Consider the following 875,961-nt stretch of genomic DNA (forward strand, 5'->3'; position numbering starts at 1 on the left):
TTTTAATGGTCCACTAAATATTTTTTCAGATGTTATCTAAATTTTTTAATAAATAGCAAAATTATTCTTTCTGTATACAGTACAACGCATTCATTTAGAATATTATATGTGCGATCGAATAATTTCAATCAATACTTAGGCCGATATTTATAGTCGATTCTTACTACCGTCTTAAGTAATGTCTTTATCGTAGGTGATTGATTTATGACGTGTCAAAACTGTACTTGAGATAGTTATAAATATAAAAATCAACTGTGAATACTAGTCTTAATCTTAGAATCGATCTAAATTGAAATTATCGCAAGTATTAAATATTCCCAAATTTTATATAGCATTATTATTGTTTGTACATATTTTTATTAATTTGAATTTTGCAATTTATATGCATTATTATTTATCAGAAATTTTTTAGAAATCTATTATGCTCTTATTGGTAAATTGTAGAAAAGATAATAAATGTGATTACAAATTCATTATACTCATTATAGAAAATATTTTCAATGCAGCTATTTTATCTCTTCATCAGTTGCAATCGATGCAATCTTCTTGATTAATCTGCTACAATATAGAAATATTAGTAAATATGATCACTTGTTTCATATGTTTTGATCGATGATCAAATTACTTCTATTAGTTATTGTCTTCTTGTGGTAGTCTTTTTCTCATTTTTAAGGATTTAAGGACCGGGTTTACTTCTTTATTCCGTGGGAATCCTGTTTTTAAGGAATTAAATTAATTTATTTTGTCAATTTGGAGAACGTCGCGTATGAACGCTACATGTACATATGCATATATATACTATGTGTACAAATGTATACATATAAATATATAAATGCGCGTTATTTGTATTATATATCATTATATAGTACACATTATCGATCGTTTCCTTTCTATCTTCCTTTCTCTTGTAAAGAGATCCTAGGCCAGAAAATGCATTATTTGGTTCATAGAAAACAACAATACGCGACATACATTCGGAAAAATTGTACAATTGTTTATCAATACATATGTATATATATATATATATAGTTGTTAACAAGTAAATAACACGAAAAAAAGACGGAATGTTTTAATATGCGCTGATAAAGTTGCGATAGATGATGGTAGCAAGCACCCCAAGGGCAATTGGAATCAACCAGGACCACCAAGAACTGCAATTGCCAATCATCACATCACGATGCAGCATCGACTATTTACACATGATGATTCATATTTACATAATACTTGAACAAGAAACAGGCTTTCTGCCTGTATTTAAATGTAGACAGTATGAACACGTTCATATTTGATTTTATTCATGCAGGTGTTAAAAATTATTAAATTGATTTTGTCTATATTTTTGTCTTAATATATATTTAGCAAACTTAAAAAAAATGTATTTTTTTTTAACAAAAAGAAAGAATGTTAGTATGCTATTAAGGGTAAACTACTTAGAACTACAAGCTCTGAGTATGCTTAAGTATTTAATTGATCAATTGGTAGAATTTTACTAATTGAACAATCAAGGAATGCTTTGATGCATTTATAGCATCAAATGGATCATATTTTCAATCATTTATATTAAAACACTAAAGCTTTAGGAAATTACAGAAAATAAAATTAAAAAGAGTTTTTCAAACATAAAATTCAACTTTTTAACATACTGTACAATATTAGCATTGTAAATAAAGCATTAGCGTTGCTAAAACTACTTTCAAAGCATAGGATTGACTAAATAAGAAAGTTCTTAGAATTCGATAATGAATGAGTTCATTAAAAATTTACTGATAAATTCTTAATCATATGTAATCATAATACATTTGCACATTACAAGTGTAAAAATATCTGAATAAGATAACATTAGATAAAGTTGACATTACTGACTAGACACTGACTTTACAAGATATCCTTACTCGGATTTAATGATCTGTAGTTATAAAACTGGCCAATCACAGTCGTTCCATTCTTCCGAGGAAGTTATGATTGGCCAATTTCATAACTATGAATATTATTAAACCCAATTAAACGTATGTAACAGAGGTCAACTTTAAATAAAAAAGATTTCTGTATTCATACCATCTGTGTGTAATAATCAAAATTAAAGAAAGAGTTAAGAGTAAGAAAAGAGTTACTTTTGTTAATGAAAAATTTAGGAATATTTGTGAAACATAATGAAAGAAAATAGATTTCTGGAACATTAAAAAATATTCTGAAATATTAAAACGTGAAGATATACAGGGTTGGCCATATTCGACGGAAAGATGTTTTTTTTTTTCAATCATGGGAAACGTCGTTACTCGATCTAACATCTCTTTCCAATCAGGCCAACCCTGTAATAGAATTATGAGAATGTTAGAATCATCAAGTCACTTAAAATAGTGCAATACAAAAATGAGAATAAGATCATACCTAGAGCTGTCTTCATTTTTATTAGACCAGTCCCTTATTCTCTTTCCAGAATCTTCCATTCTTTCTGCCTAAAATACATACAAATAACCGATAATAAAGAAATGCAAGAATAATGTAAAATACAGGTTGTCGTGAAATCAACTCTTACTTCTACCAACTCTCCAATTTTATACGATTCCATCATTTGCCTAGCATCAGTTGAATGTCCAATATCTTCGAAAGCTTCTGTAGCATCTTGTCCGTGTTGTTCCAGGAGTACCTCCTCACCACCAGGATGCTATTAAAGAAAATTAACATAACAGAATAGTTTTAATAAAAACTGTATATTTAAAAAATATAAATATTTAAGTAAACAAAAATAAAGATTCAAATTGAATTCAACAAAGATCAGTATCGAAGCTTTTTTGTGAAAAGAAAAACTACAACCTCATTGAGAAACGAAGTGACATTGTAGACATTATTATGAATGATGATCCATGTATCTTTGGAAGTTTCAGAATGTTTTTCCACTTCTGCTCGCGTAAAGAGTTTGCCAGCTGAAGTAGCGGCGGTGTCGTCTTTAAGATCCTTAGTTGCCATCTCAATTAGTGTGTTTTTAACTTTCCGTTGACGAGACTCGAGACTCACTATCCTTTAACAAACGACTTGTGTCGATTGACTCAGCGCTTTTTATCTTTTCTTCTTCGTCACCGACGATATTCCTGTCAGAGCATCAACCAAATCTATGGTACGACGTAGTAACGTTTACAAATAATTCGAAAGTTGGACTTTGGTTACGATGTAATCAGCGTTTTTGATAGATCTTGATAATTTTGAGTTATCATCAGTCGTTCGTGTTTAACTTGATTCCTGAGAGAATAAAGAGAAACTTGTATGATTTTTCAAGCTATTCCGGATTAATTTGCGAAGACGTCGTATGAGGGCAACACGATCATAGTCCAACGCAGAGGTGCCAACTGTCAAGAACGTAAAGAATTTCACCAACGTCAGTTACTTAATCGGCCGTTAACTGACCAATCATATTTATTATTTAGTAGAATTGACCAATTACGCTTATTAGTTAATTCCGATTAAGATTAATCGACGTTGGATATACAATATAAATATTTATAATCAAAACCGATTATATATATTGTATACAATATGTCGTTGGTATAGATATATTTGTCATATTGCTTGCAATGCTTGCACTTTTTACGTCTTTGTTCTCTCTTTTCAACATCCGAATATATGAGTGCGTTCTGTAGAACGCAACAGTTTTGCTTCGTGTCTACGATGCTAGAAATTGATCCGAGATCTCGAATGAAAAAAGAATTGACCAATTGTATGGTCATGTGATAAAGGTTACGGTCCACTTAGCGCTTCAAACGCTACAGAGCATTTGTCTGTTTGTCAGCATTTGTAGCACATGACTGGTACATTTGATGCTTCGGAACGCTCTTTGCGATTCTGATTACGTCATCAATACGTTATCATTTTTGTTCCCGTTTCGCTCCAACTGCCTCGTCTCAGGATTCAGGGGATGAGTCTGGTGGGTCGGCTGGAGCGTTCACGTAGCAATTGTAGCATTTGGAACAATAATGGATCAATCGTAGCATTTGGAGTGTAACGTTCAGGGGCTCGATTGTATTTTGAAATGAGGTGAAAATTACAAAAGTGAGCAATAATTATTAGATATTGATCAATTAAATTATGAATATTCTAGTGAATTTGTTCATTTTTGTAATTTTCACCTCATTTCAAGATACACAATCAATCCCCAGAACATTTAGAAGAAGCAAGCGGACCGCAGCCTAAAAGATATCTTAACAATTTAATCGTCTTTTAAACGACTTTGTGCTCTCTGGGGAGACTCCGGGGAAGCCTCATTGAAAAACGATGACATTACCGATAATTAATAAAAATTTACTATTATATTAACACAAATATTTCGATAATTTATTATTAAATTATTTTTATTATATAAATGCTGTATAAATAAGTATGAAAAGTTATAATTTTTTCTCTGCAGTTATCATCTCATATTGATTATCAAATTCGAATGATAACATTCAAATCGCAGTTTTAAATAAAAATCGAGTATTATTAAGTTTTAAACACATATACATGTTTACGAAACTAATAAATCATGAAGTTAATATCTTATTATCAGTTTCTTACTCTAATGCTCATTCCACCAATGTAATCTTTGGAACTAGAAAAAGATGAAGAGTAAGTTGAATCGAGATTAAAGTTAATCTATATTGGTAGAAACGAGCATTACTCATTTAAATTTTAACAGACACACGAACTTCCATAAGTGCTGATCGTCTTTAATAATATCTCGTCGGTGCTTCTGTTCATTAATTAAAATTTTATTTTTATAAAATTATATTAATAAGAATTATCAACAAAAATTATATTTCATTAAATAATTAATATTATTTAACGCATAAAAGACTAAACTCTCTTCTTTCGTCCTGAATCATCTTTAAAAAAAAAATTATTATATATAATATATTTTCTTTTCTTATAATTCAGATATAGTTAGATATGGTAATCGTAAAGACCGGTTTCAGTAGCTGAACTAGTGTACACTTTTAGAACTTAAAGTGAGATAAGTATACGTGATATTATTGTCAAAAGCGAGAAAGAGTTCTAGAGCAGTCTAGAGCATGGTGGAAGAAGATATTTTCCATCATGGTCTAGAACAGTTTAGAGTGGTCTGGAACAGAAAACAACTATTTAACGCAATGGAGAAACGATGATACCACAGTTGTGATGCTACTACAGTTGAATACACATAGTGCAGTCTGTGTTGATCTGGGAAGACTGTAAGAAAATAATAGCCGAACTCGCCGTTTTTCAACAGCGAAGTAGGCGATTAAAGGAAAAAGAAGAAAAAGAAAAAATAGTTCGATAATATGAATCTCATCAAACACGTTCCGATACTTTTACTAATTTTTACAAAATTCCTCGCGTTTGCACAAGGTGAACTTATAACATTCACTGTATTAAGTGGTGCATTAAGTGGTTTAGGTTATTACGCGTACGACAAGTACAAATGCAAGTACCAGGAATGCTGCACAGATGAATACATTCCTGCTGATTTGGATAGTAAGTGAATCCATATAATTTCTTCTATAAAAAAAAATTTAGATTTATGTATTGTCATTAAATAGAATTGAAGGTATTTTCAATCCAATAAGTGATTCGTATATGTGGATTTATTTTTATTAAAAGTGATTTGATGCATTTATTTTCTTTAATATTTTCTGATGATCATTAATTATCATTAGTTCTTGTTTAACTATTAATTTGAAATCAGAAATAATTTAATTATCAATTTATATATCAGAATATTGTAATTTATTTGGTAATTATACAGTTTAGTTTCCGCAGCTTAAAAATCAATAAAATTAGACTTATTCGATGCGTTTTTGTATACGAAAGAATTTGCCAGAAAAAATGCCGCTCTGCTTCACGAACAGAGATATTAAGCGTTGAAGTTGATTACTATTGAGGTTAGGAAATCTGTCACAGAGGCGGAACGGTCTATATATAATGTGTTGTACTGTGCACATAGATTTCGACTTTCACCCCTTCCTTTTCCTCTGCTAAGGGGCGCATGATTTCTATTCCTTTTTTTTTCGTTTAAATGCAAAAACGTATCGAATAAGCCTAATTTTATTGATTTTTAAACTGTGGCTAAACTGTATAATTACCATCTATTTTTTTTTCTTTTTATACGTATACATATTTACACAGAAATATTAAAAAATTATTGAAATTATAGGATTAGAATATGCACTTACTGCTAAATTATACGGGCAACAAATTGCTCATGAAACGATCATAAATGCACTTCGGGGCCACTTGAAAAATTACAATTCGCATAAGGCATTGGTCATGAGTTTTCATGGCACACCAGGAACAGGCAAGAACTATGTCGTGCAGATGATTGCCAAAGCTTTTTATAAAAACGGTGTTCAGAGCAACTATTTCCATTTTTTCAATGGCCGTAATGATTTTCCTCTGCAACGAAAAGTAGACGACTATCAGGTATATATTCAAATATGTATAATTCATTATAATAAAAGAAAGTAAATTAATGGACAATTTGTTTTTGTAGGAAGAATTGTATAAAATTATTTTCAATGGTCTGCAACAGTGCGAGAGATCGATGTTTGTATTCGATGAGGTGGATAAAATGCCAGAGGGTCTACTAAATGTACTGGTACCATTTCTAGACTACAACAATTATCACAAATCCACTAAGAATAGCAAATCCGTGTATCAGAACAAAGCTATTTTTATATTTCTCTCAAACACTGGTAGCACCAAAATAGTGCAGCATCTCAAAAACCTGTGGGAGAAGGGCAAGAAACGGGAGGACACAAAACTACAGGATTTTGAAACACTCGTAGCTGGTGGAGCATTCACTGAAAAGGGTGGTTTCTATCATAGTGACACTATACAGACTAGTGTGATTGATCATTATGTGCCGTTTCTACCTCTTGAGGAAGTGCATGTTAGAAAATGCTTGGTAAGGTCTTTCACAGATCGAAGTGTCATTCCGACAGAGGAGATGTTACAGGAGGCACTGTCGTATTTAACTTTTGGCCCTGAGCCGCTTAATCTGTACTCGATGGCAGGCTGTAAGAGGATAGAACAGAAAGTTGCTACTATTGTGTATCGTAAACAATCAGAGTCCAAACCTATTGATTGAAATAATTTGAAATACTGAAATTTTTAATAAAAGTAATAATACTGATAAGACATTGTGTAAGTATTTATATAACATCTCGATAAGATCCTTTATTGATAGAATTTCTTATTGGCACACTCAGAAAAATATATGTCTAACAATTAAAAAAATAGTAAACTTAATTTTTCATACTTACAATAAAATACAATATATATATATATATGAAAGAGATAAATATTTTTGTCTATATATAGTTGTCTATATATAGTTGTCTATATATAGTTGTTCGATATAATTAGCAATATATCTAGTAAAAAGAGAATAATTTCTCAATTTTTTTCGAATAAATTTTTTTCCAATTTATCAATTTGGATGCTTGGAATAACAGTATTTTACAGATTTAATAAAATTTGGTGTATTTTTTTCTTAGGTTTAATACCTAAATATTACTATTCTATCCATTTGGACAGAATTTTGATTGGCACTAATTGAGCTTTACTATAAATTAATGTTGTTAGGCAGCATTTTTTTCGTAGACTTATAACTTGTTACTCCAAACAACAATCAGGAAAATTTACATATAATTACATTTTATCTAAATATATACAATATTATAAAAATTAATTAATAGACATCTGGGATATTATCAAGAATCATAACATCAATTTGCAGATTCAGAACATCAATTTGCAATTTTCAGAATCATAAAATAAATGTTGATTCTTTGATACATAATTAACAACTCGAAATGAATAATTTATGCAAATTTATGCAAATTTACGTTGCAGACTTAACGATCTTATTCTATAATGAGAAATTGCTCTCTTTGTTCTCTAATTACCGAACACCCTGTATACAATTTGTGTACGCATTTGTTCGCAATTTAAATATAACTAGAAATACTTTTTATTAATTGTACGGATAGGATTATGTACAATTAATATCTGGCAATTGACTCTGAAATTTAATCATAAAGAAAAAAGTTGTCGGCAAGAGACAGACCACCATAGAATATGCCCATAAAAAATGAAAAAAAGAGTGAATTAAAATGTATCTGCTAGCAGATACATTTTAAACGAAAAATTCACTTTTTGTTAGAGTTGAAGTGGAGAACTATGCATCTAAAATAAAGATGTTAATTCTTTGGTATGTTTTTTTTCTTTTAATTTTTGTTTAAGAAAAATTTAATTTTCGAACAAAACAAATCAATTCCTATTTAGGGCATTTTTATTTTTTTAGGGTAGGCACTTATATTTTTCTAAATCACGCGCATTTTCGAACAAACAACTTTAATCTTTATGATATCATCGCCTAACGATAATCAGGAATGCCGCATCGCAGTAAAATATATATATAAAATATATATTTACGCAATTATCCTTATAATTCTATACACATAGCTAACAATATTTTCCTAAGTTGTCTAAGTGAAGCGCCAGACATATATCGATATTATGCGTTTGGATCTTGTTAAACACAATAGAATAATAGTACCACTCAGAGAAAGATTTTTTTCAATTCAAAGAAATGTTTCTTTGCTATATGGTTAAAGAAAAAATTTCTTTGATTTAAACATTATTTTTTTAAATCAAATAAAATTTAAAGAAATTAAAGAAATTCAAATCAAAGAAAGAAGTTCAAATCAAAGAAATTTTTTTTTAACTATATAGTAAAGAAACATTTTTTTAAATTGAAGAAACCTTTCTTTAAGTGATCGAAGTTGTGCGTGCGCTATGCAAGTTGTGCATATATTTATCTATAATATATTTTTTTATACAATGCAAAAATGTCTCGTGAATAAACTCATTTTCTTAACCTTTTCTACTGAGGTACGCGTCGATATCATGATTGCAATATAAAATGATTACCGATGTTTATCAGCCAGGTCAACAAATGGTCAACAAATTAGATAGTTGCATATAAAATTTCAGGTTTTACAGTTCCAAAACAGATATAAAAAAAGATTTATAATAATATGATTTAAATCATATCCAACCTTGTATATTATAGCATTTTATTTTTTACGTTTTATCTTCAGTTTAACATCACACAATTAAAAAAAAAATCAAATAATATTATACGTATCTCCTACAGAAATATTTTAGAAATTTTAATATTAAAAATATAAAACTTGATAATTTAAATTTACATAAAAAGGATGCAATTAACTGTAAAAGAAATGTAATCCTATTCCTCTTCTACGTACTCTTTTGGAAAGAATCCTATTTGATCGCCTATTTTACCTTTCCACCATCCTTTGGCATCACCTTCCTTGCTCAACACCACGACTCGACAACCACGTCGTAAGCTTAATTGATTGCGTTCGCAGCCGCGGAAGTCGAACAATGCCTTGGCCAAGACACGCCGGTAGGGCCATAATAGACGTTGATCTAATTTCTCGAAGTTCTCTGAGAGTGATGCCCGCTCGTAATATTCAACCAATTCAACAACGCTCTTGAAAAATCGGGACTCGCTGAGATAGTATAGATCCGCTCCATCCACGTCACGTTTGAATACTCGAATATGTTTTACCGCCCCTTCCGCTCTGAAAAAATATAATATTTAATGAAAGGCTTTAAAAAATTTAAATAAAATAAATAAAATTAGAAAAAAAAAAGTTTAATTCTAAATCTTTTTTATAGTTGTGTTCAATAGAAAAATTGTACGTTTCGGCTTTATTCAAGCCATGTTCAGCGATACATTTCAATATTTCAATTCTTTTGCTACTGCGCTATTACTCTCAATTGTTCTTTAATCTGTTTTATTAAATTGTTTTAAATATCAAGGGGAAAAGTATTATTTATAAATGTTTTTTTTAAATATTTTGATACAATTTATATATTTAAAATATTCAATCAATATTAAAATTCAACGACACAATTATATATAAATGATTTAAATATTTCTAATATAGCTTATTGTCAAGTGTAATGTAGAAATGAATGTATAAAAATTAAAGTTAAATTTTCCTAAAACAAAGAAATTTTTAGTCATTCAAGCTTACTTGATACTAAGGGCATAATTGGTTTCATGTTTGAGGCGTGGTTGTCCAGTAGGACGAACACGCAGCATGTAAGTGCCATCATCGCGGGATTCCAATTTATTGGAAGCTGCATCTCTGCCCATCTCCCCGACGAACCATAATTTCGCGGAGAGCGCACGTTCGCAGGGTAGTGGCGGTGGCGGTGTTGGTGACGTCGGCGTAGGCATACAACGACCCGAATGCGCGATACACTGTTTGTGCACGGCAAGGCGACATGTCTCGCATTTGTAGCCCTATATGATATAACACTCGATTAAACTTGTGATTTGGATTTTCTAATATTTTGAGAGAGATCAAGAAGTAAAATTGCAAATTTGGAAAACGTATAAATTGTTGATCTATACATTGCGCATTGGTCATTTTTTTATAACTTTAAAGTATCTTAATTCTTTAAATAGAAATGTAAATTTTAAAAGTTATAATTCTATATCTTATTATCTATATATAATTTTTAGCATAAATTTTACACATTTGAATTGTATATTCTTCGTACAATTATAAGTAGTTGATAGTGCAAAAACTTTAAATATATCATTAACTAATTATTACCTGAAATATGCGGCCTTTAAGGAATTTTCCACATCGTTGACAGCTTTTAGGAGTATCAAATGTCGTTAACTTGAATTTATGATTGGTATTTCGACAGGCTGCGGGATTAACATTATCCATCGCATCCTGCAATGCTTTTATCCATATCTGTTTCTGCTCTTCTGTTCTCGCATATAAAGTATATGCCGTGTATGCTTGTTTATGTACAAGTAGCCATTGATAGGACCAACGTGAATCTCTGCCTAAAGTTCGGCGTCCTATGTGATCTTCCAGTCTATAGTCATCTAATCTTAGAGTTTCCCGATAACAATATTGGTCTCCTCTGCCAGCTTTGCAAATCAATACCACTTGCTCGAATACGAATGCATAACGGGCTTTTATCCGTTGGTCGCCATGAGCTTTCACCTGCAGAAAAACTGAATTAGCCACGGTTCCATATTAAGTTAACTTTAAGTCTATTGCAATGTTTTCTTGGAAATTAACAAACTAAGTGTACATATTTTTGTTTGATAATATATTAGGCAAACCTTAAGCTCGCCGTCACGAAGTAATCGGCCGAAATCCTTCAGCTGCGCGTCTTCAGGAACATCCCAGTCGATTATCGATGCTTGGATGTCCTTTATGATGTCCAGTGTGTCGGAATCGCGTTTCACTTCATTTATGTATTGAGCAACATCGACCATCACTTCCCTGGCCTTCGCCAATGCACGGAAATCCTCTATCCACTCGCGAGGAGTTTCCTCTACCAACTTATCCAATAGCAAGTGATACTTGAGCACCCTCTGCATCGGCACAGATAGTATATCGCTCAGCTTAAATTTATTACTATTAGCTTCTTGCTCACACCTCTGCAATAAATATCACTGTTAAAATAGCTCAAATATATTACCTTCTTTAGTTAATTAGTAATTCTTTTGGCAGGAATTTTTAAAGATTATATCGTAGTAAATTTGGCAAAATATTAACTTCTTTTTCCTTATAAAAGAACTGAATGTAAAGCATTAATTATCTTTGATTAATTTAATTTGATCGTTTAATTTGATGATTTTACGATTTGCATCATGAAACTTACGACAACTTCTTGATTGACTATTTCGTTACGCGAGCAGGCTTCTTGCAGAGTATATTGTGCTAGGGTGAGATTTGCGCAGTAATCGCCGTAAATGAGGAACTTCTCTCGCCAGTCGAGGAAGACTTGGGCGATTGCGGCGCTGTTTCGCGCCTTACGTAGCTGACTGTGGAAGCCCACATGAATCTCTGAGAGTTGCTTGATACCGAAGAAAATACGAGCGGAATCTTCGGGTCGGAGTAACGACGACAATGGTCGGACGAATTGTCTAAGTAGGTTACTGAGAACCTCTGTATAATTTCGCTCAGTTTCCACGAGTTCCTGGATTACGTAATCTCTTTTCTCTCCTCCAGAAATGGCACTACTCTGTTCCACGGAAATAATCTCGATGAATAGAAATGCTTTTATGCAAATTATAAAGTAATATATACAAGGTGTAAAGCGGAGCGCATGGTGAATAACAAAATTAATCATATATGAATACGGTAATAATAAATTCACTGTCCTATGGATAACACTGAGATTAAATACTGAATACATTCATATAATATTTCTGCATTTTAATACATGATCTTTCTGATTAGCTGCATCTCCTTCAAGTGATGATCGAAAGGGAGGTTTGAGAATATTTTATAATATAAAAATTATAAGAAAACAAGAGAAATAAGGACAAACAATGATGACCTGCGCAACTGACGGAGGTGGTGGTAAATGTAGACTACAGAGGTCCTGATAGATCTCTTCACTCTGCGCGTGGCTGCAAAAAGCTCCATACCCATCCTCTTCGCCGACTGGATCCTCATTATCTCCTCCGCTACCAGTTTCGTCGCCTTCGCGTCTCCTAAATCTCCTGCGACGACCCTCATCTTCGCGGCTTTAGCATAAAAACACACAAAACAAAAATATGGCCATGCACTATGGCATGCATACTGGTGAGAATTGCTAAGTTCTCGGCAAAAATCAAATCATAATACAGCACAATTATAAAGTCTGCCACTGATAACACTGCGATCGATATCTAACTTCAACCTGAAGAATAAAACAATACCATCATTGTATCACATAGACGGTATATATATATATATATATATATAATTTAATTTTAATGCATCAACATGTTATTTAATGGTATATAATATTCGTGTATGTGTATATATATTTCGGAAAAAATATCATTTTGAAGTTTGTGCTTCATAAAGCACAATAAAGATCCTGAAATAGAGCCTCTTTCATACAGAAATATCCGTTTACATCAAAAATATACCATGCACAATAAAAATCCATCTGTATAAAAAATATATCATGCATAATAAAAATTTTCAATATTTAAAAAATAGCTTTTCTTAGACTAAATGTAACTTATAATATTTCCCAAAATAGTAAATTTAGTAATTTGTATAAATGAAACAAAGCTGGGGCAAATTTGAGTTTTAAATCGTATCATATCATCTTGTTTATGTATTTAAGAATGTTTTGATTCGTGCTTTGGATCATTTACTATTTATAGATTGAAGAAGCTGCATTTACGAAAGAGAAGGATACAATGATGGCTGATATTCTTTCAGTAAAAAATGTTCTTAAGGTTGTTAAGCCATAAAATGGCGTATACCTTCTCCGCAGAAGGCCAGTTACGTTGAGAATTACTCGAGAAGTAGAGCAATTCTTCATAAACCCGAGACTCATCTACGTCCACAGTCCTAGTTTTTAACGCCACGTATCCATATGTGGCACTAAACCAATTAACATAAAAGTTAACTAAACTTTCAATTGTTATTTTTCGAAAGCCAAACAGTGTAATTACTTCTTTTATCGATCGTTATTAAGAAGAAATACACATATATCTGTATAACGTGAATGGAAAGAGAAATTTTATTTTAATAAAGAGACAAACCTTAATATTTTAGAATTAAGATATAACATTTCTTGTCATTTAATATTCAATGATTTGTATATACATTAATAAGTTATGAAAATGTAATTTAGTAATGGATTCTTACCCTGCTCCGGCACTTTGTAAATCCTTATAAATATCCTCTTGCGATCTTCCATGACCAACGAAGAATCCACTGTAAGAAATATGTATTTCCTTATTATTTCTTATTCATGTTATAATTATTAATCTATTATTTTTCAATTGTGATAAATCAATTGATGATAATCAAATTTTAATGTGAATGAATGCAGATATCGACAGATTACTTACATTATACCCTTTCGCCTTAATCGTGGACAATTGGACAAGGCGGAGAGTGTGCAGAGGACGCGATGAAAGTTAGAAAGGTCGAATAGCATCGACGGCTCGAAGAGTTCCGAATCGGAGAGACCAAAAACATTCGAGCACGCTGATAAAAATACTTTTATATTACGCAAGCAAAGAAATTGTGCCATTTGTGGCTTTTGATTCACGTCTTTCATATCTATGCATCCTGCATCTACAATGTTCAATAGATTACACAGCAATACACCATCCCGTAATGTATAAGCCAAGTCGAATGCAGTTGCCTGTGGCCAATTGGCTTTGTGATCTGCTCGTAGTGCACCACATCTGATCAACCATCTGGCAGATTCATGCCAAGCCTTATTAGCATCCACACTGTCTGTCCTATTCATTTTGATACTTCTTTGTTCAACAGTTAGGACATTGAAGGCACATTTATAATTTTGTTCAATGGTTAGGACATTGAAGGCACAGTTATAATTTTGCAGATATTTCATGCATTAAATTCCAAGGTTCCATTCATCAGGCTGCTATCCTATTAAATATAAAAATATCATAAATTAAATAGATACAATTATTATAAAAAGAATATGTAAGTTCTTTAGCATTTATTATAATGTAAAAAAAAATTATTAAAAGATAATGAGATATTGAGGAGTTTGAACAAATTGAGATTACAAATACTAGCATGAAACTTTTTATGATAAATACTTAATTATGTGACATCCTTTCATAAAATTCAAGATAATTATTAACATAAAAATTATATTATGAAACATTGAATATTATAATGTAAGAAATAAAATATTTTTTTACACACATGCTTTAATATTCATTGCAATAATTAATAAAATAATTCTAAAATAATAATTATATCCTCTGCTAATACAATAATATATATTCATATTATTATACACACTAAAGTAAAAACTAATACACTTGTGTCAATAAGGTTTTATCCTTATTATAAAAGCTACATTCATATACCACGAAAAAATGTTAACGTAAAAGAATTTTCCTACAAAATCGCCGTTAGAGAGATCAATCTGTAAGATTATCTCATCTGTCGCGCGTATCGTGCGTGATCTTTATCGTCTCTCAATCTCGGCTATTGCAAGTGGACTGACCGACAATTCCAAGCCGAGCATCTCTCGAACCATGGAAGGGCCTCTTCGGGACACTGAAACGGAAGTCATCGCGCAGCTTGTTATTCTCTCGGGGCCAACGGTACTCAGTGCACGATCCGTTGTAGCGGCGTTCGTGGATTCGCTCGGTAGTCCGTGGATGGTACCATCGGCTATCGCGGCATCCCTTCTTCTGCGAGAAGGGAGAAAGACCACACGAACGTAAAAAACGGAAGAAAGGCGATAAATGCACGGAACCCTTTGGAGAATCCTTAGAAACTGGAGTTACCGCAGTGCGCGTGTATAGTGGCGTAGCCTCGTGCTGCACGTCGCGCGTCACTCAGTCATTTTTACCGCGACACTTGTCGTGACGTTCATACCGCGTTACCTGCATACGATGAATTCGCATCCGCCATACCACCAAGAAACTACTGCACGAATTGATTGTGACTGACGATATCGCTACTCTATTCTCTCGTCCGAGCAATGCTGAGCGGTGAATCGCTCCGTGCTCCGTCCGCTGGGTCGATTGGATATCCCACAGGAGTCAGGACCGGCAACACGCGTTCGGGAGCCTTGCGCATGTCGGGACGGATGTCGCGACGCGACCGGATGTAGATTTTTTTTCAATTTCATCGCGCCGAATTTTCGCTATTTTGATTTTTGTTCGATGAAAACCAAAGAAGCAAAACAAATTGCACGAATCAAAATGTAGGGATTAAAAAAAGTAAAATATAGATTTTTAATTTAATAAAATTTAATAAAATTAATTTAATAAAATTTTGATATTTTCATATATTGTAGGTACATTATATATATATATTTTTAGTAATTATATTTTTAAAGATTTTTAGTATTTGTTCGTGTAATCTATAAGTATATTAAATTAATTTTCTTTGTATTTTAAATATATAATTCTATAGCTTTTTATACATAATTTCAAAGTTTTAAATGCAAAGAAAATTGTATTAAGACTTCGATCGAACTTTGATTAATTTAATCGACGATTAATTTAACTAGCAGAATTGCTTAAAATAAAATTTCTGGTTATATAATTTATAATCCCTAATCAAACTTTTTGTTAATTAACAAAAATTAATTATGCTACCTTACTAGGATAATACAGATATTACTTAATAAGATAAACAATTAAATTTAGTAGTAGTTTTAAAGATAAATATTTCCTTATCACTTGAAGTTACGTGAGTAGAAGTATAATCGATTACTCGAATTTCTTAGATCGATCTTGTGATTTCGCGCTATTAAGTTAAACGTAGATTTCTCTTTCTCTCTTTCTTTCCATATTTATTATTTTGTTATCATTTATTATAATATTTATTAAAATATTTTTTTTTATTATACAAGTTACTAAAATTTTTTAAAATAATTTTCAGAAAATACAATGAGCAATAAATAAAATGAATACAATAAATATACAACATCTATTTTTCAGTAAACAATAAATTAGAATATTAACAAACTAGAATAGCGTTCAAATTGCATTAAAAATAGATACACAAGATAGAAGTACAAAATTAAGTAAATTATGTGTACAATAAATGCAAAATAATGTTTCGATATTCCGTTTTATTTCCTCAAAACTTGGTTTTTTCATCTAAAGAACAATATAATCATAATAATTAATAACACGTTATTATTTATGTTATTTTTAGTAAGTATAAAATATAATATAATTATAAATTATAATATATAAATTGTAAATAAGTTAAATAATTTATAATAGTGTGACATATAATATTATACGTAAGTGATAACCTGATTTTTTTGTATATCCTGTATATATAATGTTAAAACTATTTCCATCATGCATTATATTCATTTCTTGCAGTAAAGACTTTCATATTTTATTACAGGAATGTAATGCACAGTCTGGATGCATCGGACGCATGAAAGTGACTATGTGACGTCATTAGTGGTCTTCATTCTTCATGGTCAGTTTTCTTTTTTATGCGTCTCTGGAGGTTGGAGTCTTCTGAAGTCTTCACGAAACCTTCACATTTATATTATTGGAATATCTGCTCTACAATACAAACTCTATAGTGTCGATATCATCAATCGAAGAAGCAACTTGTATAAAAGAGTAGGTGAACATATTTTCTTAGAGTGTTCTGTGTATTGATGCTCATGATGTATCATTTTATTATTAATTGTTGTTAACGGAATATATCAAAGAAAGATAATATAATATATCATATACATCAGATGTAAAATAGAATGCATTCTTAAATGCATTTCTCATTTCGATATATATATATATATATATATATATATATGTAAAAGTTTTCACATGGTGCTACTGCATTCTCAAAGGTCATTGTGTGAACATAGGCGCAGATTGCATGTGGGGGCGATGTACAGCATCGCTCTGACGTTATCTACGTGTGGAGGCGGCGCGCTATCGCTTTGTCTTCTTCAAATATCTTACTTTTATTGTGATATATTTGCCTTTAAAATGTTTAAGATAATATAACATTTTGGTTGAAAAATGATAATGCGTGAATATTTTTAATATATTGACTCTAAAAGATTTTTGACACAAATTATTGTTGAATTAAATAGCAGAAAAATTAATGTAATATTAAAAAATTCAAGGAAGAAAAACAGATTTAATTTTTTTTTTATTAACTCCAAATAAACATTTTGTTAACTGAAAATGAGATTTAATAGAATTTTTAATATTAAATTTTAATATACTGTATTAAGATATATTAACAGATCAATAAAATAAATTGTGAAAAATAAATTTTCGAAAATACTTCATTTTTATAAGGATATTTATAAACATAAAAAAATCTATTTCTATTTATAAGAAGATATTAATAAACTTTTACAATTTATACAAATTTATACAAATTTTTCATAAAAATATTTATATCTATTATATAATATAAATTTGGAAATATAAATATTTATTTTATGAGTTTCGAAAATATTATTCTATTAAAAATAGCTGAAATCAAAAGATAGATTATTATTTTTCATTATTTATATTTTTCATTATTTATGTAACGAATGCATTTAATACAAGTACAATGTTTTTCACAAAGAAATGGAAGTAATTTTTCATCCAAATTTGATTGGATGTTATTCTTTATTATTATTGGATGTTACTTCTTTGCAATTTCTTTTGAAAATTGCTTTGACGACAAGAAATAGTAGCTTTTATCGTTTTACAGTTTTAAGTGTACAAATAAGTTTCCGCCGTTTGACAAAAGACGGCGCCACTAGCAAGCTATGGTTAAAATTGTCTGATGTAAAACATTATATCATAAGGTTGGACATCTGTCAACAACATAACCTTGAAATACTAGTGATTTTGTATCAGCATCATATATTTTTTTTTGTGCGAAAATGCCGAGTTTTGAGCCGAATAAGCGGAAACTTTTGATTTACTTAATTTGAACAAATCTGCAGCTGAGGCTCATAGATTGCTTGTAGAAGCATATGGTGAGGCCTTAAGTGAGAGAAGTTGTCGTGAATGGTTTCAAAAATTTAAGAACGGTGAATTTGATGTCGAAGACAAAGAACGTAGCGGAAGGCCGAAAGTGTACGAAGACACGGAATTGGAAGCATTATTGAATGAAGATTCGTCCAAACGCAAAAAGAACTTGCACTTACATTTTGACTTATATCAATAAAACATTATGTATCGTTCTTTCACAATAAATACTTAATTTTTTGATAAAAAACTTATTTGTACACTTAATACATTTTACACAACTGTATTTTTATCACTATGCAAGCAATTGTAGAATATTAACGATAATGATTGCAAAGGAAACAATTATTTTCATGGCAAATTAATGTTGTTGCAGCTGTCTTTATGTGTAAATTTGCATGTGTTTCAGATGGAATTTCGATAGAAATACATGAAATTCATTGCAACGAATCGAAAGTAATGCAGACCGAACTATTCAGCTTTTGTTTTATAATTTGTTGTTACGATGTAATCGAAATGTAGCAGTATATGTACATATAGCAGAAGTGTGTATTTGTCGATATATTTTAATTAACACATTTTATGTCATAACTTATATATATATTTAATGTCTGCTGGTTCGGAGAGCACACATCACGAAGCAGTGTGCTCGCGATCGCTACGAATTTTTCTTGAGTTTGGATATCAATCACATAATTTGATGATGTTCTTATTATTATACATAAGTATTTTGTTATTTACATGCAATGCAGCAAATCCTCAGTGTAAAGATGAAAATAATCAAGTTGTCGATTGGTGAGTGCCTTCAATATATTACGTATTCTTATGTTTTTAAACTGCTAGTCACAAATTATAATAATTTTTAAAGATTTTAATAATTTTTAAAAAATAAAGTCGATTGTTTTAAGTTACTACAATTTATAAAAAAATATTTTACAAGGACCAAAAGTGGAGGCGCGTTTGAAATACGATTTGCTGCAAAAGATAATCCTTTGTGCTTATATTAAGAATCTCAAATTCTAGCTACAGACACCTCTTAATTTTTTCAAAAATTAATAATAAAAATAAAAATTTTGATGTTCTTAGGTTGATTAAACACAAGATAATAAATCTTCTAGGGAAAAAAGGAAAAAAGTTAAGTATTGTACAATATTTTAGAACTAATTGACTTTTATTTGAAGTATAGGCAGTATAAATGTATTTCGGATTAAAACTCGGATACAACGTTGCTATCTATTGCATTGTCGAGATGATGGTAAAAGTGCATAATTCGAATTGTATTTATATTTGTGTACAAAAAAGTTAATTGGCCTTAGAAAATATTGAACAATTGTATTTATATTTATGTATAAAAAAGTCAATTGGTAAAAAAGTCCTAGAACATACTGTAATACTTATATAAGTTTTTCCTTCTTTTTTTGAAATTTATGATTCTTTCATTGACAAATGATTAATCAATACGATGACTTCAAAGTTTTTATGTTCTAATATTAATTTTTGAAGAAAAAAATAAAGAAAGGACTAAAGTTAGAGTTTCGGTTTCTTAAGCACAAAAAATTATTTTTTGCAATCAACTATTTTAGCGCGTTTCTACTTTAAGTCCCTTTCCTTAAATTTAAGAATAAATAAAACAATATAAATAGTATGTGAAAAATAATAAATAATATTTAATATTTAATACGTATAAAATTCACATACAATTTTTTAATTGTTGTAATTATTAAATAACTAAATTCAAATCAATTCTATTTTCAAATGTCTAAATTTATGAAAAAAAACTGAGTATAGAATGAAATATATTTTAATAATAACGTGTAAAGAATTATTATTTTTTAAATTTATAATGAATACTAAACAAGAATAGTTATATTTTGAAATGCTTCTGTATTTAGAGTTGATAAAGATCATATTCTAGACATGTTTTAAACATTTTATAAGAGGCTTAATTGATGTTTTAACATGTTTTAATGTTTTAAACATGTTTTTTTTATAATAATGTTTAAAGCATGTATGAAACATTAAAACACAATTTTTGTTCTTAAAAAAGAACGTCTTAAAAGAACGTTATCTTTTGCCAACCTTGTATTAGTCTTATCTTACAACCATATTGTGTTTGCGCTTTCCGCTATCGATAACTTTTATGAACAATTACCGTAATGTACAGGTATGTAATTTCAGGTATGTGCTTTACAAGTTGCCGAAGGTATCAGAAAGCAGCAATCCTATGATTAGAAATGGAATAGCATATTTATATATGACCAATAATACTGTTGCTAAAGGTTGGCAGTTATCCACGAAAAAAATCAGCGCAAAAAATTCTATACCAGGAAATACTTTAGCACCTTTATACAATGACGTAAGAATAAACCGTCATATGAAAATGTATTTATTTATTCAGATATATTTGGCAGATAAATTATTTTGTCTGATGCCAATTATCTTATATGTACAGCTTTATTTAGATCTATTATTTGCTGCGTAATAAGTGATAAAATTACATTTTTTTTTATTAAATTAATTTTAATTATAAAATAATCTTTTATTCACAATTTAAATTAACTTTTAATTTATTATAGTTTATTTATTTCTAAAAATTTTTTTCTCTAAAATTATAAGAATACAAAATTTCTAATTAAAGAATATACATTTATTTAAATTATTTTATATTGTAAAGTATGTACATAATATTTATAAATCATAACAAAACATATATACGTATATAATATTTTATATAATCATATATGTTTAGTCAATAGCATCGAAGACTTTCTGGGTCTTGTACAATGATGATCCGCCTAACAGACCTACCAATGCCAAATATGGTCATACAAAAGGCGCTGTGATGGCAAACAAACAAGAGGGTTTCTGGTTAATACATAGCGTTCCGAATTATCCACCCGTACCCAACAGCGGCAATGATACAAGACGAGTACATACAATAGCATTAAGAATATACTGAATATCGATATTTTATGATATTTCATAAGTATTTTCCATAAATGTCCAATTATTTTATTAATAGGCAAAATAGTCAGATGAACAAATTATATACAGATATTGATTATCTTGATCAATGTCGTTTTTTCTAAGAGAGAATCTTTTTCATAGATTTTCTAAAGTTTATCAATCATTCTAACATTTTGATTATAATCATTAATTTAATAATTAAATTTAATAATTAAAAATAATAATGTTTTGAACACGTGAATAAAAAATACCATATTCGGTCGAGATGCTTCTTCATATCTAATAATATTTCTTATGAATTTATACAATTTCTAAGCTAACTGTAACAGTGATAATTTGTCTTGAAACATAGCTCTAAATTGAAACTGGAGTAATAATATCACAATTGAATCAACAAGTAATTTAATAACATTGATGCTTATAGGCATCTTAAGCTCTTAATAATGTGATGTTAATAAGCATCTGTAAATACTTTTCTTTTGAAAAATATTCTTGGCCAAGAATCGAATCTGAATATTTTATACTCCATGCGAGCATCATCATTCAATGACCGAGGCAATGTTTTATCTGAATACCTTATTCAACTTTATGGCAATGTTTTATAATATATAAGATATTTTATTAGGTGTTGGAATTAATTCGTAGCGTTTTTTAATGAAAGAATGTTATTTATTTCACATGAGCATTAAAAAATACATTAATGAAAGTACTTCCCATCACTTGTAAAACGCTACGAATTAATTCCAACACCTAATAGATGTAGATTTTCCTTAAATTAAAATGTTCTTAGATACCAGTGAATGAGACTTCGACTTTGGGAAACCGATCCGAATATGATTATCCGACATCCGGAATGCATTATGGACAGAGCTTTTTGTGCATCTCCGTGGACGACGATCAATTTGATCTTATCGGTCGACAGTTGATGTATAATCAAATAATAGCATATAGGAGAAACATCCCCGCTACATTCGCCGCAATGTATCCGGTACTTACGGACGCGGCTAATCAGAAGCGTATCAGACAAGCACCTTTCATCAGCAAAACGCTGTTAAAATCATCTGGCGGTGTTGAATTCGTATCATTTGCTAAGAGTGATAAATGGCAGAAAGGTAAACACCCTTGATATTTTTGTGTATTCATATATATTGCGGGAAATAATTTAAAGTGATGTCTTCAAAATGAGACTCAAAGTACAATATTTAAACTATCTTGAAAATTAATGCAGCATACATGATTTTTGCATAGAAATTTTTTTTTTTTTTAAATCAGTTTGTACGACTAACTAACCATTCTTTAAACCCGTTTCAAGTATAAAACTTGAAAAAAGACATCGCAAAAATGGAGTTAAGTTGACCATTCTATATTAATATTGCGCACTCTCTCTCGCTTTTATTAGTCTCGAATTCATTATTATTGTTATTTTATAAATATAATTTTATAAAATATCATAAGCCAATTACAGAGCTGTATTAATATCTTAAGACGTTTCTTAAAATGGTCTTAAAATAAAAATCGATTGTGACCTTATACATATTTTTACATACTTGTTAGTAAAGTACATATTTTACATATATAATATTTATTTTATATATATATTTTTAATATATATATTATATTACACAATAACCTAATAAATAATATCTTTAAATAAGGAGCGCTTGGATGGCTGAATTTTAAAAGTTTTTTGTTTTATAATTGGTAGAATAAATATGTCTTTTACATTATAATATGTTTTTTACAAAATCTTGTCAATAAATAATTATTCTTTGTGTTTATTTATAGATTTGTATGAAGAGTTCGTTGCACCGACGTTACAAACAGATTTATTTGCCGAAACATGGTTAAACGGACGAGGCAGACTGCCATCGGACTGCAAACAAGTAAAGTAATGTTACATTTTTCATTTTTATCGTTAAATAAATTTTAATCCATATCTTTAATTTAATTAAATTTTTATTTTTTTTTAGAGTATACAATATTATAAGCATTAATTTGGCACCAGTTAATATCGATTTCAAGAGTAGCCGCGATCATTCCAAGTGGGTGGTGGCTGTTCAAGGTAAAGCTAATCGAACCTGGACTTGCATAGGTGATATTAACCGAGCAGTAAGTACATGTTTTTTACAGAAAAAAAAAGTAGAAATCAGGGCTGATAACATTAGTTTACAAATAAGAAAAATTTATTAAACGAAGTATTAAAAACATAAATTTAATTAATTAAATCGATTATGTTTTTTCCAAGTAACAGAGGCTTATAATTTAGTTTATAATATTTCTTTCTTTTGTGTCTTCTATTTTTAAAGCTAATTTAATAGAAAAACGCATAATTTGTATTTTATTATTTTCCAGGATACTCAATACATACGAGGCGGTGGAACTGTCTGTTTCAACAATCGGAATGTCTGGAATAATTACCGAAAAGCGGTGAACGATGTGGAACCATGTTCTAAGCAATATAAGACAATTTTAATTTAACGAATTTAATTTGAACCAAAGAATAATAGGTTCTAGAAGATCTAATAATTTTATTCTCATTGCATATACATTGGATGCATTCAGAACGACAACCGCCGTTACTAAGCGCTCAGTGAACGGTTGTCATTCTGAATGCATACATTGTATATAATTGAAATATATTATAATCATGAATTATATAGACATATTGCGAGTAACAATAAAATAATAGGTTCGCGTCGTATGTTCCAGTATGTTCCAATGTGCTCTTGCTATAGCTTCTACTCATTTCAATGAGCGCGTTAGAGTGAGTAAATGCTATGGTAAGAGCGAACAAACTTAATATAAAAAATAATTAATATAATCGATATAGAAAATATTTTTCTACATAAAACGAGCTGTATGTTTGAACTGATAAAATAAATGCAATATTATAAAGATATATTTTGTATTAATTCCCAAAATCTTCCCAGATTCTTGAGATACGTTACCGACGCTTTGAAGCTTGTCAATGCAGAATTGTAACATTTCACACGAGAGGTCTCGTCGTTACTAAAAGCGAATGAAATGTAAAAGAATAAAATGAAATCGATATAAAATGAAAAGATAAAAATAAAATATATGTCGAAAATAAAAAAATATATAAGTACTGTAATTATTTAAGAGGAACATTATTTGCTTTTTGTATATAAAAATGTCTACTTTTATTTCTGAAAATAGTTACATAGAATTTAATGAGCAAAGAACAAAAAATAGTGCTATAAGTGATTTACTATTTATTATAATTAGTTTAATAATTAAATAAACACCTAAACTAAAAATTCTATTCTTTTTGTTTTTGAATAATTATGTTACTAAAAAAGACAAAAAAGGAAAATATGCTGAGTTCATAGCTCCCAATATTCTGCACATTTTTATTATGCATTAACTACAATCTTGAAGAAAAATGTCCTGTCGGATCTTCACTACTTTAGAGAAATAAGGACGAACGAGGAGGGAAGGGATCAGGGTAGTTCTTAAATTGGATTTTATGAAAAGCCGAGGCAAGTGGAAGGGGAAGCGATGTTTCTCCTCATCCTCGTACCTCTTTCTTTTCGCAGCTGTGCTTATTGTCTAGTCGAGGAAATTGTAGAGTAACTCGACGGGCCGTTAATGAGAGAGAAAAAGAAGGTGAAAGACGCGGTGAAGGGGAGAGAAATACGATTCGCTCACTAATGAAAACTGTAGGAAATCGAGCGAACTCCGGCCGCCGCTACTTATCGTCCGACAACTTCGGGGTTTCATCCTTGCGATCGGCAAAAATTTTTCCGTCTAAAGTTATCGCACGGACTTTATCCCGTAGCAAGATGAATTTTTGCCTCTAAGCGCTTTACGACTTTCTTCGACTTTAACCGAAAGCTCCGCTGACCGCACCTTCCGCGGTTTCTATTGCATGATGGTGTCTGGTGATCCAAGTGTAAGATGTATTCGAACGGCGCAGAAAATTTATGGTTTCCCTGTCAAATTCCATTATACAAAATATTCAAATAAAGTTACTGATTCGAGTTTCTTTAAGCTTCTTTTTCGAACTCTATTTCTTCCGAATAAAAGAGAATATTTTGGAGCCAATGATGATTACTTTGATCAATAGAAAATCAATTCAAAAGGTGTTTTCTCGTTCTATAAAACCATCCTTTTAAATTATTTAATTTTACGAAACCAAGAAGTTTAGAGAAATAATATCTCAAGCTATTTAAAAATTCCATTTTACACTATTAGATTATTAAAACTAATATTCTAAGAACTCATTTAAGTATGTTAATTTATCAGTTAATTTCTAATCATTTTCACAGCAACGTTCGCTCGTTATGATTCGCATTTTTTATCCTTCCAATGCACGTAGGTATACGTGATTCGTAAAATACCGACGATACATTACGACGACGACGACGACGACGACGACGGCAGATTCTTTCTTGGCTCATCGAAGCCGACGCGCAGTCTGAATACTGCGACTATAGACCAACCCAGTTCCGAGGAATTGGCTCGAGCGTTAGTTGCCAGCTGCTGGCTCAGAACCCTCTTAATCCCCTTATCCTGACGACAGCCAGCTTGTTTTTCCGAGTACTAACTAGGAGCTTCCAGATGCCCTCAAAACTTCCTTTCCGCCCGCTTTCCGCCTCGGCGACTCGTTGTTTTGTCGTTCAACTAACACTCAAACTCGAGACGTTTGCTCTCGCTTAAGTAGGCATCGATTAGGCACGAAAGGGATTCAACTATGTATCTCGATGGGATTACTAATTTTCTGTCCATGTAATCTATTTCCATGTATAGTCCATTTAACACTGCCAATGGCTTTATTGCTAAATTACTTGGTAAACACCTCTCACAGAGAATAATAGCTGTTGTATAATATTAAAGCGTTAGAACTCTTCTAGTTACTTAACAATAATAATTGTAACTTTATGTACACGTCATATAATAAAGCAGCATGGCAGCAAAGGGGTAGATTTGAATGTGCGGTTGAGGGTTTTGCACACTCGGGTCTCGAAATATCGCGCGGCAAGACGACGACGATGATGACGGAGCAACATTGCGACGTTCTAGCGATATTTCAACATTAAAGGTTGGTCTGCTCTGCATGCTAAAACCCACTGACTGTGCACCGGCCAAATGTGCGCGCTGGTGTTATATGCATGGACCTATCGTTTTATGCGTTTTATGCTTAAGTATTCGTGCAACGTGCGCGCATATCGTAGGATGTTCTTCTTAACCCGTTATTTCCGATAACTAACTTTTCTTCGCCATTCAGGAAATGATTCGTTTCGTATGGAAATATCGGAGCATTTGCAGACTTTTTTAGTACAATATTTTAGTAATTGAGAATAAGAGAGTTCATTGACGAATTAAGCATAGAGATAATGAAACGATCGTAACATTAAATTCTTAGGTTAATTTTTTAAGTGGATTTTAACTGGATTTTAATCTCACTTATAGTATTAAAGATAAAATTGCGCAGAATAATTTTTTTTACAATAAGATAAAAGATCTTCTGCAGCTAAAGCAATGCAAATATAAAGTACTTTGCATATGTATGAATATTGCCGAGTCCACATTTCAGACTGTATATAAATTCCTCTCATAATATAAAATCGAAAAAAGATTGTGAGTATATTCATCAATTGTTAATATAATATCAAAAATATAGAACATGATGTATAAAACATTCAATCGATTAAGTGTCTTTTCACAAATTTCTCAGCATGAGCGAAGAGTATATACTTAGCTTCTTAGACATTTATAAAATTTTGATACTGAAAAATTTAAAAAGGAAAAATTAATAAAAACTTTATTCGCAGAATCTTAAAACTTTACAGATTAACTTTGACAGATTCAATTTTTTGTTGCTATTGCTTGCACATTTATAAAAAGACCTTTTAGGTTTATTTTTAAAATATACTTAGTTTGAAAATATAATTTAGATGTAAGACAAAACCCTCGAAAACAAAGCATCTCTTTATCTAGTGTTAAAAATAAAGCACAAAAAAAAGACGACACGCAATCAGGGGAAAAGGATTTGTAGGATCAACTTTGCGTGTACTGGGATATGCATATATCCTATCCACTTGTACGCTTCGTTGAAGCAGAAGGGATATATGTATCGTGATGGATAGCCCTATAATGCAAAGCTTAATATTGCCTTATACGTATTCATACGGTGTGCTGAAGGGTCCGGGTCCTTTTAGGTGGAAACGAGCTTATGTCCCGCGTCCTACGAATGTAAACGGGATACAGTGAACTCTCTGAAAATTGCGAACAGCTCGACAGATTGGAAAGCTGTGTAAACGAAGGTAACGCGTACCTCGTTGCAACTCAGATTTGTTTGCCTGTCGATCGCAAAGTGCTATAACCGGTACGATGGCTGATCCGCGTTAATTCCGCAATACTAATATAAACGCATAAAATATATGGTATCCATAGTGTGCGCGCTATTAACAGTGTGTTAAATTAGAAGGGTACGCGAATTTTCCTTATCAAATATCCCATGCAAAATTAACAGCACGGTAACTTAACATTGAAATATATTTTAAATTAAATTTTTATAAAAATACCGCAATAACAAAATCATCAGTCATTAAAAAAGTATCCTGGGATAGTAATTCAACACGGGAAAAAAAAAAAGTTTTATCCAATAGGATAATTCTCAATCTGGATTAAAAAAATATATTCGGAAAGAGATATTTTACACGTTCGGCTCAGATTTTGTTAAATTCGTTGAACGATATCGCGTGCACGGCCCGGCGTATTCGTTCTGTATGCACAAACAAAACGGATCGAGCAACATTAGGTAGTACATCGGACGAAGGGCGCGTTTAACTTTCGTCTGACCCCTTTCAAGCGAACGTTTCCAGGTAGATGGATGCTCATTATGTAAATTATATGCAACGCGAATGTATGGGTGATGCGACTTGAAGTTACGGCGGCGCTGCATCTCCTCGTGTTTAGGATGGGCAAACCTGTGTATGCGTGCCGGCCCCGTTATGACGCATTACAGCGTCCCGGCGCCAACTTTAGTACAGCCTTATACGTATTCATACCGCAGCACGCCGACGAACCGTCCGGGAACGTCCAGGAAACATCTCTCTTCGTCCGTGCGCCGCGCCGACGGGTTACGTTTGCGGACGGGATAAAATGAGCTGCCAAACTTACGCTCCGCATCCCATTTTCGCGCAAACCTCGTTTTACCAATACTGAATAAACGAGCGAGTGTTGGAATTCATACTATCCCAGTTCGAGCTCTATGCGGTCAGACGAGGGATGACACGTTGATGGGACAGTGATGGTCGAGAACGATTAAAGCATCCTTTCACGAGGTGTATATAAAGCTAATTGTATGACGTGAATATATGACTAAAGCAAGTGAAGAAGTTATTTTCACACATTCTATCTCTTCTGAGATAATTCTACATCAAAGAGAAGGATGTAAAATTTAAATTATAAGAATATGTATATATATTTTAATATAATTTTAGAGTTTTTTTTATATATTTTAAAAATTAATTATTCGAAAGTTACAGATATGTCGATACAGTAAAAAAGCATTTGTTTATTAATTTAGTAATAGGAGGTAAGATGATATCGGTTTTTCACCGAAGACACTGAGGTTGAAGGTGACGTTGCGCACACCGTTCTCGGCTGAAGTTACATAAATGGAACGGAACGGCGCAGCACTTTCTCGGCCGAAGTTTGATATTCATGCCGCACTGGATAACGCCCTAATCGAGCCTTTGCGTCGTGCTAAAGGGTCACCAGCGAAGTCCGACGGATAACGACGACAAAATCGCTCCGTGTGCATGCCATCGTCCAGAGCAACTTCCGGGAACGGGACGCTGAGAGTAGAGCTTCGATTAACAGCGAAGACTATTACCACGAGTAAGTTTAAGACTGAGTTTAGTTAAGCTCAGATTACGTGAAAGGACGGAGATATATACGCATACGAGGAATCCCTTTACGAGGATTAAAGTGATTCTCAACGGTTCCGTTTCCCGTTGTTCCGCGAGAACTGTCACCAGCAAACGTTACGGACAGCTTCGTTGATAATTCATCTCTCTCTCTCTCTCTCTCTCTCTCTCTCTCTCTCTTCTTTCTCTTTCTGGATTTTTGTAATCGTGTATTGTATAAAAAATATACATATATAATAAATCCATAATATATATGTATATATATATATATATATATGGCAAAGAATTTATAAATTTTAACTTTAACTGTGACGTTAGTCCGATTAGAAATTTATTTATTACTTTTCCATTATTTTAGGAATATTTTATATACGAAAAAAACACGCGATTTGCTAAAATATCTAAAATTTTATTAAATATGAATCTGAAAGAGAGAGAAAGAGAGAGAGAGAGAGAGAGAGAGAGAATAATTTTATTCGAACTATCAAAGAAATTATTAAGGATCTTTAAATTGATTGTTGGAATGTTAGAATTTTTTGCTGCAGTATCATCAATGTTTAAGCATCTTATATATCATTATTTTAAAAATAATTTGTTGGATCATTAAAGTAATTATGTATAAGAAAACTTTAGTATGAATAATACTGCAAAAGATTGTGATATTCTAGCAATTAATTAACTTCTATATAATTATTTTGATAATTTGATAAAATAATTTTCAGAGAGATCTATCTCTAGTTAATTTTTTAGATACTTCAGCAAAATCATTTGTTCCGTGTTTATATCGCAACATTTTCTGATTTTCTATATCTACAATAATATTTTCTTATTAAAAACTTATCTTTTACTTCTTTACAGTTTTCCTTTTGTACTTCGAAATGTTATTCGGTCTTCTAATTATGTAGAGACGTCGTTCATTCTATAATGTGCCACGTATTCATTGTAAAACAGATTACACACTCTATGTAATCTTGACTGACGCACCTGACTTGACACGACACAAACGCTAAAGTTGCGGCAGCTGGAGGTTGATCCCGCTGTCCCGCTGAAAGAGAGGGAGAGAGAGGGAGAGGGAGAGGGAGAGAGAGGGAGCGAGAGAGAGAGAGAGAAAGTTCGTTTACGCTATTCTCAAGGTAAATACACAACCTGACTAACACTAACGAGGCTACACGACTGATGACGCGGTCGGGAGTGAATTGAAAGTTTCCGGTATCTGTCGACGGGCGATTCGTTCGCACGATGTAATCGGTCGGCGTAAACCGGGATAACCGCTACAGCGAATTTCGTTGTCAGTTATCGCCCCCGAGGCAATTACTCTGAGTTCCGTCACTCAGCGGCAACTCGCCCGTGCATTTATCTTCCGGTTTGCTAGCGCGTTAAATCCCTTTCTTTAAACAAGACTACAGAAGCAGTAGCGAATGTCAGAGAGAGATGAAATTTAATCCAAACATATTTTCTTAAAGGGAAAAGGAACAAATGAAGTTTCGAGAGTAATATATAGTCGTAGAAAGAGGCGGTATAAAGCTATAATAAAATGTTTTGCTTTTGTAACATATAGTATTTGTAATACAGTTAAACGAATCAAGTATTAATTAGGGATGCACCGAATATTCGGGAAAGATTGTCGGCGATCTAATTCTGGCAATATATTCGGCCAAAACTTTATATTGAAATGAATATATAATAGTACGAATACTTGAAATTTATTATCACTAATATATTTTGTAGAAATACAGTACAGGATATTTGGCAAATATCCGGTATTTCGCGCCGGAAAGATCATTTCAAACGTGAAGGGTAGCGCACCAAAATTTAAACTGGGGTATATTAAAAGCACATAATTAGCACTAAATTATAGTATAAGCATTTTATTATTATCGTTACTATGTTTAATAAGCATTTTAATTTTTTTAAAAGTTAGTATAAAACTGATTTCTTGCTAGATGGTTAAGTCAATAAAATCAAATTAGAGTAATAAATTAGCACATAAAGAGCATTAAATCCTTTATATTTTACTGATTGTGCTCATGTTGGTTTAATAAACATTTCTATTAAGCTAGCATGCTAACACCAGCACAATCAGGTGAGATGTACAGAAAAGATTTAGTGCTCTTAATGTGCTAATTTAGTGCTCTAATTTTGATTTTACTGCTTTAAGCGATTTCAGCAAGAAATCGGTTTATGGTAACTTTTAAAAAAGTTAGAATGCCTATTAAAAATAATAATAATTATTATAACCTTATACTATCATTTTGTGCTAATTATTTGCTTTTAACATATCCTAGTTTAAAATTCAAAGCGCTACCTTTCACATTTAAAACATCCCAAAATTTCTTGTATATCATAAAAAGAAAAAAGTATCAAAAATAATAAATATATAAGACAAAACATTTTACTATAATTTAGAGCTAATTATGTGCTAATTTGATAGTTTTCTATTATGTGACACACGTTTTAAAGTTATTTCAAGCGTAAAGGCGAGTAGCGCACGAAATTGGGGTATATTAAAAGCATATAATTAGCATTAAATTACAGTATAAGCGTTTCATTATTTTCATTACTATGTTTAATGGGCAATCCAACCCTTTTTAAAAGCAACAAAACTGATTTCTTTTTAAATGGTTAAATCCATAAAGTCAAAATTAGAGCAATAAATTAGCACATAAAGAGCACTAAATCTTCTGTACATTTCACCTTATTATATTCACGTTGGTATGCCAGTTTAATAGAAATGTCTAATTAAGCATGCCAACATAATGTACAGAGGATTTAGTGCTCTTGAAAAAGGGGGAAGAGGGGCCAGCTTCACAGAGGTCAGGACCTCGCGTGTTACGAGTAATCTCTATCTCTACATCATCATATCTACATCGTATTATCATCGTTTACTTTGACCCAGATTTACGTTCACGGGAAGAACGGTGGGTACTCAGAAAGTTTTCGGGCATCAGCTCGCTGCCTTGCAACTAGCGACGATGAAGAGTTACGGCGCCCTTTTAATGGCGCGCTCGTGACTCACATCCTTCAGGAGTTTCCTTCTTCGTGGGCTCCAAGCGGGAGACTTCATCTGACCGGAAGTTGCGCGAAGTCTCTCTCTTAAACGCTATCTCGGCGATGTTAAGACGTGAATTACGAGATACGAAATGCGCGCGACGCGACTACATTTAAATTGTAAGTAGCACAACCCACGATGTAGGCGGCAGCCTCCGTCATTGTCCCGACGAAAGTCGGAAGTTAACTTCGACTTCTGCGAATGATGGAGACGAGGAAGAAGCGCGGAAGATTTCTGCAACGTGACGCAAAGATGACTGTGCCTGCCTGTAAGATGTCGGAAGTATTTTGCTGGGAGTTGCAAAACTCATGAAAATTATGAACTCTGAATGTTAGTCAAGAATTTGAATGAAACGAAAGATAAGAGAAAATCAAGAATGGATAAGAAAGATAAAATACAAAACGATAGTGAGGTATAAAATCAAAATTTGATTACGTTGCATTATTAATAATTTTGCAGCAGAAATAAACTTATTATTGTTTCTCGACTTAATTAAAAAAGATATGTTAAAGTTGGATAGTTGAATTTAAGTAGAACGAAAAAAGAGAATATAAAAGAAAATGAATATAAAGTTCTAAAAAGTCTCTTAGAAAGCTCGGCACTCTTTCACACATATACACACACGTACAAAGTCTTAACCTCGTCTTAGCAAAGTCTTAATCTTAATCCCGATTTAAAAATTTTTAAATTTAAACTCACGAAAAAATAATTATTGATTAATAATGTACTTAACTGAGTGCAACTATTCTTTTTGCTCATGTATGTAGCTCTTTCAATATATTAAAGATTTAAAATAGTCCTATAATTGGTAATATCAAAAATAAATGTAATAATGAACTTAGTAACTAATAATGTATAATAAATAAAATAAAATTAACTAATAATGCATCTAAGAGAAAAGTTTGATAAATCTGATAAATCTCAGATTTTTGCATAAATCTAATTTTCTTAATCCTCTAATAGTTAGATGTAATTTAAATTCCTTTAATCCAGGTTTAATTGCATCTAATTTGGGATCTTCTCTAGTAAAATTAGCGAATTTTCCGTCTTTCTCGTAATACGATCGACGTATTTCAAATAACCACTTTAAGATTATCGAACTTGAACCGAACGTCGGTTCAGGTTCTTCATCGTGAACTTATCGACTGGCGGAAGAAGAGAGTCGTTGACTCATAACTACCCATCCCGTTACTTCCACATTTCCGGTTCTCGGAAATTCCCTAAGGCTAATGGCGGTTTAATTCGTTCTGCGACGAACGAACCGTCGCGCTTTAAAGACGGAGCATCATTCTGGATAATTGAGAGAGCAAGAAGAGGTATCCATGCCAACTAAAGAAGGAACAAAGGAGAAGTATTCATCATCTGCAAATAGCTCTTATCGTGATCTTATTAATGTTGCCTGCTGTTTCCGTAAGACTCATTTATTGCATCTAAACTTTCTGATGTGTTTGTCATTTAATTATATTGCATTAAAGCTCATAAGATATTAATTATATTTTTATGCGGTATTAGAATATTCCAAAAATCAATTAAATTTTTCACGTTATTACGAAATTATAAAATCTTTTTTACTACTTAATTACTATTATTGCATAATTATAAAATTATTACTACTAAATTATTATTAAATTATTAAATATTATTTACTACAATTATTGCGCTATTATTCTAAATATAATTATTCGCTATTTTATTGTTGAGAAATAATTCGAGCGAAAATTCTCACATGAATCATACATTTATCAAAAAGACTCTTGAATACGTAAACGGAATGAGAATTAGAGATAACGAATCGGGCGTAAAGACACAACTTCACTATCTATTTGAACACCATTGTTACAGTTTATCAAACATGACTACAGAGAAAGAGGAAGCGATGCAGGTCATCGGAGCGCCATAACAATTACCGTGCAATCGCAATGGTAGAGAGTGCGGTTACATTCAGACTCGACTGTACAATAGGTCGCATAGATGGTACCAGTGTACGTCCACTTATCGCGTTCTCTCTGTAGGCTTTGGCGTCATCATTATCGGTTCATGTGGCCATGATGAGTATTCATCTATAAACGTACGAACAATAGTTTAAACCAGTTCCATTAATCTAACTGAGATTGATCGAAAGCTTATCTAAAATGTTGTAATTTCATAGATTAAATTAATTTATTTCTGTTTACATTATGAATTTTGTACTTACTGTAGTAAGTGTAAACAATGTATTTAACTCAAGTAGCTGATTTAGAGTAAGGAAGGAAGAGGAAGGATTACAGGGGAGAGTTACAAGGTTAAAGTTGAGATGCAAACACTGGTGGTGAGATATAGGGAGGGCAAAGCTACTCATCTTAGACAAAGCTTAACGAAGTTCCTATTCACAATGACAGTAGGCCGCGGCGTTTCCGCGATTTCACTTCCATTATGCTTACTCGCAACGCGGCGTCGAGTGAATTTCATCCATCACATAACACAGAATTTCAGTCTAAGCAGCCTCTCAGTGCTGGTTCTCCTAAAATATCTTTCTAGTTTCGGCATTCAGCGTAGTTTATTTATTTATTTATTTATTCTTTCTTTCTAGTAACATCCCCTTTGTGTTTTGCCCTCGTAAAAAGCTCGCCTCTCACGCGTCGGCAACTTCCTTGCAGTGCCATGCTTGCTTTATCGCGACAACATTGGTATGTAGTTTGTGTGTGTTTGTAGCGTGCACGACACACATAAACCACATGAGGCTCTACCTCTTTCTGCAAGTAGTGCAACAACTGAAGGAGGAAGAAACGTGAGAACTAGCTAGACTCATATGAGCGAGATTTCGAAATGGCCTGTTTCTGTGTGATTTGGTAATAATAATGATTGAAAAAATATGTGTTAATTTAGTAACAATGTACGCTAAAATCTATCGAAATAGAAATGTTAATTTAAATAAAAATTTTAAAGAACATGACTCTTGTTTTTGACAAAAATGAGTAGTAGATTTTGTATCAGTATCGTTTAACTACACACACATGATTTGAAAGATACAACCGGTGATATAATTCGATGATAAATGTCTTTAAAGTTTTTATTTATTTTACCTATTTTTAACTGTAATAATAGAAACTTATGATGTGTCAATGTTATATATGTAAGAAAACGAAAAAATATTTATCTTTTATATCTAATACAAATTTTTTAATAAAAAGTTTATATATATAATCTAAATTTTTTCTGTTTTAACTTACTATTCATAAAATATAATACATTTAAATATGATATACATAAATACATTTTTATTATCTAATTGATTTCACCAATAAAATTATATTCACCATGACATACGAGTCTTCGAACCAGTTAGTTCTGGTTCACCACGTACATCAATTGTGCCTCAACACAATTTTTTGTTTTTCCAGTTGGTTCTTTTTTCCCATAAGGTTCTTCAAATTTTTCTTGCTCTTAAATCTATCGATGATCGATGGTGTTCGAAGGAGGAGAGGAAGGAGACGAGGAATAGGGGAAGCGGGACAGGGATATGTTAGCGCGGATCTGTGGTCGGGATAAGCGTGTCCCCGACGTAATAAAACTCCCAGGGGAGGAGCAGCTAGCGGCTTCGTTGTCGAAACTTTTCTACAAAGAAGAAGAATCAATCGGGCAGCGGCAACCGAGTTCTCCGTTCTCTCCCTTCTTCCTTGCATTACGGTTACGCTGGGTTACGCGGAAAACTTGCAGACGGACGAGCTCGCAACGAAGTTTGTTTTTCCACTGAGCAGAAACTTGCGCATTTATCTACTTCCCGATAGTGAGCACCTCTGTAAAATCACGCCTTTGCAAAAGGATACGAGAATTACGAGGCACGCAACGCTTCGCAACCTCCGGCATATCTTCGGTTTTCAAGAAACATCGATTGAACTAATTATGTTAACTAATTATATAATAGTCTTAGTCCATTTTTACTTCAAGATTATATTAAGTAATGTCTTAAAATATTAATACTGTGTGATTAGTTTGACTTAAGATTTTAAGACTGTACTTAAGATGATCTCAAATGTAAGAACCGAATTCCAATCTGGTTCCATTTTTTCCTCTTATTGCTTTTAAACAAACGCTTTTAAAAAAACGTGCGATTTTTAAAAATTAATATCAAACATATGAAAACAAATGATATATAAATATAAAAACAATAAAAACTTAATTGAAGTTTAGCTGTAAATTTATAAAAATATATAAAAAAAAAAAGAAAAGAAATAAATTCATAAAATTATACAATTTTATTTTTGAACTCGAATAAAAAAAGTATTTATATATGAGAGAAATTAATCTAGAATTTTTTTCTTCTTTTCCTTCCTTTAATATTCGTCTCTTTTGGGATGAAGTACTACGGTTAATAGCTTGAATCTACATCATTCTTGTTACTTATCATCTCTACTGATTTACACGTCAGTCATTCATAACGAGAAACAAGAAGAAAAAAGGAACTAGAAGAAGAGATAAAAGTCCGGAAAAATGCGGGAGTTCGCGACGCGCCCAGCCGTCGCTATCGCGCTTTTACTGCAAAATCAGGTCGTGTGATTTGACGATCTAACGAACTGTGGTACGTGGATCGGGGTTACTCGGCACCGGCGTGTTTTACAGGACGATACCGCTGCGGTTTTTGCCCGTCATAGAGCAGTGGTGAGGGCGAAGGGACGGTAAAGGTATTGAGACGCGACCGGGTCAGTCACGAAACTCTAGCTTCGGTTTCTTGCTTCGCGGGAACTTGCACGTTCTCTCGCTTCCGGCGTGCGCGTGTGCGCTTTATCTGCTTCTCTGTCCCTCTCATACTCGGTGTACTGCAGGAAGTCGGGCTGTGTGACCGGAATCGTAATATTTCGAGACGTTGCTTCGACGTTTTCCACAAGGTTGACCCCGAATTCGTACCCTGTTTTCTTCTCCTTAACACATTGTTGTTACGGACTTCTACCTTATAGAAACTTCACAGTTTTCCCTTTTTCTCCTCTCGCGATACTTTTATTCTTTCCTCCGAGTGCCTCGGGACTTTGTAGTTTGGAAAATGAGAGAGTACCAGGGGCTGAGAGGAAAGGGTGCAGCGGAAGGAAGATGTTGTCGGCAAATTCGAAAGTCGATCCGATCCAGACACATGTAAAAGTTGCGAATTTCGATTCGCCTTGTCGTTGTCATTGCATCCGCCTTCCGTCCTCACTTTACCCCTTGTTGCCGGGAAGTTCATCTTACGAAGAGATGGAGTCGCTTCATGGAATTCTTGAAGGGGTGTAATATCATTTCTTCCACGAAGTCGAATTCGAAACTGAATCAGAAGCGAGAGTTGCTACTGATATTGCACTGAATATCACATAAATAATTCCCATCATGTATTATTTCGGATAATCTATTTTAGAAATAATACGAAATTAGATTACAGAGTGTCTCGAATTAACTGCAAAACGAGAATAAATATTTCGAAGACATTGACAAATCAGATCTTACGCTTTCTCAAATTAGTGTCAGATAATGAAATTCTAATCAAGACGTAATGGATTTGCAGTGATGAGATTTCTTTTTTCAATTAAAAGTAAATGAGAAGGAAAAAAAGCAAATCATTCAACGATAAAACTCGTAAAAGTTGTAATTTTTAATTTACAAGATTTTAGTATATTCAAATTTAAAATACATTTTTTAATTTTTAATACAGAAATGAAAGTTTTTTTGCTACGTATGTTTGCATCAAAGATTGGGATTATGTACGAACTTAGCCGTTGATTAATGTTGGAATTTCATCGGATCAAGTTTGCTTGTAAAACGTGATGTAGATAATAACCGCCCAGGTACCGAGACTACTTGCAGACATCAATCAAAAATTTAGCGTCGCCCGAAGTAATCAGAAACTAATGCTTTACTTTGTCAATTAGCTTGCTTAAGCATGCGAGGAATTCCTATCTCGAGACGGTAATAAATCGCTCGGAGAACATTAAACTTTCCTAAGGTCCCGGTGAACGTCGAATTACAACACTCTTCTGCTATTCGCAAAGCAGAATCAGAAGGTAAAGGAATTTTCAATAGCTTTTATGTATAATTTTTCTTCGTAATAAAAAGAACATTGTAGTAACGTATGCAAAGAATAAAACTTTAATTTTATATAAATAATGTGGAAATTGCTAAATAAGCGCGGTGTTTGCATAAACTGGATATTGTAAAATATTTTTAAAATATTGTCAGGCTCCAAGATTCGCTTTGATCTGTCTATTTCGCTCATTTGTTATTTATATCGATCAATTTTCATTTATTATTGTTTAATGTAGAAATTCTTTTTATAATTAATTATATATTTTTTAATAAATATGAAAAAAGATATAACTTCATGGAAAGAACGATTTCACTGCAATATTCAAAAATTTAACTAGATACAGATCTGAAAATTTTATTGTATTATCAAAATAATTACGCAGAATGCTTCGAGCAATGTTGCAAAAGATTTTGACATTAGCAATTAGCTTGAGCATCCTCTATAATTATTTTGATGGTCTAACAAAATTATTTTTGGATTTCAATTTAGCTAAATTTTTAGATACTTGTGGAAAACTCTTTTTTCCATGTGAATAAATTATTTTTCTATAATTTATTGTTATCTTATAATTGTTCTTCATTAATGAGAAAATAGACAACAATTAAACTTCTATTTGAAAGTATCAAATGAAGCCTGTTCGAAAATAGATGGAAACAAAACTGTTAAACAATAACATCATAAATTGTATTAAGTATATCAAACTATATATCAAGTAAAATAGATATATTACGTTATGTGGCGCATTAAAGTTAAATGATCCGAGAAACAACGTTGCACACGAGCGTAATATGCTTGTTATAATTAGAGCGACTGTAAAACTGATCATTATTCAGCTTAACGCGATGTTAAATAAACCGCGTGCGAAGCGAAAACGCCTTGCTATTGGCAATAAATATCCAGCGATAAATAGCGGGACGAGAGAGAACGGAGCCAACAGAGCCTTTTGTGTCATCCAAGTGCGTGTAGTGAACGCGGTGCACTAATTAACATTCTCGTTAAATGGAAGGGGATTAAATTCGTCGCCTCTATTCGGATCCTCTTCTTACATGAGAACGCAAGAGGTGGTTAACGACGCTCACTGAAAGTGGAAAAATGCTGTCATTCGTCGTCCGTTCCATTTAGTTTCATTAAAAAGCAACATTATATCTTTTTCATCAAATTATATGTTCATTGATTTTAATAACTTTGTAACTGTGAAATAGGTGTACAATGAACACCGAATTTCGCGAAACTAGAATATAGCGATGATTTATGATAGAACTGGTTATATTTAAGACTTACTTATATTTAAGATCCAATTCAAATATAGATTCTTATATTAAGTATAGAGGCGTATTAATATTAAGATTAAAGATGATCTTGAAATTAGAACAAGTATGAATAGCGGCCTGTATCTTAAATTTTTTAAAACAAATTTAAGATAATTAAATTAATTTCTTTTGTTTGGAAAAGAAAATTTAAAATTTTTAATTTATTATTTACTGCACATATTAATACGGATGTTACTTAATTTGTCAACTACATAGGATTAATTTACATTCTAATACACATCGAAGTTAAAAATAACAAAATGTTATTTAATTCAAAGGATTGGGTTACTATTGTTTTTTTATCTAACAGTGTTTGATGCAGTAATTTCTTATATGTTTTTATTGGTAAATAGAAATTGATACAATTGTAATACTAATTAAAAATTTTTTTTATTAAATTATTATATTTAATAAGATCATTTTTTATTTCATGTTTTAACGAAACAAAATGCATTATTAATTTACAAAATACATCATTAATTCAAAATAATAATTATTGTAGGTACCTTAATTAAAGGATTTATTACTTTATTAAATATTATTAATATATTATATTATTCTGGTGTGTGTGTGTGTGTGTGTGAGATTATATTTTTCTCTTTTCTTTTTCTTAATATTAATAATATATTTTTATCGGTATCACACAAATTAGTCAATTTCAAATCAGATATCTCATGCACACATTAAACTAATATCTTCCTGCAACCAATTCTATATTTCTCACGGAAAACCGAGCTCAATAACACCGATCGACCACGCCGGAGAAGAGAAATCTTGCACCTCTTGGCAATTTCCTTGGCGAACGAAGGAAAATTGATAATAAGGAACGCTGCCATTAAGCAGCACGGAAACTACGTTTCGAGCTCGATGGGATTGATTCGTGAGTGTTCCCGAGAAATGGTCCGGCTGTTGCTGAGGCCGAAAGGAGAAGAGCGTCGGGAAGAAAGAGAGACAGGCGGCAGGCTGACAAATGCAAGGGAATGGCTCTGTCCCCGAGAGTGTCTGGCAAGCTCCTAGTCCCGAGTAATCGAGCGCGTGATCAATGGGCTTAAGTCCTCCTCGATGGTGCGAGTTGAAAGGCGGACGGGCGGAAAGGCGACGGCAAGTGGAAAATCAGGGTAAAACGAGACGAGCGGGACAGTAAGAGGGAAGGAGATGGCGGTGTTTCTCATCGACAAGTTTCTCGTCTATCGCCAACAAGATCGTCCGGAATTATTGCGACTACGGGAAATTGATTTACAGCCACATCGAACGTGGAATTGCGTTTACGATTCGAAAGTGAAAAATAGTCTGATGTCGGCAAAAGAGCGGCTTGTCACGATATGATTTTACATTTACGACTAAATTCGACGTTATAATATCATGGGATTTATGATTTTACATGGTAAACACACACACGCAGTCGTTTGCAATGGGTACGCGTTGTGTGCACGGGAAGAGATACGGCGACAAATATTACCTTGGAAGGGCACTTGGTGTTGATCCTTTTTGCATGACATGAAGACAAATATTACGATTGGTACTTCTCCATGTAGCCACTATTACATTTCAAAGTCATGGATTAAAATAATGTGTGGAACAGAAATCAACTTTATACATTTGAGTATAAATTAAAATATTCATATTATAAATTAAATTAAAATAGCATTAATAAAATTAAAGAGTGTAAAAAGTTAATAAATATTTTGCAACATAGATATAAATTTTTAGTTGAAGGTAGAGTTTGATTGATATCGTTATGGTAAATAAAATGCTAAACGATTTGAGAACTTGTATAAAAATTATTATTTATAATTGTGCAAGTGACAAAATAATAATTTACTCATATAGTTTTTCTGTCGCTTTTTCTTTCCTCGCTTGTAGATTCAATCGTTGGTACCAATGCACTCGTATGACACATTCACGAAAATACCAACATCGAATACAAAATGCACTCGAATTTTATCGTTATCATCAAAGAAATTATTATCTTTCACATGTACAAATATTGCAGTATTTTATAATTCTCTTTCCTTGTTGCTTCAATTCTCGAAAAAATTATGAATAAATCATGCGAAACATTTGTTTCAGTAAAAAAATAGTTGATTTTATATACAATACGTTGATTGTGGGAATTAATTAATTATTTGGGCTGGTAGACAGGTTAATTTTTTGTAGAAAAAAAATCACTTTTGGATAGTACGTGTTGTTACTTGCTGACTCGACGAGTGATAAGACGTACGACATAAAAAGCTGCAAACAACATCAAGGCTATACATCAGATAATCTCGTAATATAAAATAATTTAATATTTCTATAAAATAACTATACCGATTCATTACTTATGTTTTAAAATAATTTTGATGTGTCTATAAATTGTGTTACTATAATAAAAATAAATTTTAATTATTACGTGCGGTTTGTTTTATTAATGATAAGTTTTAATTATAATTTTAATAATTGACGCATATTATTGAATTTTTTCACTTAAAAAAATTAATTTAAACGTATTATATAAAAAATTAAACTTTAAATATTTAAATTAATTAAAAATAAAATTTAAAAATAAAATAAATATTAAATATAACACTGTATGTTCATAAATTGCAAATACTTTTATATTGAATTTGGAGGAGTAAAAGCAAAATAATTTTAAATATAAGTGTATAGTTATTTTATTAAATTAATACAAGAAAATAAAGAATATAGCATTATTTATATCTTTTAAAGTATACATTGTTAGATATCAAAGACACAATTCCTTTAGTTAAATAACATTTTGTTATTTTTAATTCCATGTGTGTCAAAATGTAAATTAATCTATTTCTGTGATTAGCAAAGTAAATAATGTTCATATTAATATATACATTTAGAAAATAATGAACTAAATTTCAATCAAATTTAATATATTTCTTAAGTTAAATTATTTAACCATTGTTTTAATTAAATTAATTATGACACATTGGTGATCTATAGAAATGATTACAAATAATTTAAATTGAATATAATTTGACATTATAAATTTAACAGTATATAGAAATGTCATAATAAGGAATTTTAAATCTTAATTTTAATATGCTTTAGACTTCGTTTGATCGATTTTTTAATAGAAATTTTTCACGAAAATGATTGTTGTGTCAAGATGATTTTGGTAAAATATTACAATAATTAATATGTAGACATAGTGTAATCTCAAGAATCGATATTAAACCGTGAAAAACAATTAAAGTTACATTTCAGGATGAATTTTTCTTGAATGCCGCAATGATATCGATATATATTACAAATATAGACAAACACAACAAATATTTAAAAAACTCTCAAAATCTATTATTTATTAAATTATATGACGTCTCAAAATTATTTTTATACTAAATGCATTTATAAATGTGCGCTTTGTTGCCACGTTTGCATATTGCCCCGCAACTTTGATAATTCGCGAAACGTCGCGCTGTTTAATTAAGTGTGCGCACAAAAAAAACCGTCGTAAAAGTTTCATGTTTGTTGCGCCGTTCTTTCGTTGACAGATTCTGTGATTAATAGGTGCGACTACGTGAATAGAGGATTAAAGAATCTCATACTTTTTTTACCATGATTGTTAACAAAAAACTTTTCTAAGTACGTCGCCATTTAAAAGTACCTAAAGGTTGTCAATTAGAAGCAACTCTAAGCTAAGAGGAACTCTTGTACTATAAAAAAAACTGAATATTACAAAAAATAATAAAAAAAAAATATGTAAAAACTTGGAAAAATTTAGAAAATTTTAGACAAAAAAGAAATAGTCACGTAAACCATCTTTTTTATATTAAATAATTTTTTCTTACAGTTAGATTATATAGTTACAATAATTATTACATGCATAATAAAAAAATTAAATGTGTCTTTTAAATTAAAATATAAGCATCACGTAAAGATTAATTTTAGATAAAAAAAAGCTAAAAGTATGTTTTTTTTTATCAAACAATTTCTTTCTTTGAAAGCAACTATTGATTTGTATGAGAAGAATCACGATAAAATATTACTATTTGGACAAGGGAAGTGAATGTGTGAATTGAAATTTGGACACAATAAAAGAGTTAAATACATAAAGGGATTGGCGAGAGGTTGGCTACTACTGTTGGAAGTTCTTCCCTGTTCAGGGTTCCAGAGAAATGGGCCAATTACACGCTGCAAATAAATCTACGAGGGGTTTTCGGGTCAGTATATGACTGTTGCGAGACAGAAGCGGAATGGAATCTACGAGAGAGAGTGAGACACAGAGATATGGTATAAAGCGAGAGAATGATGAAAAGAAAAAGAGAGAAAAAGAGAGACAAACATATATAGGTTGTGGAGTGAAAAAAGGGATAAAAGGATGATGGAGCGTACAAAGGTTGGCGGTCTCCATTGTACGCCTCAGCAAATTTTGTTGGACAATGGAAAGGGTTGATTTGGCACTCGTAAATGTATATTACATTAGCACCTACTACACTTTGGGACTTGAGCTAACAAGATTTCGCCTAGCCTCGCTACCTATCTTTTCTTTTCTCTCTCACGCACATACTTATAGATATATGTACTATATAGGCGCAGACGACCTCGTCTCTCGTGAACACGTTCCATAAATGGAACACGTTGTCCATGGTTTCGAAATAGCAGTAATATTGATCGCCATTTCGCTAAAATGCATAATTAAAGTTTTACGAAGATACATTATCTTTGTTATCGCATGCATTATACTATTCGTGCATTATTTATTGTAACTCTGTTTTCATAGTGAATATAAACGGTAAGAATTTGATAAAAATAACTGTTTAAGCAAGCAAATTAGTCATGCTAATAATATGAAACTTATAGGAGCTAAAAATATATTCGAATAAGCATCCATTAACATTCGCATTTTTATCATATTCTAGAAAAAGATTTTATTTCAATATATTTTTAGATATATTTACGAGTTACATAGAAATTATCATTCAATTATATAAATTAATTACACTTATTCCCTAATATTGGTACATTAATAGAGGTAGTTTAGTGTATCAGACATTTAAAATAGATTACAGTTATACATTTAAAAGAGTAAATATCATTCAGATAAATATTATAACAATCAATGCCGAGTCTCAAGAATAACGTTATGCTGTTAAATCACTGGAAAAACGCACGAACGATGTGTTTAGCATTCTGATGAATGAAACGAACAACGATTGTTGGGTATTCATTCGTAGGTGTTTTGGAGTCTAATTGTCTCAAGCGCTTTTAACCTTAATCAGCATCTCGAATTGAACGGTTCGAGAAGCCGTTGCTGCTGGCAAGCCGTGAAAATGGAAACAGACGACAGACACAAGTACATAGATGCGTACAATACTGTACGGGTGATGGTAGTGGAATGTATACCCACTACCGCACTCCGGTCGGTATTTACAAGAGGAATCTGGAGCAGGCAAACTCGAATCACTTCGTTCTCGCTCCCATCTTTCTCTCTTTCGACGAGCACGGATGTACATGAGGAAGGAGGAGATGAGGAGCTTTTGTACGCCCTTTCCAGGGGAGATAGAAGCGTTGAGGGATGCATTAGCGGTTGGAAAAGGTAGAGTTAGAAAGAGAAAGGGAGCGAACTATGACGAAGAAACTCTCTGAAGTAAGATGGCTGTAAAGTAATAAGGATGTGAAAAAGGAGAGAAATATTTGAAGACTCGAATAATGTGATAATGATGTTCATAATTGTATGAAAACTTCAAATTTTTTTGTAAATGTCTGTAAGACATATAAGATGATTTAAATGTTTATAAAATTATTATTTTAAAAAATCCAAAAGTGCATGTTTAATTTTACCTAAATCTTTCGAAATATTGCCTTTTTCTAAATATTTTGACAGTTTGTGTTTGATGAGTTAATAGCACAACAGTATACTATTAATTGTATGCATTTATAATATTCAAGCATTTAAGTAAGTATAGTAAAAAATAAAAAATGAAAAGCTAAATAATATGCGTCTGTCTAGTAAAAGTTATTCAGATATTTCTATTGGTAATCGAAAAATTTGTATGTATAATATTGACAATGACAATATATTCTTTTATTATCTTTACCCTCCCCCTCCCCCCCGAGTTTCATTAATTGAAAATTTTTTTGAGGTCAATAGTCAGTCCTGAATAGATTTTGTCAGTCTTCTTTATAAGATTTTTCTCCAGCTTAGAGTAAAAAATAAAAAATTGAAGAACAACATCACACGGTGTTCCCAAGCGGTCATCCATCCAGATCCAATTCAGAAGAAAGAGTTACATCTCTTGTGTGCGTGTGTGCGCGCGCGTACGCTCATCTTGGCTCATCTTTAATTCCATACATCTGAATAACAATGTTCAAATGATCATAACTCTGCGAAAAAAAAATTGTAGAGACTTCGGTCAGTTCGCGTTGTTCTCGTCTCGAAAAGCTCTTCCAAACGAGCCTTCACTCGACCCCACATGCCATTTAAGATTTTCAGGCCCCATTCTCTCCTTTCCCCCGGGAATGTTAAGGTGGATGTTTTTGAGATTCAATGATAGATTACGAGATTTACGATCTCGTATCCCTGTAAATTTCAATCTTATATCTCGAATCATTCAGAAATTATTCAGGTGGCTCGGGACTTTTGGCGGGCGCTATATACAATTTTTCTTGTAGAGAGAGAAAAAAAGAATATATTGTCGTGTGAGTTTTTTCAAAAATAAATTTATTTTTAATAATTTATGCAATTCTGTAAACTTTATATGAAAACTTTAAAAATATACTTTACTATTCTTATTCTATACTGTACGATTCTTAGACAAACTTACGCAATATAAAATTAGTATTTTAAAATTAAGTTTTAAATAATTTTGACCAGATAATTTAAAATTTTTATACAATACATAAACAATACAACTTTCAACTTTATCATGAATTTCCTAAAAAGTAAAATTTGAATTTTGCAATTCTATATCGATTTTTTAAATGATTATTAGTCATTAATTGTACTTTATCAATCGAGTAATAAGCATTTATGCAAAAGAAAAATAATATTGCAAAATGCCAGCAATACAGGAAATAGGTTTGTCTGACAGACAAACGCGAATTGAATCTCAAACCGTGAAAAAGAGAGAGAGATGGGGGGAAGGGGGCAGAGAGAGAGAGAGAGAGAGAGAGAGAGAGAGAGACCAGAGACAACTTAATGCATCGTGATGGTTTCATCTGTGCCACCGCAGGCAATCGGCACACAACCAATGGTACAAACCACTTACTGGTTTTAAGTGGTGGTTCCGCCCTACGGGTCTTCGCTGTCTACTCGGGTGAAGAACAGGGCGAGAACAGGGGAAGAAGAAGAGGGAGAGTTGGCACGCGGAAACGAGCGCGGCGCAAGAAGGAACCGAGCGATTGCTGGATGGAGCGAAACAAAAACAATCGCAACGCAGTGAATGCAGTTCGGCTGCAGTCAGACTCGCCGTGTAAATGGCGCTCGACGACTACTCGCGATAGCTAGTCCTTCCTTGAGAACGGACATTAATGGGTGGATAAGTTTCACTCCATTCCCGGGGGAATCCCGGTAATCGACACTTGTGTGATCTTGATGGAATCGTCTCTTATTTATCGTAATTATTGCGCTTGGTATAATCGAGAAATAATTTGATGCAATTGAAAGTTAGGTATTTTATTCAACTTTCCAACAAAGAGGATTGTGCCAGGCTAAGAAAAACTGACAATTTTAACTTTTAAACTTTCAGTATTAAAGACGGTTAAAAAATAGACATGTCAAAAGTCTATTTGTTCTGAAAATCATCCGAATATTGTTTTATTTTAAGATAAGATTATAATATATTTTTATAATTGTAAGTATTTTATCCAAATTGGCTCATAATATTTAATACGCGCAATGTATTGAAAGTTTTAATTAAAATAGAATTTCTTCAAAACGATAATTGAGTAGTTCAATAAAAGAATAATGTTAAGTCACATTTGCATTTCCTTCGCATTAAAAAATTGAAAAGCTGTTAAGAGTGTAATTGAGAGAAGTGAAATTTAATTATTTTATTACAGCATAATCCACATAATTATAATGATATTAATTATAAAAATGTAACACCTTTTGTTCCAAAATATTATTAGTCAATTATTATTATTCAATATAATAAATTCATTTCGAATTGTCGAATAAAACTTCTGTCTGGTTCTACTTTTACTTTTTGTCACGTGTTCAATCATAGTCCGTCATTTCTTTCGAACGAAGAGAACCAATCTCATTCTGCGGCTTGGGAGTAGAAGAAAGGAAATGTTATATGTATAGATACAAGATATATATATATATATATATATATATATATATATATATATATATATATATATATATATGAGATATTCTTCCTTTTATCTTCAAGTTCCGGGATTACATTGGCTTTTCTTGTTCCAAAGTATCGAATAAGTTATACTAGTTGGAAGTAAATATCTTAAGATTTAATTCTAAAAGTAATCTAAAATCTTATAAATATTACATATCATAAATTATAATAGAATACATATATTGATTTTAAATATAGTTATTTTTCATAATTTCTCGATTTACAAGAAACATTTAAAAACAATTAAAATATTATCTTAAAACCGCTACTTCTTAATAGGTTCGATAGTTTGGAAATAATTTCTCGAATAATTATTAATAACATTATTTAATTTTATGCTACGAGTTACTACATTACTTGAAAATGAAAGCCGCAGCTAGAACGCATAAAGAGCTTCCTATTCTTTCCGCATTTTGATTTATCATATTCTTCTGACGTTCAGTATCTGTCTGGTTAAACTCCCTTCTTGTCCAGTGGTTTGTTCGCCCCCGGCAATGTCCTGTCTACGGGGAGATGTCGGCGGAAGAGTGAGGGCCGTAGCATGACGGCTGGAGAAATGTAAGATAGATACATGTACGGCGGAGAGCCGGAAGGAAAAGAGATCCAGAGGTCTGCAAGGGTTGGAAATGTGTAGGCGGGGATAACCCAAGAGGATTTAGTAGCATGATATCATAACCAACAGTGATTTCCCGCTAAAGCCGGGGCGATGCTATTCCAAAGGACCCCGGGGAAAAGCACCGGCCGCCTTCCGCTCGAGCATCCCCATTACGACCGGTTATGTATGAAATGCAGGATTATGTGTTTCTCGCTCCTGACTTTCGCCCCTTAATTCGCTGATAACAGCTTTTACAAAGTGATAATGTTATTCACAATCGTTGTTCGTGTGACTTGACAAAATGTTCTTTCCTAATGGAGTTACATCTAGAATAGCGTTTTCATCCTATTTTGACATACGTGTCATTACCTTTGTAGATTATAATTTAACAGAGATTTAGATAATAGAGAGATTAGATTTTAATAATTTTAATATATATTATATTTTAGATATAACTGTACGCGCGTTTTTTTCGTTTTTTATCATAGTTCTTTTTCTATCATTCATCGGCCACAATTATCATATTTATATATATATTTGCATGTTATTTAATATGTTTAAAGCAAAAATGTAAATATATATAGGATAAGTTTTTAATATATTCACATGCAGAGTTTCTTTAATTTGAAGCTTTTCCGAGAGTAAAATACGCTACATGTAACTTAGTAACTTCCGGTTTTCTAAGCTCTTTTATGAAAGGATGCAGTACAACAGTGTGTTTGACCCACTTTTTAAAAGAAAATTAATTTAAAAGAAAATTACATTCCAGAAATTTAAGTTTAATAAACAAATAAATTTATATAATTTTTTTATGATTTACATTTTATGTATGTAAAAATTTTTTAAGTTAAGAAAATAAAATACTTTTATTGTTAAAAAAATAGATTATATCAAATTCTCCGATTTATCTCAAATATTTGTCTCGAAGATTTCACTTAATTTCTTGTCTTTTTCTTATTTCTGTCTCTCTCTTTCTCTCTCCCCGTTCCTCTCTCTCTTTACTTCTTTTTCTATGTGGAAAGTCGGTCGCACGTATGATCGAGTGTGTCGCGTGCTTCTCTGTTAACAACTGTCGTCGAGTCCGTCTGGTCGAGCTCCATAGGCTCCATAGACGAGGCGACGAGCAAGACCTCGACGTACGTGCCAGATAGAGGATCCTCGACTTCAAGTGGGTCTCTCTTCAGCGTCTCCAGTACAAGCAAACCAGTCTCTTGTAAAAGGGGTTGACGAACCAACCGCCTTGCATCCTCCATGAGACGTCCAGACTTTGGATTTACATAAAAGCCACAGAAACTAAATTTTAAAATCTCTCGTTATTAAAAAGATATTTACAGTTCACATCCACATCTACATTCACATTAATTTTTCTTTATTTTCTTTATTTTATTTTTAAAATATTGAATTTTTAAAATATAATTAATTGAATTCTAGTTAGTTCTTTCTTGGAGAAGTCTACAAAATTTCTGAATACGTTTAGAAATAGAAATTAGTATTTAAAACAATAGAAACTCAAGCAAAATTTTTAAAAATAAATTAGGAAAACGTTTTACACATACAAGACATAGTAATCTATAAATATTCAATCATATTTAAGCTTGAAAATTCTGCGAAATCACATTCCTCTGTTTATATGTCTATTAAATGAAGCCTGTCGATGTCACAAAGTTAATAATCACGAGAAAATCGACACGGCAGATTTTTGCGGTTACCTCTATCGAGGGTTGGGTCAACAAATAAACGACCGCGATATTGTACGCGCCACGGCCACGCGATCCACGTAACCCATTCTCGATTTACCCATCGCGTACACCCGGTATATTACAGAGCGTCCCGCAGCTTGTAAATAATGGCCGAGCTGTCAGGCGCCGAATTTCGGATATCTCGCCGATTGTATGTGCAAAATGCGTGTGAATGTGCATACGTATAATGCATAACCGTACACGCTTGTGCCAGCGGTATGTTGGCCGAAAGAGTATTTGCCTCCAAAGGCATTCGATAGAAAAAAATCAGGAAATTTTGCAACAATTCGCTCAAACTCATTTTAAAGAATAGTAACATACGAATTAACTGAAAAATAAAATTGATAAATTAGAAATTGTAATATAATATAGTATCTTTTGTCTCTTAATAAATTTTACGTTTGCAAATTTTGATTAATATTTGATTATTATATGCATTTTGTTACTTATTTATATTTTATATTTTTATTTAATTTATAATAATGTGTATATCTTTCATTTTATCGTTTAATCAACATAAAATTCCCAGTATTATTAATATTATGATACATCAAGTCGTGATTTATAACATTTTATTTATTGCAATCGGTACATTTAACGAAGCTTTTGTAAAGTATCGAGAGAGAGAGAGAGAGAGAGAGAGAGAGAGAGAGAGAGAGAGAGACTTATGCGAACATTTTATTTAGTTATAAACAATATTTTTCTGTCCACTTAAATGTCGGCGGGATAACGGCGAGGAAAAAATAATGGCGTCGGTCTCGCTCCGAAATCAGTCGTTCGATAAATCCCGTTTTCAGGATTTACTCGCGATTCGGCTGGTCGCGCCGGTACATCCAAAATGCTCCATTTGCAGCACTGTAAATTCTGTGTAGACCGATTTTTTTTATTCCACTCGTCCCTATTTCGCTGTCTCTCTTTTACGCCACCGCATCCCAGCCGCACTCTCGCTGCAGTATTTAATCCACGCAGTTTATCAGCAAACCACAGCGAGAGGAGGGTCTCGATACACCCTGGAATTAATTCGCGAGATTCTCCCCCGCTCCTCCTCTCACTCTCTCTTTCGTTTTCGTTCTCCTCCCGGCTTTTTTTTAGCCTCACGATAGCACAATGGCGTGTCGATCGGCTGGTGCTCGTCGATCATTCGGGATTAATGAACGCGTGTGGCGTGCGATTTTTTCTTGCGCTTTTCGTTGGTATCGCGCGTGTTGAATGCAAGAAAAATCGCTCGCCATGAAATCGAAAGGATCGAAGAGCTGAAAATCTCACAGATGAGCAGATTACTTATTGCTGAGAAAAAAGTTTAACGACAAATTGTATTAAAAATTCACTTTGCGATGGAAACAATAGCACAAGGCTATTTCACAAACTCACTCAGATTTTTTAAAGAATTTGAGATTAATTTTTCCTAGCAAAATCTGATTCATTGATTTTTTACGGTTTTTAAAAAATAAAATCTTTAATTACGATCTCATTAACGCTCACTTAAAAATAATTAACAACAATATTTTATTTCTTATTTTGTAACCCAAGAAAAGTAGAATTTATAACAATTTATAAATTCTCAATTATGAGTTATTCAAGAATTATCGGTTTATTGATTTTCATATATATAATAGCATTTCTAAAGATTATTATTTCTATTTTTTAATACGCAAATATGGAAAAAAGTATCCATAAATATTCTCTTAACGTAGAATAACATAATCAGACGATTTTAATGGTATTTCTTGGAAAAGTTTAGAAGTAATTTTTATTAAATGTCAATTTAGATCTTGGGACGTCTAAAAAAATTTTGTCTTTGCATCGATTTATCATAAATTCATATATAATTTATCGCATAAAGTTAGAAATGCGTAAACAAAAAAATTTAAAAAGAAAAATCAGAAAAAAAGTAATTTTTTAAAATAACACATCATATATCATTTCTGAGATTTTTATTTTTTTTCGAATGTAAACATTTGATGTTTTTTTATTTGCTGATTTCTTCGGATATTCTATTTTTATCTTGATAAATTTGCTCTTTGATACATGGAAGGGCATTGATATTTAAATGCTTTCCCCTTGTTCTTATCCCATGGATCGAAATTGGCAATATTCATGATATCAACGCATTATTTCATATAAATGAGTAATTATAATTATCATCATAACAGGATGATTATAATAGAATGCAATGGAGTAAAGCTGAAGAGATAGAATCCTAAATGTATTATCAAGTGATTACAGAATGTTAATAAATGTAAATTACGGTTGAGATTACAAAAAAAATACATGAGATATTGTAATAAGAGATTGTATTTTGGTAAAAAATCAGAAAATCAGAATATTCGTATAAGTACAATAGATAGAAAACTATTCGACCCCACTATAAATTATGTTAATTATAATTGGATTTATCCAATTATAATTGAATAAATTATCATAATATCATAAATTTTTATTAAACTTGCATTATTATTCTATATACTTTCTCTTAAAATTTTAGAATATAACATAAAATGTTGTACTATATTTTTTAAAGAAAGAAATATATGAAATTCTTTTTCTCTTTTTCTCTCTCTCAGTAAAGACTTTCAACCGTCTTTAGAGACAAACTTCAGAAGGTACTTTTTAAACTTTTTTTTTTTAGGAGAAAAACAAAAATTATTACAGAGCAATGTACATGCGCAGTTCTACTATTTTTAACTCTATATATATATATATATATATATATATATATATATATGTATGTATGTATACGAAAAGAATTATCTCTTAAGATTTACTCTGAAAATATGATAGTTGTGATACAATACAATATTTTAAAGATTTTTACCACGCACCAAAGAAAAATTAATCAAACTTATTTTATATTATATTTTATTGTAATTTTATTAATGAATGAGAGAGACATTACATAAAATTCTTCGAAATATATTGTTGTATTACAACTATCATATTTTCAGGATAAACTCTAAGAAAAAATTCTCTCCGTGTATACAATTTTCGTCAAATAAGTTTGTGATTTTAATAGATTTATTATTTATATAATTATAATATACAGTAGGAAGAGTATCGCATAATAAAAAAGTTAAATTATTTGTATAAATATAATATTTATAGATGTATATTATATCACGTAGACATACACAATAAAATTCTTCTAGTTATTACATGCTATAATAGTTATTTCTATTTTAAAAAATAAGATTAGTTTTTGGGGAGACGTATGTAATAAGAAGATTATAGTAAGAAAGAATCCTGTCCTAATTATTAAAAAAAAATCACCAATTTTCTATATAAATTAGTGTAGGATTCTCTGAACTCTAAAAATTCTATAATGAAACGTTAAATTATGTAGATAAAATAGTAAATTTAAATATGTGTAATACGCAAGTATTCTTTTGAAATTATTTTAAATGCATGCATGTATATGTAAACATTCTTGCAGTTTTATCATCAAATCATATAGATATTATCATTTCTCTAATTTTTACACTTATAATAGTGTTGTAAAGTAAAATTTTTCAATAAATTAATGATTTACAAATTTATGTCAAAAATTTAATTAAAATATTAAGATTTTGCGTGTAAATACGTTTAGTAAAAATTAAAAAAATTAAAAGCAATTGTTTCAAGAAAACAATTTGCATTTGCGGTTTTATCTAGAAATTATCGTTCGCAAAAAATGTCATCACACATTATATTTTTATGTCAGCTTGTTAAAAGATGCTTGTTAGTATCACTTAAAAAATTCAAGTCTTCGTTACACGGCGTTCATTTTGAAGTTGGAGAACAGAGCAGATTTTTTTTTACTTTATGCAAAACTCGACGATATTTTGCGTGAGTACGCGACTCTCGGAGAACTGCAAGAACAACGTAAAGTACGATTTTCATTGTGATGTGTCTTTGGCTGAATAAGGTTGTTGAGAAAAAATCTAAAGGATGAATTAGAATGAGAAAATTAAATAAAAAAGAAGTCTGAGATCATGTTTCGTTTTTTCTTGTAGTATTTTAATCAAAACTTTTTATCAAATTTTACTTTTATCTTCTTTTATTATTTTGTACTTATTCGATATTATTCTATAATTTTTTACATTTATTATATATTTTTGCATATTTGTATTATATAAATCTATTTTTTAATATCTTTTCTTTCGATGCTTTATTAAAATAGAGGGGATATATATCCTTTTTATCAATATAAGTGGTCATGTTTACGAGATCAATTTTTTGAAAATGTAGCACTAGATATCTAATTTAAAGAATTTTGAAGATTTGAGTTCTTGATGAAGAAATTTATAGAATTTTTTGTTACTGCCAAAATAATATAATTATGATAATCATAGTAATAGAATCTTCTTAAAAAACGTGCATACTTAAGTAAATACAGATATACATAAATTAAATACTATCTGTAACTAAACTAATTAATAGGTCATTAGAGAGAGAGGGGGGAGAGAGAGAGAGAGAGAGAGAGATTAATTAAATCCCCTGTAGCTATCAAGAATACTAGTAACAAGCAACTATTCCGAGGACGTTATCTTGCTTTGATTTTGCAAGTTTAAGCCGCGTGCGTCCTCGATGCCGCGGCATTGAATTGATTCATCAACGTCTCGCGAGTTCGTACTTCGTATTTCCGCGCTCTGGGTCTCTCGTGCAGGTAGTTTGGTGGCAAGACCCACCAACAAGTGATATAAGCAGTTCTGTGGTCGGACACTATGTACATGGCCACGCTACCACGACGTAAAGCGCAAGTCCTGTGATTACCGTCGACAAGAGCTTGCGGCTTACTCGCAAGACCTTCGCATATCAAACATTTGCGATAGAACTGTAGCGACGTTCTCTCGAAATTGACTCTCTTACATATTTCTTCGTGGTCAAACTAATCAAATCTTTTTACTTTAATAAATAGATGTTTCGAAAGAGCTTTGCCTACAATTTTGCATCCTGATTTAAAAAAATATAATTGACGACAAATTGATAAAAACACTATTCTATATTTTATTCACTTTTATCATATCTTCTATTATTATTTTCTTGCGGCAAAAATGTAAATTAGTCCTTCGCGGCAATGTAAATTTTAACTCTTCCGTTAGCAGTCACAGATCTTCCAAAAGCAAAGCAAATTTTTTATTATTCTGGATTATATAAAAATCTAAAAAAATTCTGGTATACTTGTCAAAGTTTTAACAACGAGTTTTTACCATCGCAGAAGTCGGATTGTATTTGACTTACTTTGTTGTTAATTTATCCAAAACTAAAATTCATAATCAAAATATTGGTGATGTCAACTAGTTACTGGAGGGTTAAAATACATCATTAATTCAAATACAAAATATTAAATTGTGTTGTATTTTACAATTTTCACAATATTCAGTAAAGATCTTTAAGAGTTCAAGTTTCTGGAGAACGTCATTGTATATCTTGTCAAGTCACACGACCATCTTTATTAATTGTATTGCAACTTCGTCGACAGGTTTGTGTTTAATTGAATTTGTATTTGGTCACGACGAAGTCTACCAAGTTCCGTCAAAGCAACGCGTATCCCTCCAGTATAGTCAACTCCTTCTAATGAGCGTATGAAGGCGGCGACGCGACTCCGCAAGAAGATTTCCTTGCTTGCGCCTGTAAACCGCTTGCAAACGGAGACGGCATAAAGTTCAAAGGATTCGTCGAAGTCCGATCCGATGGTGAGCAGAGGAAGTTCTTCACTTTGTCGCGACCTCATTATGTCTCGGAATTACTCTTGCTAACCGAGAATTCGGCTGCGCCCGTCAGAGTCTACGGTTACGCTCTTTGTCTGCAAATATTATAGTGTACTATATCAAATGTCCTCCCTGTCTTTATCTTACCTATGGAATTCTTTTAAAAAATTTCTTAAATATTCAAAGTCAATTTTTCTTTGATAAAAGTTTCATACGCGACTTTAAGTTGATCATAGTATAAAATATTTTTTAATATCGGGAGTTAAATTCGACAATTCAATTTATCTTCTAAAAGAGAGGCATCAATAAATGTAATAACAAAGCACTTTCTACGCTCCTATCATATTTTCTTGAAATTTGAACGTTGTGCTTTTCGTTATTGTTTTATATATACATTGTAAAAAATAAAATATTTAATTTTTTGCAGTGTAAAGTTTTTCATACATGTGTGTTTTTCTGTAAAATATATATATATTATATATATATATATATTGTACATATACATAATATGTATATATATATATAATAATATATAATATGTTATAAAAATAGATATACGCGTGTAAGTGCGCGCGTGCAAATGTGTTTTTGCATTTAAAGATTATGCTTTTGTGATATCTGACAATCCGCAATTCAAATAATGTAACACAAATCCACTTACAGGAAATGAACTTGAGTCAATCAAGTGCTAGCATCGAAAATTAAGCATTGTTTCGCGATTGCGCTCGTAAATACTACAGCCGTGATTATCTTGCATGCATTTAGCAAGCATTACTGGCGACAAGTTAAAATTTCGCCTAATGTTCTCCATCAGAATAATCACGATTCCCGAGCTTTTAAGCTTACATATAAATTACTCGCGAGATACGAATGTCGCGAACTTTAAAATGATCCTTCGACGTACGTTCAATCCTTTATGCTTTTCCTGAAAAGTTACCTCGAAAATTTCAAAATAAATTTTAGAATCTATACGTTCTTCTCTACGTTGTATTTTATTTATAATTCAGTATATTAAAGAAAAAGTTTCTACAATTATTAGAATAAGAATTGATTCATTTTAACTAATTTTAAATTATTAAAACTGAATTAATTAATGATAGATATTAATTAAAAAGTATCGATTCTCTTATTACGTATATTTATTTTAATTATTGAGTTTGTCAAATTAAACTTTTTAGTATTGTTGATGTTAAATATCTTTTCTTATACGTAAAATTCTGTAAAGATAAAATCCAAGTAATATTAAATGAGAAATAAAGTTTAACTTTCAATTCGATTATATCGATTTATCAGATTCATTTAAATTCTTGAATAAAGTTCTCGAAATTTCGTTTGTTACAATTACATATCGCCATATAGAAACACTTCAAACAGTGAATCAGCATTGCGCGCGAGCACGTTTACATCAAATTCGTGCAGCTTTCCTGCTAGGAGAGCTTGCAGCAGCCAGCTGGAAAAAGGGACATTCGGCCGACTTTCGGTAAAAGCCCTCGATCATTCGTGCATGAAAGCTCGTAGTCGGCGCTCTTCTTTCTTTGGATGCTTTCAGCGGATCTTTCTCTTTTTCTAAAAAGCACAGTAGGAATAAAAATATTCTTTTTAAATTTCGTGTAGATTTTGAGTAAAGCGACGGTTAGATGGATATTGATAAAACTTGAAACTTAGATAAGAATTTCAAAATCCTTTCTTTTGAGTACAGTATTTCAGGCAAACGTGCTTTTTTGTGAATTTTTATATAAAAAATAAAATAATTCTGAGAGAATTTAAGATTACTGATCACATAACATAAATTTTATAATATAATAGGGTTTATGCCTAACTTTGAAAAAAAGTAAATTCAATTTTTTTTCAACAGATAGATATAGAAGAAATTGCAGGCTACTGTCTCTCGTAAGCTCTCGAGATTAAGCTCTCGCGAGCGAGCCTGTTGGGAAGTCCGCGGGATGAAAGCTGAAAAGAGGAACGGGGAGGGAAGAGTTGGAGTTTAACAAACTACAGAGAAAGACTGAAAACGGAACGCGTCTCCAGTGAGACTTCGTGAGCCGCGGCTCTTTCTCAACAAATTGTAGTTATTGTTTCTGAATGTTGACACCCAACTGCTGAAGATACATTACAGTTCTATATGCTTGCAACTCGCAAGAATATTTAGGTTGATCGAATCTTTCACTTGCTGCTACGTGAAACATTAACATTCGTAATTTCATAGCTCGCAGGTTTGAAATTCGATCATAAGCTTAATTAATTAATGCAACATTGTATTTCAAATCGAAAAGTGTTAAAAATTGAGGAAATTGTATTGAATATCGTAGGTTTAATTTAAAACAAATTTAAACTTTTTATCATCACATCATTATTTAATTTACACAAATAATTTAACTTTATATAATAATTGTGAGGATCTTTATTTCAAAGATATAGAATGTGGAATTCTGTGTTGGCTAGACAACGGTCTATTAAAATTATATACCAAGACAAATGTATTATATTATAATCAAATATTAATTTTCAATGAACGAGACAGGAACATCGAAGCAAAGATACACGTGGAAGAAATTCATTATCAATTTAATTTGAACACCGACGCGCTATATTGTATTGATGATGATCAAATCTTGACCGAAACGTCTATAAATTTTATATTTTTAACATATTAATTCGAAATACATTATATTTGATCTCTAAAAACATCTTGAGTTGGCTATATACTCCTTAATTGTATATTTAATTTAAAAATATAATGTAAATATTAATAATAATTTCAATACTGTAATTATTAACATAATAATTAATAATATAATTTAAGTTAAATAATATTACTATCAGTCTACATTTTTTAGGATACACTAACTAATTCATTTGATTGTTAGTGAGATGAACTTTCTAATCTAATTGAAACTAATAATGTTTGAATTTTCAAAGGACCATTTGTGAAATAAGCGGCTCAATGTTAATTCCGTTTCGCATGCTCGCTCTGCTTTTCGAATGTCCTTCAGGAATGCACCTCGAAAGAGGACTTGATGCGCTTATCGCAAATCTCCGGAGGTGCACCGCGTTGTGCACCATGGAGGGAACTGACGAGGGAGACGCTTCTTTCATTCGAGGATTTTCCGAAGACAATATGTGGGGTCACGAGTGGCAAAACAATGGACTTCGAATACGAATGGAAGACAAAGTGTGCTCCCGAAGGTTTAAACGGCTTTGCGTTACTTTTTACTACTGTAAGCTGCTCTTTCCTATGCAGGCGGACGCGAAGACAGTGCATCGGATGGCTGTTATACAATTTGCACCGTTTACCTTTGCAAATCATGAACGTTAAATCTATTTATGTAGCGTGTAGAATATCGCTCATAATTTTCTAAAAAAATTCCGTAAATTAATTTCGACCATTATGTCATCTCTACGATTTTCATGAGAAAATTTTACAAAAATTTATCGTGTTGATTTATAGATTAAAGATAACATCACTTCATATGGAAATAGAAAAGTATCATCTTACTTCACGTTTGTGAAGCTTTGTTTCGCGAATTATAAATAATTTTGTGAAGCGAAACGCTAATCTTTTCGGTAGCGGAAAGCAGCGACAAAATTGCATATATCTAGAACTAATGCACATTATTATATTACTTTCACTCGTGTGGCGTTGTGATGTTTCAGAATGCAATTATGCCACAGGCGAGACACGCTCGGCATATACCACGAAATAAATTATGTTTCGCAAAATGGATTTCACCACATTCACGGATAAATTCGACGAATTAATTGTTTTCACAATAGAAACGTTTATCTTTCTAATTGCCTACACACTTTCGATTTGCACATATAATAAAAGAATTTGCACATATAATAAAAGAATTTGCACATATAATAAATAAATTTTTAAATATTATATGTATAAAAATGATATATATTTATTTTTTAAATATAATAATATTAGTAATAATAGTAAGCAATAATAATTGCATGTATATGAAATTGTTCCATATTACAAATTCATTATAATGCACTGAAAAAAATGTTCTAAATTTTATAAATCATTCGTTGAATAGTACCAATTAAATATTTACTAAATATAAAGATATATTTACAAAATAATTTTGATTTAATTATAACTTTTTTAGTAAATATTATTTATTGTAAATAAATATTTAGCTGATACTATTCAAATAATTATTTATTAACGTTTAATTCTTCTCAGTATTAATTAAATACAAAATTAAAGAAATAAGAGCCATCAATTATTAAAAATAAGAAATCATTTTTTTCCTGTTGATATAACATGTGACAAGATGCAATGCAAGTTTTATTGTTATATTCTACTACAATATAATAAATCGCAAGAGTATAAAATATCATAAAATATTTTAACCAGCAATATGTTCAAATTTACGTAATTTATGTTCCTGTGAATGTTGTTAATGCTTTTGTTTCGGTTTCGATACGGATATTATACCATAATGATGATAAATATTCTGCAGATACTATCCGCAAATATATATTTCGCACGAAAATTCTATTCAACCCTGTATATCCATGTAACCCATATTCAACCTTGATATCGCGAATAACAAGCGGTACTACCTTTGCACGAAACTTCCGTCTTTAAAACCCATCGCTTCGCGATCCCACGGACGATACCGGAAGTCGTCCGGTGCTATTATGCAGCTTTTTAATCCTATTACAGCGGTTAATTACCGTCTGGTGGCCGTTAGCAAGGCACGGACCAAAAGGAAGAACTCGACACCTTTCTGTAAGAGTATCATTTGTTTTCTCTTCCTTTTTAAGCCCACGACCTTTTATCTTTCGACGAAACAAAAAGCGTGCGTCTAATTAACGATCGCCCCTTGCTCATTTTTTGGCGCACGCTGAAAAAGTAGAAGCTAAAAGCGCAGAATCCAACAAGAATTCTTTCGAGTTGTGTACAAAATGTTTCAGAAGTTGAGCATTTAAGAGAAATGAACAACAAAAGAAAAAGGTACAACCCATTTAATCCTTCCATTAAGTTTCGTTTCGCTCGTTTTGTCTAAATCTTTTTGTAGAAAAAGTATTGTATCGTATTCGTTGCAAGAAATTGTATCGTATTCGTTGCAAGAAATTATATCTTATTCGGTGCAACTGAATTTTATATTGTGTCATGGATAAAATTATTTATAATAGAACCGTTTCTGGAAAATAGAGTAGTTTTTTTTTCTAAATAGAAAAATACGAGGGAAATACAAAACCATCATCTTGAATATTACCAATCGTAAAAAAAAAAAAATAGGAAATTCAGCTTTGTTGGTGCACGTACGTATACTTCGAAAAACATTACAGTTGCAATCGGATTGTTTATATTGTTACTAGTATTCCATAAAATAGCAAAGATAATAGATTTCGAGAAAAAAACCAATTTCGTCCACTTTTTCCATTCGCGTTACAGTATATTTCGATCTACGAGATGTCGAGGAAAAGTAGGTCGGACCGAGAATCCTCTCATGCGCGCGACAGGATTACGAATCCTTACCTTCATGGTGCAAGAAGCAAGGAGGAATGGGAACCGCCCATGTAATCCCTCGAAATTAAAATTTTAAGACGCGTCAGTTTCTCGTGCCCCCCAAGATATCCCTGTCCCCTTTTTTTCTCGATTTTAATCTCTGGTCGAGTTCGTGTCCTCGTCTGAGACGCGCACTCGTTAGATGTCTCCGACACCTTCTCTCCTTCGTTCCCTTGGTGTCATTCTCTTGTACTATTTCAACGAGCGACTCTCGACACACCTCTTCCCCCTGGCACTTCGCGTCATTCTGCTCACCTTCCTCGGCAGCTCATCGAAAGAAGCGTTTTCGGCGTCGTTTCATTGCGACAGTTTCTTCGAACTCATCTCTTCTAGCTACTTGCGGATATTAATTTAAACAATTCCTTTTTTTAAATTAATCCAAATGTTATTTGATAGCAAATTATATACTTCATATTTTCCAAATTTGTCTTTCAACAACATATTTTTTCAAAATTTATAAATGTCGGAATAATTTATTTTTGTTTTATTGTACATAATTTTATTGGAAAATTGTTTAAAATTAAAACTTTTATAATTGTTATACATTTAATTTCTGTATATATCTCTTATTATATTAAAAGAATAATTTTTGTATATATACGAAATTGTATAGATTATGAATTATTTCCTATTGCAGTATAAGTACGTATATATGAATTTAGAAGTGCAATAGAGTTTAATAAAGCTAATCTATGAATGGATGGCCTGCAGCACTAGATCGTATTACCGTGTTGGCTAATTAAGCATTAAAGTCGATAAAGTACTATAAATGTGCTTTATCTTACTAAATGTAATATAAACCACTATTTATACGTTCCTTCAATTATCACGTGCCGGTATGTTAAAATTTAATCCAACATAGATCACATTAACTTGTGATATGGATCTGATATTTCCAATGAGCGCACTAATGGATACCGTCATTAATAGGATTGTAATTATGAATGTATTGTATTCAAATATAGCATTACGTATTTCTAGCTTTAGAAATTTTCAGATTCTAATAATAAAATTAACGTACAATAAAATACATTTATCTTATTACTTCAAAAACCGAGGAGAAATTTTGTAATACGTTAAATGTCCTGTAGAAAATAGGAAATATCATCTGCATACTTATATGATAAAAAAACTGCAATTAAATTTATGCTATACTTGAAATGAAACAGCGATATTAATTCTGCAACTGTCAAACAATTGTCAAAAGAAAAGAAAATTTATATTTCATGAATTTTCCTGTTCGTATGACTGCATAATTATATATAACGGCTGATTTTTAACGTCATGAAAAAGTGACAATGAGAATTCAACGCTTACCGACAACGTCACTTAATAAATTTGACGTTGACAGTTTGTGTGTCGCTTCTTTCGTTAGCATTATCGTCATTCCTTCTCCTTTTCTTTTCAACTTATTTTACAAGTTGTCACAAGTCATAGGATTTAAAAGGGCTGTTCGAGAGCTTAACTTCGCCGCTTAACGGATCTATAGAATGAGAGTAAAGTTGCGCGCGAGAAGTGCTCGAGTATAAAATAGCGATTCCATGATTTAGAGGAAAGCTTGAAATTATGAATATGTCAAGATTCGGGAATTCGCAGTTGTGTTTTATAACGGTACGTTATTGTAACAATATAGAATCGTAAAAAATTTCATTATTATTAGCCAATCAAATTTATCATATGATGAAATTTTTTGTGACAACAAAAAACCGTTGAAGTAATTATACCAAGAAGAAAATAATTTGTTTGAGCGATTTATTAAAATTCTTTTCTAGAAACACGAAGTATTAATTATCTTGACCAATTTGACCTACAATAATTATATAAATATCTCTAATAATATTAATAATTCTAAATTTGCGATTTAATCTAATGTATATGTAATTATAAATATATATTTAAACTGTTTATGATTTCTTGATTGGATGTATGTATAATTAAAGTCAATATTGTATATTTCATAATAATTAATATAATTCAATATTCACATCTGTTAAAAATGTTTTAAAAAATTAATTAAGAAATTATAATTATTTAACAATAAAGCTTTATTTTTAATTTTTATCGAAGATAATGATTGTTATATTGTAATTATTATATCATATAATTATATTATTGTATATATTTAATTACATAATAATAGTATGTAATATAATTATATTTTATTACATTATATTATTATTATATATTGTTAATATTATACTGTAATATACAAATATTCTTTCTTCTCGCATTCTTTTAAAAATATTTAATAATTTTTAATGTTTTACATTATTTGTTATAATCTTTTTGGATATAATTTTGATAAGAAAAGAGAATTTCATCATAATATAAGAATCTCTAAAAGCAATATTATTCCTAGAAGGATTCAAGAATAAACTATACGTTCATAGAAATATCTTCTTTTCTATCTACGAAACTGATTATATTTTATAAGCGAAAAACATCCAGGATTCATGACATACGAAAATAATACGAAATAATAAGAAAATAATATAATATAATTATTATATTTATAATCTGAATAGCCGTATTACTGTAAAACGACCGAAATATTTTTTTAATTTCTATAATTAGTTCTTGTTCATCAAAGCAGAACATGAATCGCGTATCATTTTGCAGATGTTTTCTCGTTCTATGTTTTTCGATAAAACCGTTCTAAGTTTTACAATAAAAATACAATATAATGCAAAAAAAAACATATTGTTCGGTATTTTTACGTAAAAATACAATCCCATACATTCCAGTCTTTTATCAGGTTTTCTCTAAGGAAATAAAATTTTTTTTTAAATATAATGAGAGATGACTGAGTTAAGGATTTATTCGTCCGCGAGCAAGTTCCGTCGAATCAATCTGCAAGAGAACAAGAGAACAAGTAAAGTCTGCAAACGCATAATTGCAGATAAATCGGTGAACGTGTTCATGCAATTTCGCGCTGTAAGGCTTTAACGGCACGAAGAAGCGTCTGGCTTGTTTCTAGCTTGGCAGGAGCGAGTGAAAGGGACGGGCATGCCTAAAGTGCATGGGCAAACGAACAGTGATCCCGGGGGAAGTTTGAGGTGGCCAACACTCGAGGGAATGGATTATAGGTCAAGATAGGGCGGAAGGGAAGATTGCTGGTAGAGGCATACAGCGGCGGAGCCAAGTGATTGTGTAAATCAAGAAGGCACTTAAGCGCCTGAAATTCTGCTCTACGGAGCTTCTGGTTCAATCAGCCGCCAAGGATTACGCAAATATTCTCCATGGACTCTTGAGCAGTTGTTTACAAAAGTGAATTCTTACATAATCAGATTTCTGTTACGTTAAATTAGGAGAGGAAAAATGAATTACTGGGAATATAATTTATCTGCAATTTCGTCATAAAGAATAGTTTGTCAATGATAGATTAGGAACTAAATTTTTATTAAAAATAATTAAACGTTACTCTTTAAATACGATAGAAAAATTGCACACTTGACATGGAAATGTATTCAATCATGAAATATGTATTGACATGCAACCATTCAAACATAATATATAAAATGAAGAAAATAAAGATGACAATGAAATTTTGATAGAAAAAAAAAGATTTCGAGATTATTATTATTATATACGTGTGATGTGCGCTACATTTATTATCACCCTTCATCATCTACTTTTATAGGAAAATTCTTCCGCAAATCCTTTTTATCCGCCTTTTTTTTTGTCCCCAGCGGGCGAGCGAGCGAGCGGCGTTTCTATTGCCAGCCGAGTCATGTACAAACAGTTTCTTCGCAAAATTCCATCGCTTTTCGCGCAGCACACAAACACGATTGCACGCGCGAAGTTTCCCCTGGAGACCCCTTCGGCTTTTTCCATTTGTTCATATCAGATAAGTCTCTCGCTTGTGATAACTTTGTTTCCCGTAAAGTTTTTCGTCCCGCACGCGTGCGCGCGTGCGCAACTTCCGGTTCTCTTCCGCTCTTTCGCTTGCTATCGCTTCCGTTCGATTCTCCCTTGGCCACCACTTGTTCCTCATCCCTTAGCCGAGGTTGACTTTTATAGAGGAAGTAACTCGAACCATGTGATCGGATAACATTTAAACACTCGTCCACTTGCTCGCGAAACACAATGGCACGCGCGACATTTCCTGCCATACTCGATTCTGATCTATATTCCAGATTTTAAATCATCACTACATGGAAAGAATAATTTTGCTAAAGTATCTAAAAATTTAAATATAGATCTGAAAATAACTTTATTGAACTCTCACAGTAAATGTACGAAAATCTTAAGTATGATGAACACTGCTGCAGAAAGTTTGATATTCTAGCAATCAATTTGAATGTCTTACAAAATTATTATGCTCTACATCTAATAGTGTATTCGACCCGAGCAGATTTCTACCAACTTAGATTAGATTAATGACGTTGTATGCTCTAATATTAGTGGAATGTGTAACGTCAACCAATAGTAGAACATTATTATTCAATCCAAATGAGAGCAAATCCGCTCGGGTCGAAAACGCTATAACTAAATTTTTAGATACCTCAGCGAAACTATTTTCTTCTGTGTATAGAAATCTAAACGATAAATGTTCATTAACGTGAAATACTCGTCGAAGTATAAATCATTCTTTCTTTTCGCTGTGTATTTTTGCTCAGTCTTTTCAGTTTCTGATCGAATTTCTTTCGTACATTGTATATAATAATTAACTTTGTATTTATTTAAATTAACTTTGTTATTAGTCCCTGATCACAAGGAGACGCTCGGTGCCATTTAATTTACTTGATCTAGTATCAAAATCGTTTTTTATAAATCTTGATTGTAAAGAATTTAGTACATTTCTCGACGACTATACTCTTAATGTAAGAAAACGTAAGGAAACGACAAGAAAAATTCTACGTGAAATTCTGCGTAGCTTTTGCACAGATAAGACGGAAATCGAATCTGTCGTCCGCACGCACGCCCATACGCAGCACGTATAGCTGGCACGAATGATCTTTGATATATATTCGATTTGAAGAATCTATTCGCGTGCTCGATTAAACGATTGTGCTCGTTCGAGGAGCAGAGGATAAAAGCGCCATTAGGAAGGACAATAAGCGAATCATAGAACGGTATAAACGAGAAGAATGCCGATGTCTGGAAGACTAGGGAACCATTGAGAGAAAAAACGTAGAGAAAAAAAGAGAGCTTGCGAGCTTTCATTCGAGAACTCAAGACAACTCAAGACAATTAGTTTTCTAACAATTTAAACTAGAAATTAAAACTCTGTTAAAGTAATGTCATTAAAATTTTTGGCGTTCAAGACTAATGCATGCTTTTATGAAAGCTATTGAAAGCTATTTATTTATTAAATTTTTACAATGTTCCGTTTGAGGAATTCCTGTAATGTAAACTTCTCAGTTTGGAAATTCGACCTGTATCGTTTAATGAAACATCATGTATGTACATATGTATACTTGTGTAGATGTATGCGTATCGTACATTCCTGACATTGTGTTCCGTGTCAGCTACGTTTAATGCACGCGAGCATAGGCACGCACGCACGCACGCACGTATGCACGCCTTTATGCCTATGTTATAGGACGATGATTGTCTTCACGCGTCGCTTTACGAGTAACCCGCTTAATATTATGCTATGAATTATATATACAATATACACATACATATATATATATATATATATATATATATATTTACTACAAGTAAATTGTTTTTCACTCAGATCAATCATGTAACAGAGGTTAAAAAATTTACGAATCCAGTTTAGAGGCCAAAATTGTGACAATAACTAGATCGATCATGTGATTTTAAGTTGCAAATTTACACACCTCGCTAGAGAACATAATCGTTAAAGTAGAAATTAATATTTCTGGTGTTTAGTCGCGAGAATTACTCGAATAAAGTGGGAATTTCGAAAGCCATTACCGGAAAATTAATACTCATCAATCTGTATTACCGTTTCTGTAAATGAAGCCGAATGCGATACGCTTGATTAAATGGCACGCGAAATGCGATACAAAATGAGAAAACGGAGATTCATTTACGATTTTTTTTTACTAATACAATCTGCTAGTAATAAAATCGCTTCAAATCACAGGAAAAATAATACGCTGCTGCATTTCGCTCGCTTTATTTCGTTATTTTTTCCCTCTCTTCTCTATTATATAATAGCATTGATTACTAAAGACCATTACATACAATTCAATTCGCAACAAAGATCTTTGATTCCAAGCAAAAAAAACTAAATGCAAAATTTTTTTGATCTACATTCAATATAATTTTCATGTTGCAATATACCATGTAACGAGTATCGCAGAAACTTCGATAAGTGGGGAAACCTCGTAATCCCACCTACTGTTTGATCTCGTCTCAGATGCTGCCAAGTCACCGGCAAAGCCAAGTCCTGGACCAGTTCGCACGTCCTTCGTCCGTAAATACCTGTCCTGCCGCGGGCGCATCCCAGCAGCATCCTGCAGGGACGTCCCTCTCACTACAGGGATCTCGATTTCGCACACTCTCGCTCTTGTCAGACATCGTGCCGGAGAGTTGCTCGGGCCAAGCAATTTGTTAATGGCGATAATTTAGCAAAGCGGATTAAAGCAGCGCCGTCCCGGCGCGGCATTAATCAATGTTAAGTCTCATCCGCAAACCAACGACGTAAGCTTATGCCAAACGATCGACTGTAGCTTAATAGACATGACTGTACTTGGAGAAATAGCGAAAAACGTATACTCTATAAAAAAAAAATCAATTGCGTGTTTCTTATGTTTTTAATTTCTTTAAAATTTTTATGTTAAGAGAAAAGGCGAGGAAATTATTTAATGATTTTTAAATGTATAACGGAAATGATAATAAAATTAGATTTTTCGTGAAACATTTATAACACGGTGTATTTAAGTATCTATAGCTTAATTAAGAAATAATCTATTCCAAGAATTTATTAATTAATACTAATAATTATGCACATCTAAATATATATAGTATCATATGCTAATTTTTTTTAATATATAGTTTATATCGTAAGTATTGTATATATATATATATATATATATATATATATATATATATATATATATATATATATACATTATCTATATAATTTTATATTTTACCAAAGTTTATAGCGAAATATAAGATGTAATATAAGATGAAATTCTTTCTTTGTTAGTTATATTTTTTATTCTTCTTTTTTGTTTTTTATAATTACCTGTTGTAATGAACAAACCTTTCTTGAGTACAGCTATGACTTATAATTCAAATTTATAATTTCTGCATTTAGTAAAAATTTTGAAAAAATATCATTTTATTTATATTGTTATATCTTTTTGTTCTACATTATAATGGACTGTCGGCAATGAATGAAAAACGTGAAAGCCAATGTAACCGCACTGTGAATATATATCTATATCTAACCACCAATTACTGCGCCGAAATTAATATATAATTTCGCTTTGACGTGCTTTGTGTATAACTTTCAGAATATGGTAGCCAGAACAATGCTAATTATCGCTCCGCACTGCAAGAAATATTAATCAACGTATCCCAGTTAGGATATAACGAGCGCACGGTGTGCAAAAACCTTCATTTTTATTCATTATGGTATGAGGAAAATATGCGTATACATTTATTTTGATAAATATCAAACGAGATACCTGTCTGTTCTTTATTATTTTTTTATTGCAAAATTAAGTATAAACGTATTGAAATATTCGCCAGTACAATCTACGTAATTAACACTATATATTCAAGTTATAATTGTATGATATATAATATTTTTATATTTTTCTCATAATAACAAAATTAAAAATTTCCTTTTATATAAAACTGAAAACAAGATCTTATAATAAATTTTTCATTGTATTGCTTGTATTTATTCCGTTGCTGCATACAGAGTAATTCCATCTTTGAAAAAGCTTCCGTTGCTTTATTATCACTTGAAATATTTTAACTTTTAATGCAACTTTGATAGAGAGAGTTATTTCTTGTGTTAGAGTTCAAGTGATATGATTTCACAAAAAATTCGACATGAAAACCTACGATTCTGAGAAACATTATCTATCTTTATATATGCTTTTTAGTGCTACCCTAAATCGTATAAAAATGCTCGAGGTGATAAAACGTTACGTGAACTATTCAATATAGCCATTCGATTTGCAGGAATGTCTGTCTAGAAATACAGCAGCACGTAAAGCTTTTTAAAGAAAAGAATAAGAAATATATTTGATATTTTCGCTATGAGATTTTCGCCGGTGACATCAGTGAGCGGATGGCGGATTTTGGGCGTAAATTTCGACGGGATGCATCGCCCTCGCAAAAACGGAGAATGGTACGAAACGGTCGAAGGGGATGAGAGGCGTTTTAGTGGCTGTCGCCTACAAATACCGCGATCTTCTCGGCGAAATCTGCATTTCGAAGGGCTGTGACAGCCCACCCTTCTGCACGCGCTACCACTTTCGCTCCCTTATCTCGTCTCTTTCGTCGCCATTCTTTGACTCTGTCATTTTTCTCAGCGCTTCGTATTATAGTATTTTTCTTTCGTCGCTTTTTTGAACGCACTTCTTTTCCTTTTTTTTTCTCTCGCAGTGTATATTCAGAGATATCTCAGTGCACCTGCGCACCTCTTCCTGATACGGAGAATGTGGAATAAATAAAGCAGCGTCTAGTGGAAAAACGATAAATCCCGAGAGGCGCGCCAGCAATTTGTTGAATGGCGAGAGAAAGAAGGCAAGAGAAAGAGAGAAGGGCCCAGTGAAAAACGGGTTCTAGTAGAAGGGAGGGCAACGTGAGAAAAGCGAAAGGCGGGTCAAGAGTAGTCGAGACAGGCACGTTCGAAATCTTGGCGTGTAATTTACGAGAGCAGGCATTACGTAATCTGAGCGATAAATAACGTTATCATAGCACTCTGACCCACGGTTTATCATGGCAATCGAGACCCTTTGTTTGTTCACTAGAGGTTTACTTAGCCTGAGCTTTATCTGTGTTTCTATATCTGTGTTCTGAAGAGAATTTAAGATCCTATTATATTCATATTGTGTAGCTCGTAAATTTATTACGTCACGTGGAATTTTTTCCCCTATATTGTATTCCAATTTTTGGATACTTTATACACATTTAATTAAATAAAGAAAAACGTATTATATTATTATATATTAACAAAGTGATTTAACATGGATATCGCTGCGAATCATTTTATATGTATAATTCGTATTTTTGCTATTTTTAAGAGAAAAATTACAAAAGCAATAATGAATAAAATATAACATATAATCTAGTAGATAATATGTAAAAACACTCGCGCAAGAAAAGTGACACAAATCAAAAATATAAAATTATTCAGAAGAGAGGATAGAAAATTGCGTATAATTTAAAATTAATTATTTATTATAGAAGTATGTTAAACATAAATTAACTTAGAGCTAATTACTGTTTGTTTTACGCTGTCTAAAAGTAATGTATATATTAATTTTGTTATGATGTTGTATTACTCTTAGAAACTGTACATCTATTTTAATTTATGTCATTTTTGCGTTGCATCATTTTTATTTAGAAAGTACTTAAATAGTACTTAAATTCAATTTATATCACTTTTCATGATTGAAGACCGATGTACTTAAGATACAATCTGCATATGATACAAAATTCAAAAATTTTCAACTTACGTCACTTTTCTTGCGGGAGCGCGATATTATGTCTTTTAATGTTAATACAAATGTATGTATGTCGTGTGTATGTGTGTATGTCTGTGCGCATGTTTAATATTAATGCAATATGTTAAATATATTGCACTTATATAGTGTTTCGTAATTACGCAACGCAATAAAGTTCTTAGAGTAAGCATACATAGTGTGCCCAGCTTCTTCCTAAGCTGAGGATTAAAACTCGCGAAAGTTTAATCGAGTCACGTGTATATTCACTTTTATCCGAAGCAGCCGAGGTTATCTTTGAAAATTAAATGTAAACGTTTAGTTTCTATAATATCCGCTGAGTAACCCGAGATAGCTTCCTTGTGTTAAAAGTTTATTTAAACAAGCAGCGAAGAAAATAATAAGCTTAAGTCAACGGACTAGCGTATAATTGAAAAAGCTTAGATTTTGTTTATAATGTAACTTAGATGTAATGAAAAAGCAGATGTTCAATTAACAAAATAAAGTGCAACTTAGTACAAATTTTGCAAAACATTACATTCTATAATCTATATACCTTTATACCTTTTAGTTCTGTATCATAATAGATTATCAACGAATGAAAAATATGAAAGCCAATATAACCGCACTGTGAATATCTATCGCTAATTACTGGGCCGAATTAATATACATATAATTACGTTTTGACACACACGCACACGCACACGCACACGCACACGCACACGCACACGCACACGCACACGACACGCACGCGCGCGCGCGCGCACACACACACACACAAAACAAGACAATTAGGTTGACAATAATAAACGATTAAATTTTTAAACTTAGAAATTGTAAAAAGTTGTTAAAATGTTAATAAGTAATGTTTTCAGTTTTTACTGATTTATAATAACCTCATAACATTTTTCACAAAACAAAATTTTTATTTTCCATTTTCTACTTTTATTTGATTTGAAAGGAAAGTTTACATTAAAGTTTTTTTTATATATGATAAAAAAAATTTTATAGAATATTCATTTTATTTTATGAAATCCTGTTATACTGTGCGTTTCAAATTTATGATGTGAAAATTAGCATAGCGACCTAAACAGATGTGTTATTTGCTCCCTCGCGACACATTCTATTTTTACGAACGTCAAACGCGATTACCAAATCGCGGTCACGATTTACAGCTTATGTAATAAATCGCAAATAATTACGCGAGATTTTGGGTCATCGGGGAAATATCTGTCATTTATTAATATTGATGCAAATGTGACGCTGGACGCTTGTACGAAAATGAGACCGTGTGGTATTAAAAAAATGCAACGAATCTAATTGGACCATCTTTACAAAATTAATTATCCTATAATTAATATCGATCTGCTGCAACTTAATCGTCCACCAAAGCTGATCTGCAATTTTAATTTATTTAATAAGCACTTATTCCGTCTGTTATTTTCCGTTACTTTTTAATTTATTTCAACGTATCGCATTATAATGAAATTGCGCTGTTAATTTTTTTTATAAGACTACACATATTATTAATTTAGCAAACACACATTATACTGCACAGAATCAATTCTTATGATATTTAGGTTCTAGATATGATTGAGTAAAATAATATTTTTATCTCTTACTTAATCTTTTTTAGTAAATACAAAGAAAATTATATATTAATTAATTATATTTATTCCTTTTAGTAATAATAATTTCTCTCTTAGATTATATTTATCTTTTATTTTTATTTATAATTCTATTATAATATTATACTTAAATGTAACTTATTTATTTTTTAGAATATAAAATTATATATCCTTTGCAAAATGCATTCTGTATTTCCAGATAAGTTAAAACAAGATGTAGGTGTGTTCGATATTACATGGTATAATAACCCTGTGAAAATAGCTTCTTTTCACCGCTTTCCCGCGACAACGATGTTCTTAAACGGAATTTCGCGAGCATAATCGAAGCTACGAGGATAACGGCAAAATAACCGTGGACCATTTATGTGCTTTTACTTCTCCTAAGAAATAATCCGAAGTCCGCTCGTAAAGGCGCTATTACCGTCCTTGCTCGTCGCATGCTTGTCGGACATTACGTCGACTATTACTACTTCGGTCATTTATGAGCATCACTTATGGATATAAGTGGTCCCGTCGTAGGAGCTTAACTGTCGCTACTTTTCCTCACTCGCTTATGAATGTTTTACCGAGTTTTCCTCGTGGAAAATACGGCGTGTTCAGTAATAGACACGTTTGGTATACACGATATTTTAGCGAGAACTAGGACAAATGTGTCTTCATAAAAATACTAAGACATAAATGATTCAATAAATGGCAAAAAGAGAGCACTACTTTAAACAAATATAGTGCTTCACAAATTTTAAATGCAGTTAAAATCTTATTTTGGAATTATTTAAAATGAATTTTTCCCTTATCAAAATATTTGACTTTAGACATGTAAGAAATAAATTAAGTGTTAAAAGATATTTTAAAATGTGAAATATATAGGTATAATATAAATTATAATATATTATACATATATGGAATAATCAAATATTGATATTTTCAATTACTCAATAGAACTTCTCTCTTAGATTCAATAATAATTTTTTAAAATGCACAAATTTATTTTTAGATATAAGAATGTTTATTCCATCTACACGACGCTTAAATTATAGTCTTATTTATTTAAATATGTAAATGATTTCATACAAAAAATAAATAATTTTTAATAAATTTTTATATAAAGAATTAACTTTAGAGAAGCATGTTATTTTTTAAATGTATTTTAAATATATTTTAATAATATGGTTGTAGAATGGTAAAATAGTAACAATGTTCTACAAATAACGCATTGTAGTAAGGGACCGTAACAAATAGAACATTGTAAAATTTACTTACCATACAGATTGATTTGGAGTAGCTGCTATTCACTTTGCTCAATCCTTTATTCAAAGCCATCGATTCTGCAATACAAAAGCAGGACATTAGTCATTAAAATGTCCTATTGTATATAAAACAAACATATATTATAATATATAAATCTCATTATATTAAAATAAAATGTTATTAAAGGAATCTGCGGTTATTGAATATCTAAAAGTCCATTACATCAGCAACATTTACATTTTCTGCGAAAATAAGAAACAAAAGATATTTGAAAATGGAATATTGAACTAAGTGCAGAGATTATCATAACTGAGAGTTGGTAAATTTAAAATTCAATAATTGTGAAATTATAGAAGATGTGATACCATTCGTATTAACGGCTAACAAATATACGCATTTTATTTTATCGATTGAATTTCTATAATCCTTAAAATAAAATTCTGACATGTAAAACCATATTCAGAATTTAAACAGCGATTTGTTACGGAGAAAACTGATACGAGAGAAGTCACGGCGTTTACGCAGCGCGATAATACATCTTTCAACGTATGTACGAGCTGTCGGTGCTTGAATTTACGAAAAGAATGCTAATGTCTCCCACGGCGCTAGCTCTTACGGCGATCATTTCGCGGAAATACGGAAATACGTGGCGCATACATATACCAGTATTTCGACGAGCAGGTGCAAACAGAAACGTATCTAAAATATTTGTCACCAAGGGTAAATCCGATGCATTTTATAAATAATTAAAAAATTTTAGATAAATTTAAGATAGCTACGTATATGCTCGTTAATGGATATTTTCTTTGATTTAGCACATTTTTTGCTAGAAAGCTTATATCGAAGTTTTAACTCCATTAATTAAAATCGTTACAACAATAAATGATATTTTAAAATTTAAAAGAAAAATACATTATATAAATAAGCTGAGAGATTCCGTCGTTCTTAAATAAATTCTCTATTTAATTTAAAAAACTGTATTTCAATTTCTACAAACTTATACAGAAGTATAAAAAAAAAACCAAACAGAGGAGAAATATGTTACAGATATATCAAGCAGTTTCGTAATTTAATCCGATGAATTTTTCGTTTAATTTAAACTCACTGGCATTTTAACTCTCTCGATATGAAACTCGCCGTAAATAATCTCGAAAACTTAAAATAGGATACGAAGAAACATATTACGCTCGCAAGTAGAGAGTTCTGTCTTAGTTTGAGAAATTTTTTTATTTGGCTCGAAAACTTGTAATGACGTTTCGACCGGGGGTAGACCCTGTCTTCCTCGCCATCCCTACTGTACGTCACTGGTTGCAAGGCTGTTTCGTAGACAGGTATAAGTTCGTTTTAGCAGGCCGTGCACGTGTGCGCGGTCGTGTGCACTTCTCGTGACACGCCAGCCACGTACAACGGACCGTTGCGATGGTGCCGCACGGTGTTGCAGGCTAAACGAATAACTTATGCGTTCTGAATAAGAGACCGGCGCCGTCTGGCTCGTTGCCCTACGTCACTACTTTCGCGAAACGTGCGTTTGTATAGGCTATCTTCAGGAACAGTTCCTCTGTTCTGTTTAAACATAAGTAGAAAAATTTATCAAAAGACTATACGGAGCGTATCAAATTGTATCCAGAACAGAACACTGTAATTTTTCTTTGCTGAATAATTTAATTTTAAAACGCTTCCATAAAGTATCAAAGTGAGAATTGAGGTAAAAATCCTACGGATATTTTCTCGATGTACAATTTGTTGAGAGCAGTGGTTGAGATCGCGATTGTTCGAAGAAGTGCGTGAAAAATGGGCCGGAAATGCAGACGTATGGTATCACGGCGGGTTTCACAGGAATATTGGCAAGAGTAAATCAAGCCACTTTGGGAGCGATAAATTTCTAGCAACAAGCAAATACGAACTGTCTGAACAAAGTTGCGCATTACTATTTTGTCCGATATTATTCGACGCTGCATTGCAAAGTCGCCGTCGCCACGCCAATGATAACGACAGCATGGAACTGGAGAAACCGCAATTAGCGAATTAACGGGGTGCAATTATCACAGAGGATTCTATTAATTCCTCTCTGTAGAATCCATGATGGTATAATTTAACGCACATTAGCAATAATTGAACGTGACTAAAATCTAAATATTTTTGTTGAGTACAATAACGAATCCCACTGTTTTAATTGCGCAACGTATTCACAATTTTACCATGACATTTCTAAATAATTTACAATTGTAATTTTTTAACAGATATATATCAATTTTGTGAGAAAGGTTGTATTATCTTATCAATAAAAAAAAAATAATCAAATTGTTAATAATTGATAAATCGGTAGATGCGAGCGTTTTCATCTCTTGAACTCTTAAATTTGAAAAAATACTTGGTAAAAATTAATGGCATTAATTATTAGGAATTAGTAGGAAATTAATATTATTATAAATGAAATTTTTATACGGAAAATCAGATAGGAAGAGATATGAAGGAAGTTGTGTTTATCGCATGCATTGTAGTCATTATTTATGCGCTGGTTTACAGCAATAATTCAGTCGAGATGAGGTAATCAAACAGATCAGACAGGGGAGTAACATTTACGCCCCTATAGCCACTTATCCGTTCTAATGAGTGGTTAATCGAATCGGCCAATCCAATAGGTAGTAGCCCAGGTGGTGGTCGAGGCTATATGTCCGGTGGTCCATACTAGTATTAGCCGATCCGTTCATCTGACATCACATCGATCATCCGAGCCCTTCGAACGGGATGGGGTTCTTGCATGTATACATGTCCGCCAGCTAAACACGTACATTTGTAGCTACGAGTGATACGCGTCGCTCGGTATAATACATGTGACAGCTTCTTTGTTGGCTATTGTCAAACTGATTCGACTGCCACTGAATCGACAGCGGGCCCTCTGTCGCAATTTCGTAGATGAGCAATGCCGGAGCTATTGACCGATCGTAACTCCGCCGTTTCGCGGATTCCAAAATGGACTCGCTGAACGATATAAATGTCTATCAAACCGCCGAACGGATGCGACGATAAATTGGATGAATTGGTCGATTCATCATCAGTCACTTAGCTTTCTCTGTCTTTCCTTCTCCTCGCTCGACGCGAATTCCTCATCGCGATCATTTGTCGTAGCGAGAACTCTGTTCTTCCGCCATAATCGACATGTGTGATTTACTGCATATATCGTAGATAATGTTTCTAAATGAATAATCTTATCTTTTAATACACTTTTGCTTAGTTTTTTAAAGAAACTCTTTAATCCCGTTTTCCTAATTTTATATAAAAAGTACGCATACATTTTCTTCATATTAAATAGAGAAATATGGAATGCCAAATTAAATGACATTATCTTATCTGGATGAATTCTATAAGTGACATCTATTTTTGACTGAAAAGAGAGAGCAAAGATAAATAGATAGAAATAGATTTTCGTTCTGTACGTAAAAGAGCATTGACTATGCATTATTCCAGAATGGCAGATGTAATAAATCCGATTATATCCTTAAAGCAGCGAGATCCTCCTGTCTAGCTTAGCATTGATATTTGAAGAACTTGGATATTGCGGAAAATCCATCGTGATATAATTCTCAGATCGACAACGATAAGTAATCCATAACTATAATATAATTTTTTAATCCATAACAAAATTTTTGTTTTTTTAAACGGCACACTATTAAAAACAATTAATGTACTAACATTCAATGCGAGCAATAAATTGAGAGTAGCTATTATACATGTATAAGAAGCATTTTAACTTCATCGCAATAACATTTAAAAAAATTATGTACAAAAATTAAATTTTCGTATTTAAATAAATAAATAAAAACTAGACATTAAAAAAAATGTATAAAAAATTAACAAAAAATTACATGAATTCTCGAATTAATTTTCTTATTACAAGATTTACTACGAGTTGTAAAATAAGTTTTTTCTGTTACATTTGAAATTTAGCGCATCAAATGCATCAACGAGATTAAGGGATAATTTTGGTTGGCTGACAACGACGACCACGACAACGACGTGCTCGCCGTTCGAAGGTCAAGAAGCAAGTAACGAGATTCGAACTTCCGGCAAACGACTGCAACTGACAAATGAGAGGCGAAGTAATGGGCCGACGCTACCTGCATAAATAATCGGGCCAACCAATGCGGCGCCGCAACCACTTCCAGGAACAGTTCCACATCGCCGCCCGCCCAGTGGTTTATCGACCTACGATACCGTTGACCTATACCACCACCCACGTAGGTGAATTCACACTCAAGTTGTACTCTATTTTGTTGTGTTATCGAACCACCCTTTGGCAACTTGCACATTTAAAGCCCTTCAGAAAAAAATGTGACCAGAATAAAATTTAAGTGACGATATTTATTTATATTGTGAGCTCTATTTCTCTCTCTCCTTCTGTCCCCCCCCCTCTCTCTCTCTCTCTCTCCCCCCATCTCTCTCTCTAATGGTATATAGAAAGGACGATTTTGTTGAAGTATCTAAACATTTAGATAGATACAGATCTAAAATTAATTCTGCTGAATTATCAAAATAATTATGTAAGAAACTCAAGCATCATGTAAAACTGGAGAACGTTTTGACATTCTAGCAATCAGCTTGAGCGACTTACATAATTATTTCGACAGTTTCAACAAATTTATTCTCAGATCTGTATTTAATTAAATTTTTAAATATTTCAGCGAAATTTTTCTGTATAATTTATTTATATTCAAACAGTGAAAATATTGTATATACTTTGATTGATCATAAAAAAATATAACTTCAGAAATAGAAAATATAATTTTTATGAACAAAAGTATTTTTTAATAATATTAATATAATAATATAATATAATATAATATAATAAAATTTAATAATATTAATATAATATAATAAATTCTAATATATTTTGAAATATTATTCGATAACATTTTCAATAATTTTCACAAAAATTTACACGCTTCCTACAAATTTATTTCATCCTTTGACTAAAATGCTATGCCATAAATGTAGGTAAAATATATTATCTAATCAACGTGCCATTGAAGGTTTCATAACTCTTTCAAACAGGTAAAATTAAAAAAAATTTTTTATTTGAAAGTTTCTATGTGAATGAAAAATTACTTCTTTTGAGTATATATACTAAAGCCTCGTTAAGACCAATTTAAAAGGAATCACAACCAGTACTTCGCAAGCGAATTCACAGTTGATCCATTTTTGGACTCTTTTCGATTGAATTACACTGAGTTTACATTAACGAATATTTGATTTAACATTAAATATATCAGATAATCAAAAAATAAAAATTCGTTAAAATTAATTATACAATAATTATAAAGTCACTGAATATTATTATGACATAATAATGATAATTACAAGATAATGATTATTATAATAATAATTCCGTAATAAATGTTATCTGTTTTGGTTACTTATTTGTATAAAAATAAGAGCGTGAGAGAGAAACAGGGAAAGAGAGAAGCTTTATATTATTTTGATATAAAATGTAATTACTTGAAATATTTACACTCCTCCTTTATCATCCATATTATTAATGTTAATTATCATTAATTTTGAACAGATCATTTTGTTATTCTAACAAATAATTTTAATTTAAGATCTCTTTAATTGTCGTAGAGATTGCGTTTGAGATATGATAAATTTATCCGTATATTCATTATAAAATAAACAAATGTGTCTTGAAAATAAAAGTCTAAGATATGGATTTATATTCACAGCACGTACATACATGGTGCACAAATGGAGAACAAAAGAGGAAGTAAAGCAAGAAAAAATTACCGCAAAATAATCCCATAAATAATACGATAAATCACTGAAGGTGTCAGCGACATACAGAACTCAAAGTTCACTCGCGATGTTTAAGTGTTGCGGCTCGTTAGAATTTCCATCGTCTCATTAATCAGGAACGTTGCCGCCGGCCATGTCAAAGCGAATGACGCCGAGATCTACACTACGTTTCCAACGCAAAGCTTTCTTCCGAGATGTATCGTCTCTTTGCGACGACTAACTCTATTTCTGTTTGCTTCAGAAAGTTCTGTGAGTTGTATAGCGTTACTATTGATTTTTTAGGTCGTGTCAGGACTCTACGTTTCGCATTTCTCTCCAAAATCAAAATAATTGCATTCCGTCCGTGATACAAAGTATATTGAAAATATCACGAAAGTTAAATGAATTTGGAAAGAAGTTTTAGTTTAGTATACTGAATAAATGTTTATCGGAGACCGTAAACAGTATTAATGAAATCCAACTTATGTTAATCAGATTAAATAATGATCATATTTTATTTATAAAAATCTTAATATATTATTTTAAATTATTTAAATTATATTATATTTAAATTTATATTTATATTATATTTATTATATTTAAAAAATTTATTGTTAATATTGTTAACAAGTAGCGAAAAAAATAGCGAAAAATTTGTAAATGTATTTAGCGGACATTAATTAAAAATTAGTTTGAAATTATATTAGCTGTATCCATAAAGAAAACAGTTTTATATCAGATTAAGTCGATATGATTAAGCTTCTTTATGCAAAGGGTGTCGCTTGAAGAGGAGGGAGGACTTAGTCTTTTACGAAGAGCATAGGGTCAACTGGGTCGGTCAGATAAGAGATGGCAAAGCTTCTTAAAAAATGAAATATTATCCGTGTACATTATCATATAAAACACTCGGTTGAAATTTCTGTCGTACCGCGACGACGTGAAAAGTAGACGTGACCGCGCGGTTAGTAAAGGTACATTTGAGCAAAAGAATTTCGCGCGCGACATTCCGCCACAAATCTGCCCATCTAAATAGGGATACACATCCAAGTCTTGGAAAACGCTTTCGCGATGTCGCGTCGCAATAAGTCATATTTTAAAATATGAGTTATATGTAAAATTGCTAGCAATGAATACGAAACAAGCTCATGTAAAAATAATATGCGAATTCACCGTATTCGTATTTAGACAAGATATAAATGAAACTATCTTTGAGATTACAATTTATAATAGTTTAATTCTTATACACTTTTTAATTAGATGTAATTAATGTAAATTATTAGATATTAAACCTTGATTCACGATAAATATTATGAAGTTTTTAGATATTATTGATTAAAAACTTTGCCATATTTAAGCAACTTGTCAAAATAACATCTTACAGATAAAAATAGATAAAATTATTTTTTTATAAATGTTTTAAGTTAGTCTTAATAATTTTTTCAATAACGTTATATAAATAATCCCACATATAATACCAAAATATTTAACAATATTTATAATAAGAATTATTTTATATAAATCGCTTTTTCTATATGTGAAATGTCTATAATTTATTATTAGAAAAGTTCATAAATATTACATTTTAAATAAATATAAAACCTAATATATAACAATAAATTATAACAATTTTTTTTACTTGTGTAAAAAGTGAAAAACACTAATGAGACGTCAATAAAAGGTGATTTTCGAAAAAAAATTTGAGAAGTGAATTAGAATGAAACTTTTCAAGAAAGCTCGACTTTTCGGTGGCAAAGTCTAATAAGAAGACATTACGTTACGATGACATGACTGTAAGACGCGCTTGTGAGTTCTTGCTGACAGGAAAGTCATCCTGCGACGATTGAAGTGATAAGAAAGCGTAAAGTCGAAGAACGAGAACTTCGCGAGTTACTCGGGGGAGAGGAAACACGATCGATTTCTTCGCGTGATAAAAGGAAATCGAACGAGGAGAAGTGAGTACTTGTCGACGCATGTATAACGAGTGTGTACTCGGGTAAAAGATATTCTACTCGTCGGCGAAGACTTTTTAAAGGAATTGTCGTGACGCGGGGTGGAAAGAATGGTCGTATTAGAGAGGCGGAGAAGAAGCACAAGTAAGCTTCTTAGACAAAGAAAACTGATTTGCACTCGGGAATTGCGTAACGAAAAACGCATCGCGTTTTCCGAGCTTCAGGCGTGAAGAATAAAGAGACATTTTAAAATAAAAGAACAAAGAGATAAAGAGTAAGAATAAAATAGAGCAAGAAAAAGATAGAGACTGTCGGAAGAAATAAAAACAAAGAATTTAAAAGAAAAAAAATTAAATATACGTATTGTAGCAATGAGAAAATGCAAAGTAATATTATAAAAAATATTATTAAAAGAAATAGAAAGTAAAGGTGATCGATGATAAATAAAAAAAAAGAAATAATGATTACTTTAGAAAAAAGCAAAAGTACAGAAAAAAAGACAATATAATGTAGAACAAAGAAAATGAAACTTCTAAGCAACCTATATATAAAGAAAAAAAAGGAAAAAAAAAGAAAATTTAAAAAAAATGAAAGTCATGAGAAAAAAACGGAAATAAAACTGGAAAAAAACATAAATTCAGAAAAAGGAAAATACAGACTCGGATAAGCAAACATATATTAGGTGTTGGAATTAATTCGTAGCGTTTTACAAGTGATGGGAAGTACTTTCATTAATGTATTTTTTAATGCTCATGTGAAATAAATAACATTCTGTCATTAAAAAACGCTACGAATTAATTCCAACACCTAATAGAATAAAAAAGCTGGTTTGCAATGAGACGCAAGATATGGTGAACTGGATGAAAATAAAAGATAAAGTAAAGTCAATGAGAAGGAAGCAGAGGAAGTAAAGATTCACAGAAAGATAGACCTGACACAGAACGATGGGAAAAAGTGTGCTCAACAGAAAGCTCCGCGGAAAACTCGTCGGTTTCTCAGACTGCTCGAGTAAGCACACAATCATATTACGCCGAAACGCGAAGCTCATTAGGCTACGTGACGTTGCGTTGTACAAAGAAGGGGACGTCAGATAAGGGCAAGCTGGGTCAAGTTTTCACTTCCGCCTTTTCTTCATTATCGGGCGAGCGCGGAACGCGGATGCGAAACGTCGTAACGGACGTTATCTTGTAGCGAGTATTTCGCAGGACGGGGTCAAACGGTTAGATAAGAAGAAACAGCGCGGTAAGACGTGCGAAGGAACAATATATTCGGAAAAGAAAGTTCTGTGCAAAAGAAATGAATACACATGACGTAGAAAGTGAGTCAGACAAAATTGCAGGACGTAATTCAAGACATCGTTTTAATGGTAGAAAATTTGCTATCTTTTTCTGCAGAGAAAGATAGCATTGTCTCGAAATCGTTTAAGAAATTTCTTTTATAAATTATAGGGTGTTAAGATATAAAATTAGCTGCTATGCAATTTTTTTAAATTTAGTTGACCTAGATTTCATAGACACTTACATAATTAAAAATAAGAAATCGCATATAGTGATTTAATAAACTCACCCTCATAGAAAATTCATCTTTTAAAATACGTTTTCAAGCTTCCAATTTCGATTTTCCAAAATAATGAATAGATTCTCTTATGTATAACCATCATTTATTCTAAAACATGCGCATTATTGACTGCTAAGATTTTTCAATTTTATGTATTGCATTTCTTTACATGAGTAACTGATGCTTAAATGTAGAGTGAAAATGACAGATTACTTGCAAGTATGCGAATTAACAGATGATATATTAGATATATACGACGCAGTATTAAATATAATGTGGAAAACAATTCATGTTAATTATACAAATGTGCATTGTACTATACATATATAACATGCATATGCTCGAGATAAATTATGTTTTATGCTAAATCCTGAGTGATCCGTCATGTCGAGTCTACACGCGAAGTTTAAAATAGTAAATGCATATTGCATATGCAGTATAATTAAAACGTTGCTTAACAAAGGGGCAATTATAGTGCAGTGATGATGATCGCCTAGAATTAGATCCAGATTTTTATTAGATCATTGTGAACATATGAATATCTATGAATAATCCATATATAATGTATAATTGCAATATTACTCTTTAATATCAAATGCATTTGACCGAAAATGATCCAAACGGTAATTTTCTCTAAAATTTACCTTTCATTTAAAATTATTTATTTATTTATCTGCAATTTAGCGCACAATATTATAAATATCGAAATAAATCATGAAATAATTTGCATCGAACTGGAAAGCTTTTCAGATTTTGATGTTTTTAATGTTAAGCTTAAAATTTACTACCAAACTTGACAGTAAATTTTAATGTTATCCATTACATAGAAAGGACGATTTTACTAAAAAGTCTCTAAAAACAACTGGATACACAGATTTGAAAATAATTTTTTTGTTGGACCATCAAAATAATTATAGGTATAGAGCACTTAAACCTTGCTTGCTAGATGTCAAAACTTTTTACAGTATGCTTATTATGTTTAAGATTGCTACATAATTATTTTAATGGTCCAATACAATTATTTTCAGATCTGTATCTGGTTAAATTTTTAAATACTTCCACAAAATTGTTCTTTTTATGTGGTTTTAAAATAATTGTTTTAGTTTAATAGATAGATTTTATCCGAAGTTATATAATAAGCATATTTAATATTGAGAAAAAAAGTTGCGACAGAAATTATGATGTTTCATCTAATTTTCGCCAAAGTAGACTTCAAACTCTTCGTAGAAGACTTCGTTAAAAATCAACGCAGCGATCGCGAAACACCCTATATAAAGTCAAGATGAGAAGAAGCTGGCGTTTCTGCCGGACAGGAAGAAAAGGTAAAGCCGAAGGTGGAACAGCTCAGAAGTTCTTTCTTTCTGATCTTCGGTAGGTGGTGGTTGTAAAAAGGTGCTGTAAGCGAGAGTAAAGGGTGACGTTTGCGATGGTCTATGGTTGCTGGAAGCTCCGATAATCCAAGCTTTTTCCACTTCTCTCTTTCTTATTCTCTCTCTCTCTCTCGTTCTCTTTTGAACATGAACGGCCATATACACAGACAAGCTGTACTTACAGACGCGGAAAAAGCACACAGACGAATATGGCAGGTTGATTAAGATGAGGGTTCTCAATATGGGCCGCATGGGTCTGTCAGATGCTGTATTATGTTTATATTTTTAAGAGATTGCATATAAAATGTAAAATTATAATAAATGTCTAAGAACATTACACAGACATTTTTTATCTCAAATATAAGGTAAAAAAGTAAAAACAAAAAAATTTATAGCAAATTAGTTGATGTGATGATTATCAACGCAGATCCTATGGCTCTTTGGAAAGTATTATTTTGAATTCATGCAGATCCAAATTTCTTTTTTCTAATTAATAGCGATTATGTGAGAGATATAAAAATAAGTAAAGCTTAAGAGAATACAACGAGCGAAAAAAAAGTTGAGGGTCACTGGATTAAGGCCACGAACACCACTGACGCGGCTTTCTGTCTCTGTGTAATTCCCGGTGTCAAATCTAGTAACGAGCTTCGTAAGTGTAGACAGGTTTAATCCGTGCGGCTTACGCCGATAAAAATGTTACTGCTGTTGGACGTACGTCGTTTCGTTTTTACGTCTTCAAATGCCAAACCAATACACTTAAAGGAGATACAGACTTCTTCAAAATTCTGATGATAATCGAGATTACTTATTCTTAAGAGTCATATAAAACATATTAACTATGATCCTATGGAAATATTAGGTGTTGGAATTAATTCGTAGCGTTTTACAAGTGATGGGAAGTACTTTCATTAATGTATTTTTTAATGCTCATGTGAAATAAATAACATTCTTTCATTAAAAACGCTACGAATTAATTCCAACACCTAATATATAAATTTCATCCTTTATAAATAAATACAAAATATAAAAAATAGATTAATTATGAAATTAATGTTGCGTTCATTAATTATGATTTATAAACATTTAATATATTTCTTATTTTAGATTTAATCTAAACCAATAAATAATAAGTATATTAAAATAATATTGAATTTTAGAAATTTTCGATAATTTTGTTTTATATGATGTATATTCAAAGATTCTCTATGCATACTATTATATATTCGGGATGACTATCCAGAACTTAAATAAACACACACGTGGCCTCTTTATATATATTTTAAGAGATTTTTTTTCATTTCATCTCATTATATTTCAAGCGTAAGCAGCTTACCATCTTTCCTCGTTCTTAAATAAGAAAAAAAAATTTATCACACAAGGTATATGTAAGCTAAGCTGATATATTTATTGCATTTTTATAATACCATTAAATAGCAAAGCTTCAAGAATTAATAAGATTTACTGATGTTCCACGCTTTTCCAATTTATGGGGGTTTTAAGCTTGTAATCGCGGAGCAAATGAGTAGGAAATAAGAGACGCGTGTTTCCTTCAGTGTCGGCGGCGGTAGCAAATGTACGTAATGAATTCCGAACGAAAGAAACTTAAGCCCGAAATTAACCCGAAGAATTTAATTACCACCCAGTGAAATTAAACTTTGCCTTTTGATGCATATTCATGGTGAAGCCGCCGCGAGCTTTCTTCACCGCTTTTGGAAAAAGAAAGGACGAAACGTTGCAGGCTGAGAATAGTCAGGCTCGTCCCGTCTTCTAACGAGGTGCATTGTATTGCGATATAAAAGCCAAGTAATAATCTCGATTAAGGAATATGATAACTGCTTCAGGCGGATTTTTGTCTCAAGCTGTATACAGGACGCTTTAAAATAGCATAAAAGATTACAGTTAATTGTAGGAGGATAAGATCATTTAATTAAAAATAATTTTCTAGCTCTAAATAATGTCTCTGAAGATAATTGTACGTAAGTTGGCGATTACTCAAAGATGGACACATATCTTTACTTTATAATATTTACTTTATGATTCTCTCGGATTCAGAACTACTATCTGTTCACCTACTTAAATGTCCTCAATCGCATGAACGGGTGAGTCCTCCTTTTTCGCGTTCGTCTTTTTACTCATGAAATTCGCTCTAGCGAGATTTTGCAAGCCCGCATGAAGAAAAAAAACGGCAGCGCATTATCGAGGTTTAAAAGCGTCGTTCGTCAAGTCACACTAAGCGGATTTTGCCTTGCGTTTGCACAGAAAAGGAAGAGAGAAAGAGCAAGGGAGAGAGGTAGGTAGGTAGGTAGAGAGGAAGAGAGAGAGAGAAAGAGAGAGAGAGGGGAGGGAGAAAGAACAGTTACGTTCTCTGCTTTTACAATTTCGAACGTGTTCATTTAACGATCTTTGTAGAGAACAAATTATCTATACTTTTTATGTAATTAAATTGTTTTTCTCAAAAGCATCATATTTCAATGATATAAAATTTCCAGTAAAAATGTGTAAAAAAACTTGAGAAACGGTAATAAAAAAAATTTATTATCATAATGAGAGGTATAACTTATGATCTAAAATATAGCCAGTAAAATTAGCTTATTTCGTGAGACATTTAAACATTTTAAATATTTATTAAAGTATAATTATAGTTATAACAATAGATATCTTTAACATATTTGTTTAGAATATACGTTCCAAAAAGATAAAAATTATGGCAACGATTTTCGAAATAAAATGCTCTTTAACTTATTTAAACGATTCTATCAACCAAATATTACAGACGATTCACGAAAGATTTCTTTTAAAATTTTTACAAATCAGCTTCATAGAAATCATCTTTTCGTAAGATGATTTCTATGAAGCTGATTTGTAAAAGTTGAGGGGTCGCAGAACCGGAGCCAATCTTCGAACAAAAGAGTAGTTGGATAATTTAAATAAAGATTCAGCGCTTTATTCGAGAAATCGATTTACCACTCTCTGTCTTTATTTCGCAGTTACTCCAGCACGAGCTAAGTTACATTTTTATCTCATTACATCGCGCGCGCATCGATTTCATTTTCGGTTTATATTTCTTCTCATTTCGTCGAACAGATGGGCCATCGGTTTCACAAAGTTTTTGCAGTAATTTCAATATTTATGCAAATTTTTAAAAGTTGATCGATTACCGTATATAGTAATGCAATAAATGATTGTTCACGAAAATATGATTCTTAGGTATTATTTCTTCTTTAAAAAAAAAAAAAAAAAAGAACAATTCGGAAATAGGAATAGTTTTGAAGAAATAAAGTTATTTTTAAAAATGATAAATAACTTAGTCAATTTTTTTTACAAAAATTAAACAATGATCTAAGTAATAAATTTTTAATATCAAAGTGATACATGTATTGTATGTATATAGAAATATATATAAATATAAATACATGATATTAAAACACCAGATTGTAAAATAGCATACTTGAAACGCGTGCTTGAATTTGAAGATTCAAGATTGAGTAAAAACTCAGAACATGTTTTGGAACTATAAAATTTACTGAAAGGTCCAGTCTACTTCTTCATGTTGTTTTTTTTCGCTTTTTCTTGCGAATGCAGTATATTCATTTGAAATAACAAATTTATTAATAAAGGCTAAGTTTTTTCAAATTGTCTTTTAAATTGTATCTACTTTTTTAATAAATTTTAATAATTATTTATAAATAACCTATTATTATAATACAATGTTACTGCAACATTATATCGTTATAATATATGAAAATTGCATTAAAAAAAAACACGACTATTAATATCGAGAAGAGCTCTGGGAATAAATGGACGAAGTTCATAATTTATAAGCACTACTTTACATATGATTTCATTGCCTAAAGTAGGCCTTATAAATTATGCACTCGATTTATATTTTTACCTTGAATCTCTTGAAAAGGTCCCTTCAACTACACTGCCCTCTTAAGCTAAAAAGACTTACATCAACATTTCATTAATTTTCAATGTTAATGGAATCTGGGAATTACAACATCCTGTAGTTTGAGTTAAGGTTTTGCATTACTTTTAAGATACGATTAATTCGGTGGTCCATATATTTCACATGCTTTTTTAAAGATATATTTTCGAGCTATAAAGCTAGAAAATAAGCTAAGAAATGTTGAATCCATTAAATCGGATTTAAAGTTTTACATTTTAAATTGTACCTTTATGTTAAAATAATTAATCTGAAAAATACAAATGTCTTTTAAGAGAATAATACATGTTATAGAATCTAAATTGTAAAATTTGTATAATGCTCCGACTTTGCCGTTGGCTACTCGCTACTCGTTAGCGTCACCTTTTTAAAGTCTTTTCCCGACCGTTTGCCGATTGCTATTGTCGAGAGGTTGTCGTGAGGAAACTCAGAACCGCCCTTATAATGTAAACGGACCGGGCGGATCCGCTTTTACCTTTCACGAGAATCGAATAGTTTCCGCGTCGCATCAGACCATATATCGCACCCTCGTCCTTCATCCATCTTCGGATTCAGTCGTTCATGTATGAGGGTAGTATCCTCTCCCACCCTATCGCAATTTCATCTTTCCCGCAAAATCTCGCGGAGACGGCGGAAACTCGAACTTGGAACTCGTAACTCCGAAGAAGAGATCTAAAAGTGCCACTGACGATGAAGGAAAATATCCGGAATGATTTTGTACGCGCATCCATCCTTTTTCCAATCTGCAAAATTTTTATTACACGCGCTGCTACTGAGAGGGAATTTTTCTTGCCACATATTCACGATGGAATTCTTAAGAAATAAGTTTTGATTGAATTTAAACTGTGGATTATATGTATTATATGTTCAAAACTGATTTCGTTACAAATCATAAAATAGATTTATTTCAGATTCTTTTATTTTGGAGTTATTTTGAATTTATAAAACAAAAAGTAAGAATTAATTAGTAATAATGATAATATAACTATTAAAAGTTGCAATTTTACTTATATTTGATATTTATTGTATTCATAATTTTTATAATATTAAAAAAAATATACATATATATATAATAGAATATATATATAACTTTTTCTCTTTATTTATTTAAATTCACTTTACAATCTTAAAATAATAGACTAAATAATTATTAGCAATTTAAAAAAAATTAAAATAAAATATTTCATTGAATAAAATTATAAGTCCAAAACTATGTGCATTTCTTTATTTGAATGATGATAGTATGAAAATCGAGATAAACTTAACTTAACTTTCAGAAAATTGTTACTCCCATGCCAGCGAGACTCCTTCCTCGCGCAAGATAAATCGTTAGATTGATACGAGATAATCAGGTTAATTGCGAGCGGTGCAACTCGGACTCGGTCTATTCCGGCGATTAGGTAGTGTAGGAACTACGGAATTAACTACCCTCATTATATGCGCTGTCGTAAGTTCCGCTTGACCCGCGCGAGATCGATGCTCGGCTTACGTGACGCGAAAGAGATTGGAATTGGACGAATCGCTTGTGGACTCGTCTTTCCTTACAATTTTTATTTCTTATTTGAAGAATTTTCAACGAAAAGGTGCCATTTTTGAAACCAAATCATCCAATGGATAGTGAACAATGAAAAGAAAACTGGTGAAAGAATGCGCGTGAATGAACACAAACTGTGAACGCGCCGAGTCGAGAACAAAGAGTCGAGTTTATTTTCTCGCGAATTTTTCCCGGAAAAGAAAACTCGCATGAAATGTAACAGACGCTGCCCTCGATCATCGCCGTTGTACCTAACTACCTCTTCAACGATTTTCGTCTTTGGAGCGTGTAATTCCGCGTTTACGCGAATCTCCGCAAATTCTTCATTTAAGTCTTTGTTGGTTCAACAAAAAGAATGGTGAAAATTCTCATCAAAGATAACAAATTTCTTTTAATTGGTTTCTCTAAAATAAAATACTTTAAAAATGTATTTTCTGTAATTATATTTTCTCGAATATTAAATTTCATAATTCTCAAAAATATATAAAATTCTAATAAAAATGAAAATAATAGATATATACATTTAATTTTATAATAGTTCATAAAACTAGAGTATAAATATTATTTTCTATCAGAATTACAGGGTGGGCCATCTATTGGTACGTTTTTGAATTTCGTCGTATGGCAACACCGAACGAGCTACAGACCCGAAATTTTGACAGTTTATTAGTCATACCGTCCGCGGCACGAAACAACATGTTTTCTCTTGAAGAGCGTTTTGAAATTTTAAAAACTTATTTTCAAAGTCAGTGCTGTGTCGCCGAAACTGTACGAATTTTGAAAAGAAATATGGGTCGTGATAGAGCACCCACCGAAGGAGCTATACGCAAATTGGTGAGGAAAGTTCGTGAGAAAGGGATGTTAGTGGATGACATTATATTACGACTGTTTTGAGTGAAATTGGCGCCGAGGTAGTCCAAAATGTCATTAATAATTGGGGTGACCGAATGGCATACTGTAAGGCCAGTAGAGGGAGCCACATGAACGAAATCGTTTTTCATTCTTGACGCGGATACTTTTAGCTTCACAACAAAAAAAAATTAATAAAAAATATCAATGTATGCTCATTTGATCGCATTTTTAAAAACGTACCAATAGATGGCCCACCCTGTATAAAAAGAGTATCCGTAAAAATTAGTATTCTTAATATAATTTTCGAATAAGATTGGATTGTAGTTAAGATCGAAGAAACTATTAGATGTAGTCTTTCAACGATTTTTGTCTATGCTAATTCGACTGTTCCTTTAATTCGTTTCCCGATTAAATTGTCGAAAAAAGAAACGCGATCCGATCGAAAATTTTCTTTCTGTCAATGAGAATGAAGAGTAGAGAGAAAAAGAGAAATAAAAAGAAAAAGACAGATTCGCTACAGAAGAGTTAGCACGGAGCGGGCAGTCGGCCAATGAAGTAGCGAACGTCGGAAGTTCCGTTCCAGACAAAATTCCCATTCAAATCGGCCGAGTAACTCTTCCCGTCGCGACCCTGGCCTGACGCTCAACTACCCCTATTTAAATTTCACGCAGCAAGGACAGAAATCCGAGCTAAGAGTGCGGAATTCATGCTCGACAAGACGCCGAAGAAATTTGAGGATGAAGAGACGAGAAGAAAAATGGGAGGAAGAGTGAGAGAAGGAAGAAGAAGTGGGCAGCGTGCCAACGTAACATCAAACCCTTCATCGATCGTTACACACCTACCCTCTTCTTCAGAAACTCTCGTCTTCCTTTCTCTCTTCCACTTTATCATTCACCTCATTCTAACTTCAAGCGTGTTGCACGTCTCTTTCTCTCTTTGTTGCCTTCACCTCTTGTCATCTCGCTTTAGCTTTCCACTTTTCAGTGTATTAGTATTCTCTTCCCCTCTTCGTTCCGCTTTTCGCCGCTTCACTCCTTCAATTCACTGGTATGTATCTTCTCTCTTTCTTACTACCCTTCATCGTTTCATTCCAACCTTCTGTTCATCCATGTGTTCGTGTGTTACCCTCTTCTCTCTATGCATCCTTATAGGCAACGGAGCCGAGGGTGGGCAACGTGCCAGCACACACTGATGTAATTAACACCCCTGCCTGACTCTGACTACCCGCTCTTTTCGTCTCTATCCTACAGAGCCTAGTCTTTCGACTCTCGGAAAATGGGAAGGACTGCTGAGTAGGTCGGAGTGTTTCTACTCCTCCCTCTTCTTGTGCTCTTTATTCCTCGCCATTCTTCTTCCTATTTTGCTTATTCTTCGTGGTGCGATATTTCGTATGTAGTGAGTTGCACGGCGGGAATTACATCTAGTCACAGAAAGTACTAATTTCGTTCATACAGGTAATTAACGAACAAGGGGGGGGGGAGAGAGAGAGAGAGAGAGAGAGAGAGAAAGAGAAAGCCGCATGTGTATTAATCCCTCTTTCTGCATGAATCATAATGTGCAACGGTCGCTATGACGTTGCAATTATGCGGCTGCAACTCTGAGGCGTGTTTTAATTATATATATAACGCGGTATCATGAAACAGTAATGTTATATCGCGAATTTTAACGCGCTCGGCCATGAGACTAGTTCTTTTTATGCTTAATTTACGCTCCGTTATTTATGAATTTGTGAATTGACGAATTAAACATCCACAGAAAAGGAGGATTGTGAGAGAAAATATAGAAAAACATTTGCATTAAAATTCTCCAGAAATAATATAATATGTATTAATTTAATAATGAAAGTCTTCTTACTTGTCATAATATTTATAGATATAATTACTTTATTACAAGATCATCAATTATTTTATTACTGAAAATTTATCACTTCATTGTTCTGTTTGTCTGGACGTTCCAATTATACCGTTTGAAAAATAAATATATTATAATATATTTCATATTCTCTAAAATAATCACTCAGGCACTTTTTTCTAGATTTTAGATAAAATTTATAAAAATAGAATTATGTTTCTGTAATATCATATTTATTTAACTATAGCTCAGCAGGCAAAAATTGCTTATGCTTTTCCAACTGCTCGCCTTGTCTGTGTTACATGTGATATTCGCAGCATGATAAATCAAGGCAAAGATTGTATCTCGCTGGTTGCCTCAAATAGAATTTTGAAGAATGTTTGTGCAATAAAATTCCGGCTTTCATACGGAAGATACGTTGTTGCTGTTGGATGGAATAATCAACGTACTGGCATGATTCCGTTTACTGCACGCGTTTGCGGCTTCTGAGTCCGCGAATCGTTGGGAAGAAAGCTGGATATATTTACAGACTCGTCTTTTAAGACAGGAAAATATCGCAGAGAGCGAAGCGACGAAATCATATTTCCTGTTCTGTCTCTCTTCCTCTCTCTCTCTCTCTCTCTCTCTCTCTCTCTCTCTCTCTCTCTCTCTTTCTGTTTCTTTCTAATAAAAACACAATATAAATTAAATTCCAAGTACCTATAGTAGTATTTCGTAACATTTATAGTTATTCAAAATATTATGGTATATCTAACTACATATGTAATAAACATAGTTTAATAAGTTTCATTTAATTGAAAAATAAAAAATTTTCATAAATTTATTATAGTCAACACATTGCATGTAACATTCTTAAATAAATAAGGTATTCATAAATGACATCATCAGAATAAATTCATCAATTAATTATAAATTAATTTAGAGATTAAATTTTTTTATTGAACATTACAATTGTGACATATTAAAGAGAAGTTTACTATACTTTTACAAAAAAATGACTTTAAAAATATGACTTTAAAACAATATATGAATCGATCGATCGAACTGCACTATATTTCGCTATTTGGATTTTTAGCAAAAACGTGCGAGAAACCAGACGGAGAAAGGATTGATGAGTGGCTCGAATAGAGTATTCCACCTGCCTTCTCACCGTCTCTCTCTTTCTCTCTTTTGTTCAAACGAGCGGCACTCGCAATACGCTAAACCAGTCAACCCATACGTCGAGTATCTATGAATCATGAGCAAAGTCTGTCGGATAGCTTTTCGTTTCAACGAACATGGACCAGTACACGTTGGAGAGGAATTGAATGTAGCTCCAAAATTAGAAAATAGATCTTAAGGAATTCCACTTCTGATTTGACTAAAACGATGTTCTGAGAATTAAAATCTTGAATTATAATTTTATTACACAAATTTGAAAACTAGAAAATCGATCAGTGGCAATAGTGAATTATGAAAAAATTTCACAGATGTACTTGTTTTATTTTGTCTAAAGCATAATGTTACCAAAGTTGATGTATTTTAAAAGAATGTATTTTATTAGAGGGAGAGCATAAATAATCTAAACATTTAATTTATAAAATCATTTGAAATTTCAATTTTACAAAATCATGTTAAAAGGATATTTTATGAAACGAAAACACTTTATCTTCTATTTCCTCAATTGTTCATTAACCTAATTACCGCTTATCTGCGCTAAATCTGTTTAACTTGAAACTGTATCCATCTTGATGACTAACTGTAATTATCGTATCGTGCATTCAGTTTGAACTATCATGTCACACGACTAATTCTAATACCACATAATTACTGTCAAGATGATAAAGTGAATAGCTTTTATGGTAATCAAGAAAGTTATGAGTATTAGTACAATTATGATCGTAGAAGAAAGTATTGTACAAAACTTCATTAAAAATAATTTCACAAATAGCTTTTTTTAATTATCTTTTATACATTTATTTTTTACATAATACGTCTTTTTAAAACAATCAGAATTATGTATTATGGTATCAAATTAAATCACTGTAAAAAATGTACAATATTTTGTATTTCTTCCTAAGGTTATGTAATTAAAACAATCAAAAAGAACAATACAAACCAAGCGTTTTGGAACCAATAGAGAGTAAGTGTTATTCGATCCAAGGATTAATACATCGAAGTTGTCGTCTTGACACGAAAGTGCCTCAGGCCGTTTTGTTCCGCAAAGAAGCACGTATTCTCATTTGCGGAGTGGTGGCGCACGCCAGCAGAGCACTCGAGAGCGTCAAGGGTGACGGCAATATACGATTGGAAGTGCCACTCTGTGCCAGTCGCTCGTTTAATTCGACAGGTGAGATAGCTCGTAAAAGAACGATGCCACGTAAAAAGAAAGTACCGTCGCAATTGTATCCGAGATTTCACTGAACTTAAGTGCTCATTTCGCTATGATTAGAATGTCAACTCATTTCTTTTCCAAATAACGTTAATGTCTGAATAGCAAAAAAGATTAATTTACTAAACAGCAATTTTATTTTATACAGTTTCAGAAATCAGATTTTTTTTTAATTGAGATAAGAAACTGTGTTATTGTATTTATATGTATGTATATATATATATATATATATATATATATATATATATATATATATATATATATATCTGTATATATATATTCTATAGCAAATATATAATAATATAGCATATATTATATAAAACGTTTTTTTTTTAAATAAGAACATCTATATTCGTTCAAAATTCTAAAATAAATAATTCAATTTTTGTATTTTCACGAAGAACCGAAATCATCGAAGAAGGCGTCGCAATCTGGGAGATTCTGACTGAGGATTCATGTTACGACATTGACTTCAAGAGAATAGCCTGCGGTCATTTAATCCGGGGATGAGATGGAGAAAGAAACGGTCGGGTGAGTGTTTAATTCGGCAAGAAGCTATCGGCGTGAACACGGTCGAGTAATTGTTGGAAGCGAGAATTACCTCCGCAACGATCTATCTCGTTCTTCTTGTACCGAGCCTCTCGTACTCGTACCTCTCTCTCTCTCTCTCTATCTTCACTGATACTCAGTCTTAGAATTAATTATCGCAGCTAACGATCTGTGGTCGCCTAGTCCTCAATTCGTTCATTCTTGATTACTTTCGAGTAGCTATACATCTGGCCGAAAAAAATTTACTGCTCTCATTCTTTTCAAAGGTATAGTTCCTAATTACCAAATAAGTATATTGGAAAAAAATATTGATATAGGTATTTAATGTTAAATATTTTATATATAAATTAATTTTGACGATTGATATTACACTGTAAAAAGAAAGTTTTATTCTTGTCCTTTGAATATAAAATATGCGTTTTAAATCCAAACACGTAGTGTTTTGTCTATTGAAAAAGTTTAAACTAAAACATATTTTTTTAAGTGTTTAAAAAATGGAGACAAAAATAAGACATGTTAATATCTTAAAATTAAACTTCTTTTTTCAGTGTAGTACAAATGTACATGAGAATTACTTGTTATAATTGTAGCAAGTACAATTTGTACAACAATTTTTCTATTAGGAGATATAAGAATCTATTTATTTGAAAAGATAATAGTATTTTATTATTAAAATATAATAATAAATATAACTGTTTAATAATAATGGAAAATAATTAAAATTTAAATTAAACAACATTAAAATTATGAATTATCCTGCGAATATATATATATACATACATATATATATATATATATATATATATATATATAAAATATAACCTGGTAATAATTAATAAAAAATATATATGTACTTTATCACATATTTCTCTTTTCCTTTTATATATAATATATTCACATAAAATATATATTATTAAATCTTACAGAAGTAAAGATATATTGAATAGAATTCGATTAATTCTGTATAAAATCAAGTCTCCGCGAAAGGATATCAGTGAATGAAAGTAGTTATCTATTGGGTTATCGCCACGGATTAATATGTGCTTAGCGATATCTTCGATCTTAAGGTTCTAGATAGGGGTAAGCGAAGTTAATACCTTGGGGATGCGCGTGGTATATATCCTAAGATTTTATTCAAGAGGTTACTAGTCCCTGTTGTCTTCTGGTCGAGACGTCGCCGCAAACGAGCAACGACCAACCAGCCAGAACTCCTGCCGGGTTTACGAAGTCCCATAACTACCGCCACTCATTCTATATATTCTGGATGAGAGTGAATAAGCGATCATTATCTGAGAGATATTATTGTATTGTAATATTATATTGACCATGGAAATAAAATTATCCGCAATATGAAAATATTAATGATAGTAAAACAAGATTTAAAAATAAAATTTAAAGATTTAGAAAATAAAAGTAATATCAAAATTCGATATATAGATATTATTATTAATTTTATATTATCATCAAATAAGAGTTAATATTTTTAATCTTACAATTTTAAAAAAATTATGATTTTATTAATATAGTACGGTTAATAATAGAGATCTTTAATTAGATTATTCTTCAGCATTCGTAAATTCTAAGTTTTCAAAAAATGTGTTGTTTATTAAACTATCTCCAGATCCGGCAGTATTTTAGATCAACAGAGTGAATCGACAGAACTAAGAATTACCGACGTGAATAATTTTGTTGATCATGCACTGGAGAGCCGTCCTGCCTAAGGACCTTAATACCACACGAGATACGCGAGCTAAGATTTTATTCACGATCTTCCTGGCGACCTGGCGCGGCGATCAACTCGGTCATCGCCAACGAGCAAGAATACGTGCTAGTAACCGTGAGTCTTCCAATTCCCCGAGCAAACCGCCGTCGTCTCCAAGGGGCGGTTGGGGTGGCATCAGGAACGGGCGCGAGGTAGAGGTCGAGCGAGATAGTAGAAGCTCAACCGGGAGCCAGTAACCACTAAACTAGGCGTCTAATAGCTCCTCTCGTCCACCCACGAACAATAGCCCGTGGCGAACGCCATCAGCTCCCTACGAGTCCTCCAGGAATAATACCGTACTCTGAGGACAGTCAGTACACGTACCGCATCGCGCATAAATTCGCTTAGCTCCCGTTCACCAGCAAACAATTCAGTTTTCATACTAACTCTTAGATTACTGCGTTTTGATTTTCTACAGTATAAAATACTATGTGTCCTGAATCCTTTCACACAGAATTTTATTTAACAAATTAAAATTTCTAATTCAACAAGTGTATTGTTCTATCATCAATATTTAAAAACTTTCACATACAAAAAGTAAAAAATAATTAAAGCTATTGAAAAATATGAAATTAATTTTCAAAAAAAGGTAATTAAAAAAGAAAATTAAAATAACACTTTTCTAAATTACACTTAAATTTCTATACATGTATTATTCTATGTATGCATTATTATTTTTAATAAAATCTCGCTTGTTGAATGTATTATATTAAATAATTCGATGATCGGAATAAAAATAATTTCGATGAATTGTCGCGATGGAAAATCAGCGCCTTATGTGACGTATTCCATATGGGGAACAGATAACCATGCGTGATATTTCATCGTGTGTCACGTAGCGCTTTAAACGGTTTTCGAAATATCGCAGGACGTTTCCTGAATATATACGGCGTGCATGCGCAAGCACGGATGCACTATCTGCTCAATAGTTCGAATGCATTACACTTCTGTCGGAAGAATATTAAGCTTTCTTCGATTCTATAGGTACCATCAGAGACAGAATATTTCATTTCAGTCGCGTTTGTATATAAAATTTTATACTAGATATTTACGCAAATATTGAAAATTATACCAAACGTGTTAATTATATTAATTTTCGTAATAATCATAGATTAGTAATTTTCTCACATTTCTATCTAAACAAACGCTGATATTAATTAAATGAAGCTTGCAAACAGATACAAATATCGCATGGAATATCAAGATGAATACCAAGCGTCGTCTCGTTCGTGATGGGCATAACATGTAATCATGTCAATTACGAAATTCAATTTGCAACAATCACGAAACGTTTGTTCTACCGTTCAGGGAGTAAGATACTGCGATACAATAACTGCTTATGTCAAATTAGAGATATGTCATCGTATAATTAACGCATGTATCAGGAAATAATATCGGATAAAGCATGGGATCAGAGTACTACATTCACCGCTAAATACACTGCTAAATAGCGGCGCGAATATCAAGTATCGCCTCGGTGTCGGCGACAATAAGGCATAATTACGCCAATTAACCGGTGTCAATTTCCATCGTAATTCGTGCGAGAACACGTTCGTCTCAACGTACTCGGTGCTGTTACGACATGCTGTACATCGCGAAAGGGCGCAGTTCGACGTCGAGAATGAGAGACGTGAAACTCTGCGGATTCGTTGCTGCTGAACTGATGCACGCTTTGTTAAGCATGTGCCTCTATCCGCAGTAAATACTAACTAGCTAACTAACTGCGCTTCCATTTCCGCAATTTGGCTCTCCCTCTTTCGCTCTCTGCCCCTATCTCTATGTATTTTCGGCACACATATCTATTCCTCGATCCTCTATTTTCCGCACCGATCAAGCGAATTCGTCGAAGTCTTCCTTCGTGCCAAATTGCCGTACAAATAAGGTGCGTCATCAGAAACTAAGAAGTATTCTGCTGATGTAATGGGAATAAAAAAAACGTGATCTGTATTTTTATTAAATTTAATTAAAAAAAAAGTTATAAAATTTGATAATTTGTAATTTATGTTAAAAAAAGAAGTTGTATTTAAAAGCTTTTAAGATATTTAAAATATTTATTGCAGAAAATTAAAAGGTTTTAACAAACAATAATCTACTTTCATTAAATTTTTATACTAAACAAAGAAATCAACCTTAAATACCTTGTAACTGAAAGAAATATCCTGTAAGTATATCTGAATCGTGGACGCTTTTTCGTAAGTATGCATCCCGTTGTCCCCGTTAGAAATATTGAAGAATGTTATTGCTTTATTTTGCACGCAAAAAAGAAAAAAAACTAAAATTCAAAGCTGAAAGAGTTAAGATCGATAAAAATGCAACATATGTGACCTCCTTTCTCTTTCTCTCTCTTCCTCTCTATCTTATTTTAACTTTCTCTCTCTGTCTCCATGTTTCTCCTCTCTGTTGCTTGCCTTCATATATCTGCACAACTCCCTGATGTTGCTAGTTCTTATGTTGTTCAGAAGGTAAAATTCCGGAGTACGACACATTTCACGGTATGAAAAGCCTCACTTAAGTTTCGCCCGGAACTTTTTGTCGAGTCAGAGTTTAATTAAATTAAATTGCGCGTTCTGTCCTGAGAAACGGCTACGAGAAAGCCGGGGATGCATGTTTCTCTTTTTGAATTTACTGTCTGGTTTCGCGTAAACGTGCTGTCACTGTTCCATCTCTGGTGTAGACGGTAGCCAAACAATCAGAGAACTACTTCTACTTAATTCGGTTTGGATAAAGTGCTCCTTGTCGTTCGAAGAAGCTGGCAGCACCTCACTAATTCATCGCCCGTCGCGTAAAATTAGCTCGGAACGTTTAATTATCCAGTAACTGCACTTTGGTTTTTCCACCTCTTCTTGCCTATTCCTTAGTGGACATTTGCACCTCGTAGATTTAAATTCGATTTGCAACGTTTGCACGCTCGAACCCAGTAATTTTAATACTAAAATTATTCGGGCATCTTCGAAATTCCTTGCTCAAATGAATTATCCTTATACTGAGTGAGTGAGAGTGAGAGAGAGAGAGAGAGAGAGAGAATATTCTTCTATCGATTATATTGCAGCGTGTAAAATTAGGATAAGTCTTAAAAGATTTTATTTAAATATTTTATTGTTATCTTAATGATTAAAAAGTATGTTTCTGTTGAATATCTTTTATTTTCTTTATATTCTTACCTCTTATACTTAAGTAGAATATAATATAGAAATAATCTTTTAGAATACACATACATTATCTATGTGTTTTTAATAAAAACATTTCGCAAAAAAAAAAAAATAAAATTATATTCTTATTTCATTGTTATCCTATTTGCTTATAATAAATATTACATATTATTTATCACGGATTTGGATATTCCATGAAGTATTATTTGCAATAATTTTTCATGGTTTTTATAATAATGAATTGTATCAATGTAACTCTTTCAGACATTATCTGGCTCTTTTAGCTTAATGTTATTATTGTTTTTATTCTCTTATTACAATTTATATAAATGGTATGATTAAATCGACTTTTATACTTCCATCCCGTTTTTTTCGTTCTTTATTTAGATTGCTGTCTGATTGCTATGACTATATTATTAATTTACAGTTAGGCGGGTGGTGACTTTCCTCCCCATTCCACTAAAATGCTCACTGCAATCAACCAATTCGATATATCGTCATAGCTTTTTTCTGATTGTTCGGCGCCGCCAATACTTTAAGTCATTATTAGCGAATGCTCATCTCACACTTTTATTTTGATTAATTAAATAGCTTTCTACAGAAATAATCTTAGCATAGAAAAAAATTATTATATTATCGATTAATTTGATTTTTTTTTCAGTAGCAAAGTGATGTATAAAATTTTAATGTCTAATAAAATCTTGTTATCATAATTTTTGTGAATATAAAAAAAGAGCAAAAAAATATACTAATTTTGATTGTATAATTGCTCATTATTGTCTCGTACATCTAATATGCATACACACACACATTTAATAAATAGTTAATAAATTGTAAGGTTGTGGTAATACGCGAAGAGTAAATACGATGTTGAAGATTATTAAATGTGCATGCATCAATACACTATCGAATAATATTATTGACAGACGAGTAATTGAAATTATTTAAATATAGGAAAATGGAAATTATCAGAATATGCAGAAAACAGAAATTACTAATAATTAATATTATTGTAGAAATGTTTTACAGAAAATATTACATGTTACATCCCAATATTCGATATTTTTTCCAGTTGAAACATAAAAAGCGTATTGTAATATCAATGCTAAACTTTTCCAATATCAAGAAATTTTTCAATGAATACATTGTGTTATGAAACAGCAATCCTATTTTTTTAGAAATATTCATAACGAGATGTTATCGTGAAGGAGCTCTTAATATAAAATTGTTAAAAAAAAATTTTTTATATTATTTACAAAATAAGGAATTAAAGAATCTTAATAAAATTAAAATCTGAAATACAAAATTTTATAAGAGATAAAAAAATTTATATGCAAACTTTTTGAAGAAACTGATGCATATATTAAATATAATATATGTATATCGATACACAATAAACTATAATAAAACATATTTCAAATTAGTATGTCCTATTTTATTTGCTTAGTGTTTATAGAAAATTTTCAAGATGTACAAATATATGTGATATATATTTATCAATTAATATATTTTCCAACTAAATTAATAAAAGGTATGTTATTTCCATAAAAAATTAATTTTTTAAATTACTCTTTACATATTTTAACGATTAGTTAATAAAATATTTTAATTAAAATATAAGTAAATGCAGGTTTATTGTTAAAAAATTGCATCATTAATAAAATACAAATTAAATAAAATATAAAATAAAATTTGAAACTAAAATCCTTTTTTTGTCATATTTAATATCATATTTGTTCATTTTTTGTCATATTTTATGTCATTATTTCTTGAAGTTGGAGATATAGAAGAGAGAGAGAAATGAAAAATTTAAATATATTGAATTTAATGAATCTTATTCATTTTATGAATCTTATTCATTTATAAAAATAATTAAAAATCAGTGATAAAGAGAATTATTTCTTTTCAAAACTAAATTCAAAAAAAATATTGCTCGTAATCATACACGTATATATTATATTTCATTATTCTTTATATTTCCATATTTTTTATTATTTCTTTTTACATATATGGCATTGTTGCCAACATATTTTTATTTGTAATCATTGAATCTTTAAATTCAAAATTTATTCGGCCCAATTATGTGAGGTATTAATGTTAGATAAAAAAATCATCTGATAACGGAGACGATTCAAAATATAAGGACCATATTCAACTATATATATTATGCTAGAAAAAAAGCATATTTGAGCATTTTTTAGAGATCAATTTTGGACAGTGCTTCAAATTTGAGTATTCAAAATTATTCAAATCTTCAAAATAGTTCAAATTTGACACCAATTTAAGTGCGCTTTTTCTAGCACAAGCTGCATTATATCAGTCATAGTTGCATCCAAATAATAATTATATAATAAAACGTTCAATGTTGAAATATATATAAATTAAAAATCTACATTTTTACAATCCTAGATACGATAAAAAAGATATTTAAATTTTCTTTTTCATATACATGAACAATTGTGGGGAAAAGGATTAACCATCCTAGCTGACTGAGCTTTTGAGGTAAAAAGCAAGACGAGCAGGAAAAGGGTTGAAGAGGCAAGTGGCCGGAGGGTTACTCGCTTAGGAATTGAGACATGTTACAACGGCGCGCGGAGGCGTGGAAATGAAAGTATTACCAGCAGGAAGCAATTAGGAGAAGGTAGTAGGTGCCTAGGGATTAATTCTGAAAAAGCCCTGGGAACAAGCCGGTAAAATGAGGACGGGAAAAAATGGCAGACGGTAGTTTGGATGGAAAAATGGCGAAAATAGTTACACGTAGTCAGAACCGTTGTTGAGATAGTAGAAGGGCCATTCTTTTAATAGACCGCGCAAATTGCAACATTGGGAATTGAAATTAAGGCTTCTACTAGTTACAAATTGGACAATAAAACTAATGGAATAATGAAAAATGGGATAATAAAAAATAATGAAAGTTTGTGCACGTGTGTAGAATCAAAATATAATATGCATATAAAAAGAGATACGTTCAAATGAATAACAAATTTTATATATATTATATACATATATATTACATATTTTATATATATTATATATAAAAGTAATCTATTATATAATAAATTACGTAGTTAAAACACATAACATTCTTTTCGCAATATTGATTTTTAAATAAAATATTTTTATCATTATTTATAATTTAGTATTTTACAGTAATGCTATATAGATATAAACAATCAAAACAATTATAAATAAATTAAAAATAAATTTCCTAACACTTTGAATAATTAATCGATAATTCAGGAAATTTCTTAAAGAGATTCAGAGCTATAAATTATCTATATCAATAAGAGACGACCGAAGAAAGATTAACAAGTAAGAAGAATATTAGATCCGGACATGTTGTGAGGTTGATTTCTAACAGCGGAAAATCGGAACAGATCGAAGAAGACATCTCAACAACAATAAAAGAGCTTCAGTGAATTTCCGCGCATTTCGAGAGGGCTTAATTCTGACGGGGAGGGGGGGAGGGAGGTTAAGATGTTAGCGCCTGTAAGTCCGTTTCAGGATTTTATCCCGCTGGAACGTGGCCAAAACTTTCCTCTGCTTGCCTATCCCTGACGACAACGATCGTTACAACCTGGGCAAAGTCCTCGTAGAAAGCTAGCGACATTTGCCCGCTTTAAAGCCACTGACATTTGTTTTCGGGTCAAGAGAGAAAGAGAGAGAGAGAGCTCGAGGGCTTTCTTCTACTTTTAAAGTGCATTTCGTCTTGCATTCTTAATTACGGTCTCTCCTCGACGCCTGTCTGCTGTCGTCTTACTGCGTACTATATGTGAAACTGAAGTAAAGTGAGTCTTTCAAGTGTTATAAGTGACGTCTCGAAAATCTTGTTAACTTGTTGATAATTTTGAAAATTAAAAGGTTCTAAAAATTTAGTTAAAATATTGAAATTAACATATTTTTACTAACAAATTCTTCAAGTTTCCATATTCTCTCATCTAATTCTGTAGATTCTAATTAATATTATTACCTAATTAAATTTATACCTACCTACATAAAAAATTTCTTATTTTTCAAAGAATGAAAAATGACAAGTAAAAACAAATTTTTGGCTGAATTATTTGTCGACATAAAGTTTTAACAATAGAACGTGAAAATTCAGCAGATATATAATTTCCTTTTATACCATAATTCTTGTCAAATTGTTCTTCCTCTCTTTTACTTTTAAGACCTTATTAAATTATCATAATGTCATAGAGATATTTAAATGCAAAATTAAGGTGATATTTAAATTCGTCTTTTAGAGTACAGCTTTAGTATACTCATTCTATTCTTTTACCATTTTAAATGTCACTCTGTACCATTTCTACGACAAGATGTTCATTAAATTATTTTAATCTTTATTTGATTAGACCTCTCCTTCAATTTTTTTCTTATTTTTAAAATTAAAAATAGAATTTGTTTGAAAGAAGACAATTCAGTTTCGTCAGTTCTAGAACACGCACGGAAATTGTGACAAGTTGAATGTAACTCGAAAAGAAAGGTTTAAAGCATGTTTGCGAGCAGAGAGATTGAAGTCGAGGAAGAGTACCGCTTCAAGAAGAGACAAACGATAAATACTCGCTTTAAAGTTTTGTTTCAGCGCACGATTCACTCATTCGTGAAACTTTGTCGACGCACCTTACACTCACCTGTGAATTATTGTGCCTCATGAGTTTATTTAGGAACTCTGTAAATCAACGATTATTTTCTCTCTTTATTCGCAATGCTGGAATTTTCAAAAATGCCTTTTAAATTGTATGTTTTAATAATAAATAAATTTTAAGGGAACTTTTACATAAGAAAAAGAATATATAAAAAGTATAAAAACTTATGCAAAAACTATATGTTAATAATTTTTTTATTTTTGAAAATATTCATAATACAATTTTTAAATAATACAATTTTTATTCATTTTAAATAATAAATATTCTATAATATATATTTATTATATCCATTATTAATATAACTACACCGAGAGAAACATCTTACGTTTATGTTAATTTTTTGCGTTTGATTTCTTATCTACTAAATTCACTGCGTCTGTGAGAAATATCGTGTACCATCAAAGATAAATGATAACAATCAATCGGAAATTCGGTATATCCATAAATCATTGCTTCTATCTTTCTCTTTCTTTTTCTTTCGCTCTCCCTCTCTCTCCCCTATACTCTCTCTTTTTCGCTCGTTCGCGTTTGCAACCTCACTCTCTCTCTATCTCCTACCCTTCAACCTACTCAATACCAAAGAAACCCATCAGCGATTCAACTCTCGTGCCACCTAATCCACGCGAGTTTGGATGCCGAACAATTAATCTAGGGGAAATACGACAGACCCTCGTCGACGATCTTTCGAAGAAAAGAAGATGATAGTAATTAAAGGTCATAGATATTTCATAAGATTGGATAGAAGCAAAAATATTTCAAGAAGTAATTAGTAATAGCTCGGTAAAAAAAAAAAAAATGATCACATGATATTTCATCAGATATTATATGAAATACTAATTTTAATAAAAAAAATTTAATCTGTAATCGTAACAAGAAATAATAATTAAGCAGTAATTGAATAAAAAATAGTTCGAGTTTAAATAATATATCGCTAAATAATATAAAAGCCGCTTTTTTCTAATTTCTTTCGGCGTTAACTTCTTCATTATAACAGAGAGGTTTATACTTTCTGTATAATTAAAATTTTTACACGCCGTTTAAGTATTTGAAACGCTTGTTTGTATCTGGTAGATGAAATACCGATGGAAAATAAAGTTTCAAATTTCTCGCGGCATTAATTATATCGGGCGTACTTTAGAAAGAATATAACGCAGAAAAAATCGCGCAACGTAGTGCTGGGACGAAAATGAGAATGAGGCGGAACTTAATCAACCGAGCGAGTTCGTTATTCTTGAGGACGCTAGTAATATGATGGAAAAATGTGAGGGAGAGCATATTTCCGAGGTCGTTCCACTTTCGTCATGGTCTTTAAAAAAAAGAGTAGAGTGCCCGCCGGCTCTCAAGAAATGTTCCAAAGATGTTGAAGAAATTTGAACGGAGCTACCGAAGGAGTGGGAGATTCTTTGTTAATGGCCGAGAAGTAAAGAGGTCCTCTTGACACACAATCTTTTTCCTTAGGGACTAATTACGTTAATAGCATCCGTTATGGATCTTATTGCGGGAACGAAAACGAAAAGAAGTGATCTTGGAGAATTTTATCCACGAGCATCGTGCACTGGCAGCAACGGGACTCGTCGTCGCTTGTATAATAAAGGAGCTTACAGAAGATATGAGATAACGACATAACGAATGTTGGTGGAATACTGAGAATGAAAAGCGCATCCAAGAGAGGAACGAGAAAATAGAAAAGAATATTAAACAAACGAGAGAGAAGCTCATCGGATTACAAGATCTTAATGCCGAAAACATGCAATTTTCTCAGAAGCTTTTTTTTACCAGGCCGATTTTCATCTTTATTTTCAGGACAATTACTTCGAGAACAGAGAAGGATAGGTCCGGTGCTAAGAAAAACGTAACGTTACAAATGAGAAGAAGACCGGATAAAAAGAAGTGAGATGATTAATTTTGTTTATGTTATCTTTTTTAAAACAAAGACAAAAGTCAACATAAATCCTAATTCAAAGATTCACTCCTTTTTTAAAACATGTTCTTTAATTTACATATCTAATTTATAATTTTGAAAAATCGCACGTAGCAAAATATAAGAGACCAAATGTCGAACTAAAATAAATGTGAGAAATTATAATAAATTAATGTTACACAAGATATACATCTAAAAATACATGCATATCTTTTTGTATGCTTTGCAACTGCAAACTTTTTAATTTTCAAGTATAACGCGTTACACTTTACTCACTGCAAATATTCTTTTACTCTCTTATATTAGCTCTTCTACCCTAGATCTATTTTTTCAAAACGAGATTTTGTTAAAGCGAGTTTTTGATAAAATAAAACTCCGTTATGGCAAAACTCGAAAGTAGATGGGTTCTGCGGCGCGTTCCTGGAGTCAAAAATTAATTATCTGTCGAGGACAAATGGAGAAAAGGATCACGAAAGTCCTTCCCTGGCGAATTGCAGTCAGAAAAATGTGTGTGTCGCAAAAAATAAGGGAATGAAGAGCGAGAAAGAACGAAGTAGGACTATAGATGCCGCGAATATTTTCCTTCTTTGCCGCGGATAAAAATAATTTTAAGCTCGGTAGAAGCAGAACACGGCTAGGAGACGAGTAGGAGGCGATTCCCGAGGGACAACGATGGCCAGGGGCGCATCAGGCAGGCAAGACCGGCAAAAAATCCCATTCCCCCTTTTTTCAGGGATTTAAGCGCTCTTGCCACTGTTGCCGGGCGCAGCTGCACTTTTCTCAAGCCGGCGGATGCCTCGATCTTTCTTCTCGCCCGTCCGACTATTTTAACTGGAACCCGTGAGCGAATTTCCTTGCCAGCGACCGGCCTCACAACGCAGACTCATCTGTTTTTGTTTGTTCTTCCGGCGCGGATGTATATACTACAGAAAGTGGATGTTGCGTTGGGTTCGAAAAGTATAGCCATCTTGTGTGGAACGTGGATTTGTGGTTTTTCGAGACATGCTATCATTTTTTTTTAATGTAAAAGTAATATAAAGTATAATAATGTTTTTAAAATAAAATTGTTACTGTACACAATTTTAAATTAAATGCTTAATGATGAAATTTGTAGCTACATGTATACACTATGTGAATATTAATAGAAGATTTAATCCACTGAAATATACATTATTATATCGTAATATATAGGATTTTCAAACGATAAATTATAATTATGTATATCTTTTAAGTTTTTAGAATAATTTCTAGGATCCGAGAGAGAGAATTTAATATTTCTTTGATAAAATAAAATCTTCATTTAAAAAATAAAACATAAATTCATTCTTCGTAACTTAAAGACAGAATTACAAAGAATTCTGCATTGACATTTTATATTAACACATACGAATTTCCTATTATAAATATTTCTTTAGAGACTTCTTTTTATTTTTATTTCTTTACTCGATCGCACTCTTGAAAAATTTATTATTGGATTCCTTTTCGAGGACAATCGCGATCGAGAGTATGAATAAAAAGTTTGGAATCCGCTCATATGTTCACAATCGTATTTTTCCTTTTGTTCCGAAGACTCGATCGGCGCACTAAAACTTTCAATGGAAGATACGCGGCTGGCCGCAATAGACGCGTCCGAACGAATTTTCTGTCGGTTTTACTCGTTTGAGTTTATTGTATCGGGTAGATCTAAACCTTTAAGAATTTCGCGAGAAATCTTGAACGCATTTTTGCTGACTGCCGATCTCTCTTTAGCCCTCTACTTATACTCTAGAGAAGCTTGCCCATAAATTTAACCTGTATTTCTTAGTTTTAGCTTGTAAATGAGATAATATGTTTACGAATTTACGATTTTGAAAAAAAGAAAGAATAGTTTTTAGAATATATAACTTACAGTTAAATTTTATTATTAAAAAATGTTTTTATAATCTGAAAATATTTTATATTTTTCCTTTTACAACTACAACGTGCATAATTATATTATGAAAAGCGCAGGAAAAGATATACTTTAATTAAATTTTTGTTAAATGTTGAAAATTGTTATTTTGTGACCTTTGTTATTTAATGTTTTTCCTTTGTAACTCTAAATTTTATTAAATTAAATGATAAAAGTTTCATAAAATTTTCTAAAATGTAAATAGCAATAAAAGTAAATTAATATAATAAATAATGTAAATTTAATTATGTTCAAATTGATTAAAAATAAATATCAATAACAATAAATATATAATTAATAATTTTAACAATATGTAACTATGTAAATATCAACTATACTATACTCAATATAGTATAATATCAACTGTACTATAATAAATATCAACAGTGAATTAAACAATTTTAAAGATAAACGTTAAACAATTATATTTTATATATCCTAATTTTATTATTATTTTATCAATTCCTACACACACACACACACACACACATACACACACACATACACACAAAATTACTGCAATTGTACGACAATTTATCTCTCTTACGTAAGATGTCTGCCCAATACTCGATAGGAACTACTCGCTTTTGCGATGGTAGGGAAAGTACTCACGACGGTAGTTTCAAAGTTACGGAGTTGTGCGCGCATAAAGAAGGGAGATATCGTCTCGACTTTCCTTCGTCGCGATTTCGTAATCGAGTTTCTTAGCAGGCCGACAAAGAAGGTGGAAAGTTACGGTTGGGAATCGTAACTTTTGCGTATCGAAACGTTCGTAACGGTCTGATATGCGGCTTGACGAACCATTCCGCCACTTAACACGGTCGAACTTTTTCGATGAGAACGACGAAGCAGACGGAATAGAAGATGGAGATGTCAGGAAGTCGTGACAGAATCGAGAAAGAAAGAACAAGAAGACGAGGTGAAAAACTGATGAAAGGATGAACAGAGAGACAAAATGAAAAGAAGTTTTCCTTTTAGCCGCTATATCGTTCGAATGGAAGCTTGGGGCTGTTGAAAGCTCCCACAAATAGTTAACTGCGCGCGAAAGCACACGGTCAATTAAGTTAGTTTACAATTTTCCGGCCCTCGTCAACGATTTGCTCTTTCAAAAACAACGAATTTGTCTTTCTTTGTGTCAAAAGAAATCCGATTGGGAAAACTCGAGATCAAAAAATTCGCTATATGATATCATTCGTTATATGAGTATGTTATACGTATTGCAACACTCCTGTTACCTTAATTCCCTAATGCATTTTTTTCAGATTATCTTTAATAACTATATTTTAATATGTAAACCATAGCAATATTGAGAAATGAAAAAGAGAAATTATGCTAAAAATCATTAAGTTTTTAAATTTATATAGATATGTATAAAATATACACTAATTATGCAAGTTAGTCATTATTTAATGAAATATTTTTCCATCAATTTAATATTTATTTAGGTTGATTTTGGACGATCTATAATTTGCATCACATTTCAAAATAGAAATTTTGAGTCTTTATACTTTCTATTTATAGATTTTTATACCGCAAGTACGAAAAACTAGTATTTTCTCGATGCTTCAAAACTCATTTTAGATAATCTATAATTCATATCAGAATTCAGGATAGAATTTATATATATTTATAGTTCCTATCGATGTGTATGTTTTAATCTATATTTTATATATGTATACATTTCTAATTCTCTTCACAATAGTCTTACAACATAAATGTGTAATTCAAAAATATTTGAAGAGGCAATACAATACAATACAAGCAATTTGACTGATAGTTTTAATTATTGATTATATTCTGGTTTATCAATCGCAGTTGAGATGTGTGCTGGTACATTTTTATTTAATGACTCATGTTCATTGTTAAATATTTTTATAGACTTATTGCGACTGTTATAATGGAAGAATATAACCGATAATATTATCGGAACGAAAAGCACTGCATTGTTGCGAAAGATAGATATGAAGAAACTACCAACTTTTTGCGTAACTATAAATTTCGAAAAAATACTAGTTTTTTTGTAATACAAATGAATAAAAAAAAGAGTAGGTAATAAATAACGTAGGTAAGTTAAGAATCGTTTGGAAAATAATAATCATGTTTCATAATAGAAATTTTTAAAAAGAAACCTACATAATTCTTATATGATAAGTTGCTATGATTTACTGCACAATGTATTGTACTTATAGAACACATTGCATAATGATGTTTATCGACATAGGAGGAAAATGAGCGTTGAAATTTAATTTTGCTATGTAATTAGTGGCAATTTTGCAAAAGTTGCCGCTACTGCTCCTGCGTCTCTGTAGATTAAAAGATAAAACACAAAGGTAATAAACATACATAAACGACCGTCCACGCGTAATCCGTTGTCGTTCAACAGTTCGGTGAACACTATTCACAAAAGTAGATTAAACAGCAGCCCCGGAGCTATGCTATGAAGTAAAATGAAACAAAACGATTGCAGAATACGCCGGCTCAAAATAGGTGGGACAAATAATTATTACAATGTAAATATTTCCTGCCGTTTCGTTTAGACTGAAAAAGTAATATAGGATCAAGCGTAAAACATTTGTTCCTTTTATTTCTTTCAAATGTGTCTCTACCTTTTTCCATATTTACAAGTGCTTTTAATTAAGCATTTTCATTTACCTCCTTTTTTTAATCAGATTTTCGCGAATAATCCGATGTTTGTAGAAAACGATAACATAGCGAATATTACTCTTCATACCTAAGTAAATTATTCATGTAATTTATAAAATAAATGAATTTACTTACCTTTGATAATTTTTTAAAAAAGATAGAGGTACGTAAAAGGAATTCGAAATTTATTGCGTCGCACAATTAAACGAAAAAACGAGATAAATTCCGATCTTTTATTAATTTAAGCGTGCGCGAGACTATTAAAAATTGCGTTTATTATGATGCGACGACGCCAGATTGCCCTGGCGATAAATGAACATTCGAGCGTAAATATCATGGATGAAAATTTACTCACCCATCGACGATGCTGCGCCGTCCCATTGCTGCATCCTACATCCTGCATTCCACATTCCTGGTTTCCGGCCGATACTATGCTCCAGGTTCCTCCAGGAGGCCGCCTCTCACACACATATACACACACGCACACACACGAACACGAGTCGATCGGAAGCATCCTGTTAATTATGACCCTCGTGCATCAATTAATGACCATCCCATCCACTTTGTTGAGTTGCGCGCATAACGCACACCGACTAAGTAACGAGAAATACGAAAACGTGACGATTTCCTCTCCCCATTTTCGTCGATTTCATTCGAACAATTCTCCCAACTGTGACGTGTAACAATTTACAGCGCTTTATATAATAACAACGTTCACAACGTGACGTACGGTTGACTGAGTTGACTCTGTTCTTTCGCCTTCAACACGCGTGATCGCGCCGACTAATCAACGGTCCGATTTGTTTGCGGAAACTCTCTCGTCTCGTTACACACTCGGTACATTCACGGCCATTAAAAAGTTCGAAAAAAAAAATAAAGGGACGCTGTCAACTAGTGACCGACGCGATTTTCAACCGTTTTCATTCGGGAATCATAATCGAAGTGTCTTTTTTCACTTGACCTAACCTAACCTTGATTCAATTAACGTTTTCCTTCCAATGTTCCTCTCGCGTGACTTCTAATGTCCATTAGCCATCAATGCAAATTAACTTTCATCTCGAATAACTTACTTTTTATCTTTTTCCAGTTCTAAGAATTAGAGAAAGATAAAGAATAAGTTAAACCGATATTAAGGTTAATCTATGTTGGTAGAAATGGACATGAATGCTCGATCGCGCGGCTTGCGTGTAACTGTGGTATTTTAATGACGCAAAATACAAGTATTGAAGCGAACTTATGTGATATTCTAGTAAACTCGATGCATAATTCGACGAATAGATCATTAGTTGGCACTCACACAACGTACGCGGAATTCACTTTTGCCGAATACGCGACGCGAATTGCACGACGAAACAATGTGTGACGTACGCGACACGTATCTACTGATTGAATGTAGCTACGAAACGAATCATGTAGTACAGTGTCGTCCAAGGGTGTATTCCGTTTCACGTATGATATGCATGATGTATTTATTCATTTTAACCTTTTTTAGTATTTCTTGAATAAGAATAATATATTATATGCATTATGCGTAAAATAGAATTTTAAAAGTATAGTCAATGTAATGGACTTTCTACAATAAATCATTAAGTATCCGACAAACACAATGAGTGTAGTAAGCTTTAAGCTTTTAAAAATTGATCAATCACAATCGAATGTGAGAAGAATAATTGACTGATTGATGATTTCTTAAGGCTTAAGATTTAAATAACAAATTTATGTATTATACAAATATATATAAAATATATATCATATATATAATAATAAAAAAATAAATAATAAATAAGTGCCCCTTTTTAAAAATCCAATAAATTATTCGTTAAAAATTTAAGTTAGATGTAGCCCGAATGTATGGAAATTCAATACATGCCAAATTCACGTGTATGGAATGGAGTACTCTATCACTCCACACATTGATCGCCGCTCCTACATTTGACTGTGATTAGACAATTTCTTACATACATTTTACAATAAGCTATTAATATTATAAATCAGAAGTTACAAGTTAGAAATTGATCAATGATAGTTATTTATTCTTCTTATATTTAAATGTGTTCAATTTTTAGCTTCTGATTTTTAATTTATTACTAATGGCTTATTGTAGAATGGTCATTATAACTTAAAACATAAAGCTTAAGTAATCCGCCGACTTTATTGTAGAATGTCTATAAGGAGCACAAATTCTTGTATAACATAAGACATAAGAAAATCAGAGCCTTTTATTTCATGAAAAAAAAAAGGAAATAGAAATTTTTGATTGATTTATTTTCTTACGCGTTGTATGTTATGCAACTGTGATTCTACCACTCTCATGTTATAAATAGTCCTGTGAAAAATGGCGAGTGTCTTTTCGGAACGCTGTAACACTTCAATGTCTCACGAAAGTCTGAACGAACACTAATGAACACCTGCGAAAAGTGCCAGCTTATATAGAAATTTTCGTAGGTAGTCGCGGACCAATCAGCGAGTCTCGCGCAGCGACGACGCTGACGATTGGTCCGCGATCACCTACGAAAATTTCTATATAATATGGCACTTTTTCGAGCGCTCGCTCAGACTTTGGTGAGACAACGAAGCGTTACAGCGTTATGGAAGGGCAAAGCCGAGACCTCGTTCAGTTTACAAGTGTACGAAAACAAAATAACGTAAAATAATTTAATTGATTTATCTATTTAACAGAACGGTTATACTTTATCGCAATATAAAATATACATTATAAATGATAATATATTAACGTTATATTTAAAATAATCGCATTAAAGTATTAAGGATTTGTTCGTACAATTGTAATGCGATAATTAATTTATAATTACACATTATCGCGATTTCTCTCTGGTAATCAAATTATATAACAATTTTTTTATTGGACAGAATTAAATTCTGTTAACATTCAAGATTTTTTTCTAGTTAAAATTAAATCCTCTAGATTGCGATATAGTATGATACGAAGTTAATCGAAAACGGTCACAAGCTGAATCACGTAAAGCCGAACCGGATATTTTCGCTACACAAACGATTTTGCTGAAAGATGTAAAAAATTTTACTGGATACAGATCTGAAAATAATTTTTATTGAAAACTCAACATGGTTGCTAGAACATCACAATTTTTCGCAGCACTTTTTCACCATTTTTTAAATTTTCCAACATAGTTATTTTGTGTAATAATTCAACACAAAATTATTTTTAAATCTATATCAAAATTTTAGATCTTTCAGCAAAGAATATATCATTGATTATGGTGTTTCAGACAGAAAAGTAGTCCTCAACAATTGATTCCTTTAATAAATATTGAGCTTTTAATAATTCTTTTAATATAATCATATTTCTATTATAAAGACATACATAAAATACGATTGAATAATTTTCTTTATGCATACGTTATATATGTATTATATACAAGTTTGTTTGAATAGATCTTAAATCTTATAAGAAATTCACCATTCATAATCAACTATATTCTCGCATTCGACAATGACTGATCAATTTTTTACAGTTTAAAGTTCGATGTATATAAAACGCAGAACGCGAGTTGCAAACTTTTTGCGTTAACTAATCTCGAAGCGTCGTCATTTTTAAAATTGACGGATTGATTGACGCAACAAGCTTGAAACCTACGATTCGCGTTTTGTGTCTCATGTTCGGACTTAAGACTTAAAGTTTAAGTAACGCGTTATTATAAAAAGCCCATAAGAATACGTGAGATAAATATTATATGCAAATATGCGAGATCGTTATTTCTGTGCTCAACCGACTAATACGTATATACGCCGTTCGCGCGACTTGCTATGACGAGTGTTTGTTTTTAATCGCGTCACCTTCCCGAGCGCCGTTATTCCGAACCGAACAGTCGACAACGAATTCCGAGAATTGGCCACTCGCCTCGGCGCGTGTTTTTCCGGGAAGGGGAACGAAGCGTGCAAAGAATGTGTCTCGGGAAACGAAACAGATCGCTACGGGCAATCAAATAGTGCGTATGAACTAAGAAACTCTCTCGTTTCCACGGAAAGTAGTGCCATATTGAATATACGCATTCGTTTGCTCCTTCGAGCATGTAGATCGTAGAACGAATCATCGGAGCAGCTAAGATACTCGACGGTAATTAGCTTTTTGTCAGTTTTCGGAGTGATTCAGTCTGAAATTCGTTTTAGCATTGTATTTTTTGTCTTTTCAATTTGAAACGGCCTGTCTTTCTCTCTCTTTAAAGTCGAGAGAGAGAGAGAGAGAGAGAGAGAGAGAGAGAGAGAGAGAGAGAGAGAGAGAGTGTGTGTATGTGTGTGTGTGTGTGTGTGTCTTAAGTCTCGCTGAAAATCAAAGTAATGTTAGTGCAATCGAGCCTTAATATCATTTTTCGATCAGTTACGATTGATTTTAACATCGCTGTGACGTTATCGTGACCGTCTTGCTTGGGTGACGCCGCGATTCGCGCAACGGTGTGAAGTTGCCGCCGGGCGAAGCAACTTCACTTCGAGTAACTAGGCGTTCGCGAAGCCTTTGACGAACATGTCGGAAGCTCGTGCGAAGCGTAACGGCTATATCTCACGCGATCCGTTCGCCGAGAGCGTCGGGAGTGCGATAAAAATGTCGCGAGTACGATAAAAACGTCGGGAGTGTCGTAAGTATTAATTAGTGCGCATAATCGGCCGCGTTTTCCCGATAGGTTCGTATCCACGCGAGTGAGTGAGTGAAACAACGGAGCAACGGATCCGACAGCGGCGTGGGATAATAATACGGAGCAGCTCTCCTCTTCGTGAGTATATTTATTAGATGTTACTAGTTATTTATTACTCGGCATTTTCAATGTATGTGTTCGTTGCTACACGTTTATCAGCGGAGATCGAAACCGCGATATGATTTCGCCGAGTTCGATTCCCGATACGCCATAAAAGGAAGAACCTTGCGTTTCAATTTGTACGAATAAGCATAAGAATTATTATTGTTGCATGAATTGGCATCTAAATATGAACTCAGTGAAATTATACAGGTATTAATCCTCGTTAATTGGATACATATTAGATTTTATTTATTGAACGAAGGAGATGCTTTACAATTTACGTTTCACGTTTATTTTAATTATTACCATGGACGTAGACAGGATTTTGTTTAGAGGAGGGGAAGACAAATTATAGGTGCGATTTTTGAACTCGGAGTGAAGGAGGATAATCGAGTGGTTTATCGGACTTGTTTTATGTTTTATATTATTTTTAATTAATAAGCAGATAAAAAAGTTATGAAATCGCACATATTTAATTTACGAATTTTTACTTTAATTTTTTCTTAAAATTATAAATTAATTCTTCAGGCTGAAAACATTTAAATTTATAATACTAGTCGTCTTGGATTCTCAGAAAATCTTTCTAAACTTCCACCTCTAATTCTTTTTTCTTTTTTAAAATTAAAATTTTTTAAATACTTATTATGCATAGTCCGTTTAAACAATTTTAATTATTTTTGGTATTTAAGATTTAGGGGTGGAAGGGGGAGGATGACGCCCTCTGTTCCTCCCTTTCCTCTGACTACGTCCATGATTATTATTGACTTATTAACTGCGTTGAAAATTGTTATGATCGCGCAAGCGAATATTCACATATAAAACAAACGTAAAATTAGATATTCTCGATTAACATAAAAATTAGATTATACAGGTTAAGAGAAACATATAATTTTATAAAATATTTTTTATATTTTTATTATACGTGTATATTCAAATACGTCATAATATTTGCATATAATTTCTTATTCTTCTTTATTCATAAATATAAAATTTATTTTTAACTGGAATGGAATACGGAAATAGTAGAACAGGGATTATCATCGTTCGGTGAGTGAATTTATTCTCTCTGCATGAATAATTATTCGTTTATTTGCGCAACAATATTTTCGGTATCATCACGACTGAATAATCGCATTTCAATATGCGCTGCTTCATTTCGCTTGTCTTCTATCGAATTAATCAAAATCAATTTTTATTCTATTTTATATGACATGCGTTGTTTATGGATTCTTCGCATGAGAGAGCTACATAACTAAATCAAATTTGAAAAGCTTATTAAAATTATGCAAAAATTTATTTAACTGCATAAATTCAAAATTTATCCTCTTCATGCAAATGTCTTTAATAAGATTATTGAAATTTATCTCAAATATTTCTATTTAAATTTGATATGATTTCTGACATGATGTGATATGATGATTATCAATACTATTTTTTTAAATATATATATTATTTCTCTTTATAGAAAAATATATAAAATTTTTCTGCAATTTTATTATGATGACATTTTGTTAATTAAAGTATTTAAAGAATAAAATGATACACGAACATATGGAAATAAACAAAAAGATTAAAAAAAATATTCTTGTTTCGTGATAAGTGGCAGTAAGCAATAAATTAACGGTATATTTTAATTTGTCGACGTCAATTATCTTTAAATATATGAAATCGGCGCGAAAGCGGAATTAGGAATTAGCGCGTTCGCTGGTTATATTTGCGCACGATTTTAATGGAAAAAAAAAAGGAAAACAAAAAAAAATCAGAATCACTCCTCTCGAGCGAGATAAATTTTTCAAAGTCCGCTCTGTTGCATTTCCGTCGTTCGTTTTTTCTATTTTTGATCGTGGCACGCGGCGTTTGGCTGCAGGATCGAGATGATTTATCGCGCGTAGATCGCAAACGCGACACAATCCGATTCGTGCGAGCGAGAATAAAATAAATAGCTATACGCTAGCGATGAAAATTTTCGTCGGGGCAAAATTCCAGTCGAGCCGAATCGAGCCGAACGTGACGCGCCTCCCTTTTGTTCACGACTGTTGTTGAGCACAAAACGCTAGGAAGGTCCTGCGTGTGACGATTTATCGTCCCGCTGCGTATCCATTTTACTTCCGCGCCACTCGACGAAATATCTATATAGAGAGGAAAAACTATATCCTGCGGGATTTCCCGGGCAATGCCGATGTTCGGGAAACGTGAAACGATCTCGACGTTTAGTCGAACCGCTCCGACTCGCAAATGGATTTCGCGTATAATTGAATGTCTTCTTTTTTTTCCCGTTTGAATATTATAGTCGTGATCTGGTCGATTTTATTCAAGTTATTACATGGAATAGTGATAAAAATCGGATTTTTCTCTTTTTGAGAGCCAAAAAGCTTTGCAAAGACAATGAATCATAAAGTACATACTAGGGAGTTGATAAGATAAAGTTTGAACACAAAATGAAGAAGTGTTGTTTCCAACACAGAAATTTGTTTCCGTTACATGTAATGGAAGCAAATGTCAAGCAGGTACATTAAAAATATTTAATGTTGTCATTGAAAATGAAGTTACAAGTAACTTAAATTTAACGTTTACTTACATTAACTTTTACAAATCTACAAAATTTAATAAAAATGTATTAAACTTCGTAAAATTTTATGAAACGTAAAATTCATGTAGATGTACACAAATATACTTTTCAGTTATAGATAAATAAAATTTAATTTAGTGTCATAAAATTGAATTTAATTTATGTCACTTAAAAGTACATTAAATTTTATAACATTTTTAACAATGTTATCACAATTTCCATGTAACAACTTGTTAAGCATGTTTTGCGTGTTATATTTCATTATATATTTTGCATTTGAGAAAGTGACCAGAAGTAGTTTAAGAAAATATTTTTTCCAGAAAAATAAAAAATAATGCACTTTAAAATTTAATTTATTATGCAATTTGCAACATAAATATCTACTTACCTTGTGAACAAATATATCTTATTGGTAGTAGGAAATAATTTTTATAAAGTTTAAAATAAAATTCGGCTTTTGTTTGTGTTTTTCGCTTGAATAAAAATTTTTACTGGGAGTTTTAATATTTATTTTCGATCTGATCGAAATATCTGTAGTACGAAGAGATACGTAGGTATATATATATATAAATATATATATATAAATTTATATAGTATTGTTACGATTAATTCTCTGCGCATTGTTTATCAGTATTAAGATCAAAAATTATACCGATCTATATAAAAGGAAAAATAACCTGAGCACAGATTTTTTAATATCTGAATTTCTGTATGATAGATGCAGCTGGCTATATTTTTGTGGCATTGAAAATACGTATAAATGATTGCGATAAAAATAAGAAAAAATATGTGTAAAAATATTCGTAGGAATCTATGAATATAAAATTTATAAATGTTGTAATTCGATTACATATTTACAATCTAAAATACTATTTATACACAAAGGAAAAACATTTAAAGTACTATGATTAGCATTGGCTTTAATTTAACGGTATTGATATTGGAAAATTTTATTAAATGAATAATAAATTTTTTATTCTATGTTTTTATTAAATAAATAATTAAGTTAAATTCGTTATTTATATATATATATATATATATATATATGTGTGTGTGTGTGTGTTTAAAGTAAAATTTTATATTAAAGTAGGTTTATCTTTCAAATAGATTTTGGTATTAATGTGAATCTCAATGTAAAAATATACCAGACTATATTTTCATGTATTTGCAAACATGCTTGCATTACATTAGAATGTCCTACAATATGGACTTTTGTTTTATTACGGTTTATAAATTGCGCGACGTAAATTAATATTATCAGATAAAAACACTTAATTCGATTAATTAAAGTATCATGTATATTATCAAAATGACATTAATAATCACAAATAATAAAGAGAGGTAAAATATAAAAATATGTACACATACATGGAAAGAGAATATAGAATGATATTGTTGATATAAATAAAAGAATATAAATATATTGATGAAATATTTTTTAACATTTTCAAGGTGGGGTATATTAATGAACACGCAATATTTATAAAACGAAGAACTTCTTTTTATTACATTCGTTGTGTCATGAGATTTCGTGGTGTCATCGTCATGTTTTTGTCTACGGGGACTCGCTCCAAAAGTAGCCCCCTCAATTTCTCACTTTCGCTTTCGATACATTGTATAACTGTACAATCGATCCGACCCGCGGCAAGATCGAATGAGCGAGATCTTAGTCCATTTGTTTATTTTATTCTTAACCGCGGTATCATTTCGAATATCGATATTGCCGGATATTACGGCACTGTAGAAAAGATCGAAAAGTATACAATTAATACCGTAGAATTTGGCAACTTTGAGAAGATTCATAGTCAACTTTGAGAAGGTTCATCAGTTTTATTAATTAGACACTATTTAGGCAGTACAAGAAAAATACACCATCTGTAATTTTTGATAATTATTTTGGAAATAAAATTAAATCACTAATGTAATTTAAGAAAAATTCTCATATCAAATTTATTCATTCATTCTTTTTGAAGAATTTTATGTTTACACTTATGTATTTAATTTTTCATTCTTTTCTTAATTTTTTTTATTGATTTTTTATTATTGATATTAATAATATAATTTTTGAATCTGTTCTTCCTCACATTTACTCAAATAATTAAATTAAAAAAGAAAATTTTCGAAAATCTCTGCTCTAAACAAAATTAGATAACTTATTCTCAGAATTGCCAATCCACTTTACTTAAGATTCTTTAGAAGTATAAAATTGAAGCATTGATTACACAAATCTCGATGTAAATGCGATGTGAAATGTTCTTATCTGTTGATAAACCATTTCGACGATAACGGCAGTTAGCGAGAGAGAAATGCACGACGCAGCAGCCGTACGTTTGCATATCTTTTAATATCGAGAAGTCATATTACTTCGATATTGCTTCGATCTTTTCTCTGGTGCGTCTCTTTTGCTTCTTCCACTCTTGCATTTTCCTCGTTGACTTCTGAAGCGATATTCCCGATTTTTCTCTCCTCGCCCTTTTCGGTCATATATGCGATATGTACCAACGGATAGTTACAACTTATTCGTAGGTTATTCATATAATATGTATATAATATATATACGCATTTTTTATATTTATATTTTTCCGCCAGAGAGTTTATTTCCATCTTTCTAGATATATTATATATACACGCGTTATACACATATGTATTCTTATATATACCGAGTGTTCCAAGTAGGTATACACACATTATTTCATTTTTCTAAAGATTTTAATGATTTTCTTAATAAATCTGATTTAATTGTTTTAGAGATAATTTTCGATAAAGTATCCAAATCGTTTGTAATTTCTTACTTTTTTAAAATATTTATTATTTATATGTATTATTTATATAATATTTATATATATTTTTTTTTATTATCTTGATGATGATATGAAACATTTTACAAAAAATTTATTAGTACTTAATTTATAAATATTTAATTTTAACATTCATCCAAGAATCTATTTTTAAAAAGTAAAATAGCGAACTTGGTACACTCTGTATAAATATACGTGCTCCGCGCATGATCTCACCATCTGAATAATTTCGAATTTCAATCTCGCATATTCTTACACCAATATAATAGTAATAATTATCTAGATAAATCTGAGCCGAAAATTTCGACGAGAACCAGTACAATACCGCAGCTGCGGACTTTCGCTGGAATTCATCTCGGTACATCGATAACAGATGTACCTACGTGAAGTTCGGCAGTATCTTTCTGATTGCAAACTTTCAGTATACATTTTTAAGGAATCAAGAATTTCGAACTCTCTTGAATAGAAATATTTTTAAAAAAATTTTTGCTCGCGCGTGAGACGTCAAACAGGTGCGACTAATGCATCGTTGTATTCTTATTGTTTCCCGGGACGACGGAACGGGTATCTCTCCGAAGGAAATGCCCCTCTTCGCATCCTGTCAGAATGAAATTCCGAAGATGTTCCGCGTGAGCGTTTCACAGAAATGTCATCGCGCCCTGATCGAATACATCGCGTTCGCATTCACGCCTCGAGAAATGCTGACATTCACATCCGGCCGATTGGAATTTTCGGCGCGTTCCAACACTCACGCGTTTCTCACGCAGCACTTTACGATGTCTCGAATTCTGTTTCGATCTAATTCGAATATTAATTAAATTGGATAATTTATTCGGATTAAAATATTTAATTATATGAAATCATAATGTATTTTCGCTACCTTTCTAATTTCTGAATTGTTATATCTTTTACAATGTACTTATATCACGCATGTCGCGTGTTTATATATGTGAGAAATTTGCATCTTGTTTCTTGGTTATATTATAACAGTTTGGAGAAGATCGTGCACACGATCTTTCGAAAATGATAATGCGAATAAATGCATTTTCCCATGTTCCTAATTTTGGGAATGTAATTTCCTTTTCTGGTTTTCGCGTATCCGCAGATGTGGCGAATTCACAATTCAGAACTAGGTGAATTCTCGACACGCGATAGCGCTCTCGAGACGACGGCGATATGGATTTTCTCGGCGTAGTCAACGTCGCACCTGCGGGCGCATCCCGCGCGAGCAATTTAATCAGATCCTTCTGATCCTTAACCCAGCTGCGCGCGGTTGGCCCCTACGCGAATAAGAGAAAAAGGTCGGAGACAGGCTAGCCCGGTTGCAACGAGCTTGTCGAGGACTACAGGACGGGGGAAAAAAAAAAGATGACAGAGCGGTGAGGGGAGGGAGAGGCGTATTACCGGGAGCAGCTGGGCTCCATGAGCAAGACTTACTCGCTAATCGTGAGTTTAAAGTTACCTTACGTTACTTCCTTTTAACGGTAAATTATGGCTATCGATCGTGGAACTTAGTGGCTAGTGCGTAGTTTACGTAATAATAGTTCGATTAGACGTTTCAATCGCTTTGACTGTCGTTGCTCTTTTTCTTCACACGTATCAAGATGTATACAGAGTTTCTTATCATTTCTCATACTTTACGAGAAAAATATTATATTTGGTTGTATATATGCATAAAATCTTAATAAAATCTAATAAAATTTAATACTTAATGATAGAATTGGTTAACAAGTTATAATCATTTACATTTTATTTTAAATAATTTTTCAAAGTGTGTATGTATGTGTGTGTGTGTGTGTGTGTGTGTGTGTGTGTGTGTGTGTGTGTGTGTGTGTGTGTGTGTGTGTGTGTGTGTGTGTGTGTGTGTGTGTGTGTGTGTGGTGTGTGGTGTGTGTGTGTGTGTGTGTGTGTGTGTGTGTGTGTGTGTGTGTGTGTGTGTGTGTGTGGTACAAGCATTCCAATTAATGTCATTTTATACTGTGCTATGAAGTACTCTGTATACATGAGTTTATTTCATCGTATTATTGGTCTTGTAGGCCAAAAGCGATATCGGTCCCTGTATAATAATAATAATGATAACAACAACAACAATAATAATAATAATAATAATAATAATAATAATAATAATAATGAACGCATATGCAATTGTCGGAAACGAATTTTAAATTTCTCTCGAGATTCTTCTCTTTGTCGGATAATTCGCTCCGAATTCCATGGTAAGAATAAAACTTCGAACATTACAATCAATGCAATATTTGTAATATTCAATTATTTCAATAGGAATAAAAATATTTTGCACTATTATTGATTATAAATCAGTAATAAAATTAGTAATTTCCTCCGTTCTTCTTTTAATTACGATCAGGAGCTTATTAAGGATTGCGAATTTCGAAGAAATTGAAGTTAGCTTGAGCGCAAGAACAGAACAACAAGATCAGATAATTCTCTTCCCGTTTGTCCGATTTTGTGACAGACAGAAAGGACAAAGAACAGTCGCCGGTCGGGGGGTGGACAAGCCGTCTCAACGGCGGCAACCGATTATCCGTATTCGTCGAGCGGTGAAACGCGAAAGAGGGAAATTAACGTGTTTTTAATTAATTCCGTGAAACTTTCTGATCGGCGGATAAAAAGGTCGACCCAAGTTCGAAGTGTGAAGAAAAGTGTCGGAGATCGAATTTCAATTGGATATTCTTGAGAGCAATGTTCCGCGTGATGGAATATGTTACTATTTCGTATTCTGCATGCCGATATAGTGTCATGTCAGTGTCATGGAAAATCTGTATCATTTATAAAGCAACGATAAAGAAATTCTTATGTTACTTATAAATATTTTTAGATGAAACTTAATAACTGAGATATCTCCTTTATTTTATATAAATTAAATCAGTTTGAAATATTTTTTAATTTTAATTTAGCAAGCAAATATTTTTTATAATTTATTAATTGTCTATAAAATTGTAGAAATATTCTAATTATTATCGATACAACTGCAACAATATAAAATCATATTTCATGAAATAAAATTATATTTGTATTTTTAAAATAAAATTGCGACTAAAATCTAATATTTAAATATAACACGTTAAACTTTAATCACATTTAAATTATAAATATTTTTATATATATCTGAAATTAAGAGAGATTGACAAAACACTATATTTTTATAATGAAAATATTTATTATATTATACATATTATAATAAGATATGTGATAACAATAATATAGAAAGAATATGTAAGTAAAATCTTTTCGATTTTTTCGATTGCCTTAGTTTAAGCATTGACGAAAGACTAACGCGAATTCAACATAGATAAACGTTTCCCGTTATGCCTATTATTATGACGATGAGAATAATTTTATGCGTAATTCGGTTTCATGATAAATTTGTAGCCACGACCGTGCTCGACAGACCATAAATATGGAAAGCCTTAATGATATTGAGTACCGTGGCTGATCGGTTAACCGCCTTTACCGTTCGTGGTCGTCCACATGGAGCGGAAGCTGCGTTGCGCGCGAGTAATGCTCAAAATTTCTGCACAATTGTTTCCTCCCCGCATTTGTGGCTATTTCGAGATTCCAGTATCTGCGTTCGACTTTTAGCTTTGAAATTGCGAACGTATGGTATTAATAATACAAACATCATAAAAATAGAAAATGACAACTGACTAGAAAATTCACTCTATTCAAAATAAAATATTAATTTTAACTTAAAATCGTAAAGTCCATTATACGTCTTGAAGTTAATATAAACATTTTATTTTTAACAGTGTATACTGTATTACAGTGTTACATATGTTTGCGTGAACACGAATATCCTTTTAATGATCGAAAAAATATCGACAAGAACGTTCATCAAATATGTACATTTTACAGCTTTTAAATTTTAGTTTGCGATATTTACTTTATCGAATGATGCAGTGGAGGAAAGTTGACTTTTGTGAATAATGAGAATGATTGATATAAATTCTGCGCTATATAAACTATGCATAATCTAACAAGTTATTTTACGTATCCGAAAATATCAAAAGTATTTTTCTTTTTTTCTTTTTTTCTCTTTCTCTCTCTCATAATGTCTTGCGAAGAAATATTTATTGCCGATAAAATAAATGTGAACTTTTTATATCCAAAATAGAGCGATTTTAAATTTAACATTTCCAGCTTTTTTGCAGCTATAAAAAATAAAAAATTAGCAAATTACATAAAAATAATACTTGTATGTAATAATAATAATTTACATATAAATCAGAGTATATAGGGTGGGCCATCTATTGGTACGTTTTTGAATTTCGTCGTATGGCAACACCGAACGAGCTACAGACCCGAAATTTTGACAGTTTATTAGTCATACCGTCCGCGGCACGAAACAATATGTTTTCTCTTGAAGAGCGTTTTGAAATTTTAAAAACTTATTTTCAAAGTCAGTGCTGTGTCGCCGAAACTGTACGAATTTTGAAAAGAAATATGGAGCACCGAAGGAGCTATACGCAAATTGGTGAGGAAAGTTCGTGAGAAAGGGATGTTAGTGGATGACAGAAGTGGTCCCAGAGCTCGGACAGTGCGCACACCCGAGAATATTGAGGCTGTGGCCCAAAGTGTGAGACAATTCCAGCTTTGAAAAACAATAGTCCAAAATGTCATTAATAATTGGGGTGACCGAATGGCATACTGTAAGGCCAGTAGAGGGAGCCACATGAACGAAATCGTTTTTCATTCTTGACGCGGATACTTTTAGCTTCACAACAAAAAAAAAATTAATAAAAAATATCAATGTATGCTCATTTGATCGCATTTTTAAAAACGTACCAATAGATGGCCCACCCTGTATATTATATATATATATATATATATATATATATATATATACATATACATGTATAAAAGATATTCGTTATTATTTTTGTATAATTGTCGAAAGAAATGAATATTACAATTTTTTACGTTTTCTACGTCATTTGTTTGTTTCTTTGCTTCCACTCATGTGTGATCATGCTCATTTTACAGAATTATTTCAGATTCGAAATATTCCCATATTGCTTAAATCCATCATTACCTAACTTATATGTTTGTGAAAATTTGAATTTTATCTTTGAAAAGAGGAATGTAACACGTTCATGTCAATCTATAAAGACTTCTTTTGGCGTATCCCACGAGTTTCGTGTACGTTTCCAGAGTGTCTATAATCCGTGGTTGAATGTAGCATGTGGTCGATATGGAAGCATTAATAATGCCGGTTGTTGCGGCCGGCTAGATGAATACAGTTACTACTAGTCGTGGCAAAACTGCTGCACGCAACTGACTAGCCATTCAGACTTCAGTTCTCGGGTTGTTTTGCGTTTCAAAATGTATCGAGTTTACTTTGTCAGCGGAAAAACGGCAGGGCGAGCGCGCGGAGTAACGAACTAGACTCCGCGAACGTTTCTCTGCTTTCATTGCAAACATTTATTCGTATCGGCATTATTTATACGATCCGTTCTGACAAAAGTTAAAGCACAGACTGACGATACCAGTGCTGCTGAAGCTCAGATCTTTTCGTTCACAATTCATTCGAAATCACATATTCTCGTATTTTCATTTGCAGCTGCATATTTTACAATTAAATAGCGCGGACGTTAGCCGGTATTACGGTATGCCGTTTTCTTTATAGTAATTTTTGCAAACCCGTTCATATTTTTGTTATATCAAGTTTATATTGCTCAGAATCTTAATTAGAAGCAATTCTTTAACGACATGAATTAGTTATATATCTATTCGTTTGATTAGTAGTAATGTATAATGCGCCAATTTCTATTTACATTTCCATATTGTCTCATTTGTAACAATGTGCCAATACTGATTACATATATTTATGTTAATATATTTACGCGTATTGAGTGCATATTGCTGTGAAATTCTAATTTAACTAAAGCATAGTGGCGCATTGGCAGTATTGATTTTGAAATACAATTTATACCATACGGTTCACTCTATTGTCGGAAACGACGCCGCATACTGTCTACTATATCAAAATATAGCTTTGTCAGGCTACATTTAATTTCATTATAAATTGATCATTAGATCGTATGCGGTATAGAAGTTATTCATGGTATTGTAATCGCATGAATTTATAGAAAATGTATTGTATAATATTTCCGATTCCAGTTTGATTGCACAAACTGCATTAATATTAAAGGATTGAAATACATTTATTAACACTTGTGAAAAAGTTCTGATAATTGAATGCAAAAAAAGATATTTTACACTTAAAGTATTACATGGTTTATAATTTAACAAATAACAATCATAAAAAGATATTTTTAAAAATTATTATATCAAAATTATTCTTGAATATTTTTAATTATTTTGTTTTTTCTGTGATTTTTTTAATAAATAAAAAATGATCAAGTATATAAGAATTGTCATATTTTTTAGTTACCTTTAATTTAGATAAATTGTTTTTTGATATATATTTTCTATTTAATTTAGTAATTTGATTTGCTTATGAAAATTAGTTTATGAAGAAAGTGACTCATCAATCATTTTAAATATTCTTGCCTTTATCAAGTACATTTTCAATTCGACAATTTTAAAGTGTTCAAGGCAATAAACTTTCTTTATGCATCAATTTATGAAGGTTGAAATGATTAATTATGAATTCAGATGACGTGAAATATTTGATTGAAATCTATACAGGAATACGAGAATAAGTGATATAATGAATGAGACAATATAGTGTATATGCAGAAATATATTTTGTAGGTGCTATAAAATGTTAGACAGCTGAATAGCAAGCTTCATTTAACATTCTTATTTGCGTTGAAATGTCTGCATTTTCATTTATCGAGAGGAAAATCGAACTTTCAGACAGAGAGAAAAAGAGAGTCTCGTCGCCGCCAGCTTTCGCGTTGTCCTTTCATCGTCGAGAATTTAATCGAAACTCGATCAGTTCTACTTGGCGATGTACCGTTTCACAAAATATTCCCAGGAATAATGGCGCTATTCGATACTCAATGGAAAGTAGCGGCGAAGAACGAATAACAGTAGCGCTACGTTCTGTATGTCTGATCAAAATTGATTGCTATCACTTGACTTTCCGCGCGAATCAATGAAATATACGTCGACGTTGAATTGATGTTTACAAATTGAATGATTTTAAATTTAAAATTGAGTCATCATTATTATAATATTACTATTGATTGCATTTTTTTATTTTTTTCGATTTTTGCCATTTAATTCTTGGATACTTATAAAGCTTTATTAATGTCTTAAGTCTTTCAAATTGTTACGATCTATCTCAGCGTTGCTGAGATTATGATGATTATAGTGATAATAATCTGCACGTTTTTCGAAGATTTATAGTCTTATCATGGCAATCTATTTGACGTGATCACAGTTTGTGGTTTCATTTGTGAGACAAATTGAACGATCTTAATATTTTTGCACTTATACGACCCATTTCCTCAAGCACGGAAATTCCAAGTGGCTTTATGGAACAGGTGTGTAACAAAGACAATAAAGCAACATTGATTGACTGCGACATGATTAATTATGATGAATGAGTCACCCGAGCAATAGTGTGATTCCATTTCATCACGGATTGTGCAACTTTGGTGATATTGTGTGGGATGTGAAAGAAAGTATAATCTGTCATAATTGGTTGGATAATTATTTGACGATTTTTAATTTTGTGAGACCAATTCTGAAATATTCTAGAAATGTATTTTCTGATATCAAATATAATATCTATGTTGAATTAGAATTTCTTTTAAATAATATAGAATTTTTATAATGAAATATGTATAGCAAATAATAATATGATATCTTTATACATTATTTCAAATATATAATTCTGTTTTATTCTATCGAATATATAATATTCATTTATCTGTATTTATTCAATTAAACATAAATTAATCTTTGTTATAATTATATATATTTCATTAAATTTTGCGGATATGCGCGCGACTTTATGAATATTTTTCCATGGTCTTTAAACTTTGAAATTTTATAATTCTTCCGTGTAAATTGCGCCTGCGTCCCTCCGCTTTTGATACCTCAAAAGCTTTGAGATCTGTTGAAGCCACTGATGAAATAAACGTGTCATGCAAATGCGTCGCATATATACTATCGCGGTTTTTAGAACATTTCGGCACGTAGACCTAAATATTTTACGCTTCGCTCGCGGTTAGGTAATCTTGAATATCGATATTCACCGCGTTCGGGCCTCGGTATATCTTTCATAGCGTGAATATTCATGCTTCCACATATGTATACGTAACGTCTGTAACGGCGTCAATTTATAGATCTTGCTGCACAGGATTCAATATACAGAGCGTGGAATAGCTACGCATCCTTCACTCTCACTATAAATATCGCAACCATTCGTATAATCGTGACAGCGGCAAAAATTAAATGATAGTAAAAAATCACACCAGCCAATGGAACGCAAATTTCATAAGCATAAATCTTCGTCTTCTTTCCTCTATTAAATTTTTTAGAACATGTTAATATATCAGAACGAAACTTAAATGAAACTTATTTTAAAAAGAAGCTATTGTACCTAGAAAATTATAAAAATTCGGATTCTGTGGGAAATAGTGTAGAATATAATTGATCTTATTTAAAGAATAATGTAGAAAAATTTACTTTGAAAAATATAAAATTCCTCTTGCTCCAATTTTGTATACGTTTAAAATATTGAATAGAATTTTTAATATTTTTTATTCTTAATATTTACTCTTTTACTTTTATTTATTAGTTACTATTATATGAATTTTTTAAATTAATGCTAATTTATAATCATCTTTGCCTTTCGAAAAATGATAATTTCTTGAATCGTATTGATTTTTCCTGAATACGGTTCTAAATCCTAGTAATTGTGAAGCAATCCCTCTCCCATATAGGTTACTCACAATTTTGGCGTCGTTCTTTCCCTTCGTTCGCTACGTATGCCGACACCCATTTCCGTGCCATTATCGCGCCCGTTTTCACAGCGAGGCTCTCTTTTCGCTTTTTTTAGTATCCGTAAGTACCCCCTTCCTCCCCTTACCCGTTTCTCTAACCTCCAGGTTGGCATGGTTTTTCCGCGCTTATCTACGCGCACTTATTTGCCGGGACTATCTGGAAATTTAACGCCTGCGCCCTCACCAGGAAGATCACCGCCATTCCGACATCCACCCACCGTGCTCGTTCGAAACTATCTCACACGTTCCCTGACCTCTCCGCGTACACATACAGACAAACACACGTACACTATTCACGCACTCGTCGCTTTTCCGACGGTAGAAAATTCTGACCGGACATTATCCTAGCGCACCTCTCACTCGTGGCTCGTAGACCTTGTTACCCTACGTTGTAGATACGAGTGTTGGCTATATTATAGGCTACGTAGAATTTTATTACGAGGAAATTTCCGCGAAATTTGTTTGCATTTGTAATACAAAATTCCTTTTTATTTTTGAAGTGACGGAGTACGAATTGTCAATCAATTAAACTCTTACAGATTTTTAAAATAATATTCTTTTCTAATTAATATAAAGCAAATAATATTTCTAAATAAAGCATTGATTTTCAATACGTATAAAATTACGGAATTACGGTTAAATATTTAACTATATAGCGGTCTAATTGTAAGATTAGGATATATATTAGATTTTCTGTAAAAATAAAGAATTTAATTTTTGCTACACGTTAATTTGCAAGTGGCAATGTTGACGAGAATTAGAACAATTTTCTCTCGCAAATAATACAAAGTGAAGAATCTCGAGAGGGATCACTTCGTTTCACGCATGTTTTTCGTGAAAGTGATCGCGTTTGGCTCTGAGAATTTTTGTCTTTTCGATACTTCCATACGTTCCACTGTCGTCATGCCGCAGTATCATCCGCGCAAAAAAGAGTGAGCCTTAAGTCTAAAATACAGACGCTGCCTCGGAACGTGTTTTAAAGCTTACAGATTAGCTCGACAAAAATCATTTAGAATGCGCCGTGCGCGTCGGATTATATCTCTCTTCGGATGATACCTCTCCTTTGTCTTCCTTCCGTCGACATGCTGGTCCAGGGAAGAAAGGGCCGTCACGTATTATAGAGCGCACTACTAGCAGTCGTCCTGAGTCGAAGACGATTGTAGAAGTGCTGCCACTCGTTCCGAAAAATCGCCTGAAGCTGCACCTGAACACTGAAAATAAAGATATCGCTACGTTGATATAGCTTCCAATTTTTTAGCTTGGAATAGTTTTATCATAGAAGAGAATATGATGAATGATAAAAATTTTTATTAAGTTAAATTATTTCCAAAATTATTTCCTAAATGTTATTAAAACTGATCCAATTTCAGTCATTCTTTTAAATGCGCTGATATTTAAAGATGCTTTTTATGTATAAACAATAGAACTAAACTAGAAAAGAATTAAAAGATATTTTAATATTTATTTTTTTAAGAATTTAGTATAGCAATGTAAAAATTTATTAATAGTGAATATTACTTATTTATTTTTTCTTCTTCATATTAAACAACAAGAAATAACGTGAAATTTATAGAAGTAAAATTAAGTAGTAATATGATCGTGTTTCTCGCATCTATTTTTTCCTTTTTTGTTTTTTTCTTTTGTTACATCTGTTGAATAAGGTTCAGTTGGGGTTGAAATTAAGAAACGCACGTGCGAATAAGTGTCATGATTTCCTCTATTATGACACTATTACTGTGTCTCTTCTTTTCCTGTCTTTCGTTTATCACATTGTCGCAAGTAACAATTATTGACGTTGTAATTCGTATTATACATTAGAAATGAAATATTTTTTTACATATTTTTAACTCCAATTATTTTCTTTGCTTTCTTTACTATTTAAATTATTTTATTATAGCATATTTTTTAATAATATTTTTTTCATTATCTTCCAATTATTTATTCAAAATTAATATGATAAATAGAAATGGAGAAATTTAATCAGAAATTTAATCAGAATTATAGAAAATTGATATTAAAATTTTTTCATAGCACATAACTGTCTTAGGTTGATAGGTAAAAATAAAAAATGGCAATGAGATAAAAAGTTACAAAACATTCGACGCTCTGAGATAGAAATTCGAGAGGTTGCACGTGATTAAATTGCAGCTAGGGCGCGTTCGCCGCATTTCATCTCCCATGGGAAGTGACAGCTTGAAATTTTAATGTTGACTGAAGTCGGAGGTGGCGATGAGATCAAGTTGCTCCTCAGTCTTCTTTTTGGACGATATTTATTTCAATATATTATCTTTCGTAGAGAGATTAATTATTAAACATATGCATATGACTCCTATACAATATATGCAAAATAAATTAATACAAGTATAATTAATAGTAAAAATAAATGTATAATAGTTTTTGTATAATAGTATAATAGTTTTTCTATTTTTTTATACAAATATATTTTCTATTTTTTTATACAATAATATGTGTAGGATGCACACATCCTCCGTACAATGGTATAATATATACACTGAGAAAAATTTCTGGTTGAAAATGAAACAGTAGATTTCATAATATTAGTCAATCAGAATTCTGAATATCATAATTGAACATCTGATTATCTCGACTAGAATTCTGATTGATATGATCAGAATTTGGTTTGTTCGTTTTCGATCAGAAATTCTTCTCAGAGTAAATAATATTCATGACTTACTTTAATGACTTGATTTTGTATTTAAATATTTTAATTTATTATTTGATTTAATATAGATTTATCTATGAAGCAAAGAAAAAAACATATAACCATATTTACATAACATATAATTATATAATAATATAATATAAATAATATTTAATTTGTAATAATAATACGCTCATATTTATTGTTTATAGATTAAAAATATATGCTACAAAATAAATATAAACTCCATATGTTTAAAAAAGTAAATCTGATGGGATTAGAATTCTAAAGGATCTAATATTAAAAAGATTAAGGGTTCGAATGTGATGTTTGCGCGTGATCTCCCTTTTTTCTTCTTGTCTTTTCTTTCTACCTGTCTATCCATCTATCTATCTTTCTGTCCTGCTTTCAGTGTAGCGGCGTGTCGTCAATGAAAACTTGAAAAGTTTCGCTCTCCTTCGCGAGATCGCTGAAAGCGCAGACGATGTTGATTTCCCAACGGGGTGTCGCCCGTCTATAAATCTACACCCAGGGTTTGTTTAGTTGGTTGTGCGCCGCGAGCGGTGCTCGCCACCGTGTATTTTTGAGTGACGCGAGAGGATATCCCATCGAGCGGAAGTTTTGCGTCGTTGAGCTTAAACGCGGGCTATGCTTACGATCGAGAAATGGGGAAGCAGCGGTCGTTTATTTGGTTCACGGGTCGTTTCTACCATTCGTCGCGACTACCATTTTTACGGCGCGGGGAACACCTCGGCAATTATACGACGCATCGCGGCATTTATTTCAGGATCGTGTCGTGGACTTTAAAATTACGTTCGCGTGCGGTTTTTCACCTAGGCATTGTCCATTTTTTCTCATGCGGACAGTAAGCCGCACGAATAGGAAAGAAATAATAAATTATTCTTTATTTTAATATATCTTGCTGTCGCGTCTATATGCAAAAAAATATTAATGAGTCGTCTGAAGATATCTATAACGATATCTATAACAGTAGAAGAAAAGTGTAGACTTGAAGGAAAATTTCTGTATTTACATACTTTTATAAATAGTCTTAGTTGAGTTTTGAGAATATATTATATTTTAAAATGATTAAATAAGTTTTAAGAATACCGATTAAATTGCAAGTGTAGTTATATTATTACGAATATTTTTAACGTAAAATTCTGTTAAAATTATTAATATGAATTGAACTTAGGGAAAAGTGAGTTCATCAATAAGATCTAATATTAATTATTATCAATTATTATTAAGGAAACAGAGACTTATTTCGCAGTTGGTACCACAATTTTTAAGAAAATCGACAACAAACTCGATACGGAAGGTAACTCGTCGTCCTGAAAATATACGAGATCTCTCGAAGTGTAAATTCCACAGGAATTTGTGGAGAACACTGTGGTCTCGGTGCTTAAACAAATATCCTTAGGGATCCTTTCGACTAACGAGCGCGGTTTTCTCGCAACAAACGCAAGTGATAACTCGAAAGATTTGGTATAATAGCGATCCGTGATTTATGAAGCCTATTTTTGATATAAAGTTACGTGAAAAGAGAATGTGTGAATTATGGATTTATCCTATTCCTGTGCACAGAGAATTTTTCACTTTGTCCAGTAAAGCTCAAAAAACTTGAAGTCCGATTTGCTGCCAGCTTGCGGGGGGGATTCTCATCCCTTCAGGCTACTCTCTTTTTCTACGTACCCTTCCACTCCAGTCTTTTTATGCCGCTTTGCCACGTTTTCTCGCAATTTCTCGGTGTAGATTCTTTCTCTTTTTTCAGATCCCTCCTCCCCCTCCGGTCTTCTTTCCTCTCAATCTCTCGTTTCACTTCTCTTCCGGCTCTCGCTTATCTTTCTTTTTCCTTATTTAACCTCAACGAGATAAACTGAAGCTCGGAGGGATGACCGCCGTGCGAAATATCATTGGTCTCGCGTAAGTATAATATTACGAAGGCAATGGGAATAAAAAGAAAATAGCTAGAAAATTTTCCGGTACCAGGAAGCATACTATGGAAATTTACAGTTCTACTCTCGTAATGAACCTTTCTTCTACCTGACTGACAGTACAATAAATATCGTTGAAAATACACGGTATGTCAAGTAGAAAAATATTTCTTAACGATATTATTTAGGAAAAAAGATTTATTTTACGGTAAGAAACGGTAATGATATACAGAGAGGGTTAACGGTAACGGTAATATAGAGAGACGTGTTTCGTATAGCATACAATTATAGATGATAGACGATCGTGCTATACAAAACGAATATAGAAAATTTACATAATACAGAATACCACGAGCGATGAGTTAGAGCCACACGTTCATGCGATTGCAAATATTGCAGACTCGAAATATCAGCGCGAACTGTAAAGTAACTGTTAAATAGGCTTTATTGATTTTAGGCGTTCATCGGTAAATTCTAGCCGTGTGTACTGGTAACAGTAAATTCAATCCAACTCTATTTGCTGGCCGACTGTTTCATTAGATAACGATTACCGTCGGCAAACGCGCGTTTGTAGGTAAAGCAAACGATACTCGAACGTTATATCCGAAGCCTCTCGGTTTATGTACGCGCAATTATTATGCAGGCCGTGCACACGGTGTGTGCGGCCCATTACGCATCGCATGCGTATCACACAATTAATTTATGTAGATACGCGCGCGTCGTAATCGCGCACGCATACCGTTGCATTGCCGTTGTAGAATATCGCGTTGCGCGACGCTCCTTCTATTTCCCGCTCCCTTTCTCGTATGAAAGACTTCATCTATAATTGCATTAGTTAATGTATCTTCGCGCATTGTGAACGCAATGCAGTTACCAAACACAGTTTTACAAAGTAAACGCGAAATTCAGTTGCTCGTTATTTTTGCTCAATCATATACTATAAATACGATAAAATTGAAGACTTATAAAAAAAATGCAAAAAGTCTAGGTTAATAAGCAAGAGAAAACGTATAAGAGCAACGAATTATTAAAATATTTGTATTTTTATTTAATTTTAATGTTATCTTTATTTAATTAGTCAAACAACTTATTTTAATGAGAGTTGTTTATAGATGCGAGTGTATTAATTATTTTGCATTTCTTGTAAATATCTATATATATATTAAAAGTTGAGAAAATTTGAAAATAAGATTTTGCAAAAAATTGTATAAAATATGCTTCTTATAATTTTTTTTTTTTTCAAATAATAATTCACTCTTTTGTTTTTATTATAATCTTTACATTAATTACTATTACGGCAATAATGTCACAATTTTAACAAAGCATACTGGCGAACCCTGACATTAATCATATTACGATTAATGCAAACTTGACAAATGATGAACGTACGCACACACACTCACGCAATTGTTGGTCGAGCAAAGGGTAATTGATATGAGTCTCTCGTATCGACGCAACACGTGTGAGAGGTATAATTGCACCATGCTGTCGCTGCGAAAAGTGTAATTTGATGACAATGCAATGCTAATTACATTGGTATAAACCGGTTTAACGTTATTTCCGCGTAATAAGTATACACGTTATGATACACTCGGTACATATTGTCATTATATCTGTTGATGAACAATGAAAAGATACGAAGAGGAATAAAATACGAGAATTATAAGATTTGTATAGTGCATCGTACTTTAAATAGAATATTTTGGAAAAGAATAACATGTAAAAGGAAACGTGAATAAACATTTTTGTCTATTGCTTAAAGTTCTAGCATAATTATTTGTTATTTTCTACAAAACTGACGAATGCGTAAAGTATTTTAGAATTCATCTTGTATCACCTTTTCGAATTTTGCAATTTATATTTAGCTAATGTAGATCATTAAATCCAAAAATATTAAATAATATGTATAAACATATAGAAATGTATATGAATAAATATGAAACTCTGTTTTAAAAAAATACATTTTGAAAGAGAGAGCGAGCGAGAGAATGAGAGAGAGGGAGAGAGCGAGAGAGAGAGAGGGGGGGAGAGAGAGAGAGAATTTTTGTGGTTTAGTGCATATGTATTTTTTTGTGTAAATTAGTTTTACAAAAATAATAAAAAAAATTGTTTTCTATATACATACAATGTTTTTAAAATTTATAATATTCAAATACTGGCTCGAGACATCTGTTATACATTCCTTTCTCAGATAAAAATCCAATCGAAAGGATCGGCTCGGGTAACTCAAATAAAGAAGGTTGAATGCATTGGGGAGAGAAAAATAAGGGTAGTCCCGTCGCGGTCGGTCGGTCGGTTTCCACACCACCGAATTCTCCATTCCCTTCCGGTGATCCTTCCATCCTCCTGAATCTCTCCATCCCTTGTGATTGTACCATACATTCAAGTGTGCTTCCTCCATTATGCTGATTCTTATGCTGGGTATTTCACTACCGTCTTTAAGTCATTTTGTCAACGACAAGATACAAAACATCAAATATTCAACGGAATAAAATAAAGGAACTATATTGGATAAATATTCTTATTCGCGTTTTCTCTTTCTAAAATAACAGTAATGTGCTTTATATTATATAACAATACCACGGTTATGCTTTTACACTTAAACTAAGCTTTTGTAAACTTCTACATGGCTTATTAATATCACTTGTGGCATCAATTTATCGATTTTCTTTATAAATTCTCACTTCTGCTTTTTTTCCTTTGAAAACATACAATCGAGTAAGACTGCATTAAACTGCATTAAATGAAGAAACAAACGTGTAAAGAAATTGTAAAAGAATGGATTTATGATGAATGCCGAAAACTTGATGCGACTACTATAAGGAGAAACTGATCGACTGGAAAAAAAGACAATTCGAACAAAGCTTTCTTCAGTTCTGGTGCAAATATTTGTCTGATATAATCCAAGTTATATCCGACAGAAAATGATATCCTGCTGGAAAAATAATCATTCTGTTGTGTTTCATAACGTAGTTAAGAAAACAACCGATCTCTCTAGAGAGAACTTCGCTTATTTTTCCATCGCTCGTGAAAGTGCGCAGATGGACACGAAAGTATACTTTTTATACTTTCGATTAACTTTCGATTAACTTTATTACGAAGAAGTGGATGACGGGTTTTCTTGAGTATTAATTTTTTCTCGTTATCAATTTTCCAATCCTTAACTTTTAATCCTCAATCAAAAGTCATACAAAAATGGTAAATGTACTAGAAAATAAACTTGTGCTTAACTAAGATCATTACTTTTTTCGGAATAGGTGAATATATTTTTATACTAACGAAACAACAAGAAAAATTATATTTATATCTTATACTTTTATGATTATATATCTATTCTTCTTATTCAATTAATATAATTCATATACTAGTAAAGTATAACATAAGATGCTTTTTAGCAAGAGAAAAATGATAATATAACACGAATGAATCATTTCATCTTTGTTTGCTAACATTAGCAAACAAGAAGAATGTAATGATTCACTGTGCTACAGCTGTCACTTATGTCTCTTGTTGGAAAACACCTACAGTTATCTTGAAAGAATCTTTTCCCTTCTTTAGATTGATAAATACGTATTTCTCGTGCGTACGAGAAATTTATCTTTCGGTTCAAAACATGTAACATTGAGACGTAAGGATTAAAGGTAGTTCATCAACCTGTTAAGTGAATCGACCTAAAATACATCGCACATTGCCTATAATTCGCAACATGGTTAAGGCGTAACTGATACCAATTAAATCGTGAATAGTTGCGTTGGTTAACTGTACTGTATGTATATCTTACATGTTCGCGGTAGGATCGGTTACGTTGTATTTCGTGCTTGTAACGCGAGAATATACTACAACCCTCTAAGCATCTCCACACAAGTGCAACAACGGCAGGCTTCCATGAATATTTCGGAACATTGCACTATTATAATATTGGCCATTAAAATATTTCAAAACTATCCAGCCCTTTATTTGAAAATTCACTTGAATATTTTAAGTGAAAAAAATTATTTTACAATATTTAAAAAAGTATTTATAAGCTATTCTTTTATTAATGAGCTAATATAGTCAATGAAAAAATCGATAAAATGTAGTTTGTTAGCTTTTCGCTTAATGTATTATCAGTATGGGTTTTTAAAAATAATATTTTAATTTAAAAATATTTTTGAAGATAAAATTTTTCAAATGGGCATCCGAACTTATAGTCATTTGTGAACCATGTATTACGATGAAACATATCTGTTTTTGTTACGCGACATTATTCTTGTCTCTATCCAGTATCTTTGCAACCTAAATGCACGTATAGGGTCGACCTCACAGATGTTTCCCAGCAGTTTTTACTGTCGACGAAGTGGCGCTCTTGTTTTGTCCGGATAACTTCGGCTTCCACTTCTTATCGATTGAATGTTTATCCGTGGAGGGGGGAATATATATATTTTATTAAGATAAAATTATATTGAAGGAGATCGCTCGGTCCAAACAGCTTAAATCTAGTTTCAGAATGTGTCAATGTCAATTTTTTATGTAATAGAAAAATGAAACAAAAAAAAAGATAATAAGATATACATATATTCTTTCTAAATTATGGGAAGATTAAAAATTTTGAATTATCTGAGAGTTAAAATAATGTTTGTTGATATCAATTTTATGAAGTAAAATTGAAGTGAAATTATCACATTTATTATGTGATATGAATAATTGATGAATAATTGATGAATAATATGAATGATATGAATAATTTTTAATCTCACACAATTAAAAATTGTAAGATTTTTTTAAATGACTAGCAGCATTCTATTCTTGGTTTAATTTTAAAGGGATTTTATTAGAACATATTTAATATTAACGGCTAATATGAGCTAAACTACACAATCGTGAAAAATTTGCTAAGGAAAAATTTACTTTAAATCAAAAGAGTAAAATTTTTTCTTGAAAGAACTCTCTTATTTTTTTGAAGTAAATTTGAATTTTCTCTTGAAAGAGAAATATTTTTACAATACTTTATGTTATATTATTAATCGCAAACATTCACAAGTCTACGATTCTAGAATCTTGGCGTCTCCTCCTTGTTTTAAAGTATGGCACGTTATGTGCGAAGTGGTTTTCTGTATCTATTTTAAGTCTACAAGTTGCTGCAATCCATATTTACGCGAAAGTAAAGTGAAAGACTTTGATGAAAAGGAAAAGCAAGATACATGGTTGAGACGTGCAAAATCTTCTTCTTGGCAGTGCTTTTCTTTCACGCACGCGCATATTTCGCAGAAGCTTTCACAACATAAAATGTTTTGCGTTTTGCAAAAGAGTGAAATAGATCGTCACTTTTCTATTGCACTATCTAGGTAACCTGAGTTTTGAAGATTTGAAGTTCTTTATAAAGCTTGCTATATGGATGATTCCGTCAAATCAGATAGAAAAAAATATGTACTTATTTTTTATCTTTTCTTAATTTTTTAATTTTTTACGTAATATTAAGGTATACATTTTTGTAAAATTTCACTTTTAGAATGCTCTAACTTCTAAACAATTTAAGACAGAACTCGGCGACCAATCATCTTATGCAAATTTTCTAATATTTTACGCTTGAATAAACAAATATTTAATATAATTTAATAAATTAACATAATTTTTGAAAAATATATATTTAAATAGATATTTTTTTTATTTTTAGCCTCTTTTTTACAAAAAATGAGTTTTTATATGTGATTTGATATGGAATTGGAATCATTCAAGATACATGGATGTGTATCTTTCTTTAATATTTAAAATAGATAACTCTTAACTATTTATATTTTTAATGAATTATTTTGTCTCTAATTTAATATAATATTTATTCAAATAAATTAGTTTAATTTTAAAACTAACTTAATTTTTAAATATATATATGCTCTCTTTTATGATATTAATTATGTAATTTATAATTTTCTGTGTGTCTTTTCTTTTTTTATAATTTTAATTAATACGCAATAATATTCTTGTCAAGTAGTTGTAGAATTTAACATTTATATATACAAATTTTTATGAATAAGTGATATGATTATAATAATATCGCATTAAATAGATAATTTTTGAAACAGTTTTTTACGACATCTTCTTCGAAAAACTTTTATAGATAATCTAAGTTGCTTAATTAACTTATGTAATTAAGAAACAATATTCGAAGCAACGTCTTTTCGTATTCAATTCATAACGTTTGGACATTATACAACACGCGGATCTAAAGAACTCCATTAAGCTCGATTAAAACGCAATGTGGACGCTGACTACGAAGAAGAAATTACTGGCCCGTCGTTAATCAGCGTTAGGAAGCACCTCGAGGTGCTACTCTATTTCTTTGAACTTTCCTGGATGGAGAGAGAGCGGCCGTTCAATTATTCGTCAGAAGACGTGCATAGAAAATATGCAAGAACTCCCCGTCGATCCGGATGATCAAGAAATAAAACTTGTTCTGGTCCGAATCACTGGGGAATCCGCTCCATTTCTACGGGTAATTATTTATGGAAAGCAACGCGGCAAGATTTAAACATCCCTGGTGCATATCCTGTCCATTATCATTTAAAATGGTGTCTAAAAAGATCGGAAGAAATTGACCAGGTCAAACAGACTCAATTTTCAATAGATAATTTATGAAGGCGAACAAGGAGAAAGACAAGAGGTTCACGGAGAAAAATTCTGCGGATCTTAGCTTCAGTGAGGGACCGGAAAAATTAAGAGAAAATATAACTACGCGAAAGAATTCATTATAAAATTCACGAAATCATCATATTACATAGTATAATTTTTGTTTAACAAATAATTTCCTTTTCCATTTTTTGTATTTTAGATTTCTATGAATTTCTATTTTTATAACTCCATAAAAAAAATCATAATACATAAATTCAGCAATTTTTACGTGAGATCAGAAAATACGGAATTACTTTGTTATAAAGTAAGCTTTTGATTTATTAGCAACAATTTGTAATATGCATATTTAATAGGCAATAAAACGTTTTTCACAAGTGCCAAAAAAGTAAGAAATTGTCGTTCGAAAGAAATCGGGTAACAGAAAGAAGCTCAAAAGACATACACAAGAATCAGTATGCATCGTGAATAAGCACATTGCGAGCTGGTATCTTGCTCTTTTCGCTAAATCAGTAGGAGTTGCAGCAAAAGGTAGAAGATCGAGGTGGATGCGACACGGTGGTGGTTGATGGGGTTTTCGCGGAAATCGCATTGGCAACAAGGGGGGCGTAGACGACAGGCGGGATATAGAGGAGTATAAGGTCGTGTACTCAACCGGAATTCGATTTCTCGATCTAAGGGGGAGAGAAACGAGGACAGACACAGTCGGAATGCTCAAGCGAAATCTTCCGTCGCGCCAATAGCGGAGTTAAACTTGCTATTCGGCGTATGTACGATCTCGGCGTGATTGTGGACGCACACCTCGTCAATTTTCCCAAGACATGTCCCTTGACTATCCCTCACCCATCGTCGCTACCAGAAGAAAATGGTAGATGACGAGCGAAATACTTTACATTTCAAAAGAAAGTTCTTAAATATTCTTCTAATGTGATTGGAATGGAAGTTTACCTATTTGATTTCGAATTACATACATATATACACGCAGAGGTTTCAAGAGGGAATGTGATTGATTTCATCAAAAGAATCATCTTTTGTCAAGAAAACTGTCTTCCGGCGCATTTTTAAGGAGCTATTCGTTCAGTCGCGTCTGACAATATTAATTCACCTCTTTTGTTTTTATTTTTGTAAAAAGATAAAAAAGCAAAAACTTGGATTGATATTCTCCGATGACACGCACAATGCTGCCACGCGATCGATCGATTATACTTCACAGCCGATCCAAACAAGATATATAGTTTTTTAAAAATGCGTCATAAGTTTTTTCAAAAGCTATTTCTTTTGATGAAATCTACTATTGTCTGTGAAATTTGTATCTATCAAGTCCTGAAACACACTCTGTATTACATATATACATATACATATAGATATGCATTTTTATCTTACTGTAGCGTTTTATTAATTCATTTAAGTTTTTAATATTGTTTATATACATCGCGTTAGTATTATTTAATTGATTAGTATTATCTAATTATTTAATTGTTTAATTATTGTTACATTGTTATTTATTTTAAAATTTATTAAAAATGCGCAAAGCATTACAGACAGAGAAAGAACAGTATTATAAAAAAATCTACAATTCTAAATTATAAATTAAAAAACAATTAATTTTTTATTTGTATTTATATTTCATGAAATAATGAGCAAAATTTTATTAATTCCGTATTATTTTAAGTAAATTTTTCTAAATTATTACTGAACTAATCTGAAGCTAGAATCGAAGTAGAAACAGAGGAAGGGAAAGGCATGGATTTTTCAAAGCGTGCAGGACAGTTTTAATTGACGCGAGAAAAAAAGGATTTATCCAATGCATCGATCCCTGCAGACAAGTTCCAGCCGCGAAATTTAATTGGAATCCGAAGAAGAGTCGATTCGAAAATTCGTCAGTTTTGAATTTACTAGCACAAAGCCCGTAATTTAATTAGTAGTGTATTTTTTGGTGGGCTGCAGTTTCCAATAAAAAGACGAACAAAAAGTATTGAAAGACAGTTGTACGATAAACTTATTGTCTTTTATATCAATTATAACGGCTAAAAAAGAATACTGACAAACTATTCACATTAAATTAAATTTATTAGGTGTTGGAATTAATTCGTAGCGTTTTTTAATGAAAGAATGTTATTTATTTCACATGAGCATTAAAAAATACATTAATGAAAGTACTTCCCATCACTTGTAAAACGCTACGAATTAATTCCAACACCTAATATATATATAATATATCATAAAGTTTCGAAAATATATATATATATATATATATATATTATATATATATATATATTATTTTTTGAAACTTTATGATACTTTTGAAGACATTATATGTATAATCACTTTGATGAAGGAAAAGAATATTATGAATCTTTGAAGTTGTTTCGAAGATTCCAAGCATCTCATTGTAAATGCGTCACAAAGATATGAACAGGTCGATGCATCATCTGGCATATGCAGCGGTGCATCGGTCAGCAGACCGATATGGAGATAAGCCCTGTTGTTGTAATCGGCCGAAAACCCATCGCTACAACATCCGAGGGTCGCTGGAGCAATTGAATTAATTTTGGTAACAAGAAGCTGCCGAGAGCCTCTAACGATAATTGCTCTGCCTCTCACTTCCATCTCTGTTATCGCGTCAACGAGTGAGCATTCAAATTAAATTTCAACGTCTCTACTGTGCTTTATCAGGTAGAAGAATAGGAACAATTTCGAACTTTTCTAAAATTTGAATAGATCTTGAGTTGCTCGAAATATGATTCAATTATCATATATGATTTCTTTGATTTATTCAAATAAATTTTCCTCTGGTGCATTATCTTTGGTTACGTATCTATTTGCAATATTGAAAGTAAATATTTTTTTAATAATCAAGGTTTAGGTAGATTTTGTTCGAATATAGAGGGCAATATTAATTTATTAAGAATATTCGATGTTAAATGAAAAATAAAAATACATCAAATATGACAAAGAACGCTATTTTGGTCAAAGCTAGATGTTTCGAATAATATAATTAAAGAAATTTATTTCAGATATGATTGCAAAAAATAAGATTTTATTGGAATAAAATCAAAAAGTACACGAATATAGATTTGGATATTATAAAATAAAGTATATATTAAATATTGAAACAAAATGGAAGTATATATATATATATATATATAGAGTAGGATGTTGTAGATCGATTGTGGGAATAAGCTTGAATAAATGTAATTCAATAAACTATGTCTTGCTTTTTTGTACTACAATTGTTTTCAACTTAGAAGGAAATCTTCGACCTAAGAATTCCAATTAAAATAATGAATTTCGAACGAGCTCGAAAATTAGCTGTACTATTATTAAAGATCGCAAAAGCTATTATCATTCTCATTTTAGTGGCGATTAGTTAGTCGAATAGATTTCTCGATCAAAGAGCTATTGCACAAAAAATAGCTTATAATTGGAGAATAATTTTTACATTTAGCTAATTTTTAATATTCTGTGATTTTAAATTTTAATTGCACAATAAATTTATGTGTTACAGAAAGCAAAATACCATGTTTACAACTAAAGCGTACAATAAGCATTTCATTATTTATAAATAATTGTGTTATTATTTTGTATTATTACTTTGTGTATAATGTTATTATTAAAATTAAATTATTAAAGCCGTTTATTACAGAGCTGTTGAAATAATTGTGATACTATAATTATAAAAATAGATCACACGCACATTGAAATTTACCAATTATTATTATAAAGAGTACGTTATTTAAATTAATTGGATTATTACTTTTTATAATAAATGATTACGATGATAATTATTTCGGAGTAATTGGATTATTATTTGAAATCTTTGATATCAAGCTCAGCTGTTAAATGTAAATTATGAAAATGAATTTTACGATGTAGTAAAACTCTTATGCGATAGATTTTAATTATCTTTGAAAGTGTAATTTTAATCCGTAGCATACGGTTACAATATTGTTGAATATCGTTCGATTCCCCGAAGACACATTTTAGTGCCACGATAATCGCAATATTCATTTAGAAGAGAGCCAAGTTTCAAGAGTTTCAAGAGTGATTTTCATGAATTCAGACTCTTAGAGAGAAAGTGCAAGCTGACTACGGAGATATTTTTATTATTAGCTCATACTTTTGCAGGTCTAGGGTAAGGTTGCCAAAATCGCACAATATATTTTTCATAATTTCTGAAATACATGATAATTTCAAGAAGTAATTTAAGAAGTTTCTATGTGAAACAAAATAAACACTTCGTAGTCACGATTTAGGAAATTAAAAAAAATTTTATTTATTTAACCTATAAACAAAAATGTAAAGCAAATTTTGCCCTATTAATTTAATTTTAATAATATTATAATCAGACTTAGGCTATTTAATTTATATTTTCTGTAATTCTGCTACGAAATACGTTGAAAAATAGCTATCATGATTTTTTTATTTATATAAGTAACACTCCTATTATGCTTCATGCCATGTATAAAGGAATAGCGTTGCAGAATCATGTAGTTCTTAAATAACCATAAGAAAGTATATAAATACTTAAATTTTTAAGCGAGGTAGTGCGATTTAGGAGTCGGTGCGATTTAGGAATCGGTGCGATTTCGGTAACTTTACCCTATTTCTATCTCCGTTTAAACGCTGCTATGCAATCACAATTACGTTTTGCTTACACACGACTTCCGAGCGAGTACAGGACACTACACCGCTCCCAGGGGGACATTTAAGGAAATGACGCATATCCTATCATTATCGTCAAGTATCGTCGGAAATGGACGTTCCATAATACGCATTGCCAATTTCCATAAAATAAGTCTGTTTTCGGAAAATCATGCTGGGTGTTCGATTCCGGGGGGGATGATCTCTTTCTGATACTTCTGATAATGACGGGTAGAGAAAGAGTTAAAGAAATGGAAAAAGACAGGAAGCTAGACGATGGGATAGGAGAACGATCTAAAATGTCTCCGGTGAAATTCCAACGAAAATTACGAGGTCAACTTCGTCCTCTCCTCGACTATTTGGAAATCTTCCTTCTTGTTCTGGTTATCACCTTGCGACATAGCGCATAAAAATAAAGCCACGCTTCAAGGACAATGGCGAAATGTTCCCTGCGAGGTTTTTCGAAAGATCGGGGATGGCTCGGAACATGAAAGAGTAGGGGCATAACAATAAAATGCCAATAGAATATCGCGCGTCAATACATATTGCATGGGCCAAAACCGATCTCTTTGCCTCCGATTCTTTCGTGCCGAACGGGGATTCTTAACCGGGAACATATATCTGTACAAAATCGATCCTTTAGATCCCGCATCTCTGCCTTCTTCAGCCTTCTTGTAGGCCATCTTTTAAACGTATTTGCGGAAAAGTACTTAAGGTAGTACAATTTATATGTGGCTTTGTTTGCGTATGGAAGAATTTATGTGATTTATTTTTTTTGTAATAATTTTCAGAAATTTCAGCGAAATTTTCTTAACGATATTATTAATTATCGATAAATTTCCGAAAAGATACTTAAAATATTTCAAAATTTATATTGAAAAGGTTTGAAATAAGAAATTAATCTTAATGTAAATAAAGAATTTCTAAGAAAACTTAAATTAAAGTTTTCTTAGGAATTACTTAGAAAATTTTTCTTAAGCGGTTCTTTTGTTAAGCGTGTTATTTTCTAATTAAAAGTTTTTATATATATTTCGAACAATATAAAATTTTTAAAAATATTTTTTATGCATAATTAGAGTGGGGAGAAGGATTTGAAGACAACTTTACGAACTACACTATTGTATATATAGCGTTCATACGCAATATCGCACCAGGAAGGCTTATGATCACGAAGTGTCCAATTTTCATGTAAATTTATATATGCATAGTGTTTTGCATATGATGGAGGGCTGCAAGGTTTACTTTTCTCGGAAGTTTACATCCTTCAATCATACATAGTGCTTCCATCTACACACAAATTTTCATGAAAGTTGAGCATGAAAATACTTTTACTTTTTAGAAAATAATTTTGTGTAAATTATATGAAAAAATCGTATGAATATAATTCAAATTGCCATTTTTCCTATACGATATCGGACATAACGTAATACTTCGAGAGCAACGAAAGAACGTGATAGATGAGTCTTAAAACGACGTAAGAACGAGATAGTTCCATTGTCTCGAAGTGCTTTTCTTTTCATCGGAAATTCAGAGATGTTCAGAGAGTCCAAAAAATGGATAGGAAAGCACGATGAGATATTTGCGATATATACAACCGATATTTCTACCGTGCTAGAGTGAATTGCTTCTACTACCCATCCCCGGATTCCCGGCGTTCTATGCCGCCAGTACAACTCCGGAGGTCTGTTATAGCCCGCTCGCAAACTATCCCCGAAGAAATACTGAGACAAACCGGTACGACCCACGGACCCGGCGATAAATGAGACTTTCCCGCTGCTTCCTGACCCGGCTACTTCCTACCCTCCTCTCCCTTTGAATTGAGTCTCGCTCTCGACTCGGCGGAATGAACAGGATGAACTTGTCGGGAACGTATCGTATGTGATCCAAGTACTAGATCTTCGTGGTCTCTATACGTATAAAAATGACTGAAATATATTAAAAATTGAAAATAAATATAAGAGAACTAAATTACTATGAAAATATTAATTTAATTAAAAAAATTATTTTATGACGAAAAATTGAAAAAATAGAATAAGATAATTAAAATGTATATTTCTAAAGCGATATAATATGTGATAAAAAAAAATAAGTATATTAATCGTTAAATGATAATTCGAATTTTGTTATGTCCTTAGATGGTAAAAGATTGAATTGTAAAGTGTTCAAACAAAAGAAGTGAATACTTTTGAATGCTAGCGCGATATTGAATCTTTATCAAACTGACACGGAACATCCTATACAGTTCTAAAGAAGCTTTTGCTCATCTGAATGTCAGTTTTCGCTTAGAAAGTTACGTCACTGAAGCATTTGAAATCGATATCCTATCTCTGTCCTCCTTTCCGTCTCTCTTTTTATTTCTTTGTTTTTCTTTTGCAATGAGTAGATACACGATCTCACTTGACTGTTGCTTCTATTTTGCAAGAAAGCAAGGTGTCTTTCAGCTCTCTCTTTTCCTCCCACTGCTCCTCATATCACCTACTCCTGACTTTCCAACTTTTCTTCCTCGCGGCTACGAACGGTACTCCTGAATTATGTATGGTCGACGGTAAAAATTCGACTGTTTCTCGTTGCTGTTAGCCGTAAGGATAGCCAGGATTTCGGAAATGTCGAGAAGGAGTCGGTGATTCGTGAGGATTCAGAAAGGATCTAGAAACGTATCGAAGATCGAACGAATGCGCATTTGCTTTAATGCTGAAAAATCGCCGGTAATCTTCCGGTCTCCACCGAATCTTATTTCCATTTGCCAAATTTATTCCTCCACACGCGGTGATCGGAAATTCGATATCTATATTATTAATTCACTATGGCACTTGCGTTATCCTTAAATCGATGTTTTTGTTTATTATATGACAAAGTATTACATTTTTTCTCGCATTTTATTGAACTCAATTATTTATTAATATCTCTTTATAATATATTGAAAAATATTATAATTGTTACATTAATGAAATATAAGGAAAAAGAAGGACTATAGTGTAGGAAAATTTTTTATTTTATTATACAATTTCGCTTATTTGAAATTCATTATTGTTACGCAAATAATATTGATTTCCAAACTGACTTTCAAACTCCAATTATAAGCACTGTGATCTCCTTTTATGGAGGTTATTGCCCTTTTGAAATTCGATGTTTTCAGATTATATTTAAACTCAGCGTAGATCAAGAATCTTCTAAAATCGAGTTTTACGATAATCAGATTATTTTGAAATTTGAATTTTAAAAAATTCTGAGACCAAATTCTGGGCCAGAATCGAATTCAGTGAAAACTCTTAGAAGTTAGACTAATTTTTCTTTCGTACTTTATTAGAAATCTCTGGTTCTCAAAGGGTTAATGTAAATGTGTGCAATTATTCTAAATATGACTTGATTCATTTAAAAATAAATTATTTCAACTAATTTGACTATTCTATTAAAAATCGGGATCTTATAAATTTGCTGCTAGTTATCATATCTCTATCTCTCTTAAAGTCCATTTTTGGAAACAAATATTAGTTGCGTGTTTCGCTCGAGAGAATAGGTGATTCGTCCGGGGGAAAGAAAAAAATAAAAAATATTGATGAAGAAAGGATGGATGGAGCAAAGCGGTAGAAAGCGAAGCGAAAGAATTGTGCCCATGGCTACATAATGAGAGCGCGCGATAGAAGAATAAAGGTGGGGAAGGATCGTTCGACGAAGCCAAAAAGAAAGAACGAAGCTTTCGCCGCCGGGGGCCGGACAGATTCTGAAAATTATTCATCACCGCCCAGCATCTGCTGTAACTTTTAACCAAAGCGGTCGATATGGCCAGCAATGTCCGCGCGATTCTTTCTCGCGCATTATTTCAACGCGTTGAAAACGTCGTCCTATCATAGAAAATGAGACTTATTGTTACCATAAATGTCGCCAAAATTGGAAACAGTCCGTCCAAGAAGAAAATATTTGAATGAAAAATTGAAAACATTTTTTTTTATTGGAAAGGTAATTATATTTTTTAAATTTATACCTAGATATTTAAACAAATAAATATAATATTTAAATGAATAAACAGGATAATAATAGTATAAATCTGACGAAAATTATAAAAATATCAAATTTAAAAAGATAAGTTCTGAAAGAAATCTAAATAAAAATTAGAGAGAATAAGTAAAAATAATACAATTAAAAAAATTTATTTAATTATTATACAAATATATCAGCGTCTTTATCTAATTAAAGGATCTCATCAGCAATTCATAAATATTTTTGTCAATATACTATTGACATCATTATGAAAGAAACATATAAAATATTTGCAATATAACTTTGTTCTTTAATGAACAATACTCTTCTTTCTGGTAGAGGTTAATGAACTTGAAATTCTCTTCACTATTTCATGCCGCCAAACGGAAAGGACTTGCGATGCGAACGACTTCACCGTCATTCAGTGTTCACGGTAGCGATGGATCAATCGGTCGATGTAAATTGATGCCGTCCGAATATTCCTAAACGGAAATCGTGATTTGTCAAGACCGTTCGATTGAAATGACATTCGGTTGTTAGGCGCGGTATGCATCGTCACGACGCGACGCAACGCCTGATTTCCATAATTACGCGAGTCAATTTGAAGCCACTGTCGATTATAATTTACGCGACCCTTCGCTTGATTGACGAATCCGTCGCTCGATCGATTATGTTGAAAAGTCCTACAGTCGATGTCAGTCTTCTCTGTTGATGTTATTAATTAACTAATAATGTACAGGCAGTCGCATGTAGTCTTTTTAAGGAAAACAATAATTATCTTTCCTTAAATAAAATATTTGTATTAATATTTAATTTTTATTATTACATTTGATATTTAATATTTGTGAAGATATACAAAAAATTGTACAAATATACAAAACTTTTATAATGAACTAAGATTTATATGTTTGATATAATTTTCTTGTGTTTGAAATATTAAATAAAGATAATCTTTTTAACATTTTATGTTGTAATATTTATTAATAATATTTGTGATATATATAAGTAATTATTTTTATAAGAGTTTAAAATTTATAAACAATAATTTTTAACAAATCAAAAATTTTATCTTGGGAAAAATTTATTTCTAACTTGTTTTTTTATGTATAAAAATGGAGTGCTTCTTATGTAGGTATTAATTACGATGGAAAATATTTCGAGATTTTATCAAAATGTCAATAATCTCATCTTACGATTCATGCGTATTTCAGTAGTTCTGATTGAACTTTCGACCTTATTACTAGATTTGTTTTCGGTGGCGATTTGTGCTTTATGAATATTTAATGGAAAATCTATCGCTTCTCCATCCTTCGCATCCGATAATATACTAAAAAACTGATTGCTTATATCAAAGAGAAAGAGAAATAGAAACTGAGGAGATTGGGAGAGAAGGAGAGCGCGAAATGTACAACTAATGGTGCAATATTTCCTATTACTCTTTTTGGTTTTACAACATATATTGTTACGCAGAGAATTAGTGATACTTGTAACTCTATCAATATCCGACAAAAATATTTAGAGGATTATGTTGAAAAAACAAATTTGAACTAGCACTTGTGTATTATTACTCGTGTATTTCAAAATAACTATAGAATATATTGTTAAAAATATGATGATAATCATCATATCAATATCAATAAGATATAATGATGTCGTACGAAAATTATTGAAATAAATTTATATATAAAACAAATTTTTAAAAATAAGACGTCATAAATAAATGTCATAAATTTTTATCAATTGTATGTCGATATTTCGATGTAATTAAATTTAATGTATTGAAATTTAAATTGCAACTTAATTATTCTCACAATCAGACATATTAAAAATTAACATTTTTGAGAAATATAACTTAATTTAATACATTTTTATTTATGAATATTTACAGTTTATTTTATTTATGTAAAATCAAAACTATTAAAAGTATTAAAAAGCAGTTTGAGTGTGTGTGTAAATACGTGTATGTATAATATTATCTCAATAGTTTCAATAAAAATGAAGATCTCTGCTTCTATTTTTCATCGAACAGTCTTTAACAAACCGTAAGTCGTTCTAGAATATGGTTTCTCCTATCGATGGTGACATCTTAAATCAAATATCTCAAAGATTTAAAGTATCGAGGATCTCAAGAATCTTTAAGTCAGAGGGTGCTTTTTATCTTCCCAGGCCTAACTCCATATCTTCTTTTTGCCATCAAAGCCAATAATAAATTTCTCGGTCGAACTAAAGGGCGAGGGTTAAAGGTCGGGCTAAATCCTCGATATCGCGAATAGATAGATAACGTAATCCCAGGGGGTTATAATTTGGTTCCATTATCCGGGATACACGTACAGCATAAGTAATCAGTAGGCGGCGCGATCGAAATAGAAAAAGGGACAAGATGGCGTCCAAGACGTTTCAAGGATTCTGGCCGCGTTTCCCGGTGGCTACGTCTGTCCTCGCTTGTCTTCGAAGCAATCGATATCCTTTTGTCGATACTTACATCTAAATTTTTCAAATAAGGCGAGGTACATGCGAGAAAGAAAATGTTGAAAGCAGAATTTTTTGGCTACACCGATAAATTAACATTGCTGATGAGATATCATAGTTTATGGTTTTCTATACATTTTTATTTGAGAGATCCGTAATTTTTGAATATTAACATTGTATAAAAAAATCTTGAAAAGTAATGCTAAATGTTTATATTTTGTTTTATGTACAAATATAAATAGTTTTACAATTGGACCAATACATGAAAAGAACAATTTTATTAAAGTATCTATAAATTTAACTTGATACTTATCTGAAAATATTTTGTTATACTATTATTATTAAAATATGTATAAAATTACGTAGGATGCTCTAACTGGTTACTAGAATGCAAAACTTTTCACAGCATTACTCATCCTCTGCTTTAGTACCCTTATATATAATTATTGTGATAGTCCCACAACATTATTTTCAGATATATTTCTAATTAAATTTTTATATATTTTCGCAAAATTATTCTTTATATGTATTAATATAATTGTTGTTTATGCTATTAAAAAAGTTACGGATAGAATTGTTAAAATATTATTAGGTGTTGGAATTAATTCGTAGCGTTTTACAAGTGATGGGAAGTACTTTCATTAATGTATTTTTTAATGCTCATGTGAAATAAATAACATTCTTTCATTAAAAAACGCTACGAATTAATTCCAACACCTAATATTAAATAAATAATTATAAGTAAGTCGAATATTGCAATTTGCTCATGTGCAAAATTGTTAATTTATGCTTTACTTTTCAAATTATTCTCATCAATACTTGTTTTTTAAAAGTTGTTTTTATGTTGTTTATTAATTAATTAAAAAATAGTATTAAAAAGTTCCACAAAAATTACATTGGAGAGCTGCGATACCAATGCTGAACATTTGCGATCAGTATCCGTGTTCGCCGATGCTATTTGGGCGAAGGGATACCGAAGTTGTTTAATAAAAAAGTTTGGACGATACATCGCCGTTTGTTTTATCGTCGTCTCATAAATTCACGGCTTCCCAATTCGTACAAATTAAAATGGAGTATGATTCATATGAAAGAAATTGTACGGCAATCTCTCGAAAATTATAACTATAACGCTCTAATAAAATCCTAACAACAATCACATTGAAGAAATAATTGATATATTGTTATTATTGCTAATATAATAATAATAATATAGCCTTTGTAATATTATATTTTTCTATCATATTTTTCTTTATGTCGATTATGTATGATAAAATTATAGTATTTTTTTTATAATGGTAGTCAGAGAATTATATTTATTAGGTGTTGGAATTAATTCGTAGCGTTTTACAAGTGATGGGAAGTACTTTCATTAATGTATTTTTTAATGCTCATGTGAAATAAATAACATTCTTTCATTAAAAAACGCTACGAATTAATTCCAACACCTAATATAATAATATATACTTCATTTTTCATTTAAAATTAATTTTTTTATTTCGTTTTTATTATTGTCTATAACTTCAAATTTTATCGCAACTATTTTAAAGTTTTTTCTTGATAAAATATTTTTTTAATATAAATTCAAAACTTTTGCAGCGGAGAAACGATGAGATAGTTGTTAAATATTTGCTATATTTTATTAGATTCATTATATTATTATATATTTGTCATATATTAGATTCTTGTCAATCAAAATTTGCAAAAAGTTTTTTTGCATTTGTATTTTTTTGCATTTGATACTCTAGACGTTCTTAAAGAGGCATGAGATTAAGAAGTCGTAAAGTACGAGTCCAGGATGTCTAATGCTTGCGACGTATTATTCTTTTTTGATCTTCGTTTGCTCTTTTCCTTCGTATCCGGTCTTGTCACTCGGGACAATACCACGCTTCTCCTTTCAGCTGGCTGTCCTCATGCGTGTACAATCGTCGACTTACGACACAATGCGCATTCAATCTCATCACTTTATCGTTTTCTTTCTTTCCCTCTCTCTTTCCTCCTTCTTCCTCTCTTTTTCTGAAAGTTAGATAGTCAAAAGGAAGAAATGGGAGAACATGATGAGGAAGTTTGCAGAATTACGAGGACGTGGGAGGGATGCTTTCGACGAATGAAGGGATGGCGCGAAGGGTTGGATCGAAGGGAATTCGGCAATAAAACTTTATATCGGCGGTCAACCATGGTGCTTCATGGTTTAACCAGTGAAACGTCAAAGCAAAACCTCTTTTACGTCCTCCTTTACGTCTTCACCTTCCCTTCAGTTTCTTCTCTTTACTGATATCACGCACTTTCTAATTTTGAAGAAGAAACACCGTTTCAGCGCCCTTTACAGAAGCGGAAGGAGGATTTGATAGTAAGATTACGCAGATCAACGAATCAAGAAATTGCAATGAAATTTTACAACATTAAACATATTCCACTTATTATTCGTATATTACAAATTACTTTGATTACAAGTGAATATGTATAAGATACGCTTTTCAATTATCAGAAATTATTTCGAAGCGACAGAATTGAGGAAGAAGCAAAACGAAACATTTCTCGCGTTGTGGTTAAATATGAATTCCGTCTTACGAAGAAGATATTATTAGACTCTTCCTGAGCCAATCTGCTTACAGTATTCAGTTAGACTTAATTCGTAGCAACTCGTCTACTTGAAATTTACGTTATCGCCAAGCGCGCTCGCGCACGCACGTCATAGAGTCGCACATTCCGCGAGCTTCCACGGCTTAAAGCTGGTTGAATGGAATGTAATTATGCGGGTAACTCCCAACGGTACTATAACCGTATTCTATACCTGCTGTATTATTATTCCAAGGAATATCGTGTATGCGCGTAGCGCGCGCGAGAGCTCTTAACTTACTATAGTCAAAAATTAAATTCTTTTGCGAAACTACGGAAAAGTATATCGAAAAATTCTAATAATTTTAAATTAAAATATTGTTTTAATATATTGTTAGTAGTATTTGTTAATAGTATTTTTTTTAGTAACACAGCATAATTACACAACGTATAAAGTATTGTACACACACTGAAAAAAATATAGTCAGTTTTAATAAATATTTGAATATTGCCAACTAAATATTTATTAAATATAAAAATATATTTATTTGATACAAGAAATGTTAATTTGATTTAACAATCTTTGTTTTTTATTGAATAAATATTTATTTACTGTAAGTAAATATTAGTTGGCAGTATTGAACTGAATATTTATTCAAATTGATTATATTTTTTTCTCAGTGCATACACTGCGAGGTTTTTTAAGTACAGAAAAGAAGGGAGTTTTTGTCTTTGTATTGTCTTTAGGGTCTTTAAATAGTCGAATTTTTACCTCTAATCCGATCTAGTCTACAATCTCATTTACTCGACATATAAATTTGTTGAGGCTGCGAGAAACATAATGTAACGCAGTGTAGGCTCTTAAAACCAGAAGTTAAAGGCCGTGTCTCTGCCAAGCCAGTTCTGTTCGCGAATTTACGGACGGTAACATCGCATACGCATATATGTATACTCGTATATACCTATATATTGCGTGTATATATGTATATGCGAGGAGAAGTCGGAAGTGCCTAGGAAACGTACGTCCACAAAATTTCACTTGACGAAGAGCCGTTGTAAAGTGTTTTCCTTCGAGCATGACAAAGGGATGGATTTAGGGAAGGAAAGAGCTATAGGAAACAAGATGAAGGTGAATAGTATATCAGTTTCGGAAACATCGATTTGATATCTCTCTCTCTCTCTCTCTCTCTCTCTCTTCTCCCTTTTGAATTTACCAGATGCGACCACAAAATAGAAAGAATTGCAAATCGCTCATTGCGCATTCGACACGTGCGTTGTGAATTATCGAATTTTTTACTCGTGGTACGCGCAAAATTTTTGAGAGATGTGTTAATAAAGCTAACCTCTAATTAACATAAACTTATGCAGATGAACGATCGCAGTGGAAGCCAGTACGAATTTTAATATTTTAATCCCTTCTCTATTAGTTGTAACAGTATTTAATGTTGTAATTAAAAAAGTTGTGAAATTCTTACTAGGGAAGAACTTACTCTCTCATTAAATTTTAATGCAACAGAGATACGACAACTCCTGTAGTTTGTTCTTATAACATAAAAATGCATGTATTTAAGAGTTAACGAGGTATATAGCTCATAAGAATATGTCTGCACTTCGTGCAGAGCATAATACGAAAGAGTTTATTCGGCGTATGCAGAAGGGTTCAATTGTTGTAACATGTCAGCGGGGTAAAAAATTACGGGATTTAATGTGACTATTCACGCAATGCAAGATAGAGGGGCGATGTAAAAGAGCGAGTTTTTTGTCGCGTAAAATCTCGTAATGTAGTTAGTAGCGTGGGTTTACGACGACGTGAGCTTGCAAAAGCACCCTTCGCGCAAACTTACACGATGTTCCTCCTGAAATCCGTTTTTACAGAGGATTGCTCGCGTTTCATGAAAAGATAAGGACGTTCTTTTATATGCGCCCTCATATCGTTACGTTTGCTCGGAGGATTTAAAAAACGACGGCTTGATGGCGCGGAATAAACGAATTGTATTTTCGTAATTTCTTTTTACATATAACAGACTTTATAATTAGGTTTAATAACTTGAAGCGTAACTCTGCATTTCAAATTCAGATTGCTTTCTTTAGCTTGATACTCGCGAGGAGTATCTATTTACTGCAAATGATTTTAAATATTCTTTTAAAAAGGGAAGAACTTTAGAATTTAACAGAATGACGTCAAAAATCAAATTAAAGATCTCTTTTCACGTTACTTTTAAAATAAAGGTTGCCTTTTAACATCAAGGCTTTTAAGTTAGAAATTAGCTAATAAATTCAGTAGGTGACATAAATGAGAACACAACTTTTCTTCTTTAAAATTGTAAGAATTTTATGATATTTTAAATTTTATGCTATTTTAAATTTTATTTTTTCCATTTATTTATTTTTAAAGGAGAAAGCTAACTCGAGAAAGCTAAAACAAGGCAAACTAAATAAGGAAAGCTTTACTTCAGTAAGCTTTCCATACAAAATTTTGCATATAATTTGCGTTGCTGCTTTTATTGCAGGAATGTAATTAAGAATCTTAATCGATTATATACGAAATCTAACCGTTAGAATTTTCATCACAAAAAAGCTCTTCGACTTTATCTGATATTGTTCCTTTAATATTGCTCTCGCGAGATTCTGTGTACTTTACCTCTTTATGCGGCAAATAGCATCGTACTTCGCACAAGTGGAAAAGGCTTTTAGTCTCAGACACGTAGCAGAAGAGATCGGAGCGCGTAAGACAAGGAAACCGCGAAAGATTCGAGAGTCGTCAGGTTCGCAGTGATTCTCGCTCAGACATGGAGGAGGAGAGAAGATGAAATCCTTTTTATAGTCGATGCGTGATCGTTCTTACGAAATGCGAAGAAGGCGATCGTGCCCTTAACAGATCCCTTATGTCATCATGAAATTTTGATATCGACTCGGAATGGTGATTTTAAACTGTCTAGACTTACTTCGAAAAATAAACTTCCATGGCAAATTAGTAAACCAACAAAAAAATGTATGTATTTTAATAATTTTTGCATAAATCTAATGAATATTTTATAATAATTGAGCGCATCTTTAAATTCATTGATTAAATAATCGTGCTAATGAATTGTTTTTTTTAAAAAAGATCAAGTATGAAGGTATAAAGTTTTTAATAGGATTTGTGACGGTCTCGCTAAAATTAATGTGTTTATTACAAACAAAAGTATATTGAATCTATTTTGAGATAGCGCCGCAATTGATTAAAAAGGCAATTTCGTTGATCAATAAAAGAGGCGACGTTCCTCGTAAATGATGTATCACGATGATATTTAATTTTATTTCTGGAATGATTGGTGGTTGTCAGACTCGAAAACGTGCGGGTGCATTTATCGAGCTTATTTCCTGCTTACGCGTTAAATGGAGGTGCCTCTTGATACTGAAATGGCGCGCGTCTTTACACGACAATGGTGTGCGACCGGCATTCTGTGGATTCCATACGAGTTTCGGTCCTCGTCTTATTCGCGAGAGTCGTTCGCCTCAGGCCATAAAAAGGCCATATAACGTGGAAAGAATATCGCGGGAACAATACATCGCGATACATGACTCGTCGTGTATACAGGGTGTCCGCGAGGTACATACGTATCGGATTTTACTCTTGGTACAATGAAAGTACAATGGAGTGGATAAAGATACGTCGCATTCACACGAAAGTGTATATAAATCGTTCTAAAAAAATATTAATTTTTAAAAAAATATATAAATATATCAAAGAATGACATATTAATATATCAATATAAATACTTCAGTAAAAATACTAATAAAAAATATACTAAAAAATATTAATTAATTTATAAAATAATTACAATCGAATTAAATTGCACACTATGTATTTTTCTTTTTCTTTTTCTTTATTCTGTTCCAAATTATTTATGTAACGTATATAGAGATACTCTTTGAAGCACAATTAATAATTATTAATTATTCATATTTATTTTTACACAAAGAAATAATTGTCGTTTAACAAGATTAAATGTTATAAGAATTCCGCTCGGTGAAGGACACTCTGTATATCAGCGTAATAGTGATACGCGTTTTCTTGTCGTTCGACCCCATAAATGGCGCGGGCTTCGAACGATGTGGGGTTGAACCACGCGAGGAGAACATTACGGAAACACGCATCTGCCGTTCTTTATTTAACTCTCAGCAGTCGCAGTGAAAGAACGAGAGAGAAGCGGAGGAGAGCGGAGAGCAGCGGAAAAAGAACAAGAACATCTCTATAAAATTGCGAAACGATCGTGTTCGCGAAAGCCGTGTCGTTAAGATCGACCCGTTTTATCGCATGCGCGTGCATAGGATTTTCGCACATCGCTGCATGATGAGGTAAACATCGGAAATCGTCCGACTTCTCTTTCTATCTCTTTTTCTCTCTTTTTCGTTCTTATTTATTCGCCACCCTCGTTCGCACCTCTGTGCTTTTACCTCATCTCTGGCTGTAAAACCTCCGGAATATTTAGAGATAAAGCCCGTTGTTGATATGCGTTGCGCTCATTTTTTATAACGTAACGGACGATTATGGAAATTATTGTTATCACTTCTCTTGATTGTTCGCATTAACTCGGCATGAATCCATATTTCAGAGATGGAGAGAGCAGCTAATGATATCTTGTAAAATTAGGATAAAAGTATCTTGCAGAGGGAGGGAAAGAAGATCTCATAAATAATAAGGTGAGATTATGAAAGAAGAGTTTTCTTGTTCTTTTGATCTCATTATGTAAAATTGTCGCAATGATGAAAAGTGATATGATATGCTATGGTGAAACTTGAAGATTTCAGATTAATGAATATTTTCTTAATAAGACCTTCAAAATAAAAGAACGAGATACTTCTCTGAAAATACAAGATTATTTATTAATCGTTATTCTTATATTAAACGCGAGAAGTTAAACGTCTTTATTATAATTACCATTACGCGATAAATAAAAGATTATTAGCTTTTCATTTTCATGATTGGAGAATTGATATTAGCGAAACAAGCAAGTAAAGTGAGAGCAATTATGTTAGACAAAGAAGCGAGTATGAAGGGGTGGAAGGTATTAACAATGCGGGAGAGATAGGACGCGAGCAGTCAGATGGAAGGATTTCGGAGTGGTTTCCTTGGAGAAGCAAAGGGCTGTAGGTGGTCTAAATCCGCCAACCACCTCCATTAGAGTTTCGTAGACTTCCCTTCATCTGCCCTTCACCGCGGTGGTGAGTGGCCCTGCTAATATACCAAGTGCTTAAGTCCCTTTTCTACAAACGATTATAGCTCTTGTTTGAAACGGGTAAATATTATTGCGAAATATGATCTTATTATGCATGAGCGTTAAATGTAAAATTACGTTGAGATGCGTGATACTAATGGATTAATATCCGCAGTTAACGATTCCCCAAGTCGGCAGTCTTCACGATGTAGTTGCGTCTTAAAGCGGAAAGCGGTTTCCTGTCTTGCTCGTTTGCGTTAAGATTTGAATTTCGAGGTCTCGCTTAAATATTCACTGACTGCATTACGGACTGTATTACACCTAGGTCTTACGCGTTAATAATACGGGAGAGAGAGAGAGGAGGGAGGAGGGAGAGGGAGGATCACCGCGACCGCAGTGGAAGCGCTCGAAGAAAAGACCGTGGTTGAGGAAGGAAAATCGGGAGATATATTAACTTCCTCGAACAGCTCAGATATATAAGCTTTTATGATAACACGAAGCATTCCGCAGTGTATAAACTATTACTATCAATGATGCTCGACTAATTAATACTTTATGAATGCCCTTTATGAATATTTTATTCGGTTATAGTTTCGGAGTGAAAAACGCGAGTATCGAAAATTAAAACGAATTCAAATATTAAGTCTCCAAAGACGGTATTGTTGTCTTGTCGTTAACAATTTTTTAGCTTTTGTTAAAAAATGATCTGTAAGTAAAAAATCTATCGACATGTGTATATTAACGTACAATCTTTCTAATGATTAGAAATACTACATTTTAATGCTTACATATTTCTATCTTCAATTCTTAAATATAATTAATTTGCACAGTGCATTTACTCCGAAATTATCACGAATTTCATTTGAAAGCGAATATTGTAAATACGTAACATTTGTCTCTGGAGGGTTAATATAAAGCTTCAACAAAAATTATTTTAATGATTGCACAAAAAATTCTTCTAAATTTTAATTAAAGTCTATTTTCTCTGACATTTATATAGGAAAAAAAAATTTCTTTTCTTTCATCTTCGCAATAAAGTTTATAAAATTGTGTACGTTTTTTGCACATTGAATGAAAGGTATGGAATGAAAGAAGTTTAGATTTTATTTTACAAAATATACATCGTACAATTAAAAAATATATTAAAGCAACAAATTATCTTCTGCAAATGAAACTTGGAGTCCCATCATTTCTCATTGCGCGCACACGGAAAAACTTAGTAATGCACGTAGCGTAATCAGCGATGTCTCGCAAAGCACATCGGTGGCTTATAATTAAACCTTAATCAGGATGAATCGTAGAACCAGACTTATGGTATCGATGCGTTAATTCATGGTACATTAGTATCCAGTGCATTCTATTGGCGAGTTTAATGGAACTCGATACCGGTTTCTGAAGGGAAGGATCTACCTTTCTCCAGCGTTCTCCCCTTACAACATTCATCCCCTTCCCTCCCCCCTCAGCTCTTGCTTTGAGCGGACGCAACGTGGGACAATCTCAGGGTCCTACGGCAGATTTCGTGTAATCGAGCGAGCGGCTGTAATCAGGCGCTACCGCGCGCAGCGTTGCGAAGTAATAACCACACCCGAGAGAGAACCGAATACCGATGAAATGCATTAATCCAGCCAGTATACCGGCAAAGCTTTGGACTAGGACGACGTACTGATATTCGACTCAAAGCATCTATAATTAACTATACTAAGAAAAAACTTACTAAATTTTAATAAATATATTTTAATAGTATCATTAACTAAACATTTTTATAATAAATAAATATTCGCTCAAAAAATGATAGTTAAATCACGTTAATGGTTCTTCTTCTTCTTTTTCTTCTTACATTAGGCCTCTGGCCTGTGTTATAATGGTTTTTGTACCAATTAAAATATATCTTTGTATTTAGTAAATATATTTAATGATACTATTAAAACACACAAATGATTTATTAAAATTTAGTACATTTTTTTCAATGCATAGCATGAAATTGCGAGACTGCGTTGGTCACTTATTCATTAATCTCTAAATTAATGATATATGATACATGATATACGATATAAAGGCAGATCTTTATAAAAATGTCTAAAATAAGAAATTTGTTTGAAGAAAGAGCTCAATTTTAATCTTCTGCAAGTTACGAAAATATGAATTGACTTCGCGTTGCTAATTGATTTCATAAATCCGCAAGTGCACGCGTACTGTCTGCCGACGACAGATCTCGTTTCGCAATTTAATGGAATCTCAAAGTTTAAGGGATATTCTCTGGCGCGATCCTCTTTCTCGTGCGAGCGTCAACCATATCTGAGGCAGACAAGCGAATAGTCAGCAGATATACGAGCCCAGGTGTCTTCTTCTTCTTCTTCGGAAAGAAAGAAGAACGGATAGAAGAAGTAGAAGGCGGGCCGGTAGGTGGAGAAATCACGCATTTATTTTCGGGACAGGGAATCTCGCCGTGACTCTCTGAATGGAACTCGTGAAAGAGAGAGGATTGCTACGACTCGTTGGAAAATATATGTCTTTTCGCGAGGAAGTATAGGCTGGATCCTGCTAAATCTACTGGAATTAAACGCCGTTGGGCACTTAAGGAAAGGGAAACTTGAGGGCCGATTTATTCCACAGCTTTTCAGACCCGCCTGCGCAACGATTATTTACTCGCACTATCTTCCATCTGATCAGGACTGACATCTTATGCTTCCACTGCGTGAGATTACGCATGAGACTATGTAAAGAATGAAAACATTTTAGGAATTATGTAATAGGAATTATCGTTATTGATTTTCTCTTTTGGGCGTCTCTTAATTTATTTTAATAAAATTTATTATCTTACTAGTTTCTTTCAATAAAATTCTTATGATGAATGTTCATTGTATTGGAAAATCATAATTATATTAAAAGATGACATCGGGAAATAAATATTACCCGTATAATACCATTGTAAATTAAAAAATTTAGATCTAAAATCATTGCAAATGGACAATTAAATGAACATCGAAAATTTATTAACAGAAATTTTGAAAATGCCATTGCATCGATTACAAGATTATCCGATTTTAGTTAACCTGATTTTCCAGCTCGTATTTCCATACCGAAATTTCAACAAAACGAAATTATTCAATATATTGGCATATATTTTAAGGTCATATTTGAGAAGCTTTTATATAAATTAAAGCTTCGATTAAAATAATTATGATGATTTTTTTATAATTATAACACCCTGTATGTTTGCATTGATTATTATTTGTTATATTATATGTTATATTATAAAGCAAGAAGATCTTATTATCATTCTGAGAACTGTCATAGTTATTACGATACATTACTGCGATAGTTATTTCTGCACATCAATAATTTACTTATCATGGCCTACGATTCGTCGGAGTCGTCGGCAAACGAGCGCGCCAAAGAGATTCGAAAACGGAGGTACATAATTGGAAAATAGAGTTGGAGTCGTGTCTCGTCGCATTAGCATAAGACGCCATTATGAAAACCGATTAATTATGCTACACCGTCAACCCGCTGACACGACACGAGGACAAACGAGATATGCATTCGGTTCAGAATTCTGAGCTTGACGGCTGTTATGCAGGTGCCTGTCTTTGTCTCACAGCTTTTGCTCCGATTCCGTGTATTCGCGAGGAAGGAAACTTCCGTGCGTGGACGTCTTTGTCTATGTGTGTGTGAGTGAGTGTGTGTGTCTGTCTGTGTATATATGTGTACGTGCGTCGGTTTGTTGCCTGAAGGAACCTCATTGTCAAGCAGATTCAGTTTGCGGATTTGCTCTGTCCGTACGAAACGCGGCCGTTTGTATGCACCGCGCGTAGTAGATTTCTCCGATTTGACGAGCCGAACGTCGGCAACTTCATCCTGGCATTGATTTTAACTTTGTTACGGACATAGGGAGTCGTTACGGTACGTTAATGAAAGGTGTTCCTAGACGATTTCCAACATGTATTCATGCACATCAAATATCATAACAAACAAAAGTTACGATATTGATATATTTCATTATTTAAGCGTAATAGTTAAGAAAAGGGTAGATTAGAAGAGTATAAATAATTTAACATAAATTATGTTTTTAAGTTAATTAGTTAATTAAAATTTAATCAAAATGATTTTATGCTCTATTTTATACATCCAACATTCCGCAAATCAAGACAGTTCCTAAGTATTTTATTATTCTTGATTTTATTATGAAAATTATTATTTTGAAAATATAAAAGACAATAAAAGAATATAAAAGGCAATGTATTAAAAAAATATATATTTTTGATCACTTTTTAATAAATTGTACTATTAATTCTTGTTGTTTTATAACATTGCCATTGTCAGTAATTAAAAGGAAATTTAATCGGTTCGATTTGAATCGTACACCATATACATATTTGAATTGTTTATGCAATTTTTTTAAACGAAAAAAGTAAAACGAGAAGTGCCATTTTCTGTGTAACGCTTCTGGCTCTCGATTGATTATCACAGAAATGCAATAATCTCCCTGTCTATATCGTCCCTCTAGAAACGATGATGAAACAGTTTCGATATATCGGGAATCGCATGCAATAAGCGGACTTTGAAGCGTCCAAATTGTTCTATCTAGAAAACGTTTTTGGGTGGTTAAAGCTTACAATAGGAATATCATACATCGATATTGCCTTTTTTTATCTATACAGCAAATGCGTTCATTCTGAATTTATTGCTCAAAAATTGCAGTTGTGTGGTTGACTTTTTACATGCAGACTCCTAAACATTTTAATGCCTAAAGTCTTTCATCTTTCATGCATCATAAGTCAAAATTACTTTTGACGAATAAAAATTTATCTAAATTATACTTGAAAAAAATGCAATATATATGCAACATACGCACATAAATTCAATATATTCTTTGAATTATTAGATTCCTTTTTTAAAGGATGAGTGAAAGATACAAATAGATAAAAATATATATCAAAATGTATAGAATTCATGTCGAAAACATACTAATAAAATTTATATTTCACAACACTTGTATACGAGAAATGCTCATAATTGCGTATATGTATGAATTATCTAATACATCTTAGCTGAAAATTTTTTAATTTGTGGTAACAGAGCTTGAGAATTTTAACACAAAATTTACAAAGTTATCGCGTCTACTATTAAATTTATTCCTACAGCAAGTGTCTGCGCTGACAGAATTTTGTTGCTAGTATATCGAAATGCAGGTCAACGCATTGGAAGAGACGTTGAAACTCTCCTCTTGCGGTGCCGAGTTTCAAACGTCTCCGGTATGATGTTTTCAGCCTTTGAGATGTAGATACGGACGCCAAAAGCAGGAAGTTCTGTTATTTATTTATCAAGTAATTCTTTTTTTGGGAACTTGAGGCGAAACTTGAATCATGTTGAATCAGTGATACGTGACACGTATGATGAAAGTATAGTAAGCAAAAAAAAAAACATTGCAAAATCATTACTGATTATTATTACATGTTAAAAATTGCAGTAAAATTTAATATAATTCTTTTATTTTAAGAGAAATCTTTTTCTTGGTTTAATAATAAATTTTTATAGGAAGAAACATTTTTTAAATTACTGCATGTATGTAAAAGAGTTTAAAGACATTTAAGGATGAACTAATTTTATGAGAGAGAATATGATCTGGGGTTCACATCTATTGATGTAGAAGACAATTTTATATCTTGAGAAAAAAAAAATTACATAGGTAATAGGGAACATGCACTTATTAGATTCAACGGTACAACAAATGAAATTTTCGTTCATTTTTAATATAATTTTTAGTGGTGCATTCAGTGACCACTGTCGGCTGTGAGAGTTAAAGAACCATGCCACAGACTGTAAAATAAATATTTGCGGTGAAACGGAGGCGCCGGAGGGGCAAACTTTACCATAAAAATACGCGGCCGACGGTCTCTTTCGCATAGTCACATATAACCTATCTACTGGTATTTTACTATTTTCACACTGTTCGTTCGTGGTATTCAAAAATACTAGTTGTCACCATCGTCGCCTATGGCCGACATCTTCTTCTTTTATCGTTTTCCGCGTGATCTTTATTACGACTTTTTTTTCACCCTTTCCTTTCTTTAAGTTAGGTAAAAGAAGTTTTTTTTAAATAAAAGAATGTGTCTAAATTTCCTCTCTTCGTACAAAAGAACTTTGCGGAGAATTAAATTCTGATTTTAATGGAATTTTGTATACATATATGGGCGTAAATAAATGAATTTAGAAAATATTAGTCGCGGGGTATATATATAAAAACAGCAGTTTTCTGTTGTTTTTGTTGTATTTTAAAAACTATTTAGAATATCAAGAAATATTTTATACAAAAGTTTTATAAAATTTTTATTTCTATTTAATTACATCAACAATAAAAAAAATTATTTTTGAAATTTATATTTTTAAATTATATTTTAAAAATATTATTGATGTAGATAAATAGAGATTTTATTATAAAACTTCTATACAAAACACGTTGATATCTTAAATAGTTTTTGAAATATAAAGAAAAAAAATGGAAATTGCTTTTTAGAATAAATATTATTTAGATATGTATGTATAAAGAACTATACAGTGCTCAAGAAAGAGTATATAAACAGTAAAAGATGAGATCGTTAAGTTTTGAAATAAATTTTTTTTATAACAAAAATATAGATGAAAATTGTAAAATTTTCTGAATCAACTTATAATCGACTTTTGGAAAAACTTAAAAAAGTTTAAAAAAAACAAAAGAAAAAATTATGATATTTATTTCTATTGTTTTATTTATAATAAATAAGTAAATTTGAAATTTGAAATTTCCTAGTTATATAAATGGAAAGAAATATAATAATTAATTATGCTACTCAGAGAAGATTTCTTGGTAAGGGGAAACAAAAGTAAAGTGCGCTGCATCCGATTGTTATGACTGATATCAAAATGCATTCTAATTGTTCCGCGCTTCGCGTAAATAATTACGCCCAGTAATTACTTTACTCTTAATTTCACGGATCAAGTCTTCGGTCAATGAAGCTAGCAAGCTATCTTGCAACGTGAAAACGTTCGAGAAGAAATCAGTTTCATAAATTAGACATTAAACTAAGGAGACAGACTCGCAGACAGTAATTTTCTAGGGAGTATCTTGTGGGAAGTTTAATTAAATTCGCAGCCGTGCCATGCTGCTATCATTTTGTTTAAAAGAACAACATTATTCTCATCTACTGTTCGTGGAATAAATGTCAGTTACGATTACGGTAACGTGATTTCCGTTGTATAAAATTAATATTTCATCGAAGAGTTTCTTGAAGAGTTTAATAGATTTAAAATAAAGTGATCAAATTGTTTATATTTTGTTTGTTTTTATTTTTCGGACAAATTATTTTGTTGTTGAAAATATTGGGACTAAATAATTATTAATAAATATTGAAATATCAGTAATATTTTATTATTCTGATTCAAATATACTTTTGCACATTTATAGTAATTTAAAAAATATTTATTTTTATAAATATATTATTAAGTCACGAAAACTTTCTTTTTTTTTTATCAAGATATTACGGTTGGATTAGAGCACTATAATATAGATATTTGCATCCGCCATTTTTAGTCCTTTTCCCACTCTTTGTTTTTTCTTCAACCTTCTCTCTTCTCTCTTCAATCTTCTTAGTTTAGCGGCGGGTGAAAGAGCAAGAGATTGAGCAAAGGAACAAGAGAGTGAGAAAAGGACTAAAACTGGCGGATGCGAATATTCATATTTTAGTTGGATATGGCGGTTGGATACGTTGATTTTATATAAAAGCTATTTGTATAAAATATTAATTGACTTTAAATTTAATAAAGTTGAGAAAATGTGTAAAATTATATTATACAATAACAAAAAATATAAAAAAATATAACAGATATAATAAAATAGATGTTAATTTATTTTGAGAGTTATACTTTTATAAAAATGAAAAGTAACTTAAAAATAAATAGGAAGAAGGATCTTGTGTATATAATATTCATATGTTATTTCATCTCGTTGGAAAATTTAGATGTCTAACGAAGTTCTATCGGATAAGGAAAAAGTAGCGGGTAGTGGCGATGTCAATTTCCCGTGGAAAATGGATGTCGGTCCGTTCGTACGGCACGCAGCCTCAAGTTTATGTCCCATGCCATAAATCTTCCGCCACCGAGGGGAGGCGAAAAGCGCGTCGGTCATTACTTAAGGTTAGTGTGGTTTTAATGGCGAACCATCAGAATGTGTAGGTTTCGTACGTACATACGTCGCGTGTCTCACAGTGTTATGTGATTAGCGTTTACTGACTTTTGTCAAAATCATTAACACATATATTTATCGCAAATAGAAATGAAAAGCAAAAATATTTAACTGACCTTAATTACTTTTTGTCAAAGAAGTCTTCTTTTTTGAAAGAAAAATTTTATTTGAGAGAGTAACACATATTAATGGATTAATTTATCTTATAGCAATGTGTCGTCTTTAGAGTAGAACAAAATATTATATATTAAGCTTATTGTAAGATATATTATAAATAATAGTGTATTTTCCGTTTTTTAACATAATTTTATTAACATATGATGAAAATTAAAATCTATATTCAAGAATAAAATGTCTGCCATGGCCAATTGTCGTTATCGATTTTCGTTCCGAGCGAATATCGCCATTTCCTTCCGCATCTATTCAATTTGCATTTTTCAACAGCGATGCGCCATTTTCGATAAATATTTTTTGTCGCGTCAGTCATTTTCTGAACTCGTGGGACTGAAATTATTCCACTTATAATTAAATAGTATAATTGGTATAATTACGAAATGGACAAATCATGTAATTGATAATGAATCAATTATTGATCATGTTATTGGATGATCAGATAATACGACGTGAAAATTTGCAAGTCATTTAGCTACTTCGAGTTACTGTAAATTTTAGGCGCCTCTCGAGACACATTAATTCAAGAGTAACGGCCTTCTAAAGGGTTTGAGTGCTTTATAACTGGATAAAATATGTGGTTCTCCAGCGAGTGACCATATCTCGGTCGTATAATGACAGTCGAAAATGGTAGTGACCGTTTTGCCGCGCGCTCTCCTAGCAATTCGATAAGCTTCAGGAAGCGATAAGTGCTTCGTAATGCCATTAAATTTTGTGGCTACCTGCTGATTGGTCGACATTTCACGACGGTATCGAAAGGATAGAGAACTATATACATATATTGGATGACACATAAGTGTAAATGTTAAAATAATTAATAGTGATGTAAACTTAGTTTAATTTATTATTTGATAGAACATAGAAGAATAAATAGAGAAAATGGAGAATATACGACATTTTCAAATTTAATGAAATCATATAATCTTTTCTAAGTAAATATAGTACGAGACGTCAATTATCTCCGTCTGCGGAATCTATAATTTATCGCTGATAAACAACGCCACTTGTAATTACTGAGTGTCGCAAAACGAAGTTAAGCGCCATAATTGATTTATGGAAAGCGCCACAAAACTTTTCTCTCGAATATTTAACGATAACGCCAAAACGGCGTGAGCGTAAATTGATGACTATAAGCTGTTGCGGGGAAGTCCGAACTTTCCGAATTTTCCATCTCTCGTTGGCTTCAGCCTTATTTTCCAATATGCGTTCGTCAGAAAGTTACCTGTCAAGAAAATTAATTATCGTCGACTAAGTAATTTTGGACTAAACTTATTTATAATACCTTTTCTCTCTTTCGAATGTGTTCGTCTTTCCATTAAGAATGCGTCATGGCCAATTAACTAAAACTTATCGTAGATACTTCGCCCGTTCGTAATGTCAGATATCCCTTTGATGTCTTGTCTTTGCCTGAAGCTGTGGCACAAAGGACATATCAAGTTTCGAATATTTGCCCCTTTGTCCAGTCCGGGTAGTTTCCTCTTATATCAAATTCCCTTTGGCTGGTTTCATATTTCAGCAAAAAGGAAAATTTTCCTTAAGAAATAATTTTTCCTTTGTACGCAACTTTCAACTTTATAATACAGATTGTTAAAAGTAACGTAAAAGAAAACGTTATATGCCGAATGCATTCTCCAATGTATCAAATATTTTTTTCTTCGAAATTAAATTTTTATACGTAATAAATTTTTATTCTTACGATATATTTTTGTCAAAGAATATTTCTATTTTGATCAAAATATTTTAAGTCCATGTTTACATTTATTTTTGTTTCTGTTGAAGAAATTTAGCTGAAATCTTGAGCTCTAATGCAATTTAATGAAAACATTTTTCAAGTCAATTCGATATTTGTCATTTAATATCGAAAATTTCTGGTTTTATTGCAGATAGGTATTAAATATAATTATGTATTATTTATACTTATAAATTCTAATTTGAAAAGAGACTAGGTATTTACGCAAAAAATTTTGATTTGACGTCTAAAATAGATTTTTAATATAACATTAAGAATTATATTAAAAATATTATTGATTTAAATTTTTTATTCTGAATAACACCGATAATTTTCTTCTATTGCATATATTGATTAAAGAAGCATGCGTACTTGAATTTAATTTTTTTCAAATTTTGATGAATATATAAATGAACATATCAGAGATGTTAAATTTAATATTTATTTCTAAAGTGAAGATTGTTTTTGCTTTAAATGAAAAAGAATTTATGGACATTGTATTATTTTTTTCATTTTTCATATTTTTAAAGTAATAAAATTTATGATCTTTGTAAAGAAAAAAGATAAATCGTAATATTTATGGCAATTTTATTTTCTTGATTTATTATGATTATACTCTCTATCTTGCTTTTTTCTTTGGATAAAAATTTGAAATAATAATTTCATAGATAATTTATTTATTTAAATATATATTTTTGAAACAAAGTGCACTTTTATTTTTTTTTAATATTTATAATTTTTTTTTAAACAGAAATTAACTATTTATATTATAATTAAAAGAAATTTAAATAATTTGCAGGTAGATTTATGACATCGTCGGATTAGCGTAATAAATAATAATTGAATAATTTGAACAATACCATTTTAAAATTGGAATTAATTGGAGATACGAAAAACAGAATATTTGGTATATATATATATATATATTTATTATACAATTCATCATTATTTTGGAGTAAACAGTTGCAGTTGATATGAGACTTAGATCTTGATGTTTGTTTTAACTTAAGCGGGCAAATAGCGGCTCGGGTACAGCGTGTTGTTGCGATCACATAAGATCGCCGCTTTATCATCCGCAGCGGTGAGATTCGAGTGAACCACATTGCATGTGTTACGATATTATTTTTTCAAAATTTCAAAAATTGATCGCAACAAATTGCAAGAGATATTAAATAATTCCCTAACACTTGATGACAATTTTCAACTCGTGCAATTTATTAGCTTTTGCTATTTAGCAGCCTATGCCAACTGTTAAAGTCTATTTTCATTTTAGATTAGCCTGTCGGTCTAATTTGCGAGACATTGCAGAAAATGTCAAGAGAATTGCACTATATCTTATATCACGATAATATTGTTATAATCTTTATCTTTATTGTATTTTTATATTTTTCCACAATAATATAAAATAAAATCCATTAATGTCGTATGCTATTAATGTCGAAAGTATTGTGTAAAGTATTGTACGTTATATTCTCATGATTGAGACGCATAAGATTATAATTGTATTTTCGCGAATAAATATGCGCGAGTGTTGCAACGAAGGAACATGGCGACTCTGCTGCTACGCATCGTATTAGATGTGAGTGACAAATTATATTTATGTTAATTAATAGGTAATGAATTTATGAAAATTTAATCGATTATGCATAAAATTAAATAGAAATTAATATTTAAAGATTTTTTTTAATGAGCACATAATGTCACAGAAAACTAAATAGAAAAAAATAAAAAATGATTTTATAGTCATATAGGAAAAATATAATCTAAATTTATTCAAACGAGTAAAGAAAGCACGCTGATAATTATTAATTGTACTTATAATGCATTAGTATTTTTAATTTAATTTAATTTTAGTTTTTTAGCTATTATCTATCTATCCATATCCATATTTATGGATATAAATGAATTTTATATTACTTTAAAATAATGTCTGTCTAACTGGCACATATTTATTAAGAATTTATTCATTAAGATTTGATTAAGTGGGGGAGGGCTAGTTAAACAGACGTAACAAAATAAAAGGATATATAATTCAATAAGTACATTATCGTGTTTGTAATGTTTCAAGGTTTACGTAAATATTATATATCTTACGCCTTATTATACTATCCGCATTTTAATTTTAAGTATGTCAGCTAATATATTTTTGATGCAACATATTTCAGTAATGAAATGCGCGTTTCAGTGTTTTGCGATACCGCGATCTTTTAGAAGGTATTAGAATTTTGGGAACTTCTCGAGTAGGGAAACTTCTTCGTGATGGAATTTCATCAAGCAACCGTTTAATTAACACCCTTTTTTGAGGGGATGCACTTCTCGTGGCGTTACGTACGTCGATGACATCGCGGTATCTCGGGCCTCTTTATTGCGAGCACGGGAAACGAAATTCCACGAGAAATCGGATAGTAATTAGTCCTCCTCCCGTCTTCCCTTCGATCCCCCGTCGGATCGTCAATTAAGGCCAATGGCGTGGCTTCTCTCGATTATGAGGGTAGCGCATTTGAGAGGCGCTATAATACCTGACTTCCCGCTGGCAGAAAGCTGAGGGAACCCTTTAATCGAAGGGGTATTAACGCACCAGCCACAGATTATGCACGCCAAAATATATTAGGCTAATGGGAAAATAGTGAAAACTTTTAAAAGCTAATCCAAAAACAACTTATTAACTTGGAAGATGTCTAATAATAAGACTTTCGAATTATTAGGATGTTTCTTTAGGAATTTTTGTTGATATTGTAACAAATGAATAATTGTTTTTAGAACTGTTATTTCATTTAATAAATTTTTATCGCGTAGATTAAATTGTCAGAAAATAACTCGTGAATATTTGCAATATACGATAGTAAACAACTATATTTTTAAAAATTTTTTACTCTCGTTTTACATTTTTTATTGCATATTTTTGTAACGATTTGTTAATGTCTCTTTAAGAATAAATTGATTTGAAATAGCTTATACGATTTATTGGTTACCATTTTTATTAAACATTCTTGGATAAGAATGGACATAAGCTTTATGTGGAATATAAATCTCATCTCACATATATTGACTATTTATTGATCTCTATTGAAGCTATTCTTGGACATTTTATACGAAAAACCCGAATCGTAAAAAGTTCGCTCGCTATCTTTAATTCTGGAACTTCATTTCCGTTCAGACGAAGGTAATGATGTTAAATACTTTCATCGGCAGGCTTCTACTCTTACTCGTTTTTAATCAATGGTCGTTTGATCTTCCGATAGCATTAAATTATCGTATATCGGATTTTTCCAGGCAGTGTCATGCTATTATTGCCTTCTCAACTTTTCCGCGGCCACAGGCTTCAAAATGAGTAAGTGGATTGTTCTACTTGATTCATTTTGAAATATTCGAGATATAAACTCCATTAATTTTTTCATAAATAAAAATTGTCGTTGAAAACAGTCTTGTTCTAACAGAGACTTCATCTTTTAAAACATTATTAAAAAGAGGAATTAAAGCTCATTTACTTTGAAGTTTCATTAATTATTCCAAAAATCGGGTTTTTTTTTATTTAATAATTCATTATAAAATATCAAATATTTTATTTTGCAAAGTGAAATATTTGATAGAAAGATAAGTTTTTGTAATTTCGAGTAATTTGATGCAAAGTTATTGCAAAAATCCAAAGATCACCGAAGTGTAGAAGCATTTACGACCCCATTTTGCGAAATTCCAAAATTCCTCCGAAAATGTTTGCCGAGCCGACCATCCGGAATTCAAGGCGCGCTCGTACTGCTGCCTGGAAAAACAAGAATCGCGAGCAGAGCAACGCATAACGAGGAAATAACGGTGCCATGAACGCATCGTTGTATCCACGGCGAGCTGGTTTATACGTATAAACGTAAGCGTGGTAGTATGGGTTGCGCCGTGAATTACTTGTGTTGCCCTACTACTGCATATGCATATACGAGCGGTCAGTTTACGAGAAGGTGCAGTCTTGTTTTATGCAACCATATACGTGTTATTAATTCACAAATTAAGAAAGTTTCAAGATAGATTCATGTGCTAGAAGAATTTTATTAGAAGAACTTTTTTCCATAAAAATTAACACAAAAATATATTATCTATTTTTATTTAAATAATATACAATAATATAATTATTATATTGATATTTCTATGAGCATCAATACTTTAATGTTGTAATAATTTCTTTATCGTCTCTAGTTATCGTTTTTAAAGAATTGAAAGAGAGAGAGAGAGAAAGAGAGAGAGAGAGAGAGAGAGAGAGAGAGAGAGAGCTATAACTGAATTATTTTATAATTACTATCATTATGTGAATGGTAATATACTTATACATAATAAAAAATCTTTTCTTCCATTCCATTTAAATGAAATTTTTATTTCGACGAAAATGCACGAAACAGTATAATTGCACGCATTGCGTAAAGCTTATAAGACTGTAGTAAACCTTACGAGGACTATTCGTTTTGCTGTCCTGTAGACAACTAAGATATTTTCTAACCCACGTTTTTACGACGGATTTTTATTCGTGTGTAATTTTTCTACATTTTGATGATATGTCGCAATGATGTTTTCGTTGCGAATGAACATTATTTTTTATCACGCTTTCATACTCAAAAATATTAAAAAAATTGATTTTAATTATTTTCTAGTATAATAAAATTTGAATTTTCAATTGACTAATGTCGTTCTTTCTATAAATAAATTCTACGTTTTATGAAGAAATTTTTATTCATACAGCTTTTCTGCAGATTGCGATAAATATTCTATGGTATTGTATTGTTCGTACATTTATGCAATACGATTAAAAATATTGAAATTAATAATTTTTATAAAATTAATACAGGAAAACTCGCGTTTTTCTCACAGTTTTAAGCGCTTTTGTTTTGTACACGAAATGTAATTTAATGTCATAGAATTCCTATGTTTAATTAATACTGTTTTTATCAATTGTTTCCATATTTTATTGAAAATGCAATGTGTGTGAAAGTATTAAAAATATTTTTACATTTGTTAAAATTATTATCTGAATTATTAATAGAAATAATATATATATATATATACCTCTAGTTATTCTAATATTAAATCGCTATTTCTTATTAAAGATTTCTTAGGAAATACATCATCGCGTTTGTGCTTCTATCTTATCATTATCTACTTTACTTCTTAGGATACGTCTGACTAAAAACTTCTTTATCCACTTCCTTATACTATATCATTCTCTTTGAACAATTTGAAGTACCATGAAGTACCATAATTGAGAGATGTAGCGCGTCAATTCGGCTGTAGGAATTGTTATCTCTTTCTATACATATAATTTTCAAGTATGTTTGAAACATTAGAACATCATCCTTTTAATCCCTAAGTCCTTTCTATGAGTAGATATGAAAGGTGTGGTTGAGTAGGTCACTTCGTAGATGCAGTACACATAGCTTCATGGCTGAACGCGCAAGACCAGAGTTACCGAGCAAGGGTGATCGCCGTAACAACTAACCTCTGTCCCTCTCGCCCCTTACCGGCCTTTCGCCTAGTCTCCACACTCCTCACACCCCCGTATGCGGAATACGAATTTCCTGATCTGCATAATGCCCGGCGCGGTACGCTTTTACCGTGTCAATAACAAACCAACTTTGCACTCGTGCAACTGCCGGCGTATAAGCCAACCCGTTTCCGCTCCCTTCCGGGGAAGTCTACGAATTTCGCGACAGGAAACACCGGCCACTTAATTCTGAAGTAATGACCCGCGGGGATATTAAGGCGCAGGAAGTGGGTCGCTAGTGAATGAAGACGCAAACCACCGGACTTCTCGTCATTGAGTCGCATTTGCACCTACCGATCTGTCCGGATGAATCGCTTGATAGGAAATCGCTTGGAGGAAAAAGAATATTATAATGTATATTTTCCATGAGGAACTTGCTAATCAATTCCCGTTACTACCTCTTAATGTTTTTCTTGAAAGAGATAAGAAATAAAAAGTAATAATTTCTTCCTGTGAAGCATATATGAGCAATTATAACATGTGTATAATTTATATACTTATATATATTATTTTATGTGTATATAATATTATAATTATAATAGAATAATAATTATAGTATGTATAATAATATAATAATTATTATAATATAATGAAATATGGTAAAATGTAATATATTATTTATTATAATTTCAATATCTTGAATTTTATGAAAGTCGTTGATTATTTTATATTCTGCGAATTATACGTTGAGAACTATCATTGATTTAATATATAAACCTAAATAATGAAATGAAAAATATATATAAAACAATCGTCATAATGTAAGATAAAGTGCGCGCGAAGTAGGGTAGCACATCCCGCGTTTCGAAAAATACATTTTTATTATAGCACTGCCAGGCCGTTGCATAAGTAATATTTTCTCGGGGACTTGTAAGGAGAGATATATCAGCTTATGTCAAATAGCCGCGGCATTAAAGGGAATAGGGTGGAAGCGTAAAGAGGATTACACGTATTGTGCATGGTGTCAGAGATAAATGACAACGAATGCTCGGCGCGTGTCGGGAATTATACCGGCGGGTCTGCGTCTGGCATCCATATAGATGGGCTACGTGGAAATTTGAAAAAAAAGGATATAAAATAAAATATAACATCAGTGCGTTGCAACTAGTCACGCTGTATGTTTGGAAATATATGCGCGATAACGTGTTTCGGACACTAATAACGAAAAATACAACGATATTGCGCTCGCAGGTGATCCTGACATTTATGCCATTATTCGTCGCATCATTATTATTCGTTAAATGAAACGTATTGATAAGCGCAAAGACGGCAAAGGTGATAAATCTTGTATTTCAAAAGCGATAGATGCCAACCGGTAAATCCAACATACCAAATAAATATTAAAATGAGAAAAATATATATAAAAAAAAATATATATATATATATACACTATATATTATATATATATATATATGTGTGTGTGTGTGTGTGTGTGTGTGTGTGTGTGTATATATGTACCATAAGAGTTAACGATGTGTAAACGTATTTGATAATCTATGACATGTAGAAATATGAAAGACAATTCAAGCGTAAATAGTATCAATGGAAAAACTATCACACAAATACATATATAATAAACTTGTACGTAACAATTTATTTACGCGAATAGAGAGAGTAAAATTCCAATAGTAGACATTGTTATATTATATTCCAAAAATATATGTGAAATGTAAATATTTCAAAAATTGAAATAAATATTGTATATAAATGTCTTTGAGTTTAAAAGTGAAATTAAAAAGTATTTAATTCTTTTTTATGTAGTATATTTGTAGTATATACAACATAATTTATACGACAACGTAACAACGATGATGTTTTTTTAAAGGTTATGTTTCGAAAGAGTTTCACGCTATACTTTCTACAACAATTCGACGCGAAAAAATTTTTAAAAAAATGATGCAGAATTGTGATAGAAGAATTAGAATTGTTCTTTTGTGAACTACCATAATTTAGATATTTCATGCAACATAACAAATTCGCGGCAGCCAAATGTAAATTGCAAGGAAATTTCTCGCCCGATTATTATTGTGATACCCGAACGGCTTTAATCCTAAAATAACGTTCTATATAAGAAAGAGAGAAAGAAAAAGAGAAAGGGAAGAGGGAGAGAAAGGGAGGAGGAGAAAAAGAGAGAAATAAAAAGATAAAGAGATAAATAAGTAGAGAGGAAAGCGGATTCGAGATAGCGCGATGTTCACGAATTTCGAATCTCGTCGAGCAGTATTCGCCTCGTGGATGATCCTTCATTAACGGGTTAGTGCCAGAATTCGTTGGCGCGATTACGGCTGCGTAACGCTTGGAGGAAGGACATTCTTAACTTAGTTAACACGAGAGCCGATAACTCACTTATCTCGTGAGAGTCTCATCTAGCGAGGTTTTCATCGGAAGTTTCGGAATTGATCGTGAAAAGCCGCGTGTTCCATAATCATAGCCGCTTTTCTTTTTTAAGCAGTGGTCTTGTATTTTATTTTTGGAAAATTGAAATTAAATTATCGAAAGCAGAGAAATAATAAAATAATACACAGAGTTTTGCTTTGTTCACGACAAAATACAAAAAGATTCGAAACAACAGATTATATTCATAATTCATGAATTCTTTTGAATATAAAGTCGTATCTAAAGTAGATTCACAAATTATTGAATTGGTCTATTTTATAGAAATAAAATAATAAAATCATATGTTACTTATATTAATTACGAATATATTAGTTATATATTAATTTAATTATGTGTTTCAAGTTTTACATGTATTGTATACATATATGTGTATTGCGTGTGTTGTACAGTATGTATTTTTAGTTTAAACTTTTGATTAATATTATATTTTGTTCGTTGAAAAGTAAAATCTTTAAAAGAAACTTTGTTGTTTCATTTCTATAAGATATGGCCATTTCTCAAACTCTCTGTTAAAAGTGGTTCCTACTTTTGTGAATTCGAGAGGAATCTTCAGGAATAGAGGAAACTGGAACACAGAATGAGTTAATTAAAATTTCCCGCGTAATTCCGATGATAAATTCGCCTTCCTTCGGGCGCGCGTCCGAACGATGACCTAGATATAAATTTCGATTTGAGGAACACCGTGGGTTTAATAACGGACGATTCGTACGCCGGCAACTTTCTTAATTACTCTCGACTGGGTCACTTCGCTTGGATCGATCTTTCTGCTTTTCTTTCTACTCTTCTAGAAAACTAGAATTAGACAGAAAGCTCTACCTTCCTTTCTACTCTTTAATCCTTTTGCATTAGAAAGAGCACTAGACGTTTTATATCTCGATGTAATCTTTTTAGCATAAATTTCTGTGTAACTTTCCTCTTTTTCGTTAACTGAATGTGTGTGCTCTTATATATATCAAGCTATATCAAGTACAGAATTTAGCTATATAGCGTGGCGTAAATTTGGCATTCACGACAAACACTTTCCAAATATAAGCGTTAGAAATATCGATCCGGAGGAAATTAGCTTTGACAAGTTGCAAAATATTTCGTTAAAAATTTTATATCGTATTAATCTCACATGAAGAAAGACTTCCAAGAGACACAGTGATATTAAAATGTTCTTTAATTATGTTCCCGTTTTTACAATAATATATTTTTCGCGCTTGTCAGAGAGAGTTAGTAATAAATGTACATTTGATGACGACGCGATAATGTGTACAAATATTTTGCGAAAGCTTAGAAGAAATCAGAAGTAGTTTGTTTGCAAGGGAAAAGAATAGGTGCCTGTTCGTCTTTGAAAGACGAAGATGAACGGCGGCAGTATTCATTTATTTACTTGGGTCCGGAATTCCACCTGGACCGTGTGACGTAGAAACGGAAAACAGCGAGTCCTGAAACTTTTACTCGTCGTGCGACCGCGTACTTCCGTTTCCGTGTGCTGTGTATGCGTGTGTGTGTGTGTACGCTTGTCCGAGAAGCAAGTAGTTACGCTCAGTCACTCGCAGACAAAGTAGTATAAACCGATCCGCCAGACCATCCCAAACTTTCTACTCTTAAAGTACGGTGATAGATTGTTGGAATGGGGAACAAATTTTCCACGATAATTCATTATCTTGATTACACAGAGTGTATCCGAAGCGTCTACACGAAAATTAATGAGCGTGAGTATTAGAAGCTATAACAGTCGCATCGATCATGTTGAATGTTTGCTCACCAGCGAAATCTGAAATATCTTTTACTTTCGGAAGCTTCGATCAGAGTAAATTTTGAAATAACAGGCGATATAATTTAATACAAAACGAGATCGTATTCAAATAAAGATGATTTTAAAAGAATCGATAACGTATTGTCAACGAGATTTACAATTTTTGGAAAAAATTCTGCGAGTGTAATCGATACGCTCGTGAACCTTCATTAAAGTCGAAGCTTTGATCATTGTAATGAAGCATTCGTTAATACCATCATTGTCCGGTTACTATACTTGTAACGAAGGTTCTCTCGTTTTGTTACGTTTTTACTTCCTTTCTCCTGCTGACCGTAAGTAAAATGTAAATGCTCTCGTTATGCTCTGGTAATCGCAAATGGCCGTTAGCTGCGCTCCGACAAAAAGACCGTGTTTTATTTTCTCATTATTGTACCGCATTTGGTTTGTAGAACAGTTCTCAGACTCTGCGGATTGGCTGCGAATTAAATAATGATAAAATCTCGACAACGTCAAATTGATAATTAAATAAAATATGTAAATTACGAGAATGTGCAGTGTGTAATAAATAGCCATCGGCGTATTTCACACAAAAATCAAAATTTGAAAAAGTAAACTTTAAAACAAGAGTATTATGAGGAAAAAAGATATTCCCTTTTTAAAGCTTATTTTTTCAAATTTTTATTTTTATAGATTTTATTTTTACGCCAATAATTATTTATTGCTATACATTCTGGTATTTGATTTTTGTTTTACAAAATAATATTTTATTCTTTGAAAGAACATAAAAAATTATTGAAGTTCATCTTATATCTCATGAATATGCCTTTAAATGTTCGCATCCTTTACAATGTCGGCTTACAATATATATTTTTTGATATAAAATAATTTTCTAATATAAAAAATAATTATTTGATAATTTTTTACAATATTGTAACAATATTATCAAAGTATTGACGTAAGTACTATTTTTCGGAAAACAGTGGTTCGATGCTTGCATCACAAATGTATCATATGACGGATGAATTAATGCAACGTATCACCATGAATTATGCACTCGGTGTGCAACAACATGTTGCGCGCATGAGTATTCTCCTTGTGCAACATAACAACATGATGTCAGTAGCGAGAGAACACAATACGTTGTGTTGTTTTCCCAGAGCCAATTCGAGCATTTTCCTCTCTGAAACACATGCAGCACATTCCTATAAACATCTTTCTCTCTTTATTTGTGTCGGATGCTAGAACGCTTAAAATGAAGATAGCTATCTATTAAATTGTGTACGCGGCAAATCGCCGACGTTATACCTGTCTTAATTTCGTTTACGTCAGACATGTTTCGTAATTATCCTATAACTCGGCCGATTAATTTTATCTGGCCCTTCAAACAATTCCGCATCACCTTTTTACGGTTATTGAGAAAATTAATTTAAAGCACCTTTTAACCTGCCGGCAGCTACGCTTTAGATTTTAACATCAGATTTTAGCTTCAAGAGCTATCCTTTAACAACTTTGAAGTTTTTTTCTTTGCGAATATTAAAAGCAAAGTATAAAAGGAGTAAGTAGAAGTCAATTAATAATTTTTTAAATAATGCATGTTTTAAAGATAACGCATATGCTGTTCTAAAGTAACGATAAAATTAATAAGATACAATAGTGAGATAAAAAGAAATTATTATAAAACAATAATTAACCTAATAAAGTTATTAATTTATTTTAGAGAATAATCCTTTCAGGTGTCTTCTAGATCTGTCTGTTCCATTCGATATCTCTAAGCGCGATTCGTAACTCGGTGCGTGTTCAATAACATATACTTGAAGCAAGCCGTTAGTTGCTGCATACCTTCGCGAAACTTGGGCAAACCTGATAGACTCCGAGATTCATATTTGTTCAGCGGAGATGTTAACGGAGTCCGGGATTCGACGTATGTGTTCCCTTTGAAGCTCCCTGTAGATGGTGGTCCCGCCGTGCAATGGCATCGGGAAACGAGATCGCGGAGCAAATAGCGTGTTCGTGCAAATAGCTCGACGTCTATCGGGCTTGCCCATGTCCGCTCTGATGCACTACTGGTGATTCCGTACCGAAGACTGACTCGGATACATGTCCTATAGGTTCCTTTCGCGCGCGTTTCATCGACCGCGTGTGGATACGCGCCTCGAGGAGAATCTGCTGGTAGATGGCAAACAATTTGCGATTCCGTGTGCTTAGCTTTCAATCATGCCTTTTGATACGCTGAACGGATAAATAACGAGCGAAAATAAGAATTTAAGAAGAAGAAAATAAAAGTGTTGTAAAGCGAGATGCACGAATTAAAAGGAGAATCAATAAAAATTTTTTTTATAATTATAAATTTCTCGTCTTCAATCAGATATTGTTTTAGAGATCCCTGGATTATTTTGTAATAGGTTATTGTTTGTTTCTGTTCCGTTTTATTTTCATAAATTGTATATGTTTTCTAGTAATTCCCATTAATATTAAGTGATTATTGTAAAATTAACAGAGCGCACGATAATTTAAAAGAGTTAGAAGTTTAAAGATTAGATTCGCGAAGCCATGCAAAAACTTGCAGTTATGGAGTGTAACGAATCGTTAATTGCACAGCGTCATTTCGCGGATGCATCTGCGTGGCTTCGTCTCGGTCGGCTGGAGTTCAAGCTGGTGCATTTCCTGAGGGATGTGCAGCCAGTCGGTGGTGTAGAAATCCCGCTGTGAGATCCTCGCCTCCGTGCACGAAGGATCGATTGACGGCAATCGATGTACATGCATCTGACGTATGCAGCTGAGCGTGACTGCAATCTCTCTCTCTCTCTCTCTCTCTCTCTCTCTCTCTCTCTCCCTCTCCCTCTCCCTCTCCCTCTCCCTCTCTTGTTCCCTTTCTCCCTGCTTTCCTCTCTTTTGCCTGTTGCCCCATTTTCGTTTCCCTGCATCCTACGGCTTCTTTTTACTGAATGGCATCAATCAGTGCTCGATATTTGTTCGTATTTGATGTATAAAGTAGTCAATAATATCGAATTTTCATTAAATATCGTGAATAAATCTTGAATATCTAAATTATAAATACTTAAGTTAATTTCATTAAGAATTTAAAGGAGGAATATATTAACTGATTTGATTAAAAATTTAGGAAAGTAGAAAATATTACACTGAAAGAAAAGATTGGCTATTGCAGCCAATTAAAAATGCAATGCCATATTCTGCCAATTTTTTCTTTCGGTATAAGTTAATTAGAATTTAATTGATAAAAATATGATATTAATTTAATTAAGAATTTATTACTAGATAATTTATAAGTTACTAGTTATCTATTCATAATGTTATTATTATTATTATTATTATATACTTTCCTCTAATGTTTTACTTTTTTATTCAAGATTTTGATGCACTCTCTCCCTCCCTCCCTCCCTCCCTCCCTCTTTCTTTTTTATTTTATTTTGATCGATGCATACGAAAGATTATAATAAGATGGATGAGATTATAATAAGATCCGTAGATGTCGAGAATGCAAAAGTTTCCAACTTTCAAATCGCTCGACTGTAAGAGTTTCATCATGGCTATTTAATTAATTATCGATTTGAAAAGAGGAAGAAGAGGAATTCGCTATGGTTTACCGTGAATAAAATGGATGAGGTTCGTTCGATCGCGATTTTTCGTTATTCGGAAGACTGTAGGATCTTCGTATACAGAGCGATTGAAGGCGAGAACATAAGTTAAACAGTAGACGGTATAGGGAAAGGAATGACAGTGAAAAAAAGTGCGAGAGAACGAACGCCGTTGGTAATCGATATCAAGTGGAGAAGCTTTTCACGAAGGAACAGTTTTCTTCGAAAGCAAAGAGTCCGAAAAATATGCAACTATTCTAAGTTGCTTTCCAACCGATGAGAATTCGTACAAAAACGAGGAAAAGATGTCGATTATAATGGTATTTTGATTAAATTCCGTTTACATCGAATGATAAACATGATCACATATAGTACATGTTACGCGGAAGAAATTCGCAATATAATGATACATTTGCATTTTACGTCAAAGAACTCATTAATATGTTCGTTCGATCATCATAAAATTGCAAAATGATATAAAAACTTTTGTGATGTTGTTAATTATCTTCTAAATATATACATTTTACATCACGACATACGGACACACATCTGAGATATATCCCGGCGGATTTACCTATAAAAATCCAACTGTTATTATTTCACTGCTACGTAAATGTATCCGCCCTCTAATGGACTTTCCATTAATAGATATTATATAAAAGAGATCGGAAGTTTTTTCCGATCGCGAATACGTAAAAGTGATATGCTGCGAAATATTTTATCAATACGTTAGCGAGATGCCTTAGCCTATTGAATATTAATGGAATCGTTTGCGTTCGATTAGCAGAATATTGGCAGACAACAATACAACTCCTCGTGCTCCGTTTTCACTTCTTATGCGTTCTTTGCACATTTCACTGCTTTGCGCTCTGACGTTGAAATATCATCAATCTAGTCCGATCTTCGTAATTGTCTCACCACTCTTTCTCGATCAATCTTACGCCCTACAACGCCGGTATTTCAATTAAGCAGCTCGGTGACCGCGTTCTTTTATAATTACCTACATCTAAATACAATGGTAGAATACGAGTAAAAAAACATAAAATATTCATTCATGACATAGCTTTATAATTTTTTTGGTAATACATTCCTGATTATAGTACATATGTATAGGTACAACATAAATTTGCATAAAAACCTTTGTCACTCTTTCAACAAACGAGAGTTATTATTAAATCTCGTTAATGATTTACGGCGATCTTCGCGAACACATCATTTGTAAAATTTGCCACGCGTGGCTTGACGTGTTGTTGCTCAGAGCCCTTCATTTATAAGATGCGTCAGCGAATTTTCTCTGAACTCTTCGTGCTGCGACAGCAGATCGATTATAATAGCATATAGGATGTGCCAATATCGCAAGAAAACTTATATTGACGATAATAACAATGTTTTTTGGCGATGTTGAGTTATTGCTGTTCAAAGTTACGTATATATGAAATATATTACCTCAAATCTACTATATGTTAAAAATACATTAAAATGTTTCCCCTAAAATATTACGTATTATAACATTAAATATACTTATAACATTATAATATTAAATATGTATACTAATCTACATTTATAATCTATTGTGAAAACAATATAATAATGATTTTTCAATATAGAATTAAATTTTGCATGCTATGAAAAATAATGCGAGTAGAGCAAAATATATTGTGAACATTATTTTACTTACATAATGCATTTACAACGATGTGCTTTTACCATGACAGGTAAAAAATAGATGAAGCTCATTAATATTACACGAGAATTGTAAGTAACGTGACGAGAGCTTTTTGAGTCGGCTTGCGCGTGAACGAAGAGGCAACTAATTTTTTTCCAGATAATAAATTGCTCCGTCACTTATTACTCCGCGTTTTTCCTGCGTCCTTGTATCGCCTGCATCATCGTTTTCCAAAATTTCTCATCCTTACTTTTTTTTTGTAATAATCAACGTAAAAGCATTTCTCTTTCGCCAGAGAGAATCGTAAATTTCCGCCATTTCTTTCCTTGACGATGATATTGTACAATGATATCTTCTCCTCAACTGCGTCACTGACGTTTTCCATAGTTTTCTAATACGAATTTGTTTTACAGTCGGATAAACGACCCGTCTTCCTCGTCATCGTGAAAAAACTGATTTGAACAGAAAGTTCTTCGCGTAGTTGCTCTGAACGAATATTACGCGAATACATTTATTAAAGTATACACTTACACAATTTTTTATTGATATTATTGCAGTGAGACATTTTGATTTGCTAGTTTAGGCTTCAACACAACCATATACACATTACAGAAAGTATAAGCCTTCAACTCTTTGTTTTCTAGAAGTTCAATCTATTTATTTTACAGCAACCCTTTGCTTCTAGTGTTTACAGATATTGGTAATTACAAGTTACGTCCGAAATAATTTATATAAATGTTAAATAAATGTACGAATGAGATTTTTTAGATTTCAGATCAATAATAAGATGTTACGGATAATGTTTCTGATGTAGAAAACTTGACATCATGCTGTGGTTAATATTAGATCATAAAATATTACGGCAAAATAATACAACATAATTTTGCCCTCTTTCTCTTTGGAGGTTACGGATTGAATTGCGTTTCTCATTCGCGTTATTTGCACGACGTCATCGTCACTGCACTCTCGAGGCGGAACTCGCATGCTCGCGGGAGAACTCGTCCGCCGCGGCGACAGCCAATCCACGACAGCAGGATTGCCCCGATAAGATGGAAGTTTAGATTAAATCGTGAATATTTAAAGCTCGGTCCTCGAGGGACGCGTGTTTCCTCTCATGTGTGCTTTCAGTAACGAAGGGTTTACTAAAGGGCACTCGGATACGCGACACCCGATAAGAGAGAAAGATTATGCAAGTTTCCTTTTGGTGATTAACGCTTATTCGGAAAATCAGCTTTTTCATATGTGAAAGAAAAAAATGATTTTCCTTTAGATTAATTATTCGATAGAAATATTTGGCGATAAAAATGTTTTCTTTAACTGGGCTTTTATATCTGCATTATTAATGATTAATCTTAATTAAGTAATTTATAATAAAAATTATTGAAATTAATATCGCAAGTTTAACAAATTAAATTAATGATTATTTTAAAAATATTCTTTTTTGTTTTTAAAAATAAAATTACTTGATAATATCATTCATGATGAAAGTAAAAGAGAGATTCTGATTATTACAAAAAACACAAAAAGACTTCAATTATAAGTTTCTGCGATACTTTTTATAACGTTTTGTTTAATCACGAAGAAAAATTTTTTGTTATGAAATGACTTATTGAGATTCAAATATTATTAATTTAACATAACAATATTTTTACAAGATAATCTTTTTTATAATTACAAATTTAAATGTACCCATTAAAAGACGAATCTATGTTATGCAATGCTGTGATAACTAACGTCGACAAACATTTTTGGTCAAATGATAAAATTTTTATCAGAACAGATATATTAAAGTTGATAAATGAAAAAATAATAATGCATAAATAACTTTATATTTTTATTTTAAGAAAAGTATAAATATATCAAGAGGTTATATGAATAACATGTTTAAATAACAACTGTTTTACAAAAATTTTTGAATAAATATGTATTATAATCAAGGACTCGAGCCAAAAAATTTCGGTCCGACTAACAGTCTCCGAAGCTAAATCCAACTTTTGGTTTCAATTCTTTTACCGTAATGATTATCTGATTCGTTTGGATTTCGGTTTTTTTCAGTTTTTAATAATTATATGCCTGTAACGATCATCGTTATCACTAAAAGAACTGGAACTGAGACACCGAAACTGAAAGTTGAGTAGCTTCGGACCATAATCGTAACCGGGTCGAAATTTTCATTCGCACAATATAATTTTAATATAATTTTATTTTACAATATCTAATTGGCTCTGATATTATTTGTTATTTAATTATTAGGTGTTGGAATTAATTCGTAGCGTTTTACAAGTGATGGGAAGTACTTTCATTAATGTATTTTTTAATGCTCATGTGAAATAAATAACATTCTTTCATTAAAAAACGCTACGAATTAATTCCAACACCTAATATATATTTTGTTTAAGTACATTTTTTTGAAAAGTTAATTTCCAATGTAAAAAAAATGTTTCCGCCCGGGATCGAACCGGGGACCTTCCGCGTGTTAGGCGGATGTGATAACCACTACACCACGGAAACTTGTTATGAGAGCATTCGTTCAGTTTGAGTAATGTTTGGCAATATAGGTTTCTGTTCTAAATCTGTCATAAATCTGCTTTAAATTGTCATATTACAATATTTATTTAAATTATTAAATTATTTAAATATTTATTTAAATATTTATTTAAGTTTACACTGTTGAATCTATAATATCAAATTTAATTTAATTTAAGTCGTCACTGCTACTACTCAATATATCGTTATTTTATACTTTAAAAAATAATTAAATTTACAATCGTAGTGTCTATTTGACACAACATAGCGTTAAATTGACACTATATATGGTGTCAAAATAAAATATCGATTTTATACTAAAACAATGGTTAAATATTGAGTATCATTGAGGAGCAGTGATGACTTAAATTAAGTTAAATTTGAAATTATAGATTTAACAGTGTAAACTATAAATATTTAAATAAGTTAATATTGTAATGTGACAATTTAGATTGCAGTGGCGATTTAAATTTGACACTATAGGTTTAACAGTGAGAATATATAATAATAGAATATATAACAGTTTAGAACGATTAAAGTAATCGTTCTAAACTATAAATATTTAAGTAAGTAAATATTGTGATGTAAATTTATGACAATTTAGAGCAGACACCTATATTGCCGAACATCACTGAAACTGAACAAGTCTTTCCTCAACAAGTTTCCGTGGTGTAGTGGTTATCACATCCGCCTAACACGCGGAAGGTCCCCGGTTCGATCCCGGGCGGAAACATTTTTTTTACATCAGAAATTAATTTAAAAGAAATGAAATTAAGTAACGAATAATATCAGAGCCAGTTGTTAGACGATAAAATAGAATTATTTTGAAGATTTTTGTTAACTCGCATAATATTTGCAGGTAACTTAACTTACCTTCATTGACAGTTAATAAAGTAGCAGCTGCCATTATTATTTTGCAATTAAGGTGGAAGTCTCGAGTACATTTTTCTCAAAACTGGTTTTCTGCTAAAGTTCTGCACTTCCTTTTGTAGTTATTGTCTTAATTGCTGAACATTATGTAAAATGAGGGATTTGCGAAATAGCTGCATATAATAGAGGAGACATAATTTATAATGCTCTATGCAGTATGGTGCACGTGGACCGATACATAATTTACTAATTACATCTGCGGCTATAATTAGCATAATCGATAGCGTTCACATAGTATATAGGTTGTAATGTATAGAGCATTTCCGTGATGTAATGGTTATCACGTCCGCCTAACACGCGGAAGGTCGCTAATTCGATCCCGGACAGAAATATATCTTTTGCCAAAGTTTGGCTTATAGAAATGTGATATTATAATATATTTTTAATGAATTTATGAAAAAGGAGAATAATAATGATCATGTAATCAGTATATTGATAGAACCGTCTAAACATAATCAATAAAAGTGCAATGGAAAGTATTTAATGATATACTTAAGAATATACTTAAGACAGAGTATTTAATGCAATAAAGTATTTAAAATAGATAGAAATAATTTTTGTTTTAACGAAAAAAATACATATTGATTTATTTTCATGGAATTGCTTTACATATATAGTTATTTAAATTTTTATTATAAATTAAAATCTAAATTTTCTGTAAATAGAAATTCTCTTAAGGTGATTTTCACTATATTTAATAAAAAGTATTATGTTAATGAAATATGGAAATTAGTTTATGATAATTCTGAGGAGTTAAGATTATTGTTTTCATTTTGACACTCACGGTAATCAATAATCATCAAAGACAATGCGATATTCCATCTGAGTGTGCGTATTACTCTCGAGGGAGCACTCGAGGAGATGAAATTATCCAACAATAGCGTGAGGGGCAAAGCCGTGTCTCAACAGAAACAATGGCAGTCGATTAACGGTAAACTGCCGATTAGAGTGCACGAAAGTACATGCATTATGCATGACACTCGTGTAACGATCGTGTTAACCCGCGAATCGAGTATGCGGGAGAGTCAGCAGGCCGTGCTCGTGAAAGTTTAATTCGGGCGATGTAAACTATCGGCACCATTAGTAAATCTACGCAACGCAGCACAGTTCAGGCATTCCTTTCACTTCGAAAAACTGGTTCAACCGGATTTAATTCTCTCATTTCAAAGTATACCTGAGAAACTCTTTCTAAATATTATATTAAAAATATCATAATTGAAAAATTTCTTTGCTCTCTCTCTCTCTCTCTCTCCCCCTCTCTCTCCTTCCCTCTCTCTCTCTCTTTACTGAACATATTTAAAAAAAAATGGAGTGTTGTATGTAAGGCATGAATTAGTATAAATTAATGATATTTATAAAATTTATTTGTAGTGCGTAATAAAGCATTTTACATGGAAGTGTCTCGAGGTGAATACATATGCGTATTCCGCGTAGTATATATAGAGCAATCACAAAGTCCTCGACTCCAAAGGATTGACCCAGAAGAACACCAGATTCACGACGAAAGTGGAAGCCGCCGCGCCGCTCCGGCTTTCGTGGAGTTCTCAAACTTGCGAGTTATAATACTTTGTCTCAGGATAGGAAAATGCCGTCTAGACTCTCACGATATATCCTCCTTGTTGTCGTTTTTTGTTTCCTCTTCTTCAATCCGAGCTTTTTCTGTGGTTCTTTTTATTCCGCGTCGATCTTGGATACGTACAAGTTTTATGAGTACCATCGCTACCCTACTGCCCTTAAATCCCGATCTCGTTTTTCTTTCGCTTCTCACGACTTCAATAAAGTTTTGCCTCCGGCTACAGATATATTCCCACGAATATTCTCATCAGTAAAAAAATAAAGAAACTGTTATATATGTATAAAACAATTCTTATATATAAAATAATATGTATAAAGTTAAATATATAAAATAATTCTCTACTCTAAATATACATAGAATATATTAAGCCAGCAAAGTTTTTGATTATTTATTTAAAAAAAAAAGTAACAAATTATCTATTCTTTCAATTTACGTCTATAAGTAAGAAAGCGTATAGAGACATACATATGTGCAATTTCCTATTATCGTTTCAAATAATTCAATTTTTCAACGTACATACACATACACATAGATCACGTTTCTTTCTTCTGCACGACCAAGAAATTCTTGAAAAATTGCAGGCTTTTGAGATAACTTTTCTCTTTTGTCGTCCTCTCGGTCGATGCACACGATGTAACTGCACGCGATCGCGCGACGGCGATCGTGCGTGCAAGGTAATTTAATTACAAGTTGTAAAAGCCGACATTATTGTCCGTCGTCGTAGTTTCACGAACTCAATCCTATCTAACTTTCGGCTCGCCGATGTTTGCGTTCCGCTTTGTCGTACGCGCGCCTATTACTCGTGCAATTTGTGTCAATCGTGTTGGTTATGCGATGCATCCCGACATCCGGTATTACATATTTACGGAGCATTTTTAACGATCAAACAGAAAGAATTAGGATAATATTAGAAGAAATAAAAATCTTTTAATTTTATTATATGGAAAACAAATGTTAAAACTTTATTGTGAAATGCAAAATGTACATTTTGCAATATTATTTATATTTCTATCTTGTATACCTAAATAAGATTTATTCACACAGTATGAAGAGAAAAAATAAAAAATTAAATTAACGTCAAAATACATAAATATAAATATAAAATATATTGTTTATTAAAAGATTAATGTTATTGCGTTTAATATAGGATAAACGATATTTATGCCGCGTGAAGATTTACACATCCGCATAAAGTTGCCCTCCCCAACTTTTGAAAAAATTAACTTTTTATATTTCATTTGATTGCTCATCGTTTATATGTGTAGGTATATACATTTCGAATTTTTGTTTGCAAACTTCTGGTAAAAAAGTTATTAAAAAAACAATTTTGGAGACTAATTTCATGTTAACCTTTCAACCACAAGCAAATTAGATTTAACTAATTTTAATTGATAGATTTTCGTTTGCACATTCCGGAACAAATCAATTTTTTATTTACAACACCTTTAGTTAAAAAGTTATTAATAATTAAAGCTTCGAAGATGACTGACTTGAAAGTTCAAATCACAATAACTATTATATAGTATAGTAAACTAAGCGATTTTTTAACATGTCCTAAGTCGTCACCGAAACTTTAATTGTTAATAACTTTTTAATTAAAGATATGCAAACGAAACAGAGTGCGCAGATTGGATTCAGTGCATTAAATGCATTACATGAAACATGCACTTTATAAATTGTAATATATGCAATAAATAAGAATTATGATTTATTATTTCGTCCATATATTTATCATTCTTATTCCTTAATAAAACTTTGTAAACACATTTTACAATTTAATATAATTATCAAGTCATTTTATGTCTTAGTTCTACTTATAAATTTTTCATGAGTTGCATCTCTCACCCTTATGAGGTATATGGCAAAGAAACAAGAGAGAATTAAACAAATTTTTTTGTAATATAAAAAATAAATATTTTGTATTTTTCATTTTTTATAGTAATAAACGATATAAAAAGTTTTAATTGATATAATATATTTACCTTATCATATATTTATCTTAAACACAATAAACAATACTTGCTAAATTAAGTTTATGATAGATAATGTATATATGTATACTTATTATATACACAAAATTATATACACAATTATATTAGTAAAAAAATAAATATTTTTGCAGCAAAAGAATAGTATTTAGAGGAACTGTCATAAATTTAGAAAATTTTTATTAAGTCTTCTGAAAAAATTTACTAAAAAATTCAGCGATGAATGGAGAAATATTTTGTATTAGTGCTTTATTATAAAGTCTTGCTTGATCTTCTACTGATGATGATAATTGCAATAAGTTACGAGAATGACAATGCGAAGGGAGACAAGAAGGGGATGAATTTTAGACGAGTAAGGAAATAATATATAATTATGATGTGACGAAAGAATCACGGAATAGAATGCTTGTCTGACCTGGCCTGTCGGGTTTCTATTATATCATTGTGGTGGATATTTCACGTCGCGTCGATCTAGCAGCTGCAGCTGCAATTTGGCTCTTGCGTGGCGTAAACTGGTATCTCGAGAGATATTACACGATTACCATATGCGTGCGAGTGTGTGTATGTGTGTGTGTGTGTGTGTGTGGAGGCAGCGCAGCGTGGGGGTAAATTGCGCTATCAACAAAATTGCGAACACTGTCAGCTCGCACAATGTTAGTTTACCATCATTTTAGTTTAGTTGCGTCACGAATGGATAATTTATGCATATAATTTTTATAACGACATACACTTAGTGCTTAATTACCAAATGTGCTAATCTATATAGTCATTATAGTCGAAATGTGCTTTTCATTTTTTTATGTTTAATTATCTATTTCTTTTGATAAATTAATAATAATAAAGTATGTAAATTAAAAAAATAAATCGCCCTTTATTATGAATAAAGTAAATAATAATAATGAAATATTGTATAATAAGATATAATTAAAAATTAATGATTACTAATAATAATTTTGATGTATACTGTTTATCATAAAACATTAATTTCTTATTAAAGATTTCATAAAATACTTTTTACGTAATAATTATTTATAATTAAAAATGCTGCCTTAAAGGAAAGAGAATACAAGTTATCTTTCAAGATATGTATTATTGAACAAAAATATTCAAGCGGGCAACGACCTTGTAGTCTATTTTGCTGGGTAGAGGAAGAACGCAAGGAAGAAGCATAGAACTAGTAGTTAGTCAGAACTCGTAGGATGTTCGGCACGTACCGCGATATCGGGTCGACGAGGATCAAAACTTTAACTTTCCTCGGGCAAGATTTTTCCCCGTAGCTTTACCGTGGTTACGAATGACTTGAGGTTCGTACCTGACAAATCTTTCGTATCCCACGTGACTCATAATTTCTCGATATTATTCGCGATTGAATTGAATTGAGCATTGTGAATAATATAACAATGATTATAATTTAACAATGATTGCCATCAAAAGATTGCTATAAAATCGAAATCATTTATTAATTGGTAATATTTTATAATGAACGTTATATTATTCTTTTATATATAAAAAAAACGTAATATTATATGAAAATTTTTAATTACTTTTTTATATTTTATATTATATATTTTTAAATGTAGTGGTATATTATGTTATTATACGTTATATTTTGTATTCCCAAAGTATAATTTATATTTATCTTTATTTTCTAAATTATCTCAAAAAATTATCTCAAATTTTTATTTTATATTCACGAGAGATATTAAATTGTCATTTTTCTCTGATAAAAACTTTCAAAGAGTTTTATTTTTTTGCAGAAAGCTAATTTATTTCGTTGCAACCTTATCTTATGCGTATTTTTCTGAGCTTAAACATTCATTTGAAGTTACCGTTAAATGTCGCTCCATCGGTGTTTTTCCTTGTTTCGTCACTGCATTTTCCTCAACTTCCGTACTTTCTTTTATGACCGCGGCACAGCATTGCGAATAGGATTATCCTGAAATCTTGGTGAGAGAACGAAAGACCGTCCAGGATATTCCAGATGCAGTGATAATACCTCGCTGACAAGCAGAATTGAAGACGAATGATCTGCGGAATATCAAACTTTCGAAGCCCATACGAAGGGATCATTTTTTTCTCATCGACGTGAGCGCGCAGTGAGATCATATCAAACATCATCGTCACGAGTAGATGGTGGTCCTTCCAGCTATCTAATCTATTCCGATAAAAGCTTTTACGGAAACGGGTTACAACTTCACACGTAGGAGACGCACACGAGAGAAAATTCTTTGTGTACTTGATCCATTTATGGATATCTCTGAAGTGCTTTGAAATACTGGGTCAAGTATTGGTCGACCCCGTTCTCGTTGTCTAGTCAGAAAAGAGCAGGCAGAAATAGGTATTATTTAAAGATGTAGATATTATATCTATTTCAAAATAAGAAAAAAAGTTATGAAAAAATTTTCATTCTATAATAGATTGCATTTACAAAAATCATACAAAACATTTAACGATGATTCGACCATTAGGATCAAAAGTAGTATTTTTTTTATCTCTCTGAGAGAAATGTATAGAAATGTATAGAAATGTATTATAAAATAATAACGAAAATTCCAATTTTTTCATATGAATTCTTTAAATATTTGAGATGGTTTATGTAAAGTTACATAGCGAAGTTTGTTGTTCAGTAAATAAACAAAATATTAATTTATTCTAAATCTTTGTAACTAATATCGCAAACTTTACATAAGTAATTTTGAATATATAAAGTATTTATAAAAAGACATTTAAATTTTTACAAATTTTGGTTTGCAACAATAAAAATAATAACGAATAAAGCAGATAAACAATGTGTTATTCGATAAAAATAGCACGTTACAAATACAACTTCTATCTGTACATAGTTTGTTCAAAATATAAACAGTATATATGTAATGCTAGAAACATTTATCATACTCTTTAAATAGTTCGATCGACAAACAGGAAGTAACGATTATTTCTTAAATGATATCAAGCATCCTCTAATTTTCTATTTTAACTTTATTTTAAGGCATTAACATGACGATCTACAATTCTACAATCAATAATTATAAGTGGAATAATTATTGATGTTTCAATTATTTTCAATTAAAAATAATCAGATTTGTATTTCTGAATTTTTAAATTTAAGTTTAACATATTTTTGTACATTTAATTTTATAATATTTTCTAATTAGTCTTCTACTTTTTTAATCTTGAGCTTCGGTTGAAATATTGAAGTTGTAATTTATCCACATTGAGTCTTTTCGGCAGGTGACTTTTCGGATATCAGAAATCTCAACGAAAAAATTGACAGCATTTTATCACTGCTGAAAAACGTTTCTAGATTGGGAATCTTTCGAGGTGTCATTCTTCTTATCTTCATGCTAGAGGTAGAAATATTGCATAACATTTTTTTTTAGTGAATGAATAATTTCTCTGAATTTGCCAGTAGACAAAAAAGTGGAATATATCATTGACTTTCCTTCATCCGACAGTAGAACATAATTAATAATCTACATCTATTTTCCGATCATGTGTTGACATATTTTATTGAGCTATCAATTTTCGGCATTGTTCCAGCAAGTGTCGGTGACTCAATTCTAACTCAAAATTTTTGTATTATATAAAAATTTATAGTAATATGCAAATTCAATATATTATTAATTATTACAGTATAAATCATTTTTCAATATAAATCAACGCAGTTAGAGATTCTCTGATTATAATGTAAAACATATTTTTAAAAAATTTGTTGTAAATATACAGAGGATAAAAAATGGAAATAAATAAATAAATAAATATATATATATATATATATATATATGTGTGTGTATTTATGTAGATATACATTATATCATGAAAATGTATATTCTCATAAAAATTTATGTTAAAGTTGAATGGATGATCCGTTTTTGTTTCTATTATAAAAGAGTTTAAATTAACTTTTTGTTCTTTATTATATTTATACTATTTCAGTATTTCAATATTTAATATTTTGATATGAGAGGTAGAGATAAAACATAACATATATTTTTGCTAAAAAGGAACACTGACTTAATCCCTTTTCGAAATAAGTTTCTCAAATAATGAGAGAAAAAAGCTTATCGTTGTCACGTAAAATTTATCTTCGGCTACTATAAAACCATAAAAGCGGAGCAGAGAAAGAGGACTGAAAGAATCCAGAAGTAGAAAAAAATTTCATGCTATCGTAGTTTCCAGACCGGTGAAAATCAGTGCCACCGTCACCGTCTCGGTAAAGTAGGCTGGAAACAGATATGACGTCAGTTTACGATCTATCCATGAAAAGAAATCGTCTTGATACAAGCGAATGGTTTATTTCTCTTTGATTATTCACCCTTCTCTCAAGGTGCGAAGTTTTTTACTATGTGTTCCGCAGAATGATTCACCTTTGAATAATAAACGGGCAAAATTTATGGCTCGGAGTATAACGGGAAACTTGTTTTGTCAGATAGAAAAAGAGGAAAAAAAATATAGAGAGAACAAATCAATCAGATATGGTTCAGTTAAAAACTGGTAACTTCTTGACAGAATCAGGTCATATATACCACTCTTCGATCTTTGATACCTTACGTCCGATATTTTACCGCTATATCAAATCTCTTAATTTTTAATCAATTTCTGAATGTTTCTACTTTTTCTAATAAAACTAGGAATGTCGAACTTTATTTATCAATTCGCTTTATTCACTTTTGTCTTCAATCTTTGATATGAAAAAATTTACCATATCTCGAATGCTATATTCGTCAAAGATCTTTATTAAGAAGTTATTTTTACTAACATTACTTTTTTTTTATTAGAAGGAAGTACAAAAGTTTTCTGTTATGAAAAGAGGAACTATATAAATAATTCAACTATACAAATATACTAAATTTATTTTAGCACACTTTATGATTATCTAATTATTATATCACGTTAGAATTCTCTGCTAATAATGATTTTACGTAAATTCTAGAGCTTTTACTTTAATTTTCTCAACATGAAACACACACACACACACACACACACACACACTTTTTAAACATAGGTTGAGAAGATAAACTCGATATAGTTTCCCCGCGCCTCGCCTTTGATGTTTGCCCTTAGGGTTCAATGGCTTGAATTAATACTTTCCACCCTTCCGGGTGTGCTTAAGAGCCTCTTGAAGATAAGTACAAAGCCACCACGACGGATGCCAGCAGAAAGGGTACTTGAATTTGGGTCTTAATTCAAAATTCTCTTGTAACAAGGGAATTGTAGCAAGGGAATTATCGTATCGTACTATTCTTGATATTTGACAATTATAAAATTTTGTGTAACTTTAAATTGTTTAATACAAAATCGTAAAACTAATATTAATAAACAAGAAATATTATTGTTTAAAATAAAGAAAATATTGTTTGAAAATAAAGAATTTTTTGCTTTTTTCATAAATAAGTTTTATTAAACGCGTATACAGATGTACATTGATCGAATGTAAAAACGATAAAAAATTTTATGCTTTTAAAGAAATGCATAATTAAAATACTTTATAATTATAATTATTTTTTGTAACGTATACAAGGAGATATATTAACTTTTAAGATTGCCTTTTGTTCAATTATTGTTTAAAAAAAGCGCCATGAAAAATTTAAAACCGAATGAATATTCGCTTAGTCGCCGACGAAGGGATGCGTCAACACTTTAAAAGTCTTTTATCACAAACTGGAAACTATGCGTGATAGGAAGGAATGGCGGAAGATCAGGAGAAAAGCAGAGTCTCGTTTAAGCGCGCTTAACGCGCCATTATCGTATTACGTAGCAAAAGTGGCAACGTGGGCATTAAAGGTGCACACGGACAGCCAAAGGTACGCAAGAAGGGTGAGTTTTCGAAAGGGATGAGACGATATTACATTCTGAATAACGGTGCGGATGAAAAGAAGACCCCTTAACCGAAATGCTCTCTTTTCATAGCGCATGCTTCTTTCTTCTTTTTCTCCCATCGCGAATTCGTACGTGCGAACGGTTTATTCGTCGGGGAAAAAAGGACAGAGGTTTTTGACGGACGGCGAATCACCTTTCCCGCCTTATTCTGTAGAAAAGTAGCACAGTTGCGAGCAAAGTGTACGCGCGGGGACACGCCCGGAAATTCCTCGGCTTTGCGAACTTTCGCGTTCGCTTCGTTCCGCCCTTCCGTTCTTCGCCGTTGACTCGTTCTTTTTACCGTCGTTAGTGAGAAAGGATGTAATCGAAGGAAGAACGTCGTGCTGAAGAATATTCATTTCATGATTTTAGCTATTTAATGAAAGTTTAAATTACACGCGATCAATGAGATTAAAATTTAAATCAAATTCATTTAATGATCAAATTTACCTACTTCCTGAATAAATTATAGTAAAGTTATAATAAAGGAGCTTTATCATAAATTATAATTTTGTTACTAAAGTATTCTTATATTTTATATGATTTTAATTAATTTTTTTGATGTTTTTGAAATTACACGTAAAAAGAATATTCGAATGGCTGTTATATGTATAATACTGTTATAATTTCTTGTAAATATTGTAAGTAAAAGTATGAAAGTAACATAATACAAAATTTTTACATAATATATTTTAAATATTTACAATATTTTTTAAGTATTTATTTATACAATACGCATTGTATATTTGTTATATATTTGTCGCAATTCAGAGAAATCAATTTTATAATAACCTTATAAATTTTGTAATCAATTTTATGGCATTAATTTTTTGATTTGCTTTAGTAAATTATCATGTATACGAAATCTTGATGTATATATATATTTTTTATTTTTATATTTAGTATATTTTTATATCTATGTTGACTCTAATACTTTCTGATGATCTGTACGGGTACACATTTTTCCGAAACAAAATTGCTAAAGCTTGGAAGGGATAGTATATAGTAGTACATAGTAGTACATAGTAGTCAGAGACGGACTTAGGAACGGTACTTTATTTCTCAGTTCGAACCCCGAATACCAATCATCGTCTCGTCCATCAATGTCGACGAGAAAAGGTCAGATGGATGCTTTTTCTACGTCGTGGAAAAGGCACGCGAGTTTTGTAACAGTCACGACCTCGGTCTCGGCACGAATTCACAAGCTGGACCATAATTCACTTGCCGGTCAGATCAGTCAGCTGATTAATTCGAGCGAGATTAAAATATCGCTCACGTAAGGTTTGCTATTGTTACGCTGTAACGTTGTAATGCAATTTTATCACGATGTTGACATATTTCACGCACATAGCTGATACAAATCGTATAAGCTTATTGATTAATTCCAAAAAATATAGCCAGATTTAAGAGTAACTTAAATTACACGGTGACAGAATTATTGCTATAATATTTATGCAATTTTCAACCAAAAAATACCATTAAATATTAAAATATTTGATTTTTCTTTAATCGAGATACTAATAGTCTTGAGCTTGGGATTGAGATCGCGAAAAAAATTGCAATGAATTAAATCTCTGATAAGTTTACATAGAAATGAACGACATTGCACGAAATATTTTTACTGAAATTTTTTCGAGGTTCAGGATATGTGTGTACAAATTGCACGACACCGTGCAAATAGTCGCGCGATAGCTGTAGCCAATTCAACGACACAGAACGATGCTAGAGCACCTGTGTCCCGGGGCTTTGAATGGTATTGCACAGGTATCCCCCAAGTGTTTGCGGTCACGCAATGGTTGAATCGGTGGAATTGGTCTGCTGTGCCTTCTTCGTTATCAAAATGCACGTAAATAGACCACGCATACACGTATTCGGAAATGCATGTTGGTATCGTAAAACTAATTCGAATGCGCTCATCTGTGAATATAGATAAATCTTTTCAAGACGTTTATAAAAAATGATCGCTGACGTACACTAAGTAAGTTTTCTTATGATTTTGATAAAAATATTTAATATTGAAGTCGCATAGATATATCCATATTTTTACATTTAACATTGTAAAGTATATATATATATATATATATATATATATATATATATATATATATATATATGTATATATCCATGAATTTAATGCCTAAATTATAATATTAATATAAATTATAATATAAATAATATAATAAAAATTATGTAATTAAGAATAAAAGAATTTGATATTATTTGTAATTTTTAGATGTAACATTTCATACTCAGTGTCGTTAAATATTTCGTAATGAAAGGGTAACGACAGAAGCGACAGTTACAATTTCCTGTAATACAATCGCGCGGAGCTTAGATGCAAGCTGGGGGCAATTTAAGAAGCAATCAGTGTTTATCGAGGGGCGTAAACTCGTCTGAAGTTTTCAGGAGGGTGAGAGAAGGTCTGAAAGCGACCAGTCTTCTATACTGGAAAAGCCCGATAAAGCACGATACAGCGGCTATCCTTTTTTATCCACCATTTATCTTGTACGCCAGTACGTCGTACGGCATCTGTGACGGCAGAAAACGAGCCCGACAACAGAATCGGCTGTTCGTCGTGATTAAAGATACATCTCTTTACCAAAGAACGATGCCTGATTTCTTTTTTCTTTTCTTGTTCGGCCATTATTTCGTATCCTTTATCTCATGAACGATCGGGGTACTTTAAACAGAACGAGATTGTATTGGATTATCTCACGAATGTAACGCAATTAAATCCCCGCGAAAGTGTATTTGAAACTTAAATAGTCTCTTAGGTTCAATTAGTTTAAGCGATTGCGGAAATAACAATTACACATTCTATAGCTTTATAAATGCGCAAAAGATAGAGTAATCTCATTGTTATGATAGCATTTGAACCGTGATTTCAGTTGAATGATTTGCGTTCCATTTGCATCGTACGATGACATATTATTGGACATTTTATCAACCAAACTTCTGATGTCGGAAGAATAATTTCCGCTCTTTGTGAGACGAATCGTTCAAAAAGACTCTTCTATTTCGATTGAAGTTGACCAATAATGCGAATGGGTACAATTACCATGTTGAAATGCGCGAATTAACTCGGTCTGACCATAGCGTGACTATAACTACTTGCAGTCGAGTCTAATGTTCTTCCATTAAAACCCCCATTGTTGCCATCGCCATAAAAATTGCAAGCGACTTGAGAATTTATTTGCTCATCTTTTTTGCATTCAACGAGCTGTTCCGCAAAAATATCATTCTATTAAATAACATGAATAAATATACTTTAGATTCTACTATTTATAATGTTATTTTATTATGAAATAAACTCTTAGTTTTTTTTTTGTAAATCAATGTAACAAAAAAGGCAAGTTTAAAAAAATAAAATAATAATTCTTATTCTTAATTTATTGAGAAAATGAAATAATTATATATAATAATTTCTATATCTGTATAAACAAAGTTCTTTTATAAAAATATAAATTTGTTTATTTATATCAGTGATACTTAAGAAAGTTAATTTACACGAAGATTAGTTTCTATTTTTAATAATTATTATTAATAAATATTTGGTATCGCGGAAAATTCGTGTCGTTTTTTTTAAAGAGATGTTTATAAAAACGACACGAATTTTCCGCGATACCTAATATAATTTATAAATTATTAATATCTCTCTCTAAATTATTAATATACTCACATACGCACGTATGATATTGACGATTATTCTCTTTTTTCAGATTTATTTCCGGGACGCCTTTACAAATGAAGATAGTCATTGAGAAGTGAGTGACACATCAAAGTTTTATCTATTATTTTAATCCTGCAAATCGCACTCAGATTTTTAGCTCAACTCTCGATTTGACAAACGCATTGTATCGCATTTTAAAAAATTCGCTTCTCAAATTCTCGTGAATCCGCGCGATGATTTTTCTTTTTTGTCAATATGTAAGTTCGACAGAGAAAAAAGCAAAATCGAAATCGACAACGCGATTTGTGCGCGCGATGCGACGAGCGTACATGTAAATATTGAAAACGACGGTATGGGCGGATGACGTGACGGTTTTTTCTCTAGAAAAGCAATTACCTGAAAAACAGACATTGCAGCGATTTTTTTCGCGTGCGCACTACTACAAAAAGTTTTATCCATAAATATCCCGTATTGTATTGTGCGTGAGTTGTATATGCTATTTCCCTTCGATAGCAACTTTTTGCGAATTCAGATCTTTCCATCTCGTGAATCAAATCAACATTGTAAGATATATATATAGCTTTTTCCGAAAATCTTTTTGCAATCGGCTACATCGAGATGAATATACATCCATCGAAACGTTATCCATTTACAATAAAAACGTGAATAGAGAAGTAAAATGCAAATTATCACGGAACGGTGTAGATTTCTCTTGAATTGAGAATATCTAAAATGTGAAGAGATTATTTGCTCAAATTGAGATTGATATGTGTCAATTAACAGAATTGAATAGAATATTAGAATTTCCTTATGGGAGATAATTAAAATAATTATCTAATTTGAAAAATAAATGAAAAGTCAAATTCTTTAATGTACGATATTTGTAGTGACAGTGACACTAGAAACTTGAAATTTAGGGTTTTAAGAAATTCGTTAATTGCTAGGTTAATAAAATGGGAATATTTTTTGACGTTTTATTTACTTATCACATGCAAATGTATAATTTTGTTAGGAACTGCAAATTTCAAGAATTTATGACAGAGATATCCAAAGAAAGAAATACTGAGAGAAATGATTTTGTTATAGGAACAAATTAAGAGAAAACAAATGTGATATTTGTTCAAAAAGTGATCGATTTAAAAACGAACGATTGCAAATTAATTCGTCAATGTAATAAATAATCAATAGTATCACTAGCAAATGAGACTCATATATATATATATATATATATATGTGTATGATATATATATATATATATATATATATATATATATATATGTGTATGATATATATATATTGGGGTCTTAAATCGTAAGAAATTGACTAATTCTAGTCAAATATTCTCCCTATTTGTCTCTGCTTGGTCAGTTTTCTACGATTTAAGACTCCACGATCATCTATTTCTATGTAAAGCCTAAGTCTATTCAAAAAATATAGTTTGTTTCTGTTACTACTAATTGATTGGTATAGCAAACTAACAGCAATCACAGCAATCACAATAAATAAAATTTATTGTCATATATTTACCGATCACTTGTTAAAGGTACTGATGGTTTATTAAATTAATAAAATTCTATCTCTCAGTGAAGGAATACTTTCGGAGTTAAGATATCCTTTCCTTTCAATCACTCATACATCTATAGGACAAAGAATAATGTTGTTTGTTTCATTTCCAAGATAGCAATTTCCCGCGCGGCGATGGCATTTGTAATTAGCTTCTGTTGTTTTTTCGTTGACATCGAAACGGCTGCGGTGGCAGACCGTAATATAAAACGATTTTTCCATTCGGCTCGCTGAAATCGAATCAACGTCACGATACGTCCATACATTCTACTGATCACTACGGTGAAGGTTTCTCTTCTCTCTCTCTCTCTCTCTTTCTTTCTCTCTATTTGTCTCGCTGCATGGCGTGCATAAACATGCGTCGGTGCACACGACTGGTAACTCTGTGTGTTCCGTACATGGATGTTGCAATACTACACGAAGCCAGCCTGCACAGCTGGCGCCGGATGAATTTTGGATTTCCTCTGCATCACGCTCATGTCTTTTCAGTGTTTCTCAAACTCCTTTTCCTCTACGAGAGATTGTTTTTATTTTATTTGTTATTCTTATCTATTCCTCATTGAGAATACTTATAATAAATTAGAAGTTCTTTTTAATATATGTGTTTATAATTAATTTTAAATAATATTATCTCTGCTTCTCGAGAATCAATGTAATAATCAAATACAAAAAAAATTCTGCGGATACTCTTAAGTTTTAGAAAGAAAATTAGATTTTTAAATTTACAGTTGGCACAGTTGATATTTTTAAGTTTTTTCCAGTTTAAGAATCACTGAGATATACATTATATATTCAGCTAGAGTTGATCTTATTTTTTTTAGCTATCTAGATATGCATACTTTAAACAAATGCATACATGTGTGCGTTTGTATACTTCGACGCCAAACAGTTGTATAGACTTCGACGACTTGTCTCGTATTTCATCGAGATATGGATATGGTATAGACCGCAGCAACCCGTTGGTTCTCTATCTCGGTATTCTCGCATATTTTCACATCCACGAACACGTAAGATAACATCACAGAAAGAGATTTGGAGACTCAAATATTTTAAAACGGCGTAAGAAATAAGGTTAAAAAGAATAAATTATATTATTATATTTTGGAAAGATTCATTTATTAAATAATAATTCTAAAATAAAATAATTCTAATTGAATTGATTCTCAATCACAGTAAAAGGAATTTCTGAAGAGTTTTGACATCTAAATTTAATTCTCTAAGTAATATATACATACAATCGCTTTAAATATGATGTATCTTTCATATTTATAATAGATTTTAGAAAATTCTATTTTCAATCATACAGAAATGTTAATTTTGAATCAAATTCTATATTAAAAATTTTTTTGCATACTGGACAAGTCATTGCACTTAGATTCATCATTGAGACGCCATGCGTTCATCACCTTTAACTTTTGAATCTTTGCTGCCATGTTCACGATTTATGTCACTGTCCGTAAAATATGTGATCGTCCGATGCGTGTCTATCGTGTCAGAAACACGTCATCCACAAATTTACGTGAATTTACGCGATTGTCAAATCGAGCCATTCAGAAAAAATGTAAAAAATGTTTTTTTTTTAAATCTTTTGCAATACTTGGGCAATATTATGGTCGAATATTTCTGCAATATTATCGCGAATAAGCTGTCTGGACCGACATACACATTCCAGCATCAAATAATAATTTATTATTTCGTTATTCGGAATTTGTTGAAAGCTATTTTCTGATAAAAGCTTTCAAAAACTTTAATTTTTTTTATATTAATCTCTATTTAAGCGTGTTATAAAATATATTATGCATTACAATACATAAATAATTATATACATAAATAAGTATATTTTAATTCAATTATCAATTTTCGTTGTAAAAGTAATTATCTGTATTATTTCTACATTGCAACATTCTAATTAGATGACAAAAATTCTGTTCAGAATTAACAAAATGAATTGCTAATTTTGAAAGTTGTTTCTCGTAATTATTTTTTATAATAATTATTTATAGCAAAGATTTGTGCACATTTGTCGGCATTTCATAAATAAAATAAAACTTTTTAAAATCTTTCTGAACGGAATATTTCAAACAAACAGAGCTATATGTATTTATTTGTTATAATAATTATTAGAAAGATTCAGAAAGATTTAAAAAAAAATGTATTTTATTTATGAAATAAATACCGACAAATGTGCACAAATTTTTGTGTAATTCTGACACGATGCATATAACAAGTCGTATTAAATCGAGTTAAAAAACGCATTTCTCTTATTGTTTGCAAATTTCTGAGTATGTACCAGGAATGGATAAGAGAATCAAGTCACTGCAATATGTATTCGCAATATAGAACGTATTTCGATGGTTCGCATTTCGCGAAGCAGCAGCGCATTTGGGAGCGCTGTTTATTGGCTGCCGTCATCCCTGCGGCATTAACGGTATTACATGTACGATTATGGGATTATTTGTTATTGACAATGAATTGATCACTTCATGGTCGTGGATGCCCGATTTATTCGCGTCGAAACGCGCGTTCGCGATTCGCGATACCGTGAAACACGATCTTCTCGTCGAAACAGCACGGTGAATGGATGAATTGGTCGCGTTGCTAAACTTACGCCGGTGAATTAATCCACCAGTTATACGTCGGTTTTGATGCGGTTATGTTTCTGAAATTGCGTGAGGCAACAGTTATGTAGGAATATAATCGAAGGATTGGATGTACTAGCATAGTAAACCTAAAATAGAGGAATATTGTAATGAGAAAACAACAATGAAAAATTGATTAATCGTTAATGAAGTCTGATATTTCCTTCACATAATTGTTTGTGAATTTCTTTTTTAATATATTATTTTTTTAAAAAGTTGCTTATCACTAAGAAAAAAATACTTAAAAATTTATTTATGGATATAATGCTTATTTCAGAATGAAATAAATCATTTAAATATGTTTGTGACAATATTATTTTACAATTTGAAAACTTGTAATACATATTATAATTTTCCTTTTAATTACTTTGTGTGTTGTACAAATTCTTCTACTATATTTAACTTTGTGAAACTATATGTAAAGTTAGATCTGTTAAACATATATGTAAATGTATAGTATTCTTTTTTGTATGGTATTTCTCGAGGCAGTTATCACTTCGCTTATCGCTCGAATCGACTTTAATACGATCGCCGCGATTACGCAACCAAAAGGAACGATGTTTAAGAATTTTCCCCGTGCGTGATTTATCGCGCAAAATCCGCGAGAAACGCCCCGGCCGGGAAATAATGTTACGACTGTGTGCTACGGTGGACGTATCCACCTCTGGACAGTGCTATAAATCGTTCTGCACCCATAAAAGACTAACTCCTCGTTTATCATGCGCTTTTCTGTCTGGTATCTCCGGCCGCCTGCGGAGAAATATCTCTCGCTACGAGAATACGAGAGCGTACGAAGGGAATCTGAAATGGTAAGATCCGCGTCATTCTTACGGCACACTGACAAATCCCGGTATACGTGAGGGCTACTTCCTCCGCTAGGATGCTATACTCTTCTCTTATATACAAACTACTCGACCATTAGTATCGAGGATTGATGGTTTCATTATGGAGCTGCGGAATTCAAAACGTTTGCGCTCTGGTCGCAAGTCACTTTCATTTACACACACACACACACATATATATATAATACATACATATTATATCGGGAAAAATAAAATACCTGAAATATAAAGCTTTGTTAGCTATTTTGCTGCGAAAAATAATTATCTATATTTATTGTTATTAACGTTTACTACATTCATTAATCTCATTTATCATCTCATTTATCATTAATCTCAAATCCCATGATGATTACGATGTCAGGAGAGGGTAGAAATCAGATCGCTACATTTAGTCATTAAATTGTGTAAATCTCATGTTGCAGTCAATCCATAATTTGTACTGAATTTGTAAACGAAAATTACAAAGACTTTCTCCCTCACAGAACTATAACTATAGTGATGCAAAGCCATAGGAATTACGATGCTGCCGGAAATTACACTGTCACGTAGAAAGAATTACGATCTCTCTAAAATTATTGTTGTTCACTGAGACTCGTAAACATCTGAAGTAATTCGACGACAACAGATAAAAATGAGAGCTTCGATGATGCATAAAATAGTCGAGAATTGAAACAAGATTAAAGTAGCGTTTTTCGCCTAGAGATTAATTCATAAAACAGCACAACAACTATTACGTTTCTGTATCTATTTTCAAGAGTTTACATTTTTCCTCCACATGTCCGAAACATTCAAATAAACTGAATTATTCTCAGGAAAAATCGTAAAAGAGCACAAAGCAGAACTTTATTAATGTGAAATGAAATTATATTCCTAGCGGAGATTCTACATATGTACATGTTCTGTACATACAGAGGACGAGAATATCCCATATTATATTACCGTCGCACATTCCTGAATTTATTTAGATTTCAGTTAATGCGTCATAAAGCAAACATGTAAAACATGCATAAAATGAAACAAAATGCATAACCGCAACTTCCAGGCACTATTCATGCTAAGGCTTGAATAACGCGTCTGCTGAAATAAAATTCATTTGAAATTGTCCGAAAAATAGGATCTCGTTATCTATTTATGTTATTGAAGCTCCTTTGTAGTGAGAGCGTAGGGTTCCTCCTTATATCTTCTGCGCTACATTCTGCAGAAAAATGGTTGTGCGAAAATGCGCGCTGGTACATGTACGTACGCACCAACCATAAATCGCATGACACACGTAAATGCTGTTCACTTCATTTTTCATATACTACAGTCTCTGCTGGAGCGAAGCGAATAAACATAGACGCACCATTATGAGGCTAGCTCTCATAGGTAGGACTGCATAAAATGTTGCGAAAAAAATGTATTTTGCATGCGGAATATTAAATATAAGCTGCGGAATAGTTTAAGAAATGTGTTTTCATAAAATGCAAGACGTTGTGAAATTCTAAACACAAAACTAGAGATAATTATCTTGATTATTTTTTCCGATTAATTTATCATACAAATTGCGAAATTTATTATATTTATGACTATATTTTATTTTATGACTACTGAATTAGTGATTAATTAAAAATTTTAAATATACCATATTTTTTAAAAATTTGCAAAATGTATGTGCTTTGTAAATACATATGTTATAATTATATCTATTTTTAATTTAATAATAAATTTAATAATAAATTTAATAATTTTTTCACTCTTGGAAGAGAATAGATATTTTATATTATTTCATATATCAGTTATAGATATCATCGGGTAATCGTTAAATATCTTTACATTTCTATAGTACCGTCGTTTTAAATGTAACTTGATATTTTGATATAATCTTTTAATATTTTTTCAATTATGAATTTTTTTTTATACGTACTTGCTGGATGTATAAGCGGATTCTTTAATCGTGCTTATCCAGTCTCTTGTAAAGCCTGCTGAGTGCGAGCTCTTTGATAGACGCGCCTACCAAGTTCGTTAAGTTTGTGCGTAATTTACATACATGATTAAAATCCGTCTGATTACGAGATGCTGTCAGCTCGTTTCCGCGGACTAACTAGTCCCTTTGTGACACTCCATAACTGTAATTCAGCAGAGCTGAATCATCACTCTATCGAGCGATTCGAATATAAATTTTTTGCTATGCCAATGTAATTTCTCTCATTAGTTATTACTACGCTGATTAGTTTATGGCGTGCAATTTGAATTCAGCTTTCGAATGAGCAAACTAATATAACGCGTAAAGCGAGATGTATGAATTATGCAAATCACGAAAATATACTAAACATTGCGTATTTTGCTCTGATTATAATTTCTCTGATAAACGCGCGGAAACTTTTACGTTTCCTAATTTTTGTATGCAAATAAGTTAGATTTTTAAGAGAAAGAAAGTTTTTTTTTATTTCTAGTAAATTTCTCTCTCCAACTGTCTCAAGTTTTTTTATTTAATAATATATATGTACTTTTTAAATTAAATAATAATTAATATAAATTTGTAGTTTTTCTACTAATTATTAGTAGAACGACTACTAATTATGATCACTGAGATTCATATAGTGAGCTCAATTTTTTAAGTATTTACTAATAATTGCCTTTGTAGCTTTATTACGAACTTGTTAATTTTTTGGCGTCTAAAATATCTTGTATTAACGCAAGACATGATAAATTTAAAGGAACGCGCGTTCGAATTAAATGAGTATGTGGTATACCGATACGGTAACGTTTCTAGTGGATGCACGAACCCATCCCTCAAGCTAGCGTGTGTAATTTACATGCATAATTGAGGCGGGAGGGGGCTTCGTTACGAAACCGCCGCCGTTGCCCCTCTTGCGCAGCCTGTTGATTACTCCGCGATTCTCTCGCACTCGTCGCCCCTAATTAGTAGTCGAAATAACGCCCCGGCTGGTGCTCGTGACTGACTCGTGTTTGTAGCCTCGGGGTGTTACCCATATCCGTTAATTATCCCCGTTGCTGCTCGTCCAGTGCGTTCGTTGTTGTATCCATGGCGAGTGGATGCATTAACCATTCGTACAGACGTATCTTTTTTTCTTGTAAACGGAAATTCACAATAATTAATTGTTATTATAGATTAATTATTAATTACATAGTAAATTGATTTATACTTCCGTAATCGATAACAATTAGATTAATAACCTTTTATTTATAGGGAGAGATTAATAACTCAATAAATTTAATTTAAATTCATCTTACATCTATATTTATATAGCGAGAAGAAGATAAGATCGTAAAAGTGTCGGTTTATAAAAAATTTACAAAAGTGATGGTTATCTGACTGCAAGTCGCAGATCACGTTACGGAGAAGTTAAATGGCCTTTGGCGAGCGTTATATATTTACTGACTCTAATGTAATTTTTACTTGGCAACGAATTGGATATTTCTACGTTTATTTAAAAAGCGAAACAAAATTTAAATATAAAGCGAGACAAATATGAAAATAAAGCGAGAAATAAAAAATACTTTTATAAGATATTAAATTAACTTGTATCGCAAAAGAATCGATATACATTTTTTATTTGTTGGAGTCGATATTGTAGTTGCAATTTGAAAATCGGCCTATATAGAACAACACACACACACACACGCACGCACGCACGCACGCACGCACGCACGCACGCACGCACGCACGCACGCACGCACGCACGCACGCACGCACGCACGCACGCACGCACGCACGCACGCACGCACGCACGCACGCACGCACGCACGCACGCACGCACGCACGCACGCACGCACGCACGCACGCACGCACGCACGCACGCACGCACGCACGCACGCACGCACGCACGCACGCACGCACGCACGCACGCACGCACACACACACACACACACACACACATACACACACTGGTGTATTATTTTTCAATTCTAGTATAGTGACAATGAACGTTGAGCTTTGTTGAAACCGCCGAAAATTTTCTTGGTTTCTCTTGGAAACTATGATAGATTACATAATCTGTGATGTTATTATTTAATTACGAAATTCTACTTTTGTACAGTAAAGAAGTAGATACAAAAGAAGAAGTACGGAATGGACAATAGAAAAAATAGAAGGTAAATTTTCTCTGTATTTTCTTGCTTTTGTTCTTTGAGTGACAAAAAATATTATGTAGATGATTTTGTAATATCTATTTGAAAATGTAAAAAATATTAGCAGAAACGGAAAAAGAGATAGATAGATTTTTGAAAAATGAAATAAACGAATATTTAATTCACAATTACAATATTAAGGATACAAATCGAACAAATTTTTAAAATTAAATCTTATTAATAAAATATGGAATACAAATTTCGTTAAAGCAAAGTTGATGTAAAATTACGTAAAAAATACAGTATAATTAATGCAATAATTATTTTTTTGCTGGCGTAATATACAATATATATATATATATATATATCTCATGTTAAACAAGATAAATGAGATATTAAGGCCAGTTAGTAACAAAAATATACCGGATATAAATGATAAACTCTCTTTCCACTTTTGCACTGTGCATCTACCGAGTTTGTGGTAACCTCATCATTCATGGCAAGGTATCCGTATGAGACAATATCGCGTAACTTCAGTCGTTAACGATATAAACAGTTATGCGACATTAAAGGAAATGACTTCGTGCATGCAAATAGGCGAATGCGTTGTATACGCGTGCGATAGTTGTATGGTAGAATGACTGATAACGCCGCGTAACATATACATACGTTCATGGGATCATGCATGCTGAAACGAGGCAATCTCACGCGTAATTAAGCCGTGAGTATTTGCGCTACGAGTACGATGTTTACGCAAAAAATTATTTTCTCTCCGCGCGACAATTGTACGATTCTATATTTTCTCTTGTTCCGTTGATCTGAAAGAAGTCGAGTTGAAAGGTTTACTCTGTGATAATGATGCAAGCGCTTTTTCAAGAAGTAAAGCAAATTAATCCATTTAATTTTGATTAAGTTTTTCTAATTTAATCTTGAGATAATTAACGGGTTGAACGAATTTCGAGAAAATTAAATCCGATAAACTTCCAAAAATATCCGAATCATCGATGCGTTAAACTCTTCTGAATCTCTTCTGAGCGATCTAAATTGTTCCTTAAACGAAAGACTGTATTTCTTGTAGAATTTTCAACTTCTCTCGAAAAAAGTCGCTTACATCATTTCTCCAGCGTTCAGTTGTAAAAACAGAAGAACGTAGATCGCAAGTAAACACATCGCGTGGAACGATAATCCGGAAATGCTTTTGGAGTACCAGTGTATTTTGGGGTCCAGTGCGACCAAGGTTATTTCCATCAGTTTAGCCGCGAAACCAAACAGAGGATAGGTGGTTGGAACAAGTCGGTGAACGGTAAACATCACCCCGATCGTCGAAAGGAGGGTTGGAGTCGTGTGTGACCGAGCTACCGCATCTCCGAAAAGGCTATTTGCGTTGCTCTCTACCCTTTTCGCTTACGGTGCCCATCTCACTGCACCCCTTCTCCAGCTCTTATCTTTTAGCTTCCGTCGGCGAAAGAAGGTTTTTCGAGATGTTTGTTTAAAGGGTTTCTCTTGAGCACCGTGGCGAGGCTCATGCTAATGTAATATTCGGGAGTATATAGCCGCGAGTTATCCTAATTAAAATCTCCAGCTATCGCTCCTTTGTCGCTGCCTGCTCTGACGCCAATCTACTTTCGGATCTTGTTCACATATAATGTTTTCTTGATAAGTTTTTATGATAACGCAATTAGATGAAAACATGTGGACAGCTTTAGGAAAATGTCTACTGAAGAACTGATTAATATAATTGACATTTTTCAATGTGATACTTGTTTGTTGCAGTAACGACATAATTCAGAAATTGTCATTTTTTAGATGTTTGCGAAAAAGAACGAAAATATAAAGAAAGAAAGAAAAACGTGCTTTTAACAAATGTAATTTTATCCCTTTATGAATATTACAACAAAATTGCATTTTCAGGATTGTCACAGATCTGGAAAACTGGGAAAACCGGGAAAAGTCAAGGAAAAATGTAAAAAAATCTGGAATTTTGAAATTGTTCACAATTCCCAGAAACTGTTCCTATTCTAAATAATTGTTATAATTTTTTAAATATTATATCTGACGTTTACAGTCAAATACGTTCAAAACTTGTGCATTTTAAACGATTTTAATAAAATAATTAAAATTTATATCCAAAATTTATATTCAGTATTTTTAGTTGATCCCTCTTTTTTGTCGTAACTGCATCCTTTTTTTTCCAAAACTAATTTATTTTATGCTGTGGCTTGAATTTGTACTCCCAAAATTGTACTATGTCACTAAGCTTTTTTTACGTTATTTTTAATAATATAGACGAGCTTTTCTACAATCCTTGAGTCTAAATGTTAAAATTTACATATTTTATATTACTTATATTATTCATGGAAAATTTTCTATTTTCATCTGGAAAACCTGAAAAAATCAGGGAATTTCAAAATTTATTTTCTGTGGCAACCCTGATTTTAGAATTAATAATATTATAATATTTTAATGATTTAAAATATTCAAACTATTTTCTGAAAAATATTTTTTGGATTGTAATAAATGAGCGACGTATGCATTCCGTGGCATTTTCCTATTATTTTTGTTTTTATTTACAATAGCAGATTTTGCCAATAATGTAAGATATGTATTATTATGCATGTCGTGTAAAGTATAAAGTATCGGTTCGCTTAAAGTCGGAAATGTGCTTTATGCACTCTCTCGGCATCGTAATATTTATGGCACAATAGCGCTATACGTCCGTAATTTGTCGCAAAAGGTAAGACCACTAAGGCTTTCAATAAAGTCTAGTTATTCATTGTCAACGATGTTGCCTTATTTTTGTCGGCGTTTCTCACTTGTTGCTGTAGAATATTTTACTTGGAACCTGCATTGAACCAATATAAAGTACCACGCATGTGTACATGTATAACGATTTACTTCAAAGGTTTTCAATTCGTGTAGTCTACGGGAAATGATAAAAAAGTGATTTTTTTTAGTTTTTGTTAAGAAAAAAGAAGTTTATTTTGGGAAGACATTTTACTTTCTTACAACTTTTTTCCACATTAGTTCCAGAGTATTTTATATAAAAAATACGAGATAAATAGGTGTAAATTGAAAATTTCAGCCATTTATCATGTTTTTATTATCATAATGAAATAGCGATTATCTTAATATTTCCATAGCATCGAAGATTCGCTATGGAATTGTGCCGGTTTCAGTTCTTGGTAAATACGTCTTTAACTGTGCAGTGGAAACGCGATCTGTATGGTCAAGCATCAATAGATATAATACAACTCGATGTAAACTGCTGCACGATAGCGGCCGTCTATTGTGTACAACATGCACACAGTTACGAATAATTGCGTGTTTTATTATGAGGAAAAATGTTGATTGCTCCAATTTCTCTTGAGAATCGAAATTATTAACATTTGAGGACAAATTTTCTTTTCTTATTAATATATTTATTATTATTTAAAAGAATTTCTTCTAGTTGTTGGTAAATAAGTTCCTAACGAAAAAAAAAATAATTAAGATAGATAAAAAAATGTATCAAGAATTACACTGTTCGACAAGAAACTTTTTTTGTCTTCAAAATACCATAATCTCCGTAAATTTTTTGCGCAAATTTTAATGACGCGATCATTAAAATTTGTGTAACAGGATTTTAGTAAATTGGATGTAATAGTAATTGAAGTGATTTTTGGACCATTTTACCTTAATTTATTAAAAATCTTGTGCTACGCAAATTCTGACGATCAACACAAAGAAATCTTTGAATATGTACTATGGCGTTTTAGAGAGAATTTGGGTATTGAACAGTATTATTTAATGATAGCTTAATTTCGCAAACTATCAATTTTTTAATCTATAAGTGCGTAAAAACATTATGTCAATTTTTTCTGTTATATTCACTCGCGATTTGTGTAGGAATCGTTATCACTATCTTACAGTACGAATGGAATAAAATTACATTTAATAAAATGAATTATTAGAGAATATAGGATTAAAAAGTCTGTAACATGGTATGAAATTTTTATAACTATATTTTTTTACGCACATGCAAAAATAGAATGTTATATTTGTGAAATTATTTACTAGATTAATTAATGTCCCATTAATAATTTTGACGACCAGGGCTCTCGGAGCTACATGGTCGATACTGAGCTGCAAATGCATGAGACGACTGCAATCACACGCACACGATACGTCACACGATGTAAATAATCGCGCAGAACGTACCGCCGTCACGCGCGTCAGGGCAAATAATTGCGATTGTTACAAAACGGACGCGCTGCTGAGTGAAAATGTAATTTTGCAATTCGCGATGAAGGGAATCGCCGTTGTTATTCACAAATCGTCACTTTTCATTGATTGTTTTGATCAATTTATTGCCGATCTATCCTTAATTATTGATTAGATGTCCAGTTTTAAGAACAAAATTCCGAAGAATATAAGAAAAAATGAGATTGAAAGTGACATAAAAATATCATAGAAAAAAGAAATGAAAATGAATAATTATTTTTTATTATTAATATATTTCTACTACTTTTAATTTTTATTTTTCTTTTTTTCATATTTTTCTTATTTTTTGATAATTATAAAATTATCTGTCATTATTTTTAATAAGAGAAAATTGAACATTTTTTTTCTTAAAATAAAATGGCTTATTGTTAATTCCCAAATGTATTACATATCTTTTCAATATTGCATGATATTTATTACTAATTATTAATCATATAATTGACGTCTTCGAAGAAAAATAATTTCTTTGTTTATGCATTTGAAAGAGTAAATTAAATCTGTTTTTCCACTCCGTCTTTCACTAATTGCAGACAAACATCAGTTATTATTTCAATTTCAATTAGAACTTTTTATTAAAAAAATATTTGTAGAGGGTTAATAACCCTATCTATCCTTCCCCCCTCTGTCTCTCTTTCTCTTCATATTCATCTTATCGCTCTCTTTTTGCATCGATTAATATCATTTTTTAACAACTCTATCTACCCCCCCTTCTCTCTCTTTTCATTCATCTTATCGCTCTCTTTTCGCACTGATTAATATCATTTTTTGATTATATGAAAGTATGAGAATATAAAGTTTCATTTTTCGATCCTTTTTCTTTCAATAGAAGCGACCAGGGAGTAAACAACTCCGTTTAATCCCGAGACGGGATTCTTATCGCTTCTTTTATGCATACTTTGTAGACCTCGTTAGCGCTCTCTACGCCCTACGTACTTTTTCAACTACTTACTATTTAACAGGGCATTTTTTAATTTAGCAAGCGCATACGGAGCGTCCGCGGATGAAACACTCTACGTGGATATTAAAATTCCTTCGAGATTCTTTCCAACTTTACCGCTCTTTCTTATAGAAAAGAGCTCCGCGGAAAAGTAGTTTAACATTCTTCGACAGTAAGCAGCGACTATCTATACATGTTTATTGATTCTATATACGCATCCTTTTGCTCCCTTTTTCATAAATGAATCTTATAGCAGTTATTTATGAGCAAAGATCATCACTTATCTATCGGCTGTCCTCAAAACGTTACATTGAATAGAAATCGCATCACATGCCATAGAAAAGTTTTCAATTTTTAAATTCTGTGTTGTATATGTAATATTAGATAATAGTGTTCTAAACAAAACAAAATTATAAATTAAAAGAGCGGTACATTTCTAATAGAAAAATAGTTGCTTAACTGCTATATTAACAATCAATATAACAAAAACATAAATTAAAAATATAAATTAGGTTTACGTTTTTCGATCAGTTATATAATATAAATGTGAAAAATAGATATACACATTTATTTTTTTGGAATATCATGATTTAGATATGTATAAGATTTAGAAATATAAGCTCATTAGACAATTAATGAAGAAGTAAAAAAGAGCTTAATGTATGTAATGAATATATTAAATATGAAATCCGATACATATATTAAGAAAATTAACTTTTAAAGATTTAGAGTGATCTTAGAAAATCTTACTCTCTCAAGAAGTTTAAAATAATTCGTAACAATGTTAAGCTTTTAGCTAGCATAATGTCATATTTTCAGTATTGATTTTGGAAAATTCGATTTTGAAGATACATTTAAACGAGATTTCATCAACCACGGGTGACATTCGTTTTTGTCAGTTGAGATTTGCAGTGGAATATGTGTGTCGTTTTTCAACACGAATATGATATGCACAAGTGCGAAACACATAGACTTCTTCATTCCGCATTTGGAGTCCCAATTTTTTCTCCATTTTCTTTTTCTAACGAAAAACAGGTGAAGTAATCTTAGTAATCGACTGAATCAAAAGCTTCTCTGAATGAGAAGGAAACGGATCTGCGTAAATTCGTGTACGTACGCGTGAAAGTGAGAAGAACGTGACGGGAACAGTGGTAGCGGGAAAGTGCGGGAAAGTACAGGAAATCGTGCTGTTTCGATGCTATTTCCATGGAAATTGAACACCTCGAGTGGACCCGCTGGGCTCTCCAGTCGCTTTTCGATGTCTCGATTCACGGCGCGCTATGGAGCACGGAAAAAAGCTGGAAGAGAGCGAATTATCAGACTTCAATAGCGAATGAAAGAACTGAGAGATCGGTTCATTATTTTGAGGCAAACCAGGAAATTAAAAAGTACAAACAATGTACAATATAAAATGCTCTTTCTTTTATTGGAGTGATGATTCGCTTTCTTTCTTAATACACATATATATTTCTAATTTATATCTATAATTAGATGTAGAATTTTGTCTAGATATTAAATTATTTGAAATAAGTTTTAAATATTAAACAAATTAAATATAATGAGAATAAAAAATGAAAAAAACCTACTGTGAAAATTATAAATTAATTTTGAATACGTTCCATTATGAATTCTTTAATTAGTTCAAACTTTTCTTTAATAATAGAAAATATTACGATTTTTTTTAGATATCCTACATCGTTGTTATCTCACATTATTTCGTTCTGTTAATATACTCGACTTTTAACTACCCGACTTCGGCCTTCTCATTTAATTAACAAACATGCGGAGAAAACTATTGTTGGCAGAGCATATTTGGCATTGCCCGGGAAAAGAGAAGAAATAATAAACACAGCGACAATCAGAAAAAAACACACGACAAAAAACGAAGATACTGAAGCGTAAATTGAAACATATGCAGCTGCAGCCGTTTTGAAATAATTACGAACAATGCCGACGGCGTTTGTTTCAAACAAAAAGGTGTACGCAGCACGTGTATCTTTTTGTTTTTTAAATCAAAACCGAAATATTTAGTTTTTGCGACCAATAATTTTTGTTGAATTTGCGATAGCGATACACGTAAAATATCACGATCACCATTCCATGATATATTGGTTTCAGTACTATTGAACTCTTTTAAAGCGTTAAAAAAGACCTTTTAATTCTTTTACTTACTTCGTATCCATCTATATTTCCATATTTTTTAGCTGTATATTATATATATTTTTATGCATCCATTAATTTTTATCAATGTACACGGTTTTCCAAAAGGCATATTGATTTGCTAGTTCTAGCAAAAATCATGTTATATGTAATAGCACATAATTTTGAGAGAGGCCATTTCAAAAATATCGTAACGTATCCTGCAATGAAATGCAATTCGAATTTGACGAGACCAATGAAATGATTTTACTGATCAATCGCCACACACGTCCGCGCGCGCGTGAGTATGTATGTGTATGCATTTTCAATGGATCACATGTGATAGCTCTCTTTGAACTTGCAATCTCTTTCATTTAGGCTGTTTCGCTGGTCTTTTTTTTAGTCCTTTTAACGCTGATACTCCTTTGGTACGATTTTGCACGATCGAGCATCAGTAATATTGAAATTTGTCGGGAATACGATCGAAGCGAGCAATGAAGCCACTTTTTGATCGAGAATCATTGAATAAACATAAAAGGAATGTGATATTAAAAATCGAACATTTATTTGTCGATTTCGCACGAAACATTCGAATTGATTACGTAAACCAATTAAACACTTCTTGAAATTCGGTTCGAGGCGATTCTTATCACTTGGCATATTATCGATTACATTTATATTTACAAACATGTGAATAATTTTTGAGCATCGTAATCTTTAAATATTTACTCTCTTATGTGGTATACTTCATAATAACGTACAGAATTCTGTCTCACAGATCCCTTCCGAATAATCGATGCGATGGCGATGACGATGGTCCGAGAGAAAATCATGAATCGGCAGGCATGTATTGTAGAATGCCGCGACCGATTAGCTTTTATCCCGCGAAAACGCTTATCCGATAACTATTGTTTGCACGCTTCCATTTACGAGGTGAATTTTCCATGCCGCGGTCTGTGCCGTTTATCGGCCGTAACCGTCGCCGATGCCGTCTAATAAATATCACTGGTCGAGCGATTTTATTTTAGTACCTCTAACGTTCTCTCTCCTTCATCGTGATCGGCGTTATCGACCATACCAGCATGTGACCGTTGCGAGCTTAATTGGTCAACTTTCCAAAATCAGCGAAATTCAAATAGTGTAATTAACGATACTATATATTAGTTATTTGTTGAAATGTTTAGAATTAAATGAAAAATAGGTACATTGGTTGACATACAGAGATGTCATCGACTAATATTAGATACATCGTATTTTATTATCTTAACATTTTTTGATTATTTAGAAATCAAAGAACTAATTTAGTTATTAATATTAATATTATTAAAATTTATATTCCAGAATCAGAAAAATATAAAATTGCTATAATTGCTATAATTAATATAAATTGCTGTCAATCAAATGTGAATTATTTTAAACAAGAATTTAAATAGAAATAAACATTGAGCGACGAAATGTGAGTTACGCATTTAGTGAAAATTTCTTGAATACTTTACATGTCAATATGATAAAATATTTTTTACAGAAAAAAATATGGTGCGTGTATATGACCAGTGAATATTTGTCAGAAAATCAAAGCCATTGACATGTTTTCTGCAGTATAGAAAAGATATGCAACAAGATCGTCATAAGACAACAGAAGGTACAAGGTACGGGTGCAGAAGCAAGAAGAAAATTTTCAACTCCGAGAAGGAAGCTTTATTTTTCCTTCGTATGTAAACGAAAGCGGAAATTCGCGTTTGAGAAAATTTTATGCGAATTGAAAAATTCAACTCTTTTCCTCGCGAAGAATATCACGAGTTTGGAAATCGATGGCGATTAGAAGAGGGGATATTATTCATATTGTTGCCATTATGTTCATGAATTGTGTTCTCGAAAAAGACCTATCTATAGACCTTTTAAAGTTAATTTTTTATTTGTGAAAGATGGACGTAAGGATGTTTGTTACGATGTGATATTATTTAATAATATATTGATACTAACTGTTCGCCTCAGCACGGTCCTGACGGTCTCCACGTCCTGTCGTGTAGGCCAACGAGCGTAGACAACGCCAGTGAGCAGGACGACGAACACTCCGATCCAGATAGTCCATGCCAGGACATTGCGCGTTCTGGCGAGCAATTTACGCGCAGTTCTCGTCGAGATCACCTCTTGTGTCGGTATCTCAAGCTTCTGCGCTCGCCTCAGTATATCCTGGAGTCGCTTCTTGGCCTGCTCCACGTCCGGCACTCCCATCGTCTTTAGCCTTATCTTTATCCACCCGTTCTCTCGTTCACACTACGTTGATTCCGAGTCCCGTAGGACCGCGTCTTCGCGCGTAGAGCAGCTGTCGACGGCTCACGATGGAGACATTAAGGGTTGACGGGATCGTAAGATTGTCTCATATAAAGCTCTCCTCGTTGTAATGGTACGTTCTCGATTTTCTGCAAAATTTATTTCATATTCTGATTTTTCATATTCCGAGGATTGCTATTACTTTTGAAATATTACAATAAATATGTGCAGTGAAGTGTATCACATAGCCTTGCTCGTCCGCGAAGTCTTTCTTAGTGTGTAACTTTTCTGATTTCCCTGACAATTTCGCGCATAACAAAATTATTTCTACCCTATAATATAAATATCATTCGATATCTTTCTTTAATGTTTACTCAATTTAAAATTCATTAAAATTGAAAGAGAACAGTTCTAATAGTTCCTGCTTCCTATTTCCAATCTTCATACTCTTACTCAGTTCTCACTCAGTAAACATACGTGAGCAATCTAATATTAAACGAATTGGCATTTAATCTCTACAAAGGAAGAGTGAAAATAAAAGTGAAAAGTTTGAAAATACTGACCTGTTTGGCAGATCTCTTTGCTTCTAACTCATCCCCCGATTACGTAATCGATTCTGGAATTATTCCCGCCGCACCATGGTAATTACCTAATAATTCTGGGATCGATTCCCCTTCCCTTCTCTATCTCGACAGAAATGATGCACGCGGAAACTCGTCCCTAATTTCCTCCTATGTGAAAGTTCGACCTAGTTTTGCTGCGAGCTTCAGGATTATAAGGCTCGTATACGTGTCAGGCACGCTAACGATTTGACGCGCGATGCATCACATTCAATAAGTTGTCTTCGAGAAGTCCAATTTTTAATTATTTATATAACAAAAAGTGAGAGCGATTTAATTAACAGCACGAATGGCAATGTGAAATTAAATGCAAAGGATTTCGTAAAATATAATTTGTTACACACAGTTTTATACAGTTTATTTTATTTTCGAATATTTTTGAATTAATTAACTTGAGTCTATTTTTTAGTTGTAATTCAATCAGACAAATTATTTTTTCAAAACTTTTTAATATATAATATTAACTTATTTCCATTATTTGTTTGAGTTAAAGCATCTTTCAAATTAAAACCAGTAATAAGAATTCAATAAGTTTTATATTTATTTGAATAAGATTAATTCTATAATATTTAACTTTATTTTATATATTATTATTTAATATATTAAGCTCTCTATTAGCTCCAAGGAATTTAAAGCATCGAGAATTTTATTTCTATCAAGTCCCATTATTTCTCCTTTTTTGAATTATATTCTTTGAATTACATTCAGATTCTATTCTACGAATGAATGAGATCGCATTTTCGGATATCTCGAGAGTTTCCGTGAGAACTTCTTCGTTAGTTTCTTATAAATTTTCTAAACGGGGTACTCTGTTGACCTTGTCCGAATTATGTCGCGGCGCAGCCAAAAAATCTTTTGCGAATCTTCCGGGGAAACTTTCGTACCCCTTTGGTCGCGCCCTGAGGGCGGCACGAAGGCTGAAAGAGAGCGGTTTATCTTCTGAAAGAAGCTTCCGCGTGTATGAGGGGAAAGAAAATACCCCTTCGATCAAACCATAGCGACGAGCCGCTAGAGAGCACTAGGCCAGTGATTCTCCATCATCTTCCTCTTCGCCAAGACGTCGATCATTTATCACACGCGCGTTCAACATTAATCAAACGCTTTTGTACCGGTAGAGGAATCTCTAGAATTCATGATACTAATATAGGAATTCGACTAGATTCGAAATTATTCGAATTTAACGCGAAACGTTTGAAATTACAAATCTTTTACAATTATTAATTCTGCCTTGTAAAATGAAGGCTTATTACTCTTGATAAATTCAATGTCGAAATACTTCCTTCAAAATAAAAAAATTGACAAAGAGTTACAATATAAATATAATAGAGAGATTCAATTTTTCGAATAGACTTTAATAAAAATTTAACTTGAAATTTAATTACAAAATGTTTAATGTTTTAAATACTAATAATTAGAAATACAAAACTTTTTGTCAGTTTGTTTATTTAGAAAATATTAATTTTATTTTAAATTATCTGTTATTAATTAGTCTGGATTAATAATTAAAGATCTTATATTGTACATATTCTGCAACTATTATTTCTACAATGCCTTAGGGAATGTTGTTTCAAGAGAAGCTTCGACAGTATTCTATTCCATTCTAAATACAATTACAATATAGATACTTGCAATACTAGCGATAGCATCGGGTTTCAAGCTATCGAATTGATGTTTTCGATACCCGATTCTCTTTACAGCACAATGAGTTTTTGCGTTTGTGGATAACAAACTACTTGTTAAAATTGTTTTGTCTTTCTTAAGTTTCTGTTTCTTTAATTCTTTTCTTTCGACTTCTTCGAGTCCATTTTAGTTTTACTAGAACTTTTAAACCCCATTAGAAATAAACGTCTTTTGTAATGAATTAAAAACAAATTAAAAAATTGTAAAAACTGCGTGACAAATGATTTTTTAAAAATATTTTTCAAATTAATTTTATTTTTAAAAACTTTTAATTTTTAATAGAAAAATCTAAAAACAGGATAGCAGCCAATATAACATTCATTGTAAAAAGTTCTCTGAGTTAGTTGGCCAAATTAACTATTACACGAGGAAAATTTTACTTAATGTTCACATGAGATTCTCGATGAGAGGATTAATGTGAAATATAAAGAATTTATATCTATATACTTGGCAAGTAGTAATACCGCACAGTAAGCAGCGAATCCATTTTGTGCTCTCATGCGGAATAACTCATTTGACGTTAGCTAAACACGATGAACTAAATGCGTGTGGGATATCGCCAACTAACGTCTACGAGTCCGAGATTGTCTCAGCAAACACGCTCGCTAATTCATAATCTCTCCGGAGACCGTTCTGGAGACGGAGATGCGCCACACTCGATTACACTTGAGAATCCCTTCGCAGGGAATCCTATTCCGGCAAAATTACAGAAATCTTCTGCGACGAATACGGAAAACGTGTTAATTAAACTCAGTCGCTTGGTATCAACAATTTTGCGAGCAGATGTTTAAATAGAGTGTTCCAGCATAGCAGACGCTGTATTATTTATGTGTTAGAAAAGTTGAGAATTTAAGGCGGAGTTTTTAAATGAGTTTGATTCCTCTCTTTGATGGGAATAATTACTGATACAAATATCGTAAAACAGCAAAAAATATCATTATATATAGCAATATAATCAAACGTTTGGATTAAATATAAACATTAATCGCTTTATATAAAACCGATCGCAATTACAGATATTAATTAATTTTGTAGATATATTTTTATCGTTTGCGTTTACAAGCGTTTGTCACGTTTTCTCTTTTTCACTGTTTTAATTACGATTCGAATAATGAGGTCATAAAGTATAGAAATAAGTTCCGCGTATTCTCGTCAGGATTTGTCGGAAATTATATTGTAATGATATCGCATTTCTGAAGTTCAGAGAGGAATCATATATGATTGCATCTGAAGCATGTCGCCTGATATCAAACTTTCCATCTAATTGCAGTGCTCTTAACTCAAAGACAAGTCATTCAGGTTAAAGATATTCCTTCTTACTGCATGATAAGCAAAGCTTATTTCGAACGTTTTGAGTTTCATTTATTTTAGCAAAAATATACTATTCAAGTTATTTTATTTAAAAAATTATATTTAAAAGTAGAAATTATTAAAATAAATTTTTTATTAAAAATAAAATAAAGTTTTAGAATTAAAATAAATTTTACTCGCGTAATCTATTTATGATGATTATATATATATATCCGCATTAATAATCATGATCTGTTAATTAAATATGCTTGTAATTTTAATTAAAATTCTCACGATTACACTGTTAAATACACTAATATGATTAATGTTATAATATCGTTGCTGTCAAACATTGTAGGAATGCATTTTGAATAAATGAGAGGGTGTTATTAATTATTTTACTTTAATCATCATACTACAAAAATGTCTTACCGTTCTTATTAAAAAATTGTTTTTTTAATTTTCAAAAGATTTTTTTTAAATGATCAAATTGCTCAAAGTTAACATTTTTTCGATAATTATTCTTCAGATTTACATTATTTCATATCGCTACGAATTCGACAACTGATCATTGCAGTATGTTTTTTCAAACGTTAATTGTAATTAAGATATTTCATTAAAATAAATCGTTTTATTTTTCATTGATTCTTAGAACCAATCAGACTAATAAACTTACGAAAATAGTTTGTAGTTAATGTATCGGTTGATCATTATTTTTAGTCTACTATTAGAAAATCATATTGGAAAATAGCGTAGAACGTATCGTTTCTTAGTTATATGACTTACTGTTAAATCCATTTAAGTACTATGTGTATTATCAACAAATCGTCGAAACTTGCAATGATTTGTTGTAACAAATTCGATTAGTCATTATTTCCGATATACAAGAATTATATCTGCACACATCCTGTCGATTTTAACCAAATTTATCTATACGGCACTCACTCGTATCGCTATAGGATTTCGGTTGGTCAACACTGGCAGTATAAAACAATTAAATTTGTGCACATTCCGCCCACTGTCGAGTAACTTCGCTCGTCCGTCGAACTCGTACCTCTCATTCTATATTGCCCCATATTGCTGACAAACGAATTGGCAAGTGATTGCCGTAGAATTTTGGTAGTGCCTCGGTCAACGTATTGCCGTATAACATGTGACTATTAAATCGCTACACATTCCATTTGTGTTAGCCAACGTCATCGCCATCAATACGTCCGTGCCGTTCACTGATATTGTCACATATTGCTGCAGTTATTTGGTCAACGTTGATGGACACAATACAATTACGTTATTAATGCGCGATATTGTTGGTGTTAACTATTCTCACAAAGTTATTATTCTGTATTGCTAAAAAAATAATTGATGACGATAACTAATAAAATTGATCATATCGATTTAATTAAAATCAACATTGCCAAACGATACGCCATGGAATTGTCGTTCAAGTTGTCCAGCATCGTCGATGCAAAACAATTGGATTGACACATATTTCGTTCGCATTAATCAACTCCCTCGTCATCTGATCGAACACATATGTATAGCTGTATACGCGATATCTGATATCACATCTTTACTGAAATTTTATCGCCTGAAGCGACTTCTTGGATGAGCAAGGTTTGACTTGACCGCGTTTTCTCTTAGTACGAGATCCTTACTGTGTATCGGCACTCTTCCCTCGGCGAGGACACTTTTACCCATCAGTAACGCCAGCGAGACCGGTACACAATCCTCGACTGGCACACGACACCCTACAACGTCTCGTATTGCGTGAGCTGCACTCCCGAGGGATGAATTTTTAGATCGAGGCCAGCATCGTGGCGTTCATTTTCTGTCGGTGAAACAATTCGCGTTTGTGCCTTACCGAGTGGACGACCGAGTGAAGACCGAAACGAAGGTGGGAACACAATCTCGCGGACGGCGGCCCGATTCCCCGGACGGGCGAGAACTGACCGGCCTCGCCGAGGGTAGCTACCCTTATAGATATACGATGATGGGGGACGCGCGCATGTGCCGCACCGGCGGTGATGCCGCGCCACGCTGCGGATCCGGCCGGCGCGGCGCGCTAAAGGGGTACGTCGATGGGTCTACCAAGGGGGTGAGCGAGCAGCTACCAGCAGGGGAGAAAGTCGGTCGCTCGGCCGGAAAGTGACAATGATAAGAACCCGTGCATGCTGGACGCGAGAGCGAAACGCAAAGATCTTTCAACGCGTGCGAAAATGTTGTGATCGATATATCGTGCGAATTTATTCCGCGCGAATACTATTTTTAACTGTGCAAAATTGACAATTGATGGAAAATCGATTGAATTAATTAGACACTGAATGAAATTGAAAACTGACTTGTGCACGTTGAATATAAAATTGTTACCTTATGTGCATGCAAAATCTTCAGAAAATCTCGTAGAACTTTAGAATTATTTACTTGTTGCTATTTCTTTAGAATATTATCTTTGTAAAAAATATGAATTACGTGTATGCAACAAATATATATACATAATTTATTATTTTAAAAGAGCAGTGTATAATGCTGGCTTTTAAATATGCATATATACATGACTCAACTGCAAAGTTATTGCAGTATATATCTAATATCTATGGCGAAACAATGTCGTGCTAGTTTCGACTTGCAGATAAGCCACATAACTTTGAAGCGATATATTTTGTATTTTAACATCTTTTGCATAAATTAAAAAAAATAAATTATTAAAACATAACCATATAAGGTTTACAAGATTGGAAACGTTAGCTTAAGGTATTAGACATAAAGAAACCGACCTCATTTTGAAATTAATAACAGGATACTGTTTACTTTACAATTTTTATTACAGCTAGTAAATTATACAAAATTAGTATCTATACAAAATATGAAAAATAAGGATAATGTATGAAATGGCGCTTTTATAAGCGTAAAGCTACATATTTCGTTGCACAATACCATTTCCAGAAGAGTTTTGCAACAGGAGTTGTAAAACTCTTCTGGAATTACCGATTATCCTTTTTCGCCGAAATATCACATTGCGTTCTCTCTCTCGTTGTAGGCAGTAGTTAATAAAAAAAAAACCGCGAAAACCGCAAAAAAAAACCCGCACGCTCAGCAGATCAAAGAAAAGCGAGTAACCGAAGTGGCGTGCGGAAACGAAGTTTTTAATTTACGTCGCCGAAGTAATACGTCGACGACGACATAAACGCGTGAAACGTGGAATTCGGTGAGAAATATTCTCCCGAGCAGTTCTCATTTCACCCCGTGTTCAAATATGTGCCCGACTACTATGCGTCCCGCGAGCGCATACTTCGAGTCGCACTACTCGTGCCGCTAAAACTCCCGTAATTGCAAGAATCCTTCAGCGACTTCCCGTCGCGTTTTTCTCCTCCTTTCCCTTTGCTCTCACCGGTTTTTATTGCCTGAGCGGTTAGCAAACTCGTGCGAAAATGTTCATGCGCTGCGAACTATCCTAAATCGCAACTTGGCGACACTTTCCCAGAAAATTGGAAGAATTCTCGACAAAATACAATAACAGCATAATATTGATTTATCTATTAATTCACTGTATTGTACAAATCTTTATTTTACAAAAGCAGCATTACGTTTATTTATTTGACAATTTTATTTGACAACTTTATTTCTGTTTTTGACAAATATTGTGTTTGACTTGTGTCGAGTATTTTTCTGTACACATACTCTTGACTGTCTAACTTTTAACAATGCTTATATTTGATATCATCTAGTTCTTTTTCCAAATTCATAATTTACCTGTGTAGAGCATAGATAGAGAAAGAGGCAGAGATAGAGGGAGGAAGACAGAGACAGAGAGGGGGGAGAGAGAGAGAGAGAAAGAGATGTAAATATCTGTGCGAATGCAATTCCGAAGTTGCTCATGAATATGGTCGTTTTCTACTTTTTTCGCGACTTGCTGACGAAACCGTCACATGCTTGCGTGCGTTCGAAATTTGCTCGCATGTTCAGCGTCGATAAGCGTTATCGGGAGTGTTCCAGCTCATTCGACGCGCGACCAATTACTTTTACCCTGGGCACTTAACGGAGACAATGGGGGGCACGTCGAAGACGGAAAATCAAGTGGCGGGAAAACGGCGGAGCATGTCACGTTTACCGTACAAATGTCGCGCGCAATCACCCGTGAAGATAACGAGATCGTTAATTAGCGGTCGCGAAAAACGGTGTGAAAGGATTCACGAACGGAGCGAAATAAAAAGATTTTGTCCGCAAAAAGAACGTATAGTGTGTGAAACGATTTTTTTTAGAATTCTGCTCAAATCTTTTTCTTTTCCCCTTTCCTTTCTAAAATAAAAAACAGAAACACTGTTAATCTGACAGCTATACGACAAAATTATGAAACTATATTAGATTCTCGAGAAGTGTAAATTTTATTTCTTGATTCCTAAATAAATCAGACTTAACTTGTTATGTTCATTACGAAAGTTACATTTGAGATTAATAATAAATAGTTTCGTTGTTATGTTTGGAGGAATTTAATTTAATTTATAATTAAATAATATATTTTAAATGCCCTCGAGATACTTTGAATGCAAAATATAATTTCGAACAATTAGCATGTGGAATTTAACGAATAAATAATGAATTTATGAATAAATTTATAACTAGATTTATTGTTTATTTACTATGAAAGTTATTGAATTACACTATGATTGAATTATATTATAAACTACCGATTACATCGATATTTTTATGTTCTGGTAATATTATTTACTCACATTACTTTATTGAATTGTTTATTGTGCTATCTATTATTTAAGAAGAATATCAGAGAAAAATCATAAATATATTTTTGTTCTTCTGATATTTTCTGTCAATTCGCGCCTAAATCATACATAAAGGGAAAAACGAATTGAAGAAAGTAAAGATAATTAATTATAAGATTTAAGAGATCAGAAAAATGACGGTAAATTTGACTCACAGTTGTTTATAGCGATAATGAAATCTTTATTCAACATGTGAAATATAGCAAGAAAATGTTATGAATATAAAAAAAAGAATGAAAAATGTCATTTCATCTTTTGTTACGAGTTTATTAAACTAGGCGATTTCAAATTCAGCATTAATTTATGATTTGAATATCAATGTTCAGTTTATTTATTCTTGTATTGTTGAGCTTTTTTGACGAAGATTTTACCGATATGTTTTGTGGCATTTAATTTTTTGAAAAGTTTTGATTATCCGCTTATGCAATTTACATGAATGTAATTATATAACAAAATATCCTTTTAACGAGTATTACATACGTAAACTGGTAAATTGTTAAATTACTAAAATGATATTAAAATTACTTAATTATGTTATAAAAATTACTAAAATGTACATTAAAATTGTTAAAACTAGAAAATTTTAAAATTCTTTAAAAAATTATTTAAAAACCATTACACGATATACTAATAAGGAATAACTTGTATAGTACAGTTTTTGCACACTTATTATTAGAACCATGTACAATATATAAAATGATATACGTATTACGATTCGATAATAGGATTGAAACTTATGTGATCACAATCGCCATGATATCGAAAACGCATCGACGTACTTCGTAAAAGCTCGTGAACTCAATGGTAATGAATAGAGGAGCTTGTAGCGTCGTTACGCGAAGTTTTAACAGGACGAAAGCGCCGTAATAACATAGTCGCGAGCGCATGTACTTGTCGATAAAACCGCGTACAAATAGGAGATAAAAGAATATTTAATCAGCGCGCATGAAGTGGTGCGGAGATAGGTAACAAAAAGTAGAATCGTCCCCCAAATGGGAAGAGGTCTCTCGAGTACGAGATAGAGAGAACAGATAAACGCGCGGTTAATTAGTATGCAAAGTTTGGGAATACCGTAGCCGAGTTAACAGGGAAAGCGTCGCCGCCGACGGTGTTACGTGAAGACTTGTGCAAATAAATTGCGGAGAGATTATTATGTCGCGATTTGCGCGATGCGATGAATGAAGCGTGAAGCGTAAGTGATATATAGTCAACGTAATTTAAAAAATCTGTCATGCGACGCCTGTAGACGGAGACTTATATGTATGAGAATTTGAATAATGGAATGTGATAGCTGAGTATATACAGAAATAACAAAACAGGAGACACAGGTAATATCTTGGGTTTCAAGTTAGATTAATTTCCGAGACCAAGTCATGTATTTGTGCGCGTATATCTGAGTACTTAAAATAACAGTATGATAATATATTATGATAATATATATGCTGATAACATGAAGTTTTATGCACAAAATGCACATTCCAGTACGTTCTCTTTTATATATATTAGTTAATTTCTTTTTATCAAAATTTGTGAGTTTTTTATTCAGAAAAAAGTTAGAAACGTGATTGAAATATTTATATAATTCTCCCATGTTTTTTTTTATATGAATTTACTTAATATTTCACATAGTGATGTAACTTCATCAAAGTATTTATCAGTTTCGAATTGATGCTTGAGAAGCCTATTATTACTTAATCATTTGCTAAAGCATTGATGATGCTTCCTCTTTGAAAGAGATAAGGACCGATTGAAGGAAAGCGAAACGATGGACACTAAGTGGATGAGGGAGTATTTGGACAGGCAATATCTCGACTGATGAAATCTCGATGAAACAAGGATACTGATGAAACAAGGATACTGATCTCGCATCGAAGTTTCGGCAAATCTGGGAGAGAGAGAGGAAGAGGGAAAGACAGAGGGGAGGGGAATAGTAATAACCGAGGTTATTAGTACTATAAACTACTAGTCGATACTATTGAGAAGAGCCTTGGAGAATAAACGCTCAAGAAATGGATATCGAAAATCGAACGATACGCATCTGTCTGTGTGATTCAAAATGGGCAGTATTGGTCTACAAATCGTGAGAACGACTATGGGAAAATGCCGAAATACAGTAATAAATTGCAAACGCGGCGCTCGTCGTGTTTGCAACTTCGATCTTGACAAAAATTAGAGAAAATCGAGTAGAGAGAATTTAATTTATTTTTTGTGCCTTAACATAGTCGTTGCGTGAATGTCGAGCAAGTTCTGCAATCAGAACGAGGATTTGTAGTTGGTGTACTCACAGAAAGATTGGGAAACTCAAATTTGTCCTTAAATGAAGATTAGACGTAGCGTTTTATGCGATGAGAATTTTATTATATCGACGTTCGAAAAGTTTTAATCTCTTTTTATTCTCTTTTTATGTGAATTAATTTTTTATAAAATTTAAATATTATACCACATGCAATTAACATATATATGAAATTTTTTATTTTTTATTTTTAAACTTACTGTTTTAAATATCAAAGCTTCATCGAATTGACTTGCGTGTGTATGTGTGAAAGTAAATTTTTTATTAAAAAAGTTAAAATATCTGATTTCCATTTCAATAACTAAATATAAATGTTTAATAAATTTTATCAAATTTTAACTTAATTATGTACATATTCATATCATTATAGCTTAATTGTAAATATATATTATTTTTCAGATAAGATCTTACTAAATTTAATTATTTTTATATTTTAATAATGATCACACATTACACATTTTTGCAATGAAATATATTTTGATGATGTTATATTATGATGAAAATAATTTTATTTTTTTTTAGGGATCGTAATAAATTTTGTAGAAAATTGCGAAAAATGAAGGAGAAGGATTATAATATGGATTAAGACAGATGTGTAATTAGGGATGAGCCGCGTTGAAAGCTCATGCGACGCTAAAGTATCGCGGGAATTCTTTTTTAGAGAGCGAAATTTCATGCCAGGAATTACTTCGTCTCGGGCGAACGCGAACGCGATACGGTACGCGAATAAAACAAAGTATCCACGAACGTCATCATGATGAAGAGAAATCGGGAATCGTCGCCGGGGATCATTTGTCAAGTAGTTGCACGCGAGTGCTTCCGCGCTGATCCGTTTATTATTTGAAATCGCTGAAAAGACTGAAGGAAAGTGATCGAGGAGTCGGATGAGTGCAATTCGAAGAGCACAAAAACCGGATTACGGTGCAAAATTGACGAGTCAGAATCGCAGTTATGAAGAAGTTTTTTGTACGCGAAAGCAGTGAAAATGACTATAACTTTTAAGAAAAAATGGCAAATAAAAGAATTGATAAAAATACACGTTTATACTCAATAATGCTTCTTTTTTTTTTTTTAAAGGAAAGAAAAGCTGTAAACTATTAAAAAGACATCATACATCTAATAAAAAAAATATATTTTTAATTTTATATTTAAAATTTGTCTAAAAAAGTTACATCTAGAAAGTTTTCGCCTATATTATATGTACAGTAGTATAGACATTATAATGGAAATTATTTATTTTCAAGATTCAAGAATCTAAAAAGTAAATAGACAATTTATTGAAGAATCTGTAATTGAACGTTGGTGCAACACTACGCCAGAGGACATTGCGTATATAAGGCCAAAAGTGCCGAGGGACATACAAAGTGAAATCGTAGACGAGCGATCCAGCTGCAATCTTGACGAAGATCGGCACTCAAGCACCAAACCGTTTGTCAGAGGGACACCATAAAGATCCTTGCGAGTCGAATTCGCTCTTTATGCGCTCTAGACAGTCGTTTATTACCCTCGAAGGGTCGAGGGGTTGAATACGGTTAAGGGTAGTTCATCGCAGACCGTCTGGAGATGCCTATCGTTCCAGAAAAGCACCGCTTCCTCCTTCCCACTTTGTCACCAACTTATTTCGCTCTCTATCGATATCCCCTTTTCTTCTGAACGGTTCTGATAACGACATCATCGTTGATGGGAATATTATTCTACGGTGAATGAATGAGTAAAAGTGAAGGCATTGTATTGAAAGTACTTTGTACGTTTGGGTGAGAAAGCTCGTAAGAATCCCCTGCTTTCGCATATTTATTTCTAGATTTTATGAAAATGTATATTTCTGCTTTTGCAGAAAACATTTTGCAGAAAATAACTGAAACATTAATCTGAAAGATTAAATCCCAGAAAATTAGATTTTAAATTAAATTAAATTATACCTCTGTACGTACGTGTTTACAAAATTAAATTTTCTGAATTTTGGGCTAAAATTAATTGAATCATTATTATGATCTGTTTTTATTAAGGTGTTGGTTAGAAGAAGAACACAAACTTATTTCAGAAACTGTAAGTTGTTTTGTGTTTTACAGAATATATCTACATTATTGCAACTTTATTAATAATTTAATGAAGTTGCTTGCTACAAAAATATTCTGTAAACTAAAACAAAAACTAAAAATACTCAAAACAGAAGAGCGCAGGAGCGCTACAACTTCATTGATAATTAACGAAGTTGCAGTTGTTTCTGACTATTTTGCAAAAACAGAGTAAAAGAACTTGGAAATTATGAAGCTATGTAAATATTTCTCAAAACAGGATATTTTTCCTTATTATGTCTTTTTCTTCAACCATCGTCGCAATTATTTTCCCATGGGACATGCTGCTCGCTGCAGACTTGACGATACTCGCGATACCGCTCCTTTCAAGATATCCGACGATCTTTAATGCAAACGTGCAAAGTGCGTAATTCACATGCAGGAGCGAATTCACGGAGCCGTTTTGCGGCAAAAGGGCCGTACGTTCCATCACGTTAGTACGGGCTTAAGGCGGAGATCGCGGTCGCGATACGTCAGGGATTTAATTGCCGGCTCGACGAACTCGACCAGCTGCTCTTGAACAGCGCGCGAGCGTATTAGCCCTTCCGCTGCCGCCTCCTAATTTCAATTATTATCCCATCCGTTATTGCCACTCGGAAACGCCTCTTTTCAGCTCTCTGCTCCACGATGAGCGAATAAATCGCGCACGCCGGCCGTTTACCGCCGATTTATTCGCTAGTAAGCCGTTATGACGAGTTCGCGCTCATAAACCCTCTATTGCTAATGCCGCTCTTATTGATCGATAGAGTCTATCTTATTCTATAAACGCTATTTAGGTCATTTTCGCGGTTTAAGGTTAAGGGACAAATGACTTGTACGATATAACTCATCGTATATTTATGTGATCGAGAAGAAAACGAATTTAAGATTCCTATATAATAGAAAAAGTATTAGGTGTTGGAATTAATTCGTAGCGTTTTACAAGTGATGGGAAGTACTTTCATTAATGTATTTTTTAATGCTCATGTGAAATAAATAACATTCTTTCATTAAAAAACGCTACGAATTAATTCCAACACCTAATATTCTAAGAGATTTTTTATCATATATATAAAATATGTTTTCTAAAAAGAGAATTAAAAATCTTATAAAATTAGAAGAATTTTTGAAAGATTTTTTAATATTTATTTTTCTTCCAAATAATATTAAAAAAGAGTATTAACAGAATTAATTAATTTTTTAAAAATAATTTATTTACATGTTTATTAAACGAAATAATGGAATAATTTAAATTCTTTTGTTAGTTTAAAAACAAATATCTAATTATATCAGTAAATATCTGTTTTATGTATACATCTATAGCACATCTGTAGTTATAAAAATGAATAAATTTCAGTAATTTCTCATCGTTAATTTTAATAATTATCGCATTCATTATGGCTCCTGATTCAATTTTACCGGACAAACAAATAAATTACATGCCATTTTATCCGCTTGAAAATTTGGTATATTACAGCTCGTAATTAGTTCGTTAACAAATTTATTGTCTTAATTAATAACATCATAACGCGCGTATTACTTCCGGTTTACTAGCATTTTCAATTGGCGCATCGATGTAATGTGCACAATAGGAAAGATAAGCAATATAAATACTCATTGAAATAAAATTAAACGCAATCGAACATTATCGGAATATATTATCGCAATAATTACATTAAAATAATAACTATAAAGTTGCAATACTTACTCTGCGAATATTAATAAAGAAATATTATTTCTACATATTTAGTCATATACATATTTTGTTATGAATTCAATCGTTTATTCATATATTGAAAATTATGTCTCAATATTGAAACAATCGACGTTTTTCTTCGTTTATTCGTGCATCTGCTATCTTTACTTGAAAAGAGTGATGTAAATTCTGGGATAGTCTATATATCGAAGGGCAGAAGAAGAACAAATTGCGCAACTTTCTTTAAGTTGTGGGGGAAGAAATGGAGGAGCAAAACGAAAGAGTAATGAATGGCGAACGAGGAGGGTGAATGCGGATGGTAGAGGGAAGTGTGAAAAAAATTTTTCGCGGGATGAAGAGATGCGTGACGCGATTTTTTGCTCGAAGCAACTTATTCGTCCACACTGGATCTCCCCGTGCCATTTTTTGCCCCATACTGCTGGAAGCTTGTCCTATTCGCTAAGGTGCAATGAGAATTTTATACTTATAACTTCACTAAGATCGTTTTTATAGCTTTTCGCAACCCCACGCGAAGTATTATATCAAAGATTTAAGGTAAAGCGAGATATAAGCATGAACAGATTTAAGAATAAGTCCTCAAGAGAGGGTGCTAATCGACTTAAGAATATATACATATACATATATATATATATATGTGTGTGTGTGTATGTATATATATCCCAAAGAATATAAGAAAATAAGAAGATATACTAAAGACATTAAAATAAATCTATAGGTTCTTTTTTATGAGCCTAGATTTTTTTTCTGATACAGAAGAAAAATAGAGGTTTAAAATTATTAACAGTGACAGTAATTGCTAAAAATAAAAGTCTCAGGAAAAACCGTTGCATAAATGATAGTACCTTATATTCAGATAAAAAATACAGAAGTGTAGAAGAATAAAAGAAAAAAACATTAATATATAATTGATTATACAAAGTGTCATGATTCTCCGTTTTTATTTTTAATAGTATTCAATTTTAATTTAATTGCTTTTTTTTAGTCCAATTAATTCAAATACTTATTTTCCATTTGTATAAAAAGTAAATATTAGGATTATAAAATTAAAAAATCCAATTATGGAAGTAACATTAAAACTCTTAAGTTTCGCGATAATTTAATACTGTAAAAAAAATTATGTTCAATTAATTTGTCCAAGTTTAATAGAAACATAGGTAGTAAAAAATATTAAAAAAAAAAGCAAGAGCAACTTATATTCTTCCATACCTTAAGAGCTCATCTCGCTTAACGCCTTTTAGTCTTGTTTACACTTGCAGGGCCACGTTTTTCAGCCTAAGGGATGGAAAACTCGCTTTATCCCCGTAGACTTACTGGTTGGCGGCGTTGCCCGCGGGGGCGAAAAATATTAAAAACGATAAAGAACTCGGGTCACGCTGTTTCTTCGTGCCTCCCCGGAGATAGATCGTCGTCGTGCGAGCATCGTTTTATCGGCCTTGCACGGGAATCAGTGCCCTTCGTGTGCGCGTGTGTAACCTTAGGCGTGTAAAGCAATAACAACCTTCGAGAAAGTAGCGAAAGCGGAAACTGTGAGCGGTTATAAATTTTTTGTAATGAAACTGCACCTTCGTACGTGTGATTTACGCGCTAATAGAGGACGCACATGTACACCGCCGCCGTACAGGATATATCCCGCTGCTGCTGTTCTTTTATCTTTCGGGAAGTTCTTGGATACCTTGGAGTCAATTTTTATCGAACAGAAATATTGAGGCAGGAATAGTTCCTGAATTATTAACTATTGAAAATGGAGAAGATTCAAGAAACTCTCTCTAATGGAGTGTAAATCTGTATATCATTTTTTAGAAGATAGTTTTAGAAGATAGTCTTAGATTAATTTTAAATATATTTTTAATACATACGATTTGTTTTCTAAGATATTAATATGATAAACAATCAAAGAAGTTGTGATGAGAAGGATATTAGCATATATTAAAAAAATTTTAACTCGTATTGACGGCACACCATATTCTGGATTATATCTACTGTGTTAAGATTTTCATCAAACTTCAAAGCGGCTTCTTTCTTGATGAATACAGAAATCATTTTTCTTAGGCAAAAGTTTAATTGGACGTCGTGTTTTTCTGGAAATAAAAAATTTACCTCGTAATTTTTAATATCAGACATCTTGTAGTAATGTCTTCTTTATTATTCACGAGATAAGAATCGTTTTGTCATATTATCTATATAAATTTTGCGGATCCTACCGCAATATGTAAGATCCCCTTTCTTTCTTTCTTTCTCCGTTATCAAACATTATACAACAAGGACTTTTAGTATCATCGTTTGTCGAAAAGACCCTCGAGGCTATTAAAGGTCTCCTTTGAATACCAGGTGTCTTTCTGTGACCCTTGATGGTTTCGCTTTCTTGTCACGTCAAGCCACAAGTTTTTCCCGAGGGATGGCTACTTTTATTCGATCACAGTCAAGGATTTTTCAGCTCTCGTCTTGCCTACCTTCGTCCGGTCACTCACCTGTCTTCGTTCTTTCATCGTACTCCCCATAAATAAACGAATTTTGTCCCGAACGGTACTCAAAGAGAGAACACCCATGTCGAAGGGAAAGCGCAAGGACGAAATTTAATTCGCCAGCAACGTGCGAGAGAAGCAGGGTGGAATCTTAAGGATCGTCTGAAGCTTTACGAAGGCGTCTGGATTAAGCCAGCTCAAAAGATGAGAGAATAGTATTAGCACTAAAAAATTGAAACAAAGCTTGAAAATAAAAGATGCAATAGGAAAAAGAGATTATTAGAATAATATTGGATGTGTAACTATAAAAGCATTTATTATATTATATAAAAGATTTTATTATTTTAATTAGGACTACACAATAAAATTTGAGTACGACAATAGATTTTCGAAAAATGACAATGTAAAATATAATAATCTTACATAATAGAAAAATTTTTATTTAATATTATTTATTTATTAAATTTTCAAAAGCTAAATTTTATGGCGTTACTATATCAATTAATTATTGAATTTCCTAATTGTCATGTAGTATATTTCTTATGTTGATTTGAAATATCATATGAATAGATAAAAATTTAACAGCTAGATATAAAGATCTATAGGAATAAGATAGATCATTTGAATTGGCTGCATTTCCGAAGGTATAAGAGTAAGAGCTGTAGGAAACATGGAGAGTGCTAATGAACGATGGAGAGAGCTGGAGTAAAGTGACCTCAAAGGGAGGGAACGGAATGAGTAAGTGACGTTCTCAAGCTGGAGATGCGCCCTCCGTGAGGATTCGAGAAAGGACGAAATCTTCGGTGAATCCGGTCTGAGTCGTTCAGATTTAGCGGCGTGTCGGTGGCGAATTAAGTTTCCCCGGTTCGCTCATCGCCCTTGATTTCCACACCCTCCTTACGACAGCTGGCGTAATTTAGCACCCCGTTGAGAGAGGCTGTAATGCTTACCACTAATATTAACCACTGAAATTAAGTGTTCACGAAAAGGCGCGATAATATGTGATGAAATTATCCAATTTAGAAATCTGAAAAAGACTATTTTTACAGTTGAAAACCTTTTTATATATAAAGTATAATATGTTTTAATAAAAATTTATTAAAATTTAAAAAATAATATTTCAAAAAAAAATACAATATATATATAGACACTAAACACAAATAAGTAATACAGACTTGATAATGTACTTAAGGGAGAAAAAAAGAGAGAGAAAGAAATAATAAATCTAATAAGATTTTTTTTAAATTAATATAATTTTATATACATAATTTTATATTAATATAATTTTATATAAATTGTTATATATTTATACGGGAATATATAAATAATTTGGTAAATAAACGTTATATTAAGTATTATTAAAAAAATTTCAATGATTAAAACTATTCTTTACATTTACGAATTAAAAATAAAATAAAATTTTCATAATATTGAAATATTTTTCATGCTTCTTGATCCAATAATAACATACATATCATAATTTTTATGCAAATTATCATGAAAGAGTATCGTGTGCATATAATATCTTAATATTAAAATACGTGTATATATATGTAATATTGAAATATGTGTACGATTTTCGTATTATAAAATTATATTTATATGATTTTATTGTTTTCTGAATTATATTATTTTAAGTTTAGTCTTCTGATAGATTTTTTTATTTATATTTATTTTTTATACTTTATATGGTTATATTATGGTTATATTATGGTTATATTATTTAAAATTTATTAAAATTATGTATGCTTCGACGCGCGTTCGAAGTTTCAATAAAAAATAATTTTATCCTGATTGCTAGTAATTCGCCGAACTATTCAAAAACGCTTCGAGAACGATTCCTCGCAGCTGCGAGAAAACATTCCGGCGAAAGTTTGCAGCTAAAGTTGGAGGAGATTCGTCTATAGCGAATAAACTTTCTTAAGGAGATCTTCCTTTTAACTTTTGACTCCTCGAACGCTTTCTTCAACGTAATAAATATTTGTGTGCATATTTAATGTAAAAACGAACTCTATAATTCTTCGAATATTTTTATTGAAAGGAGTAAAAAAATATTTCCAAAGATCTAGATAGTATTTAAAGTTAAGAGAAGTGTAATTTAAAAAAAATGAATTCTTTATAGATCTATTTAAACTATCTAGGCTTTATAGATTTTTTTTATCGCTATTACCACTTATATCCTTCGACCTTTTTCTTCAAGAGCTTTTATATTTCATCGATTTCATACTTTCTCCTGTATTCATTTCAACTCGTCTGATTATTCGTTGCGTTTTATTCTGCCTCGCTCTTCGCTTTTTTCCTTCGAAAAGTTCCACTTTTCGGTAACAAGCACCAAACCGCGCAGGATAGAGGCGATTAAAGCTGTTTTTCGAAGGGCCGAAAGAAGTCGTTTCTTGTCGTTTGTCGTTGTGTTACCGCAGAAAAGGAGTCGACAATAAGAGAAAGCTGAAAAGAAAGAATGAAAGAGAAGATACTGAAGCGATCCAGAACTGGTCTAGGCAGGAGAAAGGAGTTGGGAAAACACGAAACACGATTCGTCGTTTTTACAGACAATCCGCTCGTAAAACTTCCACCGGAATTCGATTTGAAACTTTCTGCTATCTCATTTGTATTTTTTTATTCAATGAATCGTCCATTCGCCACCATAGCTGGACGTTCAACGAGCTGGATAATCTGGCGATATATCGTGAACATCAGCGATAACCGCAGCGATAACGTGATGAACGATTTATTTGAGCTTGCTCTTTTCAGATTCCATTTGCAAATTTGCATCTAATTATAAGATGTGTATTGGAACGGTTATTTGAAACGTGAACCTTTTTCTTCTCTCTATAGTTTAAAAATAATTTTTAAACTGTGTGACATATTTATTTTCGTTGTTTTTTAGAAATTTAATAAAATTTATTCTTTTCATCAAAATTTTCAAAAAATATTTTAAAAATGTCAAAGAAAAGATCTCGACGTAATGTTTTCTTGTATTACATGTTATTGTAAATATATTAATTGTTACTAATTAACATGTTATTGTAAACAAAATAAGCATTTTAAAATACTGAAATTTAAAAATTAATAAATTAAATTATTTAAAAATAAAGATATTATTAGTATACGAATGGCATAATTAAAGTTTTGTTAAATAATTGCCTCCAAAAACCATCGTCTTACTGCATGATATTTGCTGGTAAACAGTCAATTTTAATAGAATCGATATGCTTTTTGAGGAAAAGAGGATATAACGATCGAGGATTGCTCTCGCGAATATCGTTTGTTAGAATAATCGAGGTACGGTCGCTGTTACTGCAATTCGAGATTGACGCAGCTTACGAACGGGTAATTAATACGAACGGTAGTGCAATTATATACGCTGGTACATTAATTCGGCGTAACGCTCGCGCTGACAAACCGGCGGTGCAGCGGGCGAATCAATATTTTATTCGTAATTTGTCACTCGCTCAGTCGTTCTCGTATTCGCTGCCTGTGTGTGTTAAATACGCGCACATGTGCGCGTGAATTTAACGACCAACCACGGAGTGGGCGCAATACGCGATTACCATTCAGGCAGGAATTAGTTGCAATAAATCAATCCGAAAGGCGTGAGATTTTTTTCCGATGGATAGAACACAATAGCGCCCGTATTGCAAAATAAAAAGAATCAAATTGTGGGAATCCACCGAGAAAGACTCAAATCCCAAGTTTTCTCCTTTTATTATTTTCATCTTAAAATTTGTAAAATCTAATTGAATTGTTATATGTAGAATAAAACTGAAAAATTCCATGAAGATCGGAAAAGAGAACAAGCATCAAACAAAAGATTCAGAAAAAAATGCAATGGAAATTTCTATCTAATTTTATGAAACACTTACATTATTACAAAAAAAAATCTTTAGCTTTATCATTGATTAATAAAAAATCGTTAATCATTTTTGTTATAAAATATTCTACATATCATAATTTCATTATTTTTGTAACAAGATATATAAATTTTTATTATCTTTTATTATCTTTTCTGGAACGATATTTTTCCTTTTCTAAACATTAATAATAAACCGTACATTGAAAAGTATGTAATTTACAAACTCGATTGAATTTTTATGACGTGCTTTTCATTTTCTTCTAACCAAACGGTTTCCCTTTCCACGATTAAGTACGTTACATTCAAATTGTTTGAAAATGCAGAAATTGGCTGGAGAGAGGAGAGAGTGACACTGACACTAGTCTCAAATGAAATACGAAACTCTCGAGAACACGACTCGAATAGTCCGTGATTCGTATCGCGATTTCTATATTGAGGTCGCTCAATTAAGCTTTCTCTCTCTCTCTCTCTCTCGCGAGCGGCGGCTTTGTATAAAGGGCGAATCCGGCAGGGTCTAATGCTAGCGTTTCCAGGGGTAATTTATAGCCAGCCATTGTACTTCGAATGGCTCTCTCCTGGTATCACCGAGGATACCAGTGAACGGAAAGGAGAGAAAGAGACAGGAAGACGCAAACGGAGCGGAGAAGTGTTGTAGCAACAGGAGAGAAAAGGAAGCAGGATCGACTATTGCGGATACGTCTGACGGGTTGAAGGGTTGCGAGGGGTGCGAGAAGATCGGGGAAGAGGGAATAGTAGCTGTGGCTGGTTTCTACTACTGACAACTCGGTGGCATCGCGTATTGTTTTCCATTCTACTTACTTTATGGTCTCTCGCTTCTTTCCGCTTTACTTCGTTTTACTTGCGCGAACGCACCCGAATGTACGTATTCGCATATCCGTGTACTTCTTCCAATCGCCAGTGTCTTCATCGAGTCAACGATGTCTAGATGTGATAATACGCAGAGATATCTCAAAGCTATCAAATAGTCGTAGATAGATTTGTAATCCACGTTTCCCTTATAGTTCAATGTTTTAGCTTTTGCTTCGCGCAATTGAAATTTACGATCTAATTAATAATAATTGATCTAATTATTATAATAATAAGAAAGACTTAACAAACTACACAACCATTTAGGGCATACATAAAGTTGACGTCAAGATCTATAAATATAATTATTAACGTTGGGTCGATGCGGTTTATTTAATTTATGTTGACTAAAAGACACTGACTAATTTCAAGGAATTGAAATGATATAACTCTAAAATAAATGAATACTAAATTTATTTTAGTAACAATAATTTAAATTTACAGATGCAAAAAAGAATAGAATATAATTTTTAATGTTCAATAAATCATCGTCAATCGCGGAGAATTTATATGTATTGTATGATATTCGAGTTCCCAGGAAGAACACAAAATCATAATAAGATCAAGATAATATCAAATAGAAGTCATTTTTAGGAACAATTAGAATGATGTCATTCGCTTACACTTTTCGATAATGATTTTGTGATGAATTTTGGCATTTTTGATAAGATCAAAATTTTTTAATGATTTTCAACTAAAAAATCATTAAAAATTTTTAATTTCGCATAAAATCATCGTCAAAAGTATACAAATGACATTATAATTTTTCTTAAAATGATTTCTACTTAATTAATGTCAACTTGATCTTATGATTTTATGTTCTTTCTGAGTTATAAAAAAAATTAATAGTATAGGACGATATATAATTCAATCTATAAATGATTCTATGAATGACAATAAATGATTCGATCTATAACATAAATTATCAGTGACACTCGAGAATTAGTGGAAGAGCTGAAGACCTATTTTTTTAATAAGTGGACTGAATAAAATGAATTAATAAATAAGCTGTATTACAAAAAAAACTATCATTTTTATTAGTATAGAGTACTAAAAAAATATTTATATAATATATATTAGCTCGTATAAATGTGAATATATTATAAAAAAAGATTTGTGTGAAAATTAGTAGTAGAAGTCATCGCTGCAGTCAGACAATCGGGCATCTCCGCTCCAATTATGAATGAGCGCGACGCGCGAAGCCATGAAACCGGTGAAACAGTGAGATACACGTGGTGATGTTTGTGTTCCCATGTCTGACGTACGAACGGTAATTGTCGATACCACATAGCTTGTTTAATTCGTAGATGAGCCAGAGGATGTTGATATGCAGTCAACAAATTATCTCCAGTTAACACTGGCGATACTCAAGCCGCACGTCATTAAATCCCCGTTCGTTCTTCAGGTATGAATCTAACCTCACTTTCACTAAGCGAGAATGCAGGTTAGGCTCCGAAGGATAACTGAAGGAACGATACAATCCCGCGAGTAACGTCGAGGGAATGAGATTTGGAAAATCTAATGACTAAAGTTCGCACTGATTTTTCAGAAAATTCGCGATTTAATAATTGACAATAATTTCAAAATTGTCAGATCGCGCAGGATGACGATATCTCGTGAGGAGGCCGAATTATTTTACAAGGAGCACAGGGACAAATTCTTCTACAATCGTCTTTTGACTTTCATGTGCAGCGGTCCGTCCGACATTTACATTCTGGCGCGTCACGATGCTATCGCGAAGTGGCGTCAGCTGATGGGTCCTACAAAAGTCTATCAAGCGCAATATAATGCACAAGATACTATCAGAGGAATGTTTGGCCTCTCGGATACTAGAAATGCTACGCATGGATCTGGTAATCAGTCATAATATCGCACATTCCAACGGAATGCAAAACCTTGTATTGATAAAAAAAGAGACACTAATGTTATTCACTCTAGATTCGACTGAATCCGCAAAAAGAGAAATAATGATATTCTTTAAGAACTTTAACATAAACAAGTGGTATAACAATGAGGAGATATTTTACAACTTGGGAAGATTACATTTCGATCCAATATCCTTTGTGCACACCATTGACAAGACTTGAACAAGACACAAAATAATGATGTTTATAACATTAACATATTAAATAAAATATTTATTATATTTTTAATAATAAGTGATATATTCCTATCTACACAATTGCTAGCAAAATTCAGACTGTGCTTGTATGAAAATAGTTCAATGTATTTTTCTCTGGGTTTGTAGAATTTTTTTAATGCTAGACGTCAATTGATCGACTAATCAATTTTTCATGATATATTATGTGTGTGTGTGTTGTGTGTGTGTGTGTATGTGTGTGTATGTGTGTGTGTATGTATGTATGTATGTAAAATTGACTAGTTAGACGAGAAATATATACAACTAATTATCCATTTTGCCACAAAATACAATGACGTTTGTCATTGAATTCTCCAATAATATACGATATTTTGGATTAAAATATGAATGAATACTCAATATTTCTATACATACATATTGCGTTTTAGTCAAAACAACGCGATTATGCATTTATTTTCACGTAAACTTTTGGACGCGAAAATACTTTGATCCCCTCTTCCAGTTTATTCAATTGCTTCTCTATTTCGATTTTGCGTCTTTGTGCTCTAAGAGTATCCGTTTTTATAGGCATCATATTTAATTCATTGACGTACTCCTGATAATCTGCAAAAACATAATCCAGTGAATTTGAATGGTTAAATATTAATTTAAAGCAAATAATTTATGATTATTGTATAAATTTCATTATACCACAGATACACACTTTTTTTTAATAATCGTAACGTCTCCTTGCGTTCGTGATCAGGTAAAGGCACGTGACCCTCCGGACAATCAGAATGCAGTGCTTCTGCTTTAGCCTTTTGTTCCTTTTCTTGTGCTTCCTTTCTATCTCGAAGATATCTATTTAAAATTATTAGAAACAAGAAAAATAAGTTAATTTCATTTTCTGATTTAATATTTACATCATAATCAATTATATCATTTTCCATTATTATAGTACATTGCACTGTATATTTTCTACATTTAATTTTTCTTATAATCGCATTTATGTATATAAGAAAATCTGAAGAGAGATCTTTTAGTTTCATAGTATATCTAAGTAAAATATTTTGACAAAATGTATGCTACAATTTAAAAAAATTAATTGAAGAATAGAAAAGATAATACAAAGAGAGAAATTAGGCTGGCATTTAGGAGCATTTTATTTAGACGCTGTCATTACATCTTTATTGCTCTTTATATGCGAAAGAAAGATAAAATGAAATTTACAGTGTGTGGGCATCTAAACCGAACACAAGCTTAACGTAACGTCAAGGAAAATTAGAGAAGAAAAATAGTTTATTATCGTACTTAGGCAAAACTCCCTTGCGATAATTCGGAGATGGTACACCATTGTTAAGTTGTGTCATCAGTTTATTGGCAACAGAGGTACGTTCTTTATTTAATTTGATAAAATCGACTTCCTCTTTAGATGCCGGCGACATGGAATTTCGTAAGTCAGCTTTCTGTAAGTCTTCCGAATCATGCATATCACCTCTGTCTGCAGGCGAATCAGATTGTTTCCTCGAATTTTTCTCTTCTTGTTTATTTAAATCACCATTGTTCGCTATTTTGTGCTTTGTAATCTTCTTTGATGGATATCTGTTGAAAAAAAATTAGAAAAACGATCCCTAGATAAAATCTTGCTTGCTAATATTACTAATGCTTTTATTAACATTAATAAATTAATAATTAAATTAGAAAATTAATCAATTAAAAATTATTTAAAGTAAAAAGTAAATGTCAATTACAGATAAAATGAATTAAATGTATTGAAAATTGTAATATATATATATTTCCAAGATCTTTCTTTAATTAATTCTATTAATTTAATATTATATATTGTGAATTTGTTTAGAATTGAACTTTATATAATAGGTTTTTAAATACACTTACCGAATAATACCTTCAGAATATATACTTTCCAATTGATCTGTATCTAAAGTCTGAATTCCCTGATTTCTGTACTTAACAGTGCTTTGTGTATCCAAACATTCTAAACCATTTGCAGCACTGTCAGATTTATGCAATACATTTGGTTCAGACGAAACTTTTGGCTGCAATCTCTGCTGATTTTTACCAGTTCTCTTTTGTTTGTTCAACATGTTATTATTCATTCCTGGTCCAATAACCTTTTTGGTAGTAGAAACAACATGCTTTTTATCATACTCAAATACATTAGTCCTATTCTGAGCTTGTTCCCTATCCTCATCAATTCCCTCTTTGTCATTTGACACTTGCTCAACATTAAAATAGCTCTCATGTTTCTTCTTGTCTCGGAAGGTAGTGACCACCTTCGCGGATACATTCTGGTACTTGTCTGTATTCCTGTGATGCTTATGTAATTGTAACTTTTCTAGTTCTTCCAGCTCTTTATTCGCTTGAAAGCATTGTTCCATTCGCCGCAGGTTTTTCACATTTTCTTGAATAAAATTCTTCCTTCTGACTGGTTCTAATAGCAACAAACAAAATATTCAACATTATTAATTATTTCTCGTGTGCACCAAAATTTATTCAACTATTTTTTTCTATCTCAAGCATTTTATTCATATGTTATGAGATAAAATCTATTTGAACTTCTAAACAATTGTTGGATTAAAGATATGTAATATTACTTACTAGGGTCTGGAAAAATGCCTTTCAACGTTGTCACTTTCATTTTCACGAAGAGACAAGAACGGTATATTGTCACTTTGCATTTATAATTTACATTTCGGAAAAAGGCTTCCGTTTCAGAACATACAATTGATGTTTCTTTACCGCATAATTTTCGTTTTACACATACGTCGTTTTCCGGCCGTTACCACATAAACAATTTTGTTTACGTACCGGATGATAGCTACGTATAACCCCTAATCTGTCAAAGTACAGTATCGCCAACATCAAGCGTAAAATAATTCATTGTAGGTCGGTCAGGAAATATTTTTATCGACGGACGGATATTATATGGAGGGATGTCTACTTTTCAGCTAATTTTTTACTTAGTAAATTTTCTTTTTTTCTTTTTACTTAAACCTAAACCATTAATACTGCATACATACTACTTTTCTATGAGATTTTGTATAATAAAAAATGCAATTATTGTAATTATTATAACAATATGATGATAACAATAGTACAATATACATAGTATATAATAATAACAGTAATACCAATAACTGATACAATTTGATATGAATTTTTTTAAATTAAATTAAAGTATAATAAAACTGATTAAAAATAATTTAATAATGAGAATATCTATAGGAAAGTTATTCTAATATAAATATAATAATAATATAATATAATAATAATAATCTAATATAATAATAATAAATGATATATAAAATTTTAAATAAATTATGAAGATAACTTTTTAAGAAAATAAAACTATTTAAAAATATTATAATTTTAATATCTATTTAGATATACTTTTGCCACATATTAAATAAAATTTAATAAGAACTTTAATTTGCGATTTTCTCAAAGAATAGTTTATTTCTAGAAATAATTAAAAAATGAACAAGTTTTTCGTATTTTTCGCACTTTTATTATTTATAAATGTAAGTATTAAAAAGAGGATTGCAATAAGGTATTTATTGATCTTTTTACGGATGGTAAATGTTACACTATTTATTATAGGTATTTTTAATTTAAATTTTACGGACGAGATTGACATCATAATGATACTATAGACTGAGTAGATAGATAGAATGCTATTAATGCTATTATTATATGTATTATTCATCTTGTATAAAACTACAAAATATATTCTATATATGTATGAATAGAATAATATTTTATAGTTTTATACAAAATGAATAATATCTATAAATAATATGTATTTTATAAAGTTACTTTTGATGAAATATAATTGATTCTAATACCCAAAAGTCAACTGTCTTTTTCTGTGTTTACAATATTACAGACAGCGATTTGAAAAGAAATGAAAGCGTTACATAATTTTATTAAACAATTAAAATGCGATAAAATCGGGCATTTATTTTTACACTTATCTACTTAATTTTAATATAATATTATATTGTATATTTTTACGTTATTGTCGTGTGGAATATAGAACAGTAAAGTAAGATATCGATGCACTTACTAGCTGTAATGTGAATTACATTTTGTTTTATTATATGTTACATATCTCACACGACATATTTTATAATAAGTAATACATTTCTTACTGATGCAAAGCAATTTATAGATGCTACAAACAATCCGCCGATCTGCATACCGAAAGCTTTATTGCCTATTTGTAATAGAAATAATATCATCTTCTGTATGTGTATTGGTGCTATATACCAACGAACATTATATCTATGAACAAATGATCAGGTAATTAATGGATAACTCGAGAAATGTAAAAAGATATATTTCTTTTCACTAGTAATAATTATTACAGTACATATTAAACTATTTCTTACGCGGTGAAAAATATGTGATCATTGTGATCCGTAATTTCTTGTCCAGCATAATTCGCTAGAAACATGTATAAAAGAGTGATAATTACAATTATGAAGTGCAATATGATTTCTTCTTTGTCGTTTACAACTGATATAGTCTGAAAAATCTAAAATAGCAACGAAATATCAAATATACAATATTTGTTTTAATACCATTCATATTTTTAATAACATTCATATAAGTTACATTCTAAACTTCTGAAATCTCATTTCTAGAAAGTGAAAATACAATCACCCTTCATTTCTTGAAAAAGAGTGACAATTTTTTCCTTTTTTTAGAGTAAATTTTCACTTCAAGTGAGTAAAATTTTACTTTTTGTGGAATAAGATTTTTACTTCTTTAAAGTGAAAATTCACTTTAAAAGGAATGAAAATTGTAACTTTTTTTTCAAGAAGTGAAATATTCTCATTTTTTTTTTCAAGTGTGGTTGTATTTTCACTCTCTCGAAATGAGATTTCACTGCAAGAAATTTAAAGTGTAGTTGACAAGATGCTAATAAGAAAATGTCAGTTACAATAATTTTTTAGTTACATGCAATCAAAGTCAGCCGAATAATTAGATTTATATAAAAATATCATGTAAATTCGATTTTTACAAATTAATTGATATTGAATCCAAATATTATAACATATTATTATTTATGTAGATCCAAGAATGAGCAAAAACTCACTCGACAGAGATTGAGACTTAAGTTAAGCACGCCAATCACTATTAACGAGAAGAAGGATCCCTCAAAACAAGATATTAAAGATTTGCACAACCTTCAAATATAAGAAAATATTGTTACATATTATTGTGCATGTATGTGGGCGTAAGCATTATCAAATAAACAATAAATGAAAATTAATATGTTCAGAATAATATAAATAAACGAATTGGTGTCTAATAATATTTTTGCATGAATTTATACATTTTCAAATTCATGCAAATTGCGCACCAATTATTTGTTTTGAAATCTTATCATTCTCAAATAAATACCAACTCCATTGCTTTATGATGTACGTTCACAGCGTAAATTATATCTCTATAAATCGTAATCTCTTTCTCGAATTTTTTTTGTAAATTATTAATTGTCATTGCTCGCTCAATCCGATAGCTATATATGATATATATTTGTTAGAATTATAATTTTCCTAAATTTATTTGATATATTAATATAATTTTATTTCCAAACATTAGTTTTTGTACTCTTGTATTTATTTTCTTACCTAGCAATTTTAAATATTCCGCAAGTATATTTAACATATCCTATGAACATTGTTCCTGTTGCTATGATTGCAATTGCCCCTACACAAAGAGCTACATTCAAGTGTATTAAAGTTAAATAGAAATATTTTTCTTGACCGATAAAATATTTTGCCATCATCAATTTCAAGTGATATGATCGAGACTCATTCTTGGGGTTAATAATGTCGAGAATGCATGGCCACATTAACATAAAAATAATAATAGATAAAGCAACGATTGTGATCACTAAAGATATGAAAAAAATAATCATATAAATAATTGATTTTTTTAAGTATCGATTTGCTATACATTTCAAATTTACTGAGTTTGTGCTGCAAGATATTTTTGCAGAAAAATAGTTGTATAGTTATCTTAAGTTTTCATTAATTTTTTCCTAATTTTGATAAATAAAATACGTTTTTAAGGAAATATAACTATATATTTATGTATCAACTTTCAATTATTTTTTTAAATGTTTTATTTTAATAAAATGAGATAAGAATATATCTTTATGTATAAATTAGTATAATAATTATCTATTAATCTTTGCTATTAATTTAATTAATTTTTTTTATGATATTTGATGAAAATCAATAGCCATTCTCTTACATATAATTTTAGCTGTATAACGTTCTGCGTTGCTCTCATATCTTTTCATAATATTGATTTCATTTTTGTCTTTTAGCTCATTACAAACATGCTCAAGTTGATCCAATAAATTTCTTACCTATTATGTCAACAATATTTTATTTACAACACTTCTCGTTGTAAAATGGAAAAATAGTTATTTGAAAAAAATTGTATATAAGAAAGATTGTATATAGAAAATTGTATATAGTATAGAAAAACATTCATTTACAGCGGATGTTTATTTAAACGCATGCAATAAAGATCTAACTTACGGTTTGATTATTAATCCAAAATGAATTGTATTTAATTATAGATACAACATAAAATGATATGAAAGAGAATATTGTAATAACAAAATCGAATGTGCATTCTACAATCAAAAATTTTATAAGCTATAATAAACAATAAATAAGTTGCATTAGAAAAAATTTTATGATTTAAAAATAAGATATTTTTAAATTTATTATAATATATTATATGTTTCAATAAAAATAATTATAATTATATCAAATTTTTTAATATAATTATTTGTACTATATCTTTTACAATCAAATATAATATAATATATAATATAATCATATTTAATAAAAAAATGTTAAACATATGCAGTTTGTTTAATATAATACAATTAAAAGTATTAACGTACCAGAAATACAATAAAGCTCGTTAGAATACTAAAAAGTAAGAGCTGCTGAAATAAAACGAATTTTGATTGTTGATAGGGCCATAAGCCAACCATAAGCAGAAGAATTCGGTTTAGACTAAAGTGCTGAATTCTTGAATGTCTCATCTCTCGTTAAACATTAACATGCGTCTAACTGTGAAATGCCGGAAAGTTCTGTACATTTTTTTTCGATCGATTAAATTTCTTTCTGTTCGTCTAAATTTTAATGTCAAATGTATAACTTATTATAAATGCATAAACAGTGTGTAGCAAATGAAATTACAAATAGACCGCATGCAATTTAGTATATTTGCTCGGGAAGAGGTTAGTGATCGATTTGACATTGAAGAAAATTTAACGGATGTTTATTTCTCACAGAAAAGTTTTTATGATGATTTTGAAATCGAAATTCGCGCAAGCGTAGTCACTTTTTCTTTTACCTGTACTTTTATCTATGCTTCATTCTATTTCGTGCTCCCATTGAATATGTTTGTTCGAGAGAAAATAGCTGACCATTGGTTTGAGATGTTAACATGTCAACTACTGAAAATATCACCAGTAAGGTATACAATACTACAGATTCTAATTATATATAATAATATAATACTAACTTTGCTTAAAAAACAAAGGATAAAATTTATTACATATCTGAACCATAATATACCATTAGAAACATTATCTATCTATTAGGTATCTCGTGATTTCATTCATTTCTTAGAGAAAATTAAAATTCTAATAATATTTTTCTTTATTTAATAATATCATTGCAAATATTATATCCAGATATAATGTTATTTATTCAATCAGCAATATTTGATATTTTATTGCTTTTTATACATATATGAAAAAAGTAAATAGATTTTTATTAACAAAATATAAATAATCAATTTACTTTTTCAAGAAGTTAAAGAGTGCAATGGAAAATAAGACTAGTACATTATAGATATTCTTATTTATTTTCTGTGAGCTCTATTTGTGTGCCTATGTTTATATGTGAAAAATATCTCATTATTAGTTCTATTGATATCATGTCGAATACAATATATTCTACATGTATGTAAATATATGTATTAACTAATTATTTCCTCTCTGTTATGTAAGCAGCATTAAAGATAAAATGTTATATATTTTCTTTATTTTATTGAATAGTTAAAAGAGACAGTAAAATCAGACATTTGTCTTTACTTACCTACTTAATTTTTATATACTTTAACTACATAGATGATGTATTTTTACATCATTGCTGGGTAGAGTATATGACAGTGAAGTAAGATATTGATGCACTTGTTAACTGCAGCAATATAGTTTCTTTTATTTTGTTTATACAATGTGTGTTACATTGTATATGTTCTAATATGTAATATGTTTTTACCGAAGCGAAGCATTTTAAGGATGCTTGAAATAATCCGCCAACGTTTAAACTGAAAGTTTTGCTACCCCTTTGTAATAAAAATAATATTAATTTCTGTATGGATAACGGCGCTGTATACCAACGGATATTATACCTATGGAAAATATAAATATAATATATAACTACAGATAATTAATAATTTAAATATATAATATGTAAAAAAAATAGTAAATGTATATATGCGCGTATGCATACATACACTTCGTATAGGGTAATACGCCAATATATATGCCGCACCTAACAAAAACTTAATTTATTAATTTATTATTTATTACTTTTAAAATGAACTGTACTAGTAACAAATTTTGTACTGTCTACTACTATAAAAAAATATTAGAAATCCGAAATACTTATTTTTCGTATTAAAAAAAAATTTTTTTGAAACCCTTGCATTTTTGCAAGAGGTGGGATATATAGCTACTCATAGAGGGAGAGAGAAGAGAGGTATGTATGGCTCATGAAAAATTACAAATAATCGAGCAAATACCCGGTAAAAAATTTTTCATGCATGAATATGTATAAATATGTATAAATATATTAGGTGTTGGAATTAATTCGTAGCGTTTTTAATGAAAGAATGTTATTTATTTCACATGAGCATTAAAAAATACATTAATGAAAGTACTTCCCATCACTTGTAAAACGCTACGAATTAATTCCAACACCTAATACATAAATATTCATAAACATGTATAATCATAGGATAACTTCAGCAAATACGCCGTGCTGGGATTTACACCGCAGAAGTCAGAAAAAATAAAAGGAGTGGGCGTAATTTTTCCGCAACTACTCTGTTACATGCCTTTATGTTATATTAGTATTGTGTTATGATTTCAGTTTCAGTATTGTTAATATTAATGAAATTATTGTGAGTTAAATCGATTTGTCTATATTAAGCGCCATTATAAATTATCAACATAAAATGATTACTGTAGGTCGTACAAAAGACTTAGTGGTTATTTTGTGATACATGAGTGTAGAGGAATAGTAAAGCTTGTTGTATAACAAAATACAAATACTTTGCTCTTGTATTCTTTGTTTAGTTTGTTATCTTGTATATGACCTGTTTGCGATATGACATTTTTAGCTGGCGGGATTTATGCCCAAAGTATACAAAGTGCGCAGATTGAATTCAATGCACTAAATGCAATAAACATATTACATGAAGTATGTACACTTCATGTCATAATACTTGTAATATACAGGGTGGGCCATCTATTGGTACGTTTTTAAAAATGCGATCAAATGAGCATACATTGATATTTTTTATTAATTTTTTTTTTGTTGTGAAGCTAAAAGTATCCGCGTCAAGAATGAAAAACGATTTCGTTCATGTGGCTCCCTCTACTGGCCTTACAGTATGCCATTCGGTCACCCCAATTATTAATGACATTTTGGACTACCTCGGCGCCAATTTCACTCAAAACAGTCGTAATATAATGTCATCCACTAACATCCCTTTCTCACGAACTTTCCTCACCAATTTGCGTATAGCTCCTTCGGTGGGTGCTCTATCACGACCCATATTTCTTTTCAAAATTCGTACAGTTTCGGCGACACAGCACTGACTTTGAAAATAAGTTTTTAAAATTTCAAAACGCTCTTCAAGAGAAAACATGTTGTTTCGTGCCGCGGACGGTATGACTAATAAACTGTCAAAATTTCGGGTCTGTAGCTCGTTCGGTGTTGCCATACGACGAAATTCAAAAACGTACCAATAGATGGCCCACCCTGTATGTGGAAGATTGTTGAATTATTATTTATTATTTCGTATACATGCTTATTATTCTTATTCCTTAATAAAACTTTATAAATGTATTTTATATTATTTATTGTGTCATTTTACGTCTTATTTATATGCATTATTTATAAATTTTTTATGAGCCGTACATATCCCTCTTCTTCCTATGAGTAGCTGTATATCCCACTTCTATGGGATATACAATCTACTATGACAAAAATGCAAGGGTTTAAAAAAGTTTATTTTTTAATACGAAATATAAATGTTTCGGATTTCTAATTTTTTTTTCATAATAGCAGACAATACAAAGTTTTTACTGATATAGTTTATTTACTTTAAACATAGTAAATAATAAATTAAGTTAATAAATTAAGTTTTTGATAAGTGCGGTGTATATACCGGAGTTACCTTATACAGTATGTTTGAAAAGTTCCCGGACTGAGGTAGAAAATCAGAGATTTAAGATTTCATCTTTTCTTTTATTTAGGCTTCTACATAATCCTCTCCTCTTTCAACACAATCGAAGATATAACGATTGGAAACTATTATAATAATCCTTTTTCGGAATCGCCTTCAATTCACGTGTTACGTTCGCTTGAATGATTGGTACTTCCTCAAAAAATTGTCCTTTTAAAAGCATTTTTATTTTGGGGAACAAAAATTCTGCTGGTGCGAGATCGGGAGATCTTGACTTTGGTCAAAACCGTGACACAATTAAAGCAGAATGAGTTGGCTTTTTCATTTCGAGCCATTTACGGTCGACCACTTCTCGCGTTGTCCAATGATTGCCTTCCTTAAAACGTTTAAACCAGTCGAATGTTACTGTGCGTGACGGTGCATTCTCTTCGAACGCTGTTTTCATCATTTCATGAGTTTCCGTTGCAGTTTTGCCAAATTTCAAATAAAACTTAATACACACTCGTTGCTCCATCGTAAAACTTTAACGGCACACATAAATCAAAACACATCCTCACTTGCCAAATATTCAATCGATATTAATATAACTCGCACATGTTCTGCATGAAGCTTTTTAGAAACTATTTCTAACGTCGGCCATTAAATGCGATTTGTTTCATAAAAAAAATCAGTCTGGGAATTTTCAGATATACTGTGTATATGAAATATGTCCATACATGTTCATATATTCTCCTTTCTTTTGTAAAATTACTTTTTAATGTAATAGAAATAATAATAGTAATGTGAGAACATTTAAAATAATTAAAAGAATAATCACACTATTTATTTATTAGGTGTTGGAATTAATTCGTAGCGTTTTTTAATGAAAGAATGTTATTTATTTCACATGAGCATTAAAAAATACATTAATGAAAGTACTTCCCATTACTTGTAAAACGCTACGAATTAATTCCAACACCTAATAAAATAAAAATTAAGTTTGAAGAAATGTAAAAAAATTACTTACGTATAATTATATTATATATAAAATTATGCATAATTGTGTATGAACAATTTTTTTACATTTTTCCAAACATGCTTTTTTCTAAAACGAACAATAAGAAAATTATTCCTTTAATTATTTTTTATATTATCACATTACTATTAGGTGTTGGAATTAATTCGTAGCGTTTTACAAGTGATGGGAAGTACTTTCATTAATGTATTTTTTAATGCTCATGTGAAATAAATAACATTCTTTCATTAAAAACGCTACGAATTAATTCCAACACCTAATATTATTATTTCCATTATATAGAAAAACATTTTACAAAAGAAAGAGGGATGTATGAACATGTATGGACATATTTTATTTATTTATATGTAATTTTACATATTTATGAATATTTATGTAGTTCATACATATTCATGCATGAAAAATCTTTTGTAATGCTTATTAATGAAACGTAAAATGACAATAACTTATATTATGTTTACAAAGTTTTATTAAGGAATAAGAATGATAAATATGTATATGAAATAATAGATAATAATTATAATCTTCCTACATGTGTTACAAGTATTACATTATTACATGAGGTACATATTCCATGTAATGTGTTGATGACGCTACTTATTACAGTGGTAAATTGATTCCACTCACAATAATTTCATTAATATTAACAGTAAGAAACTGAAATCAGAACACAATACTAATATAGCATAAAAATATGTAACAGCAGTTTTGCGGAAAAATTATCTCCACTCCTTCTATTTTTTCTGACTCGCGGCGTAAATCCAAGCGCGGCTTATTTGTCGGATTTATCCTATAGTAGAAAGAATACATATATAAAAAGTTTCTTACGCAGTGGAAAAGACATGATTATTATGATCCGTGATTTCTTGTCCAGCATAGTTAGCTAAGAACATGTATAAAAGAATAACACTTACAATCGCAAAATGTAATAAAAATTCTTCTTTGCTATTGCCGAATGTTACACTTTGAAAAATCTGAAACATCATGCTTCTTAAATATTTTAGATAATTTGTAAGAAATTAGAAAATAAAATACATATGTATTTTTCTTGTTTTTTTATAAGTTTAGAATTAAGTTTTAATTCTTTCTTAAACGTTAAACTTTTTAATTACTTTTTATTCTTTCTTTATTATATATGTATTTTTTATTAAATTATCCTTTTCATGGAAATATTATGAAGTATTACATTATTTATCTAAAATATATATTATACAAATATGCGATAAGACTTACTCGAAATAAGTTTAAACTCAAGCAACATACACTAACTACGATTAAAAACAAGAACGATCCCTCAAAGTTGGATATCAAAAATTCAGCATATCTTTAAAAAAAAAGTATTACTATTATATATTGAAAACTTTAGGTAAAAGTATATTGTAATTTAACATTTTGTAATATTATTGAATATTATTATTTAGTTTTTTAATGCTATTTTATTAATATATTGCAAAACACATATATTTAATCCATGCAATTTATTATTTATTGTAATTATGATATAAAGAAAGTGAAATTTATATCTCAATTTTTACTGTATATTGAAATATGATATATATAATATAAAGATAATTGTAAAAGTTTATTGTTTTGCTATTAAAACATTTTAATAATATTGATAAATTTATATATAAAACACACACACACACACATTTTTGTGTAAGTACTAACTTCATAGCTTTACGATGGATATCGATAGCATAAATCATTGCCTTATAAATTGTAATTTCATTCTTCACGTTATTTTTAAAAATTTTGTTTATCATTGCTCGTTCAATACGGTAGCTATAAATAACAATTTTGCTATAACTGTAGAGTCTTTCTAGATTTATTAGACGAGAAATGATATTCTACTTATAAAATAGACGTCTATTTTGATATTTTATATGTTCTTTTTCTTACCTGGCAATTTTAAACATTCCACAGGCATGTTTGAGGTATCCTATGAGCATCGTTCCTGTTGCTATATATGCAATTGCCCCTATACAAGTAGCTACATCTATGTGCAGCAAAATTAGATAAAAATACTTTTCTTGATCGATAAAGTATTCAGTCATGATAGGAATTAAAGGACGTGGTCGAGATTCATTCATGGGCACAACGATATCGAGAATGCATGACCGCATTGGCACAAAAACAAAAACTAGTGCACAGCACAATGTAATCTCTGAGCATATTTAAAAAAAATAGTCATATTTTGTTGTATGCAAATGAATAATAATGTAAAATATCGATGCATTTTGACATAATGATGTTGGAAATATGTTAAAATAATAAAAAAATATAAAGAAATAGATGAGAAAGTAATAATATTTCAGAAAAATATTTTTTATGTAAACCACTAACATTTTTAAATTGTTTGGAAGATCAATTTTTTGTATATTTTATATGTTTAATTATCTTTTAAATGTTGAAAATATTCTAGCACAAAATTGCATGCTTATGCTTCTTTAATATTTTTTACTTCGTCTGTTTAATATTAATAAAACAAAGTAATTATATATTTTTTTATTATATTTTATATTTTGATAAAAATACGATGTTTAATATACAAAAGCAGCAAAGATGTATTATTTAATTTTTATATAAGATTGTAATCTATTTTTTATTACATGACATATAAAGAAAATCATTAAATCTTATCTTACGTATAATTCTAATTGTATAATGTTTGGCATTCAGTCCATACTTTTCTATGATGGCAATTTCATTTTCATCTTTTATTTCGTTATAGATATGTTGTAATTGCTCCAGTAAACACCTGATCTATTATATTAATAATATTTTATGTTGTTCCCCGTAAAGTGTGAAAAATATTCTATACATTTATAATGGATGAATAAAAATCTAACTTACAGTTCGAGTGTTAATCCAAAACGAGTTATATTTAATTATAAATGAAATTAAAAGCGATATGTAAGAAAAAATCTTAATGACAAGATTAAGTGTACATTCTGCAGTCAAAAATGTCATAAGCTACAATCAACAAATTTATTCAAATATCCTTATTAATAAAATTGGTTCTTTATTTAAATATCGATTTAGTTATTTGAATATTTATATATTTGTATAACAATTTGATTAATGTATATAAGTCTAAAATAATCAGTTCTTTTTATGCATAATAATCTTGTAATTAAAAATGCAATTAAAATTATATTGTAAAATAATATTATAATACAATATTATATATAAAATATTAAATAGTAAATTGATATTAAATAATTAATTTTTAATGTATAGTAATTTATTACGTAATAAGAGACAATTAAAAATATTGATATACTTGAACTATAATGCAGCTCGTCAAAACACCAAAGAATAAAATTAATTGTAATTGAATGAGTTTTGATTGTTTGTAAGGCCATAAGCCAATGGCGAGCAAAAGAATTCGATTGAGGCCAAAATACTGGGTCTCAACAAAAATCATCTCTCGTTAAGCATTGAGATACATCTGAATGCAAAACAGACATTAAAGTCTCGCGTATCCCTTCCTCCCAAACAATTGCATATTTTGAAACTTTTTTTTATGTTAAATTCTAAATAGCGTAATATAATATGTAACGCTATAGTCTAATTTAGTACGTAATATAAAATACTGTTGTGGGATCACACACACGATACTTTGACAATTTTGTTGGGAGAAAAAGACGATCGATTTGATGTCGAATAGAATTCAGCAGCTGTTTATTTTACACTATATACATATATAAAGTGATGTCTTTGTCGCGCAAGCGCAACTCACTCGATTCCAGCAACGTTGTTTTATGTATTTCATTCCCGTGCGTGCACTCATAGGATGCGTTCTTTTGAGGGAACATCGGTCGAACTGTCTCAGTGAGTGGCATGAGTTATATGTGAAATTATTACCGGTGAAATAAAAGAAACTGCGGAAAGTGTTACGGATGTAGAAAATATTACAAAGCTTATTAAATATATTACATCTATTGTAAGTAAAAAGTTCTGCATTCTTTGTTAGTGTTAGTATTAAAGTTTTCACTTCATCATGCACATTAATCTGTCTTTCATAAACTTTCCCTAATGAATTGGCATTTGTTTTTAATTATCCAACAGAAAGTGACGCAAATATATTTGTCCGTTTTCAGTAAATGAATGACTATGTTTCATATGTTTCGCAGAGCATACGATCATAAATTAATTTGGTCTATTCAGAGAAGTATTGTAGTAATCCTAGCATATATTAATTAATGTTAATTTATTAATTTATTAATTTACTATCAATATACCGTTGTTTTCAATACTTACACACTTTTTAAAAATTAACATTCTTTACAATTCCACTAAAATTAATCAATCAATTCAATGTTAAAAATGTATAGCCAAAATAAATATAAAGTTAAAGCCAATGCGCTGACCATTACTGAAGATCGCACGGAAAAAAAATGTTTCTACAACTAATTTTGATTAGTTGAAATTGTATTAGTTGCTACAGCTATAAAATTTGCTAATACATACACAGGATTTGTTGCTGTAGCTAATATAAGGACGTGATAGCAAAGTATGCATGTCTGTTACAGATCAATTTATTTAGCAATATGAAGTTAATTGTCATAATTATCTGTGTAAAAGAAAATTGTCTCTACTACAGCTAAATATGGTTTGCTGAAACTGTACTTGCTACCAAATTGTCTGCTATACAGAAAACGTTTGTTACAATGATCAATACATCGACATAATAGCAAAATGCTTGTCTGTTATAATTAATATTTAGGCCTCACAGCTAATAGAAATTAGACTTCGCAGACATGACGGTGTCCATATAATGCTATTGAATTAGCTGCCAAACCTAATTTTTAGCTGTGGCAGCTAATCATTTTTTTCCGTTTAAAATTATTTTACTTAATAAGTGAATAGTTTATTATAGACTCACTAATTAGCTTACAAATATAATGTAACAAAAACAATATTTCACATAATAATATAAATGTATAAATTTCGTATAACTACTGTACTTTTCCTGCGGATTTCAGTCAGCTCGTTAAATAAGCTGGTCCAACACATATTTTATCTGTCGTTTTATAACATTTGATGTTGTTTTTCTTTTCTAAACTCAGGAGAAATTATATTGTATATTGAAATCTATATTTTTTTGAAAACGTTTGTATGTAAGTACAATAGATAATACATAATATTGTTTAACTTTTGCGTCTCCTTTTTTTTCGATTTGTTGATTAAATATTCTATAGCTTTTGTATTTTTTTAATTTGAATATATTAAACCGAATTGCTTAATTTAATTTAAACAAAAATGCAAAAATAAATGAAATATTACCATGGAATCGATATGACAATTTACACTTTTATTCCAGAAGGGATGTACGGTTAAGCGATCAATTTGATTATGGCAATAATGTAACAGATGTTTGTTTTTCATAAAGAAATATTTCACAAAGGGACTTGTGCGACAGAGGATCGCGCAGGTGCGGTTTGATTCTTTTTGACACAATGTATTTGAACGTACTTCATATATATATATATATATATATATATATATATATATATATATACACATACAGGGTGTCCCAAACTTTTTGACATATCGCTTTTGAGTAGATAGAGCAGACTGAACTGAGTCGAAAAGTCCTTTACTATTTTGCAATTTTCGCAATTTCTTTTCTAGTTACCTAATGAAACAGAATAGCTAAAATAGCGACGCACAAAATAACTTTAAGATATCTTTAAAAGTTCTTTAATAATAAACATCTTTATGATATTTTATAAAAAACCTATATATGTATATATATATATATATATATATATATATATATATATATTAGGGAAAATCATGATGTTAAAGACTTGTCAGACAACAAAATAGGTGATAAGAAAAATGTACTCACCAACTTGATTTTCTTAAAAATCGCTATAAATAATATATGTGCGTAGTGCGAATCATTTTACATAACAAATTAATATTATATCAGCAATCTACAATCAAAAAAGAGATTTTTCTACTATGTCCTGTTTGAGTTGCAAACATTTTGATCAACCCTATATTAAAGTCACTATAAAATACCGCAAACTTGCACCCATTTTGATGCAACCATTTCAAATTAATGAATTTGTATATACGTACTTTATTTAGGAAAATAAATCCATCAAATATGTAAATCAATGTTTTTTAATTGTAATTAGTTTATTTATGACCAAAAGAATATATACAAATGTTTAATTTATATGTTTTTTAGTATAATACGGACTTATTTGCTGTAGAAGTTTAATGAATAAAAGTGCACGAAGAATAACATGCAAGTACAGTTTAGGAACACGAAAGTACACATCACATGTATGATCACCGCAAGAGCTTGAGTATTTTTAAAAGCTCATTCGGTCAGGGTAAACGTGTTTTTATTTCGGTCCGGGTTATTTCAGTATTTTTTTAAAGTGGCTGACTACAATCATGGATTTAGTCACACATAGATTATACTGTATACAATGTATACTTGAAATAGTATATTATGTGCACTTCAGCCATTTTGACGCATCAGTTCTCAAATCAATTGCGATACTTTAGAGATATAGTGACTTTATCCCATACGACAATTAATTTCCATCTCCTCTATTAGTAAATATCACATACAATAATTTCTTATTGGGAATATCTCTGTTTTGTGTACTACATTGCGTCTGCGTTTTTTAAATTCTATTTTCTAAGTTCCTACATATTTATTTATAAACATAAACATAAACATAAAGCTTATATCAGCACGATTTTTTCTTATAGCGATGAGAGAACATGTAGATGAAATAATAGCCGAGCAAACACAATGTGTTTGAAATAATATTTTTTTTACGGAACAATTAATGATAATTGTATGCTACAAATCAAATTTGGTTAATAAGAAATTCATATGTATGTGGAATGTATTAATTAAACTATGTTGTAATTACTGAGAATTGAGGTAACGACCAATTCGATCTTGGAGAAAGGTATACTCTGTTGTACCTTCGATTGGCAGCAGTTGGGAATAAAAATCAACTACATTAACACTCATTATGATTTATACAAGTATTTCTTAAATCACATTTTATTCTTTTAATTGTGATTAATTGTGATCCAATTTTTAAGTAATGAACTTTGGTGTCAATGCTGTGTAGAATACATGAACGTGAAATAAGACATCGATGCTTTTAATAACTGTAACAAAATATGTCTTCCATTGCATTATCATTGGGAGAGTGATAAGTCATGTTAAAATATAATATGATATAGAATAATTATTACCATAGCAAAACACTCTAAAGATACCACAATTATATTGCCAAAATTCACAGCAACTGCTTTGCCACTTCTTTGTAATATAAAAAGTATCAACTTCTGAGTGTACACGGGGGCTACATACCATCGAACATTGTATCTATAAAACAAAGACAACAATAATGAAAAGATTCTCATCTGCCGACAAAATGTTTTACTAATTATTTAATAAACTCTAAACATTTGCTGACATTTGATGACATTTTAATTATTATCTTTTATTATTAATCCAAATTACACGGAAAGAGAGAAACAAAGGGAGGGGAGAGAGAGAGAGAGAGAGAGAGAGAGAGAGAGAGAGAGAGAGAGAGAGAGAGAGAGAGAGAGAGAGATCAGAAGCACTAGTCATATTTTATATGCTTCGTATTTTTTTTAATTATTACTCTTATTAGTGGAAATATGTTTAAGCACTTGTTCTATAAAAAATTTAAAACTATGTTGGATTAAATTTTGACAAATAGTACAAATAAAAGTCTTCTATCTCTCTCTTCCCCAAATAATTGGGGCGCATAACTATTATATTAAACTCAACATTTATATAATTACAATTTAATAATCTTTACTTTAATTAAAGAATACGTACGACATAATTAGAATTAAATAAAAATGGAGACGTGATAATTATATATGAAATAATTTCTTACGCTGTAATATATATATAATTATTGTGATCCATAATTTCTTGCCCGGTATAGTTAGCTATAAACATGTACACAAAAATGCCCGACACAATCAAAAGATGAAATAAGAATTCCTCTTTGTTTCCAATGGACACACTGTGAAAAATCTAATATATTATGGCTATGGTAAAAATTTTAGGTATACTTAGTAATAACTTATTTAGTATACAAAAATATTATAATAGTATAGATTACAAGTAAATGGCTTTTTTTCAGAGACATATGTATGATCTGACCTATATTATGACTTAAGATAGGTCTAGCTATCAATCGTTTAAGACAGACCTTTGCTTAATGCATAATCCATAAAGCATAAGAAAATCAATCAATTAGAGTATTTTATTTCATGGAAAAGAAGAAAATGAAGAATTTTGATTGGTTTATTTTCTTATGCATTATGCGTTATGTATAATTATGCAAACTTTATGCTTTCACTTTTACAGCGTAAGCAATTTAAAATATATTCGCGGTTTCAGCGCCCTCTATGCCGGTTACGCCTTTATTTTTTAAACCGCGAAATTGATTACTGAGTCTATATTGACAGTTTGATATTTATATCCATAGGACAGCATGCGTTTACATTGAATTTACAAGCGATTTCACATTTTAGGTCAGATCACGTAAGAATGAGGTCTGACTTAGAATTAAAGGCAGGTCATCTATTAAGTGCTTACAGAAGGGGTCCAAATAATTTAGGTCGATTTTTGATAGGCCACGACTTAAATTCAGAAAGAAAAATGACTAAACTTAGTCATATGATATATACAATAAAATAATCTGCATTTACTCTTTTTTTTAACAATTTTGAATAATTAAAAACGAATTAAAATTTGTTTTTAATTGGTTTCGTAATTATTTAATTATGTTTTTTATTTCATATTTTTTTTAAGTTCAAACATTATGACATAATTTACATCATTTATTCATGTTAAATAATAACATGTTTAAAAACGGAAGAAAACTCACTGCAAAAAGATTGAGACTCAAACAAATTACACTAATCACTGTTAATGCTAAAAAGGATCCTTCAAAGCTGGATAATAGAAATTCGGAATACCTTAAAAAAGTAAAATATTATTTCGAATATTGAAATATATGAATGCTGTTATGTATATGGATACCTACTTTATAGCTTTACAATGAATATCGACAGCGCAAATTATTTCTTTGTATATCATAATCTCGTTCTCGATGCTGTCGAATATTTTGATCGAGTATTTGAACGCTTGCTCAATACGATAACTACAAATTAATTTTAAGCTATAAATACAGTTCTCCATAAGTCATCATAATTTCTATTAAGACAATATTAAGATTTTGTTTGGAACTATATAACGTTCAAAATCTGACAAGTGATTTATTTGTAGATTTATTTTTACCTGGCAATTTTAAACATTCCACAAACGTGTATAAGATATCCTCTGAGCATTGTCCCTATCGCAGTTAACGTAATCGCTCCTATACATATGACTACATTTGTATATAATAAAATTATGTAATAATATTTTTCTTCATCGATAAAGGATTCAGATACCATGATATGTAGCATTTGGCGTGAGTGAGATCCGTTTGTTTGTAAAACAATATCAAATATTATCCACAAAATTTGCGTTAAAATACCGATAAATATACAGGACATGGCAAACACTAAGAACATTTAAAAAAAAGTAATTATGTAAATATTTAATTATTTTTTAAATATCCATTTAAAGTAGGCGAAATATTATACCTTTTAAACTTTTGTATTATATAATTATTTCTTTTCTATATTCTATGCAAAAATGTTAATTACAAAAAATTTTTTACGTTTTCAACGTAATGACTAAAATGATGTATATATATGTATACATATATATCTATATTTATTAAGTATTACAAAATTCTCTTTTTTTTATTATTTTTTTAATATATCTTTACATTCTAGAAAAATATGATGATTATTTTTAATATAAATATAAAAAATAATATTTAATTTATTTTATATTTAGTTATTTTTTAAAAACTTGTTATGATTATGAATTTTCATTTAAGAGTGTAATATACATATATTTACATTAATATATATATTCACATTATTATGTTGTCTTACATATGAATATAGTTGTACAACGTTTTACATTGTTTCCATATTCTTTCATGATATTGAGTTCATTTTCGTCCTTTAACTCATTACATATTTGCTGCAATCGTTCCATTAAACATTTTACCTATTATAATAATAACGTATTTGTTATTAGAAAACTTGAATACATTGTCATACGTGGGATTCATTTATAAAGTGTATTTTTTAAATATATAACATTGATACAGCTTACATTATCGGTATTTACCCAAAATGCGTTATAATTTATGATGTACATAATACAAAATATTACAGTAGAAAGAACTTTTATTATAAGTTCAGGAGTGCATTCTGCAGTCAAAAATGTTGAAAGCTATAATAGATAAATTTAAAGAGATCTCGACATTATTTTCTTAATTAATTAGCAAATTGTAAGTTTAAAATGGCCAGCTCCTTTGCAGTGACAAATAATATAATGAAAATTTTATAATTGAAATTATAAAATAGTAAGTACATATCACGATGTCAATATTAAAAATTTTAAGAAACTGAATAGTTATCACTCATTAACAACAATTATTCATTTATATGAAGACTTATAATGTGTGGCATAATTAAATATAATTAAATATATATATATAATACAATGAAAAATTTAGAATATTATATAGAATAGAATATATTTACCTGGAAAATAATATAACTTATTAGAATTCCAAAGTATAAGATTGTCTGAATTCGAACGAGATTTGATTGATAATAAGGCCATAAACCAAGAGCGAGTAAGAGAATCCGATTAAGGTGAAAATATTTAGACTCGATAGAGATCATCACTTTATGACGATAGAAACTTGACTGCGAAAGTCAGCGATAGTTTGCGCATCCCCTCCTTCGACTTTATAACTTCCATTTTCTCGTAAATTGTATTGTAAATTATCTAATTTAATTTAAAGTTGCGAAAAATAGTCAGGAAAATGTTGGAAATTTAATAACTTTTTTCTAAGAAAAGTTTTCAGCAATTAAGCGATCAATAATATAGGAAATTGCATGGATGTTTATTTCTCATAGAAGTGCACCTGTGCATTTATTTTCTAACAGAGAATCGCGTAAGCTTTTCACATGAAGTAAAGTCTATACTTCACACTATTTTCTGCATCATGTGGAAAATAAGGTTAATTTTACACCGTCAATAATTTTAATCCTTTTATAGGTTATTTACACAACATTTTATTCAAAGTATAAGTTTCCTTGGATAGCTACATATGTCAGTATTCCTGAAAATCATTTTTCGATAGGTCTTTCAGTACTTTCGTCGCATTTTCAGTGACTTCACATTCGCGCGTAAATGAATCTTTCAAAACTTCTTTTAGCGGAAACAGGAAAAATTAAGTCGCGAGAACATACATGACAAATGCTCTAAAGTCGTGTTACATCAGGTAAGACTGCTTGACATTTAATGATCGATGTGCAGATGCTTAGATGCTTTCGTGCAAAAGAAACCAGCTGTTCCGTGTATTTATATTTCCAAACATTTCTTTCTGACACGACGAAAGATTTTGACGGTCCTTATTAAGTACCGAGGAAGTTAATTGCAAACGCGATAAGGGCACTGAAAAGTATCAAAAAATAATTTTTAGGAATGCTTTCAAACATTAATAAATTTGTGTGGCGCTGCCCAGGGAACTATTTAAAAAAAAATGTTATGTAAGTAAAGGCAAAATTAGTTATTTCTGTGTTATAAAATTAATTATTATTTTGTGTTACAAATTAATTCCGGGAACTTTTTGTGTGATCTTTTATTATAGTATAATATATAATATATATAAATAATTATTTTATTTATACAATTTTAATTTTAACACTAAACGAAATGTATTTAATTGTAAATAAAATGGACAATAATAATATAAAAAGAAAATGTTAAGTGAATTTGGATTTTAGAGTCATAAATATTCTAAGCTGTAAAAAATATTTGAATATATCATATTATACTAAAATTAGTGTAATTAATGTACAAAATTAACAAAAAAATTAAATTTGATATGATTTCAAATTAAATTTTTTAATATTTTTATTGTAATGTATATATGTTATTATAATGTTATGTTGTCGATAACATTAATAAATAACATTAGTAAATAAAAAGATTACAATAATATTAGAAATCTATTGTTCTTTCTGATACATGTCGTTGCATTATTTAAATCGGATACATACAAATTGAAACTTAATATTTTGTTTATTATGTGAAAATCATTGAATTATTTAATCATATAGTTAAAACTAAATAAGGTACTTGAAATGTAATGAAATATTTTTTATATAGATAAATTTGAAGTTGAATTGCTTAATTTAGATGGTGAACTTAATTTCTGCCGTTTTTTGGTCTCTAAAATTGATTTGTTCCGAAGGGAAGATGAATGAATACCTTAATCAAAGTAATTTCCTCCATGTTTTACTACTTTTTCTCATTTCTCTGGTAACAGGGCCATCCCACAACGATAGAACGCGGTGTCTTTCGAGGCAATCCATTCATCTACTCATTTTTGAACTTCTTCGTAACTGGAAAAGTGTGTGCCCGTAAGTGTGTGTTGCATCGATCGGAGAAGAGATAGTAATCCGACGGTGCCAAGTCTGGAGAGTATGCTGGATGCGAGAGAATTTCCCATTCAAATTGTAAAAGTGTCTGATTCACGCTTTTCGCAATATGTAAAAATCGAGCATTATTATGTAACAAAATGACTTTCGATTGTTAGCCACGGATGATCTTTTTTGCATTAACTCGTCATTCAATCGGCATAATTGCTGTTTGTAGCAATCAGCTGTAAGGGCCATTCCACACAAACTTACATAGCCGCATAACCATATGCATAAAGAAAATTATCCAATCACATTTCCACAAAGACAAACGTAAAATACGATTGGATGATTTTCTTTATGCATATGTTTATGCGATTATGCAAGTTGTGTGGAATGGCTTTAACAGTTTCATTTGGACGCAAGAGCTCGTAATACAGCACATATCCTCTTGGTCTTATCAAATGCAGAGCAAAGTTTTATGCCCGTGAATATTCCTTTTCCGCGTTGTTTTCGGCTGAACGTTCTTTGTTTCTCACGTCAAAATCACCGTTTTGGAAGCGTTCAAATCAAATTCTATATATGTTCTTTCCGATGGAATTTTATAATTATGCACTTCGGATAATAAGCGATGCGCTTCAGCTGCGGTTTTCTTGAGGTCGAAGTAGTGAAGAAGCACATGTCTGAAAAACAGCTTATCGCGGTTCATTTTCAGTCGAAAATCTCTTTGGCGTCGAGAAATTTAACCTGTTAAGATTGAATCATTTTTAGTGATGTCTAAACACATATGATTTTACCGTCGAAATTCGTCAGCGTTGGAGTCAGAACCTTCAGCAGCGAGCAGCAAAAATTAATTTCACCACTTAATTTAAATGCAACGCACAACGAAATATCATTGACAGATAGAAAAAATACATGATTGTAATTCACATTTTTATTCTGGAAGAGGTATGATTAAGTGGTCGATTTGATTATAGTAATAATGCAACAGGTGTTTATTTTCCATAAAAAAATACTTCGTTCGTGTGAGAGAATCATGTGATAATAGATTACGCAGACGCGGTTCGATCTCTTTTAACATAATATATTCCATTCATGTGAATTATTGATAACGTATAATGTCAACTTATATTCTACATTTTTTGATAAATTGTAATATGTCAATTTTTGTATAATTTAATAATTTTTACCTCTTGACGAAACGATACTTACAGGAAGCGACACCTAAAACCAAGGGCTAAACAATTTTCATATTAGTTTACATTTCTCTTCCCTTTCTCCTCCTCCCTCTTACTTTCTCATATCTCTTTCACTTTTATACATACCTATCTTAATTATTTTGCAATTATTATTTCGTACTTGCAGAATAGAGAACAGTGAAGTAAGATATTGAAGTACCCATCAACTGTAATGAAAATTTTTCTTTTGTTTCATTCTGCAAGAAGCTATATCGAGGCTGTGTAGAGAATGTCTGTTATAATAATGGAAGGACAATATAGAAGTTCGATGGTTGTGTCGATGGTAAAATCGTATATCCATTGTATTTCTTAAACGAAACATTTTTTTTAAGGGTGATGACACTTAAAGGTGACTTGGCTAACATGGCTTAAGAACTGTCATTTTTTGTTTTGTCTTTGAGCCGTCTGTTTACGAGTGACATTCAAAATTGATTTTGTTTGGTGTCTGATTTAAGTCTTTGTACAATTTACTTAAAGTGCTATCAATACAAGGTGGTAAATGAATCTTAGTGTACTACAGGGCGATAATTGATACATAAATTCTTTAGGTTCTAAATAGGTTTCTAAGTTTGCACGCAAAGCGAGATTTAATTTAAAATTACGAAAATTATTTAGTATTCCGAGGGGGAAGGAAAACAGGAACTTTCGCACATATATGTATTAACGATTGCGAAGGGTTTCGCCCATTCTCTTATTCCGTCCCTGGGCGCGATATGATTTAGGAATCTAGTGGTACATTTTAATGATCCTGTCTCCAAATCGTATCGAAAGCTACTTTTTTTTAAAATTTATGATTTAAACAAAAATTTAATGCTTATTTTCGTAAAAGTATCGTTTTATTTCTAATGAAAGTTTAATTTAGAACACAAATGTTCTACTCCCTTCGGTACTTTTGTTACAATTTTGTTTAAACGTTAAGGGATGTGATATAGGCGACTTCTCCCTACTTATTTAAATTATCCATTTCTTCGGATTAATCCATAAATATATTTTCATATAAGGAACGTTGATTTATTGTATAATATTCTTGAGTGCAATACACCAAATGAATATATAATAACAATTTAACAGTTTTCGCTGTTCTTTATTCTATTTTTTTTAAGCTAATTTACATTTCATTCTCAACTTATTTTAATAGAGCTACGTTAGTTGATTATCTAAATAATTCTAAAGTAGTCAAAATATTGAATGACTGTGAATGTTATTATTTTCGATTAAACAATAATATTCGTGGGTTGTGGCAACAAAGGTTGTATATGTTTCTTACCGTAGCAGCACTTTCTATAGACGCAATGAATATTCCACCGAGGATCAAATGAAAAGCCTGTGTACCCTTTTGCAGTAAAAATAACATCATTTTCTGTATGTGTAACGGAGCTATATACCATTCAACATTGTATCTACAAAAAAATGATAATAATAAATTATTGTAAAGCCTAACATGAAAAAATAAAAATATATGTTATAGTATAAATTGTTATAGTATATATTGTCGTATATTCGTCAAGAATAATATTATTTTTGAATACTTTTGTTAACTCATCTTTTTGTTACAAGAATTTATAAAATTACTTAAGTATGAACGTACGATGCAACTGTCTCTTACACTGTAGCGAATACGTATTCATTGTGATCTGTAATATCTTGTGCAAAATAATTGGAAAAAAATATGTACAAGTAGACGACACTTATGTACATAAATTGTAATACAAGTTGTTCTGTGTTATTATATGACATGATCTAAAAAATATAAAAACATATGTTTTATGTGTATTTTAACTTTTTACAAGCAAGAAACTTCGTAACTTTTCTGTAATTCTTTAGGACAAATTATATAGCTGGCATTACATAATAAATTATTTTCTTTATTGATTGCACATATTAGGAAACTATATTTTTATGACATACTTATGCAAATAATGCATAGCTTATGATTACAAAAAAAAGGTGAACGAAGAATAATCATGAATTTTTAGATGATTTTATTCTTAAAGAAAATTATTTTTTCATATTGTTTTAATTAAAGATTCTTTATTTAATCTTAATATTATGAAAACTATATCTTTCATGAAAAGATACGCGCGTTTAATAACAAAAAATAAAACTTACTTGAACAAGAGTGCTGGTTAAGCAAACCATACCAGCCGCTATTAAGCAGAAGAAAGATCCTTCGAAACTCTTTATAAAGACTTGAGAAAACCTTCAAAAACAAAACAAAAATTAGTACAGCACGTTATACAGATATCGTAGAATGTGTACTGACTCTGTAGCTTTACGGTGAATGTCTATCGCACAGATTATTCCTTTATAAATTATAATCATTTTTTCTTCAGTAACATCTTGTTGCATATTAATTGCCATTGCCTTCTTAATACGGAAACTATATGAATACATATATTTTTCTGTAAGTCCTTAATTTTTTTTTAGATCTGATTGAGATAGATCTGATTAAATAAAGAATAGATTTCATTTATAAAACAAGTGATTGTATTGAATTCTACCTTGCAATGCTAAACATTCCACAAATATGTTTAAGGTACACTATCAGCATGGTGCTTGTTGCTACCATTGCAATTGCCCCTATACACGAAGCTGCGTTTGTATGCAAAAGAATTAAGTAGGAAAAGTTTTCTTGATTAACAAAATATTCTGTTGGAATGTAAATCGCTGCAGAGCGTGATCGGGAATTGTTTATAGCCAGAATTACATCAAATATATGAGACCAAATTGGCAGGAAGAGATAAATAGATGTGCCACATGCGGCAAATACTAACATTAAATTAGAAAACAAATGATATACATATGTATAAGAAACAAGAATTTATTTAAGTAAAATTTATTTAAGTTTTATAAATTTTTGTACATTTATTAATAATTCATTAAAATGAAAACATATATTTACTATCTTACTCGTAATTATTCTCGTTTGATGTTTTCCTATACGGCCATACTTTTCAATAATAGCAATTTCGTTTTTATTTTTTATTTCGTTACAAACATGCTGAAGTTGTTCTAATGAAGCTCTCATCTATTACAATAATATTTTATGCAGTTTTCGTATAAAATATTTAAAAAATGTCATATTTCAAGATTTATTTATCACGAATATTTGTCTGGAAAAATTGTATAATAAATATTTGACTTACAGTATTGGCGTTAATCCAAAACGAATGATATTTAATTGCACAGGAAATGAAGAAAAATGCGGAAGACAGAACATTGATAATGAGATTTGCAGTGCATTTTGAAGTTAAAAATGTTGTAAACTGTAAATAAGTAAGTCTTTGGAAATTTCATATTAAAAGAATAATTCCGTAGAGTAATTAATAAGTTTCGAATTCTAATCTCTCCTGTTAATTATTGTTTCATATGAAAAATGACTTATTATCACCTGAAATACAATAAAAGTTGTTAAAATAGTAAAAAGTACAATAAATTGAATTTGAGCAAGTTTCGATCTCTGATGAGGCCATAAACCAATCGCCAGCAAAAGAAATCTATTGAGCCTGAAGTGTTTCGTTTCAAGACAAATCATCTTTGTAACACTAAAGTATATTTAACCGTAAAAAATAAGAAATTGCCTATTCTCTTTTTCCGATTCTATTAAACTAACAGTTGGTTGAAAATATTTCAGTTTTTATCTTTTAGTAAATTTTAACTTCGATTGCTTAATATACAAAGCGAAATTCAATAATGTCATAAGATTAAAGTACTTAGAATTCATCACTGTTTTATAAGAAAAACATAATTAAATGATCGATTTAACATTGAAAGAAATTTAACAGATGTTTATATCCCATGGGAAAACATTCGCATAGAGAAACTCGATAGATGGTCGCGCAAGCGCACTGATCGCTTTTTATTATACGTATTATGCGTTTTATTCTAGTGCGTACACTCACAAGGGACGCTTGATCTTTTAAAATAGTGTTGGTCATTAATTTAATCTTAAGTATCAATGAAATGTGTTTATTCTTAAAGCAAAACTGGGATTTAGTTGCACATTTTGGCCGACTTTCAGATTGATTCCTGCCCCTTACTTCACCGACCCGCGCGCAGCCTAAATATCGAATCAACATTTAGACTGCGCGGGTTGGAATAAGGAACAGAAACCAAGCTGAAATTCGGCCGAAAAGTGTAACTAAATCCCAGCCCTGTTCTTGAAGTATTGTAATCTCTATCTTATTAATATTTTATGTGTATAACGCTTTATATTGAAACTATTTATGTTTTATATATTAGGTGTTGGAATTAATTCGTAGCGTTTTACAAGTGATGGGAAGTACTTTCATTAATGTATTTTTTAATGCTCATGTGAAATAAATAACATTCTTTCATTAAAAAACGCTACGAATTAATTCCAACACCTAATACTTTTGTGTAACGTTATCCATAGTGGTGTTATAAACGACGTTTTCGCTTGACGTTGTCATAAATGACTCACTTTTCATCACCAGTCACCATCCGCTTCAGAAATGGGTTGATTTTGTTGCGATTCAGCAGCGATTCGCAGATGGAAATTCGGTCCATGAGGTTTTTTTGCGTTAACTCGTTTGGCACCCATACATCGAGCTTCTTTTTGTATCCAGCCTTATTCAAGTGGTTCCAAACCGTTTTTTGTGCAATGTTTAGCTCCTGGGCAATCGAAACAGTGCTTACATGACGGTCGGATTCGATGATTTCCATTATTTTATCGATATTTTCGACAATTGGCCTTCCAGAGCGTGGTGCATCTTTGACATTAAAATTACCGGAACGGAATCGACGAAACCAAAATTGCGCGTGATTAGCTATTATAGTATCAGAACCATAAACACTATTTACATTTTCAGCCGCCTGGCTTGCGTTTTCGCCTTTATCGAAGAAAAACTGTAAAATATGGCGTATTTTCTCTTTGCTGGTGTCCATCTTTGACGCGCGCTCAAACAATACTCAAGCAATCATAAAATTGTCTGAGAATTGTCTGTTTTTTTAATACGAAATCTTATCTTTCCAACACCATCTAGCGTAACCCGATCATATACTTATACAACGCGAGATACAGATTACTAAAGCCATCCATTGGAAAAATGATGGATTTCTTTTTACTATACCTTATATATATAAATAAAATTTATACATACATGATATAATATGTATATAATATATACTATATAATATATATCATATATATATATTATTTATATATACATGTATATATATATATAATATATTATTTATAACATCACTTCTATATGTGCATGCGTGAGTGCGTGCGTGTGTATATAGAATGCAATATTCCTTTTTTGTAAATCTGTTTTGAATCTATTATGGAATGCAAAACATTAATGTATGACAGATTATTATATCTATGGTTCGAAGATCATCTTTCGATAGGAAATCAAAGATTTCAGGAACTGTTGACAGTTTAAAGCTGTATATTTTATCATTTGAAAATGAAATAAATTTACTAGATACTTTCAGTATCACCATATCATTTAGTATCAATTATCACATATTAACGGTATAACATTTTCCAAATTGCATACACTGTTGAGTAAACATAATTAAACTAAAATGTTGATTTTAATGACGTATAGTGGAATTTTTTTCAGACATGCAGAAAGTTAAATTAATATTAATATTTTTGCATGCCTTAGAAATTCCACCATACATTTTTAAGTTAAAATTAACATTTTGCTTTTAGTAGTGTACATTTATTGAAATGATTCTTTTTATTTTTATTTTTTATATATGTGAACCGAAGTATAAATTAGCGAAGTTTTTACACGACGCTTTGGATAGTCTAAAGAGGAAAAAGAAACAAATTTATTTACATTTTTCACATATAAAGAAATAAATGCGTATACTTTGTAGAAAATATAGTATTTGAATGAACCGACATTATAAATTGATGGAATGATATTGGTATAACGATATACGATTTCCGATGTTAGCAGCAGTAATTAGACAGTATCTCGCTATTCCTGCAAATCAAGTCTCTAGCGAACGATTATTTCCTGATTCTTATAATATTGTTGCGGCCATACGAAGTAAATACCGAAGTAAATACCGAAGTAGGGCATAGTCAGTTGAATATAGGGATAAATAGAATAATCGAGGCATTAAAAACAAAACACGCGAGACATGCGTAAAGTGTTTGAGCAGCGACTGCCGCTAAGTCTGCTGTAACATCTTGTTGCGAACACATCTATGATAGAAGTTATGCCACAATTTTAAAAAATCGTACACCTACATAAATATTTTTATTGTTGAAGTTTTGTTTTATTATCGTACATGGTTGTCTGAGATATTTGTAAGTGTAGTTCTTACTTAATAAAGAAATAAAAAGTCTAACAAATTTTTTTTGCACGAAATGAATAAATTTTGCAAAAAGAAATATTGTTTGCCCTGCGAAGCGAATGTTTGTGTTTAAAATATATTTTTATAAAAGTTTCATTAATATGTAGCTAAAGATGTAGCTTAAAATATATTAATCTTTATTTTAATAATCTTAGTCGAATTACTCCGGTCCCGGGATTGAATCAGATGGAATGTATTAGAAAAATGCATTTTTTTTTCATATTAGTTATCAGTTTTCCCTTATTATTAAAATATTATTAGGTAGTCAAATGTATGTAGTAATTGATGTAGAATTCATTTTTTCGATAAATCTCTTAATTCTGTAAAAATTCGAAATTGAAAAATGAGACTATTAGCCCCAGTCTCCCCTAATAACGAAGTAAAAAATTAATATTAGAAATCGTCGAAAAGTTATACTTTCTACACTTTAATTTAAAATAAAAAAATTTTTCACAAATTGATTTTTTTTTCTATGAATTCTTGCATTTAATTACATGATATATATAGAAACGTTTTTAAACTAAAAAATTTAAAGGAGCGGTCAGAAAAATACTATCCCGAATTGAATATCGGGTTTCGAATAGAGTTTCGGGTCCCGAATCAAAAATTTTATTCTGAAATTCAGGTACCCACACATTCCTAATAAATATATGTATACATAATACAGTTGCAGATACATTAAATTTAATTTAGTATCATAAAATTGAATTTAATTTATGTAATTCAAAGTCTATTAAATTAGATGACATTAATAATAGTGTAAGGTTAATTTTACAACATGAATCATCGTTTTATTTACACATTTCATTCAAAATAGATAGCTGTATATATTTGTTAACATTTGTTAGTATTTGGAAGTATTCCTGAAAATCATTTTCCGACAGGTCTTTCATCACTTTCGACGCATTTTCAGTCATATTTGTACCCAAGCGAACCTTCAAAACTTTTTTAGCGGAAACAGGAAAAAGTAAAGCGATACTAAGTCGTGAAAACATATATAGCGGATGGTCTGTGACACTCGTGACATTATGCCTAGCAAGATACTGCTTGACATCTAATGATCGATGTGCAGGTTTCATGCAAAAGAAATCAAATTGTTTTGTACATCCATTTTTCCAAACATTTCTCTCACTACATTTCTAACATGACGAAAGATTTCGACTTACATGAAAAAATAACGCTTCTTGCTGAGTATTGAGGAAGTAATAGCATATCAATTGCATATCAATTGCAGCAAAGCATATCAATTGCAAATGCGATAAGAATACTGAATAGTATCAGAATGATTTCTAGGAATGCTTTCAAACATTAGTAAATTTGTAAGGGTCGTACTCAAAGGAACTATTTTAAAAGAAATCTTATACAAATATAAATAAAATTAGTTATATCTGTATTGTAAAATTAATTATTATTTTGTGTTACAAATTAATTCCAGGAACTTTTTGTGTGACCTTTTATTATAGTACAATATATATAAATAATTATTTTACTCGTACAATTTTTATTTTAATACTAAACAAATTGTATTTGATTGTAAATTGAACAATAATAATACAAAAAGAAAACATTGTTAAGTAAATCTGCTTTTTAGAGTCATAAATATTCTAAACTGTAAAAAATGATTTTATACATTGTATAATATTAGGTTGGGAAAAAAGTTTCTTCGTATTTTTTAATTCAAAATTGTATATACAATATCTTCGTCAAAAATAAATGAAATTTCAATTTTAAAAGAGAGTTTTAAAGCTTGAAATCTCTACTTTCGAAAGATTACTATATTTTTTCAGTTTCTGTGAGTTTGATAATTTTTACATCAAAAAAACTGCGAGCTGAAAAAGATGAAAATTTTTCTTTTCACTTTGAGGGTCTCTCACGTGTCCAAAAAAAATTTACAAAAATTTTCGATTACCTATCGTGAAAGCTCGAAGCTTTTCCTACAAAATCATTTTTTAAAAATGTTCCTATTTTTTGTTACTGAGTTATTCGCGAATTAAGTAAAGGAGCATTCTAACTTTGATTGCTCGTAACTCCGATAAAAATCATCACACCGCAATTTTAAAAACAGATTCTTAAAGCTAAAACTTTGCTCTAACGAATAATATAATTGTAACGAAAATTTTGCAACAAATGAAAAACTTTTGCAAAAAATTTTTTTTAAATACGAAGAAACTTTTTCCCCGACCTAATATTATGTCAGAAATAGTGTTTCTTTTATTTAGTGAGAAAATTCTTGAAGATTATCTATTTCTTCTAAATATATACAATAAATTAATGTAGGTACAAAAAAAAATTGATATAATTTCAAATTAAACTTTTTTTAAATTTTTATTATAATATGTTATTGTAATTTATATATCTTCGATGATACTAACATTGAATTGTTATAATTAAAAAGATTGCAGTATGAAAAATCTATTGTCCTTTCTGATAGATCTCATTTCTTTATTCAAATCGCTTTACAAATTAGAACTTAATATTTTGTTTATTATGCGATTATTGAATGATATAATTACAATTAAAACTATTAACGTGCTTGAAATATAATAAAATACTTTTTTGTGTTAATTTTAAGTTGAATTGCCTATTGTTTAAATGCAATGCGGCAGGAAGTGTTATTGTCGGATAAAAAACACATGATGGTAATTCACTTTTTTGGAAAATGTGTATGGTTAAGCGGTCGATTTGATTATAGCAATAATGCAACATATATTTATTTTGCATGAAGAAATACATACTTTATTCGAGAGAATCGTGCGATAATAGACTTCGCAGGTGCGCGGCACGAGCCTTTCTAACACATACATTTCAATGTTGTGACTTATTAATATAATGACAATTTTAAATTCTATATTTTTTTATATAAATATTTTATAATATGTACGGTTTTTTTGTTTAATAATTTTTATCTTTTTTCAAATTGAAACGATACTTACAGAAAGCGACACTTAAAACCGAGTGCTAAACGATTTTAGTTTAAAAAAATTAATTTACATTTTTCTTCTTTTTTGTTTCTCTCTCTCTCTTACTTTTTCACTTTTATACATACCTGTCTTAATTATTTTGCAATTATTATTTTGTATTTGTAGAATAGAGAACAGTGAAGTAAGATACTGAAGTACCCATCAACTGTAACAAAAATAACTTCTTTTATTTCAATCTGTAAGAAACTATATTGAAGCTGCGTGGAGAATGTCTGTTAAAATAATGGATTGACAATATAGTAGTTGGATAAGCCGTATTGGTTAAGTTGTATCTCCATTGTATTTTCTAAACAAAACATTTTTTTTTAAGAGTAATGACGCTGATGTAACTCTAGTAACATGGCTTAAGAACTGCCATTTTTGTTATGTCTTTGAGCCGTCTGTTTACGAGTGACATTCAAAAGTGATTTTGTTTGGTGTCTGATTTAAGTCTTTGTACAATTTACTTAAAGTACTATCAGTACAAGGTGATAAATGAATCTTAGTGTATTACAGGGTGACAATCGATATTTAAATTCTTTTCGAATATCTCATAAAATTAGCAAAATATTTGTTAATTATGTTGTTAATGCAAATTTATAAAAATAGATGGAGTTAGATAAATCGTTCTAGTTATTGGTCTTTATATTGTACCCATACGATTTTCACCAGCGACGCGAGTTCTTATTATCGCGGCTCGTATGCATTGTTACGTTACGTTTGATTAGCATCGGTCGCAAAGAATTATTAAAAGACCTATAACGCATAAAGACTCTGAAGAATATAAGGACTGAGAAGAATAAGGTTTTAATATATAAACTGATATTGGTAATTATCCAGAAGAATTACCACTTCTGATTTGGATGAAATTAGCTCATTTGACGCGTTTTTGCATAAAATAAAAAAATCTGATAGAAAAAAGTGGGGGCTGTTCTGCGAAACGAGATATTAAGTGTTAAAGTTAACACTTGATTATATTGAAGTTAAGAAATCTGTCACAGCTGTGGAATACATCATCATGATATACATCAACATATTCTATACATGTGCATACGTTTTTCTGACTCTTACAGCGATATATTACGTTTGTTTATTAATATTAAAATTTCCCTTTCATTGTTCCGAGGTGAAGCGCGGTTCATAGATTTGCACCCAAAGCGAGATTTAATTAAAAAAAATTCACTTTGACTTTACGAGAGAGGACGAGAGCAGGAATCTTTCGAACATATATTAACGATTGCGGAGGGTTCCGTCCATTCTCTTCCTCCGTCCCCAGGCACGCGGTATAATTTAGAAAGTGGTACAATGTCATTCGGTCTTCAAATTCAACAGATAAACTTTTTTTAAAAATTTTAAATAAAAATTTAATGCTTATTTTCGTAAAAGTATCGTTTTATTTCTAATGAACCAAAGTTTAATTTAATTACACAAATGTTCTGCTTCCTTCGGTGCTTTTGTTACAATTTTGTTTAAACGTTAAGGAATGTCATATAGGCGACCTCTCCCTACTTATTTAAATTATCCATTTTTTTTAGATTAATCCATCAATATATTTTAAAATGAGGAAGGTTGATTTATTGTATAATATTATTTATTGTATAATATTCTTGAGTGCAATACACCAAATAAATATATAGTATCAATTTAACAGTTTTCGCTGTTCATTATTCTATTTCTTTCAGCTCTGCTAATTTACATTTCATTTTCAACTTATTTTAATAGAGTTACTTTAGTTCATTATCTAAATAATTCTAAAGTAGTCAAATGACTGTGAATGTTATTATTTCCGATTAAACAATAATATTCGCGGGGAACAAAAGGTTTATATATTATCTCTTACCGTAGCAGCACTTTCCATAGACGCAATGAATATTCCACCGAGAATCAAATGAAAAGCTTTTGTACCCTTTTGCAGTAGAAATAACATCATTTTCTGTATGTGTAATGGAGCCACATACCATTCAACATCATATCTACAAATCAATCATAAATTAATAAACATAATATGAAAACATAACATGAAAAAATAAAAATATAGTATATTCGTTCAAGAATAGTATTATTTTTGAATGCTTATGTTAACTCAGCATTTTGTTACAAGAATATTGTAAAACAATCACTTAAGTATTAATGTGATACAAATGTCTCTTACACTGTAGCAAATACGTATTCATTGTGATCTGTAATATCTTGTGCGGTATAATTAGACAAAAATATGTACAAGTAGAGAACACTTATGTATATAAATTGTAATATAAGTTGCCCTGTGCTATTATATGATATAATCTAAAAAAATATAAAACATATGTTATATATATTACTTTTATTTTTTACGAGCAAGAAATTTTGAAATTTTTCTGTAATTCCTTAGGACAAATTATAGAACTTGCATTACATAATAAATTATTTTCTTTATTGGTCGCGGATATTACAAAATTGTATTATTTTTATGACATAGGTATGCAAATAATGCACATATCTTACGATTATAAAAAAAAGGTGAACGAAGAATAATCATGAATTTTTGAATGATTTTTATTTTTGAACATAGTTATTTTTAGATACTATCCTAATTAAAGATTCTTTATTTAATCTTAATATTATGAAAACTGTATCTTTCATGAAAAGATACGCACGTTTAATAACAAAAAATAAATCTTACTTGCACAAGAGTGCTGGATAAGCAAATCATACCAGCCGCTATTAAACAGAAGAAAGATCCTTCAAAACTTTTTATAAATACTTGAGAAAACCTTCAGAAATAAAATAAAAATTAGTAGAGCACGTTATACAGATATTGCAGAATGTGTACTGACTCTGTAGCTTTGCGATGAATGTCTATCGCATAGATCATTCTTTTATAAATTATAACCATTTTTTCTTCATTAACATCTTGTTGCATATTAATTGCCATTGCCTTCTTAATACGGAAACTATATGAATACATATTTTTTACTGTAAGTTCTTAATTTTTTTTAGATCTGATTGAAAATAAACAAAGAATAGATTTCACTTATAAAACAAATGATTGTATTGAATTCTACCTTGCAATGCTAAACATTCCACAAATATGTTTGAGATATGCTATCAGCATCGTGCCTGTTGCTGTCATTGCAGTTCCCCCTATGCACAAGGCTGCGCTCGTATGCAATAGAATTAAATAGGAAAAGTTTTCTTGATCAACAAAATATTCTGTTGCAATATGAATCGCTGCAGAGCGTGATCGGGAATTGTTTATAGCCAGAATTACATCAGATATAAGAAGCCCCATTGGCAGGAAGAGATAAATAGATATGCAACATGCGGCAAAAACTAACATTAAATTAGAAAGTAAATGATATACATATGTATAAGAAATAAGAATTTATTTAAATAAAATTTATTTAAGCTTTATAAATTTTTTACTCTTATTAATATTGTAATTCATTAAAAATGTAAACATATATACACTATCTTACTCGTAATTATTCTTGTTTGACGTTTTCCTATACGGCCATATTTTTCTATGATAGCAATTTCGTTTTTATTTTTTATTTCGTTACAAATATGCTGAAGTTGGTCTAGTGAAACTCTGATCTATTACATCAATAATATTGTTTTGTATAAAATATTTAAAAAATGTCATATTTGAAGATTTTTTTATCACGAATATTTGTCTGGAAACTATATAATAAATATTTGACTTACAGTATTGGCGTTAATCCAAAAGGAATGATATTTAATCGCATAGCAAATAGAGAAAAATGCGGAAGACAGAACATTCGTAATGAGATGTATAGTGCATTTTGAAGTTATAAACGTTGTAAACTGTAAATAAGTGATTCTGTTGAAAATTTCATATTAAATGAATAATTCCTTAGTGCGATTTATAAATTTCAAATTCTAGTCTGTTAATTATTGTTTCGTATGAAAAATCACTTATTATCACCTGGAATACAATAAAAGTTATTAAAATAGTAAAAAGTATGATAAATTGAATTTGAGCAAGTTTTGATCTCTGGTGAGGCCATAAACCAATCGCGAGCAAAAGAAATCTATTGAGCCTGAAGTGTTTCGCCTCAAGACAAATCATCTTTGTAAACTCTGAAGTACATTTAACTGTGAAAAATAAGAAATTGCCTATTCTCTTTTTCTATTAAACTAACAGTTGGTTGAAAATATATCAATTTTTCTCTTTTAGTAAATTGTAACTTCAATTGCTTAATATGCCAGCATGCAAATCGAAATGCAATAATGTCACGAGATTAAAGTACTTAGAATTCATCACCGTTTTATAAGAAAAACATGATTAAACGATCGATTTAATTACATTGAAAGAAATTTAACAGATGTTTATATCCCATGAAAAAACATTCGCATAGAGAAACTCGATAGATGGCTGAGCAAGCGCACTCGTCACTTTTTATTGTAATATGCGTTTCATTCTAATGCGTACACTCACAAGGTACGTTTGATCTTTTAAGGTAGTGTTGGTCATTAAATTTAACCTTAAGTTTCAACAAAATTTGTTTATTCATTAAGTATTGAAATCTACGATTTATTAATATTTTATGTTACCTTTTATATTGAAGCTATTTATATTTTATATACAACATTTTTATATAACATCATTCATAGTGGTGTTATAAATAAAAAAGTTCCTGATAATACTCTATTCGAAAAAATTAATTATATTCACATTTCTAACAGTTTGTGTAACACATTGAAAGTGAGTTTATCTTCAAACTAGACAATGTATGGTATATGTATGTATATATATATATATATATATATATGTGAGTATATATAATATATATACATATATATTATTTATATATACATATTAATATATATATGCATTATATATATTTATTATTATAAATTATTTATTACACCACTTTTATATTCGTGCTTTCTTGTGTATAGAATGCAATATTCCTTTTATAGATCTGTTTTCAACCTATTATGGAATGCAAAACATTGTTGAATGTTATTGTACCCAAAGATCGTCTTTCGATAGGGAATCAAAGATCGGGACTGTTGACTGTTTAAAGCGGAATATTTTATCATTTGAAAATTAATTAAATTTATTAGATACTGTCAGTATCACCATACATCACTTATTACATATCAACGGTGTATCAGTACATTTTCAAAATTGCGCACATTGTTGAATAAAATAATTAAAACTACAATGATGATTTTAATGACGTATTGGACTTTTCAGACATGCAGAAAGAATGTTCTATTAATTTTAGTACTTTTGCTTAGAAATTCCACCATACATTTTTTTGTTAATTTTAACTTAAATGTTAATTTTAAACATTTAACTTAAACATTTTCCTTTTAATTGTGTACATTTATTGAAATGATTTTTTTTATTTATATTTTTTATGTAAGTGGACCGAAATATAAGTTAGCGATGTTTTTTTAAGAGGCTTTGGATGATCCAAAGAGGAAAAAGAAACAAATTTATTTGCATTCTTTACGTATAAAACATAAAATATCTAGACTTTACAGAACATATAGTATCTAAGCAAACCAAAATAATTGATTGGTGGAAGTAAAACGTTATACGATTCCCGATATATATTAGCAGCAGTAACTAGAAAATATCTCGCTATTCCTCAAGTCTCGAACGAACGATTGTTTTCTGATGCTCGTAACATTTTCGGCCATACGGAGTAAATATCGAAGTAAATACCGCAGTAATAACGAAGCAAAAAATGTCAGATATCGTTGAAAATTTATACTTTCTACACTTCATTTTAAAATAGAACAATTTTTCGTAAATTGATTTTTTTCTTTATAAATTCTTGCATTTAATTACATAAAACATTAATTACATATGGAAACGTTTCTAAACTTAAAAATGTAGGAGTGATCAGAAAAATATTGTCCCGAGTTGAACATCGGATTCCGAATAGAAATTCGGGAATCCCCGAATCAAAAATTTTATCGTGTATCCACACATTCTTAATAAATATATGTATATATAATACAATTAAATATCCTGCATATAATATAGAATATATTAACATAGGAAATTATATAACTTATTTGAATTCGAAAATACAAGGTTATCGCAATTCGAACGGGATATGACCGATAATATGATCATAAGCCAAGAGCGAGTAAGAGAATCCGATTGAGATGAAAATATTTAGACTCGATACAAACCTTCATTCTATGAGGAACGAAACTTGATTGCGAAAATCAGTGATAATTTGATAATTTATCCTGCCCTTCGACTGAAAACTTCATAACGTTAAACTACTTTAAAAGAAATCTTATATAAATGTAAGTAAAATTAATTATTTCTGTATTGTAAAATTAATTATTATTTTGTGTTACAAATTAATTCCAGGAACTTTTTGTGTGACCTTTTATAGTACAACATATAACATATATAAATAATTATTTTACTCATACAATTTTTATTTTAATACTAAACGAATTATATTTGATTGTAAATAGTACAATAATAATATATCAAAAGAAAACATTTTTAAGTAAACCTGGTTTTTAGAGTCATAAATATTCTAAACAGTAAAAAATCATTTTTTATCTCGTATTATATTAAAATTAGCGTTTCTTTCATTCAGTGAGAAAATTCTCGAAGATCTGCTTTTTCTAAATATGTACAATAAATTAATGTAAGTATAAAATCAACGGAAGAATTGATATGATTTCAAATTAAACTTTTTTTAATTTTTATTATGATATATGTTATTATAATATTATATCTTCGATGATACTAACATTGAATTGTTATAAATAAAAAGATTACAGTAATATGAAAAATCTATTGTTTTTTCTGATACATCTAGTTGCATTATTCAAATCACTATAAATTGGAACTTAATATTTTGTGTATTGTGCGAATCATTGAATTATTTAATTATAGTCAAAAATATTACCGTGCTTGGAATACAATGACATACTTTTTTATGTAAATTTTAAGCTGATTTATCTATTTTAATTTAAATATAATGTAGAGGAAATATTATTGTCGGATAAAAAAAACACATAATGGTAATTCACTTTTCTGGAAAAGGTATATGGTTAAAGGTGTATGATCGATTTGATTATAGCAATAATGCAACATATATTTATTTATAATAAGCATAAAGAAATACATACTTTATTCGAGGGAATCGTGCGATAATAGACTTCGCAGGTGCGCGGCACGACCCTTTTTGACACATACATTGCAATGTTGTGACTCATTAATGTAATGTCAATTCTAAATTCTATATTTTTTATATAAATATTTTATAATATGTACGATTGTTTAATAATTTTCACCTTTTTTCGAATTGAAACGATACTTATAGGAAGCGACACTTAAACTCGAGTGCTAAACGATTTTGGTCAAATTATAATAGTTTATATTTTTCTTCTTTTTTGTTTCTCTCTCTCTTACTTTCTCATATCTCTTTCACTTTTATAAATACTTGTCTTAATTATTTTGCAATTATTATTTCGTACTTGTAGAATAGAGGACAGTGAAGTAAGATATTGAAGTACCCATCAACTGTAATGAAAATAACTTGTTTTGTTTCAATCTGTAAGAAGCTATATTGAAGCTGTGTGGAGAATGTCTGTTAAAATAATGGATTAACAATATAAGGTGGAGTTGGATAAGTCGTATCATTGGTTAAATGGTATCTCCATTGTATTTTCTAAATGAAACATTTTTTTTAAGAGTAATGACGCTGATGTAACGCTAGCAACATGGCTTGCCAAGGACTGCCATTTTTGTTTTGTCTTTTAGCCGTTTTTACGAGTGACATTCAAAATTGATTTTGTTTGGTGTCTGATTTAAGTCTTTACAATTTATTTTTTATTTAAGTCTTTACATTTTGAATGACTGTGAATGTTATTATTTTCGATTAAACAATAATATTCGCGGGGAACAAAAGGTTTATATATGTCTCTTACCGTAGCAGCACTTTCCATAGACGCAATGAATATTCCACCGAGAATCAAATGAAAAGCCTTTGTACCTTTTTGCAGTAAAAATAACATCATTTTCTGTACATGTAACGGAGCCACATACCATTCAACATCATATCTACAAATCAATAATAAATTAATATAAAATCTAACATAAAAAAATAAAAATATTTGTTATAATATAATATGTTATAGTATATTCGTTCAAGAATATTTGCATTATTTGAGTATTATTTTTGAATATTTTTGTTAATTCAGATTTTGTTACAAGAATTTATAAAGCGATCACTTAATTATTAATGTATGATACAAATGTCTCTTACACTGTAGCAAATACGTATTCATTATGATCTGTAATATCTTGTGCGGTATAATTGGACAAAAACATGTACATATAGTGACCAGTTATGTATATAAGTTGTAATACAAGTTGCCCTGTGCTATTATATGAAATAATCTAAAAAAATATAAAACATATGTTAAATATATTATTTTAATTTTTTATAAGCAAGAAATTTTCAAATTTTTCTGTAATTCCTTAGGACAAATTATAGAACTTGCGTTACGTTATAAATTATTTTTTTTATTGTTCGCGTATATTAGAAAACTATTATTTTTGTGGCATAAGTATGCGAAGAATGCACATATCTTACGATTAAAAAAAAGGTGAACGAAGAATAGTCATGAGTTTTTGAATGATTTTTATTTTTGAAGAAAGTTATTTTTCCATATTGTTCTAATTAAAGACTCTTTATTCAATCTTAATATTACGAAAACTGTCATGGAAAGATACGCACGTTTAATAACAAAAAATAAAACTTACTTGCACAAGAGTGCTGGTTAAGCAAACCATACTAGCCGCTATTAAACAGAAGAAAGATCCTTCAAAACTTTTTATAAACACTTGAGAAAACCTTCAGAAATAAAACAAATTATTATAGTAGAGCACGTTATACAGATATTGCAGAATGTGTACTGACTCTGTAGCTTTGCGATGAATGTCTATCGCACAGATCATTCTTTTATAAATTATAACCATTTTTTCTTCATTAACATCTTGTTGCATATTAATCGCCATTGCCTTCTTAATACGGAAACTATATGAATACATATTTTTTACTGTAAGTTCTTAATTTTTTTTTAGATCTGATTGAAAATGAACAAAGAATAGATTTCATTTTATAAAACAAATGATCATATTGAATTCTACCTTGCAATGCTAAACATTCCACAAATATGTTTGAGGTATGCAATCAGCATCGTGCCTGTTGCTGTCATTGCAGTTGCCCCTATGCACAAGGCTGCGTTCGTATGCAATAGAATTAAGTAGGAAAAGTTTTCTTGATCAACAAAATATTCTGTTGCAATATGAATCGCTGCAGAGCGTGATCGAGAATTGTTTATAGCCAAAATTATATCAAATATACGAGGCCAGATTGGCAGGAAGAGATAAATAGATATGCTACATGCGGCAAATACTAACATTAAATTAGAAAGTGATTGATATACATATGTATAAACAAGAATTTATTTAAGTAAAATTTATTTAAACTTTATAAATTTTTTACTCTTATTAAAAATTCATTAAAATGTAAGCATATATGCACTATACTTACTCGTAATTATTCTCGTTTGATGTTTTCCTATACGGCCATACTTTTCTATGATAGCAATTTCATTTTTATTTTTTATTTCATTACAAACAAGCTGAAGTTGTTCTAGTGAATCTTTGATCTATTACATCAATAATATTTTACGCAGTTTTCCCACAAAATATTAAAAAAATGTCAAATTTGAAGATTTATTTATAACAAATATTTGTCTGGAAACTGTATAGCAAATATTTTACTTACAGTATTGGCGTTAATCCAAAACGAATGATATTTAATCGCATAGCAAATGAAGAAAGATGCTGAGGACAGAACATTGATAATGAGATCTGCAGTGCATTTTGAAGTCAAAAACGTTGTAAACTGCAAATAAGTAATTTTGTTAAAAATTTCATATTAAAAGAATAATTACTTAGTGTGATTAATAAGTTTCGAATTCTATTCTGTTAATTATTGTTTCGTATGAAAAATGACTTATTGCCACCTGAAATATAATAAAAGTTGTTAAAATAGTAAAAAGTACGATAAATTGAATTTGAGCAAGTTTCGATCTCTGGTGAGGCCATAAACCAATCGCGAGCAAAAGAAATTTATTGAGCCTGAAGTGTTTCGTCTCAAGACAAATCATCTTTGTAAACTCTGAAGTACATTTAACCGTGAAAAATAAGAAATTGCCTATTCTCTTTTTTTCCGATTCTATTAAACTAACATTTGGTTGAAAATATTTCAATTTTTCTCTTTTAGTAAATTGTATCTTTAATTGCTTAATATGCAAAGCGAAATGCAATAATGTCACGAGATTAAAGTACTTAGAATTCATCACGGTTTTCTAAGAAAAACATGATTAAACGATCGATTTAATTACATTGAAAAACATAACATTGAAAGAAATTTAATAGATGTTTATATCCTATGGAAAAACGTTCGCATAGAGAAACTCGATAGATATTCGCGCAAACGCAGTCATTGCATTTTATTGTAATATGCGTTTCATTTTAGTTTGTACACTCACAAGGTACGTTTGATCTTTTAAAATAGTGTTGGTTATTAAATTTAATCTTAAGTTTGAAAAAAAATGTGTTTATTCTTAAAGTATTGAAATCTATACTTTATTATAATCTATACTTTATTATTTTATGTTACGCTTTACATTGAAGCTCTTTATATTTTATATATACTTTTGTATATATAACATTATCCACAGTATTGTAAATAAAGGTTTCTAATAATATTTTATTGGAAAAAATTAATTAAATTCACATTTCTGATAGTTTGTGTAACACATTGAATGTAAGTTTATTTTTGTATCAAACCAGAAAAAAGTATATATATATATATATATATATATATATATACACTATATACTATATATATATTTTTTTAAAGTACAAAGTACAAGATTATCCGAATTCGAACGAGATTTGGTCGATAATACGATCAAATCGTTACAAATTGGAACTTAATATTTTGTTTATTATGCGAGTCATTGAATTATTTAATTATAGTTAAAAATATTATCGCTCGAAATACAATGAAATACTTTATTATGTAAATTTTATACTAAATTGCCTATTTTAATTTAAATGTAATGTAGAAGGAAATATTATTGTCGGATAAAAAAACACATGATGGTCATTCACTTTTCTGGAAATGTGTATGGTTAAGTGATCGATTTGATTATAGCAATAATGCAACATATATTTATTTTGCATAAAGAAATACATACTTTATTCGTGGGAATCATGCGATAATAGACTTCGCAGGTGCGCGGCACGAGCCTTTCTAACACATACATTTCAATGTTGTGACTTATTAAAATAATGTCAATTTATATTCTATATTTCTTTATATAAATATTTTATAATATGTACGGTTTTTTTGTTTAATAATTTTTACCTTTTTTCAAATTGAAACGATACTTGTAGAAAGCGACACTTAAAACCGAATGCTAAACGATTTTAGTTTAAAAAAATTAGTTTACATTTTTCTTCTTTTTTGTTTCTCTCTCTCTCTCTTACTTTTTCATATCTTTTTCACTTTTATACATACCTGTCTTAATTATTTTGCAATTATTATTTTGTACTTGTAGAATAGAGAACAGTGAAGTAAGATACTGAAGTACCCATCAACTGTAATGAAAATAACTTCTTTTATTTCAATCTGTAAGAAACTATATTGAAGCTGCGTTGAGAATGTCTGTTAAAATAATGGATTGACAATATAGGGTTGGATAAGCCGTATTGGTTAAGTTGTATCTCCAGTTGTATTTTCTAAACGAAACATTTTTTTTTAAGAGTAATGACGCTGATGTAATGCTAGTAACATGGCTTAAGAACTGCCATTTTTGTTATGTCTTTGAAGCCGTCTGAATACGAGTGACATTCAAAACTGATTTTGATTGGTGTCTGATTTAAGCCTTTTCAATTTTTGCTTAAAGTGCTATCAGTGCAAGGTGATAAATGAATCTTAGTGTACTAAGGGTGATAATTGATATTTAAATTCTTTTCAAATATCTTATAAAATTAGCAAAATATTTGTTAGTTATGTTGTTAATGCAAATTTGTAAAAATAGATGGAGTTAGATAAATCGTTCTTGTTACTGGTCTTTATATTGCACTCATACGATTTTCACCAGCGACGCGAATTCTTATTATCGCGGCTCGTATGCATTGTTAGGTTACGTTTGATTAGCATTGGTCGCAAAGAATTATTAAAAGACCTATAACGCATAAAGACTATGAAGAATATATGGACTGAGAAGAATAAGGTTTTAATATATAAACTGATATTGGTAATTATCCAGAAGAATTACCACTTCCGATTTGGATGAAATTAGCTCATTTGACGCGTTTTTGCATAAAATAAAAAATCTGACAGAAAAAAGTGGCAGCTGTCCTGCGAAACGAGATATCAAGTGTTAAAGTTAACACTTCATTATATTGAAGTTAAGAAATCTGTCATCAGCTGTAGAATACATCATCATGATATACATCACATGTTCTACACTATATATGTACATACGTTTTTCTGACTCTTACAGCGATATATTACGTTTGTTTATTAATATTAAAATTTCCCTTTCATTGTTCAGAGGTGAAGCGCGGTTCATAGATTTGCACACAAAGCGAGATTTAATTAAAAAAAATTCACTTTGATATTACGAGGGAGGACGAAAGCAGGAATCTTTCGAACATATATTAACGATTGCGGAAGGTTCCGTCCATTCTCTTCCTCCGTCACCGGACACGCGGTATGATTTAGAAAGTGGTACAATGTCATGATCCGGTCTCCAAATCGTATCGAAAGATAAATTTTTTTTAAAAATTTATGATTTAAATAAAAATTTAATGCTTATTTTCATAAAAGTATCGTTTTATTTCTAATGAACCAAAGTTTAATTTAATTACACAAATGTTCTGCTTCCTTCGGTGCTTTTGTTACAATTTTCAAACGTTAAGGAATATCATATAGGCGACTTCTCCCTACTTATTTAAATTATCCATTTTTTTAGATTAATTCATCAATATATTTTAAAATGAGGAACATTGATTTATTGTATAATATTATTTATCGTTTAATATTCTTGGGTGCAATGAATGAATATTTAGTATCAATTTAACAGTTTTCGCTGTTCATTATTCTATTTCTTTCAGCTCTGCTAATTTACATTTCATTCTCAACTTATTTTAATAGAGTTACTTTAGTTCATTATCTAAATAATTCTAAAGTAGTCAAAATGCTGAATGACTGTGAATGTTATTTTGATTAAACTATAATATTCGCGGGGAACAAAAGGTTTATATATTATCTCTTACCGTAGCAGCACTTTCCATAGACGCAATGAATATACCACCGAGAATCAAATGAAAAGCTTTTGTACCCTTTTGCAGTAGAAATAACATCATTTTCTGTATGTGTAACGGAGCCACATACCATTCAACATCATATCTACAAATCAATTATAAATTAATAAACATATTATGAAAACATAACATGAAAAAATAAAAATATTTATTATAGTATATTCGTTCAAGGGTAGTATTATTTTTGAATGCTTATGTTAACTCAGCATTGTGTTACAAGAATATTGTAAAACAATCACTTAAGTATTAATGTGATACAAATGTCTCTTACACTGTAGCAAATACGTATTCATTGTGATCTGTAATATCTTGTGCGGTATAATTAGACAAAAATATGTACAAGTAGAGAACACTTATGTATATAAATTGTAATACAAGTTGCCCTGTGCTATTATGTGATATAATCTAAAAAAATATAAAATATGTTATATATATTACTTTTATTTTTTACAAGCAAGAAATTTTGAAATTTTTCTGTAATTCCTTAGGACAAATTATAGAACTTGCATTACATAATAAATTATTTTCTTTATTGGTCGCGGATATTAGAAAATTGTATTATTTTTATGACATAGGTATGCGAATAATGCACATATCTTACGATTATAAAAAAAAAGGTGAACGAAGAATAATCATGAATTTTTGAATGATTTTTATTTTTGAAGAAAGTTAATTTTCGATACTATCCTAATTAAAGCTTCTTTATTTAATCTTAATATTATGAAAACTGTATCTTTCATGGAAAGATACGCACGTTTAATAACAAAAAATAAACCTTACTTGCACAAGAGTGCTGGATAAGCAAATCATACCAGCCGCTATTAAACAGAAGAAAGATCCTTCAAAACTTTTTATAAAGACTTGAGAAAACCTTCAGAAATAAAATAAAAATTAGTAGAGCATGTTATACAAATATTGCAGAATGTGTACTGACTCGGTAGCTTTGCGATGTATATCTATCGCATAAATCATTCTTTTATAAATTATAACCATTTTTTCTTCATTAACATCTTGTTGCATATTAATCGCCATTGCCTTCTTAATACGGAAACTATATGAATACATATTTTTTACTGTAAGTTCTTAATTTTTATTAGATCTGATTGAAAATAAATAAAGAATAGATTTCACTTATAAAACAAATGATTGTATTGCATTCTACCTTGCTATGCTAAACATTCCACAAATATGTTTGAGGTATGCTATCAGCATAGTGCCTGTTGCTGCCATTGCAGTTGCCCCTATGCACAAGGCTGCGCTCGTATGCAATAGAATTAAGTAGGAAAAGTTTTCTTGATCAACAAAATATTCTGTTGCAATATGAATCGCTGCAGAGCGTGATCGGGAATTGTTTATCATCAGAATTACGTCAGATATAAGAAGTCCCATTGGCAGGAAGAGATAAATAGATATGCAACTTGCGGCAAAAACTAACATAAAATTATTGAAAGTAAATGATATACATATGTATAAGAAATAAGAATTTATTTAAGTAAAATTTATTTAAGCTTTATAAATTTTTTACTCTTATTAATAATATAATTCATTAAAAATGTAAACGTATATACACTATCTTACTCGTAATTATTCTCGTTTGACGTTTTCCTATACGGCCATACTTTTCTATGATAGCAATTTCGTTTTTATTTTTTATTTCGTTACAAATATGCTGAAGTTGGTCTAGTGAAACTCTGATCTATTACATCAATAATATTGTATGCAGTTTTCGTATAAAATATTTAAAAAATGTCATATTTGAAGATTTATTTATCACGAATATTTGTCTGGAAACTAATATAATAAATATTTGACTTACAGTATTGGCATTAATCCAAAACGAATGATATTTAATCGCATAGCAAATAGAGAAAAATGCGGAAGACAGAACATTCGTAATGAGATGTATAGTGCATTTTGAAGTTATAAACGTTGTAAACTGTAAATAAGTGATTCTGTTGAAAATTTCATATTAAATGAATAATTCCTTAGTGCGATTTATAAATTTCAAATTCTAGTCTGTTAATTATTGTTTCGTATGAAAAATTACTTATTATCACCTGGAATACAATAAAAGTTATTAAAATAGTAAAAAGTATGATAAATTGAATTTGAGCAAGTTTCGATCTCTGGTGAGGCCATAAACCAATCGCGAGCAAAAGAAATCTATTGAGCCTGAAGTGTTTCGTCTCAAGACAAATCATCTTTGTAAACTCTGAAGTAGATTTAATTGTGAAAAATAAGAAATTGCCTATTCTCTTTTTCCGATTCTATTAAAGTAACAGTTGGTTGAAAATATTTCAATTTTTCTCTTTTAGTAAATTGTAACTTCAATTGCTTAATATGCCAGCATGCAAATCGAAATGCAATAATGTCACAAGATTAAAGTACTTAGAATTCATCACTGTTTTATAAGAAAAACATGATTAAACGATCGATATAATTACATTGAAAGAAATTTAACAGATGTTTATATCCCATGAAAAAACATTCGCATAGAGAAACTCTATAAATGGCTGAACAAGCGCACTCATCGCTTTTTGTTGTAATATGCATTTCATTCTGATGCGTACACTCACAAGGTACGTTTGATCTTTTAAGGTAGTGTTGGTCATTAAATTTAACCTTAAGTTTCAACAAAATTTGTTTATTCATAAAGTATTGAAATGTACGGCTTATTAATATTTTATGTTACCTTTTATATTGAAGCTAATTATATTTTATATACAACTGTGGATATTTTTATATCCACAGTGGTGTTATAAATAAAAGTTTCTGATACTCTATCCGAAAAATAAATTCACATTTCTAATAGTTTCTGTAACACATTGAAAGTGAGTTTATCTTCGTAATAAACTAGAAAAGAGAAAATGTATGTGTGTGTGTGTGCGTGTGTTTATGTGTGTATGAGTGTGTGTAAAACTATATATATATATGCATATAGTATTACATATATATATATATATATATATATATATAAAATTTATACGTACATGGTATAATATGTATATATATATATATATATATAATTTATATACATATTAATATATATATATATATGCATTATATATATATATGTATATATATATATATATATATATTATTAGTTATTTATTACACCACTTTTATTCGTTCGTGCGTTCATGTATGTAGAATGCAATATTCCTTTTGTAGATCTGTTTTGAACCTATTAATATGTACAAAACACTGACGAATGCCAAGTTATTGTACCCATAGTTCAAAGATCATCTTTCGATAGAAAATCGAAGATCGGAACTGTTAACAGTTTTAAGTGGAATGTTTTATCATTTGAAAATGAATTAAATTTATTAGATAATGTCAGTATCACCATATATCACTTATTAGATATCAACGGTGTAACAGTACATTTTCCAAATTGCGCACATTGTTGAATAAACATAATTAAACTATTAAATTTAAAATGTTGACTTTAATGACGTAATGGACTTTTCAAACATGCAGAAAGTTAAATTAATTTTAATACTTTTGCACGCTTAGAAATTCGACCATACATTTTTGTTAATTTTAACTTAAATGATAATTTTAACTTAAACATTTTGTTTTTAATAGTGTACATTTATTGAAATGATTCTTTTTATTTATATTTTTTATATAAGTGGACCGAAATATGAGTTAGCGATGTTTATTCACTCTGCATGATCCAAAGAGGAAAAAGAAACAAATTTATTTGCTTTCTTTATATAAAGAATTAAAGACATTGAAGAAGATATAGTATCTAAACGAAAAATATTTTATTTGGTGTAAGTATAATGTTATATTATATGATTTCCGATATTATAGCAATAGTAACTGATTGACTGATTGCTATTCCTGCAACTCAAGTCTCAAGCGAACGATTGTTTTCCGATGCTGATATAATTACCGAAAGTAATAACGAAGTAAAAGATTAATATCAGAAATTGTCGAAAAATTATATTATCTATACTTCAACTTAAAATAAAACAATTTTTTATAAATTAATTTTTTTCTTTATGAATACTTGCATTTATTTACATGATATATATGGAAACGTTTCTAAACTTAAAAATTTAGGATCGGTCAAAAAAATATTGTCCCTATTTGAATATCGGGTTCCGAATAGAGTTTCGGGAATTCCCGAATAAAAAATTTTATCTTGAAATTCGGATATCCACACATTCTCAATTTAATAAATATATGTAAAACAAATATCCTGTTTATAATACAGAATATATTAACATGGAAAATAATATAACTTATTTGAATTATAAAGTACAAGATCCGAATTCGAACGAGAGTTGATCGATAATATGATCAAATCGCTTCAAATTGGAACTTAATATTTTGTTTATGAGGCGAGTCATTGAATTATTTAATTATAATTAAAAATATTATCGTCTTCGAAATACAATGAAATATTTTTTTATTTAAATTTTAAACTGAATTGCCTATTTTAATTTAAATACAATGTAGAAGGAAATATTATTGTCGGATAAAAAAACACATGATCGTAATTCGCTTATCTGGAAAAGATATATGGTTAATGGTGTATGATCGATTTGATTATAGCAATAATGCAATGTATATTTATTTTGCATAAAGAAATACATACTTTATTCGAAGGAATCGTGCGTTAATAGACTTCGCAGGTGCGTGGCACGACCTTCCTAACACATACATTTCAATGTTGTGATTTATTAATGTAATGTCAATTTTAAATTCTACATTTTTTTATATAAATATTTTATAATATATACGGTTTTTCTGTTTAATAATTTTTACGTTTTTTTAAATTGAAACAATACTTACAGGAAGCGACGCTTAAAACCGAGTGCTAAATGATTTTGATTTAAGAAAATTAGTTTACATTTTTCTTCTTTTTTGTTTCTCTCTCTCTCTTACTTTTTTATAACTTTTTCACTTTTATACATACCTGTCTTAATTATTTTGCAATTATTATTTTGTACTTGTAGAATAGAGAACAGTGAAGTAAGATATTGAAGTACCCATCAACTGTAATGAAAATAGCTTGTTTTGTTTGAATCTTTAAGAGACTATATTGCGTGGAGAATGTCTGTTAAAATAATAGATTGACAATATAGGATGGAGTTGGATAAATCGTATCATTGGTTAAATCGTATCTCCATTGTATTTTCTAAACGAAACATTTTTTTTTAAGAGTAATGACACTAATATGACGCTAGTAACATGGCTAGTAACAAGAACTGCCATTTTTGTTTTGTCTTTGAGCCGTCTGTTTACGAGTGACATTCAAAAGTGATTTTGTTTGGTGTCTGATTTAAGTCTTTGTACAATTTATTAAAGTGCTATCAATACAAGGTGATAAATGAATCTTAGTGTACTACAGGGTGACAATTGATATTTAAATTCTTTTCGAATATCTCATAAAATTAGCATAATATTTGTTAGTTACGTTGTTAATGCAAATTTGTCAAAATAGATGGAATTAGATAAATCGTTCTTGTCGCTGGTCTTTATATTGTACCAATACGATTTTCACAAGCGACGCAAATTCTTATTATCGCGGCTCGTACGCATTATTAGGTTACGTTTGATTAGCATCGGTCGCGAAGAATTATTATTAAATTATCTATAGCATACAGACTCTGAAGAATATAAGGACTGAGAAAAATGAAGTTTTAATATATAAATTGATATTGGTAATTATCCAGAAGAATTACCGCACTTCCGATTTGGATGAAATTAGCTCATTTGACGCGCTTTTACATAAAATAAAAAAATCTGACAGAAAAAAGTGGGGACTGTCCTGCGAAACGAGATATTAAGCTTTAAAGTTAACACTTGGCTATATTGAAATTAAGAAATCTGTTACAGCTGCGGAATACATCTTCATGATATACATCAACATGTGCATACGTTTTTCTGACTCTTACAGCGATATATTACATTTGTTTATTAATATTAAAATTTCCCTTTCATTATTCAGAGGTGAAGCGCGGTTCATAGATTTGCACGCAAAGCGAGATTTAATTTAAAAAAAATTCACTTTGACTTTACGAGGGAGGACGAAAGCAGGAATCTTTCGAACATATATTAACGATTGCGGAGGGTTCCGTCTATTCTCTTCCTCCGTCACCGGGCACGCGGTATGATTTAGAAAGTGATACAATGTCATGATCCGGTTTCCAAATTGTATCGAAAGATAAACTTTTTTTAAAAATTTATGATTTAAATAAAAATTTAATTATTTCATAAAAGTATCATTTTATTTCTAATGAACCAAAGTTTAATTACACAAATGTTCTGCTCCCTTCGGCTTTTGTTATAATTTTAAACGTTAAGAAATGTCATATAGGCGACTTCCCCCTGCTTATTTAAATTATCCGTTTTTTCAGATTATCCATCAATATATTTAAAAATGGGGAATATTTATTATATAATATTCTTGCGTGCAGCACACCAAATGAATATATAATATCAATTTAACAGTTTTCGCTGTTCATTATTCTATTTCTTTCAGCTCTGCTAATTTACATTTCATTCTCAACTTATTTTAATAGAGTTACTTTAGTTGATTATCTAAATAATTCTAAAGTAGTCACAATATTAAATGACTGTGAATGTTATTATTTTCGATTAAACAATAATATTCGCGGGGAACAAAAGGTTTATATACCGTCTCTTACCATAGCAGCACTTTCCATAGACGCAATGAATATTCCACCGAGAATCAAATGAAAAGCTTTTGTACCCTTTTGCAGTAGAAATAACATCATTTTCTGTATGCGTAACGGAACCACATACCATACAACATCATATCTATAAATCAATAATAAATTAATAAACATAACATGAAAACATAACCTGAAGAAATAAAAATATTTGTTATAGGATATTTGTTCAAGAATAGTATTATTTTTGATTACTGATGTTAACTCAGCATTTTGTTACAAGAATATTGTAAAACAATTTCTTAAATATGAACGTACAAATGTCTCTTACACTGTAATAAATACGTATTCATTGTGATCTGTAATATCTTGTGCGGTATAATTAGACAAAAACATGTATACATAGAGGACACTTATCTGTACAAGTCCTAATACAAGTTGCTCTGTGTTATTATATGATATGACCTAAAAAATATGATACGTATGTTATATGTGTATTTTAGCTTTTTACAAGCAAGAAATTTTGAAATTTTTCTATAATTCCTTAGGAAAAATTATACAACTTGCATTACAAATCATAAATTATTTTCTTTATGGATTTCGCATATTAGGTAACTGTATCATTTTTATAACATACGTATGCGAATAATGGATATATATATAGTTTATGATTATAAAAAAAAGTTAAATGAAGAATAATGATGATTTCTTGAATGATTATATTTTTAAAGAAAATTATTTTTCCATACTGCTCTAATTTAAGATTCTTTATTTAAATTTAATATTATAAAAACTGTATCTTTCATGGAATGATACGTTTAATAACAAAAAATAAAACTTACTTGAACAAGAGTGCTGGTTAAGCAAACCATACCAGCCGCTATTAAACAAAAGAAAGATCCTTCAAAACTCTTTATAAAGACTTGAGAAAACCTTCAGAAATAAAACAAATATTAGTAGAGCACGTTACAGACAGATATTACAGAATGTGTACTGACTCTGTAGCTTTGCGATGAATGTCTATCGCACAGATTATTCCTTTATAAATTATAACCATTTTTTCTTCAGTAACATCTTGTTGCATATTAATCGCCATTGCCTTCTTAATACGGAAACTATGTGAATACATATTTTTTACTGTAAGTTCTTAATTTTTTTTAGATCTGATTGAAAATGAACAAAGAATAGATTTCATTTTATAAAACAAATGATCATATTGAATTCTACCTTGCAATGCTAAACATTCCACAAATATGTTTGAAGTATGCAATCAGCATCGTGCCTGTTGCTGTCAATGCAGTTGCCCCTATGCACAAGGCTGCGTTTGTATGCAATAGAATTAAGTAGGAAAAGTTTTCTTGATCAACAAAATATTCTGTTGCAATATGAATCGCAGCAGAGCGTGATCGAGAATTGTTTATAGCCAAAATTACATCAAATATACGAGGCCAGATTGGCAGGAACAGATAAATAGATATGTAACATGCAGCAAGAACTAACATTAAATTAGAAAGTAAATGATATATATATATGTATAAGAAACAAGAATTTATTTAAGTAAAATTTATTTAATGTATTTATTTAATTTAACTTTATAAATTTTTTACTCTTATTAATAATTCATTAAAATGATAAGCATATATGCACTATCTTACTCGTAATTATTCTCGTTTGACGTTTTCCTATACGGCCATACTTTTCTATAATAGCAATTTCGTTTTTATTTTTTATTTCGTTACAAACATGTTGAAGTTGATCTAGTGAAACTCTGATCTATTACATCAATAATATTGTTTTCGTGTAAAATATTTAAAAAATGTCAAATTTGAAGATTTATTTATCACGAATATTTGTCTGGAAACTGTGTAATAAATATTTGACTTACAGTACTGGCGTTAATCCAAAACGAATGATATTTAATCGCATAGCAAATATAGAAAAATGCGGAAGACATAACATTTATAATGAGATCTGCAGTGCATTTTGAAGTTATAAACGTTGTAAACTGTAAATAAGTGATTCTGTTTAAAATTTCATATTAAATGAATAATTCCTTTGTGTGATTTGTAACTTTCATATTCTAGTCTGTTAATTATTGTTTCGTGAAAAATCACTTATTATCACCTGAAATACAATAAAAGTTGTTAAAATAATAAAAAGTACGATAAATTGAATTTGAGCAAGTTTCGATCTCTGGTGAGGCCATAAACCAATCGCGAGCAAAAGAAATCTATTGAGTCTGAAGTGTTTCGTCTTAAGACAAATCATCTTTGTAAACTCTGAAGTACATTTAACTGTGAAAAATAGGAAATTGCCTATTCTCTTTTTCCGATTGTATTAAACTAACAGTTGGTTGAAAATATTTCAATTTTTCTCTTTTAGTAAATTGTTACTTTAATTGCTTAATATGCCAGAATGCAGAGCGAAATGCAATAATGTCACGAGATTAAAGTACTTAGAATTCCTCACCGTTTTATAAGAAAAACATGATTGAATGATCGATATAATTACATTGAAAGAAATTTAACAAATGTTTATATCCCATGGAAAAACATTCGCATAGGTAAACTTGATAGATTGCCGCGCAGGCGCATTCATCGCTTTTTATTGTAATATGCGTTTCATTCTAGTGCGTACACTCACAAGGTACGTTTGATCTTTTAAGATAGTGTTGGTCATTAAATTTCACCTTATGTCTCAACAAAAATTGTTTATTCTTAAAGTATTGATATCTACGCCTTATTAATATTATGTTACCCTTTATATTGAAGCTATTTATATTTTATATATAACATTTTTATATAACATCATTCATAGTGGTGTTATAAATAAAAAAGTTCCTGATAATACTCTATCCGAAAAAATTAATTATATTCACATTTCTAACAGTTTGTGTAACACATTGAAAGTGAGTTTATTTCCAAACTAGAAAACAGACAATGTATGGTATATGTATTATATGTATATATATATATATATATATATATATATGTGTGTGTGTATATACATATATATTATTTATATATACATATTAATATATATATGATCATTATATATATTTATTATTATAAATTATTTATTACACCCCTTTTATATTCGTGCTTTCTTGTGTATAGAATGCAATATTCCTTTTATAGATCTGTTTTGAACCTATTATGGAATGCAAAACATTGTTGAGTGCCGGGTTATTGTACCCAAAGATCGTCTTTCGATGGGGAATCAAAGATCGGGACTGTTGACTGTTAAAGCGGAATATTTTTTCATTTGAAAATTAATTAAATTTATTAGATAATGTCAGTATCACCATACATCACTTATTACATATCAACGGTGTATCAGTACATTTTCCAAATTGCGCACATTGTTGAATAAAATAATTAAACCATTAAAACTACAATGATGATTTTAATGACGTAATGGACTTTTCAGACATGCAGAAAGAATGTTATATTAATTTTAGTACTTTTGCTTAGAAATTCCACCATACATTTTTTGTTAATTTTAACTTAAATGTTAATTTTAACTTAAACATTTTCCTTTTAATAGTTTACACTTATTGAAATGATTTTTTTTATTTATATTTTTTATGTAAGTGGACCGAAATATAAGTTAGCGATGTTTTTTTAAGAGGCTTTGGATGATCCAAAGAGAAAAAAGAAACAAATTTATTTGCATTCTTTACGTATAAAAAATTAAATATCTAGACTTTACAGAACATATAGCATCTAAGCGAACCGAAATAATTGATTGGTGGAAGTAAAACGTTATACGATTCCCGATATATATTAGCAGCAGTAACTAGAAAATATCTCGCTATTCCTCAAGTCTCGAACGAACGATTGTTTTCTGATGCTCGTAACATTTTCGGCCATACGGAGTAAATATCGAAGTAAATACCGCAGTAATAACGAAGCAAAAAATGTCAGATATCGTTGAAAATTTATACTTTCTACACTTCATTTTAAAATAGAACAATTTTTCATAAATTGATTTTTTTCTTTATAAATTCTTGCATTTAATTACATAAAACATTAATTACATATGGAAACGTTTCTAAACTTAAAAATGTAGGAGTGATCAGAAAAATATTGTCCCGAGTTCATCGAGAACATCGGATTCCGAATAGAAATTCAGGAATCCCCGAATCAAAAATTTTATGGTGTATCCACACATTCTTAAGAAATATATGTATATATAATACAATTAAATATCCTGCATATAATATAGAATATATTAACATAGGAAATTATATAACTTATTCGAAAATAAAAGGTTATCCCAATTCGAACGGGATATGATCGATAATATGATCATAAGCCAAGAGCGAGTAAGAGAATCCGATTGAGATGAAAATATTTTGACTCGATACAAACCTTCATTCTATGAGGAACGAAACTTGATTGCGAAAATCAGTGATAATTTGATAATTTATCCTGCCCTTCGACTGAAAACTTCATAACGTTAAACTACTTTAAAAGAAATCTTATATAAATGTAAGTAAAATTAATTATTTCTGTATTGTAAAATTAATTATTATTTTGTGTTACAAATTAATTCCAGGAACTTTTTGTAGTACAACATACAACATATATAAATAATTATTTTACTCATACAATTTTTATTTTAATACTAAACGAATTATATTTGATTGTAAATAGTACAATAATAAGACACCAAAAGAAAACATTTTTAAGTAAACCTGGTTCTTAGAGTCATATATATTCTAAACAATAAAAAATCATTTTTTATTTCGTATTATATTAAAATTAGCGTTTCTTTCATTCAGTGAGAAAATTCTCGAAGATCTGCTTTTTCTAAATATGTACAATAAATTAATGTAAGTATAAAATCAACGGAAGAATTGATATGATTTCAAATTAAACTTTTTTTAATTTTTATTATGATATATGTTATTATAATATTATATCTTCGATGATACTAACATTGAATTGTTATAAATAAAAAGATTACAGTAATATGAAAAATCTATTGTCTTTTCTGATACATCTCGTTGCATTATTCAAATCGCTACAAATTGGAACTTAATATTTTGTTTATTATGCGAATCATTGAATTATTTAATTATAGTTAAAGATATTACCGTGCTTGATATACAATGATATATATTTTTATGTAAATTTTAAGCTGAATTGCCTATTATAATTTAAATATAATGTAGAGGAAATATTATTGTCGGATAAAAAAACACATGATGGATTTACTTTTCTGGAAAAGGTGTATGGTTAAGCTACTGATTTGATTATTACAGCAATCATGCAACAGATATTTATTTTCCATAACGAAATACATACTTTATTCAAGGGAATCGTGCGATAATAGACTTCGCAGGTGCGCGGCACGACCTTTCCTGACACATACATTTCAATGTTGTGACTTGGTAATATAATGTCAATTTTAAATTCTGTATTTTTTTATATAAATACTTTATAATATGTACGATTTTTTGTTTAAATAATAATTTTTACTTTTTTTTCGAATTGAAACTTTACTTACAGCAAGCAACACCTAAAATTGAGGTCTAAATGATTTTAGTCAAATTAGTTTACATTTTTCTTCTTTTTTGTTTCTCTCTCTCTCTCTCTCTTACTTTTTCATATCTTTTTCACTTTTATACATACCTGTCTTAATTATTTTGCAATTATTATTTTGTACTTGTAGAATAGAGAACAGTGAAGTAAGATACTGAAGTACCCATCAACTGTAATGAAAATAACTTCTTTTGTTTTAATCTGTAAGAAGCTATATTGAAGCTGTGTGGAGAATGTCTGTTAAAATAATGGATTGACAATATAGGGTGGAGTTGGATAAGCCGTATCATTGGTTAAGTTGTATCTCCATTGTATTTTCTAAACTAAACATTTTTTGTTTGGTTTAAGTTTTTACAATTTTTTTAAAGTGCTATCAGTGCAAGATGGTGAATGAATCTTAGTGTACTATAGGTGGTAATTGATATTTAAATTCTATTCGAGTATCTCATAAAATTAGCAAAATTTGTTAGTTTTGTTGCTATTGCAAATTTGTAAAAATAGAGTGAGTTGAATATATTCTTGTCACTGGTCTTTATATTGTACCGGTACGATTTTCACAAGCGACGCGAGCTCTCATTATCTCCTCACGGCTCGTACGCATTGTGAGATTACGTTTGATTAGCATCGGTCGTGAAGAATTAAAAGACCTATAACGCAAAAAGACTCTGAAGAATATAAGGACTGAGAAGAATAAGGTTTTAATATATAAATTGATATTGGTAATTATCCAGGAGAATTACCGCATTTCCGATTTCGATGAAATTAGCACATTTGACTCGTTTTTACATAAAATAAAAGAATCTGACAGAAAAAAGTACGGGACTGCCTTGCGAAATGAGATATTAAGTGTTAATGTTTACGACTATATCGAAGTTAGGAAATTTGTCACAGCTGCAGAGTACATCTTCATGTTCAACATGCTCTACACTACATGTGCATACAGTTTTCTGACTCTTACAGCGATATATTAACGTTTATTTATTAAGATTAAAATTTCTCTCTCATTGTTCAGGAGTTTAAAACTTTCCACATGAAGCGCAGTTCTATATAGGTTTCTAAGTTTGCACGCAAAGCGAAATTTAATTTAAAAAAAATTCACTTTGCCTTTACGAGGAGGAGGAAAGCAGAAATCTTTCGTGCATATATGTATTAACGATTGCGGAGGGTTCCGTCCATTCTCTTCTTCCGTCCTCTGGCACGCGGTATAATTTAGAAACCCAGTGGTACAATTTAACGATCCGGTCTCCAAATCATATCGAAATTATATTTTCTTAAATTTATGATTGGAACAAGAATGTAATACTTATTTTCGTAAAAGTATCATTTTATTTTCAATGAATCAAAGTTTAATGTAGTTACACAAATGTTGTGATCCCTTCGGTGCTTTTGTTACAATTTTGTTTAAACCTTAATGGATGTGATATAGGCGATTTCTTCCTACATATTTAAATTATTCATTTTTTCGGATTAATCCATCAATATATTTTCAAATAACGAAAATTGATTTATTGTATAATATTCTAGAGTGCAACACACCAAATCAATATATAGTATCAATTTAATAGTTTTCGTTTTCTTTATTCTATTTTTTTAACTCAGCTAATTTAAATTTTATTTTCTACTTATTTTAATAGAGGTACCTTGGTTGATTATCTAAATAATTTTCTAAAATAGTCAAAATATTGAATGACTGTGAATGTTATAATACTATTTTTGATTAAATATTAATATTCGCGGGGAAGAAAAGGTTTGTATATATCTCTTACCGTAGCAGCACTTTCCATAGACGCAATGAATATTCCGCCGAGAACCAAACGAAAAGCTTTTGTACCTTTTTGCAGTAGAAATAACATCATTTTTTGTATGTGTAATGGAGCGACATACCATTCAACATCATATCTACAAATCAATGGTAAATTAATAACATGAAACATAACATGAAAACATAACATGAAAAAATAAAAATGTTTGTTATAGTATATTCGTTGAAGAATAGTATTATTTTCGAATACTTATGTTAACTCAGCATTTTGTTACAAGAACATTGTAAAACAATTTCTTAAGTATGAACGTACGATGCAAATGTCTCTTACACTGTAGCAAATACGTATTCATTGTGATCTGTAATATCTTGTGCGATATAATTAGACAAAAACATGTATACATAGAGGACACTTATGTTTATAAGTCCTAATACAAGTTGCTCTGTGCTATTATATGATATGATCTATAAAATATGATACATATGTTATATATTTTATTATTATTATATATATATATGTTATGTATTTTAGCTTCTTACAAGCAAGAAATTTTGTAATTTTTCTGTAATCTATTCCTTAGGAACAATTATACAGCTTGCATTATAAAATAATTAATTAATTTCTTTTGGGTTTCGCATATTGTAAACCTGTATTATTTTTATAACATACGTATGCGAATAATGTATATATATATATATATATATATAATAATGTATATATAGTTTATGATTATAAAAAAAAGTTAAACGAAGAATAATGATGATTTCTTGAATGATTTTATTTTTAAAGAAAATTTTTTTTCCATACTGCTCTAATTTAAAATTCTTTATTTAAATTTAATATTATAAAAACTATATCTTTCATGGAATGATACGTTTAATAACATAAAATAAAACTTACTTGAACAAGACTGCTAGTTACGCAAACCATACCAGCCGCTATTAAACAGAAGAAAGATCTTTCAAAACTCCTTATAAAAACTTGAGAAAACCTTGAGAAATAAAACAAAAATTAGTACAGCACGTTATACAGATATTCCAGGATGTGTACTGACTCTGTAGCTTTGCGATGAATGTCTATCGCACAAATTATTCGGTTATAAATTATAACCATTTTTTCTTCATTAACATCTTGTTGCATATTAATTGCCATCGTCTTCTTAATACGGAAACTATATGAATATATTTGATAATATATGAACATATTTTTTACTGTAAGTTCTTAATTTTTTTTAAATCTGATTGAAAATAAACAAAGAATAGATTTCACTTATAAAACAAATGATTGTATTGAATTCTACCTTGCAATGCTAAACATTCCACAAATATGTTTGAGGTATGCTATCAGCATCGTGCCTGTTGCTGTCATTGCAATTGCCCCTATGCACAAGGCTGCGTTTGTATGCAAAAGAATTAAGTAGGAAAATTTTTCTTGATCAACAAAATATTCTGTTGCAATATGAATCGATGCAGAGCGTGATCGGGAATTGTTTATTACCAGAATTACATCAGATATATGAAGCCCCATTGGCACGAAGAAGTAAGTAGATATGCAACATGCGGCAAAAACTAACATTAAATTAGAAAGTGAATGATATACATATGTATAAGAAACAAGAATTTATGTAAGTAAAATTTATTTAAGTTATATAAATGTTTTTATTTTTATTAATACTTAATTAAAACGAAAGGATATATATATATATTATCTTACTCGTAATTATTCTCGTTTGATGTTTTCCTATACGGCCATACTTTTCTATGATAGCAATTTCGTTTTTATTTTTTATTTCGTTACAAACTTGCTGAAGTTGATCTAATGAAACTCTGATCTATTTTATCAGTAATATTGTATGCAGTTTTCGTATAAAATATTTAAAAAATGTCAAATTTGAAGATTTATTTATCACGAATATTTGTCTGGAAACTGTATAATAAATATTTGACTTACAGTATTGGCATTAATCCAAAACGAATGATATTTAATCGCATAGCAAATAAAGGAAAATGCGGAAGACAGAACATTGATAATGAGATCTGCAGTGTTTTTTGAAGTTAAAAACGTTGTAAACTGCAAATAAATAATTCTGTTAAAAATTTCATAATAAAAGAGAAATTCCATGATGTGATTAATAAGTTTTGAATTCTGTTAATTATTGTTTGGCATGAAAAATGACTTATTACTACCTGAAATACAATAAAAGTTGTTAAAATTGTAAAAAGTACGATAAATTGAATTTGAGCACGTTTCGATCTCTGGTGAGGCCATATACCTATCGTGAGCAACAGAAGTCTATTCAACCTGAAATGTTTCTCAATGAATATCATCTTTGTAAACACTGAAGTACATTTAACCGTGAAAAATTTGGAATTACCTATTCTTTTTTTCCGATTCTATTAATCTAACAGTTGGTTGCAATTGTTTCTATTTTTCTCTTTTTGTAAATTGTAACTTCAATTGCTTAATACGTAAAGCGAAATGCAATAATGTCACGAGCTTAAAGTACTTAGAATTCATCACTTTTTTATAAGAAAAACGTGATTAAACGATCGATTTAATTGAGGGAAATTTAATAGATGTTTATATCCTAAGGAAAAACATTCGCATAGGGAAAGTCGATAGATAGCCGCGCAAGCGCAATCATCGCTTTTTATTGTAATATGCGTTTCATTCTAGTGCATGCACTCACAATGTACATTTAATCTTTTAATGTAGTGTTGATTATTAAATTTAGTCTTAAGTATCAACAAAATGTGTTTATTCTTAAAGTATTGAAATTTCTACTTTATTAATATTTAATGTTTATGTAACACTTTATATTGAAAGTATTTATATTTTACATATATTTTTATATAACATTTTCCACAGTGATTATAAGTAAAGGTTTCTAATAACTCTTTATCGGAAAAAAATAATTAAATTCATATTTCTGATAGTTTATGTAACAAACACATTGAAAGTGAGTTTATCTTCGTATTAAACCAAAAAGAGTAAATGTATGTGTATATATATATATATATAAAGTATGTATATATGTACAAAATTTATATATACATATTACAATATATTATATATATACGTAAAATATGTATATTATTTTTATATACATATAAATTTATGTATATATATATATATGTGTTATATATATGTGTATATATATGTTTGTATATGTTTGTATATATATATATATATATATATTATTTCTAACATCTCTTTGATATGCGCGCTCGCGTGTGCATGTGTGTATGTGTGTGTATAGCGTGCAATATTTTTTTTGTAGTTCTGTTTTGAACCTATTATGGAATGCAAAACATTGATGTCCGCCAGGTTATTATACCCATGGTTCAAAAATCGTCTTTCAACGGTAAATTAAATATCGGAACTGTTGACAGTTTAAAGCAGAATATTTTATCATTTGAAAATGAAATAAATTTATTAAATACTATCAGTATCACCATATAACACTTATTATATGACAACGGTATAACGGTACATTTTCCAAATTGCGTATACTATTGACTAAACATAATTAAACTACTGCGTATGCTTGACTAAACACAATTAAACTAAAAATAAAATGTTGATTTTAATGACGTATAGTGGACTTTTTTCAGACATGCAGAAAGTTAAATTATATTATAATAATTTTAATACTTTTGCATGCCTTAGAAATTTCACCATACATCTTTGTTAATTTTAACTTAAACATTTTGCTTTTAATAGTGTACATTTATTGAAATGATTATTTTTATTTTTATTTTTTATACATTGAGCCGAAATTAATAAATAATAAATTAGGGATCTTTATTCACGAGGCTTTGCATGATCTAAATAGGAAAAAAAAACAAATTTATTTTCTTTATATATAAAAATTAAATGTTTTGCAGAACACTTGCAGAAGATATAGTATCTAGAACCGAAATAATTGATTGGTGAAAGTATAACGTTATATTATATGATTTCTGATATTAAAAGCATTAACTAGATTGTATCTTGCTATTCCTGTAACTCAAATTTTAAGCGAACGATTGTTTTCCAATGATAACGCTGATAACATAACCGAAAGTAAATACCGAAGTAATAACAAAGTAAAAGATTAATATCAGAAATTGTCGAAAAGTTATACTATCAATACTCCAATTTAAGATAAAACAATTTTTTACAAATTGTTTTTTTCTTTATGAATACTTGCATTTTATTACATGATATTTATGGGAACGTTTCTAAACTTAAAAATTTAGGATCGTTCAGAAAAATATTGTCCCGATTTGAGTATCGGGTATATATAATAGTATTCCGAATAGAGTTTCGGCAATTCCAGAATCAAAAATTTTATTCTGAAATTCGGATACCCACACATTCTTACTAAATATATGTATATATAAAACAATTAAATATCCTGCTTATAATGCAATATTTATTAACATGGAAAATAATATAATTTATTTGAATTACAAAGTACAAGATTATTCGAATTCGAACGAGAATTGATCTACTTGTATAGTATGATCGAATCGCTACAAATTGGAATTTAATATTTTTTTTTATTAGGCGAATCATTGAATTATTTAATTATAGTTAAAAATATTATCGTCCTCGAAATATAATGAAATACTTTTTTATTTAAATTTTAAGCTGAATTGCCTAATAATTTAAATTAAATGCAATGTAGAAGGAAATATTATTGTCGGATAAAAAAAAACACATGATGGTAATTCACTTTTTTGGAAAATGTGTTAAGCAATCGATTTGATTATAGCAGTAATGCAACATATATTTATTTTACATAAAAAAATACATACTTTATTCGAGGGAATCGCGCGATAATAGACTTCGCAGGTGCGCGGCACGACCCTTTTTGACACATACATTGCAATGTTGTGACTTATTAATATAATCAATTCTAAATTCTATATTTTTTATAATTCTAAATATTTTATAATATGTACGATTGTTTTGTTTAATAATTTTCACCTTTTTTCGAATTGAAACGATACTTACAGGAAGCGACACTTAAACCCGAATCGCTAAACGATTTTGGTCAAATTATAATAGTTTATATTTTTCTTCTTTTTTGTTTCTCTCTCTCTTACTTTCTCATATCTCTTTCACTTTTATAAATACTTGTCTTAATTATTTTGCAATTATTATTTTGTACTTGTAGAATAGAGAACAGTGAAGTAAGATATTGAAGTACCCATCAACTGTAATGAAAATAACTTGTTTTGTTTCAATCTGTAAGAAGCTATATTGAAGCTGTGTGAAGAATGTCCGTTAAAATAATGGATTAACAATATAAGATGGAGTTGGATAAGTCGTATCATTGGTTAAATCGTATCTCCATTGTATTTTTTAGATGAAACATTTTTTTTAAAAGTAATGACGCTGATGTAACGCTAGCAACATGGCTTGCCAAGGACTGCCATTTTTGTTTTGTCTTTTAGCCGTATTTACGAGTGACATTCAAAATTGATTTTGTTTGTGTCTGATTTAAGTCTTTACATTTTATTATAGTGCTACCAGTACAAGATGATAAATGAATCTTAGGTACTATAGGTGATAGTTGACATTTAAATTCTTTTCGAGTATCTCATATAATTAGCAAAATATTTGTTATGTTGCTATTGCAAATTTATAAAAATAGAGAGAGTTGGATAAATCGTTTTTGTCACTGATCTTTATATTGTACCGGTACGATTTTCATAAACGACGCTAGCTCTCATTATCTCCTCGCGGCTCGTACGCATTTTTATGTTACGTTTGATTATAGCATCGGTCGCGAAGAATTATGAAAAGGCCTATAATGCAAAAACTCGGAAGAATATAAGGACTACGTAGAATAAAGTTTTAATACATTTACTGATTTTTGTAATTATTCAGAAGAATTATCGCACTTCCGATTTCGATGAAATTAATTCATTTTACGCGTTTTTTGCATAAAATAAGAAAGTGTGGAACTTCTCTGCGAAACGAGATATTAAGCGTTAAGTTAACGACTATATCGAAGTCTGTCACATTTGCGGAAAAAACTGCTATGAAAACATGTGCTGCCCCATCTTCTTGATGTACATGCTCTACATTTCAATCTACATTTGCTTATATTTTACTAACTTCTGCAACGATATATTAATGTTTATTAATAATCAAATAGTCTCCCTTTCATCGTTCAGAGATTTACAACTTTCCACATGAAGCACGGTTTCCCATAGATTTCTATATTTGCATCAAAGCGAGATTTACTTTAAAAAAATTCATTTTTCCGATTAATCCCTTAATATATTTGTAAATAAAGAAAGTTGATTTATTGTATAATATTCTTGAGTGCAATACATCAATTGAATATATAATACTAATTGAACAGTTTTCTTTGTTTTTTATTCTATTTTTTTAATTCAATTAATTTACATTTTGTTCCTAACTTCTTTTAATAGAGCTATTTTATTTGATCTAAATAATTCTAAAATGTTGAATGACTGTGAATGTTATTATTTTCGATTAAACAATAATATTCACGGGGAACAAAAGATTTGTATTCGTCTCTTACCGTAGCAGCACTTTCCATAGACGCAATGAATATTCCACCGAGAATCAAATGAAAAGCCTTTGTACCCTTTTGCAGTAGAAATAACATCATTTTTTGTATGTGTAACGGAGCCATGTACCATTCTACGTTATATCTATAAAACAATCATAAATTAATGTAAAACTTAACATGAAAAAAATAAAAATATTTGTTGGTATAAATTGTTATAGTATGTCCGTTCACAAGAACACAGCGTTACCAAAATTCGAACAATTTCTTTAAACAAAATGTTTTTTAATGAATAATTAAATGTTACAAAAAATTTTTACATGGCACTAGGCGGATCCTTGTATAGCACAATTATTCTATTTATCTCCCATTAGCTGGAATGACGACCTCTGTTCTCGCTCTGAAGCGTTCGCACACACACTCTGTAATGTAGCGCTGTCCATGCCGAATGTTGCATCAATCAGAACTCGCAAATACACTTCTTTTGTGATAGTTTTCTCTCTTTTAAAAAAATGTGGTGGCATGATATCACTGGATACAACATCTAGCACATGAACATTGGCCGGAAATTTCGTTTTGGTAACAACTGGGACATCCTCGGGATTGTAGGCGAGTCATCATTCATTCCTCTAGTTGATTTTTGCATCAACAATAAAAATTTTTTCGTCAGAAAAGAACCTGCATCATCCCGACGCTTCGTTTTTCAAAGAACACAATAGCAGATTACAACAAACAACTCGGCTTGTCTTAGTAGCCTGAGAGAGAGCATATGTCGTATCTTTAATGTGTACGATTTGTATTGAAAATTCTTCTCGGCAATATCATTCAACATCTACAAAATATCTGCAAAACAATGATTGACGTATTGTTGGCTCGCCACCAACAATCGATGCTAATTTTCGTAACGATTGCCCTGGATCATTCGAAATCAGCGCTTAAGCCTTTTCAACGTCTGCGATCCTCGCAGTGCGTACTTTCGAGTGACTCTTTCTCGCTGGCAAACGTCCGTTGAACTATTCTAAAGCCATATATTTTGCCACAACGATAGATCTCGGGTATTCAAAGAACCGAATTATTTCTGTTGCTGACCGTCCAGTGTGAAAGTCTGATGATCGCGGCTTTTCGATTATACTCCGCACTTGACTTTACTAACATCGCAGCCATTTTCAGAATATGGCTGTTTACTAGAAGCATCAGGCTTTCTCGGACGCCAACAATAATCTCTGGCGGAAGCACAATATAGCGGAAAATTTAAATTGAAATTTGTTCGGATTTTGGTGACGTGCCCTGTAGTATTATTTTTGTATACTTTTGTATACTTTTGTATACTTTTGTAATACCTAAGTCAGCTTTTTGTTACAAGTATTTATAAAACAATTACTTAAATATGAAGGTACGGCAAATGTCTCTTACACTGTAGCAAATACGTATTCATTGTGATCTGTAATATCTTGTGCGATATAATTGGACAGAAACATGTACATGTAGAGGACACTTAAGTATATAAAATGTAATACAAGTTGCTCTGTGCTATTATATGATATGATCTAAAAAATATAAAACATATGTTATATATGTATTTTAACTTTTTACAAGCAAGAAACTTTTCTGTAATTCTTTAGGACAAATTATACAGCTGGCATTACATAATAAATTATTTTCTTTATTGATTGCACATATTAGAAAACTGTATTTTTGTGACATACGTATGCAAGTAATGCATAGCTTGTGATTATTAAAAAAAAGGTAAACGAAGAATAATCATGAGTTTTTCAATGATTTTATTTTTAAAGAAAATTATTTTCTCATACTGTACTAATTAAAGATTCTTTATTTAATCTTAATATTATGAAAACTGTATCTTTCTGTATCTTATGGAAAGATACGCGCGTTTAATAACAAAAAATAAAACTTACTTGAACAAGAGTGCTGGTTAAGCAAACCATACCAGCCGCTATTAAACAAAAGAAAGATCCTTCAAAACTCTTTATAAAGACTTGAGAAAACCTTCAGAAATAAAACAAAAATTAGTAGAGCACGTTACAGACAGATATTACAGAATGTGTACTGACTCTGTAGCTTTGCGATGAATGTCTATCGCACAGATTATTCCTTTATAAATTATAACCATTTTTTCTTCAGTAACATCTTGTTGCATATTAATTGTCATTGCCTTCTTAATACGGAAACTATATGAATACATATATTTTTCTGTAAGTCCTTAATTTTTTAAGATTTAATTGACAATAAACAAAGAATAGATTTTACTTATAAAACAAATTTATATTGAATTCTACCTTGATTATATTGAATTCTACCTTGCAATACTAAACATTCCACAAATATGTTTGAGGTACGCTATCAGCATCGTGCCTGTTGCTACCATTGCAGTTGCTCCTATACACGAGGCTGCGTTTGTATGCAAAAGAATTAAGTAGGAAAAGTTTTCTTGATCAACAAAATATTCTGTTAGAGTATAAATCGCTGCAGAGCGTGATCGGGAATTGTTTATAGCCAGAATTACATCAAATATACAAGGCCAGAATGGAAGGAAGAAATAAATAGATGTGCCACATGCGGCAAATACTAACATTAAATTAGAAAACAAACGATATACATATGTATAAGAATTTATTTAATTAACATTTATTTAAACTTTATAAATTTTTTACACTTATTAATAATTCATTAAAATGTAATCATATGCACTATCTTACTCGTAATTATTCTCGTTTGACGTTTTCCTATACGGCCATACTTTTCTATAATAGCAATTTCGTCTTTATTTTTTATTTCGTTACAAATATGCTGAAGTTGTTCTAGTGAAACTCTCATCTATTACATCAATAATATTGCACTTTTCGTATAAAATATTTAAAAAATGTCATATTTGAAGATTTATTTATCACGAATATTTGGAAACTATATAATAAATATTTGACTTACAGTATTGGCATTAATCCAAAACGAATGATATTTAATCGCATAGCAAATAAAGAAAAATGCGGAAGACAGAACATTCATAATGAGATCTGCAGTGCATTTTGAAGTTATAAACGTTGTAAACTGTAAATAAGTGATTCTGTTTAAAATTTCATATTAAATGAATAATTTCTTAGTGTGATTTATAAGTTTCAAATTCTAGTCTGTTAATTATTGTTTCGTATGAAAAACTTATTATCACCTGAAATACAACAAAAGTTGTTAAAATAGTAAAAAGTACGATAAATTGAATTTGAGCAAGTTTCGATCTCTGGTGAGGCCATAAACCAATCGCGAGCAAAAGAAATCTATTGAGCCTGAAGTGTTTCGTCTCAAGACAAATCATCTTTGTAAACTCTGAAGTACATTTAATTGTGAAAATAAGAAATTGCCTATTCTCTGTTTTCAATTCTATTAATCTAACAGTTGGTTGAAAATATTTCAATTTTACTCTTTTAGTAAATTGTAACTTCAATTGCTTAATATGTCAGCATGCAAAGCGAAATGTAATAATGTCACCAGATTAAAGTATTTAGAATTCCTCACCGTTTTATAAGAAAAACATGATTAAACGATCGATTTAATTACATTGAAAGAAATTTAACAGATGTTTATATCCCATGGAAAAACATTCGCATAGAGAAACTCGATAGATGGCCGCGCAAGCGCACTCATCGCTTTTTATTGTAATGTGCGTTTCATTCTAATGTGTACACTCACATGGTACGTTTGATCTTTTGAGGTAATGTTGGTCATTAAATTTAACCTTAAGTCTCAACAAAATTTGTTTATTCATAAAGTATTGAAATGTACGGCTTATTAATATTTTATGTTACCTTTTATATTGAAGCTATTTATATTTTATATATAACATTTTTATATAAAATTATCCACAGTGATGTTATAAATAAAAATTTCTGATAATACTCTATCCGAAAAAATTAATTAAATCCACATTTCTAACCATTTGTGTAACACATTGAAAGTGAGTTTATCTTCGTAACAAACTACTAGAAAAGAGAAAATGAATGTGTATAAATAAAATTTATATATACATGATATATAATATGTATATAATATATATAAATATTATTTATCTATAGATATTAATATATATATGCTTTATATATCTACTTATATATATATATATATATATACATATATTATTATAAATTATTTATTACACCACTTTTATATTCGTGCGTTCGTATGTATATAGAATGCAATATTCCTTATGTAGACCTGTTTTGAACCTATTATGGAATGCAAAACATTTACGAATGCCAGGTTATTGTACCCACGGTTCAAAGATCGTCTTTCGATAGGAAATCAAAGATCGGAACTGTTGACAGTTTAAAGCGGAATATTTTATCATTTGCAAATGAATTAAATTTATTAGATACTGTCAGTATCACCATATATCACTTATTACACATCAACGGTGTAACAGTACATTTTCCAAATTGCGCACATTATTGGATAAACATAATTAAACTACTAAAATGTTGATTTTAATGACGTATAATGGACTTTTCAGACATGCAGAAAGTTAAATTAATTTTAATACTTTTGCATGCTTAGAATTTCCACCATACATTTTTTGTTAATTTTAACTTAAATGTTAATTTTAACTTAAACATTTTGCTTTTAATAGTGTACATTTATTGAAATGATTCTTTTTATTTATATTTTTTATATAATTGGACCGAAATATAAGTTAGCGATGTTTTTTTAAGATGCTCTGGATGATCCAAAGAGGAAAAAAAAACAAATTTATTTGCATTCTTTACATATAAAGAATTAAATGCCTAGACTTTGCAGAAGATATAGTATTTAAGCGAACTGAAATAATTGATTGGTGGAAGTATAACGTTATACGATTCCCGATATATTAGCAGCAGTAACTAGAAAGTATCTCGCTATTCCTCAAGTCTCAAGCGAACGATTGTTTTCTGATGCTGATAACATTTGCGGCCATACGGAGTAAATACCTAAATAAATACCGAAGTAATAACGAAGCAAAAAATGTCAGATGTCGTTGAAAAGTTACACTTCATTAAAATAAAACAATTTTTCATAAATTTGATTTTTTTCTTTATAAATTCTTGCACTTAATTACATGATACGTATGAAAACGTTTCTAAACTTAAAAATGTAGGAGCGGTCAGAAAAATATTGTCCCTAGTTGAATAACGGATTCCGAATAGAATTTCAGGAATTCCCGAATCAAAAATTGTATCCTCAAATTCGTGTACCCACACATTCTTAAGAAATATATGTATATATAATAAAATTAAATATCCTGCATATAATATAGAATATATTAACATAGGAAATAATATAACTTATTTGAATTCGAAAATACAAGATTATCCGAATTCAAACGCGATTTGATAAATAATATGATCATAAGCCAAGAGCGAGTAAGAGAATCCGATTGAGATGAAAATATTTAGACTCAATACAGATCTTCATTCTACGAGAAAAGAAACTTGATTCCGAAAATCAGTGATAATTTGATAATTTATCCTCCCCTTCGACTGAATACTTCATAACTTTAAACGGGAACTTTAAAAGAAATCTTATATAAATGTAAGTAAAATTAATTATTTCTGTATTGTAAAATTAATTATTATTTTGTGTTACAAATCAATTCCAGGAACTTTTTGTGTGACCTTTTATAGTACAACATATAACATATATAAATAATTATTTTACTTATACAATTTTTATTTTAATATTAAACGAGTTATATTTGATTGTAAATAGTACAATAATAATTCTCAAAAAGAAAACATTTTTAAGTAAACCTGGTTTTTAGAGTCATAAATATTCTAAACAGTAAAAAATCATTTTTTACCTCATATTATATTAAATTAGTGTTTCTTTCATTCAGTGAGAAAATTCTCGAAGATCTGTTTTTTCTAAATATGTACAATAAATTAATGTAAGTATAAAATCAACGGAAGAATTGATATGATTTCAAATTAAACTTTTTTTAATTTTTATTATGATATATGTTATTATAATATTATATTTTCGGTGATACTAACATTGAATTGTTATAAATAAAAAGATTACAGTAATATGAAAAATCTATTGTTTTTTCTGATACATCTTGTTGCATTATTCAAATCACTATCAATTGGAACTTAATATTTTGTGTATTGTGCGAATCATTGAATTATTTAATTATAGTCAAAAATATTACCGTGCTTGGAATACAATGACATACTTTTTTATGTAAATTTTAAGCTGATTTGTCTATTTTAATTTAAATATAATGTAGAGGAAATATTATTGTCGGATAAAAAAACACATGATAGTGATTCACTTTTCTGGAAAAGGTGTATGGTTAAACGATCGATTTGATTATTACAGCAATATTGCAAGAGATATTTATTTTCCATAAAGAAATACATATTTTATTCAAGGGAATCGTGCGATAATAGACTTCGCAGGTGCGCGGCACGATCCTTCCTAACATATACATTTCAATGTTGTAACTTGTTAATATAATGTCAATTTTAAATTCCGTATTTTATTATATAAGTACTTTATAATATGTATGTAATTTTCTGTTTAAATATAAATTTTTACCTTTTTTTCGAATTGAATCTTTACGTACAGCAAGCGACACCTAAAATTGAGGGCTAAACAATTTTAGTCAAATTATTATAGTTTACATTTTTCTTCTTTTCCGTTTCTCTCTCTCTTACTTTCTCATATGTTTTTTACTTTTATACATACCTGTCTCAGTTATTTTACAATTATTATTTCGTACTTGTAGAATAGAGAACAGTGAAGTAAGATATTGAAGTACCCATCAACTGTAATGAAAATAACTTCTTTTGTTTTAATTTGTAAGAAGCTATATTAAAGCTGTGTGGAGAATGTCTGTTAAAATAATGGATTAACAATATAGGATGGAGTTGGATAAGCCGTATCATTGATTAAGTTATATCTCCATAGTATTTTCTATACATTTTTTTTTAAGAGTAATAACGATGATGTAACGCTAGTCACATGGTTTAAGAACTGCCATTTTTATTATGGCTTTGTGCCGTCTATTTACGAGTAATATTCAAAACTATTTTGTTTGGTGTCTGATTTAAGTTTTTACAATTTTTGCTTAAAGTGCTATCAGTACAAGGTGGTGAATGAATCTTAGTGTACTATAGATGATAATTGATATTTAAATTCTATTCGAGTATCTCATAAAATTAGCAAAATATTTGTTAGTTTTGTTGCTATTGCAAATTTGTAAAAATAGAGTAAGTTGGAATAGAGTAAATTGTCACTGGTCTTTATATTGTACCGATACGATTTTCACAAGCGACGCGAGCTCTCATTATCTCCTCGCAGCTACGCATTGTGAGGTTACGTTTGATTAGCATCGGTCGTGAAGAATTAAAAGACCTATTACGCAAAAAGACTGAACAATATAAGGACTGAGAAGAATAAGGTTTTAATATATAAACTGATATTGGTAATTATCCAGGAGAATTACCGCATTTCCGATTTCGATGAAATTAGCACATTTGATTAGCACGTTTTTACATAAAATAAAAGAATCTGACAGAAAAAAGTGCGGGACTGCCTTGCGAAATGAGATATTAAGTGTTAATGTTAACGACTATATCGAAATTAGGAAATCTGTCACAGCTGCGGAGTACATCTTCATGTTCAACATCCTCTACACTACATGTGCATACGGTTTTCTGACTCTTACAGTGATATATTACCGTTTGTTTATTAATATTAAAATTTCTTTTTCATTGTTCAGGGGTTTACAAGTTTCCACATGAAGCGCAATTCTACATAGGTTTCTAAGTTTGCACGCAAAGCGAGATTTAATTTAAAAAAAATTAACTTTGCCTTTATGAGGGGGAGGAAAGCAGAAATCTTTCGTACATTTATGTATTAACGATTGCGGAGGGTTCCGTCCATTCTCTTCTTTCGTCCTCGAGCGCGCGGTATAATTTAGAAACCCAGTGGTACAATTTAACGATCCGGTCTCCAAATCATATCGAAATTATATTTTCGTAAATTTATGATTGGAACAAGAATTTAATACTTATTTTCGTAAAAGTTATCATTTTATTTTCAATGAATCAGAGTTTAATGTAGTTACACAAATGTTGTGTTCCCTTCGGTGCTTTTGTTACAATTTTGTTTAACCTTAAAGGATGTGATATAGGCGACTTCTCCCTACATATTTAAATTATTCATTTTTTCGGAATAATCCATCAATATATTTTCAAATAACGAAAGTTGATTTATTGTATAATATTCTAGAGTGCAACACATCAAATCAATATATAGTATCAATTTAACATTTTTCGCTTTTCTTTATTCTATTTTTGTAACTCAGCTAATTTAAATTTTATTTTCAACTTATTTTAATAGAGCTACCTTAGTTGATTATCTAAATAATTCTAAAGTATTGTCAAAATATTGAATGACTGTGAATGTTACTATTTTTGATTAAATATTAATATTCGCGAGCAAGAAAATGTTTGTATATATCTCTTACCGTAGCAGCACTTTCCATAGACGCAATGAATATTCCACCGAGAATCAAACGAAAAGCCTTTGTACCTTTTTGTAGTAGAAATAACATCATTTTTTGTATGTGTAATGGAGCGACATACCATTCAACATCATATCTACAAATCAATGATAAATTAATAAACATAACATGAAAATATAACATGAAAAAATAAAAATATTTGTTATAGTATATTCGTTCAAGAATAGTATTATATTCGAATACTTATGTTAACTCAGCATTTTGTTACAAGAATATTGTAAAACAATTTCTTAAGTATGAACGTATGATGCAAATGTCTCTTACACTGTAGCAAATACGTATTCATTGTGATCTGTAATATCTTGTGCGATATAATTAGACAAAAACATGTATATATAGAGAACACTTATCTTTAAAAGTTCAAATACAAGTTGCTCTGTGTTATTATATGATATGATCTAAAAAATATGATACATATGTTATATATGTGTATTTTAACTTTTTACAAGCAAGAAATTTTGTATTTTTTCTGTAATTTTTTAGGAAAAATTATACAGCTTGCATTATAAAATAATAAATTATTTTCTTTATTGGTTTCGCATATTAGAAAACTGTATCATTTTTATAACATACGTATGCGAATAATGTATATATAGTTTATGATTATAAAAAAAAAGTTAAACGAAGAATAATGATGATTTCTTGAATGATTTTATTTTTTAAGAAAATTATTTTCTATACTACTCTAATTTAAGATTCTTTATTTAATCTTAATATTATAAAAACTGTATATTTCATGAAATAATACGTTTAATAACATAAAATCAAACTTACTTGAACAAGACTGCTGGTTATGCAAACCATACTAGCCGCTATTAAACAGAAGAACGATCTTTCAAAACTCCTTATAAAGACTTGAGAAAACCTTCAGAAATAAAACAAAAATTAGTAGAGCACGTTATACAGACATTGCTGAATGTGTACTGACTCTGTAGCTTTGCGATGAATGTCTATCGCACAGATTATTCTTTTATAAATTATAACTGTTTTTTCTTCATTAACATCTTGTTGCATATTAACTGCCATTGCCTTCTTAATACGAAAACTATATGAATATATATTTTTTACTGTAAGTTCTTAATTTTTTTTTAAATATGATTCAAAATAAACAAAGAATAGATTTCACTTATGAAACGAATAATTGCATTGAAGTCTACCTTGCAATGCTAAACATTCCACAAATATGTTTGAGGTATGCTATCAGCATCGTTCCTGTTGCTGTCATTGCAGTTGCCCCTATGCACAAGGCTGTGTTTGTATGCAAAAGAATTAAGTAGGAAAATCTTTCTTGATCAACAAAATATTCTGTTGCAATGTGAATCGCTGCAGAGCGTGATCGGGAATTGTTTATAGCCAGAATTACATCAAATATACGATGCCAGATTGGCAGGAAGAAATAAATAGATATGGCACATGCGGCAAGAACTAACAGAAAGTAAATGATATATATAAGTATAATGATATGTATAAGTATCAAGAATTCATTTAAGTAAAATTTATTTAAGTTTTATAAATTTTTGTACTTTTATTAATAATTCATTAAAATGTAAGCATATATGCACATCTTACTCGTAATTATTATCGTTTGATGTTTTCCTATACGACCATACTTTTCTATGATAGCAATTTCGTTTTTATTTTTTATTTCATTACAAACATGCTGAAGTTGGTCTAGTGAAACTCTGATCTATTACATCAATAATATTATATGCAGTTTTCGTATAAAATATTTAAAAAATTTCAAATTTGAAGATTTATTTATCACGAATGTTTGTTTGGAAACTGTATAATAAATATTTGACTTACAGTATTGGCATTAATCCAAAACGAATGATATTTAATCGCATAGCAAATAAAGAAAAATGCCAAAGACAAAACATTGATAATGAGATCTGCAGTGCATTGTGAAGTTAAAAATGTTGTAAACTGCAAATAAATAATTCTATTGAAAATTTCATATTAAAAGAATAATTCCTTAGTGTGATTAATAAGTTTCGAATTCTGTTAATTATTGTTTCGCATGAAAAATGATTGATTATCACCTGAAATACAATAGAAGTTGTTAAAATAGTAAAAAATACGATAAATTGAATTTGAGCACTTTTCGATCTCTGGTGAGGCCATATACCTATCGTGAGCAACAGAAATCTATTCAGCCTGAAGTGTTTCTCAAGACAAATCATTTTTGTAAACACTAAAGTACATTTAACCGTGAAAAATAAGAAATTACTTATTCCCGTTTTTCCGATTTTTCTATTAAATTAACAGTTGGTTGCATTTATTTCTATTTTTTTCTTTTTGTAAATTGCAACTTCAATTGCTTAATATGCAAAGCGAAATACAATAATGTCTCGAGCTTAAAGTACTTAGAATTCATCACTTTTTTATAAGAAAAACGTGATTAAATGATCGATTTAATTGAGAGAAATTTAATAGATGTTTATATCCTATGGAAAAATATTCTCATAGGAAAGTCGATAGATAGCCGCGCAAGCGCAATCTTCGCTTTTTATTGTAATGTGCGTTTCATTCTGGTGCGTACACTTACAAGGTTCGCACGTTTGAACTTTTAAGATAGTGTTGGTCATTAAATTTAACCTTAAGTCTCAATATAATATGTTTATTCTTAAAGTATTGAAATGTACGGCTTATTAATATTTTATGTTACCTTTTATATTGAAGTTTATATTTTATATATAACATTTTTATATAACATCATTCACAGTGGTGTTATAAATAAAAAATTCCTGATAATATTCTATCCGAAAAAATTAATTTAATTCACATTTCTAACACATTGAAAGTGAGTTTATCTTCAAACTAGAAAAGGGGAAATGTATGATATATGTGTGTATATATATATATATATATAATATATATACATATATATTATTTATATATACATATTAATATATATATGCATTATATATATTTATTATTATAAATTATTTATTACACCACTTTTATATTTTTGCTTTCTTGTGTATATAGAATGCAATATTCCTTTTATAGATCTGTTTTGAACCTATTATGGAATGCAAAATATTGTTGAATACAAGGTTAATGTACCCAAAGATCGTCTTTCAATGGAAAATCAAAGATCGGGACTATTGACTGTTTAAAGAGAAATATTTTATCATTTGAAAATTAATTAAATTTATTAGATAATGTCAGTATCACCATACATCATTTATTACATATCAACGGTGTATCAGTACATTTTTCCAAATTGCGTATATTGTTGAATAAACATAATTAAACTATTAAAACTAAAATGATGATTTTAATGTCGTAATGGATTTTTCAGACATGCAGAAGGATGTTATATTTAAATACTTTTATTAATTTTAATATTTTTGCTTAGGAATTCCTTCATACATTTTTTGTTAATTTTAACTTAAATGTTAATTTTAACTGAAACATTTTCCTTTTAATAGTGTACATTTATTGAAATGATTTTTTTTATTTATATTTTTTAAGTAAGTGGACCGAAATATAAGTTAGCGATGTTTTTTTAAGTGGCTCTGAATGATCCAAAGATGAAAAAGAAACAAATTTATTTGCATTATTTACATATAAAAAATAAATACCTAGACTTTACAGAACCTATAGTATCTAAACGAACCGAAATAATTGATTGGTGGAAGTAAAACGTTATACGATTCCCGATATATATTAGCAGCAGTAACTAGAAAATATCTCGCTATTCCTCAAGTCTCGAGCGAATGATTGTTTTCTGATGCTGGTAACATTTTCGGCCATACGGAGTAAATATCAAAGTAAATACCGAAGTAATAACGAAGCAAAAAATGTCAGATATCGTTGAAAATTTATACTTTCTACACTTCAATTTAAAATAGAACATCAATTTCATAAATTGATTTTTTTCTTTATAAATTCTTGCATTTAATTACATAAAGCATTAATTACATATGGAAATATTTCTGAACTTAAAAATGTAGGAGTGATCAGAAAAATATTGTCCCGAGTTGAATATCGGGTTCCGAATAGAAATTCGGGAATCCCCGAATCAAAAATTTTATCCTCAAATTCGTGTACCCACACATCTTAATAAATATATGTATATATAATACAATTAAATATCCTGCATATAATATAGAATATATTAACATAGGAAATTATATAATTTATTTGAATTCGAAAATATAAGGTTATCCCAATTTGAACGGGATATGATCGATAATATGATCATAAGCCAAGAGCGACTAAGAGAATCCGATTGAGATGAAAATATTTAGACTCGACACCAATCTTCATTCTATAAGGAACGAAACTTGCTTGCGAAAATCAGTGATAATTTATCCTCCCCTTCGACTGAAAACTTTATAACTTTAAAAGGGAACTACTTTAAAAGAAATCTTATATAAATGTAAATAAAATTAATTATTTCTGTATTGTAAAATTAATTATTATTTTGTGTTACAAATTAATTCCAGGAACTTTTTGTGTGACCTTTTATAGTACAACATATAACATATATAAATAATTATTTTACTCATACAATTTTTATTTTAATATTAAACGAGTTATATTTGATTGTAAATAGTACAATAATAATTCTAAAAAAAAAAACATTTTTAAGTAAACCTGGTTTTTAGAGTCATAAATATTCTAAGGAGTAAAAAATCATTTTTTACCTCGTATTATATTAAATTAGCGTTTCTTTCATTCAGTGAGAAAATTCTCGAAGATCTGCTTTTTCTAAATATGTACAATAAATTAATGTATAAAATCAACGGAAGAATTGATATGATTTCAAATTAAACTTTTTTTAATTTTTATTATGATATATGTTATTATAATATTATATTTTCGATGATACTAACATTGAATTGTTATAAATAAAAAGATTACAGTAATATGAAAAATCTATTGTTTTTTCTGATACATCTTGTTGCATTATTCAAATCACTACAAATTGGAACTTAATATTTTGTGTATTATGCGAATCATTGAATTATTTAATTATAGTCAAAAATATTACCGTGCTTGGAATACAATGACATACTTTTTTATGTAAATTTTAAGCTGATTTGTCTATTTTACGAGGGTAGGTTGAAAAGTAATGCCTCCACCTCAACAAAATCCTCTAGAATGGATAAAAAAATTACCAAAAAATTACAGTAGGTAGAAAAATCTTTATTTAAAAATCCCATGATTTTTTCTCGACATAGTCGCCATTGACATTAATACATTTATGTAACCGATGTATCCATTTGTCCATCCCGTCAACGAAAAATTGTGGCTCTTTATTCCGACACCAAGCATTCACAAATTCTTGAACTTCGTTGTCCGAGTCGAAATGATGTCCCTTAAGGTCATCTTTTAGTAGTGGAAAGTAGTCAAAATTTCCTTGCACATATCAAGTCTTCTTCTTCATTTCGTCTGTGAGCATCCTTGGGACCCATCTTGCGAAAATCTTTCGATACTTGAGCTCATTACTGATAATATGATTCACTCTTTCTTTAGAAATACCCACGATACGAGCAATTTTATGCTGCGTAATCCTTCGGTTTTCATGAACCAAGTCGTCAATCTTTTGGACATTGCCATCTGTCACCGCAGTTTTCGGACGACCAGACCTCGATAAATCAGAAATTTTAAGCGAACCACTATTAACTTTTTTCGTATTCACAACCCATCTTCGAACATTGCTAATATCAATCGTTTCGTCACCGTAAACATTTTTTAAACGAGCATGAATCTCTTTAGGTTCGCATCCTTCTGCGACGAGGAACTCGATAACTGCGCGTTGCTTTAACCTAACCTCCATACTGCTTTTCGTTTCCATGATAATAAAATATGAACGCGTGCTCGTACCAACATGGAACTTGACATACTGATTCTAGACAGATGTCACAACGAGACGCAACGAACTATACCGGTTTCTCCTACCTCCTTTTTTTTTAAAGCATCGGAGGCATTACTTTTCAACCTACCCTCGTAATTTAAATATAATGTAGAGGAAATATTATTGTCGGATAAAAAAACACATGATAGTGATTCACTTTTCTGGAAAAGGTGTATGGTTAAGCGATCGATTTGATTATTACAGCAATATTGCAAGAGATATTTATTTTCCATAAAGAAATACATATTTTATTCAAGGGAATCGTGCGATAATAGACTTCGCAGGTGCGCGGCACAATCCTTCCTAACACATACATTTCAATGTTGTAACTTGTTAATATGATGTCAATTTTAAATTCCGTATTTTTTTATATAAATACTTTATAATATGTATGTAATTTTTTGTTTAAATATAAATTTTTACCTTTTTTTCGAATTGAAACTTTACTTACAGCAAGTGACACCTAAAATTGAAAGCTAAACAATTTTAGTCAAATTACATTTTTCTTGTTTTCCATTTCTCTCTCTCTTACTTTCTCATATCTTTTCTACTTTTATACATACCTGTCTCAGTTATTTTACAATTATTATTTCGTACTTGTAGAATAGAGAACAGTGAAGTAAGATATTGAAGTACCCATCAACTGTAATGAAAATAACTTTTTTTGTTTTAATATGTAAGAAGCTATATTGAAGCTATGTAGAGAATGTCTGTTAAAATAATAGATTGACAATATAGGGTGGAGTTGGATAAGCCGTATCATTGATTAGTTGTATCTCCATTGTATTTTCTAAACATTTTTTGTTAAGAGTAATAACGATGATGTAACGTTAGTCACATGGTTTAATAACTGCCATTTTTATTTTGTCTTTGTGCCGTCTGTTTGCGAGTAATATTCAAAACTATTTTGTTTGATGTCTGATTTAAGTTTTTACAATTTTTGCTTAAAATGCTATCAGTACAAGGTGATGAATGAATCTTAGTGTACTATAGGTGATAATAGATATTTAAATTCTATTCGAGTATCTCATAAAATTAACCAAATATTTGTTAGTTTTGTTGCTATTGCAAATTTGTAAAAATAGAGTGAGTCGGATAAATTGTCACTGGTCTTTATATTGTACCGGTACGATTTTCACAAGCGACGCGAGCTCTCATTATCTCCTCGCAGCTACGCATTATGAGGTTACGTTTGATTAGCATCGGTCGTGAAGAATTAAAAGACCTATAACGCAAAAAGACTCTGAAGAATATAAGGACTGAGATGAATAAGGTTTTAATATATAAACTGATATTGGTAATTATCCAGGAGAATTATCGCATTTCCGATTTCGATGAAATTAGCACATTTGACTCGTTTTTACATAAAATAAAAGAATCTGACAGAAAAAAGTGCGGGACTGCCTTGCGAAATGAGATCTTAAGTGTTTATGTTAACGACTATATCGAAATTAAGAAATCTGTCACAGCTGCGGAGTACATCTTCATGTTCAACATCCTCTACACTACATGTGCATACGGTTTTCTGACTCTTACAGCGATATATTACCGTTTGTTTATTAATATTAAAATTTCTTTTTCATTGTTCAGGGGTTTACAACTTTTCACACGAAGCGCAGTTCTACATAGGTTTTTAAGTTTGCACGCAAAGCAAGATTTAATTTAAAAAAAATTCACTTTGCCTTTACGAGGGGGAAGAAAGCAGAAATCTTTCGTATATATATATATGTATTAACGATTGCGGAGGGTTCCGTCCATTCTCTTCTTCCTCGGGCGCGCGATATCATTTAGAAACCTATTGGTACAATTTAATGATCCGGTCTCCAAATCATATCGAAATTATATTTTCTTAAATTTATGATTGGAACAAGAATTTAATACTTATTTTCGTAAAAGTATCATTTTATTTTCAATGAATCAAAGTTTAACGTAGTTACACAAATGTTGTGATCCCTTCGATGCTTTTGTTACAATTTTGTTTAAACCTTAAAGGATGTGATAAAGGCGACTTCCCCCTACATTTTTAAATTATTCATTTTTTTGGATTAATCCATCAATATATTTTCAAATAACGAAAGTTGATTTATTGTATAATATTCTAGAGTGCAACACATCAAATCAATATATAGTATCAATTTAACAGTTTTCGCTTTTCTTTATTCTATTCTTGTAACTCAGCTAATTTAAATTTTATTTTCAACTTATTTTAATAGAGCTACCTTAGTTGATTATCTAAATAATTCTAAAGTATTGTCAAAATATTGAATAACTGTGAATGTTACTATTTTTGATTAAATATTAATATTCGCGGGAAAGAAAAGGTTTGTATATATATCTCTTACCGTAGCAGCACTTTCCATAGACGCAATGAATATTCCACCGAGAATCAAACGAAAAGCCTTTGTACCTTTTTGCAGTAGAAATAACATCATTTTTTGTATGTGTAATGGAGCGACATACCATTCAACATCATATCTACAAATCAATAATAATTTAATAAACATAACATGAAAACATAATATGAAAAACTAAAAATATTTATTATAGTATATTCGTTCAAGGATAGTATTATTTTCGAATACTTATGTTAACTCAGCATTTTGTTACAAAAATATTGTAAAACAATTTCTTAAGTATGAACGTACGATGTAAATGTCTCTTACACTGTAGCAAATACATATTCATTGTGATCTGTAATATCTTGTGCGGTATAATTAGACAAAAACATGTATACATAGAGGACACTTATGTTTATAAGTCCTAATACAAGTTGCTCTGTGTTATTATATGATATGATCTATAAAATATCATACATATGTTATATGTGTATTTTAGCTTTTTACAAGCAAGAAATTTTATAATTTTTCTGTAATCTATTCCTTAAGAAAAATTATACAGCTTGCATTATAAAATAATTAATTAATTTCTTTTGGATTTCGCATATTGTAAAACTGTATCATTTTTATAACATACATATGCGAATAATGTATATATATATAATAATGTATATATAATTTATAATTATAAAAAAAGTTAAACGAAAAATAATGATGATTTCTTGAATGATTTTATTTTTAAAGAAAATTATTTTTCCATACTGTTCTAATTTAAGATTCTTTATTTAAATTTTATATTATAAAAACTGTATCTTTCATGGAATGATACGTTTAATAAATGATACATAAAATAAAACTTACTTGAACAAGACTGCTAGTAATACAAACCATACCTGCCGCTATTAAACAGAAGAAAGATCTTTCAAAACTCCTTATAAAAACTTGAGAAAACCTTCAGAAATAAAACAAAAATTAGTACAGCACGTTATACAGATATTCCAGGATGTGTACTGACTCTGTAGCTTTGCGATGAATGTCTATCGCACAAATTATTCTTTTATAAATTATAACCATTTTTTCTTCATTAACATCTTGTTGCATATTAATTGCCATTGCCTTCTTAATACGGAAACTATATGAATACATATTTTTTACTGTAAGTCCTTAATTTTTTTTAGATCTGATTGAAAATAAACAAAGAATAGATTTCACTTATAAAACAAATGATTATATTGAATTCTACCTTGCAATGCTAAACATTCCACAAATATGTTTGAGGTATGCTATCAGCATCGTGCCTGTTGCTGTCATTGCAATTGCCCCTATGCACAAGGCTGCGTTTGTATGCAAAAGAATTAAGTAGGAAAATTTTTTTTGATCAACAAAATATTCTGTTGCAATATGAATCGCTGCAGAGCGTGATCGGGAATTGTTTATTACCAGAATTACATCAGATATATGAAGCCCCATTGGCAGGAAGAGATAAATAGATATGCAACATGCGGCAAAAACTAACATTAAATTAGAAAGTGAATGATATACATATGTATAAGAAACAAGAATTTATTTAAGTAAAATTTATTTAAGTTATATAAATGTTTTTATTTTTATTAATACTTCATTAAAATGAAAGCACATATATATATTATCTTACTCGTAATTATTCTCGTTTGATGTTTTCCTATACGGCCATATTTTTCTATGATAGCAATTTCGTTTTTATTTTTTATTTCGTTACAAACATGCTGAAGTTGATCTAGTGAAACTCTAATCTATTACATCAATAATATTGCAGTTTTCGTATAAAATATTTAAAAAATCTCAAATTTGAAGATTTATTTATCACGAATATTTATCTGGAAACTATAATAAATATTTGACTTACAGTATTGGCATTAATCCAAAACGAATGATATTTAATCGCATAGCAAATAAAGAAAAATGCGGAAGACAGAACATTGATAATGAGATCTGCAGTGCATTTTGAAGTTAAAAACGTTGTAAACTGCAAATAAATAATTCTGTTGAAAATTTCATAATAAAAGAGTAATTCCATAATGTGATTAATAAGTTTTGAATTCTGTTAAATATTGTTTCGCATGTAAAATGACTTATTACCACCTGAAATACAATAAAAGTTGTTAAAATAGTAAAAAGTACAATAAATTGAATTTGAGCACGTTTCGATCTCTGGTGAGGCCATATACCTATCGTGAGCAACAGAAATCTATTCAACCTGAAGTGTTTCTCAATGAAAATCATCTTTGTAAACACTGAAGTACATTTAACCGTGTAAAATTTGGAATTACCTTCTCTTTTTCTGATTCTATTAATCTAACAGTTGGTTGCAATTGTTTCTATTTTTCTGTTTTTGTAAATTGTAACTTCAATTGCTTAATATGCAAAGCGAAATGCAATAATGTCACGAGATTAAAGTACTTAGAATTCATCACTTTTTTATAAGAAAAACATGATTAAAGGATCGATTTAATTGAGAGAAATTTAATAGATGTTTTTATTCTATGGAAAAACATTCATAGGGAAAGTCGATAGATAGCCGCGCAAGCGCAATCATCTTTTTATTGTAATATGCGTTTCATTCTAGTGCATGCACTCACAAAGTATGTTTGATCTTTTTATGTAGTGTTGATTATTAAATTTAGTCTTAAGTATCAACAAAATGTGTTTATTCTTAAATTATTGAAATATATACTTAATTTATATTTAATTTGTGTGTAACGCTTTACATTGAAAGTATTTATATTTTACATATACTTTTGTATAACATTATCCACAGTGATGTTATAAGTAAAGGTATCTAATAATTCTTTATCGGAAAAAATTAATTAAATTCACATTTCTGATAGTTTGTATAACAAACACATTGAAAGTGAGTTTATCTTCGTATTAAACCAGAAAAGAAGAAATGTATGTGTATATATAATCCCTATATATAACCCCTTATGTATATATGTATAAAATTTATATATACATATTACAATATATGTATACGTAAAATATGTATATTATTTTTATATACATATAATTTCATGTATATATGTATTATATATATATATATATATATATATAATTTCTAACATCTCTTTGATATGCGTTCGCGCGCTCGCGCGTGTGTGTGTGTGTGTATGTGTGTGTGTAGCGTGCAATATTTTTTTTGTAGTTCTGTTTTGAACTTATTATGGAATGCAAAACATTAACATCTGCCAGGTTATTATACCCATGGTTCAAAAATCGTCTTTCGACGGTAAATATCGGAACTATTGTCAGTTTAAAGCGGAATATTTTATCTTTTGAAAATGAAATAAATTTAATAGATACCATCAGTATCACCGTATCACTTATTACATGACAACGGTATAACGGTACATTTTCCAAATTGCGTATACTATTGACTAACCATAATTAAACTAAAATTAAAATGTTGATTTTAATGTATAGTGGACTTTTTTTCAGACATGCAGAAAGTTAAATTAATTTTAACACTTTTGCATATCTTAGAAATTCCACCATACATCTTTGTTAATTTTAATTTAAATATTTCGCTTTTAATAGTGTACATTTATTGAAATGATTCTTTTTATTTTTATTTTTTATACATTGAACCGAAATTAATAAATAATAAATTAGAGATGTTTATTCACGAGGCTCTGCATGATCCAAAAAGGAAAAAGATACAAATTTATTTGCATTCTTTATATATAAAAATTAAAGGCGTTGACTTTGCAGAAGATAGTATCTAGAACCGAAATAATTGATTGGTGGAAGTATAACGTTATTTCATATGATTTCTGATATTAACAGCAGTAACTAGATTGTATCTTGCTATTCCCGCAACTCAAGTCTCAAGCGAACGATTGTTTTCCAATGCTGATGACATAACCGAAAGTAAAGATGAAAGTAATAACGAAGTAAAAGATTAATATCAGAAATTGTCGAAAAGTTATACGATCGATACTTCAATTTAAGGTAAAACAATTTTTCACAAATTGATTTTTTTTTTATGTATACTTGCATTTAATTATGAATACTTAAATGATATTTATGGGAACGTTTCTAAACGTAAAAATTTAGGATCGGTCAGAAAAATATTGTCCCGATTCGAATATCGGGTTCCGAATAATTTCGGGAATTCCAGAATCAAAAATTTTATCCTGAAATTCGGGTACCTACACATTCTTAATAAATATATATATATATATAAAACAATTAAATATCTTGCTTATAATACAGAATTTATTAACATGGAAAATGATATAACTTATTTGAATTACAAAGTACAAGATTATTCGAATTCGAACGAGATTTGATCGATTATATGATCAAATCGCTACAAATTGGAACTTAATATTTTGTTTATTAGGCGAGTCATTGAATTATTTAATTATAGTTAAAAATATTATCGTCCTCGAAATATAATGAAATACTTTTTTATTTAAATTTTAAGCTGAATTGCCTATTTTAAATTAAATGCAATGTAGAAGGAAATGTTATTGTCGGACAAAAAAAACACATGATGGTAATTCATTTTTTTGGGAAATGTGTATGGTTAAGCGATCGATTTGATTATAGCAATAATGCAACATATATTTATTTTACATAAAGAAATACATACTTTATTCGAGGCAATCGTGCGATAATAGACTTCGCAGGTGCGCGGCACGACTCTTTCTGACATAAATAGTGCAATGTTGTGACTTATTAACATAATGTCAATTCTAAATTCTATATTTTTTTATATAAATATTTTATAATATGTACGATTGTTTTGTTTAATAATTTTCATCTTTTTTCGATTTGAAACGATACTTACAGGAAGCGACACTTAAACCCAAGGGCTAAACGATTTTGATTTTTGATTTTCAAATTAGTTTACATTTTTCTTCTTTTTTGTTTTTCTCTCTCTTACTTTCTCATATCTCACTTTTATACATACCTGTCTTAATTATTTTGCAATTATTATTTCGTACTTGTAGAATAGAGAACAGTGAAGTAAGATATTGAAGTACCCATCAACTGTAATGAAAATAACTTCTTTTGTTTCAATTTGCAAGAAACTGTATTGAAGCTATGTGGAGAATGTCTGTTAAAATAATGGATTAACAATATTGGGTGGAGTTAGATAGATCGTATCTTTGATTAAATCGTATCTCTATTGTATTTTCTAAACGAAACATTTTTTTTTAAGAGTAATGACACTGATGTGACGCTAGTAACATGGGTTAAGAACAGCCATTTTTGTTTTGTCTTTGAGCCATCTGTTTACGAGTGACATTCAAAATTGATTTTGTTTGGTTTTGTCTGATTTAAGTCTTTGCACAATTTACTTAAAGTGCTATCAATAGAAGGTGATAAGTGAATCTTAGTGTACTACAGAGTGAAAATTTGATGTTTAAATTCTTTTCGAATATCTCATAAAATTAGCAAAATATTTATTAGTTATGTTTTTATTGCAAATTTGTAAAAATAGAATGAATTAGATAAATCGTTCTTGTCACTGGTCTTTATTGTACCGGTACGATTTTCACAAGCGACGCGAATTCTTCTTATCATGGCACGTTAGGTTACATGTGATCAGCATCGATCGCGAAGAATTATTAAAAAACCTATAACGCATAAAGACTCTGCAGAATTCAAGGACAAGAAGAATAAGTTTTTAAGATATAAACTGATATTGGTAATTATCCGAAGAGGAGAAGAATTACCGCACTTCCGATTTCGATGAAATTATCTCATTTGACGCATAAAATAAAACAATTTGACAGAAAAAAGTGCAGGATTGTCCTGCGAAACGAGATATTATTATAAGTGTTAAAGTTAACACTCGACTATATTAAAGTAGGAAATCTGTCACAGCTGCGGAATACATCTTCATAATCAACATGCTCTACACTACATGTGCATATGTTTTTCTGACTCTTACAGCGATATATTAACGTTTGTTTATTAATATTAAAATTTCTCTTTCATTGTTCAGGGGTTTACAATTTTCCACGTGAAACGCGGTTATACATAGGTTTGTACGCAAAGCGAGATTTAATTTAAAAAAAATTCACTTTGCCTTTGCGAGGGGGAGGAAGGCAGGAATTTTTCGTAAATATATGTATTAATGATTGCAGAGGATTCCGTCCATTCTCTTCTTTCGACCTTGGGCGCGCGATATCATTTAGAAATCTATTGATACAATTTAATGATCCGCTCTCCAAATCATATCGAAATTATTTTTTTTTATATTTATGATTCAAACAAATATTTAATGCTTATTTTCGTAAAAGTATCGTTTTATTTTCATTGAATCAAAGTTTAATGTAGTTACACAAATGTTCTGCTCCCTTCGGTGCTTTTGTTACAATTTTGTTTAAACCTTAAGGGATGTGATATAGGCGACTTCCCGCTACTTATTTAAATTATTCATTTTTTCAGATTAATCCATCAATATATTTTCAAATAACGAAAGTTGATTTATTGTATAACATTTTAGAGTGCAACACACCAAATGAATATATAGTATCATTTTAACAGTTTTCGTTGTTCTTTATTCTATTTTTTTAGCTCAGCTAATTTAAATTTCATTTTCAATTTATTTTGATAGAGCTACCTTTTGATTATCTAAATAATTCTAAAGTAGTCAGAATATTGCATGACTGTGAATGTTATTATTTTTGATTAAATATTAATATTCGCGAAGAAGAAAAAGTTTGTATATATCTCTTACCGTAGCAGCACTTTCCATAGACGCAACGAATATTCCACCGAGAATCAAACGAAAAGCCTTTGTACCTTTTTGCAGTAGAAATAACATCATTTTTTGTATGTGTAATGGAGCAACATACCATTCAACATCATATCTACAAATCAATAATAATTTAATAAATGAAAACATAATATGAAAAAAATAAAAATATTTGTTATAGTATATTCGTTCAAGAATAGTATTATTTTCGAATACTTATGTTAACTCAGCATTTTGTTACAAGAATATTGTAAAACAATTTCTTAAGTATAAACGTACGATGTAAATGTCTCTTACACTGTAGCAAATACGTATTCATTGTGATCTGTAATATCTTGTGCGATATAATTAGACAAAAACATGTATACATAGAGGATACTTATGTTTCTAAGTCCTAATACAAGTTGCTCTGTACTATTATATGATATGATCTAAAAAATATGATACATATGTTATACATGTATTTTAGTTTTTTACAAGAAATTTTATAATTTTTCTGTAATTCCTTAGGAAAAATTATACTGCTTGCATTACAAAATAATAAATTATTTTCTGTATGGATTTCGCATATTAGGAAACTGTATCATTTTTATAACATACGTATGCGAATAATGGATAGATATATAGTTTATGATTATAAAAAAAAGTTAAACGAAGAATAATGATGATTTCTTGAATGATTTTATTTTTAAAGAAAATTATTTTTCCGTACTGCTCTAATTTAAGATTCTTTATTTAAATTTAATATTATAAAAACTGTAACTTTCATGGATACGTTTAATAACATAAAATAAAACTTACTTGAACAAGACTGCTAGTTACACAAACCATACCAGCCGCTATTAAACAGAAGAAAGATCTTTCAAAACTCCTTATAAAAACTTGAGAAAACCTTTAGAAATAAAACAAAAATTAGTAGAGCACGTTACAGACAGAGATTACAGAATGTGTACTGACTCTGTAGCTTTGCGATGAATGTCTATCGCACAGATTATTCCTTTATAAATTATAACCATTTTTTCTTCAGAAACATCTTGTTGCATATTAATTGTCATTGCCTTCTTAATACGGAAACTATATGAATACATATATTTTTCTGTAATTCCTTAATTTTTTTAGATTTAATTGACGATAAACAAAGAATAGATTTCACTTATAAAACAAATGATTATATTGAATTCTACCTTGCAATACTAAACATTCCACAAATATGTTTGAGGTACGCTATCAGCATCGTGCCTGTTGCTACCATTGCAGTTGCTCCTATACACGAGGCTGCGTTTGTATGCAAAAGAATTAAGTAGGAAAAGTTTTCTTGATCAACAAAATATTCTGTTAGAGTATAAATCGCTGCAGAGCGTGATCGGGAATTGTTTATAGCCAGAATTACATCAAATAAACGAGGCCAGATTGGCAGGAAGAGATAAGTAGATATGCTACATGCGGCAAATACTAACATTAAATTAGAAAGTGCATTATATACATATGTATAAACAACAATTTATTTAAGTAAAATTTATTTAAACTTTATAAATTTTTTACTCTTATTAAAGATTTATTAAAATGTAAGCATATATGCACTATCTTACTCGTAATTATTCTCGTTTGATGTTTTCCTATACGGCCATACTTTTCTATGATAGCAATTTCATTTTTATTTTTTATTTCATTACAAACATGCTGAAGTTGTTCTAGGGAAACTCTCATCTATTTCATCAATAATGTTGTATACAGTTTTCATATAAAATATTTAAAAAATGTTATATTTCAAGATTTATTTATCACGAATATTTGTCTGGAAACTGTATAATAAATATTTGACTTACAGTATTAGAGTTAATCCAAAACGAATGATATTTAATCGCATAGCAAATAGAGAAAAATGCGGAAGACAGAACATTCGTAATAAGATGTGTGGTACATTTTGAAGTTATAAACGTTGTAAACTGTAAATAAGATTTTACTGATTCTTTTGAAAATTTCATATTAAATGAATAATTCCTTAGTGTGATTTATAAATTTCAAATTCTATTCTGTTAATTATTGTTTTGTGTGAAAAATCGCTTATTATCACCTGAAATACGATAAAAGTTGTTAAAATACTAAAAAGTACGATAAATTGAGTTTGAGCAAGTTTCGATCTCTGGTGAGGCCATAAACCAATCGCGAGCAAAAGAAATCTATTGAGCCTGAAGTGTTTCGTCTCAAGACAAATCATCTTTGTAAACCCTGAAGTACATTTAACTGTGAAAAATAAGAAATTGTCTATTCCCTTTTTCCGATTCTATTAAACTAACAGTTGGTTGAAAATATTTCAGTTTTTCTCATTTAGTAAATTGTATCTTCAATTGCTTAATATGCCAGCAAGCAAAGCGAATTGCAATAATGTCACGAGATTAATGTACTTAGAATTCATCACCGTTTTATAAGAAAAACATGATTAAACGATCGATTTAATTATATTGAAAGAAATTTAACAAATGTTTATATCCCATGGAAAAACATTCGCATAGATAAACTCAATAGATTGCCGCGCAGGCGCACTCGCTTTTTATTGTAATATGCGTTTCATTCTAGTGCGTACACTCACAAGGTACGTTTGATCTTTTAAGGTAGTGTTGGTCATTAAATTTAACCTTAAGTCTCAATAAAATTTGTTTATTCTTAATGTATTGAAATCTACGCCTTATTAATATTTTATGTTATCTTTTATATTGAAGCTATTTATGTTTTATATATAACATTTTATAACATCATTCACAGTGATGTTATAAATAAAAGTTCCAGATAATACTCTATCCGAAATAATTAATTAAATTCACATTGAAAGTGAGTTTATCTTCGTAACAAACTGGAAAAGAGAAAATGTATTCGTATGTATATATATTAGGTGTTGGAATTAATTCGTAGCGTTTTTAATGAAAGAATGTTATTTATTTCACATGAGCATTAAAAAATACATTAATGAAAGTACTTCCCATCACTTGTAAAACGCTACGAATTAATTCCAACACCTAATATATGTATATATATATATATACATATATATAATGTATGTACATATATATTATTTATATATACATATCAATATATATATGCATTATATATATATATATAAATAAACTGTATATATATGTATATATAAATTATTTATTACACCACTTTTATATTCGTTCGCGCGTTCGTGTGTATATAAAATGCATTATTGCTTTTGTAGATCTGTTTTGAACCTATTATGGAATGCAAAACATTGAGGAATGCCAGGTTATTGTACCCATGGTCCAAAGATCGACTTTCGATAGGAAATCAAAGATCGGAACTGTTAACAGTTTAAAGTGGAATATTTTATCATTTGAAAATGAGTTAAATTGATTAGATAGTGCCGGTATATACCACATATTAGTTATTACATATCAACGGTGTAACAGTACATTTTCCAAATTGGGCACATTATTTAATAAACATGATTAAACTATTAAATCTAAAATGTTAATTTTAATGACGTATAATGGACTTTTCAGACATGCAGAAAGTTAAATTAATTTTAATACTTTTGCATGCTTAGAATTTCCACCATACATTTTTTGTTAATTTTAACTTAAATGTTAATTTTAACTTAAACATTTTGCTTTTAATTGTGTACATTTATTGAAATGATTCTTTTTATTTTTATTTTTTATATAAGTGGACCGGAATATAAGTTAGCGATGTTTATTCACGAGGCTCTGGATGATCCAAAGAGGAAAAAGAAACAAATTTATTTGCATTCTTTACATATAAAACATTAATTTCCTAGACTTTGCAGAAGATATCTAAGAAAATATTTAGACTCGATACAAATCTTCATTCTACGAGGAAAGAAACTTGATTGCGAAAATCAGTGATGATTTAATAATTTATCCTCCCCTTCGACTGAATACTTTATAACTTTAAAAGGGAACTACTATAAAAGAAATCTTATATAAATGTATGCAAAATTAATTATTTCTGTATTATAAAATTAATTATTATTTTGCGTTACAAATTAATTCCAGGAACTTTTTGTGCAACCTTTTGTAGTGCAATATGTAACATATATAAATTATTATTTTATACATACAATTTTTATTTTAATATTAAACGAGTTATATTTGATTGTAAATAGTACAATAATAATTCTCAAAAAGAAAACATTTTAAGTAAACCTGGTTTTTAGAGTCATAAATATTCTAAAGAGTAAAAAATAATTTTTTACCTCGTATTTTATTAAAATTAGTGTTGCTTTCATTTAGTGAGAAAATTCTTGAAGATTATCTGCTTTTTCTAAATATGTACAATAAATTAATGTAAGTATAAAATCAACGGAAGAATTGATATGATTTCAAATTAAACTTTTTTTAAATTTTTATTTTAATATATTTATTATAATATATCTTCTATAGTACTATTATTGAATTGTTATAAATAAAACGACTACAGTATTATGAAAAATCTATGGTTTTTTCTGATACATTTGCATTATTCAAATCGCTATAAATTGGAACTAAATATTTTGTTTATTATGCGAATCATTGTATTATTTAATTATAGTTAAAAATGTTACCGTGCTTGGTATACAGTGACATATTTTTTTATGTAAATTTTAAGCTTTTGTCTATTTTAATTTAAATGAAATGCAGAAGGAAATATTATTGTCGCATAAAAAAGACATATGATGGTAATTCACTTTTCTGGAAAATGTGTATGGTTAAGCGATCGATTTGATTATAGTATTAATGCAACGGATATTTATTTTCCATACAGAAATACATATTTTATTCAAGGGAATCGTGCGATAATAGACTTCGCAGGTGCGCGACCCTTCCTAACACATACATTTCAGTGTTGTGACTTATTAAAATGATATCAATTTTAAATTCTGTATTTTTTAATATAACAACTTTATAATATTTATTTTTTGTTTAAATAACAATTTTTACCTTTTTTTCGAATTGAAACTTTACTTACAGGAAACGACACCTAAAATCGCGGGCTGGTCGACAATTTTGGTCAAATTAGTTTACATTTTTCTTCTTTTTCGTTTCTCCATCTCTTATTTTCTCATATCTTTTTTACTTTTATACATACCTGTCTTAATTATTTTGCAATTATTACTTCGTACTTGTAGAATAGAGTACAGTGAAGTAAGATATTGAAGTACCCATCAACTGTAATTAAAACTGTAATTAACTTCTTTTGTTTCAATCTGTAAGAAACTATATTGAAGCTGTGTGGAGAATATTAAAATAATGGATTGACAATATAGGGTGGAGTTGGATAAACCGTATCATTGGTTAAATTGTATAATATCTCTATCGTATTTTCTAAACGAAACATTTTTTTTTAAGAGTAATTATGTAACGCTGTTAACGTGGCTTGAGAACTCTCATTTTTGTTATGTCTTTGAGCTGTCTGTTTACAAGTGACATTCAAAACTGATTTTTTTGTTTGGTGTCTGATTTAAGTCTTTAATTTTTGTTTAAAGTGCTATCAGTATAAGGTGGTAAATGAATGTTAGTGTACTATAGGTGATAATTGATATTTAAATCCTTTTCTAGTATTTCATAAAATTAGCAATATATTTGTTAGCTTTGTTGCTATTGCAAATTTGTAAAAATAAAGTGAGTTGGATAAATCGTTCTTGTCACTGGTCTTTATATTGTACCGGTACGATTTTCACAAGCGACGCGAGCTCTCATTATCTCCTCGCAACTCGTACGCATTGTGAGGTTACGTTTGATTAGCATCGGTCGTGAAGAATTAAAAGACCTGTAACGCAAAAAGACTCTGAAGAATATAAGGACTGAGAAGAATAAGATTTTAATATATAAACTGATATTGGTAATCATCCAGGAGAATTATCATTACCGCATTTCCGATTTCGATGAAATTAGCACATTTGACGTGTTTTTGCATAAAATAAAAGAATCTCACAGAAAAAAGTGCTGCCTTGCGAGATATTAAGTGTTAATGTTTACGACTATATCGAAGTCATGAAATCTGTCACAGCTGCAGAGTACATCTTCATGTTCAACATGCTCTACACTACATGTACATATGGTTTTCTGACTCTTACAGCGATATATTAACGTTTGTTTATTAATATTAAAATTTCTTTTTCATTGTTCAGGGGTTTACAACTTTTTACATGAAGCGCAGTTCTACATAGGTTTCTAAGTTTGCACGCAAAGCGAGATTTAATTTAAAAAAAATTCGCTTTGCCTTTACGAGGAGGAAGAAAGCAGAAATCTTTCGTATATATATATATGTATTAACGATTGCGGAGGGTTCCGTCCATTCTCTTCTTCCTCGGGCGCGCGATATCATTTAGAAACCTATTGGTACAATTTAATGATCCGATCTCCAAATCATATCGAAATTATTTTTTTTTAATTTATGATTCAAACAAATATTTAATGCTTATTTTCGTAAAAGTATCGTTTTATTTTCATTGAAACAAAGTTTAATGTAGTTACACAAATGTTCTGCTCCCTTTGGTGCTTTTGTTACAATTTTGTTTAAACCTTAAGGGATGTGATATAAGCGACTTCCCGCTACTTATATAAATTATTCATTTTTTCAGATTAATCCATCAATATATTTTCAAATAACGAAAGTTGATTTATTGTATAATATTTTAGAGCGCAACACACCAAATGAATATATAGTATCATTTTAACAGTTTTCGCTGTTCTTTATTCTATTTTTTTAGCTCAACTAATTTAAATTTCATTTTCAACTTATTTTAATAGAGCTACCTTAGTCGATTATCTAAATAATTTTAAAATAGTCAGAATATTAAATGACTGTGAATGTTATTATTTTTGATTAAATATTAATATTCGCGAAGAAGAAAAAGTTTGTATATATATCTCTTACCGTAGCAGCACTTTCCATCGACGCAACGAATATTCCACCGAGAATCAAACGAAAAGCCTTTGTACCTTTTTGCAGTAGAAATAACATCATTTTCTGTATGTGTAACGGAGCCACATACCATTCAACATCATATCTACAAATCAATGATAAATTAATTAAAACATAAAAAAATAAATATATTTTTTATAATATAAATTGTTATATTATATTTGTTCAAGAATAGTATTATTTTTGTTAACTCAGCTTTTTATTACAAGAAATTATAAAACAATCACATAAGTATTAATGTACGATACAAATGTCTCTTACACTGTAGCAAATACGTATTCATTGTGATCTGTAATATCTTGTGCGATATAATTAGACAAAAACATGTATACATAGAGGATACTTATGTTTCTAAGTCCTAATACAAGTTGCTCTGTACTATTATATGATATGATCTAAAAAATATGATACATATGTTATATATGTATTTTAGTTTTTTACAAGAAATTTTATAATTTTTCTGTAATTCCTTAGGAAAAATTATACTGCTTGCATTACAAAATAATAAATTATTTTCTGTATGGATTTCGCATATTAGGAAACTGTATCATTTTTATAACATACGTATGCGAATAATGGGTAGATATATAGTTTATGATTATAAAAAAAAGTTAAACGAAGAATAATGATGATTTCTTGAATGATTTTATTTTTAAAGAAAATTATTTTTCCATACTGCTCTAATTTAAGATTCTTTATTTAAATTTAATATTATAAAAACTGTAACTTTCATGGAATGATACGTTTAACATAAAATATAACATAAAATAAAACTTACTTGAACAAGACTGCTAGTTACGCAAACCATACCAGCCGCTATTAAACAGAAGAAAGATCTTTCAAAACTCCTTATAAAAACTTGAGAATACCTTCAGAAATAAAACAAAAATTAGTTGAGCACGTTACAGACAGATATTACAGAATGTGTACTGACTCTGTAGCTTTGCGATGAATGTCTATCGCACAGATAATTCCTTTATAAATTATAACCATTTTTTCTTCAGTAACTTCTTGTTGCATATTAATTGTCATTGCCTTCTTAATACGGAAACTATATGAATACATATATTTTTCTGTAAGTCCTTAATTTTTTTAGATTTAATTGACGATAAACAAAAAATAGATTTCACTTATAAAACAAATGATTATATTGAATTCTACCTTGCAATACTAAACATTCCACAAATATGTTTGAGGTACGCTATCAGCATCGTGCCTGTTGCTACCATTGCAGTTGCTCCTATACACGAGGCTGCGTTTGTATGCAAAAGAATTAAGTAGGAAAAGTTTTCTTGATCAACAAAATATTCTGTTAGAGTATAAATCGCTGCAGAGCGTGATCGGGAATTGTTTATAGCCAGAATTACATCAAATATACGAGGCCAGAATGGCAGGAAGAGAAAAATAGGTAAACCACATGCGGCGAATACTATCAATAAATTAGAAAGTGAATGATATACATATGTATAAACAAGAATTTATTTAAGTAAAATTTATTTAAGCTTTATAAATTTTTTACTGTTATTACTAATTCATTAAAATGTAAGCATATATATATTATCTTACTGGTAATTATTCTCGTTTGATGTTTTCCTATACGGCCATACTTTTCTATGATAGCAATTTCATTTTTATTTTTTATTTCATTACAAACATGCTGAAGTTGTTCTAGGGAAACTCTCATCTATTTCGTCAATAATATTGTATGCAGTTTTCATATAAAATATTTAAAAATGTCATATTTCAAGATTTATTTATCACGAATATTTGTCTGGAAACTATGTAATGAATATTTGACTTGCAGTATTGGCGTTAATCCAAAACGAATGATATTTAATCGCATAGCAAATAGAGAAAAATGCGGAAGACAGAACATTCGTAACAAGATGTGTAGTGCATTTTGAAGTTATGAACGTTGTAAACTGTAAATAAGATTTTACTGATTCTGTTGAAAATTTCATATTAAATGAATAATTCCTTAGTGTGATTTATAAATTTCAAATTCTATTCTGTTAATTATTGTTTTGTGTGAAAAATCGCTTATTATCACCTGAAATACGATAAAAGTTGTTAAAATGCTAAAAAGTACGATAAATTGAGTTTGAGCAAGTTTCGATCTCTGGTGAGGCCATAAACCAATCGCGAGCAAAAGAAATCTATTGAGCCTGAAGTGTTTCGTCTCAAGACAAATCATCTTTGTAAACTCTGAAGTACATTTAACTGTGAAAAATAAGAAATTGTCTATTCCCTTTTTCCGATTCTATTAAACTAACAGTTGGTTGAAAATATTTCAGTTTTTCTCATTTAGTAAATTGTATCTTCAATTGCTTAATATGCCAGCAAGCAAAGCGAATTGCAATAATGTCACGAGATTAATGTACTTAGAATTCATCACCGTTTTATAAGAAAAACATGATTAAACGATCGATTTAATTACATTGAAAGAAATTTAACAAATGTTTATATCCCATGGAAAAACATTCGCATAGATAAACTCAATAGATTGCCACGCAGGCGCACTCATCGCTTTGTACTGTAATATGCGTTTCATTCTAGTGCGTACACTCACAAGGTACGTTTGATCTTTTAAGGTAGTGTTGGTCATTAAATTTAATCTTAAGTCTCAATAAAATTTGTTTATTCTTAATGTATTGAAATCTACGCCTTATTAATATTTTATGTTATCTTTTATATTGAAGCTATTTATGTTTTATATATAACATTTTATAACATCATTCACAGTGATGTTATAAATAAAAGTTCCAGATAATACTCTATCCGAAATAATTAATTAAATTCACATTGAAAGTGAGTTTATCTTCGTAACAAACTGGAAAAGAGAAAATGTTTTCGTATGTATATATATATGTATATATATATATATATATACATATATATAATGTATGTACATATATATTATTTATATATACATATTAATATATATGTGCATTATATATATATATATGTATATATTATTATAAATTATTTATTACACCACTTTTATATTCGTACATTCGTTCGTGTGTATATAGAATGCAATATTCCTTTTCTAGATCTGTTTTGAATCTATTATGGAATACAAAACATTGAGGAATGCCAGGTTACTGTACCCATGGTCCAAAGATCGACTTTCGATAGAAATCAAAGATCGGAACTGTTAACAGTTTAAAGTGGAATATTTTATCATTTGAAAATGAGTTAAATTGATTAGATAGTGTCGGTATATACCACATATTAGTTATTACATATCAACACGGTGTAACAGTATATTTTCCAAATTGGGCACATTATTTAATAAACATGATTAAACTATTAAATCTAAAATGTTGATTTTAATGACGTATCATGGACTTTTCAGACATGCAGAAAGTTAAATTAATTTTAATACTTTTGCATGCTTAGAATTTCCACCATACATTTTTTGTTAATTTTAACTTAAATGTTAATTTTAACTTAAACATTTTGCTTTTAATAATGTACATTTATTGAAATGATTCTTTTTATTTTTATTTTTTATATAAGTGGACCGGAATATAAGTTAGCGATGTTATTTTTTATATAAGTGGACCGGAATATAAGTTAGCGATGTTTATTCACGAGGCTCTGGATGATCCAAAGAGGAAAAAGAAACAAATTTATTTGCATTCTTTACATATAAAACATTAATTTCCTAGTCTTTGCAGAAGATATCTAAGAAAATATTTAGACTCGATACGAATCTTCATTCTACGAGGAAAGAAACTTGATTGCGAAAATCAGTGATAATTTAATAATTTATCCTCCCCTTCGACTGAATACTTTATAACTTTAAAAGGGAACTACTATAAAAGAAATCTTATATAAATGTATGCAAAATTAATTATTTCTGTATTATAAAATTAATTATTATTTTGCGTTACAAATTAATTCCAGGAACTTTTTGTGTGACCTTTTGTAGTGCAATATGTAACATATATAAATAATTATTTTACTCATACAATTTTTATTTTAATACTAAACGAGTTATATTTGATTGTAAATAGTACAATAATAATTCTCAAAAAGAAAACATTTTAAATAAACCTGGTTTTTAGAGTCATAAATATTCTAAAGAGTAAAAAATAATTTTTTACCTCGTATTTTATTAAAATTAGTGTTGCTTTCATTTAGTGAGAAAATTCTTGAAGATTATCTGCTTTTTCTAAATATGTACAATAAATTAATGTAAGTATGAAATCAACGGAAGAATTGATATGATTTCAAATTAAACTTTTTTTAAATTTTTATTTTAATATATATATTATAATATATCTTCTATGGTACTAATATTGAATTGTTATAAATAAAAGGATTACAGTAGTATGAAAAATCTATGGTTTTTTTCTGATACATTTGCATTATTCAGTTCGCTATAAATTGGAACTAAATATTTTGTTTATTATGCGAATCATTGTATTATTTAATTATAGTTAAAAATATTACCGTGCTTGGTATACAGTGACATATTTTTTTATGTAAATTTTAAGCTTTTTGTCTATTTTAATTTAAATGAAATGTAGAAGGAAATATTATTGTTGCATAAAAAAGACATATGATGGTAATTCACTTTTCTGGAAAAGGTGTATGGTTAAGCGATCGATTTGATTAGTAATAATGCAACAGATATTTATTTTCCATACAGAAATACATATTTTATTCAAGAGAATCGTGCGATAATAGACTTCGCAGGTGCGCGACCCTTCCTAACACATACATTTTAGTGTTGTGACTTATTAAAATAATATCAATTTTAAATTCTGTATTTTTTAATATAACAACTTTATAATATATACGATTTTTTGTTTAAATAACAATTTTTACCTTTTTTTCGAATTGAAACTTTACTTACAGGAAACGACACCTAAAATTGCGGGCTAAACGATTTTGGTCAAATTAGTTTACATTTTTCTTCTTTTTCGTTTCTCCCTCTCTTACTTTCTCATATCTTTTTTACTTTTATACATGCCTGTCTTATTTTGCAATTATTACTTCGTACTTGTAGAATAAAGTACAGTGAAGTATGATATTGAAGTACCCATCAACTGTAATGAAAATAACTTCTTTTGTTTCAATCTGTAAGAAACTATATTGAAGCTGTGTGGAGAATATTTCAATAATGGATTGACAATATAGGGTGAAGTTGGATAAGCCGTATCATTGGTTAAATTGTATCTCTATCGTATTTTCTAAACGTTTAAATATTTTTTTTTTAGAAGAGTAATGATGTAACGCTAGTAACATGGCTTAAGAACTGCCATTTTTATTATGTCTTTGAGCTGTCTGTTTACAAATGACATTCAAAACTGATTTTGTTTGGTGTCTGATTTAAGTCTTTACAATTTTTGCTTAAAGTGCTATCAGTACAAGGTAGTAAATGAATCTTAGTGTACATACTATAGGTGATAATTGATATTTAAATTCTTTTCAAGTATCTCATAAAATTAGCAAAATATTTGTTAGTTTTGCTATTGCAGATTTGTAAAAATAGAGTGAGTTGTGTAAACCTTTCTTGTCACTGGTCTTTAGATTCTACCGGTACGGTTTTCACAAGCGACGCGAGCTCTCATTATCTCCTCGCGGCTCGTACGCATTGTGAGATTACGTTTGATTAGCATCGGTCGTGACGAATTAAAAGACCTATAACGCAAAAAGACTCTGAAGAATATAAGGACTGAGAAGAATAATGTTTTAATATATAAACTGATATTGGTAATCATCCAGGAGAATTATCATTACCGTATTTCCGATTTCGATGGAATTAGCACATTTGACGCGTTTTTGCATAAAATAAAAGAATCTGACAGAAAAAAGTGCGGGACTGCCTTGCGAAATGAGATAGTGTTAAAGTTAACGACTATATCGAAGTTAAGAAATCTGTCACAGCTGCGGAGTACATCTTCATGTTCAACATGCTCTACACTACATGTGCATGTACGGTTTTCTGACTCTTACAGCGATATATTAACGTTTGTTTATTAATATTAAAATTTCTCTCTCATTGTTCTGGGATTTACAACTTTCCACATGAAGTGCAGTTCTACATAGGTTTCTAAGTTTGCACGCAAAACGAGATTTAATTTTAAAAATTTTCACTTTGCCTTTACGAGGGGGAGGAAAGCAGAAATCTTTCACACATATATGTATTAACGATTGCGGAGGGTTCCGTCCATTCTCTTCTTCCGTCCTCGGGCGCGCGATATGATTTAGAAACCCTATGGTACAATTTTATGATCCGGTCTCCAAATCATATCGAAATTATATTTGTTTTAATTTATGATTGAAATTTATGAACTAAAATTTAATGCTTATTTTCGTAAAAGTATCGTTTTATGTTCAATGAATCGAAGTTTAATGTAATTACATAAATGTTGTGATCCCTTCGGTGCTTTTGTCACAATTTTGTTTAAACCTTAAGGGAAGTGATATAGGCGATTCTCCCCTACTTATTTAAATTATTCATTTTTTCGGATTAATCCATCAATATATTTTCAAGTAACGAAAATTTATTTATTGTATAATATTCTAGAGTGCAACACACCAAATGAATATATAGTATCAATTTAGTAGTTTTCACTGTTCTTTATTCTATTTTTTTAACTTAATTTAAATATCATTTTCAATTTATTTTAATAGAGCTATCTTAGTTGATTACCTAAATAATTCTAAAGTAGTCAAAATATTGAATGACTGTGAATGTTATTATTTTTGATTAAATGTTATTATTCGCGTATAAGAAAAGGTTTGTATATATATCTCTTACCGTAGCAGCACTTTCCATAGATGCAATAAATATTCCACCGAGAATTAAACGAAAAGCTTTTGTACCCTTTTGCAATAAAAATAACATCATTTTCTGTATTTGTAATGGTGCCATATACCATTCAACATTGTATCTACAAAATAATGATAAATTAATGTAAAACTAATATGAAAAAATAAAAATATTTGTTATTGTATAAATTGTTTAGTTCATTATATGTTCGTTCAAGGAATAGTATTATTTTTTAATACTTTTGTTAACTCATCTTTTTGTTACAAGAATTTATAAAACAATTACTCGACTATAAACGTAGGATGCAAATGTTACTTACACTGTAGCAAATACATATTCATTGTGATCTGTAATATCTTGTGCTGTATAATTAGATAAAAACATGTAAATGTAGAGATCAACTAAGTATATAAGTTGTAGTACAAGTTGCCCTGTGGTATTATATGATATGATCTAAATAATATAAAACATATGTTATATATGTATTTTATTTTTTTGCAAGCAAAAAATTTTGTAATTTTTCTGAAATTCCTTAGGACAAATCATACAGCTTACATTACGTAAGAAATTATTTTGTTCGTTGGTTGTGCATATCAGAAAACTGTATTATTTTTGTGACATACATATGCGAATAATGCATATAGCTTATTATTATGAAAAAAAAGAGGTTCAATTATCATGAGTTTTTTAATGATTTTATTTTTAAAGGAAATTATTTTGCATACTGTTTTAATTACAGATTCTTTATTTAATCTGATAGTATCATGAAATCTGTATTTTTCATGTAAAGATACGTTTAATAACAAAATAAAACTTACTTGAACAAGAGTGCTGCTTACGCAAATCATACCAGCCGCTATTAAACAGAAGAAAGATCTTTCAAAACTCTTTATAAAGACTTGAGAAAACCTTCAAAAATAAAATAAAAATTATTATAACACGTTATACAAGTATTGCAGAATGTACAAGTATGAAGTGCGGATTTGAGACAACAGATTTGCACCAATGCAGTGTGTAGTATAACGATTTGACGTATATGCCATTTTGTTGTGCCATCAACAAGTTTCAAACGCGCATAAGTGATAAATTGAAAAAATGTTTGCATGGTATTGTTTTGCTGTGTTCAATATGTCGAAATTTGTGCCAAATAAAGAGCATTCGCGGACAGTATTAATTTTTTCATTTGAATAAAAATGTTGCTGAATCATACCGATTACTTCGAGAAGCTTATGGTTAACATGCTCTATCGCAAGATGTGAACAATGGTTTCGGCGTTTGAAAAGTGGTGATCTCGATGTTGCAGACAAGGAACACGGAAAACCGTCAAAAAGGTACGAAGATGTAGAATTGCAAGCATTGTTTGACGAAGACGATTCACAAATCGTCGATTCACATGATTTTTACTGGCGTGGTATCCACTTACCAAATTACCCGAAAGATGGGAAAAATGTGTAACTAGCATTGGAGCATACTTTGAATAAACTACTTTTTATCATTCTTCCGAATTTAATGTTTTTTTTTTAAAAAAATCCGCATTTCATACTTGTACACCTAGTATACTGACTCTGTTGCTTTGCGATGAATGTCTATCGCACAGATTATTCCTTTATAAATTATAACCATTTTTTCTTCATTAACATCTTGTTGCTTATTAATTGCCATTGCCTTCTTAATACGGAAACTATATGAATACATATTTTTTTCTGTAAGTGATTAATTTTTCTAGATCTGATTGAGAATAGATTTCTCTTATTAAAACAAATAATTGTATTGAATTCTACCTTGCAATGCTAAACATTCCACAAATATGTTTGAGGTACGCTATTAGCATCGTGCCTGTTGCTACCATTGTAATTGCCCCTATGCACAAAGCTGCGTTTGTATGTAAAAGAATTAAATAGGAAAATTTTTCTTGATCAACAAAGTATTCTGTTGCAATATGAATCGCTGCAGAGCGTGATCGGGAATTGTTTATAGCCAGAATTACATCAGATATACGAGGCCACATTGGCAGAAAGAGATAAATAGATATGCAACATGCGGCAAGAACTAACATTAAATTAGAAAGTAAATGATATACATATATGTATAAGAAACAAGAATTTATTTAAGTAAAATTTATTTAAACTTTACAAATTTTTTACTCTTATTAATAATTCATTAAAATGATAAGCTTATATGCACTATCTTACTCGTAAGTATTATCGTTTGATGTTTTCCTATACGGCCATACTTTTCTATGATAGCAATTTCATTTTTATTTTTTATTTCATTACAAACATGCTGAAGTTGTTCTAGGGAAATTCTCATCTATTACATCAGTAATATTTTATGCAGTTTTCGTATGAAATATTTTAAAAATGTCATATTTGAAGATTTATCACGCATATTTATCTAGAAATTGTATAATAAATATTTGACTTACAGTATTGGCGTTAATCCAAAACGAATGATATTTAATCGCGTACCAAATGAAGAAAAATGCGGAGGACAGAACATTGATAATGAGATCTACAGTGCATTTTGATGTTAAAAACGTTGTAAACTGCAAATAAGTAATTTTGTTGAAAATTTCATATGAAAAGAATAATTCCTTAGTGTGATTAATAAGTTTTGAATTTTAGTCTGTTAATTATTGTTTCTTATGAAAAATGATATATTATCACCTGAAATACAATAAAAGTTGTTAAAATAGTAAAAAGTACGATAAATTGAATTTGAGCAAGTTTCGATCTCTGGTGAGGCCATAAACCAATCGCGAGCAAAAGAAATCTATTGAGTTTGAAGTGTTTCGTCTCAAGACAAATCATCTTTGTAAACTCTGAAGTACATTTATGCGTGAAAAATAAGAAATTGCATATTCTCTTTTTCCGATTCTATTATTCTAACAGTTGGTTGAAAATGTTACAATTTTTCTCTTTTAGTAAATTGTAACTTCAATTGTTTAATATGCAAAGCGAAATACAATAATATCACGAGATTAAAGTACTTAGAATTCATCACTGTTTTCTAAGAAAAAAGTGATTAAACGATCGATTTAATTACATTGATAGAAGTTTAATAGATGTTTTTATCCTATGGAAAAACATTCGCATAGATAAACTCAATAGATTGCCGCGCAGGCGCACTCGCTTTTTATTGTAATATGCGTTTCATTCTAGTGCGTACACTCACAAGGTACGTTTGATTTTTTAAAATAATATTGATCATTAAATTTAATCTTAAGTTTGAACAAAATTTGTTTATTCTAAAAGTATTGAAATCTATACCTTATTAATATTTTATTTGTGTGTGACGTTTAATATTCGAACTATTTATATTTTACATATCTTTTGTATATCATTATCCACAATGATGTTTTAAATAAAAGTTTCTTATAATACTTTATCGGAAAAATTAATTAAATTCACATTTCTAATAGTTTGTGGAACACATTGAAAGTGAGTTTATCTTCATATCAGAAGAGAGTAAATGTATGTTTATATGTATATATACATAATGTATATATATATGTATATATATATATATATATTTGTGTGTGTATATATATATATATATATATTATATAATAATATATATTATTATAACGCGCGCGCACACACACACACACACACACACACGCACGCACGCACGCACGCACGCACGCACGCACGCACGCACGCACGCACGCACGCACGCACGCACGCACGCACGCACGCACGCACGCACGCACGCACGCACGCACGCACGCACGCACGCACGCACGCACGCACACATTATTTATAACACCACTTCTATATGAGCCGTGCTTGCATGCTGTGTACGCCCGCGCGCGCGCGTGTGTGTGTGTGTGTGTGTGTGTGTGTGTGTGTAGAATGCAATTTTTTTTTGTAGATCTGTTTTGAACCTATTATGGAATGTAAAACATTAACATTATATATTGCCATTTTATTGTATCCATCGTTCAAAGATCGTCTTTCGAAATCAAAAATCGGAACTGTTGACAGTTTAATGTGGAATATTTTATCATCTCGAATTGAAATGAATTTATTAGATACTGTCACCATGTATCACTTATTACATGTCAACGGTGTAACGGTACATTTTCCAAATTGCGTACACTATTGACTAATCATAATTGACTTTGAAAATTAAAATATTGATTTTAATGACGTATAGTGGACTCTTTTCAGACATGCAGATAGTTAAATTGATTTTAACATTTTATTCATGACTTAGAAATTATACCATACGTCTGTAAGTTAAAATTAACATTTTTTTAGTTTTAGTAGTGTACATTTATTGTAATGATTCTTTTTATTTTTATTTTTTATGTATGTGAACTGTAATATAAATTAACGAAGTTTTTTCACGAAGCTCTGTATGATCCAAAAAGGTAAAAGAATCAAATTTATTTGCATTTTTCACATATAAATAAATAAAGGCATAGAGTTTTGCAGAGATTATAGTATATAAACGAACCGACACAATTGATTTGTGGAAATATATCATTCCTGATATTAGCAGCAGTAACTAGACATTATCTCGTTATTCCTGCAACTGAAGTCTCAAGCGGACGATTGTTTGCTGATGCTGTTAACATTGCGGCTATACGAAGTAAATACGGGATTAAAAAATTGATATCAGAAATCGTCAAAAAGTTATACTTTCTACAGTTCAATTTAGTATAAAACAATTTTTCACAAATTGATTTTTTTCTTTATAAATTCTTGCATTTAATTACATGATACATATGGAAACGTTTCTAAACTTAAAAATTTAGGAGTGATCAGAAAAATATTGTACCGAATTGATATCGGGTCTCGAATAAAAAATTTTATCGTGAAATTCGGGTACCCATACATTCTTAATAAATATATGTATATATAATATAATTAAATATCCTGCATATAATATAGAATATATTAACATAGGAAATGATATAACTTATTTGAATTCGAAAATACACGATTATCCCAATTCGAACGGGATATGATCGATAATATGATCATAAGCCAAGAGCGAGTAAGAGAATCCGATTGAGATGAAAATATTTATACTCGATACAAATCTTCATTCTACGAGGAACAAAACTTGATTGCGAAAATCAGTGATAATTTGATAATTTATCCTCCCCGTCGACTGAAAACTTTATAACTTTAAAAGGGAACTATTTTTAAAGAAATCTTATATAAATGTAAGTAAAATTAATTATTTCTGTATTGTAAAATTAATTATTATTTTGTGTTACAAATTAATTCCAGGAATTTTTTGTGTGACCTTTTATAGTACAACATATAACATATATAAATAATTATTTTACTCATACACTTTTTATTTTAATACTAAACGAATTATATTTGATTGTAAATAGTACAATAATAATATACCAAAAGACAACATTTTTAAGTAAACCTGCTTTTTAGAGTCATAAATATTCTAAACAGTAAAAAATCATTTTTTACCTCGTATTATATTAAAATTAGAATTTCTTTCATTCAGTAAGAAAATTCTCCAAGATCTGCTCTTTCTAAATATGTATAATAAATTAATGTACGTATAAAATCAACGGAAGAATTGATATGATTTCAAATTAAACTTTTTTTAATTTTTATTATGATATATGATATTATAATAATATATCTTCGATGATACTAACATTGAATTCTTATAAATAAAAAGATTACAGTAATATGAAAAATCTATTGTGTTTTCTGATACATCTCGTTGCATTATTCAAATCGCTACAAATTGGAACTTAATATTTTGTTTATTATGCGAATCATTGAATTATTTAATTATAATTAAAGATATTACCGTGTTTGAAATACAATGATATATATTTTTATGTAAATTTTAAGCTGAATTGCCTATTTTAATTTAAATATAATGTAGAGGAAATATTATTGTCGGATAAAAAAACACATGATGGTGATTCACTTTTCTGGAAAAGGTGTATGGTTAAGCGATCGATATGATTATAGTAATAATGCAACAGATATTTATTTTCCATAAAGAAATACATATTTTATTCAAGGGAATCGTGCGATAATAGACTTCGCAGGTGCGCGGCACGACCCTACCTAACACATATATTTCAATGTTGTGACTTTTGTTAATATAATGTCAATTTTAAATTCTGTATTTTTTTACATAAATATTATACTTTATAATATGTACGATTTTTTGTTTAAATATTAATTTTTACCTTTTTTTCGAATTGAAACTTTACTTACAGCAAGCGACACCTAAAATTGAGGGCTAAACGATTTTAGTCAAATTAGTTTACATTTTTCTTCTTTTTCGTTTCTCTCTCCCTTACTTTCTCATATCTTTTTTACTTTTATACATACCTGTCTCAATTATTTTACAATTATTATTTCGTACTTGTAGAATACAGAACAGTGAAGTAAGATATTGAAGTACCCATCAACTGTAATGAAAATATCTTCTTTTGTTTTAATCTGTAAGAAGCTATATTGAAGCTGTGTGGAGAATGTCTGTTAAAATAATGGATTGACAATATAGGGTGAGTTGGATAAGCCGTATCATTGGTTAAGTTGACTCTCCATTGTATTTTCTAAACGAAACATTTTTTGTTAAGAGTAATGACGATGATGTAATGCTAGTCACATGGCTTAAGAACTGCCATTTTTATTATGTCTTTGTGCCGTCTGTGTACGAGTAACATTCAAAACTGATTTTGTTTGGTTTAAGTTTTTACAATTTTTTTTAAAGTGCTATCAGTACAAGGTGGTGAATGAATCTTAGTGTACTATAGGTAATAATTGATATTTAAATTCTATTCGAGTATCTCATAAAATTAGCAAAATATTTGTTAGTTTTGTTGCTATTGCAAATTTGTAAAAATAGAGTGAGTTGGATAAATCCTTGTCACTGGTCTTTATATTGTACCGGTACGATTTTTACAAGCGACGCGAGCTCTCATTATCTCCTCACGGCTCGTACGCATTGTGAGATTACGTTTGATTAGCATCAGTCGTGAAGAATTAAAATACCTATAACGCAAAAAGACTCTGCAGAATATAAGAACTGAGAAAAATAAGGTTTTAATATATAAATTGATATTGGTAATTATCCAGAAGAATTACCACACTTCCGATTTCGATGAAATTAGCTCATTTGATGCGTTTTTCCATAAAATAAAAAAATCTGACAGAAAAAAATGCGGGATTGTTCTGCGAAACGAGATATTAAGTGTTAAAGTTAACACTCGACTATATTGAAGTTAGAAAATCTATCACAGCTGCGGAATACATCTTCATGATCAACGTGCTCTACACTACATGTGCATACGTTTTTCTGACTCTTGCAGCGATATATTAACGTTTGATTATTAATATTAAAATTTTCCCTTCAATGTTCAGGGATTTACATTTTTCCATGTGAAGCGCGGTTCTACATAGGTTTGCAGGCAAAGCGAGATTTAATTTTAAAAAAATTCACTTTGCCTTTACGTGGGGGGAGGAGAGCAGTAATCTTTCGAACATATATGTATTAACGATTGCGGAGAGTTCCGTCCATTCTCTTCCTCCGTCCCCGGACACGCGGTATGATTTAGAAAGTGGTACAATGTCAGGATCCGATCACCAAATCGTATCGAAAGATAAACTTTTTTTAAAAATTCATGATTTAAATAAAAATTTAATGCTTATTTTCGTAAAAGTATCGTCTTATTTCTAATGAACCAAAGTTTAATTTAATTACACAAATGTTCTGCTCCCTTCGATGCTTTTGTTACAATTTTATTTAAACGATAAGGAATGTGTATAGGTCACTTCCCCCTATTTATTTAAATTATCCATTTTTTCGGATTAATCCATCAATATATTTTCAAATGGGGAACGTTGACTTATTGTATAATATTCTTAAGCGACCAAATGAATTTATAGTATCAATTTAACAGTTTTCGCTCTTTTTTATTTTATTTCTTTCAGCTCAGCTAATTTACGTTTCATTTTCAACTTATTTTAATAGAGTTACTTTAGTTGATTACCTAAATAATTCTAAAGTAGTCAAAATGTTGAATGATTGTGAATGTTATTATTTTCGATTAAACAATAATATTCGCTAGGAACAAAAGATTTGTATATGTCTCTTACCGTAGCAGCACTTTCCATAGACGCAATGAATATTCCACCGAGAATCAAATGAAAAGCTTTTGTACCCTTTTGCAGTAGAAATAACATCATTTTCTGTATGTGTAACGGAGCCACATACCATTCAACATCATATCTACAAATCAATGATAAATTAATTAAAACATAAAAAAATAAATATATTTTTTATAATATAAATTGTTATATTATATTTGTTCAAGAATAGTATTATTTTTGTTAACTCAGCTTTTTATTACAAGAAATTATAAAACAATCACTTAAGTATTAATTTACGATACAAATGTCTCTTACACTGTAGCAAATACGTATTCATTGTGATCTGTAATATCTTGTGCGATATAATTAGACAAAAACATGTATACATAGAGGATACTTATATTTCTAAGTCCTAATACAAGTTGCTCTGTACTATTATATGATATGATCTAAAAAATATGATACGTATGTTATATATGTATTTTAGTTTTTTGCAAGAAATTTTGTAATTTTTCTGTAATTCCTTAGGACAAATTATGGAACTTGCATTACATAATAAATTATTTTCTTTCTTGGATATTGGAAAATTGTATTATTTTTGTGATATAGGTATGCGAATAATGCACATATCTTGCGATTATAAAAAAGAGGTGAACGAAGAATGATCATGAGTTTTTGAATGATTTTTATTTTTGAAGAAAGTTATTTTTCTATACGATACTAATTAAAGACTCTTTTTTTAATCCTAATATTATGAAAACTGTATCTTTCATGGAAAGATACGCACGTTTAATAACAAAAAATAAAACTTACTTGCACAAGAGTGCTGGTTAAGCAAACCATACTAGCCGCTATTAAGCAGAAGAAAGATCCTTCAAAACTTTTTATAAAGACTTGAGAAAACCTTCAGAAATAGAACAAAAATTATTAGATCACGTTATACAGATATTGCAGAATGTGTACTGACTCTGTAGCTTTGCGATGAATGTCTATCGCACAGATTATTCTTTTATAAATTATAACCATTTTTTCTTCATTAACATCTTGTTGCATATTAATTGCCATTGCCTTCTTAATACGGAAACTATGAATACATATTTTTTACTGTAAGTTCTTAATTTTTTTTAGATCTGATTGAAAATAGATAAAGAATAGATTTCACTTATAAAACAAATGATTGTATTGAATTCTACCTTGCAATGCTAAACATTCCACAAATATGTTTGAGGTATGCTATCAGCATCGTGCCTGTTGCTACCATTGCAGTTGCTCCTATACACGAGGCTGCGTTTGTGTGCAATAGAATTAAGTAGGAAAAGTTTTCTTGATCAACAAAATATTCTGTTGCAATATGAATCGCTGCAGAGCGTGATCTTGAATTGTTTATAGCCAGAATTACATCAAATATACGAGGCCAGATTGGCAGGAAGAGATAAATAGATACGCTACATGCGGCAAATACTAACATTAAATTAGAAAGTAAATGATATACATATGTATAAGAAACAAGAATTTATTTAAGTAAAATTTATTTAAGGTTTATACATATTTTATTGTTATTACTAATTCATTTAAAATGTAAGCATATATATATTATCTTACTTGTAATTATTCTCGTTTGATATTTCCCTATACGACCATATTTTTCTATGATAGCAATTTCGTTTTTATTTTTTATTTCGTTACAAACATGCTGAAGTTGTTCTAGTGAATCTCTGATCTATCAATCAATAATATTTTATACAGTTTTCGCACAAAATATTAAAAAATTGTCATACTTGAAGATTTATTTATGACGAATATATATAATATTTGTCTGGAAACTGTATAGCATATATTTTACTTACAATATGGGCGTTAATCCAAAACGAATGATATTTAATCGCATAGCAAATGAAGAAAGATGCTGAAGACAGAACATTAATAATGAGATCTGCAGTGCATTTTGAAGTCAAAAACGTTGTAAACTGCAAATAAGTAATTATGTCGAAAATTTTATATTAAAAGAATAATTACTTAGAGTTATTAATAAGTTTCGAATTCTTTTCTCTTAATTATTGTTTCGAGTATTAACAATCACTTATTACCACCTGAAATACAATAAAAGTTGTTAAAACAGTAAAAAGTACGATAAATTGAATTTGAGCAAGTTTCGATCTCTGGTGAGGCCATAAACCAATCGCGAGCAAAAGAAATCTATTGAGCCTGAAGTGTTTCGTCTCAAGGCAGATCATCTTTGTAAACACTAAAGTACATTTAACCGTGAAAAGTAAGAAATTATCTCTTCCCTTTTTCCGATTCTATTAATCTAACAGTTGGCAATTCTTTCTATTTTTCTCTTTTTGTAAATTGTAACTTCAATTGCTTAATATGTAAAGCGAAATGCAATAACGTCACGAGCTTAAAGTACTTAGAATTCATCACTTTTTTATAAGAAAAACGTTATTAAACGATCGATTTAATTGAGAGAAATTTAATAGATGTTTATATCCTATGGAAAAACATTCGCATAGGGAAAGTCGATAGATAGCCGCGCAAGCGCAATCATCTTTTTATTGTAATATGCTTTTCATTCTAATGCATGCACTCACAAAGTTTGATCTTTTAATATAGTGTTTATTATTAAATTTAGTCTTAAGTATCAACAAAATGTGTTTATTCTTAAATTATTGAAATATATACTTTATTAATATTTGATTTGTGTGTAACGCTTTATATTGAAAGTATTTATATTTTACATATACTTTTGTATAACATTATCCACAGTGATGTTATAAGTAAAGGTTTCTAATAATTCTTTATCGGAAAAAATTAATTAACTTCACATTTCTGATAATTTGTGTAACAAACACATTGAAAGTGAGTTTATCTTCATATTAAACCAAAAAAGAAGGAAGGTATGTGTATATATATATATATAAAGTATATATGTATGTATAAAATTTATATATACATATTACATTATATGTATACGTAAAATATATATATTATTTGTATATACATATTAATATATTTATGCATTATATATATATGTATATATTATTATAAATTATTTATTACACCACTTTTATATTCGTGCATTCGTTCATGTGTATATAGATTGCAATATTCCTTTTGTAGATCTGTTTTGGATCTATTATGGAATGCAAAACATTGAGGAATGCCAGGTTATTGTACTCTTGGTTCAAAGATCGTCTTTCGATAGGAAATCAAAGATCGGAACTGTTAACAGTTTAAAGTGGAATATTTTATCATTTGAAAATGAGTTAAATTTATTAGATACTGTTGGTATATACCATATATTAGTTATTACATATCAACGGTGTAACAGTACATTTTCCAAATTGCGCACATTATTGAATAAACATAATTAAACTATTAAATTTAAAATGTTGATTTTAATGACGTATATTAGACTTTTCAGACATGCAGAAAATTAAATTAATTTTAATACTTTTCCATGCTTAGAATTTCCACCATACATTTTTTGTTAATTTTAACTTAAATGTTAATTTTAACTTAAACATTTTGCTTTTAATAGTGTACATTTATTGAAATGATTCTTTTTATTTTTATTTTTTATATAAGTGGACCGGAATATAAGTTAGCGATGTTTATTCACGAGGCTCTGGATGATCCAAAGAAGAAAAAGAAACAAATTTATTTGCATTCTTTACATATAAAACATTAATTGCCTAGACTTTGCAGAAGATATCTAAGAAAATATTGGGTCATTTAAAAAATATCCGCGGTTTTTTGTCACTAGATGGTATTGACCATCAACACCATCTAGTGATGAAAAAATATTATAACACGCGGATACTTTTTAGATGACCCAATATTTAGACTCGTTACAAATCTTCTTTCTACGAGGAAACAAACTTGATTGCGAAAATCAGTAATAATTTAATAATTTATCCTCCCCTTCGACTGAATACTTTATAATTTTAAAAAGGAAATACTACTATAAAAGAAATCTTATATAAATGTAAGTAAAATTAATTATTTCTGTATTGTAAAATTAATTATTATTTTGTGTTACAAATTAATTCCAGGAACTTTTTGTGTGACCTTTTATAGTAAAATATGTAACATATATAAATAATTGTTTTACTGATATAATTTTTATTTTAATACTAAACGAGTTATATTTGATTGTAAATAGTACAATAATAATTCTCAAAAAGAAAACATTTTTAAGTAAATCTGGTTTTTAGAGTCATAAATATTCTAAAGAGTAAAAAATAATTTTTTTCCTCCTATTATATTAAAATTAATGTTTCTTTCATTTAGTGAGAAAATTCTTGAAGATTATCTGCTTTTTCTAAGTATGTACAATAAATTAATGTAAGTATAAAATCAACGGAAGAATTGATATGATTTCAAATTAAACTTTTTTTTAATTTTTATTATAATATATGTCATTATAATATTATATCTTCGATGGTACTAATATTGAAGTGTTATAAATAAAAAGATTACAGTATTATGAAAAATGTATAATGGTTTTTTTCTGATACATCTATTTATTATTCATTATTCAATTCGCTATAAATTGGAACTAAATATTTTGTTTATTATGCGAATCATTGTATTATTTAATTATAGTCAAAAATATTACCGTGCTTGGAATACAATGACATACTTTTTTATGTAAATTTTAAGCTGATTTATCTATTTATTTTAATTTAAATGAAATGTAGAAGGAAATATTATTGTCGTATAAAAAAGACATATGATGGTAATTCACTTTTCTGGAAAAGGTGTATGGTTAATCGATCGATTTGATTATAGTAATAATGCAACAGATATTTATTTTCCATAAAGAAATACATATTTTATTCAAGGGAATCGTGCAATAATAGACTTCGCAGGTGCGCGGCACGATCCTTCCTAACACATACATTTCTATGTTGTGACTTATTAACATAATATCAATTTTAAATTCTGTATTTTTTAATATAATTACTTTATAATATGTACGATTTTTTGTTTAAATAATAATTTTTACCTTTTTTTCGAATTGAAACTTTACTTACAGGAAGCGACACCTAAAATCGCACACCTAAACGATTTTGGTCAAATTAGTTTACATTTTTCTTCTTTTTCGTTTCTTTCTCTCTAACTTTCTCATATCTTTTTTACTTTTATACATACCTATCTTAATTATTTTGCAATTATTACTTCGTACTTGTAGAATAGAGTACAGTGAAGTAAGATATTGAAGTACCCATCAACTGTAATTAAAAATATCTTCTTTCGTTTCAATCTGTAAGAAACTATATTGAAGCTGTGTGGAGAATACTTCAATAATGGATTGACAATATAGGGTGGAGTTGGATAAACCGTATCACTGGTTAAATTGTATCTCTATTGTATTTTTTAAACGAAACATTTTTTTTTTAAGAGTAATAATGTAACGCTGTTAACGTGGCTTAAGAACTCCCATTTTTGTTATGTCTTTGAGCTGTCTGTTTACAAGTGACATTCAAAACTGATTTTGTTTGGTGTCTGATTTAAGTCTTTACAATTTTTGCTTAAAGTGCTATCAGTACAAGGTGGTGATGAATCTTAGTGTACTATAGGTGATAATTGATATTTAATTCTATTCGAGTATCTCATAAAATTAGCAAAATATTTGTTAGCTTTGTTGCTATAGCAAATTTGTAAAATAGAGTGAGTTGGATAAATCATTCTTGTCACTTTATATTGTACCGGATTTTCACAAGCGACGCGAGCTCTCATTATCTCCTCGCTGCTCGTATGCATTGTGCGGTTACGTTTGATTAGCATCGGTCGTGAAGAATTAAAAGCCCTATAACGCAAAAAGACTCTGAAGAATATAAGGACTGAGAAGAATAAGGTTTTAATATATAAACTGATTTTGGTAATCATCGAGGAGAATTATCATTACCGCATTTCCGACTTCGATGAAATTAGCACATTTGACGCGTTTTTGCATAAAATAAAAGAATCTGACAGAAAAAAGTGCGGGACTGCCTTGCGAAATGAGATATTAAGTGTTAACGACTATATCGAAGTCAGGACATCTGTCACAGCTGCGGAGTACATCTTCATGTTCAACATGCTCTACACTACATGTGCATACGGTTTTCTGATTCTTACAGCGATGTATTAACGTTTGTTTATTAATATTAAAATTTCTCTCTCATTGTTCTGGGATTTACAACTTTCCACATGAAGTGCAGTTCTACATTGGTTTCTAAGTTTGCACGCAAAGCGAGATTTAATTTAAAAAAAATTCACTTTGCCTTTACGAGGGGGAGGAAAGCAGGAATCTTTCACACATATATGTATTGCGGAGGATTCCGTCCATTCTCTTCTTCCGTCCTCGGCGCGCGGTATGATTTAGAAACCCTATGGTACAATTTAATGATCCGGTCTCCAAAGCATGTCGAAATTATATTTGTTTTAATTTATGATTGAAACAAAAATTTAATGCTTATTTTCGTAAAAGTATATTTCGTAAAAGTAATTTTATTTTCAATGAATCAAAGTTTAATGTAATTACACAAATATTGTGATCCTTTCGGTGCTTTTGTCACAATTTTGTTTAAACCTTAAGGGAAGTGATATAGACGATTCTCCCCTACTTATTTAAATTATTCATTTTTTCGGATTAATCCATCAATATATTTTCAAGTAACGAAAATTTATTTATTGTATAATATTCTAGAGTGCAACACACCAAATGAATATATACTATCAATTTAGTAGTTTTCGCTATTCTTTATTCTATTTTTTTAACTCAACTAATTTAAATTTCATTTTCAATTTATTTTAATAGAGCTATCTTAGTTGATTACCTAAATAATTCTAAAGTAGTCAATATATTCAATGATTGTGGATGTTATTATTTTTGATTAAATATTATTATTCGCGTGTAAGAAAAGGTTTGTATATATCTCTTACCATAGCAGCACTTTCCATAGACGCAATAAATATTCCACCGAGAATCAAATGAAAAGCTTTTGTACCCTTTTGCAATAAAAATAACATCATTTTCTGTATTTGTAACGGTGCCATATACCATTCAACATTGTATCTACAAAACAATGATAAATTAATGTAAAACTAATATGAAAAAATAAAAATATTTGTTATTGTATAAATTGTTTAGTTCATTATATGTTCGTTCAAGGAATAGTATTATTTTTTAATACTTTTGTTAACTCATCTTTTTGTTACAAGAATTTATAAAACAATTACTCGACTATAAACGTAGGATGCAAATGTTACTTACACTGTAGCAAATACATATTCATTGTGATCTGTAATATCTTGTGCTGTATAATTAGATAAAAACATGTAAATGTAGAGATCAACTAAGTATATAAGTTGTAGTACAAGTTGCCCTGTGGTATTATACGATATGATCTAAATAATATAAGACAAATGTTATATATGTATTTTATCTTTTTGCAAGCAAAAAATTTTGTAATTTTTCTGAAATTCCTTAGGTCAAATCATACAGCTTACATTACATTAGAAATTATTTTCTTTATTGGTTGTGCATATTAGAAAACTGTATTATTTTTGTGACATACATATGCGAATAATGCATATAGTTTATTATTATAAAAAAAAAAGGGGAACAATAATCATGAGTTTTTCAATGATTTTATTTTTAAAGGAAATTATTTTCGCATACTGTTCTAATTAAAGATTCTTTATTTAATCTTATAATATCATGTAATCTGTATTTTTCATGGAAAGATACGTTTAATAGCAAAATAATAAAACTTACTTGAACAAGAGTGCTGCTTATGCAAATTATACCAGCCACTATTAAACAGAAGAAAGATCTTTCAAAACTCTTTATAAAGACTTGAGAAAACCTTCAAAAATAAAACAAAAATTATTATAGTACGTTATACAAGTATTGCAGAATGTACAAGTATGAAGTGCGGATTTGAGACAACAGATTTGCACCAATGCAGTGTGTAGTATAAAGATTTGTATATGCCATTTTGTTGTGCCATCAACAAGTGTCAAACGCGCATGAGTGATAAATTGAAAAAATGTTTGCATAGTATTGTTTTGCTGTGTTCAATATGTCGAAATTTGTGCCAAATAAAGAGCATTCGCGGATTATTAATTTTTTGTTTTCATTTGAATAAAACTGCTGCTGAATCATATCGATTACTTCGAGAAGCTTATGGTGAACATGCTCCATCGCAAGATGTGAACAATAGTTACGGCGTTTCAAAAGTGATGATCTCGATGTTGCAGACAAGAAAAACCGTCAAAAGGTACGATGATGTAGAATTGCAAGCATTGTTTGACGAAGACGATTCACAAATCGACGATTCACATGATTTTTACTGGCGTGGTATCCACTTACCAAATTACCCGAAAGATGGGAAAAATGTGTAACTAGCATTGGAGCATACTTTGAATAAACTACTTTTTATCATTCGTCCGAATTTAATGTTTTTTTTTTGAAAAAAAATCCGCATTTCATACTTGTACACCTAGTATACTGACTCTGTTGCTTTGCGATGAATGTCTATCGCACAGATTATTCCTTTATAAATTATAACCATTTTTTCTTCATTAACATCTTGTTGCTTATTAATTGCCATTGCCTTCTTAATACGGAAACTATATGAATACATATTTTTTTCTGTAAGTTCTTAATTTTTCTAGATCTGATTGAGAATAGATTTCTTTTATTAAAACAAATAATTGTATTGAATTCTACCTTGCAATGCTAAACATTCCACAAATATGTTTGAGGTACGCTATTAGCATCGTACCTGTTGCTACCATTGTAATTGCCCCTATGCACAAAGCTGCATTTGTATGCAAAAGAATGAAATAGGAACAGTTTTCTTGATCAACAAAATATTCTGTTGCAATATGAATCGCTGCAGAGCGTGATCGGGAATTGTTTATAGCCAGAATTACATCAAATAAACGAGGCCAAATTGGCAGGAAAAGATAAGTAGATATGCTACATGCGCTAAATACTAACATTAAATTAGAAAGTAAATGGTATATATATATGTATAAGAATCAAAAATTTATTTAAATAAAATTTATTTAAGCTTTATAAATTTTTTACTGTTATTACTAATTCATTAAAATGTAAGCATATATATATTATCTTACTCGTAATTATTTTCGTTTGATATTTCCCTATACGGCCATACTTTTCTATGATAGCAATTTCATTTTTATTTTTTATTTCGTTACAAACATGCTGAAGTTGTTCTAGTGAAACTCTAATCTATTACATCAATAATATTTTATGCATTTTCCATATAAAATATTTAAAAGATATCATATTTGAAGATTTATTTATCACGAGTATTTGTCTGGAAATTGTATAGTAAATATTTGACTTACAGTATTGGCGTTAATCCAAAACGAATGATATTTAATTGCATAGCAAATGAAAAAAAATGCGGAAGACAGAACATTGATAATGAGATCTGTAGTGCATTTTGAAGTCAAAAACGTTGTAAACTGTAAATAAGTAATTCTTGTTGAAAATGTTATATTAAAAGAATAATTCCTTAGTGTGATTAATAAGTTTCGTATTTTAGTCTGTTAATTATTGCTTCGTATTAAAAATAATTTATTACGACCTGAAATACAATAAAAGTTGTCAAAATAGTAAAAAGTACGATAAATTGAATTTGAGCAAGTTTCGATCTCTGGTGAGGCCATAAACCAATCGCGAGCAAGAGAAATCTATTGAGTTTGAAGTGTTTCGTCTCAAGACAAATCATCTTTATAAACTCTGAAGTACATTTATGCGTGAAAAATAAGAAATTGCATATTCTCTTTTTCCGATTCTATTATTCTAACAGTTGGTTGAAAATGTTTCAATTTTTCTCTTTTAGTAAATTGTAACTTCAATTGTTTAATATTCAGAGCGAAATGCAATAATATCACAAGATTAAAGAATTTAGAATTCATCACTGTTTTCTGAGAAAAAAGTGATTAAACGATCGATTTAATTACATTGATAGAAGTTTAATAGATGTTTTTATCCTATGGAAAATCATTCACATAGAGAAAGTCGATAGATAGCCGCGCAAGCGCAGTCATTTTTTGTTGTAATATGCCTTTCATTCTAGTGCGTACACTCTCAAGGTACGTTTGATCTTTTAAAATAGTATTGATCATTAAATTTAATCTTAAGTTTGAACAAAATTTGTTTATTCTAAAAGTATTGAAATCTATATCTTATTAATATTTTATTTGTGTGTGACGCTTGATATTGGAACTATTTATATTTTACATATACTTTTGTATATCATTATCCACAATGATGTTATAAATAAAAGTTTCTGATAATACTTTATCGGAAAAAATTAATTAAATTCACATTTCTTACAGTTTGTGGAACACTGAAAGTGAATTTATCTTCATATCAGAAGAGAGTAAATGTATGTTTATATGTATATATACATATATGTATATATATATAAATATATTTGTGTATATATATATATATATATATAATTTATATATACATGTTATAATATATATTTATTATATATATTATTAGGTGTTGGAATTAATTCGTAGCGTTTTTTAATGAAAGAATGTTATTTATTTCACATGAGCATTAAAAAATACATTAATGAAAGTACTTCCCATCACTTGTAAAACGCTACGAATTAATTCCAACACCTAATATATATATTATATAATAATATATAATAATATATATTATAATATATATATATATATATATATATATATATATATATATATATATATTAATCTCGTTATTCCTGCAACTGAAGTCTCAAGCGGACGATTGTTTGCTGATGCTGTTAACATTGTTGCGACTATACGAAGTAAATACGGGAGTAATAACGAATTTAAAAAATTGATATCAGAAATCGTAAAAAAGTTATACTTTCTACACTTCAATTTAATATAAAACAATTTTTCACAAATTGATTTTTTTCTTTATAAATTCTTGCATTTAATTACATATGGATACGTTTCTAAACTTAAAAATTTAGGAGTGGTCAGAAAAATATTGTACCGAATTGAATATCGGGTCTCGAATCAAAAATTTTATCGTGAAATTCAGGTACCCACACATTCTTAATAAATATATGTATATATAATACAATTAAAAATTCTGCTTATAATATAGAATATATTAGTCTGGAAAATAATATAACTTATCTTAATTCCAAAGTACAAGATAACATTCTGCAACTTTTAAGCGGAATTGCCTATTTTAATTTAAATGCAGTGTAGAAGGAAATATTATTGTCGGATAAAAAAAATACATGATGGTAATTCATTTTTCTGGAAAAGATGTATGGTTAAGCGGTCGATTTGATTATAGCAATAATGCGCAACAGATATTTATTTTCCATATAGAAATACATACGTCATTCGAGGTAATTGTGCGATAATAGACTTCGAAGATGCGCGGTACAATCCCTTCTAACACATATATTTCAATGTTGTGACTTATTAATATAATGTTAATTTTAAATTCTATATTTTTTTTTATATAAATATTTTATAATATTTCGATTTTTTTATTTAAATAATAATTTTTATCTTTTGTCGAATCGAAACAATACTTACTGTAAGCGACACCTAAAACCGGGGATTGAACTTTGGTCAAATTGGTTTACATTTTTCTTCCTTTTCCCTTCTCCCTTTCTTACTTCCTCATATCTTTTTCACTTTTATACATACCTATCTTAATTATTTTGCAATTATTATTTCGTACTTGTAGAATAGAGAACAGTGAAGTATGATATTGAAGTACCCATCAACTGTAATGAAAATATCTTCTTTTGTTTTATTCTGTAAAAATTATATAGAAGCTTTGTGGAGAATACTAAAATAATGGAAAGACAATATGAGATGGATTCGGATAAGTCGTGTCGATGATTAAATCGTATCTTCATTGTATTTTCTAAAGGATACATTTTTTTAAGGGCGATGACACTGATGTGACGCTAGTAACATGGTTTAAGAACTGTCATTTTTGTATTGCTTTCGAGCCGTCTGTTTACGAATTACATTCAAAACTGATTTTGTTTGATATCTGATCTAAGCCTTTGTACAATTTACTTAAAATGTTCTCAGTACAAGGTGGTAATTTAATCTTAGTGTACTACAGGGTGATAATTGATATTTAAATTCTTTTCGAGTATAAAATTAGTAAAACATTTGTAAGTTTGTTATGTTGCTATTGGCAAATTTGTAAAAATAGAGTTGAATAAATTGTACTTGTCACTGGTCTTTATATATACCGGTACGATTTTCACAAGCGATGCGAGCTCTCATAATCTCCTCGCGGCTGGTACGCATTGTTAGATTACGTTTGATTAGCATCAGACGCGAAGAATTATTAAAAAAACTATCACAAAAATTCTGAAGAATATAAGGCCTGTGAAGAATAAGGTTTTAATATATCTACTAACTGGTAAATATCCAAAAGAACTACCTCTTTTCCAATTTCGTTAAAATTAATTCATTTGGCCGCGTTTTTGCACAAAATAAGAGAATGTGACAGAAAAAAATTCAAGACTGCCTTGTAAAACGAGATGTTAAGCGTTAAAATTGACGACTATATTGAAGTTAAGAAACATGTCATAGCTACGAATATTGCGATGAAAACATGTGCTGCGGTCATCTTCATGATCTACATGCTCTATACCTCAAGCTACATGTGCATACATTTTACTAACTTCTATAGCGATATATTAATGTTTATTTATTAATATTCAAATCGTCTCCCTTTCATCGTTCATGAGTTTACAACTTTTCACATAAAGCGCGATTCCACACAGGTTTACACGCAAAGTGAGTTTTAATTTAAAAAAAATGGTCTTTGGTTTTACGAGGGGTGAGGAAGACAGAAATCTTTCGCACATATATGTATTTAATGATTGCGGATTGTTCCGCCCATTCTCTTCCTCCGTTTCCGGGCGCGCGGTATGATTTAGGAACCCAGTGGTACAATTTAACGATCCGATCTCCAAATGGTATCGAAAGCTACTTTTTTAAAAAATTTATGATTTAAACAAAAATTTAATGCTTGTTATCGTAAAAGTATCGTTTTATTTCTAATGAACCAAACTCTCTTACCGTAGCAGCACTTTCCATAGACGCAATGAATATTCCACCGAGGATCAAATGAAAAGCCTTTGTACCTTTTTGCAGTAGAAATAACATCATTTTCTGTATGTGTAACGGAGACACGTACCATTTAACGTTATATCTACAAAACAATGATAAATTAATGTAAAACCTAACATAAAAAAATAAAAATATTTGTTATAGTATAAATTGTTATAGTATATATTGTTGTAGTATATTCGTTCAAGAATTATTTTTGAATACTTTTGTTAACTCATCTTTTTGTTACAAGAATTTATAAAACAATTACTTATAAGTATGAACGTACGATACAAATGTTTCTTACACTGTAGCAAATACGTATTCATTGTGATCTGTAATATCTTGTGCGGTATAATTGGACAAAAACATGTACATGTAGAGAACACTTATGTATATAAGTTGTAATACAAGTTGCCCTGTGCTATTATATGATATAATCTAAAAAAATATAAAACATGTTTTATATATGTTTTAATTTTTTACAAGCAAGAAATTTTGTTCCTTAAGACAAATTATATATCTTGCATTACATAATAAATTATTTTCTTTATTGTTTGCGCATTAGAAAACTGTATTATTTTTGTTTTATACGTATGCGAATAATGCACATATCTTATGATTATAAAGAAAAAGTAAACGAAGAATAATCATAATGAGTTTTCAAATGATTTTATTTTTAAAGAAAATTATTTTTCCATAGTGTTCTAATTAAAGATTCTTTGTTTAATCTTATATCATGAAAACTGTATCTTTCATGGAAAGATACGTTTAATAGCAAAATAATAAAACTTACTTGAACAAGAGTGCTGCTTACGCAAATCATACCTGCCGCTATTAAACAGAAGAAGGATCCTTCAAAACTCTTTAGAAAAACTTGAGAAAACCTTCAAAAATAAAACAAAAATTATTAGAACACATTATACAGGTATTGCAGAATGTATACTGACTCTGTAGCTTTGCGATGAATGTCTATCGCACAGATTATTCCTTTATAAATTATAACCATTTTTTCTTCATTAACATCTTGTTGCTTATTAATTGCCATTGCCTTCTTAATACGGAAACTATATGAATACATATTTTTTTCTGTAAGTCCTTAATTTTTCTAGATCTGATTAAGAATAGATTTCTCTTATTAAAACAAATGATTGTATTGTTCTACCTTGCAATACTAAACATTCCACAGATATGTTTGAAGTACACTATCAGCATCGTGCCTGTTGCTACCATTGCAGTTGCCCCTATGCACAAGGCTGCATTTGTATGCAAAAGAATGAAATAGGAACAGTTTTCTTGATCAACAAAATATTCTGTTGCAATATGAATCGCTGCAGAGCGTGATCGGGAATTGTTTATAGCCAGAATTACATCAAATAAACGAGGCCAGATTGGCAGGAAAAGATAAGTAGATACGCTACATGCGGCAAATACTAACATTAAATTAGATAGTAAATGATATATGTATAAGAAACAAAAATTTATTTAAGTAAAATTTATTTAAACTTTATAAATTTTTTACTGTTATTACTAATTCATTAAAATGTAAGCATATATATATATTATCTTACTCGTAATTATTTTCGTTTGATATTTCCCTATACGGCCATACTTTTTTATGATAGCAATTTCATTTTTATTTTTTATTTCGTTACAAACATGCTGAAGTTGTTCTAGTGAAATTCTAATCTATTACATCAATAATATTTTATGCAGTTTCCATATAAAATATTTAAAAGATATCATATTTGAAGATTTATTTATCACGAGTATTTGTCTAGAAATTGTATAGTAAATATTTGACTTACAGTATTGGCGTTAATCCAAAACGAATGATATTTAATTGCATAGCAAATGAAAAAAAATGCGGAAGACAGAACATTGATAATGAGATCTGTAGTGCATTTTGAAGTCAAAAACGTTGTAAACTGCAAATAAGTAATTCTGTTGAAAATTTTATATCAAAAGAATAATTCCTTAGTGTGATTAATAAGTTTCGAATTTTAGTCTGTTAATTATTGCTTCGTATAAAAAATAATTTATTACGACCTGAAATACAATAAAAGTTGTCAAAATAGTAAAAAGTACAGTAAATTGAATTTGAGCAAATTTTGATCTCTGGAGAGGCCATAAACCAATCGCGAGCAAAAGAAATTTATTGAGTCTGAAATGTTGTGTCTCAAGGCAAATCATTTTTGTAAACACGAAAAGTACTAAAGTACACTGAACTCTGAAAAAGAAGGTATTGTCTATTCTTTTTTTTTTTCAATTATATCAAACTAATAGTTGATTGAATTTCAATTTTTCTCTTTTAGTAAATTGTAACTTCAATTGCTTAATATGCCAGCATGCAAAGCGAAATACATTGTCGCGAGTTTAAAGGTATACTTACAATTCAACACTGTTTTATAAGAAAAACATGTGATTAAACGATCGATATAACATGAAAGAAATTTCACAGGTGTTTATTTCCATGGAAAAATAGTCGCATAGAGAACCTCGATAGAGGACCGCGCAAGCGCACTCACTTTCCATTGTAATATACATTTCATTCTAGTGCGTACACTCATAAGGTACGTTTGTTCTTTTAGAGTAATGTCATTAAATTCATTCTTAAATATCAACAAAATTTATTAAATTACTGAAGTCTACATCTTAATAATATTTTTATCTAACGCTATATTGGAACTATTTATATTTTATATATATATATTTCTATGACATTATCCATGATGGTATTATAAATAAAAATTTTTGCTATTTATGTATAATAATAAATAATAATCAATAATTTTATTTAAGTCGATTATACATATATTTTCAAGTTATTTATATAAATGTATGGTAATTTGTGGAACTCTTTATTTGAAATATCTATATATTGGAAATATACAACACATTAAAAATTAAATAACATATTAGTTGCGCATTATATAAGAAGGAAAGTAATCACAAAAATATTTCTTTTGCATTTTATTTAATAGCGGAATTATAAAAAAATGTTGTTACATGTTACGTAATGAACATTTTCTCAAATAAATTAATTAAAATCTGAATAACAAAGAAGATTTACATTGGATGCAATATCGGTAACTTTACATTCTGTAATTCTTATTTATTATTTATCTCCGATGTGTGTGTGTTTTCATTAAAATAATTTTCCTCTTTCGCGGATTTGATACTTCAGCACGTATTATCTAAAATGCGAAATCATAGTGATTCCAATATTTTTTCTTTTATCTGCGTTGTTCTCTTTCCATCCCAATTTTTTAATATTAAACTCGATTTTTTAAAATTATTTTATTAGTATTAATTTATATTCTCAATTTTTTGTAGAATAGAGAACAGTGAAATATGATATTGAAGTACTCATCAGCTGCTAAAATATATACCGTTTGTTTTATTTTGTAATAAATTATAAACATATATTAGAATTTTTTTAGCTAAATGGTTGAGAATTAATAGTTTTGAATAATCTATTTTTTTAATAATTAATAACAGCATTTTAAAGTAGAAAGAATTTATTTTTTATATAATATTTTTAAATGCAATAAAATAGAAAATACTACAATAATTTAATAAGTTTCTTTTTTCTCCATTTTAAATACTTTTGTTGAGCTATTAGTTAGCATATTTTATTTAACACAATTATTTTAAGAAAAATTGTGTTTTTCTGTAGTATACACAATGTAGAATATGATTCTAAATAACGAATTTTAGATTGATTGTTGATACTATTTTCTATTAATTCCTTTGCACTTCTATGTCGAGTGTATGACTCAACATCAATTTTATTTATACGAGCTCGTCGTATGTATCGAGTTACACTATTGTAGTACACTATTGTAATAGATTAATTTTATTGTATTACGTAATGATTAATTTCTTTTTATAATTATAAGACATTGTGTATGTAATATTATAACAATAGATATTTATTGATATGCATTATATTTTCGAAAAAAATTTAGAATATAAACAGTTAAATAATTTGTGAGGATAAGAAAGAATAGAAGATTTTATAATACTATGAACTGTAATATATGTATTTCTTACCGCAGCGGCACTTTCCAAAGACGCCACAAATATTCCACCAAGAATCATATGAAAAGCCTTAGTACCCCTTTGTAATAGAAATAACATCATTTTCTGTATATGTAACGGAGCTATGTACCACTGAACGTTGTATCTACCAAATAATAACAAATTGATAAAGATAAAAATAATTGTAAAAAGATGAAATATATTTGGTATAATAATAATGATTATAATAGGCATATTTGTTCCATGAGTCGTATTAGTTACTGCTGTGATATATTCAATAATTATTATTACAAGAATCAAAACAAGTGCTCTTATATAACAATATAATAAAAATATCTCTCTTACACTGTAGCAAATACGTATTCATTATGATCCGTAATTTCTTGCGCAGTCCAGTTGGATACGAATAAGTATACGTAAAGGATGATTATAATTAAAAGAGGTAGTATAAGTTGCTCAATATTATCACGATACGACGCAGCCTAAAAATTACGATGTTTGTTACACATTTACTATCAACTTCTTCGAATAATATTGTTCTGTATTGTTCATTTTATTCTGTTTATGTATATTTGCATAATGAAATATGTTATAGATTAGTGTTATGTTACGTAATGATTAATTTTTTTTATAATTATAAGACATTGTGTATGTAGTATCATAACAAATACGTATATTGTAGTCATGACTTATGAGAAAAGATATTGGATACAATTATTTTCATAATGCTTTTAATTTATATATTCTACAATAAAAAGGTATTTGCTTTGTTTTTCCTTGACTCTTCGATAAAAATCTAATATTACATAATCATGATTAAATATTAAGAAATTTACCTGAAAAAGATTAAGACTAAGACAAGTTACGCCAATTGCTATTAAGAAGAAAAATGATCCTTCAAAATTTGATATTAAAAAATCGGTGAACCTTCAAGTATGAGAAAGTACGTGTTATTATATATATTAAATATTTCTTATTAGATGTACATATATTAACATATACTCTTATCAAGTACACATATACTAACTCCATAGCTCTGCGATGAATATTCACGGCATAAATTATTTCTTTATAAATTTTGCTCTCATTCTTTAGGTCATCTTTTTGTAAAATATTGATTGCCTGTTCGATACGGTAACTGTAAATAATTTCCATATAATTACTTCATCTAAATTCGTTTTAGATGATGAACAAAATATCGTTTATTATTGTATCTAATATTTTATTTATTTACCTCGCGATACTAAACATTCCGCAGGTATGTTGAAGATATGCAAGAAGCGTCGTTCCTGTCGCTATCATTGCGATAGATCCTATGTAATTAGCTGCTAATGCGTGCAGCATGATAAAGTAGAAATATTTTTCTTGATCAATAAAGTATTCTGTCACAATGTATACTGAAGGATTTAGTCGAGAACTATTATTAAGCAGAATAAAGTGTTGAATATACGGCCAAATTTGTAGAAAAGTTAAAGTACATTCACCACACATGCCAAACACTGAAAGAAATTTTATAAAGTTATTTATATATATAAATCAAACTTTATTAGCTTTTAATTAAAAAATTTTTTTTCTATTGAGAAAAGATAGAATCTTGTTTCGATTTGAAAAAATATACTATTTGTGATTACATTTTATCTAATTTTGAAACATATAAAAGACTTAACTACCATTGTCTTACGTATTATTGCAGTTGTATAACATTTTGCTTTGCTTCCATATTTTTCTATAATAGCGATTTCATTTTCATCTTTTAATTCGTTACATACATCTTGAAGTTGTTCCAGCAAACTCCTTACCTGTCGTATCAATGATATTATATTTCTCTTTAAAATTTGAAAATGATTATATAATCAAATGTTTTCTTCATTAATTTTTCGCTATTCTTCATCGATTAGGACCAAATTACCTGTTACTTTCTGTGTTTAGAGATTGTTTTTATATTATAATTAAAAAGTATAAAAGATCAAGCCATGAAGAACTGAAAGAAAATAAAAAACACTCACGTTAATTTGATCCTAACTGATAAGAATACGAAAAAGAATATAAAAATTGAACAATTTCATATTTAAAAATTCCATTTATCTGATATTTGATTGATAACGTTCTTACGGTATCGGCGTTAATCCAAAATGAATTATATTTGATCGCGAAGCACACAAAAAAAAATGAAGTCGAAAAAACTTTAAGAATATGTTCTGAAGTACATTTTGACGTTAATAATGTTGTAAACTGCAAGAAATATTTTATTAAATTATTATAGTTGCATAAGCAAGTAATAGCAGATTATTTAATTAGTAAATTGCTCGCTCTTTGCTCCTGTATTATGCACTGTACTATATGGAGTCAGATAGTAAAAAGTGCAAGTAATTAATATTTCTATATAATTGTATACGATAGTTTTATTTCAAATATTATATAATATAATTATATTAAAAATCTGACAGATATAAGATAACGTTTTGTTTTACATAAGTCATGATATTCAATAATGTATCATTTTTACTTTAATAATAAAATTAAAATCTTAACATACTTGAAATATAATAAAAGTCGTCAGAGTACCAAAAAATAAAATTAATTGAAATTGAATGATGAGCGATCGTTGATAAGGCCACAAACCAACGACAAGCAACAGAATTCGATTGAGACTAAAATGTCGAGTTTCGAGACAGATCATTTCTTCGTGAGCACCAAGATGCGTTTAACAGAAAAGTAGCGATAGACATGCATTTATCCCCTCTTTTCTATTCAATGAGTGTGACTTTTCTCCTAACACAATTTTTTAAATAAATTTCCTTTTTCTATCCTAATGGAAATTATGAAGTACAACTATAAAATTAGACCATCATAATTTAAGAAATTTTCTTGGGAGAACGTTTATAAATAAATTATAGGAATACTGGAATAAATGATTGATTTCACACTAAAAGCAATTTAACGGATGTTCTTTTCTCATAGAGAAATATTCATACGAAAACTTCTTTTGTGCAAAATTCGCGCAGCCGCAATCGCTACTTTTCATTACTTTTCCATCTATTTCAATTTAGTATGTACACTCGTATGACATGTTTGCCTAAGCAACGCTAAACATTGGCATATTATATTCAAGTTAGTAAATTACGCAATGTTAATATTTAAATCAAACTTTAATGTTTTTTTTTTCTTAAAATCTTCTAATTTTGCACTTGTGCTGTCAAAAGGATGTATTTAAATTTAATGCAGTAATAACACATTATAAATTTTTGAATATTTTTGAGATTTAATGTATCAACATGCATATTACAATAAGTAAAATAATAAGAACTATAGAAAATAATTTTGAACAATTTTATTTATTAGGGTAACTCTGGTATATACGCCGCACCTATTAAAAACTTAATTTATTAAGTATTTACTATGTTCGTTTAGTAAATGAACTATATCAGTAAAAACTTTGTACGTCTACTACTATGAAACAAAGAAATTCGAAATATTTATTTTTCATATTAAAAAATAAACTTTTTGAAACTCTTGCATTTTGCCATATATCCGGATGGGGATGTCGTATATCGGGATGAGATATATGGATAATTATAGAGGGAAGAGGGATATGTACGGTTCAAAAATTTACAAATAATGCATATAAATAAGATGTATAATGACATAATAATTTATAAAATGTGTGTTTCTAAAGTTTTATTAAGAAATAAGAATGGTAAATATGTATATGAAGTAATAAATAATAATTATAATCTTCCTACATATATTACAAGTGTTATGACATAAGGTACATATTTCATATAATGCATTTATTGCATTTAGTGAACTGAATTCAATCTGCGCATTTTGTAAGTTTTGGGCTTAAATCCCGTTCGCTAAAAGTGCCGTATGTCTCTAACAGATGGGATATACAAGACAACAAACTAAACATTGTATTTTGTTACAACATGCTTTACTATTCCACTACATAAATAAAATAACCACTAAGTCTTTTTTACACGCCCTACATTAATCATTTTATATAGATTATAATTTATGATGGCGTTATTTTTTACAGTGACAAATCGATTCAATTCATAAATAAATTTATTAATATTAACAGTAAGAAGCTGAAATCATAACACAATACTAATGTAACATAAAGGCATGTAATAGAGTAGTTGTGGAAAAATTACGCTCTTCTATTTTTTCTGCGACATAAATCCCAGCGCGGCGTATTTGCCAGAGTTATTAGCCTATCTGTATTTTTTCCATTAATTTGATAATATCAAAGTTCTATCCATTTAATATCCATATAATACATTGCAACATTATTATTAAAATTCTGTACATATTTATAATCTAAAGATTATACAAGGTTATAGATGGCACGTTATTGATTTGTATAATAAATTAATGTGAAGTAAGAGAATGACGCGCTGACAAGCTGCAATGAAAAATATTTTCTTCAAATGTTTGAAAAATATTATTGAATAAATTTTCATTTAATTTTTACCGTGGCGAAGCCTTCTAAGGAACCAATAAATAATCCACCAATCATTATCTTCAAAGTTTTAGTGCCTCTTTGCAATAGGAACAATATTAGCTTTTGCACATGTAAGGGAACTACATACCAGTAGCCATTGTATCTATGAAATGATTAAATATAATCAATAATATTATTTGATAATATTATATGATAATGTTATGATGATAAAATAATAATGCATAGATATTTTTAATTATCTCGTAAATATATATGTATATAACGTATAATTATTTTATGAAATATTTCAGCTTTTGCTACAAATTTTGTATTATATTTTGTATCTATTAACTCTAACTTGTATTGCAAAAATTTTAACTTTCATGTATCACATAAGAATATTTCTTACACTGTAACGAATATCCTATTGTTATGATCTATAATTTGTTGCGCAATATTGGTGGAAAGGAATGTGTATATATAATGAATATTCAATATTATGAAGCACTGTATCACTTTTTCGCCAATATATCCAGATGATATTTCTCGAAAAATCTGGAAAATGCGAGTTATTTATTTAAAAGTATACTTAAAAAAAATAAAAGTTCGAACTTACTCGATAAAGATTAAGGCTCGCAAAAACTGTTCCATTCAATACCATAATAAAAAATGTCGTATTAAATGATGATACAGTAATTTGGACAATCCTTCAAGGAAAAAATATTAGTAGTTGTATAATATATACAATATATGTAGACATATAGAAATATATTCAAAGATAAATTCCTTGATCATTTCCGAATAGGTTTCAATTTGATACTGATATTAGATTTTAATATTTGTTGTTAATTATCTCTTTTGTGATGTTAAATATTAATGTTCAAATTATAATTAGATATAATTATAAATTTTTAAACTAAAGTTAAACTAAAGTTTTTGAAGAAACATTTACATATAAAATTGAGTATAATTTATTTGAAATTAATTTACAGATTTGATAATACTTTACTTCAAAGCTTTGCGATGTATGTCTATGGCATAAATTATGCCCTTGCAAATCAAATGTGCATTTTTTATGTCACTCATTCGTCTAATACTAATTGTCATGGCTTGCTCCATACGATAGCTGTAATAAATAACTTATATATTAGGTGTTGGAATTAATTCGTAGCGTTTTACAAGTGATGGGAAGTACTTTCATTAATGTATTTTTTAATGCTCATGTGAAATAAATAACATTCTTTCATTAAAAACGCTACGAATTAATTCCAACACCTAATATATGTATATATATACATATATATACACATACATATATATATAAGGGTGTCTCAAAAATAGGATAGGAATCGCGTAGAATGGGTCAAGGGAACAAAAAAGTCTTATATCATTTTGACATTAAACATATTCGCTGAAATTATCGAATTAAGAAAGGAACATGCAGTTCGTCTAAGCCAACATACAGTGAACATATAATTAATATGTATAATAATTTTGAAATAAATCCAATATATTTTCATATTGCTTGAATGCGACAAATATTTTATTATTTACAATATAAAAATCTTCCTATTATGGAAAATTTGAAAAATTCCCAATAAAATGAGTTAATTTTTATATGTAATATAGCTTATAACGTGATAAATAAAAGATGTTATAAACTTGAAACTCAATATTAGATAGTTTTTGAGCTATGATGTGTCAAAGATGCTCTGTAAGTATAAATTTTGTACATTCGTGTATCTTAACCCAAAAATTATCCATTTTCTAACTTTATTTATATTTTGTCCACCACATTATAAGCTTCATCATGAAAATTAACTGATTTCATCAGGACTTAATTTATCATATAATTGCAGGATTCTTTTGATAATCATTATTACATTAATTTTTTTACCTTGCAATTTTTAACATTCCACAGACATGTTGCATATACGTTAATAGCATTGCTCCCGTCGCTAACATTGCAAGTGATCCTATAAAGAATGCTACATCTGCATGCAGTATAATTAAATAAAAATATGTTTCTTCATCGATAAAATATTCTGTGACGATTTTTAACGATGGCTGCAACTGAGATTCATTTCCAAAGAACATAGTATCGATTATATGTGGCAAAAATGGAGAAAAGATGAACAAAATATTGGTGAAGATAAAGAGCACTAAAAACGAATTGAAAACAATCGTAAAAAATTATTAATTAATATTTTTAAATGCTATTATATATTTTAAATTTATTTTATTTTAATCTCTCTCAATATATTTATGTTTACGATATCACCTGATGTATAATTATATATGGCTATTTCAAGTTTTGTGCGTATAAACGCACTTCTTAGAGTATACTAAATATAGATAAAAGATAGTAAAGAGAAAAGTATTTTAATTATGAGAATATTATTTTGATCGATGTGACATTTTCTATAAAAGTGTTATTCATTTACGTTCTTTATATACAATATATGAGCTTAAGGATGATTAGACATGAGGAGATTGCATAGATTTCAGATGATAACAAAGTAATGTGTACATGTGATATGATTTAATGTAAATCACCATACGTACGTATAATTGATTAGTTAATTACTTTAAAAAATCAGTTCTTATTATTTATAATTACGAAATTCGAAACACAATACTGTGTACAACCGCAAATAGATTATTCAATAAAAATGTTATTTAAATTTTTAAATGAAACCTGCATATTTCCTGAGTAGTGAAAACTAAGAGATCTTCTTACGCGTAAGTATTTCAGTGTAACGTTTTGCGATGTTCCAATACTTTTCTATAATGGCAATTTCATTTTCGTCTCTTAATTCATCGTAGGTATCTTGAAGAAGTTCTAATAAGTGTTTTACCTGTCAATAATTTTCTATGCTACTTGTTATGTGGAAGTTGATATAGATGAATGTAGTATATTCTCTAAATATCTTGGAATAAAATCTCAAAGAGAATTAAATTACTGCCACTAAGAGAAAAAGAGAGAAAAATTTGCACTCTAAGAGTGGCAGATTTTCAATTTTTTTTTAGTAAAATTTATTCTAAAGGAAAGAAATCTTATTCCATAAAAAGGTGAAAATCAGCCACTCTCATTCAAAAAAAGTGCAAATTTTTCATTCTTTCTTAATAGTGGCAATATTTTAACTATTTTAGAGTGAGATTTTATTTCAAGAAATTTAAAGAGTTTAACATGCATTTATTTAAATAAGAAATATTTCTTATCGCTTACAACATCCATGTTAAAGTTGAATGAGAGATATGGTATCAAGAAGAGATTAAAAAAGAATGTGACAGATAGAATTTCAATGGTTAATTGCAAATCATATTTTGAGGTCACAAATGTTGTAAACTATGGAAAATGATTTTGTTGCATTATTTGTACAAAAAAATTAATGTTTTGTCAGTAAATAGAAAGATTTTAATTATTAATTATTTTTCTTACGTACAATAATATATTGAACATAAAATACAAAATCTAACTATACGTACGAATAATTATGACGTATAATTATACGTCATAACAAAAAATTATATAACAAAAATATATTACTTTATATATTGTATAATTATAAATAAATTTAAATATGCCAAATTGCTATTAATAAATGTGACAACTTATTAATTATTAATGAAATATTATTATTAATAAATAAGAACGTTTCTTATAAAAGATCTACTAAATATGCATTCATTTACCTGAAATACAATAAAACTTCCCAGAATTCCGTAATGCAAAGTCAATTGTAGTCGAATGAGTTTGGATTGTTCATAAGGCCACAAACCAATAGCGAGCATGAGAATTCGATTGAGACTAAAGTATCGATCCTTCGTGCAAGTCATCCCTTCGAGGGTAGGAACACATATGACTGCGAAAAAGTCAGGAACATTCCGTCCATCCCCTCTTTCGACCGATTGATTGAATGTTCCTTCTTTTAGTAAATTTTACTATTAAACTTAACATTACTTTTACATTAAACGTAAAAGAACATTCAAACACTTGTAATTTTGCAATATTTTTCTTAAAGAAGTCTACGATTAAGCGATCGATGCGATACATAAGGAAAAATTCAGGTGTCTTTTTCTCACAAAAATGCAGAAAAAAGGATATTCGTGAAAAAATATCCACATAAATGCCACGCTGGCGCATTCTGTTGTTTTTATTGCCGTAGCTTACTTACATACATGTATATAAATAAACATATATATATATATAAATCAAACATATATAAATAAACATATATATATATATATATATGTTTGATTTTTGAAAGAAATAGCCATCAATTTTAAATATATTGACATATTTTCTATTAAGTTCATATGGCTGTAAATCATCAGCAGATATGTCACAATAGAAATGATTTTACTTTCGTAAATCTTCATATATATCATTTATTGTATGTCACTTGATCTATGATCAGAAAGTTTAAAAAATAATAGATGCTAATATATTAGGTGTTGGAATTAATTCGTAGCGTTTTTTAATGAAAGAATGTTATTTATTTCACATGAGCATTAAAAAATACATTAATGAAAGTACTTCCCATCACTTGTAAAACGCTACGAATTAATTCCAACACCTAATACATAAATTAAATTATTTGAATATTATGACTGGAAGATTTTACATTAAAGTTATAATGTAATAATATTTAAATTTATATTTTACATATTTAAATAATGCAATACATATTATTTTCTTTGGAAATTTTTTGCAAAAACATAATAAACTAATATTTTGAATTAAGTTGTTTTTATTTATTATGTTTTACTTGACAACGAAACTTCTATTTAAACTATATGCACAAAAATAAAGAATTTTTTAGTTTTTAAGTAATAAATAATATAATAAGTAATGTACGCTACCGTCAGAAAGTTTAGAACACATTGTGATATAATCTTAAGACACATAATTTATGCTAAAATTATAAAGTTAAATAGTAATTGTTTTTTTATTTAATTATTACGTGTTGGAATTAATTCGTAGCGTTTTTTAATGACAGAATGTTATTTATTTCACATGAGCATTAAAAAATACATTAATGAAAGTACTTCCCATCACTTGTAAAACGCTACGAATTAATTCCAACACCTAATATTATATCTTCAGGGTCATATAATGCTGTAAAAAATAAAATTGAACCTGCATTTTAAATAAAAAGAATTCACAATTAAGTCTTTAAAACGCTTAGTCTTAAATTTTCTGACGGTAATGTATATTATTACACTTTTTAATTTTATATATATATATATATATAATGTTATTTGATTCAGTCTTTTTTACTGCGTCGAATATATAATAACAAAATAAGGTATCGAAACTTTCATCAGCTGCAATAGATATTGTTCAACACGTTCATTGTACTTCGAGTAAAATTCTGACACATAAAAGCTTATATTATTTTCTTACCATAGCGAAACATTCAAACGGTCTGACAATCAGTCCTTTGAGACTTAAAGTGAAATCTTTGGTACCTCTTTGTAATAGAAAAAGTATTTTTTGAATGTATATGGGAGTCATATATCATTGAATATTGTACCTATAAAATAAAATAATGAGAAAAATCAAACATATGGAAATGCAAGAAATTTGTGTGATAATATTAATTAACGTAAAAAACATACTCTTTAATTATTCTACAGTTAAGGCTGTTATTTTCAATATATTTTATACATTTATACATTTACAATTGTTATTAAAATACAATTATTATTATTAAGAGTTAAAGAAAATATGTACAGAGAAAGTTGTCAATTTTCTTTGCATATTTTTCCATTCTATCCATTATTCTTTATATGATAAGTTATTCTTTTAAAAATTATGACTGATTTATATGAAAAATTTTGCACATAAAATTAATTATAAATATTAATTGATCAAAAATATTAATATAAAAGTACATTTTTTCTTACTATAGAACTAGATTGAAATATTAAACACACCTTAATAATACAGATTTTAGTGAGATTTACTCGGAAGAAACTTTGGTACTCAAAGAGGTCAACTGCTATTAGACAGAGCAGCATTATCTCAAATTTAGAAATCAATAGCTCGAACAATCTTTAAACAAATAAATATTATTATATATGATTTATATGTATAATTTTTGCATACTTTAATAGCTTTCTGATGAATTATCTACAGCACAAATTATTCCTTCAAATATGAATTTCTTTTTCTTCGTAATAATATTTTTGTATGTTGAAATGTTGTTCCGATAATTGCGGAATATCATAATTATGATATAATTATTATATATATATACATATATATATATGATATATATATATTATATATATATACATATATATATATATATAATTATTTTTTAATGTAAGTTACAATATTAAATTATAATAACAAAAATATACTATAAATTATAATATAGTGTATTTCAATTTATAGATTATTTTAAAATAATAATATTTAAGACGAAAGATAATGTTTTATTTGAAATAAAATAGCAGTTGTAAGAATATATTCAGGAAGAAAATAAACTGAAATCGAACAAATTTTGTTTGTTGATAAGGCACAAACCTACAGCAAGTAAAAGATTTATTAAGATCAAAGTGTTGTGTCTCGAAACAAATCATTTTTCTACAATTTCCAAAGTATGACTAACAATAAGATATCGAAGAAATACTTATTTCTTTCTTCTGCATTCATCGATCAGATATTATATGACGTTCTCTCTTCTGATATAAATTTTCACGCAATTTTTCTAATATCGTTTATATGCAAGATTACTGTTGTGGGATCAAACACTCGCATTTTATTAATATTTCTCATGAAATCTATTATTACACGATCGATTTAATAAAATTCAGCAGATGTTCTATTTCGCATAAAAAAGAGTTATTTGTAAGAGAATTATTTCCACGAAAAAAGTTGCGCAAGCGTATTCTATTGCACTTAAAATTTTTACATTATAATAGTAATAAGGCTCAATAAATTTAAAAAACATAAAAACAAAGGGCTACGAGCTTAAGGTTAATCGTTATAAAATAAAAATTTAAAAAACCGTTAATAAATAAACATGTCATCTAATTAAATTATAAACTTTAATTTACCGGTAACAAACAAAACAAAACAAACGTTTTGATTCTTGTTGGATCATTATCAATATAAACAAAAACGATGGAAATATTACATAGCTAAGACATATAAAAATTAAAATTCGCTCTCGATCGCATTATTAATAATTATAAGCTCAATGTAAATGTTATAGGAATGTTGTAATCGATCATGTATTCTTCTGGATTGTGTATGTAGATTATAGACAAACATAACTTATTTTTGTTAAAAAGTACAAATATAATATAAAATTGTAATCGGAATAAGTAATAAAATCCAATAAGAGAAATACAAACTAAGATGCAAGGAATACAAAAAAGTAAAAAAGTAATCTAATATTATGAGAAATGTACATTAAAGTCATTAAAACGAATTGCAATTGTGTGATGAACAGTCATAAATTATATATCTTTAATTTAATAATAACTAAATCAAATGAGAATAAATGCTTTCTAATTATGTGTCAATATAATATTAGGTGTAGTAAAAAGAAATCCATTATTTTTCCAATAGATGGCTTTAGTAATCTGTATCTCATCTACGCGTGATACAGATTACTAAAGCCATCTATTGGAAAAATAATGGATTTCTTTTTACTACCACTTAATATAAAGGCGTCTATTTCTTAGGCAATGCGATGAGATTGAAAATATAGTCATTATTCTAAGATGCTCAGAGAGAGATAATATAAAATCCACATATCAAGACAAGAAGGTTGAAGTGGTAAACTAGAATGGAAGGAGAACATAAAAGGAACAAAATAAAGTAGTGGGAAAAGAAAGTGGGGAGCAGGGATATAAAAAGAGGAAGAATGCTGTTAAGACGGAGAAAGAGTTTTTTAAAACTTTTAAAACTCGTTATCTCTGTTCGTACTTTCAAACTTTATAAGAAGAATATCTCTCTTTAGCATTTTAAGTATTTTAGAGATTGTACGATAATGTAATTTTTTCTTCTTTTTTTATCGAAGAACACGGAAATACCATTATGTTTTTTGTTTTTCATAATTCTATAAATAATATATTAAAAAATTCGAAAGTTTTTAAATAATAAGAGTTTACTGGACATTTGGAATTTTATTTGAACTATTTCGTGTTTTTTTGGTTATATTTAAAATGCTTTATGTTCCCTAATTTATAGCTTTAATATATATACAAATCGTAGACACTTTAATTTCTAAAAAGTAATCGTATCAAAAATGTTATTAATTTTTTATTTACATTCATCAAACTCTCGATTACTATCTGATTACACATTTGGCTTGTTATCGTGTAGAATACATAACAGTAAAGTATGACACTGAAGCCTTCACCATCTACGACAAATGATATTATTAGAGTATATGTATGTATGTATATGTATGTATACAGGGTGTCCCGCGAGACTTCTCCAACCGCCCACAGGAAGGTAGACGGGATCGAAATAAACGTAAAAGTTCTTTACCGTTTAGCGATATTCTTTCGTAATAATAATCGAGATATTGATGTTTACAGTTGTACTAATGAGAGCACGCCGATAGAAACGCTCCGGCCGCTCGAAATACAGTCCGGCCCACTTCTTCAAACATAGGCTGCGCCGATAGCACGTTGGAGAGGTAAGAGAAAAAGTGCGCTTAGATAGAAGAAAACAAATGATTTTCGCAGTTTTTCTATGAAGTTGATGTGAGTAAAAAATTATTCAAGACCAATATTTGGCAATATTTAGTAATTAATATCTCGTTAACTATTGCGTAAACTGCAAAATGGTAAATGACTTTTCGACTCAGTTCGATTCACTCTACCTGCTCATGATGGGTGACGAAATATATTAAAATCACCTTGTATATACATATACACATATATATATATATTATATATGTGTGTATATGTATATGTATATATATATATATATATATATTTATTTATTTATAAAGTAATTGCTATTTCAAATATATTCTAACACGTAATGTACTATTTTCTTACCATTGCAAAACATTCTAATGATCCATTGAACAATCCACCGACATTCAAAGTAAAATTTTTGGTTCCCCTTTGTAACAAAAAGAGTATAATACTTTGTATGTGTAAGGGAGCTGTATACCATTGAACGTTGTATCTGTGATACAAAACGATAATTTGAAAATGAAAGAAATATACATAAACAATATTCAGGATATTGTTACTTTATTTTCCAAATGACATGGTTACCTTCACTTTTAAGATGTATTTTTATACATATGTAATGTATATATGTATACACACACACGCGTGCGTGCGTGCGTGCGTGCGTGCGTGCGCGTGTGTGTGTGTGTGTGTGTGTATACGCGTGTATTTGCGCGCGCACATATATACATACACACATATATATAGAGTGTTCTATCTTTTACTTCGAAATATTTCGAAAAGTATTAGAGATACGGAAAAATGTTTCAGACTAAAGTTGTATAATGTAAAAAGAGTCAAATAATAATAAAACCAATTTTCGAAAAAACTTATTTTTCAAAGTTAGATGAATGTCATGATCATTATTTAAAATGAAATTGTTCGAATTTTTTATATAATATAAATTTATATATTCTATCAATTCTGTATCTATATAAGATTGCATATAAATACTAAAATAAAATCGAAAAGTCAATAGTTTACGAGATATTATATACATCATTCTGACTTATTTTGACGTAAAATGTAAGAAATGTCTTATAAACTATTAATTTTTTGATAATCGTATCTCAATATTTTTATGCAAAGAATAATTAGAGTAATTATATTTTTAAAGAACTATACAATTCTATTATAAAAATGATCATAACCTTCATGCGACCCTGAAAAATCGATTTTTTTTTCAAAAATTGATTAAATCCATTATTTCGCATAGTTTGGATCATAAAACTTTTGTATGAAATATTTTTCTGTATTTTTTATATTATTATATTTTTGAAATATCGTTGCAATTGACAGAGATTGTCTTATAATGCGGTTAAAGTTATTGACTGTGTACATTAAGCAAGCGCCTTTGCATTAATTAAGAGAAATACGCAGGAAAGAAAGCGTCACTGTCTTGTCCGCGTTCTTTCGTTCTCATTTTTGTAATGATATTAAATATTCAACAAAGTTTCTTGTATGGAATTAAGTCTCTAGTTCTATTCGAAACAAATACTTTGATGTGAAAATTAAAATAGAACACTTTGTACATAATAATATTATATAAAAAAATATTCTTACGCAGTAACGAATATATGATTAGTGTGATCCATAATATCTTGCGCAATATAATTGGATATAAACATGTACATAATACTGGCTACTACGAATGTAAGAGAAAATAGAAATTCATTGACATTATCCTCAAATATATCAATCTGAAAAATCTAATATACGAATTTTATTTAAATATTATTTGCATGTGATAACATAATGCACTATTCTACTAAATGTTAATCCTAAGTTGTATAATTAATGGAATATGCTAAGTTGTTTAAATATAAAAAAAAATTATTAATATAAATATTATTAATAATTATAAAATAAAATTTATATGTAAAACTTTTTAATTCGGAGAAAAATTCCTGAAACAGCATATCTTCTATAGCAGTAAATGATAAATTTGTAAATATTATATTATGTAAATGTACAAATCCTTTTTAGAAATCTGAAACTTACTCGGAAAAGATTGAGGCTCAAACAGATTACGCCAACTATTATGATGCAGAATAACATTATCTCAAATTTAGATACTATCAATTTAGATAATCTTCATGCACAAATAAATATTGTATTATTTATACATATATGAATATTACATTATATAAATACTAACTTCATAGCTTGTCGATGAATATCAATGGCATATATCATTCCTTTAAATATCAAATTTTCGTTCTTTAAGGTACTATTTTGAAGCATATTTATTCTCATTACGTGTTCAATACGATAACTATAAAGAATACATTTATTACATAACTTATTTTCTTTGTTTTTTAAAAGTAAAATCTGTAGATTCATCCAAGATAATTATACACATTTGTTTATAATTAGAATTTTTATAAGTTTGTCTGTATTTGTTTTACACCTTGAGATGCTAAGCATTCCGCAAATATGTTGAAAATATGCTATGAGCATCGTTCCTGTTGCTACCATCGCGATACATCCTATGCTTATAGCTGCATATATATGCAACACGATTAAATAAAAATGATTTTCTTGATCGATAAAATATTCCGTTGTAATAAGTAGATAACGAGATTGAGATACGTTTTCCGATAAAGTGTTGTCAATAATGCTCGTCCAAAATTGGGCAACAAATAAAGTACTTACGCTACAAGCACCAAGTACTAGAAAAAATTAAAAAAGATCGTACAAATTTCATATAAAAATATTGAATTGCTCTTTGCGTCTGAAATGGAAAATGTACTGATGTACAATAAAAAATTTATATTACTTGTAAATACAACCGTGTACCATTTGGCATTGTAGTTATACTTTTCTATAATAACGTTTTCATATTCATCTTTTAGATCGTTGTATATATACTGAAGTTCCGACAATAAAAACTTTACCTGTCAGTTCAATTTAATTTATACATCTGACAAAATTTTCTAATTATAAAAATATATTTTTTAGTAACATCTACTCACTAACGAAATGTTTGTCATAACCGACTTACATTTTTGATATTAACAGCAAACGAGATATAAACTACTACAACGATAATACAGAAAAATGCAATGGAAAGAATCTTAATGACAACGTCAAAAGTATGCTTGGTAGTTAAAAATGCGGTTAACTAAAAACAATAATTGCATTATCAAATTTATATTAAAATATAATTTCTTTGATATATTATAATTGCTATTGATTCAAAATTATTAACTTTTAAATATATAATATAGAGGTCTTATATCTAAATAATTACAATATTGTTACATAATCATCATTTTTAAACATATAAACTACGTATGCGTTAATAAGTGTGTTAACAAATAATAGTTATCAATTTATTATTACTTCTTTTATAATGATAATATTAAGATATTACCTTACTTGAAATAAAATACAGCTTATTAAAATACTGAGCAGAAAGATGAACTGAAGACATATAAGTTTTGATTGTTTGTATGGCCACAATCCTACAACGAGCAAAAGAAACTTGTTAAGACTAAAATATTCGGTCTCAATGCGGATCATCTCTCTGTGAGCTCCAAAGTATGACTGCGAAGGAAGAGAATATGTTTATCCCCTCTTTTTTGCATATATCGATCAAATATCCCTTCCCTCTTCTGACGTCGATTTTATTGTAATTTACTTAATTTCGTTTGTATATGCCAAACAACACATGATACTACCGTGAAATTGAAACACTCGCACTTTAATAGCGTTTCTCGGAATATGATGTACGACTAACTAAATAATTGATGAAATTAAAATGATACCGAAATTTTATTGATGTTCTCTTTATTATAATAAAAAAGAAAAAAAATTCTTAAGAAAGCTACTTGCGCGATAACTGTAGGAGAGTTGCGCAAACCTATTTAACACTTTGGACATCTCAATTTTATACGCTTTTACATTTGTACACTTATAAAATACATTTCATTTTTAGGAAAAGTGCTCACTTCTTCAGTATCACTGACCATTCCAAATTGTCGTTGATAATCTGATTCGAAGATAACGTAATTCTACTTTCTAAGCGTAGAGTTTTATTTTTCGATACATTTTCTGTAATATGTTTTTCGCATAATTTTATAATGTATTACTTAAAAAACTGAAATCTACAAAATTTATAGATTTTATTAATACGATATTTATGTAATCAACCTAGTCAACTTTCTCAGAATTGATAATACAAAAAAGTGGAAATCGAACAGTTTCAAAAAGTATTTTAATTACATTGCTTTCTCCTAGGTGGAGATATTTGACCATCATATTTTTAAAAAGATATGAAGGTATTCATTTTTTAAAATGAATCATGTAATTTTTTCACACAACATAATTTCTCTTATTATTCTGTATGTAGAAATACTAAAATAGAGATGTTGAAAAATCACTAATTTACAGAAACTTTATATTTTATTCTGGCAATTTCTATATAGAATGAAATATTCTCCTTTTAGCGTAAATTTTAATATAAATTTTGTAATTTACTGTGAGTTATGCGAATGCATCGAAATATAATTGAACAAATTTGTCAGAGCTATGAATATTTACTCGATTGATTTGTCGATAGCAATTTGAAGGTTATCATTTGTCGGTCTTGCTCATGAGAGATTCGTGTATTTACAAAAAGTCCATTTCTTTGTTTTTAGTGTCGAAATTTTATTTTGATGAGCGCCCTCGGCTACACTTGCTGGCAGAAATATTCTTCAATTTTAACTTTTTCGACACTGGAACCATTTGATAAAATTTTAATTTAAAAATAATTAAAATTAGGTAAATACACAATAATTAATAATTGTATAATTAAAATTAGATAAACGCAATTTTATATTAAATACAGATAAAAGATTGTAAAGAGAAAGGTATTTTGATTTCGTGAATATTATTTGATCGATATTTGATCGACATTTTCTATAAAACTGTTTTTTATTTACTTTCTCCTTATATATGTTAAGGATGATTACACATGAGAAGACATTGCATAGATTTCAGATGGTAACAATGTGTACATGTGATATGATTTAATATATTATCAGAAATATATCACCATACGTATGTATATCGGTTATAGTTAATTACTTAAAAAATCAGCTCTTATCATTCATAATTTCAAAATTTAAAATACAATAGTATAACGAAAATTTTTCCTATAAAAACGAAGAAATAAAAACAGTCGTGAAAAAATATTCTCATAAATGCCACGCGAATTTTGTTGTTTTCGCTGCCGTATTTTCATTTATATATATATATATATATATATATATATATATATATATATGTTTGATTTTTGATAGAGTTAGCCATCAATTTCAAATATATTGACATATTTTCTACTAAATTCGTATTGCTTTAAATCATCAACAGATAATGTTACAATAGAAATGATTTTACTTTGTATCGTTTCGTAAGGTTTCATATACATCATTTATGTCACTTATGATCAGAAAAAATGTTTAAAAATAATAGATGATAATATAAATAAATTAAATTATTTTAATGTTATGGTTTGGAAGATTTTACATTAAAGTCTAATATAATAATATTTAAATTTATATTTTACATATTTAAATAATGCAGTACATATATTTCTTTTGAACATTTTTTGCAAAAACTTAACATACCAATATTTTAGATTAAATTGTTTTTATTTATTATGATTTGCTTGACAACGAAACTTCTATCTAAACTACATGCACAAAAGTAAAGAAATTTTTAGTTTTTTAATAATAAATAATATAATAAGTAATTTATATAATTATTCCTTTTATATAATTATACTTTTTAATTATGTATATACCGTATTATTTGATTCAGTCTTTTTTATTGCGTCGAATGTATCACAACAAAATAAGATATCGAAGCTTTCACCAGCTGCAATAGATATTGTTCAACACATTCATTGTACTATTCGAGTAAAGTTCCGACACATAAAAGCTTATATTATTTTCTTACCATAGCGAAACATTCAAACGATCCTACAATCAGTCCTTTGAGATTTAAAGTGAAATCTTTGGTACCTCTTTGTAATAGAAAAAGTATCATTTTTTGAATGTATATGGGAGTCATATACCATTGAACACTGTACCTGTAAAATAATATAACGAATAAAAAGATCGAAAATTTGGAAAATAAGAAATTTGTGTGATTATTTAATTAACGTTTAAAAACATACACTTTAATTATTTTACAGTTAAGATATTCACAGTTATATATTTTTTCAATGTATGTACATTATACATTTTTACAAGCTACTTATGTGTGCATTATAATACATATAATATTTTATAATAAAATTCTCTTACGCAGTAATGAATACATAATTAGTATGATCTATAATATTCTGTCCGGTATAATTGGCTAGAAACATGTATAAAATACAAATTGATACGAATATAAAGGGAAATAATAATTCTTTGGCATTAGCTTGAGATGAACTAATCTGAAAAATCTAAAATACAATTATTATTGTTAAGAATTAAAGAAAATATGTAGAGAGTTAATAATATATGTAGAAGTCAATTTTCTATATCTACATATTTTTCCGTTCTATCCATTATTCTTTATATAATAAGTTATTTTTTTAGAAATTATGATTGATTTATATGAAAAATTTTGCACATAAAATTTATTATATATATTAATTGATCAAAAATATTAATATAAAAGTATATGCTTTCTTACTATAGCATTAGATTGTGAAATATTAAACACTCCTACAAAAATAAAGATTTTAGAGACACTTACTCGGAAGAGGTTGGTGCTCAAAGAGGTTACTGCAACTGCTGTTTGACAGAGCAGCATTATCTCAAATTTAGACATCAACATTTTGGACAATCTTTGAACATAAATAAGTATTATTATATAAGATTTATATTTATAATTTTTACATACTAACTTCATAGCTTGCCGATGAATATCTATAGCACAAATTATTCCTTCGAATATAAATTTCTCGTTCTTCGCAGAAATATTTTTCAGTATATTGATTTTCATTGCGCGTTCAATACGATAACTATAAATAATATCGAAAAATATTCTTTTTGTTTTAAAAAATAAACTATTTTTAGACTTTCAAAATTTAATAATTCTTTGAAATGATTAATAGAATTCTATAATAATAATATAATTGTTCTATTTATGATTTAAATTTTTATGACTATGTCTATATTTGTTTCATACCTGGAAATTTTAAACATTCCACATGTAAATTGAAAATATACAAATAACATTGTTCCTATCCCTATTATTGCAAACAATCCTATGCAAAATGCTGCGTTTATATGTAACAGAATTAAAGAGAAATATTTTTCCTGATCGATAAAATATTCCGTTGTGAATTGCATTCGATGTGCGTGAGATGCATTTATCGGTAAAACGACATTAGATGTAGTCAATAAAAATTCAGCGGTAATAGGAGTAAATACACTGCAAATGCCAAATACTAAAGAATGTTAGAAAGTAACTCATATAACTTTATATTTTATAATATCTCAAAATATTATTGTACTTCATATTTATTATAAAAATTAAAAATTTTATATTTTTTTAAACTCAATGATAATTGATTTTTATCGTTTCTTGTTAGTTATTAATTCACAATTTTACTCTTCATATTCGATTTAAGTGTCTTTAATCACAAATCATTATTTTCCTTTCAATATGTGTAACAATACATATCTTAATAGAGCATCCAATGTATTGTACATATGTAATTAATTATTATTATTTATCAAGATTTATTGTCTTTTATTGAAATCTTGACTTTATTAACAAGAAGGGATATAATCAAATATAAACAATCAAAAATATCCTCTTACTTATAAGTGCAGCCGTATAACATTTTCCAGTATAACCATACTTTTCCATAATAGCGTTTTCATATTCATCTTGTAGTTTAATGTATACATTTTGAAGTTGCGCCAGTAAATCCTTTACCTGTCAGTCCAGTAACTTTTTATATTTTTGTTTTATGTTTTTTTTTTCAAAAAGATCGTTGAATATACAAATTTGTCAGAAGTGTTAATTTAATCAAATATGGTAAATACGGTTAACTTACAACTTTCATCTTAAAACCAAACGAGATGTAATTTATTACAAACATAAGTAAAGAAAGCGTAACAGACAGAATCTTGAGGACGAGATCCGAAGAACATTTTGAAGTAAAGAACACAGTGAACTGCAAGTAATAATTTTATTTAGAAATGTTTGTATTAAAAACTATTTTTCATATATTTAATAACTTTTAAATTATAAATATTCCTTTACATATAATAATTTTATGATAAAAATAATTATAGTTTTATATCTGGTGATTTGCAAATATTGTATAATTTCCATAAAAAAGATAATTCAGATTGTAAAAGTCAGAGTTAACATTTTTCAAATTAATTAAAATCAGCAAGCATTATTTTTTAGCAGAGTTTTTTAACTCATTTCTATTATGGATAAGCGTGTATCTGTTATTAAGTATTGATTTTTACAGCTCTGCAGGTGTTATTGATTTTCTCTGTTCCGCTGACATACAATCTCGATTTTTTATATATTACATATACGTACATATATATTGTATACATTTTAATAATTGCACGTTAACAAGGTCATGGCAAAATTTAATCGTTAACGTGCAAATTATTTAACCTTTTATTTTAATTAAAATTGTAATCTATTTATATATATATATATATAATATAAAGTGCATTACTAGATCTAATATTTGTTTTTATCGGAAGAATGAAATGCGTGAATATGTTTTTTTATCAAAAAACATAATTCGATGTATTTGTTATTGTTATTCCTAGATTTTCACTTATATACATATATGTATAAATAAATTAAAATAAATTTTGTAATTTATAAATTATAATATTGAATTAAATGTTCACATTTTCTTTATTTTTTAAATCTTTTTTCTGTTTATTAAAATTCCAAAGTTCTGTAGATGAATTTTTAATAATTATTTTGCTCACTTTTAATAATATGTATCAGACATTAATATATAATGATATTTTTATATAAAGTTTTTTTATTGTAATTATTTTTACTGTTGAAATGTTGTTTCGATAATTGCGGAACATCATAATTATGATATAATTATTATACATATATATAATTATTTTTTAATATAAGTTATAATATTAAATTATATAATAACAGAAGATATATTATAAATTATAATATAATGTACAGGTTTTTTCAAAATAATAATATTTAAGACGGGAGATATTGTCTTACTTGAAATAAAATAGCAGTTGTAAGAATACTCAGGAAAAAAATAAACCGAAATCGAACAAATTTTGTTTGTTGATAAGGCCACAAACCTACAGCTAGTAGAAGACTTTTATTAAGACCAAAGTATCGTGTCTCGACACAGATCATTTCTCTACGATTTCCAAAATATGACTAAGAATAAGATATCGAAGAAATACTTATTTCTTTCTTCTGTATTCATCGATCAGATATTATATGACGTTCTCTCTTCTGATGTAAATTTTCACACAATTTTTGTAATGTCGTTTATATGCAAGATTACTGTTATGGTGTCAAACACACTCGTATTTTAATAATATTTCTCATGAAATCTATTACACGATCAATTTAATACTAATAAAATTCAGCAGATGTTCTATTTCACATAAAAAAGACTTACTTGTGACAGAATTATTTCCACGAAAAAAGTTGCGCAAGCGTATTCACTTAAAACTTTTACACTCGTTATTTCTGTTCGTACTTTCAAACTTTATCTATAAGAAGAATGTTATTGTTCCGCTCTTTAACCTTAAGTATTTTAGAAATTGTAAGGTAATGTAATTTTTTCTTCTTTTTTTCGAAGAGCACGGAAATACCATTATATTTTTTGTTTTTTATAATTTTATAAATAATATATTAAAATTTCGAAAGTTTAAAAGTGTTAACGCTGATAATTACTTACTTAAAAGAAATATCTCAACAAATATATCTTTAACAAAAAGAACCAAATAAAGAAATAATATCGAGAGAGAGAGAGAAAAAGAGAGAGAGAGAGAGAGAAAGAGAGAGAGAGAGAGAGAAAGTTTGTAACACAATTTTATTTTAAAGTTTAGATCTGAATATGACTTATTCTAATACTTTGCGAACATAATGTGCATTAACGTCTCTAATTAAGTTATTTTAAGCAATAAGTTTTACTGGACCGTACATTTGAAATTTTATTTGAAGTATTTCGTGTTTTTTTGGTTGTATTTAAAATGCTTTAAGTTCTCTAAATTATACAATAGGTTTATAATGAACATATATACCTAAATCGTAGACACTTCACTTTCTAAAAACGTGAAGTAGTGATATCAAAAAGTTATAATTTTTTATTATTTACATTCATCAAATTCTCAATTAATCTGGTTTTACATTTGGGTTGTTATAGTGTAGAATATATAACAGTAAAGTATGACACTGAAGCCTTCACCAGCTATGATAAATGATATTATTAGAGTATAAATATGTATACATACATATATATATATATATATATATATATATATATATATATATAGGGTGTCACGTATATACGCCCCCACTCGTCCCGAGCAGGTAGAGTGGATTAAATTGAGTAGAAAAGTCTACCATTTTGTAATACTCGTAATAATTAACGTGATATTAACGTTTAAAGATAGTCGAATACGCGCATCCGCTCGGATTACTATTGTCAAAGGTACGGCCCACCGAGCGCACGGCGCGCGGGCCGCGAGGAGAAGGAATGGCTTAGCAGGCGCGCCCTTTGAGCTTAGATGCTCGCGGGTAAGCTCCGCTCCTCGCGGCCCGCGCGCTCGGTGGGCCGTACTTTCGGCAATAATAGGTCGGAAGGATGTGCACATTCGGCTATCTTTAAACGTTAATATCTCGTTAATTATTGCGAACATCACAAAATGGTAGAGGACTTTTCTACTTAATTTAGTCCACTCTACCTGCTCGGAACGAGTGGGACAATATATTCATGACACCCTGTATATATATATATATATATATATATATATATAATATATTTACTTATAAAGTGCTATTTCAAATATATTCTAACACTTAATGTATTATTTTCTTACCGTTGCAAAACATTCTAATGATGCAATGAATAATCCACCGACAGTCAAACTAAAATTTTTGGCTCTTCTTTGTAACAAAAAGAGTATAATATTTTGTATGTGTAAGGGAGCTGTATACCATTGAATGTTGTATCTGTGACATAAAACGATAATTTGAAAATGAAACAAATATACGTAAACAATATTCAGAATGTTATTATTTTATTTACCAAACATGTTTACATTCACTTTTAAGATATATCTTTATACATATATTATGTATATATATGTATAACATTTATATGTATGTGTACGCGTGTATCTATGCGCGCGCATATAACACATATACAGAGTGTTCCATTTTGAATATCAAAATATTTCGAAAAATATTAAAGATATGGAAAAATATTTCAGTCTAAAGTTGTATAATAAAGAGAGTCAAATAATAGTAAAACCAAATTTCGAAAAAACTTATTTTTCATGGATGAATGTTTTTAGATGAATGATTTTTAGATAAATGTTATGATCATAAATTATGAATGAAATTGTTCGAATTTGTTATATAATATAATTCTATCAATTCTGTATATCTATATAAGATTGCATATAAATGCTAAAATAAAGATATCGAAAAATCAATAGTTTACGAGATATTTTATACATTATTTTGACATATTTTGATGTAAAGTATAAAAAATGTCTTATAAACTATTAAATTTTTGATAATCGTATCTCAATATTTTTATGTAAAGAATAATTAAAGTAATTACATTTTTAAAGAAAAAAACAATTCTATTATAAAAATTATCATAACCTTTATACGGCTATGAAAAATCGAATTTTTTTTCGAAAATTGATTATTAATAATAAATATATAAATCCATTATACCGCATACTTTAGATCATAAAACTTTTATATGAAATATTTTTCTATATTTTTTATATTATTATATTTTTGAAATATTATTACAATCGACAGAGATCGTCTGATAAACGCGGCTAAAGATAAGTTATTGACTGCGTAGATTAAACGAGCGAGATTCCCTTGTGTTAAGGGAAATACATGGGAAAGAAAGCATCACTTCGCCCATGCATTTTGTCTTGTCCGTGTTTCTTCGTTCTCATTTTTGTAACGACATTATATATTCAATAAAGTTTTTTGTGTGGAATCGAGTTTCTAGTTCTATTCGAAACAAATATTTTGATGTGAAAATTAAAATGGAATACCCTGTACATTATAATATTGTATAAAAAATTCTCTTACGCATTAATGAATATATGAGTAGTGTGATCCATAATATCTTGTCCAATATAATTGGCAATAAACATGTATAAAATACAGGATATTACGAATAAAAGAGATAATAGAAATTCATTGACATTATCCTCAGATATATCAATCTGAAAAATCTAATATACGAATTTTATTTAAATATTATTTATACATGTGATAACAGAATGCACTATTCTATAATACTAAATGTTAATCCTAAGTTGTATAATTAATGGAATATGCTAAGTTCTTTAAATATTTAAAAAATGTTATTAATATAAATATTATTAATGATTATAAAATAAAACTTATATGTAAAACTTTTTAATTTGAAGAAAAATTCCTGAACAGCATATCTTCTATTATATAATAGTAAATAAATTTGTAAATATTATATTATGTAAATGTACAAATCTTTTTAGAAGTCTGAAACTTACTCGGAAAAGGTTGAGGCTCAAACAGATTACTCCAACTGTGATTAAGCAAAATAACATTATCTCAAATTTAGATATCATCAGTTTAGATAATCTTCAAGCACGAATAAATATTATTGCATTATTTAAACATACATGAATATTACACTATATAAATATTAACCTCATAGCTTCTCGATGAATATCAATGGCATATATCATTCCTTTAAATATCAAATTTTCGTTCTTTAAGGTATTATTTTGAAGCATATTTATTTTCATTACGCGTTTAATACGGTAACTATAATAAAAAATACATTTATCATATAACTTATTTCTTTTACTTTTTAAAAGTAAAATCTGTAGATTTATTCAAGATAATTATACACATTTGTTTATAATTAGAATTTTTGTTGATTTGTCTTGTGTTTGTTTTATACCTTGAGATGCTAAGTATTCCACAAATATGTTGAAAATATGCTAAGAGCATCGTTCCTATTGCTATCAACGCAATACATCCTATGCTAATAGCTACATATGTATGCAACACGATTAAATAAAAATGTTTTTCTTGATCGATAAAATATTCCGTTGTAATAAGTAGAATACGAGATTGAGTTACATTTTTCAATAAAGTGTTGCCAATGATACTCGTCCAAAATTGGGCAACAATTAATATAGTTACGTTGCAAGCACCAAGTACTAGAAAAAATTAAAAAAGATTATCGTACAAATTTCATATAAAAATATTGAATTGGTCTTTGCGTCTGGAATGGAAAATGTACTGATGTACAATAAAAAATTTATATTACTTGTAAGTACAACCGTGTACCATTTGGCATTGTAGCTATACTTTTCTATAATAACGTTTTCATATTCATCTTTTAGATCGTTGTATATATACTGAAGTTCCGTCAGTAAATACTTTACCTGTCAGTTCAACAATTCAGTTTATATATTTGAAAAAATTTTCTAACTATAAAAATATATTTTTTAATAATATCTATTCATAAACGGAACGTAACCGTCTGTCATAATCAACTTACATTTTTGATGTTAACAGCAAACGAGATATATTTTATTATATATATAATAAAGAAAAATACGTTAGAAAAAATCTTAATAACGAGATCAGAAGTATGCTTGATAGTTAAAAATGCTGTTAACTAAAAGCAATAATTGTATTATCAAGATTGTATTAAAATATAATTTTTTTGGATATAAATTATAATTTTATGCCATTGATAATTTTATACCATCAAAGTTATTAACTTTTAAATATATATTGTAATATAGGCAGAGACCTTATATCTAAATAATTACAATATATATATATATATATATATATATATATATATATAAAATAATCATTTTTAAACAAATAAATTATGATATATGTGTTAATAAATGTGTTTACAAATAATGGCTATCAGTTTATTGTTACTTGTTTTATAATGATAATATTAAATAAAATATTATCTTACTTGAAATAAAATACAGCTCATTAAAACACTGAGCAGAAAGATGAATTGAAGAAATATAAGTTTTGATTGTTTGTATGGCCACAATCCTACAACGAGCAAAAGAATCTTGTTAAGACTAAAATATTCGGTCCCAATGCAGGTCATTTCTCTATGAGCTTCAAAGTATGACTGCGAAAGAGAATGTGTTTATCCCCTCTTTTTTGCATATATCGATCAAATATCCCATTCTCTCATCTAACGTCGATTTAATTGCTTAATTTTGTTTGTATATGCCAAATAACACATGATACTACTTGAAATTGAAGCACTTGCACTTTAATAGCGTTTCTCGGAATACGATGTACGACTACCTAAGTAATTGATGGAGTAAAATGGTACTGAAATTTTACTGATGTTCTCTTTATTATGATAAAAAAGAAAAAAAATTCTTAAGGAATCTACTTGCGCGATAACTGTAACAGAGTTGCGCAAATCTATTTATACCTTCGACATCTCAATTTTATACGCCTCACATTTGTGCACTTATAAAATACATTTCATTTTTAGGAAAAGTGCTCACTTCTTCATTACTTCAGTATCACTACCACTTCAAATTGTCGTTGATACTGATTCGATCGAAGATAATGTAATTTTTCTTTCTAAGCGTAGAAACAGTTTTATTTTTCAATACATTTTCTGTAATACGTTTTCTGGATAATTCTATATGTAATGTATGACTTAAAAAACTGAAACTTAAAAAATTTATTGATATTATTAATATTTATGTAATTAACCTTGTCAATTTTCTCAGAAATGATACAAAAATGTGAAAATAGGATGATAGGACAGTTTGAAAAAGTATTTTAATTATGATATGTTACTTTTTCCTAGGGGTGGGATGGAGATATTTGACTATCATATCTTTAAAAAGATATGAAGGTCATCTTCACTTTTTTAAATAGATCATGTAATTTTTCACACAGCGTGATTCCTCTTATTTTTCTGTATATAGAAATACTAAAATACAGACGTTGAATTAGTAATTTACAAGATACTTTATATTTTATTCTGACAATTTCTGTATGAAATGAAATATTCTCCTTCTGACGTAAATTTTAATATAAATTTTCTAATTTACTATGAGTTGTGCGAATGCACCGAAACACGATTGATTGATTTATTTAATTGATTTAGCATATAGTCGATAGCAATTTGAAAGTTATCATTTCTCGGTCTTTCTCATGAGATTCGTGTATTTACAAAAAGTTCACGCAAAAGTTCATGCATTTCTTTGTTTTTAGTGCTAAAATTTTATTCTTAAGCGCCCTCATCGGCTACACTTACTGACAGAAACATTCTTCAACTTTAACTTTTTCGATACTAGAACTTCTTGATAAAATTATAATTTAAAAATAATTAAAATTAATTGAATACGCAATAATCAATAATTATATAATTAAAATTAGATAAATACGCAACTTTAATTTCACGTTAGCACGATAAACAATTTCAATAAATATTATTTTACCTTTCTTATAAGTAAATTTCTAATATGTCTCACTCATGTACCAATTAATTGCACAGCGTAATATTCTTATTCTTTTTATGTTTATGTTTTACTATATGTTTATTAGAAACTCTAATTTAAAATATTTATATATAAAAGTTGATATGAAATAAAATATACAATATATAATAACTATTTATTGTTTAACAGCAACGTGCTGTTAAAAAATCGTACTTGAAGCAAAAGTAAAATAAATATGCATTTTTTATTTTATTTAAAGTATTGTAAAAAATACACAATTTTAATGCACCACAAGAATTTTATATACTAGTATCTTAATTTTAATAATTTTATTCTTCTATGTCTTCTTTAATAATAATTTTTCATAAATGCGACGCTGTACAAGATTTTCCAAAAATTATTTTTTTATTTTTTAAGCTGAGTATTATTGCATTACTTATATTTATACCGTACTGTTATTGAATCACTTCGTTATCGCGTAGAATATGATAGGTACATGACAGTAAGTACATAAAGTAAGGTACTTAATCTGTTGCAATTAAAGTCTTTCGCTTTCTAATAAGATACTTTTGAAATATTTTATCGTTTAGCTAAATATATGATACATTTATTTTTTAAATTATAATGTGCATGATTAATATTTTCAATAAGAATTAATCCTTACAATACAAGGTACAATTTGATGACTTATCCGTCCAAACTTGAATCACCAGAATCCGTCTGTCTTTTTAACTTATTCAGAAAGTCCGGAAAATCTCGAAAAGTTTATCAACAATTTTAAAAACAGAGTTACTTTTGCCTACATGTATTACTGCCTACAGTTCGATTGCCTACATATATTATTGCCTACAGCTCTATTGCCTACATGTTTTATTACTTATAGCTCGATTGCCTAGAAGCACTTTTGCGCACAATTATAAAATTAAAGTTAAGAAAATAATTTGTGTTGGTAAATATTAACAACAACGGGAGCAGTTCTGTTAAGAATGAATGTTCATAATGATACTCTCAAATACTAAAACATGTGCAATAGTATAAAGGAAGAGAATAGAGCGAGAATCGCTTCGCGTGGAAAGTCGAAAATGTGCAACAATTATGAAAATTGTGCTCCTCTTTGCAGAGGGAAGGTGAGGTGAGAGTTGTTTCGAGTAGAAACAGGGAAAATAGTAGTAATCTGTATCACGCGTAGACGAGATACAGATTACTAAAGCCATCTATTGGAAAAATAATGGATTTCTTTTTACTACACCTAATATATAAATAAGTATTTTATTGTATATTATACAATTTTAATTTTCATATTAAACAAAAGTATTTTATTGTAAATAGAATGTACAATAATAATATAAAAAGGAAAGGTTGTTAAATAAATCTGATTTTTAGAGTCATAAATATTCTAAACTGTAAAAAATATGTCACATCGTATTATAATATATAATATTAGTGTTTATCTTATAGTGTATTTTTTATTCAATAATAAAATTTTTAAGGATTACCGCTTTTTCTAAATATATACAATAAATTTATGTATAAAATCAAAAGAAAAATTAACATGATTTCAAATTAAATTTTTTTATATTTTTATTATAATATATGTTATTATAACGTTATATCTTCGATTATTATTAACTAACATTTTAAATCGCCATAAATGAAAAGATTACAGTAATATGAAAAATTTATTGTCCTTTCTGATACATTTTGCATTATTTAAATCGCTATAAATTGGAATTTAATATTTTGTTTATTATGCGAATTATTGAAGTATTGAAGTTGATTATTGAAAAAATATTAACATGCTTGAAGTACAATGAAATACTTTTTTATATAAATTTTTTTATATAAATTTTTTATATTAATTTTAAGCTAAATTGCTTAATTTAATTTAAATGCATTGCAGAACGAAATATCATTGTCGGATACAAAAAAACACGTAATTTATACTTTTCTGGAAGAGAGGTGGTTAAGCGGTCGATTTATTGATTATAGCAGTAATGCAACAGATGTTTATTTTCCATAAAAAAATACATATTTCATTAGAGGGAATCGTGCGATAATAGACTTCGCAGATGCGGTACGACCTCTTCTAACATATATGTATATATTTCAATGTTGTGACTTAATATAATGTCAATCTTTAATTTTATATTTCTTTATAAATATTTTATGTGTCAATTTTTTTATTTAAATAATAATTTTTACTTCTTGTCAAAACGATACTTACAGGTAACTACAGCTAAAACTGTGAGCTAAACGATTTCGATTGAATTAGTTTACGTTTTTCTTTCTTTCCCTCTCTTACTTTCTTATATCTCTTTCACTTTTATACAAACTTATCTTAATTTACAATTATTATTTCGTACTTCTAGAATAGAAAACATTGAAGTAAGATATTGAAGTACTCATTAACTATAATGAAACATATCTTCTTTCGTGTCATTCTGTAAAGAATTATATTGAATCTGTGTGGAGAATGTCTGTTAAAATAATGGAAGGACAATATATTTATTTAAATTATTGATTTATTCGGATTAATCATTATTATATTTTCAAATAAAGAAAGTTAATCTATTGTATAATTTTTTTTTATCAAAAAGCATAACAATGTATTTGTTATTGTTATTATTAAATTTTCACTTATTTACATATATATATATAAATATATGAAAATAAATTTTGTAATTTATAAATTATAATATTGAATTAAATGTCACATTTTCTTTACTTTCTAAATCTTTTTTCTGTTTATTAAAATTCCAAAGTTCTGTAGATGAATTTATAATAATTATTTTGCTCATTTTTAATAATATGTATCAGACATTAACATATAATGATATTTTTATATTAAAGTTTTTTTATTGTAATTATTTCTACTGTTAAAATGTTGTTCCGATAATTGCGGAACACCATAATTATGATATAATTATTATACATATACATATATAATTATTTTTGTAATATAAGTTACAATATTAAATTATATAATAACAGAAGATATTCTATAAATTATAATATAATGTATTATATTAGGTGTTGGAATTAATTCGTAGCGTTTTTAATGAAAGAATGTTATTTATTTCACATGAGCATTAAAAAATACATTAATGAAAGTACTTCCCATCACTTGTAAAACGCTACGAATTAATTCCAACACCTAATAATATAATGTATTGTACAGGTATTTTCAAACTAGTAATATTTAAGACGGAAGATATTGTCTTACTTGAAATAAAATTGCAGTTGTAAGAATACTCAGGAAAAAAATAAAGCGAAATCGAACAAATTTTGAAGATAAGGCCACAAACCTACAGTAAGTAGAAGACTTTTATTAAGACCAAAGTATCAACATAAATCATTTCTCTACGATTTTCAAAATATGACTAACATTAAGATATCGAAGAAATACTTATTTCTTTCTTCTGCATTCATCGATCAGATATTATATGACGTTCTCACTTCTGATATAAATTTTCACGCAATTTTTGTAATGTCGTTTATATGCAAGATTGCTGTTATGGGATCAAACACACTCGCATTTTAATATTATTTCTCATGAAATCTATTATTACACGATCAATTTAATATACTAATAAAATTCAGCAGATGTTCTATTTCGCATAAAAAAGAATTACTTGTGAGAGAATTATTTCCACGAAAAAAGTTGCGCAAGCATATTCAGCACTTAAAATTTTTACACTCGTAATTTCTTATTTACTTAAAAGAAAATGTCTTAACAAATACATCTTTAACAGAAAGAATCGAATAAAGAAATAATACCGAGAGAGAGAGAGAGAGGGAGGGAGAGGGAGAGGGAGAGGGTGAGGGAGAGTTAGAGGGAGAGTGAGTTTGTAACACAATTTTATTTTAATGTTTAGATCTCAATATGATTCTAATACCTTGCGAACATAATGTGCGTTAACGTCTCTAATTAAATTATTTTAGACAATAAGTTTTACTGGACTGTACATTTGAAATTTTATTTGAAATATTTCGTATTTTTTTGGTTATATTTAAAATGCTTTATGTTTTCTAAATTACAGGTTTATAATAAACATATATACCTAAATCGGAGAGACTTCAATTTCTAAAAACGTGAAGTAATGATATCAAAAATTTTTATATTAATTTTTTATTATTTACATTCATCAAGTTCTCAATTAATCTGGTTTTACATTTGCTTGCTATTGTGTAGAATATATAACAGTAAAGTATGACACTGAAGCCTTCATCAGCTATAACAAATGATATTATTAGAGTTTATATATGTATACATATATATATATATAATATATATATATATATATATAATATATATATATAAAATATATATATAATATATATAAATAATATATTTACTTATAAAGTGAATGCTATTTCAAATATATTCTAACACGTAATGTTTTTTCTTACCGTTGCAAAACATTCTAATGATCCAATGAACAATCCACCGATAGTCAAAGTAAAATTTTTGGCTCTTCTTTGTAACAAAAAGAGTATAATATTTTGTATGTGTAAGGGTGCTGTATACCATTGAATGCTGTATCTGTGATACAAAATGATAATTTGAAAATGAAAAGAAAATGTACGTAAACAATATTTAGAATGTTGTTATTATTTTATTTACCAAATAACATGTTTACATTCACTTTTAAGATATATCTTTATACATATATTATATATATATGTATACATTTATATGTATGTGCACGCGTGTATCTCTGCGCGCGCGTATAACTCACATATACAGAGTGTTCCATTTTGAATATCAAAATATTTCGAAAAATATTAAAGATATGGAAAAATGTTTCAGTCTAAAGTTGTATAATGTAAAGAGAGTCAAATAATAGTAAAACCAAATTTCGAAAAAACTTATTTTTTATAGATTAATGTTTTCAGATGAATGTTATAATCTTAAATTATAAATGAAATTGTCCGAATTTGTTATATAATTCTATCAATTCTGTATGTCTATATAAGGTTGCATATAAATGCTAAAATAAAAATATCGAAAAGTTTACGAGATATTTTATACATCATTCTGACATATTTTAACGTAAAGTATAAAAAATGTTTTATAAACTATTAAATCTTTGATAATCGCATCTCAATATTTTTGTGTAAAGAATAATTAAAGCAATTAAATATTTAAGTATTTAAATATTTTTAAAGAACCATACAATTCTGTTATAAAAATGATCATAACTTTTATACGACTATGAAAAATCGAATTTTTTTTCGAAAATTGATTATTAATAATAAATATATAAATTCATTATACCGCATATTTTAGATCATAAAGCTTTTGTATGAAATATTTTTTCATATTTTTTATATTATTATATTTTTGAAATATTGTTACAATCGACAGAGATCGTCTGATAAACGCGGCTAAAGGTATGTTAATGACTGCGTAGATTAAACGGGCGCCCTTGTGATTAAAGGAAATACGCCGGAAAGAAAGCATCACTTCATCCATCCATCTTGTCTTTTCCGCGTTCTTTCGTTCGTTTTTTGTAACGACATTATATATTCAATAAAGTTTCTTGTGTGGAATCGAGTCTCTAGTTCTATTCGAAACAAATATTTTGATGTGAAAATTAAAATGGAATACCCTGTATACATTATAATATTATATAAAAAATACTCTTACGCAGTAACGAATATATGATTAGTGTGATCCATAATATCTTGCCCAATATAATTGGCAATAAACATGTATAAAATACTGGATATTACGAATATAAGAGGAAATAGAAAGTCATTGACATTATCCTCAGATATATCAATCTGAAAAATCTAATATACGAATTCTATTTAAATATTATTTGCATATGTGATAACAGAATGCACTATTCTACTAAATGTTAATACTAAGTTATATAATTAATGGAATATGCTACGTTGTTTAAATATTTAAAAAATTTTATTAATATAAATATTATTAATGATTATATATAAAACTTTTTAATTCGAAGAAAAATTCCTGAACAGCATATCTTCTATAATAGTAAATAATAAATTTGTAAATGTTATATTATGGAAATGTACAAATCTTTTTAGAAGTCTAAAACTTACTCGGAAAAGATTGAGGCTCAAACAGATTACTCCAACTGTGATTAAGCAGAATAACATTATCTCAAATTTAGATATCATCAGTTTAGATAATCTTCAAGAACAAATAAAAATTATTGCATTATTTATACATATATGAATATTACACTATATAAATACTAACCTCATAGCTTGTCGATGAATATCAATGGCATATATCATTCCTTTAAATATCAAATTTTCGTTCTTTAAGGTATTATTTTGAAGCATATTTATTTTCATTACGCGTTTAATACGGTAACTATAATAAAAAATACATTTATCATATAACTTATTTCTTTTACTTTTTAAAAGTAAAATCTGTAGATTTATTCAAGATAATTATACACATTTGTTTATAATTAGAATTTTTGTTGATTTGTCTTGTGTATACCTTGAGATGCTAAGCATTCCACAAATATGTTGTAAATATGCTACACCCATCGCTCCTATTGCTATTATCGCGATATGTCCTATGCTAAAAGCTACATATGTATGCAACACGATTAAATAAAAATGTTTTTCTTGATCGATAAAATATTCCGTTGTAATAAGTAGATTACGAGACTGAGTTATGTTTTTCAATAAAGTGTTGCCAATGATACTCGTCCAAAATTGGGCAACAATTAATATAGTTACGCAACAAGCACAAAGTACTAGAAAAAATTAAAAAAGATTATCGTACAAATTTCATATAAAAATATTGAATTGCTCTTTGCGTCTGGAATAGAAAGTGTACTAATATACAATAAGAAATTTATATTACTTGTAAAAACAACCGTGTACCATTTGGCATTGTAGCTATACTTTTCTATAATAACGTTTTCATATTCATCTTTTAGATCGTTGTATATATACTGAAGTTCCGTCAGTAAATACTTTATCTGTTAGTTCAACAATTCAGTTTATACATTTGGTAAAAATTTTCTAACTATAAAAATATATTTTTTAATAATATCTATTCACAAACGGAACGTAACCATCTGTCATAATCAACTTACATTTTTGATGTTAATAGCAAATGAGATATATTTTATTATACATATAATAAAGAAAAATACGTTCGAAAAAATCTTAATGACGAGGTCAGAAGTACGCTTGATAGTTAAAAATACTGTTAACTAAAAGCAATAGTTGTATTATCAAGTTTGTATTAAAATATAATTTTTTTGGATATATATTATAATTTTATGCCATTGATAATTTTATACCATCAAAGTTATTAACTTTTAAATATATAACATAGATAGAGGCCTTATGTAAATAATTACAATATATGTATAATAATAATCATTTTTAAAGAAATAAATTATGATATATGTGTTAATAAATGTGTTAACAAATAATGGCTATCAATTAATTGTTACTTGTTTTATAATGATAATATTAAAGTATTACCTTACTTGAAATAAAATACAGCTTATTAAAACACTGAGCAGAAAGATGAATTGAAGACATACAAGTTTTGATTGTTTGTATGGCCACAATCCTATAGCGAGCAGAAGAGTCTTATTAAGACTAAAATATTCGGTCTCACTGCAAATCATTTCTCTATGAGCTCCAAAGTATGACTGCGAAGAAAGAGAATGTGTTTATCCCCTCTTTTTTGCATATATCGATTAAATATCCCATTCTCTCTTCTAACGTCGATTTTATTGTAATTTGCTTAATTTGTTTGTATATTGCAAACAACACATGATACTACTTGAAATTGAAGCACTTGCACTTTAATAGCGTTTCTCGGAATACGATGTACGACTACCTAAGTAATTGATGGAATAAAATGATACTGAAATTTTATTGATGTTCTCTTTATTATAATAAAAAAGAAAAACATTCTTAAGAAACCTACTTGCGCGATAATCTGTGTAAGAAAGTTGCGCAAACCTATTTATACCTTCGACATCTCAATTTTATACGCTTCACATTTGTGCACTTATAAAATACATTTCATTTTTAGGAAAATTACTCTCTTCTTCACTACTTCAGTATCACTACCATTTCAAATTGTTGTTGATACTGATTCGATCGAAGATAATGTAATTGTTTTTTCTAAGTGTAGAAACAGTTTTATTTTTCTGTAATACGTTTTCTGCATAATTCTATATGTAATGTATGGATTAAAAAAACTTAAAAAATTTATAGATATTATTAATATGACATTATGTAATCAATTTGTCAATTTTCTCAGAAATGATACAAAAAAATGGAAATTTTGAAAAAAAAGGACAGTTTCAAAAAGTATTTTAATTATATTATTTTTTCCTAGGGGTCCGGTGGAGATATTTGACTATCATATCTTAAAAAAAATATGAAGGTCATCTTCACTTTTTTAAATGGATCATGTAATTTTTTCACACAACGTGATTCCTCTTATTATTCTGTATAGAAATACTAAAATACAGACGTGGAAAAATTAATAATTTACAAGATACTTTATAATTTATTCTGGAAATTTCTGTATAAAATGAAATATTCTCCTTCTAGCGTAAATTTTAATATAAATTTTGTAATTTACTATGAGTTATGCGAATGCATCGAAACACGATTGAACAAATTTCTCAGAGCTATGAATATTTACTTGATTCATTTGTCGATAGCAATTTAAAGGTTATCATTTGTCAGTCTTTCTCATAAGATTCGTGTATTTACAAATAGTTCACGCAAGTGCATTTCTTTGTTTTTAGTGTCGAAATTTTATTCTTAAGCGGCTACACTTACTGACAGAAACATTCTTTAACTTTACCTTTTTGGATACTGGAACTTCTAAAATTATAATTTAAAAATAATTAAAATTAGTTAAATACGCAATAATCAATAATTATATAATTAAAATTGGATAAATACTCAACTTTAATTTCACATTAGCACGATAAACAATTTTAATAAATATTATTTTACCTTTCTTATAGATAAATTTCTAATATGTTTCACTCATGTACCAATTAATTGCACAGCACAGCGTAATATTCTTATTCTTTTTATGTTTTTGTTTTATTATATGTTTATCAGAATCTCTAATTTAACATATTTGTTTATAAAAGTTGATATGAAATAAAATATATAATATATAATAACTATTTAATGTTTAACAGCAACGTGCATAAAAAATAGTACTTGAAGTAAAAGTAAAATAAATACATATGCATTTTTTATTTTATTTAAAGTATTGCAAAAAATGCACAAATTTAATGCACTACAAGAATTGGATATACTAGTATCTTAATTTTAATAATTTTATTCTGCTATGTCTTCTTTAATAATTTATTATAAATGTGACGCTGTACAAGATTTTCCAAAAATTATTTTTTTATTTTTTAAGCTGATTACTATTGCATTACTTATATTTTTACAGGTTATTGAATCTATAATCTATAATAATCTATAATAACTTCGTTATCGCGTAGAATATAATAGGTACATGACAGTAAGTACATAAAGTAAGATACTTAATCTTCTGCAATTAAAGTTTTTCTCTTTCTAATAAGATACTTTTGAAATATTTTATCGTTTAGCTCAATATATGATACATTTATTTTTTAAATTATAATCTGCATGATTAATATTTTCAATAAGAATTAATCTTTACAATACAAGGTACAATTTGGTGCCTTATCCGTCCAAACATGAATCACCGGAATCCGTCTGTCTTTTTCACTTATTCAGAAAGTTCGGAAAATCTCGAAAAGTTTATCAACAATTTTAAAAACGGAGTTACTTTTGCTTACATGTATTATTGCCTACAGTTCGATTGCCTACATGTATTAATGCTTATAGCTACAAGCACTTTTGCGCACAAATTATAAAATAAAATTAAAGTTAAGTAAGTAAATAATTTGTGTTGGTAAATATTAACAACTACGGAAGCAACTCTGTTAAGAATGAATGTTCATAATGATACTCTCAAAAACATGTGCAACAGTATAATTATGGAAGTTGTGCGCCCCTTTGCAGGGGAAGAGATGGGGCGAGAGTCGTTTCGCATGGATAGTCGTAACCCATGTGCAACAGTATAATTATAGAAATTGTGCTCCCCTTTGCAGGGGGAAGATGAGAGTCTTCTCGAGAGAGTCGTTTCGAGTAGAAACATGGAAAATAGTATTTAAAGACAAATAAAATGGCAATAGAGTTATAGGCAATAATACATGTAGGCAAAAATTTATAAGTAACTATGTATCCCACCATGTATCCCACTCTGGGATATACGGCAAAAATGCAAGGGTTTCAGAAAGTTCATTTTTTAATATTTCGGATTTCTATTTTTTTCATAGTAGTAGACAATACAAAGTTTTTACTGATATAGTTCGTTTACTTTAAACATAATAAATAATATTTAATAAATTAAGTTTTTGATGCGACGTATATACCGGAGTTGATCCTACATGACGGATGCTCTAACGTGACATTAGGCCTGGCAAGATGTCATTCTCGCACGGAATGCAAGAGATCCGGGTTCGACTCCCGGCCAAGGCAATATATTTTTTCGCAATAAGTTTATTACAGTTCTTTAAGATTAATTTGGGGAATTTTGGGGGGATTATTAACATTTCAGATCAATTGCGTTAATGTCGACAACCATATCGACACGTAATTATAATTTCTGAAATTAATTCATTCGTTTGAAAAATATATTAGGTGTTGGAATTAATTCGTAGCGTTTTACAAGTGATGGGAAGTACTTTCATTAATGTATTTTTTAATGCTCATGTGAAATAAATAACATTCTTTCATTAAAAAACGCTACGAATTAATTCCAACACCTAATATATATTAGTTCAACATCTTAATATTTAGACCGTAGTGGCGCTTCGGATTTAAAGTAATGTTATTTAACATAAACGGTCTTGTTTCCTATCTTATTGTTAATTCTTTTTGTTTACGGTTACTTTTCCAGAATTTTCTTATGACTTTGTTAATTCTTGATAAAAATGACTCACAGCGTATTACACAGAAAGAAGAAATTTTTTGTTAAGGAATTATAAGAATATTGTAAGATTATGTACAAATTTTTAATTTAGAACGATATTTATATTATTGTAAGATTGCATTGAAAATGACTCGATTGGAGTTGAAACGTTTTTTTTATTTTATTTTATTTTAATTGTTTTGTATTAGTTTTGCTTATTTAAATTATAATTCTTTTATACGTTATTGGCTCTTTGCCCTTCTTTTATACTATCTTTTGTTTATTAGTACAGAGCCTTTTTTATTACTTTTAATATAACATATTAGGTGTAGTAAAAAGAAATCCATTATTTTTTCAATAAATGGTTTTAGTAATCTGTATCACGTGTAGACGAGATACAGATGACTAAAGCCATTTATTGGAAAAACAATGGATTTCTTTTTACTACACCTAATATATAAATAAGTATTTTACTTTATATTATACAATTTTAATTTTAATATTAAACAAAAGTATTTTATTGTAAATAGAATGTACAATAATATTATAAAAAGGAAAGATTGTTAAATAAATCTGATTTGTAGAGTCATAAATATTCTAAACTGTAAAAAATAATATGTCACGTCGTATTATATTATAATAAAATTCGTGTTTTCCTTATAATGTTTTTTATATTCAATTATAATATTCTTAAGGATTACCGCTTTTTCTAAATATATACAATAAATTAATGTATAAAATCAAAAGAAAAATTAACATGATTTCAAATTAAATTTTTTTATATTTTTATTATAATATATTATATTATAATGTTATATCTTCGATTATACTAACATTTTAAATCGCCATAAATGAAAAGATTACAGTAATATGAAAAATCTATTGTCCTTTCTGATACATTTTGCATTATTTAAATCGCTACAAATTGGAATTTAATATTTTGTTTATTATGCGAATTATTGAATTATTGAAGTTCAAAATATTAACATGCTTGAAGTACAATGAAATACTTTTTTAAATAAATTTTTTTATATAAATTTTTTATATTAATTTTAAGCTAAATTGTTTAATTTAATTTAAATGCAATGCAGAATGAAATATCATTGTCGGATACAAAAAAACACGTGATGGTAATTTATACTTTTCTGGAAGAGAGGTATATGGTTAAACGATCGATTTGATAGCAGTAATGCAACAGATGTTTATTTTCCATAAAAAAATACATATTTCATTAGAGGGAATCGTGCGATAATAGACTTCGCAGATGCGGTATGACCTCTTCTAACATATATGTATATACTTCAATGTTGTGACTTAATATAATGTCAGTCTTTAATTTTATATTTCTTTATAAATATTTTATATGTCAATTTTTTTATTTAAATAATAATTTTTACTTCTTGTCAAAACGATACTTACAGGCAGCTAAAACCGTGGGCTAGACGATTTCGATTGAATTAGTTTACGTTTCTCTTTCTTTCCCTCACTTACTTTCTTATATCTCTTTCACTTTTATACATACTTATCTTAATTTACAATTATTATTTCATACTTGTAGAATAGAGAACAGTAAGATATTGAAATACTCATTAACTGTAATGAAACATATCTTCTTTTGTTTCATTCTGTAAAAAATTATATTGAAGCTGTGTGGAGAATGTCTGTTAAAATAATGGAAGGACAATATATTTATTTAAATTATTGATTTATTCGGATTAATCATTATTATATTTTCAAATAAAGAAAGTTAATCTATTGTATAATTTTTTTTATCAAAAAGCTTAACAATGTATTTGTTATTGTTATTTCCGAATTTTTACTTATATACATATATATATAAATATATGAAAATAAATTTTGTAATTTATGAATTATAATATTGAATTAAATGTCACATTTTCTTTACTTTCTAAATCTTTTTTCTGTTTATTAAAATTCCAAAGTTCTGTAGATGAATTTTTAATAATTATTTTGCTCACTTTTAATAATATGTATCAGACATTAATATATAATGATATTTTTCTATTAAAGTTTTTTTATTGTAATTATTTTTACTGTTGAAATGTTGTTCCGATAATTGCGGAACACAATAATTATGATATAATTATTATACATATATATAATTATTTTTTAATATAAGTTATAATATTAAATTATATTATAACAGAGGATATTCTATAAATTATAATATAATGTACAGGTTTTTTCAAAATAGTAATATTTAAGACGGGAGATATTGTCTTACTTGAAATAGCAGTTGTAAGAATACTCAGGAAAAAAATAAAGCGAAATCGAACAAATTTTGTTTGGATATAAGGCCACCAACCTACAATAAGTAGAAGACTTTTATTAAGACCAAAGTATCGTTTATCAACATAAATCATTTCTCTACGATTTCCAAAATATGACTAACAATAAGATATCGAAGGAATACTTATTTCTTTCTTCTGCATTCATCGATCAGATATTATATGACGTTCTCATTTCTGATATAAATTTTCACGCAATTTTTGTAATGTCGTTTATATGCAAGATTGCTGTTATGGGATCAAACACACTCGCATTTTAATAATATTTCTCATGAAATTTTTTATTACACGATCAATTTAATACTAATAAAATTCAGCAGATGTTCTATTTCGCATAAAAAAGAGTTACTTGTGAGACAATTATTTCCACGAAAAAAGTTGCGCAAGCGTATTCAGCACTTAAAACTTTTACACTCGTAATTTCTGTTCGAACTCTCAAATTTTATCTGTAAGAAGAATGTTATTATTACGCTCTTTAACCTTAAGTATTTTAGAGATTGTAAGATAATGCAATTTTTTTTTCTTTTTTTATTGAAGAGCACGGAAATACCATTATGTTTTTTGTTTTTGTTTAATTTTATAAATAATATTAGGTGTTGGAATTAATTCGTAGCGTTTTTTAATGAAAGAATGTTATTTATTTCACATGAGCATTAAAAAATACATTAATGAAAGTACTTCCCATCACTTGTAAAACGCTACGAATTAATTCCAACACCTAATATATTAAATTTTCGAATGTTTCGAAGTGTTAACGCTGATAATTATTTACTTAAAAGAAAATATCTTTAACAGAAAGAATCGAATAAAGAAATAACCGAGAGAGAGAGAGAGACAGAGAGAGAGAGAGAGAGAGAGAGAGAGAGAGAGAGAGAGAGAGAGAGAGAGAGAGAGAGTTTGTAACACAATTTTATTTTAAAGTTTAGATCTCAATATGACTTATTCTAATACCTTGCGAACATAATGTGCATTAACGTCTCTAATTAAGTTATTTTAAACAATAAGTTTTACTGGACTGTACATTTGAAATTTTATTTGAAATATTTCGTGTTTTTTTGGTTATATTTAAAATGCTTTATGTTCCCTAAATTATAGGTTTATAATATACATATATACCTAAATCGGAGACACTTTAATTTCTAAAAACGTGAAGTAATGATATCAAAAAATTTTATATTAATTTTTTATTATTTACATTCATCAGGTTCTCAATTAATCTGATTTTACATTTGCTTGTTATTGTATAGAATATATAACAGTAAAGTATGACACTGAAGCCTTCACCAGCTATAACAAATGATATTATTAGAGTATATATATATATATGTACGCATACATATATATATATATATAATATATATATATATATATAAATAATATATTTACTTATAAAGTGCTATTTCAAATATATTCTAACACTTAATGTATTATTTTCTTACCGTTGCAAAACATTCTAATGATGCAATGAATAATCCACCGACAGTCAAAGTAAAATTTTTGGCTCTTCTTTGTAACAAAAAGAGTATAATATTTTGTATGTGCAAGGGAGCTGTATACCATTGAATGTTGTATCTGTGATAAAAAACGATAATTTGAAAATGAAAAGAAAATATACGTAAACAATATTCAGAATGTTATTATTTTATTTACCAAATAACATGCTTACATTCACTTTTAAGATATATCTTTATACATAGATTATATATATATGTATAACTATAATACATTTATATGTATATGTACGCGTGTATCTCTGCGCGCGCATATAACACACATATACAGAGTGTTCCATTTTGAATATCAAAATATTTCGAAAAATATTAAAGATATGGAAAAATGTTTCAGTCTAAAGTTGTATAATGTACAGAGAGTCAAATAATAATAAAAATTGGTAAAACCAAATTTCGAAAAAACTTATTTTTTATATATGAATGTTTTTAGATGAATGTTATAATCTTAAATTATGAATGAAATTGTTCGAATTTGTATAATTCTATCAATTCTGTATGTCTATATAAGATTGCATATAAATGCTAAAATAAAGATATCGAAAAATCAATAGTTTACAAGATATTTTATATATCATTCTGACAAATTTTAAGGTAAAGTATAAAAAATGTCTTATAAACTACTAAATTTTTGATAATCGCATCTCAATATTTTTAAGTAAAGAATAATTAAAGTAATTATATTTTTAAAGAACCATACAATTCTATTATAAAAATGATCATAATCTTTATACGGCTATGAAAAATCGAATTTTTTTTCGAAAATTGATTATTTATAATAAATATATAAATCCATTATACCGCATACTTTAGATCATAAAACTTTTGTATGAAATATTTTTCCATATTTTGTATATTATTATATTTTTGAAATATTGTTACAATCGACAGAGATCGTCTCATAAACGCGGCTAAAGGTAAGTTATTGACTGCGTAGATTAAACGGATGCCCTTATGATTAAAGGAAATACGCCGGAAAGAAAGCATCACTTTGTCCATCCATCTTGTCTTGTCCGCGTTCTTTCGTTCTAATTTTTGTAACGACATTATATATTCAATAAAATTTCTTGTGTGGAATCGAGTCTCTAGTTCTATTCGAAACAAATATTTTGACGTGAAAATTAAAATGGAATACCCTGTATATTATAATATTATATAAAAAATACTCTTACGCAGTAACGAATATATGATTAGTGTGATCCATAATATCTTGCCCAATATAATTGGCAATAAACATGTATAAAATACTGGATATAACGAATATAAAAGGAAATAGAAATTCATTGACATTATCCTCAGATATATCAATCTGAAAAATCTAATATACGAATTTTATTTAAATATTGTTTGTACATGTGATAACAGAATGCACTATTCTACTAAATGTTAATCCTAAGTTGTATAATGAAATATGCTAAGTTTAAATATTTAAAAAATTTTATTAATATAAATATTATTAATGATTATAAAATAAAACTTATATGTAAAATAAAATAAAACTTTAATTTGAAGGAAAATTCCTGAACAGCATATCTTCTATAATAGTAAATAATAAATTTGTAAATATTATATTATGTAAATGTACAAATCTTTTTTTAGAAGTCTGAAACTTACTCGGAAAAGGTTGAGGCTCAAACAGATTACTCCAACTATGATTAAGCAAAATAACATTATCTCAAGTTTAGATACCATCAGTTTAGATAATCTTCAAGCACAAATAAATATTATTGCATTATTTATACATATATGAATATTATATAAATACTAACCTCATAGCTTGTCGATGAATATCAATGGCATATATCATTCCTTTAAATATCAAATTTTCGTTCTTTAAGGTATTATTTTGAAGCATATTTATTCTCATTACGCGTTCAATACGATAACTGTAAAAAATACGTTTATTATATAACTTATTTCTTTTGCTATTTAAAAGTAAAATCTGTAGATTTGTTCAAGATAATTATACACATTTGTTTATAATTAGAATTTTTGTTGATTTGTCTTGTGTATACCTTGAGATGCTAAGCATTCCACAAATATGTTGTAAATATGCTACACCCATCGCTCCTATTGCTATCAACGCGATACATTCTATACTAATAGCTACATATGTATGCAACACGATTAAATAAAAATGTTTTTCTTGATCGATAAAATATTCCGTTGTGATAAGAAGATTACGAGATTGAGTTATGTTTTTCAATAAAGTGTTGCCAATGATACTCGTCCAAAATTGAGCAACAATTAATGTAGTTACGCTACAAGCACAAAGTACTAGAAAAAATTAAAAAAGATTATAGTACAAATTTCATATAAAAATATTGAATTGCTCTTTGCGTCTGGAATGGAATATGTACTGATATACAATAAAAAATTTATATTACTTGTAAATATAACCGTGTACCATTTGGCATTGTAGCTATACTTTTCTATAATAACATTTTCATATTCATCTTTTAAATCGTTGTATATATACTGAAGTTCCTTCAGTAAATACTTTACCTGTCAGTTCAACAATTCACTTTATATATCTGATAAAATTTTCTAACTATAAAAATATACTTATTAGTATTATCTAATCACAAACGGAACATAACCGAACCAACTTACATTTTCGATGTTAACAGCAAACGAGATGTATTTTATTACAAATATAATAAAGAAAAATACATTAGAAAAAATGTTAATGACGAGGTCAGAAGTATACTTGATAGTTAAAAATGCTGTTAACTAAAAGCAATAATTGTATTATCAAGCTTGTATTAAAATATAATTTTTTTTGAATATATATTATAATTTTATGCCATCAAAGTTATTAACTTTTAAATATATAACATAGGTAGAGGCCTTATATCTAAATAATTACAATATATATATAATAATAATCATTTTTAAACAAATAAATTATGATATATGTGTTAATAAATGTGTTAACAAATAATGGCTATCAATTTATTGTTACTTGTTTTATAATGATATTATTAAAGTATTACCTTACTTGAAATAAAATACAGCTTATTAAAATACTGAGCAGAAAGACGAATTGAAGACATATAAGTTTTGATTGTTTGTATGGCCACAATCCTATAACGAGCAGAAGAGTCTTATTAAGACTAAAATATTCTGTCTCAATGCAGATCATTTCTCTATAAGCTCCAAACTATGACTGCGAAGAAAGAGAATGAGTTTATCCCCTCTTTTTTGCATATATCGATCAAATATCCCATTCTCTCTTCTAACGTCGATTTTATTATAATTTGCTTAATTTGTTTGTATGTATATGGCAAACAACACATGATACTACTTGAAATTGAAGCACTTTAATAGCGTTTCTCGGAATACGATGTACGACTACCTAAATAATTGATGGAATAAAATGATATTGAAATTTTACTGATGTTCTCTTCATTATAATAAAAAAGAAAAAAATTCTTAAGAAACCTACTTGCGCGATAACTGTAAGAGAGTTGCGCAAACCTATTTATACCTTCGACATCTCAATTTTATACGCTTCACATTTGTGTACTTATAAAATACATTTCATTTTTAGGAAAAGTGCTCACTTCTTCAATATCACTACCATTTCAAATTGTCGTTGATAATCTATTCGATCGAAGATAATGTAATTGTTCTTTCTAATCGTAGAAACAGTTTTATTTTTCAATATATTTTCTGTAATATGTTTTCTGCATAATTCTATATGTAATGTATGACTTAAAAAATTAAAATTTACAAAATTTATAGATACTATTAATATGATGTATTCCACCTTATCAATTTTCTCAGAAATGATACAAAAAAATGGAAATAGGACAGTTTGAAAAAATATAATATTTTAATTATGTTACTTTTTCCTAGGAGTGGGGTGGAGATATTTGACTATCATATCTTTAAAAAGATATGAAGGTCATCTTCACTTTTTTAAATAGATCATATAATTTTTTCACACAGCGTGATTCCTCTTATTATTCTGTATATAGAAATACTAAAATACAGACGTTGAATTAATAATTTACAAGATACTTTTTATTTTATTCTGACAATTTCTGTATGAAATGAAATATTCTCCTTCTAACGTAAATTTTAATATAAATTTTCCAATTTACTATGAGTTGTGCGAATGCACCGAAACACGATTGATTGATTTATTTAATTGATTTTTATAGTTGATAGCAATTTGAAAGTTATCATTTGTCAGTCTTTCTCATGAGAATCGTCTATTTATAAAAAGTTCACGCAAAAGTTCATGCATTTCTTTGTTTTTAGTGCTTAAATTTTATTCATCGGCTACACTTACTGACAGAAACATTCTTCAACTTCAACTTTTTCGATACTGGAACTTCTTGATAAAATTATAATTTAAAAATAATTAAAATTAATTAAATACGCAATAATCAATAATTATGTAATTAAAATTAGATAAATACGCAACTTTAATTTCACATTAGCACGATAAACGATTTTAATAAATATTATTTTACCTTTCTTATAGATAAATTTCTAATATGTATCACTCATGTACCAATTAATTGCACAGCGTAATATTCTTATTCTTTTTATGTTTTACTATATGTTTATTAGAAACTCTAATTTAAAATATTTATATATAAAAGTTGATATGAAATAAAATATACAATATATAATAACTATTTATTGTTTAACAGCAACGTGCATAAAAAATCGTACTCGAAGCAAAAGTAAAATAAATACATTTTTTAAATGCATTTTTTATTTTATTTAAAGTATTGTAAAAAATGCACAATTTTAATGCACCACAAGAATTTTATATACTAGTACCTTAATTTTAATAATTTTATTCTTCTATGTCTTCTTTAATAATTTTTCATAAATGTGGCGCTGTACAAGATTTTCCAAAAATTATTTTTTTATTTTTTAAGCTGAATACTATTGCATTACTTATATTTACACCGTACTGTTATTGAATCACTTCATTATCGCGTAGAATATGATAGGTACATGACAGTAAGTACATAAAGTAAGGTACTTAATCTATTGCAATTAAAGTCTTTCGCTTTCTAATAAGATACTTTTGAAATATTTTATCGTTTAGCTTAATATATGATACATTTATTTTTTAAATTATAATCTGCATGATTAATATTTTCAATAAGAATTAATCCTTACAATACAAGGTACAATTTGATGCCTTATCCGTCCAAACATGAATCACCAGAATCCGTCTGTCTTTTTAACTTATTCAGAAAGTCCGGAAAATCTCGAAAAGTTTATCAACAATTTTAAAAACGGAGTTACTTTTGGCTACATGTATTATTGCCTACAGTTCGATTGCCTTCATATATTATTATAGCTCGATTGCTTACAAGCACTTTTGCTCACAATTATAAAATTAAAGTTAAGTAAGAAAATAATTTGTGTTGATAAATATTAACAACAACGGAAGCAGCTCTGTTAAGAATGAATGTTCATAATGATACTCTCAAATACTAAAACATGTGCAACAGTATAATTATGAAAGTTGTGCACCCCTTTTCAGGGGAAGAGATAGGGCGAGAATCGCTTCGCGTGGAAAGTCGAAAACCCAACAGTACAATTATGGAAATTGTGGTCCCCTTTGCAGGGGGAAGGTGAGGTGAGAGTCGTTTCGAGTAGAAAAAAGTTGCGCAAGCGTATTCAGCACTTAAAACTTTTAACTTTTTTCACTCAATTATATAATAATTTCTGTTCGTACTCTCAAATTTTATCTATAAGAAGAATGTTATTGTTACGCTCTTTAGCCTTAAGTATTTTAGAGATAGTAAGATAATGTAATTTTTTCTCCTTTTTTTATCGATGAGCACGGAAATACCATTATATTTTTTGTTTTTGATAATTTTATAAATAATATACTAAATTTTCGAATGTTTAAAAGTGTTAACGCTGATAATTATTTACTTAAAAAAAATATCTTAACAAATATATCTTTAACAGAAAGAATCAAATAAAGAAATAATACCGAGAGAGAGAGAGAGAGAGAGAGAGAGAGAGAGAGAGAGAAAGAGAGAGTTTGTAACACAATTTTATTTTAAAGTTTAGATCTCAATATGACTTATTCTAATACCTTGCGAACATAATGTGCATTAACGTCTCTAATTAAGTTATTTTAAACAATAAGTTTTACTGGACTGTACATTTGAAATTTTATTTGAAATATTTCGTGTTTTTTTGGTTATATTTAAAATGGTTTATGTTCCCTAAATTATAGGTTTATAATAAACATATATACTTAAATCGGAGACACTTCAATTTTTAAAAACGTGAAGTAGTAGTATCAAAAATTTTTATATTAATTTTTTATTATTTACATTGATCAAGTTCTCAATTAATCTGGTTTTACATTTGCTTATTATTGTGTAGAATATATAACAGTAAAGTATGACACTGAAGCCTTCACCAGCTATAACAAATGATATTATTAGAGTATATATATGTATACATACATATATATATATATATATATATATATATAATATATATATATATATAAATAATATATTTACTTATAAAGTTAATGCTATTTCAAATATATTCTAACACGTAATGTATTTTCTTACCGTTGCAAAACATTCTAATGATCCAATGAACAATCCACCGACAGTCAAAGTAAAATTTTTGGCTCTTCTTTGTAACAAAAAGAGTATAATATTTTGTATGTGCAAGGGAGCTGTATACCATTGAATGTTGTATCTGTGATACAAAACGATAATTTGAAAATGAAAAGAAAATATACTTAAACAATATTCAGAATGTTATTTTATTTACCAAATAACATGTTTATATTCACTTTTAAGATATATCTTTATACATATATAATGTATGTATGTATACATTTATAGGCATGTGCACGCGTGTTTCTGTGCGCGCGCGTATAACACACATATACCGAGTGTTCCATTTTGAATATCAAAATATTTCGAAAAATATTGAAGATATGGAAAAATGTTTCAGTCTAAAGTTGTATAATGTAAAGAGAGTCAAATAATAGTAAAACCAAATTTCGAAAAAACTTATTTTTGAGATGAATATTTTTAGATGAATGTTATGATCATAAATTATGAATGAAATTGTTCGAATTTGTTATATAATATAATTCTACCAATTCTGTATATATATATATATATATATATATATATATATATATAAGATTGCATATAAATGCTAAAATAAAGATATCGAAAAATCAATAGTTTACGAGATATTTTATACATCATTCTTACATATTTTAACGTAAAATATAAAAAATGTCTTATAAACTATTAAATTTTTAATAATCGCATCTCAATATTTTTATGTAAAGAATAATTAGAGTAATTATATTTTTAAAGAACCATACAGTTCTATTATAAAAATGATCATAACCTTTATACGGCTATGAAAAATCGAATTTTTTTTCGAAAATTGATTATTAATAATAAATATATAAATTCATTATATCGCATATTTTAGATCATAAAGCTTTTGTATGAAATATTTTTCCATATTTTTTATATTATTATATTTTTGAAATATTATTACAATCGACAGAAATCGTATCTGATAAACGCGGCTAAAGGTAAGTTATTGACTGCGTAGATTAAACGGGCGCCCTTGTGATTAAAGGAAATACGCCGGAAAGAAAACATCACTTCGTCCATCCATCTTGTCTTGTCAGCGTTCTTTCGTTCTCATTTTTGTAACGATATTATATATTCAATAAAATTTCTTGTGTGGAATCGAGTCTCTAATTCTATTCGAAACAAATATTTTGATGTGAAAATTAAAATGGAATTCCCTGTACATTATAATATTATATAAAAAATACTCTTACGCAGTAACGAATATATGATTAGTGTGATCCATAATATCTTGCCCAATATAATTGGCAATAAACATGATTAAAATACTGAATATTACGAATGTAAGAGGAAATAGAAATTCATTGACATTATCCTCAGACATATCAATCTGAAAAATCTAATATACGAATTTTATTTAAATATTATTTGCACATGTGATAACAGAATGCACTATTCTACTAAATTTTAATCCTAAATTGTATAATTAATGGAATATGCTAAGTTGTTTAAATATTAAAAAAAAATTATTGATATAAATATTATTAATAATTATAAAATAAAATTTATATGTAAAACTTTTTAATTCGGAGAAAAATTCCTGAAACAGCATATCTTCTAGTAGTAAATAATAAATAATAATATTGTAGTAGTAATAATATTGTAGTAATAATAATATTGTAGTAAATAATAATATTGTAGTAGTAAATAATAAATTTGTAAATATTATATTATGTAAATGTACATATCTTTTTAGAAGTCTGAAACTTACTCGGGAAAGGTTGAGGCTCAAACAGATTACTCCAACTGTGATTAAGCAGAATAACATTATCTCAAATTTAGATATCATCAGTTTAGATAATCTTCAAGCAGGAATAAATATTATTGCATTATTTATACATATATGAATATTACACTATATAAATATTAACCTCATAGCTTGTCGATGAATATCAATGGCATATATCATTCCTTTAAATATCAAATTTTCGTTCTTTAAGTTATTATTTTGGAGCATATTTATTCTCATTACGCGTTCAATACGGTAACTATAAAAAAAACTACAATAAATTTATCATATAACTTTCTTTTGCTTTTTAAATGTAAAATCTGTAGAATTATTCAAGATAATTATACACATTTATTTATAGTTAGAATTTTTATTGATTTGTCTGTGTTTGTTTTATACCTTGAGATGCTAAGCATTCCACAAATATGTTGAAAATATGCTACGAACATCGTTCCTATTGCTAGCAACGCGATACATCCTATGCTAATAGCTACATATGTATGCAACACGATTAAATAAAAATGTTTTTCTTGATCGATAAAATATTCCGTCGTAATAAGTAGAATACGAGATTGAGTTACATTTTTCAATAAAGTGTTGCCAATGATACTCGTCCAAAATTGGGCAATAATTAATATAGTTACGCTGCAAGCACCAAGTACTAGAAAAAATTAAAAAAGATTATCGTACAAATTTCATATAAAAATATTGAATTGGTCTTTGCGTCTGGAATGGAAAATGTACTGATGTACAATAAAAAATTTATATTACTTGTAAGTACAACCGTGTACCAGTTGGCATTGTAGCTATACTTTTCTATAATAACGTTTTCATATTCATCTCTTAGATCGTTGTATATATATTGAAGTTCCGTCAGTAAATACTTTACCTGTCAGTTTAACAATTCAGTTTATATTTTTGACAAAATTTTCTAACTATAAAAATATATTTTTTAATAATATCTATTCACAAACGGAACGTAACCGTTTGTCATAATCAACTTACATTTTTGATGTTAACAGCAAACGAGATATATTTTATTATATATATAATAAAGTAAAATACGTTAGAAAAAATCTTAATAACGAGATCAGAAGTATGCTTGATAGTTAATAATGCTGTTAACTAAAAGCAATAATTGTATTTTCAAGCTTGTATTAAAATATAATTTTTTTGGATATATATTATAATTTTATGCCATTGATAATTTTATACCATCAAAGTTATTAACATTTAAATATATATTGTAATATAGGCAGAGGCCTTATATCTAAATAATTATTAATAACTTATTAAACTAAATTATTAATACAATATATATATATATATATATATATATATATATATATATATATATATATATATAAAATAATCATTTTTAAATAAATAAATTATGATATATGTTTTAATAAATGTGTTAACAAATAATGGCTATCAATTTATTGTTACTTGTTTTATAATGATAATATTAAAGTATTACTTGAAATAAAATACAGCTTATTAAAACACTGAGCAGAAAGATAAATTGAAGAAATATAAGTTTTGATTGTTTGTATGGCCACAATCCTACAACGAGCAAAAGAAACTTGTTAAGACTAAAATATTCGGTCCCAATGCAGGTCATTTCTCTATGAGCTTCAAAGTATGACTGCGAAAGAGAATGTGTTTATCCCCTCTTTTTTGCATATATCGATCAAATATCCCATTCTCTCTTCTAACGTCGATTTTATTGTAATTTGCTTAATTTTGTTTGTATATGCCAAATAACACATGATACTACTTGAAATTGAAGCACTTGCACTTTAATAGCGTTTCTCAGAATACGATGTACGACTACCTAAGTATTTGATGGAGTAAAATGGTACTGAAATTTTATTGATGTTTTCTTTATTAATGATAAAAAAGAAAAAAAGTTCTTAGGAAACCTACTTGCGCGATAACTGTAACAGAGTTGCGCAAACCTATTTATACCTTCGACATCTCAATTTTATACGCCTCACATTTGTGCACTTATAAAATTCATTTCATTTTTAGGAAAAGTGCTCACTTCTTCACTACTTCAGTATTACTACCATTTCAAATTGTCAGTTGATACTGATTCGATCGAAGATAATGTAATTGTTCTTTCTAAGCGTAGAAACACTTTTATTTTTCTGTAATACGTTTTCTGCATAATTCTATATGTAATGTGTGACTTAAAAAACTGAAACTTAAAAAATTTATGGATATTATTAATATGACATTATGTAATCAACTTTGTCAATTTTCTCAGAAATGATATAAAAAAGTGGAAATAGGACAGTTTGAAAAAGTATTTTAATTATATTACTTTTTCCTAGGGGTCCGGTGTAGATATTTGACTATCATATCTTTAAAAAGATATGAAGGTCATCTTCACTTTTTTAAATGGATCATGTAATTTTTTCAAACAATGTGATTCCTCTTATTATTTTGCATATAGAAATACTAAAATACAAACGTCGAAAAATTAATAATTTACAAGATACTTTATATTTTATTCTGGCAATTTCTGTATGAAATATTCTCCTTCTAGCGTAAATTTTAATATAAATTTTCTTATTTATTATGAGTTGTTCGAATGCACCGAAACACGATTGAACAAATTTCTCAGAGCTATGAATATTTACTTGATTGATTTGTCGATAGCAATTTGAAGGTTATCATTTGTCGGTCTTTCTCATGAGTTTCGTGTATTTACAAAAAGTTCACGCAAGTGCATTTCTTTGTTTTTAGTGTCGAAATTTTATTCTTAAGCGGCTACACTTACTGACAGAAACATTCTTCAACTTTAACTTCTTGGATGCTGGAACTTCTTGGTAAAATTATAATTTAAAAATAATTAAAATTAGTTAAATACGTAATAATCAATAGTTATATAATTAAAAATACATAAATACTCAACTTGAATTTCACATTAGCACGATAAACAATTTTAATAAACATTATTTTATCTTTCTTATAGATTAATTTCTAATATGTGTCACTCATGTACCAATTAATTGCACAGCGTAATATTCATATTCTTTTTATGTTTTTGTTTTACTATATTTTTATCAGAAACTCTAATTTAAAATATTTGTATATAAAAGTTAATATGAAATAAAATATATATAATATTTAATGTTTAACGTGCATAAAAAATCGTATTTGAAACAAAAGTAAAATAAATACATATGCATTTTTTATTTTATTTAAATATTATTGCAAAAAATGCAATTTTAATGCACTACAAGAATTTGATATACTAGTACCTTAATTTTTATAATTTTATTTTTCTATGTCTTCTTTAATAATTTTTCATAAATGTGACTGTACAGGATTTCCCAAAAATTATTTTATTATTTTTTAAGTTGAGTACTATTGCATTATTTATATTTTCACCGTACTGTTATTGAATCACTTCGTTATCGTGTAGAATATGATAGGTACATGACAGTAAGTACATAAAATAAGATACTTAATCTGCTGCAATTAAAGTTTTTCTCTTTCTAATAAGATACTTTTTGAAATATTTTATCGTTTAGATCAATATAGGATACATTTGTTTTTTAAATTATAATCTGCACGATTAATATTTTTAATAAGAATTAATCCTTACAATACATGCTACAATTTGGTGCCTTATCCATCCAAACCTGAATCACCAGAATCCGTCTGTCTTTTTCACTTATTCAGAAAGTTCGGAAAATCAAAAAATTTATCAACAATTTTAAAAACGGAGTTACTTTTGGCTACATGTATTATTGCCTACAGTTCGATTGCCTTCATATATTATTGCTTATAGCTCGATTGCTTACAAGCACTTTTGCTCACAATTATAAAATTAAAGTTAAGTAAGAAAATAATTTGTGTTGATAAATATTAAACAACAACGGAAGCAACTCTGTTAAGAATGTATGTTCATAATGATACTCTCGAATACTAAAACATGTACAACAGTATAATTATGGAAGTTGCGCGCCCCTGTGTAGGGGAAGAGATGGGGCGAGAGTCGTTTTGAGTAGAAACAGTATTTACAATTTTAATTTTATTAGGTGTTGGAATTAATTCGTAGCGTTTTACAAGTGATGGGAAGTACTTTCATTAATGTATTTTTTAATGCTCATGTGAAATAAATAACATTCTTTCATTAAAAACGCTACGAATTAATTCCAACACCTAATAAACAAAAGTATTTTATTGTAAATAGAATGTACAATAATAATATAAAAAGGAAATGTTGTTAAATAAATCTGATTTTTAGAGATATAAATATTTAAAAAAACTGTAAAAAATACTGTAAAAAATGTAAATACTATATAAGCTGTAAAAAATAATATGTCACATCGTATTATATTAAAATTAGTGTTTTTTTTATAGTGTTTTTCTTATTCAATGATAAAATTTTCTTAAGAATTACCACTTTTTCTAAATATACAATAAATTAATGTAGGTACGAAATCAAAAGAAAAATTGACATGATTTCAAATTAAATTTTTTTATATTTTTATTGATATATGTTATTATAATGTTATATCTTCGATTATACTAACATTTTAAGTCGCCATAAATGAAAAGATTACAGTAATATGAAAAATCTATTATTTTTTCTGATACATTTTGCATTATTTAAATCTCTACAAATTGGAATTTAATATTTTGTTTATTATGCGAATTATTGAATTATTGAAGTTAAAAATATTAACATGCTTGAAATACAATGAAATACTTTTTTATATAAATTTTTTTATATAAATTTTTTATATTAATTTTAAGCTAAATTGCTTAATTTAATTTAAATGCATTGCAGAACGAAATACTTATCATTGTCGGATACAAAAAAACACGTAATTTATACTTTCTGGAAGAGAGGTGTATGGTTAAGCGGTCGATTTGATTATAGCAGTAATGCAACAGATGTTTATTTTTCATAAAAAAATATATATTTCATTAGAGGGAATCGTGCGATAATTGACTTCGCAGATGCGACCCCTTTTAACATATATGTATATATTTCAATGTTGTGACTTATTAATATAATGTCAATCTTTAATTTTATATTTCTTTATAAATATTTTATATGTCAACTTTTTTATTTAAATAATAATTTTTACTTCTTGTCAAAACGATACAGGCAGCTACATCGAGGGCTAGACGATTTCGATCGAATTAGTTTACGTTTCTCTTTCTTTTCCTCTCTTACTTTCTTATATCTTTTTCACTTTTATACATACTTATCTTAATTTACAGTTATTATTTTACAATTATTATTTCGTACTTGTAGAATAGAGATTAGTAAAGTGAGATATTGAAGTACTCATTAATTGTAATGAACATCTTTTATTTCATTCTGTAAGGAATTATGTTGGAGCTGTGTGAAGAATGTCTATTAAAATAATGGAAAGACAATATATTTATTTAAATTATTGATTTATTCGGATTAATCATTATTATATTTTCAAATAAAGAAAGTTAATTTGTTATATAATATTCTTGCAATACACAAAATGAATATATAGTTCCAATTTAACAGTTTTTGTTTTTTGTTTTTTTATTCTATTTTTTTTCAGTGTATTTACATTTCATTGTTAACTTATTTTAATAGAGCTACTTTAGTTGATTATTTAAATAATTCTAAAGTAGTGAAAATGTTGAATGACTGTGAATGTTATTATGTAATGCATTATTTTTTATTAATCCTATATAACTAGCTGCTAATGCATGTGGCACGATAAACTAAAAATATTTTTCTTGATCAATATTATATCATAATGTATATTGATTGATTTAGTCGAGAATTGTTATTAAGCAGATGTTAAAGCATTGAATATACGGTCAATTTTGTAGAAAAATAAAAGTACTTTCACCGCACATGCCAAACATTCTCTCTCAAGAGAAATTTCATAAAGTTATTCGTATACATAAATCAAACTTTATTAGATTTTAATTAAAAAATTTTTTTTCTATTGAGATAGAATATTGTTTCGTTTTGAAAAAAATATATAATAAAAAAATACTATTTGCACATTTGATTACATTTTATCTAATTTTGAAACATATAAAAGACTCAACTACCATTGTCTTACGTATTATTGTAGTAATATAACATTCTTCCTTGCTTCCAAATTTTTCTATAATAGCAATTTCATTTAATTCGTTACATACATCTTGAAGTTGTTCCAGAAAACTCTTTACCTGTCGTATCAGACATTATACTTTTTATTAAAATTTGAAAATGATTATAACGAAAACGATGTAACGTAATTTAAGAAATTTTCTTGGAAGAACGTTCTTAAATAAACTATAAGAACACTAGAATAAATTAATTTCACACTAAAAGTAATTTAATGGATGATCTTTTCTCATAGGGAAGTGTTCATACGAGGACTCCTTTCGTGCAAAAGTCGCAATCGCTTTTCATAACACTACATTTCCACTTATTTCAGTCTGGTATATACATTCTGGTATGTATGATTTGCCTAAGCAACGCTAAACATTGACAAATCAGATTCATGTTAGTAAATTACGCAATGTTAATATTTAAGTCAAATTTTAATGTTTGTTTTTTTTAAATCTTCTAACTTTACAGCACTTGTGCTGTAAAGAGAATGTATTTAAATTTAATTTAAATGCAATAACAATACGTTATAAATTTTTGAATATTTTTGAGATTTAATGTATCAACATGCACAATTACAATAAGTGAAATAATAAGAACTATAGAAAATAATTTTAAACAATTTTATTTATTATCTGCATTTTTTTTCATTAATTTAATAGTATTTAATTTAATAGTCCACGTTCTATTCCATTTAATATCCATATAATACATTGCAACATTATCATTAAAATGTATATTTATAATCTGTTTAAAGATTATACAGTTATAAATGGCACGTTATTGATTTGTATAATAAATAAATGTGAAGTAAGAGAATGACGCGCTGACTAGCTGCAATGAAAAATATTTTCTTCAAATGTTTGAAATATTATCGAATAAATTTTGATTTAATTTTTACCGTGGCGAAGCCTTCTAAGGAACCCACAAATAATCCACCAATCATTATCTTAAAAGTTTTAGTGCCTCTTTGTAATAAGAACAATATTAGCTTTTGCACATGTAAGGGAACTACATACCAGTAACCATTGTATCTATGAAATGACGATTAAATACAATCAATATCAATAATATTATACAATAATAATAAAATAATTCATAGATATTTTTAATTATTTCGTAACATATGTATGGTATATAAAGTATCGTTGTTTTATGAAATATTTCATCTTTTTCTACAAATTTTGTATTATATTTCGTATCTATTAACTCTAACTTGTATTGCAAAAATTTTAACTTTTACGTATCACATAAGAATATTTCTTACACTGTAACGAATATGCTATTATTATGATCTATAATTTGTTGCGCAATATTGGTGGAAAGAAATGTGTATACATAATGAATATTCAAAATTATGAAGCACTGTATCACTTTTTCGCCAATATATCCAGATGATATTTCTCGAAAAATCTGGAATGCGAGCTATTTGTTTAAAAGTATACTTAAAAAAAATAAAAATTCAAACTTACTCGATAAAGATTAAGGCTCGCAAAAATTATTCCGTTCAATATCATAACAAAAAATGTTGTATTAAATGATGATTCAAAAATTTGGACAATCCTTCAAGGAAAAAATATTAGTAGTTGTGTATATATATATATATATATATATATATATATATATATATATATATATTATATATAACATATGTCGTAATATAGAAATAAATTCAAAGATGAATTTCTTGATTATTTCCGAATAAGTTCCAATTTGAAACTGATATTAGCATTTTATTTGTTTCTTAATTCTTTTTTCCGACATTAAATATTAATGTTTAAATTATAATAATTATAAATTTTTAAAGTTTTTGAAGAAAAGTTTACATATCAAATTGAGTATAATTTATTTGAAATTAATTTACAGATTTAATAATACTATACTTCAAAGCTTTGCGATGTATGTCTATGGCATAAATTATGCCCTTACAAATTAAATTTGCATTTTTTATGCCATTCATTCGTCTAATACCAATTGTCATGGCTTGTTCTATACGATAGCTGTAATAAATTTATATAATTGTATAATATTGTATAATTGTATAATAATTTGTGTTTGCACAATATGTGAACATATAATATTCACTGTAGTTTTCGAATTAAAAAAGGAAGTCTAAGTCAATGTTGTGCAGTGTATTCACGTATTGTGCATGTTTGCACAATATATAATTAACACGTATAATAATTTTGAAATAAATCCAATGTAGTTTCATACTGACTGAATGCGACAAAGCAAATATTTTACAATATTATTTACAATATAAAAAATTTCATATTATGAAAAATTAGGAAAATTCCCGATAAAATGAATTAGTTTTTACATGTAATATATCTAGGGGAGACCGGGGCTAATAGACTCATTTTTCAGTTTCAAATTTTTACGGACAAAATTAATAGACTTTCTAAAAAAATAAATTCTACATCAGTTACTACATAAATTTGACTATCTAATAATATTTTAATAATAAGGGGAAACTGATAACTAATATGAAAAAAATGCGTTTTTCTAATGCATTCCATCTGATTCAACTAGCCCCGGGACCGGGGTGATTCGATTAAGATTATTAAAGTAAAGAATAATGTATTTTAAGCTACATCTTTGGCTATATATTAATAAATCTTTTATAAAAATATATTTTAAACACAAACATTCTCTTCGCAGGGCAAACAATACATCTTTTTGCAAAATTCATTCATTTCGTGCAAAAACATGTCGAATAAGCCTAGTTTTCGAGATTGGACATAAGGGAACTAAACTTATAACATTTACCACTGAGGAAAATCTCTTTAAAGGAATAAAATTTTGAGTAAGTATTATAAGAGTCGTCACTAAATGAATCATACAGTACCATGCTGTGGTCTACTTTCTCCACCCGTTTTTTAAAAACATTAATAATATACGATAACAGAGACACATAAACAAAAAAAAATTTGTTGGACTTTATTACTAAGAATTATTAGGTGTTGGAATTAATTCGTAGCGTTTTTAATGAAAGAATGTTATTTATTTCACATGAGCATTAAAAAATACATTAATGAAAGTACTTCCCATCACTTGTAAAACGCTACGAATTAATTCCAACACCTAATACATTTACTATCTAAGTAGAAATCAAATATCTCAGACAATCATATACGATAGTAAAACAAAAACTTTAAGAATAAAAATATTTACTTAGGTGTACGATTTTTTAAAAGTGTGACATAATTTCTATCATAGATGTGTACGAAACAAGATGTTACAGTAGACTTAGCAGCAGTCGCTGCTGCGTGCTCAGACATTTACGCATGTCTCGCGTATTTTGTTTTTAATGTAGCCTCGATTCTACTTACTCTTATATTCAACTGACCCCGGTCTCCCTTATAACGTGATACGTAAAAGATGTTATAAACTTAAAATTCAATATTAGATATTTTTTGATGTGTCAAGAGTACTCGGTATAAATTTTGCATGTTTTGTGTATCGAGCTCAAAAATTATGTATTTTCTATTCGTATTTATGATATATCTTATCCATCACATTATAATCTATATCATATGTGATAATTACCTCATTTCATCAAGACCTCATGTACAATAATTAGTGCGAGATCCTTTTGATAGAATCATTATCACATTAATTTTCTTACCTGGCAATTTTTAACATTCCGCAGACATGTTGCATATACGTTAAAAACATTGTTCCCGTCGCTAGCATTGCAAGTGATCCTATAAAGAATGCTACATCTGCATGCAGTATAATTAAATAAAAATATCTTTCTTGATCGATGAAGTATTCTGTGATGATTTTTAATGATGGCTGCAGCTGGGATTCGTTTACAGAGAACATAGTACCGATTATATGTGGCAAAAATGGAGAAAAGATGAACAAAATATCGATGAAGATATAGAGCACTAAAGAATGATTTGAAAATAATCGTAAAAAATTATTAATTAATATTTTTAAACACTATTATTAATTTATTTTAATTAATTAATTTTATTTTAATCTCTTCCAATATATACGTTTACGGTATCACTTCATGTATATATGGCTATTTCAAGTTTTGTGCATATAAACGCACTTCTTAAAATATACTAAAATATACTAATATAGATAAAAGTTTATAAAGAGAAAGGTATTTTGATTTCGAGAATATTATTTGATCGATATGACATTTTTTATAAAACTGTTTTTTATTTACGTTCTCCTTATATATGTTAAAGATGGTTAAGACACGAGAAGACATTGCATAGATTTCAGATGGTAACGAAGTAATATGTACATGTAATATGATTTAATGTAATATCACCATATGTACATTGCATTATTATCGATTAGTTAATTATTTTTTAAAAATCAGCTTTTAATCAGCCGTATAATTACGAAATTTGAAACACAATACTGTGTACAATCGCAAATAGATTAGTCAAGTTAGAAATATTACTTGAATTTTTAAATAAAACCTGCATATTTCCTGATTAATGAAAAACTGAGAAATTGTCTTACGCGTAAGTATTTCAGTGTAACGTTTTGCGATGTTCCAATACTTTTCCATAATGGCAATTTCATCTTCGTCTCTTAGCTCATCGTAGGTATCTTGGAGAAGTTCTAATAAATGTTTTACCTGTCAATGATTTTCTATGCTACTTGTTATGCGGAAGTTGATATAGACGAATGTAGTATATTCTCTAAATATCTTGAAATAAAATCTCAAAGAGAATTAAATTACTGCCACTAAAAGAAAAAGAGAGAAAAATTTGCACTCTAAGAGTGGCAGATTTTCAATTTTTTTTAGTAAAATTTCTAAAGGAAAGAAATCTTATTTCATAAAAAGGTGAAAATCAGCAGCCACTCTCATTAAAAAAAAGTGCAAATTTTTCATTCTTTCTTAATAGTGGCAATATTTTAACTATTTTAGAGTGAGATTTTATTTCAAGAAATTTAAAGAGTTCAACATGCATTTATTTAAATAAGAAATATTTCTTATCGCTTACAACATCCATGTTAAAGTTGAATGAGAGATATGGTATCAAGAAGAGATTAAAAAAGAATGTGACAGATAGAATTTCAATGGTTAATTGCAAATCATATTTTGAGGTCACAAATGTTGTAAACTACGGAAAATGATTTTGTTGCATTATTTGTACAAAAAAATAAATGTTTTGTCAGTAAATAGAAAGATTTTAATTATTAATTGTTTTTCTTACGTACAATAATACATTGAACATAAAGTACAAAATCTAACTATACGTACGTATAATAATTATACGTCATAACAAAAAATATAACAAAAATATATTACTTTATATTGTATAATTATAAATAAATTTAAATATGCCAGATTGCTATTAATAACAATGTGACAACTTATTAATTATTAATGAAATATTATTATTAATAAATAAGAACGTTTCTTATAAAAGATCTACTAAATATGCATTCATTTACCTGAAATACAATAAAACTTCCCAGAATTCCGTAATGCAAAGTCAATTGTAGTCGAACGAGTTTGGATTGTTCATAAGGCCACAAACCAATAGCGAGCATGAGAATTCGATTGAGACTAAAGTATCGATCCTTCGCGCACGTCATCTCTTCGAGCGTAGGAACACATATGATTGTGAAAAAGTCGGGAACATTCCGTCCATCCCCTCTTTCGACCGATTGATTGAATGTTCCTTCTTTTAACATAAATTTTACTGTTAAACTTAACATTATTTTTACATTAAAGATCATTATAAAGAAATTCAAACATTTTTAATTTTACAATATTTATCTTAAAGAAGTCTACGATTAAGCGATCGATGCGATACATAAGGAAAAATTCAGATGTCTTTTTCTCACAAAAATGCAAAAAAAAGGATATTCGTGAAAAAATATCCACATAAATGCCACGCTGGCGCATTTTGTTGTTTTTATTGCCGTAGCTTACTTACATACATGTATATAAATAAACATACATATATATATATATATATATATATATATATATATATATATGTATGATTTTTGAAAGAAATAGCCATCAATTTTAAATATATTGACATATTTTCTATTAAGTTCGTATGGTTGTAAATCATCAGCAGATATGTCACAATAGAAATGATTTTACTTTCGTAAATCTTCATATATATCATTTATTGTATGTCACTTGATCTATGATCAGAAAGTTTAAAAAATAATAGATGCTAATATACATAAATTAAATTATTTGAATATTATGACTGAAAGATTTTACATTAAAGTTATAATGTAATAATATTTAAATTTATATTTTACATATTTAAATAATGCATATATTATTTAATACATATATTGTTTCCTTTGGAAACCTTTTGCAAAATTTTAACAAACCAATATTCTAAATTAAGTTATTTTTATTTATTATGTTTTACTTGACAACGAAACTTCTATTTAAACTACATGCAACAAAGTAAAGAAGATTTAATTTTTTAGTTTTTAAATAATAAATAATGTAATAAGTAATGTACATTATGGTCAGAAAATTTAGGATCAATGTGATATAATCTTAAAACACATAATTTATGCTAAAATTATAAAATACACATTAAATAGTAATTGTTTTTTTATGTAATTATTATATCTTTAGGGTCATATAATGTGAAAATAAAATTGAACTTGCGTACATTTTAAATAAAAAGAACAAAATTAAGTCTTTAAAACGCTTGGTCTTAAATTTTTTGACGGTAGTGTATATTACTACACTTTTTAATTGTATATATATATATATATATGTATATACAGGGTGTCATGAATATACGGCCCCACTCGTCCCGAGCAGGCAGAATGGACTAAATTGAATAGAAAAATCCTCTACCATTTCGTAATGCTCGCAATAATTAACGAGATATTAACGTTTAAAGATAGCCGAATACGCGCGTCCGCTCGACTTACTATTGTCAAAAGTACGGCCCACCGAGCGCACGGCGCGCGGGCCGCAAGGAGCGGAAATGGCCTAGCAGGCGCGCCGCGCCCTTTGAGCTTAGATGCTCGCGACGAGCCCCGCTCCTTGCGGCCCGCGCGCTCGGTGACCGTACTTTCGGCAATAATAGATCGGGAGGACGTGCACATTCGGCTATTTATAAACGTTAATATTTCGTTAATTATTGCGAGCATTACAAAATGGTACAGGACTTTTCTACTCAGTTTAGTCCACTCTACTTGGGACAAGTGGGGCCGTATATTCATGACACCCTGTATATATAATATATATATGTATGTATGTATATATATATATATATATATGTATATATATATAATGTTATTTGATTCAGTCTTTTTTATTGCGTCGAATATATATAATAAGACAAAATAAGACATCGAAGTTCTTCACCAGCAATAGATATATTCAACACATTCATTGTACTACCTTGAGTAAAATTCCAACATAAAAGTCTATATTATTTTCTTATCATAGCGAAACATTCAAACGATCCGACAATCAGTCCTTTGAGATTTAAAGTGAAATCTTTGGTACCTCTTTGTAATAGAAAAAGTATTATTTTTTGAATGTATATGGGAGTCATATATCATTGAATACTGTACCTATAAAATAAAATAATGAGAAAAATCAAACATATGGAAATGCAAGAAATTTGTGTGATAATATTAATTAACGTTTAAAAACATACTCTTTAATTATTCTACAGTTAAGACTGTTATTTTCAATATTTTATACATTTATACATTTACAATTGTTATTAAAATACAATTATTATTATTAAGAGTTAAAGAAAATATGTACAGAGAAAGTTATCAATTTTCTTGGCATATTTTTCCGTTCTATCCATTATTCTTTATATAATAAATTATTCTTTTAGAAATTACTGACTGAATTATATGAAAAATTTTGCACACAGAATTAATTATAAATATTATTTGATTAATTAAAAATATTAATATAAAAGTACATTTTTCCTTACTATAGAACTAGAGTGTGAAATATTAAATATTTCTTAATAATAAAGATTTTAACGAGACTTACTTGGAAGAGGTTGGTACTCAAAGAGATCTCCATCTGCTATTAGACAGAGCAGCATTATCTCAAATTTAGAAACCAATAGCTCGGATAGTCTTTAAACTCAAATAAATATTATTATACGTATATGATTTATATGTATAATTTTTATTTATTAACTTTAATAGCTTTTTGATGAATTATCTATAGCACAAATTATTCCTTCAAATATGAATTTCTTGTTCTTCGTACTAATATTTTTCAGCATATTGATTTTCATTACGCGTTCAATATGATAACTAAAAATAATATACGATAATATTTTTTTGTTTTTAAAGAATAAACATTTTTTTAGACTGTCAAAATATACCAATTCTTTGAAATGATAAACAGATTTCTATAATAATAATATAATTGTTCTGGAAATTTTAAACATTCCTCACATGTAAATTGAAGATATATGAATAACTTGGTCCTATGCCTAATATTGCAAACAATCCTATGCAAAATGCTGCGTTTATATGTAACATTAATTAAAGAGAATTATCTTTCCTGATCGATAAAGTATTCCGTTTCGAATTGCATTCGATGTCCTCGAGATGCATTTATCGGCAAAACAACCGAGATGAGGTCAATAAAAATTCAGAGGTAATAGAGAGAGGAGTAAATACATTGTAAATGCCAAATACTAAAGAATGTTAGAAAGTAACTCATATAACTTTATTATATACTCTCATATACTTATATTTTATAATATCTCAAAATATTACTTCAAACATATTTATTATATTTATAATTTTATATTTCTTTAACTCAATTATAATTGGTTTTTACCGCTTCTTGTTAGTTAATAATTCGCAATTTTACTCTTTATATTTGATTTAAATGTCTTTTGTCACAAATCATTATTTTCCTTTCAGTATGTATAACAATACATACCTTAGAAGACCTTGCGATGTATCGTACATATGTAATAAATTATTATTACTTATCAAGATTAATTTGTCTTCTCTTGAAGCCTTGGCTTTATTAACAAGAAGAGATATAATCAAATGCAAACTTTTAAAAATATCCTTACTTGTAAGTGCAGCCGTATAACATTTTCCAGTATACCATACTTTTTCATAATAGCGTTTTCATATTCATCTTGTAATTTATTGTATACATTTTGAAGTTGCGCCAGTAAATGCTTTACCTGTCAGTCCAGTAACTTTTTGTATTTTTGTTTTATGTATTTTTTTTTTCAAAAAGATCATTGAATATATAAATTTATCATAAATGTTAATTTAATCAAATATGGTAAATCATTAACTTACAACTTTCATCTTAAAATCAAACATAATTTATTACAAACATAAGTAAAGAAAACGTAACAGAATCTTAAGAACGAGATCCGAAAAACATTTTAAAATAAAGAACGCAGTGAACTGCAAGTAATAATTTTATTTAGAAATGTTTAAAAAAACTATTTTTCATATATTTAATAACTTTTAAATTATAGATTTGTTCCTTTACATAATAATTTTATGATAAAAATAATTATAGTTTTATATCTGGTGATTTGCAAATATTGTATAATATTCCATATTGTATAATTTCCATAAAAAAGATAATTCAAATTGTAAAAGTCAGAGTCAACATTTTTCAAATTAATTAAAATCAGCAAGCATTATTTTTTAGCAGAGTTTTTTAACTTCTATTATGCATAAGCGCATATCTGTTATTAAGTATTGATTTTTAACTCTGCAAGTGTTATTGATTTTCTTTGCTCCGCTGACATACAATCTCAATTTCTTATATACTACATTGTACACATTTTAATAATTGCACGTTAACAAGTTCATGGCAAAATTTAATCGTTACGTGCAAATTATTTAACTTTTTATTTTAATTAAAAATGTAATCTACTTTTTTATACATATACTGGTAACATCCATTTCTAATAAGATACTTTTGAAATATTTTATGGCTTAGATCAATACGGGTATGTGATACATTAATTTTTTAAATTGTAATCTGCATGATTAATTTTTAATAAGAATCGAACAATAGCTGATGTAGCTGCCATCTTGTTGTCTATAATGATATTACTATAATGATATTGTTACTAATAATTTCTTATGTTTTAATTTTTTAATGTATATGCCGTTTATTAATGAAAATTCTGAACTTTAATATTTATGTTTAAATATTAATATGAAATTAACTAAAAATGATATTTAATGTAATAATAATATATTGCTTTAATGTAATAATAATATTTTACTTTAAGTAATGTAAAATATTTAAACATACGTTGGGGGTGTATGTGTATGCGTGTGCGTGTGCGTGTGCGTGTGTGCGTGTGTTCGTGTGCGTGTGTGTGCGTGTGTGTGTGTGTTTATTATTTGGTCTAAAATTAGACAGACAATGATCGACACGATGTTGATTGCAAGAGCTTGAAATAACTTCATTTAAACAATTTTAATTTTCTTTTTTTAACAAAATAATATCTATATTACACGTTAAAAAATAAGTCTATACATTTTCTAAGCATGGATGCCGTCATTTTTTTATTAATTAAATCCCTGCTAACCATAAATTAATATTGGTTTCATTGCCGCGTAGAATATATTACAGTAAAATAAGATACTGAAGCCTTCATTAGCTGTAAATATAAACATTCCCTCTTATTTCACATATTATTATACACATATTATTAAAATATGTAATTTTTTTACATATTTTAAAAAGTATTTTATTAAAAAATATTTCTACCGTATATTATATTAGATGTTGGAATTAATTCGTAGCGTTTTTTTAATGAAAGAATGTTATTTATTTCACATGAGCATTAAAAAATACATTAATGAAAGTACTTCCCATCACTTTCTACTACTTTTGACCATCTTTCGGGCAGTGAATGAATACCACGTCGGAAGAACTGTTCATCTTTAGATGAAATCCAGGAATCGAACCATTTTGTACAATCTTCGTAAGATGTGAACTTCTGCTCGCACAAGCTATGAGCTAATGATCGAAACAAGTGGTAGTCGCTAGGTGCAATATCAGGAGAATACGGCGGGTGCGGTAGCACTTCCCATTTAAGTGTTTCCAGGTATGTTTTTACCGGTTTTGCAACGTGTGGGCGAGCATTGTCGTGCAGCAAGATGACTTTATCGTGTCTTTCGAAGTATTCCGACCGTTTTTGCTTCAATGCACGGCTCAAGCGCATCAGTTGCCGTCGGTAGAGATCTCCAGTAACGGTTTCATGCGGTTTTAGCAGTTCGTAGTATATGACACCCTTCTGATCCCACCAAATACAGAGCAGGAGCTTTGAGCCATGGATATTGGGCTTTGCCACTGATGTTGATGATTCGCCGGGCTTAACCCATGACTTTCTGCGCTTTGGATTGTCATAATGGATCCACTTTTCGTCACCGGTAACAATCCGATGCAAAAAACCTTTTCTTTTCTGCCGTTGAAGCAGCAGTTCGCACGTGAGAAAACGTCTCTCAATATCCCTTGGTTTCAATTCATATGGGACCCAATGTCCTTCCTTCTGGATCATGCCCAAACTTTTAAGACGTTTTCCTATTGTTGAGAAGTCAACTTCCAATGACGTAGATAATTCTTTAAGTGTTTGACATGAGTTTTCATTGAGCAGTGCCTGCAAATCGTTATCTTCAAATTTTTTCGGCTGACCAGGTCGCTCCTTGTCATCCAAGTCGAAATCACCAGCTTTAAAACGTGCAAACCACTTCCTACACGTTTGCTCAGCCAGAGCATGTTCACTATACACATCCACTAAAATACGATGAGCTTCAGCTGCACTTTTGTTCATATTAAAGTAATGAAGCAAAACTCCCCGCAAAAACACTTTATCTGGCACAAATTTTGACATATTCAATGAATTATACAGTATTGTTATTTATGATTTCAAGAAAGGTTATGTACGGCAAATGACGTCCTATGATAGATGTTTACAATGTATACAGAACTATAGGTAACAACGAAATAGTGTACTGCTTGTGCCATCTCTTGTAAAACGCTACGAATTAATTCCACCACCTAATATTACCGTAGCAAAGTGTTCTACGGATCCTTCAAATATTCCACCGACGTTTAAAACGAATTTTTTGGTATTCCTTTGCAATAAGAATAACATTACTTTTTGTATATGTAATGGCGTTCTATACCATTTAACGTTGTACCTACGGATTTGAATATATGTAAATAACATAGATCGCTAACTCAAGATAGGAATTTTTGATTAAATACGTTGGAACATCCCTAACTTCAGTACTCTGTAACTTCTTCATTTCCCTTTCCATGTATGTACATATATGATGTCGTGTATAAAAATTTTCATTGTAAAATAGGTTATGTTACTTTGACGTCTGCGTAAACGTTCTCATTCTATATATATAATATATGCTATTTTTTCTTAATGCTCTGCCTCTAATGTAAGAATAGGAAGATCTTTAGCTACAGCTCCGCGTAATAGAAGTTGTGGAAGTTCCACTGTATAAATTTCAGCATACAGTGTAGATATCAAGTACTGTAAGAAATTTTGAAAGATGATTCTTCACACAAATTCAAGACGAAAACCTCATATAATCATATGTTCGAAACGGCTTAGTTTCAAAGATACAGGGTATCAAAATTGAATAAAAAATTTTGTTTTTTTTTTTAATTTTGATAACTACTTGGGATATTTTAATAAAATTTCTTGTATATGTTTAAAGATTTAGAAAGATTCATATTTTAATAAAACTTCTTGTATATGTTTAAAAATTCATGGAAATAATCCAAATGGTTTTAGAAATTTTTGGAAAAGTAAAATTTTTCTTTCAACTTGGATATATGCCTTGTATTTCTTAAAATCATACAAAATTTTCGTCTTGAATTTGTGTAAGGAATTATCCCTTAAAATCTTTTAGAATATTTAGTATCTTTCCTGTAAACTATTAGGTGTTGGAATTAATTCGTAGCGTTTTACAAGAGATGGGAAGTACTTTCATTAATGTATTTTTTAATGCTCATGTGAAATAAATAACATTCTTTCATTAAAAAACGCTACGAATTAATTCCAACACCTAATATTATAATTTAAACTATTATAATTTAAAATGAAGAGATTCTATGTTTACTATGACGTCTACTGAAAAGAGAATTATACGTAATTTCTTATAAAAATATTTTTCTTACACAGTAGAAAACACATGATTATTGTGGTCTATTATATTCTGTCCCATATAATTGGCTAGAAACATATACAGACTACTTATAATCATATATGTAATCAATAGAAAAAATTCGTTGAAATTATTTTTAGATGATGCTATCTGAAAAATCTAATAAACGAATTTCAGTGAAATTTCCGATCTCATATTTACACACACACACACGCACACACGCGCGCGCGCGCATATGTAGTGTGTGTACATATATATATATATATATATGTATATAACACACACATACATTATAAGTACTAATTTATAAATGCGGAAGTTTTGTTCACTATTACAGTTAATCGCAGGATTAATTGATATGGAAATGAATATACATATATAAAATTGCTATAAAAAGTTAACTAAACGCAAACATCAATACGTATATTTTGTTTTTGTACAAATAGGAAAAAGACGGATAAGAGTATGCACTTTTGATTGTAACAAAAATTTATTTAACGAAAATCTTACTTTTTTATCAAACAAGTCAGATATCTTGTAAGTATAATGATAATATTGATAATAGATAATTATATATGTATATATATATATATATATGTATAATTATCTATAATACAGAAAAATGTATATTAGGAACAAATATCTGATAGAATGTCTAGCAATAAAAGTAGGTACGCATGATGTCTGGTAAGAAATACTCAATTCAGAATTTAATGTCATATTTGAATATTCTTTCTTCATAATTGGAAGGCCTCATGCCATCACAGATTACAAATTTCATATACATTGTAATCATTCTCAAAATTTTCATCCATAACAAAGGATACTGAAGAAGAAGAAATTTTTATTTGATAAACTCTTTTGGAAAAATAGTTTATCAAAATTATGTTTTGGTCACATCATGTTTTGCTGTACACATATGTACATATGTATATAACAAAAAACAATTAAAAAAGAAGGAGAATAAGTATTTTCAAATTTTAGTATGATTTATTATCTTTTATCTAATAGTAAAACACGTGAGAAATTTTTTATTGACAATAAAACGTTTAAATTCTGAAAATAAAAAGAATTATAATAATAATTAATGAAGTTAACTTATTTTTGAAAAACGTAAAATATTTTTAATTGTCAAATTTAATTACATATATAACAATAAATTTTTTACAATACATATTGATTGAATTTCCATAACATAATGATGTCAGCTGAATTATTTATATCTGTACTGAGATATTATATAACCATGCGTTCACAATGCATACTCTGAATCCGATCACTCTTATTCCATATAAAGATTATTGTTCCGAAATTACATAGATTTGTAATAATTTATATTAAGTTTAATAATAAAACTTCAGCACATTAGCATATAAATAATGTACATGCAATGTTACTGTATTCTATAATACAATACATTTGTGTATTATTTTCATTACATCTACAGATATGTACATACAGTGTTTGTCATTTCTATATCATTTATTGACTTTTATTGAAGATTTATAAGTATGATATTTTGATTTAAAGATTCTTTTTATATGTATATTTTATATGTATTTAGAGATGTATTAATAATAATAATAATAATAATAATATATACTTTTCATGAAATTCTTATATATTGTTACACGAAAGTGGAAACTTACTTGATATAAATTGAGGCTAAAGCACACAACTACTCCTACAGTGAAAGAAAGTATCATTATTTCGAATGTGGATACTAAATGCTTGGATAACCTTCATAAACAATAAATACATTACTTAAAAAATAATAAAAATATTATTAAAACTCCTGCTTACTCACTGCAATCATCTTGAATTGTGATGTCAGAAGCGAAAAAATATGTAAAGGAAATTTTTGCAAAGTATATTAAAATGTGAGCACTTTTTAAAACAATACTTGCAATCATTAGAATAGATCATAAAATATACCAAAAACTTCCTTTGTATTTAAATAAGTAACTATATATATTTAAAATTAAATTACATCTAATCAAACAATAAGCTATATGACAGATATCGAATTGAGATAAATATGATTTGATTATATTTTGAAATAAAAGGAGAATTTTCAGTATATTTTACAAGTACTCTACCAAATGCAAATATGTTAATAATATGTTTTATTGAATAAAATTTCTCGCTTTTGCGACAATCTAAATATCCGTAGTGAGTGATCAGAAGCCTAAAACTGATTCTATTATATATTAATCACATCGTAGCATTGCAAGAATTGCTCTTCAATCAATGTCATAATATTGGTCATTCTTTGGATGATAACGCTTACAACACGCTTGCGACGTTACGATACGACTAATGTAAAATCAGCATTAAGTGATTATACATATATCGTATAAATACTGTTGGTGTAAATGTAAATACAAACTTCATAGCTTGACGATGAATATCTATAGCACAAATTATATTCTCGATCATGAAAACCTTATTTTCTAACGTAATATTTTTGGTATTGATATTTACTGCATGTTTAATACGATAACTGTAAATATTGAATTGTAATTATATAGCAACTCATTAAAGATACAATTTTTCAAAAACAAACTTTCATAAAAATTTTTTAAAATATACTGTATGTATAAAAATAACTAATATAATGGTTGAACTGTTACAAAAAATGTTCATTCCTCTCATTCATCTATATTCCTACCTAGCAATTTTAAACATTCCACAAGTATGTTGAAGATATGAGATGAGCATTGTACCTGTTGCTACCATTATAATCATTCCAACGCATAATACTCCGTACATATGCAACAATATCCAATAGAAATACTTTTCTTGATCAACAAGGTACTCTGACATAATGAGTAAATGATGTGATTCAGACATGTTCACTGATATATTAACATCAGCTATAAACGACCAAATTTGAGTTATAATAATAATAAACAATCCACAAATTCCAAGTACTAAAAAAGCAAAAAGAATTTGTTATTTAAATTCTTAGCATCTAAAATCATTGTGCGTGCGTGCGTGCGCGTGTGTGTGTGTGCGTGTGTATATTTATATATACCATACGCGCGAATTATGATAAATAATTTTTAATTTTTTTATGAAATCTAATTTTACTACAAAATTAATAGCTATTTTATTTTACATACCCTTTGTATTATAAAACATTTTTTAATGAAATAAGACTGAATTGTAAAATTGAGAGATAACTATTTTTTATATTTTATTTGATTATTAAATACATATGAATTCACTATAGATGCACAAACATTATGACAAATATTTTAATTTAATACATTTATATAATAAATCATATGTAAATGTTTTTATATGAAAATGTACAATAAAATTAACTGATGAAACCTAATATCATTTTCTATGTATGCTTTATAGTTCAAATATTAAACTGAAAATATAATTACAAAATTAATAAATATTGTCTTACCCGAAAGCATAACTGTGTAACGTTTGGCAATGCAACTATATTTATATATAATAGCAATTTCATTTTTATCCTTTAAATCATCGAGTATATATCGAAGCTCCATCAATAAATTCTTCACCTGTCATTTTATCAATTTTCTATTGTATATATCATAAATATTATAAAAATTTATTTGATACACAAGTTAATTCTATTTAATATACAGGATGATCCAGATCAACCGCACGGGACGGCATGTATATATTCTTCATGAAAAAGTAAGTCGAAAATGTCAATAGCAAAATATTGTGGTATCAATAGTTTTTAAACGGTGAGCCTTAGAAGATGTCCAACCACAGGGCATCAAATTCGCGTCGTCAGGAGCGGCGACATTTTGTTATTGACATTTTCGATTCACTTTTTCATGAGGAATATGTATGTACATCTCGTGCGGTTGATCTGAATCACCCTGTATATACTTGGTAAGCTATCAACTTACAATTTCAATGTTAAGATGGAATGCGTTATATTTTATCATGCATAATAAAAAGAAAGATACGGAAGACAGCACTTTTATTACAAGATCTAAAGTACAATTTAGTATTATTAATGGTGTCAACTGCAAAAAGTTAGTTTTAATAAGTTAGTTTTCACAATTTCATATATAAAGATGATTTTAAAAAATGCGATAAGTTAGTTCTCAAAAAGGCATTAACATGCATTACAATAATATAAATAAATGTTTATACAATTGTTAACCAATAATTTGCATCTTTATAGCGAGTACTTTGTACTTTCTTATTTGACATAAAAATTAATTGGATAATATAGATTGATATAAATAATTGAAATGAAATATTATCACGCAGCAATTTATATTACATAATAATTTTATATTATTTTGTACCTGAAATATAATACCTGCTGACAAAATAGTACAGAAGAAAATAAATTGAAATTGAATAAATTTGGATTGTTGATAAGGCCATAAACCAACAGCAAGCAATAGAATTTTATTGAGATTATTATACTGAATTTCGGGACGTATCATTTTCTCTACGAGTATTTACTGAAAGAAACTGAAGACATCAATAAGAATATGCTTATTCCATTTTTTTATTTCCATTTTCTATTGATTAAATATATATTTCACATCTCATTTCTTCTGATCCAATTTCACCGTAAAGTCCATAATTTATAATGATTGTGTAAAAGTTTGCTGTGTGAGATCTAACAGCGTCGAATTTAACTTCCTCTCTCAGGAAACTCTCAAGAATATTTATGTTATTGATTTAACACACTACCGGTAATTCGACAAATGTTTTTTTCTCATGAAAATACATTATTTTGCACGCAGGCGCATTTTTTTTTCCCAGCGCCGGAACTTCATTTTAATTTATACACTCACAGAATACACTTCGAGAGTGTTTCTTTACTTTAATTTTTTTCAATACCGTGAGTTATCTGATAAAGTTCATAATTTGAAAATGATATATGATGATTATATTGATAAATAACGTTATTAAATTTTAAAATTGCGTTTGATTGTTGCAATTAATATTTTCAGCAAATAACTGTTGAATGTTGATTTGTAAGTTTGTGGTCTATAATTAAACTATACATTATATATTGTTAATATTTTTTTCTTTGTATTTCTTAAATTTTTTTAATTTTTTTAAATTTTTCTATTAAATTTTTAATGTTCTAATAACGCGCAAAAAAATTATTTACAAATGATGTAAAATATATAAACACATGAGCCATTTATATAAATTATATAAAACATTTTAAATTGCAATTATGCAAGTATTGATTTCAGTTAGGGTTAGGTAAGTTAACTTTTTTTTTAACTAAATTAAAGTTAATAACTTTGAAAATTTAACTTAGTTAAGATATAAGTTAATTTATAAATTAATTTAATTAAAAGTTAAATTAATAAAAAAAAGTAATTGAAAAGTTAAATTTGTTTTTCTATATTTTTTAAATTTATGATTCCTCAGTTTTCGTTATTTATAAGACTGAAACTTTTATGATCTATTAGATACATCGAAAACACGGTTTCTGACAGATTGAAATCTGGGGATCGATTGTGTAATTTGGAATGAGGTGAAAATTAAAAAGTGAGCAAATTCACTAAAATATTTATAATTTCATTGGTCAATATCTAGTAAATTTGCTCACTTTTGCAATTTTCACCTCATTTTAAGTTATCGCTATTGCCGCATGTTATGTCTGAAACTTAACTTTAAAGAATTAAATAAAAAATTAATAGTTACGAATAAAATGTAATTAAAGTTAAAAAGTTAAGAGTCTAAAATATAATTAAGTTAAATTAAAATTAACTTTTTGACTTAACTTTTATTTTTTTAACTTAGCACTACCCAATCCTGATTTCAGTAAATTTTAGAAACTTGAAGTATTATACACGTATCTTGATTTGAACTAAAAATGTTCAAATCAAGACTAACAAAATAAAATTTTAAACAAAATAGTATTCTTCTTTGTAAGGAAATATCTATTATTTTAAAAAATTGCTAAGAGAAAGAATTGAAAAGAATTAAATTTGAATCAAAAAAACGATTATTTTAATATCATCATTTTTTCATTTATTATATTTCCATTAATGATCATAAATTAATATTGATTTGGTTACCGCGTAGAATATATTACAGTAAAATAAGATACTGATGCCTTTACTAGCTGCAAATGAAAACATTTTCTTTTATCTTATCTATATACAAGTATATATATGTTATTTAAATATATAATTCTGTTATGTATATGTTATTTAAATAATTTTTCTTATATTACCGAGGCAAAGTGCTCTACGGATCCTTCAATTATTCCACCGATATTTAAAGTAAACTTCTTAGTGTCCCTTTGCAATAAGAATAGTATTATTTTTTGTATATGTAATGGTGTTCTATACCATTGAACATTGTACCTACGAAATTGAATATATATATATTAGGTGTTGGAATTAATTCGTAGCGTTTTACAAGTGATGGGAAGTACTTTCATTAATGTATTTTTTAATGCTCATGTGAAATAAATAACATTCTTTCATTAAAAAACGCTACGAATTAATTCCAACACCTAATATATATATATATATGTAGATAACAGATTGCTAAGACAGAAATTTTTTATTATGTATCGGCATACAGGATGGATGGATATCAATTATTTTAAGAAATGTTGAGAGATGATTCTTCATACAAATTCAAGATGAAAACTTCATGTGATTATATGTCCGAAATAGCTTAATTTCGAAGGTACTGGATATTAAAATTGAAGGAAAAATTTTGTTTTTTTCAAAAATTTTGATAATTATTTAAGTTATTTTGATAAAACTTTATATATATATATTTAAAGTTTTATCAAAATAGTCCAAATGATATTCGAAATTTTTGAAAAGCAAAATTTTTCCTTCAACTTAGACATATCCCATATTTTTGAAACTAAGTCGTTTCGGACATGTGTCATGTAAAATTTTCGTCTTGAATTTGTATGAGGAATTACCCTTAAAATCTTTCAGAATACTTCGTGGCCTCATTTGAAATGCAGAAGATTCTACGTTTATTGTTGTATATGCAATTATGAAAAAATACATTCTTGGCGGTCTAAAATAACACCTAATTAAGTGTTAACTCCCAAATAAACATCCAACATGAAAATTAACCCTCAATTTGAGTATTACTTCAGATCGCCAATGTATTTTTTCGTAAGGAATCCACTAAAAAAAGGATGTTTATATGTAATTTCTTATAAAAATATTTTTCTTACGCAGTAAGAAATACGTGATTATTGTGGTCTATTATAATCTGTCCCATGTAATTGGCTAGAAACATATATATAATGCTTATAAACATATTTATAATCAGTAGAAAAAATTCGTTGAGATTACTTGTAGATGATGCTATCTGAAAAAACTAACAAACAAAATTTTTCATGGAAATTACTAATGTTATATGTGCATATGTATATTGTAATTACTAACTTATGAATAATATTAACTTATGAATAATACACGAGCTTTGTTTATTATTACAGCTAAGATTATGAGATTAATTGATATAGAAATGGATATGTATATATATAAATGATATATGTGTGTGTGTGTATATATATATATATATATATATATATATATATATATATATATATATATATATATATAATTGCTAAAACGTTGATTAAACACAAATACTAATACGTTCTGTTTTTATAAATAGGGAAAAACAGCTAAAAATATATATTTAATAAATTTTTATGTATAACAAAGATTTATTCAAAGAAAATGATATTTTTTTAATAAACAAGTCAGATATGTAAATATAATGATAATAATATAATATAATAATATATAATGATAATATATAATAAATGATAATAAACAATTATACATGGTGTTTCAGAATGACCGCCAAAATTTACATTATTGAAAGAATCAATATTTGACGATTTTTAGTAATTGATATTTTGTTAACTATTGCGAAAACTGCAAAACGAGTAGAGCAGCATAACTGAATCGAACTTCTAGACTCAGTTATGCTGTTCTACTCGTGCACAAAATATTTGGCGGTCATTTTGAGATATTCTGTATATACAGGACTAAAATAAGGTAACAAACTTGTCTGCAAACTCACTGAGATACAGTGCAGTGTTATTACATTTTATAACATTTAGAATACATTTTTGAATTATTATTCTTTTCATTGCATCTATATATGTATACATATATGGTGAGTCATTTATATATCATTTACTGGCTTTCGTTCTCTCGAAATTTCTTAGAGTGAAATTTCACTCCAAAAGAATGAAAATACCATCACTATTGAAAAAAAGCGAAAATATTTGCACTCTTGAATAAGAGTAGCAGATTTTAATTCTTTTTTAAAATAATATTTTACTCTTTTGAAATGAGATTTAATCGAAAGGAAAGAAATCTCATTCTTTTTTGGATCTTACTCCAAAAGATTGAAGTCTTATTCTAAAAAAGAATGAAAATCTGCCATTTTTATTCAAGAGTGCAAATATTTTCACTCTTTCAATAATGATAGTTCGTTTATTTGAAATGAGATTTCACTTCAAGAAATTTAAAGAGTTGAAGATTTATAACTGTTGTATTGATTTATTGATTCTTATATATGATCTTATATGTGTTCAGAATTATTAATATATTATTTTTATGCAAATCTCATATATTATTACATGAAACTTACTCGATACAAATTGAGAGTAAAGAAAACAACTATTCCTCCAGTGAAACAAAGCAGCGTTATCTCGAATGAGGACACTAAATGCTTGGACAACCTTCATAAACAATAAATATTATTTAAAAATTATAAAAATATTATTATTCCTTTTGCGTACTCACTGCAGCCATCTTGTATTGTGATATTAGAAACGAAAAAAATACATAAAAAATTTTTTGCAAATTATATTAAAATGTCAATACATTCTTTTTAATATAATTTGCAATCAGAATGAATTTGTAAAATATACCAACAACTCTTCCTTTGTGTAATAATAAATAACTATATACAAGGTGTCTCTAAAAATATACTGCTTAAAATAACTCATTAATTGTTGATTTATTAAAAAAAATATTTATATGAAAGTGAAGCAATTTCGAGAAGAATATATTGCGTTGTTATCCTTTTAGGTACCAAAAAGATGTGAGGACTATTTTCGCTTTCTTAAAATGAAATTTTAGAGAGAAATAATTTTTTATATAATATACAGAATAATTAGAGGAATTATGTGTATTATATAAAAAAATCATATAATTCCAAAAAGGATAATTTTAAAAAAGGAGGTGTTTTAAATGTTTTTGGCACCTCCATTGCACCTAGAAGAAATGTAATGTTATCAGAATACATATCCCTTGAAATCATTCTACTTTTATAAAAAATATTTTTTTATTAAAGCAACAAATAATGAATTATTTTAAACGACATTATTTTAATAAAACTGATATTTGAAATTAAATTATGCTTATACAAACAATGAAATAAGCTATATGATAGCTTTTGAACTGAGATATGATTCTATTTTAAAATAAAAGGAGAATTTTCAGTATATTTTATAAGTTTACCTTACCAAATATTATTTTGTTGAAAAATATTTCTACTAAGTATTATGTATTTTTTACGACATTTTTTATTATGCATATTTAACGTTAATCTAAAGATTCATGATGGTCAGGAGCCTTAATTGTATATATACTGCATGAATACTGTATGTTGGTATTAATACAAACTTCATAGCTTGACGATGAATGTCTATAGCACAAATTATGCTGTTGGTCATGAAAATCTTATTTTTTAATGTAATATTTTGTATAGTATTAATATTTACAGCATGATTGATACGATAACTGTATAAATATTGAATAGTAATTAAAGATACAATTTTTTAGTTAAAAACAAACTTTCATAAACATTTGTTAAATAAACTGTATGTATAAAAATAATTAATCTGATGATTGAAAAGTTATAACAAATACTCATTTCTTTTCTCTATGTCTACAATCTTACCTAGCAATTCTAAACATTCCACAAGTATGTAGAAGATATGAGATGAACATTGAACCTGTTGCTAACATTATAGCTGTTGCAACGCATAATTCTCCGTACATATGCAACAATATCCAATAGAAATACTTTTCTTGATCAACAAGGTACTCTGACATAATGAGTAAATGATGTGATTGAGATGTGTTCATTGTATTAACATCAGCTATAAATGACCAAATTTGAGTTATAATAATAATAAACATTCCACAAACTCCAAATACTAAAAAGAAATTTAAAAAATTATTTAAATTTTTAATATCTAAAATTGTTCTATATATACTGTACGCAAGTATTACGAAATAATTCTTATCTTGGATTTTACAGCAAAAATGATAGCTGTGTTATTTTACGCTGTATCATAAAACCTTTTTTAATAGAATTAAGATTTTATTGTAAAATTGCTAACTATTTTAAATTTTATTTAATGTATTAAATACATTGGCTATTCTTCGCAAATGCACATACGTGTTCTCTAAATTTTCCGGAGTGAAATCTCACTCCAATGGATTTAGAGAGTGTGACAAATGCTTCAATAGATTTATATAATAAATCATATGTAAATGTTTGTATGAAAGGATAAATGTCATGATATTCCACCAAAAATCATGATTTTTTCTCAGTAATGAAAATAAAATTAGTTATAAAAAGACAATGTTTATGTGTACAATGTTTCAAGAGGGTTCTTGTGTTTTTGTAAAAAAAAAATTCTATTTCAAATAGAATGAACAAATATTCTTTAGCGTCTATACACTTTAAATGTTTATAAATATGTATAACGGTCATTCTAGTGATCCTACGTAAACGAAGTTCATCCAATCGACTCTCCCCCCCCCCTTCCCTCTCCGTCTAGGAACGCACCACTTTTCACGTGAAATAAATTTCACTCCTGCTAAGGGACACACAACTGTTCATTCGGTAGATTTTGTTTTGCGTAAAAAGTCTCATGCGCCCCTTAGCAAGAAAGGAGGTGAGGGGGGGACTCGGTTTGCATGGAAAGTCGAACTCTTAAGAGGGGGGGGGGGGTGAGGAGCGAGTGAAATGTCCATACATTTTTTTCAGCTTGATTGATAATCTTGATGATCGTTTTATTTCGATCCCGTGGCAAGTACAGATAATAATGTAGAAAACAAAGAAATATAAAGAAACTTTATATTAATATTTAAATAAAAATAAAACTTTTATTCATCTTTTAACAAAAACCACAAACCCCCTCTTAAAACATGACACGCATGTATTTTCACAACTAGTTTTGTCCATTACTGAAAAAGAAATCGCGATTTTTAGAAGACCACTTCTAAATATTTACCAATTGAAAATACAAAATTAATAAACATCATCTTACCTGTAAGCGTAACCGTGTAACGTTTAGCAATACAATTATATTTGTATATAATTGCAATTTCGTTTTTATCCTTTAACTCATTGAGTATATGTCGAAGTTTCGTCAATAAATTCTTCACCTATTATTTTATTAATTTTCTATACTCTCTTCGTATATATCAAAAACACTTTATGCAATAAAAATTTTTTTATTGACAAATTAATTCTATTTAATGGATACTCAATAAATTATGAACTTACAATTTCAATGTTAAGATAAAACGCATTATATTGTATCATGCACAATATGAAGAGAGATACGGAAGACAACACCTTTATTACAAGGTCTAAAGTACATTTTAATATTATTAATGGTGTTAACTGCAAAAAGTTAGTTTTACATAATTTCATATATAAATATGATTTTAAAAAATGCGATATATTATTTCTGAAAACGGCATGTATTAACGATTACATAGAAATAAATGCTTGTACATACAATTGTGAACCAACAATTTGCACCTCTATAGCGAGTACTTTTGTAATTTCTCATTTTTGATAAAAATAAAATTGCATAATATGAATTGATATGAACAATTGAAGTGAAAGATTGTCACGGATTAATTTATATTGTACATATAATAATATTATATTATTTTATACCTGAAATATAATACCTGCTGATAAAACAGTACAGAAGAAAATAAACTGAAATTGAGTAAATTTGGATTGTTGATAAGGCCATAAACCAATAGCAAGCAATAGAATTTTATTGAGGTTATTATACTCAGTTTCTGGATGTATCATTTTCTCTTCGAGCGTCGAAGTATTTCTGTGAAGACTGAAGATGTTGTAAAGAATATGCTTATTCCATTTTTTCATTATTTGACTAAATATTTCACATCCTTATGTTTTCTAATATAAATTTTGTCGTAAATTTCAATTTATAATGATTGGTTCTGTAAAAGTTTGCTGTGAGATCTAACGGTTTTAAATTTAACATACTCTTTCATCAAATTACTGATATTTATGTTATTGATTTACCACTACAGGTAATTTAACAGATGTTATTTTCTCATGAAAATAACATATTTGTCACGCAAACGTATTTTCTCTCTCTCTCAGCGTCAGAACTTCATTCTGGTTTACGCACTCACGCGATATACTTCAAGAGAATATTCCTTTACTTTAATTCTTTCGCTATCATGATCTATCTGATAAAATTCATAATTTGAAAATGTCAGCATTAATACATAATGTTATTACATTTTAAGACTGCGTTGGACAAAATTAATATTTTTAGCAAGCAGGTGGCAAATGCTGATTTGTAAGTTTGTTGTCTATAATTATTGTCTGCAATTAAACTATTCATACTATAATACTTTTTTTTATTTCTTAATTTTTTAGTTTTCTATTATTAATGAAATTTTTATTTTATGTACTTATATATGTTGATATAAAAATAATTAATTAAGAATAATAATTTTTATACGTCGATAATAAATTTAGCACACAAAAGACTTTATTTACCGAATAATATAAAATATATGAACATTCGCTATAATATATTTTAACAATTATGCTTATATTGATTTCAGTACTTTGTAGAAACTTAAACTATCAATATCTTGATTTTTCTTAGCAAAATTTCTGTATAGGTTAAAAGAAATTACTAGGTTATAAAGAATTAGATTTGAATCAAAAGAGTAATTATTTTGCATATTTGCAGGAAAAAATATTTTCTTTAAAATATTCCATTTTTAATGCTTATAACGGTTGAAATTGTATCTTAGATACTTAAACTTTTAAATAATTTCTATGTAAATTTATTTACATAGTACTTAACATGTAGTCATTCAAACTGCGCACCGAATTGATTTTTTGGACTTATAACTGCAATTAAACTACTATAATAATATCACAAATTAAAAATTGACAATTTAATAATTGAATGCTTAATTCAGCATCCTATTAGAAAAATGTTAATGTACTAAAAAACTGTAAATAAATTTATTGCAAAAAATATTATTTTAACCAGAAGTCAAACCCGGATCTCTTGTATTCCGTGAGAGAGCCTTTAGACTACCGAGGCCTCTGTCTACACTATTTATGCTGATATATAACGATAATACAATACATAGATGTACATTAACATGTTTATAATCAGTATATTTGTTTATTACACATTTCTTAATTGCAATTAAGAAAAAGTGTATAATTTATAATATGCAATATTTTCTTTTGAAAACGAAAAAAATATGTTTTGTCTGCATCAATCACTTTATATTATTACAATCTATAATATTATTACAGCTAGACAGTGTAAGATTGTCACAATTTATATTAAGATAACCAGATTCTATATTGGAACCCTAAGTAATTTTTTTCTAATTTTTCACCGAGTCTAAAATTTGAAAAATGATTGTGAACATTAAAAAAACATGAAACATTTTAATATATTTAAATAAATAGTGAAGGTTTCAAAAGATGGTTGTGTACGTATAGGGTACATATGTATTGAGTACATATGTATCCAATATTAACAATATCTTTTCCTTTTTATTTTTTTTATTTTATAACTTTTTAGCATGTATTATTTATTAATAGAGTCATAAATATATGTATAAATGTTGAAATTAAATATATTAATTTTAAAAAATATTTCATGCATTATATTATAAATTCTACATGCAAAAAGTCTTATTTAAATATAAAATATGTGTTGTTTATATTTGGACTATAGTTAATTCAGAAAAAAGGGGGATCTCGATTATGTAGTGCACATGCACGTTGCAAACAAAGAAGATATATAATTGCGCATATAGGATTTCAAGTTTGACTGTGAAACAAAATTTCACAATGTGCATGTAAGCAGTATGAAAACAGTGTCACTATGTTAATTTAATTAATCTTTATCTTTTTCTAAACAGAAAAATATCTATTTGTCAGGGTTGCCACAAACCTGAAAAACTGGGAAAAGTCAGGCAAATTGAAATGGGTCATGGAAACCGGGAAAAGTCAGGGGAAAATGTAAAAAAGTCTGGAATTTCGAAATCTACTCACAATTCCCAGAAACTACTCCTATTCCAAATAATTGTTATAATATTTTAAATTATATATGATGTTTACAGTCAAATACGTTCAATATTTGTGCACTTTAAACAATAAAATAACTAAAATTATATTTAATTCGGTATTTTTATTTGTTCCTTCTTTTTCATCATAACTGCATTCTTTTTTTCCAAAACTAATTTTTTTTTTTTGCTGTGATTTGAATTTACATCCAAAATTGTACTATGCTAAGCTTTTTTTGCGTTGTTTTTAATAATATAAACTAACTTTCCTACAATCCGTGAGTCTAAATGTTAATATTTTATATTACTCATAGAAAATTTTCTATTTTTATTCGGAAAAGTTGAGGAATTTTAAAATTAATTTTTTGTGGCAACCCTGATCTGTACTCTATGATAAAAAAATTAATCTATTATTTTCTAACCATAATTATCATCATTTTTTATTAACTATATTTTTATTGAGACAATAAATATTTATTTTGTCATCGTGTAGAATGCATGACTGTAAAATAAGATACGGAGGCCTTTATTAGCTGCAATTATAAACAAATTTTTTTATTGTAACTATATGTAAATGGAAACTGAAATATCCCACAAACTATTACCGTGGCAAAACCCTCTATGGATGCATCAAATATCCCATCGAGATTTAATGAAAATTTCTTAGCTCTTCTTTGCAGTAGAAATAGTATCATTCTTTGTATATGTAATGGGGTTTTATACCACTGAACGTTGTACCTACAGAATTGAATATAGAGATAGCAGATTGCTTACTTAAGATTGGAATTCTTAATTAATTAATTTTGGTATATATTCTAATTTAAATGTCGCAGATCAATTTCTATTTGTATTGTTATAACAAATGCAAAAAGCAATAATTGTACGTATTGCCAAACAAGAATATTTCTCTTACGCAGTAACAAATATGTGATTATTGTGGTCGATTATATTCTGTCCAACATAATGGGCTATAAACATGTATAAGATGCTTGTAGACGCAAATAAAAATGGTAATAAAAATTCGCTGATATTGTTTTTATTGTTTTCAGATGATGCTATCTGGAAAAGCTAAGAAACATATTTTACATAATAAATATCAATCTTCTACATATGTATCTATGTTTTAACTATCAATCTATAACGTGCAAATTATACATTGATAGTTACATAACAAGTTTTATTTATTCCTACAACTAAAATTTTTTTGTTCTTAACTACTACTCATATGCGCACAAATAAAAATTTAAGAGACGAAATTAAATTTACTTACACGTATTATTGCCTACAGATCAACAGCACAATTGCTCAAAAATATATATAAAATTAAGTTTAAATTACATAAAAAGTAATTTTTATATTTTTAGAGCAGAGAGTTTATATTTTAAAGCAAAAAATTTAATTTAAAACAGAATTTGTATTTTTAAAACAGAGAGTAGTATATGTGGGCAATCGAGCTATAAACAGTAATACATGTAGTCAAATGTGACTTTGTCTCTGAAATTTTTACTTGTGCACAAAAGTGCATGTCGAATATAGGTAATCGAGTTGTAGACAACAATTTTTGTTCGCAAACAAACTGTCGGCAAACGATGCTGTATGCAATTGATTTGCGATATTCTTTATTATATTTGACAATAAACATTCTACATATTTGCATTAATGATGTGTACCTAATGTTACTATGTTTCATAATCGAATAAATTTGATTATATATATTACGTCATTTTTTTTCTTATGCCATTTACAAACATATGTATATAGTTATGAATTCTTCATTTATAATATTAATACATATTATTAGCGGCTTTGTTTAAGATTTATACGTGATATTGATTTGTTGTTTTTACATATACATATATTTATAAAATCACAGTATTAATAATAAATAACAATTTCATTTCAGTCTATATATATTATTACATTAAATCGTAAACTTACTTGAAACAAATTAAAACTAAAACAAACTACTAAACATCCTGTGATACAAGACATCATTATTTCGAATGTGGTCATAAAATGCTTCGTCATTCTTAAAAACAAAATATTAGTAAATGTATCGCATGATATAAAAAAAACACAGGCACTTACTTCATAGCTTGACGATGAATGTCTACGGCACAAATTATATCTTCGATCATTAAAATTTTATTTTTTGTCATAATATTTTGTAGAACATTAGTGTTCACTGCATGCTTAATGCGATAGCTGCATATGTGTTTTTTTATATTAATTAATTATTAATTTTATATAACAGTTAAAATTATTATGCTCTTAGATCTATTTATACCTAGCAATTTTAAATATTCCACAAATATGCTCAATATATGTAATGAGCATTGTACCTATTCCCAACATTATAAAGGATGCAATACATAGTACTGTGTACATATATAACAGAATCCAATATAAATACTTTTCTTGATCAACAAAGTACTCTGTCATAATGAGTAAATGATGTGATTGAGACGTGTTCATTGTATTAACATCAGCTATAAACGACCAAATTTGAATTATTATAAGACTGAACATTCCACAAATTCCAAAACCTAAATGAAGTAAAAAGAATTTGCTTAAATTTTTAGTATCTAAAATATCTAAAGCATCTGTTTTATGTTTAGGTTTTATGTTACTATACGCATGTATAATATTGTGAAATAATTTTTATCTTGAATTTTATTGTCAAATTGATACCTATATCATTTTACATATACACTATTATAAAACATTTTTTAATAGAATAAGATTATAAAATTGATAATTTTAAATTTTATTTGATTTGTATACTATATGTATATAATATATTTGTATACTATATATGTATACTATATATATATATATTAAACACATTGACAATGTTATGAACAAAACTAATTATAAAAAAACGTGTATACAATATTTTAAAAGGAAACTTGTAGAAAAAAATTATATTTCAAATGGAAAATCATATTTCAAGTTACATATATTTTAAATGGAATGAACAAAAATTTGTTAGATTCTATTCTTTAACGTTTATAAATATAAAGATTCTTCTTGGAAACATCATTTGGATGCTTCATGTATCATCTTATCCCTGCTTAACATTGGGTGAACAACAAAGTTAAATGACATTCGGTTGATGTTTCCGAACGTAGCCTAGTGCGATGTTACGCAAACGAAAGCCATCTCTCGCCCCTCCCCCTGTCTAGGGGCGCATGACTTTCCACGCGAAACGACTCCCACCCCACTTCCAACCTACATTGGTTGCACGAGTTTTCACGCTTCCTTGACAGAAAGGAAAGTGGGGTCAAAGTCGCTTCGCGTTGTACAATATATTTTAAAGTAAAAAATTTCTTACACAGATAGAAAGATTCATTACATACAAAAATTAGACCTTTAAATCCAAATATGTCAGAAATTATTAGAGACCGCCACCTAGTTGTTAAGGTAAAATTACTCAAAATCATGATAACATATGTCAAGGTCAAGAACATTGGCGCGGTGTCTCTTAAATTGCATAATTACCGAATTTTTTCCACAATGCCACAATCCCCCTCTTATACATGTCTTTTTATAACTAGTTTTGTTCATTAAATACTAAAAAAGAATCCGCGATTTTTAGGAGAGCATCACTTTTGAATATTTACTAACTAAAAATATTATTACAAAATTAATAAATATTATCTTACTTGTAAGTGTAATCGTGTAACGTTTAGCAGTGCAACTATATTGGTATATAATTGCAATTTCGTTTTTATCCTTTAATTCATTGAGTATATATCGAAGCTCCATGAATAAATTCTTCACCTATTATGTTATTAATTTTCTATACTGTGTTTGTATCAAAAACACTTTGTGCAATAACAATTTTTTGATAGACAAGTTAATTCTAATTACCGAATACTCGGTAAATTATGAACTTACAATTTCAATGTTAAGATGGAATGCGTTATATTTTATCATGCATAATATAAAGAAAGATACGGAAGACAGCACTTTTATTACAAGGTCTAAAGTACATTTTAATATTATTATTGGTGTGAACTGCAAAAAGTTAATTTTACACAATTTCATATATATTAGGTGTAATAAAAAGAAATCCATTATTTTTCCAATAGATGGCTTTAGTAATCTGCATCTCGTCTACGCGTGATACAGATTACTAAAGCCATCTTAGAAAAATAATGGATTTCTTTTTACTACACCTAATATATGATTTTAAAAAATATATATTATTTTTTAAAAACAGCATGTATTAGCGGTTACATATACAAATAAATATTTATGCATATAATTATTAACTAACAACTTGCACCTCTATTGAGAGTCCTTTGTAGTTTTTCATTTGATATAAAAATTAAATTGCATAATATGGATTGATATAAATAATTGTAGTGAAATATTGTTATACAGTAATTTAAATTATGAAATGTTAGGTTTTTTTTACCTGAAATACAATACCTGCGGACAAAATGGCACAGAAAAAAATAAACTGAAATTGAGTAAATTTGGACTGTTGATAAGGTCATAAACCGACAGCAAGCAATAGAATTTTATTGAGATTATTATACTCAATTTCTGGAGGTACCATTTTCTCTTCGAGCGTCAAAATATTACTCTGAAGTCTGATTCATCGTTGAGAGTGTTTATCCCATTTTTTCACTATTTGACAAAATATTTTATATTCCCATGTTTTCTGGTATAATTTTACCGTAAATTTCATAATTTATAATAATTGGTTGTGTAAATGTTTGCTGTGTAAGGTATAACGACACTAAATTTAACTACTCTTTCAGTAAATTACGAATATTACGAAATTACGAATATGTTATTGATTTGATACTACTGGTAATTTTCGACGGATGTTATTTTCTCATGAAAATAAATTATCTGCCACGCAGGCGCATTTTCTCTCTCTCTCAACGCCAGAACTTCATTCCAGTCTACGCACTTGCCCGATACACTCCGAAAGAATATCACTTTTCTTTAATTTTTTTTGATATTCTATCAATGTTCATAAATAGAAAATGATAGCATTAATACACAATATTATTACATTTTAAAATTATGAAATTTGATGAAATATTCCTAGCAATCAAGTGTCGAATGCTGATTTGTAAGTTTTTTGTCTATAATTGAACTATTGACTGTATAATGCTCTTTCCTTTCTATTATTAATTTTTAGTTTTCTACCATTAATGAAATTTTTGAACTTATGCACGATATTTACATATGTTGATATAAAAATAATTAATTAAGTGTAATAATTTTTATATGTGTAATAATTTTGATAATAAATTTCGCGCGCAAAAGATTTTATTTGCCGATAATATAAAAAAAAATATATATATATATATAATTCGCTGTAATATGTTTTAACAGTTATGTATATATATATATATTGGTTTTAATACTATAATGTAGAAACTCAAAATACTAATATCTTGATTTTTCTTCTCTAGCAGAAAAATATCTGTGTACTTTAAAAGAAATTACTGAGTTATAAAGAATTAAATTTGTATAAAAAAATCAATTATTTTGCATATGTGGAGGAAAAATATTTTCGTATTTTTAAATATTCTACTTTTGTAAAAAAAAACTATACTGCTCATTGGTTTGTACAGAAAAATTATTTTTTTCAATTAAAATATTTCAATTATGTTAAAATTATGTTAAAATATTGTTATACAGCATTGGCTGTCTATATACATACTGTCTACATTAATATAACGGTAATACAATACATAGGTTTACGTTTATAATCTGTACATTTATTTATGACAAATTTTCAATTGCAATTAAGGAAGAATATATAATGTATAATTTTATATTTTCTTTTGAAATAATATAATACATTTTGTCTACATCATTTATTTTATTACTGTTTATACAGCTTAATATAGGTAATGTAAGATTGTCACAATTTATATTAAGGTAACCCTACTACTGATCTACTTAAGCAAGTTTTTTCTAATTTTTTACTGAGTCCAAAATTTGAGAATTATTTATGAACATTAAAAAAAACATGAAACATTTTTAAATATTTAAGTGTATAGTACAAATTTTAGAAGATAATTGTGTAGGAGTACATATGTATCAAATATTAACAATATTTGTTTCTTTTTGTGTCTTTTATTTAATTTTTAACATATGTTATTCATTAATGGAATTTTTATAATAATATAAATATTTATATTTATATATGTTGAATTGAAATATATTAATTTAAAAAAAATTTATTGCATTACATAAATTCTTCATATCATAAATTCTGTGTGCAAAATATCTTATTTAAATATAAAATATTTAAACATGCGTTGTTTATATTCGAACTGGTTAGTACAGAAGAAGGGGATCTACAAAATAATTGCCCACAGCTTTGTTTGCACACGTTTATTTTATATAAACAACTATATTGCACATAACGCATTATTTATACATTTGTTAATTAGTAATGCACATAGCGCATTGCTTATATGATTATGTTACTGCATATTGCAAACACGATCGTGTGGTTTACACACATGACTGTGTCGCGCCCATGACTATTCGGCACGCATGCACATTGCAAACAAAAAAGGTGCGATATCATATGGGCTTTGAAGTTTGACCGTGTGAACCAAAGTTCTATAATGTACACTCATGTACAGAAAGATAGCGACATTTTTTTTCGATGACTTTTGGAATACGCAAAAATTTTCAGAGTGCGATTCATCATCTATCGATGTGCGTGTGACGAACGATTATGACAGCTATCAAAGTCATACAAAATCGAAGTATACATGGTGAAGTCAAAAGAAACATATCTTGTGCGTTGCGAAAAATAATGGTATAATAAATGCGAAAAATAAATAACAATGGTATCACAAAATTAGCTAGTAAGTAAGTTTAAAAGAATAAACCAATTAGATAAATTTGTTTACGTGTTTTATGTGATTTAACATTAAAGATTAATACAAGGTAACATGTAATGAAATAATATAATGCCTAATAAAATTATATATCATATAAATTATATATCATATAATAATTATATATGTATATATATATATATATATATATATATATATATATAAAATATATATAATATTCATATATGTTGTTATTTGTATAATTTCTATTTCAGTATACAAGAAAAATAATAAGAAAAGATGATAATAATAATAGATAATATTATATAATATAACAGAAATAATATCTTAGATAGTACTTAGGCTGTGATCAAAGTCTCACTACAAATGCTTTGAAGCGTTTGATTGATCATAAGAAAGAGTTTTACAAATTGACCGATCAAAAAACGAGCATTTAAAGCATTTGTAGCATCGCGGTGACCATTTCTACAGTAAACTTAATATCTTGTTACGCTTTCATTTGTAGTGAGACTGATCGCAGTCTATTTAAGTACTATTTAAGATATTATTCCTGTTATATTATATTATCTATTATTATTATCTCTTTTTATTATTTACCTTGTATATTCGTACAGAAATTATACAAATAAAAACATATATGGACATATTTTATATATACATATTTTATACATATTTTATATATTTTATATATGGACATATTCATCTTATATTAATTTTTAATGTTAAACTCACATAAAAGATGTAAATAAATTTACAAAACAAATTTATCTAATTGGTTTACTCTTTTAAACTTACGCTAATCTTGCGATATCCAATTGGTATTTTCTTCGCAGCGCATAAGATACTTCTTTATTTCTTTTGATTTCACCATGTATACTTCGATTCTGTATGACTTTGACAGCTGTCATAATCGCTTGTCACACGGATCGATACATGATGAATCGTAGTCTGAAAATTTTTGCGTATTCCAAAAGTCATTGGAAAAAAAGTGTCGCTACCTTTCTGTCCATGAGTGTACATGAAAACAGTATCACCATTTTAATTCAAATAACTTTTAAGTTTCTTCTGTAACAGGTAAATATCTATTTGTATTCTATGTTAAGAGATAAATCTATTTTTTTCTAAACATAACTATCATCTTTTTTTCATTAAATATTTTTATTATGATAATAATATATTAATAAACATTTTGTCATCGTATAGAATTTATGACTGTAAAATAAGATACGGAGGCCTTTATTAACTGAAATTATAAACATATTTTTTTATTGTAACAGTATGTAAATGGATACTAAAATATTTCACAAACTATTACCATGGCAAAACCTTCTATGGATGCATCAAATACCCCACCGAGATTTAATGAAAATTTCTTAGCTCTTCTTTGCAGTAGAAATAGTATCATTCTTTGTATATGTAACGGAGTTTTATACCACTGAATATTGTACCTACAGAATTGAATATAGAAATATATAAATTATTTATACTTCAGATTTATACTTCAGATAATTAATTAATTTTGACATATTCTGATTTAAATGCCGCAGATTAATTTCTATATCTGTTGTTGTAACAAATGCACAAAAGCAACAATCGCATATACTTCTGTGTAAATATTTTCCTTACGCTGTAATAAATACGTAATTATTGTGGTCAATTATCTTTTGTCCGAAATAGTGGCCTATAAACATGTATATAACACTTGTGGACGCAAAGAAAAATGATAATAAAAATTCGATGACATTGTTTTTATTGTTTTCAGATGATACTATCTGGAAAAGCTAAGAAACAAATTTTACATAGTAAATATCGATCTTTTATATATCTATATGATAATATCTATATTATAACTGTAGCTATATTATAACTATCAATCTGTAACGGATAAATTTTACTAATTCCTACAATTAAGATTTGTTTATATCTCGAATGCTTATATGTACTTTTGCGCACAAGTCAAAATTTCAGGAACAACAAGTTACATTTGCCTACACGTTATTATATTATTGCCTACATGGATTATTACCTACATGGATTATTATCTTTACAGCTCGATTGCATGCAAGCACTTTTACGCACAAATAAAGAAGAGACGAAATTGCTTATATGTATGTATGACTGTCTACAGATCGATTGCCTATACAAGCACTTTTACGCACAAATATATATTTACAAAATTAAGATTAAATTACGTAAAAAAATAATTTGTATTTTTAAAGCAGAGAATTTGTGTTTTAAAGCAAAGAATTTGTTTTAAAACAGAGAATTTGTATCTAAGTAGGAAATTTATGTTTTAAAATAAAATTTGTGTTTTTAAAACAGAGAATATGTAAGCAAACGAACCATAAACAATAATATATGTAAGCAAATGTGATTTCGTTTTTGAAATTTTTACTTGTACACAAAAGTGCATGTAGAATGTAGGCAATCGTAGACAATTTTTGTGCGTAAACGAACTGTTGGCAAATATAATATAGGCAAACGATGCTATAAACAATTGATTTGTAATATTCTTTATTATGTTTGAAAAATAACATTCTACAAATTTGCATTAATAATGTGTCCCTACAATGTTACTATGTTTTATAATCGAATATATTTTGTTATGTTTTACATTATTTTTTTTTTATGGCTAATATATATATGTATTAGGTGTTGGAATTAATTCGTAGCGTTTTACAAGAGATGGCACAAGCAGTACACTATTTCGTTGTTACCTATAGTTCTGTATACATTGTAAACATCTATCATAGGACGTCATTTGCCGTACATAACCTTTCTTGAAATCATAAATAACAATACTGTATAATTCATTGAATATGTCAAAATTTGTGCCAGATAAAGTGTTTTTGCGGGGAGTTTTGCTTCATTACTTTAATATGAACAAAAGTGCAGCTGAAGCTCATCGTATTTTAGTGGATGTGTATAGTGAACATGCTCTGGCTGAGCAAACGTGTAGGAAGTGGTTTGCACGTTTTAAAGCTGGTGATTTCGACTTGGATGACAAGGAGCGACCTGGTCAGCCGAAAAAATTTGAAGATAACGATTTGCAGGCACTGCTCAATGAAAACTCATGTCAAACACTTAAAGAATTATCTACGTCATTGGAAGTTGACTTCTCAACAATAGGAAAACGTCTTAAAAGTTTGGGCATGATCCAGAAGGAAGGACATTGGGTCCCATATGAATTGAAACCAAGGGATATTGAGAGACGTTTTCTCACGTGCGAACTGCTGCTTCAACGGCAGAAAAGAAAAGGTTTTTTGCATCGGATTGTTACCGGTGACGAAAAGTGGATCCATTATGACAATCCAAAGCGCAGAAAGTCATGGGTTAAGCCCGGCGAATCATCAACATCAGTGGCAAAGCCCAATATCCATGGCTCAAAGCTCCTGCTCTGTATTTGGTGGGATCAGAAGGGTGTCATATACTACGAACTGCTAAAACCGCATGAAACCGTTACTGGAGATCTCTACCGACGGCAACTGATGCGCTTGAGCCGTGCATTGAAGCAAAAACGGTCGGAATACTTCGAAAGACACGATAAAGTCATCTTGCTGCACGACAATGCTCGCCCACACGTTGCAAAACCGGTAAAAACATACCTGGAAACACTTAAATGGGAAGTGCTACCGCACCCGCCGTATTCTCCTGATATTGCACCTAGCGACTACCACTTGTTTCGATCATTAGCTCATAGCTTGTGCGAGCAGAAGTTCACATCTTACGAAGATTGTACAAAATGGTTCGATTCCTGGATTTCATCTAAAGATGAACAGTTCTTCCGACGCGGTATTCATTCACTGCCCGAAAGATGGTCAAAAGTAGTAGAAAGTGATGGGAAGTACTTTCATTAATGTATTTTTTAATGCTCATGTGAAATAAATAACATTCTTTCATTTAAAAAACGCTACGAATTAATTCCAACACCTAATATATAATTTTATATTCATCATTTATATATTATTAGGTGTACAAATAAGTTTCCGCCGTTTTTTATCAAAAATTAAGCATTTATTGTGAAAGAACGATACATAATGTTTTATTGATGTAAGTCAAAATGTAAGTGCAAGTTCTTTTTGCGTTTGGCACGAATCTTCATTCAATAATGCTTCCAATTCCGCGTCTTCGTATACTTTCGGCCTTTCACTACGTTCTTTGTCTTCGACGTCAAATTCACCGTTCTTAAATTTTTGAAACCATTCACGACAACTTCTCTCACTTAAGGCAGCCTCACCGTATGCTTCTACAAGCAATCGATGAGTCTCAGCTGCAGATTTCTTCAAATTAAAGAAGTAAATCAAAAGTTCCCGCAAATGACTCAAAACTCGGCATTTTCGCACAAAAAAAAATATATGATGCTGATACAAATCGCTAGTATTTCAAGGTTATGTTGTTGACAGATATCCAACCTTACGATATAATGTTTTACATCAGACAATTTTAACCATAGCTTGCTAGTGGCATCGTCTTTTGGCGGAAATACTTATTTGTACACCTAATATTTAGTAGCTTTTATTTAGATTTTATATGTAGTATTGATTTGTTGCTTTTATTATTAATACATAATAACATAACAATACAACTTTCATATATTATTACAAAATGAAATCGTAAACTTACTTGAAGCATATTAAAACTAAAACAAACTACTACACATCCCGTGATAAAAGACATCATTATTTCGAATGTGGTCATGAAATGCTTCGACAATCTTAAAAACAAAGATATTATTACATATTAGTAAATATACTGTATGATGAACAATACATACGTCATAGCATGATGATGAATGTCTACAGCACAAATTATACCTTCCATCAACATTTTATTTTTTATCATAATATTTTGTGAAATATCAATATTTAATGCGTGCTTAATACGATAGCTGCAAATGTTTTTTTAATAACAATTTATTGAGTAATATAATTTTTCTGCTAAAATACTTCCACACTAACTTCTTTTAATTTAATGCACTGTATAAAGATACATTTTAATAAAATTCTTGTTTAGTGGAACTCCGCAACGGTTACCTTAACCTTAACATATGTTGTCAAAGATATTCTGCTAATTAACAATCAAAACAGTCAAAAGGTTTTAGTTACTCATTCTTTATCAAAATGTTATTAACAAAAAAATTTTATAACCAGAACATAGTTTTTTGACACGATCTGTATTTAAGAAATAAGTTTGTGACTGAATGTGTCTAACAGTGGAATCGTATAATTGTAGACATCGTTTCGCTCTGTAAGCAGAGGTTGGATTTCAAAAAATATAACCACACTAAATTTTAGTTTTTAGTGAAAAATACGTGAAATTATGTTATATTTATTTATTGATGGAGGTACAGCAGAGAAGGAGGAAGAGCAAAGTTCCTTCAAAAGTCCTTTTCTCTGTACATAGGTCAAAAAAAATGGGACTTAGCCGCGAGAAGATTTGCGTTCCGATTCTGGCCGAGACAAGCCGATCGTATTTCGTTCCGTCGCGTGTCGCGTATATTGCTGCTTGCTCTCCATTTCTCATGTTTAAGTTCTCCAAAAATTTAAATATAAAACAAACTTGTAACATATATTGTAATCATTTCATAAGTATATTTGATTTGAAAATCTTATGACTATTTTCGGAAATCCTGCCGCCTTTCACAGCAATAAAGCTATTCTCTCTCTCTCTCTCTCTCTCTCTCTCTCTCTCTCTCTCTCTCTCTCTCTCTCTCTCTCTCTCTCTCTCTCTCTCTCTCTCTTCCCTCTCTCCCCCTTCTCTCTCATAAAGAGAATAATCATTTTCACAAAGAAATATCCTACATTATTGTATAATACAACATACACATAAGCGAATTGATCAATCAGAATCTTTTATTTTTAATTCTGGAAACGCAAAAGTCTATGCTGCGACCTTCATTGATGCCATTTAGTAAATCCAGAATTCTGAAGTGTAATGACAAACAATGTGCATTGAAAATCATATTATAAAAAATGCTGACTGCGCTCAAGTTATTTGTAGGATATTGTCGCCACTTTCATTTACGCTTTTGTCCTCAGTTTTGCAACCATTTCATGATTGTCTGCTGATATAGGATCTAAAAGTATAATCCAATCAGTTCGAAGTAAACGTCTAACAATTACAAAATAAACGTTTTGTTGATAAACGCTGCTATTATTTTTTTTTATATTCAGTTTCTTTCTTCAAAATTCTCAATCTCAGGATTTTATTCGCAGAATCGTAACGATGAAAATAAAAATGATGACAAAACTCTACAGCAACTTGAGCGCAGTCATCATTTTTATGTTGTAATTTTGCAGCAAATTTACATTGTTTACCACTTCATTGTATCATGTTTATTAAATAAGCAAGGATGTGAATAATGTGATATTTACATTAATTGTAAGTAAAATTAAAATAATGGAGTTAGACATCTTTATATTACCAACTTTTTTATTAATAACTTTTTGATAAACAACTTCACAATGAAAACCTTTTGAATAATGATATTCGAGATTAGAATTTTGACAACATATGTTAAGGTAATTGATTCGAAATATCCTAAACAAGAGTTTTACCTAAATTTTATTTAAAATTATTATGCTCTTAAGTCCATTCATACCTAGCAATTTTAAATATTCCACAAATATTCTCAATATATGTAATGAGCATTGTACCTATTCCCAACGTTATAATCGATCCAATACATAACATTGTGTACATATATAACAGAATCCAATAGAAATACTTTTCTTGATCAACAAGATACTCTGTCATAATGAATAAATGATGTGATTGAGATGTGTTCATTATATTAACATCAGCTATAAACGACCAAATTTGAGCTATTATAAGACTGAACGTTCCACAAATCTCTAATACTAAAAAGAAGTAAAAATAATTTGTTATTTAAATATTTAGTATTTAAAGTTGTTTTATGTATATTGTATGCATGTATTACTCAATAAATAATTCTTATCTTGGATTTTACAACAAAAATGATAGCTGTGTTATTTTACATATACGCTGTATTATAAAACATTTTTTAATAGAATAAGATTTTATTATAAAATTGTTATTTTAAATTTTATTTAATTTATTAAACATGCTGGCCATTCCTCGCAGATGCACATACATGTTCTCTAAATTTCCCGGAGTGAAATCTCACTCCAATGGATTTAGAGAGTGACAAATGCTTCAACAGATTTATATAATAAATCATATGTAAATGGTTGGATGAAAGGATAAAAGTTCAAAAATGGTGCTTCACTAAAAATCATGATTTTTTTCTTAGTTAAATGAATAAAACTAGTTATAAAAAAATACAATTAAAGTGTATATACAATTTTTTAAGAGGGGATTTTTGTGAGAAAAAATTGTATTTCAAATTTAATGAACAAAAATCTTTTAGCGATTATACACTTCAATATTTATAAATATAAAGATCTTAGTGATCCTACGCAAACGAGATCCACCTTATTCCCTCCTTCCCCTCTGTCTAGGCGCACGACTTTCATTGAACTTAAACATTGAAAGAAAAGCAGTAACTTTTCTTCTTCATGTGTCAAAAGAAAATAGGAAAGGATTGAAAGATATTTTTATCCTTTAGATCTTGCTCACAACTCGACGTTCGTATTTCTCTTCCATTATTATAAGTTTGATGATGATTTTCCACGTGAAACTAGTATCACCCCTTACTCTATCAATGGCATGACTTTTCACTCAGGTAGATCTCGCTTTGCGTGGAAAATCGAATGCTCCTTAACAGAAGGAGAAGTCAAGTGTACATTTTTCATTTTTGCAAACGTTTTACTTATAGCTAATATAGATAATATAAAAGACAAAGAAACTTTACATCAACATTTCAATAAAAAACAAAACTGTCTTATTTATTTGTGAAATAGAATTTTTCCCACAGAAACTATAAACTTCCTCTTAAAACATGTTATACATATCTTTTTATAACTAGTTTTGTTAATTATTGAAAAAAACACGATATTTGGAAAAGCACCACTTCTGAATATTACCTAACTGAAAATATTATTACAAAATTAATAAATATTATCTTACCCGCAAGCATAACCGTGTAATGTTTAGCAATGCAACCATATTTGTATATAATTGCAATTTCATTTTTATCCTTTAACTCACTGAGTGTATATCGAAGTTCCATAAATAAATTCTTCACCTATTATTTTATTAATTTTCTATACTGTCTTCATATATATCAAAAACACTTGATGCAATAAAAATTTTTTGATAGACAATTTACTTCTATTTAACGGATATTCGATAAATTATGAACTTACAATTTCAATGTTAAGATGGAATATGTTATATTTTATCATGCACAATATGAAGAAAGATACGGAAGACAGTATCTTTATTACAAGGTTTAAAGTACATTTTAATATTATTAATGGTGTCAACTGTAAAAAGTTTTCACAATTTCATATATATGATTTTAAAAAATGCGATATATTATTTCTTAAAAAACGGCATGTATTAATGGTTACAAATCAATGCTTATACATACAATTGTTAACCAACAATTTGTATCTCTACAGCGAGTACTTTGTGGTTTCTCATTTGATACAAAAATTAAGTTGCGCGCATAATATGGATTGATATAAATTGAGATGAAAGATTGTCAATAATTTATATTATATAATAATTTTATATTGTTTCTTACCTGAAATATAATACCTGCTGACAAAATAGTACAAAAGAAGATAAACTGAAGTTGAGTAAATTTGGATTGTTGATAAGGCCATAAACCAACAGTAAGCAATAGAATTTTATTGAGATTATTATGAATTTCTAGATGTATCATTTTCTCTTCGAGCGGTAAAGTATTACTGTGAAGACTGAAAACATCATTGATAGTATACTAATCCCATTTTTTCACTATTTGACTGAATATTTCACATTTTCATGTCTTTTTTTTGTATAATTTTCAAATTACATAATTTATTACGAGTGTAAAAGTTTGCTGTGTAAGATCTAACGATGAATTCATCGGTGCTGAATTTAACTTTCTAAGCAAATTACGAATATTTTTCTTATTGATTTGATACTACCAGTAATTCAACGGATGTTAGTTTCTCATGAAAATAAGTTATTGGTCACGCAGGCGCATTTTCTCTCTCTCAGCGTCAGGACTTCATTCTAGTTTACACACTCGTCCAATACACTTCGAAAGAATATCCTTTTTTAGTTTTTCTTTAGTTTTTCGATATCTTAATTTATCTGATGAAGTTCATAATTTGAAAATGTTAGTATTAATACATAACGTTATTACATTTTAAAACTTACATTGAACAAAATTAATATTTTTAGCAAACAAGTGTCGAATACTGATTTGTAAGTTTATTGTCTATAAATAAATTATTCACTGTATAATATTCTTTTTATTGCTTTTCTTTTTATTGCTTAATTTTTTAGTTTTCTATTAGTAATGAAATTTTTGAATTTATGTACAAAATTATTTATATTGATATAAATATAATTAATTAAGTGTAATTTTTATTCGATAATAAATTTTATGTCGATAATAAATTCAACACGCAAAAAATTTTATTTACCGATAATATAAAGTATATGAACTTCGCTATAATATATTTTAACAATTATGCTTATATTAATTTCAGTACTTTGTAGAAACTTGAACTATTAATATCTTGATTTTTCTTTTCTTAGCAGAAAAATATCTGTATACATTAAAAAAAATTACTGAGTTATAAAGAATTAAATTCAAATCAATTAAGGAGCATCTTGCATATTTGCAGGAAAAATATTTTCTTACTTTAGAATATTCTATTTTTGTATATATATATTTAAAAAAAAACTACGCTGCATTGATCTGTACAGAAAAATTATTTCTTTAAATTGAATTAGCGCGTGCGTGTGTGTGTATGTTTACATATTGTAAAATATGTGAAATACATAACAATATGCTTAAGATAACATGTGTATTTACTTAAAATTAAATGGTTTTATTTAAATAGAACAAAAACTTATTTAAATAAAACAAATACTTGCATTAAAAATGTGATTTTAAGAAAATGTGTTTTTTTTTATTTAAAAAATTTTTTATCTTAATATACATTTATTATGTGTTTACAAAATAAATTTATCCCTTTTTTAAATGTGAAAACATCATTCCTTTATTATCTACATCTTTACTATAATAGTATTAAATTAATATTTGTTTTGTTACTGCACAGAATACATGACAGTAAAATAAGATACTGAAGCTTTTACTAGCTGCAATTATATAAACATTCTTTGTATTGCATCCATGTGTAAACTGATAGACATTGATAAAATATTGTACATATTCTGAGATATTGTATAAAATATTACCATGGCAAAACCTTCCAAAGATGCATCAAATACTCCATCGATATTTAAAGTTAATTTGATCTTCTTTGCAGTAGGAATAGTATCATTCTTTGCATATGTAATGAAGTTCTGTACCATTGAACATTGTACCTATGAAATGAAATATATATTATAAATCGCTATTTTTAAATAGGAATGTTTTATTAATTATTTTTAAGTTATATGTTATCGATTTATTATAAAATACATTAAATACATTATTTACTACACACATATATATATATATATATATATATATATATATACACACATCTATTGTTGCTTCAGCAAAAGTTAAAAAAAATGTTCATTTTTCTGTAAAAATGTTTTTCTTACGCAGTGTCGAATATATGAGTATTATGTTCAATTATATTCTGCCCTATAGTATTGGCAATAAATATATAGAAAATGATTATAGACACACACATCAATGGACTTGTAAATTCGAAGAAATTATTTTTATTAGGTGTTGGAATTAATTCGTAGCGTTTTACAAGTGATGGGAAGTACTTTCATTAATGTATTTTTTAATGCTCATGTGAAATAAATAACATTCTTTCATTAAAAAACGCTACGAATTAATTCCAACACCTAATAGATAATACTATCTGAAAAAGCTGAAAAAAAAATTTTATGAAAATGATCAGTTTTTATTTAACGTAATACTGTTTATCATTTTAATGTTTTACTATCCATAAATACACAAATTTTCTTCATTTGTAAAATTTAGATGATAAATACTTTATACGAAAACAATGCAAATTTCGTATAAAGCTTATGTTTTAAACTCAACTATAAATACATCCAACTTTTATATAAAGTTATGGTTGTTGTTTTATAAAAATTACGTAGATTTTTATTAATAATGCTTATTAAAATTTCGGCATAGTTTCGACTCATTAAAAGTTGCATAAATTGTATTGTTATGTTTGGATCGTGTCGATGTCCGTGTCGTGTCGTTTCCGAGCGAATCAAGTTAAGTAATTGTTATTACTAAACGCGAATTAAGTGTTACAATTAAGATCTGTTCGCGTTGCTTGAAATCCTCAAAAATTTATGCATTTAAAATTACATAAATATACATTCAGATGTTGAGAAAACGAAAGTGTTGAGTCCAAATGACTAAGCGATATGCGAACAGACATTCTGATTAGATTTTAAGCGTGCCACATACGCTCCGATTTACTTGTGCAAATCATTTGTGTAATCATTTGTGTATTCATATCGAATGAATTTTCATATTTGCTCAAGTCATTTGTGCAAGCCAAAATAAATGTGCAGGTTTCTGGCACACACGTTCAAATAAATTCGCACAAGTGCCTTATACAAGCAGCCTTGACAAGTTTACTTGGACGTGTGTAGCTGATTTAAGGGAAGCGGTCAGAGCACATTCGAAACACATAGCGATGGCTCAACCACAAAATCTATGGACAACCTATTTGAAAAGTGCTGTTCGTCTCAGCGACGCACTTCAACCTTTGTGTCACTGATGACTTAAGGATGTACTGGCGCTAACGTTTTAACATTGATAATAACTCGAAAATTTAATAAATTGGTTCTATTTATTATTTGAAGACTTATATAAATCCTGAAGTCGATTCTCTATCTACTTCACGAGTTATCCAATTTAATTTTGCATAAGTTCTTATAAAGTATTCCTGATGGAAATAAATCGCTGAAATCGCTGAAATCATTGAAAATCGTTGAAATTTATATCAATTGATCCATTTTAGTATAATTTATACTGAAATGGGTTAATTGATATAGATTTTAATGATTTTCAACGATTTCAGTGATTTATTTCCATCGAGCAGCATATTTCCACTTATATCAATAAAATTATAAAAAAGTAACATTACCAATATTCTAAAACTTTGTGAATAAATAAAATATTGAGCAATGTTTCTAAAAAGAAAATTCATCGATTTACTAACCCGTCATCATAATATTAACGATAAAGCAAAATTCGAAATGGCCTGCACAACCACACTTCGCTTAAAATGTGGCAACTCAAAAGTGTCAATAATACGAAAATTAATTTACATATCTTTTTGATTTTTAAGTACCATGTGATGTCTGATATATATTAAATGTTAGTAATATGCAGCAGTCTTTCGTTTCTTTCAGTTGATTTCAAGGAAAATTCATGTCCAAAAGTTTTTACCGACAGAAATACAAATATATTCATTTATAATGTCAAATATCACATTAATTGACATTATTCAGGTTCTATATACGATATGGCGCATATTTTAATTCATAAAAGTATAGAATTTCATCAATTTCAAATTTAAATAATTTTTGTCTGGGATTGTATAGCAGAACATTCTTAATTTCAACTCGATTTGTTCGGAAACGGCACGATACGGGCATCGGCACAGCGCGAACATAACAGTTTGTACCTGTAACATATTAAGTTTTGTGAGAGATTATCTGTTTGTTTATTCCTTATGTTATTACTCTTGTTAAAGCATCTATAGACACGTCTAGTTCTACATTCGCCATTTGTGATTTATTGTCTTTCATTGTGAAGATTTATAACTTTAATTCTTGTCATTTATGTAATATGTATGGAATTATTACAAAAACACGTAATTTTGATGCAATTCTCATTATTATACATACACGAAATTGGAAACTTGAAACAAATTCAGGCTTATGCAAACAACACAACAGGTGGTTAATAAAAATGACACTTTTCCGAATATGAACAGAAAGTTGTTTGATAATCTTAAAAAAAAGATATATCATTAATTAAATGTATTGTACGAATATTATTAATATAAATACAAACTTCATAGCTTGGCGATGAATGTCTATGGCACAAATTAAGCCCTCGGTCATCAAAGTATTATTTTTTAACGCAATATTTTGCCGATGAATTTTGATGATTACTGCATGCTCAATACTATAACTGCATAAATGTTTGCATTGTAATGTTAATAAACAACTTTTTAAATGAGAATTTTTCAGTAAACCGAACTTTTATAAGAACTTTTTTTAATTTGTATAGATATAATAAGTTTTATATAATAGTATGAATTATTAAATTGTTTTGTAGAAAATGTTCATTTGTCTGTTCCTATCTAGCAATTCTAAATATTCCACAGGTATATTGAAAATACGTAATGAGCATTGTACCTGTTCCTACAATTATAATTGACATGATACAAAATATTGCGTACACATGCAACATAATCAAATAGAAATATTTTTTCTTATTAATAAAGTATACCACCATAATAAAGCGTTGTGGTTCAAACGCTTTTATCGGTACATTACTGTTAGATATGTACAAAAAATGAATTACAATACAAGCTGGCACTACACAAACAATAATTGCTAAAATGCATAAAAGTGTCATTTAAATTTCTAATGTATAATGTTGTACAATAATTTTATGTATATTATACATGGTTCTATGATGTATTTTTTTAACACAGAATAGTATTAAAATTTAAAAATTGATGGCCATTTTTCTATTTTATTCGATTTATAAACTCGATTATAAATTTCCTATTTATCGCAAATGAATATTTATATTATAATATATATATATTATAATAATTGGTGTTTTAATAGATTTATACATATAATAAATTATATAAATATACATATATGAAGCATTATAACATACTAAAATCGATTTCTCTTTCTCCACTTGACTGCTTATATATTAAATTAAATATATATTGAATTAGAGAAAAAGTCCTTTTGTAAAAAGACCTTTCATCAATATCTTCGTTAAAAATCGATCAAAATTTAAATTTAGAAAAAGGGTTCTAAAGCTTGAAATCTTTACTTTCGAGTTATTGCTATATTTTTTTAATTTGTGTGAATTTTGTAATTTTTAACATATTGAAAACTATGAGCTGAAAAAATTAAGAACTTCCTTTTTACTTTTAAGTCTGTAGCGTGCCTAAAAAAATTTGCGCAAATTTTTGACTATTATGAAAGCTTTCTCTACAAAATCGTTTTTTAAAAATGTTCCTACGATTTTTTGTTTATCAATTATTCGCGGATTAAATAAAAAGGAACGATAAAAAGGTCTGACTTTATTGCTCGTAACACCGTTAAAAATCATCTTATCGCAAAAATATAGATTCTTAAAGCTGAAACGTTGCTCTATTAAGTAGTATAATTGCCAGTTTAAAAAAAAAAAAATATATGGGTTGCTAAAAAAATCTTTTTGCCAACTTGTAAAAGGATTTTTTCCCTAATCTAATATTTACTGGCGGAATCAATAAATATTGTCTTACCCGTAAACACAACTGCATAACGTTTCACAATACAATGATATTTTTTTATAATATTAATTTCGTTTTCATCTTTTAAATTATTAAATATATAATATAAATATATAATATATCCATCATATAATTTTTAATCTGTTATTGATTTCAGTATAGTCTTTATTCACATGAAAAATACTTTTTGCTATATGACATATTATCTCATTTTATGGATATTTTATAAATCAACTTACACCTTTAATTTTAAGATGAAATACGTAGTATTTTATTGTAAATATTGTACAGAAAAATAGACTAGCCAGCATCTTGATAAGAAAGTCCGAAGTACATTTTAACATCATTAATGGTGTCAACTGCAAGTAAATAATGTTTACACAATTTCACATGTGTGATTAAAAATAATAATATAGTATATTAATTCTTAAAAAACGTATGTAATGATAGTTACATACTTGTATATTCGCATATGATCGCTTCGTGTCAGTTCCGTGATATGCGTCTTTTCTTATCATTGTATTAAAATTTTGATATACAGCACTTATTAACTGTATTGTCTACACTGATACGTAACGATAATACAATACATAAATGTACATTAACACGTTTATAATTTGTACTTATAGACTGTTTTTTAAGTTTATAGATTTATTGTCTATAGATCGTTATAAACAAAGTTGGGAAGTAACGCGTTACTTGTAATGCCATTACTTTTTTCGTTACTTTTTTCCGGAAACGATTATTACTTTTTTCTGTCTGCAACAATAACGGTTACATTTTTACGGTAACGATTTAATCCTTTTATCGTTACTTTAATTTGTATTGGATGAGTCGTATTGAATTATATCTCGATATTACTGGCGCTGAAAGATATTTCGCTTTTGTATCCTTGGAAGTATACTTCTAGTTATCAAGTTGTGTTATCACATTAACAAATAATCAAAATACTTAAAATTTTTTTTAATGTTTGTGTAAATATATAAACATATATTGTATTTATAATTTTACATTTTATTATATAATATATAAGGAGTTATGTATATATAAATAAAGAGTTATTATTTATAATAAACAATATAATATATTATAAGACCGTATATGTGTGATAACACAAACTATAGAAATAAAAGCCTTAAACGGTCTAGCTGAATCTTAAATGCTTGTATGATTCGTGTGAATTTATATACTACATATATAATCTCCAGACACGCGCGCCGAAATGATTTTTCGGTCTTAAAAACGCTAACTCTACTAAATTATCACAGTAATATCACGACTTAAATTGGCTAGCAATTTAATAAATTTTTGATGCTTATTCGCATCTTCGAAACGATCTTAATAATGTTGAATAACATATTAAAATCTTTAAATAATTAATTCTTATTGCGAAAAATATTATCTCGGCCGGGAGTCGAATTTATAATAAATACAATTATAAAATGTTTATTTTCTCATTTTTATTTCTTAAAAAATATTTTATATTTTATATACATAATATACATAATATACATAAAACAATTTTAGATTCTAAGAATTTAAATGACAAATACTTTTTACTCCTTTTTAGTATTTAGAATTTATGGAATTTCATTGTTACAATAGCTCAAATTTGATCATTTATAGTTGATGTCAATACAACAAACACGTCGATCACATCACGTCTTAATCACATCATTTACTCATTATGACAGAGTACCTTGTTGATCAAGAAAAGTATTTCTCTATGGATGCTGTTACATATATACACAGTATTATGTATTGGGTTGATTATAATGTTGGAAATAGATACATTGCTCATTATATACATTGAGCATATTTGTGGAATATTAAAAATAGGTATGAATATAGACATAGAAGGGTAATAATATTTTAATTGTTATATAAAATTAATAATTAATAAATAAAAAATACATTTGCTATCATATTGAACATGCAGTAAACATTGATATTCCATGAAATATTACAATAAAAAATAAAATTTTGATGACCAAATGTATAATTTGTGCTGTAGACATTCATCGTCAAGATTTGAAGTATGTATCTGTGTTTTTTACATGCGTGCGATACATTTACTAATATTTACTAATTTTTTCATTTTTAAGAATGACGAAGCACTTCATGACTGCATTCAAAATAATGATATTTTGTTTCATGGAATATGCAGTAGTTTGTTTTAGTTTTAATTTGTATCAAGTAAGTTTACGATTTTATGTAATAATATATAAAAATTGCATTGAAATTGTTATTTATTATTAATACTGTAATTTTTATAAATATACATTTATCTGAAAGCAACAAATTAATACTACGTATAAATCTTAAACACTAAATAATATATAAATGATAAATACAAAACTATATTCGGTAAAAATACCGATTAGAGAACCCAGTTCCAGTGACCTTGACCTTGACTTATGTTATCATGACTCTGATTGACCTCCAACAGATTTAGTTCATTATTATTCGTAAAAAATTATTAACAGTCAAAGTATTTATTTCTTTGTTTTTATTTCCCTGTTTTACACGAAGAGTCAGATAATTTTAGATAGAGAAAAAAATATGAGGTGGAATTCAAGGAATATAACTTTCCACGCGAAGCAATTTTCACCTCACCTCCTCTCCTGATAAGGGGTAAAAAGTCGAACGCACCTTAGTAAGGGAGCAAGTGAACTGAAAGCGGTTTCGCATGGAAAGTCGAATGTCCCTTGGTAGAGGGGAAATGGGATGAAACTTCCTTCGCATGGAAAGTTATTACGTAAGCAAGAAAGGGTATAAAATAGTTTTAATATTGTATGTAGCAGGAATAAGATAAAACGATTGAACAGAATAATATTGTTTCATTTTCAAAAGAATATATAAAATTGCATATTATAAATTATATACTTTTTCTTAATTGCAATTAAGATTTGTAACAAACAAATGTTTTTATAAAACACATCGGAAGAAATTTAGTATCATGTATATATATAAATTGTATTGTACATTATTAAAAAAATTGAAAAATTTTTTCATAAAATCTCATTTATTATCTTCTAATGGATTTTATTTTGATATTTGTGTATTGATGGAATAATCTGTTTAATAGTTATCAAGATTTCCGCAATGATAGTGACTCTCACTGTACAAAGCAGTTAACTTTTACGTCAATGCATAAGGACACGAGTATTCATATATTAAGTTTTAAATAATAAAAAATTTTTTATATTGTATGGATTTCCATTTGCGCTTCAAAAATTTTATCCCTTGAACAAGAAACAGTTTTGCACAGATTTTATTTCATTTTCACTTTTAGGTTTTTAGCGAAAATCTTGTAAAACACGGTAATAAAAAGGTAAAAAATTATGCATTGGCAGAAAAGTTAAAACAAAAGTTCATTAAGAAAGAGTAATAAATCTCTTAATGATATAGGCCGATATTTATAATTCGTTCTTATTTCCAAATCATTTTAAGTAATATATTAAGACGCTGACACGATTCTGATTGATTTATGATATTATAACCAGAGTTGGAAACGTTACCTTAAAAAAATAATGCCTTAACATTACAGTTACTTTTTGTTAAAAATAATTCGTTATCGTTGTTTATTAATTGTTTATTTTAAAAAGTAACACGTTATCATTACTTGAAAAAATGATGAATCGTTACTTTTTTATTATTTTTCAGGAAATTGTTGAGTTTAGATTTCGTACGATATTAATAAAGTTAGGTTCATTCGATGCGTTTTTGCACAAAAACACGACCGAATCTGGAAATAATCGTCGGGAGCTAAAATCAACAATTACCGAATTAAATTAAATATTGGGTAATTATCTACATTAGGGGACCTCTCCCCCATCAATACATATATTGTCAAAGTCATGCTCCTGAGTAACCTCCAACAAGTTTTAGCCATCGCTCGTTGTTCATTAAAAAGTTATTATTAAAAAAAGTATTTAAATAATGTTTTATTTCTAGATAAACAGAAATTTTCTATTTCAAAATATATTTTACAACTTTCCACGTCGACTTTCAAAGCGAGTTCTACCCCACCTATCACTTGCCATAAAGGGCGTACAACTTTTCACACGAAACGACTTTCACCTCACCTTCTTCCTTGTCAAGAGCGTACTCTTCATTTAGATAGATCTTGCTTCGCGTGAAAAGTGTCGAACGCTCCTTAGGGAGAAAGTAGAATGGAACTCGCTTCGTGTGGAAAATCGTATTCTTTATTCGGTTCATTCCGTGCCTCTCTCCCTGCCTAGAGTTATCTGACTTTTCATGTAAAAAAAGGAAATAAACTTTGACAGTTAATAACTTCATAATGAATAACGAATAACGGTTAAAATTTGCTGGAGGTTACTCAGGGTCATGACTTTGACAACATATATCAAGATCAAAGTCATTGGGGGGAGGGAGAATCTCATAGAGGAGACCGTGGTTAGTAGACTATAGGTGTAAGTATTAGAATAATCGAGGTTACATTAAAAACAAAACATGCGAGTTATGCATAAACGTATCTAAGCACGCAGCAGCGATTATCGTTCAGTTTGCTGTATATCTCGTTGCGAACACTATATAATAGAAATTGCGCTACAATTTTTAAAAATCGTACACCTAACCATAAGTTAATATTTTTATTCTTAAAGTTTTTGTTTTACAATTATATATGATTGTCTGAGAGATTTGATTTCTATTTAGACAGTAAGTATAGTTCTTACTCAATAAAGTCCAAATTTTTTTTTCTGTCTTTGTTATTGTATATTGTTAATGTTTTTAAAAAATGAACGGATGGGGAATAGTAGGTTAATCGCAGCATGAGGGTGTATGATTCATTTAGGTTGCGTTTGAAAATATCACTCAGGTGTCTCCATGTATCATCTTATCCTTGTTTAACATTGGGTGAACAATAAAAATAAAATGATATGCGAGAGCACTCGAGGGATGTTTCCACAAGCCCATGTGACTCTTATATATAATACTTATTCAATATTTCATTCCTTTAAAGAGATTCCTTTAAAGAGATTTAGTGGTAAATGTTATAAGTTTAGTTCCCTCACATCCAATCTCAATAAAACCAGACTCATTCGACGTGTTTTTGCACAAAACGAACGAATTTAGTAAAAGGAAGTATATTGTTCTGCTCTGCGAAGCGAATGGTTATGTTTAAAATATATTTTTATAAAAGTTTTATTAATATATAGCGAAAGCTGTAGCTTAAAACACGTTAATCTTCATTTTAATAATCTTTGTTAGTCAAATCACTCTATTAGTCACCTTACCCCGGTCTCGGGACTAGTTGAATCAAACGGAATGCATTAGAAATATTTTTTCATATTATCAGTTTCCTCTTATTATTAAAATATTATTAGATAATCAAATGTATGTAGTAATTGGTGTAAAATTTATTTTTTTGATAAGTCTCTTAATTACTAAATATTGTTTTTAGACATTAATGTCATTGTTAAAAATATATTTCAAGATTCATTTACAGTACTGAAAATCTGTAGTATATATATATATATATATATATATATATATATATATATATATTATATATATATTATATGTATATTATACATGTATGAAATAATTTTTATCTCGGATTTTTCTGTAAAATTAATAGCTATATTACTTTATATGTATCATAAAACATTGATAATTATTGCGAAATGAATCTCGCTTTGTGTTGTAAAGTGCGTACGAATAACAAACGGTATAAAAAAACTGAATGTAGGAAAGAAAATAGTTTATGGGTATACATCTGTGAAGCGACTCAAAAATTTCACGATGTGCATACGATGTGCAGTACGAAAACCGTATCACTATTTTAATTTAAATAACTTCAATCTTATTTTATAATACAGGGAAATATCTATCTATATTCTTGAAAAAATAAATCTTATTTTCGAAGTGCAATTCATCCTTTTTTTTAACTATATTTTTATTATGATAGTAATAAATTAATAAATATTTATTTTGTCATTGTGTAGAATGCATGACTGTAAAATAAGATACGGAAGTGTTTATTAGCTGCAATTATAAATATACTTTTTTATTATATCAGTACGAAAAATGTATATTAAAATATCCCGCAAAATATTACCGTTGCAAAACCCTCTATGGATGCATCAAATATTCCACCAATATTTAATGAAAATTCCTTGGATTTTCTTTGCAGTAAAAATAGTATCATTCTCTGTATATATAATGGGGTTTTATACCACTGAACGTTGTACCTACAGAATTGAATATATAAATAGAACAAATCGCTTATTTTTATGATTGTAATTCTTAATTAATTAATATTGGCATATGTTCTAATTAAAATGCAGCAGATCAATTTCTGTTTATATTGCTGTAACAAATGCAAAAAGCGACAATCGCATATACTACCATACAAAAATGTTTCTCTTACGCAGTAATAAATACGTGATTATTGTGGTCGATTATACTCTGTCCGACATAGTTGGCTATAAACATATATATGATGCATACAGACGCAAATAAAAACGATAGTAAAGATTCGTTGACAGTTGTTTTATTGTTTTTAGATGATACTATCTGGAAAAACTAAAAAATAAATTTTACATAATAAAATCAATCTTCTACGTACATATCCATGTTTTAACTATCAATCTGTAACGTGCAAATTTTATTCAATCCTGCAACTAAGATTTTTTTACTGTTCGATTATTTATATGAACTTTTGCGCACAAGTAAAAATTTCGAAAACGAAGTAACACTTGCTTACATATATTAATGCCTATATGAATTATTACCTACAGCTCGATTGCCTACAAGGCACTTTTGCGCACAAATATGTATAAAATTAATGTTAAATTACGTAAGAAAATAATTTGTATCTTTAAAGCAGAAAATAATACATGTAGGCAATTAAGTTGTAGACAATAATACGTATAAACATTCGAGCTATAGACAAAAATATATGTAAAAATAAATGTGACTTTATTTCTAAAATTTTTATTAGTCCGCAAAAATGCATGTCATTGGCAATCGAGCTGTAGATAATAATTTTTGTGCGCAAACAAACTGTCGGCAAATGTGATGTGAGCAATCGATTTGTGATGTTCTTTATAATGACAATAAACGTTCTACAAATTTGCATTAATGATATATACCTACAATGTTACTATGTTTTGTAATTGAATATGAGTTTGATTATGTTTTACGTTATTTTTCTTGTTATGGTATTTATAAGTATATGTATATAGTTTTGAATTCATCATTTATAATACATATTATTTAGCGGCTTTTAAAATTTATATACGGTATTATTATATATTGATTTGTTGCTTTTAGATATACATATATTTATAAAAATTACGGTATTAGTAAGAAATAACAATTTCAATGCAACCTTCATATATTATTACATAAAACCGTAAACTTACTTGATACAAATTGAAACTAAAACAAACTACTACACATCCCGTGATCAAAGATATCATTATTTCGAATGTGGTCATGACATGTTTCATCATTCTTAAAAATAAAAATATTAGTGAATATTAGTAAATGTATCGCACGATATAAAAACGCAGATACATACTTCATAGCTTGACGATGAATGTCTACGGCAGAAATTATACCTTTGATCATCAAACAATTTTTTTTTATTATAATGTTTTGTGGAATATCAATGTTTACTGCATGTTCAATACGATAGCTGCAAATGTATTTTTTTTTATATAGTCATTTATTGAGTAATACAATTTTTTTGCTAAAACACTTCCACACTAACTTTTTTTAATGTAATGCACTATATAAAGCTAAATTTTAGTAAAGCTCTTGTTTAGTGAACTCCGCATCGATTACCTTATCTTTGATACATGTTGTCAAAGATGTTCTGCTAATAATCAGAACAGTCAAAAGGTTTTAGCCTTCGCTTGTTCTTCATTAAAAAATTATTAACAAAAAAGTTTCATAAATAGAACATAGTTTTTTTGATACTGTATTTAAGAAATAAGTTATGACTAAATGTGTATTAACGGTATATGTGTGGCATTGTACAATTGTAGACATCTCGCTTTGTAAGCAAAAGTTGGATTTCGGAAATATAATCACATCAAGTTTTTAATGAAAAATAGAGTTTGAATTATGTTATATTTATTTGTTGGTGGAGGTGCAGGAAGAGCGAAGTCTCCTCTTCTCCATACGTAAGCCAGAGAAATTGGAAGTTTTCTCTACAGTATTAACGTATCGCGAATTGCAGCACAAACTATTGTATAACGCAATTATTCGCAGGATTGTAACGATGAAAATAAAAGTGGTGATGAAACTCTACAGCACAGTTTCTTGAGCACAGTCATCATTTTTATATTGTAAATTTTACAGTAAATGCACGTTGTTCACCACTCCAATATATCATGTAACATGTTCATTAAATGATATCAATAAGGATAATGTGAATAATATGATATTTTTAGGCTAAATGTAAAATTCAAATTATGAAATTAGATTTTCATATTATCAACTTTTTTAATGTTTTTGATAAACAATGTGACAGCTAGAACCTTTTGTATGGTGTTCGGATTTTGGCAACATATGTTAAAGAGATTGATTCGAAGTAGAAGAAACTGGGTCTCGTTGGCACAGTTTTCACAATTTCGGCATTAAATTTTTTAAACTATTAATTATTATGATTAAAATATGTTAATATGGTAGAGACAAGCTTTCTTTACATTTTCACCAATGGTTCTATACACTCTATAGTTTCTTTGCAATAAATGAAATACGGATATGCTGCATTGTAGTTAACTTGCCTCGATATGTGGGGTAAATTATTGGAACAAATATACATATATAATTATTTTAGAAAAAATATATAATTATTTTATCTAAATTTTAAGTAACTCTCCTTTTATCTAAATTATGTAAAAGGAGAATTACTTAAAAATTACTTCTGCAGCAAATAAATTAAAATCCAAATTAAAACTGAGTAAAAAAATAACTTATAATAATTAATTTAAAAAATAATTGCTATATGAACGCATGCAGTGTGCATGCGTTCATGCAAAATAATCATACAATTCATGAAAAATAATTCATGAAAAATAATCATACAATTACGAAAATATAATTTTTGTAAGCATTGAATTTTGAACCCATTATTTAATTAGATATAGAACAATCACGTATTATCTAAAATAAAAATTTTAAAGTATTATTTAAATTTTATACAAATCTATTTTTGCTAAGATCTTTAAAGAATATATATAATTATTTTAGAAAAAATATATAATTATTTTATCTCTCTCTCTAAATTTTAAATAACTCTCCTTTTATCTAAATTATGTATTAATGTAAAAGAATTATTTAAAAATTACATCTGTAACAAATAAATTAAAATTCAAATTAAAACTGAGTAAAAACATAACTAATAATCATTACTTTAAAAAATAATTGCTATATGAACGCATGCAGTTTGCTGAAAAACAATCATACAATTTTGAAAATATAATTTTTGTAAGCATTGAATTTTGAACCCATTATTTAATTAGATATAAAACAATTATGTATTATCTAAAATAATTATACATTTTTTTATAAAAAATATATAATTCTAAAATAATTCTAAAATAATTATATATATTCTTTAAAGATCTTAGTAAAAATAAATTTGTTTAAAATTTAAAAATATTTAAATTTTATACAAATTTATTTTTGCTAAAATTTTTTTAGAGAATATATATAATTATTTTAGAAAAAATATAGTACTTTATCTAAATTTTTAATAACTCTCCTTTTATCTAAAATCTAAATGATATAAAAAGAGAGTTACTTAAAAATTACTTAAAAATGTTATACAAATTTATTTTCGCTAAGATCTTCTTTAAAAAATATATATACAATAATTATTTTAGAAAATATATAATTACCTTAGAGAATGTATAATTATTTTATATATAGAATTATTTTATATAATTATTTTATAGAATATAGAATTATTTAAATCATTTTATTTAACAATGATTTAAAAATAATCATTTTTAAATTATTGTCAAATAAAATGATTTAAAAACTAGCGAAAAAAGGTTAATATTACACAAATAAAAAATAATATTTACCGCCAGGTTGCTCCATCAGTGCCCGATGTCTCTCCCAGATCTCCACCTCCTCTTAGAATATGCACAGGACACTCGCGTAAAACATTCGCGAATACACTGTAATCGCACGCGGACTATAACTTGAGTCCAATAACTAGAAACGGCACTCGCGAAACGCGCGACGCGACGAACCGGCTGCGGTTCGTTCATTTTCAAGTAAATCGGCGACGTTAGCTTCCCCATTGGATTTTTACACGACGAGAATGATTTCAATATCTAAAAATTTATCTAGATATATACATTCAGACATATCCGAAAATTTTTAGATATTTGAGAAAAATCATTCTTTTCGTGTAAAATATCCTCTGGGTACTGAGCCCCCTCACCACGTCAAGGTGTACCCGCGAGAGGGAAGATAATCTGAAAAATGTAATAAATAGCTATATTATGCTATTATTGCAATCGATTAACTTTTAGAAACGAATATCACGTCTGCAATCCTCATCATTATCATTGCGAAAAAGTCAAAGTAGATAAAAGGGCTGAATCTTTTATTTATTCATAGGTAATGTCTGTAAGATATGATTATAATCTATAAAATAAGAGATTAATAAAAGGAAGAAATGTTTCTTTTATTAATTGTTCCAAAGTTACGGTTAATTTTTTAACGGATCGTAACGAAATATGCACAAAAACAAAAATTAATTAAATTATTAAACTGTATTAATTGTATTGAAAGCAGGAATTGCGACTTTTTTGCATGAGAGTATTCATATCAACGTTGCTTTTCTATGACTCGTGTGATACCGTTCGTACAAACAAATAGCCGTGTCGCATACTGCTCCTTTTCACATTTCTTTTTGAAACATATAATAATCGCAAAAAGTGCTAGGTATAATACGAAATGTTGTATTTTATGAATATTCACATAATACGATTATTAGTATGAATAATTATTCATAAAGTATAATACAACGTTTCGTATTGTATTAGACATTCTTCGCGAAAAATATTTCAAAAAGTAATGTGAAAAAAAGCCGCGACACGGCTACGTTGTTTGTACGAGCTTCGGTAAGGGAATAATAACTGCGCGATAACTAGGCGTAAACATGACGCTCCGTTCCGTGCCACCTCGTACCATCCCCAACCGAAGGTCACGCGGCAACCGTCTAACTGTCGAAATACTAACGTTAACGCCTATTACAAAATCAGTAAAATATTCACAATAATCTATTACGTTTTAATATTCTTCGATGAATATTACACGATGCTTTATTGTACGATTTACGTTTTATTTCGTTACGCACACAACTCATCTATATTTTAGGCCGGTATTCATAGTCAGGGCTTATATTCAAGACCGTCTTAAGTATAATTTTAAGAAGTCACGAATCAGAGATCTGTATTAACATCGTAAGACATTAACTTAAGACAGTCTTGAAATAAGAACGGACTATGAATACCGCCCTTAAATATCTGATTAATATATCTGTAAATGTGTAATATATGATATTTCTATTTATATCCATTATTATATTTAGTCCAAATTGTTTCATAATTTAAAAAATGTTTGCGTTTATCTTTACTTAAAGAATGTACATTATTAATCTTATTATTAATCTTTATTTGAACGTAAATCGTCAAAGAGAGTAATAAAGATTGAGATATAACTCTGGTACACACCTTAGTTTTGAGCAATATTACTATTTGATCATCCTTATGTAATTAATTATCAGTTCGCGTTCGTGAATCTCTAATTTTCGTAGATTAATGCGCGAGCGCCTCACGCCACACGTCCGTCTTACTGCGAAGTCGTCGAGCGAATGCCAAAGTGATGACGATCACCGCACCGTGCCCCCCTACGCTTTCGCCTCGCGACCCACCGCTTTTCGTCGCGCGTGACCCCCTTCCCCCCCGAGCTTTTCGCCAGATGTTGTTTAGATTACACCAAACTATCGCGTTTGAAAAATATTGAACGGTTAGTACAATTATTCAAGTATTTTATATGATTTTGACAAACGGATATCGCCGTACATTTCGCGTTTTGCTTTGTGGCATCTCAGGCACAATCCTTACTTGCATAGTCCTTTTAAACGAATTACTAATTATTAGATATTTTTGATATTCCAACATTATGTCTCAATTTTCATAATTCTTTTTAATGATTCATACTTCAATAAAGATTGATAAAATATTCTATATATGTTTTTTATATAAAGATACATGCAAATTTTCTTAATATCGTGAAACAATTTGTTGCTGAATACAGCTTTGGCTAAAAATACTAAACGTCTTGTTAATCATTATTTAATTTTTCAGTTATTCATACTAGTAATAAATTAATTTAAGACATTACTACTACTGCAAATTATCCGTGTTTCGGAAATTCTTTCTTAAACTTACGTATAACGCCGATCATGGCTCGATAAAATAACATATGAATTATTTAAAATAAAAAATATAAAATAAGTTCCAGAAACTTATTTAAAATCGTAGGAATATGTAAAAAGAACAGGTACGAAAAATTTGTTTAAAATAAAAGATATAAAAATAGTTTCCGAAAACTTATATAAAATATTAAATAAGAAATAAGTCAGAAGTGTATAGTTATTTAAAATAATGAATTAATACTAAATAACGCTTTTAATTTTTTTATTTAAATTACATACTTTAATTTTCGTCGCTTTTGCAAGTAAATGAAAATTATTAAACGATTCTTACGTACATTTTGACATCTTTAGAAAGTATTTGTAAAGTTGGATATTTATAAAATTGTATATAAATTATTATAATGAAATATAATTAACAAAATAAGAAAACTGTATTTTTTTATACAAAAATATAAAACTCCGAAGTAAAAATATTTAAAGGATAAATATGTTTCATATATAATATATATAATATATGTTTTTAAACATGTACATTATTCCAATTATAAAATGTTTTGAATGTCAATTTTAAGATATTGAAGCATATTTATCCTTTAAATATTTTTACTTCGGAGTTTTATATTTTTGTATAAAAAAATACAGTTTTCTTATTTTGTTAATTATATTTCATTATAATAATTTATATACAATTTTATAAATATCCAACTTTACAAATACTTTCTAAAGATGTCAAAATGTACGTAAGAACCGTTTAATAATTTTCATTTACTTGCAAAAGCGACAAAAATTAATGTATGTAATTTAAATAAAAAAATTAAAAGCGTTATTTAGTATTAATTCATTATTTTAAATAACTATACACTTCTGACTTATTTCTTATTTAATATTTTATATAAGTTTCCGGAAACTATTTTATATCTTTTATTTTAAACAAGCTTTTTGCACACATTCCTACGGTTTTATATTTTAAATAAGTTTCTGAACCTTATTTTCTATTTTTTATTTTAAATAATTCGTATGTTATTTTCGAGCTATGATCGGCGTTACAGTAGTGTCTTAAATTAATTTATTAACTGAAAAATTAAATAATGATTAACAAGATGTTTAGTACTCTTAGCTAAAGCTGTATTCGGCACAAATTGTTTCACGATATTAGGAAAATTTGCATTTATCTTTATATAAAGAACATATATATAATATTTTATCAATCTTTATTGAAGAATGGATCATTAAAAAGAATTATGAAAATTGAGAATTATTGAAAATATCAAAAATATCTCACGCGAATAATTACTAATTCGTTTAAGAGAACCATGCAAGTAATATAGGATTGTGCCCGAGATGCCACAAAGCAAAACGCGAAATGTACGGCGTTATCCGTTTGTCAAAATCATATAAAATACTTGAATAATTGTACTAACCGTTCAATATTTTTCAAACGCCTAAATAAGCTATAAATGCACCCGGCGAAAAGCTCGGGGGGGGGGGGGAAGGGGGTCGCGCGCGACGAAAAGCGGTGGGTCGCGAGGCGAAGGCGAAGGGGGGGGCGCGGCGCGGTGGTCGATCGTCATCCTTTTCGTTCGACGACTTCGCAGCAAGACGGACGTGTGGCGTGAGGCTCTCGCGCATTAATCTACGAAAATTAGAGATTCACGAACGCGAACTGTTAATTAATTACATAAGGATGCTCAAATAGTAATATTGCTCAAAACTAAGGTGTGTACCAGAGTTATATCTCAATCTTTATTACTCTCTTTGACGATTTACGTTCAAATAAAGATTAATAATAAGATTAATAATGTACATTCTTTAAGTAAAGATAAACGCAAACATTTTTTAAATTATGAAACAATTTGGACTAAATATAATAATGGATATAAATAGAAATATCATATATTACACATTTACAGATATATTAATCAGATATTTAAGGGCGGTATTCATAGTCCGTTCTTATTTCAAGACTGTCTTAAGTTAATGTCTTACGATGTTAATACAGATCTCTGATTCGTGACTTCTTAAAATTATACTTAAGACGGTCTTGAATATAAGCCCTGACTATGAATACCGGCCTAAAATATAGATGAGTTGTGTGCGTAACGAAATAAAACGTAAATCGTACAATAAAGCATCGTGTAATATTCATCGAAGAATATTAAAACGTAATAGATTATTGTGAATATTTTACTGATTTTGTAATAGGCATTAACGTTAGTATTTCGACAGTTAGACGGTTGGCGCGTGACCTTCGGTTGGGGATGGTACGAGGTGGCACGGAACGGAGCGTCATGTTTACGCCTAGTTATCGCGCAGTTATTATTCCCTTACCGAAGCTCGTACAAACAACGTAGCCGTGTCGCGGCTTTTTTTCACATTACTTTTTGAAATATTTTTCGCGAAGAATGTCTAATACAATACGAAACGTTGTATTATACTTTATGAATAATTATTCATACTAATAATCGTATTATGTGAATATTCATAAAATACAACATTTCGTATTATACCTAGCACTTTTTGCGATTATTATATGTTTCAAAAAGAAATGTGAAAAGGAGCAGTATGCGACACGGCTATTTGTTTGTACGAACGGTATCACACGAGTCATAGAAAAGCAACGTTGATATGAATACTCTCATGCAAAAAAGTCGCAATTCCTGCTTTCAATACAATTAATACAGTTTAATAATTTAATTAATTTTTGTTTTTGTGCATATTTCGTTACGATCCGTTAAAAAATTAACCGTAACTTTGGAACAATTAATAAAAGAAACATTTCTTCCTTTTATTAATCTCTTATTTTATAGATTATAATCATATCTTACAGACATTACCTATGAATAAATAAAAGATTCAGCCCTTTTATCTACTTTGACTTTTTCGCAATGATAATGATGAGGATTGCAGACGTGATATTCGTTTCTAAAAGTTAATCGATTGCAATAATAGCATAATATAGCTATTTATTACATTTTTCAGATTATCTTCCCTCTCGCGGGTACACCTTGACGTGGTGAGGGGGCTCAGTACCCAGAGGATATTTACACGAAAAGAATGATTTTTCTCAAATATCTAAAAATTTTCGGATATGTCTGAATGTATATATCTAGATAAATTTTTAGATATTGAAATCATTCTCGTCGTGTAAAAATCCAATGGGGAAGCTAACGTCGCCGATTTACTTGAAAATGAACGAACCGCAGCCGGTTCGTCGCGTCGCGCGTTTCGCGAGTGCCGTTTCTAGTTATTGGACTCAAGTTATAGTCCGCGTGCGATTACAGTGTATTCGCGAATGTTTTACGCGAGTGTCCTGTGCATATTCTAAGAGGAGGTGGAGATCTGGGAGAGACATCGGGCACTGATGGAGCAACCTGGCGGTAAATATTATTTTTTATTTGTGTAATATTAACCTTTTTTCGCTAGTTTTTAAATCATTTTATTTGACAATAATTTAAAAATGATTATTTTTAAATCATTGTTAAATAAAATGATTTAAATAATTCTATATTCTATAAAATAATTATATAAAGTAATTCTATATATAAAATAATTATACATTCTCTATGGTAATTATATATTTTCTAAAATAATTATTGTATATATATTTTTTAAAGAAGATCTTAGCAAAAATAAATTTGTATAACATTTTTAAGTAATTTTTAAGTAATTCTCCTTTTACATAATTTAGATAAAAGGAGAGTTATTTAAAATTTAGAGATAAAATAATTATATATTTTTTCTAAAATAATTATATATATTCTCTAAAGATCTTAGCAAAAATAAATGTGTATAAAATTTAAATAATACTTTAAAATTTTATACAAATTTATTTTTATTAAGAAAATAATTACTATATGAACGCATGCAGTTTGCTGAAAAATAATCATACAATTATGAAAATATAATTTTTGTAAGCATTGAATTTTGAACCCATTATTTAATTATAGATATAAGATAATTATGTATTATCTAAAATAATTATACATTTTTTTATAAAATATATAATTCTAAAATAATTATATATATTCTCTAAAGATCTTAGCAAAAATAGATTTGTGTAAAATTTAAATAATACTTTAAAATTTTTATTTTAGATAATACATGATTGTTTTATATCTAATTAAATAATGAGTTCAAAATTCAATGCTTACAAAAATTATATTTTCGTAATTGTATGATTATTTTTCATGAATTATTTTTCGTGAATTGTATGATTATTTTGCATGAACGCATGCACACTGCATGCGTTTATATAGCAATTATTTTTTAAATTAATTATTATAAGTTATTTTTTTACTCAGTTTTAATTTGGATTTTAATTTATTTGTTGCAGAAGTAATTTTTAAATAATTCTCCTTTTACATATTAGGTGTTGGAATTAATTCGTAGCGTTTTTTAATGAAAGAATGTTATTTATTTCACATGAGCATTAAAAAATACATTAATGAAAGTACTTCCCATCACTTGTAAAACGCTACGAATTAATTCCAACACCTAATAATTTAGATAAAAGGAGAGTTACTTAAAATTTAGATAAAATAATTATATATTTTTTCTAAAATAATTATATACACAGTGTCATGAATATACGGCCCCACTCGTCCCAAGCAGGTAGAGTCGACTAAATTGAGTAGAAAAATCCTACCATTTTGTAATGTTCTCAATAATTAACAAGATATTAACGTTTAAAGATAGCCGAATACGCGCGTTCGCTCGACTTACTATTGTCAAAGCTACGGCCCGCGCGCTCGGTGGGCCGTACTTTCGGCAATAATAGGTCGGGAGGATGTGCACATTCGGCTATTTTTAAAAGTTAATATTTCGTTAATTATTGCGAGCATTACAAAATGGTAGAGGACTTTTCTATTCAGTATAGTCCATTCTACCTGCTCGGAACGAGTGGGACCGTATATTCATGACATCCTGTATATATCACAGTATAAATTGCTTCTATAATAAACTCTATATTAAACAGAATCATAATAGAAAAGTAATAGAAATAAACATTACATAGTAGATATGTACTTTTCAGTAAAAATTGTATCTTTCAAAGTTATTTTGTGTGTTTGTAATGATCAAATAGCAAAATGTTGTTACAGAAAAATAACTGTAAATTATTTTAATTGTATCTTATTTTAATATAAAAATATTGAATCTAAAGCGTTTTGTCACAGTTAAATTGTAATTAAATTGTAATTAAAGCCAACGCACCCCATCCACACACACACACACACACACACACACACACACACACACACACACACACACACACACACACACACACACACACACAGACACACACACGTCCGATTTTAATTATTTTTATTATAACAAATTATAATTATTACTCAAAATAACGTATTGTACACTAACAAACACTTCTCTTTTCAATTTGTTTTCGCAAGTCGAAATTATGAAATGCTCAAAAATTAACTTATCTGCTCTTGAATCAGACTCTTCTTTTTCTATTGTAGCACTTGCTCGATTTAAATGAAACTTAAGGAGAAGTATCTATATTATAAAAGAAATATTTTGCGGTAACTTTTCCATTGTTTTCTTTATCATAAATATATAAATAGAACGCAATGCCTCTTATGCCAACGAGCCCCAGTCTCCCCTACTCTAAACAAGAATTTTATATGACATTACCTAAATTTTATATAACAGTTAAAATTATTATGCTATTAGGTCTATTTGTACCTAGCAATTTTAAATATTCCACAAATATGCTCAATATATGTAATGAGCATTGTACCTATTCCCAACATTATAATCGATCCAGTACATAATACTATGTACATATGTAACAGAATCCAATATAAATACTTTTCTTGATCAACAAAGTACTCTGTCGCAATGACTGTACGATATGATCGGGACATATTCATCGATACATCAACTTTAGCTATATACCAAATTTGAAATGTAGCACTAATAAATAATGCACAAATTCCAAATGCTAAAATGCAAAAGAATTTGTCATTTAAATTCGTAATATCTAAAATCACTTCATGTATATCGTACGCATTATAAAATAATTTTTAATTTTATTAAAATAGAATTTTACTGCAAAATTGATAGATAATTGTTATCTTATTTTGTTATCATACGCTTTGTTATGAAATTTTTAATAAAATATTTCATTATAAAATTAGTAGCTATTTTTCTATTTTAATCGATTATTATTAAACATATTTGCTATTCACCGCAAATGCACATCTCATATGCTTAATTTACGCAAGTTATAAGTCGTATACATACAAGCGTATATACGAAAATATGATGAAATTATATTTTCTAAAATCAATTTTTCTTTGTTTCGACAGTTTACAATGTTTATAATTAGATATTAAACTGAAAATATGTGATTACACGCAAAATGAATCAGATATCGTCTTACCTATAAGAATATCTGTATAACGTTTGGCAATGTAACTATATTTGTATACAATAATAATTTCATTGTTATCCTTTAATTTATTATGTATGTATTCAAGCTGCATCAATAAATTCTTTACCTATCATTTTATTAATTTTCTATATTATCTTTGTATAAAAATATATAAACAAATAGATTTGCTATAAAAATTTATTTGACAGACAGATTAATTCTATTTGATGGCTATTGTGTAATATATTAACTTACAACTTTAATCTTGAGATAAAATGCGCTATACTGTATTATATACATTATATAGAAAGATACAGAAGACAACACTTTGATGACAGCATTCAAAGTATGTTTAAATGTTATTAATGGTGTCAGCTACAAAAATATAGTTTTACTTATAATAAAAGTTTTACTTATAAAAAGTATGATTATTATGGAGAGTTGTCGAATGTATATTACTTAAGTTATTTCTTATTATATTTTCCATTTCTTTATTTGATAACTAATTTATGTGTAAATGAACATTGGAAACTGTAGTTTGATATTTCAAATACATATTATTACATGTTTACATCAATAACAAATCAATTTTGTTATAAATCTTTTAGCGTATTATGATTTAAGCAATCGATCTTCTAAATCGTATCTGAAAAATATCGATTTAATCATTATAATAATTTTAATCATTATAATAATTTTATTGCAAATATGTACGAACATTAAATATAAATATTCTTTAATAATCTTTTCTTTATAAAAATATTAAATTTAGAATAAAATACATTATTATTAGATAAATTGATAAAAAATTAACATCAGTTTGTACCTGATTTTTAAAATGCTATTAACAAGCATAAAACAAAATATAACTTGTTAAATTTTGATCTGTATTACTCATTTCTTATTTATTTTATAATTTTGTTATAATATTACACTTTTTACTGCCAGATTCGTCCGTTTTATGCAAAGACGCGAATAAACCTGGTCTCATCAAAATTGGATGTGAGGACGACTGAACTTAACATTTATCGATAATATATAATTTAGTCAACCGGTGCGCATTTGGCAACTCTCCTGTCAAATGTTTCTATACTCTAGCTTTACTTGAAATATAATACCCGTCCACAGAAGAATATACAAGAAAATACACTGAAATCGGCTAAATTTAGATTGTTGGTACGGCCATAAACCGACAGCAAGCAATAGGATTCTATTGAGATTGCTATATTGCACTTCTGAACGTATCATCTCTCTGTTAGCTTCAAAATATTGCCATGAAAGTAGAAGAAATCGACGAATGCCTTCTTTTTTCTGTCATTCAATTGAATATTCTGTATCTTTATTTTTCTAAATTTTAACGCAATTTCCGTAAATTGTGATGCCTATTAATATATAATAGATAATTATATAATAAAAATTTACCATAAGATCCAAATGCGCGTAATTCAGTTTCTTTCTAAATATTTATGCGATCGATTTAACGCTAAAAGTAATTCGCCAGATGTAACTTTCTCATGAAAATGTGTTATTTGAAGAAAAGCCACGCAAGCGCATTTCTTTCTTTTCAACGCTGGAACTTCATTCTAGTCTACGCACTCACAAAGTACATATACAATTAGTCTTTGAGAGAGATGTCTTCAATTTTAATCTATTTGATGCTGAACGTATCTGGTAGAGCTTCTAATATAAAAATGATTGCATTCTATATGTCAATATGTAACACTATTAATTTTTTAAATTGTGATTTACGCGATTAATATTTTTAGCAAATGTGTTAAATATTGTCAGCTATCTTGTCATCTATTATTAAACCGTATACTCTATTGGCAATACCTTTTTCTTTTTATTTCCTAATTTTTTATGTATATTTGATTTATTAATGAAATTTTTTAATTTAAATTTTTATATAAATGTTGATACAAAATAAATTAGTTAAGAGTAATATTTAATATTTGTATTGATAACAAATCTTCTGCATACAAGAAAATATCTTATTAAAAGCTTGATAAAAATAAATTAAGTTTATGGAGCGAGTGACAAAAGTGTAAAGAAGCTTCTGGGATATGAAAATTGAGACAACGAAATATAAAAGAGACGTTTACACCTCTATACAATTTTATACAATGATATTGAATTAATGGATTGCATAAATTTGAAGTAATAATTTTTTTTATTTGAATAGCTTTAATTTTCTCTTTTTAGCAGAGATAATTATTCATATATATACGTATTATTATGTTTAAAAAATAAATTTATCTATTTTCTAAGTGTGAATAATATCAATATAATAACTACATCTCCATGATTACTATAATAATATTAAATTAATATTTGTTTCGTTACCACAAAGAATATATGACGGTGAAATAAGATATCGAAATTTCCATTATAAATGGCTGCAATTATAAATATTCTTTTTTCATCCATGTGTAAGGTGGTGCTGCTAAAATATACATATTTTAATATATTGTATAAAATATTATTACCATAGCGAAACCAAAGATGCATTAAACGTACCACCGATATTTAAAATTAATTCTTTTTTGTAATAAGAATAATATCATTTTTTGTATATGTAACGGAGTTCTGTACCACTGAACGTTGTACCTACGGAATGTTAAATGTAAATATTAGATTAGAACAAAAGTTCATAGTGCTGCTTCATTTACATTATGTATTTTTAAATTTTTTAAATAAAATCGATTATACTATTTGATAGAACAAAATTTTAGCTTCAGGAATCTGTTTCTTGAATTGCAGTCACTGATTTTTAATGGAATTATGAGCAATCAAAGTCAAGATGTTTCTTTTCTTTACTCTAATTTCAGATTTGCAATAATGATAAATAATTTTTTAAAAAACAAATACGAAGTTTTGATTGATCCATTATATGGCAAAATTTTAATGTCATCCTTGTTTAACGTTTCAGTAAATAACAAGGTTGAACTAGTTTATATGATCAGACGAATCACAAATAATAGTAAAATATGGTTTATCTAATAATTCTGTATATAAAAGTATTAAATAGAAATATCGAAAAATTAAATTAATGGTTTATGAAATATTTTATTCTTGCATATTGACATGAAATATTTCGTAAGTTATTAATTTTTTTGTAAATAAACTTAATACTTTTCTGCATAACAAGATAAATCAATATTAGAGTAACGAAAATACATAGTTGTTCAAAAAAATTATACAATTTGCAATTACATTCTTTTTTGAAAAGGAGTAATTATGTATTTTCATTACATTAAATGATTTATCTTATTATTCTGTGTATAAAAGAATTTAACATTGAAATGGCGATAGTGCACATTGGTTTAAGTAATTTATATTTCAAATACAGTTATCCTAATTGAATAAAAGTTAAGATACACTCAGTTTTAAATGATTACACTTCAAAACAAAAAGGACGATATAAATTATCTTACTTTGTCAATCGAGAATTTAAGTCTCTAATTTATATTATTATAGTAGACCCATTCCACATTACTTACTTTTATTCTGCATATTATTTATCAATGAAAAGTCAACTTAAACATTTGTAAATGTCTGTACGAAATAAATTAATTAAAAATAATATTTAACATAATAAATGTACATGGGAAATTACGCGCAAGATTTTGCTCGATTTCTGTCGCTAGTTTGTTAGCAGCAGATTTTGTCAACAAATTCCTAGCTTAAGGCAGACATAAATGACTATGGAGCTGCAATGGGAATTTAATTGAATTTGCTGAGATTTGTTGAAAAGTTTGTGAGAAAAGTTTTTGCTAGCATTTTGCTGTGTATGTATGGCTGGTTATTTTTAAGTTTGAAAAATAGAAAACTTGGAATTCTACATTTCAGAAATCAAAAGAACCCGCAATGTGATTTGAAGTAAAATTTACATTGTGTATTGATAACACAATTCTATTGTCTTCTTATTAAATAAGAAAAAACATGGAAAAGTCTTGATGTCCATTTTTTGTACCATTTAAGTAATTTTTTAATAAGTTACAGAAAATAGTGGATTATTTTTCTTTTCTGACATTACATTTAGTTATGACAATTTTTATCATTATATTATCAAATATGAAATGAATTTTTTTTACAGAAATAAACAATGTGTTGCTATTTTCTTGAAAAATACTTACTTTATTTTACAATAGCGAACGTGCTATACCAATACTTTTGTCCAGCACTGTATATTTTTATCATGATAATAATAAATTAATGTTTATTTTGTACAGAATGCATGACAGTAAAATAAGATACCGCAATCTTTACTAACTGCAATTGTAAACATGTTTTATTATATCCATGTGTACGTGACTACTTTAAAATATTTTAGAAAATATTACCGTAGCAAAACCTTCTATGGATACATCAAATATTCCACCGATATTTAAAATTCTTGGGCTTCTCTTTGTAATAGAAATAGTATTAGTCTTTGTGTATGCAATGGGGTTCTATACCACTGAACATTATATCTATGGAATTGATTATAGATAACAAATCGCTAACTTAAGATATAAATTTTTTATTAGTTAATTATATTAATATATATATATATATATATATATATATATATACATATATATATATATATATGTATATCTAATATACTAATTATATACATATATGTATATATATATGTATATTAATTGATTTAAAATGTGACAGACTAATTTTTATGTCTCAATCGCTGAAAGAAGAACGTTCAAATATATTCTCATATAAGAATGTTTCTCTTACGCAGTGACGAATATATGTTTATTGTGATCGATTATATTCTGTCCCACATAGTTAGCTATAAACATGTATAAGATACTTATGAACGCATATATACATGACAGTAAAAATTCATTAATATTATTTTCAGATGATGTTATCTGGAAAAGCTAAGAAACAAATTTCGAGAAATTTATTGATCTTTTTTGTATTTTAACTTACGAATAATGCACAAGTTTTGCTCATTCTTACAGCTGACAATAAGATTACAATTTATATAGAGATGGATAATTCTTTCAAAGCATTGATAAAAATACTAATATATTTTATACAATTTAGTAATGAAAATTCTGCAAATTTGTATAAATTGTATTTGCAACTTTATTATATTTTATGGTAGAATATGTATTTAGCTATTTTTCATATTAATTTTCTTTTTGTGACATCTATAAATATATTATACAGTAGTGCATTTTTATTGTTTGTATATTATTTATTTAAGATTACATATTCTTTTATTTAAGATTACATATGTGTAGTATTGATTTGTTGATTTAAAATATATATCAATAAAATTATTATTAATACATAATTTTGATGCAATATTTATACATTATAATAATATACGAAACCAAAAACTTACTTGAAACACATTAAGGCTAAAGCAAGCTACTGCACATCCTGTGAAACAAAGTATCGTTACCTCGAATGTAGACACTACATGTTTGGACAATCTTTAAAAGCAAAAATATTTAATAATAAAATTATATTATAAAATATTATTGCATGAATATTGTTGATGTAGATACAAACTTCATAGCTTGACGATGAATATCTATGGCTAAATTATATCCTCGGTCATCAAAATCATATTTTTTATCGTACTATTATGTAGAATATTGATGTTTACTGCATGATCGAAACGATAGCTATAAATGTATTTTAATTACAGAATTTGTTTACCAAAATACTCAAAATTTCCACATGAACTTTTTTTAATATAATCGTTTTAAAAAAATAACGAATACATAATAACAATTAAAATTATTAAATTTATACATTTTCCATATTTGTACCTAGCAATTTTAAACGTTCCATAAGTATGCTCAATGTATGTAATAATCATTGTATCTATTCCCAACATTATAGTTATTCCAATACATAATACTGCATACATGTGCAACAGAATCAAATAAACATACTTTTCTTGATTGACAAAATATTTTGTCATAATGAGTAAATGATATCGAGATGTGTTTGTTGATCCATTAACATCAGTTATATTTGACCAAAATTAAGCTAAAATAATAGTAAATATTGTACAAAGTACAATTGTTAAAAAGCATAAAGCCATTTAAATTTGTAGTATGAGACGTTGTATGATGATCTTATGTCATACGTTATATTAGTAAATATTTTTTAATGAAATAAAATTTCATTGTAAAATTTAGGACATCTTATTTTATTCGATTCAAACATGTGTGCCATCTATCGCAAGTGCGCATAACAAGTGCTTTAATAGATTAATATGTAATAAAGTATATATAAATATGTATAAATTTATTATCTTGAAACCAATTTTACTTAAATGTTAAATTAAAAATATAATTACAGGCAGGGATCAATAAATATTATCTTACCCGTAAGCACAACTGTATAATGTTTTGCGACACAATTATATTTTTCTACAATACCTATTTCATTTTCATCCCTTAAGTCGTTAAAAATATATTGAAACTCCACCAGTAAATTCTTTATCTATCATTTTATTAATTTTCTATACTATCTTTGTTCATATGAAAAAATTCATGCCACATAAATTTATTTAACAGACAGATTAATTCCATTTAAACGAACATGTATTTTGTAGCCATCAACTTACAACATCAATGTTAAGATGGACTGCAATATACTGTATTGTGAATAGTGTAAAAAAAGATACGGAAGACAGCACTTTAGCAACAAGCTCCGAAGTACATTTTAATATTATTAATGATGTCAACTGTAAATAGATAGTTTTACACAATTTCATGTTTAAATATGATTAAAAATGATGATATGTATAATACCTATATAAGCTCTTAAAAGAGACATATAATAATGGTTACAGACTTGTATAATGTTGCGTATTGTATAATCGTTGCGTTAGTAGATACAGTACACTGCACCTATCATTAGTATCGCGATTATCAATAGACTTCTAGAGACTGATTCTCTAGCTTCATCAAAAAAATTTAAATAAGTCTGTGGTACGATTTTGTAAATGAAACAATCATATTGACTCGCATGAGCAATATGAATATATTTGATATTAGAAAGAGGGGAACTAGATCGAAGCGCTTTAAGATCACAAGCTCTTGAAACGATTATCTACGTATCGTAAATTTTACACAAATGCGGATTTTACATAAACGCGAAATCTATCGTAGATTTTATATAAACGCAGCTTTGCCTATCATTGTAATATTATATCAAAATTTATACAATTATACAATTATTATATATACAAATATATAATTATACACTATTATTTACTATATACCTACACTGATACGCAACGATAATACAATACGCACAACGATATTCATAATCTATTTTTTCTTATTTAAGATTATTTTAAATAATCTTATCAATACGTTTTGTAATCTTTTGATTTGATACAAAAAAAATAAATTACATAATATAAATTGAAGTAAATAATTTAACAGTAAAGGATTGTCATATGTGATATATATATCATATAATATTATATTCTTTCTTTACCTGAAATATAATACCTATTGATATAGAATAGCAAAGAAGAAAATAAATTGAACTTGAGCAAATTTGGATTGTTGATACGGCCATAAGCCGACAATAAGTAATAGAATCCTGTTAAGATTATAATGCTGAATTTCTATAGGTACCATTTCTCTATGAACGTTTGAATATTATTGCGACAACTGCAGATATCGATAAGAATATTATACTTATCCACTTTTTTTCACTCAAATTATTTCACATTTTATTTCTTCTATATAAATTCACTATAATTTTCTTCAATTTATTTAATGATCACTTATGTAAAAAAGTTTGTGTGAGATGCTGACGCGTTAAATTCAACTAGTCTCTCAGTAAACTACGAATATTTATTTTGTTATTAAGCTACCCCACTATAGGTAAATTTTACAGATACCTTTTTCTCATGCCATTAAGCTACTGCCACGCAAACATTTTCTTCTTTATCTCAACGTCGGAACTTTATTCTAGTCTACGCAATCAAAAGATACACTTCGTCTTCTAAAGATACACTGCCAATCACAGAAGTTTGGACATCCACAGAAATTTTATCGAATAGTGATGTAAAAAATTAGATTATTATAAACTAGTAATTTTGTTATTATTTTGTATATTTTAGAGTATTTATACACATATTAATACTAATTGCAAAAGCTTAATATTTATTTTTAATTTTATATGCAAAGCGAATTTTTGAAATTTATCGGTATGGTTTAAATAATTTCAATCCCCTTCTTTAACAATAAATAATTTAGCTATCTTATAAACTTAAAAAATAAGTTCTTCCATTTTCTAAACATAAATATTGCGTCTTATCATTAATCATCTTCTGACTAGCTACATCCTCATCTTCAATTTCATCCTTATGTATAATAAATTCATATTTATTTCATTACCGTGTAGAATATATGACAATGAAGTAAGATAATGAGGTCTTTATTAACTGCAATTACAAACGTTCTCTTTTATTGTATCCATATGTAATGTAGTATGTTAAAATATTGTACATTATATTACCGTGGCAAAACACTCCAAGGATGCATCAAATATTCCACTGATATTTACAACAAATTCCTTCGTTCCTACTTGCAATAGGAATAATATCATTCTTTGAATGCATAAAGGAGTTTTATACCATTGAACGTTGTACCTACGGAATTAAACATAAATTAGTAACGTAAAGTAGAAATTTTTTTTATTAATTATACTATACAAATTTCTTCCGCAAAATTTCTACATTTATAATAATAATCTTTGGAAGAGCCATTATACATTCTCTATTAGAAGAATGTTTCTTACGCAGTAATGAACACGAGATTATTGTGGTCCGTAATAGTTTGTCCTAGAAGATTAGCTATATACATATATACGATACATACTAAAACATATGTAAATGGCTCTAAAACCTTCTCAACATTATTTTCAAATAATGTTAGCTAAAAAAGTTAAAAAATAAATTTTATGTGAATTATTAGTATATTGATATATTAACATTTAGTTACAACATAATAAGTTTCCTTCATTTTTAAAACAAGTGTTTTGTGTAGTTTATACAAGTTATTATGAAACGCTAATTAATCCTTTCGGTCTTAACTAGCGTCCACGTAATAGATTATTTCGCGTAAAGAAACCACGGTAGTCGGTTACGCTTAGCGCTGAGACATTATCGTATTTTCTGAATTTTTTTTTATTAATGTACATAAATGTATCACAAAAATAATAAAATGTAGTTAAAAGAGCAATTGTTTTTTATTAACAATGAGAAGTTTATTTTATAAGACTATATGTAATTGTCCAAAAAATAGACATTTGCGGCAGACTTTCCCATACAGGGAAAGCACATTCACGCAAACTTACGCTGAAACGAAAGGGTTAAATATATACACCAATGTAAATACATTTTATTTTAACATAGAGGTGTGAGGATTGTTCCAAGATTACGTTTATTCATAATACTGCTCATTAAATTAGTTAATAAAAAATACGGCAAATTTGCATAAATATTTCATAACATTTTTGTGTTTTATGATAGAGTATGTTCTACTCATTATTTTTCTTCTCATGTTATTTAGAAATACTTAATTTGCATTTGTTATTTATGTCATTTATATTAATAGTTGCTTTTATTAGAGATTCTTAATTCTGGCATATCTGCTGTAACTCTTGATATTCTTACTGAACAATATTGCTAATAATTTTAGAACAGTTCGCATATATAATTACATGTTGTAAATAACTTACTTGAAATAAATTAAGGCTTAAGCAAGCCACACCGAAGACGACTAAAATGAAAACTATTTTCTCGAATGTAGATGTAAAATGATTCACCAATCTTTAAAAAAAAATTGTTATTGGAAATATTGCATGCGTATTATCATTATGGATACAAACTTAATAGATTTCCGATGAATATCTACAGCATAAATTATGTTCTTGATCATCCAGATCTTATTTTTCAACATAACACTTTGTTGAATGTTAATATTTATTGCATACTCGATACGATAGCTATAAATATTTATGTAATTATATGACTCATTTAATAACAATTTTTTTAATTAATAGTATTATATTGGCACACGAACTTTTTTAATATGTTTAAAAATATAAACTTTAACTTACATTTTATATTATTATGGTTATTCCTATATCTATTTTCATACCTAGCAATTTTAAACATTCCACAGATATGTTGAAAAAACGTAATGCACAATGTACCAATTGCTATTACTACAACTGATGCAATACAAATGGCTACATTGATGTGCAATAAAATCAAATAAAAATATTTTTCTTGATCGATAAAGTACTCCATCTTAAGGAAAATATAATGAGATACATTCATCGATAAATCAAGATGAATCACATTTACCCAAAATTGAAGTATAATACAAGCAAATACTATACAAATTCCAAGTGCTAAAAAATGTTTAAAAAATTATTATTTAAATTACTTACGTATAATGTTATAAAATTATTTTATACTACGCATATTATGAAACATTTTTAAAATAATAATTAAAATCGAATTTTGTCATAATATTGATAACTCTTTTCTTCTGTTTGAATTATAAATTTAAACATTACTCCAACAGCGATCTATAATATTTAGTAGAATATACCGTTACTTTATAATTATTTCATTAATGCGTACTGAAGATTTAAAAAAGGTAAAAACATTTGTCATGATCGTTTATGTAATATAACATTAAATTCTAGCCTAACTCATAGCCCTTTTTTATATATATTATTTGAATCCCCTGAACCTTATTTAATATGTTATTTTTAAACAATATATCAAAGTCTGTCCCTAAGTATTTATTCAAAATGTGCGCAAAATACAAGATTTTATAACTTTGTGAAACTTCGGATCGTGTAAAAATTATAAACTCATGTGAAACCTCATTTTACGTTGTAAAGTTTATGCATTGACGCAATTTCGGGTTTCGTCACCATTGTCATCCACGCATACATTTTACAGCGCAAAGCGAAGTTTTACATGGGATAGTGTTTTATGTGGGATAGTTTAGAATAAGAGTTTGACCTCCATAAATAAAAAAATATTTTAGTGCACAGTAAGAATGACACAGTAAGAAGTTGATTGTAAAAAACAGGCTGTCATATATTTTTATACTGATATTTTCAATTTTTTAAATGTATATTAATCATATTTTTCATTGACCATGATTCCATTTTCCATTCCGATCATTATGTATAATGAATGTGACCAGTAATTTTGATTAATTTGAACATTTTCATTTTCATTACTCAAATTTCTCAAAACAAGCATTATATATATTGGCCGGCCATTATACAATGCCCATTATAATGCCCCAATTAAATTTCCCAACATATATACACACATATATACACACAACATATATACACATGCGTATATCAAATTTTATAATCCACCAAAATTATTTTTTTCCCTTAATAATTTACATATTATATTGATAATATATACAAAATTAATAAAAATTGATCATATACAAAATTAATAAAAGTTGTCTTACTTGTTACTAAAGTTATATAACGTTTTGCAATATAATCATATTTTTTTACAATAGCAATTTCATTTACATCTTTTAATTTGTAATGTATTTCCTGAAGCTGCATCAGTAAATCCTTTATCTATCATTTCAACAACTTTTGTATATATCAAAGCATATATTTTTTTATATAAAAATTTTTTTTTAGATGGAGAAGATTACTCCATAATAGATACTCTGTAAGTGATTAACTTACACTTTTGATGTTAAAACGGAATGAATTATATTTTATTACAAGAGTAACGAAGAAAGATGCGGAAGACAAAACCTTCATAAAGAGGTCCGAAGTATAATTTAATGTTAGAAATGTTGTCAGCTGTTAATAGACAATTTTACTTAATTTTACTCACAATTTAATTAATAATAATTGCAGTATACTTAATTCAAATATTATTGCTTAATACAGAGTGAGATAAATAAAACAATAATCGAAACTATTGCTTGTATCATGTAACTGCATAATTATTACTATTGTCATAATATTTTCGTACCTGAAATATAATAACAGTTGTCAATATAGCAGACATAAAAATATGCTGAAATCTAGTGAATCTGGATTGTTGATATGGCCATAAACCGATAGCGAGTAACAGAATTCTATTAATGCCAAAATACTGATTCTCTTGTCGGATCATAGCTTTACAAGATACGGGATACTAGTGATTGTAAAGAAGCAGATGAGAGTACGTGACCCTCTCCTTTCTCCTTCAATCGATTAGGAGTTCTTTCTTCAAGCACAAATTTTAGTATAAACGTCGTAATTTACATAATAACTCATTTTATATCACATTATTTACTTACTTACAACTGAAAACATTTTTTTAACTTATGTATATAGTCTCTATCAATAAAGTCATCAACCTAACGTTTGAGAAAATTCATTGTATGACTTTTTTCTTTTAATTTAGAAGAAAAAATTTTTATAAGAGGTCGAAAGTCACGCAAGCGCATTCTCTCTTTTTCGATATCGCTATTTCAATTTCATGCATTCGTAAGGTAAGGTTTGATCTTTTAAGTGAATATTTTTCCGTTTTGACTTCCCATGTGTCAACTTTTATATTACCGAAAAACTCTACTTTAGCAATAATATCAGAAGTATATCTTAAAATTATACATAATATCAGCTGTAATAATTTTATTTGATTTCGTTTAAATATGACTACAATTTCTTTTTTTTTATCGCCTAAACTTTATTTTAGCACGCATATGAAATACTTGGAAATACGCAAGTAAAATATTTGTTAATAACTTTCATATTAATTCTTCTAATTTTAAATCCATACTTAATAAAGTTAATAAAAATTATCAATTTAGAGTAATACGCGACACTTGTAAATTTTCAATTAGTCGATCTAGCATAATCTTGTATTTTGTAAATGTTAAATATTGAAGCATACTAAACTACGCTACTATAATATATTTCTATTAACAATACTATTATTCTTTTTATTTTTTATTATATATTTATTTGTTATTGGATATTCTAATCGATTCGTTTTCAACACATATGTATATAAAATTTTTTTACTACGTACAAGTAATACAAGTAATTTATAGAAAATATAATTATAGTAAGATTACGATAAAAATGAAGAGGAAATCCACTTTTAATGGCCTTGATCTTAATATGTGTTGCCTAGATTAAGCCATAAACAACATCCAAAAGATTTTAGCAATTGATTATTGTTTATTAAAAAGTCGTTAACAAAAATATTGGAGAAATATACCAGAAATATATTAGTTTGTATCACAGCGCTAAAGGACTAATGTAATTTGTTGATAGTGAAATGAAAAGTTGAAACCCATGTGGAACCTCACTTCGAGTAGTAAACTGTATACATGTATCTACACAGTAGATTCCGCTTTTCTATGAGGCGGAGGAAAGAATTTCCACCATAAAAAAACTAGACAAATAGATTAGAATTAAAATATTGTTTCGCAAGAAGGATTGCAAATCCACATGAACCTCTTTTCATATTGGTTTACAACTTTCCATGCAAAGCGAAGTTTTAATCTAAATCTATTTCTTTAGTTTTTCGGTGATGAAACTTCCCTCTATGAGGAGAATGGAATCCATTGCGTCTATACATATACTTTATAAAGCAAAGCGATTCAAAATTTATAAATTATCTTTTAACTGACATAAGCCGATATACGTATTTTCAACCTTTTTTTGTTAATGATTTTTTAATAAACTATGACTGATAGCTGAAACCTTTTAAATGTTGTTTAGGATCATGATCTTGACCACATATATCAAAGCCATGAGGTGAATCCCTTCATCTTTATTTTTACTTTTACTTTAGAAGTAAGCAACTTACTTGGAACAGATTAAGGCTCAAGGTAATTACACATATTATTAAACCAATCAACATTGTTTTGAATGTAGATTGCAATGAGTAGACAGTCTTCAAAAATAAAAAAAATGTTACTAAGAATCAGTTATTCCATCTTCGAATAAAATATGTGATAATTTATCTAATGGATAAATCGAAAGATGGAATAACTCAGCTAAATATTATAGATGTTACCTATTATATATTTATGCTATACAGGTTTATTTGTATACAGATTTTATAATATTTAGGCATAACTTTAAAAATTTTAAATATTAATATTTTAATTGATAAAATTTAATGATATGATGATGTTAAACCAGTACTCTATTTTCAATTTTTCTCCTAAACTGTTAAAGCATAAGAATTAGGAGTACGTATATATAATCAGTGCATTAAAAGTATTTTAACAAAAGTATTTTACCATTTTGATTTTGGAGGGGAGGGGGGAATGTTAAATATAACGGAGATTTATAAATTTTCACAAAATACAATAGTATTCACAAAATACAATAGTATTCACAGTGATTGATAACCTTAATATGTAAAAACATATTTAAAGACAATAAAAATTTTTGATAAAATTTGTATTTAAATTCAAATTTCTAAAGATAAGTGTACAGGGTGTCCCAGTAATTATTGACACAACGCTTGTGGATTGATAGAGTGAACTAATCTGAGTCGAAAAGTTCTCTATCATTTTGCAATTTTCACAATAATTAACGGTCAGTGCAGACGAATACGAACATTCGGTAATCTTTAAAAATTAATATCTCAACAATATCTACATATTGTGAAAATTGCAAAATAGTACAGGACTTTTCGACTTAGTTTAGTTCACTCTGCCTGCGCACAAGCGTTGCGTCAGTACGAGACATCCTAGACATATTAAAGAATAAAAATATTATATTGATATAAAATATAGAAAATTTCTTAGACAAATATAAATAAGTGAACAGGGTCATATTCGGTCAAGGCATCTTACTGCCTATAAATAATATATTGTGTGAATTTTATTATACAATTTTCAGTTCAATTTATTTATTAGGCACTATTGCAAGATTCGTCTTGATCGAATATGGCCCTCTTCACTCATTATATTTATCTAAGGAATCTTCTAATATTTTATATCAATATAATATTTTTATTTTTAATTTTCCTCCATTTTAATATTATTTCTTAAAAATTTAATATAAAGAAAAGCTTACTAATGCATTAACGTATATAGAAGTTATCTTAGACTTTTAAAATTTGATATTGATTATTATTTAATAATTAATATTTGATATTAATTATTAAATAATGTAATTTTAATATCTTATTTTAACTTTACAAAAAAATAACAGTAATAATACGTGTTTTTTTTTATAATAAAGTAACATGCTTAATTTTATTTATGTGAACTGAATTCTGAGATTATGTGCATACATTATGAAACATCTTACATATTGAATGAATATTATCATTAGAGATACAAACTTCATAGCTTGTCGATGTATATTTATGGCACTAATTATGCCTTTGGTCATCAAAATTTTTTTTTTTATTGTAATATTTTGTAAAATGTTGATTGCATACTCAATGCGATAACTGTAAATATTTGTGTTTTAATTAGCAATCATTAAACAACAACTTTTTAGATAAAAACAAACCATCTTTACGCAAACCATTTTAATATAAAATTTAAATATGGTTAATATAAATATTATTTATATTCGTACCTAGCAATTTTAAATATTCCATAGGTATACTGATAATATATAAAGAACGATGTACCAATCGTTGTTATTATAATTATCCCGATATAAATTGCTACATTGATATGCAATACGATTAAATAAAAATACTTTTCTTGATCGATAAAATATTCCGTCGTAATGAAATGATATGATCGAGATATGTTCATTGATAAATCAACGACAGCCATATTCCACCAAAATTGAGAGACAATACTAATAGATGTTGCGCAAAATGCAAATACTAAAAAGCAATAAAAAGGAATTATTTAAATTCTTTAGGACGTAATTTTTTAAAATTGTTTTATGTATGTACACAATATTCTTGTGCAATTAATAGGTATTTTTTTATTTTATTCGATTTATAAACTTGCTATTTATCACAAATGCATATAATTGCATATGAAAATGTATGGATATGAAATATCATGGATAACTGAAGGGCGATCTCTACCTCTGCTGTGCATGCTCAGACACATTTACATCTCCAATGTTTTTAGATTCGATTAATTCATCTACTTTTATTTATCTACTGTTTTCTCTTCAGAGCTTCGATCCGTGCGCTATTATGAGGTTCCCTTATTTTTATCGTTATTACTTCATTCTCATGCACACATTCGTAAGGTACGTTTAGTCATTGAGAAGATTATCAGTTTGATAAATATTATCTAGTACATATCTACTTGATTTTATTAAATAAAACGTGTGTCATTTTGAAATATGATAATTATAGATCTGTATTTTTTACATTATATTTCTCCATTGCTACAAGATAATAATTTATAATTAATTTTTACATTCGATTAAGGTGGATCTTAATTTCTAATACGATATTTTTGTGTAATTTTTTTTGCAATTTTTAGTTCAAACAAATTGTATTGTCGATTATTTGTCGATCTTGAAACATAGTTTTAGAATGAAGCTGAAATGTATAATATCACAAATTAAATTGATAAGCAATTTAATATTTCTGATACTAATATGTAATAAGTTTTTAAATAACTTATTGCAATTGCGGAAAATACTACTTGAATCAAGATTTGAATAATTTTTGTATTATTACAAGTCATAATGGTGCAATTAATAGATGTACGTATTATTTACGAATATGTCAGCTGCCAAATAGTTATGTTAATAGTTATGTTAATTAACAAGTAATTATGTTAATTTTATTCCTTATTAAATATATATTTTTTTATACTTTTTAATTTTTTAGTATGTATATTACTTAATACTAAAAATTTAAATCATCCTTTATACAAAGTTATGAAGAAAGCAGTAACAATGAATTATTTATCTTGAAGTAATAATAAATCACGCACAAAAAATAAAGATGAAATTTCGAAGAAAAATAATTGTATAAAATAAAATAATTTGTTTTATTAAATACACTTAGTAAGTATACATGTGCTTTGTTGATGGAATAAAGAGGTTTAACACATCGCTATCTTGGATTAAATAATTTTATTTTTTGTGTCTCTTTCAATATTAAATCTTTTAGAAAAATTAATGTAGTTAAGAAATAGACTAAATCTACATTCTACGTGATGAATATTGTTCATTCTTCTTGAAGTTATATTCTTCCACATTTTGTATCTAATTCATATTCGTCATTGCATAGATAACACGACAGTAAAGTAAGATATTGAAGCTTTTATCAACTGGAATTAAAATCATTCCAGTTTTTATTCTATCTATTTATAATATACATTATACATAGATATAAACAAAGGCTATATACTCGTATTATTACCGTAGCAAAGCATTCGATGGATGAAACAAGTATTCCACCAACAATTATAGTAAAATCTTTGGCGCCTTTTAGTAATAAGAAGAGTATCATTCTTTGGATGTGCAAAGGAGCTACGTACCATTGAACGCTATATCTGCGAAATTGTAGGAACAGTAGCATTGATTTCGTGGCGAAGACTGATTCATAACTATTTTTTATGATAATTATTCATTTTATGATAATTATTAAATTTGATTAAATTTACTTTTAATACATACTTATATAGACATCTATACAATAAATTATCAGTATCTTATAAAAAAAGTTTCTTACGCAGTAATGAAAACTTGACTATTGTAATCTATGATATTTTGTCCAAAAAAGTTGCATATAAATAAGTACATGATATTAGTAAATATAAATATAACAGGAAGGAAAACTTCCCTAACAGCTTCTCCGGACGATGCAATCTGAAAGATCTACGAGAAATAAAGACTGCAATAAGTTTTCTATATCCTAACAATCCTCATTTTATACTGTCAAGTCTTGTTTCTTTAATAAGAATTAAAATTATATATTTATGCAAAATTATTGTTGAATACTGATTAATAAAAAGTTGCGATAGAATGCAGTATAAGTTCTCTGTTAGCATACAAATCAAAATGATCATTGTTCGCGCGCGCGCATTCAAAAATAGATTTGAAAATGAAATATCAAACTTACCCGAAGAAAACTGAAACATAAGGAAATGATAAAGACTCCTGTTAAACTGAGGAACATTATCTCAAAACTAGTTACCAAATACTTAGATAATCTTTAAAAACATAACAGTATTATTGTATATCACATATGCATATCATTTTTTATGATGCTAACCTCATTGCTTCCCGATGAATATCTACAGCGCATATTAAATTTTCGGATTTTGAAATTTTGTTTTTTAAAGTAATATTTTGTGGAATAAGGATCTTTATTGCGCGTTCAATACGATAACTGTAAATAATCATATAATTTTTCGATAGAACATTGAAAATCAAACTATCTATAAATTAATTTAAAATAATAACAGTTTTTCCACAATTTGAATTTGTGGCTATTTTATATTAATTCATTTTGTACCAAGAAATTTTGAACATTCCGAAAATAAACTGAAGATATCCAATGAGCATTGTTCCTGCTGCTATTGTTGCAATTGTTCCTATACAAAATGCTGCGTTTACGTGTAATAAAATTAAGAAAAAATATTTTTCTTGATCGACAAAATATTCCGTTACTAATTGTATTCGACGTGGCTGAGATACATTTATTGATGAAGTAACATCAAACATATTCGTCCAACATTGAAAAATAATAGATACAATTATTCCACAAATCCCAGATGCTAAAAAGCATAAATGAATAATAATTATTTAAATTTTTGCTATTTTAAAAAAATTTTGTTTTATATATTAGGTGTTGGAATTAATTCGTAGCGTTTTACAAGTGATGGGAAGTACTTTCATTAATGTATTTTTTAATGCTCATGTGAAATAAATAACATTCTTTCATTAAAAAACGCTACGAATTAATTCCAACACCTAATATATCATGTACCAAATAGCAATGTGACTCTTAATAACATTAAAGATGTCATTTTATTACTTGGGGTACATATTGTCCTTATATACTTAATAACTATTCCACAATTGTTTTAGTTTTATAAAGATATTTACTGATTTCTTTAAATGTATACAATAAATACTTTACAAACTTTTTGAACTATACATATATAGTCACGAAACTAATTGTTTAAATAGTATGCCATTATATCAATGATTTCCTGAAGCTGTTATTCGAGTGTTAAAAATTGTGGCTCTATGCATTCATTATGATATTAATAAATTCATAATTAGTTGTAAATATAAATAAAATATATAATAATAAGGCTCACAAAATTAATAAGTAATGCATGCAACAAGAACAATACAAATCATGCGCAGTAATTCAAACTTAATAATAAATAAATATCAAATTGATTTAAAAATAATATAATTAGACGTTTTGGTTTTCGCTTTAAGAAATTTTCAGCTTGTGTTCACAAATAGGTATATCTTTGTGGACATACGCTGAAGATGACTCAAACAGAAAGACAAAACGTTCAATTATATAATTTTATATTAGTTTAATTATATTTGAACTTCCTGACTTATATGTGCCATTGTTGCATATTATTAGGTGTTGGAATTAATTCGTAGCGTTTTACAAGTGATGGGAAGTACTTTCATTAATGTATTTTTTAATGCTCATGTGAAATAAATAACATTCTTTCATTAAAAAACGCTACGAATTAATTCCAACACCTAATATTTTTTTATAAATATAATCTGTCAATATATAGCAATGCATGCGTAAAACCATTATTTTTTTAAATCTGGAAAATACTTTTAAAAAATTATTGATATACGCACTATCTCCGAGTAATCAATTTTATGTTTCATGATATACAGAGTGGTATTAAATTTCGGCCTCACCCTGAGCAAGTAGGGCGGACTAAACTGAATCGAAAAGTCTTCTACTATTTTGCAGTTTGCACAATAGTTAACGAAATATTAACGTTTAAAGATAGTCGAATACGCGCGTTCGCTCGACTTACTATTGTCAAAGGTACGGCCCACCGATCGCACGGCGCGCAGGGAGTAAGGCAAGCACCCTACACACCATCACTAGTCTCTAAGTTCGAATGACGCGGCGCGCCTGCTAGGCACTGAATAACTAGTATATATTATATATATATATATATATATATATATATATATATATATACACTGGAATGGGCTACAGTGTATATATACACTGGAATCTCCGCTGTGAAGCAAAGAAAATCATGGCACCAATTGATTAGCCCTATTTTAATTTGATCAATAAGAGCGAATCAAAAGCTTTCAGATACTCATGCGCACTTACGTTTTGTGTTCTTTAGTGAGACGCATATGTCAGCAAGATCATCGTGTATAGGGTTGTATTTGAAAGATTATTTTGAAAGATTATAAAATCGCGTGACTGTAAAATGTGCAAAGCATGAAGTGCTGTGTGCCTGGGTGTGGGTACAGAAGTAAAAAGGGCATTTTATTTCATAGATAAGAATTTTTGTATTAAATGTATCAATTCCTGCACACATATTAACGATGTAGGATATAAAAAGTATTATTAATGTTATTTTATTGAATGTATTAATAAAATTGAAGTGACATTATTTTTGTTTACATACCATTCATGTCCATGTAGATTTCCATATATCGATAATACATCGATCGCAGCGCGCGCGCGAACGCTTCTGATTCGCTCAAATATCATCCCAACTAAAATAGCGGCTAATCAATTACGGCCATGAATTTTCCTCAATACCCATTTTAGTGTATATATATATAGTTAGTAGTGCTGCTAGGCCCTGAACTATCTCTGCTCCTCGCGACTTACGCGCCGGGCGATCGGTGGACCATACCTTCGTCAATAGTAGGTCGGGCGGACGCGCGTATTCGATTATATTTAAATGTTAATATTTCGTTAACTATTGTGCAAACTGCAAAATGGTAGAAGACTTTTCAATTCAGTTTAGTCCGCTCTACCTGCTCAGAATGGGTGGATCGAAATTTGATATCACCCTGTATACCTAAAAAAATTGTGAAGACAAGAATAATTTTGTAATATATCAAAACTGATTTTTTTCTATTAACATTTTAATAGTATAGATTAGGAAATAAAGTTGCATGAACAATCTTGCTTTACCCGTAAGTAGAGTTGTATAATATTTAGCATTGTAGCCATATTTTTTTATGATAGCTATTTCTTTTTCATCCTCTAATTCATCATATATACGTTGAAGCTGCATTAGTAAATTTTTTACCTGTTGTTTCAACAACATTCTTATATTTATCTTTGCATACAACAAAACATATTTTGATATATATTTTGATGCCTTATCGATAAATAAATATTTATTTTGTCGATTAGGGTATTCTATTTTACGAATTTATTATATGTATATTCGAAACTTACACTTTTGATGTTAATGCAGAACGAATTGTAGTTTATCAAGTAAACAGCAAAGAAAGAAGCGGAAGACACAACCTTGGCGACGAGATCAAAAGTACATCTTAAAGTTATAAATGATGTCAGCTGCAAATAGTTATTTTATTTAAATTTTATTTATGTTAGTAAATATATGTTAGTAAACGAGACTTTAAATAATTATTATACAATATATTTTTAATGTAAAAATTAGACTGCACGTAATACATATATGAGATTAATTGGTTAAAAATAGAACACAACGCCATTATACTATTTTCTTACCTGAAATATAATACTTGCTGTCAAAATACTAGAAAGAAAAACAAACTGAAATCGAGTGAAGATAGATTGTTGATAGGGCCACAAACCAATAGCTAGTAATAGAATTTTATTAAGATTGAAATACTGAATTTCCAAACGGATCATTTCTCTACGTGCTTCAGAACATTACTGACAAAATGTCGATGAGGATATATTCATCCCCACCTTTTTCTACTAGTCGATTAAATATTTCATAACATCTTTCTTTCACATAAATTTCAATGCAAATTTCTTAATTGACTATAATAATGCCCAGACGTGCTGTGAGATCGAAATTGGATTCAGTAAATTTCTGAACGATCCGCGTACCATTATTCTTTATAACATAATTTATACGCGATCGATTTGTTGCTGAAGATAATATGACGGATGTGTCTTTCTCATGAAATTAAACTATAGAAAAGCTTCACAAAAATTACGCAGGCGCATTTCCTTCTTTTCAGTTTCGAAATTTCATTCTAATATGCGCATTCATAAGTTAGTCTTCAAGAGGAATATCTCTTAGTGTTAATTCTTTTCATGTCGGATCTCTGTCAGATAAAGCTTATAATTTAAAAATAATTACATCAAATTGATGACAGGTATATACTGTTAAATATCAATTAGCGATCAGCGTGATCGATATTTTTAACAATTTGATATATTAATTATCTAGTTAAAAATATTATTTATTAGTTACCAGTGTTGTACAGTATCTAGGTACTGTAATTAAGTACAAATTTACGTATTTAGGAACTGTATCGAGGTACTTTTTTTTCTGATATCGATACTTATACTTAAATATCATTTCTTGTGTACCAATACCTATATTTAGATACATTTTAATTTTGGATAATACTTATCTGCATTAAGAGAGCTTTATAATTATATTAAAAAAGTTTTTTATTACGTTTTAAAATCATCATACTTAAAAAATCAATCTCGATATTAACATCGATATTTTTAAGTCAATTTATTACATCAAGTTGTACAGAGTGTTACATATATTATCGTTACTTTGATTTCTATTTCACTTTATTCAACTTTATTTGATTTGACATTAAAAACCGTTACCTAAATTGTTCTAATGACCTAAAAAATTAAGGTCGAAAAGTTTAGTAGATTTTCTTTTTATGTTATTATTTTAATAAATTTACATACACACTTAGATATTGTGTTGGCTCTTTGTAGGCACTTTACATCATGAATTTATTTATTTGATCATGTATTCCATTGTATTGTTTTTTAATGAGTAAATGTTAATAAATGAATTATTTGAATAAGTCCATGGCTTTATAAATGTTACTTTTTTTTATTTCATATATCATACTTGTATAGAATATTCAGGTACAATATATATACATATAAAATATATATATATTTATATATATATATATATATATATATAAGTAAATATTATATGCTGGTACATGAAATACATAGATCATACCTAACAAGCAAGTTGTCATCATTTTGATATCAAAATAATGTTAAAGATTTTATCGTCATTTTCTCGTCAAAATGCATTTATTTAAAATTTTATGTTAAAAATAAAAGTATATACCTACTTTTTTTGATATATTTAAGGTACCTGTATCTATACTTCGATACATTTTTTCCAGAGTATCTGTACATGTATAGGTAACATACTAAAAATAAAGTACTTTGCGCAATATTGTTAGTGATTATATATTTGTCTTTTTTTTATTTCTTTTGTGTTAACTGGCGAAAGTTTAAAATATTTAAATATTTTAATTGCTATATTATTTAGGAAAAATGTTCAACGTGTCGACAACAAATTGTAGATAAAAATTATTTGAAAATAATGTAATGACAATAATTGAAACTATGTGATTGTTTAAAATATAATACATACAATACTTAATTTGAACACATTTCGATGTGATGTATTAACATTTTTATTTGAATAATTTTAATCTCTAGAAAATCTCTAGATAACTACGTGTTCAAAAAATGTCATTATTTTTTTTAAATACGAGTACTCTCATTTTTTTTAACTATGTTCTAACATTAACTATGTTCTTATCATTTTATTACTAAATTCATGTTTATTTTGTCTGCGTGGAATATATGACAGTAAAATAAGATGTCGAAGTCTTTACTAACTGCAATTAAGACATGTCTTTTTACATTATTCATTTGAAATGGGATAGATATAGGGTGCGTTCCGATATTCACTGCTAGTACTCTAAGAAGAAAATCTGAAGTGCACGTAACGTATACTGTATAATATTATATCAACATTAGCAGTGAATATCGGAACGCATCTATAGATTGTTGTTGATATTATATTACCGTGGCGAAACACTCCATAGATCCAGTAAATAGTCCACCGACATTCAAAGTAAACTCCTTAGCTTTTCTTTGTAATAGAAACAATATCATTCTTTGTATATGTAACGGAGCAGTATACCACTGAACGTTGTACCTATGAAATTGTACATAGATAATGAATCTCTGACAAAAGAAACTTTCTTATCAATTAATTTCAACTATGCTAATTTGTTGTGTAACTGCATTGATTTTTACATCAGACGAAGCCATTCTTAAGAAACACACAGAAGAAACACTTTTGCTGTGAATTACAAATGACAAATGACAACATTAATTACAGTAAAATTGCTATTACAAATCATCTTTTTCAGCAAATTGACGTTGCCATCGATTTGATGTTGTAATAAAATTTAAAATTTAAAATTTAAATTTTCACGTGAATTCTCGACAAATATAATGCTGTCTCGATCTTGTCCCGAGTTTGTCGAAACTAATTAGCTTCAATAATTATCAATAATATGACAGCAAACTCACTGCATTTAGCTATTTCTATAGTTTCAATAAAATTGTTCTTTCCGTGCAAACAGTCGTATACTCATCATGAAATGTTTCTTACACAGTAGAGAATACGTAATTATTGTGATCTGTTATATTCTGTGTACCACAGCCGGCTATAAACATACATGAAATTATGACGACTGCATATAACAACGGCAAACAAAATTCGCTGATAGTATTTTCAGATGAAGCACTTTGAAATATCTATGATACAAATTTAAAGGAGATTATAAATCTTCTGCATATATGTATACATATATGTATATATTTTTTACTCTTAGTCTAAGAATAATGATGAAGTTATTGTATGTAGAATTAGAAAAATGCTTTGCAGTTTTATATATATATATATATATATATATATATATATATATATGTATTAGGTGTTGGAATTAATTCGTAGCGTTTTTAATGAAAGAATGTTATTTATTTCACATGAGCATTAAAAAATACATTAATGAAAGTACTTCCCATCACTTGTAAAACGCTACGAATTAATTCCAACACCTAATATATATAGTGTGTGCGTGTGCGTGCGCGCGTGTGTGTGTGTATGTGTGTGTGTGTGTGTAAATAAAAAAAAGTAAAAAAGTACATCCTTAGAATACAAATACGATCATCGTATAAAAAACATCGTAAAAACAATCAACATATATAGATCAACAATTCTCTTCATTAAGTTCTAAAAGTATAGTAAATGTATGTTAACGTTATATATCTTCAACATTACTGAATTTTCTATTGCAATGTATCTTTATTATTTTTATTTACATCATATATTATATTCGTTATTTTTTACATTATTTATATGAAATATATGCTTATATAATTGTTATTAGAGATGTATTAGGTGTTGGAATTAATTCGTAGCGTTTTACAAGAGATGGGAAGTACTTTCATTAATGTATTTTTTAATGCTCATGTGAAATAAATAACATTCTTTCATTAAAAACGCTACGAATTAATTCCAACACCTAATATAATCCTGGCTTATGTACTTACTGAACATTGTTAATTACATAATTTCGGCAGCATTTGCATGCATTTTCATATATTATAATACGAAACAGAAAACTTACTTGTAATAGATTTAGGGTTAAGCAAATCACGCCAAATAATATTAAACAAAACATCGTTACTTCAAATATAGACAGCAAATGTTTGGACAATCTTCAAAAATAGAAATATGTTATTTATGTAATAATGATAAACATACTATTTAAATGTTGTGGGCGTGAATAACGCTAACTTCATAGCTTGCCGGTGAATATCGACGGCACAAATTATGTCCTCGTTCATCAAAATCTTATTTTTCGGCGTAATATTTTGTCGAATATTGATGTTTATTGCATGCTCAATACGATAGCTGTAAATGTTTGTGTAATTATACAGCAATCTATTGAATGACACAATTTTTCAATTAAAAATACATAATTTCATAAACTTTTTAATATATTACGTTATCTAAATATATGATGTTGTTAAAAGTTAAATTTTGATTATAGTTTAAATTATTATGGTTATTCATACATCTTTATCCGTACCCAGCAATTTTGAACATTCCACAGATATACTGAAGATACGTAAAGAACAATGTTCCTACTGCTAATATCGCAATTCCTCCGATGCATATAATTGCGTAGCTGTGCAATAAAATTAAATAAAAATATTTTTCTTGATCGATAAAATACTCCATCATAATTGGTAGGCGAGATATATTTTGTGATAAAATGAGACCATTCGATAAATACTGGCCGATAAAGCAAAAAGATCCTGCAATAACGGCAAGTACTAAAAAATATTAAAAAATGTTTTTATTAAAAATTCTGCAATATAAGCTTATCAAAATTTAATTCTATTTAGCACACATACACACATATATATTACAAAGTTGTATATTATTTTGATAATATATTCAAATTCTACTTAGAATTACTCTATTATTTATGTAATTTGTGCAATATGTTATTGTACAAATTGCGTACTAACATGTTATTAATCATTGTAAACGCATATACATATATGGCAAATATTTTAGAATCACTGGGACATATCATACATAAAAATATATAGAAATATTAATCGCAACCCGTAAAGCACAGAAACATTGTTGCAATATTGTAAAAATATTTCATTGCAAAATTGCAGCATTGCAAAAATATTGTGAAATATTGCTGCAATATTTCAGCATCAGTGCAGCAATATAAAAATGCCCATTTTAAAAATATTACATAATATATTATAATAATATTACAATATAATATATACGCAATCTTAGTTTTGCGCAGTGGGGGAATACTTGTAACAATATTGCAGAAACATTGTAATGCAGCAACATTGCTGTAATATTACGTACGTTACTGCAATGTTATAAACAATAAGATTGGAAATAAGACCGTTTAAATAACATTACTTGAAATACGAAGCGCTACTACGGTCTGAGTGTTAAGTAATAAACTTACTGCGAAAAATAAAGGACGCTCGCACAGAATGCAAGAGATCCGGGTTTAATTTCCGGCCGAGGCAATATTTTGCGCAATAAGTTTATTACAGTTTTTTAAATTTGGGAAATTGCGTTGAAAGTCCGACAACCATATCGGCACGTAATTATCATTTCTGAAATTAATTCATTTATATGAATATATATACAGGGTTGGCCATATTCGACGGAAAGATCTGGCAACACTGTAACTTTTGACAGAGATGTTAGATCGAGTAATGACGTTTCCCATGATTGAAAAAAAAACATCTTTCCGTCGAATATGGCCAATCCTGTATATATTAGTTCAACACTCAGACCATAGTAACGCTTCGTATTTAAAATATATTATAAAATTTTATACTGTATTAATTTAAATATAAAAAAATTATAAATAGGAGTTAAATGTAATATACAATGAATATAAATAAAATATGAGTTCATAATTAATTATGACTTTATATCTTATAGGCATATTTCGATATACACTGCCAGTACTGAAAATCTGAACAATATATAATACGTTACATAAACTAAAGATTTTCAATACTGGTAATGCATATCGGAACATGGTCGATATATCTTATATCTTATTATTGTGTCCATTGTGCGTTATATTTATTAGGTGTTGGAATTAATTCGTAGCGTTTTTTAATGAAAGAATGTTATTTATTTCACATGAGCATTAAAAAATACATTAATGAAAGTACTTCCCATCACTTGTAAAACGCTACGAATTAATTCCAACACCTAATAATTTTTACTTCTAATTGTTTTATGTCTATAAATTATAGGCACAATTCCTATAAATTATAGACATTGACTACATTCATATCTTATGTCCGTTTTCACTAATATAGATTAACTTTAATCTCGGTTCAACTTACTCTTCGTAATCTTTAAAATTAGAAAAAGACAAAGATAAGTTGAACCGAGATTAAAATTAATCTATATGGATAGAAATGGATATTAATCGTTTAATAACATTAGTAGTTAGAAAACTAACCAGTCATTCCATTTTTCAGAGGAATATAGTTATGATTAGTCAGTTTCATAACTACAGATGTTATTAAACCCGATTAAGTATGCCGTGTAAACATGATCATTAATTCCTATTCTTTCATTATGTTCATGTTCTTATTTTTTATTGGGTTATACATATATATAGGATTCACACATCAATATATACGATTACAAGTCTTAACACTCAAAGCGAGGTTTCTAGCAAAGACTTCGTTTTGCAATATTATTTCAATAATGTTGCAGCAGTATTTTAAAAATATTTCCAGCAAGAGACACAAATCGACACAAGAATTATTCTGTCTTTATTTCTTACTGATTATTGAACAAGGACAAGATGACTTTTGTGTCAATTTGTGTCTCTTGCTGGAAATATTTTTAAAATACTGCTGCAACATTATTGAAGTAATATTGCAAAATGAAGTCTTGTAATGTCTCTGCAACATTGTATTGCAATATACATCGTTGAAATATTGCTACAGCAATGTTGCTACAAATTTCTATGCTGTATGGGAAGTTACATAACAATTGTAAGCATAGATCTGAGAATATTTTTTTACTTGTGAGTATAATTGTTTGACGTCTTGCAGTGTAATTATATTCCTCTATGATAGCAACTTCGTTTTTATTTTTTAATTGATTACATATATATTCAAGTTGCATTAATGCGTCTTTTACCTGTTATTCCAATAATTTGGTATATTGTCTTTGTATATAATAATGTATAACAATTTTTTAATACATAAAATTTACTATGTTGATATATAATTTATAAAAATGCATTTGACGCGGATAGTTTAGATGTCAAATGCACATTCTTGTTAACTTACAGCTTTGATGTTAAAATAGAATGAGTTGTAGATTATTATGCAAAAAATAAAGAAAGACGTGGAAGACAGGACTTTACTGATGAGATTTGAAGTACATTTTGATGTTATTAGCGTTGTCAACTACCAGTAGTAATTTTATTTTTAATTACATGTTTATAAACAGTTATAAATTTATATAACACTCATTTTACATAATAATAAAATATACTACATGATAATGAAGATTTGTAAAATAATAACTTATCACACAATATTGCTATTATATTCTATTCTTACCTGAAATACAATACCCGCTGTCAGAATAGTAGAAATGAGAATAAACTGAAATCGTGTGAATTTAGACTGTTGATAGGGCCACAAGCCAATAACAAGCAACAGAATTCTATTGAAGCTAAAATACTGAATCTCTAGATGAATCATTCTCTTCGATGTCCTGGATGCGACTGGTTACCAAGCAGTCGAGTACTATTATCCCTTCTCCTTTTCCATCGATTATTTAGATATTCTCTCTTATAGTATAAATTTTTAGTATGAATGTCCATAATTTGTATAATATGCGACTATATAAAATATCCATTGTGAGATCACGAACTTATCCATATTTTAGCATTCTTTACAGTAAGAACCATTAAGGCATCACTCTGACATCTTCTATCAATTGCAACCATATTATTGCGTTTACTTTTAATATATTATAATATATTCAAGAAAACACTACACGCTATTACCGTGGCAAAGTACTCTAATGATTAATAAATAGTCCTGACAACCAAATGGAAATTTTTAGTGCTTTTTATCAACAGGAAGTGTCATTTTCATTCTCTGGACGTATAAGGGAGTTATATATCATTTAACTCTGTACCTACATAAATTATTGAGGTAAGAAAAATTATTGATATTTGAAAGAAAAGTAAGATAATTTGAAAGAAAAGTTAGAAAAAATTTACAAATATTTTTTGTTATTTTAATCATACAATACTAATGATTTTAAATAATTGTTTCGGTATAAAAATTTGTAAAATGATCCTTGTTTGTTATGTGAGAAAGTCGTTTACACATTAGTAAATATGTAATTATTGTGATTCGTCATATTTTGTGCCAGAGAATTCGATAAAAACAAATATAGAATAAAAATAGCAAATAACACAGGCAATAAAGTGTTTTTGATAGAAAATAAATTGTCAAAGCAGAAAGGCTACGAGTCAAAGCTAGTGATTAATTATTAAAAATCAATTTTTATTCCAAATTCAATCGCTATAATCATTTAAAATACAAACATTTCAACCTTTATTAGGTCATCTTTAATGTAACTTATAAAAATTACAATTGAAAAATAAAAATAAAAATAAAAAGGTTGCAATATTGGTTATATGTATAATAGGTACATGATATATGAAAATTAAATAAAAAATTGTGCAAATATAAAGATTAAATAAAATTGTCGCATGGTTAAATGTTCAAATATTAATGTTCAAAAACGTTTAAATATTATATATACAAAAAACATAGAATAAGACTTGTCGCATGATTAAAATCGTTTTATGATTCGTATGAGGTCACATAAAAATTAGAATTAACATTACATATATTATATGTTTCCCTTCAACGGCATCGTTAATTTTCAGTATGTATTGTCGTTGATAAAGACTTGCTCTCTCACTGCAATCGCTTAGAAGATAACAAAAACCATTGTCCTATGTACTTGTCTAAGTAAATCGACGCTACTTTTTGTAGTGGAATTAAACTGTAAGGCAATAAAAAGATTATATTTTTAAATTTATTCTCAATCTTAAATTTGAATTTAAGATATATCTTAAATATCGCCCACACGTTTTCTTAGCTCACACAATTACAGTGGATAATTTCCTCAGAGGTATTTCCTCAAAATATTGATCGTCGCTTAATTAGATATTTCTCCAAGGTTATGTTACACAATAATACAGAAATAAGGAAGGAGATTGAGTTACTGTCATAATTTTAGAAGAAGAAAAACATGAAGTGGTAGGAAGAAAAAATTAGGAAGGGGATAATGCTTGTAAGATAGGAAGATAGAAATTAGGCAGGATTCTGTGTCACTTTGCTTATTTAAACCATTTAATCGCTTCTTAATGTGTATCATTTCCGAAATCAATCTTTTGTTATGTAACTCGTTAAGAATTTTAACTTCATTCCATTTAAAATTATGATCGAGAGTCCATCTATGGTTCGAAATTACTGAGATGGATCCTGTTTTTTTATTAATGTCGCTTACGTGTTTGGATGTTCTAGTTTTTAATTGACGTTTCGTTGGCTTACATATATCGCATTATAATTATGGCACGATATCTTATAAATCACTTCTTGTTGCTAATAAATCTTTCCCTCTAATGACATTTTTTTAACGTATTGGATAAATGCATCTTTTTATGTAGGCCCGAAGCAATCAGCAAGAATGACACGGAGATGGTTTTCATATACAGTGAAATGTCGTTCATTATTTATAATAATTGTTTTAAATGTTATTGGTTATGATTGATAGATTTGTTCTGGTGAAATTTAACTCTCGAATTAATAGTCGAAAAAATGAACTGTAATGGACTCTTACTTAATAAAATGTGCACCAATTCTGTAATATTTTTTTTAATGGTTCATCGGATGAAATAATAACATTAATCTGTCAACTATACTAAATGCCACACTTCTGTTGTAATACATCGGATATTGGATGGGAGTTGAAATTCAGAAATCTTTCTGAAAAGATTGGTTTTTTGTAACAGTCGAAAACAATACTACTATTCTTTACATTGATGTCTACATCCAGATAACAGTCTGTCACCATCACTCATTTCAATTGTGAATTGTAGTTGTTTATATAATGAATTGAATACATTTCAAATATCATCCAAATATTTCTCGAGGACATAGTAACCGCCGAATTACAATCTCCTCCAATTCTTTCAAGACAATATTGGCTATGGTCGGCGACCATAGGCGTATCAAAAATCTTTGTAAAATTTTTTATTGAGAGTGAAGAACATTGGATTTAAAATTTAAAATCAAAGTTTGATAACTATGATAAATTCTTCTTTGAGTATGTTCATGTCTTTTGAAATATGTTCTCATCTATTGCATATACTGTCAATCCCTAATTCGGTAGATACGTTAATAAATAATGAGATGACATCCAATAATGTTAATTTTAGATTAGGTTCGAAATAAATTTCTTCCAACTTATCAACTAATTGGAATTTTTTATGTGGCTGTGTACTTTAGATATGCTATTGTTAGTAATGTTATGTAAATAAATAGATAGTGTAACGGGCTATTGATCGAAGAAATTAGAAACTATTCTTAGTTTAGTCTTAGAAGTGTTAATTTTGTGAATTTTTGGTGCACTGCATGATCGGAAAATTGATTTCGTCTATTGTTAGTAGTCTCTTGTAAATTGTTTTTTCTATAAATTTATTGTTTTTCCATTTTAGTAGTTTTCAACGCAATTCCGCAATAAGTTTTTTGGTAGAATCCTTGTTAATCTTTTGATAGATATTGTTATCGGATAACAATACCTGCCAAATATAGTAATTCCATTCTTATTTTTTTTAATAGCTTTCTACGTCAAAAAAATCTGAAAAATCTAAAAAATACGAATCTGATTAAGACTGTTATTAATTTGTGACTATAATTAATTTTTTGCACTTTAATTGTTAAAATTAATTTTTTCGATTAAATATTTTCTAATGTCTTTCTTTTACATAAATTTCAAACGCAAAATTTTTTTATGCAAATATTCTTGTTGACAATAATATTCAGATGTGCAGTTCGCTATGAGATCGAAATTGGAATTTGCAAATTTCTGAATGATCTACATACGTATCATTATTCTTTATAACATTTCTATGCGATTGATTTATCACAGCGGATGTCTTTTTCATGAAATTGAACTATAAAAAAATTTCAGAAAAGTTACACAAAAACCTTTTCTTCTTTTTAATTTCAAAACTTCGTTCTAATTAATTCACTCATAAGTCACATTTGGTTTTTTAGGCTAACATCTCTTAGTTTGATTTCTTTTGATGTCGGATCTATTTAATAAAGTTTATAATTACAAAATAATCCAATCAAATTCACGACGGGTACGTACTTATAAATATCACTCAGCGTGATTAATATTATTAACAACTTGATGTATTAAATTGTGTAATTAAAAATATTATTTATTAGTGACTATACGCTTGTCTTTTTACATTCCTTATGTTATTAATTGACGAAAGTTTCAAATATCTAAATATTTTAATTATTATATTGTTTAGGAAAATGTTCAATAACAAATTGCAGATATAAAATTACTTAAATTCAATAATTGGAACTATGTGATTGTTTGAAATATTATATATACAATACTTAGTTCGAACAATATGGTGCACTAACATCTTTATTTGAACAATTTTAATTCTCTACATTTTTTTTCTTAACAAAATCTCTAAATAATTACGTGTTCAAAAAATAGTATCATTATTTTTTCTAAATACGAATACTCTTTTTTTTTATTAACTATGTTCTTATCATTTTATTACTAAATTCATGTTTATGTTATCATCGCGTGGAATATATGACAGTAAAGTAAGATACCGAAGTCTTTACTAACTGCAATTAAATTATCTCTTTTTACGATATTCATTTGTAATATGGTAGATATTCATTTTATATTACCGTGGCAAAACACTCCATAGATCCAGTAAATAGTCCACCGATATTCAAAGTAAACTCCTTAGCATTTCTTTGTAGTAGAAACAATATCATTCTTTGTATATGTATTGGAGCTCTATACCATTGAACGTTGTACCTACGAAAATGTACATAGATAATCGTTAACTGAAAAAAGAAACTTTCTTATCGATTCACATTTACTGATATCACTGACAAGAATTTTCTTATGATTACTTTGATTTTCGATAAAAATAACTCGCAGCGTACTACACGGAATGAAAAATTTGATATTAAAAGATTATAATAATATTGTAAAACCATGTGCATATTTTTGATTTAGAACGATGTTGATATATTAAGACTGCATTGAAAATGACTCGATTGGAGTCGAAACGATTGTTAATTGTAATTGTTTTATATAAATTTTTAATGCTAATTTAAATTAAAATTTTTTTATACATTACTGGCTCTTTGCCCTTCTTGTATACTACATTGTTTTATACGTACAGAGCCTTATTATTATTTATTAGTTTTTCTAATCAGTTATTTTCAATTATGCTAATTTGTTGTGTAACTGTATTACTTTTTATATCAAACGAAATTTTTCTATTCTTAAAAGGCACACAGAAGGAACACTTTTACTATGAATTATAAATTGACAAATTCACAACACTGGTTATAGTAAAATTGCTATCACAAATCATTTTTTTTACGAACAAATTTTCGTTTACGTCGATTTGCTGTTGTATATGCTATTGTAATAGAATTCGAATTTACGTGAGTTCTCGATAAACTTAATGCTGTCTCGATCATCTTGTCCCGATCATCTTGTCGAAATTAATTAGCTTCAATAATTATCAACAATGTGACAGCAAATTCACTACTATCTCTGCAATTTTAATAAAATCATTCTTTCTGTGGAAATAGTCATATACTCATCATGAAATATTTCTTACACAGTAGAAAGAACGTAATTATTGTGATCTGTTATATTCTGTGCGATATAGTTGCCTAGAAACATACATAAAATCATAACGACTACACATAACAACGGCAAACAAAATTCGCTGACATTGTTTTCAAATGGAGCACTCTGAAATATCTAAGATCAAATTTAAAGGGCATTATAAATCTTCTGCATGTATACGTACATATATATATTAGGTGTTGGAATTAATTCGTAGCGTTTTTTAATGAAAGAATGTTATTTATTTCACATGAGCATTAAAAAATACATTAATGAAAGTACTTCCCATCACTTGTAAAACGCTACGAATTAATTCCAACACCTAATATATATACATTTTTTATTCTTAGTCTAAGCATAATGATGAAGTTACATAGAATTATAAAAATGTTTTGCAGTTATATATATATATATATGTGTGTATACGCGCACGCGCGCGGCACACACACACACACACACACACACACACACACACACACACACACACACACACACACACACACACACACACGTTGTTTATTGATCAGTAATTCTGTTCATTAGATTCTAAAAGTAAATGTATGTTAATGATATATCTTCAACATTACTGAATTTTCTAATACATTGCATTTTCTCTGGTTAATATTTTTATTCCTACGATATATTACATTCGTTATTTTTTACGTTATTTCAGAGAGACCGAGGCTAGGTTGTTACACGGGGTAAGTTGTTACACTTAATTTTTTTAGTTGCCACAGATGGCAGCACGTTTTTATATGTGATTTTTTTGATACTTTATTTATTGTTTATAGTTTTTTTCCCGTCATATTTGAACTCCAGAAGACGCTATATATTTTACGTGACATATATTTTTTTATTTTCACTATTAAAAATAAATATTTCATTATATAAATCGCTTGTGTTATTGTATACAGTCGAACCTCTATAAAAGTAACCCGAGTAAAAATTTATATATTCAATTATATATGATTATTTTAAGTGTAGTAAAAAGAAATCCATTATTTTTCCAATAGATGGCTTCAGGAATCTGTATCTCACGTAGACGAGATACAGATTACTAAAGCCATCTATTGGAAAAATAATGGATTTCTTTTTACTACACCTAATATATAAATCGTCATATATAATATTTGAACTCTATAACTATGTATGACCACATATGACTATATATGTCCGTATATGACTACATATATCGCTATACGACCATATATGATCATATATGATTATATATGACTACATATAATCATATATGAAATTAGATATGATCGCATATCTTATCATATATGTTCATAAATGAAACCCAATCAGCAGATAATATTTTTGAAAATGTTTTTAAAAATATTTTTTAAAAATTTTTTTTTGATTTTTTTTATTAACAGTGGCTAAATATTAGACAACTAATTTTATTAATTAATTCTAATTTTTAAATATATTTTAATCTTTTTCATTTACCAGGTTTTGGATCTGAGACTTCAAGAGTTATGAGTCTCCTACCTTATCTGCCACGCCATTTATAACTATTTATATACACGCACTTTTTCTTGTTCATATATGATACACTTAACGCAAATACATTTCGTGAACCTTGCAGTCCACTGCATCAGATCGAGGAGCAGCCTGAAATTAAATCAAACTATTTATCAGTCATTAAGAGAGAAATATCAAAAACCTGAAATGAAACAGATTATCCAAACGGCAACCTGTTTAGATCCGCGATTCAAATTAAATTATTTCCCAACAAAATCAATTAGTTTTATTAATACAAAAAAGAAGAAATTATAAAACTGCAATCGCAAAAATTACAAAAATCTTCAATATGTTCATCAGATAAACAAAAAAACTATATAAAAGGTTTAGTTGCTATTTTACAATCAGAAAAAAATTGCACAAAATAGAACATTTGAGGAATTGTTAGATTCCGAAATACAATATTATATTAAGAATATTATACTAAATCTCCTACTATAGATTCGGAAAAAAATCCATTACTTTGGTGGAACGATCATTCGGAAGAATTTTCTAATTTATATTATATTGCGGAAAAGTATTTAATACTTTCAGGTACTAGCGTTTTGTCTGAAAGCGTGTTTAGTTGCGCAGGAAATATTACAAATGAGAGACACACGCACGTGTCTATTTGCGGAACATGCGGAACAATTAATATTTTTAGCGATGAACAAGAACATTTAAACAAAAAATAGTATACGATCAAATAAATAAATGTTTTTATTTGTTATAATAAAATGTTGTTATTTATTGTAATAAATAAATATCCGAAACGTTCCAATTTCCAACGTCCATTAGCATACAAATTAGTATCAAATGAAAAACATAATAAAAAATAAAAAATAACTTAATAAAAAGTAATTAAAAATAACTGGTCCGTATTTCGCAATTCCATATCTCTCCTGTAATAAGTATTATCCTTTTTTTTGTGCCCGATTTGTTTATCTAATACTTAATATTAAATTAATGCGTGCACTTACACATTTTTTGGAACAAAAGCTAGTTTTAAATATTTGTCATAATTTAATTATTGAATTTAGTATTATAATGTAGAAAGTAGTGACAACAATGTTCTTTTTTACATTTATTTTTTAATTCTTTTTATTAAGCTGAAAGTATTATATTTTAATATTATATATAATTCTTATGTATGTTGCTAACACTTTTTTATTATTAAAGAAATAATTACTAAATTAAAAATTAATCAGATTCTATGTAATTATAAAAGGATTAATAATACGTGTAGTAATTATAATGTAAAAAACTTCAAGATCTTCTAACATAATAAATTGTCTGCTCTAAACACAATAAAATTTCTTAAATAGAATATTAATCGTATATTAATCTTGCGATTCACCTTTTTTAATATGATACGAATGTTTATATTCTAGAGCATTCATTTTTCAGAATACCGTGAATTGAGTAACAATAATCAGTTGTTTTAATGCAATGATTATTTCAACCGAGTTACGTACCGATATCGAAATACGTTGTTCTGTATGACGATTAGTTGAATCAATTTTACAATCGATTTTACGAGTTCGAAACCGAGTTCTTTATCGCACAGCCCTAGTGAATATATATGATTACAATGCCTTCATGTAATCATATATGAAATTATACATGATCATACATGAAATCATATGTGACTATGTATCGAATCATATATAATTATATATTAATATATCGAATTATATTAGATACAATTACATATAAATTATATATGTTTATGTATGGTTATATATAAATAATTTTTATTCGTGAATTCATCGGGACCGACCAACCTCCATAAAAGTAAACAAATGCGCATGTCCTAACATGTGTGCTCGATTATTATGGGAAATTAAAATGTGACTTTTACGGAAGTTAAAATAAAACGGTGATTAACTTTACAGAGGTTCGACTGTATATGAGTTAGAAATATGTGACTATCTTTTTATACAACTGGAGAAAGATTCCTTCGATTTAAAGAAATTTTTTTGCTATATGGTTGAAGAAAAAATTTCTTTAATTTAAATGTCATTTATTTGATTTGAACATAATCCCTAAATCGAATAAATTTTTTTATTTGATTTCAAAAAATAATCAAAGAAATTTTTTCTTTAACCGTATAGAAAAAAAACATTTATTTAAATCGAAAAAATTTAACCCTTTCTCTGGGTGTATATTTCTTTTATATGCATTTGATTACAATACACATTTTGTTTGAATCGATATATGTATTGGTTTTCGATGTATATTTTTTCGAATCGTAAAAGGAAGGTTGGGACAAGTTGTTACACTTCGATCGGGGCAGGTTACATTGTAACAACTTATCCTATTGAGAACAATTTTTTTTTTACAGAATGATGACTATAATTAGACTATAAACAGACTGCTAACTTCGTCTCTATATTTGAAGATATCGCTGAGCAGCATCATATTTGTGTTTACTCACTCTCTCATGTATAAATCACACAGATGATAACATTAGTATTTTCATATATGTAATATTCACAAACAGGATGCAACATATGCATATGTGAATTGAAATAAGAGTAGCTCGGAATCAGGTTAATTTTTTTCTATCATATTGAATCAGCAGTCTAATTATAAAAGTCTATAGATTGGTGCAATCTTATAAAAAAAAAGAGGATCTGTAAATACAGAAATGTAAATATGCGACAATGGCAAAAGAAGTTAAAGATGGCTTCCTGTCTCTGAGAAAAACAGCAAATACGCATAATATTAATTTTATGACTTTCCGACGTTAACTTTAATAATTGTTCAAAGAAAAAATTTTTGTAATAACATATTTTTGTAAATTTCCCCATCAGAAAATAAATATTCCTTGTGAAGTATGTCATGATTTCATTGTAAATTTGAATTGACTTATATGTAATAATATATTTCAAATGATATTGTAAGTAAATAATATCTTGCTCTAGCTCAGTAACTTGCCCCACGGTGAGGTTAGTTGTTACAATCTACGTAATGATAGAAAATTTTTATTTTCAGTATTTAAAGACACAGAAACAAATCAGAAAAAAATTGACTGTCTAGTTAAAGATGTACTTGAAGCAATGCATAGATATTCATTAATTTAAATGTATACATTAGTACAAAAAAAAATTGCTAATCAAAAATTGTGACAACTTGCCCCGGTCTGCCCTATAATAAAAATTATTGTTGGGAATTTATAATTGCGGTATTATTAGCATTATCTACTTACTGAACAATTTTTTTAATATACATAATTTCAGAACAGCATTTGTATGGATTTTATATATTACAATATGAAACAGAAAACTTACTTGAAACAGATTTAGAGTTAAGCAAACCACGCCACATACTATTAAACAAAACATCGTTACCTCGAATATAGATATCGAAAGATTGGACAATCTTCAAAAACAGAAATATATTACTAAATATATTTTTTTGTGTATTGTGAACATGTGTACCAACTTCATAGCTTGTCGGTGAATATCGACGGCACATATTATGCCTTCGCTCATTAAAATCTCATTCTTTAGTGTAACATTTTGTCGGATATTGATATTTATTGCATGCTCGATACGATAACTGTAAATGATTATGTTGTAATTATACAGCAATTTATTGAATGACACAATTTTTCAACTATTATATAAACACATTATTTCATAAACTTTTTAAGATATAATCAAATAACTAGAAATACAGGACTTTTAGTTCTTCAAAAAATAAATCGAAGATGTGAAGGGCACGTAAGAGTCAAAACGTAATTAAATGTCATTATAAAAAAAATCTGTAATATAATATAATTGTATACAAGTGTATTAAAAATGCGTTACATGTTTCGGCTTTATCACTGAGCCATCTCCAGATTCTAGTTACCAATGTGCAATCAATATATTACTTTAGATGAAAATTGAACGGAGAAGATTATTCGCATACAGTTTTTGGAAATTCTCTTTGTTCTAGAGAAAAAATTGATGTTAAAATTGTTTAACGTGAATAATAATTTCATCCACGTGAAACACTCATCCGTCAATCAACTTCATTTCTTATATTCTTAACTTTGTCAGAAAAATTAGAACATCGATGATGAAAGCATACTTCTATCATAAACAAAATGATATTATTTGTATTTTAGTCATTGTCGATCTGTCTGATTTCCCCTCAAAAAGTATCCGACTGCCGTACTGATTACACAGTTTTAAGTTCAAATTTTATTTCTTGACACACATATATTGTATTGTAATTTATTTTTGGTAATGTTTAATAATTTACAAAAACTTTCTGACTGGAATTAATTTTCTCACATCATCATTGATGTTCTAATTTTTCTGTTTCATGTGGAAATTATTGCTCGCGTTAAACAATTTTAACATCAATTTCTTTTCTAGAACAAAAAGAAAACATTGGGTCTGTAAACCATATGTGAGTAATCTTCTCTGTTTTTTGTGGAATGTCCATCCGTTCGTGGTCAATAATCTTGAAACAACATCGTCTACATCATCATATTAATTCTTATCTTCCTTGTAAAAATATATTAATTACATATTAGTAACTACCATCTGAAATGGTACCAGGCTCAATGAGGATGCCAAAACATGTCATGCGATTTTTTATAGAATTTTTATACAATTATATTATAAATTATATTATAAATTTTTTATATAAGTTTAATTACGTTTTGACTTTTATTACCCTTCATATCTTCGATTTATTTTAAAATATTATGTTGTTTAAATATATCGTGTTGTCAAAAGATAAATTTTAATTACAATTAAATTATTATGATTATTCCTACATTTTTCTTCGTACCTAGCAATTCTAAACATTCCACAGACATATTGAGCACATGTAAGAATCATTAATCCTGGTATTAATATCGCAGCTCCTGCGACGCATATAAACGCGCAGAAGTGCAACAAAATTAAATAAAAGTATTTTTCTTGATCGATGAAATATTCCATCATAATTGGTAGACGAGATATATTTTTTGGTAAAACAATGAGACTATTTGATAAATGTTGACCGATAATACAGATAGATCCGGTAGTGCAAAATACTAAAAAATATTAGAAAACATTTTTATTAAAAATTCTGTAATATAAGCCTATCAAGATTTATATAATTTGGCGTACACGCATATACACACGCACACGCACCCACGCACATGCACGCACATATGCATTAATATATTATAAAGTTGTATATTATTTCATTAATACATTTAATTTCTATTTAGAGTTACTACTCTATATATTATTTATGCAATTGTGCTATATGTTATTGTTCAAATTGCATACTAACATGTTATTAATCATTGTAAACTCATCCATACGGTAAATACTTTAATAGAATCTGTGCAGTACATCATACATAACAATATGTAGAAATCATAAATTACTTATTAATTGTAAACATAGATCTGAAAATATTTTTTTACTTGTGAATATAATTGTGTAACGTCTTGCAGTGTAATTATTTTCTTCTATGACAGCAATTTCGTTTTTATCTTTTACTTGATTACATATATGCTCAAGTTGCATTAACATATCCTTTATCTGTTATTCCAATAATTTCATATATTGTTTTTATATAATATTATATAACAAATGTTTTATATATAAAATTTGATATGTAATATACAATAATTCACTGGACATGGATGATTATTATGCAAATGTATATTCTGTAAATTGTCAACTTACAGCTTTAATGTTAACACCGAATGAGTTGTAAGGTATCATGCAAAAAATAGAGAAAGACGTAGAAGATAGGACCTTGCTGACGAGATTTGAAGTACATTTTGATGTCATTAACGTTGTCAACTACCAGTAGTAATTTTATTTTTAATTATACGCTTATAAACAATTATAAATTTATATAACACTTATATTATGGATAATAATGAGAGAGACTATTTGATAATGAAGCTTTGCAAAATGGCACCTTATTTCACAATATTTTTATACTCTGTTCTTACCTGAAATATAATACCCGATATCAGTACAATAGACAAGAAAATAAATTGAAATCGTGTGAATATAGATTGTTGATAAGGCCACAAACCGATAACGAGCAATAGAATTCTATTGAGGCTAAAATATTGATTACTTAGGTGAACCATCTTTTACGATGTCCGAGATGCGACTGATTACAAAGCAGTCGACGAGTACAATTATCCCTTCTCCTTTTCCATCGATTACCTTGATATTTTCTCTTATAGTGTAAATTTTTAGTGTGAATGCTATAATTTGTATAATATGAAACTATACAAAATATCCATTGTGATCACAATTTCATTAATATTTTAGTACTATTTCTTGTAATGTGAATTATTAAGGCATCTCTCCGACATCAAGATCATTTTGAATGAATTTTCTCTTTTAATAAAAATAAAAAAAGGACATTTCAAATTGTATCGAAGGGCAGAAGTCACGCAAGTGCATATCCTTTGTTTTTGATGCTATAACTTCATTTCCGTATAAACTCTTACATGACACTTTGATCTTTGAGATAAATATCCTCTATACTTTTTCTTCGGCATAGAACTAATTAATACATCTTATATCAATTTAAAACAGTGTAATTGAATATTTTTTATCTTAATGCATTATATTTCATAAAATATTGTTAGGATATTATTAAAGTTCTATTGAATATTATTATAATAGATTCTACAATAAATTAATTGAACTTGTTGTTTATATTTGTATGATATATACAGTTTTACTCACACTATGTTTACGAACGTTTTAGATCCGATTTCGTCAATGTAAGATTAATCTCATTTTAACCTATTGCTCATCTTTTTCTAATACTTCAAATTAGAAAAAGATAAAGACTATATTCTATTATTAAATTATTATATTTATTTTATCACCGCGTGGAATATATGACAGTAAAGTAAGATACCGAAGTCTTCACTAACTGCAATTAAATTATCTCTTTTTACAATATTCATTTGTAATATGGTAGATATAAATTGTTTGGTAGATATAGATAGATTTGTATTGATTGTTTGTTTTATATTACCGTAGCAAAACATTCCATAGATGCATTAAATAGTCCACCGACATTCAGAGTAAACACCTTAGTTTCTCTTTGTAATAGAAACAGTATCATTCTTTGTATACGTAACGGAGCTCTATACCACTGAACGTTGTACCTGTGAAAATATATTATGTGTTGTACATAGATAACGAATCGCTAATTGACAAACTTTCTTTATCAGTTATTTTCAGTTTTGCTAATTTGTTTTGCTACTACATTACTTTTTACATCTGACGAAATAATTCTTAAAGGCATATAGTAAGAATACTTTTGTTACCAATTATAAATGACAAATTAACAACACCAATTATTGTAAAGTCGCTATCACAAATTATCCCTTTTACGAATGACAAATTGATGTTGCCATAGAATTCGAATTAATGTGAATCCGCGACAAATATAATGCTGTATCGATCACCTTGTCCCGAGTCGAAAGCATTTGCTTCAACAATTATTTATCACATGATAAAACTCACTGCATTTGGCTATCTCAGTTTTAGCAAAATCGTTCTTTCCGTGCAAACATTCATATACTCATCATGAAATATTTCTTACGCAGTAGAGAATACGTAATTATTGTGATCTATTATATTCTGTCCGATATGGTTAGATACAAACATATATATAATACTGACAACCACACATAACATCGGCAAACAAAAATCGTTGACAGTATTTTCAGATGAAACACTCTGAAATATCTAAGATAAATTTAAAGGAGATAAATCTTCTGTATATGTAGATACCTACACATTTTTTTTACTATTAGTCTAAGAATAATAATGAATTTAAATAGTATCGAAAAAATGCTTATACAATATTGTATATATTAAAAGAGTAAAGGAGTATATTTCTTTTAGTATAAAAATACAAAAAGTATAAAGAATATATATAATAGATCAGCTATAAGAAAGACCGGGTTTTGATGGCACAGGTTTCACAATTCCGGATTAGATTTTTAAACAATTAATTATGATTGAAATATAACATTATGATAGAGAGAATCTTTCTGTACATTTTCATACCAGTAATGATTTTATACTATTTATAGTTTCTTTGCAATAAATGAAATACATGCGCATTGTAGTTAACTTGTCCCGATATGTGGGATAAATTGGTACATGTCACAGTATAAATTGCTTTTATGATAAATTGTATATTAAATTAACAAAAACTAGTAAATAGAAAAGTAATAGAAATAAAACTTAAATAGTAGATATGTAAAAATTGTCTACTTCTTAGTAAAAATTGTATCTTTCAAAGTTATTTTGTAATGATCAAATAGCAAAATGTTGTTACAGAAAAATAAGTGTAAATTATTTTAATTCTATCTTAATATTATTTTAATAGAAATATTATAAATTAAATATAAAGCGGCAGAGTTAAATTGTAATTGAATATTCACACGTGCAACGAATCAACGTACCCCAGATCTATATGTCCTATAAAGTGATCAATATCAGACCACGTCTATCACGTCTTGTTAACGCCCTTAATGACTAATATTAACATATAAGATCATTCTGAATTAATGTTTAGCTGTTTCAGCATTTTCGTTCTTTATACTAGGTGTAGCAAAAAGAAATCCATTATTTTTCCAATAGATGGCTTTAGTAATCTGTATCACGCGTAGACGAGATACAGATCACTAAAGCCATCTATTGGAAAAATAATGGATTTCTTTTTACTACACCTAATATTTTGATAGACTCTATCAAAGAGCGCAGTATGTTCGTGCATTTATAGTAATTAATGTCAATGTAAAAACACGCGCCCTTTTCTCGCAGGGATAGCGTTTTCCAGTTTTAGTTTTAGGTGTTTAGTTTCTAGCATTCCGCCAGAGTTTATCTCGATCCTTCGATCGCCGCAACGATCGCGCGCTATACAGCATTAGCATTACTTCTTCGACTATATTACCATGTATCCTACATTGTCTGTATTAAAGAATTGTGTTTTTCGTTGCAAAGAGTGTGTGTTATCATTCACGAATATCATTTCGATATACATCCTCACGAACAAGGTTAACTTATTTTGTACTGTACCGCATGTGTAAACATTTAATTTAACTCTGATGCTTTGTATTAAATATATTTCTGTAGGTATTAAAACGGAGTAGAAGTAAAATAATTTACGCTTATTTTTCTGTTATATATTGCTACATGACCATTACAATAAATAACTTTGAAAGAAACAATTTTTACTAAAAAGTACATATCTATCATCTAATTTCTATTTTTATTTCTATTACTTTTTTGTTATTTCTATTTTTTTTTGTTTTGTTAGTTTTTTAATATAGAGTTTATTATAGAGGCAATTTATACTGTACCAATTTATAATGTACCAATTTTACCCCACATATCGAGGTAAGTTAACTATAAAAAAAATGCAGCAAGTCCGTATTTCATTATTACAAAGAAACTATACAGTGTATAGAACCATTACTGATATGAAAATGTATAGAAAGATTCTCTCTATCATATTGATATATTTCATAATAATTAATTGTTTAAAAAATCTAATGCCGATATTGTAATTGTGCCAGCGGGATTAGTCTCCCCTATTAGTAAATTTATATTATATATCTTTAACATTACTGAATTTTTTGTTACAATGTATGTTCACTATTTTTATTTTCACGATATATTACATCATTAGTTTTTATATTATTTATATAAAATATATACTTATATAATAATAATTATTATTGGGGATGTATAATTCCGACATTATTGGCATTATACTTACTGAACAGGATTGTTAATACACATTATATAATTTCGGAGTAACATTTGCATTTTCACATATTACAATACGAAAACTTACTTGAAATAGATTTAGGGTTAAGCAAGCCACGCCAAATATTATTAAACAAAACATCATTACTTCAAATATAGACAGCAAACGTTTGGACAATCTTCAAAAATAGAAGTATGTTATTTATGTAATAATAATAAACATACTACTTACATGTTGTAGACGTGAATACTAACTTCATAGCTTGCCGGTGAATATCGACGGCACAAATTATGCCTTCGTTCATCAAAATCTTATTTTTCGGTGTAATATTTTGTCGAATATTGATGTTTATTGCATGCTCAATACGATAGCTGTAAAAGTTTGTGTAATTATACAGCAATCTATTGAATGACACAATTTTTCAATTAAAAATACATAATTTCATAAACTTTTTAATACATTACATTATTTAAATATATAGTATGATGTTGTTAAAAGTTAAATTTTAATTATAGTTTAAATTATTATGTTATTCGTACACTTTATCCGTACCCAGCAATTTTGAACATTCCACAGATATATTGAAGATACGTAAGGAGCAATGTCCCTACTGCTAATATCGCAATTCCTCCGACGCATGTAATTGCGTAGAAGTGTAACAAAATTAAATAAAAATATTTTTCTTGATCGATAAAATACTCCACCATAATTGGTAGATGAGATATATTTTTTGGTAAAACAATGAACCTATTCGACAAATGCTGACCGATAGTATAAATAGATACAGCAATAACGGCAAATACTAAAAAAATATGAAAAAACGTTTTTATTAAAAATTCTGCAATATAAGCTCAAGATTTATATACTATTTAGCGCGCAACACACGTACGCGCGCACGTACGTACGCATCACGTACGCATTATAAATATATATATACAATATGTTATAAAGTTTCGTATTATTTTATTAATATATTTATAAAATTTAATTTAAAGTACTCTATTATTTATGCAATTTTTGCAATATACTATTGCACAAATTGCATACTAACATGATATTAATCATTGTAAAGATATATATTGTATATATGGCAAATACTTTAGAAGAATCCATTTAATATATCATACATTAAAATATGTAGAAATATTATTTAATATGATATTATTTAATATGATTTCATAATAATTATGAGCATAGATCTGAAAATATTGTTTTACGTGTAAGCATAATTGTGTTACGTCTTGCAGTGTAATTATATTCTCCTATGATAGCAACTTCGTTTTTATCTTTTACTTGATTACATACATGCTCAAGTTGCATTAATAAATCTTTTACCTGTTATTCCAATAATTTCATATATCTTTGTATATAATATTTAAATAATTTTTTACTATATAACAAAAATGCATTTGACACAGATGGTTATACTGTCAAATGGACATTCTGTGGGATAAAATCACTAGTTGTGGATCGTTCTTTAAAAAATTTCATATTTTTATCGATAACAATATCAAATAATTAATAAAATATTTAATAGTCTTTATGATTAATCATAAAGATTACATTATGAATAATTTTATTCTATTTAATTACATTTTATATATTTTAATTTGGATTAAATAATGTAATGACAATTATCCACAATTAGACTTTATGTACTAATTGCGGTTCAATTCATCAAATGTTTTATCCTTTTTGATGTTCCTAAATTCCATAAGAATAAGAAATATGATTTGCAATTATATTGTAATATACAGGATGTCGTCCTACGGAGGTGTGCGCGGTGCGGCTCTTGCCAGACAATCCCCGCTTCCCACGGCCAACTCGCCTAACGATCGATAGACATATAGACTTCGCAGTAGTAGGCCGAGCAGGCGCGCGTATTCGGCTATCTTTAAGGATTAATATCTCGTTAACTAATAGGAATACATGCAAAATGATACAGGACTTTTCGACTCAGTTTAATCCGTTCAACCTGCCTATGAAATATTTGGCAATTATTTTGGGACATCCTGTATATACGTATGACAAAATTATAGTTGATAATTCACATCTAGTTCTAGGATCTAATTGTGGATCGTGATGCAACTTTACCACATTCAAGTTTATTTAAAATAAATAACAGTAAATAATTAATGATAATTAAAAAAAAATAATGAAAATGAAACGTTTAGCAATAAAAAATAGTTAAATTATGAATAAATTATAGTAACATTTTTTGCATATAGACATGTATACTATTTTATATTCCATTTTGTTATTTAAAACAAATAAACCTTTTCGAGATGCCATAATTTGTAAGATTATATAAATTTCTAAACATTTTTATAATAAATTTACACTATAAAAGTATCATTATAACATAGTGATTAAATAACATCCGTGGACACATTTAATTTCATTTGCGCATAACGTTGATTCTTTCCATCAAATTTGATGCTATTTACTATCTGTTAAAAAAACTATAAGGCGATTCTTATGATATTACATTTTGAATTTTTAAAGATACATACGTTAATTAATTTCGCACATTTAATTAATTAACGACATCAATAAAATATCTAGTGCTGTTCTTAATAAATTAAATTAAATTGGCTTGAAAAAGATAAAATAAATGCTAAAGAATCTTGTAATGTACAATTTAATGGAAAATATTTGTAATTACTTAAATATAAAAAGTGAAGACGGAACTAGTGCCTAATCCACATCTAGTGCTTTTATCCTAAGTCGCTAACTTACAGCTTCGATGTTAAAACAGAATGAGTTGTAACTTATTATGCATACAACAAAGAAAGACGTGGAAGACAGGACCTTGCTGACGAGATTTGAAGTACATTTTGATGTCATTAACGTTGTCAACTACCAGTAGTAATTTTATTTTTAATTATACGCTTATAAACAATTATAAATTTATATAACACTTATATTACATAATAACGAAATAGACTACTTGATAATGAAGATTTGCAAAATAATAACTTATCACATAGTATTGTTATTATACTCTATTCTTACCTGAAATACAATACCCGCTGTCAGAATAGTAGAAATGAGAATAAACTGAAATCGTGTAAATTTAGATTGTTGATAGGGCCACAAACCGATAAGAAGCAACAGAATTCTATTGAAGCTAAAGTACTGAATCTGTAGATGAATCATTCTCTGTGATGTCCTGGATGCGACTGGTTACGAAATGAAGTTACGAAGTCGACGAGTACGATTATCCCTTCTCCTTTTCCATCGATTATCTAGATATTCTCTCTTATATAAATTTTTAGTGCGAATGCCATAATTTGTATAATACGAGACTATACAAAATATCCATTGTGAGATTACAAACCCATTTTTATTTTAGTAATGTTTTTTTTGCAATGAATACTATTAAGGCATCATTTATTAAGAAATTAAGAAAATTACGAAGAAATATCTTCTTTTAATAAAAAAAAGAGAAAAGATGTACATTTATCAAAGAAAGAAGTCACGCAAGCGCATATCTTTTTTTTTTGGTACATTAACTTCATTTTTCTATGAACTCTCACATAATATGACATTTGGTCTTTGAGATGAATCCTCTATATATCCTTTCTTCGGCATTAATCCTAATTAATATATCTCATATCAATTTAAAATATGGTAATTAAATCAATATAACATTTTCCAATGTAATATTTATATTTTGCAAAATATTGCTATAATATTAACATCTATTGAATATTATTATATAAATAAATATTTAATAGATTTTACAATAAATTAATTAAATCTGTTGTTTTTATTTTTACAATATGTACAGTTTTAATATATGTTTACAGACGTTTTAGTTTCGATTTCATCAATGTAAAATTAATTATAATCTAAGTTTAACTTAGTATTTATCTTTATCTAATACTTCAAATTAGAAAAAGATAAAGACTAAATTGAACCATGATTTAATTTTGTTGATGAATACTTTTGATTTCGCATTTTTAATAATAAAATAATTTAAGCAAAGATATATACATAAAAAGATAGATTTTTCATTTTTTTTTAAATGTGAGAAATGCTGTTTTATTTCTATCAAACATATACCTTCTTATGCTCATATTTGATTCGTATTTCTCTTCTCACTATGCAGATAATACGATAGTAAAATAGAATACTGAAGCTTTTACCAACTGCAAACATATTATTGTGTTTACTTTTAATATGTTACGGTATATTCAAGAAAAAAAACACTGTATGATCTTACCGTGACTCTAATGATGAATAAACAGCCACCGACATTCAAATTGAAATTTTTGACGCCTTTTATCAATAGGAAGAATATTATTCTCTGGATGTACAAGAATTTGCATACCATACAACTCTATACATAAATTATTAAGACAAAAATCGTTAATTTGAGAGAAAAGTAAGAAAATTTACAAATAATTTTCAATATTTTACATAATCATACAATACTAACGACATTAAATATTTGTTTTAGTTTGAAAATTTGTAAAGTGATGAAACTTCTTTTTATTGTCCTTTATGAGAGAAAATACTGTATTTGTTATGATCTGTCATATTTTGTCCAAGAGAATTGGACAGATATGAACAGATGTAGAATGAAAACAGTTGCAAATAGCACAGGCAATAAAACTTCTTTAGTGGCTTTTTCTATCAATATAAAAAATCTGAAAAGTCTGAAATACAAATCTCACGACTGTAGTTAATTTGTTACATTTAATTGTTAACTTCAATTTCTTTAAATATTTCATAACGTTTTTTTTACATAAATTTTAATGCAAATTTATTAATTGGCTATAATGCCCAGATGTGCAGTCCGCTATAATATTAGAATTGGATTCAAAAAATGTCTGAATGGTCTGTGTACTATTATTCTTTATAACATTATTTATACGGAATCGATTTGTCGCATAAAATAATACAGCGGATGAATCTATTTCATGAAATTAAGCTATTGAAAAGCTTCAGAAAAATTAGGCGCATTCTCCCTTTTTTCACTTTTGTAACTTCCTTCTATGCACACTCATAAGTCACATTTGATCTTCGGAATAGCTTTTAATTTTAACTTTTTGATATCAGATCTGCCTGGTAAAGTTTATAATTTCAGAATAATTGCATTAAATTAATGACATACTGTTAAATATCAATTAGCAATCAGCGTGATTAATGTTTTTAATAGTTTGATATATTAACTACATAGTTAGAAATATTGTTTATTAGTGACTATATGCTAATCTTTTTACATTTTTTATGTTATTGACTGACGAAAATTTCAAATATCTAAATATTTTAATTATTATATTATTTAGGAGAAAAATGTTCAACGTGCCGACAGTAAATTTCAGGTAAAAAATTACTTAAAAGCAATATCTATAATAACTGAAATTATGTGATTTTTTAAGTATAAACATAGAATACTTAATTTGAATACATTACGACGATTTAATGTATTAACATATCTGGACAATTTTAATTTATTATATTTTTCTTAACTAAATCTTATTTATAGCTAAGCTATGCTCAAAAAATAATATAAAATAATCTAAAATAAAACCATTTTTTTTAAATATGAGTACTCTCATTTTTTTTATTAGATATGTTTTTATCATTCTATTATTAACTTCATATTTATTTTCACAACGTAGAATAGATATAGACAGTAAAATAAGATAGTCTTTACTAACTGCAATTAAAATATTTCTTTTTACATATTTATTTGTAATATGATTATAAGTTATATACTATAGATTATTGTTGATATTATATTACCGCAGCGAAACTTTCCATAGATGCATTAAATACTCTACCTAAATTTAGAGTAAACGCTTAGTTTCTCTTTGTAATAGAAACAGTATCATTCTTTGTATACGTGACGGAGCTCTATACCACTGAACATTGTACTTGTGAAAATATATTATGTGTTGTTGTACATAGATAACGAATCGCTAATTGACAAAAAAAAAACGAAAGACATTTATTAAAGGAAGTCACGCAAGCATGTATCCTGTATTTTTTGGTGCCATTGACTTTATTTTCATATGATCTCTCATATGATATATTTGATCTTTGAGATGAATATCCTCTATATTCTTTTTTCTGCATTGATGATAATTAATACATCTCATGTCAATTTAAAACATGGTAATTATACTAATATTTTCCGATATAATATTTTGGAAAATATTATTATAATCTTATTAAACTAAATATTAAGTATTATTATAATACATTAATATTAAATATTATTATAATAGTGATTGTACAATAACATAAATCTATTGTTTATGTTTCAGTTACTCATAATATGTTTACAGACATTTTAAACCTGGTTCCACCAATATAAGATTAATTTTATAATATAATCTCGATTTAACTTACTGTTTACCTTTTTCTCTAATACTTCATACTGGGAAAAGATAAAGAGTGAATTGAATCGATATATAATCTTATATTGGTGAATATTTTTGATTGCATATTTTTTTTATTTGTAAATATATTAATAATAAAATTTTAAGTATATATATATATGTGTGTAGTAAAAAATTGAATTTTCTTTCTTTTAAATGTGAGAAATGCTATTTTATCTTCTTCGACTATATATTTTCTTATGTTCTTATTTTATTCATATTTATCTTATCACTGTGTGGATAACATGATGGTAAAATAAGATATTGAAGTTTTTACCAATTGCAACTATATTATTGCATTTATTTTTATTTTAGTACAGTATATTCAAGAAAACACTACACGATATTACCGTAGCAAAGCACTCTAATGATTAATAAATGGTCCTGATAACCAAATGTGAGGTGGGAAGAAAAAAATGGAAGAGAAAAAATTAAGAAGGGGATAATGCTTGTAAGATAGGAAAGTAGAAATTAGGCAAGGATTCTGTCATTTTGCTTATTTAAATCATTTAATTCTTCTTAATGTGTACCATTTCCGAAATCAATCTTTTATTACATGACGGCTCATTGTCAAGAATTTTAATTTCATTCCATTTAAAATTATAATCGAGAGTCAACCTATGGTTCGAAATTATTGAGATGAACCTTTTTTTTTTATTAATGTCGCTTACGTATTCGAATGTTTTAGTTTTTAATTGACATTTCATTGGCTTACACATATCACATTACAATTATGGCATGATATCTTATAAACCACTTCTTGTTGCGACATAAGACCCAATAAATCTTTCCCTCTAATGACATTTTTTTAACGTATTGGATAAATGCATTTTTTTATGTAAGCCCGAAGCAATCGGCAAGACTGACTCGAAGATGATTTTTATATGCAATGAAATGTCGTTCATTATTTAATTGTTTTAAATGTTGTTGATTATGATTGACAGATTTGTTCTGGTGAAATTTAACCCTCGTATTAATAGTCGAACAGATGAACTTTAATGGATACCCCTTATTTAAAAAATAATTAATAAAATGTGCACCGATTCTGTAATATTTTTTTGGTGATGCATCGAATGAAATAATAACATTATTCTATCAATCATACCAAATGTCACACTTCTCTTGTGACACATCAAAAATTGGATGGGAGTTGAAATTCAGAAATCTTTCTGAGAAGATTGGTTTTTTGTAGCAGTCGAAAACAATATTACTATTCTTTACATTGATGTCTACATCCAGATAACTTAGTCTATCACCATCACTCACTTCAATTCTGAACTGTAGTCGGTCATGAATTGAATACGTTTAAAATATTATCTAAATATTCCTCAGAAACAAGGTAACAGCCGAATTGCAATCTCCTCCAAGTCTTTCAAAATAATATTGGCTATATTCGGTGACAATGGTGCCTCCATAGGCGTACCAAAAATCTGTTTGTAAAATTTTTTATTGAAAGTGAAGAACGTTGAATTTAAAATTTAAAAAATGATATTAGTTTTAGATTAGGTTCGAAATAAATTCCTTTCAACTTATTAACTAATTGGAATTTTTTACGTGGCTGTGTACTTTAGGTATGCTGTTGTTAATGTTGTTATGTAAATAAGTAGATAGTGTAACGGATTATTGATTGAAGAAATTAGAAACTTATTCTTAAGTGTTAATTTTGTAAATTTTTGATGCACCATGTATATCAGAAAGTTGATTCCATCTGTTGTTAGTAAATGGTCTCTTGTAAATGGGTTGCTTTATAAATTTATTGTTTTCCCATTTTACCAGAAGACAACTAATTTCGCAATGAGTTTTGATAGAATCCTTGTCAACCTTTTAGTAGGTATTGTTATCGGATAATAATAATTCCATTCATTTTTTTTCTTTAATAGTTTTCTACGTCAATATAATCTGAAAAATCTAAAAAAATACGAATCTCGTGACTGTAATTAATTTGTTGCACTTTAATTATTAAAGTTAATTTTTTCGATTAAATATTTTCTAATGTCTTTCTTTTACATAATTTTCTAATTGACAAGAATATCCAGATGTACAGTTCGCTATGAAATCGGAATTGGAATTAGCAAATTTCTGAATGATGTACGTACGTATCATTACTCTTTATAATATGATTTTTACGCGATTGATTTATCACACGGAGATGTATCTTTGTCATGAAATTAAACTATAGAAAAAATCTTAGAAAGGTTACACAAGCGTTTTCTTCTTTTTAATTTCAAAACTTTGTTCTAATTCTCTCATAAATCACATTTAGTTTTCGAGGGATTATCTCTTAGTTTGAATTCTTTTGATGTCGGATCTGTCTAATAAAGCTTATAATTACAAAATAATCAAATTTACGACAGGTATATACTTATAAATATCACTCTTCAATCAGCGTGATTAATATTATTAACAACTTGATGTATTAAACTGTCTAATTAAAAATATTGTTTACTATACGCTTGCCTTTTTACATTCCTTATTAATTAACGGAGGTTCCAAATATCTAAATATTTTAATTATTATATTGTTTAGGGAAAATGTTCAACAACAAATTGGAAATATAAAATTACTTAAATTCAATGTACAATAATTGAAACTATGTGATTGTTTGAAATATAATATTATATATAATACAATACTAATTTGAACACATTGCGACAATATGGTGGTATATTAATATCTTTATTTGAACATTTTAATTCTCTACATTTTTTTCTTAACAAAATCTCTAGATAATTACATGCTCATAAAATAATGTCATTTTTTTTTAAATACGAGTATTCACATTTTTTCATTAATTATTCTTATCATTTTGTTATTAAATTCATGTTTTGTCATCGCGTGGAATATATGACAGTAAAATAAGATACTGAAGTCTTTACTAACTGCAATTAAAGACACCTTTTTTTACTTTAATATTTATTTGTAATATAGTACATATAGATTGTTGTTGGTATTATATTACCGTAGCGAAACATTCCATAGATGCATTAAATAATCCACCGACATTCAAAATAAATTCCTTAGCTTCTCTTTGTAATAGAAACAGTATCATTCTTTGTATATGTGACGGAGCTTTATACCACTGAACATTGTACCTATGAAATTGTACATAAATAACAAATAGCTAATTAATATAAGAAATTTTCTTTAAGTTATTTTCAGCTGTGCTAATGTGTTCTATAATTGCATTAATTTTTACATTTAATAATTTTTAAAATGCACATAGGAAGAATACTTTTGCTGTGAATTACAAATGACAAATTGACAACACTAATAATTATAACAAACATATCTAATACTGTCTCGATCACCTTCTCCCGAGTTTATCAAAATTTGTCGCTTCAATAAGTATATCAATAACATGACAGCAAACTCACTGCATTTGGCTATTTGAGTTTTAGCAAAATCATTCTTTCTGTGCAAATATTCGTATACTCAGCATATTTCTTACGCAGTAAGGAACACGTAATTATTGTGATCTATTATATTTTGTCCGATGTAATTGGATAGAAACATATATAAAATACTGGTAACCACATATATCAACGGTAAACAAAATTCGTTAACAGTATTTTCAGATGAAGCAATCTGAAATATCTAAGATACAAATTTAAAGAATATAAATCTTCTACATATGTGTGTACATGTATGTATATATATATATATATATATATATATATATATACATATATACACAATATATTTTTGCTATATTAATCTAAGAATAATGATGAATTTATATAGCATCGAAAAAATGCTTTCCAGTATAGTATATATTAATCAAAAGGAAATAAAAGAGTGTGTCTTTCTTAGAATATAAATATGAAGATAGTATAAAAATATGTAGATCAGCAGTTCGTTAAGTTCTAAAAGTATTAGTAAATTTATGTTAATATTATGTATCTTTAACATTACTGAATTTTTTTAAAATCTAATGCATCTTTTCTGATTATTATGTTTATTCCCACGATATTACATTTACTTTTTATTTATATAAAAATTGTTATTGGGGATTTATAATTCTGGCTTATCTACTTACCGGCCAGTATTGTTAATATACATAATTTCAGAGCAGCATTTGCATGCATTTTCATACATTACAATAGCAAGAAGCAAAAAAAAACTTACTCGAAACAGATTTAGAGTTAAGCAAGCCACGCCAAATATTATTAAACAAAACATCATTACTTCGAATATAGATAGCAAATGTTTGGATAATCTTCAAAAATAGATTATATTACTAAACATATTATTTATGTATTGTAGGTGTGTATACCAACTTCATTACTTGTCGGTGAATATCAACTGCACAAATTATGCCCTCATTTATCAAAATCTTATTTTTCAGCGTAATATTTTGTTGAATATTGATATTTATTGAATGCTCGATACGATAGCTGTAAATGTTTGTGCTGTAATTGTACAACAATTTATTGAATGATGCGATTTTTTAGCAAAAAACTCATCTTTTCATAAACTATTTTAAATATATATATATATTATATTATTAAAAGATAAATTTTTTTATTCCATAAATTATTATGGTTATTCCTACATCTTCATTCGTACCCAGCAATTCTAAACATTCCACAGACATACTGAAAATATGTAATAAGCATTGTTCCTATTGCTAATACCGCAGCTGCTTCGACACATATAATTGTATAGATATGCAACAAAGTTAAATAAAAATATTTTTCTTGGTCGATAAAATACTCCATCATAATAGGCAGATGAGATATATTTTTCGATAAAACAATGAAACTACTCGACAAATACTGACCAATAGTACAGACAAATCCAGCAATAATGGTAAATACTAAAAATTATTAGAAAACGTTTTTATTAAAAATCCTGGAATATAAACATATCAAAATTTGTACGCGCTCGCGAGCGCTCACACAAACGCACGCGCACACACACACACACATTATAAAATTTTTTTTCTTTTGATAATATATTCAATTTCTATGTAGAATAACTCTATTATTTATGTAATTTCTACATAAATAATAAAGTAATTCTATATAAATATAGAAATTAAATATATATTAACAAAAGAATATAAAATTTTATAATTCAGAGCGTCTATTAACATGCCATTAATTATTGTATGCATATATACTTTAGTAGAATTTGTATGATATATATTGTACATAAAAATAGAAATATTATTTAATATGATTTTTTAAAACTGAGTTTATAAAGTCTTCGTAGTTCACAATTAAATAATAATTGTGAACATAAATCTGAGAATATTGTTTTACTTGTGATCATAATTGTGTAACGTCTTGCTTTGTAATTATATTCTTCTATGATAGCAACTTCATTTTTATCTTTTACTTGATTACATATATGCTCAAGTTGCATTAATAAATCCTTTACCTGTTGTTTCAATAATTTCATATATTGTCTTTGTACATAATAATATATAAAAATTTTTTAATATATAATAAAGATTCATTTAATACTGATTATGCTGTTAAACGCATATTGTGTAACTTGTCAACTTAGTTTCAATATTAAAACAGAATGAATTATATTTTATCATGCACATAATAGAGAAAAATGTGGAAGACAGGACCTTGCTGACGAGATTTGAAGTACATTTTGATGTCATTAGCGTTGTCAACTATCAGTAATTGTATTTTTAATCACACACTTATAAACGATTATAAATTCATATAACACTTATATTACATAATAATAAGAAAAACTATTTGATAATGCAGATTTGCAAAACGGTATCTTATCACACAATATTGCTATACTCTGTTCTTACCTGAAATATAATACCCGATGTTAGAATAGCAGAAAAGAAAATAAATTGAAATCGTGTGAATTTAGATTGTTCATATGGCCACAAACCGATAACAAGCAACAGAATTCTATTGAAGTTAAAGTACTGAATCCCTACCAGTTGAACCATTTTCTGTAACGTCCGAGATGCGACTGGACGAAGCAGTCGAGTACGATTATCCCTTCCCCTTTTCCATCGATTACTTTTCCTTGATATTCTTTCTTATAGTGTAAATTTTTAGTGTGAATGCCATAATATGCCATAAAACGAGACTATACAAAATATCCATTGTGAGATCACAAACTCATTCATATTTTAGTAGTGTTTTTTGCAATAAGAACTATTAAGATATTACTCTAACATCAAGAAAATTTCGCATGAATATCTTCTTTTAATACAAAAAAAAAGACATTTATCAAAGGACAGAATTCACACAAGCACGTATTCTCTGTTTTTTGCAATGCAATAATTTCATTTTTCGTATGAACTCTCACAATAGTATGTTTGTTCTTTGAGATGAATTCCTCCATATTTTTCGGCATTGATCGTAATTAATACATCTCATGCTAATTTAAAACATGGTAATTAGATTAGTAACATTTTCTGATATATTGTTTTATACTTTGCAAAATATTGTTATTATATTACTAACATTATTTATTAAATATTATGATAGATTCTATAATAAAATAATTAAATCTGTTCTTTATATGTTTAAATAAGAAGCGCTACTACGATCTGAATGTTAAGATGTTGAACTATATATATTCATATAAATGAATTAATTTCAGAAATGATAATTGCGTGTCGATATAGTTGTCGGACTTTCAACACAATCAATCTGAAATATTAATAATCCCCTCAAATTTCCCAAATTTAAAAAACTATAATAAACTTATTGCGAAAAATAAAGGACGCTCGCACAGAATGCAAAAAGATCCGAGTTTAATTTCCGGCCGAGGCAATATTTTTCGCAATAAGTTTATTACAGTTTTTTAAATTTGGGAAATTTGGAGGGATTATTAATATTTCAGGTTGATTGCGTTGAAAGTCCGACAACCGTATCGGTATGCAATTATTATTTCTGAACGGTCTTGTTTCCAATCTTATGTGTCTTGTTCTTTATATTTATACAATATGTACAATTTTATTTATATGTTTACAGACGTTTTAAACTCGATTCCACCAATGTAAGATTAATTACTGTATAATCTCGGTTTAATTTATACTATTCCATTTATTCCCCCTCCCCTTCCCTCCCTCCCCTCCACTCCTCTCTCTCTCTCTCTCTCTCTCTCTCTCTCTCTCTCTCTCTCTCTCTCTCTCTCTTATACTTCAAATTAGAAAAAGATAAAGAGTAAATTGAATTGAGATTTAACCTTATGTTGGTGAATATTTTTGATGTATTTTTTCTGTATTTTTTTAATATAAGAAAATTATAAGCAAAAATATATACGTATTTGAAAATAGAATTTTCTTGTTTTTCACATGTGAGAAATGCTGTTATCTCGAATATATATTTTCTCATGCTCTTATTTGATTCGTATTTGTATTGCCAATATAGATAATATGATGGTAAAATAAGATACTGAAGTTTGCAAATATTATTGCATTTACTTTTAATATATTATATATTAATATAATATATTATAATATATTAATTATAATATAATAATATATTAATTTAATATATTATATATTAATATATTACATATTTATATAATATATTTAAAAAAACACTGCATGATCTTACCTTGACGAAGCACTCTAATGATGGAATAAATAATCCGTCGACATTAAGATCAAAATTTTTAGCGTCTTTTATCAACAGGAAGAATATCGTTTCTTGGATGTACAAAGGAGTTACACATCATTCAGCTCTACCTACATAAATAGACAAGAATGCATAGTTTGAGAGAAAAGTATGATTTTCATATAATTTACGTTAATCATACAAAACTAATCATATTTAATATTTGTTTGGGTATAAAAATTTGTAAATTAAATCTTCCTGATATTGTTTTTCGTAAGAAAGTTCCTTACATAGTAGCAAATACGTAATTATTGTGATCCGTCATATTTAATCCAAGAGAATTCAATATGAACAGATATGGAATAAAAACAGCTGCAAATAGCACAGGCAATTATGCTTTTTTAGTAATTTTCTTCGTCAATAAAATCTGAAATACGAATCTCATGATTGCAGTTAATTTGTTGCACTTTAATTAATAACTTTAATTTTATTTAATGAAATATTTCATAATGTTTTTCTTTTACATAAATTGTAACTCAACTTTTCTAATTGACTATAATACTCAAATAGCAATCTGCTATGAGGTCGGAATTAAATTCAGCTTTCTGAATGATCTGCATACATTATTTTTTATAATATAATTCATAGAATTATATACGATCGATTTGCCGCTGAAGATAATACAGCGGATGTGTCTTTCTGATGAAATTAAGCTATAGAAGAGTTTCAAAAAGTTACACAGGCTCATTTCTTCCTTTTTAGTTTATAACTTCATTCTACGCGCATTCATAAATCACACATGGACTTCGAAAAAAATATCTTGTAATTTTAACTTTTTTTGATGTCGAATCTATCTAGTAAAGCTTATAATTAAAAAATAATTGAAAAATTCACGACAGGTATATACTTTCAAATTTCAATTAGCAATTAGCTTAATTAATACAATATTTTTAACAATTTGTATTAACTATATAGTTCAAAATATTGTTTATTAATGATTATAATAATGCCTGCCTTTTTACATTCCTTATGTTATTAATTGAAAGTTTCAAACATCTAAATATTTTAATTATTATATTGTTTAAAAGAAATGTTCAACGTATCGACAGCAAATTGCCTGTATCAAATTACTTAAAAGCAATGTAGAACAATTGAAACTATGTGATTGTTCAAAATATAATATATACAATACTTAATTTGAATACATTGCGACAACTTGGTGTATTAACCTTTACCTAAACAATTTTAATTTATTATATTTTTTTAACATAATCTCTAGCTAAACTATATGTTCAAAAATTAATTTTACTTTTTTCTAAAAATGAGTACTCCCGCTTTCCCATCAGCTATGTTTTTTATTCTATTATTAATTCTATTAACTATAAGTTCATATTTATTTTGTCATCGTATGGAATATATGACAGTAAAATATGATACCGAAGTCTTTAGTAACTGCAATTAAATACATCTCTTTTTATAATATTCATTTGTAATATCGTATATATATATATATAGATTGTTGTTGGTATTATATTACCATGGCGAAACACTCCATAGATGCATTAAATACTCCACCGACATTCAGAGTAAACTCTTTAGTTTCTCTTTGTAATAGAAATAGTATCATTCTTTGCATACGTAACGGAGCTCTATACCATTGAACGTTATACCTATGAAATTGTACATAGATAACGAATCGCTAATTAACGAAAGAAATTTTTATATCATGTTACTTTCAGCTATGCTAATTGGTTATGCAACTATATACATTAATTTTTACATTTAAAACCATTTTTAAAAGGTATACGGAAAGAACACTTTCGCTACTAATTACAAGTGATAAATTGATAACACTAGTTATAATAAAGTTGCTATCACAAATCATCTTTTTTGCGAGCAAATTGACGTTGTCATCGATTTGCTATTGTAATAAAATTTGTATTTACGTGACTTTTCGATAAACATAATGCTGTCTCGATTATCTTGTCCCGAGTTTGTCAAAATTAATTGCTTCAACAATTATCGACAACATGACAGCAAACTCACTGCATTTGGCTATCTGTGAATTTTAATAAAATTTCTTTTTAGGTTTTCACGGCTATTTTCTTTAAAAATGTTATAGAAGATTTACAAATTGTCGCCGTATTTTCGTTCATTGCTGATTCCAATTTTTCGTGAACTTTGCCATTTACTTCATCAAGGCATGGAGCGCTGATTGTTGAGTTTCAATATATGGTCACTCTTTACAAATATTCCAATAAAAGAAACTTTAGATATAATCAAAATAAAGTCCTAAATAACATCGTCCCTTTAATTGAACACTGTCTAATGACTACATTTATTTTTCCTACAATAACCATTTTTACGAACAGACGTCTGGAGCGGCGTTGGACTCTCCCATCTTTTTTGTTATTACAAATATCTTAGAACACTTCAAGGAAAAGGCCCTTTACAAGACGACCGATAAACCAACCGATAAAATAAAGAAGTTTGGTTCCGATGTAGACAACACTTTCGTAATTTACAAACATGGCAGTGATGAACTTCAGAAACTCTTAAACTTCCTCAATAACCAACATCCTAATATTCAATTCACCATGGACATAGAAAAGAATGGTAAGTTTTCCTTCCTGGATGTCCTTGTCACAAAGAAAGCTGATAATATCTTGAGTCATCAAATATACAAGAAGTCAACACATACTGACAGATTCTTGCATGCCGAGTCACATCACAAAAACAATCAGCAATACACTCACTTGTGCAGAAAGCATTTAATATCTTTGATAAAGAATATTTACAAATAGAGCTCAATCACTTGAAACAAACCTTACAATGAAATGGATACAATAAAAAAGATGTGGACAATCAGCAAACATTGGAGCGGAACAAAGAACAACTCGGACAAAAAAAGTTTCTTTATTCTTCTATACGTAAATGGAACAACAGACTGAATCAGCAGGATTTTAAACAAATACAACATCCGAATCATTTTCAAACCTCCAAGAAACATCGAGCAAATCTTGAAAAATCCTAGAGACTAAGGACCCCCACTTAATTCCGCAGAAGTATACAAAATACCTCGTTCTTGCGGGAAAAAGTACATTGATGAAACCGGAAGAATAATCAACGTGCAGTGAATAGTCACATGAAGGAACATCAAGAGATATCAGGCTAAAACATGTCACACAATCAGCATTAGCAAAACATAGCATTGAGACATCAAATATTATTCCAAAAAACAGCTACTGTAGCCACAACAATCATATTTCTCGAGGAAGTACAGAGAGACTCTAGAAATATCCAGACAATTTGAACAGAAACTCAAGTTAAAATGTAAGTAGGATATAAAAGACAAGTGCTCTTGACAAGTCAGGGAAGATCTCTCTTTTTCTCTCTTCTTCAACATACCCTCACTCTATAGCGTGTACGTATATAAATACAAAGGAAGTTTCCCGGAGGAACAGTTCAGTATCGGTACGCTCCTCGCTCTGATGAAGTGAACGGCATTAGCAATGGACAAAAAGCACGGCGATAACCCGCAAACCTTCTAGCATCTTTCAGTAAAACCGTTCTTTCCGTGCAAATATTCTTATACTCGTCATGAAATATTTCTTACGCAGTAGAGAATATGTAGTTATTGTAATCAATTATATTCTGTCCGACAAAGTTGGATAGAAACATACATAAAATCATGACAACCACATATAACGACGGCAAATAAAATTCGCTAACAGTATTTTCGGATGAAGCAATCTGAAATATCTAAGATAAGATACAGTATTTAAAGGAGATTATAAATCTTCTGCATACATGTGTACAGTCGTCGATATAACAGTTGCAACTTTTTTTCGATAAGTTTCGGAATGCAGCTTGCTTACCAAGCAATTAGATCTTACTTATGGATTTAACCATTTACGTTTAACCTCTCTAGGAGCAAGGCTGAATTCCGAAACACATCGAAAAAAAGTGTTGCAACTGTTCTGTCCACGACTGTACATATGTGCATACATTTTTTTTACTATTAGTCTAAGAATAATGATGAATTTAATTAAAATTAATTATGAATTTAATTAAAATTAATTATTTAATTTAATTATGCAAAATTAAAAAAATTTTTTTGCAGTATATATTAATTAAAAAAGATTTAAAAAAGTACATGTTTCTTAGAATATAAATACAAAAAAAGAATATATAGATCATTATTTTTGTTCGTCAAATTCTAATAGTAAAGGAAAGGCCCCTATTATGAGATACTAAGTTCATTTTGGGTAAATGCTAAAAGTCCATAAGCAGAATTTTAAAAAATAATAGGTCATTTTGAAGGGAATTCAATAAGATTCAAGATTATATAAAATTTAATTCAAATTCAATTTTTTGAAAATTAAAGAAATGTAAAAATTGAGCAAATCGCAAAGTCAAAAAATTGTACTCTTAATATGAGATACTCCAAGAAATCAATAGTAAAACGCAAAGTACATCAATATTATAACTAAAAAATTTTATTTAATGTTTCTTGAATACAAACAAATATAGCCAGGGTATGCGAAAAATGAATATGCGATACATTATACTCAGAACTCGTCTTCAGATAGTTGAAATCGAGCATCGCAGAAATAGGCACTCGACGTTCATTCCGGTTGTCCTTTTTATTATTGTACAATAACATTTATATTTCAGCAACGATTTTCACTATAACATAGCATGAGTTATTTCATATTAGAAATACCTTGAGTATCTCATATTATTTCCATGCCTTATGATTTTACGATCATCGAATTTAACTTCTGTAATTAAACAATTCAACATATCTCGTATTTTTCTATTAATACGACCTTATTCATCACTACATGAAGAATTTATTGTCAAATATGTATTTTTATTAAAATAATAAACAATGTTTAAAGACTCATCTCAATGAAACTTAAAGACATCCAAATTCTAAAATCTTTTTTTACAATGACTACAGACATGTTCTAATAATGAATTTTCTACTAAATAGTTTTCAACCCAAGAGCAATAAATTCATGATGGAACCAATAGATAGCATCTATTAATTTAGCAGAAACGCCGCTATCTTATATTAGGCGCCTATCTAGGAAGCTTTCCTTTATTAGTAAATTTATGTTAATTTATGTTATACATATATCTTTAATATTATTGAATTTTCTAAGACTGTGCATCTCCTCTGTTTATTATTTTTACTATAGATTACATTCGTTACTTTTTATATTATTCATATAATAAAAATTGTTGAGAAAATTTATTGAGAATTTATATAACTTTGACATTTTATTGGCCTACTTACTGAACAATATTGTTAGTACATATACATATAATTTCGGAGTAGCATTTACATGCATTTTTATATATTACAATACGAAACAGAAAACTTACTTGAAACAAATTTAGGGTTAAGCAAGCTACGCCAAATGCTATTAAACAAAATATTGTTACCCCGATTGTAGACATCAAATGTTTGGACAATCTTCAAAAACAGAAATATATTATTTATATAATTATAATAAACATATATATTAGTAAAAATATATATTAGTAAAAGAGCAGGGCTAGTTGTGAACTACAGCCCCACATGATGGAACATTGTTTATGACTGAAAAACTGTAAATAAAATAGCAACTTGAACACCCAGCAAACGAGAATGGATTGAAATGGATTAAAATGGATTTAAATTTTCAGAAATACAGATTCATGAATGTTAAAATGAATCCTTTTCAATCTTGAATGCATTTTTATTCATTTATAGGAATTTCATAGAGCGTATTTCTATGCCTTTCAATAAAAAATATTTTTTGTGCATCGTGAATACTACTCAATTCAGAATTATAAATAGGAAGTACAGTCTTTTTAATTTAGTTAAATTTAAAAATAATATCAGCCATTTCTGTGACACATGAATACTCAATTCAATATTCTGAATATGAAATGCAGTTTTCCAATCTAATTGAATAAAAAAAGTTTTTATTTATAAATGGATCATAAATGCTACTTAATTATTTAAATTTATAAATAGAAAATTTTTCATTTTAATCCAACTAAATTCAAAAAAGTTGAAACGTAAAAATAATTGAGCTATGTTCTTTTGTTTCTCTTTTGATTAGAAGTAAAATTATTGATCGATGTGGACACTTACAAATCAACAGAACACAGCTCGAATATTACACTGATCGCGGTGCGCGACATCGGTTAAGTGAGATTAGGTTATCCGACACTTATTCAATATTGTCTCATTGTAGTGTAAATTGTTTATATTTTATTAAATGATGATATCTTTATTATATCTATATAATTTCATGCACTGGTTTAACTAGTTGTAATTGAAATAAAGAATGAATAACACATTTACCAATTGAAGAAGTGATGTAACGGGTAATAGAAGATTCATGATCCAGAGGAGATTCTCGAATTCCACTAAGGTGCGTTTTTTAATACCAATTTGAAGTAGTTAATTTTCAGATATAATATTATTATCAATGTTTTAGGAATAAAATTTGTAATTCTTAAATATAAATGTTTTTTTTTTAACATTAAACTATTGTCAGCTCGGATCCAATCTATTTCAATCCATTCAATCCATTTTCATGGATTTAAAATACGTATTTAAAAAATTGTAATTCATTTTAATCCATTCTCGTTTACTGGGCAGTATAAAGTTAAAAAATACATTAATTATTTATATGTAAAAAACACATTTGATTGTTATCAATCGCTTTAATTACTACATAGACATAAAAGAATATTCACCTAATAATTTTACTTTTTATATACGAAAACGAAAAAGCGCACCTGTTTGACTATTGATAGCCGGATTATTGTATTAAGCACAGTAATCTCTGTCTATGTGTTACCTATGTGTTACACGATCATAGACATATCTATATATATTTTCGTTATTTACACTAAAAAATGTGTGATGGAAAATGGACATACCAGAAAATTCTGATTATATCAATCAGAATTTTCTGATTTGTCCATTTTTAACCAAACATTTTTTTCAATGTATTTATTTGTATATTTGCCTAACTTGCTGCTATGCGCAACCAGCCCCGCTTTATTCTACCTATTTTGTGAATGTGTATTAACTTCATAGCTCTTCGGTGAATATCGACAGCACAAATTATGCCTTCGTTCATCAGAATCTTAGTTTTCTGCGTAATATTTTGTCGAATATTAAAGTTTATTGCATGTTCTATACGATAGCTGTAAATGTTCGCGTCCTAATTATACAGTAATATATTGAATAACTCGATTTTTCAGCAAAAAATACATTATTTCATATACTTTGCCAATTACGCAGTTTAGTGGAAAATCGTACTCTCTTAATCGGTTCCCATATCTCTCCCTAGAGTTACTTGATTTTTCACGTAAAGTAATGAGATAATTATACTTTAATTGTTAACAAATTTTTAACAAATAATGAGCGCCGGTTAAAATCTTCTGAAGATCTCTTAAGATCATGACATTGATAACATAATTAAGATCAATGCTATCCCAGTGGCCTCCTCTATACTGCATAATTACTAAACTTTAATATATTATGTTGTTTAAATTTATTTAATTACAGTTCAAATTATTATGTTTATTCACTCTAAATTTTTGGGAGTGAAATTTTACTCCCGAAGAGTGAAGCCAGTCCGGCAGGAGTGAAATTTTCTCTCTTTGAAAGTAAAGAATCATTCTTTGACAGTGAAAAATCATTCCAAGCAAGAGTCAAATTTTAATCTCTGTACAGAATGAATAATTTCACTCTCTAAAAGGAAAGACTGAAGGTAAATGTGAAATTAGCGCCCCTATATCCAGTCTTGACAAAATTCATTTGATGTGTTTTTGCATGTAACATACAAATATAGTGGAAGTAAGTATGATTGAATAAAGCATCACTTTGTTTTGCGAGATAACCATTAAAGTTGACAGAAAGAAATTAACTTTCTAAGAAATTCACTCCTTGAAGGAAGTAAAATTCAATCTTGCCGGACTGATGCCATAATGCCACTATCACTTTTCTTGGAGTGAAATTTCACTCCCAAAAATTTAGAATGTTCTTGCATCTTCATTCGTACCTAGCAATTCGAAACATTCCATAGATATATTGAAGATACGTAAGAAACATAGTTCCTATTGCTAATATCGCAACTACTCCGATGCATATAATTGCGTAGACGTGCAATAAAATTAAATAAAAGTATTTTTCTTGATCGATAAAATATTCCATCATAATTGGTAGACGAGAAATATTTTTCGGTAAAATGAGACCATTCGATAAATACTGGCCGATAGAGCAAAAAGATCCTGCAATAACGGCAAATACTAAAAAATATTAAAAAACGTTTTTATTAAAAATTCTGCAATCCTAAGCTTATCAAAATTTAAACTATTTAACACACACACACACACACACACACACACACACACACACACACACACACACACACACATATATATATGTATATATATATATATATTATAAAATTATATATTATTTTGATAATATATTCAATTTCTATTTAGAATTACTCTATTACTTATGCAATTTGTGCAATATATTATTATATTATTATTGTACAAATTGCATACTAACATGTTATTAATCATTGTAAACGTATATACATATGTGGCAAATACTTTAATAGAATCAGTGGGATTCTATATATTAGGTGTTGGAATTAATTCGTAGCGTTTTTAATGAAAGAATGTTATTTATTTCACATGAGCATTAAAAAATATATTAATGAAAGTACTTCCCATCACTTGTAAAACGCTACGAATTAATTCCAACACCTAATATTATACATAAAAATATATAGAAATATTAATCACAAATTACACAATAATTGTAAGCGTAGATTCGAAAATATTTTTTTACCTGTGAGTATAATTGTGTGACATCTTGCAGTATAATTATGTTCCTCTATGATAGCAACTTCGTTTTTATCTTTTACTTGATTACATACATGCTCAAGTTGCATTAATAAATCTTTTACCTGTTATTCCAATAATTTCATATATTGTCTTTGTATATAATAATATATAACAATTTTTTGAACATGTACCAAAATTCTTTTGATATGGATAGTTATGTTGTTAAACGCATATTCTGTAAGTTGTCAACTTACAGCTTTGATCTTAATACAGAATGAGTCGTAAGATATTATACAAAAAATAAAGTAAGACGTAGAAGATAGGACCTTGCTGATGAGATTTAAAGTACATTTTGATGTCATTAGCGTTGTCAACTACCAGTAGTAATTTTATTTTTTTATTACACGCTTATAAACAATCATAAATTTATATAATTCTTATATTACATAATAGTAAGATAAACTATTTAATAATGAAGATTTGCAAAATATTGTAGTATCCTATCACACAATATTACTATACTCTGTTTTTACCTGAAATATAATACCTGATATCAGAATAGTAGAAAAAAAAATAAATTGAAATCGTGTGAATTTAGATTGTTGATAGGGCCACAAGCCGATAACGAGCAATAGAATTCTATTAATGGTAAAATACTGAATCTCTGGATGAATCATTCTCTGCGATGTCCGGGATGCGACTGGATTGCGAAGCAATCAACGAGTACGATTATCCCTTCTTCTTTTCCATTGATTATCTTGATATTTTCTCTTATAGTGTAAATTTTTAGTAATGAATGCCATAATTTGTGTAATACAAGACTGTATGATATATCCCTCCCCCCTCGCCCCACTGTAAGATCACAAGTTCATTCATATTTTAGTAGTGTTTTTTGCAATAAGAACTATTAAGGTATTATTCTAACATCAAGAAAATTTTGCATGAATATCCTCTTTTAATAAAAAAAAAGAATGACATTTATCAAAGTACAGAAGTCACGCAAGCACCTCCACTTTTTGGTACAATAACTTCATTTTTTGTATGAACTCTCACAATGGTATGTTTGTTCTTTGAGAAATGAATATCCTCCATATTTTTCGGCATCGATCGTAATTAATACATCTCATGTCAATTTAAAACATAGTAATTAGATCAATAACATTTTCTGATATATTGTTTTATACTTTGCAAAATATTATCATATTACAAACATTATTTATTAAATATTATTTTAATAGATGCTACAATAAAATAATTAAATCTGTTCTTTATATTTGTATAATCTGTACAATTTTATTCATATGTTTACAGACTGAACAGTCTGAACCCAATGTAGGATTAAGTATATATAACTATATAATCTCGATTTAATTTATACTATTTAACTTCCCCTCCTCCTTCTTCTTCTCTCTCTCTCTCTCTCTCTCTCATACTTCAAATTAGAAAAAGATGAAGAGTAAATTGAACCGAGATTTAATCTTATGTTGGAGAATATTTTTGATTCTATATTTTTTAGTATAATAAAATTTTAAGCAAAATATATACGTAGTAAAAAATAGAATTTTCTTTTTTTTCAAACGTGAGAAATGCTGTTATCTTCTTCGAATATATGTTTTCTCATGCTCGTATTTGATTGTCACTATTTGTCTTGTCACTATGTAGATAATATGACAGTAAAATAAGATACTGAAGCTTTTGTCAACTGCAACCATATTATTGCATTTACTCTTAATATACTATAATATAATCAAGAAAACGCTATATAATCTTACCGTAGTAAAACACTCTAATGATGGGATAAATAATCCACCGACATTCAGATAGAAATTTTTGGCGCCTTTTGTCAACAAGAAAAGTATCGTTTTCTGGATGTATAAAGGAGTTATGTACCATTCAACTCTGTATCTACATAAATTATTAAGACAAGAATCAATAATTTGAGAAAAAAAATAAGAAAATTTACGAATAATTTTCATTATTTTATGTTAATTGTATCATACTATTGATATTAAATATTTTGGTATAAAAATTATAAAGTGAACCTTCTTAATACTGTTTTTCATAAGAAAATCCCTTACACAGTAGCGAACACGTAATTATTGTGATCCGTCATATTTTGCCCAAGAGAATTTGATATGAACAAATATAATATAAAAACAGCTGCAAATATCACAGGCAATAAAGCTTCTTTAGTAGCTTTCTCTGTCAATATAATCTGAAAAATCTGAAATACAACAACTGTAGTCGCACGACTGTAGTTAATTTGTTGCACTTTAATTATAACTTATTTTACGATACGGTTTTGTTTCTTTTAAGCAGAAAATCAGGATTGATTTATACATGAAATTGCTACGCAAATTTGGTCGATTAATAAGAAGTATCAACTCAAAATGTTTTTTCATGTAGTATATGTGAAATCAAGTTTCTATTATATGTTATAGATTATCTAATGTTTGATTAAAAATAAGAACAATATAAAATCCGAAACTTACTCGAGCAAAGTTGAAACACAATGAAACTACAAACATCTGCGCTAAACAGAAGAACATTATCTCAAAATAGGATAGCAAACTTTTGGATAATCTTCAAAAATAAATAATTGTTATTGCATATATTTTATGCAATAATTATATGTAGGATCATATAGATACTAACTTTATAGCTTGTCGATGGATATCTATAGCACAAATTAAATCCTCGAATCTTAAAATTTTGTTTTTTATGTTAATATTTTGCATAACTTTGATATTCATTGCGCGTTCAATACGATAACTATAAATAATATGATTTTTTAACAATTTCTTTATTATTGCAAAGTAAATTCCATCTCATTTATTCAATACAGCAATACAATTTTGTTCACAACTTCAAGTTTTGTGTTTGTTTTGTTTTACCTAGAGATTTTAAACATTCCACAGATAAATTCAAAATACGCAATAAGCATGGTTCCTGTTGCTACCATTGCAGCTCCTCCTATAAATAGTGCTATGTTCACATGTAATAGAATTAAAAAATAATATTTTTTTTGATCAATAAAATATTCTGTTACGAAATACAGGCGACTTGATCGAGATATGTTTGTCGATAGACCAACATCAATCATATTCCAAAATTGAATGATAATACCAACAAATAATGCACAAATGCCAATTACTAAAAAATATTGGGAAATAATTAATATTCGTATTTAAAAATGTTCGTTACATAATACGTTTAAAATTATTTCAGATACATGTATATATATATATATATATATATATATATATATATATATATATATATAATATTTTTCAATTATTTTCAGAGCAAATATTTACAAAAGGTCATCACCTTCAAAATCAATATACGTTATCAAGGTCATATCCCTGAGTGAGTTCCAACAAGTTTTAGCCGTCGCTCATTATTCGTTAAAAAGTTTGAAAAATAATGTATCTTTTTTACTATATAAAACAAAAAATTTTGACTTTAAAATATATTTTACGATTTATCACGCGAAGCGACTTCCACTCCATCTCTCCCCCTATTTCAGGGGCGAACGATTTCTACGCAAAGCGATTTTCACTTCATCTCCCCCCTGCTTCAGGGGCGCACAACTTTCCACGCGAAATGATTCTCATCCCATCTCCCCCCCTGTCACGAAACGCACGTCTTTTCACGTTCCCTTTCAGGTAGGATGTAAGTCGCTTCGCATGGAAAATCGTAAAATATATTTTAAAGCTTTTCTCCAAAAATATCTGTTTTATATATATATATTTATATGTTGGGTTTGAATAAGTTTTCGCCGTTTTTTTTTTGTGAAATTTTGCTTTAAACGTTTGCTAACAGTTGATTAATCAACATTAACAATTCTTTCACATGGATTTTCATCAAATAATACTTCCAGTTATTTATCTTTCAATTTTTCGATGCATTTTTACATTTTTTACCTTTTATCGAAATCATCACTTCTAAAGTGTTGAAACCACTTTTTTGGTTGGAGTATACTCCCCGTACACCTCCAAAAGACAAACAATAACTTTCAACTACACTTTTCTTAACAATAAACAATGCAGTTTCACAAATGCTGTTTTGTTAACACAAAAGACGACGTTTTCAGTGCAATGACAAAAACAAAGAACTTTTTTTGTTTATAACTTTTTAACGAATAACGAGCGACGACTAAACTTATTGGAACTCACTCAGAGACAACATATGTCAAGGTCATTGATTTTTAAAGATGTTTTTATGAATATTTACCATTAGAAATAATATACCATACATTGTATGTATATATATTCAAAGATGTACAATATGTTCAAAACATTTATTATAATTTGTTAAAGTCGATTTCTTATTAAAATCTGCACAGCTTACATGTTAAATAAGAAAACATAATCGTATATGAAAATATTATCTTACTCATAAGTGCAACCGTATAGCATTTCGCAATGTAACCATATTTTTCTATAATAGCGATTTCGTTTTTGTCTTTTAATTCGTTACATATATGCTGAAGTTTTATAAACGACTTTTTAACCTGTTATTTTAGTAACTTTATATAATATATATCTTTGTACGTAACAATAGGTATTAGGAAATATTGTTTGATATAAAAAATTTAACAGATAATATTTGATGATATGAACTTACAGGTTCAATATTAACGAAAAATGTATAATATTTTATCATGAAAATAATGAAAACAGATGCGGGAGCCAAAATCATGACGATGACATCCGAAGTCAAATTTGTTGTTATAAATGTTGTCAACTATAATTATGTATTTCTAAATTGTAATATAATTATAAATTGCATATAATGATAAATAATTATAATTAGATAATTATAACTATTGACTAGATTGATACAAATTATTTCAATTATTTCTTAGTAAAAAATTGCGCATTAATTTTTTTATGCAATAATGTTATTACATGCTATCCTCCTCACCTGAAATATAATACTTGTCATCAAAATAGCAGAAAAGAAAACAAATTGAAATTGAGTGATTTTTGATTGTCGATATGGCCACAAGCCAATAGCGAGTAGTAAAATTCTATTGAGACTTAAATACTGCGTTTCTATACAGATCATCACTTCACTAAGTTCGGCTCAAGAATGATTGTTAAGAAATCGACAAGCGTCTTATCCCTCCTTTTTCCATTGATCAATAAATACTTATATTCTATAATTTCCCTCTTCTAGCATAAACTTCAGTACATTATGTAATTTTGTTTAATGCATGATATTATCATGAAATAATAATACTCACAATTTTCCATAAATTTCGTAATGAGAGATATACCTTTACACTATCAATTTGATGCAAAAAGAAATTTCACAAATATTTTGTCATAAAAAGTGAAGCATTTGTAAGAAAAATTAAGTAAGAATATACCATAGTTGCACTTCTTATTTATTAGTAATTTTACATATTTTATTTTTGTTTGTAACTATATATGTTACGTTTGATTTTTTAGAAAAATATTATTCATTCAGTCTTAAATACTGCTATTAACTTTAATATTGTAATTCGTCTCCACGTTTATTTTATCATCCACACGTATTTTTATTTTAAAAAGAACAAAAATGTTTTTATCAAGTTTGAATATTAATTCTTTGATTTTTTTTTCCAAACACATGCGTGTTTTCATTTTAAATGAAGATATTTGCAATAATAATAAATGCAAATAAATATCAGTAAATAGTAAATTAAGGTTTTTTCCTATAATTAATTTATAGAGAATATTATTATAATACATTGATTAAAAATAACATAATCTTGTGTGTGTTTGTGTTAGAATATTTTTTAATAATCGCAGGATATTCTTATTATATTTTCATCCTTAAAAAAACCGCAATTCAGCAGTTAATATACTTTTCACAATTTGTGTAACTCGTGATTCCCTAATAGGAAAGATGTACCTAGATCATCCCGTCCCATTGAGACCCGCGCAATGCAAACAGGTGTCCTGGCGACAGGAGGGCGGTTCTATCAGGATCGCATCCCTCGCGAACAGTTTCTCATGCAAGGTATAAACGCATAAGCGACCTGTCCACCTCCATACATCCTTGATCCGGAAATATGCTTCGCGTTTGAGGCAATTACGGGCATTAGCGTGGGTGCCGCTGTGGCTTTAATTTGACTCGCAACCGTCTCGCTTCGGCGCTTTTGAACTTCCGAAATATAATTATACGCGACGCTCCCTTTATTTCGATAATAATTTTCTTCCTCTTTATTGTGTAATAGCAGCGTCCGGATGTGCATTTGACATGCAAAGTAAAACATATGTTAAAAACTAATATAGGTGTACATATATATATATATATATATATATATATATAAGCAAATTTAAATATTAAAAGATAAGTATATTATAATTATTTGTATATCTAAATATCATATACAATTACGTTGTATTTCAAAAATGTTTTTTTAGAATCAATAAAGATAATAATTTATTATCTTTATTAATTGTGTAATGATATTCGGACAATAATTATAACATATCTTTTAATATTTAGATTTGTATTTATATATATATATATATATATATATATGTTTTTAAATAATTTTTAATTGTTTAGAGCAATTTATAACTATGTAATATTACTTAATTTATTAATAACTTAATTTATTAATTAAATTAATTTTTAAATAAATATTGAACAAAGCTTTTTTAGAAAAAAAATAAAATATTTATTATAAATAAGGAAATTTTGATGTATAAATAAATTATTCATTTAAATTAAATTTAACATATTTCGGAATCTTCAGATATAATAAAAGAATGGGTGTGAAAGATAGCTTTTGACTTTCGCTTGGAGATGATAGCCGTGACTCGAACTTTGTCTGAGAAGGCTGACGCACCATCTACGTCACCTTTATGTGTCAGGGCTGGATTAAATAATACAGCATTTTGAAACGTTATCAAAAATTTAGATTTTAAACTTAAAATTTAGATTTTAAACTGATAACACTAAAACATTATATCAGACTAGCTACGTTCTTCCCTTATAGAAATTTAATACTAATACTGACCAATTAATACTAATACTGACCAATTAATCAATTATTTTTAGTATTAAAAGTACTTTTAATAATACTTTTTAGTACTCAAAATAAGATTAATTGGCCAATACTAGTATTAAATTTTTACAAGGATTTAATCTATTTTTAAACGGAAGAAATACTACTTAATTTTAATCATACTACACTTAATTATTTCTATCTAAATTTAATAAATAACATTAATTTATAGATTGAATTTCTTCACACATCGATTACATTTTTTTTCCAAAGAAACTGTGGGATATTTAAATATTTAAAGCTATCAGATTCTGTAACATTATAAAATTGTTAAAATTAGTAATAACATTTACGAAAATTTAATCAAATTTTGATGTGAATCATTATTTTATTTTAATGTAATTTTTACGAAATTTAATTAAATGATTAACACACAAAAATATTCGATTCTTCAACTTAAGTTTTTATTTTATCGGAAGAAATTTCAACTCATCCACCCCTGGTATTCACAATGCAGAAGCTCAGATCGTGTTACGTCATCGCTTCCATTGTTACGTAGTGTTACATCGTCATAACCATCGTCATAATCATTTATGCACTATGTTCCTCTTCGTGACGTCGCGAAGATGAGATGCTTCGCATGCCAGGATCGCATGATTTTCCAGGAGCGCCTCCGATTTTCTATCTTTATCGCGTAAAGAGATCTATATTATCCATATAATATAACTCTTTCATTTTTTTTTTATTAAAATTTAGTTTACTGATCTTTGATAAATTTAGAGTACACTCTCTCTTGAGGAGAAATAATTAAAGTGCGATTTAAAATATAATGAAAAAAGGTATGGAATATTGAATTCTAAATAAGATTTCAATGCGAAGAAAATAGACCATTTTCAAATTTGATTATAATGAATATAGAGAGAAAAGAAAATTGAAAAAAATTACATAACGATTGGAGAACTGAACTGTGTTTTATACATTACAAACTGAAATATTATTTGTTATTTTTGTTTGCACATAAAAATAATTTGGAGGTCATTAAATGAAAGAATATTTAGGCTCTGGTGCTCGTATGTCATCGAAGATGCTTAGGTCGGGTTCGTCGTCAGGATCAAATTCTATGTCCATTGGATCGATCGTAGGAGGTGGATAGGGAATCCTGGGTTTCGCAGACGGTGCTGGACGCATCAGACACGCTTCCAGTCTTTCCTTCACGCACTTTCTTTCACCTGTCGCATTTATTATGGACGCAGTTTCCCCCGCGTATTGCAATATGGCATCTATATTTTCTTTGTATTCCTGAAGCTACATTTTGCAAGTAACAGCAAAAATAATTATAATAATAAATCGAGTAAGATATATAAAATACTTTATGTCTACAAAATAAATAAAATTAAAAATGCAGTTTAATTGTTAACAGAAAAGATTTGTAATTTATCATTTTTATCATTCACGTTTCTCCAACTATAGATAATAAAACAAAGTACTTATTTAAACTTTAAATAAGAAAATTTTTTAAGACATAATACGGTAGTTACATCTTGTTCGATGATGTCTTTATAATTATTGAAATGAACATCTAATTTATAGTCAGGATCTGTCACCGAAGATTCGCACGAGAACTCATGCTCACTGGTAAAGTTGCATTCATGATTTAAAAGTCTTTTTCTGCACGTTTGTATGTCTATTTCGAGGACGATGACTCTGAACATAATTTCAAAAATCGTAATTATTATAGGATTTCTGGAATTGTTTCTTATAAGATTTACCTATTGGGTGGTGTAGATATCATATCTAGGAGCTTGAACTCCTCCACAGTTTTAGGATAACTTGTCAAAATCCATCCTCTCTTGAGACAATCAGATTCGAGTACATACCGCTGGAAATAATGACAATGCAAAAACGATGCCAAATCAATTTAATATTTCTTAGCGAACTATAATCACACCTCAATAATTTGTACTCGCGCTTCTGATTTTATTTTTTGTGCACATCTGTGATCGCACATTCGCAGCATTTCACCTAAAGCCGTCTCTCGCAAACATGCTTCTTCCAAGATATTATTGAAATCAACTGTAAAAGTATATAATATATTTTTGTTCGAAATATTATTATTATTAAGAACAAACTTGTCTAACTAAAGATTAATATATTGACAAAAATGATTGTAAAATATAATATTAGAGATGAGTAATAAATCTTCCTAATAAAATATGTGTATAATTTTTAGAAAAAATATTAAGATGTTACTAAGTAATTACATATATCTGTATATTATACCATGAACGAGATTAAATCTCTCAGATACATGTTTTGCCAAAGAACGATGACCTGATCCTCGAGGACCTATAAAAACAATGCGAAAGAGTGATGGAGCTCCATAGTGTTTTTTAATTTTCATTAATGTCGCGCATTTTCTGCCCAGCTCTTGAATCGTCTTAGTACCAGCTTCAACCTCCTAAAGAGAATTTTTTTAATGATTTCGTAACAAGCTAACAACATTTAACATAGATTCAATCAACGAATATTTATAATAATTCTAGAATAAAAATTTATTTTGCTAAAATATACATATATTATATAGAATATTAATATATGAATAGCATATATATTAATTTAATAATTATTATAATTTAATAATTATTATAAACGAATATAAGGTCAAAGATTGATAACTAACAATTAAAAGATTAGCATAAGCGTCACGTAGACCTCGAAGTCTTCTCTTATAATCGCTTCTTATATCTTCTACAAATAAACATTTAGAAAAAAATGAATTAAATGGCGTTAAAATTCTATATCATAAAGATTAATATGTTACTCTTTCAATATCTGCAAATTTAAATAGATTCTTATAACTTAATTTTTGTTTGACCTTTATATATTTTAATATATTTTTTTATTTTATAATTATGTTAATATATAAAATATGAAAAAAAATATTAATATAATATCATTAATCTAAGAATGTTATAATTTATTTACAGAATAAACGTGTTTTGCAAAGATGGAGATGGATATGAAGGGACTTAAAAGGAGACATTATATATAATAATATTATTCATTCAGTAAGTATACTTTTTTCTCGAGTCTTATCTTCTACACTGGATGATATAATTTGTATCACGTGTGTTGGTATTATGCCGACATACTGCATTGCACGTGCTTCCTTTTTATTTCTTGGTATATCTATACAGCAGATTATTTATTTACGTAAAAGAGAAAAAAGAAAATTAGTTGCCCTTTTCTTGTAATATTAGTTATAATACTTATATTATATATTGCAATAATATTGCAGTTTTCCATAATAATCCAAGGTTCACTTTATTAAACACAATAATTAAATTTACGTAAACAAAATTACCAACTAATATCCATCCAGATTCATGAAGTATTCCTGATATTAACAGTTTCTTCATTCTGTCTGCGATCTCATTAGCATCATAGCAGTGACACATGTTCTAAAATATAATACACGTATTTATGTATAACAAACGTTTAGTGTACAACCAAAAATAAGGAATTCATGCAACTTTTTAGTCTGTCAAACATCTTATGAGAAGTAAATAACTTGATAATATCATACTTCAATAGGAGATGAAGCATAAAGATCTTCTAAGGTAACAGGACAAATCCCAGTTTCCTTTTGAAGAATTTTTGCAAGAGTCATTTTATCTGTACCAACAGAGAAGAAAATCTGTTTTATTCATTTTATAAATAATATGTAGATACAAATATTGAAAATCTTCTTAAAACAAAAATTTTTAAATTTTCTTAAAACAAAAAGTTTATCGCATTTTATGAATGTAATTATTACTAAATACTAAAGATATAGAAAATAATGAAGATATATTAAGAGAAAATATTTTGATATTTGTAACTATAATTACATATTATCATAATTGTAATTATTATTACTGCTTTGTAACTATAATTATAAGATGTAATTATAGCCAAATATCATAAATTTTTCTCTTAATACAGACTTTCATGTTATATTTAAGAACATATCCTTACAATTAGTTATTAATGTTGACTATACTATAATGTATTACCGAAACTCGGAGGAGCTATAAGAATAACTCTAGGAATATCTCGTTTTCGTATAATGTGCTGGACACTTTGTTTTATAAATACTATTGGGTCATCTGGCTGCTGGATCAATAATTGCGTCACTAATTCCTATGAATTTTTTTATATTATAATATAATGCAATAAATAATATGATTTATTAAAATGAGATACATTCTAATATAATCTAAAATACATATTATACAAAATGCAACACAATATAACAAATAATCAAATCGATAAAAAATATTTAAATGGAGTAAGATGACCTTATTTTATTACATAAAAGAATTCATATAATCTGTGTTTTTCCATGTATGGTACGAAATCCGGCGGAATAGTTAATAATTGTCTTGTCGCTTCTTCAAAATTGCTCATATTTTATGAATTTTATGGTTAATTAATAATAAGGTGTTAACATATATTTGATATATTTAATTAAATTCAAGCTATACGCGACTTTCAGTTTTCGAGTTTTTCGCTTTTTTTATTCATATACAGAGCATGTTGGAATACAGAGTAATGCAAATTGATACATCATATTCAGAGACAAATTATAATTTTCGAAGTAATAATTAAAATGCGAAAACAACAGTTTCAGATATAAAGTAAATTGAGATTAATAGACGATTTCGAATTGTAATCTATTATTTTTGAGAAACGCAAAATAATAAGAATTAAAATTGTATGTATTTTTTATAAAAATCAGATAACCATATACAGGGTTGGCCATATTCGACGGAAAGATGTTTTTTTTTTCAATCATGGGAAAGAGATGTTAGATCGAGTAACGACGTTTCCCATGATTGAAAAAAAAAACATCTTTCCGTCGAATATGGCCAACCCTGTATTTACTACAATATATAATATGTTAAAGTATATATATGCACGTAAAGTATATATGGAAATAAATAAAATATAATTTTTTGAAAATCTATGTGCGATTCAATGTTAAAATTAAAATTTGCTATATTTATTAAAATTTACTAATAACTTAATATTAGTATTTACATTACATTAAAACATATTTACATTAAAACTCGTTATTTTGCCACATACTATCTTCTTTATTAATATCATTTTATATATTATATACACATATGTATTAGGTGTTGGAATTAATTCGTAGCGTTTTTTAATGAAAGAATGTTATTTATTTCACATGAGCATTAAAAAATACATTAATGAAAGTACTTCCCATCACTTGTAAAACGCTACGAATTAATTCCAACACCTAATATATAAAAAAATACAATATGTGTGTCATAGTTCTTTGCGTAAAATTGTTATATTCCAAAGATTTTCTAGATTTTTGTTGTATGATTTTGCTAGCCTTTTTTTGCAAATTGTTAGTTATTATTTTTGTAATATTGTTTTAGAATGTAATAGAACGGAATAAAACCAAATAACGCAAGACAGAACAAATCGAAAACCATGGATATGTTACCTACCGTGGAAATTATCTGTGGCTACATAATTCAATGTTTTGTATACATGGAGGCGCCACTAAACTGGATTCCATCTTCTTCAAGCTTCAAATCGCTCAAACTTGGCAGTTGATACTGGATTGTTTTTTAGAAAGATACTTAATCGAAATCTCTCGAGATAAAGCAGTTTGGATTGCGCATTTTAGCTTATATTTAGTATTTTGAGAACAATAGATCTCTCTTAAACTATCACAAAGCTTACTTCTAAAGTGATATTCGTATGATCTGTTCAGAATGAGTAAGAATATATTGTACTTGTTCGAAGTGAAAATCGATGTGTATTATTTTCCATTTTTTAATGAAACTATTCATGTTCAAAATTTTATATCTAAGAAAAGAAACAGAAGGAAGTTCAGAGAAAAATGTATATCTATGTGTATAATATCTTTCTTCTATTTCTAAATTGCGGAGTAGCATTAGTTGTCATAACCTAATATTCTGTATAGTGAATAAGGATTGATATGTGTTTATTAGGTAGAAAAAGAGGATTTCAAAGCAGTCGTAATATGAGAGAGAGTAGCGAAGATATGTTTTTATCCCAAGACTATCCTGGCCCGAGCAGCCAAACTAGCCAGGTATCGTCACAACGTATTAGAAGTTCAATCATCAAGGATTCACAGATCATGAGTTCGCAAGATATGGAAACACAAAAAGAAATGCAACTAATCAGTAGTATAATAAGATACCTTTTCATGGCAGATCGCAACAAGCTACCTATACAGAAATCACACATTATTAAACATGTACTAGATGGAAATGGCAAAGTATTTCGTTCTATTATAGAGAATGTAAATATACAATTATCTGAGGTATGTTTGTTTACTTTATGAATACTAACTATTCTTAAAATGATAATGTTCATGTATTTACTTAATTGCTCTTACAAACCATTTAAAAAATAGAATTGTATTTATAAGATTAAAAATTTCACATAAATTATGATATTTGAAAGGTATTTGGATACAGCTTAGTAGAAGTTGAAGGTAATAAATATATATTAGTAAATAAAATAGAAAATAATCTTCCACATCTCACCTTCAACGATAATCATAAGCTGGTGTTATTGTATCTTGTACTTGTTCATATTTTTATGTATGGTGAATCATGCAAAGAAGGTAATTATTGCTTTTTGATAATTTACATGTTATCTAATACATATCTGATATATTGATTTGTGATATAAATAATATATTGAATTTTTATGAGAAAATATTTAATAAGCTATAATATTGAAAATAAGTGAAGTATTTTTACAGAAATATTGTGGGATTTTCTTCAAAATCTGGGTATTATAACTGATGATAATTTTCAACATGAATACTTTGGCGACATCAAACAATTAGTGACAATAGTAAAAATCAATACCAACTATTACAATTTATATAATCATTATAGTTGATTTTTAAATGATATTTATTCATATATAGGATTTTATAAATCAGAGATATCTTGAGAAAGTAATAATAAATAAGAATGATCCAACGGATTTTGAGTTTACGTGGGGTTCTCGTGCGAAAAATGAGCTCACTTATCGTTCCGCTTTGCAATTTGTAGCAGATGTAAGTACAAAAATATGTAATATATTTAATAATAAAGAGATGATAATGAAATGATCAACATATATGTATTAAATATATATTTTTATTAATATTATATATAATTAATATATACATTATTTAAACAGTTCTTATGGTTCATTATTTTTTTTTTATTTTTATATTTTTTAAAATTTAAAGAAATTTTAATATTCGATAGAATTTTTTCTGTTCTATAATATTATAAACAGAATACAATCGCAAATGTAATACTATATGTTTATGAATAACAAATATTTGAATTGCAGATATATGATTGTCCTATAAAGAAATGGAAATTGCAATATAAAGCTGTACAGGATCAGGATGAAGAAAAAAACGTGAGAGGAAAAACATAATTTATCTACGTTTTCGACATATTATAAAAAAGAAAGAAGAAAAAACTCAAAAGTACAAATGTTGTTTTTCTGTTTTATATATAATACAAAAAATTAAAAAAACTTTTTTTTCTATATCAAAAAATATATCTTTAAAAAGATATAAAAGTATTTAAATATAAAGAATTTAATAAAAAAGTTTAATTTTTTTTCTCTGTACTCTCTCTCCCTCTCTCTCTCTCTCTCTCTATATATATATATATATATATATATATATATATATATATATATATAATTTTATAATGCGAAGCGACTGTTTATATAATTTATACTTTCTCCTCCGTTGAAAAACTCACGTACGATAAAAGAGTAACGCATATTTTTAAATCGAACTATTTAGGATTTCTCAGATATATTTACTGTCCCTGAAAGCAGCCTTAAAACTGCAGGCATTAAAGTCGTAGAATTTTGCTTCAAGCAAAAACACGGAATAACCTGAGTCACGTGCGAACTCGTGCATGTGCTCACAATTTCATTTGTATGGTTTATTTAATTAAAAATATTTTGAAGAAAAATGTACGTAATTCGTACTGCAGATCTATCTAGCTATCCCGTATAATTATCTTATTAATATTTTTTTCATACGATTATTATTTATTTTATATATCTAGCGAGACTCTAACAGTAATTCTTGCTTGTCAAAATTAATAATCAGAAAACGCTTATAAGTTTGTTTTATATTCAGAAGCTTTTCACTTCAACGCTTCGGACGGAAATGCCTTTCATCATCAATTGCGACAAGAATCGTTAGTTTTGTCAAGTTTACATAAACCGCTCTACGGATTCAGGACGAGAGAAAAGCTTTCTGAGCTATCCCTCGCACAGGTCTTCACAAACGGGGAGTCCACAGGTTGCCAAACTTTTCGCGTCAGATATCCGGCGGCCGTCCGTACATTTACCTTACGTCCTCGTAAGGGCGAGGTGCGGGAGGGTGGTTGCGCGGAACGGAATCTGTGTCGCGCCGGGTCGGTCGCGGCCCACCGCCGTCTCCGGGATCGCGCGCTCTCATCAGTGTCCACCCAGCCCCGTTGCTCGGCGGAGGCCGCCGAGCGCCGTCTCCACCCACGCGTCTTCATTTCGAGTCGCGCGTCGCGATTCCGCCGTGGCGGGCACCCCGCGTGTCGTTCCTTGGAATCCTCGCGCGCCATATACTGCCTACACAATCCCGTGCGGGGTCGATAACCCGCGAAGAGGCTCAGAGTCTTATCTCGAGTACGTTATACTTGCTTTGGAAAAGACACAGTGGATCGTCACGATTTCAATCCCTTCGGTACGGTGATCAATTTATTTATCGAAGTAGTAAAAATTCAATTTTTTTCCGCCTTACAAGAAGCGGATTTCAGAAAGGATTTTTTAGCAAGAACGAAAAAATAAGGGTTCTTTTACAAAGAACGTGACGTGAAACGCTTATTAGATTATAATTCAAAATAATATATCCCCAAAGTCTTTTTAATTAAATTTTTGATAATGCTGCTGTTTTTCTTTTGAATCGCAAAAATTTATTTATATATTTAAAAAGAAATTTATATATTTAAAAAAAATGAAAGATTTATGTATTTATATTATTTTTTTCCTTAAAAATGTGGAATATACTATTGACTCCTCAGTGTATATCGCACTTTCGTTGCTGAGCAACACGAATAAGGATACTCATAATATCCTGATACTACGGAAATACGCTTTATTTTCTTGCAAATAATTAGTATAGATTATGTATATTTATAAAATATACATATATTTGTAATGATATTTAAATTTGTCTTAACATTTTATCAAATTATTTATATTGTTTCCTTAATATGTTATCAAATGATTTCTATTTTTTTATGTTGTCATATTGTTATTATTTCAAGATTCTGTAAAATTAAATTGATTTAAATATAGTCAAATAGGAGAAAATAAATACATTTTCCTTTTTTTAAAATTAATTTAATACATAAAGATATTTATATTTTTATATTATATTTTTAAGCATTCCTGATAGCGCCGTATGCGCAGAAATTTCAGTGACCAACGATTCTGCGGACCAACCGAGATTCTCTGTGATATTTTGTCGAATAATTTCACGAGAAAATTCAATATCCAGCAACAATTTTATTAACGGTAAGTGGCAGATTAATTTGCATCGATCTGGATTAATACGTTTCAATAGAAAGCGCACAAAGTTAAGAATTAAGAAGAAACTTGCTTCAATACCTATAATGATTTAATTGAATTAATAGATCAACGAACGAATAATAAAAAATAATATTAATAAAGAAAGAATAATATTAATAAAGTTAACGATTTTAATATCAACATTATTAATTTTGCTAAAATTATTTATTATTTATACTAATTGATTTAATAAAAAACAGAATTAAATTTTAGAAAGTGATGAGAGAACCTAATAATTACGATCGCCCGGTGCAATAATACTTGTACTACTTCACTCGTGAATTATCTTGAGCGATCAATATACTTCTTCAACTATTTAAGCTTGATAGCTACTAATTTGATAAAAAGGAGTGTTTACTGGTATCGTTATATTAACGATATTCTGCTATAAAAACAATTTTTTATGTCCATAATACCTTCAGTTTTCTTCATAAATATATAGGATAAAGATGCAAAAGAAATACAAAAGGCAAAAGAAATACTATATCATAAAGAGCAGGACTTTTATAAGAATAATGCTAATTCAATCACGTAATACTATCGAGAATGCGCTATCTTCCTTTATGACATTTTTCTCTCCACGTCCAATAGGTTTCACGATATGCAAGCGCAAGACACTTGAGAATCTTGAGAACTTCCTGTGCACGCTGACAAATGATCGGTGTTTCGAGTGGAAGCGTTTATTCGCTTCATATCGATCTCAAGAACAGTATTAATAGCAGGACGATTCCGCTCTTAATAATGCATTCGCATGTATCTTTTGCGACGTTGACTCGCAATAATTTACTTCGATTGCAAAATTAGATCGAGAAAGGTCAGAGGAAAAATACAATAGTTTGTAAAGCTTGTTAAAACCTTGTTCAAACCTTTTCTCCCTTTTATTTCCATTCTTTTAACGCAGAGGACTAAATCCTTTAATGAAAGCTGAATGCATAATATCTTTTCTCTCTCTATTATTTGAAAGAATACCTGTAAATAATAGAATAAATATTGCACGAGAAAAATTCAAGTGTTTTTGACTTTCGAATACGAATTTCGAAAATGTCTTTAAATTTGGAATATAAAAATAATTTGCGACAGATTACTTTTTAAATTATATAACCTCCCTTGAAAATATTTTATATTTTATATTTGTAAAAATTAAGCGATATTCTCAATATTATACATTTGACATTTGATATTTTTATAGAAAAATTGTTCACAGTATAATTGAAATAACATTCCGATAAAACAATACAAGAAAAATATATTTATTTCTAATAACATGTGATATACAATATTATATTTTCAAGTTTAACGTTACAATGATAAAAATAAATTTTCATGTCTTGTCTCTCATTACGGTCGGTTTATCATTTTTTATCATTCTAAAAATCTCATGTACAAATCTCACATCCATTAACGAATTAGACTCCTAAATTTCGTTTGAATGAAAATTACTTGCACTTGAAGAAACTAGAAGAGAACTCAGTCATTAATTATTTTTACAATGATTATTAAACGTTACAAATATATAAAAATCTCATTAAATATTCGCATATTAATTTTACGTAAAAGCATGAAAATAGCGAGATCTTGCGGATCAATTCAGAAAGAAAGCAAAATAATTCGCCAAAATACTTTTTGAGAGATAAGACTCAAAAGGCAGATTGATAAAACTGATTTCAGGTGTGCGGGATCAAACAGCAATATTTGCCAAGGTAATCGCAGTGCAACGATGTTCAATCTCTATCAGAGCCTAAACAAGAAGGATGACGGTGATGGGCAGCGGAATCGCGAGTCGGAAGTGACCGGTCATGACAGATTCTGTCAGCATCGTACTGGTCACTCGAGCACTCGTCGTCGCCGCCGTGCCGTCAATCGCAGGACACAGAGTGCCACCGAGCTGAACGCCAGGGCGATGAACACGGCACGGGGTTCGTTGCGACGAGGTCGCAGCGTGAGTACGGAGGATGAGAATGAGAGCGAGGATGACAAGGGCCATCAGCTGGCGAACAAGCTAGACAATCTGGCGCGGCTACTCTTCAGCCGCGTGTCGGCAGCGCGGGGATACAAGGATCAGGGAGACGTCAAGTGAGTTTTTTTAGGGATGAAAAGCCGCGTATCTTGGTCATCTTCAGTCGTCTCATGCCGGATTCGGGGTCGGTTAAAATTAACCGACGGAGACGGAGTCCATAATTTATGAACTATGGATTTGAGAGAGATTTACGGAGTTATAAAATTATACGATTATGTAGGGACTCTAAAAAGTTTCAAGATTATTAAATTACCACAGAAAAGGAAATTACAGGGGATTATGAAGTTAAAGCCGAAGAAAAAATTATGAAATTGTAGAGAGCTATGGAATATTATAGATCGAGCTACTTAAACATGTGTAGAATTGGAACTATAATTATAGGAACTATGTTTAGATATAGAATTTGGAACTATAATTATAGAATCATAGAGGCAATATGATAGAGTTAAAGTAAAATTATAGATTATAAAACGTTACAAAATTAAAAGAATAGAATTACAAATTGAAAGACGATTAATAATTTAAAGTTCAAATATTTCAGAAATATGTATTTTTATGAAAGAGTCGATTAAAGTTATTTCCTTTCGTATTGAGCTTTCAACTAATCACATTTGGTAGGAATAAACATATTTGTGAGGAAAGGAAATTGTGTCAAAACGTGAAATATAAATCCCGACTCAACTACCCTCCTTCGGGAAACGAAATATACAATGATCTCTCGATGAGCCGGTTTATCCTCTGGGATGTGTGTATTATTCGTATAGCAATAGCATATACCACTTCTCTCCGTTCTGAATTAGCTATTACTTGTTGCTGCAACAAGAACTCAACAGGCACGTAAATAATTATCAATATCGCTTTACATAGCCAATGATTTTCCTGGTTTGCATTAAACTAACGGCATTTCCGTCAGATCTAATATTATTCGCTGACATCATTGTGTATCCTATTAAATTAGCCGCTTCAATTATTCGTGTCACGCTACGCGTACTCGGGCATCTCTGTTTGTAAACCATAAACGAGAGTCCATCGAAAACGCCTCAAACATTCAGTTCTCGGCACGAGCACCGATTTTTCGTTTTCGCGCATTTATATTTAGTCAGGAGTGTACGATAACAATTATTTTTTTGTACGATAATAATACAATTTTCGTAAAAAACATCCGATCAATAATGACAAGTGCGCAACAGAACGTTCATCGGAAGCTTTCGAAGAGCGACGGTCCTCGAGTAGATGGAAATTTTCGAGTTGCAACACGCAGGTAATAATGTCAGGCAAAATGCGAAGAGTGTCCCCGGATTAAAAGATCTTTTATCATTTTCGAAATATCACCTCCGAAATATTTTGTTCTCCGATAATTCGAAACGGCGGCAACAGAGTCCCGAGGTACTCAGCACATGACGTGATTGCGTTAATTCAATTATCGTGCTTTTGTATGAGAGTGCAAGTCGAGCGTTAAGACCGACTTTGTACGATGATATATACGACCCCTGTGGCGGTCCGTCTTCTTTCTTTTTTTTTTTTTATTGGATGAAACCCCTTGCAGCCACAGAGCAACGTGGCGCGTTAGTGGTACGCGACCGCATCATAATCCGTGGCTCGCGAATCTAATCCGCTTTTGTTACTGCAAGAGGCACGATAATGCAGAGGAGTTGTCTAGGCAAAGCTGCACAGCAACTTTCGATGACAGGTAGAGAACGTTTTTATAAAATATGAGAAATATGAGAGATATTAAGCTCTTAAGCGATTAAAAATATCCCATACACGTGTAATTTTATTCTGCTGTATTTTTTAAAGTCTATCTAGCAATCTATATTTCTTTTTTTTTGTTTATTATTACTCCCTTTAATAATAGGAACATTTTAAAATATATTATTATACATATCTGCTTTATTCTGCTAGCTTCTTAGAAGTTCGACAAAAAGTTTGCATTTTTTATTCATTTGTAATTATTTATCATTATTGCTTTTAATAATCAGAAGCTTTTTAAAACAGCCATTTGATAACTGCTGGATTCTGAATGCAAATTCGAGAGTCCTAAATATGTAGGATATTTAAATCGTCATCAATTAAAATGACGCTACGTACGTCAATTTAAACGACGCTGAAGCCTGCGTTTTATCTCCTCCAGAAAAAGACTGAACAAAAGGAGAGAGAGATTAAATATGAGAAGAAATGATCAAATGGGATTTTGCATCTTTCCAACAGGAACGGTCGTTACACGGCACTGAATCACGGTTCGAAATCTGTCAGCGAGGATGGAGTCGAGTACATGGAAATGGAGAAGAGATCCCGCGATCGTGCTTTATCAATTTGCCGTGACTACATCGGGAAAACTCCACGTTTTGTTCTCATTAAGCAGCTTAACAACATCGGTGAGCCTTCTTTCATGATTCCGTCGAAACTATTAAAATATTAAATAAAAAATGTATAAAGCATGAAAACCTCTCTGAAACCGTAACGCGTTCCTCGATAATATTACATACGATAATATACGTACGAGAAGATGATTGAGAAAATAATAAATTGAAGCTAAATTATGGAAACTTATGAAGCTAAAAAAATTAAAGAGTTTAGAAATAAGAGTTGCGGAATTATACCGATAATCTAATTTTATGTATTCAGAGACTTAATTTTTTTTACTCATATCAGTTATTTATTGACCACATTTTCGAAAATTTATACAAAAAAGAAAATTAATGGCATCGTTAAAATATCTTTCAGGATCGAGAGTAGATAAGTATTGGTTCATGGTGAGGGACACGTCGCTGAAAACAGACAGACTGTTAACTTTGGTACCATTAAATCGAAACTGTCCACTGACTGCCTGTCCCTCTACCAAAGACATCTTGAACAATTTATTCCTGGCCTTACAACATCCCTACATCTGTCCTGTTTTTCATGTTGATTTTCTTGAATATGAGGATCAAACATATATCGTCCTGGTGCAACCTATCAATCAGGGCAGCCTCAAGGATCTAATATACGGCGTAAGTACTTTATGCATAGAAATATATTCAACTCTTCAGATGAAAATGAATAAAAATACACATATATTATGTAAACTTCATCTTCGTACATTTTATTCAAATTAATTTTTATTTACTTTTTCGCTTTATTGTTAGTGAAGCTTTATTAAATACTCTATTCATCTTTTTAATTATCAACATCAAACATCTTTAGTAAATTAAACTTCATTAATTAATTAAAATAACATAAGATCTTAGGATAATTGAAGACCGTTTATTTCGATCGCTAGAAACGCAAAGAATTTTTCTCGGTGTTTTGTATGTATATATGAAAACGGGGTGATGTCCTAGTGAAATAATATCCTGTGGCAGATTGAGCGAAATTGTTGGAACGAGGACTGGATTCACAAGTATGCCGCACGAGGCAAGGGACTCAAACTACCACAAGTGCAACGAATGGGACGACAGATATTAGAAGCGTTAGTGTTCCTGAAGGAACGAGGATTTCCCATAGTGACTCATCTTCACTCGGGCAATGTGGTGATTCAAAATGGTGTTGCGAGATTGGCCGGTCTGGAGAATACTCTTCTAGGCTTTACCAGTCGCATACATCCTATCGTGACATCCCGATTAACACATTCCACTTCGATTGATATTATATGTTTCGGTAAAAAGCAATATTTTTCAATGCAAAGGTTTTTCAAACAGATTAAATCAAGCTTTCGTTATTATCAGCTTCAACGAGATACTTACAATTTTCATGATCGCTCTTTATATCTTCTAGCAGAATATATAAGATCAAATATGATTTTAAATTAGATGTTTATAGTTTGTAGAAAAATGTGAATTGCATATTTTACAACAGAATATTTTAACATAATTTTTACATAGTTCTCTTTAAGCGATATATTTCAATAAAATACTAAATTATCAATAATTTTTTTTTTAAATTAAGTTTAATGTTGCATTTTTCTTTAATAAAATGTATTTTATTTTCAAATTTAATTTTACAATAATAGGTAACTTTATGATAAACTTATTTTTATATTATCAGGGCATATGCTATTCGAAATGTGCGCCGGCTACGAATTATGTACCTTTAGACCATCTGCCGTCCAGCTATCAGACATTGAAATGTATCCGCAGGTAAAAATCGATTGCAATAACCCAATGTGATCCATTCATAAAATAAAAATCCGAACGCTATGTATTTCGATTTTAGATCGTGAGATTCCTCGAGCTGATATTCACGGAATCGGAAAATCGTTTCACTAGTATAGAGGAATTGTTGATCCACGACCTCTTTAGGAATATCGATCTCCGTGAGATGCGATGCGCGGCTGTAACTGTGAGTTTCCGAGGAGTTTCATCTAGATAAATTAAAATTAACTCAATCTTAATAAAATTAACGTGACTATTTCAGGTATTTCGTCCGACCCTGACACCTTCCATAATGAGCCTGCTCGACGGTATTAAACGGCAAGACGCTGGAAAAGGGTAAGTTTTTTATGACTTCAATATAATTATAATTTATTAAATGTATGAAAATTACTGTTTATTCGATTTCAAAGTACAAATAATTACTGGTGTTGCAAATAATTTCTTTCGCATGCGCAGCTGGCATAAGACACGCTCTATAAGCGATGTCCATTTAACGCGCAGATTTTGGTAATGAACGATCAATTAATTGCGCTGATTAATAAATATGAATTTAATTGACGGGATAACATACGCGAGAACTTTATTTTTTTTTCAGAATTACGAGTATCGACAGCGAGGACAGTGTATCGCTGAAAAGCTTCGACGGATCCTTACTCACGCAGATATACAACGAGCTTTCACAAACAGCTTTATAATGTGGGAACAAAGTCTAATATATACATATATATACGTATATTTTATCTTGAAAAAAAATGCACGTTCCTATTATATTTGCAAAGTGCCAAGAAAACCCGTCGCTAATTCTATCATATATTATAATATAAAGGGCATGTTATAGGATTTGTACAATGATAATATAAAGATTATTTGTGTGCTTTCTTCACATTTGTCTGGTACAGATAAAAAAGAAAATTGTAGGTCGTTTAAAATAATTTTTTTCTGTGTTATTCTAGAAATGGTAACAATCCTTTATTCTTTATAGAATCTGTTACTTATTTTAGATTTATAGTTAGACATATATTAATTTTAAATTACGTGAATTAGAAAGAAAAAAATCACAAAAATGGTAATAAATGAAACTGGGAAAAGCGTAAATTAAGCTAAACATCACTCGAGTTTACATCATTTCTTTATTCGCTTAAAACGAAGTAGAAAAAGTACTTGGCATCCTAATGTCGTTTGAGTTCTCTTATTCACTGACAGAGAAATGGTGCGAGAAGATCCTTCGTACGAGGATGGCTCATAAAGGGTGTAACTAGCAATTATTTTATTATTGTTAACTATTTAGCTAGCTAGCTAATTTAATTTCTTGTTAACATAGCCAATTCGTCACCAGAAAACAATAATACTCGCTATTTATATTCTTATTTTTTCAAAAATATTTCAAGTTATTCGTAATTTCTTTCAAAATTTTGAAAAAATATGTTTAGTCAAATCCGATAAAATGGCATACGTTATTCCCATACATTCACTGAACAATGAGAAATCTTTCTTTTTTGTTATTTACATCTTTTGTACGATCGAATTATAAAAAGCAAGAATTATTGTTCCTTGGTGAAAAGGAATGTCTTTATGCTCGTTACATCAAGATGTTCAACAACATGGCGCAACGAAGGTGCGCTTATCCTCAGTTTGGGGGTGACGATAGCTCAAAACAATTTGATGAATTATATTTCACGTTATGAGCCAGTTTCAATCTCACTTCCAGGTGTCTCGGGTTCCTCGTCGTTGTAAATATTCTCCGCCATTTGCCACACTTGCATTATGTTATCTTCCGATACTGAGCATATGACCCATGGTTCATTCGGATTCCATGAAAAGTCGCTTATTTTCGCAGTATGACCTCCATGTATAAACTGTAAACATATTTAGAAAATCATTAGAGAAGCTAATTTCAAATATTACATAGAATCTCTTAAAAATTTAAAAATTTTTAAAGATATCGAAAAACAGAATATTATAAATTAGAAAAAAATAATATACCTACAAAATTTTTTTGGCTATTTATTAATTTCGTAAAATAAGGTTACGTAATTACCAGAAGTTCTGGGGGTCCATCTTCAGCATCTTCGCTGGACTGCTCCTCGCCGATTTTGCTGAGATCCCAAACATGTAATCGTCTATCTGTGCCACTGCTTGCTAATATAGTTTCATTATGTGGTGACCATTGGACTTGGAAGATCTCGTCCTTGTGTGATTCAAATGAATGTAACTTCAATTTAAGATTTCGCAAATCCCAAAGTGCCACAGTCTTGTCAGCACTGCCAGTAGCCAATATAAATTCAGAATACGGATTGAAACTTAAGCAGTTTACCTCAGCGGTATGAGCATCAACAGTATGACTTGGTTTACTAGTATTGTTGCATCTGCAAATATAACAAATTTAACGATATAATATATATCGCAATATGTTTCCCAATACGCTGCATTAAACTATAATTTTAATGACATTAATATCAATTGCATCAAGAGAATACCGATTCTATAAATTAACAAAGAATATAAATTTTCTTGCAATTTTTTATTATATATTAAAAATTTTTGAATATTTTTAACTTAAGTATTATCTATATTCTTAAGTGACTTTTAAAATGAAAAGAATAGATTTACCTAGAAGTCTAAAAAATACTTAATCAATTGATCACTTAATCATTATTAATGGCTACGTTTATACTGTGCCTTTAGTCCGCGATCTATATAAGTGTCCTTGTTTATCCTATTGTAACATTGTCTATATAATCATCTATGACAATATATGTAGGATAAACATTGTAACATTATCCTATTATAAACAAAGTCATCTATCGTATAGGTCGCAGACATTTTCGCACGATGTAAATGTAGCCATTTAAAGATGGCAATTACCTAGTGTCCCAGATCATGAGCTTTTGATCGTCAGCGACCGAACCAAATAATGATTCATGTAGCAGATGCCAAGCAACATCTTCAACCACGGCTGTGTGCCCTGTAAAGATAGTTTTCGCATCGATAACACGATTTTCCTTCGGTGTGGCATTGATGTCCCACAAACAAATCGTGTGATCGTCAGATGCACTAAGTAAATATCCATTGAGATTCGGATTCCATGAAAGTCCGTAGCCTTCCTTTTGATGTCCTCGCAATCTGTAATTGTAATATTTAAATATATACAATAAGTATACACAATAAATATACAATATTAACATAAATACGATATACTCCATGTGTTCATGATCTATTTGCTTAATAAATCATTAAGTACCTCAAATCTGGATGACATTCTCCATTGGGATCTGGTTTACTGGGATGTTTAGTATAATCGAATACAAGCACGTCGCTCGAAGGAGTTTTTGTTGCGATTACACACGGATTTTGCGGCATGAATCGCGCTCTATTAACTTCACCTTCATGATTAATCTTAATCTCGATCTCGATTTTGCCACTCACAGAACCAAACCCACCAAATTCACCCTTTTCATTATCGTAATGAGAAGCATCAAACTGAGCATCTTCATTCGGCAGCTGGACGCTGGCGATCAGCAAATGATTTTGTTCGTCTGAAGTATGAGTGCCTAAAATTAACCTGTGGATTGAATAATCTTTTCCTTCAGGTCTGGTGACATCAGGCAGCCATTGAGCCGTTAAAGAAGGCCATTCCAAAGCATGTGTCATCACAAGATCGTATAAAAATGGTGTATTCTTCTTCCATATTTTATATTCCTCATTGATAATACGTTCCTCCACAGCGTCGTCAAACCCCTCTGAACAAACAGCGGCGCTTAAATCTCCTTTTACATAAAATTTCTATATCTTAGAAAATACTGATAAAATATAAAATACAAATTATATAATACGTAATTACTGGACATGATAAATTATATAATGTAGGTAAACAATTGGCGAGGCATAATAGATGAAAAAATTATTAGATGAATTAGAAATGCAATATTAGTAAAAATAACGAGTTTCTCATTTTCATAAATAAAAGATAACTGATCTTTTCGATTGGTTGCACAGTTTTTGAAGTACACGATTTTAAATAGATTATAAGAGAGAACCTATACTTATATATTTGTATATTGTTCCCATTATATAGGATGTTTTATAATAATTACCTTGTGAAGATTCAAGTCCATTGTATTTAATTCTTTTGATAGTATTTGGTACATTTGGTTGTATAGAATTAATCCTTATAATCTTAGTTGGTGTATTTTTCTTATTCGGTTTGTCACTTTTTTTGATGTTTTTCTCCAATTCAGCTTCTTGAATCATACTCAACATAGTCAACATACCTTTAATTACGATTCACCCATCATAGCAGATGGTGTAAGCTTAAGATTTCTTACATCAGGCCATTCCAAATTTTGGTCTTAATTACTTGGAAATTTATGTATAGCTAAACGACTGCTTCGTATTTTTAAAGATCAGTGAGAACTAATTATTAGAGGCAATAATAACGTTTCTTACAATAAATAAGTAGTCATATAAACAAACTTTAAGGTTGCTCATATAAACAATATCTAATTGCACGGGGCAGGCAAATGTTTTAAAGAAATACACTTAAATCTCGACAAAGACATTGCTCTCGTATTTAAAACCATGTTTGAGGGACTGTGCAACCAATCAAAGAAAATATATTCCGCAAATTTTTTTACAAGAATCATATTCTCTCGCCAATTGTACCATAATTTATTACTGTTGTATACCCTCCGATGTGTTAAATCTTACGTTATTACTAATTGTATTTATTTTAAAATTAAAATAATATATTTATTTATTTATACAAATATTAAAGATGCAGTATTTTAATTAAGAGTGTGTGTGTGTGTATATATATATATATATATATATATATATATATATATATATATATATATATATATATAGCGGAAAAATAAAGAAACAGTCGTTATCGAAGACCCATCTTTAATTTAACGTTAATCGAAATGGAATGTTCTCGAAACGCTTGTAATCGCTTAATAAACACTGCATTCAAACGACCGATCCGGTCGCGCAAGAAACATTTTCTCAGTTTATTTATTGTTTAAGCCATTAGTTATTTATACATATATTTTATATATATATATATATATATATATATATATATAAAGTATAATCGCACGTATCGCGCACAGTGTTCGATGGACTGTCGACCGGTTCCAGACACGCGGGATTTTCGCGACTTCTGGTGTCAAGAACACAATCAAGCTCGTTTGTCGTTCGAATTTTTTCTTTACGCTTCCAACACGCGACGAAAAAGAGGAAAGAAAAGACCGTGCCGTGCTCCTGATGGAAAGACGGCAGCGGTATGTCGCAGCGTCCTTCCGAGATTGCCGACCGAATTGTTTGTTTTCGTAAGAAAGTGAAGCACGCCGAAACCAATATCGAAAATATAATGTGCCCTTACCTCCGTCCTTGTCTGCCATCATTTATCCGCCGTAAGTTTATTAAGATGAGAGAAAATTGAGGAGCGAAAACCGAGCAGGAACAGAGCGACCGGCCCGCCAAAATTGGGAAAACATGAGAGTGCCGACCAGTGCCGACACCGCCGATACCAATGGGACGCTCAAGTCCGATTTAGAATACAGAGAACGCAATTGCGCATGCCTCATAATGCAACGAGATGTGGTTGGTCAATATTTTCCGTCCACGATGCTAGAAACCAGCCTGAGGTCTCGTCGAATAGATAAAAAATTAATAAATCGTATTTTTTTGAACAATTCGATCAATCAATGCAGTTGATCAATTTTTTTCTCCATCCGAGATCTCGGATCAATTTCTAACGTCACGGACACAAGACTTTAAAATATAAAAATGTTCAGCTGCAAAAAACAAATTTAAAGCTAAAAAGAAAAATTAATAATCGCATATAAATTCATTTGAATGTAATTATAATGAAAAGATTGTAACTTACTATATTATATATTGTATAAAATATTTATTGTAAATATTAATTACTTTTTTAAAGATATATGTACATATTAAAAACCATAACGCAATTACAAGTCAGTATGTAATACTTTAGGATAGTAATATTCCCTTATTAATATATGCAGAAGGATAAGAAAGATATTTTTTAATCATTCTATTTTATTATTCTTCATTCATTTCCTGCTTATTTAAAAATGTAACAACATGTTCTGCTAATTCTTTATAAGCTTCTGCTTGTCTGCTTTTTGGTGCTGCCAGGACAATCGGTTTACCGCTATCTGAACTTTCCGCGATGCTGTCGTGCATCGGTATCTTCTGTAAAATACCTACACCTACAAGCCACGAAAAAAGACATTAATATACCTTTCATGTAAATATTCGTACAGTTACAACTTATATATTCATAGTTCATATATAACTTATTTTAATTATAAATAATGTAATTACTGATAAGTTTATTACCTAGTTCTTTAGTTAGCAAGAGCGTTGCGTTACCAAAAAGAGGTACTTCCGTCATGCATTTTGGACAAGTAACGCTGCTCATATTTTCCACAATACCAGCGACAGGAATGTTCAACTTCTTGAACATATTCGCACCTCTCCTGGTCACCTCTAGCGCAACTTTTTGCGGTGTTGTTACCAGCAATGCACCAGTGATAAAAAGAGTCTGAATCAAAGAAAGATGTGTGTCTCCTGTCCCAGGAGGAGTATCAATAATAAGGTAGTCAAGTGGCCCCCATGCTACCTGATTTACTAGCTTGTCCAATGCGCTCATCACCATGAGTCCCCTCCAAACAACTGGTGATTTCTCATCAATTAAAAATCCCATGGACATACTATATGTGAAATATAAGATTATAAAGTATGATCATTTATATGATCCTCATTTATTTGATTATCTGAAGCATCTGATAGTTAATCACCATTTCACACCATAATTTACAAGAGGTTCCATGAAATTCTCTTGATTTAAAACAGGTGATTCATGTATGTTCATCATTAGAGGTATAGAAGGTCCGAAAACGTCAGCATCCAGCAACCCGATGGACTTCTTTGGTTCAATAATTTTTAGAGCTGTTGCCAAATTCACAGCTGTTGTCGATTTTCCAACGCCACCTTTACCAGAGGCAATAAGCAAAATTTGTTTCACTTCCTTTATGCGTTTCCGTTTTGGAAGGCCACGTGCCATGATTTCTTTTTGTCTAGCTTCTAAATTCTGTTGCTTGATCTTGGTTGAATCAATTACTGTGCAGTTCTGGAATAAGCAAAAAACAGAAATAACTGACAATGACAAAGCTGTTAATAAAATAATTATCAAACTTTATACTAAATTATAATTAATATATAATTATATAATTATAATTAATCCTCCTACAATTATATTTTTATTCCTTCCATCTACAATCTAGATCTTTCTTCTCCAGTCGAAGTTTTTTTAAAAGCCTGTTCTAGGCTTTTAAAAAAATGTGAAAAAAATTCAGGGTTGCTCTTTAACATCTCTACTATACAATTTTTCAACTGAAATGTTAAAATCTTTATTTTTAAGAAATTAAAAAATGAAAAAATTTGAGAGTGAAATTTCGGTTGTGACAAAAAAGATTCAAATTGCAGAGCAAGAATTAATAAATCAATTTAGAAGTTTATTTGTTATACGAAGCACCTTTTTAAATGTTAATTCCTAATGTCATCATCGATGTACGAATAAATAAAAAATCAAACATCTCTGTCTGAGAAAAGGTTAAGTATGAGACTTTATGTGTAGTTTCAAGACACTTTGTACACAGAATTGCAGAAGAATAAATGCGTACTTACTTGCCGTTGCCACAGATACCGAAAGGATTTTAAATATCCGCTGAAGCGTGACCTCACGATAACGTTCGACATTTTCATCGACATGTACCTAACCTCGGCGGCATTCAAAACGCGCAGTACATTTTATCGTGAAGTGAATATATATACATTCAAGAAAATATCGGTATGCAGAAACGTGTTAATGAAAAACATTTCGAAAATTCGTTATCTGTCCATTTTCTTACATGACATAAAAGCAATTCGAAATTGTTCCGAAAAAGATAACTCTTGAACGTGACATGAGCTTTCGTCTAATGTTCCTATAATCAAAAACAAAAATTGCATGATCGACAAAACGTTCGCCCTGTCATTCCGTCAATATTTTTTCAACTCTGCCGCCAAATTATTTCCAGTTCGTCTTCGCTAGTACACTTGCGCTTACACAACGTAAAGAAAAGTCATGCACATACGCTCTTACATCATCTGATCATCCTTTGATTGTCCTAACCTATACGTTTTCATCTGTAATTTTATTTCCGTTGTGTCGAACAACAACGACTTTCGCATAAATCGCGATCTCATCGTGGTTTTTTTTACTTTTTTAATTGATTTTTTACTTTTTCACTCTCAGGAAAGAAAACGTGTTCGATAAAGACCGATTTAAATCGTTAGGTTAGGTTAGAGTTACGTCGCGCACTTCGTAACGGGCTGCGCTTATTTGTGCTTTTGGTGTGCTGTGAAAAAAAATGGCAGCCACTTAGTCAACTTTCTGCCGAGCGCGAGCAATTGCGTCGCGATTTCCTGCAACCGTATTGTGCACAGTCGATTTTTTTTTCCCTTCCAAATCGATGATGACGAAACGTACGTTTGCTCACGAATACTTTTTGTACCTCGTCCAAAACGTAATTTGCCGATAGCGGCCGCGATTGAAAGTCGAAACAATCTCTCATGAGAGGTTAAGATAGGAATTGATCTTGAAATTTCTTGCAAAATTAAAGCCCTCGCGAAGCTGAGATTCTCTCCTTTCTTTCGATTAGGATGACATTAGCGGCGTGACAAATTGTGCAGGTGAAGAACGTCGCATTTGACCGCAGGGAAGACGGAATATGGGCCTAAAGGCAGCCGTTCAGGCTCTGAAGTAAGATTCGCTCAATCACAAATGTCATCAATCGTAAACGCATTATCGATTACGAATGCATAAATTTGTCTCTCGGATCTACGTTCCGTAACATGCGAAATACATTTGACAGGAAAGCGGAACCGTTAAAGGACAAGGTTCAACGTTGCAAGGATCTGCTTAACGACAACGATGCCTGGGTATGCCAGCAACAGTTACAAAAGATATATCAGCAGGTTCTCATACTGGATCTGGAGTATGCCTTGGACAAGAAGGTCGAGCAAGAACTGTGGAGTCTTGGATTTAAGAATTATATAGTGACTCTGCAGTCGCAGGCCAAGGACAGGAAGAATCCCAAGCGAGGCGAGTCCCAGGCACTGCTCAGTTGGTGCTTAGAAGCAGCCAGCGGTTTCTACTTGACCTTGCTACAAGAAATCTGTACTGTGTTTGATTTAGATCTACCGTTTAGAAGGTACATATCTTTTGCACAATTTTTCCTTATTTTATTTTGAAGTATTAAACGTGTTTTTTTAAACTTTTACGTATTGGAATTCCGGATTGTCATTTTTATCATATCTTTTGCTTGAAATCTTACTTTGTATAAAATCAAATTGTACATGAGATAAGGATCAAGATTGAATTTAGAATCCTCCAATTACAAGTCGATTACTCTTGCATAGAATCTGTACCACCTTCTAAACTATAATGTGCTCTGTTTTCTGTTTCTTGCTTAGTACTTTTTATTTACTTACTTTTTTGCCTCTTGTTTCTTCTTTTTTTGTCGCCTGAGATAAAAGTAGATGAATTTTGGAAAAGACTACAAACAGGATTTTAAAAAAACAGTCGCAAAAGGGGGAAAAAGTAAGAGATAAAAACGAAGAAACAGGAAGCAAAGCATATTGTAGATTAGGTTTTAAATTTACTATTATTGCTATTATTTGGAAATTATTACATATTTCAAGAGATTATACAATATTATGATTTATTTATTTGCTATTATTTTGAGATATGCAGATTATATGGTATTTGTGAAAATAGAATATTTCATTTCGTTTCTAATATTTTTAATATCCTATATAAGAGATGACTAGTGATTCTTTTAAACAAATAGTTTGGATGTTATTTTTAATAAATTTAGATTGTCGTGTCGAGATTATTTATATATATATATATATATATATATATATATATATATATATATATATATATATATTATCAAAAGGACACAATCATTTTTTTGCAGGAAAGGTTATGTATATGGATGTACATCTCCATGGAAGGCGGTTGAGAAATTATCTCCACCTCACAAATCTTCTTGCTTTTATGCATGCCAATATTGCCTTGTACATCTGGGTGATATCGCACGGTACAGAAATGAGAGCAAACAAGCTGAGATGTTTTACAGACATGCTGTCTCACTGTCACCATCAAGCGGACAGCCATATAATCAATTGGCGCTTCTAGAAGCTTCTCGTGGCAATAAATTGGGCACGGTGTTTCACTATGCACGTTCAGTAGCTGTGAAACATCCTTTCCCTGTCGCTACAGCAAATCTTGCTACAACTCTATCCTCTGCTTTGAATGACAAATCATTCAATATCGACGGCAAGACTAAATTGAATTCTCAAGAGTACATCACTCTTTTTCTGAAGCTACATGGAATCATCCATATTCTTGGTGATTTGAAGCTAGCATGCTCGTATAGCAAGCAATTGACGGAAACGCTGACTGCGTTGGTAGCCACTGAGAGCTTCAGTTCGTGGATGCTCGTACAGATGTTGGTGATTAATCTATACGCTTTGCAACATACAGCCGGGATTGGCACCGATAATATGGAATTACTCAAGAACGAGCAAATGGTGAATAATAAAAAGCTCGCTCGCGACTGTATACTGGACCTAATTGCAGGTACTCTGTCTGCCTTGCTGTTACCCGTTTACACAATGAAGAACTCTATCATCGAGTATTTTGCCTTGCCTTCTAGTAAGTACTGCATATATTGCAATTTATATTTTTTTAATGAGATTAGTAAAACGGATTATGTAACAGATAACATTATCTTTTCTTACAGTAAAACTGTGCCTTGATTGGATCAACATAAAACCAACGGTTTTGGAAGAAGTTGCTTTTACATCAAGATTACAGATATGGCCCAGTCTTTGTGTGCTTTTGAATGCCTTGCAGAATTGTGTAGTGGATTTTAAATATGATGAATGTAAGTGACTGATTTCATTTATTATATATTAGGTGTTGGAATTAATTCGTAGCGTTTTACAAGTGATGGGAAGTACTTTCATTAATGTATTTTTTAATGCTCATGTGAAATAAATAACATTCTTTCATTAAAAACGCTACGAATTAATTCCAACATCTAATAGATAATTTATATACATATCTAATAAATGAATTTAAGAAGAAAGTGTATATTGTGAAATATATTATATTTCACAATATACAAACATTTTAAAATGAATTATTGTATATAATAATTTGTATTCACATATACACATAATTTGCACTCTAAAGAATGTGGTGCATATGTTTATGGATATATAGGATATACATCAAAATATGTCATAATTATACATGACGATACTATAAAGTTACATGGAACAGATGTTGCAGTGCCACTGCCAGAAGATCGTGACCTTCAGGGTTTTCTACCGTTAGAGAAGAGTTTCGAGAATCTCAGATTCACGAATACAGCGCTGGAAGGTGATATCGCGACATTAAACAAGTTACGGGCGGTACGCATTTTGCATCTGGGTCATTGCTTCGCTCAGTATCAAATCAATGGATCAACACCAATCTCAATTATGACGGAGGAAAAAACCGGTGATCACAAATTCACGTCTATGAGCAACGGCGCTGGACCCAGCAACGAATTGATGAAGGAACTCGAGGAACTTAGCTTAAACAAGGATAAACAGCTCGATACTTCGATGAGCCCAGTACTATCCGAAGCAGCTAGTAGCAAGAGTTCTGTAGAAACCGATCTTGAGATTCTCGCAGATAAGAAAATTTTCCAGGGTATTCTTAAACCGCAAGGCTCCTTAGAAAGAAACCGAGATTCCTCAGTGAATACCGCAGAGACGACGAGTAACAGCGAGGTAAATTCTCTTCCATGTGCGAGAAAACCACGACAGAATATAGCAATGCAGGCAATTATGCGTCGTGCAGAGAATGAGCAGAAACAGGTGACATTCAAGAATGTTTCACCTGTGATTGTCGAAGAAGAAAGTGATAAAAAGTCAAAAGTAGTGACCGTTCCATCGATTACTTCTGTTGCAAACAAATCGACAGCAATTCCAGAGATACCCAAAGTTAATGAACCTGCCAATACAAATAACATCCTTGTTAATGTTCAGAGTCGACTATCAGCGATACCACTCGCTCCATCTACTAGTCCAAACCAGTCCTTGTCGATTCAGAATCAGCAGAGATCCACGAAATTGCCACCTAGCATTCCCATGCTCAATCAAATAAATCAATTGACAGTCAAAGAGCAACAAACTCAGCAAGTTGCTCAACAAATTCTTCCGCAAATGCACACTAGCATGACGTCGCAGTGCGGTCAACAACCGTCGACATTGGGATCGGTTTGCTTCTCGAATCAATCGTTCAACGTGCAGAATCCGCAATTCGCCAAGAACTTCATGGCAAATCGATCGCCGCTGGCAAACACGCCACGTTATCAAATGCAAGGGCAAATCAATAACAGTCAGCCGGTTCCAACGATGCCACAGGGCATCAATGGAATACATCATACAATCAGTCAAAGCAGACCATTGCATCAGAGGGTACCACAGACCGTATCTCATAGTCCAGCGCAGTTATTGCAGCAAAATATACAGCTGGGATCATCTGCTCAACAAAATATGGTACCGCAAAGCATGAATTTGCAAACCAATAATATGGGACTGCAATCAAGTATAAGCATGGAACAACCAAACCACTCGATGGGGCTACAAAAACAGCAGACCATGATGCCGAGCAATCCCAGACTAAACGACATGCACAGTCAGTTAAATATCAACGGTTCGAATATGGCAAATATGTCGGCGATGATGTCGGCATTGTCAGTATATGAAAAAGATCCTCAGCAGCAAACTTTGACGACCTTGGCGAATTCGCAGAGCCCGACCAACACGTCAAATTTTCAGCTGAACTTCACTCATTTCAATCAGAATCAATCCTTTGGACAAACGTTGTCACAAAGTCAACCATCACCATCTTTTTACAAGAAGAATTCAGACCCAATAGATTTCCCATTTCCAAATCAGGTCAATGTAACTAAGAATCAGCCACAGCAACAGCAATCTGTGGCAAACAGTTACATGTTCTCCAATTACGAGCCGACTGAGCACTTTAACTTGTGGAAGGACAGTCGACCACCTCAACCACCGATTGCCTGGTGGGGTTCGGCTAGCAATGCGATGACCCAGATGCACATGAAGGATTCGATCGCTAATGATAACACGTTCTCAAACTGGAGCGATTCGTCCACTCTGGCAAATACGGCAAGTAGAATTCCGTTGACACCAGGCAAAAATTATCAACCGCAACAACAAAACGGACAACATAGCAGACATCTTATGACAGGAGGAAATAACTTTGAGGATTCCAGATTGTTTGAGGTAAGTTCGTTAGTTAAAATACAAGTGTCTACGATAACATTTTGTGCAATATTGAGACAAATAAGAAATATTTCTATAATAAATATTAAAAGACTTTAATATGATTTAAAAATTTTTTTAATTAATTTGTATATCACAAAAATTATGATACAATTAATAAAACTTTTTGAAATCATGTAATAATTATTTAATAATTATTTAAATAATTGATATTAAATCTTATAATTATTTAGATTTTATTATTTTGTATTCAAATTTATCTCTTATAAATATTCTGTATTTTGAATAACTAAATAATAATGTTCTTATCTAGCTCGAACAGAAGCCGTCCCAAGCAGTGAACACCGGCAACACTTACTCATTGTTCAGTGGCAACACGTGGAGTACTGTAAATACATCGATTAATTCGAGCTCAACCAATCAAGATCCGATGAAAACACGGCTTCATCAACAGTCTCTGTGGTCCGGCCCGGGTCCTTCCCCGTTAGAGCGGCTTTTGGAACAACAAAAGTCGCTACGCGAGGGAGGTACCACTTGAAGGGACGCGCGGAGGATCCGCTGAGGAGGCCAAGCAGAGTGTAATTTCGCGTTCAGCGTATGCCGATTTAAATAACCACAAGCGTGCGCGGCGGCGAATAATTACCTAACCATTTGACAAGAGATATGCGAAATTCTCAAAAGATATGTAAGGAAAGAACGGATAACTGAGGATGACCGTGGTGCAGCGTCTTCCTCGAAGCATTATGATATGCACAGGGGTAATATAATCTTCGTTATTTTTCAATTGCACATACGAGATCTACGAGATACTCGGTATATACATTTTCGGAGTGGATTTTTTGCAAATTAAGCAAAGCAAAGCGAAAGACAAATGTTTGTCGAATGACGATTCACAACTGCAATTTAATTCGTATGGGAATAAATAGAAAAACAAGAAAAGGTATTAGTGGTGCGAAAGTTGTGGTAGCTCTTAGCAAAACGTTAATTAGTATACAGGAAATAAAGGAAAATGTAGACACTAATTACGAGTGACGCGCGCATGACTTTGTATCTTTGGCGTATTTAGAAGACTCACAATAAACACGTCTGACTTATCGAAACTGATCGAGCGGCGCGCGTTGTCCTGTGTTTCAACTTTACAACATCCCGAATGCAGAGATTGTATACTTGAAAATCAGACGGATGGACAACAATTATGATTGAATTCGTTTTTAAAGTAATAACTTTATTTCGTATATAGAAGTATCATGCATTAATAACTTTTCTGTCCGTAATATTATATGTAAGTTGTATCACATACGTCGTGATTACACAATACATCACGAAGTTTTCCTTCGTTTCGTCGCGATAAAGTTCTTAAAATTCTCATTCTACATCAAAACTTCTGATATTAATTTACTGAAAGAATATATAGGAAGCGTTTCAGGCAAAAATATGCAAGAAATACTTTTTTCCCTTCCTATTTTTTTTACAAACAGAACTGCCTAACTGCGGTTATAGCAAAGTATTAAATCAAAAATGTTTGATGGAAAAATTGTACTATCTTATATCTGTGATTGCATCTATATCTGCAATCTGCAATAAAGCCTGTCCTTTTTTAATCTCTTTAGTTTATCAATTAGGCAGTACTGAGAGATGCAAATCTAAAATGATCTAAAAGTACACTATTTTCTCGATGAACATTTAAATTGCTTGAATTACTTACACCGACAGTTACTTACATTTGACAAATACAGAAATTGGTAACATAATGAAAAATTAAAATTATTTCATGTTGAATTAAAAGGTAAATTCTAGTTATTTATATAAAAAATTACATATTACAAAAAAATCAATCGACGAAATAATCAGTTTACTGTCTAATCTTTTTCTTTATACAATAATTATATAGTTTTTTTAATTATTCATTATGTCATCGCGAGCATTCGTTGGATTATTTTGCGCGGCGATTGTTCTGTAATCAACTCTACGTTTTATCGTTAGATTGCAGTGAAAAGAGTTTTTATGATCAATTAAGTGACGCATGTTATCCTCGCGTATGCGCAAACAGTCATTTGAAAGACATTGCCTTGATGCTCTGCAAGATTTCACCTGTTTGAAAATATGAGTTGTGTTAACATGTCACGTTATTATTATCTTCAACGTTAAACGTAAAATGCTGCTTCAAAAATTCTGTTAAAGAGGCCTTATAATTATTTATAAAAAGTATAATTATGATCTTATTTTAAAATATTAAATATAGTTACAAAAATCAACGTCTTATATAAATAACAATGGATATAATCTTACCTGGCCATTGTAAGAAGCATTAAATTCCCCAATTACTTCAAATATATATGTGAATTGTTTACACACTGCGATGCAATTAACAATTTGTAAGAAAGCCATTAGACCACCCATACGATTTATGGAGATGTTTAAAAAAAATAAGCCCATTTCTTTGATATGAAATGCAAAATCGTAATCTCGATCCAAGATATAGTCCAGATCCCATTTTCTTCGTACTACATTATCTTTTGATGCGTTGAACTGTAATTTCAATTAATCATACAAAAAAATTGCAATTTTGCTTAATTATAATGTCAAAAAAATTAATTTCAATCACATTCATGAATTTGATTACGCGTTATACCTCAAAAAATACATCTTTATGGTGATATCTCAAATGGCCAATCATTCTTCCATGTGGTAGTTCCGTTATACAAGATCCAATACGACATGGATATGATCCTTTTCCTACTCTAGGCGCCAAACTTAATATTGATCTTTGTTGTTCGTTTCTTGGAATAATTGGTGTAGCTTGATTCACAGATTCAGTTTGAGAAGCAGTGGAAGGCATACAAATATAATCAGTTTGAGTAGCTGCACAAATCTTATCATGTAGGACTCTTCTATTGAGAGCATGATATGGGTGCAACAGGGATAACTAAGAAACAATACTTTTATTTAGAATTTATATTATCCTAGTCACACACACACACACACACACACACATATATTTTTTTTTTATTATTTTATGGAAAAATGATAAAGTATCTGAATAGACAAGTGTCTGAGTTAAAATTGTCTTGCATTAACCTTGCATTATTTTTGTCCCTTATTATTGCTGCATTAACTAGAAATAAAATAATCAGAAATAAAAACTATACCTTTATATCCTGTAATTTGGCTGAAATTTGTTCCACTGCCAAATTTCTTGTTCCTATAAAGGCAGATTTACATATAGGACACACATGCAGCTGTACTCTGCATGCATTACATATGTGATGTCCATTTACACATTGAACTTTTACACCCTGTGTTGCTTCTAAGCATACGGGACATTGAAGCAATTCCTCCAGTACATCACACCACTAAAGCAATCGGAATTAATCATTCAGTACAATAATTATACAATTACAGCATTTATGTAGTCGATGTTTCGACATAGTAATACATCTAATATATGCCATTTGCATTAATCATTTGTATTATCTGTATTTTCAACGATCTTCTAAATGTCATTCTTTTAAACATTTTACTCGTATTTTCATTTAAAAACATTTTAATCACTTTTAATATATTTATTTCAGTTAAACAATGTAATCGCAATCACATCAGTTAAGTTATCAGCTAAATTCTAGTAACTGATAACATGTAAAGACATAACAACATGACAGTGTGAGAACAGGAGTCTCATAAAACAAATTGTGCTAGCATAAAAATATTAGCGTATGTAATATCATACCATAACTCGAATTTCCTCCATCGTGATTGCGCGTATTTGGAGTTTGAAATACAAGCAAAAAGCGATACTATCTTGAAGACACAAACGACCGGTAATCGTAACAAAACTAAGCCCTCTTTCGTGGAATTCCCCGTTTTCTCTCTCGACGCCACGTTACTCAGGTTTGCCACAATTCCATGATAAAATAGAACTGCTAGAAAAGCATTCTTTGTTTGGTCAGAGAGAAACGTTTCTCTCTGGTTTGGTCAATTCGTAAAATTCTTTCTTCTGACTGATCAATCAAATGCTTCAAAGAATTGTAAAAAAGAGACTTTTGTAGACTTTTGACAGCATCTGAAGAATAGATAAAAATGAACATCACTTAAGCTAAGATTACACGATGCTCAATTCTCGAATGATTGGACGTGGTCAAATTGACAAAGCGGTTAGCTTGTTCGCCGAACAAATGAACATAATTGGTTGTTACTTATAGATCTAACCAATCATGTACAATCGTTTAAGCATGCCTAGCTGCTTTGCCGTTTTGAACTCGCTCATTGCTTGCTTTGATGCATGTAGTCCGATTTGACGCATGGCATATAATATTCTTTCCATGATTTGACAGATAATTACGAATTAGCACAATTTTCAATCGTCTACTCAATCACACGACTGTCTTTAATCTTTTAAAATAAGCGCTGTATAATAAAGGAGAGTGCGATCCATTTGACGCCACAAATGCTTCGAAGCTTTTGATTGATCAATTGAAAGAAAGAATTTTATTAATTGACTAATCAAAAAATGCTTCAAAGCCTTTTGTAGCATCAAGCGAACACATTAATATGAATATGTTTTTGTTGTCTAATCTTTAAGAGCATTTTAATTTTTTAGAGATAGACTTTAGATATCACTTATAATGATTACTTTATAAACGAATTTTTGAAAAACGTAAAATTTGTAATTTACTCTATATATTGGGTCATCTAAAAAGTATCCGCGGTTTTTTGTCACTAGATGGTGTTGACTATCAATACCATCTAGTGATAAAAAACCGCGGATACTTTTTAGATGACCCAATATAAGTAAATAAAAATGCCGTAACTTTCAAGAAATACTGAAATGGAATATCTACTAATTAAAAAAATTTTTCTTTTTTATTTTTGAAATGACTTTACAAAATTACAAATCTTTATAAAATTAACATAGTACGTATGTGTATATACTAATAATTGTTAATAGAACACTGAGAACAAAAAAGTTAAAAAAATTACATTTGTTTTTGTATGTGGAATTGTCAACTCATAAAGCATTTTAGACTTAAGTGATAATGCCAATAATTAATATTTCTGGTTCAATTAAAAGGATGTTTTTCCTTCGAAGTTTAACTGTTGTTTCAAAATTTTCTTAAAAGTAAAACTATGAATTATACATCATAGTAAAATTCACATTCATACAGTACAGTCCCTCCAAGGGACATTCTAAAGACCAGTGAACATTCCCATTCCTCTGAATGTCCTAAAAATATTCTCAAGTGTCTCTTGAATAAAGTGTACGGTATGGGCAGTAAATTCTGTTTTTAAAAAGTATACAAGAATGGAGCATCATTGATAAATTTTGTTATCAAGCAAAATAAAAGAATAAAAGTCCAAAGTTTTTAACAATTCAATGTTTATTTTGTTTTGTTACTTATAAATTTTTTTCTTATTAAAATTCGAAAAATATAAAATAATGATAAGTGACCGCAAGAACCGCCATCTAACGAGTTGAAAACGACGAGGACGGGACAGGGCACTCCAGAATAGCATATAAACTCGTCGCACCACTACTAATAACGGGTGACGCCAACGTCCGATACTCCATCGCTCCTCACTCCTGACTCCTGTGTGCCGTGCTTAGCACGGCTATTGCGCGCGCAATGAATCAGACCGCGCCAGTATCGTGTATTCCTGCAGGGAAGATGTCGAAGACGAAGAAGGTGCTGGATGAAGCTCGGGAAATCCAAAATCCCGAGCTAGACCTCGCGGACAAAGGCATTGCAACGTTCGAGGAGATGCCGGGATTGCGTGAGTCTCATCCAAGCGTTCTCGCGAGCGCGTCATCGCGAGATTGCCAAATTAGGCAACTTGTCGCTGGCCTGACTGGCCTCTCGCTCCGCGATCCACACTACGGCCATCTGCGCGGATCAGATCACGTGGGCGACTCCGCGTATGCGCGCGCGCTACTCGCCCGCCTTTTAAATTTGATACTTCGCGGTTAACGTAGAATAAAGCGAATTAAAATTAAAGCGATTAAAGATAATATAATTTAGATTGCGCGAACGCGAATTTTTAAACTTACTGTACTGAAATGTTAACATAAAAAGGATTCTTTTTCCGCTTTGAAATCATAAAAATTGAAATAAAAAAAATAAGCTTGCTTTTCTTTTATGAAATTATCGATAATATGTCATTCTGTTCTTTTTGACAGTCAATGAATAACAAAGATAGAACGATATTTGTGTCTGTCTCTTAAAATAGGAAAGCAGTTATATTATAATTTATTCGAAAGTATAATTTCGAAACGTTAAAGTATCTCTTAAAATTTGAATAGAATTTTTTCAATTTTTTTCAAATTACACATGCAAAAGAATATGTTTATATGTTTCTTAAAAATCTGAGGATGAAGTTACAAAATTCTATATAATTGTTGAATGATTATTTTTACATATATTTGTCAAATATTTATCTAATTTGATATTTGTATTTATAACTTTTACTTTAGATTTGTAATTATACATATAATGTAATTATATATATATATATATATATATATATATATATAAACATACACTATACCTATTTCACTTTAAATTCATAAAATATACATTATTTCAGCTATATAAAAAACGGACCTATAATTAATTGTGAATCAAAATCATCACTAAAATAAATTCTCGAAGTACATTACAAGTTGAAGATAAGTTTACAAAAGCCTTTGCATGTTTCAGTGAATATGATTAACGTAACGAGGCTGACGTTAAGTCACAATAAAATTCAAGGTGAGCGTATCTTCAAGCTTAACACAATTTGTATTGTCCGATAACTTAATCGTTGTATCGTAAAAATTGTTGTTTTCGGTATAGCGGTGCCACCGGGTCTCGCCAATCTAGTCAACCTGGAGATATTGAATCTCTTCAACAATCACATTACCGAACTACCTATATCTCTATCGCAAATGCCGAAGTTGAGGATCCTTAATGTAGGGTCAGTATCTATATTTTATAGGACGTGTCCTTATTTCACGATAATTTATCAGAGTATTTAATTTCTGGCAGAATGAACCGGTTAGACGTGCTTCCTCGCGGCTTTGGCGCGTTTCCGGTCCTCGAGGTGTTGGACTTAACGTATAACAATCTCAGTGAAAAGAACCTTCCCGGAAATTTCTTCATGATGGGTCAGTCACGGTTGTTAGATCGTCTAATACATCTCTTCGCAAAAGTCACATATTAATCTGTCTTTTTTTTAGAGACCCTAAGAGCGCTCTATCTCGCCGACAATGATTTCGAGTATCTGCCGCCTGAAATCGGCCAGTTGAAAAATCTTCAGATTGTAAGAGGATTTTAGAGCTTTCATAGTTTTACAGCTTTATAAGAAAATGTCCCGTTTTTTTCGTCGAGACTCTCTCGATTGAAACATTTCAGCTCGTATTAAGGGAGAATGATCTGATCGAATTACCGAAAGAGATCGGAGAGCTGATACGTCTCAGGGAACTGCATATTCAGGGAAATCGTTTAACGGTTTTGCCTCCCGAGATAGGTAGATAGAATACTGCAATATGTGCATGTAGTAGTATAATTAAGTAGAACATATATATTGCATAATTTGTATTACAGGGAACCTGGATCTAGTGAGTAACAAAGCTGTATTTCGAATGGAATTCAATCCGTGGGTTACACCGATCGGTGACCAGCTGCAAGTGGGCATATCTCATGTTATGGATTACATTCGCTCGGAAACATATCGATAGTAGGTGTTTATTAGGTCGCTTTATTAGATGCAATAATTATACATTGATTATATTTAGCAGAATGTTTCTTTCACAACTATTGGAAGTTTTCTTCTTTAAAATAGGATTATTCCTTTAAATCTAAAGTATAATCCGATTGAAAAGCGTTTATTAAGCACTTTGACTTTTACTGAACATAGTCATCGAATATTTCGAAGAATTTTTGAATTATTGTTTTATACGAATTTCCTCATAATTCTCGCACTTTTAACGCTTTAATTAGAATTTGGACTAACATTCTGCAATTGATCGAGAGAAGTCTTGAACAAGTATTTGTCTCTTTTCAGCGTTTACAATCGTCATCAAAGTGCCAAAGGTCCGCCACCTGATATTGAGAACGATAAAAGCAAGAAAATCTCACGTGCTCGTTGAGCTTGCGCTTTTCGTATGATTCTGACCAAATAATACTATCTTCTGCTTAATCTTTTGTACGGAGATTATTTTTACAAGCTATATACTGCCAATAATCGTTTATTTATGCTAATTAATGAGTTCAAGAATTAAATGATGCCTTTTAGAAATAGGATTATAATGAGATAAGAGGCGTAATGCACATTAATAACATTGTTATACATTTATCTATTAATATAATATATATATATATATTATTTCTTAATTCAAAAAAATGTATGTATAAAAAAGATTTTACATTTAACTTTTTGTATTTTTTATTCTCGGTCCTCCAATGATAAAAATAAATTTTATATATCTAAAAGATTGAAAACTAATTTAATATTTTAATAATTAATTGAATTCTTTTTATGATTCAACGTCGATATTTTATTTAAAAATTCTATCTGAAAATTAAGACTTACTATATTTTTACATGTATTTGCCGTTTCCCTGGACAACGAGAAAGAAAATCGCAAAACAAATCATCTCGTCATTAATCCGTGTCATACATTTCCGGTGTCAATAACGCTCGTTTATCCCATCTATTGCAAACTAGCGAGTCTTCAAAATGGTAAATATCGAAAAATATAGCTTAATCATTTGCAGATTTAGCAATTCAAAAATTATCACGGTTTTCCGCATGATAAAATATCAAATGATTTAAGATCGATATGTGTTACCACCATTCGATACAATTACAAATGTTAGGAATCATAAATTCAAAATTAAAAAACATGAATTTATTAAATACTGAGGGATTTGTATATTTTAAAATGATAAAGGATGTAGATTTGCAATAAGATACACATTGATTAATCGAAACCAATAGCGCGAAGTGCTTTCGATCCATATCGGCCAAGGCGGCGTGCAGATGGGCAATGCTTGCTGGGAGCTTTATTGTTTGGAGCACGGCATACAACCTGATGGTATGTTGCCACCGCAAACCTGCACAAGCGATGAGGGCTTTCAGACTTTCTTCAGCGAAACAGGCGGTGGGAAATACGTACCTAGGGCAGTTTTCCTCGATCTTGAACCAACAGTAATAGGTAAGCTCGTTTTACAACAGTAATTAATAATGAGACAACATCAACATATCAATATAATTGCTTATCGTTGTCATCCTTTAGATGAGGTACGCACGGGAACGTACCACCAGTTATTCCATCCCGAGCAATTGATCTCTGGCAAGGAAGACGCCGCAAACAATTATGCGCGTGGCCACTACACCCTAGGCAAAGAGATCATCGACCTTGTATTAGATAGAATTCGCAAGATAGCCGATATGTGTAGTGGTCTCCAGGGTTTCCTCATCTTCCACGCATTTGGCGGCGGCACTGGATCTGGCTTTACTAGTCTGCTGATGGACCGACTATCTATGGACTACGGCAAAAAGGCAAAATTAGAATTCGCCATATATCCGTCGCCACAAATTTCCACAGCAGTCGTTGAACCCTACAATGCAATCCTGACGACTCACACTACGCTGGAGAATTCCGATTGCGCATTCCTCGTAGACAATGAGGCAATCTATGATATTTGCAGGCGTAATCTGGACATCGAGCGACCAACTTACACAAATCTGAATCGGCTGATCGGTCAGATTGTCTCCTCGATCACGGCCTCTTTGAGGTTCGACGGTGCCCTCAATATCGATCTCACCGAATTTCAGACGAATCTCGTACCCTATCCTAGGATACATTTTCCTCTGGTAACTTACGCGCCCATCGTGTCCATTGAGAAGGCTTATCATGAACAGCTTACCGTGATGGAGCTCACCTCAGCCTGCTTCGAGCCAGCCATGCAGATGGTTAAATGCGACCCGCGAAAGGGCAAGTACATGGCCTGCTGTTTGCTGTACAGAGGTGACGTGGTGCCAAAGGATGTCAATGCGTCCATCGCGACTATCAAAACTAAGAGAACGATACAGTTCGTCGACTGGTGTCCGACGGGTTTTAAGGTTTCTTTTCTAGCAATTTTTCTTCGTTACATTAGCGAAAATTTTGCAGTAATTTGTGAATTGTGATTTCTAAAAATTTTATCACGTGTGTTATAATCAATGTAAAAAACATTTCGGAATATACATTCCGATTTACTAGTTTAGCTATATCTGCAGATTTCTACTTTAGAATATTTTACACTGAGCTTTTGGCATCAATTCCGACATTTTATTGATTTGATTTGGATATAATAGGTAGGCATCAATTATCAACCACCAACTGTAGTACCGGGAGGTGATCTGGCGAAGGTGCAAAGAGCTATGGCTATGTTGGCGAACACCACAGCGATCGCAGAGGCGTGGGCCCGATTGGACCGAAAATTCGACCTTATGTTCAGCAAACGAGCCTTCGTTCATTGGTAAACTAATTTTGATTTCACGAAATTAGAGACTCGCATAGATTGTTCCTATTCGCGAATTGTAATACGTCAGGTACATCGGCGAAAACATGGACGAGAGTGAATTTAACGAAGCCAGAGAGGATCTGGCCGCGTTAGAGAAAGATTATCAAGAAGTCGGCGCGGATTCTCTGGATGTCGGCGAAGAAGAAATGTAACTACCTGTAAAAGACTCGCAGTGACAATCGCATGCATTAAGAACGCATGTACTTTTGTGGGATAGATGAATGTTTTTTTTTTGTTCAGTCACCGTTTTTATAGGATTTTTACATTGTTTTGTTATCCTTTTGTACATGTTTTGTATGTAATTGTTTTTGTTTTAGGTATATGAATTTTTGCGCATCTTTGTGATATAATAAAAAGAATCTGAACTCTCTTTAGTCCATTATATATATTCTTTGATCGGAAACTTAGGGGAACTTATTAAGTTTTTAATAGAAGATATTTAAAGGGAAATTTAGAGAGAAGGAAAATGAAAGACAGAACACCGCTCGTAGATATTATAGGCTTTTTATTGTGTGGAACAGCACATGGCTGCACGAATTATATTACATATGTATAAATTTCCGTCGACATCTTTACATTACGGTCGGAGAAAATCTCGCATAGCGCGTAAAACTTTTTTTATTTCCCCTTTTTCGAGTGTAGTAAAGTGTGGTTCAAAAACCGTAAACGTTTAGGGAATTTACTCTCGAAAAATATCGCGTTAGAAAATATTGAAAATCTATAATATACGTAATGTATACATATACATCATACTATTTTTGAATGCTTTCATATACGATATTTTTTGAGAATACGGTCCTTACACTTGTGCGTATTACTCTGATACATGAGAAATTTTAAAGAGAATAAGCAAAGAAAAAATAATAGTATTTCTCTTTCTTACAGACATAATAAGCTCTGTAAGTAATGCCGAATTAAATAGTCGTTAGTCGCATAATCATATAATTATAATAAAGGCGATAGTAAATCAAAGTAGAAACGTAAGAACGATGATCGAGGTGCTGCCAAGCTGACGACAGAATTAACACAACTAATTACGCTGATCACAACGATAACGATGATAATGATAAACATTCGTAATTATTATCAAGCGTCTTACCCTATCTTTCTTCACCTCTATCGTCACTACGTCAGCGACATTTTGGAATAGATCCTTATCTTGTCGTATCATATCAATAGAATAATAATAATCTATTGTTATATTCTTTTAATAGAATCTGGGATTGCGTCGTTCGTTGGCAGACGCGCGTAATAATTTGCATATTTTCGTATCTATAAAATTTCACGGTCTCTCTCTCTCTCTTTCCCTGTATCTATTCATTCTCCCTCTTCCGTTTATTTAGAGGAAAAAAAGAGAAAAGCTTTTTACCTTGTTTTTTTCATTATACTTTTTGGATTGGCAGATTAAGCCTGCCACTCACTGGACTAGAGATTTTCACTACCTTTATTGCGCATCTGTTATTATATATTCGAGGGGGAAGCATCTTCCTCTCCTCATTTTTTTCGTACTTGTTAAAAATTAACTCTTTAAAAGAGCCAGACACGTCGTCCCCTTTAGCTCGAAAATCGTTTTGTTGTTTCAAGTTTTCTCTAGATTGTGAAAAATTTATCTTCCTTTCTTAGAAAACCAAATCGTAAAATAAAACACTAACAATTCTCTATCGGTATAGTGAGGACAATTTCTTTCTCATTCATAACTGATCGAAGAATGTGGATTTACAAAGATATTCGTAAACTTTGCCTAGAATAATCTCTCTCCGAAATGTAAAACTTTACAAATGCAAGATGAGATTGAACACGCAAGACATTTTCTCAAAGATCAAAAGGAATTTCTGAGTTGTTCAAGAATCAATAGAATTAATATCATGTCGTGTTCTCATCTCTTTTCGCGTTCAAAGGATCAAATAATTAAATTTGAATAAATTCTTAATAATTCTATTATAAATTCCGTTGAATTAAAAAAGTATTTAAAAAAAGCTTTACTGTTCGCAATCGACTTTCAAGTCGATTGTACAGTGCTTCGCAACGTTTTGTAAAAACATGCATCTGTAGAATCGCTACGTGAAGGCCAAAAATCTTTTACTAATTGTCGTCAGGCATATAATCAATCCGCATATCAACGAAATCCGTGTTTAAAGCACGCTGAAAAATTCGAGCGTGACGTTATCAGCAAATATTGTTTATCTAGATTGAAGCGATTGTCATCGTCAGGATTTGCCTGTACGCGAATATCCGTTGGAGTATCACGAAGGCCGGGTAAAATAGGCGGGAAACGTTTAAGATCTTTGGTAAAAACCCGCCTGACACGATCGGCGAAAATTACGGACGCTCAAATATTATCATCCAAGGCGGAAATAATCGAGAAAGATGAACACTTGGATCTCGAGTCCATCACGCTCTCGTCGTGGTCGGGATATGAGACAACGAAGTCCTTTCGATCGCCCTAGAAAGGAGAGCCGGAGACGGATTAAGTTATCCAGATATCCTAGGCATCCAATCAGAAAGTTTGCGCTAAGTAATTATACGATCCGTTAAATAATAATGCTACGAGATAATGACTATGTTAATTCACCAATCATCACTATTATCGGCAAATCATAAAAATAATAGCGGTCGTGGCAAATGAAGCTACTCGCGAATAATTAAAGACAGTTACAATGAATTGAACAACTAATAATAATTAATAGTAGAGATAGAATATTAATAATAATAGTAATAATAAAATAAAAATTAAAGATTGGATTTACGGTAGTAAATAGTAATAGTAATAGTAGTAGTAGAATAGCAATAGTTTAGAGTGATAGTAGTAACTGGTAATGGTATAATGACGATTATGTCGCATGTGAAAATATCTAGAATCGATCTCTTTTTGTCGATAACACAATCACACAATTCGCAGTCATTCACGTTTCTCTCATTTACAAGTTAGCAGACAGAATATCGATATACAAGCAAATTTAACCAACATTACAGCCTTTTATCGCTCTCATTCTCTCTCTCACTCTCTCCCTCTCTTTCTCTCTTTCTATTGTTCGTATCCGGGGCAATTCATCTACGCGCTCTCGCTTGATCGACATAGGTGGCAGTGATCGCGATTTTTAAAGCACCGCTGCTTTCTTTGTGCATGGTCCACCCATTAATGTGTTAATTGACAACGACGCGATTACGCTAACACGACGCAAACTGCCTCAAATATTAACTGAGTTAAATATTCGATTCAGCGCAACTTTGCGCTTCGCAATCCCCAAGAAGATCCCATGGGAAAAATCTCGTTCCCCGGTTTATCTACTTGTTTTATTTGCTGAAACGTGCCTTGCGTTTTAATAGAAAAAGAGATACGGCAGTGTGAAGATGGCGAGTTCCGCTTCGATTTTGTGTTCGTTCGTTCCGGTAATCATGGAGGCGGCGGGCGAGAAGCGCGATGGCGATGAAGCGCGACGGATTCGACGCGGAAGGAAATCAAGACGACGGAAGCACGATGATGGACGCGGTGGCGGTGGCGACAACGGCGCTGAGAACCAGGAAGACGTCCGCACACTCTTTCTCTCTTCATCCTTCGGTCACTCCCGAATTGTTCAAGAACGATAAATACGGATGACGTCGCGGATTGGCGCCCGGCAAAGCGGACAGTGACCGCCACCCTTGCCACGCCATTGTTGAATCGCACAAGTATAGCACATACACATGTGGCCGCACATGTAAAGCACGCTATCGATACTGCGCTCGTAGCAAATGGAGCACTCGCTCAGCGTCGGCTGCAGGCCCTCGCCCCATTGATGCAGATGAGACGAGGCCGCGCGTGACGATGTCAGAGTACCATCCAGGCTCTGGTAGGTCACCGGGTCGACGTACGTCGACGAGCCGGTACTGGCCATTGTTCCGGTCAACGGTGGCGAGGATTGCCTAGAGGATCCAGGATGTGGGACTGGCGCGGGAACAGCCGCCGTCGCTGCCGCCGAAAGATGCACCGGTTGTGTCGATGAATTCCTGTGCGTCGCGGAAGTATAAATCGGCTGTGGCGTGGGCGGCGGTGGCGTCGGGTAGCCGGCTTGGGGCGGTAGATTCACGACGAGTACTGTTCCGCCGCCCACCGCCGGTTTAAACTGCACCATCTCGGAAAATCTAGACAATTCCGTGGCGGCGTTGCTATGATTCGAAAGTTGCTGCTGTTGTTGTTGCTGCTGCTGCTGCTGTTGAATGACATTGGCAGGTGAGAGATTGCTCGGACGTTGCCGGGGCGGTGAAGTCGGTCTACTGGCCAACATTCTGACACGTTGAGTGCTTCCATAGGCATCCACGAATGCCCATAGTTGAAGGCTCTGATCGACGTGCATGACGACATTGGGCGCGCCACCATTCTTGCTCATCTGCACCTCACCGTAATGCGTGACCGTGAAGGCAATTTCGTCACCTGGTTGCGGACTCGATGCCACGTCTTTGGAGACCACCCAGTATTCAGGACGATCTAACAGCAGGTCGCTATCGTCCGGCAAATCCTCTGCCGTTAGCCGTGCCGGGTCGCACGAAGTCAGGCCTAGGGCTAAAGCACCAACATACATCGGTTCTGTAGAGAGAATCTGCACGACCAATCGCTCTCCCAATAACAACGGTCGACTCGTGAACGCATAGCCGTGACAGAACTCTGTGTCCGTACGCGTCGCTACGCACTGCTGATTGCTAAAGCAGATGTTCCTACCCCGAGTCCTGCGGAGAAAGACAATGAAGAAGCGATTAATCTCAGCGGAACTCGTTCACTTAATGATGGGCGTCTTGGGAAATCGTGAAAAGTGGACGGCAAATTAGTTCTGTGCGGCTGAACGGCGCACAGTGGTCACTTTCGTCCATCTGAGCGAGCGAAATTGTTTTATTTGGTAAAACGTGTTTGATGCTTGGAAAAATTGATGCTGAGAAAACCTCACGAAAGGATAGAAACTAATTTAAATGAATAGTTTGTAAATGTTTAAGAAAATGTTTGAAAAAAAATAACATAGAAAATAAAATTGATTAAAATTCTCATTGCGGTCGAAGAAATCACTTCTCTGCATCAAAAAGTTCAAAATTGCATCAATTTTTTTATTAATGTTTGGTTCATCCCGTCAAACGCAAAATAATGCTTCTCGTCGCATTTCACATGTCAAAGGTAAGACTAAGCACAAAATCTAAAGTTGCAAATAGTTGCAGCTAGATTTAATGTAAAACATTGGGATTAGGAAGTAATTTAATAACTCTATGCAAGTAACCTGATCAATTCTTACGTTTTCCGAGTTTTCTCCTTTACCAAGCTTCGCTTAAAATATAAAAAGAAATAGCAATTTTTAAAGCCTTTTTCTAAAGCCATAAACCTTTACTCACATTTAAAAAATTCTTATTAGTTTCAGATTATAAAGTGCTTACTTACTTATATTTGTAGGATCCACAGCAAGAACAAAAAGAAAAAGCTCTATTTAGCAAAAACTCATTTATTGAAATGAAGGCAAGCACGAGTCGCAATAAGTGCGAGTGCATCTTGTAGAATCGTTTATTACTAACGATTCTTCGCTCGATTTTTGAATAAATTATTTTTAGATTTCATACTTCCAAGTATTCAGACTTATTTTTATGTAATAAAAAAGTTTAAAACGTCCAATTGAATTTTTTACTTTCGCGCACTCAAATTCACAAAAGTGACCACTATGCGGCGCAGCGATTGTATTATATGTTTCCATTGTAAATCAATGACTTTCAACTTTCGCGTTAATCTCTCAAAAAAAAAAAAAAAAAAATTATCGCGTCGAGTAATGTGAAACTTTGCTAATTTGATCAGACAACTTTAATCAGAAAGCGTAATATTGTGCAAGTGGCGTTTCGAAGCAGACAAGTTGATCCTAGATAATTCTCTCCGGATAATTCAATTACGATTTAAGTCAGCGAATACAAGAATCTTTTCCGCGACATGTATTAACTGAATCATGAATAAAACACGAGTGGATGATTTAACACGTTCGATATACTCACGAGTGGAAAGGCAGAGGCGTGAAAAGGACGCCAGGGGGTTGAAATCTGAGACCGGGTAGCTCCACGTCAGGTTCGTGATGAATCGACATGTTCTGCATAGACGGCACGATGATCCTTTCGACATCCCGACCAGCGTTACTGGCGTCGTCCATGGCCGAGTGCCTACTGTGCTGCGCATTGTCCTCGTTGCTATGCTCGGCGCCTCTACGTATGTTGTTGAAGTGCTGGCGATTTGGATCGACAAATTCGATCGCGGTGCTGTTACCGTAGACGTCGATGATCGCCCAAAGCGGACCCCGAGTCTCGACACCGCTGAAGAAGAGACCCTTCTCCTCGCCATTGACACCAAAATGCACGTCACCAGCCGATGTAACGTAATAGAAGAGTACCGTATCTCTCTCCGCGAACCTCTCGGCGAGGGCTTTAGCCCAGTAACCTGGCTTATTTGTCAAATCTGGGCACGCGTACCTTGGCAAACCACTTCGGAGATTAATCGGGTCGTTGCTGGTGAAACCAAAACGAATCACGCCGCTCCAATTGTCGGAAATCTCCAGGAACTTCACGCAGACCTGCACAGTTTCACAGAAAAGCGACCATGTAGAACGCAACTTGTGATTTGTAAAAGGAAGAGAAAAAAAAAAAAAAGAAGCCACCTTGCGAAACGGCGTTAGAGGTGCCGCTCGAGCGATCCTAAAATGGAGCTTTATTCGAGGCATCTTCGGGAATTAATTACGCTCGATTATGTTCATCCCACGTGTTACGTCATTATATATTTTACGACTAATCTTAGATACGCTACGAAATTGAAAACACGCTTAAAGACCCAAAACTACGCACGCCCACCTGTCTTATATCAGTAAATAGTCTTTGAATATTCGTGACAGATTGGAAGATCGGATGATTTCGTGAAAATTGTTTGTTTGTATCATTCAGCGCGGTTATACGATCTACTCGCATTACTTAACTGCAGATAGACACGCGATAAGTCTGTCGAACGCGGGCATCGCCGGAGGCGCTTGTAACTCTCAATCTGGACGATATGTAAAACAACGACCTACGCAAAAAAGTACATTACTTTCATAGTCGCGGCAGCGGTTTCCGTTTTAATATTCCGAGGAATGCGAACAGCGATTTCTCGAGCGTAACGAGAGTCGTCGATTTCCTACAATCGACACGGGCGCCAGTCAGCGCAGAATAAATCAATGATTTATTAAAAGCCATCGGGGAATCTCACCTTCTCGCCTACTCGCACCGGTCTGGCGCTAAAAGTAACACCCTTGCAAAAACTCTCGTGTCTTCGAGCGATCGTACCGCCATTGCACAGCCTGATGTTGTCACCGTGCACGTGGTGAAACGTCAATGGTGGCAAATTGTTGGTACCCGCGTTCGAAGATCTGGGAGCTGAAACAGAAAATGATAACGTCAATCATCAAACATCGTGTTCGATTATACATACACTTATATGTTTTTTTGTGTATATTTCAAATCATTTAGTTCGTTTTGCAAGGTGCGTTGTTTCGTAATCGATATTAATATTGTTGGATTATGGATAAAAGAATGTGCAAAAATTATCTATACTCTTTTCAACGAGAGAATAATCTCGGTTTGCGTATAGCAGGCAATGTAACGCTATGAAAACCTATACAAAACGGGCGAGTTTTCATCCGAGGTCATTCTCTCAATGAACGGAATATATGTTTATTTATGCGTGTGACGTAAATAATATTCCTTTACATAAGACGCATAAATAAAAAGATTTTTATAGCTATTTATGGGCATTATATAAATAATATTTATCTAATAACACTTATGTATGTAAGTACAAATCACATATTTTCTTACAAGGTTGCAACGGTTATGAAAAATTGAAAAAAAATCTGTTTCAAAGTCTAATATTCTTCATTTTTTTCAAAGTACACTCGATATATTTAAAAAGTTAAAAAACTCTTGAAATATTCAATTTTTCAGAATACGCTTAAGAGAAGGTCGGATAGTATCGGACGAAGATTGTTTAAAATTTTGAACGCGAGTGGCAACATTTGATAAGCCAAGGAAAGTTTATTTTTACATGAGAACTGGTATTTCTTTATATTGAGAACAAACGCAGTGTTGTTTAGTGAGTTATTATATTTTGTTGTGCTTATTTATGCCGACACGAAGATTATTTGCAACCAAACACGTTATTTGTAAGTCGAATTTCATTTTTAGTTTGCCAAATAAAACAGCCTCTATTATTCTTTGAAATGTAGATTTAAAATCTTTTTTGTTTTAAAACTGCTTGTTTCATATGTTGTTTGTCATTCGGATGGTATCAGAATAAGATAACAGATGATAAAATAAAGGTTGGGTATGGTACAAGGATTCTTTATAATGCTACCACATGCGTCTAACATTTTAAATAATTTTGCTCGACCTTTCCCTATCAATCTACGCCAACAAAATTTTAAGACAGGCAAGTAGGAAGAAGAAAGCAGATAATAGTGATATCTATCAAATAACTAAATAACATATTCTTTTTTTAATTTATTTAATTTATTTTTTGTCCTATATCACTAATTTACAGAAAATGTAATAACACTTAAAAAATCTTGGCTATTTTTAGAAAAATATAATTGCGAAGGTGTTTAGATATAATGTTCCATATTACGTATATTACACTTTATTATGTATATTACGTTTAATTTTTGTCCAACTATTGAATCCATCCAATTCATTATGTGTTATTAAAGTTGCAAAAAAAAAAGCTAAAACAATAACTGCACGACACTCTATAAAAGTTTCCCATATTGAAGGAAAGGGGTTTTAGCCCATATTTTCTGTCTACTTTATTCAATAAAGATTGACGTACTTTCATCACTTTGAATATTTTTCATAAAAAGATGTTTTAAAGAAAAAAAAATGATATTACTGCCTAACTATGAAAATAAATAAAAAAGTATTTAAATTTTAAACTTCTGAGGCTGTTGACAGTATCGCTTTAATAAAGATACTATCAAATATGCGAAGAACTTATCTTTTTTTTTTTTTTCGAGATTTTGTTTCTAAGAAATAAAAGATGTAAGATACCCGACCTTCTGTTATTAACTCCTGGAATTTCTATCTTAGACAGAAATAAAATACGCGACATTTAATTTATATTTATACGAGGATGATTATCTTTTTTCTATTGGATATAAGCTTATGAACATCTTATTAGCTTATTGCATCCTTCAAGGATCGCCTCGACCTTTCGACCGATTGTTTCATAGGCGTGTAGGCGTTGGCTACAAAGTCGATGGATTTCTCTTTTTCTTAAAGCGCAATCGAAGGACTCGATGTAACGTTTATCAGAAGAACTAGGCTGTGGACATTTCTGGCGTGGCAGGGAAATTCACTTGAGGTAAGGCTATTTCGGAGAGAACAAAGAAGCTTTTCAGCGCAGCGTAAAGAAAAAGAAGAAGAAATTTGATCGGGGAACTCGAATGCAAAAGCACCTCTCATCAGGGCCTGTCGAGCATTTCCACTTCGGTATTTCATAATGCAGGCTCGCAGATCTGGAATGCGGAGATGCCAGGATGTTTCCAGACGATCGGTGAGAATGGAATCGCGTTAGCTGATATCAGTGTAGGAAAATCCTCGAAGAATTTTTGTCGAGATAATCAGGTAATCATTTCATAATTCATGCGAAGATGATCTTTGATAAAAGAAAAGACGTCGAATACATGAAAAGAATGATTTTGCTGAAAGATCTAAAATTTTACTGGATACAGATTTAAAAATAACTTTGTTGATTATCGAAATAATTTTGTTGAAAAAAAAAAACTGATAAGATTATCAAAAATGTTTTGCAGCATTGCTCTTATTATTTTTTAGTTTTCAAAATAATTATTTTGATGGTCTACAACAAAATTATTTTCAAATCTGTATCCAGCAAAATTTTATATGTTTCAAAATCTTTCCATGTATCGTTTTACCATTATTATAATTTTTCACAAACATTTTGATCGATCACTCATACGCAAATAACACACGATACACAATCGATAGTATTTATTAACAAATTTAATGAATTTTGAAAGAATCTTGACAGCTCGAAAGTTTCGCGTCTTTGTTCTCGGTTTGAAAGTAAACCGGGAGTGCCACGGCAAATCGACCGGCGCTCGCGAGAGCCTCGTTCTTACTGACTATGGTAACTATCGATATGCCAAGGCGCGTAGCCGATATTGTACGTGCGCCGGAAACCGCACGTTGCGCACCGGAAGCGGCCTCCAAGAACGGACGCCAAGTATCGAGGTACACCAGGACGATCCGCTTTCTCTGCAAAACGGATGGCAACCCGGAAACCGCCGTTACAATATACGAGAGAGGGAGTTGATTTACACCTTGGCGACTTCATTCGCGAACATGTAGTGCTTCCTCTGTGAAAGAAATAAAAATGCGGAAGAGAAACAATGTACGATTTTATTTACTCCGAAATACCGGTAAGTCAATAAAAATGTATCTACTGTGTTAATCAATGATAGAAGAAACGTTTCACTCTCGAAAGAACTAAAACTCTAATAAGCTAGAATCGCAAAGAGAATAAATTAAAGAAATCATTAAATTGCATTATTTTGATTTAATTGAATTTAAAAAATTAAAACTTGATCCATTTACCGTTTCTTTTTCTTGTGCCACACTAAAAAAAAATTTACATCTTAATAAATATTTTTTTGAATATTTATGAGCAAACATTTACTTACAGTACATAAATATTTACTCAATGAAAAAAATTATAGTTAAATCAAATTAATGATTCTTGTATCAAATAAATATACCTACGAATATTCAATGAAATATTTATTTATTTATAAATACAGTAAATTTTTTTTCAGTGCATACCGAACGTTGATGTCATATTCGCGATGACCACTTTTTGGACGGCAACACTATCGATAATAACAGTTTGAACCACTGCATGAAGATTTTTCAGCCAAAAAAAAATAAAAATAAAAATAAATAAAAAATAAAATCTTGTCCCAGGGTCTGCTACTAATCTTTACCTGCATGATAAGGATGGAGTCGATAATTTCTCAGGCTACAAATAGACAAATTTTCGAATCTTAACCGACCTGAAGGTTTCCTATTTCTTTCTTACCGTTTATTTTGTTATCTTCTTTTATTTATCATACTTTCCTAAAAATATACGCTATCTATTCTTAAAAACATCCAGTCCATTGTTAGAAAACTGTCACGGAAGTGCGCTCGATAAGCGCAATAATTTGTTAATGATTCGAGTGATAACGGTCGTCGTTGTCGAGATTGACTAAATAAATGCGATTTGCAGGTAAAAAAAGTAGTACCAATAAAAAATCACGGACCGTTCGGTTTCTCACGCTCTCGATAAGGTGCTCGTATTAGGAAACACGTTTGCGCTAATTGTAAATTCTAATTTCTTCTCTCCTTTCGCAATCGGGGGAGGGGGGGAGGGGGGGGAGAGAAAGACACGGAACAGACATGATTTTTCCTCTCTCTCGCTCGGCGAGACCGTTATTACACGGTGAAATTATGTAAAAAGTAAATGCGTGAGGTTTCCAGGATTTTACAAGAGTCAGGTCATTGCGCTGAGGTCACAATGTACGACTGCGAACAGGACGATTGCGTGTTCCGTCACAATTTTAAATCACGTCTTCCGTTCTGCTTGTTTTCTCGCGTAGTTTTCGGCTGGTCACCCGAAAGGAGCTGTTCACTGTGAGGCAACATTGCGAAATTCAGGATTGCCCAAATATAGTCATTCCTGGAAGTCGTGGATCGTCCTGTTAATTTGCGGTCACAAATTTTATTTTGCCGCAAGTTTTATTATGTCATAGGCTAATAAAAAAAAGGATAACATAAGTCGAGCGATAATGAAGCGCTATTCATTTGAATATTATTATCTTATTTCTTGAATCTATTTCTCTGAAACTCGATTACGCAACGAGGAAACAGATAGATGTCCATTCATTTTTATGTAACGCGGAAAGAACGATTTTGTTGAGACATTTAAAAATTTAGTTAGATACAGAAAATAATTTTGTTAGCACCACCAAAATAATTAAGTATTAGAAATCTTAAATATGATTAGCAATACTGCAAACAATTTTGATATTCCAGCAACCAGTTTAAGTTGCTGTTCTACATAATTATTATATTTTAATAGCCCAAAATTATTATCAGATCTACATCTAAATTATCTAGCTAAATTTTTGGATACTTCAGTAAAACCATTCTTTCCGTGAAGCTATGAAAAGTTTTGACTAATCTTTCTTTCACTATTACATTTAAGGCTCAACTTAGACATGACAATTGTAACATTTGCAGGATTGTAATCGTTGGTCGAGACCGAGCAATGAAGAATAGATGGAAAATCGGGTGGTCCCGAAAAGACACGTCTATGATTTTCAAATGTGCGGAAAAACAGATGATGCGCATCTCACGATGAAAGTCCTATTCATGCGAATTGAAGAAGCGTCGTTGTCAAGATTAGTCGCGGCAAAAACATGAATCGCCGACGCATCTCCATCGGTCGGTCGGTTAGAAACACCCGGCCGATTCACCGTGGGAATGTTATGACGTATACCGTTGCATCTCGCCAACGTTCTTGTTGGCCTCGGCGTACCAAACCATGACTCCATTTACCCCTCGCAATGGACCGTTTATTCGCTACCACCACGACTTCGCCGCAGACGAAAAGATGTTTCGCGGGAACAGCTGATTGTGAGCTTGTGCAGCGCATTATCGTGGATGGCAATTATTTTAGCCCTTTGCAAGATGAAACTCCTCGCTTGCTTTTATTCACGATATTATTATTATTTTCATAATTTTCCGAATTTTTCCCTCCGCTTTCAGATCATTTTCAGAGAAATCCGAATATCTTCAAAAAGAAAAGAACAATTTTGCTAAAGTACAAATTTAGATTCAGATCAGAATATTTTGTTGAACCATCAAAATAATTATATAGAACGCTTAAACATTGATTAATAAATAGAAAATAAAGGTCCTAAACAGTCAAGCTGGATCTGCACAAAATATTTGGTACGAATTCATGTACTTATACTTATTCATATATTTATATTCAATCTTGAAAACTTTGTATGAGCATCAATATTATTAAATTGCTTGTCAATTTAATTTATGACATTACTATTCTAGTTCTAGTTAAGATTGCGTTTATAAAGATTAAAAATTAAATTTGATGAACAATTTGAATATGAGGGTATAAATTCACCTCAAATTATTTAAGCACTTAGTTTAAGCATTTAAACCCTTTATTTTCTATTTGTGATAATATTCACATTATAGTCTTAAAAGATACTTTGTTTAATGCTGATGACATGCTGCAAGATTTTAACATTGTAGCAACCAGAGTTTAAGCGTCCTACATAATTATTTTTATACAAATAAAATTATTTTTCAGATCTGTATCTAAATTTTTAGATACTTCAGCAAAACTGTACTTTCCACGTAATAAAAATTCAGCAGGATCAGCTTTTCTTTGTAGAGCAGTTCAAGTTTCCGCGAGTCCATTGAAAGGTCAACGGCGCTCGAGGATTGACACGTGGATTGCTTTCAGTAGCGAGGATCAGTCGATCGCGAAATACAATGTACCGCCTGAACAGTTATGCGAACATTCGCTGAGTAATCGCCGATTCAACCATCGTGACAGTCATTAAACGCGACGCGCGCGCGTCTTCCTTTTTTTTCTCTAGAGTAGACCGAGGCGATTGATCGCTCTCCACGCAAATCGCACGAGTCAGCGAGACTCACTCTCTCTCTCTCTCTCTCTCTCTCCCCGGTAGTAATTGGTCTATGCCCGCGCCTATGCCGCCATTCGCCAGCGCATCTCGTGGGAAACCCGTGACACACATTTGCGCGGAAGTGCAACTCGTAGACTGCAAGACTCGGTGAATCTCGGCGTGTCGCGATGAGTAGCCGCGATGCTGCGTCTCGGGACCGAGCTTAATTAAAATCTCGTTTCTAGCCCGACTGCGGCATCGCCAGCAGCGAAATAACATATGTTGCGAGGGTAGAACGCGAGAAAATTGGAAATAAAATAACGGCGAATTAAATGGCCCGCGGTTTAAAAGGACACGCATCTGGAAACGTGACACATCAATTAATTATGACCGATGGAAATCTGGCGATTCTTCCGCGCGACCGAAAGAACGAAGGCCCGTACGAATTGGAAATGACGGATTAAATTAGTTCAGTCCGATTATTTCCGCTTGACCGATCCCCTTTACTTTGTTCTTGCTGTAACGCGCGATCGGCAATTTGCGTCATTTCTATTTTAAATTTATTTCCCTTGCACGTTACACTTTACTCCAGTCTGTGACATTTAAGAAATTTTACGATGCACTCACCGATGTTATCGATATAAATTTCAATTGATCCGCGTTATTGTATCGAGGTGAAAGTAATCGACGCGGTAGGACAGAACACGCGTCTTCGCGAACATGTACGAGGTCACCACGGCGACGATGTGAACGCGATGCACTTTGCATGATGTAAATAAATGAAGCCTTGACCGAGCTTGATCCCTTCTTCTCCTCGCCCTCGCCCAGACTCATTCACCACAATCAAATCTATTTCTGCATCGGTTACTATCAGGATGGAAAGAATGTGAACAAGCCGTGTGTAGTCTAATAAACCGCCTTATAATCGACACATCTTGACGTGCCTCGGCTTCGCTCAGGTTCGACGAACCGTGGCATAAAACGACGACTTCGCGGGTTTTGATCGAATAAACAAGAACGAGAAGATCGACGAAGCGTGCAATAGTCTCTTAACACCGACATCTCCTTCATGTTTCGCAGACCTACATCATTGAGATATATGTAGTATTTATCGTTACTCATAATCGGTTCTTATTTAAGACCGTCTTCAGTACAGTCTTAAGATGTTACAAACCGATCATAGAATCATACTAACATCTTAAGATTTTAATGCTCGTTTTCACCAATGTAGATTATTAACTTTAATCTCGGTTCAACTCGTCATATTTTTTTAATTTTTAGAACTAGAAAAAGATGCAGAGTAAGTTGAACCGAGATTAAGTTAATCTATATTGATGGAAATGAGCATAAGACGAACTTGAAGAATTAGCCGATTATGAATACCGGTTTAAATTCTAAGACAGCAGAAAATATACACAATCGATATCGATTATTAATAACAAAAAATATAATTATATTATATATAATAATAAAATATAATTATATCCTTCATAATAATTTTCATCGCAGTATTTTAAATGCTAATCAGCGTCATAATTAAATTGATGATCAATTTATGATGTTATTTTCAGCTTCAGTTTATGATTGCGTTTTAATTCCGATAAGCTTAATCGGTGCCCAATTTACAGACCTAAAAAAATGTTTTCGCAAACTTGTATATGAACACTATCCGCTTCGACCGAAACTAGGATTCTTTCTTTTAAAATATAATTGACCTCGTCGAAGAATTATCCGTTCCGACTGGTAAAAGATGCCAGGTGTCTTTGACATCATTCACGACCTCAGAAGAATTTGCATGGAAGAGAAAAAAAGAAGAATAGAGGAAGAAGGAAGGAAGGAAGGAAGGAAGGAAGGAAGGAAGGAAGGAAAGCGAGACGCGCAACAGGCTATACAGGTCGCGTGCGCCTGTTGTCTACCTTTAAGGACGACTTCAAGTCAAGCAAGGGGGTTTACAGACCGTTCCGATAAGGCACTCGAGTTACTGTTAAGCAGCACGCGGAGGAAGCCGATGGCAATTTTCTCCGCGCGCGCTCTTGCTAGACCTCATAACAGGAGGGGCCTTGTTCCCACGCCCGGTGCCGTGATCTTTGCCGAGCTACCTAGTCTCCTAGGAGGCAATCCCCGCCCCCTCTCTCCCTTTCTCCCTCTCTCTCTCTCCCCACGTAGAAGCACCGCGCGTTCTTTCCCCTACACAGGCCGATTCCTCTCTTCTTCCCTCCTTTCCAATTTTCTCTCAGTCTCTCTTTCTCTCTCTCTTTCTTTGCCATTCTTTCTGTCTTGTCCTCCACCATCACGTGCGTTACGTAAGATGGCAATGTGCGAGTCTCTCGTCATGCTGAAATAATAATAACGCGTGCACACAGCTCGAGGCGCAAACGAGAAGCTACGACCGGGAGGGAGAAAGAGGGAGGAAAAGCGTAGGGAAAGCGAGCGAGATAGAAAAGTAATCGTCCATACGAAGGAGGTAGCTCTTGGAGATGGCGCACATGGTTAACATAATTATGGAGAGCATCTCGCGTGCGCGTGATGCAGCACGCGGTAAACAATCGGTACATTAAGCTACTATCTACACGCGATTCGGAATCGCGGATTAGGAGCGGATAGGTAACGGGGCGGTGAAGGTCGTCGAACTCGACTCCGAGCCTTCCTAATCGCCGCGATCGTACTAGCGATTCACTCTGCGGGGCGATAAAGATAAGAGTCTATCATGTAGATTGCGATAAGAATTATGCGATGACGTTACGGCGTATATTTGCGCGATTAGCTTGATGTACGATAATCGTTCTAACGCGGTCAGCGTCATTGTACTGACGATTGTACGAGATTCTTTCGTAATTACGTGCCAAGTTCTGTCATTTGCCTGTTTCGCTTTCGTAATAAAACAGCGGAAGAATGTACGTATCCTTTCTCATAAGCAACCTCTCTATCTGGAATTGGGCTCGTGCTACGGACGGAATAAAGATCAGCCTCCGAGGCAGAAATGCTGGTATGTGGCGTAGTTGGGTACACGCTTGATGAAGAGAAGAACGCCCGAGATCTTTATCTGAGAGAGCGTAGTCTTTATCGGCGTAGTCTGGATGACCCGCTTTTCGGCGACCTGCGAACGTGAACACGGTGAACGCTCGGACCTTCCTGGTATTATTAATCCTTACTTAGGCAGGAATGACGGCGACACAGAGTGTGACTCACACCCTTTGGTTTGCGCCGCTATTAACGAATTTTTATAAAAGCGAATCTTGCGATCCTAAAGTGAGCCAAAACCGTTTGGTGCAAACCCGAATGAAATACTCTAAGCTCCTTAGACTCGAGGGTGTAACGAAACCCCATAACGACAAGTGTATATTCCCATCACGGCACTTTTAATGCGACCACCACGGCCCATCTACGAACAATCGGATTAACGAAGTTAAACGAGAGAGGGTGGCCACAAGATATCGTACCCCTCGTTCAGCCCTCGGAACCCGGGGGTTTGCGTCGCATCTGTCGTGCTTCGCACGTGCGGGATCGCCGCGAGCGACTTATGCGCGGGGGTGTAAAGAAAGGAAAAACAGCGGAAACTGGGCCGGTTCTCCTGCATAGCGTCTCCAAGGACACGGGATTAATGGTTTTAGCCACACTCGAGTTGTTTTACGTGGGCGATCGCGGGGTTCGAACTGCAATCTCTAATCTTGTGATCGACAAGCAATGATGCAACTCCTGGAATTCCTATCAATTTAAAAAGAGAGAGAGAGAGAGAACGAAAAGAGGTGAATGTCTTTGCTAATATCAATTTGAATTGCAGTCTTAACCTTTAAGTAGGTGGCCAAAGCATCCCACACATAGGGTAACTATCCCTATTAATGTGCCTTTTAAGCTAATTTGCTTATTACTGAATTAATTATTAAATATTGTAGCTTTAATTTTATCTGCTTGTAATCAATATCGGTTTTTCAACTACTTTTTTTTTTAATATTTCTTTAATCTAAAAAATCTTAATACTTTATACTTTATTGTTTTTGACAAAAATAAAAAACATATTTTTGTCCCTAGTGAGTCTTCTAAGTAGCGATGTGCTCTCAATTTGTGTGCCTATCCACATTTTTTATTCATTTTAACATAGTTACTAAAACAGGTAATAAATTTAAGTTAATATTACATAAATCACTATTGCAATTATATTTATTTCAATAACACTCATAACACAACATTCTTAGCTCTAATACAGGGCACATTAATAGGAACACACACACATTTAAAATCTTACGGTACGTATTATTGGATTCACATAAACTCCTCATATCTTTCGAAAAATATTTAAAATACTTTAATATTCAAAAATTAAAATATTATCTTCGATATCCTATTAATAATTTTTAACTTAACAAAAAAAAATATTTATTCGTGTTAGTTTTCTTTATGACTAATCAAAATACAAAAGCACACTAATGGAGACAGACACAGTAATTAGGACAGCTATCTTAGTTAACTTAAAAACTTTGTTTTGAAAAAGGAAAATAAAAAATATTATTCAGAATTCTAAAGAAAAAAAGATATATATATATATATATTAAAGTTTGTTATTTCTCTACGTTGTTCCATTTCAAATTGATACAAATAATATAAATTAATTCTATACATACTATTAAAAAATATATCTATAAAAATAAAAAATTCTGTTTAGAGAGTCTCATGTATACCTACTTAAAAGTTAAATAAAACCAACGAAATCTTAACATCCAATCCAATTAACGTATTCAATAATAAATTCAATGTAGGAATTAACAAGATTCAATTTAGATGTGCGCGAATTTAACGTGACATAGCGAATCGCCAATTTATAAGCGAGGCAAGACGCACGCAGGCGGTCGAACGATCAGGGAAACGTCGAGATGAACACGATGAGCAATGAAAGTAACAAGTGCAATGGATAATTCAGGGTTGCGTAGACCCGCTGCCTACGTGGCGTACTTGTATTTAATTAGAATGGAAAGTCTATATATGATATCGCGCGGTGTAATTGTGCTTAACGGTTTGGGCGTACTCGCGGTAGAGTCTCGCGAATAAAAGGAACAATACGAACGCCTCGAAGACGCGGTCGTTGCTGTTGTGGATGGTATCGTCGACCCAGTTATGATCCTAAGCGAAGTTGAAATTAGGTTTCTTACGCCATGTTGCTGATATGTAACGAGAGAAAGAGAGAGGAAGGCAAACCGCCGATTGTATCATTGGATTCTTAAACGATCCGCAACATATCGCCATGACTCACGAAGGCGCGGGGTCGCGTTAATGAAATTCCGTTTCCTCGTTCGACAAAGAAACGCGTGTCGTCGCACTCATCGTTAACCGGAGTCGTGCTCTGCGCGCTAATTTCGAGCACAAACCAACTAGGGAAGCACAAGCGTTCGTTCGAGCGAATAAATTGGAGAAACGCAACGGTCAGATAATTGTTGATGTAAGCCTTTCGAAGATATATAGGCGACTGAAGAGAGAAAATGACGAGTCGCGATGTGTGACCATCATGAATTAATACTTCGTTAATTATGAATGTAGTCAGTTATAATTTCGCAAATTGAATCAATTATTGACAATTTCTTCGATCTTGCAAATTATGCCTGTTTTCATCAACGTAGATTAATTTTAATCTCAGTTACAACTTACTCTTCGTCTTTTTCTAATTCTTCATGGAAATAGAAAAAGATGAAGAGTTAATTAAACCGAGATTAAAATTAGACATTAGTAGAAACAGACATAGGAAAAGAAGAATTGAAACCGAGATTAAAGTTAAGATACATTGAAAACTGGCATTAGTCATTAAGTTAACGGTTAATGTTGTGTTGCTTTTTACAAGTAAAAATTTATTTAAATCCATTATTTATTATTACTAATTAATTTTTATTACACATTAATTTTTCTTGAAAAATGTCAGAATCATATTTTAAATATTGTCGATTGAATTAGTGTATCAAATATTTATTGTAAATAACAATGGAGAGTTTTCGGATTCGACACATTGTGTGAGGAAGAAGTTCACTGATGTGAAAGCAGCTGATTCTTAGCAGGGGAGTTCAAAGGGAGAGAGCAAAGTTCGGGGAGAGAAAGATGGAGAGGAGAACGATACGTTTTTGTACTCACCAAGAACGTGTGCTGACAGGCGCAATCGTGCCACTCTGGTGGCTCTATTGACTGTCAATGGTCGCCTCGATCGTTGACAAGACAAAGACATCTCGATCTTAGAGCAGGACAAAGACATCTTCGAGCTTAGAACGCAAAACAATGACGACTTTCAAACAAATATATTTTTATGAAAAAAATTTTGCATAGGAAAGTACAGATTTCTCTTTGACAAAGAAGTTTTCCGATATCGTTAGCAAAACGTTAGCAAGAAAGAAATCTGCAGCTGGCAAACTAATTGTTGAAGATAACTTGGAAATTTTTCCTGTAAAATTTTATAAAAAGATTGTATCAAATCATAAAAACATTATATCAAGTAAAAAAATGACAAAATAAAGAAATGAAATAATATATGTAGAGCAAACGTTTTCCCATGATTGAACCTTTTGTCCGCGGACAGCAGAAGCGCAACGGAAACGTTAGAATTTATTTAAGGCAAGCTTGAGACAAAGAAAATCGATGATGAGTACTCACTCAGATTGAAAACTAGGTGATCGATTGACTCTCAACGTGGGATTTTCATCAACGTCAGATCCGGCGAAGGGTGTCCAAGGGGCGAAGGGAGGAGGGGTTGAAAGAAGAAGACGAAGGGTGGGAAAGGCACGCGCAACGATCTCTTGTCTTCCGGATCTCACCTTCCCGATTTTCCGGATCGGAAGAAAAACGAATAGAGAGAAGAAGAAAGAATGTTAAAAGGAAAACACGAGTGGATTTACAAGCCAGGAGTTGCCGGGAAAAGGCGGGCAGCCTCAGCCACGCCACTACAACGACTGGCTTACAGAAGCAAACTCCCCATCTGCTGCGTTGGTTGCTGCCCCGACCAACTCCCCGCTGTCATTACGTGTGTCTGTGTGATTCGTCAATACACGGGCACGTGCACATACACATATACTTCGGCAAGCTGTGCATGGCAGCCGGGCATTCAAACGGAAAGGCGGATGTATCTGGAGGATCTCACCTTGTGGATGCCAGCGATAAGGCGCGTCTTATCTACTGATATTAGCGAAAGGCGTAGCGTACAATGATAGAAAGTTTCATATATCGATGTTAAACTTAGGAATTAACACAAATAATAGAAACCTGATAATAAACTGTGATTCGTGCATACTTTGATAATCAATTTGATGTAAACATAGTAAATAGTAGTTTGTTTATATTGTAGAATTTATTTTTCAAATTGAAATGTTTATATTGTAGAATTTATTTTTCAAATTGAAACATAAATTCAATTTCTTTTCTTCCCATAATCATTTTTCATTCGTATCCCGTTTTTTTTCGCAATTACGAATAACTGTTTACAGAGTTTACAGAGAGAATATAAAACGCAATATTGGCCAATTAAAAATGGACTCTTCAGAGACTAATTAAGGCACAAGGAACGTCACGGAGACGCATCTTTGATAGTATAAATATGTAAATAGTGAAATACGTTCAAGCGTTAATATACGCGAATTCGACCCTCCGATGGCTGAAGAGCGACACGCAACGCGCGCGCACAGACGTCGCTGTTATGTCGCAGTTGCAGCTGCTCGCAGGAGCGGACACACGGCTTTGGGGATGGCGATGCATGCCGTAGCAACGGTTGCGCACCACCTGGCCCGACGAAAGCCAGCCAGCCAGCCAGTCAGCAGCATTGGCATTGGCGTCGACCCCCTCCATCCCTTCGCCAGCCAAAGAACGAGATCTAAAAAAAAAGATCGGAGAGAGGGAAGAACACAAAAGGACCCTAAGCTTTTAGGCATTCCGGCACCCTCCGGTTGTTCCGAAAACCGATCGATGATCCTGAGAAGCCGTATCTGATCTTGTACGTAAGTATTCATGTCGCTTAACAGCGCGAGAAGGGAATTGCAGCGACCTACATACCTTTTTCTAGAAAAACAATCTAAAAGCGAGCTTGCGCGGTGGGAAAAGATGGATGAACGAAGGATCCACGCGTATCCCGAATGGAGCTTCATGGTTCGACGATTTTCACGGGACATTAGCATACTTGATCGGCTATGTAGGGAGTTACTAATCGATTAGGGGTGACTCGAACAACGTGTCAAATATTACGGGGTTACAACAATACATACGTGCGCCAGAAATATTAATCACCGTTTAAAATTTGTAATCGCATGATTACGATAGATAAGGCAATAAGTAACCTTAAATTGGCCTCAACATTCAGTTACTCAAGATAATAAAAATTAAGGTCACTTATTGATTCACCTATGTATAAAATTTACTACTATTACTTACAACTTATTATAATAGCTTTCATCGGTATAAATCAATAATTCGCAGTAAACGAGACTGGTAGATGATGAAAAATGCATTCAATTCAAAGCGAGTAGAAGAGCGCCGAAGCGTGGAAGAATATGAAGCTGGCCGTGCAAATCGAGAGGATTGAACGGGCTGCGTGTCTCCTTTTTTTTTATATAGAATTTCCGTAGAAATGTGGGGGTGGCTCCGCGACGCAGAGTACCCCCACCATCCCAACCACTGTCGCCACCATACTCGCCCATGGGGTTTGCGCGTGATATCGCAATAGAAGCTCTATCGATCCCAGCCCCCGACACAGCCAGACTGGCCGTTGTCAGGGGGTTGATAGCGATATGCAAAGCTCGGTACGCGCTGTACGCGACTTCGTGTAAAAGATCCGAATGATTTCGAGCTCACCGACTGAAAACGACGACTGAATCCCTAAATGTAAAATTCACCGAATTTCTTTAAAGCGACGCTCAGAAAGAAAAAAAATAATAAGGTAAAGTACGATATATACTGCATTACGCTTTAGTGTGAGAATTACTCGATAGAAACCGAACCCTTAAACCCTTAATGCTCTTATGACGATAAGTTTCACGGTCCATCTGCCCTTAATATCCTGGGGGAAGCCACCGTCGACTTCCCCATCGACTTCCCCTCATGCCTTTCCTTCCTGTTTCCTTCCTCCGCGGCCCGATCCTCCTCTTCCAGAAAAAATATCTACATGAAACCTACCGAAGTCCGTGGGAATTCACGTGCAAATTCCAGGGTTAAAGAAAAATCCAATATGGTTAACACACGTAAAAGATTGGCTCTCCTCTTTCGCATTCTTTAACGTCACTTCGACCTTCGTGGCGACGGTGTGTTACGCCAATTTCCAAGTTGCGCAGGAAAAGGCGTAATTGATCGACAAAAGGATTAAAGGCAACGACCTTAACGTCTTTAATTTATCCGATCCGGTTGCTCTCGCTGGCGTCGTCCGCGGACTTTCTCGGTTTACACCAGAGGTCGAATGGTTCACCGTGGCTCTCAACCGTGACGGATGAAGCGGAAAATCCACCGCCGTTCTCTTTCCAGCAGGACGATTCTTCTTTTTGTGCGCCTCAAACGATACTACACGCTCTGGATCTCGATTAAAAGAACGCGAAAGACGTACGCCTCGGCACAATTCTAAATATTACGACGGCCGTACCGATTATTACCGGCATGGAATATTGATGGGCCATCACGGTGAAATCCTGGCTAATCATAAGTTCATATGTACGAGGAGAAAATCGAAGATTTTCTCCGTGGAATTGAGACAATGCCTGGAAGGCAGAAACGACGCGTGGGAGAAGCTCGTTAGAGCACGATCATCGGCATCGCCTCTGGGATTCCGTTCATGTTAAATTAGACGCAAATTAGCGTGCATACGGAGATTTGCGACGAGAGAAGGCCTCGATGGAGAGCGGCTGTTGCTTCCTGGCGATAATCCACTAATTGTTTTCGCGTGAATCATCGATCGCGAGCAGCGTGGAGTTTATGAAACATACGGATCATTACCATCAAAATATCAACACGTATGATGTGTACTTCTCATTCGAATCGTTTTCTAAATTCCAACACACGTATGTATATTTTTTCAAAATTATAATTCAAATCTCTATCGTGTTACTAAAACTGCAACCCCGTGGATTATCTATTTCTCATAATTCAACACTGTTAATTATCCATAAAGCAATGGCAACCCAATCCCTTGAGTTAAATTTTGTTATTTATTTGTATACATATCAAAATATAAATCTGTCCATTTCTGTAGTTAGTTTCAAGGGAAACAACGTTTATATTAACGTATGAATAATGTACACTTAGTGAATAATGAATTAAATTTGAGTCAAATTTAATACATTTTTTTTAATCAAGTTATTTGTCACTATTGTTTTAGCTCAAATTGGATGTAATTTGACACTATAAATTTAACAGTGAAATCTCTATCGTTGTTAAAACACTGAAGCTGTAACGCCGGGCTGGAGATTGTTGGTTATTTATGATGATCTCGCAATCATCAGCGATCGCATAAATGCCCTGAGAAAGGATGGAAACGGATTTGACGATGGAAACATATGATAATAGCGCGTAGTTTATCGTCTGATTCGCGTTGTGAAATTTTCGGTGGCGAAAATTCGCAGATAGTAAATCATGATGAGGAAAGCAAGTAAAAGTCGTAGAAGTTTACGGCTGTGGTGCCGATAAACGCCGGTTGTTTCTATCATCGGCAGGCCACCGCGGTTTACACGCCGACGGTTTGGTTTATCGCGTAAAACCGATACTTTCACGGGATCGCCAGTGCATGGGTGGTTTCGACGAAGACGAGCACAGACAGATAAATTAATCTTGCCGTCGCCATTCGGCACAACGAAATTGCATTTAACTAAAATATTCATTATCTGTTACTCAAAGTCCATTAATTCAATTATGCCTGCAAAAATTGGCTCAATAATTCTTGATTACTATCACAGAGCGCCGAGAAACAATACACTTTCGCGAGTACATTCGACCGGATAATTAAACGCGAGAAAAATTCTTGTGAGAAATTTTCTCGTATCGTCTCTAATTGAATTCAATCGCGGGGGTCAGCCGCGAACTTCCTGCAATTAGACCGATTTCGTATGACCGGCGTAGGCGGGATGGAGAATGAGAGGCGCTGGCCAGACGACAGTCACGTCGTCGAGATGAACTCTGACACTCGGCAATTAAATCATCTCGTCGTTCATTCAGACATTGGCTCGCTCATTGAGGCGCCACGCCGCGCGAATTGCGCGTGGGTCGATAACGTTGGACTTTTCACCGTAACCCTTCCTTCCTTTTTTTTTTCCATTCGACGATTCCCGGTGCAATGCGTTTTGTTCGTGGGCGGTAAGTATGCCTCTATCCCAATCAGCGAGTATCAACGACAACTTCCGGCGAGGGCAAGTGTAAAAGCGCAGCGAAAGTTTCGTGATAAAGGGGGACTTCTGCTCTATTATGCGCGTCTCCGAACGATCATTCGTACGTTAATAATCCAGCGATCGACTCGATTATTCGGTAAGGACGTCCTTCAAGAACGGACCTTCGCTTTCAATCTGGAGCTCGTTATTGCAATGAAGAATTTCAAGGAGTTTGAAGATTTGAAAAAGATTTCAACGACGATTGTTGAGAAAAGTTCTTATTCATCAAATTATGATGAATCGAATCATTATAAAAGAGACTTAATTAAAAAGTATTCGACAAATTCTGTAATATTGTATTATCATCATCGAAATTGCATCGGCATTGAAATCCTCGAAGTGATTCGAGGGTATGAAGGGCGACGATGTGGTTTTGCAACATTTGTTCCATTAAAGTCTAGAGGCGGCTCTCTACTCCCAAGAGTAATATGTGTATTGCGAGTGAAGGGCTCTAGGGGCTTCTCTTTCTCTCTTTCTCTTTCATCGTAGAACATCTCTTGAAAAAGTCAGTCTCAGATCGAGGGCCAAGAGAACCATCGTGCCGTATGTAACTGAACCCACAATTTCACTCAGAAAAATGAATCATCGTGTCTTCGGTGCATATTAAAAAAAAAAAAAAAGGAAAGATAAGACAGTTCTAAGTAAAACAAATAAGCGCAAATATCCGCAACGATACCTTACACGACTCTAATCTTTCGAAGATACAACGTTTATTTCTGTGCCCTTCGTTTTATACAACGTTCTTATCTTCTGAAGCCAAAGTTCCTAAAGCTCGTTAGGGCTCTATTTTTAGCACCCTTCGAGCAGACGTATCGCGGCACACCCAGACAACTCCGGGGTACAGTTTCGTTTCTACGGCGATTAAAAAATATCGAGTACGTGCCGCCTGCCGAGAGAGAACAGTTCGGAGGCTTTCTGAACAAGAAGTTGCGCGAATCGAAATGAGAAGAAGCCCAGAAGCAGCCAGACAAATGTGTTGAAATTAAGAAATGGTCCAGTCGCGACGGCGCTGTCTCATCGTTAAAGCATTAAAGCCACGACGAACATACTTGAGCGCAGTAGAGTATTTCTATGGAGGAAAAGAAAGTCCTAAAAAGGTAGTAGCGATAAATCTCGGCAAGAGGCGCTCGCCATATTAATTCATGGCGTATTCAGGATTACGCGAAGGAGAACGCGTCGTTAAGACGTTTCGCTGCGTAGTTAGAAGATTTATGTATAGAATATCGCGTGAAGATCGCACTGACAACTCTCCCTCATCGCCGTATTCCTTCATCTACGGGTAATTTGCGTCGAATAAATTTCAAATATTACGTGATTTCAACAGAACATTCAATTCCGCTTTAAATGTTTTTCTGCCTTACATAATTCGCGAGAAATAATGTTCGCCGCGATATTAATTAATTAACGGAAAAAGTTCGCTCGTGAAACCTGAGCGGGGCTGTATTTAACGGCTAATTAATTCGTTATCTCAGAGAAATTCAAATGAAATCTAATCTCGGCTTGTTTTCGCATCTGTTTCCAGAGTCACGAGATATTTTCTAGTCGACGGGAGTTTATGAAAGTCTACGATCTGGTCTATCATTCGAGAATCCATTACGTTATAATAGCAACAGTGGCCTTAGCTCAGCAAATGAGCTTCTCGAAAGCACTCATGAAAGCTCTCTTCGTATTCTGGAATGCATCTTCTGGAAACACTTCGACCGACGACAGATGTTTGACAGTTACTCCATTTTTTCGATTAGACTTGTTGGAGGAAAGTCAGCAGGAGTTCGCAACGGCACGTCTATTCGTAAACAAATGTACCGAAAGAGATCATCTCGCGCGAATAGTAGACAAAACAAGGATGTTTAGGTCTTCGTCATGATTAATTCATATGAAGAGAGATGGGCTGTAACAACACAGCTTCAGCTGTTGGAGTTATTCGCGAGAATTAAATATTGCAGAATTAAATATTCAGAAAATGTTTTGCAATTACGTCACGTTAAACGCAGCCACGTAAAACGAGACGAATGTGTGTGTGTGTGTGTGCTCAGAACGAATCGCGTCACGGCAGGGTGATCTTACGAATTTTCACGCAGCCGAGCCCGAACGGCTCGAGATAGGTACGCGAATCTGCTTATGAAGTCGCTTCCGGTGCACGCGCTGCGTACTCACGTGGGGTGTTCACGCACCTTGTTTCCGCAAAGGTCCACTTTCCACGTCCGCATCATGAGATTACAATCGCCTCCCGCAAAAGGAGAAGCGCGAAGCAGACACGCGCGAAAAACGACAGGATCTTATTCCAACGCCTAAGTCCGCAATTGTTATCGAGGACTTGGATGAAATGTAGAACTGAGATGCGGAACGCCTTGATCGACGTGCGTTTGGTCTCGGACAAAAAGTCGACCCAAGAGAACTCGAGCCCCAGGAAAACGGAACTCTCGGTTCCATTGTGTTATCGATGTCGACTTCCGTCCTTGAATACCCTCGCTTCCGCTCACGATGTACCGCCAACCGGATGTTGCGGGCGATACCCTGTCGAAATTATCTTTGTAAAGAACGTCACGAATCGGTCAGTGCGAACTAAGAAGGTACATGTCATCGCAGAGACAAAAACATTATCGAAAGAAGAAATTATTTACTTCAAACAAGAAATTATTAAAGCGATTATTTTAAAGATATCTAAATTAACATAGGTACCTTTTCTTATTGACGCTTAATGCTCATTTTCAGCTTCAAAATAAGTTATGATCGAAATTGACTTTAGGATTGACGATGGAAAGTATTAAAAAAAAATATAGTGTTGAGTGCTTTCCAGCAAAAGGTACAATGTAACATAGTGATCATTTTAGCTTTGTTTAATATTAACAAACAATAAGGATACATGATTCACTGTGTTATCTGCATTTCTTGCTAAAAGGCACCCAACACTGCATTCTTTTTTATACATTTTCACTGTCTAGCGTCAATTTTGAATAGATTCAACTTTCAATGTCAAGTTAAGAGCACGTGCTGACACTATTTTTCAGTGTCTCATGAAATGGCACCTTTATGTGTAACAAATTTTTATTTGATGCGAACTTTGTTTGACATCCACGGATCTATACGATATTTAGGAACTAACTCCGTTTTCAATTAAACAATCCATTTAAAGTTCGCTGAACTCATCCTGCGGTTTGTGTATAAACATATAGATATATACTACGTGTATATACATATAGATATACTACGTATATATTTATTTACATGCATGTACCCTGTTGAGATAAGAATGTGGTAAATGTGCTACAGTTATGAATTTCGATATGCTTATCATATGCATGCCAGTTATCACTGTCATTTAGAAGCGTTAAGGTCGAAGCACAGATTTTTGCATAACGCATAATGCTTGAGGCATAAAAAGTCAACCAATCAGTCTTTTATTTCACGGAAATGAAGGATTAATTTATTTTCATTGATTTATTTTCTTATGCATTCTCGTTATGCAAAATTCTATGCTTCCGTCCTTATTCAGGAAGGAAGGATGAATGAACGCTTCTTGGAAAGGACTGACTCCTGAGGACACGGCCGCCGAACCCTTAAAATAGGCGGAGAATTCCCCGATTAAACGGTCCGACCAGCTGGTCAGCTGACAGGAACACTACGCGGCATCGTGAACCGCAAAACCGGTTCGCGAAACGCTTGTGGGAACAAAGACAGGTTCCGCGGCTCGCTCTCTGACGTCACACGGCGAAGCGGAAAGTGGGTGGGTGGGTGTGCGAGGTTGTCGAGTCAGTGAGGACGGTCAGTGATTGCTCCTTGGGCTGGATCTTCTTCTACGAGACAACTCGGACGACGTGAGCAAGGCTCACCCATTCCGGAAAGAGGACTCGACAGACACGCAGAAACCGTAAGACATTCTATTTCTAACTAATTGAGGAGATACCATGAGAAATACATGACTAGACGATAGTAATTACTTTAACAACACTGTATGCGCGTGTACATGAACGTGTGTTTAATAAATTATTATTCGTCGAGTTACGTTGTAACTAAGTTAATAAATATGTAGGTAAGAAAATTATAGTAAGTAAGAAAACTTTATCATACAGAAGACTTGAAATTTCCAAGGACGTCAATATACTTTGATTAATTCTCTCATTGAATGTTCAATAAATCGATAAATCAAGGTTTAAACATTTATTGTGGATTCGAAAGTATGTTAATAACCGAAGATCAAGATTTCAATAGATATGGCAAAGTGAAACTTGTGGGAAACTCTGATTCCTTGAATCATATCCGACGCAGGTGATACATTGTTTGTATGCACGCGCGAATGTACCATTATGCAATTTACATTGCAATAACGTTTCGTCACGGCCAGCAACTTAATGCGTCACCAATCGTTTTCAGTGACTCAGAAAGTCATCGGAAAGGGGAAGAGGACCCTTTCCTCGAACAGGTAAATCAACTTTAGTCCAGTCATGATCGGCATTTCTCGATTGCACAATTGAACGCGCGCACGCGAGAATCCCCTAAGAATCTTTTTTTTTTCCTGGTCTTGTTGATGTTCGAACAACATAATGTATCCCGGTTATGAGCAAAAAGAAATAGATGGAATTGTAAGACAAACTGGTTATAACAGACGCGAGAAGGAAAGAAGTATATCAGCCGCGGCTATTGAGAGTGAAAAAAAAAGGAGTCGCGATGAGGATGAGAAAGTAAAAAGACTGGGAATCTCTGCAATCGAGAAACGAGTGATTCACCAAGCCACAAAAAAAAAATAAGAAAAAGAAGGAAAAGCAAAGAGTGGTATCTCAGAAGCAATACGATCACTTACTTTCTTCATTTCACTCATTCCGCGATGATGACGATGGCAAAAAAGCGTCCTATCCTGCTAGAAATATTGATGGTTTTTTTCTCACTCCCTCCTCTCTCCATCCTTTTTCTCAAAGTAAAAATTGTTATATGTTCCAAAGAAATAAAAATAAATAACAAAAGCAAAATACTGTAGGATATTTAAATACAGTTATCAATTAGATCAAATGTTTCATGCAAAGCAACCAATGAGACAACTTCGAAATTTCAAGGTAGCTTCGTGAGCTGTTTGCTCCAGTTTTCTTTCATCAAAAGAGGAAAAGAGAAAAGAGAGATAGAGATAAAAGCTACTTCTCTTATACACAATTATGCAGAAATGGAGAAAGGATTGATCGAACAATCAGAGCTTCAAAAAAAAATTATCCTTGAAAAAAAATTATAATTTTTCATCATAAAAATAAGATCCAAATAATTGTGAAAAACTGCAACATATTGCATATTGTTTCTTATTTATTTAATTCATATTATACTTCGCGAAAGATGTAAGTACAGTGTAAAATTTTTGTCAATTAGATTTAAAAAATTATGTAAGCTTAAAAATTAGAAAATTTATAATAATAAAGTCATATTATGTTATTTGTTGATATAATAATAAATAATTAAAACTACGCAAGAATAAGTTCAAAACAATTCCCCTTTGATATAAAGTATCCCAGTAGTATACGTATCCCTTTTACAAATCTTCAACGGTTCAAAGCCCTCCTACAAAGGGCTCGCATTGCGTTGGTCCCCAGAAACCTCCCGGTAGAGGAACGTCGTTGACACGTAAAATTTATCACGTAAGAAAAACCACTCTTTTTCCTTACTCCACTCCACTCCACTTCATTCCATTCGTAAAACTCTACTTATAACCTTTAACCTCGATTTCAATCGACAACAACTGACGCTTTGTCTAATAGTAAAGAACCGTGTATTACAAATCTCGCCGGGAAATAGCATTTAAAGATCTCGGTCATCAGATTATACCGGAATGTATAGATACAACAAGAATGTAGCCACAAACAAAAACATTTCCTTGGAATCGTGTATGTACAAAAAATATCATATGAATATTCTTCAAACATTATCACGTACACACTAATAATGTTAATTATTTTTTTATGTATAAATTACATAAAAAAATATATATATATATGTATATAATCATGAATCATTAATTACGAATATTAGTTCGATTTCTGTTATTCTATATTACTGTTTAAGTAGACTTCAATTTAATCTTTTCTAAAAAATTTAAATAAATAAAAGTAAAAATTGACAACACAATCGAGTTAAATGGCGATGTTTCTTTTGTTTCCCCCATCATGCTCAAAATTTTATGACGATGAATATGTGAAAGATAAAGAAAAGAATGGACACAGTAAGTATCGAAAACAAAAATCGCGCAAAGGTTTAAGGAGTAGTTTCCGGTCACTTTGTGAGGAATTGTCGTCGATATGAAAGACTGAATCACAAAACAAGAATATGTGATAAAAACGCTACGGGATGCTGGAAGTGAGACGAAGAAGCTCAAGTCAATGAGAAGCTATATATCCTTTTGTGCTGCGCCTTTCTTGTGGAATTCAACGGATCGTCCATTGAAGGAAAAGTCGGTCAACGAAACACAGCTCAGGCAGTAAATTCGCCACGAAATGAGCTTTTATTGAAATGGAAACAAGCGATACGATACATTCTGAAATCGGGACAATTGTAGGAAATGAAGCTCCTTCGTAGCCAGTACTTTTCGATCAACTTCTACTGTATCGTATCAACTTAGAATCGATCACGTATTTAAAAAGGATATGGGTTTGCTGAAGTATCTAAAAATTAATTTAGCCAGATATAAATCTGCAGAAAATGATTTTGTTGGACAAAATAATTCTATAAAATGCTTAAACCTTGATGGCCAAAAAAGTTTTAATATTCTACCAACACCAGCTTGATCATCCTACAAAATTACTTTGATAATCCAAACAAAATTATTTTCAGCTTTTTAACTAGCTAAATTTTCAGAGATTTCAGCAAAACCGTTCTTCTTATCACACATCGATTGGTTGCTCTGCAAAAACTAGTACATACAACACTAATAACAATTTTTAATTAGAAGTTCATTCTTTCCCCGAAATTATTACGTTCTGTCTACAAGTTAAATAGTTTCCCTATATATAAAGCATATATTAATTTTTTATTAGAGTTAAAAACCGCCTCTCGACACAAATACTTTCCTAAGTATAATAATAATAGTATAGTTAAACTTCTCCCAAAATATGGTGAAAAGTTGAAGGCAGCAGATCCGTCGTCAACAATTATTGGACTCGCGATAAACCACCGACGAACCGCAGGGAAAAGCCAAAATTGTTTCCCCGCTCGTTCTATCGCCGTTTTGGAGTTTGGAAATTCATTCCTCGATGACGAGATGAGAGAGTTTATCGCTCGGTTCTAGCAATATTCATTGGGACGCTCGATGAATTCAATTTTACAGCAACGATTTGAATGCAGATCGCTTTGGCAAGAGCTTGGAAGTACGATACACGATGTAATACTAGCTAACATTCTACAATAAAAGTATATATGGGGGAAGTCAATTTTTTTCGCAATCAAATTCTAAAATATTAAATTCTGTAAATAGACACATATATAAAATCAGAAGTTGATGAATCCAAACATTGTTGGTTAATTGTTGGATAAACTTTCTTCCGTCAAGCCTCATTTAAAGAAGCCTTCCGAATTCGCCGGTCGCTGACCGGCAAAATCGGACAAGTCGCGGAGCAGGGTTTGCGATCGATCGATTAGTCGCATGATCGGCCGAGCAGTGACCGGAAAGCATCAGAGACAATGAGGAAGTGATGGAGGTGTGGCTCACCTAGACCCATCTTGCGCTTGAGCTTCTTGAGCACTTTCATCTTGCTGCGCAACGGTGCCAGGATGTTGTTGTCGCCGCTGTTGTTGTGTTGCGGCGACGCGCTTGGCGGTGCGTGCTTGCCGTGATGGTGATGATGATGGTGATGATGATGGTGCTGATGGTGGTGATGGTGATACGGCTCGCAGGATTGCTGCTGCTGCTGCTGTTGCTGTTGCTGCTGCTGCTGCTGCTGCTGTTGCGATTGTTGCACGCTCGCGCCGGAACTCCCGACGTGGCTGCAGCAGTGACAGGGGTGGCTGCTTTTGCTGCCCTTGATCGCACACTCTCCGGACACCCCCATAAATATGGCCGTACTGCTCTCGCGAGTCAGACGCGAAAAACCGCGACTACAGGGGTGTAGATGAAGACTGGAAATAGGGGAGCAAACGGCGCGGAATCGATATACGAACGATCTAATTCCGATGATCTCACTGACGATCGCACTTTCGGACACTGATCGCGAAGACAGAAGATTTACTCCCTCAGCTTCTCTTTCACAACACTACGCTCGGTCGTCAAACTACCTTAAAACGAAAACGTTAACGTGAAGAAAATCTGATGGAGAAAACGACCGAGACATAAAAATTAAACGTTACTCCGTAATCCTTTCCCGTTTAGACTGTTATTTATTCGGCGATGTGTCTGACGGGTGGACGTCGCGATCACTGCGCAAACCTTAAATCCAAGACAGAGAAAGAGAGAGAGAGAGAAAAGGGACTTGCGAACGAGACCGCGTGTCACGGCGACGAATGGGGCGATCTAGCACGTAGATCGCGAATCGCCTGCGTGCCCCGTCGAGCGCCCTGGGACGACTGACTGTTTTCTGTCGCGGAGCGCGAGAGTATTGCCGCAACGCGCGCGAGCCGGCATCCAATGAAACCGGGCGGATCCCCACCGTTCCCGGAGATGGAGGTGCATGGAGGGGTAGATTGGCACCTGGTGGACAGCTGCCCTTTACCTGGCCGCGATGCACCCGGCCACCCCAACGCACGAGGCCGGGGATACATCGTCGTCCAGAGTATACGAAGCGGCTGGAAGAGAGGACTCCTCTCCATTAATTTCGACCTCTAGACTAGGCCGTCAAAGTTGGTTCGCACGTTGATTCTCTTTTCACGTGAGATTCTAGGAATATACAATTCCATTCTAATTGCCGAAACTGTCGTTTCACAATGAAAATGATTAGTGAAAGAATTTCCAATTGTGTAATAATTTAATCAAAAAAGCCTTCTGAGAATATATATATATATACATTATCGGTCGGTTGGTAATTTAAAACGTGAAAATGAAGCCGCTGTAACTTTACAAAGAATTGATAAATTGCTTCTATCGAATCGAATGGGAATAAATAAATCCACGAGCGCGCTGCAACGCCTCCGTTTTTGGTTCTCGACTTGGAAATGCGCGCAGCTCGAAGCGTATCGAGAGGAAGATCGTGTTTCCATGGGATTCAAGATGCGCCTCTCATCCCATGACGACGCGGACCAAGATCGCCACGCTAACTACAAATTACATAATAACAGATAAAAAGAAAATGATATTCGTGGCGCACGACGGCGTCACATATGAAGAAACTTTATACAGGTACCCATATCTCCCTTTAATCCGTCACGCGCGAAGATCACAAAATTCGTTCGATCCCTTGCGTCCGATATTTCACTTAATTTCCATGCGGGCACTTTCAAAACGATGCAGGAATGATGTATTGGTATAAGAGAGGATTTTTAATCACGATTAAATTGCGTTATAAAAGATATATCAAAAGGGAAGAGCGATCTCCTCCAGAAGAGATAAACTAGCTTTTTCCGCCGGATAAAATTCAATTTGCGCGAAGGAGACACCGAATCGACTTACGCGCGAAAAGAAACATCATTATGGTTTGAGTGAAGGGAGAGAGTTATTGGATTTGTATCGAGTCGAAGAGATGAAATCGAAGTCTCATCAATCGATACAACGGATACTCGCGAGAATTCGCTTTTCATTTCCGACGTGATAGAAAGACTTTAATAGCATAAATGGAATTAATATATACAATTAATATATAAATTTAATTTGACGAATTATGCGTATATTAAAATTGTCTATATTAAAATACACTAATCTAATCTAAGTGTAAAAGCCTATTGAAAAAAATGATTGGCTGCTGCAGCAAATTAAATGGTAAAATATGGCATTTTTAGTTGCATTAGCCTATCGGAATCCTATACTGACATTGCAGATAAGCTAACTAAAAATTGGCTGCTGCAACCAATTAAAAATACTATACCATATTTTACCACCTAATTTGCTGCAACAGGCAATCTTTTTCTTCAGTATATATTAAAATACTGATCTAATAATAAGTGTAAAAGTAAAATGCAAATACTTAAAAATATAAAATACACGTATTTTACCAAACAACACAATAAAGTGTATTGAAGATTTTGCAGTTTACTTGTTTTTATATTTCTATGAAATTCATATCTTTACGTCAATTTATCTTATATGCACTATAAGTACGTCCAACCGAATTCGCTATAAAAGTCGATTAGTATTAAGGAGGGAGAGGAAAAAGAACAACTACAATGAAAAACACTTGCTAATACATGTTGGCACAACCCCTTCATATCGATGACCTTGTTCGTAATTCTCCCCCCCGTTTGCTTTTGTATGTCGGTTACGACGCTAAATGACTCGTATTCACAGAGACCCCATCGTCCGATAACTCAAATTTCGCCGACAGGTTGCGGCATTCGTGCAAGGTGCATCCGATGTGCAATATTATGCACCCTTGCGAAGTACTACGGTGCCGTTACAACAGTCCGGAAAAAAACCGCTGCTACTTTATTCATTCGCCTCTTTATCTGCCCTATCGATTTCGCGCCTATAAAAGAATTATGCAACCGCGTCAAAAAGGAGAGAGAAATATAACTGTTCGTGAAACAATGACCCTCAACAATACAATGTCACTTTGTCAGCCATTGTTCCAACACAGTTAACGGGATATAATCAGACGTCACTTTGAACGCGACATTAGTTTCTATTTACATCTCAACACTCAAATTTGTTATAATACGTCACAACGCAGTTGAATTCCTTTTCATTCCGACAAGTGAGATTCAACTGAGTTTTTACCTACAATCTGCACAAGCTCGAGATGTGCTTTCCTGAGTCTTGTTAACTCACATTAAAAGTAAGATTACAATCTTGTATTGTTACGCGATAACTTTGTTATCAAAGCAAGCAAGCAGTGATGTCACTATCTGAGTATAAAATACTCATGTAACTTTAGACTGAGTATCACTTGCATGAAAACAGAAAGCAACTATTGTTTTCTGCAAGGCGCGAACGGTACGAGAAAAAGAAGACGCGCAAATACGCGAAAGTCAAATTAAAACGGAATCTGTTCGACCGTGGCTCTCGAAATGAAAAGGCGTTTGTCACGCTACGCGGATTTCCTCTCGCTCTTGTGTGTGCATGTCGCGAGCATTTTCATTCATGGCGGGAGGTAGGAAACGAGCCGGCATTCTCTCTCTTCTCTCCTCTCTCTCTCTCTCATACGGATGGGAAATATGCTCACAGCACCGTGGCCGCGCGGCTTCCTTTCGCACATCCTTTTCGTCTCTCTTGCATAAACGATTGCGCGCGACAGTAGCAACGGGCGCCAATTGTCCGCCTTCATTCATCGAAATTCAATAATGTACAATAGATGGACGCCAGAAAGCTTCTCGAGATACGGAAGCGTTCATTTCAAATACGCGGAAACAATCATTTCGCGTTGTAATAATTTTATGTAATTGTACGTCGAAGATAATAATAAAATATAGACAGCTTCGTATTTTTCTTCTATGCGATAAACAGAGTTCTCTCGTAATGAACATGACAAGTAACTCGAGCCTTTCATTCCCGTGAGCGATTTAACGATTTAATTACACAACGCAGCAGTTCCGTAAGAGAGAATAATGACGAGACGTCACAGACACGTCCGAAAGTATGCTTCTTACATCGCCACCTCAATTAATTCCCCGCTCGTCTCTCATTATATCCCCGCTGTATATACGCGGGCGCATTGTTACTTGCACACGCGCGTGCACGCACGCGGCCCATATGCGGCTATTTATATGCACGCGTGGCCGCGTACACGCACGCACGCACGCACGCACGCACGCACGCGCGTCCTTTCTTCGCCGCGTCGCTATACGGTGATGATAATAATACACCTCGTTGACCGCAAACATAGACACGTGAATTTCACGATGCGAATGCAAAGGAAAGTCCTCTATCGAAAACACTTTCGGGGAAAAAAATCTGACAGACTTGACTTTTCCATCGTTGGGAACTCTCTAAATCTGAATCAGTGCATAGTCACTAATTACAGTAATTACCCAGTGGCATACTTGGTACTGGATAATCAGTGAAGTTCAAAAAGAAAGAATGTTTCAGCAATATAATTAAAATAAAATACTGATATTTGTATGTTAATTTCAATCTTCTAATGCTACATTCATTGAATTTATAAAACAAGATTAGTTAGATCATATAATAAAGATTAAATAGGTTAGGGATCTCATATTTCATTCACTGATTACCAGTGGCATACTTGACACTGATATCAGTGATTATCCACTGATTCAGATTTGGAGAAAAGGAAAATATGTATTTTGTTGACATTTACCGCAAAATTTAATGGATTCGTGCGAATAAACTTTTACAGGATGGAAAAGTTACTATAATGGCTAAAACATGTCATAATTTGAGTACAACATAGAAAGAATAGTTTTGTTACATTATCTAACAATTTTGCTAGATCTGAAAATAAATTTAATAGTCCAACAAAATTATTTTCAGATCTATATCTAAAAAATTTTAGATCTTTTATCAAAATCGTTCTTTAAAACCATGAAAGAGTATAATGAAATGATACATTAAACAAATCCTACTCAAGGAACAGCTGTAAAATTTAAAAAATAGATTCACGCCTTTAAAGATTAAATAATTGGACAAAAATACGAAATATATCTTTGAACATTCAATTTGAAATTTATCGAGATAAAATATTTTTGTGTAAGTGGATTATTTTTTTCTCTCCTTTACTCCAGGAATTTTTAACGCCAGTGAATCGACATAGCTCACGTGCCCTCTGCGATCTCGTGGAGGCGAACGTGAAGCCTCGCGAATCCGGTCATAGCCTCGAGGAAACGGAAACACGCCTCGGTAGCTCACTCACCGCCTTCACGGAACTTAAAATCTGACCGGCGATACGTTTTGGAGAACGCTCAGAGAAATACACAATGAACAATTTACTCGGCGTTTTTTTCTTTCTTTCTCTTTCTCTCTCTCTCTCTCTAAACTTAGCATAAAAATAGGATTTAATATTTACAGACAAAAAATATGCTTCTTTATTTTTACAAGTTTCATAAAAGCGCGTCTTTGTATTCTCAAAACAGGATTGATTATTGAGTTCCCTCTTTTATTTTCCAATCGTGCTGCATTGAAAAAAAAAATGTTTTGTACAATTTGTGACTTACAAGACCTTCCTTACTTTTTAATTAAAAAATTTTGTTATTTAAATTAAAAAGTAAGAAAGTTTTTGTAAGTCGCATATCATACAAAATATTTATCTCAGTATGGGTTTCAAATTTTCAATTGCATTTTCAGGAAACAGTCGAATGATAGCAGGCTAGCTGCAAGAGGCTGTATCGTACATTCCCTTCATTCCGCAGCGTCAAATAAGGGGTTGTTCGGTCCAGCATCTGTCTGTCATGTCGTCTGATGCCGCGCGCAAGCAAGCAAACGGCGGCGACAAAATCGCTCGAATCGCGCGCAGATGCGTCTCCTTAATAGGGATTCCCGGGGGCGAGGATGTCAGCAACGCGACGACCCGTATGCATATAACATAATATGAAATAGCGGAAGCAAAGCAGGATGGCAGGAAGTTGGAGAAACCGACGCGTGCGCGAACCGCACCTCTCGAATCCTCGTCCCCTCGTAAAAATGTAGAAAGCGAAGGGAGGCATTCTAGAAGTATATTGCCGGCTCGAATTACTATACGATACGCGACCCCCCGAAGAAGAGGGAACAGATAGACAACGGATTCTCCAACGGTCGCTAACCTCCCACATTGGCTCTCGATTTTTCTCTCGATGCAGCTGATTTCATCCAATCTCGAATTTCCTACGGTTAATCTCATTGACGTCACGACGAGCTGACTAGACAACAAACAAGATCGCTGTTATATAATCGTTAGAGATTTTGTTCCGATTATACAGACTATGAAAAGTGGCAAGTGAAACGTACGGTAACAGTGATGTTATAATACATTGTATTTGACGTAACAATATTATGATAGCTAGAATTTGTAACTTTCTTTAACTGGGTTTGGCGTAGTGTCAAATAATGAAATACAACGACCAGCAAGGCGGACTGGAGTCTCCGCTTGCCTTCGAGCAAGGAAGCGGAGATACGCTTGGTAACCCTCTAGGCGGAATTGACTCTCGCGTCGAACAGGCAATGCGTCTGAAAGCAGTCCGTTCGGGTACGATAAATTTGGGATATTACACACGATCTCTCGTAAAAAAAAAAAAAGAAAAGCATGCATGCAACGCTTTTCCTCGACGGCGTTTCAGTCCCATTCACAACTCGGCATTTGCGTGCCGCGTTCGAAAGTAACGTTTCCGGAGGAATAACGAGGCAGCTTATTCAAGATTTAGAACGCTGAGAGAAGATCGACGCGATTTCCCTCCCTCATCCTTTCTAAATCGCTTTGAGGCAAGAGATTGTGTTTCGCAATTTAATATCATAATCAATAAAAAAAGAGGTGTATTGTATAAATATCAAAATTAGATGCGTGGGAAGAAAAAGTTATGCACAAAATATTTGTATATTTTCGGGGCGACATTTATTCGCCTTTGTGACGCACATGTGACAGTATTACAGATATTAAAGCACAATATGCTTTGACGTACTGCGTGCTTTTAGAGGCACGACACTGAAGACACGAGTCTCTAGACTAAGTTGACCCCATTGTACCACAATCATTCTATTATCACTCAATTTGAACTGATGCACGATGTCGTGCACATGTAAGTACGTAAAGAAAGTACGTTGTTCAATATTAGTAGAAAAGCAGGAATAATTCATCCAATTTTTTTATCTATCTTTGTCACACATATTACATATGCATATATATATATATATATATGTATATATATAGAATATGAAAGTATCTGTAAAATGATATCATTATAATTGCAATTCAAATATTTTCTCAATCGAAGAAATGTGGAACATATAAATAAAATATGAATTACTTAGAAATATTATATAAACATACAAGCACGTACAGTTTGTATATTGTGAAAATTAATTTTAATATTAATTTGCTAATTCCTTTACTGAATGACGGCAACATTTATTAATCACTTTGTATAGCAATACCGAATTCCGATTAATGCGGATGTGTTTGCAAAATCTACGAAACGTGAACTCTAAAACCAATGAACAGACATGAAGAACAATTGCACTTTATTTGCGGTACAATTAAACGTGTGCCGACAGCTGCATACGGGCGTTATCCTCTGTCGCGTAATGATTCTTCAGCTGTCACCATATCATTCGAGACGAGACAACGAAATGCCCGGTCTCTCGTTGTCGCGGACAATACCTAAGTGCACCTGTCCTGGCGATGTCAGGAAACTCCCGACGCCACGTAATAGCGACGATGCTTAAGGAAATACCCCCTTCCTTTCCGCTTATGCGGGTCGCTTTATATCTCCTCTTTTTTATCGGTCAGTCGCTAATAAATTCGGATGAATAATCTATAACGGATACTCGGTGAAATTAAAGATACTTGGTAAAAAAAAAGCGTCGGAACAAAGTTCCTAAAATGAGGACAGCTTCATCGCGCAAAGCTGATAAGAGCAGCTCTCCTCAACGCTCTCCTCAACTTGGCATCGTGCCAAGATTAAAGATCTAAAGAACGCGACGTGCCCGAAAACGCGTTATAAATTCAAGACAATGTTAAATAAACAGACGGATAAGACGTTTGATCGGCGATGCGTGAAGCACCGAGAGTGTAATGTGGATCGGATGCTCAAAGTGCATATATAGAATGAGCGGTTTGTTTAGCAAGTTTATAAAAGGCGTTCACACAGATTAGAGCGAGTAAGCCGGGAGAAAAGTGCACGAGATGCGGATGACTGTTAAGAGACAATCATGCCGTAATCGGCTTTTTGGTAGCGACAAAGAAGACCATTATCTCGTTGCTTAAATAAACGCTTATCGCCACGCTGCAGCTTAGACAGGTCGTATCAAAAGTAATCTTTAAAACTGCGTGGTACATAACGACTTTCCATTATCTATTATTGTTTGTGCAAGTGCAAAAAAAGTGTTCAAGACTTGGAGGATTAAAAGTCCTTTATTTGCCAAATTAACTAAAAAAAAAGTCTAATCAATATGGATAAAAAAAAATTTAACCTTATCAAAGATAGAAATAATTATTTGATTTTTTCCCATAAATCAATTCTATTAATATAATTAAAAAGCAAACATATTCTATTTAATATCCGAAATATTTTGTTACGAAATATTTGATCATAAAATGACATAGAATATGAAATATCTCGCAAAATTTTCACATTTTTTTCAATAATCTTAGTCTAATATTTTTATATGTAAAATAACAAAAGAAATTAAATAAAAAAAAAGATAGTTTCCTGCACAAACAAATCACCAGAATAATATTAATTAGATATTTTTTACTCGATTTGTCGAATATCATCGGCTAATTAATTAATTTGCAAATATACTTTGTGAAAACTATATATATTTCGATAATAATATTATTAGTTTCTTAAGAATTCTACATTTCAAATATCGTAATATTTATTGAAAGAGATAAACATATTTTCAAACATTTTTCAGGTTAAACATATTTTCAGGTAGAACTCGGAAGAAGCTTAAACTTTGTCTCGCCTTTTTGTGAATGACAGCTGATTCATATGACGATATTTGAACCAATTCAACGACCATACGACGTCCAGGAAGTGACATCCACGAAAAGAGTAACATGGTCAATGTATTACCTTTGCGTCAGGAAGTCCAAGTGTGGATCGTATGATTGTGCACGCGATCAGTAGCGTCTGCTACCAAAGTATAACATTCCAATAACTGCACGGAAAAGCAAGCACGTGCGTGCCTCGCAATAGTTAGGCCAGAAGTGAACGGCATATGTGTTTCGTTGTTGAACGAATATATAAGTGAGTGAGTGATCCAGTGCACCTGGCTTGAACAGTGAACAATGAGGGGTTTAACTACATTCAATTGCAATCAATAAAATATAACTAAAATATAAATATATATATTGATTTTAGAAAATTTAAACTAATATATAAGTATAAATATATCAACCATGATTATAGGAAATTAAAGCTAACAATTAAAATAACAATTAAAAAATTAAGAAACAAATTTTTCTTTCCTCTTTTCATCCACTTTCGTTTAATGTGTCAAGCGAATCCTTCTCGAATTTGTTAGAGTGAAGCGAGCAAATTAAAATTCTACATGTTTGGTCATAAACATTTTTTTTATACGACCAGAAGGTGTAGTTCATTCACTATCACGTTCGTATTTCGGCAGTTACGCAAAGCAGATGTTCGATCTTAAAAAAATGAAGATTGACTTCCCACCCAGAAAAAATTCCAGGATGAAGAACAGGTGCTTATAAAAAAATCTCTCGAAATTTAGAGTCGATCTTTGTGCGGGAAAGCACTAACTTTATTTTATCGTCTTTCATAATCTACAATTTTAATTAATGATTATTTAAAAATTATAAAACAGATGTATATTCTATTTAAAAATAAAGAAAAAATGTTTTGTGACTTTCAAAACCTCGAACGGATCGTTTTCTGATGCTAGGTTGCGCCAATTTTCCTTTTTTTGCTGATTTTCGGCATTTTGTCAGTGGCATAGCAAATACCTAGTCATCGTTGAATTAACATGCTCGATAATGGTTTCCTAAATCGTTTTGTATAGTCGAAAATCTTTTGTAAGGCTTTCACATTCATCAAGAATCATAGGGCGTGATTTAAGACGACAAAATCGGCAGCTTTGGAAGATGCAAGGATGCAGGTAGTTATACCTACTGAGCTATTTAAAAATCATCTTTAGAAACTTCAACACATGGAAAAAAATTTTATATTGCGAAATGACTTTGAGAAAATGCGCAGTATGTTATCAAGATTTCTTTCTGTCGTCTAACATAATTATTGTAAATTACCGAAGATATACACTGTTAAGTCTACAGTGTAAAATGTAACCTAATTTAAGTCGCCACTGTTCCTACTCAATATATTGTTAATTTATATTGAACAACGGTTAAATTTGACACTATATGTTTTAGTATAAAATAATAATTGATAGATATTGAGAGCAGGAACAGCAGACTTAAATTAACAGTAGTGTATTCCGTCATGTGATCTAAACAGGATATTTAAACTCCCCTCCGAAAGTCAGTAGCCTGATTGGAAAGTATTAAAATTATGCGAACATGCCAAATTATATGGAATGTCAATATGGAACTTAAATAAATTCTCGATATTAGGATTAATAAAATACGTCAATATGGAACGTATCCTTTTGTACGATAGTTTTTATACCTAGCAGGGCTGGTGTATTATTTTTCGAGGCAACATAACATCTTTGACTTTAAATCATTGGAGCAGGTAAAGACTTCACCCGAGACTTCTCCAACCGAGTTTCCAGAGACTTCCAGAGACCCTTTTAATATCTATTCATTTAAAGCGTAACTGTTTAAAGAGATTTAACTCTAGACATTCAACTGAAGTGCTGAACGCGTGTTATAATTTTTATTTATGAGCAGATATATTTTTCATAATCAAGCTTAATTTCCGCTCGTTGCAGATTATGAATATCATAAAACGTTATTACGGTCGTTATTATAAATTAACATTATGTATACTTCATAGATATATTATATATGTACGTGTGTGTATTACTTGTAATTTTATTCGTTCACGTATCATGCGCGAGCTTCGTAAATTCTCTAATTCAAACGCAACTTTTTCGGCTGCGCCGTATTTTGTCAAACGTTTACTACTTCCTTAATTATAAATTAGTTTACATTCGCCCTCGTTCAGCATTTCCGTCATTCTTTAATCCCTCTTGGCTATTTTGCATGACGGTACTTTCTTCACTGCTGTGTTTCCTTCCGACGCGGCTCGACAAAGACCGTTCGAAAAAGATGCGTGGCAGGTGCGTGCGCGTGCCTGTCGTCCAATGATGTTTGGTCTCCGTACCGGTAGGTGTACGCGTGTGTATGTTTTACCAGATACCAAGAAGCACGTATGAGACGAGAAAAAAGAAGACAAGAAGAACCGCGATACACCTTGCATCAGCTTCGATCCCATTGACAGAATTCCCCCACTCGAGTTCCCTTCATGTGTATAATCGTGCTTGGTGAAAAAAAGGAAACCTTCGCGAATTAATTGCATGCTCAATTAGGATCGTCGAGCGAATCGTTGAACGACGTGACACCACCCATGTTAAAGGATACCAAAAGTACCGGAATTCGCCTTCTTATTCTTTTGCATGCAAACCGTTTTATTGTGTGCAAAAATGCCTACTCAGCGTGCCGACGTCTTCTGAGAAGAAAACGTACTCCTTTAGTTCCTCTATTTAACGTAACTGTTTGTCAAGCATTTAGATCGTATTCTCTATTTAAAAAGCATTTATTTGCTTTGCGTTATTAGTTCCAGATAATCGAGAAGAATATTATTCACGGTAATATTTTAGCACGAGATATGACGAAACTGACACATGGATTTTTTTCTTTTTTGTTTTCCAATTTAAGGATTCGTGCCGAAGTCCAACCGAACGTCCATACTTTAATTGGAATTGAGCCTGCGGACGAATCCGACAGGTGAGTAAGAACACGATTAACGTTGAAATGGAAACGTTTATGCTGTCCGGTTATCGTCCACCTGATACGGGTGGCGATCGTGTTGCAGGTTCTGTTTACAGGCTGCCGAGCTGCAGACGGACGTCGTATAATAATGGAATTTATGCAAGTAGAAAGGCGATCGTGCTACGTAAACTTATACTTAAGACAAAAGCTATAATACATTATTTAAAAGTACCTTGGAAATAGCGTCGTTTCGACACCGAGCGCTGTTGTCAAATTTTTAAGAGTGAATTGCACTTTGCAATCCTTCTATAACTTTTGTCTTTATATCAAAATAAAAAAAGTCTCAAGAATATTTTCGCTTTTTTTAAAAAGTGCTATTTCATTCTTACACTGTCACCGACTTACAACTGGCGGGACTCCCAAGAATAATTACTTCATTCTCGAAACATGTATCGCCTGATCACTTTCGCCCTCGCACCTGTTTCCATCGTGTAGATCGATCGATAAAAATTCGAAATTTACACGAGGACTACGTAGTAGTCGGGAAAATTAACGGCCTCGGATCCTCTTTATGCTCGATCATCTCACGCACAATAAAATATAGGTCTGCGCGATCTGCAGTCGGTTAATTTTATAAATTATTGTCGTTCCCGTTAAATACAAAAAAATAATATTTTGAAATCTCTTAGATATAATTTGATATAATCTTTAGATATATTAGGTGTTGGAATTAATTCGTAGCGTTTTACAAGTGATGGGAAGTACTTTCATTAATGTATTTTTTAATGCTCATGTGAAATAAATAACATTCTTTCATTAAAAACGCTACGAATTAATTCCAACACCTAATAATTTATTAGATATAAATCTTGAAACCTTTAAGATATAATTTAAAATCAAATAAAGAACGTATATTGTACAGTTTTATTCCTTTATATTTTTTGTTTAATTAAAAACGTAATCATTCAACTTCTGTCACAAAGATGATCAGTGTCCCAAGATAAATTAAAGATTAAATGGACGCTAAACTGAAGACGTCTACCTACAGATCTTGGTCCACTCACTCGGTCACGCCGTGTACATCGCGAGGAGAAAGCACGCCGAGAAAAAACACGGAGAAGCGGGAGAAGCCGGCACGTGCTACGCGTTTCATCCGTGCGGAGTTTACCAAGCGATCGTTTAAACAAAGTTCATTACCTCAAGATCGACGGTCGCACAAAGCATACGGTTAAGTCACGTCGAGTGCCTGTTCCTCTCCTCGGAATCTTCTCCATATAAGAAAGAACGTTTCTCCTTGCGTATGCACGAGGCAGTGTCATCGCGACGAGTGCGAGAGGACGTTCCTCTAAATCCTAGCGGAACGAAACGATGTAAACAAACTTGTAATTAAGTCTAATTTGTACGCTATTCAAATATTACGTGTCTTGATTTAAAAAAAAAATTATAAGAGAACTAACGTAATATGTTTTTTTAATTGTAAATGTATTATAATGAAAACGCGTAATTACACTCGTATTTACACTCGTGTATTTTTGGGATTGACGGGATGAATTTTGGTGCAGATGCCTTTCCGCACCCTACACGTTCTCTTTCAATTCTCTTGAAACGTATTCCCGTTACATAATCAAAAGCATTAACCAGTATCCATGGAAAGCGAAATGAAAACCAGAAACCAGCAGTTATAATAGTGCAGAGTTGAAATGGGGATGCTGTATAGCGCGTATCACTTTTGGTTTTATTCAAATATATTCGTATCCCTCCTCTCGCCCTTAGGATAGATTCCGATACAGTTCATCAAATGGGGAGTCATCCTGACGCCAGATGTTCCTCGCTTTCCAACCCTCCGGACTCTGCCTGTTGCGCAGGCAATAAATAGAATAATAGAAATTTTGATCATTCTCACGTATCCATCGAGAAATTATTTGGCAAAATACACATTTCTACGGAAAGTTATTGTATTTCATTATTTCAATATCATTATTTTGATGAAATTCGTCCAGAAGATATGTGCAACGGATTATACATGGATTGTATAAACAATTACTTATAAATAAAAATAAACTTATACAGTATTGTAACTATTTAACACTGAATATAATTATTTTCACAAAATTATATGTAAAAATTTTAGAACTTGATTAAAATTTCTCAATACGTGTCCGTTTATCTAAATAAAAGGTAAATGCTAAATTATAATAAGATATGTAATTATTTAATTTTATAATAAGATATATATATTAATTAAATATAAATATATATATATATATTAAATATATATATAAATAAGATATATATATTAATATAATAATAAGATATGTAATTATTTAATTTGTAATTATAGACAAGAATAAATGAAAAGTTTTATTTCCATATGTAAAAATAATAATTGCAGGAGAGATAGAAAGGTGATCCAATGTCACAAATACCATACAACGTAAATTAAAGATAATATATTGAAAGAAAAAAATTGACTGAATATAGCATAGCTAAAATATGGCATAGCATTTTTAATTAGTTGCAACAGTCAATTTTTGATTGCGTCAGCCTCTCGAAATCCTATATTGACATTGCGGATAGGCAAAAATTCACTGTTGCAGCCAATTAAAAATACTATGCCATATTTTACTATCTAATTACCGCAGCAACCAATCTTTTCTTTCGGTGTAGAAAAGTTCCCGTGTGTATCGGGAGCATCCAAAAATAAAAAACCAGATTAAGCATATGTTTACCAGATGTCAATTTTATTGCAAAGGCAAAGGGCATCGATACGAGAGAATTCCAGGTGCCTAAATTGTCCGCCGATATTCCGTCGTGTGCTTTCAATGGATTCTGATGCACATTTCATCGCGATGCATGCTGGTCTGATCATGCAGAAGCAGCGACACATCTGTGTGCCAGACGACGAATTGGCAAAAGGTAAAATAAAAGCGGTTTTACGACATGGCAAGTCGTGAAATAGAAACGCAACGCGATAACGAAACTTTAAATAAATCTACTTGTAAAATTACTTCAAGACAGATTCGAGAGATTGTCGAATTGAAATATTTTTCTTCATCGTAATTAATTATGCAAACAATTTTATAAAAGAATAGATAGTTTTGCTAATTATAAATAAGCATCTTCATTGAAAAGCATAACAACGGCAACAATTTTACGGCCACTTAGAGTACATAAGTGGAATATAAATAATTCATTATCTGAATGCGAAATTCAACTGTACTTTCTAAACTTTCGAATACTTAATAAATAATAAAATTAATAAAATTCCTTCCAATGTTAGACAAAAGGCTAATTATTTAAAACGCTGGTATAAAGAACAGTTTTCAGAAACTTTTTCATTTTGTATAATATGATATAGTGAAATCATATTTCAAAAATTGAAATAATTCAAAAACGCACAACCTATTCTTTTTCTCATCGTAAAACAATTATATATTTTTTATATTATTGAAAGTATATCTATACATATAATCGTATAGTTTATATATGTGTACATATTTTGCTACACTGCAGTTACATAAAATTTTAAAACATCGCGGTCATCTATTTTTTTCGTAGTATATAGTTTTCCTTTTTTTTTACGAACACAGAAAGTTCATTTTTTTGTCGTGTCACACCCAACGATCCAATTTTACTTTTCAGACATGTTCGAGGTTTTCCGTGAATCCTAGAATTTATTCCGATATCACGTTGATAAAAATTTATTACTCGCTCCTTGCTAGGCGGTACCGTTTCTCTGTCGCAGTCAGGGAATGTCAGCTGCCTCCTGAGGTACCCTCAGCAGAGTACAAGCCAGACGCTATTGTTCGATCAACAATACTCAACCGAATCGCTCACAACATATCCTATTCACATCATCCACCCACTTTATATCGCCCCCGTGCGCCTTCTTCACTACGCACAACCGGCGGAAAAGGGGAACCGGAACAGACCTTAACGTCCATTTGGTCCGCGGAAGAAGCTGTCACCCTTCCCGATTCGGAACTCCTCCCTTAAGGGGAGAGTTTCGAGATCTCTCTAGTCAATGCAATCCATTAATCCTTTCTTTTTCTCTAATTTGCGGGTTTATTCTTCGTCGAAACCTAATTATTTTTTTTTTTATAAAAGATATAACGAAGAATTATCACGTTACGTAATTTGTAAATATTAATTCCAATAAGTTATAAATATTTACAATTTTGAAATGAATGCGAAGTCTAATTCAATAATCGTCGAAGACGTTAGAGTTGTTTCGTCCGATTGTCCGATCATTAGGCTAGGTGGAGTTTAGGACAAATTGAGGCATTGTCCGTCCCCAACAGGGACGTTGGTCAATTGATAATGCTCACATCTCGAATGTGGATCATATTGTGCCTGCTACGTATAATGCATATCATGCCATGCAACGATATCGATACCAGTCGATCTCGCGAACCGCGGATGCAAAAAAAATTTCTCTTTCTAGGGATATCTGCCTATATGGATCACGAGGAACACGTGGTAGCCTCATTAATGAAGAGACGAAAGTCGTTTCTCATAAAAGAGTCGGCGGCACGCGCCATCGAGGCGGGGTGTCAGCTGGTGAAGAATACCGATCGGTACCCATACGTCCTCAATTCGATGCAGCAGGTTTTTATCTCCGCTCAGTATCTTCCATTCCCGAGAAACTCGCTACCGACATGACGAAATAAACGATGATCCGTTTAATCAGTCGGCAAACCATCGTTCGGCAAATATTTTTTTTTTCCATTGAGCAAATTTCTCCATTTTTAAATAATCACCATCTTGAATGAAAAGAACAAATGTGAAAGAAATAAACGGCACTTTAAAAAGGTAATTTCCGAACACCTCAAAGGGTCCACGATATAATTGCAAGCCTAGAGAAAAGGTTCAACGCCCTCCGAGCTTTTGGATCGTCATCTCACCCTCCTTCTCGTTCCCCAGCATCTCCGTTCTCCCTATACCATCACCGTCGTCTTAAGTGTCTCCTACACCCTATATTTATCCCCACCATGATATCCATGCTGCCACGCGCCACCATGCTCCGTTGTCTTCTCGCCAACATCATGTCTCTCTTTCTCTCAGCAGCCGCCGCTCTCATCCCTCCCCCTCCCTTCACCATCACTCGGGCGGAGGCCCCAGCTCTCGAGGTCGAAATTCTCAACATCTGTCGTACCTCCTACCACTGTCGCCCGTTAATACGTTCACTTGGTAACAGCAGCAACATCCCAACGATCCCTCTCGCCCCGCTTCCTGTAATCCTCAAAGTTCTCGCGGATGGAAGTCGGAAAGAGGAGCTCCCGATCTTGTTTCTCGATTGTTCCTCGTCTGCACGGGGATCAACTTAACTTCCCGAAGAGTTATTCAGTTACCTCACGCGCGAATTCCATTCACAGAAGACGCGAACTGATGTCGCGGACTAAAGCGCTAGACGTATAAGAAAGGATTTCTCCAAAGTTACCCAAAGTTTCTCCGAACTTATTACAGTTTCGAAGCGTCAACTGAGTTACTGAGACCACTCGCGATACTCGCAAAACCCGTTGCAGACGAGACCTTAAAGTCCTTCCATTGATTTACTTCGAAACCGTCAGGAAAGTTTGTGCCATTCGCGTCATTCGAACCAAGGACCAACTGCACACGACCGAGCTCTTGTTGCAGAAGGCAACGTGTGCAAGTAAAAAGAAAACCTACGACGATTCGCCCGCGACGACGCGGGTACATGCCACGTTTAAGTTTATTTCCGAGCCAGGTCGGCATCTCCTCGTGATCAGGAGGCGATTCGAGGACGTCGGTCAAGCCGGACTCGGCAACATCTGCCTATTCGTTGTGGCAGGTGGCGACTTATCCTCTTCTCTCCTCACTCGGTCCGCCTTTCGCAAACGTGCTCCCGCACTCGCTTCGTCCTCATCGCATCCCCGTCACGTGATTTCTCCTCTCCGTCGCTCTCGCCCGTTCCGTGTGTATTTCTTTTCGGTGAACGACGTGCCACGCGACAACGGCACGGCAGGCGCGTGTCGGAATCGCCACCATGGCGGGGGAAAAATGGCGCACAACGTCTTAAGGGAGGCTGCGCTCGTGCACGACTGGTAATTACAAGCGTGACGCAAATTCTTATTACCGCCGTCAATTTCTGCGATCTTTTATCGCTAGCCTCTCGTTATGTAAAAGAAAAAAGGGAATATGAAAAAGAAAGGAAAGACGACATCCAATTCGGGGAATTTATTATTAATATATCCAAATTAACTCGTGACTCGCGTATGTTATATATTGTATATTTTGATGTTTCCCTCTGAAATCTCAAAAATTCCTCTCTGGTTTTTTGTCATAAGTTTAATTACAAAGTTGACAAGAAAAGAGACTTTTGGAGAAGAGGCGAGCATCGGGCGTTCTTCGTTACTCAATTTACAGTCGAGAAATAATATACATGTGCGTGCGCACAATGTGACAGACTCACCACAAACAGGTGGTTCGGAAAAAAAAACATTTCTCTTCGAGTCATTCGGAGCACGAGTTTGCAACACTTGCAGAAAGAAAGGATAAAGAACGCGCAATGTGTCCTTTACAATTAGCCAGGTGGTAATTAAGGGGGTATTCTTATTTGTAAGGCTAAAAATTACATGATTCAGGAATTTTTTTAAAAGAAATGAATTATATATATATATATATATATATATATTAATATGAAACTTTTTGAAACTTTATTTGTACAAAAGGTATTTAAAAATTATTTTTTTCGTGTCCATATGTATCACGAAAAAATATGCGGATATGCAAGACGTATGAAAAAATTTCTTTTTAACGCGTTGACATCATTCCGTTAATTCTAATAGCCCGAAACCAAAAAAAACCAAAAGAAATTATTAAATTTTGTAAGTTACACTATTAAATTTTGTAAACGAAAAGGTCTAACCAGAATAGCATTTGGTGAGGCCAAATAGAATTTCTGATTATGATAAAGCATCAAAATACCATTCTGGTTTGACCTTTTTGTTTAACCAAATCATTTTTCTCTGTGTATTTACCATCGATAGAAGAATTATGTCAGGAAAGTGATTGCCAAATGATAATTACGACACGCGGAATAAGCAGAAAGATATAACGGGACAGCGTGAAGTTTTTTAAGTCGTCTTAAATTTAGACGACCACGTCGCGTTCTAAATTTAGTCCCGTTCATGTCGATTATTGCTCGCGCGAATGTGTCCCGGAAATTCATTCACCGATCCGCATCGCCGTAGACTTCCGCAGTTTTATAAGAAACTGCAAATGATTAATTTCAATTCTGCAGAAATTCAGTGAAAAAGATCATAAAATATCAATCTATTTTGTATTCGTCAGCAATATCAAGCTTGTCACAAAGGATTTAGTCGAGAAGGGAGGTCCGAATGAGTCGCACTGGACAGGACTGATGTGTCTCAGAACCTAACATACCGTAAATTTCCGAAAGGGAGGGTGGACGCGTACTTGAATAACGAAGGGGTTAATTCTGGTCATTAGCACTCACTTGCGCTACGTGGACAATTGCTGCTGTTCCCACTGTTTGTTCCCGCGACAATGAATTATGACGTTTCGAATCTGTGCACGCATGTTTCACCCCTTCAAATGTTCTTCGAAAAAAAAAATCGCAAAAAAACGTGAGCCCAGACTTATGTGGGGACGATGTGCGTTCGTGTGCGAAGTAAATTTTAAACAGTAATATTTGAGAGACACGAATTATGGTATGAATATGCGAATACTCTAACGAAAACTTTACATTACACGGAATTTTTTTTTTAAATTTACTCTGAAAATATGGTAGTTGCGGTGCAATACAATATTTTAAAAGATTTTCACTTTAGTAAAGTTAATCAAACTTATTTTATATTTTATTGTAGTTTTATTAATAAATAAAAGATTTACATAAAATTCTTCGAAATATAATGTTGTCCCACGACTATCATATTATCAGGGTAACTCTAAGAAAAAATTCTCTTCGTGTATATTTGATCATTTAATGATAATCTTCTGTCCAATATTAGCTTTGTTTTTAAAATATTCAATACAACATAATGAAAAAATTGATATCGTGCACAGCTCACTTCTTGTGATATAAATATTGGTTAATTAAATAATTATATAATTCATATAAAAAGATTCATATTCCATCTCCACTATGAGATAAATAGAATATATTTATTCACTTCTGTATATTATGAGATGAAAGTAACGAAGTAATCATTTTTGCCATTTATTTAAATAGAGTGCTTTTTCGCATCGAGATAAATGATTAGTTAATTATAATAAAAAATAAATTATTTTATGGAATTATTCCAAATGAATTAAGTACATTAAAAAATCATTACTAATAAATGCGACAGAACACTAAAAAAAGAAATGTTTAATTTTAAGATATCAAAATATTTTATTCTTGTCTCCGTTTTTTTAAACTCATAAAGATGTTTTAGTTTAAATTTTTTCAATAAACAAAACATATTTCGATTTAAACAAGGATTTAAAACACTATACGTGTTTTAAATTTATGTTTTAAAATTAAACACTCCTTTTTTTCAGTAATCTTGTACAGAAAATTTAAATATGTTATGATGTAATGCTGAAAAAAAAAATTCATGCTTACGCGAAAAAGAACCCCGACCTTCGAGTGAGCATTTGTTTCTTTTCCTCAGCCAAGCTTTCTTTCTGCCACGACCCCAGATCAAGTTTGTACAAGGGTTTCTGTAATTGCGAGGGTTTCAAGCATCATGCTATAACAAAGGATAAAAGCTTTTTTGCCTCTCAGTTTTTTGTTCTCTCTCTCCGATCTCTCGATCGACATTTTATTTCTCCCTCAATCCCGACATGCACATTGACTTTGACATTCACCCACACACACACACATGGAAACGTGCGCATGTTTTAATTGCAGCTAGAGCGAATAAGCCCACATAATTAATTACGAAGCAGGCAAGATAAAAGCTCGCGTTCAGTTTGGGCGTTTCCTCGCGCGATATCGATCCGCGTCTCGAGCACTCTATTTAAATAGAGAATGAAAGTGATTGCTTCGTTACTTTCGTCTCACGACGGAGTCGGAGTATGAATTCTTTTAAATAAAGTTCGACATTTTGCAACAACGATGTCTTGTTTGAAAGACGTCACTTTGTCACGTCTTAAAACGAGAAGTTTCATTTAACTGAACTTTCCGAGAAGAATTCAAGAGATAAATCGCGGATGGATATCCACGACGGTCGGCGTCGTTAAAAGCGAGAGAAAACGAGAAGAGCGGCGACAGTGGCGGCGGACGGACAGTTCCCAAATTGTCATTCCCTCTTAAAATTAATCCACGAGGGTTGCAAATAGCCGGTGGGCTTGACGTGCGGCCAATTGCTTCGCGCGTGAATCCCGCGGATGCATTTTCGCCGATTCTAACGGCCGGTAGCGGACAATGCCGTGTCGCACAGACGTTGTCAGCGAGGGGGATGACGGGGGCGAACGAAAGGGGACAAGCGCGGAAGAAAAAGCCTTTGGCTTCGGCATCGACGACGGACGAGGACGGGGGACGGATGGGAGAGCGAGTGTCGCGCGATTCGCGCCCCGTGGCACGATAGGAACCTTTTCCAATTGACGTCATAGTCACGCTCTTTTGCCCTTTTTTTCACCCCACCCCTCGCCTCGCCGTCGGGTTAAGAATAACAACGCGGCGGGATCGCTATGTGTTGCAACGCACTGGGAATAGACGGTGGCCGACTACCGGCCGCCGTCACTGAATCGACTTTGTCGGCTGTGTTACCGTGTTGCCGTGTTGCCACTCGGAGAATACGAAATATCCCACAAATCATGAACATGTAATTTTAACGAGAAATTCCCCGATGAATTTGAAGTCGGGGTTTCCTGTGGGAAAAACGTAATTCGAGTAACGAATGATCTTCCAGGAGTTGGGTACAAGAGTGATGGAAAAAGAGGAAGATCTTTTACGAATTTAAGCTTCAAGAGCCGCAATATCGTAATCTTCAATTTATTTCAGTGCTTATTCTTTAATGGAATCTTAAAATTTAATTTCACAGATATATAGAAAAAATTAGAATGCTGATAGTATAATATAAAATATTATAAATACTACTCAAACAAGAAATAGCGAACACATTCAAACACGTTTAAAATTGTGCAATATTCAGAACACCGTAATTCGGTGAAAAATCATCGCACACAAAAAATCATAAAAGCATTTGAAAACTTGAAATCTCTATTTTTTTGAAATCTGTAATTAATATTAGGTGTTGGAATTAATTCGTAGCGTTTTACAAGTGATGGGAAGTACTTTCATTAATGTATTTTTTAATGCTCATGTGAAATAAATAACATTCTTTCATTAAAAACGCTACGAATTAATTCCAACACCTAATATTTCAATTTGACTGATCCTTTACGGAGCTATACGGATACAAATGAGTATCCGTCAAATCTGAAAATTTTGTACAAATTTTACAAAAGTCGAAAGAATAAATCCTTATCTTTGAATTGTTTTTTTATGATATTTTTATTGTTTTGTTCTATATTGAAGCAAAAGTAATCATTTTTGTTTCAATTCGGAAAAAAAATACAACGCTCAATAAAAAAGCAATTCAAAGATAAAGATTCATTCTTCGACTGCTGTAAACCGCATTTTTGTGTAATTTTTACTTCACCATAGACCTTTGTAAAATTTGATCAAAATTTTCAGATTTAACGGATATTCATTTGTGTCCATAAAAAATATAGCTCCATAAAAAATTAGTCAGATTGAAATATCATTTACGAATTTCGAAAGTAGAGATTTCAAATGCTTTTTCGATATTTTTGTCTGCGACGATTTTTCACCGAGTCACGAATATTGCACAATTTTGAACGTATTCGAATGCTTCCTATTTTTTGTTGAGTAGTACAGAATTTCTCGAAATTTTTTGAAAAAAGATCGTCTAATTTTAATTTAAAAAACTGTGATTATTTACGAGTTGTTAAACATCTTTAGAATCTTTAGATACCATTTTATGGTAAAAATAATGAAACTATCACAATCAATTATCTTCTACACGATTCTCGAGGTGTTATCGATGTACGAACGATTCTTTTATGTCATCATTATCTGAAAACAAGAAACTTAAGATAGAAGAGTGAAGAGGCGGATGCAATAATCTGTGTGTAGTGTCAGAAATAACCGTCGTCTTTAAAGCACAACCAATGCATTCTCCATTACACATTCATACATGAGCAAGATGCACATGTCACCGAAATATATATATATATATATATATATATATACACACATACACACTGTTTATTTCCGCGTTCGAGGGTTCCCTCTCCTCGCTAATTCCTACTGAGAAAAACAATTTGATTGTATCAACAAGATACGGTTAAATACATTTTAATTAAATTTAGCAGGATTTCTGGTTATTACAACAGAACATGAGATTTTACAAATAGAATGATAGATTTTGGTAGCTTATACTATAAGGATTAGTTTAATATTTTTCAGTTGAATCTATAAAACTTTTAGTTATATATTTACTTTACTTTAGACATGTAACATCATTACCAAAATTCTGGTTTAAATGTCAGCGCATCCTAGCAGTTTTGTTATTATGCAAATCGGCACGAATCAGACGAATTTGTTTTGTATCTTGTACTGAAGTAAAGTCCTATAGTGGAGCAATTACTGAAAGTTTAACTGAACAAACTAATTGTAAGTCGTCGTACTATACTATGATCTGTCTGAACAAGTCAGAAATTCAAAAAAGATTAAGAAAAAAAGGAAGTGGAAAAAAAAGATCTTCTCTTCTCCGGCAATGGAATATTCTATTAAAAAATAATAGTTAAATCAAATTAATAATTTTTTTTATTAAATAAATATAAATTCACATTTAATAAATATAATTTCAAATTTTATTTTAATTTAGAACAATTAGAGAACTTTTACATTTATCACTAAACTATAAGGCTAGATCGAAAAGAGTAAACGAGCGTAAACGATATGCGAAGCACGTTCTAGTCAAGAATCCAATAAAACAGAGGAGATAAAAATACTAAGCGCGAGGGAGATTTTTTTCCTTCCCCCAAAATAACATCCGTAAATAATGACCCATATTTCGTGATATTCAGAACATCCGAAGTTTATTGACAGATCATCGTACGAAAGTGGACGCCACTCCGATTCAATGCAGCATGTGCAGCAATGAAATGCGAGGAGATTCACTTTCGCGAAACCCAGAAATAAGATTTGCTTACGCCTGTGTGCTATCAACGTCGCGTAACTGTCAGTTTCACCTCTATTTCGCCGTCTCTATTTTGCTGCTGTGTTTGTACGACCTATCAATCGTGGGCAAATAAATTCCCATATCAACACCTCCTTAATCAGTCTTCTTATTCTTCGGACCGATCGTGCCGTGAACTTTCTTTTTATAAATTTTATTCGACTTAAATCCAAAAGAATCTTGAGGAGGAATCAAGAAGGAAACTCAAAAGATTTCTTCCTTTTTGCCACGATCTTTTTTCCTTGGTAGAAAAGTTTGAACTACCACGATAGTTTTCCAGCAACTTGCACGTGCAACTACCTGACTGAGTTATCAATACTATACAATACCAGCTACCTTAGTTCAGGTTGACCAACCCACACAACTGCGCAATCGAACACAATACGATCTTTCTCTCGAGGGATGCGGTTGTGCCACTGACAAAAATTTCTCGAATTTTCTGCCACACCATCTTCTCTCGCACAAAGGCGACCTGTCTTTACAGCAAATCAGTGTGTGACGTCGCCTAAACTGATCAGCTGCGCGGTAGCCATGTGTGAGAATCTTCTGATTGAAATTTATGGGTGTCTCTTATTCTATTTTCTTGGCGGCCATTGCTGACGCATGATTTGCAATCGCGTGTGAATCTGCTCTTTAACAATTCCGTTTTTTAACAATAATCAAGTAAAACGCGAAGCAATTTTGAGGTAATCTCGAATCTCTACCATTCCGATTTTACAGTCACATGCAGACATCGCCGATGCATCTCCACGATAACGAAATTATCTCTCAAAATGCAGCCGCGACGGAATCCCGAGATTGCGACGCAACCGGAATTGGATTTCCAGAGTCATTAGACTCGCGTCCCATGACGCACGAAGAAGCCTTTCCTCTTTCTTTCTTTCTCCTTTTACCTTTCGGTTTTCCCCGTCGTCGCGTAATCTCTCTTTCTCTCTTTGGGTCTCCAAAATGGCTACACGCAGCCAGCGTAGCGTCTACTTGGTATAAATACATATGAGAACTGGGTCGCTGGCCTGAACCGGCCATCACCGTCTACGATCCTTCTTCCTCGTTAATCCCCTTCCCCGGAAGTGTCGTCTACGAATCTCGAGCGCGCGAATTTTTCTGCGTTTTCCTTTCATAAGAGTTTAATGACGACTCCAACATTTCGTTAAACTCTTATTACCATTATGTATTCAAAATATAAATCCAATACTTAATTTATTAATAGTTTTTTCCTCCAATAACGTAAAGCAAATTGTAATATTTGATTACTCTCTAAATCTGAATCAGTGAAATTCAACCGAAAAAGAAAGGGAATTTGAGCATTATATCATTAAAATATCGATATTTGCAGTTCCAATACATTGAATTTATAGTATACTAAAGCAAGGTTAGCTAAGTTCAGGATTCCACTTGTCATTGATTTTTGTAGTTTAAATTTCACTGAAGTGAATTCATTAATTCCCAGCGGCACATTTGGGACAGTTTAGACTGACAGTGATAATCCACTGATTCAGATTTAGAGAATATAAATAATTTATTAATGTTTCTTATCTTAATTCAGTTTCCCTTTCGTTTGGATTTCAAATTTCCGGTGTTTCCGCCGTCTCCCCTAATCTGAGCCACGCGACAGTTTAATGAATGTCATCCGAATGTCACTCACGTAGTCGCTTCCGAAATGTAGAGGACTTCGGTAGAGATACTAGTAGCGTAAAAAAAGGACATTGTTCGGCTGACCGCTCGCGTGACGTCGATTAGATAATTCGATGGAAGGGAAACCCGCGTCAGGTCTGTCGTGGATTTGTGCGGATGTGCAATCGCGGTTTTACTGGCAGGCCTCCGGAGTCCGGCCCCTGTGTCTGCCATATGACAATACCATCTGCAGCCCATACCGGGCGACCAGGGTACCATCGGTACGCCGATGATCCTGCGGGATAGATGGCTACACGACGGGGGTGCGGGAGCATCTTGCAAGCCTTCGAAACCCGGCCTTACGAGACGAAATCGAAAGGTGTGCCCAGGTCAGAAAAGATGCAGCTGGCAAAATATCGCATAATAATCGCCAAAACGCAACGTAACGCCGTTCATTGCACGCATGACGTTGTCTTGTGACAAACGATCCGGAGGTGGATTATTATTCCATCGAATTGCCTCTATGGCGATGAAACGTACAAAATTTGAGTAAATTAGGATGTATTACTCTAAGGAGAGAGCTGTAGTAATATGTTTAAATTAGGAGAAAAATGTAGATTCGTTTGAGTGTTTGGTATAATGAGCGTTTTACAATTTTCTAACATTAACGAGAATCATTAATTGTTTTAAGTTGATTAACAATTATATGCGAAGATTAAGTGCGACATTTTATTTCAACTAAAAATATTTGCGTATTTTGCAAATAAAACTTTCATGTAAAAACATTAACTTTGTTCTATCTAATGAATTATATTATAATTCTAAATTTAAAAAAAAAATGAGAGAGAAGAGATAATGTTCTCATTACCAACGGAGCAAGATGTATCTCGGAACAGATGTCGCCTCTAGACAGCGTCTGTTAGAGATTCTCAAATAAAAGTTCGGATATCATTTAAGTCTTTTTCATTATCTAGTTCACTTGTGGTTTTTAGGCTTAATCATATTTAATTTGATAATAATGTAAAAATTGTGTTTTTCTAACAATAATTACCCAACAAGCAAGCTAACATTACTTGTCATTTTGACGTTCAAGATTAAAATGACGATAAATTGCTGGAATCATTAAACTAATAGTTTGTAGTGATAACTTTAAAAATTATTACAAAACCATCAGGTTGATTAACTATAGCTAGAAAAATATAATTTTTACATTATTAAGTTAAGTTTAACTGAAAGTTAATCAGGAAAAGAAAAATCAGGCCCAACAATTTTTGATTGATTCGCCATATATTTCAGTTTCAGTGTTTCATATTTCAAACTATTCAACTACGAAAAAATTCAAATTTTACTGTTACTTTACAGAATTACTTTAAGAGTAATAATATTTATACATATAAATTATTGAGTTAAATTTATTTAATTAATAAATCGCATAGATATTAACTTGTTCATTTTTTTAAAAGCACAGTTAACTTGAAAATAGTGGACGATGTCTAAATTTTTACTTGAGAAACTCTAACATTTAAAAGTAAACTATACGTAGGTAATGTAAAATAGAATAACGTGTATGTGTATATATATATATATATATATATATATATATACACACATATATATATATATTTTAATCATACATTCCAAGAAATCTGACGCAGCGTTTTGCGTCAATAAGCTAAACGTTTAAAAAAAGTAAAATTAAAATAATTAATTAGAAAAAAATTCATTCAAGATCATAGATGAGATATGTTATCACGCTATCAAGTGTTCGTTTACATTTTTCATTAAAAATTCAGTTATCTTTTTAAGTGCCATTAAAATTTACTCTTAAATTATCATTTCCATCGTAGAGAAAAACATTTTTTTGGATTTAAAAAAATGATTTCTAAATAAATTTTGTATTTTGCTGCGATTTAATAAATTAAATTCGTGTTTAGTTTTGAAATATTTTCTAATTTTAATAGACGCAGCGTGTCTTCGAGTGTTTCGTAATCGAGCAATTGGTGACATTGTCAACTGATAATGACATTCTTCAAGGATTTAAATTCGTCACGTGCAGCCATGAAAAGACAACACGACGTACGACGAGCGTTTATCATTGAAAGGATTTAAAAAACGCAGTGAAGCAATAACTTCATTCGCGATACCTGCTGATGATCTATACATTCGAGTTATTATTATTTCTACAACGTCACAATATCAAATTGAAACTTGTTCCAATTCCTGAAAAAATCTCAAGAAAAAAAATCAGGGACTTATCTCACGCTAGCGGATGGAAAGAGAACGCTAAGAGAACACTATTCTCCAGACCAACATTACGTATGTTCTCTGTAACCTCCTTGAGAAAAATTCCACCCGATGAAGAGGTACCCAGGTATCCCATCGTCATCGCAACATCGGCTGCAAATCATCAGTGGTCGATCGCTCTTGATCGCTCTCGCAATTGACACATGACAAGCGGGCGCGCGTGTGCACGAAGAGGCGTTTGGCCGGCGAGCAGCACGCGATCATATTGCGAGAGAGAAAGTGTTATGATTCGAGGACTTAAGACTCACCGCTGTGCCCAGTGTTGCTTGACGATTGGCCCATCGTCGTCGTTGTTAGCCCGGCGGCGACGGCGACGGCGGCGACGGCGGCGGCAGCGGCGGTGCCTGTGACGACGGCAGACAATTGTGTCGGGTCGTAGGACGGCGGTGCTCGGGGGCGGACGTGGGTTCACGTGAAAAAGCGATCGCATGGACGCGCGTGGAATGAACACATCGCGACAACGACGAGTGGCAACGAGGCGATGGATCGCGGTGGATCGCTGTCAATCACGATACATGGTGCATCCGCTGGCATCCGCGGTGTCGCTACGCGACAGCGGGGCAACGAGGTGAACGAGGCGGACGACCGCACTCGCGTCTCGCACCGTTGCGCCGCCGGCGGTCGCGAACGCCGCGCGAGGTGATTGGCCCAACGGCGGTGGCGCGCACGCGCGCCAATTAGCGCGCCGCTTTGAACGCGTCGCGCCGCACGCGGGTGGCAACGGCGCGGCGACGCGCGTGCGGTGCCGCAGCGCCGAAATTGATTCTCTCGCGATGTGATGCAGGTGTTCGTACTGCCGGATTCTGCTAGCGACGTTTTTCCGCGGCGCCGCGGACACTCTCCACGCGCACCCTGACTTGAGGATGCTCATACCTCAGTCTCTGAATTTTAGTTAGCAATTTTATCGATTTTTATCCTTGTGTTCCGTAGTCTTTGTTCATGAAATTGCAAACAACTTTTAATTGTACCTGTATTAAACGTCAGATACATAATTGACATTTTTATAATACCGATATATATATATATATATAATTTCACAGTATACCATTAAATACTGTACTATTATATATCATTGATTTAAATTTATTATCTTATAATGTAGGAGAGGATCAAGTGATATGGAACACATTGGATCTCTTCAAGATTTCATTTTCTTAAAAAAATGAAATCCTACTAAATATAATATACATGATATGAAACATATATTATTCTTATATTCTTTTAATCACGCTTTATAATCGCTCTTTAAATCACTCGTTTAATTTTTCTAAAAATAGAAATAACAAGATTTTTATATTTTTAAATGTCATTATCTTATTTTTGTAAATTGGATAGAATTATTGATATGGAACAGAAATATTTTTTTAAACTATATTTTCTGATAGGTTCCTCTTGTCAGTACATACGATTTTAACACATCTCTTGCTCCGCTTTCATAGCTTTTAATCAATTTCCTAATATAAGTATTTTTCAAAATAGAAAACCGCTCATTCGTCTTTCTTATTGTCATTTTCTTATTTCTTAAAGATATAATCTTTTCATAGCTTATTTTTGGCATCGAAACAGATCACTTCATCAAAATTGATCCTTGATATTCATCAATTTTTATCACGATGTAAAAATATTCTTACATCGTGATCAAAATGTAAGAGTTTATTCTTACATTGTAATTTTGATTACGTGATTTATTTTAAGGCTAAAAATAAGCGTCAAGCGTCAGCATAAAATTAATACTTTAACAGCTATAATAATATCGTATTCTCTTCATCCTATTTGTTTATCTTCTCCATATTTATTTCTAACAAAACACAGCTCAGAAGTCTCATTGATTGCTCACAATTGTCCGATATAGCCCGCCACCTCATTATCCAACTATCCGAATGACTCACGAAAAAACAATGTATGAAACGAGCAGCTTTATAAAACAGGAAAGATTTTAAACTCAGTATTTAAAAAATAATATATACTGTTTTTGTATTGATGAACTAAAAATGAAATTCGACTTACAGCCAGTTCCACAACTCACGGTTAACTCTTAATCAATTCAACTTATTCTTCATCTCTTTCTAATTCTTGAATATAATAATACAAACACAGAATAGAACAATTATGTATAACCTTGTATAACATTTATATAAGTTATGTACATGTTATATAAATATTATATATATTTTGTGTTTGCTGTGTACATATAGATTCGAAATTAATTAATTAATTATGTTATTGTATTAACTTATAATTAATATATTATTTTTATAACTTTTTTAAATAAAATATGTATCAAGCATCTATGATCGATATTAACATAGTAATAATTTTTGGCATTACAGTTTGATAAGAATAGAAGTATATAATTGTTGGTTAAATTATTTCAATCTGCTTTGAATTTATTTTTTCATCCAATACTTCTATCCTTCCAATATTTTCAATCAAGTTAAACACTGTTAAACACGCTACATTATTTAATTTAAAGTTCTCGAAAATATTTTCTTGCGATTGAAGTTTTCGCAAAATTCATTAGATCATGAGAGAGAATCCAAAATTAATTAGATTAAAAATTCAGAAATTATTTTATATATTATCACGTCTTCAAACAAGTACTTAAAAACATTATTTATCTAAATGTATGTTTGTGATCTAATATACAAATATTTAATTGACTTTACATGCTTCTTTCGGCACGCAATCTTTATATAAATATTTAATTTAATTTTCTAAAGACTGTAATAGATTGAATTTCATCTTTTAAAGAATGATCTTTTAATTATTTCAAATGACGTATCATTATCTATCAGTTATCCTTGAATTCGTCATTCTTTTAAATCATCATTAATTTTATGTTCAAGTTCTAAGAAATGTCTTGCACATTTGTCTCATATATTCTACTTTGCTATTGATCTTAGCTCTTAGCCTTACCGAAAGGAATGGAAACATATGAGGGCTTAGATTCTTCTAGCATCTTGAAGATATCAGGTCGCAATATATTTAGCGCACTGCAGACAAACCATAAGAATAAAACAAAATAAATGAACAAGAAATCATGAATCTACATACTTTCGTATTTCTTTTTTACACTATCATCTATTGTAAATTCTAACTGCACCCACTATTCGCGTGTCTCACATATGTACGTGTCCCAGAGTGGGATCATGCGAGGAGCGTTCACAGAATGGCGTGTAAAGACCAAGTCGAGCCCGATCTCGCGCGATCGCTGGACGACGACAGATGAGGACCTACTGCCGTCGGTCGGCGATGACGACGATGTTCGACTAAAGTTCATCGATCACCCTCAAATCTTCGGCGAGGGCGAGATCGAGGTCTGTACGACGACGAGTCGTGAATTGCCTTGGCAACCAGCCGTCAAAACATTGTGTACGTTAATAACGTCGACAGAGTGCGATCGGGAGAGCCATCCGACCAGTCACTCAGTATCCTGTGAATCATTCTGCCCTGCGACGACGACCGCGACGACGTTGGACAATCGGTTGGGTACGATTGGAGAACGTCGGGTCCGCGACTGAGATGGTCTCCGGCGTGAAATCCGCTCGGTATCATCATAATCCGGGATGTAGAAGCTGACGTCAACGAGAGTGCGACTCCACCGGGAACCAACGCCTCCGGGTCGCCGAAGCATGAACGTGGGGAATCCCCAGATCGTTTGTCTCGCGCTCACCGTCATCGTCTTCTTCCAAAGAGGTCGGTAGACGATTAGATACCGAAGTAGTTGCGATCTTCCGAAAATAGGCAATCTTTCTTAATAACGAGATCTAAAGAATGGTACTATCTGCGAATCTCGCGCGAACAAGATCGATAACCGGATTGCACACATTGCTTTCGAGGACAAGTTGTTAACGTGCGACGTGTATAGTTCGTGCTGTTTTATATATAAAAATAGCTTGCTTTGGTGCCGCTCGAGCTCCAAGACCACCTTGTAGATCACAGATCTCTCCTCGACATGAAAATTTCCTGACGACATAAAAATTCTTTAATATTCACTCCTTATCAATGGCAAGTAAAATTTGGATTCTAGAACAAAACGCCCAAACGAGATGTCAGATTGCCAAGTTTTATTTATCGCATTCTTCATTTTCTGATATAAAAATTCTTAAAGGGATGCTGGAGTAATTATCGATATTACGTGTGAAAATTTCCGAATTGACTAAACAAAATCAAAAATCCTTTTACAGGATTAAACTAAACGCAAAATTAGGAGGTGGACTTTATGCTAAAATTAAAAATTTACTTAACTTTTTTTCGATTTTAATATAAAGTCTACTGCACCATTCCCTAATATTGCGTCTTTAATCCTGTAAAACGATTTTGTATTTTGCTCAGTTAATTCGGAGATTTTTTTATACAACTATAATGTCGATAATTTGATCACTTCAGCATCCCGTTAACATTTGTTCCTATCATTGACAAATGAAATTTTGTATCTAGAATAAAACGTTCGAGTAAACGAGATATGTCTCAAACAAAGATGTTAGATTGCCATAGTATTATTTAGTATTATTTATTGCATTCTTAATTCCCTGATATAAAAATGATATAAAAATCCTTATCACTTGTTTCTTATCTAGAACAAAACGATGTTTCTCCAAATACGAAAGATGTCAGGTTGCCAAGTTTTATTTACCGCATTCTTTTTCGTTTCGTTTTACGAGTGTAACTTGCCTGTTCTGTAGGGTGGGCCATCGACTGTTTCAAGTGTGTCTCGATCGATGGCGACAACAAACCCTGCGATGACCCATTTCACAACAATGGGAGCCGCGCTTTCTTGGAGTCGCCCTGCTTAGGAGGTAGAAAAGGCCGGGATGGCCTCTTCCCAGCGACCGCTTGTCTCAAGATTGCTGGTATATATGGTAATAAATCCAAGTTACCGTGACATGATATACTATTTTTATTCATTTTTTCTTATATCTTTATTATGTTAAAATCGACCGTCTCTTACAGAAATCCAATTTAAACTCAAAATTAGTAATTAATCACTTATACCTTCTAGTATTAAATCTCTGTAAGAGATGAGAATTTCACATTGATAAGTATATTAAATTGTATCTTAATCAACTTGACAATTCATTGACTTGGCCAATTTAATAAATTACTGGAAATTACTTATTTTGTTAAATAAGTTATTAATTATAATACTAAATTAATTATTTTTATTATTATTTAATACTAGAAATTATGTCTTTTTTATTAAACTGCTTTTAATATTCAAAATAAATAATTAATTATTATCATTCAGTGTTAAATTTTTGTAAGAAGTGAGAATTTCGTGTTGACAAGCATCTTAATTGACGGCTTAGATGAATCCGGTGTGACCTTGATGGTGAGGGGTTGCGCATTGGATAGCGGAACCCTGACAACGGACTCCGAGATTATCAGAATGTCCCACTGCGGTGGTTTCTACTTCGACGACAAGTAAGACAAACTAAATATCGGAAATCGAAATTTATTATTTTTAAACATTCACGAATACCTCGTAGGTACGTACGCGGATGTGTGCAATCTTGCAGCGATGCGGACGCGTGCAACGCGTCGTCGAGGAATCTCGCGCCGCTGATCGCCCTTGTATTGCCGATTCTCGTGGGACTCGCGTGATCCATTTACACTCCGCGACGCGAGTGCGATCAGACGTTTTTTCGAGAACTGGCCGATTACAAAATTCATTGTTAATACTGAAAATCTATAACACACGTTATGAGCATTACAGATTTTCAGCATTAACAGTGAATGCAGAAGAGATCGACGGACGACATTGAGAAATTACAACAGCGAGCGCGTTGTAGTTATTAACGATGATCTTTAATCATTAAATCTTATAATACGATGCATTAAGCAGACCACATAGTGAATATACTGCCAGATTTTAATTAATAAGCTATAGTCTTTCTCATTATTTTCAAGCAGCAATCCAATTCCACGCGCCATTTACTCTAGCTATCACTGGTTATATATGTGCGATACATTGATTGTAATTACAGCTTCATATTGCTTCATATCAATAAAGCAGATTTTGAAATTGTTAAGTGAACCCTCTTATTCTCTAGCCGGTATTCATAATCTGTTCTTATTTTAAAATTGTCTTAATATTGAAAAATATTAATTAATGTGATTGGCTTATCACATCTTAAGAATGTACTTACTTAAGATAATCTTAAATATAATAACACATCCCCCGACTACGAATACCGACCTTTGTCCTTTTTCTCGTAAGAAATATGCAGATAATTTCAGACAGCGCAAGATGTAAGCTCCATGTTGCGCTTTTTGTTTTATTCAAATTAACCACCTACTCCTCTAACTCTCTCTGTCTTTCTCTATTATTTTGGATGATTGACACGACTGCTTCAGTTTTAATTCGTGAAATTTTTATAAGTATAAATCTTAACAGCAATGACCGATCATGAAAAACCGAATATCCAGTATCTCCGATCAATTTGTAAATCTTTTGTGGCGACCCGCTTGTTGGATCTGGGAGACCATCGAGCTCATCCTCATTATCATATTTGATTGCTTAGCGAGGCTAATTGAACTAGTATTCGTGATGATGAAATTAATATTTCAGGTGATAATAATGCGCTTATACAGTAATTATATTTTAAATATATTGTGAGTAAGATTGTATATCTATCAATTCGAAACGAAGGTTAAACAGATAAAAATATTATTTAAAAACTGGAATTAAAGCCACATTTTCTAATTCATTTCAAGTGATTGGAAATGTGCAATAAAAAGAATAATATATGTTCATATATACATCCTATTTGAAGAAAATCTGTAAGAATATTAAATAACTGGATTTTTAGGTGATCTGCTTCGTCAGAGATTTGTGCATCGACGCGATGCAGACCTTCGCCAATGTTTTTCAAGGAATTGTTAATGTCATTAGCAACATCAGCTGCGATGATGTCGAGGATTTTGCTTCTGCCTGCATTGTCATTGCCTTGTGTACCGGAGCTGTTAAGATGTTCATGAATCTTCTTAAGAGAGTACATATCAAGTATCTCGCGATAATCATTATTGTCAACAATGGCTGACGATTCGCATATCCGATAATCCGAAGGGTTAAGAGTCGCTCGCAAATTAGTAAACAATCGCACTTATTAAGCTCAGTTTTGAGCTCCACAGAAAGTACATAAAAAAATTGTTATTTTTATGTCTTATATCTGAGATATCCGAATTTTTAACGGTTTCAAAGATTTCAAGTTTCAAAGAATGTAATTCCATTTTACTTCCCAATCGAAACCAAAACGGGACTTCCCGCACTTAAAAAATAAAAAAGGAAAAATCTTTTCTAATTTAAGTTACTTTGTTTATGCAACAATTATCAAAATTTTTTATAAGATAAAATATATCTTAAGAATACGTCTTGTTTTGGCCGATACTGTTCCTCATTGTCAACATTATATTGTGCGATCGCTTGCAAATGTGGATCGCCTGCTTTTTAGAATCGTCAAACAAAGCGAAGTGCAGGTACTTTAAATCGTGCGCGTGTCTCGTAAGAAATACCGCTGCCGTTGGTGTGACATGGGAAAACTACGGTGCAAAAACCAGGTAAACTACTTTGTAGACTACTCTTGCGACTGATATCAATCAACATCTAGAGATCCGCGCGTGGTCGCATGGTGCATTATCTGGTTTTTGATCCGACAAAGCGTCGCGTTAAATATTCATTTAACGCGGACGTTTTTAACGGCTCTTTGTTTATATTTTACGTATAAATGCAAAACTTACCCAAACGGCGAGATTATTTCATCATAAGAGTCGGAATGCAGAAAAAATTAACTTATTGCTGTGATTTGAAGATTGCAAACTTGAAGATATATATACCGCGATTATTTTCGTAAAAAACGACCGTTCGCATTCAATGCTTTGATACATGTGATTGATTTCAATGTCATATCGATACTTCAGAATCCCCACACGAAGCTGTTCAATATGTTTGGGCAACACGTGACACAATGCGGCAATAATAACAATCTGATGGCGAGGAGTCACAGCCAGGATGCGTGTCTTTGCGAGAGAAAGACGGGCAGGAGGCCAAAGAAACGAAATAACAGGCGATATCGATCAACGTCATAAAAAAATAATTGATATAATTACGTAAGATTTTCGTTGTGAAGTACGAATATCTCTATAAGATATATTTACATAAACGTTTATTATATGTAACAATGTGTAAGGCGCATCTCAAATTTCGTCGTAAAATAGCATATACAATTTACGTCGTATTATGTACATAGTGAAGTATATATAAAAAATTTATAACACTTTTTTACATACGTTTTTGCGTATTGATATAACAATATGTCAAGTTAAACAATCTAACAAGCATTGTAGAAATTTTTCATGTATATAAGCATGCATCAATTTGTAAAAGAGAGACGTTGGAACGTTTATATATATAGAAAAATACATCGTTTTATGTAAAAAAAAAAAACACATCTGGAAACATGTGCAAATCTCTGCTTTCGCACATTGATGAACATTTAAATGCGTATGATAACATTTATAAATTATAAAATTTTACGCTAGAGAGTCATGGGAAACGTCGTAGTTATAAATAAAAAGATTCGACCTACAATGAGGCTCGATAATACTTTCATTGTCCTATCTTTAACTTAAATATATTTAATCAGAGTGAAGAGTAATCTTCGTGGATTGCATCATTGGACAGTTTAATCATTGATGATGGTGATGACTAAATTATGTTCTGGCCAAGAAAATGTCTTTGGCAATTGGATCTGTAATAACATATATTAAAACATATATAAAATATTCAGCAATACTCAATATCGATTTGTTCCAAAATAATTAAAACTTCTTAAATGCGTATTATCGTTTTAAAGCAATCTCACGCGTTGTTACCTTATCTGGCGCGTTCAGAACTTGAAACTCTTCGGCCATTTTCTCGGACAACTCTTCCGAGAGGAGTACCTGCAGCCACGGTCCTTGAACGACATACGGCTTCTCTTTGGACACAAAAGTGCCCGTAACAGACGGCGCGACTATCGTAACAGCCGAGTGGGACAATATAGATTTGAACGTGAAATGCCTCCCATGCATCACACGACCCCTGCAGTATCAATATTACATTATTCATCGGACATTGCTGTTGCAGCTCTGCCGCACGAATTTCAATTCTATCATGACTAACTTTATTGCCAACGGTAATAACGAGCCAGCTTCAAGATTAAACGTTAGATGTAGTCCGGGCAAAGCTCTAATACTATTCTCGTCAGAGACGTTGGCGTCCTGCTGCTCACAAGGCGACAGTCTCTCTGTCTTCACGATCGGCTTCACGTCCTCGTCGTCATCGGAATCGTCCCTTTTTTCCCTATATCTCTCCATGCTTCTGTCGTTTGTTATTTGCACCCACCTACATACAAATAATACCCATTAGATTGAGATATTGAGAGATTGAGATTGAGATTGAGATTGAAATTAACCAAAAAAAAAGGAAATTAATATCAAATTTAGTAAACTTACTTTGCTTTGATAAATCAAATTCAATCTCAATCTCAATCTCTAATCTGATATGGGCATATGGTCTTAAACTCAAATTCCTGATTCTATTGATCAGATGTCATAACTTACCAACATTTGGCGGATACACCGCTAGTATTTGATCCATCTCTCTCAATGCCGCACTGTATTTTCTCAGCTATGGAAGGATCATCCTCCATAGCAGAATGCATTCTTCTCATGTCGGTGACTAACCACGGGCCACAGCCTCTAGCGCTTCTTAACAGATTAACCACACCCAGACCGTTCCAGTGTTGAGCTGCCTGTAGTTCCTCAGAAGTAACGCCGACGATTTGAACAAACGAGACCTATTTCCAACAATAAAGGATCATAACGATGCAACTCATTTTCGCTATTTAAGGCAGATTCTCTCTTTTTTTTTATTTAATTCGCGATTTAGAGCTAAATAAATATAACTACTAAGTGACTAAGTTATAAATTTTATTTATCTGTAGAAATCTTAACGAGTCTAAAAATCATTAAATCATCATGTTTTAGAAATACGGGTTTAAGCCTTTTATACATACGTCGCCGTGGGGTGTCGAGATTGACGTCGGAAGCTGCGGGTCCTGTCCCATCAAAATCTGGGTGATACAACCGTTTCCACCGTCCAATGGAGCATGCCAAGAGACATGGTCGCCCGGCATCAACGTATTCCCGGAATTGAAAACATATTTGGCCAATTGCTGCATCACGTTTGCCGGCCACGTGGGCGGCGTCGTCTCGCCCCTTTCACGAGCCAGACGAAAGGTCAACTCGAATCCAAATCCGCTGGCGCGACCTGAGCCAGGTTTAGGATGCAATCGGCCGTCACCGTGTAAATCGGACAGTCCTAAACTGCATTTAAATAAACGGAGTATAATGTAAATAAGTGTTCCTGTGCCATGTTTTTTTTTTGTTATGCTCTTATTTTTAAAAATAATTTCTGAATATAGTAATAAAAATAAAATAGCGATAAATGAAGGGAATATTTAAAAAAATAATACATGCAAAAAAGAAAGATAACTCAATGATATCTTGCGTGCAAAAAAGTACGTAGACTTTCCGTCAATGGCAAAATATAATTAGCCGGCGCAGACGAAAAAGGGGAAGTCCGGCGCTTCTATTTCCGACTCCCCGCGATTTAAACGACTCTGTTCCTCCTGCACCCTACACACTCTCTATATATAGAGAAGCACGGAGTAGTATTAGGACAGCTGTCTGAAATTGAAGAAGCGAGGGTCGCCGGCGCGAAGAAAAAAGGGAAAGGAACCCGCACCCTTTGACGGAAGATCATTCGTCATTCCGCACACAAATTCCAATGAAACATTGGAATGAAACGTAGCGTCTACATATTGCGCATCTGCCATAGTTTGTATTCACTTAAATTTAACAAACTCGCAAGTCTTAAATTATATCCCTTATTTCATACAAGCGCATCCTAAATAATACATTAAAACTCAGTTTCATAACTCATGGCTAACACTTAATTGAGGTACAACTTATCTCTCGTTTCTTTCCAATTCTAGCATCAGAAAGAAATGAAGTTGGTTCTTAAGTTAAATCTTAAGCTCAATTCTTAAGTTAAACCTTGGTTAAGAGTTAACCATGAGTTGTGAAACTGAGTCTAAATCCTAAGTAGAAAAATAAAAAAATAAATCTAACGTTAAAATTGTTATATGAGATACTTCATTTTAGACAGTCCAAGTTTCAAAGAATATAATCCCTTTATTCCCTAATTGGGATCCCCAAAACAGGACTTCCCCTGCACTTAAAAAATAAATAAATAAAAAAAATCTTTTCCAAGTCATCTTGTTCTACAGATGCATTCAAGAAGAAGATTTGAAAATTTAATTCCCTCCCCTGAAATTTATGATTAAAAGTTATAATTACAAAATTTGATATTTTCCTATTCTCAGAAACGAGAGAAGAAAACATTCTAAACTTTAAAATGTTTAAAATTCATTTCATAAACACAATTTATTAATTCAATTCATTAACTAAAAAATTACAGTTTATACAATAACAGAATTGATAAATTTTTATAAAATTGTTTCTTATAATCCTTAGTTAAATTTTAAATAAAACTGTGGCAATAAATTGCTTGCTTCAGATCTTTAGATTCTAGATAAGTCGCACAGACTAAAATATCCTGTGAATAGATCTTAAATTTGACACTAGTGTAAACATATTCTTACCTGATATAATGCCAATGTGGAGGTACTCCGAGATCGGGATATCCTGAATTCGCGTACATACTGATATAGTCGAGGGGATCAGGTCCTCCTAACCTAAAGGGAAAACTCAAGTCAGCTGACAGGATATCCGGTTTTACGTATGTAAAAGGGGAGGCTAAATATAGTCGTTGTAATCGCTTTTTCTCGCGAGGGAGGAGTGGAAAAATTGAGTTCCCATGCTTCTCGGAGAGAAGCGTATCTCTCGTACGATTTAAAGCAATTTCAGTGCATTGACTCGATAAGAAAATTGATACAACGCTTTGCAGGAAATTCTATCATTCTACCCGATAGTCAAAAAATAATAGAGAATTATGCACAAAACAAGATTAATCGGATAAAATAAAATTAATAACATAATAAATCCAATTAAGAAAATAATTGCTAAGAGGCTTCGAAAAGACACAAAATTAATCGACTAACAGGACATCAATCGTCACGCCAAATATTCAAGCCACCTGTGACTCTCGGCAAAACGAACAAGAGATTCCCCGAGACATTCTTTGACGAGAACAATCGGCATCGTCACCGTCGCCGGGTTCTTACCAATATTTCACAATCGCCGTGACTGTTAGCGGATTGCTCTGATCCGGGTAGATCTGCTTGCAGAGGCTGTGCAAGGCGTCCAAGCCTGGAGCTCGTGGCGACGGCGGCGGCGGTGGCAGCGAGATCTGGGCCGGCTGGCCCGGTAGAAAACACCTCGATAACTCCTCGCGTTCGCGCATATTCACGCCGTACATAAAACTCCGATGGTGCACGCTGAATATACCCGCCTTTGTTTACCCGCAACGATCGCCGATGCTCACACACGGAACACACAGAGTCACGAACACACCAGCGGGAACAGCACTGAACAGCACTGACAAACAAAAGCGTGATCGTTCCCAGCGCGTGTAACGTAGACGGGTGATCCGCAGGCGAATGGGAAAAGCAACACGACCTCGAAAGCAACGCTTTCTATAGGAGTTTAAAGTTACTACGCTGTCAGCGGTGTCAGCTGGTGTCAGCTGGAGCCCATCGTGTTTAAGATAAAGAGCGCCTGTTCTTTTTTAATAGAATTTCTGAAAGAAGTTTTTAGAACGCTCCTCAAGCAAAACAACAACGAGTCAAAATGACGTTAAAATAAAATGGAAATGATTGAAAAATGACTTTTAATGATCATTCTGGAGTCATTTTCACATCATTTTGATATCATAATAACTTGTTGTTCTGCTTGGGCAGATCCTCAGACTTTTTACAAATTAAAACATCAATCATTTTTTTCAAAAATGCCGATAAAATTTATATTACGTCTTAACTACGTTTATTACGTCTTTTCTCAAATTTTGTATACATATGAATTCTGAGATATTTCAAGATTTCCAAGGTTAAAGATTTTTTAGCTGAATGTCATGCACGAGGTTCATCTCTTCTCTTTTCCTTTTTAAGTTAAAGAAAAAGAGAGAAAAAAACTTTAAAAATTCAGGTAAAAGAACCTCTTGAATATCTTGGAATATTTCAAAATTCACATATATAAAGATACTAACTTTCAAACTGTTTCAATAATTTATATTGAAAAATTTGGAAAATTTTCTGAAAAGTTATTCAAATATTCTGAAAAATTATACACACATATACACATTTTTTATGTGTATTATTCTCGTTTAATTTTTCGCAATCTTTATTTGAACTATACATATCTCGATCTTTTATCATCTCTGATCCATAAATAACAATGAAAACAGTTGTAAATAAATAGGCAATCGTTTGGCAGAAAAAGCAGTTTTGCAACTATGTAAAATTCTTTAATAATTACAGGTTCTTTTCCTAGAACAATCCTTCTCCATTAGATTTAAATACCTACATAAATCATGTTAAAAAAATCTTACAAGTGCAAACCTGTTTTTGCTGAATGCAGCTTTTGATTTGACAGATGACTGCGTTCAATCGAAGTGACCAAAACTCAAAACGATCAACAATGCCATCATTTTTATTCTTCTCTCGATACTTCAATCATCGATGGTCCATTGACATTCCATTGCTGATCACGTCATTTCACGACCTTTTTCTAGAAGCTTCTCAGATGCGCCACTGAACTTCTCGACCGGCGCTATTCTCAGTTTGTGAATCGGAGTAAATCAGTAAACACCAGGTGGTGTCCTGTGTCCCGAAAGGGACGAATATCTCGTAGGAAAAGAAGCGAAGAAGAAGAAAAGAAGGAGGAGTAGGGAAAAAGTAAGGAAAAAGAAGAGGAGTAAACGCGGAGATCATTTCCGCGTGCCACCACTGGCCACCACGGTGCTTGCTTCGGGTACACATCCGTGGTGTTTGCATACGGCATATGCCAGTTCGCAGCAGCTTCGGCGGCCGGCAGCGTGAGCAGCGGATCTGTGCGCGCAAGCGTGACACGGGATTTACAGCATGGCGGAGCGCAGGAAAAACAGGAAGCGCAAAGATGTAAGCGTCGCATATGGACGAGAAATCGTGACGGCACGTGGCCCGCTAATTGTACGTCGCGATCAGCCGACACTAAACGCGACTCGCATCACCGTGCGCGATCGCTCTCGATCTGTCGATTTGCCAAACGTGTCATCTGATAAGCGCTGATCCGAGTGACGTAGACAGATACTCTCGAGATACTTCCTACGATTCTCTCGTTCAGGGTGTCACGAAACACGAATTTACAGACGATCGTGAATTTACAGTTAACATTTCCCTTGTGTCTGTCAGATTTGAGGCGAACGCACGTTTCCCTGCATCCTTTCCCTGCTGCATCTTTTCTTCATGAACTGTCTAATGTTGCTATTGTTTTTGTAACAGGAACTAGCCAGTCTGGATACTAAAGGCGCTCAGGACAAACCGTCCAAGGAAGAGTACGCGGTAGCTAAGTGGATCCGCAATAATGTACCGTCGAAGAAGACCAAATTCGATAGGACTCACAATGTGGAGTATTTCACTGGGTCGCGTGCAATCGATGCCCTATTGGAAAATTCACCCTGGAGCACGGTGTTCGAGAATCGTGAGCAGGTCTCCCAGTTCTTGGATCTGATGCTCAGGCATAAGTTCTTTCACAGAGCCAAGAAGGTGGTGATATCGGAGGAAGAACTTAACAAAATGCGGGGCATTAAGAAGAAGACTACGAAAGAGGACAAAAAACCCACAGATAAGGAAGATTCCAAGGAAAATAAAGATGCAGTTGTGGTGAAGGAAAAGGAAGAGAAAGGCGAAGAGAAAATTGACGAACGGAAGGAACATAAGAAAAAGCCAAAAGTAAAACGTGAACGTTCATTCGTGTCGCTAAAATTTATCTCTTTGTAAATATGACATGTTTGGTTTTCAGGTGAGACTAGAAATGCACATGGAACAATACTTTGTGGATTGTAATGACGCGTATGTGTGGATATACGAGCCGATTCCTGTGTATTATTGGTTCTTTGGTACGCTTGTAGTCTTAGGTGCAATAGGAGTCTGTCTCTTCCCACTGTGGCCCTTAACTATCCGTCACGGAGTTTATTATCTAAGTGTCGCCGCTGCGGGATTTCTCGTATTTATATTAGCACTGGCTATCGTTAGAATGATTGTATTCTGTCTTCTGTGGGTACCCACGTTGGGTAGATGTCATCTATGGCTGTTACCTAATCTTACAGCTGACGTTGGCTTCTTTGCGTCCTTCTGGCCATTATATCAGGTTACCAGTTGATTATGTTCCTTTATCGACAGTGACAAACATTTAAATTTATGGTGCAAAAATCTTTACAGTATGAATATTATGGTCCCACGTCGGACGGCGATAAGAAGATCAGCAAAAAGAAAAGAAGGAAAGAGAAAGATTCTGATTCCGAAGATGCGCCATTAGTTCAGTAAGTTTTGAGATTCATATTTGATAGACATTTTAGTCTAATATGTATTGCTGATTCTATATTTTTATGTTCTTAGAGAAGAGAAAGAACCTGTAGCAACGGAAGCGTCTAACGAGGAGTTAGCTTTACCTAGCGAAGAGAGGAAAACTTCATCCGATTCAGCCGAAGGAGAAGACGGCAGTGAGGAAGGTTCGGAGAGCGAAAAATCTAATACGAGTCGAGATTTCGTTATGGTTTAAAACGTGGAAACCGGGCAGTAGATAGTTTCATGTTTGCTGGGACAAACAGCTGGGACAGCTGTATTAATTATCGCATTAATCATCACTGAAATCGATATATGCTTGCGGTTAATTCGAATGTCGAATTCGATGTACGAATCTAAGAAACAGACCGTAGCAGATTCTCCACATTTATTGCATTTAAAAATACGATCAGAGATGAACGAGAGATGAACGAGTGGGAAAAATCGCTTGTGACTTTTGCATGAACAGAATTTCCCGTAACTGACGTGAATGTAAAGTATTGTCTCCAAAAAAAAAGCGTAAGCGTGATATAAGGCATATTTTATTCTATACATATATAAATATCTATATAAACATTTGTGTGTATAATGAAGAAATCGTATTAGGTGTAATTTCGTTATCAATTTCCGTTGAATAAATTATGGTACTGTTCGAAGTCTTCAATCTATCTCAATGCGATCAATGTCTACCGACAATGTAGTTAATATGCACCGAGTTCTCTCCGTTAGATATAATCTTTAAATTAGTTCTAGGGAGAACTAATTTAGCTGGAAGAGAGGGAATCTTTACGGGTACAGAACTTGACGTTTTCTTCGTTGTTCAGCGATTTAGCGCGAGTTCCTTTTTAGCAGAAATTAGATTCGATTTTACAGATGAATGTATATTTCGAGTTTAATACAGATAATTTATATTTTTATGCGAAATTTCCAATAATAATAATTATAATTACTATTATTATTATATTATTACTTTTACGATTATTATTATTATTATACGATTATCAGGATCTGTAGGTCTTGTGAATCCGCTCGTGAAATTTATCTATATGGAAATAAAATAAAATAAAATAAAGCGTTATATATCTATTAAATGGTCATTATCTTGACCTACAATCCCCATGTTAGATTAAAATTGATTGGCTTTGAATGTCATCTTCTGCAGCATCGCGTTGCACATAGCCGCGTAAGGATTCAGAGCGACCAGCTGCGATTTAGCAAAGCTCGAACCAGCCTTAGCCGCACGGGTGAAATCTTCCCTGGCCTTGTCATCTTGCTCCATCCAACGATAAAGTGCACCGCGTTGACAGAGTGCTTGGATGCCTGCCCTTCCTTTGTTTTCGCTCAGTTCAACCGCCAGATGCAGATCCTTTAATGCCTCTAATAACAGTTTGAATGATAATCAAATGTTACAATTCTCTTCTCTAAAAATTTGTATAGAAATTCATTTTTGCAACTAAAAATACCTTCGTGTCGATTCGCCAAACGTAAAGCTTGCGCTCTGTCGTTTAAAATTGACGGCGATTTAGGTGCCTTCTTCAATGCTTGGTCAAAAAGCCGAAAGCATTCGTCGAAGTTCTTCGCTTCCGCCCAGGCTATCGCCTTCTTTATGATGTCCAGTACATCCGGTTCTAAGCGATCCTCCTCGAAGACATCCGTCTCTTCTTAATGAAATATTAAAAAAAGATGTGTATATTACGCATAGCGTACATAGAAAGATGTCTATAATTGATACTTCAAATATTTCAATTGTTTTCCATTTCAGAAAAAAATACCTAAAAAATTTCATCATGGAAATATAATGTAAGAATTTTTTTTTAATACGTTGTAGTAAAACATTAATATTATCTATATTTTTTTAATGAAACCATACAATTTTTCTTACATAATATGATTCTTCTAATCATTCTATATATAATAATACATTGACAATGGAATTTTGCCTGTTTTAATTGCAGATTGCAGACATAAAAATAATTATTGTTTACATGTGTCATAACCCAACATCTAAATACTTAACTCATGAAATATTAATTTTTCTTGACTTTCTTTTATTACTTTTACAAAATAATTGGCTAAATTAATTAATACAAAGAATACATGTAGCTACTTTTAAGAAGAATTGTGCAATATAAATATTACATAATTATCGTATGTCTATGTTTATTTCGATATGACACTGCAGTTTATAAGAAATTGAATGACAACATATAATTTTGTTCACTCTGCAGATCATAGCCTTGAAGATACAACAACAAGAAACTTTATCTGTTCTCACATCGTGCAGTTCCTTGCATATTCATGATGATCTGAATGTCTCGCGTGAGAATGGCTCGCGCCGGAGTAAACTTCGCTTCAGACGAATGCGGTTACCCGCGGGCTTTAAGCGTTCGCAGATTTTTCGAGCGATCTGAGAAGTCTGCGGTTTGAATCGTGTCCAACTAGTGTAACAAGTGTCTCGACTACATCGTCATTAAGATTGAATGGAAATCTTGGCTTTAAATCGCACTTGACAGAGAAGAATAAAAAGGACCGCTAGATAATATATTCTTCAAGATTAAACTGCACTTAAAATTTATAAAGAAATTCTAATTCGTATTTTTTGACTGATTAATAATAATAACTTTATTACTGTCTATAATATCTTATCGTAAAAAGAAAGTTGGTCATTTTGATAGATATGCTCTTAATAAAAAAATGATGTATTAATAGCATTGTTTTGCCGACAGCAGTCAAATTGAAAATATCTTATTGTTAATTCGATAACAGTTAATAAAACAAATACGCCATGCTCTTGTTTTAATAAACTTCAGATATTTTTATAGCTCAACGGCGAAAAAAATGTGAATTGTTGTAAAATTTGGAGGAAAAAAACGTTATATTAATTAAAATCTTTATTTTTAGACTATGATAATAAACTATTTCATTTTGTTTAATATTTGTGTGTGTGTATGTGTATGTGATTTCCACTTTTTTTCAAAAAATTGTAATAAAATCCATATTCATATGATTCTCAAATACTAATAAATCGGAGAGAAAACAATCAATAATATATTATATACTATTAATAATAGTTTTCAATTAGACTGCAATTAAATAATGCCGTTAACACAACATTAATTTTCCGTGTACTGTATTATATTGTCATTAGCTACGTACCAACCGTACTTTCCTGGAAAGTCGAGAAGTCTAAAAAATCGAACGGGCCGAGCGATTGAAACGGATCGAAGATCGTCTTCAAGACAGCCTTATCACCTTCGCTCAGACTCTCCATGATGTCGACTGAATCTCAATATTTCCATCGCGTTCGATGGAAACTCGTTTCTATTTATTCACGTGAGTAATCACATTGCGTCATAGATTAAATAGATCCGAAGAATGTCGTCCAACTAGCATGTCGTAAATATATTATTGATAATCCAATCCCCTGAGATAAATAACATTTTGTTATTTCTAACTTTCATGCGAGTTAAAATGTGAATCAATCCATTTTTGTGATTAGTTTTAACTTAAACAATATTTATATTAACATACATATTTAGTAAATAACTATTTCAGTCAAAAATACTTTCTTTTGAATTAAATTGTTTATTTCAATTATTTTAATTAAATTAACATAATATAATGAGTAGGAACAAGTGATTTATAGAAATAATTAAAAATAACTTAATAATATTAGGTACAGAAAGGAAAATTTTGCACAAACTTCTAAAAATTTAGCTATAAGTACAAATTTGAAAATAATTTTGTTGGACTATTCAAATAATTATACATAGGACGCTGAAACTGGTTGCTAAAATGTCAAAGCTTTATGCAGTATCGTTCATCATGAAATTCTTACGTAATTATTTTGATAGTCCAAAATTATTTTCAAGGCTATATCTATCTAAATTTTTCATTTCCGTATATAATTTGATATTATACATGTAATATGGATTAATGAAATTCTATTATATACACGGACGGACGAATGCAGAATCAATCATGTAGATTTTTCAGGATACATTCTATTTGAAAAATAAACGATTCATGGAATCGTTTTATCCTTGTTGTTTATCAATTGTTAAACAAGGACAAATAATGCTCGCGAGCGTGTGAGTGTCAAAAGAACCTCCAATAGTCGCTATTCAGCCATTTAAACGATTACACAAGTATCGAGCAGCGCAAGAACGGATATCAATTCCAACTAATTCCGCAAGAAGCCGGTATTGAACGTCAATAAATCCTCGAGCAGGATTTTCAGGAATGCGACACTGGTGATGCAACATGGTTTACGACCTCGTCGCTGAAGAGACAAAAATCCAACTCTTAATCATGATTAATTCATTTAAATTAACATTTGACTTTTAATTAACTTATCCCGGTTCCGTGTATGAGTCCACCATGAGTCCACTATGAGTCCAACAACTCGTTACGCCATACAAAAATCATTAGCCGAGTGAAGGCATCGCGGGTGTCATTAATTTCGGGAATCCCTCATAAATTATGCTTGACGCGACCAAGACATATATCCGGGAAATTGCCAGCTGGACGTCTAATCGCTATATATTTCTCACAGATCGTCGTAACAGTAAACGTGCGATTTGACGCGCGGTGAGGCGGATTATACGCTCGCGCAATTTGACGGGACGGGCGTAACCGCGTGAGAGACGACCGGGAACGAGTCTCGAAGCCGGTTTTCGACGAAAATCGACTACGGGACTCCGCGGGACCCGTTTCTTCGTCATTAACTGCGCGCGCGCTTGCTCGCGAAGGTTCGAAGCGCGCGATTTTTCACGATTCCTGGCGTCGCTGCGACTCCGTTACCGTTACCAGGGGACTGTTAAACGGCCTCGTCGTCCAAGCGGGCTTTCCCACGGGTAGAGTGGATCGCGAAGAAACGGGAGGACGTTGAGGGTTTTCCTTCATTATGAAAGCCAAAGCGTGTGGCCGATGAACTTTACGAATAAGCCGTTCGTTTCAGAACTATTTGACTCGAAGATGACCCGCGATCGTGAGATATTGCCTCTCATCGCAAGAACAATAGGGCTGCCAGTCTTAATTGGTCCTAACTGAAATCTGTATTTTATTGAATTTTAGGATTTTAAGCCGAAACATAAACCAGGCATATCTTGGCGAAAATAAAGTAATTTTTATAGACACAATATAGAAAGAGCCAACGCAGACCGAATTGCAGGAAACGAAATTTCTATAGTAGGCGAGAATTGAAACGAAATATAAAAGAGATATTTTATGCTTCTTTTACGTTTCGTTGTCTCAATTTTCGCTTTCTAGAGAAGCTTTATTTACGCTTCTGTTACTCTCTTCTTATATCTGACTTCTGATTTTTATTTTTCAGGGTAGACTAAGTCAAGCGATTAATTAACTTTTTAGGCGAAAACGTGAAAAGTGAACAATTTCTCCATTATCTACAATCCTTACAGAAATTTAATACTGGCGAATTTATAACTGGAAAGACAGTAATTAATTACTTATTTGGAGTACTAAAAGAACTGAACAACAGCGTTAATATTTAAAAACAATAATTAATTACTGTCTTTTAGTGGCTAATATTCAATTTCTGTAAAGAAATGATAAAAATCTTGATTTTTCATGTTTTCGCCTTAGAAAAAAATTACATGATCGTTATAGAGTTTAGATCATCATTTAGATTATCGTGTAACCACCTCTTATAACGTTTTATCAAATCTTGTTAATCTCCTCTTGTCATAATCGACCCACTTATCACGCACGCTATCGGCAGATAATGCGACATATCTCTTTTTCTCTAGAGGGACCTTCTAATTTCTTTTTCTTTTTTTTTTTACATTTTATTGCTTTCATTAATTCGTTTTTTTTTTAATTTCACACCGACACCTGTAACTCGGTATTTGCGTTGGCCGCTCTTTATACATTGTGGCTATAATTTATGAAGAGTTTGAAAGAAATTAAAAAATGAACTACAGCAAAGGGCGCGCGTGAAGCGAGAGAGGCATCATGGCGAACGCACCTCGAAATAGAAATCAGCGCGATAATCGAGCAGAGGCAGTCTCTCTTGCGGCCGCTACATTCGCGGACGCATATCGCGATAACCCGACTCGCCGACGGACGACGGGCCGCGAAAGCGCAGCTACGGTTCAGCGCATTACAATACGGGCTGTGCGCGTCTCATAATGGAATAAATATTTCATTTCGCGCGGCTCGGCCGTACGAGCCCCGTCCTGCGCGTTTTTCCTCCGGGGCGCAATCCGCACTCCGCCCCGAGTCCGCACAGTGGCGATGCCCGGCATTGCCAGCTCGCAGCTCGCTACGCGGGGCCCCGAAGGGCCCCGGTCTCGTCCCGTCCCGTTCCGTCCCGTCACGATGGCGGACCTTAACGGCCCATAATTCATCGCCGACATATAATAAATATCGTTAGCTCGTCGTGAGCGCGCGTAGACACGCGGACCCCCTTTCCCCCCCTTTCTTTCTTCTTATCCTCCCCGTCGTCCGGTCCCCAGGGATTTTATTGTATATGAAAGGAAGGCCCGTATCACGTCAAACATGCCGTCGAGTCGTCCTACGAATCGATATGTCGAGGACCGTGAAGAGTTGTTCCTCAACTTCTCAACCGAGCTTGAGAAAGTTAAGAGTTTTCTTGATTTTTTTGGGTTTCCATATCTAAATCGCATATCTGAAGAAAAGAATACCTATGTATATTTTTTAAAAAAAGATAATTCGAAGGCAGAAAGAAAGGATATAATTTTTTTATACGTTAAATTTATAATAAGATAAAATTTCTATAGCGATATAATTTTTTATTGACAATTCTTATTAATATAATTTGTTAAAGCTTTATAACAAGGGAAATAAAGGTCTTAAACTTTTCTAATTATATGTTCACATTACGGTCTTAAAAGATACTTTATTTAATATTATAAAATTTTAATTAACGACCAAGAAGTTCTCAACGGTCTCAAAAAAAGGAATATATACATGTATACTCTTAAAAGAACACGGCTGGTAACTCTAATTACGTGGCTCATCCGACAGTCGTGGGTCTCTGGATCGGCTGGAAAAGCCAAGGACGAGAGTACTTATATCGCTAATAATGCGGATTGGGACAGAGCGTTTAATTACAAACGCCCTTCGTGGTAAATGTAGGCTCGTTTTTCGGTCGGCGGATTTATGGAGCATCGCGTTATATGCATTTATACATGATATTTATGGTTATAAGAAGACGGCCCTTTCGTGCGCTCGGTACACGCCTTCCTCTCGTCGACTTCCCCGGATACGGGCTCCGCGATGAGCTTTCGGCCTTGGTCGGTCTAATAAAAGTTTCTTGAATAATGCGCACTCCCCGTGCATCGACGCCGCACATAAAACGCGGTTAAAACCAATATATCACTGCCTAATTAATATTGAACGATAAGCGAAGTGTAAAGTACGTTTGGGTATTTATTAACATTTATTATTTAATATATGTATCAGGAAATTGAAGAATTTATCTATTCAGTAAACACATATATATAAATGCAGATGATGTGTATATATATATATATACATATCTCCATTTAATCCAAATAATTCTGCAGATGATGGTTGAGATGTAACTAGAAAATATTAAACTATCGTGCGCACAACACATATAAATTAAATAAAAAAGAATTGAGAAATTCACAAATTGTTTCAACTTTATTTTAAGCCTTTACAAACAACAATAAGAACGTACAAAGAAATGAATATATTTTACTCAAAGCGATAAGAGAAGGGTTTAAGATAATAAAAATCGTAATAATAAGACGTAAGAATAATTTTGAAATTTATTTTATATATTCTTTGATTTATGAACATGTATATTAAATGTTAATTTGTTTCTAAATATACAAGGTGTTTCAGAAATTGTGGCATAATCACGGGAAAGAGAGAATTTCTCATGTAAAAGTAAGTAAACAATATATAATAAATTTTTTTCATATATGTAGATCTCTGTTTTCAAGAAAATCAAATTTGAATATTCGTTAAGTATGCATTTGACTAACCACAATCTATTTGATTTATTCAATCTAGCTATCATCGTTATTTCTATTGCGTTTTAACTTTAATTCGTTAAATAAGAATTCATCTGCAACGTGAAGAACATAAATGAATGATAACAATTCTTTTCAAAAATTTTGTAATTAATAACTATATTATAGACATTCCATTTTAAACCATATTCATATTATATTAAATTTAGACTGACATAAAAATAGTGGTGAGTAGTCAGATTGAGTGTAAACTAAATAAACTGTGATTAGTCAAATATGTACCTAACGAATATTCAAACTCAATTTTCTCAAAAATAAACAGAACTTTACACAAAAAAAATTTATTTTATGTTTTCGACTTACTTTTACATAAGGAATTATTTTCTTCGCGATTGCACCACAATTTTCGAAACATCCTGTATATCTTTTAACATAATCTATGTTTTTTATTTATTGTTAGATAGTAATTAATCAATGATATATTGCAATATTAAGTTTTTAGACTACATTTTCTTGTGTCTTTGCTTATATACGATCTTGAATCTAAAATTGTCCAGCTACGCTGCTTTATTTTTGACGAAAATTATACTTCGATAATAGTCGTGTATAACGAGCTGCCTTTCGTGTTGAGATACACATCGCAGTCGAGATTAATACGGCAAAATTATAATGATTATTATTATCTTAAACTCTTGTATAATGTATTGCTCTTTTACAGAAGCGCGCGATTTCTTCGTATTTCTCCCTTGATCTGCGCACTTGACAATATCAATTAATGGCTATATAGCGAAGGAGATTCAAGATTGAACGGTCCCGGCTTGAATTCTGACGGAGGTGGATATTTTTCTCTATTTATTACGCGTAATACATTCGCTCGTTTATTTTCTTCCTCCCTACATGCGAGGTTGATCACATTCGACGAAAAAAATTTCGCTCAAGGGCGACTCAGCCACGAATAACCGTTTCGAGAATTTTACGAGATCGTTACGCGGCATGCAGCTGCATTCTGCTCACCGTAGATGCGTTCCGTTGCGATCTTTTCTCGTCGACGAGCAGGCGGACCGATGGAATTTCAAATGAGGGTGCGGTCGCGCGTACGAAATCGTCTGAATGAATTTTCGTCAGGACGTGTTCGTGTTTGCATGATTGGCGCGCTGATTCGAGAGGACCGCCCGAGTCGACATCGCAGTGGACATCGCAAGGGCATTAAAACCATCATCGAACAGAGAGGCGAAGGCTCGGGGAAAATGAGAGAAAAAGATAGAGAGAAGGCGACGAAGAGGTCCGCCAAATAAGACTACCAAAAAGCACTGAATCCAGCACGACCAACCGTCGCGGTCGATTTGCGGTTACCGCGGATACGCAACAGGAAAAAAGGAGGGCTCTCCTTTTCTCTTTCTCTCTCTCTCTCTCTCTCTCTCTCTCTCTTCCTTTTTTGTTCTCTCTCGTCCATTCCTGACAAAAATGAGAAGTTTCATAAATGTTTGTTTTACGTTTATATGAGCATTTGCGGGAATTCGTTGAGAATTCAAAAACGCTCAGTAAAGTGTTTATAAAGCAGAAATTGCAATGCTACAACGTTTAGAAGGCATTCTCTGATGAAAATAAGAAGCCTAGTTTCATGAATGTTTGTTTAACGTTTACATAAGCGTTTGCAGGAAGTTCATTGAGAGAATTCAAAAACGCTCAGTAAAGTGTTTATAAAGCGGAAATTGCAACGCTGCAACGTTTGGAAGGCATTTGTAGAGCATTTTTGAGAGTTTGCACAGTGTTTACTTAACGTAAGCGTTTACTGATAATTGTTTAAAATTTATAGATTCTATGTAAAGCATTTAATAGACGTTTGCTCCATCATTGGGAATTGCGTGTAGTATGTTAAACTTTTAACAGGCGTTTACTTTCGTCATTAGAAATTGTGTAAAAAGCGCTTGTGAGCGTTCAAGTGTTGAGTCTGCTAAACACAGACATTTTATCAAGAAAAGAAAAAATTTTCATTGAAAAGTCTCACCATACCTGCGCTTTTTATCCTATTCGATATGATTTTTTTAAATGCGAGAAATTTTACTGCGTCTCTCTAGTGGCGACGTTGTGCATTGCTTGAAAATTGGATTTGTAGAAGAATGTTTGCTAAACGGAGAAAAAAACGCTTTGGAGTTGAGGAAAATTTTTTGGACATTTTTAAGCCGTTTGCGTAAACGCCTTATAAAACGTTAATTGAGACTCAATAATTCGCCACATTGGAACAGCGTTTGTTGAACAGAAAAAAGATGCTTGTCTCACGATGTCGAGAAAAGCGTTTGCTAAATGTTTGAAAAGTCTGACAGTGAACTCTCTGCACGAAGGTGCATCAACGTTTACTGAGCATCCTTTGAAAAGCGTTGCTTTAACATTACAGAACTTGTATAGAACGATATATACTGCACTTTATAAGCATTCTGAAAGTGTTTATAATCCAATGGTGTTGTATAAGCGTCCTTATAAAGTTTGAAAGCGTATAAACTCTTAAAAAATTGTCATCGAACGATTGTCAACGTTTTAGAAAGTTCTGTATTTTCACCAGGAATTCGCTCTTTCTCGCATCCTCTCTCAACATTATCTTTCCCTTTCGATCCCGCAAAAGGGTCTTGTAAGTACGGTAAGCGAGGGAGAGCGCGTAGACAGTCGGATTTATATTCAAATGAATCGCGATGGAAGCCGCGATTTATCGATGCCCCATCAAACCCCGTAGCGCACGTGCGGGTTGCGCAGGTCAGGGGGAAGGAAAATCAAAGGGTTAAGTTACGAGAGAGGAAGGATGTGCCTTAAGGAGTCAGGATCCTTTCCTCGCTCGTTCAACGCTTGTTACTGCTCGGGGGCTACGATCTCGCGGTCGAAGTCGAAGATTGCGCAGTAACATGCAACTCTTCTTCTCGGAATCCCGAATTTTTTTTTCTATCTTTATGTTTTTATAATTATATACATTGAATTAACGGCACGTCACCGGGACTTCCTTCAAGACGTTACCGCATTCTTCATCCGCGAGCAGCAAATATTTCTTCAACAATGCAAGCGTCGTCTCGCTGGATCCTCGGGTTCGTCTTAGACGATGATAACGCGACAAAAGTCCGTGAGCGAAGTTTTTCGAGAGCACAATTAACGACCCTGCGGTGTCCTACCCTCGCGCCTTAAATGTATGCGGGTGTGCGTGCATGCCTTTATTTAGCTTTAGTTGGTCGAAACCGGTTGCCAGCGATTCCACTCCACTCTCTGATTCGGAAGAGAGTGAGAGAGAGAGAGAGATAGAGAGAGAGAAACGAACGAGCATGGAAAGAAAGAGGGAGAGAAAGAAAGGGAGGGAGGAAGAGAGGAAAGAAGAAAAAGGGGGAGGAATGTTCGTGGTCCACCAACATACACCGCAACTTTTAGGGTTCCCCTAAGGCGCAGGAAGGAATTTCGCACGAACGAATAAAGCGACATCGTGAAACATCCATTTCTTTCAGCCGGAAATCAAAGTAACATCTGATTTCCACGATTCTCGCGATTCGATTTGGATTAAAAATTATTTATTCGTTCATTTCTAACCTGCCACATAGTAATGATAAGCACCATATCAACACGTATGGTAAGAAAGAATTTCTGAGAAACTTAGGTACATATTATACAATATACAAACTACAAGTACAATATTTCAACATTTTTTGATAATAATAAGACATAAACAGAAATTTAAAAATCTATGATTGTAAATGTAAGTTTGATATTATTCTGAGTAAATTTATTTAAGATATGGATTTTTCTTTCTTCTTCTATTTAAATATTGTATCATCTATAAATAATTTTGTCTCTCAACAAATAATTCGGAACTAACAATATGATCAAATAATCCTATATTTATTATTATATTATTTTAAATTACGTGCATTCATCGTTCACATTAAATATTACATAAGACATAATGTAACAAAAGAAGGGTTCAGTGCGATTTTCCGTAAAATTCTTACAGGAGGAAGAATTTCGCGCTTCTCTATCAAAATTCGGTCAGGGTCGATCAGATAATTTGCTACCTGCCCGCCACCGGTGACTTAATTACTCTTTTTGCGCCCTGTAATTTTCGTTTCTACCTCTCGCGAACCCGTTCGGAACGAAAGCGCAAGCGTACTACGTGTCTCACGCTAGATCGCGTGGGTAGCTTGCGTCATTAAGGGTAGTAACTTGCGGTACCGGAATGGCTTTGGCTTCGGAGGAGAAAGTGGTCGGGTGTGGCCAGACATTGCCACTCTAGGAGACAATCTTTCTTCTTCTCCCTCTTTCTCTGTCCCTTTCTCTCTTTCAGACAGGTTCATATGTGTGTATATGTGCGAAAGAAGTCGTTTTCCTTCGAAGGACTCCGTGTTTCTCAGTTGCTTACAAATTCTAAATTCTTTCGTAATAGATTACATAGATAAGGAACCACTGAGAAAATTTCTAATTGAAAATAAACGAACCAAAAGATTCCGATTATACTAATCGAAAATTCTAATCGTTCAAATTAGAATTATAATAGATTTAAAATTTTAAATATAGTAAAAGAAAGAAAAATCCATATCTTCAATAAATTCACTCAAACTAATATAAAACATATGTTTACAGTTTCATAAATTTTTAAATCTCTGTCTCATTATTACAAAAAATGTTGACATGTTACATTTGTGCATATAATATATAAATTTCTTAGAAAATAATGATTTATTCATTTTTCAACAAGAATTACAATTAATTAAGAATTACAACCAGACTCTTTTTTCAGAGTGATACATTTTTTACTGTTCTATACTTAGTTTTCTTCGTATTACTGATTCATCGCAGAACGCTCGATTCCTTCGTGATCGAGGAAATTTCTCGTCCTCCTCGCGTTCCCGTGTGCGACGGGCGCACGTGCGAGCGGCGTGCACTAAGATCGCACGTGGGTGCACGCGTCGCACGTCACGCGGACCGACGACCGACGACGGTTGGAGTTGGTACGCGGCGCATTCGGTAGCAGTGCCGCCGCCGGATCGAACGGCCGGGGTTCGACGAACTCTTTGTCTCGAAAACCGGACAAACCGTACGTTCGTACATACATACGTCGGCCACCTCTGACCATGCTGCAATAGCGCCTAACATACCTCGCATTTCTTGCCTCTCCCGTGACAACGTGACGCCGTCGCCGTTGTCGCGACGATCTTCCTTTTCACGAAACCAAACTGAATCGTCTCGTTTTCTAAGATTAGATGTGGTTATAGTAATGGAACTCGACTAAATTGAAACTTATAGTACCTAAAATTGGATGTATAGTTTAATATTTATCTGTAACCTTTCGAAGAAAGGGCTTGACGCCAAAATTTTTAACATAGTTATTACTGATGTTGAATCTGTAAGACTCAGTTAATTTATATTAATTAAAAGGCACTAATTAATTTCAGATTTTTTAAATTGTTGAGAGAGTGCTTTATTCTTGTTGAGATATAGGAAAAGATATAAACGTTAAATAAAAAAACGGTAAATAAAAAATTTATTAGACATAAGTGAATATAGTGTTTTGCTGTGACAAATTCTAGAGACAATGAATTTGTAATTACAAATCTTTACTTAGGTAAAAAAAAAAATATAATTCATATAGAAAAGACTAAATGTACTTACTATATATAATTGTATATTTTTTTAATACTTAAAGAATATTCCAAATTTGCAGATGTAACATAAAAAAATTAAATTATTTGACAAGGAGATTTAGAATTGAATGAATCCAATAAATTTACCATCAATTCCGGAAGATTAATACTAATTTATTACTCATGTAATTAAATTCATGGGAGAGAAAGGTTTCTCTGTTCTTACTTCTGACAATTTCGTGTCTTCTCTGTTTTGGGGAGAAACCGAAATTCCCCAGGACAATTGGTCGTAAAAATAAGCGTTTATTGTTACGAAATTTACTTATGGTATATATTCGCTGTTTTTTCGCCGTTGTTTTTGCTGTTGCTGGTTCGCTTCGAACGCGATATCAGTGAGTACACCATTGCGGTCGGGTCCTCGCTTTTTAACCGCGGGTCCCTTTTTCTCGGACCGATTTACGGCGCGATACGCGGGAAGGAATTACGCAGCGAATTTTTATGCTCGTTTTATTTATTTTTCCACGTACACACTTGCGCGAGGACATCCGAAACTGTGTATTCCGCAACAACGTCACGGATCACCGGCAGATTGGAAGGAAACATAAATATCGACCCTTCGAAAGTTTGAAACCTGAATACGTTTCCCCCTTTTTACGGGACCCAATCCTTTTTAAACAGAATGGCGATTGCAATTTTGCACAATTTTTTGCGCAAACAGAAGGCTGCCATACTAGAAGACTAGTAGCTCTACGTCGTTTTAAAAAGGATCACATTTTTAAATTAAGCTTTAGAGTTGACGATGTGTCTATTCGTCTATTGAATTCTAAATCTCTTTATCAAAAATGTCAAACAATTCAATTTTCTTTGTTACATCTGTTAATTTAAATTATTACTTATTAAAGTACACTTAGTATTCATTTTTTCTTATATTTAGTTAGTTGTTTTAGTTATTTTAATTCCTTAAAATTTAATTAATGACTTTTAATTAACTTTAAATTAAATGGGTCTTACAGGGCATCAGTAACTGTGTTACGGATTTTGGTGTCACAGCTCCGAAAGGTTAAGTTATAACTTAATTGGTTAGAGATTTAAAACAGCTGTTCTTCAATAATAAATTGAATAATAAATTGGCTAGTATTACACTGTATATCTCTTGAAATACCTATTTGAAAGGAAGGATAAATCTCGTTGAAAGATAGTTTCGATGACTGCAATCCTATGAAATGAATTCCATGAAAAGCTTTTGATTAGCGAACATCCGTCCTCGGACGTGACCCTGTGCCATCCTTTGAGATTTCAGACGATTTGTTCGTTGAATATTCCTTCCCAATCCCTCTTCCTTCAATCTCATCTCTATACCTTCTCGCCTTTCGTTCGAACCTTGGCGAACCTCGGGCCATTGTTAAAACTTTTTCGAGGTTATTACACGTGAGATATGTAAATGCGTCGCCGGTCGGGGTCGGTCCTCGACGTCGAAGGACCAGCTCCACCAGGTCGTTTCCCCTCACTCTTTCGGACTCTTCCTCGCTCTCTCTCCTGGTTCCTTTGCTCTGCTCAACAGGGGCGGATCGGACTGTAGCGTAGCAGATAATTCGCAATCTTGTGCAATTCCATGGTTAGCTCTCATTATAGTCAGGCATGAGAATTCGAATCCTTCGTTTGAAAACCTTTAAACGATTTTAATCACATAAAAATTCGAATAACTTGAAATAATTTTGAAAAAAACTTTAAATGATCTCAAAAAAAGTTCCGAATGTCTTGAATTTCTCGAAAATCTTGCCTTGAAAATGTTTAAATATATCTGAATCGTTCGAAATTCTTAAGAATAAAAATTGTCTACGATATAAAATTAATTATTTAACATTAAATTAATATAAACAATCTTTGAGTTCATTTAATATTCGAAATAATATTTACCTGTAATATTTCTATCTCCTGATCTTGAATTTATTTACGAATTCAATCAAATTAACACGTTTCTCAAAAGTATCCATCTATAAATTTATATCGTTTCTGAATAATCCAACAAAAGTTTCATAGGGGGATTCAAAAGATCCGATAGCCAATTATCAACCAAACACTCATTCACCATTGTCGTACACTATCCTTGAACAAGAATACAACTGATATTGTGTTCCATACGAGTGTAACGATACCTTCTTCCTACGCCTGGATTGATATTATTTAATCGCACACGGTGCGTCGTCCGAGATGGAATTTCTTTTCAGTATCCGCTCCTGCTCCTCACCATCGCCACCACCGCCGCCTCTGCATCGTCATCACCATCTCCCCGACTTCTCTGTAACGGATAGGCCTCACCTCCAGAACGGAACTGACTCCAGTTTGCTTTCGGTTTGGCCATCGCGAATACCAGCGCGTCGAGCTCAGTAACAGTGTGGCATTCACGACGTGCGCTTCGCTGATCGCCGATCACACGATCGTCGTCCTCGCCATCCCGGATAAAGTTTCCGGTGAATCAATCACCTGGTCCTCACCGTTCTAGTCTAATCTTAAAAAAGATCGAAAGGATGAGACTCCTGTGACGAGTGGATCGAATCAGGATACCGCATGTGACCGGATTGGAAGGAATGAGTCCAAATAATTCGACGGATCCACGACAGAAAAGCCCGATGTTTAAAAAGAGCCTGTAAGAGTCCTCTCTGTTAATCTATACAGCGTAGAAGTTTACTGCAACAATTTGAATGTTATTGTTGGAACATTCCAGTGTTGCTGGAATAATATCTGTGCTGTATGGGAAAGAATTTTTTCCTCAAACGAAACAATTCAATTGTTCCAATATTAAGTAATTGACTTAACATGCGAATTTTAGTAGATGTATGCACATTATTACATCCCCAAACAAATTGTTATTACGTGCTTTTCAATCAACGGTATTTATTATTTAATTAACATATTTATGTAACTCGTATTTATAACGATATAAACGGATCATGCTGTGATCCTTAAGAGCAGTACTGATTAGTGCGATTAACTATAATTGATTTTACCGCAGATCTTAATTGCCATGATTGAAACTACAGCTTAAAAAACATGAATGTGCATTTAACATTATGCAGCGTTTATATAATTTTAGTTTATATAATTTTCGTCATGTTATGGTATTAATATTAATATAAATATGGTGTGGATTTCAAATTATCATGAGTTTTAAATGATGTTGACATAAACCCTAACACGGTGAGAATTATATAGACATCGCACGCTGATAAATCCATACCCCATATTTTTGAGAGTATATATTAATCAAAATTCTAGATCGATAATGAGAAAGAAACGGATTAAGCCGAGCGCCGAGGACGGACACCATTCTTCTTCCGTTTTGGCGCGAAGCTGAGCCTGGAGCTCGACTCTTTACTCGATTCTCGTCGGGCGTTTCACTGCGTCCGTGCTTCACTCTACTTACCAAGGCTGACCCTGTTCGTAATAATTAATGGCGTTAGACCGGGCGAGTGCGTGGCGGCGGTTTACTCATGCCTGGACCCCGACGATAAATACATATGGACTGGGTATCCGTTTGCGTCCGCGGGTAATGCCATAGCTCGCCTGCTCCTCCGGTTATTAAACAATTTCCGCGCAATTGAACACGCTCGTAATTAACGACGTTGTAATTAACGGCGTTAGCGCATGCAGATCGCTGGTGAAGTTACGTACCTATATGGCGCTAGACGCGAGGCGCGGTCTAATTGATCATTAACACCGGGGGATCCATCGATCTCCCTGCTCTTCTTCGCTTTCAGTCCTGATTTCGTCGGGATATTACGTTATTGTAAACAGCGAGGTCTTTAAAAACCCGGAACATCACTCAGTCGGTATAAATTTCATCAAATCGTAATATGTACGAGAAAAGTTGATACACGTCTCTGATAGCCTCGATGTGCACTGGAATGATATGATTGAAAATATTTGAAAAACTCAAGCGTGTTTAGCCACACGAGCGAATTTGACACGCGAATGTAACGGAAGGGAGATCATAAATCATTAATGCGATCCGGCATTCCTTCGTTAATGAGATCTCCTTCTTTGTGAGATGAAGCCGGAGTCGGTTTTCCCAAATGTTGAACATCAAGAGCAGCTAATTAATAAACTTTACGGTTATATAGCGGTTTGCTTTTTTCAATTAACTTTAAATGGATTCTACATAATTGATCTATTGCTGAAGACAAATAAGTTTCCGAATGCTTGGAAACTAGGTCAACAAATAAAGAAAGGATGTACACAGTAAGAAAATATATTTGGAAAACTACATGGTTGATCTTTTAATGCGTTACGTACCGCGTGAATTAACAATTTCGTTCGTTTGATATATTGACTATAAAAGGAAATAATTATGAAGTGAATATTTAATATTATACGTGAATACATAATTATGACATATAAGCAATATTGGTACATTAAGGTTTCTTTATAATAATAATAATTATTGTAATTTTGTAACCATTACAAAAAATGCATGTTATTTATATAATCAGCAAATAAAAATACTGGTAATCCACAATAATATGTAGTTTAAATGATATGTCAAATCATTTAAAATCATTTAGAATTGATCATAGAACGTTAACAAATTATCTCTATTAAGAGATAAATTATGTAATTTTACAAATATATTGCTTACTGCCTATATCATTTTTGCGAAAAATCCGAGGAACCTTATTTAAACAATATTGTAATTCAATAAAAATTCTATCTATATTTGCAGAAATTTGTTAATAAAAAATGCTCGCGTGGGGGTGACATCAATTTGATGTGCAACAATTGAATTTATTGATATTTTATATCTATAATAAATTTTTTAATTTTTATTTGTAAGTTATTTATAAATTAAGACCTGTTTTAAATAAACATGTATGAAATAATTTATACATGTTTGAAGTAATTTTCGAGCGTTAGAAATTAAAAGAAATGTATATCTTCTAAATATTTTTGTAGTAATATTTTCATTCATCATACGTCCGAATGAGTTCGATCCCTACGCAAACACTTACGGGTTAAGAACTCGTATAGGCCAGGGCGAAGGGACCGATCCACGTGCATGGACAAAGTGTCATTTAATCACGAGTGTGGTTTTACAGGCGCAGTCGGTGAACCCTAACCGAGACCGCGAGCACGGGTGCGTGACTGCAAGAATGCGCGCACGCAGGAGACGGTGCATGATGTCCCGGTGACGACGGCGGTCACGATTGTGATCACGAGCACGGGCACTCACGTATACGCACGTGAGCTCGCACGTACGTATTCACGCACGTGTACGTACTCACGCGAGGAAGAAAGAGAGAAAAAGAGAAAGAGTGAGGAAAAAAAAAAGAGAAAGAGAGCCAGAAACAGCCGCCGATGCCGCAATGAGGCTAGGCCCGATTATCTTGTCGTGGGCCATGGCCATGGTCGGCTGGCTTGGTCCATCGAGCGGAATCACGGCGACGGCGATGATGACGTCACGGGCCCCACGTTCTCGGGATTACGAACTTTCGACGGAGTTCTTCCTGGTGCCGTCCGAGATCGGGCACGGGCTGGCGAGCGTGGCGAGCGTCATCAGCGTGCCGGCACCGAACCGGACGATCACCGTCTTCAGGACGCCACCGGGCGTCAGGAAGAGCCAGGAGGTGGAGATGCGGCCGACTCCGAAGTCCCTGTTGAAGCAACGGCCCTGGGCGCTGCCACTCGCTGCGCTCAGCGCTGCGGCGATGCTCCTCATGGCCGGTTTCGAAGTCTTCGTATTGTTCAAGGTAGCTCCGGTGTTATTTAATAATTAATGTATGTACATATTATCTCTTTGTTCGCTCGTTATATGCTTTTATGGACTCCAGCTTCTCGCTGGAGGGAAAGTGGATTACATCCCAGAACGGACAATGAATAATGAATTTTTGTCTTTACTTTTCTCTCTGTAGTGAATATTTCCTGAAATATTTTATGACGGGTTGTGTGAATATATGGAGATTTCACGCGCCAGAATGATCTTTTAATACTATATATCTTCGTAGTCATCTTCGTTTTGCAAATTATATATCTCTTGATTTATTAATCATTTGAAAATCTGATGTTAATCTTTCTTTACTTGTTTTTTTCAGCCATTAAATGATGTCTGTTTTAAACACGCAAATCTATTTTTCGAAATATTCCGCTCATTTAGTTCAGTTTATACTCAATACGCTTACACACATAATTATGCTACCTGTCTATTGCATGTCTACTTGCTATATATTTTTTATAATTATTATGGAAATTTATTCTAGAGTTTTATTCTAGAGAGTGTAATATTGACACCCGTTCACTCTCTCGATGTCTTCATTTTATTTTTCCAAGTCAGATCAAATACGAAAAATGTGCGTGTCGAAGCAGTATTAAGGAGGAAACTGGTGAAATGGAATGTATATTAATATCTGCATGACTTGTCACTAGACGATCGCGCGACTGCGGGATTAATAGAGCTCGGAAAGGAACTATCGCGCGTCAATCTCTCCCCACCGATCCACTATTAATCGTTTTCGTTTCGACAAGCTCCAGTAACTGGCACCGAGGGAATTTCGCCGAGACCTAGGCCCAGTTTACGCTCACGTTGGATCGGCTTCAGTTTTCTCTCGGTTGCACCCTCCGACACGCTTCATTGAGCACTCTCGGAGAGAGACCAAGTCAATCATTGCTGTCGAATTAATTGATATCAAAAAATTCGGAATTTCAGTTTAAGAGAAAGTAAATCGAGAACGAATAAAGAATAAAATTCAAATTTCATTAATATGATGTATATAGCAATTTATGAAATTTATTAGAAATTTTGAAAATTTCGAAAAAATTCACTCAAAAGTTTAGCGTTTTATTTACAAGTTATTTTCCTAGATAACACGTTTGTTAAAAATTGGAACATAAAACATCTTATGTCTCAATTCACGTGCTGTCTGTCACGGGTTATTCTTTTCTCTTCCTGATGAAAATAAAAATTGGAGCATAAATGGGAGAATAACAGAAGCGTAAACAAAACTTTTAGAAGGCGAAAGTTAGAACGTAAAAGAAGCATTTACGTTTCTTTTACATTTTGATGTTTCAATTTTCGCCTCTTAGAAGATTCGTTTACGCTTCTCTTACTCTCCCATTACATTTGACTTACGCTCCGATTTTTATTTTCACCAGGACTCTTTCTTTGTCTCTTTCTCTATAAATATATATTGAAAAATATAATGATTCTCTCAATTCTTTAGTGTTCATTTATTATGTATGAAAAAATATGAAATTTTAGTAGTAAAAAGTACAAAGTAGTAAAAAGTATGAAAAATAGCCTATTAATTTGTAAATAAAAAGCAAGTTAGCGAGAAGAAGAATATCGATTATTTTAATTGGAGAAATTAACATCCATTCATGTGAGCTTCAAGTTTAATCCATGCATAATTATAACGCGCGAACGGTTACGGTCCAATCCACGCGATTCGCATTTTGCGTCTCGATCCTCTTTACAGAATTAATAGCGTGAGAGCGATTTAGAGATCGGTACTTCTAGGGCTCTTGAAAATGCACTCTTGTATCTTGCAGAGTAATACGCGTCGAAACATCCGAGCGTATCCAATTCGATGAAAGTGCATTTTGTACTTTAAATGTAAACGAACAGTACGATAAAGGTGCAACATCAGCAGCTATAAGCTGTAAATTGAAAAATCAATTAATTAGAACGCGTTAATATCATCTCGATTATAATGTTACAGTTGCAACAAACAAGGCTATCGAGATAGTAAAATGAGAAATGTTAATGTCTTATTTAAATATCTCGATTCAAATATCTTGGTTTTAGTATTAATAAAAATTAGTTTAACATCTTGACCACAATTGGCACTTTTCGTATTTAGTTAAAAGTTTTTGAAATCTGCTAATATCTTTCTTCGTTTTTTAAGATTTAAATTTTAAAAACTTATTTTTAAAATATTTTGATGTTTACAAAATTGACAAACTTATAAGTATTTGTCTTGACAATCGGTTCGTATAGATTGTTTTAGATTGAGCAAACCAGAATTAGGAAAATTTAAAAAAAATATATAAAAAAAGATATCTGATGTATATATTCGAATAGCTAAATTAATGAATGTATACAACGCAATCAATGAGATTTTCTTCGCATCGTGTCACTGATATCATTTTTTGAAATCTTATTCAAAGAGCTGAACATAATAAACACAAAAGGCTATAGTTATAACGACTATTTCACTCTGAAAGAAACACTTTTGGCATTGTTTTAGGCTAGAACAACGGCACCGAACAGACGACACTTGTTTCTGGGCCAGGCGTTGCTTCTGGGCCTCTTCCTTTTGGCGGGTCTCTCGGCCGCGGCCTCTCTCAGCCAAAATCCGCTGTCCTGTGCCGCTTTCCGGTTGGTGGGACTCCCTGCCGCCCTCGTGTTCGCCGCTCTGCTGGTCAAATGCGTTTTCCTGCTCTCGTTGAATAGCGGCGTGTACTTGCCAGCGCCCTATCAGGTGAGCAATCACGTACAGAGTATTTCTGATTTATCGATTATTAATTTAGCGTTCGTTTTTGCATTTTTCACAAATTCGGAGAATACTACTTTCCCAAGCAACACAAAAGTCAACAAAAAATTAAAATAACTTTATTTTGATTCTCAACGTCAATGAACAGTCAAATTTTGTAATAATAAATCATCATTTTGACTTTCATTATTAAAATAAAATCATTTTGACTTTCTCTTGACTTAATTGTGTTCCTTGGATTCTAATAAAATGACACCTTGGCTTTATTTCTCTCTATGTTAATAATTATTTTGATAGAATATAATTTGAAGCTTATTGAAATAAGTCATAATAATCAGTATGGAGAGTCGAAAGTTAAAAAGATATCGAGGAATTTATATCGGTCAAAGAAGTAGCGAAATCATTTCAAAACTCGCGAAGTGAAGACACGTATCGATAAAACACATTACGCGACTATAATCAAAGTAGGCGAGATGCACAAAAAATATAATAAATTACAAATGTCATTTTATTCGTCTCATTCCATGGAGAAACTCCGCGCGAACGATTTCCGCCGATATCCGCAACGATCCGGATGTTCATCTCGCATAGCCATTAGTATGTCGTAAACGGGTCCCGGATCCTACACATCACCCTTCTCCCTTTGCCTTCCCTTTTTCATAGCGTTGCGTCATCGTACCGTACGCGCGACGATTAATTACAGACGCGCGCGCGCGAAAAACCACGGAGGCAATTATCGCGGCGGTGTGTTGGTGCGTACGCTGAATGACAGGCGTGGCAGGACGTGCGCTTCTCGCCCTGCGGAGGCCTCCTCCCCACAGGATAAACATCCATTTTTCATGTTCGACGTAGGCTCCCGCCTACCCCGGCGCCTCGCTCGGTCTAGAGATCCTCAAGTAACAGATTGCTGGACACGATACGTCTGGTCCGCCATATTTTTCAGGACCTGCTTAAGACAGAATAAGATAGATTATGCATAAGATGGAATGAGATATTCACGCATCTATCTCATTTTAGCGTCCTGAAAAATGGCGGAGTAATCAGAAGTCTAAATCTGTGTTCAATCTTTTACTTGAGAATCTTTAGGATTGTTTTTATGAGGAAAACTCTTTTAAAAACGTACACGAACGCAAGAATGAAATCAGGACGATATGTCCGCGCTGACATGATGCGCTGCACGGTGAAATGTAATTGCATTCGCGTAATTAAGAACGTTGCCGTTGAAATGTTTGATTAGAGGAAAGTGGTAGCTGGCCGATACGCGCGAGTGACATTAATAGAATTTTAACGACGTAATTATAGTCCTTGTATAATTTTGTCGTATCTTTAAGAAGGAGAATATATGAGTACAGATTAAATTTTAAAGACTGAAGAACGCATGCTTTGAAACTTGTAAATTTTTCATGCATATCTCTCGAGTAGACCATTCTATTTCTAATATGTCACGAGCGTTTGACGTCACGAGTTAAAAGAATGCACGCCGGCGGTGCCGATGTCACCGCAGGCCGTTCACCTTTAATTAAAGGCGATCGACCAGGGGTAGACGGCCGCGTGAATCTTATAGAGGGGAAGTGTAATCGTGCGAGGGCCTTTCTTGTCTCGGTTCTCGATGCTGCAGGCGCTGGTGCTGGTGTTCGCGGTGTTGGTGCAGGTGGTCATTGTCGGGCAATGGTTTTACGGCGAACCACCTGCGGTGATCCAGGTGCAGCAGCAACAGCAGCAGCAGCAGCAGCAGCAGCAGCAGCAGCAACAACAGCAGCAACAGCAGCAGCAACAAGCGACGGGCCAAAGCTCACCGGCGTCCACCACCTCCTGCAGGACTCCGCTTGGACAGATAGTGGCTTCCCTCGGGTAAACTTTTGCTGATATAAAACTCTCTTCCTTCTTCAATCCGCAAAAAGGGAAACATCGAATCATCAAGTCGATCATGTTCATCTATTATCCTCGCGAAATCAAGATAAAGCGTGTTAATTCATTATTTAATCTTCCGAAGCCGACACCAAAATCTGTAACAGTTACTGCTTTAGTGCTTTAGAAAAAAATGTTTTCTTCTATGAATCAAAATTTTGCTGTAACACAAAAATTTATTTTGATTAAATAAATGTGCTGTACAAAACTATAATTTTATGCAAACTAAATTATTTAGTTGGTATAAATAAATATTTTTGTTATTTATAAAGCAGAAAAGTGCATTTCGTAGAAACAACGAAATTTTTTGTTTTATAAACAAAATATTTGATTATTGTTAAAAATTGTTTTAATTAAACAATTTTGCTGAAAGCACTAAATTTTTGTTTTCGTATGATATTGAATGGTAAGTCTGTAAAACCTACTTAATTTATTAAAAATTAAAAGGCACTAATTAATTTTAAGGAATCAAAATAATATAACTCGTACAAAAAAGAATGAAATAATGAATACTATAAGTATATAAAGTAAGGATAAACCTGTAAAAACTCTAATACAATCAGATAGAGAATATTTCTTGTATAAAAATAAGTCGAAAGTATAGAATAAACATTTATCGTCCGAGACTTTGTTTCTAAGAAAATCAAGTCATTTCAAAAATTGCGTCGAGTGCATGTACACTTAATGAAGATACGGTTTGTGAAAAGATACTGTGAAGTCAGAGTCCATGAATTCGTAATTCAACGAACACACGTTTACTTACGGCAGTAAAGGAATGTTTTCAGCAATTTCTCTCTTTAATGATATAAATAAAATGTTACTATTTGTCATATTTTCTTTAATCCTGCCACTCAGTGAAGTCATGTGGATATTATATAAAACGTTTACAGTGTAAGCCCCACCCTGCATTTTAATAAGAATAATCCAAATATGCGGATGTAACATAACAAATTAAATTTTTTAATATTTTTTATAAAGAGATTTATAATTGAGTATGTCTAATTAGTCTAATAGACTCACATCAGCTCCGGAGGATTACTCTTCTGCTATTATTCTGCAACTTTTTAGCCTTTAATACGTACCACATGAATCACTGATGTTTCATTTTTCCATTCCGGCTATTTGATATTTTGACAACAAAAAGAAATGTAAAATAATTTAAAATTATAAAAAGTAATAAAATTATAAAAATTATCAAATAATTTTTAATATGATACTTATACATGATTGTGATATTTGATGCAGTATCAGTGCATTAAACCTTCTTCTTTATAATAATAGTAATTTTTAGAATTTTTTAAATCAAATATAATAAATAAAAATAAAAACGTGGATACCACGCAGCAGAATGACAAGTCACTTAAAAATTGGCCCACCACGGAACATGTTAATGCCTTTCATACTTTGATTAAATTTTTCAAATTAATTATTATTCTCAAGACGAACGCACAACTCAGCGCGATAACTTTCGTAACTACTTTCGCTACAGGCGGACGAAACTCATCTTTTCCATGATCTTCTTCACGTTCCAGGTATCCCGGAGCATTATTAGTAGCAGTGGCATGTTTAGCGATCCGTGCACGAGGCGTCCGGGATAATAATCGGGAAGCGGCCTTCATCGGCCTGGCGGTCGGCCTTTCGTTGCCGATCTGGATCTCCAGCGGGATCGGTACGCTCGCGACCGGCAGCGAGGGTGATCGAGAGGCCTGGCTGGCCTACGGTTTGCTCGCCACGTCGCTCTTCGTCTTCCTCACGATGTTTCTACCGAAGGGACGCCAATTGGCTGCCCTAGGTCGCGAAGGGCCCACCGCAGTCATTCGCGATCACGACGATGCCCTCAGTTCCCTCCCTGGCAGTGGCTATTCGCCCTCCTTTTTCCACTTCAAGCCCGCGGAGGCATCCCTAAAGAGGAAGATGCATTATCATAGTGCCGGTACGTCGTCCTTTCAAATGAACCCTTTGTTGGTGTATATTCCTGCATCAGACTGCACTAAACTCTTCCTCGTCAAATGTCAAACGTATGATCTTCTCAAGTAGAACACAAACAAAAATCATAAACATATCGTAAGAATATTTCATCATGACTTTTGTCTCTTATGAATTCATTTTTAAGTGACAATATCTACCATTGACTTAATTATGATTGTCTTCTACCTGAGCTGTTTCATTTTAGATTCCAAAAGTTTGTTCTTAGCTATAGAAAGCAAACTTACGAGATAACGAGATTAAAGTCGTTTACAATGAACAGGAGATGTGCAACAATATCATTGCGACGATCACTCTCTCTCTCTCTATCTCTCTCTTTACTCATCCGAATATTCAAGTTTCACGATTACACTTCTCGGAGTTGCAGTGTTCCGATTCGTTTGCTCGATACCCAAGATAGATCTTCAGGTCATCGCGCGGTAGCCGCTAAGAGTGCGGACAACGTAATCGCGCGCCAAATAACGGAAATGCGGTCACGACCGGCGGAATCGGCGGCGCGTGAAACGTGAATAATTGGATAAACGAGAAAGTAAATAAACGGAACGCGTATTTTCATCGTTTAAAAAAATAGAGCAGCAATTCTCGCGATCGATGACGCGAAAACTTTCGCGATCGCGATAATTGCGTGCGAATTAGGAGAATGCATTGCGTGCAAATATATGATGCGTGCCACTACTTAAAAATCAGTCTCTGATAGTAATTCATTTGGTTAAATATTAGTTATATTGACATGGTCAATGTTGTCCAATATAAAACCAATATTAACTAAATTCAATGCGGCGTTAATATAAAACGTAAAATGTTTATTTTACAAGATCGAGTAAATATTGGGGGTCCAATTTATAGTCATTAATATTACGCCAATAATTTGTGCTACTAGAAAAGTTGCAAGTAGATATGTAATCGAAGATCTGAATGTCCTTTAAATCGTCATGTCAACCAAGAGATAGAAATAGTGAGCTTAAATCAAGCGTGATTAACTGGCAATTGGTTATGACGGTTGTCTCTATAGAGTAGATGGTAATGCCATCGCGTAATTCGCGTAATCATTTCCTCTCTTATCTCTCCTCCCTCCTCCCGAGATTATCATAACGTGGAAACTTCTAATTATAGATCGAGTCGCACTGGTCTCGTCCGGGATACCCGGATGCAGCGCCTGCAGGCACGGAGGAAGTCCCATATACTCGGACGGTAAGCCGTCATTATTTATTTTCAAAATCAGTCGACCGATTATTATTACGTGTCGTATGCAAAACTACCCTATTGCGCATCGTAACGTATCGCGCAAAGACCCCGTTGTTGCTCTGGGACGTACATTTTTACCAATTAGGTACGTTGTCGGTGTCCTTCACGTCACGCAACGTCATGGGCACATGAAGACCTGTCACAGGACACTGACATCAATCCGAATAATACGTTGTAATTAGCATAACAATCTTAATCCTTTCACGCTCGGTAAAACATGCATATCTCAGTATATTTAAGAAAAATCATATTTCCATTTATTAAATATTGAATCGCTAAGATTAAATAGAGATATTTAGAAGGGATTTTTAATTGTAATTGAAAGATTTGTGATAAAATACTAACAATTGTTTGCATATAGTGAAGTTGAAGATTTCTTCAATCATAAAAGCTTTGAAATAGTATACAGTGCTTTACTTTCGCATAAAAGAATATTATTCCGATAATATGAATTTCTGATATTTATATTATGTGAGAGAGAAGTATAAATTAAACTTTCGAACATCATATATTTCCTTGTCATAATTATTATTAATACTTGCAGATACATAATGAAAACTTTTACACCTTGTTAATAGTTTTTATTAATATATTAATATATTAATATATTAATAAGATTCAAATCATATTTCCATTTATTAAATATTGAATCGCTTAAATAGAGATATTTAGAAAGGATTGTTTTTAATTGTAATTGAAAGATTTGTGATAAAATACCAACAATTATTTGCATATAGTGAAGTTGGAGATTTCTTGGAGCAATCATAAAAGTTTTGAAATAGTATATTACAGTGCTTTATTTTCGCATAAAAGAATATTATTCCGATAATATGAATTTCTGATATTTATATTATGTGAGAAATATAAATTAAACAACATTTCGAACATCATATATTTTCTTGTCATAATTATTATTAATGCTTGCACATATATGATGAAAACTTTTACACCTTAGTAGTTCTTATTAAATACATTAATACATATGTAGTTCTTATTAATATACATTTTATTATATTTTTTATTTTGTTTGATAAATTAAATATATATACATCTTACAATCCTAAAAATATCTCAATAAAGAAACTTTTGTTACAATGTAAAGATATTTTACATTTTGCATCTGCTATATTATATTCATTATTTTAAAATTTTATGTTTTCATATTCGTAACAATTATAGAAAATTTTAAAAATAATTAAACTAGATATGCTCTTCTTATCGAAAAAATTAGACATGAAAGAATTAAATCTTATTATTATCTTAAAGATTAGAATTTCGAAAGAAACGTTAAAACGGGCTAACCTCATCACGTCGTTATCTGTGCAAAATTGTTCTCATCCATTTTTAATCTTCAGCTGAGAATGCGAGAGACTTGCTTAAGAATATATCTTTATTTTCCTTCACCGAAAATATTCGCTGTACGTCGGTATCACGTCTGTATCGTCTGCAGAATCTCGACACTTCCTGTTCTGCCCGCGCATTTCCTGGCCCGAAACTTTTCCTTCGTCACGCTAACGCCCTCGACGACCTTCACCTCGAGGTGCGAACGAACGAAAGGGAGGAAAAACGACGGAAGGAAAGGCGGGGGAGGGGAGGGGAGGGGGAGGACGTCGCGCGGAGAAAAGAGAGGGAGAAAGTCCGAGGCGGAGGTCAATCGCTTCTTGCTTCATGATGGAGACGCGGGGGAGGGAGAATAAATCCCGTTAGATTGGACCATGCCCTCGTGAAACGACGACGCCAATCGCGGTGACAAAAATCGTTAAAGTGAAATACAATAGAATGAACGCGACGGATCATCCCGCTCGCTCGCGGTCGATACTTTTCGAAGCGACTCGGAGCGGCTATTCTCATCTTTCCCTGTCTTTCCCCGTCCGAGAAAATCCGAGTTTCCAGATATATTTCCCTTTAGAGAGAATAACAACATTAGCGGGAGTTTCACACTTTCTAGAGACACATAATGGAAAAGCGCGCGCGCGTACGAGTTTCTAGATCCTATTCAGCTCTATTCGAAGGGAACGCGCTATTGTAACCAGGTCGCGCCGTTACTCAACGTGTTACAGACGCGAACCAAGTGTAAATGGACAATTAAAAAAAAAAGAAAAGAAACAAATGAAAAGGAAGACGAGAAAGAAAAAGTCTCCCGTCGATGCGAATCGCGATCATTTCTCAAACGCGCGCACGTTTGTACAACATGACGACGTAGATCATAGTTGGATCATAAATCACAGCTGGATGACTTTCACCTACGCGCGATACGCATTTACGTTAAAGACCCCGACGCGTGTCCATTCAGCGAGGAACGTAGGCACTTTGTAACGAGTGTACTCCAACGGTCGCGGCCGTTAAACCGTATACGATCTTCGCGTCGAATCTTCGAGAAATCGAGAAACATGCCACTTTCGCCCGAGGATTCGATAACGGGCCTGTTCTCGTAAAAGAGCAAGCAATTTCTCGCGGACGTTATTCCGTCGATAAGCTGCACACGCAGCATCTCCCGGCGCGATACGATTTCTTTGCGTTTCTTGCGTGGCTCGTTATTACGAGCAAGGCGTGAAATGTGGAAGAGATTACGAGAGAGACGAAGGTCGCTAGCCTCTTCAGACTAAGTACACCGAGCTGGTTCACGACCCTCATTACGCGAAGCACGACATCTCTCTGAAGCTTCCTTTATCATTGGTCCGTAGCGCGTAACGTAACACACATGTAAACACTAGGAAAATATCTTAATAAAAATAGTAATGAAACTTTTGTTTTTATTCGCTTTGGAATATATCGATATTATGACGGCATTTATACGGCAATAGGAATATTTTTATTTAATATATTACATTTCGTATTGTATGGAAAGATTATTGCAATTATTCGAGTTATCTTAAGGTACTATTTCGAATAACCAGATTTCACTAAAGCGAGAAAGAGATCTTACAATCTGAGTACATGAAAGTAACGATAGTAATTTTAACAAAAATGATGATTGCAACGGTGTTGTACATATAATTTGTTATACGTTCACAATTTTTTATGTGCAGCATAGTTTAAAATAATTTTATAACATTTTATAATACACTGTAATTTTTGTTACATACACTGTAATGTAGTAAAAAATATGATATATATATATATATATAATTTATTTAAATTATTATATTAATATTAATATAGTGATGAATAATAATGCCGTTATAATATTCAACAAAGTATTATAAAAAAATATATTTCTTATACAATTTCTGTTTCACTTTCTCTCTTTTACTAAGATATTTTCTCCGTAAAGAAAACAATACAAAAGAAATAATGTAACATCAAAATGTAAGGAAAGAGAAACAATGTATCTGTAAATTTACACTTTCTTTCTCCAAAGATAATTTTGTTTAATTGTTTAAGAAATTAAGTTAAGAGCGTATCGATAGTAGAGTATAATTACAGATTAGGCTACACGTGTCGAGGACAAAAACGAAGATTACTCGCGTAATCTTGTAACGACAGCTGCGAACAACGAGACCTACTTTAAGCCGACGATTTGAAATTACAGTCGCGCTTAACGCGTGCGGCGTAACGAGGGCTTCGTCCCGGTTATGCACAACGTGATTTCGATTCCTGTGTATATCTCGATATTATAATTCATTTATTATCACGAGGCGAAAATGATAGCCACTAGACACACGGCATGGAAAGTTACGACCGGATATTCGCTTCTCCGATTGATACCAAATAATAAAACGTTTCCGATGGACATAAACGCGAGTCGATGCTGTGAAGGTGATTCGTTCCAATTTTCCATCAGTCTTGGAGATTTTCTCTTTTACACTAAATTAATTATTCATACTAAACATTACAAGAAAACATTTAGAATAAAGCGAAGTAATTTGAGTAATTTGGATTAACAAAAATTTTCAAATTGTATGAAAGATTGAGGTCACATAATGCATTCGATCGGAGTGTTCTTTATGTTTAATTTTAATGAATACAACTGTACGACCTCAATTTTTCATACGATTCGAAAATTTCTATTAACCTATTCAAATTACCCTGCTTTATCCTGTACTCTTATACTATTTCCAGATGTACATGGACCGATGGAGACGTTCGTTTTGCCACCCGGTATGTACTTGAGGCCGGAGGATGCTGGGAATCTCTACACAACCTTGTCGGCCAATCCCAACGTGTTCTTCCAAAGGGCTGCCCATCCCGGAATGATGTACTGAGAGGGCGAACCTTATCGTCGATGACAAGACTCATATATGCCTGTCGTGTCTTAAGATTAAATCACGCACAAGCGCGCGATTGTTGATCTCTCGTTATTGTAAATAATCATCGTTATCAGAATCTTAGTTAACGATTCTACATAGTACTTTTTTGTAACTTGAACGATCATCGTGGGAGTATCCCTGCCAGAGACGCGTACGCGATCAATTGCAGATCGCTGCGAGCAATAGATGAACCTGCGTGCTGCGAATCACCGATGCGAGAGACTCGAACTGGAAGTGTACGTGCCTCCAGAATAACGCAATAAATGTTACGATACATTCTTTTTTTTTTTTGTAATACGAGAACATTATTTTCCACTCACCTTCGACGCCTGCGGATGAATCTCTTTGATAAGATAACACAATTTCTTTGAGAACATTTGCGCCAACCATCCTTTTAATTAATTGAGAAATAAAACTCGTTGTAAATGATACTTTTTGCGAGCGTTAGAATTTTAGACTTTCCAAGGAAAATCGATTTTTCGAGAGAGACTTTGGTCTCCAAACTTCGATTAACTTAAGCGACGATTAATTCAACCAACAAACGTCCATTTCTATCAATCATAAATTGATTGTAATCTTGATTTAATTTCTGTCTGTAATCTGAGTTTTTTTGTCCAGCTCCAGTTTCTTTATTATTTAAAAAAAAATTCAGGATTATACTTTTCAATAACTCTATTACATTACCAAATATCTTTTAACTCCAATATTAAAACCTTTATTTGATAAAAATTGAAATTGAACAAAATTAAGGGTAAAATTTGAGAATAAAATTTCACTTGTGCCAAGAAAGACTTAGATTGCATACGGAAAATTAATTTATTCATCATCTTTTTTTAATGTTTAAAATTAGAAAAAGAAAAAAATAAGTTAAATCAAGTAATTTATCTACAATTAGAAATAAACAAAAATTATAATATTTTCTTCTACGAATCGAGTGACAAGAAATTAATAACTCTATACATAAAAACAGGTATTAATTAGGTATTAATTAAGTTAATATTAATATTATTAGGTGCGCAACTAAGTTCTCGCTGTTATTTTGATGGCATTTTCATCAAAATAACAGCGAGAACTTAGTTGCGCACCTAATATATTTATAGTACGACAAATTTTTCAAGCGTTAATTGGTTGCAGGAAGAAAATCTCGAATTTCTCTTCCTTATCTAAGTCAATTAAAAGACTTGAAAAATTTGTCGTACGATAAAAATGTAATACCAGCCTTATTCCAGTTCCACCACTTTAATCTCGGTTCAATTTATTCTTTACCTTTTTCTAATTTCAAGAACTAAAAAAACATAAATACAGTAATGTCTATTTTTACCAATGTAAATTAACTTCAATCTCACTTTAATGTATGTAAATTAACTTCAATCTCACTTCTTACTCTTCATCTTTTTTTTCAGTTCTAAGAATTAAAAAAAGATGAAGCATAAGTTAAACCGAGGTTAATCTTACATTATTGGTGGAATCGGACCTAAGTGAAACTGAGATGAAAGTTCATCTTATATTGAGGCCTTCTGTATTTGACAAGTTAATCGCCAATTGAATTAACCGAAGTCTGGCTACTTTCCAGTAACAGACACAGATGACACAGTGTAACACAGTAGTGATCAATCATTACATCCTTATTTTTTGTTGATGTTGAACACAGATGAAATGATCACTAGCTGCATTAAGGATCATTTGTACATGCCGTAAGGCGTAAATAAACTATTAACTTATTCCATAAGCTATAATAAAAAAATTGGCTATTTACAATCAAATGTGAGAAGAATAATCGGCTTCATTCTCTTCACATTCAACTATGATTGGTAAATTTCTTATAAATTGATCAATTTCTTATAAATAATTTCTCAAACTGTGTCTAGCTCTTATTGGAAAGCACTGTTTGATTGATGAAGAATCATCCTAGAATGGATTATTATTAATTGACACGGTGCTAACCGGATTTCCTATCTCTTCGTGGCAAGGAAGTCCGAGATTGCGATGATGACGAAGGAAAATCGTAGATTACGTAGACCAACTGTATACTCGATCACGATCGGTCAAGGTAGTGCGTGCAGCTGCAGTTGCAGTCGCATAATGACAGATGTCACGTGGAACAACGATCGTAGTGGGGGAAAAAAAGTGAAGCGGTAGAGGGGAGAGAGGAGGGGAGCTTCCCTCTGCACTTGTCAACAATATGGCTCCGTAAACGACGCACTCGTATCGCGTGACCAGATGTTGCTCGAGATAGCGAACATAACAAACGTGACGAGCCTCGCTGGCGGTATCCTCGCGGCCGACATAGCCGCGGGTGAAAGTACAAAGAATAAGAACGCGATGCGCGCGAGTTCCTAACCTGGCAATGACCTGGCGATCTCCAGCGTTGTGCGGAATTACCGCGACGTGAATTCATTTCTGTGCGAATTACGTAAATTCCTCATAAAATTCTCTTCTCTCCCTTTATGTCATCGAGAACCTCCGAAATGGCATGTCCAGTGGAACGACTGAGGTAAGGAGTAACTGGATCTGTTACATGTTTCTGCTACTGTAGGTTACATCTCGCAGAGAATAAACACAATTTATTTCTTAATACGTTCCTTTTAACGCCTCATAGAATTTACTTCATCACGTACAATGTGGCTACGAAGTTTCCGGATCCCAGAGAAGATCTTCATCAACTTTTGGGTATTACATCTTGCGACAAATCAAAGTTGGTGTGGCCGGATTTATATTTCGTCGGGTACGTTCAGAATGTTTCTCTGGATCAGATTCAATGATAAAGTGTGTGTTCTTTCAGTTTACAGGAAGTTAAATCACAACCACAAAATTTAATATTAGACTATATACTATTTGAGGATCCATGGACTAAAGCCTTTAGGTAAGTCTGTTATGATGATGCTCTTATATCAGGAATATAATTATTCACTATGTATATTCATTTTAAGATATGAAAATTATACTTTGACTTGTTTACAGAGATGTGTTGAAGAAGTATGATTATGTAAAAGTACGTTCGCAACGATTGCAGGGTCTTGTTTTGAATGTTTTTTGCCTAAGGAAACACTTGACACACTTAAGATTGATAGAAACTCAATATACTAAGACAGGTTTCGGTGGCATATGGGTAAGAAAACAGTGTAAGGCCAATATTATATGTGTCTGTTTTTTGTTGTACGACAATTTTTTTAAGTCTGTTGATTAGCTATAGGACAAAGAGATCTCTTTCTGAGATCCTCTCTGTTTTGCAGCCAATTAACATGCTTGAAAAATTCGTACGACAAAAAATGGATGCATGCATGTAGTAATTGCTATTCTACTAATAATCTTATCTTGCTTGTTTTTAGGGAAATAAGGGTGCAGTGAGCATAAGAATGAATACCTATGGGGTCAGCATTTGCGTAGTGAACACACATTTGACTCCTCATGATCATTTGCTAGCTGATAGAGTATCAGATTATAATACCATCGTGACAGATCACACTTTCACTGCTCCGTTTACATCGAGAATATTATATCATGAGTATGAATATTTTTATATTGAAATAGGATTGTATCATTTAAATAAAGTTAACTACATCCTCGATAGTATCTTATATACGTATCTTCTATTAGCTATATATTTTGGATTGGTGACTTAAATTTTCGGCTCAACGGAGAGGAATTAACTGCCGCTGATATAGACTTATTGGTGAAAAAGAAGCAATTGAAGGAACTTCTCGAAAGAGATCAGTTGATGATGGTGATGAAAGAGCAACAAGCTTTTGCTGAACTGAATGAAAGTAGCATTACATTCCCGCCTACCTACAAATACGAGTTTGAGTCTCAAGAATTTGATCTCAAGTAAATTATACTGATTAAATATAAGAAAAATTTATAAATATTTCTTTTAAATATTTCGATATATTTTATATAATATTATTTTGATATGTTTATGATTATTTCTCATGTAGGCGTAGACCGTCTTGGACCGATAGGATTTTATACAAAGTAAATGCAGCAGATATATACGACGATATAGAAATTCACACTGAGCAGCATACTTACAAGAGTCATCCCGATTACAGTGTTTCAGATCATAAACCTGTAACTGGAGAATTTGATATCGTGGTAAAAATACAGTTTTGCTATACATTTCTCCTTATTGAGTTAAATATAAATGATGAAACTTTTTTTTAGGTCAGACCTAATGTAGTAGAAAACATTGTGGAATTCCAAGACTGTATCGTAGAGGAAAATTTTATTTCTTACAAACTACAAAGAGATTTTATCCCAAGCAATGGAGATTGGATAGGTCTCTTTCCTAACGAATTCTCCAGTCTAGATGATTACATCATTTACGAATATGTTAGTCGTGGTAAGTTTCTTATTCCATTACACATCCTGCTGTTATTTTACCTTATCGTTGTTATTTAGTGTTGCTATTCATTCTTCTGATAATTATCTAATATCCAGGTAAACCAATGTTAGTTTCTGACGAACCTCACGCGAACACGGAACGAATATCCTACAATGATTCGGCTCTTCGTCTGTCGGAAATGTACTGTTTGGTGTATGTAGCTCAACGAGGCTATCTTATGGAAGTTTTGGGAGTGAGTCCGGAATTTTCGGGTCCCCATAGATCAGTCGAACAATCATCTACATAAATTTTATAGCAGAGTCAGTTTATTTAAAAAAAATTCACTTATAAAAAGAGCATAATCGGTAATCATTTTGTCGAGAGATTAAATACCAAGCTTTATGCAATTTATAATATCTAGATATTATTAATATCTAGATGGAAATATTTTATTTAATTGTTATTATCCTATTACTACGGTTTTTTTTTTGGAAATGTTTTAAGGATGAAATAGGTTTACTACTCTAAGTTGTGTGAGTAGGAAAATTAAATGACGAATCAAGAAATATGGCCTTTAATCAAAGGGTGCTTTTGGTATGGTATAGTAAGTTTACAAATTAAACACATCACGAAACGATGTTTCGTATAGGAGTTAGTTGTTACTTTTGGTACCTGGTTTTTGCGCTCTCAGGGTGCGTCGCGACGTATTTAATCGTCCGCTTTAGAGCTTTCAGTGAGTGCACCGTCACGTTTTTCTGCACGCAAGATCTTTCGCGATCCATTAACTTGTTGTTAGAGATAGGCTACACCTATAGGTATATAATTATTTTTTTTCTGCCTCCCGAACGTTAATGGGTTACGTGGTACGCGTGCGTTAATGGTACGCGTGCGCTCACGTATATCATGACTATTTTCTTAGCATAATTTAGCAGATTTAATTGTGGCAAGGTACGTTCGTACTATATAAATTCACGCATATTATTTGTTTTACATATACATATATATATATATATATATATATATATATATATATATATATAGTGCGCCGTGAGAACAAATTAAACGAACAAATGTACACTATTTCAAAGGGAAAGCAAGAATAAAGGATATTAATATTTGTTATTTATTTTGACTGATTTGCCTCGTCGTTTTATTCTATGCACAATTTCTTCAATAAATTATAATGTCTAGTAGGACAATAAATAATGTGCTAGCTACATATGGAACAACAATACGATTCGATAACAATATTATGCAAAACTTGTTTTTCCACCTCCAACTTCTTTCTCTCCCCCCTCCCGCCTCCCTCTCTCCGAATATACTGCGTTATGCGATATTGACGTATTTTCGATGAATTTATAATTGCTGTATAAACACGTTTGACATATTCTATTCACTATGTTGCGCTTTTGTTTAGACTTAATTTATTTGTAATGTATTAACATAACGTGTCATACCGGATTCATGAAATGAAGGCTTTGCACAATAATATTATTATATCGCATTGTTGTTCCGTTCAACAATAAACAATGTATAAGTACACAAGGTATGGTATAACATTATCGATGTGAACATCGACTTGCGGCGTGAATTGAAGAACTACAAGTATTATCGTTAATATTACCTTAACACTATGATTAATAATGCGATGTAATCATTTAGCCGCACTTAATGAACATCAATTTAGGATTACAGCCGGTTCTCACACATATTTAATTGTGCAGATTACATTCTTATCATTTGAGATCCTTGAGCGAGGTCCATCCGTTGTTTGTTTCCACAGTTGTATAATTGCACAATAACATCGCAATATGTACTATATTTTGCGGAGGTGGATAATGTATTTTACGTAACATGTTACCTTGCAGAAAAAGATTTTCACATAACGTCGCGAAATACTTGTAATTCAACGCGCGCAAAGTCACGTCGTATGTTTCCTCTGTCGATGCATTTTACTCGAAATTAAAACGCCTCGACATGCGCATTGATATTTACAATTAGATTATTGCAAAAAAAAGACTAGAAACTATTACTTATAAAAATTGTGATTTAATTAAATATTTATAAATAATCTCCTTTAGGCGAAAGTTCCTTGCATCGGATTTCGCAGGCTAGTTAACTTGAGTGAGTTTCTCGAGTGATTTACAACGAAATCACACCAATAAGATATTTTATATCTCTTCATGAGCGTCACCGTTCGAGAAGATCGCTCCGTTTTGCTATTGCACACAGCGAAATTAAAATAACTTTCATCTCATTGACGTGAGACTACATCCCGGCTCCTATCTTTTGTCGGTCCATTGGTTTATCGGTTTATCGATCGCATTAAGTTTACAGCCGATATCACTTCGGCCTGCATTAAATGCATCATCTTGTCACGCTTAGAAAAAGATCAGTCTTTTTCTAAGAACTTTTCTAAGAATTATACGATCTCTCTGGGATATCGCCGTTTATTACGGGTAATAGCGCCAGGTCCATGCTTCCGACGTTTAGTTCCGTGGTGTTTATTCCCCGTATCTTCTGTATTCTATGCCAAACAAAGTCTCTGATAGGCCTTCTCAGAACGAACAGACCGAAGACGAGGACACCCTGAAGTGCGTTCACCAAATCGAACGCCGTCCAGTCGAAAGGATCACCGCCAACTCCCCAAGAAATTAATTCCATCATCCAATTGAGACCCATTAAAAAGAAGAGTACAAGGCAAACGATGAAGACCCGCTTGAGTCTGCGGAAGAGTCTTTGATCCTCCCGATCGCAATGGTGATTCCTCGCCAAGCGTCTCAGCGCGAGCACTTGCTGGTACCGGCTGATCTTGATGGCAGTGATTATGAAGAGGATCATGTTCATTAACAGAAGGATACCGACTGGTACGTAGAAATACGGCAGGGCTTCCGTATCGGCTATAAAAAGAGTGATAATTAACACTTCCACTTCTTCTGATAGTAAATGAAGATAATAAGCAAAATGACAAATGTTAAAAAGTTTGATAATTTTACATTATTATGATAGGAATTAATATATGATAGGAATGTAAGAGTCATAATGATTAGATTGAATCGCACGTATTTATTTTATCTAACTGTGGGAAAATATATTTAACCTTCCATCTTCAATTCAGGTTTTTTTTTTTGGCACAAGTGAAATAAAGGACTGAATCCGATTTCTTTATTGCTAAGTTATACATATTTCCATTTTTTCCTCATTTTTACTAAAATTTCAATTTTTATTAAATGAAGGTCTTAACACTTAAGTTGAAAATCTATTCGGTAATGTAATAGAAATGTTTAAAAGTAACTCTGAATTTTTCCACATGTTTTGAAAGTCTAAAACTAAAAAAAATTCGGACTAGACAAAAAAGATTCAGATTTGTAGACGGAGGGAGTAAAAATAAAATTGCAGACGGAGGATACCAAAGAAGTTTCTTCGATGTGCGTATTCGTGATGGCAATGAGACATAATTACAAGTTCTGTAAATGGATCGAAAGAAACTTACATTTGAACCAGCAGCTCTCGCTACCAAAAGCGGGCTTAACGTAGGTCATGGGTATTGTAGGACTGAGATCCATCAACATCGAGATGAGAATGAGGCCCGCTGGGAAGCCCCAGGCCCATATCGAGTAGTAGAAGAACAGCGTTTTAGGCTGGATTCTCCTGTACGAGCGCTGGTTCACATGGTGATGTACCAATGCCCATGTTTCGATGCACATCACGTTCAGCCAGAAGAAGCAGGCCACGAACGAGAATTGGATGACGAATGCTGAAAACGACGCCGATCACAGTCTCTCAATCAATTTGCTTGTCATTCGTGTGTCGTCATACTTCCTAAAGCGAACCTCCTGTCCTTCTACACGATATCGCCGAAATTATACCACTCACTCATTGTCAGTAAAAGTAACAGTCCAAAGTCCAATATTCGAATTGTACAAGCTTGAAAATTATCAGTTACAACTTATTACTGTTTTTCTTCAAATTTCTATAACGATATTCTTGTAACAACAACTCAATTGAAGTTAAATTCGATTAAACATTCAGGCAGTAGCGTAATTTAAAAAAAACATTATTTGAGTTGAACATTTTTCGTCGATTTTCCTGACTTATTATTTAAAAAAAAATTGAAATTTTTTATTTTTGATCATAAATCATAATTTTCTAAAATTATACACTATATGTACATTATATATGTATTTTTATTTAATAGTGTCACGATTAAATGCGTTTATCATTGATAATTAATTATCTTACCTATACTAACGCAGGCTTGAGGCGATAATTGTCCGCTTGCGAGTTGCGTAATGGCTAAAGTGGTAAAGGCCAGCGCTAAGCAGCCACAATAGAGGCAAAGGGCTTTCCCGTGGACGTCCCTCAACCTTGGCGTTATCGTGTATGCCACAATGGTAAGTATCAGAAAAGGAACCGAGATCAGAAGCCCGCAGGCATAAATAATGACTCGTGCATCCGTGGTCGGCGGTGGAACATCTGCAATCGTTGCGTTTACTTAAGTAACATAAAAGAAACATAAAACAAATTACACGTCAATAAATTGTCAATTTTCTGTGATGTAATTAAATACGAACTTTTTTACATAAATAAATAATTCATTGTACGAATAAGTAACAATTATTTTCTTGGTTTGAAACATTGAGAGAATTCATAGAAATATTCAGAAGGATTATCAATGAAGCATTGATGAATATCTTTATACGAAATATATAGAGGTAGTATATAAATGACAGCTAAAAGATAATAGAAGAATGGAAAGATTGTCTGTCTGATTTCAGTTCCTTTGAAAAACAATCTTATCAAAATTCTCCTATTTTTATCTAAGTATATCATATTTATAACATATGAAAATATTTAATCTTCATTGATAATTCTTCTGAATTTCTTTGTAAATTCTCTGAATGTTTCAACTCAAGAAAATAATTATTAAAGAATACAAACCTTGAAAACAGACAAATGCTCGAAGTCCCAGCTCGGGCACAATCTCCATGCAATAATTCTTACCGGGCATCAACATAATCGGTACATGATCAAGTCGCGGCGCGAAAATGGAACCATTCACCAATAAATAATACTCATCATTCTCATCGTTCTCCTTCGGTTGTAGCATGTACCTGAAAATTGCTTCGTCAAATATGTGTGCACATACGTGCAAATTTGTGCCGACTTAAGAAAGGTGCTTGAATGGAGTATTCAAAGTAAATGGAAGTTTAATTTACTTTGAATACCCGCACCAGGATACACACATCGCGACAGAAGATCTTTCCGAGAAATACGTTTCTATAATCAATCGCTCATGAGAAACAAGTTTTGCTGAGAAAATCATTCCTATCTAATTACAAAAATTGCAATAATACTGAATTTTACGATAGAAAAGAACAGAATAAAGTATTTTATTTATTACAAGACACTGAATATTGTTGTTTTTCAATATCTGTGTATCCAGTGTGCGTAACATTTAAAGAAAAAATTCAGGAATAAAGTTATTTGAAATCTAAACCATGTTACAAAAATATGACAAAATTTGCTAGCCAATTTATTCAATACAAAAATAATGTTAGCTGCAAAAATTATATCTACAAGGCGGTTGGAAAAAATCGTGCCGATTATTAAAAAAATGCAAAAGTAACTTTTTTTTCATATAAATATATCTTTATTTTGTCCACTATGCTTTTATTCTGCATTTTTTTTGCTATTTTATATTTAAAGATTCTATCTTCTTGAATTCTCTTATATTTCTCGGCAAGAAATAAATCTTTTTAAGACCTCGAATCCCCCCTGATATTCTCATAAATCAATTTAAATTTGTGTTGCAATTTTCATTGTTTATGCAAATATAATTCATGAGCAGTTACATTTATTCGTTCGTACTCGATATGTCTTTATGAATAAATCATATACACTTATCAGCTAAAAGGTTGCAACACTTTTTTTTAATTGGTTTCGGAACTTAGCCTTGTTAGTTAAAGATAAATGATTAGATCCATAAGTAAGAATCAAATTGATATTATACAGGATGTCCGGTAAGCAGGTTGCATTCCAAAAAAAGTTGTGTGCAACCTTTTAACTGATGGATATATAAACTACATACAATAATGCGGCGATATCACTGTTATACTACATATCCGGCGAGATTAAACGTTCCTTTATGATTTCATCTCCGCCGATTATCGCACGATATCATATTTTTTTTATTAAAAAAGAGAAAAAATATTGACGCCGCACGTTATCTGCAGGCAATGAGTGCGCGCGTGGATTCTATAACAGCTTGTGAATTTTCAATAAGAAAGCTCTTTCAATAAGATATACAATTGTTTGATATATCATAAGTATCTGAAGAATACAATGTCGAGAGTGCAGTTATCACTATATATACAGAGTGTCCCTAAATTCGCAAATCGAAATATTACAGCAAAAAGAAATTTTCAAAAAAAAAATAATTTGCTATAAAATTATTTGTTGTTTCCAACAATAGTTTTTGAGATATAAAGATTAAAAACTGGTTAATTATAAATTATAATTAAACGGTCTATTCCGCATCAATCGCGTGTTGATAGTGTTAATGATTGTGAACATCACGCGTTCATTAGATAAAAAATTATGTGTGTAATGTCTGGGGAATACCGTGTACATATATTTTAATAATATTGATAATGTAATATAAATTAGTAATTTAGTAGCGATATAATATTCCGATAAGTTATATTTATCTTATTAATTACCTTTATCATCAGCATCAACTAATTTGCTACAATGTTACACGATATTATGCGAACGTTATACACAATCTATTATCTAATGCTTATGAGCGCACGAAGTGCGCGACTCATGGACAGACTACTTAGTCTATAATTAGCCAGTGTTTCACCAGTATATCTCAAAAACTAACTGCTCGAAACGATAACAAATACTTTCATAACGTATTTTTTCAATAACTTCCTTGCTGTGGTATAATTTTAATTCACATTTCGGACATCCTGTATAATATCAATTGCAATTTTTGATTAAAGATATAAGTAAATCCATTCTTATGATTTCCAAGTACATATTTAACTTGCAATTATGTAAAGTCTGGTATATATTTTCGCATTAGTGTTTGTTAGATTTTCTAAATTTCACAGTCTACGAATCATATGGCTAATCAACATTTCATTATAATTCGTCATTTTATTATAATACGAAAACAGTCTTATCGTAAAATATGGCCAATCGACATGGCGTTCCGATTTATTGATAAGGATATTGATAGTACAAATTCATTTTATATTATATAATGAATAGACATTCGAATTCTCATGCAATATTTTTTTAGAAAGTAGATTGGAAAGTAACATCAAAATAGAAATTTGCCTTATTAAAAAAGCATTTAAAAAATATTTATTTATTATTTTGATGCATTTTCATCAAAATAACAGCGAGAACTTAGTTGCGCACCTAATATATACATTGTGCATATTTGTGCAAATTTGCATATTTTGTGTATGCCTGCAAAAAATATTTGCATAAAAATCCGATGTCTAGTAATGAATGACCTTCGGTAAAATGGTGTGTAACGACTTTCTCAACAGCTGATTCCATCATTCCGGATCATTCGATCTTTGCGGATCGAATTTCGCTTTTTTTCGTATTCCCATGTACGTACCTCTGATTGCAGGGATTTCCCACGAGAGCGGTGAATGTCTTATATTCATCACCGGGCACCAGCGCGCCGGTATGATTGAAGTCGCTGAAGAGAGGCGAAAAATACGTCGACGAGTCATTCGAAGAAACACAAACGGCATTCCCGTGCGTATCTTTTATGAGGACTTCGTCTATGGAGCAACATTTTCCCACCAACGGTAAGCGTCTGTATTCCTCCGGCATTGTGGTCTCATTTTGCTAAAACGAAAATATTGTATGTATTTTGTATGTGTATGTTGTTGAAACGACACTGTCGATATATCTCGATGTTCCAAAATTCTCGGAAAACGCAGCTTGAGACGTGTCGTGAGCATAAATAATCATGTGACTAATGACAAACTTGTCGGCGTTGTAGTTTGTCACTTATGGAAAATGACTCCATATCTTTTAAGACAGATTTAAAATCGAGCAAAAAAGTTTCGGATTTTCTTTGGAACTTCTGCGAAATAATCTCTATATGTACATATGAGCGTAGATCGTTGAAACAATAAATAAGTAATACTGCAATTTATAAACTAAATAAATTAACCGTAGAATTTATTTCCAAGAATTTATAGTTTTTACGTCAATTCACAAGAGTTGCCGATTTGTATCTTCCAAGACTTCGCATATCTTCTTTTAGAACTTATACTTTGTTTTTCTCAACTTCTCGATTTCTTATGCAATCTCGCATTTCAGAAAAGATCAGGTATTTGCGTAAGAGCTTTTACAACCGAGATTATCTGGACAATATCAAGAAACTGGAACTATCGGCTTGATCTAAATATAACTCCGTGAGAGATGCGAAATACGTGAAGCTCAGACAAATAAATACAAAACCTAAGTTTGGTATATCATAAATGTCGGTGTAGTGTTGTATACTTACCAATGGGATAGGATATATGATGGGTATCGCGTCACTCGTGCACGCAATTGGTGTCAATAAATACGCGAAAAAGACGTAGATACAAATGAGTCCCATCCTGGACGGTAGTTGCACCTTATCAAAGTCTATCGAGTGTCGATTATCGAGAACGTACTCGAAATTTATATCGTGTCAACCTTTAAATCAATGCTCGTCAAGCACTTTGCATTGAGCATAATCGAACTTTGAATTTATCAGTTACTGGGCTTTGAAAATGGAAATGGTAACTCGACCTTGCTCCGGATGCACCTATAATTACGACGTGCAGTACTTCTCGCGGCGACATTTAGGCGAGACAGGTTCTTCCGCTCCTCTTTCGTCACTCGATATCATATTAGATCGTGCGCATTTATCTTGTCACACCCTGGTTGCACTCGCCGATAAGTCTTCTATGTAATGCGGGAGTTATTTGCTTGATGATCGATGCCGGTTTTAATTGAGGATTTCAGTCGGCTTTTTCTCTATTTCTCTCTTGTCTCCTCTTATGTTTGATTAGCCGGAGGATTTTTGCGAAGTTAGTCAGATAAATCCGAAGCTCTTAAGAATTATAGAATTGACACTAGCGATGTATTATCGGTTGTTTCTCCGATCACCTATTATATCATTATCTTGCACTCTCACCATCGCACCGATTTTTTCAATGATGTCTTCGCACGAATGCACGTGTCATCAATCACATTCGATGTCCGTGAAAGCATTAAGTCATCCGGAAATTCCTATCAGATCCTGTAGTCCGAAACACCTACGGCGTCAACAGTGAAAATAAGAAAAGTTTTTTTAATTCCTCGGTTGATCAATTATTAGCTGCATTTGCGCATAATGCGATTGATCAGATGAATTAAAAAACTCGCCTATTTTATATGTATACATTTAGGCCCTAACAATACAGATTTCCAAACGTTTTTAGGACGTCCGTACCCAGACAGCACAGAAATATTTATGATAAATAATAATTATTATTTATTTTTTGAAATGTTATATAAACATTTTATACACATTTTATATAAAGCTTTATTCAACATATTGTTAAAAAATAGACTTAATATTTAATGTAATATTTATGATAAATATAAATAAATATCTGTGATAAGTACTTTTTACTTGAATTATAATGTTTTATTAAGTTATTTTCATGACTTTTATTACAAAATTTACAATAAATATTTCATAATATCTATAATAAATGTTTATGATCTATGCAATCTAAGACCATAAAAATATTTACAAAATATTAAAAATAAGTCTTATAAGTATCTATAAATACAATATTTTATAAATATTGTGTGCTGTCTGAGTATGTCCTTTGAACATTCTAAAGACACCCTAGGATATCCCAAATAAAGTGTGTGATTAAGAGGATAATGTCTATTGCATTTCATTGTGAGGTAACGTGACTCATTCGAAATTTATATTAAGATATCGAGATTTTTAAAGGAACGACCTCGAGAAACAAGATCCTCAATCAAATGTTCAGCTATTTTGCAGTCCGGACAGGATTAAGACAATCTCATTGACAAGACGAAGACGTCACTTTCAAGATTTAAAAATGTCGTATCAAAATGACAAGCAATCGATGACGAATGGTCATTAACCTGTAATTCCCGCTATTATATATTTTATTATTCAAGAGGATCGTAAAGAATGATGAGAAGCGAACCTTATGGTCCTATTCCGTAATTCTGAATGACTCTAACGATATCATTAAATTGTCGTTACGCAGTTTTTTTACTGTATACAAAATCTGCGCAATGACAGTCATTAAGAATTACAGAATAGGACCCTTAATGTACGTATCTGCGATAATTCCCATTTATTAATTCAACTTCTGTATATTACCTTTCCCCTCTTATTCTGAACCGATCTTCGAAATTGACGTCTTCACACATGTACATACTTGTATAGAGAAGGTAAACTTACGTGAGACCGTATCGGAAATCCGTAGATCTTCGTTATCGTACAGTGCGCGATCAATTGTTTTTTATGAATTAATGAATTATTGAACACCGAGTACAGTAGTTAATTGATTATTTATTAGAAGAATCTATGCACGCACATGCACACACATATACACACGCTCGCTTGTATTTAATCGTTTCAATCTTTAAAAAGTACCATTTTCCTCAGTCGAAGTGTGATAAGAAGTCTTGGCACTTGATATCGATTTTTCCACAAGATCTCTCACTTATCCAATCGATTTTCTTGTGTATTTCCTCAAGATTATTTTTGTTTTCACATTAAGCGAGATTCTTTCGATAGCTGCAGTAATCAGAGATCGACAACGTGCCCGATCGGCAAGATCTACGCGAAACGCGGTTCACCGATCAAAGTCTGAGAACTGACTGGCCGGACACCTCGATCCGCTGGTGCCTTTATCGAGGAAGGCAGAGAAAGAGAAAGAGTGATGCACGCACTCCGACGAACGTGCCGATGGCTAAGCTCATACGTATATACGTATGAACGTGATATATACGAAAAGTATTTCGCGGGGGAGGGGGGGAGGCGTTATCGATCGTTGAAGACAGATATTTGTTCAATCTGGTCAATTCGCTAAATAATGGCGTAACCCCATTCTAAGAAAGACTCATCACTTGGGTGATTGAGGGTGACTCTTTGACCAAAAACTCTTAATTCAACCACCATTTACTTGTCAAGTAATATCGACGATAATTTGTCAGCATATAATTTGTTAGAATAATTACAAGAGGAAACTAAACCGAAAAGAATATATATATAAATCAAATAAAAAAAAGAATTCTATTTTTTATCAAAGCGAATTCTTAATGTTTAATAATATTCATGTAGATTTACAAATACATTTTTCATTTTTCATAAATCGTCGATTCGATTTGTTGGACTTGAAATAGAATTATAAAATAAAGCTAAATATAACATCACAAGTTAATGATATTTAATTTAATAATGACGCTAATAAGCCTATTAAAACATAGTGAAAAACTGTTTGCAAAAAATATATGTAATTTATTAGAATTGTTAATTTTGTAGCACAAAAGATAAAAGATTTTTTTTTTTTTTTTTAGAAATGGATAAAATCAAGAATATAATGAAGTGTACAGAAACTGCACGGTAAGCAGTTCTACCGGTTGAAATAGATAAAATCAAGAATATAATGAAGTGTACAGAAACTGCACGATAAGCAATTCTACCGGTTGAATCAATTGGAATTTAGTCAAAGTTATCTCCTTAAGAAGAGGCTTAACTAATTTTATCTCTCAGAGCTATTGTGCAATGTTCGCAAATAAATTCGTTGTATGTTGTAAATTTTATTTGCCGTAAATCATAATTAATCTGCTTACACTAAATACGTAGATTCTCGTTGCATCTGAAATATAAATGCATTAATGTTTATAGAAAGAGTCACGTGTGACTTACATGAGTCATACACGTGCGTCTCGCATTCATTAAAAGTTTTTTCAATGAAAAATAGCAAGGAATGCTTAAAGGGACGTCTCATTAACATTGTAAAATTGTTCGTTCTTCTTAAGTTAAGACAGACGCAAATCATTTGTTTCCTGTTGGAAAATCTCGACTTGTCATTGGAAAATCTGACGCAACGTACACATTTTTTTTAAGATAACGTCAGTACTCGAGTAATATAACGACAAAGTTGCATTACACCATTACTGAGATTAAGAACGTAAATATAGAGACAAAAAAATTTTAGGAATTTTATACGCACCTAGCAATGCAATCGTTTCATTCTGTAGTAAAAATAAAGTATTTTTCACTCGACCTATTTTTATTTCATTTTTGATAAAAAGGAAACCACGGGTATTATCTGGTAGACATTCGAGCTATCTTATAGGAAATCACGTCGAGGAAATTCCCTGAAAGCGACGTAATCGCTGGCACATCGCCACGTCATTCGCGGTTCGAGCCTCCAGTAAACTTATTAACATTTCACAAGTAATTCAACTGGCGCTCTTTCGAAGATTTTAATCAATCAAGTCTTCGCTCTCGCGGGGTGCGTCTGTTCCACATGTTTTAGCTTTATGTACGAAGCACAGCAGGGTGCAACAAATGGAGTGCAAACGAAGACTGGGCTGGCATGGGCCTTCGCAAGGGTATTATAGCAAGTCATAGAATTAGACTGTCTCTATTTTGGTCGATAGGATGCAAACAACTCACGTCTATTCCGAACGTTCTTCAAAGAGTCATTATTATTGCTATATTGTATCATAAACGTTGTTTAAACTCAACGCTTTGCGCTTTTTTTCTGTCATTGCGTTGAAGTGACAGGACAAGATAAAGAAATAAGTTCTTTCAGAACTGCCGGATGAGAAAACAAGTTGTATCTAAAAATTATTTGCGTTATGTAAAAACACAACTTTCTGTGAACAGAGTAATTTATCAGTTAAAAAGGGAAAAACAACATTGATGTTTACATAATCATTAATCAAGATACAATCTGATGTTATTAATAATACGAGATGTAAATTCAAATTGCGTGGTTTGCGTTACCATGTCTGTTTCTCAACGAAAGAGTTTTACTCTGAATTCGGAGGAAAACTCTTTTAAGACAAGAATTGTTTACACGATCCAAATTCGAACGGGCAGATTCATCGTTCGTGAAGTGAATTTGACTTTCACGTGGGTGACTTCTTTATTTTACTTTAGCCGGTATAAGCCCAAATTACAGTTCGAAGTTCAGAATATAGAGATATGTCGCGACGCCGTGATGTCATGTAGATTGTAACTTTGAATTTAGTCGTATCAGATCTGTGTCATTCGCGTCTAAATATGACATCAGGAAGTTTCATATATAGACGAATATGTCATTATGGCAATTGATAAAGTCTCAGATCCCGGGACTAGGCTATAAATATAACGTTTGACGTAGAATGTACAATCTCTTTCTCACGATGTGAGCGTAAGCTTGTCTGGCAAAATGAGAGAGATGAGAGATGAAGGAGCGAGAACCCAATGACGTGCTCAGAAAAAGAGAAAGAGAGAGATGCGTAGGTGCGTACCTACAAAATCTATTGTGACGTCCAAGGTATCTTATACACATGATGGAGTATCCGGCAGACGTCACGTTAAAAACTTCTATTACACTAATTAATTCTCGAAAGAGGCTTTCTGTACATAGAAAAAAAATGACGGTATTCGATTTGAGTCTGACGTAAATCGTTGCAACAACAATAGTAAATTACTTCTTTTGAAATTTCCAGAAGAGATTTCTTTATTAATTATATCCCTTTTTACGTTAAAGTAAAGCTTATATGAATCATCGAGAAATATAGAGATAATGAAATGAGAATCTTATTTAAAAAAAGAGAAAAACACATCGGCTATTTTGGATTAAGATTTTAGAAGAGGAGTTTCATGTTTACTTTAACAATGTAAATAAAAATTTGATGACGGATTCAATTTGCAGCTGATTCGAGTAACTCTCCTTTCTTAAGAATTTTACGAATCTTCTCACTGAGGAATAAAAAGGAAGCAAAATAAAGACTGGGAAGATTTATGTAGACAAAGCGGACAAAGTTAATATTCGTGGAGAGCTCAATGCCTCTCTGTCTAATATCCGCTTCAAGCTCGCCTCGCGAACTATACTGCTCTCTGTTAAGATATCCTACAGACTCTGAAGTTCACAAACGGTCGGTAACACAGCATATTTACGTGGCACTTAGAATTAATGAGTTTTTCATTAACAAATGTTATCACAAGAATCCCGACGATGAACCATCGCGAAAGCTTTTCGCTCTGAGAGGACTGAGATCACGATATTTTTTAAGTGCTGAAAATTTCGAAAAAGATGTTCAAGTACCCGATAGAAGGGACTCGTTGAACAACAATCTCATAAAATATTGAACTTTCAATGAAACTTTTAATATACGTAAAACCGCCCCGGAATTATTTATGCCGTAAATATACATCGCGTTCGCAACAGTCCAAGTTTTTTCTTGCAAGTCACACACATGCACGTCACACACGCAGAGGGTTCTAGTTCTCGGCGAATGAAATCTCTCTGGCTTCGGAAACTTCGGAACATAAAACTTCACCATGCCTTTCCTTCATATATGCACTTCGCATGAATTATTAAAGCGTCAGAGTCAGCAGGTTGTCCGCATTTGTATATTTGTGCATAAGTATACTTCTCTTGGTTTACATTACCAATATCTTTACATTATCAATACCTTTCTTCTCACTATTTTGCTTCGCTGTCTTTCTCGCATTTTCTTTGCCTAATAAATCAACTCGCGACCAAACCAACGCGCTCTGCTCTTTGATCTTATCGAGAACCGACGGTGTGCGGTGTGCAAATAATTATCTAAATCACTCGATACGTAGAAGTAATTTGCATACATAATAAAATTAAACGTCAGAGTCGTAAGAACTAAACGGATCCACGCGTTTCCGCGAACATTTATCGCCAGCATTTTCTCTACGGCTTATCTTTCAAAGATCAATTTCTAAAGATGATGAGATGATAATAATAATTTAATACTTATCCACGATCAATAAGCATAAAGACTGTTTTAACGAAATGATTTCTCTCTCTTTTTTTCTTTTCTTCAGATAGACTTTGCGCGGGAAATTCTTCGTTCTATCGTGGAATATGCGATGGTGTACCGTTTGTGCGATCGCAGACACAATCGCAAAGTTTCAAGAACCGGATTCAAGGCAATGCGGGCTTCTTTTCGAGCCGAAGGGCCGAAACGCGACGTCACGCGCGAAATTGTCGCGAGTCTCGCGTGCATCCACGGTCAGTGACGTGCACGGTTTCCTCTGCTCGAGCACTCATCGTGCGCTTCTCGGCGACCGCGCATCGACATGGTCCACTTGACCTTGGCGAAGTTATTCCTCCTCGTCTTTTCTTTAAATACGCAAATAAACACACCAGGAGCTGTTATCAATCTCAAAACTCAAAATAAGCTCTGATTACGATAAATCAGAAAAATTATAAAAATACAAGAGGAGGTGATGAAGCAAAAATCATTCTAAATAGAAAATGAAATATTTTACGCATCAAAAAAGAGATCCAATGTTACCTTTACGACTTTTTTTCTTAACATAAACCATCTTTCCCGAAAGTTAACAATTTTTTTTCGACAAAATTCCAATAATTAAATATTAATGATGTTTACCGTTGCCTTGTATAATGTTTTTTTCTCGTGTCTGAACTGCTTTTTCCGAAAAAGCAGTTCAAGTCTAGTTTCTAAATTCTTTTTCGACAAAAGCTTTCCAGCAATTAAATAAATACAATCCAAGTATATTCTGGACAGCTTTCTTCCTTCTGTCACGAAATAGCATTTCTCACAATCCCCTTATATATACGAGATAATGCAATTAATTCCGAGTTCGCGTGCGTCGATTGCAGGTACGGAAATATGGCTTAATGCGGCCTCGTCGGGGACCGCCATGATCTTTCTCCCTCCTCTCCCTTCCCGTTCCACGCGCCCTTTTTAATAAAAATATTTTCCCCCTTCGGCCCCATATCGCGGCCCTTTCCCCTACTCGAGAGAACCCGACTTCATCCCTCTCTCTCTCATTCTCCCGTTCGATCTCGCTCGATCGCTCGTATCGTGGTGTTGGGGTGAACACGATTCGGGATTCCCCCTCACTGGAGGCACTTAGCGTGAAGGTATTTGTCTATCGAAAACTATACCCTCGTAGCTCTCGCGCCGAGGCCGAGAAGTCTGTCCCCTTTGTATACGCCCTTTTAGATTCCCTCGCGTTACGCACGAGAATTGTGCCGGTTACTCAGATTTGGAGTGTGCAATAGTTGGCGACACGTGTGCCCGATTTGCGGACACGACGGAGAGGTAGAGAGAAATCAACTCCGAATTTATCCGATCGCGCCTTTTCCCGTCGACATATTTATTGTATTATCGCATTCGCGACGCGCAAATTGCCCGGCTAAAAATGCGTGACTGTAGGAATTTATATCGAAACACAGTTTAAGATAATTCGCAAACTGCTTCTTTGACGAAAATATCCGTGGAAGTAATAAGTAATGTAAAGTAATGTAAGAATATTTATAAGAAGATAAATAAAAAGGATGATAAACTTATAAGTTACTTAATCTCCTCTCTTCGCTCAATCATATTATATTACGTTCAAAGGTTAAAAATACACTCTTGTACTCTTATTATCGTATCTTATTATCATATGCGAATACCATTAATTATCGGTTAAAAATATATGTTTCTTCGGCGTTTGCAATAAATCAAAAAAAATTTATGTTATTTAAAAAGAAAAATAAGATAGCAATTTAAACGCCTACGTGTTATCGCTCAATTTAAATTTCACATATATTTCCGTGAAATTTTGAGTTGCAACGCGAGCGGAGTTTCCATCACAACGCGCGTTGCCCCCCGCAACCACTCTAGATAACTTCGATCTACACTGTATAGGCGTGTGCATACGCGCACGCATTATGCGTGTTCGAGGGTTCGGAGCGGGTGGGTAAGCGGGGGAGCGGGAAGAGTGAGGGTGGATTTTGTTTCGCGGAGTGCAACATGATGTCGTCGAGGCGATTAGAGACGATCGTAAAGCTTAACTTTTTTTCCAATGACCGACCTTCACCAATCAATCGAAGCTATTGTGGCCGATGTTACCTTCGGTACACTCTGTATACGCGTGCATATACACAGTGTAGAGGCGCTCTCCCTCTTTTTCCCTCCCTTTCTTCTTTCTTTCTCTTTCTAACTTTCTCTCCCTCTCCTCCTCCCTTCCCACTATCTCTCTCTCTCTCTCTCTCTTTGAATCTATCTCCCGCTGGAACCTTATCTATCTCCGCCACTCTCTCTGTCCATCTTTCTTCCTCTCTTCGCGGTCGGTACTTCGCTCGCGAGCCGCTGCCTCGGGGCGAGGGATAAGCGCGTATCAGTGCCGTCATCATTTATAATCGTACCCTATTCCAAAGTCTGGAATGTTGAAAACGATCTTTTTTTATAATTTTACTCCGCGTCACGTTTAGTATAATGAAATTATAATGCATGTTTAATATCGTCGCATAGAGATATTTGGAATCGTAAATTTCTTATGTAATTTGACGTTAAAAATCTATTTATTTAACAAGAGTTTTTCAAAAATTTTCAGGACATATCATTGGTTAAAAAGATGTTGATACTCCTGCAAGATATTTTTAAAATATTAAAAGTACATTACATCTACTACAAAATATTTGGTCTTCAATATACGTATGTAAAATTCGAAGAATTTATTATATAATATGTCTATTTTATTAAATACGGTTGTTTTCGTTTTATTAATCTAAAAATGGATCCAAATGTTCTACCACTTAAAATACAATAATAATTTACTGACAGGTACTGATAGGTACAATTATTCACTGAGAAAAGTGTTGAAAATCAGAAGTATCATTTCGAAAAGTGTACGAACGCCATCTCTTCTCGAGTTACACGAAGAATACGTCCTCTCGAGCCGCACCTGCGTTACGATTCCGCGGAGCGGGGGCGGCGAGGACGACGGCGGTGGCGGCAGCGGTGGCGGCGGCTGCCGCGGCCGCGGCGGCGTAGAGGAAGGCAACGAGGAGGCACCACCGCCAGGCCAGTAGCTCCCAGACAGTGACTCCGCGTGTAGCGTGTAACCGGTGGGCGACCTGCAACGCCCGCACCGTGTATTATGTCATCAATGACAATCCCAGGACGCGGTGCTTCGAATTCGGCATGGATAAACGCGAGTGATCGATAAAGATAAAGTGGATGCATTCCGCCACCAACGAAACGTACGAATTGCTCTTGCAAATCAAGCGTTTGCCGAGATACACCCCAATTCGATTTCCGCGACTTCCCGAACGTCGCCCGGCACGGTTTATCTTCCCTCGTGGTATCTGCAGTCTCTCGCGTTTCTCAAAGGGAACCCTCATTGCGGTTTACGCTAGACAGTAACTGTATAGTTAAGCCATATCAGCGAGAGACTCGTTGGTTGTCTGATAGGTCGAACGACTCGGTGCTCGGCAATTGCGAGTTTGTGCGAATCGACGCGGCACGGTGACGAGCTTCGATGAGGATCGACTCCCGCGCCCGTGTCGCTCTTGCGTATTCCTATTCGGCGGCGCGACATCAACGGTGTCACGGTTCGATAGCCGGATGAACGCCGGCGACCCCGTCTGCTTTAGCGGCGTCGGCGGTGCGATCGAGTCCAGGATCGGAAGTACGAGTATATGAATATATGAGCGAGAACGTCGACAGGCCTCGTAGACCTCGTATATAATCACGACGAAACGATAACGACGAATTGTGGTGGTCGCAACGTCCGCAACGTGCGACAGGACGCGCATTTGGTCCCGGATCGGCGGCGGAAGCTTCGTTCCGGGTCGACAATGGCGCGGTGGCCTTGAGGATCGATCGCGCGGGAGCGAGTCGGGTGAACGGTCGGGGTTTCGGTCTGGCGCGATTGAATCCGCGCGATCCACACGCCGTGCGATCGTTTCGCGCGCGCGCCTACCGGGTGTCTACGATGCGCGGAACGGTAATCGAACAAACGTGTCGTCATCATGTCGAAGAGACACTCCGTCGAGACGTGCGGAAACGCGAACGGAAGTATGTGAACTACGAGACTAAGTCATACACGTAGACAGGTTGCACAGGTTGCGCGCGTGCTAGGAAAATCGCGTGTCGCATTAATCGCGGTGGTTGCAATAATCCGATAACGATCGCCGGTTGTCGCCGAAATCATCAACGATCGATCTGTCGGCAGTTGGGGAAGCGATCCTCGTCGGACGAGAGAGACAGAGTAATCACCGTTCGTTGAATGGAGTAATGAGCGGGGCCCCTGCGTGGGGCACAGTGCCCCGTCGTCAAAGACGCCACCATCATCACCATCATCATCATCAGAAACATCAGAAGCGCGTCCGGGACGACGAATCACGGAACGAAACGCTGGATGAACCCGAGGAGAAGCGACCGAAGGTCAACCCGATTTTTCTGTGGGCGTCGCAGCGTGAACAGAAGATCATCGAGGTGAGATGCGAGGACTACGATAAACGTAATCGCATCAAGCTCACCAAGACCGCGCAAGGATGGCGTTCGATACCGCGCACTACGTCCATGTACACGATTGCTCTAGCCGCCACCTGCAAGAAGACGTCGAGCATGGCCGACACGTCGCTGGCCTCCTCGGTCTCGTCCAACGACGAGAAGGAGAACGGCAAACGATGTCTTCAAGAGTCGGCGAGCGCGACCGCGAGCTCCCTTCGATGCCATCCGCTAATATATTCGCCGAACGGCACGACGAACGGTTTGCTTACTGGCGAAGGCGTAGGCAAAAAGAGACAAGGGTACGATGAAGAGACGAATCGGCGAGGATATTCCTCTCCTTTGGGAGCTCGCGACAAGATTAACGATAGCAAGGATAGAGAAGTAAATGACAAAGAGGATAAGAATTGCGAGCAGAACAAGCCAAAGGATTGTCTACCCAATCTAAACAGAGAGGATAGTCAAAGCTGGATCAACCTGCAGAGATTGCAGATGAACAAGCTGTTTCAGCCGCGCGTCGTGCTGGAATTGTTGCAACTGTCGCAACTTCCCGAAAGTGCGAATCAAAATGTCGTTCACCACGCGAAAAATAAGGACGCGACGGCGAATGAGACGAAGCGGATAGAGGAAAGTAACGAGCGGAATGAGGAAAACGCTGTGGAAGAAGAGGATAAAGAGAAAAAGAAACAAGAGATGGAGGAGGAGGAGGAGGAGGAGGAGGAGGAGGAGGAGGAGGAGGAGGAGGAAGAGGAGGAAGAGGAGGAGGAGGAAGAGGAGGAGGAGGAGGAGGAGGAGGAGGAGGAGGAGAGCAGCGAGAAATCGAATCGAATGAACAAGACGGGTATTCAGGACATATTGAATATGATAGATGCTACAGCCTCGCCCGTCCTCGCTATTGATACTCCCAGTGCCGACTTGCCGGTAGACTCCACCAAGACTTACGAGGTCCTCGACGAGAAGCCATCCGTTGACAGACAACAGGTCAAGGACACGGAGCTTGACGAGAAGAATCAAACAAGGAGTGTATCTAGTTACGAAACTGAAATCGTCGACCAAGACGGCGAAATTGACGATAAGCTGGAGGTGCACGAAGAGAAGATCTTAAAAGATTGCTGCCTGCAGGAGATGGAAGACAGGAAGATCCAAATGGAGAATAATCTCGGGCTTCTTTCACTGGAGAATAATGCCGAGACCACTCCGAATTCCTGCAAAATCGCCGAGGCCGATGGCGGTTTCATCGTCGGTCGATCGAAATGCAGATCGAAATCTGTCATCACATGGCAGTCGAGCAAATCGATCGAGGAAGAGGAAGCGCCAGACGAGCCCGGCGACCCGTTGAAGCTCGATTACGACAGCTCGAGAATCCTCGACGCCCTAAGGAATACGCCGGGAATCTCGGTGTCCATAATGAGAAACGACACGCCTGAGGTCGGCAAGAATCCGATCGTGTCGCCTGCGAGACCACCCTCAAAGGCATCTTCGTCGAGCAGGTCGCCCGATTCTCAGGCGGAATGCGTCGAGAAGTTATTAAAGAACGCAAATTTCGACGGTTCGTCTCGTAATCTGCCAGGTCTATCGATTGTTATACCAAATTACCGCTACAAAAATGTCTCCGATCGAACAACCTCACCGAGCATAAAGCAGCGTGTCGAATCACCCGAAAGCACCGTTAGTTTCAACAAGGTCGACGCGTATCCGGAGGAAATGAAAATGGACGAGTTTCCTCACGAAGAGGACAGAGACGAGGAAGAAGATGAAGACTGCGACTCGCAAGTTATGGAAGACCTTAGACAGCAGAAAGCGGATTCATTGGCGTACGACGGTATCGACACGAATTACAACAGTACCAAGAACAATCAGGAGGATCGCAAAAATCTGTTGGAGAAAAAGAGCGATTCTGTCTGGATTAGCTCTGGTAAAAATAGCGAGGCACAGGCTAAAGGTAAAGGATCAGGATATCGGGATCTCGAGCACTTTGATGAACAGGTCCTGGAGGAGCTACGATCTCGCGGCACCGTAGTAGTCTCGCCACAGCCCAGCGGAATTCCTTGTTCTCCCGCGTCCAGGAGACCATCATCGGCTTATCTCGAGAGATTACTCCCTAGTCCGCCGTGTTCGGTGTCCTGCTCGGAGGATGCCAAGAGCGAAATAACACTTAAGAGCATCCTGGCTTCATCTAACTGCGCAGATCCGCGAGACTATGAAAGGACAAAGGAAGGAGTGATCCGGTCCGATCAAAGCGTCGATCAGCCTATTTCTCGACCCGTGCACTCGAATATCGATAGAAACATGAAAAGGACTAATCAGCATAGCTTCCAGGAACGTCTGAACGTTCACAATCAAGAGGTGAGGAACTCTGGCAGGCCAATGTCCAGCGGCGACATCCACAGTACCTTTTATGCGATGACAGAGCGAGCTGCGCCCAAGAGACCAATGTCTGCCGAGTGGCAGACCGGACACCGACATAGGAACCAAGCCGTTTATTATCAAAAGACGATTGATAAAACGAGGGGTCACTTCACCGATCAGGAGCAAGATCAAATCACTTGCACCACATCCAGCAGCACTGACAAACTCCTAGATCCGGCCAGACAGCTCCGCGAACTGATCGAGACTGTTGGCCATCTGATTCCCGATCCTCTCCTAGTTCCTCGCGACTATTTGCCAGGTCTGGCTGCCGCACCGGCGACGGAGATACCGAAGTTACTAGCCAGCAGACCCGAACTCAGGCTACCCGAGGCTCTTACCAGGCCCGATCTCCTTCGGGATCCCGATCTGCTCGTGATATCGCTAGCGCATTTGCAGCACGTATTGGACCACGGCGAGGGCCCGGTCTCCAGATCGCAACAATCGCAGCCGCAGCAACCTAGCGCCGTCGTTAACGGCACCATTATCAAAGGACTGTCTGGTTCGACAAACGGTAACGGCGCGAAAGACGGCGGGTTCACTGTTATCACTGGCAGACCCAAACTCAGTTGCAAGCCGATTTGCACGTTGATGCCGACGCAGCCCATGGACTTATCGAACGGCAGCCGATCGCGCATCAATCACTACTCGCCCTTACTCAGAGTGCGCAGCGGACTGCTTAAGCAGGAGCCAGAAGTGAGCTCTACTGCGAGCTCGCCGGACGAGTCGCAACTATGGCATCCGTTATTTGGCAGGTAAACATTTATCTTTATGTTTGCTTTTTTTTCGCCTTCCACCTTACACCGTCGTCTCAAGTTTCCTTTGCTAATCCGACTCTGCCGAGCAAGCGAAAAAAGACGAGCTGATCGTGTAAATAGCATCGTCAGATAATAATAATAATATAAATAAGCTAACAGAGATATAATAATACCGATTGAAATCTAGTAGAGGTCCAGTGTGAGGTCCAAAGATTAAATTTCCTTAATCGTTTCTAAGAAACCGTATCTTGCTTAAGTATTATTTTAGTATCAAAATAATAAATTTCGAATGTATAATAATAATAATTCTCGAGTGTTTTATATGTACTTGTAAAAAGCTCAGTACATACTCAGTACATGCTCCGTTTATTAAAAAAGTAGTAAATTTCTACAGAAATGCAATTTATTTCGATAAAATGCTAAATTAATGCGTTTTAAATCGAATCACATATTTATTTCTGTCGAAGTAAACAATTTCATTAACGCTGCGAAAATTACGAGCAAGTTACGAATTTGAGGCTACCCAGGAATAATCGGAATGAAATCGAACGATAGCAATTATTTTCCCGCGAGGTTATCTAATCATATAAATTACACTGTAATATTTGATACAATCAAACGTTCATTCAGAACGCGATATATATCCGATGAAACGCACGGAGGACGTGCTAGCAAGTGGACGGTACTTCGGATATATTTAGAGCGAAAGAGGTGAACGGAGGAAACGTAAAAAAAATGAACAAAGTGGCATCGATGCTTCGCGTACTCGCGCGCAAATAGGTCGGCCTTAATAACGATCGTGACGATCCGGGTGCACGAAAACAATGCTGTTGACTCCATCGAGCGACCACGAAGGCGAGAGATGAGCAAAGAGACGATAAAGCACGGCGACGTTGAAAGAAAATCGACGTCAGAGTTGCAGGAATAATAATAATAATAATTCTCGAATGTTGACGATCGCAGGAAGATACATTCATACATTTTGTCGATTCCTTTTATGTCTGCTATTAACACACGACAATACGTTTGCATGCATGCAAAACATGCCCCTGTCCCGTAAATGATTAAATTTATATCATTTATATCGACCGTCCGTATAACCTGAGAAATTCATCGCATCTTTATGAATATGAATTGCGGGGCGAGAGACCGTTGCTTCGCGATTCCGTTTGATTCGCCGATCCCAGGTGAAATCGCGTTTAATTCGTGACGACGATGCGACGATCGTCGTCGACGTGACGGGATTCATTTGCATCTTAATACTGACGAACCAGCCGTACTACCGCGACGTGACTAACAAACTCCACTCGAGCTTGCCACTCGGGCTTATAACGAGCCGATCGCACGTCGTACGTACATCGACACTGTTAAATATTTAAATTAGATCGAACGCCTGTGCGACAGGGTGCCCTCGCGCCTCCTACGTCGGCAAGTCGAGCATGATACTACACCTTCCCCGCGGAGGCGTCGCGGGAAGGATTGATGACCGTCGTTAAACGTAATTAGCAACAGAAATAACGCTTTGTGGAAAAAAAAAAAATGAGTCGGAACGCGATAGCAAAAGTTTCCACATAAAGCTATATTTCAGTAAATTTCCACTCGCTGCTTGTTTTCCATGTGAGCTCTTTTATCCGAGCTGTCTACGAAATTTGACAAAGTCCCGCGCGTTCTACGCGTCGCCTATTCAAAGCTTAGAATAGAATCCTCGAAATTGTGGTATATCGAAATTTTTGGCAACGCTCGCTCGAGATGCGTAGTTTATCTCACGGAAGAAATTTTGATCAGGAAGTCGCCGGTTTCTCGATCCTGCGGCAAATACTCGGCTAGCTAATTGACGATCGAGATATCTCTAATTAGGATCGCCTCGATGCACGATTGGCTGTATTGGCACAACGCGAAATTGGGTCGTGACAGTGCTTCTCGTCCTATGTTCGTTTGCCTATGCCTAATTTACTAGCTCGACTACGACTACGACGACGACGACGACGACGACGGCGACGACAATGATGACGGCGATGAAAAAGCGTTATTGCGCAAGTTCACATATTTAGGATTCATAGGCTCGAGTATAGATTCGGAGGACTGATAAAAATACGTGGGTAGAAAGGATAAGGTTATTCAGTGACTGTAAGTTAATTCTTTACAATGGTCACGCCAGGAAGGACGTCTACGACATCGCTTCATTTATTATGTTTAGATCGCTTGGAAATTGCTTCGATAAATCAGCCTTGGATTAATTTTATCAGTGTAAAACTGCTACTTTCTCGTTTGTCCTTCAAATGACGTCTAAATTATATGTATAACAGAATAACAAGTTTGTTTATTCTTCTCCCCTTTCAGAGCAAATATAATTATGTCACGCTGTAATAATTTATTGTTTTATATATTCACATTTTATACATTCGTTATTATCAAATCATTATTTATTGTTAACAAAAACAGACATTTTTATTCGTATTACATAAAAACATATTTTTCGACGTGAGAAGAAAAAATAAAGATATATTTTAAATTTATAAAGATATTTATTTTTAAATTTTTATAATAAATCTATTTTACAAGTATAATCATTCTATTTTGAACGAATACAAAATAAGGCCCGTTTTCACAATATATAGTTACCTAAAGATTAAAGGTTACCAACAAATTCATCAATGAAATTCATTCATGAATTTCTTGGTTATTTTTGTTCTTTAGGTAAACATATATTTAGGTATACATCGTGAAATCGGGCTTTCGTATTCGTTCAAAACAGAATGATTTATTATAAAAATTTAATGGGCCTAAGTCGTGAAATTCATTAATTTCGTCTCATTAAGTAACCAATAGAAAATTTCATGTTTTCGTCATGTTTACGGAAATTGCTGTCCGTTGATTATCGATTCGCCATATCAGAAGAGTAGTTTGCATTAACTCTCTTCGTATCTCGTTAATGAAATGCGAGGGACAAAAGGACTTAGTCGGCAATTAATAGACGCGGGTCGTTCAAAAGAGACAAAGAGAGACGGAAAGTCCCGGTCTCTCGGATTACACGGTGCTTGATCGCGCGATCTGCGCGACGTAAACACGAGCACCAGCCAGCACTATACGTTTGCGTTTGCACATGCACGAGTCTCGAAAGGCGCGGGTCCCGAACGAACGCCCTTTCGCCACGGCAGAGCACTTGTGTAAATAGCATTAGGATGCTACTCTCCGCCAGCGAGCGGACGGATGGCTTTAATGAGAGGGAGAGGCATTAGAGGAGGGCCCTCGTCGTCGTCGTCGTCGTCGTCGTCGTCGTCGTCGTCGTCGTCGTCGTCGTCTTCGTCGTTGTGTGTGACGTAGACACGAACATTCATCGATCGCCGGGCACGGGGAATTCGAAAGCGCGGAGGGTCGCGGAGAGGAGGAGGGAGAAATGCCGGACAGGAAGCAAAAATTTCACCAGGGTTTAACCCTCTCGCGAGCGAACGGCCGGGTGATCGGGGAGAGGCAGAGAGAAATCAATTCGTTATTTCGGTACAACGATCTCTCGCTGAGAGGATTATTGTCTCGGGTATTCCTATTATTTTCGAATATTCAGACCTGAATTACGATTAAATTTCACTTTGCTGTTCGAATTTCGAATGTTCAGCAGCTCTGTTTGAGCAGAAATGTGTTTTAGCTGTGTTATGTATACATAGAAGATACAGTTTTGTTGAAGTAGAAATCTAAACCTAAACATTTGGCTAGATACATATCTGGAAATAATTTTGTTATAACATCAAAATAATTATTAGGTGTTGGAATTAATTCGTAGCGTTTTTTAATGAAAGAATGTTATTTATTTCACATGAGCATTAAAAAATACATTAATGAAAGTACTTCCCATCACTTGTAAAACGCTACGAATTAATTCCAACACCTAATATGTTGAAAGCTCAAGCATGATAACAAAAATGCTGGAAAATTTTTATATTCTAACAATCAGTTTGAGTATTATACATAATTATTTTGATGGCCAAACAAACTTATTTTTAGATCTGTACATCTAGTAATTTTTAAATATTTCAGTAAAATTATTTTTTCCGTGTATATAAAAAAATGATATGAGAGATTTTAGATTATATAATAAAATAGAGAAAGAACATACGTATATGAGAAATGCGTTGAGAAGAATCACTTATCTAAGTAAGCAAAAGGCGATATCATATATGAATATCGATATGCAGTTACATTGAGCGCATCGTGTAACAATATTTTTTTCTATTATTTGTCCATACGGCAGCACTTCTTGCACAATTCTCTTGCATAATCGCGTCATTCTTCACATGGCAACTGTCGCAAAAAGAGTCCGACTGAAAAAATGTCTCAAAGAATATCGCTCCGATTAGTATTCGTCGTGCAACTTTGTAAATCAACAGGATGTAATGTACATCACCCGTTGATAAGATTTTCTGCGCGTGTTGCAGAAAACACGCGACATCGTGCAACGTCGACTAATCAAGCGATAATTAAAAAAAAACAGACATCTCTAGTGTCGTTCTCAATGATGTAACGATGAATCAATACGTAGGAAACAGCAGGAAGGATCGCACATCGTTCCTGTCTTCGTAATTAATTCACATGCTGGTAGACAGATACAACAAACATAAAGCGATCTTGATAAACGTAATAGTCGCATATATCGACAGATAAAAAAATATATGATAATAGCGAAGTAAGCTTGCATTCAAATTATGTCACGAAAAGACGTAATCAAGTATTCTTTTACGTGCAATAAATCTTAAATGATTGCATGAATATTCCACGTATTTATCCGAAACCGAATATATGGTACAGCATTATTAGATATCAAATTATGGTAACCTAATCCTTTGAAGTTAAATAACATTTTTATTGATTATATCTTTATTTATTTTATATTTATTTTTGTTAAATAACAGTTTGGAATAAATAACATGTTGTTAATTTTGTCTTCCATGTGTTAGAATGTAAATTAATTTATTTCTGTGGATACTATGGAGTTTCAAAATAAACATCCATATTAATATGCTGCACTTACAATTAGTAAAGTTATTCGGATCCGGATTCAATGGAGAAAATATAAAATCAAATATAGTGTATTATTTAATAAACTAAATTCATACATTTTCTCAAATTAAATTTTATTTAACTTCATTACTTTAATTTAATTAACGATATACTGATAGAAGCAGCGGCGACCTTTAGAAAGATAACAAATAACTCAAATTAAGTGTAATATTCGACATTACGAATTTAATAGCGTACAGTTAAATTTTTCAACTTGCAATTCTTCGCCTGATTGAATTGAAATGATTTTTCCATAAATTCATAATGTTCGATCGTGATCGAAAGGTCGAATAAATCGAATTCACACGCATCCGCCTGTCTAACTACGATAATAGCCAGCGATATTTTCTCGTGGAATATTGCACACTCCCGTGCCCGATTCTGTCCTACTCTACGATGGAATCCAAGATCTCCCGCCATAGAATTGGATCGGCAGGGACGTAGCTGTCGGCGGAAAGATTCGAGAGTCGGCAAGATTTACGAGACATACGATCCGGGATCGGCCGACGCTCGCCGGCCCTGAAGATTCACCTCGCCCACGTCCACGCCCACGTTCCCGCCACAAGGAGAGGAAGAAACTACGTGAGAAAGGGAGACAGGATCGGGAAACGAATGAAGAGAAAGAGAGAGAAGGAAAGGGATGAAGAAGCGAGCGAAACCGAAAGAGAGATGGAGAGGACGACTCAAAGTCAAAGGAAGAAAAAGTCGATGGACGGAGAGAGAGTAGCTCTTGGTCGTTCTCTTCTTCTTTTTTCTTTCAGTTCGTCTATTTTCCTCTTTTTCTTTACCCTCCCTCCCCAGTTTCTCAATACGTCGTCCAATTCTTCATCCTTTTCTCATTCGACGTTCATTTCTTCATTCTTTTTCGTTCTTCCTTCCGCCTCCCCTATTTCTGCCTAATCCCGTGGTTGCTTCATTTTCTTCAGCTCGCTTCCTCTATCCATTTCTCTCGTTGCCTTGCTCACCGTTTCTCGTGCCTAGCCTATAATTCGCTTCGACATTCGCGATCGGAGCTGCTCGAGTTTGCGGTATCGCTTATAAAGTCGCCTGTGTCGGTGACGAGCATCGCGACACAGTGATCAAGCCTGGGGGTCATTGGTCCCCTGGGACTGCCACGGAGAGACCCCTTCTCTACTGTCTCTTTCCCGTCCTGCACTTCCCCGCCAACGCCAGCAATACGTAGGTATATCACCAATGTGAACGCCCCTTTAAAAGCGGATCGATGATCACTAGGAAGTGCGCATACGTTGTTAATTTGCTCCGTCTGTACGAAAGGGTGATAACATCAAATTTTGAAAGCTGTTTTAGAATAATTCATGAGAGAAAAATTGAGAAAAATTGATTTTTATTAAGAGAACAAAATTGTTTTTTAATTACATATAAAGAGAATGAAAGATTTAATGACTTATTTCTACCAATGTAATTAATTTTAATCTTGGTGTAATTTACTGTTTAACCTTTTCTAATTCTTAGAGCTAGAAAAAGATAAAAAGTAAATTCAATTAATATCAACGTTAATATCTACATTGGTAGAAACAGATATTAAAGGAAAAAAGAATCATACAATTTATACATTCGACATGCGTGTTTGACAAGAAAAGTATCGATCATCCGCGAAACCGAAATATGTACTATCGAGGAATGTACTAGTATGAAGGTTATGCTTCCTAGAAAAGAACTCAACTTATAACATGACTATCCATAGGAAGTAAAATTACAACAATCGCATAATGTAGATAACTTCGGAGAAAGTTGGTCGCCAAGTTCCATCGCTTCCGAAGAATAGGACGCGAAACGAGAGAACTCGAAGCTGAAAGTAACGACTATCGGACGAACGGTGAACTCGATGCACGATAATCTAAATTCGTTCGACGGAAATCAGGGATTGTAGTTAAGAGTACGTCACATCGGACGCATATAGGATAAATAATTTAAATCTAGGTCAGATAGGTGAAAGAGAAGTGTGAAATCGGTCATGTAAGTAAAATTGAAGCGTTCCTCGCTTATGTCTCGATGAAAATTTTTCTCAGAATTTTTTATACAATTTTTCAGAATGTTTATGTAAATTTCAGATTTTTTCCGAATTTCTAAAGAATTTTATAACTTATTAAGAAACTTCAGATTTTTTAGCTCTTTTCTAAAATTTTCCATATATGCGAATTGTGAAAAATTCTAAGATTTCTGAAATTTTTCATTTTATAATTTCTGATAAAAGACTTCTTACAAAGTCTAAAAAAAAAAGTTCAAGATATATTTTTTTTCAGAAATTGTAAGATGTGAGAAACCCCTGAACTTTTTAAATATTTCAGAGTTCATATATTCTCCTTAGTATTTTTGAAAAGTGTTCCAATTTATGTAAAAATTCAGAGAAAAATTTTCACCATGGTCTACAGTTCCCTCGCTAAAAAGTTCTATTGTTCGAGAGTGTGCGTTCTACGTACCTATTATTCATTAATGATGTACTCTCGAAGCCTTTTTCATTTCTTATTTAAACAGAAGGACATGTAGCACTGTTCGCTTCTAAGTTTTTATAAGAGATAGCATATGCATATTTAATGCGTGTCGGACATCAGACGCGTGTTCGCGTGCTAAATAATGAAAATAGGAAATCGGACATCGATCGATTAAAAAATCCACTCGTCATCAGGTTGACGATGTCACCGTTGTCACGCGACCTTGGAGTATTTACGCAATGAGGGAGCCAAGGCGGAACGGGAACACGCACACTACGCACCACGTGCCATCGCTTTTTGCGACGCAGAGTCGCAGATTCGTACTTACTTCTTCATTAGCACACGGCCGCTCTCGCGGATCAATGCACGCACATTCTCACAGCGCGAACAATAGCCTGTGTTCTTTGTCTTCATTCGGCGCTAAATGCGTCCCTCTAATTCCGAGCATATACGAGAATTGTGAGTGCAGGTACGAGAAAATCAGATACCGGCTATAATTAACGTCAAATGTAGCATCGTGAATGCACGCTTATCTATAATTACATCACCTCTTGTATATTATATAAATCTAATACTTTAATCATTCAGATTAAATTTTTGAAAAATATAAATCGATATAATTCAATAAATTTATATCGATAATTCTGATTTCTTTTGATAATTCGTAAGATCATCTTTTCGATCATTGAAATTAGATTGACGTTTACTTTATATATATAGAGTATACGCGCGTGATATTAGTAGTTTCTTTTTTCAGAGATTTCAGTTTCGCCATAGAACGGTCGGCATGGAATCTTTCGTGGATCGATGTCTATGTATAGCCGGCGCAAAGTATGGCTGTAGATGCGAGATGAGCTATTTCGGCGCATCTAGGCGTACTTTGAGCTTTCAGACGCGTTTATTACCATTATTTGCAATTATTACGATTCATGACTTTTCGAGTAATGGTTTATTTTTTCAATTGTCTATCGAGCAAAGCTTTCCACTCGCAAAGATTCACTCGGAGACTTATGTCTGAACGAGGGTCGAGAATTACATGAATGTCGCTTGACGGTTGTTATATGGTTTCTTGGATTAACATCGCCCCCGTATGAAATTTGTGATTGCGACGACCAAAGACATAGAGCGTAGACTCTACTATCCTTGTATAAAATTGATCGATAAGAATGAGAGAAATCGGACGCGAAGACAGCTCGTTTCTATCTCTTTCTATACAATCTATCACAATCTCTAAGACAATCTCTTAAAAAGAAAGGAAGATTGATCGTCTTTTTACACTCCCCATTTCTTATTTGTGTGTATGTTGGCCACATTTGATGTATCTACTATTTAAGCCGGTATTTATAGTCGATTCTTATATTTAAGACTTGTTTTAAGTACAGTTCTTAAGATCTCACGGACCAATCAGAGGGTGATACTTATTGTCGGATCTTATGTTTAAAACTGTCTTAAGTATAGTCTTTAGATGTCGCGAACCAATCAGAGAGCATCAGCATTTTAAATCTTAAAATAATAAGACCCGACTATGAATCGACCGACCAGATCGAGGGCGATATTAATATCTTAAGACATTTATTACTTAAGCCTGTCTTGAAATAAGAACTGTTTTGAAACAAAAACGAATGTTAGTAAGTGAGAGAGAGAGAGAGAGAGAGAGAGAGAGAGAGAGAGAGAGAGGGAGAGAGAGAGAGAAAATAGCGATCAAAGAATCACATTAATATCTTAAAATATTATTTAAGATGGTCTTAAAGTAACCTACAGTTTTAGGGCGGTATTCATAGTCCGTTCTTATTTCAAAACTGTCTTAAATAATGTCTTAAGACTAATACGATCTTCTGATTGGTTCGTGATTTCTTAAGACGGTCTCGAATATAAGAAATTTGACCATGAATACCGCCCTTAAATATGGATGGTGCAATTTATGCTCTATGTTTTAATGATAACAAGGTAAAGATTCGTTTGAACAACGCATACTCAATCTTGCACGAGTGAACTTGTAGGAAAAATGAAGGAACATGTCTTATCATCTACTGCTTTTTTCTTTCACTTTGACACTGGCGTCGTCATTGCGTCAACCACGATGCCGGAGACCGGACGATCGATGAAAGTATAAGAAATGAAATGAATGAGGGGGGGATTGTAAAGCGAAGAAGAATATTTGAAGACAGTGAGCTTGATCGCGGGTGACGCGGATCGTTTCATTAGAAAAAAGTGTATCGCCTGATGTAGAACCAAAGGGGATCGCGCGCTCGTCCCTTGTAGGAAATATCGTGCGCTTAAATGCGAGGAAAATTTACGCAGAAATCGAGCCCGCGTTTCTAAGAAAAGATAGTGTTATAACCGTTGATAAATCCATTTCACACGGAAATTTTCAGAAATAGAACAGCCAGACATTTAAAAAAACAATAATCCAGCTAGAACTCTCGCTCCAAGTTCCTTCTCCCTTATTTTCTATGCCATATTCTATACGTTGCGGGTCTGCTGAAAATAAATTTAAATCGAATCATACGAAAGATAATTGACCTTCGCGATTGACACTGAATTGCCGAATAATGTGCGAAAGACGATTTACAAACAAGGGTGACCGGTATACACGTGTCGAGTTGACATGGCCACGTGGCTTTTCTTATGCCGCGCGTACGTATTTCACCACCCTTTGTACTAAAAGATTCGCATGGCATTCGGCACCACCGTAAAGCCACATCGCCCACCCCTCGGATCGATGTGTATATCGACATGTACGTGAGCGTGTTCACGCATGTGTGCGTGCATGTACGTGAGCGTGTAGGCGACTCTATGGAGAGGTTCACTTCGACGAGCAGTGACGTGTGTGGTAGCATAGAGAGAAGAACAGAGAAGAACAGATATAGGAACGATGGGGAGGAAGAGATGGAAATGAAGACTCATAGGATAATAAAGGAAAGTAGAGGAAGAAGACGGTAATAGTGAAAGTGAGTTGAGTGAGTGAGTGAGTGAGTGAGTGAGTGAGTGAGTGAGTGAGTGAGAGAGAGAGAGAGAGAGAGAGAGAGAGAGAGAGAGAGAGAGAGAGAGAATGAACAGCATAATCTGCGCACGTGCGGACCAAGAGCACCTCGATCGATCGTCCTCGTCGCTGCAAAGAGTCGTTATGGCAGAGTACCGGTAGTGTCGCGGTTGGTACTAGGATCCGTATTACAGCACGAAAACTAGCGAGCACGCACTCGACGCTTTCAAGTACGCGAAATGGAAGAGTACGAAAAGGTTCTTCTTTTTGCTTGAAACGATCTCGCGTTTATCAAGCATGATAATGTATCCAATTTTTGCTAAAGCTTAATTTAAATTCTTAGCGAAAGTTAACGATGATCGGAAAATTGAAGAAAAAATATTTTAAAAAATTATATATATAAAATATATTTATATAGTATATAATTGTTATATATTTATATAATATATAAAATATCATGTAAAATATATACATATATATATATATATATTAATATTTTTTTGTATATATAAATAAATTTTGAATATAAATCTTCATATAAATGAAATTAATAGTGGTTTAAATATTTCTTGAAATTTATATACATATAAACTTAGGCGCTCTCAGATATTGAAAGCAAATACTCTGCAGCATAAAATAATTTAGACAATAGCACATGTTCTTTTTAAAGCGACCTACATTTTATCTCACACTAAATGCTTAACGAATGGAAAGATCAGTAACACGAGAAAAAGTACTTAGCTTATCAATAGATGACCTCAATAAGCATCTAATCTCGATCTAACCGTATCCAAAAATGGAAAAATGATGTACATAGTGAAATAAATAGATGCAATTTTGGACATTACTTTTTATCTGCATTTAGATTTGTATCTGCATTTAGATTTGGGAAAAAATTCCTTGCGCAATTTCTAATGCAATACACACTGCATTATTACAAAGAAACATATAATTATCTGATATAATTATATTATATCATATAATTATAGTCATAGAAAGCATATCATACGTGTTTCTTTCTTTCACTTGTTTTTGATAATTATTTAATGCATAATTTAAATGTGTCACATAATTATAATATAATTTGAATTGTATACTGTGGGATATATATAAATTGACTTTGTGATCTTTATTATCACTGTAAACTAATCAACAACTCATGTTTAATTTATGCAGTATGATAAACGATGAAGTACAAAAAAGCGTAGAATTATTCAATAATATAAACAAGATTTATCTTTCGATCAACAAATGTCCTTGAACTTTGTACTATATGAAGTGATTCGCAGTGAGAAATTTACATTGGCAAGGAAAAGTTCCTGGACGAAAGCCTGCAACGCGATCAAGCTAACTGACGTTTTTAGGGTAAATGGCACAAAAGTTTCGGCCGACATTTGCTCACCAGGAATGTCCTTACGTCCAAACCTTACCTCCGAGCCCTCATCAAAATTTCAACATGGCACTCACGCGGCCGCAACCATTCCGTGTACATATTTCTCTCCCACGTGTGCGCGCGCGCGCAAACTTCCCCAAATAAAGTTCGGAACTTCTTTCAGACTAAACGCGATTGCTCGCACGTGTGCAAACTTTCGCGAGTTACGCAAATCGGGGGAAGTTATTAGGCACAATCTTTCTCTCTCGCTCATTACTTTGCTGCGCCTATTTTCTTATATAAAATTATAGCTCAAAATAGACATGCAATTGGGGAAATAAGAATATATATATATCTGAAAGGGAAAACTATAAGTCTATTTTTTTATTCCTGCAGTAGACATTCTGTTGGAACTCTTCTTCATATTGGAACTCTTTTTCTCGCCTTCATCAAATATCAATATCGATGTCGAATTCCAAAAGTGTGTACTAGTTTAACCATAGAAAATAGATCTTATATTAACTAATTCGAATTCAGAATTAGCGCTACGCATGAACGATATATTTCGTAACAGATTATGAATTTTAAACAGATTATATAAAACATACGTTACGCCAGAATATTTTCATAATACTTTATATTACAAAGTTATGTCAAGATATTTTCATAAAATTTTATTAAGTATTGAGAAAAAGCTTTTTTCAAATATTTGATGTAGTTATATTATAAATATTACTTATAACTGTATCGTAATATTTTTACAAAACTTAATTTCAAAGGTATGAAAGGTTTATGCAATAAAAATGCAGCGTGAGATATTGGAGTTACAGAATTATATGAGGCTACGATAATTTTTATTTCTTTATAATCAATTCCGCAGATAATAAGTCAAGACCACTATAGACGAGCTATCAGGGATCGTATGAATATTTATTTCAATTTTTTGATGCTTCACGCGTAGAACCAATAGATCTGTTTGCATTGTATAAAATCCTCAAATATTTTTGCATTTGAAATGAGCCTTAGAAATATATATAAATATATTTAGCCTTGAAAAGAGAGAAAGCGAAGATACGAAGGATAAAAAAGTACAAACAACGTGAACAGATCTTGTGTCTCCTAATAAAAGGAATTCCTCCTCAGATTATCTGGGAAATTATAGTTCACTATTGGTTGGCTTAATATTTCATGAGTGCCGATGCGTCTTAATTGTCACCGTTGAAGCCTATAAAGGACGAAACGGGTCACTTTGGGTATGCAAAGTTTAATCGGGGGCGCCCGCATTAATAACAAAGCCGTCGAATCGTAAATGCGAGAATATTAAATATTCTCGTACCATATACGTTATACTTCGCACATTCGACTACCTGACATATTCGATATTCGTTGCACGGCATGAGATTTAAATATATCATTGAGAGGAACACACGTCTACGTGCGTATATGTAGAGTGGAAGAGGATCGATACGGCGCATAAGAGAACCATAATTTGCAGGGACAAAAAAGGAAAAAAAGAGAGGAAAAAACGACCTATTATCAACATAGCCGTGATGCCTTCTTTACAAAAGAAGAGGAAGGAAAATGCTCAAGATGTTACTCCTCGCATGAGCGAATTTTATTTGTACGAGCCAAGTGTTCCTATTCGACGAACGCGAATAACGTCGACGTTTTCGCGACAGTAATCCAGTTGCGTCGATACCGAACTCATTCACCCCTATCCGTGCACATTCCTCTTTTAGAGGAAAGAAAGAGGGAGAGAGAGATAAACAGAGAGTCCCTCCTGCGTGTCGGACATAAAGTCCGAAGTTCTGGAGCGCCTTCGATCGGGAATTCATATTTCATACGCCAGTCGCCGTACCCGTTCCAGAATGAGAAAGAGAGAGAAACGACGAGACGGGATCGTTCACGGCGCCTCTGAAACTCGGCTATCTATATTTCAAATCGTAGCGAGCAGTGGATAGATTATCGTCATTGAACGTACGCGAGGAGAACGTCCTCACCGTCGCGTCTCATTATACAAGGAGAAGTCGCCGGCGCGAGTCAGACGCAAAAAAGTTTCTCTCGCTCGCTCGCTCGCTCACTCACTCACTCACTCACTCACTCACTCACTCACTCACTCACTCACTCACTCACACGTTTACTCGAAGGGGAGAACAGCTCGCGAGAGGCGCTTCGCTTTGTGCGCACAACTTTCAGCTTGCCGTCCCGTCCATTTGAGCCCCTTGCGCGTCGTTTAATTCGCCGGGATTACGAACAACCGCAGCGTGACGGTTAATTATGACGAGCCGTATAGAAATAATGCCCGCGAGCCTTCTTCTCTCCCCAAAAGCGCGTAAACTTTTCGCGTGAGCCCCAAAATCCCGCCCGCAAAAAATATGGAGAGAAAGAGGTAAGCACCACCCATCTGTTCATGACGTGACCCTACGATAAACGTTCGTAATCATTGCGTTGGTAACTGTAGATTACACGGAAAGTACGATTTGGAAATATCTAACAAATTTTACTAAATATTGGTCTAAAATATTTTTATGTTGGATCATCGAAATAATTAGAATTAACATTCAAAAGGAAGAGCGTTAGAAGTCGATGCGATAAGCAATTATAATAAGCTCTTTAATAATTCAACGAGAGATATTACAGTCGCAAATCTTTACTATAACCGTACGTTTCAGTTTCAATGAAATAATTACAGCACAGATCGCTCTAATAATATTGCAGCAACATTGATCGGGCCCGGGAAATTCGAAAGCACGGAGGGTCGCTGAGAGGAAGAGGGAAATGCCAGACAGGAAGCAAAAATTTCACTGGGGTTTAATTCCTCTCGCGAGCGAACAGCCGAGTGATCGGAAACAGGCAGGGTGAGAGAAAGCAATTCGTTATTCCGGCGTAATGATCTCGCTGAGAGGATCGTCCCGTGTATTTCTGTTATTTTTGAATATTCAGACCTGAATTATGATTAAATTTCACTTTGCTGTTCGAATTTCAAATATCCAGCAGCTCTGTTTGAGCAGATATATGTTCAGTTCCATTACGCGATTACGTGTACACAGAAGGTATGGTTTTGCTGAAATAATTAAACATTTAGCTATTAAATACAGATCTGACTTATAACGACTTGTATCTTTGGGCGAAGTTGGTGCGAGGAGTCCCGATCCTTAGTAGTCGCGAGAGAAGGTGACTTGAAGACATCAACTTTGAAATATGTAACAAAGCTAAAGTGAGATCTCTAACTTCACAAGGTTATCACAGGATCTAGGTTCCAAATTCAACGCATGGTGAGGGGTTGCGCAAGCTTCTTGCAGGGAACAGAGAATAAGAACATCGACCTACCAGAAATCATGTATTGTGGAATACACAGTTTCTGATAAGTTGAAATTCTTATTATCTGTTCCTTATTCTCTATTCTTTTCATTGTGCACAGCTCCTGACTCTTTTCTTGGCTCTCCAAGCACGGGAATAATAAGAAAAAGATACAGATCTGAATTTTGTTAGAACATTTAAATAATTATGTAAGAGAGTTATGTAAACAGTTGATAACAACGCTGGAAATTATTATGACATTTTACTGGTTTGAGTACCTTACATAACTATTTTGATAGTTTAACAAAAATATTTTCCAGATTATCCATTTTATATCTAATTAAATTTTTAAATATTTCAGCAAAACCATATAAGTCCTTTCCCATACAACGCAGAAGCTTGCAGCAATATTGCAAGGAAAAATCTATACTGTATGGATTTCCATGTACTGTCTCGCAGATATTGTAATCACGGGAAAAACGTATATTGTGTCTCACAAAGTAGCGCAAACGAAAGACGATCATTAAAGAAAGTAATTGTTTCTCGTCGCCGCGCGCCATGAGAGATTTGTAGCTCGGAAGGAGAACGCTTACGTATATACGTGCGATGCATCGTCTCTTGGCGATGTAAACGGAAGAAGGTGAGTCTCTCCCTTATCTTTCCAAGCCGTTCTATTATATTACTTTCTTACGTTTCTTTTCCACCGTGAGAATACGCCATATGCTGGCGGACGAACGACTTCCAGCATCGAGGTCGCGTGCGCGTAATCGTTCCGATTACCTTTGCTTATTGTTGCATTATGCTGTAGGAAAAGTGCTCTTAATTAAGCGGTGCGTTCTAATTGATCTCTCCCGCGTGCACGTAGCGTCCAGCCGCGATAACAGTCGCGACTACTAACGCAAGGTTTTGTTGCGGTATCAGTCGCGAACGTAACGCTACTATCAACAACGACGGTGCGAATGTTGAAATTTAATGGACTTGGACAATTGTTCGAAGTAACTGTGCCAAGAGCCTCTTGAAAAGAATCTGTTTCTTAAACTGCTTATAATAATTATAAAGAGCTTTGTATCCGCCTGTCAACCGTCTCACAATGACAATAAATGAATAAGAAATTTCCATAGGGTCGACGATAAAGTATACGATTGTCGCGAGGAAAATTATTTCTCTCGAGAAATTATTATAAATCTCTTGAATAATAAGAATCTGAAAAATCGTTTATATACAAAAATGATTAATTTGATTTAATTATTTTTTTTTATTGAATGAATATTTATTTACTGTATGTTTACTTAATACTATTGAAAGAAACATTAAGATTTAGTAAATTTTTTGCAGGATATTTTTTTAAAGAATTCTATAATACAACGGAAAGGATGTTTCGTTGCTAGAAATGTGAATTATTCGTGATGTCTATAATAAGCTTCGTTGTCGATGATATACTGACGTATTCACGTCAACAAAAATATAGATATGCATCAATCTCTAAATTGCGCAGTTGCGCAGCCGAATAAATTACGTTGGTGTTAAACCACCGTCACGAATTTTGCATTCCGTTATAATTACTAATCCAAGCCTCATAATCTTGCTCACGTGGACATCGTGACGTTCGTACTGGATGATTTATTCGACGATATACGTTATTTTTGCAGCAACACGTGCGTGTCTATTATGCGCAGAGAGATCGATCGAGACGCGACTGTGACGTCGCATTTTGCATCCTCCAGAATTCTTTCGTCGTTTCCAGGAAAAGCACTACGCCCACGTTATCCTTGCGAATATCGAACCTCGCAAAGGTATGCGCATAATTTCGCACATTCGTTTTGTAACTGATTTCGTAAAGAAGTAATGTACTGAGCACGTGCGTGTCCGTGGAAAAAAATACGTCGGTGTAGACAATCCGAGACTTGTCCGTTATTTGCGATAAACTAGTCAAGTTGTTTATGAATAATGACAAAAAATATTGCTTTTATGATTATGCATTCGAATTATTCATTTTACATGTCCCATGTATGAATTTCTGCATTTTTCTTACTGGAAAAAGCTAAATTTTCATAAATATTTGTTTGAATAATTCTAAATAAATATTTACTAAATATAAATGTATATTTATTTGATTGATATAAAAATTATTAATTTAAATTAATTATTATTTTTTATTAATTATTTTATTAAATATTATATATTTACAGTAAATGAATGTTTACTTAGTATTATACTATTCGAATGTATTGATTTAAATTTTTTTCAGTGCACGTATTAATTTTATGTTCCATTATATCTTTTATATTTCACACACACACACAACAATATATAATTAATTGAATTTACATTTCAATAATAATTATGACATTATAAAAATTACATAAATACAAAATGGGAAAAACTAGAAAATTTATTATAATCAGCGGGATGATTCCTTATACAAAAATAAGTTGCAAGTGTAGAATGAACTCTTTTTGCCTGAAGTTTTATGACTTTGTGAGTAATTTCTCTTTTAATAAAATAAAAATTCACACTGAAATATTTAAGATCTATTTAAGCACTAAGATCCGCTTTAACTGAAAATAGAATTATTTCTTCAATTGATAATTTAACTATTTATCATATGTTTTTTAACTCGTAAAGTCGCGTAGAAGTTATATAAACATGATAACGTTTACAGTTTATTTTTCCATAAACCATATCTTAATTGAAGTGTACTTCGCGATTTTCAAACTTTATTTTCTTGAAAACAACTTTCGACTTAATTTTGTACATATAAGAAATCACTCTCTCCTTCATCTCTATAGCGTGAATAATATAATTTTTTGCAACACACATAGTATTATATAACGATAATTTCATGTATCAATATTCACAATGTCGACGGGAGTAATAAAATGCAATCTTGCTTTTCATTTACAGTCAAAAGAGGCAGCAGCACCAGCAGCAGCAGCAGCAGCAGCAGCAGCAGCAGCAGCAGCAACAGCAACAGCAGCAACAGCAGCAACAACAGCAACCGCCACAGTCACAGCTACAGCAGCAGCAGCAGCAGCAATACGCCTCCTGGCACAGGACTACTCTCGCCTCCTGACCACCGACCTTGACCTTGACTGCGAGTCCAGCGATTCTGAGAGGCTGAAGGAGAAAAGGAAAGAACCGCGAGATGTACGAGGAACGTCGCGACGCCACTTCTTACGCGGTTTCGGCCACTCGTCAAAGGCTGCCTACGCAGCGAGGCAGAGAAATGCGGATGAAGAAACGCGCTGGCCGGCGAGGACTTTTCGCGGAATAACCGCTGCTCGACACCCGCAGAAGCGTGCCCTTCCCCTTCGCGGTGGTGTAGTCGAAGCGGTCGAATTCGATCGATTCCGTTCGTATATTTTGTTTTAACCCGCCGTTAGTCGTCCGTTATTATACTTATATTTGAAATTATTGTGTGTGTATAAAAAAAATTTCTCTTTTGAAGAATAATAATGATAATCTTAAAATATCTGTACTCTTTATTGAGAAACAGTATTGAATAATATTGTATTTAAGATTATATTTACATATTTGTAAAGCTGTGATTATATAATTTTTTACACTCGGTAATGAAGAACGGGATAAAAATATATATACGAGCGAGACTGACGGTGTGGTTAAAAATTAATTACGATACGTAATCTTAGTAAACTCGGTGAACATTCGTAAATTATATAAAGACGTAAATCATGTGATAAAGTCATACGCGAATGTAGGCGATAACCGATTAATAGAGTAGATTAGAGATAATGTATTTTGACTGAGGAACTCGGCAAACTTCTTAGTCGAGTTCGAGTCGAAAATATATTTTTCTGTTGGACTTTTTGTACTGACAAAAAGACGTATTCTCATATCTGTGCAGAACTAATGTCAAGCTGTACTAGGACCACCAGTATCAAAAAATGTACACATCAAATGGGCAATTACGAAGACTTATGCAACAAGCATATTAATTATAATAAAGTTACAGACCAGAACACTGACTAATTTGTCACGATGTGCAATTATAGGGGGAAAATAAAGAAAAGATGTCTCTTTGATGTGGACTTATTGATGTGATGTTTTATAAGACTACACCACTTGCTTCTACGATATAAACTTCGCGGTTTTCTCTCTCATTATCATAACCCCGTAGAGACCCTTGACACAAGTGCAATGACATGCGAACGCCGTGATGAGGCTCCTCTGTCTTTCGTATATAATATACTATCTGTTTCAATAAGTAAAGCTAAAGTTTATCTGTTACTAATTATTTAGATATGAGTTAAAAAAATTGTGTGGGAGGTAGATCAAGTAATCAGTTTATTTTTCAGGAAGAGATTTTTCAGAAAGATTATACAAGAACCTTAGTGAATCTCTCTAAGAAAGGAGTGATAATAATCAAACTATAGTACAGTTTTATATTTCATTGTAGGTACAGTTTTATATTTCATTATAGGTACAGTTTTATATTTAAAGTTGTATACGATTGTTTTGTATTACTTAGTGCAATATCTTTTGCTTACTGATTGTTATCGTTCTGGTTGTTATTTTGTACAGTCTGTTACCAACTTACTGTTAATATACTAAACGTTCATGTAATATTTTTATTTTTGCTCATCACGGCGATCGTAACTAGTCTCCCGACCTGCGTAGTAGAAATTAGTGCGTCACGATTAAATATTTATATTCATGACTTATGAGTCGAGTTTACACAAGCAGCGATATTTTCCATCTGCGCAATTAACGACGATGCATTTTAAGCTTCCGTGCTCCGATAGTTTGATTCTCCGCATTTAATTTCCGTCGTAAAATCTCATTACTCTCCGTTGCGTTGAATTTTACGAAAGGTCAAATATTATAGCAAATGTGCTATCCTACGAATCTAACAATGCAATTTTCTGTGTCATGGAAAATTACATTGATATTTATTTGGGTCGGCGTTTTTGTTCCTATTTACTAATTTAATTCGCAAACATTGTCTTCTCGTATTGTCTTACGATAAAGCACCTATGAAAGAAAAAAAATTCTTAATCGGACAACATTTACTTTGATATAAAACAAATATTATGCGCGCTTTTGTATAACACTTCACATGATAGCGCGAAGAAATTTATGGTTTTAGAAGCAATCACATACGTCAACTGAATTTATACCGAAAAATTTGAGATAAATCTGAGAATTTTACATGATTGTGTTTTTATGTCCTATTTTTTATTCTTTTGCTATATCATTTCTTTATGTACAACGCGCTATAAGTGGCAGTATGAAAAACAATTATTTTAAATGCGGTTTATCTAGTTTGTTCCGGTTAAATATCGCAAATGTTTTAAAAAGGATCAACTAATTACGACTATTTTACTTATCATTTGTTATATGTATACACGTATGTATACACGCGGTTATTTCCATTCGAGTACCGGAAAACCTCAAAGACAATAATATATCAGAGACATCATTTTAAAAATAGTCACGCTTTAATATCATGGTAGAGTCGGTTATTTATTACGTAAATGTATAATTCTTATTTAATACCGTTCGGTTGTTCGCATTATGAATGAAATTCCATGTAAAGGACGGAAGACTTGCTCACAGAAGAGGAACGAAATTGAAATTTCTAAAAATTTAATTAGATACAGATTTAAAGGTAATTTTGTTGGATTAAAATAATTATGTAAGAAACTTAAGTATAATGTGCAATACTGCAAAAAGTTTCTAGCAACCAGTTTATTTTGATAGTCCAACAAAATTATTTTCAGATCTGTATTTCAGTTAAATTTTTAGATACTTTAGCAAAACCGTTTTTTTCTGTGCTGTTGCTGGTGTAAACTCGACCATCATCACATCGACAAACTGAGCGCATTGATCCTTTGCAATCCGACAGATATAATACTGTACAACGATTCGTCTTTCACAAAAAAAGAATATCAATAATTTTTGACGGACCTTTTAATTTTTATATGTTACAAATGTATGTAATATGTATCTTATAATGTATTTCCCATGTTGTATTATATAATTCCCACAAAAATATCTGAGAAGGCAAGGATTGAAGCGCACGGATAAAAAAATAAATAAAAAAGGAAAAAAAATGCGTAGTGTAAAATACGTGACGAGAATAGGTGCTATTTGGTAGTTAAAAAAGCAAACGGGGGACGAAGAATAGTGAAGAGGGCCCACGACGAAAACATGTAGGTAGTTCATTTATAGGTAGAGAAAAGATATTTTATACGCGATGTATATATTATACACGCGCGTCCGGACGAAACAACGTGCCCATGTGCACGTTGATATATGTATGAATACACGAAACACCATTGCGCGCGATACCGATTACCGTTTTGTCGGAGTTGAAATCTGATTATATTCAACATCGCGACGAGGAGAATTCCTCGCAGTGAGCACTCGTCACAGCATTTGACGCAGTTCTCATGCTGGATTTATGCGTCTCCGATGTGGATTAGCGTTTATCAACGAAATTCCGTGGTCCCATTCGTGAAACATGTATCCTACGACACTGTAAATATTTTTGAATTTCGGGTTAAATAAATCACGCCATGTTTCGCATAATTGAGCAATAAGATACTTCCAAATAAGTCAATTGTGAAATGGAACATAAAGCCGAGAATAACATCAGACATTTCGTAATATCTTTCTTATCTAAAAATTATGTTATTTCAAATATTTGATACAATAATATTTATGTCGAAAATATGATACTATACGACGTAATGATAAAAATTGCTTTGAAAACATCGGCTCGAGTCTCAGTGCTGAAATGAACTACATCATCCGGTTTGTCTAACATTTAATACAGTGTGAAATACATGGCTCACGATCGTGGAGAAAATTCTCTTTCTCCAGCTATATATCTACTAGAGCTACGATCCAGAGAGAGCTACTATGATCAGAGAGAATTGTCAACTATTTAATTATGCGAGCCAATAACTATATAAGCATCGATGATTGAATTAATTACACACACACACACACACGCGCGCGCGCGTTTTCACAAACACATACACACAGACACATAAAGAAAGAGAGAGAGAGAAACCTTCCTTTGTACATTTATAAAGCCGACAACTGCGGCTGCGATGTAGAGAAAAAGACGTATTAACTATCATGGTTTAATCGGAGTTGAAATATTGCTAACAGCAGCCGTTTGTGCGAGGTAGAGAAACGATGCAATTTTGTGTCCAATTTACTACGGTCGCAGATAACGCAGAGGCGATCATCCAGCGGTACATCGGTCGTTCTAATTCCAACGGAAATGCACGTGGTTATTAGCGTGTCCGTGGCGTGACCCCGTTAAGAAGCCGCAATTTTAACACACCTACAACCGGTCGACGACAACAGACTGCGTGGTATATTACACCGCGGTTAAAAGCAAAGACAACGACTGTTCTGTCCCCGTTTCGCCATCAGTAAAGTGATACCGCGCTGCCATACAGAGGACTATCAGCGAGAATAAGACTTGGTGGTAGTAAAAAAAAAAAAAATTGCTTCGAACGCGACGTAGTCGGTTGCAGTTACTCCCTTACCTCGTTCCCAATTAGAATGGAAGTTTTAATTGCGGAAGCCTGGGGTCAAGGTTGACTTAATATAAAATCCGATTGTATTAACTCATATAATCGACGTACAGCAGCGCGAGAGAGTTTTTATACGTTATAATATGTAAAAACAATGTTCCTTTTTCGTCTTTCTTCGAGCGTTCTTAACAATTTTAACAAAAATGATATCTTTTAAATCTGAAACACAATTGAAAAACGCAAGCAATGTAAGATACAGGAAATAACAGGTCTATCAAAAATCGTGTATGTGAGAATACAGTTTCTGATATACACAGGTTGCAATTTGTTATTTCCTATTTCTGTTGCTAGTGCTAATCAATTGTCTCAGGCTTTTAACATTTAGAAAATTGATGATTTAAGGATTACGTGAATGTCATTTGCGGGAGAAAATTCTCTTTAGACATTCTGATCAATTTACGTTCCATTTTTTTCCATATCTGAATCCAGACGGTGCTAATGACATGTTGTATTATAATCTGCGACGTATATAATTAATTCTTGATTTACAGAGCATGTGTGAAAGGATTATGAGATCATCTCGTTAACTGCGACTGTGGCATACGATATTAATCATTATTACCCTCACTAGCGCGGTAATGCGCGCGGAATGTATAAATTTTGTATTTGTTTGTTTATTTATTGTTAGGTAGAGAGCGGATATGATGATAATTCCGCGACTAGGCAAACGTCACCAATTTTAGATGATCGAGACCCTGTGACTGTTTAGCCTTTAGATTTTATTAGCGACGTAAAAATGACTAAAATATTATTTTGTTGATATATACATATTATATATATAGATATATAATTACTATTGATTATGAATTACGAATAATCTGTAAATATACGAGAACACCGCAATGTCGTGTTTCTCCTATAAAATTATCTCGAGCGTTGTCTCTCCTCATCCCGAGATTTTTCCAAATCGATTTTTTGCAAACGCAAAAAATTCCTTTGCTGAGTATCATTATACCAATCAGAAACGACGATAATTAGACTGATTATCGCTACCATTTACCTTAATTTATCGCTATTTTCTACATTTTTGCTGATAATCGCAAAGGTAATACGCGTTCGATGTCTTCAGTTATTATATCATTCTTTTAATTCAAAACATGGATATCTGATACAATGTTTTTTCAAATCCAGTTCTGTAAGAAACTCTCGATTTTATCTATTTAATTCTATTAAAATTTCACATTCGATTTCAGATGTTTCTAGATAGAACACAAAATTATAATAAAATAAAAATTAATAGAAATTTAATACTAGTCTAGTCAATTAATCATTTATTTTGAGTATTAAAAGTATTATGGTACTTGTAATACTCAAAGTAAATGATTAATTGGCTAGTACTAATATTAAATTTCTATAAGATAAATATAACTGATGTCAATTGTGATTTTTTTTCTAAAATAATAAATAAATCTTTCTATTGAAGTGCAAAATAAAATTATTCTTACTTGATGTAATTTCGATATTATTATAATTTTGTTCTACCTAAGCAAGTTTTAATTTACCGGCAAATTTATGAAATATATGCAACAAAAGTTTCATAAAAACAACCAATACTGTTTCGTTATATTATTGTCGAATCGACGAAACGCGAAATGGAACACGGATATTTTATATAAACTCGCGTGAATTTATGTTACACGACAGTGTTTCATTGATCTCGAAAACAAACATTATTATACGTATAATAGCGATATCCACACAAATTTGCATAAATTCATGAAAATTCACAGCAGCGGAGAATTGAATTCACAATATACGCGATCGTTCCATGCATTGGTGATTTCCCTGATAACAATAAAAATCAAACCGTAAGTCGAGAATATACGAAGAAAGATATAAAAGAAGCATAAATGAAACGATAGGAGGCGAAAATAGAGATAACGAAATGTAAAAAAAGCGTAAACAACTCTTTTACATTTCGTTATTTCTATTTTCGTCTCCTAAAAGTTTCTTTTACGTTTTTGTAATTCTCCTCTTACATTCCGATTTTTATTTTCGTCAGAATTTCCTCGGAATCGGAACCGGGATCGAATTCGAATGGAAGACTACTATGACAATAAGACAATCGTTATGTCAGCGAATCATCAATGAAGCTGAGTGCTGCGAAAACGAGACATCGAATGCGAACGATATTTTATGAAATATTATATTTCACAAAATGATTGTGCAAATCAATAAATAATTATCGCGAATGATACAACGAAAACTATTTATACACAAGTAGTAACTAAACTCTGTGGAAAAATAAATTTAACTATACAGTCATTTTATCAGCAATTTCATTCAATAAACTTCGTTAAAGTATCGGATTTTACAGAAAATGAACTTCATCAAAAAGACGCTGTTGCTGTTCCATTTTCGGTAAGACTCTTCTTCTCTTACAGAAATTTAATACCAATTTATTACATTGCAAGACGATAATTAATTACTTTTTTAAAGTACTAAAAGTATTGGACAACAGTGCTTTTAATACTTAATATGTAAATAATAATTATAATTACCATCTATTACTGTTAAATTGATCAATAATTAGATTTCTGTAAAAATTTCAGATCTCATTATTGTATTCTTGTAATCTTACATATTAATATTAAATTCAGTTCAAGAACACTTATACTCAGTTCGAAGGAATTCTTGATAAAAACTTCAGAATAAATTGAGATTGGAAATCGAATAAAAAATATACCTATCGAGTGTACATCTATATATCTGAATTTCAAAAATAAAAAATTTAAATATAAAAAAATATTAAACATTAAACATTAAAAATATTAATTAATATAACATAAAGATAAAAATTCCACCTGAGTTTTCAAAATGATCAAAACAATCTCGTTCCAACTGTTGTAGAATTTGCGTAAATTTCAAGTAACAAGATCAATTTCGCTCCAGTTAGCAGCAGTTGATAAGTCACCCAATGAATCCTGTTCATGCTGGAATGTACTCACGTATTATTTTCAAGCAGAAAAATCAGCAGAGAGCGAGAGAGGGAGGGGGAGAACAGCATGCGCATTGAAAGCTTCGTACAATCCCTGTCAAAGTTTAATCAATTTTCGCGATCCCGAGCATGTATCACCAAACGCGACGTAAACTTTCTCAAAGGACTGTACTGCGCGAGAAAGAGAAAGAACGATAACCGCTTGAAGTTGTCTCTCTCGGGTGACGTTTCGCAAGCGCCAGTGAGCGCCGCGCGGTTCTAGATTGGATAGAGTTCAGTAAGGTCACCAGCCTCGCCGGTACGCGGGTTTGTGTTTCTATGTGCTCTTGCGTTTCTCCAGGATCTTTTTTCGTGTCGCAATCGCGCTTGCTCCTTCATTTCTCTCTCTCTCTCTCTCTCTCTCCCTCTTTCTCCCTCTCGCCACGTCCGACGTCCGACGTCGTTCCGTTGCGAACAGTCCGGCGATAGTTCGCTCGTTCCGCTGTGCTCCGCTGCCATTTCCGACGCGAATCCGAGCTGTCGTCATCGTCCGTTTTCCACGGTCGCGGGGACGCAGTCGGCCGACGTCAGCTGCTGATACGTCGCGCACAAGTTCCTTCCGCAGCTCCAAAGAACCAACTTCTTCTCTACCGAGCAGTAGTGCGAGGTACGTAGGATCTTATCTTGACGCAACTTCCCCTCCTCGCGTCTTCGCGCAGCAGCGCGTCTCGAGTTCCGCGAGTTCCGTTGATGCCGGTTACCTCGGAGGTTAGACGTTCGCGCGCGCATCTGCTCCGCGATGGCTCAGATAGTTGCGATTGCGATATGTTAATTCAGTCCGCGAGATGAATAAACGTTCGCCCAGCGAACTTAATAAACGTCCGTGGCGCGTCGCGACATTAATCCGAAATCGACGATCGACCTCGACACCGCAAAGTGTGATTCCGATTTGAGAAAGGAGAATCAAGTCAGATCAGTGTTTTATTACCGCCCGATAGGACAAGCCGCTCTCTGTGGGAGATTAATTCTTAGGACCTCTCTTTCTATAGATTTCAGGTAGAAAAAAAGTCACAGAGTTCGATTCCAACTAACCCTTAATCCGTAAAAAAAGTGACAAAAGAATGTATATATAATCGGCAGCCTTACAAGTATAAGTCCTTGGAATTTCCATGTATTTTTGAGTAAATACGAAACAAAAGAAAGCTATTATTCTTCATCGCGGAAATAATGACAATCTGTCTAAGATATCATTTGTGTGGAAACATGTATTTGAGGATCTCGATGGAATTCACGCAAGAATTCTTTACAATAGTCTATTAAAACATGTTATGGATGCTCATTAAAGGGTCGTGCGTAGTTATTGAATGTTGGAATGTCATTGCGCGATAATTATTGCATTCGCAATTGTTCGCAATTGTCGGAGGCGAGGCTGGGGGAAAGGCAGAGAATCCATATATGGCTAATTTCATGCGAAAATGAGAAGTAACATTTGCATTTACATGAAATTAAGCGGTAAATTGTGTCTTGCATAATACACGACGCTTCCTAACCTCACAATACTCGCTTGATGATGTAGGAATTCTTCTTGTCGACGAGAATTATCCATGGAATTATTACCGAGAGATATATTGCTTATTTATTACAAGAACAATAAAAAAAACGTTTTCCGAAAATAAGTTTGATATTTTGAATCATTAAAATTTTGTAATATTAATTTTGACATGCAATTTTTATGTAAAAACTGAATGATTGTGAAAGAATAAAAGTATGTATCTTTAAATGTTTTTTTCTTTTTTTTTGTAAGGAATTAAAAAATAATAATTTTTATGTTCTGTTATGGTAAATGAGCGATATTGTGTAATATTTTTATAATAATAATATATATATACATTAAAATTATGTTGACTACAATATATAATAATAATATCAATATACAATATATGATAATTAAAAATAAAATTATAATCTCATTTTAAGCATGTATATTTTATAAATAATAATTTTAAAAGATTTATTTTGTTTTATTATTCTAGGAACAAATCAAAAAGGAAGAAGAAATTGTGAAGAATATAAAAGAATATTTTCCACACAAAGGAGAGAGATAGAAAAAAGAGAGAGATGGCCAAGAAGACTCAGATGGTAACAACGTATCTTCTAAAATACTAAAAGATCACCATTCATCATCAAAATGTTGGATTCTGAGAGAAATTAATTTTTGAGAGTATTTAATAACAATGACAGAAAATATAGAGGAAAATATTAATAAATCAGTGGAAAGCAACATGTCAGAAACTTCTACAGCAGACGACAGAAGAGTTTCCTTTGATAAGGAAAATCATGAACAAATAAAAATCGATGAACCATCTACTTCTAAAGAAGCTTTAGGCATTGCTGAAAAAGAGAAAATCGAAGATGCAGATTTGCATAGTTCTGAACAGCAACAAAATACTTCCAAAACCGATTGTAATGGGGATTTGAAGGAGAAAACTAATCTCAAGAATATTAAATCCGGGACTACCGAATCTGAGATTAATAAACCTTCCGAGACTAATAAATCTGAGACCAAAGATAGCAATTCTAATGAACCTAGTTCTGAAGAAGCAAAGATGGATGACACCATTTATGCTACCACCCTACAGAGTAGCTTAAATGAGATCATACAAGTTGTTCATGGAGATTTGGCGATGGAGATACTCCGATGCTCTAATAATATTACGGAAAACAATGACGAAGAGAATAATGAAAAAGATCAACAAACGGTAAGGAAGGAAGATGACGTTTCGAAAGATGATGTGGCTGACAGTGCGAAGGAATGTACTATTTTCCCGACCGCAGAGGACAAAAATGACTCGAGAGGGTCTTCGAACAAAACGGAAGAGAAATCAAACATCGGCATTGTTCATTCTCCGACCGCATTTGGCGAACTTATTGAAGAACAGCTTGCTAGCGATTCTGCATTATCGACTGACCGCGCGGATCATATAGTAGAATGGGTCAAAAACTCGGTGGTAAACGCCAACAAGGAGGGTACCATTGTCGAAAAAAGTAAATTTAAGATATATGAAGAGAACACGACGAACGTGGCAGAAAAACGAAAGATGACTTCTGTCTCTCCACCTTTCATATCGCCCAAAAAAACATTGAAGATAGTAGTTAACAACATTATAAAGAAGAGTATTAAGTGGTGAGTACCATATGTTTAATTAATTACTGATTACTAACCGCGTTAAAATCAAAATCGAGAATGAAAGAGTAGAAGGTAACGAAATGTTTCTCGACTAAAACATATCATCTTTAATAATTATTGTACTTTCAATTGTTCTTATTTCTCAAGCTAAATAAAAGTTAAATAATCGTTCTCTAAACCTCTCTCGTAAAAAAGCACGTTTCTTAATAAAATTTCAATATTTTATAAAGAGATATCATATATATTTTCTTAATATTATTTGCACGATAGAATTCCTAAAAATTCAGAAGAATTCGATAAATTACAAATGTTTTTTTTTAATTCATGTTTTGATGTCGATTTTTTCGTTTCGAAACATTATGAGAATTCGCGCAATTTTGACACCATCGGGAACACGTTAATAATCGGCTGCGCTATAATTTTGTACATAAGAAGATATTTCTGCAATATAGCGAATAATACTCCTTTTCCTTGTAATCGCTGTTTGATGGTGGCTGAGATATTGGCGTTATCGGCTGATAAAGCTGGGATAAGTGGCGAGCCTACTAACGGACGCGCAAACGCACGCTAACTACGTCGAGAATCGGGGTAGAGAAAGAGAGGAGAGGTGAAGACGTTGTAGAAAAAAAGAAGCCGGAGGGAGCGAAATATTGACCGTGGAACGATAAGCAAACGGTGGTGTCGATAACAGGATGACTATTTCTGCAACGCGTCCTCTCCTTCTTCAATCTCCGTTTATCTACAAGATAGTGTGCGTAGTATATCCATTTTCCGTATTTCTGTCACAAATATATCGCCACTTTTCCACGTTCTTGTCTTTTATTTATCATCTATCACATTAAAAGGAAATTGATCAATTTATAGTTATATGTTTTTCGTGACGAATAAGATTCACTAATTTATTTATTTATTTTTTTTTTTCTTGAAAGTTTTGAGGATTATTTGGAAATACAAGTGTATTTAAAATTAGTTACATCTGTTATTTTAATAGAATTGTTTCTCTCTTATCTTCCATTGTGTGTTTTAAATTTAAAACTGTGTTATAATTTGAAAAATTTAATTATATCAGAAATTATAAATTTGGAAAATTCACCTATCTATTTTTCAAAGAAAAACTTTCTATCTTCTGCATTACATTCTTCTTCTTATTATATTGGTTTTTTACTATTTTAATAGTAATATAATGTATATTTCAAAAAGATACGTCGTCCATTGTGTATTGTTTTTTATTTTCCACTATTTTAACTGTCGTAATTAATAAACGTTTAAGAAGAAAATTACAATAATTCTTTTGAAACAAAGGAATGATAATTCTGCTGTAAAGTTATACACTCAGAGAAAGGTTTCTTCGATTCAAAGAAATATTTCTTTGTTATATGTTAAAAAAAAATTTCTTTGATTTGAAGATAATTTCTTTAAATCAAATAAGTTTTTTTTTTATTTGATTTTAGAAAATAATATTTAAATCAAAGAAATGAAAATAATATTCAAATTAAAGAAATTTTTTTCTTTAACCGTATAGCAAAGAAACATTTCTTTAAATCGAAAAAACTTATTTCTGTAATACTTTTTATTAGTACCGTTGAGTTGTCCGTTGGAGAACATCTATTTTTGAACACAAATCGTGAAATGTATTTTTCTCCTAAAAAAAATATGCACTTAGTGCCTGCAGAAGATATCATTCAAACAGACGGGAAAATAAGTAATTTTGTCAGTTACCGTAGTCACGGTATCAATGCTTCGATGACACGAAGGTTAAACAGTGACAATATGCTGTTGATGACGCCAGGCGTAACCTCGCAGTTGAGCAGTACTGCATCTATGAAGATGTTATCGTTATCAAGATGTTACCTACGATCTTTGCGTTTACACATCGATACATTGACAAAAAATATATAGCATTGCACCTGAATCAGTTAAAAGCTGCTCGTGTGTACGTAATAAACAACTTCCTAGATTAAATTTATCTGATCTCCTCTATAATTATACACTTTTATTACTACATACATGTATCCAATAATAAGTAGAAATTGAACATTTCTGACATATCAGAAACTAGGTAGAATGAATGAGAATAAAAACTGAAAATAATTTTAAATTTTTATTAGTGTCTATTTTCGATTTTTAAAGCTATAAATTTAATGCTTCACAAAAGCATCTTTATAAAAGTAAGATTCTACTTTATGCTCTAAAATGTTATATCTATATTATGTTTTTTTTTATATAGGCATTTTATAGTTTAGTTGTGTAATTTCTATTCCGGGGAAAACTCAACAGAATCCTCTATCCATAAATTTTGTTCTTTTTCTTAATATATTTATGCATTATTTTAGAAAGTTTGAGTAAAATCCCCTTTGTTCAACAAATACTTTATCATGTCTTTCAATGTTCAAATTCTTTTGCAAGCTATATTTCGTAATCAATGGCGCACAGTTCAACATTCAGATGAATACGTCGAATCTCTTGTTTTATGCAAAGAATTCGGATTTTGATTTAAGTTTCTACAAAACAATTTGAATCTGCTAAAGCAATAGCACAAAAACATTACGATAAAACATTACGATTATTTTATGATTGTGTATCATGCTTGGTCCATGATTATGCCAATTGGCACTGTTCGAGGAACTGTCTTACAATTTAATTTAGCAGAGTCATTTTCTTATATATCAATATAGAAGGCAACAATTCAAAACACCATGATACATTATTTTCAATAGGAAGTTTTCTTTTACGCCTTAGTATGGTTTTATTATTTTTTATTATTACTGTTGACTAGACAATTTTTTTCCATAAACATACAAATATTATTTATTAAGATTTAGAATTATTATCTATTGACTTTGTTATCATTGTTTCCTAAATATATATTTGAAATTAAATAAAGTGACTTTTCTTCGGCATCTAGGTATGTACCGTGTCGTTACTATTGATAAAATTTTACCTTTGCTTTATCGTTTTTATTGTAAATTTTATTGTACATTTTGCTTTACTACACACTGATTGGAATTTCGAAAGATTCATAAAGCTATTTAGAAAGAATCGTTTTATCTAAAGCACGTTTCTATATTTATATATAAAACGCATTCTTCTGAAAACTGGTTTTTTTTTTTAATGTGCTTGCTCCCTTCTTCTTGCTTCTCTTTCTTATCATATTAAAACCGTTCCATAGAATTTTTATATTGATGATATTTTATTAGCTTTATGGGTAACTGAGTACTGTTATCCAAGGTAGCTTCTAGAAGAGTCACTATAAGCGATTTATTTTTTGAACGATGGATCGACAAGCGTTTTTCCGAGTACCTCTCGGAGTGCCACGTAACCGAGACTTGAGATAATTATAATACGCGATCGACCAATATGTATATGCGCGCGCGTGTTTCACGGAGAAGGCTATCCAGTTTCCATGGTCCCAGGCCAAGGCTGGTCTCACCCTGCAGCGGCGGCGGCGAAGGCAGCAGCAGCAGCAACAGCAACAGCCAGCCGCCGCCGCCGGATGAAAGTAGAGCTGCTGCGACGACGCAAGAGGGGCATTAATCCCCACGAACGGTACCATAGAAACGGTACCGCTAGGGTCGTTACGTGCAGTCACCGCTTACCGGAGACCAAACCACTCCGGTACCGATTCGAAGGGCTCGATTCAGCCCTTCGACTTCACAGCCCTATTCTACACGTCTTTCTATTTCTGCATTCGTCGATATTTAATATTTTCTCATGGACGTTTCTCAACAGCAGCATCACACGCTTCATTGGCGAGAAAAGTATTTTATTAACTTAACTTGAGCTTAAGGGGATCCTAAAGTCTGTGTTACCGACTAAATTATATCATTTTTGTATAACAAATACTTTTTTCTCTTTCACGAATTCGAAAATCCTTTTCAAGAATTGAAGTATATGCATTAATACGTGTCTGTGAAGTGGAGTTTATGCTGAGAATTACGAAAAATTTTGAAATTGATAGATTTTTCACCATTTCTTAGTGTAACATGACGTCTCAAACTGTTTAAGTCGTGACAACATTTGATACGAAAGTTTTGTAACCTGTACTTATGAAATAGTAATCTCCACAGATACGTAGTTTGCAATGAATTAATAATGTCGAGTTCTTAGAATTAGACTTAGACGCTTTATCGCGACGAATTTGTTATACGAAAATTGATATGAACGTGTGTATATCATATGGTTGCGTGAGATATTTGTGTGGTGATAGTATTGTATAAGAAGATGAAGATATGTCGATGCGTTTGAAAAAACGATGCCCTCTGATGACTTCGTCGGAGTTTGGGCTTTACTTTAGGATTCTCTTAAAAGATCTTAGACAGATTAAAAGTGCACATACAAAATGTTTCAGACCTAACGCATCATCTGCCAAGATTCCCGGTAGGTTCCCGAAGTTATTTTTGAGATTAAATTCTAATACCAAAATTTCGAAGCTGTAATAATTTTTATATTATAATCATTTAAAGCTAGGAAATTATATCATTTAAAATTTGCACGTTCAGGTATGGCAAAGCGTTGAAAGTAAAGGCTAATGGTTGCTTTTTATTAATATCGATGTAAATATTACCTAGACAATAATAAAATTGTTGATATTTCTATTTCTTGATATTTATCAAGTGTTAAAAAATATGTTTTGTCTGGACATTATGGTATAAAAGAAAAGAATGAAATCCATAATGAATCCAACGACTCAACACTGTTCTTACTTAGATTGGATTTCTCGTGTTCAAATACATATTTGAACTTGCGGTTGACCATCTAAAGACCTTGAAGAAAAAGGAAAAGTCTTTGTTCATAAGTTCCATGGCAAGGAACCACAGCCACATATTGGTGATGGGAATGATGACTATGTGTTTTCGTATAGTGTGCGTCCCTTTCATATGAACGCACGCACAGCCGTATGTTTCTCTTTATATAGTATGTGTTCAGGGTGTGTGTAATGGTACCACTAAGGCGGAATTCGGGAAGGTTCTTCTGCCTCGGACTCTTTTCTCTTGAGAAAAAGTGTTTCTACCTTCAAGGTCATTTGACCTTGCATTTTTCGACTGTAGTAGTCTGCCTGCAGACTCGAGTCCCTTTGTATAAAACTAACAAAAAAAATCGACTCCGCATAAAATAAATTTAAGAAATTTGATCTATTTTTCCGATTGTTAAATTGTGTATCATTGTTTACGAAATATTGTCTGCGTCAGAACTTGAACATTGAAAGATATGATAAAGTATTTGTTGAATGAAGTTTACTTTTTATTTTTACTTTTCTCAATATTTATAAATTAAATAAATATAAGCGCTTCATTTACCATGCCGACTTCTAACGACTGTTTTCTTTATTGTTATATTTATTGTTTGAATTAGTAAGCGTTCTTTAGTATTATTTAAATTAATAGGAGTCTTAGTGTCGAATTTGACATCTTTATTTCACTTTTATTGTTACAAAATTTATAAGTAGAAAATTCTATTAGATTTTTCGAAATAGAAATTTTACTTTTGAGTGCAAAAATATTACCTATATACAATATTGAAAGAAATAATATATTTTAAAGTATGAATAGAATATCTGTCTTACTTTTTGTAAAGCATTGAATTTATCTGTAAGAATCGAAAATAGTTAAAATCGAAAGTTATTTTCAATTTTCCATTGTGTTCATTCTATCAAGATTCTATGGTACCTATCTATTTGTAACGTTTCCAATGTTGAGCCTTTGGAATAGGGTTGAGCCATAGGCGTAGACTTCAAAAATTTTCTAGGAGAAGATAGATATAAAACCAACTATTATTTCGTTCAATCTTATACATTATTAAAAATTCTAATTTTACGTTCGTTTATTTTATAACACTATTGATCGATTTGAACAAAACAAATCGGCTATTAAAATCAAGAAATTAATTCTCAGAACAAATTAGACGCTAGGCTTGTGTTACAAGAATTTCCCTGGTTTGACTTTTGTCAGATTTTAGGCATTTGTTTGATTTAGGATTCTTCATATTATCATTATCAAGTTACGAAACGTCGTAAGTTCCAATCACGATTAATCGCGCGGAGATCCGAAGCCCACTGCGCGACAATGGTGCGTCTTCTTTGCCTTCCGAACCCTGGTATCCTGGTAACGCCGGAGAGTGACGTCATTCGGCGTGTGTGATCCAGAGGCCCAGCGGCCGGTAACCGTCCATCGCGCACTGCCAAAGCCACCATCACCATCACCAATCCGCCACCCACCGTCATGACCAGCATCGTCGCCATCCCGTATCAACCCACCCTCCAGTCCCTCTTCTATCTCACTCTTGCTCGCCCCCTCCGGCAATCCCCTTCGCAATTTCGTCGCCCTCTGAACGGACTCTAACCCCTCTTGCGCCGCCGCAGCCGCCTATAACGAGAGCTGGATAGAGCAGGTTTCCCGAAGCAAACCAAGATCATGGCGAACACGTACAAAATACTATTTCGAGATTTTTGAGTTCTTCGTTTATCGATGCACCCAGTGTTGTGTCGACATCATTAATCTATCTGTGACATATTGTTTAGACATTTTGTTGTTTATATTTTGACAAATATAATTTTGTAATTTATTATCTTTTATCTTCCTTTGAGATCAAATTTAAAAAGAAGTCATTGTGTTTATCCAAGAAAGTTAATAACGAATATTATGATGTTCCGTTTGAAATTCTTTGTTTGACTTTTATCAGCAAAATCAAACGCACTTTAGGAAGTTTAGAATCGTGGCAAAATCGAGCGTTCCTCAAATTGAAGGATTTACATCAATATTGTTTGCACAATTTCCTGTATTAGAGTTTGGTACATTTCATGCGTTCACTGCTGCATTTCATACGTTCACGAAAGGTACAGCCTCGTCTGTTACTCGTCAAACCCGAATGTGAAACCAGATCCTCTTCTTTACGATGCTCATTCTAAATAGATTTCATTAGGAATCCAGTGGAGTGTTCGCGGATTTTTCGGATGGTGTTTTATTGTAGGGATAGAGAGAGAAAGAGAGAGAGAGAGAGAGAGAGAGAGAGAGAGAGAGAGAAGGACCGTAAATTCATTCAGTGCCGATGGATAAATACGTAAATGCAGCATAATTGGTGCTTTATCGTAATATTACATTTCATTTCTTCTCCACGCATTTAAATCGCAATTTTGAGTCTCCATTCATTATGCATTTTAAATGATACGAATATTATATAAATTACAATTAAATTTTAATTTTGCGTCCTAATATAAGGAAATATTGGTGTCGAATATTTATTCATTTTATTAATTACATGATTGGAGATGCCTTGAGCTTACTCAGAAAAATGCATACTGTACAACGAAAGCAATAATTACTTGTTGTTAAAAGTATTTTAGAAGTTCTCATATTCGCAAATTTATTATAAGTTCATCATAAGCGTCAGATTTATTTTGCATCCTAGTAAGTTTAATATTTCAATATATTATTAGGTGTTGGAATTAATTCGTAGCGTTTTTAATGAAAGAATGTTATTTATTTCACATGAGCATTAAAAAATACATTAATGAAAGTACTTCCCATCACTTGTAAAACGCTACGAATTAATTCCAACACCTAATATTAAATTAAAACAAAAATCAATATTATTAAATTGAAGTAAATTCTATTTGCTTATAATATAAAGTCACTTTTTTTTTCGATTTTATAATATTCTAAAAGAAGATAAATTCTTATTTTCCATACACACACTGAAAGAAAAGATTAACTGCTGCAGCAAATTAGATGGTAAATATGGCATAGCATTTTAAAATTGGCTGCAGTAGCCAATTTTTGATTGCTGCAGTCAATTTTTAGTTGTGTTAATCTATCTGCAATGTCAGTACAGGATTTTGATTGGCTATCAAAAATTGGCTGCTACAGACAATTTAAAAATGCTATGTCATATTTACCGTCTAATTTACTGCAACAGCCAATCTTTTCTTTTAGTGCAATAATGAGTTTTTTTAAAATTTTTGTAATAAATGTATTTTAAAATCATAATCAGGAAAATCTTCTTTGTTAAAGATAACCATTAGAACGCGTTCACACCTTGACGGAAAAGCAGAAAGCGGAAAAGCGGCCAATCAGAATTCGCACTAGTAGTAAGTAGCACAAAAAGCCGAAATTATCGACTACCAGCGTAAGTTCTGATTGGCTGTTGCTTTTTCGCTTTTTGTTTTTCCATCAAAGTGTGAACGCACTCTTAAATCGTTACTTACAAGAAAGAAAATAAAGTGAGCAATCACTTTTCTTAGTAATAGAATGATATCTTTTCTGTGTGTGTATATATAGTGCACATTTTATTGTGATACAGTAATACAAAGTAAAACTATAGCATGAGTCCTTATATGTCGCCAATATTAAGGATCTTAGAGACCATCACGTGTTTTATCCCGTATCGCCGTGTAAATAATCCGGAGTGAAACTAGGCTTTCGAGAGCACACATATTGGTTGATGTACGAACAACTTATAAAAAGAATGTATTCTCACTATTGTTCGACTAAACCTAAGTCGCTGACAATAAGTGGATTTTTTCTCATATGAGCAACAGGTCGAAGTTAACGTCGATGCCGCGTCGTGTCGGCGACGCGACGTCGGGCGGAAAGTGTTTAGTTCGGAACCAGTTTAAAAGAAACGGATTGACCTGACTTATTTGATCTGAATCGTGAATGAGCGATCCTTTCATATATATTGACCAGATCGCAGAAGCGCAAGTTTGAAGAGACCGGCGCTCATAGAAATCTTCTCTGGAGACTCGAGCGCGCGACTTGGCAGGTTTGGCAGGCAGACAGAGTGGGCGCGCAGGCAAAGGGAGAGGGTGGCTTGGACTTTGGTCGGGGTGGTGGGTATTGATCCCGGCGAAGAGCGGTAGCAGCGGGGTAGCCGAGACCCCACCTCAAGAAGGGTGTCTCCCCTCTCTTCTCTTAACCGCGCGGTTCGTCTCTCTTCATCTATTTCTCTCTTTTGTGCTCTTTCGCCAACGACGATGAGAGGAAGAGCAGGCGAAAAGAGAAAGGGAGGTAGGGAGCAGAGGAACCACGTGAGTGGTATACTTGTCTCTCAAGAGAAAGAAAGACAAAGAGAGAGAGAGAAAGAGAGAGAAAGGGGTGAACCACCTAACGCATCCGTGTGTACCAAAGATATCATCCTTCTGTTCGTAATGAGCGACTCAATAAAGCCTTCGAAAAAGCATTGGAACCTCTATGGAAGAGGTCTACGAATATAAACCTATATTAGAGAAGCAAAAAGTACTTTAGTTTTTTAGAAGAGAAGGATAAAAAATATTTTTTTTAATTTACTACTTGATTTACAAGTGTTTTTATTTGAAATTATGTTATATTTTATTGTCTGCTTATCTGTCACGTTTGTGAATCATCTCTACTTTCTAGTGAAAAGGCAATTTTCTTAGAAAAGAAATTTTTTTGTGTTCAGTCCGTTTTTACTTATCGATTAATTATCTGATATGTAGAGAGCAAATGCTATATTTATATTAAATTGGTTTAATTTTTTTCTTTTTGCGTAAGATGATGAAGCATATTAAATTATTACATAAAAAACATCTTGAATTTAAATTGATTTATGATTTTAATAATTATTTAATTCTTGAAATAGATTATATAATAATTAAAAACGCTTTTAGAACATTTTAAAAAGTCTTTCTTTATTTTCTATTATTTAAATAATTCTCAAATTTTTTAAATTTACAAATGCATGTAAGGTTTATTTTGCCTTTTTTTTATTATATATAAATATTATATTTATTAACCGAATAGTTTATTTTGATTCACAAAATTGATGATAATCAGTACTTAACGAAAAGTTCTTCTTATAATTATTTAGGATTCTTTTATTATTCGTTAAATTGAGAAAAAGATTCAAATAAAACATGGTTTCTTTAAATAAAAATATTTAGCTATTCTGCTGTGTTTGTAAACCTTTCAAAATAAAGTTCAAAATAAGTCAAGAAACAGAACTTTTTAAAAATGGAAAGTTTTTTACAGAAAAAGAGAGAAAAAGTAAAATATAATTTATTTAATGCTCTTGAATGTAATTTTACGAGTGCAAGTTACTATGTAACGTAAAAAGAAGTTATTTATTTACAAATTGTTGGTAATATAAGTATTTGCATATTGGTATATACGAGTATATGTTAGAGAAAATACATAAATATATCTGCATGAATTGTAATTGTATAAGCATTAACACACCAGCTAATTAAGACGGATAAAACAGTTGTTTTTAAATTATATATAGTAAATAGAAACTTTTTTACAAAGTTGTTACAAAAAAAATTCTCTGGCTTTTCCCGGTTACTTTTTAAAAAATTTTTCTAACTATAAAATCAAAAAGGAGTATTAAATAAAAAAAAAAGAAATATTATAATGTTAAATGTTATGTTAAAAATAAATAGAAAATGATGTAAATAAAATTTTTGTATTAGGTATACAACTTTGCTTCCGTCGTTTTTCTAGATGGCTTTAGCGGTAAGTGGTCAAAATAAATAGATCATAGACGTCATACAATAAACTTGGGCATCTGTCAACATAACCTTATAGAAACATTAGTCGATTTGTGTCTGCATCATAAAGTTATTCTCGATTGAAAATATCAGTTTAGGAGCCAAATTCTCATCATTTGCGGGAGATTTAATTTTCTGCTTCAATATGAAGAAATCTGCGGCTAAGGCTCATCGAATTCTCTCAAATACTTATGGTGAGGCCGCTTTTGTGAAAGAACGTGTCGTGAGTGGTTTCAACGCTTCAAGAACAGTGATTTTGAGAAAACCGGCATAGCGAAAGAAAAGAAGAGAGAAGATTTTCGAAAATGCAGAATTGGAGGCATTACTGATCTAGACTCGTGTCAAAATTAAGAAAAATTGGCACGATCATTGGGAGTGACTCAACAAGCCATTTCAAAACGCCTCAAAATCATCAATTACAGGCGATCAGTATCGAACGCAATTGATGCGTTTGAGCCGAGCATTGAAAGACAAACGGCCGCAATACAACGAGAGACACGATAAAGTGATTTTGCATGCTCGACCCCATGTTGCGAAAGTGGTCAAGACATACTTGGAAACGTTGAAATGGGAAGTCCTATCCCACCCACCGTATTCTCCAGACGTTGCTCTCTCTGACTATCACTTGTTTCGATCAATGGCACACGGCCTGTCTGACCAGCACTTCCGGTCTTATGAAGAAGTAAAAAATTGAATCGATTCGTGGATTGCCTCAAAAGATGACCAGTTTTTTCGACGCGGGATTCGTACGCTGTCCGAAAGATGGGAGAAAGTAGTGGCCAGCGATGAACAATACTTTGAATCATAAATGTATAACCAGTTTTTTACAATAAAGCCTCGAATTTCGGAAAAAAACGACGGAAGCAAAATTGTACACCTAATAGTATTTTTAAAAATATTTTTTAATTTATTAATTTTTAATTCCTTTATTTCATTAATTAGCTTTTTTTCTTAAGTTTTTTTTTGTTGATTTTTTTTTGTTCCTTTAAGAAGATCCTAAAGTCTATTTTACCGATTAAACGCAATAATTTTGTCAAAGAGATATCGTATATATTACTTTTACAGATTTGGAAATCTTTCAGAATTGAAGTGTATGCATTAATACTCTGAAGCATAAAATTTATGCCGAGAACGACAAAAATTTTTAAAATTGAGATCTTTATTTTTTAGTTCAGTCTAAAGCTATCAAGTCGTGACAATATTTGCTGGATATAAAAGCAACCTGTACTTACGAAATTGGTCACTACAGACTACTAGATACACGAAGAAAGAACAGTTTATGGAATTATACTTAGGCATCTAATTCTGTATGGTTTTACGATTTATGTGTGCGTAAAATATTGGTATTGTAATGGATGTATTGATGATATTGTATGTGTATAATATACGTCCTGTATTGAATTGGTAAAGCACATATATAATACATTCTGACGGAATTTAGTTTTCATCTTACTCTAGAATTTTCTGATTTTCTAGTTTTTTTTTCTTTCAAAGTTCTTTTCTTTTTATTCTTTCTTTAGTTGTATAGAGATATAAAAAAAAGAAAAGAACTTTAAAAGAAAACAAAGAAAAGTTAGGGAAATAAAAGGAAGACCGAATTCTAACAGAATTCCTGTTTTACTGATACAATATTGTTATTTATTATAAAATGAATATCAACAGATACTATTTTGTTTCCTTTTGTTTCTTTACAATTTCTCTTCCATCTTTTTTCCAATGTTTAGGACAATAAATCTTATACAAAAAGAAAGTGGAAAAGAAAGAAAAAGATGATCGGAAAAAAGGTGACCACATAAATTGTATTTCTTAAAAGAAGTGATGCTTTTCACAAGTGATGCTTTTCACAAAATACATTTTGCGTTCGTAAAACGAAAAAAAAGAAATGTTTAATCAAATAATTGTTCTTGTAAAACTTATTCGTATGGTGCAATGATGCAATCGCAGGTGCATATTTTCACCGCAGGTGCACGAACTGTCGTCAAAATAGATACGATATTAATTACAAGAATAATTTCTCGGTTACGTGATAAAAATACGACATCATGCGCGCGTTTAAGTTAAATACATATCGACGTAAATTATGACGGAACCGTAGACGCGTGTCGTAGCGCGACATATTATAATTTCTGCGTAATCGTTATAGTTAATCATCTTAACATGTGAAACTATCATCGTAGAAAGGATGAGAGGAGGATGCATTGCGTTGGTCGACGCTTCGACCCACGGTCGATCCTTTATTCCCCCTCGACGAGAGAGCATGTCTCATCTCTCTGCTTCGCCTTTCTCGTTGCTATCCGGACGTCACAAACGTGAATATTTGAAAAACATATGATATTATTTTTTTCTTGTCTCAATAAACTCGCATTTGCAAAAATAATTAAATTTATAATCTCGCAATTTATTGGAAAATATGACGTAGAGACATTAGACCATGTCCTCTTCTTGATTACTTGCAAAGATAGATTGGTACAGATTAAATAAAATCAATTTCAATTTAAATTATTAAGTCTGACTCATCTGTTTGTAATTATGTTTCGCTTCGCTAATCGTTGGAGTTTGCTCGAACAATAATTTATATTAATATTAATGAATAAAGGCGAAATATTTGTTTTGTTATGATTGTTTTGTTATACGTGAAAGTTGAAGAAAATGATGCGCATTAGGGAAAAAAATTCCTTGAGACTGAGGCAATGCCTTGTTTATCTGCCTGCTTGCCTGCTTGTCTGCCTGCCCCTGCTGTGCAAGAATATCACCTCTCCTCTGTTTTCCGCGGAGGCTGAAACTCTTCTTCGACTTTCCCCACTTTGTCCTCATTCGTCGCAGCTGCGCATCATCCTTCGTCGTTCTCCAGGCGCGTTTCTGGTGGTCACAGAGCCGACGATGCCGATTCTCTCCTGCGCCAGCTGTGCACCGCGGCGGTGGCGGCAGCGGCGAGCCGAGTCGAGCCGAGAACAGCCACGGAAGGATAGTGTCCGGGGTGTCGGCTATGAGAGAGAAGCAAATAAGAGTGAGAGCGCGCGCGAGAGAGAGAGAGAGAGAGAGAGGGAGGGAGGGAGGGCAGCACTCTCTCTCTCCCTCCCTCTCTCTCTCCCTCCCCCCTTTCTGTTTCTCTCTGACTGCCTGCATACCCCATAGCAGGAAAGGCCGTGAGGAGTCGATGATGGGAACAAGGCGCAGGCCTCTGGATATTTGCGGAACCAGGTATCCGAAGGAACTCTAACGGCGCTGATTTGGTCCACTGGTATTCCCAGCAAGCAAATGACTCAAATTATTCGAGTACCATTCAGATGTCTATAGATACGAGGAAAGCTTCGGGTCTTATCTAGGCTCGTGGTCATCTTAGATGCTTGAAGATCGTCGATATGTTGCAAGGTTAAACCATGAGATTCCGATGATCAGTAAAGTATACGCTAGAAAAGTATGTTTTTTTTTCATTATAGATTGCAATAATATTAATCCAATTCTTTTAAATTAACTTCTGTTTCTCAAAGGAAGAATAATTTTTCTTGAAAAAGCTTTAATTCTTGGAGCACTTATGAATAAATAATTCATGAGCATAATACGGATTAATGTCCGAGAGAAATATTCCGATTGAAGTACTCTTTGAAAAAACTTTACTTAAACTTATTGAAACTGCAGAAGCTCATGTCAAGATCCATGCGAACGAAGGAGAGAAGGTCACGTGCGAGAGAAGGCGAGAGGATAGAAGTGCCGGAAATCAGTCTGTCCTTGTTTAAGTAAACTGCCAAGCAGGTCTTTTCTGCTGTTAAGGCTGTTCTCTTCTTCGTTTCTTTCGACGACTTTTCTTCGTTCTCGATTCTCGATCAAGAGACCCACGCGAACGACTAAGAGTGGGGAGAGAAGGAGAAGAAGAAGGCTAACAATGAATCGCAAAAACACTCTTAACGGAGCCTCCACGAAGACTTCTCCAAATCGTTCTCTACTCGAAGTTGCAAGAGAAAAACTGTAATATCAGTACAATGTTTCTGGAAACATAAAATTTGAATAGACGTTAATTGTGTGTTAGACATATATTCGCTAATCGATAAAACAATCTCAATTTTTAGAGATATATTATTATATAATTAAGTGGATACTTTTTAAGAATAATTGTTTAATTTTTTTTATCGCGATTTAAACGATAAAAATGATAAAATTTTTGTTATAGTAACTAATATTAATTAAAACTACTATTTTTAATGAAATAGTTTGAGTAATAAGTTAGTAAAAAATTAATGAAATTTAGAGGTACCCCTTTTTCCGTTCTTAAGACTTCTTCGTTTTATGCTATCATAATTAGCTTCGCATGGACGTTCCACTTATGATTGATTTCTTGATTGACTATAAGAGCAACAGCACCAATAATTTGTTGGTCAATCAAGATTAATCAATATCTTAATCAATTAAGATAATAACGGATACAGTTTAAAACGTTTGAAGAGGGAGGGTCAATTTGTTGTGCTATTTATCTTTTCGAAGGGATGAACTACGAAAAAAATATAATTGATCAATTTTTTTCTTTAGTTAAGTAATCTACATATCTGTGATCTAATTTTATAATTTCTTTTAATTAAAAATACCTAACCATTTTTATTTGACATTTGTACATAACTCTTTGTTAATACAATAGAATTTAAACAGGTAATTTTATTTTTTTGTGCAAGTCGTAATAAAGGATTTGATATAACGCCATTTAGTACGTTAATTTGCTTTAAAAATAAAAAAAAATAAATCGTGTAAAGAGAAGAAAATGCGGATAAAAACTGGAACGTTATCCAATTAAAAAAATCATCAATTTCATGAGATTAATAATTTGCTTAATGAAACAGATTCTATGTTATCGTGATTATCCGGTATATTGATTGTCGATAGCTTTTTGGATATAATCAAATTTTTGTTTTTCTTTTTTTGTGCCGCGAAAAATATTATAAATTATAGATATCATAATCGATGACAATAGAACGATTTGCGATTTATGTAAATTACGAAAATCAACCTAACCCCTCGGCGGGTCACTCTAGTAGCGAGAGATTTTAATGCTATTGAAATAGATTCAGAAGGTCATTCTTCGATATATATCTCCTGAATTATTAAACCCCATATAATTTTTGTTTTTACAAGACATGAAATTATCGAATTAAATATGTGATAAAAAGTCAAATTTTTATTATTATATTTTCTTAAGAATTATTTATTAAATCTTTAATCATTAACCTATTTTTTAATATAGATTTTTAATTATTTTAAGATTTTTGATATTAAAGAAGTCATCGTTGTAGCGATAAGATATATGCGAGGAACTTGCGAAATTCATATATATATATATATATGAAATATATACATATATGGAATAATACATATTTATATATGGAAAGAACGGTTTTGTTAAAGCATTTAAAAAGTAGCTGGATAGAGATCTGAAAATAATATTGTTAGAGAGAGATCAATAAGTATATAGGACGCTAAAGCTAATTGCTGGAATGTTAAACATTTTTGCAGAATTGCTTATTGTGCTTGAGCGTTCTACATATGTAATTTAGTTTTGATCTAATAAAATCATCAGATCGAACTAAATTTTTAGATACTTTTATTTTAGCAAAAAATTTCCATATAATAACGTAATATGTAATCAGTTTGATCTGCTCGAAGATTGAATACGATTAAAATAAACGTTTATATTATCATCTTTTGGAAACCAGAATGATAAATAGTTGGTGTTGTAATTGAATCAAAAGAACATTTTCTTTGCTACACAAAACATGGAATCTCTATATGTTACTTATTGAGTGCGCGATGATTAAATCGCTGGTCGTTGACACAGCGGTTACTATGTCGACAAGGACTTCTTCATCTCTGTCGGTACCATCGTACTCGTATTACGAATAATCGTCGAGAGTGCGCATCTAGAGGAACGACGCGTAACCCAACACGCCCCGCGAGGGGGAGGACTTGAGGTCACTCAGACGAATGGAGCATTGCATGAACAAGAAAATGTTGTGCTGCGAAGAGAAAAAAAAGATAGACGCTTTATTGAAAGACGCTCTGAAGTTGTATCTCCAAGAGCATCTCGAGAGCTGCAACTAATATACGGAAAGAACGATTTTGCTGAAATATCTTAAAGTTTATCTAGCTATAGATCTGAAAATAATTTTATTTGAATCATCAAAATAATTATATAGAGCGCTGAAACTTTTGAATGTTAAAAATTTTCATTTGTTCTGATTCATTGTATAATATATAATAAATTAATATAAAGTTTGTTAGTATATTTATAAATAATGCATAATTGCTTATTTAAAAAAGTATCGTTTTGTCTACGTATTTCTTTTTGAAGCAACTATGCGTTTTCTTTATTAATTGAGTGATTTATCTCATAACTCTGTTTAGAAAAGCATTAAGGTATAATTATCAAAAAATTAATAGTTTATGTCTTTACAAGATATTTAACATTTTATGTCAAAATGTGCCAGCATAGAATGTAAAATATGTATCTCATGAACTATTGATTTTCCGGTAACTTTACCTTAACTTTTATATGTGGAATAATGAGAGGAATCATATTGTGTAAAAAAAATTATAAAATATTATAATTCTATTTAAAAAATGACTATACATTTATATAACCTTAAAAAAATTGATTTTTTCAAAAATTAACTTTACTAATATTTGCATCCCTTCAGACTATATAATTTTTATCTTAATTATTTTTCCATATCTTTTATATTTTTCGAGATATTCAACTCATTTGAAATGAGTCATTCTGTATATATAATTTATTTAATGTAGTTATAAAGTGTTTTTGTAATTCAATGTATAACAATGAAGAAGTCTTGAATTGTTTGTTTGTGTGATATTTTAAAGTTAATGATCTGAAATTGGTTGCTCAAAAGTAATCACTCTAATTGTTCTAAGCGTTCTATATAATTATTTTAATGGTCCAAATTATTTTTACACCTATGTCTATATATATATATATATTTAAATTTTTTAATATTTTAGCAAAATTTTTTCCAACATATATGTAGAAAAATAGTTATAAAGAATGGGAATGCACCGGAGCGTAAAATTATCGGATATCTGATGGCGTCACATTGTTTTTGGATATCCAGTAGGGTAATTATCCAGCTGAACATTGGATATTTTTCTGAATATCTGAAAAGTGGCTTCCAAAAGAAGACAGCAAGGAAAAAATAGCGATAATTTTCTTTATCTTCTCCCAACGTGAAAAGAAAGAGAAAAGAGAGATGAACTGTGCAAGAAATTAGTTGAAGAGAATAAAATTCTGCATTAATGATGTAAATTATCAATATAAAATTTCAACTGGATACATATTACTGGATACTAATGATATTCGGTTATCCGAATAGTAAAAACGTGCTGGATACCGAATATTTCCCAGATATCCGGTACATCCCTAAATAGAAAACACAGTCATACAAATTACAAAAATATTCAAAGTAATGCATAAAAGAGATAGAAATAAATTTGTTTTATATATATTTGTATAATATATAGTTATTTAAAGTTGAGATATATAAATATCAATTTTCTTCACACATTTAATTTATAAATAATATATAAATAAAAAATAGATAAAAAATAGATAAAAAGTATATAAATAGCATGATATTTATTCGTTTCCTCAACTTTATTGTATGTTATATAAATTATATAATATAAAAAATTGTATAAACACACACACACACACACACACACACACACAAACACACACACACACACACACACACACATCTCAACTTTAAATAACTGATGACAAAGTCCAAATTTTAATGACCAACAAATTCTAACTATAACGGAAAAAGATGTAACAGCACATATAAATCGTTTAAGTGATAAGATGGTTACGTACTTTAATAATAGAGATGTTCTTGAATATAGAATGTTCTGTTATACACTTTTATAGACAAAATAAAAGAAGTATAACATAAAAGGAAAGAAAAAGAATCATTTACATAACAATGATACCTTGTTGAATAAAAGCGTATGTTTAAAAGCGAAAATCTCAGTTTGACTTTTATATTTTTCGAATCCTTACAAAATAAACATTTATTGTCACGAAGTGATAACATCAAAAAGACAAAGAGATCAATTATTAAAAATAATAATAGAAATAATAAAAATAAAGACTACAAAGATTATGAAATCAAAAGAGATTAAATACACAGTAGACATTTAAATCATTAATAATACTGATATCACAATGATGATACCATTTATTATTGGAAATTCCATTCTCCACGTTTTATAACAAGTGTTAAAAACGAAGTACGCAAATGTTTCAAGAGAATGTAAGCGAATACAAGAAGATGATTGTTAGCGAAGAGATAACAAGAAGAAATATACAAATAGTGAAAACTATAAGTGATATATAAGAATATTGGCAGAGAGTGAAAGCCAGGTCGGCGGTTGATCGCGGCGGATAAATGCGGAAAACCGTGCGACGGCGTGTGCGCCACAAGGGGTGGCGAACCCCCTAAAGGACCCTCGGTACATGGTAGCGGTGACCTCCCGTCGCCCCACCCCCGCATCTCCCCCCTCGCCGACGGCCTTCGCGCGCGCGGCAGTCTTCCTTGCAACCCCAGGTTGTACGTCCCCCTCTCCACGACGTCCTCGTCATCCCTGCCGCGACGGCAACGGCGGCGCACGATCATTGGTTCACAGGTTCACGCAGGCAACGAAGAGGTACACGCAGCTGCTGTGCCAGTGTGTCCGCCACCTCTTGCGCTACGGATCTGAGTGAGAGACCAGTGTTCGGAGTAGTGCCGTGAGCGCGGGTAAATTTGTCGTCGTCGTCGCCGCCGCCGTCGTCGTTATCGTTGACAACGTCGTCATTTATCGTTATTTATCGTCATTGTCGTCGCTGTCATTGCCGTTTTCATCGTCATCGCTACATCGCGTCGCTCTTCGCGTCCTCGTTATCTCTTCACATGGCTCCAACTACCCCTTGCTTCCTTTATCCTCGTCTTCCTAACATATACGCGTTCACTTCCGGTGCCAACATCCGTCGCAAGAAGTGAGTATCACGCGCGCTCTCTTTCTCTCTTGCGCTTTCCATCTGTCTAATGGTATCCTCCTCTCGGTCCTTCACGTTCTCCATAGTCCACACGATGTCTCTTGCCGGGTGTCGTATACCTCTGATGCCGGCCGGTTGCATTGCCGGCTTTAATAACGCCATCTTGTTGGTAAATGGGAATAGCAGCCGATTGTCGTAGCCGCGACGTTCACCGAGGCGACACCTCTCGCGGACGTTACGTACTCGATCTTCTCCTCTTTCTTCGCCAGTCTCTCTAACACACATGCTCTTCTCTCTCAGTCTCTCGCTTTTCCACTACCCCTATGATATCAGTTTTCGACTTCATCAATTTCTAAGTTCGAAAGTTGAATAGGATAACGAAAATGTCTTTGACATAATTGTTCTTCAATTATTCTCTCTACCTGACTGAATTTTTATTCCTTTTCTCGTCGTTTTCTCTTTTTTTTATCAAGTCAAAAAAAGAGGATTAACTTTTCCCCCACTGCGTCTTTTTCATGTACAGGCTACCAAAAAGATCAGGTCCGTATAGTCTACGATCTATTTAGATCATGATTGGCTCGAGTATTACTCTCACGCTTCCCTTGACAACCAGTCTCACCCAGCAGTCGAAACAAAGAATTCATCCAAGATACATCTCGAAGTCAGAAGAGGAATCGCATTCGAGGACGGACAAGTCGGTCGCTTATCATTCACCGTTCGTCATTAATTAGTCTCGCGTGAATTTCGGGGGGGTCTCGCGTGATTATCGTCTCTCGACCACCGCCGTTCGCGATCACGTTCTTCCGTTCTTCGCGCTCGCGAGATTGTGCGTTTATGTGCGCGCGCGCGCGCATGTGCACGCCGGACTCAGTCGACGCTTTGTCCTCCTGTGCTTCTTGATAGGCCGTTTTCGACGACGATAAGAGAGAGATCGTGCCGTTTAGGATGCCGCAGTGCGCGGTGGCCACGTGCCGCAACAGCCATCGTCGTACCCGCAAGCAGTCGGTGCGATACCACCGTTTCCCGCACAATACCGAATTGCGCGAGTCATGGGTGCGTGCATGTGGTCGTGCACCTTTGGCAAATGGAGAACCACCGTTCAACATCAAAACGGCGCGAATCTGCTCCCGGCACTTCCTGGAGGAATTTTACGAGGATGAAAGCAGGGAGCAGATCATGCAAGGTAATCAGAAGAGGAACCGACTGCGCTTGGGCGCGGTACCTACCATAGATGTGCCAGTATTAGTAGAGCCTTGTTTTAAGTTGCTTCGCGAGACAGACAAGAAACGGTCTGCAACACGTGTTAAAATTTCGAACATCATGACGATTTCTAATCGACCGGATACTCGCCAACCCTGTAAAAGGACCCATGAAGACGAAGAAGATGAAGGTAGCAGTGAAACTAAGACGGTTTCACCTGTTATCAAAGAACGTGCTGAACGAAATCAGAAGAAACGTCCGAAGTTGGACCAACAAGAATGTTTCCTATTGGCGATCGGTCTTGTACACGTCAGCAATGTATGGTGAGTTATTTTAAATGGCCGCCATAGGCTCATGGCTTTTTATTTTCGATATATATATATATATATATATATATATATATATATATATAATATATAAAATAAAACAAAAAATATACGTAACATTATATATACATCTATAATATAGCAAAAAAAAAATAGTTTTAAGAAAAAGATTTTAAAATAAGAAAATTTAATGCAAGAACACTGAAAAAGTGTTTGATTTTAAGATAATTTTTAAATATTTAAATTTTAAACTATGTTTTAAACTTTTTCATCTAAAACATCTTTAAATGTTTAAAAAACGAAAATAAAAATAAAACATTTTAATATCATAAAATTAAACACTTCTTTTTTGAGTGAAAACTCAACGCTGCTTTATATATAATAATATTTAATATTTGAATTATATTAATTGGTTAATAAAATCTCATTATTTTAAGTAATTTTATCAAGTAATTTTAAGTTGTAACGATTTTTATCATATTTTTGTAGTATAAAAGTTATCTTGTTACAAAATGATATATATATTTTTGCAACAATTATTTATTTACTCATTTTATATTATATCTTAATTAATAAAATATTTGATTCTTAATAAGAATTTTTTTATATTTATTGCATTTAGCATAGATAGGGAAGCATCTCACTTGATCAGCCTTAAGCTTTTTCACGTTCGGAAATCACATCGAGATATCAATTTATCCTTTAACATTTGGTGTAATAAGGATAAAATGATATCTTGGGACTCTTGCCAATCACAATCAAACTATATGCACTCAATCACCAATCATAATAGAGTTGCTGTCCTTTCCCTTTTCTTTGGAATCATTCTTTTCCTTAGGGTTTGTCCACTGGAATTTTCTAAAAGCATTTGGGTATAGGCACATTTTTTCTTTGACTCCTCCCATGCTATTCTGTATTCTGTACAATTGTATAAAACTAATAGGAAACAATCGTCAAATATGAGAAGACTGATCGACTATGATTGGTCAATTTTTTACATTAAATTAGTACTACTAATGAACAATTAGATGTGAAGTAATTATTTGTTGACTGGTCTGACCAAATCAATTTTACTATCTATACGCCCACAATTTTTTATGTGCATCTGGGATTGCAAGAGAAATGCTCGGAGTTTTTAGTCCGTAAATTCTAATTTTGAAAATCTTATATGGTAACTCTCTAAATCATAACAAAGAATCATTAATTGTTTACCGAAAATAATTATTAGGCGTGGGAATTAATTCGTAGCGTTTTACAAGTGATGGGAAGTACTTTCATTAATGTATTTTTTAATGCTCATGTGAAATAAATAACATTCTTTCATTAAAAAACGCTACGAATTAATTCCAACACTAATATTATATAGGGCGTTACTTTTAACCAATACAAGTTTTACATTAAATTTTGTTTAATTTTAATTAATCTTATCACGTTTTGATACATAATATCTTACTACATACATACTATTTTTATATTTAAAATTCGATATATCTTATAAATCCACAAAAATGCATATGCACATAGTATTCAAATATAAAATATCTATAATATTTTTATGGTCTTTTATCAAATCATATCGGAGCAAAGTAACGTATGAAAATATAATTATGTATTTATGTTATATTTTAATAAATTTATTTATCTAAGTTTTATAACACATGCTTACATGCTTGTATCTGAGATAACAAAAATATGAGCAACTTAATTGTTTTTTAATATGTCGTAGTCTTAATATGTCCTTTTGTAGTTGTAGTGTACTGTACTTTCTTTGTAGTTACTATGTCAGTGAAATAATATTTTTAAAAATAGCGTATATTATATGAGAAATTATAGGAATCTCAAATCTTTTGCTCAATAGAAATTCTTTGAATGAAAATACCATTGTCCTTCGGGGAAACAGTAGGCTTTTCGCTGTAGACTTACACTCGCTTTTCGTTGCATTCCGTATGAAGGTTTATTGTGTTTAGTCGTGCAGAACATTGAGGACGATGCAAAAATGATAATAATATGGAAAGTACATCTTGTATAATACAATGAAATATAAAAGGCCTGGGCAGGTATTAATTATTCGGAATGGATTCCGATCGGAATTGATCAATTATTTCCTAGCTTTTTGTTATGTTTTCTGAAGAAGAGAAATCAAAATAATTCTGATCGGAAATCCGAATAGTTTCATAAGTGCTATAACAGGTAGGCTATATAGGGACATATAAGGAAAAATATTGTAGGTATTTTACATACCTGTTTTTTTTTATACTTAAAGACTGAACTTTTTGCACGTCTTTTATCTTTTTCTCTCTAATGTGAAAAGAAAAAGAAGAAAGCTAACACAAGAAGTTCCGGACTTGGAAAAAGATTAGGTCTAGGGTCCTTTTCTAAATCCAGAACTTCTAAAACAGTCTACGACCTATTTGACTTCACAATTTTTTTAATGTCTGTTTCTCAATTCAAATTTGAAAATTAATGTTAGATTAAAAAGAGAAAATGTTTGAACATTAAAATATACTCAATATGACTTAAATAGCGCTTTTTCTTTTTTCATCCGTATAAATATTTGAACGACAATGTTTTAATCAACAATCTTTCGATCGACAATCTTTTTTTAAATGTTCATACATATTTCCTTTTTTGAATCTGCTTATCAATTTTCAATTTTTTGGATTTAGAAAAAGATATTAGAAAAAGATCATAAAGCTTATACAAGGCTCAGTAATGGTTTTTGTAGTTTTTTTCTATGCATCAAATATGTAAAACTTGTTTCTCATAAGGCATCTTTGATACATCGCAGCTCAATACTATCCAATATCCTTGTCTGTAACATCTTTTGTTTACCACATTATAAGCTACATTATATGTGAAAATTAACTCATTTCATCTAAATCCAATTTTCCATATAATTAGTGCAATATTTGCAATCGTTATGATGATGAAAAGATTTAAGCATCACAGAATAATCCATGATGTTCCTTGCTATTTATGTAAAACGTCGATTCACGGAATAATGCGTGTTTTAAACATGCGTGGAGAACAAGATTACTAATTACATGCACATGATGAATTTCTGAAAATTGATTCTGACCATTTCAACGATGTGAAATTAATTTTATAAATGTATATTTTTGCTGTTTCATTTATTTTGCTTTGAAAAATTTAAAAAGTTCGAAAGAAATCAATTTAATAGATCTGATTTTTGTTGCTGCACTGAACGACTGGACTGCACTTTTTATCTCGCTGTCGCAGAACTTCAAATATGTACCTATTTCATTTTAAGTACAACAAATGTATACTAGTTTAGTTATAAAGAACAAACCTAACATTGTTGCATTTCTACAGTTCCGAAAAGTCCTGTTTATAATGTTTAAAATATAACTTTTTCTTTTATTCTATAAAGGAGAATAGATAAAATAAACTACTGGATTTATGTCTATCAAAATCGAGTAATTGTACCATATTCCTTAATACAAAACTTTAATTTTAATAAAAAAGTGAAAGGAATTTATTCTCTGAATAAAAAACAACATTACATAAACACTTCAAAAAGTGTAAAATTGAGCTAAAGAAGAAACATTTAATTGTTTATATTTTAGAATTCAGCCAGTTGTTTTAAATTTGGATTTTTTAATTTTTGTTTATGGTTTGAAAAAAAATTCTTTTGGACAAAAAATTTGTAGAAAAATATCTGTTGAAAAATTTTTGCGGAAATTGTAGAAAAATATCTGGCAAAATTTGATAAACCCAAAATATATTATAGTTTATGTACACATAAATATAGAATGTAGTCCCAGCATTAATATAACAAATTTTAATCATATAGTTATTTGAGTATAATGTTTTCCGTTGCATTTGCTTAATGATGCACAATAATAAAGCAATAATGCTTAAACTTGGCATCTTTTCAATAGCATTTTGAAATGCACTTTGATTAATGCAGTTGACTCATGTTGCTATAATTTGTTGCATATAAATTGTGTGATACGTCTAGTCTTACAATTAGTCTCGAATCCAAGATCGTTATTGGTGCGCGTTATCGATATCGAAAAAAACATTATCGCTTGTGCTATTCTAAAATAATGACGTATGCAAATACAATCTTATACAAAGAGCTATGTAGATAACGGACGGCGATAACGAACACATGTCAAGAAATTTAAAGTTCGTCAATCTTTAAAATGTGCATATTTTGAAAATACCTTACTAAAAAAATTACGAGATAAAAAATGAGATTCTTCTTTTAAAAAGTTATTAAAATACAACGAAAGGTGAATTTATTATCCGTGGTTAGTATATAAAATGAGATTAAAAGTAAGAGATTAAAAATGAGTATCGTGATCATCGTAACGAGCAGTAATCAATAATGAATTGACCAAATATAGGAACAACTTGAGGGAAGCCTTCTGATTGATTCAGAAAGTTCGAAATATACCTATTTAAATATACCTAATTGTCACACAGTGATGAGAATTCCGGGTCGCTTGCACGGTTACTAGCATGAAGGGGGCATATACATTAAGAAGGTACATATCATACACTACAATGAGTCCATATCCGTGTATACTTGTGCATGCATTGTGTGTCCATCTCTTCATGCTAATAATGTTCGGAATTCGCACTATTGTCACATGGTCGTAAAAGAATGCTCGTAATGCTTTTGTTGCATCGCTACTAAAGATTTGACATTTTTATTTAAAATAAAAAGGCATAATCTAAAATCATGAATCGCAATTGTCCTTCTTTCTATTGTCATTCTATTTCTCGTGATATCGGCGTTTCTTGTAGAAACAAACTGTGTTTATTGTACAGATAAGACAGGACGAGATAAGAAAAAGAAAGAAAGAAAGTGTCCAAGTAAGAAAAGGAGGGAGAGCTTCTCGAAGATTCTGCACGTCCTTGAGCATTCAAGGTCTTGAAGAATCATTTAGCTCATGGTCTCATGGCAGTTGACGACTGGTTTTGGGAATTTCAAGTTGATACAGATCGATTTTTATAATAACATTTACGATATCTTTTAATTCTAGAACGCTATCGCTATTGAGTGATGCAGTATTATTATTAATGTGTAAATTTTTAACATACAGTTACACATTTTTTTTTTACTGTATTTTCTTCACATCTATAATTGATTCATCTTATTATACTGTATAAAAATATTAAGGTATAGTTATAAAAAATTGAATAGGGATATTTAATATTTGTTAAAAAAAATATATCAGAATAAAATATGAAGTATCTCGTAAAATTATTGATTTTTTTATATCTCTACTTTCGTATGCAAAATATTTAAAAGAATTACATATGTAAAAAAAAATCATATATTTTTATTTTAAAAATGACCATGACTTTTATATGATCATAAAAAATTGAATTAAAAAATAAATAAATTTTACTATTATTTGTCTCTTTAAATCATAAAACTTTTGTATAAAATATTTTTGTCTATTGGGTCGACATTTTTTAGTGATTTAAGTTTCCATGTCGTATATATGAAGATAAATAGACCAGACCGATAACTTTTTCCTTATTATTCATACTTAAATTTGGGCTCTATTTTATGATCTTTAAACGTATAGAAAGTCTGCTAAAAATAAGAGAAAGCGTAGTAAAGTTATTTTATGAATGTTTGCATTTCTGAATAAGCTGCTATCTCATTGTATTCATGTTAGACCCGGAGTAGTTACGATTATCGACTCGTATGATCGTACCATGGACTTTGACGCGATCGACCTAACGATTGATCCAGCACAAAGTTGAATAGCCACATAACTTGTGGAGGATTGCAACATGCTTTCTGCAACTTTTGCTCTCTTGGTTTATTTAACGAAATCACAATTACATTTTTTTACCTTTATGTCACATTTATAAGGATATTGCTCATCTTTATTTAGTCATAATTTAATTGTCTGAAAAATATTGTAAAGATTGTCGAAAATGAGTACCTAATTGCGCCAACTATCAACAGGTCTTTGCAGAAATGCAATTTAAATTGGCAGAAATTTTTTGGTCTTTGTAATTGACCTTCTTGTAATGCAGTGAGTTTTTAGAAAGATAATAGAAATATTTGGTTCCAGGCGTCTTTATTTTTATAAAAATATATTTCTGTATATGTAATATTTAATCGCTAAAATTGTTTTTTGTATAGAAATTTTATAGGTTTTGCTAAAAATTTTGAAAAATTATAATTAATATTAAAATTTAGAAAGTAAAATATTCTAAAATATTTTACTGCGCAGAAATCATGATGCGTTTATATATACAGGGTTGGCCATATTCGACGGAAAGATCTGGCAACACTGTAACTTTTGACAGAGATGTTAGATCGAGTAACGACGTTTCCCATGATTGAAAAAAAAAACATCTTTCCAACCCTGTATATTTACATAACATAATATAAAATATAAAGTAAATATAATACGTTGTGTAATATATAATATATCAAAGAAAAATAAAAAATTTTTGAAAAGCATGAATTAAAATATACAAAGATAAAAGTACACAAAAACTTTTAGAAATAATATTGTAACACGCGCAGGTAACTGTATCTGGAACTAAATATGCTACTATTATATACAGTTATAGAAACCTTTCTAGGAACTTCTAGATCTTTCTAGAAACACAACACAATACATCACGAAAAGGTCGATTACGAAGGTCAAAAAAGTCTCTGCCAACTGAGGTTGCATTTCTGCAAAGACCTGTTGATGGTTAGCGCAATAACTTGGCACACCATTATTAGTTATTCTCTTTTTCGATAATCTTTAGAGAATTACAACAATATATAATATATTTATATATGCTAAAAAGAAGATTATTTTTTTATATTAAAATTCATATTTTTTAAATTTCGATAAAAATTTACTTGAGTTCCCAATTTTAATGACAATTCTATATGAAAATAAAAAAAAGGGAAAGAAAGTTTAGCAATTTTTTATTTAATTCAATTAAAATTTTTTAAGTTCTCTAAGAGTAAAGATAAAGAAAAAGTTTTTGGAAATTGAATATTTTTAAAACAATTTTAGAGAATGCTAAACTTTTCTCGGAAATTAAGACTCAATTTAATATTGATAACAAACTGAAAAGTTATGAAGAATTTTCGCATAAAAAACGTGAATGTAAATAAAAACATTGATATCCCATATCTTTTGCAATCTCATATTTCTAATTTTATCTATTTAAACTCCAGGGTTTCTTTTGAAACGTATCAAGATCTCCAAGATTATGGAAAAGAGCCAGGATTCTATAAATTAAATGAAAATTATGAAAACGAGAAAGTGTTGCTACGGATTTGTCCTCGTGACTTGAACACTTGAAACTAGTTCATGAAGATTCTTCAAAGTTATGGTTGAGCGATTCGAAGTACATTTGCCGAGGGAAAAATAAACGAGTCTTTTGTCGTTAAGTAACGTAGGGGGGGATCTTCGTACTTGAATCTACGTCTCGATCTTTAAACTGGCAGTCGGGTTACAACCTAGCGTAACCTAGACGTGGCGAAGCGCACTCGTGGTTCATCAACGCGCTTGAGAACGCGTCCTTGACGTTCAGGGACATCTCGGGCGTGCGGGTCCGCTCCTCCGCGAGAGTGTCTGCGAATTAGGTCGAGACGACGACGACGATGATGACGATGACGACGACGAGAACGAGACTCGGGCTCTCTCGTAACCGATTCAACGTCCATAATAATAGCATGACTTCGATCGCTCTCCGAGGTTTCCCTCTTTGCGTTCCGCGCCGTCTCCGAGACAGAGATAACATGTCGACAAGTGTGACATAATTCTTTTTTCTTTTTCTCGTATAATGCCCTATTGCGAAATATAGCATGTCGATGTTATGGTTTGCCTTTATCGCTTGAGATTGAGTTTTTCGTGAATAAAAATTGGCAAGATAGACAAATACGTGATTATAATGTAGGATGTATGTGCGAAGAATATTGTAATTTTCTTCGGGTTGTTGATTGAAGAACATACTGGATTTTGTGCAAATCATTTTCGATTTATGATTCTGAAAGGCTTATATTATTTTCCGGGTTATACCTTTGAGACTGTGTTTTAAAGTTCGACTATGTTAATCCGAGTATCACTTTATTCTTGTTCACCGAATGTTGAACAAGGATAAAAAAATACTTGGAATTTACGCACCTACCATAGATTAATTACCATAGATTAGTCAAAGTCGAAATCTCAGCAGAAAATTATTTTTTTTTCACCGAACTTTTCACATGACCTTGAATCGCACGATACACTGAATGCGCAAAAATTTAATTTTTAAAGCAGATTCCATTTTAAATGAAAGATCAAATATATTTTTCGTGTGTTATGCTAATTACATTTAAATGATTGTCTTAAAAAATGACTATAAATTATAGTTGAATTATAGTAACCAACTATTTTTGCAACCATTTTTATGATAACAATAATATGATAAATTAATGATAATAAAGGACTATTTATAACAATAAATAACAAATACGATATAGGTAAGAGTTTAATATATAAATTTATATTAAAAAATAAAAAAATTACAATTTTAAATTTATTGTATACTAATCGATTATATAATAACTTTAAAATTGTAATTTTTTGGTTTTTGAATATAAATTTATACGTTGGACTCTTGCCCTATATTGTATTTATTATTTATAATAAGTATAATTTTCGGATGCCAATTATACATATTTGTGAACAGAATTATGCATAAAATTATTACTGACATTACAGCGATAATAAGAATAATTATAATAAGAATAATTATGATAACATGTAATTATGATTACAAATGTAAAAAAATTTTTCAGTGTATCTATTCTGAAAGAAAATATACAACTAATTTTTAACGAGCAAATATGTATATTATTGTTAAATATCTACAAATAAATAAATTAAGCGAATAATAAAAATGTGATAAACGAATGCAACATTTAAAGATAACAATTGATAGGGATGCGAAAAGTAAATACTGTATTGAACAAAAGAGTGGCAATAATTGCTTTGTAGCATTTTCCTATTTCTAGCAAACTTCTTTACAAAGAATGTAATAAAATTTGTCAATTTCAACATTGTTAACGGTCAGGAAAAACCGGGAAACATCAAGGAATTTTTGCTTGTTTCGCTAACAGCGCTGTTAAAAGAGCAAAAGAAAACTCAACATGAATAAAGAAAAATAGAAACTTGAAAAGAGGCTATTTAATGAAATAAAGGAATTAAAGATAAATAAATTAAAAATTATATCTTTGACAGAAATCAAGATATCGAAGAAATAGATGAAAAGATAAGTGCTGTCCTTTCAAAAGCACAAAATTGAAATTTTTTATTTTAAAAACATTTAAAAAAATTCCATAACAGTTTTGTTATTTTTTATTTATTTTTATTATTTTCATAATTTTTATAATTTTTAGTTTCATTTTATTTTAGTCAGGAAATTTTCCTAAAAAGTGACTGGGAATAGAAAGTTAGAAAACTTTTTTTTTTGGTTTTGTTAACAAACTCTGAATTTTAAGTTCGGATGAGAGTGCAACTTAATGGAAACTCAATACAATAGGGAAACCGCGTTCTTCTAGATGCGCATTCATTCCCTATGCGTATCCCTTCCGTTTTTCCTTGTCGAAGGTGTCCCGAAGGTCCAAGATATGCGTCACCATCCATGCGTAATAGGCATCCGCTTGTGCAATGATGAAGGCGAAACGCATATTTTATATCGCGCGTGCGCCTCCTCGCGAGGATATGCATTCCTGACTGTTTAATACGCCGACCTTCTTCGAGGGCCAACGCTGCTCGAAAGTCTGTTTCTTTCCTGAGAATCATTCTCTCGTCCCTGACACTCTCTCCTCGCTTTTCCTCGCGTTTATATCTCGCGCTTTACCTTCCGCCGTTTGTCCTCGCGTCTGAACAGCGGAGGCGCGACAAACGTAATTCCAGCCACTGATACGCGCGGACACGCATAATTCGCCACTATAATCGCCACGTAACGTAACACCTACGGTCACTATGGTGTTTAATGCGTTTCGCGATCCTGCTTGCGTTGCGACAGCGGAGTTTAATGTTCCGATGTCGTCTTTTTGCTTGTGCAGTTTTTGAACTCTTACGTTAAATATTTTTGATATCTCGTTTATATATGAAGTATTAAATTCACAAGTAGACCAAGCACTAGTTTCAAGTTAAATAAATACGAAGTTATTAGGTTGAAATAAAAAAGTAAACACGACTATAATGTGAGGTAACAATTATCATAGAAAACTTTTCTAGTATATAAAGTAATTTATAAAGTCCTTGTGCAACTTTTAAACTTTTATAACTTCCATTCTGTACCTGAATAAATCTGTAAAAAAAACCATGTAGGAAAAATTAATTTAAGTATACTTAGGTATTGAAATAAATTAATGAAGTTAAAAAATTTTAAACACAATTATAAGTAGATTTGTTTTCCTGCTGTGCATTCATAAAATTTGAATGTCTCTCTTTCTTCTTTTTCTATTTCTGTCAAAAAATTTTGAACTTTTAAAAAATTGTAAAATGTTTGATTAGTTCTTTGAAAATAAAAAAAAACTTGAGTATTTTTTGTAATTTAAGGAATATTGAACATTTTATGATCTTACAATGTTGCAAAAGTATCAGTATTCTAATGACTTAGCTTGCAATGTAATTAAAGGATAATATGCTAGTAGCGTTTTATTAGGCGTTTTTATTACATGTCAAATGTTAGATATTCATAGCCAAGAATATTCATCAACTTTAATAGCGGTAGTAAGTGCAAGTAAAATAAATTTTGAGAGAATTCTAATTTGAGAGACTTAATTACGGAAACCAAAAAATAATAAAGGTTAATAAAGATAAAAAAATTGCAAGGCCACGAAAGTATGCGTTGATTTTTCAGGATATTTTTGTTCATTGAGAAAATACCGAAAGTACGTTTAAAAGCATTAATCTAAATATTTAAAAATCATGCATTATGCGCCGTTATACATTTTTAAGATATTCACGTAATTCGCACGAAGCTAAGAAGCGAAGATAAAAAGCTTACAGCATTTAAGATTTATTAAGTTTATTTCCGATGATACGTAATATCAACAATTTAAAAGTCACGTAAATATTAGGTCATTTAAAAAGTATCCGCGGTTTTTTGTTCAATTTTTGAATGAAAAAACTGCGGATACTTTTTAAATGACCCAATAAATGACGAAGAGAAACTGTAAGTGTACACCTTATAAAGCTAGAAATCCACAAGTGAAAGAGCTTCAGTATTTATCTGTGAGACGTCGATCTAAGAAATTTCGAGGCGCACGCGAAGCTAAGAAGCTGGAAGATAATCGAGGAGGCGAGGCTACGTCGGCTACGTCGGCTACGTCGGCTACGTCGGCTACGTCGGCTACGTCGGCTACGTCGCTCGTGCTAGGTTGCAAGCACCGAGGGAGGAGCAGCGACTCCGAGACGGCTGGCTTGGCGGCGAGGCGACGCTCGGCGACGCGCTCGTCGTGACGCGGCAGTACGCCGGCCAATCGCGAACGCGCGAGAACTCCGCTCTCGTAGTAGGTGAACGGTGCGGATAGAAGAGAGTGAGAGCGGCATGCCGCCACCGCCGTCGTCGTGGCCAAGGAGAGGAGGTAGGTAGGTAGGTGGCCCGTTGCGCTCGGTCGTGGAACTCTCGACCCCGATACCGCGCCGTGGTCGATTCGCGTTCCATGGCGTCTTCCTCTTCGTCATAGCCTTGAGAGGGAAAAAGACGGACTCACTCGTAAGCTGTTCGACCGCACCGCGAGGACGTCGATCGAATAGAACGGCGTGAACGTCGCATCCCCTTCATAGACCCTTCATGCTGGAAATCGAGACATCTTCCAATTTCTTCCAAGGGAAGAATCACCTCGCCGGCGAAGATCGGAGCATCGAACGACGTTGTTGTGTAACGTCGTGGTGCGACCTTTCATGACCTCCCTCACCGGCTACCTGACGAATGTGAGGACGGTGTTGGAGGGAGCCCTCCCGAGAGACCGACCGACAGACCGACCGATTGGCGGATCAGTCTGCATCCGTAGAGTGTAGGCGGAAGGCGAGAGAAAAGAAAGGAACGTGGTCGGTGGAGGAAAGACGCTCGGTGAAAAGTGCAAGTGGCCGTGGTTGCTGACGAGAGCGATCGCCTGCGTGCGTGCGTGCGTGTATGCGTGCATGCGTGCGTGCGTGCGTGCGTGCGTGCGTGCGTGCGTACGTACGTGCGTGCATTCTTCGCGGATCTTCCGTCCATTCTATCTCGCGACGCGCGGGCGTACCACGGCTCATTAAAGATTACGAGAATGCGCGATCTGTGTGCAAGAGAGACACCCGATGTTGGGCGCCGCTCGTTGTGCTCATACTTGTCGATGGATCGCGTGAACAGTTGTGCGTAAATGGTTGTTGCGACGGATCGTTTCGGCCTACTTATAACTGCTGCAAGTTAACTTTATGCTTCCCGCTCACAGTGCGGTGCAGTTTCATCGACGACGGTCTAATAATAATGGTGCACGACCGCGGCGCGAGAACGATGCCCCCGAAACGTCGTGGGAACGTTTTAATGAAGATATAAATTACGCCGATGTATTTATGTATAATACGCACATGTGTACACGTTGAACAAATTGTTTTGCGAAGAAATTGGAGGGCGCAAAGTGACTGAAGCATCAACGTTGTGCAAATAGCGTTGCTAACTACAAACAATCGAAACTGCACTTTTTAATAGACTATTCCGGTATCACAATTCGCCGGTGCAACGTTCGATATATTTATTTGTCCATGTGCGTTATTAGAGCCGTCGATTTGTTGGACCTTCAAGAAATTGTACAGTGCTGTGGAATATATTTCCTCGTTAAATTTTCAGCCTGCGAAGCCTATCATTGGATTGGTGAACGTGAGTTAGAAAATAACATAAATTTACTTTTCCTCTTTTAAGCCCGCTTATATCCGGAGCACGGTTGCTATTTTTCGATTACTGTTCCATTAAAAATCGACGATACTCTTGTCAGAGATCTGACCGGATTCTACCGGAAATTAACATCTTGTAGTGGTCTTCTTAAAAAAGGGTCTTTTTCTCCACGCCATGCTAGGGAGATTTCTTTTGAAAACCGAAGGAAAATGGAGGAATACATATAAAAATGAAGACCGTTGTGAGAGTATACCAGAACACTCCCATTTAAAAGAAAAAAAACGCTTAGGATGGTTATATGACCAAAGTTTATTCATATTGCTGGAAAGGTTCATTCCATCGGATCGGAGATTCGTTCAAACAGCTGGAGTCTCCGGTCAAAAACCGGAGGAGTGGGAACTCTTCGAAAGAATTTTTTACAAAATGGAATTTCTTCTCTAAAATGGAAGTTAAGAAGGCCGATGGCCGATTTCTGTTTAAAAGGATATGACAGGAATAGTTACATATTAATGAAAAATGCCACGTCGATTTTTCGAGACGATTTTTCGTGTCTAATAATATTTTGAACCAATTTTGAACTGGAAATTGTATGAATTCATAAGAAATGTTAAGCACGAAAATCCGCTTTGATCAAATATAGCATTTTTCACTTATATATGTTTAATTTTATCGGTCGATTTTCAGTTAAAAGATATAATGTTTTTTGTAGATTTTGACCTTTCTATTTACTCTTTTTTGGGCAAAAATCTACTCTTTTTTTGGAGAATATTAAAAAGATGTTCTTTATCTGTCATTTTTATTAATATTATATTTATAAGAAGGTCAAAATCTATAAAAAAAAACATTGTCTTTACTTAATATCTTTTTGGGCAAAAATCGACCCTTTTTTAACATCTTCCTTTTCGCTCCACTTGAATCATTGTCAAAAAATTCATCACCGTCGCAAGAATCGCATCTGCGACGATCGAAGATGCAATTACGAAGATCTTGTTACCGTTCGCCGCTCACAGAATATCGTATTTTTCCTGTTTTGCGTGCTTTCGCAGGACTCCAAGAAAGTGCCGCCCACCGGACGGTCGCGCTTTCTCCCCTCGCTTTCGCTATCGCTATACCACGGAAAGGTAGGAAAGTTAATATTCGCGCACGAGAGACGACCGGTTGTGAAAGGTAGAGCACGACGGCGAAAATACAGGTATTGTTTTAAACGGACGGGGTCATTAACCGCGACTCGCGGCCGGTACGCGAAACGTTCCTTCGCGCGACGATAGAGGCGACAATTTGCGCGCACATTGCACATGCACGTACAATGCGTCTTGTGATGTGCGTGTGCGTCACTGATATTCGCGGTCGTCGCATCTATCGTGCTTTATGTCTTTTTAACGAACAGTCTTTTACTTTTATTAAATAGATTTAAATAGACCTTATTAATCCTCGGTTTTATTCATTTTTTACCTTTCTTTAGTTCTAAAAATTAGAAAAAAATTTAATAAATTAAATCGAGATTAAAGTTGATCTACATTGAGAAAAATTGACAATTAAATGGACCGATCCAAGGTTTACCGCAAAGGAACCGTTTCAATAAATCGATGTTCTCCTTTCTTCCTCGATGTAAAATGAGATACTCCTTATCTGATATTTTTCAAACGATAAAGAATATATTTTACGAAATAAGGAGATCCTATTTTTGCGAATTTGTGAATATTTGATCTCTGAAAAACTGATGATGCTTTGTGTAGCGAGAACGTTTGAGATGTTACCAAGTTTCTGCGGGTGCACTTGAAGGGGTGGCCTTCCTCGAGATTGTTTTTTTAGTTAGATAAGTTCACTTTAAGGGGGTCTCCTTAAAGTGAATTTATCTGTCTAAAAAAAAGAAGAAAAATATGCGGGCATTTTTTCGCCATGGCTCTTCACAGTGCATCATTTTACTTTTTCCTACCGCATTTCCTGTGTATCCCTCTTTCTCTCCTTCCTTCTTCAACGTGTTAACGTCGCTTCGCATGAAGATATCGGTATCGTTGTACTTTGACATCGTTTCACTTCCCTGCTCTTCTATAAGGCAGTTTATATATCGCGATATATTTTATGAAACATTAAACGCACTGCCCGAATAAACGGCTTCTGATTATGCACACATCCGTGAATTAATTACGTCGTGCGTAAAAGTGAGTTTGCGCTGACCACCTGTTAGTGTATCATAAAAGAAAAAGAGATTAAAGCGTAACGAAAGGGAAGTTAAACGTTGGGTTAACAGTTGTAACTTGATAATACTGAACCTTTTGACACCCGATTGATTTTTGTATTGTTCTTTGCTTTTAAGTTACCTCTGGCGAGAATAATTGGCTTCAACAACATGAAATTCATCTCAATCGTTAATGATTAATCTTTTGGTAAAAATTATTAAGCTTTTTTTAGTATCTTCTCACACACAAGTTTCAATTACTTTAAATAATTATCTGCATTTTGGATAATATTTAATGTTAATCCACACAGCAGTATATTTTGCGTTTACTCTGTAACAATTATTACAACTGAAATAGAACACAGAAAGATAACAGTTAACGATGTGGAAGGGTCTATCCTAGAAATGGACGTTGTTATCTAATCGCTAATAAGACAGCGTTCTCCAACGCGAAGGAAGAGCCTCGCGCTCTTTTCAGAATTGGTACCGCGAAACCTATATATCCGCATCTATAAAGCACAGTGAACGCGAGCGGGGGCAACGAACTCTACTCCGCATCTCTCTCTTTCTCTCTCTTCCTCCGGTTCTCCCTCTCTTTTCAGCACCCCTTCTCCATCGACTGTCATCATCTATCCCTTCTCCCAATCTCTTTTCTCACTGTCTCTCTCTCTATGACTCGTATCAAGCGCGATCTCTTGCGTGCGAGTTAAGGCCCATTTTTCGCGTGCCGTTTGTCGCTCGTGTTGAAGATATTAATATCGGGGAAAAAAAAAAATTAGATCAGAAAATTATTAATGGACTCTTTGGGAGTGAAATTTCACTCCTAAAAGTTCTAAAAAAAGCGGTAGTTGCACCAGTTCAGCAGGAGTGAACTTTTTTATTCTTAGAGAGTGATGAATTACTCCAAGCAAGAGTCAACTCTCAATTTGCGGAGTGAATAATTTCACTCTCCGAAAGGAGACTGAAATTTCACTCTCAGAATGGTCAGCGAACCTTGAATCGTTGAAAACCGAAAAAAAAACCGAGAATTTGCTTTAGTTTATGTGTTAACTCGTTGAAGAGAAAAACTTTAAAGTTTACTATTGATGTGATAATTCATAAATAAATAATTACTTCAAGTATTTTGTGTCTAATCGTGTAATGTTTGCACTTTATATTTTATTTATCAATAAAAAATACATTCAAGCATTTGTATTTCACTACTTTTTGTTATAATTTAAGTAATGGAGCTTCACTTTATGAGAATAATCAGATTTTGTATGTATAACACACACACACACACACACACACACATGGGTAATTTTTTAATATTGAGAACTTGAAAATTGCTACTTTTACATATAGACCTGTAAACCGAGAAATAAACTTCAAGCGATCCATCTCCTTTCAAGCCCTTCTGGAAGTCATTTTTTGTGATAACTGACAGCTCCTCGTCGCATTTAGTTTTATTTCTTCAACATCGTCAAATCTTTTATCCTTTAAAAGAAAATAACTAGAAGTCACTCGAGGCTACATTTGAACTGTACGGAGGTTGGTGAAGTTAGACAATGCTGTGTTTAGGAAAAAAATCTTGAATCAGATAAGACAAATGATCACCAAGTGTGATCATTGTGAAATGCAACACTCGGAGTTTTCGATACTCATATAACTACGTACTGTCGACTATGCCTAGTGAGTGGTGCCGCTTGCTGAGAGTACTCTTCAAGGTCTTCCCTAAATATTGAATGCGGTTTCCACAATAGAGAGAGGATGCTCAAGGAAAAAGACATACGTAGAAGTCAGTTTTTTGACACAGATTTATTTATATCTTTGTTTTTAGGCATTTTCTATTATGGAAAACAAGCATTCAGTATTTAGAGACCTTGAGGTTTACCAAGCGGCACGACTTAATAACTGTTTAGTCATCAACAGTGTGAATGTCGAAAATTTCAAGCAATTTATAATGACTGAGCAGAGAATTTACATTAAATTTTGCCAAAAACTTGCCTACACATCTTCCCAGACAATCGACATGATTCGTAATGGTGACTGTAATGCACAATTAAAAGACTACCTTGGAATCTCAAGTGAGAGTATTTCTCGAATTTTAACTGAAAATCTGAAACTGAGTCGCGTGTGTGCAAAATTCGTTTCACAAGTGCTAATCAAAATAAAAAAGATTTTCGAGTTGAAGTTGCCAAAGACATTCTGGAATCCATCAGAAAAGATCCTGAGTTGCTCGAAAGGATTATTATTGACAATGAAATATGGGTTTATGGCTACGCTCCTGAAACAAAAGCACAATCGATGACGAGAGAAGAGTCTCGATCCAAGAAAACGCTCCAGAGCAATGTGAAAGCAATGCTCACTGTTTTCTTTGATTAAGATATTGTACACCACGAATATGCTCCACAAGGTCGTACAATAAATGCAGAATATTATTTGAATTACGTTTTTAAACGATTGCGTGACGCAATGAAGAGGAAACAGCCGCATTTGTGGAAAAATGGAAACTGGTTGCTACATCATGATAACGCATCTTATCATCTGATCTGAATCAAGATTTTTTGATTAAACATGGCATTGTCCAACTTCGTAAACCTCATACAGTCCAGATATAGCCCCATATGACTTCTGGTTATTTTTTAAGTTGAAAAATCGGCTGAAAGATAAACGAAGTTGAAGACATGAAACTAAATGCGACGAGGAAGCTGTTGGATATCACAAAAGTGACTTCCAAGACTGCTTTCGAAAATGGGTGGACCACTGAAAGAAGGTCATTGCTTCGAAAGGAGACTACTTGGAAGAGAGACTACTTACACTATCCATATCACTCCGAATTTGTGAATAGTGCAAAACTATTTATTTAATATATTATTATATATTATATTATATAATTTATACATCTTTACTCGATATTATAATATTTAAATCATATAATAATATTTTAAATCATATCATATCATTATCATATTAATAAACTAATTCTTTAATTCATATCGTGATTTTTTACTTATGATCGACAATGCGACATGGCGTGTACATCGCCGTCTCGCCGACGTCATATTCAACATCGAGGATATATATATTTGCGATAACGTGGCATGACGAGTCATCATGCAAGTATTTGACCGATGTATATCAGAAATATTAAACGCGCCTGATATCACAGTCTCACACAATGTGAGATAACTGTTATTCTATTTATTTAACAAATCTGTAACAAGTTTTTTGTAAATTTGTATCCACGAAACACCTGTTCCACAACGCGGAAGACGAATCGATAATTCCCTTCAAGAAAATGATTGTGAGAAGAGAGGGGGAAAGCAAGAATGTACTCTGTACATGCATTCTGACTACACAAACTGATCCGTTAAACAATTGTATTGTCAAATATTACGGTGACATGTGTACGTTCCGTTTTACACAAGATGCGCATAATCATTTTATTTTTGTTCAACGCTATTACAGAATCACCGACTTTCGCTAGAATTGTCGAAGCTGTCAATTTGATAATTTTCTTGTTTTCGCTTAATGAAGATTGATTTTTATATTATTTATATCATTAGAATTATTTGTATTATATTCACATATTTTCTATATTCTATATTGTATATTTTTAAAAGAAAAAAATTAAAATGATTGGCAGAACAAAAATGGCCTCAGGGTTCTAATATTAACATTCGGAATAACAAGGATGAGATACATCGCTCACATCACGCATAAAACGAAACGTACCCATCAGCCAAGAACTAATCTCATATAAATAATTAAGGGATTCGTAGTGCAATTTTGCATTTAAGATCGTCTTGAGTACGATCTAGTCATATCACTGAACTTTAAGATTTAGAACGATTTTTTAAATAAAACTGGTCTATGAATATTATCCTATGTGTTTGTATGCATGTATGAAAGAATAAGATAAAACTTGCAAATTAAATTTAATTATTGAATAATTTAAAAAAAGACAAAGAAAGATCGTTAATATGTCTTTATTGCTTCGTTAAATACCATATGAGATGAATTAGTAAAAGTAAACCAAGAAATAAGGATAATTTTTCATATGTGTGAGATACAGTTTTATTAGCAATTAAAATCCATTTGTAATTAAAATTCGATCATGTTGAAAGGATTGTTAATGCAATATTATGTGACTTGCTATTTATAATTTATTTTTTTTACTGAACCGGAACAATGCTACAAATGGATCATGGTCATATCTACTTTAAGAAAGTATGATATAAATATTTGTGAAAAATATGTTGAAAGTGATCGCGTTGAGAGAAACAGATTTTCTTTCAATGTCATCAATCCTTTCAAATAGGAAATATATATTTTATTTCTCTCATTATCTATTTATTATCATTGTTTATTGAATATTTCATACGTTATATACACGCTTATAGGTAATCAAGTCAAATTCAATTAAATTTTACTGCACAAATCAATTTTGTTTAATTTTATCAATAATTAAATTAAAGTTGAAGTAAGACAATTTAATTAATTAATTATAATATATGAATCTTATTGGAAATCTCGCGGTTATTGGCCCAAACGAGAGAAAGAGGGGATATTTTTAAGAATTTTCCATAAATTTTTATAAATAAATTTTTCTGATTATAAATAAGTAAACGAACGTAACATTCCAGATTTATTCCCCATCAAGTTCCCGATCGTTCGGTGTCCTTTCGCTGAACTTTCGTAGAATTGTCGATTGCGTCGAAGTGAGGGGACCACTTTGATTACTCCCACCCCCGTCCCTTATCCATGGCAAAGTTGGTGAAGACGCTTACGCGCGTTAATTAATCGGGACGCTGACGGTGTGCTGATTAAGCTGCGCGACGTCTAATTATAGCGACTGGCTAATCAGGTCGTGATACGAAGATTTTATTTACGCCATGATATATACGCGTGAGGACATGTATATCGCAACATGTTAAGCGCCGATATTACGAGGGAACGATGGCGCGCGCGTGGCGTTTTACCTTGAGGCCCCCGGTGAACAACTATTTTCTAGGCAAGGTCGACCGACTGACGCTTTTATTGTAGTATATGTTTATCGGTTTATCAATGTCATCGTTTCTCGCGGACGGTTGTTTTGCAGGATTCGGCCTTCTTAGCTAGAAGATCTTGGAAGTTCACTCGTATATTCGTGTATGGTGCGCGAATAAGATTTCTTTCGAATAAGATGGGAACAAGGAAACACTTTGGTTTCGAAAATCCAGGAACAATCCTTTAATAATAAATTAATATATATGCCACGCATCGAGAAAGAAAGAAAGAAGGGAAAACATTGAGTAATCGAGTTGTTCGGAAAAAACACGAGTAGATTTGATTGAAAAATATGTAACAATCACAATCGATTATTACTCAATGCACTCGGATTTATTGATAACCAAGATAATGCGCGATGTTTTTACAATACTCGTTCCTGCATAGTTGGTCTGTTAACTGCCATGGTGGTTATCAGTAGCTGATTTTTCAGTGATGGTTACTGAGAACCATAGTGCTATTAAAAACTTTTAAATACTTGTACAAAAATTAATTGAATATGTTTCGAATGACGTAAATTGCTAAATAAAAAGTCTGCTATTCAATACCTATGAGAATAAAGAAAAGAGAAAAGTTCTATTTAATCATATATTATTTTATCATTATACATTTATGCTTATGAAAATTTTACTGTGTTGTATACGATAAGGTATATAAAAAAATAATTGAGTAGACAACATGTTAATACCGCAAGCGAAATATTTTATTTTCTTATATTTGCAAGAAAACTTTGTTAAGAAAATTAGAGAAAACAGTTTCCTAAATGATTATATATTGCATACTTGATCATCCCGACCAGAGACATTTTATTAAAAAAAAAAAAACCTCATAATATATCTAATATTATTTCTATTGTTATTCTAATATTATTTCTATGGTCACGTTTCATTCTATATTTATAAATTCGATGCGAGATCCAAGTTTTTTTTTTGTCAAAAATAGTCATCTGATACAATCGACTTGATCTTGACATTTCAAGATTTCCAATTTTCTGGTCTTCTTGATGTTTATTTTGAGTGATTAAAATTTGTGACAAAGTTCTATTTATAATTTCATGTGCGATTGTCATATAAAGAGCATTTGCAATACAAAATTCACATTGAATTCACTTTAGAGAATCTGTAATTTGCGATAAATTTTGGTAGATTTTTATTCATAATTTTGTATATCGCATATTTAATATATTTAATATATTTTACAATCACATATGTGTATATGTATTTTTGATTCTTCGATGTATACAAAAATTTTTTATATTATACGGTACTTGAAATTATAATTAAAATTCTATCTTGAATTTTGATACAAAGTCTGATATAAAATCCTGAAGTGGATTTAAATAAAGAATTCTAAATGAAAGCATCGTATGTTTACAGTTTAAACAAAATGCACGCGATGGAGGGTGCGACCGAGAGTAAGCGAAAGGTGGATACCGCAGAGGACGACAAGACGTCTAGATCGTCGCCGTCGCCGAAAGTACCTCAGAATCAGCAGAACGGCGCCGCTCTTCCGGAGGAAACAGCGGCGGCGCCAACGGCATCGGTGGGTCGCCCACGGAAGAAGAAGGACAATTCGCGCTGCGATACTTCGAATACTAAGGGCAGACAACTACTTGCAAGTACATCGCGACAAAGTGCGACGACTCCGAGTGATGTCGTGCAGTCACGACATGTCAAAGCAGGGTCTGAGCCGATTGAGATTAGAAAACGGAAGTCTACTCTACAAGTCTCACCTCACTTAGGAAATCCTCCTAAGAAGAAATTCCGCGACAACTACACACGAGAAGAATACATTTCGAATATTGTGGGTGACAACAACGAAAGTATCGAAGACCTTGTGGCAAAAGCTGATCGATTGCGAGCCGATATTTTAGTAAGTATTTGCTTTAGAAGCTACGATTTCTTTTTTTTCTTCGGAACCACTCTTTCTTTAAGCATTTTTGTTAATTTTTATCTGCAGACACTTGAAAACTTAGCACATGCCAAAGAAATGGAATGGAATGAGATCTTGAGGAAGAGGAAACTCAAAGAGGAGGCATACCAGAGACTCGAAAGGAAGATACAAACAACAGCCTACATGGAAAATGATGGTCAGTTGTCGGAAACTTTACCGCCACGATCATCTGTGAGTTCGGCCGAATGGGAGAACAACGGCAGCAATTCCATATCGAAGGAGAGATCTTTCGAAATTAAGGAGGATTTAGGCGAGAGATCTTCGGATTCATCGGGTTCGAAGAAAGAGAAAACCCCGAAAGCTAGCTCGCAACAACGAGCGACTCCTCCGAAAACTAATGGCGAGAGCAGTCGTAAACAGAATGAGGTGTCGAGTCCGGAAAGTCGGCAGATCGGAGAAGGCCGTCAAGGTACAATAGTGGATGTCAGATCCATTATTGCTGACCACAGGCTTAAGCATCCAGAAACCGTACCAAGAAGGTAAATTAATTATAAATAATTAATTAATAACAGAATGGAAGAAGGAAAAAATAGACTTTATTATCAAAATTATCAAAATTTGTATAAATAACAATTCAACAAAATAATTTTCATAAATGAAACATAAAATTTACGTCACTTAGCACGATGGATGCAATATAATTTTCAATAATATCCGAGAAATATAATTTGAACATAATTTCTTATGCACAACAAATAGAAACAAGAATGATATACCAAGTCAGAATTGAACGAGTATGAATTAAGACAAAAGTTAAATTTATTTTATAATGTAATAAATACCATCCTTGATTCTATTTGCTATTCATAAGATAACAAAATTTTTTTTTTTTTCAAATTTCATACTATAATTTCTTGTACTAAAATCGATTTGCAATAATTTTTTTTAAACGGAAACATATTTTTATAGCAAATATAATTTTGGATAAGGAAATATAAAATTCTGATTAATAAAATGATTGAGGCTACATTAATAATATGCAATATTTGCTTACGGACTTGTAGCATTAAAAAATCAGTGTTTTTATGAAAACAACTTCATTTTTTCGACACTTAAGCATCATTCCCAATTGTAGAGGACGACGATTGAGAAATTCGAACGTGAACATCAATCTCGGTGCTGGCGGCGCCATGGTTGAAACTGGACACAATGCTGATTCAAGACCGTCTAGCACAGAATCGTGCAAAAGCAATCCAAGCACGAACGATCCCATGAACTATAAAGACATGCTAGTACAATTTGCTAAGTTGAGTCAGCAAGGTAACATCATTTTTCTGAAATTTTTTAATTGATTAAATTTATATTGTTTCCGAAGAGAGACAATTTGTAATTATTCGGTTTTGGTGATCACCAAACTATAACTATATTCTAATATTATATTTAGGTGAACCCAAGGTACCGCAAAATTATCCAGATGTGACGCTTCATCCTGTGACACTTTCGTCTGCCCAGAATACGTCTCAGCCAACTGGCTCATTGCTCCATGGAATTCTAACAAAAGCTCAAACGCCGAGATCCTCGACTTTTTCACCTACTTTAGCAAGATTACTCACTGCGCCTGAAAGAGAAAGGAGTTCTCCGGTGGCTGCAGCAGCGGCGGCGGCAACGTCAGCGTCTATGTCACAGCCAAGCGCCACGACTCAGCATCTTTTGCAGACATACCAAGGCTCTAATATGGTTTCTATAAATGATCTCCTGTCTTCTTCCAAGGTTCTTTGTTTTTTTATTTTTTTCTAATTATTCTTTTTTTCGTATTTTAATTATGTAATTTACGTTAGCATAAAATGCAGTTTCTTTTAAACGTCGTAATTGTTACACCATTTGAATATCCAGTAGCGTAACTTCATTTTATATAATTTATATAAATAAATAGAAATAAGAGCATATAAATAATGTAAATAATTTATAAAAATAAATAATATAAGAATATAATTTTGGAAGATAAAAGCTTGAAAAACTCTGGTCAAGTGAGTAGTTAGGCGAGATATAAATTTATCTTTTTTAGTAATGTAAGATATTTTCTCCAGGCTCGCACAGAGATAACTATAACCCCTGTCGTTAACACTCCCGCGCAATCTCACTCCAACGATTTAATTCAAGTGGTAAATTTCTTTTTCGATTTGTTAATAACACGTTCTCTTGTGGGTGTTTGACCATTTCATTGAACTTTTAGGAAGATGTAGAGGACGAAACATCGCTAATTGATGATAGGAAAGGAAACTCAGTGATTGGAAGAGATGGTAAACAAATGGTGAAGGACAATCCACCTTCACCAAATGCTCCGCCAAAATGTCAGGGATGCATAATTCGACCTGCACAGTTTGTTTGTGCCGGATGTGGAAATCAGTGGTATTGTAGTCGTTCATGTCAGGTACATGTCATGTCAAGTGCACAGTTACGTATGATGTATCATTTTTTTCATATTCACGATTTACGTTAATGACTATCAATAATAATGAATTGTATTTCTTTTTAATATTGACAGCTTGCTGCATGGGCGACACACTCCGATCACTGTCCTCCGGAGCCCGAGAATAGCAAAACAAAGACCAATGTTTAACTCCCGAGATCCCTGCATGTCCGGTGTATACAATGGCATCAGGCGAGAGATATCAACATAACTGAGTACGAATCTAGTCAAGGAAGGAGTTCAAGGATATAATTCATATTGAGAGACAAATGAGATGCGTAGAGAATCGAAAAGAGATCGTATTGATTAATTAAAAAGAAAGAAAGCGAATGGATGATGTCCTATTTATCACAAGCATTTACTGATCTCCCATCTTGAAGGAGGTTTCACGCTATCACGTTCTGTTCTTTGCAGAATGAATTCGTGAATTTTCTTGCACTTTGCTCGAGCTTTAGATGATGAAAATTGTCTTCTTTCGATGATGAAAATTTCGATGACGCGATAATCGATGTCATTGGTTAACGAGCCTTGTGTATTATGTATAATTCTTTTTCTTTTAGACTTTACTACATACACTAGTCGAAAATTTTTGAAATGCTCGAAAAATGAGCGGGAAAGAGAATAAGTAATTTCGTGGCGCTTTGTGGGAGTGGAGCACAATACTAAGTAACGCGATGCTGTATATAATTTTATACAATTTAAGAGAGTTATTCAGCGTCAGATTTTAAAACGTCGATTAATCGCGTGCCATGTGTAAGATCGGGGGCGGATTGGCCATCAGCTTTCTGAAAGATATCGAGAGATACTTTCTGTTTACTATCTATTAGAAATTATTTTATAGAAAAATTGTAGAAATCATAAATTTAATTTGAACAATGTAAAATTAATATTTGTCATAATAAACGAAGTAAATTTGTTATAAAAACATGTTTACTTTTGTTATTATAACAAATTTTCAATAAAATTGACTTTTCACTAAAATTTACTATGACTTTTATATTATTAGATATTGTTCGCAAATGATTAATTATTTCAAAATATATATCCATAGATAGTTTTTTTTCCACTTACTCAATCCGCCCCTATATGTAAGATTCATTTTCCATAATTGACCTTGACATGGACTCTCAAGTCAGAGAAATAACTTGAGCATTTTTTTACATGTAGTGTGATATGGATTATATTCTATTTTCTTCTTCATTTACATAGTAGGCATAAGAAATTGCTGGACGGAGCATTTAATCAATAAACGAATATTAAGTACTGTATGTTAAATATTCAGTATATATATTTACATATATGTATAATTGTATATGTATATATACATATATATATATATCTTATATATATATATGTTATATATATCTTATTTATATATATGTTATATATATCTTATTTATATATAGGTACATAAATCTTTATTTTGTTATATATATATATATATATATGTGTGTGTGTGTGTGTGTGTGTATATATATATATATATATATATATATATATATATGAAATGCTATCTCAGCAAACACCAAGTTACATGTGTAATATCACTCAACAATATAACTAATATAACACACATATTGTATATTACAGTTATATTTTTAGTGAACAACTAACGAATACTATAATTTAGAGTTTGTTGGGATATATTGTCATATTAAAAAATATATGCATTATCAATTTGATTTGATAAAGCATAAAAATGAAATATTCTCTTTTTTAATAATATTTTTATATTCTCTTTTTCCTCTCGTTCTCTCTTTCTTTCTTCGTATAACTTCAGTTCCTTTAAAACCCGTTTTTTTTTAATTTACTATAAGCTCTGTCCAGTTATTTTCTTAACCTTCGTTTACATGAGTTTCACGCAGAAAAATGCAGACTGCGTGAACACAATTCAGGCCTGCGGTATATTGAGACGAATGTATCACACATGTAACATTTTATATTTGTTACCAATGCATATGTACATGTAAATTTAACAAAAAAAAAACGTTAGATTTAGTATAGCAGTAAGATGTTTTTTTATTCCATTGGTAACATATTCGCATGTTTTGCATTTTTTTAAATTAATATGTTACCCTATACGATGACTGTCCCTGACATAATCTGTAGCCCAAAGTTCCTACAGGTACATACAACATATATATATATATATGTATATGTATAAATATATATATATTTTTCCCAATTACAAAGCAAACCAAAATAAAGTTTTTAATCGTATTTTCTGCATTTTATTATATTTTCAATAATGAAATCATATATTTTCAATGCCCTTGTAATCATTTTGCAAGTTATTTTATTTTTACGTTAAGATCAAAACAGATCAAAACAACATATACTTGGAAGAGAAAGCGCGTCAGCAATTTTAAAAATCTTTTTTAAAATTTCTAAAAAATTTTTTACTCCTTATTTATCTCTTAAATTTTAAATATAAAATAAGATTAATATTTATAGTTTAAAAATTGTCTTATGTAATGTTTTAAAATATGACTTTGTGAGATTGGAAAAAGATTTTTACATTTAAAATATTAAAAAATATTTTAATGACATTAATATCATAATTAATAATATTTTACATGTTTTATTTATTTAATTATTAAATAATTTCAATTTTTTTAAATTTATTTTTTTACATGTCTAACATTTAAGACATAACATTTAAAAAATTTAATAGTAATATTACATTTAAAATACATATAAAATAGGAAAAGATAAAGTTAAAAGATTCAACAATAAAACATTTTTCAAAATATTGGTAAACATTGATAAAGCAGGACGTCTATCGGTTTATTTACGGCATTACAGGCACTTGGCACAGTCGATAGCGCTGGGCATTACTTGCACCCTAACCTAGATGTAGTTGGTTTTACGGTGTGCCTTATAAACACATTTTACATTTTGACGATCATGACGAATCAATCATTAACGACATATATATTACGCTAATTATTGAAGAGCGTCTGTAGGAAGTCGCTCTCGAAAATCACGATGTCCATTCCACTTTTGCATATTAGCCGGTCATTGACGACCACCGCGAGGTCCAAGCGGCGTGTCGTCGTCACCGGGATAGGAACTGTGTGTCCCTTGGGAGTCGGGACACGAAACGCTTGGAAGGCTCTTATCGATTCTAAATGCGGAATCGCGCGACTTTCCGAACCAGATTACGATAAGCTACCGTGTAAAGTAGGTGAGCAAATTTTGACAATTTGCTACTATTGCCAACTTGCACTCATGTTGAAATTTGTTTACATACAATTATTCTATATGTAAACAACATTTATTGACTTCCAGTACCTAATATTATAACTATTGCTCAAAATTGTATTGCACGCAATAATTATGTAACAATTGACATTTATTAGCTGCATTGGTGCCGAAAGGAAACTCTTCTCATGAGCTCAACATTGATTCCTACTTTACGAAGAGTGAGCTACGCACAATGTGCTCTGCCACCGCATATGCGTTGATAGCTTCAGAAGAGGCACTAACGGATGCAAACTGGAAACCAACCGATGAAGCCGATAAACGTGATACTGGAGTTTCGGTAGGAATCGGCATGATAGACCTAGTGGATGTGTGCATGACATACGAAGCTTTGAAAAAGGGATACAACAAAATCAGTCCATTCTTCGTGCCAAGAATATTGCCGAATATGGCTGCTGGTCAGATCAGTATAAAGTACGGTTTCCGTGGACCCAATCATTCAGTATCGACTGCATGTGCAACGGGTGCGCATGCTATTGGTAAATAAAGAGCGAAAACAACAAACTCTGGGTAGCGATTATATAATTTTTTTAATAATAAGACAATTTAAGAAAGAGCTAACGCGGATAGTACACAATACGGATTTATTATAATAACACTTACATAATCAACAAATGTAATCCGCAATGTTTTGTTAACATTATTATATTTATTACACTAACAGCACTAAGAAGGACTAATGATATTGATCGAAAAGTTTACGAATTATATTTGTTGAATATGTAAATGTCATTGTAATAAATCCATATTGCATTAATATCTGCATTAGTTCTTTCGGATTTTTTAAATATCGTATTATTATTTGATTTATTCCCAGAGCCAGTTCTTATCTTAATTTTTAATTATTAATTTTTTTTTCTTATAGTCGAAACACGAGAAGTGAAAAATTTCTCCATTATTTTCAATGATAATTTTCATGTTTCCGCTTTAGGGAAAAAATTATATGATCGCTATCCTAACTTAACGCTCTTTTCATATCTGAGAAACCATCATAATGAATCATCTTCCAGGTGATGCATTCCGTTTTATCCGTGGTGGTGAGACAAGTGTGATGGTATGTGGCGGTGCCGAGGCATGTATCAGTCCACTAGCTATAGCTGCGTTTTGCCGGCTACGCGCGTTGAGCACGTCGAAGAACGATATGCCACGCGAGGCATCACGGCCTTTTGATCGTGACCGCGATGGTTTCGTTATGGGCGAAGGCGCCGCGGTATTGGTTCTAGAGGAGCTAAATCACGCGCTCGCTCGGAACGCGTCTATCTACGCGGAGGTGCTGGGCTACGGTTTGTCTGGCGACGCATCACATATAACAGCACCTAGCGAGGATGGTACCGGTGCGCTGCTAGCAATGGATCGGACATTGAAGGACGCCGGCATCGAGACCTCGGAAGTGACGCACATAAATGCGCACGCCACATCCACGCCGCTGGGTGATGCGATCGAGGTGAAGGCGATTGAGTCACTGATGGGTGAACACAGTAAAAACGTAACGATAACGAGCACGAAAGGGGCACATGGTCATTTGCTGGGTGCTGCCGGCAACTTGGAAGCCGCCTTCACGATCTTGGCGATTAAGGAGAGTATCATACCGCCTACGTTGAATCTGCACAATTTAAATATGGAGACAGATTTGAGATTCGCATCGCATACAAAAATGAAATGGAACACGACAACGCGTCGAACAGCCCTGAAAAACGCGTTCGGCTTCGGTGGAACGAACGCATGTTTGTGCTTCACACAATACGTCAACTAAGTCCAAGAGGGAATGTGTACTCTATCTTTTTAGTGAAAGAATATCATAATCACTCTTTAAAATATTTACAAAAGGATTTCTATAATGAACTTTGAAAGGTGAAGATTTCTAAAAAGATAGTGGAGAACAAAAATTATTATTAATTTTAAAAGATGAAAAAAGTTACATTATTTTGCGATCTTCATTAGCTTGGAAAAGATACAGCATGTGTCTTCATAAAGATGCGAACGTCTAAGAGTAAAAAGAAAAAAAAAAAAGATCAATTATCGGATCAAACCTAATTTGAAGTTACAAATATAATTAATTACTAGTTATTTCTTGAAATATAAGGATAAACACATAAAATCCTAAAAAGATGATCTATATACTCTTTAATGTTTCTGTTCAATTGAAAAGGAGGCGCTACTCCTGTAAATATGTACTGATATGTAAATATATATAAAAAATCTAAGAGAAGCAAATTCGGTGACGAATTGAATTTTACACAATTGATTACCAGTGGATAGCGGCTTAAATATTTTTAATAACTTTTATGCAACATACAATATATATGTGTACGATTTTACGACAATAATTCTTTTTATAGAATATTTTTACAGTGCGTGTAATAGAAGTTACACAGAGAGGATATACATCGGAATAATAAAATATATGTATATATATATATTATAATGGAATGCAACATTGATTTTAATATTAGGATTCCGACAAATTATATCGCATCTCTTTTTGTTACAACATTGACACGAATTCACCATAGTCATAGCGCCGCGTAAACACTCTTGAAAATAAAGATTTTCAAGAAAATACAATACTTTTCAAATCACTGAAAAACTTGTCTTTAACAACTGGCATTTACTGCGGAATCAGATCTGCCATATTTTCACGGCCAAGGCATGTTCGTTCAAAATATGCTTATTTGCTTAAATTGCAAAGATCTATACAATTAATTTCGAGATATACATCAATATACATCAATTCAAGTTGATCCGTATACTAGTTTTATCGTATCTCAATTTATGTGTGTGTTTCTGTACTTTTCTCAAAGTCGACGTTATTGTTTAACATCAGATATGAAACTATTCAATCTCCCAGTATTTTTTATTTTTCAGATGCAATTTTTGCACGTAGAGATAAATAGTATTGTATAATGTTTTTGGCTTCTTAATTACATATATTCAGCATTTTATTCACATCAGGTCGACTTCGAATGATAACAGTTTCTTCAAAATACATCTATTACATTCGTGTCTCACTACTGACAGTAAATCAAAGTAAAAAAAAAAGAAGAAAAAGATGGAGATATATTACCATAGGTAGTAGGAATTCTTAATGAAGAATGCTAAGTGGTTTCTGATGGCTGCACAATATAGCAAAACGTTCTCTAAGTATTTGTCGGAGTTCCTGCCGCTTCTCCGTAACTTGACATTCTCTCGACTTAAATTCTAATACTTCCTCCACTGGAATATAACTCTCCTTCTCGTCATCATCAGAAAAACAGGAATCCTAAACAATTGTCATATCGAAATTAAGCTTCTTTATAGAGAAAACAAATCCTTAAATATTTAGATTATCATATCTTAAATTTACCTTTAACATTTGTGTAAGTGTTGGACCTTTTTTTTGCAATAAAGAGATGCTAGAATTGGAATGATTAAATTTATCATGACAAGTCCCTTCGTGATCACACCATTCATCATTACAAGCTACTTCAGAACCTTCCGGTGTGCTAGGAAGAGAAGAACTACTAATATTATGTTCGGAAGAGTATCCGCAATCTTGAGACGATTGTTCGCTTGAGGTGTGGTTTTTTCTCTCAGACATTTCGAAACGTTTCTTCATTACCATCCACGTAGTATATTTATTTTCATTTGGCTCCGTTATCCACGCATCTACCAGCTCGTTAGTCATGGAATCTTTACAATTGTTGTCATAACGCCACTGATTCTCATCGATTTTCTCACCCTCCTTAACGTGAGAAAAAAATAAAAAAAAAACGTTTTATTTTAGAAAATTTAATACATCTATGGCAGCAATACGAAATTGACAATTATAGTTACCTTACACGACTCGCAAACATCGGATGAATCCTCTTGAGATAATTGTTTACAAGGTGTACTATTTTGCTTCGATTGACTTATATTAAGATTTTTCTTTGTTTCGGAAGTGTTCTTTTTAACTTTCTGTGAACCCTTTTTCACAGGGAATGCTAGTTCTGTCTTACTTTGCGATTGTGATATACTATGTGTTTTTGGCTTCTTTAAACAATCTGGACATTTACACGTCGGTGGACCTTTGTTTTTTGGATCTAGGACCTGCAACTAGTGCAAAAGGAAGCGATAGTATACAGAGGCGCACATATATATATGTATATAAAATTCAATAAGTCTCGTTATTTACTTTATGCCGATTGATGTTCTGTGTCATCGGCTTTGATTCTACACAGGTACAGGGGGAGTCACTTTGTGATCTCTCATTTGAACACTACGATAAAATATACAACTTAGCCACGTGCTGGTAAACAAGTAAATTTAGTGGCATACTTAAATAAGTATAACCCGAGAAATTAAGAATAAATTTTTAAAAACTCAAGTCTTGCACACAAGTTCAAACATACATCACGGGAATTCTCCTTTTCTTCTATTTCATTGCGACGTCCCTTCTTCTTCTTACGTTTAAGACGTAATTTTTCACGTTTGTGTTGTTTCGCTAGTTCTTCCTTTGCAACTTGCTTGTAGAATAATTCCAATTGAGAGATACCTTGTTTCTTTTCAATCGCCGACTAAATAAATCAAAATATTATAGAATAATTTGTTATAAATATAAAATTTTCTAATATCAAAAGATATAGAGGATATTATTATACAAGATCTTGTTACCTGAAAGTTTCTGGACAATGCATCCACTGCAACAGCAGCTAATACTTTGCACACAGTTTCTTCTTCCTTCATTCGTCGATGTATTTTGTGTAGTCGGTCTGCAATACATATACCTAAGCACGTAAGTACTTCTTCTTGAGCAATTTCCAGCGTTTTCGCGTGGCGCTCTCTGAAATTCGGAAACATCTCTTATTACTCCTTTCACTAAACATTACCAGAGAATGTATTTTTGAAAATCTGTACCTTCCCATAAGTGCCCATGGTTGTGCGCGACCAAGGAGAGTGGTCATATATTCTGTGATGGGTGGTAAATGAACGTGATGATCGCGGTAGCAACGCTTAATTCCAGAATATAAAACTGCTACGTAACCTTTTTCTTTTATAGGCTCGGGTTCTCGAGTCAGGAGAGACGACGCCAATAGCACCTTATTGCGACACTCGGCGCAAAATCTGATCACCAAAATCGTGTTATAAAATCATTACGGATAATCTATGTGAAATTACATACCTATGTTTACGCAAATAAGTATCTAAAGCTTCATCAAGCGTATCGGTCTCTATTAAAGTCAATTCCTGTCGACATGGTAGCTCCATGCAATCCCACACTTCCCTCCAAGAATTCCATATCGGTGGCAACCGCTGAATTTCCAGAGTATGCAATACACATCGTTGAGACTTTCTATTTCTTTGTTGTCTTTCCATTAAATTATTTAACCTAGTGCTGCAGAGACGTAAATAGTAAATGTAAATAACTCTTCTAAATGTGTTTGAACTGAGATTCTTGTGATCATTTGCGTACCTGTGTCCATGTAACAATGTACAGAGCTGCTGAGGTGATTTTAAAATATCATCTTTTATAGAAAGTACACCATCAGGAGTGATAACCAGAGGATCTAATGCAGGATGTCCTGACTTCATCAGATCAGTGAATAATCTTTCAACACTAAACACAGAATATTTCACTTTAAATACGAAGCGCCGCTGCGGTCTGAATGTTAAGATGTTGCTATTATAGATGAGCTATTATATATATTCATATAAATGAATTAATTTCAGAAATGATAATTGCGTGCCGATATGGTTGTTGGACTTTCAACGCAATCAATCTGAAATATTAATAATCCTCCCAAATTTCCCAAGTTAATTTTAAAAAACTGTAATAAACTTATTGCGAAAAATATTGCCTCAGTCGGAAGTCGAACCCGGATCTCTTGCATTCCGTGCGAGCGTCCTAAGCCTTTAGACTACCGAAACCAGAATATTTCACTATTATTTATACCCGTTTTGCATCAATATACATTAACTTTAACCTTTATATACAATTGGATTTGTGTCTCACACATTTCTTTTCTTTGAAAAACTAAGCACATCAAGTAATTAGTTACAACATTTATATATAATTTTTTTACACAACCTTATAAATATTTTGTAAAGATGATAAAGTATATTTAAGAATCATTAATGTCATGAAGAAACCATTAATCTTGGAAATATTTTTATTATATCTTTTTGATCTTTAAACTCTCATTTATCTATATTTTTATAATCAAAATTAACAATAAAAACTAAAAATTAGTATTATATTAATCCTTATTTAAGGTATGTTAATAGACTGATAGATGTTGAAAAATTCCAATGGACGACAACAGTTAAGTATTAATTTTTGTACATTTGTTAAAATAACGAAAATTAACCCAGAACATGAATTATCCACTGTGTATAATAAAGAAGAAGAATTGGAAAATTATTGTATGCACTAAAGGGGTGTAATCTCAGTTCAATTTACTCTTCATTTTTTTCTAATAATTAGAATTAGAAAAAGATAGAGTAAGACTAAACTTAATCTGTTTTAGTGGGAACAAGTATTAATAATATAATTATGATGTAAAAATACAAGGTATACCATTGTGAATAATGGCAGTAGCAGTATTGGAAACAATCAATCAAATTTTAGCCTCTGTGCATTTTCCTGCGTATAATAGCACTGGTATATTAGAATAGCCAATCAAATTTTGGTCTAAAATTCACTCTGCTATTACGCATCCTCAGAAATGGTATACCTTGTCTGCTTACATTACGAGTACAATAGCAACAATATGTATCATTCTAATAAAAAAAAAGTTATTTTCAATTATTTTAATAAAAGAGACAATTACCTTCTTCGGCAGCCGACACATGGTTCTGCGGCGCTCAAGATTTCAACTATCTTCTTGCAAGTAACTGCAAAAGATGTTTTGATTTCTTCCACTGTGAGTAATGCAAATTTCTTTGTAAACTCATCCAGTTGTTTACCATTGATCAAGGGATTATCACAGATAGCTCCCAAACCAGTTATATCCATAATCATCTAAAAAAACACAGTGACAAATTAATCTCAGAGGAAATTACAGATCAACTAACAATTCACATTCGACTCGATGACAATTAGAAACGACAAAGTAAAGTTCTTGCTCGACACGTTCTAGCTTGGCTAAGAATATTCTCTCCAACGCGATATAAAGAAAATAATCTGCAATAACATTATCTATCTTATGCAAAGGATTGATAATCGAATTAAGTAGAGAGATCGCCTACAGGAATATGTATACAATGCAGGTGTGAGAAAGACGTGATAATCGTCGAGTTATACTCGTTCTGTCGCAGTCGGCAACGACGTGTTTGGTTCGTTCGATATTCTGACAATGTACGATCGCAAATTGATCGTGACAAAAGAACTGCAGATTCTTCACAAAATCGCGACCTAGCATTCTTGTTTCTTTTTTTTCTCCCCCACCTCTCTGACACCTGGCTGTAATGTGTTTTCGGTTAAAGGCCTCCTGTACGAAACGTGAACGATAATCCGTAAAACGATATCGCTGCTCCAGGAATCGCGCCGGTTGACGGTCAGAGAAATTAGCGTCGCGGGCGCGGGCGTGCGCGCGCGCTCACCGTCAGGTTCTCGTCGACGATCAGCGGCATTTGCTTGCTGGCCAACTTCACCGGCTCGTCGTCTCGCCAAACATTGACCAGCCTCGCCATTGTCCGCCTTTCCGTTCGAGGTCGTTTAATCCTGAGATGTACCACGGATTTCTCGCAATTTTTCGTCGGATCTCGCAAGGCGTTCGCCCGCTCGCTCGCCGGTCCGCTACCTTCCTGCGAATTAGGGATCTGATTGACGTGACCTATGTGCACGAGACGTGACGAGCGGCTACGGGATGACTCTGTCCGCTTCCTCGATGAGCAACAAGACGATCTCGAAGGAACGCGACGCAAACAAAGTGATGGTTTTCTATCCAGATATATTACGCACCGTCTGCCATTTGCAACGTACGGAGTCGCCGTCTATCGCTTCTCTACTTCCGCTCCGCGTGCACCGTCCCTCTCTCCGCTGGTGACGACGTCTACGCGTCACCGTCTAGCGTTTGCTAACGTTGCATCGCGCGCTTTCACAAGTCTTGTTCTCTCTTTTTCCTAAAATCCTTATTTTTTCTAGTCACGGCATCAACTCTTCTACCTTCTCAAATGTGATTCCCGAAATCTCGAAAAACTTGCGGAAAGACTCTCTTAAGCATCAAGGTATCATTAACGAACGTTCCGAATTTTAATGAACGCGTAAATGAGAGGGGATTCTTCTGGATACATTTCGTATCGATCCGAAAGATTTTCCACGGACTTTAACAAAATGCGTCATAACGATCAAATCTTCTCATACGCACAGGTCCATTTCAAGCGGCAAATATGAATCTGTTATATACGAGTATAATTAGATCTGTTCTTTCCATTTGAACTTCTTGCACGGTTCATCTGTGCTCTTTTTCTCTCAAGTTGAAAAAAAAACATGAACTATCTGATATTTAGCTAAAAAGGGCAGGCCTATTTTTAACATGCAGATATTTTAATTCCATTAATTTTACATAACAGTAATGTGTATCAATCATTAACTAAAATTATAATATTTATCATGTATTTTTTAATGTACAATTATTAGTTTTATTTTATATTTATAATATATACAGAAGCATTTATTAAATGTTGTTGCTTGTATTAAATAAATTATAATGAAATAATATATGCAGCTATTTTCTAAGGATTTTATAAATAATTCTTCAATTCTTATTTTAAAAAATGCAGGAACTTTTTTTATCGTAATTAAGAATATCAAATTAATAATAATCATATCGACTTACAACAATAATTTTATCCTTTTTTCCATAATTTTTATAAATTTAAAATGCATTTGAAAGTTTCGATAGTTCGACATTGAACTACTGACGCCGTCTATTGCTAAAGTTTCCAAGCCACTGATTCGTATATATTAATTCATCAACACTTCACGACTACACACTTGAAAGACTAGATGATCGTAAAGAATTGTCTAAAGATATATAAGCAGCAATAAATACAAAGGAAGCAGATTTTTCACCTTCCGACAATCAGCGTCAATAAGCATGGATGAGAAGTACACAGTAAATACGTGTTAAAGCAGGAAACTTGATGTTAATTGTCGGAAAGCAAAAAAATCTGTTTTCTTTGTGTTCGTATCTCAAGCACTCGCTGGAACGCAGTCCTTCTCCTTACTCCAAAAGTGTTCGAGATTCGTGTAGACTTTCGGCACGGCAGGGTTGTAATGCAATGCCTCACATATGCGACAATAGTGCCTGGAGACGCTGCCGAAGTAGCCGTGCTCGTTGATCACCCGATAATGATTGCGCCACTCATGATATTCGAAGTAACGCTCATCGTCGCGGTCCAGATACCTGATGTAGTCAGCGAGCGCGTTGACGTCCGCGAAATCGTCCACGTGGAGGAAGGAGTGCGGTGGCAACAATCGCAGACAGTCCTGCCGTGATGCTCCCATTATTATCGGAACCGCGAATTTACGGTATGCGTTCCAAAACACCTTCTCCGTCAAGTACTCTCGGCAATTGGAGTTCTCGAACGACAGATAGAACTTATATGACTCCAAAGCGGCGCAGTCCTTGTCGAAATGACCAGGACAAATGGTTCTGTTGCCATCTAGACATTTTCCGATGATGTCCAGGTCACCGTGAAGCAACGACTTGAGTGCCTTCACGTAGGACCATCGTTCGTTACGACCACTGCAATTACTGCCCATTATAGCGACCAGTTTGCTCTTGGAAGTTCTCACAATAGTGTTCCAATGTTCGGCCGAAAAGTTTTCGGAGGTTTGTATTGTTCTTCCATAGGGAACCGGCACATCGCTGTCCATTCGGTATGACATAGACCAGTTGAACAGACCATCGTAGTTCGACAATCTTTGAGGACTGTGCAAAAACGTGTGGAAAGGTGACTCATCTGTCAGGAAGATCCATCGTTGATTCGCCTGGCTTCTCTCCGGTAATTCAGATGGATTTCTCGTGAAGTGTAAATGAAATAGTACGGCGTCTGCTCGATGCAGATCTTTTTCATTGTAACTTAGCATGCAATTCTGTACTGAACATTGATCCCATGGTGAAAACCTAAAATATACGATTTTGTAAATCTCTGTCGATGCTTATTGTGAAAGTAAAGGCGATTTCAACCAAACTCTGATTAATTTATTCTGATTGGATTCTGCAGAATCGCTTAAGACAAAATTTCTAGTATACAGTTCGTTCTTAGTCTTTTTTATATTGTATATATTGTATTAATAATTCTATTAATATTGAATAGTTTTATTTGTTTTTTATCTATTATTTAATAGTGCTGAATAAATGAATTGGAATTTGATTGAAGTCACTTTGCCCGATTCTACCAATATAGTTTAATATAAATCTTGATTCAACTAACTCTTCATTTTTTCTGGTTTTAAGAATGAGAAAAACCTGAAGAGCAAGTTGAACTGAAATTAATGTTAATCTATATTGATAGAAACAGACATAAATCGCGTGACCGCAATTTTACCGATTACTATCTTTTTAGCCGAAGGCTGATATATTTTCTTATCAATCTAGAACGAATTTTTTATTGGTTTGAAACAAAAAGTTTCAGTTTTAAGAATCTGTTTTGAATTTCAGTACAATGATTTTTAACAGAGTTATGAGTAATCAAAGTTAACATGTTTCTTTTTTTTAATTCGCGATAAGTCTCATCGCGATTGCTCAGTAACAAAAAATCTTAGGAACATTTTTAAACAATGATTTTGTAAAGTAAACCTTAAGCTTTCACATTAGAAGGTTGAAAATGTTTGCTAGGTTTTTGGGGACATGATAGACCCACAAAATGAAAAGAAAATTTCCCATTTTCTAATCTAGTTCGTTTCCTATATGTTAAAAATTACCGAACAAAAACACAAAAAACATAATAAACTTTGGGAAATAAAAGAAAACCTTTAAAATCTTTTCTTAAAATTTAAATTTCGTTCATTTTTAACTTAGTTACTATAGCTTACTATAATTACTATAATTATTACTATAATTTTACTATAATTTTAGTTACTATAATTTTAAATTTTGAGATGCTACGAATTTTCGTTCTAATTCAATATTTTCGTAAAATGAATTTCAAGTTAAATTGTTATATGAATAACAAACTGATAAAATAAAGTACTGATAAAACCTGATAAAATAAAAATTGATTATACAATTTTTAATCGATTAGTTTTAAATCTTTATAAGCAAAAATTATTGTTCGAAACAACAAATGGCAAATACCATCCTCGGCTTGTATTATTTTGTATATCCTTGTTTAGAATTATTTTTGTTAAAAAAGAAAGAGAATTTAAAATTTTCTAACTTGATAGATGTGAAATGTCTAATGTGTCTACGTTCCAGAAATTGCCCATGCTTCCAAATCAAGATCAAATAAGTTTTATTGGTGGCGTTCGACTGAGGGGGTGAACTCCCTTCCGGCGCCAATAACCATTTTCCGAGAAGAGATATACTCTCTACCTGAAAAAAATACGCCATAACATTTATCCAAGTTTTTCCTAATATAATGAATAGATATTAAATGCGAATAGATAATAATTGCTAATAAATGTTTTATCGACATTTCGCATTAGCAAACAAACGAAGCATTGTTAGTCTTTCTTGTACGATTCTCTACCGAGGTAGATTACTACGTAATACTCCTCGATGTAGTTTTAGCATAATTTTAAAAAATTTAAAATAACACTCAAGAGTGTATATGTATGTATGTGTGTGTGTGTGTGTGTGTGTGTGTGTGTGTGTGTGTGTGTATATATATATATATATATATATATATATATATATATATGTAAAACAAATTACAATAACGTGAAGATGACATTAAAATGCATTATGATTGAAATATAAATTTTAGATCACACATACATTTTGGAATCATTTTAATATCATCACGATTTATGTTTTTAAATAGTTACAATTAGCAAATCTATATCAATTTCCATAAAATGCTTTAAATAATAGAAATTATCATTATTATTAGCGTTGTTATATATTTCATTCTAATATTGACATAATAACGGAATTAATTTGATTCGTAAAGGATAAAAGATTGCATAGCAATATAAGATGGTACAACATTTTACCTGTTTATCAGTGAAACCTCTTCCAAGGAGGTTCGCATCCAAGGAAGCCGTCCTCGCGAATTGCGTGTTAGGTAATTCTGTAGCAGAGACGGACCCTCTATTTTCTTGTTTTTCTTCTCTTGTGAACACCTGTTCTTTCCGTGATGCGGAAGACCTTCTGTAGGTGGTGAGAAAACCCGAAGGTAGTAATAGCGTGCAGAAAATCGCAGCTGTCGTACTGGTGAGCAAGACGAACGCGAGCCGTCGCGATAACTTGCGCATAATGCTCGCCGCCGTTCATTCTATCCTGAGTGTACGTTAAGCAACTACTGACCGAGACAAATTGAATTCTTAGGTATTATTTGCACGTCCGATGATGTCCTTCTTTGCGGTATTTTTGCGAAGATATGGTGCGAAACTGAATAGGACGAAGACACTTGCTGATTTGTTATGATGATAACTTTTTTTTAACTAGCTCCTGTATTCTATTGCAGTAACTCATTATGCAGTCGTTATATATTTATAATGACAGAGCTTACTTTTATATAACATTGATTTACTTTTATATAAAAAGCAATTATGTAATATTTTATATAAAAAGCAATATGTCACACGTATATGTTTATATATAATGAGTTACAGAATTTCACTACTGGTAAAAATAGAAATTGGAGCATAAGTCGAATGAGATAAATGTACTAATTATAGCAAACAGTTAATGAATATAACTCACTTAGTGGACAAAATGACAAAAATTTTAAATATTAAGCTTTTAATGATATGTAAGCACGCCTCTAAATAAATTTGTTGTTTATCAAAATTTAATAAGACGATTTTATTTAGAGCCGTATATATAATATTAGTAAAAAATATTTAAAATTTTTGTTATTTTGAATAATAATTGGGAGTCATATATCCATTAACTGGTACATTATCTTATAAGAGGAGAGTAACAGAAGTGTAAACGCTTACGTTTCCCAAGCAGAACAACAAGTTATTATGATCAAAATGATGTCAAAATAATCATTAAAAGTCATTTTTCAATCATTTGCGATTCATTTTAATGTCATTTTAACTTGTTCCGCTTGAGTTACGTTTCGTTGTCTCAATTTTCGCCTCCTAGAAACTTCGTTTACGCTTCAGTTATTCTCTTCTTTCATATTTATATAATTTACACTCTAATTCTCTCTTTCTTATTTTCGTCAGAGTGAATTTTTAAGTGTCATAAACAGTTAGTGCATTCAGAAAATAAGGAAGAAATATGAAACTGCATTATTTCTATTTTTATTGAGGAAAAGAAATTAAAGAAAAAATTAATATGACCATTTGGATCAAGTTAGATACTATTAATACCCATATTTTTCCAGCAGAAAGAAATGATTCTCTTTTCTTAACTTTTTCTTTAATATTTTTAAATCTCTGTCTTTCATTAATAATAATTTATCGCCATCTTTTATAAAACGCGAAGTTACAATTTATAAATTTAATTAAACAGGTTCTTTAGGAAATCGATATGTGCGACTTTACAAAGTTTTATCCCAACGTAAGCAGCATAGAAATTAACTCCCTCAGCGTCTCGTCTCATTAACTTTTCACAATGAAATCGTATGTAAACACCACCGTTAAATTCATTTAACGACACATAATAAAATAACAGCCGCGCGAAACAGTGTGCAGTGAAATAAAACACTTATTAATTACGAAAACCGATCCATGCCACAATAGTCACAATCTTCAATCAATCTGGGACGCGATAGAGGACAAACCACTTTATGCTGTATCGGCGAGGAGCGAAATGACGCGAGGCGCGCGAATGATAGAAAGCACAAGGAAAGTCGCGGGTGCACGACTCCCGGTGCAACAAGGATACACGCTGGCGCACGACTGACCGTTGATCCCGATTGTCTTGGTTAACCAAGCGTGACCACCGTCCTCCAACATCTCTCAAACGTCATTCACCATCACCCTGGCGTACCGGTGGTTACCGTAGTATCAACTAGCAGAAACAAGTAAACTCAAGTATGTGTGCGCCGCTTATCAGTCAGATAAAACAATCGAGCTGATCGTGTGTGTTCGTGACAACCTGGAAGCTGTTTGATCAGAAAGCTGGACTAAAATATAAAAAAAAAATGAGTTTTGGATAGTTCGAATCCGATTAAATAATTTTATATAAAAACTCTTATTTCTGACAGACTGTATTTCTGAGATGTATTATTTAATCATTCTGGGAGTAAATATGTTAAGTTGGCAAATAAATTATTTTCTTTCCCTTTTTCGAATTTTGGGTAATTTTTCAGATTTAATTGCTTTCTTCTCTTTTTTAGATTCTATTTTTGGTTTTCTGAACATACTGTTAATTGTTTTCATTGATCACCAAGTTTTATTATATATGGGAATGCAGAAATAGAAGAAAAAATTATTGGAATTGATATCTTTAATTATTCATTCAACCTTCTTGATCGGGAGCCCACACACTTGAGAATTAATTATTTTTCGTTCGTAATATCTTCGTTCACTCAATTGAATCTGTCATAATATTGTGATTTATGTGTTCATTTCGCGCGGCATCGAGCGCCTATGATTATACAATATATGTGATTATAAAGCTACATATCAATTGAACAACACATGTAGTACGTGTTACGATTAATTTCAACTTGTGTTATTAATATGCATTATGTGTTGATTTTATGGAAGCGACAGATAATATTTCCATTGTTTTGATATTTATAAAATTTAAACTATTAATTTAACAGTATTTATATACTTTTATTTTATATATATTATTTTTTTAAATCTTGACCTTATCTTTGTTGTAGAACTTTATTAATTAATATATCAATTGCTTTCTAATATAATTCTTTATGGAGTAAATATATAATTTAAATGTTCACTGATCGTATACTTTTATGATATTGTATTCTTATAATTAATTATACACAAAATTTTGTATTTTTATGTTTGTATTTTTGCTAATTAAAGAGGTATTAATTTTACTGAATATTAGATTACAAAAAATACAAAAAATTGTATAAATTTAAGACAACATTTTAAATCTATAAAAACTTTTGCATTGTTATTATTTTACAAGTAAAATCATAAAGTGTGAATATTATACTTACATTGTATTTTATATTTCATCTTGCAGATGAAAATAATAATAATAATAATTTAGGTTAATATTTCAATTGTACATACAATAAATTTGTCAAGCATATTGATTCGCTACAAGATAATTGTATATTCTAACCTAGCAACAATTTCAAATAATACGATCTCTGGCCGGTAATACAGAATTCTGTAATTTAACATGGTAGATCATCGAAGATCATCAGAAATCGGAGTAGTCCACGCTGGAATTCACGAGCGTTTGTAAATAGCGTAATTATGTTTTCCAAATATTTTTGGCTATCGCTGCTATTGGCGATCGTGTATTTCTTATATTCGCGCGGCTTTTATGAGAAGATCAAGTCTCAGTTAATGGAAGGAACATTAAATTTAGCTGACACGATATATTTTGGTTTAAATGAAAACTCTGGCGGGTCAAAGATATTCACTATAAGCGAATTAGAACGATATACAAATCTGGAGAACGGTTTATATCTTTCGATCTTAGGTCAAGTCTTCGATGTAACGAAAGGAGAAAAACATTATGGATCTGGAAGAAGTTATCATGCTTTCACTGGTAATTAGGTTCCTTATGTCAAATTCAAACTTCTACTATATATATATATATATATATATATATATATATATATATATATATATAATTAATTTTATTTATTTGTAGGTCGTGATGCTTCCTTGGCATTTATCACTGGAGAATTTGATGATAAAGGTTTAACAGACGACATATCTAGTTTATCGATGCAACAAGTAAAAGCATTGAATGATTGGGTACAATTTTATAAAACAAACTATATTTACAAAGGTTAATTATTTAAACTGTCATGGGATATAGGAACAGTTGATCCATCTCAGAATAATTGTCCTAAAAGCCAAAATAATTTTATAATATTTTATCAATCTGCTCAGCAAGAAAGGAAAGGTATATTTTAATCTCTTTTTACTGCAAAAAATGTTTTATGTTCTGTAGACATTGCATGAGATGGATCAACTCGCATGTGATACTTTCTAAAATATTTTGTATTTTCTTTAGGAAAATTATATGGTAGATACTATAATCAAGATGGTAGCCCAACTACAGAATTTTATAAGATACAAGAAAAGCTATTACTTCTTAAAAAGGAGAAAGCATTGGAAGAGGCACAAAACAGAATGTTCCCACCTTGTAACGTAGAATGGAATCTAGATATTGGTACTGTATTCTGGTGTACTGAAAGAAGGTAAGAAGTTGTTTAATAGTCATTGTTTTCATATTAAAGAAAAATTAAAGAAATATATTAAGTAAACCTTTTAATATGTAATTATATGATTTATTTTTGTTTAACAAGCGGTGGAATTGATAGAGATTGGGTGGGAGTACCAAGAATGTTTTTCGAGACTGCACAAAGTTCATCTAGATGTACTTGTATTAAATTAGATAGTAAGGAATACGAAGAAAATAAAGCTAGATTTAAAGAATACGATGGCTGTGATAAGTACGCGACAAAATGCATTTTGGGGATGAATAAGATGTGATGTGAGGAAGTATTATATAGTGTTTTTATCTACCGAATTTAAGATATATTCAAATTTTATATTTATATAATATCAATGCGAAAATACATAGATTTAATATAAACTATTAACTTTATATAATTTTTCATATTTTTTGTATAATTCTTATAATTTTTTGTATATTCATTACGATTAGTGCCTTTTATAAGAGTACAAATAAATAAGAATACAAGATTTTATATAACATTTAGTAATACTCTAGATAAGAAATACACAATCGCCAATATACCGATCTTAAAATAAATTTCAAAGTCTCATTATACATGTGATAATTATGTGATATACATAATGAAACATGACATTTAAAAAAATTAAATTTCATCCCTAAAACAATGAAGTTTTGTATTTAAATTTTTAAATGATCAGTCTTTATTTCCATTCCTAATATTGAAAAAACATTAGAGATTAAAAAAATTGTTTATATTATACACTTCATAGAAGTTGTTTATATTAGTACATAGAATTTAATATATTTATGAAAAAATGTATATTTCCATTATTATTTAATAATAAATGTATGTATATAAATTTTGAATTGAATCTAAACTAAAATGCAACGTATGGTACGAACAATACCGAAGGTTTTGATCTCCTCATTAATAGCTTAAATTACGATTTCAGAAACAAGAAGACATACTAATTTAAGACGTGTCAAAATGAATTACTTTTTTTTATCATAATTCAATGTAGACGCAATGAGGGAGTACTAGTACTTAAAGAAATAAAAGATACATTATTACTTCTTATATGATATATATTGCTGTTAATATAAGCGAGATAAATCTCAAATATGCAAATAGAAATATAATTATCACACATTATGGTCCTTACATTCTTATAATTCGAAACATGTAAATCTACAATACGAGAATCGAATAAATGCCTGCACAGAAAATTCTATATAGTATAACATTCTTAGTAGATGGAAATGTAAATTTCTCCATCTAAATATTATCCCTTAAATGTGATTATAAAATAAGTCTGATACATTTTTTTAATGAAATCCTGAAGTATACATAACATATTATTCTTCAGATAATTTCTTTAAAAAAATGGCATTTAAATATGTCATCGAGGAATCTGGTATCATTTGAGTTCACTGTCAATTTTCATTGGTGAATTCTCTCTGATGGTATTTAATTTATCTATAAGAGCCTGCATCGATCCACATCTCTTGTACCTAACCTTAGATCCAAAAACTCTTTGTATCTTTGCACGTCTCTTCTTCAACTTGGAAGCTGTAGGAGCAAACATCAACATTCTCTTAAATCTCTTCGCACTCATACGTATTGTAGTGTCGTCGTCGGAATTCTGGGTTTCTTCAAATATTGTTTCAAGATTATTTGATTTCTTATTTATTTTTTTGTCTAAATAATATTCCTTGACAATTTCTTCCTCTGTCTCCTCCACCTCATAGATCCTTCTTTTTTTTGGTCTCAAGCTGCACCTTATTTATATACAAAGTATTATTAGACACATATGACAAAATATCACAGTCTAATATAAAATTATCTTCAAAGAATGCTAAGCAATTTACAAGTTATATGTCTCTCTATGCCTTGATACATTATTGAATGTTTTGTTTCATGAACGTTGCAGTTTATTTCATCGAGGTGAGAACCTGGAGATTGATTATTTATTTTGAAACAAGGTGAAAATTACAAAGATGAATAAACTTATTAAGTAGTTAATTAATGAAATTATAAATATTGTAGTAAGTTCGTTCACTTTTACATCGTTTCAAGATACGTAATCAATCCTCAGATACATGGCGAAGTATCAGTTACCCTGATGAAATAAACTGCAATGTTTATAAAACATTGGCATTTAATGATGTATCACAGAGATTAATCATAATTTCTTTAAAGAAAATATCTCTGGAAGCTTCAAATATTACCTTCGTTTAACCATTTCTATAGAATCGTTTTCTACAGAAGAAGGCTTAGATAACCTTTTCCTAAGAATCCTCTTGGTTTCTGTAGGTGGAGGATTAATATCTATAGTAAGCATCTCTAAATCAGCTGTTATCACAGGTACATTAGTATTGTCTAAATGATCTTTGGAGATTCTGAAAAATTTGAGCTGCTCTTAATTCTTCTTAACAAAATAATTTTTATTCTTTTCAAGATTTAATATATTTTAATATTTGCAAGTGAATTAGAACGGCGATAATTATTATAAACTAAATAATTTTTATAACCTAAGAAAACCAAAAGAGAAGAACAGAATAGTAAAAATATATTTATACGGGATCTTTTAGTGGAGCCTTTCTTTGAAACTTACGGATTTTCTGTTTGCTTCTCATCCATTGCTCCAGAAACTTTGTAAAATTCTTATGAAAGAATGTCAAATTTCTCGATGTCTTTGTGTGAAACTCCTTCATTTATCGAAAATACATACGTCTTCCATTTTCGAGTGGAGTATACAATAAAAAGTAACAAAGACGAGATTAACGTAAAACTCGTCCGTAAAACTTGTAGAAAATAGAGGTAGAACGTATTCTTTCATACGAAATGCATATAGACTGCTAAGAGGAGAACATCATCTTGAAGCGATTAAATGGCACTTATTTTAAATGGCTCTTGTACTTCACTTGAGAAAGGAAGAAATGCTAGGTCTGTTCTTTTCGAGCTGAAAATTGTCTCTTGTAATTCTTGTCTTTTTCAGTTTTTCTTTTTCCCTCTCACACTTATAGGTGTAATTTTATCACTTTCGAATGTAGAAAGTGTAGCTGTAAAGAACAGATCATTTGGTCTGTTCGATTTGCTTACACTTTTTTACACTTTTTACACTTAAAATGAGATAGATATATATTTGGCGCTAAAAAAAGAGAAAGTGAAGATGTTAAGTGTAAAAGTGTAACCAATCGAACAGACCTATTGATATGAACTATAGTGGAAAGAAACAAGATGCCATTGCGCATAATGGTGGCAGAGTGGGAACTTATAGGGGGGGAACTTGTCAACCAATGGGGGGAGCCCATTTTAAACGCGCAGATTTCAAGCGTTCACAGATGATTACTAATAAAAACACAGAATTGAAAATTAAAATAACAATGATTTATTAATAAAAACTGTTAAAATATAAAAATATTACAAACTTTAACATTATTATTAAACAGAAATGAGATTGCACATTTTTTTTTGTTTTTGACATAAATGTGTCAAAAAATTGCAGAGAACACAATCATTATTGGATTTTCATAAAATGGGTGCCTCATGATTGGCTGTTCATTCCCCACTACTTTTAAGCTACTGCGCATCTACAGGAATGGCTCATCTCAGGCCTGTTCTTTTTATCTAAATTTCTTGCACGGTTTATCTTTTCTCTTTTTCTTTTCAACGTGGAGAAAAAAGGAAGAAAGATGAACTGTACAAGAAATTCAGCTAAAAAGAACAGAGTCTCTTGTGTTTTTCCACCTTGACATGAATTACATCAATCATATGGTGATCGTTATCAGTTCTTCTTCGACTACATCTTTCTCCGTATCGATAATGAGATTTCATCAGCGGCCTACCTTGCCGATCGTATCGCAATAGAATTGTAGGTTATGTCAGAACGCAGACGGAGAGCTGGTCGCGCGATTTGTTTGTCGCGCAGCCCCAAAAAAGTATGGCGATGTGGGAGAGCGACAAGTTTCAAGAGGATGAGAATGCGGACGGTATCGAGAGCAATTTCGATAATATCTTAGTGACACACGATCTGCAGGATTGCCTGGACGACACCTTGGACTTGTCCAGTTTCGAAAAGGTCTACGAGCAGAGCACAGTATTCGATTATGAAAGGTACTCCGATGACGATGCTATCAATGAGAGGCTACCTGTCGATGACAACACGGCCGAGTGAGTCCCAACTGATTTTGGACAAATTTCTAGGCTATTACCATTTTTTGCGCTCTCTTATCTCACGATCCTCACATTTGTTCTTTACATTGCTTGGGATCGATTTTACAATCAGATCTACGAGTTTATTCGTACCATCGATATTCATTTCCACCCTCGACGGTATTCTTTGTCCCCTCCTTATAAGGCTATACGAGTTTTGAAACGATAACTTTAATTCATAAATCGCTCGAGGGGAGAATCGGCGTTGGGACAGCATATGGATATACCGAGATAATTATATTGCCGATTATTTTATCAATGTGTGTTTCCGGATGTTTTAAATTTTGATTACTGTATAATTTGATTACTGTGTAATAATTTCAAAATATAAAGTATATTACATATATATTGTTATGAATTTGATAACGATAGTATAAAACGCAATATGTTTTATTTTATTTGTTGACAATTTGTATTCTTAGAACAGGCAATAAACTATGAGTAATTATGTATTTTTTATTATTTTTTTATTTTATGATTATTTATTATACTTTTATTGTAAAAATTATTTGTAGGAATATTTGTATATATATATTATACATATATTTTATATATATTAAGACTATTTACAATTTGACACAATTGCATTTTCTTGTTGCATTGAAATCATATGCTATATTTGTTACAAATTTAATTTTGATATCTATGTATATAGCAAACGTATTACTCATACTATTCTATTATATATACTTAACCTACTAGCAAAATATATAGTAAAATTGGCACGTGTGGATATTTGTCATTTTGTATATCAATGAGATTGTAAAATCGGAAAATAATAATGTCAATATAATTATTCTCATTTGAATTTTTATATTTAGCATGAGAAATATTATTTAAATAATATTAAGCATGAAAAAAAAAGATTTAAAAAATATGTAAAAAATGTATACAATATACATATATGTATATGTGTGTGTATGTATATATATATATATATATATATGTGTATATATATATATATACACACACATAGGGTGTCCCAGAATGATCATCAAATATTTCGTGTGCTGGTAGAGCGGACTAAACTAAGTTGAAAAGTTTTCTTCATTTTGCAATTTTCACAATAGTTAACAAAATATTAATTACTAAAAATTGCCGAATATTGGTTTTTAATAATTTTTTGCTCGAGTACTATCAACTTCACAGAAAAATAGCCAGAGACAAAAATTATTTATTTTCTTCTCATAGAAATGTGAGAATTTTTTTAGAATTATATATTAGGTGTTGGAATTAATTCGTAGCGTTTTACAAGTGATGGGAAGTACTTTCATTAATGTATTTTTTAATGCTCATGTGAAATAAATAACATTCTTTCATTAAAAAACGCTACGAATTAATTCCAACACCTAATATATATATATATATTGAAAATATGTATTAACATTTACAGACATATTCATCATACCATCAATCCAGATGAAATTTATATGCGAATTCATCAAGATCAAGATGATGTATTACTTGAAGATCATGCAACCTCTCATGAAACTGTCACGATTGAAAGTATGGATCCAGATACTAATCAGAAACATATCAATCGTTATAATTGCCAATACGAAGGCTGTACCAGGACATACAGTACCATTGGAAATTTGCGTACCCATATGAAAACACACAAAGGTAAATTTCTAAAAATAATTTTTTATTAGGAATAAAAATATAGTTTATAGGATTTTTAATAATAAATGTGATAAAATTAGAATAGAGAATTTTTTAGTGATAGACAATGTCTTTAACATATAAGTCATTTCTAACATATAAATAAAAAAATATAACTTGATAATAAAAATGATCATAAATGTATAATTACTTTTAGCATATTTTAATATCTTTAAGATCTTTTATCTTATTTAGAATATTTATCTTGGCAATTTTTATTATACCGTTGTGTATGTTGCCTTATCTGTAATTATCTAACCTATATCATTAAAAAAAAATATTGTGCTTTTGTGCATTTTGTGCTTGTCCAATATGCAGTTTGTTCCATCTGCTATACTAACAAATTATATGTGCTTTTGTTTTTGCATATTCCATGGATGAAAGAATTCAGGTAAGTTTCACAGCCATATTTCCTTGTGATGATGTTAGCAATGAAATCTATATTTATACAATTCTGCTTTGCAACTGATATTATTAATTCATCAATGCTGGTATAAAGGGAACGCTTTGACCTGCATGGCTTTCAGATACTGCAAGAGATAGGTAGACCTGCAATCTTTTTATGTGGAGGGAATTCTCAAAACTTTCAGGCGAGTATCGATTTAAATGTGCAGAGCCGAGTTGTGGCAAGGCCTTTCTCACGTCCTACAGTCTAAAGATCCACATTAGGGTACACACAAAAGTAAAACCATTCGAATGCACTCACAAAGACTGCAAGAAGGCATTCAATACCCGTTACAGACTGAGAGCTCACCAAAGACTTCATAGCGGCAATACATTCAACTGCGAAGAGACTGGATGTGTTAAATTCTTCACTACTTTAAGCGATCTCAAGAAACATATACGTACTCATACTCAAGAAAGACCATACAAGTATGTTTTTCGGTACTTCCTGTAATATAAAAAAAAAACATTACAAATCATTATATATCAACACATTAAATAAATTAAAGGAAAACATTATAAAACTTGGTTAATTTCTAGTTACATATTGGATCTTTTATAAATATTTGGGATTATCATTTCCTGTTTATTTTAAGATGCAGAGAAAAGGGTTGCGGAAAGGCCTTTACAGCTTCGCACCATTTAAAAACGCATAAAAGGACACATACAGGTGAACGGCCATATGTTTGTACCTTTGAAAATTGCAAACGACGTTTTACTACTCCTCACAGTCTAAAAAGCCACATAAAAACACATAATAAAATTATGAATAACAATACGGTAAGTATTAACCATAGAAATATTAACAATATTAATATGTTTTGTATTAATCTAATTAAATCTTAATTATTTATGACAGAAGCATAAAAATAACAAGGATGATGATGTGGCTGAGAAGCAAAAAAGGTTAACTCAATTACAATTGAAACTTGTAAAAGTTAGCGCAAGTAACACTACTATACCATCGTATGCTGTCATACCAATATCTACAGATCTCATGCAAAATGATGGAAACATGCCATATGTATCTGCAAAAAATACTGCGGAACAAATAACTCCTACTAATGTAATAGATATTATGACGCATCGCAAGCTGGACGCAAAACTCGGTTATATTTCTACCAAAGACAAAGAAGATTCGAATGAAACTACCGAAGTTGCGCTTCTTGCGACAGATATCTTAGATAATTTTAATGAACAGGCAGTTAATGTTTTTAACAATAATGAGGATTATCACAAGTTTAAAGTATTTAACCAAATGACTGAATCAAATGTACAACATGATAATTTAATGGATGTTGTTGGGCATCAGAATCATTTGCACAAGTCAGCTTCGTTACCGGAAGTGCATAGTGACAGTATAGCTAGACAGGATCAATCTATCCCAGTAAATTTAAGGCAGAAGATTATGCAGGATGGTTTACAAAATGCAATAGCACATATTTCTGAGGAAACAAGTTTCACGAATAATATGAAACAGTTTAAAAATAATTCCGTTACTGCTTCTGATGAAGTATTCATAAATCAATCAAATGCAGAAGATTTATCTGATAGCAATGCGTTATATAGTGCCAACTGCATTACTAGTCATATTACTGATATTATAAGTTCCTCGAACGAAACCCACCTTTTCGAGAGCGAAATGGATACTCTCTCATTCATCAATGATACGAATTTACAGAATGAGTCTCTTATCACAATTTCAAATCAGAATTTACATGTAAATGCAGTTACAAATAGTCAGTCCGAAGCCGTTGAACTCGCGATAGCGACCGAAGAGGAATTACCTTCCTCTTGGATAGATGTAATGGCATTGGCAACTGCGCCTGCATTGAGAGCACAATCTTGGTCAGAACTAAATGCTTTTCCTACAGTTCATTCTCTAGTAGATCTAGTAGGCCCAGAGCCTTATCCACTAGAAATGGAAACTCAGTCATCTACGGAAAATTTAAAAAATGTCAATGCAATGAATACGGAACACACTTCGGCAAACATCGACATTGTACAATGCCAAAAACTTGCAGAGTATGAGCATAAAACAAATAACGTAAAGAGCAGAGATAGAAATGTTTTGCAGGAGATTACTGCAGATGCTGATATATGTAAATGTACTGATTGTAAATGTAATAACGTACAAAATTGTCAGAATTGCACAAATACCCCGGTCGGCGAAATAACGAAAAAAGATACGGTACAACTCGTAAGCGACTTTATGTCTTCTTTGCAAGATAAATGTTCCTGCAACGCCGAAGCCGGTGGTTGTGATTCTTGCTGTGTTGTAATCTGTTTAAAGACACTGCAGCAGCTACAAAAAATATTTAGCAATTGTTGTAAGAATACTAGCAATACTACAAATGCATGTTGTAGGGAAAAGTTGTTACCATCTTTGATGAAATGTCAAGTTGCAAGGAATCAGTGATTTGCAAATATTTTTTATTAATTTTAACTAGTCACGCAAAACAATAATGCTGTATCTCTATGCTAATCCCCCAAAAGATTTGTGATTTTACACCTGATAGCTTTAAATATGGGCAACTTTTGCCTTTCGAATATTTTATTTAGACAAATTGAAAATATGCGACTGTACATATATATGCTATATTTGACAGAATCTGTTAAGAGGTTCTATATATAACATATTCTATACATTTTGTGCCAAATATTTGTAGACTTTTTACAAAAGTGTTTATACATACAAAATTATTGTTGCATAATTATAATACACAATATACAAGATGTCTGCAATTTCAAAATAATTGTTCACAAACGTAACTTAAAACAATTTAACAACTGACAATATCCACAGAATGCAAGGAACAATTGCAACAAAATAATAATATACAATTGTTTGTATATAAATAAGTTATTTTGACATAAACAAATGTTTTATAAATATATGTTTGATAATTTTTTGTGCAACGTATAAATGGATAGCTAGTATATTTTTTGATATCTGAATTACAAATATGCTGTTTCTTGTATGGTCTATAAATGTATATTGTTGAAGAACTTGTCACAAATTTAAAAGATATACAGCATATTAACGTTACTTCTTTTTCTAATTTTTATTTATGGTAAATATAAAAATGATGTAATAGTTGTATGTTTAAGAATATTATTTATTTAACTTTTGAATGTATGTTCCCAAATCATAGCGTTAACCCTAAGAACATTATTATTGTTTATATCTATATGAGCAAAAACTTTTTACTAGTGTACGTTTACTAAAAAAAAACTTTATATTTCCTCAGTTAATCAGGAAATGCCAAATACTTATAAACATCCAAAGTATTTGTAACGTTATTGCTATAACGTTACTAAGATACTAAGTTTTAAGTTTTAATTAGAATTTAGTGTTATGTTGCATTATTATAATAAATAAAGAGATTGGAGAAATGTTAATTTTTAATAATTTTAGCGTGAAAATTTTTATGGCTGTTATAAGTACTTGCAATAAAATCAATGTACCTAAATAGCTTGTAAATAGCAGCATATTTATTATGTTGTTAATGAACAAATATAAAAACTAACTCAATAAAGAATCTATAACAACTATCCTCTACTTCTTTTTGCATCTACAATAATTTTAATATAAAATAAAATTTGACACAATGTTTTAATAAATATACATGATTTAATATATTTTTATTGTTGTTACACTATACAACAATATTATGATAAACATGTTGAACACATGCCTTTTTCTAACTGGTAGCGTGTCGAAGTATATGTATGTATATATATATATGTAATTTCACATTATAACATTTATTGTGTAGCTTGCACAAGTGCTTCTGCAACTTCAACTGCAATACCTGCTTCAGCCTTATCTATATCTGATGTTGCTGAAGAAAGTTCTTGTTGAGCTTTATTAAGAATATCTCTTGCTGCTGCATTATCAAGGTGTTCTACTGGATGGGCTTCCTCTGCTAGAATCTATAGAAAAACGAAAAGTTGTTGCAGAATTCAATGAAGAAATTTCTTACATTAAATATATTTTTATATATACCTGTACACTGTTATCTTCATTAATGGTGACTGTACCGGAAGAAACAAAAATTTTCTTGGACGAACCATTCTCTTCGTAAATTGTAACTACACCAGGCTTCAAAACTGCTAATGTAGGCACGTGCTTTGGTAAAATACCAAAGGAACCTGAGAAGGAAGGTACATCGACTTGTCGAATTACAGCTTGATCATAGAACACCTGATGACAAAGAAAGAGCATATTAATTATTGCATAATTATGACTATGATTATTTTCTAGTAAGAGACAGTTTTATATAATGAATATATCTTTGTTTGTTAATGTTGAAAATGAAGTGATTCACTGTGTTTTCCATTTGATGACACAAGCGTCATTCTATTTTTTTTGACATTCAGAAAGTGACAAAGATAGAACGATATTTGTCTCTTGCTAAAAATTGCTCTTATACTTTATCATTTTATACAATTTTTATTTCATACCTGATTAGCACCAGCAAACGTAAATTTCATTTGGTTGGCTGCAGCTTCTGCATAGGTTCTTCTCTGATGACTCTGACTACGGACGCATCTCAAGAAAGGACGCAATGTACGAGCGATATTAGACATTTCGGCACACTAGAAAAGATTGATTTTTTTTTTTACAGAAAAAAATACATTTCTTTTAACATAGTGACATTGGCGAGGCTGTTACATCATAGACACAGGATACCCGGATAACCTCATTTTTTTAGCATTTGTGTCTGAATGATAGTTTGAGTGCGAGTGGACTCAAATTATCATTCGAGGCCTTACATTTTTTGTTTGCAATAAGATCATTGTGCTCACCTTATAATCGTCTGTATCCGCGTTTTAAAATTCTGTCAAATTCTGCGAATATCATAAACGTATAGTAAGATCACAGATGATTCCTACAACCTGGTTGATCGCGCGTAATGAAGCGACAACGAGAGTTGTCGCTCGAGTTCAGAGTTTGTATCACAGATGTCGTTGACATCGCTTCGGAAATTCATTGCACTTGCTGCACTTAAAGTTTGTTCCTTCTAAGAGTCTGAGCACAAAAATTGTAATGCTTACTTAGAGACTTAAGTTATAGACGTAAGTAACGCACGGGCTTTGACGTACGATATACGACTTTGCCGACTCTTGGAGACACGGTAATAAGTATCATCTTAACTAAAATTCTTGCACAGTTTACCTTTCTTCTTTTTCTCTCCAAGTTGCAGAGAAAAAGAGAAAAGACGAATCAAAAAATTCAGCTAAAAAGATGTTTTTAGAGTGGGCTGACTGGAGTTTGTGCAAAAGTTGTATGTGAGATCAGAGTCGAAGCGATATATTTGAATATATCGTAAACAAAGGATTTTGACGATTGATGTACAAAACAGAAGGTCTTTTTTGATGTTTCTAATTATTTAAATTTAGTACTTTTGTAGGCTTTTCATAATTTGTAATACTTACCCTTTTTATCTCTTTCTTTTTTCAGTCCATCCGCTGAAGTAGATTCGAGTGCCTACATAATGCCAGCGACTGGTGAGTGAATTTTTTTACGATTATTACAGACGTATACGCAAAAGCTAATTATGTATATCAGTGACGGATTTGTTAATTTTTTAAACTCTGATGAAGAATCCATTAGATATATATACGCTATATTGCAGTAATATGACAGTTTTGTCAAGTAAACTTCATGCGATCATAGTATCGTTGGCTAATAAAATTTTCATAAATTATATTATTATTTATATGAATTTATCGAAATATACAATCTTAATTAGCAATGTTCGCGATTTTCTACTACAACTGTGGTCACTATATTTTATCGATAAGAACGTGAACACGGAAAAATAATTTGTTAGAGTATTTAAAAATTTAACTAGATAAATTTGAAAATAATGTTGTAGAACGCTCAAGCATAATCGACAATATTGTATAACATTTTGATATTTTAGCAATCATCTTGAATTCTATGTAATTATTTTGATAGTCCAACAAATTATTTTCATATTTGTATCTAAATAATTTTTAAATACTTCAGCACAAAAGTTTTCTATTCAAATGCAATATAATAGCTATGTTACAAAAATCACTTGTCTGGTTATATTCGAATTTCAATTTTAGATTAAAAAAAATCAATTCATGAACTTTATAGTCTCTTATAAATACTTAAGAATTACCATCAAATATAAACATAAAATGATACAAAAAAATATATTTAAAACATTTAAAAGTTTATGATGTACATAAGTTTTTATTTTTAACAACAACAATTTTACAATAAAATACATAAACTAGTTTTTATTGAAATCTGTATTAGAGAAATCGGTTTAACATGCGTATAAAGCTATATTCACAAATAGGTTATTTATAATTTGATTTAAGTTATAAAAATATATTTATAATTATTAAATTTACATTATTTATAACTGGGAATTTTTAAATGTTGAAAGTTTAATAGTTACTATGAAATTGTTAAGAAATAGCGAGGAACACGATATTATTTCTTAAATTAGTTTCAAAATAACATATCCTTCTATTTAACATCTTAATATTTCTAATTGGTTCAGAATTAAGGAAAAATGTCATTGTTTACGATTATCGGTTTTTTTTTAAATAGTTTATTTATCACAGACAATGACATTCTTTTAGCATTCTTTTCGTGATAAAGTCTCATAAAATCACTCAACAAAGATTGTACGTAAGATCGCAGTTGTCTGCGAAAAATCTAAGTTCGATACCCGAATTTGTCCACGTATACGACACTAAAAATTTTGAATGGAAAAATGTTCTATTGTGTTAAAAACAAAATAATCAGATCATATATTTAATTCCAAAATAATTAGAAACCATAATACTCATTAAAGAGACGCTGTGAAATTCTTGTTTTGTAATCTTGGCTTTTTTCTAATCTCTGTTATTGATCTCAGCATTGGAAACATTAGCGTTTTGCGAGTGCCAGGAATTTATGTGTCTTTCCAAGTCTCTCCTTCTGACCAAAACTTTATTGCACATATTGCATTTATAACGACTCTCTCCTGTTGCGTGCAATCTTACGTGTTTGTTGAGATTACTAGGATCTCCGAATTTGTGATGGCAAAAATCACATTTCAGAGGCTTGTAACCTGTATGTGTTCTAATGTGAATTCGCAATCCATATTTTCTTGAGTATATTTTATTACAAAATATACATCTGTATCCAGCACCGCACTTGCCCATGTCGCTGGCGATTGTCTCCACTTCCGCGGGATCTTTCTTGGATTCTGTTTGTATGCTGGGACGCATATAGGACATGAAACTATTTCTGTAGATATCTCTATGTATCAGAGCTTCGTAGGGTCTCAAAGTCAAATAACGATTTCTCTCTGTTATATGTTCGATGGATGATTCGTAAGTCGATGAATTCGGTAAAACTTCTATCGTTGGAGATTTTATTGAAGAATATGGAGGTATCGGTGAGGGACCATTTGAAGATATGGATGATAATTGATTCGATGAGGATGGCGAATCATTTCTTAATGAGCGAATGGTAGTGTCAATTGTTTGCACTGGATACGTTGGAATATCAGTCGGTCTAGAAACAGGCAAGGGTTTTAACTCAAATGTGAAACTTGTTCTTGGATACTGGCTGAAGGATAAATCCGTTCTCGGGGAATTAATGATCTTATTCGCCAGAAGCATCCAAATGTAACTATTATCCATTCGATTACAATCCAATGCCAAATGTAGCTTCAGAGGATTTGGATGATCAAAGCAGCTGTTGCAATTATGGCACGTGTAAACCTGACCTGTAATTTAAATAACCTTCTATTAATAAATATTTTATTAATAAGCTTATTTAATTTTTATATAATACATTTCTTATTTTGCACTACTTTCATATGTTGTAACTTAGTTACAATCTTGACAATTAATGGTGAGATATAATAATAATAAGTTAAAATGAAGGAAATCACTAACGCCATCACTAACTTACATCAATTATGCTAGACTGTTTATATGATCGACTAAAAAAAATTTTATTAATAGCATTTTTATTTTTCACTTCCTAAGCAATTTCTTAATCAATTTTCTAATCAATTTTGTTTCTTAATCTAAAATAATAATAATGAAATAATTAGATTTTTTAAATAACAATGAAAAATCTACTGCATTGTAATTAATTTTACATTAGCATTAATTAGAAATTAGTTAGTATCTTATTTAATATATTTATTAATCTTATTTAATATAAAAATTTAATTTATATATAGCTATATATGGTAACTTAATTTAGGTTAATTTTGATGCTATATATAAATTTAACATACGTACACACATTTTTGTAAATTAGATTGTAAATTTTATAAATTGATCTGTGGTTTAATTTCTCCATGTAGGTAGTAATGGATAACACTTAATCTCCAGTAAACTGTACACTTGTATGCTTCTAAATTATATATTTGTTATATTTTTGTAAACATAGTTTACCATAGTTAGCCAGTTCGCGACTTGTGAGATTATGTTTACAAATAAAGTAGCTACAGCAGTGTCGCTGCGCGTAGCTTAGCGCCGAGACAATAGAGACCAATATCTCCAGATGATAAACTTATAACTAGTAGGAATTATTAATGATAAAAAATTAATAGTTATAAATTATTAAGGATAATGTTTAAGTAGAAAACTAACGAAAGATTAAAATTAATAAGTTTACCGATGATATATCACACGAAAAAATTAAATTAGCTTAGAGACATTTTTTCCTACCTTGAATATTGCAATTGACCGGTGTTAAAAATGGAATGTTCAACATAGTCAAAATACAATCTTCAAACCACATTAATAACGGTTCTCCTACTGCTATATCTTTTATTGCTTTTAATACAAGTCCGTCATTGCTAATCATTAGCAGAACATTGTAGTTTTGAAAATCTGTCGCCAAGGTGATGATTTTCAACCAGCAAGATGGACTTATAGATCCATTGAGGCAATGAAGACGACCGCCAACATCAATAATTTCAATGACACTCTAGAACATTAATATTTAATAGATTCTCAGTTAAAATTGAAATCTTATGAGAGATTCTACTTTAACTGTCTAGGAACGAGTGTTTATAACGTTCATTTTAAAATTAAATTCGAGATAAATTTGAGATCTGTGCAAATTAATTATACTTAAGAACCTGAAGATAGAAATATATAGCATTAAACACTGAGGTTGTGTTTCAAAATTTACTGCCAATACTGAAAATCTGTAGTGCACGTAATGTAAACTACAGATTTTTAATACTAGTATTAAATTTTGAAACACAGTCCGCGTATATAGTGCTTCTACTTGCTTTAGAAAGGCAGATCGTGCACATATCGATCGATACATATCGATTATATAAATATAAGGCCTTCTTCTTTTTAGCTGATTTTACATGTTTATCTTTTCTTTTTTTTTCCAACGTGAAGAGAAAAGGAAGAAAGATGAAGCGTGCAAGAACTTTAACTAAAAAGAACAGACATATTGATAGATTCTTTATTTAACAAGTCATTTTTAAGCAAAAATAGTAAAAAGAACTTTTTTTAATTACAAATCGATGCTGTTCCTAGAGGGTTAACGTACGCATTGAAATCACTCTCATTACGAACGTTGAACGCGAAAATATTTTGTTAAAACAAGACTTTCAAAACATAAATTTAGTTCTAAATAAAATAGAATGTTTATTACATACATGTTGAATGATTGATGTACTTCCTTCAGACAATGTATTGACAGGGATCATTTCCGTCGTGGAGTTTCCTTTAAGAAGTTCAGCGGCTCGAACGAGTGGTCTGCTCATAAAGAAATTTGGTCTTCCGATCATGGGTAGATTAATATATCCTTGCGCTAAGTGGTTTTGTATTTGATATTTTTGAGATAAATTTTTTTCCGGTTCTCCACTTCTTTTAGTTATCATCTCCGATACTATAGGATACATCACTTGCACGTTTCTATTAAAAGTTTGTGTAGAACAATTATTCTAAGACACACTATTCCACCTTGAAATTCTTTTCACAAACTCTAGTTCTTCTTCGATCAGTCTTCTTTAAACTTCGAGAAACGCAAGAATTTTTTTCTGATTATATTAAAAATATTTAACTTAAAATTACACTATAATATTCCACACAGTTTTGCAAACATCCGCATATGTTTATTGTCACAATACCAAGTTTTTTCAAGGCGCACCTTGAATTGTTGTACGTTAATGGTCCGCATGATATGAAGTTAAGATATCAACTAACTAGAAGCATTTCATGCATGCTTTAAATCTGTACTGGAGGTGGTGCCTGATTTTGGTCAGTGGTTTGGCCTCGTGTGTTCTCCCCTCTATCCTTCTCTGTATAAGTAGACACGTAATTGTATTTAAGGCCGGCAGTAGACAGGCCCTTCGGTAGCTTGCGAATCATGTTGGTGGAACTATGGAATGGGAGGAGCTAACTGGTTGTAGGTTCATTTTTTGGGGATTTTCTGCTTGCTGCAAAGAATTTTCTACTTTCTCGTCACGTGGTATTACAGGTCTTGTACATACATTGCCAATAAAGAAGCAATAATTAAAAATTGAATATATGTATATATATATATATATATATATATATATGTTTATTTATTAATAAAATTAATTTAAATATAAATTGCATTGCATCAAAATACTGCAAGGTATTCTTGTATTAATGTAATTGTAACTAATAACCAACGTTTTGATTTTCATCATATTATTGCAGAGTATAGTTGTCGCGATATTGATGAAGACGCAACGAAGAGTGCAATTTGCAGATCGGCAGGGTAAAAGCGGACCTTCAATACTCAATAGGGCTATAAAAGCCTCATGTGAAAAGACATTGTTTGGCTCAGCTGCGGCCACTATGCGTCTCCATACTACCAATGTGAGGGATCGACCGAAAGGTGCATCTGAATCAACGGTTGATTAGGAAATTAAGTGGCTTATTCTTCTCGGTGGTCCGAGCCGTTGATCGCGTAGGTGCGATATCGTTCGGATTTGTTTAATCGTCCGTTGATCTTGATACACCTAGTAGTCGGTGCTATCTCGCTAATTCATGTCTCTCTCCCTCCCTCTTTCTTCCTTTTTTTTTGTACGCAATAGATGATCTTATAAAACGCTTTTCGCTGGACACGATGTACTTATCGTTTTAGAGATAAGATTAATCACTCATGTGGTTAAGTGAATATGCACAATTGAATATTGCAACAAATCCCAAAGCAGTAAATTTTGCATGTCATTAAGTTTTTATTTAAAAAATGAATAAAAACGGATTTTATACACACACACACATATATATATATATATATATATATATATTAGGTGTTGGAATTAATTCGTAGCGTTTTACAAGTGATGGGAAGTACTTTCATTAATGTATTTTTTAATGCTCATGTGAAATAAATAACATTCTTTCATTAAAAACGCTACGCTATACTAATATATATATTTGATATACATATATATTTGATACATATATTTTTATATACATATATATTTGATTTTGTATCTAGTTATTCACTTTATGAATCGCTCGACTTTAAATTTAATTTAATAATCGCTCGTGAATTCTTAAGATACGTGCTTTCGAAGCTCCACATAACTTACTAGTCTGATTCGAAACCAGAAAAGGGGCATGATTCCTTCAGGCTGCGTACCTCTTTCATGAATGACGTGATTCATCCGCGTGTATGATGTCGGAACAGGGAATGACACGAGTGTTCACAAGCCGCACCATCCCCTGTACCAACCCCTCCCTGATCGCTGGAAACTCGAGCACGAGTGTTTCACCATTCTATCGCGCCCTAAAATGTACACGGCAAGTGTTTCCTCTGCACGATTCGTGAGTAGAAAACAGAAGTATGAAAGATTTGTGTACCTTGCTAGTAAAGGCGTAGCTGTTTAGGAAAATCTAGAGTACGAAATTTAGTTACATAGAAGAAGTATTCATTATTGAATATTCTGACTATGATATTTATTATATTTATCTCTGTCAAAATCTTTTTGTTATCAATGTAATAATTAACCTAAGTATAAAATAGTTTAATAATTAATATAGTAGTTCAGCAAATTAATTATAATTTGCAATAATTTCTTAAACAAATTATCATATAGAATATTAATAATATTATTTATTTACTTATCTTTCTCGCAGTTTCCTGATAAATTTCGTTTGTCGCTTCGCACTACAGTGGAGGGTCGTTCCCTCTGATCGTCTCTTTCTAAAATCAGGGTGCAATTCAGACAACCGCGGAGCCAGCAAGCGAGCAAGTGTTCCGCCGTGACCAATGAGCCCCTTGCACGCATGTGTGCGCTTCCCAATGCGATATTAATATCGCGATTATCATCTACGTATTATCGCTGCACCCTTATGGGTGGGATGTTCAAAATAAGCCTACGCGGAAACATCCCTCCGCGATCTTGTATTCGCGCACCAAACCGTGCACCAAGCACCCGGTGTGACGATGCACGAGGAGACTGCAAGTGCATTTTGGCCTTGTATACTCAGAAGAACGCAATACATACTGTTCAGTTCTAACTAGGACATTCCTTTTTATATATTAAACAGAAAAGCTTCTGATAAAGAGAAACGGAATTAATTTTAGAAAGTAATCAATTATGAATATATAATATTTTTTGGAGATGATATATTTTTAATAATAAATAATATTATTAATATCATACAATATACAGATTTCTTGAATTATATTGTTATAATTATTATGTTAATATTAAATCTTGAACAGTACTCAGCGATATATTTCTTTCGCGAATAAGTATTGAGATTTAAAAAAGAAAATTATATTATTTCGTAATCAATGAAATATAGCAAATTGATACAATGATATATTAATATTATGAACTTTCTATATTATATCGTCGTTATCGATAAATACATTTTGCATACATTTGCATGAAAGTACGTAAACGCAGTGTCGCTAATGGGAGATGTGCGTGCACTTGGAATCTTTTGCCACGGGGAGACGGAACCAATTTCATTGTTCTGTGTCCCTTTACTGCATTCTGAGTTATGATCCTTTGCGGGAGGTCATAAAGATGATTCGTCTCGGTTCTGCAAGTGTCAAAAGTCTAATGCTGCTTCCAACGAGACTGTGGCTTATGTATTATTAATATTCGCTGCGAATCGCGCTAGCTAGGCTGACTAGTTTAGCGAATTTAGACTAGTTTAGCGGATAAACAACAGTTATCTAAAGATTATCAAGAATTGTCTTCTATAGTATTTTTAAATTTAATTTAAATTTAAATTTTATTTTCATTTATTTATATTGAGTTATATTGAATTTATATTACATTTTGCTACGAAAATATGCTGGAATAATTATTACAATCATGACTTATTAACAATTACTCTAATTGTATAATAAATTAATATTATAATAATTAAATAAGTATATCTAATTCTCTATACAAAATTTTTATATGAACATTTTTGAACAAGGAGAACATTTTTTATTATATTTTAGTAATTTAAATTAATGTAATCGATTTATTTTTAAAGAAACTTTGCAAATTTTTCTACATTACATTCCATGCAAGAGAAGTCAAAGTGCACTTCCGCTGTTCACGTGCCACGTCGACATATTGCTCGTGTCCCGCAGAGTGCATGTAACACGACACGTGACCACTGAATACCCCACAGATATTCTCCATCCCGATCACGCGCCCCGCGTTTGAGGCAGTATTTAACCATTAGGAACTGTTTACTTGATTTTAAGAGTCAATCCAATTCACATGATTGTCCACGGGTAAATATTAAAATACAATAGTGTCTCGTTTTCACTCGAGCCAATAGCCAGCAGAGATATTTTTATAAAATATAGAATTACACGATATAATAAATTTTAAAAATATTTATCACATATTGACGTAAAAGCCGTAAATTAGAAAAGAAAAATATATCTTGCTCGAAAAATCACGTTGACTCGTATTTTTACAGTAGGTGTTTTTAAATTTGCACGTGTCGTATTCGCAGCGAGGAAAAAATCACGTAAAGGTGCAGATGACACGGGTCACATGACAAAATAATGTCGGAGCCCTCGTGGTATACCAGTCCTGGTGCATTGGACAACTCTTACCCCTCTTCGTTCAGCATTCGGTAGACCGTCTTCTCTCCCTCTCCTCGAAAAACACGATTCACTTGGCACACAATTTTTGTGCATATAATGCACGGTACGAGAAAGCAGTCCCCCTGCTTAATTTAATCCAATACAATATGTCCCCTTGTCTCACTCCGATTCTACCCCTCACCCGCGAGGGCTTAGTTAAAGAGGGTGGGTGGCTTTTTAAAACTGTGCCGATCTCAATTCAGCGTGAAACCTCATCCCATTACGATCGGTCTAATCCTGATTGGAGCGGACAGGTTTTTTATTCTAGCGGTGTATCGGTGGCCTATGATCGTGTCTAAGGGTGAATCTCAAAAATGATCTCTGATGTTCAGTGTATGTCGTATCTCAAATGTGTGAATACAAAAGTGCATTGATATTAATGATAAACATATTTTTTAAAATGTTATATTTGGGAATAAGTACAAGAAATACGAAATGTGTATGTGGGGGATGTTAATAGAATTTATACATACATACGTTTTTCTTTCTGGACTTAATATACTTAATTTTCTTCATATTTTAGCAGACTATTAAAAGATCTTTAATTATTTTTTTCAATACAATTAATTTACATGTACGCTTCTTGTTGAAGTCTCTATATTACTTGAAATAATAGTCTGATCTAACTAAATAGCGAGTGTAAAAACACATCCCGTTTTAGTGACATAACATTTGTTACTTTCAATGTAGAAGAAGTAGTCTCAGCTGTGTTAGCTCTTCAGTATGGATTAGTACGATAATCCACAAGAATTAGAAGCGAATTTTAAAACAACTGATTTGGGGGAACATATCTCATCTTGAGATCGTAAGTTATCATTAAAAAATGAAAATATTCTAATTCGACAAAAGTTACTAACGGAAGTAATTTTTAGTAATAAAAAATATACGTATTAAACTCTTTTTATGTTCTTTTATTTATTTAATATGTACTTAAATTTTTGGATCTTCGGAATTACATGAATAAATTATGTCTTAGAATGTAATCGGCTTCTTATTCTTGAAAGCATTGTGCAGCGTTTCAATGTTAATCTAAACAGACAAATAAATGACAAATTATATTTTCATATATATTACAATTACATTAATACTGCATAAAAATATTTTTCTTTTACAATGTTGTAATACATATTATATTATAATGCGTATTAAGATCTCAGCAAAGAAAAAAATCTTTATTTAGTAAGATTAGTTTGGGATAAAAATTGATTTTGACAAAGCTTATTTTTATCTCTTGCATCTTTTTTATGTCAGCGAGAGAGATTATACCGCGTTGATTTCGAGAATCGATAATTAATTTCTGATAGGTCTTTCTCGTTACTGTTTGCGATAGGGATCGCGAGCGCTGCGGTGACCTGTCAGAGGGTGTAAACGAAGGAGATGGATTTGTTGCACAGCTGTGTATACTGCTTAATGTAGAAGGTACCGGATTCGGATATTGCTTTTGTGCTGGTTAAGGTAAATCCTGTTATCCAAAAGTTAACTACGTTTTGCTCATTTTCTAACATCATTAATGTTCTGAAAACTGCACGATAATACAATTAACGATAGCAAAAATTATCAAAAAATTATCATCAAACTATCACTAAATATTTATGATCCAATAATAATTTTTATTTTCTACATTTTTGGTTACTATTTCATATTTTAATTTTATTTTAATTTTGTTTTAATTGTTAAATAAAATTTTGCTGAGATTTTAATTTTGATTCTGTCAATCTACATTTTAAATCTTTACGTTGTAAACATATACTGAATATCATACCAAATTATCATGCTAAATTGCGTTTTCTGCCATGGGTGATTCATAATTCACGAAATCGCTATCAGTTTCACCTCCTTCCAAATTATATACGTTTGCTAATTTCTTATTTCTTGAAATATCGTATTCTTCATCAAGCTGCATGTACGGTTGCGCGGGTGATTCATAATTCACGAAATCGCTATCAGTTTCACCTCCTTCCAAATTATATACGTTTGCTAATTTCTTATTTCTTGAAATATCATATTCTTCACCAAGCTGCCTGTACGTTTGCGCGCGGTTCTCCAAGATTTCTTTAATTATTTCTGTAAAATGATCGTTGTATATTTGCATATACAGTGCTCATCGGAAATTATAATAAAGATAAATCTCTTTTTTATGTTCGATTTTTTAAAATAAAATTTGAAAAAGTATGAATATTTTTTTTTTTAAATTTTACTTTTCCAAAGCTCAGCCTTACCCATTAACAATTCTCTGCTTTCAATCATGTTACCCATTTCTTTTTTGACTTCTTTCATTAACCACGGCATGAAACCTTCTTCGACATCTGAAAGTCATATTTATGGCACATTATTGTCTAAATAAAGAACAAGATGATTGAGCTGAAGAAAGAAAAAAAAAAGGAACAAGAGCTTAAAGATAAAATCGATAAATGAATAAAAATTAAGGAACTTTTATGGTTATTAAATTTGAATAGATTATTACGAACCAGCCTTAATTTCATCCAGTAAATAGCCAGACATCTTCAGACCTTCTAGAACCGCAGGTAAAAGTTCGGCAATATATCCTGTTAACAATACTGCAGCCGCGACTCGTTCCTCAGTCTCCTTTTGAGCTTTCATCGCCTTTTCATGTTGCTTCATGCGTTGCTCCTGCAGATTGGAAATTAATTTGCTTTTTTACATTTTAAATATTTTCTCTTTATTTATGATAAAATAAAGCAAATAAATAGAGAACTTAAAAGTGCCGAAATATTAAAAGATCAAAATAGAAAATCGATACCTTCTCCTCTCTACGTCTTCTATCTTCTTCCGCTAATCGTTGCTCTTCAGCTTTCTCAGCCATGCGCAATTCGAGGAATCTTCTCTGCTGCTCCTTAAGAGCAGAGATTTCCTCTTCTTCCAGAACTTCGATTAGGGCTTGTTCAATAGTCTTGCCTACCAACACTTCCAAAATCGGTTGGACTTCAGTGTCGTAGTCGAAGAGCTGGAAATATCGTACAACATTTACTCTATAGACCGATCTGATCATAATGTGAAACATCATAATCTATTATGATAAAATATTAAGAGCACGTACTTCCCCGGGTTCGATTTGCGTGCCAACGTCTTGACCAATTTCGCCTAGATAATAGTTTGGTAGTACTGGTTTTTCCAAGAAGTAATCGGTCTGTGTGGCTACTTCGGATTCGTCTGGTTTCTCTATCAGCTTGAATGTACAATATGTTCAGTTAAACATTTGACACAAACTTCGCTTGCTTTTATGAAAAGTACAATAATTAGTCGATAATTAAATATAAAAAATAAATTTAATTAACCTCTTCGAGAAAAATCTCCGTTTGCACCGGTTCGTGTTTTCTTCCAGCAACCGGAGGAGGCGAACCCGGTCTAACGACTCCGCAAGTTTGCATTTGAGCACGTTTCCTTGCCAAATGTCTTCGTCTTGCTTCTGCTTGTCTCGCTGCTATCGATTGTTCCCTATCGATCTAGATAAATACGAATTTTATGAGAAATGTTAAATTGATTTTTTGTTTCGAAAAATTAGTGAGGTGCTTACAAGAGTAGGAATGGAAGCGCATGTGCTTCCTCGAACCACTCGACGGTCAAACATAATATTCCCGAAGGGAATTGAGTGATCGCTGTAAAATAATGTTATATTTATAATAAGACTTATTTTTAATAACACTAAACAAATTTAAAAAAGCTTAGCTGAACATATTGAGTAATAATAATTATTATTATTACGAAATTCGTCGCTTTTAGGCAAACATCGACAAACTTTGCAAAATAATTTATATTTTTAAAATTAGATATATAAAGCTATAATAATCTTAAAGCTATAATTGTAAACATATAATTAATTTTTTATGACTATTTCAAGTTATATTAGTTCATTTTTAATTTATTTCATCAATTTTTTTCCAATTGATAAAACATAATATTTAAATTAAATCATATAAAAAATTTTTAATTATTTCGTCAATTATTATCAAAATTATTATTAATTATTAGGTGTTGGAATTAATTCGTAGCGTTTTTAATGAAAGAATGTTATTTATTTCACAAGAGCATTAAAAAATACATTAATGAAAGTACTTCCCATCACTTGTAAAACGCTACGAATTAATTCCAACACCTAATATATTTTATTCTAATATTTAAAGATTTATAATATATATGTGTATTATTAATTTAATAATCGATAATAGTCGATGAAACAATTTCAAATTTTTTATGTAATTGAGTTAAAATAATTCTGTGTGTATGTACATATCATGTATATTCATATACATGATAAAATAATTATATGTATATCATTTTGTGTAATAAAAATAGGTATAATAAATAATATGCGTGTCACTACGCAGCAAATTATAATGTAGAAAAAACAATTTAAATTATCTGTAATAAAAATTATATTCGTGATACATTTATCTATTCATATTTGAATGAAGCATGTGTTTCAATCGCATAGCAATAAAATATCACGGATATGTCTACGATCCGATGTCATAATTTGAAATATACGTTTAAAATTTAAATCCAGTGGATCCTAAAGTGACATTTTAGAGTTAATTATTGCTGGAGAATAGTCATTTTAATCTCATTCTTGACGAACACGACTTCTATTCTATGGATAGTCAAGAATGGGGTGCACTAGGAGCGACGACAGCCTAAAGAGAAATTCGAACGCGACCACAAACGCACGAGAATAAATCAGATCGACGAGAAGAAAAAAAGCAGGGAAAAAGCAGCTGCTATCGACTAAAAGACCAGTGATAAGTGTGGTGCCACTTGTAAAGTGTTTTCGTTACCCGCGAAGTCTCGGCAGCATATTCATCATGCCCTCGATCGGTTCCAACTTTTTTGGTAAAGCTCGCGGCGTCTGCGGGAATCTGCTAGAAAAACAATTCCCGCTCTTCTTACATTTTTTTTCTTATTCTCGGCGTGCCTTTCATTATTTTTATTCGCGCGCGTTAATTGAATTCATAATTGGTATTTTTCTTTTTAGAACAAAGACATCTTTCATGCTTTTAAATTTGAAATGTAAGCTCTTTTTGTAAGTTGCTTAGTAGGCCGATCGATTATATTCCAGCAATGTCTATTTTTTTTCGTAAATATTTAATGTTTGAGAATGACATAAAATTAAAGTAAAATGCATATTGCGATTTACATTTATAAAAATACTTGTAATGTAAAATTTTTATATCGTCATTTTGAACGATACGAAACAAATTCAATGGAAACAGGAGCTGATGATTTTTTCGTGATTTGAGATTAATAATTATTAAATGTGTCCCTAGTAATGATTAAATAGAAGGTACTAAAAATGACAATCCTATTTCATGTAATACAATTAAAAAAAAAAATCGACAAATATTTCTGTGAATATAATATTTTTCTTAGTATTATAGCGAGATTTTTGTGAGCAAAACATCATGGCAGATTTTTTTCTCTCTCTCTTTCTTCTCTTTCTCTCTTTCTGTAAATCGCCCCTGATTGTAGGGAGACAATCACACCGACATGCCAAATGAATGGCGTTTGTAACGCGATTGTGCTTCGTCATTTCAGCATCACTTACGTCAGTTCACTCCTCTTGAACCTTCTTGCCTGCTCGTTCAAGGTCGAGGCGGTGGCGATGGTGGTGGCGTTCATCATGCCGAGGGAAAAATCTACGGTGGCCTTTAGGGCGGCTGGACATCTGGCATTATGGCTATTGTGACGTACCTCCGGTCTCTTGGCTAACGATACCAATGATTTGAACCTGCTCTTCAGAGGACATCCGTCTACGGCCTCCTCCTCCTCGTTCTTTCCGCTGGGCGCTATGCCGAGCAAGGCCGCCACTTCCGGTGGCGGCATTAGAAATTCTCCCGTCTTCACGGTCGTGATGAAGGGCTTCTTCTGCGGTAGGATCGATTTCTTAAGCGACTTGCGGCCTTGCTCGGCCTCGGCTTGCTCTTGGATTTTTTTTAATTTCGCGTTCAACACCTCATTGAAATCTTCCGTTGATAAGACAATGCTAGGTTTAACCGTAGGTGGTCTGTCCTCAACTAATGTTAAGCTATCTTGACTTCTACTTTGATGTTTTTTCTTCAGAGGATTGGCTTGATTCGATTGTAGACTAGCCAAGACCAGATGTTCGTTGGATTTGCTGATACGTCTGCGATTACAGAAGTTATTCTTCATTGCGTTCTTCATGTTTTCTAAGTTGATAAGTTGCGACGCATTCATCTCATCGTCTTCGTTGACGTGTAAAAGAGGCAAACTCGAGTCCAGGCCATCCTTCTGTAAGATTGTAAAGGCCGGCGGATCCTTCGCTTCATAATCGAAAGATTCCGCATCCGTCGACGGTGCCAGAGTCGAAATACCAGCCGGCATCCTTCTAATTTCTTCAGACGTCCGATTTTGCGGCGGACATGATGAATTGGTCGAAGAGAATTAAAATCACGCGTCGTGTTTAACTTTTCGAGCGCTCCCCTTCAAAAATGTAAATATTACATTTTATTTGAATGATTTTGCTCGTTATAAGTTTATATTATGCAGAAGGAGGTAATTGTGCCATGAAAATTTCTAAAGTTATTATCTCAAGTCTCAGAAGTTTAGTCTATTGATCGTTCATTGATTGTCCGTATTTGCTAAGTGAGAACATAACATAGTAACTGAAACATGAACGTGGCGTTCGTAATTATATCTTTAATTATTCACTGATGAAGTCACGAGAGGACTATAAGCAAGATTGTCTAATTATGAAATATGAATAGCAGTTTTGCAGCAATTTACGATGAAAAATCATGGTGAGAAGAAGTTTTTTAATCCTGATAAAAATACTAAAATACGAAAATACGAAAATTTTTATAAATTTAATTAAGAGTGTGATGATAAGATATGATGAGTGCAATATTATACATATGTATATTATTTACGTACCAACTCGTTTGAAAACAGCTTTTATTTTTATCATTACCAGACGCATATTATTTTAAAGTTTCCAAGTTATAAATAAAAAAATATCTCACATACGTGTGTTTTGTTACAAATAAGTGCAGAAAGTGTTCGCGTATTCATAATATTGAAGTGAAAACTCTTCGAAATTATATTGACTTCAATTCCCTCACAATCGGTTTACATTAATACGTACTATATCAAAACTGGCGCCAAACCGGCGGTTTTGTTGCCCGCGAAAGACCGAGGAAAACGTCGTGACTGTTCACCGAGTATAGCCGCGGTATTACTGACTCTGGCTCGCGGGGGAGTTCAGAGACTGGACAATGTCCTTAGAATCGACCGCGTATAGACCCCACAGGCCAAGTTGCACATATATCTTCACGCGACCGGCCACTCAATAACGCTGACCATTGCGAACGTTGCGCATGCTTAAGTCTACCGAAGGGTGGAATATTGTCGGGGTTCTACTTGTCTAGGGAACCTGTTCGGAAACTTCCAACCCTAGCAACACTTCAAGGTGAAACCGCACTTTTGATCGCCTCGGTTTGTCGCAAAAAAAAACGCTTGGCAATCGACTCATGTTCTAAATAAGTACAAGCATGCGATTCCTTACTCTCTCTTTTATACTTTTTTTATAAAATTAATAAATTATATATACATATATATATATACACATATGCGTTTTTGTTACCTTGTCGAGGTTTCTTATTTTTTGAAACACCCTCGAAGATATATGGCTCGTTGCTTTGGTTTATAACAGTAGTTATTTATTAATGCAAGTGTACGTATGTGTATGTGCGCGCGTGGTAAAGTGTAAGTAGAAAATGAATTACGAGATGAGTAAGGCATTTTGTTACCAAACGACTTATGCAAATAGTATACATGAAAATTCAGATTCAGAGTATAATTAGACTTAATATGAATATGAATGATATTTTCTATAATAATACTTTTTTATAATAATATATTTAAATTATACTATATATATATAAATTACAGTTTTATCATATATTATATTACTTCCAATCTCATAAAATAAATAAATTATATATATATATATATATATATATATATATGTATATATATATATACATACATACATACATTTTTTTCTTACATTTCAAAGATTAAAGTTTCTAAATCTTTAAAAAAAAATTGAAGGATTCCATTGTATACTTTATATAAAATCGTATAATCACAGTCGCATTTATAATGGTTTCGTGCTGCTCCAAAAGTATATTACATCCGATATTTACGGTACACAGCGTATTAATCTAACTATAAAATCTGTTCTCAGCAAACACGAAGTTTGGAGTATGAAAGCTGGATCGAGCTTATTCTTCAAAGAAATTCTAAATGTAAAATTTTTCTGTACAAATTCTAAACAAATGATATAATTCTTGCACAATCACTAATTGCATAATATCAATAAATTTTTCAGATTTTATCGTAATGTATACAGAGAGAGAGAAGGAGGGGGGAGGGGGGAAGAGAGAGAGAGAGAGAGAGAGAGAGAGATTAAAGTTTTTGCAGTAATATATTGTTATAAAAAAATATTTAATATATTTCAAGAAAATATTGATTTACTAAATTGAAGTCTATAAATAACAAGTGACATTTAGCAAGTAGAATTTTATGTTCCGAGTTTGCAGATAGTATAATAATGGAATAGTTTTTTTCTCCTTGCATGAACACATAATCATCTGATTGGTCAACCTCTACCTGAATCATGTCGTAAATAGCGACCTATAGCTGTTTACGATCGTCGACAATAACTTACAGTATTTGCGTTTATTGTTCTATCAATTTTTTAAATAGACTACAGATCTGTTTTTCAGAGAATTCTAACAAAAAAGTTGATTTCACACTAATTGCATCAGAATACAAATTTAATTAATATTTTTGTTTA

General features: G+C 31.2%; 79 protein-coding genes, 7 long non-coding RNA genes and 2 other non-coding genes across 279 annotated transcripts; 26 read left to right on the top strand and 62 right to left on the bottom strand.

Annotated features, from left to right (window-relative positions):
- Nucleotides 1–716: 716 nt before the first annotated feature.
- Cyt-b5 (Cytochrome b5) lies at nucleotides 717–3,324 on the bottom strand. Of its 3 annotated transcripts, none has more exons than XM_011058116.2 (4): nucleotides 2,815–3,324; nucleotides 2,537–2,665; nucleotides 2,389–2,456; nucleotides 717–1,189 (listed from the first exon to the last, which is right to left on the bottom strand). In XM_011058116.2, exons 1-4 carry the CDS (start codon nucleotides 2,965–2,967, stop codon nucleotides 1,168–1,170), a joined length of 372 nt encoding a protein of 123 aa, XP_011056418.1. In that variant the 5' UTR covers nucleotides 2,968–3,324; the 3' UTR covers nucleotides 717–1,167. The 3 variants fall into 3 exon arrangements, with proteins under 3 accessions (XP_011056418.1, XP_011056417.1, XP_087266005.1); XM_011058115.2 differs by having other exon boundaries at nucleotides 717–1,151; nucleotides 2,815–3,323; XM_087409879.1 differs by lacking the exon at nucleotides 717–1,189 and adding an exon at nucleotides 1,326–2,309.
- A 1,626-nt stretch (nucleotides 3,325–4,950) lies between these two features.
- Nucleotides 4,951–7,144, top strand: LOC105147245 (torsin family member). The gene is made up of 3 exons (XM_087409876.1): nucleotides 4,951–5,484; nucleotides 6,164–6,429; nucleotides 6,500–7,144. Exons 1-3 carry the CDS (start codon nucleotides 5,292–5,294, stop codon nucleotides 7,094–7,096), a joined length of 1,056 nt encoding a protein of 351 aa, XP_087266002.1. The 5' UTR covers nucleotides 4,951–5,291; the 3' UTR covers nucleotides 7,097–7,144.
- A 1,155-nt stretch (nucleotides 7,145–8,299) lies between these two features.
- On the bottom strand, nucleotides 8,300–15,584 carry Vav (Vav guanine nucleotide exchange factor). 2 transcript variants are annotated; one of them, XM_011058121.2, is made up of 9 exons: nucleotides 15,082–15,584; nucleotides 13,940–14,489; nucleotides 13,734–13,802; nucleotides 13,346–13,466; nucleotides 11,740–12,102; nucleotides 11,195–11,515; nucleotides 10,668–11,072; nucleotides 10,080–10,351; nucleotides 8,300–9,620 (listed from the first exon to the last, which is right to left on the bottom strand). In XM_011058121.2, the coding sequence occupies exons 2-9, from the start codon at nucleotides 14,449–14,451 to the stop codon at nucleotides 9,263–9,265; spliced, it is 2,421 nt and encodes an 806-aa protein (XP_011056423.1). In that variant the 5' UTR covers nucleotides 14,452–14,489; nucleotides 15,082–15,584; the 3' UTR covers nucleotides 8,300–9,262. The 2 variants fall into 2 exon arrangements, with proteins under 2 accessions (XP_011056423.1, XP_011056422.2); XM_011058120.2 differs by lacking the exon at nucleotides 13,346–13,466 and adding an exon at nucleotides 12,421–12,610 and having other exon boundaries at nucleotides 15,082–15,583.
- A 938-nt stretch (nucleotides 15,585–16,522) lies between these two features.
- DNaseII (deoxyribonuclease II) lies at nucleotides 16,523–24,402 on the top strand. The gene is made up of 9 exons (XM_011058117.2): nucleotides 16,523–16,750; nucleotides 16,953–17,179; nucleotides 18,948–19,333; nucleotides 20,717–20,894; nucleotides 21,288–21,467; nucleotides 22,296–22,617; nucleotides 23,291–23,393; nucleotides 23,476–23,614; nucleotides 23,858–24,402. The coding sequence occupies exons 3-9, from the start codon at nucleotides 19,146–19,148 to the stop codon at nucleotides 23,981–23,983; spliced, it is 1,236 nt and encodes a 411-aa protein (XP_011056419.1). The 5' UTR covers nucleotides 16,523–16,750; nucleotides 16,953–17,179; nucleotides 18,948–19,145; the 3' UTR covers nucleotides 23,984–24,402.
- A 104,853-nt stretch (nucleotides 24,403–129,255) lies between these two features.
- Nucleotides 129,256–228,577, bottom strand: LOC147908553 (uncharacterized). 3 transcript variants are annotated; one of them, XM_087409298.1, is made up of 3 exons: nucleotides 226,632–228,063; nucleotides 221,096–221,535; nucleotides 129,256–132,228 (listed from the first exon to the last, which is right to left on the bottom strand). In XM_087409298.1, exons 2-3 carry the CDS (start codon nucleotides 221,345–221,347, stop codon nucleotides 132,148–132,150), a joined length of 333 nt encoding a protein of 110 aa, XP_087265424.1. In that variant the 5' UTR covers nucleotides 221,348–221,535; nucleotides 226,632–228,063; the 3' UTR covers nucleotides 129,256–132,147. The 3 variants fall into 3 exon arrangements, with proteins under 3 accessions (XP_087265424.1, XP_087265425.1, XP_087265426.1); XM_087409299.1 differs by lacking the exon at nucleotides 129,256–132,228 and adding an exon at nucleotides 205,033–210,776 and having other exon boundaries at nucleotides 226,632–228,577; XM_087409300.1 differs by lacking the exon at nucleotides 129,256–132,228 and adding an exon at nucleotides 211,436–218,271 and having other exon boundaries at nucleotides 226,632–228,577.
- On the bottom strand, nucleotides 188,551–188,623 carry TRNAV-AAC (transfer RNA valine (anticodon AAC)). The gene has a single exon. It is a non-coding gene; the product is annotated as a tRNA-Val (tRNA).
- On the top strand, nucleotides 189,299–189,371 carry TRNAV-AAC (transfer RNA valine (anticodon AAC)). Its single transcript has one exon. It is a non-coding gene; the product is annotated as a tRNA-Val (tRNA).
- A 15,467-nt stretch (nucleotides 228,578–244,044) lies between the features above and the next one.
- LOC105147240 (nucleoside diphosphate kinase 6, mitochondrial) lies at nucleotides 244,045–245,159 on the top strand. Its single transcript, XM_011058122.2, has 3 exons — nucleotides 244,045–244,405; nucleotides 244,550–244,853; nucleotides 244,939–245,159. The coding sequence occupies exons 1-3, from the start codon at nucleotides 244,328–244,330 to the stop codon at nucleotides 245,085–245,087; spliced, it is 531 nt and encodes a 176-aa protein (XP_011056424.2). The 5' UTR covers nucleotides 244,045–244,327; the 3' UTR covers nucleotides 245,088–245,159.
- Nucleotides 245,160–245,229: 70 nt separating this feature from the next.
- On the bottom strand, nucleotides 245,230–247,969 carry LOC105147241 (Uncharacterized protein C16orf48-like protein). The gene is made up of 5 exons (XM_011058124.2): nucleotides 247,700–247,969; nucleotides 246,977–247,532; nucleotides 246,392–246,682; nucleotides 245,805–245,941; nucleotides 245,230–245,704 (listed from the first exon to the last, which is right to left on the bottom strand). The coding sequence occupies exons 1-5, from the start codon at nucleotides 247,737–247,739 to the stop codon at nucleotides 245,544–245,546; spliced, it is 1,185 nt and encodes a 394-aa protein (XP_011056426.1). The 5' UTR covers nucleotides 247,740–247,969; the 3' UTR covers nucleotides 245,230–245,543.
- Nucleotides 247,970–249,006: 1,037 nt separating this feature from the next.
- Nucleotides 249,007–252,585, bottom strand: LOC105147242 (odorant receptor 47a). Of its 4 annotated transcripts, none has more exons than XM_087409975.1 (10): nucleotides 252,494–252,585; nucleotides 252,036–252,207; nucleotides 251,662–251,781; nucleotides 251,369–251,486; nucleotides 250,741–250,819; nucleotides 250,515–250,628; nucleotides 250,203–250,293; nucleotides 249,493–249,638; nucleotides 249,253–249,385; nucleotides 249,007–249,170 (listed from the first exon to the last, which is right to left on the bottom strand). In XM_087409975.1, the coding sequence occupies exons 2-10, from the start codon at nucleotides 252,177–252,179 to the stop codon at nucleotides 249,117–249,119; spliced, it is 999 nt and encodes a 332-aa protein (XP_087266101.1). In that variant the 5' UTR covers nucleotides 252,180–252,207; nucleotides 252,494–252,585; the 3' UTR covers nucleotides 249,007–249,116. The 4 variants fall into 4 exon arrangements, with proteins under 4 accessions (XP_087266101.1, XP_087266100.1, XP_087266099.1 ...); XM_087409974.1 differs by having other exon boundaries at nucleotides 250,741–250,831; XM_087409973.1 differs by having other exon boundaries at nucleotides 250,741–251,005.
- Nucleotides 252,510–260,091, bottom strand: LOC147908556 (odorant receptor 49b-like). Of its 4 annotated transcripts, XM_087409923.1 has the most exons (10): nucleotides 259,924–260,091; nucleotides 259,494–259,613; nucleotides 259,286–259,403; nucleotides 258,540–258,804; nucleotides 258,309–258,422; nucleotides 257,871–257,961; nucleotides 257,466–257,611; nucleotides 253,426–253,558; nucleotides 253,243–253,344; nucleotides 252,510–252,596 (listed from the first exon to the last, which is right to left on the bottom strand). In XM_087409923.1, the coding sequence occupies exons 1-9, from the start codon at nucleotides 260,065–260,067 to the stop codon at nucleotides 253,291–253,293; spliced, it is 1,185 nt and encodes a 394-aa protein (XP_087266049.1). In that variant the 5' UTR covers nucleotides 260,068–260,091; the 3' UTR covers nucleotides 252,510–252,596; nucleotides 253,243–253,290. The 4 variants fall into 4 exon arrangements, with proteins under 4 accessions (XP_087266049.1, XP_087266050.1, XP_087266047.1 ...); XM_087409924.1 differs by having other exon boundaries at nucleotides 253,243–253,558; nucleotides 258,540–258,636; XM_087409921.1 differs by having other exon boundaries at nucleotides 253,243–253,558.
- Nucleotides 260,092–263,651: 3,560 nt separating this feature from the next.
- Nucleotides 263,652–267,818, bottom strand: LOC147908557 (uncharacterized). 4 transcript variants are annotated; one of them, XM_087409960.1, is made up of 9 exons: nucleotides 267,345–267,818; nucleotides 266,926–267,030; nucleotides 266,685–266,802; nucleotides 265,975–266,242; nucleotides 265,721–265,837; nucleotides 265,562–265,652; nucleotides 264,560–264,702; nucleotides 263,883–264,015; nucleotides 263,652–263,795 (listed from the first exon to the last, which is right to left on the bottom strand). In XM_087409960.1, the coding sequence occupies exons 1-9, from the start codon at nucleotides 267,486–267,488 to the stop codon at nucleotides 263,742–263,744; spliced, it is 1,173 nt and encodes a 390-aa protein (XP_087266086.1). In that variant the 5' UTR covers nucleotides 267,489–267,818; the 3' UTR covers nucleotides 263,652–263,741. The 4 variants fall into 4 exon arrangements, 3 of the variants coding, with proteins under 3 accessions (XP_087266086.1, XP_087266084.1, XP_087266087.1); XM_087409958.1 differs by having other exon boundaries at nucleotides 266,911–267,030; nucleotides 267,345–267,816; XM_087409961.1 differs by having other exon boundaries at nucleotides 266,911–267,008; nucleotides 267,345–267,546.
- On the bottom strand, nucleotides 263,929–274,847 carry LOC147908558 (uncharacterized). Of its 4 annotated transcripts, none has more exons than XM_087409971.1 (10): nucleotides 273,864–274,845; nucleotides 273,619–273,738; nucleotides 273,383–273,500; nucleotides 272,974–273,241; nucleotides 272,736–272,852; nucleotides 272,582–272,672; nucleotides 272,079–272,212; nucleotides 271,740–271,872; nucleotides 270,560–270,639; nucleotides 263,929–264,015 (listed from the first exon to the last, which is right to left on the bottom strand). In XM_087409971.1, the coding sequence occupies exons 1-9, from the start codon at nucleotides 274,005–274,007 to the stop codon at nucleotides 270,583–270,585; spliced, it is 1,182 nt and encodes a 393-aa protein (XP_087266097.1). In that variant the 5' UTR covers nucleotides 274,008–274,845; the 3' UTR covers nucleotides 263,929–264,015; nucleotides 270,560–270,582. The 4 variants fall into 4 exon arrangements, with proteins under 4 accessions (XP_087266097.1, XP_087266096.1, XP_087266095.1 ...); XM_087409970.1 differs by lacking the exon at nucleotides 263,929–264,015 and adding an exon at nucleotides 270,201–270,471; XM_087409969.1 differs by lacking the exons at nucleotides 263,929–264,015; nucleotides 270,560–270,639 and having other exon boundaries at nucleotides 271,536–271,872; nucleotides 273,864–274,847.
- A 65-nt stretch (nucleotides 274,848–274,912) lies between these two features.
- LOC105147246 (histone-lysine N-methyltransferase SETMAR) lies at nucleotides 274,913–275,380 on the bottom strand. The gene has a single exon (XM_011058129.2). The coding sequence runs from the start codon at nucleotides 275,378–275,380 to the stop codon at nucleotides 274,913–274,915; it is 468 nt and encodes a 155-aa protein (XP_011056431.2).
- Nucleotides 275,381–276,729: 1,349 nt separating this feature from the next.
- On the bottom strand, nucleotides 276,730–284,045 carry LOC105147248 (uncharacterized). The gene is made up of 9 exons (XM_087410008.1): nucleotides 283,703–284,045; nucleotides 283,462–283,581; nucleotides 283,233–283,350; nucleotides 282,819–283,086; nucleotides 282,591–282,707; nucleotides 282,437–282,527; nucleotides 281,927–282,060; nucleotides 281,615–281,747; nucleotides 276,730–279,940 (listed from the first exon to the last, which is right to left on the bottom strand). Exons 1-9 carry the CDS (start codon nucleotides 283,844–283,846, stop codon nucleotides 279,884–279,886), a joined length of 1,182 nt encoding a protein of 393 aa, XP_087266134.1. The 5' UTR covers nucleotides 283,847–284,045; the 3' UTR covers nucleotides 276,730–279,883.
- Nucleotides 284,046–284,084: 39 nt separating this feature from the next.
- LOC147908559 (uncharacterized) lies at nucleotides 284,085–287,691 on the top strand. The gene is made up of 5 exons (XR_015546286.1): nucleotides 284,085–284,218; nucleotides 284,346–284,482; nucleotides 284,701–286,053; nucleotides 286,359–287,386; nucleotides 287,462–287,691. It is a non-coding gene; the product is annotated as an uncharacterized LOC147908559 (long non-coding RNA).
- LOC105152964 (uncharacterized) lies at nucleotides 286,837–290,181 on the bottom strand. Of its 6 annotated transcripts, none has more exons than XM_087409896.1 (9): nucleotides 289,807–290,181; nucleotides 289,566–289,685; nucleotides 289,329–289,446; nucleotides 288,923–289,070; nucleotides 288,693–288,809; nucleotides 288,536–288,626; nucleotides 288,036–288,169; nucleotides 287,698–287,830; nucleotides 286,837–287,290 (listed from the first exon to the last, which is right to left on the bottom strand). In XM_087409896.1, the coding sequence occupies exons 1-9, from the start codon at nucleotides 290,140–290,142 to the stop codon at nucleotides 287,234–287,236; spliced, it is 1,254 nt and encodes a 417-aa protein (XP_087266022.1). In that variant the 5' UTR covers nucleotides 290,143–290,181; the 3' UTR covers nucleotides 286,837–287,233. The 6 variants fall into 6 exon arrangements, with proteins under 6 accessions (XP_087266022.1, XP_087266020.1, XP_087266023.1 ...); XM_087409894.1 differs by having other exon boundaries at nucleotides 288,923–289,190; XM_087409897.1 differs by having other exon boundaries at nucleotides 288,923–289,013; nucleotides 289,807–290,180.
- An 813-nt stretch (nucleotides 290,182–290,994) lies between these two features.
- Nucleotides 290,995–295,605, bottom strand: LOC105152963 (uncharacterized). Of its 2 annotated transcripts, XM_087409989.1 has the most exons (9): nucleotides 295,243–295,603; nucleotides 295,002–295,121; nucleotides 294,764–294,881; nucleotides 294,348–294,615; nucleotides 294,120–294,236; nucleotides 293,966–294,056; nucleotides 293,457–293,590; nucleotides 293,138–293,270; nucleotides 290,995–291,451 (listed from the first exon to the last, which is right to left on the bottom strand). In XM_087409989.1, the coding sequence occupies exons 1-9, from the start codon at nucleotides 295,384–295,386 to the stop codon at nucleotides 291,395–291,397; spliced, it is 1,182 nt and encodes a 393-aa protein (XP_087266115.1). In that variant the 5' UTR covers nucleotides 295,387–295,603; the 3' UTR covers nucleotides 290,995–291,394. The 2 variants fall into 2 exon arrangements, with proteins under 2 accessions (XP_087266115.1, XP_087266116.1); XM_087409990.1 differs by lacking the exon at nucleotides 294,120–294,236 and having other exon boundaries at nucleotides 295,243–295,605.
- A 1,579-nt stretch (nucleotides 295,606–297,184) lies between these two features.
- On the bottom strand, nucleotides 297,185–302,264 carry LOC105152962 (uncharacterized). Its single transcript, XM_087409988.1, has 9 exons — nucleotides 301,960–302,264; nucleotides 301,721–301,840; nucleotides 301,491–301,608; nucleotides 301,063–301,330; nucleotides 300,834–300,950; nucleotides 300,678–300,768; nucleotides 300,167–300,300; nucleotides 299,851–299,983; nucleotides 297,185–298,195 (listed from the first exon to the last, which is right to left on the bottom strand). Exons 1-9 carry the CDS (start codon nucleotides 302,101–302,103, stop codon nucleotides 298,139–298,141), a joined length of 1,182 nt encoding a protein of 393 aa, XP_087266114.1. The 5' UTR covers nucleotides 302,104–302,264; the 3' UTR covers nucleotides 297,185–298,138.
- A 130-nt stretch (nucleotides 302,265–302,394) lies between these two features.
- LOC147908560 (uncharacterized) lies at nucleotides 302,395–305,327 on the top strand. 3 transcript variants are annotated; one of them, XR_015546290.1, is made up of 4 exons: nucleotides 302,395–302,481; nucleotides 302,973–304,328; nucleotides 304,622–305,070; nucleotides 305,158–305,327. It is a non-coding gene; the product is annotated as an uncharacterized LOC147908560 (long non-coding RNA). The 3 variants fall into 3 exon arrangements; XR_015546288.1 differs by having other exon boundaries at nucleotides 302,440–302,743; XR_015546289.1 differs by having other exon boundaries at nucleotides 302,440–302,743; nucleotides 304,622–304,672.
- On the bottom strand, nucleotides 305,091–309,825 carry LOC105154685 (uncharacterized). 8 transcript variants are annotated; one of them, XR_015546269.1, is made up of 10 exons: nucleotides 309,334–309,825; nucleotides 309,098–309,217; nucleotides 308,861–308,978; nucleotides 308,448–308,715; nucleotides 308,202–308,318; nucleotides 308,048–308,138; nucleotides 307,460–307,505; nucleotides 307,151–307,283; nucleotides 305,475–305,554; nucleotides 305,091–305,374 (listed from the first exon to the last, which is right to left on the bottom strand). XR_015546269.1 is itself a non-coding variant. In XM_087410020.1 (10 exons), exons 1-9 carry the CDS (start codon nucleotides 309,472–309,474, stop codon nucleotides 305,498–305,500), a joined length of 1,179 nt encoding a protein of 392 aa, XP_087266146.1. In that variant the 5' UTR covers nucleotides 309,475–309,825; the 3' UTR covers nucleotides 305,091–305,374; nucleotides 305,475–305,497. The 8 variants fall into 8 exon arrangements, 4 of the variants coding, with proteins under 4 accessions (XP_087266146.1, XP_087266149.1, XP_087266148.1 ...); XR_015546268.1 differs by having other exon boundaries at nucleotides 307,460–307,514; XR_015546267.1 differs by having other exon boundaries at nucleotides 305,475–306,031; nucleotides 307,478–307,611.
- A 2,070-nt stretch (nucleotides 309,826–311,895) lies between these two features.
- Nucleotides 311,896–317,665, bottom strand: LOC105147110 (uncharacterized). Of its 4 annotated transcripts, XM_087409945.1 has the most exons (9): nucleotides 316,864–317,663; nucleotides 316,626–316,745; nucleotides 316,397–316,514; nucleotides 315,998–316,265; nucleotides 315,752–315,868; nucleotides 315,596–315,686; nucleotides 315,093–315,226; nucleotides 313,692–313,824; nucleotides 311,896–312,351 (listed from the first exon to the last, which is right to left on the bottom strand). In XM_087409945.1, the coding sequence occupies exons 1-9, from the start codon at nucleotides 317,005–317,007 to the stop codon at nucleotides 312,295–312,297; spliced, it is 1,182 nt and encodes a 393-aa protein (XP_087266071.1). In that variant the 5' UTR covers nucleotides 317,008–317,663; the 3' UTR covers nucleotides 311,896–312,294. The 4 variants fall into 4 exon arrangements, with proteins under 4 accessions (XP_087266071.1, XP_087266072.1, XP_087266070.1 ...); XM_087409946.1 differs by lacking the exon at nucleotides 311,896–312,351 and having other exon boundaries at nucleotides 312,368–313,824; nucleotides 315,998–316,088; nucleotides 316,864–317,665; XM_087409944.1 differs by lacking the exon at nucleotides 311,896–312,351 and having other exon boundaries at nucleotides 312,368–313,824.
- Nucleotides 317,666–320,028: 2,363 nt separating this feature from the next.
- On the bottom strand, nucleotides 320,029–325,049 carry LOC105147107 (uncharacterized). Of its 4 annotated transcripts, XM_011057894.2 has the most exons (10): nucleotides 324,297–325,035; nucleotides 324,061–324,180; nucleotides 323,824–323,941; nucleotides 323,412–323,679; nucleotides 323,183–323,299; nucleotides 323,029–323,119; nucleotides 322,519–322,652; nucleotides 322,198–322,330; nucleotides 320,412–320,491; nucleotides 320,029–320,314 (listed from the first exon to the last, which is right to left on the bottom strand). In XM_011057894.2, exons 1-9 carry the CDS (start codon nucleotides 324,435–324,437, stop codon nucleotides 320,435–320,437), a joined length of 1,179 nt encoding a protein of 392 aa, XP_011056196.2. In that variant the 5' UTR covers nucleotides 324,438–325,035; the 3' UTR covers nucleotides 320,029–320,314; nucleotides 320,412–320,434. The 4 variants fall into 4 exon arrangements, with proteins under 4 accessions (XP_011056196.2, XP_087266081.1, XP_087266083.1 ...); XM_087409955.1 differs by lacking the exons at nucleotides 320,029–320,314; nucleotides 320,412–320,491 and adding an exon at nucleotides 320,498–321,872 and having other exon boundaries at nucleotides 324,297–325,045; XM_087409956.1 differs by lacking the exons at nucleotides 320,029–320,314; nucleotides 320,412–320,491 and adding an exon at nucleotides 321,889–321,955 and having other exon boundaries at nucleotides 324,297–325,040.
- Nucleotides 325,050–327,637: 2,588 nt separating this feature from the next.
- LOC105147111 (protein GVQW3) lies at nucleotides 327,638–328,048 on the bottom strand. Its single transcript, XM_011057897.2, has one exon. The coding sequence runs from the start codon at nucleotides 328,046–328,048 to the stop codon at nucleotides 327,638–327,640; it is 411 nt and encodes a 136-aa protein (XP_011056199.2).
- A 268-nt stretch (nucleotides 328,049–328,316) lies between these two features.
- LOC147908561 (uncharacterized) lies at nucleotides 328,317–333,083 on the bottom strand. 6 transcript variants are annotated; one of them, XM_087410010.1, is made up of 10 exons: nucleotides 332,584–333,083; nucleotides 332,348–332,467; nucleotides 332,117–332,234; nucleotides 331,706–331,973; nucleotides 331,478–331,594; nucleotides 331,324–331,414; nucleotides 330,790–330,923; nucleotides 330,469–330,601; nucleotides 328,690–328,769; nucleotides 328,317–328,602 (listed from the first exon to the last, which is right to left on the bottom strand). In XM_087410010.1, the coding sequence occupies exons 1-9, from the start codon at nucleotides 332,722–332,724 to the stop codon at nucleotides 328,713–328,715; spliced, it is 1,179 nt and encodes a 392-aa protein (XP_087266136.1). In that variant the 5' UTR covers nucleotides 332,725–333,083; the 3' UTR covers nucleotides 328,317–328,602; nucleotides 328,690–328,712. The 6 variants fall into 6 exon arrangements, with proteins under 6 accessions (XP_087266136.1, XP_087266135.1, XP_087266139.1 ...); XM_087410009.1 differs by having other exon boundaries at nucleotides 332,581–333,083; XM_087410013.1 differs by lacking the exons at nucleotides 328,317–328,602; nucleotides 328,690–328,769 and adding an exon at nucleotides 328,776–329,351 and having other exon boundaries at nucleotides 332,581–333,083.
- Nucleotides 333,084–333,532: 449 nt separating this feature from the next.
- LOC147908562 (uncharacterized) lies at nucleotides 333,533–337,176 on the top strand. The gene is made up of 2 exons (XR_015546291.1): nucleotides 333,533–333,727; nucleotides 334,210–337,176. It is a non-coding gene; the product is annotated as an uncharacterized LOC147908562 (long non-coding RNA).
- LOC147908563 (uncharacterized) lies at nucleotides 335,042–339,591 on the bottom strand. Of its 3 annotated transcripts, none has more exons than XM_087409985.1 (9): nucleotides 339,288–339,591; nucleotides 339,040–339,159; nucleotides 338,803–338,920; nucleotides 338,398–338,488; nucleotides 338,171–338,287; nucleotides 338,015–338,105; nucleotides 337,511–337,644; nucleotides 337,196–337,328; nucleotides 335,042–335,496 (listed from the first exon to the last, which is right to left on the bottom strand). In XM_087409985.1, the coding sequence occupies exons 1-9, from the start codon at nucleotides 339,429–339,431 to the stop codon at nucleotides 335,440–335,442; spliced, it is 1,005 nt and encodes a 334-aa protein (XP_087266111.1). In that variant the 5' UTR covers nucleotides 339,432–339,591; the 3' UTR covers nucleotides 335,042–335,439. The 3 variants fall into 3 exon arrangements, with proteins under 3 accessions (XP_087266111.1, XP_087266110.1, XP_087266113.1); XM_087409984.1 differs by having other exon boundaries at nucleotides 338,398–338,665; XM_087409987.1 differs by lacking the exon at nucleotides 335,042–335,496 and having other exon boundaries at nucleotides 337,239–337,328; nucleotides 337,493–337,644; nucleotides 338,398–338,665.
- A 2,360-nt stretch (nucleotides 339,592–341,951) lies between these two features.
- On the bottom strand, nucleotides 341,952–346,529 carry LOC147908564 (uncharacterized). Of its 5 annotated transcripts, none has more exons than XM_087409998.1 (9): nucleotides 346,209–346,529; nucleotides 345,961–346,080; nucleotides 345,725–345,842; nucleotides 345,320–345,587; nucleotides 345,093–345,209; nucleotides 344,937–345,027; nucleotides 344,420–344,553; nucleotides 344,111–344,243; nucleotides 341,952–342,399 (listed from the first exon to the last, which is right to left on the bottom strand). In XM_087409998.1, the coding sequence occupies exons 1-9, from the start codon at nucleotides 346,350–346,352 to the stop codon at nucleotides 342,343–342,345; spliced, it is 1,182 nt and encodes a 393-aa protein (XP_087266124.1). In that variant the 5' UTR covers nucleotides 346,353–346,529; the 3' UTR covers nucleotides 341,952–342,342. The 5 variants fall into 5 exon arrangements, 4 of the variants coding, with proteins under 4 accessions (XP_087266124.1, XP_087266128.1, XP_087266127.1 ...); XM_087410002.1 differs by having other exon boundaries at nucleotides 341,952–342,411; XR_015546265.1 differs by lacking the exon at nucleotides 341,952–342,399 and adding an exon at nucleotides 342,671–343,000 and having other exon boundaries at nucleotides 343,100–344,243.
- Nucleotides 346,530–346,640: 111 nt separating this feature from the next.
- LOC147908565 (uncharacterized) lies at nucleotides 346,641–347,473 on the top strand. 2 transcript variants are annotated; one of them, XR_015546293.1, is made up of 3 exons: nucleotides 346,641–346,730; nucleotides 346,901–347,010; nucleotides 347,212–347,473. It is a non-coding gene; the product is annotated as an uncharacterized LOC147908565 (long non-coding RNA). The 2 variants fall into 2 exon arrangements; XR_015546292.1 differs by having other exon boundaries at nucleotides 346,703–347,010.
- Nucleotides 347,474–347,652: 179 nt separating this feature from the next.
- LOC147908566 (uncharacterized) lies at nucleotides 347,653–354,122 on the bottom strand. Its single transcript, XM_087410048.1, has 9 exons — nucleotides 353,615–354,122; nucleotides 353,374–353,493; nucleotides 353,141–353,258; nucleotides 352,730–352,997; nucleotides 352,513–352,629; nucleotides 351,767–351,857; nucleotides 351,268–351,401; nucleotides 350,937–351,069; nucleotides 347,653–349,218 (listed from the first exon to the last, which is right to left on the bottom strand). The coding sequence occupies exons 1-9, from the start codon at nucleotides 353,756–353,758 to the stop codon at nucleotides 349,162–349,164; spliced, it is 1,182 nt and encodes a 393-aa protein (XP_087266174.1). The 5' UTR covers nucleotides 353,759–354,122; the 3' UTR covers nucleotides 347,653–349,161.
- A 404-nt stretch (nucleotides 354,123–354,526) lies between these two features.
- Nucleotides 354,527–541,078, top strand: LOC147908567 (uncharacterized). 13 transcript variants are annotated; one of them, XR_015546280.1, is made up of 9 exons: nucleotides 354,527–356,124; nucleotides 357,321–357,456; nucleotides 389,238–389,338; nucleotides 434,652–434,747; nucleotides 437,063–437,207; nucleotides 531,883–531,958; nucleotides 535,103–535,191; nucleotides 537,406–537,433; nucleotides 538,188–541,078. It is a non-coding gene; the product is annotated as an uncharacterized LOC147908567 (long non-coding RNA). The 13 variants fall into 13 exon arrangements; XR_015546282.1 differs by having other exon boundaries at nucleotides 540,583–541,078; XR_015546281.1 differs by lacking the exon at nucleotides 535,103–535,191 and having other exon boundaries at nucleotides 354,528–356,124.
- LOC105147109 (uncharacterized) lies at nucleotides 356,919–361,939 on the bottom strand. Of its 5 annotated transcripts, none has more exons than XM_087409940.1 (10): nucleotides 361,132–361,938; nucleotides 360,892–361,011; nucleotides 360,647–360,764; nucleotides 360,238–360,505; nucleotides 360,012–360,128; nucleotides 359,858–359,948; nucleotides 359,360–359,493; nucleotides 359,051–359,183; nucleotides 357,281–357,360; nucleotides 356,919–357,188 (listed from the first exon to the last, which is right to left on the bottom strand). In XM_087409940.1, the coding sequence occupies exons 1-9, from the start codon at nucleotides 361,276–361,278 to the stop codon at nucleotides 357,304–357,306; spliced, it is 1,185 nt and encodes a 394-aa protein (XP_087266066.1). In that variant the 5' UTR covers nucleotides 361,279–361,938; the 3' UTR covers nucleotides 356,919–357,188; nucleotides 357,281–357,303. The 5 variants fall into 5 exon arrangements, with proteins under 5 accessions (XP_087266066.1, XP_087266068.1, XP_087266064.1 ...); XM_087409942.1 differs by having other exon boundaries at nucleotides 361,135–361,937; XM_087409938.1 differs by having other exon boundaries at nucleotides 356,919–359,183.
- LOC147908568 (uncharacterized) lies at nucleotides 363,828–369,162 on the bottom strand. 2 transcript variants are annotated; one of them, XM_087410015.1, is made up of 10 exons: nucleotides 368,659–369,161; nucleotides 368,417–368,536; nucleotides 368,180–368,297; nucleotides 367,770–368,037; nucleotides 367,553–367,669; nucleotides 366,813–366,903; nucleotides 366,309–366,442; nucleotides 365,978–366,110; nucleotides 364,202–364,281; nucleotides 363,828–364,109 (listed from the first exon to the last, which is right to left on the bottom strand). In XM_087410015.1, the coding sequence occupies exons 1-9, from the start codon at nucleotides 368,800–368,802 to the stop codon at nucleotides 364,225–364,227; spliced, it is 1,182 nt and encodes a 393-aa protein (XP_087266141.1). In that variant the 5' UTR covers nucleotides 368,803–369,161; the 3' UTR covers nucleotides 363,828–364,109; nucleotides 364,202–364,224. The 2 variants fall into 2 exon arrangements, with proteins under 2 accessions (XP_087266141.1, XP_087266142.1); XM_087410016.1 differs by having other exon boundaries at nucleotides 364,049–364,281; nucleotides 368,659–369,162.
- Nucleotides 370,378–374,752, bottom strand: LOC105151811 (uncharacterized). 7 transcript variants are annotated; one of them, XM_087409908.1, is made up of 10 exons: nucleotides 374,231–374,752; nucleotides 373,990–374,109; nucleotides 373,753–373,870; nucleotides 373,347–373,614; nucleotides 373,132–373,248; nucleotides 372,978–373,068; nucleotides 372,489–372,622; nucleotides 372,152–372,284; nucleotides 370,751–370,861; nucleotides 370,378–370,648 (listed from the first exon to the last, which is right to left on the bottom strand). In XM_087409908.1, exons 1-9 carry the CDS (start codon nucleotides 374,372–374,374, stop codon nucleotides 370,760–370,762), a joined length of 1,227 nt encoding a protein of 408 aa, XP_087266034.1. In that variant the 5' UTR covers nucleotides 374,375–374,752; the 3' UTR covers nucleotides 370,378–370,648; nucleotides 370,751–370,759. The 7 variants fall into 7 exon arrangements, with proteins under 7 accessions (XP_087266034.1, XP_087266035.1, XP_087266036.1 ...); XM_087409909.1 differs by having other exon boundaries at nucleotides 370,378–370,666; XM_087409910.1 differs by having other exon boundaries at nucleotides 370,378–370,830.
- Nucleotides 375,142–378,995, bottom strand: LOC105151808 (uncharacterized). 5 transcript variants are annotated; one of them, XM_011065732.2, is made up of 9 exons: nucleotides 378,762–378,995; nucleotides 378,338–378,457; nucleotides 377,907–378,024; nucleotides 377,460–377,724; nucleotides 377,253–377,363; nucleotides 377,062–377,152; nucleotides 376,571–376,707; nucleotides 376,238–376,370; nucleotides 375,142–375,378 (listed from the first exon to the last, which is right to left on the bottom strand). In XM_011065732.2, the coding sequence occupies exons 1-9, from the start codon at nucleotides 378,903–378,905 to the stop codon at nucleotides 375,304–375,306; spliced, it is 1,194 nt and encodes a 397-aa protein (XP_011064034.2). In that variant the 5' UTR covers nucleotides 378,906–378,995; the 3' UTR covers nucleotides 375,142–375,303. The 5 variants fall into 5 exon arrangements, with proteins under 5 accessions (XP_011064034.2, XP_011064036.2, XP_011064035.2 ...); XM_011065734.2 differs by having other exon boundaries at nucleotides 375,142–375,557; XM_011065733.2 differs by having other exon boundaries at nucleotides 375,142–375,560.
- LOC105151809 (uncharacterized) lies at nucleotides 379,406–386,212 on the bottom strand. 3 transcript variants are annotated; one of them, XM_087409900.1, is made up of 10 exons: nucleotides 386,083–386,212; nucleotides 384,369–384,601; nucleotides 383,902–384,021; nucleotides 383,413–383,530; nucleotides 382,570–382,834; nucleotides 381,682–381,798; nucleotides 381,289–381,379; nucleotides 381,082–381,227; nucleotides 380,703–380,835; nucleotides 379,406–380,633 (listed from the first exon to the last, which is right to left on the bottom strand). In XM_087409900.1, exons 1-10 carry the CDS (start codon nucleotides 386,093–386,095, stop codon nucleotides 380,580–380,582), a joined length of 1,290 nt encoding a protein of 429 aa, XP_087266026.1. In that variant the 5' UTR covers nucleotides 386,096–386,212; the 3' UTR covers nucleotides 379,406–380,579. The 3 variants fall into 3 exon arrangements, with proteins under 3 accessions (XP_087266026.1, XP_087266025.1, XP_087266027.1); XM_087409899.1 differs by having other exon boundaries at nucleotides 379,406–380,652; XM_087409901.1 differs by lacking the exon at nucleotides 383,902–384,021 and having other exon boundaries at nucleotides 379,406–380,652.
- LOC147908569 (uncharacterized) lies at nucleotides 386,644–392,910 on the bottom strand. 7 transcript variants are annotated; one of them, XM_087409917.1, is made up of 10 exons: nucleotides 392,766–392,910; nucleotides 392,389–392,508; nucleotides 392,164–392,281; nucleotides 391,795–392,056; nucleotides 391,543–391,659; nucleotides 391,386–391,476; nucleotides 390,948–391,093; nucleotides 389,706–389,838; nucleotides 388,965–389,059; nucleotides 386,644–386,733 (listed from the first exon to the last, which is right to left on the bottom strand). In XM_087409917.1, exons 1-9 carry the CDS (start codon nucleotides 392,907–392,909, stop codon nucleotides 389,009–389,011), a joined length of 1,182 nt encoding a protein of 393 aa, XP_087266043.1. In that variant the 5' UTR covers nucleotide 392,910; the 3' UTR covers nucleotides 386,644–386,733; nucleotides 388,965–389,008. The 7 variants fall into 7 exon arrangements, with proteins under 7 accessions (XP_087266043.1, XP_087266040.1, XP_087266041.1 ...); XM_087409914.1 differs by lacking the exon at nucleotides 386,644–386,733 and adding an exon at nucleotides 389,188–389,355 and having other exon boundaries at nucleotides 388,944–389,059; XM_087409915.1 differs by lacking the exon at nucleotides 386,644–386,733 and adding an exon at nucleotides 389,188–389,355 and having other exon boundaries at nucleotides 388,944–389,059; nucleotides 392,761–392,910.
- On the top strand, nucleotides 393,579–394,534 carry LOC147908570 (uncharacterized). The gene is made up of 3 exons (XR_015546287.1): nucleotides 393,579–393,667; nucleotides 394,028–394,151; nucleotides 394,334–394,534. It is a non-coding gene; the product is annotated as an uncharacterized LOC147908570 (long non-coding RNA).
- On the bottom strand, nucleotides 394,016–399,174 carry LOC105151813 (uncharacterized). 4 transcript variants are annotated; one of them, XM_011065738.2, is made up of 9 exons: nucleotides 398,610–399,174; nucleotides 397,435–397,554; nucleotides 397,196–397,313; nucleotides 396,558–396,819; nucleotides 396,274–396,390; nucleotides 396,123–396,213; nucleotides 395,681–395,826; nucleotides 395,331–395,463; nucleotides 394,916–395,249 (listed from the first exon to the last, which is right to left on the bottom strand). In XM_011065738.2, exons 1-9 carry the CDS (start codon nucleotides 398,751–398,753, stop codon nucleotides 395,199–395,201), a joined length of 1,182 nt encoding a protein of 393 aa, XP_011064040.2. In that variant the 5' UTR covers nucleotides 398,754–399,174; the 3' UTR covers nucleotides 394,916–395,198. The 4 variants fall into 4 exon arrangements, with proteins under 4 accessions (XP_087266060.1, XP_087266061.1, XP_087266059.1 ...); XM_087409934.1 differs by lacking the exon at nucleotides 394,916–395,249 and adding an exon at nucleotides 394,016–394,105 and having other exon boundaries at nucleotides 396,123–396,390; nucleotides 398,610–398,855; XM_087409935.1 differs by having other exon boundaries at nucleotides 394,914–395,249; nucleotides 396,123–396,390; nucleotides 398,696–399,174.
- LOC147908571 (uncharacterized) lies at nucleotides 399,428–406,936 on the bottom strand. 4 transcript variants are annotated; one of them, XM_087409948.1, is made up of 9 exons: nucleotides 403,600–406,935; nucleotides 403,162–403,281; nucleotides 402,901–403,045; nucleotides 402,556–402,817; nucleotides 402,300–402,416; nucleotides 402,140–402,230; nucleotides 401,694–401,839; nucleotides 400,451–400,583; nucleotides 399,428–399,819 (listed from the first exon to the last, which is right to left on the bottom strand). In XM_087409948.1, the coding sequence occupies exons 1-9, from the start codon at nucleotides 403,741–403,743 to the stop codon at nucleotides 399,769–399,771; spliced, it is 1,209 nt and encodes a 402-aa protein (XP_087266074.1). In that variant the 5' UTR covers nucleotides 403,744–406,935; the 3' UTR covers nucleotides 399,428–399,768. The 4 variants fall into 4 exon arrangements, with proteins under 4 accessions (XP_087266074.1, XP_087266075.1, XP_087266076.1 ...); XM_087409949.1 differs by having other exon boundaries at nucleotides 402,928–403,045; nucleotides 403,600–406,929; XM_087409950.1 differs by lacking the exon at nucleotides 403,162–403,281 and having other exon boundaries at nucleotides 403,600–406,936.
- On the bottom strand, nucleotides 409,220–413,183 carry LOC105151812 (uncharacterized). Of its 4 annotated transcripts, none has more exons than XM_087409980.1 (9): nucleotides 412,600–413,183; nucleotides 412,198–412,317; nucleotides 411,963–412,080; nucleotides 411,591–411,852; nucleotides 411,342–411,458; nucleotides 411,182–411,272; nucleotides 410,757–410,902; nucleotides 409,517–409,649; nucleotides 409,220–409,338 (listed from the first exon to the last, which is right to left on the bottom strand). In XM_087409980.1, exons 1-9 carry the CDS (start codon nucleotides 412,741–412,743, stop codon nucleotides 409,288–409,290), a joined length of 1,182 nt encoding a protein of 393 aa, XP_087266106.1. In that variant the 5' UTR covers nucleotides 412,744–413,183; the 3' UTR covers nucleotides 409,220–409,287. The 4 variants fall into 4 exon arrangements, with proteins under 4 accessions (XP_087266106.1, XP_087266107.1, XP_087266108.1 ...); XM_087409981.1 differs by having other exon boundaries at nucleotides 412,595–412,787; XM_087409982.1 differs by lacking the exon at nucleotides 412,198–412,317 and having other exon boundaries at nucleotides 412,600–413,180.
- LOC147908572 (uncharacterized) lies at nucleotides 418,666–425,528 on the bottom strand. Of its 5 annotated transcripts, XR_015546264.1 has the most exons (10): nucleotides 422,921–425,525; nucleotides 422,533–422,652; nucleotides 422,307–422,424; nucleotides 421,935–422,196; nucleotides 421,689–421,805; nucleotides 421,534–421,624; nucleotides 421,092–421,237; nucleotides 419,851–419,983; nucleotides 419,528–419,698; nucleotides 418,666–418,857 (listed from the first exon to the last, which is right to left on the bottom strand). XR_015546264.1 is itself a non-coding variant. In XM_087409977.1 (9 exons), the coding sequence occupies exons 1-9, from the start codon at nucleotides 422,973–422,975 to the stop codon at nucleotides 419,648–419,650; spliced, it is 1,098 nt and encodes a 365-aa protein (XP_087266103.1). In that variant the 5' UTR covers nucleotides 422,976–425,526; the 3' UTR covers nucleotides 418,666–419,647. The 5 variants fall into 5 exon arrangements, 4 of the variants coding, with proteins under 4 accessions (XP_087266103.1, XP_087266102.1, XP_087266104.1 ...); XM_087409977.1 differs by having other exon boundaries at nucleotides 418,666–419,698; nucleotides 422,916–425,526; XM_087409976.1 differs by having other exon boundaries at nucleotides 418,666–419,698.
- LOC147908573 (4-vinylanisole receptor-like) lies at nucleotides 426,056–430,165 on the bottom strand. 5 transcript variants are annotated; one of them, XM_087409991.1, is made up of 9 exons: nucleotides 429,764–430,159; nucleotides 429,289–429,408; nucleotides 429,055–429,172; nucleotides 428,683–428,944; nucleotides 428,426–428,542; nucleotides 428,266–428,356; nucleotides 427,748–427,893; nucleotides 426,495–426,627; nucleotides 426,056–426,337 (listed from the first exon to the last, which is right to left on the bottom strand). In XM_087409991.1, the coding sequence occupies exons 1-9, from the start codon at nucleotides 429,905–429,907 to the stop codon at nucleotides 426,287–426,289; spliced, it is 1,182 nt and encodes a 393-aa protein (XP_087266117.1). In that variant the 5' UTR covers nucleotides 429,908–430,159; the 3' UTR covers nucleotides 426,056–426,286. The 5 variants fall into 5 exon arrangements, with proteins under 5 accessions (XP_087266117.1, XP_087266119.1, XP_087266118.1 ...); XM_087409993.1 differs by lacking the exon at nucleotides 429,289–429,408 and having other exon boundaries at nucleotides 429,055–429,166; XM_087409992.1 differs by lacking the exon at nucleotides 429,289–429,408.
- Nucleotides 434,755–440,229, bottom strand: LOC105149098 (uncharacterized). Of its 4 annotated transcripts, XM_087409905.1 has the most exons (9): nucleotides 439,832–440,036; nucleotides 439,378–439,497; nucleotides 438,890–439,007; nucleotides 438,030–438,294; nucleotides 436,285–436,401; nucleotides 435,874–435,964; nucleotides 435,669–435,814; nucleotides 435,303–435,435; nucleotides 434,755–435,235 (listed from the first exon to the last, which is right to left on the bottom strand). In XM_087409905.1, exons 1-9 carry the CDS (start codon nucleotides 439,973–439,975, stop codon nucleotides 435,182–435,184), a joined length of 1,188 nt encoding a protein of 395 aa, XP_087266031.1. In that variant the 5' UTR covers nucleotides 439,976–440,036; the 3' UTR covers nucleotides 434,755–435,181. The 4 variants fall into 4 exon arrangements, with proteins under 4 accessions (XP_087266031.1, XP_087266028.1, XP_087266029.1 ...); XM_087409902.1 differs by having other exon boundaries at nucleotides 434,755–435,435; nucleotides 439,832–440,226; XM_087409903.1 differs by lacking the exon at nucleotides 439,378–439,497 and having other exon boundaries at nucleotides 439,832–440,224.
- LOC147908574 (uncharacterized) lies at nucleotides 442,929–452,607 on the bottom strand. 2 transcript variants are annotated; one of them, XM_087410017.1, is made up of 9 exons: nucleotides 451,846–452,607; nucleotides 451,438–451,557; nucleotides 450,960–451,077; nucleotides 450,210–450,471; nucleotides 449,928–450,041; nucleotides 449,188–449,278; nucleotides 447,552–447,697; nucleotides 446,422–446,554; nucleotides 442,929–445,008 (listed from the first exon to the last, which is right to left on the bottom strand). In XM_087410017.1, the coding sequence occupies exons 1-9, from the start codon at nucleotides 451,987–451,989 to the stop codon at nucleotides 444,955–444,957; spliced, it is 1,182 nt and encodes a 393-aa protein (XP_087266143.1). In that variant the 5' UTR covers nucleotides 451,990–452,607; the 3' UTR covers nucleotides 442,929–444,954. The 2 variants fall into 2 exon arrangements, with proteins under 2 accessions (XP_087266143.1, XP_087266145.1); XM_087410019.1 differs by lacking the exon at nucleotides 451,846–452,607 and having other exon boundaries at nucleotides 450,960–451,096; nucleotides 451,438–451,520.
- LOC147908575 (uncharacterized) lies at nucleotides 453,519–460,166 on the bottom strand. Of its 6 annotated transcripts, none has more exons than XM_087409927.1 (9): nucleotides 459,503–460,166; nucleotides 459,101–459,220; nucleotides 458,862–458,979; nucleotides 457,481–457,682; nucleotides 457,204–457,320; nucleotides 456,164–456,254; nucleotides 454,725–454,870; nucleotides 453,750–453,882; nucleotides 453,519–453,638 (listed from the first exon to the last, which is right to left on the bottom strand). In XM_087409927.1, the coding sequence occupies exons 1-9, from the start codon at nucleotides 459,719–459,721 to the stop codon at nucleotides 453,588–453,590; spliced, it is 1,197 nt and encodes a 398-aa protein (XP_087266053.1). In that variant the 5' UTR covers nucleotides 459,722–460,166; the 3' UTR covers nucleotides 453,519–453,587. The 6 variants fall into 6 exon arrangements, with proteins under 6 accessions (XP_087266053.1, XP_087266056.1, XP_087266055.1 ...); XM_087409930.1 differs by having other exon boundaries at nucleotides 453,750–453,861; nucleotides 454,725–454,779; nucleotides 457,204–457,225; nucleotides 457,481–457,739; XM_087409929.1 differs by having other exon boundaries at nucleotides 454,725–454,779; nucleotides 457,204–457,225; nucleotides 457,481–457,739.
- Nucleotides 462,324–466,990, bottom strand: LOC147908576 (odorant receptor 67c-like). Of its 4 annotated transcripts, none has more exons than XM_087409963.1 (9): nucleotides 466,337–466,989; nucleotides 465,814–465,899; nucleotides 465,579–465,696; nucleotides 464,201–464,459; nucleotides 464,002–464,118; nucleotides 463,852–463,942; nucleotides 462,827–462,981; nucleotides 462,519–462,651; nucleotides 462,324–462,415 (listed from the first exon to the last, which is right to left on the bottom strand). In XM_087409963.1, exons 1-9 carry the CDS (start codon nucleotides 466,416–466,418, stop codon nucleotides 462,347–462,349), a joined length of 1,110 nt encoding a protein of 369 aa, XP_087266089.1. In that variant the 5' UTR covers nucleotides 466,419–466,989; the 3' UTR covers nucleotides 462,324–462,346. The 4 variants fall into 4 exon arrangements, with proteins under 4 accessions (XP_087266089.1, XP_087266090.1, XP_087266091.1 ...); XM_087409964.1 differs by having other exon boundaries at nucleotides 465,814–465,933; XM_087409965.1 differs by lacking the exon at nucleotides 465,814–465,899 and having other exon boundaries at nucleotides 466,337–466,990.
- Nucleotides 469,814–477,607, bottom strand: LOC147908577 (putative odorant receptor 92a). 5 transcript variants are annotated; one of them, XM_087410004.1, is made up of 9 exons: nucleotides 477,433–477,607; nucleotides 477,050–477,169; nucleotides 476,811–476,928; nucleotides 475,363–475,510; nucleotides 473,536–473,649; nucleotides 473,385–473,475; nucleotides 470,388–470,542; nucleotides 470,077–470,209; nucleotides 469,814–470,004 (listed from the first exon to the last, which is right to left on the bottom strand). In XM_087410004.1, exons 1-9 carry the CDS (start codon nucleotides 477,571–477,573, stop codon nucleotides 469,954–469,956), a joined length of 1,071 nt encoding a protein of 356 aa, XP_087266130.1. In that variant the 5' UTR covers nucleotides 477,574–477,607; the 3' UTR covers nucleotides 469,814–469,953. The 5 variants fall into 5 exon arrangements, with proteins under 5 accessions (XP_087266130.1, XP_087266129.1, XP_087266133.1 ...); XM_087410003.1 differs by having other exon boundaries at nucleotides 475,363–475,621; XM_087410007.1 differs by lacking the exons at nucleotides 473,536–473,649; nucleotides 475,363–475,510; nucleotides 476,811–476,928; nucleotides 477,050–477,169 and having other exon boundaries at nucleotides 477,433–477,516.
- On the bottom strand, nucleotides 481,751–484,115 carry LOC147908578 (uncharacterized). The gene is made up of 3 exons (XR_015546285.1): nucleotides 483,829–484,115; nucleotides 483,610–483,729; nucleotides 481,751–482,037 (listed from the first exon to the last, which is right to left on the bottom strand). It is a non-coding gene; the product is annotated as an uncharacterized LOC147908578 (long non-coding RNA).
- On the bottom strand, nucleotides 488,956–506,372 carry LOC147908579 (uncharacterized). 2 transcript variants are annotated; one of them, XM_087409967.1, is made up of 9 exons: nucleotides 503,305–506,372; nucleotides 502,456–502,575; nucleotides 502,210–502,327; nucleotides 501,510–501,768; nucleotides 490,923–491,039; nucleotides 490,765–490,855; nucleotides 489,768–489,922; nucleotides 489,456–489,588; nucleotides 488,956–489,351 (listed from the first exon to the last, which is right to left on the bottom strand). In XM_087409967.1, exons 1-9 carry the CDS (start codon nucleotides 503,446–503,448, stop codon nucleotides 489,313–489,315), a joined length of 1,176 nt encoding a protein of 391 aa, XP_087266093.1. In that variant the 5' UTR covers nucleotides 503,449–506,372; the 3' UTR covers nucleotides 488,956–489,312. The 2 variants fall into 2 exon arrangements, with proteins under 2 accessions (XP_087266093.1, XP_087266092.1); XM_087409966.1 differs by having other exon boundaries at nucleotides 488,956–489,382.
- Nucleotides 508,459–517,037, bottom strand: LOC147908580 (uncharacterized). 2 transcript variants are annotated; one of them, XM_087410044.1, is made up of 9 exons: nucleotides 514,235–517,037; nucleotides 513,940–514,059; nucleotides 513,708–513,825; nucleotides 512,355–512,610; nucleotides 512,083–512,199; nucleotides 511,933–512,023; nucleotides 510,991–511,127; nucleotides 510,709–510,841; nucleotides 508,459–510,634 (listed from the first exon to the last, which is right to left on the bottom strand). In XM_087410044.1, the coding sequence occupies exons 1-9, from the start codon at nucleotides 514,376–514,378 to the stop codon at nucleotides 510,584–510,586; spliced, it is 1,167 nt and encodes a 388-aa protein (XP_087266170.1). In that variant the 5' UTR covers nucleotides 514,379–517,037; the 3' UTR covers nucleotides 508,459–510,583. The 2 variants fall into 2 exon arrangements, with proteins under 2 accessions (XP_087266170.1, XP_087266171.1); XM_087410045.1 differs by lacking the exon at nucleotides 514,235–517,037 and having other exon boundaries at nucleotides 513,708–513,840; nucleotides 513,940–514,028.
- On the bottom strand, nucleotides 519,265–524,070 carry LOC147908581 (uncharacterized). The gene is made up of 9 exons (XM_087409997.1): nucleotides 523,880–524,070; nucleotides 523,583–523,702; nucleotides 523,313–523,430; nucleotides 520,667–520,928; nucleotides 520,424–520,540; nucleotides 520,271–520,361; nucleotides 519,881–520,026; nucleotides 519,569–519,701; nucleotides 519,265–519,476 (listed from the first exon to the last, which is right to left on the bottom strand). The coding sequence occupies exons 1-9, from the start codon at nucleotides 524,021–524,023 to the stop codon at nucleotides 519,426–519,428; spliced, it is 1,182 nt and encodes a 393-aa protein (XP_087266123.1). The 5' UTR covers nucleotides 524,024–524,070; the 3' UTR covers nucleotides 519,265–519,425.
- LOC105149097 (uncharacterized) lies at nucleotides 525,573–531,888 on the bottom strand. 2 transcript variants are annotated; one of them, XM_087409953.1, is made up of 9 exons: nucleotides 531,356–531,888; nucleotides 531,080–531,199; nucleotides 530,810–530,927; nucleotides 528,295–528,541; nucleotides 528,000–528,146; nucleotides 527,830–527,920; nucleotides 526,809–526,954; nucleotides 526,214–526,346; nucleotides 525,573–526,023 (listed from the first exon to the last, which is right to left on the bottom strand). In XM_087409953.1, exons 1-9 carry the CDS (start codon nucleotides 531,497–531,499, stop codon nucleotides 525,967–525,969), a joined length of 1,203 nt encoding a protein of 400 aa, XP_087266079.1. In that variant the 5' UTR covers nucleotides 531,500–531,888; the 3' UTR covers nucleotides 525,573–525,966. The 2 variants fall into 2 exon arrangements, with proteins under 2 accessions (XP_087266079.1, XP_087266080.1); XM_087409954.1 differs by having other exon boundaries at nucleotides 528,000–528,116; nucleotides 531,356–531,776.
- Nucleotides 534,503–544,341, bottom strand: LOC147908582 (odorant receptor 43a-like). 10 transcript variants are annotated; one of them, XM_087410029.1, is made up of 9 exons: nucleotides 544,198–544,341; nucleotides 543,923–544,042; nucleotides 543,658–543,775; nucleotides 543,030–543,276; nucleotides 541,686–541,802; nucleotides 541,532–541,622; nucleotides 536,722–536,867; nucleotides 535,769–535,901; nucleotides 534,503–534,692 (listed from the first exon to the last, which is right to left on the bottom strand). In XM_087410029.1, the coding sequence occupies exons 1-9, from the start codon at nucleotides 544,339–544,341 to the stop codon at nucleotides 534,669–534,671; spliced, it is 1,140 nt and encodes a 379-aa protein (XP_087266155.1). In that variant the 3' UTR covers nucleotides 534,503–534,668. The 10 variants fall into 10 exon arrangements, 9 of the variants coding, with proteins under 9 accessions (XP_087266155.1, XP_087266154.1, XP_087266157.1 ...); XM_087410028.1 differs by lacking the exon at nucleotides 534,503–534,692 and adding an exon at nucleotides 534,725–535,140; XM_087410031.1 differs by lacking the exon at nucleotides 534,503–534,692 and adding an exon at nucleotides 535,473–535,702 and having other exon boundaries at nucleotides 536,722–536,858; nucleotides 541,592–541,622.
- A 350-nt stretch (nucleotides 544,342–544,691) lies between these two features.
- Nucleotides 544,692–551,261, bottom strand: LOC105149092 (odorant receptor 43a-like). 4 transcript variants are annotated; one of them, XM_087409931.1, is made up of 9 exons: nucleotides 551,019–551,260; nucleotides 550,743–550,862; nucleotides 549,221–549,338; nucleotides 548,556–548,805; nucleotides 548,258–548,374; nucleotides 548,091–548,181; nucleotides 545,823–545,968; nucleotides 545,250–545,382; nucleotides 544,906–545,144 (listed from the first exon to the last, which is right to left on the bottom strand). In XM_087409931.1, exons 1-9 carry the CDS (start codon nucleotides 551,160–551,162, stop codon nucleotides 545,094–545,096), a joined length of 1,170 nt encoding a protein of 389 aa, XP_087266057.1. In that variant the 5' UTR covers nucleotides 551,163–551,260; the 3' UTR covers nucleotides 544,906–545,093. The 4 variants fall into 4 exon arrangements, 2 of the variants coding, with proteins under 2 accessions (XP_087266057.1, XP_087266058.1); XR_015546261.1 differs by lacking the exon at nucleotides 544,906–545,144 and having other exon boundaries at nucleotides 545,281–545,382; nucleotides 545,744–545,968; nucleotides 551,019–551,261; XM_087409932.1 differs by lacking the exons at nucleotides 548,556–548,805; nucleotides 549,221–549,338; nucleotides 550,743–550,862 and having other exon boundaries at nucleotides 551,019–551,160.
- A 5,150-nt stretch (nucleotides 551,262–556,411) lies between these two features.
- Nucleotides 556,412–585,330, top strand: LOC105149095 (non-structural maintenance of chromosomes element 3 homolog). 2 transcript variants are annotated; one of them, XM_087410046.1, is made up of 8 exons: nucleotides 556,412–556,486; nucleotides 580,822–580,902; nucleotides 583,285–583,630; nucleotides 583,867–584,201; nucleotides 584,345–584,507; nucleotides 584,649–584,743; nucleotides 584,820–584,951; nucleotides 585,236–585,330. In XM_087410046.1, exons 3-8 carry the CDS (start codon nucleotides 583,627–583,629, stop codon nucleotides 585,323–585,325), a joined length of 819 nt encoding a protein of 272 aa, XP_087266172.1. In that variant the 5' UTR covers nucleotides 556,412–556,486; nucleotides 580,822–580,902; nucleotides 583,285–583,626; the 3' UTR covers nucleotides 585,326–585,330. The 2 variants fall into 2 exon arrangements, with proteins under 2 accessions (XP_087266172.1, XP_087266173.1); XM_087410047.1 differs by having other exon boundaries at nucleotides 556,472–556,490.
- On the bottom strand, nucleotides 557,059–563,347 carry LOC147908583 (uncharacterized). Its single transcript, XM_087410049.1, has 12 exons — nucleotides 563,258–563,347; nucleotides 562,239–562,661; nucleotides 561,949–562,079; nucleotides 560,178–560,761; nucleotides 559,884–560,027; nucleotides 559,663–559,780; nucleotides 558,965–559,214; nucleotides 558,676–558,792; nucleotides 558,524–558,614; nucleotides 557,847–557,992; nucleotides 557,358–557,490; nucleotides 557,059–557,277 (listed from the first exon to the last, which is right to left on the bottom strand). The coding sequence occupies exons 4-12, from the start codon at nucleotides 560,322–560,324 to the stop codon at nucleotides 557,227–557,229; spliced, it is 1,197 nt and encodes a 398-aa protein (XP_087266175.1). The 5' UTR covers nucleotides 560,325–560,761; nucleotides 561,949–562,079; nucleotides 562,239–562,661; nucleotides 563,258–563,347; the 3' UTR covers nucleotides 557,059–557,226.
- Nucleotides 562,853–571,882, bottom strand: LOC147908584 (odorant receptor 43a-like). 9 transcript variants are annotated; one of them, XM_087410036.1, is made up of 9 exons: nucleotides 571,359–571,882; nucleotides 571,080–571,199; nucleotides 570,830–570,947; nucleotides 570,027–570,255; nucleotides 569,050–569,166; nucleotides 567,343–567,433; nucleotides 565,565–565,710; nucleotides 563,486–563,618; nucleotides 562,853–563,400 (listed from the first exon to the last, which is right to left on the bottom strand). In XM_087410036.1, exons 1-9 carry the CDS (start codon nucleotides 571,500–571,502, stop codon nucleotides 563,350–563,352), a joined length of 1,149 nt encoding a protein of 382 aa, XP_087266162.1. In that variant the 5' UTR covers nucleotides 571,503–571,882; the 3' UTR covers nucleotides 562,853–563,349. The 9 variants fall into 9 exon arrangements, 8 of the variants coding, with proteins under 8 accessions (XP_087266162.1, XP_087266161.1, XP_087266166.1 ...); XM_087410035.1 differs by having other exon boundaries at nucleotides 570,027–570,273; XM_087410040.1 differs by having other exon boundaries at nucleotides 570,027–570,273; nucleotides 571,080–571,232; nucleotides 571,373–571,463.
- Nucleotides 571,987–576,001, bottom strand: LOC105149090 (uncharacterized). Of its 3 annotated transcripts, none has more exons than XM_011061265.2 (9): nucleotides 575,755–576,001; nucleotides 575,455–575,574; nucleotides 575,224–575,341; nucleotides 573,720–573,978; nucleotides 573,481–573,528; nucleotides 573,318–573,408; nucleotides 572,904–573,049; nucleotides 572,598–572,730; nucleotides 571,987–572,527 (listed from the first exon to the last, which is right to left on the bottom strand). In XM_011061265.2, the coding sequence occupies exons 1-9, from the start codon at nucleotides 575,896–575,898 to the stop codon at nucleotides 572,480–572,482; spliced, it is 1,107 nt and encodes a 368-aa protein (XP_011059567.2). In that variant the 5' UTR covers nucleotides 575,899–576,001; the 3' UTR covers nucleotides 571,987–572,479. The 3 variants fall into 3 exon arrangements, with proteins under 3 accessions (XP_011059567.2, XP_087266150.1, XP_087266151.1); XM_087410024.1 differs by having other exon boundaries at nucleotides 573,481–573,597; nucleotides 575,755–575,996; XM_087410025.1 differs by having other exon boundaries at nucleotides 573,481–573,597; nucleotides 575,455–575,590; nucleotides 575,755–575,844.
- Nucleotides 577,418–582,620, bottom strand: LOC105149096 (adenylate kinase 8). The gene is made up of 11 exons (XM_087410050.1): nucleotides 582,188–582,620; nucleotides 581,890–582,016; nucleotides 581,421–581,509; nucleotides 581,199–581,295; nucleotides 580,913–581,023; nucleotides 580,515–580,582; nucleotides 580,115–580,292; nucleotides 579,783–579,907; nucleotides 579,604–579,713; nucleotides 579,373–579,538; nucleotides 577,418–579,139 (listed from the first exon to the last, which is right to left on the bottom strand). The coding sequence occupies exons 1-11, from the start codon at nucleotides 582,281–582,283 to the stop codon at nucleotides 578,873–578,875; spliced, it is 1,434 nt and encodes a 477-aa protein (XP_087266176.1). The 5' UTR covers nucleotides 582,284–582,620; the 3' UTR covers nucleotides 577,418–578,872.
- A 1,021-nt stretch (nucleotides 585,331–586,351) lies between the features above and the next one.
- Nucleotides 586,352–594,773, top strand: Slob (Slowpoke binding protein). 7 transcript variants are annotated; one of them, XM_011061261.2, is made up of 11 exons: nucleotides 586,352–586,634; nucleotides 587,337–587,467; nucleotides 588,113–588,335; nucleotides 589,190–589,594; nucleotides 591,747–591,913; nucleotides 592,263–592,528; nucleotides 592,880–593,174; nucleotides 593,562–593,653; nucleotides 593,730–593,855; nucleotides 593,931–594,004; nucleotides 594,264–594,773. In XM_011061261.2, exons 4-11 carry the CDS (start codon nucleotides 589,239–589,241, stop codon nucleotides 594,361–594,363), a joined length of 1,476 nt encoding a protein of 491 aa, XP_011059563.1. In that variant the 5' UTR covers nucleotides 586,352–586,634; nucleotides 587,337–587,467; nucleotides 588,113–588,335; nucleotides 589,190–589,238; the 3' UTR covers nucleotides 594,364–594,773. The 7 variants fall into 7 exon arrangements, with proteins under 7 accessions (XP_011059563.1, XP_011059566.1, XP_011059565.1 ...); XM_011061264.2 differs by lacking the exon at nucleotides 588,113–588,335 and adding an exon at nucleotides 594,125–594,175; XM_011061263.2 differs by lacking the exon at nucleotides 588,113–588,335 and having other exon boundaries at nucleotides 594,125–594,773.
- On the bottom strand, nucleotides 594,037–599,196 carry Caf1-55 (chromatin assembly factor 1 p55 subunit). Of its 6 annotated transcripts, none has more exons than XM_087409171.1 (6): nucleotides 599,055–599,195; nucleotides 597,763–597,909; nucleotides 596,910–597,408; nucleotides 596,534–596,791; nucleotides 595,707–596,034; nucleotides 594,037–595,524 (listed from the first exon to the last, which is right to left on the bottom strand). In XM_087409171.1, exons 1-6 carry the CDS (start codon nucleotides 599,074–599,076, stop codon nucleotides 595,348–595,350), a joined length of 1,431 nt encoding a protein of 476 aa, XP_087265297.1. In that variant the 5' UTR covers nucleotides 599,077–599,195; the 3' UTR covers nucleotides 594,037–595,347. The 6 variants fall into 6 exon arrangements, with proteins under 6 accessions (XP_087265297.1, XP_087265294.1, XP_011059555.1 ...); XM_087409168.1 differs by having other exon boundaries at nucleotides 596,910–597,432; XM_011061253.2 differs by having other exon boundaries at nucleotides 596,910–597,435.
- A 369-nt stretch (nucleotides 599,197–599,565) lies between these two features.
- On the bottom strand, nucleotides 599,566–602,055 carry LOC105149083 (NUBP iron-sulfur cluster assembly factor, mitochondrial). 2 transcript variants are annotated; one of them, XM_011061245.2, is made up of 5 exons: nucleotides 601,848–602,055; nucleotides 601,391–601,689; nucleotides 600,502–600,833; nucleotides 600,041–600,414; nucleotides 599,566–599,910 (listed from the first exon to the last, which is right to left on the bottom strand). In XM_011061245.2, exons 2-5 carry the CDS (start codon nucleotides 601,472–601,474, stop codon nucleotides 599,741–599,743), a joined length of 960 nt encoding a protein of 319 aa, XP_011059547.1. In that variant the 5' UTR covers nucleotides 601,475–601,689; nucleotides 601,848–602,055; the 3' UTR covers nucleotides 599,566–599,740. The 2 variants fall into 2 exon arrangements, with proteins under 2 accessions (XP_011059547.1, XP_087265301.1); XM_087409175.1 differs by lacking the exons at nucleotides 601,391–601,689; nucleotides 601,848–602,055 and adding an exon at nucleotides 601,239–601,374.
- Nucleotides 602,056–602,109: 54 nt separating this feature from the next.
- LOC105149084 (uncharacterized) lies at nucleotides 602,110–608,223 on the top strand. The gene is made up of 7 exons (XM_011061249.2): nucleotides 602,110–602,230; nucleotides 602,407–602,507; nucleotides 602,620–602,958; nucleotides 603,730–604,469; nucleotides 604,558–604,701; nucleotides 605,103–607,123; nucleotides 607,437–608,223. The coding sequence occupies exons 2-7, from the start codon at nucleotides 602,476–602,478 to the stop codon at nucleotides 607,659–607,661; spliced, it is 3,501 nt and encodes a 1,166-aa protein (XP_011059551.1). The 5' UTR covers nucleotides 602,110–602,230; nucleotides 602,407–602,475; the 3' UTR covers nucleotides 607,662–608,223.
- Nucleotides 608,224–608,327: 104 nt separating this feature from the next.
- On the bottom strand, nucleotides 608,328–612,788 carry LOC105149085 (uncharacterized). Its single transcript, XM_011061250.2, has 6 exons — nucleotides 612,650–612,788; nucleotides 610,851–611,183; nucleotides 610,273–610,476; nucleotides 609,756–610,049; nucleotides 609,413–609,652; nucleotides 608,328–609,214 (listed from the first exon to the last, which is right to left on the bottom strand). Exons 2-6 carry the CDS (start codon nucleotides 610,869–610,871, stop codon nucleotides 609,020–609,022), a joined length of 954 nt encoding a protein of 317 aa, XP_011059552.1. The 5' UTR covers nucleotides 610,872–611,183; nucleotides 612,650–612,788; the 3' UTR covers nucleotides 608,328–609,019.
- ics (ras suppressor protein 1) lies at nucleotides 612,745–615,528 on the top strand. The gene is made up of 8 exons (XM_011061251.2): nucleotides 612,745–612,892; nucleotides 613,816–613,866; nucleotides 613,951–614,071; nucleotides 614,143–614,261; nucleotides 614,334–614,416; nucleotides 614,509–614,623; nucleotides 614,701–614,833; nucleotides 615,161–615,528. The coding sequence occupies exons 1-8, from the start codon at nucleotides 612,745–612,747 to the stop codon at nucleotides 615,243–615,245; spliced, it is 855 nt and encodes a 284-aa protein (XP_011059553.1). The 3' UTR covers nucleotides 615,246–615,528.
- Nucleotides 615,529–615,614: 86 nt separating this feature from the next.
- LOC105149082 (tubulin alpha-1 chain) lies at nucleotides 615,615–618,471 on the top strand. The gene is made up of 5 exons (XM_011061243.2): nucleotides 615,615–615,837; nucleotides 616,096–616,312; nucleotides 616,394–617,223; nucleotides 617,458–617,621; nucleotides 617,695–618,471. The coding sequence occupies exons 1-5, from the start codon at nucleotides 615,835–615,837 to the stop codon at nucleotides 617,816–617,818; spliced, it is 1,338 nt and encodes a 445-aa protein (XP_011059545.1). The 5' UTR covers nucleotides 615,615–615,834; the 3' UTR covers nucleotides 617,819–618,471.
- neur (E3 ubiquitin-protein ligase neur) lies at nucleotides 618,155–681,719 on the bottom strand. 7 transcript variants are annotated; one of them, XM_087409156.1, is made up of 5 exons: nucleotides 681,634–681,719; nucleotides 681,443–681,519; nucleotides 624,895–625,061; nucleotides 623,661–624,229; nucleotides 618,155–622,370 (listed from the first exon to the last, which is right to left on the bottom strand). In XM_087409156.1, exons 1-5 carry the CDS (start codon nucleotides 681,675–681,677, stop codon nucleotides 621,242–621,244), a joined length of 1,986 nt encoding a protein of 661 aa, XP_087265282.1. In that variant the 5' UTR covers nucleotides 681,678–681,719; the 3' UTR covers nucleotides 618,155–621,241. The 7 variants fall into 7 exon arrangements, with proteins under 7 accessions (XP_087265282.1, XP_087265286.1, XP_087265284.1 ...); XM_087409160.1 differs by having other exon boundaries at nucleotides 681,581–681,670; XM_087409158.1 differs by lacking the exons at nucleotides 681,443–681,519; nucleotides 681,634–681,719 and adding exons at nucleotides 637,505–637,629; nucleotides 638,018–639,055.
- LOC147908585 (uncharacterized) lies at nucleotides 678,961–682,047 on the top strand. The gene is made up of 2 exons (XM_087409178.1): nucleotides 678,961–679,094; nucleotides 681,667–682,047. The coding sequence occupies exons 1-2, from the start codon at nucleotides 679,008–679,010 to the stop codon at nucleotides 682,045–682,047; spliced, it is 468 nt and encodes a 155-aa protein (XP_087265304.1). The 5' UTR covers nucleotides 678,961–679,007.
- On the top strand, nucleotides 681,906–684,559 carry LOC105149079 (uncharacterized). Of its 2 annotated transcripts, none has more exons than XM_087409177.1 (4): nucleotides 681,906–682,222; nucleotides 683,212–683,379; nucleotides 683,836–683,950; nucleotides 684,016–684,559. In XM_087409177.1, exons 1-4 carry the CDS (start codon nucleotides 682,159–682,161, stop codon nucleotides 684,128–684,130), a joined length of 462 nt encoding a protein of 153 aa, XP_087265303.1. In that variant the 5' UTR covers nucleotides 681,906–682,158; the 3' UTR covers nucleotides 684,131–684,559. The 2 variants fall into 2 exon arrangements, with proteins under 2 accessions (XP_087265303.1, XP_011059541.1); XM_011061239.2 differs by having other exon boundaries at nucleotides 681,917–682,222; nucleotides 683,212–683,388.
- Nucleotides 684,560–684,673: 114 nt separating this feature from the next.
- LOC105149080 (uncharacterized) lies at nucleotides 684,674–687,116 on the top strand. Its single transcript, XM_011061241.2, has 3 exons — nucleotides 684,674–685,097; nucleotides 685,339–685,521; nucleotides 686,447–687,116. The coding sequence occupies exons 1-3, from the start codon at nucleotides 684,936–684,938 to the stop codon at nucleotides 686,612–686,614; spliced, it is 513 nt and encodes a 170-aa protein (XP_011059543.1). The 5' UTR covers nucleotides 684,674–684,935; the 3' UTR covers nucleotides 686,615–687,116.
- On the bottom strand, nucleotides 686,675–692,292 carry Su(fu) (suppressor of fused). The gene is made up of 8 exons (XM_011061242.2): nucleotides 692,149–692,292; nucleotides 690,817–691,331; nucleotides 690,235–690,327; nucleotides 688,585–688,894; nucleotides 688,130–688,365; nucleotides 687,690–687,911; nucleotides 687,401–687,608; nucleotides 686,675–687,276 (listed from the first exon to the last, which is right to left on the bottom strand). The coding sequence occupies exons 2-8, from the start codon at nucleotides 691,008–691,010 to the stop codon at nucleotides 687,211–687,213; spliced, it is 1,329 nt and encodes a 442-aa protein (XP_011059544.1). The 5' UTR covers nucleotides 691,011–691,331; nucleotides 692,149–692,292; the 3' UTR covers nucleotides 686,675–687,210.
- Nucleotides 692,293–692,371: 79 nt separating this feature from the next.
- On the top strand, nucleotides 692,372–695,222 carry Trp1 (translocation protein 1). Of its 2 annotated transcripts, none has more exons than XM_087409174.1 (5): nucleotides 692,372–692,757; nucleotides 693,070–693,519; nucleotides 693,590–693,937; nucleotides 694,009–694,109; nucleotides 694,186–695,222. In XM_087409174.1, exons 1-5 carry the CDS (start codon nucleotides 692,671–692,673, stop codon nucleotides 694,346–694,348), a joined length of 1,149 nt encoding a protein of 382 aa, XP_087265300.1. In that variant the 5' UTR covers nucleotides 692,372–692,670; the 3' UTR covers nucleotides 694,349–695,222. The 2 variants fall into 2 exon arrangements, with proteins under 2 accessions (XP_087265300.1, XP_011059527.1); XM_011061225.2 differs by having other exon boundaries at nucleotides 692,375–692,706.
- LOC105149074 (tetratricopeptide repeat protein 36) lies at nucleotides 694,997–697,448 on the bottom strand. 2 transcript variants are annotated; one of them, XM_011061227.2, is made up of 3 exons: nucleotides 697,288–697,448; nucleotides 695,595–695,792; nucleotides 694,997–695,508 (listed from the first exon to the last, which is right to left on the bottom strand). In XM_011061227.2, the coding sequence occupies exons 1-3, from the start codon at nucleotides 697,400–697,402 to the stop codon at nucleotides 695,258–695,260; spliced, it is 564 nt and encodes a 187-aa protein (XP_011059529.2). In that variant the 5' UTR covers nucleotides 697,403–697,448; the 3' UTR covers nucleotides 694,997–695,257. The 2 variants fall into 2 exon arrangements, with proteins under 2 accessions (XP_011059529.2, XP_011059530.2); XM_011061228.2 differs by having other exon boundaries at nucleotides 695,595–695,789; nucleotides 697,288–697,426.
- LOC105149076 (uncharacterized) lies at nucleotides 697,371–725,892 on the top strand. 4 transcript variants are annotated; one of them, XM_087409166.1, is made up of 9 exons: nucleotides 697,373–697,464; nucleotides 709,954–710,372; nucleotides 711,002–711,162; nucleotides 712,819–713,469; nucleotides 715,963–716,196; nucleotides 717,827–718,059; nucleotides 719,649–720,049; nucleotides 721,216–721,293; nucleotides 725,410–725,892. In XM_087409166.1, exons 4-9 carry the CDS (start codon nucleotides 713,086–713,088, stop codon nucleotides 725,550–725,552), a joined length of 1,473 nt encoding a protein of 490 aa, XP_087265292.1. In that variant the 5' UTR covers nucleotides 697,373–697,464; nucleotides 709,954–710,372; nucleotides 711,002–711,162; nucleotides 712,819–713,085; the 3' UTR covers nucleotides 725,553–725,892. The 4 variants fall into 4 exon arrangements, with proteins under 4 accessions (XP_011059532.1, XP_087265292.1, XP_011059531.1 ...); XM_011061229.2 differs by lacking the exon at nucleotides 711,002–711,162; XM_011061230.2 differs by lacking the exons at nucleotides 709,954–710,372; nucleotides 711,002–711,162 and having other exon boundaries at nucleotides 697,371–697,464.
- A 1,850-nt stretch (nucleotides 725,893–727,742) lies between these two features.
- On the top strand, nucleotides 727,743–731,038 carry LOC105149071 (inositol polyphosphate 5-phosphatase K). The gene is made up of 9 exons (XM_011061222.2): nucleotides 727,743–728,091; nucleotides 728,197–728,322; nucleotides 728,380–728,460; nucleotides 728,559–728,706; nucleotides 728,927–729,102; nucleotides 729,195–729,422; nucleotides 729,533–729,689; nucleotides 729,759–729,936; nucleotides 730,035–731,038. The coding sequence occupies exons 1-9, from the start codon at nucleotides 728,045–728,047 to the stop codon at nucleotides 730,223–730,225; spliced, it is 1,332 nt and encodes a 443-aa protein (XP_011059524.1). The 5' UTR covers nucleotides 727,743–728,044; the 3' UTR covers nucleotides 730,226–731,038.
- Nucleotides 730,923–741,251, bottom strand: LOC105149072 (G protein-coupled receptor Mth2). Its single transcript, XM_011061223.2, has 7 exons — nucleotides 740,420–741,251; nucleotides 738,464–739,244; nucleotides 737,561–737,796; nucleotides 734,860–735,032; nucleotides 734,161–734,394; nucleotides 733,412–733,675; nucleotides 730,923–732,818 (listed from the first exon to the last, which is right to left on the bottom strand). The coding sequence occupies exons 2-7, from the start codon at nucleotides 738,557–738,559 to the stop codon at nucleotides 732,334–732,336; spliced, it is 1,488 nt and encodes a 495-aa protein (XP_011059525.1). The 5' UTR covers nucleotides 738,560–739,244; nucleotides 740,420–741,251; the 3' UTR covers nucleotides 730,923–732,333.
- A 6,711-nt stretch (nucleotides 741,252–747,962) lies between these two features.
- LOC105149094 (uncharacterized) lies at nucleotides 747,963–771,011 on the top strand. 10 transcript variants are annotated; one of them, XR_015546071.1, is made up of 5 exons: nucleotides 747,963–752,630; nucleotides 767,212–767,351; nucleotides 767,592–768,061; nucleotides 768,155–768,433; nucleotides 769,129–769,432. XR_015546071.1 is itself a non-coding variant. In XM_087409153.1 (3 exons), exons 1-2 carry the CDS (start codon nucleotides 749,254–749,256, stop codon nucleotides 767,306–767,308), a joined length of 3,474 nt encoding a protein of 1,157 aa, XP_087265279.1. In that variant the 5' UTR covers nucleotides 747,963–749,253; the 3' UTR covers nucleotides 767,309–767,351; nucleotides 769,443–769,579. The 10 variants fall into 10 exon arrangements, 5 of the variants coding, with proteins under 5 accessions (XP_087265279.1, XP_087265277.1, XP_087265278.1 ...); XR_015546072.1 differs by having other exon boundaries at nucleotides 767,592–767,768; nucleotides 769,129–769,431; XR_015546073.1 differs by lacking the exon at nucleotides 767,592–768,061 and having other exon boundaries at nucleotides 769,129–769,430.
- Nucleotides 771,012–778,154: 7,143 nt separating this feature from the next.
- LOC105149070 (uncharacterized) lies at nucleotides 778,155–829,201 on the top strand. Of its 6 annotated transcripts, none has more exons than XM_011061219.2 (9): nucleotides 778,155–778,951; nucleotides 780,318–781,468; nucleotides 823,995–824,490; nucleotides 824,578–825,050; nucleotides 825,647–825,831; nucleotides 825,956–826,248; nucleotides 826,599–826,673; nucleotides 826,745–826,965; nucleotides 827,057–829,201. In XM_011061219.2, the coding sequence occupies exons 2-9, from the start codon at nucleotides 780,519–780,521 to the stop codon at nucleotides 827,190–827,192; spliced, it is 2,829 nt and encodes a 942-aa protein (XP_011059521.2). In that variant the 5' UTR covers nucleotides 778,155–778,951; nucleotides 780,318–780,518; the 3' UTR covers nucleotides 827,193–829,201. The 6 variants fall into 6 exon arrangements, with proteins under 6 accessions (XP_011059521.2, XP_087265281.1, XP_011059520.2 ...); XM_011061218.2 differs by having other exon boundaries at nucleotides 778,156–778,951; nucleotides 825,956–826,281; XM_011061220.2 differs by having other exon boundaries at nucleotides 778,158–778,951; nucleotides 825,956–826,281; nucleotides 826,745–826,942.
- Nucleotides 829,202–829,759: 558 nt separating this feature from the next.
- LOC105149068 (3-oxoacyl-[acyl-carrier-protein] synthase, mitochondrial) lies at nucleotides 829,760–832,459 on the top strand. Its single transcript, XM_011061214.2, has 3 exons — nucleotides 829,760–830,168; nucleotides 830,344–830,724; nucleotides 831,256–832,459. Exons 1-3 carry the CDS (start codon nucleotides 829,970–829,972, stop codon nucleotides 831,996–831,998), a joined length of 1,323 nt encoding a protein of 440 aa, XP_011059516.1. The 5' UTR covers nucleotides 829,760–829,969; the 3' UTR covers nucleotides 831,999–832,459.
- LOC105149069 (gametogenetin-binding protein 2-like) lies at nucleotides 832,116–838,200 on the bottom strand. 2 transcript variants are annotated; one of them, XM_011061215.2, is made up of 12 exons: nucleotides 837,806–838,200; nucleotides 837,034–837,224; nucleotides 835,677–835,820; nucleotides 835,386–835,598; nucleotides 835,121–835,327; nucleotides 834,878–835,046; nucleotides 834,616–834,780; nucleotides 834,399–834,482; nucleotides 834,059–834,319; nucleotides 833,589–833,966; nucleotides 833,310–833,504; nucleotides 832,116–832,229 (listed from the first exon to the last, which is right to left on the bottom strand). In XM_011061215.2, exons 1-11 carry the CDS (start codon nucleotides 837,893–837,895, stop codon nucleotides 833,328–833,330), a joined length of 2,079 nt encoding a protein of 692 aa, XP_011059517.1. In that variant the 5' UTR covers nucleotides 837,896–838,200; the 3' UTR covers nucleotides 832,116–832,229; nucleotides 833,310–833,327. The 2 variants fall into 2 exon arrangements, with proteins under 2 accessions (XP_011059517.1, XP_087265289.1); XM_087409163.1 differs by lacking the exon at nucleotides 832,116–832,229 and having other exon boundaries at nucleotides 832,504–833,504.
- A 136-nt stretch (nucleotides 838,201–838,336) lies between these two features.
- LOC105149066 (inactive fucosyltransferase B) lies at nucleotides 838,337–845,499 on the bottom strand. 3 transcript variants are annotated; one of them, XM_011061213.2, is made up of 4 exons: nucleotides 843,876–845,499; nucleotides 842,370–842,766; nucleotides 841,592–841,746; nucleotides 838,337–840,336 (listed from the first exon to the last, which is right to left on the bottom strand). In XM_011061213.2, exons 2-4 carry the CDS (start codon nucleotides 842,628–842,630, stop codon nucleotides 839,400–839,402), a joined length of 1,353 nt encoding a protein of 450 aa, XP_011059515.2. In that variant the 5' UTR covers nucleotides 842,631–842,766; nucleotides 843,876–845,499; the 3' UTR covers nucleotides 838,337–839,399. The 3 variants fall into 3 exon arrangements, with proteins under 3 accessions (XP_011059515.2, XP_087265298.1, XP_087265299.1); XM_087409172.1 differs by having other exon boundaries at nucleotides 843,702–845,499; XM_087409173.1 differs by lacking the exon at nucleotides 843,876–845,499 and having other exon boundaries at nucleotides 842,370–843,695.
- Nucleotides 845,500–845,625: 126 nt separating this feature from the next.
- On the top strand, nucleotides 845,626–847,923 carry LOC105149065 (neuferricin). The gene is made up of 4 exons (XM_011061212.2): nucleotides 845,626–846,033; nucleotides 846,139–846,279; nucleotides 846,508–846,694; nucleotides 846,803–847,923. The coding sequence occupies exons 1-4, from the start codon at nucleotides 845,736–845,738 to the stop codon at nucleotides 846,987–846,989; spliced, it is 813 nt and encodes a 270-aa protein (XP_011059514.1). The 5' UTR covers nucleotides 845,626–845,735; the 3' UTR covers nucleotides 846,990–847,923.
- LOC105149064 (hypothetical protein) lies at nucleotides 847,762–849,845 on the bottom strand. Of its 2 annotated transcripts, none has more exons than XM_011061211.2 (3): nucleotides 849,312–849,845; nucleotides 848,926–849,096; nucleotides 847,762–848,469 (listed from the first exon to the last, which is right to left on the bottom strand). In XM_011061211.2, the coding sequence occupies exons 1-3, from the start codon at nucleotides 849,335–849,337 to the stop codon at nucleotides 848,115–848,117; spliced, it is 552 nt and encodes a 183-aa protein (XP_011059513.1). In that variant the 5' UTR covers nucleotides 849,338–849,845; the 3' UTR covers nucleotides 847,762–848,114. The 2 variants fall into 2 exon arrangements, with proteins under 2 accessions (XP_011059513.1, XP_011059512.1); XM_011061210.2 differs by having other exon boundaries at nucleotides 847,762–848,475; nucleotides 849,312–849,829.
- Nucleotides 849,846–850,127: 282 nt separating this feature from the next.
- On the top strand, nucleotides 850,128–856,573 carry LOC105149063 (Metal response element-binding Transcription Factor-1). Of its 2 annotated transcripts, XM_011061207.2 has the most exons (5): nucleotides 850,128–850,870; nucleotides 852,306–852,535; nucleotides 853,165–853,447; nucleotides 853,615–853,798; nucleotides 853,878–856,573. In XM_011061207.2, exons 1-5 carry the CDS (start codon nucleotides 850,641–850,643, stop codon nucleotides 855,435–855,437), a joined length of 2,487 nt encoding a protein of 828 aa, XP_011059509.2. In that variant the 5' UTR covers nucleotides 850,128–850,640; the 3' UTR covers nucleotides 855,438–856,573. The 2 variants fall into 2 exon arrangements, with proteins under 2 accessions (XP_011059509.2, XP_011059511.2); XM_011061209.2 differs by lacking the exon at nucleotides 850,128–850,870 and having other exon boundaries at nucleotides 852,434–852,535; nucleotides 853,102–853,447.
- Nucleotides 856,574–856,632: 59 nt separating this feature from the next.
- Nucleotides 856,633–857,987, bottom strand: ATPsyndelta (ATP synthase, delta subunit). The gene is made up of 4 exons (XM_011061206.2): nucleotides 857,831–857,987; nucleotides 857,486–857,620; nucleotides 857,028–857,225; nucleotides 856,633–856,954 (listed from the first exon to the last, which is right to left on the bottom strand). The coding sequence occupies exons 2-4, from the start codon at nucleotides 857,609–857,611 to the stop codon at nucleotides 856,787–856,789; spliced, it is 492 nt and encodes a 163-aa protein (XP_011059508.1). The 5' UTR covers nucleotides 857,612–857,620; nucleotides 857,831–857,987; the 3' UTR covers nucleotides 856,633–856,786.
- Nucleotides 857,988–859,246: 1,259 nt separating this feature from the next.
- On the bottom strand, nucleotides 859,247–862,018 carry Prdm13 (PR/SET domain 13). Its single transcript, XM_011061270.2, has 2 exons — nucleotides 861,743–862,018; nucleotides 859,247–860,784 (listed from the first exon to the last, which is right to left on the bottom strand). The coding sequence occupies exons 1-2, from the start codon at nucleotides 861,879–861,881 to the stop codon at nucleotides 859,904–859,906; spliced, it is 1,020 nt and encodes a 339-aa protein (XP_011059572.2). The 5' UTR covers nucleotides 861,882–862,018; the 3' UTR covers nucleotides 859,247–859,903.
- A 6,005-nt stretch (nucleotides 862,019–868,023) lies between these two features.
- Nucleotides 868,024–874,383, bottom strand: Rsph3 (Radial spoke head protein 3). 5 transcript variants are annotated; one of them, XM_087409496.1, is made up of 11 exons: nucleotides 874,246–874,383; nucleotides 872,689–873,584; nucleotides 871,922–872,005; nucleotides 870,664–870,745; nucleotides 870,425–870,592; nucleotides 870,187–870,315; nucleotides 869,890–870,093; nucleotides 869,597–869,759; nucleotides 869,348–869,434; nucleotides 868,891–869,192; nucleotides 868,024–868,157 (listed from the first exon to the last, which is right to left on the bottom strand). In XM_087409496.1, the coding sequence occupies exons 2-10, from the start codon at nucleotides 873,483–873,485 to the stop codon at nucleotides 868,903–868,905; spliced, it is 2,004 nt and encodes a 667-aa protein (XP_087265622.1). In that variant the 5' UTR covers nucleotides 873,486–873,584; nucleotides 874,246–874,383; the 3' UTR covers nucleotides 868,024–868,157; nucleotides 868,891–868,902. The 5 variants fall into 5 exon arrangements, with proteins under 5 accessions (XP_087265622.1, XP_087265625.1, XP_087265621.1 ...); XM_087409499.1 differs by having other exon boundaries at nucleotides 871,922–872,002; nucleotides 874,035–874,383; XM_087409495.1 differs by having other exon boundaries at nucleotides 874,035–874,383.
- Between the last annotated feature and the right edge of the window lie 1,578 nt (nucleotides 874,384–875,961).

This window comes from Acromyrmex echinatior, chromosome 9, assembly GCF_024713525.1.
Source record: "Acromyrmex echinatior isolate Ae372 chromosome 9, ASM2471352v2, whole genome shotgun sequence".
Lineage (NCBI taxonomy): Eukaryota > Metazoa > Arthropoda > Insecta > Hymenoptera > Formicidae > Acromyrmex > Acromyrmex echinatior.

Excerpts from the sequence above, each read along its gene's own strand:
- Cyt-b5 (XM_011058115.2), bottom strand. The coding sequence starts at position 2,967 with ATGGCAACTAAGGATCTTAAAGACGACACCGCCGCTACTTCAGCTGGC. Across the intron at positions 2,666-2,814 it reads TCACTTCGTTTCTCAATGAG|CATCCTGGTGGTGAGGAGGT; the intron begins GTTGTAGTTTTT and ends TTTCTTTAATAG. Across the intron at positions 1,152-2,388 it reads AAAAATGAAGACAGCTCTAG|TTCTTGGTGGTCCTGGTTGA; the intron begins GTATGATCTTAT and ends TGGCAATTGCAG.
- LOC105147245 (XM_087409876.1), top strand. The coding sequence starts at position 5,292 with ATGAATCTCATCAAACACGTTCCGATACTTTTACTAATTTTTACAAAA. Across the intron at positions 5,485-6,163 it reads CATTCCTGCTGATTTGGATA|GATTAGAATATGCACTTACT; the intron begins GTAAGTGAATCC and ends TTGAAATTATAG. Across the intron at positions 6,430-6,499 it reads GAAAAGTAGACGACTATCAG|GAAGAATTGTATAAAATTAT; the intron begins GTATATATTCAA and ends TTGTTTTTGTAG.
- Vav (XM_011058120.2), bottom strand. The coding sequence starts at position 14,451 with ATGAAATATCTGCAAAATTATAACTGTGCCTTCAATGTCCTAACCATT. Across the intron at positions 12,611-13,733 it reads TTACAAAGTGCCGGAGCAGG|CCGCGAAGATGAGGGTCGTC; the intron begins GTAAGAATCCAT and ends TTTATGCTAAAG. Across the intron at positions 11,516-11,739 it reads TAGTCAATCAAGAAGTTGTC|AGGTGTGAGCAAGAAGCTAA; the intron begins GTAAGTTTCATG and ends TATTTATTGCAG.
- DNaseII (XM_011058117.2), top strand. The coding sequence starts at position 19,146 with ATGTCTGCTGGTTCGGAGAGCACACATCACGAAGCAGTGTGCTCGCGA. Across the intron at positions 20,895-21,287 it reads TAGCACCTTTATACAATGAC|TCAATAGCATCGAAGACTTT; the intron begins GTAAGAATAAAC and ends ATATATGTTTAG. Across the intron at positions 22,618-23,290 it reads GAGTGATAAATGGCAGAAAG|ATTTGTATGAAGAGTTCGTT; the intron begins GTAAACACCCTT and ends GTTTATTTATAG.
- LOC147908553 (XM_087409298.1), bottom strand. The coding sequence starts at position 221,347 with ATGGGAGTGCCGGACGTGGAGCAGGCCAAGAAGCGACTCCAGGATATA. Across the intron at positions 132,229-221,095 it reads GGACCGTGCTGAGGCGAACA|TGTTCAGGTGCAGCTTCAGG; the intron begins GTTAGTATCAAT and ends CTTTATTTTCAG.
- LOC105147240 (XM_011058122.2), top strand. The coding sequence starts at position 244,328 with ATGCAGTCAACAAATTATCTCCAGTTAACACTGGCGATACTCAAGCCG. Across the intron at positions 244,406-244,549 it reads AATCCCCGTTCGTTCTTCAG|AAAATTCGCGATTTAATAAT; the intron begins GTATGAATCTAA and ends CTGATTTTTCAG. Across the intron at positions 244,854-244,938 it reads AAATGCTACGCATGGATCTG|ATTCGACTGAATCCGCAAAA; the intron begins GTAATCAGTCAT and ends TATTCACTCTAG.
- LOC105147241 (XM_011058124.2), bottom strand. The coding sequence starts at position 247,739 with ATGAAAGTGACAACGTTGAAAGGCATTTTTCCAGACCCTA. Across the intron at positions 246,683-246,976 it reads TATTCTGAAGGTATTATTCG|ATATCCATCAAAGAAGATTA; the intron begins GTAAGTGTATTT and ends TTTTTTCAACAG. Across the intron at positions 245,942-246,391 it reads CGCAAGGGAGTTTTGCCTAA|ATATCTTCGAGATAGAAAGG; the intron begins GTACGATAATAA and ends AATTTTAAATAG.
- LOC105147242 (XM_087409973.1), bottom strand. The coding sequence starts at position 252,179 with ATGAGACATTCAAGAATTCAGCACTTTAGTCTAAACCGAATTCTTCTG. Across the intron at positions 251,006-251,368 it reads TTATACAGCTAAAATTATAT|TGATCACAATCGTTGCTTTA; the intron begins GTAAGAGAATGG and ends TCATATCTTTAG. Across the intron at positions 249,386-249,492 it reads GATCACATATTTTTCACCGC|ATATAATGTTCGTTGGTATA; the intron begins GTAAGAAATAGT and ends ATTTGTTCATAG.
- LOC147908556 (XM_087409921.1), bottom strand. The coding sequence starts at position 260,067 with ATGATTTTTGTTGAGACCCAGTATTTTGGCCTCAATCGAATTCTTTTG. Across the intron at positions 259,614-259,923 it reads CGAGCTGCATTATAGTTCAA|CTTATGACATTTTTGACTGC; the intron begins GTATATCAATAT and ends TGTTGATTGTAG. Across the intron at positions 258,423-258,539 it reads GGAATGTTTAAAATTGCCAG|CTACCGTATTGAACGAGCAA; the intron begins GTAAGAAAAAGA and ends TGTTATTTATAG.
- LOC147908557 (XM_087409958.1), bottom strand. The coding sequence starts at position 267,488 with ATGATCTCTATCGAGTCTAAATATTTTCACCTTAATCGGATTCTCTTA. Across the intron at positions 266,803-266,910 it reads TTTGGGTAAATACCGATAAT|GTAAAATGTTTAATGGAACG; the intron begins GTAAGCTGTATC and ends TTATTATAATAG. Across the intron at positions 263,796-263,882 it reads CTTTAGAGTGTTTTGCTATG|TTATTAAAAGCATCGATGTC; the intron begins GTAATAATTATT and ends ATTTTGTTACAG.
- LOC147908558 (XM_087409969.1), bottom strand. The coding sequence starts at position 274,007 with ATGATTTGTCTTGAAACGAAACACTTCAGGCTCAATAGATTTCTTTTG. Across the intron at positions 273,501-273,618 it reads TTTGGATTAACGCCAATACT|ATGAGAGCTTCATTAGAACA; the intron begins GTAAGTCAAATA and ends TTATTGTAATAG. Across the intron at positions 272,853-272,973 it reads GGAATGTTTAGCATTGCAAG|TTTCCGTATTAAGAAGGCAA; the intron begins GTAGAATTCAAT and ends GTATTCATATAG.
- LOC105147246 (XM_011058129.2), bottom strand. The coding sequence starts at position 275,380 with ATGGACACCAGCAAAGAGAAAATACGCCATATTTTACAGTTTTTCTTC.
- LOC105147248 (XM_087410008.1), bottom strand. The coding sequence starts at position 283,846 with ATGATTTGTCTTGAGGCGAAACACTTCAGGCTCAATAGATTTCTTTTG. Across the intron at positions 283,351-283,461 it reads TTTGGATTAACGCCAATACT|ATCAGAGTTTCACTAGACCA; the intron begins GTAAGTCAAATA and ends TTGATGTAATAG. Across the intron at positions 283,087-283,232 it reads TCAAACAAGAATAATTACGA|TTTTTGCCGCATGTTGCATA; the intron begins GTAAGATAGTGT and ends ATTTAATGTTAG.
- LOC105152964 (XM_087409894.1), bottom strand. The coding sequence starts at position 290,142 with ATGAATTCTAAGTACTTTAATCTCGTGACATTATTGCATTTCGCTTTG. Across the intron at positions 289,447-289,565 it reads TTTGGATTAACGCCAATACT|ATCAAAGATTCACTAGAACA; the intron begins GTAAGTAAAATA and ends TTGATGTAATAG. Across the intron at positions 287,291-287,697 it reads CTATGGAAAGTGCTGCTACG|TTGATGGGTACTTCAATATC; the intron begins GTAAGAGACATA and ends TTTTCATTACAG.
- LOC105152963 (XM_087409989.1), bottom strand. The coding sequence starts at position 295,386 with ATGATTTGTCTTGAGACGAAACACTTCAGGCTCAATAGATTTCTTTTG. Across the intron at positions 293,271-293,456 it reads GAATACGTATTTGCTACAGT|ATATGATGTTGAATGGTATG; the intron begins GTAAGAGACATT and ends ATTGATTTGTAG. Across the intron at positions 291,452-293,137 it reads CTATGGAAAGTGCTGCTACG|TTGATGGGTACTTCAGTATC; the intron begins GTAAGAGATAAT and ends TTTTCATTACAG.
- LOC105152962 (XM_087409988.1), bottom strand. The coding sequence starts at position 302,103 with ATGATTTGTCTTAAGACGAAACACTTCAGACTCAATAGATTTCTTTTG. Across the intron at positions 301,609-301,720 it reads TTTGGATTAACGCCAGTACT|ATCAGAGTTTCACTAGATCA; the intron begins GTAAGTCAAATA and ends TTGATGTAATAG. Across the intron at positions 300,301-300,677 it reads TAACCAGCACTCTTGTTCAA|GTCATATCATATAATAACAC; the intron begins GTAAGTTTTATT and ends CATATTTTTTAG.
- LOC105154685 (XM_087410020.1), bottom strand. The coding sequence starts at position 309,474 with ATGATATTCATTGAGAAACATTTCAGGTTGAATAGACTTCTGTTGCTC. Across the intron at positions 308,716-308,860 it reads TCAAACGAGAATAATTACGA|TTTTTGCCGCATGTTGCATA; the intron begins GTAAGATAATAT and ends ATTTAATGTTAG. Across the intron at positions 305,555-307,150 it reads CTATGGAAAGTGCTGCTACG|TTGATGGGTACTTCAGTATC; the intron begins GTAAGAGATATA and ends TTTTCATTACAG.
- LOC105147110 (XM_087409944.1), bottom strand. The coding sequence starts at position 317,007 with ATGATTTGTCTTGAGACGAAACACTTCAGGCTCAATAGATTTCTTTTG. Across the intron at positions 316,746-316,863 it reads CAACTTTTGTTGTATTTCAG|TTTACAACGTTTATAACTTC; the intron begins GTGATAATAAGT and ends ACTTATTTACAG. Across the intron at positions 316,266-316,396 it reads TCAAACGAGAATAATTACGA|TATTTGCCGCATGTGGCACA; the intron begins GTAAGATAGTGC and ends ATTTAATGTTAG.
- LOC105147107 (XM_087409955.1), bottom strand. The coding sequence starts at position 324,437 with ATGATTTGTCTTGAGAAACACTTCAGGCTGAATAGATTTCTGTTGCTC. Across the intron at positions 323,300-323,411 it reads GGAATGTTTAGCATTGCAAG|TTTTCGTATTAAGAAGGCAA; the intron begins GTAGACTTCAAT and ends ATATTCATATAG. Across the intron at positions 323,120-323,182 it reads ATTCATCGCAAAGCTACAGA|GTTTTCTCAAGTCTTTATAA; the intron begins GTCAGTACACAT and ends TTATTTCTGAAG.
- LOC105147111 (XM_011057897.2), bottom strand. The coding sequence starts at position 328,048 with ATGGAGGTTAGGTTAAAGCAACGCGCAGTTATCGAGTTCCTCGTCGCA.
- LOC147908561 (XM_087410009.1), bottom strand. The coding sequence starts at position 332,724 with ATGATTTTCATTGAGAAACACTTCAGGTTGAATAGATTTCTGTTGCTC. Across the intron at positions 331,595-331,705 it reads GGAATGTTTAGCATTGCAAG|TTTCCGTATTAAGAAGGCAA; the intron begins GTAGAATTCAAT and ends GTATTCATATAG. Across the intron at positions 330,924-331,323 it reads TTACTAGCAGTCTTGTTCAA|ATCATATCATATAATAACAC; the intron begins GTAAGTTTTATT and ends GATATTTTATAG.
- LOC147908563 (XM_087409984.1), bottom strand. The coding sequence starts at position 339,431 with ATGATTTGTCTTGAGACGAAACACTTCAGGCTCAATAGATTTCTTTTG. Across the intron at positions 338,666-338,802 it reads TCAAACGAGAATAATTACGA|TATTTGCCGCATGTAGCATA; the intron begins GTAAGATAGTGC and ends ATTTAATGTTAG. Across the intron at positions 337,329-337,510 it reads GAATACGTATTTGCTACAGT|ATATGATGTTGAATGGTATG; the intron begins GTAAGAGACATT and ends ATTGATTTGTAG.
- LOC147908564 (XM_087409998.1), bottom strand. The coding sequence starts at position 346,352 with ATGATTTGTCTTGAGACGAAACACTTCAGGCTCAATAGATTTCTTTTG. Across the intron at positions 345,843-345,960 it reads TTTGGATTAACGCCAATACT|ATGAGAGTTTCCCTAGAACA; the intron begins GCAAGTCAAATA and ends TTGACGAAATAG. Across the intron at positions 342,400-344,110 it reads CGATGGAAAGTGCTGCTACG|TTGATGGGTACTTCAATATC; the intron begins GTAAGAGATATA and ends TTTTAATTACAG.
- LOC147908566 (XM_087410048.1), bottom strand. The coding sequence starts at position 353,758 with ATGATTTGTCTTGAGACGAAACACTTCAAACTCAATAGATTTCTTTTG. Across the intron at positions 353,494-353,614 it reads CAACTTTTATTGTATTTCAG|TTTACAACGTTTTTAACATC; the intron begins GTGATAATATAT and ends ACTTATTTGCAG. Across the intron at positions 352,630-352,729 it reads GGAATGTTTAGCATTGCAAG|TTTCCGTATTAAGAAGGCAA; the intron begins GTAGAATTCAAT and ends GTATTCATATAG.
- LOC105147109 (XM_087409938.1), bottom strand. The coding sequence starts at position 361,278 with ATGATCTGCCTTGAGACGAAACACTTCAGGCTCAATAGATTTCTTTTG. Across the intron at positions 361,012-361,131 it reads CTTTTATTGTATTTCAGGTG|TTTACAACGTTTTTGACTTC; the intron begins GTAATAAGTGAT and ends ACTTATTTGCAG. Across the intron at positions 360,129-360,237 it reads GGAATGTTTAGCATTGCAAG|TTTCCGTATTAAGAAGGCAA; the intron begins GTAGAATTCAAT and ends ATGTATTCATAG.
- LOC147908568 (XM_087410015.1), bottom strand. The coding sequence starts at position 368,802 with ATGATTTGTCTTGAGACGAAACACTTCAAACTCAATAGATTTCTCTTG. Across the intron at positions 368,038-368,179 it reads TCAAACGAAAATAATTACGA|TATTTAGCGCATGTAGCATA; the intron begins GTAAGATAATAT and ends ATTTAATGTTAG. Across the intron at positions 366,904-367,552 it reads ATTCATCGCAAAGCAACAGA|GTTTTCTCAAGTCTTTATAA; the intron begins GTCAGTATACTA and ends TTATTTTTGAAG.
- LOC105151811 (XM_087409906.1), bottom strand. The coding sequence starts at position 374,374 with ATGATTTGCCTTGAGACACAACATTTCAGACTCAATAAATTTCTTTTG. Across the intron at positions 373,069-373,131 it reads ATTCATCGCAAAGCTACAGA|GTTTTCTCAAGTTTTTCTAA; the intron begins GTCAGTATACAT and ends TTATTTTTGAAG. Across the intron at positions 372,285-372,488 it reads GAATACGTATTTGCTACAGT|ATATAACGTTAAATGGTACG; the intron begins GTAAGAAACATT and ends ATTGTTTTGTAG.
- LOC105151808 (XM_087409936.1), bottom strand. The coding sequence starts at position 378,905 with ATGATCTGTCTCGAAACTCGACATTTTAGTCTCAATCGAATTCTGTTG. Across the intron at positions 377,725-377,906 it reads TTATACAACTGCAATAATAC|TGTTTGGCATGTGTGGTGAA; the intron begins GTAAGACAATGG and ends AATTTCTTTCAG. Across the intron at positions 377,153-377,252 it reads ATTCATCGCAGAGCTATGGA|GTTCACCGATTTTTTAATAT; the intron begins GTTAGTATATGT and ends TCATACTTGAAG.
- LOC105151809 (XM_087409899.1), bottom strand. Across the intron at positions 384,022-384,368 it reads GAAGTTTTATTGTATTTCAG|TTTACAACATTTGTGACCTC; the intron begins GTAAATGAATGC and ends CATTTTCCATAG. Across the intron at positions 381,228-381,288 it reads CGAGCCTTAATCTTTATCGA|ATTTTTCGAGAAATATCATC; the intron begins GTAAGTTCGAAC and ends CGCATTTTCCAG.
- LOC147908569 (XM_087409914.1), bottom strand. The coding sequence starts at position 392,909 with ATGATCCGCATTGAGACCGAATATTTTAGTCTTAACAAGTTTCTTTTG. Across the intron at positions 392,057-392,163 it reads GTACACGGTTGTATTTACAA|TACTTGGTGCTTGTAGCGTA; the intron begins GTAATATAAATT and ends AATTTTTTCTAG. Across the intron at positions 391,094-391,385 it reads TGAGCCTCAATCTTTTCCGA|ATTTTTCAGATTGATATATT; the intron begins GTAAGTTTCAGA and ends TTCGTATATTAG.
- LOC105151813 (XM_087409933.1), bottom strand. The coding sequence starts at position 398,753 with ATGATCTGTGTCGAGACACGATACTTTGGTCTTAATAAAAGTCTTCTA. Across the intron at positions 395,827-396,122 it reads TGAGCACCAACCTCTTCCGA|ATTTTTCAGATTAGTTCATC; the intron begins GTAAGTGTCTCT and ends ATTGTATTTTAG. Across the intron at positions 395,250-395,330 it reads CGTTTGAATGTTTCGCTATG|CTGGTGAAAGCTTCGATATC; the intron begins GTAAGAAAATAA and ends TATCTATTGCAG.
- LOC147908571 (XM_087409948.1), bottom strand. The coding sequence starts at position 403,743 with ATGACCTGCATTGGGACCGAATATTTTAGTCTTAACAAGATTCTTTTG. Across the intron at positions 403,046-403,161 it reads TTGCTGTTAACATCAAAAAT|GTAAAGTATTTACTGACGGA; the intron begins GTAAGTTGATTA and ends TTGAACTGACAG. Across the intron at positions 402,818-402,900 it reads AAATTTTTTATTGTACATCA|TACTTGGTGCTTGCAACGTA; the intron begins GTACATTTTCCA and ends AATTTTTTCTAG.
- LOC105151812 (XM_087409980.1), bottom strand. The coding sequence starts at position 412,743 with ATGATTTGCAGTGAGACCGAATATTTTAGTCTTAATAAGACTCTTCTG. Across the intron at positions 411,459-411,590 it reads GGAATGCTTAGCATCTCAAG|TTACCGTATTAAACGCGTAA; the intron begins GTATACACAAGA and ends TTTTTATTATAG. Across the intron at positions 409,339-409,516 it reads CATTAGAATGTTTTGCAACG|CTGATGAAGGCTTCAGTGTC; the intron begins GTAAGAAAAAAC and ends CATTTGTTATAG.
- LOC147908572 (XM_087409976.1), bottom strand. The coding sequence starts at position 423,064 with ATGATCTGCATTGAGACAGAATATTTTAGTCTTAATAAGACTCTTCTG. Across the intron at positions 422,653-422,920 it reads TAAGCTGTATTTTATTTCAA|TTAACAGCATTTTTAACTAT; the intron begins GTAAGGTAATAC and ends TATTGCTTTTAG. Across the intron at positions 422,425-422,532 it reads TTGCTGTTAACATCGAAAAT|GTAAAGTATTTACTGAAGGA; the intron begins GTAAGTTGGTTC and ends TTGAACTGACAG.
- LOC147908573 (XM_087409991.1), bottom strand. The coding sequence starts at position 429,907 with ATGACCTGCATTGGGACCGAATATTTTAGTCTTAACAAGTTTCTTTTG. Across the intron at positions 429,409-429,763 it reads TAAGCTGTATTTTATTTCAA|TTAACAGCATTATTAACTAT; the intron begins GTAATACTTTAA and ends TATTGCTTTTAG. Across the intron at positions 428,357-428,425 it reads ATTCATCGACAAGCTATGAG|ATTATCTAAACTGATGATAT; the intron begins GTTAATATTTAT and ends TCCTGCTTGAAG.
- LOC105149098 (XM_087409902.1), bottom strand. The coding sequence starts at position 440,119 with ATGATCTTTAATGTAAAAATAATGTTAAGTTTAACAGTAAAATTTATG. Across the intron at positions 439,498-439,831 it reads GAAGTTTTATTGTATTTCAG|TTTACAACATTTGTGACCTC; the intron begins GTAAATGAATGC and ends CATTTTCCGTAG. Across the intron at positions 436,402-438,029 it reads GGAATGTTAAAAATTGCCAG|CTATCGTATAGAACAAGCCA; the intron begins GTAAGAAAATTA and ends AATTTATTACAG.
- LOC147908574 (XM_087410017.1), bottom strand. The coding sequence starts at position 451,989 with ATGATACGTCCCGAAATTCAGTATAATAATCTCAATAAAATTCTATTG. Across the intron at positions 447,698-449,187 it reads TTAGCCTCAATTTATATCAA|ATTTTTCAGATAGCATCATC; the intron begins GTAAGTTTCCAC and ends TTCGTTTATTAG. Across the intron at positions 445,009-446,421 it reads CCGTAGAACACTTTGCTACG|CTAATGAAGGCTTCAGTATC; the intron begins GTAATATTAGGT and ends TTATATTTACAG.
- LOC147908575 (XM_087409925.1), bottom strand. The coding sequence starts at position 459,721 with ATGAAAAAATGGAATAAGCATATTCTTTACAACATCTTCAGTCTTCAC. Across the intron at positions 456,255-457,203 it reads ATTCATCGTCAAGCTATGAA|GTTGTCCAAGCATTTAGTGT; the intron begins GTTTGTATTAAT and ends TTGTTTATGAAG. Across the intron at positions 453,639-453,749 it reads CCGTAGAGCACTTTGCCTCG|CTAGTAAAGGCATCAGTATC; the intron begins GTAATATAAGAA and ends TTTCATTTGCAG.
- LOC147908576 (XM_087409963.1), bottom strand. The coding sequence starts at position 466,418 with ATGACCTTATCAACAGTCCAAATTTACTCAATTTCAGTTTATTTTTTT. Across the intron at positions 464,460-465,578 it reads TTACACGATTACACTTACAA|GTTTTGGAATTTGTGGAATG; the intron begins GTAAGATAATAT and ends TACTTCATTTAG. Across the intron at positions 462,416-462,518 it reads CCATAGAGGGTTTTGCCACG|TCATGCATTCTACACGATGA; the intron begins GTAATAGTTTGT and ends CTTATTTTACAG.
- LOC147908577 (XM_087410003.1), bottom strand. The coding sequence starts at position 477,573 with ATGATACATCTAGAAATTCATAATAATCTCAATAAAATTCTATTGCTT. Across the intron at positions 477,170-477,432 it reads CAGCAGGTATTATATTTCAG|TTGACACCATTAATAATATT; the intron begins GTAAGAAACAAT and ends AACTTTTTACAG. Across the intron at positions 470,005-470,076 it reads CCATAGAAGGTTTTGCCATG|TTAATAAAGGCCTCCGTATC; the intron begins GTAATAGTTTGT and ends TTATAATTTCAG.
- LOC147908579 (XM_087409966.1), bottom strand. The coding sequence starts at position 503,448 with ATGATACGTTCAGAAGTGCAATATAGCAATCTCAATAGAATCCTATTG. Across the intron at positions 502,576-503,304 it reads GGACGGGTATTATATTTCAA|CTGACACCATTAATAACATT; the intron begins GTAAAGCTAGAG and ends ATATTTTTGTAG. Across the intron at positions 491,040-501,509 it reads GGAATATTTAAAATTGCTAG|CTATCGTATTGAACATGCAG; the intron begins GTACAAATAGAC and ends ATACATTTGCAG.
- LOC147908580 (XM_087410044.1), bottom strand. The coding sequence starts at position 514,378 with ATGATCCGACAAGAGAATCAGTATTTTGGCATTAATAGAATTCTGTTA. Across the intron at positions 512,200-512,354 it reads GGAATGTTTAAAATTGCTAG|CTATCGTATCGAGTATGCAA; the intron begins GTATGAAAATAG and ends AAATATTTATAG. Across the intron at positions 510,635-510,708 it reads CCTTGGAGTGTTTTGCCACG|TTAATAAAGACCTCATTATC; the intron begins GTAATATAATGT and ends TTGTAATTGCAG.
- LOC147908581 (XM_087409997.1), bottom strand. The coding sequence starts at position 524,023 with ATGATCCGTTTGGAAATTCAGTATTTCAATCTTAATAAAATTCTATTA. Across the intron at positions 523,703-523,879 it reads CAGCAAGTATTATATTTCAG|CTGACATCATTTATAACTTT; the intron begins GTAAGAAAATAG and ends AACTATTTGCAG. Across the intron at positions 520,027-520,270 it reads TATGTTTCAGTTTTCTTCGG|ATCTTTCAGATTGCATCGTC; the intron begins GTAAGTTTGATA and ends TATTTCTCGTAG.
- LOC105149097 (XM_087409953.1), bottom strand. The coding sequence starts at position 531,499 with ATGATTCATCTAGAGATTCAGTATTTTAGCTTCAATAGAATTCTGTTG. Across the intron at positions 528,147-528,294 it reads GGAATGTTCAAAATTGCTGG|ATTGCTGTATAATTACACAA; the intron begins GTACGGATAAAG and ends GTCATTCAATAG. Across the intron at positions 526,955-527,829 it reads TAACCCTAAATCTATTACAA|ATATTTCAAAGTGCTTCATC; the intron begins GTAAGTTTTCTG and ends TTTGTATCATAG.
- LOC147908582 (XM_087410026.1), bottom strand. The coding sequence starts at position 544,341 with ATGGTTCACCTAAGTAATCAATATTTTAGCCTCAATAGAATTCTATTG. Across the intron at positions 544,043-544,197 it reads TATCGGGTATTATATTTCAG|TTGACAACGTTAATGACATC; the intron begins GTAAGAACAGAG and ends TACTACTGGTAG. Across the intron at positions 541,803-543,029 it reads GGAATGTTTAGAATTGCTAG|TTATCGTATCGAGCATGCAA; the intron begins GTACGAAGAAAA and ends AATCATTTACAG.
- LOC105149092 (XM_087409931.1), bottom strand. The coding sequence starts at position 551,162 with ATGATTCATCTACAGATTCAGTACTTTAGCTTCAATAGAATTCTGTTG. Across the intron at positions 549,339-550,742 it reads TCTGTTTTAACATCGAAGCT|GTAAAAGATTTATTAATGCA; the intron begins GTAAGTTAGCGA and ends TTGGAATAACAG. Across the intron at positions 548,806-549,220 it reads TAACACAATTATGCTTACAC|TATTTGCCGTTATTGCTGTA; the intron begins GTAAAACAATAT and ends ATATTTTTTTAG.
- LOC147908583 (XM_087410049.1), bottom strand. The coding sequence starts at position 560,324 with ATGGTTCAACTGGTAGGGATTCAGTACTTTAACTTCAATAGAATTCTG. Across the intron at positions 558,793-558,964 it reads GGAATGTTTAGAATTGCTGG|CTATCGTATCGAGCATTCAA; the intron begins GTACGAATGAAG and ends AAACATTTACAG. Across the intron at positions 557,491-557,846 it reads AATTACGTGTTCCTTACTGC|GTACAATGTTCAGTGGTATA; the intron begins GTAAGAAATATG and ends ACAATTTCATAG.
- LOC147908584 (XM_087410035.1), bottom strand. The coding sequence starts at position 571,502 with ATGATTCATCCAGAGATTCAGTATTTTACCATTAATAGAATTCTATTG. Across the intron at positions 569,167-570,026 it reads GGAATGTTTCGAATTGCTAG|CTATCGTATAGAACATGCAA; the intron begins GTACGAATGAAG and ends GAACATTTACAG. Across the intron at positions 565,711-567,342 it reads TAACCCTAAATTTGTTTCAA|ATATTTCAGATTGCTTCATC; the intron begins GTAAGTTTTCTG and ends ATCTTATCTTAG.
- LOC105149090 (XM_087410024.1), bottom strand. The coding sequence starts at position 575,898 with ATGATCTGTATAGAAACGCAGTATTTAAGTCTCAATAGAATTTTACTA. Across the intron at positions 575,342-575,454 it reads TTTTCGTTAATATTGAACCT|GTTAAAAAGTCGTTTATAAA; the intron begins GTAAGTTCATAT and ends CTAAAATAACAG. Across the intron at positions 572,528-572,597 it reads CATTAGAGTGTTTTACTACG|TTGACAAAAGCTTCAGTATC; the intron begins GTAAGATTATAT and ends ATATGGTTGCAG.
- LOC105149096 (XM_087410050.1), bottom strand. The coding sequence starts at position 582,283 with ATGAGCAATTTTGAAGAAGCGACAAGACAATTATTAACTATTCCGCCG. Across the intron at positions 582,017-582,187 it reads GATTATATGAATTCTTTTAT|GAATTAGTGACGCAATTATT; the intron begins GTAATAAAATAA and ends AAAAATTCATAG. Across the intron at positions 579,908-580,114 it reads GAGATTTAATCTCGTTCATG|TTGATTTCAATAATATCTTG; the intron begins GTATAATATACA and ends ATACTTTTACAG.
- LOC105149095 (XM_087410046.1), top strand. Across the intron at positions 584,508-584,648 it reads TGGTGAATCATGCAAAGAAG|AAATATTGTGGGATTTTCTT; the intron begins GTAATTATTGCT and ends GTATTTTTACAG. Across the intron at positions 584,952-585,235 it reads CTTTGCAATTTGTAGCAGAT|ATATATGATTGTCCTATAAA; the intron begins GTAAGTACAAAA and ends TTTGAATTGCAG.
- Slob (XM_011061261.2), top strand. The coding sequence starts at position 589,239 with ATGTTCAATCTCTATCAGAGCCTAAACAAGAAGGATGACGGTGATGGG. Across the intron at positions 593,856-593,930 it reads TGCGATGCGCGGCTGTAACT|GTATTTCGTCCGACCCTGAC; the intron begins GTGAGTTTCCGA and ends TGACTATTTCAG. Across the intron at positions 594,005-594,263 it reads CGGCAAGACGCTGGAAAAGG|AATTACGAGTATCGACAGCG; the intron begins GTAAGTTTTTTA and ends TTTTTTTTTCAG.
- Caf1-55 (XM_011061253.2), bottom strand. The coding sequence starts at position 599,076 with ATGATGGCAGACAAGGACGGAG. Across the intron at positions 597,436-597,762 it reads TGGACTTGAATCTTCACAAG|GAGATTTAAGCGCCGCTGTT; the intron begins GTAATTATTATA and ends TTTATGTAAAAG. Across the intron at positions 595,525-595,706 it reads ATGGACCCCCAGAACTTCTG|TTTATACATGGAGGTCATAC; the intron begins GTAATTACGTAA and ends ATATGTTTACAG.
- LOC105149083 (XM_011061245.2), bottom strand. The coding sequence starts at position 601,474 with ATGTCGATGAAAATGTCGAACGTTATCGTGAGGTCACGCTTCAGCGGA. Across the intron at positions 600,834-601,390 it reads GGTATCTGTGGCAACGGCAA|AACTGCACAGTAATTGATTC; the intron begins GTAAGTACGCAT and ends TGCTTATTCCAG. Across the intron at positions 600,415-600,501 it reads GTAAATTATGGTGTGAAATG|TATGTCCATGGGATTTTTAA; the intron begins GTGATTAACTAT and ends TTTCACATATAG.
- LOC105149084 (XM_011061249.2), top strand. The coding sequence starts at position 602,476 with ATGGGCCTAAAGGCAGCCGTTCAGGCTCTGAA. Across the intron at positions 602,959-603,729 it reads TTAGATCTACCGTTTAGAAG|GAAAGGTTATGTATATGGAT; the intron begins GTACATATCTTT and ends ATTTTTTTGCAG. Across the intron at positions 607,124-607,436 it reads AGGATTCCAGATTGTTTGAG|CTCGAACAGAAGCCGTCCCA; the intron begins GTAAGTTCGTTA and ends GTTCTTATCTAG.
- LOC105149085 (XM_011061250.2), bottom strand. The coding sequence starts at position 610,871 with ATGGAGGAAATTCGAGTTATG. Across the intron at positions 610,477-610,850 it reads TGGAGGAAATTCGAGTTATG|TGGTGTGATGTACTGGAGGA; the intron begins GTATGATATTAC and ends CGATTGCTTTAG. Across the intron at positions 609,215-609,412 it reads ATGCTTCTTACAATGGCCAG|GTGAAATCTTGCAGAGCATC; the intron begins GTAAGATTATAT and ends ATTTTCAAACAG.
- ics (XM_011061251.2), top strand. The coding sequence starts at position 612,745 with ATGAATCAGACCGCGCCAGTATCGTGTATTCCTGCAGGGAAGATGTCG. Across the intron at positions 614,262-614,333 it reads CGGAAATTTCTTCATGATGG|AGACCCTAAGAGCGCTCTAT; the intron begins GTCAGTCACGGT and ends TCTTTTTTTTAG. Across the intron at positions 614,624-614,700 it reads GGTTTTGCCTCCCGAGATAG|GGAACCTGGATCTAGTGAGT; the intron begins GTAGATAGAATA and ends TTTGTATTACAG.
- LOC105149082 (XM_011061243.2), top strand. Across the intron at positions 617,224-617,457 it reads GGTGTCCGACGGGTTTTAAG|GTAGGCATCAATTATCAACC; the intron begins GTTTCTTTTCTA and ends TGGATATAATAG. Across the intron at positions 617,622-617,694 it reads AAACGAGCCTTCGTTCATTG|GTACATCGGCGAAAACATGG; the intron begins GTAAACTAATTT and ends GTAATACGTCAG.
- neur (XM_011061234.2), bottom strand. The coding sequence starts at position 650,771 with ATGGGGGTGTCCGGAGAGTGTGCGATCAAGGGCAGCAAAAGCAGCCAC. Across the intron at positions 625,062-650,431 it reads CAAGCGCAAGATGGGTCTAG|CTCCCAGATCTTCGAACGCG; the intron begins GTGAGCCACACC and ends TTTCTGTTTCAG. Across the intron at positions 622,371-623,660 it reads ACGCCTCTGCCTTTCCACTC|GACTCGGGGTAGGAACATCT; the intron begins GTGAGTATATCG and ends CTTTCTCCGCAG.
- LOC147908585 (XM_087409178.1), top strand. The coding sequence starts at position 679,008 with ATGGATCGCGGTGGATCGCTGTCAATCACGATACATGGTGCATCCGCT. Across the intron at positions 679,095-681,666 it reads CGCGACAGCGGGGCAACGAG|AGTGGGATCATGCGAGGAGC; the intron begins GTGAACGAGGCG and ends TACGTGTCCCAG.
- LOC105149079 (XM_011061239.2), top strand. The coding sequence starts at position 682,159 with ATGAACGTGGGGAATCCCCAGATCGTTTGTCTCGCGCTCACCGTCATC. Across the intron at positions 682,223-683,211 it reads CATCGTCTTCTTCCAAAGAG|GGTGGGCCATCGACTGTTTC; the intron begins GTCGGTAGACGA and ends CCTGTTCTGTAG. Across the intron at positions 683,389-683,835 it reads CAAGATTGCTGGTATATATG|ATGAATCCGGTGTGACCTTG; the intron begins GTAATAAATCCA and ends TTGACGGCTTAG.
- LOC105149080 (XM_011061241.2), top strand. The coding sequence starts at position 684,936 with ATGAAAAACCGAATATCCAGTATCTCCGATCAATTTGTAAATCTTTTG. Across the intron at positions 685,098-685,338 it reads TGATGAAATTAATATTTCAG|GTGATCTGCTTCGTCAGAGA; the intron begins GTGATAATAATG and ends CTGGATTTTTAG. Across the intron at positions 685,522-686,446 it reads TCATGAATCTTCTTAAGAGA|AATCCCCACACGAAGCTGTT; the intron begins GTACATATCAAG and ends TCGATACTTCAG.
- Trp1 (XM_087409174.1), top strand. The coding sequence starts at position 692,671 with ATGGCGGAGCGCAGGAAAAACAGGAAGCGCAAAGATGTAAGCGTCGCA. Across the intron at positions 693,520-693,589 it reads AACATAAGAAAAAGCCAAAA|GTGAGACTAGAAATGCACAT; the intron begins GTAAAACGTGAA and ends TTTGGTTTTCAG. Across the intron at positions 693,938-694,008 it reads CCTTCTGGCCATTATATCAG|TATGAATATTATGGTCCCAC; the intron begins GTTACCAGTTGA and ends AAATCTTTACAG.
- LOC105149074 (XM_011061227.2), bottom strand. The coding sequence starts at position 697,402 with ATGGAGAGTCTGAGCGAAGGTGATAAGGCTGTCTTGAAGACGATCTTC. Across the intron at positions 695,793-697,287 it reads TTTCCAGGAAAGTACGGTTG|AAGAGACGGATGTCTTCGAG; the intron begins GTACGTAGCTAA and ends TATTTCATTAAG. Across the intron at positions 695,509-695,594 it reads TTTGGCGAATCGACACGAAG|AGGCATTAAAGGATCTGCAT; the intron begins GTATTTTTAGTT and ends AACTGTTATTAG.
- LOC105149076 (XM_011061230.2), top strand. The coding sequence starts at position 713,086 with ATGAGGCTAGGCCCGATTATCTTGTCGTGGGCCATGGCCATGGTCGGC. Across the intron at positions 716,197-717,826 it reads ACTTGCCAGCGCCCTATCAG|GCGCTGGTGCTGGTGTTCGC; the intron begins GTGAGCAATCAC and ends TCGATGCTGCAG. Across the intron at positions 721,294-725,409 it reads AAGTCCCATATACTCGGACG|ATGTACATGGACCGATGGAG; the intron begins GTAAGCCGTCAT and ends TACTATTTCCAG.
- LOC105149071 (XM_011061222.2), top strand. The coding sequence starts at position 728,045 with ATGTCATCGAGAACCTCCGAAATGGCATGTCCAGTGGAACGACTGAG. Across the intron at positions 728,707-728,926 it reads CAGGTTTCGGTGGCATATGG|GGAAATAAGGGTGCAGTGAG; the intron begins GTAAGAAAACAG and ends GCTTGTTTTTAG. Across the intron at positions 729,937-730,034 it reads TTACGAATATGTTAGTCGTG|GTAAACCAATGTTAGTTTCT; the intron begins GTAAGTTTCTTA and ends TCTAATATCCAG.
- LOC105149072 (XM_011061223.2), bottom strand. The coding sequence starts at position 738,559 with ATGGGACTCATTTGTATCTACGTCTTTTTCGCGTATTTATTGACACCA. Across the intron at positions 734,395-734,859 it reads AGCATTTGTCTGTTTTCAAG|ATGTTCCACCGCCGACCACG; the intron begins GTTTGTATTCTT and ends CAACGATTGCAG. Across the intron at positions 733,676-734,160 it reads TCAAGCCTGCGTTAGTATAG|CATTCGTCATCCAATTCTCG; the intron begins GTAAGATAATTA and ends CGTCGTTTTCAG.
- LOC105149094 (XM_087409149.1), top strand. The coding sequence starts at position 749,254 with ATGAGCGGGGCCCCTGCGTGGGGCACAGTGCCCCGTCGTCAAAGACGC. Across the intron at positions 752,631-769,442 it reads TGGCATCCGTTATTTGGCAG|CAACACGTGCGTGTCTATTA; the intron begins GTAAACATTTAT and ends TTATTTTTGCAG. Across the intron at positions 769,587-770,697 it reads GAATATCGAACCTCGCAAAG|TCAAAAGAGGCAGCAGCACC; the intron begins GTATGCGCATAA and ends TTTCATTTACAG.
- LOC105149070 (XM_011061218.2), top strand. The coding sequence starts at position 780,519 with ATGACAGAAAATATAGAGGAAAATATTAATAAATCAGTGGAAAGCAAC. Across the intron at positions 825,051-825,646 it reads CCAGAAACCGTACCAAGAAG|AGGACGACGATTGAGAAATT; the intron begins GTAAATTAATTA and ends TCCCAATTGTAG. Across the intron at positions 826,282-826,598 it reads ATCTCCTGTCTTCTTCCAAG|GCTCGCACAGAGATAACTAT; the intron begins GTTCTTTGTTTT and ends TATTTTCTCCAG.
- LOC105149068 (XM_011061214.2), top strand. The coding sequence starts at position 829,970 with ATGTCCATTCCACTTTTGCATATTAGCCGGTCATTGACGACCACCGCG. Across the intron at positions 830,169-830,343 it reads TAAGCTACCGTGTAAAGTAG|CTGCATTGGTGCCGAAAGGA; the intron begins GTGAGCAAATTT and ends GACATTTATTAG. Across the intron at positions 830,725-831,255 it reads AACGGGTGCGCATGCTATTG|GTGATGCATTCCGTTTTATC; the intron begins GTAAATAAAGAG and ends ATCATCTTCCAG.
- LOC105149069 (XM_011061215.2), bottom strand. The coding sequence starts at position 837,895 with ATGGCGAGGCTGGTCAATGTTTGGCGAGACGACGAGCCGGTGAAGTTG. Across the intron at positions 835,047-835,120 it reads CCATGGGCACTTATGGGAAG|AGAGCGCCACGCGAAAACGC; the intron begins GTACAGATTTTC and ends TCCGAATTTCAG. Across the intron at positions 833,505-833,588 it reads CACTTACACAAATGTTAAAG|GATTCCTGTTTTTCTGATGA; the intron begins GTAAATTTAAGA and ends ACAATTGTTTAG.
- LOC105149066 (XM_011061213.2), bottom strand. The coding sequence starts at position 842,630 with ATGCGCAAGTTATCGCGACGGCTCGCGTTCGTCTTGCTCACCAGTACG. Across the intron at positions 841,747-842,369 it reads GAGGTTTCACTGATAAACAG|GTAGAGAGTATATCTCTTCT; the intron begins GTAAAATGTTGT and ends TATTTTTTTCAG. Across the intron at positions 840,337-841,591 it reads AGACATTTCACATCTATCAA|GTTTTCACCATGGGATCAAT; the intron begins GTTAGAAAATTT and ends CGTATATTTTAG.
- LOC105149065 (XM_011061212.2), top strand. The coding sequence starts at position 845,736 with ATGTTTTCCAAATATTTTTGGCTATCGCTGCTATTGGCGATCGTGTAT. Across the intron at positions 846,034-846,138 it reads AAGTTATCATGCTTTCACTG|GTCGTGATGCTTCCTTGGCA; the intron begins GTAATTAGGTTC and ends ATTTATTTGTAG. Across the intron at positions 846,280-846,507 it reads AACAAACTATATTTACAAAG|GAAAATTATATGGTAGATAC; the intron begins GTTAATTATTTA and ends TATTTTCTTTAG.
- LOC105149064 (XM_011061210.2), bottom strand. The coding sequence starts at position 849,337 with ATGGATGAGAAGCAAACAGAAAATCC. Across the intron at positions 849,097-849,311 it reads GAGAAGCAAACAGAAAATCC|AATCTCCAAAGATCATTTAG; the intron begins GTAAGTTTCAAA and ends CAAATTTTTCAG. Across the intron at positions 848,476-848,925 it reads ATAGAAATGGTTAAACGAAG|GTGCAGCTTGAGACCAAAAA; the intron begins GTAATATTTGAA and ends TATATAAATAAG.
- LOC105149063 (XM_011061207.2), top strand. The coding sequence starts at position 850,641 with ATGGCGATGTGGGAGAGCGACAAGTTTCAAGAGGATGAGAATGCGGAC. Across the intron at positions 850,871-852,305 it reads GTCGATGACAACACGGCCGA|ACATATTCATCATACCATCA; the intron begins GTGAGTCCCAAC and ends TAACATTTACAG. Across the intron at positions 853,448-853,614 it reads ACTCAAGAAAGACCATACAA|ATGCAGAGAAAAGGGTTGCG; the intron begins GTATGTTTTTCG and ends GTTTATTTTAAG.
- ATPsyndelta (XM_011061206.2), bottom strand. The coding sequence starts at position 857,611 with ATGTCTAATATCGCTCGTACATTGCGTCCTTTCTTGAGATGCGTCCGT. Across the intron at positions 857,226-857,485 it reads CGTTTGCTGGTGCTAATCAG|GTGTTCTATGATCAAGCTGT; the intron begins GTATGAAATAAA and ends CTTTGTCATCAG. Across the intron at positions 856,955-857,027 it reads ATGAAGATAACAGTGTACAG|ATTCTAGCAGAGGAAGCCCA; the intron begins GTATATATAAAA and ends GTTTTTCTATAG.
- Prdm13 (XM_011061270.2), bottom strand. The coding sequence starts at position 861,881 with ATGATTAGCAATGACGGACTTGTATTAAAAGCAATAAAAGATATAGCA. Across the intron at positions 860,785-861,742 it reads GGTCAATTGCAATATTCAAG|GTCAGGTTTACACGTGCCAT; the intron begins GTAGGAAAAAAT and ends TTTAAATTACAG.
- Rsph3 (XM_087409496.1), bottom strand. The coding sequence starts at position 873,485 with ATGCCGGCTGGTATTTCGACTCTGGCACCGTCGACGGATGCGGAATCT. Across the intron at positions 870,746-871,921 it reads ATGCTGCCGAGACTTCGCGG|CGATCACTCAATTCCCTTCG; the intron begins GTAACGAAAACA and ends ATTATTTTACAG. Across the intron at positions 869,760-869,889 it reads GAAGACGTAGAGAGGAGAAG|GAGCAACGCATGAAGCAACA; the intron begins GTATCGATTTTC and ends TCCAATCTGCAG.